Source organism: Bombus huntii, chromosome 14 (assembly GCF_024542735.1).
Source record: "Bombus huntii isolate Logan2020A chromosome 14, iyBomHunt1.1, whole genome shotgun sequence".
In the NCBI taxonomy this organism is placed as follows: Eukaryota; Metazoa; Arthropoda; class Insecta; order Hymenoptera; family Apidae; genus Bombus; species Bombus huntii.
In genome coordinates, this window is record NC_066251.1 from 6,913,867 (window position 1) to 7,788,456 (window position 874,590).

The 874,590-nt window shown below is 33.9% G+C and overlaps 74 protein-coding genes, 15 long non-coding RNA genes, 2 other non-coding genes and 2 pseudogenes across 233 annotated transcripts; 44 read left to right on the forward strand and 49 right to left on the reverse strand.

Annotated features, from left to right (window-relative positions):
* The first annotated feature begins 2,717 nt into the window (after positions 1-2,717).
* Positions 2,718-20,471, forward strand: LOC126873127 (sodium-dependent nutrient amino acid transporter 1-like). Of its 2 annotated transcripts, XM_050633688.1 has the most exons (11): positions 2,718-2,902; positions 11,489-11,572; positions 11,899-11,985; positions 12,993-13,242; positions 14,198-14,435; positions 14,782-15,156; positions 16,124-16,313; positions 17,383-17,559; positions 17,651-17,927; positions 18,438-18,532; positions 18,860-20,471. In XM_050633688.1, exons 1-11 carry the CDS (start codon positions 2,894-2,896, stop codon positions 19,031-19,033), a joined length of 1,956 nt encoding a protein of 651 aa, XP_050489645.1. In that variant the 5' UTR covers positions 2,718-2,893; the 3' UTR covers positions 19,034-20,471. The 2 variants fall into 2 exon arrangements, with proteins under 2 accessions (XP_050489645.1, XP_050489646.1); XM_050633689.1 differs by lacking the exon at positions 11,899-11,985.
* A 4,020-nt stretch (positions 20,472-24,491) lies between these two features.
* Positions 24,492-30,182, forward strand: LOC126873130 (endoplasmic reticulum mannosyl-oligosaccharide 1,2-alpha-mannosidase). The gene is made up of 12 exons (XM_050633691.1): positions 24,492-24,817; positions 24,905-25,090; positions 25,198-25,365; positions 25,441-25,597; positions 25,669-25,854; positions 25,934-26,082; positions 26,169-26,357; positions 26,438-26,625; positions 26,728-26,854; positions 26,927-27,091; positions 27,152-27,301; positions 27,380-30,182. Exons 2-12 carry the CDS (start codon positions 24,992-24,994, stop codon positions 27,596-27,598), a joined length of 1,797 nt encoding a protein of 598 aa, XP_050489648.1. The 5' UTR covers positions 24,492-24,817; positions 24,905-24,991; the 3' UTR covers positions 27,599-30,182.
* A 10,404-nt stretch (positions 30,183-40,586) lies between these two features.
* Positions 40,587-47,485, forward strand: LOC126873132 (probable ATP-dependent RNA helicase DDX17). 4 transcript variants are annotated; one of them, XM_050633698.1, is made up of 8 exons: positions 40,588-40,786; positions 41,262-41,612; positions 42,013-42,666; positions 42,744-42,916; positions 42,990-43,049; positions 46,054-46,296; positions 46,500-46,674; positions 46,775-47,485. In XM_050633698.1, exons 1-7 carry the CDS (start codon positions 40,770-40,772, stop codon positions 46,670-46,672), a joined length of 1,671 nt encoding a protein of 556 aa, XP_050489655.1. In that variant the 5' UTR covers positions 40,588-40,769; the 3' UTR covers positions 46,673-46,674; positions 46,775-47,485. The 4 variants fall into 4 exon arrangements, 3 of the variants coding, with proteins under 3 accessions (XP_050489656.1, XP_050489655.1, XP_050489654.1); XM_050633697.1 differs by having other exon boundaries at positions 40,589-40,786; positions 46,500-46,664; XR_007692313.1 differs by lacking the exons at positions 46,500-46,674; positions 46,775-47,485 and adding an exon at positions 44,124-44,525 and having other exon boundaries at positions 40,587-40,786; positions 46,054-46,202.
* LOC126873147 (uncharacterized) lies at positions 47,274-52,727 on the reverse strand. The gene is made up of 5 exons (XR_007692317.1): positions 50,430-52,727; positions 50,040-50,350; positions 49,011-49,070; positions 48,724-48,943; positions 47,274-48,627 (listed from the first exon to the last, which is right to left on the reverse strand). It is a non-coding gene; the product is annotated as an uncharacterized LOC126873147 (long non-coding RNA).
* On the forward strand, positions 49,938-57,736 carry LOC126873143 (uncharacterized). Of its 2 annotated transcripts, XM_050633719.1 has the most exons (6): positions 50,068-50,083; positions 50,327-50,382; positions 52,734-53,037; positions 54,240-54,526; positions 54,911-55,105; positions 55,639-57,736. In XM_050633719.1, exons 2-6 carry the CDS (start codon positions 50,374-50,376, stop codon positions 55,675-55,677), a joined length of 834 nt encoding a protein of 277 aa, XP_050489676.1. In that variant the 5' UTR covers positions 50,068-50,083; positions 50,327-50,373; the 3' UTR covers positions 55,678-57,736. The 2 variants fall into 2 exon arrangements, with proteins under 2 accessions (XP_050489677.1, XP_050489676.1); XM_050633720.1 differs by lacking the exon at positions 50,327-50,382 and having other exon boundaries at positions 49,938-50,083.
* Positions 57,737-58,921: 1,185 nt separating this feature from the next.
* LOC126873140 (rRNA methyltransferase 3, mitochondrial) lies at positions 58,922-60,843 on the forward strand. The gene is made up of 4 exons (XM_050633712.1): positions 58,922-59,502; positions 59,644-59,882; positions 59,974-60,129; positions 60,224-60,843. The coding sequence occupies exons 1-4, from the start codon at positions 59,195-59,197 to the stop codon at positions 60,775-60,777; spliced, it is 1,257 nt and encodes a 418-aa protein (XP_050489669.1). The 5' UTR covers positions 58,922-59,194; the 3' UTR covers positions 60,778-60,843.
* Positions 60,838-64,353, reverse strand: LOC126873124 (MAM and LDL-receptor class A domain-containing protein 1-like). Its single transcript, XM_050633683.1, has 10 exons — positions 63,935-64,353; positions 63,664-63,861; positions 63,241-63,598; positions 62,954-63,130; positions 62,471-62,897; positions 62,025-62,369; positions 61,737-61,958; positions 61,279-61,667; positions 61,049-61,214; positions 60,838-60,980 (listed from the first exon to the last, which is right to left on the reverse strand). Exons 1-10 carry the CDS (start codon positions 64,336-64,338, stop codon positions 60,940-60,942), a joined length of 2,727 nt encoding a protein of 908 aa, XP_050489640.1. The 5' UTR covers positions 64,339-64,353; the 3' UTR covers positions 60,838-60,939.
* On the forward strand, positions 61,140-61,784 carry LOC126873148 (uncharacterized). Its single transcript, XR_007692318.1, has 3 exons — positions 61,140-61,280; positions 61,359-61,570; positions 61,650-61,784. It is a non-coding gene; the product is annotated as an uncharacterized LOC126873148 (long non-coding RNA).
* A 310-nt stretch (positions 64,354-64,663) lies between the features above and the next one.
* On the reverse strand, positions 64,664-66,668 carry LOC126873144 (serine/threonine-protein kinase nekl-2-like). 2 transcript variants are annotated; one of them, XM_050633722.1, is made up of 5 exons: positions 65,858-66,668; positions 65,590-65,750; positions 65,337-65,493; positions 64,981-65,243; positions 64,664-64,811 (listed from the first exon to the last, which is right to left on the reverse strand). In XM_050633722.1, the coding sequence occupies exons 1-5, from the start codon at positions 65,924-65,926 to the stop codon at positions 64,808-64,810; spliced, it is 654 nt and encodes a 217-aa protein (XP_050489679.1). In that variant the 5' UTR covers positions 65,927-66,668; the 3' UTR covers positions 64,664-64,807. The 2 variants fall into 2 exon arrangements, with proteins under 2 accessions (XP_050489679.1, XP_050489678.1); XM_050633721.1 differs by having other exon boundaries at positions 65,578-65,750.
* A 333-nt stretch (positions 66,669-67,001) lies between these two features.
* Positions 67,002-72,162, reverse strand: LOC126873131 (OTU domain-containing protein 5-B). Of its 4 annotated transcripts, XM_050633694.1 has the most exons (13): positions 72,020-72,162; positions 71,596-71,938; positions 71,396-71,488; positions 70,536-70,627; positions 70,260-70,393; positions 69,926-70,074; positions 69,688-69,843; positions 69,454-69,610; positions 69,168-69,379; positions 68,954-69,094; positions 68,726-68,881; positions 68,446-68,632; positions 67,002-68,107 (listed from the first exon to the last, which is right to left on the reverse strand). In XM_050633694.1, the coding sequence occupies exons 2-13, from the start codon at positions 71,731-71,733 to the stop codon at positions 67,962-67,964; spliced, it is 1,761 nt and encodes a 586-aa protein (XP_050489651.1). In that variant the 5' UTR covers positions 71,734-71,938; positions 72,020-72,162; the 3' UTR covers positions 67,002-67,961. The 4 variants fall into 4 exon arrangements, with proteins under 4 accessions (XP_050489651.1, XP_050489652.1, XP_050489649.1 ...); XM_050633695.1 differs by having other exon boundaries at positions 69,926-70,068; positions 71,596-72,103; XM_050633692.1 differs by having other exon boundaries at positions 71,596-72,103.
* Positions 72,163-72,200: 38 nt separating this feature from the next.
* On the forward strand, positions 72,201-76,762 carry LOC126873123 (uncharacterized). 4 transcript variants are annotated; one of them, XM_050633682.1, is made up of 6 exons: positions 72,201-72,310; positions 72,414-72,483; positions 72,787-73,080; positions 73,273-75,932; positions 76,015-76,088; positions 76,254-76,762. In XM_050633682.1, the coding sequence occupies exons 3-6, from the start codon at positions 72,996-72,998 to the stop codon at positions 76,369-76,371; spliced, it is 2,937 nt and encodes a 978-aa protein (XP_050489639.1). In that variant the 5' UTR covers positions 72,201-72,310; positions 72,414-72,483; positions 72,787-72,995; the 3' UTR covers positions 76,372-76,762. The 4 variants fall into 4 exon arrangements, with proteins under 4 accessions (XP_050489639.1, XP_050489634.1, XP_050489636.1 ...); XM_050633677.1 differs by lacking the exon at positions 72,201-72,310 and having other exon boundaries at positions 72,473-72,601; XM_050633679.1 differs by lacking the exons at positions 72,201-72,310; positions 72,414-72,483 and adding an exon at positions 72,494-72,605.
* Positions 76,763-76,781: 19 nt separating this feature from the next.
* Positions 76,782-78,839, reverse strand: LOC126873138 (uncharacterized). Of its 2 annotated transcripts, none has more exons than XM_050633708.1 (4): positions 78,454-78,839; positions 77,826-78,300; positions 77,085-77,757; positions 76,782-76,993 (listed from the first exon to the last, which is right to left on the reverse strand). In XM_050633708.1, the coding sequence occupies exons 1-4, from the start codon at positions 78,493-78,495 to the stop codon at positions 76,789-76,791; spliced, it is 1,395 nt and encodes a 464-aa protein (XP_050489665.1). In that variant the 5' UTR covers positions 78,496-78,839; the 3' UTR covers positions 76,782-76,788. The 2 variants fall into 2 exon arrangements, with proteins under 2 accessions (XP_050489665.1, XP_050489666.1); XM_050633709.1 differs by having other exon boundaries at positions 77,826-78,305.
* Positions 78,840-78,980: 141 nt separating this feature from the next.
* On the reverse strand, positions 78,981-82,841 carry LOC126873133 (glutamate receptor ionotropic, delta-2). The gene is made up of 10 exons (XM_050633700.1): positions 82,721-82,841; positions 81,617-81,987; positions 81,252-81,316; positions 80,997-81,173; positions 80,693-80,919; positions 80,499-80,608; positions 80,236-80,429; positions 80,017-80,122; positions 79,766-79,955; positions 78,981-79,611 (listed from the first exon to the last, which is right to left on the reverse strand). Exons 2-10 carry the CDS (start codon positions 81,690-81,692, stop codon positions 79,119-79,121), a joined length of 1,638 nt encoding a protein of 545 aa, XP_050489657.1. The 5' UTR covers positions 81,693-81,987; positions 82,721-82,841; the 3' UTR covers positions 78,981-79,118.
* A 131-nt stretch (positions 82,842-82,972) lies between these two features.
* LOC126873136 (zinc finger protein GLI4-like) lies at positions 82,973-86,878 on the forward strand. Of its 2 annotated transcripts, none has more exons than XM_050633704.1 (6): positions 82,973-83,135; positions 83,200-83,401; positions 83,954-84,054; positions 84,135-85,115; positions 85,347-85,475; positions 85,608-86,878. In XM_050633704.1, exons 2-6 carry the CDS (start codon positions 83,300-83,302, stop codon positions 85,894-85,896), a joined length of 1,602 nt encoding a protein of 533 aa, XP_050489661.1. In that variant the 5' UTR covers positions 82,973-83,135; positions 83,200-83,299; the 3' UTR covers positions 85,897-86,878. The 2 variants fall into 2 exon arrangements, with proteins under 2 accessions (XP_050489661.1, XP_050489662.1); XM_050633705.1 differs by having other exon boundaries at positions 82,991-83,135; positions 83,243-83,401.
* Positions 86,879-87,199: 321 nt separating this feature from the next.
* LOC126873134 (iduronate 2-sulfatase) lies at positions 87,200-90,509 on the forward strand. Of its 3 annotated transcripts, XM_050633703.1 has the most exons (9): positions 87,200-87,864; positions 87,954-88,131; positions 88,209-88,348; positions 88,443-88,614; positions 88,699-88,848; positions 88,931-89,068; positions 89,159-89,466; positions 89,590-89,699; positions 89,792-90,509. In XM_050633703.1, exons 1-9 carry the CDS (start codon positions 87,679-87,681, stop codon positions 89,802-89,804), a joined length of 1,395 nt encoding a protein of 464 aa, XP_050489660.1. In that variant the 5' UTR covers positions 87,200-87,678; the 3' UTR covers positions 89,805-90,509. The 3 variants fall into 3 exon arrangements, with proteins under 3 accessions (XP_050489660.1, XP_050489658.1, XP_050489659.1); XM_050633701.1 differs by having other exon boundaries at positions 87,201-87,864; positions 89,590-90,509; XM_050633702.1 differs by having other exon boundaries at positions 87,207-87,864; positions 88,209-88,339; positions 89,590-90,509.
* Positions 90,327-99,794, reverse strand: LOC126873121 (transcriptional regulator ATRX homolog). The gene is made up of 20 exons (XM_050633673.1): positions 99,653-99,794; positions 98,379-99,084; positions 98,065-98,207; positions 95,943-97,956; positions 95,555-95,862; positions 95,332-95,450; positions 95,121-95,266; positions 94,829-95,044; positions 93,857-94,076; positions 93,366-93,775; positions 92,981-93,279; positions 92,601-92,895; positions 92,262-92,542; positions 92,039-92,192; positions 91,614-91,961; positions 91,238-91,535; positions 90,965-91,162; positions 90,769-90,885; positions 90,535-90,675; positions 90,327-90,460 (listed from the first exon to the last, which is right to left on the reverse strand). The coding sequence occupies exons 2-20, from the start codon at positions 98,393-98,395 to the stop codon at positions 90,413-90,415; spliced, it is 5,772 nt and encodes a 1,923-aa protein (XP_050489630.1). The 5' UTR covers positions 98,396-99,084; positions 99,653-99,794; the 3' UTR covers positions 90,327-90,412.
* A 199-nt stretch (positions 99,795-99,993) lies between these two features.
* Positions 99,994-103,605, reverse strand: LOC126873126 (uncharacterized). 3 transcript variants are annotated; one of them, XM_050633686.1, is made up of 5 exons: positions 102,956-103,154; positions 102,762-102,774; positions 102,486-102,656; positions 101,490-102,411; positions 99,994-101,414 (listed from the first exon to the last, which is right to left on the reverse strand). In XM_050633686.1, the coding sequence occupies exons 3-5, from the start codon at positions 102,603-102,605 to the stop codon at positions 100,342-100,344; spliced, it is 2,115 nt and encodes a 704-aa protein (XP_050489643.1). In that variant the 5' UTR covers positions 102,606-102,656; positions 102,762-102,774; positions 102,956-103,154; the 3' UTR covers positions 99,994-100,341. The 3 variants fall into 3 exon arrangements, with proteins under 3 accessions (XP_050489643.1, XP_050489642.1, XP_050489644.1); XM_050633685.1 differs by lacking the exon at positions 102,956-103,154 and adding an exon at positions 103,194-103,605 and having other exon boundaries at positions 102,486-102,774; XM_050633687.1 differs by lacking the exon at positions 102,762-102,774.
* On the forward strand, positions 103,020-108,684 carry LOC126873145 (uncharacterized). 2 transcript variants are annotated; one of them, XR_007692314.1, is made up of 5 exons: positions 103,020-103,160; positions 106,693-106,905; positions 106,976-107,092; positions 107,160-107,273; positions 107,453-108,684. It is a non-coding gene; the product is annotated as an uncharacterized LOC126873145 (long non-coding RNA). The 2 variants fall into 2 exon arrangements; XR_007692315.1 differs by lacking the exon at positions 103,020-103,160 and adding an exon at positions 106,475-106,615.
* Positions 104,366-105,933, reverse strand: LOC126873146 (uncharacterized). The gene is made up of 4 exons (XR_007692316.1): positions 105,828-105,933; positions 105,547-105,718; positions 105,290-105,413; positions 104,366-105,019 (listed from the first exon to the last, which is right to left on the reverse strand). It is a non-coding gene; the product is annotated as an uncharacterized LOC126873146 (long non-coding RNA).
* LOC126873122 (protein O-mannosyl-transferase Tmtc3-like) lies at positions 108,573-114,022 on the reverse strand. 3 transcript variants are annotated; one of them, XM_050633676.1, is made up of 13 exons: positions 113,981-114,022; positions 112,670-112,806; positions 112,376-112,457; positions 112,057-112,156; positions 111,836-111,951; positions 111,589-111,761; positions 111,231-111,486; positions 110,993-111,141; positions 110,594-110,906; positions 110,225-110,515; positions 109,956-110,138; positions 109,584-109,868; positions 108,573-109,496 (listed from the first exon to the last, which is right to left on the reverse strand). In XM_050633676.1, the coding sequence occupies exons 2-13, from the start codon at positions 112,726-112,728 to the stop codon at positions 108,750-108,752; spliced, it is 2,754 nt and encodes a 917-aa protein (XP_050489633.1). In that variant the 5' UTR covers positions 112,729-112,806; positions 113,981-114,022; the 3' UTR covers positions 108,573-108,749. The 3 variants fall into 3 exon arrangements, with proteins under 3 accessions (XP_050489633.1, XP_050489631.1, XP_050489632.1); XM_050633674.1 differs by having other exon boundaries at positions 113,284-114,019; XM_050633675.1 differs by lacking the exon at positions 113,981-114,022 and having other exon boundaries at positions 112,057-112,285; positions 112,670-112,734.
* Positions 114,023-114,706: 684 nt separating this feature from the next.
* LOC126873125 (uncharacterized) lies at positions 114,707-127,854 on the forward strand. 2 transcript variants are annotated; one of them, XM_050633684.1, is made up of 9 exons: positions 120,758-123,504; positions 124,057-124,374; positions 124,444-124,647; positions 124,724-125,278; positions 125,366-125,541; positions 125,633-125,711; positions 125,786-126,612; positions 126,688-126,908; positions 126,990-127,854. In XM_050633684.1, the coding sequence occupies exons 2-9, from the start codon at positions 124,168-124,170 to the stop codon at positions 127,259-127,261; spliced, it is 2,541 nt and encodes an 846-aa protein (XP_050489641.1). In that variant the 5' UTR covers positions 120,758-123,504; positions 124,057-124,167; the 3' UTR covers positions 127,262-127,854. The 2 variants fall into 2 exon arrangements, 1 of the variants encoding a protein (XP_050489641.1); XR_007692312.1 differs by lacking the exons at positions 124,057-124,374; positions 124,444-124,647; positions 124,724-125,278; ... (3 more) ...; positions 126,688-126,908; positions 126,990-127,854 and adding exons at positions 114,707-114,964; positions 116,998-117,219; positions 118,198-118,392; ... (2 more) ...; positions 119,613-120,281; positions 123,584-123,955 and having other exon boundaries at positions 120,371-123,504.
* Positions 127,855-127,988: 134 nt separating this feature from the next.
* On the reverse strand, positions 127,989-130,105 carry LOC126873139 (mannose-1-phosphate guanyltransferase alpha-A). Of its 2 annotated transcripts, none has more exons than XM_050633710.1 (5): positions 129,920-130,105; positions 129,180-129,756; positions 128,829-129,105; positions 128,479-128,743; positions 127,989-128,406 (listed from the first exon to the last, which is right to left on the reverse strand). In XM_050633710.1, exons 1-5 carry the CDS (start codon positions 129,960-129,962, stop codon positions 128,306-128,308), a joined length of 1,263 nt encoding a protein of 420 aa, XP_050489667.1. In that variant the 5' UTR covers positions 129,963-130,105; the 3' UTR covers positions 127,989-128,305. The 2 variants fall into 2 exon arrangements, with proteins under 2 accessions (XP_050489667.1, XP_050489668.1); XM_050633711.1 differs by having other exon boundaries at positions 129,180-129,826; positions 129,920-130,067.
* Positions 130,106-130,363: 258 nt separating this feature from the next.
* Positions 130,364-135,854, reverse strand: LOC126873141 (congested-like trachea protein). 3 transcript variants are annotated; one of them, XM_050633716.1, is made up of 6 exons: positions 135,557-135,854; positions 135,097-135,185; positions 134,525-134,686; positions 134,102-134,416; positions 130,998-131,171; positions 130,364-130,884 (listed from the first exon to the last, which is right to left on the reverse strand). In XM_050633716.1, exons 3-6 carry the CDS (start codon positions 134,622-134,624, stop codon positions 130,697-130,699), a joined length of 777 nt encoding a protein of 258 aa, XP_050489673.1. In that variant the 5' UTR covers positions 134,625-134,686; positions 135,097-135,185; positions 135,557-135,854; the 3' UTR covers positions 130,364-130,696. The 3 variants fall into 3 exon arrangements, with proteins under 3 accessions (XP_050489673.1, XP_050489671.1, XP_050489670.1); XM_050633714.1 differs by having other exon boundaries at positions 134,525-134,639; positions 135,557-135,853; XM_050633713.1 differs by lacking the exon at positions 135,097-135,185 and having other exon boundaries at positions 134,525-134,639; positions 135,557-135,853.
* LOC126873129 (insulin-like growth factor-binding protein complex acid labile subunit) lies at positions 131,178-134,096 on the forward strand. Its single transcript, XM_050633690.1, has 6 exons — positions 131,178-131,583; positions 131,754-131,885; positions 131,941-132,078; positions 132,144-132,967; positions 133,038-133,587; positions 133,660-134,096. The coding sequence occupies exons 1-6, from the start codon at positions 131,548-131,550 to the stop codon at positions 133,831-133,833; spliced, it is 1,854 nt and encodes a 617-aa protein (XP_050489647.1). The 5' UTR covers positions 131,178-131,547; the 3' UTR covers positions 133,834-134,096.
* Positions 135,855-136,170: 316 nt separating the features above from the next.
* LOC126873137 (5'-AMP-activated protein kinase catalytic subunit alpha-2) lies at positions 136,171-139,248 on the forward strand. Its single transcript, XM_050633707.1, has 10 exons — positions 136,171-136,386; positions 136,780-136,893; positions 137,004-137,145; positions 137,217-137,455; positions 137,543-137,749; positions 137,819-137,924; positions 138,030-138,364; positions 138,472-138,635; positions 138,709-138,868; positions 138,950-139,248. Exons 2-10 carry the CDS (start codon positions 136,791-136,793, stop codon positions 139,039-139,041), a joined length of 1,548 nt encoding a protein of 515 aa, XP_050489664.1. The 5' UTR covers positions 136,171-136,386; positions 136,780-136,790; the 3' UTR covers positions 139,042-139,248.
* Positions 139,249-139,430: 182 nt separating this feature from the next.
* Positions 139,431-142,610, forward strand: LOC126873142 (adapter molecule Crk). Of its 2 annotated transcripts, none has more exons than XM_050633717.1 (4): positions 139,431-139,732; positions 140,004-140,184; positions 140,566-140,921; positions 141,099-142,610. In XM_050633717.1, exons 2-4 carry the CDS (start codon positions 140,150-140,152, stop codon positions 141,563-141,565), a joined length of 858 nt encoding a protein of 285 aa, XP_050489674.1. In that variant the 5' UTR covers positions 139,431-139,732; positions 140,004-140,149; the 3' UTR covers positions 141,566-142,610. The 2 variants fall into 2 exon arrangements, with proteins under 2 accessions (XP_050489674.1, XP_050489675.1); XM_050633718.1 differs by lacking the exon at positions 139,431-139,732 and adding an exon at positions 139,739-139,887.
* Positions 142,611-143,700: 1,090 nt separating this feature from the next.
* LOC126873534 (E3 ubiquitin-protein ligase UHRF1-like) lies at positions 143,701-147,584 on the forward strand. Of its 2 annotated transcripts, XM_050634505.1 has the most exons (9): positions 143,701-144,009; positions 144,348-144,617; positions 144,723-144,949; positions 145,027-145,381; positions 145,451-145,630; positions 145,709-145,865; positions 145,927-146,125; positions 146,199-146,627; positions 146,700-147,584. In XM_050634505.1, the coding sequence occupies exons 1-9, from the start codon at positions 143,926-143,928 to the stop codon at positions 146,917-146,919; spliced, it is 2,121 nt and encodes a 706-aa protein (XP_050490462.1). In that variant the 5' UTR covers positions 143,701-143,925; the 3' UTR covers positions 146,920-147,584. The 2 variants fall into 2 exon arrangements, with proteins under 2 accessions (XP_050490462.1, XP_050490461.1); XM_050634504.1 differs by having other exon boundaries at positions 144,348-144,949.
* LOC126873537 (protein CutA homolog) lies at positions 147,545-148,532 on the reverse strand. Its single transcript, XM_050634508.1, has 6 exons — positions 148,299-148,532; positions 148,156-148,215; positions 148,026-148,071; positions 147,908-147,957; positions 147,790-147,832; positions 147,545-147,706 (listed from the first exon to the last, which is right to left on the reverse strand). The coding sequence occupies exons 1-6, from the start codon at positions 148,460-148,462 to the stop codon at positions 147,632-147,634; spliced, it is 438 nt and encodes a 145-aa protein (XP_050490465.1). The 5' UTR covers positions 148,463-148,532; the 3' UTR covers positions 147,545-147,631.
* A 143-nt stretch (positions 148,533-148,675) lies between these two features.
* Positions 148,676-151,931, reverse strand: LOC126873536 (protein Fer3-like). Of its 2 annotated transcripts, XM_050634506.1 has the most exons (5): positions 151,662-151,931; positions 151,143-151,297; positions 150,808-150,967; positions 150,291-150,454; positions 148,676-150,208 (listed from the first exon to the last, which is right to left on the reverse strand). In XM_050634506.1, exons 1-4 carry the CDS (start codon positions 151,707-151,709, stop codon positions 150,302-150,304), a joined length of 516 nt encoding a protein of 171 aa, XP_050490463.1. In that variant the 5' UTR covers positions 151,710-151,931; the 3' UTR covers positions 148,676-150,208; positions 150,291-150,301. The 2 variants fall into 2 exon arrangements, with proteins under 2 accessions (XP_050490463.1, XP_050490464.1); XM_050634507.1 differs by having other exon boundaries at positions 148,676-150,454; positions 151,143-151,287; positions 151,662-151,930.
* Positions 151,932-155,970: 4,039 nt separating this feature from the next.
* Positions 155,971-173,968, reverse strand: LOC126873176 (inositol hexakisphosphate and diphosphoinositol-pentakisphosphate kinase 2). 5 transcript variants are annotated; one of them, XM_050633781.1, is made up of 30 exons: positions 173,789-173,968; positions 173,335-173,433; positions 172,928-173,035; positions 170,372-170,572; positions 170,170-170,310; positions 170,000-170,090; positions 169,775-169,929; positions 169,411-169,703; positions 169,134-169,328; positions 168,958-169,044; positions 168,707-168,895; positions 168,539-168,624; positions 168,344-168,466; positions 167,556-167,585; positions 166,589-166,823; positions 166,311-166,519; positions 166,026-166,252; positions 165,829-165,965; positions 164,578-164,692; positions 164,276-164,515; positions 164,069-164,185; positions 163,845-164,002; positions 163,609-163,757; positions 163,251-163,298; positions 159,764-161,278; positions 159,346-159,619; positions 159,095-159,186; positions 158,915-159,026; positions 158,481-158,846; positions 155,971-158,406 (listed from the first exon to the last, which is right to left on the reverse strand). In XM_050633781.1, the coding sequence occupies exons 2-30, from the start codon at positions 173,365-173,367 to the stop codon at positions 157,950-157,952; spliced, it is 6,183 nt and encodes a 2,060-aa protein (XP_050489738.1). In that variant the 5' UTR covers positions 173,368-173,433; positions 173,789-173,968; the 3' UTR covers positions 155,971-157,949. The 5 variants fall into 5 exon arrangements, with proteins under 5 accessions (XP_050489738.1, XP_050489736.1, XP_050489741.1 ...); XM_050633779.1 differs by having other exon boundaries at positions 168,329-168,466; positions 173,789-173,967; XM_050633784.1 differs by lacking the exon at positions 167,556-167,585 and having other exon boundaries at positions 159,764-159,985; positions 160,925-161,278; positions 168,329-168,466; positions 173,789-173,965.
* Positions 173,969-174,149: 181 nt separating this feature from the next.
* LOC126873188 (dolichyldiphosphatase 1-like) lies at positions 174,150-176,588 on the reverse strand. The gene is made up of 5 exons (XM_050633812.1): positions 176,448-176,588; positions 175,978-176,078; positions 175,729-175,907; positions 175,423-175,650; positions 174,150-175,355 (listed from the first exon to the last, which is right to left on the reverse strand). The coding sequence occupies exons 1-5, from the start codon at positions 176,557-176,559 to the stop codon at positions 175,226-175,228; spliced, it is 750 nt and encodes a 249-aa protein (XP_050489769.1). The 5' UTR covers positions 176,560-176,588; the 3' UTR covers positions 174,150-175,225.
* Positions 176,566-189,009, forward strand: LOC126873178 (meiosis regulator and mRNA stability factor 1). Of its 10 annotated transcripts, none has more exons than XM_050633790.1 (26): positions 176,588-176,698; positions 177,296-177,406; positions 177,689-178,012; positions 178,114-178,257; positions 178,358-178,639; positions 178,946-179,112; positions 179,865-179,959; positions 180,031-180,226; positions 180,494-180,665; positions 180,742-180,946; positions 181,018-181,097; positions 181,191-181,313; positions 181,397-181,549; positions 181,623-182,021; positions 182,265-182,440; positions 182,528-182,700; positions 182,777-182,988; positions 183,058-183,208; positions 183,280-183,455; positions 183,531-183,914; positions 183,981-184,184; positions 185,196-185,466; positions 185,547-185,917; positions 186,008-186,100; positions 186,179-186,551; positions 186,639-189,009. In XM_050633790.1, exons 3-26 carry the CDS (start codon positions 177,728-177,730, stop codon positions 186,692-186,694), a joined length of 4,941 nt encoding a protein of 1,646 aa, XP_050489747.1. In that variant the 5' UTR covers positions 176,588-176,698; positions 177,296-177,406; positions 177,689-177,727; the 3' UTR covers positions 186,695-189,009. The 10 variants fall into 10 exon arrangements, with proteins under 10 accessions (XP_050489750.1, XP_050489747.1, XP_050489746.1 ...); XM_050633789.1 differs by having other exon boundaries at positions 176,591-176,720; XM_050633788.1 differs by lacking the exon at positions 176,588-176,698 and adding an exon at positions 176,742-177,223.
* A 3-nt stretch (positions 189,010-189,012) lies between these two features.
* On the reverse strand, positions 189,013-190,113 carry LOC126873191 (NADH dehydrogenase [ubiquinone] 1 beta subcomplex subunit 10). Its single transcript, XM_050633814.1, has 4 exons — positions 189,906-190,113; positions 189,606-189,741; positions 189,378-189,517; positions 189,013-189,298 (listed from the first exon to the last, which is right to left on the reverse strand). Exons 1-4 carry the CDS (start codon positions 189,985-189,987, stop codon positions 189,174-189,176), a joined length of 483 nt encoding a protein of 160 aa, XP_050489771.1. The 5' UTR covers positions 189,988-190,113; the 3' UTR covers positions 189,013-189,173.
* A 379-nt stretch (positions 190,114-190,492) lies between these two features.
* On the forward strand, positions 190,493-194,485 carry LOC126873186 (60S ribosomal protein L3). 3 transcript variants are annotated; one of them, XR_007692325.1, is made up of 8 exons: positions 190,493-190,579; positions 190,939-191,131; positions 191,988-192,156; positions 192,417-192,552; positions 192,642-192,828; positions 193,455-193,657; positions 193,722-193,803; positions 193,890-194,044. XR_007692325.1 is itself a non-coding variant. In XM_050633806.1 (8 exons), exons 1-8 carry the CDS (start codon positions 190,577-190,579, stop codon positions 194,423-194,425), a joined length of 1,245 nt encoding a protein of 414 aa, XP_050489763.1. In that variant the 5' UTR covers positions 190,494-190,576; the 3' UTR covers positions 194,426-194,485. The 3 variants fall into 3 exon arrangements, 2 of the variants coding, with proteins under 2 accessions (XP_050489763.1, XP_050489764.1); XM_050633806.1 differs by lacking the exon at positions 193,722-193,803 and adding an exon at positions 194,228-194,485 and having other exon boundaries at positions 190,494-190,579; positions 193,890-194,045; XM_050633807.1 differs by lacking the exons at positions 190,493-190,579; positions 190,939-191,131; positions 193,722-193,803 and adding exons at positions 191,684-191,903; positions 194,228-194,485 and having other exon boundaries at positions 193,890-194,045.
* On the forward strand, positions 190,791-190,869 carry LOC126873594 (small nucleolar RNA U43). The gene has a single exon (XR_007692466.1). It is a non-coding gene; the product is annotated as a small nucleolar RNA U43 (small nucleolar RNA).
* Positions 194,342-195,329, reverse strand: LOC126873197 (uncharacterized). Its single transcript, XR_007692329.1, has 2 exons — positions 194,929-195,329; positions 194,342-194,851 (listed from the first exon to the last, which is right to left on the reverse strand). It is a non-coding gene; the product is annotated as an uncharacterized LOC126873197 (long non-coding RNA).
* Positions 195,330-195,698: 369 nt separating this feature from the next.
* Positions 195,699-197,386, reverse strand: LOC126873194 (60S ribosomal protein L23). Its single transcript, XM_050633817.1, has 4 exons — positions 197,223-197,386; positions 196,904-196,987; positions 196,261-196,389; positions 195,699-195,951 (listed from the first exon to the last, which is right to left on the reverse strand). The coding sequence occupies exons 1-4, from the start codon at positions 197,233-197,235 to the stop codon at positions 195,755-195,757; spliced, it is 423 nt and encodes a 140-aa protein (XP_050489774.1). The 5' UTR covers positions 197,236-197,386; the 3' UTR covers positions 195,699-195,754.
* Positions 197,387-197,703: 317 nt separating this feature from the next.
* On the forward strand, positions 197,704-206,803 carry LOC126873187 (metaxin-2-like). 3 transcript variants are annotated; one of them, XM_050633810.1, is made up of 4 exons: positions 197,704-198,099; positions 202,753-203,332; positions 203,878-204,015; positions 206,730-206,803. In XM_050633810.1, exons 1-4 carry the CDS (start codon positions 198,054-198,056, stop codon positions 206,773-206,775), a joined length of 810 nt encoding a protein of 269 aa, XP_050489767.1. In that variant the 5' UTR covers positions 197,704-198,053; the 3' UTR covers positions 206,776-206,803. The 3 variants fall into 3 exon arrangements, with proteins under 3 accessions (XP_050489767.1, XP_050489766.1, XP_050489768.1); XM_050633809.1 differs by lacking the exon at positions 197,704-198,099 and adding an exon at positions 202,105-202,482; XM_050633811.1 differs by lacking the exon at positions 197,704-198,099 and adding an exon at positions 202,108-202,482 and having other exon boundaries at positions 204,516-206,803.
* LOC126873192 (meiosis regulator and mRNA stability factor 1-like) lies at positions 198,602-200,143 on the forward strand. The gene is made up of 5 exons (XM_050633815.1): positions 198,602-198,750; positions 199,027-199,350; positions 199,452-199,599; positions 199,724-199,883; positions 199,955-200,143. Exons 2-4 carry the CDS (start codon positions 199,066-199,068, stop codon positions 199,738-199,740), a joined length of 450 nt encoding a protein of 149 aa, XP_050489772.1. The 5' UTR covers positions 198,602-198,750; positions 199,027-199,065; the 3' UTR covers positions 199,741-199,883; positions 199,955-200,143.
* LOC126873193 (60S ribosomal protein L23) lies at positions 200,083-201,762 on the reverse strand. The gene is made up of 4 exons (XM_050633816.1): positions 201,606-201,762; positions 201,287-201,370; positions 200,645-200,773; positions 200,083-200,335 (listed from the first exon to the last, which is right to left on the reverse strand). Exons 1-4 carry the CDS (start codon positions 201,616-201,618, stop codon positions 200,139-200,141), a joined length of 423 nt encoding a protein of 140 aa, XP_050489773.1. The 5' UTR covers positions 201,619-201,762; the 3' UTR covers positions 200,083-200,138.
* Positions 206,804-207,617: 814 nt separating the features above from the next.
* LOC126873182 (CTD small phosphatase-like protein 2) lies at positions 207,618-210,339 on the reverse strand. Of its 2 annotated transcripts, none has more exons than XM_050633800.1 (7): positions 210,136-210,339; positions 209,663-209,803; positions 209,354-209,600; positions 208,712-209,268; positions 208,221-208,577; positions 208,038-208,133; positions 207,618-207,959 (listed from the first exon to the last, which is right to left on the reverse strand). In XM_050633800.1, the coding sequence occupies exons 1-7, from the start codon at positions 210,337-210,339 to the stop codon at positions 207,894-207,896; spliced, it is 1,668 nt and encodes a 555-aa protein (XP_050489757.1). In that variant the 3' UTR covers positions 207,618-207,893. The 2 variants fall into 2 exon arrangements, with proteins under 2 accessions (XP_050489757.1, XP_050489758.1); XM_050633801.1 differs by having other exon boundaries at positions 209,663-209,991; positions 210,136-210,275.
* Positions 210,340-210,452: 113 nt separating this feature from the next.
* On the forward strand, positions 210,453-211,693 carry LOC126873412 (uncharacterized). The gene is made up of 2 exons (XM_050634253.1): positions 210,453-210,486; positions 210,999-211,693. The coding sequence occupies exons 1-2, from the start codon at positions 210,453-210,455 to the stop codon at positions 211,691-211,693; spliced, it is 729 nt and encodes a 242-aa protein (XP_050490210.1).
* A 1,289-nt stretch (positions 211,694-212,982) lies between these two features.
* LOC126873177 (protein MON2 homolog) lies at positions 212,983-222,245 on the reverse strand. Of its 2 annotated transcripts, none has more exons than XM_050633786.1 (25): positions 221,613-222,245; positions 221,316-221,447; positions 221,031-221,213; positions 220,685-220,921; positions 220,492-220,617; positions 220,229-220,426; positions 219,904-220,156; positions 219,682-219,835; positions 219,358-219,600; positions 218,978-219,264; positions 218,528-218,898; positions 218,203-218,415; positions 217,954-218,129; positions 217,708-217,870; positions 216,783-216,930; positions 216,451-216,704; positions 216,230-216,364; positions 215,910-216,160; positions 215,662-215,824; positions 215,447-215,590; positions 215,055-215,368; positions 214,781-214,965; positions 214,451-214,694; positions 214,214-214,290; positions 212,983-214,091 (listed from the first exon to the last, which is right to left on the reverse strand). In XM_050633786.1, exons 1-25 carry the CDS (start codon positions 221,730-221,732, stop codon positions 213,922-213,924), a joined length of 4,941 nt encoding a protein of 1,646 aa, XP_050489743.1. In that variant the 5' UTR covers positions 221,733-222,245; the 3' UTR covers positions 212,983-213,921. The 2 variants fall into 2 exon arrangements, with proteins under 2 accessions (XP_050489743.1, XP_050489742.1); XM_050633785.1 differs by having other exon boundaries at positions 214,214-214,296.
* A 199-nt stretch (positions 222,246-222,444) lies between these two features.
* On the forward strand, positions 222,445-225,377 carry LOC126873184 (T-complex protein 1 subunit delta). The gene is made up of 9 exons (XM_050633803.1): positions 222,445-222,779; positions 223,108-223,160; positions 223,241-223,330; positions 223,413-223,664; positions 223,751-223,846; positions 223,927-224,088; positions 224,174-224,518; positions 224,600-224,851; positions 224,946-225,377. Exons 1-9 carry the CDS (start codon positions 222,671-222,673, stop codon positions 225,189-225,191), a joined length of 1,605 nt encoding a protein of 534 aa, XP_050489760.1. The 5' UTR covers positions 222,445-222,670; the 3' UTR covers positions 225,192-225,377.
* Positions 225,378-225,509: 132 nt separating this feature from the next.
* Positions 225,510-231,530, reverse strand: LOC126873180 (folliculin-interacting protein 1). The gene is made up of 12 exons (XM_050633798.1): positions 231,176-231,530; positions 230,003-230,174; positions 229,802-229,891; positions 229,636-229,718; positions 229,469-229,539; positions 229,244-229,363; positions 228,910-229,141; positions 228,496-228,825; positions 228,350-228,434; positions 226,981-228,281; positions 226,446-226,902; positions 225,510-226,327 (listed from the first exon to the last, which is right to left on the reverse strand). The coding sequence occupies exons 1-12, from the start codon at positions 231,274-231,276 to the stop codon at positions 226,115-226,117; spliced, it is 3,255 nt and encodes a 1,084-aa protein (XP_050489755.1). The 5' UTR covers positions 231,277-231,530; the 3' UTR covers positions 225,510-226,114.
* Positions 231,531-231,733: 203 nt separating this feature from the next.
* On the forward strand, positions 231,734-233,658 carry LOC126873196 (uncharacterized). Its single transcript, XR_007692327.1, has 3 exons — positions 231,734-231,969; positions 232,073-232,845; positions 233,092-233,658. It is a non-coding gene; the product is annotated as an uncharacterized LOC126873196 (long non-coding RNA).
* On the reverse strand, positions 232,429-235,434 carry LOC126873195 (dnaJ homolog subfamily B member 13-like). Its single transcript, XM_050633818.1, has 6 exons — positions 235,291-235,434; positions 234,839-235,060; positions 234,135-234,279; positions 233,680-233,857; positions 233,190-233,361; positions 232,429-232,868 (listed from the first exon to the last, which is right to left on the reverse strand). Exons 1-6 carry the CDS (start codon positions 235,389-235,391, stop codon positions 232,598-232,600), a joined length of 1,089 nt encoding a protein of 362 aa, XP_050489775.1. The 5' UTR covers positions 235,392-235,434; the 3' UTR covers positions 232,429-232,597.
* A 192-nt stretch (positions 235,435-235,626) lies between these two features.
* Positions 235,627-240,120, forward strand: LOC126873190 (uncharacterized). Its single transcript, XM_050633813.1, has 2 exons — positions 235,627-235,763; positions 236,025-240,120. Exons 1-2 carry the CDS (start codon positions 235,724-235,726, stop codon positions 236,615-236,617), a joined length of 633 nt encoding a protein of 210 aa, XP_050489770.1. The 5' UTR covers positions 235,627-235,723; the 3' UTR covers positions 236,618-240,120.
* On the forward strand, positions 239,706-250,028 carry LOC126873183 (uncharacterized). The gene is made up of 7 exons (XM_050633802.1): positions 239,706-239,864; positions 239,947-242,243; positions 243,090-243,637; positions 243,975-244,110; positions 244,187-244,365; positions 244,618-244,761; positions 244,979-250,028. Exons 2-7 carry the CDS (start codon positions 242,063-242,065, stop codon positions 245,441-245,443), a joined length of 1,653 nt encoding a protein of 550 aa, XP_050489759.1. The 5' UTR covers positions 239,706-239,864; positions 239,947-242,062; the 3' UTR covers positions 245,444-250,028.
* Positions 248,922-251,695, forward strand: LOC126873413 (uncharacterized; annotated as a pseudogene).
* A 157-nt stretch (positions 251,696-251,852) lies between these two features.
* LOC126873181 (T-box transcription factor T) lies at positions 251,853-259,832 on the forward strand. The gene is made up of 6 exons (XM_050633799.1): positions 251,853-255,464; positions 257,283-257,378; positions 257,621-257,864; positions 257,997-258,150; positions 258,269-258,466; positions 258,561-259,832. The coding sequence occupies exons 1-6, from the start codon at positions 255,157-255,159 to the stop codon at positions 259,382-259,384; spliced, it is 1,824 nt and encodes a 607-aa protein (XP_050489756.1). The 5' UTR covers positions 251,853-255,156; the 3' UTR covers positions 259,385-259,832.
* A 148-nt stretch (positions 259,833-259,980) lies between these two features.
* Positions 259,981-262,702, reverse strand: LOC126873185 (E3 ubiquitin-protein ligase parkin). Its single transcript, XM_050633805.1, has 8 exons — positions 262,173-262,702; positions 261,862-262,063; positions 261,367-261,727; positions 261,094-261,295; positions 260,870-261,025; positions 260,664-260,786; positions 260,506-260,590; positions 259,981-260,429 (listed from the first exon to the last, which is right to left on the reverse strand). Exons 1-8 carry the CDS (start codon positions 262,428-262,430, stop codon positions 260,320-260,322), a joined length of 1,497 nt encoding a protein of 498 aa, XP_050489762.1. The 5' UTR covers positions 262,431-262,702; the 3' UTR covers positions 259,981-260,319.
* Positions 262,703-262,886: 184 nt separating this feature from the next.
* LOC126872777 (uncharacterized) lies at positions 262,887-267,279 on the reverse strand. Of its 3 annotated transcripts, XM_050632939.1 has the most exons (7): positions 267,152-267,279; positions 266,501-267,080; positions 266,265-266,369; positions 265,983-266,162; positions 264,797-265,898; positions 264,123-264,371; positions 262,887-264,052 (listed from the first exon to the last, which is right to left on the reverse strand). In XM_050632939.1, the coding sequence occupies exons 5-7, from the start codon at positions 265,449-265,451 to the stop codon at positions 263,325-263,327; spliced, it is 1,632 nt and encodes a 543-aa protein (XP_050488896.1). In that variant the 5' UTR covers positions 265,452-265,898; positions 265,983-266,162; positions 266,265-266,369; positions 266,501-267,080; positions 267,152-267,279; the 3' UTR covers positions 262,887-263,324. The 3 variants fall into 3 exon arrangements, with proteins under 3 accessions (XP_050488896.1, XP_050488895.1, XP_050488897.1); XM_050632938.1 differs by having other exon boundaries at positions 266,501-267,164; XM_050632940.1 differs by lacking the exons at positions 266,501-267,080; positions 267,152-267,279 and having other exon boundaries at positions 266,265-266,494.
* A 55-nt stretch (positions 267,280-267,334) lies between these two features.
* LOC126872793 (EF-hand domain-containing protein D2 homolog) lies at positions 267,335-290,749 on the forward strand. Its single transcript, XM_050632977.1, has 4 exons — positions 267,335-267,774; positions 284,787-284,934; positions 288,374-288,508; positions 288,972-290,749. The coding sequence occupies exons 1-4, from the start codon at positions 267,605-267,607 to the stop codon at positions 289,104-289,106; spliced, it is 588 nt and encodes a 195-aa protein (XP_050488934.1). The 5' UTR covers positions 267,335-267,604; the 3' UTR covers positions 289,107-290,749.
* On the forward strand, positions 272,438-284,774 carry LOC126872806 (uncharacterized). Its single transcript, XR_007692206.1, has 3 exons — positions 272,438-272,579; positions 274,572-280,769; positions 284,487-284,774. It is a non-coding gene; the product is annotated as an uncharacterized LOC126872806 (long non-coding RNA).
* A 137-nt stretch (positions 290,750-290,886) lies between the features above and the next one.
* On the forward strand, positions 290,887-294,860 carry LOC126872771 (acylamino-acid-releasing enzyme-like). Of its 2 annotated transcripts, XM_050632925.1 has the most exons (14): positions 290,887-291,483; positions 291,573-291,790; positions 291,874-292,037; positions 292,135-292,274; positions 292,347-292,611; positions 292,695-292,843; positions 292,916-293,084; positions 293,165-293,419; positions 293,484-293,621; positions 293,717-293,937; positions 294,011-294,090; positions 294,166-294,198; positions 294,319-294,540; positions 294,610-294,860. In XM_050632925.1, the coding sequence occupies exons 1-14, from the start codon at positions 291,349-291,351 to the stop codon at positions 294,710-294,712; spliced, it is 2,292 nt and encodes a 763-aa protein (XP_050488882.1). In that variant the 5' UTR covers positions 290,887-291,348; the 3' UTR covers positions 294,713-294,860. The 2 variants fall into 2 exon arrangements, with proteins under 2 accessions (XP_050488882.1, XP_050488883.1); XM_050632926.1 differs by lacking the exon at positions 294,166-294,198.
* LOC126872784 (uncharacterized) lies at positions 294,797-296,533 on the reverse strand. The gene is made up of 4 exons (XM_050632965.1): positions 296,384-296,533; positions 296,066-296,295; positions 295,758-296,004; positions 294,797-295,688 (listed from the first exon to the last, which is right to left on the reverse strand). The coding sequence occupies exons 1-4, from the start codon at positions 296,484-296,486 to the stop codon at positions 295,240-295,242; spliced, it is 1,029 nt and encodes a 342-aa protein (XP_050488922.1). The 5' UTR covers positions 296,487-296,533; the 3' UTR covers positions 294,797-295,239.
* A 26-nt stretch (positions 296,534-296,559) lies between these two features.
* On the forward strand, positions 296,560-303,636 carry LOC126872766 (cilia- and flagella-associated protein 65-like). Of its 10 annotated transcripts, none has more exons than XM_050632903.1 (19): positions 296,560-296,968; positions 298,239-298,458; positions 298,585-298,850; positions 298,957-299,236; positions 299,296-299,484; positions 299,597-299,801; positions 299,883-300,128; positions 300,196-300,427; positions 300,505-300,861; positions 300,937-301,025; positions 301,095-301,368; positions 301,462-301,677; positions 301,771-301,959; positions 302,013-302,266; positions 302,336-302,588; positions 302,649-302,872; positions 302,963-303,128; positions 303,202-303,343; positions 303,434-303,636. In XM_050632903.1, the coding sequence occupies exons 1-19, from the start codon at positions 296,885-296,887 to the stop codon at positions 303,514-303,516; spliced, it is 3,969 nt and encodes a 1,322-aa protein (XP_050488860.1). In that variant the 5' UTR covers positions 296,560-296,884; the 3' UTR covers positions 303,517-303,636. The 10 variants fall into 10 exon arrangements, 9 of the variants coding, with proteins under 9 accessions (XP_050488860.1, XP_050488859.1, XP_050488861.1 ...); XM_050632900.1 differs by lacking the exon at positions 296,560-296,968 and adding an exon at positions 297,895-298,142; XM_050632902.1 differs by having other exon boundaries at positions 296,560-297,442; positions 301,095-301,677.
* Positions 303,356-305,353, reverse strand: LOC126872789 (tRNA (guanine-N(7)-)-methyltransferase). 3 transcript variants are annotated; one of them, XM_050632973.1, is made up of 7 exons: positions 304,920-305,353; positions 304,630-304,761; positions 304,393-304,535; positions 304,140-304,324; positions 303,952-304,065; positions 303,770-303,871; positions 303,356-303,701 (listed from the first exon to the last, which is right to left on the reverse strand). In XM_050632973.1, the coding sequence occupies exons 2-7, from the start codon at positions 304,713-304,715 to the stop codon at positions 303,570-303,572; spliced, it is 762 nt and encodes a 253-aa protein (XP_050488930.1). In that variant the 5' UTR covers positions 304,716-304,761; positions 304,920-305,353; the 3' UTR covers positions 303,356-303,569. The 3 variants fall into 3 exon arrangements, with proteins under 3 accessions (XP_050488930.1, XP_050488929.1, XP_050488928.1); XM_050632972.1 differs by having other exon boundaries at positions 304,630-304,766; XM_050632971.1 differs by having other exon boundaries at positions 304,630-305,352.
* A 1,440-nt stretch (positions 305,354-306,793) lies between these two features.
* On the forward strand, positions 306,794-351,122 carry LOC126872764 (kinase D-interacting substrate of 220 kDa). 9 transcript variants are annotated; one of them, XM_050632897.1, is made up of 22 exons: positions 306,794-307,018; positions 307,597-307,664; positions 341,282-341,413; positions 342,014-342,112; positions 342,196-342,294; positions 342,979-343,176; positions 343,303-343,401; positions 343,589-343,885; positions 344,064-344,439; positions 344,561-344,725; positions 344,809-345,016; positions 345,091-345,513; positions 345,594-345,816; positions 345,907-346,086; positions 346,173-346,632; positions 346,713-346,878; positions 346,956-347,430; positions 347,514-347,687; positions 347,755-347,908; positions 347,999-348,117; positions 348,348-348,462; positions 349,829-351,122. In XM_050632897.1, the coding sequence occupies exons 3-22, from the start codon at positions 341,303-341,305 to the stop codon at positions 350,590-350,592; spliced, it is 4,905 nt and encodes a 1,634-aa protein (XP_050488854.1). In that variant the 5' UTR covers positions 306,794-307,018; positions 307,597-307,664; positions 341,282-341,302; the 3' UTR covers positions 350,593-351,122. The 9 variants fall into 9 exon arrangements, 8 of the variants coding, with proteins under 8 accessions (XP_050488854.1, XP_050488851.1, XP_050488852.1 ...); XM_050632894.1 differs by lacking the exons at positions 306,794-307,018; positions 307,597-307,664 and adding exons at positions 314,998-316,791; positions 320,428-320,771; XR_007692178.1 differs by lacking the exons at positions 306,794-307,018; positions 307,597-307,664 and adding exons at positions 334,068-337,061; positions 348,194-348,232 and having other exon boundaries at positions 349,829-349,846.
* On the reverse strand, positions 323,574-349,833 carry LOC126872799 (uncharacterized). Of its 6 annotated transcripts, none has more exons than XR_007692193.1 (5): positions 349,769-349,833; positions 333,269-333,420; positions 330,975-331,145; positions 324,747-328,921; positions 323,574-324,680 (listed from the first exon to the last, which is right to left on the reverse strand). It is a non-coding gene; the product is annotated as an uncharacterized LOC126872799 (long non-coding RNA). The 6 variants fall into 6 exon arrangements; XR_007692189.1 differs by lacking the exon at positions 349,769-349,833 and adding an exon at positions 333,511-333,657; XR_007692191.1 differs by lacking the exon at positions 349,769-349,833 and having other exon boundaries at positions 324,747-328,260; positions 328,776-328,921; positions 333,269-333,417.
* Positions 351,123-353,128: 2,006 nt separating the features above from the next.
* Positions 353,129-357,333, reverse strand: LOC126872772 (band 4.1-like protein 5). Of its 3 annotated transcripts, none has more exons than XM_050632927.1 (7): positions 356,865-357,330; positions 356,314-356,461; positions 356,009-356,185; positions 355,221-355,925; positions 354,694-355,127; positions 353,864-354,286; positions 353,129-353,637 (listed from the first exon to the last, which is right to left on the reverse strand). In XM_050632927.1, the coding sequence occupies exons 1-7, from the start codon at positions 357,027-357,029 to the stop codon at positions 353,506-353,508; spliced, it is 2,184 nt and encodes a 727-aa protein (XP_050488884.1). In that variant the 5' UTR covers positions 357,030-357,330; the 3' UTR covers positions 353,129-353,505. The 3 variants fall into 3 exon arrangements, with proteins under 3 accessions (XP_050488884.1, XP_050488885.1, XP_050488886.1); XM_050632928.1 differs by having other exon boundaries at positions 356,835-357,007; XM_050632929.1 differs by lacking the exon at positions 353,864-354,286 and having other exon boundaries at positions 356,865-357,333.
* Positions 357,334-357,705: 372 nt separating this feature from the next.
* LOC126873596 (5S ribosomal RNA) lies at positions 357,706-357,819 on the forward strand (annotated as a pseudogene).
* A 2,059-nt stretch (positions 357,820-359,878) lies between these two features.
* Positions 359,879-362,048, reverse strand: LOC126872787 (40S ribosomal protein SA). The gene is made up of 6 exons (XM_050632968.1): positions 361,993-362,048; positions 361,381-361,542; positions 361,101-361,306; positions 360,574-360,861; positions 360,123-360,347; positions 359,879-360,035 (listed from the first exon to the last, which is right to left on the reverse strand). Exons 2-6 carry the CDS (start codon positions 361,511-361,513, stop codon positions 359,958-359,960), a joined length of 930 nt encoding a protein of 309 aa, XP_050488925.1. The 5' UTR covers positions 361,514-361,542; positions 361,993-362,048; the 3' UTR covers positions 359,879-359,957.
* Positions 362,049-362,585: 537 nt separating this feature from the next.
* Positions 362,586-365,504, forward strand: LOC126872773 (integrator complex subunit 13). Its single transcript, XM_050632930.1, has 9 exons — positions 362,586-362,911; positions 362,980-363,054; positions 363,128-363,414; positions 363,493-363,583; positions 363,664-363,871; positions 363,949-364,328; positions 364,418-364,579; positions 364,657-364,988; positions 365,073-365,504. Exons 1-9 carry the CDS (start codon positions 362,696-362,698, stop codon positions 365,356-365,358), a joined length of 2,037 nt encoding a protein of 678 aa, XP_050488887.1. The 5' UTR covers positions 362,586-362,695; the 3' UTR covers positions 365,359-365,504.
* Positions 365,505-377,814: 12,310 nt separating this feature from the next.
* Positions 377,815-406,809, reverse strand: LOC126872785 (uncharacterized). Of its 2 annotated transcripts, XM_050632967.1 has the most exons (5): positions 404,695-406,809; positions 389,459-389,555; positions 387,508-387,823; positions 385,484-385,675; positions 377,815-385,381 (listed from the first exon to the last, which is right to left on the reverse strand). In XM_050632967.1, exons 1-5 carry the CDS (start codon positions 404,841-404,843, stop codon positions 385,236-385,238), a joined length of 900 nt encoding a protein of 299 aa, XP_050488924.1. In that variant the 5' UTR covers positions 404,844-406,809; the 3' UTR covers positions 377,815-385,235. The 2 variants fall into 2 exon arrangements, with proteins under 2 accessions (XP_050488924.1, XP_050488923.1); XM_050632966.1 differs by having other exon boundaries at positions 377,815-385,675; positions 404,695-406,805.
* LOC126872805 (uncharacterized) lies at positions 397,332-398,324 on the reverse strand. Of its 2 annotated transcripts, XR_007692205.1 has the most exons (3): positions 398,146-398,324; positions 397,899-398,070; positions 397,332-397,829 (listed from the first exon to the last, which is right to left on the reverse strand). It is a non-coding gene; the product is annotated as an uncharacterized LOC126872805 (long non-coding RNA). The 2 variants fall into 2 exon arrangements; XR_007692204.1 differs by having other exon boundaries at positions 397,332-398,070.
* A 2,014-nt stretch (positions 406,810-408,823) lies between the features above and the next one.
* Positions 408,824-428,230, reverse strand: LOC126872800 (uncharacterized). The gene is made up of 16 exons (XR_007692194.1): positions 428,195-428,230; positions 428,050-428,124; positions 426,328-427,951; positions 425,952-426,102; positions 423,887-425,017; positions 423,600-423,789; positions 422,225-423,477; positions 421,528-421,747; positions 420,729-421,087; positions 420,016-420,221; positions 418,692-418,890; positions 415,363-418,508; positions 415,211-415,286; positions 412,305-412,651; positions 411,509-411,879; positions 408,824-411,393 (listed from the first exon to the last, which is right to left on the reverse strand). It is a non-coding gene; the product is annotated as an uncharacterized LOC126872800 (long non-coding RNA).
* Positions 428,231-428,381: 151 nt separating this feature from the next.
* On the forward strand, positions 428,382-432,633 carry LOC126872790 (growth factor receptor-bound protein 2). The gene is made up of 6 exons (XM_050632974.1): positions 428,382-429,108; positions 430,088-430,185; positions 430,276-430,395; positions 430,478-430,643; positions 430,727-430,900; positions 430,981-432,633. Exons 1-5 carry the CDS (start codon positions 429,031-429,033, stop codon positions 430,898-430,900), a joined length of 636 nt encoding a protein of 211 aa, XP_050488931.1. The 5' UTR covers positions 428,382-429,030; the 3' UTR covers positions 430,981-432,633.
* Positions 432,634-433,555: 922 nt separating this feature from the next.
* Positions 433,556-440,006, reverse strand: LOC126872792 (DNA-directed RNA polymerases I, II, and III subunit RPABC1). Of its 2 annotated transcripts, XM_050632976.1 has the most exons (3): positions 435,671-440,006; positions 434,342-434,667; positions 433,556-434,266 (listed from the first exon to the last, which is right to left on the reverse strand). In XM_050632976.1, exons 2-3 carry the CDS (start codon positions 434,641-434,643, stop codon positions 433,936-433,938), a joined length of 633 nt encoding a protein of 210 aa, XP_050488933.1. In that variant the 5' UTR covers positions 434,644-434,667; positions 435,671-440,006; the 3' UTR covers positions 433,556-433,935. The 2 variants fall into 2 exon arrangements, with proteins under 2 accessions (XP_050488933.1, XP_050488932.1); XM_050632975.1 differs by lacking the exon at positions 435,671-440,006 and having other exon boundaries at positions 434,342-435,656.
* Positions 440,007-440,040: 34 nt separating this feature from the next.
* On the reverse strand, positions 440,041-442,135 carry LOC126873414 (G-box-binding factor-like; the record flags this gene model as incomplete). The annotated part of the gene is made up of 1 exon (XM_050634254.1): positions 440,041-442,135. A coding segment is annotated over one exon (807 nt), but the record flags the coding sequence as incomplete, so codon positions are not given.
* Positions 440,041-478,643, reverse strand: LOC126872779 (glutamate-gated chloride channel). Of its 15 annotated transcripts, none has more exons than XM_050632947.1 (13): positions 476,138-476,283; positions 475,332-475,381; positions 475,192-475,259; positions 473,942-474,063; positions 467,936-468,003; positions 447,211-447,280; positions 446,977-447,130; positions 446,815-446,897; positions 446,114-446,248; positions 445,851-446,003; positions 444,796-445,076; positions 443,837-443,872; positions 440,041-442,371 (listed from the first exon to the last, which is right to left on the reverse strand). In XM_050632947.1, the coding sequence occupies exons 3-13, from the start codon at positions 475,248-475,250 to the stop codon at positions 442,138-442,140; spliced, it is 1,395 nt and encodes a 464-aa protein (XP_050488904.1). In that variant the 5' UTR covers positions 475,251-475,259; positions 475,332-475,381; positions 476,138-476,283; the 3' UTR covers positions 440,041-442,137. The 15 variants fall into 15 exon arrangements, with proteins under 15 accessions (XP_050488904.1, XP_050488901.1, XP_050488902.1 ...); XM_050632944.1 differs by lacking the exon at positions 476,138-476,283 and adding an exon at positions 475,691-475,852 and having other exon boundaries at positions 475,332-475,601; XM_050632945.1 differs by lacking the exon at positions 476,138-476,283 and adding an exon at positions 475,691-475,839.
* LOC126872804 (uncharacterized) lies at positions 468,089-471,774 on the reverse strand. 3 transcript variants are annotated; one of them, XR_007692202.1, is made up of 3 exons: positions 471,756-471,774; positions 470,729-471,678; positions 468,089-470,495 (listed from the first exon to the last, which is right to left on the reverse strand). It is a non-coding gene; the product is annotated as an uncharacterized LOC126872804 (long non-coding RNA). The 3 variants fall into 3 exon arrangements; XR_007692203.1 differs by having other exon boundaries at positions 468,089-469,342; positions 470,394-471,678; XR_007692201.1 differs by having other exon boundaries at positions 468,089-471,678.
* Positions 476,419-479,631, forward strand: LOC126872807 (uncharacterized). Its single transcript, XR_007692207.1, has 2 exons — positions 476,419-476,559; positions 478,385-479,631. It is a non-coding gene; the product is annotated as an uncharacterized LOC126872807 (long non-coding RNA).
* LOC126872783 (pentatricopeptide repeat-containing protein 2, mitochondrial-like) lies at positions 479,421-481,428 on the reverse strand. The gene is made up of 5 exons (XM_050632964.1): positions 481,210-481,428; positions 480,503-481,026; positions 480,131-480,427; positions 479,855-479,959; positions 479,421-479,782 (listed from the first exon to the last, which is right to left on the reverse strand). The coding sequence occupies exons 1-5, from the start codon at positions 481,289-481,291 to the stop codon at positions 479,636-479,638; spliced, it is 1,155 nt and encodes a 384-aa protein (XP_050488921.1). The 5' UTR covers positions 481,292-481,428; the 3' UTR covers positions 479,421-479,635.
* A 597-nt stretch (positions 481,429-482,025) lies between these two features.
* LOC126872795 (protein POLR1D-like) lies at positions 482,026-483,215 on the reverse strand. 2 transcript variants are annotated; one of them, XM_050632981.1, is made up of 3 exons: positions 483,117-483,215; positions 482,874-482,990; positions 482,026-482,631 (listed from the first exon to the last, which is right to left on the reverse strand). In XM_050632981.1, exons 2-3 carry the CDS (start codon positions 482,894-482,896, stop codon positions 482,424-482,426), a joined length of 231 nt encoding a protein of 76 aa, XP_050488938.1. In that variant the 5' UTR covers positions 482,897-482,990; positions 483,117-483,215; the 3' UTR covers positions 482,026-482,423. The 2 variants fall into 2 exon arrangements, with proteins under 2 accessions (XP_050488938.1, XP_050488939.1); XM_050632982.1 differs by having other exon boundaries at positions 482,874-483,061; positions 483,117-483,195.
* LOC126872788 (uncharacterized) lies at positions 483,177-484,792 on the forward strand. Of its 2 annotated transcripts, none has more exons than XM_050632969.1 (5): positions 483,177-483,325; positions 483,573-483,695; positions 483,781-483,991; positions 484,068-484,197; positions 484,273-484,792. In XM_050632969.1, exons 2-5 carry the CDS (start codon positions 483,574-483,576, stop codon positions 484,692-484,694), a joined length of 885 nt encoding a protein of 294 aa, XP_050488926.1. In that variant the 5' UTR covers positions 483,177-483,325; position 483,573; the 3' UTR covers positions 484,695-484,792. The 2 variants fall into 2 exon arrangements, with proteins under 2 accessions (XP_050488926.1, XP_050488927.1); XM_050632970.1 differs by having other exon boundaries at positions 483,185-483,331.
* Positions 484,793-484,996: 204 nt separating this feature from the next.
* On the forward strand, positions 484,997-485,090 carry Trnai-uau (transfer RNA isoleucine (anticodon UAU)). Its single transcript has 2 exons — positions 484,997-485,034; positions 485,055-485,090. It is a non-coding gene; the product is annotated as a tRNA-Ile (tRNA).
* A 123-nt stretch (positions 485,091-485,213) lies between these two features.
* On the reverse strand, positions 485,214-486,597 carry LOC126872794 (probable 28S ribosomal protein S16, mitochondrial). 2 transcript variants are annotated; one of them, XM_050632980.1, is made up of 3 exons: positions 486,370-486,597; positions 486,062-486,301; positions 485,214-485,688 (listed from the first exon to the last, which is right to left on the reverse strand). In XM_050632980.1, exons 2-3 carry the CDS (start codon positions 486,185-486,187, stop codon positions 485,392-485,394), a joined length of 423 nt encoding a protein of 140 aa, XP_050488937.1. In that variant the 5' UTR covers positions 486,188-486,301; positions 486,370-486,597; the 3' UTR covers positions 485,214-485,391. The 2 variants fall into 2 exon arrangements, with proteins under 2 accessions (XP_050488937.1, XP_050488936.1); XM_050632979.1 differs by having other exon boundaries at positions 486,360-486,597.
* Positions 486,598-486,940: 343 nt separating this feature from the next.
* On the forward strand, positions 486,941-521,289 carry LOC126872776 (uncharacterized). The gene is made up of 5 exons (XM_050632937.1): positions 486,941-487,873; positions 488,227-488,274; positions 518,438-518,572; positions 519,207-519,652; positions 519,793-521,289. The coding sequence occupies exons 1-5, from the start codon at positions 487,598-487,600 to the stop codon at positions 520,568-520,570; spliced, it is 1,683 nt and encodes a 560-aa protein (XP_050488894.1). The 5' UTR covers positions 486,941-487,597; the 3' UTR covers positions 520,571-521,289.
* LOC126872801 (uncharacterized) lies at positions 517,866-519,379 on the reverse strand. Its single transcript, XR_007692195.1, has 4 exons — positions 519,231-519,379; positions 518,611-518,728; positions 518,401-518,530; positions 517,866-518,309 (listed from the first exon to the last, which is right to left on the reverse strand). It is a non-coding gene; the product is annotated as an uncharacterized LOC126872801 (long non-coding RNA).
* A 3,186-nt stretch (positions 521,290-524,475) lies between the features above and the next one.
* LOC126872802 (uncharacterized) lies at positions 524,476-529,360 on the forward strand. Of its 5 annotated transcripts, none has more exons than XR_007692198.1 (4): positions 524,652-524,791; positions 524,879-525,018; positions 525,234-526,556; positions 526,718-529,360. It is a non-coding gene; the product is annotated as an uncharacterized LOC126872802 (long non-coding RNA). The 5 variants fall into 5 exon arrangements; XR_007692200.1 differs by having other exon boundaries at positions 525,234-525,889; positions 526,138-529,360; XR_007692199.1 differs by having other exon boundaries at positions 525,234-525,629; positions 525,793-529,360.
* Positions 529,361-536,537: 7,177 nt separating this feature from the next.
* Positions 536,538-541,112, reverse strand: LOC126872796 (uncharacterized; the record flags this gene model as incomplete). Its single annotated transcript, XM_050632983.1, has 3 exons — positions 536,538-538,565; positions 539,811-540,255; positions 540,844-541,112. Coding segments are annotated over 2 exons (639 nt in total), but the record flags the coding sequence as incomplete, so codon positions are not given.
* Positions 541,113-554,890: 13,778 nt separating this feature from the next.
* On the forward strand, positions 554,891-652,706 carry LOC126872781 (thyrotroph embryonic factor). 8 transcript variants are annotated; one of them, XM_050632957.1, is made up of 8 exons: positions 554,891-555,888; positions 556,638-557,347; positions 569,358-569,387; positions 648,318-648,451; positions 649,404-649,641; positions 650,876-651,024; positions 651,634-651,771; positions 652,448-652,706. In XM_050632957.1, the coding sequence occupies exons 2-8, from the start codon at positions 556,969-556,971 to the stop codon at positions 652,532-652,534; spliced, it is 1,155 nt and encodes a 384-aa protein (XP_050488914.1). In that variant the 5' UTR covers positions 554,891-555,888; positions 556,638-556,968; the 3' UTR covers positions 652,535-652,706. The 8 variants fall into 8 exon arrangements, with proteins under 8 accessions (XP_050488914.1, XP_050488913.1, XP_050488915.1 ...); XM_050632956.1 differs by having other exon boundaries at positions 554,902-555,888; positions 648,318-648,463; XM_050632960.1 differs by having other exon boundaries at positions 554,924-555,888; positions 650,921-651,024.
* Positions 652,707-654,920: 2,214 nt separating this feature from the next.
* LOC126872798 (uncharacterized) lies at positions 654,921-658,364 on the reverse strand. 2 transcript variants are annotated; one of them, XR_007692187.1, is made up of 2 exons: positions 658,164-658,364; positions 654,921-656,853 (listed from the first exon to the last, which is right to left on the reverse strand). It is a non-coding gene; the product is annotated as an uncharacterized LOC126872798 (long non-coding RNA). The 2 variants fall into 2 exon arrangements; XR_007692186.1 differs by lacking the exon at positions 658,164-658,364 and adding an exon at positions 657,039-658,157.
* Positions 658,365-658,910: 546 nt separating this feature from the next.
* Positions 658,911-662,248, forward strand: LOC126872775 (uncharacterized). 6 transcript variants are annotated; one of them, XM_050632933.1, is made up of 4 exons: positions 658,937-659,069; positions 659,708-659,897; positions 659,970-660,720; positions 660,790-662,248. In XM_050632933.1, exons 2-4 carry the CDS (start codon positions 659,874-659,876, stop codon positions 661,992-661,994), a joined length of 1,980 nt encoding a protein of 659 aa, XP_050488890.1. In that variant the 5' UTR covers positions 658,937-659,069; positions 659,708-659,873; the 3' UTR covers positions 661,995-662,248. The 6 variants fall into 6 exon arrangements, with proteins under 6 accessions (XP_050488893.1, XP_050488890.1, XP_050488891.1 ...); XM_050632934.1 differs by lacking the exon at positions 658,937-659,069 and adding an exon at positions 659,104-659,256; XM_050632932.1 differs by lacking the exon at positions 658,937-659,069 and adding an exon at positions 659,265-659,602.
* Positions 662,249-664,342: 2,094 nt separating this feature from the next.
* Positions 664,343-803,792, reverse strand: LOC126872768 (kazrin). Of its 19 annotated transcripts, XM_050632920.1 has the most exons (20): positions 803,409-803,792; positions 796,885-797,026; positions 753,925-754,013; positions 718,834-718,946; positions 697,068-697,488; positions 695,224-695,592; positions 693,988-694,376; positions 687,725-687,931; positions 685,702-686,062; positions 682,374-682,463; positions 680,439-680,655; positions 679,508-679,775; positions 678,497-678,844; positions 677,905-678,028; positions 677,544-677,688; positions 673,776-673,965; positions 671,409-671,435; positions 669,153-669,173; positions 666,672-666,887; positions 664,343-666,572 (listed from the first exon to the last, which is right to left on the reverse strand). In XM_050632920.1, exons 4-20 carry the CDS (start codon positions 718,858-718,860, stop codon positions 666,345-666,347), a joined length of 3,648 nt encoding a protein of 1,215 aa, XP_050488877.1. In that variant the 5' UTR covers positions 718,861-718,946; positions 753,925-754,013; positions 796,885-797,026; positions 803,409-803,792; the 3' UTR covers positions 664,343-666,344. The 19 variants fall into 19 exon arrangements, 17 of the variants coding, with proteins under 17 accessions (XP_050488877.1, XP_050488878.1, XP_050488875.1 ...); XM_050632921.1 differs by lacking the exon at positions 753,925-754,013 and having other exon boundaries at positions 803,457-803,792; XM_050632918.1 differs by lacking the exon at positions 753,925-754,013.
* Positions 803,793-805,928: 2,136 nt separating this feature from the next.
* LOC126873460 (glutamyl-tRNA(Gln) amidotransferase subunit A, mitochondrial) lies at positions 805,929-808,728 on the reverse strand. 3 transcript variants are annotated; one of them, XM_050634310.1, is made up of 3 exons: positions 808,601-808,728; positions 807,028-807,562; positions 805,929-806,975 (listed from the first exon to the last, which is right to left on the reverse strand). In XM_050634310.1, the coding sequence occupies exons 2-3, from the start codon at positions 807,554-807,556 to the stop codon at positions 805,945-805,947; spliced, it is 1,560 nt and encodes a 519-aa protein (XP_050490267.1). In that variant the 5' UTR covers positions 807,557-807,562; positions 808,601-808,728; the 3' UTR covers positions 805,929-805,944. The 3 variants fall into 3 exon arrangements, with proteins under 3 accessions (XP_050490267.1, XP_050490266.1, XP_050490265.1); XM_050634309.1 differs by lacking the exon at positions 808,601-808,728 and adding an exon at positions 807,937-808,066; XM_050634308.1 differs by lacking the exon at positions 808,601-808,728 and adding an exon at positions 807,635-807,924.
* On the forward strand, positions 808,513-812,962 carry LOC126873459 (eukaryotic translation initiation factor 3 subunit B). The gene is made up of 11 exons (XM_050634307.1): positions 808,513-808,804; positions 809,014-809,209; positions 809,289-809,601; positions 809,671-810,027; positions 810,110-810,252; positions 810,333-810,468; positions 810,541-810,736; positions 810,815-810,995; positions 812,047-812,287; positions 812,359-812,467; positions 812,542-812,962. Exons 1-11 carry the CDS (start codon positions 808,669-808,671, stop codon positions 812,640-812,642), a joined length of 2,109 nt encoding a protein of 702 aa, XP_050490264.1. The 5' UTR covers positions 808,513-808,668; the 3' UTR covers positions 812,643-812,962.
* LOC126873461 (CDP-diacylglycerol--glycerol-3-phosphate 3-phosphatidyltransferase, mitochondrial) lies at positions 812,961-815,765 on the reverse strand. The gene is made up of 8 exons (XM_050634311.1): positions 815,613-815,765; positions 814,998-815,193; positions 814,807-814,929; positions 814,461-814,738; positions 814,118-814,389; positions 813,784-814,020; positions 813,501-813,710; positions 812,961-813,440 (listed from the first exon to the last, which is right to left on the reverse strand). The coding sequence occupies exons 1-8, from the start codon at positions 815,642-815,644 to the stop codon at positions 813,238-813,240; spliced, it is 1,551 nt and encodes a 516-aa protein (XP_050490268.1). The 5' UTR covers positions 815,645-815,765; the 3' UTR covers positions 812,961-813,237.
* A 631-nt stretch (positions 815,766-816,396) lies between these two features.
* LOC126873462 (endophilin-B1) lies at positions 816,397-821,658 on the forward strand. Of its 7 annotated transcripts, none has more exons than XM_050634312.1 (9): positions 816,397-816,564; positions 817,203-817,344; positions 817,420-817,548; positions 817,619-817,781; positions 817,849-817,912; positions 818,000-818,035; positions 818,388-818,578; positions 819,995-820,130; positions 821,151-821,658. In XM_050634312.1, exons 1-9 carry the CDS (start codon positions 816,502-816,504, stop codon positions 821,277-821,279), a joined length of 1,053 nt encoding a protein of 350 aa, XP_050490269.1. In that variant the 5' UTR covers positions 816,397-816,501; the 3' UTR covers positions 821,280-821,658. The 7 variants fall into 7 exon arrangements, with proteins under 7 accessions (XP_050490269.1, XP_050490273.1, XP_050490274.1 ...); XM_050634316.1 differs by lacking the exon at positions 821,151-821,658 and adding an exon at positions 818,653-818,676 and having other exon boundaries at positions 819,995-820,228; XM_050634317.1 differs by lacking the exons at positions 819,995-820,130; positions 821,151-821,658 and adding exons at positions 818,653-818,676; positions 819,000-819,165.
* A 35-nt stretch (positions 821,659-821,693) lies between these two features.
* On the reverse strand, positions 821,694-823,033 carry LOC126873463 (40S ribosomal protein S18). Of its 2 annotated transcripts, XM_050634320.1 has the most exons (4): positions 822,952-823,033; positions 822,361-822,546; positions 822,177-822,278; positions 821,694-821,902 (listed from the first exon to the last, which is right to left on the reverse strand). In XM_050634320.1, exons 1-4 carry the CDS (start codon positions 822,952-822,954, stop codon positions 821,735-821,737), a joined length of 459 nt encoding a protein of 152 aa, XP_050490277.1. In that variant the 5' UTR covers positions 822,955-823,033; the 3' UTR covers positions 821,694-821,734. The 2 variants fall into 2 exon arrangements, with proteins under 2 accessions (XP_050490277.1, XP_050490276.1); XM_050634319.1 differs by lacking the exon at positions 822,952-823,033 and having other exon boundaries at positions 822,361-822,555.
* Positions 823,034-849,770: 26,737 nt separating this feature from the next.
* Positions 849,771-853,531, reverse strand: LOC126873415 (segmentation protein even-skipped). The gene is made up of 3 exons (XM_050634255.1): positions 853,348-853,531; positions 851,853-852,037; positions 849,771-850,427 (listed from the first exon to the last, which is right to left on the reverse strand). Exons 1-3 carry the CDS (start codon positions 853,505-853,507, stop codon positions 849,771-849,773), a joined length of 1,002 nt encoding a protein of 333 aa, XP_050490212.1. The 5' UTR covers positions 853,508-853,531.
* Positions 853,532-874,590: the final 21,059 nt, after the last annotated feature.

An 874,590-nucleotide genomic window follows, 5' to 3' on the forward strand; every position in this document is an offset into this window, starting at 1 on the left:
AGGTTTCTAGGTGTCTAGAACCAATTGTCGATCGCTTAAAGTATTTTTAAAGAGTCGATGGATTTATGGTCGTATTATTGTACTGAAATATACAGCCTGTTTCGTAACGTTCGTAACGCGCTTGAGAGATCAACAGAAGGCGCAAAATTAATGAGAGAAGTTCATACGAACGCGTGTTCTATTTGATCTTATTTCAAAGCTATAGTCACTTTTGTGTTTCAATAATCCGCAACTGCTTACCATCATAGAAGGTGCTCAAAATGGCTAGCTTAAAAAATGATTCGAAGAAAATTCCATCATCACACAAGCTGGTCTAATCAGTATAACTTTGTTGATCTATAGATCTTTGCACGTTCCGATTTAAATGCTTCACCCTGTGTAACAAAGAAGTAGGGAGCCCGTCTTTGATGACTTTCGTCTGGATATTGATTGTGAGTAACGTTAATGGAAATTGACGATGGTCGAAAATAACCAAAAAGGAATACTCTCATCGATAACCGAAATGAATTTCTCTCATCTATAATAGTTATAAACAAGCACAAAGAAATTCTCTCGTCTATAATGGTTATTGATAAGCAAAACAAAAGTTACATAATCGATAATGGTAATGGTATCGACGATGAAAAAAAAATTCTCCCATCGACAATGGTTACCAAACAATTTAAATCATTTACAGTGGTCATTAGCAACCAGAACCAGTTAAACTAATCTACTAATTCTTATAACACACGTTCGTATTAGATGGTATCCCACTGAGGGTAGCCATCCACATGTTATATTATTATACCACTAAGTTATAATATTTTACCAAATGTCCTACTGGACAAGTTGTAAAATGTAAATAAATAAATAAAAAAAAAACAATGTTCGTATGAACGTTTTTCATTGTTTTTGCGTCTTCTGTCCACTCCTGAATTGGATTTCACATGTTATGATTACTTAAATTACGTTTAATCGTCTTCCAATCACCGTTCGATTACCGGCCTTCCTTTCCTCGTTTACGCAATCGTATGAAACTTACGAATTAAAAATCTGGTACACATATAAACGGTGCAAAAGAATTTTTTTAGTAGGCAATTACAATCGGAGTTAACCAGTTTCCGGCAGATATAACTGGTTCGCCGTTCACTTTCACCTGCATAGATCTTCTTATCCCTTAACTACCTGTGAAGGACGTTTAACATGCGAATTTCTGCATATTGCAACGAATCGCAAGATATTCGTGGGCAATCCTGAAATGTCATATTATAACATTGTATCCTTTTAATTCGTCGTATTCTAAAACTACTCAACTACTGAGAAAGGATTCGAAAATTTCAGTTTTAGAGGAACAAAGCCTCCATGTAGGAAAACATTGTATTCTGTAGCTTCCATTTATTTCTTTAATCGCCTTCTATCGAACGGAGTTGCTTTTTATATCCGTCGATTCTTGCACTTGATATCGTTTATAATAAATTTCCAAGAAATATTCGAAAGGAGAAAGTGCAAGATCTTTAAGACGTTGTGACAATTAAGCCACGAAAAAAGTAGAGAAACCTTAGCCTTCGTTACGAGATTCTTTCATTTCGGCTTCCTCTTCCAGTATTCTTTCGTGTCCAACTATGGCAACCAATGTGATTTACGTTCATCCTTGATGCAAGAAAGTATATAACGAAACAAGGTTCGTTATAAACCTTCCTTGGTCCGTGGACTTCACTCCTCTGTTCCTCTGTTCCATTGACCCTCGCATCTCAGGAGATTTGGGAATCTTACAAAGACATGGACACTGGAAAACTGTCAATAAACGTAGTATAAAATGGATAATATTGTATTCATTTATATCAATCTGGTGATCTACAAATTGGTTTTACATAGTTTATAAACATGAAATAAAACTAAAACTAAACTTACCAATAACTACTATAAAGTGGCATCACAGAAATATACCAGTTCTTTGTTTATCCCTCCTCTTTATCCACTACATGCTTTCTCTTTATGCAAACATTCTCTCCATTTAAAGTTCATTCATCCATTCATGCATTCCTTCATTCATTCCAAATGTGTAGTATATGAAGGAATATAACATAGCATATATAACACACACAGGAGTATAACATAAGAAGAAATACTCATACTTTTCTTCATATCATCCGGATAAAATTTATATCTATTGTTAAATATTACAAGTGTTCTACTTTAGACATTTTATACATTTTTACATGTTACGTACATTCGGTAAATTCTTGAAACCTTGAGGTAGCATTCTTGTGTAACAACAACAAAAGCAGCTGATTTCCCTGAATTTTGTTTCAGACCAACTACAGGGCTAGATCTAAAAAAAATTCATAGAGATCACTTGCTTTTATCGTTGTCACGTAGGAATCACCCTTTTAAAATACGCCAAAATATTAAAAATGCATCAATATCTCCGATCTAACACATATCGCCTTTGCCTGTTTCCTTGCAAACTCTCCGAGCTCGATATGCATTATAATATATCGATAACACTGATATATTAATATATGAATTTAACGACCGTCAATCATTTCATCAAGATCGATCAAGGTCAGGATACTCCTGATGACAAAATTTTACACAAAGGAGAGCAGAAAGAGGAGGGATAGAGAGGAGTAGGGGCCGGGATTCCCCCATTCCGATCGAGTTTAGGTTTGCGATCCCTACCTCGCTTATTTTTCTGTCAGCGTGCCGCCGCAAATCACGGGTCAGTAGAAGTTCGATGCTCGTGAAGGTGGTGTATATACCTGGTGTGATCGTTGCTATAGATGTCACAATGTTATAAACTCGAGATCCTTCGCGCGTTTCAGTTCGACGAGAATCATTGTCAACCTCCTCGTTGGATATTCGGCGTTTTTCTCGGCTGTCGTCTCGCAATTTGCCCGCTGAATCGATCAACATGAGTAAGGTATCGTATTTCTTTTTTTTTTTTTTTAGTAAAATAGCTTAGAAACTTTCGTCTCTCGCGAGGGAGTCTAGTAACTATTCTATTTCTTACGCTTCTTTTGCAGTTTTTGACAATATTAGATGAATAGAGTTTTGAGTTTACGAATAAATTGATTCAAAAATTGTGTGGTTCTAAAGTTTGGTACTCTTGACTTACTGTGCGTCTTACTTTAACGTGACAAATTTAGAAGGCAGATTTTATTATTGATTTAAACACGTACCGTGCTTACAATATCGTTTTATTACTGATATATGAATAGATTTGTCAAGCAACATTTCTAAGCAAGCGTTAATGCCGGAAAAACGTACAGAGCGGTCCGTAACTGATGGTACAATCGGGTACAGAGTGATTCTTGAAAGTGGAAAAATAAGTGGAAATTGTGGAGTAAAGTCTGTTCGTACGATGTTTTCTGAGAAAATCGCGTTCGAAAATTGATCAACTATACTTAAACTTGGCTAAGTGCAGACTAGCTGTACATATGAAATACATACGTATGAAAACAAGTGAAAATTGTGAAATAAAATTTTTTCTTTCGAGCTGTTATTCTCAAGAAAATAAAGTTTGAACATTTTCATAAAAATAAAGTTAATTAGGATCGCAAATTTCTATACGTTGATGGGAAATTCGGAAAAGGTGAAGATAGGCAGAATATATATTTGAATGTAATTTGCAATGAATGTAAGGAATATCTTCGTTGTCCAATATTTAATAGACAAAGAAGATTTAAATCTTTGTTTGAATCCCATTTGTGTAGATTTGTTATTGTTTGTTTTTTTTTTTTTGTTTAGTAAAATAGGGAAAATGTCCATCTCTAATCATTTTTGGACACAATAGCAAACGTTTGCCAGACACTAACGTGATATATTTTCAAGTTTATTTCCCTCGAAAAAATCTTATGACAAAATTTTATCCTGCAGTTTTCACTTACTTTCGCGTGTAGTTTGATCTTCTGTCGATTATTTACTCTTGTCCGATCCGTGATTAGCCAAGTTCAAGTATAATTGTTATATTTACAAAATCGATCATTTTTCAAAAACGAAAAACCTTTAGTCTATATTTTTCCTTATTTTTTCTTGTACGATCATTCTGTATCCTATCGTACCAACAGTTACGGACCACGCAGTATAGTGTAACCAATAATAATACTATTTGTATTATTTTTTCTATTTCCGCGAGACAGTATCCAATTATGCTCATAGTGTCAACAAAGACGAAAGATTTAGTACGCATACGAGGAGGAAAGGTATACGGAATTTTGCAATCTTTCTCGCGTAATAACTCTTGAATGAGAAGATTCCTAAGCTTAAAATTAGTATCGTTGAACTCTATTCGATATGTAATATCGGTAAACGTAGGTTTTCGAGCCAAAAAATTGAGCAGGTAAAAATAGAGGTAAAGTTCATACTTTGGAGATTTTACGATGTGTAGATTTTGTTTGTATTTGTGCAGTATTTGCAATATTTGTTGCACTGGGAAATTCGAAAATAGAAAGATAGCGGGAATGTAAGGAATATAATATCAGCGGTGTTCAATATTTAATGGACGATAGGAAGACGATTCAAAGCTCTGTTTAGGTCTCATTCTATTAGTTCTGTTCGTCGTATGAAGATTTCTGGAAAATTAGAGAAAATGATAATATTTCAAGTAGCAAACTTTTATGCGTTTGTGGGGAAATAAAGGATGAAAACATATCTGCGGAGATATATAAAATAGCCAAAGTAAAATATCCATTAATTACCATTTCGATTCCATTTCTTCAATTTTATTTCTATGAATTTTTTTAGATGAATTTGTATCAATTTTTTCGGGCAAAATGAAAGAAAATGTCTAAGAATATTTGTTACTTTTATAATAAAGTGAAAGTTTTCTTACAATGCAATATTTGCAACTATTACCTCGTGTCACTATAGTTTCAAATATTATATCAACATGATATTTAGTATATCAATTTAATACATCAATGACTCGTGGATCATAATTCCATTCAGTTTAACATTTCCAACATTTACGACTGGTCCGTAAAGGGTTGACATTTCCTCAATCTAATTGATTGTACTACAACATATCAATACCATTACTTATGTTCATGTGCAACCCATTCTCTGGCACGATCCATGCGAATGTTTCTGCAATTCCTAGTTTGAAGGTGAACAAGTAGCAGTCGATGACGTAGTCATTTAACGGTCATACTGATTAATAAGACTAATAACCAAGGTGAAATTCAATTATCTTTCTTTTCCTTCAAATCAACAGCAAGATCTCGTTACTTAAGAAATATACGTGGTTATTCATTTTATTTTAAATAATCCCATTTTGTGGCGAGTCCGCTTACTTTCTCATCGACTACAGGGCAAAAGAACTGAGCTTAGACCAAGTCTCTACCGGAACAGGTAGCAAAATCCAGGCTGCTCCAAACGCACTGTCCTTTCTCTTTTTCATAATTTTGGAAAATCACATCATAATTTAAATTTGAACAATTTTTAGTTCCATATCGGTATTCCTGAGACGAAACAATCACATCAAAATCACCTTTCTTTTTCTATGGAAAAAAAGTCAACGCAGTACGTGGCAGATCCTGCAAAGACGAAACTAGGGGCAAAGCTTTCCTTCCTGGATGCATCCCAGACATTCGAGTTGAATTTTGCATTCCTCCCAACAAATCTCGCCGTCTTTCTCTATTCGTGCACACTCATACACACACACACACACACACACACATACCTATTGTTTGATACACATATTAGTTCGAATTGTCGTTATTCATTAATTTCATAGAATATTTATGATTTTTCATATGGTATTTTATGTTTTAATCTAAACGATACGTCGCTAAATCTAATGTTACCTGTGCTTTCAAGCAACTCATCTTGATTCTTTAATTTTTTGGTGTAAAATAATCATGCAGATTGTAAACGGCGGATTGCGAATGTAAAATGCAGATTATTCTGTGTAATGTATAATTAGCGTTGTGTTGGCTTCTTCATCGAGATTTTCTATCTTTTCATACCTCTTTACTCTTTATCACTTGTCATAGGCACTTATTTTGAAGTACATATTTGAAGTAGTTTAATACCGACGATGTAATTATTATTGGCATACAGTGTAGCATCTGGTACGATCATCAGAATCTAAAAATGAAAAAAGTCTCTTATAATTAGTTACACGGAAGTTTGTGGTGAGAAAATAGATCAAAGTTTGTAAAGAATTAGACAAGTTGTACAGTTTCAAACGAACATGAACCTCTCTAAGTAGTAGACAAATTGAATCTATTAGAAGACTAGAAGAATATTAAAAATGAGAAATGAAATAAAGATGAAAGATAATCCCTAGAAAAATGTATAAGGAATAAGATAAGCCTCGTTTGAAGCTGATTAGTCAATTAGTCATTGAGTTAGTAAAACAACCACTAGATACATAAATGAAGCTTATATTGATTAAAAGAATATTATAAATAAAAAATGAAATAAATGTGAAAGATATAATAAAAGATAAAAGTAGATTAGTTGATTAATTATCCAGCTACTAATAACAGCAATTTCAGAAACATGTTTTCGTTGAAAAATGCGTTTTAATGAAGTTTTAAGGGGCTATTCTGGTTTAGAAATTTGAAAAAATCGAAAATTTGTTTTCATGTTTCCAAAGTTCAGACATTCAAGAATATACCCTTAGAAGGATTTTTCAAAATTTCAATTATTTTATGAGTTACAGCCATTTTTGTGACACAGCATCCGATCGGAACAAACGAACAGCGTTCAAACGCGTTCTTCTCGAAACTACTTTTTTCGAGTTGGCGTGCACGATATCTCAAGTTCTAATGAACCGATTTATTTTAAATTTGGTCTGAATATTCCTTATATACTCCTCTATCGTCCGGACCACGCTCAGCTCAAAATCTTTAATATTACTATTTTTTTAAACGTTCGAAATTGTCGAGAAAACGTGCGAAATAAGAAATTTTTTTTCAAACGGCCGTCATTTTGTGAAAAAATGTTGTATTGACTTTTCCAAGATTCAGACGATAGCGGCATCCATACTAATTAAGAATCTGTCCGCTTTTTTTGTTTCAAATGACCAGAAGGGTTGGTATCATGCACGCCACGACACCCCATTTTTTTGCCAGCACCCACTTTGCCAGCTCGTAACTTTTTAAATATTGAGATTTTTTTTTCAGTGAATTTTTTACGTAATCTCGAAATATCAATAAACAAATGCTAAACAGAAGGATAGGAAAAATATCTTCTGTTTCGCTTGTACAGAGCTTCAAAAATCGGCCGAAATTCATGCCTCTAGACCAGAATACCCCCTTAAGGCGTATCTACGGCTTAAGGTTTTAAATTCGCTAACTAAACCACTTTGTGAAGACTATCGTACTGTCTTTTAAGTCAAATAACGCTCCCATACGTATAGTCTGTGCAGATTATCTATCCATCTCGATATTGCATTTCGCGCGCATATTACACACACTACAGGACGTATCATAACATGTGGGACCCATTTCATGAATGAACAGGGGACACAAAAACAGTGAAGAAATTTCATATGAATGATTCTATTTGACCTTGTTTCGAAGCTACAACCATTTTTGTGTTCCAATTTTCAATAGTCTTCAACTATAATACTTAGCTTCGCCATTTCCTCAAGAGATCGGGCAGGACCTGTTGCCTGGCTTGCTCGTTCCCCAAATTTAAATCTACTTGAAAATAATATTGCCAGTATTGAAGTATCAAGTTGTCCCAAAAGTTTCTTTCATTTCATAAAGAAACAACAGATGTGCAACATATTTTGTTACTGAATTATGTATGATCCATTTTCTTCGATTACTACAAAATGTTGTGCATCTACTTTCTATTTCCTTATAAAACGAAAGACACTTTTGAGTCAACCAAATTCAACGAATGACTGGAATTTTTGAAAGATCGCTAAATTCTTTGATACGACGACTGCAAACTTGCATGTAGACCGAGGGTGGCTGTATCGAGCATCTTATACGAAGGTAATCAGTTGCGCATCGTTGGAACGCTAAAATGACTATGACTTTGAAAGAAGGTCAGGCGGAACATATTTTCGTTTGAACTTTTTTTCACTGCTTCTGTACTCTCCTGTCCGCTTCTGAAGTGGATCCCACATATTATGATACAGCCTGTACAACCACCTATCGCCGGCATCTTGCCAAACGAGCTCTAATTTTGTTATTTTCTCGAATTCACCTTTCAAATTTTAGGAGCGTGTCTTTGAAATGTGTCTTCTAATTTATGTAAACCACAGAAGATCGACTTTTTGCAGCAGTTGCTCGAGAATGCCTGCTTAAAAGTTTTAGGGCACCTTTCACTTTCAATCAAGGTATCCGATATGATTTATCTATTTTCCAGTGAAATTTTTAACACAATAACTACTTTCTTCGTTACATAAAATAACAAGTTCACCGATAATCTGTCGTATCTTTTAACGATTACTGAAATTTTTCCAGGTTTGAAATAAGTATGTATCGCGAGTTTACATACAGAGTATAATGAAACGAACGATTCAATGATCTTTGAGAATCAAGGTAGAGTAATTATCTTCTAAATCGTTCGTTCCAAATTCCTCGTCATTTTATCACATTATTCTACCAAATGTCCAAATTGGACAAATTGTGAATGTGAAATTTTAAATTAAAAAAAAAAAAAATTTATCACACTGCCGAAGGTTTAAAAAGAGAACGATAAAAATGTCTCGTCAATCTCGTCTCATCGATGTATAAAAATATTTGCCATTATGTATGCGCTTACGAGATTGAGAATAAATAGTCGCTATCAATTTCTACGCGAAACATTACTAGAACTACGAGTAAATACGAAAGCAAAGGCGCAATCACTTTCATGATGTCATAACACGTTAGCCAGAGAAAAATGTCTTAAATATGTAGATCGTGAAAGTTTCTTTGTTACTTTCGTAACGAAATTTCTTTTCTCTTCCATTATTTCAAGATATACGTAATCATTTGATCGATGTGTAAAAAGTCTGCGATTCTTACTCTATATGAAGTTTTAAATATGATGTGTTAAAAGCATGAATGAAAGTATGCCAATGACAATAACGCGACATCCGGAAGTTGTAATTATTCAGAAGGTCCAATAATACGTACTATTAGCTTTGACATTATGCTACGACTGTAAAAAGTTGTTTGACCAGTTATTTTCGTAATGAGCTGCATTAAAATGATACTATACTAATAATGCTATAAAATAAGAACACAAAAAAGTGGAACCTGGCTAAGAACGAATTTTCCTCTTGAAAGCAACGATTTCACGGCTTGCTATAGCGAAGCAGGAAAATAGTAAAATAATATCTGATAAATTACATTTTTAATCTCTATGAGATTTTGTGGATAAAAAAAATGTATGTATGTTAGAATTGTGTTCGAGGAACGTGTTTTTGACGTTTTAAATTTCGTTGATTTCCATCAGGATGTTTAATTAATTATATTAAATATCATTACAGCTAAAGAATTCTACCAAATGTCCAAATTGGACAAATTGTGAATGTGAAATATTAAATAAAAAAAAGTATATTAAATATCATTATATCGGTAGATTATTGTCGGACTGCGAATATCTATGCAAATTTGTATTTTTATGAAAATGATGAAAAAGGTGGGACTTTAGATGGCAGAGTATTTTTGCATTTTCAAATTTCCCATAAGTGCATAATATATAAATAAATAGCTTTTGGACTTGTTCTATCTATCTCATTTTGTTCAATGAAAAATCCGTGGAATTAATATAATTATTATAATTATATAATTAATATGGTTAATATGGTTTACACTTGCTTTTAAAACTACTCGTTCCAGTTGATAAACATTATTAGAAATTGCTACTTGCAATTTACGGCAATCTCTCTCACTGAACAATTATATTCGTGTAAAAACAAATTTGTTCAATCGATCGATAAATGACGGATGAAAAATAAGATTGTATTTATAAACAACAATTAATTTCATCATTTTAAATAACGTATTCAGGCTTGTTCAAATACTACATAATTTACTTCTCTTTTCTGTCACGAGTTTTAAATAACAAATTACTCTCTACTTAAATAATTATTTAAATGAAAATCATGAAAATCAAAATCATTTTAAATAACGTATTTAGGCTTGTTCAAATACTAAATAATTTACATCTCTTTTCTGTCACGAGTTCTAAATAACTAATTCCTCTCTACTTAAATAATTATTTAAATGAAAATTTAGCCAATAAAGCCAAACGTTGTTAAATAGAGTAATAGAATTTTTCAATAATTAATTATTATTCATAATTCTCTCAGCACATATTTCTTTGATAGACAAGCGTGTGGCAACACCCCGTTAGAAATCAGTTCGTCATATTATATCGCGATATTTTTTTTTAACTTTATTAAATAGATCACAACGCGTGATACACTTTATATGCAATATATGATCGTAACTGCACCGTTTGATCGCATACGTTGTCTCCTTCGAAGGATGATTTCTATTCTATAGTTTCGCAGCTGGGTAATGTTTCAAAATACTGTTGGATGATTTCCGAAGTGCATAAAACGTATAGAACGTGGCGTATTACACGTTGATCGAGCGTTGTAGAGGTATGCAGTTCCGACCACAATTATGTTTATCGGTATGATGTCGTGGTATTGCGTGCGCACAATGCCGAGTGGCAATTATGGGAGTAATTGTACGATGTTATGCGTCGCATTCAAAGCTTTTCACTTTCGACGATTCTCTTTGTAGTGGACGACCTGAAGCGGCAAACGATCTAATTTAAAGTTGACACTTACGCTTTTAATTTTATCTTTCGATAATAAAAGCTAAAAGAAGCCCTTCTTTTATCATTGGCCTTGTGTCTATTCGGCATAAAATGTATCGCTAATAGAACTGTTTTTTAAATTCTTTTTTTAAATTGATGTTCGTTTCAAATATAAATGTATTATTATTATTAATATATGAATATCACTTATACTCGGCTTTGTCGACGTGTTTTACAATATCTCATTACAATTTTTTACGTTCTCCTATTTGTTAACAAAAATGCGAAACAAACAAGAAGCTAACTATGTTATTTAGCTAAAACTATGTCTTAAAAATATTCACAGCATATAATAATGCTGAACAAATTGTTTCATTGAAGAGACGACAATTTTTTCTATATTATACTATAAATATTATATTATACTATTATTATATTTATTATCTTTATTCTTGTAAAATAACAATTTACTTCGCTCTATACAAGTTGAAAGATATTTAAATTGCAACTTGCGTCGCGTGTAGTATTTCAGATTGTGGAAAGTGTCCTTGCGAGGTAGATGGAAATGTCTATACAGGGATATTACATAGTTCTTTTGTGTCATGGTTCTCTCAAGTTACTTTTAACTCTATCGTATGCAGTTCGTTTAAAAAATAATCAATCAAATGCTTTGCGAGTATTTTTTGGGATTGTGAATCTTGGAAATATTTTTCGACCGATACTAGAGATTTAAGTGAACCTTTCAAAGAGTAAGTGTAATCATTTAATAATGTTTTCGTACCAGGGACGACAGAATGTTGCTTTCATTGGAGATGATGGACACACAACTACCAATTTTCAGCGTGCCACGACAGGTGGCAATGGAAAGGTAAATTAATAATTTTAATATTTCTAATAATTATACTCTTACTAAATCACAACTTAATTATTACACAATATGAAAATAAGAAAGTTATTAAGCATTGATAATAATTTTCCAATAGCCCAGTCTTAGATAGTCTTTCTGAAACTGTACAAAGTTCTAGATAATCACAGAATAACAATTGCATAATTCTGATTTTAGTTTCCAACTTTAACTTGATATTTCTGTAGTAGACATAGAAAAAATTGAAATACCAAGGATGACGATCTACAAAGACGAAGGAGAGAAAAATAAAGAGTATCAAAATGCATAGAATCTCATTCTGATTTCAGTTTCAAGATAACAGTTCCTACAGCTTCGCCTATGAATTACAGGAAGATCGTAAATTGCCACTCTCTTTGATGCTTTCTGATGAAACAGTACGTTGATTAAAGCCTTTAGAAATTTAGCCTAGTAAATTAAAAATACTAATTTTTCTAACATTAATATTAACACTATATTCCTTTACTGTATAGAGGCTTATACCTGTTACAATGTCTCTGTACATGTGCACACTTGACACATTTTTTCTCTCTTTTAGTTTATTCTTTGAAGCTAAATCTTAATTCATTACTTGTTTAACTATATCTCTATCTTATTTACTATGCAGATTACTATATGTACATCTTCTGTGTCAGTCTTTGCTATTACTCTATTAGTTCATGCAGAAAGCACTAAACTTCATGCTTCCTTTTATGAAGTTTGCCAGTTCTCAGATTTGTTTTTCTGTTATTATTGTTACTATTTCTGTCCATTTCTTATTTCCTAGTATGACTGATCTGATTTATATATATTGTGCAGTCACTTGGTATGTGTTTTCTATTTTTTATTCCTTTGGTGTTGTATAGTTAACATATAATACAGTGATATATTTAAATACAGAGAGTTTATTGCTTCCATTGCTGCTACATATCCTTAATTCTTTTATGTCTCACTGCATATGGAGATTGTTGCTCTGTTTTTGTCACTTTTCCATAGCTTTTGTATATATTTTCTACTATGATTTGTTATGTCTTCTATGTCTTACAATCCTTATTATCATAATTTAATGTAATAATAATATACATAATATATACAGACATACATATATATATACATTTTCTAAAATCCTTGAGTATAGTCTTCAGATATGGCGTTTGTAAGCTCTGTGCTGGATACAGCTGAGCAGAAAATCTTCCCCAATTTCCAACTCCAGATCATTGCAAATCAAACATTGGTTTCGTTGATCCTAAAGAATAATTTAATAAAATTGTAATATATAACATGATTAATCTAATATTATTATCGTGATTTGATACTTAATATAAACATTAATCAGAATGTTTTACAAATACCGAGTCTCTTTTCTTCTATTTTTTTTAAATCCCCTTTTTTCAAATTTTCATAGATTACGACGGAAAACGAAATGAAGAGAGATACCTGGGGCAATGGATTAGAATTTCTAATGTCCTGCATCGCCATGTCCATAGGTCTGGGCAACGTTTGGCGATTTCCATTCACAGCTTACGAGAATGGCGGTGGGGTATTTCTAATACCTTACATCATCGTCTTGTTCCTCGTTGGGAAACCGTTTTACTATTTGGAGATGATCATGGGACAATTCAGCAGTAGGTCTTCGGTGAAAATGTGGTCAGCAGGTGTGATATGAAACCAATATTTTCTAAATATTTCATCTATTATTATTATTATTTGATACATTCATTCAAATTAATATTCAATTTATTCTTTGATAAATAATATTAAAAGTATAGTTATACGTATAAAAAGAAGCTATTCTTTTATAATACTTGTGGAAACAACTATTCAAAGTGTTTCAGATTACTCATAATTTAACGCTTTCACACCCTTTGTATTTTAACAGACTATTTACCAACTAAATGGTACATGTGCTTTTATCAAACTGGTGTTCAATTTTGATACATTATACCTTCTTTACAAAATCAGCAGAAGAATTCGTGTTTCGGTTGTTAATAACTTATACGTAAAACGAGAGTTTCCCGCGCAATATTAACAAAATTCTGAAAGATTTAATTAAATCTTGCAAACTCTCGATCCCATTTCACGACGGGAATTGATACATGATGAACGAAGAATGTAAAAATTTTAGCAGGAAGTGCAACATTGAGGACCGGTTTCGCAAGTTAAAGTCGTTTGTTATATGGATCGTATACCGGTGTATGCTTCGTGTAACAGGTTTAAATTATGGGTTAAATTACGCCCCATAAGTCATTATTGTTTCCACTCGAGTATACTGATCCAGAATTCTCGCATTCTTACCACACGTCAATTGTTATCGAAAGATAAAGAAATCAGTCCTTATTTGAAATATAGATAAACTTTGGAATATGGGTCACTTTAAGAATTTAAATAGCAGAATTCGTATAATTTCAAAAGAAAGGACGTTCATTAATTTTAATATTTTTACTTGAAATTAGTCTTTTTCGATATTGGGTCTAATTAGAGATCGACTCTGAAATTCGATAGTTATTTCCAAAGAATTGAATTCTTGGAATCTAAACTTGGTTACAATGATAGCAATTAATTTTGAAACATTGCCCACTTTAATTTTATAATTTCGACATTTAATTGCAGTGCCTGGATTTCGAGGTGTTGGCTGGGCGCAAATGTTCTCGATGCTCGCTGTAGGAACATACTATTGTTTTCTGATGTCGATAACCCTTTTTTACCTCATTGCAAGCTTCCAGTCCTCACTGCCTTGGTCCACGTGTTTGGAAGAATGGGGAAATTCTTGCGCCGATTCGGGAAGCTCCTATAACGTCACCAAACGAAACAGTACAAATATGACCAGTTCCGCTGAATTTTTCTTCAGGTAAAACCTTTTTAATCCCAACAACTCGAAAGCAATTATATTTATCGAATATTTGGAATACTTAGAGTTTGATATATTTGGAAATTGCGATGTTTCGAAATTGGAATATTCTAATATCGCAAATAGAACTTGTTTGAACTTGAAATTTTGAATATATCAAGCACTTGGAATATTTGGAACAAGTATATGGAACGTTTAAAATTCGTAAACAAACATAATTCCATTAAACGAACAATCTGCTGCTCCATAAAATTATAAAATAACATTAAAAGATAATAATTCCATTAAGATGACATCACTTCGTATTATAATAACAAATCATTCTTTCTTTCTCTCTTACGATCAGAAAAACTGTACTGAAAGAAAAACATACTATTCAGGATGGCATCGGATTGCCAGATTGGAGTCTGACGATTTGCTTGTTTATTGCGTGGGGCTGCATATTTGCTGTCTTGGCACGTGGCGTGAAGAGCTCAGGGAAAGCGGCCTATTTCCTCGCGATCTTTCCTTACATCATCATGATAAGCTTGCTGGTCAGAGCGGTTACCTTAGACGGTGCTGTGAACGGGATCATTTTCTTTATAAAACCGAACTGGGAGAAGCTGTTCGATGCACACGTCTGGTACGCGGCTGTTACACAGTGTTTCTTTTCACTGTCGGTCTGCTTCGGCGGTGTCGTCATGTACTCGTCGTACAATGACTTCAGGCATAACATATACAGGTTACTTATTACTTTTATTTTTTTCAATTATTTCACTCTTTTCTAGAAAATTCAGGTGTTTAGCGAAACAGGTAATTCAACAGAATAACTAACAATTCATGCATTGATTGCTTCAGATATGTAGTACAGGTTTTATTTATTGGATAATTCATTGGAACAACTAAAATCTTTTCTATTTTATTCGTATTTTATTATTCTTTCAATTAATGGTCTGCAATTTTGATCTGCTTTTAGTTCCTTTCATTATTTTTATTTTTATCGTCCTTTGTTAAATCGAATGGAAGGAAATTACAGATTACACGTGTCTTAGAAAATATCGACAAGTTCTTAGAATAATTGATATTGATATTATAGTATTTTCTTAATGAACAATTCTAATTTAATGGAAACTTTTGTTCGATGAAATTAAGGAGATAATACTCGTCCAGCTCTAAGATATCGTTCTACTTAAAGGATAACAGCTTACAAATCCGTATTTCATCTGTAAAAATTTTCTTAATAAATACTTTTTAAAAACAATGTGTCGTAAATAACCATTTGTTTTAATATTAAATATTATAACGAATATTTTACTTTTAGATATATCATATCCTGTGCACTTTTGCTCGTTCAAATTTCTTAAACATGCATCTATTATTCTAAAAAGATAAAAAAACAGCAGTAAAATAGCGTGTACATATATGTAAACCAATTTGAAAAAAGTAGTCTTGAATCAAGATTTGCTTTTCAATTACAGTGATATTTTTAAAGTTCTTCCATTGAAACTATGAACTTTAGTAATTTCATTGAAAAAGGACATCATCGCGTAGATTTCTTTTCAAATCATTATCTTTCAAAATCAACGATTCTTTCTTATGAACGCTACTACATCTTTTATCAGAGTAACTCGATCTAACTCTCACGTTTGAGGTTCATCGTAGAAACTCAGAGTGAATGACATTTTTTTCTTTTCCTCTTTTTGCTCCAGAGATGTCTTAGTTGTAACGACGTTGGATACGTTCACAAGTTTAATAGCTGGCTTCACCATTTTTGGTATCCTTGGAAATTTAGCTCACGAACTAGGTACCGAAGACATCAGCAACGTTGTTCGTGGTGGAACCGGTCTTGCTTTCGTCTCTTATCCAGATGCCATTGCAAAGTTTAATGTTCTACCGCAAGTAAGGAATCTAGTACACGTTTAGTTGCTATATAACCACTATTTTTCCCTTTGCGCGATAAACGTGATTTCAAGTAAAGAGATAAAAGGATGTGCTCAAACGTAAAAGAGTTCTCCTATTTCATTATCTCTGTTTCCTCTGTAGATGGTTGATATTCCTTTTTTATTTCTGTTAAGTTGTGACTCACTGAAAAAAGTGAAATATTTCATTATTACTTAGCTATTACCTGTTATGTGTATTTTATTATATTTACGATAACAATAACTTATTTGTACTTTTGTTCTATAGACTATTACAATAGAAAGTTGCTGAGTTCTTATTCTTTGTTTCTTACACTATATTATATCCCTGCATTGGGTTCTTAGTTGCTATATTGTACAACTGTTTTGTTCTATTATATTACATTACTCTTAACTCTTAATTCTTTCTTAATAATTACCATGTCGTTATATGCATTATATTAGGCTAATATGGTATATCAACATAGTTTAATGTAGCATATATATATATAGATATACAGGGTGGTTGGTACAAGCGGAAAGAATAAACATTTTTTTTTTTTTAATTTTCTTAAAAATTTACAGTGAGATCCGTTATAACGAGACGTGATAAAGTGCACGCGTACGGAGCGAAAATTCAAAGTCGATTTTCTCGAAAACAAAGCCTCGAACGAAAAATTCTTATTCTATATTTTCGACTTCTTTTTTCGCGTAGAATCACCCCCTTTCCGCTTGTACCACCAGTTACCAACCACCCTGTATATACACACATATCTCTATAATCCGCTTACAATGATATACAATGATGAGATCAATGATGAGGGTGAATTTGAAGACAGAGTGTTTATTTATATATTTCTATGTTGATATATATATATCAAATAAGCCTCTTATAGTATATTGGATTGTATTATTATTAACTTGCTGTTATTATTGTTATGTTGAAATCTTATTATTTACTTCTCTGTCAGCAAATGAAATTACATAGAAATTAAATTAGATTAAAAGAAAAACGAAACAAAATTTTAAACCAAGTTTTACACATAACTTTTACTTTTCACAATTTTCAGCTCTTCTCGGTACTCTTTTTCTTGATGCTGTACGTCCTCGGGATCGGAAGTGCCATCGCATTGGCCGGTGCTCTTATCACAATTATCAGCGATCAATTTCCAAATTGGAGGTACATATACATAGTGACCGGTACATGCATCATTGGATTTTGCGCTGGAATCATTTATTGCACGCCTGTAAGCAATACGTCAATGATCATTTACATTATCGTCAAAATGAACATAATGAATGTGCATAGTTTTTTTTTTTTTTTTTTAATACGTACAGGGTGGCCAGTTTATACTGGAATTGGTCGATTACTATGCTGGATCCTTTATCGTGTTTATTTTGGCTACTCTTGAGATAACTGGAATTTTCTGGGTATATGGCTTGGAGAATTTTTTGGACGACGTGGAGTACATGTTAAAAAGAAGGCCATCGGTTTACTGGAGACTTTGCTGGACTCTTGTTGTTCCAATATTACTGGCTGTGATCCTAGTGTATACCATAATCAATCTGAAACCTTTGACTTATAGTGGTATCTCTTATCCTGACAGTGCTCATGGTTTGTATTTGCTTTATTATTATTATTAGTTATTATTAACATTTAATTTTAATTAGTACATGGTCAATAACGTGGTTAACAAACCATTTAAAAAGCTGTTTTAAATTGAAACGTGTCTTTATATTGTCTAATATGACTAATGTTATCTGCATAATACAAAATATATTTTATGAACTAAGTTACAGGAATAAATTAATTCAATTAATTCAATGATCTCTATTATTAATCGTTGAGGCCCAGTTTTCCTGCAGAGGATTAATACGAGTTTGTTATCATTACCTTTTTGCCATTATTATCACTGATGAAACCTTACAATGTTCTGCGAACAAACATAACTCATAATTTTCTATTACATTGCAATTTTTTTTTATTATTATTTTTATTTTTATTATTATTATTATTATTTTTATATTATTATATTAATATTATATATTTTTATATTATTATATTAATATTATATTTATTATTATTATTATTTTTTAACTGTTATATTTACAATTCTAATTACAGCAGCAGGCTGGACAATTTGCACGTTTGGTATTCTGCAAGTTCCTTTCTGGATGATTTACGCTATAATCTCGAAAAGAAATTTATCTCCACTCGAGGTTTGTATGAAAAGAAGATGATTACGTTTAAGTAGAAACTCAAATCCCATAGAAAATTATTTCTATCAGAATTCCATAGAAGATTGTTATATTTGAATCAAAATTTTATAACATAGAAAGTTATCATATTTATATTTCAATTAAAATTACACAACAGGAGATTATAATATTTCAATTAACAACTTTATAATATAGAAAATTATTATATTTAAATTTAAATTTCATCGGAACGCGCCAGGAAATTATTTGGTTTAATTTGAAGTTTCATAAGAAAGCCATTTAAATGACAGTTTCATTAAATAATTACCAAATTTCTAAATCTCACAGATGATCAAGTCGGCGTTTAAACCTTCGTCAGATTGGGGACCGAAGGATTCCAAAGAACTGGATTCTTGGATCGAATTTAAGGAGACCAAAAGGAAAATTCGAGAGAAACGTGAATGTTCCAGAATTAAACAGTTCGTTTATGTAATACTCTGCTGGGAGGATAAGCTCGTGTAAAGATGAAGGAAAACCTTTCACGATAATTAACAATCTTCCTTCCGTCGACTGTTAAAACATTTGTCACGAAAGAGCAACTTCGAAAATGAAATTGTCTGACATAAACTTGGCACACGATAGATTTTGTTGAGAAACGAAGAAGATAATATACAATTACAAAAGTCATACACATCTATATTATATAAATCGATCTCGAGAAACCGTTTAATACAAAAAACATAACGAAATCACTAAGACACAATTGATACGTTCATTTTCGGAGAATTTCTTTCCATTCAACCTTGCCGTCTTAGAAATAATTCGTATCTGCGTATTTTTTCACTGTAATTAGGTTGTAGACTTGTAGAACAAAACACGATTGAGTTCTTTCTTTTTGTAAAGTAACGACACTCTTTGTTAGTAAGAAAGCTTATTTTTATCACAGATGAACGAGAATTGACGAATATTTAACACTTTCACTGCTGCCAAAGCGACAAATATTATTTCATAGTATTTCCTTGAATCTGTTAATATGTGTTGTAAATTTTGTTAAAGAAATACGTATGTATTACATTAGACTTCTTCTTTTTTTTTTTTAACACGGTTTGCTTTAACAATTGACACGATTAACAGTGGACCTGAAACTGAAGAAAAACTGAATCTTTCTCGTAGAAAGTATTTGCGGGTGAAAGGGTTAAAACAACGGTCAAGTAAACATAGAATTATAAAATGACAATTTAATAAATTAAATATACACCTACAAATAATTTGAATAATAAAACGTTCGTCGTTCTCGAGCGAAACATAGTTCCCTTCTGGTGTCATATACATAAATACAGTATTAATTATTATACAAGAGATATAGGACTCGTGCTATAAACTGCATTTAGGAAATATTTAAGCGAACGTAGTTTTATTTATTAACATTCGAATAGGTTTTAATCACAATGTATTTTAAAAATAAATAGAGATTAGCAACAATAAAATCTGTAATTAATAAAATACCATGGCTCTCCTAGGTGTGCATTTAGATGTTTCGTAAAAATACTTATTAATTTAAAACAAATTACTGGTGAAAATTATTACTAGTAAAAGCTGTTTGTGATATAACTTGAGGTGTAGGTCGTGATAGTGATAGAAAGAAACACTCGAGTGTATATTTTTTTTTTATATTTATTAAAATTTACAATCAATTCTCGCATTGAGAATTTTCAGTAATTTTTCAGTAATTAATAAGTTAATACTTATTATAGATAAGTATTATAATTTGTAAGTAAGTATTATAAATAAGTAAATATTACTTAATTTAAACAACTAATTGAATCTAGCGTTTAGGTCCAGCGGGTAGTGTCTCTTCAGCCTGCGGATCTGGTCCGACGTATCAAGTAGTCCAGTGATTAGGGGGTTCCGGTGTTCGTTGACTCCTCTGCTATATCTGTCGCTATATTTTGCTATTTCTGTTGAGGTTATTCGATGTGTAAACAAAGAAAACACGTGGATAAATTGTAAGGCAGAAAATATATTTAAATAGAAGTGTAATAAGTAAGAATACAATTTAAGCTGGTCCAGATCCGCACGCTAGTTGTGTTACCCAATAACTGAAAAACCCCGAAGCCAACGTCGCCTGTCTACTGTTTATGGCCTGACTTCGTCGCAGTCTTTTGTCTACGCATTGTTGATGGCCTCAGTGCTTGAGAAAACTAAAAAAACCAGATGTAGAGTTTTCTTAGAAGTGGTAACCACTTCAACAATTTCCTCTTTGACTGTGGGTATCTTGAGGTCGCGATGTATTGTTTCGTTGGTAACATACCAAGGTGCATCAATTAAGGATCTTAGAGTTTTCGATTGGAAGCGTTGAAGTATTTCGATGTTGGAGTTACTTGCTGTTCCCCATAGTTGGATTCCGTAGGTCCAGACAGGTTTTATTACGGTCTTGTAAAGCGTAATTTTGCTCTGCGTGCTTAAGTTGGAACGTCGGCCAATGAGCCAGTAGAATTTTTTAAGTTTAGCCTTCAGTTGCTTCGATTTGTCTGTGACGTGTTGTTTCCATGTCATTCTCCTGTCCAGAGTCATTTCCAGATATCTGACTAAATCCTTGTTAAGAATTGTAATATTGTTAATGGTGACCTGAGGGCAGGTTTGTTTTCGCAGCGTGAAGGTTACATGTGTGGATTTATTTTCCACTTTTCCATAGAGTCGAGACCTCGCTGGAGAGTGGAGGATACAATTATCGGGTCTGCGTGGGATGCTAATAGCGCTGTGTCATCAGCAAATGTCGCTGTGGTTATCTCTGTTAAAGTTGGTAAATCGGCAGTGTAGATGGAGAACAGCAGGGGTCCGAGGACACTGCCTTGAGGTATGCCAGCTTCTATTGGATATGTGGTTGTGGCGTCTAAGTATTTAACCATGAATTGTCTATTGGTTAGGTAAGGTTTTAGGATGGAGAGTAGGTGTGTGGTAGGGTTTTCTTTAGTTTGAACAAAAGTCCTTCACGCCAAACTTTGTCGAATGCCTGTTGAATGTCTAGGAATACCGCAGAGCAATATTTCTTTTCTATAACCGTTTATTTTCAGGTAATTTTTGTCGGTGAAGTGAGTTTCAGATATGAGTATTACGTCGATTTGCTGTTGTTTTAAGGAGAATTCTAGTTCGTATTTATGTTGAGCTAAACCGTTGGCATTCCAAAGAGCTATGCGTATTGGTTTTATTTTGCGTCGGAGCGTATTAATTTATCCATGATGAGTGTTAATAATGATAGTAAGTTACTAATTTGTTCTGATTGTTTCTCGATTAATTTTTCGAGTCTAGAGAAGTTATCCGTGTTTTGTGAACTGAGAACATTATTTTGAGAATAATCCTTATTAAAGGAAAGGAATACAAAAAAAGAAGTAAAATATTCTATATCATATTTTTCTTTTTCTTTCTATTGAGCATTTGTTTGGAGAATAGTGCTATTTTAAAACTACAGCTTTTTTCTTTTTCGTGGAGGAAACCTTCATAGGCGCCCCGCGCCCTCCGGGGAGAGGGTGCCGGGTAGTGCCGGATTCGTACCGGCTAAAACCTCCACGGTGATCGTCCTGACGATTGGTGACGAGGGCCCCGTCTTTTCGTATTACTGCTGGGGCACTCCTTCGTCTTCTCCCTGATGGTGTAATCGAGAGTCACCCTTGGTTGATTGGGCCGTTAGGAGGGATCACTCCTAACACCAAGCTGCCTGGGCCGTCGTGCAAGTCCGAAGGGGAGACCAGACCCTCTCAGACTCCAAGGTTCGGTAGGGCCGCTCTAACAGCCGCTCTGAGGCCGCACCGTATCCTCGGCGGCGAGCTGAATGCGCCACCGTTCCCAAGTCTCGAGCCTTGCCTCCCCCGGACGTCGCGGACCGACGTGCCGGCAGAGGGCGTATTCCCGACCGAGCACAGGCTCTGCAGTTGATGGTACACCCGTCGGAGCGCTAGGGCTTGGAGCTCGAACGGAGGAGACACCGCCATGACAGTCGCCGACGCATACGATATCGTCCGGTATCCCCTTACGATCCTGATGGCGGTCGTCCTATGTAGCCTCCTCAGCAAGAGTAGACTGCGTCGACTTTTCATCAAATCCTCTGCCCACACCGGAGCCCCGTACACGACCCGAGAACGGATGACTCCCTCATACAGTCGGCGCACTCCGACTTCTGCCCCATCGATATTCTGCAGCAGTCCACATAGAGCGTTGGCTGTCGTCGTCACTTTGGGAACCAGGAGCTTGAAGTGTGGTCCGGAAGTCCATTGACTGTCGATGGTGAGGCCCAAGTATTTCATCTGAGTTCCTACCTCAATCTCCTCTCCGCTTATGTCCAAACACAGGTCGGGCGGAGGAGTCCCCCTACGTCGATAGTCATAAAACCATATGGCATGCGACTTGTTCAAAACTACAACTAACAATTATTTACTTGTCACAGGTAAAAAATATGGCATTAATAATAATGAAATATGAAAATATTTATGAATATTTTGTAATAAAACTAATTTCTAAAATTGATATTTTGGATGCCCGTCATTACAATTTCAAGTATATTTTCGTGTTAATACGACATGGCTATTTTTGTCAGTTAAACAAGGCTACATAATGTTTTAATAATGCGATGCGCAGAACTATCCAAACAAGTCTCTAATTGCGACGTTTATTAGAAAAAGATAAACGATATTATCTTAAGGGCTTCAATATTTAAAAAAAATACATTTTATTTTGCGACTATAACGAATACCTCGAAAACTAAGGCCAGCTAACGGTTACATGTATAGGGAAAAATAGTTCGAAATGTTAGGCTTTACGATATATTGCAAAATCATCGAAATCGAAGAAGACGGAACAATTCTACAAGTTCTTCCAAACTTGTTTCCTATTCGACTTTATTCAACTGTTACACAGAGAATCACACAAAGTGAAGGAAAAAAGTCAAGGGGAGCAAAAGAAGCAAAAAAGAAAAGAATTTCATTCTAATAATATGTGATTTGTACTTCTCGATGTAGATAACTTTCATTGAAAACTAGTAATCGCGTCTATTCATATTGAAAAACGACAAATTGCTACTAAATTGTATTAGATTATGAATATAAAATAAACCGAATTGAGATGTTTACTATTTCGAAGCAATAACTCTGTATTGTATGTAAAATTTTTCACATTTATGACGGGTTCTCTGCAGTTCCTGTCAACTTTCAATTGACACCACGTGAAATGGTCTAATTTCAAATTTGAATTCCTATTTCCGCCACCAGGGCGCAGATGGCTCAGCTACGTATCATCAAAGCACTAAACTACTGAATATAGATAGAATATATATCAGTACATCAGAGACGAATAGACGAATATTTCTCAGAAAAAAGTAATTAGTAATTAACGAATATTCAATAAATTAGATGGAAAAGTATGTCTATCCTTGCCGCACACTATTACTCTCCTTATCTAACACCGTCTGAGATATCTTCTTGCTCATTCTATATTCTTGTTAACATTTCTCGATTTTTAGCCAAAGAACACTATATATCAAATAGGAACACTTATTCTGATAATGATTGATAACAAATAAAATACTTACCTTGAATTAAATCTGCGATTGCACTATAAAGGAATGCTCGGGTACCAATGTAATATTAACTGTTATCAATAAGTTATTCCTTACTTTATTAATGATTTATTAGAATCTATCGTTTTAGAGAATCTCAGAAGTTTAGGTAAAAAAAGCACAATTTGCAATCAGTTTTATTAAAATCTTTTATTCAACTTTTTAAATCCAAATACAAATTCATATTTAAATCAGAAACTAAATTCTACACTAAAAATTAAAATCAAGTGGGGATATCAATCTGGCAAGGACATTAACAATGATTAATCAATATTAAGTATAGACTTTCTTTTACTTTATTTTGTATCATTTACAATATACACTCCTTTATCTTAAAAAAATAGAACACTGTTTACAAACATATAGCTATAATTACTTAATATTAAACATTCGTAAATTCTTATTAAGCTATAAATCATTCATAAATCATTAATATTTAATATTATTTAATATTACAATGTAATGTCAATCATTCATTACTCGTATAACTAAGTATCACATTAGTAATTTATTAAATCTACTGATTAGATTATAATGCAATAAAATTTGATTAAACCAACGTACACGCATAAAATACGATAATGTGTATATAATACTCTTTGCTAAAATTATAGCTTACAGTTATCAATATTTGTAATCGTAATCGTAATATAACAGAGTTTGACATCACGGCATCAATGATTCGCGGTATTCGCACGGTGAGTTTATCTTGCTACGGTTTACCGGAAGAATAATTACCAACTATGTTTAACACGAACAATATAAATGAAGACCTTTATAATTAGTGAACAGTCGTGGGATCATTATTTTTTAAAGTGTTCTGGCTCTTATTATCATTGCGTTCGCCAGAACAACATAACCTCTAACAAAATATGTTTCCGTCGAAGGATCTAGGAAAATCGGATTATATCAGTTTAAATATCCAGGATAGTGCAACATTCTCGCGAGGATCATCACGTAGTCTCTGGAGGGTAAGTCATTAAAGTATTCGTTACCTATACAAATACTATAGATTTCTTTAAAATTTTTATTAAAAAATTGCTCTCAGTGTAAAATTAAAAATCTTTTGTTTTTTCAGCAATGGAATCAATTGTCAAGGTTTCAGAGAAATATTCTTTACTTTATAGTCATTACGATCATATTAGTTATATTTTATCTGTTACCTGGCGATAACAAAAATGGAGTTTTAGATGAAAGTGATTACAATAACATAGAGGTAGTGCAAGATACTCCTAAATATGAAAAGGTATGTTTATTTCAATAAACACTATTGTTGTTTAAAAGAATGTCTTTTTATATTCTCAAAAAATATAATTTCTAGCCAGTAGAAGATATTATAGTAGATAATGTAAATCAGGAACATAAGGGAGGTGGAGAGGTCATTGAGGAACCTGAATTCCAACCAGAAATAAATCAGGTGGATGATGATCAAATTGGAGAACCACCTCAACCTAAGCCGAACACACTCAAATTTAATGGTAACTTTATATCTTTATAACATAATTGTTAAGCTGATTTTGTTAATAACATTATATTTATTTATTTTTAGGGCCACAAAATAATAGACAAAAAGCTGTAGTTGCAGCATTTAAACATTCATGGAATGGATATAAAGAATATGCTTGGGGATATGATAATGTGAAACCAATATCAAGAAAGTACTATGAATGGTTTGGCTTAGGGCTTACTATAGTTGATTCTCTTGATACTATGTACATAATGGGCTTAAATAATGGTAATATTCATGTTCTATATATTCTATATAAAATTGAGAAACATCCATAAAGTTAATAATACTTACCTTTTATCTACAGAATTTTTAGAAGCCAAACTATGGGTTGAGAAAAATTTAGTGTTTACTTCAAACAGAGATGTTAATTTATTTGAAGTTACGATTAGAGTATTAGGAGGTCTATTATCCGCATATCATCTTTCAGGTGACAAGATTTTCTTAAGTAAGGCTGTAAGTTGTCTGTGATTTTTTAAAGTTAAAATGATATATTACTGAAAGAAATTTGGCTATAAAAATTTACGTACTATAAATCGTAGACAGCGTTAGGAGAACGTATGATGCCAGCGTTTTCTACTTCATCTGGTGTTCCTTATTCCGACGTAAATCTTGGTACTAAAACTGCACATGGTCCTAAATGGGGTCCTGATAGTAGTACAAGTGAAGTTACTTCCATTCAATTGGAATTTCGTGATTTAAGTCGTAGTACAGGAGACCCTAAATTCGAGGTAATTACGGATAAATATTAGCTTTGAATGCGTTATTATTTGCATTATACGTAAGAAAGTATGCGATTGTTATCCTTCAGGAAGCAGTAGCAAAAGTTTCGGAACATGTACACCAGTTAGAAAAATACGATGGTTTAGTACCCATTTTCATTAACGCTAATACTGGACAATTTAGAGATCATGCAACAATTACGCTTGGCGCTCGTGGTGATAGTTATTACGAGTATTTATTGAAACAGTGGCTTCAAACTGGGAAGACTATTAATTAGTTAGTATTTCATCATCATTATTCATTGGGAATTTGTTTTTCTTGTTCTTGAACTTGTCTCATGAATTTATGATAATCATTTAAATTTGTAAATGCTTTTAGCCTACGAGATGATTATCTGTTAGGTATTGCTGGAACTCAAAAACACTTAGTAAAACGTACAGCAATTAATAAGTATCTTTTCATAGCAGAACTAGTTGGAGCACACAAAGAAATAACACCAAAAATGGTAAAATTTTAAATAATAGCATTTTTAACAGTTTAATATATCATATGTTATTGATAATGGCTGTATTTATAGGATCACCTTACATGTTACTTGGGAGGTACATTAGCTTTAGGAGTACATCATGGTTTATCGTCTGATCATATGGATTTAGCTAATGAAATTGTAAAAACTTGTTATCAAACGTACGCGATTCAACCCACGTTTCTTGCTCCAGAAATCACATACTTCAATACTGAGGTAATTATAATAGTTGTCTACTTGGATAAAGGTTATCATAAAAGGATATTATAATTTTAGAACTCAAATGAAGAAAAATCAATGGATATGTATGTGAAGATGAATGATGCACATAATTTACTCAGACCAGAGTTTATTGAAAGTCTTTTCTACATGTGGTATTTTACTGGTAATAAAACATTTCAAGACTGGGGGTGGCAAATATTCCAAGTAAGTAATTATGTAAAAACTGAAATGTGAAACTTTTATTGTGCTCTCAGTCATACATATATATGTATAATTTAATAGGCTTTTGAAAATTATACGAAAGTGGAAAAGGGGTACACCAGCATTGGTAATGTAAGGATCGTTTATAATACACCACAAAAAGATATGACAGAAAGTTTTTGGTTTGCTGAAACTTTGAAATACTTATACTTGTTGTTCGATGATACAAGGCAATTAATAGATTTGGATAGATGGGTATTCAATTCTGAAGGACATCCATTACCCATATACGAATCATAATCAAGTTTGGTCACAAAATTTCATGTATAAATTTGCACCATTAGAGAAATCTTAAATACCTTTTGAGGCCAGTGAATAGATATCCTGATGTCATACACAGATAAGAAATTAGTCGAATTAATGTACTTTAAAATACGAAATAGATTTTCACTTTAGGCTACAGAATCTTCTAGGAATAGTTCTTAAACATTACATTTTCATAAAAGCATTTTTTGTCCGTTAGTCACAGAACTTATGCATCTGCTAGTGATTAACTGTTTCTACTCAATTTTTTACTGATTTCCCAATTCAAAGGTGTATTTTCGAATTGATCGTTATAATCTATTTCATGACAAGTAACTTAATAAAAACAATACAGAACATATTCCAGATCACACTTTTGATAGTGTATAAGAATTGTTGAGTACAATATTTAAAAAAAAAAGTTGAAAATAATTGTTCTCTTACCTAGCCTGATATACCAAATCCTTCTCTTTTTAAGACAAATAGAATTACTTCATATATTTACAGAATCATTTAACTACAACATAATAATACAAATCATCTACATTATTTAGTTAAAAAAAAGACAGAAAACTCTGTAATTGAACTCTCTAATTGAACACAAATTTTTAAAGTGATACAACCTTCACATAAGAAAAGTTACTTATACTTTACTCTTAAAAATCCTAGTCAAATTTTTTCTTTCTCCTTCCCTTTTTTTCTTCTTTTTTCTTGTTAACAAATGTGCAATATTCTATTTTTTGCATAATCTAATATTTAGTTCTTCTAGTTAAAGTAATTCATTCATAAATATGTATGATACTTGAAAACAAAGATTAATTTATTACTAAGTGATATAAATTGATGATTAGGGCGTTCTATTACTTTTTAGAATTTATTATAGAAATATCTTTATAATAAAATATTCTATACGACATACATGTATATTGTGTACTGAGCAATTTGAATTGTAACTAAAGATTTATAGTAATCTCAACTCATTATTTTTCATCATAATTTAAGTCTTATTTATTGCACATTTTTTGTATAAAATATTAACAAAAAATTTTACATCACTATTACAGATATTATTGAAATAAACAAGAGCAATCAATAAATTAAGATACTAAGAGATATATCATGAAAATATATCACAAAAATATATAGCTGCTTCATTTATAAAAAAGTTATTGAGATAGTACTGAACTATCAACATTTAGTGAAGATATTAATGTAGATTTAATTGCATATTATCAGAATAATTATTTTACATTAAAGAGATGAAACTTTCAATTCTGCTTCTAAATTACAAAAAATTACAAAACATTATGGGATAAAAATTTAAACTATTCACATGTATACATCTCACATGATCTTTGAATTTATGTAAATTATGTAAACTAAACTGGATTTGTTAATGATTCATTTTTACTTGTATATAGAATGTTATACAAAATGTGGTATCCTCAAGAAGAAATCTTTTTAAGAAAAATAAAGTTTTCAATTTTTCCATTTAAAAACTTGATTCAATTTTCAGAACCAAGTTAAAATATTATTTTTAGACATGCATACTTGTCCATGCGGTATAAAAATTTAGGTAACTTCAATGTTACTAAGCATTTGATAAAATTATCAAAAAATAGTAATGAACATAAATTTTATCCTTCTAATACATATATATATATATATATTTGTTTGACGGTCTCATTCTTCAAGTGTACATACTTTCGATTATGCTGTACAATTCAATGTTTGTTCCACTTTACAACAAGCATAATTCATTTCACAGAGAAAATATAAATAGTAGTAACAGTAGTAGTAGTAGTGGTAGTAGTAGTAGTAGTAGTAGTAGTAATAGTAATAAAACTAATTAAGTCAGCTACATATGTTACACTATTGTGGATTATTAAATTGCACTTTGTGTTACTTTTTATTATTTAAATATGTTCTACTTGCAAGACAATCGACGATATGTATTCATATTTTTAGTAATGTTTAAAAAATTTTAATGCCATTGAGAAGTAAACTGTATGAATATACATTTCTTATTTAAAATACAATTATATATAATTTGTTAAATAATTTTACGATTGCGCTATAATCTTTACAATGAAATAATTTCATTATATCTATGTATCTTAATGTTATATATTAATGAAATATAATTTGTTATTATAAAAAGTAGAATTTGGAAATTGTATAATAGTTAAATTTCTTACATTTACTTTTTGTCAATTACTTATACAAATAGCAAGTTTGTATAAATGTGAGTTTTGTAAAGCCTTTTGAACTGATATTAATTGTGAGGCCACAGCAGTGCTTTTCATCTATACAATATCATTTTGGAATATATTTACAAGATATATTATTTTTATTACTTTTTGTTCAAAATAGTTTGATCATATTGTTTTGGTTTATACGATTATTTTCAAAGTATAACAGGTGTTATTATAAGAATGTATCAAATTTGTTCATACTCTCTCTTATTTGTATAAATTGCAACTTTTATGTACAATTTTCTCCTTATGTGATACCTTAAGACTTTATACTATTTATAAATGTAGAATATTATTTTGTAGAATATTGACTTTATTCAAGTAAATTTGTGCTTTTAATCAAATCTCCTACACAATGAAGTTTTAATATTTAAATAAGTTTACGGCACTTAAGCAGTCTTTAAGGATAATTAGCATTATGTCTCTTCATTCTCTTTAATTTTATAATGGAACAATATGTATGGGTAACGAACTTGTACATATTCCAATATTATTTATATATACATATGTATATATATATATAAAAAATTAGTGGCATTGCATGATTTTTAAGAGGAAAATACTATAAGTTAATAATCTATTTTTGATACAAACTATTATCTTTTAATGCTTTGTTTGGAATAATGTATGAAGCACTTAAAGACTAATATGATATCACTATGTAAAAATAGGAATGCATGGATAACTATCATGCAGAATTTTTCTATAAGATTAAATTCATTACTTTCAGTTAAGACTTACAGCCAAATAATTTTTCTTTAACATTTACATGACTACATTTAATTAAAAATATAAATTTTATAAATTGGAATGAAATTTAACAGTCTATGAAATATCAGTGATTAAATTCTTATAATTATAAGATACTTGATCAATTTGTTATATTAAAAATGATGCACATACTTTCTAGATATAATATATACCTTAACTATAAGATTCCAACTTTTTCCGTTTCATGTACTTCATAAATTTTACAGAATAAATAATTATTTTATAAAAATATTGGATTCTTCAAGTATCATATCAAAATTTTATCATTCCCAAAATATGTTCCTAACATATATTTCAGATCTTTCTCTTTTTTTAGTAATATGTAGAAAATTCGAGATGAGCATACATTTCTTAAATGCAATATAGACATTTAATAATATTTAGGAATTAATCATTCGATTAACAGCCTGAATTATTGGAATTCTATCAAAGCTCAATAATTCGATGGGAAAAGAATTCCATATAATTGACATTCTTTTCGTAACCATGTTAAATCGTGAAATGAATATAAAATGTTTGCTCAACGCGAGAAGAATTCTGGCTGTTAAAGTATTACACACTCGCAACACTGCTGCGTGAAATATATACAATCTACAACGCAGGAGTCGTTTTCGGGTTGAGTGACTGGTTTTGTCGCCTCCGAGTCCATTCCATTCCTCTCAATTTTCGGCTGTGGCTCGGGAACGGGCAATACGGTCTGCGTGATCGGTACTGCATTCTCAATCATCTCCGTATCGATGCCGGCATTCGATAATTTACTCGTTACCGGAGTAGTAGGTGTGGTCGGTGTGATCTTACCAGGACGCGCTTCATCTGGTACATCGTAATCTACCAAAGGTATAGAAGTCTGCAGAGGTGGGGGTGAATCATTGGACATGATGACACTGAAACAAAACTTTCTTTAGATATTTTTTTTCAATCTCTACTTTAACCTAAATGTTTCATTTTAACTCAGGAATGACACTGATTTTACGTCTACAACAGATATATTTTGGTCATTTAGAGGTGTACATTTAAAATATGTAAACAATTTTGCAAAGATCATAAAAGACCTCAGTGTGCCATTCCAGGGTTAATTCTACTTAAAATCAAACATTTTTCGATGTAGAAAAAATGTTTCAAATGGAAAAGTATAAAATTATTTTGCTTGTATCTTCATTTTAATAAAATGATTACGATGTAAGAGAATATGGTATAAATTTTAATTTTGATCAAGCTCGTTTTAGTTTGAGAAACGACGCTTCCTTAACGTATGAGGCATGAAGACCTAGGACTGATACTCGTGAAAAGTTCTATAGGAAAACTTAAAAGGTGTATACATTAAAGATTTCTGTAAATTAAATTCAAGTTATACATCGCCCCATTGATGTGGTCAACTGGTGCTCTGTTATTCAGTCTCGTCACGCAGTTGACCCTGGTCTCTTTACTATTCAACTCAAGTTAGTCTTACTCGTGCTTATCGCAATGCACCTAAAAAATCATTATTTAATTCGAAGTACACTGAATACTTGTTTTCTTGAATGAATTGCATCACGATTACTACGTATCTTGCGATTTATTGCGTGACAATAGAATTACTACTACATAGATCTTTACGTATTACTACTATACAATCAGCAATTATACAATCAATAGAGAGAAACTTTAGTTTGGGAAATAACCAAAATAAATAATTAAATATTCGGTACAAAAGTATGTAATAATGATGATAATATGGACGAATACACTAAAGGCGTTCTTTCATTTACGTTACAAAGGGTTTCTGTCTTTTTCTCTCCCCCTCTCTTCTCTTTAAGTACTTCATAGAAAGTGTAAAGAAGAGGACACATACCACCTAGCTTTCAAACACGGTTGCATTCTATTCTTTTCTTCAGACGTCAGAGTGGAATAAAAAGATATTTGCTTGGCCATTTTGTGGATATCTCAGATTTCAACTGATTAGAATCATGCCATCTCACGTAAAAATTTGCTGCCTCGAGATTTGTCTTTCGAATCGTTTATCCTTTTCCATCAACGCTGCGAATAGAGCGTCACACCTCTCCTCCTGTTTTATTCCAAGTTCACACATCACTGATCACAGTTTGCGTTATCGATTTTTCGTATATATCAATCGAGCAAAACGACGAAATTTAAATTTTCCTCCTTTTGGCGTTTAAACATGCAGTATTACGGTGGAGAAAACAAATTAGTATGAAAACATATTAAATTTATTGTCCTATATCGAAAATATTTATGAGATTTTGGATTTAACCTCAAAATAGTATCATTGGATTATAGTTGACCATAGCAATTTATAATAGATTACAAAAATTAAATAATCCAACCCTAAATTGTTATAGTCCTCAATGGTCCAACGACAATAGTTAAGAAATATTAATAAATTATATCTTACTTTTATTATTACTATAAATTAAAAAATAGAAGAAAATTATTGTTAGGAGAATAAAAGCCGCGTAATTGTTACTTCGAGAACGAAAAAATGGAGATACTGCTGCAAATAAATTCCTGCAGCTAATCAAGACTAATTATATGACAGTAGCTTTTATTGATTAACTACATGCATTGTCCATTGAAATATATTTGCTTAAAATAAAACGGCTGAGCTCCGGTTTATGCATTCACGTTTATGTGAAACACGGTGGCTTTCACATGCAAAGTATGAAATTGAAAATTTTATAATCGAAATTGTTGAACTATTCGACAATAAATTTTCATTTACTATTAAAATTTCATTGAACAAAAAAATAAAAAATCACGTCCATATACGATAACATTACATACCTGATTTGCAAAATATAACATTTATTCGCGTTTGAAGGTTTACAAGAACAAAGTTCAAAGTTACAAAGAACATTTTCACAAGAAAAAAGCAAGCATAAAAAGACGTTACATCACGAAAAAAACTGATTGTAATGAATAAATAACAGAAATAGCATGTTTTATTAGCATGTTCAAGACAGACAATCTTACTTCACTTTATAAATTATGTATGTATATATTACTTTTTGAGTCATATAGAAATAATCGATAAAAAGATCGACAGAAAATCGCCGTATCATTTTAATTCTACTTACGATAATTCGATAACATCGATAGTTATCTCGATATTCGAATCACTATTGTTCGTTAAACGGAAAGAGAGTTCATTATAAATATAATTTCTGTATTACTGTATAAATTAATTAATCATTTTAATACATTATTTCATCAAACTCTAACAATAAAGCTGAAGAGTAAGGAATAAGGAAAAGGCAAAATTTAATTAAAACCATTTCATTTATGTAAGTGACAAAAATAACTAGGGAAAACAACTATTTTTCAATCCTACACAATTGAATTGTTAGAATATTTAAAAGAACACCAAATAATGTACATAGCAAACTGTGAACCTTTTTCCTCTTTCTCCTTATGTCATTAATAGCCTGTGCAATGGTGATGTAACCATAACAATCAAAGAAGAAATCTATCTTATCTTTATAAAAAATCCAGCATCACAAAAACCACAAAACTTCACATTTATGTCAAAATTCGTCTATACATCCACCAGTCACTAGCGCAAACACTGTTTAATAATTGCATTTACTATTTGCATTAGTACAGTTACTAAAATTTCATTAATATATATTTAGAAAATTATTTGTTGCAAATAAGAAAAAATTTTTTTATAGAAATATCCTGTATGCCGCGTAATACGAAGAGCTCCTGCTACGATCGAGAATCCACGTTGAACTATTTGATCTTACTTCTAATGCTCTCCCATCCCGCGTGTATAACAGTAGTGTCTCGTTAAGTGGATAGAATTTTGCTTCGTTAGGTGGCCATTTCTATTCCTACCACTTCTTGAGATATCTGGTGTTACGTCTGTCATATGTGAGTACAATAAACAAATGTGTCAGGTGTCGGTATGTCAGTGTCATTCACTGAAGAAGAGAGATACTCGATATTTGCTAGAAACATACATCCCTCGATAACTAGCTAGTTAGCTTTAGCGAAACACTATTGTGTATATACAGTCAGGTATAAAAGTCTACATTCCATTTTGTATATGTATCCCATTTATTAAAAGAAATTAAAAACGTACCTTTTTTACAGAGTTTACATCTACATATGATACAAAATGACATAGAATTTATTCGATATTATAATTTTCGTTAATTTGTAAATAAAACTCAATTAATCCAAAGAATTGCTGAAGGTGAAATCTATGTTATAATATTCAAAATTTAAGGAATGTAAGAGGACTTTCGTGACTGACTGTACTTTTCACGTGGGCCACAGGGACGTATCCTCCAACGAAAACCACCCCTACTTTTTAATCTAAGATCGGAAGAATGGTTCAGGTATAAAAACTCGAGAGGAACTTTCAGAACATCGTCGCAGAATATATGACTACTCTCTGATAATAAATTACTATAAAATATACGAATTATTGAAAACAAATGCAATTGTAAGAAATTTGGTTACGATAATATTGGTTTGCGATATAAGAAATGTAATGATAAATACTTTATGGATATATTATGTTTGACGAAGTATTTCAAATGAAATCTTCTGATATGCGATACGACATAACAATATCTGTAAAGTAAAAGGATCTTATTGGGGACAACTTAAAAAGAATATTCATCGAATGAAAGTTTCATAAAACCGCAGGCGGGATTAGTATCACTTTTCAGAAATTACATAAGCGAAAAATCTATTATTAGAATTACGAATATAAGGAATAAACAAGTCTTACGAAATTATTCATATACAGGTTTCATCGCATAGTCACATTGAAACTAGTTATCTTTGTAATATATGTTTACATACAAAATTACCGTAGTACTCCATCAATAAAAAAGAATTATTTAAATCAAATTAAGTCGATTTATATTTAGTATTATTATTATGCTCAAATATTCTCTGGTAGATTAAATACTTGTTATAATCCCTCAAATTTTCGTAATTGCAATTGGAAGTCACTTATCTCATTGCTAACATGAAGGGCAATTCACTTACTGGATTAGTTTTCTCTACAGTTAGCTACAAACGGATGCTAAAATCTCTAATTTTCAATTGAAATTATCTCAGAAACTATAGAATAAAACTAATCAAAATTATCAGTCTTAAAAGAATAAAATTTTTCGAGATGAATAGTATTATGTTCTTAAATTTTGCAAAAGAAAACATATAAGATAACGAGATATAAATATTCTGTACAAATGTTTTTAATAAAATGGGACAATGTAAAGATATTACATATAAATATTCTGTATGAATTATTCTAATAAGTGAGAAAATATAAAAATACATGTAAATGTTCTGTACGCATTTTTCTAACTAAATATAGGGAAGTTTCAAGTAAAATCAATCGAACGGCGAACAAAGAAAGAAACGAGAACTAGAGAATCGAAATTGACCGGGAGAACGAGGGTGAGAAAAGAATGCTTAACCTCGAAATCTGGGAAATCGGCTTTTGCTGAACTTACTCGTAGGAGCCACGCTGTGGCAAAGGATTCTTAAAACGCATAACTTCGTGATCAGTAAGATAATTATTGAAACAAACTGGCTCGATTACGCCTGTTTACGTTCACAAATGACCGTACACGGAACCGAAATTATATATCATCTCGATTTCAACGAGCGGCGAGCACGCAGACACACGAAAGACTGGCAAGAGACAAGCGAAGTATACACTAAAGGGGGAGCAGGTGAGGTAGAGACGAAGCTTGCCGGGTGAACGGCGCACAGTGGGGTATATATTTTGTAAAATCACGTTTAATTTAAATAAATTATTATTTTGATATAAAATAATTATAGAGGGCTAGTTTTTAATAAGAAATATAGTTTAACAATCGACCTTGCTAATTTTTGTTAGAAAACTATTTTTGCAGTTCTCCAAAGCTAACATTTCCATTTTCTTTTATTCTGGAAATCATACAGGCGTCATATAGTTTAAATTGTGACTTTACATAAAATATTTTATAGCTAAACGCTTAACAAAATGATTTTAAGATTCTGCAACTCTTTTTTTACTGATATTTCACTCTACAATTCCTGTATCAATTTAATTTCAGATGACGCTAGTGGTAAACGAAAAAAAGACGCAAGCAGTTATGGTAAAAAATAGCTGATACAAAAGTAAAAAGCTCGAATAAATATGACACAAACGTACTTCTCAAGATTCCATAATCAAAACTTGGCAGTATCATCTAAAAGTTCTCGAGAGTCATTTCAAACTTATGTCATTTCGTAGAAACTGTTGACTTCAAAGTATTGCATTACTTCAAAAAGCCGTTAATTTGTGATTTTGCAAAAAATGTCAATGAAGCAGAATTAGAAAAGTCGATCGCTAACAAGTCACGCAATAATAGCAAACGCGCGGTTAGCAAAACTTTTAATTCTCTCGAACTTTCTTCTCGAACGTGACATAGATCTTTTATAATTTGTCCATAATTGCTAAAAAAATTATCTGGTTTTATTTTCATTTATCTATTCCATTAATATACAACTAAGAAAGATTTATTAGTGACGTTAATCTATTATGATCGAAGCACTAGAGACGAGTATCGTCTAATTATTATGTAATAGGAACATAATAGTTTTATTAAACAAGGTTGTTTACAACGCGGTATACTACTAATGAGATGCGCGCGCAGTAGACTTTTGAATCTATCACTTATCTATCATCTATCTATCACAATATACATAATTTCTTTGTTTTTTTGTTTTTTTAATAAATATACATTTTTCATTTCTCTTTACACATTACACGACAGTATAGATTTTCTTTTAGATAATATACTAGTATAATTTAATGATTGAAGATATTTGATTTATGTAGATACAATTTAAAATACAAACGATTGGATACATATTGGTCGAGACCAATGCACCCTTCTTCTTGTTACTATATCCCATTGCTTAATATATTCAAAGGACCGGATGTATTTTTACCATGGCCAACCTTTTCTCTCAGTGTGTGGTTATGAAGTTCCTTTTAACGGTCTATGAAACTTATTAAACAAATATTAAAAGTACTGGAGATAATTATTTAATAAACACAGTAAAAAATAACCTAATCATTTTCTTTTTTTCTTTCTACAACGCATTAATTGTACATAAATTTAAAGTATTTAACGTGTGAATAGTATTTGTGGATTTTTATAAAAGTCAATTTCATCACACTTGTTTGCAAATGTATTGTTCTGCATAAAATATCATTAACCTTTTTAAATCGGTACACATTGAGATTTCGCCGAAGCATATTCTCTTCAGTTTGATTATTCCATCTTTTAATGTACATATAAGCAAGGCAACATAAAACCGGTTTTAAAGCAAGATGGGCACAGAAGAAAAAATGAAACCTTTTGTGTCAATAGCTTTCGAAAAAATTTACTAGACATATTATTAGATAAAACTTAGATAAAATTTCGATTTTGTACAACATGAGTACATAGGAATAAATGGTATAATTATTAAATATATCATATGATTAAGAAATTTTCAATCAATTTTTTCTGAAAGTACACTTTTTTAATATACATTGCAAGATGAACATAAAATGTTTATGATTAAATATATTAGTTTTAATCTTTTTTTTCTTTATTAAGTTTGCACTTCTATTAGTAGATTATTCTGCAGTGTTCAGTCTATACATATATCTATATATGCACAAAATCTAGTTTTTCTTTGTTTTCATAAAAGATAGAAATTATAGAGACGAAAACGAATGTTTATTTTTGAAAGTAGTTTTAACACGTATTACTGGTGCACAAATTGCTCTACATGCTTATTCCGCTTACCTTCAAAGATAACAGATTAAATTACTCCTTTACCTTCGTGGAAGTTACTGGACACCACAAAGAGTCTGACACGAAAAATTAAGATTTGATGAAATGGACAGAAGGTCAAACACAAACATTCCATACAAACATTTTCATAGTTATTATCCATATTAATTACTACAACTATATGACATTAATAAATTATGATTACACTAAAGCAGATATGCAAATCATTCTAAATATACACATGAACATTAAAACTCCTCATTTTCCTATGTTGCTCGATTCGTAACACTCGCACGACCGCCGATCAATCGAATTTGATTAAAAATTCACTAGACACTGAATGTTTATGCAAATTCTCTAAAATATTATACAGGTGCCATGCTTTGAATAATTTAAATTTGGAACATTATACTGGACATTGAACATTAATATTGAACATTATATTGAACATCTTTTTATTTCATATGCATTCTGTGCATTTTGCAAGTTTAAATTTTCCCTAGGCCCAAGCACATCCGCAGTCTATTGATCATATCCCATTAATATTTTCAAAATACGTTAGTCATACGTTAATATCTAATATAGATTAATATGTACAATTACATATTTATATATTAGCTTTGATCTTAGTTTTATATACAAGTGCCAGAAAGAATTCTTAGATTTATTTCTTATAACTAATCAATTAGAATCCAAAAATTATTCCAAGAATTAATCCAAAAACTAAGAAATATCTGTCAGACATATCTCTGAATCCAACAGTAGTATGAACAATAAAAAGTTATAAATAAGTATTTATAAACAGTATCTTTTGATAAAAATTCAAAATATTTAAAATTATTTAAAATATTCAAAATTATTGTATAAGATAATTACGTAAATATTCTAATATACAACGTGTGGGTATACAGAGACAGCAGTAACATGAACGGCTGTCCACGTTACTATTTCAACGAAGGTGATACGAATGTTAATGACATGATAAAGTTATAATACCACAAGGCAAAATCAAAAACTGACATACTATTCCCTTAATCACTTTTTTGTAACAATAAAATGTTTACCTGTCAGATGTGCAAGGAATTTCTTCCGCGTAAACATCAGCACGCGTGGTTATCGTCCCGTTTCTCATCGTACTCTAGTTGTCGCATGACAGAAAAAGGAAGTCGATGTTGATCTTGCAAGTCAGTTGTCGTTGACGCCTCAATGATTCCTCATTGCATTCGTTTCATGAAATCATCTCTTTGCTTTGGCTTATTGGATCATGCATAGATATTCGGTTCTGATTACGTGTTCGATATTCAAGGCTCTCGCATGCATTCATTATCACTTTCCCGTCTTACAATTTTTCAATTGTCACAACATTTTCATATATTTCTTTTTTCACTTCAGTTATGTTTCATCGTAATGTATTTTGCTTTAAACATCAAGTCACGTACAAAGATGCTAATTTATAAATTGTACTTAATTATTGTTATTACATTTAATTATATAACATAGATCGTTCTAAAAATCTGGAAGATATATTTTAAAATTAAAAAAAAAAAGATAAAAGAATCTTATCGTTATGAAAGCTATAATTCAAAGTTATTTCACTGTTGTATTCTAAAATATTAATGCACAATGACAATGCACGAAGCGAACCCAACCCCACCTATCACTTCGATGGCTCGAAACCGACTAATGCCCAATGGCAAGTGTTCTATCCTGTAGTCTTATAGAAGGACCACCATAATCAGTTTAAGAGAGTAGAAACTTGATAGGTTATTTTGTATCATGCAAGAAATAATTCAGACATTAACCAATAATATTCGCTTTTACCTTGCGAAACAAAACTTTGAAAGAAAAGCTAAATAATAATATAAAAGAGGAGAATGAAATCTTGTAAAGTGAAAATAGAAATCCAAATATAGAAAATATACTGAATAAAAATGAGGATCCTTTCGCTAATAACAATTTTTTATGCATAGATATTTTTTAATTCTAAAAGTAGTGATTTTACTACACAATTTTCAACGATAAATTTAAGAATGATAATATTTATGTTTTTGCGACAATATTAGTAAATTAGTGGAGTCTTTTTAGTATTCAAATTTTACCCTTTAAAGGGTAAAAGTAAAAATACTAGAATCATTAAAATGAAGATTTTATCGATTGCTGCGCATGCGTAAGAAGCATTACAGTATCGTTACTTCTTGTGATTACGTTGTTTGTGGCTAAAGAACCGCTTTCATTTACTTTACGTCTTTTGATTAGAGTCAAATTTTACAACTTGCTGACATCTTGTGTTTTTTGTATTTAGACAATTATTATTGTTAGTAGAGCTTCGTAGTAAAAAAGAAGAAGGAAACTAAGAAAAAGTTAATCATGGGCCGCTATAGGAGGTAAAGTATACACGCATGTAGATATGTGGAAATATATGTTATCAATATGCTCAATGTTCAGCATTAATAATCGCATATTCGAAATGAATGCACTTGAACTGTAACTGTTTATGCATTAAAGTAGAATAGAATTACATTCAAAATAAGAAGTAGGAAGCAAAAAATAACTATTAAAAAATCCTATGACATTTATGATATTTTTGCGACAATTATAACCTTCTACGTACTTTCAGGGTATGCTTGGAAGAAATTTGAATTTCTAAGATGCATCGTAAAATTAAGATTTTCTGTCCTGGATTTTATATATTTCAAAAGCAGTATATAGCTTACAAGATAATTAAAAATAATACAAATATTTTTATTTTTATTTTTATAAATCGAAATAAGTTTTTTGCTTGAAAAATGAATTTTATAACATAGAAATAGTAAGATTTATACTTGAGCATTAATAATACTTGTGTATTTCATTTTTTAGTCGTAGTCGTGACAGAGATAGGAGACGTAGATCTCGCAGCAGATCTCGTAGCAGATCACCAAGAGATAGAAGAAATTGGGGCAGTAGTGGAGGTAGAGATCGGGGTGGTGGCAGAAACAGCCGTGGTCAACCTGGAGCAAATTTAAGAAAACCTAGATGGGATTTAAGTCGATTGGAACCTTTCAAAAAAGATTTTTATGTACCACATGAGGCAGTTCAAAATCGTGATTTACGTATAGTTGAACAGTACAGAAGCGAAAAAGAAATCACTCTAAAGGGGAAAAATATACCTAATCCTGTATTCACATTTGAAGAAACAGGTTTTCCAGACTATGTTCTAAAGGAGATAAAGTAAGCATTTTTTTCAGGTAATAATTTTGTTCAAGACAAAAATGCTCCAAATGTATTAGTAGCTATGAAGTGCAAATATTTTACAATGGTGATATTAGAATTTGTTTCTTAAGTTTAGAACAAGTATCCAGTATGTGATGATATGTTGTACATTGTCAAGAATACTATCAGAACTTAAAACTTGCTTATTCTGGAAACTTTACTTTCATCAAATCAAGTAAGAATGGAGCTGAAATTGTTAGGACCTTAAGATAATAAGAAAAAAATACTAAAGAACTAAAATTAGTTAAAACGATTAAAATAGCTACTGAAAATTTTGAATTAAAATATCACGTGTTACAGAATGTGAGCCATTGATATAACAGATTATAACAGAGATGTTGTTATTTATAATTTTCAGGCGACAAGGTTTTACTGAACCCACATCAATACAAGCACAGGGATGGCCAATTGCTTTAAGTGGAAGAGACATGGTAGGAATTGCATCAACAGGTTCTGGGAAAACATTATCTTATATACTCCCTGCAATTGTTCACATTAATAGTCAACCTAAGTTAGGACGAAAGGATGGACCTATTGCTTTAGTGCTAGCTCCAACGCGAGAACTTGCACAACAAATTCAGCAAGTTGCTGATGATTTTGGTCATTCCTCTGGTATTAGAAACACTTGTCTATATGGTGGAGCACCGAAAGGTGCACAGGCCAGAGATTTAGATGGTGGGGTAGAGATTGTCATAGCTACACCTGGTAGATTATTAGACTTTCTTGAATCAGGGCGTACAAATTTAAAAAGGTGTACCTATTTAGTATTAGATGAAGCAGATAGAATGTTAGATATGGGATTTGAACCTCAAATTAGAAAGATCATAGAACAAATTAGGCCAGATAGACAGACATTAATGTGGTCAGCTACATGGCCCAAGGAAGTAAAAAATTTAGCTGAAGATTTTTTAAAAGATTATGCTCAAATTAATGTTGGATCCCTACAGTTAGCTGCAAATCATAATATATTACAAATTATTGATGTATGTCAAGACTACGAAAAAGAAAATAAGTAAGAAATTAAACATATCTATAAAGCTGTTGGAAAGCTCAATGAGATTTTACTATTAATTTTATTTTCAATTATAGATTAAGCACACTTTTAAAAGAAATAATGGCAGAAAGTGAAAACAAAACTATAGTATTTATTGAGACAAAACGCAGAGTGGATGAAATAACGAGAAAAATGAAGAGAGATGGGTGGCCAGCTGTTTGTATACATGGTGACAAGACACAGCAAGAAAGGGATTGGGTTTTACAAGGTGAACATTGTTAATTGGATACTTACAATGTTTTGAAGTATAGTTGAAACTAAATTTTATGTTTAATTTTTAGATTTTAGATCAGGGAAAGCGCCAATTCTTGTCGCAACAGATGTTGCTGCTCGTGGTCTTGGTAAGTAAACAATTGTTATTATAATATAATAAAATATCAAGTGTCATTGATCATTTTCCTTTGACACGGAGAATGAATTGCTCTAAATCACATTTCTACCAGTGAGCTTAATAATTACTGCAGTATATGAGATATCTTGTTCTGACGTGATATTAAAAATATAATTACTGAACGGAGAATATGATAAACTTGTTAACTGGAATTAAGAAAATTATCCTAAATAAAATGAGGATGTACTTTTTATCATTTTTCATTTTTTTGATATTAATACAGATAACTTTTTATATAATCAGAACAAGGTTTCATTGATCTTTTGAACCACTTTATGACTGAAAAGAAAATAATTATAAATTTTTTCATTAAAGTATTGATAAGTAAAAGTTAATGAAAATTGTAGGAATTTTTCAAAATTTTAGATATTAAAAAATTTTATTCTTTGAAAATAAATTAAAATTATAGATAATAGATAAGTAGTGTTTTAAATGCATAACGTGGTTCATTCAGCATTTCTAATATTTGTGTTTATTTTGCTTCCTCACTTTTTGCTAAAGGTAATAATTTTTAAATAATACATGAGAGAAAGGTAGTAAAAACAAGTTGTAATTGATTTATAAAGGCAAGCTCTTGATTTATAAAGGTACAGAAGCAATTGATCTAGTTAAAGAGAAAGCAAATGAATTCTAAAATCAGAAACAAGTACTTGTACAGTTCATAGTGGAGATGTAAGGCGTTACTTTCTTAAAGAATTGAATAACTTCATAAAGTGCTGATGCACCATTTTATATTACTATATTTGTAACGTAATTATAACTTGAACTTAAGGTCAATCTAATAAAAATGTTCTATGCTTGCCGTAAGTCACAGATGATCAAATAGAAGTTTAGAGATATTTTTTCCCATAAAATCGCCTTCATTGAGATTATCAGAATTCTGTTAATAATAGTTGATAAAAAGAGATAAGACAAAAAATTCAAAAATAAAATGAAATACTGTAATACAAAATTCATATTGAACACAGGAAGATAATAAGATAAACATGTACCTAACGCGGTTGGATCTTTGTTTGTATTGCAGAGGCACATTGCGCGCAGACCTACGCCGGGTAATGCAAAGCAAATTGGGGGTGCCCGCCGCCTGTTTGTTCGGTGGTGCACTAGTTTGCATTGTCTGCGCTGGCTGCGACGCGTGCCTCTATACGTCAATTCCGTGAAAGGCCAGTCCGGGCCAAATCGGGGTCTACTTTACCTCCTACATACTGGATATCAGTTCTACGCTACGCTGTACGCCATCTGGGCTGGCCAAGTCGTTGTTGCCAGAATAGAATCCCCTGCGCTGGCCGCTCAAGCTAATCAGACCCAACAACGGTCCAATGAGGCGGTGGCATGGTAGCTGATGCCAGAGCCTCTAAGTGTGCCCTGTAGCAACAGAATGGCGGAGGCTGTAGCTGGAGCGAGCGCAAACAGCCAGGCCCTGCCCGTACGTTGCTAGCGACACTCACCCATTGCCTAATTTTAGTATAACAGTAATCTTAAATTAATTGCTATATATATATAGCTGTATAAGCCACCCAGAAAAAAGGTAATTTGACTGTATTAACATTCCCATTCAATGAAATCTCAGATAATTTTTTATTAAAGAGAAACTTCGCTCGATATCTAAATGTTGTGTGATTGTTTATTTGGAAGATATAATTGCCTAATTGTGTAGCTCAATTAAAAATTGTAATTGTATTTGAATTATGTGTATATCTGAAAATTTATCAAAAAAATTCCATTAAGTGTCTTCTAAATTAAGAATTGCCCAACATTTCATTTAATCAAAAATATCTTAGATTTCCTCAAAAAGATGTAGTACAGTTCAAATGCATTTATCTGGGGGTCTCAATATGTACACTTTTTGCATATACATATGTAACAAAATGTTTTGTAAAATCTGACATACTGAAATGTATGAGAAGTTCTTGAATAAAAAACAAGATAATTCTTGATATCTTCTTGTGATCATCATTTACCAACTTTATATAATACAATAAAATTCTCAAAGATTATTTTATACATAAAATTATCTCCTATATATACATTATGTGAGAATTCAAAAAGTTGTTGATTAATGGTCACACAATACTGCCAAGAACTACCTTGTTCTTTTTCAGTTCAAGAATTTTGAATATTTTATAAAACATTCTATATGTGTATGTATATATATTTATGTATATTTCTATATACATACACACATGTATCACTTTTATATCCATTTGAATTTACATTTCCTTTATCTTCCTGAATCCTTCATGATAACTATATCATTACATATTCACATTATACTAACTATCATATCAAATAAGGTTCTATGTATATCAATTCTGGTTTCTTTTTATTTAAATATTCATATTGTTTTTCAATTATGTATACAAATTAAGAATATTTGTATGTATTTCAAATTAAATATATCTTTATGAAATTGAAATATTACTTTTTTAATAGAAATGTATATTAAAATAAATATTATTTTTGTTAGAGAAGGGAACCAGAATTGTTTTCGCGCGGAAATTTATTTCAGCACTTTATACTTTAGTTAAAACGCTCTCTAAAGACATAGTATTCTTTTTTGTTCCTTTGATCTTTATTTCATTTTATTATTTGAACGAAGTTAAGAACAAAAGCAAATATTTGTTCTTAAGAAATCTTTAAATGATACGTTTTACAAGATTTTTTATATGCGTGTGTTTCCTTTTCTTTATATATGTACATATTAAAACTTGCTTACAATACATATAGTCAGATAAATTTATAAGACACTCTTAGTTGAGGTGACATAGGAGAATGACTGTAGTACTACCTTTTGGAGAGCGTATTTTAATCTAAATATTACTTTAAAATAAGTGATTGAGATATTTAATACGATATTTTATATACGTCTTGCCATACTACTATCTTAACTGACGTCTGTCTGGGAGGCGGATGCTTTTGGTGATTAACAGCTAATACATAATGCTTTATTTCAGACGTTGAAGACGTCAAGTTTGTCATCAATTTTGACTATCCCTCCTGTTCGGAAGATTACGTTCATCGAATCGGTCGAACAGGTCGTCGACAGAAAACTGGTACAGCATATACCTTTTTTACACCTAATAATTCGAATAAGGCTAACGACCTAATCCAGGTATTAAAAGAAGCGAACCAAGTTATCAATCCAAAATTACTTGAACTTGCCGATAGTAAGAGTGGTGGATATGGCAGGCATAGAGGTACTCTTATATATCTTTTACCTATTAAAATAATCTCTTCTAACTATCATTTACACTAACTTTTTGTACTTCAAAAATCTCCTATTACCTTGAATATGATGAAATACTTAATTTTTTTCACTTAATATTTCCAATTTCTTAGTATATTTGTAGTAGTTTCTACGTATTCAGAAAATATTAATTAATTGAGTGGATATTTTTAGGCGGAAGAAATAGATGGCGGTCTCGAGGTGGCCGAAACGGAAAAGATCGTAGTTATTCAAGAAGTAGAAGTCGAAGTCACAGTAGGGAACACAACGGTCGTGGTAATCGTCGTAGTTACAGTCGGAGTTATTCTCGAAGTCGTAGCCCTGTTAGCAATCGTACAGGTAAGTAACGGTATGTTCACACCATGCTAAAGCATTTAATTATACTTCAGTGATATCTGTGAAACATTTTCTCCATTTTATATTGTGTAAAATGACTTGTACGTTTACAGAAGTTATTGGTAAGAGCTACTGGAGTAGCGAGAGATGATCTTCCACGGGCAGTTAAAGACAAAATCAATTGCGTATAATTAATGTTTTTTTACGTCTCTTTTGAAGTACACACTTGATACATGTCATATAAACCGTAATATTGGTGTTCCACTAACGTAAACATCTAACTTTTTACGGATAATGCTTGTGCATTACAATAGATTATTTTAGAAATATAAGATAAGTGTTTTCAACGAACGAAATAATAAAATAATAAAATGATGCGATTAATTGAACACATTATAAAATATGTTGATTTTAAAAAGCTTCGTGATAAACCATCCAATCTATTGAAGTCAAAAGAACTCTCGAGTAAGGTTATCGTTTCAAAATGCAAATATCGATGTCGATCTTTGTTTATGTTCTAAATTTCAACTGTAATAAATAAACATAGACTAAGAATGTGAAGTTATTATATCCACATACGTATTGTATTACGTACATATTTTATAATGATCGTTGCAATATTCGACAACATTAGTTAAATTAAGTAAGCGACAATGTGAGTTTAGCTAAATGAAAGATTCTATAAAACTAATAGCTGGATGATTAATTGTAGATGCATCTAATGTTTATCATCAATTAATTTGTAACCCGTACTCGTGCATTTAAAACTTATGAAATAATGTACAGTATTTAATAAAAATGTAATAAACACATTTTATTAACTATTTGAAAATTTATTCGTTAACTTTCTCTCATTCTTCCCTACTCTTCAAAAGGAAAGATATAAAAATGAACAAAATATTGTATTAGATTAGTTCTTTGAATATTACAAATTCCTGTCTAAAAGGAAATCCTAAATATTTCATTTCAATCATCGCCAAACAAATGTCTATTGAAGGATCTCTTCATCATTCCGACTGTGAACTGATTGGATCCTATATGGGTGAAGCTTATCTATAACACCATTATATTGGCTAGCACCCCACATTTCTTATATCATCAAACAGAAAGTCAGAAAAAGTTGCCTTCGCCAAGCAATCTTCATTCAAATATTGACATAAAACCGCACGATATTAAAACAGAAGTCATTTATCAATTTATTACCACGGAAAGAATATACACGGTATTCTGATATTCCTCGTAACTCAAGCACACGTGTCTTTTTTTCGTTACAGATTTTAATGTTTATAAATCCTACGATAAACAACAACTAGATGTAGAAATATGAAAATATATGCAATAATATACTTTAGACGACCAATAGAGAAAGAAACAAGCTGCAATCCCGAGTGAAAAGCAGCAAAGATTTATGAATGAACTGTAATACAGGTGGATGGGTCGATAGAGCGGCCCCCCGCAAGATCGCACGGCAAGGGCGTAGTAATCGATAGAGTGAGGGTGAAAAGGGATAGAAGCCGGTTCGAAGCAGACGAAGAGCAGCGGAGGCCGTGGAGGGCAGAGTCCATTCAGTAGAAGCAGCAAGGCTGCTATTGATTGCGTGGGTAGTTAGAGGAGAGATGAGTTACCCCCACTTTCGGTCATTCAGCAGCCGCACTGCTGTGACACGGGGTTAGCAGAGGGGAAGGGCCTTGAAAGATCGAGGGGAAAGGTAGAGTGAAGAAGAGGGAACGGTAGCCCGATTACTGGAATGCCGTGGGTGGCTAACAAGAGAGGGGGTTTCACCCCTGTGTTCGATTATACGCACGAATGTAGGCACAACCACTTTGCCCTAAAATTGACATTTACCCCTGTGCTTTTCCAAAAATTCATGCTTTACACGTTTTACGTAAGCTCGTGTCTTTCTGCCACCGCCTTCTCGTAATCGTTATTTCGAAAGATTGATGAATCACGCCAACAACATAAGTACCTACAAAGTTTGAAATTTACTGCTCTGAAAGAAATTGCGGAAATTTCGAAGTTTAATTGTGCCAGCCAAGAAGCCAGTTAATTTGACGTTCGATACCTGTATCAGAGAGTACTGTTGACGTCGTTAGAAGACTAAAAAGGCATTGTTTTGCGTTGATTATTCCACCCCGATAAGACTAGCTCTTCTGGGACAATAATGGTTCTTCATCGAGATATGAAGAAATGAGCGGTGTCGGTGGAGAAATATCGTTAAGTTTCTTTGTCTTCTAGCTTCATTCAATTCTAGATCTTGTTATGTCGTGTAATGAAAAATATATCTATGTGAAAGATAGCGAGGTGTTCATTTCAGTGGAATAGGTATGCATGTTATATGTATACGCATACCTAGTACTGAAGCATTAAGGAGTTTTATCGTACACTAGTCAGCCACGAAGGTCTCCAAGCCTAAAATCATTTTAATTAGTTTCACAAATCTTATAAATAACATTTTTGATCTTAATTAAAATATCTCTGTTTTACATAAATTTAGATATATTTATGAATTTATTGATAAAATCAGAATTTCAAAAGTGAAAAAATTATAAATGAAAGAAATAGAAAAATGAGATATTGATATTTCATTTAGTTTATCCGAAAGAACATTGGAAAGAGTTCAATGTTAATTTTTTTGTAAATCCGATAGTTCAGTGACGCAACTACTTCTCATTTAGATTGAGGGTACGGGCTACAACGATTTTAAGTCCCAGGGAGAAACTTGTTGCGCAGGCGGACCGGAACTTAGCGTAAGCTTATTCGTGATCTGCCACCCTAGCCGTACGACATCATAACCCTCAGGTCTGGAAGACTTACTGGCTCTAACAGAAACATAAGAAATTCAAAGACAATATATATAATGTACCGAAATTAATTTTACCTAGTTGTGATATTGAACAATATAATATTGATGGTATTCAATGAATCATGGAGTGAAAGAAAAAAGAATGAAGTCAAGAAGATACTATACAAAAGTAATCTCCAAAAAACAAAAAAATGGTATAGCTCTTCTATAACCATTAGCATAAATACAGTTCATTTTATATTATTAATTTTATTATGTTCAACAAATATAACGTCAAAAGATTAACTTCAAGAAATTGTAGTCTATAGGAAGGAGGATAAAATTATGCATATCTAAAATAGAGAAATATAGGAGATACTAAGGGAATTCTTAGAAAGGAACTTTTAGAAACAGCCAAACGTCCTGACGAAAAGCTCCTTTTGGAGTATGAAGAAGAGAATAGAGAGAAGAAGGAAGAGAGAAAAGAGAGAGGGGGCTCGACAGAGCCCGCGTAGAGGGGTTTGAAACGAACGAAGGGGTGTGCTGTGGAAGAGGGGGCAGCAAAGGAAGGCGAATAGTTGCCTCGATGATACCACCTCTCTCAGTTGTTCCTCGGTTTCCGGACTGCGTGGACTAGCAGGTTAGTGAATCCGACTCTCGTTCATTCACCAGTTTCTCTTCGTTCCACTCTTGACCTCCTTCCTTCCTTGGCACTCTCTCTCTCTCTTTCTCTCTCTCTCTCTTCCTCTCCCTCCCTCACCCTCGTTTTCCACCCCGTGTGTCCGCTGGTTCCATTCATGCGACTCGTTCTTTGCTCGCTCTCTCGTTCGCTGCTCTCCTTGATTTATCGAAGTTGCCAGTGAAAAACGTTCTTCCTTCGTAGCTCAGCTACTCGACCACCGATATCCTGTCAACGTGTATTAACGATCAATGTTACAGGTATATTTTCACAGTCTTCTTTCTTCATTTTTCACTTGATTTTTTACTGAGAACAAATTATATTTTAAGGGATGAAAAAACAGCTTCTATCGAATTTTCAATAAGCAGTAGCTGAAACTTATTACTTTATACGTATTTTCCTCTTTAATTAGGCACTGGTTTATTTTAAGTTTCTCTGAAGCAAAGAGTTTTTGCCAGAGTGGAATTAGATTTTTCAGACTTTCCATGTTAATTGCAGAATGAGATGGAGGAGGTAATTTTTCATATTTTGCTCAGCCACGTTTGAAATATAATTTGTCATGGGAGAAACGATGAGCAGGGAGGATATATTCGAGAAACAGCTGTTAGAGTTGGTAACGAAAAGCAGCTACGCGATCAGTAATTCTTTTCCTGAGAAAAGAAAAAAATATGTACATAATATGCTAATAGTTTCAATGAAAATATATTTTTTGTTACGTACGTACTTTTTAAAATTTGAGAGAAAAATATAGCCACGAAATATGTAAGAGGTAATCAGTTTCTATTTGTTTAAGTTAGTTCCTTTTTTAGTTTACTTTTCTTCCAGCTTTTTACCGTGTAGTTATTAATGTTTCACTTGAATGATTCAATTGTCATATCCTTTAGTTTGAGTTTTTCATAGCATTTATGATGTGTATACCGAAAATGTAAGAAAGAAAGAGCTGAGTGTGTGAAAAATGATCGAAACTGGTTAAAAATAGTTCAAATTCTTCTTTTCCTCATATTAAGAATGGGTATTAAATCTAAATATTCTGTTGAATTTCTTCATCTAATCGAAGAGTCATTGTTCTAGATAGCAATTAATTTCATATATTTTTATATTTTATACAAATTATATCTTTATATATATTTTGTACCTCACAACCGAAACCGAGAAACAGAATGCGAGAAGAAACAGCTATTCTGAATTATAGAATAATGTCGTTCAGATTGTTGCCACGATACATTAAATTGTACAACTGATTAAAGACACAGAGGTAAGATTTATGTTAAAGAAAGAGGGAGCAGCCATAATAATCAGATGACGTAAAGTACCCAATTCCATCAAGAAACAGTCACTGGCTTCATTAAGTAATGATTAATAATAGTAATAATAATAATAATAATAACAGCAATGTAAAGAACGAAATAAATTGACAATATATAATAAAAATAATAGCACAGAATACCAGTGTATAACGAGTTATCCACTTCATAAAGAATTATAGAAAACCCCACGTAAATATAATAAAAAAAGATATACATATAGGTACATATATTTAATCTTTTGACTAATATTAATCTTGCATCTATGTATATTAAAATTAAATTTTACGGTTCTCAATAAATGTTTTAGTATTCATTGTGACTTTTTCCGAGGATTATCTTTTGAAGTCGAAATTGTTAGTTTTTAAAAGAAATCCTAGAATATTGTTTCAATAGTCAAGCGAGATTAAATTCGGAGAAATAAAGACTGATCCGAGCAGTTGATCTCTCTCCAGTATTCAATTAACTAGTTAAAGCAAGAATACACCATTCTTCATAGAAATTCCATAGCACGAGTGTTGGGAATGATTAAATTTTATGTAGCGCCATACATAAAAAGGAACTCGTAATTGGATAACTATTATCCATTAATCCGAGAAAGTTTAGTAATTCAGTTACTAATGGAAATTAAATTAATTTCGGGAATCCAATACATTCTGGTTGGATGCTATTTCAACATCAATATTAAAATAAATCAATTTCCGCTCATGATTAAATAATATATCAAAAATTACTTTAAACAAATCTATTGCAAAATTTCTTCACTTCACTTCAAGAAATTTCTTCAATTTCTTTAAATCTATTACAAAGTTTGTTCACAAATATACATATTTAATACAGGACTTATTCTTTTTAAAGAAAAGGGATTTGTTTAATACTATATTATATAATTTTTCTGTTTCCATTAATTTTTAAATTTTCCTTTTGCATCATAAATAAATCTTAATCGCTATCGCGCTAATTATCTAATTCAACTAAATTAATTTGTTTCCATCTAAAATTTGATAATCTGTTCAATCAGTTGGAATACTTGATAATAAAAAGAATAGAAAGATAATAAAAAGAAATATTGTTTAAAATGAGCATCTTAATGTTTTTCAAACACCTCATATGAAAAAGAAACCAGAAGATTATATTCTTCTCATATACTAATTTACAATTTACTCGTAATCCTGATAAGAATTATAATCTTTCTCGATACCAATAAGAAGTTTTTTTTGTATAGATAATAGTACATAAAAAGAAATCACCTTTTCTGTTATTTTGAATTGAATTTTGGATCTTAATTTGGACATTTTATTCCCTAGAAAATGCGTACTGTGGCTGTATGGACCGCTTTTGTATTAGCGTTCTCAAGCAGCCCGTTCGTGGCCGGTATACGATACATCGATCCGATCTCGCCGCAATCAGGGAACACCGGCGACATCGCCGAGAAGCGCGTTGACCTGACTGAGCCAACATGCGAGGAATTGAGGGCAATGTGGAGGTACACCAAGCGACAAAGCAGGGCTGCTAAAACCACTACCGGATACTCTCTTTATCCTGATCCATTTTCGTACAACGTCTGGAAGTCTTATCCTGAACGCCCCAAGTCCCTTCACACCCACCGTGGTAAGACGATCTTACAGGAGTTGCGTATAGCATTATGTCCACTCATTCTACTGTTTACATTATCTAAAAAAAGGTATAACGAAATTTTGTTAATAAGAGAATTACAGAAAAACGATTATAAACAAAAAAGAATGCAAAATATTTACTACAGAAAATTTTATATACAAATATCTTTAAATAAACGTATTGTAAAGGTAAGCATAAAATGAGATAGATTGAATAGGGTATACTTAAACTTTAAAAAGAGAGGTATTTTGGGTTTTTATTTTAATTAAGACAGTTTGCAGTGGATGAATGGAATTTGATATATTTGCTTAGCTTTTTCTATGCGGAACAGGGTTGTAAAAAAGTTAATTTTATTGTAAACCGAATGAGAAAATTTAAATTGACAAATACTTGCTTTTTATTTTTTTCTTGTTTTCATTAAACTATTGTAATATTATGTTTTATTTTATTTGCTGTTATATTCATTCTAAGACGGGGAAATTAAATGATTTTGAAGTTACATGTTAATTTGTTACCGTATGGTTTGTTCGCTTAATTAAGGCCTAGCTCTGTGCAGTTCACAATAGAGGCTAAACATAAGCAAAGAAGTAAAATAATCGAATTATTGATGCCTGCCTATACATTACCTTGAGTGCTCTTTGACTTAAACTTGCTGCAGAAAATTCATAATAAAATACGAAGACCTAACTTTATAAAGAACTAAAATAAGTGATACCACTTATTATACAAGAAATATTCGAACGATTTAAAATTAGACTATTCAGAAAGGTAATAGAGTTATTTCCTCCTAATACTTATAACATTTACAAAAATTATTTTCAAATGTTTGTTTACAATTTAAATAATTCGATAGATAAATAAAATCAGTTTTATGTTATAATACCAAGTAATACAGAATAATGTCTGACTTGTCCTCTACTGAGACTACTACAATTCAAAGTGATCAAAGGGGCGCCTATGTTGAAGCAACAATTACAAAGAAAGCGTACAATATATGAAAATAAATTAATAAGGAAGTATACAATATTTAGAACTTCTAATCCCATTACAGAGGTTTAGTTTTAATAAAGGTACTTTGAATTTATGAAACATTTTTCTCATTTTGGTAAAGTTATATCTAGAACGAAATTCTTTTATTACTGAATATTATAATCTTTTATTAAATATTGTTCATTCTACCTGGCAATAATGTGCAGGAAGGTATACGGGAAGAGCACGTAACCGTGCAGGAAGTAGTGCTCCAATTTATGGGAGGATGGTACATAAAGCACCAGCAAGCAGCAGATTAAGAAATGGAATGCGACCTCCGGCACGGCCTTTCGACAAACTCCCGCGACTTTTCGGAACAATCAATTCGTATCCGTCGAATCGACATCCAAACATGAAATACCGTACGATTGTTGGTTCCCCTCAGGTCCCTCAGGCGGGCAGTTTTCGGCATTTGAAGGAATTACTCCGCGCTGAACGAGCTCGTGAACTACAGGTTAATAACCAAGTTGAGTCAAATATACTTAAATGTTTGCTAATCGAGAGAATTGCAAAATTAACGAATTCCATTTTAGAAAAATTAATAACATGAAATTGGGAAATAAAATTTGTTGTATCTTTCTAACAATTTTCTAGGAAAAGATTTCTTAAAAATAATATAATATTATCAAACGATTGGCAATATACTAATTATTCATAACATATTGTTTAAACTGATACTTCAAACTTAGTGACAATGAAAATATCTCATAAATTAGCCAAGTTTCTTACTCGTCTCCAGATAATTTCAAACATTAAAGTAGTACAAATTATTATTTTTTTAAATAAGGAATATTTTTCTATGATTTTTCTTTTTCTTTGACTAAATTAAACATTTTAGGAACAACATAAAGCTGAACAACTCGCAGAGAAGACATTTACCTTCAAGGATACCGTTGACAACGAGCACCCTTTTCATATGCAATCTCGGAAGCAATTTCCGAAGCCGACACTACGAATGCCGACGAAAATTAATTATGAATTCGGTCAAGGTCGACATACATCGAACGTGCCAAATATTGGTCAGGCTTGGACGGTGAGTAACAAATGGCAATGGAATCATTCCATTCATTAAAATTAATAGAGAAACGGAAAAAATAATGTTTCTCTAATATTCATAATTAATAATGTGTTAATGAACATACTTAGTTCATATTTTTCCTTTTCCTCCGTTAATTTTATGTCTCCTCCTTAATTGTATGCATAGTACACTCTAAACGCTTTAAATTACTAAACGCTCTAATAGCTTCGTTTCAAACCTATAACAACTCAATGAAATTCCGGCTTCAAATAAATGAAATCTCGCTCCACATTTTTATATCGATAATGATGTCCTTATACTGCGGATCTTTATGTAGTTTCATATTTTTATGAATATAAATAAAAAAATAGAGCTTAAATGAGGATTTATTTCAAATATTAGAACGAATACTTAAGATATTTTCTATGATTTTGTATATTATATGAATTCTGTACATTTTTGCATCTCTTAATTTTTTAATAGTATAAATATCCTCAGTCTAGCTATCATATTGTATGTAAATGGATTATAACAACTACCTTTTGCAGAGGAGCGGTCCTCAGTCTCGTGAATACTTGTTGCGTTAGTATCTCGACGGACTGCCGACATCTCCAATACGAAGAAGCTATCCTAATGATCAACGTATGAATTCCTTGAATACGTTCGCACGCGACAAGATGGAAAAGATTCGCATTTGCTTTCTTGGCAATCTCCGATACCCCGAAATTTTCGTAAGCCAAATCCTTGCGTTGATAGCAGTGAGTATCGTCCCACGAAAGGGCTTTTCATTTTCGTTCTTCTTCCTCCGTCGTTATCGAAAATTGTTCTTAAGGATTTCATTGTCCTTCATTGAAATCTCGGACCTCGATCTCTGCGTTATCTCGATTCAATCAACGTGTGTTACCTATGCCCGAATAAATGTAAGTCAATAAATGGAACGAATCGATAGAAAGTCGTAACCGGAAGGAAAGAAGTTTCGATATGTGGCAACGCTACAAAATGTATATTTTCTTAATTCGTTTAAACTCGCACAGATTTAATTACGCGGCCGTACCCGCTGCCTGTGTAGAATTTTCCAGATATATAAATTTAATACTATTTCTGAAAATATGGCTGAGGCGGCAACGTAATCATACCTTTGTGCCGCTGAGCGGAGAAAACACGAGCAAAATGTTGCATTTTCCTTTTTTTTCAATTATACTAATATTAGTTATTAGTATTTTTAATTATGCTAGTATCAGTGATGTCATAATATATAAATACTATACTAATATTATTTCTCCCAAATTGATTGAAGATTTCAAACGAGAAAGAATAATGTTATAGCTTATTTAGTAATTATTGTTTTATCTGGCTATATGATTTTATGACAATACTCTTATTGGCAGCCTCCTGGTTCCTATGGTAGACTCTATTCTTAACGTGGTTAGTCTAAAAAATATTTAGACACTTTTAGATAAGAAAATTCTCTTTTATTTTATTTACAGACATCAATATAGTATCGTTTACAATTATTTGAGCAAATATTGGAGATAAGTCGAAGTTGAGGATTATTCGAATTATAAACGATACTTTATGTCTATTACAATTTTATTTATTAACTATATTATTAATTTAAATTTCAATAGAATTAAATAATGATGGTAGTCGTACCTATTCGATGGTTATCTATTATGATATCTATTTCTTCTGTCAGGATCTTGGTTTATGTTCTTCGAATGTGAAACCGTTTAATAATGGCTGCAACGGTAATCGATATAATACTATAATCGATATTCCAATCCAAGATAGAAATTAAACTATTATGCTCTGGTTTTCTCCGCCTTATTTGAACTTGACAATAAAATAGAAAGACTAATATTTTGAAAATTTTGACAATATATATATATATGTATAAATATATATATATATATATACATACTTAAGATAAGAGATAAATAAAGCATAATCAACGGAACTATACCGAAGACAATAATTACTGTTAAGAGATATTCTTGTAATCTGTACGTGCAATCGACATGGATGCGATTTCAATTTTGCGATATATGAGATGTAAAGTGTTATAGTGTATTAAAAATTATAATAATTAAATACTTACATATGAAAATGAAATTTTTGAAAAAACAAAAGGAATGAAAACGCATCAGTGGACATCTTGTTCAACATACCTATTTAAACTATATGTGTATCGATTACACGTACAATCAATTTGACTTTCGACCCTTAAGCGCTCGGCCGATTGCCCGCAAAATTTGAAAGTTTGACTATAACTCACGATTGAAATATTTTGATTACTTTTTCAACATAAAGGTTTTTGTTAGACAAACATATCAAGAACAACAATAATTATGTGAATAGAAAGAAATTTCTTGTTCATGCGAACCAAGAAGACAAAATATTTCAAAAATTAGTTGTTTTTATCGCGTTAATTTATTAGGAATTATGAGACAATAAGTAATAAGGGCTTAAGGGTTCTAATTATATAAAGACAATAAATATAAACGTTTCTTGTAATCGTATAACAGAAAAATAATGAAGTAGGTTAAAGATATTTACGTGGCTTAATCCATATCTCATGCTGAGATTTTAATGACTTTCAGCTCCTATGACAGCGTACAAAAACCAAAAAAAAAAAAAAGAAAAGAACTTCTGAATAATTATATGGAACGGTTTGATACCAATCGCGGTTCTAATATTTGACTATAAATACTTTATACTTATATACATCTCTTTGAATACGACATGTGCGTACACTGCATATAATAACACAACAGAAAAATAACACATACACAAATATTACATCTATGGACACACATAAAACTACGCGTACATTACATGCATATCAGAGTACACAAATATATAATAATATATATTTGTTATGCTACTATGACTATTACTATGTTGACTGTATTGATTAAGTTTTAAAGAATGGATCTTTCTGGCCAAGATTCTTCAATAGTGGAATCAGTGCCTGATATCCAAAACTAGAGACTGGTTGAAATCTCTTTGGATACAGATTATGAGCTATATATATTATATATTTTTACCTTATTTTAAACTATTTTAATGTAAGAGATTCTGTTCTTCAAGTGTGTACAGCGACATATAAACATGTATACATGTGAAATTACTAAAAAGAAGAACTATATCTTGGATGATGTTAGAAATAGTATATTTATGTAAACTGAAACGAAATTAATTTAAGATAAAGACATTATTTGGGTCAGAGTATCAAATCTTTTCTAACGTAAATTAATAGGGATCATGTACTATAATAATTTATTTTGTTTACTCTGAATTTTAATGCATGTATTTTGAATTAACATTTGATACTTAGACCCTAAAATTGTCTTTGGCAATTCCAATTAATAAATTAGAGAAAATATGCTTCGAATTTCCTGCCCTATAATTGTTTAATTTGCTCTATATTTTTTCTTATGTTTGAAATATAACTATGATAATATTAGCTATAGCAAATTGAATCCGTGACTTTTTACATTAAATATGTTATCCCAATCATCATACTTATCCTATTCAATTATTTAATCATCATAGAAATAAATGTTAGTAAAAAATTTACGAACAAAAATTGATATTTTTTGGCGGGAATATTTCACTTAAATATTTTATATGATTTGAATCAATTAGCGGATAAATAGAGGACAATTCTTAAAACATTTAGAAATAACTTTTATAATTTCATTGCAGTGTTAATAATTTCATCAATTGTGAATGACACAAATTAATAATTATTCGGTGACCATAACATTTATAAGTTCCAAAGCACAGAACAATGTTTCATTGACACGTGTCGACATCTAGTAGTTTAAATGTTTATAGCAGGAGTTTAACGAGTCTCGTAAGGCCCCGAACTTTCTAACTCACGTTATTGCTGTTTTTAAACTCTGAATAAAACACGCGTGTACATTTTTTTAAAGTTAATTATTAAGTTAATTTGTGTGAATAGTATAATATTTTAGAGAAATGTTTTCATCAAAATATACGTGTTCGGTGCTCTGCACAATTAATAAAGAACTATGCGATGTTTAGAACAAAGGTTATAAGTAATAAAAATAAATATTTTGTATTAAAACGTGGGCAACGATGGTATTTCTAAATATTGCACGTAATACTATTCAACCAATTCGATATGCTAAACAATTAAAGACAGTTAATTTGTGTATAATACGGACGTATGCAAGGTGGGTTAGTCGAAGACCGATTGCAATTGTTAACGAAGATGAACTTTTCGAAAGTGAAGATACTACTCAGCCGCAGATTCGCCGAGAAAGGATTTCTGCGAGAAAATCGAGTAAAAAGAAACCCACCCAAGAAAAGAAAAGTGAAAAAACTGAAAACGCTGCGAAAAAGAATTTATTTACAAAACTTAAAGAAAATGAAAAAATTGTATCGTAAGTTGCTTATTTTTGATCTTATTATAATCTTGAATAGAAAGTTATATGTATAAAATATTGAATCTTGAATAGAAAGTTATATGTCAAAGTTATATGTATAAAATAAAAAGAATTATTTGGGAATTTTTATGCTTATAGATCCTTGATGAGTAATTTAAAGTCACGAAAGAGGAGGGAAAAAAATGATGAGATAGTTTTGGAAGGAAAAAGACTAATCATAGATGCTATAAAATCTGGTGCAATACCGCATTCAATAATTTTCAATGATTCATCTGACATAGCTGCATTAAAACTTCCCAATGAAGTTAAATTATACAAAGTTCCATATACTACAATACAGTTGTGGTCTGCTTTAACCACTTCTCCTGGTTTGTTAGGTAATAATATTGTATATTTTAAACATGCAGCTTTTGTATTAACAAGTTTAATACTTTGATGGTTTTGTCTATATTTCTTTTTGTAATGTAGGAATTTTTAAAACTCCAAATGTACATAAGAATGAACCAGCTGATAATGCATTACCACTTACTATTGTTTGCGATAATATAAGAGAACCAGGGAATTTAGGATCTATTATGAGGGCTGCTGCAGCAGTAGGTTGTGAAAAATTAATCCTAATGAAAGGTATTAGACCATGAATTTATGACATATATATAAATGACATTAGTAATTTTTTAAATAAAGGAATAATCATTAAATTAAGATTCAATATCTTCAGGATGTGTAGATTTGTGGGATCCAAAAGTTCTCAGAAGTGCAGCTGGTACACATTTCCAACTACCTATTCATGCATTTCCAACATGGGATGAGATCCCATTGCTAATTAGTGAAGACAGTAACATTTTTGTAGCAGATAGCACTTTTGGTGATGAGTTTTTGCACAATTATTCAACTGAAATACTTCAAACAAGTTTGCAAATATTTGATATTGATCCAGAAGATTTGAAGTCAAAACTTATAGTGGATACTAATAAGCATTCAAAAGAAGATATGGTACCAAAAAATAAACACCTGATGAGAGATTTCATGTTAAAACTACCTATTCTTCCATACTATTCTGTAGATTATACAAAAAAAGAATCTGTAATTGTTGTAAGTGGAGAAACTGAAGGTTTGAATTTTAATTCCTATAAATTCTTGAAAGAAAAGAACGGTATTCGTATCAATATACCTTTAGTAAAAGGAGTGGATAGTTTGAATGCGGCTGTAGCACTTGGTGTTGTTATCTTTGAAATTAGGAGACAATTTTTCAAGAAAAAGAGCCTCCTTTGATACAGATTTTTTGATAGATGTTACACAATTGTATAAATAAATCCTTGGCTTTTATTTCTGAATGAATTGTGCATTTATTATTTACAGAAGCTTACTTCATATAAGTTTTGTAAGAGATGACATAAAAACAATGTAATATAGATCATAATGAGTTCTAATAGTTTAATTTCCATTATTAACGGGTTGAGCAGCAGCTGGTCGAACTACAAAATTAGAATATCAAAGTATGGTATGTCTCTTTATTTTATTCATTTGATAAAAAGAATCTTACTTGTACAACTTTGAGGTTGAAACTTTATGTCGTCGATCGCAAAACCTCCATTACTAGCACTTCCTCTTAAGATGAGACGATAAGATGCACGTGCATCTATTGTTACCTGTGCTGCAGTCCATACAGGTCTAGGATTGTTAAATCCTTTTGCTGTTAATGACCATAACTAAAACAAATAAAATATTGATCTTTTAGGATATCCTAGATCTCAAAGAATTATAAATACCTACAGGTTGTTGTTTTCCATCATTCTCTTCATTGTTGCCTACTTCTTCGTCGATATTCATTTTAATAACTTGCAACGTTGTAGATTCTTCAACACCAAAGGCAGCGAACCAAAAAGTGAAACAAACCGATTCTTCGTCGGGTGATGTTTGAATTATGGGAGATCGTAAACGTACATCTGTGGATTGTTTATTTATAGTAAAAATATCAAAGAAAACAAAGTCTCCGGTTGCCCCAAAAGTTTTATCCAATAGCTGAGCTGGACGATGAGCAAGAAACGCACGCTGCCAAGTGACTGTACGCTCGTTCTCAGAAGAAGTAATATTTTCCCAACCACATAACCCTTTCTCAAAGCTACAATCTTCTGGTCTCACAGATGCACCAGGTGGTTTCACTACAAACCAGTAATAACATAATTAGTTTGAGGTAGAATTAGAAAAAACAGGATTTATTGAAAGCTTACCAGAACAATTTCCAGTATAGAAAGCAATATCGTCAATGCCAATGCTGCCACTAGCACGATTGGGACCCCAAGTACCCTCGAAAACTACGTTGAAGTTCTTCCTTTCGTTTATATTGATTTGTGCATACCTCCATGTGGGTCCTTGGTTACTATACAGTTGCCAGATTGATCTTGATTCAGTTGATGATTCTTCTGTTGTTTGTATAAATACACGGAGTACACCTTTGAATTTGCATCATTATTATAGGCACATTAGAATAATTAAAGAAAAAAATATAAAATATCTACCTAAGCTTGGTCCGATAGAATCAATGAAAGACTCAAACATAAAGTACCAGAAGGTAACACATAATGGCTCATCACTGCCTTTCATTTCCCGACTAACGAGTTGCGCTGTTCCACCTCCGGATGATCGAGGTCCTCCTCTTGGACGTCCCAGATTAAGGAAATACTCATTTCTTCGATTAACTGTATATCCATTGCTGTACGATTTTCGTTGGTTCCTGGGATTCAGCACTTGTATAGATACTCTTTCCCACTCCACTCGATCAGGATCTCGAGAATTGATCCAGTCACATTCGTCGACTTCGAAGGTGCAGTCTCGTGGTGTAGGTACGGCAACTTGAGGTAAAGCTGAAAGTGTACATGAATGAATATTCGAAAATCAACAGTGATCTCTATTTCGTTTTCAATCAGATCTCTGTATGTATTAACTATTTTTTATAAATCTTTACCTGGACAAGCACCTTGTGTAAAAGAGATGTCGTCAATGGCAATATCTCCCATCTCAGTGTTACCTACAGATGCTTCGAAAAGGAGTTGAAAATCATCCAGAGAGCTAATTGTAATTTGAGCAACGAACCACGTATTTCCAGCGTTTCCGTTCAGACTCCAAATTTCTCGGAGAGCTGCATCCAAATTACGAAAATGACGAATGAACAGTTTTAAAGAACCGATGCCAGAGCCAAACATGTGGAACCAAAAGTGCATACACATAGGTGTATCGGCACTTGATGCGGGAAAGCTGGTGCTAACGAGCCTGGCTCTGTCTCCTGGTCGACGAGGAAAAGAAGAATCTATATACGCATATCCTCCAGCTGTTGATTGGTCTATCGAACTATCCATTGCGGGTCCAGTTGTGGGATTCCCACTTCCACGACTCTATACACGTATTTATATATATTATAGCGTAATAGTGAAATTGATGATAAACTTACAATTGTCCAATCGAAATCATCCTCTGCGTCATTAGCCCAATCACAAAATCCACCAGCAAAATTGCAGAAACCGATACATGAAGTACCTGGCTGTAAATCTATGTCATCTATGGCTATGTAGCCCCTATATAGACGGGCTGGATCGGTAGAATCCACAGGAATTCCTTCGATGATCAACTAAAAATAAATACCATGTTTCTATATGATAATCATAATGTTCTGAATATGAAAACCATGATGCTTTTCTCAAGGAAAATATTAATTCGGGAAGAAAGTTATCCAATTACCGAATGTAACTCAGGATACGTGTATAGCATTTGAGTTTGCTGCCAAACACCCAGGGTATAATACTGAGCATTCCAAATGACACGTTCGTCAAAAATTTCCAGTGGCTTGCAAGACGGTATAGTCGCATTTTCTGGAGTGATTTCTTCAGTTTGTTCTTTCTTAATAGAATATTCATCTACACCTACATGAAGTAGAACTCTCAGACCAGCGACACTGAGGCCATCCATGCTATACTTAAACATAATACAAGTTCCAACAACTCCTGTACTTCCTAGTTGAGCACTATGCAGCAGTCCTCCTGGAGTTTTTGTTTTACCATCCTTTTGTGGCAGTTGTGATGTTTCAAGGAAGGCATATCTAATTCAAACTTGAGTTACTATACAGACATAGAATTGGAAATAAATATGTATATTGAAGCATACCCTCCTTCCATAGTACCAGTGGTATAATCACTTGGGGGACCACCCATCCAATTGGTACCCATACCAGTTCCAGCTACCCAGTTTATTACACTATCACCATTTTGCCACTCACAAAGTGTCTGTGCTGGAAATGTTCCAAAGTCACAAAAAACTTCATCTATTGATGCTGTAGATAGTGGTGGTGTGATTGGTGGGTACCTTAAAATGAAAGATACATTTTAAAGTGATTGAACTTTAACAGGTCAATTTTTTATATCTATAAATTTCTTACCTCTGCGTTGATGAATTTCTTTGGGCAAGAGTAGGCGGATTAAGTGGCTTTCGTGGCAACGGCATCTCTGTGGTTGGAGGAATAATTGTCCGAGTATATACAATATCTGGTCTAACTGGCCAATGCCTGGGTTCGATATGTTCTACCTCGTCCATAAGATCATGATCTCGATCAATGGAATTGAATGGAAACTGCGTCGAGTTGAAAGCATCGTTGGTGACAAAAGTATCAAAGACGTCCTTCGTCTCGTCATTTTCCATACTTTTGGTCCAATTGGGAATGAAACTTTCGTTTTCGCCGCCGACGAGATCTATTTGTTCTCCAAGCATCGGATTTAAAGGAATCCATGAAGAAGCACATGTTAGCCAGTAAAGGCAATTACATACTAATAAAATCAACCACATTTTCTTAATATTTTAGACAATTTTTATTTCATGAAAAAAATAAGATCTTAATATTGAGGTATTATATAAAGAATGTTAAGCAGATACACAATCACATGTTTCATCATGGAAACAACTGAGGATCTTTTTCTACCTTATGTATTTTATTATAAATTTTTCTGGAATTTAAAGTATTTCAAATACGAAAATAGGAAATTTTACACTTTAAATTACATAGCAAGAAGCTAACACTTAACTTCCAACACGGTTTCCTGATAAACAGAAGTTAGAAGTTATTGCAACGTTTATACACGCAGAAGAATGATAACTAAACTAAATACGAACTGAACGGTTTTCAAAAGGTATGCACGTGATGAAATAAAACGAACATTCCGCAGTTCCGGTCTTCGCTTCCTGTCGTTACGCTTTTGATCCTAGTACAGAGAGTCCGAGTTCGATAACCGTTCCCTGTACAATTTCATTAAACTGACTACCTGCAATAATTATCAGTAATTATTATAAAGTACATTATACTATAATACTTATTATGTACAGAACTATATAATAATTATATGAATATAAATATAAAAAGTGACTACTCTATGAAGAAAATCTATATTTAAATATATAACTTTTAGTGTCTAATTTTTAAACGTTACTTACGATTTTAAAAATTTCAGAAATATTTCCGGATTAAAATTTCCATTATTCTTGTTAGTAATACTCATAACTCGTCCTAAATTTAAATATATCCGAATAATGAAAGATACAAGGTAAGGGCAGAGGATCAATTGATCTATTTTCGGCCGACAAAATGGATCTTTTCTCAACATTTTTGATATCAAGCTAACAACAGACGTTGATGTCCCTCGGGGAAGAGGCCGTGGTTTTTCTTCGCAAATCATTTTTATGATTTCTGTTAGACTCTGAAAATTGGGATACATACCATACGTATAAAAAATAGAATAAAGTCAAAAATTACATTGATTAAAATCCGGATTAAATTAATCTAATTTTACCATAGCGGGAAAAGGATGTCTTTTTGAAACCATTTCATAGAGAATGACGCCCATGCTCCATATATCGCATTTGAAATCATAAGATTGGTCTGTTAGCATTTCTGGAGCCATGTAACAAAATGATCCAGCGCGACATATAATTGATGGTTTCGTTAATCTGTACAATAATGATAATACTCCATAAAATTATATAAAAATATTGAACATAAACTATTAATATTTCATAAAGTAACTTTTTCACAATGAATAATACTCTTTAAAATTTTTCGAGACGCCGAAATCTCCGATCTTTACGATGTCACCGCGGCTTCCGGTTAGCATGATGTTTTCCGGTTTCAAATCACGGTGAAGAATCTTTTTGAAATGGATGTGGTGAACTCCAAGAACGACTTGGGAGAATAAATACAGCGCATCCTAAATTAACATATGTATTCATTAGTATTAACATATTAATATTATATCAAATGTTTAAAATATCGTAGACGAAAAATAATGAGATGTAATGTTTCCCAAGTTCTTACTTCTTCTTTAAGTGGTGTCTCATTGTTTTCTAACAAATCTTTCAAAGTGCCTCGCGTTGCATATTCCATAAGAATGTAACTGTGATTGTCTTCTATCCAAGCTCCATAGTAAGCAACTATATTAGTATGTCTCAAAGTGTGCAAACATTTCACTTCTTCTGATATGTTCTGAGCACATTAAATATACATGCAATTAGTTATAGTATATAAAATTAAGCATAGAGACAATCTTTTATGTACAAAAAAAGTTAATTAATAGGTACATCTCCTTGATATGGTGACACAACAATTAATTTGGCCTATTTCAATTAAGAAATTTCCTCACCTTAAAAGGTAGTGCGTTTACATTATCGAGAATTTGTTCCTTAACTACGAATGGTTTAGAGTCTTTCTTTCGTCGTACTAAGTAAACTGATCTAGAAACAATAGACGATGAGGAAAAATAGGAAAATTTAATTTAGCACGAATACATACCCGAAAGACCCCTGTCCTAACAATGTTTCGAATATATAATCATTTATATGCATGGACATTTTTGACAAAAATGATAAAAAACGCGAATAAAATCGAATTATTAATTCACAAAATTAATTTAGCTAAGAGTACTAAACATCAATCGATTTGTTATGGTAGATCAATATAAACAGTTAGTCCAATAAAGTTTGAATTTTTTTCTGGTATGTCAGAAATGTCTATTTCCAATCAGATATTTGAAATTGAATAATATAATTAAATATAATAATTAATTAAATACATTTACTTTTTAAGAAGAGCTATTTTTTTACAAAAAAAAAATACAATGATTTTTGATTCGATTAGTTTCGTATTTAATGGCGTACTGTTACAAATTAACAAATAAGATCATATGAAAATCATAAGGAATTCGTTGTTTCTTCATTTATGCTTATAACTTGGAATGCACAAATGAAATCTAATTATATTTCGAGAATATGCATATGACGTGCATAGATTGTGGATTTATTATTATTCATAAAAAGTGTTTACAAAAACGCATTCTTGTTTGCTCACAATTTATAAAGTATTGTTTTAATACTATTTAAAGTCTCTAAGATTCGTTAGCAAACATTCTCTATACATATGTATTAACGAAAGCACATATGCAAAGGTAGGGAAAATTCGGGCATTAAATTACATGTAGTAGTTTTATTCTTCTTTTTTTACAAATAACGCAATAAAGATTTTTTTCCTAAAGCGTTTAGATGTATTATATCATACCACAAAAAAGGATGTAGTGACGCAGTTGACCTGATTGAATTGCATAATTCACAATAGTAAATGCTGCATTCAAGAACATGCAGACAATTTAATATAGATGAACAACGACAAAAATGGGTTATTTTTTAAGACTTGATTGTAAAAAAGTTCCTGTCCATAAGGTGAAACACTGCTGGCAAAACAATATGGCTACTCTAGTTTTTCAAAAAGTGTGCACGTTAACGCGATGTATGTACTCTTCTAGAGTACTCGTGCACACATCAACAATTCTTGAATTGAACGATGCTCACCAAACATTTATTTCCAATGAAAAAAGCAAACCACCTTATACCCTAGTGCAATGCAGAATTAGATGATACTGCAGTATGTACAGAGTATCCCATAAGATGCATTATCAAACTCATACATCAAACCAAAGAAACTGAAGAAAACAATTCTTGATGCTTTTACGTGATCATTTCTTTGTTGATTAAATTTCTTGTTATTAATAGAGAAAAGCAGATGCATCCTTAATAAACTTAAACACTTAAACACTTGTGCTAATATTTGGTAAAGTTATAATCCAACCACTTCTTTGGAAACTCGCTATATGCTTCAATTCATATCTGATTTAAAGTACACAATAACTTCAGCAGAAATTAATGCGATACGATTTGCAGCCGGCAATTAAGTTTATTAGGCATGCATTCAACATAACTGTCGATGACTCTTAGTGACTAATGACCATGTGATAACACTAAGAATTGCTTTTTGATTTAGAACTATCTTATTTTTCGGATATATCACATCCTATGAAAAACGCTGCATACAAATGCATATACTTTTGCTTCAGTATTCTTTTGAACTTTATCAATAACGATTTTAAAAATTAACTATTACTAGAATCTAGTATATTGTTAGTATCATTTCCAGAAGAGGCAGAACTCCGTGATTGTTTCAAGCTGTCTAAATATTCCTGCTGTGATGTAGCCAAAACTTGCGAGAGTATGTCACTGTCTTCCCAATCAGTCAAACCTAGTAAATTACGAACATATTTTTGCATAGCAAGAATTATTCTTCTTGATCAAAATATTTAAAATTAATTATATAGTGTTTCATTTAACTGAAAACAGTAGAATATCTCATGAGAGATTAACGTAACCTAAAAAGTTTGAATAGAAGTTGTTTGGTAAGAGGTATGATGTGATATCCTCCTTCAAATCAAACAACTTTTGTTAAAATATAGCTTTAATCCCTCGTGAAATATCCTACTGTTTTCAGTTAAACGGAACATCCTGTACCTATATTATAATTATATATCATAAGGTAACTTAGTTACTGACATTTAATTTAACTGCTAATACTTGACTTACCAAATACTTCGGGAGGAAGACGATTGAATAACGAGATATCCGGTGAAGCATGAGCCTCTTTACTACTACCTGGTACAGGTTCCTGCGAGATTTTAGATTCAAAATCTGAGGCAAGGTGAGACATGGTAGATCCTTGTGTTGACTGGTGTTGCGGAGACCTTTTATTGTATCTTACCGAATCATTTACCTGAAATTATAAATTAAAACATACAAAACATAATATACAACATAATATATATAGGCTACACTGTCTTAGTAACATTAATAACTAGAAACGGACTTTTGGAGAATTACGCAAATTATCTTGGCTAGTTTGAGTCGTGGTTGGAGAAGAAGTGTGGCTTCGTTGTTGACCACGACCTCCATGAGGGTGAAAATGTGCGTGACTGTGTTGCGCACTTGTTACTGTACTTGTACTGCTGCTGCTCGCTGATCTCTTTATTAAATCACGAGACAATGTTTTACTTTACTCGTCTAAAATAATAGACAAAAATTGCATGGAACTTACAGCTTTTCGCATTTCATTATCCCTTAACCATTGCAAATAACTTTCCCTAGCAACTTGTTCTTCTATGGCTTCGTTTGTTGCTTCCCAGTCAGTTGCTTTTATTTTATCTTCTAGCATCGTCTGTGCACAAAAATAATTGTTCTTTTCATTTATTGTAGAAGTTTAAAGTTTAAAACGATATTAAATAGAACAACTAACTATAGTAATTCTTCACCTGCTCAATGTGTAATTCTTCGCTTTGACGAACTGCATCTGATATAAGTTGTCGATCCGCAGCACCAGGATTGTATGAAGGTAAGCCAAGACCAACACCAATTGTAGCTTTATATGGGTCTACTATGCTATTATAATGGCTACCACGTTGATAAGACAATCGTATTGGTTCATTATCACTTTCGACCATTGTATGGAAAATATTAATTGGTTCTGTGTAAAATTACAAAAGCTAATATTAAAAGTACAAAAAGATTAACTTTACCAAAGCGCATATTGACACGGACCAGTACTGTAGCAATATAATTGAATGCTACGATTATACATTTCAGACATAGCTTGCATCTCTATATGATTTCCATGTACATATTCTTGTCGTTTTCTATCTACATATGTGCTAAAATCTTCCGCTACAAAGTGAGAAAAAAATTCTTGATTGGAAGCCTAGAAAATCACACCATATAATTAATAAATTTATTTTTAAATAATGGATTTCTATCAGTTTTGTGTTCAATACTTACAATATAATCCATGCAATGCTTCCGAACTACACCATGCATTTCTTGATCACCATAAACTTGATCTGCAACAGCTCTAAATAGACATGCTCCATCCTCACCCATCTTTTTGACGATAAATCCCATTTTGCGCATTCGTTTCTCAAACCATCTATCTCGCTGTAAAAAAAAAAAATATAATCAAAAAATTTGACAATAAAAATTATCCATTGTCATAACTATCTATCATTTCATAACTAACCTCTTGCCATTCAGCCAGTGTAAGATTATTTCCAGTTCTGCCAGTATATTCATCACCACTATTATATCCATTAGCTAATTCATGTTCTATATTTGCAGCAGCCCCGACAATAGCCATTCGATTATTGGCTATGACACTACCATCTGTAGCTAAGTAAAGTGTATTATTTATTATTTATTTTACTAAGAAATGTTTTCTTATTTTATATAAAAAAATTTTAATATCACAGAAAAATGTCTTTTTCCAATATAATTTAAGTTGATCTATGCTTGTTTTAATATTAAGTGATAAATTTAATATATGTATGCATAGAAGAAGCATTACAAATATGAACCTTGTAAGCCACTGCTAGATGCAGTGGGAGGTGTAGCTTGTCTTTCACGTTCTCTTTCTCTCTCCCTGTCTCTTTCTCGGCCCCTATCTCTTTCTCTATCACGTTTTGAACGTGAATTTCTTCCAATACAACCACTGTAAAATAAACACTCGATATAAAATACAAAACAAAACATAAAATTCTGAATACAATATACTAGACTGAATATATCTAAAATGATAGATAATACAATGATATAAAACAAATTTAGGAATTCTTTGGTCTTTCATACACTACCTATGTGGACTTGCTCGTTGTCTGTGGCGTTTACCATGACTGGGACCACTTCCTTCTTCAAAATGTTTATCTTCTCGACGATCTACACTTGACTTTAATAGAAGAACACATATAAGTGTTGAATACATTATAATATATTTTTATTAACTATAGAGAGTTATTATATACATAGCAAATGACAAATGATATTCCATAAAAAAAGGATAATTTGAAATTAAGAGTATTTATATAAAAATTTAATAATAAAAAAGGAAAGAAAAATACCTAATGTAATGTTAATTCCTTAATTCCCGTAGGCACCTATAAATATTACTTTCTTATTTGTTCTATAACATAAGCAAATCAATAGTTTATAGGTTCTAATGCATTCCAGTAAATCTAGTAAGGCTAGTAGTCAGTTTAGTATCTATTCCAATATATTAATTCATAATATTGTTGACAGAATTTTGGTTTCATTCATTTTTAACAGTATCTTGAAAAAAAGTATGTTTTGTGTTATTTGGTTTGTTTGCTATCATTTGAGATTTTATGTGCATCTGAAATATATGAATATATTCCATACTAATATAATACTCATGTCCAAATTATAACACATTTTTTTTTGTGTAGTAAAATAATGAAATGTATACACCAACAAAAGATGTGTAATTTATAATAAAAATAAAAAAGTAAAGTAAAATATATTTTACATGTATCTCAGAGTAAACTCATAAAACATGTTTTATATCAATAGAGATAGAAATGAGAACTGATGACAATGAAATGACAATGAGCAACTGATGAAATATTTCCAATATTTTCTCATAATGTGACCTATGGGAATTGGGGGTTAAAAAAAAATTAGTTTTTATGTTTCCTACCTCGTACGAGCTCCCTGTAAGAACGATAGAACCAGATCCGTGATCAGTTTGAACCCCGTGTAGATCGACCGCGAAACCGTTCGCTGCACGTACCTGTCACGGTTCGCAAAAGGTTGTTCTAAGGTTCGCTCTTGCAACTATTTACAACTAGAAGTATTTGTGCGAGTAGTATAGTTGCAATAAAGGGATTATTCATTTACCTGATATGGGCTATTAGGTAGTGTGATGGATCCGGAGGTATGCTCGTTTTGCACTCCGTGAACATCGACTTCGGAAGTGCTGCCTCCTTCTCGTCTATCTTTCGAGGCGTTCGTCTTCTTCTTCGACAGAATGGTCATCTTGCGTAATCGATCGTCGGTGGTCGTTCAGACGCGACGCTCGTTTTAACAAGATTTCAAAAGAGAATCTCGCAGGCTTACGCTCACCGCGCCTTCAACCTCGTAACTTCCTTCCTGATCCACAATTGCTCTATCCACTTATTTATTATTATTCTCAATGATGATCTACCAAGTACACCTCGACGTACGTGGATGCGAATCGATCCTTTAGTAATATGTCACTAATTAACTCTTCGGAATTTAAATCAGGACAATATAGCGCTTTGTAAGAAATACAGCATGATACCTTTGATAACCAACTACTACATTAATTCGTGTTATTTCGAATGTTTTGTCAGACAGCCATGACTACACTTGCACACACTACGAGGCTACCTATTGCCAATCTGTCGCGTGGTATTTCCCCTATACCCTACCGTAAAAGTCCCTACGCTAGATATTTATCAGTTGTTTTAAAGAATATGAACTCTATATTGCCTAGGTATATTCGAGGTTTTTTTTCGAATTTTTAATATTAATGAATAAATGTTACATACTTCGATCAGTCAAGTAGAAATTGATAGGGTTAATTTTTCAGGTAAAAGTTTGAAGCGACATTCTCGATAGATTTCTATTATATACAATAGGCAGAATGGAAAACACTGACAAAATTTAACAAATTTCCTTTGCTACACTTTTAGGGAAATAATAATAAAGTTGATTGAATATTTTTACTACAAAGCACACCTGTTGTTACTAAGCTAACTTTACGTATGTATACATATAATACAATACTAATAACATACTTCACATGTGTTGTCACGCTTTCTTGAAAATTTCTACGGTATCATGAGATAACATATGGACAATATAGAAACTGAACTATGATGTATGTATGTGTATATATATATATATATATATATATATCTGTCACTATGATATCAGATTTGTAATAATGTATGTAAGATAATTGTTGTAAAATGTGCGATAAATTTTCTGTTGTCGATATAATCAGCATCATTGACTGAAATAAAATATTTCGTGGAAAATATAACCTCCATCGTTTGTTTATAGAAAGTTGCATCAACACTTCGAATTTCAACCCTCTGTTCAAAGGGTGGTTTAAAAGAAGTACAAAGCACATGGTCGTCATTTAAATTACAAGTACTATAAGAAGAAACTGATATTAACGATAAAACAGTTTTTTTATTACATATAAAATACAAAAAGTAGGTTTTAAATATTTTACCACTTAATTATACGTTCGAAAACAACTATGGTAAATGAGTGCCTTAAAAGATCAAGATCCCGATTACGGGCCATCCGATGCAAGTGATGAAAAACATCAACGAATTTACGAAGAAAATGGTATATATGAAATTTTTTATCAAATTTACGCGATGTTTCTATTGTATCTAACCTGTTTATACTCCATTTATTTTAATATTAAGAACTATCTTTTTGTAACAACATCACTAAAAATTGAATGTGTACAATGAATAAAATATACAGAATTAATTGTATTTATTTGCATTCGCTTTTATTGTTATTTCATTTTAGCACGAAGCAGTACAGCAAGAAAAATAACTGCTATTATTGAAAGGGAATTTTCCCAGGAAATTAATACAAAAGAGAAAGAAGTTTTAGAGTTACAAGAAAGATTGCATAGAGCATCAAAAATCCTTCATCTTTTGCGTTATGTTATTGTTGCTGACTTTTATAATCGCAAACAGTGTCAAAATTCACAAAATGGAGAAGCAAAACAAACTCAAATTCATCCTGCAATAAAACAGCTAATTGGTAAATCACCAAAGTTATCCGACAGTTCCATTATTTCTACGTCAACAACATCTAACAAAGACAGTTATTTTACCACATCAGAATCAATTTCGATATACTCATCAAGTACCACTGGTGATGCTGCAGTAAAAATAGAAGAAGCTTCTGAACATTATCGATTAGAGAAAAGAAGGAATGAAACGGACGAAGATCCACGGCCAAAGAAAATTCCACGATATATTCCTCCAAAAAGTGGAGTCCCAGAGTCTCAATGTCCATCGAGAGGTATTAGGCACAAAGTGAGGAAACGTATAATTATTGGAAACATTTCAAAATGGATTCCTCCAGAATGGAGAGAAGATGCAGCTAGTCACAAGTGGACAATGTATGTTAGAGGAAATAAAGAAAATCCTGATATTAATGATTTTGTTAGCAAAGTTCGATTCTTTTTACATCCTAGTTATAGACCTAATGATGTTGTTGAAGTTACATCAGCACCATTTTGTCTTTCAAGACGCGGTTGGGGTGAATTCCCGCTAAGAGTACAATTGCATTTTAAAAGTGCTCTCAATAAGCCAATGGACGTAATTCATTATTTGAAATTAGACCGTACTTATACTGGTCTACAAACTTTAGGATCCGAGACACTTGTCGATATATGGATCTATGCAGACTCCCGAAATTCTAAACGAAATACAGGTAAAGTAATTGACGAAGATTTTAATGAGAACGAGCATAATTACGATGTGAAGCTAGAAAATGATAAAGATTCTAATCTCATGTCTGATTTTATAAGTAACAACATAAATAAAACATTAGAATTAGCAGATAAGAGCAGTGAAGTGGTAGTTAAGAAAGAATCCTCAGAAAATATAGAAATTAATGAAGATTTAATAAATGTGAAAAAACTGTTATATTATGTAGAACTTGATCATGATTATTGTGGTTCCAAGTATTTAAACAATTCTGAAAGAAATTTAACTATTGATCATTCATCAACAACATTAACTAATTCATTTTTACATAAGATTGTCACGGTAGATAATCAGCAGAAAGAAGATAGAGAAGAGGACACTGAAACTAATAACACAATAACAAGTGAACTTTTAATAAATGGATATTTAACAGATTTAAAGGTACAAGAGGAATTAACAAGCACAAGCATACCTTTGTTAGATGAAGTTAATCGGAAAGTACTTCCTCTAAGTTGCTCCAGAGTTCACTCGAACCTTCGTCCTTTGAAAATTTCTATTCCTCCATTGTTTGAACCATCTGGAAATAGACATGTCTTAGTTCTTCAGAACAATAAAACGATTCCTGTAGATATTGCAGGTATGAATTATGCCCGTAATAATGATTCAACAAAATCGAAGATAAATTTAACTACTTCTCGTGGTATTAGTTTGTTGAAGAAACCTTTAGGTACAGAAACTAAAATCCAAGAACAAGATCCTAATAGAACAAAGGTACAACAAGGATTAAAGCTTCAAGTTTCTAAAAGTATTCTCTTAAATGTAAATTCCAATATACCAGTACTAAAGATAGCTGAGAGAAGAAATTCACCAAATGATCTTTCTTTTAATTTTGAAAAAGAATCAGCTACTGAACAGATGTTAAAAGTGAACAATCAAGAATCGAAGGAATTCAAGTTATCACGCCAGAAAATCACTTTAGGCAAGGATAAGTACAAGCTCCAAAGTAAAAAGGAGTTTTATGACGAAATCATCCGAACAATTGAGGTAGCAAATATTCTGAATGTTCAAGGCCTATTGCGATTCATTGTTAGAAGAATGCCCTTGATAACTCAAAATGCTTCCGACTCCGATTACAGACGACTCCATCCTTATGCCTGCACGAGCGAAGAAGAATTTTTTAGCTATAGTATAGCGAAGCGAAATGCCTGTGAATGGAATCGAGCAAGGATGATACGATATTTTATGAAGAAAAAGCCATTCACGGAGGAAGAATTATGGACCATTAAGGAAATAATGATTTGGGCGAGATTGCACGGTTATACGCCTCTTTGTCCGAATTTGACTATTCGGTCAATAAAACAGCAGAAGAGTTTACCTGTTTCCACAATCGCCAAAAGCATTTCTACATGTACACAGCCTGATACTTTCTGCAAGTGGCTTCAAATTTATCCAGATCAATCGAATGATAATTTGCTTAACTCTAATTTACATCAATCCAACGAATTGGACATTGAGGTTGATGTTGTAAATACTGATGTTGCACTAGAAAGCAAAAAGGGACTAAAAGAAACAAAAGAGCATAAGGAATTTGTAAACACGAAAATTACAGTATTGGAACTTGAAAAGAAATTAGTGCCGTTTTATAATTTTATTTGTGAAACTGCCAGAGAAATTGGTATTAAGCTAATTTCTGAAGAAATTGTACCTACTGTCGTACATGGCGCAGCTGGTCGAATGATAATGCGGGTATGTTTTACATATATATATTTTTACATAATTTAAAAATCAATGAAAAATTAAATTTCCTACATATTTTATATTTTACTAGGCTGTTGAATGCCTTGCAGAGGATTTAGTCAGAATGTCTTTGGCAAAAGCTTGGGAAAGATGCAGTGATAATGGGTAAATATACTTTTTCAATCAGGCTACTTGTATATATATACATATATTTCGTATAAAATTCACAACTTTTTATGATGCAGATGTCAAATATACCTATTACATACATATATGTATGTATATTATTATCGCGGAATTGTGACAGACTTTTTTTTATTTTATTTGTAGATATCCGAAGGTGATCGTTTTGGACGATGTACGTGGAGCCCTTCTAAGTCGTGAAGAATTTGATATTTTTACAAATCACGGATTAGGCTCAAAATATCGGTTAACGGCTACAGATTAGCTTAGAAAAATATAAAATCTAGAGAATTTAATGACTGAAGGAATATTTAATATTAAGGAAATTTAAAAAATTCTGCCGTATTTAACACTTAAATAACATAGGTCTGCTGCAACAACGCGCTCCAATACAGTTCCGATAACGGAAGCCTCGCACATGTACAAATTTATAATTTTGAATAAAGTATATGAAATTTTGTACGAATCAGTAGGTTCAATAAAATTTAAACTAGTTCCTGACCTCTTCTCTGTTATATCTACGTATAATTGAATTAACTTCAATCATGCCTCATCTTTTATATTTTCTTCCGAACATGTATATATGTATTTAAAAAAAATTTAAAAACGAAATCAAATATTAGGTAGCAAATATTAACAGATTTCTCATGAGAATTTGTTTACTGCACAATTGATGTCCTGTCTATCGCATAATAACGTAATCATTTTCTTGTAGAGCTGCTTGCATTTCTACTAACGTGATATCTTTTAATCGAGGTGACATGGGAACGTAATTAGACTCATCTGTTATTCTTTGGAATCCTAAATTATTTTTCTCGATCAGTACAGAGTTTTTATGAGATGTTAAAGGCAAACTACTAGGTCCAGACGCCCGAATATCTTGCAACCTTAAAAAGACATATATATGTATATAATAAAAATAAATGTAATATTAAACAAGCATAATATTGAATGAAGAAAAACTAAATGAATACAAACCTGCTTCCTTTCATGGACTCTGAAGCGCACCTCTGACGTGGAGGCAAAGGTGGTGGCTCTTCCGACAGTCGATTACAAAAGAGATTCTCCATATAAAAATTTGAGGCAGCCACTGCACTCATGTCGGATTCATCTGGAATTTCTTCATAAATCCCAGAAGTTGCCGAAATATCAGAGTATCTTCTAACATGATAATGGTCATATGGTTCTGGTTGATAAACATCCTCATTTATTTTACCAGACATTCTATAGCTTATTTCTTCATATCTTTCATTAGATTCTCTTCTCTTAGATAATATTTTTAACTCCATTCTTCCAGTTGTTACTGAATAACTTCGCAAACGTTCATCATGGGATATTGCTCTAATATCACCTTCACTTAAGCTTAAAGGTCGTCCATTAGTTTGCTTGTGTCTTGGACCACGGCCCTGAGTTACCAAATCTTGCAACAATTTACCAGCTTCTAAACAAAACAAATGTAGTTCACCAATTCCAGCACGGAATTTTTTTGATGTATGAATCACACAAATACATTTAACGTCATCTGGTCGTCCTGCCGTGATCAAGTGAAACTGATTTAGTTCATCCCACTCAAAATTCTCTAATGTTTCACCAGAATGAATATCCTTTATTATTACTCCTAATGTGCTTGTTATCAAATCACCATACAGCCCTGAAAGAAGTTCTGGTAATTAAACTTCAAAAAGCACAGATTCTTTCTATGAATAATGACTTAAATACCTGTCAATCCTGATGCTTTGGAATGTGGATTGTCAACCATAGATATTTTATAAGATCCTGGTGCAAATTTAAGCTTTCTAGGTCTTAATAGCTGTCTAATATTTGCCATCCACCGCTGTGACTCTGTCTCTGAATTACCAGCTAAATAGAGCAATGGTTTTCTATCTTTGATAGGAAATATACCAAAAGCAAATTGCTTAGATCTAGATTGGGTACGGCAAATAATGGCATCCAATGGTATTACTATGAAATTCTCTTTGTCATTTGATGATGAACTATTATCGTTGCCAATACAATAATCAAGATTTACTCTGACTCCTAATTCAGAATCTAACTTTTGAAAGGAACACCAATGCCTTTTCCAAACTTTCCAAGGGCCCAATGTTCTCTTTTTTACCTTATGAACTTTGGACTTGTTACCACAAAACTTGACATCTAGAAATCCACAGATTTCTTCCTCAGCCATTTCTCTCTCCTTTTCTAGAAGATATTTCATTGTTAATATTTAAAAAACAATGATCATTTTTATTTTGCATGAAAGGAAAATATTTATATAATTTGGAAACTACCTAGTACAAGAATAAGTGATAGAAGATATGGTTAACATATTATTTTGTGAATTAATTACCTTAAGCTTATTATCAGATGCAAAAGAGAAATACTTTTTCATAAAACAAAATATAATACAATAAGAAATGTCTTTAATTTTCCACAGAAGAGCCAAATCAAGTAATTGGCTACTTTTGATTTCCAATACTAACTATAAAATTTTATAAATACAGAAGAACATAGATATTTACAAAAACGCCCGGGCAATTCAATCAGCAGTATTATTTGTATTGTTTACTAACTTGCTCACTCCCCAATCTTAAACTCAGTACTGCCAACAATGTGAGAAATTGATCAGTCAGTTGTTACGAAAATCAGAATTCCCTAAATAAAATTTCTGCTATAATATGTTCAAATATAAATATTATTAAGCTGTTAATAGTGTAATTTAATATAATTTAATAAAAGTTTCCATCAGAAAAAACAGATCGCGAAAGCTTTGTTTAGAAATACAAAACATCATAAAGATTACATTTTTCTTTTTTTGCTATATTCCACAAGGTTCATATAAAAAGGTTCAGTATAAAAAAATTTTGATCTATGTAATCTCACATAAAAAAATTTACATCCAACGTATATTTTATTAATTTTATAAAATTACAATTTTTAAATAATTTTAGCATTTCAATATGTAATGCTACATACAAAAAATATTTTTGTATTTCTTACATATTTTTAATGTGATCAGGCTGCATATTGAAATAAAAAAGCAGAAGGAGTTCTAATAGGAATTAATTTTCGATCACCGTATGGATTAGTAACCACATAATAACTTCTTCCATTAATAAATTGTTGTTTTCTTTTTATCAAAACATTGCCAGGATATTGATAAATCGCTGGAGGACTTCTTTTTAACATCATCATATAATTTTGTGCTGGAAGATTGCTATTTAAAGGATTTTGTGGTTTTTCGTTTGGACCACAACAAGGCAGATAGCAGCATACTTTTCTTTTACCATTTTGTACTCGGTACGATATAAACGCGTAAATAAATTCAAATAAAAAGATAATTGCAGCAATTGTATATCCACCCACGACAACTTTGTATGTTAAAAGAAGATCAGTATTTCGCAATTGTCTCTCGCTTGAACGAAGATCAACTGGACAGATTTCAGCTAATGGCAGATCTTCTTTCTTCGTACGATGTATGATACCAGTCTCTATTAATCTTAACAGCCTGTAATTTAAAACAATAAAACCTATATTCAAAAAGTTTCTATTAAGAACTCATTTCTATTACAATATTCCATTAAAAAAAGATGGGAATATAAATAACCATCTTTACTTTTAGTAAAACTTAAGTTAGTAGATTGAATCCAATTAAAACTTACAATCTATTGATACGTTTTTCAAAGGTTGAACCATGGGGAAAACCAAAGGCACGGCTGGTTATTAAAATGCTACCAGGCATTATAACATACGTACAACGCGAGTTATGTTGTAAATGATGACGCGTTTTATTCATATAGTCTTTGAATATTAAAGTTTGCAAGTAATGTGCCTCTGCTAGGAAAAGTCTTTCTAAAAGGAGAAAGTATTACGATCATTTCTTTCTATGTATATTAGGATATTTAATACATACTGGTAGTAACTGATTCTAAAATAGCTCTTGAATGCTCATAGTACTTAAAAACGCCTTTTCCTTGCAATTTGCTTACGTTCAATAAACTCAAATCGTTCTCCTGATTCTGAAAACGTAACAAGATTTAATGTATTATTTTTATACGTTAAAATGTTTAATATTATCAAAAAATAATTCAGTTTAGCATTAAAATGTTAGGAAGATCGCTTTACATCGTACTTGAGAAAGAAGAAAATCAATCGTTCGTCCCTTATAGGTGATCCAACTGTATCCCTTGTGAACAATATCTTGTAGAGAACTAATAGAGAGCGTAAATTGAGGCTTTGTAAGAAACGCTGTGAGATTTGCCGTGTAAAAGGATGTCAAAATCAATATAAAAATCCACCATGTAGCGAAAAGCATTCGTGTTGAATCTGCAACTCCAATTACAATTTTTAGAAATTGTAATAACAATGTATTTAAAATTAATCAATACATTTTACCTGTTGTGGCAACAATATTCGTTCCTTGTTTCAACAGAGAACTATAAACGAACCAGAAGCAAGAGGACAAACTGAAGTTTTCAGAACTTGGATCGTGCCATAATTTTGCTCTATATATCAAAAGATTAAATTAAAATTTATATTAATTACTGATTATATTAGTTATAATAATTATTAAAAAGTTTTTCAGAAACCTCATACTAGCGAAAAAATAAATAATTGGCCCCACAAAAATTAATGACATTAATACTAATAGCCAGACAGTTCTTTCGAATGGTGCCAGAAGACCGGAACCTGTAGCTGATTCCTGAGGTCTCTTCATCACAGCAGTTAATTTCGTTTCATCTAGTGGAGCGCTGAACGTACAATATTGTCCGATTTCCGGTAATACGGGAAGGAACGCAACAGCTACGTCTACTTTCTATAAAATGAAATAGATTTCTTTAACAATTAAATCATTGTATTACAATTAAATGAATTATAAAATCTAAATAATACCTTCTCGTAAAGTAAACCAAGAATACCGCTACTTTTATCACCCAAAATATGTTCTTTTGGTGGAATAATGGTATAGGTGAAATTTAATTTTGTACTGAGTAAATCAAAAATGTAAAATGCATATCCTTTACCAACCCACTTTCCATTTTCTTTTACAATTCCTGAGAAAGGCATGTCCTACAAAATAATAAACATGTTGTGCATCTTTATAATTAAAAAAGGTAAAAAATACGCTGAATTTTGGACCTAACTTACATTCCAAGATGTTACTGTTAGTTGCGACGGCATTTCTTCATTATTTTTATTATTTGCCACATTATCTATTAATAGAAAATAATGTAAAGAATAATTAGAAATATTTTAAAACATTTTTATTTTATGAAGATAATGACGACTAACATATTAATCGATTCATTTACGTTTCTAACTCAAACATAGAGAATAATTAAATCAATATGCTTTTTGAATTAGTATACTTCATCAATAACATTTAAAAAATAACGTATAAGCTATTTGATTAAAAGATAAAGAAAAAATTCTGAAAAAGATGAGAATATAATTTAAAAATTAACATAATTTATTGTATTATTATTAAAAAAGAGTTGGACATATTTACGCACCTTCACCATGAACATACCGAGTATATTCTTGAATGAAAAAAGATGCTATAAGAAGTAACAAATAAACAGTGTGCATCCTTTAATCTAAACTGGAATTACATTGATCTTAATCGATTCTAATTTAATGATCATATATTATGTTACAGACAATTATCGCTTCCACAATAAAACTAACACCTGTGTAAATCGATACCGACGTGCAGGTCACATCCTAGCTAATAGTGACCCGACCAACGTTTACGTAGTGACTGGTATACGCATTAACGCCTTCGAGTAGTATAAACATGAAAATCGACCCGCTTCTAATAACCTTGCAATCTGCTCATAGTAATCAGTCATTCTTCTGATAAGTTCAATTGTTTCGTACTTTCCTAAAAAGTAATAATGAATTATAAATTATATGTCATATTTTAAAATGAATAGAAAGAAAGAAATATCTATGATCGATAGCGGCATAATTATTTGGAATTGATAACATAAATTATTTTTGTCTTCAAGTCTTTCAAGTCCAAAAAAATTAATTCTAGAGTCGAACTCAGCAAAATATTTTATTGAAATAAATAAATAGTAATTTAATTTATCCAGTCATATCTACTCTCCAAAAAAATTGTTCGCGTTGAATACATGGTATATACGAAAACATATATGTACATTTGCTCTATATTTTATTTGAATGTTTTACATAATTTAGATTTTTACAATGGGCGAGTAATTACAAGGCAATTTTTAAAATGATTAGCCATGGTTCTCATAACTTCAAAAATGATCAATTGACTATTCTGTACAACTCTTTGAAGTTCAATGAAAATTACCATGGATGCAGATTTTTAATATTCAAGAATTTGAAAAATTACATGCAGCTAAATTACAAAAAAGAAACAAATGCGTACTTTGCTCGTGTATTAGAGATGAAAAAACATACTATTGTATAGAATGCAGTAAATCTATTTGTGAAAATTTTCGGAGCTATATTATTAAAGATTGCCGCCACATATAAGAATTCATCTAAACCACATAGATATTTGAAAGGATATATGTACAATATAGAGTGAAAGTACAGTGGAAGTATGTATTTCAATAGATTCTTTTACGTGATTTACGTACATAAGTTACGAAACAGTGCAGCATTTGAAAATCCACAGTAAGATTAAAAAGAATATGTATACGTTTCAAGGATGAATTCAAATAAACCATTGTTTCCTATCAATAACGTTCTATTTATAATTTCACAATCAAAAACTTGCAAGTATCTACTAAAAATCATATTTAAAAAATCGACAAATGTTTACATCGAGTGTAGTCATTATCGATGTGATTATCGATATGTTAATCTTAAACCTATATGAAGGTAGGCGCAATAAAAGTCGAAAGGTGGGCAGAAAGACTATGGTGAATACGTATTCGCGATAGTAGCTTGAGTATATTGAAATGACAACAAATGATTGATATTATTGGGAATGGTATAATATGAGGTGAAAAAGGGAATATATTCCGGCGCGAACGGGAGCGCACTTTGTTGGTAAGTAGCCCGACAAAGCGTCCCGTTCGTGGAAATGATTGTGTATTTGGGACTTTCATTCAAGGTGCTAGAAAAATTCCCTTCTGAATTCCTGTTGGTGAATGCAGGTTATGTGAGCATCGAAACGCGTCGTTATTCACCGTTTTTATTGCATATTGGCCAGGATGGGCCAGGGTACGGATACATGCACAGATAGGCCTGCTGAAGTTAGCGTCATCAGATTCGTATCTAGGAATCGTACTATCGAGGAAATAGCCCCCAAAAAGGTAAAATCACCGGAGGCATTTAATGGGTTCAATGACCCCTAACTCAAAACAAGTCACTCACCATTTACCTTTATTTGTTAACTTACTACTTTATATAGTTAAAGGAATCTTTTTTATTGATGAGATGTAATAATTAGACTGTGGATTTTATGAAAACTAATATTTTTGAGAATATAATTTAAAAAATAGGACTTCTGTGGAACCTCTTTTTCATACTTAAGCATTATAGAAAGAATTATACATTGGATATTTTCTATATTTTCTCATGTTAGGTGCATTTTGTGCAATTTCACATTTCCAAATTTCCCACAAATACATAAAAATCTGCAGTCTAGTTATAATTTAAATGAATGAGATTAGTAAAACAATTTGATTTTGTATTATAATTTGGATATGAAATGTTTGATGATTACGGTTGAGCTATTATCATCAATATTTTAGGAAGTTTTTGCAAAAATTATTATCTTTTTGTTTATTATATAAATGAAATGAAAAGATTATGTATATTCTTAAGTTATTTGTAATAGATACTTAATCAAATTATGTTTTTAGGAAGTATACACTTGTAAACAACGGGGCTGTGGCAAGACATTTACCAATCAAGATGAATACAAAACACATGAAGCTCTCGAGGCTTTAAAAATTAGGTTTATGTAAGCTGGCTTCATTTGTTATAAAAATTGATTATGAAATATTAGGTAATAGTATAGTATATTAATAATTATATTTATAGCTGTCGAGAACCAGGATGTGGAGAAGAACTGTCTGATCCTGGAAGCATGTGGCGCCATTATCAAGAATGGCATAATAATGAAACAAATGTATTTATATGTCCATACACAAATTGTGGATCTTTACATACAACCAGTATCAATCTAGAAGAACATATCGAAAACTGCCATAGACAACCATCAACGTTGCCCACTGAACCAGAAGTAATATGTTTTGAAGATCCTGAAAATGCAATGGATGAGGAAATTGTACAAAGCACAGAGGAATGTTATGAGAAGAGAACAAATGAATCTTTTGGGATAAAAGTATGTCAGTATGATGATAATAATGAGCAAAATCTTCTCAGAAGTGATACTGCACAGCAACAAAAAAATGAGGTTTCTCATGATCAAAATACTGCAAATGATAGTTCAAAAGAAGATTATTCTTCCATTAGTGAATCTTTAAATGAAGCAGGCACATTTTCTATGAATGAAAATTTAATTCTAAATGCAGAGAATTTTCTATCTAAATACGAGAATAACACAAACAAATGTCTAGAACTGCAAAGTGAACATTCCCAAGAAAAAATAAATGTAGTTTATGTAAATGGTGATATTACCATTACGAAAAATACGAAAAATGAAATGTGCAGTATAAATTCTAGAAATCAAGACCATAGAATTGAACTAGATAATCTAGAAAAGATTTTCAGAAATGAACTTGATCGTGATATTTCAAAATCCGAGGAGAATACTATGGAAACAAACAGTAATTGTTCGGATGATGAAGAATACACTCCAAAGAAGCAACGTATGTCTAGGTACAAGCAAGAAATTTATAAATGTGCGGTTAATGGCTGTGGGAGAAAATACAAATACATATCCCATTATCGTCATCACCAAGATAGTCATAAATTAGCTGCCAATACAATTAGTTCAAATTCTAGCAAATCAATACTGAAATTAAAACAAGGGAAAGCCTCAACGGTCAGTTTTTTCTTGTAAGTTTGAAGCTATTAACATCTACAAGTAAAAGCAGTATCTTTTTTAATTCTTTATATGTAAAGACAGATACGTGTTATTCATAATTTTAAATGCTTTGTCAAATTTATCACATGTGATTTTAAATTCTAGTTTTTATATTGTATCTTTTGCATCTCAGGTAATTACTATTAGTATAAATGTTATCAAAAAATTAATTTCTCCATTTAATTTTATTTTATATTAATTAGATGCAAGATCCCTGGCTGTGGAGCTCAGGTGAGCAATGTAACTGGTTTATGGAAACATTACCAGGACAATCATGCTAATTCAAAACTGCCAATAGTACAAGAAACTGCTAAAAGCAATGAAGTATTTCGGTAAGTTATATTGTCACTTGTTTATGCTTCACATATTATAGAACTGTACTTATTTACATTTTTGATTGAGTATTCTTGAATTTACTGCTAGAAATCTGTTTTGATAGATTATTAAAAGAAAACATGTTTCAGTTGTAAAATACCTGGATGTGAATCAGAGTTTAGTACAACACTAATGCTGTACAAACACTTCACTGAAGTGCATTCAAATGGCATTGGCAATAATGCTAGCACAAATACAAAGACTGGGAATGGGAGTAGTTTTCATTATACTGAAATATTTAAAGATGATACTACTAACCCACAAACAAATTTTAAGACTGACTTTAAAGCAAAGAATAATATTAATGTAAATGACTGTACGATAAGTACTAATGATCAAAGATCATCATCAGTTGTTAAGAAGGAAACACGGGATTGACTTCAGATAAGTTGGTATTACACGTAAACGTGAAGATAAATAATTGTAGCGGTGAATTAGAGTACTTTACCGGGGCCGCAAACATTCGAATTATAAAGTAAATTATTTTTCCTCCTTCTTTACAAACAGAGATGCGTTTGTCCTTTATTATCCATCTGTTTAACTAGTCACTTTTTATTACGCTTTTATTACTGATTTTATGGGGGACGGCCCTCGTTAACTACTCAAATCTTCGTAATTATAACTTTGAATTATAGGAATGCTAAATAGAGAGATAACTCTAGGGTTATCAGAGTTGTTTTTCTATGAATTTTAATTATTTCAGTGAAGATATTATATGATAACAATTTCATAGCTTTCGATGTTGAATTAAATTTCCAGATTTGCTTTTATGTAAATATCTAAAAATTACTAAGAACTTTGTAATACCTAAAATTTACTTCTTGTTTACGAAACGGCATTATATTACAAATTTACAATGAAAAAAATTGAAAAGAAGTACATTTTCAATGTTTTCAAATATATTTTACTGTTATTATTGTAATGAAAAACAACATTACAGCTATTATATACAAAGTAAATATTAAATCAACTCATTTGTAATCTCTACATTTTAAAAAAAGATATGAAAAACAACTCGAACAAATTTAAAAAGTTAAAACTTAATATTCAATCAATACAACAGTAAATGCAAAGTAAAGATACAATTCCGTAGATTGATAAGCCTAGTGTGGCAAATTTAAAAATAAAATTCTTGAAACAAAAGACCGTTTATTGCAGTAATTTGTGCGCGTGTTAATATAAAACTCTTGACTTTCCATACTAATTTTTACTATTTTATATTATTGTATCATTTTAATGTAATTTATGTTAGGTCATGTCGTAGTTATTGTAGTAGATATTGTAGGTAAATAAGCATTACGTAGCATTTTCATTTATATGTCTGTACATTGAAAAATAAAGTGCAATAGTAAGTTAAAAAGGAGGTTCCATTAACTATAAAATACTTTATTATTTCGTTAATTGAAATATTTTATTTCTTACACACAAAAGACTGTATATGATATATACATGTCGGAGAAGGAAAGACAGCGGGATTTCCCGTCCGGAATGTTGGGACAAACCCCAATACACTAGTCCAGACTTTTACTATAGCCGCCCTTAAGTAATAAAAATAAGAAATAGTCTTAATGTTCCAATCTGACTTTATGACGATGGGTTTGGGCTCGAAGTGACATGGCAGGTTACCGGACGTAGCCACGGTCACGGGAGGGACATGTACCTGACAGAGGTATGAAATGATTATAGGGCTCTCCTTAAAACAAAGATTAACCCGAGAAGCAGGGACAGGAGTATATAAGGGCAGCCTTTTTTGGATTGACAGAGTTAGAGAGAGAGTTAGAGTTAGTTAGTTTGTTAGTGAGTCGTTGGACGAATTGCCGATTGAGTTATCGGGAAGTTACCCGAATCGAGTAGCACGTTGGTACATGTCCCTCCCGTGACCGTGGCTACGTCCGGTGACCTGCCATGTCACTTCGAGCCCAAACCCATCGTCATAAAGTCAGATTGGAACATTAAGACTATTTCTTATTTTTATTACTTAAGGGCAGCTATAGTAAAAGTCTGGACTAGTGTATTGGGGTTTGTCCCAACATTCCGGACGGGAAATCCCGCTGTCTTTCCTTCTCCGACATACATATATTGTATATATATAATCTAATCTCAATTTGAACAAAATTACTCTCCATACTGCTATCATTGTATCTTTTAGTGTGATTTATTATGCTTTTTACGTTATGGTTTATAAATTTAATCGTTTGGTGTACAGCTCAGAAACAAAATTTTCTTTTAATAATCGTCGATGATTTAAGAACTGCTTTAGGATGTTATGGTGACGCTAAAGCGTATACGCCAAATATAGATCGCTTAGCGACAGGAGCTGCCATTTTTTCTCAAGCATTTGCTCAGGTTAGTATTAAGCTAATAGTAAAAAATTAATACCGAAGCTTATACATTAATTAAAAAATGTATATATAGATATAGTAACGTCTTTTTAGCAAGCATTGTGTGCACCAAGTAGGAATTCATTTTTAACAAGCCGAAGACCAGATACACTTCATCTTTATGATTTCTATAGCTACTGGCGAAAAGATATTGGCAACTTTACAACATTGCCCCAACACCTAAAAAATAATGGTTATATTACTAAATCAGTGGGAAAAGTTTTTCATCCAGGTTTTTACTTTTTAAGATGCGATATGTGGATATAAATTGTTTTACATCATTTGATATGATTATGATATGTTTCACAGGAATTAGTTCAAATAATTCTGATGATAGCCCTTATTCATGGTCAGAAACTCCCTTTCATCCATTTACAGAAAGATATAAAGATGCTCCAATGTGTCAAACGAATATGCAGATGTTGCCTGCACAAAATCTTGTAATATTTGTAATATAATGAGCTATTACTTAAAGAGTATTGAGAAGATTGAAAGAGATGATGATATCTAATAACATTATAAATTTTATTTTTCATATTTTAGTTATGTCCAGTTAAAGTTTCATCAATGCCAAATAAAACATTACCAGATATAGAAATATTGAGGGAAGCTAAAACTTTTCTATCTAATCAAGCAGGAAATAGTAGTCCTTTTTTTTTAGCAGTTGGATTTCAGAAACCACACATACCATTTAAATATCCAAAAAAATATTTAAGTATATTTAATTATTATTATTAATTATTATAATCATAAAGATTTCTAATTAAAGAAGTCTTTTTTATAAAAAAATATTTTGCAGAAAACCACCCCTTGCACAAATTTGAAGTACCTAAACCTTACAAATGGTCAAATAATGTTAGTAGTATTGCTTATAATCCTTGGAATGATTTAAGAAAAAGGGAAGATGTTGCTGCTTTGAATCTTAAATTTCCATGGGAAAAAATACCAAGTATAGTTAACGTGATATGTGAAAATTTATTTTCTTGTGTGTAATGCACAAGGATATATGTTTATTTCTTTTTAATTTTTAGAAAGTTTTGCTCGGTTAATTATTCAATCATATTATGCATCTGTAACATATATTGATGATTTAATTGGTACATTAATAAATCATTTGGAAAGGTTGTCAATTCGAGGAGATACTACTATTATATTAATGTCTGACCATGGTGAGTTGAAAAATCTTCCAATTAACTATTATCTAAATTTTTCTATCTTTTAAATTATTATTCAATTTTTTACAATTAATATTTATGTAGGCTGGTCACTAGGAGAGCATGCGGTATGGGCAAAATATAGCAACTATGATGTTGCTTTAAAAGTACCATTGATAGTATCAATACCTGGGCTTACATATGAAAAACTAAAAGAAAATACGAACGTAAATAATTCGTCAAAAGGGAATCAGATATTTATAGATTCAATAGTAGAATTAGTTGATATTTTTCCAACAATTGCAGATTTAGCAAATATCTCAATACCTATTTGTTCAAATGAAAGTATGCAAATTACCTGCAGCGAAGGAATTACTTTTATACCACTTATAAGAGCTGCTTTAAAAGACAAGGTATTATTAATTTACAAATTTAAGTTTTATAGCTTTAATAATATATAATTGTTGAAACTGTTTATCTTAGACATTTGTAATAATTTATAGTATATAATATTTATAATATAGTATAATTTATAGGTAATATTATGGAAAAAGGCGGCATTTGCACAATATCCAAGACCAAGCATTGAACCTTCGATACATCCAAATAGTGATGAACCACGTTTAAAAGAGATTAAAGCAATGGGGTATACTCTAAGGACAAATACATATCGTTATATAGCATGGTTATCATTTAATCCTGAAACTATGTCACCAAATTGGAACAATATCATTGCAGAGGAATTGTATGATTATAGTTATGACAAGGGTGAAAACCAAAATGTAGCATTTCTTGAAGAATATGCCAAATTAAAGGAAAAATTAAAAATTTTATTGCAACATGGTTGGAGAAATATTTTATCAGCTAAATCTAATTTTTAAATTATAATTATACTTGTTTAATTAATTTATTATCACTTTACATACATTTGCAACTTTAAATCAAATAAACTTCGTATTTTTATACATAATTGCAAGCAATATGAAATTTACTTATTTGTTTAATATAAATTTATCATTAAATTAATGTTAAATAAATTATATAATTCATTAATACTCTATTTAAGTAATCTAAGTCAGTATAAAAGTTTTATGGTTAGTATAAATATACAGTTTATAAACACATATTTGTCTGTATATATATAGTGAAAAGTTTATCAAATAAAAAATGCCAATGTTCAAGTAATAATTTTATGCTAATTACTTATAGCAACAATATTATTCACTTTCATCAATACTGATACTACCATAATACAAGTATAACATACTAAAAATGTAGATGAAAGTATAAGCGCTTAATATATTGAAGCATTTTTACATTATATAAAACAATATAAAACTTTACATTGTATAATTTTATTCATTCCTCTTGATTTTTATTTTTGTTATTTACTGTGGTTGATATTACCTGAAATTGTATCAAGTAAATTTTACATTTAATAAATATTTAACTTTAATTTCTTGTTAATGTATCCACGTTACCTCTATAACATCATCATCAACATCTCCAGATCTAATATCAGTAATCCTATAATCTTTCTGTTGATTGGTCAAATTTTTAATTCTATTCGGTACTGAATAAGATGTTTGAGCCATATTGGGTACTGAAGTTAAGTTTGGATTCTAGTATTCATAAATCCTCAGTTAAATTTTATACAAAAAACATGTTTTATATTCGAACGTTATCAATGGAAAAATTGTAAGTTATTGAAATACCTGATCGATTATTGAATTTGCGGTATTGTAGAAAGAATGTTGTTCCATGTAATTGTACATATTTGTTAATACATTAGCAGTCATCATTTGTTGGGTTTGTGGTGTTGCATTAGGATACTATAAAATGTAAATTATTATAAGCTAATAAATATGAGCAAACTATTTGAGTTATTGACGAAAAACATCATATTCTTACATCCTTTTGAAGAAGTATTCGAAGTTTTTCATAATCCGTACCAATACTCAATGGTGGCGGTATCTTATATTGATTTAACATCATATTATTTGGGAACGCCATTGAATATGATGGCATTATTGGCGGTTTTCCTTTCTTTTCCTCTTCATATTCTAACCAAGCTTGCTTCCTTTCTTCTTCATTCAGTTCTTCCTCTGCCTATTATTAAACAAGATTATTAAGAATATTTATTTTGAGACAAGCAGATTACTGTATTATGTAGCTACAAGTTACTTTATTTTCCAAAAGAGAATCATGTTCATGATAGTTCTCCACAAAATTTTTATATTTTAAAAATATTTCTGCTAATAATCTATCTTTAGGCAAATTCAGAGTCGGTTTCTCTCCGTTGTTTCGTTCAAATGTGTACAATTCATTTAAATTTTGATTGCTATAATGACGTTCTATTTGTTGCTCATCGACGACTCTACAAGAAAGTGATAGTTTCGTCACTTGTCGATTGTAGATCTTTTCTTCCATCGTTCCAGCTGCTAGAAATCGATAAACGTAACATGGTTTCTTTTGACCAAATCTGTAAATTATATATATTTCAGTAATTATGAAATCTTATTATTATTGATCACGATGACTTAGAATCACAGGCACGAACCTGTATACACGAAATATACTTTGGACATCATGAGAAGGATTCCAACTTGCGTCAAAAATAATAACACGATTGGCAGCGGTTAAATTAATTCCCAGTCCACCTGCTCTGGTTGAGATTAGGAACAATCTTGCTCTTGTATTTGATGGTTCATTAAATATTCTGCACCATGCGTTTCTATTTTCAGCGGATGTTTGACCATCCATCCGAAAGTAGTCCAACCCCAATGACCAACTTCCAGTATGTCCATCTATATATTCCAAATTTTCACCGTTTTGTGTTGTATTATCGATTTTTTCAAGAAACTGCTCGATTAGAGATAATGAATACAACGATTGTGAAAATACCAAGCTAAAATAATTAAGCAATTTTTAAAGATAGTATGTAAATTATTGTAGACTTTTCTAAAAGTAATATAAAAAGCATACACTTTGTCTCCGATTTGTTCACATTCCTTCAGGATTCCAAAAAGAAGTATCAATTTGGAAGAAACTCTCATATCTTCAAAGTGTTCAAGTTTAACAAACTGTAACCACCATTCCTCTTCTTTCTTTTCAGATTCTTCAGGAATTATTTCAGCTTCTACATATAAAATAAGAACAATATATATATATTTTATAACATATTAGTTTAACGTAAATATAATCTTACCTGGTCTATTATTTTTTGAATTAGTTCTTATATTTTTTGTAACATTTGTATCAATGGTTACAATATCATCATCTTCTTCAGTACTCATACTGGTCGTAGTCTCTATTTCGGCATCGTCAATAAAGTCTTTTAAAGAACCCTCCGAATCACTGATTTCGAATTTTTTTTCATTTATCTTTTCTATCTTTTCTGCATTCATTCGCAAAACCAAAGGATGTGTCCATATTCTTTGTAATGATTGAAAATCTGCGAAAAGAGATCCATTGGCATTGCGTATTCGCCTGAAATAGAAAATACATATTAAATTTTGAAATTTCATTAAAAAGTCATTTCACATACCTTGCAAAATTATCCAAATAATATTGATACATATTAATTTGCATTTCAGTTAGACTGACAAAAATTACATATTCCTGTTTCGGTGGTAAAAATGGTGTTAGTACAGAATAATCAAATCTTTGTACACAACCCTTTAACATCTTATGTAAAACGTATGCTCGTTTTTTCATTAATGTAACATCATATTCGGTAGAATCATCAAATTGACCATTAGTTATTGGATTCCCAAATCTGTTTGAAAATTCTTTCTTCGTTCCTAAAAGATTTGGCTTTACAAACTGTACCATACAGTGATCTGTAATATATCAGTTATAAATGTTTAATCAAACGAATACTGAATTATTTATATATATACTTATTTAATATTGTTCAAGTTTTACATTCTATTAAATTATTTTGGAGTGGTGTTCCTGTAAGTACAATTCTCCGTAATGTTTTAATCTGTTTCATTGATTTACTGAGAGCAGTATCCTCATTTTTTAGTAAATGTCCTTCATCGCAAACTACGACATCTGGACCAGGATTTATTAAGTACTGTAAAACTGCTTCTTTGATATTTTTTCTCATTTTATTATTTGTGCCACTTAGATTCCTAAACATTTCATAACCAATAATGAGTACACCACCAGTTCTTTGCCAGCTTTCCAATTGAAACTTTCGTTCTATATTTTTCCTTAATCTTTAACAAATTTATCAACAATTATTATATGACCATTTGTTCATCATTATCTTAAATGTATTTGTAAATATATTTATGGAACTTACTTAGTCATTTCGTAAATCTCAATGTCATGTTCTATATCCTTTAACCAATTCGTAAATTCATTTACCCAATTAAGTACCGTGCTCAAGGGACAAACGATCATAATTGTTTTAACACCAGTTTTTTCATGTGTTAAAAGTGTATGACCCAAGGCAATTACTTGAAGAGTTTTACCTAGACCCATACAATGTGCAATTATACATCCAGACCCGCTAGAAGAATTTACTCTTTCCAATGATTCAAAGCATGCGTCCCACATGAATTTTATTCCTTCAGCTTGATGGGGTTTTAAACGCTTTACTAAATTTTCATGGACAGTCACCAATTCCTCTTTTGTTTCAGGATCAAAATCCAATACCAACTTATCTACTTTTTCTTCGCCAGCCAATCTTGCTTCATACATCTCATTGTACTATAATACAAAATAAAGAAATGCTTTTTCTTCGTTCTTATGGAACAGAAAATTAGTTAAGAATTAATTAAAAATATGTACCAATTTTTGTCTCTCAGCAATACGTTTAAGTCTTTCTTCCTCTTCTTTGGCAGCTTGCTTAGTATCACTTGTAACTTGCTTATCTTTCATTACTTTTCGGATATTTTTACGACCTTTTTTTCCAGGTGTTCCTTGAGAATTCGTAATATCAAGGTCCTTATCGCTATTTTCATCACTATTACTGGACATATTTTTAATGCGTCTTCTCTTTGGTTTGGTTCTAGGAATTTATAAGGAATATATATGTATAGGAATGTAAAAACCAACATAGAAAATTACTATAAATTTTTTTATACGATTTTTTATAGAAATTGATAGCTTCATATAAAAGGAAAGCATTAAAATAAATTATAGAAAAATATACAATAACTTGCGAAAATTTTAAACCACTTATCAGACGAAAATGTTATTTGTTTAAATGTTATTTTATAAATGAATGTAAGAATATATTAAGAATATTATTTTATCTTTGTTGTTATTTCTAAGAAAATATGTAATTGTAGAATTGGCAATTAGTTTAAAAAATATATAAAAATAGTCTTAAATAATTAATATTTGCTCAGCATAATCTTTTGCTCAGTAGCAGTAGTTCTTTTGGATTAATTAATAAAATAAAAAATAATTTTTTAATACATTCAGCACTATAATACTTTAGTAGAATAGTACCTCAAAAATTTTTCTTTTTGAATGTTCTTTTTCTCCTTGGGCTGTTCTACATAATCTCATATACATTGTAAAAAATATCTAGACTAGAACATTGAACAATTTTCAAACATTTCTAAATCATGTAAAACTATAAGTGAATAACACAATGAAAGAAATGTTTAAAAATTAATTTTCATATAGTAATCTGTGAGCAACCTCTACACATATGTATTTAATTGCTGTTACGAAATCAGTAACACTGATGGTATAAAGCTTTGTATAGTATTGTATATATATATATATAAAAGTAGCTATTATAAAAAATACCTTTTCTCTATAATCGAAGAGTCAGAATCAGATGATTTATGTGTCTTACGTTTACGCATCTTTTTTGGTTTTCCTACTGAAGAATCACTATCTTCTGACATGGCAGATTTATTTGATTTTGTATCAGAATTTATCACCTGCAGATCTGAATCAGAATCTATAATCTGTCTACGATTTCTTCTTTCGCGTTTTGCAACTTTGATAGCTGAATGTTTGCTATTTCAAAAAATACCATGATTTATTTAATATATTACATAGTTTATTTATTAATTAACCATGTTAAATAACTCACATATGACTTTCTCCTGCCTTTTCTGTCCCTTTTTGTTTCTTATTCCATTTTTCTCTTGCAACATCAGAATCTGAGTCAGAGGAGAACTTCATTGTTAATAGTTTATTTCGCCTCCATTTATTTTTCTTCCATTTGTCATCATTTTCCTAAGTATAATTGAATTGATCAATATCTTAATCTAAAACAAATTAATTGTCATCTTAATTGTTACCTTATCACTACTCTTTTTTTCAACTTTTTGAGTTGATCGTTTTGAAAGATCCTTTGATTTAGTTTTACTTTTGTCCTCCTCACTGTTACTGTTTTCAGAGGTAGATTCTTTTCGTTCACCTAAAATAAGATATATAAAATTTAATTTTATAAATAAATTTAATATGTAATGCTAATAAATAAGAAATGACATTAAATTTAGAAGAAGCTAGTCTAATATTTACCAATATCTGAATCGGAAGAATATAAAAGAGCTTTCTTAGTAACTGCATCTGCTTCCAACATTAATTCTCTATTAGTTTGGAAATTAGCTTGTATTTTTGCGATTGAAATATCATTGTTTATATCAGAATCTTCCCCTATATTTTCAATTATATCAGAATTTTCCTCTGCATTTTCGTTTTTCAAATGATTCAATAGGGGATCTTCAATTTCCTTTACTTTAGTCTTTTTTGCTTTTCTAGATAAAGAACTTCGTGTCGAGCCAAAAGTATTTTTACGATTGTTTTGTAACCTATCCAAATCAATTAGACTGCAAAAATAAGTATATATATAAGTAAATATATAAAAATTTTATCCCAAGTAATGAAAAATAATTTTTTTGTTTTGTACCTTCTAAGCTCTTTATTCTCTAAATATTGTCGAGATTTTTCTAACGCATTCTTATACTTTTTAAGAGCATTTTCTGATAATTTTTCAACAACAACTTTACAAAACATTTTTAATTTTTTATCTGACCCAGTATAACTTATTTTAGGTAAACGTGCTGGTTCTCTAGAATCCAATGCTTTTTTGTTTTTTGTAAGATTTTTATCTTCATCTTTATTTTTCTTTGAAGAAGTATTTATTATTAGTGGTTTCAATGTAATCATTTTATCATTATCAGAACTTGAATTTTCACTACTGTCACTGGAATAATGTTTCTTACTTAAACTTTCTTTTTTATCACAAGGACTGATAGAATCATCTGAATTTGACTCAAGAAGTGCACGTTTAGCACAAACTTCTTCATTAATGAGTTCATCAGGTTTGTCTAATAAATTATTTTCATGAATAGAATTACTTTGTGTCTTATCTTTTTCTTCTTTTTTATCACATTTTATCTTTTTCGATTGCGATACGTCTTTCTCTTCGAAACTATCATTTGTGCTGAAACTTTCAATAAATTTTTCATTCAGTGATTCATCATTTGTGGGTGTTTCTGAGTCCGATTCTAACATTGCCCTCTTAGCTTGTTCTTCGGCATCAGTATCATTTAAAACGTCATTTTTCTTTTCTTCAGTTGATTCTACAATTTCATCAGAAAAAACTGATTTAGATTTTGCATTTTCAATTTTCGTAGGGCACGAGTTTTTATCTGTAAGTTTTGTATCTAATTTTTCATTTGTGAAAGAGTTTTTATCTTTATTATCATTATTTTTTTCAAGTTCTTTTAATTGTAAACCATTTTCATTCCTACATTCATCTGTGACTTCTATCAAATCATTAATGTCTATATCTTCAGGTGTATCTTCAAATATATCATCTATGGATTCGTTCATAGCATGTTCATTTGTAGATGTCTGATATTCTTCAGATGCCTTCTCATTTGCATCAATTACTTTCAAATCATCTCTTGTATAAGTTTTATCTTCCTTTTTGTTGTCTAAGATGGAAGAGATAATTTGATCACTCTTTTCATTGTCATCTATTAATTTTTCTGAAACTTTAGTTAATGTATTGTTTGTTTTGTTTTTATCAACGTTTATTTTCGTATTACTTGTTCCTTCATCAGAAAATATTTCTTCATTATCACATTCAGAAACTGCGCTTGCTGCATTCGAGCTGTTCTCGGATTTATTGGATTCTTCTGTATCCTCTCTCTCTTTTGCTATTTCGTTATCGCTTAAAGAACGAGCTATGTTTTGTACTTTATGACTTTTACTCCATTTTTCATAAAAATTTGTTAATTCTTCTTTTTGTGCATTAAGTTCCATTTTAAGATTGTTGATCACATTTTTTGATTTTTCTATAACATTAAATGCTGATTCTTGATATGTTAATTCTTTCTTAAAATATTTCCATTTTACATGTTCCATCTGTATTTCATATTCTGAACAAATTACCTTAAATTGATTAAAAATTTTCACAACATGAGACTTGAACTGTAAGCTTTGTTCTTTACTAATTCTAGTCTTTTTTATTAACTGTGATGTGGATCCTTGATTTGACTCAGTGGATATTACTCGATCCTTCCCAGTTTTTTTCATGACACTCAAACCACTAAGAGAAATTTTTGATTTTTGGAATTCTTTGTCAGAACTAGAGTCTGTTTCTTTTTGTTTTGACTTTAATGATGAATGTCTTTTTGTCTTCTTTTCAGCAGATTTCTCATAAATTGCATCATCTGAATCACTAGAAACTGAATTTCTGGTTTTATTCTTTTCTTTTCTTATATTATTAGAATCAACTTTCTTATTTCTCATAATCTTTTTGTGCCCATCATTTTTTAAATGTTCCTTGCCTTTCTTTTGTTTATGATGAGCAGTTTCACTCTCCTCCTCAGAGGATTCTCTTCTAGACCTTCTTGTTTGTTTTGGTCTGTTAATGCCATCTTCATCAGATGACCTTTCAATTGAATTATCACCTAGGAAATAATTAAAGATAATTTTTCTGAATCAGAATTACAATTTTAACTTATTGTAATAAACATTTCTAATTTCCTTCTACAATAGACTTCTTCTATTCATCTTACGTGAATTTCCAAATTTATAAAAGAAAGGTCGTACATCTTCAGGAGTACTGGAATCATTGTCACATAATGACTGTATTGATTTTTTCATTTCTTCCACTCTTGCAAGCCGTTCTTTCATATATACTCTGTTTTTAGTGTCTCTTCTGAAATCAAATATGTGCTTTTAAATTATTATATTATTATTACATTCTGAATATGTTACACAAAAACAGAAATTATATTAATTATACTACATAATTAATTTCACATAATTTCCCACTAAAACTATGCAGAATTAACATATAAGAATTTATTTTTTCTTTGTATATACTTACTTGAACAAAGAAGACATAGTGATTGACAAAATAGTTTTCTATTTCCAAAAGGTCCTTGAATTAAGTATAAAACATTTTTATTTTCCAATTTCAGAACCCAAAATGTCAGATTAAACTTGTTATATATGTTTCTGGAAACATAAATTTCTATTTTAACACTTGTGAATTAAAAGAATTTTTATTAATGTCATATCACCTACACTATTATGTCATATTATCTTATCTATTCTGGTTTTATTAACCATTCAGATTACTTTAACAAATTCACAATCTCCTGCCCATGTATGGGTCATTGTATTTTCCACTCACAAGTCCGTTGACCCATCCATGGGTTAGGAATGTTTAACATTAGAAGTCATATAACTCTTGATAGAGGAATACCTTGTGTTTGATTTTATGTGTAGATAATTAAATTGTAAATGTTTTACATGCAAGGAATAATTCAAATGAATATTCTAACAAAAATTATTGGGGAAACAAAAATTATTATAACTAATTAATTGTTTTGAAGCAGTTAGTGCAAAATGCATGCATATCGCTTTCTTAGATATATGGAAAGGAAGTATATCTTTTAGCATGAGCTGTGAATGTGTTAATCTTTAAACATTCAGAGACATTATCTAATTGCATATTATAGCAATAACAAACAAAGAAGATAAAGTACTTATAACATGTACTTTTTATTTGGTCCTTCTCAGAATTGTATCTGTAAAAAATAGTCATAGAATTAAAATAATAGAAAAATATTAAAAATGCACATTACAAGATCTTTTATTTTATTAATTCATGTATTTTCTCTCTATGTATTCTACTTCTATTCTAAATTCTAACCAATATTACTCTTTAATTAAATATTCAATAATTTTAAAATCAATTAAAGTCCTCATACAAATGTTTAGCATATTATCTATAACAAAAATATCGAGCAATCACTTATAAATAAAAGTTGATGTAATTTGCAAGTCTGTTTTTCCACTATGCATATATTAGGTATGTAAAATTGTTTTAATCTCAAAAACGAAAAATTGTTACTGTTTTATTTTTATAACATCGAAAGTAATTACATTTACGACAATATGACTTTTTTGCTCTGCAAATGAGTGCATAATCGCTATTGTCATTTTTACACGTTGATTCTTTAAGATTAAAATAAAGTTAAAAATTTGTATATATTAACTATTTATTATTATTTACTTATTAACTATTTCACAGGTTCATATTTACATATGTATAAATTTAAATCATAACAAACTGGTTAAACAACATGGAGAGACCTTTTTCACCTGACATTCTTTTATAAATCATCTCAAACTTTCACATATTATTATATTTAAATTAATAAAAAGTACAATATTTAAATGAAAAAATACACGTAGGAATGTAACAACTCTGACTGAATAAACTCTGACTGAATGGTCTTACTGAATAAACTGCCCTCTGGCAGTAGGACATCAAACTATATTTAAGTATGTCAAATATAAATTAGTTAATTGTTAATTTTTATACATATGTTTTTTATAACAAATATGAAAATACTATTCCTTACATATTACAAATAAATAGGATATGAACATATAAGCATGTGGAAAATGGGTTGGAGAATTTCACAACAAAATTCTTTAAAATATCACTTTTATTTACTCATTATTGAAAACATATTATTTAACAATAAATAAATACATAGAATTATATATTTATCTATATATACATATATACACTTTTATATATATATATATATATATATATATATATATATATATATATATATATATATATATATATATATATATATACATGCAGATAATTTATAATTTAAGTAATTTATTACAGAATAAATCACCTAAGAAGTTAATATTTTTCCTGATGGAGGCCTAATAAATTTTCTGTTGATCCAGGAAATATTATTTTAAATCTTGAACGACCTATATTATTTATTACTAGATATATTTTTATATTTACATGCTTAAGATTCATCAGCAACTGTATCCATTTCTCGATCTTCTGACATCTGTAGAGTATGACTTTGTAAACTGGACAAACTTTTTTCTTTCGGAATATAACATTTTGTATTCAGCACTCGGTTTTCTTCAAGTGCAGGAACATCACAAAAAAGACATCTTGTTTCTTCAAACTCTTTTTCCAAGCATGGATGAAAAATTAAACTGCATATTGGACATGTTCGGTACTGCATGGTAGTTATTTGCAAGAGGGTAATAGGACACCTAGGTAATATATGGCCTTTTGAGCATTTGGTAACTTTCCAAGGAAGTTCATTTATAATTTCACCACACAGATTGCAAGTCTCAATATTACTTAAATTGAGTTTGCATGTTTCTTTTAAAACGTCTTTAATATGTTTGTAAAATGGTGTTACTTTTTTATTTTCTTCTCCAGTCAAATATGCTTCTAAATGCATCTTTAATAAACATATGGAAAGCTTTTGCTGTTCTGACAAAGAAGATCTGCTTTCAAGACGCATAAGATAATTGCATGCAGAGTGAACAAAAATTAAGGGTTGTGCTTCTGATATTTCTCCAGCAATACTACCTATTCCCTGAATGACCTTTTTCTTTTCACAAACTTGTATCATCACAGATGTCCACATTACTACTCGTAATTCATGCAAAGATAAAGATTCTAAATTGGATGGTACTTTTGATAAAAGAATCGTCGGATTTAATGCTCTTGTTGCTTTCATCCTAATCGCTTCTAAACAATCCCATAATTGCTCTAATCTCTCATGTTTGTTCTCATTTAAAACAGTTAATGGGTCCCAGTTTTTATGTTTTAAGCAGAACATATGTATTTTGGTCGGTTCCTTCATTACTAAATGGTCGTATATAGTGTTCGGACTAGTTACGTTTATAAAAATTACAACGCTTGGAGAATGTGCGCAACCTAAATATCGAACATGACTTTGCGATAATTTATTGTTTACCTTCTTTTTTAAAAATTGATTTCTTTCCGTATTAACTGAAAACATTAAGCCATTTTCTGTAGTGACTAATGCATAATTTGTGCTTATACAAGTCATTCCTAAAAATTATTAATTTACTTATATTAATATTGTACGTTTTCCTGTAAATTGTATAGTAACACAATTTTATTTACCCGAGATCGTGAAGCCTTCTAATTGCAAATGTTCCATAGTTTTTAGTGTACCATTTTTCTCAATGCAGAATAAAAACAAAAAGGGACCTTTTGCAACCAAGATTTTTATGTTCAAGTCATTTTGAGGAAATATTCTTATAGCGCTAATAGAAATACGATCTTTATAATCGTAATATTTCTCAATAAATTTTAGCTCCATATTCTGATCATGATCTTCAATATTAAGACCATGAATACGTCCATCAATATATCCAACAATAATTAAATGCTTTTTTATGTCAATTGTAACCCAATTTAAAGCACTTATTTTTATATATTCATTTAATCTTATTGTTCCTATAATCTCAGGATTTGATATTTCATTATAGTCGGATATTTTTGGAATTTTATAGATAATTATATCTCCATTGAAATATGCAACAACAAAATATGCAAAATTTACAAAAAGCTTGCTCCAAGTAAAACAAGAAGCTTGTAATGCTTTTAAACAATTTTTAAATGTTTCAAATAAAGTTGAATTATTTTTAGATTCTTTCAGTTTTGTATTAATTTCTTGCTCTATAAAATTATAGCGTATAGAAGATAAATCATATGCAGGATACCAGTCTTTAGAAATTTTATATGCTATTGTAACAGCACCTGCTGAAGTTAAAATTGCAATAAGACACTTGCTGGGATGTATTAAGTTCTGTGGTGACCAAGTTAAGTCAATTATTTTTGGTACCATTTCTTTTAAATTAGATAATTTTGGAGTTAAACTCTCCTCCATTATAAATGAATAAACTGCTTCACGTTGCATGCCCCAAATTTTAGATTCTATTTTGTTAGATATATTCTCTGTTGGAAGTGTTGAAGGTGCATAAATGAAAGATCTAATAAATTTTATAGTTGAACAAGGAGACATTGGAGAAGGTATGAATTCCTGCAAAAGATAACGTCATTAGGTATATTATATTAATTCCACATATAATATTGATACTATTAGATTAAACTTACGAATATGTGAATTCCTCTTTCAGTAAGAATTGATATATGATTATCTGTAGACCATTGAACTGAAAATTTGGACGTAACTAATGGAAAAATAGTGAGATTATAAATTTCTTCCATCTCCATTGTTTGCTAAATATTTATTCACATAATATGAAGGTTCCGAAAATCTTTCGCCTGAAGAAGTTTCATATTTGATATGAAGAATCTTTTTTAACATTTATACAATTATACGCATACATTTCGTTTCTTTATTTTTTAAATTATTTTGTATGTACTTACATGCATATGTAACCTAAATACAAGGATATATATAAAGTGAATACATAAATTATTATAATTCAATTTACAATTTAAAACAATATATTAAAATTTATAAATATGTATTCATATATTTTATAAATAATTTGTACGTATATATATATGTATATATATATACATATATCTTTTAAAAAATTAAATCTATAAAAACTAACCTATTGATTGTTATTATCGTTTTTCTTAATGATTGTGTATTTTTAAATAACGACACATTGGTACATGAAAACATATTTAATAATTAACATTGAATTTAGTCTTACACAATATATGGTTAAGTACAAATGAGATCAGATCTTTCAGTAAATTTTTAAACATTTGAGTCAGTTGAGTCAACGCGATTAAAGCTGACAACAACTCTTAGTAAGTTTTCATCACATATATATAAGTACTTACTAGCTCTTAATTTTTAAAAATGATCATACAACAATTACAATCTCTTATACAATTGATTACAAGCATGTATTATATATCACATATATACTATTCGTTATCACGAATAAGATATTCACTTTGTTTAAAGCAACATCGTTCGATATTAAAGTCTTTGTATATTTCATATAGTACAATAAGGAATGAATAAGAATTAAGAATAATTGTATAAATTATATTATCACATAAAATTGAGATGAGTAGATCATTTCTGAATAAACTGTTTGAGCTAACAGTTTTAAATAGATCTAAGATTATACAGAATATCATGTTGCTTTTGCTGAATTATTACATTGATTGAAACATAAAAAATGGCTATCGAAAATATGGTATGTTAGTAAATAGGGAAAACATTACATTTAAGCATTTCCTCAATCTTTTGCTTATGTTTTAAAAAATGATTCTCTCATCAACGAGCACCGCAATAGGAGCGCAGCTCTTCGGTCGTACAAGATTTTAAACAACATTCCTCGTGAATTCCCCGTCCATTTCTTCGAAATCTAATCATTTTTTTCGCATTCTTGATAGACTTATAAGGATGCAGATCGTAACTATAGGCCATATAATCATCCATCTCCATTTCTAAAAGAAAAAGAAAGAATATATAATATTTAAATGAAAATATTGAAATTCCTATAATTTTCCTCCATTTGATATCGGTCAGTAGTAGCAACGTTTTTAACTATATTTACATACTTCCCTTTCCTATCTTTTTCTTGCAACAAATGATTTAGGAGCAATATGCTTTTTGCAATGTATGATCTACTTACCTTGATTGCTTTTTTTAAATCGGCTATTGTAAACACTACCGCATATTATCTGTAAAGTACTTGACAAAATTCGGCCACAATATTGGTGCATTTCTGTCATAGATTGATCTCGAGATTGATCTCGAGATTGATCCCTAGATTGTCCCTTTTGACCATACTGAAATACATCCGATCCATGTATGTTCCGCTGCTTGTATGTATCCGATGCATGTTCCGCTACCGGTATTAGGATCACTATCACGAGTATTAAACTCATGAGCGCGTATAATCGATTTGCGTACATCTAGAAGCAAAGAAATATTTTTGCAAATTTTTACATTTAGTAAGATTCTGTAATAATAATAATACTATAGTAGCTTACTCTCATTGAAGAAAATCATTAATCATATTCTATTATTACAATACAGATATTTATGCAAATTTATATTTTCATGAATGCAATTAATGAAATAGCACCTAATATGTTTGTTTTACTTTATATATTTTTGTATATTCAAGTTCTCTATAAATTCATAAACATCTGCAGCTTATACATTATAACAGTATTAGTATCATATAGTACGATACTATTAATATAATATACAGTACTATATAATATAATTAGTATGATATTCAACTACTGATAAATTAGAGGTGTCAAAGAACTGTAACATCTATTCGTAATAGAAAGAATGTCGATTGAATTTTTGTAAATCCAAATGAGCTAAACTTAAAAGCGAACACTTGTACTGGGTGAACTCGAAATTCAAGTATCATAAGTGGATCCTCTCAAGTATGTCTATTTAAATCGCTTTTATTAACTTTTATCAGGACTTATCAATAATGAAGCCCCATGCTGTTGCTGTCGCGTACCAGTCGTCGAGTAACGACCTATTTTTAGATATCATTCGTGCAAATGTGAATCTTGTACTGTAAATGTTTCCGTGTTAAAATCCTGGATCGAATGCTTTTCAAATATCTCAAGAATTCTCCTTATTCATCCACGCGCGAATATTTGAAAAAGATTATCAGGAAGGAAACCTGTGTAAAAGATCGAGCAACATTATATCATCAAAGAATTATTCCTTCACCTTTTCCGTATTATCTACTTTAAAAATTTATTTCAATAAATACACAAAAAAGTTGAAATAATAGCAGTAACATTTTTTTAAGATAAACAATACTAATGGTATTTTATAAAAAGTTGATAAATAATTAAATTTAGATAGAAATAATGGTCATAGGAAATACTGACGATTGTTTTTAAGATATTAATTATCATACTGGAGAATGATTCACGATTCAACGTACCGTGCTGATATAACTTCCTTCAGCAACATAGATATTATTTAACTATTATTTCCCACAGTGTAACATTCTATTCACTCTCACAAATTGTTGCGGTTTTTCTTCTTTTTAATTGGTTAAGAATGAACTATATAACAAAATCGTTTTTAAACCTCCAATCGATGTAAGATAATAATTTGTACATTATCGAAAAATAAATAATGAAAAGATCAAGCTCTATAATAAAAGGGAATATATTTTATTGTAATAGAGTTACTTACTCATACATCGACAAGATAGAGATCAATAAAGTATGTATATATACATATATGTATACATGTATAGGAATATTATATGTGTATATCACGATGTATCACAGGTTGGTAGATTTCTTTTTCTTCACAATCAATTACATTAGTCGAAGGATAGCATTTTGAATAGTCTAAATATATTCTTCGCGGTTGAATTGTGCAGGTTGATAAAGAGCATGAAACATAAATAAAAATTCAATAAGCAGGAATGTATTTTTCTTTGCACGTAATCATACAAGCAAAATACATACATTTCGAGAAGCAACGCGAAATAAAAAATAATACGCGTGATAATTATTGAATGCAAAAATATTCGTTATTGTAAGAGTTCACTTTTTTTCTATTTCGATAAAATTTTAAGTTGTATGTACGTAATGAAAACAAATGTAGATAATATTGTCGCTGAACACACTGATAAGAAATAAACTTAAGGCTTCAATTTAAAAATATCTGTTTCTCCTGCATATTTTTAAATTGCAATATTCTAAATCTAAACTATATATTATAGATTACCGTTTCGTATAAATTATATTCATTACTAATAGGTATAAATAGATTATATCAATTCATATAGATTTTATTGATTGTCTTGCTAATTGACCAATTATTTAGATAATCTGGTCAGTTAATAAGAGAAGATCTATGGCATTAATTCTGTCTCGATGTGAAGTGAATAGAGAAATAGAATAAGACAGTGATATCCGATACTTAACCCAAGTAATACTGAAATTACTCTGAGATACTGAAATTCGAAAATTGATAGTTTATAGTTTATATTACATCGTCAAATCGCTATATAGAAGAGTTACACAATTAAAAAATAAACAGTAAATTTAAAAAATTATTTGAATAGGATTTAAGCCTTCATCGTCACATCACATTTCGTATATGATATCATATATTATATATGTTGCATTATTGTGTTATTAAAATATTGATGTAACAGAAAACTACAAAATATTGTCTTAACAATAATAACTGACGAAATCAGCGTGAATCGATTGCAACGAAAGTTTGAAAATACCATAGACTGTAAAAGGTTAATACTAGAATTAATATTAGAGCTAGAAAATTAGTGATTATTCAACTATTTAACAACGAAGGTATTTTTTATAGTGATCGTCAGTTTGCAAGGCAATACTATGTATCGAATATATCGAATCGATTGATATCAAATATCTCAAGCATGAATCGATAATTTCAATTTTATTTTGCATGCCGTTATATATATGAATGAAAGGAATTAGTTTATATAATTTTGGACAGTTACCTTTCGATTAACTCTAAGGATAAAAAATTTCTTCACAATCTTGAACATTGACATATACAGTAAGTATTTTATTCATATTCTCCTTCCCTTTTCTTAATTGTCTTTTTCTGTAATATCGTAAATTTTCAGAGCGTAGAAATGGAACTGTCTTAATGGTTCTGACAATTGCTTATTGATCTATTGAATTATGTAATCGGTAAGAGATAATCGATTATATTAATTTATCGACATCTTCCAACCACTCTGGTAAGATCGAATTTTCAGCAACGATTTCAAATTAAATTAAAACAAATATTGTAATCGCTTCGTTTAGGTACTTCTCTCATGAAAATGTTCATACTTCCATAATCCGTAACCAAAGATGACACAAATATCCTTTGACCAGATGTCGACGCTTAAAACGAACAGAAATGATCGACGCAAAAGGGTAATTCGTAATAATGCATTGTTCTTTTTTTCCGTTTATTTGTCTTCATTTCATTCGGTTCATCGAAACAATTAAACACCACCGTTTCCGTTCAACAATACCCTTCCATCTTTAAAATTTAAATACACGTTTAAATACTGAACAATTACTATGTACACCTGACGCGTCTACTTTTTCAGAGAACATCTTTAATACACTGAAGATTTTCCAGATCCACTTGAACACCTTATTTTTCTCTTTGATTTTCTTTAAGCAAGAGTAAGGAAAAAAGGTCTATAGATGGAAGAAGAGAAAAAAGAAAAATATAACATTGAGGATAGAAAGAAGTGAAAGAAGAAGAGGAAAGAGAGGAGGTCGTATTCGATTCTTGATCCACCGATTACTAGTTATTTTACTCTGTTTAAAATCGGCAATCCCAGCAATATGCATATAAGCTCAGTTCCTACTAACACAAGTTGGTGATAGAGATGGTAAACGCGCGAGCAGCCACATATTTCTACTTTGTTCTTGTTTCTTTTTTCATTTTTTAGCCAAGCGTTGTAGTTGTATTCCTGACTGATTATCGCATTACTTTATTATCTATCACTACTACTTATTACTACTATCGTTATCCACGTTATTGACAAGAAATCCACTTACAGTGATAGGGACCTAAGTTTAGTTTTAAATCTTGAGAAGAGGTGAACATGAAACTCACTGATCTCAAATTATCTTCTTCTTTGGTTTCTTTTTAAAATTTACCTTTGAAATTAACCTTCTTACTTTTTTAGCGCTAAATATATATTCCGTGTATTATATTTATTTCTCATTTAAATGTAAGTTAATAAAAATACAATATACATATGAAAATGCAAAGTATACGTTAAGGGATGCACTTACCGGCTCGTGAAGAAGCTCGTGATTCACTAAGGAAAAGCAGAAAAAATATGTTAGCAAAAAAGGTTGCTGAGTTCTTTATAAAATTGTAGAAACATCTCTAGTAATATTGAACACATTATCTTTTGTTACATTAAATGAGATAATATGGTATTTCGCTGCATATCAATTTCTCATTTCTCTTTCGAGCACAATCAAACAAAATTTATAAAATGATCTTTAAAAAGAAGATATTGGTATCAAAATATATTTTACAGGAATAAAAAAGATGATATTCAAATACTTCTTTAATTGAAGTTGATAAAAAAAAATAATGTATATAATAAAAAATATATGAATGTTTAAAATATAGAATGAGGAATCATAATTTATGAGCAGAGGTAAAAGCTCTATTCGTATTCGATTATAAAGACAAAACCAAAGGAATGCACATTTTTTAATATATTTTACAAAACGTTCTATTCGTACAGCATATAAAACAATACTCTGTATTTATTTTATATTCACACATTAGCTCTATACGACTGTACCACCATATTCTTTCGTTATATGTAGAATATAACTTTATACAATATTCGGCGCGATTTTCAAATGTCAGTACTATGAAAGTGCGGTATCTTTTTGTCGCGTGGTTCCAGCATGCTTTTCGCCAGTTGAAAATGCCGGTGTAGCGCTATCAAACTTCTCCGAATTACTCATTTTAGTCGTACGTTCCCGATCGATTGTCAATTCCGTTGCATCTGAGCTCACGCTTTTACCAAAAACCTTTCCAGGCGAAAATTCTTGCTGCTCGTTCGAACTTGCACTCGTTTTCAACGATCTGTCGTGATTGATGTGCGTATCTTTCACTTCCTGCTTCACTTCGTTCAATGGAACTCTTGCAGGTTTCGATGAACTCTTCAGATGCACAATATGATTATTCATTGAGTCCGTGCTGCTCTTTTTATGGCCTATATGATTATGGTGATTCGAGAATACAGAATCCGTTTTGCCTAGAAATTGGCTACCGCTATTTTCCATATTGCCGAGACCATTTGCACCACTAGTACTTCCAACACTACTGCTGCTGGAAATATCTCCCATGTTGAAATTTCTTTCCTTGGGACCAGTTTGCCAAAAGGAATCGTCGAACACCTCTGTGTCGTGCTGCTCTGGAGGTAGTCTGCTGATACGAGCCTTGACAATAGCCAGGTGTCTATGCACGTAATCCTGATGAGGTGCCAGGGCTGCAGCTCTTTCCAAACATTGAGCAGCCAAGCCTAACTTACCACGCTCAACCATTACGACACATAAATTGTGAAGGCCTTGAATATTTGTTGGGTCCAGTTGCAGTATTCTACGGTAACACTGTAACAATTAAAAAATCCCCATTAGTGTTTCTATGGTGCATAAAATATTTGAAAGAATTTTATGACTTCTATCTCTCTAACTTACATTTTCAGCAGCATCCAAATCCTTTATATTATTTATATAAATATCACCTAGAAGAATTAATCCTTTAACATGGTCCGGATGAAATCTAACTAGTTGGTTTAAAAATGGAGCAGCTTCAAGGGGGCGTTGTTCATCTGCTAGCAAAAGAGCCAAATTGAATAATGCTGAACGGAAATCCTCTTTAAGAGCAACAGCATTACGAAACCATCGTTCTGCGCTTCCGCTATCATGGTCATCCATAGCCAGCATTCCAAGATTAAAATGAACTCGTTCATTGTTAGAATCCTGAAAGTATCAATACATTTATGATGTGAAGAACTATTTTGAAATATTATCTTTACATTGTGTATGAATAAATGTAGAGCAAAATACTTTTCGTAAAAGTTTCAGAAGTCTTTCTCTAGCTACTTTTCGTAATTCAGCACGTCCTAGCTCTTGGAGTAAAATAGCTGAATTGAGTAACGCTTGTTCGTGTTCTGGATCAAATTCGAGAGCCTTATCAAGATATGCTAGAGCTTGAGATGCTTTCCCTTGTTCAAGAAATACGACCCCAAGCTTTAAAAATTAAAGCATTATCATATTAATAGTTTATTTTTTTAATAAACATTGGTAACATTAATGATTTCATTCTTGATATTTACGTTGTAATAAATGTCTGGATTGTTACTATCGTAAAAAAGGGCCCGTTCATAAACTTCTTGGGCTTCTTTGGTACGATTAAGTTTAATTAAAATATCGCCTCGATTAATATACGCTTGCGTGTAATCGGCGCGCATACTAATGGCTTGTCTATAAAGCAGATCGGCTTCCTCTAACCTAGTTGCATTCTTCGCTATTAGGTTTGCTAAATTTACGAAAACGTTCAAATGATTCGGAGCTATTCGCGCTTGGTACGACTCTCCGGGTTTTGGTTTTGGTAGTAAAGATTTTGCCTGAAAGAAAGTTATCAGATAAACTTAATACTTTATCATTACATTCTAATAAATACATCACTTTAACTATGCATTTACCTTCAGATATGCATCTTCAGCTTCCTTAAACATTTTCAGGTGATTATAGGTTCTACCCACGTTAATGTGTGCACCAATGTCATCGCCTTGAACTTGCACAGCCATATTAAAAAAATTTAATGCTTCCTTGAATCTTCCTTGACTTTCCAAAGCATGCCCCACATTATTGAACAATTTAGCATTGCGAACATTCACTTTTAATCCCGACATGAATATAGAATATTCGTCCAACCAATCGTAATTCCTGATAAAAGTCTTCGTTGTGTGCGCAGCCAAAAGAGTTATTAATAAAAATAGTGTTACTTTCTTAAATCTGCAAATATAAGAAATGAAAATTAGAAATATGTTTTTGAGAAAATTTTGAATACTCAATGATATTTTCTTTTTAGCGAAATTTACTTTTTATCGGATAAAATGCTCCATCCATATCCAATGAGCATACAAAATCCCATAGACGGAGCATACAATACTCTTTCCGCAATAACGAATCCAACTGGGAAGAAGAGATTTGAGGCAGGTAAAAATGGGAGTATCATCATAGCCAAGCTCTATACAAAACATTCGGTTCATATTACTTCTTGGAAATAATACATTTACTTTAAGCGAAAAATGCAGTTAGTCTACATTTGATACTAACCATTATGAGAATAATGGAAGTTTGTCTATTAGGTGTTAAAATTGCTGTTACCAACAATCCTAATATGGTCGTATGAGTTGCTATAGTGGCCAGATTACGAGGATCTGTAAAATTTTCTATTAACGGTATCGTTCCCATAGTCCAATCACAGCATAAATCGCTTGGAAGAAATAGCAGTCTTAGATTAACTGCTGCGAGGTAATTATAGGTAAGCTGCCTTATTGGCGTTGGGGCCACAGATGCGGGATTGTCAAATCTAAAGTGTCATTAAAGAATTATTTTTCTTTGTTTTACTATTAGAACTATTATTTGCAAGAATAAAATTCTTTGATATCTTTTAATTATTATTTATAGATACCTGGTAAATACAGGTAACTTTGAGCCCATTACATGTAGCCGAAGGATAAGTAAACTAAACGTGACAAGCGTAAGGACTGTCAATCGTTTTGTACCTTCACTGGACCAAGCAAGTGATATTTTCTTCCCACCAAAAGCTGCCTTTAACGTTAGGAAAATATCCATTGCTCTTACCTAAGCAGGTAATTAAATATACAAGTTGAAATAAATATTTAATATTAATAAATATGGTTTACATATAAATTTACCTTTTGCACAACAAAAATTTCATAGAATACACAAACTGCAGTGGCTGTTATTCCTTGTTCTTTGCACAACATGGCAGTGAAAACAAAAGACATAGATAATATCAAAGATTTCCATCCTAAGAAAAATATAAAAACATTAATATCTACTTGAATGAATAGTAAGTTGTAGTAGTAAATCTATTAGGAAATAAGGATAAAAAGAAACTTTTAAACATTTTTACCTGTAGATCTTCTACTTCTACAGCATTTAGTGTACATGATTAGAGCCGCTAAATAAAATAAAGAGGACAATGTTTCTGCTCTTCCGACCACTCCTGTAACCTTAATACACGATTATCCACTGACAATGCATCTAAACACGAACTAGGAACTACGACGCGATCGATCGCTCGACGTCGACCCTTTGAATCTGGACACATGATAGATTGTCGCCGAAGGGAAGAACAAGGACTAGAAATAATTATCAAATAATATTCTCATATAATTTCAAGGTAACGTCGATCGATTCGATCGATATGGAAAGCAGTCTAAACAACTTACTGCCTCTGTATGTATAGGATGAACCGCAAACAGAAGAGAAGATACAAAAGTTGCAGAATCAGATAGAAACATCAAGCATGTCCTGCAATGGTGATTAAGACACACTTTATACTGATTTGTAACTACTTTATAAAATGAATGAAAACAATTTCAATGATATATAAATAAGTTATTAATGTTGTGTTACATTCCTTCAGTATCTAATTTTTAATTTGCCTACTATTTGTGGGACTAAATCAATTGATTATATAGCAAAGTTAAAAAGGAGAAGTCTTAGTTTAAAAAAACACACACCTGAAATATAATAAGCATACTCCAACATGTAGGATAACATTAAGCAAGTGATATCCCATAGGATCCAACTGGTGAATCAAGTAATTCCATCGGAATGTGAGAACGCACAAAGGTCTATATGATTTGTGCGACTGCTCCTATTTGCAAGAACAGAATTCTTTCAATATTTTGTACATAAGATAATCTTATACAACTACATAAACAATAAAATATTTTAATTATACATTTCATAGGATCATACATAGTGGAACATAGCAAAATAAACAGAAAGTTACTCTAACGTTTTGCGTTTATTATACAATTTTATTTAAGAGCAAAATAAACGAAAAACATTATCTTCGTTGAAACGATCGGCAAGCAACAAAAAAAGCAAACTTCTCTGACCAGAAATAAAGTCGACTGAAAAAAAATATTGATTCTATCCATGTAAGAAACTTAAATAATTCGAAATGAAACTAAAAAATTGACTTGGATAAAACTGATTCGAATCGAACCAAATCGAAAGGGAAGGGAAAGGAGGAGAAGAGTTGAACGGATCAATACACAAGAAGGTAAAGACAAGAGTAAAAGGGGGAAGGGGGAATCAAAACCACCTCTCTATCGTATTCACCCACCTTATGCATCGGAGTACCCCAGAAATCATTGTAAAAAACGTTTTTTAGAGGTGTATGAGGCCTTAAGTCGCGATTATCTTTTATCGCAGAAATGTCATCGAAAACGAAGCCGCAATTAAGGCTATTTAGATAGACAGCGAACGCGCTTATGGCGACAATCGCCGCGAGTGCTCCCCGCGCAGGCACTCCCATCACAAATAAGACATTGATCGGCCGTATTTTTCTCACGATTTTCGACTTAGAAACCCTAATCGGGAACCTCTTTCGATTTCGCTACCGACGTTATCTTTTGTTCGTTATATTTTTCCCCGTTTTCTTTGCTAACTATTTATGTTATCTATCTAACTAGCTATCCTGTCTGTCGAGCCGAGAGTTTAACCCCGCGATGTCCAGAAGAGACGCAGGAATCTTATCTCTAGGCACGTAGACGTTGGTACGTTCCTCTTCGAACACATTATGGACGCTTATGTATCCAGTACTGTGGAATACAAGCGGGTTTCCTCACAGGCCGATCTCCGGAATTCGATGAAAGACATGTCAATGGCAAGCAGGTTCAAACGTTCCTTAAAGGAAAAATTTTCAACACCGAATAGACAAACCGGCGAACCGGAATCGTAGATTACTGTGTGCGCGCGTTAAAATCGAACTGTCAAACAGTAGACGTGTATACGGCTGTACAGCAGTGCACGCTACGTACCGTGAAACGAGTACAACGCAAGTACGATATTACGACGGCGACGACGCGAATTTACTTCAGAAAGAACGCGCATGCGTGTTGCTCGACTAAGCGCGAACTACCACCTTACACATCTTCACTGACATATAATTCAAAATATCCTTATTCTTGAAATATTTTTTCTTTAGGGATATGTATATGATATTTATTATCTTTGCTTGTAGCAAGTGATTGATCCAATAAGTTCAGACATTATGTGATAACATTAGATTAGGTCTTGTAGTAGAAAATTTTATGTTTGGTTAACCTAACATATATATCGGTTATTTAGATTACTGTGCTATAATTGTTAAACTTGTTTAAACATCTATGGAAAATCTGGAAGATATGGAATCTTTTTTCGCAATCCCAACATGGATTCACTAGAATTCGATAATGTGAATTGATTATAAAGAAATCACAAGTGTAATGTTATGTTATTGCACCGTTGGTTCTTAATGGGTTAGTTCTATTCATATGTGTTATATAGCTAATAAATACATCGAATAAAATATTTTTATTTCTATCTTTATTTGTTTTATAAAAATAAGCAAAGTTTCAGTTGTATAACAGTGTTTAATAACAGGTACAAATAAAGAAAAGAGCATATGATATGAAGCATTTAAAACAAAGCGACCGCGCATAGTTAAAATCGACCAATAGGAGCGTCACATCGTATAAAAATCGTGGTGGGGGAAAAGCATCGTAGACGTCTCGTAGGGCGACAGTCGAGGTAGGCATGCCCTAAGTTTCGTTTGTGGTGATATTTGCGCTGTTTGAAATAGTTTTCTCGTAAGGTGCCGAATCAAATTTAAATATCTTCTCACGATCGATGAAGTGATCATTATCGGCAGCATCAACACGATCATCTCGAGATTGCCTGGCAATCCGACAGCTTCTCGACACAGAAAAGAAGCAATCTTTCTGCAAAATTCAGTAGCGTCCTTTCCGAATCTGCCGAAAAGAGTGAGTATTTACAACTTTGTTTCTCTGTTACCTGCGATATCGAAAATGCCATTCACACGATTCGTACAATGAAAGATACGTTGAACTGAATCGTGGATAAAATCAAGTAAATTTGATTAATAAAAGGGAAAACGCGAAGTAAGAATAAACATTGATCGAATTGTTTTTAAATAATAATTCCGAATTATAAATGGCTACTTAATGTGTATAATATAGTAAATAAAGGAGAAAGATAATTGCTTATCTTTAGGAAAAGATAATTGATAAGAAGGAGAAGATAATTGCAGCAGAAACAGTCTTTATGGATATTTTAAATACATTTTATACGAATAATTTATTAAGTTTAAACGAAGGAACGGATAATATTATTGGGGAAAGAAGGTAATTGTATGAATCGTATCCACGAAAGAGAAAGTTCAACGTATTTGTTTCGGAACTGCGCGACAGTGGCGATGCGTGAAACATAATATAAAGGGGCTGCAAGCTAGGGGAGAAGTACAAAGAAAAAAAATCACTTTACTTTTCGACCGGTATTTGTTGGATCAAATTTGTCTGTACACTGACTACCTCCATGTCTTCGTATTTGTAATGTTAAAACTATATTATTGCGTTCATATTTGTAACCTTTCTCGGAATAAAATTAATCATATACGTTTTTGGAGTAAGATTAATCGTTTTTAAACATATATATACGATATATTTGTCATTATTATTTTAACTAACAATGTATAAATTGCAATTTGAAGAAAGAGTGAATAGTGGAAATTCATTAGAAAATATGTCCATATTAAATAATTATTATATAGTACGAAATAAACGTTTTTCTAGTCTTTAATTAAATTCAATATTATTTCTTATTTTACGTTACTTCTTTATATTCTATATATTCTATATATACTTGTATATAAAGTATTTGTCACTTAAGAAAGAGAGTATAGATAAAAAGTGTATAATTCTATGACAGTCCATAACATAACAATCCATGCTACTGAATTAGAATCTTTTAATTTCAGTTCGATGTTTTAAATTTGAAAATTTGAGTTATTAAGATATATTAACATATGATAGAATATTTGCGAATTTTAATCTAATTTAAATTCTAAGTTACCAAAATTATTATTTGTTTCATTTTTATTCTACCAAAAATTAAGTACTTTATTTTCAAATATTTGTAACTCAAATGTTCATGTATTTATATGTATACATTATATTGGTCTATGATGTTTCTATATTGATAATGTAAAATAATTAAAAAATTAATACAATTTGATAGAAGGGTAAAAGCTTCTGTAAAGCTACCGGAAGTTATCGAAAAAATAGAAGTGAAGTAACTATGTATTGCTAGACTCCTCGGGGCAATAGGCTCAGAGAGCAATGCCATCCGATCGATCGGTTTACGTCTGGGCGTCCCGACGCCAGCTGCAATGCTTAATACGTATACAGGGTGTTCACTCCAACGCGACGCACAATTCTTCAACCATTTGCAAACATGTAACATAAAACTATTATTAATCAAAATCTATCTATATTGATGAGATATCTGTTAATTGATGGTACAACTAGAAAAAGATTGATTCTTTATCAGAAAACAAGTTCAAACATAAACTAAATTTGTTTATTACATATTATATTTCTGAAAAAATTATCTTTAAATATTTTCATGGTATCTGTCAGATTATTGCTCCTTCTTATATTTGTGTATTGAATTTGAATTGAATTGGAGTAAACACTTTGTATATGGAGTGATACAAATTGTGACGTCCCCACGCGTTTTTCCTTTGATTGCATAGGCTTAAATTTTTCATTATGATATTTCTCCTTCCAATTAAAATTTATATTCTTTCAAATTCATTAAAAAAGGATCCTCTTTTACTTAATAACTAAACATTACTATCAAAAGAATAATTAAATAATTAATAAATTATGTCTGTGGATATGATTTATGTCTATTAAAAAACGTTGCAACGTATTTATATATTAAAAACACCGATCTGTTAATATTTAATTGGTGTTGGATTTAATCCGATTTTTAGGAGTAAAGCATGAGTCAAGAGGATCAGGAGAAAAGCATGGATAAGAAAGAAATTGCAGAGGAAGAGAGAGAGAAAATGTTGAACGCCGAGAACACGAAACATACGGTGGCATCGACCGCTCCAGACGCGGAATCCGAAGACCAGAAACCTAAGAAGAAAATTCCAATTGGCGGTATTAAGATGCCCGGCTTCTGTCGTACAAAGAGCAAGGAGTTGTGTAAAGTAATAGCAAAGGAATTTTCTCTTTAATTCTCTTTAAACTGTCTTTCCTTTTTGTTTCAATAATAGTATATTATCAGGACTGTCTTTTTAAGTGGCCTTATCTCTCTGACAAGATATCTAGGACCTTAAGAGTTTCAGCTTGCTTTAAACCTTACTCCAGAATGCTTTGCAACATGCTTCCTCAAGAAATCCAAGTCTGATAGCTAAATTACAGATGTTTATGTAAATTCGAATTTTTATGGATAAAAGATAAATGGAAATTTGTTTCATCCTCTAAATATTACGTATTTATATATTTAAATTTCCTATATATACATACACATTCTCAGTCTACTAATAGCATCCTGCATTTTTTCCTCCCTATAGAAGATGTAATGCATAGGGAAAGCGAATGTTACTTGCATCCGCAATATTTCATTCATTCTTCAAAATTATGTGAAAATCATTGTAATCGTGTAATCGTTTTGTATGGTGTACGACTGTCGTTGAGATTCATTTATTCTATTTTAAATAGCTCGCTGCACGCGCTGGTAGTCACGCAAACATTGCCGTGGGCGTTTAAATAAATCTCTATAGAACCCGTGTATAATATGATTATACCAATTGCATCGAAACCTTAATTTAAACGGATATAAACATAGATGACACCATGAATATAAATCTTTCTTTGCTCGATTGTCTGTTTACAAAGAAACGATGTCATTCGAAAGAGCACAAGTTCCTGGAGCACCATGGCGTGTTCATGAGGGGTGTTCATAGCCCCGTAATGATTTTTTTTCCAACATTAAACCAATGGATGACGTCAGACGAACAGCACACCTGGCATTATTGATTATGTACCTTTTAAATAATAAATATCGGTACAAAATGATGATGATAATGATGATGATGATTTTTTAATTAAATATTGATGTTATGCAAGAAACATATATCGTATAGAGAACATACACCAAATGCATATATAATTTCTATTGTTAGGAGGATGATTGTAAGCCTACTGAAGTTGGAGAAGGCGATTCAACGGAAAAAACTGTTAAAGAAAGTGATCAAAATGTATCATCAGAGAAAACAAGCACACCGAATAAAGACGCAAAGGAAAAGGAAAGCCGCAAGAGAATTCTCGACACCATAAAGTTACCCTTAGTCTCTGTTTTTCCTAGAAAAAAAAATAAGGTAGTTAATAGTTAATATTTTTTTTATATTAATTTTTCTTTAAATTATTTTTTTTAATAAGATTCTTAAACAAAGTGCGAATTAATAAGAGCGAAACCCTATACAGTCTTGAAACATAATTTACCACACTCAAGCACGTACTGCCTTTTACCAAGGTGTATGCTTCGCCGTTAATAGCTGCTTTATTCGTTTTAATCAGTAATATTTCAACATACGAAAATGCAAATATTGTCTTATAAATTTCAATACAAACAAAAATTAATTGTACATTATTTTGTAATGTATTATAAATTATTTTAGGAAGGTGAAGTGGAATTGGGAATTACCGGAGCTGCTGGATTGGCGAGTGTTGAAACTCTTGACGATGTTGTGACGGAGAAAAATCCTATCAGTAACGAAGATGGTATGGAAACTGTTCGACTCGATGGTGATGCTCCAGACGGAATTGAATCTCCTAAACAGCATTTTCTTGTAGCTTGTATATCCGCTGCAAGGAGAAATTTATTTGCGCTAGGTACGAAATTACGACTTGGATTTGAATCTTTTTATTTTAAATTTAAAATGTTGAACAATTTCAATTATGTAAATTTAAATAATGTAGGTAATTAATTTTTTGTGTAATGTATGTGTTAATAATAGTGACAACATTGTGTATCCTGGTATCAGTCGTGATTATCGTCTGTATCGCTTGCATCGGTCCGAGAAAGAATGTTTCACAGTTGATAAAGGATGGGAGCTTTGTCAAAGCAGTAACTTCTTGCGGACCTGTGCAAGGTGTGTCAGAAGATGGTGCATTCGCATTTCGTGGGATCCCATATGCAATCCCACCATTAGAAAATCGTCGTTGGCAACCTGCGGAACCCCTAAGAAAAATTGAATACTGCTGGACGAATACGTATCAAGCACACAATTCCTCGAAAGTTTGTTGGCAACGAGAGGCTTCAGGAAGGATTGTCGGAAGCGAAGATTGCTTATATTTAGATGTTTTCACGCCTGAAGTCAGATATGATTCGCCTTTATCAGTGGTCGTTATGATTGGTGCTGAAACCCTCAGTGGTGGTTCTCCAGGTGTAATGCAGCCTTCTGCAAAACTTGCTCGTGTCCGTGATATGGTGTTTGTTAGACCTAACTTCCGGTTAGTCTTAACTCCTTAACTTGATTTTGGTAACATTGTATAATTTATATAAATATTTTAAGCGTTAAGTTTTATTATATTTCAGGTTAGGAATCTTCGGCTTTTTAGCTGCAGATCAACTTTCAAGAACATCGCATCCTCTCACATCCGGAAATTACGGGTTGTCGGATATCATAGCAGCGCTTCAGTGGGTTCATCTTAACATTGAACATTTCGGAGGAAATAAATCGGCCGTAACTTTATGGGGTCATCGGGCAGGAGGAACGCTTGTCACAACTTTAGTTGGCATTCGGCGAACAAGGGATCTTTTCCAGCGAGTGTGGATTTCCAGCGGTAGTGCGATATTTCCCGGAAGAGAACTAGAAGTTTCCGAAACACTTAATGAACTATTTTTAAATTCTACAAGATGTAATGACGCCGCTTGTTTGCGAAGCAAAAGTGCCGAGGAGATAATGGATTCAGTTCCTGAAACATGGCATTTAGGAAACGTTGGTCTGCCTGAAACCAGAGAAGCGACAACAAGAGATAGGAGACATGAATGGTTGGTGCTCGATCGTGCCATTCTTCAGGAACCCGTAGGTCAAATTTGGGCAAGGGATGAATTTTCGGTGAAAATTGTAATGGGCACTACTGCACATGCTGGAGTCCCTCTTAAGTATCTCACTTCCAACGCTACTCTCAATTCCACACAAGTAGAGAAAATTGTAAAGGAGTCCTTATTAGGAACATCTGGTTTAGCGGACGAAGCTCTCAGGTTAGAATCTTTTATTTATTATATATTTCATTATTAATCAAAGCTAGAGGTTGGAGATCGAGAAATATAAGAAATTGAAATTTCTTTAGACGTTATAACGCAACGTTGAAAGGTTTACTAAGCATGATCTCGGACGTTCGTGTGGTATGTCCATTGCTGACAGTTGCCAGAATGAAGACCAATATTCCATTCTACGTAGCGACGCAGCCACGGGGTCATATTGCAGATCCTGATTGTGATGCTGCAGCGATACTCGGATCATATGCTGCTCGTACTCCTGCTGAAAAAAGACACGTATCTGCTATGCAGCAGCTTTTCAATCACTATGTTTGGCACGGCGAGGTAGCTCAGGCAGATGCTAATGGTATAAAACGAGTCTTAATTGTTGGACAAGATACGCTTCCTGATCGTGACTATCCTAATTGCGACTTCTGGATAGCAAAAGACATAGTTCCATCTTATGGTCGAGTCGATTGAATTCTTTTTTCTCCTTTTTTTTCTTTTGGAATTATATGTTTGATGGTCATTCCAAGATTTCGACTATACTTGAGATGTGCTGTACTCGAATGATCTTGCTTTACGAGCTTTTTAGAAAGACATATCTCTTCTTGATTTTGAAAAGTGAAAAAATAAAATTTTAAATTGCTATTTTTATTTATCTCTTTTTTATAATAATTTTTATATAATAAGAAGCGTTATTATGTTTTACGAAAAATTGAACGAAAATCGTTAAGATATTTTATTACAATTTATTGATATAATGATTGAAATACTCAATCATATCATAATAATTTTATAAGATAATAATAGAAGCGTGAAAATAATGCACGTTACTTATTTTTCTTATTAAATTGTAAATGCAAAATAACTGATAGTAATTCAGAGGTCTAGATTCACATCAAAAAAGTATAAAGAAAATTATTCTTTTAGTTCCTTTTTGTTCTTTTTCTTTTTCTTCTTTTTTTTTAAGAATAGCTATTTTTGCGATCAAAACAGCATATTCTGTTTTCCAATTCTATGATTTACATTATCTTTAAAGAAACTAGTATTAGTTATTGTATAAACCAGATGAGTACAGCGTGACATTTTAATTCTGAAATCATAAACCTGTATTTAACCTCATATGTGAGATTTGAGAGTAAAAGATAATTATTTATTACTTTTTTGCCTTTTTTGAGAATATTTTTTTCATAAAGTGCGAACTTTATGAAACCATGGGTTGTCCAAGCATTTTTAGGTATTAAGAAGCACTTCGCATTAATTTACCTGAATGTATTGTTTTTTTAGCACATTCGAGAGAATATGTACTGTCATTTTTTAATAAGCTGCCAGATATTTATACGTATAAAAATTCAAGCATTTCCACGGAGGATACTCGATATTTTCTTCTTTGTACATATATTACTGTTGCTGTTTTCTCTTTTTGTTTCAGTATGCTTAAAGTATTCCTATCTCCGTATGAGTATAGAGAGATATATACATGTATATATATCTTCAATCTGATTTTTGAACTGTAAGACTGATTTTACAAATCGGCATTTCATTTCCGTATGAATGTCTTTTTATGTTAGTTTTAACTGTGAAAATAATTTTATAATGTAAAAGATCTGTTTCTCTAAGCAAAGTTTTTATCATATTGCAAATGAATGAGATGTGCAAGAGATTTTCTTTAAATACGTCGGCATTAATGTATATGTACTTATAGAGTTCATGTTTTTTATAATATTAAATTGCACCGTGGCACATACTTATTCCTTTAACTTGGAAACTTGTATAGATTTAGGAATATTATGTACATCCTGATAACACTACCAATTAAAATATTGTATTCATTTTGTACTAATTTAGAAAAAAGAGCGGTTATAAAAATGTATGGTAAAAATATAAAAATTTTGGATATTCCTAAATCTATTATAACTTTAATGTTTGATATGATTTTTGGATTGTTGTGCGTCCGAATGTTTGTGTGATATTTTGAGAAAAATAAAATGTAATTCGTTTTTCAACCTTTATAGTTAAAAATGGATCATTTATTACGATGGAATATACGTAATAAGCATTATTTATTAATATAATTATTATAACAAAATAACTTTCTATAATTTAATCGTCATCTTTCACTTATTAATTGTAAATTTAATTCAATGAGAAAATAAGAAGTGCGATTTTAAATACAATTATTAATTTACGTAATAGTGAATATTTGACCAAACTAAAAACTTAATGACCTTAGAAAAAGTGGCCTTTTTTAGGGAGGACAATTTTATAAAATTTGATAGTGTATATGTAAAAAAATATGAAATGTAATGGAAGGAAAATTCAATTTCTGGACATTTTTGTATTAGCAATTTTTAATCAATCTCCAAATCATTGGAATCCAATTTACGAGAAAGATCTATTTATATAAAGATCTACAATGACTTAAATAAATAATTATCAATTTCGAAGTTATATAGATAGTTTTTCATTGTATAAAGACACTAGGAGAAATTATTTATACGATTATAGTCACATTCTTCGAAAAATACTAAAAGAAGTCATGGAAATAAATGCGTGTTAACATCAATGTCCATATTTTCCAATATTTTTAAATTTTTAAATATGTACACATAATACTGCCTTAATAGCGGTCTATTTTATACGAAAATAGTTATAAAATCTAGATTATCAGAATTATAAATACATTGTTTATATACATTTTATTTATAATATTATTTTCGTTATATTAACAATATAGTTGCAGAAATGAAATGAAATAATAAAAATATGAGAACCACTGACGAAGAATGTGAGAGATTGATTAATCATTTTACGCAAAGTTGTCGATGAGAACCACTGCTTGGAATTCCTGACTACTTGGTCGACAATCTTGCGTTTTAGAGTTAGTGGAGCAACGATAAGTGCAATGTTACTTTATTACATTGTTATATAGTAATCTATATATAGTTGTCTCTTGAATCAACAGGTAAATTGAACTAAAGTTTGTTTGAAATAAAATAAGCGGCCTTCTTAAATGTGAATCGCCGGAAAATGTACCAACACAATCAAAAAGCAACGCAGATCGTGGATAGTCGGTGAGGAAAAGTTTTATTTTTGAAAGCGTCCGCGAAGTATACAGATAAATTCCTCGCATTCCAACGCTGGTCCAAGCTCTTGCGAGCCCAGCATCTAGATGAGAATGTTACTTTTGTGATTACTCATTCGGTGACATCTGAGGAATGTGGTAAGGCAATTTGCTTCCTCCTACGCTTCACAATATTTTTTAATTTTATATTTTCATTATATTAATATTTTTATTCCAGACTATCGAGATTTCTATTTTCTTTCTTCCTATTAAACAACTGACACATTTTAATCAAACATACCAGTTTGTAAAAAATTGATTTTTCATTTTCCAACTTTTTGAATATTATTGTCAGTTTCTTATTACAATATTTTATTGTCTACTCCAGTTTTTATTTTAAATTTATACTTGTAGTTTTCCGACGTTGTCACATGTGAATAGTTAAAAATGTGATTTGTAATATTATCAATTAGTGATAGACATACAAATTTATTTATTTGAATTCATATGTATCAATTACAGAGCAATATGCTATAAAAATTATTTTTATAGTAAAAATATGTATATAAAGCAATTTTTTAATTTTTAAATAAAATCTTTTTAAATTATATTTGGTATTCTATTAGTTTAAGATTTTTGTGTAATATTCATATATCATATTATATTGAATATTAAAATAAATAGGTAATTTATTAACAATTTGTATTTCAGTTAGCTTTCTTCATCCACTGTATGAGACAATTGTTATATTGTGGAATGTGTGGCATAGGTTGACAAGAAGAAAAGGTGCTGGATAATCCAAATGGATAACAAAAGCCCATTATGGCCCAGCATCTGCAGACACAGCATCAACACGAATTTTTACCATTGTGTGATGTATTATTCAACATAATCTCCCTTGCATCATATTTTTGTGACGTTGTTTTTGACTTTGCAATGGTATATGCTCTTGCCCAACATTCTGTAGCTCCTCCAATTCTCTTTCCCTTAAGTATTGTTCTTATAGCAACTTCATTAATTATTTCTCAGGTCAGTATCCATATAAAGCAATGAAAAATTTCTATTTGTCATAACTAATATATTCTTTATTAATTTCAGATTATTAGTGTAAGATGGTATTTGTGGGGAGCCAGAGGCAAACTAACTGGTAACAATATAGCAGATTGCAATATCAATGGAAAGAAAGAAAATGGGAATTGGACAATATGGTGTGTTTTATTGCTTCATTCAACTCAAGTTGGAGTATTATGGAGATACTTCAAATTATTTATTCCAGTTAATTTAACTTATGTTAAACATGAGGTGAGATGCAAGAAAAAAATAGCTTGTGTATATATTTAAAATAATTTATCTGAAATTAATGATTTTACATCATTAGGTTAGAGAACTTTGTGTATTACGCCTTATTCATGCCTTCTGTGAAGCTGCACCAATGTTACTTCTGCAGTTATATCTCTTGTCTATTGGAGTCAATAATGATTCAAATACAGATGTTGGAAAAACAAAGGAAACTGACAGAGACAGTGATAAGTTAGCAAAATTAACTGCAGTATCTGCTGGTCTATCTTTGTGGAGTGTATGTTGGGCAGTTGCTAGTTTTAGCAAAGGTGCAGCACGTCTTCGTAATTTAGAACGTTTGGTATTGACATGGCTAGGTGTGCTGGCACAACTAGCTTGGCGTTTAGGAACTGTAAGCGCTAGAGTAGGAGTATTGGTAGCTTATGCTTCACTTTATGGTGGACAGTGGTTGCTAATTGTCATGGCTCTCCACTGGCTATCAATGTTGATGTGGTTGCTACTCACGCCAGATGGTCTTTTTCACGGTGGTGAACATTTGCCTATTTTAAGAAAAACGTCTTTAGCCTCACTCCTTGCATTTGTTTATATATTTGCGTATGTAAATTTACACGAAACAAATCATCGTCAAAAAATGGTGAGTTGTTAATGTATGTTGCTTCCTTAATACTAACATTTAAAGTTAATTAAATCAAGTGTATTCAATTCATTTATATTCTTTTAGGTAATTTTTTACACAGTAATGTTTTTGGAGAATAGTTTACTCATTGGTGTATGGATAGTTGGTGTTAATAGAACAGATCTTCTTCCACACCAACATCATCCAAACCCTGTAACTTTAGTACTTACACTATTAGCCTTATTTTTTGGTGGTATGTTTTTCATGGGGCTCTATTATAGGTAGGTATAAGTTCAATTTTATCAATTCATTTTGCGAAGATAGATATTATTTAATGTTAGTAATTGTTAATGACTTTACATGGAACTATAGATTTTTTCATGTACGAAGATTAAGGTATGAAGCAGGTGGTAGAATGACAGCTTCGAATCTCACAGCTTTGTCAAACCAGGTATTACAAATTAAAACCAAATTTTTAAGGGCAATATAGTAAATATATCTCTAACAAAGGAATTGTGTATGTAGGATAATCTGGAAGAAAAACAAATAGAATATACAGAAGATAAAAAATTAAATATGAATGTAGGAGTAAGGAAAGTTAAGTTGAGTAATGGTGGAATACCAGGAGTATTTAATTGTCGTTTTACAAATCCAGCTGCAGTAAATCCAAATCGAAAAAAGAAAAAACCAACAACATTCGTACCTCCTCCACCACCACAGTCTGAAACTGGAACTGTCACAACTTCCATGAACACAGTGACTGAATCGAAACAATGGCTTGGCGTGAATAATAATTCACGTCAATTAATACCGTTTTGGAAGAAATCTGTGAATTCCGGCATGATACAGAATGATCATTCAAATGAACAAAAAATTGGAATGGATGCTGCAACTGCTGGCTCTCTAAGTGTAAATTTAATAAGAGAGAAACTTCAAGAGAAGAAGCAGCAGCAGTTGCGAGAATTAAGAGCAATTCAAGAAGAAATAAAAGAAGGAAAGTTATTTCCTCCGCCATCAGCTTCAGCATCATCATTTTCGTCATCGCCTGCATCAAATCAGCAACCACCTCCTAATACAAAATTACATACTTCCCCCAGTTCTCCTTTATTCACATCTGAGCCATCAGTAGGTGATCAAAATGGAGGACTAGCCTTATCTTCGTGGCCACCAGTGAAAATGCACTGTCTTTTACCTCCACCACCATCATCTTCCTATTACCCAAACATTCATCCTTCGAATTCATGGAGAACAACGCAAAGAGAAAGAGCGGACACTCCAGAAATTTTACTCGCACCGCGCTGTCTTCCTCATCATTATTCCCATTGGACACCGTCTACTCATGTTAATCATCGGTAATTAAAGATTAAAATATTATTAAATAGTATATATTAGTTATAACATATATTATAATATATTCTACGTTTCAGTCAAAATGGTGGAGAGGAAAGTTCTAAAGGCGAGGGAGAGGTAGAAGGAGATCTTAGCGATATGGAAGGTAGTCAAGTATCATTGCCCCGAAGCTATACTCTACCACGCGAATTTAAGTATCATCACCCAAACAATACTGCCAGAGAACGAGAACGACGTGTAGGAAATAACAAAGTTCCAGCCTCACGTTTTTACTTACCTTCTACTAATAGTTCCGATGGTGCGTTCTGCTTAAATTTGTTTGAATTCAGTTTTATGAAATGCATTTACTCTTATGTGTATTTATCTAATATCTTTCCAGGAGATGTAGATAGTGCGGATAATGAAGAAGAGACGGATTCTGAAGTACACTATCGCATGAAAAATAATCATGAGTCTAACAATCATAATGAAACGCAACAGCAGCAACAGCAACGATTTGCGTTTGAGGATAATAATAAAAATGAATTTTTAAATCCAGATTCTTCAGCAACCGTTATCATGTCTGGAAATTCTTATTTAAATAATTCTCAAGGACTACTTCGACCAAGTCAATTGTTCAGAAACAGGGTTAAACATGAAACGAAGCTTTGAAGCTTCTGTTTTTATTCATAGTATTTTAGGAATTGTATAATAGCTAATTGAAGGTTTGAAACAAGAAGACTGTACATGATCTATTTTTATAAAATTATTAATTTCTTATGCGCGTATTTTTTAACATTCTTATGATGTTCAGATTAACATTTCTAAGGGTTAGATGCTAACCATAAGAATTGTACATAAAAGAGGAGTGAATATAGACTTCATAGACTTTTATATACTCTATAAACTTCATAGGCTAATGATGTTACATTTGTTCCTTGTAAATGATGATACAACTATGTACAAAAAAGCATGTCAAACAACCGAGTATGTGTTTATTTTTACGATCTAAGTAAATACATACGATCTGAAAAGTTTTGATATTTTTTACATAACATACAATTTCTTTTTCAATAAATTATTAATTCTCTTGTATTCTGGAAGAAAATATATAGTTTAAACTCTTCATAATGTTAATTACTTTATAAATATGGTACTTTTTGATACAATGGATTATATAAACAGATAAGATATTTGAACTCATTATATTTATTTTATATTAAAAAATAGATAGATATGTATTTAAATTATACAATTATCGTAAACTATTGTTTAAATTATTTCAGCCTTTTTCTTGGTAAAGAACGAATTAACAAAAAATATTCTTCACTAATTATTAACTTATTAGTGATTAAGGTGTTGAGTTTACAAATATAAGTCAGAAATACAAATGGAAAAATGGATATACAAGTGTCGAAAATGTCTATTTTCTTCATATTGTACATGGTATATCGTTATATATATTAATATATAAACTAACAATTGTGTGTAACAAAATCATTAGAAAATATTTATATCCATATAAATACCTTATATAAATCTGTATATTGTGCATCAGTATCAGTTTCTTAGAAAACTGATTTTATATTAAAGTCACTATTTTATAAATTGGCAATTTCAAACATACAATAGAAGTTAACGAAATATTGCACATATAAATTAGTTAACAGAGATATATTTTCTTAAATATTGTGATTTGCATTGTATGCATATACCTTATAGAATAATTTCATTTTTAAAGTTCCTAGTCAGTTCTTTGTGCGGTAAGACAATCGAATTTAACACTATTTTCTCTGCTGCCAAACGTACGCTCGTGCCTAAAATATAAATAGTAAAAATATATACATACTCATCTTCTTGTGTAAATAATCAATGAATAGACTATTTACCGAGGATTGTTATAGAAGGATTCAATTTTCCATTAGTGTTAAACAAGGGCAAGTTTTCCATTTTCGCAAATGGTTTGTCAGGATTAGGATCACATGGTGTTCCTTCTATCCTTGCCCACTCTCCCACATAGCTGCTTTTCCCAACGATACTGTGCAATACAATAGAATGTGCCTGAATATGAGCATTGGCTAATATAATTGACTCCCTTATTCTAACACCACGGGCAATGACAGCATTTGGGCCTATGCTTACATTTGGACCTAACTACAAATCAAATATTTCATGAAATTTATATTTAATTAATATTTCATGATTTTATAAGAACCAAATATCTATAAGAGCTTTTTACCACTGCTGTTTCGTGAACAGTAGCAGAAGGATGAATATAGATATCACCAATAATCTGAAAAGTTCCATTAACTGTAGAAGCAAGACGGTCTGGATGTTTTGCTTTATACAAAGCTAAATAGTGACGATTGGCATATATAGCAGAACCTGCAGTCTTAACTTGTGACCACCATTTTAGAACAGGTAAAGCAAATAAACGACCAGTTCCAGCTAAACGCATTAATATGTCTTGTTCTAGTGATATATGAGCTGGATCTTTACCATTACCATTGAATTGCCTATAAAGTAGCAGTATTTAGTCAAAATTCTTAAATACAAAAAACTTTCCAAAAAATCTTCTGAGGTGTCTTACGTAAAACTTTCCTGATTTTGTCTTGCATAAAAGACATCAGCCATGGTTTGAAAGATATCTAAGGAAGCAAGATAGATTCCACAATTGATTAAAGTGGAAACAAATGTCGATGGCTTCTCTACATAATGAGCAACCTTTCCTTCTTTGTCAAGAACCATACATCCAAAATTCAATGATTGCTGTCTAGTTGCTTCAGTGGCCATGATAGTAAGCAATGCTTGTTTCTCTTTATGATAATCTACTATTTCTTGCAAAGAAAAGTCAGCACATACATCACCATTCATTACAAAAAAATATGTAGGTCCACCAGAACGTATTTGATCACGAAAGTGATATAAGCCACCAGCTGTTCCTAATGGAATGAATTCTTGAAGATACCTAATGCTTATTTTATATATGCTTATCATTTCCTGAATAAATTGAGACAGATCACTTGCAAGGTATGATCCAATTATTAATATTTCACTAAGATTGTCCACTTTAGAACATGCTTCTATATGGTGCTGTATTACTGGTAATCCAGCAACAGGAAATAATGGTTTTGGTATATCTAATGAAAGAGGCCTAAATCTAGTACCTAAAAAATATATTTTTGAATTTAAAATATCCTGTGGATTACTCTCTTTTACTTATTATTTAATTCAATGCTGTAAAAAATGAGTAAAATCATATTTGAGGTTATATTTTTATACTGCTTATAACAACTATGTTAGAAATATTCATTTATGCGAAACACAGACCTTTTGACGGGCCTCCAATTAATATAACAGATTTTAATATCATCTTTATAAACAATATGAAGCTTTATTACAACTTAAAACAATTCTCTTGCTATAGTGATAAAAAGTTAATGTACTGATAGGTTTAGGAACCCTTCAAAATTTCCAGTTTGTAAATTCCAATTCAATGAGCAGGATAAGATAAGAATTACAATTTTCTGACAAATAATACGGTAGTAAACTTAACTTAAGCAAACATCAAACAGAATTTGTATGATCATTAAATAAACATAAACAATCATTTCTTACTTTATTTAAAGGTGAGAAATTTAAAATCTTACTCAGTAATAGAAAAAATGGTTTACTTCTGCGGATTTTTTAAATTCTTATGAAACGAAACTATTATTTGTAAATTTGTATCTTTAAAATGTAAATAGATTGAAAAGAAGATGATCAAAATTAAAATTGATTCTTCAAGTCCGTTGTTTATTTGCCCTTATAAAAAGATATATTAAACATTACAAAATAGAAATTCAACAATATAAAAAGATGATAAAGATTATTACATTGTGTATAAGCTATATTTAAAAAATAACTTATATAATAGCATTAATGACTAAGATAAAATAGATTAACAGTTCATTGCAAATTCATCATGAAATCATTAAGTGAATGCTATTATAAAAAAATATATTATTGTATCTTTCATTAAAGATAGAATACTTTACGAATATATTATCAATTCAACATATAACAGTGGTAGGAATACTATCTGCAGATATTTTATACAATTTTAAATTATGCATTAGGTAGTAGCCAATTCAAGAACTTTATAGCAACTTCAAACCCAAGGAAACATGCTGCATTTGCCGGAAATGCACGAAGCATCACTGGTACACATCCTTTATACAATGCTTTTGGTCCCTCTTCTTTCATTAAAACTACGAACACGTCCCGAATTCCGTTTTTGTAAGTACCATCTGGGGCTAAATAAGATATGTAAAACTTCAATTAATATCTTCCATAATTTGTTGTTAGTCAGATTTGTGAACATTACTTAGAATTTAATAATAAATTGTAATAAATTTATAATAAATACCACTTTGTAAACGACTTTTTAATACATCAGGTGGCATTCCAACAATCCAATTTGCTATACCAGCAAAACCACCAGCAACAATTGTTTGTAATATTCCTGTTTTGCCGTCTTCAGAGGACATCCACTTTTTGAGACACTCATATGTCATAAAGTACATTCCACTAGCAGGAACATCTAAATGTTAAATTTAAAAAATGATTAAGAAGATATATAAATTACCTGTATGGAAGACTTTATAAGATAAAAGCTTACAGATTCAGACAATTTTACATGTAAACAAGTAATAAATATATTATAAAAGATATTTATGAGATTGAAGGAAGATCAAGTTTCACCTGAATGTATATAATTAAAGCATTATGTGGAAACGTTATTTATAATTATAAGGCAAGAATAGTGTGTGTAGGTTGCTAGATAGGAAACATCCTGTTTGATAGGGCTCATCAAGGCAGATAGATAACAATTAACAAAATTCAGTTTCCTTCAAACCAGCGTACCATCATTGGTTTTAAGATCTGCTTTTCTTCAACACTCAAATTTTATTCTAATTATGATGGTTATTCTAATACTTGTCCTCACTTTGCTGGTATATAACTCTTTTCTTTATTTAATATGAAGAAGTGTAAGAGAAAAAGATTATTTTTCTCATAATATTTTTAAATTTAGTAATTTCTCATTGTAACATAGAGATTCTTAAGAGTGACTTTGCATGTATATTTAGCTGAATGATAAATTAATAAATAAATGTATGTTTAGAATGAGTGCTTTGGACAAATAATCGATATTGGCGATGTTTGGGAGGTAAAATGTCCACCAGGCTGTTCATGTGAGGTACAGAAATTTATTGATTTACCTTTGCATCGATGGATCAAAACGAGTCAAGATCAGGTATGAAAACTAGCTAACTTTCTTTTTGACATTTAATAATCTTTTTTCTCAACAGAACTTGACTAACGAATGCAATTTCGAATTTGGATTGAACATGGACCACTCTATGATACCCGAATTTTTAAATGTTGCAATTTGCGCTGTTGCCGAAGATTATGAAGAACTATTGGATAAACTCCCATCAGACATTCAGGTTGGTGTTACAGAATTGAACAGCGTAATTTTTTGCTATTCGAAAATAACGTATCTTTGTCTTAGGTGTTTACAATTCTTGAATCTGGTATGGGAAACTTCGAGATTCTTCTACAGTCTACAACATTTCAACGTTTTACAGATTTAATATCTTTAGACATTCAAGGAATAGATTATGAATCTGTAAAAAAAAGCTCGAATGTTAAACAAGGAAAACAAGGAGGAATCATTTTATCAGTTGATTCATTGTATCCATTAGGATTAAATCTTCTTTACCTAAATTTAGAACGAGTCAGATTGACAAGCCTGAGTCCAATGAAAAAAAATAAAGCTAATCTTGTGGTTAAACCAATGAATACAGTTACCAATGATGAAAATAATAACAAACAATTACTAAATAACATCAGCCAAAGTACAGGGCACAGATTGATATTTTTAAGTCAACAAAATAGTGGAGAAAGCGATGACAAGGAAATACTTCCTTATGATGTGTACAAACAAGAAATGGAAGGTTATCAAGAAACTGTTGGACTTTTTACTGGTTTAGGAGCTTTAACTCACTTAAGAGTTTATGATTGTGATTTAAAAGATATAACATGGCATATGTTTGATGGTTTGAATAATCTTGTTCATCTCTCACTAGAAAAAAATAGTTTGAAGTTCATTCCAGAATTTTGTTTTTATGGCACCCCAAATTTAAAAGTATTGTCACTTGCAAGTAATCAGTTGTTAACACTTAAGAGTGTAGATTTAGCTGGCTTATTGATGCTAGAAGATCTTGATTTAAGAGGGAATAATCTAACTTTTTTATCAGAACTATCTTTTCCCCCTTTCCCAATGTTGAAGATTGCAGATTTTCGGAAGAATCCTTTGGATTCTATATTCCCAAGGTATTTTAATTACATACATATTTTTATGATAATAAGATGTGAAATTAACATAAATATCTTCTGATTTCAGTACTTTTGAAATCATGAATACAACATTAGAACTTTATTTGGGAGGTGAAGATTCAAAATTATATCTACAAAAAAATTCTTTCTTAGGATTATGTCGGCTTCAAGCCTTATATCTGTATAATTTAGAAATACCAATGTTGGAACGTTTTGTATTTCAAGGAATGCCAGAGCTGTTAAAATTAAGAGCTCGTGGAAATATTTCAAGTATCGATCTTGATGCTTTTGTGGATTTAATCAAATTAGTAGATCTTGATTTAAGTTCTTGTCATATTCGTAAAATATCTATGGATGCATTTTATGGTTTGCAAAATGTTAAACGTATAGATCTATCAAATAATGAATTAGAATATATTCCACCTGGTTTATTTGGAGTACAACAACAGAAGCAACTTAAAGAAATTATCCTTTCAAAGAATAAGCTGACATCACTACCTATAGACTTTTTCAAAATGCTTCGGATTCCAAATAAACCACCACAATTTTCAATTGTAAGATTAGATAGCAATCCATGGGATTGTACTTGTTCGATGATTACATGGAATCCTTACTTGGTAAGTATAAAGAAGCTATTGTTTAAAGCTATTTTTTACCACACAATAATTATAATTTGATTGAAAAAAAAGGTAAACAGGTTACGAGAAATAGCACCAAGATGCTCAACTCCCAAGAAGCTGAAAAATTGGGGAGTTTTTCATGCATTACGCAAAGGTGGTTTGCAATGTAGAACCTTGAGGAGAAGGTATTTAAAGAAGTCTACATTGGGAAGAAATAATTATGAAGATAATATCATCAGTTAGCTAATATATGTTTTTAATTTACAATTAATATATGTGTATAAAAAACAAGGAACAAAATTAGACAGTTCAATTTTTCGTCTTTATAAGATAATTCTGCTTTCTAAATTTATCATAGTTGTATAATAACACTGTGTATAGATATAAGCTAGATATATAAGACTTAAGGAAATTCACAATAAAAAAGAGTAGCAATTGACAATTTCATAGTCTCTATATTTAAATTATTATAAAAATAAAATAAAAAAAGAACATTTTTGATATTACATACCTCTCAAAAGAGTAGCACAGGTACCTTTAAAAATATTCGGAATTCCTCCGTTCTTATAAAGTTGCTTTGTACAATCAATAGGGCCATTATATCTGGGTTTTGCATCACCCTGTTGTATTTGTAAAAGACATTTTATTCTTTCACCAGGAGCCATTATAACAGTTGTAAAGATGCCACTAAAAGCACCAGCATAGAATAGTTGCAAAGGAGACAGTTCAACATTGTCAGATCTCTTTATCAATTGCTTGCCAAGTCCAAATCCATAAAAACTTATGGCAAATATTGGAGCTACACCACATAAAGGTGCACCCATACCTAAAAGAAAAATATTGTAGATAATCTAATGAGCGAATATTTTTTAATAAGAAGAAAGAATTAATAGGATATATTTATACATGTTTAAGGTACAAACTATCTACCAACCCTTATATAGTCCACGTATTCCTTCTCTCGTGATTGTTTTCTTAGCACAATCAATTGTTCCATTATACAATACTGCTTCATTTGGACCTGGTAGGGGCATAGTTTGAAGGCGGACCTATTAACAATAATGTCCCTTCCAAACACTTATTTTGGTATAGAATATTATTAACAATAATTGAAAGGAAAACAAAAAAATGTCAGTACAAGCAATTTTGATAAATAAAAAGAATGTATGGAAAACATTAATTTCATTAATTATTTATTTTTGGTATAATATAATTGAACCATATACCTTCTCTTTTAATTTAATTATTTTTCATCACAATAAAAAAATTACAATAATTCCCATGGATCCTAATTTTTTTATTATATATGAAAATATTTTATGTCTTTATCAAAATATAAAATATTTAAAATAATGAACCACAATGATAATCATAGATAATTGATTAACATAAAAATTTAAAAGAATAGAAGGACAAAAAATAAAAAAAAGAAGACAATAAAAAAGTAGATTCTTAAATAAAAAGTTATATACAAAATCTAATCAGCACATATTGTGTTTCTTTTACCTAACATATCGAGCCAGTCCTCTTCAGAGAAAAACAGTTTATTCCTAAGTAGGATTTAATAATCCTACTTATAATTAGACTAGGTACAGCTGAAAAATTGGGGGATTATCTTTTACATTTAATTTTATAGAATAACTATTCTACCCCAAATTTCTATTTATACTTTATTATATACAAAAATTTTTAAAATGCATTTTAATTCAATTTTTTAATATTATAAAAAATATTAGCAGGTTAAAAATGATTTAAGAAATTATACTTTCTACTTGAATGTTTTATATATCAAATTCTGTTACACTTCAACAATGAAAACAAATGTTTGTTTTATTTGTACAAATTATAAAATTTATACTGCTTTGTTTATATACATATTTATTGCTATAATTTGTTATTGTTTATAAACATTGTTGTTGTTATATAAATAATTCATTATTTTTTATATTAATTAATGTAACCTTACTTTTATCGTGTCTAGGGGATGACCCACCACGATGGTGCATATTCCGCCGAATCCTCCACTTAGAAAATATTTAAGAAGGCTTATCTCATTTTCTGACATTTTAATGATAACGTGATTGGTAAATTTTACTTCGAAATAAAATAAAGAGTACAAAGATCAATATTATCTCTTAGGCGGTTCTAAAATCCAACCTCGAGTCTTATTAAAAAGAGAAACATGATGTTCGAATAAAGTAACAGCATTAATTAATATATTAATTCCTAAAATTGACAACTATAATTGCATAAACAATAATTATTCACAATAATGACTATCTCTATTAAAGTAAATATTAACTTTTATTTTCGATAAATTAATTATAAAATAAAAAAAGAAATATAAAATTAAAGTTTAAAAATAAATGAAATTGAAATGATCTTTTGGTATAATTAAAAAATTAAGAAATATATTTGAAAAATTGTATAATGTTATTCATATGCATATTTAAAAATGAATCAAATTAAAATATCTTTTATGTGGTTAAACAATTGGGTAATAAATTTAAAAAATTATATATATACTCTATATATTTCGTATAACAGATTTGAAAAGAAATTTTATATATGCCGCCAGATTAATTCGTGATAGCGCTATATACGTATACTTACTGAACATAAGATATTTTAGCATTATGAAGGCTCAATTTTCCTATGAATCAAAAATATCAATATAAAATTTATCACTAGCTTTCTAATCTTTGAATTTTGTGATAAATGATTTAACATATCCTGTTAAATGTCTGTGTAGTGGTATCTTCGAAATAATGTGTCAGAACATGTAAATAATATCAGGTGATTAAAGTTAATCATCTAGTTTATAATATTTATGACAGAGTTTATTTTATTATTTTACGTATTTTTATCTTCATATTTCTCAATGTAGCTATTTTATTCCTATCACATCTTAATGCTGGTAATTTAGCATTCTATTTGACCTTGCATTAAATGTTAAACAATTTCTTGGATTTGTGTAATGTAAATAAGCAATTGTAATAAAGTACCAGTAATTATCGACATTTTAACTTCATTGTTTCTACATAAATTTATATATTTTTGAGCTGCAACTTATGATTGTATTTTGCTTAAAGTTATTGTCATTGTAAGAATTCACATTTAGTCTAACTAATCTAATTTTATTAACATTATATTTTGTATTTGACTGGTGATGTTTGTTACATATTATAGAACTAACAACAATGTCTGAGAAAATTCCATCTAATCAACCACAGCCAATTGTTAAGATTGGCCATTATACACTTGGTCAAACATTAGGTGTTGGGACATTTGGTAAAGTAAAAAGTACGTAAATCTTCTATAAATAAACCTTTATTACTTTTATTGCTTTTATTACTTTTTATATTAAGTAATACCACAGCATACAAAATGCTTATAATTTATGTTTTTCATAGTTGGAGAACATGTCTTAACAAAACATAAAGTTGCTGTGAAAATTTTGAATCGTCAGAAAATTAAAAGTTTAGATGTGGTTGGAAAGATTAGAAGAGAGATACAAAATCTGAAACTTTTCAGACATCCTCACATTATTAAATTGTAAGTAATAGTAGCATGCTCTATAAAATATCAATTAATATAGAATATATCAATTTTTTGTTACAATTTAGATATCAAGTTATAAGCTCACCCACCGATATATTTATGATAATGGAATATGTATCAGGTGGAGAGTTGTTTGACTATATTGTAAAACATGGCAAACTAAAGGAATATGAGGCACGAAGATTCTTCCAACAGATTATTTCTGGTGTTGATTATTGTCATAGGCATATGATAGTTCATCGTGACTTAAAGCCAGAGAATCTATTGTTAGATCACAATCTACATGTAAAAATAGCAGATTTCGGTATTTGGATATAGTCAAGATCTTACTAACAAAGTTTATTGATTGAATGATATTATTCAAATAATCTAATAATTTATCAAATTATAGGTTTGTCAAACATGATGATGGATGGAGAATTTTTACGTACTTCTTGTGGCTCCCCTAATTATGCAGCGCCAGAAGTAATTTCTGGTAAATTATATGCTGGTCCTGAAGTCGATATATGGTCTTGTGGAATAATACTTTATGCTTTACTTTGTGGCACTTTACCATTTGATGATGAACATGTACCAACACTTTTCCGTAAAATTAAATGTAAGTAATAACAATCTGTATAACCTTTGATTTTAATGATTCATATAAAATTTCAAATATTTGTTTCAGCTGGAGTTTTTCCCATCCCAGAGTACCTGAATAAAAGTGTTGTAAGTCTTTTATGTCACATGTTACAAGTGGATCCTATGAAAAGAGCAACCATTGAAGATATCAAGTATATTCAATTTTTATTATATGTATTATGCATTACTTATAAATTTAAAAATTTTAAACATTTCTTTGATACAGTTTGAAATAATTACAAATATTTTTAATTTAGGAAACACGAATGGTTCCAGAAGGATTTACCTTCATATTTATTCCCGTCGCCTGTTGAACAAGACGCTTCTGTAATTGATATAGACGCAGTAAACGAAGTTTGTGAAAAATTCAATGTGAAAGAAGCAGAAGTCCATTCTGCATTATTAGGTGGAGACCCTCACGATCAACTGGCAATTGCCTATCACTTAATAATAGATAATAAAAGAATTGCAGACGAGGCTGCTAAAGCTGAATTAAAAGATTTCTATGTAGCTTCTAGTCCACCCCCTGTTGCTTTTAGCCCCAATGATACCAGTAGCAGTCCTTTGAGACCACATCCAGAGAGAATAGCACGTAAGAAGATAAACTAATGCTGTATCTTTAGAATTTAAAAAATTTGTTATTGTTTTCATCATAGAGTTTATGAAAACGATATTTGATATACTTTTTGTACATGTCAGCGTTTCGAGAAAGACAAAGTTCTCAAGGAAGTACATCGTCCTCGATACAAGGCGCTCGTGGTACGCCAGTAAAACGGGCTAAATGGCATTTAGGAATCCGTTCACAGTCTAAACCAAACGACATTATGAATGAAGTCTATCGAGCTATGAAAGCTCTCAATTTCGTAAGACTTTTCTTATAAACTAATCTATAAAGTAACAAATTTAATATATATAATAATACATATATATTTTTAGGAATGGAAAATCATAAATGCTTACAGCGTTAGAGTACGCCAAAAGAGTGAATTAACAGATAGATATAGTAAGATGTCGTTACAACTTTATCAAGTTGATTACAAAAGTTATTTATTGGATTTTAAATCTTTATCAAATGAAGAAGAAGATATTGGACGAGGTGAAGAATTTGAGTCAACGCTAATGATTTTTAATTGATAATTTATCTCAATATATTTTATTGTAAATATAACTGTTTTAGATCCTACACTTCCACCACCTCAAGCGACAGGTCATCATACAATGGAATTCTTCGAAATGTGCGCAGCATTAATCACGCAGTTAGCTCGATAAATTTGCTGTACAATATGAGTCATCATTTTTCAGAATTATGTTAATAATGCGTTTTACTTCTCGTTGTACTTTACACAACGTGTATCAGTGCAGTTCATAGGATAAAGGGAACATTTAGGAAGGAATATTTTAGGAAAATAATATCAGTTTCATAAAAAAAATTGAATGCGAGGAGGGGAAGAGTGTAATAAATCTGTAGAAAATCAAGTAATATTTCTTTAAACCTAACCATTTTAATATTCTGTAAAAAAAATCAAAGAGAAAGCGGTATTTTTATTTTTAAAAATATATCGATATCTTTGTACATACTATTGGTAAATTGGAAGAAACAAAATACATATATATTTTTTTTAAACGGAAGATTTTAGTTCCTCCATTGAGACGACAGAAAGCGCTAGGGACGAGTTTCTCAAGATTCTCGGAAGTTTCCACTCTACTCGCCACATACTCACAATCCAAGAAACTTCGGCCTGATCATTATTATTTCTGTTTTTATGTCACAGATTTAAGTGGAATATGCTGTTTGTAGCGTTAACGAAGGTGCAAATTCGAAATATTATTCGTCTGCTATTGGTTCGCGCATGAAAGGAAGTTGCACTTTTGCGCAATCTCAGTAGACAAATTGGGCAAAAAGAGTACCACTGACGATATTCGACGTGAGGTGAAGCCTAAGAACACGAAATTAGAAGAAGTAAGGGTTTTACTTCAAACATGTTTGCAATTGTTGAAACAGATACACAACTTCACACGAGACCCATTGACAAGTGATTCTATTACTCGAGTTCATCGGCGAGGTCGAGAACGAAAGTTTTTCAAATATATTATAATATATCATATATGTTATATGTACGGACGAACTTAAAGGATGTTCTTTTGATTTAGAAACATGGCTTTTTAAATACGCTGCATTGAAAGAGCCTAATGTTTGAAAACACTCTAAGAACAATGTTTTTATATTGCAGGATTTACAGAGAAAGAGAGAGGGAGGACTTGGGGACCTGTATTCAGGGGACTTGAACCCGGGCCTCCTCCGACTCGGACAGGGGCGCTCTTCGTTGCGCCATCAAGGCCCTGTTGCTGGAATTAATACCGATTACTTGCTAAAACAATGGCTGCTGCTTTCAATCAATATGACAAGTACAGGTAAATAAAGAAATGATTTTGGTCTTGCTGTTATGCGTCATGAAATCAATTGACGTCGTCTAATAAAGTAATAAATATGATGTTGCATCAACGATTAACCTTTAAAGTTTTATTTAACTGATGTTGAACAAATTTGTAATAACCTCTTATGAAAATTATATTATAAATAATTTGATGTATTTAAGATAAGCGAATGTTATTTAAAGTAATATTTGTATTTTTTAATATTTTGGTTGTTGATATGTATATTGTATTGTATTCTTATTTACTAATATGTATATGTATGCTTGTTTTTATAAATTTATGATACTTGATGTGCAGAACCTTAAATTTGAATCTTTTGTGGGATTAATTATCTTTTTATTGTGGTGTCTTTTTTAGTTGGTATTTTGGTGCAATGTCACGACAAGATGCCTCGGATTTACTCATGGGTGAAAAAGTAGGCGGCGTATTCTTAGTTCGTGACAGCACATCGATACATGGAGATTTTGTTCTATGTGTACGAGAAGACAACAAGGTTAGCCATTATATTATAAATAAAATTCAGCAGGGTGATCAAATACGTTATCGGATCGGAGATCAAACGTTTCCTGATATTCCCAACCTTTTGGCTTTTTACAAATTACATTATTTGGATACAACACCACTGATCAGGCCTGCATCTAAAAAGACACAGAGGGTAATAGCAAAATATGATTTTGAAGGCAATGATCCTGATGATTTACCGTTTAGGAAAGGTTCGTAGGTTTTAATTTTTATTTTAAATATTTTAAGTATTACTTTGAAAGTGACTGGTTAACATATAATGTCTCTTATATTTTTAGTTGATTGCAATTAATAATTTGATTAAGCAATGCAATTTTTAAAATTGTAAGTTTTTATATTTTGTATAAATTCAATAATGTTATTTTTAGGAGAAATTCTTACAATTATATCAAAAGATGAAGAACAATGGTGGACTGCTAGAAATAGCCTTGGTCAAACTGGTTCAGTTCCAGTACCATATGTTCAGAAGTATGAAGAAGACAATCACTCTGTGATTGAGAATAATTCATGCCCAGAAAGTGGCGGAAGTTCAACTACAAATTCTAATTCGGTTTCTGCTTGTCAAATGTCTTATCCAGAAAGTGGACAAGGGACCACCCGCAGATCAAATATTCAAAGAACATTGCCTGCTTTTGCAAAAGTGAAACAAGCAAGGGTACCAAACGCATATGATAAAACTGCTTTAAAATTAGAAGTTGGAGATGTGATAAAAGTAACAAAGACTAATATAAATGGTCAGTGGGAAGGTGAATTGCATGGCAAGGTTGGCCATTTTCCATTCACACATGTTGAGTTTGTAGATAATGAGACTGGAGAAGACAATCAGGAAATTTAATGGAAGTCTTCCAGGTGTGATGAATAAAAGAAATTGACTTGGAAAGTTCTACATTGGCAGTTTAAGTTTACATTAGCAGCTATTCTGTGTACTGGTACATGAAATCAGTCTATTTTAAAATTCTGTATACAATTTGTAACTTCAAACATAACGTCAATTTTGTGACGTTTTTATTAATTATATAATACTTTAAATATACAAAATTTATGTGAATATTTTTACAACTCGTTTAACTTTTCTAGTCATAAAGTAATAAATAATCATGTACGATTACTGATTAATATCGATTCAAAAGTTATAAAAACATTCTTTTCATTTAAGTTTCGTACCGGTACATACATATTGTGCTGCTTAGCCATAGGTTGTGCCACAGATGGAGCAACATTTTCTACTAGAATATTCTATTTAATGATGGAGCTGTTAACCATATTACAATTGTAATTATATATAAATTACGCTAATTATATATTACTATGTAATTATATAAGTTCTAATTGATTAGTAACTCTTTTAAGAGAGCAGAATCTGTGAATTTACGTTTATACATGAATGGTATTATATTGTCATGATTGTAAGTTATGCAAATTACTTGTTAATATGTAATTATACAAATTGCAAGAACATTTAGTTTTGTAAAAATAGTAGCAACTTTAAAGTTCCGCTTTACGCTATATATACATATACATATTAGTTTTATCGTAACAACAGTCATATATGAGTTATTGTAAATTATATATTAGTATATATAAGTGAAATATGTCCTGAATTTTTGTAAGACTAATAATTTCCTGAATTTATTCGAAAAACTTTTGTTCAATTTTAGAAATTAGTATAGAAATATAGTTATGTATGTATAAATACATTTTAATATATATTTACATATTATATTATATTTGTAAAAATTGTAATTTTATCGTAAACTTCAATCGTTTTCCGATATTTTTATATGAGAAAAAACTGGAAACTTTAGAGTTCTGCTCACAATGATGCGTATTAATCGTGTAATTAATAAATTAATTAAATAAATATAATTAATTAAATATAATTATGTGTAAGTTGTATGTACGTTAAGTATAGCTGTGTGAGAACAGGATTGCAATTTTTTGTATTTTCAGAGGTACAATTTACGATTGGAATTGTTTCTTTTTTATGAATCCGAAAAGGTACTTTCATTTTAAATCTTTACTAATGAAGATTTAGTAATTAAGATAGTACAAAAATTGTATAATTTGTATACAATCCTCAGTGTTTATAATTATATCGTATTTTCTAAAAAATCTAATTTGGATTAGAGATTTTATTTACACATAGAAAGCTTGATATTAATATGTAGTTATATATATTTCTTTATGTATAAAAATTTCTTATCAAATTGATCACCATTGTATATGAATTGTACAAGGAACTGTCTAGGTATACATTTGAAAAGTTAGTTTCAGAATTAGGACTGTGGCTAATTTACCAGTTCCTAAATAATTACAAGCTATTAATTTTCAATTTAACCCTTTTTTTGGTTTTTCGGTTTTTTATAAGATGTACAATTTATTAAATTTCACATAAATAGTACAATTTTAAATTGTTAACAACCAACTGCACGGAAAGAGTATATATTTCAATTAGCTTCGTCAATAGATATGAATAACGGAGGAATTAAAATATACTTATTCATATAATTGCATGCATATTGATAAAGTAAGCATTAAGACCGTGCAAATTTTTATACTCATATTTGTAACACTTTTATATGATATATATTTTAATTTTTAAAATATGTAGAAACTAAGAGTACAATAAATAAAAAATTAAAAAATAAATGTTTGTATAGATTTATTATGTTAAATATATATTGGACAATTTAATTAATATTTTTACATATTTCTATCATAGATATTCAACAGTATTCATTTTAAACCTATTTATTACTATCTTAATATGGTACACAATATTATTTAAGATTTAGAATTCACAAAATAAAATATAAACAAATATAATAAAATTTTTTACTACTGGACGATAAATTTTATAAAAGCAAGTTGTCTGATTGGCTCATTTTTTTGTTTTAATGGAAATGACCAATGACAACGACGTATATACCTGAATGTGACTGCTTTCTTGTTCTATCTCTTTTTCCGCCATATATACCCACGGTCTGTTCCCGCCAAATTTCTCAGTAGTAAATGCCAACAAGTGTTGAAGTTACTCACGACTGATGACAGTCACTGTTGGTTTATTTGCACTTCTATGAATGTTAATGAAGTGAATTACATTTTTTGGTTTTGCACACGTTGATCGTTGTGTTAAAGAACTAGGCACAAGATAACGCATTTTTTGAAAATTTTTGACTGAATAAACATATTAAAATGTACGTTAAAGTGAGAACAATGGATGGTAAACAGGAGGCAATATTAACCATCTCCAAATTGACGGAAGTGGAAGAGTTTAAGGTAAAATAAATGTAGTATAGGAAGTACTAATTTCAGATAAAAAATACAATTTTTTATCTTTCGTGAAAGTTGTGATTTTATCTCTGATATTTACGTTTAATGCTGACATTCTTGAAGTAAAAAAATCTGACTTTATTAAATATTCCATTATTTTATTAAAAACATTTATTTAATGTTAGTTACAATTATTTAATAATAATAATGTGTGAATAAAAAGAAATTATCTATTTGGAATATAGTATTTCTATATTTATATAATTCTATCTATTTGAAGTATTCGTATACTTATTTAATAACATTTTGTAAAATCTTTCATTTATAAAAATATTATTTTGCAGCGTGAGATTGAAAAGGAATTGAATATAAAAGTGGATTTACAACGGTTATTCTTCCGTGGGAAACAATTAGAAAATGGTTATAAGCTATATGATTATAATGTTAATTTGAATGATGTAATTCAATTAATGGTTAAAATACAAATCAGTGAAGTAGAAAGCCAAGCTACTTCGAGTACTAAAGTTACTTCTAGTTCTATTATTAAAGAAGAAATTGTAGATAATTCTAGCAAAGAAGAAAAGTTGTCTGAAGCAGAAAGTTTATATTATAAGGTTGGAGATGCGGTAGATTGTCTTGATCAAACTTATGGAGCTTGGTTTGAGGCAATAATATTAAAAATCTTTAAAAGAGATGATAATATTATTTATAATATGCAGTGGGAATTTGATGATAAAGCTCCAGCTTTCAATGTACCTGAGTCATCAGTAAGACCACGTGCAAGGCGTTTATTAAAATTTGATAGCTTAAAAATAGGTCAAAAAGTGATGATCAATCACAATGTTGATGATCCCAAAGTAACAGGATTATGGTATGATTTTACAATATTGAAAATAGATAAAAAGAAGAAGGTACAAGAACTTATTGGGATATTGCATATTGGAAAGTAAGTATTGTATAATTCAAATATTCAGTTTAAGTTGGTATAATGTATGATTAAAATATGTGTATCTATTTAAATAGGGACCAACCACTTGAGAATCGGAAAGTAAATCCTAAAGGAGAGATTTTTGCCATAGAAGAACCAAAATTTCTTACAGATAGAAGTCCTGAAGATGAACAACATATGGTCAGTAGTGGTAAACGAAGACGTGTACAAGCTTATTGTGATGCATGTTTGGACAATCCTAATAAGGAATGCAGAGAATGTGGTTGTAGAGTCTGTGCTGGGAAAGAAGATGAACACAATCTTCTCTTATGCGATGAGTGTAATTCCGCATATCATTTAAGTTGTTTGAATCCTCCATTAACATCTATACCTGAAGAAGATTACTGGTATTGCCCAGAATGTAAAAATGATGAAAATGAAATTGTGAAGGTTAATTACCACTTAATAATATTTTATTTTGTAATATTTATAAAATTTATAAATCATTATTTTTTAAAGGCAGGTGATAAACTTAAACAAACGAAAAAAAAAACGAATGAAAACAATAGTAGTAAGAGAGATTGGGGTAAAGGAATGGCATGTGTAGGAAGGACAAAAGAGTGCAGTATAGTTCCACCTAATCATCGTGGACCTATTCCAGGAGTAGAAGTTGGAATGTGTTGGATGTACAGAGTACAGGTAATTGAAATTTTTAAATAATCTTTAATTTTAATAACTTTTGTGTATATAAATAAATCAAGGATATGTAAATGATAGGTGTCTGAAGTTGGAGTGCATAGACCACATATAGCTGGAATTCATGGGAGAGAAACAGATTGTGCGTATTCTATTGTATTATCTGGAGGTTACGAGGATGATATTGATAACGGTGATGAGTTTATTTATACTGGCTCTGGAGGCAGGGACCTATCAGGTAGAATATTTAATTATAAATAAATTTGTTATGACTCAATTAATTTGTTATATTTATAAAGGAAATAAAAGAACAGCTGAACAAAGTTGCGATCAGATGTTGACTCGAATGAATAAAGCATTGGCTCTAAATTGCAATGCAAAGCTCAATGCGACAACCGGCGCTACAGCTGAAGATTGGAGAGGTGGTATACCTGTAAGAGTTGTCAGAAATTTCAAACTCGCTAAACATAGCAAATATGCACCAGAAGAGGGCAACAGGTATAATAATAATCATTATTGTTATTTTTATATGTTCTAATATTTAGTTTTTGCAAAAATATTTTTATTTTAGATATGATGGCATATATAAGGTAGTAAAGTATTATCCAGATACAGGCAAAAGCGGATTTCGCGTATGGAGATATTTATTAAGGAGAGATGATCCAGCAGCTGCACCATGGACCGAAGAGGGTAAAGCACGTATAGAGGCTCTTGGTTTAAAACCAATGTATCCAGATGGATACTTGGAAGCAATGGCAAAAAATAAAATAAATAAAACTAATAAGACAAATAAAAAGCGAAATATACTAATGGAAGAAGAAAATTCTACCTCTTCGAAAAAAGAACCACCAAAGAAGAAAAAGAAACTTGAGAGTTATGAATTAGAAAGTGAAGTAATGAAACATATTGAAGAAGATCAAGCAAATATAAAATTATGGGATGAATGTCGTAAGGCTTTACCAGATGGAAAAACTGCATTTTTACAACAAGTTTCAGAAAGGTATGTTACTCATCAAGTTTTTAGTAAATATATTTGTTATATTTTCAAATTTTTATAATTTTTAAATTGCAGATTCACATGTCCCTGTTGCTTGGAACTTGTTTATAATCCTGTCACGATTCCGTGCACACATAATATTTGTCTTAATTGTTTAAAACGTTCTTTTTCGTCGGGTGTCCAATATTGCCCGTCATGTCGTTATTTATTAGACAAAAATTATAAAATGGAAGTTAATCAATGTTTATCATCTGCTCTGTTATCGCTTTATCCAGGATATGAGGGTGGCAGATAACATTAATTTTTAGTAAAATAATACTTATATTTCAAATACGAATTTACACACACACCTAGACTCCATTAAATAATATTTTAGATACAATTTATGGTTCACGAATAAAATGTATTAGTGATTTTCTTATAATACATACTTATAGGGTGGACAACATATTCTGATAGTATAAAAAATTTTTGTTAGTATACAAAATTTATTGCCATGATTCACTACAATAACAATTAATTTTATTATTACAACATTTACATTAATAAATATAACAATTTTATTATTATATTTGCATTAATAAATTGACTGACAATACTAATAAGATAAAAAAAAGAACGAATTTTCTTTCAGAAAGAGAGAAACGTTCAAGAAATGAAAATATACATAGTTATTGTAGTACTTATTTTTATATTGATTTTTGATTTATACAGTTTCGAGTTTTATATTTGTATGTAGTATAAGATTTATACAATTGACTATACACTATAAATGTTTGATCATTTATTTGTACATCCATGTGTCCAAATTTAAATCAACTGTAATGGATCTAGTTTGCATTTTTGTTAATTGTATTGTTTTTTCTAATTAGCATAACATAACTTTTCATGGTAGTGAAAAATTCATAAAACAATTCATGTTATTTTATAACAAAGTAAATAAATGTTTTTATTATAATATATGACATTAGAATCCTTTTAAATATGGATATAGAAGAAAAGTTATTTTATTGCTCTCTTTGATTGATAGGTGGAACTATCTCGCTTATCCATTGGAGATATTTGTGACTTCCATTTTGAATCTATAATAAAACATTGTTCAACTTTCATCTGCATTATATTAGAGTACATATCCTATGTTAAAATATAATTAAACAATACTTACAGGTAATGAGATTACTTCACAAACTTCATATGGATGGTTCTCCCTGTTCAAAGCCAGTTCAAAATTAATTTTAATCGTATGTATATAATAATTCAAAAATATCAAAATATGTACTTACATTACATATTTTGTTAGGGCATTTACAGTATCAGTCCTAGTTTTTATCATCTAAAATAAAGTATATAAAGTGTGTATCAATAACTTTAACCTACTAACATTACTTTTTTGCTTCTTACCAGTAGAAGTTCATTATCTTCATTAATTTCATTTTTCCATTCATATCTATAATATATAAATAATATTTCTAAATGAAATTAAAATATTTTAGTCTGCATGCACAATGAACAGTACATACATTATACTTACACCGATGTAAGCCCTGGTATAATATTAACGCAAGCGGCTAATTTATTCTTCACCAAGCCACTATAAATTAAGTATAGATTAATTAAAGTAATAATTTTTATTTTTTAGAGAATTAATTTTCAATAGGTTATATCGATCCTTACTGAGACAATTTTTTAGCGACTTCTTGTGTTGGAACTGTTACGTATGCAACAGAATGAACTCCAGCGAGATCGCTCATGTTTCTATAAGTAGTAGCAGGAACACCTCTAGCGAAACAAAAGAGCGTAATTATTCCAAAAATCGGTTTGCACAATACAAGTGACATTTGTATCCAATTTTTGTGGAACCGGTACTTTTTTCACTAACTTGAAGATTGCTTCAGAAGTACCAACTTAGGGTACATTCTCGAATCGCTGTTTGAGATCGATTAATCAGTTTTCAGAAATAAATTATTTAAAGAACTAAGGAAATGACGGTTTTTTACCGAAAACATTTATTATTAAAAGGAATCAATTTTTAAATAATCAGGCTTACAAAGATTTAACAAATTAAAATATCATAAAAATCATATGCTACTTTGTAAGTAACTTTATAAGAAATAATGTGTAAAAATTTGAAATTTATCTAATGATTATTCTCGAACATTACTGAGTATCAGATTAAAAAGTATAGTTTCGAAAAAACCGCATTTAACCCTGCTGCGATCCTTTGATTCTTTATATTCTTTCAATTGTGTTTTCGTTTTAATCGAATAGAGGGCTTATAACGTTTTAAGAAATTTTTAGTATGTTGTTACTATTACGTTATTATGTCATTGTTATCATTATTATTATCATGGCATTATGTTATTATTATCATTATTATATCAGTAATGATTCTTTCTTATTTTTCTCAAACTTAAGAAATTTTCTAATAAGAGAGGAATACAATTCAGTAAAAAATAATTCAAAGAATGCAATCAAGTTAAAATTTTATACAAAGAAATTTCTTCAATCTTTTAAAACAGACAAAATGGTGTATTAACGAAAGATACATACTGTGATAGTATTTGTACATCTTATATTTAAATATAATGATAATATGTAATAAGCAGATTTACATAAATTATGGAAGACACGGATTTTTATCTTATTTCGTAAAATCACATAAACATTAAGTGTTAGTTAATGTTTTTTCGAGTGGGTTCTTAACTACGCTTACTGTAATTTACTTAATACTCGAATTGTAACACTTATACGTATATGTGGATACATTAATCTTACTTAATTTCAAACATATAGGACATTACGTTCTTAGATGTATTTTGCACTCGATAGTTTTGTTCATATGAATGATTATATTATTTCGACGATTTACTTATCAATAAACTTAAAATATTTGTTGACAATTTTTAGAAGTATTCGAGTATGTGTAAGTTACTTCAATTTATGTAATTATTTTATTAAATATCCTTACAAAATCAAATTTGCGATATGTTTAATTAAAAAATCTTCTTTATGATTTTTCGAAAATAAAGAAATTAGATGATAATCTATAGACTGCGAATATTTATGTAAATTCATATTTTTGTAGAGATAATTAAAAAAATGTAACCTAAGTAGAAGATTATTTTATATACTAAATATTATAACGAATACTATACTGTGGATATTTTATATACATATCTTCGCGTATTATATGCATTTTGTGCACTTCGGCGCAAATTTTCCATAAATGCATAAAAAATCTGTCATCTAATAATGTACTTTGATTTCTGTATGTATTTTGAAACATGTACCGTGAGTTTGAAAAATCGAGTATCTATTAAAATATTAAAGAGAGGATTCGAATGAGTGGAGGTCAATGCCAGATTTGTTAAGGTTGTCATCATATTGTTTTCTTACCAGTAACCAAAGTTATCATTCAACCGCATGTACATACATATGCAATTTTGTTAACTCAATATTTTCCAGGAAATATATCCATTTGAAATAGACCAAATTGAACTTTTTAATATGTAACCAACCGTTTACCATGTTTTCTTACGCATATCACAAGTTATGGTAATTTTATTTCTAAAAATACCAGACTGCTGAAATTGTAAAACGATTTACGTATAAAAAATTGATTTTTGATCAAATTCTTCTGTTTTAGGTTTTCATATGAGTGTTTACGTCTTATAGGTTTAATTTGGCAAGTAGTATTCCCTCGGGATGTATTCTGGTTTTGGGCTACTCGGTTCAATTCCAAGCAGCTCTCCCATAAATGCAATGTAAGTGATGGCCAAGCGCAAAGTCTCGATCCTCGAGAGTCGTTTTTCGTAAGCAAAAGTTGGCACCTGAGGAATAAAGGTCGTAAAATAATTTTAAGCAACATTGGTATATCAATAGAATGCAGATATCTATGGATTTATGAGAAATGTAAAATTGCACAAAATGCACATAATACGCAAAAGTATACAAAATGTTCAAAGTGAAATATTTATTATAATATTCCCTGAATTCCTTCAGTTGTGCTCATTAAAGTATATACTTGGATAAACATTCGCTAATAACTAATATAAAAATTAATTGTACAAAATTATACAAACGCATAATACAATAGTAGCAAAAGATAATCATTCTTATAGAAGTTAGCAATATTGTTATGAGATTCAAGAATAGAACAAAAATCTATGCATATACAACTCACTTTTCTGCGTAACTTGTCGAAAGCTTCGTTTAAATTGAACATTCTGCGCCTCTCACGGATGTTTGCTGCTCTTCTTTGCGAAACAGTCGCCACGCGACGCCTTGGTTTCTTTGTGGTGGACGATGGGAGATTCGGAGATCTACCATTAGGCGTGTAACGACTGAAATTATTTTATTCATTGACAATTAATTAATAAAACGTCGTTGTAAATAATTCTCATTTCTTTCAAGATTTGAAATCTTCAAAGTTCAGAATTATTTCTTCGATTTATCGCTGCGTAAACTAGAATTGTGACAAGAAATTTAGCTATTGCTATAGCACACAGGGATAATTACCTTTGATGTAATAATGCACAGGGTTGTCTATATAATCCGTGTTCGTTCACATGAGAGTGCGAAGGAGGCGGTGCTTGGTATAAGACAGAACTGTCCCACATCGGGTAGCTTCCGAGTTCGCCGCTGACGTACTGCGACATATCCGCTGTAATCACCTATTTCATTTACTTGCATTTACTTTTATATGCACGCTATTTCTTATTAATGCAAAAGAAATATCATCATTCGTGCTAATTATTATCTCTCATTATTATACAAACACAAATGAAAAATTAAATATTAATATTATATATTATTGTATTAAATGTCGAAAGAAATATTAGAAAATTGTTAATCAAACTTCTCATTCGTGTTCTATGGATTATCACAATGTAATAATTTTATTTAATCAGTAAATAAGTAGCATTCTGAACAATATTGTAGTAAAAGATGTGTTACAATAATACTAATTTATTGATCTTATTTCTATACTATATACCTTTGTAATTAAGGGATTCACTTTTAATTATTTATACTCACTGGTGCTTGATTTCCATTGATCTCCCACAACGGTTCGGTGTAGCTCATATCCCGGGTTCTATCCAGGAGCAAATGAGTTCAGGAAGTACCACCCTCGTATTTCAATTAAAAAAAAAAATAATGAAAAAGAATGTCGATACACGAGTCAAATAAAACGTTTGTTGCGGTCTGAGTGTCACCTTCAATCTGAGGATTCCACTGATACCCTCATCCAGGGAATCGAACTCCTGGAGCTTGGTACATCTCGAGCCCGCCCCTTTTTCAAAGCAACCCTCTGGAACCACTGTTATTCACTATTCTCGGACGCTTGCGTCGTCATCCCTGTTCCAATTGGAGAATCTCACCCTTAACCAACTTGTGTGAAACACGATCGTTGGACAGGTGGTTGTGAAGGGTGGAGCTTACGGACAATCCTCATGGTTTGCCTTGTTTCGTAGGAGTTGAGGGTTGAACAGTATCGGAATTATCGACCCTGGTATGTTAAAGATGGACAAACTATTTGTTGGAAGCTTTTTTTAGATGTCTACATTTCTTTCGTTTCTTTTAATTTACTTCTTCTCTTTGTAATTGCAAAAGTTTTGTCTACATTCAACACTTCATGAAATAGATATTGATAAGAAATGATGAAATGAAGGGAAAATTATTTAACAATTTATTATTGTTCGAATATTTTTGAATTCAAAACCGATATTTCTTGAACGAACTTATCATTTTATTGATTTTCACAATGAACTTCTTGATATTGTCTGTCACTTTTTATTATGACATGCAAACTTACGTATTAATTTTGAAAAAGCGAATAGCATTGTATATTTTAAAGAACGATTAACAAATTTTCTTTTATCTCCCTTCAGGAATCATAGCATTGCACGTGTGCTAAATGGAGTGTAATCATCTGGTAGAGTTCTTCTGTCAACGTATTAAGCACAATCAAAGTATGAAAATTGATGCTAAAATATTATGTACTACCAAATATTATACTATTGTGATGTTTTTCTTTAGAAGTAGTATGAAAATCCTTTATTTTTCATCTGGACAAGTAAGATTACTTTATTATATATGTAACAAAATTTAAATTAAAATACAATTCATCCACTGATGATTAATGATTAGATTTGTTTTAAAATCACGAAAGACACAATTTTCTGCAAGTTAGGATATTACGATTTCTTTACGATCATTTCGAGACAAATTGCTCCACATATTGAGGTCGTAACAGGATCACTCAAAAGACCATGACAAAGTCTCCTCAGAAGGGTAACATATTGTTAAACCGAGGGTGTGTTCCCCCAAATTAATTAAATAGATATTAGCCGATTCACTTGACACTAAGTTCTCCCTTTGGACGCATATAAACATCCAGTGTGCTATCTGCGTGTCAAATCGCATTGTGTTTGCTTTAAGAGTTCGAGGGTGCATAAAGTTATTAATATTAAGCTACGAGCAAGCAGTCTTATTAAGATCATTCTCTCTTCTTTTTATTCTCTTACTGTCACTTTGTTATTGTTTGCATTTAAAAAAAATAATTTAGTCGCGTTCTTTACTTTTTTTTTTTTGACAATTTGAGAATTATTATCAAGCATATTTATTCATCTTCTAACACCCTTTTCTATATTTTAAAAATTTTTCCAGAATAATAAAAAAATAATAAGATAAGAAAAACACTTCTTAGAACTTGAACGATGAAAAATATAAAAGAAATTATTTCATAGTACGCTAAAAAGGAAAGGAATTTTATAAAAATTATATCAACTAAACACGATATGAAATATGCATTTTTAAATTTTATTTTGTATTTGTACATGCAGTAAGTATGCTACTTAAGAATGTCTTATAATAAATGCGATAAAATGCGAGAACGAGAAACGTATTAATTTATCTAACATATGATATATATCTTATAGGTTTGTATCCATTAACTGTGTCGGTGGATCTTTAATTCGAGTCTGGTAATATGCACTATATCCATAACTGCAAGCTGACGCTTTGGATCGATGCTCTGAGCGTCGGCGCTGAAATGCTTCATAACTGAATTTCGAAGCTTTTCTAGAATGAAGGATATTCGATATAATGTAAAATGAAAGGCAATTTACCCACCGTAAACACGTATTGGGATAAAATCAGTTAATTCAACAGAAACCATTAAAACAGATTAGTCAGTTACGTATTCTAAAAGTTTTTATTTTTTTATATTTTCATTTTTGATGAGTTCTAGTAAGTATGCAGCAGTTAAATGCTATAAATGATTATTTCTCATATTGAAAATATTAATTTTCTATTTAATCTAATTTAATTTAGACAAGTGTAATATTATTTTTCGAATACACTTAAATAACTCAAATAATCCAGTAATAATTGCATTATTACAAGAATTCTAATAAATTGACGTTTTCCTTTGTTTTTCAACAATTTGTAATGTTTTTAGATTATAACTTATAATATAATTTATAATATAAGACAGTAAATCATCCTAACTTTTCGTATGTTCTGATTTTATAAAAAATAACTGACAAATATGTGGGATGACGTAAAGGGTGTCAAAAATCAGATTTGGGTTCATCCCCTCGTGGTGCACGTGTTCGTTTGTGATCTAATTCTGATGCGATTCGAACAATGGATGCGCCTTCCGCAACAGGGTCACGCCATTGACAGCAATTACGTGATTTCGTTACAGAGATTTCCATCTTCTTGAATAACACGTCGCCATATACCTAATACGGATTTATCACAGGGTTTCACTAAAATAGGGAAAAATTCGAACAAAATCTGTTTCTTTGTGATATGATAAGACTTAGATTTTCAATGGACATGTAGTTACGAAATAAAAATAACAATATATAGATATGAATTTTCATTAAAATACTGCAGCATTCTATGCTGTATTACGCTTTATTTAGGTATATATAAAATTATAAACAAATGCAAACAATTAATTTCAAGAAATATTAAGATAAATATATGACTAATTTAATATAGAAAGCTATTAATTTGCAGCAAAATACTGCAATATGTAGTGTTACAACATTACGCAGGCATTATATCATATTGCATTTTATTTAGATATATATAAATTATAAATAAATTCGATGATTGACTTCGAGAAATAATAAGATAAATAAACGAATAGTTTAATATCATATTTATAGAAATCTTGGAAAAATTCTTAAAAGATTTTTAGAGAAATGTCGAGAAGATGTACACAATATAAAAAGTTAAAATAAAGAGATAAACTAATTTTATTATAAGAATATATAATTTTTTATACATAAAACGTTACATTAAATTATAATATCAAGTTATATAGTTAAAGTAAAAGGCGCCTTTTTTTGAATTCTTAAAAATATTTTTATGTCACGTGATCTCTTCTTTGATCAATCATAATCCTTGAGTAACTCCACGTACAATCATCTTTGAATTTTTTTTAAATTAATGTTCCAGTCGTGGTTAAATCACATCATTGTTATCATAATCGAAAATAAATTTGTTCGTACAATCTTTCTTGTATATCGTGCAATATAAAAAGGTACATGTTTAAAAAGGTAATAAATCTATTTTTCACGTTATCCAATTAGAATTTGTCACTTTCTCGGGAAAAGATGTACATAAGTTGAAAGTATCTCTGCTATTTCGCGAGAAATATAGTATAGATTTCTCACATTGAAGTGTATTTTTCTTTTATATATACATTTGCAAAAATTGGAACATAAATACATTTTATAACTTTATTAATTTATTTATTAATAATGCGAAACAAATCACGATCGCCAAACTTTGTTTAGTCAATCATATTTGATCTTTTACTTTTTAATTTCAAATTTCTTTTAGTTAAAAGCGTCTTGTTCGATAAAAAGAAAAGTTGAGATAAATCTATGTTTCGCATTATTTGTTTAAACAAATTAGTAACAGTTATATGGATAGCAAAAAATTGTTAAACTATATTTACCATTCATTCATTTACAGAGATAATCACCGATTTAAATAACAACGCATTCTTCTTATCTATATGGAATTTGGAAAATATATATTTCTATTCAACATTTAATACATTTTTTGCTGAATAAGAAAGTAAGAAAACACGTTAAATTGTAATAAAAATTTGCTAACGTATTTAGTTTTTGATATTTATATCACAAAATTGAATACATACACACATAAGTAAAAATTTTCAATCAATTAAATGATTAAATTTTAATTAAACATTTTATCGCTGTAAATAATGATAAATCATTATCACGAATAATATTATGTCTATTAACATTTACTGATAAGGAGACAAAATCTGATAACATTCTTAATAAAATTAGATAAATTCCATTTTTAACTTTTTTTATTGTAATCTGTCATTTCTTACATATACATTTATGTTTTACATTTCCTTCTTTACAACTATGATGGTGTCAATGAATATGTCATTAATAATTGTATCATTGCACTGGTACTGGTGATAGAGATCACAGGATAAAATATTTAACATTAACTTTTATTTCTTGTATAATAATGAATGCTTTACTTTAGAACATAATTTTTTATATATCGAAAGAAAATTATATATGTTAAGCAAAAGGTACAAATATCCTACCACAACTATTTCTTTACAACATCTTGCAAATTCTCTACAAATTAGTGAATGCTTAATTCTGTAACTGTATCTATCTACTAAAACATATTTATATATATAGAAACGTTTCTTCACTAAAGTACATTTTGCACAATATGGTTTCTAAAATGTCATAAAATGAATCACATCTACAAAAATCAGCTAATTTATATTTGCAAGAATCACAAAGTATAAGCCTTTTAACTTTATCACTATAAATAATATTGTTACAAGAATATTAAACATGATTTCATATATTCTTCCTAAAAGATTTTGAATTTAATTCACTTATTGGTAAATTAGAAATATTATCTACTGCAAAGACAGAAAAAATTGAAAAAAGAAATAAAGAATAAATTCCTATTCTTTCCAGGATGAAATAAATAGTTTATGTGATAAACTAGTACATCCTCTATAGCCATATGTGTGATGGTTTTATTCCTAATGTTAGAACTATAAAATCAGTTAGGAACATAATAAGATTGATTGAAAATAGCACCTTGCATATTTGGAATTGATATAAAACCACATTTATATTTATATAACTTTAGCTTGTATAGCTTTTTAATAAGAAACATTCTAAAACCACTTATAAGAAAGGTAGCATATATCCTCTATCAGATTAATCTGTAAGGCATTTACATCAATTCTTGAAATGAGCATATTTTGTTATAGAGCAATTATTGTTTAATTATTGTAATTTGAGTTAATGTTTGATAATTCATAGCATTTGTATATTCATAGAAATTTTCTGATAATAATTTTATATTATATCCCCGTAAAATAAAAGAAAATTAATATTAAAGTCTAATAGTGGTACTTTTGAATAAATATATAAGGTACTTGTTCTTGAGTCTAAAGAAACAATTTCATGAGAAGTACATGTCATGTGTTATTTGTATTAGTAATACTATGTTTATAAGATCAAAGAAGAATAATACCATTTAATATGAAAGGAAATTTTAAACCTTTTTCCTCTCATGTATTTAGTTTAGCAAATGAGGTATATTTTGAACTTGTTGAGTCATAGGAGATCTACATATGTTTCATATTCGATTATTAAAAATCTCGTAATTTGTATATGCCAAATATTTTCTTGAGGCAAATTTCTAATGCTTTTCTCTTTTTGACTCAAATTCATTTTGCCTTATATTCTAATACATTATTAACATTGGACATATATTATCTACAAAAATACTATTATACCATTACATACAAGCGTCAATTCAAAAATAATTTAATATAGATACAATCTGGTAAGTACATTATTAACATAGAGAAATGCTATTAACGTTGCTTTAACTTTAATAATATTTCCTCTTAATAAGCAATTCTTAACTCGTCTTTTTAAAATAATGCTCCGGTATGTTCACATATTGGAAAAATTTCTTAATGTTTGCACCTTTATCATGTTATGCACGCCTTAAGTATTCCTAACAATCTTAACGAATGTAAAAAAAAAAAATACCAAAAAATGTATACAATTTTGTGCCAGAAAACAAAATGCAAAAAATTTTCTCTTCATAAAATTTTATCAACATAACCAGTATTTAACTCATGCAATACCAATTTTGATTTGCTCATAACAATAAACGTTTCAACAATTTCATATGCAGTATCTTATTCGTTATATTAAGGAAATGGACTTAATAAATAAAATAACTCTGGTAATCTTTGAAAAAGTAATACTCTTAAAGGTCAGGTTCTTCTTTTTTTTCACCTTGAACATTAAAACCTATTGTCACGCTAGAGTTACCTGTCATGCTACTTGCTACAGTCAGAATTGGCTCCTCTGCCTTCATTTCTATGGAGCAAGGATCTTTTGATTCCATCATGCTCTGCTTCCAATTCTCCAAATCTTTATCTGACATATTTGAAAGAGAGCTTATCTTTGAAGTACATTTGTAGCTGTAATTTGATTCTTGCTTCTGTGTAGGAGTTTTTGGCATAGAAACACTCTGAGATCGAGAAAAATTCTTCTTCTTCTGTTGCTCTTGCATAACATCAGTACCATCTTTACTTTTTTGTATTTTTTCTATATTAAAAGATTCAGTTTTCATAGAAGCAGGTGATTTTGTCTTGTCTATATTATCTGCTTCTTTAATCCTGACGTCTTCATCTGATATTTCCATGCTTTCAACAAGGAATCTATTGTAGAAGAGATAGTAAAGTAGAATAATCAACTTCATTCATTTTTTTTTAATTTTAAAACAAAAACTTACCTTCCAATTTTCTTATAGCCACTACTAGATTTTGTGCTTGGATATTCTTTCTGTTCAAATATTTGTTTCACATCTTGCTTTTTTTGCTCTTCAGTTTGTTTTAAAGTTATGGTATGGTCCTCATCATCATCCATATTGTCAACCGGAAGATCATCAGTACGCATGATCTTTTGTAAATTAGAATTGAAGCCTGCTCCAAAACTACAGTTTCGTATTTGACCATCTTCATTGCTATAATAATCTGTATATGATACACTACCACGAGCCTCTCTGTGCTCTTGATCAATATTTATACAAAATTCGTTAAAATCCACATCCAAGCAGGGAGTTGTAGAAAATTTAGGACCCACATTAAACGATTGAGCTCTATAAAAAAACAAAAGAATATAATTCTTAAATATAATACAATCTTTTTAATATTAAATATTAATTACCCGTCATTGCTGATTAAGCTTATAGACATACTGCATTCTCCTGTTGAAGTCGGTGCAGGAGATGAGGGTTCAGAAGAGAGAAATGATTGTGGTTCACTGCTCCATCCAGTACCTAAATTACACGTTAATTCATTATTAAAGAACAAAATTAAAATAATAATATGAATAAGCGACACTCACTATTAGGGCTGGTTGGCGACAATTGATTTCTTATGTCACAAGATTCTCCATCGTTCGAAGGTTTATACTGTATGGGTGTTGGCGTGATGTACCTAAGAAGAGAATCAATGTCTGCATCTCTAACGAAAAGTATGCAATCGTCGTAATTAGAAAGAACGAGAAACAAGGTACCAGAGAAGTCAGTGCAACTCTCCTTAATAAAAACACTTTGATATATATGAGAAAAAAAAAGAAAAGAACTCAATACTCACAAGGATGGTTTACTTAATTTCTTACGGTACCTGACAGCTTCCAGGTCGGAAGAGTGGTACTCGCGACTGACTCCTCCAATATTGATATTTTGGTTAACCGATTCGTGTGTTGATCCACCAGGTGAAGGATACTTTGGAGGCGAAGAAGCGGGTGTTCGAAACAGAGGTGCACTGGTCATCATTTCCAAAAAGGAATCCAATTGACGTAACGACAATGCATTGTGAAGAGTTTCCAAAGGTCTTATTGGCGGTACACCACCAAAACCTTCTATTGCTAATAAGCACAAAATTGAATTAGTTCCACGAATAAAAATACTGTTATATATGCTAACGATAAATGCCAAAAGAAGTAAAAACCTAAGACATATTTTATGGCAAAAGGCAATAATGAAGAAGAAGAAAAGAAATTGAGGCTCACCAGCAACAGCAGAGGCATGAGGTGGTACCATATCCTTGAGATTTGGCGCACTGGAGGATCCACTGATAACAGCTGTGCTGAACAAACTGTTTGCTGATCCAGTCAACTTCTTGTTGACGTTGTAGCCCAACAGCTTGAAATAACTCATCTGTCCGGAGATACTGTGACGGTGGCGCCTTGCTGTGCAGGTAGGGTCAGGTTGAATGATCGAAGGTCGTGTGTCTGGAGATGAGAAGGATCGTTGAGGCTGGAGTCGGGAGAACGGTTCACGTGGACTCTTGGAGCGATAGTAATACTTGCGAGGAATCTCGTGATCGTCGTGAACATCATTACCGTGCGCAGGGGACATATGATAAAGCATACTACTATGATTTGGTATATGTACCAGGCTATCGTGCCACTGGAAATTCACATTGGGACAAGACCAGCATCTGCACATTTTTGAACAATCGGTAACTTCACCATTTTCGTCTGAACAAACGGAATCAACACAAGAAAAGTCACCAGGTCTCACATTGGGACAGGATAACTTCCTGAATGGTACACGTGTATTCCCAATTACACTATCACTATTCAATTTTCGTCTCATTATATTCTTATCAAACCTCCACTTTTCTTTTTCCTTAAACAGCATCCATTCACTGCGATCGTGACCCCTTGACTGATGTTTGTATATGACACAATGATCGACCTTTGACTCTAAACAAGGAGCAGCACTCTGTCTCTCAGGAAACACAAGAAGCCTATTCTTTAGATATACAAAGGGTAAATCAGGATGATCTAGTCCGGTGATTCCTCTGTGACACCCATAGCTATCATTGAAAGAAACACTACGAGGAAAACGACTGGGTACATCCTGGAGGCTCGAATAACAAGAACAATTGAAAAACTTATGTGAGAGCGAGCGTGCAAAGTAGATATCAAAGTTGAAACGCTCGACAGGCGGTAGATCTCTGCTTCTCAAAATCAGCTCCGAGACATTACAATTATAACAAAGACATTTAGGTACGTAAGGTGACAATGAACGAGAACGTTTGTCTAGTTTGATCCGTCCCGCGGATGTCACTGTCTTTGGGGTTCTTTCGTGCAAGGATAACGAAAAAAGGGATCGCTTTAACCACGGATAGCTTAGTGGCGGTTTCGAGGAATCGATCAACTCACCGCTACGCTCAATCCCAGGAAGAATCGTCTCTGAATTAGAACGTCCGTATTTCTTACTCTGAGTAGGTGGATCGAAATCGTAAGACTGTTCGAGATCGATATTGAAAAACGAAGAACGAATCGTAGGGATTGGTAACACTATATCCGTCACATCACAGCTCCGGCTGTTCGGTGAGATTAGAGGAGATGTGTGCAAAGTCACCAAGGGTGTCGATCTCAAAGTGGAGGTTTTTATCGAAGGAACTGGAAACTCCGGTGAACTAAAGGAGTGTGGCAGGCTGAATTTTTCCGTTGGCACGTTCAACAAAACCTGGCCAGATCTCTCTAAGTAGCGTTGCTCTGTTACATGCTTCTCTGTGTAGGGTGTTGCATGCGTAATTTCGTGAATGATTCAAAAGAGAGAATGGTGCAGTTAAAATGAACGTATGATAACGATGTAATAGTGGGATCAGGGTACAAAGGAGGGAAAGAAAAGAAAAGAAATAGACGATTAAATAAACCCATCACCGAAAAAATCAAAGTAACATTGGTAAGAACCTTTGGTCACGTCGTCGATGCTTGAAATTAAAACATGTCGAAGTCGTTTTATCGTCACTGTATAATAAAAGAATTGATACTTGGGATTTGCAAAAATTGTATATTCAAACAACAATTTTTAAATGAGTACTTTAAAGATAATAGTGAAATATGAGAAACTTTTAAATAGTTCACATTGTAATAGCCTATGGACTTAGAATCAGAGATGCTAATGCAATTGGATTTCGTTGAAGACGACGTTACCAATGAAGGAATAAAATAACTGAAATACACAGGAAAAAGACGACATATACTTCAATTTACTTGTGTTTAGAAGGCGCGAATTTGGTTAATGTTACACACCCATGGCACACGATAGCCATGCAACCAGTAAGCCAACCAAACAACAATTTAAGTTTATGAACATTTTATTGATAGTTAGTTAATATGATTATGGTTTTATGCAATAACAACGATCAAAGATTGTAAAAAATTTAGTAGTAGTTGTTGTATTTCATACATAAAACTGGTATTCAAACATGCAATTGATAATTATAAAATTTTTAATTTCTATTAGAAATTGATTTGTTTAAATAGAAATATGAAAATTAAATTTTATTTGCTTGTATGTGCTTAGAATTTCTAACATCAATGGGTCGGTAAAGTAACATTTTAATGGTGACAAAAAAAAGAAAAAAAATAATAAAAATCATCCTACTAAGAAATACAAATATTTAATTATCTTTGTAAAACAGAAACTAATACCAAATCAAAAACCTCTCTTTTTTTAATTTGTATGTTGGTATGAAAGTATTACATACATGTGATCCATATTCATTCATATAAAAATTATATTTCTAAAAATGCAATATGAATAGTAAATAAAGCATAAAAGTGAATGATAAAGAACAAAAATGTAATGTAATCACATATTAATGGATATGAATGAAACGGCTGCAGTATGATTTTAGAAAATAACTAAGCACTAGTAAATTGTGAATCTTAATGGAACAATGACTTAGGAATGAAGGAATTAGGATAACGACTGAATAAGTTACACCATTTGTTAATATGTAACCCAAGCAGTCGTCCATAAAAATTAGTTGGCTTCCACGCGCACAACTATCGCAGAGCAAAGAGTTATTTCAACTGAATTTTCCTATTTCCATCTAACATCGTGTCCGTTTGTTAAATTCCATTAGCTAAGCTCTCATTTGTACAATGTGGTTTTAATTGGATATTTATCCAACATCTATTTATCCATTGAGGTATCAAAATTTAATCTTTGGTAAGAATTTTACAGTGTTACAATACTTACAACAAAAAGTAAACTTCGCTTGTAGGCTCTATTGCACACAAAACTGAATATAATACAAAAGAAGATGGTACATGTAGTATAATGCAACATTAAGGATTAGACATGATACTGAAGACTATTCTACGGAAAATTATGCGTGTTTACTATTGATAGTAACTATAAGATAATGCTTTCTATAGAAGTATTGCAATACCAAGAAATATAAAGAATGCTTTATATTTTATGAAAGAATTAAAAGATGCAAATCACAGTGATCAGCAGCTACAAAAATTACTATCTCAAAAGCGAAGAATAATTTGAACAGTCAACTAAATAGTTAACATTTCTATGAAGATAACTAAATAAAAAAAGAAAAGAAAAAATTGTAAATCCTGATTGTATCAGGGTAATACAATATATTGAAAGTTTAGATGCTATGGAAAACCTGTAATGATCACCTATGATAAGACAATGCATTATAACCTGCTGACGTTATTATAGGAACTAACATACCTTCTTTGTTGACAGCGTCCAAGCTCTGATACTGCAGCTTGTCCGCAGCTATAAAAAAAGACACGAAAAACACCAGCCTTTCTGATAAAATCTGACTGTTAATATTAACCATATGTACCCAAGAAGAAAGATGTTATTAATGAAATTAAGTGTTTACAATGTTCTTACAATACATTACTGTATTTTTAACAACATATTGTCAAGCTATCGTAACGTTTTACGACATTAATATTTACAAATGTCCTGTGTAACCTTTTTGTTAGAATTCACTTCCATGCATAATCAGAGAATATTACTATGGGCCTGTTATTATATATCAAACATGTACTATAATATTAAAGACCTAGACGTTACTTACCTTTCTCGGGCTTGTCCTGTCTTTGGTGATCATAACTGCGAGCACGTGGTTCAACAATTGTGCCTCTTTCTGCATCACGTCGCTGACGTTGACTTGCAGCTAACTGACTACCAAGTCTCGCTGCTTCATGACCGGCTACGGTTCTAGCACTAAATGTTGTACAATATTTTATAAAAGATCATCGATAGTTAGTTAATTTATAAAAAAAGATTCATTGAAAGTTTCATACTACATACCTTATTGGAATGGGCGCAGAACTCTGCAAAAAGCCACTATCAAATGGTTCATCCATCATGTTAGGATGTAAGTCCATCATATCAACTCCTCTACTGGTTGTTGGACTATCCATCATTGCATCTACAGTATCTGTTTCCATTGTTCGTGGAGGTGTTTCCTAAGTATTAAATAAAAAATGCTAATTTATTTATACTCTCTTTTGATTAAAAACATTTATACATACAGATTGCAATGGTGGATTCATAAAATCGTCTTCCAAAATTCCCAACTCTACATCTTCTTCCTCTATTCGAGTGCTACATTGTGAAATGGTATCTTGAGCAGAACCACCACTTTCACCCTGAAAATATAAAGTATGTATAGCTTTGTATTTCAAAATATTTCTTTGATCATGGGTAAAATAGAAGTATTAGCTATAAGATTTACTTACTACATTATGGCTACTCTCATTGCGTGAATGGGGTCTAAAACCTGGTCCTGGTGGTAAATTCTTTTGCACACAACAATTTACACCAGGACTGAAATGCAATTCAACGTGAAAACGTTCTTCGCTGCTAGGATCTTTAGTTGGATCTTCGTACAACATAACTACAATTTGAGACATGTAATTTAATTCCGAAACCATACTAACGTACTCCATAGCTCGACGCCATTGTTCATCTTTCATTACCTGTGTAATTAAAACATTAAAATGTGTTATACATTGCATAAAATAAATATGTAGATACATACATCAAGTAAACCACCATAACGTAAAACAGTCAACAAAGAATGTACGTGGCTTTCACTTGTAAAGTAAAGTCTTGTGCGTACATGCCGACCGGGACTAGAAACTCCATGGGAGTATCTAAAATTATAACAATTATCCATTACATTTTACCTTACATATATATATGTCGGAGATGAAAGGACATCGGAACCTTCCCTTTGGAATTTTGGGAAAATCCCTTAACACTTTAATCTAGATTCTACCATAGCCGTAATTAAGCAATTGTCGTCATTCAATCCGATTGTATTTGTTCGAGACTTGTGATAATGAGCTTGGGCTCGAGGCGACAACCAGTCGCCAAGCGTAGCCGCGGTCAAGGGATGAACGTTTTGTCTAACAAAGGTATGGAGTAATAGTATAGCTCTCCTTAAAAAGAAATAGTTGTAGCGGCACTCGACAGTAAACATTCCAACGGTTTCTGTCCCGTGGCTCGCCACACGCAAACCCTATTCTTAGGGTAAGATGATTACCAGATGTCGACGCATCTCCACAGTACATGTTCAGTTAGCCTGAGGACCCGTTACAAATCTTAAGATTTAGTTAACTAAAGTCCTTCAAACAGACAAACAGTCTTTGTCTCAACTACGGGAAGATAGGGGAAATCTATTTTTCTCACGAGCGACGCTTCCCGCTAGCAACTTTCCCTCAAGGGCGGCTAGCATCCTTCTCTAACCACCAACATGGAAATTGACCAATTAACAGTAACGTCAACTTCCCTCACTTTCCGAACGAAGGCATCTCTCCACGAATCCGATAATCTCGTGTCCCTAGACACACCCCATCATAGTTTTCCTCTGCAGCATCATCGTGACGGAAAGTCATTCTCTCGTGAGGTCGCATTAGCGAGTTACATAGCGTCTTTGCGCTCGGTGGATATTCTATGTTTTAACAAAGAGTTAGTTCAGTAATACTTGTACCGTAGACAAGAAAATTGGGTACAACTTGGACTTTGGAAGAAAGTGCATTTTGTTATCCCGTTGACCGCGGATTCGTTATTGAACCTAGGATCATTGTCATTAGGCATCTCGAGTATCTAATTATCAATATCTTCTCAATATCGTCAATATCTTCTCTATTGCATAACAACAATGTCTAATCCAAACGAAGATTCGTTTCACGTCCCTAACCCTAATCATAATGTGAACCCGACATATATATATCATATATTGCACACATTATACCTCATATATGACACACACAAATGTTTAATTTACCTCGGATTGAGTCTATTAACTGTTTCTTCTCCAGTTTCTTCGATATTTCTCTGCAAATCTGCTCTTATCTTTTTTAAAAGAGGAGTGCAAATACCTTGGCCTATGGTGAGCTTCTCTTGCACTGTTAATCCATATTCCTATAAAAATTTTTAATTAAAGTACTTTTTTAAAGAGATAAAATTTATTGAAATTCTCACCTGTGGTATCACTATATCTGCCAGATACTTAGAATAAATGTACAATTCCTCCGCGTGTTCGAATTGCAACGTATGGTTGTTATGTTGTAAATCATACTTTATACAATCATAAATATCCGGGATTTTCGATATGTCGAACCTCTTATTTTTGGTACAGAAATCCTTCTCAATCTTTCCCCATCGACGACCCATTAATTCCCACGTTTCACCATGATAAAGAATTGCATCTAAATATATTAGATAGATAAATATAATTTCACAATAAGATTATATATCACATCATACCTTTGGTTTTAGGATCATCTTTCTTAATACGAACAATGTCCATTAATTTTTGAATCAAAGTATGAACATGCTGGCAGCAACGAACAGGATTTTTAACAAAATCCATGGCTGCGTTAATGCTCAGTGCGTTACCAGGATTTATCTGTTCCCTGTCTTCACACGTAAATTCTCGATCTTGTTGTAATAATTCATGAAGTCGTGTTTTTACCCTATAAAAATATATCGTTAGAATTTACTCAAAATTCTACAACAATTCTTTTGTAAATTGCCTTACATACATATTTTGGTATTTACTGCTATCGCAATCATTGTCCAATAGACCATTAGTATTAGCACTCTTCACCATCTGCACTAATATTGGCGTTAATTCACCCTCTAATGCGAGTAAACCTTTTGCAAAGGCTGCTGCTGTCATTTGAACTCTTCCTTCATCACTTGCATAGATCTTTAAGTCATGTCGAAATGTTGAATGAAGTCTAAGTAACCCTAAACCTTGTGCACCAGCATAGTCACCTATATATGTATAAAAATACTTCAGAAGAACAAAATGTAATAAATACAAAATATATCTTTCATTTTCAATAAACATAAAGTACATATGAGATTTCATTGAATGATCTATGTTCTGGTAAAAGGATCATGAAAGATTGGTACAAAAATCGCTGATCGTACATCAATGTACTTACATCTAGAAAAGTCTAATTAAATGTATATACATGATTTTTTTGAGATGTTACATATTATTCATGTTACTGTTCTTTTAAATAATGCCATCAAAATTATTCTATATTAATATTTATCTTTGATTTTCTTAAAGTGAAAATGTAGTTAAAACTACAATAGAAAATGAAGCAATATATATAAATTTGCAACATATATGTATGTGTGCATAAGTGTATGTATATGTCTTTTAGGCATTACTGCATGGATGACAAGATGTATGAAACCTATTGAAAAAAAAAGATAGAACATATAAACATTTAAGGCCACAAACTAAATAAAAGCAACTATCCTTAAACTGTCAAGTGTTTCATTGCAATAAAGTGGAACACACTGAATTAGCATAGAAACAGCATTTTCTTTTACGTTTAACAATTTTTGTACGATCTTCGCACAAAAATCTGCAAAATAGCAAGAATTTTCTAACAAGAACATATTGATAGAATTTCTAAATTACTATTTCTATGCATCTATAACACTACACATAGAACTACAAAAAAGCATTGATTCAGAATAAAAAGTTACCGTGATTTGGTAACATCTCTGAGTCTTCCTCTGAAATAATATTTGGAATTATCCATGAATCAAAGATTTTCGTAAAGGTATAAGATATTTGCTATCCTTTAACCAAAACGAAATCATCGATAGTTTAATTAAAAGCTTGAAATTTAACATTTGCTTTTACGCTCTTATTTTTAAATAAAAAACAAGTTACATGTTAACATATCCAACTGCCTAATGCATACATACGAGTTTTATTTCGGTTAAATTGTCTGAAGTGCGTATATATATATACATATACAGGGTCATTGGTAACTGGTGGTACAAGCGGAAAGGGGGTGATTCTACGCGAAAAAAGAAGTCGAAAATATAGAATAAAAATTTTTTTTTTTAATTTTTCCATCGAGATAACGATCTACAGTGAGATCCGTTATAACGAGACGTGATAAAGTGCACGCGTACCGGGCGAAAATTCAAAGTCGATTTTCTCGAAAACAAAGCCTCAAACGAAAAATTTTTATTCTATATTTTCAACTTCTTTTTTCGCGTAGAATCACCCCCTTTCCGCTTGTACCACCAGTTACCAATGACCCTGTATACATACATATGTATATGTACTGTGCAAGATAAATAGCAATATATGTATTATGCATACGCTCAATTGAGCAGTCCAGATAAATGATAGGTCCAGCCGGAGTTCAGCCAACATAAGAGACTTATTAAATAAAAAATCTTATTATAAAGTATAAATTAACTCAAGAGTGAGCATGATAAGCGTATGAACATAAGATACGAACCACTAAGGTGTCTACCTTGACCACCAGGATACATGCAGCGAAATATTCTTCCTAACTCCTCTGCCTGAATACGGCCGGCTGGTGTTAGTTCTCCACCCCATTTTAATATCAATACAAGGGAAGGTTCTCCAAGTCGATCTAATAAAAATATGTGATTTACAAATAATAGACATCTATATTACATGGATATAATATTCTATGCTTTGATACCATCATCTGATGAACTTCCTCTTGGTCGGCCTCTTGGTTGATATTTCATTTGTACCTTGCGATTTATCCCTGAGAAATGACCGTACCTGAAAAATATGTTACATATAGTCAAAGTTAATATTCGTAATTAAATAAAAGATTATATATAAAAAAACATTGTTTACACACATTTCTAAGACGCTTTTCAATTGTTCTAATTTTCCTTGTTTTTCTTCCAATTCAGGTCCAGCAGCACGATGTTGTATTTCAGCTAATAAACTACGTGCGGTATCCAATATTTCTTGCAATTGCTTAGGCCTCTTTAATTTAATATGACCATGCTTGTAGCCGTCGTATTTTGCGAATATCTCGAAAAATCTGTATGGAATAGAATATGTGAGATATTGTTCTTCATATATACCTTCAAGAAATACACTTACTTCGGGTGACGAACTTCTACTTTCATTTTCTGTTTTGGCGTTCGATCTCCATGCCTTATAACAGCAACTACACATCGTAATTCCATCCTAAAGTAAATATAGAAGCATTGATATAATTATGATATTTAAAAATAATCTGAATATATTAGCATAATAAGAAAGTAAAATTTATTTACATTTTCCCAAATGTAGTAGGCACAATAGGCGGATCGTCCAATTGAAAAGGTACGCTCCATGGTATATGTAAAGTGGGTGCCAATTCTCTTAAAATCATATTTCCCAAAATCTTTGCGCAGTCATCATAATATTTGTTAGAATTCTTTACAAAACTAAACCCATTTACGTCACACACAAATGACTGCCCGTTTGCTCTAAAATATTACACATGATTAGTATAATAAAGAATGGATTATTACTTCTTTTAATCTCACTATATTTAAAATTTCAATATACCTAAGTAAATCAAAACCACAAACTGTTTGTTTAAAAGCTAAGCACACTTTTCTACTAATTAGCTTTTCAGCATTACTTAGTATAACCGGATAGCGAATTTCTTTCCCTTCTGAATCTCTTTCGACTTTACCATCCAATGCAGGGCTTTTTCTTGCCTCTGCGTGAGCATAATCTGGACCCACGGTATAAACCTTAACGTCTGTACCGTCGGTTGGCATAAAATCTTCGTATATGTAAGAACCTGTTTTACGAACTCGAGATTCTGGTGAATATACACTACTACGACTTCCAATCTGTAATATTATGAATTGAAATTTAACTATGCCAAGTAAAAAAAATTATTTTTGTTGAATTTACTATATACCTTCCTAAATAATCTTTGACTGCCTCCACCTGCAGATGTAGGATAATAAATGTAAATATTATGATCCTCTGCAGACACTGGTTTTTCCACAAACGGTTTGTTGAATGTAACACCATTAACTTCGACATGATCTTCTGATTCTACTAGTTCATGATCTGAAATGGATTTTCTGTCATAAATCTCCAATATAAAATTGGATCAATATAAATGATAAGCATCACATACGTTTTGGATCAGACGAGTCTCTATCCAGGACAGCATATCTCGGGATTTCAATACCTTCACTCTCTAAGATAGCATAGACTCTCCTACGATCCTATTAAATTGGTGTCATATAAAAAATAATATGTTTCATCACTCAGAATATTTGACAATATTTATCACGAATTACATACCTGAATATCATATTGCATGGGTAAATTATTGATGATAAACGGATTTCTAAGATTAGCATAATTTATAGCTTTATCAAGGGGAAAGCCTTTACTATGGAAGCTTATTAAACAATCAACAATTGGCCAATCTTCTACAGACTCCTGTAAATACATATTTTCATACATTATAATTGAAACATTAAATATTTTCTACTGCCATTACCTTCAAAATAACTTCTTCAGGAAATACTACTATTTTAATGTACTCAAATTCTTCCAATCTTGTTAAAATTTCCTTCATTGGTTTACTTTGTGATTTTTTTGCCATCGCACAGATTCCAACCAAAACTTGCTTCCCTTCTCCTTCCAAATCGCTTCCACCCATGCATCCATCATCATTGCTGCACCCGTCCGACAGTTCGGCCTAAGTGAAAGTTTATATTAATTGAAATTTGTTTTCTGACTTGATTATTATTCTTTTTGAATTGTTTTTGCTTTAATCTTACTATCTTTGTACTCACCTAATATCACATGAATTTAAAAGGAACTAATAATAATATACAAAATAAAACTAAAAAATGTATTAAATTTTTACTTATATGCAAAAATTTATAAAATGTTTATTAATAATTGTGTTAAATATTGCTCATCCAGTACATCTTTAAGCAGGATAAAAATCCAGTTTTGTCAGGAGTTTGTTTAGAATAGTTTTCAAACAATCTCGATTTATTATTCATTTCTAGATGATTACAATAAAATATAAAAAAGACACATGCATTACTTGCCTACATAAAAAAGGAAATATAAATTGAATACTAAATATAGTACTTTTACAAATGTATTGTATGTCTGGGTGATAAAAAAGTAGTAAAAGTTATTAGAATATCAAATGATTTGTCATTCTACATTTTTCAATAAGTTCAACTATCAATGACTGAAAATTATATAAACTTAATTATTACAATGATACATTTCTAAAACTGTCTAACAAAATTGTATTATTAATAAAGAGACTCAGCAAATTTTAATCATGTGTTAATAATTACATACAAAACAATCATCACAGTAGCACTCCATATCCAGATGTATATCTTCCATCTTAAAGGTAGATATAGAATTGATTTTTATCATTACGATAATACCATTTTTCAAGAAGCCACTAGTCTTTTAATTATATGCACTTCATACAATAGTAATTTTTTTCTTACATCACATTTTACAGATCAACACTCATTATAATATTATTTTTTACAGATAAATACAAATTGTATTCCCTATAATTTAATTTTTTGATATATTTTAAATTAAATGTTAGATTTATATTGCATCTTATCTTTTAAAATTGTGATAAGGAAGAAATTAACTTAAAATACTTTAACAATTAAGTATAAAATATTTTATCAGACCACTTATTAAGAGTTGATTAGAACATAATGAAAAGAAGCGTCTACTAGCTTGGAACTAGTTTGCAATTTGTTTAATGTTAACATTACTGAGCAATTGTGTGCTGAACTGAAAATAAATGGAAGCAAACTAATAAAGTACTCTTTGTTTAAAGATAAGAAAGAACTATATCTCTGGAAGAGATATATTTCATAAATCTATCTTGAAACAAGAAAATTTTTTCTGCATAAAGAGTAAGTGCTACAATGATCATATATAGACTTCAGCAAATAAAAACAATATGAAGACAATTTTTTATTCTGTTACATTAAATATTATGAATCTACTAACAGATAATAACTAAGAAATTAATTAGAAGAAACTCTACCATTATTTGCCAATATGGTTCTGCTTCATTATCACAATCGAAGATGTAAACATCAGGAATCGTGGTAGATGACAAAGGATTTGCATTTTCCATTACAAATTTAATTTCGAAGTACCATAAGCTAATAGCATAATTATATATAATGATAGCCTTAAAAAATTTGCACTAATATTAACATTAACATTAAATACTGAATCTTAGTTCAATAATTGAATATTTCACTATATAATATGTTTAATTCAGTTAATAATGATTAAACACTAAATACACTAAACAATATTAAATCAGATATTCCTCTTTAGACCATTATATTGTAGAACATCAATTGTTTAAATTAATTTACTAATTATAACAAACATACAGCTTATGCATTGTATATGCAACTATACAGCCAAGTACTAAGTCTTCTACCAATTTATTTTTAGACTATTAGAGTACCAAAGACTTTGTGAGTCATCAAGTTATTTAAAAGTAATTGAAACACTAATAAGTAATTAATGAATTCATTAATTTACACTTAGTGAAATATGTTTGTATGTACTGTTGAAAATAAACAAAATTATTAAAAATTCTAATTTCATATAAAATATGTCTTCCAAAAATATATATATATATATGATACATGCAGGTGCTGTATAGTATTGTATAAAACAATACTTTTTTTTAAACAAAACAGTTTTCTAACCTTTCTCACATATTGTTTACTAATTTAAAGTAAAATAGAGTTGGTATGCAAACATACAATATAGTTCTTAATTCACAATATCTGTTTCTGCTTGTCTCTACATCTTATTCTTTTATTGTCAAGTTAAATTAAATGAAATAAATAAATTCTAAAAAATCTTAGTACATAATCAATCTTATGCGAATTATGATGTAGATCAAAATCAAAATGTAAATTTATATTTTATATTACTGATAAAACTTATAATCTACTTAGGATTATCATTTTGATATTTTTTTGTTCTTTATATATGATATATTGCACATGGAAAAAGTATAACTTACTCTTTTTGATGAACGATATATAGAAGAAGCTACAGGACCCACAAGGGTTGGTTGTACAGTATTTAAATCCCCTACATAGAAAATTGGTCGGCTGGCACTCCGTAGACCCTATTGATTAATTATTATCCATCAAAAATTTATATTTCTGATATTTGATTACATAAAGAATTTATGATATACTATAAAACTTTAACAGTATATTTATTGTTTTAGATTAGTTTATAAGATTATGTGATCATTATTTTCCTAAAGCAAAATAAATTTAAAATTAAATAAAACAAATTTCACGTTAAATTTCTTCTAAAAGAATCTAGTTTATAATTGTTTCTTCTATTTTAGTAAAATATTAAAAGTTATAAAATTGTTAAAAATAATATCACAGAAATAAAAACTATTTCTCTGTTTACCTGATAACCATGTTCCAATTCAGTGTAAGACATGACAGAACAGGTTTCATTGAGGAAAATGAAACGGTTTCAGCTTGGACTTAGAGAATTCGCTGTGCCCTAAAAGGATTGTTATTAAACATAAACCAAAGATTCAAACGAATGTCATTATTCAAAAACTTGAACAATTATTTTCATATAATAATTAAAAAACAACGTAACAAACTATTATAATTATTGTAATTAATATTTTGTGTATGCATAATTGTCACACTAAGAAAAAGTAACCTTGACGATCAAATATTTCTATATTTTTTACAATAATTCAAATTTAATCAATTTACAATAAAATTAAACCAATACAATCATGACTTAAAATAAATAAAGCTAAGTATGATTTAATTCTAGACAATGTTGCGACTTATTTTGTTTCCTTCTTTTTCAATGTAACATCGATGATTTCAATTAAACTCACTAATATTAATTTCGAATGGATCTAAAAATTCGACGATAAAGACAACAATGCAGATTTAATAAACAATATTGGATCTCTAGGTAATTAAAAATTTCCACTTTAATATCCTTCAATTTTCGGACATCTTGTCAAACTTAAATCTCGATCTCTCGTATCGTTCAGAAATCGCTCATCCGATTAACTATACGTATGTATAAATCGATCGATATTACCAGATATTACGTCTCGTTGCATGTAAACATGTAAACAAAATATTTTTAAAAACAAGGTATTGAGTAAAACCACAAATTGAGTTATTAGAACAGAAAAATCTTTTGCAAACACATATTTATAAAGTTTAAGATATATATAACAATAATACTAATAGTAATAATAATTTTATTTCTTCTTTCATACTTTATAATACAAATTTTTGACTTTTTAACGGCCATTTGTATACTATTTCATTTAGTTTATCACTTTAAGAGATATATAAAACGCAGATATTTTTTGCACTGTGCATCACTTTTATTTAAATTTTAGTTATAAAATGTTATTGCGTATTTACATCATAATAATTTCGAATTGCAGGAATTGCAATTTTTGCTTATTTCTCGGTACCAAATTTTGTATTTGTTACAATGTAATCGTTATAACGATATTTAGTTGAGCAACATAATGAAGATATAATTCTAACATTTTGTTTTTTTTCGTATATTCAATATAAAACAAAATTAATATACATTGTGTACAAGCATAAATAAACAATTTATCATTCTTCTAGAAACTATCTCACTTAGAAATCAACAGCTAAAATAATCACTGACTAATTTTTGTTTTTGATTTCGCGCATTTAATTGAAATACTAACTTCTCAATTCAACTGCTCACTAATTCTTATCTTATATCTTTTCACTTGCAACTGTTTTAATATCGAGATAAATATGCAGACTCTAATATTATTTACTTAAATATACTGCATTAAAAAATCTTTTACCCCTCCATCTTTTTTTTAGAAATAAAATATAGACGTACTATGACATGATTAGAAAATGTATAAATTCCCATCCTAGATTTATCTTTCGTTTAAATTAAAAATTGATCAACTTTCAAAGCTAGAGAGAACATTTTGTCTTTATGAAATAGAATGAAATATAAAAATTAACAAAGGGCAATGACGTTTATCAAATACGCGTTATAAATAATTTATGCGAAGTTATAAAAACTTAATTGAAAAAACGTACATGACCTAAAGCTATTAACATGAAAATTCATATGCAAAATTTGTACTAATATCTTATGTATTTAAATATTATCAGTGGCAAAGTTCAGTGCCATTGAATCTTAATTTAAATGAATCTTTAATTTTTGTATTTCATCTGACTGAATTTATCCACTTGATGTTAGAATGATTTTTTATATCCTATTTGTTGTCAGCCCATTGGCCAGACATTAGGCGTCATTGCGATTTCATTGATACTAGTTTTCTTGAACGTGCTCGCGCCTCTGTACGAATATTTGTATATTCAAACCAAAGAATATTAGGAATTAATGTTGTATCGCGTAATAACAAATATTCTGATATCCGCCTGAAAATGATATCACATGTAATACTATTTTTCATGAGATTAGGAAGCTTTTTTAACAATAACTTACCATGATACAATTACAGGAAAAATTGGTGTAAGGACTACATATGTGATTGTAAACCATACTGTCCCTAATATGATACCTATGAATGTACCCCACAGAACCTGAGATTTGCTGTGGTATAATAAATAAACTCTACTGTATGTGACTAAAATAGCAACAATTATACAAGCAGCTATTATAGTGATCCTCCAGAACTTTTCTGAGATGCTGCTGTTATTATTGTGATGTAACCTACAAATATATACATATATTTATAAATATAGATAAAAGATATAATATAATTACCTTTGGAAAATAGAAGTAAATTACCTGATACATATAAAAAGTATGGTATATGTAGCAAAAAACCACATGAACTGTGCATGCATCGATGGCATACCATATTCAACATAAACAGCATCACGTCTCATTGGCCTTGCTTCACAAATTGTGTGTTTTAAAATAAAATTTATCCATTCATTAAATATAACACCGCTAAAAAAGGTAATCTGAAAAAAGAATCAATCTTAGATATTAAAACCATAAGCATATTGAATTACCTATAAAAGTTGTACTTACTGTGTGTAAATCTCTTCTAAAGAGAATCAATGTTATAAAACCAATTATAATAACAAATGGTACTAAACTTATCAGAGCTAAAAACTTTCCAAATAAATCACCTGCAAATTAAAGAAAATTTAAATAAATATATCTTTAATAATCTAGATAAACTAAATTTAGGTATGAGTACATAATATTCCTAAACATCAAGTCTCATATTTTTTAATGAAATGTATTGTTGAAATACATGTTCTTGTTAAACATATGCAAAAAGTTGAAGTAAACAAAAATTATTCGGCACATGGGAAAACACGCTAACTAAAAATTCTGACTGAAAAATATATACAAAATTGGATTGAAAATATTTAATTTAAAGATACAACATTTTTCAAAAAAACACCAAGCATATTTATGAGACAAGAAATTTTTACATAATCACACAATGAAAAAAACAATTAAATTATACTGAAAAATTTTGAGATACTCGCCTTGTGGATATTCAACTAAGGTAAGGGACAAAGGGACCCATTCTGATTTTTGGACAGTATCGACGAAACGCGATTTAATTTCATAAAACGAGTCGTCGTCTGACGATGCCATGTTATCGAAATGTTTGAAGTGACCATAACTCGGACAACTCACCGCGCAGCAACGATCATGGAATTCGAAGGATAGTGGGAGAAACCTGACAGAATAATTTCAATGTGCATATAATTTAACAGAGATCCGGCAAGAAAAAGTAATTTTCGTTATTTCTTCTAGTATGTACTTATTTGTTCAATCATATTCTATATTATTTATACTCATTACAAATTTGATCAATTATGCGATTCCATTTAACATTATAGGAAACATGTTAAAAAGAATTGAAATCACGCACAATTAAGAATTCGTGAAAATAAGAATAATTAAGAAGTACATTTTCTACTCCAAAAATATTGTGTTACATTCATCTTGAACGTATTAGTAATACATATTTTTAAATTGTATGAATAGTAGAAATATAGAATACGTATAATGAATAACGTATAATATAACATTTTTAACAATTTCATATTATTTAATTATTTAATAATGTTTCTTAATGTATAGAAAATAAATATATAGAATGCGAAATTGAATTATGCAAATTCAACTAGTGTCTTAAAAACGTAAAGTTACTATCTGAGCTTGCAAGATGCATTGTGCAATGCGTAAGAAGCGGGAGAGGTAGTGAATTGGATAGTTGCATGTTACTTTGATCGATGTTTGCTTCATGTTTGTGGTACTAATTTTATTCAAGAGTCGATACGATGTATGTGTTGTTTGTGATTTTAATTTGCCGATTGTTTTGTAGTTTTTCTAGAACTTTTTAAGAAATTTCGTTTATCTTACGTTTGGCCACGTCCTGTATGCCCGTACAAGCCGACAACAATTTTTTAAACTATGTGATGGATTAATGTTTTAGGTAACGTTCGATTTTTTGTATATTATATCATATATTGAATATTATCTGTGCAATTTTTTTAATATTATTTGATGATGTTCATAATAATAATACTAATACATTATTAACAACACAAAATATAGTAGTGATATTTATCAATTTTGTTAATATTCATTTTCTCTTCATTCTCTTGTCATTATTAGGCTTTATTTCCCTATTGCACGTAATTATATATTAATAAAATATTGCTCCTATTTATTCCCATTGAATATATATTTATTATACGCATTATTTTGATCGTAGATTTTGTATTGGAATGTTACATGACATTCTTTGAACCACATGGCAGACCAAGATAATGCAGATTACTATGCACTTTGTACAAATGACCAAAATAAGACAGAAGGTCTAAATGAAAGGCTAATAGAAACGAGCATATCTCAATCATTATGTGACCTAAATAGTAGGAATAATAGCGTTACAGTTGAAAATGCAGCATCTGTTTCTCCATTACTAAGTCACTATAAATATCATCGTTTCTCGCATCATGATAGTCCAGTTAATTTTTCATCTCTACCAACGTATCTTCCACCCATTGGTGTATTTTGGGATATAGAAAATTGCCATGTTAGTATTAAATCTTATAATTTTATATTACTGAAATGTATTACATAATACTATAGTTAAATATATTTGAAGATATAAAATATTTCTTATGATTATTACAGGTACCAAAAGGAAGGTCTGCCATGGCTGCAACCCAAGTAATTAGAGAAAAATTTTTTGGTGGTTATAGGGAAGCAGAATTTATTGTAGTTTGTGATGTATTAAGAGAAAATAATCGGGTTATGAAAGAATTGAATAATGCTCAGGTAAGTTAATCTGTGTATCTTTTAAAATTATAAATTATTTAATAGCAGTATTATTTTTTTTATACTATAATGTTGCATTTATAAATCTTGTGTTTCTCAGGTTAATTTAATACACGTTGCTAGAGAGTGTAAAAATGCTGCTGATGAAAAACTCAAACAATCTATTAGAAGATTTGCTGATATTCATGGAAGTCCAGCAGCTGTGATTTTAATATCTGGTGATATTAATTTTGCTCCTGATCTCAGTGATTTGCGTTATAGGAAGAAAATTCATGTGATACTTTTACACATGAAAAATACATCTGAAGCATTGATACTGTGTGCTAATGAGCACTATGATTTTTCAGAACTTATGGAATCACTGCCATCTACAACAATACAGGTAAATATTAATTAATTTTTAATTTCATATGACATTTTTCTAATTTTTTCTTAATAAAAAATGAAACACAACTAGTATTTGTAATTGAAGCTTTGTACAATAAGTTATTTCATTATAATAGCTTTTTTATTCTATATAAATATGTATATTAATTTGTCTGTTAATATTAAAATATTTTTGAGTTTGTAGTATGTAAATTAGGTTAAAATATGTACTATCTTTATAAATGTAAAATATGAAAATGTTAATTATCTCCATATATGTGTGTATGTTTTGTAGTATTTTGTTAAGTTATATACCTTCCAGGTTACTGCATATTGCGATCTCCTAGTTAATAACCTTCCCGAAGATCAGGATATTATGTCTATTAAATGTTATCTTAAACAAATGTTCGAAAGCTGTGGTGGTCAAGTGATGGAAATTCAGTCAAATACTGCAATTGTACGCTTTACTTCAAAACCTTCTGCAGACAGGTATTATATATATGTATATTTGTTGTCTTCTTACTATTTCGTAAATTTTGTTTAATTGTATACAAAATAATAATTGTATGTCTCAAAATGTAGTATAGTGTGTATTCATAATTTAATTATACTATAAGTAATATATGATATCAGATGTAGCTTTATGTTTGAATAACCCGCCTATTAAGTGACCAATGATTTACTCCTGTGTACAAACATTCTATTGGTCTGTTTAGCATTAACAAAAAAGAGCTGTATTTAAAGTATGTAGTAGGGATAGATACATAAATAAGGTAGAGTTCAAATAGTGTACAACAATGTAACGAACCTAATGGCACTGTAAGAAGATTATAATTTTGATTTGTATAACATACCTAGTTCATATATGTGTATAGTAGTAATTAAGTGTTGAAAAATTGTTATTTTCTGATATATTGTTATTATTTATCGTTTTATTTATCCATATTACAATGTTGACACAAACTGATAATTTTATTTATATATAAGGTAAGATAAATAATATAGCTGCTAGTAAAAAATTATTACTGTGAAAAATACAAGCATTTAGGGAATTATATATACTAATTAAAATGCATCGAATTTCTCTGAGAAATAAATGGACATTATAATTTGTATTATACATGTGTTTATTAAAATCTTCAAGGTCATTTATAGACAGAATTGATTATCTTGTGTACTGGCCCTTTGTAATCACAGTTAACCGACTTTGCTTAATAACAATGTGACTTTTTTTTTTATAGGGCTCAGAAGCGTATGGATGGAAAGATTATTCTTGGTTCGAAAATTTCCGTAAAATTTCAAAAAGAGAAAACAAGTAACTTTCAGCAAATTCGAGGTAATGTTGTTATTTATATAACGTAATATGTATGTATGTATTATTTTTTAACAATATTCTTACATTTTTAGCAAATTCTATAAATAGAAACGGTACTGTAAGTGAATCAGAAATTGTTACCAGTTCTCCAAGGCAAATGTACAGTGCAAGTGCTTCGTTAACGGGTGGAAGAGCCCTTCAGATTCCACATTATCAGCCATCGTCGCCGGTTATTGGAACATATTCTGGATGGAATGCTCATTGTGCTTCTGCTTCAGCACCAGTAGGGTAATTGTAAATTACATTTAGTGTCCTTTATCCATATGTATCAATAATCGTAAGAATGATGAACATCCGAGAAAGAGTCTTCGAGTCGCAAGGAGACATTGCCTTTGCTTGATTCGGATTTTGGAGTCGCGAATAGACATTGTTCTTGCTTGATTCAGGCAATGAAATTAGAAAAACTTTGATCTTATCTGATAGAATATGGAACAAAGTAATGACAATTGCTATAAATATTTCAAACATTAAGATCGTTATATTTATTTTTTACAGGATGGTTCAACCATCATCCGTTTTTGTTGGCAGATCATATCCAAATAATAGTAATAATAATAATGTAACTTTTAATAGAACTTATAACGAACTTGCAAGGGCCCAATCTCCATTGTTTTGGCAAGTTTCTGGTCCCCAACAATTTGGTCATGTATGGGAAGAACAATATAAGGTATGTAATTTCATTGAAAGTTCGTTTGTGAACTATGTTGTGTATAATTTTGATTTATTATTTATAATAATTTAAGGTGGAAAAAACGAAAGTACTTAGTAGAAGAATTCATATTCCGCAGGCTCGGGAAAATGGAGTTGTAAATAATAATACTTCTCGAAATTCTGAGGGTTTAAGACGTATTAGAGGTACGCAAACTTCGTTTGTTCAACCTCCAGAATGGACTGGTCCAAGGCAACAATATCCTCCATTGAATGTTCCTGCGAGTTTGAATGGAACTGGTATGTAGATCATTTCCTCTTTTTTTCTAAAAAATCTTAAATTGTAATTAATAAATTTTTAATGCGTGTAGCTCAATCAAATTTTAAACGCCGAAGTCCATCTCCTATGTATGACTTGCAATCACGAGAGAGAAATCAGTGGAATGGACAGGTATAAATTAATTTAAAATGTAAATTAACAAAATTGAAATGGATTTACTTCTTTCTTACTTCTTTAATACTTCTTTCCTTTAAAAATTAACAGAATGCGTCTGTACGTAGTACTAGGACACCGTCGCCTTACGAAAATACAGTACAAACGGTAAGCCAACAAAGTAATCATACCTCACCTTATCATCCAAGTGATACGGAAAACGAAGAAGTTGAGGTACTTTTATCTTTTTCTACTCTCTATGTGTTCGCGCTTCTTTATTCTTTTCTATATTGATAATTTGTTTTTCAATACATTAGAATTTTTTCAATCCAATAAATAATCATAATGGAATATCAACGAATAATGAAACGTGCACGCCAATTGAACTGCAAGTAACTAATTTAGACCAAAGTATTAATCCAAAAAAAATGAGACATATGCTTGTCTCTATTTTTATGGAACATGTGATGGTAAATATTTAATATTACAATTGCATTATTTTAATTTTAAGTAACTTTCGCTCATTTTTAATTAACATTTTAGGTGTTAAATGTTTCTATTTTTACACAGTCTGATGGTAACTTTGCGGCAAGTGTCAAAGTACCTTCTTTATCAGACGCACAATACGCGATTTCTCAGTTACATCGTCGTAAAGTAGGGTATAAACGTATTTTAATATCGTACGCCCATAGTGGTAGAGCAAGTCCTCAGGTTGTACGAGCGCAAATTGTGATGCTACTGCAAGAAGTACCTGGTCATAAACTCCCTCTTTTTAAGTTTCGAGAAATGTACGAGAGTCGTTTCATGATTTCCATCAGCGTTTCCGAGTTGTACAAAATGAAAGATGTTTGTATTATTACGGAAGATCCTGGTGGTAGAATGGTTTCTCTTAATCCAGATCATAGAAATACTCCATCGCCATGTTTTAATAATACAAATCAGGTACCTTAGATCTTATATATCGTATACTATTATAAGTAAATTCTAGGTTCACGATGATGTATATCAAGCCGAGTTTAAGCTTTTCCGATAAGAGTAGAGTTATATTAATTCCTCTTATCGTTGAGGAGCGATGACGATTATCTAAAAGCGATTAAAGATTATTCTGAAATAATGTAAAAAATATTTAATACGTAAATATGTAAATTACATATGAAATATAAACGAGTAAGTGTAATGTTTTAGGAGGAACAAGTAGAGTTACCATATTGTACTATTCATACGTTAAAACCATGGTCTGATAAAGGATGGGCTGAACAAAAAGTAGCATCACTCCCTAATGTAAAAATTTCTTTAAAGGTTCTCGATCCACGTATACACCAATTACTAACGACGCATAACGGAAGTTTACCATTGCCCAGGTATATTGCTATATCGTAATTTTCAAATAAAACTTAATTTTGTTTCTTTTTTGTTTAATAATTTTCTTCGTGAAAAATTAATTTTAGTTTGCCAAATTGTTATGAAGCTGAATTTAAAGAAAAATTACAAGTAGTTGAAAATGGAGTACCCTTAGAACATCTGGTATCTTGCTTATCCTGTGTCGAATTGAAACAGGGTATTGGTAGTGTAAAGTATCTTATATGGACAGGAAATAAAATTCATGAAAATAATCAGGAAGGTAAGGTTCTTTAATAGTGATTGTTAAATTAATCAATGATTGATCAACATTAATATAATTTTCTTTTTCTTCTTAGAGAATAAATGTGTGACTTCTCCACTTGCAAATCAATTAGCACTTTTCAGTCGTGAATTAGTTGATCTTCTGAAAACTGCTCCACACTGCCAGTTACCATTTAACCGCTTTATACCCGCATATCACCATCATTTTGGAAGACAATGTAGGGTCGCCGATTACGGATTCACCAAACTAATTGATTTGTTAGAAGCACTTACTCATACCGTACAAGTACGTAGGAAAATTCAATTAATTTAAGATAAATTATTTCATTAATGAAATATTAATTATGCAATTTAGGTAATGGGTGAAGGAAACAATCGTGTGGTCACATTATCTCATCGTGCACAAGTACGTCGTTTCACGTCTGATCTTTTAAGAGTCTTAAAGTCAAAAGCCAGTAAACAAGTAGCACTTTCAGAATTTCCAAGTGTTTATGCTAGAGTAATAGGTAAGGATCTTTTATGATATTAAATAATTGAAAAATACAATGCATATATAAGAGAAAAACATTTTTTCTAGCTAAACCATGGGATATTGTGGATTATGGAGTATGTGAAATCGAAGACATTCTCAGTGAAGTATCAGAAAATACTGTGGTTGTCACTGTGATTAATGGAGGAGATAAGATGATAGCTATTCCCAAACGAGAACAAACTGCAGAAGAGATAGAACGAACAAAACAATTTGCTGTTGAAGTATGATATAAACAAAATCAAAAATGTAAGAAGCTAATTATGTATTTATGTATAAATATATTTATACCCTTTTAGGTTGTCGAGTTGTTACGACACGCGCCTCAGTGCAGAATGCAATTTAATAAGTTTGTGCCATCGTATCATCATCACTTTGGTCATCAGTGTCGAGTATCAGATTACGGCTTTACGAAATTAATTGAATTATTTGAAGCTATACCGGAGATAGTTAAAATAGAAGACGATAATTCCGGAGAAAGACAAATTTCTTTAACAGAAAAGGAAGGTCTTCTTGTACTTTCTGAGCAAATATCCAAATTAATTACTCGGTCAAAAGGTTGTCTTAGTGTTTCTAACATTGCACAAAACTTTCTACGTCAATTTGGCTATGCGTTAAAACCAGAATTATTCGGTTGCATCTCTGTGTTGCAACTTATGCAGAAACTTGGGGACACTGTGAAGGTATTAAAAAAGAACATTGAAATTATTTTCATATATATTCAATATTTTAATTTATTAATTTTTCAGATTGTATATTTGCCAAGTAGACCTGTAGTTATGATGGTAGATAAGTCTCACGTGCAGCAATTGATCTTACAATGCCGTCGATTACTCATGGATAAACCACAACATAGAATGTCACTTCAAGAGTTCCAACACTTATACGCTCAATATTATTTAAAATCGTGTAACATAGACGAACTAAAGCAAAATTTATCCAATGTAGTTCGAGTAAGTTTTAATTCTATTAAATGAACATATCTTTATAGAAAACTTGTAAAGCTATATATATATGTCGGAGATGAAAGAACACCGGAGTCTGTAATTGAACAATTGTAGTTATTCAATCCGATTGTAATTGTTCGAGAGTTGTGATAATGAGCTTGGGCTCGAGGCGACAGTCAGTCGCCGAACGTAGCCGCGGTCACGGGATGAACGCTTTGTCTAACAAAGGTATGGAGTAATTCTATAGCTCTCCTTAAAAGAAATATTCGTGGCGACACGCGACAGTAAACATTCCAACGGTTTCTGTCCCGTGACTCGCCACACGCAGACCCTATTCTTCGAGTAAGATGATTGCCAGATGTCGATGCGTCTCCGCAGTACATGTTCGGCTAGCTCGAGGGCCCGTTATAAATCTTAAGATTTAGTCAACTAAAGTCCTTCAAACAGACAAACAGTCTTTGTCCCAACTACGGGAAAATAGGGGAGACTTATTTTTCAACGAGCGGCGTCTCCCACTAGCAACTTTCCCTCGAGGGCGGCTAGCATCTTTTTCTAACCACCGATATGGAGATTGACCAATTAGCAGCAACGCCAATTTCCCTTACTTTCTGAATGAAGGCTTTTCTCGACGAATCCGATGATCTCGTGTCCTTAGACACACCCCATTATAGTTTTCCTCCGTGGCATCATCGGGACGGGAAAGACATTCTTTCTCGCGATCTCATTGATGAAAGGAGTAACTCTTTACGACCAGTGAATATTACGCGTCCGACTTAGATTTTGTGAGTACGTTCATCTATCATCCCGTCGACCGCGGATTCGTTATTGAACCTAGGATCATTGTCATTAGTTTCTCGAGCACCTAACTACCGCGGTTGCTTGTCCGGTTCTATAATAATCGTATTTGCACTAGTCAATGTCTTCTCTATTGCATAACGACAACGTGTAACCCAAACGAAGATTCATTTCACGCCCCTAACCCTAATTCTAATGTAAACCCGACATATATAATTTCAGTTTACAACACTAAAGGATGAACAGTTCATAGAACTTACTCCATTACATTGTTTTGCTTGTAATGTATATCGTGTAATGATGAATTATGGTGGAGCACTAAAACTTTCGCAGTTCGAGGCGGCATATTTATCTACTATAGGTTCCGTTTGTAACCCTGTAGACTATGGATTTCCAACACTTTTTGCACTTTTGCAAGCATTACCTTGTACTGTAACAATAAAATTATCACGGCGCAAGAAAAACATCATATATTTAAATAAAAAGATTACTGGTAGGTAGAAGTAGTTATTCACAACTGTTTAGGAATATCTATTATAAAAATCGTATAATTCAATTTACTTCTATAAATAGCTGTAGGTATAGCATTACCGCCAACATATGCATCAGGATCATCGTATTGTGATACAGATTCCAGTAATGAGTCGTTTGAAAGCGATTCATCCTCTCGTGTCAATGTTTCAAATAATTCAACTATACCAGAGCAAACAAAGTGGGTAGAGCAAGTTTCTGAAAATCAGGATTCCTGGAAACAAACAGATACAGACAATCTGTGGTTAAAAGACTCTAACAAATCTTGGATGACTTCAAATTCGGAAGATAGATTGGTTAATTGGTCGTTACAAGAAAATGGAAGCGAAAGCTTTCTCAAAAACCTAATACAAACACCAATTATGCTACATGGTTTTCCACCTGCACCTCCAAAACCAGATTCTCCACCTGAGGTACTTTCTTTATAAACTCTATTATGTGTTTTTTATTTAATAATATAATATAATATAGCATAATGGTAAATTTTATCTTTTAAATTACAGGAAGATCTAGATAAGGATCAATGGGAATCATCAGTTTGGACGACACCAACGAAATTTGCATATCTACGGGACGAACATACTACTAATGTACATGTAAGTATTACCTGCATATGAGTACATTTAATTATTTTTGTAGTACAACTTATTAGTATACTTTCTTTATATTAATAGGTTCCTCCATTTACTTTACCTCTTTCTTGGAATCACATCACATCCTGCGATAGTAACTTACTATCACCAACAAAGAATTTATTAACTGCTGCAGCCAATCCTTTAAATCCACGTACTTCACCTTTCTTCTCTTCTAAACGTAATTTGGTTGTTGCCCCTCATCCTTCTGAATTACCGCTTCCATCGTTATCATTAACTCCCAAAAAGAACGTGTCTTCGGAAAATATTATAATTGCTGAGAGTTTTACAAATAAGCAAGAAAAAATTGTTAATAGTTCTCTGGAAGACATAAATCTTAAAAATAATGAAAATGATAGCAGTAACATGGAAGGCAATGGTACTAAAGAGAAACACAGTACTCCTACACAACAATGTAAATAATGTACTTCTCTTAATAATTAATTATTATTTCATTTAAATTGTAGCATATCATATATTGAATAATATGTTTTTTTTACAGTATTTACAAGCAAACGTCGTTTAGCTGCTCAATTCAATCGACCTATTGAGTCATGAATTCAGTGTGAGGACTAAGAACGTATTTACATACACTGCAGAAGCAAAGAAGCTGATATCTGAACACATTTTGTACCCATATGATGTGTTAATGATGTTAATAAGGAAAGGAACTGTATTAGCATGTCGGTAGGCTGTCACACAGTGGGTTCAAATACCTATATGCCATTTTCTAAATGATGGTAGGTACCCTCCCCTCATTTATATAAGAATTAATTATGGTAACAATATATCAATTTGATACATACGGAATAAAAAACAGAATTTATTTTCAAAAGGTATGAAAATATACACGTACATAAATATCTATATACTAAGTACCTATAATTTTTGGTTTAAAAATTATGAATAAGTGTGCGGCGTTTATACCGAGTGATCTGTACTGATTGTATTGCGTGTCAAATTCATGTAGCATTTTTCATACTGTGATATAGAATAGAAAAAGAGGAAAATGAATGCAAATGATAGTGCATAAGGATGAATAAAAAGTGGGCAATAATTGTACAAATCGTATAGGATTGGGCCAAGATCCTATATTGAAAGCTACTATTTGTTATAATAAAATTATACCTTAGTAAAATTTTATGTAAAGCGAAAATTAAAATCGAATTTTTTGTTCATTAATAATGTAATTGCTAAGCATTCTTTTTTTAGCTTTATTAAATGAACTGTTTTCTATGATGGAGATTTTATTGGCTCAACCCTATCAATTATTGTAAATTATTCTCATAAAAAATGAATTGTACTAGAAAGATCAACATATAAACCGTTAAATTATTGTTGCTCAACAATAATCTTATTCTCAATTATGAAATCCAATACAATTCATTTTTATAATTTAACGTTAACTTTATCTTCCATTCGTACAATTACTTTTCTCATTCGTGTCAGAGAATTCCTTTTATTAATATCTGTTCATTTTTTATTGCGTATACGATAATACTTTGTAATTCTATTACGAATGAATGCGTTTTGAGAATTCTAATGGTAATTGAAGTGCAATGTATGGTATTTGGAGCTGTCATATTACTTTTTTGTATAAATGAAATGTTTTTAATTAAGGAATTATTAAGTTTAATGTTAGTAGTCAATATTGAGTAACTCAAACTTGCAAGAATGGATGAAACAAACATGATATACGAAATGAAATTTTACGAATTCCATTTAAATTCATTAAAGGGATTGTTGAATAGTGATAGGCAATAAATATTTTATCGAAAATGAGACAAATAAGAAGTACACCTTTGTATCGATCAGGTTTCAAACTTTAATGTTACTTTTAGTAATGACAATATTATTCTACGAGATTTTGTTTTCAGCGTCAAATGAGAACAAAGAGAGAAAAAAAGATATTGATCATTATCTACAAAAAATATGATTAATACATTTAATATGTGATATGAATGAATGGTAAGAAATTGCTCTCTTTGAATTATATGTGAATGATCTTGTTGATCTCATATTTTATTTTATTATTAAGAAGTATTTTATATTAAAAATAAAATATGTATACAATTTCGCGAACAGAGGGGAGCCTGGATCAAAAACATTATTATGAATTGTTAAATGAGTTGCCACTGAAAAGATTCTACTGCAGGTTCGCTACATTGCTTGAGGTATTATTAAAAAATGAAAGAATCATGAATCGACTTAATCGTACTAAAATTTATGATTTGTTATACAACAGTCATATGTATTAATATTTTTACCATGTTTTCTAAATCTAATTTGTATTAATTTATTCAGATCAAATGAGATAGCTTTGTTACATGTTGTATATTTATTATGTAGGCATGTGGGTTCTATCGTATTTTATATCTATGTGAAAAGAGTGATAATTTTTACTTTATTTTTTAAATTGTACGAATTCGTCATTTTTGATTTTCTATTAGTCATTACAAGATTTCTTTTTATATTTTAAGAAACTTTTATTATTTGTGAATCTAAAATATTTAACATTATGCACTTATATTTTTCGTAAATATTGATTGTTTAAAACATTATTTATAGTAAATTTTATTTAGAATGGTTCTTAGTAACGTTCTGACTAATAGAGAATTAAATTGGTCTTTATGCAAAAAAATGTCAAAACGTGTGAAATACTGTAATAATTGCATAAGAAAGTTTTATTGTAATAACAAATACAAAGAAAATTATCAAGTATAAATAATCAATGGAATCTTCTAAACAAGTATTGAATAAGATAATTTGTTATACAATAGATTACAAATTTTCATAAATACTGTTGTTATAAGCGATAAAAATGAATCAGTGTATGAAATTTGAAAATTAAATTTGTGAGGTACAAATTTTAAGTATTAGTTGTGCAATCATTTATATTTTTATTCATTGTACAATAGTTCATAATATAATACATTAATTTATTTTATCATCTTTTATAGAGTATGTATTCATGTAATGATACAAACTCAGCTATAATTTCAAACTGAGATGTGTAGTATGAACGTGAATTAATATTTTATATCGTGTATTTTTTATTAGTCATGCCACTACCGACTGGACCATGACGCCGTTCCCAAACCATGCGATGTTTTTGTTTCATGAGTGCCTCAACTACAAATTGCTGTCCACCTAGGTCTCCATCTGTATTTCATTGATACATTAGAATTAAAAATAAAACTTAGAATAAAGTAAGAATGATAATTTAAAAAATGTTATATACATTTTGTAAACCAAGCACCAGATGCATCTATATAAGCATTATAGTAGTCAGTACAAAATTTATCTTTGTCTTCCCCATAGTACCACCCACAATCTTCGTATCGTTGTCTTAGTATACTAAGAATTTCATCATCAACCATCCTAATTTTGATCAAATATTCAAGTATTAGTGCATTTAGTCGATAATGTAAAAACATATAACATTATATTAGCATTTAACGAGATGTACTTATCACGATCAAATTGATATTGCGCTTCTGTAATACAAACAATGTCATGTTGGTAACATTCATCGATTGTTGGAACTCGGCGAAATTTTTGATGATACCATGGATATTTCTTCTGATTTGGTACAACGATTTTTTCTGTTAAAACAAATCATGTATATATATATGATTTGATATATGATATGATATATGATATATATATATATATATATGATTTGTTTTAATGTTAATATATAAAAATATACACATACACCGTCGTTGATTTCTATAATGACATAACCAAATAACTGATTAGATAATACCTCGGAAATATTCGACCGGTGCGTCCCATAAATAAAATATTTTGTTCATTATTCGATAGAAGGTGTTTTGTTCCGGATCCATTTTTTTTATATTAACACAATATATACAAACTAAAAATTATTTAATTTGTTGAAAACCTGTACATACGAAATTGCAAGATCAACTCATACAAGGATCATACAAAGAACTACACACTGGCAACGAGAGAAAATAAACTATATAGCTATATATGTATTATCTAGTGATCATTAATTACATATAGTACCTTCTAATAATTTTATATTTTTAAACAATATGCAATATTAATCTTGCCTATTTCCTCCAATCAATTGTTATATTATCATATTTTTTAAATAAAACGTATTACAAATAAACCCTAAATTTAACCGTGTAATAACATCATACTTGAGTGTTTCTTTTTTTTTGTATAAAAAATCTTACTATATACATAAAGAAATTTGATAAAAAAATATCACAAAACATCATAAAAAGAATACTTCAAATCTGCTAGTATAATACAGGTAAATAAATTATTTGATATTCCTAGTTTTTAAACACTTCCACATCTAGTTACCTTTTTATTGAAAATGTTGGTACAACTTATTTGTCCTAGAAGTATAAAACTAAAATTTTAGGAAGTGGCTCTTCCATTTTCATCGTTGCAGTCAAGATGGTAAGTTTGTACGTTTATTATCCTTCGTAAAAGATAAGCAGATTTGTGCATTATGTTTTACATTAATGTGAGAAACAATTATTTTATCATAAAATATCTTAACAATGGCATTGTTACATTTTTCGCAATAAAAGTTAGTTAAAATGTTTTATAAAATAATCAGAGTAAGTTTCTCATACACCGGCCACGTGTTTCACTTTAATTACATTTCATGATGATCACATTTTTTAAATGTTTATGGTTATTAAACTGAAAAATTTTGAGGATAAACTCTAGGGCGGTCTGATATATAAATTAATTGTATTTTTTTTTTACTTATATGTATCGTTCAATTAACATGAAAAATATGCCTTTTATAGTCGCACAGAAAATTCAGCGCACCCCGCCATGGATCTATGGGATTCTATCCCAAAAAAAGATCTCAACGGCATCGTGGTAAAGTTAAGGCTTTCCCCAAAGATGATCCGAGCAAACCTGTACATTTAACGGCTTTTGTTGGTTACAAAGCTGGTATGACTCACGTAGTCAGGGAAGCTGATCGTCCTGGATCAAGTAAGTAATATTTTCTACTATAATTTATTTGTTTCTTTAAATACAATAGATTAAAACTATACATAATATCTATTACCCCTGTTAATTGGTTGGGAATTTGCTATACTAAGAAGCGATCACGATTTCCACCATTTTGTTGCTCAGTAGAGACAAAATTTTGTCGCGTATTTCAATAGTCTATAGGATTACGTAAAAAAATACAAACAAACTTATTCATAGAAATATTACATGTACTTTGTATATGTTGTACATATTTATATAAATATGTACATGATTATTGCATATATAGCCATAAACCATAAAAAAGGGTGTAGCAGCATGCGAGAAGAGATCGCTTGTCTTTATGAAATCTTAATAATGCCTTTGTGCAATGGAAATCTGGCTTTATGTATATTTCTTTCAATATTCATGCCTCAGATATCCAATTTTAATTAGTTTTCTGTTTTTTTTTTCGACTGTTAATGCTAGTTTCTTCAATTAAATATTTGGTTTTTCTTGCTCTGTGTCCAATCAAATCTAATTTTGCTCTGCAGTCAGCTAGCAAAGCAGTACTGCATGTCCGACACTATGGCCTTAGTTTGATAAATGCAGAAATGTGTTGGTCAACTTTGGTTGCGGTAAAAGAGCTGCTTGATATTGTGCAGTATGGTCTGGACCGCAGTGTCGAAAAACAACTCTATGCCCTGCGAATGCAGAGAGCAGGGAGGCACGGCATATTCCATAACCTCTTTGGAACCCATTGGGTGATGATCATTGAGACAAACCATGCCTGGCACAGTTCTATTATATTACTATAACTTTTTATGGTACCTGTATGAATACACATCTAATTTTATATTTTGCTTTCTTTATTTAGAGGTAAATAAGAAAGAAATTGTGGAAGCAGTTACCATTTTAGAAGCACCACCTATGATTGTAGTTGGTGTAGTTGGGTATATTGAAACTCCACATGGATTACGTGCCCTGACTACAGTATGGGCGGAACATTTGTCGGAAGATTGTCGTAGAAGATTTTATAAAAACTGGTAATGCTTTTATGTTAACATATATTAAACATCTGTTACATAGTGTTATGGAGCATATTAAAATCAATCTGAAATCAGCTCTCCGCTCATTTTGATGAGAGTATTTATTTGGATTTAACCTCGAAATGAAAAAATCTTTTGGTAAGGTTGATCCAAAGTGTGTGCAGTCTCCGCTCATTATGATGAGGCTGGCACGTTACAGATGCGGTTACTTGTAACTTGTTAGCAAAAATACAGCCATTATAGTTATTTTTGTGTAGGTATAAGAGCAAAAAGAAGGCATTTACAAAGGCTTCCAAGAAATGGCAAGATGATCTTGGCCGTAAATCTATTGAAAGTGACTTTGCAAAGATTATTAAGTACTGCAAAGTTGTGCGAATTATTGCTCACACACAGGTAATTCTATTATATAAAATGTATTGTTTATTTATAATATATTATAAAATATTCATTTAGATATTATTTATTGAAATTGTTAATTATAGATGAAATTGTTGAGGCAACGTCAAAAGAAAGCTCATATAATGGAAATTCAGCTAAATGGTGGAACTATTGTAGACAAAGTTCAATGGGCTCGTGAACATTTGGAAAAACCAGTCCCTGTCAATAACGTCTTTGCTCCAGACGAAATGATAGATGTAATTGGCGTCACTAAAGGAAAAGGATACAAAGGTATGTCTAATATAGATCATTTCTCTATATGATTTTTAACCCTTTGTGGACGGGACGGTTCGAAGTCAACCGTACCCGTGAAGACCGAGCTGCTGCCGCGATAGTCATTTAAAATTGCCAGTGCACCTTTCTGCTTAGACGTGCTTTTCGTTCATAAATGTCAAATTCTACACATGTACATGCACAGATTCTCCACAGGATAAATAAACTGACATATTTATGAGTCTTTTGCATATACGCATACATGAGATATCAGTTTTTCGACCATAGCGACAAGTTTAAGTGGGACACATATGAATCTTTCGGCTCTATCAATTGTCTTTGCCAAACGCATATATGAGTTCCTCGGCCAGATTGGTGGTTTACGCAGAACGCATATATGCGGCGGTAGTCCGCAAAGGGTTAAAAATTATGTACGTAGTTTAAAGAACATGGACTAAATGATGACAAAACATGATAAGATTTATCTGATTGTTTTGAAGATATTTCATGCTGCCTTCCTACTGAAGTCCTTACTAATATTAAAAGTTATCCTTCTAATACTAAAAGTTACGCTTCTATTCTTTTGAAGCTTGTTCTTAATGAACATAGCATGTAATATACGTATGTATGTACAATCTTTACAGGTGTTACATCGCGTTGGCATACGAAAAAGTTGCCACGTAAGACTCACAAAGGTCTAAGAAAAGTTGCTTGTATTGGAGCATGGCATCCAAGCCGTGTCTCTTTCACTGTTGCCCGTGCTGGTCAAAAGGGTTACCATCATCGTACAGAAATGAACAAAAAAATCTACAGAATTGGGCAAGGAATTCACACTAAGGATGGCAAGGTACGTGTCTACTTTTTATAATGAATAGTGCCTCTTCCCTATGTTATTTTCTTTTTCTACGAAGGTAACTTTATGAGAGGCGTACATGAATAACTTGTAGTCATAGTATCTAAAAGCCGTCGATCATGATACTTTAGATCTCCAAAGCAAGTAACATGTATTATATATTAATTTATTATAAATTTCTATTGTTTGTCATGGAAAACTTTAATAAATTTTCAATATTTTTCAGATCGTGAAGAACAACGCATCTACAGAATACGATCTTACTGAAAAAACTATCACTCCTATGGGAGGTTTCCCTCACTATGGTGAAGTGAATAATGACTTCATTATGATCAAAGGTTGTTGTATGGGACCAAAAAAGCGTGTAATAACATTGCGCAAGGTAATACGCTATGACCGGCTTTTTTTATTAATTTTACTAGTATTTTCGTGATGAAATTCATAGAGCCGTTACTGTTATGAAATTAAAGTGATATTTAATGATAGGACTGATATGTAATCAGAATTATAATTATCTTATATCAAATTGATGTAATTATAATACAAACATGTATTTCTTTATAGTCTTTACTGGTACACACCAAACGTTCAGCGTTGGAAAAGATCAATCTTAAATTCATCGATACCAGCTCCAAATTTGGACATGGTCGTTTCCAGACCGCTGCTGATAAGGCTTCGTTTATGGGTCAACTTAAAAAAGACCGCATTCGCGAGGAACAGGCACAAGCTACTACCTCGGCACCATCAGCTACAAGTGCTTAATGGAGCACGTTGCATACTCAAATCTGTACGCAGTGGGAAAATAAAAAATTGTATGAGAAACTTCACCGACTTTTAATTTTGTTGTAATTGAAAAATCATATTTTCTTATCATATTCCTTTTAGAATTTTTGAAGTGTTATAACCAAATGTACAAAATATTTTTTATACATATGTGTTATGTATTGTTTAATTCTATTGTATTAAATTGCATATAATTGTATTTGTATATAGGGTTATGAAATTGTGGTACATTTCTAAAAAGCTAACTTTGATGCAAGACAATACAAATACAATTCATTCTATTATAAAAATTTTGATATATGCGGTATTAAATTATTTACCTGAGTGGAGATTTAAATCATTTACTTAATATAAATTATCGAAGACGGATCAGTTCCACCGTTACCAGATCGTGAGAATTTTAACCTTTTGCAGACGGAGAAGTTCAAAGTCAACCATGAACGTGAGGCCAAGCTACTACCACGATAATCACTTAAAATTACCTACACACATTCCTGCGTAGATGCGCTTTTCGATCATAGATGTGAAATTCTAGACACGTACATGCACAGATCCTCTACAGGATAAATAAAATGACACATGTCTCTTGGTAGTATTAGTTGGTTTCGCCCAAAACATATATGAGTTTCTCAGCCAAATTGATGGCTTACGCAGAACGTATATATGTATGGTAGTCCGCAAAGTTTCACTCTGCAGCGATGAAAGTGAATCTGATGGAATCAAACACAATCAATTGGAACTAATCGCAAATTGAATAATGCTCAGATAAGTTAATCTGTGTATCTTTTAAAATTATAAATTATTTAATAGTAGCATTATTTCTTTAAATACTATAATGTTGCATTTATAAATCTTGTGTTTCCCGCGTTAATTTATTACATGTTGCTAGAAAGTGCAAAATTGCTCCTAATGAAAAACTCAAACAATCTATTAGAAGATTTGCTGATATACATAGAAGCCCAGCAGCTATGATTTTAATACCTTTCTTTCTTGGTTCGAAAATTTCCGTAAAATTTCAAAAAGAGAAAACAAGTAACTTTCAGCAAATTCGAGGTAATGATGTTATTTATATAACGTAATATATGTGTATGTATTATATATTAACAATATTCTTACATTTTTAGCAAATTCTATAAATAGTAATAGTTCTGTAATTGAATCAGAAATTGTTACCAGTTCTACCAAGGCAAATGTACAGTGCGAGCGCTTCGTTAACGGGGTATAACACGGTTGTATACAGTACAACACAATATGACAAGAAAATACTCAAATTTATTTTATTAAAGGGCAATAATTTCTACAGAATGTTTACGCGATACTGCTGGCGTTGGATGCTATTCTCGGCCACAAATCTGCACATTCTTTTGCAACGGGTCCTGTAATAGCTGACCCTTTCATTTCTCCCTTATTATTGACAATGACTCCTGCATTGTCTTCAAAATATATAAAAACACCGTCTTTCCTTCTAAACGGTTTTCGTTGCCGTATTATGACTGCAGGCATAACTACAAAAAAGCAGTTTAAAAACGTTATCAATATTGTTACTTGTCTCTATTTAATCATACAAATTATATACTTTCTCTTGATCATCGCAAAAGCAGTATAGAATGACCATGTTTGTATCTCTTGATAATTGTATAAATTAATTAATAATTAAATAATAAAAAACAAGAATTCTATATAATTAATTTTGAGAAGTTCTTTCTATAGAAAAGAGTTACTACTTTAACATTAAATGAATAATAAAAATAATAGAGATACTAGTGTATACATGCTTTGAGATGAATACTGAATTACAAAATGGTTTCAATTACCCTTTTTCCTAAGTTCAGGTTTTCCCTTTTTGACAGTAGCAACTATCATATCGCCTGATCCTGCAGCTGGCAAACGATTTAGCCTGCCTTTAATACCTTGAACTGCGATGACATACAAATTTTTGGCACCTATAAAAAAAACGTTTATATTACAAATTCAATCTAATAAAATTCAGAAGCTTTTATGGAAAAACTTGAATTTAATCAAATAGCAAGGGTGAACGATATATTGGTTGAAATTGCATAAATGGATAATTCATATTTCATAGATTCGTTGGCCTTCTCCATTTATGATCATTTCAGTTTAACACATTTCTGTTAATGGTATTAAATAATAACTACATAGTTTTAATAACACTTTTTTGCTTGAATAAGCAATTTAGTTACTAATATTTATTCATATAATGATATGTGATAATGTTCATTTTAAGTAAAATTTCAGAAATTTATTTACGAAACTATTATACTAAAGAGCTTTAGTACTACTAAATTAACTGTTTATCATATTCAAGGTAAAATTAAATCTATGAGAAATAATCAAGAAATGTCAGTAACAACCGTCAGCCACGTGTTATTTTTGTTCATAAAATAGCCAGTTTTTTTAGGTTAAGCTTTATTGTTATAACATTTTCTAAATACTTACCAGTATTATCGGCGCAATTTATGACTGCCCCAACTGGTAAGCCCAGTGATATCCTAAATTTTGCTCCGGCAGAACCACCACGTCCTTGAAAAATAATAATTCTACATTAGTCCTTCCTATTAATGTGCATGTCTAACGGGGTATTTTTCTCCAATGCAATCATCGATTTATCCAGGTTCTGTTGCTATTAGTGAAAAATTATTTTTCCAACTGTATATTACAAGCATTCGTTTGACATTTGTCCATTTCTTTTTGAATTGATGGCTAACACTTTAATGGATTTCGTTGCATTTTCGTAGGATTTGGAAAAATAACTTACCTCTCTTCGACATCTTGCTGTGTTTAAAAGGGAAAGAAACTGCTGTTTATCGCGCATTTACTTTCGCGCAATCACGAATCGCTTCCGACGCGGGGTATTTGCAGTGTTCAAATTTCAAATCAATTCTTTGTCAAGAAATTATGGTAATTAATTTGACACAGCTAAAAAAGTACAATTCTAGTATTCTCCTTCCATCGTGTTATTAATGAATTTTTTATAATATATTTAATTTACTATATATACTTGTATAAAATTATCTCTACTATAAATTGTTTAGTTCTCATTTAAGAAAATGAGGAATATTTTATTTTAAATATATGTATACATTTTCATCCAAGTAGTAGTAGTATTTCAATTAATTAAGTATCATTAATCTATATATATTTAATACTATATACATTTTTGTTTTGAACTATGTTACAAATTAGTCAATCTTATTTGTATATATGTAATTACAATTATTATTATAGATTTACAATTACTTGTTTTTGCCGTTATATAAGAATGTTAATAAACATATAATGTATAACAATTAATTAAATATTTAATATCTCAAATTAAAAATTAATAAGCATTAAAGTAAACATATAATGTAATTACATAAATATTTAATACATATACTTTATTTAATGGCTATTTAATTATAATGTAATTGCTTTAAGAAGAATACAATATTATATTATAACAATTTCACTGCATTAATTTTTATTATAAAAAAGAATCGATATTCCCTTATAACCGATTTTCCTTGTTCTGTCATTTGATGTAGCTCAGAGTAGAGCAAAGTAATTAAATTCCACGTTGTTATTAGTATTACACTTACCAAATAAGATGCCTTGTCCCCTGTTAGCAGATTCTATCACTCTAGAATTGGAAGGTAACCATTAAAACTTTATTTCAATACATACTTTGTGTTTAAGTTCTGACTGCCATGAAACTTAACCTTATCTCTCAAATTTACGTTATTTATTCACTTTTTTTTATGCCTCCTTAAATAATGGCTAAAATTTCACATAAAAGATACTATATTTCTTTTGTAAAGCTTTTTTTAGTTTCACCATTTTTCTTTTATCTCATGTTTTTCTCCTAATTATGCAGAACCTTATTATTATTGTTTAGAAACCCTAATTAATACTCTTTTCTTTAGCACAAGAGCCATGGCCACAGCCAATTACTTTGTATCAACCATATGTTATATCGGACAAATTCAATTAATGACTTAGAAACATAAAGCTATTATCTGAGCTTGCAAAATGCATTGTGCATTGCTTAAGATGCGGAACAGTTAGCGAATTGGATAGTTGCATGTTACTTTGATCTATGTTTGCTTCCTGTTTGTGGTACTAATTTTATGGAGGGGTCGATACAATGTATGTGTCGTTTGTGATTTTAATTTATCGATTGTTTTGTAGTTTTTCTGGTACTTTTTAAGAAATTTCGTTTATCTTACGTTTGGTCACGTCCTGTATGCCCGTACAAGCCGACAACAATTTTTTAAACTATGTGATGTATTAATGTTTTATATAACGTACGATTTTTTGTATATTATATCATGTATTGAATATTATCTGTGCAATTTTTTAATATTATTTGATGATGTTCATAATAATAATACTAATACATTATTAACAACACAAAATATAGTAGTGATATTTATAAATTTTGTTAATATTCATTTTTTCTTCATTCTCTTGTCATTACTAGGCTTTATTTCCCTATCGCACGTAATTGTATATTAATAAAATATTGCTTCTATTTATTCCCATTGAATATATATTTATTATACGCATTATTTTGATCGTAGATTTTGTATTGGAATGTTACATGACATTCTTTGAACCACATGGCAGACCAAGATAATGCAGATTACTATGCACTTTGTACAAATGACCAAAATAAGACAGAAAGTCTAAATGAAAGGCTAATAGAAAGGAGCATATCTCAATCATTATGTGACCTAAATAGTAGGAATAATAGTGTTGCAGTTGAAAATGCAGCATCTGTTTCCCTATTATTAAGTCACTATAAATATCATCGTTCCTCACATCATGATAGTCCAGTTAATTTTTCATCTCTACCAACGTATCTTCCACCCATTGGTGTATTTTGGGATATAGAAAATTGCCATGTAAGTATTAAATCTTATAATTTTATATTACTGAAATGTATTACACAATACTATAGTTAAATATATTTGAAAATATAAAATATTTCTTATGATTATTACAGGTAGCAAAAGGAGGATTTGCCATGGCTGCAACCCATGTAATTAGAGAAAAATTTTTTGGTGGTTGTAGGGAAGCAGAATTTATTGTAGTTTGTGATGTCTTAAGAGAAAATAATCGGGTTATAAAAGAATTGAATAATGCTCAGATAAGTTAATCTGTGTATCTTTTAAAATTATAAATTATTTAATAGTAGCATTATTTCTTTAAATACTATAATGTTGCATTTATAAATCTTGTGTTTCTCACGTTAATTTAATACATGTTGCTAGAAAGTGCAAAATTGCTCCTAATGAAAAATTCAAACAATCTATTAGAAGATTTGCTGATATACATAGAAGCCCAGCAGCTATGATTTTAATACCTTTCTTTCTTGGTTCGAAAATTTCCGTAAAATTTCAAAAAGAGAAAACGAGTAACTTTTTGCAAATTCGAGGTAATGATGTTATTTATATAACTTAATATATATGCATGTATTATTTATTAACAATATTCTTACATTTTTAGCAAATTCTATAAATAGAAATGGTTCTGTAATTGAATCAGAAATTGTTACCAGTTCTACCAAGGCAAATGTACATTGCGAGCGCTTCGTTAACGGGGTATAACACGGTTGTATACAGTACAACACAATATGACAAGAAAATACTCAAATTTATTTTATTAAAGGGCAATAGTTTCTACAGAATGTTTACGCGATACTGCTGGCGTTGGATGCTATTCTCGGCCACAAATCTGCACATTCTTTTGCAACGGGTCCTGTAATAGCTGACCCTTTCATTTCTCCCTTATTATTGACAATGACTCCTGCATTGTCTTCAAAATATATAAAAACACCGTCCTTCCTTCTAAACGGTTTTCGTTGCCGTATTATGACTGCAGGCATAACTACAAAAAAGCAGTTTAAAAACGTTATCAATATTGTTACTTGTCTCTATTTAATCATACAAATTATATACTTTCTCTTGATCATCGCAAAAGAAGTATAGAATGACCATGTTTGTATCTCTTGATAATTGTATAAATTAATTAATAATTAAATAATAAAAAACAAGAATTCTATATAATTAATTTTGAGAAGTTCTTTCTATAGAAAAGAGTTACTACTTTAACATTAAATGAATAATAAAAATAATAGAGATACTAGTGTATACATGCTTTGAGATGAATACTGAATTACAAAATGGTTTCAATTACCCTTTTTCCTAAGTTCAGGTTTTCCCTTTTTGACAGTAGCAACTATCATATCGCCTGATCCTGCAGCTGGCAAACGATTTAGCCTGCCTTTAATACCTTGAACTGCGATGACATACAAATTTTTGGCACCTATAAAAAAAACGTTTATATTACAAATTCAATCTAATAAAATTCAGAAGCTTTTATGGAAAAACTTGAATTTAATCAAATAGCAAGGGTGAACGATATATTGGTTGAAATTGCATAAATGGATAATTCATATTTCATAGATTCGTTGGCCTTTTCCATTTATGATCATTTCAGTTTAACACATTTCTGTTAATGGTATTAAATAATAACTACATAGTTTTAATAACACTTTTTTGCTTGAATAAGCAATTTAGTTACTAATATTTATTCATATAATGATATGTGATAATGTTCATTTTAAGTAAAATTTCAGAAATTTATTTACGAAACTATTATACTAAAGAGCTTTAGTACTACTAAATAACTGTTTATCATATTCGAGGTAAAATTAAATCTATGAGAAATAATCAAGAAATGTCAGTAACAACCGTCAACCACGTGTTGTTTTTGTTCATAAAATAGCCAGTTTTTTTAGGTTAAGCTTTATTGTTATAACATTTTCTAAATACTTACCAGTATTATCGGCGCAATTTATGACTGCCCCAACTGGTAAGCCCAGTGATATTCTAAATTTTGCTCCGGCAGAACCACCACGTCCTTGAAAAATAATAATTCCACATTAGTCCTTCCTATTAATGTGCATGTCTAACGGGGTATTTTTCTCCAATGCAATCATCGATTTATCCAGGTTCTGTTGCTATTAGTGAAAAATTATTTTTCCAACTGTATATTACAAGCATTCGTTTGACATTTGTCCATTTCTTTTTGAATTGATGGTTAACACTTTAATGGATTTCGTTGCATTTTCGTTGGATTTGGAGAAACAACTTACCTCTCTTCGACATCTTGGTGTGTTTAAAAGGAAAAGAAACTGCTGTTTATCGCGCATTAACTTTCGCGCAATCACGAATCGCTTCCGACGCGGGGTATTTGCAGTGTTCAAATTTCAAATCAATTCTTTGTCAAGAAATTATGGTAATTAATTTGACACAGCTGAAAAAGTACAATTCTAGTATTCTCCTTCCATCGTGTTATTAATGAATTTTTTATAATATATTTAATTTACTATATATACTTGTATAAAATTATCTCTACTATAAATTGTTTAGTTCTCATTTAAGAAAATGAGGAATATTTTATTTTAAATATATGTATACATTTTCATCCAAGTAGTAGTAGTATTTCAATTAATTAAGTATCATTAATCTATATATATTTAATACTATATACATTTTTGTTTTGAACTATGTTACAAATTAGTCAATCTTATTTGTATATATGTAATTACAATTATTATTATAGATTTACAATTACTTGTTTTTGCCGTTATATAAGAATGTTAATAAACATATAATGTATAACAATTAATTAAATATTTAATATCTCAAATTAAAAATTAATAAGCATTAAAGTAAACATATAATGTAATTACATAAATATTTAATACATATACTTTATTTAATGGCTATTTAATTATAATGTAATTGCTTTAAGAAGAATACAATATTATATTATAACAATTTCACTGCATTAATTTTTATTATAAAAAAGAATCGATATTCCCTTATAACCGATTTTCCTTGTTCTGTCATTTGATGTAGCTCAGAGTAGAGCAAAGTAATTAAATTCCACGTTGTTATTAGTATTACACTTACCAAATAAGATGCCTTGTCCCCTGTTAGCAGATTCTATCACTCTAGAATTGGAAGGTAACCATTAAAACTTTATTTCAATACATACTTTGTGTTTAAGTTCTGACTGCCATGAAACTTAACCTTATCTCTCAAATTTACGTTATTTATTCACTTTTTTTTATGCCTCCTTAAATAATGGCTAAAATTTCACATAAAAGATACTATATTTCTTTTGTAAAGCTTTTTTTAGTTTCACCATTTTTCTTTTATCTCATGTTTTTCTCCTAATTATGCAGAACCTTATTATTATTGTTTAGAAACCCTAATTAATACTCTTTTCTTTAGCACAAGAGCCATGGCCACAGCCAATTACTTTGTATCAACCATATGAAGTTGAACAAATATTATTACCTGACAATGCAAATTGTTTAGCTGTACAAGCTTTCCTTAAAATGTGTGGCCTTGATTTTCAAATAGAACCAAGAAGCAATGCAGAATATATGTCCCCATCTGGCCGCGTACCATTTATTAAATGTGGGGCATTTTTAATATCTGAATTTGACAATATCGTATCATTCATAGGGAATAAAGGCAGAAGTTTGTCAGACCATTTATCTGCAACTTGCAAAGCAGACATGAGGGCTTATATGTCATTAGTGAATAATGTTTTTGTAAATGCTGAGCTATATATCTGTTGGGTTGATGAACCAACTTTGAATGAAGTAACTAAAGTAAGGCATGGTAGTGTATATCCATGGCCATTAAATCACTTTTTAAATTGGCAAAAAAGAAAGGAAGTGATAAAGAAACTCAATGTACTTGGCTGGTATAGTAAAACTATAGAAGAAGTATGTAAGGAGGTTCAAAATTGCTGTACAGCATTGTCTGAAAGATTGGAGGGTAGTGATTATTTTTCTGGAGAGAAGTAAGTATAAGTTATTAATTTACATTGCTATAAATGCTTTATTTCTTTTTGTTAATTAAAATTAAACATAACAAATATCTTATATCCATTTGAAATTTTTTCATTGACAAAAGTGTACTGTGTTTTTTGTTTAATATCACTGATGTTTTGATTTTTGAAAAGACCTACTGAAGTAGATGCTCTTGTATGTGGTCACATATATTCCTTGTCTTCAATCACTCCTTCTCTCCCACCTACTGTTCGAGAGATTGCTGCAGCTATACAAGATTTTCCTAAACTTCTTGAACATGCATCAAGAATTGGACGAAATTACCTGAATAACTGTTTGCTTGAACCTCCTGTTTATGATTTTGAAATCTGTGCATCTTCTTCCAAAGAAACTCTATGGAATTATTCTGAATCAATTGAAGCGTTACCACCACTTTCAGAAGATTCTTTCGAAATTCTCCTTTTAAATCCCTGAATCCTTGTAACAGTGCATTTGTTGCCATAGTTTAAATACATGAAATTTATATTTGACAATATTTTTATTTAATTATATTTAGGACACCTAATGAATTGGATGCCCTAGTTTTTGGACATATTTTTACGATAGTCACAACACCGCTACCTGGTAACAAACTAGCAAATATTGTCCAGAGCTATCCACTGCTAGTGCATCTCTGCAAACGCATTGAAACTAGGTATTTCCAGCGTTCAGAAGATTAGGAGGAATTTCCCTCGGGCTCTAGATACGTCGAAATTATGTACTCTGATAGTACTGATATGAAGTTTCTGTGCTATGCACGCACTCTTGATAAAGATCAAAGTAAAAAAGTAAAGCCAAAATTATGTAGTATCTTATAAACAACTGTCTAAAGAAAGATAAATTCCTTACACTATTCAAAATGATATACAAACTGTGGTTTTAAATAATTTTATTAAGGTATTATGTTATGTAACGCATGAGGCACATATATTGTATATCATAAATATGATACAAGTTACAGTAAATAAACAAACGTTCAATGTATCTGAAGCCCGAGTCCGAGAACTAGTAAGAAATAGTAAACTTTATAGAAAATAAAGAAAAGTATTGATAGTTGTTGTAGCTATTAAATATGAAAATTATATTAGCGTTGAACATGAAGTATCGTTGAATGTATTATTCTAAATATATAATATTACACGTGACATTTTTCAGCATTTTTTCTCCTCAAGAGATACGGGTGAAATAAAGTAACAAAATGTTGGAGGCGAGAATTAAGTAATACGACTTTGGAGATTTCTAAATATATGTTCTTGGAAAACGACAGGAATGCATAACCGATAAAAGGTATCTGTAAATTAGGCGTTTTACAAAAATATTTGTCAGATATTGTTAGAAACGATAATGTTAAATCATTGTTTATTTCTCCAATGACAATTGTTTTCAATGTATTTTTGTCAGCATTTATTTTTAACTTAAATAATTGAAGAGAATTATGTACAATAACAACCATTCTGATATTAAGTATAACTATATATGTGTTAATTGACAATAAGTATCTTTTTATCATAAAAATTGCATATATTTAACTAATAATATTTGTTATTTTGTGTGCATTTTAAATAACTTATTCACATTTTGTTTTAATTTTATTTTAATTGAAAGTTTATATTAGCTACATGAACTAATTTATACTTATGTGTAAAAAGTATTTATGTCATTACTAATGTGCATTGTTTTCAATGTACATCTGTATTACATAGATATCTTTTACACGTTATAATAAAACTCTACTTGTCTAGTCAGTTCATTATAGCATACTTTTCTGTGTGAAATTGTAAAACATTCTTAGATATCATATGTAAAATAATATAATTATGTATAATAAGAGCTAAATTAAATCTAAGTTATTGGAATAATGTTCGAATTATTTTTTTTTTCATATTCTTAATTGAATTGGAAGATGAATATTTAATACTAATTACGCAATTATGAGTTATCTCGTATAAATATTAAAATATGTCTGTTACATATTTCTTGTCTCCAGCGTTTAGTTACAGTAAATACTAATTATATTCACCTTCAAATTTTTTATTAAAATTTGTATACTTAATAGAGAGAATGTAAATTTTTTGATTTCTTTCAAAATATTGTTTACAGTTCAATGCTTTCACATATAGGAATATCGTTAAATAAACACTGTTTATCTCCTTATTGCAACAATTTATATCTGAATATATTCATTTTTTAGTGATAAATAAAAGAATAAATAATATAAAGACTTTCTTCATACATAACAAGCATGTATTTTCCTCCCTACTGTTATTATTTTTATTTCTTAATAGTATCTTTCAATAACAAATACTATGTAAGAGCTACTATTATAATATGCATGAGAATACAATTTGATTATTCTAAAGAAAACATAAGCAGTTTGCAATTTGTTATTCATTGAAATTATAAAAAGATATGTAGAAAAAGAAAAATACATACAGCGATTTACAATGATAAAATTAAATTAGTGAAGTCATTTCCAATATTGCACGATGTGATTCGTAGAAAATTATAATGATTATCTTGATTGAGGCTTGTTAGATAATGATCTAATCATTATCTTATACTTCAAAGGAACTCAAAAAATTAATAGAAGAAGCAAAAAAATTTATCCAATACAGGACAATTGAAGTTTTACATCTTTTATAATAAAGATTGATATTACACATCTGTAAATTCGTGATGTGAAGTGTGCATACAATCTTGAAGTATAGTAAACACTACAAGATGTAACAAGTTTACAGTTTTACTAAATTGTGGCGTTTTGATATAAATTTCTGGCTATGAATTACACGCAATTCTTTAATTCTATTAGACATAGCAGGATATAGCGATATAATTGTCTCACGCACGTTTATACAGATACATACACATCACATGTACTCGTAATTAAAAAATTATGAATATATGTATATATGTATGCACTTAAAGAACTTGTAATCTACACTGATTTATACTTGCAGTGCTCAACTGAAAAGTTTAAACATTCATACTTTCAATATATTGATTAAAAATAATCAGATTGAGATCATATTTATTTATAACTAAACTTAAATATAGAAGACATTACATCTTTCCAGAAGACTAATTGTATATATATATAGCTATATAGCAAAAAATATTATAAATTTAACAATAATTATTTGCAAAATGACAACTATAGACAATAATAATCATTTGTCGTATGTTTAAAATTTATAGAATATCATTTTATGTAACTAAAAACAGAATTACTTGTGCGAAAATATTTAATCAAACACAATAAGTCTGAAGTTGTTAATTATAATTTTGATTAATGCAAAAAGTAGTTTTATTCTGAAAGTATAAGTTTAATATTCCTATTTTCTTTCTTTTTCTTTTTTACTTTGTTAATAGGTACGACTTCTGCTATGTGTGGACTATGCTCAGAAATAAAAACTAGCGATAACGGAAGTTATTCGAAAATGGAAGTTTGTATTTTATTCATTTATGTTTATCCTATCAGTATATTTTGTTTCTATTCAATGAACTTACTATCTCTTGGAACAAATAATTGAATTAACTATTGCAATAATTTCATCTCATAGATGATATTAGATTTTTACTTAACTTACTTTATAATTGGATAAATATATTGAATGCTTTGCATATTTTTGCATACAATGAATAATATGATTAACTTCATGAAGTAAATAGTATCACTTCCAAAAAAGAAGAAAAAGAAAACTCGAATGCGATCGATCTTAATTTCTTAAATAAAATTTTAATATCTAGTATTTGATTATTTTGACATCTCTCAATTTAACATTATGCATATTTTATATATATTTTGTTTAATTACATTTTATTCATTTTCTCTACAACTAAGAATATGAAGAATATTTAAATTGAGAGATATCTATAATTTGCTATAATGTATCTACTAGAGCAATTTAATAACAAGTGTATAACCTCATTTTTTAATAATTTAGATTAGAATATTATTTATGAAATTTTCTCACAATAACACATAAGCCCTGGCAGTCACTGGTATCAAATCTTGATTTGTCTTTATGTGATTCGTAAAGAGAGAGTTTCATTATTTATTTATTGATTGGTACCTGCCCAAATATTTGATAAATATAGATTCTAGTAACTACTATGTTGTGATATTTCTTAACAATATTATGTTAAGATGTTAATTTTTCAAATGTATTTTTTACACTAATCTTTTTAACAAGATTGATTTAAGTTCCTTACAAATAAGTACAAAATTTATTATATTTAAATAATAAATTACCTTTTTTTTGAAATTTTATAAAAATCATAGCGCAAGAATTATCTCAACTTTTATCGATATAACTATATTTTGGTTTTTAATAATTTCAACGATGCCGTATCGAATATTATTAACAAAACATTATTGTAAATTATAGAATTTTCTTTTGGCGTGTGTTATTGCACGCTTTGTATGATATCTTACATTTATCTGCTGAATATATCCGTAAGATATACTATACATGTACGTACTTATATAGGCTAACAGCTTTTGAAATGTTAATCTTGTGTTTATGAAATGAATTAATCTGGTGGTAAAAAACTGAAGAGTCGAAATTGTTCTCTAATACGTGGTCTAACATCTCCACCCTAAAATGTTAATTAACGTTTATTTTATTATCAATGTTTGTTGCAAATCACCTAACATAAACTTTATTAAATACTTACCCAATTTACTAAATTTTCTAAGAAAGGTAACAATTTCATTAATTCATTATCTGAGCGATCGGCAAACCAACTTTCTATAGGAATACCATTTTCTAACTGTAAAAGAAATATTTTATTAAAATCAGAAAATATATAACTGTTCTTTTTTTCAATATTTTAAATATGACAAAGCCATATTCTTACTTGGTATCCAAATGCTTGTGGACTATTATCGATAATAACAGTTTTAGATAAATCTCTACCGAGTATAGATAGATCCTTAATATAATTTCCATTTACGCAAACACAGTGTTCTCTGAACAGACGATACTTAATCAATTTTCGTGTTGGATCTAATAGATTCATTAATTTGTTTGCATAAACTCGTTTACTTGCAGTAAAAAGGATCACTTCATACAATGACGAGACATGTTCTAAAAATTCGCGAAAATAGGGTCTTGTTCTGACGAACACCGTGTATGTTACATCTTGAAAGACGACTGGAAAGCGGAATGCTGCATCCGAAAGTTCTTGCAAGCTACAGTGAACTAATGTTTCATCCTGTATAAAAAAAAAATCTTTTTATATCCCTTCGTTCATTTTCTGTAATATTTTTAGATTTTATTAAAGAATTATTTTGTTACTGTATTAATTTTTATTATGCATTTTTTTATGATAATTCAAAATATTCGTACCAAATCTAATACGAGACTAAATTCTGGACTACTGCGTGTTTTAAGAGGAAGAGCAGGACACCTGGCTCTCATCGCTGGAGTCAAAGGTGGTAAGTGTTTAATGAAGACATAAGGATCAAATGGTTCCCAATCTTCTTGAACATGAGTAACCATATTTTCCATATCACAACTTTCTACTATTTCCTCACTTCCAACTTCCATATATTCAACGTCATGGTAATCGTTCTCAATATCATCGGAATCATATTTTTCAGTAACATTCCCGTTTGTATCTGGCGAATGATGATGGCTTAGACTATACATGGTTGTAGTACCATACTTTGTAGTAGTAAAATTTGATTCATATTTTGACAAATGGGTGTCAACAGAACATTGAGTTTTTGACGAATTACTATTGTTCGCATTATTATTGCTAAATGTGTACTTTCCATTTGGAAAATACTTTTCTGATGAATAAGAACGAGTTCCATACATGGATGTAGAATGCATTAATCTATAGCATTCTTCAGATGCTTCTGTTTGTGTGCAATGTGCGGAATAATACAGCGAACTAGTATCTGTAACAAAAGGAATGTATTAGTTGCATATGCGTTACACAAAGCCAAATAAATTATTATAAGCTATATTTGTAAATATGCATACCAATACTTTTGCTTTCTTCATCATCCAATACATATGAAAGGTTTGAATTTGAACCTATAGATGCAGGAGGCATTAGATTTGATAGTGGTGATACACTCGGAACTGAAGATTTGATGTCATTTACACTGGTTATGGAAGAACAACATGAGTCTGTGTTTAATATAGATGAGTACAAAGATAAACTAGTTGTATTCCAGTTTTCCTTAGATTCTTCAGAAACTTTTGATACTGTTGCACATTTTTCTGGCTAAAAAATTTATATTTTTTACTATTAGTTATTCAAAAACAGACTAGTTCAAAATAACTTACAATAACTGCATCTTTTGTAGAAGATCGGTGTAAAGGAGTTGAAGTAACCATTGATCGTTTTATGCATTTTCTTCTACGAGGCCCTCTCTCTCGTCTATTAGGTGTAGATTTTACGAAACGTAAAACATTTTCTTTACAAGCCTACGAAGATAATAATCTTTTTAACAAAACTGAAGTGAAGTCTTTACATTAACCAAATGACTTCGATTGTAGTTCTAAGAAATCTAAGTGTATAACATCCTTGAGAGTTAGTCAGTCACTCATTAACCGCTGATTAGTTAGAAAGTATTTCTTTTTAAGGAATAGTGAAGTTTGTTTTAATAAATGACCTGCAAAGATCATTTACATAAGCTAATAATAATAATGTAGTTTGAAATATCATAATTGAATATCAATGTTTTAGATAGCAACACAAAAAGATACAACAGATGTGAGAAGTTAGGGTCAAAGGAAAAATAGATACTAATGCATACCTCTTTTAAGAAATGAGTACATCTATGTTTCCATCGTGTCAGTCTACCACATTTGTTTGGTGTATTATTATTATTATTTACAGATGGAAGTTTTCGTAAGCTGCTAACTTGTACCCGATGGTGAGATGTTTTAATTCTGGATACACAACTTACGTTTAAACGACCACGTAGTCTTCTACTAACATGCTCACTTCGTAACCACATTTCAGAGAAGTATCTAAATGGCCTAAAACAACATGTAACCATAGAATATTATTGTACTATTTAAAAATATTAAAATTATACAACTGTTATATTAATCAAAATCAATAAGTAGCATGAATCAATTTCTTGTTAATCAACAGAAGGAAGGTAAATAAATATATACGCATAATATAATGTATACTTATAGAAATTATTAGAGATTTATTTATTAATATTATTATATCTATATATATATATATATATCCATTTCTTTTGTAGGTACATTTTTTTATAAAGAATGATCTAATAATACCCTATTGTAACAAATAAATTTAAATATAAAACAAAATTTATTTTTATATATTTTAATTATATTTAATTTTTCTTTTTTGTTTTCAAGCAATTAATCAAAATACATTTTCTTAACAACTATTTTAAATACAAGTTTCATTGTAACAACTGACATAAAAAATTCTATTTAAATTCAATGGGTATTTTCAACAAAATTATACATTTACAACATCCGAGATACATATTTCTTAACTTTTTACATAAATAATTTATCTCTCCTAGATTAGACTGAGGTATATGAAAAACAGTGGTTTGAACTAAACATAAAATTTCATGAAGGACAAAATTTTTCTAAAGAAATAATAAAATCTAAATCGTAATCTAAAAAGAAAAATCAATTCATACATCAAACAAAGAGAGATCAGAAGATCAGAAGATCAGAAGATCAGAAGATCAGAAGATCAGAAGATCAGAAGATCAGAAGATCAGAAGATCAGAAGATCAGAAGATCAGAAGATCAGAAGATCAGAAGATCAGAAGATCAGAAGATCAGAAGATCAGAAGATCAGAAGATCAGAAGATCAGAAGATCAGAAGATCAGAAGATCAGAAGATCAGAAGATCAGAAGATCAGAAGATCAGAAGATCAGAAGATCAGAAGATCAGAAGATCAGAATATCAGAATATCAGAATATCAGAATATCAGAATATCAGAATATCAGAATATCAGAATATCAGAATATCAGAATATCAGAATATCAGAATATCAGAATATCAGAATATCAGAATATCAGAATATCAGAATATCAGAATATCAGAATATCAGAATATCAGAATATCAGAATATCAGAATATCAGAATATCAGAATATCAGAATATCAGAATATCAGAAGATCAGAAGATCAAAAGATCAAAAGATCAAAAGATCAAAAGATCAAAAGATCAAAAGATCAAAAGATCAAAAGATCAAAAGATCAAAAGAAAGATCAAAAGATCAAAAGATCAAAAGATCAAAAAGCTATCAATTATTAATGTTTGATCGTGTCTTAGAAATTGCGCGGGAAAGAAATTCGATCATATCGTAAAAAAGGGGCGTTCCTGATCCACGGTTTCTTGTAGTGGTTCTATATACGTATACATATACTCGTATAAGCGTCACACTACGCACGCACGCACACAAACACGCGCATACAAATACACATAGATGCACACTTAGAAGTATATATCGATTTATATGCAGTGTGATACTTGGTTACATTTTCTAGTATCTTCACAGAAATAGTGTAGATTTGTGTGCACAACCGAATAATCGGCGAGATGTGAAATGAAATTTATATTACATGATAAACCGTGCACGATGCTCATCTTACTCGATGGTACTGTATATCGGACATAAATCGATCGAAAGTTTGAAAGTGCAATGTTGTGCCGCGGAAGCGGCGGCACCCAACAATTGTAACGCCTGAAAATTCCCGCGAAAACTATCCCGCGTGAATAAATGCTTAACTCATGTTTCAACTTATGATACCGCTTACCATATCTCTTAATTAACAGACACACTTATTAAATACAGAAATAAGTCGGTATGTGTTGTGGTCACACGCGTTTCATTCAAATCGGTAGCTCGCATTCACTTTTCATCCCCCGAAACTAAACAATCATGGCTGCGGCGTCACTCGAAAATACATCATGAATCAAATTCAACACTACTTCGTTAACACATATCGTTTCTCACAAATATGAATCAAATTTTTCAATTCATTTTTTAAATCAAAGTCATGTGAAAAATAATATAGTAAAAATATATCCTACAACTATATTTTTTATTGAAATTTGATTAATTCTACAAGTTTTCCGGTTACAAATGCGACATCTATGTTTTAAAGACACTTCTTTTTAAGGCGCTTGTTCATTAAGAGAAATCGAACCAAGTACTTACTGTTTAGCCAAAATTAATTAATTGTCCAAATATTTATAATTTATACGTAGATAAAATTCATATCAAACCTTAGTATGTGCTATAAAACAAATTTAGAACGTCAAGATGTTGTTATATGTAGATAATCCTTTCCTATATACTGTTCTATATACATACACCATGAATATACATTTGTATTACACAAAATTAAATGTTTTGGATAAAATGAAATAATATGACGAATAATTATATAAAGAATAGAAATAATTTATGTATATGTTAATTAAATAATAAAAAAATATATTTTCAAAGATAGACTTTACTGGTTTTGATTCTATTAAAAAATGTTTTCAAGAACTTAATATAAAAAACTGTTGTGCTATATTACAAAAAATATTAAAAAGTACAAAGCCTAAAAATATATGAAGGCACAATTTCTATACAAAAATAGCAATAAATATTTCAGACTTTTATTGAATTTTTGTATGGCTATTTACATCATTATATCATAGTTTATCAATATTGTATCATTGTAAGAATAGCGAATAGTAATTTTATATTATTTATAAAATCGTACTATATGCTCTAATCGCAGTTAATTCAATATTTACATTATGTATTAGAAAAGCCAAGTCGTACATAAACTATGTACAGCAGCATGGCATATGTGTATAATTTGTAGTCAACCAATTTGCGCTTAAACAAATACATATTTAACATAACTTTTGTATACTTGCTTCGACTTCCTAAGTCTACATGTTTTTATGCGTTATTTCACTCAAATATAAGACACCATGTTATATTACTTTTGTTTTTGCTCATTATAGACAATATTACTAACTAAACCAAAAATTATATGCAGCCATTTATAAATATTACGCTATATATAGCAGTTCTCTGTTACTTTAAAATCTTACGATAATAAACTGTATAAAAAAGAAAAAATTTTATAATCATATTTGTAGAAATCAAAATATTTGAAAGAATGGAAGTTCTTAAATTGTCAAATAAATATTTAAGTGATTATTGCTAACACTTCAAGTGTTAACATGCTAATTGAATACATTATTCTATAAAAACCTATTGCAATTTACACAATTAAAATATTTATATCATAAAGATAAAGATGATAGATAAAGATAAACATGAATGTTTTTTACCTTTGTTATATGGTAATGAAGAACTTCTAAGATTTGTATGGTAAACTTTTCGGCAGATACATAAATTAAAGATTTTCAAAGATACTTCACCTTAGATTCTTTACCTTGTAACGTGTACGCGGAAGTAAAAATTTTATGACAAAATTTATTGCACACGTAACCAGTTATAGAAAGTTTACTACTTGGTTGCGTAGCAAACATTATTATCTTGAGTTAAGAGCAAAGAATGCAATGGTCAAACACCATTAGATGTTGTGGAACTATGAAGCGGTGGTCTCAATAGATCATGATATTGTAGTAAAGCTTCCCGTAAAGATCTTGATACTTGACCTGACGCTGTAGCTATTGTACATTCTACTAGACAAGGATATAGTCCAATCAGTTGTTCCCAAACTGATCTTTCAACTAAAAATAAAATTTGTATTCCATTGTCTTTCTTTGCATAACGTTGTTTATAAATAAAAGATAGGAAGTTATGTATGTTGTTATAAAAATTAAAATCAAATATATCAATTAATAAAGATTACCTTTGTTAGGTGGTGCTTTTTTCAGAGAAACCACAAGTGTTGCAACAGCTTTCAAAACAAAAGAAATTTCTGATAATCTGTACCTAGAAAAGGTTTATATAATAAGTACTTAAAAATTAATATATGTATATATTACATTTATCTCCAATGGGATTGTACAATGTATTTTACTAATATAATAAAATGAAATCAAGTGAAAGAAGAGCTAAAAAAATTTTGTTTGAACAAAACCATTACCTAGGTAGCGGACATTTTCCACTTCGCCTTTCATTTTCAATATATCGTCGTAAAACTTCTTGAAACCTATGAAGGAGCGCAGTGACTGCTAACCGTCCAGCAACACCTCCTTCATCGTTTTCAGGACTTTTGGTTGTGTCATGATCTGATTCATTATTTAGTCCATCCAATAGAGAAAACTGAAGTAATGTTTCAAAACACGTTTTTGCGAATTCCTCTCTTAACTTAGTTTCGCCGCTATTTTCTACAATAATAAAAGGTAATTTTACAGCAATGAAAAATAATTTTATATTTAAAATTTTTCCTTCAATGAACATAAAAGAGATTTACCAATATTTGTTGTAGTCGCTGAGTGTATGGAGCCTTTGTTTAATAACATAACTACTCGCAAAATAAACTGATGAGGTATGTATTGAGAATGTGGTAAAACCTCATCTCGTAAAAGTTCCATAACTTGACAATCTACAGCTTCATCCGCTTGAATTTCTTCGACACCTCGTTCTATATTTAATATACTGTAGTAGAACACCAAAATGTTAATTTTAACAATCAATGGTTACAAAACAACAAAATACAAGTTTATTGCTATGCTATATCGAACTACCTTTTCGGAAATAGGAAATCATCTAATGTATTCGCTAGTTCCGGCCACATATTTTGAAATTGTTCTGGATATTTCCTGGCTAAAGGTAAGCCAGTATGTAAAACGGCAAGCAAACTAGTAACAGCCAATTTCCAAGTTGTTGGTGACGGGCAAGCATACTTCATTGACAAAGGTACATGCAACGCTTCTATAATATGCTTTAAAACTTGTCCATCTATAACTGCCATTTCAGGTGCTGTCTTTTGATATAATGTTACAACCATTGATAAAGCTTTCTCTCCAAAAGGAACATAATTCATAGTCACCCAATCAGCCTAAATAAATAAAAGAGCTAAATAATATTTCATTAAAAATAATGTCATGGTTAAATACAAAAACTAAAAAATACGCACAGATACGCCTCTAATTTGAGAGATGTGTTTTGTTGGGATTTTACCATAGGTGGGAGCTTCACAAGCTAGCTTTGAAAAACTCAAAAGCTGAAGAAATATTAAAACAATCATTGTTCGCAAATTATCGGGTCCATTTAATGCTTCCTATTAAAAGAAAAATTAAATTAATGTTGAATAGAGAAAGAATGATTTTAATAATGAAATAAATTACATACTTTTTGTAAAAGCTCCATTGAATGAAGTACACCATCTTGTAAATGAGTGAGAACTACATCTGGCATTGTAGGCAAAATATATGGCGTTGATTCACCATGTACTGGAACTGCAACTGCATTTTTTAACACAATGCAAAGTTTTTGCAAATCTGGGCCAGTGAATCTGAGAAATAAAAAAAAAGGATATACACTTTCTTTTTTAAAATAAAAATTTAATTACATGAAAAAATTATTAAGTATAAATATACTTGTTTCTGATGTGTTGGAAAACAGCTGGAAATATATGAACCAATGCTGTTAAAAATGCTTGTGATGGTACATAAGGTTCCGTTTCCCCTTCTTGAGGGGGTGTTGTACTTTCCATTCCAATATTCAACCACACACGCCATGCAACGATCCATAATGCTTCGGAATCATTTGACTGAATCACTTCGTTATTGTCACTTCCTTTTTGGAGATATAAAATCTCTTGAAATGATTTTAAAGCTGCCAATGATACCTAACAATTATAAATACAAAATTTAAAAAAGTAATTTTTTATAATTACACATATTGTATACATACACACCTCGTTATTTTTACTAAGTGCAGAATTTTCTATAAATTCTAATAAAAGAGACCAAGCTCTAGGAAAATCGCCCAACATTTGCAACAACTGCCGCTTGGTATTAAATACTCTGCCAACACCACTCAAAGTCAATACCTATAGAATAATAATTAAACAGATTAATTTTATTAATACATATATTAGTAATATATTAATGTAAGTATTAAATAAATATATATTACCTGCGTTTCCGCCCACTGTTTCTGTGCTGTATTTCTGCTGTGATGAATAAGTATGTTTCCACTAGTATCTACCTTCTCACTACTGGCGGAGTTAGATAAACTTCTTACTTTATCTAGCAATGGAAAAAGAACCTGCCAAAGTACAGCTTGCCATGTCGGCTGATGTAATAAACTACCATGTGCAGATATTGTAGAAAACAGAGTTTGACTAGCTGATTTGCGCACGGCGGGCCGAGGATCCACACATAAGTCACCTTACAAATATAAATGCAATAGTAATATTTCAGAAATGTTCTATCTCCTATATAAAGTTTTATAATAAAATATATTACCTAATCTTGCATATAAACACATCCAAAGTTTGTCAAAAGGTGGCATATTTGTTGTACCAGGAAAGTCTGGAAACACCGACGATGAATCTCCTTTCAGAGATACACAAAGCTTCTCTTGGTTTTGATAAAAATAATCGCTTATATTCCACTGGAAAAACAATATATAAATATAAATACATTAAACTGACTATATTTTATAAGACCTATAAAATCTACTGAATTGACCTATCAATCTACTTTTTATGTGATATAAAAAAGTATTGTAATAATACATCTAAAATAAACTTGATTTGCCTGATTGTCTTGATTTTAATTTTTTTCATTCAAGACATTTGCACTTCAATTTTAACAATTTTAAATGCTCCTAATTCCTTCTACAACTTAATGTATGTTCATCTTTTAATTATGAGTTCCTGCTCTGATGTACTTGTAAGGAATTCCATAATCTGCAATCGAAAGTTTCAACCAAAAGTTCCGAATTCGCGTAACATGTTAGGTACCAGGTCCTTCTCAAATTAACACCTTGCCATACTTTTATGAGTCTGAGTTATGCTGAGAATTTTGAGCCAAACCTGAATACCACGAGTCAGGCCCGTGGTCTAATTTCATGTCAAACGTGAATATCACGAGTCTCACTCGTAGCTTAATCTCAGGCCAAGTATGAATGTATCGAAAGGTGTCTTTTTTCTAAACACGGGCGCGGCTATCTACGTACTCAGTCGCACGATCTCATGTTTCAAGTTCCGACACTCTGTCTTCGTCGCTTCGGCTCTTTTCCTGAGCATTCGGGCGCAACGTTTGGGCCCGGATTCTTCCGAGTTAAATGGTATGGCAAGGGGTTAAGAAAAGAAAAGAAAAACATATAACAATACTAAGATTAAGAATAAAACGAACGTATAAAACATTTTTGGTCGTTCATTCTTACCATTAATCCGACAGCAGTTAATGAAATATTTAATTCTTGCGTCTGAGAACCGAATTTTGCGGCTGTGTCAACACAAAGTGGAAGACATCGCCAAGGCATTACTGGTAGGAAATCAGTTACTACCAATTGTAAACATTGAAATGCTATACGAACTAAAGCTTCTCTGTAAAATACATTAATATACAATTAAAATAAATGATACTTTTTTATTAGATTGGGCTTTTATTACTATATAAGGATATTTACCCATGATGATCAGATACTGCTCCAATAATACCAAGTACCAAAGGCCAGCCATGATATAGTGTTTCTCCTGCTCCATGTAACACTTGTAAAACGCACTCTAGCTGTCGTTGTCTTACATCTCCATGGCGAACTGATGATAATTCTGATAATGGTCCTAAAAGTAAAGTCTGCAATTTCTGTAATGAAAAAAAAATAAATTACATTTTCCATATTCAATTTATTTTCTTTTAATCAAAAAGTTTAACATACTTGATTATCGCGCAAAGGTTGTGGATATTTGTGCTGAAGTGCCATTTTTACAAGATATGTAATAGCTTCGACCCCCCATTCTCGCATACGAATATGCGGATGTTGACAAACTTCCAGCAAGTGATTTGTTAATGGTCTCCATAAAACTTCTACCCGTGGTAAGTTTACCAAACCAGTTTCTAAAAGTTTAGCCACAGCAAACAGAGAGGGTTCCTAACAGAGACGTTGCAATGTGACTGCACTTTATATTTAAGACTTAAATGTTAAAGCTTTAAATGTTAAAGTAAATCTGACGCTTTCAATTGAAAATCAAATTCACACTCACTCTATTAGAGTAAGCTAATTCCATAGCTTCGTGGCTCAACTTGCAAAGTGCGTCTATCAAGTGATGTAAAGCTACATCATCAAGATGTTGACTACTTTCGAATAGCCTGCTAAGCATGGCGCTAAGTACAGGCAAATCTGCCATAACTGCGTTTGTAAGTACTGCATTTGGATCGGCAGCGGTTCTTCCTGCTTTTAAGGATCCTCCAGTAGAAGGCTTCAAACCAAGTATCCAGACAAGATGTTGTAGTGTTGTAAGTACCAAATGCCATGCACCACCAAGTATGCTTCCATGGCAATGTGCAAGTGATAATAATGCACGCATACATTGTAAATTTTTTGCCGTTAACATAACTGGACCTTGATGTGCACCTACATTGGCGCAAATAGTTTTTCATTTTATTCAGCTATAAGCAGTTTCATTCAGCAATTTCAAATCATTGTTACACACCAACTGGTAGAGACGCAGTGGGTAGAGGAGTACCAACAGCTACAACCTGTTGTCTATAATCTGGTTCACCAATAGTCACATTGTACTGAGTGGATTCTTGTTGTCTTGCACTCGGTATACCTTGAGGAGCATTGTATAACACAGTCAATGCGTAATGAGGAGGCAATGATGCTTTACATATTGCAGTAATGAAAGCGTCACGCGGAGCCTGCAACTCTAATTGTCCACACAGCGATGCAAAAGTTTGAATAGCTTTTAACACATTTTCTGTTGCAGATTCATCGGTGCTAGGAATTCCAGAGAAAAAAAAGATTTTTATACACAAAAAATAAATTTTAATACTATATGGGTAAAATAATCAATAGCTTAATCTTTCTTACCTTGCATCTATAAGAGGACTTAATGCTGCTAGCAGGCCACACCAACTAGAATTAATGAGCTGAGTATGAAGTTTCCGTTCAAATTCATTAGGTTTGTACAATTGATTTCCAGTTACAACTTCATTAGTACCATTGATTGCGAGAGCTATGGATCGTATAATATCTAATAAGCATGCATATGCTACACTTATTCCATAACCGATAGGAATCTGTGGCGGTTCGACCTTATCAAGCATGTCCAGACTAAAAGTTAATTAAATCACTTGTATTAATTTTTTACAAAAGAATTATGCTATAAACAACAAAAAAGGTTCTAGTATTTACTAGGTTGATTTAGCTTGACCACTTGTAAATGTCGCAACTACCGGCAACCAAATGCCGCGTGAATAAAAACCAGGTTGAGGTGAAACACCAGGACCTATAGGCATTCCCGTAAATAACGGAGAAGCCGTACTTTGTGGAATCGTTGTACTTGTCGCTAATATTAAAAAGATATTGATATTATTAATATTTTATTGCTATTATAGTAAATTTTTTAAAACTTACTTATATTGGTTTGGTTCATCATTTGGGGATTAACAAAAAGACTATGTACATAGGCACCTAAACTATTGACAATATCTTGAAAAATGTTGGTTGCATGAGGTTTTAAGTCATAACATTCACAGAAATTTGTAAGAAGATCAGATTGTACTGTCATTTTATGTAAAACTTCTAAAGCTAAGGCTCTTTGCCATGTTGGTTTATCAGGATCCAAAAATTTAACAATTAGGGACAAAAATATCTCACATTCTGTCACCTGAAAAATTCAAGGCTGTATTATAATATTTTTATTAAGTTTAAAAGTTTTTGAAGTTTATAGAATATATACCAAAAGAGAATGATATTTTTGTATCAAAATAGAAACAACTCGAAGGAGCCGCATGCTAATAGGAAAATAAGGTTTATCTAAAGGTGTAGCTTGTTGTAGTGATGCTGGTACCGAATTGCGATATTTGATATTAGGGGAAAATAATTTAATTACAAGGGCACACACTCTCTCCTTCAGTAGAAAGCTAAATTCTGGATGCTGAAAAAAACGAAAAATTAAATAATTATAATTTATATGTGAACTCATCACTTATGATTAAATACCTTGAAAAATACTGATGAAAAATTTGTTAGAACAGATTCTAGCAATTCTAGTCCAAAGGTACGTGTCATTTCTGTAATCCCAATTAACCAGTAAGGTTGATCTGCATTTACTAATTGTACTAAGTCCTAAAAAAATTTTATTCAGTAATTAAATTTTATTAAACAATGTAATAACTAATATAAATAAACTTACTTGAAACATTAAATATGCATCAGCAGCACATGGTCCTAAACTTTTAGGTGCCTGATTAGTAGGAATTTTTAATTCCTCCAAATTTATTTCATCTGAATCTTCCTGATCAGGACTTTGTTCATCTTCTGCAACTACACGCTCAAATACTAATGACACTAACTGTCTTACTGTGGCTCCTGCTGTGTTAATTGTTGTAGAATCTTTCGTAAAATGTAAGCGAAAACACAGAACTAAATTCTGAAAATAACATTATTTTTTTCAAATTACTCAAGATGTTAATGACATAAATTTTTTATTCTATAAGATTACTTATTTTTTTACTAATTTATATTATATAAATTATTACTCTTGCAAGTGTTTCTCCATGAACCACAGTGTTGCTAGTTAGTAAAAGAGTTACAGTTTGTAAAACTTTAACTTCTTCCGTTCCAGATTCCATTAACATCCATAACGTATCTGTGATATAACGGGCACCTTTTTGATCAATAGCTTGTTGTGTAATTAATTTTTGCATCATAGTTAAACAAAACTAAAATAAGTAATATGACAGAAAATTATTATATTGTTTAAATATAAAATATTATATATTTAAAAAATAAAATACTAAAGAATATATCTGTTTCTTACATACCTTTATAATTTTTACATCTTTACTCTCACAACCTTGAACCAAAGGATATAAGATTTGATTAACGATATAATAAATTGGAGCACCTGAAGTATTCGAAGCTGTCCTTATTTTTGCAATTCCTTCTTCGCACGACTGTAATAAAATGCACTATTCAAACATTGTTTCCAATAATTTTGTACTAATCTTCATGGGAAAAAATAAAGCACTTTAAATTAAAAAACTAACCTAACTCTATTTAATATTACATAATAACGTGTAATATATTACTAAATATTAAAGTCAATAATAATAACATACTTCCTTGATTTGTGGATATTTCTTCTTCGTCTCAGAGGCGAGAACTTTCAAGTCAGTTTGTAACGATTCCAAAAATTTTGAAGTATTTTCCGAATTAGTTCCGATAGCTGAACTCGCCATCGCGTATCAAATTCTCTTTTTTATAACGTTATCATAAAAATCTATATCATCGTAAGTTATAAACAGTTTCTCGAGGCATGCATATTGCCATATGAATATTCGTATCTATCTAACAGTAGGTGAGTTGGCACATCCCATACCGATTATCAGAAATGACAACGGGCAGGTGACAATTTAGTGGGTTTGTCTTCACGCATTTTTAACCTTACGTCATTTCAACGACTCTATCAATCACTTAGAGCTTTTAGCAGAATTTCGATTAAACTTCCTTAAAAACCGTGTATTTTTACGATTATTAACTATTCGCATCTTAATCGTAACACGTTCATGTAAATAATAAACTGTAGCTTGCAATGGCGACAATAACTCGTATGTATATGTATTGCAATTTACCATCGACCTCGAATCAATTTATAAACTAGGGTGGAAGCTCGTACTATAATCAAACGATATACCATTTGAGATTACGCTTATACATTTTTATAAATTTTAGGTTATGTTATATACTTTAATTAGCCATACATCGTTATAACTTAAATTAAAATAAAATGACTTTATCTATATTAGTTTCTAGAATATTGTATAAGATCTTAAAATAAGAACTTGTAAAAGTTTTTTCGATGAGCCACTACGTGGTGCTGAACAACGTTTTTGACATGTCTTTGCCATTATAGATCCATGGTTCTTGTTACCAATGAATAGTGTTACCCGGCACCCATTCTTACGAATTTATAATCTAAGGTTTCCAGTCGTTTCTTGAGCGTAGCGTGTTTTAACTCATTGAGAGAATTAACTATTTCCTATAAGAGTTTAAAATATTGTAAAGAAAAGTGTCGCGAGAAATCATCTCCAATACTCAGAGGAACGAAGTTCCTTACAAACTCGCGTACAAACTTCGTAATCAACCCGACCTAAAAAACGTGACCAACTTATCGAGAATGACGGCAATAACGGCAAGCGGCGATGGACGAAGCGCCCATGGACAGGCCTATAAAGATAAAAGTAAACCAACAGATATTCGTAGCAGCAATATCAATGCTGCGAAAGGTGAATAAATAATGCTACTGATATATTTTTGAAGTATTTCAATTCTTACTAATTATTTCTTAGGCCAACAAAAATCTTACCTTATATAGTCATGTTCAATACACCGTAACCGAATTATTTTGTCATCGTTAATCTGAAGAAAAAGTTAAAATTTATCACTATATAGCTTACAGAGTGCAGTTTTAATTATTTAAAAACACTTTAAATATATCTAAGTAAAATTGTAGGCTATGGATGTAGGTCCAATTTTACATTTTATTAACATAAAATATCCTTTGTTTCGCCCATTTTTGTGAATGGGAGTTTCATATTAATATCAATATTTCAGCTGTCAGTGATGCAATTCGTACCAGTCTTGGTCCTAGAGGAATGGATAAAATGGTAAAATTCATACATTAGAATTAAGTTTATTGACTTAATTTGTTTATACATAATTGAAATATTTCATTTTATATGTTAAGATTCAAGCTGGGAACGGAGAAGTTACAATTACAAATGATGGTGCAACAATCTTAAAAGAAATGAATGTTGTACATCCTGCAGCAAAAATGGTAATCTTTTTATTAATATCGGAAGCATTAAGAATTTTCTAAATAATTTTTATGCGTTTTTCATTTGTTTTGATGTTTTCAGTTAGTTGAATTATCAAAGGCACAAGATATTGAAGCTGGAGATGGTACTACAAGTGTTGTTGTTATGGCTGGTTCTCTTCTAGAAGCTGCAGAGCGTTTGTTGCAAAAGGGAATACATCCTACTTTAATCAGCGATGCTTTCCAAAAAGCTGCAGTTAAAGCTGTAGAAATATTGACAAATATGTCTATTCCTGTTGATTTAAAAGACAAACAATCACTGATTAGAGCTGCAGCAACCTCTTTAAACTCAAAGGTATATCTTAAGATGTATATATTAATTATAATCTGTAATTCAAATACTATTATGAAATTGAAATTATGCAATTCTTTTCTTTTAAGGTTGTCTTTCAACAATCAAGCCTTTTAGCACCACTTGCTGTAGATGCAGTATTAAAAGTTACCGAAGAAGGGAAAGAAATTGCTGTAGATCTTAATGTAAGAAAATCAGTATACAAGTTAAATTACTACAGTAAATGTATTAAGTTTATATCTTAATAACACTATTACATTTATAGAACATAAAAGTAATCAAGAAGTTAGGAGGTACAGTTGAAGACACCGAACTTGTAGAAGGATTAATATTTACACAAAAATCTTGTAATGTTAATGGACCGAAACGCATTGAAAAAGCAAAAATAGGTTTAATTCAATTCTGCATTTCTCCACCTAAAACGGACGTAAGTAATTTGAAATAAAGAAATATGTACATGAATTTAAGAAGCTTTATACATAAGTATAAGTAAAATTCTTTTATTGCTTCAGATGGATCATAATGTAATCGTATCCGATTACGCTGCAATGGATCGTGTTTTGAAGGAAGAAAGAACTTACATATTAAATATCGTGAAGCAAATTAAAAAAGCTGGTTGCAATGTACTCTTAGTACAGAAATCCATTCTTCGTGACGCTGTCAGTGATTTAGCTATACACTTTTTAGATAAAATCAAAGTTATGGTGATTAAAGACATTGAACGTGAGGATATTTCATTCGTATGTAAAACGTTAGGTTGTAGACCAATCGCGTCATTAGATCATTTTGTCGCTGATAATCTTGTTAATGCAGAATTATGTGAAGAAGTACAGACTGGAAGCTCTAAGTTTGTTAAGGTTAATGGATTAAAACATGACTATTTTTAAAAATACTAATGTATTCTTTTATAAATATTTATTTATTTCTTTTTGTTACAGATCACTAAAATACAAAATCCTGGACCAACAGTGACAGTTCTTGTACGAGGTAGTAATAAATTGGTCTTAGAAGAAGCGGAACGTTCATTGCACGACGCATTATGTGTAGTACGCTGTTTAGTGAAACAAAAAGCTCTAATTGCTGGAGGAGGAGCACCTGAGATAGAGCTTGCACTAAAATTAGGAGCATATGCACAAACTTTATCGGGCGTTGATGCTTATTGTATTAAAGCTTTTGCAAATGCATTCGAGGTGAGTTATATCATTTTTATAATTTGTATTTGCTACTAAATATACGTGCAAACTTTTAACATATTTTTCAAATATATGTTTGTGAATATTATAGACAATTCCGTCGACCCTAGCGGAAAATGCCGGATTGAATCCTATTGCAACTGTAACGGAACTTCGAAACCGACACGCTAAGGGTGAACATACTACTGGTATTAATGTGCGAAAAGGTTCAATTACTAATATCTTGGAAGAAAATGTGATTCAACCACTTTTAGTTTCTATAAGCGCCATTACACTAGCTTCGGAAACTGTCCGCAGCATATTAAAGATTGATGATATCGTGAATACAAACCAGTAATTTATAGAGAATATAAATTTTACATCTAAATTGCACTGCAAATATTTTCTCCATTAAGAAATGCTGCTGAAACTATGTTGACTTTATAATCTACAATTTGTTAAATTAATGAAATCAAATTGCTTATTAACGTTCTCAATTTCTTTTATTTCTTTCAAAATAAAGTCAATCTGCTTCTAAAAAAAACTGTCCTATATTGCTCTCCTTAATATAGTGCTTACTAGAAAATATATGAAATTATGACGACTAGAAATAATTTCTTTGAAGATCTGAAAATCAATGATGAAAAAAAGATTACAATGTTTTGAACAGGACATATGGAAGTATAAAAATTAAGTTTTATTATCCATTCTTACAGGGTGTATAAATCAAAATTCTTTTATATGGTGTAAAAAAACAAGTATAGTTCCCATATATATAGCTATTTTACAATAATATTAAACATATAATTCCGCAATTATTCTAAAAAAAGACTATATTTTGCTTTTTTTGTACATTAAATATCATGTTACTTCTTTATTAATGAACCGTGTGTTATCCGTCCTTCGAATATTAATATATTGATAATTTAAATAATTTTTAAACATTCTCTAAAATCTTTTTATTATAAAATATATATTCAAATATTAACATTTAAATGCAAAAATTAGATGATTTTACATATTGCACAATAAATTAAAACATTTTAAAACATATACAAACATTTGATCTTAATGTAGTTAAAAAAGTTGTTTGAACATTCATATATCTTTTTCACCTAGAGAACGGACCATGGTTTATTGGGATATATTACCCAATACAACAATAACAATCTACAACCATATTTTATAAAGAAATAGTGAAATACTTTACAGCTTTTGCTATATTGGACAGAAAAGGATTTTATACCCTAAAGTAAAAATCATGATAAAAATAAGATACAGTCAAGTAAGTGTAAGACCAAACCTCTGGCCTATCTCAGGAGAGTGGGAAGTTGCAACTGCGAGCAAAAGTGGTATATCTGCTGCATCGAGATCGAGAGCGTGTGTCAAACTTGCAACATTGGCATCGCATACTTCTGTTGCTAATAACATCTCAGCCAATGTTTCACTTTTTAGCCACATTTCTCTTAGTTTTGCTTCCAATATGCCTATACACTATAATTTAAAGAAAAATAGTAAAAGATGAATAGAGTACACATCGTGTTACAGCATCATCTTTATGAGTAAAGCATTTTTTATATAAACTAATAATCGAAGTCAAACAATTTCTTACTTGTGAAGCTGAATGATATTTCCGCCATAAATAAGCAAAGCCTTCCAGCATATTGGCAACGAGCCTTGACATCCCAACTGGTAACGGTGCAGTATGTGAAGGCATATTATTGGATATGATTCCAACATGCCAAGTATCTAAATCCGCTAAAATACAAAGTGATTCGGCAATTGGTTGATCAATAGTCGGAAAACGTACACTGGCAAGACATTCTTCACGTATGCAGTACCACAATTCTTTATCTATTTCATAGTCATTCCTATTTGCTTCTTGTTGGACAACTTTCTTTCTTCTCCTCTTTTTCTTCTTTGGCAAACCTTGTAGAACTAAACCCCATGTATAGGATGGTTCAGAATTATTTAATCCCTGTGACTCTGTGGGTTTTATTGTGTTTTGTAAGAGTGTCTTTGTAAAGCCTGTGTCCTGGTGTGAACCAGTCTTCTTCATTTTTTTTGTCCTGTAATTACAAATTTTTGATCTTCAGTTAATCTCATTTACTGCTATGTAAATGCTTATTGTAGTCCATGACACAAACCGCGGCATTGGCAATTCGACGACACTGTTAGCTTCCATCAAAGCTTCTAGACTGTTTGATCTAGATAATCCAACACTTCCATCACCCACGGTACTACCGCAAGTACGTAACACTTCTGTTGCGTTAGTAGGGGTTTCTAGAACTTGTTTGCAACTATCATAATTTTGTGGAGGTACGTAACCTTGCCCATTACACCTTTGACAAAATCCCAGAGATCTTGATACTGCTCCTGGTGGATGAATACTCTTGGATGATTCAGGGAAGTTCCTTTGAATAATTTTTCTCAATACATCTTCCGGCAACTGTGCAGACGTGCTCGGTACTCGTGTGAACATATATGAACACTGACAATTGTATCCAAGTCGCGGTCGTGATAATGTTTTCACAGATTTTTCTTCATCACCTAGAGTGAAGAAAACATGGGAATTTTTCATCTCGTTATCTGTACTTTGACCAGTTTCAAATTCTGGTCTGCTAGAGTATAATTTCAATGTATCAACACATGTATCGTCAAAATCTTGAAAAACATCTATCTTAGAATTCGTATATGCTTCATCCAAGTCGTTATCTTCCACCTTCTTTTCAAAATTACGTAGCGAAAATTCAGGACACTGTTGCATACCAGTCTTGCTCAAGTCGACATCTTGTGGTGCAATTTCGCTCACTACTATTTTAACTTTGCTTGATGTACAAGTTCTTTCGTTGACGGTGCTCTTTTCATAGCCGTCATCATCGCGAGGAAGTTTCTTCGAAATGAATTTCGTGTCTGTTTCAGGTTCAAATGTTTTCAGCATAAATGAATCAAGATTTGATTCCATCGTGATGCTACGTTTAAGAGAGCTAATAGATCCTTCTACTCTTAATCTTCCCTCATTGTATTCAGGATATGAGCGTTGCATAATAGCGTTATCATCTTCTGCATCATACGAAAGCTCTTGTACGGCAATTTTTTTTCGAGCAGATGTGCATAACACACGTCGGGAAATCATAGACTCTCGATCGTTAGTTGTTGCTTTCGTAGTGAATAAATGTGGGCGTTTTATTCTCGCTTGTTCTAAAAGACTTGCAGCTTCTTGAATGTCTTCTTCAGTAACGTTACAATATTCTTGTCGTTTCTGTACTACTCCACTACGGATGAAGTACGACAAGAAGGATAAAACAGAATTAATCAAATCGACCTTTTGAGGATCGCCTGCAACGACTGTATGCGCTACCCTGATGGGATTACTTAGCGCACCATATAAATCACCTAATTGAACCCATAGTGGATTACAAGGATACCAGGTGCCTAATTTTTCCATCTAAAAATAAATATGTAATTGATGTATTTTATATAATTCAATTTAAAAAAAAGGCCCAAATTGCTTACCAATTGTCGATCATGGATTGGCAGTGTAGTATATATCCAACCAAGATGATATGTTAGAACAGCAGTGACGACAGTACTTAAAAAACTAAAATATATAAATGTTAATTTAGATTCGAAAGTGTGATATCTTTCCTTGAAATACTTACAAGTTACTCGATTTTGTATCGATATTATCCAACAATTGACACATTTGTTCTAAACTACGATGCAGCGCACTTATCTTATGCTCTACTTTCACTGAATTAAGTAGCACATCATGCCATAGCAAGGGTGTGCGAGAGTTTAAATCCGCATCAATATTTGTAAGTAAACGCAATAACGAAACAATGAATTGCGAAGATCTATAAAGCCGTTCAGGAAGCTGCATTCCTTTATTTTGAGCACTGATACTAGCCGATTCAATACAGAAATATCGTAAACGATCCAGCATTCCTTCCAATAGAGCCATGTGCTCTAACAGACAGGTCTCTATTCTTCTGTAATGCAAACCAGAAAAATCCAAGATGAATGAAATTAATAATTAAAACATTCATTATAATAATCTCTAACTAAATTTCAACCTCTCATGGCCTTCGGCTAGTTGGACCAACATCGTTAATCCGAGTCTGGTTTTATGACGTTTAGTATGAATCTCTTTATTATCATTTCCATTCTCGGTCCAGTACTGCATTCCAAATGTATCATCAGAATCTAATCGGGTTAAAGAAGTGGAAGCAGCTCTTAACCACCTTCGACGTAAACTCGAAAGGCTACCGATACCAGAGGATCCATTGCTCTCCAACGACTGTGAACCTGAATTAATATCGTATTACATTCCGAACAATAAACACCTTTCGATGATGGATCGCTTCTACTTCGGCTCAAATCGATATATTTGGCTTGAATTGAACTTACTCCCTGTCGGTGGTGGTATGTCTATATTCCACCCACTACCGGTGCTAGAGCAAGTAGAATTTTTTCTGACACCAGTGTTTAATTCGGATCCTGATAGATTTCCAGAACTTGGTCGGGATACTGGAAAATGAAGTTTTTACATATGTACATCAAATCCTAGTTTCAATTGGATCGAATTTAATCCACAGTGATATTAATTCTCAGTGATATTAGCTTGCTACCTACAAAGTGTTCGCATACTGGGGTTAGAATCCAAGTTCACGGAACGACCCAATCCTTCGTCCGAGACTTTCTCGCTGAAACACGATTGAGTAATAAATCAAATATTCGTATCAATATATCAATCGTAACATGAAATCGATAACTGTCTTATTACGAACGCATATGCTTACGTCTGCTGTTTGCATATGTTGTGTTCTGTAGCAGGGAAGACTTTTGTGCACATGATGCAAGATGATGAATTCATTGAATGGATCTTAAAGATAAACATAAAAATTAAAGTACTTAAAATGTTGATGGCACACATTTTATATTTTTAATATTAATATATTATTTTACCTTAAATGATGATCCTCTGTACGTCATCGCCACAGTACCGAATACCATTTCGCTCAATAAGCTTACGTCGTCTTCGGCCATTCTTTCTTGCTAGAAATTTACAACTATGCATATTAAGCGTATAATACATCATATATTTAATTATAAAGTATTTAAAACCTGACTAAAAATTGTTTCTCTTTTTCAATTATTATTTGTTACCTCGAACATTGAATTGCCGGTGTTCTTTTTAAGATTAATCGTGGCTGTTTTATTTTTACACCATCTTTTCTCCAAGGAAAGAGAATCAAAAAGGAGTTTTCTCCCGCGCCATTCACACTCTCGGAATAGTAAGATCCGAACTTGACCTGCCCCAATGTATAACGCGGAGTTTCTGCAAATATTCAAAATCACACGATAATGTGTATTTGACACAATAATGTAAATAAGTAGAGAATTAGTTTATAATTCATAAAAGAGATATGGTAACAAACAGTACAAAAATAATATATTTTTATATCGAATTATAAGTATAGTTAAACAATATTATTGCTTCATATATGACTATACATTTAAGAAATTGGAGAATGACTTAACAAACAATATCTTAATCTTAACTTGTGATCTTCTAATATTATACTGAAATAATATAGTTAGTTTTTCTTACATAACTTTTTAATCTATAGCAGGTGTTAATTTTAAATGTTATAACAATCTCATGATTGTTTGCCAAAAACAATTTTCTTATTGTACATACAAGATCCAAATAATATTTAATACATAATCTATTTTTGTTATATTTTTGTTTAATATCCATCATAAACCATACATATACATATGTAGTAGGATACATCTCAACAAAGATATAATTTCTGTTTTATTACAACATAATATAAAAAAATAATTCAAATGCGTGTGTAAATGTTTAAGTAAATGAAGGATGTTCACAAGAAATATTCGTAAAGATATATATAATACAGAGGTCAATTTCATGGTTCGATATATAAGCCAAGTCACGAGTATGTCAGCGACAAGATTATGTCTCCCGCCAACGGTCAAATAGAAATGGACCTAACGGAAAATAGGTTAAGTTAGATTAGAAACATAATCCTTACAAAATTTTGCGACCAAAATATTTCTTGTTTCTCTTTTCAATAAAAATCAATCATGATTCGTGACAAAAGTCGCAAGAAATGACTGTAAGGACAATACAGAAGGCAACCAAGAGATAGATGATCGATATACGCTATGTCACTAATAGATATCGATGCAGTGAATAAGATCGATAAATATAGAGAAATGACGATGTACAGAGGCCCAAACGAGCAAAATGAATGAAGACAAATAACGACGTATACCTGAAAATGAAAAAGAAAGAAAATGGGCTGTTCTTACCTATCATTTTCTTCTGTTTCGACGTTCGATGCTACGATGGTTTGTACTTTATTCCTGAAATTCTTCCTCGAAGGAAACAGCTTATCAAACAAAGGCATCATAAACCAACGACCGTTTATAGCTACCGCATTGCTCGTTAACTTTGTTTCGTTTTCGGTCTATCATGTCACAGGGAACTGCACCATACATGTTCGCGAGTATCAGTCAACTGTAAATAAAGTCACGTGCGGAGGAGTCATATGATTGCTCGAGATTATCGTGTATCGTTTGGTCGACATCCGAATGGAATGTTTTCCCGGCTGTTCCCGTCCTCCGCTAACACAATTCATTGGACGAATTGCGGCTCATGAAACCGGTTTGTTGGAATGTCGACAAAAATACCGATAAAGTGATAAGCATGGGAGAAAAAGCGAATTTGTGAAATAGGGACCCGATTACTGACTGCGCACGATATACTTTACTATGATAGAAGTTATATATTGCACCGCGAGAGCGCAGTACTAAGGCAATTAACAAAGTTCTGTTGCGGCTACGTTTGAGGATAAGGATTGCAATGATACGTAATTTTTTTCTTTTTGGACTATCAAATGATATTTTTAGGTCCTTTAAGTACAGTGTGAATATCGCGAAGTTAAATCATGTAAAAGATTTGGGAAAAGTTTATTGAAAAGTTCCAGATAGCTGATTTAAAATAATTAGCTATTCAAAAAAGGAGTTAAAAATGTTTAATATTTACAATTATTATTGCGAGATATAGTAACAAAAGTTGGTATTTTGTACCATCGTAAGTACAAGTAAGTTTGTTGTAATCTATATAAAACTATAACGGCTTTTTATTTTCTTTATGTGAACCAAATTCGCATGTTTTTTTAAATTCAATTATATGTTACTTTTCAGATTCTAAGACTCTTTAATTGATCTTTGAAGAGATGTGAAAGGTAATTAATAATTCGTTTCCAGAATTGAAATTTAAAATAAAATTACTAAGCTTATACGTATATTTTTCAAGTCAAAATTTATTTATTTATTTATATGTACAGAGAATTTTATTGAAATCAAAAAACCCTGATATGCCATTGTATAATGGATTAAATATTTGAAGCAAGTTTACAAGAAAAATTATATAAAGAAATTTCGATAAAAGAGTAAAAAGATGTTGGAAAACTAATTTTGTAAACAAAAACAAAGACTTTAAAGTTACACAAAGTTTTGCATAATTATTGCGTAGATATCTATTCATAATAGGAAACGCATTCAAATGATATAGTAAATTTATTTCTAATAATGTAAATTGCATATACATCCAAAATCAAATTGCATTTGAGATTTCAATATTCCTAAAAAAATTAATACTTCAAATCGACGAGTTAAATTATTTGAATGAAAAGAATAGAGAAATTAAGTATTGTATATAACGTCTAATTATTTTGCCTCGTAATCGTCGGTATATCGACGTATAGGAACATCAAAATCTACGTTTCTACGCATTTTATTGGCCAATATAAGACGGTGAACGTATTCCGTATCTTTGATATCTGCGGACGTATCAAACGCTCGTTTAATGTAATTTTTATTTGATACCGGCAAATATACCGGATATTCAATATTAAACGATATGATTAGACTTCCTCTTTTCTTCGGACTTTCCGGCAGCGGCAATCCTTGGCCAGGTACGTGTTTCTTGTAATCTGGTCTAATAAGAAAAAAGAAATGTTATGTATTATTTTTATAACCCGCATCAAAATATTTATAAAACATGAAGCAATTAAAAAATAAAAAATGTGGAATAACGAATGATTAATCCTTGAATTTTAATTGTTTTCCAATTTCTATACAGTAATTGACGAATATTACTTGTAATTATTTTCATGATTTTTCTTTTCAAAATGAGTTTTAACAATTACATTTATTTGTAGGATCGATTCTGTGAAACGTAAAATAATTATTCAGTGAATGAAACAAAGAGGAGAAGTAGAGAAAGACTGGATCAGGGGAGGAGACGGTAGACACGTACGTGATGACAGACGTTAGTGGTATTCGAAGGGTTCTGTCGTCGAGCGTGTTGACGGTGACCACTGTTCCGGTCAGTGCCTCTCGCAGAAAGATATCGACCGTCATGTGCAAGTCAGAGCCCTCTCTTCGGAAGGTCTCGTGAGGCCGGTCCTCCGTGATGAAGATTACATCCGCTACGCTGACGTGCTTTGGACTGAGTAAAGATATTATGCGAGCTACTACGATTAACCCATTTCTGTCCGATATGAAATGTACGATGCATTTTAAATGTATCCTTTGCGATATCCGAATCGACATAAGCTAAAAGGTTATAACGAACTTTCGTGAAGAAAGAAGAAATTAGCGATAATTCCATACAATTCGATTCTACCTCTGAGTATATTTCGAAAGGAAATGAAAATCTTCATTTAACCAGACAGAAATGTTCGAATTATATCTTGTTTATGAAATAAAAACAAAGTTATTTTTTCTTTTAATTATTATAAATTTACCAGGAATTTTTGTGGGTCCTTGATCACCTTCCTCTGGGAACACTATCCTCGTTCCCGTCGGAATGCCTGGTTTAATGGGTATCGTTAAAATTTTTTCCTTCGTCACTGTCTTAGTCTTATCGTCCTCTACCAATACTAATCTTTGTATCTTCATTTTCTTTATCCCTCCAAGAAAGACCTATTTATATAAATCAATGAATTTATAGATCTTTCAGAACTAAAGTGGCGGATCATTTAGTTTGATGAGTGTATTTGGCCAAATATATGTGTAAGCAAGAAAATTAATAAGAAAAGTGTTTAGCATAATAATGAATAGTAAACTATTAATGATGGATACAATGGATTTATGAAAATATGTAAGTAAAATAGAATACTGCGACGAGTCGCACGTTGTCTACTCGGCGATAAACATTGAGAGAAGAAAATTATAAATAAATAGAACGTCGATATGATACCTCCAGTAGGGTTAGGTACAAGGTTTTTATCAGAGGTTCTTCCTTGCGCTTTATACCCCGCCCCTCGGGAAATTCGAGCAGAGACGAAGACTGCGTTAGTACGTAGAGTAGATCAGCATAAGGACTTTCGGTACCGAAGAACTCCCTGCAGAGATACTCACGATGAGAAAGATGTGGATAGATTGGATCGTAAATATTCAAAGTTTTCAAGTGCTTGTTAAGTTTAACTGTACACAATTTTAAGTCGTTGGATAAAGTAAAGGATTATCATAATTGATAGCAACATTAAGTATAAGAAAATAGGGGAAACGTAGAGTACATGCAAGCAATATACAAAAAAGCATATGTCTTTGTTGTAATACTTACATTAATTCAATATAATATTTATGTAATGCAATTTTGATGCGTTATCACTAGAAATACCAACAGTTAAGACGAAGTTATTTTTTAGGTATTAAAAAATACCTAATAATAGAATATTTTTATATTTATTCATTCATTACTTTATTACAAAAGGAATTCCATGTTATGTAGTACATTTTTGGTATTATTAATCCATCTGGGACCATGGTCCCTAAATGAGGATTGGCACATTTATAAAATCGTAGAAACAGTCATTTTGACTGTTATGATAGTTCTAGTGTTATTTGTTATATATAGTGTATATAGTGTTATAATAAAAAGTAATTATTTGATTAATGTACCTATACGTTCTCATCGGTTCTCCGTGATAAGTATACGGTTGAATAAATCCTTCGGCTCCAGGCACGCCATTTTTAAGACCTTCCTCGCCGAATTGATCGTATATGGTTCTTTTAAGGGGATCTGAAAGCACATCGTATGCTTCGGCTACTAAGGCGAAAATAGTACATAAACATTCATCTTTCGCTCTTTTAGCGTTATATCGTAGCGCTAAGCGTCGAAATCTGAAAATAATAGTAAGATATTTACATTAGCCAATTACAAAATTAATTATGCATGTATTGAAATACAATTTTTACTTTCATACTAAAAAAATAATTACGGAATAATTTAATTGATTAATATTTTTCAGCCAAAAGTCTGTTAATATTTTACAACACGGAAATATCAATGGATTAATTGATGAAGAAGACGGGGAAAAATATACATCATAAAGTAATAAGCTCTTACTCACGCAGCTTTGATCTCCAAATCGTCGCAGTCTTTTTTCAACGATAGTACGCCATAGTAATCTATACCGCGTTTATTACACGAACAAGCTTCATCGCATGACATGATATTCCTTATTTTTTATTTCTATCAATACTTTCAAAATTATCCCATTTAAAATTAAAACAAACACTTACACGACTATCTTCTGTTATGAATTCATGGCTGATGTCATGTAAGAAGGCCGAAAAAATAGAAGGGAGAAAAACGTATCGTTTCGCAACGATTTTTCAAGTGTTTTCAACAACCAACGCGCCCCTCTCGACAACGGAGTACAATCTGCACTCGTGTGTTAGCTTTTGTAATTATTAAACGTCTCACGACCGACATTTATTGTTGAACACAGAACCATTATTTAATAGCTATTCATTGGTACTCCATATGAAAGGAAAGGCACCATGGATGCTTCTGAATTGATTTTGAACCTCGTGCAGAAAGGTGAGATTCAAAATAAGGATTTCTTTTACAAATTTGATTCTCGTCATTGTTGCCACAATTTTTATTAACGTATAAAAATACAATTAGACATAATACTTATGTAATTTACTTTCAAATAGCCGCCATTACAACTTTTCACAATTTCTTTTTCTGTTTAATTCAACTTGATAAATGATTTCTAATTTTATAAATAAAAATTGTGCGAAAAATATCGATTTTATTAACAAATATCGAAATATTAACAAAACGAAATATTTCTAGCTGCGATTAAAACGGCAGTTAAGGAAAAGAATTTAAGCGACTGCGAACTTTTTTCCAATCGTGAGGATAGTTCATCTTCCGGTCAACATGTAATGAAGAAAAATTCCTTTTCCGGTGGTGTATCCGAAAAATCGTGCGGGGATTGTAAAAAGGAAAAACCTGACGAAGGGATGTTCAAGGTTTCCTTGACGACGAACGATGAAGATTTGGAGAACGATAAGGAGAACGTGTCAAGGAAGAAGATACGCGTGGAGGCGAGGCAGATTTGCAGCAATCGCGAAAATAGCAACGAGGAGAAAATCTTCGTGCTGCAGCAACTCGGTCGATCGCAGATACGTCCAGAAGGATTCCCGGCATTTCTATGCATCGACGGGAGGATTGCCAGTTCAAATGGAGTTAAACGAAAAATCCCACGACCAGCTAACGCTTTTATGCTGTTCGCCAACGAATGGCGTAAAAAGCTCGCTGCGGAGAATCCTCGGGAGTCTAATAAGGACATTAGCGTTAGGCTAGTTTCCCTACATCCAGTTTTACATTTGCATCTAGTAATGGAACAAGTTCTTTTGTATGAAACATTTTTTCTTCTTCATTAATACACTTGCTTATTTAAACATTTTAACATTTTTAATAATTTAAAAACACAAAGTATACTGTAAATTAGAACATTTTATATCGTGCAGATTAGGCATCCTTTGGAAGAACATGGCGAAAGACGTGAAGGAAAAATACTTTGCCCTGGCCCGGGAAGTGGACGCGGAGCATAAGAGGAAGTATCCCGGTACGCTTTATACCTATAGTCTCTTTTCAAACCAATATGACCTCGTTTTCGCGTTTGTAGCGGCTCGTCGAAGTTTATCGATACGACTGAATGTTCGTGCCCCGCGTTCGGTAGGTACATGATAGTTCCTTGTATCCTTACAAGCACGAAAAGAAAGGGTAACATCAAGGGTAAACTTATCTATGAAATGAGGTAGATGCATGCGCCATACAAAATCAGGTCTGATGATAAACTTGCTAAATATTTCTAAATCCTACAAAAGAAAAAAAGAAAAAACTAAATCTGTCCTAAATTTTCCAATCAATTTTTGACGTTCCACTTTTCTTAAAAGCTTCCTTTTTGCCATAAACCTTCAATTTATTTTTATTTTCAGCATCAACCGAGTTCCATATTTTTCCAAGCTTTCCTGGTAATTTTGGCTCGTCCAATATTTTCCGCGAAAAAAGATCGCGCTGGGTTTGTAAAGAGAGAAAATACGAAGCTGCGAATGTGTTAATGATCGACGTTAAGTATTTAAGGAGTTGGCACTGATTTTGCAGTGGGGGACCGCGTGCAGCTAGGCCGCGGAGGACATTTAGTCGCGTGAATGCTCAGTAACGCGAGATATGTGAGGAATAATCGCGCTTGTCGGTGGGTGTAGGTAGTAGGTAGGTAGGTAGAGCGCGGTCGTGTATCGGGCAGGTTCCTAGAGTCGCGTCGCAATCAATACCTCCGGTCTCTACTGTTCCCTCCCGCCCGTTCCCCGTCACTCACCCGAGAATATTTCTCCGCCTGCCACCCTGTGCCCTGTACCTCGACCCGCAAAACTCGTATCGCTCTGCTATCCCACCCACAAATCGACGAGCTATAATCGCATTTTAGCTCCCCCGCGATCGTTCGCTCTCCTCTCTGCTGGCTAATCACAGTATTCAGGACGAAAAAGTGCAAGAGCGCATATACGTTCGTTCATCATGAGGACGATAACTTGTAGGAAGAATAAAAATCGGACGAATTATTGCCTATGGCTTAAATATTTTGACAGAAACAGAATTTTGAAATATTCAGAGACAACTCATTTTCTTTTATCTATTTACATTAAAAACGTAGCTTTTTAAAATAGCAAAAGTTGCGCTTTTTTAAAGATATATCGTTTCTTATAATTGTTTAGATTATGGATGATTTATATTGATATTCCCATACTTTGTAAAGTCCAAATTTGTACCCATTTATTTTAATTTTGGTAACATGGTATCGAAATCAATTGATTCAGTCTAACTATTGATCATTGATTATGCTGTTTCTACGATTCAGTGCATTGGTATCAGTTTAGTTGCACGAATTGAGTGACATTAGATCGGCTTCGTAGGTACCACAGGATACGAGAGCGTGCATATTCAACTATTGTAACTGTTTTAATTAATAATCCATAAATGCTGTAGATGAACCAATACACTGGGCGCAAATAGTAATTGCATATTAGACAGATCGATCGTTTGAACCGATACCCGTTTTACTCCTAACATAATCGCATTCTCTTTCCCATTGTCGTAAATCCACCGCAGAAATTAAAATTCAACGATTGAATGAGAACTCTTCTTGTGAATAAATGCAAGTTCCAATAGCGTTATATATATATAAAAAAAAAAATTAAAGTTTAAGCCTCTCCATAGCATGTGAGAAGAAATGCCTCAACACGTGAAGTGTAACGACTATACGTACAATTGAACAATTGAAAAATAAAATTTACAAACCACAAGAAAACGATCAAAGAAGAGTTTTAAATTATTCAATTGCATATTAAGGTATGAAAAATGTCTATCTTCAAACAAAAAATTTAATATGTATACATAATATTTTCTATTCTATCTATATTATCTTCCGTTTAATACTCCAATTCTATCTAAAAAATATTTCACAAACAAAGTTTTTATACTATAAAAATTGTAAAAGATCTCGATATTAAAAATTTCTACTCTTTTCAGAATCGAAATTTAACGTGGAAATCCCAGGCATCAGGACTGGTGATCAAATCAAAGAGAAAAGAGGATCAGGCGTTCTCAGTAAAGGTTCTGCTAACGATAGCCAGCTGCAGCTTGAAAACGCCGAAGGGGTGCAAAGAAGGCTAAATTCACCGCTAAACGGTAGTCGCGCAATCGACGGCGGGCCAACGCGTAGCGAACAAGCCGAGTGGTCAATTAAGATCACCGGAAAGTGTCGATATGTTCTGCGCGAGCGTCCGAGGACGCGGGCAAGCGGACTAGCGTGCATCTGCGCGACTGCATCGTACGCGTGACAAGGAAAAAGAGGGGTGACGCACGGTCGCTCCAAGGGAAGCCGTCAAAATGTCGAGGCTTGTGCATCCAGCGGGCATATCGAGCCAAAGACACGCGGGGGAGGAGTGTCCCCCCTCTCTCTCTTTCTCTCTTCTCTCTGTGTGTAGTGTGTAACGATCGTCGGTCATCGATCCGCCATAGCATCGACGCGATGCTCGGTTGCTCGAGAAAACGAGAGCCTCCCGTCGTTGTGAACGTCACGCGAATTTTCCTTGAAAAGTACGCTTAGGATCGATCAAATGGTGTCTGTCTTATGTTTGATTATGGCTGGAATTTTACAATTAATGACTAGACAGCAGTCAACGATGAAAGTAGACTGAATTAAAATTTATGCTTTTAACAGATTAACTCCATCGAGTCTAATCATTATTTTTTAAATCGTATATTCTAATACTAAAATTGGAAATTTTAGAAAGCGAAATTGATCAGTTTAGTTTTTCAGCGGTTAATATAAAATAAGTTAGGATAGTTATGATCTAAGAGGAGGATAGGACGTGAATAAGAATTCTGAGATTTAGGAAGAGATTATTGCGGCAGAATTTGTAGGGTGACTTCGTAAAGCTTCTCCCAAAACTGTTTGGTATATAACTCCCAAAGAGTACAATAAGTGCTCGTATAGCGCGATAAAAAAATTACCGCAGACCCCGTATAACAAGGAGGAAGAATTGCTGCAGTTCTCGTAACGGGGTAGATAAATTTCAAAATGCAGCAAAATGCAGGGATCTCCACTTGTGCACGAATTCTCCGGTGGTTAAGTATTTTATAATAAAAAATTCCACACTCCATAAAAAGGTACTCTATTTTCCATTTCTAATAACTTTTTAAATTCCAGCTTATGAATTGTAAATATGTCGTCAGTATTTTTCGAACGAAGAAAGAAGAACCAAACAAAATCTGCATTTTAAAGATACCATATCCATTTGACAAATAGTGCATCCGTGGAATTACGTTTCAATCTAAAAAAAAAAAAAAAAAAAAAAAAAAAAAGAAGAAGAGAAAGGAAAAAGAGGCGATATGGACCAGCATACAGCAGCCGGAGCAAACGATCCATTTAAAAGGCGAGTTCAAACTCTGGGTAATCGATGATAGTCGCCGAGTGGAGGGATGGTAGCAAGAATAACACGACACCTCGATCAACTGTTCTTTCCTGAACAAAAACACGTTCAATTTCAAGTGAGACGGATCCTCTGACGAACGATTAACGAGAGGAAGCTTGTGCGAATCGATAGGCGGCGAAAAGGGGGTTTCTTGGGATATTTTGCGCACACCGCAGAGACGTTGGAGGCCGGAACTCTTTTCGTTCACCTCGTGGTTCGAACGCTCCTCGCCTCTCCGGGGTAGGGAAAAAGCCACCCTCTTGTTAGACCGAGCCCTCCCCTCTATCCCTCTGGAGCTCCGTCGGATTCGTCGATGACGAAACGCACACGTAAATTCGTGGACGTGCACGGTGCTGCCGCTCGCAAAATCAGTGCGACCCAAGTGCACCGCGAGGCAGGAACGCGGGTCTCCCGTGCGCGGCCTGTCGTTCCCGCTTGCGGCACGCGCGCCTCTTCCACAGGAGCATCAGTCAGATAGCGAGAGACACTCGCGTAAATAGGTCGTTGGATACCGCCGTTGATTCGACAGTAAATAGCCAAGCGAAATTAACGGATAGTGGTCGACGTCTCGAGAGAAGTGACAATGGAAAACGTCAATCGAAAATAAAAGAAGCATATAGTCGATACGAACGTGTAATAGATGCTGACAACTGACTAGAGTGACTAACGTTTAGATTTAGTCGAGGTGACTAAACAAACGTCGTGAAAGAGGAAATGATTGGAATGGAAAAACGATCAGTGCGTTAAACATCGCAGTTTTGCATTGGAGATTAGATGTACGTTGTTGTTTTCTCTTTTTCTGGTGAATCAATCAGTGATGTTGAGTAAATAAAATGTGGATGGATGGAAGAGACTGATTTGTTTAAATGGAAATGAATCTTACATACGACTGTCATCAGGATTGATTAAACGAAGAAAAAATAAATAAATAAATAAAAATTATGAAAAACAGAAGGAGAAGCTGAAACATAGTATGATGGAAGAAATAAAATTGCAGAATATAGATACAGACTTTCCCGTTCAACAGAACTAACTTGATTTCGAAAATAACTTTGGATTGAATTGTCTACGATAAGCACGGAAATAAACCACTGATATCGATTGTCGACAGAGAAACGTGAATTGGAGATGCGTGGCGGTCGAACGAACTAGAAGAGAAAAACGGGCGTGCGGGAGGTGTTGAAAGAAGAGAAAAAGCTTTGAGCATCGATCTTGCGGCTGATGCAGCTACTATGACGCGGGTTGTCCGATACATTCAACTGTATCCAGTGTGGAATCGACGGGTCGCGTGGCCCACGAGACGGGATCTACGGGGCTATAGTTAGTAAGCTAGGCCAGTCTTCGCGAATTGGATCAGTGGCTACGGTCGGTGTAAACGATGACGGCGAGGAGGACGAGGACAACGTCGGCGGGTACGACAATGACGCCACGCGCGACGAGACTAAAAACGCTGGGTCTTCCCGACGGAATGCAGGAGGCCGATCGAACGCCTCCCGATGTACCCTCTTTTTACGTGGTCTTCCCACGTAAACTCTATTCGGTGACGTGTATCATGAAAGAATAAAATTCAAGAAAGATCCAACGAAATTACAAGAAAGGGGAAAAAAGAAGAAAAAAAGGGGCCAATTTTCCGATTCTTCCAAATAATAAAGAAAAAGGAAACAAACAAAAGAAAATAGAAAAGAGACTAAATTCGAAACTCGGTTCGAAGCTTCCGTGGAAAATGTAAATTCGCCTCTGGTTATGTGTTCAAGGCTTACTTGGTAGGATTTAATGTGCAATCGTGGCTGATAAGCTTCGGGAAGTAAAGTCGTTCTTTGCGGCGCGATAAGGACCACATTGGTCGCAAAGATGGACTGCTGCAACTACGTCGAGGCTTACGCGGCAGGGAGCCACTTTTATCAACAACAACATTACTTTTGCTATGATAACGCGAACACCGATTACGGTGGCTATGAACCGCCGCCGATTTCCAGCGCGATCGAAACTACTGCGCGATACAACGGGACTGTACCGCCTGCGTATCCGACAGGTAGATGTTTTAGAAATTTTCAACAAGCACGGCCAATTTTATTCTTCGTTTAAAACATTCGTTATATCTCTTTAGACTTGACAATTGTTTTAACACTTATCATATTTCTTTAGAGCTGTGGATTATTTCAAGTGGCTCTTGTATGTATAGATTGTCTTTTGGAGAAGAATTATGTCAGTATGAATGCGTCATTAAAATTGTAATAGTACTGATAGAAATTGATAAGATTAAATTCAATTTAGGTGTATCGTGTTTTAAATTTGAAGTTGAGAATGTTAGAAAATACAGTAATAATAAGATCTAGCGCGCCTGCGTGGAAACTACGACAATAAGTATTATGGAAACATTGCTTTATATGCTACTGTCTTCAAATATCTTATATTTCTACATAGTTAAAAGTATTTTATATTCTTTTATAGCAAAGTAACTGAAAATATGATGGTATCAATGTCAAAGGAGTAGTATTTTTATAACACAAAGTTCTATAGTAGTGAATTATTGAAAATTCCAACAGTAGTTCTTTAAATAAAAATGAAGAACCTGCATTTATTCAGGGAGAGGCTAAATCTTGTATGATTTGCATTTCTTATCTAGTTCTTCGGGTGGCAATGATATACAGAGTGACTCAAAAGTATTCATTCATTATCATCACTATTTCATCATTTCACATGGGATATTGTATATATCTATACTCGATACTTTTCATATAATTTCATATTTATACTTACAAAAAATAACTGTCAATGTGAATTAAAATTTATATATAATAAAATTTATTTATGTGAAATAAAATAAAATTATAATTTCTGTAATAAATAAAATTGAATACATTCACCTGTTTGACAGATTACGTGTATAATCCGAAGGAGGCGAGGCTGCGGAAGGCGATGCGCGAACAGAGTCGCGAGCTATCCAGGCGATCGATCTTGCAGAGCGCGATCGCTCGAGCGGGCGTGATCGCTGGTCCAGTCACATCCGGCGGTTTCCTAGATCATCAGCATCGTTTTGGTTGCGTGTCCACAGTCAACTTGCCTATGAATTCATCCGTGGAATCGGATCGAGCCACGGAACCGTGGTTCCAGTCGACGTCTCGTCCAAAGCCGATCCATTCGCCCCGAATGACCGATTGGTACGGCAACGTGACTGATCCTATCGAAAGACTGCAAGTAATGGGTGCGATGCATCAGCGTGGCCTCGATAAATGCAAAGACGTGATGAGGAATCAGGCTGCGGCCAGCGTAACCAATACCGTGGCCGCTGAATGCGGTGCTACATTTTCAAATAACGGATATCCGGTTGATTTCACCGATGTTAGTCGGGAAAGGGACTTACGCCGCCAAGAGAATATGGAGTACAGCGAATTTCCTGATAGTCAAAAGTGGCATCCTTATCAGGTGAGGATTGTTTCCGGAATCATCTGGAAAGAAAGTTATGTAATTTTAAAGTTTGTCAGGAGTTAGGAGTTTTTAATATTTGGTAGCTTCGCAGAATTTTAATTGATAAAATACATTAATGTTATTTGTCTTCTCGCAGAAATCTGTGAAGTATAAAATGATTTTAGAATTCTTCTACCTCTTAAAAGCTATTTTTTATATCTAAAATCAAAATATATTGATATACTTCTTTTGTTTCTTCTCTCGTAGAAATCTAGAAAAAATCTTCTACATAGATTTCTCAATCCTTCTTTTTAAATGATATATTTTCTTCAAGAGTTTCTACAAATCGTTGCAGAATGGCGAAGGTGCTCATCAACATCCCAGAACTTCTCATCCTTCTCAGATGAGCAACATTCTTCACCCAAACATTCAGAGTCCAGGTTCACACGGACACGAACCATGGGGTCAATTTTGTCATGGCGTGCTGCCACGTAAGTAAAGATAAAATCCAATAGAACGTTTAGAAAACTGCCGGAGAATGTATTATTTTCTAACGTAATTTTATAGACACTCCGCCTATGCCTCGAAACGTTGGAGTCCGTGGGCCGCGACACACTCTGCTGTTACAGGATCGTATGCCCCCTAGACACTGTGAGTTTTCCGAGGAAGCACCGCGAATGATGTATCATCCAACTAAGCTCGATATCGAGAACGTACGAGCATCGTACACGCCCTCTGAGCACCAGGTTTCTCCTTTTTCTAATTTATATGTAAAATATAATATGAGCCGCTCGGAAAACAAACTTTAACTAGAGACCAAAGCTAAAAATTTTACATTATACTACTGTAAATTAAAGAACGTAAAGAAATTTGTTTTGTCTCATTGTCACACAGAAATGCAGTAATTTCTAGATTTTTACAGAGGACTGTTTCATTCTGTTATACACAGGAATTTTCATCTAAACCTAATACGTAATAACAATAGAAATATTTTCTAGATGCCGAGATTACTTGAAACCTCAGTAAATTCTATCGTGGATTCTGCGTCCACAATAAGGATTCGTCGTGAGGATGATGGCCCCAGGTGGGAGCCAAGCACTATGAATAACAGAATGTCTATGGATAATCTAGTTCCAACAACGGTATAACATTCATTCCGCTAAATTAATATTAACCCCTCAGTCTTTATAAGTGAGCCTCTCAAAAGTCAAACTGATTAATTCTATTGTCTGTCAATATTTTAACTTTATTAAGTCGATATTCAAGAAACAAATTACTACTCACTTCCACGAGCGAGAGACCATTGAGAGGCTCAAATACTATATAATTCAATAATTACTAAATATTTTGAACCATCAGGAATCTAGTATATCACGCGATAAAGAACACGAATCTCGTCGATCAGCTGAAAGATTCGAGCCAAAGAAGAAGAGCGTCAGTAAGCAACCGTTGCCTGGTTTTCACCAAGCATTCGGTTCGACGGAGATTGGCAGGTTCTCCAGATCGGAGTTTTTCGTGAACATGGTGGGCGAGAGCGGCGGAAACATGGAAGTCGCCGACACGGAAAGTATTACCGTAAGTACGGATCGTATGTCAGAGGTAAACGGATCGACAGTGACCACTGCGACACACGGTACGTCGGTAATTACTACGACCGCGACGACGACCGTTAGGTCTTTCGACGGCGACGAAAGCGAGGAGGCGAGTTTCGACGAGTCGAACAACGACCTCGTCGCTCCGACGTCGATGGGTATGTATTGCAGCCAACCAAGTATTCCTCGTTGGCATAGACCTCACATAGGCGCTATAGGTAGCGAAATTTAAAGCAAATCATCAATTCTTTCGCGGGCTAACGTGTTTCCCAATTGAAAGTCTGATGGAAGGGAACTATGTAATTCTAATCATTTTCAAAAGTGCGAGTATGCCACTGGAGCATTTTCTCTCGCAATTTTCTTTCTGGATACAGTGGTTTATGAAAGAATTTTGAACTGTTGCGTCCAAAAGAACGAAGGAAGAGCGACTGAACAAATCTCTACATTATGTGATGTATACGTAGATATTTGCAAAACTTGATCAAACGTATTTTCAACCTTGTGTGTATGATTCAATTATGAATGGAGTTGCTCTTTGCCATGGAATTTTTTTACGAGTCTACGAATGCTGCGTTTATTTATAGATTCTAATTAGCCCCCGAAAGGAATTAGCAATTCATCAAGGACGCGAATTGCGTCCAGTTGTCTGTAGGATTAAATTATTCCCTCCGATGTTCAAGTTACCCGATAATATTCTGTACGTGGAGAGAGAATCGTCTGTTATTCGTAATTGATAACTCTCAGCTAACTTGTTCGAATCGATTTCGCGAGTAAGACAAATTTCTCCAATTTGTACAAACATTACGCGTTAGACTTTGACTCGCCGGGGAATATAAATGGCGTACGAAACATCCCGGCAAACTGCACACACGTTTGTCGAGATTGTGCCTTTAAGAGATCTGTGGAGCTATTAAAGGTCTTCAAAATTTTTGATCGAATCAAAAATATAAAATCAAAAGCAGCACGATATTCGCGGGTCTCGTACGTCAACTATATTAAGTTGAGCAACTTACATCGATGTATTATATTGAAAGGCTAGAAATTTTGGCGAAAGAGATATCTCATATCATCTTTAAAAACAAACGACCTTTTTCTTCGACGCGAAAAGTATTTCAAAAATACTAAATATTGTTTAAAGTATTTTTTTTAATAGCAAATTTATTCTGATAACACAAAGACGTTGTAAAATATAAAGAATTTTGTGGGTTGCTCAAACTTGGTAAAGAAATATAATCAAAATGTGTCGATGGAAGTATTTAATCGGCACCTTCCATCAAGTTGTTAGATATCGCCGATGATACACTGAGATTAGTGTACCGACGATGAATTATATGATTATATTAAATATATATTTAAAAAAGTAAATATATATATATATATATACATGTATATATATATATATATATATATATATATATATATATATATATATATATATATATATATATATATATATTGTACTTATATGTATAATGGAGGAACGAAAACGCGCGACGAAAAGGTATTTAAGTTATTTAGTAGAATATTTAGACGACACGTATTGCTGCGCGGAGAAACGTATGAATAAAAGTGAACATTAATATCGCGAACGTAGGAAGTCGAGAAACCGACGAAATACACACCGTTCCGCTCCTGAAAAATATGTTTTTCCTGAGGGGGATGCACGGTATTTTTGCATTTGGAACTCCTTTTATTTCTTCACTGCAAAATAATATGAAATATTTCCAAAATACAAGAAGACAAATATCGCAACTTCAGTATGTTAATGCATTAAAAGATAAGGAAAAAGGTTGGATTGTATAAGAGAAGTTTGTAAGTTAAGACTGTAGACAGTAAGACTGTAGTTATAATGTAAACTCAAAAATATGGCATGTAATTTATTGAAACTTTTTTATATATCCATTTTAACGTACGTTTAATATTCGATTTATTATAGTAACTTTGGGACCTTTGGAAAATATACCTAGAAAGAAAAAATGTTTTTAGAATCTGCGCATTAACGTTCTGACAAGTGCGATATTGTATGGAAAAATGCAAAGTTCACCTTATTAATTATGTTCTTCTTATATGTGACATTCATATTTTTGCTATTCAATTTCTATTTCATTAGAACTTATGTTTCATTAAATTTAAAAATTGTTCTCATGTAAGAAACGATCTTCGATATTGTCTTGAGTGAGAATGAAATATTTTTTATTATTTCTATTTTTCTTTTCTTTTTGATCGAGTTCTGAGTCCCGTGCAGGCACCTATGACTCGTGTTGATTGATCTATCGGTACATCGACTTAACATAATTCGTGCCAGCTACCCTGTACCTATAATGGGACCAAATTAAAAGAGAAGCTTTTATTTCGCGTTCACCGTCGCGCTTACGTCCCGCGTATTTTATCGTGTATGAAAACCTTCCCCCGTTCCGTTCGATCGATTGCCTCGAACAAGAGGCAAAAATTTGTATTGAAACGTGAAATGTTCTTTAACACGTTCGATGTTATTTCAAGCAAATGGTTATTAACGATCTACTTAAAAATTGCACTGAATTGCGTTCAATTATATTTCAGTCTTTTATCTTCAATTGTACCGAAATCAATGATAGAAATTAGAATTTTTAATGTAATGAAGATAACTTTAAATGTAGAAATGTTTAATTTTTTCTTTGCCTCGAATTCTCTAAATTCTTTTCTAATGCTATTTTAAATTGATTTGCGTACTAAGATGATTCATTTACCATGACATGGAGCGTGTTAATTGAAAATTCACGTGAAAGTAAACGAATTCACGAGGAACGTGTTGTGCTGTTTAGCAAGATGAATTAGTGTTCCATCGATCAAATACATTGTTTAAATATCGTGTGATCATCGTTTATAATGAATATCGTTCGAGCGTAATAGAAATACTTAACGATGGTAATTCAACATTCGACTTTTTTGTTCTTGGACGTATAGGAACGTTCAAGAAGCATGGAATGATGTAAATGCTGTGATTTGTTTTAAAATTAAACGAGCGTAGTTTATAGTGGTACACAGTGGGGGAACGCTGAATATCGTCGCGACGTGAGGAAAGGCGAGTTGTGATAAAAAGAGAAAAAAATTCTGTAAGAAATTTTGACGATACACGTAATTGTCTGTCTAGTACGATCGATCATCGGGGCCCTCTTGCACAATGAAACTAATGTTATTAGCGGAATTTTACAAGTTATCGGTGTGGATAAATTCTTTAACACAGTAGCAACAAGATTTGTGTTAAAACGAGTAAAGTGTCAATTTTGCAAATTGTAAGCCAATCAATTGCCCTACTTGACGTAATGCTACAAAAGTATGCAACAAAAGTTTTTAATCTTTACAACTTATCACTTGTAAGTTCGCTAATGTTATTAATTAGATTATCGTGCATGAGAGCTCAGTTGTTTTAACTTTTGGATTATTAGTAAGAGCACAAACCACTCCAACGAGGTCCAATCTTTCGAAACGTTTCGTCATTAAAGAAATTTAGGGATAGTCGAAGAAAAATCCTTTCGCTGTGCGGTGTATACTTCCATAATTTATTTCACATTTTAACTCTTCAAATTTTATTAACATAAGATATTTATATTTATTAGTATAAATATGACTACGAAGAAATGCAGCGATAGTAGGGGGAGAGGAGGAGGAAATCTTTCACTATATTATTATACGTCTGTATAATGAACTTCAAGTTCGAACAGCGATAAAAGATGGACCTAATACAGCAGGAAATTGCCAGCATCTCGTGGATGGAACAAAAGTTAAGACAACCGAGGAAGTTTCTTGGATTCTATCACGCCAACCTCGTCGTCTCCAAAACGTGAATCCTATGACGAAATTTTAGCGATGCGTTAATTACTTGGAAATTTTAATAATTTTGTTACTTTATTGACTTGTCTTGTTGGCGATGCAGACTGTAACATAGAATTATGACTTACACGTCTTACGATTAAGGACGAATAAACCATAATCCACGTTTCATTATTGGCAACGATATTAAACGTAGAGGTAGAACTGGTAAAAAAGAAGGAGAGGAAGAGGAAAAAAAAAAGTTCAGTCAGTGATAGAAGAACAAAAAGAAAGGAAAGAACAACGTGAAAATGATTGCGACTAACAGGAAAACGTAACCCGTATTATAACTCGTAAACGACTTTCTGTCTAATTATTAGCTAATTATTATCATTCTAACCGGTAGGAAACCGTACTAAGGGATTGAAATGTACAGAAAAACGATTATGAACCACCGTACATCTCTTAAATCCTACAAGTGCCAAGTTGGTGAGAAAAGTCCTTACAAAGGCTCGTGTTATTAAGTATCAAATTCGAACGCAAAAAGGAAAGAAGTATATTTCGCGAACATTTAACTCTATCAGTTTTCATGTAATTAGATTAGAGTTCAATTCAGGTTCTTGTATTATCAGATTGATGAACGTCGGTGGCTCGTTGGTATTCACGATGTGAGATATAAAATTCGAGATACGTTTCATTTAACATTGATTCGAAATGAAATTTATTAAAGAATAGAACTGATAGAGTTAACGCAGACAGAATGGAACTTAATGATGACGAACATGCTTTTATTCGCGTACAATTATGTACATGGAACTATAACAATACCGGTATTATTGAGCTTAAATTCACTTTTAATTCGAACACGTTACCAGCTTAAGGAACGAAGTTCTTTAATGAGATTCAACGGAAAAATAATGAAAATGTTTAAATGAAGATCGAGCGTAAGCAGTGTAACGAAAATAAATGGACGTCTATACGACAGTATAGAAGTAAAAAAAAGGCAAAAAAAGAAAATTATGAAATTATGAAGTCTGTTTTATTTTCCTCAGTTACTCCCGAAGACTTACCTCTCCACTCCTGTTGCCTTTCCTTTTTCATCGAGATCCTGTGGGATCCTGGGTACTTCGGCTGCTATTCATAGAATCACAGAAAGCAGAGAAATTTTGTCACGAATCATGCAGGAGGAATGCTGCTGGTTCGCCACTCAATCCAGATGTTCCAGGATTTCGGATGACGTCGTGGTAAGTATGATTCGATGAACTGAAACTTGAATCGACAAAATAAAATAAGTCAGATTTGCGAAATAAAAGTTCTCTTTAATGCGAAAAATATTTTGCAGACAAATGAGACACGTAGAAGATAAATTGGTCAACTTTATTCAAAGTAATCGTTCAATCTTTGCATAATTAAACTAATCACATACATACACTCTGGAACTAATACAGAGAATCTTTTGAGATGTAATAGTTGATCATTGGCTTCTTAGTGACTCAAATATCAGATATATATAGTATTTATACAAAATGAAATTAATAGACAAATATCAAACATCTATATAAAATGTTAATTTAGTGGACTCATTAATTTTGTCACGCACTTTGGTCTTATTTTTACCTATAAAACTTGCTAACAAGATGCTTATAAAGAGAAACCTAAGTCTTCCTAATTTAGTATAATCAGTACAATTTTAGTACAAATTAAAAATGTTACTACAAAAAAATCAATTCACCTAAAACCATAGAATTGCACGGCTTTTCTGGATTGCTCTCATCACGCAAGAAATAAAGAGTGGTACTGTCAAAACAAAACGATGACCCATCCGTCGGAAGTGCTACGTCAACGAGAGAATTACGACTCTTTTGTCAACGAAAGAGGTGATGGAGGCTACGTAATAATCGGCACATCTACCGATGGAAATCGAAACAACAGCAGTAGTACGGAGGACGATGAATATGCTAACGAAACTCGTAAGCAAATGACTTTGAAGCTGGAGAACACTGGTACTCCGAAACGTTCGAGCTTTACTTCCGAGAAGGACGATGGAAACGTTTGACAAGATTACTTCAGAGGTCATAACGTTTTATAAAGAAATATCAATCTTTATTGGTAAGAGTGACATTTCTCGAAAAATATAGAATTTTTGGAAAATACAGGAAGACAGTGAACAAGTGGTTAGAAGGATACTGTTTAGTTCCTGGCTATTAAGGAATTATAAAATCGTTTCTTTTAATACGTTCTACTCTTAAATAACTTTCAGTATATTAATAATTTGGAAATATTAAAAACAATACGTGTACCATGTTCTCTTGTACATTCGTCTTAAGTTGACAAAAATATATTGTTCGTAAATTGAAAGAGCGTCATAGAGTATCATTCTTCGATTGTACTATGGAAGCGTAATTAATTAATCTTTGCAGGAAATATAATATGAAGTTTTCGCAAACAAATCCAGTCAGCTCCACATTTTGTCAATTCTCTAATTTCATTAAGTACATAAGTACAGCATTAATGTTCAATTCTGAAGAAAAAAATGTCAAAATAAACTTAAGAAATAGTTTTCGCAACATTGTCACCTTTTCTAGGCTTCAATTTATGAAGTTGATCAATGTGGCTTCTGAACAGCTCGTATAATGAATTACTATACCGTTGTGAATAAATTCTTTTACAAATAGTTAATTTAATACTCGACAATCGTACGTGTGCATATTACTTATCTTAAAATAAAAAAATAATTACTTTTCCCTTAGATATCTTCGTCCCTTGACTAAAACTAGCGAGATGGTTTAAACGTGTAAGTTGTTTGATAAGAAACGAGTGGATGAATTTGTAATAGTCGGTGTATTAAAATTCGTATAAGTAGAAGAGATAGTGTGCGTCAGTTGTAATCGTCGCTCGCTCAATACTCTTATGCCGATCGCAGAAAGGATAACAATTCGCCTGTCCCAGGGAGCACGTTCATACATTTATATCGATGGACGTTACCACAAAAAATTAAAAGTTACAGTTCCTATGACTAGACTTTGTAAAACAATCGTTAGGATTCAAAGGCACTGTAATATGGATCTCTCCCAGATTCGAATTTACCGTTGACTTTTTCTACGCTCATGTGCCGCTACACTAGGATTAAGATTAATTCCACTATGTATTTTAGAATGAATTCATCCTCGAATTTCATTCGTCAAACGAAAGAAAAGGAAAAGCGTTGTTTGAAGCTGTCGGTGGCCGGTAAAAGGAATTGATCGCTTCCGTTTGCGTGTAAGGATTCGGTAGAATGCAATTTGTAAATAAAGGAACAAAGACCCATCCGTGGATGGTTTATCACGGTGATCGTAATCGTGGATGTTTGTTGTAGATGAGCCAGGAGAAGGCGGCATTCTTCAAAAGCGATGGACGAACATCGTGGACCTCCCAATCCGTCAGGTGAGCTACCTAACCGGCAGGTAGTGACGGACAGGATATCCATATCGTAAACGAGTCGTACAGACGTTGAACATCTTGTAAAATTTTCGAGATAAAGCGTCTCTTTTTTTTTTATTGCCACCATTGATGCATCTGAAACCCGGAATTGCAACTGTGAGATGTAGTATCGGTAACTTTTCTGTTGTTTAATTAGACATAAGGCGTAATAAAGCTATAAAACGATTATAAATAGGAATTAGTAACGCAGAAATGCGTCATACTGGACGTTTTAGCAAATACTTAATTATTTACAAATTTTTTAGTCTTTCCAGATATTACGTTTGAAAATAATTCTTGGGATCCTGGACTGAAAATGGAAGATTTCTTCTCTAATTTTTGGTATGATTATTTTACCCATAGTAATTGGTCTTGTGCGTTCTAATTTTAAGGAATATCGAAATTATTCGCCGCTTCTTTAGCGCGTGTAAATATCAATTTTACAAACCGAAGAAAGATTTCTTCTTTAATTTTTGGTATAAGAATCATCTTCATTTCTGACCAAGGATCCACTGGAATTATTCATAAATTTTCTTATTTATGCACTCAAATTGTTCAATTATTATTCAAGTTTCTCAGTAGTTGAAATAATTTATCATTCTAGGTAGGAAAATGGAATATTTCTTTGAACTTTGGTACAGAAATCATCTATCTTACGTGTTCCAATAATCCAAAGATCTTCGATAATTTTAGAAATATTAAAAATGTTCAAAATGGCAAAACTGCAAATGGAATATCCGTTCCTCGCCTCTGTTTGAAAGTCGGCGTCACATGGCATCGATTTTGCTAATAACCGAAGTGCACAGGCAACCGTTGAACAAATTAAGGATCGACGATGGCTAGATGGTGTTCGTTTAACAGAGATAACTTCTCCGTTACGTATTTGGTGGCTTCGCTGCGCCGATATCGCGACTTTTCCCTCCACAAAATTACTAGGACAAATATCAGTCAGGGCTGAATGGTTACTTTACCAGCCAAAACCGCGCACGATAGCAAACAAGAAACGGTCCTGCTCAAATATCTACTCGCGATACATAGGCCAGTCGGACGTAACTTGCTGTTGATTTTTGTCATTTGACTCGAAATGGTCAGTCAGACTGTCTGTCCGTCGAAATGGTTAACTGTTTCGCCTTGCAGCTACGTTCCTCTGACATTTTCCAGAAACGAATAATTCTCAACAAAAACAGCTGCGCTTATTAGTAGATAAGCCCCATTTAAAAAGACAAGAAAATATTTAAAACTAATATTTCTTTTGTAAAATGGAAATGAACAAGCTGACATGTACTACACTGATGATTCAACGAATGGTAACTACATTTTGTTTAACAACCTTCCAATTATTCTAAAACATAATTACCATTATGTAGCTTATCTTATTTCTTCTTTTCTTCAAACAAATTGTCGATGATGTTGTTCAGATAAGTGTCGCCGAACGTCACAATCTCGAGTAACACATTGATATTGTAACACGTTGGAAACCCGGTAGACAAATACCACGATGTTCTTCAAATCCGATTATCATCTTCGGACTCCTGGTCGATGATTTTTGATTGATCTATTTAATCGGCGCTTATTTTTCCGGCTGCACTTGGATCATAGAATTTCAAGAAAATATCGGCAGACACCTCGTGAAACCCGTGAACCATCGCACGATGAACGAGCAAACAAATCTTACGATGAAGAAAGAGAGACCGATGCGTGGATCGCAAGCTCCAGGTGATCGGAACGCGCGTACCAGCGAAGACGACTGTCGACGACTGTCGCGTGGGCGGACTGGCAAGCCTCGTGCTTTCGAGAGGATCGACCAACCGTTGTGGAATCGTAAAATGGTCCCGTGCATGGATTGGCTGAGGAAACGTAGGAAAGGCGGCAACCAATGTCCTCTATCTTCGAAAAGAATCTAACCGCCAGTGAAATCGCTCTGACGAAGCATGGATCCTGGTGGCCAATCGACGATTTCGCCTTGGAGGTATCGAGGGTCCGCCATGCTGCCCCGGAGCTTTCCTAATTTAGAGTTTAATTAGCACCCAAGGAACAGGAGAACCGTGCACAGGCATCGATTGGACGGTTACCATCGTGGCAACAGAGAGGAAAAAGACGTGGAACAGAGACGATGATATGTCAGCAGTCAGTGTTCGGCTCGTCTTCGCCGACTAGTGTGAAATATCGCGCCCAAGTGTTACGAGCACGGCCACGCGGCCGCGGGACCGAATAGTCTCGTCGAGAAATAGATTTTCCATCCTTGTTCACAACCTTCTTTCGACGCTTTGTCTCTTCTTCCGCCCTCGACTTCTATTCTTCTTCTTCTTTCATCCTTGACGATCGTTAATTCGGAAAATCGAACTGGATTATATAGTTTCAAGGAAAGAACAGTTTCGCTTGTATTCTATTACCACTAATCTTCCGTTTTCGTCTTTCATCTTGTGTCTTCGTCAAATCTGGCAATAGTGACTTGATTGATTTAGAAAGTAGTGCTTGATAATAATAAACGTTTAAGCATATATACATACATACATATATATATATATGTATCGGATCGAAGAATAACTGACATTGTACGTTTTGTCTTTTGAAAACTGAATTGTGAAGTAAAAAAGGAAAAAGCTCGAGAGAAGTGTTTTTGGTGAACCTCTCCCGAGTCGCAGCTCGGGTCACAGAGGTCGAGGAACGAGCTCTGGGCGTCAAAGAAACGGGAAGATGCAGCCAGCACCGGCTACACCTGGTTCTCCAACACGGTCATCCTGTTGTGAACGAGATCGCGAGAGGGAAGTGCACGAAGATCGTGGAAGGGAACGGAACAGCGCTGGAAGACAAAGTCGGACGACCGCCGAGGAGGACCACGAAGAGAGAAGCAACGAGAGGACGGTGATTTCGGGACAGAACCTTGGTACCATGACTGTCAGCGGAAATCAGGGATTGCCTCTTTCTTTGTCTCTCGAGGACAGAGATTTGTGGACCAAGTTCCAGTGTTTGACCAATGAAATGATTGTTACGAAAAATGGAAGGTGAGTGGATGGTCTGTGAAACTTCTAGGAATCCTATTAAGATATTCATGTATAAAATTAGTAGAAGTAAACTTAGTAAACTTAGCGAAGGAAGTAGTGATTTCACTGCGAACGTTTCTCTTCTCTTGCAACGGAGATTATTGTTTGATGCCGTGGTTTTTTCAAATTCTGTTTTGTAATGAAATTATGGCAACTGTCAACTGGAAAAAAACATTGATGCATTAAGTATAAACGATTTGCTGATGAGTCACTTGCACGTTTAAAATAGCATATCATAGGTTTCGCATTTGAGGAGCTCGAAGGATCCGCTGGCTGAAAGATCCGAAGCAAAGATGGCTCTCCGTCGTGCGTAAAAATGTATTAATTAGAGTGTCGGTGCGAACAAGCTGGAAGGTAAAAATAATAGTTCATATACACCGGGGTAAAAGGAGAGAAAAAAAAATGCCGCTTGTGGAATGGAAAAAAGGATCATTGCAAGATGCTACGAAGATGTAGATGATTCACGCGAATGAATATTCTATGTTTGCTTCGAGAACAGGATAACAGTCTTCCCTTTCAATTCAACAAACTGCTCTTAGTCTCTTTCGCGAATGCAAATTGATAAGGAAAACTTGATCGATAACAAATATTTTTTCCCGATTCTTTACACATCTTCGTTTTTTTCTTTTTCGTCGATTCTAAGATTCGATTAAGATCAATTGGAAGACTGAGAGTCATAATGGTGTAAATCAGTTCATTATCATTTTTTACGAAATAATATCCCGCGTTGGTTGTTGTAAAAAGTTAGTTAGATCTTTTCAAGTCATGAAAACGTATCGCGACTGAGAATAAAGCGAAGTAGAACTTGATCGATTCTGAAACTGGACTTTGAAGAGTTGAAATACGTGACTAGATCGAAATTCTTAAAATGTTGATCTCGATTTGATTTTCACCTTTGCCACCAATTCTAAGAATTAATAAATCTGGATAACTAGAATATTTAGTTTTCTGAGACGCCGTAAAATCGAAGTTAGAACTAGGAGATTATACAAATATTATCGATAATCAAATATATGTGTCATATAATTAAACCGCAAAATATTATGCAAATTCATATCTTTACGAACAAATTAAAAAAAAAAACAATACCTAAATAGAAATTTATTTCATCTTGGAAGCGTTATAACGAGTAATTTACTATGAATACCTTGTAGATTTTTACATATTATATCCATTTGGTATTTAAACTTTAAACACTTTTGCATTTAAATATTTCCCATAAATGCATAAGAATCCACGGTTTAATCACGATATGCAACATTTTTCCTACCAAAAAAGAAGAAAAAAATATTCGAATCGCACAAGTGAAAAATGAGGTGAGCACAAATTTGAGTAGAGGAAGTAGCTTCGATGCTTTTTCGGTCGGTAGATCAAAAGATATTCGCCACGACGTGTCCTGGCCGGCTACTTTTATGATTCGTATATTATTAAAAACGATTACAGTTTGTCGACCGCGTTTTTCGTGCGCGGGCATCAGTGTTCCCAGGTACACCAGCAGAAATGGGAGAATGTTTTACGTAGGATTGTGGCCATCGTAAAATTTTATTGCCGGCGGCTCGATTCTTCTGCTGTCCGCCGCCTTCAGTGTTACTTTCATTAGTGTTTATAAAATTCCTGCTTTTCTTTTAGATGTCTTCTTCCGTTATCGCTTTACAAAACGTCTTATGGTAGCTAGTACCATTAAGAATTAAATTTAGTTAAAGATAAAGGGAACACGCAGCTAATAAAAATCCTTCATGGAACTATGATCTTTATCTGCGTCTTCGATTTTACTTTCAGACGCATGTTTCCTGTAGTCAAAGTGGTTGCAAGGGGGTTGGAACCGAAAGCTATGTACACTCTTCTTCTCGAATTCGTTCAAGTGGATCCACACAGGTAACAAAGTGCAGAATCGAACTCTGTTGTGTCCTTTTCCTTTGGATCATTTTAGACTCAATCATGCTTTTGTGTCGTTAATAAATTTCTCAAGTTTGAGGAAAGAATCGTTGTTAATATGCATAATTTCTAGTTTCAAGCGTACGCTGAAATATTTCTTAAAATATTAAAAATCTTATTACTTGTTTCTCGCCTCTTGAATTGCCTGTATTGTTTAAAAATGTTCAAAATTCTATTGATAGATGGAAATACGTTAACGGAGAATGGGTCCCAGGCGGAAAAGCGGAAGTCGCCCCACCAAATCCGATTTACATCCATCCTGAGAGTCCAAATTTTGGATCTCATTGGATGAAAGAAGCGGTATCGTTCGCTAAAGTGAAGCTGACAAACAAATCCAATGGAAACGGTCAAATTATGCTAAACTCCCTACACAAATATGAACCTCGAGTTCATCTAGTTCGTGTAGACGCGGTGGAGGAAAGAACGGTACTAATATTCCATACATTTCTTCAGTTTGTAATATATTATAATACTAATTATAAAAATGATATGTAAAGAAAATTTGGAATTATGATGGACTGTCATTTGGAGATATTTTAATATGGAAATGATATTTAGGTGTTGACTTACCGTTATCCTGAGACGCAATTCATAGCGGTGACAGCTTACCAGAACGAAGAAGTCACAAATTTGAAAATTAAATACAATCCTTTCGCGAAAGCGTTCCTCGATGCTAAAGAAAGACCTGCCGATCCGCAAACCTATCCGCAATGTAAGTTAGTTGATTATGAATTATTAATATTATCTAAAATTTTAATTAAATACATGATAATTGATAAAGTATTATAATTGATGAAATATTTAAGAGAGTATCGAATTATGAATTACAGACACCGGCGCTTGGTTTTTGCCACAACCTACTATGGGATACGAATATAACACAGCCACGGCCATTGCGGCCGCACAAAATCAAGCGTCAGTGACGGTCAATAACCATCTCCCTAATTCTTGTACCGTTTCTACAGCTGCCCATAGGAATACCTGCAGATCGGCGCCTTACGCTCTTAGACATAAATACATTCAAGATGGTGAGTTCTTAACTCAGTTATTAATTTTATATTTTTTTTATTTTTAGAAGAAGTATGTAATACTCATATTATTGGAAATTAATAATCATTACAGAACAACGCACAGATCCATACGGCTCAGTACAACTGTTGCATTCCACAGCGTATGTAGCAGCACCAGGTTGGTCACCACGCAGTCCAGAATCCCTGCAGAACCTAAATCCAGCTTGCCTACCGCCCACGCAGGAATGGCCCACGTCTCCTTCACCGTCACCAACCTCATCCTCTCACGCGGTATTCAGTAGAGGCGTTGTTGGAACTGCGTCTCCAACCACCGCTACAGGATGTACTCTATATGTACCATCAAACTTATCTTCTGTCCCTCAAGAGCATAGTCATTGCACCGATACTTCAGCTTGGATTCATCCTACAACTTTGTCAGAGCAACAACAGCAGCAACAACAATCTTACTTGAACTTAAACTTACATTTACATCACCAGATGTCATCTTATACATCAGTTCCTCACACAGGGTTACATCATTCTCTACACCCAAATGGAACAGATGCTGTTCCTTCTGTCGACGAGTATGTTCACGAATATCATGCCTCTCCAGTTCAATCTACAACGCCTGATCGTCACTCACAGCATCACCATTCTCAAATGTTACACATGCAACCAATTCAACAAACTGGAACAGTATCACCTGTTAGTGTCGAATATGATACTCCTTCTAAGGAACATCATATATCTGTTAGTTATTCTGAACAAAACACGGATACGTTGAATGATGTACAGGCAGATGAAAACAGGAGATATTTGACAACGGTGATCGATAGACATCACCGGCAAGATTCGGATATTGCGAATAACGAACATCAAGCTGCAGCGTGGACTCCACTGACACCACCGCCTGCACCACAAACTACAGCAATTTGATTTCTGTATGTGATACAAATAATTTTATTTAAGATATGGAGTTGCTACTTGATAATTTCTATACTTGTTTTAATAGTTAGGTGACTAAGTATGAACAAGTCGTATTAAATTACAGTATCCTGTTGTATGCAATACGAATGAGATATATATGATTGAAATTATTAATAGGTATATAGAAATTAGATACAAAGAGAAACATCGAAATAAATATTGCGAACACACAAATAAAAATATCGGAATAACGAGACTAATTAATCTGATAGATTGTTAAATTAGTTACTTACTTACATACTTTGTAATTATCTAATCAAATTTAATGTCAATTTCTGAAAAATGAATCCGTCCTAAAATCGTGTCTTGATGTTTTTAGATAATATGTATTAAAGATAACATAATCGTTATAATAAAATACAGTAAACGTATATATACCATTTTACATACCTTCCTCGGTATTAAAAAGAGTATTCTGAAGTTGTGAGATGATTTGTTCATGTTGTGATATATGATAATCTATTCATAAACAAATGCTCATGTATATACATTTCTTAAATAGAATGAAGAGAAGGCACTTTTACATTTTGTTCGTAACAACTCGCTAAAATTTATATACAAATTTATAATTGTTATATATACATACAATGATTAATTAGACTCATACACAGCGAAGTTTTTACAGAGCAAACAAGATTTTAATAAATTCATAATTTATATAATTACAAAATAGTACAATGATAAAAGGACCAAAATGTTATTTCTCACTTCAAAAGATACCAATAATCCTATAAAATTTGTTTCCACATACTACCTTGAATTGACTAGTATAATTGACTAGTATAATTCACGATAGTAATAATGATTGTATTTCTAATTCTTCTACTTTATTTATATTTATACGAAATAATATTCTATATCTTTATGATATAAATAATTATAAATTATCCAAACCAATGATTGCCCATGCAATCTCTTGTCCATTCTGTTTGACATACCCAGCACCAATGGTAATTACATCCAGCTCTAGTACAAACCATGTGCATGCATCCTCCTAGAAAATAATATGTGAGTATTAAATAGAAAATTTATTAAACATCTTAATTTCTTTTTTCAACATTTTAAGGTACCATCTCTTTCAGTTGGTGTTCTACACTTTGGACAAGGTTTTGTTAAAATTCTAATAGTTTTATTGCTGGCTTCATCCCATTTTGCCTAAACGAAAAATCATAAATATGACATTTTTGATTAACGAATAAATATAATATAAGAAGAATATTTTGCATACATCGTTAGCTCTCCGTGGATCAACTGAATACCCAGATCTATGTATTGTATTCAAAGACTCAGATGGTTGTAATTCACATTCTCCTAAATGGTAGCCTTGTAAACATCGTCTACAAAAAACGTACTAAACATAAAAGTATATTATTAATATTTTGATTTATTTAAAATTTTGGTACTTTATAAAATATTTTATCTATACATAATTACCCCACAACCACCAATACATTGAATCTTTCTACATTCTTCACTATTATCATCTGGTGATTCTGGTATAATGCCCATGCCACAATCTGGTCTTGGACATAAAACTCCACCAGCACGTAAAACATATTCTTCTGTACTAAATCTCTGATACTGTTCGTACTATATCATATATAAATAATTAATATTTAAAGACTTTTTGAAACTTGTATATTTATTATATAAGGTACCTGCTCAGAGGTAAGAAGATGAAAATGATGTACTTCTGGAATGAAAGAATTTTGACATCCTGTTGGGCATGGAAGCGTATAGTATCCTTTAATGTCATCAAATTGAAATTGACGTTCTCTTAGACGAATTGAACAATAGTCTTTGAAACAATCAAGGCAAGTTACATGGCCAGCTTCACATGGGAAGACCAAGACCATATCCCTATAAATAACCTATGTTTGAAAATGTTATTAATTATTTTTTGCTGATATCAAGGTCAACAAATTATTCACCTAACATCTGTACAGGCAAGGCAAGGTATTCTTCTTAAATTTGGTTTTATAAGATACAGAGGAACAGCCTCGTCTCCTTCTCCTAAACTAGCATGTTTCCCACATTTGAAATAAAAACGTGCATATAAAACTTGGGATTCAGTGTCACTGGATACAAATGTGGGTGCTGGACAAAAATCATTTTCACAATGAACTGTTATTCTTTTTGATTGTAATACATCTGGCCAACACTGAGGATCTCTATCTACCGTAACTGCTCCGCTATTACAGGTTGCACATCTGACTCTTAATTTACCAACTGTGACAGCTTTGCATGGTGTTGAACAATATACAAAAAAATGTGCTGGATTTTCATGTTTCTCTATAAAAATATATAAAAATAAATAATATATTATTTATATAAAATCATAATTACTCATCTTATGCTAGTCATATTTATTTAGTATTTGCTTTAACCACTTGTGTTTACCCTTTAAAAGACTACGATTATTCTACCTTCCATGGTTAAATTTTCTTGTGGATCTGACTCATCTAATGGTAAATCGGTAAGAGTTTCATTCATTGGCTTTCCTCCGCTATCATTTAATTCAGATATTTCTAAAGACTCATCAATGGTGTTAGTACCTTTATTTTTATTTAACCTCTGTGATGAAGTTCGAATTGCATGTAATATACTTTGTTGACCCAAATCGCATTCCTATGACAAAAGCTTTGATTAAGGGGTGAGGTTATCATACTTGTAACTGCACTGTACTTTAAAAATACGTATTGGGAATATGTTATCTTTGAAAATATATGAGGCTTACTTCTATTATCGTTGAATTATGCAGCTCTTTCCCTGCAAATATTATTTTTATGTCCTCAGGTGATATTCCCATTTGAAATGCCACTACCTCTTTTACGTTCTTTATATCCCATTTTGGGTCCAAATCAACGGGGAATGTATTTCCAGTATTGGTTTTCACGTATATACTCAATGAATTTGTTAATTTTCGTTTACTAAACCAAATTAGTTGCAACATCTTAAGAAACACACTCCGTATGAAGCCAAAGAAGAAACTCATACCGTCAATGCGAACTTCTTTTATTTTGATGTTCTTTAAAGAAGAAAAAGGATGGAGTGCGTCAGCGAAAACATACTATGAAATCTAAATCAAGTATTTTCACGAGATGATCAAAATGTTGTAATTTATAGCATAATTTAGACGTGGACCGAAATGAAATGACAATAAAATGAATCCTGCGACATCTTCAACGATATGGATAACTAAGAAATTCTATGAAATTCAATCGTCAAGATTTATAAGAAATTTTCAAGTGCGTCATACATATGTTTGTGATTTAACCTCTTTCGCAGCATCTATTATCTGCTACTACCTTATGCATTTGTATGTATATATATATATATATGTATTTTATAACCAATTTAATACAATTTTAAAGAATATATTTCTCTCATTGTAAAAAATAGAAAAATCGAATTAGTTTACAATTACTTCTGAGTGAATAATACAATTTACTTGATTATGCAAATAACTGTAAGAAAATTTTCAAAATAATAGCTAATAATAGAAAATAACAGATAAATAATTCTAAAATAAATTTGGGAAATCATTAAAATAGGAATTAGGATAGGAATCATTAAAAATCATTTTTCTGTATACGAGAATGAATACTATATTTTCTTTGAATCGAACGCGTAGATACTTATTATACATACGTACATATAATTTACACAACACAAATTCGATATCAAAAAGATAGTTCATAATTTACAAAAAAGATCGAGCAAAAGTTTCACAATTTTCGCAATTTTCATAACATTGACAAAATATCACAAATTATGAATTATTCAATATTCTATAATATTGAATCTTCTTCAAGTATAAATATATAATTGTATAAATAAATAAATTTATAGTTTGCACGTAGTATTTAAATACAAATTATGAGATTCACTACTTTCGTTCGGCCAGTTTATATTTTTTTACACCGTTTAATATTTCTATCGATTTAATCGTAGGTTTATCTTTCATTTTGATCAGCCTTAGTCTTTTTTTATCTTTTTCTCTGTCATCCAATTCATTTTTACTCACTCTTTTCAGTGAACGTATTCTACAATCAGAATTAGTATCTTTTGAAGATGAAGGCATTTCGTTGTCAACCATCATTCTCTTTTTCTTTAATCGTAATGCGAATCGACGTATTTGATTTATCCTTTGCAGTTCCAAGTTTGATACATTCGCCATTGTTGTTCTGGATCTCTTCGATTCGAAATCATCAAGAAAACTTTTTGTTCTTTTTCTCTTGTTATTCGAATTACTTTTTAAATCTTTGACATTTTTTTTAGTATTCTGCAAATATATTAAAGGAGAACCAGGATAGGAACTAAAAGGCGATCTAGAATGAGAACTAGGAGGAGAACTAGAAAAAGATTCTGATTCATCTACTTGTTCTTTTTGATCCCTGCACTTTTGAAGAAATTGATTTAGAGTCATCCCTCCAAAATTATCTTCTTTATTATTAAGAAAATTGTACACGTCGGGTCTATAGCGAACTCGAACCCATTTTTGCGAAGATTTATCCCAATATCCACGCACAATATCCATATCTTCAGGCAACTCTGATTTAACCTCTTTAAAAATAGATCTTTCTTCATGATCATTTTGGATTATAGAATATTCATCTGGTTTTATTAATTTATGTGGGCATTAATATTTAGGCAGAATAGAATTTAGAGGTTAATATTTTAATACCTTTTTCATTCCTGTTGCTCGTTTGCCTATATTTCTTTATTCGTGATTTTTGTGTGTTACTAGTTGGTACAAGATACCTGCTGATATCTTTACAATTATTTTTAACAAATTCATTCCAGAGAATATCACTTGATGTTGTTGGAGCTGATACATTGATCAACCACTGCTTGCATTTTTCAATTCTTATATCATTTTTGTTCTTTGCTCTGTTTCCGAGACCTAGATACGTATTAACTATATTTTCTTTTCCTAAAAAACGTTATAATATACCATTAATACACATATCTTAGGAGAAACAGTTGTTTTCTTAAATAATTGGGGAGCTTTTAAGTTTAATCAAGTGCAGGTCTTTTATTAAATAGTTGAATTGTTACTTATCAATTTTTCTTTAATTTATAAACATTAAAGGAATGAAGTTCTTTAAATTATAAGTATCAATTTATACATATGAAACTTCTAGTGCAATTTACTCAATTTACTATTTGTTTTTATTAACTCTTTTCCTAGAAAGTTTCCCAACTTTAATATTACTAGACTCTGGTATTATCAAATGAAACATATCAATAGTTGATAAAAGATTCTTATGGACCCTTTTTCCAAAAAGCTTCCCAATTTTTACATTAGTAAATTCTAATATTAAATAAAAGATATCAATATTAATATAAAATAATTACTTAGACATAATGCATCCTCCTCGTCATCAGAATCATCGAATAGACGAGAAAAAGGTAAATCTTTCACAGGAAGTTTACCTTCATTCTCTTTAAAATCAAGTCTTTCTGGACTTTCCCATGCACGCGGTAGCAAAATCGGCGACTGTAAACGATCTTCGACAAAACAAGGAGCTTCCCGAATCCTTTCTGGCGATCTTAAGTCTTTAAACAAGACACTACTGTCAGATTCAGAAGTAGCTTTTTGGGAAAATTTCTCTGTTGATTTGTTAATTGGAGGTAGACGGGAATCTTCGTTACACGTTTCCCAATCTGTATTAGGATTTACCTTTACAATCGATTTCTTTGTTTTGCATTTCTTTTTTCTTGTTTCTTTCTTCTTTTCTTTCCCACGATTACCTCTCACAGTTCCTTTTAATTTCGATGTCTTTTGCTGTAATTTCCTTTGTTTCCTCTTTTGCTTGCCATCGGAAATTCTAACTAAAATTTGGTTTTTACTTTGTTCTTTTGCCGAGGAAGGATTGGAATCAACTCCAGATATGCTTATGCTACTTGGCCGCTTAGGTTTCTCTTTTAATGGTGTACTACAAAAATTCCAACTTCTTTTGCAGGTACTTACAGTGTGTCTTCTATGTGGCTTCTCAGACGAAGAAGACATTTTATTTCTTTTATGTTTATGATGATATATCGTTTGATATGTTGAATATTTGATTCATGAGTATATCACTTATTTCGTTTGAACAGAGCTCATTGATAGCTTCCGATATCATCCGGAAGTGTTGCTATAGCTTTGAAGAGAGGGTTGTATATGAGATACCTGTGTGATTCACCTTCGAAGGGGTTCTCTGATATCGTGTTTCTTCTTCCGTTTTATTTGCACGGGAATAAAGGATTCTTGTTGTCGTGCTTTTAAAGAGGCGAGAAAACAATTAGATATTTGAATATCTCAATTAGTTAATTTTTAGGCTTTCTTGAAAATTTTAATGGAGTATTTAAGGTACTTTGAATCTTGTTTAAATTTTGTGATTTCATTGAAAGTTTGATAATTCAGTGATTTCTAATTATGTGATTTGACACAAAACAAAATTTGTTAATATGGTGAGTTCTGTAATCAAAGATCACTGTATTCTGTGATTTCCCAAAAATTAAAGATTTCCGAATTTGATGATTCTCTACAAACGAAACTTACCAAACTTACAGACTGTCACAACTCAAAATTGTCGTATTTTATAATTCTTCACTGCACAAAATTAATATTATATTCAGTGGTTGTTCGGAGTTCATGATTTTTAAATTTGATTTCTTCGCTATCCAAAATTTCAAAATTTCGCAATTTTCACAATTCAATATTTCCGTGTTTATTAATCTCCTGCAAATGAAGATTTGTATATTCGTTAAACTTTTTCAAGTATGATACTTTACCAAATTTCAAAAACTAAAATTTTACTATCTAACAGTAAAAAACACAAACGTTACAAAATTTGCGCTTTTAGAGTCGTGAATGCTAATTGTTTCCGGCCTTAATGTCTGCAAACGACTGGGGACTATTACCAGTGTAAAGTCTTTCAAATTTGACCTGTAAATATGTATTAGATATAAGAAACGTATAGGAAACTGTTTCTGTATTTAAGTATGACAGAGTGAAATGATTATGTTTGAAATAGAACACTTATTTTTATGACTGTGAATAACGTATTTACTTTTTACCTGGGAAATGCTAAGAGACAATGTTTATGTATAAATTACTAAAGAAGAGCGATAATTAAAATATTCGCGTGGATATGTGACAATTTTCGCGATTTTCAGAATGATTCATCGCGGATAAACTGTTCGCAAGATTATTGCAGAAATTCTTCGGAGGTTAATCTATCGATGCATCGAATTGATATGGTCCAACTTCCGTGGAAGGAAAATTCGCAATACGTGAAAGTAATATGAATGAAATCTGGGGAAAAAATTAAATTAGAAAATTTTTTAGATGAAACTATTATAAGTTCATTATTGATTTCATCTTTGAAATTTAAGCTCATATAAAAAATAAGTCTTCTAACTTCAGTGACATGATTTGTAGCAAATGTTTTGATTATTGAGAACAAAATTTAATAATATTGCCCTGTAAAATTCAAACTTTAAGTAAACAATCTTCATATCGTATACAAGAATAATATGTATTATTAACAATAAAATTGTAGAAGCGTTGAATCCTGCAAAGTTGTGATACATAGTGTTATTAATTTGTCAGTATAAGTCACGGCTTGTAAAAAAGTACTTGTTAAGTCGCTGAATCCTAAAAAGTTGATAAATATTATGTTATTAATTTGCCAATATAAGTCATTGATTTGTACAGTATAACATAACCTTATTTAATTGTTCTTAAGCATTTTTAATTTAAATAATATCCTCCAAAATGGAACTGGCGAAGGATAATTCCCCAGAGCACCCCGCGTGACACTATTTCGCTATATCCTACATACGTCCCTGGTCTCTGAAGGTACCTATACTAGCCGAGCTACCCAGCACACCGTCAGTGCACGCTGGCTCACCGCGCCAGTAGGACTACTCTATTCTTTTCCTTAAGCTCCAATCTGACAGCTATAAAACCTCTCCTCTAATATTCGTCACCATTTTGCTCCACACTAATCGTCCTTCTCTACAAAACATTCTCTTATAATACAATCTCATCCATATACATCTTCAAATCGACAGTCACATAAGATCGATAGTCGCGCGTATCGTGAACTCGAACTTGAAATCGAAATCGATATCGTATAGGTTAACAGTAGTAGATCGAAGGGTTTTCACACGATCAGGATGCCGGCAGACGCTGAGCTCAGTAATCTGCTTAGCAGGAGGCAAAGGATCAACGAGGAGCTGGAGGAAGGAAAAGAAGTGAAAAAGCAATACAAATTCGTGAACGTTTACACGGAGTTCCACGAGCTGTCCCGTCGCGAGATCAAGCAGTATGAGCAGACCTTCAACAGGTGAGGACCTTCCCCATTTCTTTCTTCTCCTTTACCGCTTATGATTTTTACTGGGAATTCGTGAATAGAAAACGCCGGAAAAATTTTGTCGTACATTGTTAGTTTGAATGGAGGTTCTTGGAATGAACGCGTGGACTTAAATATTTCCCTTAGTAAAGGTCCTATTTCCATGGTATTTCTTTGTCCGTAGAAAAGTTTGAATAGCATTGTTCGATCTGTCGGTTAGCAATGTAAAGCCTGCTGCTATAGCTATTCATCTATATTAGGCATATTTTATTTTATAATTTAATATGTAATTATAATATATAATATAAAATTAAATATATAATTCTATCAGGAGTTTTATCGTGAAGTTATCGTACCATATAACTCATTTTATTTTATTATTAGGAAATGATACTCATTTTATCAATTTAAAATTAAATCAATATTCAGTACGAAGAAGAAGAATTTTGTAAAAAGTTTTAAAAACGTTCGTAATAATTTTCTTATTAAATTTTGTTAATTTACCAACTGAAAAACGAATTATTACATCGAATACAATACAGCTAATAAGAATGAAGAAATTGGTATAAAGAATTTCAAATTAATAGTATTCTCGTAAAGACCGGTGTAAAGATATATCGATTAGTGCATGTAAGAACATCGATTAAAGTTATTAGAATTGACAATTACGATAAATAGTTTATTTTCTTCCGCCATATTTGATTTCCTATTGTTTGAATCTTTTGAATCAATAATCGATACCTTTAATCGAATAGATTAGTATCGAAATAAAGCTTTATTATCAAGTGAACAATTTGTCAGACGTATTTGTTCTTTACCAAAAATTCTTTCGTTGTTTTTCGCTGCGAACAAGGAATCGCGAGATAAAACGCAAGGAAATCGAGAGTGAATCGCGGCTCCTGTCGCGTTCGCTGCGGTTTTCCTACTTGTTTACGTTTACTTGCTCGAGTTTACGTTTCTCCCCACGAACAGATCATGTTCCACTGGTCAGATACTTTTTATACGTGTGAGAATACACGAAATAACACTGGGGATTGGTTGAAATGTAATACCTCTTATTTTATTACTTGTGCTGTTCCGGTCTTAGGTGTAACTAATTGTTAAAGTGCTATCCTATTTATTAAATCCAACATATGATTTATGTTTAGCCTATTCTACAATATGCCTATTTGTTTAAATTTTGAAGAAAATTTTTAAGTGAGTTAGATATTTTACTTCGACGAATACTTAAGTCTTGTAAGTAGAATTTTTGTATGTTTATAAAAGAGCAAGATTCTAGTAGACCACGGTTTATTAGTCTAACCTAAAATTTAGGAATTTAGTTGGTACCCGTATATCAGTATACTGGGAAGCAAGTGGAATAAAATTTAAGAAGCACAGATATATATAACTGTGAAATTACATAGTGTTGTAAATGAATCAAGAGTCTAGTAAGATTGAAGATTTTGAATATTTTGGATATTCTGATCGACTTGAAATATTTGAATTTTTTTGAAAATGGAGTAAGATCTAACGTAGGATAACGTTCACAAAATACAGATGTTCATGATTTTCACGACACGTGACACTATAAAAATTTTATGATTAAAAACTCAAAAAATCAATAATCACATATCTTATGAACATTGAAGTCTACGAAGTCGACACAAAGTGCAACGTGCTATTAAAAACACGATCGAAAGTCGAAAAAGCCATAAATATGTGACCTAATAATCATCATAGAAGTTTTGAAATCTAACGCTATTAGTGATTTCGAGAAATATCCCAAGATGACTGGAACATCCCCGGACGATTGCTTATCCAGAAATAAACTGGAACCTACGCGCAAGCGTGTCCAGAAAGTTTCTACGGTCACCTTGCCAGATTCTCGCAAACGTGGAAAGAGGAAGAAAATGGAAAAGTCACGCGAGCATCGTTACGAAACCGCAGATGGTAGAATTGATGACGTAGTTATTTTGTAGCATGCCAGAGGAAAGAGTGTTCACTGTGAACGCGTGTATAGCCCGTGTTGGAGGCCAGGACAGACGACCTCGAGGTCTGTCCTCCATCTCTCTTGTTCTTCTTGTAGGTATTTCGGAGTCAACCGGACAGCAGGTTTGACAAGGCAGAAGCAGGGTGGACGGCCGGCCACTTGTGCTGCATCTTCCAAACCTGTGTGAACGCTTATTTCGTTATCTAACTATACGGCAAATATATATAGAAATTTTAGCTGTATCTGCAATTCGATTAGTATTCCTGGTATTTCTTCGCGATCATTTGCATTAAATCAAGCAAGAACGAATTTCTTCTTATTTTTGTTATAAGAATGAACGTTAATACCATTAAACTGTTAATTGAAAGTATGAGATAATTTGGCAGTAGAATTATATTATATCTTAAAGAAGGTTTGGATTATGTTTGTGCATGTGGAACTTAGTTCCATTCTCTTCCGAGAAAGAATTTTAATAGATAGGCGTGTATTTCTAACACTCATTAATTGCCATCACTTTTCAGTGCATAAATTATTTGAAACGAAACTGTGAGTGAAAAAATTGTACAAGTTCCATTTCAAGAATTTTTGAATTCTATTATAGAACTGATCATTTTCTGAATTAATTAATCTTTGAGATATCCTTTAGTTCAACTAGACAATTTTTCAATGCATAAATTGTTCTAAAAAAAATACCGTAACATGTAACTGTTACTGTAGAATGTTCTTTCAAAACATGTTTCTTGGACCGTAGAACCGATAATTCTCCTAGATCTAAACAACCAAATTAATTAAATCAATACGAAAGTGCACTAAATCATCCAATAACGACCAGAAAGATCAAGGCACATTTTTCTTAAGAAAACCACGGATAAATTATTTATACGAGTGAACGAAAGGAGGTAGCTTGATAAATCTGGGAAAGTTTCACCGCAAAACCAAGCACGTGGATAAAGTACATATCGTGCACGATGGATGATACCTTAGCTGGAAAGACACTTGGTACACTGTCCAACGAGTTCTTCTTGTTAGAGAAATCAGTTATCCACTTTTCTGTGGATAGTCATTCAGTGTCTCATTACAGTTCTAATGAAATTTCAAAATATTTTATATTGCACGTACAATATGTAGGCAAAAGTTTTTAATGGTAAGTGTTCAAACGTTTTTGTGAGCCAGTGCATTTGCTAAATGAATTGTGCAACAGATCTCCATGTTTAATTAACATGTATTATTACTTATTTTTCAATAATAGATGCTGACTTCCATCTATATATACGTACAGTATATGATTACGTTGTTTCTCTTGTGATAATTTTGAAAGATGTTCATGATTTTATAAAGGAAAAATAATTGGTGCGACTACGTGTCTCTCTTTCTCTTGATGGTATATGCGACACTCAACGTGTTAAAGTCACTTTATGATCATAATGTCACAGGTCGTTCAACTCCTTTTGATATTGCGTTGGATAATTTCATTATTTGTTGTTTAGTTACTCTTATATATATATGTATTACTTATTGCTTAATTATAAAAAACTGATACGTCAATGTAAAAAAGTCATGTTGTAGCGATCTTTAATATAACTTTGAAGTAATTGATTTTTGAAACAATATGAAAATTACTGTTACTTTTAATTAAGAATCAAAATTGGTATCGATATTCGTTATAGATATTATTTCAAATATTTCATTGATCAAAAATTGCAAACATAAACGTTCGAATACTTTCTGGCTCATTGTCTATGTTACACGTGTAGTAAACAAGGTATTACGTATCTGTTATACATTATACAGAAACTTTAATAGCCGCTCCTATTGTGTTTCGATTATCTTAGACATAAAATATTTGGACAGATAGTAAATATTTCAATATTTTTCCAGAAATAAGCGTGATGAGTAATGTTCCAAAAGAAAGCCAATCCAAACCGAAAATTTGCTAAAGATAATTCATTTACGGAAAAAGGGCATCGTCTACAGGGAAAGAGATACGTTTATCGCAAACTAATCTGGAATTTTTGGTATCGTTAAAATTTCAACGTTTCCCTCGATAACATTCGTTGATAAAAAAGCTTCAGTGTACCGAAAAAAAGGGAAGAAATTTATCACAACACGTTTGTGAAAAGAAATCGATAAGAAATTTATTAATCGAGTCGAGGAAGTATTCAACAAAATGTGAAAGGAAACTCGACGAAATGAGAAAAATATCAGAATATGTAAAAACATAATTAAAAATTCTTAATGTTTTATAGAATTAATTTAAGAAACTAAGATAAGTATCGTCTAATATTTTTAATCTACGACATGCCTTAAATTTCATAAATAAATATTAGAAATCTTTCAGAACTTTAAATTACATTTTTATACATATATTTTTAGAAACAATAAAATATTAATCCATTTTTGGAATAATGCAGACTGGAATTAGACTGCGGCTATTTATTAAAAGTCATATTTCTATGAATATAATCAAAAAAACTGGAATTCTGGTAAAAAGTTACCATATTAGATATTATAACGACTGCTATATTTCGGATATTTTATATACTTCTCCATATTATGTGTATTATTTAAATATTCAGATATTCAAATATTCCATGAGTGCATAAAAATCTTTAATCCAATATTAAACTGATTATCATGCGTTTCTTTGAAAATGTTGTTCTAATCCTATGTATTTTATGTTTGGAAGAATTCGAGTCGTCAAGGCGATGTAAGCACTGCTCACCTTACCATCCCACACATGGATGCAATTTAATCTCATAACCGTAAATATTCTTAAAAGAAGTAGCAATCGTAAACTGCTTAATAGCCACTCCAACTACTTAAGAAGGTAATATTATGGCAACTTTTTGTCTTAAAATTAGTTAGGTGATGACGTCAAATACGTGTATTAAAAGCATTGAAGAATGTTTTTCTTCTCCTTTTTTTTCTCTCAGTTTTAAATAGCGTTAGATCGTCAAAAGTAATTAAAAAATCACGTATACAAGTAAGTTTATGACTCATTAAAGTGTCAGTGGTAAACAGTGATAGTTATACATATAGACATTTGTTGGGTCTGATTCATTAAGAGAATGCAGATGATAATTTTATCTTACAGTTAAATTGTCAACGAAGAGTAGCTGTTATATGATACGGTAAATCTGCGTATGTTCATTATGCAGATATAAATGTGTATCATATACACTGATTCATAAAAGTATTTACGTAGTACATACCTCAGAGAAATTGTGGATATAGTAAACAATGGTTATAAAAAATATTGGCACGAACCTTTGTTGTCTAATCAAGCGTTTCTTTTATTAGGTTTTATACATGTATGTATTTCATTTTCATAATGTCAAATTTTTATAGTCATATTAGTATATATATTTTTATAGTCATATTAGAGAGTATTACTAAGTGATCAAAAATTCAATATATGTACTTAAATCAATTAGCTTAATTGGCTTAATTAATTAGCATGTAAATGCTATAATTAGGCTGTGAATTTGTACGTAAATTTATATTTTTCTAAACGCAAATAAGAAATGAAACCCAAGCAGAGATCTCGTTTATCCCAAAAATGTAACAACAAGTACCTTACTTTAGATATTTCATATGTTTTTGCGTATTATGTACATTTTGTACATTTTTGCACTTTTAAATCTCCCATGAATGCATAATCCGCAGTCTAACTATGATAAATATAACAGTGTGTTAACACTTTTTGTAGCCACTGTATGCATTATACAAAAGCTTTTTAAACTTCATTAGTACTAAAGTGGAAAACGAATATTACAATTATGTCGGTAAAATTTTATCTACATTAGAAAATTGTTTAGTGAATGTTCCAAGTATTTTACGTGTATCAAGGGAGGACCGATTTTTAGTTTAGTTTATTTAATCATTTTGTTTATAATATTACAGCTGTCGTATTACGTGGAACGAACGACTTTGTTTTAGAGCTGACCGCAGGGTAAAGGGTTAGAAAAGAAACTTTTACGCGTAGAAAACCGAAAAAATCTGTTCAAACCGCAATCGAGCTGGATAAGAGGCAGCACCGCGGTTTCTTTGTCGCGTAAAAGTAAAAGGTCAGTCGGTATCGGCGAATTTCACAACGCGATTTCTAGCTGTTTTAGATAGCGTTACACAAAACCATTCTATCCACTTGGGTATAATTTTACATCTGTCAGTCTAACTATTTCTAACGACGAAAATTTCACAAAAAGGTATCTTTTCCGAGATACGTATCGTCATAAATTTTAACGAGTCTGCTGGGCTAATCGTGTCTTCCAAGTAAGATCTGAGCGATTTTAAATGTACGTTAATGTGAATGAAAATTAGAGAGTTCGTAAATAAATATTAATAGCTAATAATAGTCATTAATAGTTGAAAGACTCTAGGACATCTTTTTGTTTCCCATTTTTATTGCTCCGATACTACGAGCATTCGTTCTTAGTTGCAATATTACATATAAGCGGAAAATGATTAAAAAATATGAATTTAGCGATGATTAAATAAAGTTATGAATTTTACTATGAATGGTGATTAAAAATAGCATAGTAAATTCCATAATTCAGTGAAGCACTCGTTGACAATAAGCAGCATTCGCTCTTGATTACAATATCGTAGATGGAAAATGATTGAAAAAGATTAACTTAATGGCGAATAATTGCATTGAACGTAGAGTAAATTCCATTTAGTGAATTTACAATTATACACTTTAATGAATTTTAATCATTTTAATTACTGAAGAACTAATCTTCTGGTCGTGAATATTTATAATATTGTGAAAGTTACCTTTCTAACCCAGAAAATGTATTATTTTTTATTTTATTTCAAGGCTCGTACTAATTTGAAAGTAGAGTGGGGTGAGACGACTATAGAAACCGGAAGTGGTGTGTAGATAAAAGCAACCTACATTGCTGCATCCAACAGCAAATGACAAACTTCTACATTTACTATCAAATGTCAGCGAACCTGTATATCAAAGCACGGTACAAAAGAGAGATATATATTTATAAAGTTAGTCAACCGTATTAAGTACATATTTAGTCGGTTATCGGTACATTGGTTTTTCCAACACTCTGTCGTTGTCTTCTTATTATTTCCTGCTTGATACCTGGGAAAAAATTTCTTTCACCATGTTGCTACATCCTATTTTCTCTGGCTAGTGGATTCATTTTCATAATAGGTACGTATAGAGACTCACGAAGATATCCGAACACTTTCATATACCTTTTATGAATATATTATATTAGTATTCGAATAGGTTTAGAAATTCTATAAATAGATCTACAAAGATTTTGTAACATATATTATACAATACTGTTATAATTGTTATGTACATTAGCTTATAGAAATTCTATAATAGATTGTTCAGGTATGTAACATTTTGAAATTTAATTAACACTGTTATGAGACTGTACTGTTAGGATGATACTGATAATGATTGGAGGAAATCTAGAAATATATGAAAGTATATAATAAATGAAAAAATATCTAGTACAAGTACCTATACGCGTATTTCACAGAGATCAAAAAGTTATTTAAGCAGTCAGCCATTTGTATCACTTACTATATGCTTCATACAACTACTCTCCAATGCTATTAATTCCTTCTTGTAATGCTATCTTTTTTCCCCTTCGCGATCGTTCCAAGGGAAGTCCTAATGTATTCAGGCGTAAGATCGATATAGCAATTGCTACGTAATCAATCATTCCCACGTAGAAAATATAAATTATAGCAGCGTCCACTGGTCACACATTGCTCATGATATTATTGTATATTAGCGTCATGAAACAATGATACAACATATCAGAATAAATTATACTTCCGCCTTTAGATTATGATCATCGTGACTGGTTGTGTGGTTGTATGGCAGCTGATTAATGTCGTGTCTCTAATACATCAGTATTTATCATTTATAATATTTGGTTTGGTCTATTTTATAGCGGCTCGTTTCTGTCGAATCAACGTCCTTTCGTCTTAAGAAAATCATTAGCTGACAAATTAAAGAAATTTGTTAACGATAGAAAAAGGGAGATTCGGTTGAAAGCGGCTCAAAGGATGCAGATGGATTAAAATATCGCGTCCTCTAGCCAAAGAAAAGCCCCTATAATAATTTCGCATGCAGAAAGGCTAATAAATCGATGATCTAACGAGTGAGTGGCGTGCTAAAGTAGTTGAAACTGTACGTAATAAATTACAGATTGCCAAGCAAACACTCGGGAGCCGTGCAAGAGACGCTGAAGGTCTATTGGATGTTCGTTGCCACTAAATTACACGCGTCCGAGGTAGAAATTCTGGCTGCGTACGATATGACGATCGTGTGTACAGCTGTACTCGTGAACATCGGTATAAAACATGATATAACGTATTCGTTACATTGTCACAACCTGTGCGTACATACGGTACACGTGGGAATTATTTTTCATGGGGGACACGTTCGAATGTCTGGCCTTTTCCAAATTTCATATGCGACAGAGGGTTCGGCCGCGCGGTACCGGAAGTCATCAGACTGCGCGCTCGATGAATTCGTTCCCGTGACTAACCGTAGGTACACGTAACGCTTTGATTCACACGCGTCTATATACATAGACTATCTAATGTAAATATAAAACTTACAACGAGTGTAGTGATTCACTCGTCACGTTGCAAACGCTCGTTGTTAATTCCACCGATAAATTTCCAAATGAAACGTGTGATTGAATTGAACACGGTGTAACATTACACCGGCACAATTGAATAGCCGCTCTCGATTCTGAAACGCGAATGAAAGTTATCAACGAGACCTGATTTCTTTCTCTGCGTATGCAGAGGAATCTTGAGAAATTGTTTGTTTTGTTTCCAGGATGTATCAATAGGATTAGTAATTTATTGGTATTTCCATTTTGAAGCTTTAATGGTACAATTGATTAGCAATTGGCAGAACTCTAGCATTCGCTTTTACAATATTCTCTTATGAAACGTGGAGCTTTCTGAGAAAAGAGAAGAATCGTGTTTGTAAATTTTGTTTATGCGATAGTCTCTTTCCAAATCGATGAATCAGTGTTTCTTGTTAAAAAAGTAAAGTTAAGTAAAGTTAAGTAAAAGTAAAGTTAACAAATTAAAGAACATTCACAATGTTGAAAGAATTTATAGATTAGTTTTAACTCTTTAGGGACTGAATCTTTTTACTCTATGAGAAAAATTGTATTTTCATTAATCATTAATAGTAGTATATCAAAAAAAGAATATTTATATATATATATTATTTCAAACAATTTTTGTATTATCTACATATTTTCAGTGACACTAAAAGGTATATTTTGAAGATATAGACACATGATCATACTACTTTCAAGTTATATAATGACTTTATAAATGATTAAAACTAAATGCATGTTGAGTCTGCTGATATGTGAGTGTCTCAAAAGCCAAACTCAACAAAGGCTTAGTCAACTGCAGATCCTTTCCTCGACTTCTTTACCCCCATGATTGACGTTCAACTTTCCCCTAAAAACAAATTCTCGAGTTTATTTATTGTAAGAAACCGACAACAATCTTGAAAATTCAAAAACTAAATTCAAAAAAATAATTCTTACAAAATCACCAATTTTTGCCTACTTTTCAATTTACATCTTTACACGAAGCCAATCGCCATAACTTCTGAAACATAAACAACAATTGTAAGTTGAAAAAATAATCCTCACAAAATCATCGGTATTCTCCACTCTTGACTCCTATCAGAGGGACGAAGAATCCCAGGAACATGAGTCACACGAGTCCAATCAGTATGGTTTTTGAGCTTCTCACGTTACGATATTTGGCAACGAGAAAACTACTACTACTTTCGTACGTACGTACAGCACGTGAAGTATATTACGAAAGAAGTGATCGCAAAGGAAAACGATAGAACTTTCCATGGGGCCTGATACATTGTTCGTTATGGATGAAATAAATGAAAGCTTAATTATACCGCGTATCCGCTTCACTTTCTCGCAGAATGCATAATCGATCGGTGGTTTTCAAGCCGCGGAAAAGTGGGATTCGGTGTTATCAGAAGAAATAGGTTCGCTCGGAATGCGGCTCCAAGTTTGGCGGACTTGTACAACGACGACGGGCAAACCGTTATTTCAAAACCATTCGCGAGAATCACGCGTTCTGAATACGTAAACGGTGTTAGAATTTATTCGACTGGTAGAACAGTGTCGTGACGATATTTCATATCGATCAGGTTCGATGCTTTTATGGATGGAACAATATATAATGTAGGGTATTCCAGTCGAAGATGGAATTGTTCTTCAACCTAATTCTTTTAACTTCGCTGTGTGCTACATGTTAGCTCGCTGAGAAATCTGTATTCAGCTTGCATTCAAATTTGCAATCTTTAAGAGATTCTCCTGTGTCAATAATTAAAGCAAGCGATTTATATGAATTTTTTCGTAGACTGGCTACTAGTTAGACGGGACTAGATCTTTCTGGGATGTAAATATAGCCTTCAAGTACAAATGCAATCTTTTTTATTTGAATTCTTCTTATCGTTTGGTAACTTTTGAAACTGACCTGCGCAATAACTGGATAAACCGATTAATTAATCAATTTCGGACAAAGCTCGTTCACTTTGTTATAAATTTTATCAAGCATTGAACCATACATCTTTATCCGATTATTTATTATCCTCAATTTATTAAACTCAATTTATCTAGCGAGAAAAGTAAATGTTCCTTCTAAACGCTAGAACCTTCCAATTACTCATGTTTTCCTCTGAAGAATAGGTCCGATCACAGCGTAAAGGATCTAACTTTAAGAAAATCTTTAGACTTTTCTGATGATCGTGACAGATGCTATATTGCATGCCAACAATGGTTACATTGCCAAATTTAATTAACCATAAGACTTGTATGATATACGATAAACAGTAAGAAGAACTGAAATAAAAATATTACTTTTGTACTTCAATACTATCTATCTATATTCTGAAAATGTCCAGTCCCATGTAACCAGTGGTTAGTCTAAAAAAAATTCACAAAAATCACTTTCTTCCAATGTTGTTACACGAGAATCTTTCTTTAATTCGCTCCTGATTCGAATGAAAGAAAATTTATTCCATTTCCTTTTTTTAAAAACTTATTGCTAAAATAATTTGACCTATTTCTGACAAAATCGTTATGCCTTTGGATTAACAGATGTCTTAAAACTTCAATTGTCAGGATGTTTTGTAGTATGTTTTCCTTCAAGTTTCAAGATGTAACGGTACGAAGCATGATTTTGGCTTTCTTATATTGAAAAAGGAATTGTGGTAATTTAGAGATTTTGGAGTAGAGTATCCACATAGAGATTTTTACATTATTACATCCTTCAATACAGATTTACAAACACTACTTATTAGCGATTTATTCGATAACATATTTCATAAAGTAAATGATAAGGATTGACTAAGCTTGAGATAACATTCCTCCTTTTTCTTTCTGCTAGTAATTTTACATTCAAACTTAGACATTTTTCATTATTTACCATTATCTTTCGAATATTTTAATCTTTATTTCCCTATATTACATTCTGATATCTCAAGTTTATAAACAAACATCTATCAGTGGAACAAACGCTAAACAAACGTAACGTTTCCAAATTGTATAATTGTCAAGGTTCACACAGGCAATTTATTTATCTATTCTATAATGGTTGGAGGATTGAATTACAAGGAAAATTGGCGATGCACCATGCCTCTCTAGTCTTGTTTCGTATTATCTTCACGTGGCTTCGAAGCCTGCACCGAGTCCATTGAATAGTACTCATTATCGTACACTGTTCAGCCGGGTTTAAAGGTGTCCCGCGACTCAGCGGAAATCAAGTGCATCTGCAACACACGAGCGTGTACCCATCGTATTAAGGATCGTGCACAATAAAACCGTTTCGTCGACTTTTTTCATTCCTATTCAACAGTCACGCTCGATTGCACTTTTCTTTGTATCGTTCCTCTTTTGTTGCACTCCTGGCTGAATCATTTTCCTCGTGTTCCACGTTGACGCATGTTTTACATGCTTAACACCTTGTTTAACTAAATCTTTGTTGGCTAAGCCTGAACTGTTCGAGTCGTGAAATCATTGCAACGAAATGCAAATAAATAATACAAATAAGTGGATAGAATCTTTCATGTTGCTCCTTTCGACGTTTTAATTGCCTCTTTGAATGTTTTGATCGACGTGATCACGTTCTCCAGGATATAAATTCTTACGACGTTGTTAGTATTCGCTGAATGATGCCAGAGATTAAAAGTAATGGCACCATGAATGAAAATTGACCCCAGGGAAATTTAATTTTCAATGTTCAATTTCACTCGTTAAATTCTCCCGTATTCGACGTTTTTCTGTCGGTAAACGCACGTTTCGAAGGAAATCGTATAGTTATTGCTTTGTTACGTCCAATTATAAAAGCAATTATTCAATCTTTAATATCACAATTTCTAGTTTAAAACATAAAATCTTCTTTTATATAAAATATAATTAGCTGCACAAAAATATAAAATATCCCCTGTAAACAAAGAAGAAAGTAAATTACAAACAATTCTAAAATTTAGATTTTAGACGTAATTTTGAAACTTTTAAATCTAATTGACAACTATCGCAAGTAAAGTATAACTTTGGTACGATACTTGGTAGGAACAGTGGGAATCAAACAGCTGGAAAAGAACGTTGTAACCTTAGCGCCACAGAACGGCGATGACGTCCTTCCGAATACAAAAGAAAGATCTACGCTGCATCGATCTTGGAAAGAATGGTAGTAGAAGGGTGAGAGGAATATATCAGGCGAAGTACCAGCAGTCACCTTGACCCAGTTCCCTCTGGATAGTCTTGGGAAACGACGAGGAACGAATCAAGCGCGACCAATAATACAAGAATTGATTTTGCGATAACAATACCCGGTTGCCCTGTATAGTCGTGTAATAGCTTAGATGGCCTGGTTTTAAACGATCCCGTTACAGTAATTTTCATCAATTTTTTCGTTTAAAATCATCTTTTGTAACCCTTTTGTAATATGCAGTAGAAAGTATTAAAATGTGAGTAATATAAAAATTGAAATTTTCTCGACATTTTTCTATCTTTCTTCTTTTCTTTTTCTTTCGTGGAGAAATGTGATGAAATTGAAATAAATGTCGTGTCAATGAAAGAGAGATAGAGAGAGAGAGAGAGAGAGAGAGATAAAATGGATCGAAAGGTCAAATGTGGAGTAAAAGTCAGAAGTTGGAGATTGTTTCATCTGAATTGTGGAATCCAGATTCTGAATTTAGTTGTTGGTTCGATATTTTGATTAATGTGGATCTTTTTGAACTATACATTATTTTATATTCATTTATAGTTTATAATTTATTTATGATTGTATATTATATCGGTGATTACTCGAAAATCGTTCCTTAGGAAAAACTGTGTTAAGGTAATAAGATCTCACAGAGTTTGATAGAAGACTTAGAAGGAAATTATATTATAATGGATCTTGATATTGTAGTTACATAATAGTTCTTAAGAACTGGTGTCAATAAGAATTGTTACAGAAAAATCTTTTATCTATATAGTTAACAAATAATTATTTATTTTGCACGGATTATCATTTAAGGAATATTAAAGTAGGGAATGAGAATAACTCCAAAAGTATCATTCGCTTTATTAAATATATCTGATTTGCTAAAAATGTTACTTCTCGAAATCGGAAATAGGTATCATTAAGAATAGAATTTACACATAACAATGATCGACCTTAGCGTTTATTATTGTTCAAGTAATTATGGATAATTCCGTAGACTATATCGCGAGCCAAATATCAAATGATTGAAAGGAAACATTTGTACCATAACGAATCTGAGACAATATACCAACACATAAATTAAACAAGCTTATCAATTGAATATTCAAATTGGCTGTGAAACCGCGAATGAATCACGCATACGGGGAGAGATAGCCGGAGTCCAGCAGATATACCATCTACGGTTCTCTCTCACTCATATTGATCAGAGCTGTTTGGCCGTGCTCATAAACGTGTAACCTCGACCTTCGAACGATTCTTGCTCTCCACTTCGACCAAAAGGAGCTTCTTCAACTTTATGCGATTCGATTACTGGTTTATGGATACAGGGTGTTCAACAAAGATTGTGCCAAATTCAAAGATAATACTTCTTAAAGTAAATACAACGGAACAAAGTGAAAATATACAAGGATAAATAAAAAATGGAATTAAAGATAGAAAATTCGAATTTTTCGATTACGAAAGAATTTATGATAGATATATACTTCTTAAAATGAATGGAAATATATAAAAATAAGATAAACACAAGAGCAAAAAGATATTACAGATAAAAATAATTAAGTACAAAGGAAGAAAGTATATAAAAATAAAATGGGAATGGAATTACAATAGATAAAAAGAAAACTCAAATTTTCAACTAATAGAGATACATTGTCCGACAGAGGGAATACAAAAAGAAGAAATGAGGAAGACAGAAAACTTAAAATTCAGAGCAATCTTGTCTACATTACTCTCAATAACGAACTGTAGGTTATCGTTCAAGCAAGTGGAAATTGTTTTTCCTACATATCATCCGGACTGGAAATTAAATGTTAATCACACGCAATTACCAACCGTGTCTATTATCAAGTAAAGTGATTCGAGAAATACAAGAAAAATTTGAAGAGGAATAGGAAGCCGTGAATCATCGGGCGTGCGTATAACAGTGATTACGCAATATAATTCACGTTACACGTGACTATTGCATATTTTCTTTTTTTTTTCTTTTTTAAGAGCAGAGCAGTTGATCACGATAATTAGAGCTGGTTGAACCACATTTTCAGTTGTTTTTATCTCGCTGAGACTTTATACATCGCTCGGTCCAATTACTCTGGCGCGTTGATTAAATAAAAAAAAAAAAAAGAAAAAGACGCGAGATTATTTAATCGCGTATCGTTATCTGATAAAACCGTTATCACGGCTAGTTGTAAACTAGAGAAGCACATATCCCGCTCGAGTAGGCCCGATTTTATGGCTGAAAGTTTAGAGCATAGGGAATTTAAAATATGGAGAAACTTTGTGTTTTATGCAAATTATATACTAGCTGAAAGGAAGTGGATATCGCAAAAAATTTGGTATAATATGTAAAAAGTTGTATGAAAAATTGGGCAGAATTAAAATCGTAGTATTTAATTTATAATAATAATATATATTTATAATATATAATTATTGTAGTATTTATAATTGTAGATGGATAGAATATGAGAGGTGAAAAGTTGCATGAAAAATTTGCAGGGTTATAAAATATTTTAGTATAAAGTATAGGAAGCTGTACGAAAAATTGTGGAAAACTGTAAAGAATATTATGATAAATGGATATGATATATGGAGAATATGATATGTACCTAGGTTAATGGAAAATACTTCACTTTTTAGAAGATCTATGAGAAATTTTAAATCATCCCCTATGAAGAGTAAATATTTGGCTGTTCTCGGGCTATCAATATGTATTGTCAATGCAGTATTGTCGATATTTATTGATAAATTGAATTTTCGTTTAGAGTTTCGTTGAGAATTGTTGAAATATAGACCGTTCGATTGCCGATTTATTTCAATTCTAACAAAACTCGTTGATAGAAAGGAAATTCAATGCTAATCATAAAAATTAAATCTTGAGAACATTAGAAGAATACCTGAATAAAAAATATGGAAATCTCTATGACCGAAAAATTAAGAAAAGGAATTGTATTTCTAGATAACAATAGACGTCGAAGACCGATTCATAAAAATTTCGATTTAGATATCCATTACGAACGGAACATCCAATTTATATTTCTTTACGTTCATCGAATTTCTTTAAACATTTCGTCATATTTAAATGAAATATTTCTTCTCGGAACATTTTTTCTACCTGAACTACAATTCTCACGTGAAAGAACGTGTTCTAAAAAGAGAACAACCATGAAACGCATTTCTAGTCGGTGGAGGTTTTCAGAGTCGGATCAGATCCGATCTTATCGACCGATGTGCTTGGTTGAATCGACAGGCAACAACAGCGTGGTGTACACGCGTGGTAACTCCCTTGGAAAGCTATTTACGAGTAGCTATCGGAATCGTTTACACGGAAAGTCGATTTCACGAGCTTCCGGCTCGTGGACAACCCGTAACGAACGCCTCAACCCGTTGACATTCTCTTGTTCTGCCGCTTTCGAAATCGGTACACACCACCGATTGTCGATCGTTCTCACGTCCTGCCTTCTTCGATATAATTGCGTTACAACGTTAATTAAAGTAACGAGTTACGAGATTCGAGTCAGGCAAACGCTTTCGTTTGCATTCATTCAACTCGAGATACTTGGGAAAAATGCGGTCAGACATTCGTTTGGGAAGCTTCACCGTAAAACCAACTTGCTAATAGGATGTTTTATAGAATTCTTTAATTCGAATGTTTTTTTACCAGCAATGTGTATGGAGTGTAACTAGTAGTAGGTAAAATAAATTGAAAATATAGAATACAATTTTTGTTGACCTTCGAAATAATTGATCTTAAATAGGTGTACATTTAAACATGTCTTGATTTGAGAGTAGAACTAGAACCGATGGAAATAAGTAGATATGTGTAATCATAATTCTCTCATAATCCAAGTCAACGTTAATCGCGACAAAAGTATTTTTCCATATATTTGATAACTTTTTGGTTAAAATGTTTAAAATCTATCGTTTCAATGATAGTTAAATATGTTACTCCCTCTAGTTATGTTTGCATTTAATGCACCAGATATCAACGGATGAATCAGAACATTGATTCAATGAAACAGATTTCATTCAGGAAGAAGGTCATAGGAAAAGAGATAAAGCGACGTATATCTAATTTTGAAAATAATTTCGAAACGGAATAAATAGAAGAAATTGAGAAACCTAAATAACTAGAAATTAGGAATTGAATTTAAAAATTGTTTTTCCATAAAAGATGGAGAATAGAAAGTAATATGTTTTCTGCAATGTTTGTACTAGTAAATCACGTATTAAATTATATACGTATATTAATTTATAACTAACATATTTTATTTACTTTCAGGTTCGACGCGGGTCACGATGGATTCTTGGATTTATCCGAGTTGAAACGCATGATGGAGGTTTTAGGAGCGCCGCAGACCCACCTGGGTTTGAAGGCAATGATACAGGAAGTGGACGAGGATGGCGATGGACGGATTTCCTTCCGCGAGGTTCGCCATTTCACCCGTTGATTGCCGTTCATTTTCGAAAATTTCGCTGCACACGCTCCTTCCTCTATAATAAAATATGTAACGCAGCAAATAAAAAGGCGGAAGTAACTCTATTTACGTAACAGGTTCATTTTACAAGGGAATCAGTGCATTCGCGAATACTTTCAAACGAATTATCTTCCTAAGTTTAGATTTCGCTATTGTTATTACAGACTACGGACTTTTATGTATTTATAGGAAATTGAAATGTGCAAAAATGTAGAGAATGCAGGCGACACGCGAAATTATTCGAAGTAAATAACTTCATAAAATATTTAGAGGTAAAACAAATTTTTATGTATATATGTTTTCTTATGTTTTATCTTGATATGCAGAGGAAAATTTTAATTTAGATTTTGAGATTCTGTTTATAAAAATATAGATTTGCACAGACATTCACAATTTAGTTATTATCTTTAATAACTATATCTTTAATAATATGAAATTCTTTGATCCGAATTTCACTTTGTAACGTTGAAATCGTTTTATTTCTTGGTGATGAAGATTGCGTTTAATGCGTGGCCGCACGTGTCATATACACTTCATAAAAATAGTCCCGCCCCATGGGGTGTTGGACGCGTTGCTCTTTCACCGTGGCCACAGTGTTTGTTCTCCATGTGTGGCCCTGGCACATTTGTGGGGCTCAAGCTGTTCTATTTCAGTGAAGTACACTGGTTTTAGACGGTTGTTTGAAGTACATACATGTTGTGATAAAACATTATGATAAAATTGTTAGTTTATTGTAGAACTCAAGCTCAACTCCAATCTTCTGTTGCTTGGTCTATGTTCTCTAACCAACTATGTGTTATTACTGTATTTTAGGATTTTGAACTAGAATTGTTAAAGTAAGACGATTTTTGCAAATTGATCTTTGTATAGGAAACACTTCTATGAATGTTTATTTATTCAAAATAGCATGAAGCATATTATAAAGATTCTGATAAACCAATCTTTCTATAATAAAGACTTTTATGAATTTTTATTCATTCAAAGAGCTATGAGTCATATCAGAGAGGTTCTTCTAAATCGATCTTCTGATATACAACATTTATGAATTTCTATGCGTTCATAAGACTATGAGTCACGCAAAAAAAATTCTTCTGAATCCATCCTCTAATATTGTGTGGAAACTCTTTTACGAAACTTTCTAAATTGCTGAATACATGAGGAATATTTTATATTACAATATCAACGTTATTTTCTAACAGAAAATACTTTTTATCAATTTTTCGTAGTTTTTAAATGCATCATTTTAATATTTCAGACTATGATATTACACGAGACATTCTATCTACCTATTTCACTTTTTTGATTTCACAACGGTCGTTGAAAAAAAAATATCGAAATGCGCGGAGAAGTATGATACATGTGAAAGATGTACAAAAATGTTAGGAATAAACGTTAGGACCATCTGGCACTCAAACTAGCGAAAAGTCTTAATAAACATAGAAGCATGGGTTCAAAAACTATATTAGTATGGAAGTAGTATGGAAGTTGGGAGATTCAGTTTATAAAAATATAGTGTATATCCAGAAATCCGTTGTGGAAAAAAAGCTTCTCGAAAATGGGGAGAGGTTTTTAGTGGGTATGGCGCAACCCATCTTGCCGATTCCCACATAACCCAGTGGCACGGGCCATTGGGTATGCGTAATGCATTTTCCCCTCCTCGAGCAAAAAAGAAAAATGATACCTGCACTGTGCAGCGGTCAATTAATTAACAAAAAGTCCTTTAAGGGCATGGATCTTGGTTATAGCGGAGACATAAGACGGTGGTCAGTTAACAAGGCAAGAAGTAGCTCTCTGCTGCATCGCTTTGTACTTTTTGAATTTCGCTCCTCCCTTTTCTTCCTTGTAGATTACACAGATAAGAAGTTACGCATTTTGAATAGCATATGACTTTAGCTAGTGTAATTGGTAGACTGAAAAAACGGCAGGGAAATAACTGAAGTAAAATAATTGGAAATTAAAAAATTTTACATCAGCCGTTTAAAAAAAATGTTGAGATGTCCGGCGAAGTGTTATGGATATAGAGAATGCACAAAAATGTTAGGGATGAACGTTAGAACCATCTGGCACTCAAACATACGTAAAGTGTTAATGAACATAGAAACATGGGTTCAAAAGAATGCTTTCAAAATGGTTTCACTAGACTTTGGAGATCTAATCGAAACCTAAATTATCTACGCGTGTTGTAAAAAACTATTAGTTAAGGTGTTTTTGTCATTAAGACAACATATGTTTTTACAACATATGTTCAAGATAATATAAGAATTTATATAAAGTTAGATGGCCAAAAGAAATAACAACGTACTATTTTAATTAAATTTTCCAACCAGTCGTTTGACTCGCAACTCTGAAACTATTACGTTTTGAAGCCATGTTTATTAAGACTTTATTTAGTTTTTATAAATCCCACATACTGCCAAAGTTTGTCTCCAGCTTTTTTTTTTCTTTTTATACATTTGCATTACGTTATAAGAAATTTCTCAAGGAAAGTAATGGTTTGGCGTTGGTATTGCGCTAGGAAGGATAAATCGTGAATGCTAAGCCATGCGTACACGTCGAAGGAAAGTTCTCCTGACCGGTGCTAATGCATACCTGGACGTTTCTACGTGACGTTTCGCAGTCCTCGAACAAAGCGTTCGATCTGCATACACGCGATCGGTTGTCGGATTCATAGATTACCGTGAATCACGCGCGTCACCGACGTCATTGAACTCGGACACATTGACCAATCTTCCACCTTCCTCTTTTACTCATCGCTTCCTCGATGTAGATCGCGAAACGATATACCGTGGCTGCCAAATGATAATACCTTCCGGCGTATAAATGATAATACATATGTATTGTTTAAATTTAAAAAATACATTAAATTTCTCTCATGCTTTAGAAATAATACTCTGATTAAGATAATTACAGAATCATCTTCCATATCGCTTTCATTGATTCTACGATGCTTTGCTATCTAGAAATAATACACTGATCAAGATAATTAAAGGACCATCTTTTGTATAATCGAATGAAAGAAATTCTGAAAGTTATATACATCGTTTTTCATCCAATTTTTGGTAATTTGGACATTTGGTATTAACAATAGAATTACCTAGGAGATATTTAAAATCCATGAAAATAAATAAATTGGTATAGGAACAGTGAGAGTAACTTTGAATACATGAAAAATCTATAAAAATATATAGATTGGTATAAAAACACTATTCAGTTCAGTAAGAGTTCAATTGAATGCTGCCGCAAAGTATCAAGTGCCTGAGCTACAGTTTGTCACGTTCTATCAAATTCCGTTGAAAATAAGAAAATGATCGGCGATCGTGATAAAATAGTCCCGTGATGCTCGGCAATTTGATTTTATCTGTAAACACATATGGCTTATAACTTGTTACAGTTTCTACTAATCTACCGCAAAGCACGTGCCGGTGAATTAGAACAGGACTCTGGGTTGGGCCAGCTTGCACGTCTTACAGAGGTCGACGTGGATGAAGTAGGAGTAACAGGGGCTAAACACTTCTTCGAGGCCAAGGTATAAATACTTTTTTTAATCATATACAGAGACTTACAAAAGTTCTCCAATACTTATAGACGATACAATGAAGACAATATTATTCTCTTTATTCTCCATGAAATTTAATCAGCGGTAGTTAACGAAATTAATTAACTCTCTTCATGTGATATCAATAATCCTTATTTTATCTTTCACAAAAATTTTCATTAATAAAAGTTGAGATAATAATACAGTAATAAAGTATCTGCCTCTCCATCATTTTTATTTAAATAGAATTTAATTAAGAAGAGTTAATGAAATATCTTACTCCCCGTAAAATCTTATAGTTCTCAATAAACTTAATGATCTTAATTCCTCTGCATACCTCGTTAATGGAAGGAGAACAATGATAGACGAATCACAGTGATGACAAATTCAGAATTCAGGAAAGTGTGTCCGTGTTAATTAACGTTACCCGGTGTATGAATTACCATGTTCCCAGATCGAGCAGTTACGGAAGGCGAGCAAATTCGAGGATGAGATCCGCATGGAGCAAGAGGAACGAAAGCGGGAAGAGGAGGAAAAAGCGGTGAGACGAGCGCAATTCAGGCAGAAGGCGGCTCTGTTTGGCAATTGAAAGGGAAATTCGTGAATCGAAAGTGTGCTCCTTCTGTACCTTAGCGGAATTACAAACGATTACTTCAATTCGATTCACTCTAGTTTCGTATAGAAATTCGCCGACCGATATAATTGCGTATATCGACTATGGTTTTGTAATTGTGTGGTGTTGAAATCGGCGAAAAAGTTTTTTACTCTTATTTCAAGACTCTGAATAAAAAAATATGATAAGTCGTATTATATGATTTTTACACGGAAGCCATTTTAAAACTTGTTATATCGACAGTTAATACTTTTTCATTTTATTTTGAGATTAAGTGTGTATTTTTGACATCCTCTTGAGTATTTAAGAAATATTAAAAACATTAATCATGCAGACTAGTAATAATGAAAGCTAGTTAAATTAACATTATTTCTTTCTTACAGAATATTGTCGATTAATCACTTATTTTCAAAAGACTTGTAACTATTAAGTTATTCTTCTTCTCTCAACTGTCTAATGTTAAAATACCTCGTTTTAGTTATCGAGTGGTATAAAAGTCAGAAAATGAATAAAAATAGACTTATCATATTTTTGTAGTCTCTGTCTGTTTTAAGTTTGCGGAGGATTTTTAATCAACTGATATAGCGACGCTATTTTTAAGACAATTTTAACGTTTGCACATCGCCAATACCAATAATCACACTTATATTTCACTAAAAAAAATTTCGAAACAATCTTTATAAGAGTCAGTATCGTAGAGATTAATATGAAATTTGGAAATGAAATTCATTTAGCGATGTTGTAGCATCAAATTTTAGAAAATGAAATATTAAATGTGAATCGTCCTCGAATGGTTTGGCACTGTGTTAAAGCTTCGAATTCTGGAGATGACCTTTTTAATTATTTTACTATATACGAGAAGTATTAGCTGTAAAAATTAAAAGCACTTGTTATAGGTATGATTTACATTTTATACTCAAAATACCACGCACTTGAAATCGTTAAATAAATTAGGAAAATCAAAGGAAATGCTTTTATTGGAAAGTTTGTTAGGTTTGATCAGTTTAGACTATTCTCGATAAAGCGGGCTATAAATAATTTTTAACGAATGCACGACTGATATTGGTATAAGTATAACGAAATATTATATGTATATGTATGTACATTAATTTATATGATAACCTGATCTTATGTGAAGTTGAGACACTCTTCGAGAAAGAAACATTTCGCAACATGCGTTTGATCGAGAAATCTCTTTTGATTCTTTCGAAATCTACGAAATCTAATTTTATGGAAAATTTTATGAAATATATTTTATGAATTAATTAATTAATTTTATGAATTTTGGTCGTGAGATGTCAAACTATCCATATATTTCTACGAATATTTAGCTTAGTCGAAATATCAAAGAGAGGACATTTTTTATCGATCTAAGTGGTCTTAATAATTATGCAATAGTATATACTTTTATAATATTTTGTTTCAAATTGATCAAAAATATAAGGCGATTCCAAATTATTTTTATACGATTTTTATAAATGTGTTTCAGAAACAAATTATTGAGATCATGTATAATTGTTGCGAATTGTACATACGAAGTATATAGTTTAAATAAGTTTGTAAAATTATAAATTGTAAATAAACTTTTTGTTCTAATAAACTTTTTTTATATACTTTGATTAATCGCTACGCAATAATAATTGTTATAGTGTTTTATCGATATTGTGATTTGTGCAAATTGCATTAATCTTGCGGTATGTTAGCATATTGCAAATTGATGTAAAATAAAAATACTAATTTACAGGAAATCGATATTAAAAATTTTTATTGCAATAACACGAATTTCTCTTTGTCGTTTAAATATTAATTATTCTTTTGATTCAGATAATTTTAAAACTGGCGCCATTGCTACCCATATTTTCTTTTTCTAGTGCTACCAACTTCAGAATCAAACCTATTATTTGTGTACAAAAGTAATAAACATTGCTGAATAAAAAGCACGTAGTAAATTTCATTTTTGAAAATTAATTACAAATGTATATTTTAATATATTAAAACAAAATATATATTACATCGTCTATCACATTGAAATAACATTAATATCTTCTATATTCAATATTTAATATTCAATAATTACTAATATTCTTTATATACATTATAATATGATAAATTTAAAACATTAAAAGACTAATAAAATAATCTTACTCTAATTTTAACACAGTTACATTGTTTATTTCTTAGTAGTAATTATCTTACAACATTAACTTGCTAATGTTTTATGTACATAATTAATTGTTTATACATGTTATCTATGTCTGATATCTTATCAACGTTTGGCTGTCTTTATATAACATATGATAATAGATTTAAAACAGAATTTGTGGATAAGTTTGTAATAATGGCAACAAGTCAGGTATGTTACAGTTCAAAATTAAAAATATTAAATCAATGTTTGCAAAAAAATTTCCTTGGAAAATTAATAAAATATTTAATATTTTGTAGGCCAAAAAAATTGTCAATTTGTACAAAACATTAGTACGAAATCCTTCTTTAACTGATGCAAAGATTTTTGAGCTAAGTGAAAATGAAATATCGATTTTAAGCTCATGGTCCCAAAGAAATTTAGAGAGAAAGACAAATCAAAAATTTGGCCAAACTCACATTTTAAATTCAAAGTTACAAATACAATCTCAAAGCTTCCCCTTTGATACTACAACAGAGTATGATACATATTTGTTATAAAAATATAGTTAGTTATATCTTTAAGATATACATCTAAAAGAAAGCTTTCTTTTCATTGTAGACTTCTATCTGATTTCACTGAGGATAAACAATATAAAGCGATATTAAGGCAGGCTACAATTGAGAATACTACAAAACAGTTTATTGAAATCTGGGATAAACAGAGGCTTGTGAAAAATTATGATTTAACTGCTTTGGATGTGCATGGAGATGTATACACAGATTGTAGTTATTAATCAAAAATTATATACATTCACTACACAATATGTATGTAATATAACATCTAACAAGAATTAAAAGTTTTTGTTCTTCCTGTTTCTAGCTGAATTTTCTTCTTTTCAATGGTCTCCAGACAAAAAGAAAGTATTATATATTGCTGAAAAAAAGCAACCAGAATCTGAACCCTTTTATAAGCAGAAACGTATGGATAAAAATAAAAAAGATGAGCATGAAGTAACAGTGGTAAATTGCTTCATTTTTTAATTATACATATAAAGTAAAAGTAAACTTTGATTAATAAAACATTTGATATAGGGTAATGAATATATTTACAAGCCTCATTGGGGAGAACAATTGGTAGGTAAACACCATCCAGTTGTTGCTGTCCTTGATACGACAACAGACACAATTTCAGCTCTCTCAGGTATACCAAATGATCTCTCACCTGCTCAAGTACTATGGACTGCAGATAGTCAAGGTGTTGTTGGTGTAGCATGGAAACATGAGCCAAGACATTTAGGTCTTATTGCTTGTACTAATAGACTCTCTTGGATATTTTTATTAAAAGATGGAGAGTACAGTAAGAAATATCCCATGTCACTCCATTGGCTTATAAATTAAGGTCATATAACTATGTATATACATTGTATATATATTTTTTAGAAAAGCTCTCAAGCGATGGATGTGCTGTCCATAGCCCAAGATTTAGTCCTGATAAAAAATATCTTATCTGGTTAGAAAGAGAAGCAGGTGGTCCACATCATAATGCTCACAGACTTATGCATCTTGAATTTGCTTCTGAAAATTCAAAGGTATTTGTATATTGGAATATGCTTAGTTTACTGTTCATTTTATTTAAATTTATATCAATGTATTTTCTTTAGGCTGATATACTTGTAGACATTGTAAATTCGAGCATACCTATTCAAAATGCTGAAAAGTTTTATGGCTTGTATGGTCGTTTACCACGCCAATGCTGGAGCACTGATTCACAGTATATATTCTTGAGTACAGCACAACAGAATAATACACGTTCTTACATCATTAATAGAAGTAAAAATTCAAACTATGTCTCACGTTTTACTAATTCTTTCCTTTGTTTAAATCATTAATAACAAAAATATTATTTACAGAAACAAAAGCTATAACTGAGATCCAAAATGATAAAAGCAGCCTTGCTATTTTGGACGTAAAAGATGATATTATTGCATTTTCGGAAACATCTCTTTTAGAGCCATCTATGCTTACGGTAGGAAGATTTGACTCAAAAACAATTAGTAATGGTCGCATTAAAAGAAATAAAATTTCTATTCCCGACAAAATTCCTGGCACTGAAAATTTAATGTATGAGCCTTCTGAATATGATTACAATAACGATGAAGAAATAAGTAAGTAATTTGTCATTTCAAGGATTGAAAGATATAGACTAAATGTTTTTTAACGATTTTACAGAACACTTCAACTTCATTTATTTTGGACCAAAAAGAGGAAATGACAAATCTGTACCTTTAATAATCATACCACATGGTGGACCTCATTCTAACTATGCAAATTCGTTTATACTTGATTATTTCTTGCTTGTTTTATCAGGTAAACTTTTGGTTTGCAGTAATTTATATTCAACAATCTGTCTTAATTATTCATAAAGATTTTAAACTTTCCCTAAAAAATTATTTTTATTTAAGGTTTCGCCGTGGTACAAGTTAACTATCGTGGTTCTACCGGAATGGGATCAAAGAATGTTGAATATCTTCAAGGAAAAGTTGGAGATGTCGATGTAAAGGACTGTGTGACTGCTACAGAAGAAGCTTTACGAAAATACTCATGGTTAAATCCAAACAAATTAGGAATTATTGGTGGTTCACATGGAGGATTTTTAGTTACTCATTTAAGTGGTCAATATCCAGTAAGTTCATAAACTATTCATAAACTTAAAAAAATTATAAAATTCAGTAATATGCAACAATTTATTCTTGTAGGACTTATATAAAGCTGTTGTTGCAAGAAATCCTGTAATCGACATTGCTGCTATGTTCACTATATCAGATATTCCAGACTGGTAAAATATTAATGTATTATTGAAGATTTTTCGTAGGTTCATAGTCATTTTTCATGAATTACAATTATATTGCAGTCGCAATGCGCTGAGTAAAGAAGAAAGAATTATGTAAGATCAGTTGTAGAATAATGTACAATGAAAATAACAAAATAACATAATAATACAAAGATTAGATATGATATAGAATTCTTATTTCAATTATTGTTTTCATGATACATCTAATTTTAGGTGTACTGCCGAAATCAATTATGCCTTTGATGAAAGTGCACCAATGTCGGAATCGGATCGAATTGAGATGTTTGTGAAGATGTTTAAGTGTTCCCCGATTATTCACGTTAATAATGTGAAAGCTCCAACCTTGTTATGTATAGGTTCGAGCGATTTACGAGTACCCCCGTCTCAAGGAAAACTGTGGTTTCAACGTCTTAAAGCGAATGATGTTAGAACAAAGTAAGAGTTTTATAAGTACAAATTAAAAATTATGGTCACCATAAAATCTTTATTAAATTTTTATTACAGGATGCTAGTTTATAACGATAATCATCCTTTAGCATCAGGAGCTGCAGAAATTGATAACGCTATCAACGCTTGTTTATGGTTACAGGAATATGTTGGGGTATAAATGGAAATAACATAATGAATAATTTTGTAACTGAATACGTGTTAATTAACCAATGAACACTTTAATAATAATTGAAAGACAATCTTGTATAAATATTATATTTATTAAATACTGTATTTTTCCAACATTAAAAGCGACTTATAAACTATGAACAGGTTTTTGTTCTAAAATAGTACTTTTCGTTGCTGAATAATTGACCATACATAGTGGCTATTTATATTTTATACATTACGGATCTTGTACTTATATCTCAATATAGTTTTGTAGAACAAGTTATATAAAATACAAAAATATTCAGTATTATAAATGCTAGTGTATACAACATTGACAAAATAGTTGGTATAAAATACTAAAAAGAAATTCGGTATTCTTATCGATCACTTGTATGTGATTATATCTGTTTCATTCAAAAAGGCACTCATTCATACCATATATCTGAAGACTGCATTGTGTACAATAATATCTAATTAAAACATTAGATAACAAGTCAGTACAAATTAATTACATATAATAACTTGCATTTACAATTATGATCTAGCAGGATTACTTTGTTCTGGAAACAGGGAATCGTAACTAGGTGGTAAATCTTTATCAGCAACCGATGAAGGAACTGCGACTTCTAACATCGGTGCTGAGGGAACTGATGGATTTACAGATCCCTCTGTATCACGTGATAATGGTTCTGGTCTCGAACACACGTTTGAATCAGCGCAATCAATAGACCAACATAATTTTTGTGACCTTTTACATATCCATAAACACACAATGAATATGATAAAGCATAAAATCAGGGAACTCACTGCACCTATTGTTACATTTGTACCAGTACCAGAGCTAGTAATTTCATTATTACAATTATCCTCATCAGAACAAATACCTGGTATACAATTGTAAACGCCATCGCAAAAGTATTCATTTAGCAGACAGGTATCATGACCAATTAGTTTGTATCTCTTGTAGCCCACATTACTGCAATCTATGATATTAAATGTTACATGAAAAGTATAATTTATAATTATAAAATTTTAAAATCAACCTAACTTACTTCCGAATGTTGTATAAGCAATGCGAATAGCAAGAAACTCTCCTTCTTCTAACTTCTCTTTTGATATAAATATTTCAGTTTCTAATTCTGCATTAGATTTATGATTGCTTGGATCATATTCAGCATAAATCTCTGATAATGATTGTGATTCAGTACGATCTTCTGACTCATGAATTGCATACTTCATATTACTGCGATCAACTAAACCACAAAACTTCTCGGTCTTATGAAAATCTTTTCTTTTAAACTAAAACAGATTAAAAAATTATTTATGATTTTATCTAAAGCAATAACAAATTATTACTTACTTGTACATAATCCAGACACTGTGTTCCGTTTTTTCTGAAAGACATTTTTTGAATGACTCCAAATAATCCATAACCTTTGGCCGTAATAAATTTAAATTTGCAATGAACATTAGCACGAACATTCCATCGGTCCAGCATGTACTTCGGCCGTACAATCGCCGCACCGACTTTAATGTCTATAGTTGACACTTTACCAAGTATATGACACAACTTCTCCGACTCCAATCCATCTAGAAGAAGAAATCACACGTTAAATATCCTTACCAATAATATCAAAAAGTTAAAAAAGGATGATATTATTGTTTCAAAAAGACTTACATTCTTCATAATAATTATTATAAAACGTACACAAACTATAATCCATACAATTGTTTGCGAAATATAATAAGCATAGAAAACTTAAGACACTCCGACGAGCCATTTTTTACAGGTACTGTCAAAAAGCCATAAAGAATATGGGTAACGTCACTATTACCAGTCGGTGATGTGTATATCTAAATCCTTAAAGGAATATCTATATGAAATAAGGAATTCCAAGAATTATCGTTAAATGTTTTCCACAAAATCGTTTGGATTTACTGTCCTCACGGATACGTCATTCCCATATCAAAACAAAACGAATGTGTTCCTGTGCATTCGAGAGAAATCATGAGATCCGAGTTCGAGATCGCGATCGAGATTGACAATCTCGATCTGATACATTTCAAATGAAAATATATGCATCGTTGGGCAAATATCATTTTTGTGTTTGCAACTGAGAGGAATAAATTTTTGAGGATTCTTCACGGTAGATAACGATTATTGTAAAATAAGAATAAAATGAAAATAATTAAACTTGATTATGGAGACGTGGAAATTGGTAAAACGGCAATAAAGACGATAGAGATATGGAATGAATCTTACGTAAGTATGTTTGGTATCTAATTATTAAGCAGACTTTTAGGCAATTATGTGAAATTTGAAGCTGCATAAATGCACAGAATACGTTTAGTATGCAAAAATATGTAAAGTATTCAAAGTAAAATACCTGTTATAATATTTAATAAATAAAACATCCTTACTTTTATTCCATTTTTTTAGTTTATAAAATAATGAATAAAATAAAAATTTGAATTTGCATAAATATTTGTAGTTTAATAATTAATAGACTGCGAATTTTCATACATGTATGCGAAATTTAAAGTTGCATAAATGCACAAAATACATTTAATGTGCAAAAAATGTATAAAATATTCAAAGTTATAGTTAGTGTTGTTATTATAGTGTTATAGTTATTATAATCTGTGATAATACTATAATCTGTAATTATAAATGATAATTATAAGGTAGTCTATCTATCTCTTATAAATTTCGATGATCTTTGGATGGCTTGTCAAGGTCAATATCTCAAATAACTTTATCTATGCATATGTATAACTGTCGTTTGACTGTATTTTCTGACTTATGCAGACGAAAATGTTTCTAATATTATACATAATATTTTTAAGGTTTAGAATAAATTTGAGATCTATAATTTAATCCAAACTTAACCTATACTTATATGTACATATATTATGTTATTCGAAAAATTCGTAACAAAAGTTAAGATTTAATTAAAATTACTTACTACTATACTAATACTTATGATTTTACGAGACTTTTCTTAATTTTTTCGTCTTTGTCGGACAATTCCTTCAAATAATCTCTACAAGCATTTAAAGTATTTAATTTCGTGCCTGAACTTTCCGAATAAGTTTTGTAAAGATCCAAATAAATAATAACGAAACACGAATATTCGATGCGTGGGATAAATACAAGTGAATACAACTAAAATTTAAAACTTCTTGGATATATGAGGTTCAACATTATCTCACTGAAAAAAGAAACCTGTTTTATTAACGAATTTAAATGTTTCTCCTTAGTCCTCTTTAGTATCCAATTAAGAATCATATTTGCTCCAACATTTCATTATTTTATAGAAATTTATAATAAAAATGCAAGACATTTTTTGAACAACCCAATAATAAAAATTATTCAATACATTCACCTTGACAGCATATATTTCAAGGTCATTGAAATCGATGAAGTGGATTGCTTTGTAAATAATTATTATAAGTTATTCATTTTATTCTTCTTTATATCTTTATGAAATTTTCTACATACTGACTATTTTTACTTAATTTATTCATTACAGAAGGAACAAGTATATCAAGTCCAAAGAGATCCGATTACGAATCCTTTAGATCATGTATTTCATTTACGTTCTTATACTTGGACTCTAGCCTCCGATGAAAAATATATATGCGAGATACGTTATCAGCCACTTGTTGCATTTTCTAAAAATGTTGATTATTTCGTAATTATAGATACTAGTATGGAATGTACGAAAATTATTACTTATGGATGTAGTATCGGTATTTACCTTAAAATATGCATTTTGTAATGTATTATGAAATTTTATCTTATCTTACGGTTCTTTGTCTGTTTTTATATACATATTTCATTTCTATATTATAACTTCCGTTTATATATTTGAGCAGGCCCTGAAGTAACTTGTTCAACAACGAAGATCTTTATGAATTGCACAATACAGAAACCAGAAGTTAAAAGGCGAATTAGATTAACAAATAATTCTAAAGTTGCTGCGACCTTTATGTTCAATATAGATGAAAAATGTAAGCCTTTCCAGATAGACGCAAAATACGGCATTATTAATCCTTGTTCTCGTAAATATATTACAATTACGTTTACATCGACAAGGGAGGGAAGATACACTTATTACTTGGTTGCTCTAATTTTATATCAAGTAAATTTAAATGAAACCATTGATAATATGTAATTTTTATGAAGAATTATTTTTTAGAATTATTTCTGAGAATTACTTTTTATTGAAAAATTTATTTAAAATATAGGAACCAATTATTATAGAATTATATGGCTCGTGTAGTGCATTATCTTTTAAGACATATTCTGATGCTATTACCTATCCTTTGAAAAGTAAAGGTGGTTTCAAGGGATATATGAGAGATGGTACTGATACATTAGGAGATATTCCTCCAATATCTTTATCAAAGCATTATTTCAATCTTGGACAAACTGATGTGGATGTAGAAAATCTTATTCAGACAATACCTCATTCAATATGTCTCACAAATCATAATCATTCCAATTTATTAATTACCTGGGAGAAAGGTAATTTATATATAGTTCATTGTGTTAAATATCTTTTTAATTCATTTGTTGTATTGTAGATACAGATGAAATTTTTAATATAACACCTTCTGAGATGTTAGTTTGTGCACATCAGTCTGCTTTATTTGAACTTACATTTAATCCTAATACAAAAAGTAATCTTTATGGAAGAAAGATCATTTGTTCTGTTCTTTTGGAACATAAAAAGCACTCTACTTTCCCATTTGTTACATCTGTGACAGTGATAGGTATAATACTATGTTGTGCAAAAGTTATGATAGAGCCAGTCATGATAAATATTTTGGATGAATTTACATGAAGATGGACAATGAAATATTTAAAAATTAAAATATATCTTAGGTCACTCCTTTCCTGTCATATCGAATGGATGGATTCCACAGTATGAAATACCTCAAACTGTAATAATGCCACCATGTATGCCATCATATCCAGTTTATACCACTTTCCTGATTAAAAGATTTGGACATTTACCTCTCATGTTTCAATTTGTTTCACCATCAGCAAGTCATTTTCTTGTAAAACCAATGCTTGGTGTAATTTATCAGTATGATATACAATCTGTAAATCCATTTGTAAATTCAACTTTGCTGATAACTTTGCTAATAGCTGAATTATTTAATTGCAGGGATTATGAAATAATTGTAGTTGAAATGACACCTAAACCCCAAGATGAACAGATTTATATAGAAAGATGGACAGTATACTTTAATGGGAATATGAAAAATGAATATTACATAGATTTTAAAGGATATGCAGAGAATGCAAATGTTGTTTTTGACAATAATAATGTTTTAAGTTTTCCACCAGTTATGCTAGGTTGTCAACAGTTTCTACAACTTGCAATGCGAAATGTAACGCGTCATACAATAAAGTAAGCTAATTTCTCTCCTAAACAAAATCTATGAAATATACTTTAACATTTAGTTATTTATCTATAGGTATCAATTTTACCAGTTGCCACCTGAACTTAATATACAGTACATAAGCGGAGAAATCGATGCAAATGATACTTTATATCAAGAATGTTCCTTTTCTCCAGATGAACCAAATATAGACTATGATTTTGAGGTACAATGTATTTTAAATATTGTAAAAAAGGGAGTACCTATTGGGTCAAAATATAGTGTAATTCTATGTGTTCGTGGAAGTAGCAAAATTGGGTCATTAAAGGTAAAATTTATGCAACATGACTTTATTACTTAATATGAAGTAAAAATTAAAGATTTCTCTTTTATTCATTTCTTTAGGCAACTCCGAACGAATTATATTTCAAAGAATTAGAATATAACAATACCAAGACATTACATTTTGATCTTATTAATTCTAGTTTAGTAGATATTTATTATAAATTAATTTGTACACATCGTAATTGGCCACTTGGAAATATTGAGGAAGATGTTAAATTACATCCAGCATCAGAAACGATTTTCTCAGGATCACATAAAAGGATTACAGTTTCTATCACTCCACATACAGCAGTATATTATGAATTTGCAATTCGATATTTGATAAGAGTTAATTTTCGATCAGATGCATTAATAGCTAGACAAAAACCAGTGTGGATTTGCAATGTATACTGCATGTGTATTTTGCCTACGTTAAAAGTAAAATTATAATTCATTTGACCATTAGAATTCGGATTTATAAAATAATGTTTATATATGCAATATCTGCATTAGGTGCAGAATATATGCGCTTTTGGATATAATCAGCATTGTACAATTCATATAAGCAAACAATTTTTATGGAAGAGACTGCATGTAAATAGGTATATTTCTTTTCTATTTGTGTTATATAATCGATATTATGTATTACATGATTATTAGTTCTTTTTTAGATTAAACAAAATCTTGGAAAACATATTACCAAAAGAAAGAAAATCCATAAATATTGATCTTTTTCCAATGTTCCAATGCAATAAAGGAGTAATATTGATAGAATGGATTATGATAAATCCTTCATCATTTCCTATTACACTGGCTTTAAAAAGAATCAAAAACTGTTCTTGTAAACCTGTTATAAAGACATTTGGTTATTTGCTTCAGCATACGGAAACTGACTGTATACATACAAATCTCTGTACAGTAAACATGAGATCTAAAACACTACGTGTACGACTTTTTTTATGTCAACTAGCTATTTATACAAGGTGCATTACTAAATTGAATGTATATAAAAGAGTAATATTAATTGATATTTTACAGCCAAAAGAAGAAACTGTGATTGGTATGAAGATACATTATACGTTAATCGGGAAAACGGCAATATGTTGGGAATTAGATATTGGACATGATCGTTATGTTATGTTAAACGTAGTCATTAATTGTTTAGCCGAGTCTCAGTCACAAGATAATTTCTTAAGCACTGCATCCGTAAATTTCGGACGAACTTATTTTGGAAACAAAGGGATAATGTATAGGGTATAATGTCATTTATAATATATATTACAATAGTGTTCATAAGATATAGTACTTTGTATCAACATAAAAATCATTAGTATAATGAAATTCTAGGTAAATTGGATATACAATATTACAAATAATGATTTACCGTATTCGATAGATATTAATAACATCTGCAAAGTGAATAAAGATTATCATTATGAAGTATTTTCATGTTTAACACAATGTGGTGTTATAAAGACTGGAACAGCTATACCTCTTCTTTTGAAGTTCCAACCAAGAATGTTTGGTAGATATAAGGTATTATAAATTTAATAATTAGAAAATTAAGAAATTAATATTATACCTTTTAGGTAATAGTTCCAATAACTATGGGTGATAAAACAGAAGAATTGACAATGGAAGGAGAGTCAACTTTTGATTTTAGATTAGCCAGTTATGCGAGAACTATACCATCTTATTGTGCTTGTAAAACTTCACTATTTCCTGCATATTTCAGTATTGACTGCATCGATGTGTGGTTTCTACCTATGCATAATGTTATTGTCAGAATGCTTTTAGTTTATAACAATTTAGATTTCGATGCACTCGCTTACGAGTGGATATGGTACTCTTAAAAAATTTTAATGTTTTAAAATCTTCTATCATATTCCTTTAAAATGTTAAATGTCTCTAGTCAAGACATACCAGAGATACTGTACATCGACATATTTCCTCGGAAGGGTATACTGCATCCAAAGGCAGTGCAGAGTTTTAGAATAAAAATCTACACTAAAGGATATCCTTGTCGAATCGATGTTCATATACCTTGTATATTTTTTAACGCTAGTAAAAGGCGAATATATCAAAGAAGCATTATCAAACATGCTATTCTAAGTCAAGAATTAGCAGGACAATTTACCATTACAGAAAAAGGCACTTATGTCCCAGTAAGTAAATAAGTAATATTTTGCAATAAACCAATTATGTTATAAGTTGATTTTACATAGAAACCGTGGATAAAAATACTCAATAAACCTGATGTATACTACAAAACATTGAGTTTACGTTGTAGTGTATGTACTGTAGAAGATGAATCTACAAAAGTCAGTTTATTAAACGAATTAAAAGCTTCTCCAGCAAATGTAATTTATTTTGATGATAGTAAAAAATGCAATGTTATAGACGAGAAAGAGCTTTGTATAGTGAAATTTATTTTAGAAGGCTTACTATGGTAAATGTTGCTTTTCTGCATTTCATTTTTATAAATAATTAATAATGTAATTATTATCGAAATTGGTAAACTATTAGAGTTAATTTTTAGGGATATTGTCAATAGTAAAAGATTTAAAAAAACAGTTGACAGTCTAATTCCTAACAGAAATTTGTATTATACCCAATTTATGATGGATATTTCGGAGCGAAAGAGATTAATACGGAGGTCATATATATCACCGCCATTAACGTTTATTGATTCATTACTAGAGCAAGTAAAAAGAAATAATTTTTATGTATCATGTTAATTTTCTATCGAAAAATAACTTAGTTTCTTTTTTTTATTAGATGTTATTTTCTATAATACACGATGAATTTTCCTTGAAAACTACGCATTTGATTCCCAATGAAGATATACGGCATCGTAACTATCTTAAAATGTTACCCAAACAAAAAAGAACTGATTTGGAAAATGAGTTAGAAGAAGATAGTAATCTATCAATTTCGATTTTTAAAGATAAATTTTTTATTAATCTTTTTTAGAACTAAAGTAACATTTATTTAAATAACCCTTTTTTAGGACATGATGAATCTAATGATGAAGATAATAACGATGTGGATTACCAATATTTGAGGACTGGATTTAGGGTATCTTTTGTATAATGATTACAAAAAAAATATCTCCATTTATATACAAGTACATAAAGTATTTGGCATCAACTAATTTTGTTCTCAAATGGATCTGGAATGCGTTTAAATACAGCCAAAAATTTATCTCCTTTATTTCTTGTTACCTTTTGACCTTCTTCTGTGCTTTCATATAATTTTTCAACAATAGGATCTTTATCCTTTATAAAAAAAATTTGTAAGATAATGGCTGACTTAATCTTTTAAGAAATAAGTAGCAAAAACTTACCAATTCTTCTTTAGAAACATCGTCAAACAATGGATGTTCATGGAAATGTTTCACTATCCATTCATGTAAGTCTTTAACATCCGTCACTGTATATACAATGGCCTTTAAATGATATTCATAGTTACTTATTTATGTAAAAAGAATATAGAAACATTTAAGTAATATTTTAGAAAATACATTACTCCTTCAGTTAACACATAAGCATATTCTGCCAAAAGTGTCTTATTTATAATCCTCCATTTATGCTTGGACTTTTTAAAATGTGGATCTGGATATAAGAAAAACATCTTCTTCAACTACAAAAATAAAAATTAATATTTATAAAAGTACAGAATTATAAGTTTAAATATATGACTATACCTTATTATACCTGGCCTTTGTGAAAGTAATTTGGTAGATACTTCATTGCATTAGTCCTCAGACATGCAATGTTTTGGTATTGTCCTGGATTTTGTGATCTTAATGCAGCTATACGATCCATAACATAGTCAGACACTTTTACTCTAATCTCCATTCCAAGAATTAAATTTTCAGGAAACATTAATGACAATGTAACTATTGCAGAAAATATTCTGTTAATACGTTAAGAAACAATGTAATATAAAATTAAAATAATTTTATACCTAATAGTCCTCCATAGCCACAACCAATATCTACAAACTCAACACATTTCTGTGAAAGATTCTGTTCTTTGGACTCTCCTTCATTAGTTACAAAATAAAACGGATATAATGAACCCCAATTCATTAAATCCGGTTTGATAGGACTGAAATTGTATTCAAGAAAAGAATGAAAAATGTTTATAAATAGACCAATCTTTTTAAGTAATTTTATATTTTTTATGGAAAATAATTACATACTATTCTAAGCAGTGATCCGCTATGGGATTGGAGTGTGCACGTTGTCTGTAATATTTTTTTTGTGGCAATGGTAGTAGTTCTGACATGTTAATTGTCAAGAAGCAGTCCACGTGGATAATACAATAACTTAACCTAATCTGACAAAAATCTAACCTAATATGAACCGTAAAAAGATATATCTACGAAATTTCAAATTGCATTTGTCAAGATGTTATCTATAAATCTTGCAAAATACAATATACATATATAAAGATGAAATAATTATAAAAAAAATATATATATGTATATACAGAGTGGTTGGTAACTGGTGGTACAAGCGGAAAGGGGATGATTCTACGCGAAAAAAGAAGTCGAAAATATAGAATAAAAATTTTTCGTTTGAGGCTTTGTTTTCGAGAAAATCGACTTTGAATTTTCGCTCGGTACACGTGCGGTACGTTATAACGGATCTCACTATAGATCGTTGTTTCGATGGAAAAATTTAAAAAAGAAAAAAAAAATTAAAAAGAAAGTTTTTATTCTATATTTCCGACTTATGTTTTCGCGTAAAATCACTCCCTTTCCGCTTGTACCACCAGTTACCAACCACCCTGTATATTATATGTACATACATCAAATTAATATCGAAACTGAAATTAAATTGATAATATAAAATATAAAATTTCTACTTATTAATTGTTACTTAATCATCAGAGAGGAATTTCTTTCTTTGCTATCATTAAAACTAATAAATAACTAAAATGTATATACATTGCCATAGTATTTTAATAAATTAATTTATATATAATACTTCAAGATAAAATAGGCGCTTAGAGGAAAAATAATAGATATTTATTATATCCTTTATTCATAAATTTTGAATTTTATATTGAAGATATGTAAATACGATATATTGATTCTGACTGCGAATCGGATCAAAACCTGACCTAAAATACAATAGATCATTTACTTTTAGATATCGTTTCTTGAATATAAAGTGAGAAATCCATCTGGCGAGAAATTTTTGCACATCATCAAATCATTGTATATCATTGAAATTTCGCTTCACGAAAGGGTTTCAAAAAATGGTAGGAATAGTACCGGTCATGATACAAGACAGAATTCTCGGTCACAAGTGGCAACAAAACTTACAAGACAAGTCATAATGCATATTTACATATGTATTATTAATTCTCTAATTCCGTCAATCTTTCCGTATATTTTTGGTCAAGACCATCCTCTTCTAACAGGATCACAGAATAAGTATAGAGTTTTCTGTATATGAAAGAATATTATAAGTTACTAACTTCATTTTATAATTGGATTTGTTTCTAATCCTTTTATTTAGTACAATTTTAACAAGAACATAAAATGATAGTGGAAGTCATTGACAAGGAGCTAGGATTATAGAATAAGGACAAAAATGGTACTGCTATCTTTGTGTCTATTTTATATTTCAATTTGCTTTTAGTATGTTTGTTCTAATGACAACAGGAGCATAGAACTATAGTAGAGGTATTGGACGAGGAGTGGTGATTAGGGAAGAAAGACAGAACATATGAGTTATTATGAAACACTTTAATTTCCTTGAACTTCATAAACTTGTAGGATCTGAATAGGAAAAAGATAGTAACGAAAAAAATATTGGAGAAATTCTTCCAGATTTTCATTTCTTTTTTTCTTTCGAATTTTTTCATTTTCATAATAGCAATGTACATTTGATGGAATTCATTAATGTAAATCTAAAAAGAAATTACAAATGAAATGCTGCGTTAACGCAACTACGGTTTCGTAATAAGTTGTTAAATGAAATTACTTTGAGCAGTGGATTCGTATTCTTTATATATATCAAAAGAATTAATTATGTATTCTTACTGAAATTTGAAGATGTAAAGATATACAGAATTCACATGAAATGCAAAAATATATGAAACTTCCAAACTACAGTACGCGTTATAATATTCAATAAGTGAAATAAATCTTTGCTTAGATTAGGTTACTTCTAGACCACTTTTTAATTTATGTTTATAAAAATATGAATTTGCTTAAAAATCCGCAGTCTACTTATGAGAATATACATTTTAATTTTCAGATGTTTCGTTTGCGAGAACGATACTATAATATAACTATAGCCTTAACATGGCCATGGCGCACGTGCATGAGAAATCAGCTGTTCGACATTCGGAGCGCCGCCTGGTGGATGACGCTACGTACATCGAATGAAAGACAGCGGAGTAACATTTTCCAGTTCATGATTTTACCGTGTGATTGAACGATTTCCTAGAGTCGTTTAATAGACGCAATGTGAACAACAATTTGATATATAACGTCGTTTGTAATTGACGACGGTGCGGTCCACGTTGTCCAGTAGTAGGATTCGGCTACCTTGGAAGTTATCGTACTCTCTCAGGTGAGGTTAGAATCCTCTCGATAAAAATGCTTTTCATTACTCTCGTACAGTTCGAGATCGCTTCGAAGAAATCGAAACGTGTTAGAAAGCTACAAAAAACAAATCATTCTATCTTTTCTATTTGATGTGCGTTTACAACAACATGTATTTTGTATATATTCTTGGAATTTAAGTGTACTTCGTCTTTTGGATCGTTCTCGACTTAATCGCCAATTTTCCTCACATTAAAACATTTCAAAAGTTGTAGCTCAATTTATTTTCTAAAACTAACTAAAATTTCATTAATACGTATAATTTGTCTTCAAGCTTTATGCAAAAGTTATTTTTAAAAGTCATTTAACTAAGAATGTTTTTCTTTGTTAAAACGAGAGTAAGATTGGAATATAAAGATTCGAAGACAGGATTATCTCTTTCTTTTTTTATATTACTGTTTTGGATGCATGTGCAGCAATTCTTACGTTTATGTATTGGTACTTAGAACGAATATGAATCTTTTTTGTGGAATTAATTCTTTGATTTCAAATTCAATTTTTATCGATATGTTTAAAATGATCGATCTTTTATACGATTGCTCCTAGGTTGAGCAACTGCGATTTTATCATACATGACAACGGATATCCGGGAGAATCAATCTTTTGTTTAATTGGTGAGTCTGATCAATAAACTAAGATCATTGTCTGATTGTTGATACCATTAGTACTAATAAGCGTAGCGTAATTACTATAGTAGCATACCTAGCGTAGCGTTTCATGTTATTATTATAGTCTTAATTCAATGATTCATGTTATTATACTCTGTTGTATAGTCTTCTATGTACAATTGCTTTACTACGCGAAATTATTAATGATTACAGATATTTATGCAGTTTCATATTTTATAAGAATAACAAAATTAAATTTAATATTCTATTTTGCATATTATATACATTAAATTTCTCATAAATGCTCATAGTTATGATGCTGTATAGTACGATCGGTGTACGATGATTTCAAGTTGTTTTTATTTGCATTTTTATTAGCGATGTGCAGTTCTTTAGGAACGCTAAATTTTCCGAAAAGGAATTAATTAAATAAAATGTTGTTTAGTCTCGGAACGAAAATTTTTTTAATTGAAGATAAATTCCAAGCGTTTGGATGAACGTTACAGAAGTCGTAATAACATGAAAAAGGTTACTGATAGCTAATCATTTAAGCTAGTAGACAGAGATTTGATAAGGTTGTAATTCCTTGGCAGTTTTATTTCTTAAACAATATTAACAATGTATAGGAACTTAAACTCACTTATACATATTATATTTCAACATTCCTTGTATAATCTTTAAAAATGTACGGTGATCGATATTCACACGGAACAAAAATATCATATCATTCACACTTAATCCATATAGATCAATTGTATCCGTATCATTATATGGGATCATTGTTTCATACGTTCTTAGTTGGTCTATTTAGTTTCGTTATGGAAGACTATCAGATTCCATCGATTTTTATTGCATTACTGTACTATGAATCATGTATTTACACTAACACGTATAAACCGTGCATTAATATTTATTAATTAACCCTGCTGTTCTCGTTTTTTCTTCGCGTTTGTATCTTTTCAGGTATTTTCCCCGTGTAATAGAAATTTGAAATTTTATTTACGAAACGCAAGAAATACACAGAAGCTAGTAAAATTATATTGTATACTAAAATCAAATATTCAAAAATTATCTATATTTTAATAATATAATAGATTATAAATTAATAATATAAATTGGAATAGAAAATAAAAGAATATAAATTAATAATAATAATAATAATAATAATAGAAACCGCAGGATTAAATCATATATAGGGTATCCCAGAGTTCAACAACCAAACTTCATCAATATATATATTCTATGGCTGTAATAAAACAAAAAATATTATATAAATATGGGCTTTTTAAAGCTTTATTAACAGGAGAAGAAGTACGATCTTATTTCCTTTATCTTTTACGCGAAAGCAATTTTAAAATTTAAATTTTAATTTAAGTTTTAGAAATATTGTTCAATATAATATTAAAATATTGCTCGTTTTAATAATTATATCTTTGGTTTTCATAAAAGTTTGCCAACTTATGAACTATGTATTTTCAAGAAGTATACATTTTTAGACCTAACAGGTTCCTATATTTCATTATGTTATATTAAAATATATATTATTCTTTAATCATAAAATTAAGAATCAAAAGATCGTGTTCTTCTCCTGTAGCTTTCATATACATATATATTTATAAAATCAAATATGCACTTCAAATTCCATTTGAAAAACACGAACCCCACGGGTTAATCATCGGAAACATAGTGAAGAGGGAGTACAATGGGCATTGTGTTGTATATTCACGGAAGAACAAAATCGTTGTCGCGAAATCGAAGTCTTATTACAAACGTCTATTTATTTTCCAATAGGAAGATTAGGTTTCCTCTTGGCAGTTGTGGATCGAATTAGCTCGCTTCCTCATGTAAACATAACTGAATGTAATCCTTCTGTGTCGGAAACGACACTTTCATTACGCGAAAGAGTGTGGCGTCGTCGTGAACATTATCTGGTGTCAACAAGTCTGTCGTTGGTGTTAAATGTTTTTTAATTTAAACTTAACGCGTCATTCAACAATATGAACGCGTGGCTGCCAGATCCACGAATGTGGTTGACATTCGAGTCGGATTCAAGTTGGGTAAATAATAATTTTCGTAGCTAGTTTTAAACACGTGAAGTAATATTATGCGCATGCGCAGTCGACATCATTGCGCGACAATGTAACCGAAATAACTAATTTTTCATTAGCATTATATTATTATATATTAGTTAGAAATTTTTAAACACTTGTAAAATACGACGTACATATTGTTTGGAGCAAAATTTTACAACATTTTAGTAATGGCATAATAGGATACGATAGTATACTATCTCAACAAAATGTGTTTATGCGTAAAATGATGACGGAAGTCGTTTAATTGGAGGGAGACGTATCTAGGTTAGTTTGTATACATAATTTATATTTTTTTAATCAACTTAATGCGTTGAATTTTCAGTGAAATATTAAACGGTGCATAATAAATGAATTTAATTTTATTTCTACAATTACACACCATAAACCGATAAGTACACAACCATAAACCATTTTCGACACTGATATTGGTTAATCAGTAACCAACAAATATTCTGACCGTCGATAATGATTATTTGTAACCAAAAACACTTTCAGGTCTTCTATAATGATTGTTTCTGAACCATTTAAACTAATTGTAAGATACTTATAATTCCGATACTATCACTCTTTTAATTTAGATTATAACTGTTGTTATCTCTGAATCAAATATATTTTAGTGAACTATTGGACTTAATTGAATAATTACTGTATATTGTCTGAGATGTAGTGGCTCACGAAGATATTATACACTTGAATATATTATATGCAATATATGAAATTTCTCAAAACTTCATTAACACCATAGTGAGACACGAATATCGTGACCATAATAATGTCTGAAACCAATCGGAAAATATATATGGCAGTTACAAAACACTTAGATACACTTAGTGAAAAATTAGTATGAATATTAATCTTAAACAGACAGTTAGTGTTATAGACTCGCAGTAAATATTGTGGCTTATTACTATAATGAATATGTAATTGACCGCTCAAATGTTTTGGTGATCTTTGCGAAATACGCTTTCATTGAATATTTTGCAATTTATATATGTGTTTTCAGACTCGTTTCCAATTTTACCAATTTAATGACGATAGTCGTATCTCGTTACAATGTTAATGAGATTTCAAATTGATTTGTATAATGTATACATAAAAAGATTCTAAGTTTGTCGAATACTTTCGTAAGTCATTGTAAATCATGTTACTGGACAATTTATACGAATATTGTCGTAGTTGTGTTTCATTGACGCAAATTAATGTCTCGACGTTTCGTAGGGAAATAATTCGGGATGCATATATCATGGGACGATCTTCAGAATTTTGTGTACTCAGTCGATTCACAGAACCGTGAAAAATGCAAGAGTATAGCGAAGACTTGGCACGAATTTGCCACGGAACGCCGTAGTATGCGCGACGTACAGTCTTGTTTCATCTGCTGTTATCTGAAAATCCTCTCTGTCCTACTTATTTATATTTATGCATTTGAAACGGCGATCAGGCGAAAGATACGAAGTATCGCTAACGTGACCGAGTTTCGCCTCGAATTTTCAGAGATTCATTGTGATCTTGTTACGTTCTTTCCGTCTCGCCGTTAATTTCCTTTACCTCCCTGAAAAGTCGCTGAGAGATCCTATATTCGATAAACAACCAACGAGGAAAAAGTTTATCAATAATAGGTAATTCTTAAAGAGGATGATGTAGGATTTTTTAGGGATTCTTTAGGGAGGAAATGATAGATGCAATCTTTTAAACCAGGGGTTTTTAGATACAAATTCTGATATTTTCTTACTTAGAATGTTCTGGATAGTCGTATAAGTAGAAGAAAAATGCGTTTCTACTTAAAAGGATTGCATCTACATTTTTTGAGTGCATCATAATATGATTTGAATTTATGAAAACACAGATTTTTCTAATTCGTTCGACTTCCTCTATCTTTAACTAGAAGAGAGATATACTTTGTTGTTGTTATACGAACCACTGTGTATAATAATTGCTGGAATTAGAGCCAGTCGACACATATTTTACTTATTTTAGCGAACACTATATGCTGATACATTTAAAGCTAATCTATAATAGTTTGTAAATGGATATGAATCTCTTATAATCCATTAATGAAATCCAGAGTACATAGTGTAGAATGACGAATGCGAAAAACGTGAAGTATTGAATATACAGAATATTGAAAAGAGAAATTCTGAGGATATTAAATATTTTTTCGCCATGTCTCTTTGTTGAAAATATTAAATATTTTTTTCATGGATTGATGATAGGGGATGAAACAAAGTAAGAAAGTTATAATTATATCTTGGTAAATGAATAATTTATAAATATGTTTGCATTGAAAAGAAAATGTTTGTTTAGATCTACGATACTGATTTACCGTTCGAATGGTTATAGACACTGATTTATGAAAACGTGTCAGTGACGTAGCGTATTACGAACAAAGAAGACTCGCGAGAATGACTCGTTGAAGTTGAAACCCATTGTTAATGGGACAGGAAATTCTGGAAGCATTTTTTGGGTCGATCAAGTAAATATGTAAAAGCTTGCAGATAGTTCTTCGATAAGATGAAACTTTGGTCTCAAGTGTGTATCTGTCCATATATTTTTCTTCCTCTTTATTGATGAAGCACGAACTTGAGAAGAATGTAGCAGCCTACAATTTCGAGAAGTTTCCTCACTAGTCATTTTCCATAATACATAATACGTTCATGCTATGAATGAAAAATTAAACATTATCCGGGTTTGTATTCTGAGAATCTCTGAAAAATTTAAAATTATCGGAACGCACTAAGAAAATATGTCTATTTATTTATACAAGTTTCTAAGCATTTTCCTTTTTTAACATCAATATTTTACAATTTAAATTTGATTAGATCCAAAGTCCAGAATTAAAATTAATTAATTCTGTTACAGAGGTCCCTAATTAACATCGAAAACGTTGGTCGTTGTTAGGACATGGCGACGAAGATAATTTAATATTGTCTGCTCTCTGTTCTAGGAAGCTAATGCCGCTTTATTCTATGTATTTCTCTTTTTCCGTTACTCTTCTCACTTTCCATTAGTGTTGAGGAGTAAATAGGGCGAGTCTATTGAGTCGCCCACTCTTATTGGATCGTCCTATCAAATCTTCCTTGAACAATTGCTTTCGTATCACCAACAACGCCTATAGATCTGTCCTTGCAGAAGACAAGTGACGGTACAATAGGAAACAGAAAAATCTAATACATACTTCATGGTATATGAACACCAGAAGAGCACATTAAACAGTATATTAGAATAGGATAAGGTCGGTTTATTTAGGTCAAGACACTTGAGTCAATTTGAGTCAAGCTAAGTATTGTAATTCGACAAATTTGGTTATGAATAGACTTTGAAGCGATCTACATTTGAAAACAGATTACATATTTAACTCGTTATTAGCGGTGTGATAAATAGCGAAATATATTGTATACATTAATAGCTCTATGACCATAACTTTCTATGAGAATATAACTTGTACGTAACAAAGGGGAAATTTAATTAACGTTAATATTCGCTGTTACATAATGATTATCATAATTGTGTAGCATGTGTACATAACTATATTTCTGCAAGTAACTTTATCGTTCATTTTACTAGTTTTTACATAATACTTCCTTGTTGATGGAAATAAGATAAATTCAAGATTTAATTTGAAGATGTTGGAGCTTAAGTGATTTAAATAACTCTACCTCATTATGTTATTGAATGTCTCGAAAATCTACTTCATCGGCACCTGCACAGTATATTCAAAGCCACGAAATCTTGGAATTTTCTTTGGAGAGCATCCAGCTTGAAATGACATTGACTTCTACACCATACGCTGCGCAAAATCTGTTATATAATCATAAATAAATGAAGAGATGATTTCACATAGGGATATGCATCATAAATGCGAAGTAAATTTTTGTACAAAGGTCAAGGTTGAAATTACATTGTAATTTAGTCAATCATTTCAGAAACTCAAGAATTGTGGGATAAAAAAACTTTTCAGATGAAAAAAACATTCTATAACGTCTGATAATTATCGAAAACAGTTATAAGGTTATTTTATTTAATTTTCTTGTTATATATATTACCTTTTGACAACTTGTACAGATTATTTTCTGTGTTATATTAACATAAATGGAAGATTTAAAACTGGAATAGTTTATGAAGTAATTAGCACATCCACCCATTAAAAAGTTTCTAGAAGTTTATACAGATCACAGAAGATTAAAATATTTTCACTGAAAAAAATATGGTTATAGACTTCTTTGGACGTGCTCAGGCATTCTATAGTAATGGAATTTTCGCTGTGAGTGTTCCTAGGCCAAGAGAAAGGATTTTTCCTATAGCCCATTACATAACAAGCAGTGAAATAATGTTTAAAGTTACGTAAACGTACCATTATTGAAAAATGCAGATAACGTACTTATGTGCTGCTTTGTCAAAGTACAAAGCTTACGAAGTTCATAAAAGATATATATATATATATCAATTAAACTTTACAAAATATCAGAATCTAGCTGAAAGAAGAAATGAGCTTTTCAGAAGCCAAGCTTCTGTCGATTCTAGGTTTTGTTAATTGCTCAATTTCACGATTAACCTTCAATTTTTAAAAGAACAAATGATTTATTCCCGTAAGATTGTTTATCGCAAAAGACGGTATAAACTACAGCAAATTTCAGAGAAAATTAAAAAGAATGTTACTCGTAATATTATCAGTTTCCTTTATTTTCATTTTTGGAGTTAACGTGGCTTCTGAGAGACTCAAATAGCGATGAATTCCCTATCGTATCCATAATATTAAGAAACAGAATCTAACAGCCTATATTAATTAAACAGAACTGTAGGTGAGATGTTATGTTAATACAAGTTTGGCCCTTAATGGATCACTGCAATAATCCAGAAGAAAAATGGGGAGGGGGTATAAATAAACTTTTACGTAGTTTTCTTATTTACGATATTCTAATTAAACCATTTTCCAGAAATAGGCAAGTATCTACATTGGATTGTTATTGCGTCTCTGGCCGGTAGAGAACTTAAGAATCTATTAAAGAGCAGACAACGATGACATTAGCCGCAGTTGAGTTAGCTGATTCAACAAAGTTACCGTTAACAACTGTGGTCAAACGCAGGGACGAGGACTCTTCCAATTTTAGACGAGCGTATAAATTGCGATATCCATCCCGTCGTCCCACTCTTTGTGTTTCCTCGAGCAGAGCTGGCGCACGATAGTAAGAGGATGATCCATCCACGTGGATCGCCCACATGAGTCAGGTATCGTGGCCCGTGGTTAATTGTTCCCGCGTCTCAGTACGCGAAGGATGTTAGCACGATCGAGTTCTGCGTTAGCACTGTCTCCTCTCTGCCCCTCGCAACCTACTTTTTCTACAGTTTCTCTATCATTACGTTTCCTTGTGGACTTCTTTCGCTCCAGTTCGATATTTCCAAAAGTGAACAAGTTGTCGTGAAACTTTTATTATTTAGTCGGTTGTAAAGGAATCGGAGGTGTTATTGTAAAGTGGAGGTCATTTAATTTATTGTGAAAGTAGCTTAAATAATATTTTCTTCGCTTTGATGCGGGTATTTTAAACGTGCTTGACATTTTCGAAAGTAAATGAGCGTGTAATTTGGTCATTTAGTTGACTGTAAAGTGGGATCATTTAGATTATCGTACAAGAAATTTGAATTATCTATTCTTCATTTTAATATGCTCGTTTTAACCACGTTGGCTAGTTCTAAAAGTGAACGAGCTTTTTGCGTAACTTCGTTTAATTGCATTTCTTTTAATAGTGATTTAAATCACGTGTTCCTCGTTTGAAGGTGTTTGATATTTCCAAAAGTGAATGAGCTGATCATAAAAGTGGTTTCGTGTGTTTCGATTTTGATTGTCGTTTATATACGTGACAGTGGTGCTTTTGCGTAATTCCTTATCACATGGATCTAGTTTTATTGTATATTATCGATCTATCTATCGAATTTTCCTGTGATTACATAAAAGTGCTTTTATTTCTTGCGTCATAAGTTTGGATTTATGCATCATTTTAGCAAAGTTGTTTGATAAGTATGTTACACTTGTTATCGAGGCATAGTAAAAGCGCGTGTTTCAGTGATTATTCGCTAATCGGGAAAGATTAGTCGGTTGTTCGAGCTGTTGATAGCTTCGACGTAATCATTTATTTATCTGGAGATCCTCTGCTTTTTCGCCGACTCCTTTCATTTGTATTGCTTCGTCATTGTATTAGAGTAAATTAGTTCCGTATTACCACTGCTACTTTTTTATTTAACTTAGGCGTTAAACACGTGCCCTTGTTATCTTTATTTCGTATCTCTATTTTTGGATATCTTAAAAATATTCACTTGTCATAAATAGACCGCTGATATTTATGCAAATTCATATCTTTATGAACATGCTCGAAAAGATAGGTACTATATATAAAATTGTGTTACCTATTAAATATTAGATAAAACACTATACTCTGTATATTTCATATATTTTTTCATTTCATGCGCGTTCTGTGTTCTTTTGCACCTTTACATTTCCCACAAATGTCCAAAAATCCCCACTTTTCACTTCTATGTTTTTCCCATATATTTACCTAATTAGTATAATAGATTTTGATCATGTTCCTACTATTTCCAAGCAACTTTCAAGTAAGCAGTGCTCGATGGCCGATCGCTTGGTTCACTATGACGACTTTTCGCCTTGTGGATGCTAATAAATCGCGATCCAACGACGAATAATTCAGTGTGCGTTCGACTGTCGTCACAGTTCACTTGAAGCGAAGGTGCTCCGAAGGTTTTTGAAAATCGGCCGTGTAAAATCTTTTATCGATCGTCTCTCATCACGGAGTGAAATATTTCGCTGAACGGAATATCGCTCGTTACGGAACCTTTGAACGATCGTGGACTACGTTTTTGAAGAATTTGAAAAATCGAGCTAAACATCGCACGAAAGTTATTGAAGAACGTTGAACAATAGTTGTATCATGGATGGTGCGGTCACTGGAAAATCAATCGGTGGAAAATTATCATTGAAAAGAGAAAACGTTTTTAAGACTCTTTTAAACGTTTCGAGTTTTGGCATTAAGGTGACGAAAATGCTACGCGCGTTTATTTATAGCGAACATCGATTCATCGTTTGTGGTGTTTGAGTTTGCAAGTGGATAGACGTTGCATTGGTGGAAAATGAATGATCCATTGATATTCGCATTCGGATCAAAAACGATCGATCGAAATACACGCGTGTTCGCGTTCTATGTACATACGTTTTGAAAGCTTCGATAATCGTCGTATTCATAGCGAAGCTCTTTTATCTGCGAAGATTGTCAGAGCGTTCGAGGGAATTTTTATTCTATAATTCACGAGAGAAATTAATTTAACAAACGGTGCGGAAGAAACGCGTATTTTAATTCGATCGGCTTTGATGCGGGAAATAATTTTGTAAAGTATTTTATTTTCCTCTGTTCGTTATTTATTCGCTCGCAAGCAAAATTTGTATTACATTATTTAAAAAAAGATTGATAACACAAGTGAGAGTTTTCGAGTTCTTGGATATAATACTGCTTTGAAACTCAATAAAGCAAAATTGATTTAAAAATTTTCGAACTGGCGAGTTCAAGTATATTCAAGTAAAGGATTAACCAGATAAAGGAACATCTTCCTCTGAAAGCAAAATTTTTCTCAGAGGTTTCGCGAGCCTCTGTATATAGTGGCTAGAAAATATTTGCACACACCCTTATTTTCCAATGAAATTCTATACATTTAATTTTCACTATTGAGTTTTAGTACTAAGTTTTTGTAATTGTATGAAAGTATACTCTTAAACTATTAATTTATTGATTAATAATTAATTAGTATCCAAACGCTATAATATATATAATGTTGAGCAAATACTTTTTGTAGCCATTGTATAAATATTGAAGCGTAATCGACAATTCTTATCACGGCGAGATATAATAAATCCAAGAATGTCTCAATACATCATTCATTTTTCAACCACCGAGTAAACCTCGATTGCTTATTTGGGAAGGAAGTTTTACAGCACCCCTGGCCAATATTGTCGAGCCTAATTATTCAAAATGGAAGAATACTAAGTACAGATAATTGTCCTTGAGACTCGCTATATAGCGAAGATTATAAAAGTTGCTATTAACATGTTTTCGAAGAGCGTAGAGCGTTTGTTACCTTGACTCGAATCGTAATTCAGTGCTCGAAACGACCGATGATTCAGAGATACAGTTAATAGGAAACGATAGCGAACATGTTTTTCCATAGTGGTTTTTAAACCGTGCAGTTAACGAAGATAATCGACACTTTTGCATTTACAGAAATAGAGAACACACGATGAAGTACGATCGATAGACAAAGATAAAGTTTCTGTCTATTATGTTTAATATTTTATTGGGGAACATTTAAATTATTTTCTTCTGGAAAAATATCTATCAATTTTACGTTGTTAATACGAGTGTACAAGTTACTCTTTTCTGTACGTAGTTCATTTTTGTTTAGCATTATTTTAAATGCAACTGAAAGGTATTTATTAAGGTTAAAGAGGATAATTATTTTTCAGTTTTATTTGGCTGAGATATGTTCGTAATGATTAAATGAAACAAATAACGTAAGAAATTATTACTATGAAAGAATATTATGAAATATTTGAGGCAAGCACTATGTACGTAACTGTGCTATCTTTATACCTTTTGAAATTATATTTGTATTAAATAGGAAGTAAATATATGCACATACCTACTTACCTATACATACGTACGTGCTAGTATCTCTTAAACGATAAATATAGAAAAAATTATCGAGGAAGATATAGCCATGTAAACAAGTAAATGAAAATCATAAAAAGTCAATAAAGAAATAAGTTCGCTTCGTTCAGGGGAAAATTAATTTTACAATTATGGAGGAAAGTCGCGTAGCCATCTAGAAAAGTATAAATCATAAAAAAGTAAGGATTAATGAAAGGACCAATCTATCGTAATTTTGCAAGTGTACGCAAAGTAATTTTCCTTCGTAAAACGTAAATGAAATAAGTCGAAACAGATTGCAAGAATAGGCTTCACGTTGAGCCAATAGTGTTACGTTCCCTTATATCTTTATTTATATTTCTGTTTTATCAAACACTCGAAAGAAGAGTATGATCGCGAGATAATTGGAAAATTATCCGATAACGGTAGATTATATTATCGATGAAATCGAGGCTCGCGTATCGTTTGCACTCTCTTTTCTCTCTGTAAGAAGATATTTCAGTGAAAGTGCAGGACTTGGTCGCGTACCCGATCAGCTGACCCATTGATTTCCTCTAGAGCGTTCCACGGTTTATTATTACGCTATTCGGTATCGCAATCTCCTCTTTTGATAAGTGCGCGTGGTAAAAGATGTAAAAGATAGAAGTGACTTTCTAAATCCTGCTGTTAATTCGAATATGTATTACCGAGATAAAAACAAAAATACCTGAAATTATTTGGGATGATCTGATGATCAACGACAATTTTATTTGATGTTCTATTCTTAGAAGTCTTTTATTGACAATTTTTATAGGGCGAGAACAAAATTTTGCAAATATAGTCGTGCGAAATCGAAGTTAAATTAACTCCATTGAGGATAGCTGATTGGTTTCTGAGAAATTAATTAAAGATAGAAGAAAAGCTGTGCATCTTTCCTGTTATTTGTAAATTTGATTTACCGACCAAGGGGTAATTAAATGTTCGACGAGGTATTGAAGATAAAGCAAAATGATGTTTGGTAACTTTGTAGCGTTTATGGACAGAAATTTGTATCTTTATGATTACACTCGGCAGAGAAATTCCTTAGAGATATTCTTAAATGTGGAACACGTTTCTTGACTTGAATTACGAATTCGTGTTAATAACTTAATTGGACAAATTTGTATATATAATCACGTTAAAACTATAATAAACTAGTTCTAGCAAATGTAAGTACGATATAACGATGCATCGAAGGGTAAGAAATCTGTGAAAAGATGAATTATTACGTCGAAAACATCAGCAATTCCTTGATTAATAAATTGAAAAAGTACTTTGGATACGAATTTCTCATCCAAATGTTGGTTCGACGTTTCGCATATATTCGTCAAAGTACCCATTGCATGTGAAATTATTACGTAACAAACAGGAAAGAGAAAGAAAGCTAGTCATTCTATTTAATAAAACTGCTTGTCCGTGAAGCGTGTTATCCAACAACGAAACACTTCTCCCGTTCTTAGTTCATTAACTGGATCGTTTCTCAAGCAGAAACTCTCTTCCTTCAAAGAGTTAGACAATTTAAACATGATTGCCTATATTTGTGATATCGACTTAATTGTAAAAATTAAAAACGATAAATTTTATGCGAAGTTTAAGAAAAGGACAATTTTTATAACAATTTATATGGAAAATCGCACGCTCTAGAAATAGTTTCGCTCTAATAATTTCTATTGCAGTAGAACCTCGTTTATTGGAACGAAATTTTAATTACTATCCGATTAAATAAATTACAGCTAATTGATTCCATTTAATTTCACCTTGAATTTCTGTTACACGAACGAAAAATCATAGATAGCGAGGAAGATCACTGAATTTCTGTTGTATGAACTCTCTTTGTTCCTCGATAGATTCAAATAAACTGAGTTCTGCTGTATAATAATCTCTAGTATGGTAACGATAATTTTCTATAAAAATGATGGATTAGCACGTAACAATATCTTTCCCAATTAACAGGTTAAATAAAAGTTATGCGAAGCTATTGACAGTAACAATGTCTCTTTTATCGTCTCGAATATAAGCTTTGAACAGTTATTTGTTAGCACGCGAAGCTTCTGTGATTAAAAATTCGCGAGTGATACCAAGGAATCTATTCAATGAACGATCAGTTAACAACAAGGACTCGTATCGATAAGTTCGGGTAAAGGAAAGTGAAAATGTCACACCTTCGATTGAAAAGTCGGAAAAGTTCGAATGAATCACCGCCGAATAAGAGCTCGAAGCTGGTGTCGTCCCATGGAGAGTATCGAAGGCTTCAGTTCACTTTACTGAAGGGTCATTTGGAACATCGTTTCCACGAGGTAATGAAACTCCAGAGAAAGGGACTTCAAAGATATTTATGAGATACGTTAGAATAAATTATTGACTGCGGAGTGTCTTCAGTAATTTACAGGAAGAGATATATTATTTACTTTATACAATCGAAGTGATAAAGAAGACTCGATGGATTTTTTTGTTCCTCCGATTTTCTCCGAGATTTTGAACAGAAAAATTTACGAGAAAAATTTGTTACAACTATTACGGATTTTCTATGAAACGCTGGTGATACTGTAATTTGAATTCATTTAAGGTAGAATCGTTTATAGAGAGAAAAATTCCTCGTTTTGTAATTTTCAAAGAAATTCGAAAAATATCTATAGAAAATAATATATAGAATGATATATTTAGGAATTAGTGAAATAGAAGTCTGCAAAGAATTTTGATCCAAGAATTAATTTAAAGATGTTTCAATATCTGTATGCAGTCATTCTTCTTTTTCTGAGAAACTTCTATTTGTTCGGGAAGTCGAATAATTAAGATCAATTCGAGGCATTATTGCTCTATATAGTTTGATAATGGGGAGTTTGATGCCTCTTGAAATAGCCACTTCATTATAAAGCGAGCCACCCTGAGACGCTGAGATTTTTTGAGCGCGGGCGACATGGCCAGAAATACATTTGGCCGCTTTGCCTCCTTTCTTGCTGTCCTCTTCGTGGCTTACGTTGTCTAATTAAGCTCCTGAATTCGCGAGAACCTTCTGTTCGATTTTGCAATTCCATCGAAAATCATCTTCATTCACGATCCCGAATCTTTCTAAGAAATTCAATTGAGAGATACAGTCGCTACAAAAGTGTCGGTATATCCTTTATTTCCCAATGAAACATTTTTTTGTCACATTCTATATTTTGTTTCTGTAATATCAAATTTTTATAGTCATAGAAAGATACTTGAAAATTTAATATACCTAATTAATTGATCCTCATTAATTAATGTGTAGATGTTATGCTACGACCTTATAGCGTGCAAATACTTTTTGTAGCCACTATATATCCATAAATCTGTTTTTATCATTCAAATCTTACAAATTTATTGCTATACTAATATTACAATAAATACGGCTTTAATCTATCGTTCTATTTCTTAATAGAGGTATTGTGATTATAATATGGAGACAGCGGCCGTATTTCACTCTGTTACAACTATATAAATATTTAAATGTTACCTGACAATCAGTCATTCTGAGATATTCAATTCCGAGATCGATACATTTTCGTTTAAATTTCCCAAATCTTATATATGAATGTCCAATGATATAAACAGGATACGTCAAACGTATACGCAAATAATAATCAAGAGCGTACGACTAAGCATGGATTTTCACAGCATATGACACGCTTGTGTCATACGTTTGACAAGTGGACTAGAATTCGATCAATACCACCCGATGCTGTGGATATTCCGTGACTTAGAACAGTGGTTTTTAGAATAGATCGTCATGCATCAGTCTACGTTCCAAGGAATTCTTGGAACTCATGATTGGAAAATATTTATAGTTTTCTTGTTCTTATTTAATTTATCTTAGATCCATGTTAAAAAAGTTCTACGTGATTATAGTCTCAAGTCAGATAGTTTTCAATGAACAAGTGTAGACTATGAAAATAACAAAGATCTGTCAGAAAGATATTAGTTTAAGTTTTTTTTATAGTCTTTGTGTGTGTGTGTGTATGTGTGTGGTTACAATCTAATCTAAGTGTCCCAGCCATCCACATAGATGAAAAAGGAACACCACATATAGCAACACTAACCCACACCGCATAAATCCAACAGCTTATTTTACACCAATCAAATTTCCCCACGTGGTCTTTGTTCTACGTTATACGTAATCCTGACGAATCCAAATAACCATTCAGAAATAGCTTAAATATAGAGCAGATTTAATCATATGCCACTTCCTGTGTCTTACTAATTTACCCTGCTATTTGTCTATCTCAATTACTCAATCCTGTCCAATTCTAACCGTGGGCCAATGTTCTAACGTTTCAATCAAATCTAAGTCAATTTACAAGAATTTATAAATGTGTAGCATTTATAGTGGCTCATGCGATTACTTGAATACTTATTATAGGAAATTTATATATATGTGTACAGTGTTGCGAATAATTATATACTCAAACACTGAATTATTTCTTCAGTATCTCTAAGAAATCGCTGATCATGCCTGGATATATTAAGTGAAATTATTTTTGTAAAGGATAAATTGAACGCCGTAGGATACCAGGAAATGTTACATGGTGAATTATTGCCTTTTATAACTGAAATCTTTCAACGAGACAACGTTGTTGTTCATACAGCCACCACTAGAAAAAAGTGCTTTTAAGATTATAGGATTGTTAGCATGGCCAGCGTTGAGTCCTGATCCGAATCCGATCGAGAAGCTATGGGGAATTTTAAGAAGAAAAATTTGCGATCAGGAGAAGCCTTCTATAGAAAATATCATTGGACTTAAAAAAAGAATAAAATTCGTGTGGGCGGATACTCAAAGCGAAACTTTAAATAAGTTAATAGATATTGCATCTAACAGAATAATAGAAGTAATTAAAAATAAAGACCAACCTACTTAGTATTGAACAAAAACGTAACTAAATTAACATTGAATTTATATTTTTTCGCAGCCGAAAACACAATTTTAAGAGAAAATCTCATTTTTCCAGACTGCGAGAGAAGGAAATATTTACTTGTTGTATCTTGAGTTTTGTTTTATTTTATAATATCGAATTATATAAACGATTCATTGTTGTTCAAACGAGTTAATTGTTGTTTTAATATCATGAAAAATGTATAAATAGAGTTAAGTGTTTATTATTATTCATGGCACTGTACATCGTATGTGTTATATAAAACATTTTTGAAATTCCATCAGCATTGTAATGAGACTGTCACGATTGATGTATTGATATTGATTGATGTGAATGGTATTTACTGTAAACATATATTTAGTAAAAAATTAATATACAGTAGAAGAAGCCACCTTGAGCATAATAATAACTTGATAGTAAATTAAATATCATTTTATTGAAATTTACTGATATAATACATAACTTATTCTTTAAATTCTGATGCTTGTTTACGCCTTTTCTAGTCTGTACGAAATATATAATCAAACATCTTGTATTTTCTACGTATATTTTCAAACAGGTTCCAAACATTACCAATATAATCATGATAGTCGAGTCTCATTACAGTGTTAGTGAAATTTCAAAATATTCCAAATAACACATCTAATACATTCGTCATAATATATTCGTATTAATAATAAGGTGTCTACAAATATTCGAATACTTTCACCTTCGAATTTTCTTTCTTGATCAATCATCATCATTTCATTCTTCAATATCGTCTACAGGCGATCAAATACTTTCATCATCTTGTATATAGCTTCGAATCTTCCTTCGAGATCAATCATCATCATTCCTTTCTTCGACAACGATTCAATATCGTCTACAGACGGTCAAATACTTTCATGATCTTGTATACAGCTATCTTCTCGATCCAACCATCATCATTGCTTTCTTGAACAACAATTCGATATCGTCGAACATCTTCCTATGTGCTAGAATTTTACACGTTAGAGGGGCACGACTATTTTCGTTTACCTTCGACAGTGTGCCAATACACGAAGAACACTGGGTGCGACAGTGATTTACCGTCTCGATTCCCTCGAAGATTGAATCGTGTGCCAGAAGAGTCGAACTTTAACTTCCTCTTTGTAGCACAAAGGGGGTGTGAAGTCGCTGCCAGAGGGAAGATTCACGGTCGACGTGTTCGTTGATTATCGTAGGATTAATCTCAACGCAGAATGCCGTCTGTCATTCACGTGTCAAAGCTCCAAGGATTCCCTCGAGTAATTTTTTTCACGATCAATTTAACGCTTTCGTGGATAACTCGAAATTCTAGGAAGAATTAAAAATTACGTTCGTAATTATGTTGCCACTATGATACTATAGTTGATATTCTACCTTGTAGATGTTTATACTAGTAAACAATCTTGTTGATATTTATAGATATAATCGTGTGTGTTTTTAATAAATAGCAAGCTCTTCTTATTGCTCCAGTGGATGTCAAAGAAAATGATGGACATCGGTCATCATTTATATGTCAGTGTTTAGTTGGTTTTGCTCGTAACCGAATTGGTCTTTTCATTTTTAGTGTTGCAAAATGGTCTATTGTATAAATAGTGTATGGTGAATCATTAACGATAATCGTTTAACGATTAGCGAACGATAATAAACGAGTGGTCATAGCATAGCAATATGATGCCAAAAATGCTTTTACGAGATACCTATCGGTTGTGAATGTCATTGGGTGCCAGGACGAATTATTTTACCCAACCTGATCTCAAGCAGCTGTCTTTATAGCTATTATGAAATGTACAATCTTTCTCCAAAGTCTAATTTTGATTAAATGCCTCTGTAGGACGATGAATCTCATTTATCAAGTTTGTAGTTTAGGATCAGATGATATCAGGACACCATAATATTATTGAAGATATGTAACACATTAAAAACATTTACATAAATCCTATACATCAGAGAAATATTTAGAATTTAATGCTGGAAATTGTAATACGAAATGCATGATCAAATCATGGATATGTAACATTCATATTCATAGACAGAAGTTTTTAAAATTTAATACTGAAAACTGTAACACAACATTTATGATCAATCACAAACATGAGACATTCATATTCACGGATAGAATTATATCACTGTCGCGCTTACTCTTTCATTCGATATTCCACGAATCAATTTCCTTTGGATATCCGTTATTTTTTATTCGATATCATATCTATTACGAACGACCACATTTTTATCGCGGAATTATCAGTAACAGCTGCCACAAGGTAGCGATAATTGACCATTTATTTGATTCACTTCGGTTTTTAAAATTATTTTTCAGTAAGCGATAAGATGCGATGCTCTTGCATTGTGCCAAGTAAAATTTCTATTTACTGTAATTCGCCTGCGGGTTTTTATGTGTTCACGCGGATTTTAAACAACGTAAATCTGTACATAATCTGCAGGAATACATAAAATATCCAGAAATTAGAACCCGTTATAATATTTATGTTTGTCGATGTTATATTATATGTGATATATGTTATATTATATTTGGATGAAACAATTTTTTATATAGGTCTTATAGCTTTAATTATATTTGTAGAAATATCAGTTTGCATAAACATCCGCATGTTTCGCTCTATGAATATAAATTTCCTAAAATACTTAGCTCTTTAAATATAAATTAAATTAATTGACGGCGTCGAGTCGTTGTTATTGTTATCATATCCAATCGTTATTTACTCAATCTTACAACGAAAGATTGCACGAAAAGAATCTTTTTCTTTTTCTGTCGAAGAATTGTGACAAAATAAGAAACAGAAAAATATTTTCCCTTAGGATGAATTTGAAAATATGATATCGACGAGTGGAAGATTTTTTAATTGAGAAAAAAATACCAATAGCATGATTTGTTTCATATTACGAAATACTGGTACAACACGTTGTCGATAAGATAAGATCAATAATTGTCTCTGTTTATACGTATAGAACAGTATGATAAGTGTCGTGCAGAGTGTACAAGGTATGAAATATTGTTGTACCTCGTGAAAACAATATTAAATGGTCAGTTCGATCGGTGATTAATCGCGATCAATCGAGCTAACTCGTAGCTCCAGTTTGAGCGATTAAAGATTCTTTTAAGTGCTCGAAAAACGAATGACGATCGGTGAAAACTAGTGAATTACGCGTCGAAGAAATAAACCACATGTTAGCTTCAATTTTCTGCTGGAAAACACCGGTAACTCCATTAAGTTTGTGTAACGAGTAACAGAGGCAACGATCCAACAACTCGTGTACAGCGATCGGTCAAACAAAATCTAAGTTGAATGTAATGGGAGCAGAACATGGATATGAGAACACATCAACGATATAATGAGAAAAATATCACGCTGTAGTTCACTGATTCGTATTAAATTTAGAATTATAATGTTTTTCACCAGAGAAGTCAGTGTCGATTAATTAAAATAGAAGAATATTAAAATTTAGAAGGAAAGAGAATCATTACGTTCCTTTATAACAAGAACAATTTTTATATTAAATCTTTTATAAGAAGAAAAAAGAAATTTTTTATCAAAACCAAAGTCAAATGCTTTCTACCAAAATTCCATAAAATAAAATTGATTTCTGTGGATAACAGAGATCATAAAACCAGCAAATAGCATAAAACAAGAATTTTCCATAAGAAGGAGAAAATTTAAACGAATCGTAAGTGAAACAAGAAATTTTATATCAATTTCAAATTCTAATATCTCTCAACCAAATGTTCGATAGCCAATTTCTACAAAATAATAACAATTTCTCTAGATAGTACAGAAAGCAAAATTACCAAATAGGAAAAAGAATCCTCACATCAAGGAATCAAAGATCTTTGAAAAAAGCTTATATAAGAAGATAAGTGAATCTTACCTCAACATTCTATGTCCAATTTTCACTAAAATAATACAGAATTTTTACAGAAAATACAGAAGACAATTTTCTCGAACAACTATACACATTTTAAAACGCAGCTAAGGATCAACATACTTTCTCGAAGATTTAATTTCTTACAGAATTCTTACAGAAAATATAGGGAGCTATTATCTCGAACAATTAAACACACTTTTAAAACGCAATTGAAGATCAACATTTCCCCTCGAAGATTCGATTCGCTGTGTATCTCCGGCGTTATTTGTTCTATTTGCTTCTCGAATACTTTTCATAGATACGAAGAACGAAATGATGAGGGGCAATGAACGTCTACTCGAGCAGAGCTTTCGTTTGGTATCGTTGCTTCCAGATACATTCCTTAGGAGCTGTCTCGATAAGATCATCTGAAAATTGGCTGAAATTAGACTGTTCAGATAAAACGAAGATTATGGTATAAATATTGGCACTTATCGCTGCAAGTTAACTGGCTGACTCTTAATTAACCAACATACTTTGGATCAATTCGTGTTGATTTGTGCACCAGCTTGGCCTATATAAGAATATCGTGGAATAAACTGTGAATTCTTGTAAAAACTTTTATTAAAACACGAAGTTTTTCCAACAGTGGCAACTTGAAATTGAAACTTTGACTTTTTGATTTTTATTTGGAATCTCCCAAAAATTCCCTCTAGAAATAAACTTCATTTTCTGTTTTGCTTTTTATCGGTGATTGATTGCAATAAAATAGAGTGAATTTGTTGCGTAAAAGTATTTTTACCATTGACGTAAGTACGTTTAGCTTTTTGCTGCTCCGTTGGAAGACGTGATAAATTGTGCTAACGAGAAATAAATCACTGGAATTGTGTAATTCGCGACACGTGCGAAACATTCCGTAAACGTAAACGTCGGATTCGTGACTAATTTTCTTGTTTGTGAAAGAATGCACGTGATCCGAGTGTCACGCGAAAGGTATTATTGGTTTTTCGTTGGTTCTAAAGGAGGACTTGAAAAAGACAAATTTTTATAGGAACCTTCGGCAGTGAAAATGCCAGAAGAAATTGTTTTTTAACGAATCATACAGGAAGACTTAAAAGAGAATATTTTTTATAAAATTCTTCTATGACAGAAGTATCTGAATAAAACCGGACTTTTGTTAAGTGTAGAGGAAAACTTTGAGAGGAGAATATTTCTAATGGAAAGTTTTGGTGGTATCAGAATAAAGTTGGTTTTTTTAAATGGAAAACTTTGATGATATCAGAATTAGGTCAATGGAGAACCAGAACAGAATGACAAAATACAGAAACACTTAAAAATTATCAAATTATCTATAATTAAAATTAAAGGAGAAGAAGCAGAATTTGGAGAAAATGGAAATAAATTTTGCAGAGTGGATCGAGCTACAAAATTAAAAGCGTACAATAGCACGAAACGACGAGTGCATCAGTGTTTCAATAATGACTTCATCAACCTAGTATTGATTATTATTGTTAGAATATGAGAGTATTTCTCGATATTGACCTGGTTTCGATGGAATACGTAAATGAGAGGAGTAACTTATTGGGTTCTAATCGAGAAAATGTATCATCCTTTCCATCTCTGGTGCCACAGGGATTGGCTCACAGTTACGGATCTCTTTCATCTTGCCAACAAGTGATACATTCGATCTGGAACAGAAGCAAACAGGTACAGACAGAACTCGGATAAAATGCAATTTAATTAACAAATAAATAGCGTTAATTGTTTCGTTAACTTTATCGATCTTTCAAAGAAAAGACTGTTCTTTCTATATTATAATACATGTACTACATCAATAACGCAACTATAATAAAAATTTCTAGTTGCAAGATGTGTTCTTGGAAAAATATTAACAAACGCAGAATATTTATATTGAAATTTCTCGTTAAAAAAATTATTATTTTATTACAAGACATTAATGACCTTTTTGTCAAATAATTTAATTTACATTTTGAGAACTAAATATTTTGAAAAATGTATATTTCCAAGATCGAGTATTTTAGGAAATTTATATTTAAGGAGGAAACAATGCGGTCGTTTATACAAATTCACATTTTTGCAGCAGGGACAAGAAAATTTTGTAAAGATGAAATAAAAAATGATCGAATTGTGTTTTATATTTAATGAAATATAAAATACTAGAGATTGGCTGGCAGTTGCATTAATAATTTATCAATCAGAAATTGAGGTCTAAAATTCAGTTTTGGCTAACTTTTACTGATATTTAACAGGCAAATTTCAATCGATTCTAACCAAGAAGATTTCGAAGATTGTCTGCGATCTCTGCCAAAATTTTAAGAGATAAATATCGTATTTTATGTCCTTTATTTATATCCACTTTATAGGTTGAATATTATGCTTGCTTCATAACTGTGAGAAACCCACAGGTGGGTTAGATTGAATTAAATGAAAGTATTTTGTCGGTTTGTTCGTTTGCCTGGTTATCGTGCCAACATTTTTCAACGTGACTCGAGAGATAAATGATACATGCAACAGAGTCTTTAAAGATATGTTTTCCTTACACTTTGGAGCGCATTTGGTCACTTCAATGAACATGATATATTCGTCGATGAATTTAGAACGATTAATTGCAGGATATAATACCTATCGAAGTTGTATTAAATTGCAGCTATACAAATTTTCACGAACTGCTGGTAGTTTGTAAAGTAAACTAAAATAACTGATTACATAATGAATAGATAAACGAATAATGAGGATTAAAGTAGTTTGAGGATTACGTATGCTCTCGTATCTAAATGTTTGCAGCTGTATGTTCTATTATTCCGATAAACGCTACCAAGTATTTATCCTCATGGCTCACCAGTCGATGACGTTCGAATATTTTAGTTCTTCGTAACTTCTAGAGTTCTTCTGGTCGATTCACAATCGATTAGAGGAAACGGGAATAAATAATTTATCTATGGCATCTGCTACTAGACATGTATACGTCAAATCGATCGTATATTTGTTAAAATAGATGGCAATAGCCACTTTTTTCTTTAACTAAATTACTTTAACTTAGTGTGGATTATCTGAAAGTTATATAAATCAAAGAATTTAATAGATATAGTAGTATATTTAGTAATATATAATTTCAGTGTACTTATAGACATTCTTTTATCTTAATTAAAACTCCAGTTATCATTAAGTATTACGTAATTGCGTGCAAGTTTTAATATAAGTAATTAGTGGTATTAAGTAGAACGTAGACCGGCACTGTCTGACTAACTACTGTCTGACACTACTTCTCACTCTGCTATCCATTATACTATAATTTGTATTTCAATCGTATTATTATCCATCGTCGGTTTTCATATTTTTCTTCTTTTTCTCTTAAAAGAGGTTAGTTAAAATTTGTACAGTATACTCGAACCTTTCATAGCAATCAATTCATTTATAATTGTATTCTTCAAAAGAATATGGAACACAAGACATATCATGTACGAGATCTAAACAGTAAAATCCGACCAATCAAACTTTAATGACTGTAACATTTATATACTCTTAAGCTCTTCATAGCAAGGATTTACATATTTATAATTTTATTTATCAAAAGAATAAACAAAAAACAAAACGTATGGAAGACCTGAATACTAGAAATCGATCATCTAATCATCTAGTCGAATGTAGCGATTTAAAAATATTTTTCAAAATTCTTCCATATATTAAGAATGAAATAATAAAATGTCTCTGTTGTCATACCATGTTCAAGGAAGAAGATCGTCGACGAAACGATCGTAGCTCGTTTTCTCCGCTTCTTTTTATAAGCCCTTGCAAACAACTTGTCGGTACACAATTGATTAGTCTCTTGAATGCTTTAATTGGCCCAAGTGCCGCGAGTAGCGCAAGGACGCGCGGTCTTCTCGCCTAGCTCTATCGAGTAAAAATAATTTTCTAGTTAGAAGTCTGCGAAAGTATAATTATTAGCGATCTAAAAATTAACCGATTTTAATTTCTAATCATCTTTTTTTTCGCAGCTTACATCGTCGGCATACATTAAAGAAAAAAGGCAGTGTGTAATAGTTGCTGCACCTATCGCGAAATACAAACGAATAAAAGATTGTTTGTCGAATTTATGCATTGTTAACAGTGCATCGTCATTATTTAAGCGCGTAAGGCTATACCTTATCGCGAAGTAATAAATTGCACACGGAGATCCATATTGTTTAATTTGTTGCATTGATCCACCTTTTAATTCTTTTATGTATTTTATGCGTATTTTATTTCTGATTCGTTCTTCCATCTAAAGGCATTCGTGTATTAATAAAATATAAAGCAATTAATTTTTTTCTTTACAATATAAATTCTTTGAAGATTTACATTATTATAATTGCGTTATAATTTACATTATTATAATAATATTATAGTGCTATTATTATAATGGTACTAAGAATTTGAGAAGAAGTTGTCTCCTAATTACTTATTGTGTAACATGTTTAATCTGCTTTTTAAATTTTTATTATCTATTATAAAATCTATTTGAAAATTTTATTTCAATGTTTATCATTAAATCCGGTTTCACAATTCTTAATGCGTTAACGTATAATTCCATAATTTCTCCAAATACAGTAAACAATTTTGAAGTTTTCGATTCACATGGCGCAAAATTATAGAAAAGTAGCTCAAAAATCTACCTGATGATTTTCTGTGTATCTTTTTATTTGAGAAGAGATTGTAACATACGAAAAACGTATAAACAGGTCTCAGACTAATTTATCGCGAAAGTACAATAAACAGCTTAGCTTGCTGATCGTTTAGTACCATTTTTAAAACACTATAAAGCGATAACATATTCTAAATATAAAAGAAGACACGGCAATAAGACATTCCGGAAGATAATAAAATAAGAAAATAATTTATTTGTGACGCATCATTTACTCATTTATACCGATACTCAATATGTACCTTGATAGTATAACTACATTTGAACAAACCGTACAACACGTGTCCTATACAAATACAAACACCATGCTATTAAATGACGACATTATGCGTTGAAGAATTAAAAAATTCTCTTATGACGAATTATCTAGCAATTGCCAACTTATTCTTTTTCTCGCAAAAATACGATAATTTCTATAATTATATAGCTTTTATATACACAATAATTGATTTTATATATATATATATATATATACAGAGTCCGATCGAATCACATGTAAAAGCGGACACGACGTGACTCATTGCGGATGAATAAGAAAAAAATATAGAATAAAATCTTTTTATTCTCGACTTAGTTATCGAGAAAGTGGAGTTTGAAAATTTTTTCAAGTGTACTTAATCATCACTGATTCTGGACTGGGCAGAACTAAATAATCGGCAGGAGATTATTCTACATGCAAAAAAAAGGTCGAAAATGTAGAATAAAATCTTTCCGTCTAAGGACTTTATTTCCAAGAAAATAGAGTTAAAACATGTTTAGTTAAGAATCGGCCTAATACGCGCGTATGATAAATTTCCAAATTTAATTTTCTCTGAAACAAAGCGACTTGTGAAAAAATTTGATTCTACATTTTCAACTTTCTTTTACAGATCTTTTACAGGTTATTCGATCAGTTCCTGTATATTTCTAACGTATTGAAAGTCGATTAAAAATTTATAGGGTCAGACAAAACATCTATCGGAAGTCTATCGGATCTTTTGAAGATCATAATCTATAAAATTTAGCTAGCTATGAAATTTACAGACAATATTCTTTCTATGATATCTAAATAGGATTAATCTCGATGCCCGTGAACATACACAACTCTTCAGTCGTTAACAACTCTAACCAATATCAACCAATATGTAAATATTAACTCGGAGAAGCTAATTTACAATTAATATTACCCTAGATTGCACCAAATATTAATCAGAAAGTGCCAAACACAAAATCTCCTCATCAGGAATCAAGACCTTCGTTATCAGTTTAAACATCAACCTTCCGTTTATCGTAACATAATCAATTGAAATTTACGACGGCCAGTCGTAAGTCGTAAGCCACTAAATCAACTTACCAGTTACGTCATAGTGATGTCTTGTGTCCTCAACCCAACGATCATGCGTCATAGTACTCTTCCAACAGACTTGGCGATCGTTCCTCCTGGATGTTCTTCTCCAATTACGAGTTCCTCCTTGCTTCGTTTCGCGATAATATCTAATAAACGAGCTATTCACAGGTCGAAATGGATTATCTTTACATTTCGAAAATTTTAGTACCAAAGCACTCGATTGATATAATTTTATCAATTTCCTTTACTTTTTGTTCCACGGTGTCAATTTGGCTCAAATAAACGGCTCAAATATTTGCGAGCTCGTGACGCACGAACCATAGAAATTCGTGAGATCCCTTGGGAACATAAAAATCGGCAAAAGTCGGTTTTGCTTCAAATGGCACGGATTTTATTCATGCTTTTTCGAGAGCAAATAGCAAGAATAACGATTTCAATGAAACACAACTGTGGAGAGAGCACACAGTGTTACACACGATCTCGCACGACTGTGTACCCGACTTTAAAGATCCCACGTCGGATATATAAATGTCGCACGATTTGCCAGACGATGGTCTTAAACGATCTGCTGGCGTCGCAGATCGCACGCGTTCCGCTAGATCTGGCTAGATCCGCGTGCATTAGATATACTTATACATAAAGAGAGAGATAAACGCGTTTGTCATTGGTTCCGAGAGCCCTTGGTGCTGGACGAGGTGAAGAAAAGGAAGAGGCAGGAAGAAAGGGATGACTACGAAAAATTTGGAAAGGATGCTCAGGCTCGCTAACTTGTCGCGGGTCGGTTTTTTACGGTATTGAATGTGGTTTTAAGTGGATCGAGTGGAGAATAGTTGTCGAATTCTAACTATTCTGAGAATAGTTTATGAATTCTTCCTTCTCCATTTTATTTAGAATTATATAGAATTTAAGTTGCAGTTGATGAAATGGAAGATAATTCGTCCTATTTTTGTTCTAATCTAGTCTATTTTGAATTTTCTAGAATCTGAATTGTAGTTGGTGAAATGCAAGATATGTAATTCCTTTTATTTTGGATACTGTAGAGTTTTACCAAAGTTAATGAGATTGGGTATATTTTATTGCATCGTGAATTCTGTAGGGTTTTATTTTCATTCGTTGATGTCGATGAGATAGAGCATATTTTATTGTATTTTTGTGATGTTATAAAATGTGTCCTTTATGATTTAACGTGGATGAAACGGAAGCTACTTTATTCTGCTTTGGATTCTACAGAATCTAACTTTCATAATTTAAAATTGAGGATATTTCATCGTATATTGAATTCTGCAGGGTTCGTCTTTTATAATATATGGTAGATTATAAATTTTGATAGAATTGTAGAGATTGATAAAATGTAGAGTACTTGATCGTATTAAACTTTCCTTCATTGTCCTTGAAACAGCGACTCATTTTACGACCTTATTTCTCGGCCGATTTTATGATACTTCGTCATTTCAACAAAATAGTTTCATAAAGTAGGATCTTATAAAAATTTACGACTCATCTCGATAATATAAATCGTTAGAATTCTTATTCCCAGAATGCATATCTCTAATAACTGTCTTGCAGCGACATCAGCAACGTCATACGAAGCAAAAGTTCTTAGAACGTAGGACATCAATTATTTAGTATTTTTCAAAATCAAAATCTCCCAACGACTTTCCGTCCGAACTGTTTGTTTCTATTGTTCTCTTATTTTTATTTTTACTTCGTATCTTTATTATCGAGCGCGCTGCAATCGTAATTTCTATCCACACGACACTCCAATATTTTTAAAAATATTCACGCTTTCTCTTATCAACGCGATTCGATAAAAGAAGAATTATAGGTCAAAGACATCATACCAATATTTGAACAAATGGCCAAATGTTTAAAAATATCAATATCTCAAACAGCCACAGTGTTTGTTTTCGAAAAGAAAGAAAGGAATCTCGTAAATTTTCCACGTATTTATCCATAGTAAGCTTTATCTTGGAGTATCGTCGAAGCACGTTGAGGAAAGAATGCAATGCGGAAGGCCAAAGACGATCGTGTCAAGATCGCGACACATCATTTTCGAATCAGCATCGAGGAAGAAGGGGACGAAGAGAACAAAGAAGCGGAAGATGCAGCTAGAGAAACCGATAGAAGATTCTCCATTACGATTGAAGCGGATTCTGGTATAGTAGTTGCGTCGCAAGAATCACAAGCGCAAGATCTTGCAATCAACAGAGAAGAACGTTCGTTTGCAAACGACCAAACAGCCAATGAAATTTTATCAGAAGAATTTGTAGAAAGAACTTGGAACGAGCAGGAAAAGAAAGCACAAAGCTTCGAATCTAAGTCGTCAAAAAATTCTGGTGACTCAAAGGGACGATCTTCAAAAGGATCAGTCGGCCAACAACAAATTTTGTTAGAGAAATTTGTCGATAGAACTTTGAACGAACAGGGAAGAGAGGTACGAGGCTTCGAGTTCAAAACTTCTTCCGATGGATCAGATAGTGGACCTTCCCAAGAAATTGATTCGAGAGAATCAATTAGCCAGAAGAAGAGGATCGATAAATTCGCAAACGGTGAAAATTTGTCGGGTGATTCGCAAAATTGCGGGAAGATTGAAAAGACGCAAAGCGATAATTGGGAAAGTGAAACACGATTTTCGGTTGCTTCCAGCGAAATTCCTAACGAAAATTATGAAATCTCCGCTTCCGGAAGCTCGCCACGATCGATCAGTGCGGACCAAAACTTCGGCGTTCTCTGCTCGAAGTTTAAGTATATCATCAACGAAAGTTCCTACGAGAATGTAGATTTGACAAAGAAATTGGAGCGCGACTCGACCTCGAGTTTTCTTCCTTTCGAAACATCGAATCCTTCAGAACTTAAACGCCATAGATCTCTTTCTTCGTACGAAACCTATAAATCTTCCAATTTAAATACTTCCATGCAACGCAAGAGAAGTCTTCAAGATCCTACAGGCGTAACATTACAAAATTTACGATTACTCGATCAACCAAGAGAAAAAGCACAATCGGTGACAGCTGCAGAAATTCAGGAGACTTCGCAGATTCTTACTCATCCAAATATCGAATCCATTAAAGCAGTTCCTCCGTCGGCAGTCTCTGTCTCTCCTCTTCTAATCAGACGTTATTACAAAGTCATGTCCGCGTTTTCCAATAATTCCTGCAGTCTGGAAAACACCTATCCATCCAAAATGTTAGAAGATCCTCTTCAAACTCGACAAGACTCCATCAAGACTCCGAAAAATGATGTAAATTGTACAAATTCGGAAGAAGGAGGCAATCAGAGGAGTACGCAAAGAAGATTGACATTGCCTGCTATAAACATAGATCTAGATTCGGGAGAAAAATCAGGAACTGCCAACTATCAAAATGTTTTATCAGGAACCAGCGTTAATCCTATTAGAAGGTCCAGCATAGCAAATGCTGCGATTTGTTCGAGTTTAGCTCCCAGCTTGGCCAGCGCTTATCCAGGTGTTCCAAACTGTTTATTGCCCACGTCGAATGGAAACGAACTGTCGAACATTTCGTCTATCAGCGAGCAGATACCAGAAAGAAGCGGAGTAACCGGGTTGAAGATGAAGTTACCATTCCTTCGACTTCATATACCTGGGTCGCAACCAATTTCAGGCGAGGAAGAAGGCGAAGAGGAGGATCCGAACCATCATTCGCATCATCATCATCATCACCATCATCATCACCACGTGTTCCCGTATTTTCATGTACCCACATTCACGTTCACCGCGCCAGCCACCGATGGTGAACCTGGCCGGAAGTTCAACTTTGGAATTCGCAGACACTCGCAAACGGTTAGTCGCTGTCCTAGATCGCCGTTTTACTCTGGTTTTCTTTTCGAGTGTTTTTACTAGGAAAGAAGAACCGCTTCCATTAATAAGAAGCTGTGTGATCGTAGACTTTTTCAAGATTAGATCAGCTGGTTTTACTTTTTGAATGTTTTTATCAAGCAAGAGGAACCGCTTTCATTAATAAGAAGCTGTTTCAGCACTTTCTTGACGTTTTAACATTTACGCTTACTACTGTGTATGACATTAATCCACCTTATTTGAAAATCTAGTTTGTTTAGAAGGAGGAAAGGTTTTTAACGATTTTAAATCAATGCCACAAATGGAAATACGACACGAACGTTTGAAAAGAAGATGCCAGGATGGATTCGTCGTTAAGTAATGTTTGAAAGAAGGATTACAATAGTCACAAGCTTTCTCAGGATCGTCTTATTGTTTTAACATTTACACTTATTACTATGCGTGAGTTTAATCTAATTTTGGCGTCTAATTTTATTTTGAGAAAGTTTTTTAATAATTTTAAAGTAATGATGGGAATAGAAATGTGACACGAATGCTTTAAGAGCAGATACTAAGATGAATAATTCGTTGTTGAACAATGTCTGAAAGAGGGTTTACAGTGTTTGTTGTGTCTCTGTTATCTGTGTATATCCTTATAGAATTATATGTTCTACGTCTTTTACGGTGAATGAAGATATCAAGGACAGATACTTGGATATTTTTTTATAAATATTTAATGTAAAAGATTTAACGGAATATCGTGCTTGATCGAGTCAATCGTTTTTTGGATTTAGATGTTTCTTATATTTCTTTTTTTGCCAATTATTTTGTTTTTCTTTTTTGACACTTCTTTTTAATTAAATTCAGACGAAATATTTAATCGTTGGCTACAGATTATCTGAAGCATTCGTTGAAATAAAATAATTGAACAGGAATAAAATATTCCAGTGGCACTGATGCTCATGTTAGATCGTGAAATTTCAAGGAAGGATACTTTAACAATGTCACGGTCAATGGTCATTAATCATCGTTCCTGGTAGTAGTTTTGGTATCTTTGAATGGCTTGTAATCTGGTTAATTCTATTACTCGTCGCTGTATCGCTCATTTCAAACTTTTGGCACAGTAATGAACATAAATTTCTTGTAACGTCTTTGATGAAGTGATAAGTAATGACTATCGCATGATTCCAGTTTGTGTTCTATTTTATCGAAACTTTTCAAACGTTCTCGTTACGTTTAACCAGTTCAACAACATTTATTTGAAAATTTTGCGATTTATGCTTGCCACAAGCTTCACTATGTATGTCATAGTAATTAAGAATTTAAAGAAAGATTACAATTTTGAAATCTTCGCATCTACTTAAGAAATTCTTTGGTTAAAAATTTCATCGAAGTAAAGAACACTACTATTCATATTTGTAGGATTAATTTTAGATTAATTATAAAATTAATAGGTGATTCAATATAAGCACAAGTGGAGAAGTAATTCCACGCTTTTGTACTGTATATATTTACAAGATTTCGTTGAATGTATTATCCTTGCTCGTTTAATTTATTATAGCCAATTCAGATAAAACGCAAGGTCTGAATTACTATAAAGATTTAGGTAGCAACTACGATAGAACTTCATTTATTGCAGTGAAATTTTAGTTAGTACTCGATTAACTGAATTTCTGCTAGTTAAATTTATTTATCCGAACGTACTCCTATTATGTGAACGAAAAATAATATTTGTCCTCCGAAAAATTCACATAAATGGAATTCTACTGTATTGTAGAACTAATATATTAACCAAGATCTCAAACTTCTCAAGTTTTTGGACAGTAAAAGAGTAAATATTTCGGAGGTAACGTTTCTTTATTTTTAATTTTTTTTGTTTTTTAATGATGCGAATAGATATTTGATTGAATAGCACGCAAGTTATAAAACGTAAGTTGTATAATAGGATTTCGTTGAACTCGGTTAAAATTGATCTCGCCGGTACTTATTCATAACGATATCGCATTCGTCCGTGAGTAAACGGAATTAACATTGAGAACATGATGTAAAACACGAGTCACGGTGTTTTATCAGGGTAGATGGATCCAATACTGGTCTACGTTCCAACGATTAAGGTGATTCGCATGGATTGATCAAACTTATGTGTGAATGGAAATGTATATGTACGTATCTTACCAAAGCCGCATTAACAGCTTATTATTTTTACTATCTTAAAAAAGTTAAACAATTAAGGTCCCGGCTTTTAAGGTATTGTTATATAAATTTTCTTTTTACCACCATTTCACGACTATTAACATTCGACTGTTGCGAAATAATAATTACTTCGAATCTATTTTCGATCAGAAAGCAAATCATCGTTGATAATATTATTAATCGTATCAAGGCTTGAAGTGTTAATTTCATGGCGTATTAATAGCGCAATTAACAGCCTTGCAAACAAGCTCCAGGTTTGATGTATGTATCTACTATGTTTTTCGCACGCAGAAGATGCTAATTTTCTGCAAAAATACAATTTGTGCGCTTCGAGTTTTGAAAATGTTATTGCTAGATAAATATTTAACATAAAATATATAAATAAACCTAAATGAATAGGTATATGTATCAGGATATTTTTAGGATATTTTTGTTGAAATTTTATTTCTATCCCGGAGCAAAGATTTGAGATTTTACATGATTGTCGTCTAATATTAGGTTGTCCGAAAAGTTTCTTTCGTTTATAAGATGATAATAAATGAACAGCAATTTCTGTTTTATATTATTTTATTGAATTAGGTATGATCCATTTCGTTATATTTCTATTATTATATTCGCGCATAATTCAATAAACTAATATGATACAAAAATCATTGTGCGTCTATTATTTCCTTATAAAACGAAAGAAACTTTTCGGACAACCTAATACTATTGTGCAACGACGTTCGTGGTTCCATTTGTATCTTATCCTTTCTACTTGCGTTTCAATTTCTACCGGTTCTGATTCATTCGTTATCGCTGACCTATATTCTATTGTGCTCCTCTGAAATATGTACAAGCTCTACGTATACCTGCCGCGCCCATGCATCGTGAAAATTATTTACAACCGCATGTTTTCTCCAGTCGGATAACGGAAACATTTTCCACGATTCCTGCTCTAAATAAAAGTAGCCCTAATTGGCCTAAAAACTTCTCAATTTGTGTGATTTTCTTTCTTGGCATAGAAAGACCGAAAAATTAGGAAGTTTGAATATACATGTTATATAATTTACTATACAAATATACTAAAGCTATTTATATTAAAAATACTAAATTATAATATCTAAAATACTAAATTGTATTATTTCTACTTGGGGCTTCAAAGAGATGTTCCCGATAAATCTTTACTCTGGTAATTGATTTGGTCGAACCATTACTTCTATTTACTTCTTAAAAAACCACGTTAACTGTGTCGTGTAAACTATTATGTATTTAGCATTTGATCTCGTGTCAAGTGTTAATTGTTCCGTGTATTGCGCAATTTAAGGCAAATTACTACAATTACGAAATTCGCAAGACACGGTATATTTTTGTGACAACAGTTTGGGTCAGAATATTTAACATTGATTTATTGAAAATTAATTTAAATATTTTAAACTTGAGATTTTTATGAGCATCTATAAATCAGCATTATTGATTGAGGATTAATATTAAATTTAAGGAATAGAGTAGGAATAACATTTAAATATCAAGTATTTAATTTTCTATATTTTTAGAAGAAGTAGAAAGGCAGTAAATATATTATACTGGGTTGTTGGTAACTGGTGGTACAAGCGGAAAGGGGGGAAAAAATTTTTTTTTTAATTTTTGTTTTTTTTTTTTTAATTTTTCCATCGAGACAACGATCTACAGTGAGATCCGTTATAACGAGACGTGATAAAGTGCACGCGTACCGAGCGAAAATTCAAAGTCGATTTTCACGAAAACAAAGGCTCGAACGAAAAATTTTTATTCTATATTTTCGACTTCTTTTATCGCGTAGAATCACCCCCTTTCCGCTTGTACCACCAGTTACCAACCACCCTGTATATTAAATTTAAATATCACACGCAAGTTATCCAAGTATCGATTTCTGCCGACTGTTTCCTCATTTACTACTTATGCAGCAATTAATTCGCTATGCTCTGAGGCTTTCTATTGTCGAATAAAAACGTGACAGTTCAGTCTCAAATAATCGTTTGCTCATTTTTAACGAGTTGATATTTTTTTCACAGACCTTGCATCGGACTGACTCGATGGTATCACTCTGCTACCGATCTCTCGCCAGCTATATCACAGACGATAATCTCGCTGGTCTTCAAAGCTTCCTCGAAAACAAACGAGTACTGATCGATGACCGAGACGAGGTAACATTAAAATAACCACTTCCATTTGGATTAAGATATTTTTTAATTCCATCAGCTTTTATTTCATGGAGAAATGTACCCCCCCCCCCTCTGTCGGAAATATTATATTTAAAATGTTTATAAATTAAAGATATTTCCTTTGAAATTGTCATTCTTTATAAATATACAATTCCATTTTAAAAAATGATTTAAATTTGAAGGAAAAATCGTCGGGAGGAAAATTTGTTGTACTTTATTTTATCCATGTGTCTAGACAGTTTAACTCTGTCTTGAATTATTTTTCCACGAATTTATGAGAATCGAAGAAAACACAAATGATCTTGAAACCTCAAGGAAAATTCCTTTTGTGTTGTTTTATGCGCGTGTTCGTATAGTTCGACTCTGTTCTGAATTTGTTTTTCCGTATTTCTGTGAAGATTAAGATCTCGTTAAAAGTAATCTTGGTCGAAACTTTCTTAATACCATGCTTTTCATCCCTTTGAATGATTTAACTCTTCCTTTAATTATGCTAATTTTGAAAGATTTTTAATAATTTTTTAATAGATTTGGCTTTGTCTATAATCAGATACTAAATAGTTGATTTCGTTGTTCTTACAATAGAATGGTAGTACAGCCCTCATCCTTGCAGCAACTAAGGGAAAGATACACTTTGTACGAGAGCTTATCAATCATGGAGCAGATGTTAATGCAGAGGACGCAGTTAGTATTATGTGTTATATGATCTGTTGAATTTTATATATGTCTTTTTCCTGCCTATTGTATAAACAATTTAATTTTTTCAGGATAATTGGACGGCGTTATTGTGTGCGGCCAAGGAAGGGCACACAGATGTGTGCCTTGAATTACTCGAACATGGCGCTGATTTGGAACACAGAGACATGGTAAGGTCTCTAATTCTTTAATATATTTTTATTAGTTATAAAGTGAGAGCAATTTCTCAATATCTAGCGAGTTAAAGATAGCGAACAAAGCTTATTTAAAATTTTTAGAAATTAAAATATTTATTTTACATTTTTAGAAACTAAACGTTTCTTTTAGATCTTTGAAAGATAAAAGAGATTTATTCTAAACGAGTCGTTTAATGTAAAAGTGGTGTAAGTCAATCCTTTGTCTATTTGGTTGAATAGCATATCTCGAAAGCAAAACCTCTATTCTGTTTTGTGCAGAAGTTGTATAAATCTTCATCAGTTTCTCGGTGAATAGCAGAATAAGTGAATTTTTTTGTCCTTATCAACTTTTTGGCTTACACCACTTTAGCTTTAGCACAAACTTTTGTAAATTGAAAAATTTTTTTCTTTTTAAGATTTTCCCTTTGAAGATATTCCTTTCTAAGTACTTTAAGTACACGGATCCCTTTCTTATTCATCTATTAATTTCCTATTAATTTTCCTACTTCGCTATTTTATTTTCACACTTTACGATATTTTTCTGTCATTAATTATATCTATATATTCTAATTTCATGTTTTAAAGTTTCTCTAAAGTTTCATTTCGTTACGAATGAAATATTTAATAATCATAAAGAAATCGGACAAATAGTAATAAGAGGGAATAATCTATTTTTAGGGAGGGTGGACTGCACTTATGTGGGCGACGTATAAAGGTAGGTCGCCGACGGTGATGATGCTACTAGGACGAGAAGCTGACGTCAATGCACATGGAAATTTTCACATATCTTCGTTGTTATGGGCCGCAGGCAGGGGTTACCCCGATATTGTTAAGGATCTTATTGCTCATGGTGCTAAAGTCAATGTCGGTGACAAGGTAATCTATATTTACCATCTTTTAAGTTCACGTGCGATGTATTAACTAGAGACAGAAAAATCCATACTGCGACTTACCATACATTGTCGGAGAAGTCTGTGTTAATGCATTTTTTTCAATTTTTAGTATGGTACTACAGCGTTGGTGTGGGCGTCGCGTAAAGGCCACGTAGAAATTGTAGATACTCTTCTAAAAGCTGGTGCTAATGTCGATACTGCTGGCATGGTAAGACTTTAGTTTTATATAAATGATAATTAGACTACAGATTTTTATGCACTTGCAAAGAAAAGATGACAGATCAGTTATATGAACTTGTGGTTGTTTCACATCTCTAAAGTAATCTCTCCGTGTCTTTCTCTCTCTCCCTCTCTCAATGAAATCTTCAGATAATTAATAAAACTTTGTACTGCAGTACTCGTGGACAGCTCTTCTAGTGGCCACTCTTGGGAATCACTTGGAGGTGGTACTACTTCTTTTAGAACATAAACCAAACGTGAACGCGTTAGATAAAGATGGATGCACAGCTCTGGCAATAGCTTGCCGAGAGGGGCATCACGAAATAGCAAATGCTCTTTTGAATGCTGGTGCTTATGTGAACATTCAAGATAGGGCTGGTGATACAAATTTAATTCATGCTGTGAAAGGCGGTCATAGAGGAGTGGTTGAATCTCTTTTAAAAAAGTATGCTGATGTCGACATTGCCGGCAAGGTACAAATATCAATCATATATTACTGTATGTATTTCATTTTTACACAAATAAAATTACTTACCTTTAAGTGTAAAATACTTTTCGTTTATCTTTGTGTCCAAAATGACTCCATTATTTTTGGCGATGTATTTTAATCAGTATCTCAGGACAACCATTCAAATTTTATAAATATTTTAGGATAAGAAAACTGCAACCTACATAGCAGTCGAAAAAGGCAATATTTCAATATTGAAACTGTTATTAAATGCAAACCCAGATTTAGAGATTGCGACAAAAGATGGTGATACTCCATTATTACGGGCAGTTCGATCGCGAAACGCTGAAATCGTGCAGATATTGCTAGACAAAAAAGCTAAAGTATCAGCCACCGATAAAAAAGGTGATACTGTGCTACATATAGCTATGCGAGCTAGATCGAAAGCCATCGTTGAGATACTATTGAGAAATCCAAAAAATAGTCAACTACTGTACCGTCCAAATAGACAAGGAGAGACTCCTTATAATATCGACATCAATCATCCAAAGACCATTCTTGGACAAATATTTGGTGCACGTAAGTCATTAATTAATAAGATTAAATAAAGCCAATAGTACATAATATAGTTCCTCTTTTCTTTCTTTCTTCCTTTTTGTTTTTTTTCTATCAACTGAATATAACTGAATGTTCATTTTAGGGCGTCTTAATACCAATGAAGATAATGAAAATATGCTTGGTTACGACTTGTACAGTAGTGCGTTAGCGGATATCCTCAGTGAACCATCTCTTTCAACGCCTATAACTGTTGGCCTTTACGCGAAGTGGGGTTCAGGAAAATCATTTTTGTTAAATAAATTAAGAGGTAATATTTGCAATGGTTTACAAATGCAACAACTAAATTAAAAATTGCATAAAATACTCATATACTGGTAATAATTTTTTCAGAGGAAATGAAAAATTTTGCTCGCCAATGGATGGACCCAGTATTCCAATTTTCTGTCTTATTATTCGTAGTAGTAACTCATGTATCTTTGTTAGTGGGTATCACAATAGGTCTTGCCCTCCAATCATGGATTGTTGGGCTTGCGTGTGGTATAAGTCTTATTTTTTTTACGTACACTTTTTTGATACTTGTCTGGTATGCTAACAAAAGGTAAGATTGCAAGATTGAAAGTATATACTTTATGTATTTTCATAGTATTTAATTATGAAATATTTAAATCGTAGATATGATTGGTATTGGCCATACAATTTCACGGTAGCTCTGACTACAAAATTAAATTCATTGAAACTGCTTTTACAAGTAATTTTTTGTCACCCTCCTGGTGGTCGAGTTCACGATGATATCACTGTTCAACCCATAAAGTTCTATTTTACTGACCAAACCCGAGTCGGCACAACTGCTGCCGGAGAGAACGCAGTAGTACAAATGGTAGGATCGCTTTATGATTCCATTGAGAATGAGTTTGGTTCCTTATCCACGCGACTCTACAGAGCATTCAGACCAAAACCAGATAAATCAACGACAACATGGAAATGGAGACATCTTTGTTGTTTACCATATATAGTTATATTTGAATTCTGCTTTTGCAGTTTACTCGTTGGTATTTCCGTACTTACGGTCTATCTCATCGATATTTCTAGCAGCGAGTTAGTATACAATTTCTCAGAAAAACTATAAAATCAAAATTGTTATAATTAATTATTTCTTTCGATTTTTAATATCACAGGCCAACAATAGAAAGAGTTACATCACACATTATTATGATAACCGTTGCCTTAATACTAGCTGTTAGCGTAATAGCAAACTTATATACATGGAGTCGAACGTTGCAAGCACTTGTTTTCTCTCAAAGACGGCACCTACAGCGCAGCATTTCTAAGTTAGAGACTTTAAAAAGCGAAGGTTTTATACAGACGCTAAGAAGCGAAGTCAGTTTAATGACCGAGATGGTATATTACATATTAATTGAATAATTGAATAATGTATTTTCATTAAACTGTTCTTTATACTTAACAAAATTTTTGTAAAAAATAAAACAGGTTAAATGCCTAGATAGTTTTATGGCACAACAAAGCAGATTAGTAATAATTGTGGATGGTCTGGATAGTTGTGAACAAGATAAAGTGTTGTTAGTTTTAGATGCTATACAAGCATTATTCAGTGATAACGGTTATCCATTTGTTGTTATATTAGCGATCGATCCACATATTATTGCCAAGGTATCTCAAAATGTTTCATTATCTTTTCATGAAACGTGATATGTGTAGTTTTTTACATGATATAAAATTTTGTTTCTTACATTCAGGCAGTGGAAGTCAATAGTAGAAGATTATTCACAGAGTCTAATATCGGAGGACACGATTACTTACGTAATATGGTGCATCTTCCATTTTATTTACAAAACAGTGGTTTGCGAAAGGTAAAAGTAGCTCAACAAACTGCCCAACATAGTAGAAAAACTACGTGGACCGAAGCCGAGGAAAGTGTAAATTACACCGCGACTAGTACAATGCATCACTCTGTTTCTAACAGAAGACTTAGCACGGAGTCTGCTATAATGAACAGCAATGAAAAGTTGAAACCGCAAAGCAGAAAAGGCAGTAGAAAATTACGATTAAGCGAGTCAATCGCAAGTAGCATCGGTAGCAATTTAAATCGATTGGGCGGTGCACAAGATCTCAATAAAATGCTTCTCACTGACGATTACTTTAGTGATGTGAATCCTCGTAGTATGAGAAGATTAATGAATGTTGTTTATGTCACTGGTAATAAAAACAACTAATCTCTGAGGGACTCATTTCTATGTGTCCTGCTTGTTTCTAATATATTATATGCCTCTTTTTAGGAAGATTATTAAAAGCATTCCAAATTGATTTCAACTGGTATCATTTAGCTAGTTGGATCAATATTACTGAACAATGGCCATTTAGGACGTCTTGGTTGATTCTTCATTACGATATGTATGAAGATAGTTTAGATGATTCCATGTCGTTGAAAAGTCTTTATGATAAGTATGTCTTTTCCGAATAAATGCTTCGTAACATTTTAATAGCCGGTTTGTATTTAATGCTTCTTTTCAAATCATTAGGATACGACCCCAAATCCCAGTACTTAAAGAAGTTCAACCTCTGTTAGAAATGGATAGAGATGAACGGAAACTAGATATTTTCCTGACGTTTCATCGTTCGAGTTTACTTGTTAGCGATATGAAAATATTCTTACCATTCACAATAAATCTCGATCCTTATATTAAGAAAAAAATAAAAGAGGAGCAACAGAGTATGGAAGAAGAATCAGGACTACTTGGTCCATATAAACAGTATAGTCCTTGGACTTTACCTAGTAATACACATGAATCATGGAGTGTAAATAAAAATGGTTTATCAAATCGAACAATGAAACTTGTTAAAACACCAAGTCTACAAGGACATGTACCGGTACCATCAACATCATGGGTACAACCGTGTATGCAGCCAACATTCGATTGGCAGACTACTCCATCGTGGCAAGTACTTCCCATGGAACCAGCGGTTAAACCACTCTCTGCAACTACAACATTACCGGTATATATACATATAACATGATATTATAATGATACTATGACTATTATTATTACAATATTGTTATATAATTTTCTTTTTCTTAGTCCGAGATTTTGGAGATAAGACTATCATCTTTAACAGTAAATGGAATTTGCGACCTTATTGATAGGATCGACAGTATAAGTCCTAATCAAGCACCACAGTACAAACAAGTTATTAAAGAGAATAACATTAATGGTAGAGTTTTATTGCATTGTGATTTACAGGAGTTGAAAAAGGTAAGCTTTACTTCCATGATTTTAACTGACAGGTATTATGCAGTCAATAATAATTCTTTATTTGTAGGTTCTTAAAATGGCTTTTGGAGATTGGGAATTGTTTCGTATGGTGATTGTGTCGCTTAGAGAATTGGAAGTTTCATCATTTAGCACACAAGAAGAAGGTTCACGAAGTGTTCGATTCACCGTAGGATCGGAACAAATTCAACGAAAAGGAGGAGGTACGTATACCGATTATTTATATAAATAGTAATATATTATAAAAGTATAAAATATCAAATGTATATAAAAATTGTCTCTTATTATTTAAGATCATGCTTTACAAAATACTTCGATACGTGTGCCAACACATGTAGATAAAGACAAGGGAACATCAAGAACCGATGGTCCTAGACGAGATCAAACTAAACAATCTATTATGGAAAAACAAGTAAGCTTCTTTACTCTATATGAATAAAATCATAGAAGTATGTTTATTCTAACAATTAATTAATAAATTAATTAAGTATTGTTCTCATTACAATCGTGCTCGGTTTTAGTTCCAGGTGAGCAAAATCGTATTTAACATTTCATATTAATTCCTTTATAAAACACATGAATAACTATTATAAGTTTAATACTAAAACATCAAATAGGGAAACAAGTAATTAAATTTTTCAGGTAACTTTAGAAGAACAGATGATATGTGGTGCATTACAAACTTTAAATGAAGAAGCGTGTGAAGATGTATTAGATGTACCATCTTCTGCAGTGGTACCATCAGACTCACTTGCAGGTGAGCCCTCTCCCCTACCACTTTCACTGCCTCTGGTTATAGTTCAAGAACCACCACAACCAGACCAAAAGTGTGACACCGTACTAGAATATAGTACAAATTTTTAATGAATTTAAATCAGATATAGCTGTGTAACTCGATCATGTATCATGTGTGTACAGCATCAATATGACCTCACTGCATTCGAAGATGGTTATACAAAACTTATCATCCACAATGTTTCAGTTCCGCCGGAAAATTTGGTCAATATAACTGTTGTTTAAATGTTTCTTACCACCCATATTCATGCGTAGATGAAATCGTAGCAGTATTATGAACAGATAGGTGTACCTACATACAACGGACAGTCAATAAAAATCTAATTTATTTATATACATATATATTTTAAGTATAATATATATGATAGAAATTAAAAGAATTATTATCACCTTCATCCTACTATTGACTCTACATGTGTCAAATTTTTGAAAATGTGCCAACGCGTTACGAGAGACTGGGTTACTATAATTAAATGATATAAACGAATGTCTGTGTTAAAAAAAGAAAAATGTCATTCATTGTAATATATTATTATTATTATTATTATTATTACGGTAGTGATTTGGATGTATGTGTTATCATAGATATAGTAAAAATATCATTTTCGTATAATAGTTTAAGTACATTAATGGTATAGCTTGCGAAAAAGAAAACTGTGTCATTTTGTATTCCTAAAATTCTGGAAAATACTCTAGGTATTCCTGTCGCAAATAATATAATGCTAATGCTTAATAGTCATACATTCAGAAATACTGTATTTTTCCATAATGAACACATTTGTGAAACAGGCTGTGATAATTAGTTGTTACTGTCATTGAATGTTATACAAATATACTTCTTTTTGGGATGTTTATGCTGATAGATCTTGTATATTTAGAAAGATAAGCTTCTATAAGAAAACATTTTATATACCAAAGTAAAGACTATCATTATATTTTCTTCTTTATTCGTGTGTTCTTTGGTACTGTATGTACAATTATCCTAACTGAATTGTTGGATAATTATATTATAAATGCGAATGGCAATAAAACTCTGTTGGAAACTTGAAGTGATATTATCTTTCTTAGACTAGATCTATAAGCTTATCGAGTGCTTTAATTTTATATCGTTATTCAAAATCACAACAATATTACAAACAATTAAATCATCTCATCAAAAAAAAAAAAAAAAATTAATTTAATAACTAATCGTGTTTCATTTAGGAATCCTCTTCTATAATGCTTAATGTTTTATCATTCACCGCTTAACGGATGAGCTTTCAACTTACATTTAATGCATCTCGTGCGACCAAAAAGGAAAAACTGGATAATATGAAGATTTGTTTTAGGATCCATTTCGATGGCCCCTCAAGATACAGATTACGTGATTCTTCAATCTAATCCACTTCTACACTGGGTACCAGTCAACGATGAACCAGAGACGTCAGACGACAGCTCGTTCGAGTCGACAGTACATCTTCAACGTACGAACTCTCAACGTAGTATTACATCTCAACTTAGCACCAGATCGGCTTGTTCGTTCGGACGTAAAGAGCTAAGAAAGAGTGGAGGCAATTCTATCAGTAGTAGACCAGCGTCGCTTTTTGTGTCTCCTCCGCCTTCTCCCAGACCCGCCTTCAGATCCAAATCAACAGATGAATACTATGTAGCTAATAATATACCCATGAAATCGGCTATCTCTACACCTATGAAGAAACGATGTTCGACTTCGACCTTAAATGATGAGTTAATTTTATCGGTCCCTGTTCCAAACTCCAGCTTGGAAAAGTTAAGCAAACTGAAAGACCGTCTTATGGGGACGTTACCTGTCTCGCCTGCTCCAGGAGAGAGCGAGGATGAGTCCACGCCGTTAGTTTCCGAATTATCTACTCCAACTCACTCGCAATCTGATAGCGTGTTTAAACACGACTGCAGCGAGGAGAACAGTAGCTCGATTTCCTCGAATAAAAGTTTACCACGTGATGGAGAACGATCCATCGATGTTGTTGATTATTCCGACACTGTTAGTTTAATGGTACGAGAAGCTTCGCAAGTGCGGTTCTTATCGCGTCAAGACGCCGAGGAATGGGACAATCCCGAAACACCTGTTTGATGTCATCTGCTACACAGTTGTTAGCCAGTTTCCTTAATATGCAATAACGCATGACAAAAAAACTTTAAATGAAATGGTACTTAAATCGGGGCTTGTGATATATATTTTCAAAGAGAAAGATAGTCAGAACAGCAAATTGAAAATTCACACATTTGTACATAGTAAATAGAAGATATCGAACTTTTTAGATAAAGCGTTCGAAGCTGTTCATGCATCAGAGCGATAATATTAGACAAAGAGAGAATGCCTTTTATGCAATATATGTACAGTATGTTTGAGTTCATTGTTGCAGAAGATACATCTGATAATCGCACTCTAACATTCCTTGATACTAATTTTAATGCATTTAACGAGACGCCAGCGTATCAACTGTTTCTTTTCAAAGAAGTGAAACAGAAAACATTTCTTTTATCATATTGTAAACATATGCTGAATGATTAATTCAAGTCAATTCATGAAAGCAGTAATGAAACTCGACAAATTATATGTACAAAAAAATAAATTATATTTAATAAATCCTAATTCTCATACCGGATGGTATTGATTTTAAATATTAGTATTAAATATCAAATATATTATAACAAATAAATAAATGTTACTAATTTATACGACAATGGATGTCATAAAATTAACAAGATATTTCATGATAGCAAATATCTGTGTTTTCACATTGCTTTCATTATCGCGCATTTAAACATAAAATTATAGAGTAGATCTTTGAAACTAGGTAACAAAAAATTGATGATTATCATTCTCTAATTTCTAAAAGACTATTGGTACTGTATCATATGTATATGTATATGTATATCGGGGACAATATTTAACACCGTAAGTTTTATTATTTCAGTACTTAAATTTTTACTGAAAATATTTTTGTGAAGTTCTACTAGACGTTACGTAGGTTGTCACAATCTTAATGAATTTTTATTGTAAACTTCATCTTGCAAAGTTACGAAGAGGGTACTATTATTTTAACATTCTGTTTAATAATGTTTCAATGCCTAATTTATAAAATACATAGAAAATGAATAAATACATCTTTAAGGAATTTACAACACAACTTTTTAATAATACTTTTTATTACAAAGCAAAAAATTATACATATGTATATAACAGTGTATGTATATGTATATATATATAATACTTTAGGACGGAATACATTAGGGTTATTTGTTAATAATAGCATTGTAAACACAAGTAATATATATATTAGATTTTCAAATAATAGTATTATATGTACTTTGCTTATTACTATTAAATATAGTATATTTAAATACATAGAACATCGAACAGCGCCTTATTCTACTTTCATAAATGCTCATATATGGAATATAATAAGTACTTTAACAGCCTTTTGCGTAATTCAAAACGTGTCCTATTTTTCATAACTTATGTTCTGATAAACATAATATTTCATAGCTGCCTTTTAAATGCATTATGCATAACAACTTTCGTAATACAATAAACTATCAGATCTCAATGTATGAAATAATATTTACCATTAATCTAGTCATAGATTGTTCTTTTCACTCTAGAAAAATTTGTACGCTACTTGCTCTTTCAAAAATCATAAATTTGTTTAGTTTATTGCATTACATATTTAAAAGAAGCAATTTTTTATAAAATACTGATATGTTAGTTACAAATATTACAATTACAAAAACAATAAAAACTATGAGAGGAAGAGAAAACATTTTGGCGGTACAACATAATATGGTAAAAAGTAAGGTATCGTAGATATCGATACATAGATATAAATTATAAATCTTTTCTATGAAAAATGAACTGTATTATCGTTTTCTCGTAATTTTTTGTAAAAGTAAATCGATAAAAAAAGATCACCTCTTATGAAATAATTATATCTATAACAATGTACATATGTTCGTGAATAAAGGTATTTTCAACAATAAAACGTTTTATAGTAAATAAAAAATAAATTGATAGGAATGAGCATAAATTTTAATAAAGATATCTTCCTTTATTATTGTTATCAAAGGCACTATGGCAAATGGAAAATATCTAACCAGTATTGAAATACTTCTAGTAGACTATCACCTGGGCACTCAGATTTCATTTATAAATTCTAAGTAATAAAATATTTTCAATTATATATAAATATACAATTAGACGAGAAATAAGTCAATTCAATAAATTTAATTTTTAGTAGGAGCTCCATATATTACCTCTTTTTAATGTACGTGTGTGTTCTTATTGTATAATAAGATATAAGGACACTTAACTCTTTGTAAAAATTGACTATGTTATACAACAATAAATATAGAACACACATAAATAATTTGCATGACAGAACTGAATTGATAATGTATTAAAGTAAAACAATTATTGATAAAAAGCAGATATAAAAATATGGAAAAAATATTAACTTTTTTATGACATAGGTACTGTACTTAAATCTGTACTGTAAATCTGATTTCTATGCATGATTTCTCTTGCATTAAAGAGTACTAATGCAGTTATCAAATGGTATATTACTCGAAGCACAAACTTAAAACATCAATCTCGTATAAAAAATACGTCAAGTAAAAAAAAATTTTTAATTAGGAATTATATTTATACAATTCATATTTCTTGAAATTGTAAAAATTAATACAATTTTTCAAATTAAGTGCTTATATGAATTAAAATTATATAAAATTAAATACTTACATAAATGCAAATTATTCGTAATTTGCAAAAAATATAAATGCTGACTGGTCCCACTGATATAATATGTCAAATTATTCTTTCATTTTATTGTATTACTTCTTTTCCTACTTAGGCAACATTGTACTCCTATAGGCACTTTAAGCAAGTCAGTACATATTATAAGGAAGACCAAATTTGATAAATAGTTTTCTTTTTGTTTTTAGAATTGTAATCTGTTTTTATATATTTCGTTGATTACTTAATACTTCAAAGTTGCGTTGTGATTACAGTCTTCCTCGTAATTACTGTATGTTTAATTGGAGTTTGATCTGCCGTCGTTGTTTGTGATGGATCGGCTACTAGCCAAGGACTGATATCGGAAACAGCCGAATTATCATCCTAGAACAGAAGAAAAATATGCAGAATATTAAATATTCAGATGCATTGTAATTTCGATATAAAATTTTTACGATTTATTGATATTTTACAGATGTTTAAAAAAAGGTAAAAAAAAACAAGCACATATTTGCATACAATTTGCACAAGCTAAAGCATTTTTAGACGAATACAAGGACTACGTGTGTTACAATAGTTAACTGACAAACATTTAAAAAATGAGCCACACCTTGTGAGTAAGAGTCGTAGTAGTTGTTTGTATTTCTTCAGTTTTCACGACTCTCGCTCCGTTTTTCTCTGTTTCCACTTCAGTTTTCTTTTCAACCGTGGGCTGTATTTCTTTAAAAGGATTAAGCAAACCCAAAAACGGATTCGAATCTATAAACGGGTTTGTATTCGCTTTCTTTTCCTCTTCCGTTTTTGTATCGTCCTCTGTATTTTCAGAGACAGTAGTAACTTCGTTGTTATTATCGCTAGTGAAGGGATTGAACGGATTTTGAGATTGATTTGAAACTTTAGGATTCAATTGTGTTGTTTTTTGTTCAATTTGTCCCCAACTGTCTAGAGAAAAATGCGTTACTGTAACGTTGTCATCCGCTGATGGATTTGTCATCATAGCACCACTTACTGACAGTGTCAATTTATCTCCACCCTAAATAAGAGGTAACGCAAAAAAGCAAACGAATCACATCTAAAGCTTAGAAGCACAAAACGATAAAACAAATATTGGAAAAAGATGAAACAAGATATAAAAAAGAGAAATTCAAGACATGTTTGAGTCCATAAAATGAAAGAATATTCGCGTATATACAAATTTTTCAAGTCTATTATAAACTTTTGTTTGTAATGTCTGCGTTTAATTGCTACAATTGTACTAATTCAAATACCAAATACTATTTTTCTGAATGCATTTATTTAAAAAATGTAAGGTAATTCAATTAATCAATAGCATTCTAAAAAAAACAGAACAACTTTCTACTGTATAAATTACCCGTATTTATGTCAATATGTTGCATAATGAATAATATCAACAATATTAAAGAATTTTAGTTTTCTTACCACCGATACAATTGTTGCTGCATCAGAATGCTGATTGTTCTTAGTAATAACTGGAGATGCATCCATAGACGTGATGGAAACCAAATTTGAATTTTTTCCTTGCTCTAGAGACTTTGCTTTCAGTATATTGCACTTTAATGATTCTGGCGGAATAGGCGTACGCGGGGGCAGTGAAGAGGTACCACCAACTTGATTATTTGGCACTAACGATGTTTGATTAGTCATATTTTCGATGATTAAACTCGTTTTCACAGGCTCTGTTTCTTTTTCAGTGTTAGCAACTGCTGTTTGATTTCTAGGCTCTAAAGGCTGCTGATCCTTGGCCAGTGATTTCAGTAAAGAATCTACCAAAGGTGAAGACGTAGCATGTACGCTGGAGTCTGACGATTTTGTACTACATTGACTCGGCTGACGTTGCAAAGACTCTTCTTCGTCTATAAAGAAAAATACTTATCAAGATTAGAAAACTCATTATACAGCAACTTTATATCTTTTCTGGCAAAAAGAAGATACTTTTTTATACTTACTGTTAACTACTGGAGCTGGTGGTTGCGGTTGTTCCACTTGCTGACGTTGACGTTCCCTTAAAACATGGCTTTGACGACGCGCGTATCTTTGACTTGGTCGTCTTTCAAATTGTACTGTTCTGCGTGCTCTATTCAGCTGAGTGGTTTGAAATTCGGTTTTACCGCTGTAACGAAAACGTGAACCCATACGAAAGAAATTTTGGCGTCCACTAGCACCTTTAACGGGTGCACGTAATCGAAAGAAAGCATGATGCTCTACAGCACACTTCCATAAATGTTTGCAAGCCTTTTCATTGACAAGTCTGAACACAAACGTATGTTCTTGTTCTCCTCTCCCTTCATCATCCTCTTCCACCACAACTAATGTTAGTTTCTTCTTTTTAAAGTCTAGCCGACCAATCTTGGGCCAAAAGAACAAGCCTATTTTTTGTGTGCCTTCGAAGACCAAGATTCCCGTTGGCGTTAATCCCAAAGAGTATTCACATGCATCTTTACCGAGAACGGTATGCATATCTACACCATACATATCTAACCATTTAGCTTTACTGAGATAAGCTGATTCAGCTTGTGCTGGACTAAGACCAGAACACTTGGCGTATTCTTCAAGTATTTCAAGCTCCATTTGCTCTGTTTGGCCTGGTACAAATCTAAATTCTGATACTGTTGCTGCACTATGTATGGCAGGATCGTAATCACCAAGTTCAGCTAAAAGTACAAATAAATTTATATCAAATATAATTACAATTCACATTATTTCTTAACTTATTCATTCTTTTTTAGATACTTACATTGAAGAGATAAAGCAGCCAATTGCACAGCAACTTGGTGAGGACAATGAAGTTTTCCTTCCAAAACATCTTGCTTTAATTGCAAGAAAAACTGGTATCTTGTTAATTCTTCGCGCAATGTATTAGGTTCTGATGAATAAAACTTTACCTTGAGCCGTAAAGTATATGGTGGTCCAACTACATAAAATATCATTTGTTAATAATAAAACAACGAATAATTAATTTTGGAAACAGAAGGAAAAGTGATGCATTAATTTCAATGAACAAAAGGAAATTTGTTTAATGCATAGAAAAAACAAACATACTTTTTACTTGTTTCTTTATTGGCTTAGTGGGATCGAGCCAATGCTGAACATTATTGCTATCGGTATATTGCAATCCAAAATAATCTTTCTCTATTAAATCTAAACTATAAAACACTTGTTCATATAAGTCGCTAGCTAATGCTTTTTTCTGTAACATAAAAATAATTCACAAAAATATAAAAATCTGTGTACCAAGAATATAAAAGAGGATAATAATATGTAGGACAGACATGGGTGGTATTTATAGAAAGAAACAATTTAATTTGATAGAATCAAGGAAAATATTAAGTGCATCACAGATATATAAAAATTAAGGAGATAGAAAATAGAACTAAAAAATATAAATGAAGATTATAGGAGAAGAACATAATCAGTCAAATTTCTTACAAAGAAACAGGTTTAATATTCAGTATGTTATCAATCAATTCCATCGCTCCTTCCTATTTACATTAACCAAACATTGGCATAAAAATTGAATAGCAAGTATTATTTATTAGATAAGAAATATTTTCAATAATTACCATTGATTTTTAATAGATTATTCTACTCACTGACAATTCTATTGGTAGATCCGTGCCATCAAGCAAAACGACCCTACATTGAACAACATTCTTATTGCTGAGCAATCGTTGATTTTTTATTTGGGACGACGTAGTCTGTCCGCTGACACTACGAGCCCTACGTCGTGACAAAAATCTTAACATTTTATTTGACATACGTCGAAGCAAATTTGCTGTCGTTCAACAAACGATATATTGACCCAAAACGCTACATTCCTTCTTCTACGCGGATATTATACTTTTCCGCGATACGTCGCGTCGGTTAATACGCCCACTTGTACACGTAAAACACGCGTAATCACGTCGAAGCTACGAGGAAAAGAATAATTATTAAACGTACATGTTAGAAATCGGATTAGAAAAGAGATTTTATGTTACTTTTGTTTGTTAACTAGACATAATAAATCTCGAAATCCAAACCTATCCGGAGAAGATACACATCTCTTGGTACTGGTCCCACTGATACTGAACGCTACGAATATTTTTTATGTTGATAAGCAGATGGCGCTAGTATCAGCGAACATTTAGTTTTAGTTAGAATTGTTTAACGTTGTTTAAGGTGTCATTTAAACTGTAGATTTTGTTTTTGTCAAAAGTACATTACTCCTAATCTCAGTTAAACGTTCTTTTAAATGAAATTCATAAAATAATATACGTTATTTGTTTTTAAAGATGTTTGTATGGCAAAGAATTTGGTCGGTGTCTAATTAAATATTGAAGAAGATTAAAGAAGATTAGAGGAAAGAAATTAACTATCATCTTAATAATGAGCAACAACTTTTCATCCAAGGCAAAGAACAAAGTAAAAGAGTCTACATCCTCTACTGTATGTGTCAACACCCAAACCGCGTTGAAATCACTCGTTCTCGTCCGAGCACGAAAGCAGCGTTGGACACGGATAGTACTTAGATGGTTGACCGCTTGGGAACTCCGTGTGGTGTTGGCACTTCTGTAATTTTCTTTTTCACATAATTTAATTTCTATTTCGCACAAATAGCTAGAAAGAAAGAAAGAGCTAGAAAGAAAGCTAGAAAGAAAAGCCTTTTAATTACAAAGGTTTCTTCTACGTAATCTATAATATATCTCTCTCTCTCTCTCTCTCTCTCTCTCTCTCTCTCTCTCTCTCTCTCTCTCTCTCTCTCTCTCTCTCTCTCTCTCTCTCTCTCTCTCTCTCTCTCTCTCTCTCTCTCTCTCTATATATATATATATATATATATATATATATATATATATATATATATATATATATATATATATATATATATATATATATATATATATATATATATATATGTCGGGTTAACATTAGAATTTAAGGCGCGTAACGATTCTTCGTTTGAATTAGCCATCGTTTTACAAAACAGAATTATATTTACGCGTATATACAAGATTTTACAAAATATTATGAATATTGAGTTTAATGAATAGTAAGATTAACAAACAATAAGTTTAACTAATGATCAGATTAACGAATAATAAGTTTAACGAATAATACGATTAACGAATAATATGTTTTACGAATAATAAGTTTAACGAATAATGAGTTTAATAAACGCTATTAACAATGTTCTTGGGTTCAAACGAATCCACGGTCAACGGGATAACTTTTTACTATGCGTAGAATAATTTTAGACACAAAATACGATTGCTGAGACGCTCGGTAAACTGCTCAATGTATCACTTTCCAAGGCGATCACACGAATGATGATCTGATGAAAATCTTTCTTGCTGTACGACTGCATTTGTTTGTTATATGCTCGCTGGAAGTATCGAGAAGGTTCCAATCGCCGTTGCTAGGCAGTTTCTGTCTGGAGTTTGATTCTTAATACAATGTGTGTCCCATTATATCGACATCCCCAAAGTACAATTCTATGTGGCCAAGCCCGTTCTTGAAGCCGTATACCTCCACAACCACATTTCTAGGGAGAACTATACAACCGATTCACATCTTCGTCATACAAAACGTTTATCCCGTGACTGTGGCTACGTTCGGCGACCAGTTGTCACCTCGAACCCAATTTCGCTATCACAAATCTCGAACAATTACAATCAGATCGAATGATAACAATTGCTTAATTACAGCTATGATAAAATCTAAGCTAAAGCATTAGAGGACTTTTCTCAAAATTGCAAAGGGAAGGCTCCGGTTTTCCCTTCATCTCCGACATATATATATATATATATATATATCCATAATATACACCATCCACATTGTAATTTAGAATGAAGATAAAATTTAAAGTTTACATACGAATTAAATAGAGTTTATAAGAATATTACAAGACCTGCATTATTAATTCTATAAGTAAATTACAAAATGAAACATATAAACCAAATTATAAGGATACCATATCATAGTCGATTGTACGGTTCTTATTCCACGTTATCTCTGTCCTTATCTTACAGTAAATATACTATCCTCGTCACACAATATAGTCATCTTCTTCTAACACAAGATATATATTTATCTTTGTTACACTGTAATGTTCTCCTTTTCTATGAACAACCCACATACTGCCAAAGAGAGGAACAGAAATTTGGACTGTTCATGAATAGATGGCAGAACATGGTTTGTCCGACAGGCCTTTCAGGACAAGAAGCTTAATTTTTGTCTTCCGACAAGTCCCACGCGGCCATCTATCCATAAATGGTCAAAGTTTCAGTTCCTCTCCTTTCTAATAGATGGCAGCACACGGTTTGGCTGACAGACCCTTCAAAACATGAAACTTAATTCCTGTCTTCGGACACGTCTTATGCTGCCATCTATCCATAAATGGATTAAGTTTCAGTTCCTTTCCTATATAATAGATGGCAGCAAATGGCTTGTTTGTAGACTGGAAAAGCACTAATGTACAATAAAATTATATTCATTGGTATAAGGTAATGTTTCGTAATAAATTCATTAAATATGTGATTGGAAAGATTAATTTATGTACCTTTATTATTGGATCATTTTAATTAAATCCCTATTTTTGTCGGTCTATGATGTAAATAATAAAAATATGTTGAAATTTTTATATATTTATTTTTCTTCATACACTGTACGAAGTTTGTCAGTGTAAAAAATTATCAAAGAGAATGATATTACCACTTCTCTGTTGTGGCACCTCCCCAACTTTGTCCTGCGGCAGATGGTGTTGTAGTGGACCATTCGTCCGAAGTCTGCTTAGCAGGAAATAATAAATAACAATGTTTTGCTTTATTTCTAATATCGTTATTTTACAAAAAATAAGAAAATTTCATTATTACCTGAGCAGCCCAGTCTCCACTAGCTGGGAATGCTTGTGCAGCTCCTGCAGTCGGAATTGCTGCTGCGGTTGGAGTTGCTACATCGTCTGCCCAATTTTCAGGAGCTACTGTACCAGTGTCAACTTCATTGACCCACCCAGGTTCAGCAGCAGTTGTAACTTCAACCGTTCCTGCAAACTCTTTAGCAGGTGCAATTTCCTTGGCAGCTTGTTCTTCCTTCTCAGCCTGTAGAAACATTATTTCGACAATTTATTTACTAGTCATTTACATTAAAATACGTATAAGCTCCAGAAATATATTCAGCAAAGATTAAGCCATATTCTATAAGGTCAACAACTGTATTTCTGAATATTATTTTTTCATCATTTAGCAAGTATAAGTATAGATAGAAACTATATACAAGTATTAAACAAAACGAAGTAAATGTTATTAGAATCATACAAATATTAACCTCCTCTGGATCTCTGTAAAAGAACAAATCGACGACAACATCCCACTTGGTTTCACGAGCAATAGAGCCTCTTAATCTCAGTACTTCTCTTGCCAACAACCACCACATAAGACCGACACAATGGAGACTCTTTGTATTACAGGGAATTGCAATATCAACGAAACGAAGAGGTGAGTCGGTGTTACAGAAAGCAATTACTGGGATATTCACGTAACTGGCCTCGGTAATCGGCTGATGATCGGTAGATGGATCAGTAACGATCAACAGACGTGGTTCACGGAAGGCAGACTGAAAATAATTGATATCATTATTATGTCGTAATTTGATAATACCACAATATTCATACTTTAAATAAAATCAGAAAAGATTAAGCCAAATTAAACCAACAGAGACAAATTATGGAAAATGAATGTTCATCATTTAAAATAATATAATAAATATAAAATAAATAATATATACAATTTTAAATTAAATTTTGAAACCGGTCATTTGACCAGACAGGGTAAGGTTAGCATTAAGTAACTAACTTGAATTTGATTAGTGAAAGCACCAGGAGTAAAACGTCCAGCAATAGGAGTAGCTCCAGTATGCTGCGCAAATTTCAGAACAGCTCTTTGCCCGGTTTGGCGGCAACTGATGACAAACACTTCACTAGGATGTTCAATAGCAACAATGGCACGTGCTGCTAATAGCAATTTCTCCCAAGTGTGACGTAGATTAATAATGCTAATACCTATATTTTAAAATAATATATTGACCATTTTAATTAACAATCAGAGTATTGTATTGCATATGAAACAAACATACCATCGCTCTTCTTCTTGTACACATATTGCTCCATTTGGAAGTTCACATTTTCAGCACCTAGGTGCGTATATGCAGCTAACATTTTAGTAACATCATCCTCTTTAAGAGACAATACGTCTAAACCTCCTGACATCTTAACGTTGTGGTTGAATTACGAGTAACCTAAACATATACATTGTTAACCTAATTTAATATACACCATTATTGAATTGATCTAAACAAATAATTATTAATGACGTTCTTCATTTATTTTCCTACTATCTATTTATACACAACCTTATTTCATAATGTGAAATAAATTATTTGTGTAATATATTAAATTAATATATTAATATATTAAATTAATGTACTATTTGAATATAGAAATTTTAACAAAAAACGAAAATTTATAACACCAGAAAATGTAAATATTATTAAAAATTTATTTGAATGATACTCCACGTGTATCAGCCCACAAGGTTATAATATAAATTTATTGTAACCACTTGTTATTAATATAAATTTTTATATGAAATTTAATCCCTATACAATTTTTATTATTTAACTAACAATTTTTTATACTTCACATAAAATAAACGCTATAAATAAAGAAAAAGATTTCAATATACTCACGTTATCAATGCCACTAGGAGACTTCCAGTTGGAAAGGAAGTTGTATGTTTTAATTCCTGTTAAGAGAAAAGAAGGGGAGAAAAGATTTACTTTTTCTCATATAGTATTCCATATTATTATAAAAATTATAAGATAATTTTACATTCTAAGTCAACTGTCTGAAAAAAGTAGCATTTGAATTTTTCATAAATATATGGAATTGTAATTGAAGAGAGAATAAAACGGAAATGCATTGAGCTTCACCGGGAAATTTTAAATGTTAATACATTACAAGACGAATTTTACAAATAAAATTTGTTATAATACTACAGCAATTTACCAAAGCTATTCATTTAACCCATCAACTGTATAATATTTTATTTTCTAAATAGTGTACACGATTAATTTGTATTCTGCGAAAACAATTATGTTGTATTTGTATTTATAAAACAATGTCTTTTTAAATAAAATAAATAAAAATAATTATAGTGTTGCAATATGATTATAAAGTTTTTTAGATATATATATATATATATTATGTAATTACTCTATTATGTTCTTATGATAATAAAAACATGTAATTTTAACATCTTTAGAATATTTTGTACTCTAACCTATAATATGGTATATTCTCGAGGCATTATCCCCTTTCTATAAATGTGTATCTAACGAACTGTCACGCGTTGTATGTGAAAAAAGCAGTTTATTAAAATGTTGTAGAAGAATGTATCCGGCAAATCATAAAACTATTTTTGTTTTGGATCACACGCCATATTTTGGTATATCTACTGAAGCTCCAATAGAATTTGATTTTCTGAAGAGTCGCGGTCAAAACTTAATTCCTTTGGCACCTGTTTGTAAATCTCTATGGACCAGCAGTGTAGAAGCTTCACTTGAATATTGTAGAATAGTGTGGGATCTCTTCCCAACTGGAAAATTGGTATATTATTTTATTTAATTATTATTGTCAAGTAAAATCTGTATATTTTGATTTTTTATCCTTTACAGATAAGATTTGTTGTAACCGATCGTGCAGCATATGTATTGAACTCATGGAGTCCATCGCAACAAAATTTAAATCATGTAAGTAATATTGAATGTGTAATGTATTTGTATTTAAAAGTAATATGTCTAATTATGATCGTTATGATTACAGATAATGAATGGTACAGCCATTCTAGGAATACCAACGAAGATGCCAAAACCTGGAGAAGATTATTCAGTTATACATGGTTTGAGAGTAGCGATTGAAACGCTTAACGAATGCTCAGAAATTCAACATGACAAGAGAACATCATTAAATGAGAATACTAGTACGCTTGTTAATAGAGGAAGAGTGATATGTATTACTAGTGCACGAGATAATAGCAACATGAAAAACTTGGAAAATATATTTTTGAATGAGTTAACGCAAGAAAATAAATCTGCTTTAGCTTCAGATCAGTTAGTATCTAAATCAATAATACATAGCATTGTGTATATGTATAATTTTATAACATGATTGCTGTGTTTGTATTTCAGTTTAATACCAGTAGATTATTGCCATTTAGTTATACTGAACATCTTCCCTAATAATATTGAGTCACAAGTTACTAGTCAGGGACCAAGAGAGGTATTTTATTTATTTCACCATTCATATGTAAATTTTCAATTGTATATGAATAGAATTATTCAAAAAAAATTTTGTTTTAGGTTTCGCCTATGTTAACAGTAGAAGTACATTCTATCAAGGCACCCGCATTACATTCAAAATTGTCTCACTTAATTTTATCTCACTATGATTTAGCTAGTACAACAGTAACCGGTATACCAATGAAAGAAGAACAGAATGCTAGTTCTTCTGCAAATTATGACGTCGAGATATTTCATTCTTCAGCTGCCCATTCAGCAATTTTAAAAGGTTGTAACTATTAACTGTAAAATATAAATTATTCAATATGATATATGCATGAAAACATTACACGAATATCTTTATAGGAAATCCACAAGATTCTGCTTTAATTAAAACATTTAGAAGATTCGAAGAAGGATCAGAATATGAAACAGTAACTTTGAAGTGGTGCACACCACGAGGGTGCAGTGCAGCAGAAATGCAAAACTGCACAGCCATGCATAGAATCACACCTGTAGATGTAAATAGTAGACCTTCCTCTTGTTTGATCAACTTTTTGCTGAATGGTAGATCAGTAATGTTGGAAATGGCCAGGAAGAGTGGTGGAAAAACTATTTCTCATTTACTCGCTGCACATGGTGGAGAAATTTTTATACATACATTATCAACTGCTAGAAGCGTATTAGAAGATCCACCTTCTATTAGCGAAGGCTGTGGTGGCCGTGTCACTGATTACAGAATAACTGTAAATATATACATTCTAAACATTTCCTTTGAAAAAAATCTTCATTTCTCCAGGATATCTTTCTATAAATGATATATTATTTGTGATAGGATTTTGGAAGATTGATGCGGAATAATGTATTGGTGCCTTTAAAAAGAAGTACAAACTGTAATACCGAAGGTCCAGCAGAAAAGATGAGATCTAGATTAGAACGACATACGAAATATTGGCCAATTACTATTTCTAGTACACTTATGTTCAATCTGAAACAGGTACATATTTCAAATAAAATTTAGTTGATAAATCCTAGTGCAACTTCAGTATGTAATAGTATTCATGTGAATTGTAGTTAATAGATCCATTGCCAGATTTAATGGTAAAGGAAGAACTTACTGCAGAGGAGGTTGTACAGTGCAAACAGGTGATCTTCAGTTTATTGCAATTAGAAGCAAAACACGAAACCTTACCACTACCAAGTATAGGAGGTGGCCGTGGTGGGAAAGGTGGTGTACGCAGGGAAGAACACTACAGGCTGCTGTGGGGAGAATTAGAAACATTCTTAAAGCACCACTCGAATAATTCTGCTGCGCATTCTGAAGTTCTAACTTGTCTCCTCGAAGTGCGAAGCAAAGACGACAAAGATAAAGTCGAATTGGATCAGGCGTTGCGCGAATTAGATGGGTAGGAATAATTTCTTGCAACATTTCTTTTGTTTTTCATTCAAAAAATATTCTAAGACAATTAACCTTTTACATTATTTCTTAGATTTGGCAAAGAAGATGTAACTGCTCGAGCTAGCGTAATAAGAGCAACAACCGATTCACCGATGTCGCCACCGGCAAGTACATCAATGTCACTCGGGAAACAACTCCACAAGGGTAGTCTCCATGCGCCTAAAAGTTTGTTAGACATTTGGTTGCAAAGAAGTGGACCTAAGGAGAAGAAACCTGACTTCCATGGAAGAGTGAATAGTGATGGTCCCAAGGCAAAACTATATCCCAACTTAAAAGAGACTGGGCGAGAGCCACGCGAGCCTATCTTGGAAGGCTAACGATTTGATTCGAGAAATTTTAATGAACCATACGCGTATAAAATATTAGTTACAATAATTATTATTTGTTACCTACCATTGATCGTAATGGATAATGCGTTACAATACTTTTGACCAGAAACAAATAACAATTTCTTAAGCTATAACTGGTCTACTAGTTTCCTTATACCTAGAACATCAACTATCCTGCATCATCATGTTCCAGAGTGCTACTCATCCCACATACTGATTCGCCAATAGATATAAGTGTACCTAGAAGGAACGTTTAGTGCGCTTCAAGGAGTGGAGCAAATTCGACGAGATTCTCGGTACAGGAGCACAAAGACACAGTTGCAAGGGTTGCAACGTGACCGATGCTATCCAACGGAAAGAGATACGCGAGGCGATGCACCTGCGCCCGAAGATATGTGCGAGTAACAGCGCGAAAGTGTATCAGTGGTACAACGAAAGCGATCCACTCCGACTCTCATCCCCGCGTCCTTCGTCCCTCGGCGTTTTACAGCGGCAGACACGTCTGCCGGGTGTCTGAGCCACTGCGATACGTTGACCTCCATCGAAACTATAGCTCTCTATCGTCTCTCCCTCCCCGGCTGGAATTCCGCCGCTAATCGATGGAAGGAAGGAGGAAGGTATGCTTGCTGCTGCACATAATATAATGCGAGCACGAGAGGACGGGGGAAAAGAGAGACGGAGACAGAATCGACGGATGAGGAGAAGCACACAGAGGGAAAGAGAGGCGGAAGGGGATCGGAGAGTACAAGTGCGTGACGTAATGGTTCATTCATCCCGAGACAGACGATATCCCGGTCAATGGTGTACATATATACATATACATATACATATATATATGTATATATATACTTGTGTATACACATATACGCATCTCTATGTATGATTCGTTTCGATACATACGTGCATGTGTATATGTGTGCTACACCTACGTACCTAGGAATCTGCGTGTGTATGTGTCACGTGAAATGCACACGTGCACGTGCTGTTCTGCTCGTTCGTCTCGCTTTGATTTGCTCGTTCCTCGCTTCGGCCAGTTACAGCCGTATCCCCGGCTTTCCTTTCCTCCGTCGTGTTTCGGATAAATCAGTCGCGGGGACGTCATCTGCGTGAACTGACCTTGGCACGTCGGTCCGCCCGTGGATATGGATTTTTCTTATCGACGCTGCTTGTTACGACTCATCTTACGCAATTATTATGGTACCTATTGTGAGAAGTTGAATAATCGAGACACGATACGTAAAACAATTAAAACGCTACCCTCGTGTTTAATGCGACAACGGTACAAGTGTTAGGATTGAAAGAATAGATTGCATAATGCGATACCAATTGTCATTGTGATTGATAATATCGGGCTTATTGAAAGGAGATTGTTCCTTTATCCTTCTTTAATAAAATGTCTTTCTATGAAGGATTTGTTGGTCAAATAATTGATTAAGAATTTATTAATTACTTAATTTTGTAAATAATGAATGATATTAAAACTAGTTGATAGTCGATTAATTACTTGTTACTAAGAAGAAAGAAAGGACGGAAGTAACTTGCATCCTAAATTTCTATTTTATTCGAGAATTGGATATTTTATTAGCGATTAGAGAATGATTCGGTTAGTTGAAATTATCTATCGCGATGCGTTTGATATTCTCGCCGGGAAATTCGCGCCGCGACGCAGCCGGAAAAATAAATTAGATAGAATTATTGATCCAGAGCTTACACACAGCTGTGTGCAGGTGGTAGCGTGAAGAAGAGTCCGCCGTTTATAATTTACCTCGCCTATCTACCCCAAATATCGATCCTGACAAAGGGTCACTGAACGAACAACGGTGAAAAGAGAAACATGCCGCGTAGTCTGGCTAATAATCATCAATGTCACTCGCTAATTACCGATGCTAACATCGTAAAACATCAAAGAAAAAGTTTCGCTAGAAATTCGGTAAAAAATGATCCAAACGCCGGTTCGATGACCGCTTAACTTCAGCTTTTAATAAATAGAATAAGCGTCCCTTAGTCAACGTAATTAAAAAATATCACATATTTTTCGAAGATTATTGCGTTGCTACTACTAGGCCATTCCGTAAGTAATGTAATTTAACATTTTATTTTGATGTACTGTAAATCATGATTAAACGAGATCGTAATTTGAAATATAGAGTGGAGACGTAGGCTGACGTCTTAAGGCTGTAGGTACAGTTACGATCTTGCTATGTATAATTATATATAATAATAATTATACATTGTGTGTCTCATTTCATGAGAGAGAGAAAATGTAATATAAATATACACCGTTTTTTTTAATATTCTCCGGAAACATAAATGATATGCATTGATATACATTTCTTCGCATGACCTTCGTTTGCGATCCTTACGTGTCCATGATTACTTTGTCTTAATCAAAGGACGCATAGTTGTAAATTTATAATGAGAGGTTTTGCCTTATCCACCACCTCTCATTTTTTTATCACTTAAGAAAATGATATTTAGGGTACCTACTGCAGGAAACCTTGAATGACAGACCATACAAAATTACTAACCAACTACTTTACGAACAAAATAACTAATGTCGCTATGTGAAGATAACTTACAGTGATATAATGATATATTTTCCTTAACTGTTACTGATTGTAAGTATTCTATTTCCCTCCCACGAAATTCCCGCTCTGCCAGTTTGCCGTGTTTCTTTTTTTGAAACTACTGGATCCACACAGCACGTCTGCACGATAGAGTGTGGAAAACGGCTTATCTGTTTCTACCTTTTGGCAAATAGGATACGAGCTTCGGGGCACGTCGGACGTCCTACCGGAAGACCCATCGATAATGCATGGCGTTATCGATTCTTGGTATACATTGGCAAGTTCGTGGAGTGGATATCGATCTGTGCCAGAGAAGCGACGTGCTCCGTTTGCTGGGCCTCTATAATTCATCGTCGCTTCGCTTCCTAGTCTTTGTGCCTTCCGGACGGGGTCGAAGCTTTCTCGAGTATTGGAGTTGAGCGTCTTTGGAACGTCACCGTGTCCGAATGAAATGCTCGTCTCGAAATGCATCAGTCATTGTCACAGTCCAGTCCAGTGAATGAATCAGCGAAATAAACCTTAACGCAATATTAACGAGCTTTGCCCGAAAAAGAACCTCTGTTTGTAGAATACGACGATTAATCGTTAGACGTCGAGGAAGAGTATACGTGGTTCTGTTTATAGCGAAGTTGGCTAGTACACGGCTACTGCAACTGTCAGTGGAAGCCAGCTGATCGATTTCGAAGGAAACACTACAGTTTGGCCAGACTTGAACTAGTTTCCTGAGCTGGTCCTATCAACGTGCATTAGATTGCTGCATACGGATCCCTCCAGTATCCGAAGTTAATGAGATTTTGATGGGATGTCGATTGTTATTGATTACGTTAAAGAAGAAGAAATTTTATTTACAATGTATATGTTTATCGAATGGTAATGAGATCGATAATACAAGTATTAGGAAGTTATTATCGTTGTGAATGACCAGAATTATTCCTGAGATTTTCTAACGTGAATTTGGAGAAGATTGTATTAGGATACTTTGATCACGATTGATGGAATTTGAAGTTGATTGGATTGTGGACTATGCGCTTGTGGAAAATTTATAGATGTGGAGATACATGGAACGTAATCAAAATATACATGTAATATATCCAAAGTAAAATACTCGTTGCAATATTCAATAAATCAAATTCCTAAAATCCATTTCCTTGCCACAGCCACAGGAATTCGCAAATCAAAATTTATAGCGACAATTATCGATCACCGAAACCTCCAATCTTATCGCAATACCAACAACGACGCCAAATTCAAAACCCGCTTATCATAATCCCAAGAAACCGAACTCGATCATACATATCAAGGACAGAGGTAAAGATCGTCGAAGAAGGACGAAATCGTTGGGATAAAGTCGACTAGGGGTTAGGGTAGAAGTTTCTACGCGTCTAGGAAACGTATTCCAGGCTCGCAATATTCCTTCGAGTTCTCGTTGGCGGAAATGCCAGGTCGGAAAGAAAGAACGAGAGAGAAGAGTGAGAGAAGGTAGGAGGGTGACGAGGGAAAAATAATCTCCCAGCGGGATTTTCGACCCTCGTCGCGTGTTCGTATCGGGGATAGGAAGAGACCCGGTGATCGTTAGCACGGAAGGGGACTTTGAAAAACGTCTCTTCGTGAGAGAGGCAGCTGCTGCTACTGAGCTGGAGCCAGGCAAGCAGGCAGCATTGAAAAGGGGGCGACAAAGGGACGCACTGACCCTCGGGGAGTGTAGCGGGAAAACGAGTCCTGCACGCTTTCGTCTGCCTCAATGGAATACGTTACGATATAGCTTGAAAAATTCAGAGAGCCGAATCTCTTCGTACCGGAAGGAAAGGTTTCTCTTTTTATCTGTTTCGCGCTTTTAAAGAATTCAGACTACTGTTTCGTATCATTTTGTCGGATGATCTCCGACTGTTCTTTCTTGTGGGTTGGAAACTAATTTGTGTTGTCATCTATGCTCCATGTACATATACTAGGTGTCTTTTAATTCGGGTAAAGATTGTAACATTTGTTGGACAAATATGTCTGTGGATGTGAAGAAGCTAACGATGATACATAAAACCTGAATAACTTCGATATCTTAAAACAAAGGAAAATGAACTTGCACCCTCAAAATGAACGATCCACGAAAAAAAACAGATATTTCTTAAATCATGAGTTTATTTTTTCACCCTCTTAGCAAAATTATGTTTCTCACGCGTTATAGCCCCTGATATGAGACACCAGGGCGTGATTTTACACAAGGGGATCAAACGTTTCAATAAGTCCCTAATGAATTCCTAATGTTCAGATTTAGCTCCTTTACTCGCGAATCTTTACGAACGGAGGTGTATATCCCGGAAGGACAGCTGCTCGGGGTCAAAAGCCTCGAGCGTGTCGTGTTTCCCTAGGACGTACAGGCACAAGTAACAAACAGAATGCTGAAGTGTAATTGCGTTTATAAAGCGTGTCATGATATCGTCGGCACTTTGCTACTGGACTCGTATTGTATTATTCAAAGGGTTATTACGTCGGACTCTAAGAGTTGCTTCCACCGTCCGCCAAGCGAAGGATCTTCGATCCGAGTTGAACGTACAGAACTCCACGACTTTCATCGAACAACGCGTCTGTGGATTAACGTTGCCTAATGATAGGACGTGACAAAATCGGCAGGCGGAAGGCGGACCATTAACGATAAGATCAAATCATTTCAGATATTTTGTGCTGTATACCTTATATTTGGTATATATAAACGAATTATAGAAAATTTCGTTTCTTTCTAATATACTTCCCGAACTACCCGTCATTTGACAAAATTTTCTAAAATCCACCACTTTGATGTACTTCTTATTGTTCCACAGAAAGTTTCTTCTATATTAGTCGTTCAACCTTGAGCTTCGATTCCTCGAGCTGCAGCCTTAGTTGAAACTCAACATTTTGAGTTACATAACGGAGTAAGCGTCTTAAGACAGCCCTTGAATCATCTTACGCTAAAGCTAACACACCTTAGTAAATCGGATTAATGAACTCTATTCGAGTTCCCTCATTTTTGCGACACTTTTTTGACAGAGAAGACACACTTTCTCCAATCGGTACTTTCATCGTATCGGTCAAAACCATCCATAACGAACTACGAAGAGGCTGACGGAACTGAGTCGCGGCTGATACGTAAAGTTCGAAGATCTCTGCTCTCTAGAGAGTCGAAGTTAGAACGAAAGAGGATCCAGCCGATAGATCTTGCACGAGGGAAAGAGAAACAATGCGTGGCAGGAGAAAGGAGAAGAAAAGTCCTGATGCGATGGTAGGAGGAGTCGAAAGTAGAAGGAAGAGAGTATGAAGAGAGAGCGGTTACGAAGAGCGGTCGTGAAGAGAGGGTGGCGGAGAGGGTGTCCCTCAAATCGCCCCCGCCATGGTAACGTCGTCGTAGCACGTGCTTGCTACGTCACCGGCCGTGTTTACAGAGAGATACCTATAGCCGTACTCGTGACCTTGTGTTTTGTATATATCATCCTCCCTCCTGACGGCCGCGGGATTCCCCTCGCGGTCCCGCGGACCTGGGAATACCCCCATCCGGTATCGTCTCTCCTCTCCTCTCCCTTTCGACCTTCCGCCGCGTGGCTTTGGTACACGAGAGAGCTCCTCAAACTCCCCATGAGGCAACCAGTTGTTCCGTCTGTGACGTAACGGGGTATCACACGACCTGTCGGTGCTTTGTTGCATCCTATCCTGCTCCACCCTTCGCGGCAGCCACCTCTTTCGCTCGCAGCCGACCTACCACCAGACACGCTCTTTCTTTCTCCTTCTGTCTTCTCTCTTTTCACGTTCACACGTACTTCGTCCACCCAATGGTATATATGTATACGGTTCGTCTTTTGCCCTTTCCCTCGTCTCCTTCGTCGCGATGCCCTCCATACCGCGGTTAATTCTCTGTGCTCTCTCTCTTTCTCTTTCTCCTTCTCTCTCTCTCTCTCTCTCTCACCGTCCATATGTATGCCGGTTCTGTGTATATTTGGCCATGTGCATCTGTACGAAGAGAGGCGATGCGGGTTTATGTGTACAAGCTTGCGATCCGAGAGAGTGAAAGTGAGAGAGAATATCGGGAGAGAGGACGGGAGAGGATGCTTTAAATGGGTGAACACATCGCCTCGAAGGTCGTGCCAGACCTTACTGGGTCACTGGAACGATGGTGATGACCCCGCGCTCCTTTTCCTCCGGCTTCCTTCTAGTTCGACGGATCGAGCATCAAAGCGTCGTTTTATCGGAGGAATGTGAATGGCGTTGACAGTGCATGTATGTTGTGTTTCTGGTATGGTTAGGCTTCTGCAATTTTTATGAGACGGTGTAGAATTGACTGTGGTGGTTTACGTGTTTTATGGAGTTTGAATGGGTGATACGATAAAAATTGGAGGAAAGGTGAAGATTGGTGGAGGCATTGTTCGAAGATATGGACGTGGACTGCAGACGATAACCCGTGGTTTAAGTATTTTGTATTTGTTACTTCTTCTGAAGCCTTTGAAAACTTGGGTACTGATACAGAAAATTGATTGATCTTAAAATAAAGTTATCCTTTCTATGCTGTTTCATTTTATGAAAATAACAAAGTAATTGAAATAATTTGTTATTTCAAAGAAAATTTGATCAAGTTTGCTATAATACAATGATACGTTCTAGTGTGAGTACCAAGCGTCATAAATTCTGTTCCAATTTTTTTGGGGGGGGACACGAACGTGACCTGAGTGAGACGCATCAGCCTGTGACTCGTGAGCTGGTCACGTAAGAGATTAAATAAATCGTAAAATCGACCAGACGTTACAGTTTATATGGTGAATGTCCGTGGATGAAAGAATTGACAGAAGTTTCAGGAGATAAGAGCTAGAAACCTCAATCAGGATCGTAAAAATAAATAGCTATATCCTGTTGCTAGCTCTGATTCGAACCTTATTGACAAAACTGGAATGTTACAATGCGTGTGTATTGTCAAGTAAAATGTATATCACATAGCATCAATTGGTGCCATTACTTGATGCTTTAATTTAAGACCCCAATGACTTCACGTCATGGAAGTTCCTCTGTAATCTGGGAGAAGTCTTTGTGCATTGCACTTGGAGCATAATCTCTTTGATGATTTTCAATAGAGTTGCCATTCTATTCAACGGGGTGATCTTTTACAAATCTGTTATATCATCAAAATTACTAGAGCCACGTCATTTTGCACGATTCAAGTAATATTATTAGCGAAATTATACAAATCAGATGATCGTCCTATCCGATCCGAATTGTAAAATTTTAAAAAACACAAGTCTTTCGCAGAAAACGAATCGTCCATTTGATAGAAAATTGTAGTGTAAAAAGACTAACAATATCATTCGTAGTATGGGCGATTTTTCCTTTTCTCGTATTCGTTTGACTTCCCATCAGGATTCGGAGGAAATTTAGGTTGGTAGCTACAAGCAGACGTTCCTGGCAACGAACCACGCCGCAAGGTTGCTTCTGTCCTTAATTTTAGAAGCGCCGGAAAGGAACGCTTGGAGATGGTCGTCGCGACGAAAATAATAACGCATACCAGGCGAAAATAAAAACTTCCTTACCACGCACTTGGATTTTATTTCAGTTCCATCCTTCGAATTCTCGTTTGAATTAATCGGGACGATTCGTTAAACTAAGCGAGGATATCTATGTTTTGCTCTAAAAATTCTATTACGAATCATTTTATGCATCTGGAGATACACTCTTATACTTTTCGAAGGTAACAAAAAGCAAATAAAAAGAAAGAAAAGAAAAGAAATGCAGAGATTTATGGCGACTGCTGGTCGAGTTTCATCGTGGAATCATGGAACGAGCACTGGGAGAAAGTTGTGTAGAGATTGGAGAGCGTTTCACTTTCACTTTGTCCGACCCGTGACCAACATGGATTCAGGCTCCTCCAGACTTGTAAAACAAGTGTTTCTTTCTCTGATCGATTTATACTCTGCGTATAAACGATAGTTATTACGGCCATCCCCAGAAATTATGTTTAAAATTCAAAGAAACTTCGGTATCGATATAATATGATAAGGATTTAAAATAAAGATCATTTATTGAGTTGATTTACGTCTTATTATTCCTTTTGTTCATGCTAACGCAATTTTTATTGCGATAATGAGACACGGATAAAGAAAAAAATTGCTGCTTTTATTAAATGGTACTGCATTCTCATAATGTATAATTTGATAGAAAGGGACATGATTAATTGCGATGTCATCACATTCAGTTTTATTTAATCATTTAGCTTTTATTATGAAATTCGTTTATTTAATCTATTCATTCGTTAGGTCTAATTATTTGGTCTGTGTAATTAAATTATATTATTGATTGTTATAATTCAATTAATCTATCATTTAGTAATATCATTTGCTTATTTATTTTACCGATAGCCATATTCATGTTATCATGTTGTAGGTATTATAATAGGTGATATTATATTCAAACACGTTTATTGTTCCTAACAGAAACAGATACATTGCATTGATAACTCGATATACCAATTCTATAACTATGTCTAATGAGAATTTTCAACAGGCAGATTGTTCAAGAAATAATAATTGTCAACTGTTCAACGCATAATCATCAGCGACTAGAGACAGTATTTTGACTTAAAATGCAATTATTATTTTAAAATTGTATCTCTTACATAATAATTTTCAAAATTCCTCTATTTCGACGTTCTATTTTATCCTCTAACGATTCAGCTATCCGAATTAACAATCACCGTAATGAATTTTCAAGCCAGAATCAACGATTATTTAGTGCGTCTCGTCTATGTCAATGCTCGAGAAGCCAAGTATCATCGTCGTCGTCATCGCGATCATTATCACCCTCGTCGGATAACGATCGTCATCGACATCGGGAATATCGTCATGGGGATCGGTTAACGATCCCCATATACGTATCAACGGACGAAGTAATGGCTGTGTTTCTTTTCTAATCAGCGACAGCACAATTATCTCGTAAATTCGGCTTGTCCCAATTGAACCATTGGCTTCCAATCTCCCTCGTGATCATCGGCGGTTCTCACCGAGGCAAGAAACTTAATTGCTCCTTTTAGGTACGATTAATTTCGAATCAATTACCCGTTTGTTTGCGCACCATTCGCTACAGCGTACGGTTAATGGACGTGTAATTACAACCGGTGTATCGTGTATTACGTTGCCATTAACCCTACATCTACGAATGCCATCAAATTCCTTCTTTCTTCTTCAAGATTATCTGGTTCATTTGCTTTATGTGAAACATTGTTTCTTCTCTTTAGATTAATTTAAAAAGCGATTCTATCGCGAGTAGTCTCTTTCAGATATTGTATATAATATTAGTTGATTAAAAGTTGTCCAGAAGGCTGGACCATTGTTGTTACGAGCGTGCGATGTTTTATTTTATTTTATAATGATAAAACGAACATTCGATTACGTAGGGGGTTTTTTTTTCATGACAACTCTATGCGATAGAAAAATCCACATAGAAAATAAAATTGTCCATATAGTTCGATAAAATAATATTACGTGATTCTATTTTCGAAAGAAATGCCCATAACGTACCTGCGTGAGTCAGAATTGACCCAGCCCTCACCATCCGAATTATTCTAACAATTCGTTATTTTAGGTTCTTAATTCTTTCCTATATAATTCTATCGTTTTCTGTAGTTAGTCTGTAAGAAGTAATTTTTTTTACAGTTACTGTGGCTATTCTTCAGAGAGGTCAGTATAAAATTAATAACCTTGTTTGGAAAGTGAACCGTGGGGAAAAAAGGGAACGAAAAGAATCAGCCACGCCTACTCTGTGTTTATGCACATTATACTGATGGTAATATAAAAAAAAGCACAAAATGTTGGTATTTTTTATTTTTTATCTCATGTTCACCTTTATAGCGACATAAACATAGTAACGGGAGAAAACGTGGACGATGGAGTTTTTTTTTTTATAGAAAGAGGAAAAGGGGAAAAGTCGATGTTTTTTTCCTTGTTCGTAATCGAACCGGAAAATGGAAGTGATCGATCCCCCTTTTGCGTCGAGAGCTTTTGCTCGTTTTCGCGTGCATGAAAGTTTACCGAGTTAATTAGTCGCTTCTTCGCGATAAATTTTACGCGAAGTTGCCGGAATAGACTTCTGTACAAGTTTACAGACGCTGTTTTATAATTTCAAACATTTGACTTCATTCTTTGTTTTTAATAGGAAATTAAATGCCCTATGCTCGAAAATTCCTTTGGAACCCTTATTTGTTTTTATTAGCGTCGAGGAAAATTTTATTCGAATAAAGGATAACGAATAAAAATAAAAAAACAAATATTATTCGACACTGATGAATAAATATCCAACGGACTGAGTATTTATTTGGATAAGAATTTATTCGAATAAGAAGTTATTGCGTGTACATCCTTTTGAAATTTTAACCAAAGCGTTATTTTATTGGGATGACATGCATAGTATGTCACATGGTTATTCGATATCAAAATTATTACAGATGACTGATGACATACCGTGTATATCATGACGTATTTTTAAATAAAAATTGTCTGAAACGTGTTTTTTTTTTTATTCCCTATATTGATTAGTTCCACTTATTTTTTTATTACAAATGTAAAGGAGTTTTTGGTCATTCGGAGGAGTTTTGTTCAAAGTGACCTTCCTTGAATTGTGATAATCCGCGACTATTTCTTTCATTATCACGTTTCCATAAAAAATAGGTACATTTTTAATAAAAAAGTCACAAAAACTTATTAAAATTCGCCATAAAAAATTTGTTGGCAAGGATTTTGAAAATTATTTTCAAGAATCATTCACACTAGACTATAGATGTTTATTAAAGACTTCAAGATTTTTAAGTAAAACCTAAGTAAACATCCGTATCATTCGTTAAATTTGAATACCATAACCAGCAATTTACTTTGGCAATTTCGTATATTTTTGCATATTATTTCTGATTATTACCAAAATAACTTATTATTTGCGAAGACGAGTCGTTTTAATTCACAGATCAATTCCTCTAGCGTTGACTAGGTGCCTCGAGAGACGAGTTCATTGCTTCGTGCATATTAACGAACGTTGCAACGTGTCTTTTTGCGTAATGGGACCTGTATGACTCTTGTGAATCTATTGATGCATCAGACAGCCCAGTACGTCGTTTCAGTTGACTGACAAATTTCTCAATTACGTTGTTTGACGTTGGAAGTAATGCGAAATACGGTTCAACGATTTCAAGAACAAATTAATAATCACTTCGTTAAATAAATGTACCAATATTTGTAGCACTTGATTCATAAATATATTAAAAATATATTGGGTCGTTTCGTAAATAATGTGGTTTTTCTAAGAGTTAAGTTCGAAACAACGGGAGTTGTTACTATCAGAGTTCTAAAACATTGAAATAGAAAACTTCATAGAAGAAGACAGTGAACTATAAAATATACGAGAAAATGAATCACTGATCAATTACCACAAGGTAATTGTTTATTTTGATCTAGTAATACGAAAGCCAAAATATTACTTATGGGATGGGCCAATATTTATCGAGGTACACTCGATTAAGTAATTTTAAAATGATTTTTAATTTTATCTTCGTAAAAAGATATGTATTAAAGAAATGATGGATATCTTGGAAAATTCGGAAAAAAGAAGAGATAATAACTGTCCTGTAATAATCTTAATCCTTTCAATGGCATAATTTTACTATTTCTCTACTAAATATCCAGAATTAAAGCTTCACACTATGTTACCATTATAAGTACATAGTTGCCGTCTTTTGTCTTTGTTTCATTTCTTGAAATTCTCAAAAGTCTTGACAAATTTTCCATCAACTTTATACGACGATACTTTAAAACGTCTGAGAAAAACTGTACGATGTTTTCACTCACACAGTGTGTCCAGTTTCTGGTTAAGCAGAAACACCAACAAGAAACGTTTTCAAATAATTTATTTAACCTCGTACTTCGTAATGACATCACGTTACTTTACAATTAATCCAAGAATTACACGTTACTCTAACTTTAAAAGGAAACAAAAATCGTGATCGGTCGCAGAAGCGCACTATACAAATGTAGTCGAAACTCATCGGGCACCGGGGTTTGGAGCGATGGTAGTGAAGGGGTTGAAATTCGAAAAGTGTCGCGCGGCCTTCGTTTTTTCTTTTTTTTTTTTTCATTTCTTGTTCTCTCAAAAGAGACGCGAGAAAAATTGGTAAATGGACATCACGAACGATCGCTAAAGATCGACTGGTGCTTGTCGAAGGCAAGGCAAAATGTGATTTTCTTCTTTTTTTTTTTTCTTATTTTTCTCCTTTTTCGTCTGTTGGCGATTTGTTGACTCGCGAAAAAGAATGTTATGGCGTTTATAGAGTTACAGACATTGTCTGCAGACGTGTGTCCGCATACAAATTTCTATAAAATATATAGAACTTCTAATAATGTGTAATAAATACAGGACGTTTTGTATAGAACGACCCAAAAGAGTAACTGATGTCGTGACAATGGATGAATATTCCAAAAGGATGATGAAAATTCCTATTCAATTTTGAAAGCGAAATAAAAAAACAGTTTCGGGATTGGCGTGTATTGAATGTTACCCTCTCGAGGAATGCTGGTACATATGTGTACGTTTAGTTTCTCTTTAATTCAAGTATGATTGCAAAAGATACAAAGATACAATCGTCACATATGTATACATTATTTTTCTCGTTTGAGATGTTCGTAAATATATATTTTAAATAAATAATCTAGCCTGAAAAGACGCAAGATAAAGCAAGTGAAAATTGCTCCTTTGCAAAGAAAAGGAGAAAAAAAAAGATAGAAACATGACTTATCATAATTTTCCCCTGTGATCTTCCTATAGAAGTCAATATGTGTACACTTCTCGCGATTTGTTATATCGTGTGTCGTATATTACAATACTTTGCGTGTCCACGTCTTTTATCCAGAACTGCGAAAAATGTGTGAGATCCAGAGACATCCAGAAATCTTGTGGGAAGACACACATCTACAGACAACGTCTGCGAGTCTGAATATACGCGATTTTAGACACGATACAGAGAATAATAGCACATGGTGTGTCCGTTGATTCATTACGATCGCTTAATTAGTAACGTTAAATGGCAGTTTGTTAAGGTGATCGAACTGATCACCGGATCTTGAACCTCTTGTGAAACCTGAGATACGCGAACGTCGACATCGATCGATCAGCAAAGATCGTGGTTCGTTTTCGCCGCCGCTAGCTTTGTTCTCGTCAAAAGATGTTAACCGATTTGCGAAAAGTCGCGTTTAAGTTATTGAAAACAGTACAACGCGTCGCTGTATCGATTTCTTTTTCATTGCTCGAGGTGCACTGGCAGGGAAGGTCTTCTTTAAATTCCCTGGATGATCTTGCTTAACGATCAAACGTTGATTTATACATCTGTTGAGCTTGAAAGGATCACGTTGTCGAAGCTTGAGACGAGTGTTTCGTTGCATCAGTCATTTACGGCGAAAATCCTGAGTGTGCGAGTGTCGATATAATCCTCTATATCTTTGGTTAAAAATTTAGGTGCAGTGGCAATTGCATTATAGAAATGTAATAAGAAAAAAGAAGACTCTCTTCTTTGAAAACAATCGTTAAAAATCACAATGCAAAATTTTCCAAATGCCTCGAGCTGACAAGATATCCACTTGATATCTTATTAAATAAATCTGAGCCAGTGGTAAAAATAAGTATCGATATTTCGCTCGCCAGACAAACAGAACCAAAGATACAGTTCAGTAATAATAAAGTAGAAATAGAGTAGATTAGATTAAGTACATGAGCGATTAGTTAACTAAAGAGAGATATTAGGGCAAATACGACAAACATTGAAGGACAAATGAGAGGAATTGTAAGCCAAATCTGTTTTTAAACTAACGAGCCCGAAAATATAGAAATAAAAAATACTTTGCTCGTCTTAAATAGTAAGAACCCTTGAACGAAGACGGAATTAGTTGAAAGGCAGTTTATCGTAAAAAAGATACATAAATTTTAAAAATTAAGAAAATCATTTTTATTTAAAAATGTACTAAAAAAGGAGGTAATTTTCTGAACCATGTACCGTTAAGTAATTGAATGTAATAATACTATACAGGGAAACCTGTATATATTATCTGTATCGCTCAATTGTTGAACTGATATTACTAAAACTCATATTACTAGAAACTTGGTAGGATCATATTAATTCAGTTTCAAAGTTTTCACAATTTTAACACTTTCAAAGACTCTGTGATTGATGAGATAAATCTTGGATTCATGATTTGAGTCAAATGTTCTTTCACTTTTAACTTGTAATCGGTAGAGAATTTCCTTCCTTGTCTTCGTTAGGAATTTCTGTATCGAAAAAATTCATTCAAGAGAACAAAAGAGATGTTAGCCAAATGGAGGATGTATCGTAAATGCATAATGAGTCCGCCAGGTACTTATTTTTAGTAATATGAGTTCAACAATTGAGTAATATCCTATCATATGATTACCACGTGTGCTCGACATATACAGATTTCCCTGTATACTATTATTACATTCAATTACTTAACGGTACATGGTTCAGAAAATTACCTCCTTTTTTTAGTACATTTTTAAATAAAAATGATTTTCTTAATTTTTAAAATTTATATATATCCTTTTTTATTTTTCTTTAAAAATGTGCAAGTGGATGAAATGTTGCTTTCAAAATTCCACCAAGACAGACAAATAGACACAAAAGCAAGCTAAATAAAAGCCATTAAGAATTGTAAACGAATGTTTAGCAAGCATTTGCTGAACCATCGATGACAATCATTTAAGTACGATAGTATCTCAAGTAGTATAGTAATCGTTCCAAGCTCAGCTCTTCTGTATAAACGAATCTTAATTTGCGGAGACCGAAGAATCGTTGAATCGTTATAATATTCCAAAGTCAATATTATCAATACAAACACGATAACACATGACAAATATGATTCGAGTTGCCATTGACTACCAAATTCGATTTAACTCCATCCAACAATCACAAAGCATAAAAATCGATCGGATTACTCCAAGTCATGAATCTTGGACTCGTGGAAACGATCCTACAAATCTTCAATCCTTACTGTCCCTTTTCAGCCCCTCGAGAAATGAACGATAAATTTCAGCGAATATCTTCTTTGTTTCACTCGTGAATAATTTTTCTCGTGGCTCCAGGAAGATCCAAGAGGAAAGCGACACAAGAGGACGATGTACTTAATTCCCTCTTGGAAGGATCTGACCCTTCTCGGCGAGTCCCCTCATCGATCACGCGACTTATCCCTGGGTCAGGCCAGCTTCCATCGTTCATTCGTCTATCGAAATTCGCGGTACCGCACGCAATCGTGAAGAAATCGGTCTTCTTTAAAAAGATTTACGCTCTGTTAAGGATTAAGGCAGAGACAAAGATAAGATATCGTGGGTCTTTCTAGATTCGAGTCTATAAAATCGATAAATCGGGAGGAAAGTAAGAGAGAGAGAGAGAGAGAGAGAGAGAGAGAGAGAGAGAGAGAGAGAGAGAGAGAGAGAGAGAGAGAGAGAGAGAGAGAGAAAGAAAGAGAGAGAGAAAGTTTTTATAGCACGCGTGGTACACGTGGGAAGCAGAAATAGTGCTTTGACGGAATGACGTTGTCGTTGGTTGTGTTGCGTGGGACGTGGAACTTCGTCGCGAGATCATCGTTTCTTCACAGTGTATCGGTTCATAAGTGCTTTTACTTCCGCGATTCTCTCTCGGTTATTCCGTGTTCTTTCGTTCCCGACGTAAAAGAGAACAAACGAGAGGAGAGAAGAAGAAAGAATGAGAGAAATAGAAAAAATAGCGATGATAAAAAGAGAGAAACAACACAGAACAAGAAGAAATCAGTGTGGAATGTCTCGTATAATTACGTGCGAGAATAATAATTTATCAGGCGTTTAGAAAAAAAAAAGAAAGAAAAAAAAAGCAAACAACTCCGCTACATTAATCCGTTTACGTTTATAAGACAATAAAAACTGTGCTTGCAGTCATTCGTAATAGCAGTAATAGCAGCAATAATATAATAATGATCGTAATTATAATCATAACCATAACTGTCTTCTTCATCGTCATCATCATCACCATCATCATTATCATCATCATCGTCGTCGGCATCATCATTATCATCATCCTCATCCTCATCATCATCATCATCATCATCATCATCATCATCATCATCATCATCATCATCATAGTATTATAATCAATCGCCATTTCGTACTTCACAAATATGTATATTATAGCAATCTTAAAGTCATCACCGTCAATTTAATCACTACTTAAGAGTTACTTTCTAATTATCGCAAGAGAAAAAAAGGACAAAAAAATATACGTTCATACATATTTTCTGTATTCCCCCAGCTTTTCCTTTTCTTTTAATTCCGAAATACTTAGGAGGGGGTGGGGGGGGGGGGGGGGACTTCTCACGCATACGTGTCTATGTATTCATATATATATATATATATAAATATATCATCATATTATTTTTATATATCTTCTTTCCTTGCCAACGAAACGATCGATACGGAATAAATTAGGCGCTAAATAAATAGAACGGATCACTACGGTTTTTCTCTCTTCGTTAAAGTAGATTCATACTTGCTGCATTCTTCCTTTCTTTTCTTCCTATTCATCCACGTCCCTCTTTGTTTCTCATTTACCGTCGCGTTCATTCGCAGAAGTTCACTTACGTGTTAGCCGGCGAATTAGTTCGTAAGATCGCTTCACGATGTAAAAATCGTTCCCGTTGTCACTACTAACGATGCTGACACGTCGAGAGTGACATTGTTTACTCCGCGCCGCATCAAGCCGGATTTGTCGCAACGATTTGTCACACCGATTTGCTTCGTATGAAACACCCGTCTTAACGCGTTCCGTACTAAGGTAAAAATTCACCAGGAATAATAATAATAATAATCATCATCGACAATACAGCAGAAATTCGAACTGTTCGCGCGAAGGGGTGGATTTCTCACTGTCGGTGTGTCCCTTGCGTCAGTTGCTTCACTTCCTCCATTTCTCCTTCTTCTTTTTTTCTTTATTCTAGTGCAGCCAAACAAGTGCATAGCTGCCACAATGGCGTGTGTATCGTTTAATAATAGGGTCAGTATCTAAAGTAGCCTGACCACGCTGTTCTAAATTACAAATATATATTATATAATATATATACAATATATATATATATATATATTATACAATATATGCATATTATATATATATATAAAATTTGAATGAACGTTCTTGATCAAGCTATAGTGGTTTACTTTATTCTTCTGTTCCTCTCTCGCTCTCTTTCTCTCGCTATCACTCTCGCAATCTTGCACTCGTTCTTTAAACACTTTCACTCTCTCCTCAGTTCCTCCAAAGTTCGTCATTATACTTCTATTATCTTGCCTAATCGTTTCTCTTTCCTGTCTTAGGTTTGTTACTGATATATATTGTTCGTTTGTCAACCGTCCAATAACCGTCATCGTCGTCATTCACCCCTTCTTCCTCGGTTCGCATTCGTCGTCGCGGCTCCGTCTTCCCTCGGACAATTAATAATCCTTAATAATGCAAAAATACTAGTTAAATCCCTGTACATGAAAACCTTGATGTGGTATACGTGTGGTGTCTTTGTTCCTTCATTCTATTAGTCTTCAAACTTGCTATCATGGCCGCATTCTATACAGGTATTCGTGTACGGTTTTGCGCGCGCGAATCAGTGTGTGGTTATGTGTATGTGTGTGCAGGTCCGACCGCCCACTCGTTCTCGTATTTCTTTTTCTTGGTGGACTCAAAAAAGCGTTACTTTTATTTGTTTCTAAAGTATCTTTTTACTTACAAGGTATTTGGTTTGCTCCATGCATCACTCTGACATGCAGTTTTTTTTCTTGTTTAGATATATAAATTATGGTAATGATTCGGTATTATAATTATAATAATAATTATTATTAATAGTAATATTATCATTGTGATCGGTGTGTGTAGTACCGCCGTTTTTCTCATTTATCATTATTATTATTATTATTTTGTTTCTTTTTTGCTGGTCACGGAATCAGTTACTCGATATCTCTCTCACACCCGGTTTTATACGTTCTCGCTCATCCTTTCTCTCCCACTCTCTCTTTCCCTTCGCTTTTCCCATTCGCTATGCACACCTCATTCACGGTATTTTTTCGATTTTTCCCTTTTTTTTTACATTTTCTCATTTTTTTTGACAAAAAGAACAAAGGAGAAGATAAAAACATGCGTCAACGCCGTTTCGTATCGCCCTTTGTAATTCGGTGGCCTTCAAAAACGCCGGTACAAATCATGGTAAAAAGGAATGATGTCTTGGCTCTTGAATTAAACGCTACGTCGTTTTGCTATCGCGCAACAAGCGGAATCGGGGGGAGGGGGAGCGTGTGTTTGTTCAAAAGGCAGTAACCGCGTGGAATTACTTCGTTTCGATCTCCATGAAAAAAAGAAAGAAAAAAGAGAAATATTCAGAGTCCCTAAAAACTACGACGCGCAGCAGAAGAAGGAAGAAAGCTCTGTCATCTCGAGGTTTCCTTCGCGTAGAGTCGAAAGAAAGTAGCTATCACTATTATCACATGGTATAAAAGTTACGTGAAATGTCGCGAATAACGCTAATCGTACGATCATCCCAAAGAACCTGTTCAGAATCGGTCGATATGATAAAACGGACGCGAAGAAGAACAGAGAGGAAGTCACTAAAATATAAAGAAAAACGATGAGAATGAAGAAGGAAATCTTCGAAATATCGAGCTTTTTACCTCTTCTTTCTGCCTCCGATCTAGCGCGATGGATATCTAAAGACCAGCAAGATGCTTATACACAACTTCCACTTTCATCATATATGCAGTAACACTATTTTACAACGAGGTCTCGTGATATATTTCTACAAACAATAGCAAAAAGAAGGCGAAACAAGACCAAAGATACTGGATGTAGTGAAGAGAAGGAACGAGGAGATAAAAAGGGGAACCTTACGAATTTAATGAATCTAGGATAAATAATTCACGGCGAGGAGAAAGGAACGGAAGAAAGAAGGCAAAGAAAAATAAAAAAAGAAATGGGCAAGGTACATAGTTGGAGAGTTAAAGAGGAAGAGAGGAATGAGAGAGAGAGAGAGAGAGAGAGAGAGAGAGAGAGCAGGAGCGAAGGAGAATCATCAAAACGATCGTGATGGTGCGATGGTAGGCTACAGGTCTACTATCCGCGACCCTGATCGGTGACCCTGACGGTTTTTAGAAGCGCCTCGCTGCGATCAGCGTTAGATTAGCGGCCGACACGAGGGTGCTGACGTTGTTGCTCGTATTCGTGGCTCCCTGGCTGGCGGTGGGTCACTTCTTACTCTTCTTGGTGGGCGGCTCCTGTACGTCCTGCGAGTCTTCGGTGTCCTCGCTGTCTGTCGGTCGAGGCGTGTTGTTGCTGTCGTCGTTGTCGTTTGTGGCGAGTGAATCGTTCGTGTCTTCGCTGGCAACGGCCGCTGTAATCGGCGTAGCGGGTTTATCCATCGAGTCTTCGGTGAAGGACGTGGTCATGCTGTTCTCGTCGATGGCCGCCGGATCAATACTGCCTAGTTCCTTACCGTTCACTGCCACTTCCTGATTGCTGTCGTCCGATGGTTCTGTCGCCTCGCCGTTGCTGGGCGGATGAGAGTTCCCGTTCTCTGTGGAGCCTGGAATGCCGTCCAGCAGCTCTGGCTTCAACTCGGACGCCACGTAGTGGGTCCACAGGGCGAGTTCCACCCTGTGGGGACTCCAGGTTTTGCCGTTCGACGCTGCAATGAAAAAAAAAGAACCAAACGTCTGTTAAATATTTAATCGTTAGGCGATAAGGATCGTCGAGACTGCGGACCTTTATGCATTTATGGGAATTTTCAATGAAGAAACGTACATGCAGTGACTAGGAAAAGTACTGGCGCATGATCATATTTTCCAATGAAGTATTTCTTTTTATCAAATTCTGCATTCCATTTTCCTAGGATCGAATCTCTGTAGTTGTATGAAGGTAATAATGCTTAATAATAAGTTATATTATAGGATATATTATTGAAAGTATTATTAAATAAAATTTAGTATGTTTAAGCCTAATTAAGTAGTCTACAAACACTATTAAAGATAAATTACTATACTAATACTTTTTGTAGCCATGATAATATACGAAAACATACAAAATATCCAAAATAAGGTACAATAGAAATCCGTTTATACAAACTTGTTGGAAGACAGATAGTTTATGTAATTAGTATCTATTTATTTTCTTCACCGCCTATGATTTTTCGTTCATATACTAAGAGTTGACATTCAGATAAACGGATTGAATAGACAGGAGTTTATTTAATCGGATATTAACGAAAGTTTCGTTCAAACAAACGAGATACTGCTGTACTTGTTATAATATACAAAAGGTGAAATCAATATCGATTTGGGTTCTGTCTCTTAGATTCTGTTTATAAAAATATAAATTTTCATAAATATCCGCAGTCTGATCGTCGAAATACTATCTTAATGTTTCGTTTCGAGTTATATATTTAATCGATACAGTGATATACAATTTGATTTAATTGGGAAACAAGAGTGATAGTGAGATCTTGATATAATAGTGATAGGGGATCAAGTAAATTCAGATTAATCGAATTATGCGAATTCAAGTAGTTTCGAGTGGAGAAGTATATCTATCTGAATCCATTGGGGGTCAAACAATTCGTATAATACTTCATCGATTCCTCGTTGCTTGTGCTTTATTGTCTAAATAATAGGAATTCGTGTTAAGATAAGTGGACTTAATCGGTTCAATAAGGAGTTCAGATAAACGAAGTTCCATGTGATTAGTACAAGTTTCTGTTCATACAAAATAAATTATTCATTTTTGTTCGTACAAATCATAGATAAAGTAGCTTCGAATTATCTATTTCAGATTAAAGCAACTGCCAGTCGACGTGATAACGAACAGAAAATTAGAAACTCTAAAGAGTATTTTTAATCCGCAACAGGATCCTGTTGCTAATCATCTCGATTTAATTGAAATCAAATAACTTAACTAATCTCAATTACACACATAAACCAATATATACATTTTAATAGTAGAAGGGCTGAATAAAAAATTGCTTATTTTTCTTCCAATATAGTAATTTCATCATGACAAACAGGAAGTTCTTAGAAGAAAAGGAAATGTGTTTAGAAATGAATAATCAATATGTACATATAGGTACATACTGAAGTGATAAAATAGTTTTACAAATATTTGTGAAACTTGTTTCCAAATTGTCCTGACGCTAGAACTATCGACGACCAAGATATAAAGCTTCTTTCAAAAAAATCAAAATGAGGGATACATGAAAAAATAAGCCTTTATCAAAAATCATTTAAATCTCGAGATATTGTGAATGCATAAAGTTCGTGTGAAGAATTATGAATTGAACGTTTCGATTACACTGATATTTCTGTTAATTCCGATACGAAAGATCGCGAGAAAACTTGTTGAACGATTCGATATTTGCTCCATGTATCGCTCTTCTCTTTTTCCCTTTTTTAAATTTAACTAAGGACACTGCGTTCGATAATTAATCGACGATAAATGAGTTAAACGTATATTAACAGAGACACTTACTTTGTTTGTTCAGCCTCTCGACGGTATTTTGAATGTGCTGAACAAAGTTGAGGTACTCCTTAGTAGTATAATCGATGCCCTCGATTTCCGGTATTGCCATCAGACATTCGTCCGCCATAAAGGGTGCATTCTCCGGTGATGCTGCTGCCAATAGGGCTGACGCCATCGTGGTGCCTACTCCTTTCAAATTCGAGAGGGCAGTAATCGCCTGTTCAAGGTTTGGAAGCTTTTTGAACGCCTTCTTCGTTTCAGCCATCACAGCACGAGGTGTGTTCACTTTTACTAAATAGGACAATTGAGGATAGAACTTCCCACGCTGCAAATAATAAAAAAAAAAGATCCAACGTTTAAAGGAAACATCACGATTTGCTAGACTATTGACTCGAAAGCCACGTGAACGTTACTTCTCGTATTCGTTTCCTGTTTCGTCGACTCTTTCAGCGCGTATGAAATAAATTATGACGTATACTACTATCGCACATGGTGATGATACACGAGTTTTAGAAATACTTTTTCAAGATAGTAGGTACCACCATATGTCGAAATTTCCAAGTTGTGTTCGATAAATTATAGAATTAGTTCTTGAATTTTAATTAACAGTTTTTAACTTGCTAATTACAGGAAATGTCTTAAGTCGAATTGTTAATCTTTTGCGCGTGATAGTGTCGACATTTGAAAATCTTCTACTGTTCTACATATCGCTTCGTTTCTATTAAAGATAGATTACATTCGTAGGTACATTTACAGGGACTAAGATCGATCTAACGAAGGTTTATTTGTCTTTATTCATTTTTAATTCCACGGCTGTAGAAGTTTCCGATTAAAAATTTGTTGATTAAGAATTAACAAGTTGATATGTACGTATGAAAAATATATTTCCTGAAAGAAAGTTAAAATGACAGTATTGAAGTACAAGTTGAATCTTGTTATCGGAATTCAGCTGTTCACAGTTGGATTAAATTTCGAAGAGACATCGAAAGAACAAGTTTAATCCTTCGTATATATGTTTTTGTATTAGCAATCTGCTTTTCTTCTTTGTATCTTCAGTAAATTATTTTCGTCGGGATACTAAAATTTATAATCAAAGTGAAACGTGTGCCGCGATTAAAACCCGTTTGGAATCTTCGTGCCGTGCGCGACATATATACTGTTCAAATGAACTTTGAAACTTGTAAAACTTCGATTGAGTCTACAAGCTACCCACGAGTCTAATTCGCATTTTAGCGAAGAATCATGAACTTGGTGTATACCGCTATCTTTAAGTTGCGTAATCGAACAACTTATTTACAGTTGGAAAAGCATATTTACATTGAGGTTTGACTATTTCAGAGTGTCAATTTTAATTTAATCATTTGGAAGAGCTAATTCCTCTTCTTGTAATTACATTCAACCCTGTATAACTCCACGTGACCTGAATGATGAATCTTTTAGTCCATTGTCAGACAGAATCAATTACATTCAAATCTAATCCGTTTTATCGCAGATTGAATATCTCGTAACATTAAATATTTCATCGCGAGCAATTAACTTTAGGCTTGCTTAGACTGTTAGAGCTGTAATTAAACAAAATTTCAAATCTTAAATTCTATACATTTTTTAAAGCTATATACCCGCTGGTATAACAAGAGGGTTAACACCCAATGTTAAACTACTGTAAAGCAGTAGAAAGTTCTTGAATAATTCGACTGTTTAATGCTTTATACAGTGTGTTTCAAGGCAATGATTCTCTAAGAGCGGATAAGTTGAAAAAACAAAGAATACAAATTTTCCTGAATATTACGAATTTTTCTCTATAGCACCACACTACCGCTTCTTTCCTCAAAGAAATCGAACTAAGCGATTAACGAAAGACTGAGATCTGCTATTAACTTTGAACAAAAGAATTGAGTTATAGAGAGTTAGAAAACGAAAATATAACAGAGAATAATATCGAACAAAAATATCGACTCACTATTTGTTTCCATTTCATCGTTTGTACGAGCTCTTCGTGATTGAGATGCGCGTCCTTACCGCGTGACTTGATCTTCTTTGGAAGCTCATTCTGATACCTGCGAACAGAAAACGTCACCGAATGGTCAGTAAGCGAAGACAGTCGTGAATGGAACGTCAGAGTATGCAAGATCACGGTTACAGGGGAACGATTACGTAACCAGCAGTATCATGGAACATAGAAATCGTGGAATACTGATTAAAAATGCAGCCGCAAGAAGCGGTTTTCCACCTACTGACGCTCACGTGGTCTGGCAGACATCGGCGATGGAATACGAGCCAAATCGAGGACACGTTCTCCACGTCGGATTTTCCGATATTCCATCAAACATCTTTCTACTTTATTTCTATATTTTCCCTATTCTCTAAAACCTTCCAATTTTATTTCAACCTATCATTCTCTTTTAATCCATTTAATCCCTCTTTAATTCAACTGATAATTTTTGTTTCCTTTTTTTTTTTCAGGATCACTATAGAATTTTACAGACTTTAATAATTTTGATTTCCATTTCTTAATGATGTCCTTTAGCGAACTTTATATATTTTTGAAATACTAAATAAATCATTTTTTAATTTGAGGAGAAAGATTCCTCACTATGAAAGTTAGGTGATTCTTTTTACGAGTCTCGAGTACAGATCATAGAAGTTTTGACTCATTTGTTTTACAAATTATCGAGGCATCATTATATTATTCAAAACTTTTTTCTCCCTTTCTATATTCGTACTGCTAACTTATATTAGTGACTGTATCAGCGTACGTGTAAAATAAATATATTATTCAATGTTCAGGCAGAAAATTCGAATTAGAATTTAAGCACTTCTACACTTCAAACGTTTCGAATCCAAATGTTTACAACTGATCACATCCACCTTCGACCTCCATCTTCACTCTTTGCGTTTCTTAATTTAATACTTACGTAATTTTCGCTGACCACACAGACAAACACATGTTAGTTTAATTACATAAATTTGAATGCATTTAAATACCAACATCGTAACAAGAAATCGCTTTTAAGTTGAACGATTTCCACTAGAAAACGTGTGCTCCTCCGATTCAACGCGTATACAATGCAAGAAAATTTAGGGAAAAATTAATCCCTAATTTCCTCTACGCCTATTTCTGTCATCTATATATTTTCTTACATTCTCAATTTCGATAAAAGCGAAATTACAAAATTTTTATTTCGAGTAACGGTTACGAACTAAATTAAATTAAATTTAATTTAATATAAGGAATTTTCCCATTTAAACGCTACCCACTATATTCCATGCATATTTCATAATAAATTATAAATCCGACAGATACCGTAACAAACATTTGAAAACCAATTACGTTCATTCCGGCTATCCTCATTATACATACAGAGTAATCCAAATGTTCAATGCTAAAGTCTCAGTATTTGACTCAGCCATTGCCTATCACCATTCGTATTCTAATATACCGAGCAGTACTTTTTCTCTTCATATTATTTTATGCCGTTTTCTGAAGAATCTGGTTTCATTTAGCGGCGAACGTCCCGGTTCAGGTAACGTTTCCTCTTTTTCCCAGCGAACTCTTTCTTCGTCCCCATTATTCGGGTCATCGACACCGAGAGACAAGTTCTCTGTTCTTCGGAGGCTGCATCCGTGAACACGGCCGTGCAACGGGAGAGACAGAGACAGATACGGAGAGCACTCTCTCGCGTGGTTTTATTGTAGGTACTTTCGGAGGTCGGCTGAGATCAGCTGTTTGGCTGAACGGCTAAACTTAGTTACGGATAGTTTGTATTTCATTCATATAATGTGACACTTGGACGCGTGTTTCCTTGAATTACGGCTGCTAGGCGGTTCACTGTCTGAAAGAGAGCACGTGAAGCACCGTGGAGGTGGTAATTAACGTATTACGTTGATTGCAGTGGCCGATAGTAGAACGGATACGTTCGATTGATTCCCAATCACGTTCGATGTACTTAGCTCGATTTTCTCATTTGTTTACTCGCACGTGGTTGTTTACTTATTCGCGAGTATAAATTTGCGATATGTAAATCACAGTATGTGATTCATAGTACGTAACCGTATAGTTGTGCACGAGTAGTATTCTTGATAATTAGCTTATTTGCGCTGCTGAGGTTGCTTTCCAGTGACTAATAAGAATATAGGGAATTCGAGTTATTATCGTCGAATTAAAATTTTTAATAATTCAGGGTCGAAGGTAAAGTTTTTATTTCGGAAGTCTGGTAGATTCATTGCTCGAATCCTTTTTTTAAACTCTGTTTTTATCGATCGATAAGAGAAACGCATCTCTTCTCAAGTTTTTAATAACACAACTTTAATTTCTTTTCCCCCCTGTCAGCTAGAATCCTGAATGAAAAGAAAGAAAACTAATAATTCTCCATCGAGGTAACATTCTTGCTTTTTTTTTCGAAAGTAAAATTTAAAAGACCGCTGTTATTTTCATAGAACGTTGCAGAAAGGATACCAGAATGTTTCCAATTACGCGCCGTATAAGAGCGATGGAACGGTTTGAAGATTAGGATTTTTGGTTTGCGGTGAAACTTGGACGATAATGAACAGTATTATCGTGGAAGAAGGGGAAAGACCACCGAGGAAACCGTAGAGCGGTTAGTTTGTCTCGCAGCCAAAAGTAATTTCTCAAACGAGAGTTCAACTGTCGTTGCTCTACGGCTCTTTTTTCTTTTTCTTCCCTCTTTTTTTTTTTTTTGGTATTTTTGTTGCCTTCTTTTCGCAATAAAGCGGAGATAAGAATACAATGAGTTCTTTTGCGGGTAAAATAAACCTTGCACGATATCCTGACGATAATTCACCGAAACCCACGGCGACCAGAACTTGTAAAAAGCAGATGAATTTTAATTTTTATTGAAATAAATGTGGAAAATCATACGAATAAAAAAGAAAGAATAAACTGAAATCTGTTGAGAATTGGATAAACCTTAATGCATACGTAATTAAATGTGTAATTATGTAATATGATTTATTATTAACGTTGGTTAGTATTTTCTAGGTCGCTTTAAATTAAATTTACAAATAACAAGCATTTGAGTGATATTAAAGACTGTGAAAGGAATAACAGAAATCTGTTAAGAATTGGATAAACCTTGATATGTATATATGATTATGCCATATTATTTATTCTTATTGTTGGTTGGTATTTATTAAATCTTTTAAATTAAATTTATTTTATCCGCTTCCTTTTTTCCTGCATCGAATTTCCTATTATTTTTATTATATTATGCATTGGGTTGCTTCTCTTGAATAAATAAATATTTATTATCGACTAGTTGATAAAGATAGAAAGTTTCTATGATTTTCTTAGAAAAAAGTAACGAGATATTGGATTGGTTCTTTTCCACTGGCTTCGACAGCGGAAGAGTATAAGAAAAAAGAAGCCTCAAAAATGAGTTCCATTCGCTTGATTCTCGTCGATCGTTGAATTAATACCAAACGTGGGCGTTCCTCCGCGAGATTTCAAAGTGAAATTTCACATGTCTTTACGTGGATGAAAATACTTCGTTAAAAGGAACGCACGCCGAGTATTCGTTTAATTGTTAATTGGCTTCATCCAATTTGCTGATAAACCAAGTACATTCCAAAATCTTACAAACTCGTAACGTATATGAGTTACCACGAACTATTACTGTATATTACACGGGTTCCTATAGATACAGTCTAATTTTCTTAAACATATTCATACAGCATATACTTTCGATTATAATATTTCGGTTATTTCCATAAAAAATCATAGATATCATGTATTTATATTATACGTTTCGCAATATTATTTATTAGACGTCGAAAAACTTGGATCTGTTTCTACAGTGAAACTGGTAAACACGTAGTACCCTTATGAGCGTAATTAAAAAGTAGGATCAAAGTAAGGCAAAGATTTGTCTCACAAAGCAAGAGTTATGACGAGAACTCTACCTTACTTTATTAAAATATTCTATTCAGAGTTTATTCATTTTTCAAGATGTATTAAAATGCTTGAAGTTCCGCGAGTTTTTTACCTTTGCAGTAAAATTCCATCGTAAAAATTGTTACGAAATAATGATTAAATAATTTTTAATAAAATAGAGAAGACCACGGACAAACAGCAGGAAGAAAATGGCAAAACTTCAGTTTCAAAATGGTAAGTATAATTAATACCATATCTGTTTCTTTTTTGGAAAATTGAATCAAACCCGGTATTGAGTTCCCAAACAATTATATACACAGACAATTTCAAATTCTATCTAGAAATAGCTAGTTATATTTGTACACGTCAATGCCAATAAACTTTCTGCAAAAGGTTCGAAGTCGACATAAAAAACACAAATAGTATAAGCTTGGACTCTGCTTTTTTCTACCAGAAAAAAAACTTGAAACAGCAGAAACTACCGTGTGACAAACTATTTGAACACGAATTTTTTAAGGTACCTTTAAGCGCTAATATCTCAACGTATAAATACTGACATTGCCACTGCTTGCACCAAGTTACAGATATGTACTCTGCACATACGTGAATCTTTAAATTTCCCATAAGTGCACGGAAAAATCTTCGATCTATCAATGAGAAACCATAAACAAAAAAAAAAAAAAAAAAAATACCAATAAACAAGATCAAACGATCTAAATATCAAAGTAGCAAGAAATTGCAATTACCATGCATGTGATTGCGATTATTCGCATGGTTATTCATTGTCGATCGTCCAGGTCTAGAAAGTCGAAGAAAGAAAACAATCGAGTAAAGTGTCGTAACGGAGCATTTCTTTGGTGTAGACGGTTCTTTTGAGACATAGCTGGAAACCTTTTCAGGACGTCGGCCGCGCAACCATTTTGAGAGGCTCTCGCGCGCCACGCCACAGAACGCCACGCAACGCTAAAACAACCTTGACACAATCGCCGTGCTTTAAAACGCCGAGGAGGAGGATTGTGCCTCGCGAGAACTCTACAAGCCTTATTTTTCCAGCTCGCTTTTACGACGATCCTTCGCCTCTTTTATTTCCGCCCCCCCCCTCGCGCGCGCACCTACCCATAATCCGCGGGAATATTTCGCGAATTCCAAGGTGGAACAAGCCTGGAAAGCACGCGCATCCACGGGACTGTTCCTCTTTCACGGCGGGCCATTTTCACCGCGTTTTGAAACACCACGTTGCCCAATAGTCGCGGCACCAATCGTTTTCACGACCGTTTCTCATCGCTATAAACGTGTCCATTAATATATTATTAGCGCCAAATCGTTCCCAATACAATTTTACGTAAAATTACGATGCTATATTACCTATATTACTTTTAGAACTGCGGAGATTTTCGTTGCCTCTCATTTATGCGGATGGCTCAAGCGCAAAGTATCTGTTACTGGATCAAGTGAATTTTTAAATAGCTACTTTAGATGGTCTTTCGTGTTCCTGATATTGTAATTTGTAAATGAGAATTGCAAAGAGTCAGTTGATACATTTTTTGAATGACAACTTTCAAAGATGAAGGTTTATATAAATTTGCAAAGTTTCAAGAGGTTCAAGTATTTATGATACTTCTAAAATCGTGGCCGTTCCTTGTGCTCCGGATGTTTGTTTTGATTGCTCAAGGTGTTTGTGCAAAGTATCTAGTAGTGGAAGAAGTGAATTCTAAATATCTTTGATACTTCGCATTTTGGAATCCACTGGACTTTTGTAACTGAGTATTTTTGGCAAATTGAATTTCTCAAAGACTCTAGTAACTGTACGGCTGAAGAGGTAAGACATTTAAGATGCGAAGATATCTTAGTCATTCGCTAGATATTCCAACCAATATCCGTGCAAAGAAACCTATGAATCGGACAGGAGACTCATGAATCACAACGAGATCTTAAAAAGCAACTTTAACGCGATCAGATGTATCCTTTTTGCTCCTTCTTCGGAATTCTTCTATCATTAGCCCATTAAGCACCGAACTCAAATGCAACGTTACCAAAAATCACCTAACTTCTTTTGTATATCCTTGTATTACCGTTTATTATTCGCTTATTATCCCAACTATCGCTAGAAGAGTAACGCGAAACCTTCAGCGGTGCTGTAGAAAGTCACCAAATAGGAAGAAAAATGATCCTTCCAAGTAGATACACGGATACAATTGACTCAATTAAAAATATTCGCAATTAGAATTATATCATAAACGTACATTTTAATCTGCCAACTAAGAGTTCAATAAAATAATATTTCCAAAAACCACGATAAAACGAGAAATGTCACGAGAACCGATCTGAGCACCTGCAGCATCTTAATTTTACAAAGATTATCCTGCGATAGTCTTCTTCTTCCGAATGAATAACAGACACGCCTATCATTGTCAAAGTTTTATATATAAATTTTCTGCCAGCTAAAATTCCAACAAGATTAAAATTATTTCCGTAAACACGATGAAATAAAAACCACGATAAAGGAGTCTTACGAGAAAACAAGGTTGAGAACCACTGTAACCGTAACTTCAGAACAAAAATCGGCGACCAAACTGTCGAAACTCGCCCATTCCCATAGTTCACGATTGACGAAATCGACGGAACCGTAGAAACTCCGTGAAGACGACGAAACAGATATTTATTAGAATTACAAGCACAAAAGGAATCGAGCAGCGATGACCACATCGACTACAGCTCGACGTTCGATCGCTAACCGTTTGACCCCAATGTTTTCATCGCTTTGACGAACGAGTGAATCAGCGAAAATATTTCTACGAAGCGAACTTGTGTATCACCTAACGGAAAACCCGATGATACAGGAAAATGTAGGCGAATAGATCGCGATGATCATTCTGCGCGTGTTTCCCTCGCCACGTCGTGAAAGGTTCTCCCTGCTTCTTCACCTGAGTATCCTGTTGCCCTCGGGTTTCTTCAAACTGCAAACCGGAAAAGCGTAATTTGACCGTAGCAAAAAGTTGCGGTCTCTCAACCTCGCGAACGTTGCTTTTCACCTGTCCCTTCTTCAAGAAAGAATTCTAATTACCAGAGGTGCAAGAGTCGATATACTTATGGTGATTATTTTACCTGCTTTTCTAACTACAATGCGTAATTTAATCTCCGTGAATAGAATTTTTTCTATCCCGATTAGCGAGATATTTCCCTGAGACTCTTCCTTTAGTAACTTCGACACTGGATCAGTTAAGTAAAAAACTAAAGGTTACTTTTCTTCTAAATTGCCATAGGTTTTTAAGGTAAATTAATTGTTCGATAAATTTATTTTTTATGAAATAACACAGCAAGTTGGTAAGTTGGTTAACGTTTTAAATTGACTGAACTGCTTTTAAAATTAACTTCTTATTCTGTGACTTATTCTTTAAATTAAACGGGACAAAAGAATTAATCATTTGACATAAAACAATTTTTCCCAGGACCACCGAAGAGACAAAGAGGCTTGTTATTTTTATTCTACAAAACTCACTCCAAAGATTCTTTCTTCCATTGCATATCCAGTGCAAGACATATATTGTACACAGTCGTATATCGATAATAATCATCTGTTCGCAATGGATTATCTAATTAAATACATAAGCATAAGTGGAACAACTACGTCCATAAAATTTTATAGGTATATAGCAGTAAACACTGTAAGTGCCAGAGTAAGTTGTTTTAGCTTTCAGAACAATTTCAAAATAGAGCTAACCGGAGTGCCAAAATGTACAAGCACATGGCATTTGTTTACACATAAGATCTTCGTTTTGGCACTCACATCATTTGTCAGTGATCCTATGGGATTCAAAGCTATAGTATCTCCCTTTAACTCTTTGATTTATAGATGACTATCGCAGTTCGATTTAGATTTTACTTTACCCTGTATTCTTTATTTTACACAACTAAGGTCATTAATAATTTTTACCACGTAAAATATATCGTACAAAAATACTGAAATACTTTATTGACATGAAACACTTTAATCCTTTCGCTACATTCACGAGACAACTGAGTCATGAGACTATATTTTATGTTGGTGTAAACATATTGCGTAAGAATGCAAATTGAGCAAAAGAAAGCAAATGAGAAAATAGCATACTATGCTGTGTTCAACCAGAGTTGTTAACTTATCTTTCAAGATGTCGTATAAGTGTCTTCGTTCATAATCATCCTGTTATATTTTACTATGGAAAGAGTTCAACTTCGTGTAACTATATTCATACGTGGTTATAACGAGCGTTCAATGTTAGTCGATTATAGTCATCTTTAACATATAGTGAACACTCGTTGAATAGTTGTAGTTATCTTTAGTTTACCACGAGCTCGCTATTCTCTAACTATACGTAGTCACCTTTAATAGCAAGTAGAAAGGATTAAATATAACATAACCTTATTCAAAGTGTAATAGTCACTTACGAAGCAACGATGCTATCTGTAAATGAAAAAGATATATAGTTACATTTAATGTACGACGAGACTCACGTTTCATGACAATAGTCACCTTTAGTGCCGAAAGGGTTAAACCTAATTAGGTTAGGATCCAATTCAATAATAACTCAATTCGAACAGTTGCAATCACCTATGACTCAACGATAGTAGGTATAAATTAGAACGATACATGCAGTTATCTTTTTTAGTATAGGATAATTTTGGCGTTTAACGAGAATAGTCACCTGTAATAGCGAAAGACATTGACTAACGTAAATCAGATTATTATTATAGTAATACTCGTAATATCGTCGTATTACCTAAAAATAATCTAAACCGAACTATTACTGTCGTAACACTTGTATTACTGTCGTACAGCTCAAGGAAAACGTATTTCCCTAAACTTTCACTTCATCCACCTGATCATCCAGCGGCGCATAGAATAACTTTAAAAACTGTTCCCGGTAATCTTTAACCGAATGTAAAAGAGCTAGGAAAATTCAAGCACCTCGAGTTGGTATTCAGTTGGCGAGTGACACTGGCGAGCCGTGTCCGCAATCCTTGTAAGTTTATCTTCTTAAGAAGCTACTTGGCGGTGTACTTCTATGCGACTCTCGGCTGATACAAAAGGAAAGAGTATCAATGAAGAGAAAGCCGACTTTGAAAATACAACCGTCTGTGACCTGCATCGTTGGGGCTCTTTGCCATGAAGCACACGTGGTGTTACGCAACTGTTCCTTACAGCGTTAGAAAAACAAACGATGAAAAGAGAAATAATCGCTAGGACACATAGGAGGGAACGTTTGAAAAACTTGTGGACCCGGTGTTAGGTTTACATGCGGCATTATTGAGTCTAAAAGTATAATAAACAATATGAAGCGAGTTTGAATAAAGATGAAGCAATTTGATACAAATAGTACTGAACATTGCATACTGAAAATATGTATTTGATTATTAAGGCTCTAATTTCGGGTACACTAAGCGTATTGTAGGATATTTACAACAGTGAGATATTTAAAGAAAGTTAGAACTTAGGAGTATTCGATTATTAACGACGATCTACATTTTAAATATATCAAGTAATTTAGAATAATGAAATACTAAATTGAAACTATGACTTCACATTGACTAGGACTTTAATATATTAGACTAGTTAGAGCTATTGAATGAGTAAAAGTGCTCCAAATTTTGGCCATGTGTCTACAAATATGTAGAGTAATACAATAAAGAAGAAGTATTTAAGAAACTTGAAAATTCGGTCGCTAGATATACAGCAAGTTTTAGATATAATATATCAACTATGTAATAATAACTCCAAATTCTTCCAAATTTAGTATTTCAAGAATGTCAAACGAGTCTCTATGTTAAGTATTCAAGTTCACTATGGTGAATGTGCACATACTTTCGTGAACCACTATAAGTAACCCTGAAGTAAGCCAATTAATAAGCCAATTAACGAGCCACCATAAGTTGCACTTCTTCCAAAATATCTCATCTCCCAGAGCAATTCCCACTGACGCACAATTCGTTTACCATGCTTCGCTCACTGAACATGATTCGAGGAAGTCAGATACATCGCGTAACGATGACAAGGCATCGGTGGACGCCGTAGAAAAGTAGCCTTGACATAAACAAGCTTTGCCAGCAATGAAAACAACGGTACCATTCCCCTCCGCCTTTCAGCTAGAAGAGGACTGCAAGCAAAGCCTCTTCACTTCCACATCGATCGCGAAGTTGCAAATTTCCAGTTAACTATCAATAAGAAAAACCACATAGAAAATTATTCTCTTACATGTATTAAATAATAGTAACAATAAATGGTTCAGTAAATTCGTCTACCGCTGTATCCATCCAATGACTTCCGTTGGGATATGTATGCTCAATGGATTCCTTGTTTTAGCTCTTCTAGATACGATCAGATGTATTTCTCTGAAGTCAACAATTAAATTTATCGTAATCATTCGTTTCCTTAGCGTGAAGTTAAGTAAAGGCACAGAACTCGACTTGTAAATTTAAGAATCGCAATCCCCAAGTGGGACGTTTCTTCTAGATGAAATTATTTTTATAGGAAATTTTGTCACGAGAAATTCTCAACGCTTATTAATTATACGGTGGTTGTTTTGAAAGATTTCTATAGGTTTTTGCTAAATAAAAAGAAGTGGCTAAAATCTATAACATGTTTAGAGATACTGAAGACCACTTTGTTCATATATACTCTTCGCAGACAAACATAATTTTCCATACTTCATAGGCAAACTGCGTGCAAACCTAATTTTCTTATTACTCCAGACTCTCCAGAAGTCTGATAAAATTCTGGGATGCTTATAAATGTCTGTGCTACAGTAAATAAATGTGAAAACCCGGAACAAAAGATCCAAGGATAAAATTTCTTGGATGATCAACGATCCTATTTGTTTATAGAGTGTTAACGTCCCCTTAAGTTTCTTTCGCCCTATTAAAAATATTTCTTTATGAAAACATTATAAAGAGAAAATCACAGATTTATTTAGCTATGATAAATAGCGAAGTACCGAGAAATACCGTTCTTGGACTTTTCATCCCCTTTCAGGCACAAAGAAGACCCGTTTTCCCAAAGCCAACAATTCAATTTCTCGTAATCGCTCGTTTAACTGGCACGGATAAGTTTTCCAAGGTGTGTATAGATTGTTAAAAAAAAGGAAGAAAAAATGAAGAGGAAAAAGAGCGAACGATTGGTCAAAGGGGATGTGCAGAGAAACGAAGAAAGATTGACGCTAGCTTGATCTATGCGGAATTAACAAAAACAAAGGGAAATTGGTGGGGAAGGGTGGAAAGAGAGGGCACTATCGAACAGAGAATGAATAATTAAACGGCGGAACGCGGGACGATCGTGGATGGTAAAGATTCCATTATTATTGCCCGATTCCCGGTCGTCGTAGGAAAGACTAAAAAGTCGTAACGTGGAATTTAACGAGTCTCGAACCTGCCTTTAATTAATTAAGCCAGACGTGACGCCAGTGGAATTGAAGCACGCGCCGTGGAAACCTCGTTGTCGCTCGCGGACGCCTCGTCAACGGCAACTGTCCCGGTTCCGAGCATTTCGCTCCGAATTTCAGTCGAGTTTACATCGAGCTGCGTTCTATAATTTCGCAGTAGAACCAGACAAATCGGATTCCCCTTGATAAATCCTCGTTTTTATCGTCTCCACGCTCCAAATTCCGCGCGTCGGTCTTGATAAACGAGCTTTATCCAACGCCTTGTCTTTGGTAATTTGTGTAACGAGAGAGGATTGATTCTTAAGGGGCTGCTGCTGACGCTTTGTAAGCCGAGTCGGTAATTTTCTTCGGAGGTAAAATATTCGGTATACGAACGAAGCTCTTGAATGAAAAATGATACAATTTTTAATTTTATGAAAATCATTCAACTTTGATATATGTACACGTTGAATGCTACGTGAAGTTTGTGTGTCCTCAATAGCGACGTAGTGATATCATTTTTCAGCACGATACGTAATTGGTATTTAATTAGTAGAAATATTAGTACTTAATAATAAGGTTCACAATTTTCAAGCAATTAATCTTCGTTATAATAATTATAAGTTATATCGTGTACCATATATGACAAATGTTTCTGAGTTAAATGTTGAATAACCCATACTAAACGTTAATTGAGATATTCAAACTAAATAAACAGTTACGTTCGTAAAATTGTCAATAATTTGAATACTAACAATGTGAAATACTAAATAAGTCAAAAAGCATTCGAACAATTTTAACTTTTTAATAACTGTTTATTTAATGCAAATGTTTCGACCAATTTCAAAAATCATTCTCTAATAATAGTTACGAATGACCACCATTAACCAGCAATGTGTTAATAGAGAAATATATATGTGTGTATTATCTCATTAAGAGCAAACATTGTGTTAACGTTTCATTTGCTACTTTTTCTGGTCTATTCCCATTATTAAATTTTGCTTGCCAACAATGTGATTATAAAACGAATTCCAAGGATTTGCTCTTTCCATTCAGATCCCAGAATTTTACGGAATATGAAGAAATTGAAGTAGTTATGAAGCATTACGATAAACCTCTTTCTTCAATTTTAGAAATATTTATTACATATCCTATCTTTTGACAATTAACTATTTACATTTGTAACTTGACAAAATATTACATGTTGCATTATTTATGTCCTTCGATAACGTGTTTTTCTGCATCATATCACGTGACCATAAATTACTGCTCTTGTTAACCTTAAACACAATGTTCATCGAAATTCTTTTCAATATAGTAAAAGTTAATAGACGTTAACTTTACTATTTACTTGGTAATTACAGAACTTACATATTTCCATACGCGATAAGTAATATATCAATTTGTAGACGAATAAATTCGTATCCAAATTCTCGACAAATATAAATTTCCTATATCATGCAGTATTTCTGAAAAAAGAAAAATAGTCTTGCATTGATTTTCTATGGAATCCCGCAACTCTAACCTAGAAATATTTTATCAAATTACACGAGTTTCGTTGAACGTAATAACGAATTAAAGTACGTTTGTCACGTGTAACAAACCTTTAGATCTCCGTGCGTGAAATTAAACCGTGAATGAATAAAATAAAACAAAGTTGGACAATAATGACATAACCTTACTTCACAATTTACAGAGCTCTGTTATATTTGATACTGGAGGACTATTCTTTCATTTAAAATTTACACTTTATCCAGCAAGCATATCTAATGATAAGAATCTACACTAATAAACAATTGCCAATTAATTATTATCAAAAATATTATCGACACTGTTTAACATAAAAAGAACATTACGACATAAAACCAATTGACGGCTGTCAACAATGGACACTGTTTAGTTTTTAATTACGGACCTAAAAATACACACATATATTTTAACCTCAAATAGCTGTGTTGATTCATGGAAAACTATGATAATTTATGTTACATTACTAAAATTTCGGGTATTTTATCTTATTTTGTACTTCACATTCTCCATGATGAAGATCGGTATAATAGAATTAAATTAAGTTAAAAAGTCAAAAAATTAAGTATTCTAACCTTAAATTGTTATAGTCTCGAATGACTCAATGATACCAGTTTACGAGTTAACCTAGTTGAATTCGCAATCATGATCACGCAATGGCACATATTAAAATTTTCTATGTAAATACATAAATAAATAGTGATTCCTTTTATAAGCTTTTGTAAAATTGCCTTTATGCGAAAAATATTACACTAACCTATATAACTTACGAAAGCATGATAAGAAAATATAAGTTGAATTTTAAACAGAAAGAAGTATAGGTCAGAGCAGGATACACAAAAGACTTCAGTTTGTGGAACAAAAAGCTTATTTGACATGACAAAAGATGTGAGAAAACGATTTCCGCAGGGAGAATATACATTGGTTTCGGATTTAGCAATGTCATTTGATTCGAATATTATATATAATTTAAAATTTGGCAAAGGATGAATAAATAGAAGAAAATTCTGAAAATGTTTAGTGATAGCGCTTCTAGTTTCAAAAAAGGGTAATCAATTGTCATGTACAACTTTTGGAATATCAATAGATATTATACAATAGATTTTAAATATTCACGAATCTGAAAGGCAACAAATTATTGATAAAGAACATACGAATTCTATTCACGTAGAAAAAATAAACGTACGCATTTTATACATAGCAGTAAGTCAATTTATGAATATTATCGAAAATACATTTGTAAAGAATGCCACCACCTAAAATTTGCTAAAAAACCTGGCTGATTAAATACAATTTTGCGAAACAGTTGCAAGTATAGAATTTCTGAAATTTTTTGTTTGAATGTCTAATATTATGATCCTGAATTAGATATTTGAAAATATTTAAATGAACATCTTAGGATATTTCACATAGTGTAAACATGCGAAAATCGTACTGAATATAAAAGATGCAAGAGTGTATCATTGGTGCTAAAGAAAACAGTCTATAGGGTTAACTGCAAAGTTGCGTATCGTAATATTTCAAAGAGTTAATCATTTGATTTGGAAAAGAAATGAGGATATAGGCTAGATGAACCAACCATTGAAAAAAAGAATTGCGAAAACAAGAGTGGAGAAAGGTTCGTTAATCGTGTCCGAACGAGTCAAGGTAGTTGTGTGACGCCGTGAAAGCGACGCCGGCGAGTCGCCTCTTTCACTGGCATCGTTGCCAGCGCGACGCTTGCTCGAAAATCCATTTAACATTCATGGAAATACAGAAAAATATTTAGAAAAAATTGTATCGTATTTTTTCGTGCATCGTAACATTCTTTCTAAAATTTTTAAACACGCTGTCACACGAAACAACACCAAATACAATAGCAGAGCATGAGATCGTAATGGCAACGTCGAAACTTCCTCGATGAGGTGGCACAAAATTCCCACGAAAATTCCTAGGTCAATATTATCGTGGCGAAAATCCATATTAAATATCCAATTACTACTATTAAAACTAACCAAAATATCATACTGTATTATTGTCAAAGAAAAAGGAAGTAAAGAGGAAAAAAGTGAGTTAATAGAATCACCACGTGACAACACGAGTATGTATCCTTTCTACGACTAGTTAAAAGGCGATCTAGCGGCCACCGTGTTTCGAAGCCGCCGCTCCGGCGATCGTCGTCGATCATGGGAATAGGAGAGAGTAAATATACTATCTGAAATTGCAGCTAGGTCCGACGAGGGGGCCATACGGGTAACACACACAACATGCGGTATGTGGTGGCAACTGGCGCGCCACGGGTTCATTGTCCCGTGTGTGCCCGTGGTGGAAGCCCCTCGTTGAAAAGGAGGGCCCGTGTGTATCGGGCGTAATATGTCGACGAAATATCAGACGTTATATCGAACTTACCAGTTGTCCAACTTGATCAGCTCCTCGGGCTTTTTCGTCTTCCGATCGGCCTTGAGTCTGAGGGCCTGCGGATAAAGCTTCAAGACGTGTTCGAACTGACTCGCTGTGCCCTCCGCGAAGAAAGTTGCTGTGTCTTTCACGGAAGCCATTGTGATAACTGAGTTTCGACGAACGGCCGTTGGGGCGCAGCACCGACGCCTCTGTGCACTATACACGTCTTCGTCGCTCCCCTCAACACTCTCTGTCCCTCCTTCTCCCTCTTCTTCCTTTTCTATCCTCGTCGAGCGATATCTCGCTTTCTTTCCTTCTCCCTCTCTCACTTCTTCGTGCACCCCTCTCCGCGCGTGCCACGGGAGAGGACCGACCACGCGAGAAATCCTATTTTACCCTCTGACTCGTTCGAATTCTCTTGGTTTCACCGGCGGCGGTGATACGCGACACACGCGTGGGACGCGTTCACGATCGGCGCACACACAGAGTTGATCGCGTTCCGAGAGAGAGAATTATCGACGATAGCACGCGTGTAAAGCGGACTTCACTACCAGTGTCTCTCTCTCTCTCTCCGTCTGTCTCTTTCTCCTTCTAGCTGTTTTTCGATTTCCTCCGAAAGATATTTCTTCACTGTATTTCCCAGGATTGACGTTTCTAGTTTAATACTAGACCACCGATATATATCGTTAAGTCGAGAGATGTTTACGCGGAACGCGTGATGTGCTCCAGAGCTACGAGGTCTCGTGCGTACACTCTCGTAAGGGAAAATCACCGTAGTTACACGCCGAGAACTCGCCTTCGGACCTCGTTCGACTGTCCCGGGTGGGGAGCGCGACTCGACGTCGCCAATAGAGAGCAGCACTGCTCGGCGTGTTTCTCACTTCTCTCTTTCCCCCTTGATCCCTCACTCTACCTCTCTCTCTCTCGCCGTCACGTCCTTCCACCTCTTTTCCACCACCCTTATTATTTGTACCGAAAATTTCAACCGTTGCGTGCGGGCACGCACACACGAGGATCAACGATACGAGGATTACGATAAATAACAGAATTCTCTAATATTCTATACCACGTCTATGAAAAGCAATGATATATATCTGGCTCGGTCTAAGCTGGACAAAAAGGAGAACGTGTAAGATATCGGAACGCAAAGAACCTCCTTTCTCCTCTCTGAAATCTCTTCGTCGAGCACTCGAAAGAGCACCCGTGTCTTTCCCTCGGCGCCAGCAGATCCTTCCTCTTTTTTTCCCTCGCTCTCTCAGAGAGCTTCGTACGAATACATGCGGTTTCCCCGCCGGATGTCCGCGAAGTATAGAGTCTATCTGCCCCCACCTCTCTCAGTAGTCCTCGTACACGCACGTATGCACCGATATACGGAGGAACTCTCGGAATACACACGACGGTTCTCCCGTACTTCAATCGTCCGTCGCGCGGATGATACTATACACGCGCGTTCCGCAAGGGTACGTGCCACCCCCTTCTTTCTCGCTCTATTTACTCACGATCGTCTTTGATCCTCCCGTTTGTCAGAACTGGTTGTTGTACGGACTGTTCCCATGTAACTGTTCGTGTATCTTCGTATCGAGCAGAAAAAGTTTACGCTGAAGCGTTGATGACGAAAACCCGTTGACGATCTCATCGACGGCAACGGTGTGACGTTGATGACCAGAAGATAAGAAGGACAACGCCGTGTCTTTTTCCCTCGCAAGAAACGGCCTCGGTTTTTAGCTCTATCGCACGTCCGCCTCCGTACGAATCACCACGTTCGATGGCTGTGTACGCGCGCCTGTCTCTGCACGACTCCTCAACACTCTGTATCTGTCTTTCTCTCTCTATCCTCTCTGTCTGTCTCTATTTGGATGAGCGCGTGTGAGTACGCGCGCGCACACACACTCACAATCACACCGACCAACCGACCGACCGACCGACCGAGCGAAAGAGCGGGCAGAACGAAGCTCGAAGCCTTCACTCGAAAAACGGGAACACACAGAGTGTAGTGCGCGCTTAGGCAAAGACTACATATAGTCAATCGCTTGCTCTACTCTGTGTATGCTGACTGTAGTGAAGCGGCCGACCGACTGAGGGCAGCGCCTTCGCTACCTTCTGCCTGTCCCCTTTTCCTCTTGCCTCTCGGGACTCTACACTACTACTAAATCGCCCGACCCTATCTCCCCTCTACGTAGATCCGCTCCCACTCGCTCTGCCCCTCTCTCTTTCCTATCCTTCCTAATACGTAAAGCAAAGGAATAGAAGCGATGGATTGCGTTTTATCATATATAATGCTTTACGCAGAAATTCGTCGGTCGCTTCGACGATAAACTGTATTATTTCTCTTGCGACCCCTCTTCGCGGACTCCCACGAGCGGCGGACGCGCTCGATATGTACCTCCTCGTGAAGGCGCGTACCGTTCGCTCGATCGCGCTGGGTCGTCCGACTGGAAATCGATGCTAAAGCCGGGGTAGAGGCGCGCCAGTGGTGCCGTAGCACGGCTGGCACACACCGTGTGCTCCAACACAACGCTCGATAACGTTGTGTGTGTCCCTTTACGTGCGTACACACCGTCACGTTCTATACCAAGCGAGATTAAATCGTGTAGGTAGACGGGGTCTCGCATACACAGGACGGTGCTTGTGTGCAACGCGTCACGGTCTACGGATATACGTGTACGCCAGAAGTGGCTCGACACGCACAAAAGGGCATATGCAGGAAAGGAGACTCTTGCAACCCTTGTGGGATACGAACATTTTCAAAAAGTCTCCGTGTGCTTTGAACAGTCCCAAATGCTCGACGATTGGTCGCTTGCAAAACGTAGAGGGGGTAAACGTGTTTTTTTTATGCTTGCGGAGGAAGATCACGAGACGGATGCCGCAGCCGTTGGGAAACGAGCGATTTCACAATTTTGTAAACGCGACGACACGCGCGCTGTACTTCCGTGCTTACGAGCTTAATGACGTTCGTTCTGCGAATCGACGAGTTGAAACTCAATTAAGAGAACGTGCTATAAAATTGCAGCTTCTTTTTTGTAAGTTTCATTCTAAAATATTTTCTAGCATTTCTTGTATTTTGCTTCGCCTGTAAAATTCGTCAAATATTTTAGTAATTAAAATAATTTAAAAAATCGGGTTTGTCCAATTTTAGTTACTCTCTCCTTTGTTCTCGCAATCCGTTAATTTTGCATTCCACTAATTCTTTGTTGCTAGTGTCCGTGACCGTCGTGCAAAATTGCAAGCAACAGAGAAACTTATGGCCGTTTCTTCAAAACTTTTCCTATATATGTGTATTTCGCGTAAGGGTTTGTCCCTGCTATGTTGAATATACGTATATACGTAAGTGAACGAACGTTCATTGTATCTAGCATATCCCTTATACCGTCATATACCACATGCTACGCCGTGCGATAGTGTGCTGCCGTATAATCATTCGGCAAGCTGGTGTTGGTCGACGATACCGATGTGTTCGTTGTGAGATCTCGCTTCACCGCCAGCCCATGCCCATGAGTACCATAGCAAACGGCTCACTACCAATGTCAGCAGCACTACCACCAATGCATTGTATGGCTGCTACGGTCGGTTGAGTGTACTGGTGGAAAGTGCCGAGCGAGCGCTTGCGCTTCGGTAACTTTCCATTGTCGGTGCTTCTGCACAGCAAGAACGAAGAAACTTACCGAGAATCTTTCGAAACTTTACAATCACAAATTGCTATCCTAAACTCAAAGCATTTAAAAATTATAAAATTTGAACAATTAAATTTTGTTCGGTCATATTCTTCTCATTTTGAAGTTTTAAGAAACGGTATTAGCAAGGGTATAATACTTAAAATTATATAGGTCCGTTTTCTGTAAACTAAGTTTCAGACAGTACCGTACACATAATTCTTTTGTTTCGTATAATACATTGGAAATTTTAATGGAAATAGGTCCTCGAATTTTCTGAGTTGCTTTGTACTATTTTCGGGATACATCATAAAAACGACAAGGTCAGCACTTTTAAAACCTGCAAGGCTTACGGCAGGTAAAGATTTTAAAGTTTAGGTATGCGCGCATGAACAATAGTACGGATACTCGGTATTTACTGTCGGGGGTTGTACGAAAGATTAACCCGTCTTCAATAGTAGGTAACTCATTTTCGCAGATTACTGAACTCTCAGCTTACCAAGTATATATTTAGAAAAATGTTTGCCATAAATTATCCAACAGTAAGAATTAAAAGCTAAAAACTAATATTTCATACAAAAAGATCGAACTGAAAATATTAAGACACTCATTCCTTTATGCTTTCACTACTCAAAAGGTATTTAAAATTTAAAAACCGGAAAATGTCTCCCTAAATTAAAACTCTATCGTTTAGCGATTTCAATCTTTGCTCGCATGTGCGCGAATTTGCCGTTTACGTATTTTAAATGGCCATGGGGAAAACGGAATCTGGTAATTAATACGCGGGGGAATATTCGGGTGGTGAGAAACGAGCGATTATTGGGACTCAACCCCGTAGGCCTAGAGCGAGTTGTATGTAATTTTTCGGGGAAAGAGGGGGCGGGCCGAGGAGGAAGCCGAAGAGAAAGGTTGGTTTTCTTTTGAAGCACGTTTTAACAGACAACAGAACCAGGCAGCCGGCCATAAGCCCCGCATCATGGCCGTCGACTCACCGTTATGTGCCGAGCATCGGTGAAGCCCTCGTGCCCCCTATACAAAAGAGAGAGACCCGACCCCCTCTGTCCCTCGGGCGCTTGAAATTCAACCCCGGCACTGCTGGCCGCTCCAGGGTTGCCAGATCGTGTTGCTACAGCCGCGAGGTTGCAGCGCGCCGTTATCGTCGTTATCGATGCTTACCGCACACCCGGACAATCACCTAACCTCAAATTCAGCTATAGAATGAGTGTAGCTTGGTTCTGTTATCAGCACCGTCGAACCTCGGAACATCCCTGTCCAAATCGAATGGATAGTTTTTGAAAGCATTACGAATTGTCTATCTCACGATACGTTTTCTCTTTGTGTTTTCATACTCGAGTATTTGTCATTTGTGTCATTGAAATCTTTTTGTATTATTTGTTAACTTGTTACGTTTTTTAAATCTTTACGTAGCAATTTCGTTATCGTTTAAATGAATGAAAAAATATTTGATGTTTTAAGAAAAACTGTAATATAACGTTAAAATAAAAAATCACGGATATTAATCAATGATTTTTTTATAAAACTTAAAGAACGTAGCAGGATTAATAGAAATCTCGCAAACGAATGATGTTAATAGAATGTAAATAATTTTATAATGGACTTAAGCTGCATTGAAGCCTACGCCATTGTTTGTAAGATCCTACATTGCGTATACATTATTACGGAACATACGCCCCATAGATTCTACGCCTTTCTGTTGGTGTTTCTAAAGAGCGACCTGTAACTCGCCAATTATTTGTCGTCAGCAACAGGTCACACTCTCTTTCCGTGTCTATGGTTTACCCGGAAGTCAGTATACGTGCTTCATAGAATAATAATAACATCACGTATGCAATATATCGTATATTCCCTGAACGGGCTAAAATGATACTACCTCCGAAATATCTTTCTTTTTATTACACAGATTATTTTTACTGTAATTTATATTTCTCAGAAATACCTAATTATAATGTGTAACTTAAAGAAAATAGGCAACTTTATTCATAAAAAGAATCAACTTCCATAAAATACTCTACTTTAAAACCAAAATGCAAAAGTAGCAAAGATTTAAAAAATCGATGATTGAAAGGGATCGAAAGTGTTCCGTGAGATTTAAAGAGAAAAACGTTCCAAGAAACGACAGAGCGTGAGTGAAACGAGAACACAGAATTTTGATCGCGATTAATGCGAAATTGCGATTGTGACTAATGAAACAGAACAATGGGGAAAAAGATCGAAAGGTGTAGACGTGACTATATAGGAACGTATCGCGGCTGAAAATACGACTCGCATGCGGAGTGACTATTGCTGCGTTCGATCGAACACGTGTACCCGATGCGGCTGGTATACGACATTGTCGCGAAGTGACATGTGGGCCACGGCACGGCAGAATGTGTGCGAACGAAGCATAAGGCCGGGCAGCCGAGGGACGGGTACGGAGCTGCGCTTTATCGTGGGCCAATCCAAGCGCTGTGACCTTGAGTAACTCTAGAGAGAGAGATATATTTAGCTGTGAGCGGTTCGAGCTGCTGGTACTGCTGCTCTCTCTACCTATAGCTCTGCCTTGCACTCTAAAGTCTCTCTTTAGTTAGAGTAGAGGCTCGCAGCGGCGGATAATAACGAGGGAGTCTCGTCAAGGGAAACTCTTGGACACAAAGTTGTCCCTTCGTTGAAATCTTGCAGTCAGATTAGAGTCCAGGATTGTCGTAGCCATGGTTCAACTAGAGGGATATTTTAATCTTGGAATTATCCGACTTTGAATTATTTTTCTTTTTTCTTCAAGTACTGGAGTCACTTTTTCTTCAACTTCTGATGCCACGAAGCATTTTGATTTTCAAGAAATATTTAACTTCTCATGTAGTCGTTTGGAATATCGTAAGTGGATAAACGTTCGCAAACGTTTGCCATATTTTTATACCACCGTTGGACGTTGCTGCAATTTCTTTCGCAAGAAGAATTTGAAGTGTCTTGAAGTTTCCGTAGGCTGCATTTATTATAGGATTATCTACTAACAAGAATGTTTCGCGTGAGTAACTTCAAGAAGGGTGATGAAAGTAGGTCTCTGTAACAATATTCATCGTTTTTAAATATTATTTTAAGACACCATTCATTTCTTAGCTAATATAATGGTTCGCGTGACGATATTTATAATATTTAAAACGTTTTCTTTCTCTTACTTTATATGTACGAGTCAATATAACTCTCCTCGCGGTCAATTCTTCACTGAAGAATTTTCGAAATACCTCTAGGCTTTGAAACAGCTTCAAGCAATATTATTGAATTCGGCAGTGTTTTGCTGTTTTCAGGGACATTTGATTATTCTGTTTTTTATTTTGGAATGCCGTATCGTGAACAGCTAGGTGACTATGATGAGTTGAAACCAGTTCTCCTTGGGTGCTTCGAGCCGAGAACTTCACGAGATATTCAGGGTTACTCGCCCCTATTTCCGTGAACCTTCAGAGCGTTACGGGACAATTGTGCATTCCCAAATTATAGCTGGTATTTCCGGTTGCTATCTTCGTTGTTCATCTGCATAAAACGAACCCTTCTGTAATTCGGAAATCATTCTATGTGAAAAAGAACCTCGTAAAATAAATGGTCTGTGGCAGACCATTCGTTACAATGAAACTATGAAACATTATTATTATTACAATATACGTACATATGTTTTAAAATGTAATTTGTATTAGAGGGAAAATAGGGAGAAAAAGATTATCATAGTACAATAGATTAATCAGTTGAATGAGATGTTCCAGAGCCAGAAACGTCTGGCGCGAAATTTAAAATTACTAAGGACGAATTAATCTTAGTAAATGTGAATATAACTAAATGAGTATATGTGTCAAATCAGTCCAAGACGAAATTAAAAAGCTACCATTGTGACTTATCATGGACCAGTCTGGCAATAAGAAAGAACCTTTTAATAAATAAGTTATTAAGTTGAAAATGTTACAAAGTTGCATGATGAATTACCTCGTTTTCTTGACTTAATACATTAAGAATCCTGTAATTATATGGATAATAAATTGCATGGGATCCTGTTATATGCCTTCATCGCTATACCTTAATTATACATGTACTTTAAAACGAACACGCACATCGCCTGAAACTGTCATAACGCAGTACCAACGATATCTTGTTGAATCTACACTTGTTTTCCTCGCAGAATTCGTTTATCAGCCAGCGATACGATCTTGCTTTAGATAGCTCGCTTCGTTATCGTATCAGTCTTGCGGACTCTACTAACAATTTTTCATCCTCTGCAATATCAAACTTCTCATTTATCCTCGAAAGAAGCAGCCACCGCTTCGCCCGAACACCTACGAGCAGAGAAACGTTTCAGTAACTATTCTCCAACTGCTTCCTATTCCTCGACTTACTCGATCATCATCGGATAGTATAAACAAACGATAACGTTTATTCAAACGGACGTACATACTCTCTGATGCCAATTCAAACACCGGACCGTGACATTTGTAAAATCTGGCACGATGTGCAACAAGTTCTCCGGTGCGAGATCGATCCCTCCGATCGATCAGGCCGGCGCAACGCGGCAATGCTACTTCGAATTTCCACGGGATCTATTTACACGGAACCAACCAATAGTTCGATGCAACAGGCGAACCGAGATTTCACTCTCTTACAAGAGAGTACGACACATATACATACAGAGGCAGGCATATATATACATACATAGACACAGAGAGAAAGAGAGAGAGAGAGAGAGAGAGAGAGAGAGAGAGAGAGAGTGTGAAGGGAGAAAGGGGGGTGGGCGCCAGGGAACGAGAGAACAGGTTGGAAAAAGAAGCGAGACAGGAGAGGCGAGAGTGATAGGAGCGAAAAGAGAGCGAGAGGGAGTGCTTCGGGAATGGTAGAACGAGACAGGACATATACAACAGAAAGACGGAGGGAGAGGGAAAATCGCAAGAGCAGGAGATCGACAAGAGAGACAAAGAAGACATGGGACGGTTAGAGGGAGTGAGATAGGGGGGAAAGAGAGTGAGAAAGGCTACAAGTCTGTGCGGTATTCCTTTCAGTGTGATTGTCATTCATGCATTGTGAATCAGGGACTTTATTTTTAGAAGCGACTGAATGAAAGTGGAGTACCCCGTAGTAGTAGTATAATGTCAGTGGTAGGAGGAAGAGGTGGTGAAGGAGGAGAAGGCGGAGGAGGAGGAAGAGGTGGAGGAGGAGGAACGACGAAGAGGAGGAGAATGAGGAAGAGAAGTACGCGATAGGGGGAAGGGGTGGAAGAGAAAGAAAGACAGCTCATCGACGAGAAAGAGGGCGAGGGAGGGAACGAGGAAGACGTTCCACCGATCTGCGAGTAAATCGTACTACGTCCTCACACGTGCTTGCTCTCCCTCCTCCGTCACCCTTTTCCCCCTTTTCGCCACTACCATCACACGACCACCACCACCCTCAGTCAACGACACAAACTACGGGACACGCGAACGCAGAGGCACACGCACGTGCCCACTCGGACGCGGATGTCGTTTACCTATACCCCTATGAATCGTGACGGAGAATCGGTCGAGATGGAGACGTGGAGAGTAGTCACAGGGAACGAAACTCGTACAGTCGCTGCATGGAATCTAACGGCAGTTGCAAAGTCACCAGAGGCTGTTCGCGCAATTTATATCATGGTCATCGAGACTTTCAGTGTCAGAGAAGATATCTGGAGGATTCACGAGGAGAAGAGATGACTTTGTTCACGTTTCATTGTTCCTAAGTGTTCTTCGAGTTTTTGAAAGATAGAGGCTGAAGAGATTTGAGAAACGTATACTTCATGGTATTCCATTGAAGGAGAAGAGAAGAGTATTTAAGTGTGAAAACACTTGAGTACACGTACATTCCAAAACCAATCTGTTTGAATCTGTACCAACCTGTAATAACGATACGATATAACAACCATACATCATAATCCACAGACAGCTGGTACAAATTTTCAGGCTCCTATCATACATAAGTATCATATCAATCGAGAATCAAAGCCAAATTCCTGTTCATGCCGTGTCATTCACCGCACAACATCTGAATGAAAGATTTCGAAAATCGGGTCTCGCAAGGAGATTCAGAAGATAAAGAGGTAGACAGACGAAATAACCTTCGAGGTCACGACTGACAAAAGCGAGACGAGGAAGGAGAGATGCCCGCACACGTACAGCCGGACGTGTACACGTACATATCCACAGACATGTGACGCCGTGCGTAAGCAACGATCCAATAAATAGTAGGATCATTGACACTGTCCGCGTGGCTGGTCTTCAACCGTCGGTTGTACTACGATGTTTACAGTTTAATTCGAGATACTCGAAATGTCACGTGCGCACGTTAGGCGTACTATTCACGATAAACGTGAGTCTTTCCGTTTGAAGGAGAGGGAACGAGGGCGGGTCTCTCGGGGGAGAGAAGGGGCAGATGATTTGACAAATTGCTCGCGAAATGAGTCATCGAGACTCGCCTTGCCTTGCGCTGCCTCGTGTGTATTCTCTTCGGACGTTTCTCTTTCTCGCGTAGACCGTCGTTATATGTATATATATATGTATGTATGTACTCAAGGTCCAGCAAACTCTATGCACGTTCCCGTTATCTGAATTGGATTATCAAACTGCGTGCAGCCTTGACCCAGGACAAACTCTTATCTCGTACGTAAACAGAACCGCGTGCATTCGATTTGCGTCATATATCCTGCACTGTGACTCGAAGCTCGCTTGTATTCCAGTGCACGTGAGTCGATTCGACGATGCTCCTGCTTAGTTTCTTTCGATGACCGTTTCTTCCATGAGATTTGTGGATGAAAGAAATGTTTGTGGATTAACTGGTGAAATGAATTCGAATGGATTTGTTATGATGTTGAAGAAATGACGATGTTATACCTTCTGTTTGGTTTTTATGGTTTCCTTACTGCCGTCATTTTTTAGTCAATTAAAGGTGTTGTAACATGGTAGTTTTCTATGGAGGAAGTCTGGATTAGAGGACTGATTATAGATCAACAGGAATTTGTTAAAAAATGAATATGTTGTTATACCTTCAGTTCAGTTCCTATGGTTTTCTTCTTGTTATTTTAGAGAGATTGAAGCGAATGCGTTGATTTTTGTTAATTCACAGCAATTCGTGGTAATAAAATTGGAGTCCTTGGTATCTTGGACAAAAATTGGAAGAAGATGAAATATAAAATAGTGGGGTTTGTAAAATTGATATGGTCCTTTTTTCAACGGAAAGATGTCAGCGATAAATTCAACCTGTTCCGCGAACGTGTGAATGAAACGGGGTTGGTAATCTATGGCTATGTATACGCAGATAAGAGTTTTCATGAATGAACGCTTATTTTTTTCCTTTCCGTAATGCCACCGAGCTTACGTGAATGGATGCGATGTTAATTGTCGGACTCCATGCATTTTCACGAGATGAAACTCCGGGAATCCCTTCATGAATAGGCAAGAATTCAATAGCGCGCTAAAAAAGCAAAGAAAAAGATAAAACAACTTAAAAGTACTCGTAACATTTTTTAAAAATAGCAAAAAATGACATTCTCTCTCTAAATCCCAGGAATTAAAAATTAAATACCTTTTAGTTGTTAATAGAAATAATTTAACAAGTAGAATTTGAATTAAAAAATTATACGAAGAAAGAAAATAATACAAGGAATAAAACAGCGTTTAAAGTATAGTACAGCACTGTAATCATGACTGTTTAAACCGCAACTATTACTATTATTATCTAATCGTGAGATTTATCCTTCGCTTGAATGTCCACGTAATCGTTACTTAATTCTGTTAAACATTTTTCGAACGTAGAACATCGATTATTAACTCTCGCCTGCGATATCATCGTCGTCATCGTTCCAAGAAAATTCTTCGCAGTAAAGGTCAGAAGCACTTATGAAATCTCAGCATAATTCATGGCAAACAGTGTGCCACGATAGCGGCATCGAGACCTCGGTATGTATTTTCTTTCTTCAAAAATTTGATTTCATCGCGATAGTTTTGAACGAAGAGAAATTTTTGAACGAAGTTCAATATTTGCAAAGATTTTTTAAAATCTTTAAAGCAAGCTATCGCTTCTTCTTCATTTACATAGTTACGATGTGAGATTTTACAAATCTTCTGTAATGCAGCGATGAATACAAACACTTTCCTTCGTTTCATTTGTTCGTCATTTCAAATCGAAAGCATAAATTCTCTATACTTTAATTTTTGTTCGCTTGTGAGAACAAAAGTTGCGATTGACTACAATATTTTCTATTAATTCTACTACTCATAAATATGCAAAATAAAAGTTACGCATACATAATATCACAAAGAGTACGATTTCCATAGTTTAATCTACTTGAAAATGTTTTTATAATCCAAAACAGTGATAATAGTAAATACCAACGTTCTTAAATTCAAATACGTATTGCGAACGTAATGCGATTTATAGATGAACGTAACGTGATACCAAGTCTCAAGAGAGTCTTAACTAGAATTACAAGTTATCGATTAATAATTAATCATACGTAATGTAAAAATATAGAGCCAAACGCGGCGTATACGATGTCTAGATCAACGAGTCTAGAGGACTTGTTCGGCGAGATTACAAGATTGCTAAGAAGCGGTGTTTGATCGGAAGGGAGACTGAAATCGAGATGAGCGCAAGATCGAGTTGCATGTCTCGTATTCCGGATTCTGATTTCTCCACACCGAGCGAGCAGGATCTCAAATAGAATCTCATTGGCCACGAGGCGAAATGTTATCTCTTGTATACTAGAGCACGCATTTGGATGGAGAAGTTGGGCTGTTGGCTGATGATAAGATAACGCGTTCTCGATTGGCCAGTTACTATTCCGCAGCGTATATTCCAAAAATCTTTAATAATATCCGTTTTAGCCACAGAAATAATTTACCGCTACTAGTGGATGACTTTAACCAATTTTAGCGATAATTAATATTCGTGAGTACGTATATTTTTGAGTTCTTTCAAGAAAAATAATTGTCTTATCGACAAGTTCGCTATCATTGCAGACTATTTTTAATAGTCCATAATTTAAGCTTTGTATTTTAAATTATTATATCTCCCGGTATTTAGATTGTCACTTCAAAAGTAAACTATTTTTTTGTGCGTGAATATTGTATACGGTATTAATTTAACTCTTCAGAGGACCTCAACTTTGAGGTGTATTGTTTAAATGTTAGTTTGTTATTATTAAACTATTAAATTTTTAAGCAATCACTACGCTCGTTTCTCCACAATCAAACAAAATTTTGGTCATTAAACATTGCTTAATGGCCAAAAAATGCACATTCCAAGGACTACTTTAATATTCACTAACTTTCTACTTATTTCAAGCAACACGCCATTAATTATTAAGGAGGATTCAAATAATTAGCGCAAAGAACTACTAAACATTCTATGTATAGATTTTTCTCGATACTTTTCTAGTTTGTCGGCGTTCAAAACGCGACAGTTCAATTGCAATCCGAGCACTCAATCTTAACGACGTATTAAAAGCTGGACATCGACCGTTACCCGCAGGCGCGTGGAGATGAATTGATTTTTAAAATCGGCTCGCTCGGCATTACGATGGCTCGTCCGTGAAGATATTGCGTACACGCTGATCACGAGTCGCCAATAACATTCGTCAGCGATAAATCGTTGTTGTGCAACCATAGCGTTCGTGCATCATGAAAACAAATCGCTGACGTTTGACACTGAACTCTTTCGACGTTGACGACGACAATACATGCTGGTGCAGTGGCAGGTTCTTTCGTGATGCACACCTTCGGCTCGTATGTTGCCCAGACAGTCGAAATGAAATTAACCCCTTGAGGGATGCGGTGTTCGGTGAGGCCACTGAAAGAGTTCACCGTGAAAAGGGGGTTGAGCAAACAGAGTTAAGCGCAACAAAGGAAACGCACACGGAGATTCACGGACATGAAGGTTCTATTAAAATCTTAATTGCATAACAGTGGCGCACTTTCTTTCGAGGCCGAAAATTGTACTGCTTGCCACAGCTTATAGAATACTTTTTCGTGGTAATTTCTATTCAGTTGAGATTGGAAATTGAGACTTGATGTTCAAGACTTTTTTAGAAGTTAATTTGGCTTAATTCTTGTAGTACAATATAGAAGTATTTAAGATCTTTTAAACTCGTATTTTCTTTACCAGAAATATAATTGCAGGCAGAAGCAGTACCTAAAAAGTGAACGTGATAAATTTTATAAAAGTATTTAAGCTTTATATTAATTATCATATTCATAAAGTAAATGTAAAATATTCTATAGTAAATGAGGTCTCCAAGAAATATAACAAAGTTAGAATAAAATCGATTCATTAAATTGTTTGATAAAAGAACTTTCCTTTCATCAACACACATACCTCATTCTTTGCAAATTGCAACATGCACAAGGCAAGATGTATATAATTGCTGAATTTTGTGTTTATACTGCACACACTACGCTTATTTCATTCATTTGCCATTTGATCCTCTAATAAGAAAGGAAATTGGTAAAGTACGATTTAAGTGACTGGTGCTCCGTTAAGCAGTTCTCCACTAATTGGATTTTCGAGATGACTTCTGAAAGTAGCATGTTATTTTCTGATCCAATATAGTATCTCACTAAGAAATAACGGAAAGTCTGAATGACGTTATCGTCCGAAACAGTTACGATATTGACCTGTTAACTGGGTCACTTCTTAGTTAGAAACACCTTTAGCCACCGAATTAAAAATTAAATACTATAAATCAATTTTATTCCTCGTAGAAAATAAATAGATACAACATAATGTATTTGAATTAGAAATATAATAATTTTAAATAAACGCGTTAAATAGTAAAATATGCAAATTTTATGTTTTTTAGAATTACAACTTTTTGGATTAAAATTCAAATGGATAAAAAGGGAAGAAAACTCTTAAGATAAAAATTCCATAGTTTACCAATAAGGAAGGCAGTCTCAAGTTATCAATGATTAAATAACCTGCTTTCGAAAGAAAGCCTTAATTGTATGCGTTTTAAGTAGTCAATAACGATTACGGTCAGTTTTTTCACATAATCCTTACACGCCAATTGACGTCATTTTACGCAACGCTGGATGCGAAACACTATCGATTCATATACAAGATACACACATGCTGTGTGTCATACCAAATTGTACTTTGTTCACAAATTCCTTGATATAGATGTTTTTCTAATTTCTGGAAAGTATTCAACTATATTGCCTAAAGTAATTGAAAGTTTACCGTAAAAACAATATATACAATACACATAATTGATATATAGAACCTTTCTTGTAAGGTGGTTTCTTTCTGATACTTGATACAATTTTAAGAAACTGAATTCAATTTGCAAAGAGCTATGAAGAGGAAAATAAGTAGGAAATCATAAAGAATATCTCTGTATCGTGCCATAACGCAATTCATAAAATAATGTTAGCATTACCAAAATTGAAAGAAGATGAACTGCAGTATTAACATATCGATCGACGTATTTTAAAATAGAAGAGGTCATGCACAAGATGTAAAAATAAGGTGTTATGTAGCAATAACTGCGATGCAGATTAAATGAAGTTTCAAAGAGAAGATCGACACGGTAATTGGCGAATGGCCGAATGAATAAGCCTAAGTCATTTCTCTTTTGCGTACAAATTGCAAACTTTATCATATGCGAATGATCTACGGCTGTAGATCGGCCGAATACTACCTTGGATACTGGCGCATTCTCGGTCGGTAATTACGAAAGTCAATTTCGCAGGTTCACTCTTCTCTTATCTACCCGACCTCTTCGAGTGGAAGTCAAGTATGTATATTATCTCTCCTTATTGCTGCGTTTCGCTGCAGCACTGAACAACCGGAGGACTACATGTCGATAATTCAAAAACCAAACGCTTTTCGAAAAGTAATTTACTCCTGTAACAATTACAGTAGCATGTATTAAATATTTAAAAATAGGAGAAAATATAGGAACGTCAACGACGCATATTAATATATTCTACTGATGGTATAAATTAATACATAGTGATTATTAATTGAAACATTTACTGTGAAATATTCAATAATAATAATAAATATATTTAATTCCGATAATCAACCGAATCTTTGTACCGTGTAATAATAACAGTGACTCTGCATTACTGCGCATGCGTAACACAATGCAACGAACAATTTTTGAAATGAATTCTACTTGTATTAACCTATATAAAACATTGTATCTAATCTTTTTTCACTCTCGTGTTCTTTTGTCTCTCTGTAATTAATGTAAAATTATGCTTAAAATACATAAAAGTATTAGATGAAATAGATCTGAAAACTTTCCGTGATCGTAAATGTTTTATCGTTTTACTATCCTTTAGTCAGTAAGTCTAGTGGAATGTCGGAATTCTGTGCCAACGCAGCGCACGTTTTAAAGGTACGTACTGTGGATACACCGAGATCAGACTATGGATTATAACCTCGCTCTCTCTACAAGGATGCCATGCTCCGCGGTTTGCGCTAATGAACCAGCAAGCCTTTATGGTGGTTTTATTCTCTTACGTCACCAAATTCATCGGCACGGCCTCGGTTCGCACGTAACGCCGGACCTCTGGCGGTTTGTTCTGGAAGCAGGCCAGCTAGGCCGCGCCAAGCTAACGAGTTTTTTTCCGGCGATAAAGGCTGACGCAAAAGTTACCCGGGAAACGGCAGGAAAATCGCCGCGCTCTATACCAGAAGGCTCGCTTTAAACATTTAAACCTCCGCGCTTTGAGCCATACCGCTTTCTTTTTTTAATGCTTTTCCTAGAAATATAATACCTACTTATAAAGTATACTTATAAAATATAACATCTACTTATAAAGTATACCAATCAACTATCACAGAAAGAAAATTATTCATGTTTTATTACTAAATTCTTAAAACTAAAACATATATGAATGTGCCATGAAAGTCAAATATTTCAAAAAGTATAGTAAAAAGTTAATATTGGTTATTTGACATATTCTAAATTAACTCGAAAGATTAATAAAGTATATCATCCAACTATCATAAACAGAAAATTGTTCTTTTTTATTAACAAGTATAGATATTTGAGAAGGTATAGTAAAAGAATAATAATGATTATTTACAAAATTAAGTTGAAAGAATAATAAATTATCAGATTCCAAATATTCCACTTTTATCAAAATTTTGTTAAATTCTAATTCAATTTTATAGCAAAAGGGACAATCTACGGACTTACCCGTTCAACGAGGATTGCATAAAGTTCTTCGGGGTTTCCCGTATCCTTTTTGCACCTGCCGGATCTGTTCTGGCTCCGCAGGTGCTTAGGAAAGTACAGGACGTGATCACTCACACTCTTACGCTCGCGGCTCCTTCTCTATGCTTGAATATTATCTTCTTATTATGTATGTACTTGTACGTCTGCAGGAAGCACACCTGCCTACTTTACCTCGATATTTCTGAAAACCAGTAATTTTACACCCTTTCTAAATTTTTGTCTCTTCAGAGATTCTATATCAACATATTTTTACACAATGATCATCCTAATGCAAATTATCAGATCAACAAAAATTTCGAGCCTTAGTTTCGTTTGGTTCTAAAAGATAATCTATTCATAAGAACGAAGTGGAAGTTGTGGTTTAGCTGATTTTCCTCAAAACTTCAAATCAACGATCAGTTTGAAGCATTTTCTACTCTCTAATACAAGTCTCAATGCTACGAGAACTGAATCAAAGAATAATTTTATTTAGATTTGATTATATTCTTATAGATTAAATATATTAAAACATATTTTAATCATAATTTCTTTACACCTGTTTCTAAGTTATGTGATAATCTTTGTTGTGACCCAATGTTTCTTTATTTTCTACTATAATTGTATTGAAAAAACGTGTTTATTTCTTGATAAAAGTAGTAACAACTAAGTAGAAATTTACCAGTTTCCTGGGTACAATTTTGGCAACGAAAAGACAATGTCTGGTGTCGAAGATAGAAATCACTGATGTGCAACCAGCAGTCTGAACTCCCCTCCAGAAATAAGAACACCTGTTACAGAGTCCGCAAACACGAGATGTTCTATTCATTCTCATGTAGAATCTAAGTTATTGCTCACTATGACGTACAGTTCTCTGCCTTACCAGAAGCATCAACCAATTGCGAAGATGGCAGCACGTATCGAAACTACCATTTTCCTGTAACATCTATTACATGATTGATAATCAAATTCCTATACACTCTTATTCAGTTTAATTGGATTTTATTATCTTTTAGCACTAATTAATATATGGTTGCAATTTTAATTATAGTTAATAATTATTAAATAAATTAATTTCTTTGGACGTCAAACATAATTTAAATACAATAATTTATAATCACCTTTCACCTTTCCTATATATTTTATGAATCATAATTTGATATTTTGATAATTTGAAATTTTATATTACCGAAATTAATTTTATATTAAAGAAAGTCACTGCGAAAGTTACTGCCATATTGAACTTCTTTTTTTTAAATTATATCAATTTTTTTTATATACATTTTTTTTATATGTCAAGTATTTCATAACGTTAGAATTACACGTAATTAAAAAATGTGAAGAAATTGAGAAATTGTAAAACAAATGTTTCATCTGACTTTAGATTTTTCGTTGACCTTTAACATTTCCTTTGACTCGATAATCGATTTTTTTATTTGTAGGTTGTAAACTGAATAATTGGTGATGTGATAATTAGAATCTGACGAATATTGACGTTTGAAAAACGATAACAGTATTGGCAATAGAAAATATACATTTTCGAACGTTCGCTGAACAATGCAGAGTATGTCAGATGATGGTGCGTCAGAGAATGACGTCAGCTCTGATCTTGACGCAGATTTACAGTAACATTTCCATCGACTGGATTTGTATCTCTCTGTCTCTCTTTTTCTTTCTTTTTCCATCTCTTTCTACTGCCGTGACGTATACGTAGTACACTGTATACTGTACACGTGCTTTCATCGTATTTCTAGAGAGAATTGATGGATTCATTTAAGCGCATGCATTTTCAAAAAAAGGACTACATTTCTCTCTACCTTTTTAATCTGTTAACGTACTCTGTTATCGACTGTTTTCTGTTTCATTTTTAATTGAATTACGATGTCTCGCTGATTCGAGCGTAATGTTTTTACGTTGCTCGTTTAAAGCTTCCTTCTAAAAAAAAAAAAAAAAAAAAAAAATAAAAATTAACTTGTTGCAACATACTTTCAATAAATATAAATAATAAAATATATTAAATATTCTTGAAAAAGTAAAACTTCACACTTGTTAACGACCTTCTTGCTATTCTCGATCCTTGATTTAAAAGCATGGCTAAAAAGACGGGACCTCGAATATCAAAATCACGATGAACATACAAATGCCTTATTATGTCTGGTTCGCGCCTACAGCTACGCTATCGAGTATGTGACTGGGTTCCATAAACTTCTTCCTAATCCTTTACTTTATTTTTAAGAATATTACCAACTGGAATTAATAAGATATCATATAATCATTTATATCTAATAGCATTAAATAGATGAAATGAGTTTGTTATTTAAGGAGACCTCAAAGTGCTCACTACCTAATCTTACTGATTTCCAAGAAGGCAGTATGAAACTTTGAATGTTCTCCATCAAGATATGCAACAATGTAAAATGAGGCACGTGCATTATCGATACTCTTCCTCTCACTCTCGTGGCAATCGGTCAGAAACGCTGAATCATTGGCAGTGCTCTCAAACATCTCGTAGAAAATTCATCGTACACCTTGTTCCAGTTCTCTCGTCGCCGAAGATGGCTCTCTGGCGAGATGTCGCTGGTCGAAGAGCGCGTTCACCTCGTCGACGAGGATGCAAAATGAACCAATGTAAATTTAGAACCGCCTTCTTTCTTCGTTTCGTAATCGGTTAAAAGAGGAAACGCTTCTCTCTGTGAGTAATACGCTGACGTTTTTCCTCCATTTCCTAGACACATAGAAAATTCCCCGTGGAATCTGCTAGACTCTAAACGATTAGCTTTATAATATGCGGAAACTTGAATTTTCTGGTATTTTCAAATTTGTTTGAGAAAATTCTAGATGATTGGAAAATCGAAACAATCGTGATATTTATCCAAATCGGATGAAATGGGAATAAGTTGACAGGCCGGTTGAAATCACACGACTGGTCCTCCGAGGCCTGGACGTCGAGCTTGAAAACCTTGGAGCTCAGGGCCATTGTCGGGTGGGGCCTTTACCTCTCTTCCCTTTCCCTTTGATAGCCACGGGAGCCTTTCATCTCCTGGAACATGCCAGAGAGAAGAACTTCTGTGTGCACGAGAGGCTGTGCCTTCAACAATGTTGAAGGAGGTACGGACGCCAGGAAGATGAGCCATGGTAGCTACGTCGTCTCCAGACAAGAACCGAAATTGCATTTTCACCGAGGGTCGCCCTCAGACACGAGCAGAGCCCTCTTCTTACTCCTCATTTTTTTCACTTATTTTTCATCTCTTCTTACGTTTCTTCTTTCATTCCATTTCTCTATCCCCCTTTTTTACCGTGCTTGTCTTTAACCTTGTTTTCGAACACTCCTTTTCTTCTCCTAATACCTTTCGTTCTCTTGTTTGCGGCTTGTATTCTTCGAGGATCAGCCGGGATATTGCGGACGATTTTGGGTTCAAGGTTAATCCGGTAATTTTAAGAACCACTGCTCTTGGTGAAATATTGAACAGTATGACTGAAATAAAATTTCCAAATGGAATCAAAAATTTGTTTGCCGATCTTCCAAAGCCCTATATTTACTTAGTTAGTTAATAGTCAATTTTACAAGGCTTTTCCTGTATGTATTGAGATCATAACAGCCAATAACAGATAATGAGATCATTAAAATTCAATGACAACATTTTGCACACAGTTAACTTAATTGCTCCCTGTTAATGACTGTCTCACCTGTGTAACAGTGTCGGTCTTGGTAAAATTGCAATAACGTAACGCTTATGATAATGAAAACGGCAGTGTTAAAGGTATGTGCGAAGTCACGGGAAACCTTAATAAAGGCTGAATATCATTTAAATTCGATTAACTGGATTTTAACGCGTGTGCAGTTTATATTTCCCGCAATCGAAACCTTTCCTGTGCGGGATTTTAATTCGACGTGACATTTTATATCACAAAAATCGCTACTTTAAATTCAAATAATTACTATGCCGGTAATATAACGCAATTAACTACGTTATGTTTCTTACTTTGAATTTACATAAATTCTCTTTAATACGCCGTTCGACATTTGATCTTTTGAACTTTCCTACTTTACTTTGCAGGAGAGCGCATTATCAAAGAAACGAGCAACACGGAATCACGTTTGTTATTGGAAATGAAGGCTAGAGTTAGAGCTTCATTAAATGGCGTGCGAATGTCTTGGAAACTTTCATTGAATGTGGGCGGAAGCGTGCATTTGTGATGCCCGTAAATCTTGAACAGGAAGCGAACGCGCGCGTATTCATGAATTCGGCACTGCCTTTCCATAAAAATTCTGATCACGGTCCTACAACCCGTTTCGTCCAAGATTCGACTGAACAAATATAATTTTATGCCAGCCGTCTTTTCATCCCCTGGCCACAAAGTTTTTCTTTCCACCCACGATTCTTTCCTCCGACCAAACGCTGACTTACTTTAAATTGCAAACAAGTTTTCAGAGAACATCCTAATGGGACTCTTAAACTCCCATCATCTCGTCGCTCCGTTAGTTAACGAACTAATCCCTCCAAATTAATCTCGATCAACGTATTTGTGATTGAAAGCGAATATCCTTTCTTTACTGTACTAAAATGAAGAAAAAAGGAAGAAATAAAGATTAACCCCTTCAGTACATGTGTTACATCGTGCTTCTCAATTACTTCTTAAATTATTAATATCTCATTGATAATATGTATCAGCCGTTAATCCTTGATTAATTACTGACAATCATCAGATGCTTCCAATTTTTTAAACGAGCAATATATGATCAATGAAGCATCCCATTTGGAACAAAACCAATGGGAACGTTACCATCGAGATCCTTTGACGTGTAAATTGTACTTCGTAGCTACGTTTAATTGGAAGACCGTTTGCAAGATGGTACAATCCGGCCTCGCTTTCATCGCTGCAGTCGCACAAAGGTAATTCAATTTCCGCGCTAACGCGCACAATCGTGTGTATCGTTGCGCATGGATCTCGTGTTGCTTTCCTAAAAACATCGGCCCCTACAAACAACTAAGCAATAACCCAAATAAACAAATGTATTCGCATGACGAGCCTTACATAAGAGTTTGGTATACAGTGGCGAGCCGACATCGTTCGCGTGACGAGCCGCTCTCAAACACGATGACAAGAACTCACAGGAATTTTTAACCCGGTTACACTGACCAGCTTCATTTCGACAATAAAAGCTTTATTACTTGCTTACCTTTTATTTACAAATGTCGTCCAAAGATTTTATAAACCGTTGTGAAATTTTTCTGATGATTTCATAATTTGAAATGTTCATAATCTTTGACATGATTTATTATTCTTTTTTAAATAATTTCTTTTGTGGTCTTGCTAAAAAAGAAACCAAGGCAACGAGAACGCTTTGCGATAGAGACCTTCATAACACTTCTTTTATAACGTTAATAACGTACGCTTTATTAAACCACTTAATAACATCTATATATAGTAAGAAATTATTGATCAATATAGTTAATTTAAACAAATTGTTCCTCGCATTAATCACTTCTACTCTAATAAGCAATCGAACTGATCGAATAGTCTTGGAGAATATGGTGTTTACATACTTTCAAAACGAACGCGCAGTCTGCGAAGCTAACAATAGTTGGATGCATTGATCCGTTGCTTGAAACGATTGATTGTAGATAAAGTGAAAATGTAGCTAGAGGTACATATATGCTCTATAAGCCAAATGCTAACTTTCGGTGTGTTGATTCTCTGTCAAAAATACCAAATTACTTCCCGTACAACGTAATCCGATCACTGGGTTATCATTTTTCTACCAGTACGTTTCATCTATAACAGTAAAGAAATTTTTAACATTGGCCAAACTGATCTAGCCTGCTTTCACTGTACGATTGTTTATAATTCACGTGATCATTCGACAATAACGATCACGCCGCGAAATGTTTATTCATTGCACGACCGATGCTCTGTTTCTAACAAATATCAGTTTGTATGCAAACGTTTGAACTATGTTAACAAAAGCATTACAATTACGACATTTTTTACTCCTTTTCTTTTTTTATTAATATGTATATATATATATATATCATATTTATATATTATGAACATTTAATCTATTGTGAACTTCACTTTGGCGATACGAATAAATCCTTATTAAGAGAATTTTACTGCATGTTTTTAGTATTCGATTACTGATAGTCATTTGAATAGTAGAATCGATTTTTACTTTTCTTTTCTACCTCTGAAACTGCATACGTGATACGAGCACGGTATAATAGGTACAGTAATTGTGCGAAAAATACAGGTTTTATTCAGCAATTATTAGATGCTCGATGTCCATTATTCAATCGCAATTTGCTGTATAGAGCAGGAAATGACGGAAAATGGAAAATGCGCAATACCTCAATACTCGTCATCCTCTCTGTTCCTATGATAATATCCGTGAAAAGTCATATTGTTCCTGAAAAATCTCCAACAATATTAAGAACGGAAATTATTTTCAAACGTACACATATATCATTATTTAAAAACATTTCATGTTGATATATCGCATATTACCCTTTTTCAGATTGTAACTATTCATTCGTATTCCTATCGTGGGACAAAGTTATACGAACAACATCTAACCTAGTTCTAATTGAAAAATGAAAGGATAAAAATATATTGGTAAAAAGACGAAAATGGTACGTAAAATGTAAAACACCTTTGCAAAGTCATAACATGGGTATGTATTCTGACGATCTCATAAAGTATAAAATGGTGGTGGAGCAGTCGACGCAGCATTATGGAAGCGCGCATGCGCGCGCCTGCGCCACAGAAAAGTAGTACGCTAGGCTTTTCGTTTCGAAGAATCGTACACGTCTTTCTATGGCATACAAAATCTCGCGACGATCGTGGACGGGTCGTTTAACTCGAATCTCCGACTCGTAATTATTCGATCGGTATCCGGATAGATTGACCTGACATTTGTATATTTGGACGAGAGAATTCAGACGTCAGGGTGCGCAGTGGTCAGTGCGCATTGTTGAACCGAAACACAGTGAGCGGATCAGTGGGAGAGTCGAGTGTAATGTCTGATAAGACGAGCGATGGACAGCCGTGAGAGTGGATGATCGTATTTTAAGTTTTGACAGTTCAACGTACAAGTGACTGAAAATAAACCGGTATACATGAAAACCATCGTAATCCTTTGTAATATGTATGGTTCAACGTGGCATTAATCGGGGTGGTCTAACGAAGGACTAATTCAAAAAATCGCACGGACAGAAAAAAAGCACAAGTGGTCGGTGTGTGTGCGCGTTGTATCGTGGGCATTACGTGTCTTTCGACGGATAGACACCCAACCATAACGAACGAGTTTGTCTTTCATTGAAAAGAAAAGAATAAAATTCATACAAAACGCTAAACATCTATCTTCAGTTCCTTTTTCCCCATTAACAGACAAAGGCTGATTTTGGTATTGCCTTTGAGGACTAGATATAGCACTGCCTCTCTTTTTCCCTCTCTTTCAATCTTATTCTCGAGGGACGAGGAAGAAGAATGGAGGCGATAGCAAAGCACGATTTCACGGCGACGGCTGAGGATGAGCTTAGTTTTCGCAGAAGCCAAATTCTAAAGGTTCGTATCCGTTAATCAGATTATCTAACAATTACATATATGGAAACGATGAAAATGCTGGGAGATAACTTTGTATTGCTGGTTTTTATTAGAGAGAGCTTACCGATCCCGAACTTTCCGAACTGCTTTCGTTCCGATTGGATATAGTGCGCCGCTTAAGGATATTTACGATAATTCATGCATTTTATATATTAATAACTGCTATTGCCTTACTTTCTCTTTTTATTGGTTCTAAAAAGGAACCTGTTTATATTTTATCTTGATTATAGGATGCTTTATCTCCATAAGGATATTTACGATAATGCATGTATTTTATATGCTAATACTAGGATTACCGACGATTAAAATATAAAAGCTTGTATCAAAGAAATTAAAATGAAAATATAATATAAAGAAAAAAAAGAAACTTTGCCCATGTATTCAACCTTTTATAAAAAATGGACTGTTTTAAAACTACTTTGATAGTCTAGTGTCTCGCTTTCTTTTATTATTAGTTTTAAAAAAACCGTTTTATCTTTGTTATTAACTACTTAGCATATTTGATGAGATATTTAATATAAAGTCTTCTTTTGTATGCTTATTTCAAAATGTGTGACAGACAATTTACAAGTTTATATTCCTCTGATAATAAATTCTTTCTTCTTATTTATCTGATGATTCACACCAAAAGCTGTCATTTGAACATTACATGTATAAATTACTTTTTCATGTTATCTACAATTTCTAGAATATATTTGTTGTATAGATAGAATGATTTTCAGATTATTAAGTATTCATTAATTTATGTCCAAGATTTCATGAAATTAATTGTAATAATTTTGGTTCTTATACTTTTTATTGAAACTAAAGATTATAATTGAAGTAAAAAAATAAATGTATGTCATAATTAGATCTTTTAATATTTTCTGCATGTGGAAATATTTTATTAAGAAATGGTATTTGTAACAAATCGGGCATACCTATAATGATCTTTTTACAGATCTTAAATATGGAGGATGACATGAATTGGTACAGAGCTGAATTAGACTCCAGAGAAGGACTCATTCCAAGTAATTACATAGAGATGAAAAATCATGAGTGAGTGTCCTTATAAATTTCTTTTATTAGATATTAATGCATTCTTTGGAGAAATCTAACTGTATCTTATATCTTATTTGCTTTATTCAGCTGGTACTATGGAAGGATAACCAGAGCAGATGCAGAAAGATTACTAATGAACAAACATGAAGGCGCCTTTCTTATTAGAATCAGTGAAAGTTCTCCTGGTGATTTCTCCTTGTCTGTAAAGTTAGTAAAATGTTCTTAAGAAAAATGTTGATATGGTGATATAAAGTAATTACTTGAATAACTACTTAATAATTTTTTGTAGATGTTCAGATGGTGTTCAACATTTCAAAGTATTAAGAGATGCTCAAGGTAAATTCTTCCTCTGGGTGGTCAAGTTTAACAGTCTTAATGAATTAGTGGAATATCATCGTACAGCATCTGTATCTCGTTCACAAGATGTTAAATTAAGGGATATGGTGCCAGAAGAAGTAATTATCTCTTATATAACAATTAAACTATTAAGTAACATAGAGATATTGATTTTGCAATATAAGAATGCACATTGTTTCAGTGTTTAGTCCAAGCATTATATGACTTTCAACCTCAAGAACCTGGTGAACTTGAATTCAAACGAGGTGATGTAATAACTGTTACTGATCGTACAGACCAACACTGGTGGCATGGAGAAATTGGTAACAGACGAGGCCTGTTTCCTTCTACATATGTTACTCCGTATCACTCCTAGGTAAATATCATTTGGATTTCTGATTAGTTATTTTTATTGTTCTTTTGTAAATTTTGTTAAAAGGGAATAATTTATTCTAGGCCTCATGTTGTGCACACAGAGGCCAAAGGCATCGGCCGCATTATCCCACCACTATCACGTACAGGATCAGACTTACTGCAGAACTAATCAACAACATTTTGCAAACTCCGCCTATCGAATGGGCTACCAGGATGTATTGGTGGTCTAGACGTAGAGTTGTTTAAATGGACTCGATATTATTGCTAATACTTTTTATTGGTCTCACTGAAAAACATTCTCAGTGTCTAGTAATTTATATAAACAAATGTAGAGTTCCAGATATAGCATATAACAGGGTAGCATGTCTTTTTTTGTTATTGGGTCTATAAAGAAAATTTTTCACTGGGACTGATACTACTAGCCAACGTTTCCGATAGACAATTGTGTTATACAATAGGCACCTGGTTTGGTTACCTTAAATTTCATTTTTGTGAATACTCTAGTAGAAAATAGATGTGGAAGTAAATTTACAGTATTTATATATGACAAATGAAATTTTAAATGGTGTTTCGTATATCTTGGTAGTCCATTGATGGAGTATGTGTATGAAAATATATAACATTAACTATATACATCAGTGATGACAAATATCGGTCATATTAAAGAGGAAAATGCCTATTGTTTCGAAAAACAGGTTTATAAGCGGGCTGGTATAAACATTGTATTTTTTAATACGAATTTGTTGTTCGAGAAATGGGGACCTTGGTGATAAAGAGCCTAAGTAAGCTATCCATATACGAGATACGAGAACTTTATATAGATATAGCATTAAAACGCGTCGCCATTTGGCATAAAATGCACACCATTTTGCCTCTATGTTGTGAATATTTTTACAAATGTTTGGGGAAGAGAGTATTCTTCCAGCGGTTAAGATACATCTGATATCATGACATCAGATATACTTGCTGTGTATCATATATAGACTTGTATTATTCAGACTGTATGTGAAATAATCATTCTTGCATCTTTCGAAGTAAATTTTCTGAAGTATTAGCAAAAGAATAGTAGCAGCCAAAGTTAGCTGTTTTGCCTTTTAATTTTTTCCAATCGAATGCAAATGATTGGGAAATTTGATTTTTACCATTGTCAACTATGCTATGAAACATAGTTTCTTGGGATATTGTGTTTTCTCTTTTGGAGATTTTATGATGAAGAAAAGGGAACGAGAACACAAGTTTTTTTACACAAACGTCGTACATACGTATTCATATTGAGACTCAAACACAACGACTGATTTATCCTTTGTAATTTAAGAAATATTAATAATGGAAAGAACGTAGAGAATTAGAATAAATGTATAAATTTTTGCATGAGAAATTCATTTGATTCCGCATTATTTACTGTCTTCGCAACGAAAATTTATGTTCCGTAATGCATTTCACTAACATGCCAAAAAGCGATATACGTATATACGATTAATATAAAATCGGCCGTGCGAGATAGACTTGACTTTTGAGCGAATGGTATGTATAACGTTTTTGTTTCAAAATCTATTAATTTTAAAAGAGTGAAAGTTCGTGTATATTTTTTAAATACTTCTTTTTATCTAATTATTTCGACAATGTTGCTTTCTTATTTCCGTGTAAACAATAAAGATCTGTAGTCTTATTGTGTAATTATTATTATTCGTTATGTTTACATTTTATTGATAACAATATATTATATTAATTACTCTTGCATGCATTATTTACTTATGCCCATCTACCATAATTATTTTTTAAAATTACAACTTTATATGACTAAAGTGATATTTTAGCTCATCTAACTGCTTTGCAAAATATCATATAAATAAGTAATCTTATATGCTTATGCATGCACTATATTCAAAATAAGTGAAAAAAGAAAGCAAATACTAAAAGGAATAAATTTTCTTATTATGAAAAATGAAAAGAAAAAACATGTTTGTTGTTAAATTGTGTTCCACTAATATATCGAAACATTTTTTTATTATTAATAGTTTTTTAAATTAGTTACTATATTTTATATAGTTCCTGGAGAAAAGTGACTCTTACATTAATGAAATTGAAAATTTGTAACAGGATACAAATAATATACTAATGTTCACTTTTTATAAAGTTTAAATTTGAAGAAACATAGCGATTAATTATATTATTTAAGTTTGAAATGTTTAAAACGCAAATTTATGTACTTTATTCTAACTTTATGGTTAATGTTACTGAGAGTATAAATATAGTATAGTTGAATCTTGTCAAGGGCTTCTTAAAGTGAGTAGCTTAGATTATAAGCATATAACATTAGATTCACTTGCCTTCTGTACTTAAAAGGAATTTATTGTTACAAATATTCGTTGTGCACAATTTATTATCCTTACTGTTTCAGTTTTTTATTGCAATTACTTTATTGACATGTGTGATCTATATTTGTTCTTTTAATTACCATATATTAAATGTTAAAACAAAGTCTTTAAGACAGCAACAAATAAAGCAATATACGAATATAGTTGTTATAAATATTGCTTTGAAACTATATGTGTACAATTGCTTAAATGAATTTGGAATTGAGTTGTCTTATGACAACGGTATACCATGACACATTTGGACCAAGAAATGTATAATAATGAAATGTAATAAAAAATATGTTTGAACAAAGTTTATTTTGTTGAATTTTATTTTATTCGTTACTGTTAAAGATGTATAAAATTACACTGCTTATACCTTTTTTTTACGACTAATAAGCCAATTAAGATAAATTTACAATATGAAGAAAATGTATTGTTGCAAAATTAATGCCAAGCATTATTAACTGCCTGATGTATAGTTAATAGATAACCACCAATTATGTAATTATGAAATGCAACTAAAGTATAATAAAGTATCATGTGACAGATATGGACTTTTATCTTCTTTTAAAATTTAATGAAGTATATTTTAACAAGATCTTATTTTTTCTTTATCTTACATAATAATTATAAAAATTACATAGTCTAGTTTACTCTTAAAATAATGCACAATATATCAACATACAAGTCTGTAAGAAATATATCTGCCAGCAGTTTCCGAAGGCCTAATAATTTTTACAACTTGACCACGTTTTAAACCAAAGTAACGTGCCACTGGATCACCAACTTGTATACGCATTAATTGATTTTCCTTTAGTTTGTACCTGGTAAGTAATTCTTCTTTTTCGTCTGGTGTAAGTACAATATGTTCAGGTACCAGTTCATGTTCTGTGATATTAATAAGCAATTCAGATTCTAAAAATTGTTCTAATATATATTTTGGTGCCATGTCCACCAACGATTGTTTTGCCGATGGTGTCATTCCTTGTTGCACAACAATAATAGCCCTGTGGAAAAGCAAGACAGAAACTCAAAATTATTACGTCCCAATTCTATAAATTATTACACAATTATCAAGTTACCTGTGAATTTTCTCTTCCTGCATACGTTGACAGTAGGTTTTAATAGTTTTGATACCAATTTTTGGTTCATCTGGGAAAAATACAAAAAGTTGATCTGTCGGATCATCATTATGAGCAACCAAAACTATAAGATCGCTGCGTGCTGGTCTTTTTTCACTTGGTTTGTCTCCGAATTGTTCTTTAAATTGTTCCAAAGTTTGATCCAATTCATCTTGTGTGACTAGATAACCTCGATCGTGACACAATTGCATTACCGTTTTTCTTATACGCCATAATTTGTATGTTTCAGCTTCGTCATCCATTTTTCGAAAAAATTAGAACTAACTCTAAGCAAAAATTACTTAAATACTCCAAACTTTTCTTTCGTTCGTTGCTATTTAACAAACAAAAAACTTTGCAAACGATTGTATTTCTCTTGATACAAATAACCTCACTTATTTATACCGCGTGAACAACGTACGCATGCGTATTAAGAAAATGCAAGCTTTACATTTCAAAACGCAGTTTATGTAAGTACATATTATTTTATATTTTCTTTATATGCCGATATTTACATATAATACAATTTACATATATCTATTATACTCTTTCTAGAAAACACATAGGAAAAGGTACCTATGGAAAGGTTTAAAAGAAACATTTAGATTTATGATAGATAGGATTATAAGATTCCGAACAATAAACTTCTGGTAGTTGGGCCCAATGAAAATGTTTTTAATCTCGTATGAATTAATTTAAATTTAAGTTTGTTTCAGATATCTCAACAGTATTGATGAAAAGGGATATACCAAGTATTTCAAGATGCGTAAGTATATAGAAGATATTCAAGGTTTTGAAAAAATCATTGCAGATATTTGTATATAGATAGGGCTCATGAGAACCTTCAGAGTTTTACAAAATAGGTTAAATTATAAATTCCGAATTAGGTAGATCTTCTCTAAAAATTAATAAGTGTCTTTAACATATGTAGGAGTACTTAATAGGAGAACATTGGTTAATACTGCTAAAACATATATATGTGTAATGTATAAAATATATAGGAGTGTTAATCTGTGCTTTAGTATCTAAATATGAGTAGTAGTAATTAAGTGCATGCATAATTATGGATGATGTTTAGTAGATAGTAGCATAATGTGGATAAATAATATAATCCTTAATGAAACGCGTTTCACATTTTTAGATATGTTCTTTATATATCCTTTAACTATTAATTATTCTACTTTTTCGTACTAATGATAGCGTAAAATATTGATGTAAGTACGAAATATCGTTTCATATAGAGCTATGATATAGTTTTGCATATAATGTAGGATTTAATCTAACTTTTACCTTTATACTTAGTTTCTCACGTCGGTTTTCCTAAAATCTACTTTTGTTGCTTGTTTTACGAAAAGACCGGAGGGTTTTGTAAACTTATATCAAAAGCAGAATTTGTTCAGTCTTTTAAGTATAAAATCAGTATATTATTGCGTAAACGAAGGATGTGGATAGGAACGCGGATCATGCGCACTTTCATGTGGTAAGACCTGACATTGTATTTTTCGATATATAATTATTAATTATATCATTCATCAGAGCTATCATTAGAGTCACGTATGCGTGACATAGTTATTAATTATATAACGAATAATATGAGCTAATTGGCTGCGATCGCCAACACGTTTTTATATAGTAATTGAAAGATTAAATTGAACGTAAGAATAAGTTACTAAAATTTTATTTAGAGTAGTTTGGAACGCAATAGATAAACTAGGACGTAATGGCACATCTGCACAATAATTGACTAATTAATAATATTTCTAAATTGACTATTTACGGACTATAAATTATAAATTTCTCTTTTACAATTTTATAATTTTGCATCGAGTAGGATGACTTGCAATTTTGTAAAGTGTGGTTACAAAACTTGGTTTGATTTATTACCAATCTTGATATTGTTGACTTTATAAATTATAATACGTGTATAATTTCATGCACAGTAATAATTCAACCGTGCAAGAATATGAAGACGACAGTTATGTCTGCGTAAAGTCAAATTTGTAGTTAATTAACTTACTGAAGGGACGATGTATTTTGATAAACAACTGGGCCACAACATATATACAGGGGATGATATAGAAAACTTGGAAAAATTATCATTTTCTTTTTTGATTCAAGAATCTCTTATTCATCAAATATACATCAAATGGTGCATTATGCATTAGGGAGTCGCTGAGTAATAACATAAATCAACTATTCATTCGATTTCACTTTATACTGCACTTGTTCTTTTTTTTCTTTTTTTGTTTTTAAAATAATCAACACTCGTGATTCTCTGATAGATATATTCCTTTCTTGTTTCAACTTATTACATATCTTAAACTACATAGAGAAACGTTTTTTTGTACTTATAATAATATTACATAGTAAACGCACTAAAACAATAAAAATTAGATCCTTAGGTGTGTACTTTGAAATTTAAAATAGGTACCTTATCTTTTTCTCCCGACAATGTTGCGATTTTGAAGTTACAGGGCAGACTTTTCTTATCTATATTATTCTCATATATACGTATACATATTTTATTTTATTCCTCAAATAAAATCGTTTCGAGTTTAATTTAATTTACCTTATCAAAATTCCCCCATAGTGTTCGCATACGTAGTTTGTACGATTCGCTATATACGATTTTTCTATAGATAAGTATAGTGAAACACACGGAATAAACAGAAGGTTGATGAGACTCGCTTGTAAATATAAAACGGTATTTATCATTAACGACTTGGAATTCTGGAAGAGATAAAACTTAACAATCCCATTTACATTTTAAGACATTTTCACTTAACGTTAGATACTTATTAAAGACTCCTACGATACTTGTACGATAAATCTGCGGTTTAAGAGTAGAAAAAACAAATCGATAAAATAGAGATTCTCTTTCGATCGTGTCATAACAAATCAAAGTTTCTCGATTAAGATTATAATTAGGACAAACTTAATCGAATCTGTATTAGAGTAACAGGAATTATAGATGTAGATTTTGTTAGCTCGATTAATTACCCTGATGAAATTTGATGTATATGGGGGCGAGTTACGCTGTGTAAAATTACAGCCAATAGCTGTTGGGCAAATTTGATTATTCATATCGAAGTATTTATACTCTTTAAATTATCCTCTTATGATCTCGTATCAACTAAATCTAAATTATCCTCATTTTCATTGTACTTTTTCTCCTGCCTTCAACTATTGGCCACTGGCAAAGAACACAGAAACTTAAAGTCTAGCTGAAGAACGAAACATTCCCCTCTGCCCATTCATTTGTTATATCTTACACTTCAAAATCGCCGCTCGATTTGTTCTTCTCTTTTTTTTCTCGATAATATCGTGAAAAATAAATACGTCGCGTTCCGCAAGATGATCGCTCGCTTTTCTTTCTTCTTCGTCTTTCTTTTTTCTTCTTCACTTTTCCAAACAAAATCCCGAATCGAAATGAAAAAACCTCATCTTCGATTTATCGATTTCTCTCGTATATTTTCTTCTTTCTATCTTTTTCTTTTTTCTCGTTTGGCTACTAATTTTGAAAGGTGACAACGATAAGATCAACACCGTACCAGCCGTTTCTCAGCGTGTGACTCTTCTCTCTTTTTTTTTTCTTTTTTTTTATCTATTTGTTTCTTTATTTTTTACGAAAAAAACGAACGAGAAACGCGGACTCGACGCGACGTCACGAAGAAAAGAAAGATCGTATCCTATCGTTTCTTTCGCTCTTCTTCGCAATCTCGCATGGCTGTCGCTTTCTCGATCGTTCCCACGAGTTGTCTCCTTTTTTTTTTTCTTTTTTTACGTTTTTCTCTTGTTCCTTTATGATTTTGAAACACGCCTGGAACGATGCAGTCTGACAAAATGGTGTACTCGTATCGTACCGATAATATAAAACATGAACGTGATTGCCGGGTTTTGAATTACGAAGAATGAAACGTGATACGCGTTAGTCGCGCAATTACGATTTACCATATTTATTTTGTGACCAGTCCGGCGATTCGTTCACCCATCCACCGTAATCATGCAGAATGTAGACAGTGACCAACGATGATTTCGGAGTCAGTTTCTCTACGCTTGTCATTTCTTCTTTCCGCTTTTCTCTTTATTCCTTTTCTTCTTCTTAACGTCTTCCTTCTTCTTTTTTCTCTCTTTTTAATAATTATAATACTGTTCGGAGAGAACTCTCGACGATTAAACAATTTACCATACGTTGTTCTTATTTTTGTTCTTCTCAGTTTCGTTCTCTCGCCATCTCTCGCTCAATTATTCGTTAATTTGCGGCCACGAGTCGCACGGCGCGTTCGATAAAATCGAAATTTCAGTTTAAAATTCGGGAATTCATTCATTCGCGTTACACCTCGTTAGTCACGATAAGAATACGTATATACAATTAATCATCATAATTGGTTTTTATGTCAGTCGTTATTGAGCAGGACGTTATACTGATCCGACATTGTGCTATGATAAACGGACAAATCAAGGAGAATGAGCAAAACGGAAGGACAGCGTGAAACGACGATAAAATCAGCACAACGCTCTTTTCCCATTCTTTTTACTTTCTCTTCCCTTTCTCATCATCTTCTTCTTCTTCTTCTTCTTCTTCTTCTTCCTCGCTTGCGCACCATATCATACTCATCCTCTCAGTCGTTTCTTTCGCTCTCTTCTTTCCTCTGTTTATTCTGTTCTTCCTTAAGCTTTCTTACTTTTCATCATTTTTTTGTTTCTTTTCCTTTTAAATATCGGTGTTATTTACCTTCCTCTGATCTAAAAGCTTCCCTTTACGATCGAAGCATCCAACTATTTCAACGACGAATCGATATGGCGACGGTCAGACAAACGAACAACGATAGGGAAAACTGAGACGCCAAAGGATTCGTTCGAAAAACTTTCCTCTATGAGCCTGCTGTCGAAAGGAAATCTAATGTGCCTTAGAGATTAGTTGGCGAGAAACGAATTTTCGTCGCATGCAATGAACGAAAGGAATACGAACGGACAGAACGCTTGTTAGATCTACTATAAAATATACGCGTATATTACTATAGAGACCCGCTTCGATGCAGGAAATTTGTTCGACGTGTCTCGAAACGGCGGTCCATTCGAGTCGACAATTAAAACGAAGCACGCGCACAGTAAATTAAAATCGCTTTAATCTCATCCCCGCTTCTTTCCACCCCTTCGTATTCTCCTTTCCTTCCGTATTACTTCGCAACACAATCTTATCTAGATCTTTTTTCGTCTTTTTTTTGCTTGGTTTTTTCTCATTTTTTTTTTTTTTTTTTTTTTTTTTAATTCTTTCCCCCTTACGGATAATCGACAAACGTTCTTTGCGGTACGTTTGCCGGGAAATAAAGTTTTCTACGCTCCTTATCCGACGATGAACCGTGTCTCGCTCGATTCATTCGATTTCAGTCCGTTTTTTCATATATGTATATATATATATTTATATATACCTTTTTTTCGATTTTTTTTTCAATTTTTTTTCTTTTTACGGTTTTTTCTTTCCACCTATATATTTTTCACATTGAACAATATCCTCAGTCTCGACTGGTCAATGAGCAATACTTTAGAGATCCCGAGATCTCGAAAAAGTTCAACGGAGAGCAACGTTTTATTTCGTGTGTGTGTGTGTGTGTGTGTGTGTGTGTGTGTGTGTGTGTGTGTGTGTGTGTGTGTGTGTGTGTCTGTGTGCGTGACGTGTATGCGTGTGTGCGTGTGAAAAAGAGAGAGAAGAAGAAGAGAGGAAGGGAGAGAGAGAGAGAGAGAGAGAGAGAGAAAGAGAAAGAGAGAGTCGTCTGTCGCGTGTCCGTGTGTAATACTACCGCCTCGATCGATAATTAATATCTAAATGGTATAATCCTTCGTGATAATGCGATATTTTTCTCGTAATATCAGCTAATTGTCCTCTCGAGAACGTTACTTTTCTCTTTTACTCTTTTTTTTTCGCTTTTTTTTTTCTTCTATCTTTTTAATCGTTTTCTCTTTCACGTCTTTGTCTTCTCTTTTGGTTCGCATTCGAATCAATGTTAATCATCGGGTTATTTAAATAATATGCTTAACATTGACTCGTTAATTCCGTTTAGACTGAGGATTTTCTTTTTATACACAGGAATCATTGTTGCATTTAACGACTTTTTTTCTTTTTTACTTGTCAATTATAATTACGTTATATTATTTATAAATTTATTCGCAAGTAGTTCGTTAACAGGCCGTGGCTATACAGGGCCCACTACGTTGATTAATCATCCTGTGGCACGCGGTCTTCCGAATATGTTACAGAGGAGTGTTTATATGTGTATAATTAATATGTATACGGTCTCATAAGAGCTTATAATTCTTACACCACGTTCGTTTCCCGTTTTCGCGTCTCGTTATGTAATATATACATATATAATACACATACATATTACATATTATATAACATATAATATATATAATTATATATGTATATATTATCATTTATATATAATATAATATCTCGTCGACTACTCCCTACCGTACCAAACGTTGCGTATTTCGTTGCGCTTACCTTGGTCTTTAAAATATGGTCATCGAACTTCAGGCACGGATTATTAAAAAGTCTTCTGTCGGAATACGCTCTGCCTCCCGATATTTTCGCTCTCTCTCTCTACGGTTATCCTTTTCTCGTCGAAACGAGCATCGAGCGAATCTTTGTCCCCTGCATCGTCTTTTAGTGTATCGAAGATGATATTACTAGAACGTCTGATGTAACGTTACACGCTCTTTCACACCCTCTCGCTCTCGATAAGAACATTGACACATTGGATGACGCATATCGTAGGAAAATTCGTCGCGATACAGGGAACAGGATTCTTGGAGGCAGCAGTTACAGACAGACTTTGAAGCACGGCATACGACGTGGTCTTGACGTCGCTCGCACATTCACCTTTTCCTCTCGTTCGTCCGATCCGTTGATGACAGGCGTGAAACAGATGTCAGAATTCGAATTTACTTATGCATGTAATCGCCTTCGTCACCTTGGAACAGATAGGTGGACCAGTAGCCCAGATTAAACAGGATGAACATGAGAGGGAAAGCGATACGCGAGACAAAGTCAATCCCTGCAGTACCTTTCGCTCGACAGGTGAACCAACGTCGCGGTAGAAGACCCCAACAGCACCGCTCGGTACGGGGAAGCGGATGTCGTTGGAAACGGCGGATATCTTGGGGCGGGATTGTTCGAACAGTCGCCGCGGGCGGTGACGGTGTCACTCTGCGAGACGTAGTGGGCGACGGGGAGGGTGTGGGCGAGGGCGAGGGCGAGGGCGAGGGCGAAGGCGAGGATCTCGCAGGGCTTTTCAACGAATACCGCGAACCCCTCGGTAACGACGAACATCTACTGCTACCTTCGACCACGTTGTGTAACGACGAGAACGACGCGGATCTCGGCTGATGCGGTTGATAAAGATAATAACGTGGATGGTGTTTGTGTCTATGGTTCGAGGGTAACGTTTGATATTGTGTCGGTGGAGCCGGAGGTGGTGGCGGCGGCTGCTGCTGTTGCTGCTGATGATGATGATGATGATGCTGCTGCTGCAGATGTTGTTGCGGCTGTTGTTGCTGGATGTTACTGCGTTGGGGATAATGCCGATGCAGGCGACAGTCATGGGGCGGTTGACGAGGTTGCTGATGGTCTGGATGTAGTCGACGAGAACGCGAACGATGATAAGGTTTACCGGTGGTGGTAGTTGTGGTGTAAGTATACTGGGAATGGCCGCGAGCCACGTCCCTTGATCCGAGCGCTTCCTCGTCGACATTTACTCGTCTTGCTCTTCCTTCCGAAACAGGTACGCGGACCAGTACGCGAGATTGAAGAAAGCGAATACGATGGGGAAGAAGATCCGTGAGATGACGTCGATGCGCTTGGACCTCGTCGGGAACTTGGACAGCCACGACCTGCAGCAGTTTTTTTTTCGTGGTTGCATATGTAATTCGCAGTGCTCCATCCTATCCATCGACATAGTGTCCTCCGGTTGTCGAACCAGAGGTTTCTGGAAAAATTACCACCACGTCCAGGCATTAGTCGCGCGTTACTTCTTTCATATCTAATTTCGTTTCTTTTCTTTTTCTATCTTGCTTACGGTAGGCGATAATTTTCAGTGTATGTAATATGTACTGTAAATAGACAGAGACGATCTACTAGTTGTTTTACAGCGATTCGTTGATACATTAAGTGGTCAATTCTTAACGTACGAGGCATCCAATTTTCTTCCATCTATTTTAAAAATCTTTCATTCTCCGGAGAATCTTTTATGTTTGTAGATGTATCGTTATATCTGAGAATTCGATTTCTCCTTTTTAAGATTTACATATGTGAATGTTCTTCTTCTACACGGATAGTATCTATATATGCGAGACGACTGTTTATTATATAATATTTTATATTATATAATAAAATATATTAATTAGAATTATTTGTTATATCTATTATGATATATTAATATCGTATTAATATCGTATCTATATATGCGAGACGACTGTTTATTATATAATATTTTATATTATATAATAAAATATATTAATTAGAATTATTTGTTATATCTATTATGATATATTAATATCGTATTAATATCGTATCTATATATGCGAGACGACTGTTTATTATATAATATTTTATATTATATAATAAAATATATTAATTAGAATTATTTGTTATATCTGTTATGATATATTAATATCGTATGATATTTTCCATCGCGCTAACGAGCCGCTGTATTTGTGTAAGAATAGTGGAAAAATCGTATTCGATTATCGAGGAGATTGGTTCGCAAACACGATAATGGATGGAACATTTAACACGAAAAGCTAACTGCGATGCGAGTTTTTGTAAAAGTGTTGGTGATTTTCTTCTGTACTTTCCTCTCAACTTACACGTACATGCACTTGAACTGTTCGATCTTCATGGAATATCTCGCGATGAAACGTCGGTAAAAGAGATCAGGAGAACGACGTAACTTAACGAGCAGAAAATATTTCCTTTATGGATTCGTTTTCTCATCGAACGATCTAAGATTGTATAAGTATCATGCAGTATGGTAATTCTGGTGGTGCCAAAAATGGTCTACACACACATCCAGCTTTGATCAACGATAATTGAAAAAGTTCGTTTGTATGGAAATGTTGGATACGTGTAAAATCGTAATAAGTTTATGCATATTCATTCTCGTTTGTTAAATAAACTACCAGGTTTACATCCTCTTTTATTTTTACGAGTGTAGAAAAGTATCTGTCTCTTGTAGAATGGATAAGAAATTTACTACGAAATGTAGGATATTTTCTTCTATCTATAATAGCAGGCATTTGTTATAAAAATATAACGTTCATTACCAGTAAACTATAGCACATTGTCATTATCTCTAGAATGATCAATTATTTAGCAAAATGTCGAAAGTCATATTGCTGAATGTAAAAGTCAAGTTATAATATAAAGTACTAGACTTTAAAGGGATTATTTACCTGTAGAGAATGTTGAAGTGGTCCATCATATCCGGTCTAGCAGTTTATAATAATAAAAGTAAAATAATAGAATGAATGTACGTTATGATAGCTAGATTCAGAATTTTTTTTTTCAATGTTATACGCTTCAGGCAACTATATTGTTAAGAAGAAAAAAAGAAAAGACAAAAAAAAAAAAGAAAGATATCGATATCTTACGATTAACGCTCTATGCTTTATAAAATATCTTGCGAATAGCTAATAAAGTCTAGAATAATTACTAAAGGAACGAAAAGAAGCTTGAAACTGAAGAGTTTCTCGGTTTTTCTAACGTTTCCCGATGATTTTCATATCATCGAAATAACCGAAAACTCAGTTTTTTTTTTTTTTTTTATCACTGACCAAAGATGAATGTTGCCAGGAGATCTTTTTTTTTCTCTTATTTTACGATTGCGCTATGCTATAGAAAATCATAATTAGGGTTAGAGGTGGTGTTACAGCGAACTGGACGGAAATAAGAGAGAATAAAAAATAAAGGAGACCCAACGAAATTCCAATCCACAACAGCACGTACAATTATATAAAGACAGAGGTCGAAAGAAAATATTAAATTTAAAATATACTCTAGTCGAGAAGCTCGTCTTTAAACGATAAAAAAAGCTATGGCAAAGGCAATGACACAATGTAGGACTCAATTATAAATTACCAATTATTTTCATCTGGTTTAAAATCAAAATTACAATTATATTATATACGAACGAATCAAGGTGTGTCGGTAATATAGGATTCTACATATCAGACATTTACATATCATAAAGAAGGAAAAAGGAAGACACAGAACACTGAAGATACGATAAACAGCATAATGCCTCGATTGAATAAACGAGAAAGGAAAAGGAAGGTAAAGAAAGATGTGGCATAGAGAAGCGCTTAAGATTTAATTGAACATTAAACAGCTTTTAATATCGTTGTATACTGACCATAGCGAAATTTGACGAATTATCTGGTTCGACTTGATCAGAGGGTAAATCCATCGACGTGGATTGTTCGGTTTCAGACGGTGGATACTTTTTCTCTATGTTATCGCTGTGCATATCGCTCCGCGACGCGTAATTTACTAGGGCAAATTCGAGGAGAGCGCCGAATACGAAAGTCAAGCATACGCCTGTCCAAATATCGATAGCCTTTGTATAAGAGACCGGTGGCAGTGAGGCATTTATTCCTGACGTCTGCGTAGCCATCGTCAACAAGGTAGTAACACCTGGTTTTAACGATAATTCACGAAAGTTTATTTATGATAAAGCGAGTTGATATTAAATCAACGACTCTAATTTAAACCATTAAGGGCCAACATCGTGTCAACGCAACGAAATTGTAACATTATGACAAATCATTGGTTGGTCCTTAATGAATTAATTAATGACTCTGTATAGTTACGAGTTATAAACAAGGAATATTTTCACCGCTGAATGGAATTAATTGCACCTTGGAAAGTTTCATTTTTACCTTTTTCCTATAATATAGGATCTAAAGATACACTTCTTTTACTCTGATGCCATTTATACTATGAATATCGGATGGTTTTCATATTTTTATTGCAAGTGAAGTACAGCGGATACAAAAAGTATTGGTACGCCGTTGTATTTATTATAACACTTACATGGTAATTAATCAGGTCCAAGTGTATCAAGTTTATCATCGATACTATGGAAATAAAGTATAGAAGTTGATGAAGAAACGATTCATTGATGAAATAAGGATATTGCCAATACCTTTTGCTAAGTACTAGTCACTATACTTCACCGTACAAGAACTACTTTTATTTATGAGTTCGTCACTATACAGAGCATCATAAAAGAAAAGTGTAAAAGTTTGTGAGCTTATAGCATTCACTAGGAGGAATAAAATATGAAAGAATAGTAGAATGAAAGAAAATGCAAGGATATCTTAAAATCTGTTAGTATGGCACAAATAAAGTAGTTGAATGTAGTGGTGGATGGATAAAATGAATTGCTGATTTCAATTGAAACGTTACCAAGTGAAACTCGAGCTGGTACAGCACTTTGATCGAGCCAGAACGATACCCAGGATACAATTACAAGCATACAGCAGGGGATGTAGATTTGAATAAGATAGTAACTGAATTCTCTCTTGAACAGCAAGTCAACTTTCAGGCAGCTGTATTCTCCTGCAAGTAGACCGAATATTTAATTAGACTTTATACGTATATTTTAGCAACCCATTTCTTGAATAACGGAGACGAAATAAGAAAGGAAAGAAGGAAGGTAATTTACTGACCAGTATTCGTCTTGCTATTACAATAATCGGTATAAAATTTCTCCAACGTGAACCGAGGCAGGTGTAGGTTTTTAACAACTTGGACAGGATCTCCTTCTTTCCACAGGAAAACCAAATCATCGGTTGTCCAACCATCTGGAAAACGAATATCGATTAGTCAACTTTTAATGAAATTGATATTATTATATTATTATATATTATTATATTATTATATTATTGATACTATAAATTAAAACTTGTAAAAGGGAAGAAAGAGAAATTCAGTGATTTACAGTGGCATGTAAACGTTTCTGGGCAGGAAGATTTTTCACTTTAAGTTTCAAAATTTTATGGAATATTGTCTATAATAGTATTATAAATTGATACTTATAAAATGTTATTATTTTTGTATTTTATAGAATTTGAAGTAATATATATGTATATATTACTCAACCATATAGCAGTGTTTGTGTATATTGTACTATCTTCTTTTACTTATACGCTTATATTCAATATTGAAGTGACTGCATAGTGTTAGATATTTTGAAGCTGCGTTTTTTAGCAAAGCAGATATCAAAGCAAAGTTTAGCTTTTTTTAGCAAAGAATAGCAAAGTAGATATCTGATGGTGTAGTGCTAGTAAAGTTTCATTCTGGCTGGAAATTTTTACACGCCACTGTAACTGGTAATATTAATTTTAATTGCTCAAAGTCTGGTACTCACAACTTGCCATACGCAACGAGCAAACTTGTCGATCCAAGGGGTATAATTTTAAATTCATCGGGCATGATAATGTTAGGGATATTCTGAAACATAAGAATATTTTCAGACTATAGGAAACAGCAAATAGAAATTCATTCTTTAAATATATTAATTCTAATTTACCGTATACTGTATAGAACGAAACCATTGGGAAAAATACGAATGTACACATTCGGCATAATAATGTTGTGAAAATGTCCTTCTTTCTCGTTCGAAAAGAACAGATCTGGCATCCAAACGCGACTTGCATCCGTCAATGTCAAATATTTTAGACGACCTGCAATTTTATGACGAAACACATATGATGAGGTTCAACTGTAAAATATGCCGGACAATAAAGTCAATGATTCTTCATACCTTTAAAATCACTAAATCTTAATCGTTCATCCAGCCATTGTTCCCGGAATGTTAACTGTACAGAGTACTCCTGCAGAGGAAAGAAACGGGAATGATTTAATCGAGCGAACTCTTGCTCGCACCAAACTCAATAGCAAATATGTAATTTATGCTCGAAATGATCGTTTGGAATTTCTATAATGACGAAACGGACATATGGAAAGTTCGTTTTTAAATCGAAGTGACAAACGGAACAGCTACAGAAATTTCAAAGCAGTCGTCAGAAGGAAGATACTTTGTATGTTAAAAGTTGATTGAAAATGTTGGACTAATATTGCGAATTAATTTTATTCGATCAGTACTTGGTTATACAGGGTGGTTGGTAACTGGCGGTACAAGCGGAAAGGGGGTGATTCTACTTGAAAAAAGAAGTCGAAAATATAGAATAAAAATTTTTTTTTAATTTTTGTTTTCTTTTTTTAATTTTTCCATCGAGACAACGATCTACAGTGAGATCCGTTATAACGAGACGCGATAAAGTGCACGCGTACCGAGCGAAAATTCAAAGTCGATTTTCACGAAAACAAAGCCTCAAATGAAAAATGTTTATTCTATATTTTCGGCTTCTTTTTTCGCGTAGAATCGCCCCCTTTCCGCTTGTACCACCAGTTACCAACCACCCTGTATATTTCGAATTATTCCTTGGGACGTCAGCTTCGAAACTTCTGCGCTCCTCCCTAATCGTGAAATCAATCTACGGAAAACAAACAGGGTGAAATCAATGGAATCGATACAGCGATAAAAAACAAATTTTTATACACAATTAATTAATTGGAAGAACAAACACATATGTAACGCAGAATTGTCATAATTCGACAGGAAAATAATTGTTATCCTTTCGTCGTGCAATATCACCGAGTCTATGAGCAATTGCTTCGAGTGCTTGACGATTGTTTTACTGACCTGGTTGACGTTATGAAAAAAAGTAAGCGAAATACTATGGTAATAGAGTGGCGAGCCAAACTGAGATACTTTCCATTTTGAATTCCACAATTATCGTATCACATCTATTCGAAGTCGCCTTCCATCCGTTTTTAAACAAAGTACTTGTAACTGGTGGATAATGTCTAATTTTTTTTTTGAGCAGATCATTTAAGAGAAAAGAAATAAGCTAAATCTTTCTAAATATGGAATTTGTCTGACGCGTGAGTAATGTTCGCACATCTGGCATTGTTACGTTGAAGACGAATAGAAACGGTCTGAGACTTCAAAGAAGAAACGAGAGGACAGTGGGCTGCATCAATAAACGTGAACGAGGTCAGTAATTGCGTAACATCAGCACCTTAAAGTCACCGAAAGATCTTCTAAAAATGACATTTTCAAAGTAGCCATCGTTGAAACTTAACGAAACCCGTACAAATGATACTAATAATCCGCTGGATACTAAAAGGTTCAAATATCCTTGCAGACTCGATCAGCGGCAAGTCCGATCGACTGCGACAACGAATAAATATACAAATTACAAACTCATAAGGGAGAAAGGAACAAGATACGAAAAAAATGGAGATAAAATGTCACTATATATATATATATAGAACAAAGGAACTAGAGACACCCTTGTATCTCGAATAATTTCATCAACGATGTTTCGAACATCCTGCCTACTTTATATCTCGTATATCAGCCCAATCGAACGAAAGTATCGTGTTCTAAAATATTTCGTTCGACTCTCGTAACGCTCCGTGAAAAAGAAGAACAAAACAGTGAATTGGAAATTCGATTTTTCGTTACCACTGTGTCGCTATGTCTCCTCGCGTGTCTTTTCAACGACACGTCCAATTTGAAAACTGTTCGTCTTTTCTTTCCAGGCCGGAAGCGTAAGGGCCCGCGAAAGGCGTTCTCTCGCGGGGAAAGAACAGGACGAAGAAGAAGAGGAAGCGAAAAAAGAGGCGGAACAAGAAAAAAGATTAACCCTGTACGGTTTTAGAGGTCGTTTCAACGGCAGAGAGCACTTCTGCTCCGACGACGAAAGGTCGTGGTAAATTTTCCTCTTTCTCCGCCCTCTCCTTCCTCTCTGCTACACTTCTTCTTCTTTTTTTGGCCACGGAGCGTTAAAGAATCAAGGCTGCGTGGATATCTTGCTGGAATGAAAAATCTCGTCGCCGAGAAAAATGGGGTAAAGAGGGGGTCGGGCCAAAGGCGGTGGTGGACGAACAAACAATGATGTTCAAGTATAGTTGTATACATCGCGTTGAAGCAAATGTAAGAGGCATGCAACGAAGCAACATCGAAACTAACTACCTAACTACCAGTGGGACCAGCTAGAAACAGAGAGTAACTACATATGCTATGTAATACATATACGTATATATATATATATATGTCTCTGTCTCGAAATTATTGATAGAATAGAGGAATATATATGTATGTATATATATATAGACGTATATGTACGTGTTTGTATTATATGTACATTGCAAGTGAACAACGCATGCATCTTGGCTCACAGTTTAACTTTTTCCCGGCTGGACCTGTCCACGTCGACGGCGTCCTGTCTTTCTTTTTTATTTTTTTTTTTTTTTAGTTTTGACTTTTTTTTTGTTTGCAAAGGGAGTTACAGAAGACTTCCAAAATATTCTGTATGGTTATTTTGGTCATTCTTCTTTTCTTTGGTTTATACTTTGTTTCCCTCGATCGTTGGCAAGTTGAATACAAATTAAAACCTAGACGTGATCCTTTCTCCTTTACGATCCTGTTTCGTTCGATCTTTCTCCTCCTTCCCTTCTATCTCTTTTCATTTGTTTCTTTTTCTCTGTTTCTTTGTTTTCGTGTTGGTTTCGCTTGCTCGTTTCGCTCGTTCGTTTAATATCAGGCAATTTCTTTTACCTTTCTCGCTGGTTAATTCCTGGTTGCGAACACTTACCATTATTCCGCTAGTTTCTGAAAATTGAGCAACATGTCGCAAAGGAGGATCTACACAGCCTCCCGACGTTTGTATTTTCGCCTCGTATTTCTCTCTTATTTGATCGCTCGTGGCGCGTTTGCTCGAACCTCGGTATAGGGAGTCGCATGGTTTCTCTTATTTATTTTTTCTTTTTTTTATATACGTGTCGGTGAGTTGGGAAAAACCGTTGAAAATCGAGCGTAGAACACGCGCGAGCTCGCTGAAACTCCGCGACAAAAAGTATTGAGCGCTGTGCGCGGTTGAAAAATAATCTCCTTTGTAAATTACTTTTAAAGATAGTTTAGAATCGTTTTATTTCGGTGGAAAATCCGTTTACACAGAGCGCTGCGTAAGGAAGTAATCGTCGAAAAATGAAAAAAAAAACGACGATTTTACTTATGGAACTCCTGTTTAAATATTCATAGTATATCGTATACGCTGTTAAAATAACCCATCCGAACTTGCCCACAAAAATCAAATTTCCTTAGCTCATTGAATAGACGAGGATTAAAAAGAACATTGATAACCAATAGTCAAGCGAAGAATTTGTGTATTTAACAAAATTTTAATTCAGATATGGACTGTTATTTTTTTTTTCTTTTTTATCGTTTGCTTATATTTATCTCTTCGTCATTTAAAACACGTAAGTCGTAATCGCTCTTTACAATGATTATCGTTGTAGCATGTATTCGCGCGAAAGGTAAACGATACAATTCCTCATTCACAGGCGATATTTAATTATTCAACATACTTTCGATCGATCTGACGTTGCAAAAGTGATACATCTCGACGGTTCATTCAGCCCATTCACTTTCACTTTCATGAATATATTACACGCAAGTAGTACGAGTCAGCTAATAGTTGGACTCTGTCGTACGGATAGCAAATTTCAGCGTGTCAAAAGTAACGCTTTCGTCGGCATTTTATTATCCTCGCATCTTCTTACCTTTCGGTATCAAAGTCTGAGAACAGCTCGTTCTTTCCGAACCGATTAAAAATTATATAAAATTCAATTATCAGCCAATAATTTCTTATTCTTCTAAAGATTCCTAATTCCTCTAAAGACGCGCTGCTTCTCAATTTCTTTTTGATATTAGACCATGATTTTAACCATAACTAATCGTTACTTTATAGCAAATTATATTCACTTTAATAAAGACGAATATTTGACGCTGCGAAACTGCCATTCACTCGATATCGATCTCTTAACGTAACCGCATTTCAGAAGCTTTTCTATCGCATCACCGTCGTAACGATGTATCGGACGCAAAATTTTGCGACATTATGTGAGCCCTATACTCGTTAATCCTCAGTTCGAAAGACTGATATCGATGTCGGAGTTGAAATGAAACTTTTATTGCGAACGAACCGTATCTTTGAATCGAAATTAAAGTTCGTTCGACAAGCGTATTGTACGACAACAGACGCGAGCAATTAATATTTGTTAACAAATATCAGCGAAATACAAAAGAAGAAAGATCGTCGTTCGCAGGTAGAAAATCGCATTTTTCAATGCCCGCTTCGAGCAAGTGGCGAATGCAACTCGCAAACGCCAATTTAGCCCAATACACAACGTGCTATCTTCGAACCCAATACCTTTCTATATCGTGATTTCGCTATCATAGGCTGGAAGATGTTTTTCGTAGCTGAATTAAATGATCGTATGCGTGACAGAGAAAATATTGAACTCAGAGAAAGAGCGAAGAAAGAGAAAGGAAAGAACGAATGAAAGAAGAAAAAAAAATAATACGAAAAAAAGTAGATGAAACGAAGATGAGAGAATAAAAGGGAGAAGATCGTTCCATTGAAACGAACGGTACATACCATGTCGTCCTTTTAAACGTTTCCCTTTAAGGAAAACCATAGGAGATGTTGCTGCATGGAAAAAGTGATTTTTTTTTCTATACATAATCGCAGTCAAGCCTTCTAGAGCGACGAGCTAAAAGCATATTTGCACGATTTTCCTTCGAATGCCCTTTCTATCCCTTCTTTCTTTAAGAGAAACAACGATATAACTCGCTGGAGAAAATTCGCTTAAGCGCGTTGATTAAAAAGATTTTATTATCGTAAGCTTCATCGCGTTCCTTGATTCGAGATAGGAATTTAATGTAGATTGAATATCTTCTAGTTCCAGTTTTTTCTTTATAGAAAATGGTCCCGATGAACGATATCAATTATTGTCGACGATCGATTCTTGTTTTTACCGATTGTGTTTTCGGATAAGTGCGAAGTCAGTGAAATTATATTCGCAGCTTCTATTACTATACCGTTGACGATATTGCGGGATATACGTGCGAAGAATATTTCTCGAGGATTATCGACATCGCGCCAAACTAGTCTTGAGAATATTATTATTCCCCAGGAAACGTATTTCGCAGATTATTCTCTGGACGATGTTAATTCTCCTTCGGGAGCCCTTCACGGGACGTAACAGCTGCGCGGAAAATCTTTGAAATACATGTTTCACATAACGATAGAACGTAACAAATGCATCAAAGTGTATTAGAAAAGGAGAATATTCTGCAAAATGGGTGTAACTGAATTTCAAAACATCGATTCTTTAACATTCTGACATTCGCCGTGTACTTGTCCGAGCGAACATTTTCAGAAAATGGGAAAACAAGAATAGACTTTCCACTTTCAACATTATTCCTTATCGATCGAATGATCCAAATTATGTTCCTCGGATGTTGTACAAGATGTATCGTGCCATAAAATGTGTTACGATGTCTGATAAGAATGACTCGTTGAAGCATAGTACATGTCATAAGCGACAGAAGATTGATCAGCAGTGAACGTGTTAATCTTCTTCACGATGGCCTTTGCATCGAGTCTTTCCTTTGTTCGACGTTATCTTTCCTCGAGATCCCACAATATTTCGCGTCGATTATCGCGCAGATGCGCCACTTCGACGATTCTCAAGCGACAAGCTCGTGATTTTCGAACGGATATGAAGGTTGACCTATGCATGGCTGTTGGACTGATCGATGGGTCGATGAAGTTCGACTCGGCCGGGGTTTTTCCAGCGACGTTTTTCGCGAAATATCTTACGATCCGGTGATGAATGGACGACAACGATACAGACAGACAGAGAAAAAAAGATAGCTAGGAAAAGATAGATGAGTCGGACGTGAAGAGACACGAATGGACTAGGACGAGGATGGGCTAGACTCCTGGAGTACGCAACCCTGTTCATTAATATTAGGACACTCGTGGAAAATAGGGCATAAATTTATAAAATTATCAGGGACTCGTGAAAACTTGCGTTATAAATAATTAATACAGTCACAGTTATCAGAAAATTACGCGTCGACATACGTGTACTATGACGTCTTCGAAATCATAGCGCAATAAGTCGAGTGATGATTCTACATGGAAAATGTAGAATCTTCGTTTTCGAGAAAAATGAGTTTGACGATTCGTCGGGTAGGCGTGCTTTAATTGTAAGTTTCGAGGTATTCGGCGTTTTTTTTTTTTGCTCGTGTACTGTTTGTACTATGATTTCGGAGATACTTCGTATAAATAATGCAATATATGTACAATATCGTATTGTAATAAAAATTCCTGTTGATTCTGAATTTAAGAAATCTTCTTTTAATGCCTATTTTGGCTGGTAGATTGACCGCCCCTTTAAAAACTAGTTAATAACGTGTGGAATAAAAATATTGAAGTAGTACACCCTATATCTAATTTGGATTCCAAAAATAAAGATAGGGCGATATTATTGAAATTTTCAAGAAGTAGGTTAGACTATCTAGGTCAATGTTCGAGACTAGAGAAGTACATACGTGAATCTTTATTTTGGAAGGCAAATTTCCGAGGCTAGGTAATTTAAATATTCAAAAATTCTTAACCTATTCGTGGTCAGTACCTAGAAGAGCAAATTTGTTCAAACATTCAACGATAATTTCGAAGAAGTTACCGCATATACTTGTGCTTCAGTCTGACTGCATAATAATCGTCGTGCTAATCTGAATGGATCATGAGGTTTGGAACGAGACCAGCAGGTGTTCTAATATTTATGAGCTGGGATGTACATATACATACATCACCGACAAAAAGTTTGGAAGCAGAGAATCGTTCTGAAAGCTGTACAAATTCCTTGAATTCAGTTCAATTTCAAATAAAATGTCAGATTTATTCGCACGACAATGACTTACTTTCAGAAGCAAAGAACAGTTATGGAATCATGTACGAATTACTTCGAACTCGTCGTCATTCGATTATTTAGAAAACCACGTGGAAGGAATGTCGATGGTTTCTAACATCTATAGAAAACGTTATTTGTCTTAAGCAAAAAAAAAAAAAAAAAAACACGTTATATTTAAAAAATCTCTTACGACGATACTTCCAAACTTTGTGTCGACAGTGTACAATAGAACATGCAATCTTAGAATTAAAAAAAGAGGGTGAAAAAAAAGAAACGATAGAGACAAGTATGCACGGTTCGTGACGTAATCAATCACAATAACTTGTTCCCATTTCAATAAATATGTACCGACAATGAGGGCCGTGGCCGCTGAAATATCACCGTTCTATCATGCTCAGCGACGATTAGAGAAGCTGGAGGCCGGAAGATTGAATCAGCTTTTGAAAAAAAAAAAAAAAAAAGAAAAAAAGGAAAAAAGACCACTCTAGAACTTGCATGATGAAGTCGATTTTTATCGTTTCGTTTCATCGTCACCTTTAGACTCAACCGCGCGTGTTTGCGATGTTTGAGGAGCAGTTTGCAGGCTGACAGATGTTATCGAAAGCTTCCTCTTCGGAGTCGAAAGTCATTAAATCTTTTTGCACGCCCGGCCCTACGTACGAAACAGTCGTGTAGGAGTTTAGTTCGCGTTTCGTTTTTACAAGGCATTAAAGCGGATTAAATAACGCGACTGTGTTATTTGTCTGCGATCGACGCCGGAGCAGAATGGAAGAACGCGACGTTGTACAAGTCTGAGGAACGTAGATGGTATGAATATCGACGATGGAATATGCGCAGGACATTCTTACGGACTGATTTTGCGAATGATCGTCGAGCGAATGGGTGGAATAAAAATTGCGAGAAGAATATCGGCGAGGTAAACGAAATTTGCGTGCAACCAATTCGTGGAACGGATAACATTTGCATATGTCCTTGAGAAGTGTTGGCGAAGCGAATCTGCAAGCGTTCGTGAGAATAATATTCGCGAAGAGTATTTACGAGAATAATATGTATAATATTCGCGAGTTTAATATTCGTGAACGATATTCGTGAGAATAATATTGGCGAACAAGCGGCTCGTGATGAAATATGCAAATTTCGTTCGAAAGAGATACTTACAAAATACGAGCGTAAGTAAAACTCCCAAATATTTGTAAAGCGCGGTATGTTGAAAATCAAAAGTCATCTCTCTGTGCATCGTTCAATTTCAACTCCCAATATGCTTTTATATATTTTCTTCTAGCAACGATGCAAGTATAGAGATGAGATAATAGTTAGAGACATAGTAACGAATATGCTAACGGTAGACAATGTTATCGCGTGACCATTGGTTATCAATTTAAGTTTTCTTAATTTTTCTTTCTTTCCCTCTTAACCGTGCTGCTTTCTTCGGATCATTTTGCACCCGATCGTGTTCTTTATTCTTAATAAATTGTTGCTGTTGTAATCCGTTGTAGAGTTTCTCTTGGGACACGACGAATCTGTTTTCGCTTGTTCAAATAAGAACTAGAATGAAATAAAAATAGAATAAAAACAAGAATCCAAGGATTGCAGCAAGGTTAAACTATCTCTTAAAATCCCTTAAAATCTCTTACGTTGCTTATCTCAATTTCGTCGGCCGTAAAACGTCGATGTAACCCGCAAATGCAGAAGCAACACACGGCAGAACAGTGTACAATACGTATATGTTACCGTAAAAGTCGGAATACGGGAAGATATTAGGATTTACCCGGACATTTTTACGGTAACACGTACATCGCGAACATCACTAGAGCTGGAGTAAAGACGATCGTTCGAAACCATCGCCACTGTCGTCTTCGTCGTCTGATCGAGCGCGATAGCCAAATGCAAATACGCTTGTCGATATTTCGAACTTGTTAGCGACGAGATACAAGATCGACGCTAGGTTTGAGAAATCGGATGGGCAAAATGACAGGTGCAGATCATGACGATTCCAAGTGTTCCGCGACGATTGCTCTGTCCAGGCTCTAGTAATCGCGCAGCAAAAGGAGAAATTAAGACTGAGAAGAGAAAAAGAAAAAGAAGAGAATATGGCGCGTAAAAGAGGAGTGATTAAAGGAGCTTCGACTTTTGACTTTCGACTTCGACTGCCTGCGTACGAAGGATCGTATTTTTCTTTTCTTCTTTTCTCGGTGACAAGTGGACCAACCATTTTCGTAAACGTAACTTTCCAGATTTCGTAGAGTCGATGTTTTTAGAGATGAAGGATGAAAAGAATAGAATGAAGGGTTTAGGAAGATGGAACTTTGACCGATGGAATTCGTCTTTAAGATAATACAGCCCATTGAACAATATGTAGCTTCGAGTGTAAGTCGATTTTTCCAACTTTTCACGTATTGTGATAAAAGTGTCTTTTGCGTGATATATATCTATAGTAACATTTCGAAAGAAAACGTGGTTCTCCACGTAATCGATAAAGGTGTGTTTTACGTGAAAGAGGCTGGGTTGACGCAATGCTGGTGAACCTTGAAACGAAACTCCGCATACGCACGCTTAACTTGCATATTAGCCGAGCCGAATGATAACACTCCTGTTACTGAAACAAATTCACTCAGCACACGTTTAGCAAGGGGACTCACGGCAATCACCGATTCGAAGACACCAGACAATCCTCAACAGACATTCATCTGCAAGACCAAATATATCGTCCTTTCTGGGCCAATATTATCTCGACCGAATTGCATTTTGGATAGGAAAATTTAATTGACCAACTTATATCGAGAATAAAAATAAAATTCTCACGGAAAGAGGGAGTTAAGCGAAAAGAAAAAAGAGAGAAAGAGAGAGAGAGAGAGAGAAGAAAGAGTGAACTCATATAGAAAAATATGATAGGAGAATGGGGGATGGGTCAGGATCGACACGATCGCTCGCACGCATGATCGAAAGGAATAATAAAGAAAAAACGTGGAACAAGAAAGCAATCCACGGGTCGAGTCTATATGTTTTATGCATCGTCTCATATTTATATATTTCTCATTATCCGTCGCGCCTCTTTTTTCTTGAGTTCTCTAGCAAAAAGATTCCAACAAGGCACAGACTTGGTTGCAACGACCAGCACAATCAAAAAATCGAACGTTCCGACAATCAAATATATATGTATATATACACGTATATATATATATGAATGTACGTATATATCGTGTAGATAACTGAACCATATAACGTTCGTTATACGGATATACACGTATATTCATACATGTATACATATGTATGAAATAGTAAATATATATATATATTCATATATATATATATATATATATATATATATATATATATATATATATATATATATGTAAATCAACATGACAGTCAACGACATCGAGAAAAATCAACGAGGTGCGACTGATAGCACACATCCAACTGTTAGCGCGGCTTATCCACCATGTATATATTTATATATGTATGTATCCTCGTTTGCGAAGCTGCCCCTCACATACGTATAAATATATACACATCACATGTAATACAAATACAAGTACAGACAAGTGCAAGTCTTACGGCATCATATACACGTGACGTTTAAATATTAATAGATATACACAATGTGTGGATATACAGATTGGTATATATAGGCCTTTTGTTTGAGATGATTGACTTAGATTGCACTCACCATGTTATAATCATCTATTTTGCTGATAGAGCGGAGAAAGATGTTGACGTTCACATTTGTCGGCCCATCTAACACGTCGACCGGAACAGAACAAAACAAATCGATTAATTAAAAAATCAGTTACCGTGGCACCGAGATTTACATGGATTTTTTATTTATTTATCTATTTCTTATTCTTTTCTTTAATTCTTTGGCTTTAGCTCTTTCCGCTCGTTACTCGGCCGCTTCCTTCCGGCATAATTTTCCTTCCTTTTTGTTTCACTTTCGAAACAGCTGTACATATGAATGAAGAAGGAAATGGTTGTCTTTTGGATCATGACTAGGAGGAACTTTTCGTTTCGCGTCGTTTTCTTTCGTTTTCAAAGGAAATTCTGAAATGGTTCGCGGTTCTCGGAATTTTGTTCGATCTCGCTAAAAAAAAAAAAAAAAAAGATAGAGCATTTCTTTCTGTCTTTTTTTGTTTTTCTTAGCTACTTTTCTACGTGATACTTGCTTGCCTGTAAATCGTCGTTCCTCCGGTAATATAGGACAGGCGGATGACTATGAGATGTCATGGAGGTATGATCTGTACGCATGAGAACATCCAAGCTAGCTAATGTTCCACGATGAAATGTTTCACGATGCGAGCCTCGGCAATTGAATTGCAAAGTAAACGAGCGGTCGGATTAGTTTATGCGACGATTCGGCGCCGTTTCGCGCCGATTGCTACGAATTATGGTGGCTTCCGTGTGTTCGATCCTCGAGATATCACAGCTCGACGAATGTTGCGAATTTTTAACATCTTCCCAAGCTTCGCCTTTCATTTTCCCCTTTTTTCTTTCAGCAATTTTTCTATTTGCTCCATGTAATAGTCGTTCGAATCTGAAGAAACTTATTAATAGATAAAGAGAGGCTGAAGAGTTTGGAAAAATGATAAAAAATTCGCAAGTCACTAGTGTCCATTCTATATGAATGCTAATGGTTTCAATGGAATGATCGAGTGCACTTTGTTTTAGTTCGATCCCTCTTTTTAAATCGTTCACGCTTCTGTGCGAAAGAACGTTGACTCGTTTAACGTAGTCGCGTCAACGATGTGGATCCTTCTTGAAAAGGTGGTCCCACTTTAGACTACAATATGTGAATTGGTCGAGTTAGTATATCGTTTAAATCTTTCGAACATATTTCTTTCTCCTGCAATAGAAATAGCAACAATTAAAATGACGATTTCTTTTTCTTTTTTACAGCTATCGAGTCTTACGCTACGAGTTAGGACGGTTTTCTTTTCGACGATATTTAATTAGATCAAGTGTTGTACAATTTATTTTTACCATTTACGTAGCGATTGAAAGGAGCACTTTGAACGTTTCGTAAAAAGCGTGTTCAGTTTAAAGCTGAATCACGACGAAGGATGAAAACGTACGATTACAGTCACATATTTCAAGACGAGGAGATGCCTGATTAGATGCAACGATAATCGAATAGGTAGCGAGCGAGGCATCCCAAAATTTGACAGCACAACCTCTGTAAAAATAATATCGTTGAAGCTACACTATTTTCTATGACAGCGAAGAAACAAAAATTACGTTGGAGCTTGTAAGCGTCGTAACTTCTCTCAGCGACGATACGCAACTTGTTCGAAAGAGGATTAAACGAGAGTCGAAGTCGAAACAAAAGGGGGAAAAGATCTCTTGACAATGGATGATGGACTGAACGTCTCGTGAAGGTATTCGAACGTGTAACTCGTGAGGAATGAGATGAACGATGATATCGTTTCGTTTTTTAAGCAGCTTCCAGACGATGATAGCGAACGATTCTTGCCTCGTTTCTGTTTGCATGTTACACAGAGAAACGAAGGAGAACTATTGGAATCGTCGGAGATACCGCGTTTCTCGAAACCTGTTATTCCTTTTTTCCTTCGAGAAATCTCGATCGAATGCATCCTTTGAGGAAAAGGATCTACGAAGAAGGATAAATAGAAAAGCTCGCATACATGTGTATATATACATAGAATGTTTGTTAAGCGTCGTACAAATTGAAAAACAAAGGAAACACGAAAAACATAGAGAAAAAGAGATTGGAAAATATAATAAGACAAAGTATCTTGAAAAATATTCGAAAATTATTCGATAGGCTAACGTTGAAGTTTCATCGAACTTCCAAAGATCTGCTTGTTCACGATGATGAACTGGTTATTGACAAAACCAGATCTCCGTTACGATTTCGTTTTATTAACTACAATTTCACGTAATTTTCCGTAGTCGTGGTCGTTTTTGCATCGAACAACTTCGAAACTTTATAGACGCCATCACGCAGAAATCGATAGTTTTAATTAGAATCGTACCGAACGAACCGCTGATTTTCGACGATTTGTCGTTTCTCAAATGATTGAAAATTGCACACATCTGTACAACATGCTGTGCATGCCCCGCCATCGTTTAATCCCTTACTGCACTCTACTTTCTTCTTCTCTTTTATCTTTCTTTATTCTTTTCGTATTTTCTTTTTTTTTTTTTGCAAAATATTTTAAATATTTTCGTTAAACTCTAATTTACATTGAAGGACAGATCGACCGACGAACATACGCGTTCCTTGCTGCTACGTCGCTACTACTTCGAACGAGGAAATCGAATATGTCTCGAGTGAACCGAGGTTTAATAATTATTACCTTCTATCTCTGTAATATTAAACAAAAGTGGAATTACGAGAAAATTGCGTTGAAAGTTGATGAGAAATACGCGAAGCCACGGAATATGAAACGTTTGATAATTACGACTTCGACATTAAACATATTTACAGTATCGATTGGCGATTAAATAATTTCTTCTACGTCGACTGAATTAATCGACTGAAAATAATAAACGAAGCTTCGTAAATGCTACAAAATTCGTAAGATGGATGGAAAAATTGTTTACCTGTGCTATTTTACGGATAAGAAAAAAAGGACAAAGAGTTACTGCGTTCGTTAAATAGGTAGAATAAAATACGAAAGAAAGAGAATAAATAAAAGGAGCTAGTCTTTCTACGCAGACAAATCGAGAGAAAGAACACATGCGAGAAATAAAAAAAGGGAATAACTCACCAGTTGAACGGATCTCGCAGTTTGAAGGAAAAGTATTCAGCTCTACTGCTATAGCACGTAGAAGACGAAATTCAGAGCAAAAACTACAAAATATCTGTCGAAACAATTACGATTATTTTAAAGAAAGTAAAATGTAGCTAAAAATTGTCCGATCTAATCGTGATAGCTGTAATTGTGGAAATTAAAAAAGCGGCGAAAGCCAGCTGAAAAGTATGTCGTTTAACATTCGAGAAACACCTGGCGAGGAGCGAAATGTCTTACAAAATTCTACGGAAATTCCTCAAAATCCCATTCTGTGCACGCTAGTTTCGCCAGTTTATCGATTAACACCTTTAAGGGCTGATTTTTTCAAGGAATCCTAAAGATACGACAATTTTGTTTTTGCCCCTAAAAGAGTTAACGAATCACCAAACGGAAGCGAAACGTTTAAAAAATATCTAAATATTGGGAATATTCTTTGAACTTTCTCTTAAGACAGATCTAAGACAGAAGAGATAGAAACGATATTAAAGGATATTTTTTGGAAATAGCGTGGCGTTAATGTGAACGCCACAGTTAACGTTTTCGTTGAAAGAAAATATCCCATATTATAGATAGCACCCACTTTCTTCTCTTTTTTTTTTATTTTTGCAATTTGCAGCAAATACAAAGCCGCGTTAGTGTGCGGGAAAACGAAGTATTCTTTTTAGCGGAACTCTGAATAAAAAAAAAAAACTATAGCAGCACGAAACACACCGAGTCTAGTTGACATTATGCAATAAGGGATTAAATAGAAAAATCGTTAGCGGATGTTACTTGAAATATAATCGTATGTGCGATATAAAACAACAAAGGGGGATAATAATATAATAAAACGAGTAAGGAAACGAACAAGAAATTCGAACAGGGTGTATATATTCTTGATACTGCGTGTATATCGCGCCATTAGGCGAACGGCAATTTTGTCAGCATCTCAACGATTCACACGTGATACAATACTTGATAGGAAGAACAAAAAAAAAAAAAAAAAAAAGAAAGAATAGAAAAACCAAAACAGAGAATGCGTATGTTAAAAAAACAACAAACTCCATTAAATCATCTACGACACAATAGCGTGTGAGCGACAGTATATATGGTGTATTCTTTTTTTTTTTTTTTTTTTTAATTACGCGCAGCACGACGCTATTTTAACGAATTATCTGGAATGAGATTCTGATACTTCGCCGAACATTTTTAATATCTCTAATATTTTTGATCGTTATCTAAAAATATTAAAAATATCAAAAATACGAGAGATACCGTATTTTTAGAATTCGTACTTTTCCCTCGCGAGCGGAGAAAAATTTCTGGTCGTGCTATTCGTAACAGTTCGAGTTTCTCTTATGCATACAAAACATATGCTTGCTTAATATAACATACGAGATAATATAATAGTGGAATTAAAAAAGTTTATGATAGTGGGCCTTAAATACGCACGAGAGAGCCTGGTATAAAAGGGAGAGACAACACAAAGAGGTAAAGAGGAAACGTGTAACGTGTACGTGTGTTTCTTCTTCTCCGTTTTTCTTTCTCTTTCTAAATTTGTATATATATATATATTGCGAGACAAAGAGCAGCTTTATATATTATAAGAATACTACGTAGAGAATTAGCAGTGAAATACGTGTGCATATGTATAATACGTTGATTAATATGTATGTATTATCATACAAACACATAGTAAATGATATTCATTGCACGTCTAGCTACTATTCTTTGGCCAACTATAATCGAAATCTTCTCGTCTTCTAGACGTTCTAAACGTTCAAATGTCACATTCCTCGAGAGAACGACTTTCAAGGGGTTTTCAACTATAAGACTGCGGAAACATCAGTGCCAGACCGTGCTATGGTATACTAGAAGGATCGAAAAATTTTGTCTATCGTAAGTTACGCTTCGATCGTAGAAAGAACTTTTTTTTTTGTTATGGTCGATCGACTAAGTATACTAGGAATCTCGTAGATTTGCCATCGATTTTGTTAAACACGCGGGACACGAGACAAAGTTTTCTCTGTTCATATTTTTCGTACGAGTGCTTCTTCGGAGAAAGGAACCGATATACGTCAAGTTCGTTCTTACAATTGGAAGAAAAGTGAGTCTACTAATCGGAAATCGTGCGAATATTTGGAAAAAAACGACGAACAATTATATAACAATTCCATAGTTGCTGGGATAATCTAGCTAATCGGAGAACGACTTCTATGTGTATAATAGCATAATATATATATATCGATCTCTGTATTTATAATACATACAGATTGTACAGTCAACATTTAGTAGTACAACACTTAGTAGTATGTATATATAATATAATAGAGGTACGTGTAGGCGTGTGTTTGTGATTTTTTAGGGCATTTGATATTTTTTTTTTTTTTTATTTAACTTACCATCGTAACGTCATCTATTTTTGAGATACTTCGAACAAATATGTTGACGCGGACAACCGCGGGCCCATCTAACATAGCAAACAGAATAAATAAAATTAATCAATCGTTGAGTAATATCAGTCGCATCGAAGGGATGTAATGAGAAAAGAAAGAAACGCTTCTCGAGCTTTCTACGCTTTCTGCGCTTCCTGCAATCAAACGGGCAAACTTTTGGAAGTTATATATTCTTCTCGTCGTTAATTTATTATTAGTATTTCTCTGTACTTTATTCAATATTATTACGAATATTTCTTTTTCTTCGCTTTAAGAGATTAGATGTCTTCGAAAAAGTAGTGGTGAATCGTTGATTCGAGTGATTCGTATTATTCGATTTTTAAAAATCATCGAACTATCTTTAAGTTTCGTATGGCTGGTTATACATATACATATCGTAGTAAAAAATGAACGATAACTTTGGTGGGGAGAAACAGATCGAACTAATCAATCGTAAAGCAAACTAGTGGAAATACAGATTATTAACGAAAAGCATCAAAGAGAAGAAAAGAAGATAGATACTAAAAAAAAAAAAGAAGAAGTGGAAAGAATGAGTTAAGGAACCATTTACTTGACGAATATAACATATAAGTATATCGAGAGTCTAAGAATTTTACAAGCGTTTATAAGAACTTTTCATTCGTGTATACACAGTGTTCAAGTTATTAGCTCCGAGCGTTATTTTTTTTTTTTTTTTGTGAGAAAAATAAAAGAAGACGATCATTGACTTATAAATAAATAAAAGGAGACTTGTCATTGTATGTGTTTCTCACAAAGAAATGCTGACAATTAATAACGTGAACATCTTGTATATTATTTACGGATCCTTAAGAACATGGTTTTACCATTTAAAAAAACGAAGCAGTGGCAGAATTGCCGTACTTAATTTTCAAGTTCAGTGGATCGAGAATAGCTGCAGGAAATTATAGTTTTCTCCTGGTTTGGATCTTCGTATATATTGAACAAGCATACGTGTAATACTGCCGTCTTCCTTATTAATTTCGTGTACATAATTCTTGGTAACAAGATAAAGTAACTTTTCGCGCGTACAAGCGTTAAACGAAGAAGAGACCGATTAGTTTTTCGCTTCTATTCGCAAATATTCTTGACAGATATTTGAACGACTTGTAAATGAAATCTGAATTCACAGAAAATCTCAATCATTTCGCGTAATTGATGAGCATTCTCAATAAATATCTAGGAAATATTACGACTTTTGAAATATTCAAGCGAGTATAGACACAAGTAAAAATCGAATCGTCTTGTGCGGGTAATTCATAGAAATTTCCATAAATTCGTATTTGTATTGTTTCGTGTAATACGCGGATATCTTTGTGAGACAATTTGAAAAACTGAATTACGTTAGATGCTTCTGATATAACTGAGTGCGATTGTTATATCGTGGGCAATCTCAACAAGTTGTTTAAGAGTTAATTTGTTGGTTGGACGAGCCAGGCGTATCGTCCTGAGCCATACAGAGTGTTTGCGTAACATTCCGCCCTACATGAACCAGGACAAGACGTCGGACACGTTGTTCCTGTAGTCAGTGTCGAGCATTCACTAATCCTTAATTTACATAATTTGCGTCAATGCTACTATTCTCAGATTAAGAAAGCATTAAGAAAAAAAAAAAAGGATGAAACAAATAAATGCATCTTACTCGATGTTGCATTTTAAAGCGAAACGCAGAGCTACTGAAATGATTCTTCAAATCTTCGAATGTCTCTTTCGAGTTTTGAAAATCATTCTATAGCGCGCGTGTAAGAAGCGGCTTAGCCTTGTATTTAGCAATATGGAAATTCGACAGGAGGTTTACGTGAGCATAAAAGACTCTCGTGTTCCGGTATCGAAAATTTGAAACAAACTCTGTGCATTACTTCTGGATAGCTTTCTCTTCTGAATCGTTGTCTCTATCGAATGCATTTTGTAAAACAAAGATCGTCGACACAGTGAATCAAAAACATTCTCGTTGCTCGACGCTCTTCGAATAAATCTTTTTGACTCACTTTCCACGTACTGTTAGTTTCATTAAATTTCAGTACTTCGGTTGGACGCGTTATAATCCTGTGTCTTTACACGTGTACATTCTATTAATTCATTTTTCTATCGTTGAGTCTCGATCATAGTCCAGACAGACTATGATAAATTTCAAATTCTTCGATTTCTCAATATCCTGACGCAGGTTGCAACTGGCGCGAAATGCATGCAGAAAATTCGCAGAACGTCGCAACCTCGTCTCAAGTATATTCGTCACGAAGCTACGTGAAACGTGTGATTTCGCCTATCGTAGAACCACTTGTCAGGACCGCCTCTGATCGGAAAATAATTCACGAATCACGCATAATTGTATCGATCCTCTGTGTGTACTCACATCGTGTGACGCGTTGAAAAGGTAGAACAAGTAAAACCGGACGTATCTGATTGTTCGTGAACGCAATTAAACGTAGCAAAACGTAATTACTAAGTCATCAAGCACTATGAGGAACTACGAAAAACGGGGATGAAAAAGTTGGAGGGAACCTATGAGACCAAACACTCTGCCAATATAATCCTTTTCCATTTCTTTTCTCTTATCTTTCCCTCTCTCTCTCTCTCTCTCTTTCTCTCTCTCTCTCTCCTCCCGTTTCTTTTTTCTCGCTTTCCTATCCCTCTCCTCCTTTATCTTTCCGTTTCGTCTCTTTTTCTCCCTTCACCTTTCATTTTTCTCTCTTCGTCTCTCCCACTGCAACAACGTCTGTGCTCCTATGTATAGCGTATAAACTGTGTATGTACATACGTGAACATCGAAGCTAGAATGCCACATGCCTGTATCTATGCTAGAGATGCTAATTGGTTTTGTGTGTGATCAGTCATTCTAAATTAAAGGGGAGAATCAATATTGTACACAGATGGAAAATAAAGGCAACAGATATTGATTAATATGTATATCTGGCTGTGTGAGAGAACGGGTGTGAGGGGGAGGCGGCAGGTGATAATCAACAAAGTGATAGACGAGATCGATGGGAGCAGACAAGACTTTTTAATCAGAATCTACGAAGAGGTCTATGGCGAGCGTCGCGCGACAGTGCTCCCAGATCGAAGAATTTATTTCGGGAAGGACACCCTCCGTGCCTAGAATCGTATATTTGTATGATTGATAATCGTGAAAATTCCTTCGTGGCCATTTGCCGAATACTTCTGAAGAACTATTTTTGAATAGAATTATTCGATCGAAAATGAAATACCGTTGATCGAGATAATGTCTTGTACCGTCAGGCTGGTACTGGCAAGAAATATTTTATTGGTTTTGGCTTCGCTCCTGGTCGCCAACGATTATCAACATTTACGTACGGCGATACAAGACGTAAGCTCGGCCAACAACGTTTCGTTAAAGATCGAGTAATTCTGTGGCAGAAATGTCTATTCGTGTACACACGGTAAGGTAAATTACATCAAGACTAGGCGATTCTTCACATACATGAAATGACTGAATTTCCGGACAATGTTCGTACGTATGACTGTAACCACAGAGCATCAGGAAAGATCGCTGTCCCAATTATTACAGAAAGAGAAAGAAAGATCTTTCCTAATGTTCCGATTAATGCAAACTTCCTTTTGCGATCGGTTAGACGTAATGCGATTCTAGCAGGAGGGTAAACCCGACAGAGGTCTCGTGCGAATTTCTAACGACTGTTCCTACGTACCATTAGCAATTCGTATATCGTACTGGAATCTTATTCAGTGGCGTATATAAATGGAAGATTTCCACACGACTGTAGAATTCGATTCCAATCGAAATTTCATCGAGCGAATTTACCATTTCAATTCGAATAGGTCGTACGATAGAATTTTCACATCGTTCTCTATGAAATTAAAAAGATTTCCTCTATTCGAATTGTAATCAGTTGCATGAAAAACTTATCGGATGATGATTCATTTGTTTCAATCGAGACAAATTTTCGCATAATTCTCTGTCGAATTAAAAGATTCTGTTTGAATGAAAAAAAGACCTATTCGAATTATGATATTGTATTGGAGTCGTAAGAAATCGCACGCAAGATCAACAATTAGGATTCCTTATCGGATTTTCTCTGTCGAATTAACACGCAATTCCCAGAAAAATTCTTATAAAATCTGGCATCACTGGCAAGAAACGGATAGTGTAGACATAATAATGAATGGTAACGGAGAAGGGACAAGATGCTGGCCTGCTGCCATTGTTATGGTCGCCGTTCGCGTAAATGCTGAGGCCTTGTTCAACAATCTTTTCTTCTTTTCTTTTGTACGTTCTTTACTTTTTTCTTTTCTTTTCTTTTCTTCTTTTTTTTTTTTTTTTTTTGGGTTCTCGTTTTGCTTCTGAAATTGATTATCGAGACTCTAAGACCTACATTGCGCCTACTTTTAATCATTGCAAGCAACAGAAAAATAAGGAAACAGTACCCGCCAAGAGAGAAATGGCATTGCACCGCGTTGTAAAGAGTTTTGGATTGGTTTAATGTATACTTACCATCTTGATGTCACTAATTGTCGCAATGCTTCGCACAAACAGGTTTACCCGGACAATGGCCGGCCCATCTAAGGGCAAAAACAATAGAGCCCCCTTTTAGTCAGTCAATTTTTTTTTTCGTGTCTTACAATACTCTACTGGAATAGTTTTGTCTTTTTATTTGTTTCGTTTTTTTTTTTTTGTGATTTACTTTCGTTTACCAAAAATTTGTTCGTTTCCTTGAGTGTTCTTTTCGTTTCTCTTTTTTTTCCAAATTTCCTACGAGTGGCCGTGTTACTTTCTTTCGTAAGGGTTGTCGAGGTAAAGGGGACAGAGTAGGGGGAAAATTAGACGAAAATCCTCAATCGTTTTTTCGAACCATCTCCTCGTGTAGACTTCTTGTAAGTTGTCCTAATCGCTGGGATTGTAGTCATTTCGTATGTGCCATACATTGTGGCTAGATACACACATATACGGGAACGTTGTACCAAAGTAGGCTTGTTTCATTTTTATCGAGAATTCGGATGTGCTCGTGTAACAAGTAGAAAAAGTACACGGTGTGTAGGTCTCTACTACGGATTAGGGGATTAAATGTCTAGAACGTTCGGAAGCTACGGGCAAAGTGCTGTGACACAGATACCGAAACAGATTGGTAATCGGACTCTCACATTAAGAATAGATCTTCATGTATACAGGCTGTTTCATGAGATTTCCAAAGAACTTTCAATGGTATTTACTTAGAGAAATATTATCAAAGTTCTTGCAATATCAGCGGCAATATCGTAAAACTATTATATTATTAAGATAACGAAGGCTGATTGTCAAAATAAAAGTCCATCGCTCTTACATTGGGTGTAGTAAAAGTACGCTTGTTCACTGTGCATTCTCGATGATTTATAATCGAAAGAAATTATGAATTTTCCTTAAAAATTCCATACGTTTGAAGGTATTTTATTATATATTGTTTCGCAATGGTAAACATTTATTAGAATTATCGAAATTTTATTCACGCTGCATGAAACACCCTGCCAGTACATGTAACTACGATAAATTATAAACGTGTAATTATCTGTCCCAATTTACTTGGAACCTTTTATTTATTTAGACGCATTAACTGTTTTATCTATCCCTCGTGTTTAATTATACAACCGTATCAGCATATATACGGAACGAACTCCGCTGTTAAAACATTTCGGTTATTCTTCTGGATTAATTGTTTCATCGTAAGTTACTCGATCCATCGTAAGAATATAGATAGAATTGCTATCTTACCTTCGCTTGCCATTTGAGTAAACCCGATAAACTGTTCCCATTTCGTTCTGTTTTCCTTTGCTCGAGTACGGTACAAGAAGCAATCATGTAACAATGATTAACAAGCAGACGGTTGTGTTTCTCAGTCATAGCTACCAGCTGCAACGAAATCTTTCCCTGTTTCTAATTAGAAACTCGTCTGTGGCTGTAAATTGGTGTGGCCGCAAAAAGAAAAAAAAAAAAAAAAAAAGAAAAGAGAAAAAAGAAAGAGAAACAGGAAAAAAGGGAAAACCGCTGCTCTTTAAATATGCTGTCTGATGGTAAAGAGAAAAGAAAGGGCAACGAGTAGTACATCTGGAAATGGTAGAGAAAGAAGAAAAAAAAAAGAAACCCTCGTGACACAACATGAACCTCGAGGCGGTACGAAGTCGACTGTAATTATCGACGATATACTATACTTTCTCTGACCTATCGAACAATAGGAATTCGCGGTCCAATTTTCCGAGGCGTTCAATGCCATTGTCTGAAATTCTACACGGTGTTTTGTACAGAGCAGACAGTTACGCGAGATGGAATATGTTCCGGGCGCATAATTAGGACTAATCGAACTTAGCTCGCAACGTGATTCGCTGGTAGGAATTTAGAACGTTGGAAATTCCAGCGAGGAAGAAAATTGCGGCTAATAGAGAGACTGTGAAGAGTAATCGAAAAATTTCCCACAACCTGGATACCGATACCTGTTAACCCTATTACGTCAATTTTTGTCCAATTGTAGTTTTCTATCGTCGAACGACTATTTCATTTCGAGGAAAATATGAAAGAATCGTCGTTGTGCTTCTCGTTTCGGTTTCGAAGCGTTTAAAATTTCTATTCTTTTATTTTGCTGAGACGAGAGATAAAAATTCGTATATCATAGTAGGATCGTAATTTCATTCTCACAAAGTAATCGTATGAAATAGAGTGTTATTCTCGTCAGACTGTAATGATAGAATTCCAAATAAACTTTATGCCAAATATTTGTGCAAATCGCTTGTTTCTCTGGATAGAAATATTGCAGAGATACGTTCTTAGGCTGTTACGTAATTTGGAGATGAAAGGGTTGACAAGTATCTGCTTCAATTAAATTAAATAAATCCGTAAAGATTTGCTACGAATGAAACAAAAGAATCACGCAGAGTGCTATTCAATAAACGTAGATTTTAACCAATCAGTCAAAATTTCAACTAACCTTAGAAAAAAAGTTATGTTCAAGGAGAGTAGGACAACTTTCATTAGTTTGACGTAGTCAACGTTTGTACCAGTATTAAAATGGTTAAAAGCTTCACTGCAACTGAGAGGGCAAATTTCTTTAGCAGGAAAGTCATAGTAGAATTTGTAGAAGTATTAAAAAGATAAAAAGGAAACTAAAATGGAAACTAATGATAAAGACACAACAAGCGACTCTTTTTCATGTATGCATGTCGTGTATACATATGAATAGAGGTATCTTGTCTACATTTCCATCCACTTCATTCGCATAAGAAAGACAAAACATAAACAGAAAAAAATATGTAAATAATAAACCTTCGCTTGCTCAAGTGTCATCATCCCTTTTTTCCTAGCAAGGCAGCATCATCCCCCTGTCCATCTCTCCTCTCCTCCTTCATTCCATCATTATCTCCATTTTTAATATCTTCACGATATGGAAATTTGGCAGATTACCACCGTACACTACTTTGCATTCAAATTTCTTTGGAAAAAAAAATAAATGAATATATAAACATATTGATCTCCTGTCTTGTTCTGTCAGATAAGCGAAAGGCTACGTGAAATACGTCATGCTGCGACTGCCATCTCACACAGAAGCAAAATTGATCCCTGTGTTCTCCTCACGTTGTTTCCTTAACGTGACTTGTACATTTTCGATAAATCCTGGTGCAACACGATAGATATTTTATTTATCGTTATCAAAAGTTTCACCATTTTAAATTACCGCTTTTGAAATATTGTGTTGAAATTTTGACGAGTTGCAAGTATTCTTATTTTCCAGAAATATACTGAGACAATGTCAGCGCTATAGACATAGCGTTTTAATATTACTAGTTAGGAAAGTATACATTTTAGTCTAATAAACGTATCGTCGGTTCTCTTTTACTTTTAAGGAACAAAGCCTGAGTCCTTCGGTTTTAGATTTCAGGAATTTTCAAGTAAGAAATTGTAACAAATATTTAATAATAATTATTAAACGTTGTTACATAAAAAGTGAAACAGAAACGAATGTAAATCGATTAGACCAAAAATGTATCTTCTATTCTTCTGCACTTTCCTAATCTGTGATTTTCAAACACTCTGTATTGAGAATACGAGTATCAGTGTCTGAAAATATACTCTTCATGAAATTACTTACAACGATTATCAAAACGATCTTCCAAAGGGATAAAGTTACATGAAAGTATCTCGAATGTTACCAATAGAAATCTAAATTTTCGTTCTTATTTTCTGACAGACGTGGGTGTCCTACCAGCTACGTTTACCTAAAACATTTTCCTTATTTCAAATAATACATGAACATATTACTTGTGAGAGTTACAAGATTGAAGAAGAAACATACTGACGGCAATCGTTTCTTTACAGATGACGTAAAGCGGATCCGGAGAAAAATCTTGATTTTTTAAATGCAACAGTAACAGTATCACATGTGTGTGTTCCCATAGAAAATGTGACAGATTTTAAAAAGCAAACTCTCAAAAGAAGATTGCTAACAACTCCAGTATCTTCGTTCGTCTCATTATTTGAAAATTCTGAAAGCATTCATCCTACGCTACATTCGTCCCAGAATTCATATAAAATTTATTTTAAGAAAGAAAATTGACCTTCGGATTTATAAAAAAGGAAAAGCCAATTGCCACTGGTATCATGTATTTTGTTCGACCATATAACTTTGAAACATGGCATGTTCCCCTATTATTTGAAGCAATGTAGATATTAAATTAACGAGGTTGTTAGCTCATCAAGAATAAAATAGGTCACTTATGCCAATTATTCGAGAAATTTCATTGCTCTATTACAAGAAGATGTTCCTAGAAGCTTGATAGTATTTCCACATGTGCATTCTCTACTACATAGAAGCCAGCGTCCGTATGTGTATGAACACGATTCGTTTACGTGATCTGGTACTCGCTGTCACGGAATGACAGCGGATCGTGTGCCAGTTCGTCGTTGACCATTGCTACCGGTATCGATTCCAACAAAAGTCGTGTTCGTGGACGCATTTTGTTTCCCCGATCCGCTGCAAAACTCGTCACGCCTGCAATTTGTCGGCACACTGCCAACGGGGATGTTACCTCGAATACAGTAGCTTGTTCCTCTTTGACACGTTTACTTCTTAAAACGTTTTACGTGCTTCGCCGGGTGTAAAGCCTATAACGACCCCCATGAATACGTGTCCTCGGCTGCGAATGCGTTTTCATTCGATCTTTCATTCGATCTTTCCCTCTTTTTCATATCGTTGTATGTATATATATATATATATATATATATATATATATATATATATATATATATATATATATATATATTATCAATTTTTTTCTTTGAGTAGTGACAACTATGCCTGTTAGTAAGAATTGTGCAAATCAACGGCAGGTTATAGTTAAACACGAAATTTTGCGGAATCGAGCTCTGTCCGTGGCATATCGTTGGTTTGCTAGACGAGTGACACAGCTAATTGGGAGAAAAATAAATTTTGGAACGGTTGAGATAAAAAGTTTCAAGTAGAAAATGATTAATTTACGAGAAAAGCCAATTACTTTGCAATGAAAACATTTATCAGCCTCCAGTAAAGTATTATTTATCTATATCGCTCGCTGAAGAAAGGATTAAAAGCTTATTTTATGAAATATGATAAATATGATATCCTTGTTAAATGGTATATTGATCGGATAATTGTGGCACTTCCAGTTTAGTAAATAGTTCAATTTTACAATTAATTCTCACGGATAGGAATCTCAAATGCGTCGCTCTACTGGCAAACCGACAACATCGCTTTAGATTATTCAGAATCGCTAACAAGTGCCTCACAGTGAAGCTCGAGTATTGATTAGTTTGAAAAATTCTCTCTCTCTATATATATGTGTGTGTGTGTATATATATATATATATACATAGGAATATATATATACGTAGGAAACGAGAATTAAATGAAACTTTAGTTTGAGGAAAGAAATTAACATTGAGATTGCACAAATTTAGAATATGCAGAATTTTGAAGGCGTCTCGATAAAAAAAATGTTTCACAAAAATAATAAGATTCATATACATTATAATTCGAAACTCTCTGTTCGCTAGTCCTATTAAAGTAACAGAGTATCTATTAAAGTAATATACGCGTTGGAATATACGTAAGAATGTTTCAAACACTTGTTCTAACTTTTCAAATCATTTGCAAGTTGCTCTACAAAAACGTGGACTATTTAATGACGACTAGAATAGCGCATTAATTAATCCGTGATTTCGTTGACAAAATATCAGCTAGATAACCAGTTGCAGGGCTCTTGATCAGATTACAGTATCATAGAATTTCATTTAGAACTGTTGTAAGCGGTACAGCTGACAAAACGAATTACCCTTTTATCCGAGGCTTATTCAAGCTAAACTTTTAGGCTTCATTGTCTTCTTAATCGTATCCGACTTCTTTATGACAATGTTGGTATAATTGGTCGATTTTTCTCTTTTTTTCTTTTGGTAAGGAAGACTGGAAGGAATAATGGACGTAAAAAAAGAACATTCATATATTCACCTGTTCCATTTTCTCCACTGGGCCGGATACGCGCGTCGTACCGTCCTGGTCCTAGAATGTCGTCTAACACTTCCTTCTCCTTTTCCCGGAAATTCACCACCTTTTTCTGCATCTGCGCACATCTGCAATCATAACAAGAAATATATAAATAACATCTTTTTTACACTCTATCGTCTTGCTGCTTGTTTTTAATTCCTTTGTTCTTCTAGACATCAAATTAATCTATAACTTATACGTAGAATGCCCATTTTGATGCGTCTTTTATACTTTTATGAACATAATGAAAGAAGCGGAATGTAAACAGAAATTTTCTTCGTGTATTAAATACTATAATAAATACACTACTTCGATTATCTTGTATATTTTATATGATATATCTGAGGTGGATTAAACGTGTATGTGTATTTAATAATGCAACGAGTGGATGAAATCGTAATAGTTGGTTACATTAAAATCAGTGTGAACACAAGTACAGAGTACAAGTACAAGTAGAGATCGCAGAAAGGATAACAATTCAACTATGTTCTAGGGAATACGTTCATATATATGTATTGACGGACTTATTACAAGAAGTTCAAAGTTATATTTGTTATGTAACTCCAGTTGAAGATTACCAGTAATCTTAGTAACAATCTGTCCGGAGCTCGTTTGCCTTTAGACCTTGGTACAACTTGGTACAATAATATGAGTCTCTCTAAATTCGAATTTTCTGTTGGCTCATGTGCCAATCTATCTTATATATTTTTGCATATTATATGCATTGTGTGCATTCTTATACCTTCAAATTTCCCACAAGTGCTTAAAACTCTACAATCTATTTATATATGAAAACTTGAAATTTATAATTATAGATTATAGTGTTGATTGATCTATTCAGAATTTTCTTCATTTCTCTAGACATCAAATTGATGCAAAATTTATATTTCAACCCTTGGAAGTAACAGATTTAATTGATTGCATAATCTTATCTTCGTTCAGACTTCTGTTGTTTTTCTGGACCTCGAATTGATAATAAATTTTAAATTTGAGCAGCTGGAATTTGTCATTAAAAGTTGAAAATTTGATTCTGATCGCGAATAGCTTAAACGTTGCTCGCTGGAACTTCCTGCACAATAATTTATTAACCAATAACATTATTAAATTAACGGATTACAGTTATTTTTCCAAAGTATTTAGTTTGTTTATTAAATGCAAGATATCGATTCCTGCAATTAGAAGCTTGAATGACAAAGAATGGATGAGAAACGTACCTTGATAGATGTAGCAAGAATGTTAGTAACACCAATAACTTCAATACTCCAGGCCACATTGCGGCAGCCTGTAATGCAGAAATAAATCATTGTTTAATGCTACAAGAGAATTTAATTCGTTAATGAAAATTGACGTTTACGTTTTCATTCGTGATTGAAGTATGGTCTAGTAGGTTAAATAGCAATAATTCTGACAAAAGAAATATTTGAATCGATAAAATAATTCCTATGCATGTTTTCTACTTTTGGATCCCCTTAGAAAAGACTTATTAAAACGAAGAAAAAGTTTTATATTATCTTCAATTCGATCGGAAAATATAAATATTTCGATTTCTAACTTTTATTAGGAATTTATACGAGCCACGTAAAAGTCAAATTGGCTGACTCTATCAAAGTTAATCATTTAGTTTCTGAAAAATTAAACATACGTATGTCTATTCTAATGCCGGAATTGGGAAATTTTCTGTAAATGCGACTGTCTAGTTTGGCTTCTAATTACCTCGTATAAACTTAATCGGGAATGTTTTGAGCTCGGTTTTAACGAGAATTTTAAATTAAATTCGTCTTAAAATATTCAACAAAATTTAATATATGCATCGGTTCGAACACGGTTCACGAGCAATAAAAGTATACATCAACGGGTTATCAGCTGTATGCCACAAATACGCAGAGTCATGAATATATTATTATATTTATAAATATCCGTAATTTAGTTCTATGAGCACGCTAAAATTTATTATATCCCGGTGGAGCAAGTAAAAATCAAATAATTTCCAGAAGATAGACGCGATGAAATTTGCCTATTTAAAGCGAAGCCAAGTTATACAGACATATGTACGTGTAGCTGTAAACATGATAAACGACCGTCGGACAGGAATTACGATACTATGTTGGAAGCTTTTAACAGAGATTGGATCAGAAAATCTCAGAAAATGTGTATTGCAACCGATTAACTATCCAACGTCTGACTGTTGCTCGACGCTTGAGAATCAATTTTTATTTCCCGAAATTATCACACTATTGGAGTTTCAATGTTCAATTAATCAGGACTTTGAATATTTTTTTAAAACACCATAAAACGATTGACCGAACAAATCAGGCATTGTCTTGGAATCAAACGATACACATAAGACGCTCTAACTTTGTTTAAACACTTAAAAATCCTGCGACTGTATTTCACAGCAATTTAATAGGATTAGCAATTTATAAGGATGTTTTCTCCAAGAAGAGTGGAGATTATTTGAAAATCAGGGAAGAGTACAGAAACTCGTATATTTTTGAAGAACTGAACATTGCCTGATTTTGCGCGGACCGATTCTACTGGGCGAGCGTCTGACCGAACACTGACTTACTACACTGCCAGACACCGTAAGTGACCATACAGTTAAGGCAGCTTTGTTTTTCAAACGTGCCACCCCGCCTGTGTATACGTTGTTTTCCTTGATCGATGTTTTCCTCGCCGCTCAAACACGCATAAAATCGCAACGGCGTTGATCACCGTCGAATGTAAACGGCTCGATAACTCGAGGAGAAAACAACGACGAACTTTCGAAAACAGGCACGTATCGTTAATCAGTAAACAGCCTCCAAAAAAAAAAAAAAAAAAAAAAAAAACGAACATGCCTATAGATTTCTCATGAAATGAAGAACCTCCTTCTCGATCATCGAATCCGCTTTGAAACTGCATTCCATGAAAATCGCTTAATTAATAATTAGCTTCGGCGATAAATAAGGTGAGAGGGAAAGCAGGTGATTTTATTAACTGAAAATCGGTTAATTAGTAATTAGTCTTTGCAGTAAACGTCGGATGAGAGAAAGTGACAAAGGTGGGTTTGACCGAGCACGAAAAATGGATTTTCATTAAGAGAATCGACGAAACTATGAATTATCCGGCTTGTAATTAACGTTATCTTGGAAATTGGACGAATTCGTGAATTCCATGTAATTTATTATATATCGTCGAGCTCTCTTGTTCTTGGAAAAAGAGTAAATGGAACGGGTCGATTGAATAATGCGATGCATCGCGCGTTCCATTTAATTACGCAAATCGCGCGAGAAGCTGAAAGTTGAAAGCGACAACAGGATACACGAAAGGCAAATGATTGCTGCGAACGGTACTCCATACGAATTAGGTCAGCATCGGATGTGTATATAGTATACGTGAGTTGTGTATATATACATATACATATACGTAAGCGTTTGTATATATATATATATATATATATATGTACGTGTGTGTATGTGTGTACACGTATGCGCGGAACGTGTTTGTATTGCTGCTTCTCGAGAGCGCTTAAGCAAGAGTGTGAATAAATTTCTTTATCAAACAAATCCTGGATACATGGACGTGTTTTTAAGTAATTGCTTTCCCTCCGTTGCTAAACACCTCCATCTGGCGTTAATTTTAATCAAGTAAAATACACTCGACTTGTTCCGCTCGACACATTTCATCTCACTTTACGAGCTTTACAAAACCGTCGTGTAAAAGAGTGGTGAAAAAAATGTTGTGCCATTTCATACGGGAAATATCTCATATAGAAAGTAGTTGATCTCCTATTCCTTCTTTTTCTTGTTTCTCGGTTACGCGTCTTTTCAAGTTGCACGTAATAGCCAGGGATGAAACGTGTAACGAGGCATCCCCAGTGACGCCACCGAGAGAGGGTGTACGGTAACGAGTTAGTCATTAGTTCGCGATAACAAAGCAAGCCTATGTTTTTCCTAGCGACTAGACAACCAACATTCATACAGAAGTCGAGGGATCCATATCTGTGTTACGCACAATCCCCACCACGAGCTCCATCTCGTTTCGCTATTCTATCTAAGTCTGTCTATATTCCCCTGTCTTCCTTGTCAATCTTTCTATTGACCTATACTACGACCTCGATTGACCACCAGACCAGATTGAACTCTGCTCGCCGATTTTTCTATCAATTTCGTTTGTTCTGGCTTCGACTCGTTCCCTTTCACGAAAAAGGTTGATCAAGCAGAAATTTCAACGTTCACACTGGTCCAGCCACAGCCAATCGTAAAATAAATTAATACGGTAGTACATGGTGATTAACGAGGATAATCGGTTGAAATGCATTTGAGGGAGACGTTTGGAATGTTTGGCCGTGGGTGGTGGCCCCGAATCGTTGCTGCACACAACACTCTGGATGCGTTTGCAAATTGTCATTACCCGGTATTAATTTAGGGTCTAAACGAAGCGATACGATATGAGAAAAGAGAAAAGTCGTAGTTACCTGGAGAAGCTGATAATCCTAGGCAATGAGGGCTCCGTGATGCAGTGATACTGGCATGGCGCTTTCTGGTACGACACTGGAACTGTACTCGACTCGTGAAATGTCCTACCTCGAAAGGTTCGTCTCCTGGACTGCCACCGTTCAGAAACCTACATACACTCACACCTACTACCTGGTTGCTGGCACGCTATTGATCCTGGCCCAGACACCCGTCGACCCACGCAGACGCTTAGCGTTGCCGCGTCGCTTTAGCAACATGACGTCATTCGACTCCCCAAACCCCGTATCGCAACGGAGCTAGTATGATGCATCGTCCTTTTCTTCCTTCGTTTCGTACGGTTACCATCACGAGCGCTACTAATTCTCGCCTAACATGTCCCACCTACCGTTCGTCTGACACTCGTACCTCTTCTACCTCCAAATATCATGATTTTCAACATGACCGCATCAATTGACATGTTCACACGTACCGATAGAATCATATATATTACCGTAAACAAAGGTTTCCATATTCTTTTCCCGAATGTTTCCTGATCATTTCCAAAGTGCACGTTATCGACGATCAGACCTATTCGGCAGAATTTCATGAAAAGAATACTTTCGTTCGATTAATATCGGAACGATATCGAAATTTCCGAAAGCTAAATCAAATTCGATCGTTTATATCGATTGATCGCACCGATGTATCTTATATAGAACGCTTTAATTATCGATTATTCTAATGATTTTTCGAGAGAAATGCACCTTGAATCATTAAAAATAATTTTTCGATTATCGCAGATTCTAGTAAGACAAATAGAATAGTAGATCATGGAAACTACGTATATGTCTATAAATTCATCTTATGTAAACGTATTATCACGTAGAACATCAGCATCATAAACATCATAAAATGCAATTTTAAGAGCAAGATATACTTTATTGTGACCTACAAAAAAATTTGCTAGCAATTTCATAAACACATGCATAAGAAAGAAACAACACGTATTTCAGTCTTTTACATTTTTCTGAATTTATTTTATTTACTTCATAGAATTACATTCTATACAGTAACTACACCTACAAAATACGGATAAAACATATTACTTATCGATCAAGGATACAATTTGACTGCGGAATCCATTGATAGAAAAGATTCTTCATCAACTAAGTTGATAAAATCATACGTAATTAATTGTTGATGAAGAAATTAAGAAAATGCATTAGAAATAATTTTTTAATTCAGTTTTCTCTTGTGATTGGTATTGCTGACGATTTCTAAACCTCTTTTTGTCATCCATATTTTCTGAGGCTCCTCTGTTTCGGCTTGTCAAAATCATTGGCTTTAGTATAAATTCTTCCAAAGTATACTTAAAAAAATAAAAATTATACATTAATTACAAAGTATAATTATAAATTTCTACAAAATTGCTGTAACTTACATTGGTTTGAATAAAATCTTGCTTTCTTGCTTGTTCTATTAAATTAAGTAGTTGTTTGCTTTCTTCTACATTTTCTGCCTTCAATTTTTCTTCTAGTTCATACATCTGTAAAGCGAATATAAAGCAATATAAGGAAGAATGTAGAGAAACCCATACTATAATTATTACGTAAGGCCTGATTTAATCAAAACTAATAATTAACAGGACAAATTAAACAATGCACATAAATACCGATATTGAATTAACTTTACAGCAATAAACTTTAATTTTACATACCACATCAGCAAAAAAATAGTAAGATTTAACACGAACATTATCTTCTTCTAATCCACGTTTCAAGATAGGAATTATTTGTATATATCGTCCCAAATGCACATATGCCAACATTTTAAGACCTCTAACACTCATAATTTTATCTAGTGGTATTGTACTTAATATGTCCAGAGCTATTTCAGGTCTATTATTTTTAATCGCTAAACACGATAACAATGAACAACTTCTTATAGAAGGCTTCATTTTATCATACTGCTGTTTCCAATGACCTAATGCGTATTCTAGTGCCTCTGGAGTATTCTAAATAAAAAATGTGATTAATTAAAAACCTAAAATATTAATTAATATAATATAGAATTACTAATTAAAAAGTACCTCCTTCAGACATCCTGCATACATTAAGACGTTACAGCTCCTAATGTAATCCATACCATTCTTATCCAAAACTTTCTGGTATACCTCTCTCATTTCTTTGTACATATCATTTTTATATAACAAACACATTAAAATACGGAAAGATGTGCGGTAATCAAAGCTTTCTTTCAATGCATTATTATCAAATGCTTCTAAGGCATATTTTGGTTGATTCAAATGATAATACATTCTCATTACAACTGGTCCAAATATGTATTTACCAAACTTCTTTTCTTCTTGTTTCTGAATATACTTCTCTAACATATTATTTAACAGTTGCATATCACTTTCATTAGCTTGTGCCAAATGTATCATTGCTTTTAAATCTTCTGTATATACCACTCCATTCTGATCCTCACATATTTCCTGCATTTTTTCACGAAATGTATTTTCTATCGTCATAAACTGATTACGAAATACGTATCTCGTATTCTCATACGATGATACGCCTAAGTCTCGTTCCGTATACATACACCGAACCCCAACTACAAACAAAAAAAAGTACTATTAAAAATCAACCGGAAATCTTTTATTTATTTTAGAATCAATATTAATATTAATATTTGAAACCATTCTTCTCTCATATTATTTGCGTTATGGTCATTTTTGAACTCGTTATTCTAATTTAAGTCCATGTAGTACAGGTTTAGGTTAAGAATATAACGTACCATTTATAAAATTATACTTGAAAAATGCATTATTTGCCAGAGAAATATTTAATCTACAAAGTCCTCGAAGATTGGTCGCCATGGTTTAACGAACAAATAATATTTTATATTTAATATCAGTTATATCAGTATAGTAACAAGACTGGACGAACAAACTTTCGACTACTCCTCACGCTTCAAACACGTAAAAGACCCATGTTCTCTACTAGAACGGAAATGATAGTAGAGAAAATCACGTAGTTTCCGATTTTATGGACAACTATGATCAATAGTACAATTGAGGTATAATTGATGCTCTGTTATCACAATTATATCACTTTTTAATGTAATAAAACGATTATTTTATCTGTTTTAAGCAGTTTCTGAAAAGTAAAATCAAATTCATAAATAAATAAAATATTTTTACCGGATGAACTTATATCTTGCTTGGACTATAATTTGTTTTAAAATATGTTATATTTTTGTAAAATATAAAATAATTCTCTATTTCTAAAATAAATTGGTCCTAATTAGTCGATCATTTACTTCATGTTGCATTCAATTAGAATCAATACTTTTTATGCAATACGATACATATAACACGTGAAAATTAAGATAATTTTCATAAAAATAACTTTTGCCCACTAACTTAGCATTTCTAAACATTTTTAAACGAGACAGCTAAATTGATTAATTAATCAGTAGTTAAAACTTTATAGTTTTCTGAAATAAGTAATTACATTTTCTAGCATTGTTTTTTATTTCATTCTTCTTTCTTAACATTTATTCTATCTTATTAATCTATGCTGTATATTTTTATAAAGTTAATGCAAGGAATATATTGTAATTTATTTATTCAGTCCTTATTGCTACTTTACATTGTACATTACATTACATCACATTTTGCTATATTATGTAATACTTTCATGCTTAAAATTCTCTTTCGATTACTTGTATTTATCAAATTTTGTATTAGTTACAATTTTCAGCATCTTTAAATCTGTATCAATTTATTCCATCACTTTAACTATCGTTGGTGACTAATTTTTTTTCATTATATTTAAGTGAATGCCTTTTATATTACACTTATTCAGCTTAAAATGAAACTTACAATTACTTAATAGGTACTAAATGACATAGATTTTCATGATACTGAATGATTTAATCCTAAATTAATAGGACAGTAAAGAATGTTGCAAAGAACTAATACTTATACTAAGAGCAAAAAATAAAAATTACTTTAATGTACTGTCAGATATATGCAATTTTTTCTCACTTCTTCTTTTTAATTGATATTTGTTTGAAAGAACAACATTACGTAATGTTGAATGAAGAAATCTTTTATTAATAGATTCCTTTGGTTTTATCCATCCACTGGGTCCCATTATTTCTGCTCTTTTTGCCCCAATCTTAGCTTCTTCTAATAATGCCTCAACTGCGAGTCTAAAAATCAAAATAAAAAATTCTATATTATATCCTAAATTAGTTCAACAAACAGACTATAGCAAGTATTCTGAAATATAATAATTTTATTAATTCTCAACAAACCGATTATGTCAGGTTTTACATTATTGTCATTATTTTATGATCTTGAAAGCGTCTTATTATCTCTGATGAAATACATATGCAAATAATACAAGTTAACCTTTGTATTGAAGCATGAACAAAGTGAAGCCTAAACTCACCTGTTTAATGTTTCATCATCCATTTTCTCAATATTTTATAATTTTCTCAACCCTTGCACGCAAAACATGAGAACTTTCTCGTTAATTTATATCTTTCACAGACGAACGAAATTGTTCCTTAACAAACAATGAATTTTATTGTTCGTTACAGACAGTAGAAAGATTTTTAATATTCTTCTTGTTACATACTAAATAAACAAATAGTTATCACGTAAATTTATAATAAGAATAAAATTATACTACCTTTATGTACATTATTCCCGTGTTGACATAAAAAACAGATGTTCGTATAAATTAAGGTTAAGTTTATGTCACAAATTAAGTTATGTGCGCTTACGAATACCTCCTATATTTATATATTTTCATTCGTGATATTTAATTTATAATATTTTAATAACTTGAATACAAAAATATTAGAGTGATACTATTTACAATCTGCAAGATATCATTTGGTAATGGTAAATTATATTCTAGCATACTTTTAATGCATTTCTTAAATTTTACATCTAAGTAATTTTAATAGTTGAAAATAAAGTACATGAATTTGATAAATTATAAGTATGTAATTGTATTAGAGAATATTGCATGTAATTGTTTTAAATGCACATCATTTTAAAAATATATCAAATAAAATTATCTATTTATTATACAAATTCAAATATTCAGTTAATTAATAATTTAAATCTAATTCTATTTTAGGATGATGGAAGATCCTGAATTGATTGAGTTAAATAAATTAAAAAATGAACTTGTTGCAAAAGCAAATAACTTAGTTGAAAAATTAAAAGAACAGGAAAATCAGCAAGAAGTTGTTATGTTAAAGTTGTATTATATTTATCCTTAAATTTATCCTTCTATATCAAATCTATTATATCCTTGATATTAATTTTTATTATTTCTAAATCAGTTTGCCAAGAACTGCAGAATCTGGTAATAACACAAAAGAAAAATTACAAGGACAATATACACATATACTATGTAATGTTTCTTGCGGAGTCTCTGGTATAACATTTAAAGATACAGATAAGAAATGGTTGCATGATAATGTCTATAAATATACAACTTGTTTAAAAACGAAAGCTTTAAATTTATATGTAGAGTTAACAGTACAATTGGAGGTATATAACACAAAATAACACTACCTCTATAATAAAATACATTGTTTTGATGTATTATTTTTTCGCTATATTTTAGGATGAAAAAGAATTTGAAATTTGTGATATAACATGTCATTTTATAAATATTGATAAATGTTATATGTTGGAGATTGAATCTTGGGTACAAAATATGACTAGAATGAAAAATTTTTCACTTCTTACATCTGGTAATTTACAAGTTATATAATTTTATGTGTAACACGAGAAAGTAGTACTTAAACATTAAAGATTTGTTCTTCTAGCAATTTCACAATACAGTGAGGAAAACATGGTAAGAAAAAGGATACTTGCTAAGTTGAATGATGGGAAGTATGTAAGTTGTAAACAGTGTAAAGAAGAAAATGGTGGATTTTTAGTATATATACATTCAACTGAAAACGTAAAGCATGTGTATTTAATACTTCAATGGTCAGTATTGTTTTCGGAGCGGTATTGGAAAATGGAGCATCATTTTGTCATAAATCCTGAAAAAACTGATAATATATGTAATCAGCATTTTCCTCTTACTGCAAAGTTTGCACAAGAAAATCAATCTTTGCTGCAAAATTTTTGCAAACCAAACCTTACAAAAGAAAATGTCATTGACTTATGGGATGATCTATGTTCTGTTATTGACATGTATGAAGATACTAATCAGTCGGAAATTAATGATGATATGGAGTAATATTTTTTTAAACTTAAACTATTATAAACGTTACTGAATAAACTATCGTCGGATAATGTATGATAATAAAGAATCAATAAATATTTATTTCAAATATATTTGGTGCATTATAATTTTAACATTTTCATATTTTCATATACAGGTTATGTTAAGAAGTATGGAATTAGTGAAATTGTTCTTTTTTGTGACATAACATCTTTTTAATACTCGTATTAAGATGTATTTAACAATTATTGTCTATTTTGATCAATATTTTTGATTAATGTCTTTATATACGTAAATAAGAAATTGCAAAGTACAACTCCCCAGTGGCGCAATCGGTTAGCGCACGGTACTTATATGACAGTAAATTTGTGAGCAATGCCGGGGTTGTGAGTTCGAGCCTCACCTGGGGAAATTTTTTTTTATGTTTAAGTTCATAATATTTGAATTTAAAACATGTAAAACATATCTTACATCTTCTATGTTTGATTATTACATACAACTAATTATCGTATTAAACATGTTTTAAGACAGAAATCTAATAAGTATATTTATTTGTACTGTTCATACATTATTGGATACTTTATCCTTTATTAAGCTCTTATAAATGTATTATTAAACCAATTTAACATTTTATTTTTAGTAACAATTTTATTCAAATGCATACATTGTTTACATACTAAATATATAATATAAATAAAATAACTAAAATATGTTAGCCCGTAGCCACTGTTTCTGTTCGCGATTCTGATTCTCCACTTTTATTTCTTTCAATTTCTTCTGCAGCTTTTCTTCGATTTCTCCATGCTCTCATATATGTTTTTGGATGTATTGGAAAGAAACCACAAAGTCCTAACAATATTGCTACTGGTTTTGATACTGTTACATTTTGTCCCAACCAATATTGTATCCGTTCAAAATTTAAAGCAATTAATTTTTCATTGTATTTGTTTGGCATAGGGTCATAGGTACCTAGTTGTTCTATCGGGGGTTTATGTTGTCCACTTTTAGTCTGAAATGAAATTAGTTCACACCGTACTTATAGATTTATATTAGTGAGTTTATCAAGAAGTTTCATTGTAAGAATTTTATTTATAGAAATGTAAACAACCAAGTCTGTGTAATTTATTGTATTAGAAACAACGTTATATACAATGTAAATAACTATGTTATTTACTTGGTAACTTATATGTATTAAAAAAGAAATCATAATAAAATTCAATTATAGCAAAAAAATGCGACTGACAAATAGAAAAATTAAAATTAAATATCGAAAAGTTATATGTTTATATAGATGAATAAACGGACATAAAATAATGTTTTTTTTTTTTATTAAAAAGTAGTATGGTTGTAGTTTTAATTAAAAATCATTTGTGAACACTTACAGGCATAACAACAATGTGATAAAAAGGTCTGTTAGCACATCCATAACGAACAAATCGTATCGATCTAGGATAGAAAGCATTCACAACACCAATCCCCGATGAGGGATGCAATGGTAAACGTGGCATTTCGTTAAATATTTATCAGTTCAAGTTATATTACAACACAAAATTACAACTCTGTCACGTAAAAGACTTCAGCTCATCATTGGAGGTTATGTTAGGTGCGATTAGTTGGACAACCTATTAAGATATGAATTTGGCATCAACAATTTGGAATCTATGTATAGTAGAATATTACCTGATATTACATTTAATTAATCATTACGATAGTCAATATTACTTCAAGTAAAAGAAATTAATATTCAAAACGAGAGTTATTTAAGTTAATTTTAATAAATATTCATCTATTTACAAAAGTATTTAATGGAAATTAATAAATAAGTACAGTATATATATTTTAAATACAATATTTTAATTATTAGTATCCCTATACAGAAATAAAAAAATATTAATATTTTTTTATAATTAAATTAATTAATAACCATAAAAAATATTTAATGTAGAGAGGGGAGTCTTAATGAAGATTAGTGTCTTAGCGCTACCTGGCGCTAAGATATTTGTATTAACTAAAACAATTGATATAATAAATATTATAACAAAGATCAGTCTTAGTGCTACCTGGCGCTAACGTATTTGTATTAACTGAAACAATTGATATAATAAATATTATATTATATTTCATATTTCAAAAAATTTGCATGAATTTCTAGCTATTCATAAAATAATTCAAAAGAGATTTCAACATATTTCATAAATAGAATTTACTATAAACGAATTTACGAATGAATCTTAATCATTATAAAAATCATAATAATGCTGTTATTCATATTTACAACTTGTATTTAATTATATCGAAGAGATTTTGTTTATAAAATTTCCGTATAAAATTTAGGTAGAAGGATAATTTATACGATGAATCGAATGGTGTACAGTTTTTGGGTCAGCGCATGTGCAACACGTGAATCCCTACAGATGCTTCCAATGTTTGGAATAGAGGGGTGAGGTTAGGACTTGAATCCGTTCAACCGAATGGTTTCGTTGTCAGTTTGACATGCACAGGCGTTCTGTGTGCATCGGTAGTGTGAGGTGTTACAAGTTTCTCTATAATCATATATCCTTCCTTGCATACAATAATCTTGAATTAATCAATGAATTCACATTTAGTATTCCTGTCAATATAATTTTCAATTTTCGCGTAACAAAGTAACAAATTATTGATGTTTATATATAAAACGACGTGGCCGCGGAAAACAAGTGAAAACCGGCAAGATAATTAGGAGTCTAGAATTATTAATTATAATCAACGGTTAACGGTGGTGTTCGTCGATATTCGCGGGATGCGCTACGAGACCGTCTTTTCTTGTAGTCATTTTGCATCCAGGTTATATCTCGAAAGGGAATAACCTCGATTTCAGGGAGAGCAGGTTGATTTTTTTTTATTGTTAACGATCGCGAGATTTGTTGAAATCCGGAATCATGGATTCCAATACACCGAAAGTGAGATTCGCACTTGGAAGTGAAGTGTCGTCGAACCACTTCAAAAGTAACTTTGCGCGTTCTTTTGTGACCAATTGTCGTGAATCTAAATCGCTGGATTACGAGCTCCTTAACAACACGACTAATGAAGATGATACACAGACCAATGGCAACAACAATAATTTCACCTCCCTCCTCAATTTCGGAAGTGACATAACGACCGTCGTGGATAATAACGCCTTTAAGGACTCTCCAAACCATTGGAAAACGAATGAGGTAAATATTCTCTTTCTTTTTTTAATTTTTATTAAACCTCTCATTAACCAAGTTGTTTATGTCATGTATTTTCGTCATAAGTAGATATATTTTCTTGAACGGAAATGGAGTATGGATTGCGTTAAATATAGATTACTTGTTATGTACAATAAGGCGTTATGTGAAGCATCGAGTTCTAGTATAGAGATATTGTTTTTTATTAGTTACATAAATCTTCCCTTGTATCGATTGTTAGAAGCCCGTCGTGCATATTACACCAGAGATAAATTCATTAAAATTACTTATGAATTAATTTAGTAATTGTTTTTTTTTATCTATGTTTGTGTTTTAACGTTATGTTTCCTGTTTTATAGCCTGTTCAATCCTCGGCGGATATCAGCGAACTGAAGACACTGAAAGCTGTAAGTTTATTTCATTACATCTATTCTTATAGCATAATTTTATGCGTTGTGTTATAAAAAGGTGTTTTACAGAGAAAAAGTTTCGATGCTACTGTATTTCTTCTAAAGTTATGGTTTTCACTTTATCGCATCTTATTTAAAAAATAATACTCTTCATAGATTGTGACTACCAATAATATCAATACTTTACGAAAGTCACTTAGTAATAAAGATTGTTTCGCGCGTCGGTTCTCTATCTTCTACTAAATACATATACTTTACCATGACGATAATAAGCAGATTATAGTAATTGGTGTTTTACGATTATCTCTATACAAATTTATACGCCAATAAGTACATATTAGGCCTGAAACATCTATTCAATTGTAATATATTTGCATAAAAATTGCATAGGAATATTTAAGAAATAGAGAGTCTCACATTGCGCATGCGCATCAAATTACTTTGGTATTAGCTTTGCAATTTGGCAGCACTGTGACCGGGTTTTTCTAACCTGAAAGAGCAACTTTTTGCCCGGTTCGACCGATGTCGTTCCGTTTCGATTGTTTCTGCGAAACAATTCGAAAAGCGTGAATCGTTTTGCCGGCTCGAAAATAGAGGGTTGCCCAACTGGAAACGATACCGCGGCAATACTGAAAATAAACCGGCTCGCCGCCTGAATGTTTCGCGACCAACCGGTAGTCAGGTCAGTTCAGTTATTTTGACATTTCTGTTTTGTACCGTTGTCCGCATCTTCCGAGAATTGTCGCTTTCGCGTTCCCGGTTATTATCGTCTTTTGAGCTTATATAAGAGCTTATAATATTTTAGATTTTGCCCTAACAACCATCGACTGTTCGAAGTCAATTCGGAAATAGGTATAGTGACTCGCGAAAAGATGCGAGCAGTTATAGAAAATTATTGTTAGAAGATTAAAGACCGACATTTAGATTTATAGTACATTTATAGGAGAGTATACTGTATCTTTTATATTTTTATCCAGTTAATCGAAATATGTATAATACATATCATCCATTCTTGTTCTCGCGTCTTTTCACCGTTCTAATTTGTTTATGTTTCATTTCGTGTTTATTTTTCGATTGGAAAGTATTCGTAGATCTAGTGACTCACGAAAGTATTTGAACATTGATAGACATTTTTGGTGAATATATATTATATGCGTAATAGGAAAGATTTTTGAATCTCATTAGCACTGTATTGGGATACGATTGTCATGATTATATTGGCAAAAGTTGAAATCAATCTGAAAATCTAGCAATTACAAGATATTCATCGTATAGACTTCGCAAAAATCATGAAAATATTCCACCAGTTAGTTATCCGTTACATTAGTAAGCCAGCATTGGCTTATTAAATAACCCATTGAATTTTTAAATTGTTTTTGCGTTTTTCACCCGATAATCTTCATTTTTTCCAGTGAAATTTTTGCCATTTTCAGTCTAACGCTACAGTTTCAAATTCTTAATCCACTTGCAAATTGTTTATAGGAAGTGATTAAAACCTAAGACTATAGAAATTGGCTAGGAATTATGAAAAAAGAAACAGTAAGAATATTTATTATATTTTTATAATATCCTCGTAGCGCTGCCCCTTCGATCGGAATTTTGCCAACGATTACAATATTTGGTCTCGTTGCAAGATTTAATTAAACGCTTGAATAATGCAAGTAGCAAACCTAGTTAGACCAGTTTGATCGATGAAAATGGCTTGAGCTAGTTTCACACGGTCAATGTCGCGCAGAATGTAAAACTTCCGGTACAATTCAATTATAGGGAAAGAACGATCGGATTAATTATTCCATTTTGCCTGCGCTTTAAGTATAAAATCGCGATGCATGCTTTCCCGGTTAATGAAAGTTCTATTACTGTTAAATATCATGGACTTCCGGTGATTCATGCGCCATTCATGTTCATCGTAACGCGGCTCGTCGATTCCGTGTTCCAATCATTTTGTACTATATCTAATGTAATTAACAACATTTCTAACGTAATTAAAAAAGTAGATTTATTATCGGAAAAAGTAAGGAATCCTGGCTTTTTTCTAGTGCAAGTTTCATCTTCGAAGATATAACTTTCAGTATCGGCGCAACGCATTATGCTATTATTATTTATTGCTCGAATTTTAATTGTAATAATTTTATTTCGCGTCTTCCACTTTCCTACGGAATTCTACTTGTCGCGGGCATGCGGATTTTTAGCCAATGTTTGTTGGGTTTAGTCTGAAAAAGTAGGCTATCGTTCCGGAGAACGTAACTTACCAATATACATACAGCGAAGGTGCAGGAGATTTCAAGGTCATGCTCGTTCTTTCAGAACGACACGCCGTACTTTTTCATCTTCTCTGGGGTATTAACTATACAGGTGGATTTAATTAGTCGCAGCGAGTCATCTCTCATAAGATGGAAAATTGCTCGAATAGTAATTTCTATTGTCGTAAGAAACGTTTTCAAGTAACGACTGGTTGTACTGTTCATTGATGGTATACGAATGTTTTTATTAGAGATATGGTTATCAGATTTACTAGAAAGCTGTCCCAGTCGTGTACGGTTTATAGTTGCAGAATCGTCGGATAATCGTCGAGTACGATTGTCACAAGAACCTAAGAGGTCTTACCTGTCCTAGTAGGATTGCTTAGAAATATGGTTGTTATATTGTTATACACAGGTTGTTATATTCTCAAGGATATGCACAGGTTTAGGAAATTATACCTGTTGCAGTCGTAAAAACCTGCCAACATTTGCAGGGTCGTAATAGTAAATTTCTCGTTTCTCGTATATTGCCGCTGTAATATTAAAAGTTATGTTCATTGCAGATATAAAAAAGAAAGTATCAGCAATAAACAGCTGTAGTTACAATAGCAACCTGTAGAAGTACCACCGTAATATATTTTGGATGTACAACTTGACAGTTTTCGTTGCATAGTTACCTGGATGATCGATGATTTTAACGCTCGGTACATAGTAATCCGTACCGGTTTCGAGGAAAGCTTTATGCTTTCGTTCAGGTAGAAGCTTTTATACGCAAGTACATCGGTCGAGGCGTTTGCGTTGTCGAGATCGGGTAGCTTTTATTGAGCGGAAGTTCGCTCGAGCCCCTTCCGTAATTATCAGTCGAGATATACACCACTCGTTGGTAGCTTTGTACGTTTGTCCACAAGTGTACGCCCGTGAAATCGTGGTTTTCGTTGCACGTGTATATACGTATTCAGACAACGATGACCCGTACACGCGTTGCTTCCTTTTCTGTGACGTCACCATCCTGCTCTTTTTCGATGCCGTGACCACCAGGATGTAGGTGCACGCACGTACACACGTCTACCAAAATTACCCGTTCATTTCCTTTCCCGTGAAATCCTCTTTTTTAACAGCTGTACAAAGCCGGTTCGTTTGTTTCTTTTTCCTTTCTCTCTCTCTCTCTCTCTCTCTCTCTATATATATATATATATCTTTTTAAAAACGTAAACGTATCCTTGCTACCAGAAGGAACAACCTCGTGAATTGTTCTATCGCGTTCTACATCTGATTAAGTAATATGCAAATGACAGAGGAAATTTTGCAGAAAACGGTACCGAGATATTTGCCTAATATGGAGCATGAGTCATACAAGATGTAACGTCGAATGTGACTAGGATTGCTAAGGGTAGGATATTAAGATTTCAGGAGTAATGAAATCTTTGACGATGTAAATCGGTAACGTTCGTGGCAAGAAGCTGGCGGAAATGTTCGACGATTTTCTAGTGGGAACTTTAAGCACAAAGATCTGAACTGTGAAAGTTCCAAGGATCTCGTTATTCGATGTCAGAGCACTCGTAGAAAGTTCACATTTCCCAAGCGATATTCCCGACGGTTCAAAGTGCAACGCGCGTAATTTTTCTTTCCGGTACAGATATCTCCTTGACGTGTGTTCTTCTCGTTTGTCATTTTGCATTCGTCACTGTCAAAGAGCTTGAATAAATGTCCAAAAAATCGGTGTGATTTTGCACGTCACGATATAACACCGAGAAACGTTCTATTTTATCGGAAGATGAGCCAAACATTTGATTCAACGACCCTATCGTACAACTATCTATCTCTGTTGTATGATCTATCAGAGACTAAAAGCCCAGGACTGCAGAAGGATTAATTTCGTGCATAAGCGATCCAACTTGCTAAAAGCGGAGAAATACGCTTGGAAAATATCTGGTAACATCTAAAAAAATGTCCACTTCGTTTTGCACCCTATGCTATTAAGAAGATCCGTATAAATACGTAATAGTTTGCTTCAACAAATCTGTCGTATAATTTACCCATCCGGGGCTAAAAAAGTCTAGGACTGTAAAAAGGGAGTTAGTTCTGCGCATAAACAGCTGAACTTACGGAATATAAAATGATATGTTTGCCTCGAAAGCACCGAACGATACTTCAAAAACTTGGATTTCATTGCGCATCCAACGGTGTCGTATATTAAAAAATCCGTATGAATACGGTATGCTGCTAGGTATAATGATATAACAGGGAACGAAAATTCCCAAGATTACACGCAGCTGGCAAACTGGACCTTTGGAAAAACAAGATTTCTTGCGTATCAGCTTAATATTGGAGCACTGGTACGTAACGCAAGATAGGAAGGCAGAGCTGGAGCCAAGCGGATTACGGGAATTTTCTCAGCAGGAACACTGTGGATTGTAGACGAAGCGAAAGCGTGGCTCTGTTGGTTGGCTGATAGAGTTGGTCGACGAGAAAGGAACGGGGAGTAGTATCGTTCTATAATGGATAGTCCGTATGCACGCATTTTCTAATGAAGTAGCCGTGCACAGGGCACGAGTTAGGTATCGTTGTCGCGTACACGATAATTTGTCCCGACTCGCCGTCCTTCCAGGATGATCATTATTCCAGAGCCGTGGACAACTAGGTAGCCTTTCCCGCTACCTCTTCTATCTGCGCCGCTCGTTAATGAACAAACCATTAATCAAACTCTTCCGGTCGTTGCCGGCTGATGATTCCAAGCGACATCTATTTGCCACTGATTTTTCTCTCATTTTGCCTACAATTTACAATCTTTGCCGTTCGTTCTCTGTTGCATTGCATTTTGTTACGCTTCTAGGCAGAGAAGCTTGGATTTATTGCTTAGTGATTGGAGATTCGGGTACTATGGATGCACTGGAAGCTCAAGAAAGTGGAAGTTTGTGGATCGGAGAACGCACGGTTTCACGAAGTTTGTTTCGGTTTGAGCAGACGGTAGTAGAGATATTTCGATTGCTATATATTCGTCGAGCGAGTGGCTTTAGAGTATCGTGGATGATCGGAAGGACGTGGTTTGTCACAGTTTGTTTTGGTTCTAGTAGAAGGTAGTAGAGAGATAACGTTTCAGCTTCCTAGATTTGACGTTCGAATGGAATTAAAACAATTAAGTTGATTATGTAAATTTAATTGCAATTGAATCCATTAGAACGATTTCTTAGTATATTTATTGTTAGCATCAGAAGTTATTAGGAATTTTGTTATTCAGCTATCAGGCACACCGATGAGTAGTATATTTCGTCCAAATTGAAAAATCCATTCAATTTCATCTCGTTGGCTGAGAGTTGGTTATCCACTACCTCAGTTTCGATAATCCTCAGCTTGTCTTTACTGCAATACTCGAAACGTTTGAATATTCCAACCATGTTATACCTGTGCACACTTATTGCCCTGTCACTGTCACGTTGGGATAGCTGCACCCGAATGAAACTGGTCTGAGATAACGTAAAGCCTCGTTCACAAACCATTTGTACGAGTCGATGAATTGCAGAGGCTTCGACCGTTGTTCTTTGATCCTTTCTATGGATCTGGTGGGGATTAGGTCGTGTCCAAGCGTTTGCCAATAGACGGTTCTTCGTTCAAACGGTACAGCTTTGTGCAAAAGTTTAAGGACAGTGTTCGGTTAATTGCCCCTTCCAGGATTGACTGGCAATTTCAAAGGAAATTACTGGAGAGTCACCGTCATTAAGTACAAGTTACCGATGGTCCGGAAATTTCGGAAATAGCTTTAGAGGGTTTAGGCTATTTCGTTTATTACTTAGGTATTACTTAGGTTTACTTAGGTATTTATGCTTGAACGTGACGGTTACCAGGTGTTCCAGGTACTGCGATTGGTCATGGAAATGTCGTCGTAAATATGTCGTTTTTTATGTTAGAACCGTGTTAAACCTTGTTGAAACATTAAGTTTCGTATTTCGTTGTTTTTGCGACCGGCTAAAAATGTGCAGGAATTTTTGTTAAAAATGTACCTGTTTTCATGTATATGTTTAGGTACACACATTGGAGGAGTCTGATAGTCTTAACGTTAGTTTCCTCGGGCCTGTTAATTAGCTGTTTCGTATTTTTATTTCTTATTTCTCATTTTTATTTCATCTTTACAAATGTGTACGGTTCTCTGAGGATGCGAAGGAAGCGATTAGAATTCCTAACAGGAGGTGCTTCTAATCTATGATCGATCTCTTTAGCGCAGATTTAATTACTATGCTCCAGTAATTAGAATTTACTTCCGAGCATGCCGCCTCGTACGCCTGGTATTCGGCATATTTCTTAGAAGATAACACGTATATTCTACCTGCTAACAGAGTAACCAAAGTGAAAGGGATATGATGAAAGTTTAGAACAGCCAATATCGTAGGGTAATGGAAACAGTATCAAAATTAGCAAAACTGTCTTTGAGATAATTGGCCAACATCTTGTTTCTCTTTCGGTCTATCGTTTATTTGCTTGGCGTAGGATAAGCCAAGTGAAAAAAGGCTTTTATGTTTTATGTATAATTCTATATAATCTTCTCGATCCAGTTACGATCTTGTTGCTCGTATTTTACTCGAAACGATTATTAGACATCGTATTATTATACGTAGATCGGGCAACTTCCTCCATTTGAAAACGGAGTGAAGCTTTTAAAAAAAGAGCACTACGCTTCTAATCAGTTTACAATGTTGGAATATGAAATTACGGTAATGTCTTGAGATTAGAATAACGTCGTGCAATAATGTCTTCAAGTTACATTAACTGCTCTATTTAAACATCTTCTACTTTTAACCTGTTGCCTTTCATTGCTATTAAAAATATATTATATTTACATTTGCATGGATTCAGATCAATCGAACCGATGTTGATGTTTAATTAACTGCTTCTGTGATTACAGAAATTCCTATTAAGAGATCTGGTTATCAAATTAGCTTCTTGCCTTCCATTTTTCAAATCTTTCACACTTATAAATCGTTACTAAAGGACGATGTATTTTACCAAATAATTTAACGCAAGTACAGACTTTGATTTGTTCGATTCGCTGAGAGACGAAGTTGTTCTCCCAGTACGAGCACTCGAGTTCAAGCTCCTGAAACCGCCTCTGCGTTCTCGATGGATCGCGCTGAATAGAATTGTTCGGCTGACAATTGTAGTCAGCAAATTGTTCTCTAATCACTCAGCCTGCAATGCTGTGGCGGGCAAGGAGAATCGTATCATACAGAGAAGCTTGAAACGCGATCGCTTCACAACGCGGAAATCATCTTTTAGAATAGCACTTTCGGAATTTCGAAACACCCTCCAAACAAGCTCGTCCATTTTCCATTTTCCTGTATTTCAGGAAGCTGAAGGGGCATTAATATTCGCGGAGAAGTAAGAAAAGCCAGAGACGAGCATTAGGAACGATGAATTATCGGCGAACACTGAACGGTTGGGTGGCCGTGTTCCGCAATTAAAACGAAAACGTAAAACTCCTAACTATCATTTCAAAAACGAAGAAAATTGAAGTCTTATCATCTGTGCCATCTTTGTTTTTCTTCACTCAATTTAAAACATTGTTTCGCAACAGTCATTATTTCGTAACGGCTTGTATAATATAACATTACTTAAAATGTGAAACGCGCGGAGCACTTCGAACGTTTCAACATAGGATACGTATCTCGAAAAATGAAAAAAAAAAATGTCAAACGTGCTACTTTAATTAAGGAGAGCGGTGATAACCGCCTCTCGGCACGGCGAAGGGTTAGACCGTGTTCAAACTGGCTGGTGTTCTCGATAGAAGCGTCCTTATCATTTCGTAATTCTAGTTTCGCAGGTGTTTCGCTTATTATCATTTTCATTGTTCGAATCGCGAATTATCTTCCTCGTTTCTAATGATTCCTCGATTTTATCCTACTGGAATAAAGCTTATGGTAGAATGATAACCGGCAAATTATCGCTCAGAAATGCGCTGTGCGCTTTAAAGTGCAGGTTTCCCAAACAAACCTGCAATTTCTTTCGTAAGATTTTATTTCCAATTTCGTATGGCTCGAAGCTGGCTAAAAATAATATGAAAAAGCGGAGCGTCGTTAAAAATGATAAAAAAAAAGTGCGCGCATTTGTAGAGATATTTGTAGAAATATGAGTTTAACGTTGCTGCTGAGTATATTCAACCGTGTTAACGAAAGGGTTGAACGAAGTTGTTGAGCTTGGCTGGCTTTTTCAGACTACTTATGCGGCTGTGGAGCGAGGTGAACTCGCGGAGGTCGTTTTCTCACGCTCTTCGTCGAAGCTTGGCTGCCGATCTGCTTAGCTTCTGTCCCTCTTGCTCCCGCAATTTCTCTCTCTCTCTTTCTCTCTCCATTTCCATCTGTCGGCTGTAAAAAGGTGACTGGAATTTCGCGCCGCCCGTGATTCTAATTCTTCGCCCGTCTATATACCTTTCGCCATCGTGCCATTATGATACCCCGGCTTCCAACACGGCCCACGCGTACTCCTTTCACGTTCTTTATACACGGTGGCTCTTTCTGTCATATTATGTTGGGAAAATTTGCAGCCAGATTTTTCAAATTTAACGCTGCAACCTATATTCAACGTTCTATCGTTATTCGCTTCATAGTCGTCAGTAGATTACATTCAAAGACTGTTCATGATCATAGTTGAATAACAACTACAAAGTAGTTGTTATTATTGTTGTTGTTGTTACTAATATTATTATTTTTATCGTTGTTGTAGTTCATAAAGCTGGGCTTTCGGCCTAGTTGTTATTGTTGTTGTTGTTGTTACTAATATTATTATTTTTATTGTTGTTATAGTTCATAAAGCTTGGCTTTCGGCTTAGTTGTTATTATTGTTGTTGTTGTTACTAATATTATTATTTTTATTGTTGTTGTAGTTCATAAAGCTTGGCTTTCGGCCTAGTTGTTATTATTGTTGTTGTTATTACTAATATTATTATTTTTATTGTTGTTGTAGTTCATAAAGCTTGGCTTTCGGCTTAGTTGTTATTGTTGTCGTTGTTATTACTAATATTATTATTTTTATTGTTGTTATAGTTCATAAAGCTTGGCTTTCGGCTTAGTTGTTATTATTGTTGTTGTTGTTACTAATATTATTATTTTTATTGTTGTTGTAGTTCATAAAGCTTGGCTTTCGGCTTAGTTGTTATTGTTGTTGTTACTAATACTATTATTTTTATTGTTGTTATAGTTCATAAAGCTTGGCTTTCGGCTTAGTTGTTATTGTTGTCGTTGTTATTACTAATATTATTATTTTTATTGTTGTTATAGTTCATAAAGCTTGGCTTTCGGCTTAGTTGTTATTGTTGTTGTTGTTGTTACTAATATTATTATTTTTATTGTTGGTATAGTTCATAAAGCTTGGCTTTCGGCTTAGTTGTTATTGTTGTTGTTACTAATACTATTATTTTTATTGTTGTTATAGTTCATAAAGCTTGGCTTTCGGCTTAGTTGTTATTATTGTTGTTGTTGTTACTAATATTATTATTTTTATTGTTGTTGTAGTTCATAAAGCTTGGCTTTCGGCTTAGTTATTATTGTTGTTACTAATACTATTATTTTTATTGTTGTTGTAGTTCATAAAGCTTGGCTGTCGGCTTAGTTGTTATTGTTGTTGTTACTAATACTATTATTTTTATTGTTGTTATAGTTCATAAAGCTTGGCTTTTGGCTTAGTTGTTATTATTGTCGTTGTTATTACTAATATTATTATTTTTATTGTTGTTGTAGTTCATAAAGCTTGGCTTTCGGCCTAGTTGTTATTATTGTTGTTGTTATTACTAATATTATTATTTTTATTGTTGTTGTAGTTCATAAAGCTTGGCTTTCGGCTTAGTTGTTATTGTTGTCGTTGTTATTACTAATATTATTATTTTTATTGTTGGTATAGTTCATAAAGCTTGGCTTTCGGCTTAGTTGTTATTGTTATTGTTGTTGTTGGTATTACTAATATTATTATTTTTATTGTTGTTGTAGTTCAGAAAGCTTGGCTTTCGGCTTAGAATAGCCCACAGTTCCTCGTATTTTCGTATTTCTTAAAGTTGTATCGTAAATCAATCTCTTAGCAGGGATTCTTGTGTAATATAGCAATAAAAGTAGGTAATGTCTATGAATATTTTATAGACTAAACATTGGTTATATGGAACTAGACACGTTTGTTAATCAATTAATTAATTAAATTAAATAATTAAAGTAATTTTGTTTATTTTAGTTCTTCTTATTGTTCGTCGTATATTATACGAATGTCCTGATTAAATTTGGCAATGTAACCATTGTTGACACTCGCGGTAATAGTATTTGTCACGGTCGTCAGAATGTGAAAGTTAAGGAATTTTCTCAAAGTTGGAAGTTTCTTATCTTTGAAAGAAAAACATGAAAATTTGGAGAGCTGTAGCGTTTAGAAGAAAAAAATGTACTTCCTTCGCCGGATACATTGAGTTTGTATAGTTTCAAAAGATATTATAAAGGAACAATGGAATGAAAATTTCAGGTCCATTCCCTGGAGAAATTTGTAAAAGTGAGTAAACCTTGTTCGAAATTGATGAACCAACTAGTTTCTCGTGCGCCATAGTTCGAAAAGTATTGAAAGTGGCAGTTTAAAAAGCTAATAAACAACAATGAGAATTGAAGTAAAAAAATTACATTTGCACTTCAAGGCTACATTTACATCCCAAAAAGATTTAGATACAATGTAATTAGTATCTGGTGTAAAAAAATTTATAAAAATCACTTGCTTTTATCGTTTTTACACGAAAATCCTTCTGTACTAGAAAATTCTCTCCTTTTGTATTAGAAAAAAATTTCCAAACAGCAGAATCTTCTGTATCAGAGATTATTTGAACGTGAATTCTTTAACGTATCCTTAAGTCCTAACATCTCAACTTTATAAATGCTGACATTGGTACTTCTTGCATAAAGCCGCAGATACATTTTACGCAGATACACATATTTAAGTGTATATCATATTCAGTCTCTTTAAATTCCAAGCAGAGTATTGTCCAACAAAATTTTCATTGTTACATATGTACGCAATTTAAATACACTATTCTCTGTTTTCTTTCGAACTACTTAGTTTTTCGGCTATCGAGCACACCAGTTTAAAAAGTTACTAAACGTGGTAGTTCGAAGAGTTAATAAACGATAAGTGGTTATTGAAGTAAGAAAAATTACGTTTGCACTTCAAAACCAACGCAAATCTTTCGTATAGATATTTCTATCGAATTAAATTTTCAATTGCGTTAGAAATAAAAGAAATGCAGGGAGGACACGTTAGCAAATAATAAGCATACAATAAATTTAACAACTGCTTTATAGCAGTACTAGCTTTTATTTTTATTTTTTCTCGCTTTGTGGTTTCGAAAAAGGTTCTAATTACAGAGAAAGAGTGCAAGTAAACGTTATAATCGACCCGAGGAAGCGCGATAAAAGAGACAACAAGGAGCGTTCGACGTTTTCTATAAAAATAAAAAATGCCGGCAGAGAAATTCAAGGATGAATTCTCGTTCAGTCGGATCATCGATGACCCAGTTTGCTTGCTGAGGGTAAATCCAAGTGTCTGGACTATCGATCCGGTCGTTCCTCTATTCTTCGACACAACAGCTGTCGTTTCCCGATCCCTGGCGACCCAAAATTAATCTAAAAATTACGCAAGCTGTTTAGAAGAGACGGAAGAAGAATCTGTTGGAAGCGTGTTGCGTTCTAATCTTCTTCTGAACGGTTTAACGCGCGTGGGTCATCGCGAGGCGACCCACGTGCTGCGAGCGGAATGCCATGCGAAATCAGCGTGACACCAAATTGCCTGTTAAATCGCGAAGGAACAAGAGGCAGAGAGAGAGAGAGAGAGAGAGAGAGAGAGAGAGAGAGAGAACGCGAACGAGCAAAGGAAAACAAGAAAAGAGATAAAAGAGAAAAAACGTTGTTGCACTTGAGTCGATAGAAAAGTTGTTGCACTGGCGGAATTTTGTTCGGCGGGATATTCGTCGAAATGGAAAGAAACTGGTTAATCGGGCTGTGCAGAATGACGGAATGAAATTGAAGGACAGAAAATAGCGATTCTAGCTCTGGGTGAAGGAAGTATAAAAGTGGAGAGGAGTAGTGGCGCGTTTAAGGCTTTCGAAGCAAAGGAACGTGGAATGTTAGGGATGGAGAGGAAGATGCTCAAGGCCGAGCAGCTAGGGACAGAATTAGATTCCACAGCCGTGTTTCTCTCTATCTTCTTTGTCAGTTTGTTGATTCGTCCGTGGCCAAACCTATCAATCGAAGTCGGCCAATAAGATGATCCATTCGGTGTTTGAAAGATTTCTGAAAAAAGGTCTTCTTTGATGTCGAAACACTTCGAGTGCGGCTTAGATTCGTCGTCGACCATTCTAATTCGAACTTCGTGAAGTCGTTGATGTCTAAGTTTAGACGGTACATCACCGAGTTTAGAAGGAATCTAACGTCATTTCTGGAGCAATTGAAAAGAGTACACGGGGAATGGCGTGATTTCCATGTTATTTGTTCTTTGAAGGGAATTTTACGTAAAAACACATCGGGCTTGGGAATGAATATCGACAGCAATTCTCTCAGATTATAATTGACGATTGTACGTAAACGTTCGAACGTTGGCCTGAATTTTCTTTGTAGGATATTGATCCTCTGAAAACAGGTACGATCGATCTCATAGATGATAATGTCTCGAATATGTTCGACATGGGACGTGAAAAATGATTTAATTTATTTCTTCTTTTCGAATTCAAAAACGAAAGACGTACATACGAATATACCAAATGCTCGTACTCGATTGTCGAGCTGACAAATTTCTACACGAAAATCGGTTCCAGTCTGCTTCCATTTCTAAAATTTATGTTCCATAGTTTTCCCGAATTCTCGTAATCGACGGCCAGGGTGTCGACAAATTGGTACACTAACAACAACAACAACAACAACATAATCGCGTTTGCAAAAACAGATATTAATTTAGTTTCGACTGTAACGTTGTAGGAATTCTACGGATGTGATTCTCAGGCACATTGTTCTGCAAGTCGCTGTATTATCGAATTGTCAACGAAAATTAGCAGAAAAACTTGGATCCGGAATAAGGAGCCTGGCTCGGGCACTTTTTCCCCGACGCGGAATAGTTAATGGCCCGTGATAACAGGAAGCGTTGCACGAGGGCATAAACGGAATCGGTAAAGTCATCGAGGAAATTGTAGAACGTGCGAACGGGTGTTGAATGATACGGCATAACTGTAAAGTTCGAAGTCGTTCGATGTTTTCCGATCTCACGAGGATGAGATCGCTTAGCAGTTAGCACATAGTCCAAGTCACGCAGATATACGAGCACAACTGTATGTAATATCACACTGCGAGAACCTCCACGGTCCAATGATATTAATATTAAATATCAGATCATAAAGTACGTGTTCGACTGGCAATAATATCGCGTGGAATCGGGCACAAGGCAGACCCTCGCTGTCAACAGACACAGAGAGAACGTTCGATAGTCAACCGAACGCTTGAGAATCTCGAGTAAATTACGCAAATGAGTACACCAGCGTGGAAAACTTTGGTGCTGTGGTATAGTTTTAATGATTTGCCCTTTTCAAAAATCCTATTCAGACAAGTTTTTCGAGGAGAAACAGCTTGAAAAGTTCAGTGTAGAAGTAAGAGTTTGCAACTGTTTGTATTATAAAATCATGAAATTAGTATAATAAATCGGTGATTTAGGTACTGCATCGATATTGTCCATCTTTTGGCGTTTTTCACGAAAAACAGCTTCAAGAGTTTTTAATGTTGTAGAAGCAAGAGTTTGCAACTGTTTGTAGTATGAAATCATGAAATTAGTATAATAAATCGGTGATTTAGGTACTGCATCGATATTGTCCATCTTTTGGCGTTTTTCACGAAAAACAGCTTCAAGAGTTTTTAATGTTGTAGAAGCAAGAGTTTGCAACTGTTTGTAGTATAAAATCATGAAATTAGTATAATAAATCGGTGATTTAGGTACTGCATCGATATTGCCCATCTTTTGGCGTTTTTCAAGAAAAACAGCTTCAAGAGTTTTTAATGTTGTAGAAGCAAGAGTTTGCAACTGTTTGTAGTATAAAATCATGAAATTAGTATAATAAATCGGTGATTTAGGTACTGCATCGATATTGCCCATCTTTTGGCGTTTTTCACGAAAAACAGCTTCAAGAGTTTTTAATGTTGTAGAAGCAAGAGTTTGCAACTGTTTGTAGTATAAAATCATGAAATTAGTATAATAAATCGGTGATTTAGGTACTGCATCGATATTGTCCATCTTTTGGCGTTTTTCACGAAAAACAGCTTCAAGAGTTTTCAGTGTTGTTTGTTCTAATTTTTCAGTGTTCTATTTGGAATTGAATTCCACACATTGCTTCCGTTCTGCTTGATTCTAATTAATCGGTGACTTAGGTACTGCATCGATATTGTCCATTTTTTAGCGTTTCCGAGAAAAACAGCTTGAAAAATTCGGTGGTGAAAAGGTAAACGTTTGGAGCTATTTATAGTTTCAACGATCTAATCTTTTCAATCGAATTTAGAACTGGATTTGACATTTCGTTTGTTTGGATTCTTTTTAGTTTTAATAAATCAATGGCTTACTGTTCTAATATTGTACGTTCGCTTTTAGCGTTTTTGAGAAAAAAAAAAGGAAAAAAGAGCAGCTTTATTAACACGATGGTGAAAAAGTAAAAGTTCTCATAGTTTTTAGTATTTATAGTTTCAGCGATTTAATCTTTTCAATCCGATGCAGAACCGGATTTGACATTTTGTTTCTTTCGATTCTGTTTGGTTTTGATAAATCAATGGCTTACTGTTCTAACATCGTACGTTCATTCTTAGCGTTTTTGAGAGAAGCAGCATTAAAAATTCGACGATGAAAAAGCAAAAGTTTGGAACTATTTATAGTTTCAACGATTAACCCTTCTCAATCCTCTTTAGAATTGGATTTACTATATAAGTAGCATATTTATTATTTATAACAAAAAAAAAAAAAAACAAACAGCAACCAAAGCTCGATTAATTAAGCACAACATGTAGAATACCAAAGTGAACGAGTAACATAATCTATAATCGTTTACGAGACGATTCATCAGGATATTCAAAATATTATTTCATACTAGGTACACTATACTACACGCTGTTTGGCTACTTTTCTCTATAAATTTTGTTCAATTTTTCGCTTCCAACGAATCGCTAACTCATGGAGGTTCGACAACTTGCAACCATTCGAGCCATTCGAATGTTTCTTTTCGAGGATTCATGGATCATGTTCGAAAGGACGTTTTCACTGCCATGGAAAAGACAAAACTGATACGATCGTTGGGGATTTTATCGCGAAGAGCCCGTCCATGGAAATCGTACATAGTACGCGTAAGACTCAGCTGAAAGAAGGTTTTCTTTTTTTTACGTTAGAAGCGGTGGTCGATGCATGGAGGAAAGTTCGCCGACTGCAATTTCCTTGGCAGACGAACGTATTTTCCGCACCACTGAATTCCCTCGTTCTCTCGTTCCGCGGCCAATTCCACGTTTCACGATCCTTCCGTTCGCGATAGAAGAAAACGTTTGGTAGCCTGTAAAGCCGCGTTTTCAGCGTCCGCCAGGAAAAAAGGGGTATCCGTATCGAATTTCTATGGAGCGAAAAGTGCGAGACGGCAGAGTCGAGTCGTCTGATCGCGTTCCAAAGACGGAACGCGCCATTCAAGGGAACAGGTTCATTCAAAGTCACCGGAGATCCTCTGCTATTCGTCTTTAATCTACTCGGTTTCAGAATTAAACTTTCAACAAGTTTTAACAGAGTGCGGATATTTTGTGGTCGAATTAAGGAAAGTCTCGTCTCTTTTCGTTAGCCAAATTTCAAATCTACGCAGCTTCGAATTTGCTCGAATTTCTTTCTCGAATCGAAGGATTTTTGGGATATTTGGAATTTTCAAATATTCAAACGTTCGTAAATCGAAACTCTCACAATTTTTAATATCGAAGCTTTCGAATTTTCAACATTTTCAACTTTCAAATCTGCTAACATCGATAGGTTGGAATATCGAAATATTCGAATCTTCAAATATGCAACTTTTCGGCTCTTCAAGTTTTCAATTTTTTAAATCCTTGCATATGCCCAGTAAATAGATCGCGTTGCTACACTCCGCTGAACTCGCCTGAAATTTTTAATCTAATCAATTTTGATTGCATAAAACTCATGCCTGAGGCAACTTGTTAATTAATCGAATACTTTTCACCTGTGTATGCCTCCAATTCACCTGAAATTATTGCTAAAAAATTGTGTACATTTGTTGCGAATATATTCATCCATGCTTTATTCACTTTTTCGAAACAGTTCCTATCCGCTTTCTTTTAACGATTCAGAAGCTGTTCCGATCGATTTCTTCACCGCTAATTAACTAATCAGCGAGTAACGAATAAATTGCACCTTAATTAGCCGCAGGTGACGGGATTCTATTTACGCGCCAGCCAGATAAGATACGACAGTGTCACTGAAAATCATTCTCACGGTTTACATTCCGCGATCTTCTTAGCCCAGTATACTTTTAATAATTCTCTGTTGCTCGATTTTCGCACTATTACTTCCGTCCATTTTTTTTCTCTCGTCTTCGCGGTTTTATCTTCCCATTTGATATACATTTTTACGCTCTTATCATATTTCTACGATAGCTTTCACCTGGCAGTGGAATTTCTGATAGTGGTACTCCTCACATTGAATGTTTTAATCTTAGAAATTGTGAAACATGTTAATCTTAGATCTTAGATCTTCGAGATATTCGAATTCGCAAACTTGCATATTCCTACATTTTCAAACATTTAAACTGCCAAATTTTAAAGCTTTCGAATTTGTGAATTTTCACGTCTCGAAGAGCCCTGGAATTTCTAAGTCTTCAAATCTGGGATCTTCCAGATTTGTAAATCTTTCAGTCATTTAACCGATCTCAGTGATTTAACTGATTTAACAAATCTCAAGGTCTCGTAATTTCTAAATTCCCAAATTTCAAAGCCGCAAAATTTGCAAATATTTTAGAACAATTTAGAATACAAATTCTAGAGCTCGCAAGTTTGTAAAGTTTTGCAACTATTAAACGATTAAGCGATTTCAAAAATGTTTCGATCATTAAATTTCCCGACCGTTCGGATCTTCAAAATTCAAGTCCTTCGAAACGTCAAACATCCAAGTTTTCAAATTTCCAAAATTCTATATTTCCAATTTCGCAAATTTTCCAATTTTCCAATTTCCGATCTTCCAAGCCCATAACGAATACACTGAGACACGACTATTTTCGTCTTGTTTCACTCTCGTTTCGCTCTTTAAAGAAAAGAAAAAGGAAAGAGAGGGAAAAGAAAATTTCAATGGGAAGTGTAGAATTCATCGATCGTGGCCAGAGGAAAGCAGCGATTTTCTGATTCATCGTCCTCTTTATTTGTATTCAACGTCCGCGTTGTCGCTACATCTTATTGTCCGCGGAAATTACATTTTACGCGAGTATCATACCGATGTGCAAATTCGACGATTTGATGCTCGATGAATACGAGCTCGTTCCGTATGCAAAACCCGTAATTACACGCTTTAATTCGAACATCGTACTTTGTTCCTTCATCGGAAATCCAAGAATTATTCCAACAGGATATCCAAGATAAAATACTTCTAACTTATTACGTTATATATTATACGAAACTACTCGTTACCATATAATTATAGATATGCGTTAAAAACAGGACGAACTTACTTTATGATCTTCTTACGATTTGATTTACAATTTACGTGTAGAACTCGACGTTTCAATTCCAACATCGTACTTTGTTCTTCCATAGGAAATCCAAAGATTATTCTAAGGGGATAATCTAAGATAAAATACATGTAATTCATTATATAACAGAAAGCTATTTGTTACGATATACCAATGGATACATAAAAAGACAAGACGAATTTACATTACAATTTTGCTGCATTTTCATGTACAACTTTGTTACAATTTTACTTGCGTACGATTTTAGTTACAACTAATGTTACAATTACACTTGTAGCTTGCTCCTTCGTCGAAAATCCAGGGTTCGTTCCAACAGGCAAATATCCAAGGCAAAATATTTGTAATTTATTACATCATACGTTACATAAAACTATTTATTACGATATAGCTGTAGTATAGCTGTATGTACGAAGACTGTACGAATTTATGTTACAACCTTCCGTAAGAAATTGTTCTTTTTCCTTTTCATTCCTGTTGTGAGTACGGTGTCGTAAACGTAAAGATTTTAATCTCCTCGTACAGAGTTTGTACAAATTTCTCAGAAATCTCATCAAATGAACGATCATAGAATCTGAAATGTCCTCTAAAATTACAAAATCACCGAGACATTGATATAACGCTGCCGAACCCTTCGATTTACCAAGAAGCCGATGTTAACAACCCCGTGAAGACTCTCCAACTTCCTACAAACACGCTAACACATATCCACGACGTGAGGTTGCCAGCTAATTAACCGTCGTTCTCATTGAAATACAAATTTTTCCTCGTAACGGTAAAATTAATCGTCGTACCTGTTGTTTCCATCGGTGGTTGCGTCGTTTTATCGTGAAAAATCTGCGCGTCGGAAGGAACGAACGTTACCAGCCGGTGTTATTTGTTTTAATAATTAAGCGACGATAAAAGGCGAGAAAACGGACACATGGCTGGCCGTCGTTCCGTTGCAGCCACGTCGACGGAAAAAAGGAACGTTCGAGCGATGGATTCGCGGCGTTGGAGTATGCAGCGGTAACCGCTGCAGCGGAAATGGAAAGAGAGCATGGCGAGGGACGAGAAAAAGAGAGAGGAGAAAAAAATAATTCGAGTATTCCAACAAGAGGAACAGAGCGGATCTTCCTAGCGAAACATCGTCTGCGTGTTGGCGCGGGGTACTCGTTCCCTCTCTCTTTCTCTTTCTCTGTTTCTCTCTCGGTTCGTTTGACTGGAATGCACCAAAAATAAATTCAGCCGACGGAGACCACCGCCATTTTCGAGATCACACCCCTTAATGCATTTGTCTTTCCCCCTTTTCGCTCTTTTCTTATTCTCGCATCTCCGGACTCGTTCTGTCACATATTTTCTAGATCGTATCGCGTTTCTGATTCCCCTAATCGCGCGTTTGTGCCTGTTGCATCGAGTTTGATTCTTAGTTACAGTCTCTTGGCCAGCGTGAACTTTACTGTGGCGAGCTTTGAGAAACATCGAATATTTCGGCCTTTCGATAGATTTCGACGGGAAAGTTTGATTTTTGGTTAAATTCGACAAATAAGCAGGGGTATACAGAGTGTTTCATTTTGTTTGATTCTTAGTTACAATCTCTTGGCCAGCGTGAACTTTACTGTGGCGAGCTTCGAGAAACATCGAATATTTCGGCCTTTCGATAGATTTCGACAGGAAAGTTTGATTTCTGGTTAAATTCGAGAAATAAGCAGGGGTATACAGAGTGTTTCATTTTCTTTGATTCTTAGTTACAGTCTCTTGGCCAGCGTGAACTTTACTGTGGCGAGCTTTGAGAAACATCGAATATTTCGGCCTTTCGATAGATTTCGACAGGAAAGTTTGATTTCTGGTTAAATTCGAGAAATAAGCAGGGGTATACAGAGTGTTTCATTTTCTTTGATTCTTAGTTACAGTCTCTTGGCCAGCGTGAACTTTACTGTGGCGAGCTTCGAGAAACATCGAATATTTCGGCCTTTCGATAGATTTCGACGGGAAAGTTTGATTTTTGGTTAAATTCGACAAATAAGCAGGGGTATACAGAGTGTTTCATTTTGTTTGATTCTTAGTTACAATCTCTTGGCCAGCGTGAACTTTACTGTGGCGAGCTTCGAGAAACATCGAATATTTCGGCCTTTCGATAGATTTCGACAGGAAAGTTTGATTTCTGGTTAAATTCGAGAAATAAGCAGGGGTATACAGAGTGTTTCATTTTGTTTGATTCTTAGTTACAGTCTCTTGGCCAGCGTGAACTTTACTGTGGCGAGCTTCGAGAAACATCGAATATTTCGGTCTTTCGATAGATTTCGACAGGAAAGTTTGATTTCTGGTTAAATTCGAGAAATAATCAGGGGTATACAGAGTGTTTCATTTTCATTCCACCAAAGGAGAGAGATGTGCGAACATAGGACATAGGCGTTTTTTTTTTTTTAATTTCCGAGCGTTTGAATTATTGTTTTTGTAATATTTCTTTCTTATTTTCAATCACAGAATATACTCACACCGTTTGACAGGATAAGAATAAAACAGCCTATATACTATTAAACGATACTTAATTAGATATCTATTTAGATTAAGGATTTCTACGCGGAATCACATTTTCGAGAATGTAATTAAAAATGTAGAACCTCGGTAGAATACTGTTTTGCCCGCTAAGTACAATAAGAAAGCACGACATATACATACTTTGGATGTCTTATATATATTTTCGCATGATACACATTTTGTGCAATGTTGCACTTTCAAAGTTCCTGTAAATGAATAGAAATCCGCAGTATACTTTTACTATATTAATTTTTATTATATATACTATATATAATTATTATATTAATTTGCGTATAACGCGGTGATTCGATAAAGAGAATTAATCGTGCGACGTTAAAGATTGTACGTTTATGATAATGGCAGAAACATGGACATATGTATAGTTAAAAATTCCTATAATTATAACCAATCGTTAAAATTATTATAGTTAAAAATTATCACATTTCTTCATCGCGTATTTCATCCTTTTATAATTTATTCTTATCATTATCTCTTCTAATTTGTAATTAATATTCATCGATGTTTGACTCGTAAATGAAATACCGTTAGTTAGTTAGTTAGTTGTAAATGAACATGTAGCATTCTTTATTTGACGTATTTTATTGTCAGCAATCCTCGAATAGGATCATACGTGTAACCCTAAGCGAGAATAATTCAGTCCTCGTTAAATGCTCTTCGTCCAATTTATTACCTGGCTATATTTTGATCGCTACTGTAATGCACAGGAATACAATCTTTAAAAGTAGTCTTCCGATCGTAAACTTTTCTTGTTAAAACTCGCCACAGGCTCTCGATCAGTTTCAAATGAGGACACAATGCTGGCCATGCTAATGATTTTATTCCGAAATCTTGGAACCACGTTTCTGTAGTGGCAACTGTACAAAGAGGAGCGTCGTCTCGTTGAAAAATCGTCTTTCTGTCTTTTAGTTCAGTTTTTAATTCACCATGCAAAATCTCCTGATACTCTATCGTACAATTTATCCTTTAGAAACACAACTTCGCTTAACATATCCAGGCACGGTCGATGGTTTCTTAGAAATTTTTTTTTTTTTATTATTTATTAAAATTACAATCAATTCTCGCGTTGAGAATTTTCAGTAATTGTTTCTTAGAAATGTTGAAGAAATAATGCAGAAAATGCGTTTGACTCTACGATTATTCGCAGCACTGTACCTGATATTTAACAGGAAGGGAAATTTGGAAATTTCGACTAATATAAGCGTAGGTATAGTCTTCTTGCAGAAGAACAAACGTTTCTTTTCTGTGTTTCGTTTCACGATGCTTCTTATTTCATGGATGGTGGATCATAAAAGGAATTATCGCGTAAAAGGAGTTGTACGATCGAAGACAAAAAATATCACTGAATATTCTTTCATGCAACAGCAAGGGAAGAGTTTGCTGTAACGTTCCTTTTCTTTCATATTAATTCCAATACGTAAATATTTATGTTTGTTTCGTAATCCTAATCGCGTTAAATATCGTCCAATCGTGGCTCACGTGATTCCGAGCAATAGATATTTTTCCGCTGGTAAATCGTTATATCGTTATGTTATTGTATATTGTTAACCGTTTGAGGCCCAAACAGCGCGATCGCACTGTGTCCTTATCCTTATCTTATCCTGTATCCTTATAATTTTGTAGAATCTTCAAGCTGAAAATGTCGCTTGAAAATAGGAAACGAAGAGCAATTGGAAAACACTACCACGCTATGAGTGTGAAAATTGTGACGTGGGTCTATGTGTCGTACCGTGCTTTAAAATATATCACACTCAATTGTGTTATCAGTTATTAAAGTAATATTATATTTATAATTACTTATATATTATATTTATAATTACTTATATAATTAACTTATTTAATATTGCATCATATCTTTAAGGAAAATTATAATTTAATTATCAAAAACTTCATTGCAATGTGCTTGCCTAGAGAACATCGTTATCCGTCACAACAGTATCTAAGAGATTAAATACACAGTAAAGCCATGATCATTGGCAAGGTTAATGGTAAACGACAGGCGTGAGAATAGCCTGAAAAGTCCTTTGTTATCAACGCGGCTAATGTATTACTTACTTCGTATCTGGTGATCGCAGAAGGACAAATTCTTAACACTAAACCTACCAGCAGCGGTCAAATTGACCGCTCTCGAACTTCTACACAAAGTTAACTATACGTAAACTTTATCATATCGCTCCATAATTTCTGACTTTTCCCAAAACATACATACAATATATTTTTCGGTATTTACTTTTAGTTTGCTCTTTTATTTTCTGAGAAAGATTTGTACTCTGCCTTGCGTACCGTGACGGGTCACTTTGACCGTCCGATACGTACAATAAAATAAATACAATCAGTACAAAGAAAAGGCTATCTCATGGTCAAATGACAAACAAAATGAGTAATAACAAGTAATAACAGCTGTTACACCCGTAATCTTGTCATAAAACATAATCCATCCCTCGATCAGGATGGCCACCAGCTATCAAGACGTATCAACTCAGACCCATAATAATCCTAAGGAACTGCCATAAAGTTTAGCATTTTTTACAGCCCATTGTTATAAACATTTTAAAAGTCGAGAAGTTTCTTAAGGTTATTGCTCATTGCGATAAAACACGGGAAAAGCTTTCACAACTCCACCCTCGAGTAACCGTTGGTGGAGAAAACAGCCAATACTCATCAATATTTTTGTATAAATATCGCCGTCACAGGCCATATTCTTATTTACTATTGTCCTTTCGACTAGAATATCTCTTAGTTTGTTAGTCAATTAGTCGACATCTAAACTTGTTATCTCTAAAACTCAGACAGAAAGCATCGCAGAGCCTTTTCCGTAAAGCATATCAAATTTGACAATAATTTTGTACTCCGTACGTGGTATTATTCTGTGATAAATATTTACTCTAGAAATGTCAAGACTATAAAAAAAAATAAAAAAAAAAATTTACGGACATAGAAAAAGACTGTTCAGTGTGCGACGAACAAGAAACTTCAGCAACTGAAAACGGCATGGAAACACATGGAAAGCTATTTACAACCGAATCAGAGTTGAATATTATAAATAAGTCCAGGGCAAAAAGGAAAGAAATTATCGTTGACAGCAAAGGGTGAGACTGATGTAGAGAACCAACGTATCGAAACTGGACCCGATGGGACAGTTTGGAGAGAAATAGATGCAAATCCTAAACCTGGCAGGACATCAGTCCATAATATTTTTAGGGATATGCTAAAGGACAAGTAAAGACGGCATTTTATCATTGATCACCGTATAAGGGATCATGTAATAAAATGTACGGAGGAAGAAGAATTTAGAGTATTGGGGACTAAGAGGGAGCTAGATGCAACAAAACTAGGTGCATTTATTGCTCTGCTATATGCTATATAAAAAATTTACATGTCTCATATTTGTGGAATAAAATTTGGAGACCTGCATTATTTTCAAAAACAATGAGCGGAAATGACTTTGCTGAAATTATGAGGTTTATACGATTTGGTAAGAAGATAAATAAATAATTGCAATAAATTTGCAATGGTATCTACATGATATATGGGTCCAATTTACAGAGAATTCACAAAATTGTTATAAACCTGGTGCATACATTGCTTTTATATAAAGAATCACGGGGAAAAAACCATGCAATAAAACTATCGACAAGTTCAGATTCGAAATTATACTTATCTATAATAAGTATTAACTTATTATAAATAATCAGCCATGTCACTGCGCCACGCCAGAAAAATTACTGAAAATTCTCAACGCGAGAATTGATAGTAATTTTAATAAATAAATAAAAAAAGTTCAGATTCGTCACTACAAAAAACTTGTCAAGTAAAAAGTTGTAGAGGTTACAAAATTACGAAAATTTGTTTAAGACGCGGAAAATATTTATGCGGCAAATGTGCACTTGATAATAAGATAATTTGTAAAAAATGCAGCAAATTTGAATGAGATATATCTATATATATAAAGATAATAAGATATATCTCCATAAATAAAAGTGTAATTCTATTCAAGCCTATAATTGAAATTAAAGAAAAGTAAACTTGGACGAAATTTTATGGAACTTCGTCATTTTATATACATTTAGTAAATGTAAACTAAATTAACCATTATCTAAGTTAAATCATAAAAATTGTTATTTCTTTAATCACCGGTCATTTTGACCGCACATAGTAAGAGTAAGTATACACGAACTGTCGGCAGGTTTAGTGTTAAACGTGAAATCGAGCGGACGCATTCAAGGCTGATTAGAAGGATGATAGTTTCGACTAAGGCGATGCTCAATAGTCTGTAAAGCCAGATTTTGCAATTACTCGAAGGACAGGGATTCCTTTGTCCCGATGTATGTACAGTTAGTCAGTTTGTTTCGGAGTTATCAGCTGCTTCAAAGGATAACACGCTGACTCGCGAAAGTATTGGGGATATTTATGCAAATATATAGTTTTGTAAAAGGACGAAATCTAAAAAAAAAAAAAAAAAATTTGTTTCAGCTATTCTGGATATTTTAAGTGTCTTCGCGTGTTATGTGCATTCTATGCATCTTGAGATATTTTTGCAAATAAAAAGAAAGTACTTATACTAAATAGCTTGCAATTTCTATATACATTTTCATATCTGTTTCAAATTTTACCGATGTAGTAATCATGATAATCGAGTCTCGCAATGCTATTGAAATTTCAAAATGTTTCATACTACGCAGATAATATATGTTCATAGAAGACGTCTACTTTCGCACGCCTGTGTACGTTTCCTTTGACGCGTTCATAAGTCGTATCGAATAAAAGTTTACCCAGATACGCTCGATGCGTGCTGATTTTTGTTATTATGAATTTTGAATGAACGACTCCTTAGAAAGTATAATTAGCTTTTTCTTTTCCTAGCGTTCCGTATATTTTAATATCACAGCTATTTCCTCTGGACACGAAGAAGTTCGAAATTCTTTTCAAATGGTTAAAGCGCTTCTTTCGTCATTTTTTATTTAAATCGTTTCTTTAAATATCCGACGAATACACGCGTTTCTGCTTCAGAGTGTAAAGTAGGCTATCGCATAAAAATCTTACGGCATTAAATGTAAGATATTCAGGCTTGATTCGCGTCCTAGAATTTTATTTTATATTATATTTCCGTGTTTTATTATGTTGATCGTTTCTGTGCTGTGTCATGCACGTTCGAATGGTACCCGTACTCTCTGCAGAAATCCATTAGTCACACTAATACTGGTTCGAAACGAAAAACTTGTATGATTTATACTGTAAGAAATATTCTTCAAATAACGCCAGTCTTTCGGTAATTACTCGCTGTTCAACTGAATTAGGTCGCAAAAAGTTGATTCTCCCATTCGAAGAAATTATCGTCACCGTGTTATGTCTTCTAACGATCGTACGAATTTTCTACGCAATATTTTCGCTTGTTGCTTCAAGTAATGGATATATTTAGGATGGACAGTCTCGGCCGAGACAACTCTGTTATTTCGAATGATTTTTTCATAATCTTGTATATTCGAATATGCGGACAACCTATATACGATAATGATAAAATTGAAGGAAGTTTACATAGAATTGTTCAGCGCTATCTTTTTAATTTCTTCAAGTTTTTTCTACGGATAGATTGAATCTTAATTAGAATTTTGAGAAATCATACCCTTTGCTGTTTGCATTGTCGATTACGTGACACCTTGTATATAATACTATTAATAAGATCGACAATTCTATTGAGCGAAGCGAACGTAGAATTTTTTAAATAACAACGTGACTTGGTAAAAATTTCTTTCTACCCTGATAGATCCTTTATATCTGTCCCCTTGCTAATAAGATCAATTTTATCGAGGAAAATGAACATGGAATTCTTGAAATGACAACATGATTTGGTAAAACTTTCCTATGATTCTTCCTACTTTGATAAATTCATCTTTAGATCTGTCAGAATGTAAAAGAACCATCTCCCTTGCTCATCAAGAAAGATAAACGTAGAATTTTTGAAATAACAACGTGACTTGGTAAAAATGTCCTGTGGTTGTTTCTACCTTGATAGATCCATCTTTATATTTGCCAAAATTAAAAAAAGAAATCAGCTGATTGCGCTCGTTCAGTTTGAGGTGTGCCCTTAAAAAATGAACTGGAATGTCGAGGAAACGTGGAAACAAAGTGCAACTATTAATTGCTATCAGAGACGGTATCGGAGGCGAGATATACCAATATGAGTATGAATATATCGTGGAATCATCGAATAAACATCGTAAAAGTTTAAAATATAGAATTTGCATTATCAGTTACGTGGCACTATGTACGTTATCTTGTTTGAGCCGCGACGACTATTAGATACAAAGAGGTATAGTCAGTGTGTACAAGTAGAAACGAAGAAATACTGAATAATTCAGGCAGTGACCGTAGCGAGTGACGTCATGATAGTATTCCACCGGTGGACGGTTCAAGCTGAGCGACCATGCGGAACCCCATCCGCTTAGGTCCCCGCTGAAAAATTTCAGCTTTCCGTACAAATTCCCTTATGTGAACGGGACACTGAAAGAAACCCTTGCCGGCTCATCGTGAAAGAAACCATAGGCAAAACACGTCGTCTTATCCTTCCATCATAGTGCCGTTTTACGCGCGTAAAAGCGATACCGACTTTTCTTCGCGCTCCTTGTGATACGGTGAAACCATCGGTGAAACCAACCTGGGACTTTGTATTCTTTCACCGTGTGTTACGAACTTTTTAATAATTTATGATATGTAACATACATGTAATTTATGATACATTTGTTCCACATTTATTGGTGATGAGAGATGGATGTTTTATTAGAGAAATAAAGAACATCATCGGAGTTCGTGGCTGTGAAAGCGAGTGTCAAGAATTCGTAATTGCTAATTCTTCATTTATTCCAGTGCAATTAATTATCCCAGATGCAGTTTCCTCTGGTTTTCTAATATTCTACGACGTTTTCAGCCGCTTCGTGTGATAACACGTCTCGTTTTCTGTTGGCTAAACTTCATATTTAAATATGATAAATAAAATGTATATTACATAAGACATATATTAAATAAACCTTCTTAATTGGTTTTAAGATCGTCCAGAGAGAATTCACATTTTACTGAAGTAAATGGTTTTCCACTTTAAATCCGAACAGATATAACACTTAAATACATGAAAAGGATACTCTCAAAGAAAGATCAGCAGGAAGAGGAAGAGGTAGAGGTAGTAGCGATTCCTGTCCGGGACCCTTGTTGTATTCTTCAATGATTTCTTAATCGATAATACGCGCAGCAGAAGATGAAAACACTTTAGACAGAAGAGGAACGACTTTTGTTGTCATCTTCTCATTTCTCTTTCTATCCATCCTTGGTGGACCTACAGCTTTATATGGTTTCCACCGTAATAACCAGAGAGCGCGGTGAAATAAACACACGCAACTACGAATAAATCCGAGTTTCGGAGGTGCTGGCTGGAAATTCGACTATTAGGATGTAGGAAATATTGAGTTTCGATAATCAAGGGTCGAAGCGCCAGCCGACCGAGCCAACGCGGTTCTTTCTTAGTCAATAATATAATAATCGATAATTACCAAGTTTACGTTTAAATAATACAAGTTACAGTTTGAAAACATTCCTCAAAAAATTGTCTTTCCATCCTTTCGAACGAACGAAGAAGAATACAGACTTCTATCGTACAAACAGTTCTTACAATTTGACTTTGCACAGAACGATTTATTAATTTAATTATTAAGTATCTATTATACAGGGTGGTTGGTAACTGGCGGTACGAGCGGAAAGGGGGTGATTCTACGCGAAAAAAGAAGTCGAAAATATAGAATACAAATTTTTCGTTCGAGGCTTTGTTTTCGAGAAAATCGACATTGAATTTTCGCTCGGTACGAGTGCACTTTTAGATAGATCGTTGGTAGATCGTTGTCTCGATGGAAAAATTAAAAAAAAAAAAAAAAAAACAAAAAATTAAAGAAAAAAATTTTTACCAACCACCCTGTATAAAATATTACTTAATATTATTATAGAAACGTGTTACTATTATAGCAGAGGATCTACGTAAGAGGATTGTCATAAAGAAATTGGCCAATAGTATCATTTGAATTGCATGAGGCGGCCCAAGAGAGTCGGAGCGTTGAAAAGAGCAAAGATTCAAGGTTTTCGAAATATCGTGTATTTTTCTGCCACTGGCTGAGAGCAAATCTCCGCTGATGATTCTAATAACAGTGATAGTTGAACGCGTGGCGACCGAACGATGAACGCATGATTCTTTCAACATCTCGCGCGTCCTGGCTTCGTTATCAGGCATGGCCCATCGCCGGATATCTCGCAACTCGTACCGTATTTTTCCCGCCATTGTATGGAAATGTCAGAAACCTCGTGTTTCTTCGAACTTCTTTTATTCCCGGTGTCCGCGACTCGGCCACCGAAAAGAAAGAAATATGCAAATGTTAAAGGGCCTATCCGTTCGAATGGCGGTGCATCATCGATGCTCGAACCTTTTCAAGTTGTCCGAAGTAACTGTTCGCCGATGTCTAATTGTTTGCTCAATGACGACTTCGTGACTGGACTCGCGGAAAACTCCAGTCCTCTTTGTGCGTTTTCTATTCGACTTCTATTAGAATTCTGTTGGGGTGTATTAGATGGCGTTTTAAAAGACTTCCGAGGATGTTAGTCGAATAGGATCATTAATGTTGGGTCGTTTAATTATTTTCAGTGTGGTAAAGATTTCTATTCTTGGGCGAAAATTTGTTATCGATCCGTTATTGGATGTTTCTTGACGATACGAGTTCAGCCGGAGATTTTTGAAATATTTATCACGGATATGTTAAATATTTGTTGATATTGGCTATAATTCTAGCGAAAATCCTAAAATGTTGTTTCAGGATGTGAATAAGTTCTTTAGGATAATAGTCAGAAATCTAGCAGATATTTTAGAAGGTTGATTAGGTCTAAAGGAAATTTTGGAATATCGTGATGATGAATTTGCTGGAAATTCTGTAGAATATTATTTTATAAAATAATAGCTCTAGAATATCAATTAGAAACCTGGTAGTAATATTAATAAGCATATAATACATTTAATACAAATCCCGGAATATCTCTTCATTAATTTATTTATCTTTTATTATTTATTATACGGTTGTATACATTTGTATTTCATAGACTTATGCAATATTATACCTGGAATATTATTTTATAAAATGAAGGCGCTAGATTATTAATTGGAAAATCGACATAAAGTTTAAGGTAATTAATGATACAAATATTTAACGTTTCCTTTATGTTTAACGATGATTAGAGCAATGTATTATTTTAAATAAAATATACCGCTATTGATAAAGCAATGTCTGTACAATAAACAGGCGTACGCTCTGCTAACGTCGAATCGTGTTCACTCCACCGTGTGAAAATCTCCTACGCAAGGTGAAACCTTGTATTAACGCGTGTATATACGTCGTACCACGTCGCTTTTTTCTTCTTTTGAAACGATTATTACGTTCAGGAAAGTCGTTCGAGAGCTGGACACTTTCCTCGTTAAACTTAAAGTGCGACAAAAGTAAGAAATTGAATTTAAAAAGAAAACACAAATAATTATTACCGATAATTATTGGTGTGATAATTATTACTGACCGTTAACTGATTTCGTCATTTTTGTTTTTTGTTTCAGCAATACCGATCGTTGATAGAAGAGAACCGAAGACTTCAGGAAGTTTTAGCGAGCACTCAAATACCTCACGTACGAGTAGTCGACAATGTTTTCCTGCAAACACAAGTTGAAACATTGCAATGGCAACTGAAACAGGTCTCTATTTAACCATAAACCACGATCGTTTAACATACCTGATTTACAAGAGGAAATTGTTGATGTCCTCGACCAGATTACCTTATCCCCATTCCTTGAATACTTCACCGTCTGTCCCCGAATAATATTCCACTGCCATTTTTAACGCTTTAGTACCTGTACAAATATTAAGAATTAAAAGTATGCAAAGAAGTGAAACACTTTGGCAATTTTAAAACAGTACAGCTTCAACTTTAGACAGAGGCAACTATTTCTACATCTCTTTTGACAAAGTTTTTTATAGTTTAATAAAAATACCACAAAATCGCTTTGAATCCCAATTCCTTAAATATTAAAGTTTCAAATTTATTGTACTTGTGCACTTATTGAATAACCACAGCATTATTGTTGCCCACACAATAGTTACATACGATGTTATATATAAATAACTATTCTGTATGCAACAAAAATGCTGTGGTCATCCAGTAAATGTGTGTGTACGTTTGAAGCTTTTAATACTCCAAACCTGTGCACAAATCTTTATATGAAACTATAATATGTTAATAATACAATATGATTGAAACGTAATATAAATCTATTATAGAAACAAAACAGTGTAAATTGCATGAATATTTATTTATAAAAAATTTTACAGATGGAAGCAAATAGACAGATGTACCGTGCCCTGATGGAGCAGGTGCTGCGCTTCCTGGACCGTGCCCGCAAAAGCTTGGATATTCTTCACGAGAAGAATAATCCTAAGGATAAGAAGTCAACGGGACGGTTTCCACGTAGCTATAGCGTTCACACTGTGCATGCAGATTCCCCGTCGAATCATGTTTCCTTAGCACCATCGTCTTCAACTTCCTCTCGTTTCATGAAGTCGAAATCGGTCACACAGATCTCACCGTGCACTACCAACTACCGCGAATTCACTTGGTCGATGCTTCGTAGAAACGATCCAGCGCATTGTACTTCTCCACTTAATAAATCTCAGGGTCTCAATAAAACTCATGACGGTGTTGTTTATAAAAGCCCTACGCAACCCAAGCTGGACCCGAATGATATACCGCCCCAGAAACTATCCCAAGAAGCATTTAGGTACGTACCTAGATACCTAAGTGATTAAAATAATTGTTTTGTAGTGTTTAGTTACTAATAAGTAACTTTAAATATCTCTTTATTTAAAATATTTGAAGATAGTAAACTATTTTTAACTAATTGTAAATTAATTGTTTCAGATTAATGAGAACAGTTCAGTCGTTGCTCTTAATGAGAGAACCGGATCTGACCAGAATCTCGTCGACAGAAAATAACGGATCCTCCCCATCGCCCATAGAGGATCATCGTTACAATAATCATCACAACGAGGTATCAGTGACCTTGCAGGATGGTAGTTACGTAAATCCAACGTGCTTGCAGGGAGCTATCGGGTATTCCAGTTATGACCATGGGATCGAATCAAGTAGCACCGATAACGACAGTAGGAGTTTCGTAAAAACATCGTCAAACATTGTTGAGGTCAGTCAAAGTTTGCATGATCTTCTCCCTGGTATAAGAAGATCTCTTGACACCACCTCACTCAACTCAGGAAGCAGCAAAACTACTGAAGAAGAGGATCTACTTCCAAATAATAACTGTTTAAACGTATCCATATCGAATCACAAACATATTTACGTATGTACGCCGACATCTACGCCAAATAGGCGTGTTAGAAAAGTAGAGAAAAAGGAAAAATCTTCGAAATCAAAGCCAACTGACAGTGTGAGTAGCGTCGAGGATGAGAGTGGATTTTCTTCTATGAGTTCTTTTCAAGAAATTGGTTTACCTAACATTCTGCCAATTTCTCCTATAAGAGGTTGTCATCAAGAGGTGGGTTTACCGGTAGTACCATTGGAAAAAGCTAGACGTCGTAGATGGTCTTCCACTCCTGCTGAAATTCGAGCTTTCTTTAATAAACATCGTAGTAGCTTCACCGCCTCTCAAACTACCACTGAATCTTTAAGTGTCTGGGTTTGAATGATTTTACTAGCAATATACATAAACTACTTTCTAAACGAAATGACTCTGATGAATGCACTTGATATATTCAAGCGTAAACAAATGACCGAACATAGAAGGCACAGTCGATTATTGATACAGTAATTTCTATTATAAATACTCCTGTCTGAATATTTCTAGATCAGTTTTACATTTTATGTGTTCTTGTTCGGGAAAGTTTTATTCTTTAAGAAACGTTTAAGACAGTTTAGGGACAAACGTAATGCTAATAATTGATACGTTAATTTAAAATTTCTTTTTGTTTCTCACTTATTTGACTTTAGTTTTATGAATGACTTGATGCATTACTACAGAATATAAACTTGTTCAGAGTTTGATTAGAAGGTTAATATGTATACAAGTGTAGTTAGTACTTTTATATGTATTAGGAAAACATAATTCTTAATAGTTGTATGCAAAAGATTTGGTAAAAGTTGTCTCCAGCATTTGTATTGACAAAAGTAATCGACAATCATATACATCTCTTAGATGTATACCAATATTGTAATTGAGCATTTTGCCTTTTTACTGATATTTTAAAATATTTTAAACAATTTCAACTTCCATTTTGAAACAGTGTTCAATTTGTACTTACAAGTATTACTATACAACACAAGTCATTAAAGCTGTACTCTGCTTTATCTTTCCTGAATTTGTACATAAATAATGATATATAAAGTATTTGAATATTCAATATAGTAGAAGTTTTTTCACTTAAAATATAATTACTTCTAATAATATAATTAATTATAAGATTTCCTATATACTAATATCTAGAATACTTTGATAACATTTGTTTACATTATAACATTTTATCCTTTTTAGACTTAAACAAATATATGCATCTTAATTTATTTTTATACCTGTAATCACATGATTACCATGGAATCACATGAATACACCAATGATTGATTATGTGATATACGATACTTTTATTAGTCTAATAACTTTACATTTTTTATACAGCTTTTACATACTTTTTTTCATCGATTCACTGTTTTAGATTGTACGGTTGTAAGTAGACTGAACATGTTTATGCAAATCTGTATTTTTATGAAATACAGTTAACAAAATAGGATCTCTTAAATATTAGAAATATAGATATTTTGTACATTTTTGTACACTTGAATTTACATAATAAGCATCTGAAATCTAGTTATAAGCTATTGAAAATTAACATTATAACACCCATTATAAATAACTATAGCATATAGGAAGTAACAAAAATATTATACATAACATTAAAAATAACAAAAATGTCTATACATTTGTAGAAAGGAGCGAACGTCAGCGCTTTCAACTTCGAAACGCACACAAAGCACTGAACTTATCGAACGCAAGCTAGAAATTTAAAAAGATTTGAGCGAGGAAAACACTTGATCATTAAATGGGGAAAAATAACGTGAAATAAAGAAAAAGGAAAGAGATATCGTGAGTGAAGATTTAACGAAACGAAAACTGCTGATCATGGCTGAGAAACGTTCGTGGATGGGCGGTGTGGGAGGTCGGGGGACGGATGCGCGCGCATCGCGATAAGGCAAAAGTAGAGACACTGTTCGTTATCATTACGGCAGGCGTCGTTCACTTGTTCGCGAGTCGGTCCAGAGGTTAGCCAGGAGATTGCGCCACCAGCCGATCCACTTTTAGATTGATTTTCAAGAGCACCGTGCACTGGGTATAGCGCTCCGCGTTTATTTTAACGTGGCCAGAGTGTTCGAACGGGCCGCGACCGTCTCGGGTGATAGTAGAAACATCGTGACGAGGTGAGAGGTTCGGGTGCGGGCGCCTTTTCTCTCTGCCGGTCTGGAAGAACGTCGTTTAATCGTGTCCCACGGGAGGCACATTCGTTTCTCGTTGGCCTGCGTGCTCGTTGTTATTACTACACACCGTTACGTTCGTGTGTCTGTGTGTGCTGTTTCTCCTACGCGTACACACTTGCAGTTTGTATAGTCCCGTGTGTACACACATAGAAAGTCTATCTATATCTGCCGTTCGTTCTTTCGTGCGGTGTTCCGTGTACTGAACGGATTGTGGTGTGCGTGTGTAACCCTCAGAACGTGCGGCTTCGTGGCGCAGTGCGTGAAATGAGTGACAAGGATCGTTCCTCTCCCACTCTTGTTGAAAACAGTCTTAAGTCGCTGCTCGATCAACCTAGTATTTTTCCATTGATTGGTAAGTATCCGCTGTAATACTATTTAATTTCAGATAAATATAACGATATATCTTTTTAGCGTATCTTTTCTGTACGAGCTCGATAATCTCCCCTCCTATCCGTAGCTTGTTCTCTGCCTTGTTAGAACGCGCATTTTTCCTTTTCTTCGAAATTCGCGCACAATACTACTTCAGCGCTGACTGGCGGCGATTCGACGAATGCCAAACACGTTTTTCTCTCGTGTTTTCATTGACGAATCGCTGTGTCGCGTCGTCGATATTTTTCTTTGAACATGGAGGGGTTCTATGACGTTTAAATTTTTATGCTAATCATTTACTTTTCTTCCTCTCGTTCATTGGTATCGAGCAGCAACGTATAAAGGAAATGAAAAAAAGACAAGGTTATTTGAGGGATTTCGTTGAAGTAAGATAGGAAAAAAGGAATAGGGAATAGTAAGCACGCATTTTATGTTCATTGGTTGCGCCGGCGCTCGCTTCTTGGTCTCTCGATTAACCTCGTTTGGACCCCGTGGTGCACCACGTGATGTTACCAACCTAACCTCACTTTCACTTGCTCAACCTATATGTTCGGTTCTGTTCGGCTCAATACGACTATTTTACTAAGCGATTTTAACTAACCTTCCCGATTTGATCATAGGAGGAATGCTTTTAATGCCATGTGATAAATTTCAATACAAAGTGACAATTTCGTGGTAAAACTATCGACTTATATTTATTGAATGTCAATTGTCTATAGAATTATATTCTTTTCTGCATCACTATTTACAACAATGCCTTATTATTCTTTGGTATTCTATTTTCGATTGCTTTGAATTTAAAAAATGCGTGTTCTTTCAAGTTTATTGACACATTCCGTACTAGACATACAAAATCATGAAATAGTTTCTGAACACTAGAGTATATCAATATTTTATAAATTAGGTCATTTTCAGTAATAATTGTGTAATTATGAAATATAATTTATTTAACAAGTATAATGAACACACGTGGGCACATGGATCATCGATGTTCCACGCGGTTTGTACAAATCGTATAAAGTTGGTGTACATGGAATGTGTTAAAAGAAACAGAGTGGGGGAGTAATAAAGAAGGGAGAATGAAATAAAATGTTGGTTGCGTATGTGTTTACTTAGCTTGCTATTCGACCATATCTATCTTAACTGACGTTCATGGTTCTACATCAGCTTCACAAATGGAATTACATTTGTATGGAGTTTAGAAATTATTTAGCTTTTATATACTGCGCCCTTTAACACGTTTGTTCCAATATTATTAGCAAAATTGTATAAGTTAGAAATTAGAAGTTACCAGTATCTCTTCTTATGCGAATTTTATAAATTACAAGGACTGTCCTGTTCGATATAAGACTGCAAGATTATAAGAATCATTTATACAATACAAATCTACATGTATGATTTATGATTTGTCACTTGTTAATGTACACTAACAGCAGTTAATAAATTATTGTGTAAAAGACTTCTGGCGTAATAATCGACTGAGGCTCCATTTCAAACCTGTCATTGTTTCTTCTCTGAAGACACGCTTTTTCGCTAGGTTAATTTACATAGCACTTTACATGGTGCGACGCGTAAAATGTAAGTAACGATCCAAAGTGCGTCTCTCAAGCTATATATGTATATCGAGAGGCAATAATCCGACTTTCATGAGAGCTGCATTATCTATGGAACAAGGTTCGAGTCCACCTCAGGTAATTGTGTTTTGCGCAATCGCGGCATTCGTTCAACTTTTGTCTATCGGTAACGACAAAACAGAAATAAAGAAAGTGAAGCAAAAAGTAAAATGCGTTGTACACTACGTAGAGAAAAAAAAGAGTGAAACCGTGGTAATCCAGTGGAAGTTAATTATCTTAACGGCGTTGTACCAATAATTCGAAACATAGAGCCAGTAAATTAAGGACAGTTCCCTGATTCAACGTAATGGCTTACTTCCCATTCGGCTTTGCAACCAGTTTCATATGCTATTTGCGATGAAATTGGTTTCATTGTAAGGTGACATGAGGCGATTAGAGTGAGTAATCATAAAAATCATTAGAAATATTTGAAAATCATTATGTTGTTGCTATTTAGTAATTTAGCCGATCTGTATTTGTTTTAGGTTCTAGCTATTTGTTTCAGGTTTTAAGTAGTTATAATGTGGATAAAAGTTCGCTGGTTAGATTGGTATTTGACGAGTAAGGTTTTCAACCAAAGAAGGTTCACAAGTTCTTCTGAAAAATTTTTATTTACTTTTAAGAGGTTAGTTTGCCCTGAGCACGTGGGAGTCATGGGTAACTTGAACAGTCTTTAAAGGGAAAATTATGAAGTAAATCGAAAATCTGTTTGGCATAAGCGTAAATTTTTTTAATGAAAAAAAATGCTTATCATTTTTACAAAAATCAATATTTTACATATGTACATATATACATACCTTTCTGCGCATTTAAGACGATTAATCTGCATTTATTTTTTAGTGGTATTTTGGTTGTCGATATTGCGCCGTGTGAGTCAGACAGATTTTTAAGTTAACCATACAGAAAATCAACACCTACTATCGTTATCTATATTTTCACACTTGAGTTTTTACGCTACAGACGTTTAATTTTTAAATCGATTTTGATTAAATATCATTAGACTATTGTCCCGACGATCTTGGTATAGTTATCGTGTCTAACTTATCTTTGATCCACGGTTTATAACTTTGATAAGATGGCATTCTTTATTCAATTACGTTTCATTATATGTATATATTTATATCATTAGTTTCCTAAAAAAAGTAACAGTAATAAGAAAAGTAAATTTTTCAGGAAACACTAAGTTCACTACTATTTCGCAACGAAAGTATTTTTTTCTTTACTACTAAAAAAGGCGTAAGTTAAATTACTAATAAAAAGAAAGGTAATATTGTCGTTATTACTGCTATTATTTCTGTAACATAATTTTATGGCTAATTATGAGGTAATTATTTCCCATCCTAGCAGATGATGATTACTTCTTTACTTAAATTCTTGCTTATTTTTGCAAATATCTCAGAAATGAGGATTCAGCAAAACCAACGGTATTTCCACAAATTAAGAGACGACAGGGATAACAGTCGTTTTATCGAATATTAAAATAACACGTGGACTTGGTAAGAGAATTTATATTTAAAAGCGATTACTTAGTGTTAGATGTGTAAGCGAGGCAGATTTATGATGGCGATTAAGTAGCACAAAAGAGACATTTTTTGGTGCATATTCAATGACCAGGCAGTTTACTGTTCGTAATTATCGTGTACGACACTTTCACGCGATGTAGTTGGACATTAATTTCAAGATTGACACTGAGATAACACGTTACGTCATGACTTCGCTCAAGGACCGACGTTTGTCATTGCAGAAATAGAAGTAAATTGCGAATTTACGGGTATCTGAAAAAAGTAGCCGTGGGTGGAAACGAACACACCACGTGTTTTGCTCTAACAATCCATCCCACTCGTTTCAGCAACTAATTGGCAATGTATTTAAAATAGCCAGATTTTAATATTTTGATGTCTGTAAATATTAAATAATGGAACTTCATTAATCGCGATACAGTTCGATATTCTAATTTTTATTTCAAGTGTTTACGATAAGTTTTCGATATTTGCCTAGATTATCCGTTACGCCGATTAATCAGTACTTATTATAATTATCTGTTAGATGCGCGATCTTTGCATGTAGAATATTAAATACTTCAACAGTTGATGGCATCGTCGAGGATAAATCTTGAAGTACTCCTCGATGTACTCCTTCTTGTATGTGTTCCATATATTTTAAGTAAGTTAATCTTTCAAGCGAAATTTGTCTTTCGAATCGGTAGTTTTATCCAACAAGTTTTAAAAAGCTCGACTTAACGATAGATCTTATAACGCATTGTAAAAACATCGGTAAGTGTCCCAGAATCTTTTAAAAAAAGTTTATGAAGTTTTTTTCTATAGGAAAAGAGACTCTCACGTCATAACAGGCACGTTTCTGTCCTAAAAACGTTCATGTTATGAAGACATCGATGGAATACTAACGCTGGACATTATTAAACGATTCCTCTACAATGACAAACAAATTTCCAGGACGTTCTTATTTTTCCCGTCTTCTGTGAAACAAATAAAAATCCACGAGGAGAACGCTGCATAACGTTGGTATAATATAGAAGTGTCTCCGGATACAAAGTTATCAGGACGACGAAGAAGAAAACGAGTTAACTGGTGTTAGTCGGTTGAAAGGTCAACGGATGATTAAAATTCCCGAAGGGTAATTCGGTGATAATCTTGAGAGACTGATATCATCCAGTGGCGGTTCGATTTCTTCCTCGAGCAACGTCACTCCTACGTTCTTATTATTTTATTTATTTAAACTCATATTCACCTCTGGGCGACTGTTATAATATACAGATATATTACATAGACTTGTACAATACTATATTAGACCAGTCTGTTATTAAGTAATTACCGACATTGCATGTTATAACAAATGTTATGTCCATTATACAATATTTACATTGTATGATGGGCATATTATGTATAACAGATGTCAATTACGGTGTATGCTGTTGTTGCCTCACTGCAGCCACGTTAGTTGGACAAGGATTACGTCGCTTAGGAATTTCTAGAGATGTTTCACCACTCCCATCTTGTCATGCTGCTGCTTTTTCGGGAGACAACCGTGTGATGAGCTGCACTTTTGCGTCAACGTCCGATGAACATTGCAGTTTACTTCTCGACGACAGACCTGAATGTTTGGGGAACGTTGGCGTGAAAGTGCAGCCTACCACACGGTTGTCTCCTGAAAATTCAAAATCCGTGACAAAACGAAAGTAGCGAATCGCCAATCATCGTCAAAGTTTAAAGTTAATCGAAATCTAAAATTCACTTCCTTCTAATTTACGCTCGATTTAACCAGTTACCTGTTTCTGACGAATATACTCGTCAGGAAGAAACGACAGTAATTTGCGTTATCACGAGCCTTGTCAGTAACAAAATTAAAAAATAAAACAATCATTTCGTTACAACTTAATTCTCCATTATGACAGCCACCCATACTCTGTGTTTGACGAGTATACTCGTCATCGTTTACCTTTTGCCACGCATTTCAGGTGCACACTTTGCAAAGAGATCGCAACAGCTAACTGGTTAAAAGACGTTTGGAACGCTATATCCTCTATATTCGTTTCGATACTTTTGCAAATCGATAATTACGTGCTTCACAGTCTTCTTGCACGTTATAGACGGACATGGTCTATGGTCTTCTGGCTGGTTTCTTTTTACTCGTCTGTTTTTTTTCTTTTTTTTTTCGTGAGGCCTAACGGACGTTGGGATCGACGAGGCCGCTCGCCTCTGGCCTGGCGTGGCCTCCAACCGAGTACCGCTCTTTTGGCAACCGGCCAGAGCTTATGCCAGGTTTCAACATACCGGTCGACATGGATATTTTCGGGTTTGCGGTGAAACGACAAGCTCTGCCTTCTCTTTCTTTGCTTCGATGACCTCGTCGCGTCGTGAAACACCATCCCTGATGTCTCGTCCCCATCCCGATCTTCTGATTGACTCCAGCCCCTGCACCCTTTTCGCCAGATATCAACGTCGAACCGTCCCATGAACGATGCCTGCTTCCGTTTTATCGATCAGAGCGTGCCAGCCGAACGCCAAGGTCTGCCCCCTTGTGCGTTGAATCACGTGCAACTTTTCTGATCCATTAACGCGTTAATTGCTGCACCAAATTTTATATATTTTCCCTATGGACCGCAATCAGCCGATTTTTTAATATGCTTCAAGTTAGAATGTTTTTCGGGACTGGTTTGGTCATGTGATGATGGTTAGAGTATGAGATCATTGTCGTTGTATAGGAGGAGGAGGCTCCAAAGTAAAATATATTGGTAATTTATTGGCAAGTTTATTGGATTATCTTTGGTGAGGGGAATTGGTTGGTTCTTAGCGGCTGTACTGCGGATATTTCTGTATTTATGGGGAATTTTATGACACGATAGGCTAGACATCGTCATTTCGGTTTGGGAAAGAACATATTAAGAACACATTTGAGGAGACAGTGTTTGGCCAGATATACAGAAACGAAATTCAGCCGCTAACTGTTTCTTTAAAAGTTCGAGAAATTGTTTGTAAAATACACACGATATACGTACAAGAGTGAAATTCAGACATTATTTCACGCGAAGTGAAAAAGAAAGACAATAGAGAATAGTGTATTTAAATTGCGTACATATGTAACAATGAAAATTTTGTTGGACAGTAATCTGCTTGGAATTTAAAGAAACTGAATATGATATACACTTAAATATGTGTATCTGCGTAAAATGTATCTGCGGCTTGATGCAAGAAGTACCAATGTCAGCATTTATAAAGTTGAGATGTTAGGACTTAAGGATACGTTAAAGAATTCACGTTCAAATAATCTCTGATACAGAAGTTTCTGCTGTTTGGAAATTTTTTTCTAATACAAAAGGAGAGAATTTTCTAGTACAGAAGGATTTTCGTGTAAAAACGATAAAAGCAAGTGATTATTATAAATTTTTTTACACCAGATACTAATTACACTGTATCTAAATCTTTTTAGGATGTAAATGTAGCCTTGAAGTGCAAATGTAATTTTTTTACTTCAATCCTCATTGTTGTTTATTAGCTTTTTAAACTGCCACTTTCAATACTTTTCGAACTGTGGCGCACGAGAAACTAGTTGATTCATCAATTTCGAACAAGGTTTACTCACTTTTTACAAATTTCTCTGGGAAATGGACCTGAAATTTGTATTCCATTGTTTCTTTATAATATCTTTTGAAACGATACAAACTCAATTTATCCGGCGAAGGAAGTACATTTTTCTTCTAAATTTTCACGTTTTTCTTTCAAGCATAGATTCAATTTCAGTGCAAAGTATCCAACTTTAAGAAAATTCCTTAACTTTCGCATTGTGACGACCGTGACAAATACTATTACCTATTGTAAACAATGATTACATTGCCAAATTTAATCACGAGACTCGTATAATAAGAAGAATTGAAATAAACAAAATTATATGTACTTCAAGATTATCCACTTACGTCCCAAAAAGTTCTAGTATCACAATATAACTGATCTAAAAATGAATCCTTAAAAATGACCTGCTTTTTTCGTTGTCATTACAAGAAATCCTCCACTTTAAAGTTTACGTTGTTCGTGTATTTCACGTTCACTTTGGTATATTTTGCAAAAAGTTTATATTATCAAAAATTTCGACATTGCCATATATAAATGCCATTTATAATCGTTTCCAGATAAAATTTGAAATTGCCTTTTTTCGTATTGAACATATGGTTGTTTACTTAAACTTAAAGTACCAGGTTTAATCCTTTCTTGCAAACATACGACGTTTCACGTATCTCGAACCATTTTGCAGATATAAAAATGAAATTCAATCGTTGTTGCAGCGCAGTTTTAAAAGAGAAAATCCAGTCACGGTGTTCGAATGTAAAATACGTACAAATAAAATTTAGACACCTGGAACCAAGGGAATTAGAGTATGGTAGGTGTAAAATAGCGGTGTTGCGGAAGAAGGAAAGAAATGATGTTAGTCGAAGGAAGGTTTTCTTGCTACTTGTTAACATCCTCGAGCTATGGTAATAAGTTGCAAGACGAAGCTTATCTGCTTCCAACTTGCTTACTCATTATTGTGTTGGTTTTGAGTAATTTACAGCGACGACGCGGCCAGGCACGTGGCCGTTTCTCCCGAGCTCTGTACAACTCTCGTATTTATGATCCTGCAAAAGAGACTGCACGATAAGATAGTGGTGATGGTAATTTAGAGTCGTTCGGATGATCGCAAGTAAAAGCGAGGCCATCGGAAGATCTATAGGTCGAACGATCTCTCTCTCTCTCTCTTTTTCAAACACGTTACTTTAGCGAGATTTTGGCTTTAAAACATTCTGCGACAATTTTTAGAAAAATCAGGAATTTTAAATAGGAAAATTTTAGATGGATCTTCAGGAAGCTAAGAATAGTATAGCGAAGACCAGGAAACTATAGATTCGAACGCTACGAAATAAATCTTATTGAATATCCTGCTTCCATTGAATTTGATAGATCTTTGTTTTTCACATTTTTCTCTCTCACACGAGTCACCTTTCAGCGATATTTTGATTCTAGAAGAAGATAATAGGTTTTCGATAGGTCCTTCTCTTATTCTTAGAAAACTAATAATAGCAATACAGTGAGAAGGAAAAAGTGGTTGAGCAACCGTCTCTATTCATAGAAAATTTTCCATTCGATCACTTTCCCCCTGTTTCCCAGCCTCAATCTCTCATTTTCGTGTCCTCTCCCTTTTCTGTGTCACGGTTTAAACACAGGGAGTTAATATAATTGAACGAATCGTACAAGTGTACGGTGACACGAAGCCTTTATGTTATGTGTCTCGATGTAAAATACGGCTTCCGCGACAAGGTTGTCGCGAATGCGGCACAAAGTCGTGCAGAATTTTTTGAACCTGCGATCCTGTTTCTCTGCTTGTTACTTGCATCCTCGAGCTCATCGATTTGTCAGCCGCAAGATGGATTGAGATTGCACCAAGTTCAAGGAGCGTACGTAGCCGTACTAATTCAAGTTGTTATCGATTTGTTCCGATTAAGCCTTTTTCTCAGCCGACTCAGCGTCTCGCTCTTATTGTAAACAGCGATAGACCAGTGGCTCGTGATATTTTCTATATACACGTTCGCAACTGCTGCTACAATTGGGTACAGGCTGATTCTACGTGAAAAAATGCGTCGAAAATATTGAAGAAAGTTTGTTCGTTGGACGACTTGTTTCTGAGAAAATGGAGTTTGAAAATTTTAGATATCAAGTATACTTAAACCTGATATTTAAAATTAGGAGGTTGTTATACAGGCGAAAATAAGTGAAAAATGTAAAATAACATTGTTCCGTTTAAGGTCCGATTTCGAAGCAAATAAATAATACGTTTGTATAGGTTTAGTCAAGAACTGCTTTGATACGCGCGATACATTTTCAAATTTATTGTTCTGGAAAACAAAGCATCTTGTGAAAAAGTGTCATTCTACGTTTTTGGCTTATTTTCTCACGTAGTTTAACTTCATTTGATTATTTACTTTTGCCCAGTTCGGTTTAAGTATATTCGTCAAAGTTTTAAGCTGGATTTTCTCAGGAACTATCTTATACAATAATCTATTAATTCAGAATGTTATTTTTTCTTTTTCTTTAGCAAATTGTTCTTCTTTATACCTACGTTTTCAACGCAATCGTCTCTTTCTACCGTTAGATTTTGCTAAAATTGCTTCAAGTCGATATTCACCTGATGTTAGCCAACTTATATCGCTATTGCTGTATTTTAATCTTTAATTTTTCATTGAATTTTCATATACTCTTGTTACACGTATACGTATGTATTGCAATTTGCTATTATTTCGTTCGTTCTACTAGCGCGACGTAAAGCTTGCTTGCTCTTCGATGAAGCAAGGAAACACGAGGGAAAAATTTGTGGTTTGCAATAAAAATAATAAAAAATAATATTTCACCTGTACTCCAAGGCAAACTATATCAACAGTGAAATAGATTCGCGAAATTCTTCATATTTCGTGGCAATATGAGCTACGGGAATGAGAAGATCAAAGCTGCTTGACGAAGTTGCTATCCGAACTATTTCGAAGGACCTCGTGCTTACAAAGTTGCATCACGCGACAGAATACGTTCGAAACTATAGATAGACAAACGAGGATTCGCGGATGTATGTATTCGCCGATTCCTCTGCGCCTTAAGATAACGTGCGAAATAGAAATGTGCGTTGAGCTACGCATAGACACGTGACAGGCAAACAGAAGCACACCACGTGCCTCCTCTCTCGCGTATTTCGTATGGTAAGGCGAATATGCAGGTGAAATAGTAGGTGCCGATGCACATACCAGAAATCTGCATTTTGACGTTGGCCAGCCTCCAAATAGAATATTATTCCCGCCAAGTTGCACACAACCGACGACCAAAAGCTGCGACTCGGTTTGTTTTCTATTCGAAGTCATCGTACTCCGCATTTTTCGCGGGAACAATCGCGAATAAACCATCGGTTTTTCAACATTTTTCTATATTTTTTTTTTTTTTCATTTTTTTTCCATCCAAGCAAACCCAGCTCCCCTCTTTTCTTACATTTTTTTTTAGTTCACATTTTTTGTAGATCTGGCTGTCTCCGTATATAATCGAGGTAATATTATTAGTGAAATTGAAGAAATCGGTATTAATAGCTTCTTGCTCGAACGTTTCGACGATTCTCCATCGGTTTTAGATTAAATAAATCGCGTCTATTTCCGTTTAGCTGGTGAATTTCTCTTTTGATTTTGTACTTCTTTGGAAGTCTATTTTTCTTCTTGTAATCTGATAACAAGATTTCGGGTGAAAATAAACCAATGTGCCGGGTCTGTACTTAGTCAATCGCAGCAGTTATTATGTCAGTAATCACTTGAGAGGTGTGAAAGGTTACAGGCGGTTCTTGAATGAGAAGGTATAGCGGCTTCTATGTAGAGAGATCGTAAAATCGGTCAAGCATAAAAGTTAACGTGTTGGAGGAATTGATAGGAAGCTGAAGAGATAAGGATCTGAAGTTTCAATGCAGGCTATATATCTCGGCTGCAATTTTTTAACTGCCGTTCTCATTGCTGATATTTATTTTCTTGTTCTCATACTGCATGCATTATACGTATGTTACTTTGATTACGTTCTTACGATTTTTCTGGCATCCTCGATTGAATCGTTACAATCATTTTAACACTATCAACCGATACATAGGATCTTGTCGTAAAGGAGACATTCCATTTTAGAAATTGTAACTTCTTCGAACTTGAGTGTATCGTAATTTACACTATTTCATGTAATTACTAATTTAGAAAAATCTGTACTAATTTAGCAATAAACATGACCATCGTCATTGTCGCGTGATGTATGATATACATAGTATATATTATCATCATCACACGAGAATAATCATGTTTATCGTTAAAAGAAAATTTCTTCTATTCTAACACAGAAATTATTTCATCTGCGATATTTATAATTATTGTTTACTTAATTTCATCAATCATTATTTACTTATAATTATTCAAACACCAGTAGTCTGCAGACTATTTCTTGAATAATTTAAATTTAACACACCTGGAATTTCTACCCTTACAACTTCTATATATAACAATGTTTCACTGAAAAATCTCACACGTTAACATTGCCAATGTAACCTTCTCACTTATCTTTTATAACAGAAGCGAAGAGCAGTAGTGTTGAGGTTGACTGATGAATTTTTAATAGAAAAATATATTGAAACAAATATAGGTATCGGTACAAGTACAGGTATAGTATATGCTGATCCAGATCCTCGCTCTTACAGTGTTACAATACAATAGAAGAAAGGCTATGATAGGTAGCACGTTCATATATTTATAGCAAAGAGCATTACCAAAAAGTTAACCTTGGTGTGTAGCTCTAACTGAAGGCTACAAGAAACAGCAGTAGAAATCTACTTATAGCTCTTTTGTTTCTAGACTTTGTGATCCAAAACAAAATTTATATTGAAGTGCACAATAATATGGACCTCCCCTTATTTTGAATCTTTTTGTGTCACTAAATTCTATTCTCTTCGTAACAGCGGTCTGCGGGTCACGGATATACAAAAGAAAAAGTGTAGAGCTTTTCTTGAAGTAATTACTTCAACAAGTGGAAAACCATTTACCTAAACTCTGTTTATTAGAACGAAATATCGTCCGGTGTCTACTAAATGAACCGCTGTCCATTCACTCTATCTCAATGCGAACACCTATTATATGGATGAAAATCTTTACCTGTTACCTATTCACACCGGTTATCTCAATGTGAACGCCTATTATACGGATGAAAATCGTTACCTGCCCATTCACTCTGTTTACCTCAACGTGAACGCCTATTATATGAATGAAAAACTGCAGGTAATGAGGGAAATCAATGGATTCCTATTACTATACGAACTCTATGTATAATAGTTGCATGATCTATTTTTCTCTCTTACTTATCTGTTACTGTAAAAACGAAGCGCGATAGAGCACCATTTACTTGAACTCTGTTTATTTAGGAATTAGAAACGAAATTTTGTTTAGCGTCCATTAAATGAACCGTTGCCCATTCATTCTACTTGTCTCGATATGAATGAAATTGATATACCTGTTATATGAATGAAAACCATAAGTAATGGTGAAACTCGATGAATTCTTATTGCTATACGAGCTTGTTATAATCACGTAAACTGTTTACGCTCCGATTGAGTTCAGATACATTGCCGGCCATAAATAGATACTAATTGTATTAGAGACACCTGACGATTATTAGACTATGGATTCTTACGCAATTTCATATTTTTATGACGAGAGCTGAAGCAACGATACGTACGTAGTAATTCATGTCGTCTATTAAAAATTACGACGTGTACTGGACATACTGGATATTTTCTATATTTCCGTATGTTGTACGCATTTTATGGATTGCAGTGTTTTTAAATTTCTCATAAATACGTAAACACTCGCTGGCTACCGATGGTTTAGCGAAGCTCGATTGCTTCTCGCTGCTTTCATTCCCCAATTATTTTCTCGTAAAGTTTTTATTTCACTTGTATCGCGTTGCCTTGCAATGTAAAATACTCAGCAAAGATGATTTTAATAGACTTCTCTAGTAAACGTGACGAACGCCTAATTTTTACGGCGCGCAGTATAAATCCAGTTCTACCGTGAAAATAACATAGAACCTGTATCGTTTGAATAATTATCCGCAGTGCATATGAAGTACATATGAAGATATTTAGAATTGAAGGGATTAAATAAAATACCGATCCACGTACGGAAGCATTCTGTATATCGTTGCATATCGTTGTATATCGAAACAAAGGGATCGACTACGAAGGAGATAGCATCGTGTTTCCCTGCGAGTTATCCAAATGCTCTAACACGATCGTAAATCACGGTTCGTCTCACAATAGCGTGTGCTGGTCTAGCGTTACCTGCTCGTTACGTTTCTTAACAAGCTGCCTTATCTCGGCTGCCTTCTCGAGTAATTATGCGACTGACGATTTCATTCGAGATATTGTTATCGGCGTATGTATGATTATTCGTTTTTTGTTGCTCGCGACAGACCTCTATAGCAGATAGTAAAATTTATGTTCATCCGTCGTTCGATCACTTGGCAAAAAATGCAAGTAAATCTATCTCTCCCTGCTTCTTTTTTTCATTCTCACGGTTACTTGAAAGTTGCTCGAAGCGGTCACATAAAAATCCGCGGAATATTCTCGTTCGTTTGAGATAATAAATATTTCGCAATCTGTAAGTATAACATAATTGGAATTTTATGAAGACTGAAGTGACTTTTTCATTTGGCAGAGTGGTATAGCCAGTTTCGGATAATTAAGAGATAGTTGGAGGAAGATTAGGAAATAATAAGCCGTCTAAATATCTCGCAAGACTCTGGTAACTCTGTAAGTGACCTTACGTCGAACGAAAGATGCCCTATTTCTTGGCGTTTTTTTTTTTATGTACGTGGAGAAATCTTCATGGACACTCCGCTGTTCTAATAATCGCGTACTCCACGATGACCATCCTACGCGTTTGACAGGAGTGCTCCAGGAACCTCTTATGAATTAACTTCTGTTGCACCCCCTTCCCGCGTCCTCTTGTTCGAGTCCTAATAATTCCTGAGTTAGGGGGGGGGGGGCATTGTCCCTAGCGCTATCACTTCCTTCTAGTCGTGAGTCCGTTGGGACGACGATGAATTTTCTTTTTTTTTTTTTTTACGTGGAGGAAATCTTCATAGACACCTTACCACCCTTGTGCAGGTAGGCAAGGGGGTAGTGCCGGATTCTTACCGGCTAAAACCTCCACCCACGGACGGAACGGTAGACTAGTGCGAGTTGATTGTCAGGCCCCTGTGTGCTTAACACCAAGCACCTTTAAACGAGCACACTCCCAGAAAGTACACCCACAACACACGCAAGGAAGGGGCTGGCCGCTTGCCTGTAGTATATTACTTTTAAGAGAAATTTTGATTTTTCCGTCCTCTTTTCGAAATACTCCATGCCGAGGATTCGAACTCGCGACGCGTCGTCTTCGGTTCTGGGCCTTAACGAGCGTAGCTGGCTGTCCCGCCTGCCCTATTTCTTGGCTGTAGAAATTAATTAAGGCTTAATTGGCCTTCCTTGTTTATCAGTTCGATCAGTTTCAGAAGAATTTTTTATGATCTTTGCAAGTTACTCAGTGCAATAGCATGCTCCAAATAGTTTCTAAATAAACAAAGGAGTTAAAGAACACCGTCGTTCGTTTCGAACCAGACAGATACACTTGCTCGTGGGTATAACGTAACCGAAAGTTTAAAACTGTTACTCGGTAGAAATGACTATCGACTGGTTCGTGATTTACTGGCAATTAAATTTCATACCGTGAACGCTTCACGAGATCCTGCATCGAACAAAAGGTACTTAACTTCTTGGCCAGCGGATCCACGCGCTCGATTTAATTTCCCAACGAATGAATGAGCAACACGTTTCTCGTGTTCGTTCCGTTCGAACGTAGGAAATTCGCGTGTTATAGAACACTGCAATTTTCACTTTCCACCTTTAACTGTTCGTACAGGATACAAGGATCTGCAATTCAAATAACTTTTCGCTGTTGATACCATTAGCATAAAACATCGTAATAAATATAATGTTAAATAGCGAAAAACGTTTAACGTTGAAGCAAACGACTCGCGCGTTTAAACTCTCTCCAACGTAAATAAGGTTGCGCCTGATGTTTGCAGTTTGGCCGGCATTATTTAATCGTCACACAGGATATTGTGTATAGATTTATTGTCAAAGTGTTTCTGGGCTGAACGGTGCCTAGCCATAGAGCTGCTGGGTGAAATAGTCACGCGTCACGACTACACGTGTGCGTGTGCGTGTGCGAACGCATCATTAGCAAGACTATCATTAGCCAACAAGGCCGTGGACAGGGCCGTCATTGCTGAGAAACGGCCACTGCTTTTAACGCAGCACGTTTTTCCGGCATTTTCAATACTAAAATTCATACATTTCAATAACGAGAACTTATGAAGAAAAGAATGAAATTATTACCTGGACCCTGTTGTACGATTGAATTGACAATATTAGGGAAATTAGAGTCACAAATAATTAGTATAAATAAATGATTAGTATCTTGCGTTACTTTGTTGAGAGGAAGTTTTGGAAGTAAATTCTAAGGATGACAATTTATTTACGTAATTGTTCTATTTGACGTAGAAATCGACGCAAAAAATTGTCCATTCATTAAGATTAATAACGATGTTACTGGTTTGAAAATTATTGTGCGAGAAGGCCCTGATAATGTTTTATTCTTTCCAATGACGTCCTTATGACGTTCTTCTCGTGTGAGTATTTCGTACATTTATTTTTAGCCGGCATATCGTGTATTTAGGTGACATAACGTGATTTTTGGAAATTGAAGATTCGCCTGTGATTCGGTATTTCCGGAACAGTGCACGATTTTTCAAATATTTTCAATGTATTGTGATCTCTAAGGTGTTCGGAATGTGTTACATGTTACTCGCGGCAGAGATAGATTTTTAGAAAAAGAATTATTCCAAAACAGTAAAAGCACAGGTACAAATACAACAGATTAGAAAAGAGGAAAGGTAGAATAACGATAAAATAAAACATTTATCAAAACGTATGTATATCCATGACTGGCGGTCGGTCTTCTTAGAATTTCTTTCAATCTCGTCCTCTTTGTTTTTCCTTAATATGTAAATTTCGAGTGCCTCGAGGAAACTGCAAAAGAAAATCTGACGTTAGCAAAGGTTACATTCAAAGGTTACATTATGAGCATTATGGAAATTTTCAAAGAGAATTATAAACGTGATTACAATGATGATAAACCAGATTCGTACAAAATGCTGTACCAGACTGTAAAACACGCGATTCTTTGTAAACCGTTGTTTTCAAATGTCAAATTTAAACATACCATCATTTATTGCCATTAAGCAGATGTATAATAAAAGATAGATAATAAAAGATATATATGGGACTGTCTGTAGTAAAATATAAGATTTCTATTATTGTAAAATCGATCACTGGTGGAATCGTTTTGGAATAGATACGGCAAGATATTTCGATTTCTAATAAGAAGATAACTTATTACTTACAAGAGATTTTTCGCTAAGTACCAATTCAGAGAAAGCTTTTATTAAATCTGGGTACTTAAATAGAATATTACTTCTATATATCTTGTTTAAATTAAATTCGGTTCGTTGATTTTATGATATTCGTCGGATTCAATCACTCCGACTGGCATAAATCGTTTGCTGAGAACTAAAATCGGTGTCTCATATTTGAAGAGTGCTTGTAGAAAACACTGTAAGTGTCAAGAAAAGAAAGAAAGAAAAACGAAACAAGTTTTTCAAGAGGGAAGGAAGCATTACGCAAATCTAGTTCAAATTCACAAAGAAGAAAATTGTATCTGTAGGAAAGCCTGTATGTGCCAGATGCTAGTCATAAAGAAAATTCAATGTTCCATCTACTTAGATAGATGGCATAGACAAAAGCCAAGAGACAACTAACTAATGTTTATTCGCACCTATATTTTTCTCTGTAGAAGCGACGTTGTGACATCATTTTCTAGCGTTATTAATAACTATTTAGAGAGGGAAATCACACTGCAACTCTACTATTATGGCACTCTTATTGCTACGTAGAAGATTTTCCAATAAAAAAAAAAAAATTTTTTTCAACTTTGACATTTACAGCGTCATCTATAAGCAAATTCTGTTCGATTATTTCCGATCCTTGCAACTTACAATCTACGAAACAGGCCAGGCGAAAAATCGTGCTCTTTACAAATTTACACAAGATTTTCCAAGAAAGGCTGATCTGTGTCGATGCTTTTGCTCATCGCGGCATATCCTACGTATGTATCTATCTATCCATAAAGCAAGAAAAATACTCGAATAAAAAAGTGTTTAAAAGGGGAAATGCATTCGAATGGATTCAGGCAAATAGCGTGTGCATTTCACTTGCATCTGTATTCTTGTTCTTGAGTCAATCTTTGCTTCTCGAGTCGATCGTAAAAGCGAAGGATATCCGTTTGGATGGTTACTCTTGCTTCTCTTCGGAGTTTCCAGAGATGGTAGAATGATTGCTTCGTGGACCATCCTTCGGTAAGAGGTTGCTGCTTTTCGACGATTGTTTGGTCACGGTGGTCATCTTTAGCGCGTCGATTTCCTTTGGAAATTCTTCCCTCCGCCTTCGTCTCCTCGACGATTTTCTTCGTCTTCCTCGCGATCTCCTTCTACGGGATCTACGTCGAGATCCACGACTCTTGTACCTCCTTCTACCGTGTCTCCTCGAGCTTCTTCTCCGGCTAGATCGTCTTTTTCGTCTGCAACGAATGTCGACAGCAGTGGCGTCGCCGCTGTTCATGCATTGATTGTACATGTAGTCGTGATTGTACGTGTAGCATCCGCTGAAAACAAGGAGACTGTTGTAATGTATTTAGACACACGTAGCATCTGATCTGTCACATAAGAAATTTATTTCTAACGGGGTACGTTACTCTGGAAGTTTCAGGAAATAGAATTTTCCATTTCTAATTTGTAACATTTTCAAGGTTTCAAGTTTTAGAATATTTTGTTCGTGTGGTTTATTGAGCCGAAGCTCGAGCAGATTTTATCTCAAAACTTTGATACGTACGTTTTCTGACCTGGTTCTTTGCAATTCGATTTCCTTCATACTTTGAAGTAATATTCTATAGTAATTCATAATAATATTAATATGATGTAGCCTTGAGTTTTTTTTTAATTTTGTAACGCTAATTGAATTCTTTTCTTTTTTCTTTGTTATATTATATAGTTACATCCGGGCTGCTTTTAGAACTGATCTTTTTGGCAAAATGATTGCGTTCCTTTTCAAATTACTATCATTTGCTACAATTCAATTTTTTGTAAAATTCTAGATTAAGATAATAGATTGTAGTTTGTGAATCGTTTAAAAAATGCAGCTATTGATGTAGGAAGGCTGCTTGTGGAAATTAATCCTATTTTCTTGCATTTACCCCTTCAAACGCTGAAGAATACCATAAGTCACGCCACGCCTGAGGGCAAGTTGAACGTGACGCCTAATCTCAGAGCCAGGAATATTATATTCTTGAGCAATGTAATTACTGATTTCCTGTGGAGTTGATCCTTGAATGGCCTGCAGCCTACGAATTGCTTCTACGACCTGGGCCTCGATTTTTGGAGATTTTTGCGCTGCCATTGTAGCATTTGCTGCTATGGATCGCCGAAGACGATTTAATCTACACAAAATACTTTGACATTCAATTTAGATATTCACACAAAATAAAAGCTACTTTTGTATTAATATTTACTAAAAAATGTCCTGTAACTAATACCTATAATTATTTCCCTTGACTATTAATAATCGATAGATTATAACTAATAATTTCTCACTGAATGTTTTTTTCTCTTCGACATTGGACGAGAATGGTTCTGATCAGGCTACCAAGCAATATTTACGATACTTTCGAAAAAACATAATTTACCATAAAAGATACGATTGTACATAATTTTTCAGCGCTGACATTTTGTTTGACAATCCATTGATCACAAATTTCACTCGGTTGAATATTAAACAACCGCGTTTCCAAGAGACAATCGCGCCTTCTCCATATTTTCCACTCGATATCCAACGAGTCGAACATGCGTATACGCGTGCTTTTATAATTGGCGGCGATCCAGCGAGAAAAATGAAGCGATTTCGATCTATTTCTTTTCGATGTTTGCGTATCTGCCGGTTCTCCTCTCGGACCGGTGGTCCTCCGTCTCTTTTTCTTTCTTTCTCTCCTGATCTACCTAAGCAGAAATAAAACAGTACCGAATAGCGCCAGAAGAGTACGATAGACCTTTAAACAGTGACGTCATCGAAGCTGTTTTCTCATGCCTTCGTAAATATAGTACTCTTCCGGCTGTTTGACTTGCAAATTGAGAGTACAATTAGAGGAGTGCTTAAAAAATTGCCGTTCGAATTATCGCCGAGACGTGGCGAAGAACCGAACGAAATAGTATCTAGTAGTATCCACGTGAAATTCCATTTCTAAGATGGCGACTTTACTAAAAAAGTAAAAAGGCAAAAAAGTCCCATTTGTGAACGCTACCCGTTGCGTTGAATAAATAAAACTCGCCTGTAATAGGAAATTGCAATTTTCCCTTCTGCTAAAATTGTTTAATTATTTTGTTAGTAGATTCGGGATTTTGTGTATTTATGCGGAACTGGAATGATACTTTTACTAAAGAATGACAGAAGTCCCATCTTTCGACGCTACCCGTCGCGTTAAATAAATAGAATTCGTCTGTAATAAGAAATTGCAATTTTACTAGAATTGTTTAATTATTTTGTTAGTTGATCCGTAGTAGAACTTGAATGGCAGCTTTGTTAGAAAATGACAGAAATTTCGATTTCAGAGGAACAAGGCCTTTATAGATGTGCAAACTGGTTTGATTTTCATAGATCACTGTGGTTGATATATATGTAATTGGAAATTCATAGTTACGCCATCCTCTGCGGTATACACACCTGTTGTATCCTATGAAACGTGTGCAATCGTCTGGAATTTGATTAAATGATTTTTATCCGAATCCTGAAAGTAGAATTTAAATTAACTTTATCTTTATTCAACACTTCTTAGTAATGTATAGTTTCGCTACGTTTTTTTCTAATAATACAGTGTTTAGATAAATAATTCAATATCTATTCGCTATTAAATCATTGGTAATAGATAGATGTACGTGTATTTTAAGTTGTAAAGACCTTTGGTGTGTTTTGTCTTCTCGACTGCGATATGTCGGTTGACATTAGAATTATCTGTTAAATCTAATACGCAACATTTAAAAAGAAGTGTCGTGTATGAAATGTAATAAATAGTGATAAGAAGAATCTTCTTACAACGTTGGTCGGATCTCCTGTAGAGAGCAGCACGCACAGAGTTAGACTCTACTGGCATCTGGCTCGGGTTTATGGAATTTCGTGGCGCCATCCGGAACCTGCCATGCATCGGTACACACGGCAATCAAGAAAAAAAATCAAGACTTACTTTATTAGTAAATTATTCTGTAATTCGCTCTCTGTTCAAAGGACAGACGTGTATAAATATTTATTGACTTCCATCAACCTTTAGAACGACGTTCATAGGTAATTAGAAAGGAAATCTTATATTTTTTTATTCTTCGGTATTTTTCTGTTTTCCTCTAAACCTTTCCTCGACTAGAAATTGCAGATTTCTATATAAATCTCACTTTGTTTGTTTATATATATAATTGGTAACGAAATGAGATTTGGAGAGAGTTTTGTTTCGTCCGATATGCAATTTCAAGATTACGTCACAAATTGATGAAATTTTAAGAAGCAAATCTGTTAAACGACGCCATTATAGTAAATATATATTATATATACACCAATGAAATCAATATACTTATGCATAGTTCAGTATTGTCTGGTAGTCTATATTTGCATATGTTACATATGTTTATACATATAATATTTTTAAAGTTTACACATCTTGTTTTCATATTTTAAACGTACGAACATTTGCAGTCTATTTCTATTCGTATCTCGAAAACTGAATTATCGATACGAATCATATCTATCGATCATACGTAGCGCGCTCTATATATATATACTAAAAAGTCGAACAATCGAGCAGCCATGTTGGACTGGAATTTTCAAATTGGTCAGTGACCGCGTTACAGTTGCGTAATTTTATAATGTAATATGTGGTTATTATTATGAAAAGTGAGTTTAGAAGCTGAATATGAAGCCGAGATGACATCAGGGATGACGGGGACGCGAAACTTTCTCCGGAAACATCTTCTGTAAGTGAAATCTTCAAATTTTATCTTCTTTACTTTACATTTTAATGGCGTCTACTAAAATAGTCATTTAAAGCGAATTTGCGATATCATAAATAGTAGTCGAGCGTATATGCCACAAAATACGAAGTCGATTGACAAACGAACGATTTCTCTCTCGTATATGGACATTTTCGTGAAATATCGCGAAACGAAGAGCTTCGTGAATGTACAAGGACATACACCGGACACGATGCATTCATCCGTGCGAGATCCGCATACGAGTTGTTTATTGTTAGCTGGCTAACGCGAGTTCCTGCATAAACTGATTGTCCAAATGATTCTAAATTGTCCAGGCTTGATTACAGGAATTGCTGCATTAGCTTTAATGAATATTATATATATTTAAGATATCTCCAGTACTGGGACCAATTCGTAGGATTTTCGTAATATGGCTGCCATATTGAATGACGTCACGAAACAACCAATAATAAAATATCTAATAGCAAATACTTAGAATATATTTCCTCAAATCGTTTATGGAATTTTTTGAGGTTAGATTTCAGACATTAGAAACAAACAGGTAAAGCGAGTAAAATCCAATACGATGATACTTCACAAAGTAGTATAACGAGTGTAATCTTCTTTCAATCAATTCTCCATTCTTTTTTCTTTCCATTTCCTATTCCCTCTTTCTAATAAAATACGATAAAAATGAAGAAATTATTACATAAAGATGAACGTTTCTTCGAACGAAGCTGAAGTAATTGATATGTGACCTTCTTTCGTTCTAGAATCATATAATCTTTTTACGAGTTACGGGATCAGGAGTAAAAGGAATATGTAGAGTACGGTTGTTATTAATCGTAGAGATGAATTCGAAACGGTGCAACACGGCGGCGCGTAGCGAGTTGAAACACACACCGGACCGAGCGAAAGTGGTCACATAAATGTCGAGAACAGAGAACGCGGCCTAACGAATGTGGAGAGATCGGTGAACCGGAAGCGAAAGGCGCGCAGCTTCACGATTCGTTTGGTTGGAGGTATACGCGTAAGATCGTCCGCCTGCTGGCCTTTAAGCATCACGAAACGAGAAATCTCTTTAATACTCTGTCTCTCTTTCTTTGTTTTGCACGACTTTACTTTCCTTTGGTTAAACAGTTTGAAATTGTTAAAACATAAAGTAGCTTAAAAGTATTAGACTAGGAATATCAATTATCATTTTAAAAGGTGATTGATGCGGAAGTTTCATGTTCGTGTGGCAGCAAAAGTATGTATTATATTAGGGATATTAGCTATCGTCTTTCAATAGAAAAACACGTCTGGTCTGGATGTTTCTACTTATTTCTTAAGAAGTTTTATCTTGTATTCAATTATCTAACAGAGTCTGTTCCAATCCCAGATGGGACTAATTCATCGATTGTACTCGTTGATTGTTTCTTAAAATTATTTCTTCGTATTGTTACATCAATATCATTGATTACAGTTCTTTTCGAATATGAATCCTTCCAAATCTATTTAATATTTCTTCATCTCTTCGTTTTCATCTTCGTATATCTGAATCAAAGTTCCAGATAAATATTAGCTTTTATAGTATAGTACAATATCTAATTCTACAATGAGTTCAAGAATCTGTATTGAAAGAAACATGTTCCAAGAGTTGTTCGCTCGTTAGTTCTTATGGAGTACCTGAAGTAATGTAGGAACTTTTCTAAAGATACTGAACTGCAAATTTACCAATTGCTGCTATGTTTGAAGAAGATAGCTGGATAGAGAAAAATAGATTTCAAGTCGTGTTTTATTATACGTCATAAGAACAAGCTGATAAGTCGGGTATTCTGTGATATTTGCAAAAGCTTGTCGACAGTAAATCACCGCGAAAGGCTGACTCAGATGTAACACTTAGAAAACTCGATTGAATGAGATGCCTAACGTTTACGCAATATTAACGGCGTCGCCATAACGCGTTGCAGCGGCCACGTTTGCGATACGCAAGGCCGTGGTCTCCAGAATTTTTCGTTACGGTATTAACTCCTTGATAAAAGGTACTCTAAACACGTTGAATCATCCACTGTCAGATATATACAACAGATAAACAGCGAAACGTTTCTGCGCTAATATGTTTCTCAGGTGTTAACGATACTAAATGAGTTTTTCGGCATATTGGACTCGTTTTCTAATCTTTGATTCGCATCCTAACTTTCAACGTTCAGAAATCTGTACTTTATATTTTAATTGACTGAATCAACGCGTCTGAATCAAAGATAAATATAATCAAGGATAAAATTCATAGATCGAATCATCAGAGATTTTTTTTATTTTAAGGGAAATTCGCCTTTGTTTGTTAATGTTGCAATTTTTGTTGTACATTTCAATCCTTACGATGGAAACTATGAATATAAAATTGCATCATAGATCGAAGCTTTTTCTAGAACGTGGAACTTTTTAAAGGACTTTTATCTTTGTCAAGTTTTGTAACGATTCCATAGAGGTTGTGCAGTTCCGTGTTTATGAAGTAGAATTGAATGGAATACACACAGATTGCGTAAGAGTTGTGGCATCTTCACGGTCTTATCAAATGTTATATCACCGACAATATCACTGAACATAGTGGTTACTGAAAAGGGAAGCAGGAAATTGTCGATGTACCTGTTTTCCACTTCGCTTGATCCTTTATTTCGTTTCATTTTTCAGTTCTTTCTTCAGGCTTGAGTTTCAAAATTCCTATGTAGTGTTGTTAACTTTGAAGGTTTCCACGTTAGGTCTGAATATTCAAGGGACTCTAAGAAGCCTGAAGTTTCTTTATCGCTAATTGCAAGATGAACTTGTAAACTTCAAACAAGCTTGCAAGAGTTTGTGACATATTCACACATAGATACCACCACCATGTGGCTTTTAGCTTAGCTACCGAGCTTCCTGAATTCAAATTACAATATACTAATGATTAGTATCTTACATATCTAATCTGTATATCTAATATTTTGAAGATATTTTCTTTCTAATATCCAACATTTATATAGGCAACATTCGATATATATATATACTGTTTTATAAGAAACGCGTCACAATCATCTTAATCATGTCACAATATTTATTATAAGAAATTTCGGTCGCCCTTACCGATAAAAAATGACAGAAATTGTACGTTAGCGAAAAGTCATTCCTCGAAGCAAATCACGTGGTATCCATCACCCTGAACTTCAACGTTGCCCTAAAGTTCGTAGTGACAAAGATTTCGCAAAATTTCGCAACATATTTTTACCTTATCCTGTCGTTTTTTCTTTTTTTTTGTTCACGGTAGGACCGTGACTAATCACGTGGGAAAGTATCACGTGCATTAGGTAGCATTGTAACACGCATCCGACGTCCTTGCGGCATTCACAAGGCATTTTTCCATTCCTGTTAAATACCATGGTGCACGGGATGAACGCGCAGCATTTATAGAATCTATGCCAGTTAATGAAACGAGCGAACTAAGCCAGAGAAGTCAATTATAAATGTAAGAACGAGAAGAAGAAGAAGAAGCATGAATCTTGTCGTTTGGCGACGAAAATGTGTAAGGGATTGGATGGTAATATTTTCTCTAATATAGAGCGTTGTGTGCGGTATCAGAGTAATCGCGAGTCTGGCACGCACGAAGAAGCTCAATTAAATTGATCTCGGTAGTGTACCATTTTATTACGGCATTGTAAGGAACAATTGTTTTCTCACGTGTCTGAAAAACTGATTGCCAGTGATGTCACGTCCGGAGACCGACCTTCGTTGCCGGCACGTCCGGCACACCGAGTCTTTCTACGTAGATTCAGAAAAATGAGAAAATTACGAGGCAACCGGGTGCCCAGTGAACTTTTAGTACGTTCTTTGGCTTTTGATCTTTGGTGCCGTTTTATCGACGTGTAGGTAACGTGGGAATATGGTGCAACGTATTCACCAAATAGAATAGAACGTAGAATATTCGCGAAAAGAAGAATGCGCATAAAATTCGTAGTTTCCGCATTCTAAATTTCCTCGCTTGATAAAATACAACGCGATTAAATTTTCCCTAAATTGGCTATTAATCCTTTCGCTGTAGATTAAAACGATAGTATGCTACGATAACTACGTTGGAAAATTTCAAAAAAATAGAACTTCTTGTTTCATCTTGCTATATAATGCTTTTTTTATTATTTTAATCTGCGTATGTGCGATCTACATGCGATACACGTATACATAGGACGATGATCAGCACAGAGTATGATGATTTAAATTGACACGAATGTGAGTACGTGCAATAGTGTATCGCTGTGACATTACTTAACTTATGTCGCTAAATCTGTATGGTACAATACGATTATTTACCAGGTTAATACGTACTCCCCTCGTGGTAAACTTAAAAATAGAAGATACATAATGATTCACGTATCGTCGTAACGATTATGAATCTCAACGGTTGAGGTACGCTTCGCTCCACAATGAAAGGGTTACGATATAACTGAAACGAAAAAAAAAAAAACCTTAATTCAAAAACATACGCACAATCGCTAGTTTTAATAAAATTACGTAGGTTTGTGAATGCTCGTCAATGAAAAAGGCGGACGAGAAATAAAATACAATAGAAATAAATAAGATAAACAGAAATAGATAAAGCCGAAGAAGAATGGATGGTGTCCATTAATCTCCATGGATGGTCTCCATTAATCGGCTGAAAATATGAAAGATGTAGTAATTACGCGTGTAAAATAAAGCTGGCCCTTTGTACTCCAGCTACTCGGAAATATCTCGAGTAGCGGATGGTTCGATATCGTTGACTGGGGACTCCCACGTGTCGGACTCACGTGTCTCGCCACGTGAACGGCTTCGCTCGATGGAAATCGTGTCGAAGGGTGGTGGCTTCACGGGGTGGAGGAAGTATTAAATGCAAAGCGTGTACAAACGGAGCCTACCTTGCTTATTAGTCGACTTCGAAGTGAGTGCTGTGTTACGTAACCAGCGCCAGGGTGGCGAATAAGGTCGAGACTCTATGCTGAGTTACCGTGTCTTTCACCGGTGAGAAAAAGAACCGTTCCTATTAAATACAAAACGATGTACATAGGCTAGTTGTCCGGTTAAATTCACAAGAATATCGTATCTTCACAATATTCTCCGCTATGTATTTTATTTATTTATCGTTACGTCCCGTTCGTCCCTTTGGACGAGCTTTCGGTTTTACGATATATTACCGGCTATAGCTACTCGAGATTTAAAATTTACGTTTTCCTTCAAAAACGTCCAAGATACATGAAACATCAAAATTTAGCGACCGTGTACATCTACATCTTACATTTTAATTCCACTGGAAGCTTGAAACATGATGCTTCTGTATAAAGCAGTTGTGATTCATTGGACGAATAGGATTGTTCGCTATTCGATAGAAGGTACAATAAGAACGAAGCTGATACAGTGATTGGGCAAAATGATAGAAACATATGTTGTATGTGATGTTTCTGAGAAAATAATAAATACAATTCTTCTAATTATTAGTAATTCTAAAGCAATTCTTTGCAACACCTCTAAAGCAGAATATAAATAAAAGAAATATGCGCATAGAGTCGAGAGTTCGCTATAAAAATCTGTGTCCTTTACCAAATATTTGTAGACGAGAAAAAATGTTAGATTCGCGCTGTCCCTTCGGGACTGCAGGATCATCGTATTCCTTAACAAAACCGCGCCACAAAACAACGTATTTAAACAAGAGTGCAACATACGCGATAAAAATGGCAAAACATATAAATCGCCACGATCCAGTCCACGTCTGCCCACACTCAATACCGACTGACTCTCCTATTTCGCATTGTGCAGAAAATGAAAGGGCGTCTGGCTAATTAATCGGCCCTCTCCTCTTAAATCACACCGGTCATGGACGTAATTGTTCCGACAAGGCGGAGAAAGGTTGTCGAAGTTGATCATCGTCCCGTGCATAAACTGCGTAGCACGATCAGCCGAAGGATTATTATCGTTGAACATCCTCGTACGATTTGGCCAGTCAATCGCAGGCAAGTCAGAGACACTGATGAACGTCCCGTGCATCCCCCGTGTATTTTCCGCTCGACCAGCCACCATATTTAAACCGAAAGCAATGTCTAGCCCGGTTCAGTGAGATCGTTTCTCTGTGGGCCACGTTCATCCACGTACGAAGAGAGCTGGCTTTCGTTTTGTTTCTTTCTTTCTCTATATTTCTTTTTTGTTCCGACCCTTGTTTGTTTGTCTCTCTCTTTCTGTCTCTCTTTCGATCTCCGTCTCTGTCTGTCGTTTCCTTTCCAAGTCGAGATGCGAATAGATGGGGTAGATGGGTGAAACGTATTCCTAGTCTGGCGTTCGACAGATAAAAGCTTCTCTATAGGTCGATTGAAATATAAATTGCGTTAGCTGCCGCAACCTTTCACCGATGGACCGCCACTTTCGCCTAAATCGGCCGCAAGAATTCCTTTTTTTAAGGAAATACCCCGTTTATCGAGATTCGCGGATTTTCTTTTCTTCTCTTCCTCGTATTTTATTAGGACTGTTAAGATCTGTTTGGATGAAGCGACATTTATACCGATCAGTAATCAGACGTACGACTGATGAAGCTTTATTGGAATATTTGTTGAACCTCCAATGGAGAAATACACATCTGTGACTTGGTGCAAGAAGTAATTTCTGTTACAGAAATGTCTGTCGTTTCGAATTTCTTTTCTGATATAAAGAGGCAGAGTCGAAGCTTATGCTATTTGTGTCTTTCACGTTGACTTTGGTATTTCGTGCGGAAAGTTTATTTATTTATTTGTTTTATATAACAATAAAATGCCATTACAGTCGTTTCTATACAGAACTTGAGACAGTCGTTTTTTAAATAAAGAATATACAGTTGTTTACGAAGTCAATACCGTGCTTAACTTATCTTCGCAAGAATATGAAATCGGCACTTGTTGCACCAAGCCACACAGATACGATTCAGTTTCCAACTGAAATTAATTTCTCTCAGACAAGAAGCATAAAAGTATATACTTTAAATCATATTTTCTAAACTCCCTTTATTTTGAAAACATTACAAGAATATCTATAACAAATTTATATTTGCACAATATTTCCCAAGTTTCGTATTAACGATATACTCTGAAAAGCGAAGAAGCTCAAGTAGAATTTTATAGGAAATTAGAAGATCGAGGAATAATTCATTGTTCGCTAGAAAAGATAGACAATGTTGTTGCACAATGACAGGTTGCTGAAACGTTTCTTTCTTCACCTGCTTACGTGATTTACGGCCCAAGTAAACAAATATTGATAACCTTTATTTACGTAACGTTTCATTCAAATGCCGCGGCATCTTAAACACAATTTGTCCCAAAAGTCGGCAAATATATCAAAACATAATAAGAAGAAGATAACTCGAAGAAGCATCTGTAGCGCATAGTGCAATGATTTATGGCGAAATAACTGTGCTGCGAGGCAACGATGTTTTATTAATGCTCCATGTAAGATTAATAAGGGCAAACGAGGTGGTACATTAAGTGTGGGCATTAGTGTAGAAAAAGGCAGCGATCGCCTCGTAACGTGTCCCGTCAGAGTGTTCTTTTGTGGCCGCATACATACACATCGGGGACCGAGTCTCTCCTCAATGATCCGCGCATGAGATTACTTTGATATACGACAGTTTAGCCGTCGAACACGTTGGGTTGTCGCAGGTCAGGTCAATTCAGGTCAACGTACTCCTTATCCTGTCTGCGTACGTCCTCACTTCCCGTCTTCGAAACTTTCCTCTTCCCACTTTTCTCCTCATTTTTCTTGCCTCTCTCTACTGTTTTTGTTTCTCAAGTTCCCTTGATTTTTTTCTTTCTTTCATCGTACGTACTATACTTTGTCACTTGTAGATCTCCACCTTTTGAGATAGGCAATTTATAAAGTTTCTAAGTTTATGGTATATATTTTTTTCGATGGTTAGAATCGATTATACCTTTCGATTTATTGTAAATGAATAGTATACCTTGTATTAATCAATGTAATCGACTTTGATAGATTTGACACAAGTGCCGGAGGTTTTGCTGCGAACTGGGCTCTGTGCTGGGAAATTAGGAACATTTGCTGATTTGTAAATTGAGGAATTTAGACTTGTTCTTGTCTCGGGACACTGCGAAAATTCTTAGTTACAGATTTGTAGAGTAATTACAGGAAGAAGAACGATAAAGAACAACGAAATTTTTGTATCGTTCTGGTATCAGAATCTTATAGGAAATGTAGAAGTTGAACAAAATTCATCCTTCGTTTTATTTCATCCTATACCATTTAAATCATACTACAGTCACGTTTGTATAGGAAATTTGGAAATTGAAAAGATTCAGTTCTCATTTTTTATCATTTCGTATCGCATTTAATCACAATGTTACAGGTAATGTAAAAGTCGAAAAAATTCGTTCTATATCATTTTATATCACCACTAACCACAATTTTGTAGGAAATGTAAAAGTTGCAGAAATTCATTCTTTTTTTAGAAAAGATAGACAACGTTGTTTACGTAATGGTAGGTTGCTGAAACATTTTTTTTTCACATATGTATGTGATTTATGGTTTTACAAAAAGAGAAAGGAGATGGACGGTGGATGCACGCCTTGGTATGCCGTTTCCATGTAAGCGACTGGAAAGTAAATAACAAAACGCCGCTCGTTTCAGTGATATTTACGAAGAATAAACAATCCGGCATACGTACAATGTATAGCGAAAAGAGATTACGATCAGCACCACTGACTTGCGACCTACGCGTAATTGCCGCTATGACGCACTAAATTGATACGTGGCACAATAATTTGCATCAGCCGTGCGAAGCTGCGTGAGAAACCTTCGGACGAGTCTCGTTTCGACTGTTTTAGAAATTTTCTAGACTCCAATAAACATAAAACATTTCAACGTTTTATATTAATTGGCCCGGCATGATCGAGCTAGATTTAGAAAGCAGACTGACACGTTTGCTAATTTATTTGTTAATATTGAAATATATAAAATTTCGAATCATTACGAAGCGTCGTTTCCTTTCTACAAAATTATAACTATCGATTGTTTTAAAAAGAGACAACTCGAGGGGTAAGAAATTAAAGTAATTATAATCTGACACTACGAATCTTTGATTTATATTCGGAGTTACAGCGCAGATTGTTTTACACTGCCTTTGCTAATTATTGATAACTCTCCGTTTGCATTGACGTGGACAGACGTGACATTCGGAAGACAACATGCCATCACACGTAACGTAATTAACATTCCCAGTGCTGAACCTCACTTGACCCAATCCTATCCCAAATCTACGATCCTCCTCGATCTCTTTAAACACCACTCTCCATCAACCCCTCGGACAACCAATCGTCTATTTTCTTTCGTCTTCTTCCATTTTCTCGCAAATTGGGTTTGATCGTGTAAGTCACCAGTATCCGCCATCTGCTCTACAACAATCGGATCGAACCCCATTACGATCGTATCGTCGTTACCTCCTCCACCTGTAGTATCAATTAGTCGATGATTACTATCCCGAATCGCATTATTCATCCGCCGAGAGTTCTCCGCGTGACCCGCTAATTAAATCCCCAGAAACCTGAATCAACTCATGTATCGTTAACAAGCAACCAAAACTATTGACTTCCAAATTTCCTTTTCCCCTCGTTGATACAGCCACCGTAATAGAAAACGAGCTTTTCATCTGATCTCTTCCGTTTAATCGCTCTACAGTTTCGCGTTTGTCTCCGCGAGGAATAGTCGAATAACGCGGTGATTCGACACGTTGATCAACCAAACTGTGCGGTTTGTTTCCTCGAAATTCCTACGTGTTCTCCATTCTATAGAAATTCTATTTCGTTCGTTACGTAACCTTTCGGAAGCTAAACCGTTCGACTTGCCTTTTGAAAAACAATGTTTGTGACGCGATCGCCTTTCCTGTGCTTTCCCATGTATGTGTTTTTGTCGCAGTTGATCGATATGACTTTTGCATGGCTCGTGTGTCGTTATTGCGTCTTTGTATGGAAATAGAATAGAGGGAAGAAGCTGAGGAAATTCGTTTCGTACGTGTGTTTGTTTGAGAATGCGAATCCGATTTTTAGTGTCGCAACTACGACATGAGTTTGCGTACGAAACGATAGTTGCGGACATGTTAACACTGTGGTGAACGGTGACGCTAGCTTAACGCCACGTAAGTGTTAATTATTAGCGCACAATCTACAGTATTTCTTTGTACACAAAAAGAGAACGTCACTGTGACGAGTAAAAATATCCGCGAAATAATCTCAAGAATTTCAAGAATTCGTTTAATATTTTTTTGGTCGCCGTTTCTTGCCAGATTCTCTGATTTGTGTTTTAATTTAGTGTACATTCCAATTTTGTAACGTAAAGCGATCGCTTCCAACGTATAAATTACTTTTCCCAGAGAAACGATTCGAATTTACTATGGAAAACCTTGAAAAAGCTATTGTTATTTATTGCAACTGAAATTGCGATAACTAAATGTAGGTAGGTGGAAACGTGATTCATATTTCGCAAACATAAATATAATTGTGTATTTTATATCTTACGTTAGTTTCATATTTATATTTATACATATACATCATATTTATATCGCATACTTTATATTTTACATTGTCTGCCACATAAATCTTACGTAATATGACGTGTTCCCTACGTAGAACTTGAATATTCCAATACGATCTAGCCACAGTTGAAAAATCCGCAGTCTAATTATCGCACACTATCATCTGGTCTTACGTTAACAAACTCGTTGCCCGTTTAATCTTCGAGTATCATCGTTCCGTACGTTCGAATTTCATACGGTGGCAGAAATAATAAATAAGTGGAACACAGAGACACTGGTAACTCCGGCTAGGAGGGACGAAGTGGGGTGGTGCGTAAAGCATACACGTGACCGTGGAACGTGCCTCCTGGTGCACGTGGACCGGAGCACATCCCCCTGGCGTCGAGCTCCGCTCACTCGCCGTGCCTCGTGCTTTCAACCCTCTTTTGCTCGAGGCGGAGGAGAGGAACCTGTTCCTCTCAGTCATCCTCGAGCCTCTTCGGGCTCTACGCGCGCGTCCATCCTTCCTCGTCGATTATTATTCGCGTCAATTTTTGGTGAAACTTCTATCGACACGAAAGCTAGTCCTACATTGCCGTTCTTTCTTTTAGTTCTTTCTTCTCGTTTTCGTTTTCGTACGTTCGTTGCTATAAGGAACGTAAGAAAGGGGACGTTGAATATAAAAAAAATATATATATATATACATATATATATATATATACGTATATATACGTGAATGTATACATATATATATACATATATATATATACACACATACACTATTGTCCGTGTGTATTATATGATTATATATACGTTACATTCGAGTGTATTACTGTTGGTTATAATTATTCGAACTACGCTATATAACTTTTATGCTATTTTTAATTCGTTTCTGCTATAAGAGTATAGTAAGCGATTAATAACGCCGTTATTACTGTAATATTTGTCATTGTACAGTTGTAATAATCGTAATTATACGATTCTTTATTCTTTATTCTCTGCGTTTAACACTACAATTTGATATTGAATATAAATTTTAGTTTCGATTGTATTGACCGTACTTCGAGTCTCGAATCGTTCAAGAAATAGTTCTATCGATGTTTGAATAATTATGAGCGGTGTACGCATACGTATACTTACAGCCATGTAAATCTACGTTATATACTCGATACGTTCGTATATTATACGCATATGTGTACCTCGCAGATATATGTGCGGACGCGTGGTGTGAGACAAGAGCCAATTTGGTTTCTTAAATCGAGCTGGTTTCGTTGTTACCTTGGACTTGCGCGATTCCTCGTGCGACTATCTTGCTTTAGACGTTTTCACGAGATACTGTGATTCGACATCGGTGTTCGAGGTCCGTTTCTTTTTCCCCAAAAATTTAACGAGATAATCGTCGTTCTGGATCGTGAATTTTAATCATGAAATTTATGCGGGCAAAGAATGGAATTTCTTAAATAGAAAAATGTGTCGACTTCGGACAATCGTTCCTTCTTCAGTGACATTTAGTTTGTCGTTGAATAAATAGAGTAATTCCAGTTTAATTCGAGATTAATTTCCTTTTTTTTTTGTTTCGTTCGATCGTGGAAGGTTTAACGAGCTTTGCGTTGAATTTTGATGAGATCAGGACGCCCGATCGGCATGAAAAATTTATAGTCTGGTGAAACTGGCGTGGGCAGGGGATATCACGATGTATTAACATTGGCTAGAGGTATTGTTTCTCGATCCTTTGCCGAAGGTTTATGTGCGGGTCCTTGGCGACTCGCATGCCGTGCTCGTTTCTCGACATTGCGTCTCGTGCGTCGTTCCTTCGATTAAAATCAACGTAATATCCTGCGGCCGAGCTGTGTAATTTTCGTCAAAATTCGTCGTTAGATTCGGCGTCTCCTTCGCGGATTTAACAAACATTTCTAGTAGGGAAAATAGAGGGACCGCTCCAACAATAAGTTTATTTTATTTTATTAATTGAATTTTAAACCAAATTTGAATAAATTCAAATGAACGGGAAGAGATTTACAATGTAAATGGAATAAATGCAACGATGATGAATGAATAGGGAAGTCTTTTCTATAGTAGTATAGTAGTTTTATAACACTGGTTGATAATTCGCAAGAATAAAAATATCGTGGTTCGTAGCGCAACGAATATCGTTGCCCGATACATTAGTAAGAAGAGATAGTATATTATTTGAATTAGAGAAACTGAGAAACAGCAAGTCAGCTCTGAAAAATAACTGTCTGCGCACTGAACGTCGACGAGCATTAATGTCTCGGAACGTCGGCGAAAATTAAGCAAACAACATGCTTTCAAAATACGTTACGCAGAACCGTATTATTCGTTCGTATTAATCACTCGCGTACTGGTAGGAACGAGAACTAGCTTTTGGTACTGTGCACCTTTCCCCATACATTGAACCCTTGTGTTCCGTTACACGGTTAATAATTCTCCCATAAAACACAGGAATACCATCGCCTCGGTGTCCTCAATAAAATTCAGTGTCCTCCTCAAGCTACAAATACCGAACGCATAAAAATTTCATAGTGTATCCGCAAGTGTGAACATAAACCAGAGAAGACGATCTCCTCGAGGACGAACCGTCTACGAACTATCGATAGACAGTTCTGAAGAATCGAACGAGGAATTGAGAGTTTGTCGAAACGCGTGAACAAAACAGCAACAGAGAAAAGGGAGAACGCGTGTATTTAGTGAAAAATCGTGCGAGTGGAAAGAGAGATAGATGATCGGAGTGTTTTAAACTGGCATCGAGGAGAGATCGTTGGCCGTGGTCCGAATGGGAAGCGAAGAAGGCGATGGGATGGCGAGCGTGGATGCCGCCGCTTCCTGGCAGCAATATTACACCTGGTGTGGCCCGTACTCTCACCCGCATTCCCATTCACACCCTCACAGTCCAGCTACGGGTCAGCCACACACGCATTCCCATCCTCACTATCATCATCCGAATCATCTTAATCAGTATCAGACGCCAGGCCAGTATCAGCAACAATCGTTGGCGGCATCCACGGCGAACGCATCCGCCCATTATTCCACTTCTCAGCAGTATCATATGCAGTTACAACCCGCCCAGACGCCACCCTTACACCAACAGCACCAGTTCCACCCTGTTAAGGGACAAATCGCGCCGAGGAGAGCCGCTCCTTACGACCGAACAGGTATCCAATACTAATTTCTTTATGGCTTCTCGTTACGGACCGTGCATTGTTAGGTATTTGCGTAGTTACTTGGGTATGACAAGGGATATTTATAGAGGTACAGGTACTCACGAAAGTATTTCAACACCTGTTACGTCGCGTGAAGTATTTTCGTGAGCCGGTGCGTACAGGTATGAGTGTGAAGGTGTGGGTTGCTGGAAAGAAGACTGGCGTGTTATTACGCGTAGTTTCAGCGTACAGCCAATTTACACGGACTAATCGTCCCACGTGGACTCGTTTTGAATGAAAATTTCAATGAAAATCGCGAAGATAAAGGCTGTCAGTAGGAAAGAGGAAAATATGTACACATACGATGACTGCCGCAACGTAATGTGCTCTTATCTTTATCTCATATAGCAGCGATGCGTTTTAACATCGTCGAATAAGCTATTGTGTGCGCTTGTTACTTTGAAAACTTCTAGCAAAATGTATCTTCTGGCCGCGTGAACTAAAAACCGCGCGTAAAGGCCACCGTGTAAGTTGTGTCGTAATTTAGCACGTAAACGAGAGACTCGCGTAAAAATATAATAATAATCGCATAAATATAAATTTATAAATATAAATATATTTTAAAAAATATAAAATAAAATTTGAGGGACTAATGTATATTTTATCTGATTGGTTATTTCGTATAGACTCGACACAGTCGTAAACGTAAGGAGGCGTATTGGTCGAACGAAACGCGCAAAGAAACCGAAAGAAAATCTGCTTTCCAGCAACGCACGGTGGCTAGATTTGAGTAATTTTCGGATAATTGTTTCAACGAAGGTAATAGACGTGTGTATTTGGAAATAAGGGCGTGTACGAACAGGCGATTCTCAATGCACGGTCGTAAGGTTGTACGCGGAGTAGCGGACATACGACGTGGTCCGTGAAATGGCTGCGTAATGCGCTGATTTTTACCCGGGAAGCATTTGATTATTTAAATAGAGGTGCATACGTGCAAATAATTTTCATAACGTTATTTTTCCACAAAGATTCTATTTTTCGCAAAAATTTCACGTCGTTGATTTGCCAAGCGTGTGATTGTTTTAAATAATAATGGGAAGCCAGGAATAAGTATGTGAGAAATATACGGTGTATCGATGTAAACCATACGCTTGCAGAAACTTGTATGTAGAATTGTTTTTTGTGTAACTTATTATCTTAAAGCTAATACCTTTTCAGCTTCTTATATTAATTTACATTTTTATTTCTAACCAGATGATTTGAACATCGAAATCTCTTAATCGCGTGGTTTTATCGCAAATTTTCTTTACGTTTCCCGATCGATATCCCTGATTCAAACAGTAAACGAGCCTCTGCAACTGATATTTTCCATGAAAATTTACCGATTGTTAAGAATTATTATCGAAAGATTTATTTTATCCTGAAAATTATCAAGAAATATTCGAAAGAAAAATTCGGTGAATTTTTTTCGCGATTCTTCGGATTCTACCGAATCTCGTCCTTGGCTTCCGTATAGTTATTATCCTGTTCGCAACCCTGGAGGATTCGCCGCGAAATTACATAAGCGACGGCGTGGTCGAACGTCACGCGACGTCAATCACCAAATGGCTCGATCTTTCTCAAGGAATTAATAACGTCGGGCAGTTTACCTTCTCTTTCATGTATATCGTCCTGATTAAAATCCCATTCTCTGTTCCTGTACATTTTGGCCTGGTTATACCCCGGAGGATCGCGTTTCTTACAGGCTAAATCTCTTGGTAGCGTCGAATGAATGCGGACGAAAAACCGAACAGATCCATCGATTACAATAATTGATATCTAATATGTTACTCTATCTAATATGATATCTAATCGTCTTGTTATACAGATTAAATCGAATTTTCTTTCCTTTTTTTATTTTCATTCTTCCAAAGGACGAAACGTTATTGCCACATCAAATTTAAACGTTATATCTACATTGCTAAATTTATAACGAAATGTCTTTTTGAGTTCTCACAATTGAACTCTTCTTTGCTCATAATAAATTTAGCTACTTTTAACGACGGATATTTCAGGATAAAATGTACAAATAAAGAATAATTTCATTAAATACTAACGCCAATTATTCTTTCGTGTAATAAATATTATATTTTGTCTATTGGTATATTAAAAGTAATTTTTCGAGTTCCCCAAAATCCCCCAAGAAGCTCTCGACAAAGTTTCCCTTTAAAAAATTCCAATCGTTTATCAAATTTTATTATTTATCATTTACTTGTAATATCAATAGGTCGAAGCTCAAAGTTCGCGCCAAAGAAATTCTCAACAGAATATTTTCCTAAAAGCTGCTGATCAAAATATACTATTATTTATTTTTAACAACAACGATAGTCCCTCGAGTTGTACAAAGTTCAAAGTCTACTGCACGAATCTCTCAGAATTTTCCCCTAATAAATCCAGTGAAACTTATCAAATTTTCCAGCCGACTCTGCATAATAGTGTCTACGTATGTGTAATAAAATTCCATCGCCAACCCTCTAATCAACGTTACACGCACGATTTTCATCGAAGCAAACCGTTTCTATCGGTTTTCCCTAAATAAATTCAAAGTACAAACGACAACGCAGGGGTGTCGAATAAAAGCAACAGATTCCCCATGAATAATTCAGCGTTCGTTTTCAGCGACGGTTGCGTCGAAACTTCTTCTTCTTCTTCTTCTTCTTCGTTCCTCGTGTTCATCCCTTCGTGACAGTCTACCAGACAGGGTGGATTTACTCGAGTCGATCGAGTCGTTTTCGTCGACATTTTTGTTTCTCGGCCCGTTGGATACGTAAGAGCCTGTAACCTCCATAGATTATGTGTATGTGCGTCGGTGGCTCTCGGTTACGCAAACGTTCCTCTCAGAAAACTCGCGTCTTTCGTGTCGCATCTCCGTCATGCTGACGCCTCCAAGTGTCTAGCTCTGTCAAAATTGTTCCTTCGCTTCCTTTTCTTTCTTTCGTTTCTTTTCTCTCCTCCCTTCTTTTCTTGGTTTTGAATATCGGTGTTCTTATTGTTATTTAGAGTCGCATCAACTGCAAGATTATTAGCGACTACTTTATTGGGTGCTGTTCTAAGGGTGTCCATAGATTATCGATATATGTATATCGTCAATGTTTCAAGCTTATTAACTAAAAGGATCGATGTATATTATAGATACAATACAATCTGTTATAAATATTTATTGCAAATACTTGTTGACGATATTGACAAAATTTGGTATGAATATTTATTATAAGTATTTATTGACAATATTGTATTGATAATACACATTGATCCTTCTAGTTTAGAATTTTGAAACGTCGACAATATACGATATATCGATAATTTGAGGATATTCTAAGAAGTGTAGGAAATACAAAGATCGAAGAAATCACGCTTATCGCTCTAAATCGCATTTATTCTGTTAATAAGTACATATACACAGTTAGCGCTTTTCAAAGCAGAATGACTTCTTTAATATTGGACCAATCAATTTGAATTCTTCCGACAAGTTAGAAGAATTAGTTTACCAGATGATGTGTAAAATAATGTTGGAAAAATTGCAGTTGATCGTAATCGCCAAGTAATCGTCGTTAAACGTCACAAAACATACTCTTTAACCCTTCGGTCGCGTTGGACAAAAGGTGAGAAAAGACTTCTCGATATGCATGATTTCGTATCTTAATCCTTTAAAATTAAACATCTTTCTAAAATGTTCGAAATCTTTCCTATCTGCTAAAATAAGAAGAATAAAAATTCGAGGATCGTGGTAGGGTTAAGCTGTGTAACCCGCTTGCTTAACTTGGCTACTGTGACCGAAGGAAGTGGCTCATTACAGGTTACGATGGTCATTTTCTGCAAGATTGCCTTCGATCATAATGATTATCGCGTGGCCGCCGGTGGGCTCGATTCTTTGATCTTATATCGATTTAATGCAATAGAGCTGCTAATTCGTTATCGATTCTTTGCTAGATTTTATTGCTTCCATTGGAGATTGCATATATCAAAGGTGATTTATTTACCATTATTTACTATAATACTGTTGAATTTTTCGCTTAAGTTTGTTTAATAAATTTATTTAACCCTCGTGCGTCAAATCGAAGCCACGATAAAACATCAATGAAATGTGAAGATAAACAATTAATTTTCCTCTTTGTCGTTCCTCTGCATTCACGTTAATTCTTCTTCAGAAATATCGAATCTGCTCGGTACGTCAAACTCGACAAGTTGCAGAGAAATTGTTCTACAAAAGGCCGATTAATATAATCTTTCACCGAAAAATAGTGTGAAATTGAAACACAAAGAGAAGGTTCGGATGTTGGTGTAATAATAAATGAAGACATTGAGAACGTCGTATGGCGATGCTTTCGTTTCGCGAGACACCAAGGATGAAATTAAACGAACAACTACTAACTACTTTTTAATGTTTTTAATTAATAATTCCAGCAACCTGCCAACCTCCAAGCTTTACCTTTTGCTCGTTCTTCCACTTTCATCGTACGAACTTTTTTACATTTAAATGAACAACCATATGCGTAATGAGCATTACGAGACACGATTGTCACGGTTATATTGGTAAAATTCGAAACCAATTAAAAAGTGCATATGGAAGTTACAGGACGCTTAAACTTTAGGTGCTTTATAAAATATTAGTATAAAAATACGAATACTCATTGTAAACATATTTATGCTGAAGATGGTCCAACTAAGTATCAAGATAATTAATATGCAAAAATTTCATTGGTCAAAGCATGAATCTTGAAGAGAAATGAAACTTGGAAAAAAAAGAAATGTACATACAAAATTATATAACGCAGAGAGAGGGAGAGAGAGAGAGAGAGAGAGAGAGAGAGAGAGACGAGATCCTGCCTTCATATGTAGTTTATAAAAAGTTAATCAAGTTTCCAAGAAATGGGTCGTTGTAAAGCCAAATAGATTCGTCTGCCAGTCCACATATAAAGCTATCGTTATTTTCCTGCATCTTCTCGTTCTACATTCTGGAATTATTCAGATCCGTGTACATTTTTCGACAGCGTCGTCGAAATAAACCGAAAGAACGAGTGTTTTCATAGCAGGAGACCGTTACGAATAACGTGGCAATGCATGCACGCGGTTATTTTTCTCCCATGGAAATTCACGATAATCCCGTCGGTGAAATAAACAGCAACGTCCATCATCCGGAGTGGCGGTACATGAAAACCGTATCTAATCGTTCGCCATTTCCATCAGCTGTACTGTCTTCTACTGGCCTGTCCTGTACTTTTATGCTATTCTTTTATTCAAATCGTGTGGCCAGTATTCGCTAAGTGTACGCGAAAGTCCATCGATCTTTTTCTTTTACCTCTTTCCACGATCCAGAAATTTTTCTTGGACTTTTCTCGTTTCTTAATTATATAACAGCATCTTGGATCTGATATCTATCTTATTGTGTTCGATGATAAACACGGTAGAATCTCGATCATTCGACCGTAATGTGGACACGAACCAAGGAATAATACGAAAGGGTGCAAGATTGTTACTAAATCGTGCAATAAAGTTATAAAAAAAATATTAAAAATATTATTATTCATATTATATATATTACTCATTGGTCGAATTGATTACATTTAATTGATTGGAAATTTGATCAAGTGCTTTAAGGCTACATTGACTGTTTATATAGTCGTATTCTTTTATCGTATTCGTTTTAAACTTGCGAAGGAAGTGAAATGTATTATGGTAAAGTTCAAAGTGTTTCGAATAATACGGAATTTTGGTTAAACCGGACTCGAATAACCAAATACTTCACTGTATATCCTTTTTTAATATTCATGATGATATATATTACATTTCTTATATAATATAATAGAAAATGCAAAATAAGTAGTAAACGAAAACAATTTGTTTCGCTAAATATCAGAAATATAACTCTCAATTAGTATAGAATAATTAATATGATACATAATTAAAAAGTTATAATGAAAATATGAAATCTGAAAGATGTGATAATGATAATAATAATTGCAGTGATTATAATAAGCAACAGTAATAATAACAGTAATCAACAGTAATTAATCTCCTGTGGGTTCGGGGGTGGAATAGGTCCAACGTAATTGCGTGTCGTAAAATTACCATTTACTTAATCGTTATTTAATTATTCACTTTGCACTGGAATAAATATCAATATAAATCTCATAACATTGAAGAATTGACGAGTTACAAATTGTAGGTTGCTATTCACTTGATCGTTAATTTATTCATTTTGTACTGCGATAAATATCAGCAGAGCTCTGTTGCACAATAATTCATCAACTAATGATATTAAAGAATTAACGAGTTACAGATTGTTGCTTACAGAATACATTGTAATAATTGTCGAAGTCTGCGTCGAATAGAATAATAAGACAATTCGTAATTTGTATTATTCGATGCCTTGGAACAACATTTATTATCACTGTTAGTTTGGCTTCGTGACTCGTAAAAATGTTACTAACAACATCAGTTCAATTGCGCAAGAGTGTCTAAATATCCTAACATTTATGACCGATATATACGTATATATCAATACGTACATACCGATATATGGTTATTATCACTAAAACCAGCAATGACTAAAGCATAATACTCGAAGGAGAATAAAATAGTGAAAGGATCAAAATGAAAGAAAATTACAAAAATCAAAGAGAAAAGCAAGACTCTACTCTTATTGTATTACGTTGTCCCAAAAGTTTCTGTCACTTCATAAGGAAACAATAGATGCACAATATTTTGTGTTTTATATTATTTATATTATTGTAATATAATTACACATTATTATGTTATTAATATTATTCGTTCCAATAGAACAGAATGGACCATACATAATTCAATAAAATAATATAAAACAAACAATATCGTGCATCTATTATTTCCTTATAAAACTTTGAACTTTATAAAACTTTGAAAAGAACTTTGGGACAACCTAATACTTGACAGAAGAATTAATCAAGTTTCCAATTTGCGATATACGTGCACAAAACTATCTCTGACTGGAAGGGTTGGACAGGGCTAAGATCAATCAAGATATCCGAGTGTAAATATCAAAATGGATACCGTCCCTGCTTGCAACCGTTCGAAAGTGAATACGAAGCTCGCTTTCCAGCGAATCCTTGATCGCCAAGTAGGCGTTACACGAGGGAAAAAAATCGCGTCGTAGCTTAGAAAAGAGGTGGAAACGAATCGCGGAACGAATGGAATCGAGACAGAAAGAGACTCACTCGGTTTACCTCGTGCTAATCCGGCGGCGGGAGAGATTCACGATTGACAAAGTGGGAGAAACAGGAGGTGGAAATCGATTATTCGCGTATCCTGCGATTCCCCGCTTAGAAATCAACATCATCGAGACCGCGGAGTTATCCTGGAACGTTGCATTATCCTCGGCAACGAGACGGAACGCGCGCGTCCTTGAGATACGTTGCGAACACAGACCAGGATCCATTCGATTACACACGATGCACACCGAAGTAAAAGATCTGCAAAGGATCTACGAAAGATCTACGAAAGATTGTTCGCTGGATCTTCTTGTCCATTGAATAACCAAGGTGGAACTAATTGTCGCGACGTTCTCTGTAATCGTGTTGACATTCGGTAATTTCTACGTACCTACACGTGCGGATTTGTCCTGTTGCTTGCGAAGTCCCCGAGGAGCAAATGACTTCCGCTGTTCATGGGGATTTTCCATGTTTTTTCCCTTCCTCCGGGTTGTTCAAGGCTTCGATACTATGCGACGCACGGCTCTTCTGTCTTCCTCTTTGGCTTTCAGACTTTCGTCTCTTTGCATCGAACACGATTGAACGTTAATCGCGCTTATGTAACAGGTACATTAATTGTACAGTAGAACTCCGTTTATGCGAACTTGTTGGGGGATAAGTTGATTCATGTAAGTAAGCAGGTCGTTCATATAATAGAAGTCCATCTGTGATTCTTGGTTCAATTAATAGAAGTTCGTGTTCAAATGAGAGGATTCCACGAAACATTTGCTATTAAATTATATATATATAATGTGTCACACAACGTCTACAGTGTACATTGTTAGATGTTCATATATGAATGGATCGACGCTCGGTGATAGTTGAGATAATAGGAGCTCAGCTAAAGTTCAGTTAATTAGCCACTGCTAAAATTTCGTTCATATAAACCAAGTTCCACTGTACTTGTGTAGTGAAATTGAGAAATTGAGAAGTCGACAAAAGTTGATCAGTTTGGTTTCGTAGAACCTCACAGGGTGGCGGATATTTTATAGCAAACATTTCTTACTATACTGGCAACAGTCGTTTATTCTGTGGTACATATTATGTTCATTCGTTGCTCCTATTAAATACAAATATACTCTTTGAAATTATGCTGCCTTCTTCGACCTCTTATTTTACAAACTTCCTCCTGTTCCAGTTGTTCACCGTGTGTCATGATCAGTCGGGATCTTTCTATGTAGGTAATTTCTTGAAGTATTATCAGTAACAAATATAAAAAGTAAAATAATGTGAATAATATTAATACAAACTTGGATATAATGGAACTGACTTAGGAACATCTTCAAATTGTTAGCCACACTAGAAGTTGTAGTTAACAAGTATTTCGTCGGTTTCTAGAAAAATATATGTTCTGGAGGAATGATCGCAACTAGGGAAGATAGATTTTTAGGACAGTAGATTCGAATCATGGGTCGTCGTTCGTGGAAAATCGCGGCTGTGATCCCCTGACCAGGCTGTGGCCCATGAAGCTGCATCAGTGCGTGCATCTCTTGCACATGCGAGCCATGAGCAGCGCGTGTGGGCCGATCTGATCTTCCGGTGGATTTCGCGCGATGACTCAGCCCGGGACTCGTTCCTTGAATCGTGCGACACTCTACGAAATATCGAGACAGTCAAAGGGAACCTTCGATCGATTACAATCGTAAATCACAAATTATGTCATATCGTAGGGATGTTGGGTCGAATCCAGATTTTCGCATATTAGTAATATATTTAACAACAAGATAGAAATAAAAGAATTTTGAACTTGAGCGTAAAGTGAATTTGATTGAATACGAGCTGATTTTCTGCACTGAACTGTGATCCTTTCTCGTATCCTCGTGGAATCAGGAATCTCAATCACATTGTAGCAACAATTCAATTGATTTCAGGTTCTCACTCATTAATATAAAATACTAATTATTTCCAAAAGGATAATAATTTAATTTTGAAGCGAGTCTTATTGGATAGGATTTTATTCTCCGAACTTTGATCCTTTCTCGAATCTTCAAGGATTCGCTCAGGAATTTCAGTCATATTGTAGGAACGTTCGGTTGAGTTCAGGTTTTCACTCATTAATATAAAGCGTTAATTATCCACAAATGTATAATAATTGAACTTAATAAACTGGATTTCATCGGATACGATCCCATTCTTCAAACTGTGACTCTTTCTCGATTCTTCGCCCTGGAATCTCTTGTTTATTTATGTTTTGTGCTTCGTTACGTTGAGAGCGATATATTTGCTGATCGTACGGAGTAAATTTAGTTGGTCAGATAATTCACTCAATTATATCACATTCTCAAAGATCTGATGCCCGTAGCACACGCATTTCCACGTGCAGCCAAGCTCGCACGTGGCACCGTGCATCCTGAAATGTGTTTCATTTACCAAAGTACAACGGCGAGTAGACATCGCGGAAGATTTTATTTCACAATTCGCTATTTTATTTCCAATGGAAACGCGCCGATTATTCTCGAAAACGAAGGAACAAGAAATAGATAATTGTTAAGGTAATTGTGAAATCTCGTGCGTTGACTACATTTACCGTATCTTTCTCGCGTATCCAAGCATTGAAAGGAACAAGCACGGTCGTTTATTGGAACCTGGGTTCCAAGGGGGAAAACATACGATAACTCATATTCGCGATTAAAGCGAAACCTCGGCTAGTTAGCGTTGCTAGGCACCGGTGTAATTGCATCCTGACAGTGAATAGATTTACACTTCTACTCGCGGCTTCTAGCTTCTGCCAATATCATTCTCTCTAATCAAGCGTTTGCATACGTTATTCATTCATGGTGGCTGATGTCTGCTCACCGGTAGCTGTTTTCTTCTCGTTTATTATTCTTATTGTGGCTAATACGCCGACTTTCCCGATAAATAATAATTTTCGTAGTTGGAAGATGAGAGGTTTTTAACGCGCTGAATATTTAACATTATTTTCAGGCAAATTGAGGCTTTCGGTTGGAACGAGAGGAAGGTATAATTTGCACCTGGTAATGATCGGTTGGCGAGAGTGATGACAAGCGCACGTTTTTGGAGGTTTATTTAACTCGGTTTGTAACAGGCGTCAGGATCGCTGCAGATTATTTTCCATTATGAATCATTACTTACGGACGGTGCGAGCTCTTATTCACAGAGCGAATTGTATTTTTAATTTGCGAATCTTTTAAACTTTTCGATTTCTCCAAACGTTTGAATCTTCGAGTCCAAACGCTCCCCCTAGCAATTTACTTTACCAATACCGTTGTCGCAATCCTGATCGATCTCATCTAGCCTTCCATACACTGCGTTATCCTCGAACTTGCAAATTACCAAAATTCCCTCCTCTCCGAAATTTCCCCTAACTTTGGCCAGCTTTCTCTTAACCTTGGGAATTGCAAAACTAAGCCAAAAGAAATCTGCGTGCAACTGCTACGATACTCCGAATGAAAAAACCATCAACCGCAGCAGCGAAAGGGACACATCGTCATTTCCTTCTCGTGTCACGATACGTCGCAACGAATGGCGATATTTTTTTCCGGCGAAAGGGGACGAGATGAGACAAAGACTAATAAAGGGAATGAGGACGTACGTAGAGAGTGAAACGCGAAGAATGAGGCTGAACAAAGAGAGAGAAGAAGAAGAGGGGTCTGCTTTGCGAAGGTTGCCGTCGCGAAGACAGTTTGCTAAGCGCGTCCGTATACGAATACTCCCACTTGCGTATTATGCGAGAACAGAGATAGGGTATCTCTCGCGAGAGGAACATTTTCCCGTTCTTTTCTGCGGCGAACGCTGATCTCTGACCCCGAGTCCTCCGACATCTCGGCCCAGAGACCCTCCCTGCTTCGCTGTGCTGGGCCCACGCTTCTCACGACACGATCCTGTGCGACTACTCTCGCTCTCTTTCATCTTTTCGCCAGCTGAAATGATATTCCGTCACGAACGATGGACGTAAGTGCAAGATACGGAGATGTCCAACAGATACGGAAAGATCATCTCCGTTGCTTCTTTAGTTTCAGGTATATACAGGCGAGACATTTCATTTAGCGCGTGTACAGTGCTGCTACTAGAGAGTATTTGCACGCAACCGTATTCTCCAACGAAGCTTTTGGTCCAAGCGTTGCACACATTTCACCCTTAGAGTATCAGATTTTTCTGGTCGTATGAAGATCGAATAATAATGAAAGACTATTACTGTGTATATATATATATTACTATGTTACCAATATGTTATGACATATTATTATATTACTATATATTGAATGCTATTGAACGATACGAAATTTAACATACTTTGGTTCTACATGGCCAAGTATTGTATGTAAATAAATACAATATCTAAATACAATAGTGTGCATATACTATTTTGTAGTCTCTATACGATATAAGTGTTTGTTCGTGGTTTTTATATTCTATATATGTGGCACCGATCGTTAGATACATTCGTACAAGGTGCGACACGTGTATTTTGCAAAATTATCTTTTTCAGCAAACCATAATAAAAACACGGATCTCGTGGCAATCGCGATCACCGTAGAAGCGAGAAATTTCAACGATTACATGTATATAGTAAGCTAAACAAGAAACAGATTAGCCAAAAAACACGTCTTCATCTTCTCTATTTCTTTGATCTTTCATTGTCTTTGTTCTCGATATAACTCGTATCGAGATTTATATCAAAGATCTCTTTTCTCCTCTTTTTTTCATCCTGTCGCTCTTTTTATAATCTGTCTATTTATCTTTCTCATTATCATACATTGACGTTCACGCAAATACTGTACTTGTATCATTTTCAGGTGACCCCATGATAACATCCTCTCTGAAGGGTAAGTGACAAACGACAGCTCATACATTTCTTCTTTTTTTTTTCTCTCTTTCTTTCTTTCTTTTCTTTATATTCTTTTTATTTTCTTACGCGTTTTTGCATCCACAACCCCGGACGAACGATCCACGCAATGATCGTCGTTTACCACCATAAATCTTCTATCCTAACTTTTCTGGAACGAGGACAATAGTGGGACGTGTTCTCTCATTTGCATGAGTTTTCTTTCTTTCCTCAGTTTTCCATTCACGCTTTTACTCTCTTTCACACACGTAGGCATTAGAAACGTGCATCGAAGGGTATCGAGAACTTGACGCGACGTTCGTAAGGACGCGCAATGATCCGCGTGCAGATTTTTTTCGCGTGACGCAATAATGAGATGTCCAGGATCTTTCGTTCCTTGGACGTTGTTTCGAAATTCTGATATTTGAAAATTTCCAAGTTTGAAAATCTGCAACCTCGAAATTTTTCATATTTAATCTGATGCTAGAAGAATTTAAAAGTTTGGAAATTCGGAGCTTTGGAACATTGGATATTCGAAAACGTGGAGCGTTAAAAGTTTCTAAGTGAAAACATTTGGAACATTGGAAAACGTGTAATTCGAGACAAAACATTCGAGACATGGAATGTTTGAGAATTTCTAATTGGAAGATTCGCCGCATCGAAAAATCTCTGATTTAAATATTCGAAACATTTTGAGTTTTAATAAAAATTTGGAGCTCTGAATATCACAAAATTTGAAAGTTTTCAATTGTAATGATAGTTGTCCTCCGAGTCCAAACTTTTAATTTCTGAAATACGGTTCTCAGAACGATATCGATGCACTTGCAAGCGATTAGGAAGCGTAGGTAGAAGCAGCTTAAGCATCCGTTTATATTACGATAGTGAACCGATTAGGTGTAGAAGAGTCAAACGTAGTATAGTGAACACGACGAGTAGTTTCTCTAAACACGAAACAGGGAACATTCTACTCTACTACAAATTCAGAAAATGACAAAACAATTAAACGAGATTGACAAGAGCAGATGAGAAATCATTTCATTTTACTTAACACCTTTTTACTAAAAATCTTTTGCTATAAGGATTTCTCCAATCAAAAATTGAAAAAATGATCTCTTGACGATTAATTCATAGAAATACTATAATTATAAAAAGTAACAGCTGTTTGAACGAATTAACCTGCGTATCGTAAGAGATTTGTGACAAATCACGAAAAAAGCTAGAACTCAAGAAACGATACAGCCATGAACTAAAAAACGAAATAAATAAATAAGGAAAAAGCAAGAGGAAAATCAGTAAGAAAATATAGTAACTAAATTAGTAAGAAAATAATTTTCAGTTTGAATAAGACTAGAGTTTCAAGTTGTACAGTCGGATATAAATGGGATTGGCTCGTGGACAAAAGCTGTTTAACATGTACATTAATTCAACGTGTTTCATCGTCAATAATTTATAAGTCGCGAAGCTATTAATTACGCATCTCAAACGTACGTACAAGTATGCGGAGAAGCCGTGGCGATTGGTTACGTGCCATTATAGCAACAGGGATCTGCATGGGCCTCTTTTCTCTTTTCTTCATACGTATTAGCTATCGGCGATTTTCAATTATTTTCATTATGTAAATCGCGATAACTATACTTGTCGTTGTTTACCTTATTAACGCATTATTAATACATTGATCGCCGCGGTGGTCGTCAGTGACCCACATTCACCCCATTTTTCAGAACGATTAAGACGATGTTAAATCGACGGACTGAAAGATTTTCGACGATACGAATGGCTTGGATAAAAATTGGTTAAGAGCGGGCCAATATAATATTTTCCAAGAATATCACGTTGCAGTGTGTTCGAATCTATCGCGGGGAAAATTTACAAAATTTACGTGGCAGTCGACGTGTTGATTTTTAAATCCTGCAATGCCTGACTATCTATTCAGGAACATTGAGTCTTTGTCTCTAGTTTTAGTTCGTCAAATGAAAATAATATTAGCCATCCACCTGTAAATGTCCTGTCGTTTAATAATTTCGTATAATTTTCAATTTTAATTTTAGTAACTAGCTTACGCGTGCCTTAAAACGAAAAAGATCAAGTGAAAATCGCCGTGTTAATCAACCGAAAAGCAAATCCGATATATCGTACGTAGCGAAGGATTTGAAGAGCATCCGAAAATTATATCCTGAATTTAAGTAGCATAAACATATTATGAGAAGGAGGCAACTAATGCTCGTCGGAGTTAGCTCGGCTCGAATAGCGTGGATTACGCGTTAAAAATGTCCTCGCAGGTCGTCACGTGGAACGATCGTTTTACGTGTTTCTCGGCTGTCGATCTATGCAGCATGTCTGTCGACATTCGACGAACAGATATTCTTGTTTCACCGACAGCACAACATCGCCGTGCTCTTACATTTTATCTCGCAAGATGTGGCAATGCCGTGTTATGGCCTAGCCACGGCTGACGTTATGGAAGGATAATCCCATGCGGTCGACGCTTGGGTCTCAGATTTCGCGCTGAGACCATAATCTGGTGTGCAGGGGAAACGAGAGGAAACCTGGACGCCAACCGGCTCACCCCGTGTAAACTCGGCTGCTTCCACAAAAAATTCGTATAACACGTCAGAAATTAAGCCGACCCCGCGTTAACGTATCTTATTATAGCGGGAGATGTTCTTCGTTTTGCTTTGGCTTAGTCGTGGATTAGGTTTAACGCGGTTAATAGGTTGGTCATTGTTACTGTATCGAGTAAAATACGGCGCGCAAAATAATCCGCCGTGTTCTCGTAAGATTTGCCCTTCGATCTACCTACGATGATGAAATCGCGGCCAGCGAGAACCTACGTATTTTGCTAGGCAGATCTCGCTATAAAAGGGTTCGAAGAGGGAATTGTAGCGCGAAGTGAGACACAGAATCAATCTTTCGAAGGAGATTTATTATGGCGATAGTGCGGAGATAGTGCAAGAAGAGTAACACCGAGAGTTCTAATAATAAAGGGGAGCGAGCAAAGGAAAAGAAAACGAATCGCAGCAATAAATCAGAGAACTTACGGCATATATACTTGCACGTTATCGTATTTATTATGGCATTTGTACTAATTAATTGGATACGGAATCCGGCCGAATAGGACGCGTAAAAGCGAGCACGACTAGATTTCTTCTAGTAAAATATGAAAATATAATACCACTTTCGTCGTTCTCAGCTTAGTCTTCGAGAATTATCGAGTTTGAAAATTTATCAAGTGCGCTTGAACATGGATAATTCCGGACTAGATAGGACTGAATAACAAACAGAAGGTTATCCCGCGTGTAAAAACAAAACGAGAGTGTAGAATCAAATTTTTCCGTCTAGGGCTTCATTTTCACGCGTGTGGTAAATTTTCAAATTTATTTCCCTCGGAAGCAAAGCGTCTTGCGAAGAAATTTTATTCCGCCACTTTGACTTATTTTCACGCGTAAACTTACTGTCGATTATCTAGTTCTACCCAGTCTCCAAGCCGCGAATGAAAACGTGTTATTCCATATTTGTTTTCTTACTTTTCCACAAGGAATCACACCGCGACCGCTCTTACACGTTTTATTCGGCCGGGCACTGTATGGAACTTCGTAGGCTCGTTTAATTTTAGTGATTTAGTAATCACGTTTCACGTGACTACAAAAATTTAATGACGTGCGAGTGAAACGCAGAAGCTGATAAAAACGGCAGATGCTTTTTTCGTAGCCATTGGACATAATTTTCACTTTGGAAGAACAGCAGCTTTTAAACGAAGACGCATACGTATTCTACATATGTATGTAAGAAATAGACGATACGATGCGTTTATTGGAATTTAACGAGCAGTTTAGTCGCTGAAAACACGTCTCTTCACGCTGACATCGCTTTATTCATCTTGCTTCACCCTGTTATTCAAATAGTTTTCCATCATTACCATAGGGCGGCTCGTTATGGACATGTATAATTACACTTGGTAATAATAACAGCGTATTGATACGTCGTGCGTATTCTCGTTTCGTATTGCGCCTGATCGTTTCATCAATCCTGTTTATCGTTACGTTAATACGCTCCCAAGGATACAAACGTGTCAAGCTGGTTGGTTTTTCCTATTATTTATTATACTGTTAAATCTTCTTTTTCTGCGTGATCGACGCATTGACTTCTAGACATTTCGATGGAAAATCTTTGATAATAGTCGAGGGAAGTTTCCATTAAAAATTTGTCTTTCTTCGATCTTCCATCGCGTTCGTGTTTTTTAAACGTAGACAATCCAACTTCGTTAGGTTCCATGCGGTTAGGTTAAAATTGGAATGGAAAATTAGGACTAAGCTCGATATCGTCGAGGTAGAATTATGATTGACATTAAAAGAGAGTCAGAAAGTCTGTGGTAAAATATTAGGTCATCCTGTGAGTGACGCAGTCATTAATTTTCATATACTTTCATATACAGATGGAAATAAAAAGTTACCCGTTGACAATCGATTTTTAGAATTCATTACTTTTCCTATTAAGTTTTGGAAGTTTCTCCAATTTTCCGTTACTCCGATAGTAACAACTCTTGTTGTTTTAAATTGGTCCTTTAAAAAAAGCACATTGTGGGATGACTCGATGCATGCGATCACAGAAAGATAACGAGAAAATGGCAACTTTGATTTATTTTCATCTCGGTTCGCTGAAAGAAAATTTTCCTTCTCATCCGTATCGTGACTTATCAGAGTTTCGCAAGATATAAAACGGTTTAAGAATTTTCCAATTTCGAGAAAAATTATTTCCATCGTATCGCTTAGAGATTTTGGAATATTCGTTAACGTTCATAGAAAATTTTCCAATTTTCCTCTCCTATTATTTTCGATAAGAGTTTGTTTCGTAAGAGTAATTTTCGTATTTAATAAGAGTCTAATAAACGAGAACTAGAAGAATTTCTCGAGAGTAAAGACGTGGCGTATCGATGTTGGAAATATGATTTCGAAGATAGAGGAATCAGACGAAAAAGGAAAAGCAGAATGCTTCGGAAAGCGAGAGGCACGAGGACTGACAGAATCCTCCGTACACCTATATACACGAGTTTAAATCTCCTTTGTCAGCCAGAAGTCAAAGGTTGATCTCCGGAGAAATTCAAGGAAGAGCTGACTTCGAATTTACACCGCCCCTCGGTATTCCAAGATAATAGAAATTTATCGACGTACAGAATATATAGGAAAAAGTTCAGCAACATAGTCTTTCATAGTTCTTCAGCTTTTGTATCGTACGACATCTACGAGCTTGAAACTGTTTCACGTACCAGAAATACGATTATTCGGCTTAAGGATACGACAAACGTATTGTGCATAGTTTACGAAAAACTAAACTGTGAGGATGATTAAAATTAACATTAATTAGTTTGACTTGTGGGTACATCAGATAAAAATAACGAATCGAATTTTATGGCAAATTTGTTCAATTTTCTATATTAATATCCTTCTATTTTAAATTAAGATTTATGGTCGTGTTGACTATTAATGTCATGGATGACTTGGCACAATTATATTCATCTTCGTTATAGTACATGCAGAAATTGGAAAATTTGTTTACCTGTCTGATTTTGCGTGGTACATATAATGAAATTACACATGATAAATGCGTATAATATAATACATACATATATACAGTGACACGCTGAAAGTCATAAGTTTCAAAAAAGTTATTCCCTTTTGAAGATCGTTCGAACACTTTTCTTCCATCTCGTTTCTGTAGTTGAGCATAAATTTTGATTTTTCTGAAGGATGCAATTACATTGCGACGTTAATATTTCCACGTGAGTTCGTGATTTCTTTTATATCGCCACGTTAATGTTCGATTTAGTGCAAAGTTCTTATTGGAAAGCTCGTCGTATAAATCTTACAACGTAGCTAAAACGTCATACTTTTGTAGGAGGTGCGAATGTGAATAGAATAGTAGGATTAACGAAACATTTGGTTTGGCTTTAATTCAAACTGGACGACTGGTACTATCTTAATTTCATTCATTAAACGAAAGACGTCACATCGGTTGCCAAGTGTTCGTCCCTGAGAAATGAATTTATTTCTCTTTCTAACAGCCAATTCGGATAATGTGATTTACTCTTGGCAGAGTTTGGAGAAGATATCGAAATTAATCTTGATCTTGAATCGTTTGGTAAAGCGAAGAAGCATGTTAAGGACAAAATTTCCTTCCGACTATTGAAGATCCTTTCATGAACTGTATTAGATTTGGAGTAAGTTTAAGGTTTGTACAAACTACGAACAGCTACTACGAACCTTGATGATCAATTCTTAGGTCAATTCTCAAGCATTCGTTTTATAATAACAATTTTTCCATTTTTATCATCAATTTTTCTACGCTTTCGATCTTCTGTGATTCAGGATCCGCGACTTTTGAAAATCATAGATAAACGCATAGATATCGCCACGTTATAAAATTCGAAGAGTTGGATTTTCAAATTATCTCACAAGCGCCCTAATTTTTACTCTTGACTTTCCCCAACTTTCAGCTTACAACATTCGAAGCATCTAAATTTCTTAGCACGACAAACCGTGGAATTTCAAAGATTTCTCGGCAAACTTCATCGAAGCGATCACCGAAAAACAACGCCAATTATCGAAATCCAAGTTTTCCAAGCTTTTCGCTCCCAATATGTATGCATTCCAATTAAAAAAAAAAAAAAAAAAAAAAAAAAAATGAAAAAAACAAGCGAAACGATCAGAAAGGGTTTGAACGCACAACTTTACGTAACATGGGAGATTACGACGCGTCACAATGGACACGACCGACTTTCGATAATTGATCCCCTCGATCCATCTGAATAATCACGATCGTACAAAGGAAAACCGCGTTATCATCTGCTCGAATCGCGTTCCCTTCTAACAAATCCCTCCCCCACTTTTCTCGATATCTCTAGCAATTACCATTTCTCGCTACTCTAACCGATTACACAATCGATCGAGGAGAACAAAACTATTTTCGCGACAACCGGGGTTGAAACGCTTATATAATAAAATTACTATTCATCTTTGTCGTTCACACGATTTTTCCATTCTTTGCATTTGTTTCTCCTTTTCTTTTTTTCCCCCATTCGTTGAACGGTGATTGATTATAATTATAAGCCTCTGTCTATGTACATGAACGAGCTAACGAGCTTACCTCGGGAGTGCATAACGAGCCAGTCCCATCGCCATTATCGCGATTTACTCGGAAAAATTCATCGATTGTCCCGTACGCGTGTGTTTCGTCTAACGAACCGTTCTCGTTTTCTCGACCTTTGACCAGAACAGAAAATCACGTTTCTCGCCTTCAACGGCCCTCCTTCTTCTTCGTCCTTCCGTTCGTTAGCTCTGATTAGGTTAAATATATAGGACGATAAGTATGCCAATTATACCGCTAATGGACGATTCTTCCTTGTGGCTCTTCGTTATGCAGATGAATCGGAGAGAATTCGATGGACGGGTGGAAATTTTAAGAATGGATAAGGGTCGAGGGATGCTGGACGACGAAGATCTGATCGAGGATTGACAAGAAGATGGGATTAATCGCGTCCTGGTGTGTGACATAGTTTCGATTTTTCAAATTGACGGCTTGGAAGATTCAAGGCAGGCGAAGTATTTCTAACTATAATTTATTTTCATAGAAATAGATTTTTAATCGCGGTATAGTTGAGATTTTCCGTAGTTGTAGAATCTATATGGGATAATAGCATAGAAGAAAGCTCATGGAGATTATTAACGCGCTGTACGAGGATCTTTTTTCGCTAATTACTCGCACGAGCCTCGTCAATTTGATGTAACACCTGAGGGTGTTCACGCTATTACTTATTATTATAGCGTTCTTCCAGTAAACGATAATTGTGAGGAGAAAATTAAAGAGGAGAAAGACGAATGGTTCAGAGTGATTTTTTTTTATGGAAACCTTCCTTTCCTTTTTGCATACATCGAATTTTCTCGTTGTTTTCAAATACCAAATATCAAATTTTCAAATATCAGAAGTATTAGGATAACAGGGTCGAAAACTGATTGCTAGTTTCAAAGATATTGTAACTTGAATTTTGCAAAATAATAAATTAATGTTAAACTAATCACTTTTCGACCGTGTTACTTTAATAATCTGGTATCCTGTTTCGTAGAATGACGAGAGGATTCGATGCATGGGAAGGAAAAGGAAGGTTTCCATTAAAAAAAAAAAAAGTGTAACTGCAAGAGATGATGTCATTCTGTCATTTGTAGAAAGATCGATCCGGAACTTTGTGACTCTTATCTTTTCTGATATGGAACATATACATTTAGTATAGTTTAATGGCAAGACATGCGACAGAAAGGTGTGACAATGTTTGTTACATAAAGGGCCCTGTTTATCAATTTAACATTATTCTTATCGAGTCTATCGATAGCTAGTATATCGCTTTGTAATTACGCCTGCACGATAATTATACATTCATTGTACAACTTCTTGAGAATGCAGCTAGACGTGTATTGCTTCGAGTATCAACATTTGGTGTGAATATGAAGAAGGGAGGAAGAGACGTTTGTGCCTTCTCTTCGTGCTTCTTCTCGCTGCGAGACAAAGCTGAGATCATCAAGATGGAAGCAATGCGAGGTCGAAAACGTGTGAATGAAATCCGTGAAGGAGAACTAACGCAAATGCGTGTGAACGACGAAGAGGAAAATGAATTATTTATCTCTTCATTTGTTCATATCGATCTTCTCATTGTGTCAATTCGATGCGCGAGAGACACAGTTGCGAAAATGAGCGACTGAGAATTAAAATACCTACACACGCGAACCAAATAAACATTCTGCGTTGTCATCCAATTTCGACTCACAACTGCCTTCCTTGTCAGTTCGCTTCTCTTGCCAATATTCGTAAGCTGCCTCTGTCTTTGATCAAGTATCGTTGAATTGATCGAAGTTGAATTAATCGAAGAACAATTTATAGATGATGATCGAATTAGTCGATAATGCTAAGACTCCAAACTAATAAAGAAACTGACCGAATAATTTACTTTTAATGTCACGCAAACCTTCTTCGTAAATGAATATAAAAAGTGACGGCGAGAAAAGAACACGCTTAACGGCACGTTACTAAAACGATCATATTCACGCAAATGATAATTGCTCGCGGACGACGTTGTAATTAGTAGTTTTAAACTTCATCGCAGCATTACGGCACTTCTTTGCAAACATACGATCACGTTCCATACTAAGCACATGTTTCATATACTACCTTCATTCCTCCATCTCAAATGCAAAATATTAAACTATGTTATCCGCATAGTGTTCGAGAGAAAAATGGTCGAGACAACGTATGGTCCCATTTATTATATGCCATTCAAAGTGGTTTCCCTATAAAGACAGTGTATTTTCGAAATCTTTTTTCTACCTGTAGCACATTTTTTGTAAACTCCACACGATTAAAATACGCTTATTCGAAACGTTCTTTGTCACATTTGGCCGCAAACGGCAGAGAACTAGCGAGTCGCGTTACGTGGGACACCCTGTATACGCGATATGACCTTATTTTCGAGTTATAGCTTATTTTGTGTTGCAGCAATCTTTTGTGTAGATAAGACCAAGAATTGGAATGTTGGTGTATACTGCTTTTGCTGCGTGGTTTGAGTGTCGTGCAAGCGCCGCGTTATGAATGGAGCAGTCAGTGTAAGGCTGCGTGCACACAGGCGGCCGTCTTTCTTTCTTCCTTTTCCTATCAAGAAGAAACAAAAACAGACATACAGATCACGGCGATATCGCACGGTAAAACGTCGCCCGTCGAGTTCCCGCGTAAAAGCCTCGCACGTCCGGTGCAGCAAGATTATTCCGAATTTATGGTAGTGGCGTCGTGAAAATGAGTTATTCACAGAAATTGCGAAACGTCTGACACGCGTCTTACGTATGGATTGCCGTAAGAACTAGGTATCTGTATAATATACGGTGAACGGTTTCTGAAATGCCATTTGCCCGAGAGGGAAATGTTTCGAAGAAACAACGCGAAAGAAGCTGCAACTCGAAAACCAAGTCGTATCTGCTGTACGTTTATGCAAGTTTTTCTTCTTCGTTTACCCCGTACCTTCGATTCGCATAGTCTGAAACAGCCTGTATAATTTATATCAGAAATTCTATAGATTTCAACAAAACTCGGGAGCGAATGGAAAAAGCTTGCTCTGGCTGGTCATTTAAATGGAAGAAAAATTCATTTGAAAGATCGTGCGTACAAGTAGATGATTCGTTTTCAAGGATACAAAGCAATTCCGAAGCTCCGCGATTTCTACCGCTTTTTACATCAGAAACGTGTGTAATTATCAGAGACGAGGAAAGAGTAATTACGCTCAACGTTCGCATTTAATTGGTTGACTTTGCGTTGGCGAAATAAGAGGCACGAACTTTGCCAACAAAAAGAAAAACGTGTCACTTTTAGAAACTAATTGGACCGAGGAAAGAAGTTTGCTGCTTTCTGAGAAAACGTGCGATATCCTTCAATATTAACTTGTAATTATCGCCGAGCTTCTGACTCGTAAGAGGCTAAACAAGGGAAGATCATCTGTTCTTCTTCCATGTTATATTTATAACAGTAGCATAATTTATGTCTTTAGCGACCGTTTTTAAGGCTAGATTTAAATAGAGCATTCTTAATAGAGATAATAAAGAAAAGGAACTCTGGTATTTCTAATGTTACGTAATTAATTAACGTAGATAATTAATATATAAAGCAGTGACGCAAATTGAAATCATTTCAAGTTTCTCGCCTTCAGATGTACATAATACTATTGAAATTTCGTAATTATCTTCGAATTTTGTTTTCTCAATCCTCGAAGATCGAGGCTTCACGCACAGTGAAACACATTTTCATCCTGGTTCGATCCTTGGACGCGATCTCAGCTCGTTGTCTCGTTAACGTGCATTCCGTGATCACAACATATGCTCTGTACACGTCGTTTCTTTAATTGTCAGGTGTCGGTAAAACATACAGGCTCCTCCGCGCAATTTATAACATAAACGCTTTATGACGGTAGCAACATCTGCTCGTCAGCTGTGAAGTTATCAATTCTCGAGTCTCTATGGTGAAGAAAAGTCGTAACCCCTTTGTCCATAGGATATAACGACTATAAGGAAAGAACACGATAAGTCACATTTGCTGTCTTTTTTTCGCAGAAACACCTTTGACATTCAGTTTGCTGTCAGTCGGTAATAAAAATGTTACCAAAATTGTTCTTTCATTTTAGACATAAATATGTATGTATTTTTTCAACTTTCAGTGTGTTCAAAATTTTGCTGTTTAGTTTTCACGTTGCTTGCCTTATATTATACATTTGGCTTTTACAGAAGTATACGTATTTTTACACTGTATGTATTTTGCCATTCCATTCGAATTGTTTTATTTCATTTGAATTTGAATTTAATATTGATAATTATGTAAAATACCGTGCGTTTTTCATTTCCTTTAAAATTGTCACCGTATTGCTCTATATTAATAACTATACACATGACTTCCGCAAAACTGATAATATTTTTTCATTGCTTTAAAATATTGCTTAATAATTACATCTTTGGTTCCTATAAAACTTGTTCAATTTATCAGTATCACCTGTTCTTAGAAAATCTCCGAACCCAACAGCTCGTTTTCATTTTCAGTTATTTCTATTCGATCACAGAGTGGTATTAGAGTAAAAAAATCGATAAGAACGTGCTCGTCATGTTCTTATCATGCGATCTTCATATACGAAGCGCCGTTCTTAATAGATTTCGTTGATCAGCAGGTTTGGACAAGGTCAGTAAAGTGGCGTTAATGTATTTTAGAAGAAAAATAGAAACAAACAAGGGGAAATATCGTTGGACGTTACGAATATCGTTTGGTTACGGGCATTGTGATACTATTTTTAAGCGCATATCGAATGTTCCACTTTCGGACGAGCACATAATAAATTGCTTTCTCTTTTGTCCGCCACGATATTTTTGGATCTTGTCAATGCAATCGTGGGTTTTGCCGATTAAATAAGTCGCGAAACGTCACTTTTCAAAACTAAATATAATTGCTCGATTCTATTCTTCGTTTTTTCCCTTACTTCCTGTGTGTGGCTCGATTATAAAAATTATTTATGTTCGTATAATTATTATTATATTCGTGTAAAAATTATTATTGTTCGTATAAAAATTGCAGACGATGAGGATTTTACGAGTTGATAATTTCTCTTCTTATTAAGTCATTAGCGTTTGGATTTTATATTTCTACGTTATCAGGACTTTACTATTTATCATTCTTACGTTAATATAATTATTGTAATAGCAATTTTCCGTATCTAAGACACGAATATTTAACGTTCTTCTTTCTACATGACTCGTATTATAATTCTCTGTTTCTAACGTACAATTTCGAGTATTTTAATTCTCTATACGCAGTGCCATATTTGTAAGCTACCAAAGTTTCCACTTTTAATTCTTAAATCCCTGGTATATAACAAATGAACAAAAGAAACGTTCGTATCTTTGAAATATTAGTTAGATCAACTTTCATTATATAAATTATTTTTAATATTAATAGCAACAAATATTATTCAATATAAATAGCAACGTTAGATCCATAATCAATCCAAGTGTTACAAACGAATTAAACTTTGAAAAATTAGTTGAATTAACTTCAGTTATATGAATCGTTTTTTAACATCAATAGTAATAAACATTATTTAATAACACATTTAATAAACACCAAAATTAAATCCATAGACTGTTACAAACGAATAGAGAATGCATGGACAACTTTCAAAAAAAATTATATAGATCAATTTCAGCCATATGAATCATTTTTTACTATTGACAGCAATAAACGGATTCGTATGAAACCTAAAGCTATTCAGTTATTTTTACCATTGATTCGATTATATTCAACATATCTCACTGAAGCAAAACAAAAAAAAAAAGAAAAAGAAACAAAAAAGGAATCAGAATCAAAGATATTACCATAATTGTCGGTATTACCATGATTTCACGGGAGTAGAATTTCACATTTGTCAGAGTAGAGTTAGCCTTGGAAGATCCAGGGGCCAGACATGTGAAAACGAGAACTTTCGGCAATGGACTTTCTCCTCCTAGTGAAATGTGCCTTGGCCGTTTCTCCTACCGCGGCTCCGGAATCGGTTCGCCACTCCATTCGCCCTCTTTCTTGTTTTTCTCACTTGGGAAGGGCCGTTCCCAAAATTTTGTCAGTAACTCGGCCACGAAAAGCAGCACGCTTGGCCGAAATGGGACCGCTTTCTTCCGGACACCCGTTAGACGAGTTCCACATTCTTATTTTTTTTTTTTTCTTTCGCGCTCACGTTAGCCACTCCCGGTGATCAAACCTCGATTGAATAAATCTGCTCGCATACTTTCTTCCCTATTATTTTAATCCTCTTTTTCGGATTCTTTCTCCTCTCTGATTTCTGTAAGAAAATTTTAAGGTGGTGCTTGTTTGAAAAACACGTGTCGATCAGATTTCGAATCTTGGAAATGTAGAGGATTGGATGAGACGTTGGGAGCTTTTAATTAATAAAGTATTTTTTGTAGGATGTAGTAACGTAGTTTTGAAAAATTTTCTTTTAGAATTTTTTTTAGAAATTTATCGATAATCAAGGTGACTAGTTTTTAGAAATCGATTGTAAAATATTTACCCTGATTACTCTGATTTTTATGCAGCTTATTATATCAATTTCGACACTTTGCTGGAAAAAGATTTTCCGAAATTACATAATCTACAAATTAAATATATCTAATACACACTAACGTAAAACATCTTCATTTGCTTTAAATCTACTTTGAATTCTCCAACAAAGATCAAGGAAAGTGTTTAATACGTAGTTTCAAAGAACTATAGTAAGTAAAGATCATAACAACGAAATTCCATCGGAAACCGAGAAATATCTCTAAAATCACGAAGCGTAACCAGAAATTCTAACAACACGATTTCTCTATCCATGATTTACAATCACAACAAGTGTTTTATCCATCGGTATAAATCGTTCTATTATCGTGGAATTGAAAAAAAGCTGGCCTAATTCACGAAGCATCCCTGATTCCCGGGTTGCTTACGAAATATGAAGAACGTGTTGCGGTAAATCAGTCGGAACGTCTCACCTCTTTTCTCTTTCGCTCGTGATACACCAGGAGTGAAAGGAAGCGGCAGGATCAACAGGTTGTCTCGATTCCCATTTCGTGTAGCATCGTTAGACCGTAGCAACAGTTTAACCTTTAGCCGGGAAACGAAAGCGTCTTTGCCCGCATCGAGATCTCCGGCCTCGTTCGAAAAAACCAGACATCTTGTTATACTAGTTTTCATCGTTTCTGACGTCGTAGTATTGGCACAAAGTAGAGTACGAATTGATACAATAATACTTCAAAGATTCATGTAGGTACGTTTATATATTTCTTTTGGTAAGAACAGAATCATAGTTGAGTTTATGATTGACGGAAGAAATATAGAGAGGATTTTTTGAGTAAACTGTTGTGAGTCAATATAACTTGATACAGATTTAACATAGTAATAGCAAAAATGTATTAAGAGTCAATATATTTGATATAAATTCAATATATTATACTTGCTTCAGATAGATAGAGATAGAAACCATAGTTGATTTTTATAATTAATAGAAAAAATGTAGGGAGATTTCTGGCTAAAGTGTTAAGATTCAATGTGCTTGATATAAATTTGATATAGTAATAGTGAAGTATTGAGATTCAATATATGTACTTTGATAGGGATACAATTTTAAAATAAAGTATGGCAGCGATATTAATTTATGCATTGCAATTTTATAATTTCATATTCTTTAATATAGTCTAAACAAAATATCAAAACTGTGGTATATATTTCCTCGATCCTAAATTAATGATTAGACTGCGGATTCTTATGCAAATTTATATTTTTATAAATATGATCAACATACTGGAATCTAAGTAGAAAATTGTTTTACCTACTAAATATTATAGAAAATACTATGCTATCGGTATTTTATATATTTTTGCACGTTACCTGCATCTTGCGCATTTTTGCGACTTCAAATTTCTCATGAATGCACAAAAATCTGCACTCTACACAAATAATACTTAGACTTGACCTACGCTACATTTTTATTTTTCTCTCTTTTGAAGCTCTTCGCTATCAATTCAGTATTGAGAATTCTAAGTAGGCTTGTTAACGTTAATTAGCGGCGCAAAGGCAACTTAGATGCTTATTAGACTAGATTATTATCATAGTGTATAGCTATTGCAGTATACATGCACACACATGTACATATAATGTATGTAAATAATAGGCAAAATATAAGTAGTTAGATCTGGTAAACAGATTTCGGTAATTCGACTAGGATAGGCCTGAGTCTAGTACTTTAAACTCGATAAGATTTCCAATAAAAATTTGCACAAACAATATTGAAAAAAATTTGCGAATATCCTCGCAAATTTCCCTACTTATGTTCGACCTCGACGAGTGAACAAGGAAAGAAGACTAATATTTTCGGGATCCATTCATTGTGAAACACGTTACCTCACCTCGACACTCGCTCGTTCTCCCATTATCGTAATCCAATTAGGTCGATGACACAGCAGAAGTCGATTCATCGTGGCAAAACAAGCATTCCAACTAAAAAAGGTATATCATCTGTTGGCTGACAAAAGGGAGGATGTACAAAGAACAGGGAGGAGGATATACTTTTGTTGGTCGGAGAACACGAAGGCGACGGCGATGAAAATAAAAAAAGGGGGAAGGAGAAGGATGAGTAGAAAGGATGAAAGAAGGAAGAATGGACGAATGTAAGGAGGAAGAGACGACAACGAAACGGAGGAGGAGAAAGGAATCCTTCCGTGACCCGCACGAGGACTGCTGGCTCCTCGTGGTTTCCGCGTTCGCACAACAGGCATCGCGTTTTACGGGTACGGGACCGGTTCACCGGTGATTCAGAGCTTTATGCCGGTTCCAGCAGAATTAACGTCGGCATCTTCCCTCCACCGTTGCTTTTTTTCCCTTTCTCCAGCGAGGGAGCGACGAAGAGAAAGGTCGTCGATGCGAACGAAAACGAAATGGGAACTCTTCCAAGTTGTCCGGTGAAGTAAGAGCCATCGTTTTCTTCCAGCCGTATTCGACAACACCAAGATGTTGCTCATTTTCTTTGATTTTCTCGTTTTTCTGTCACGATGATGAAGCGTTTAATGGAGAGTAGACGTTGTAACAGCTTGCTTTAGGAATATGACAATATGATATATGCTTTAGGATTTGGTCGGTATCTACGTTCTTTTTTTCAAACTTGGATATTTAGGGTTATTTAGGAAGGTAAAATATCGTTTTAAAGAGTATTGAAGTATTTTTAATATCTACGGTAAAACTAAACACGAGGCTGATCCACAGCTAACGAAGCGACAGAAAGTAAATGGTAAACAGTTGAAAAAGAAGTTTAATTCGATGTCTATTAATAAGATATTCTAATAAAAGAAAAGGTTATGAAACTAGTAACGTTAAAAAAGTTCGACTTGTGGTTTGGCTTTGGGTTACATTAAACTGTAATAGACGAATCACGAAATAAAAGTGACGAAATTTAATACGGTTTATGCCATATTTTCTAAATTGAAATAAAAGTATTTATCATTGTTTGAAAAACGTCGAAGATACCGACTAAATTGTAAAGTATTGCAGGTGTTGAATAATTGAAAGATCTGTTAGTCATTCATGCTCTATATTTGTTTTAAATACTTGCAGATTTCTCATACAAGGTATGTGTCATATATGCATAAATATCTTTTAAAATCAGCGTGGCATAGATACTTCGAGAACACCCGCTGTTTCGTTGGTTTTCTTTGATTTTTCCTCTTGAGATGGTAAATAGTGTATTCATTAGGAATGACAAAACACAGTAGTAACACGTGTGTTGCGCATAAACATTTTGTATAATCAGTGTAACATAATTGCACGTATAAAAGGTAAGAAGGGGTAGTAATACTTAGTAATATTAAAACACTGAGCACCATCAGCATTCGAGGATTTTTAAATATACCTGATTCGTGATTCTAATTCGTGATTCTGATTCGTGATCGTATCACTTGGACAGAAGCGATATTTTAAAGAATTCTCACATGTTCGTGGAAGATTCATTTGTAGATACGTGTAAATTCTTCCAATCAATGTGAGGGAATTCTACATTACGAGGATGAATGAAAAGATGCGATTTGCTAAGATAAGGGGAAATTCCCAAGTGACGTGATAAATTACAGAATTAGCTCCACATTAAATGCGTTAATTGCATTGAATTATAATACATATGAATTATTATAATGTTCAGTTTGAAAATTCATAGACAGGGAAACGCAATTTTGAAAGTTTCCGAATCGGCCGTAAATCTTTTTTATCGGTCATAAATTAACAATTGAAATTAGAAATCGAAATTAGGGATTGGAACTAAATATCGGAATTAGAAATTGAGACTAGAAATTGAAATTAAAAATTGAAATTAGAAATCGAAAATAGTCGCCGGTACTCGAGACGATCTAAGGAACACGCGAATAGAAGGAGGCGACAGTGTGGTGCGTGGCCGTTAGAATCTTTCTTCGGCGAGGAAACTCTCTCTGTTCCCCACCTTGGAACCACCATGAAACAGGCCTGTCCCCTCTCGAACGCCACGGCGTCGCGGTATTTCGCCACTTTCGATTTTACACGGCGAGTACGGCCGCTCCGTTACTGTTAATTTCATGGATCGGTCACGATCGAAACCACGCACCAGGAAGTGGGTCGGGCCCGACATAGAAAACGGGGACAGCATCAACTGTCCTCTTCGTCCGAAGCGTCGTTTGTTCTAGTTTTCCCTTTTTTCTAATTCGTCACGCCATCGAAACGGAAAGTCGTCTGTGGTAGCCTTCCGATAATTCTATGAGACACGAATCTGGAAAAAAGTATTTACAATAGTTGAAGAAAGTATTTGAACGTTTATCAAAAAACTCTTCGATGTATATATCGTGTATGTATTATATTAAAAATATTTTGAAATTTCATTAGCGCCGTGTCATGATCATATTGGTGAAATTTGAAAGCGTCTTAAAAATGTAAAAAAATGTATACACAAAAGTGTATTTGGTAAAGAATTAAGAATTATTAAACATATAATCAGCGCTAAATAAGATATTTAGCCTGAATATCGAGGCTTATTAATTGCAACTTCTATGTACATTTTTAGATTTGTTTCAGACTTCATCAATGTAACGATGGCAAATGAATTTCAAAATCTGGAGGTATAACACGCGTATAATGTGTTCATGAAAGGTTTGTACAGGTGCTCGAATACTTTCGCGACTTATTACGTGTTGTAATCCTGATTTTCGAGCACGGATCTTGTTTGATCCTACCGCCGCCAGTTCTTACCAGTAGAAAGTTCCGAACTGTGGTCAGACACCTTCGGTAAGAAGCTAGAGGAATCGATCTGCCATTTTTTCTTCGATTGTAATGGTTTTTGCGTTAGAATTAGCAGAACGAGGAGTCTGAGATCTCTCGTTGTTGCTATTTCTGTTTCATAAATTTAACTTTATCCACTTTTACAATTATTTATATACTGTGATTTTAACGTTGAAGATTTCTAGGTTTAGTAATATCCGCAACTACCCAGCGACATTGCTTGGTAATATAACGAAATGTACATGGTTTAATCGAATAATTTTCGCGAGGAAATATCCGAAAATAATTGGACCCCGAAAAATAAACAAATCCATCTTTAACCTACCATTCTCGCAACGTCAGAAACAGAAAAATAGGAAACACAAAAGACTTCATCAACGTCATAACGGAACTCTGCTGGAAGACTTAGAAACTCCGAACCAACTCAACGTCGCTGTGCTTGCCATTCTAAAACACCCAGAGAGACGACCGCGGCCCGGGGTTTCGCCTCGGAATACGGAAGCCCCGTTTGCTTGGAAGCCCATTGGCTGTCGTTATTCTGCGAGGAAAATCGAGAAAACCACTGGCGGAGAACGCGCAAAGAAACAACCAGTCGTAGAACCTCCCTCGAAAGACCGCGACCTAACCTACACCGTGCGAGAAACTACCCTTACAGGCTTTCATATTCGCTTCACAAAACAATTCTCCTATAACCTAGCAAACTCTGCGCGTATAAGAAAGAACAAGGACGAAGAGGGACAAAGATGGATAGAGTAGGAAGTGGCAGAATCTTGCGCGTAACACTCGAGTAGGGGGAGAGAGAGAGAGAGAGAGAGAGAGAAAGAGAGATAGCGTGGAGAGCGTGTGTGGTGGGAGGTGAGGGCGGGTAAAAGCGGATGTTTGGTGAACGCGAAGAAGACGACGGGTACGAACGGGTTGTGGAGGAGGGTACGGACGTACGCGCGTGTGTGCTCGCGAGAGAGAAACGTCGCGTGGTCTCTTGGTAGGGAAGCTTGGATGTATCGAGAGAGGGAGTGACACGGAGAGAAGGGAGAGAGAGAGAGAGAGAAAGAGAGAGATAGAGAGAGAAAGGAATACAGATAGCGCGGAACGTAGGAACGTTGGCGAGTGGCAGTGTCTTTCCGGACGCCGCAGCTTCGAGTCACGCACGCACGGTTTCTCCCTCTCTCTCTCCCTCTCTTTTTCTCTTTCTCTCTCTCTCTCTCTCTCTTTTTTTATTCGTTCCTGTCTACCTGTCCGTCTATCTATCCACCTATCTGTCCCTCCCTGCCCCGTTCAACATTTTACCCCCTCTCCATCATCTTTTGTATACATACATGCGCGTATGCTCTTTCTCCCTCTTGGTTAACGTTACCCTCTCCCTTCCTCCTGAGAAACTCTGTCCATCCCTCTTCACGGTCTCAGCGAGTCTGTCTTGCTCTCTCTGATTTCCCTTGGCGGCTCCACTCTGCCCTTCCTCGTGCTGTCTCTCCCGGTCGGAACTTCGCTTCTCAGGACGACGTCGAGGCGCGTGATCGTCTCTCCCCCACCGTTAGGAACGCGGCCAGCGAGCCAATCGGAGCTACGCTTCCGGCTACGGTGACGGCCCAATGGGCGAACACCGGCCACGGATAGACGCTGACGATCGCTGATTTTGACAGTCGACACACGACGACGATAGTAGTACACCGTGCCCGTGGCTGGCCGCTGCCTTCTCTCCTTCCCGGCCGAGAACCGAATCTGCTCTTCCTCCGGGAGGTCCTTCCGCGGCCCAACGGATCAGCGGTACGTTTCAGTTCTCCGACGAGGTTCAGTGTGTTCGAGGCGCGTACCTCGGGACTCGCGCGCTCTGCGTCTCGAATACCGGTTCATCGGCGAGCGACAGAAATCCTGCCATCGGTGTGTTGATTTTGAACCAACGAACTGTTGATGTTGATTTTGGACGATGATCTTCCGCACATGAATTCGGTGAACGGTCGAGGACACCGTTGCAAGAGGGGAGAGATAGGAAGAAGGAAAAGTGTGGTCGAATAGAGATCACGTGGCCGAAGTTGAGATCCAAAGATCCCTGGGAAGTTGCAAGATTTTTCATAGCGAAAGACCGTTGTGGCCCTTCGACATCATCGGAGTTGCGATTTTCCTGGTAGTTCTCTTCGGTTCGTCCTCTCTCCGATTCTCTCCCTCTCTTGTCGACGATTCTCGGCCTGGTGACAAGTGTCCGTCCAGTGGCAGCGCAAAAAGACTGCGCGGATGACAGCGAGCGGATAAAATTACGCGCAGATGCTGAGACAAACAGAGACAGTGGCGACCGCGAAGCCTCGGTAGTGTGTCCCTAAGACGATCCTCGTCAGATCTGATAAGTGTTCTCTGCTTATTTTAAACGACTATCACTCTAAATCGAATCGAGCTAGTCGATAGAGGCGAGAAAATCAAATTGTCAAACTTTCTGCTTCGATCGTCAGATCGACCGAGGGAATCGAACTCCGTGAGTGAATTCGGTCGTCGTATAGTAAGAGGAAAAGACTAACTGAGTGACAAGGGAGACAAAGTAAGGGGTGATTTAAATGCTCGCGTGAAAGCAACCGAATGAGCTGCGTTATGGAGTACCAGCAATTGCCGCCACCGCCGGTACCAGGCGTGCTGCACCAAGCGCATCATCAGCAGCATCAGCAACAACCGGTGCAACCGCCCCATCCTCACATCGTGGTCGCGCCTGCGCACCAACAGCAACCCCAACAACCACCACCGCCACCGTTACCGCCCACCTCGCACGGCCATCAGGTGCACGCGCCACTTCCGCCCATCCACGAGGACAGCACCAGCTCGCGTTGGAGCCAGTACCAGCATTTATGGAGGCAGCATCATGTATACGTAAATGGTACGAGGATTCTGTGTTTCGAGGGAGTTGAACAGGTTTTGTCAAGTTTCAGGTTTGGTAGGAGGACGTTTGCTACGATTGTTAGGATTACGAGGTTTCCAGTTTCAGCATTTGAATGAACGACGCTTTTATGTTTACATGACGCGAATTTCTTGATTTATGGGCTTTCCGGATTTGTAAATTTTGATTTCCAGGATTGTAAAATCTTAGGATACAGGTTTCTAGATTACACGATGTTAGTATCGTTAGCTTTCAGATTAGATATCCTCGAAAGTTGATCTTTAAGATCGTTGAGTCTTACGGGGAGACAACGAGAACTGCGTAATGTCGAAAGAGTCGGCCGTTTCGATGCTTTATATGGAAGTTGGTAGAACAACCTGAAATGAATTCGAGCGCGTGACTTTTGTTCTCCAGAAATTAATCGACGAATTGTGTCTTTGGTACGGCAATTTCGTACGTTTTAAATGTTCTTATTGCGATTGCCAGGCACAACATTGAAAAATATGCGGGAGCACTGTAATAAATAAAAATAATCGAGAATTTTTCAAAATAAATTACAAAAATTTCAAAGAATATATAGTAAGAAGATAACAAAGCGTATAACAAGATACGAAAAAATTTTATTAGTTTCTCAAAGTCATGCGCTTAAATCATTTTAGGGCTGTTTTGCCATTAATCTAAACCATCGAATGCACCTGCAGCGAACACATTCGAGAGTAGTTTCTGCTAACTCCTTCTGGTTAGCTTTTCTTACTATATCAGAATTAGAAGATTGTTGACAGGGTGATACAATTTCGAAATCTGCGTGTTTAAGCTTTCAAATTGTAAATATCTTTAGCGTTCGATTTTTAATATCGTGCAATCTTGGTTTGTTAGTTGTTGGAATTGCAAAACCATCGATTTTTTAAATGTTTTTAGTATTCCAGAATCATAAATTTTGACTTATAGGGTTGTAGGTCTTTCGATTCTCGGTATTTTAGTAATCTTGGTTAATTAATCTTAGCGGAATCATAGATTCGCGATCTTTTCATTTATAGAATCGCCAGTGTAGCGGTTCTTAGAGTCGCAAAATCTCAATTTTCCACCTCGTGCATGTATCTATCTTCCCGCGCAGTAGTTCTTAGTTAAAATCCCGTTAAGCAGTATATAAGATCAAGAATCTTCATAAATCTCTCTATAAACTCCTGTAACAAGTCGTAAATCCATATCTTAAAAAATACTCCGCTGCAATTCTACTGCTTTCCAACCAGTCGTATTTTTCAATCGTTAAGAGCATCATACCATCGATATATCGAATCAGTCTGATTTCCAATTCAGAAGAAACTTCGAAGTACGAAATTATCCGGCAACGAGAACAATCTTTCTATTCTTGCATTTTAACTGATAGTTTTTGGATCCTCTCGTAAAATATCGTTCATACGTTTAATATCAAAAACAGGGCTGAAATAATCCTTCTTAAACCGTGAAATTATTCCACGAAATGATAGGATGATTTTAGGCAATTTCCGTGATGCATCACATTTTTAACAAACCCACGATATCAATTCTTATTCTCGATTAAAGGCACATTCCTTTGCTTTTCGTTCTGCTGCACGTTTACGATGGAAATAACTTTATTTATATCGATAATAGCTAGTTGATTAGATGTAGACTGTCTGGCACTGACATGTGCGGCTGCAGATCGTATTGTCGCTGTACGTGTGCGCTGAAAATGGCGATGCTCTGAACACCAGTCTAAAGAAAAGCAATAAAAAAGAAAAGGAAAAAAAAGACAGACGCAAAGATGTAGAGATAGAGAGAGTCACGTAGGTTTCGACACGTGACAAACGTGGAACAGGTTTTCGTCGTTTTTCTCGGCCAACTCTGTTGCAGGAAGAGTCGAGCATCGCCTGTCGAATTACCTTTTGTAGCAAAAATTACTGCATCGTGTGTCTGTATTCGCGTTATCTCGCCATTAAACATGTAACTTAATAAGGTATGAATATTAAAAAGCCACGGTCGCCTTGTTCACGTACAGCAGTTGACAACTTGTCTAAAAAAAAAAAAAAAAGAAGAAAAAAGAAAAACTGGTATAAATCACAGACAAGGATTGACGACGTTTTATAAAAAAAAGGGGGAAAAATGGGAAGGTTTTTTGAAACTAGAAAGAACTTGATTTCTCAACCTTTTATTCACATCACAGTTTCTTCCTGCTTTTTTTTTTAGAATCTTTCTGTGACAGAAAAAGCCGCGTTAAATTAGAACGTGAAAGATCACAGAGTATTTTCAGAGTATCTTCAATTCACAAGCCATTGATCATTTAATATAATCAAGGATATAATGGTGAATCCAAAATGAAGTTTAATTTTGTTAATATCCCTAAAACATTATCATTAGAAGACTTCCTCTTCTTTTTTTAGTAGACAAAACAAATCTATACTCAACCTCCATTTGTTGATTCACCAGGAATACGCGTAACGTAAACGTATAATCGATTCGTACACGTGTTAAAATTGTTCAGCTTGTTTTACAACTGGTTTCGATATCGTAATAAAAGTTGGAAGGAAAGATCGATACACAACGATAGATTCGCCTAGAGGAGGCAGAGTGGGCCATTTGGTTAATTCGAGAACATGAAGTTGATTAGAAAGTCGGAGAAGGATAACGCGAGTCCGCGATAAAAGGAGAGAGTAATCGCGGTATAGAAACGCCCACCTGTTGCTTACACCAGGTTGCCTACATTTTATCCACAATTATCACGACGTGATCTATCAGCTTATTTAGCTTAGATCATTCCTGTAGAAACTTTCTCCTTTACTCTTTTTCCTCAACTTCTTCATATCGCGAATCACGATCTCGCAATATAAATAATTCCAATGTTTTCTCCTCGGCTGATATTTTTATCGACTTATTGTCCGAAAAACCGCGTTTGATTGAAAAACCGCGAGATTGACAGCGTGATATGCGATGTTTAAAATCTTGGAATTTATTTCATTTTGAGTTTCGAAATTCGGTTGAGTTATATCGGCGCTTGGCATTGATAGCGGCGCAACTCGTAAAACTTCAAATTTGCTTTTATCGAATAGAGGCTCTTACATTATGTTTCTATATTTATCATGTGAAACGGTATAATCATAATTCCATCAGTTTTGCGTCAGAGGGCAAAATTATTACTTGTGCCGCAATCAACCTGGCCTTAGCTTTGCAACAACACTGGCTCGTTTTCAGTTGTTTTGTGACGCTGCAAGTGGCGTATCTCGTGTCAACTCAACCTTATTATGTCGTTCAAATGACTCACGAAGATTTCTTCGTACATTTTAAAAAGCCTCTCCTATAAAACGAACGTTTTTTTTAAATTGTGTCACGAACGTTTTTTTAGCGTTGAAAGGCTGGAAGGAAACGCGATCACAAGGCTATCTAATCCTCATTTTCATAATTCCACAAAAAATTGAGAAAATCAGAAGATTCTTTATTTTATCGCACAGATATTTATAAAATTATATCAAAGTGTATTTCCGGGTCGAGAGCTATTTCTGTATTCGAGATTAAAAACACAAAGTCGAGTCACGTACGTAAAAAAGCACGAGAAGGCGATAAGGAGCGTAATTTCGGACAACTTGTTGAATCTAGAATTGAAGAATCTAGAAATATAGAAGAAGAATACATATTTATTTCTACAAATGATTAAAAGAACAATCTCGATATTGGCTATTGGAATTTTAATTGCTTGCTGTGTGTTTGTCCGTGATCTTCATACGTAATATTGCACAGATGAATCCTTGTTGGATTCATTTTAAAAAGAGAAGATGCACTTGTAGCATTCTTTTTCAAAACTTTTTGCTTCATGAAATTCTCACGACAATAATAATGATTTGTCATGTTGCAGGTAGGAGTTTGATCTCAGCCTTTTATTTTCTTTTTCATACATGGTATTCTTGTATTTGTAGTTTGTACTTTGAGTTTCCGATGAATCTATTAGTACTGCGAAAGTTAGTTATTAACCAAGCGGAGGTCCGAGTTAACGGGTTCGAAGATGGAGCGTGAATGAATCATACGTGTCCACATGCGAACGTGTGAATTCACCTATGCACCTATCCTACTTGCGACGGAATCGACTCAAGGCTATTAACATTTGCATCCTCCCACGTTTCCCACTTGAGCCTCTCTGTTTTCTGCGCTCGTCTGTTTCCTCTTGGCGTTCGCTTGCTCGTACAAGCATGTAGAAACACGCTGGGAATTAAAGATCCTTTCATGTACCTTGGAAACTTAAAAGCTTCTGAAGCTTGCTTTTAAAAGCGGCAAAAATATCGAATATATCGGAATATTGAAAACTGTAGAAATTAGAGAATTATTCTTAAAGACGAAACTGTTCGCTAAAAAGGATTCATTTAAATTTACGTTTTAAATATCAGATAAGTTTTATGAATAATTTTATAAACAATCTTATATCCATATTGGATTATTCGCGAAGATTTGTAGATTATAGGACATAGAAAAATCTGGAGGAATTAGCATTTCGTTGAACGACGTGTGTTTCTTTTCACAATTTTTTCCTATTTCCCGAATACCATCGTGACAACTTTGAAATTTTATTCAACCGTCTATTAAAGAAATTGCAATTATGACGAGCAACTAACTGTTTTTCTTGGATTCGAAGTAGATTCAGCGACTAAGGTTGGAAGCTTCACGAGAATCCGGGAAATGAGTCGGAAAATCCAACCGCGTGAAAGGCGATGGACGCTGTGAAATGGCAATCGTGCAATTGGCAGCAACAGGCTGGAAGAACTTTTAGACCTCTGTTATTTTTAACACGTTAACTGCTTCAAGAAGCTAACGTGCGCATCTCGCTTGGCCGCGTTTAATAGGCCTCGAAATATGTCGTATTATCGCATGCTGGCAAGTTCAATACGATCTTCCTTTTGCTATTTTCCTCTATCGAAAAATATTACGCAAATGATCACAGTTTTTCTTTTTGCTCTTAATAAGTTATTATTACGATGTTTATATTCTTCGTTTAATAATCAACGTAAGAACAGAACGATTTTACCTTACAACGTGATACATCTTTTCGAACTTTGTATTACAATTTTCAAAATACATTGAAATGTTCTAATCATATTATTATGACTTAGTAAAACATTGTAATTTATATGAAACAGTTTCTCGTAGATCGAAAATTCCGAATCATCGAATACAAAGTCATAAAGAAACTATTTGCTGACATTATAAGTAAAATGTACAATAAAATATATGGGTGTTACATGGAAATCATATGTAGTGTTGTAAATGGTAGTAATTTTAATATCTTTTATCAAACATACCTTATCCATAGGGAATCGTTTGACTAGCAAAATATTTATGCTTCCATCTAAAAACAGGCAGAAATTATAATTATAATTGCAATCCTCTTCGCAAGTACCTCCAAAATAACATCAAATCGCTTTATTAGCTTCATTGGCTTAAAATTCTAAAACTTTCGGGGAGAATTAACGGCACAATCCATAATTAATAACCTGTTAATTCACCAATCTCGATAATTTCTAAATTAATATATTTCCCACTGATTTCCCCAATTAATATTAATCTCCATCGTTGGAATGGTAAATATCCTTATCTCCATCTAAAAGCAGATAAAGATTACAAACTGCAATTCTTTTCACCTCTGCTTCTTAAAGATCACAAATCATTGCATTATCTTATCCGATTAAAAATGTTGAAACTCTCACGATGAAAATCAAACGATCTCTACCCAATAACTCGTTGATTCAATACTTTTAATAATCTATAAATTAACATCCAGAAGCAGCAATAGGTAACAATCGTAACCGCGATGCTCTTGGCAAATAAAAAGTCACAAATTCCTTGTTAAAGATTACAAATCACCGCGTTACCCTGTTAAACTTCAAATTCCAAAACTCTCAAAGGCATGATCAAAAACACGACCTGTGGCTTTTCACTTCATCGATCTTAATAATCTTCGATCTTGATCCATCGTCCGAGATACAGTACATGTTCGTATCTGCGTCTAAAAACAAAGAAAGATTACAATTAGACCTGCGATCCTCTTAAAAATCACAAATCACCCTGTTACCCTGTCTGACTTGGAATTTTAAAACTCCGAGACAGAATCAATCTAGACATGATCTGTATCTAATAACTTGTTCGTAAATCGATCGAAAGTGGAGGAGAGAAAAAGGAAAGCAATCTGGATTTGAATGTGAAGCGACAGAAAAAGGAAACTTTGGTAGACGAACGCGTTGATCGATCGTCATTCGACGTCGTTTAACCGCTCGTTTAGACAGTACATAGTTGCGTCCATGGCGTGTGTGCAACACGCTCTTCTAAACACTAAACGACCTCGTGAGCTCATTGCAACGGCAGTGTGCCGGCGTTGTTGTCGGGTGTGTGCGCATCGAATTGTCGCCGGACACAATGGATCCCGAATGGGACTGCTTTCAGGGGCACAATGCCTAGGGATGGGCGGACCAGCCCGTCCTGCACTTTGACGTTCGTTCCAACATGACAATGACGAATCCGGGGATCGTGTCATTCCTCGAAATACGCACTTTTTAATCTATTACAACATTAAACTGTCCTTACGTAATGCTTGTTCTACGTTACGTTTAATTAGAAATGATTTTGTGGTCTAACGTCCAATAGATGAGGAACATGCGTAAGAGAAAGTAAGGCAATATAATGGTTTATGTGAAAATTTGCAAGTTAGCAGCGAGTTATCGTTGTGTATCGTTTTTGTATATTTCGTGTCTTTGGATTTCTTATGTTTTCAGCTTCCACAATTTATTTTGAATGATACTTTTTGGGCAGACTAACGAGGAATTTAGATGAACTCCATAGCGTGAACTAGGGTTTCTAAATACGAATTTCTGTTCGTCTTTTTCCTTGTGTTTATAATCCATTGAAAAACTGATTAAAAGCGATCCGAAAGCATAGATTTAAACTGATGCTAAAAATTAATCGAAGTAACTGTCAAACCGCCGATTTTTACGTATTTGTGAAAAATTTGAAGATGCGGAAATGCATAGAATGCAGTTAATTATACAACAATATATAGAATATGCAAACTACAGTACCTGCTACAATGTATAGTAGGTAAAATAATTTTTTCCCAGTCTTTCTAATTATATTCGCAAAAATACAAATTCGTCTAAATATCCGCTGTTTGACTATCATCAACGTGCGAGAACTTCATCAACATCAAAATCTATAGAATTACTTATACAAACATTTTCCAGGCTGAGGGGCAATTTAAGAAAAAGGAGATTTCATTTCTGAGAAATATGTTCCCTTTTCTTTTTTAACACTAGCACTATCTCTACGAAGAACCAATTGATATTAAATAGAGAGACTTGGTATTCCAGTCTGGTGTGACTATTACAAATTCGATTGCATCATATTGCAAGTAAAGTAACGCTCAAGAAGCATAGCATACTAACAATAAGTCTCGCAGCGATGAGTTTTTAAGGAAACGTTCGCTCTGGCTTCTTTACTGATGGAATAGTATAGCGGTCTCACTTGTTTGCTTAGATTTCCTTGTCTGCTCATATGCTGGCATTGAACCATCTTTTCTTTCCGTAGTAAAGTGGAATTCTGTACTGCGTTTCAATTTTTTTTCTAACACGTTTTTTGAAATTCAAGATCACGAACTCTATTTTATTTATAATAAATTAGAATTTCATATTTCTCTTCAGTTTTTGCTGTGATCATCGTAGAATTCAGAATAACAAAACTTCGCTTCGTCTACGATATTATCGGCTTGCTTGGTAAAAAACGATCTAAGTGTAAGAGTTATAACGTAATATAAGTGTCTCCGCGTCATAATCCTTGACTAATTAAAACGACTATAAAATTCTGCCGGCAAATGAAACGGTCAGTAAACACACGAGACAAGGCTCTAATATAATCGATAGTGCAAGTCGATAGAAATTAATATCGGGAACGTAGGCAGTTTCTCTGACGCAAAGTGTAGGCCGACCTGCGACCTCGATTTATGTAGCCGTTTACGTCGCTGATTTGACGACGAGTTTTCCTAAAATCGTGTCTTAAATTAAAGCCCCGTTGACGAGTCTTTGCGAGACGAAAATTATGCTTTGCATACGTTCTAAAGTTCAATTCTGTTCTCGTATGATTGATACGATTCCTAAGAAACCACGTAAAAGGTATATAATGTATATGAAAAATATTGGTGATTGGTCTTAAATATGAAAACTCGATACAAGTCGTATTAAAGTATTTAATTAAATCTCCATTTGATTTTTCGTATTATTCGTTCGAACATATTTCATGTTCTGTAAACTTAAAAACAAAAATAATCGTATATTTATTTATAAAATGAATTATCCTTTGTGAAGAAAATAAATAATACGTCACTGATTGAAGAATACGAAGAAAAAAACAGATACGTGTGCTTATTAATTAGGTTTTATTCCTTGCTACTTTCTGACAGTAGATTCGGTCGTTCGCACCAGACACTAGAACTACACTGTGACTCGAAGCATAAAATAGAAATGCCAAAAGAAGCTTCTGAATGTGATAGAGTATATTCCATACATTCCAAAAAAAAAAAAAAAAAAAACATAAAATCGTTCAAATGTCAAAAATGCTTCCATAGGAAAAATTATTCAAATATCAAAAGCGTGTTTGTGAGAAATGACGAAATGCTGATTTTGACTATTATCGTAGGTGTGTAGCATTAAACGAGCGCGATCGATCGGCGAAGGGCCTGCTTTTCTAGAGCAAGTGTGTCCCGCAACGAGTATGTCACAACGAGTTAGCTTTTTCCTGAAGACCGTGGCACATTGGCCGTCACCTGACCTTCCCGAAGGCCGCGCTTTAATCCTCGGCCTAAACGAAGCCGTAAGAAATCGCTTCGTATCTCTCTCGACCACGTCCACTCGCGTTACGTGCGTTCGTTTTCATGCACGTGTTACTCGTGTGCACGCGTTGCTTTAAACTTTACACACTGCGTGTCTCGAATTCACGTTTTAGGATCTTCACAATTTTTAACTAAAATTAGCATATTTTATGCAATTTTTATTCTTCGTGTATGAACTTTTGACTATAGTTTATTAATTTGACGTGGAAAGAAGGGAGGGTTTGAAAATGCTATTTCTTGATAAATTGATATAGTTTTGGTAATTGTTGAATTGGTAAAATTTGTTATTTGGCGATTTATGTATTGATAAATTTTGATGTTTAATAATTGATTGTACTTGATATTGCTTTCGGTATTTGATAATTGGCTAGAAAATATTGTTTGGCAAATTGGTATAATTTTGATAATTGTTAAATTAATAAGTGTTGGTATTTGATAATTTGCTAATATAATATTCAAGAAGCCGTCCTCCAGGATAACGATCGATACAAAATATTGAATTTGAGATTATTAAATTCCTTCTTTTCGATAAAACTGGCTCTGAAATATCTAGTTACTTCAGAAAAATGCAGCGTTTAAAGAGACACCCGAGAAGTGCGATTAGAATTTACATCGTCGCGCTGACTCTGCTGTTTACTGAAGAGTCTATTAAATTTCTGAAGCCAGCAAACATTTTCAAAAGCTGTTTTCCGCTTAATACCAATGAATGTTCTTCGAGACAAATTTGGAGATTGTGAGAACATATTGATAATAATAATCAAGCAAAGATCTTAATTGAGTCTGATAGTACTATAATGCTACATATATATTACTTCAAAGTTTACGAAAGATAACAGAAGCTATGACGACTAGAGATTTGGACGCGTCTTGTGATATGGACTCAAGATCCATTTTATGCATAGCATGCAACTCGTGATGATAAGAGTAGGAGATTATGACGCTAGCATATGTTTGGAAAAGTTTATAAATCGAAATAGCAAAAATTGCTTTGAAAAAGCTTTCTCGTACGTAACTTCGCACAGTGTCTTTTTCTTCTAAATAAAAGTGTAGATAATTTTGTTTCATAGTCAGAGTGTATGGAATTTTACTTCAATCAACGATGAAATTTAATTCAAGTCCATTGTCTAATAAATCATTTAATTAAAATTATTATAGAGACATTTCGATACAAAATAAGAGTATTATATTGAAAGAAAAAAAAATGTATATATATATATATTTATAAATTGCATTTTCTAATGAAATGTTCTTTACAATGATTTTCCTTTATAATAATTTCTAGTATCTGTATATAATATATGTAAATATATATTATTGTATATATATGTAAAAATATATTATATACATATAGATACTGAAAAATTCTTATAAAAGGAAATCATTATAAAGAATGGCATTCCTTTAAAATGCAATTGAAATTCCCATACGTCTTAATAAATATTAATTTTCATGAAATCATTATCGTTGAAATCTCTCGTTAAGCACGAATTACCGAGTATTAAGTACGAATCGTTTGATCTACGATTAACAATGCTACATACATATTAACACGATTAGATCCATAAAAGGTAGTGGAACGAGAACTGTTCGCAGTCCGTGCATTTCGATTATTATCTGTGTTTCCTCTTACGTTCATTACGTCGGATTATCGAGTTTTGCTGCATAACAAAGTCATGAACGTACGAGTAGAGCCAATGACAATCATATAGCTGTGCGTATGTGTCTGGACACGTGTAGCATAAACCAACAGTTATTGTAGAAAGGCAGAGGAAGGAGAGAGGATCAGGAAACAAACACACAGCAATTTATTCTCCTAGTTTCATATAAACATCTGTACGCGGCCTTTTAGAAACTCGGATCCGATGAACTTCATTAACAACCTGTTATTTCCAGTCTAATATATTCCTTACTTTAAAATATATATATATATAGATTCAACATCGCATCAACTGCAAGGTTATTAGTAAACGAGAGGGATTTCATGTAGTTTCCTCTTCTATGTTGCAATATTTTAAGATCTTATGCAAGTTGATTATTCTCGTTTAGTTTAGCTGATTGGTACGGGAATTGTTAAAATTGCTATGGTTCTTCTTTCTTATATGCATTTGAGTAGGAGAAACGGAATTTTTATGGAGACTACAAAAGGAAACAGAATTGTTGGATGTAATTAGAAATTTGTCTCCTTTCAGTGCAATTTTTAATTTTTCCAAAGCTCGAACGGTTCTAGGAGAAAATACAAAACATTGGTCTTTCCGTGTTTTGAAACGCTATTGCCTTTAACGTCTCCAAACGAGGAAAAGCGAACGATTTTGCACTGCTACGTTTACAAAATTAAAAACTCTCCGAAAGAACGTACTGATTCAAAAATTAAGACCAGGAGAGATCCTTAAACATCTCCATGAACGTTTGCACTTCTATTGCATCTACTAAATTTCTAAACGTATAAACGGCAAAACTTCTCAAACCAATCGCGCTCTTAATTTATAAAAAAAAAAAATAAGAGCAGGAAGAAAAGAATGTATAACTAGAAACTGAGAAAATTTCTGAGATCCTCTGAAACGTTCAGATTTTCTCAAGTAAAGAAGGAATTACAGGATTACTTGCAAAACTCAGAAATGGCTTATGGCTAAGATTTACGAAGAATCACGAATCTTCCTTTCATATCTATTCATAGAAAAGTCGTTAGGCACGGTATTAGCGGAACTTTTGATTAACAATGTGTTATTCCTCGAGTTGACGTTCGAAGAGAGAGAGAGAGAGAGAGAGAGATAAAGAGAGGCAAGGAGAGAAAGAGGAGAGAACTCTATATATACACATAAACAACGTGCAGCACGCGTGCATCCACGTGCTCGCCCGTCCACGGAATCTGATCCGCGAAATTGGATTTTGCTTGAGAGCATCGATCGCTAGAAAACGATTACTCAGGAGATTTTGCGCTTTTTTTTCGCGCTTCTCGCTTCTTTCATGGACGCTGTCCTAACGCTTCGCGCACGGATCCCGCCATCCGATCGTTTTCAAACTAGTGGATAATTACATTCTATCGAAATTAAAACGGAATTTAGCGTTATACGAATAGAACGGTGTTAAACGATTTAACGTTAGATCTTATTTTTAGGAAATTCTCGATATTATCTTCTTAAAATTATTATGCTTTTCGATACGGAAATTTATTCGTCGGAATATTTCGATTTACTTAGGAATTAATGAAATGATTTTCCTTTCGAGATTTTATCTCTCTGGACGTTATATCTCTTTTCTTTTCCATGGATATTTTTCTGCTGCTTAATATCGTTTGTTGTATTTTGATTTGCTTAACAGCGATTTTGTTAAATTTATATTTTCCCTGAGATATATTTTTACTTGGTAGATTTTTCTAATAGTCAGAGCATAGTTCGTGCTCTCAAGACATCACGATACGGGCGCGATATCAGTTTTTACAATAATACTTCATAATGTTTACACAGCAATGAACTTTATGTACATAAAGTTCTACAACGTACGGATAGATCCTGCGGTAATACGTACAGTAGAAATTCGGTCAGCAGTGGACGTGTTAATAATCTCGTATAGCTTGTTTAAATATCTGCAATATACAATAGATAGATGAATATGAATGATCAAAGGGTACAAGAAATATCAAATGGCAGAGGTATTTAGGTCAAAATTTTATCAATCATCTGCGTGGTATTGTAATTAACAAATCTTCCACGTAAAAGTGATTCTAATCTCAAACCGTAATTATCATTGTCCACTTTTGTCTTACAACCAGTCGGCTTTCTGCGATATTAATGAAACAACGTACGATTTTTAATTCGATAAGGTACCTTAGAAAGAATAAAATAAACTGTACACGAGCACGATCGACGTAGAAGAAAAGCTTCTGTCGGTTAACATCGTACGATGGAATTATTGTTAACAAGCTGTTATTAACTGCTTGAGCAGAAGGAAAATAAGAAAAAAGAGAATGCGTATTGATCGAATGCAAAAACAACGGAAAATAACGTTTCGCGAAGATAGACGGATAAATAAAAGTTAAAGGATCGTTCCGATGCATACACAGGATGAGCCGATAGGCGGTACTATTTAAAATAACTAGCTACATATTGGTTTTATCGAAAAACGTCTTAAATGATTTATGTTGCATTCCAAGGCACTCAACGACTGGGTGCAACTTTATTTTCTGATATTTCATATTTTCCGATATATCGAGGTGATCTTGGATTTCTTAAATGGCGTCGTATATTTATTATAACATTAGTCGATCCAGTTGGACATTCTCTACAAGAAATTATTATCTTATTTATACCGAAGAATCATTCGTCTGGCGGATATGTTAACTTATATTTGTTAAATTTAACGTACAAAAGATAAAGACAACGTAATCATAAGAACACCGCCTGGCGTCTTTCCTTGACAAAAATAATGTTAAAATATCTACCAAACTATTGGTTTCTCGATACAAATAGAATATTCAGAATATTCAGTTAGATCGATTAATGTTATAAAAAATATACGCTGCCACTTAAAAATCTCAGGGTTACCTTGATATCTCAGAAAAAGCAAGATATTAGGAAATAAAATTGCGCTTGACGAGTGGCTTGAAGTGCAATTTAATTCATTCTATGGCGTATTTTAGATAGTACTTCTTATTGACTCACACTGTGTCGCATATGTTAATTAATCGGTACAAAAAAATTCATTTCATTTGTGAATTCTCAGCTAAGCATTTTCAATAACGTCATTATAGGAACGTATTTCTTCCACTAATAAATCTTTTCCTTTTTTGTACACCTTTCCTCTCCATGAATTATTCACGTGCTATTTTTTTGATCTGTTTCTTTTTCAGGTAAGCTGCACACATAATGAAATAACCCCAGTCTTACTTACATGTAGAATCCTTCTGGTGTGCGTATGTAAGTAGATCTTTGCATTCTTTTCGGCCGTGGATTTTCCAACATTCTAGTCTCTTCCATATCTTATTCTCTATTTCGCGTTGAATTTTTATCCAGACTTTCTTCGAATTTACCTTTTTTATTCGCTTCGATATTTGTTGTTGTCCTATGACGTTTATAATTCTTCCTTAAGAGTGCCGAAGATGGTTGTGCAAATTTTAGAGTCTAAGAGTGGTGAAACTTCATTTTAAATCTTACTCGGTGTTTTTTAATTAATGCGTTTCCTATGAGAAGTCTGTAACGTTTGTTAATTGATATTTTACTCTTGTGGAAATTTGGGTCCATTGTCTCTCCACATCGCCAATATTCGTTTCTTAAGATTAATTATTTTATTTATTTTAGAAGAACTATGGGTAGATAGATAGATCCACGTAATCTAGATGTGAAACAGTAATCGAATCTCACTTTAATCTTCGAACATTCTTAATCATGTTATTCATATAAAAGTCAAGGAATTTCTAGTAATAGCCTTTGCGTAATTGTTCGATTCAACTTGACGCGAGACACCTTCAATGCTAATAATTTGATCATCAACATTAATGAAATGTGTAACAATGAAAGATATGATCGCTACATCCTCAAATAAAAGAGCTAGAGGGAGAGTATACTTTAGCGATTCGAGCGATATAAAGTCTATTAAAAACTCGTAAAAGTATTGCGAATTATCACCTGTAGAATTTAACGTGTCAACTATCTCGTACAATATAAAACAAATATCCTCCCGATATCGTAAACCTAAGCAAACTTTCCAAATTTTCTAAAGCAAACTTAGTAAAGCAACTAACTTATTAAACTTACTTACTAAAATAATGTTACTTAAGTAGACTTAGTAAACTAACTAACTTACCAAACTTACTTACTAAAGTGAAGTTACTTAGGCAGACTTACTGAAGTAACTAATCTACTAAGCTGACTTACTAAAATAAAGTTACTTAAGTTGGTTTAGTAAAGTAACTAACTTATTAAACTTACTTACTAGAATAAAGTTACTTAAGTAGACTTAGTAAAGTAACTAATTTACTAAAATGACTTACTAGAATAAAGTTACTTAAGTAGACTTAGTAAAGTAACTTACTTACTAAAATAAAGTTACTTAAGTTGGCTTAATAAAGTAACTAACTTACCAAACTTACTTACTAAAATAAAGTTACTTAAGTTGGCTTAATAAAGTAACTAACTTACCAAACTTACTTACTAAAGTGAAGTTACTTAGGCAGACTTACTAAAGTAACTAATTTACTAAACTGACTTACTAGAATAAAGTTACTTAAGTAGACTTAGTAAAGTAACTAATTTACTAAACTTACTTACTAGAATAAAGTTACTTAAGTAGACTTATTAAAGTAACTAACTTACTAAACTTACTTATTAAAATAAAGTTACTTAAGTTGGCTTAATAAAGTAACTAACTTACCAAACTTACTTACTAAAGTGAAGTTACTTAGGCAGACTTATTAAAGTAACTAATTTACTAAACTGACTTACTAGAATAAAGTTACTTAAGTAGACTTATTAAAGTAACTAACTTACTAAACTTACTTACTAAAGCGAAGTTACTTAGGCAAACTTAGTAAAGTAACTAATTAAATTAACTTACTGAGGCAAAGTTACTTAAGTAAACCAAAAATTTCGTTTCTTTTGTATTCGCAACCTACGATACTTAAAGTTGTTTGACACACACACACATACATATATTTGGCATTGCAAAGAAAATGGGCGACGATGCACGTGGAATTGAACGTGTAGAGGGTTAGTGTTGATAGACATACCGCGACTATATAAATAGGCAGTCAGTGTTATCGAACGAGACCTGGCTTGCACGATAACGTCGGCCTTCTCGTGAACCTCGACGATAAACTTTTCATTCGTTCACCAGTGGTGGATGTGATCACTTTTACCGAAGCTAATTAAAATTACACGTTGGAAGCAAACGGTTTCATGGTCGTGTCCAACTTTCTTTATTCCTACGTCCCTCGTTCGTTCTTTCAATGAAATGCGATGAACGAAAACGTACATCACTATCATCAAATCAGAAAAGATTTTCGTGTCGAGGATTCGTGTTGAGGATCGTGTCCAGGTAAATTTTCCGATCCGAGAAACCATCTCGTTTCGTTTCATTGACTTATCGATCGTCGAACGAGATTATGGCTTTGATTATTGAGGATGGTTTCCGCGTTCTTTGTTATTTTTCTTCTGGAAGGGATATCAAGGAAAAGACCCTCTTAAATATCTTTGGCTTTTATCTATTGTTCATGATAAAATTCATCTGATAGAGGTTAATTATCTACCAATCTGTTAAATTTTGTTTGAGTTAAATCGGTATTAAGAAGGAGCCCGTTAATTAATATTAATTTGTTATGTCTTCCTTTGACAGATTATATTTAATGGAGAAATTTTGCAAAAAATATTTATCCGAAGAATTTCAAAAATTTTATCAATAGAGATTTCAATGAAAATTTATTATAATATAATTTCTTTATAATTATGTATTTATATGTATGTTTAATCTACTATATATTTCTCGTGATGGGAAAATTCCTTGGATTATTCAAAAATTTTCCCTATTTATTAATAAAATTGGAAATAATTATTTCTTTGAGGTTGGTCCAACGGTGATTACTCTATGTCGTGACCTTGTCACGAAAGTTTAGATTAAATTAATGTCAAGGTCCCGCCTATTACATAATCGTGTGACCCCTTGAACGCCGTAACGTCGATGATAAGGGCGTTCTTTTTCCGGGATTATCTTTAATAACTTCTAATCTCATATTTCTTCAAATGATTAAGTCGATCATTAAAGCTAATATATAAACATTTCCATTTTTTATATCTATTAGAATTGGAAACAAAACTCGTCAGTTGGTCGAACGTTTGGACAAATTCGAGGAAAGAAGTAGCGTAGCGCAAGCGTTTTTGCAACGTTTAAGCTTATCAAACCAAAAAGGAAGGTTTATCGAAGACAATTGGCTGATTTCAACAACGAACCCATTTCAATAACGTTATTAAAAAAATAGCGTGACTGACCATGAACGAAAAACATCATATACGTCACGAAAATATTTCAACATTTACTGAGAAAACTTTTTACAAATATATTACGTGTATTACACAGAATATTTTAAATTATAGAGTTTCACTAACACTGCAGTGACTTGTAAGAAATGTGACACCAGTGCAAGTCGTGTAAAAACTAGTAGATTGATGCTAGATTAAACTTCGATAGTTAGATAGTTTAAAATAAATTGGATTACGAGATAAATAATTTAGAAGAATTATCGACAGAAACTCTATCGATCGAACATCTTCTAAGTTGTCTTGTCTTTGTTTTGTGACAATTTATTCGTTTGAAAAATAGTTGTGCTCGATCTTAGTGATTGCTATTTACTTATTTTATTGTCTCAAATTCGTGAAAATCATGGACCTTAGAATTAGAGAATTTATACGAACAATATTTTTATAGTTCTTCTATTTCCCAATAGATGATCTTAACGATTATTATTTACTTATTTCATTGTCTCAAATTTATGAAAATCATGGATCTTAGAATTAGAGAATTTCTTCGAACGATATTTGTATAGTTTTCCTATTTCTCGGTACTCGTTATTCTCCATGTTCGTTAAGAGGATTGTATAAATCGTTTAACACACGCGGAACTCATTTGCCCATTTTCTTTACTTTTCCTGTTAGCAGATGGAATACTTTACTTTCATTCGAAACGCTGTTTCTCCAGCTGTTTGTCATGGATTGGGTTCAGCAATATTTCTTAAAACATTATTATCGATGGCATTTCCAGGTCTTTCTTTTGATTTCTTTTCTAATGTAAAATTACCAGAACCGACCAATGTATTTCACAAACCGATAATACACGTTTACGTAAGCTGCTTCACGGCGCTAAATTGCAATTTTCAGCAACTTTTTGTCACACTTTTCCCGAGTTTACATTTACGTAAGAGATTGAAATATTTTATATTTTGAAAAGCTTGTTACGTATATGTATGTTACACGAAATTTTGTTTCTTCTACAATATGACGAATAGAACGAAGGTCAAATGCCCTGGAATTATCATAAAAAATATCGAAACGCCAAATGTCAAAATGTTCATCCGACAAATTCCCATATTACGCATATAATATCATCTTTATAAGAATAATTAGACTGCAGATGTTTATACACATGTGAATTTTAAACATGAAAAAATGCACACAACGCATGTAATAGCGAAAACATATAAAATCCCGAAACATACATGTTATAAATTAAGAAAAACATACTCGTGACGTTTTGTTTGTTCGCTAAACGTAATTTTCATACGTTTCTATGCAACCAAATATACTCACATACACTCGTATGTGATCAAACAAACCTTCATCGAGGTTTTAAAAATTCTTCAAAAGCAATAAATAAAAGAACATGAGATTTTCGAAGTATAACGCTATAATATACTTATCCCTTATTCTTTGCAATTGTTTCTTAAAAACGTTCTAAAAATATCTCTTCGGTGATCGTTATTAGATATTATTGCAAATGTTAATATTTGCGTAAGTTGCTATTTTTACGAACACGTGTAAAGAAATTAAAACCAATATGATATTCATTTAATTATTTCATTAATAAATATGACACTTATTTCAATTTCTTTAGCAGAGTTCATAAAAATAGAAATTTGCAAAAATACAAACATCCGCGATAATATCTAATAGTAATGATTATAAAAAAATTGTTAGGACATTTTTTTTGAGAAATAATTTACAAAGAATGGGCAAATGAATGAATGGCAGAAATGTTCGCGAACGAGGCTAGCTTTCGATAGCGGTTTTCCCGGGGATACCGTAACGCGAGTTACGTGTAAAAGTAAATTCCGAGTGCAATGTCCTCGGACAATTTCACTTTCCACGGGACGAAAGGAAAGAAACTGTACTTCTCATGCGCTCTCTCGCACGAACCGCAGTCCCAGTTGGCTGATCGTAAAAAACCTGAGCGCAACTAATGCGTGCGCCGTTCTGCATTCGCAATAGACGCTATTATTTTGCATTTTTAACGTTGCACCGTGATTTACATACGTTACTCGACGATATTTCATCGGCATTACGACCAACCACGTACGTGTAAGGAAATTTTTATCCACTGGAAGAAAGTTCGATCTTATCTTCTTCTCGCTGAAGAATGATTCTCAATTTTTTCACAATTTATTTGCCTCTTTCCTGTTTCTTATTCGAGATATTTTACGAAGCGATTATGGGAAGTTTGTGTGAGGTTGGCTGCCGATTTTCTGAATTTTGCATTTTTTTCTGTTATTAAAATCGATCATTTAAAAATCATTTTGGATTGTTTCAACTATCGTAAACATTGTTCGAAAATATTGCTTCATATTTAGTTCAGGAAACTGTTCTTCTTTTGGAGCAATGTAGAACAAACGTAGAACAACGATATAAAATTCGAGATTTAAAAAATGAGGGCTCACCTCATACAGATTTATAGGAAGCAAGGACCAAGTCAAGTGTGAATTAGATTCTGTCTAATTAATAATAATATTTGATAAAGTGGAAGCTCGATCGTATCTTTTCTTGTTGGAAAGAATGATCCTCAATATTTTTCATAATTTCTGCTTCCTTTCTTTCTTCGTTGCTAGTAATATTCCTACGGAGAGATCACAGTAAACAAAGCATAAATTAGGTTTAGGTCAGGTTCTTCTTTAATTAATAATATTTTACAGCAAGATCATAGCGAATATGGTTATCACGATTTGTATATTTTTTGTCACTTTTTATCTGCCCTCGTTTACTTTAATCAGTTTACTTTGCGGAAAATTTCTTCATGTAGGAAAATTCCCCTATTGGTCAATTTCCTTGGCATACCTTCAGAAACTTTCTCTCGACAATTACTCATCTCTGGCAACGTAATTTCCAGAGCTGTCCATTAACGTTTCCTTATCTTTGTTATTATACAATAATTGAGGCTTGATTCACTTATCGATTCCCTTACGTTTAACCGCTCGTATACACCTACAACTATCTTTTATCTATAATATAAGCAAATTGATCGCTTATAAGTGTTAATGCACTCAGACGACAAGTTAAGTGGCCGTTTTAATATATATAAATTTCTCATCTATCAATGCAGAAACTCGGCTTCTGTTCACTTTTAATTATTTTCAACTACTTCTTTTTTTTTGGGAGGGGGCGGAAGTGATCTCGTTTTTGCTTGTTCAGATTTATCGTTATAATGCCGTGAAAGACGTGAATATAAATCATGTCCTGAACTTATAATGTTATATAATTTCTAACATATTCGCGCGACATTCCATGATATTTTCCTCGTATTTCAATGTTCTATGAAAACTGGAAATTAGCGAAATACCTCAGATCGTATCGTAATATGAGTAGTTCATGAGCTAACTTCGGTTCACTTCAATTGAATCTACAATCGTAACGTTCGATTACCATAGGTACGCGAAAGAGATCGGGAAATCGTTTCATGATTCATCGGTGTAAAAGCTACGCGCTACGTGATTTTCATATAAAACCACACGCGTCTCTCGATGGCGTTTCGATACGCAGGAGGATATTACGAACGTTGTTATTAAGGAACAAAGATACCTCATTAACGTGGCATCGACGTAAGGAAAAATACGATCGTTTTCGAGGAATATCTAATTACGGTTCGACCGCGACATTACGTGACGTTTCCATCCTTTTTGTATACGTATACAGGGCGTTACATACACTGCGTTTTTAAGAGCGTTGAAAAATGCCAAACGTTTCTCGATTAATAATTATCAAAGACCCTGAAATCAAATATTTGACGAAAGCAGTCAGACGTCTGTCTTTTCTTTTAGAAATACGTTAAACGTTCCAGCGTTCGTTAAGAAGAGCAAAGAATATCTTGTTTCTGCCAAGTTGCTAAAAATTCAATGAAAAATAACGGATAAGAAATTTTTGTCCATCGTGAACCTAAAGTAAGATTGCGTGCCACGTTAGCTTGTGTTTTCCTCGAGCTTTGTAAACGTGCGACCGTTTATGAGAACGTTAGTGTAATATCTTGGAATTTTTCTTGTATCGGATTCTTTTTCTTCTAACACCCTGTATAAAGAATTCACGTTGCCGATCGCGACAATAAGTAGAAGTTCTCTCATCGCAATGCCACGCATTCACGTCTCATGGTCTAAATCCTAGCGTTATTATGATTGTTAACAGCAGATTGTTCGATAATTAAAGATTCCTTTTGCGATAATTGCGTGTATCCGTCGCGTGCATTTTTACTTCTGCACAATTAGCCTACATCGGCTGCTTTTGTTTTATCTCACGGTGACTATCGAAATTTCGCGTTTATATTTTTCGACGAATACATATTTTTCACCGCGAATAGAATTTCACTACCAGATGACGGTCAGAAGAATAATGAAATTTCTTCCTTCATACACATTTTTCTATCTCTATGTTTTGGACTAAGATGACAAGATCTTCTTCAATCTGAATTAATTTTCTCCAACACGGACTATTAATCGGAATGAATAATCTACAAGTGAGAAAAATGTCTTTTTGTTAGGTTTCTGAATGTAAAGTTCCTTTTGTTAAGACGCGGATTTTTGAAGAGTAATTCTAAACTTATGTTTGAATGAATGTGGCGATTAATAATGATGTTAATCGTAGTATTAATATTAACCATGGCTATTAATAATAAATATACTTGGTCTGTTGAAATCTAATGAAAGGATTAAGACGCGTATTAGAGTGATAATAAGTACACAAACTGCGTTGTCAATATTAATGTCGTATTTGGATTAAAATATGGATAGAACGTAATTAACGTAAATAACGGTAATTATTGCTGTATCAAGGTTGCATATCGCACGCTAGTTGGGTCAACAAGGCCGTCATATGGAAGACCGTCCTCCACTGACCCAATTTATATTTATTTTAAACGTTAGAACAACTGGTTCAAACTTGGAGTCAATCGATTTCAAATTCCAAACTAAAGTCATAAATTTTAGACTTAGAATCAAACTCGTTCACACCATTCAGAACTATAGTACATTTTGAATTCAGAATCAATCGTTTCCAAACTCAAAATCGCTAATCTCAGCCTTACAATCAAACACAAACACACACGTTCAAACTTAATAGATCTCAGGTTCAGATGTATAATAATTAATTAAAAAATGCAAACTAATGAAATCCCAAGCTTCAAATCGAACAATATCAAACTGAGAAGCAATCGATGCTTTCTGAGTTTCCTCTCGATTGCAACGTGTACCAGTTCGATCGCGATCTCCGATTCCAGGAGGCCTCAGCTTCTGTACAATCTTTTTTCTCCTCTTCGTCGTCGTTATAATCACTTACGTATACACACACGCCTCAACGTGTCTGCCACGGTAAAACCGGTTACTGTTTCTTACGTTACAGGAAGTTTTGCCTGGCGCAATTTTTCCGATGCCCTGTTTCTTCTCCTTTTTTTTCTCCCTCTCTCGCTGCCTCCCTCCACTCCCTCCTTCATTCTTTCTTTTTTGTCCGATTTCTTTTCTGCCCGATCTATTTCGCCCCGCGCTTTGTCGTTATTCGTTCCGCCAGGATCTGCGTCGTTTTCTGGAAAGCGAAGCGCACGATCGTGCGGCAAAAATGCCCGCCGATCGGAACTTTCTCGCGACACTATCTTACATAAGCGACGCACAAGCCATCGAACATCAGAATTTGTAACGTTACACGGTTCGTACGGCGATAAAAAAGTAGTTCTCCCGATAGAGATTATTTATTGGATAATTTAATGTTGCATGGGAAATATCTGACCAGTTGTCCGGATTATATATTTTATTATTATGTGCTTGAAATGTTTAGAAATATTCATTTATGATGGCCAATCGTTTTATTCAGAATTATTCGTCGAATAATCTCGTGGCAAATGTAAAGCGAAGAATCTTACGAATTGTTCAGATTCCAGATTTCACGATTACATGTTTTAGATGTTTAGAAATATTCATTTTATGATGGTCGATCGTTTTAATAGAAATTATTTATTGAATTATTCATATTTAAATGTAAAGTGAAGCAGCTTATGAATTTTCCAGATTCGAGACTTTACGATCATATATTTTAAATGTTTAAAAACATTTATTTATGATGGTCGATCGATTTGATAGAAATTATTTATTGAATTATTCATATTTAAATGTAAAGCGAACTATCTTATGATATGTCTACATTCGAGATTTCATAATTATACGTATGTACCTACGTATTAAACGCTTGGAAATATTCACGCGAAGAAAGAAATGACGAAATCTGTTTTAGAAAATTGTAGAAATTACGCTATATTTTCTCGCGATATGTACGATAATTCTTAGTCCTGTATTCTATAAATGTTTATAAGCTTGTTATTCTAAAAATCGTTTAAAAGTAACGCTTTCATATTACGTATTCCTTTAACTATGCTTTTATTATACTCTAACAAAAAATTTGTTATTATTTTAGACAATGCACCGAGCTCGTTATTTTTCTCTTCAAAAGTTAAGAAGAAAACTTGCGAGTAATTATACTTCCTAGAGGGAATAATAACTTTGTTAATTTGTGGATTAAAATATTAATTTCGTGACTGGAAGAAAGATTCATCCAGATTATTACGAGATTTTTTGTCAGGAAAACTCGTTAGTTATTAAAGCAATAACGTTACTTTTAATGACAATGACGAACCTGTATCATGACATTTAATCATGCAAGAGCCGTGTCTCATCTCGATCGGTATCGCTATCGTAAATAAAAATCCAGGTATTCGAGTCGCCTAATCAGAAACTAGTTTCCACGAGTCGGGCCATAAATCAACGATACATATTCTCGACGCGGCTAGTAATATTCGCACGCCAGGTTTAATGAGACGCACATACGTCGTTCATCATCGAAACCAACAATTTTCATTGTCATTGTCGTCGAAAACTGCCATCTTGTGCATTTACATTCGAAACTTAATATTTTATCCGTCACATGGGAAACAAAAAAATTTTCTGGAACAATAAGAGAATGAAAATTATTCGGTGTTATTCGTGTTGATTCTTATTGCAAATCATTAGTCCTCCACCGACCATATGGTTTTATAACGTGGTCAGCGGTACGAGTATTTCAGTCCTTGACCTGATTTTGTTATTGTTTTAGGCTTAAAAAAAGACTAAAAAATTCCGAGCTATTTATTACAGTCCCTAATTTATTACACAAGCGATACTTTAGCCGAATGTTTAAACCTCTTTGCAATAAAAATAAAAATCTGACGGAAAGTTACGAAAAGATTTGTTTGAAGGTGCACACTTTTGTATAAAACAAATATTCAAAAGAATTATTATGGGGTTTCACCCATAAGACTATGATTTTCCGAAAAAATACAAGGTGGAGCGATAATCGTAGTACTATGGGACAGGGAATGATCCTATGTGACAAAATAAGAGAAAATTGTAATAGGACATTTTTTTCATCGTTTTCGAGAAAATCGACTTTGAAGATTTGACAAGTACAGTTAAATTTGGCGAATCCCTGTCTGAACAAACGGAATTAATCAACAGACATATAAACTACATTTGAAAACAAGTCGAAAATGTAGAATAAATTTTTTCCTAAGATACTTCATTTCCAAGAAAAATAAATTTGAAAATGTATCATGCGCACATCCGTAGGCAACCCGTTTTTAATTAAACACACTGAAGCGTTACTTGTCTGAAAATGCGATCTCACGCGGAAAGATTTTATTTTACATTTTTTATTTATTTTTTTTGAAATGAAAATAATTATGCATGTAACATAAATATAATTATGTGGAAAAACTCACTTACTTAGCAAAAGACTAACGTAGACGGCAATATGAGTCGTTGAAAGCACAGTGCTCGTTTCACCCTCGTGGTATTCAGAACTTAATTCAACGAAGTAAACAGTGTTTGGACAGTCAAAGTTTCGTAGGTTTCTAAGATTTCTAAGTTCTTTTAGAAATGTTAGTTAGTTAGTTCTGAACGACTCATATCGTCTGTGAAGTGTCAAGATCGTTTTTATCGACTCCTTGAGTTTTTTACTTTCTACATCAGGTTGATTTACTTTTCGAAAATTTAACGTGATTGTACTATATTCATACGTTAGATATCTTTTTTGCGATTGTATTATCTCGTTGTACTATATTGTACTACTTCATTCGCGGTAGATATTGTGTATGCTTTAAATTACATTTTTATTACGAAGGATACGATGCTGATAATAATCATCGTAATAAATAATAATAATCTGCTGTGGTCTCGGAGGTAGAATAAGCTCAACGTAATCCCCGCGTGTCGTAAAAAACGATTAAGAAGGAAAACTCATGGAAATGGTGAAAAATGTCTAATGATTGTCATGACGCTGAAAAAATTCATATACATGTATTTATATATTATATGTGTATAATATATAAATATATAAGTATAATAATATGTATATATTATATGTACGTACACGTATTTGTTTAATATTCATGAAATACGAGCGCGACAGACTCTCCCTTATCCCAACAAATAGAGAAGGTACAGTTCGGATAGTGAAATTTTCAGATAATAGAGCTATCACTTTTCTCATATGAAATTTCATTTGTTCAAATACAGATTAAGATTAATAGTTTCCTCAAATATTTATGGGCGCCATACATTTCTGGCTGGCAAGTCACAGAATTTTTTCGACGTAATTAACCGCATAGAGTTGCATTCTTTTCGTGCTTCGAGCCATCGAAGCCCTTTTTCGACATGAAGAAGCCACCTCATCACCACTTCCTTTTGTTGTTTCCATTTGCACAAAATCGTCACTTGTACTTGTACTATCGTCATCATCGCAATGAAACATTATCGCACTTCTATCAGTATATTTAAGGTTGCCAGCATCCTGGCAATCTACGTGCTTTAGATTATCTAAATTTATTGAAAATTATTCCGATATCATGTTTCTATCTTCTAATGTCTGCAGTTCCCGGTTTTCCCAACACTTATTTTTGCTAATTCTGTTGCACGTACGTCATTTCCGAATTTTTTCAACATATCATATTTTCTCTCGACAGTTGGTTTCATACTAAATTCCTATAATCGAACGAAATAAAGAATATCATATAAAAGCATAAAAAATTATATTATACAAAATTAGAAATATTATACAATTATGCAAAGATTTCAAAACAAGCATAAACTCCGTTATTTTTCCATTATATCGGCTGTCGTATATTTTACTGTATATTATATGCTATTTTGTATTAACATTCTGCAAAAGTCACGGACAAATTTTAGAGAGCGTAGCGCTGTAAATCCGGCCAATTTTCAAACCTTGTATTTTGTCCGCGTACACATAAGGAATTTATTAATGAACGAATATCACGCCATTCTTATGTACATCCAGAGTGTTTTAAGGTTTCGTGAGCGGCTCGAATAATTCGGGTCGCAGACGAATTTCTCTCGCCGAAAAAAAGTAAGAAAAAAGAAAACGAAGAATGGTGAGAGGAGAAGAAAGAAAAAGGGCCCCGAAAAAAGAAAGGGGGTCCAAGGGAAACGTGTTCGCGCACACCGACGAACATATACAAGCTTGGGAAGGATCATTTTTATATTTATCCCCGTGTAAAGGCGTATAAACGAACACGTACCTAAAGAATCGTCGTATGTGCGTCCTCGTTATTTCGGTGAAAGTGAAAGTTGCGTGGCGTGCAACTTCCCAGTATGATCGTGTATCTTTGTCGAAAGGGAAACGTACACATGTATAAATAAAGTCCACGAATAATTCCGTTAAAAGCTTCTTCGAAATTATTTTCCGGTCCTCCAGATGAATTCACAATTTTTTCAATTTTATTATTTTTATTGTTATAAATATGATAACACACGGTAATAATTACGATCGAATTACGAGCCTCGCAATTAACGTAGGTGAAAATGGTTCGTTCGGACATTGTTTATATTGCAAATGTTACGAACAAAGTGATATGCAGCGATTCCATTGCAATGTCACGTTCTTCCTATTATCCCGATACGATAATAAATACGAAGAAAGTTTCGTAATATTTAAAATAATATTTGAAATAATAAAAAATAACGCGAACAAGTCGACGATGAGCTTAAAAGTCTATTTCGGAAATGACCCTTTGATTTCGTTCGTCAAAAAATTAAAAAAAAAACAGTATTTTATGTAGTCTACTGTCCAAGTAGATAGACAACGAATCAAATATTTCATAACGTTTAATAAAGTAGATAATTAAAGCGTTTGCTGATACAGTGGTCATCGGTGACTCACGTAATCTTCTTGGAACGATTAGAATGAAGTAAAAAGCTTCGTAAATACGATATAATATTTTGCAAAAATTAAATATTCTAATTATATTCTAATATTCTAATTAAATATTCTAATATTCTATTCTAGTGTATTTTAATTTATTTCGCTATTCGCGGCGAAATACAGAAAATTCGTGTGGCAGTGTGTGTGTTAAAAATAAAAAGGAGTCGTTTCAGGAAAAGTGCTTCGAAACTGTTTTATCCAAGTATTTAGAAAGAACAAAATTCTTAAAGGAAACAATAGAAATGTTTATCGAAGCTTAAAAATTTGTTTGTCTAAAAATTAGCCAAGGTTTTATCTAGTCTGCGGATAGAAGAACGCTCGTCTTGCGTAGCTTAATTCTACGTTTCGACCAGAAAACGATTCATTGTAGCTATTTGTCGAGCGCTATATTTAACGAGGATTTAACGCTCGTGCTATCTCGATTAAATGCACTCAATCACCGGACATGATAGCTCGTAAAAAGTCGATCAACAGAGCACAGGAAAGCAGAGTCCTCGAATAAAGGCGACGAAAAGAGAAGAAACGAAAACCCGGTCTCGCGTTCCGCGAAACAAAACCAGGTTTGATTTATTACCTGGCAGTGGCGGAATAAAACGAACACCGACTTCCTCAACGCAATTGGACTTCCTGCATAATATCAAGATCGAGTTTCTATTTTTTTATTACGATTCTTTTTCATTTCTTTTTCTTTTTCTCTTGGTTTTCGTACACTTGCTGTCTCTCGATACTTTCTTGACATCGATTTATATACATATGTAGCTATAAACAGTTTTCGAGGTATTTAATCCTGTTTTATTTCATTTCTGGTTATATCGTTTCGAGTTTCGAGTGTGAATTGCTTCAGATGCCGACAGAATTTTTCTTACGATGTTTAATTATAAAATATAAAATATGCTATTTTTCTCTATGAAAGAGTATACCCGATTATTTTTGGAACAGTCGGTTTTTAAACTTTCGTTCTCCATTTCTATTTGTAAAATCTTCTTAATTCTATAAAAATAAATCTCGAGAAAGAGTGTTTAACACTTATAGCTTTTGTAAACTATGAATTATTCAACAGACGAGTATTATTTTTCCAGGATAAATTTATAGAGCTACGAATTCATCAAGAGCTAGAAAATTGCTCTCTTTGTTTCAGAATGCTCTTCTACTCTCGTTATTTTTAATTAATTTTCAAATATTCTATTTACAATATTTCTTTCTCAGTTTTTATTTATAAAACCTTCTTAACCTGACGTAAAGAGATTTTTCCTGAAAAGATTCTCTTTTTCCTCTTAAAGTTTAGCGTAAATTTTCGCCCTCTTTTCTCTTAAATAATCGATAAAATATGCAGAATGTAAACGTTGCTGAACGATATCGATGGAACGAAGTATTTTCGTGAATGGCCGACAGCGTATCGTGCGAGAAGCAGCTACCGATAATTATCTTTCAGCGACGATTCGACTCTTATCTGGCCTCGAGTTCAATCGGGTATATAATTTACTTGGACGATAATTGACAATTACCGACGCTTCCTTTCTACGTTCGCCGGACCAGCTTCCGAACAGCAGGCGATTTTAATTGATACGCTTCACTCTTCACGGGACACTTTTAATTGGACACGTCTTAGAGACGATAACGAAGATATGCCTATTATTTCTCGGTGTAGTCACGTCATTCGACTTGCCTCTCTTTTCTTTTCCTTCGACAATATTTTTCTTCAGCTCCATGTTTTTCCAATTTTTTTTTTTTTTTTTTTTTAGATCAAATTACAAGCGCAATAATTTCTTTTATTCGCTTGACCGTGCTTCGATTGTTTACACTTTCTAGTTGTCAAAACGTGCGAATGTTTATCACGGATATTAATCATTTTTTCGTGAAGATTCTGAATAAAAAATTAAACAGGTGAATTTATAAGTTGGAATTAGAACGCTCTTATTAATGAAAAATTACCGTCATTGATACTTACTCTGTTGGTCGAAAATTAGGAATTCGATATGCGTCTTCTGGGAGCCAGAAATGGAAAATAAATAAACTTAAAAATCTGCGATATCAGCAAGTCCTCCGGCAATCTTAAATTTATAGCGATCCGAAATTTTCGAGAACTACTAAGAGAATTCATCACCGGGGAAATTACAGAACCGTAAATAACTACTAAAGAACTCTAGTAACTCTAAAAATTGGCTGCAAAATTTGCTTTCTACCGTCTTACATAAACTATACAGAAACTGGGCAGATTCTTGTGATTGTTGACGTTCATTATCCTAACTTATTACTTTGACTCATATTACTCCGATACCTGTTTTTCAAGTCCATAAAATAACAAGCTTATCGTGGCTATTAATCGTTTTAATATCCTCGAAACTGCCTGGTATTTAATGTATCGATAAACAGCGAATTCTGCGCATTATACAGTACGGTCTCTGTTTACGTATATCAATTCCACTTATTTTGACAACATTGTAATTAGTGGTGAATTAAATGAACTTTGAATCTACACGTGTATCTGAACGCGAAGATTTATTAGACATGATCGAAGGCTCTTATTATATGAATTTTAATTATACAAATGATTTGTCCTCTTACAAGTTCATATAAATAGAGTTCTACTCCTGTAGCTGGAGCGTACATGTGGTTAGGCGAGATGTGTCAGAACATCGCCATGCAGAACTGACATTTGGATGGCCTCCTTTCTCCGCGTGGCACGTGGGCACAGACTTTTCGGCGTGCAACGAGAAAGTTGTTAGATATACAGGGTGATCCTGAAGCAGCGAAACCGCCTGCACCATTTAAGCGCTGACCAGACTTTATTTACAAGTGAAACGGGTTTCTCCCACTCAAGCGTCGTCGTCGTCTTGCTTTAAAATTTGTTTTGAAATCGAGATAAAAAGGAAAAGCGGGAAGCGATGTTAGATCTGTCGTAGACCTCCTTCTGAGCTCTGCTTTTCCTTTTTAATACCGGTGCCTTGGGTTACGACGTTTCGCAATTTCATATCTTTATAGAGAAATAGAATTTTCATGTGAATGTTAAAAAGCTGAAATTGAGAAAATCCTTTGTATAATTATTATAATATAGAATAAAATGAGAGACACAACGAACAGAGGTTTTCTTCTTCTGAAGCGCGAAGAAGTTAAATTTTATCTTAAAATTGCGTTTTTGGCTGGGAAAAAATATAAACTCAATGTTAATTGTTATCTTTCCATTCAATATTTAGTAGATTTTTATTTATTTTTTATTACTTCTGTTAATCCGTTAGCTACACTATCCACTAATTTATTTAAAGTTTCGTTTTGAATATTCGCCATATCAGATCTTGTTGCTTTTTTCTTTTTTTTTTTTTTTTGTAATTTAATGATATTTTCCTCCGATTTCTCCTTTTTTTGCTACAATTCCCCATAGATTCTCGATCAGGTTCAGATCAGTACTCAATGCTGGTAATGGTAATACATGGTAGCGCAATAATCCATGGCAATAATTCTATTCCGAAATCTTGAAACCTTTGTAATGTCGGCTGCATGAATAGGAGCATTGTCTTGTTGAAAAATTGTTTTCTTGTCTCCTCTTTCAGTTGTGAAAGGCAATAATTTGCCATGTAACATCTTCTGATATCCTGTAGCGTTCGATTTAATCTTTACGAAAACAATTTCACCTAATGTTCCATGATCTCCAGACATGACCAATGATTTCATGGAAATATTCAGGAAATAATGCAAAAAATGTGCTTGGGTCTGTAATTATTTACACTACTGTAATATAGTTTCACTCATTTTTTCACAAATTTATAATATTTATATTATTAATATTTATACAAATCCGTATCTTCTTGTAAATAATTAAAAGGAGTAAAATCTCGGTAAAGATCTGTTTCAGTTGTTAAATATTACAACAAATACTATGTATAGTATCTACTTTTGATGTTTTATATATTTTCGCCTATTACGATGCGTTTAATTAATTTTTTTATATTTCAATTTTTCATAAACAACCCCAGCCTAATTATCACGAATACCATACTTTGAAACGCAGTCTAACTATATATAATGAATACTATACTTTGAACCGCGATCTAACTACATATAGTGAATATTATACTTTGAACCGTATTCTAATTATAATGTATAATATTATATACATTATCTATTCATTTATAATGTATATAATGTATAATTTAGCATATTATTTGCATTATGCGCGCTTCTATATATTCCACTTTCCTACGAGTGCATAAACATTATTCAACAAATTACACGTATAAACTTCTCCTAATTTACACGATTGCTAAAAAAATTTCAAGGACCTTTGGTAATTGACAAGAGAAGTAGAATTTAAAAAGAATCCGAAACAAATGAAATTTAATCTACAAGTTTATCTGTTAGACCAGCATTACGGATCGCTGAAATTTAAAATTTTCCAACTTTTTGTCCAATTACATGGTCAAAGGGTAGTTCCAGTGGAAAAATTTAATTCTATACTTGCGATTTATTTTCACGCGTAGAACAATCCTCGATCGATTATTAGTCCAGTCCGGAATTAGCCACGTTCAAGTATACTTGATAAATTTTCAAACTCGATTTTCTCGAAAACTCAGCCGAAAACGAAACAATTTCTTCGTATACCTTTTTCTTATTTTTAAGCAATCAATCACGTCCCGCTTTTACATGTCTTACTAGGTCGGACCCTGTATATTGCCTGAGATAAGATCAGTGGCGAAAATTAGATTCAAGAACTTTGTTTCAAGAATATTTGCCATAATTTGCAAGTATCCAAAGATTTATAAACGCCAGTGTACGTCTAAGATGGATGAAAGGACGAGGAGAAAAACGAACCGGTCCCTAATCGTCGGAACTGGCAGAAAATGACGGCGGCCATCGCGGCGCTCATTGACTCGAATGAAGTTGACCTAGTGAGGCACCCACTGGTTGTTTAATCTAAAATTAATTCCTAACAGCTGCAGCCCGTTAGGCGACACGCTCGCCGCCGCTTCGTCCACACGCTTCTTCTTCTCCCTGTCTTTTATTATTCTTATGTCGTGTCAAGGCCGCATTCCAGTTTCATTTGAACTTTCAGAGGAATCGTATTGTCGTGATGAGGCTTGTGGGAGAGACGATGTGTCTCGAAAGGATCGCGAAAGTAAGCGAAAGGAGGAAGCCAGTCTTGGTCCAGGTGTTAATCGATGCTATCGACGCCGTGATTATGTTAGTTATCGACGATAGCGTGGTAGTCTTTTTTACATAGATTTTCTTTTTATATTTTGCCGGAGAGTTCTTAGATCGATCGCAAATGTTTCTTCTCCGAAGGATTTCGAAATGTAGTGTAGGAAGTTTTTGGATTTATGTGCTACGTGGAAACTTTGAGATAGCAATACGTACATGGAAATTTACGTACTTACACTTACATTAAGTACTTACATACTTACACTAAATTTACACTTACGAAATTGTAAAAGCTTCGTTCTATCGTACGTGGCTGAAACACTTGGGTAAATGGAGATAGAACGTGGAAAATTTACACCACAGCGACGTTGAGAACGTATCTCGTTTCTGAGACCTGGGGATGGTCTCCAAGTGTTTTGAAAGATCGGTGAAATTATACAGTGGTTCGCAATAATTTGTACAATTAGAGAAATATTTAATGAATATATTATGTGTGTTGTACAAAACATTTTGAAATTTTATCGACAGTTTAACGAGACACGACTATCGTGATTTTACATTAAGGTTTACGATGTGTACGATTTCGCTTATTCGATCATTGTTTCGATAATTATCTTCCTTCAGTTTGTTTTATGAATTTATTATACAACCTGGATATTATTTTTAGACAATGTTAAGCGATATTTATTAACAAATGATATTGATAAAATTGTTATAAAGGCCTCTTTTTTTTTTAACTGTGCAATCTATTTTAATAATTTATTTCTTGTAAAGTTTAGGCACCAACCATTTCAGATTGACGAACACGAGAGAAGAGCAATGATGATGTTTAGATCATTTTTGATGATTTTCTGTCTACGCACGTTTTCACTTACCTATCTTTATGTAATCTATTTATATAACTTTAACAACATTATTTGTTAATAAATATTGGTAATTAATATCGAATTATTTATGTATGTATTATAGCATTGTATTATAAATAATAATTAATGATGTTATTGTTAATTGGTATTGTTCAAAAATAACATCAAGATCGGAGAGAACATAATAAATCACTAAATGAAACTGAAGTGAGGTAATTATGCGAAATTCGCAAATATGTAAGTTTATACTAAAGTTACACTTGTAAACTGGGGTGTAGGCGTGGAAAAATTTAAGTCTATATTCTTTTTATTGTCGGAACACATTGAAGATTTTTTCAGCTCGAAGAGAACTTAAAGAGTTGTGTAGACAATTTTTTTGATTTAAGCACAATTGAAGATTTGCGATACGTGTACATAGAAATTTAGAGATTAAAATATGAAATGTCTTTGGATACACTGACGCCATAAGATATTTACACACCATTGTATTTATTGTAACGTTTTACATATTAATTAAATAACTTCAAGTATATTAAGTAAGATATAGTAGTACTTTCATATAACTATAAAAATTTGATACAATGAAAATGGAACGTAGAAGCTGATAAACAGAAGCTTTATTAAAAAATAACGGTACTTTTTCTAGTCACACTATGAAAATTTTGGAATATGAAAGTATTATACTTCTATTGTATCGCCTTCACAGCGTGTCCAACAATGAACTACTCGTTCTACTTAACGCTGTTCCTCGATATATCCGTACGTTCCAACGAATTAATATAATTCCAAACAATTATTTAGTTTTCTGATAAAAGCAATTTATGTGCAGTATCTTCTTTAATGTTGACGTTATTGTTGTTATTACTTATCGGTTACGCTCTTAATGATGTAACAGCTCGATGACGCGTTCAGTTTTCCCGGGAGCAGATTAGTGTACCATTCAACGTTAACATAATGTAATACTCTGCTACCAATACCACGCCTCTTTACGGCACTCTACCGAATTACACAACAAACAAGACAATGAATAACTTGTTGATTGCAAAGTTGCAAGCAACGTTACAGAAATACCAAATCTTTTTCTAAGACAATTGGACATGAAATAAAGTTCGATTAAGTATTCGCTAAGAATGCTAGTATAATATTTTTTTACAATAAACTGTCAATTAGCAATCAGAATTATTTTAGAAATTGGTCATTCTTAAAAAAATACTAAAATAAGAAGCTCAGTTCCACCGTCATGTTAATAATAACGACAGAACAGAAGGCATAGAGAGTACATCTTGCATCCACGTTACCCAATAGAAACATACGAAAATGTTAAAAATAGGACAAAAATATTTCACGAATATTTCCTGCAGAACAAACCAATGTTTTCGCTGTATTTTACACGACGATTAAAATGTAAAGAAGTACCAATGATAAAAGAAAAATATATACGGGTATCTCCTATAGAACGATGCAAATAATTTCACTATCCTAGAACACGAAGAAATGTTTGCAAATATTCCTCAAATATTTTCTATACAATAACTCAAAAATTGTATGTACGTACTATATTTTTACTAGGATTTCATGTATACTTTATCCAATAAAAACGCCCAGAAATATCAAGTATAAGGCAAACATATTTCGCGAATATTTCTCAGAAAACTGTCAAAGAGGCAGTCAGTATATTTTTAAAAGATAATTAAGATTCGAAGGAATGTCAAAGATATTTCTCAGATATTTCCTACTAAATAATCCAAAAGTATTTTACTGCATTTTTACACGGACTTCGCGTGCAGGTTACCGAATAGGAACTAGCAGTAAAGAAGCCACAGGTTGTCGCTGCCACGATAACGGTGACGATTGTACATAGTGAAAAGAGGGAGAGAGAAGAGTATAGGAAGACGATAAAAAGCATGAGAGAGATAGAGAGAAAGGCGAGGAGAAAAGGCCCGGGGAAAAGGCTTGGAATCGTCGTCGACACTTCCGCGATCTATGGTGATCTTAGGCGTTTCCCATTCGCGTGACCGATCTTTTCCACTCGTGTGGCCAACCAACTCGTTCTTCCCGTATCGCGTCTTACGTCATTGGTTCACTTTTGCGTCGCCGTCGATCGGTTTCGCCGAGAAAGTTCCCCGACTGCTTTCGCATCGTTTCCTTTGACATCGCCGCCATCCCGATTTCGTTTTCAAATTGCAAGCGGCTTTTCCGCAAACTTTACCTTCGTCTCGCATTTCTTCTCCTTTCTCTCTTCTCTTTTCATTTCTTTCTCTTTGTTTTCGAAAAGTATTAACCAAAGAGCACTGGTAGAAAACACTGTAAGTGCGAAAATTGAAAAATTTTGACTTTCTATTGGAAAATATTCTACGTACCAATGAGAATACCATAGCACAGAATTCAAGTAGGATTTCTCTTTCTAAACAGTTATGAATAATGCTAGAAGATGACGTCACAGCGTCGCCTCTATAGAGAAAAATGTAAGCACGAATAAACAATAGTTAATTGTTTCTTGGCTTTTGTCTGTGCCATATATCTAAATGAATAGAACGTTGAGTTTTATCTACAAGCAAGAGCTGCCACACGCACAGTTTCCTACAGATACATTTCTCTTTTTTATGAATTTGGACTACATCAATGCACGAAGTTTCCTTTCCTGCTGAAAACCTTGCCTCTTGGCACTTACAGTGTTTTCCATAGACATCCTTCGGTTGTAATAGAAAGCGGTTTATACGAAACATGTGATCATTGGTTCAGTTACTTAGGCACGCTGTAAACATCGCATTCCACTGGAAACAACAAAAGCACGGATAGAGTTTGCTATAACATCGCGATTGGTCGGTAGTAACAGGTTTCGAAAGGCACGTGTGTCCTTCGATATTCCCGTCTCGTCCTTGGCAATGGAACGTAGACGAGCTACGTCGGATCCACGTAATCACGGCAGTCCTTTTAGTTTTAAATCCTTAATCGTTACATTCTACGCGACTTCGATCATTCGCGCAATTATTTCCCGACATTCAGCCCTTTACGTAACAACACCGTGCAACATTTGCATGGTAACCCATCCTCTTCGTTGCTCCGTCTTCGTCCTTGAAATCCTAGATCCAATGGCATACCGATCAAATTGGCCAAATTGCTCACGAACTAGACGCTTCCTTGTTGCAAAACGGAGTGTTTATTGCGGTTAGAACAGGCTTTTCTTGAGTCTCAGTCAACTTTTGCCTGATCGCAGGATTTTGATCTCGGTTGCGAAATTTCTTCGCGTATACAGTTTGCTGGATGATGATGTAACGTTCCTAACTTTTTTTTTTAATTGTCAATTCATCGTAGGAGAAGATTTCTTTAAACTTGGCAAGATTCCGAAACAGTTATTAAAATTTCTTTAGTGTGCGATTGTTCGTTAAATCGAAGTTTGAATTGGAAACTTCTTTCCGATAAAAAGAAGAATTCCGTTTGAAGAGATTCGTGGATGAAATGTTGTTTGCAGATGCTTTGTGAGATATTCAGAGTGGTACGAAAGATTAAGAAATTGCAGAATTGATATAAAAATACCAGAATCTCGATGAATACTTCATTGAAACTATCGAATTTAAGGAAAATTCCAAATAAAATTACGTCAAAGGTCGTTGTGAAATATGATAAAAACTTGTGGCCAGTAGCATATGTGAAAACAGCGGGGCCACTTTAAATTCTATTTTAACGTACACTATTTTTAACTTGTATGTTTAGTATGAAAGTGTTCGTACATCGACCGCACAGCAAGTTAAGGTAATAGCAATTTCCTTTCTGTTTCAGGTAAGTGACCATGAACAACAGCAGAAGCTACACCTGTACTTGTATAACTTCTTATGGGTAACATTTACGAATTAATCTTTAACTCTCGAAGTTGTACTATTTTCGATAAATATTAATAATCCGGCGAATGCTATTTATAACTATTCTTGCTATTGCTTTAGCAACTGGATATTATTGACTTCTTAAATTTTTCTGTTATTATTTTACCTCGCGGGCTATTCTATCGCGAATTTTTAGCCATTCGAGCTATTATTGGCATTTCTTCTTTATTTATTAAAATTAGCTTTTGAAAAACGTACCATCTAGGAACAATTTTACAATTTTTCTGAAAACAAACATAATTCGTGAATTTCAGTAGTACAACAATCAAACGTTCTTTTGTGTTCTTTTGTATATCTCGAAAATTGAAACAGGAAGAAATGTTTCGCCTAGAACAACACGAAATTTTTAAAAATTTTAAAGTATAACAAAGTGAAGCGAAGGTATTTCATAAATATTTCACGTAAAACAGTCCAACAATTTTTATCACATATTTGCGAAGGTTAGTAGAGTGTAGAAAAATATGAAAATTAGTATGAGAATATTTTAAAAGTATTTCCTGCTAAAATAATTCGTCTACGAGCTTCGTAATAACACGCTAGCAACAACGGAAGTTACCCACGGAACAGTTGTTCCGCCAACGATAATTCGCAGTTTATCGTGTTTGTCGAAGCAATTACGCAAATCGATACGCGAAAGAGAAAGTGCACAGGGAGTCGCGTAAGTCAATCAAAAAGGAATCTAATCGCGACCACCACACGTGGCTCGGTTAACTCTTTCGTACCTAGAATATTGTTATAAGATTATTAATCTCAGAAAAAGATTGCGATCAATTACTATTTGCCATTCTAAATTCTAAAGTTTGAAAAATATAAGAGCAAATTACAAATGGTGTTTAGGTGTGTGAAGAGTTGAAAGGGTAAATAATCTTTCGTAAATAATTATTTGTATTATACTAGACGTAGAATACATGACTTTATAATCAGTGCGAAATATATCGGAAAGAAGTCATTTCTACACCTAATATATGCAAATAAGATGGAATATATGTATTGTTATATTTGATATATGAATAATATAAAGGACACGAATGCATAATTAATTGTGTTATACGTCTAGAAGAAAATTAAAAAGATACTTGCATAGTTATAGTGAATAAATAATATGTGAGAGTGCAACAGTGTTGATTCTAATGAATAAGTAGTATACGCACAAAGACACACAGAGTGTTGGTTGCATTAGATAAATAATATTCAATCTACACACACATATTGTTATCTGCGATATATATGCACAATATGTATACATAATATACATTATACAATAATACAAAAGTGTGCACCACGTGAGTTACATTAAATAAGTAATAGAAGAAAGTACACCAAATCAGTTACATTAAATAAATAATATAAAAGAATATACCATATAAATTACATTGGATAAACCATACGAAAGAGTGCAGTACGTCAGTTACATTAAATAAATCACACAAAAGGCTATACCACATCAGTTACACTAAATAACTAATACAAAAAGGTATATCACTTCAGATATATTAAATAAATAGTATAAAAGCGCGTGATGTTGGTTACATTAGAAATATGCACGATATAAGATGCATTAGAATACATCATTAATTTTTAATAAGTTAGAAGGGTGACCCATGGAAAGAGCAACAATGTGCACGATTTACATAGGTCGTTTCATATACGCACGCGCAATTTCCCTGATGATTACAAAGTCTTGGTCGCGTCGAACTTTTCCGGTGGCGCATCGCGTGTACAGACGTTGAAATCCCTTCCGGTTCAGCGGGCCTCCTCTAAGATCACGCTCGAATTCCTCGTCAGAGATTTCTAGTTTTGATTTCCGTGTGCAAATTTCGCGAATGCACATCGTAATTACGAACTGTACATTCGGTCAGACTTAATTCGATTCCTTGCTAATTCATAGCTATGATAATTACTCGTAGTTTTAGCAATTAAGTTCTACTTTCCAGGAAGTATTATACTATCGAGTCCCCGGGTGTCTGAGATCACTTATGTTTCCGAGATCATTGTTTTTCTTATTTTTCATGAAAGTTTGCTGCGAGGTTACAAACTTGTCAATTTTACTTTATAATCTGGTAGTAATTAGATTAGCGATAGTAAAGTAATTTGATCCATAATCTAATACAATGCTAACAATTCCACTGTCTTTTAATTAAGTTTCATTACTCCGTAATTTAATAATTTACTTACCAGACAGACTTTACTTATCTAGAACTTCATAAATTGTACCATTCATAATTTAATTTCATCATATAAAATTAAAAGAACCTCCTAATTAAAAATACGTAGCTGCCTACCTACAGTAAAATCTGGAATTTCCTGTGTCCGGTCGATAATGAAAAGAGTTGGTAGGAAATAAGTATTCAATAATTTTCGAAAGTGAAAGATCCGCTAGCCCGAAAATTTCTAAACATTTTTTCCATTAAAAAGGAATTTGGAAGAGGAAGAAGAAAATATACGTATATTGGGACACGCGATATATGTGTAATGGCTCGAGAAAGTGCGATCTGTCGAGCGAACATGCACGTAGAATTTATTGGTACGGGGGCAAGGTTTCGCGGAACGAAGATTTTTCGAGTAGATCGATTGATTCGGGGCGGTGGATCTCTGGCATTTGTGGCTGGATCGGAGCCCGGAAGTCGGCGAAGCGTTCGCTCGTTCGCCCGAGGGGAAAGTGGTTTGAGCAACTTTCACTTGCTGCCAGGCCAAGCCACGTCCTCTTCTCCTCGAGTCCTACTCGAGACCTCGACAGTGTATTGTGCCTTGTTTCTTCGAGGAAACACCGTTATCGTCATTATATCCTCTTAATTTCTTATTTGACACGTGAACAATCTTAGAAGAAAGGATTGTTCTTTTTCGCACATGATCTTCGCAATTTTACCATGGTCTGGTAATCGTTACTTCTTTGTTTATCAAGAAAAACGTATTATCTTGTATCTTAAAAATATATTATTTTACATCTTGAAAGTTATAAGAAGGGAATTGCTCGAAGTTGTGCTCTCGCGATTTACAAATTTCTTCCTTTACTTTTCTCGAAGAAAATGTATTATTTTTAGGAATGTTCTAGGAGGTTAAGGAAGTTCTGGATTTTACGATGGTTTATTAATTTTCGATCTTCTTCGAAGAAGAAGAAATTATTTTAACAACATTAGTATTGGAATAGCGTAAAAGAAACTCGACATCTTTGCTTTTACGTGGAAATTGATAGCTGCACATTAATTTATTGTGTTAGTATCACTTTCTTCGCGTTTTGCAATAAGTATTATAAGAAAGGAGTTATTCATTATTTGTACTTTTCGTACGTGAGATTGCAAATGTTACATTGAGTTGGACAGGCAATTCGAATAATAATTGACCTCAGGAGTAATTAGATTGATTCGTTAATCATTCTGTGTATTAATCAGTCGCTTTCTAATCGCTGTTGGTAATCACGTATTTTAAACGACTATTTTATGACTTTCTAGCTTTACTATATTTATTTAATAGTCATCCTTCTGATTTAATACTCAGTGTCGTTAAACATTATGCTATCATTGCCATCAATCTACAGTTAAAAGATAAAATTAACTTAAAAAATCGATAAACTATTCGGATTATCTGGAGATTCAACGTAAATCCTCTGTATTGCTTAATCCGCGTCGATCTCTGCTTAATTTATTCGTCTAGAAGTATCTGGATAATATATTAATATTAATTATAATTATTATCCATTTCTTTCTTTCATCCTCTATGAAGTTGTCTTCGAAAATTAGATATAATACCTGATTTATAGCAGAGAGAATTTATATTATCATATTTATAGGAACTTTTAGATGTTCAAACGATTAAATCATATTTTATGGTGAAAAAATAATTCTACAATGGTAGAAACAGATTAAGTACCTACATGAGTTATTTCACCTGCTACGCGCGTTTTATGTATTTTTACAGCTTTAAATATCCTACAAGAAACTTAACGTTAGCAATTGTATTCGATAAATAATCGATTTTATAGTTATTAAACAATGCCTATAATAAGTTATTAAACAAATAGATTGAGGATTCTTATACATTTACGGAAAATTTAAACACGCAGAGACACACAGAATTAGTATGGGAGTCAAAGAAAATGCGAAAACAAGGAAGTATTACGCTATATTTCCTTGTCCTTTGCACGATAAATTTTACAATATCAAATTTTATAAATTATATAATAAAATAAATTTCGTAAATATCTTTCAAACGAATCGCTCTTCGATCCAAATACCTTAGTACCTTGAAAAAGAAACGAATCGAATGGTGCACAAAAAAATGCACCGTTCCATTTGAAAAGTAGCAGTGGCCTTGACTTTTCATCAAGATAAAATCTTTTCTCAAGTTCTTAATATTTATCGCAATTTGTAGGCGATTAGAAGTCTAGTTATCTCATTAAGGCCCCGTTAACTCATTAAGCAACAACGTTGCGCTAACGTAATACTCCATTTGCATGTTTCGATTAATTCACATTATCGAATTCTGTTATTTAACATCGTGGGAGGGAATTCCAAGAATTCGCTTAATACTACGAAATTTAAAGAAACTATCATTATTTATAATATTATGACGAATCATTGTTCTTCAATGGGTTAAAACTGATTGAAACATTCTATTGTCCGACTACCGGACGTGCCTGAAAAATCATTAGGACTGATCTTTAAACCATCCTGTATATGACATAAATTATAATATGCAAGTATATAAAATATGCAAAGTTTTGCACCTACTCTGATATTTATCAGGTTGCATAAATACCCGCAATCTAATCGATTAATCAAATCATCCCTTAATCAGTGTACGTGTTCCAACTCAGTCCGTCCAAATCAAATCTAAATTCTATTTACACCAAACATCGCTACAAAAATCTTTCAACGTAATCCAACATTCTCATCATCGTCGTCATCGTGTGGAAGTAACAAACGAGTGCAATTCAAATACAGGAAGAACCGCGACTCGGTCGATCAACCGAGAGTGCAAATTAACTCGACGCAGTTCGCCAAGAAATCAGATTGCGAATGAAAGAGAAATCCGTGTCTGGAAGGTGGTGGGGACTCGTGCACATGCTCCGTTATAATCGAAACAGGGGGTAAAGGCGGGGGGAGGGGGAGAAAAAGAAAGAAAGAAGGAAGCGGAGGTCCGTGGCAGGAAGAGAAGAAACGCGGCGGCGACCTTTCTTCTTTCCTCTTTTTCCACTTTCCTCCGCCTTCGTTTCTTCCATCCCCACTCCGTGCAACCCCTTTCCCTCCTTCCTCTTCTCACGGAAATGACTTCGTTATTGCGTGCCTGGAACCTATGCGCGTAACGCGTAAAATGCTTGTTCCAGCTTATCAGGAAGCGTGGAAAGCGACCGCCGACCAGTCGACACCCAATAAAAAGCCCAAAAGAATGAAATTTCTCTGCCGGTATATGCGTATACAGGGTGTGCTACAAATTCCATTTTGTTAATGCCAGCAGTTTTGTCGGCAGTTTAATTCCATTTAAATTCCAATATTTGAAGTAATTTCGTTGATTCAATTTTGATAAGTACTTACATTATTTCCATTTCGTTAATATCACCAATTTAATTTCATTAAAATTTCGGAACATGGAATCCATTTGTTAATTTCATGTCGTTAATGTTACCAATTTAATTCCATTTAAATTTCGAAATTTGAAATACCTTTGGTAATTTCATTTTGTCAATACCACCATGGAGTTTTGTCTCCAATTTATTTCCATAGAAGTTGTTGTAAGGGTTGAAATGTGATCAAGGGTTTGCGTACGAGGGATTAAAAAAAAGACGCGATTTATCGTTCTACAATGTCTGGACTTTAGAATGGTGAATACTAAATTCTGATTGTAAAAGTACTATGATATATTTGCAACAGATTTACTTCATACTTATTCGAAGAGGAAAGTAAAAATTGATTAATCTCTTCTACGCGTATCTCGACTTGTGAAGAAATGTCGGCACTTTATTATGTATTTTTTTCAACTCTACACCATTCCATACTAACTTTTACTACTTATCTTACTTGCTGTATTTTTAGAAGAATTTCTGTGAAACAGTAAGACAAAAGTGAAACGTAATTTTTCGTCGAACCATAGCCACAGAAAATATTGTACTGTACTACTAAATATACTTCCCATTCCATCCTGTTCTAAATTATTTTATTTTGTCTATTCTGCTTTCTATTTTAAAAGAATCTGAAGTTAGAACAAAATGAAGAAACCAATCTAATTTACTAAAACCTAGTGTAACTTACACATAGCATCTGTGAAATGAGAGCAAAGAAAATGAAGAGAGATTGGAAGGTAGTAAACAGTATAACTAATAGTGTTGTTTCAGAAAGCAACGATCTGGTATTTATCGTAGAAACAAATATAAAAGTATCTCCTGAACCGTTTCTTAAAACTCGCTGTGTGTCCAAGGAGAAACGTATCTTGTTTCTTTCGATTATCTTTATCAAAGAGAAATTGTTATCGATAAGGGAGCAGACGGGGAAAGCGAATATATTGCAGACTAATTATCGAGGAAATTAATCGTGTTTTTATTTCGAGAAAGTCGATTTTTCATCGGCGTTAGAAATTCTGGAAATATCGTTTCGTTCTCGCTTTCGTTATCCCAACTTTTGGCTTGCCGGCAATCGAGTTTTATCGCTTTCTATTTAAATATTCAGCGAAACACGCTTTCTTCTCCTCCTGTCGTTTCAAAATTTATTGAGGAAATTTTGTTTCGTACAGTGGTTAAGAAGCTTCGTGCAAAAATAAAAAATCTTGCCTTCGTATGCCTTGGTCGCTCCCTACGCTAAATTAACTCCATGTTAACGTCCATTACTCGCTTTTATCTGTTAAATGTTTATACTGTCGCCTGGTATTTTGACGTAAATCGAAAAGAAAAAAATGTCTCTAATATGGAATTAAATTAAAATGTAAATAAATATATAGTGAAAAGATATGTATCTTCTACGCAGATCTAGTAAAAAATAGATATCTTTATTAAACTATTAAGTTAGCATTAGTAATAGATTACATCTAAATTACATTTGAATATTCAAAATACCGCGCACATTGTAGATTTAAATGAAGAAGGAATGAAAAAAGATGAAAATGAACGCTATATGAAAAGGTATGTAATACGGGATAAACATGCCTTTATCAATATACTTCACAAACAATTACACAATAAAGTATACACCGCAGTAAAAACATCTTTCTAAATTAAAATTCTGTGAAAAATAAAATGTTAGCAGTTCTGATTACACCAATAATAAAATATCAATAATGTGATGTTAATATCATTTACAATTTGTAGTTTCCTAGTACTGATACCAGTAATAAGCAATCGATCGATTATGAGAAAGTCGCGAACATTTTGCTCGTTCTCAGTCACGAATAATACACGTATTCTCAATCGTACTTGAACAACTCGGTTCTATTTCATTCGTACCGCTATTTGTTCTCGTTTCCGCGTGGATCGTGAACGTGTACTCTTTCGGTGTATCAGGAAATGCGTGTCCCCTTCTCCGTGCTCGCAAGGGAAAGTTTTCGTTCTTACCAAATTCTTTCTCCTCCTCTGTCCTGTTCCCCTTCTTGTTTTTATCCCTTCCCGTATTCGAGACACTGAGAGAAACTCGAATCGCCCGGTTTTATAGCGCGTTTATTATTTCTGTCTAACCGGGTGGTTTTCGAAAAGAAACGAAAATTAAAATTCCAAAGAACCGGAGACGGTAATTCAGCGAATCGAGTATGATCATTCCATGGAAGATTGAAAAGATTTTAGGGAGAGAGTTATTTTGATCCGAGATATTGAAAGCTCAAACTGACCTATTCCACTTTTTAAAGAATTCGCAATTTTAGTACTGCGATGGACGATTAATGTTGAGTTTGTGTCAAAAGTCGAGTTGATCAGTTTCGCATGTGTGTAGCTCACGTATTGTACATCCAGTTGCATACTTGCTAGATAGACGATTTTTCAGATAAATTTTGATCTTTAGGTCCTTGGAACTTTGAGTCTGAATTTTGTAATCTCGCTGTCTTTACATTTTTAGATCTTCGAGTCTTTGGATCTTTCAGTCTTTGAATGTTTTGCTCTTAGAACTTTCCGATTTTTGAATCTCTGAATACTTAAATATTTAATTATGAGATACGTAATACTATAGAAAATGAATGTTTTATATATTTGAATAAATAACCACCATAAATAACCAAATCGTTCTATGAACATTATCACTTGTCACACGAGTATTCTTCGAAGTATCACTAATGCAACGTGACGAGACGCCATCGAAAGAATTACAAAACCACGATGAAAATCCTATCTAATTAACAATTTCGAATCTTATTTCTTTTTTATCATCTTCTATGAAATGTCGAGTATACGATGTGTATACTATGTGTATACTATATGAGAGTGCATTGGCTGCGGTCGTTTCTTCGCGAATAATTTCTAGTCGACCGCGAGCGAGCGCTGTACAAGATAACGAAAGGGAAAGATAACCGTGGACAGGCGCGACCAGGCGTGAATTATTTCACGTAGACAGGTTTACGGTGCGAGAGACTCAGCTAAAAAAAAACCATCCTCGAGGAACAGGCCGCTTCTCCTTGACAGTCTCCTTCCGCAAGTGATTGACGAGCTACCGAGTCACTTTTCTGCATTCAACCTGTTAGTACCTTTGACGATCTTGAACCGATTTTATCTGTGGTTTAGAAAGCACTCGTGTTCCACTAATCACGAATTATTTAGTATTTATCAGTAATTCCAAATACTTTCTACGTTTCCTTCTAATCAAGTAAGATGTTAAAGGGAAAAGACGACGGCGTTTCTTGCTGTGTTCAAAACTGGTAATCTTGTTTGAACTTTTAATGGTTTCCGTATGAAGAATATTCGTTTCTTCTGACGCATTTCCTAGCGAACGACTTGTAGTAAATTTTGCATGGGATTAATTTCTAAAAAGCATGGAAGCATTTCTTCTGGCATTTTTCATTTGTAAAGATCACCATTTCATATTGACACCTTTCTGGTGGTCGGTTTTTTTTTTTAAAAGTATCCATTTCCTTTGGTATATAACGTCTATATGTACTTACCGTACTTCTTGTTATATTTTTTGATAGCGTTTGCAATTACGTTTGTATGAGAAAGATCGTAAAAATGATACAAAGTGGCACTGCTACCAGTGATGGTATTTCTAAATACTGATTATTTATTCTTACAGGTGGTATCAAAGTACAGAAGTAATGAAATAAAACTACGTTTGAAATTCTAACATTACATTTATCTTAACCCGAGCCAACCAAAATTTCGACATCAAGCAATCAACATTTATCAACAATCATTCTAGCTTTCAAATTGCACTAATAGGCACTTCAATCAATCATAATGTTAAACGAAACTGCAATTGTTGAACACTGAAAAGGAAACGGTCGTAGTTAGGCCTTTCAATTCGTGATTTTCCAAAGTAACTCTATGCTTCCATCGAATAGAGTCCCAGGATTCTTCATCTTATTCATCGAATATAGTCCAATCTATAGCATTTATCAATTCTTAGTTCCCAAATTATATTAAAAGAAGCTACGATCAATCATGGTCTTCGAAAAAATTCCGACTATAGAACTTTAAAGAAGAAAAAAATGCTGTTTTTTACTTCCTACCCCTAAATTCTCGAAGTAACTATAGTTCCTGCGCAGTAGGATTCTGATATCAATCAATCTATAACAGTTGTCAGTTTCTAGCTTTCGAATTGCATTAGAGGAAACGACAATTAATCACAGTCTTGAACAAAATTCCAATTATAAGATGTTAAAAAGAGAAACCGATGCTCTTCACTTTCTATCCCAGAAGTTTCAAAGTGACTCTATGGTTCCCGCGGGATAGGGTCTCGGAAACGTTTCTATGTGGTTCGCTGCATAGTCGTGTGCATCGAGGCGATAGGAAACGATTCCCAGGAGGTCTGGAGGCTATCAGAGGAGCGGCCAAGGACGTCTTCGTGGCTCGTTGCGTTTCAACCCGTTATGCACGAGCTCGTAACTTACAATCGCTGTATTCCAGACAAGGCAGACACGGATTTCCCTATGTTTATTGTTCTCGCTTTACCCTATTTCTTTTAATGTCGACCCTCGCAGTTTCGCTTGCTAACATTAGTTTATCGTAAAATCAACGATTGTCGTTCATTAGCGTAGAAAGTAAAGGAAAAATTATTATTAGAAGGTTTATAAGAAAGTAATGCCATAGTTTTGTAACGTGAAGTATTTATTTATTTTCGTTGTAAATAGGGAGTAGATTTCGCTGAGCAGTTTTCATTGGAAGACAAAAAAGGTAGCGATTCTTCTAAACCGGAAACATTGATTGATCAAGAAAAATAGCGTTTCGCGAGGTTTCACCATGGATAGATGCATATCAAAGGATTGTACGGTTTGTATAATAAAGCATTTGTGGTCCCGTTGTTAAACGCTATCTTATTCCCGATTATTAATTATGTTCTGTTTTATATTATTCGTTATTACTTGTCTAAGAATATTCTGCTTTTTAATGCTCCCTTCTATCAAAAGTAAATTACATGCTAGTTACATTTAGTGTAATTAAAATAAATCCAAGGAAAGTCGACTTGTCTTTTTCTTCTATTATTTTTAAATTATAAATTATAGTGTATATTCCAATTAAAATTAATGGTTAAATAGGACATAAAATCTAGTATTTCATTTTCCATTTCTATTTGTTTGCTGTTATAGATCGTAGATTTGGAGATGCTTTAAATCTAAATAGAAATCCATAAAAATGGTAGCAATAAGCAGAAATTAGGGAAGAAAGAAGTTTTTATCTTTTCTAGTCACCAAACATTATTGTATTAACTAACACACGTTCGCGATATACCTAAACTAAACTGAACTCAAACCTAGCCTAATCTAAACGATATTAGCAATAAGGTCACTAAAAAGCAGAGATAGCATTCGCGTCGAAAACTCGTTGAAATATATAACATGCTAGAATTGTTTCTTGCTTCACTTGCTTCTTGACATAGTTTCACGATAAATATGTACGTGTATCTTGCTGAAAATATGCGAGGCGACATTATTACTAATAAAACTTTGACTAATTCTTCTTGTACAATTTTTTAATATAGCACAAGAAATATTTGTGAACAATCTTCCACATTTCAGTTATTCAAATATTGATTAAGTCGAAGCTTATCAGATTCTGCGTTATTGAGGGACATTCTAATTTAACTTCCAGTAATACAAGAAAAATGAAGAAATAGAAAATTCTATGATCCGGTAATATCTCAAATATCCATTTAAATCGCCAAACTGGGCCAACGATAATACGATAGATTGATAACTATTATTCTCGATAAAATAATTTCATCATTTATTTTCGAAAGTTCTTATTTTATGTCTTCGTTAAATTTTTCATGGAATTTTCACTTAATAAATCATTTCCTCTTAATAGATATTATTTTCGATAAAATCTTGAACGTCGAAAATCTCGTTAATAATTCGATAATTTCACGTGCAACCGTGTTTCAATATTAATTTAACATTTATTATTTCGAAAGTTCTCATTCATTTCTATATACAATTCTACTTTTCGTTTCTTGTAGCTTTCATCGAATTTCCACGTGGTTTCCTCTTAACACACGTAACATCGACGCGTAAATATAACTCCAAACAGACGGTCTCGACTTGGTAATCGGTTTCCTCTTTCCCGTGTGCAATCACTTCGAGCAGTAAGCAGTGTCAGTAATTAGAGAAGACTGTACTAATTAGAGCGTACTCGAAAAGAGAAAGCATTTTAAGGAACACACACGCAGTCGTGCGCCTACTTCCGGCACTTCGAGGATCATGAAAGATCCTTATTTTTCCCTCCTCGTCATCGCGAGCTTTTTCATCGATATTACGTGTCATTGTCGTATACTATATCTCGCGAATTTTCGAACAGTAAAATTTCTTTACGACGATTTTTCTATTTTCCGACCGTTAAGCGCACAACCAACGAAAGCTTTTTTCATTATCATCTTTTCCTATTTTCTTTTCCTGATTATAACTGTAGTTTTTCTGTTTGACTTACTTTCCTAGTTTCCACAAGTTTGTGTTTAGTAACGTATGCTAATCTTAAATCCTTTTAATTAAGTTTAAATTAAACTCTTAATTAAGAGCGTAAGTAATAAAGTTAGCGTGAAATACCGCGCTGCGTTTTAGTGAGTTGTTGAAGGTTTGGAGCAGAATTTAAGTGCTAGCGGAATATGAACATTTTTCTGACTTTTCCGAATTTTCTGAATTTCAAATATCTGAATTTTTAAATCTTCGAAGCTTTGAAGAACTGAATCTTTGAAGCGCAGAATCTTTAAAGCTCTGAGATTTTGAACCATTGATTTGAGGCACTGAATCTGTGAAGCTTTGAATCCTTGAAGCACTGAATCTGTGAAGCATTAAGTCCTTGAAGCACTGAATCTGTGAAGCACTGAATCCTTGAAGCACTGAATCTGTGAAGCATTGAATCCTTGAAGCACTGAATCTGTGAAGCATTAAGTCCTTGAAGCATCAAATCTTTGAAACATTGAATCGTTGAAGCACTGAATTTTTGAAGCACCAAATCTCCAGTATTAAATCTTTGAAGCGTTGAAACTTTGAAGCATTGAATCTTTGTAGCGTTGAATCTTTGAAGCATCGAATCTTTAAACCTTTGAATCTCTGATTCTTCGAGTCTCCGCACCTTTGAACCTTTGAATTTCCGAAGTTTGAATCTGTCATGTTTTTGAATCCTTGAATTTTGAGGTTTAGAAGTCACACTTTAAATAAAGAAAAAATTTAAATAAGGAAATTTCAGAGATGAGCAACGATAAGAGATACAACAAAACGTTGTAGAAAATAAATTTATCCCACAAATGTTTAAATTGAATGGAAGTCCCGTATTTATGGTAATGTATTACGTAAACGCTGAACGGTTGACCGCAAGTGTCTAATATATTTAATGGAAATAGGTGTTTGTAGAATTTCGATTGTAAAACTGTATCCACTCGCCGGGCAGTCAGTGCAAATGCAATTATCGAGCGGCGAGGTTAATAGATTTTTAAGATAACGTGGTTTGCAGATAGTTTGTCAAGGAGGAAGACAGCGGCTTACCGCAAACATAAATTATCGGCACACGGACAACTGCGCGAGATTTACAGATCATAAGTCAGAGATTCTTTCTTCGCTCAAATTCAGTCGATTTTCTTCTTGGTCTTCAATTTTACATACAGTCAAACAAAAAAGGTAGTAGTCATCTGAGTGTAGATTTTCTATTGACATTAGCACCTGAGAATATTTCCATTATCAACAACATACGATAACATTTTGGAAAAACCATAAATTCATCTCGGGATGATCTAGAAAAAATAATTGTATGAAAATTCTGGTCTGTGAGGATTAGAAACGTTCTTATAGTGGAAAATTTGCACAGAATGTTACTGCAAAAATTAATACTTTACAATTTGGTCAGTATTTCCAGACTTTTTCAAAGTTCAATATGAAAAGGGCTATTTAAATAAGTAAGATATCATCAAAGAAGGTATCACAAATAATTATATTTAATAATTCTACTTTAAAACTATCTAAACCTAACTTCAATTTGGCGCAAAGCGCATTTAAATACTTGCAATTCGTCCATTAAAACTAAATTTAACTTTAAACCAAACCACATGTTGAATCTTTTTATTGTTATTTGTTATACGTTTTTTATTTTTCTATGCTATCTCACCATTTTATTAATGAATATTTATATAGTTAGCTTTACGTTAGGTTTAGCTTTAGTTTTGATATAAAATTAAAAGTGCTTTGAATTTTTTGTGACACTTTTTAGAATGATATGTTACTTTTTTAAAAAACCCTTTTCGATATATTGAGATTAACAAAAAATGGGAGATACCGATCGAGTTATTATCCTATAAAATGTATAGAATGTTGCTATAAATTTAGTCTGTGAATATTCTTTATATAGAAGTTATTCTACATTATTATACATACATTCAACAATCATATTTGTTTCTTCGAACCATCGATTTTACATCGTTTAGGTCTAGTATAGCTTAGATCTTCTAAGCCGATATAAAATCAATTATTTCTGTTGCTCTACTTGCTTTAGATCTTCTACGAAGTTGATAGAATTTAATATACATAGCATATCATAACCATCTAGAATCGAACTAGGATTCAGTTGTTCTACAAGCGGCTCGGGGTTGAATTTATAAACTTGATCACGAGCTAGGCCTTGATCACGGATTTTAGTTTCACTTCGTATTCGATCTATCGTCCGAAATAGCCGAGTATCGGTGTACCAAGGCCACAGGAAATCATTTCCAAACAAATACCGTTGTTTATTCACTTGCCAACAGTGGCACGCCATCATTGTTGTCAATTATATTCCTATTCCATATTTTCTTCAACATATTTACATAAAAAGTAATATTACGATTAGATTAGCAGAAATACGATTACTGTTATTATATGCATACATATTTGAATAATTTTACGATGTTAATGGATATACAAATTAAATTACTTTTACCAGAAAAATTCCTTAAACGACCCGAACAAGGGAACAAAGGTAATAGGATTATGTTAGAATACTTCAGAATATGTCTGACAACATACTGTCCGTTTTCCCTTATCCTCTCCATTCTCGTTCTCTATTATATGCACGTCATACGTGTATAATACGTGTATAGACAACAAGTTGCAATTATTTTGTACGCTATAAAGATATAAAAACTATAATAAAATACTGTAAATTGTAATTATTATCATTCTATTTATTCTATAATTTCTAGTATCTTAATTTACATTTTATGTAAAATGTAAGATCTTAACTATATGTACGTAAATTATGTTCTATGGTCTCGTGGCTGAAAAGTGCAATTTTCATTGAAACACGCGAGTGACACGGCAAATTGAATCAAAGTATCAAGATTATGAAAGTGTAACGTTGTTGGGCCGTCTATGCCGTGAATGCAATTAAGTTATAACAAGAAACCGTGGCGGTTAATTGATATGTAACAAAGATAAGCCGCTAAAAGAGCGGAAATCATCGTTGTTCGTTAATAAAAGTGTTTTCAATTCCCTTTCACCGGCGTTTATCTGGAATCTCGCTGGATTTTCCATGGACGGACAATGGTTGGCTATAGGCGAACGCAACTGCGTGAGACTTAATGGATATTTTATTCGGTTTCGCGAGTTATTGCCTATCAAGTTAATTTCACCGCCTGCTACCGCGTTCAATTAGAAACGGTGCTCGCGATTTCACGCAAATTTCTGTAGATTGTTATTGCGAAAATAGAAAGAAATGACGCGAGTTGTTTTTGCAGTTTCAAGATTAAAATGACACTGATTAATGCAGAGGGGAAATTTTTAGAATTTTCGGTTACAAGATTAATTTTTCTTTTTTTTTTTTTGGTGCGCGAGAAGGAATCATTAATCTTGGTGCACAACCCGTTGAGTATTTGCGTTTCGAAATTTGACGTTTGTATCGTATTTTTATTAAGCAAGATTAAATGTCGCGAAATTTTGAAAAAGAATTTTCATAATAATTCACGTAAATTTCACATCGATGTAACGGTAGGTTTTATATACAAAAATTAATATGCATACAAAAATTCTTCTACGCTTAACACATTCAGTTTTCTTGTATGTTCTGTCTTCTGTATTAATATTCCATTAATAATCTTTGTTTTATAAAAAGTAGATAAAAAGGACGAAATTAAATATCCTAAAATAAAGTAACCAACCTCTAAACCCACTAATAAATTTTCGATCGTTTATTATTACTATTAATCGATTAATTCATAAAGAAATCTTTCTGTCAACGTGGTCAGACTTCATTCTACGTGTCACGACGTTTCTACCGATCTTTATCATCTCAAAGACAACGAAGAATCGTTTCAATCTCTTCTTCTTCTTTTTTTTCTTATTTTTTACCGCCTTCCAAGACCTTTAAATCCAATAACAAAATTGTCAGTCATTTATTATTACCACTAACCAACGAATTAATAAAGAAAGCATTCTTGTTTTTTAACATGGCCTGACTTCATTCTACGCGTCACCACGTTTCTACCGATCTTTATTACCTCAAAGACAACGAAGAATCGTTTCAATCTCCTCTCCTTTTTTTTTTTTCTTATTCTTCATTTTTTTACCGCCTCCTGGGGCGTATACACATGACTCATTCCGTACTTGAGTCAGGTAAAACGCTCGCGTGTTGTCGATTACGTAAAGGAGTATCTTGCAGGGGAATCGGGATGACGGAGAACCGTGGAGGAGAGGAGACGAGAGGAGAGAAGACCAGGGAACATAGTAATTAGAGGCACGCTCTCGGTATAACGAAGGAGTAGAGCAGAGAACTGGTTCTACCGTTAACAGAAATCGTTTCTGGTCAGATTCAGAGCCAGCTTCTTTCTCTGTCTCCGCGACAATTGGCCTTTACGGTATTTCCGCTTTTGTTACGTAGCCGCTCCGAACAGGAACTCGGTCAACTCGATTCGACAAACGCGTTCATTTTACATTCCCGTTCGCGAATTCCCTTTCAGGATCAGCGTAAACGTCCCCAGTTTCTACATCAATGTTTAGTTCATTCTAAATCTGGATTCAGCTCTGACTGATCAAGCTCTAACGCTTTATCGTTAATTAATCGTTGAATATTTTGCTATCTGTTTATTGATCTTTGAGCTGCCTTCGGAAAGGGTTTTCTGATATCTCGGACTTTTCTACAATCTGTGAATTTGAAACTCGAAATTTCTAATTTTCGGCTCGAGATTCGAAGACCGTTGGAACTTATTTCTTATAGATTTATACGAATTATGGTACTTTGTTGTTGAAGAATATATATAGCTATAATCGATTATTGATTTTTAAATCATCTTCGAAAAAGGATCTCGATACCTTGTACTTTTTCAAAACTAAACATTTTAATTCTAAATTTCTTATTTTTAATTCTAAATTCGAAAACTTTCATGTGTCGTAGGTCAGTAGGAATTGTTCTGTGGTATTTTATCGTCGAAAGATTTCTAGCAATATTCATTTTATTAATTTACTACTTCATTTATTTCGAATCATATCCATCTCCTAGGATTATTGGCGACTACAGTTGTATACGATTATGATATCTCATTAGCTTATACAATATTAGGCTATCAGGCCATCGTTTGGTCATATGTATGCACGATATTTACATCCGCATTAGTGGGAATATTATAGTAATATTTAATTACTGTTTCTGTCTGAAGCATTCGATATTCCATGCAAAATTTCTTTTTTCGTGGTTCCTAAATGAATAATTAATAGCCAAGTCAAATACAACTTGTTCTCCTATCTTTTTTAGATGCTTTTAACCTCGTTTTCATCAGGACGATTAGATTCTCCTGGATCTCTCAGCTTTCCTCGTAGCCATCGCTCTCTGCCATTCTTCCATTTGGTTTCTTCTCGTGTTTCGCCGTCTCGTTGCTCTTCTTCACCTTCGTTCGTCACGATTCTCCCTCTCTTCTTCCCGTTTAGCCGGCTGTTGCTCGTGTTCTAGCCGCCACGCAACGCGAGATTAGTTCCGCAGAACTGGCGACGACCGACAGCCTTGAACCAAATTGCGAGCTGTCGTTGTTTAGTTGTTTAGCTCGCGTGCACGGAGAAACTCGGTGCACTTCGTACAGTTATTAGGCGTTTAACGCTGGAGCATTAGAATCATCGAAATGACCAGCTGATCGTTTTTCATAGTAACTTTACAGATGTGTAATGCTACAAATTTTGAAAATTTAGTGAACTTTTGGTAAACTATAGCGTCACATTATAGTTCACTATCGCTATAATCCACTGACTATAGCGACAGTGCAAAGAATATCGTAAAATGGAAAATATAAAGTAGATTTTAAAGAAAACATAAGCATAGGCTTAATTTAAATAAAGATATTTGGTATTTTTATATTAAATATTGAAAATAACTATGATCAAAGTTACCGATGCAAATTTTTATTACAAGTAGCAATAATCTTCTGTCGTTTGTACATATGCTCTTATGCTCATGCATCGTCTGGTATAAGTTGAGTTTAAAGTGGTAGGAGATCGTCAATGCAAAAAAGAATTGGGAAAAACGAGGCATTATATAAGGTTGCTAATCTGTCTCTATTCTAAGCTTCCTTAGGGATATACAATGATTCTACACTTGTAACCTTAATCTATCTTACGCAAATGATAAACAATATAGAAGTTCGAATTTCCTCCTGACAATTGATCCACTAGAAACTTTAACCAACTTTGACTTAAACTTAGAAAACTTTGATCGACTCTATCTTTTACAATTTTCCAAATTTCTATAACCAGATCATAGTATCAGTGCATGGCATCTCATTCGAATATTATTGCGTCTAAAAGGATCATTTTAAATCTTAAAAATCTTAAAGCAACACTGACGAAGCAATCTTTCTGTGTTTTCAAAAATCCTTCGATATTTTTCCACTTCGCGAATTCGTTGGAACGCTGCGATTATACTTTACAGATAATCGCCGGGTAATTCACAGTCATTGGAATTACAATCTGCGACAATCACGGACATAATTCAAAGATCGTTGATACTGGCGGGAGGGAACGACAGCTGAATATGAATATTAAAATCTTCGTTCGTTGAAATCTATCAGACTGTGGTGGCGGCACGACCTCGTCGACAGTCGGTGTACCATGATAATAATCATTGAATGCGGTTTTGTCGCGTTTGAACCGCACGCTCAGCCATTGGAAAAAAGAGAAGAAAAATAGAAAAACCGTTCTGTTCGTTGGTTTCGCCTGCATGGGGCCTCTAACCATGTCGATACAAATATCAACGATCTACGACGAATCTGGCGTTCATTTTTATCGTTACCGCGCATATTTCGCCTTTGGAAAAAGATATGAAAATTGTTTCTACTAGAAAAATTAAGAATTTGATTATTTTATATCTTTTATGTGTTTTCATATTTGGAATATCGAAGGGGAAGAACCGCAGTATTTGATCTACAAATATAGATCAGAAATGTAGAATCGAAATAAAATTCTTTCTCTTCTGAAAGAAACGTTGACTTCTTGTGGAATTTCTGGCATGCCACTGATCGACCATTGTTACTCCAACCTCGCCGATCCAAGGCTACATTCACAATTGCGTAAAAATAATCTTTTAACCCTTTATAAAGCCGTGGAATTTGGAAATCTCCTCTTAAACTTTAATTCACTTGTTTAAATGTATTTCATCGACACATTTACACATGGAACTCGCGTATTTCGATTTATTTTGTAGAAGCTTCTGCGAAACTAATATCATATAAATTAAATTCCTTAGAAATCAATTTTAAGTTTAATTTGCATCGTGGATAATTTCAAATTAATCTGAAAACCAAACTCGGCGAATAATTGGAAAACAACTGGAGATTCAAATTTTCGAATTCGACGATTTACGTCTTTGATAAAAGATATAAAAATATGACAAAGACGAAAAAAAAAAAACGTGAAGAACGTGGCATATGAGAAACAATTAACACAGTCTTCGAAGGGGATAAGAAGAAACGCGGAAGGAACGTGGCGAACCGAGAAGAAGAAACAGACGAGAGAAGCTGTTAGGCCGGCTCACTATTTTTGGAGGAGCATCTCCAAGGCCGCCGACTGATTCGCATGCTCCTCTTTTTCTTTTCTTCCACGAAATAATTTCTGATGGCCGCGGCTTCCGACACCGTGCTGTTGCCGGGAAAAAAAGGTGCAAAGAGGACCGGTGGAACGGGGAGGATGTATGCCATCGCTTATTCTAAAAGGCCTAGCTTCTCTATCATACTCGAAAAAACGAAGGTGAAAGAGCTACCTGAATGGACGGAAACGAGAATTCTTTTTTAAGAAATATCAACTGAATAATGGAACTTCTTAATAGCTTGAGAGTTGGACACTTTGCGGATGTCGTGTTTGATAGAGGAATAGAATGATCTATCTTTATCCGATCATTGAGGAAATCCTTTGTCATAAATTCTTCCTTTCTTCACGTGGACTTTTATTCCATCGTCGTTTTTATCCATTCTACGATGTAGTCTGAGCTATAACATTCACATCTTAGATGTCATCGTACATAATACAATTATTAATGCCTATTTCTTACGAAAAGTTGAATGTATGTATCTTTTTGAATGTATTTATGTATCTGCCGCTAGTAATGCAAGAAATTTTATTAAATGCTAATTATTTCCTAAATCATTCAAAACCTGTCCTTTCCATAGCACCTCTCCTCTGTATGATAATTCAGGAGTTCTTGTAAAAAAAAAACACTATTAAGTGTCAAGATTAAAAAATATTTATTTCTTTATTGGAAAATATTTCATATATCAATAAGAATAGATAGAATTTCGGTGTAATTTCTCTTTCTAAATAGTTATCAATAATGCCAGAATCTGGTGTCGTAACGTTGCCTTTATAGAGAAAAAAATAACCGCGAATAAACATTAGTTAATTGTTTCTTGGTTTCTGTCTATGCCATCTGTCTGAACGAATGGAAAAGAACGGAAGAGAAGCTTATTTCTTACTTTTCAATCTTTTATTGGAGAAAGCGAAAGAAACAAAGTTCAGACGACACAAGATACGAGATATTATGGAAATTACGTATAAGTAAAATTTAATTGTCTTTGATGGAGTGACAGACAGTTTGTAGTGAATAACGAAATGAAATTGGTGTCCTGTAGGAAAACAAGGCAAAGATGGACCGGAAGAGAAGAAGGACGCCGATGGAGAACTATGGGGCAACGTGGAAGCGCAGGCCGCCTTCCTCGGCCCAAACCTCTGGGACAAAACTCTGCCCTATGATGCCGACCTGAAGGTATTGAACCATGTATGTACAAAAACGCGATACGGTAAGCTCACAACTCGGCTGAATACGGATCCTCAATGCCTGGATCTGGAATTATTTTAAACAATCTGGATTTTTGCATTTCTTCTTTTTCCTTTTTTCTTACATCTTCCTTCTTCGTACTAATTGTGAATGGCAATTAATTGGACCTCATTCTTTCCCAGCAGTAGGAAAAATTATCCTTTGTAGTATCGTTTTGTGAAGTTTTACACAAGTGTTGCAAATATATGTAGCATTACAATAGCGATAGATTAGTGGTAGGAGTTTGGATGAAATTCCATAATGCATGGTTCCTTAAAAAACGTGTACGACTTAATCCCTATTTCCTCCTACTGATAGTTAAGAACATTATAAATTCGCCACGTGTTTTATGGGCTACCATTTTTGATAAGAAATAACACATCGATATAGAGGCACACCACGATACAAAATCAATCTTGTCTTATTCTTTCTTTAACAGAAAACCCGATTAACTAAAGATATCTTAATTAACCCATTAAGGATTATTGTTCGGTTAAACATGTTCATATTCTAACGACAATTTAACAGATCCCAGTAATATGAATTAATCGAAGAACAAGAAATGCAACGTTGGTCCTTAATGGATTAATTTTATTCCACGTAATAATCGACGTGTTAACCAACGATCTTCCAAAGAATGTAAGGCGAAAGTCAGGAAATCCACCGAGTTAAAGAACTGTTCACTAAAATCTTGCTTCTTAACAATTCAACAAAAAATGCTTGCAATAGCTCGTTTATTTGTTTTTTTTTTTCTTTCTTTCTTTTTCGCGGTTCATCTTGATACCCATGGAATGCTCGTATTAAGTAAGAACGATTGCTCGTCTCGGCAACCGATGTACGGGCACTATTTTTGTAACCGAAACGAAACCAAAAAGATGATGGTCTTTACTTCGTGTTACAGTACGTCGATCTTGACGAGTTTCTCTCCGAGAACGGCATTCCTGTGGACGGCGTGGCCGGCGGCGGACAGGGCACGATGCAGAGCGGGCAACTGCACAAGATCAACAACACCGAAACGCCAGGACACCAAGGACCGGCCGGTCTTCACTTAGAACCGGTGACCAAACGCGAGAGATCACCCTCGCCGAGCGAGTGTTGCTCCCCTGACACTATGAACCCACCCTCACCCGCGGACTCCAGTGAGTGAATTTCATCCCCTAATTCCTATCTTTTGCGACACACTTCACACGTCGATCTCGGTGTCGATCCTGAGCAATATTAGGGTTTTATAGATTTTATGCGACTTGACTTTCTTCCGTCGAGGGAGAGCTGTCGTTTGGTAGAAGCGGATGAAGTATAACGATCTATTATTTTAGTTTCTGATTTCATCATTTTTAGAAATTTCTTACTTTTTTGTAGAAAGCATTAATATAGAGAATTTTGTCAACGTAGAATGTCAGGAACTTGGTGCTTAACATTTAAGTTTCAGTTTTTTTGGCTTCGTTATTTCTAGAAATGTCTTTTATGGTATAGAATTGTATTCTCAATTATATTTTTTTAACATAGAATTATTTGTATCTGCCTTTTGTATAGAATGTTGGAAACTTAATTTAGTTGGTGAGTTTCAATATCTGTTGGAATTTTATACCTTTCAATACAGAAAACTAGTGACTTTTGGGGGGGGGGGGGGGGGAATATGCATTGTAGGCCACTGTAACGTGATTTTTAACACAATGTTATATCAGGTCACTTGTTACTCGTCCTAAAATTTCTATATTCCTTTCCCAGAATTAATTGTTCGATGCTTTAAATTATTAATAGCATACAACATAGCGTTTACTATATATAATATTGTCCGTCTCTTTTTATTCGAGTGCTGCTTTTACAAAATCTGATCCTTTCAAACGTCTTATAAGATACTCTCATGTCTTTGATAATACTGTACAATTGTTCGAACCGTATAGATACTTGCAGAATTGGAAATCAATGAAATCACAAGATGGAATGAAACATGTTCGTGAGTAATAAAACTCTCTGTCCTGTCCCTAATATTCTGTCGAATTAAGTTAGAATATTAAGGCGCATTTCTATTTTTCGTTTGAATCAAATCTTTGCTGTCGGGTGGCACCTTAAGTTCTAAAAGTGATTTTTCTCAGAACCACATTTTGACCAGATACGCCTATTTGAATTAATACAGCAATATCCAGGATCAGTAGAATTTGAGGATTCAGGGAAGTTTGTAAAAGCTGGCACGTAATTGTTCTTGTACGATTTATGGAAAGTAAGGCAACGATAAAATTACTACAGGATAATATATTTTGACGAAGTCTCAGGATCGACTCTTGCAACAGCGACGATATATCCGAGTTTCCGGACAGCGTATGAAACTAGACTAACGTCGACATTGTCGATTATTCCTTCTCCGCGCGACAGATTCCGAGGACTCATCACGAATACAATATGGCTTGTCTCTTGTAGCGCTCTCGATGGCCTCATCGGGGCGAGACTTCGATCCACGTACCCGGGCCTTCTCCGACGAGGAGCTCAAACCGCAGCCGATGATCAAGAAATCACGGAAGCAGGTCAGTTGATTGTCATATTCGAATTGAATATTTTTCATTCATCATTCGATAAATCTCCTTGTTCGAAGCATTGAATCAATAGGGAGAGCGATCCTTTATAACATTCTTTGTTTTATTTTTATCACCACTACTCTTTGCTTTTTCATTATATTTTCTATCTCGTTTTCTATCCTTTTATTATTATTTTTTTTTCTTTTCTATCAAATATGACCTTATTCGATGCTGAACTTCTCATATTTAATTGAATTATTATTTGGGACACATAATTATTATTTGAAATATTTCTTACTTTAAAGTCAAAGTAATGGAACTTAGAGCACAGAAAAAGAAAGTATTTGATTAAGTATGATTATTATAATATTCCTAAAATATAAAATAAACAGAGGTTCTACTGTACAACTAATTCTTTTATTTTTATCTCTTAGAACCATATAAATAGTTTATTGAAATTCAATTTGTAAGATTTAACAGTCACTCTATGATCTTTAATAAGATTTTCAATATCCTTTTGGTTTTCCTTTACAATTTCTCATTATAGTTTTAAAATACATCAATTTCTACGTTCGTTCTAATTTCCTGCTCTTTTCCATGCCCCGCTATCGGCTACAGTTCGTTCCGGATGACCTGAAGGATGACAAATACTGGGCGCGTCGTAGGAAGAATAATATGGCAGCGAAACGATCGCGAGATGCACGTCGCATGAAGGAGAACCAGATCGCTCTCAGGGCCGGCTTCCTCGAGAAAGAAGTAAATCTTCCCACGCCTCTAAAATTAAAGAATATACATTTAAACCAGGCTCTAAGTCTTTGCGTCGTATTGATGGAATTACGCCAATGTAGTGGAAATCATGTCCTATGTAAAACAGAATCGTTTTTGTTATGGGACACATATGGGAACAGCATCATTCCTTTTCAAACATGCAGAAATATGTATCATAGAATGAAAGTCACTTAATTGTTTTACAAATTTATCTTTGTTCCTGTAAAAGAGAGCCCTTTGCTTTGCTGTACAAATACATGTTTTAGGTCAAACAAAATCTTTCCTAATATCAAGCATGGAACAGTATGATTCTATCTCAACGAGAAGGAATATGTACAATGCGCAGTCACTTACATGTTCTACAGATTTTTCTTTGCTTCTATAAAAAATCCCTTCATCTTGAAGTACAAGTACATTTTCCAGTGATAAACATAGATTAACATTCGCTTATCTTAAAAACCAAGATGAATTTTTCTGTACAAATAAAACTTCTACTATAACTGTATCAGTCTCCAATGGAAGAATCATCCTGTTCTGAGTTAAAACATCATTTACATGAAATGTTTTGTCCCTTGGGATAATATTTGTATTATCACAGTCGATAACTTACGCTCTATTTTTAATTGAAAGAATAATTCCATGAAACAAAAATGCAAAATTTCAGAACATGGGCCTGCGGCAGGAACTGGACCGGTTAAAGAATGAGAACATGCTGCTGCGTGACAAGCTGAGCAAATACACGGACGTCTAACAGTACGCCGGGCAAGCAACAGCTCGTCGTGGTATTAAAAAAGATACAGACACGAGCGTTTGTTGTGCCAGCTCCTCCCACACACTATAGTCGCAGCACTTAGGTTTTTCGCCAGTTCGGATGAAAGAAGAATAATAGAAAAAAAGAAAAAAAAAACGAAAAAAAAGAAGAAGATGAAGAAGGAAAAGGAAGAAGCGCGCCGAATCGCAAGACCATCTTCGATAAATTCGAACCAGCCCACCCTTAATCCCTAGAGGATCCCGAAGATATCCTTCGATGAGAATTTCTGCTAATTCATCTTTCTTCTCCTCTTTCCTTCGCTCTTCACATGCTCATATACATACACAAAATGTGTACACATACACACATACACATGTAATTTCTTTTAACCCATTCCCCTTTGGTCCTTCCTGAACTCCTTTCTCCCTTACCCAGCCCCTGAAAGCCACCCTCTCAAAAAAAAGTGTACATAGTTATATGTATAGTTAGATTATATATGTATACATGCATACATACACGGCCGTGTGTATGTTTGTCTGTAAGCGTGACTCTGTGCGCGCGTGTACACGCGCAACCGCATGCACACGTGTATGTATTTATACGCGTACATGTATATACCATGCAGGTGTATTAACCAGTCGGGTATATCAATTCGCTGCAACGCATTATCGAGCATTATATGTATACACATATATACAAGAAACGCGTACGTATATATCTATATACATAAAGAGACATAAGCATACACGTATACACGCGGAACCGCAGACCGTGGAATCGTTAGTGTGCGTGCCAGATGCGAATGATGTATAAACGACAGGACACTTTGAAACTTTTCCTTTTACGTCGGGCACGTTGATCAATCAATTAAACGCTTTCTATTGACTGTGTTGTAGGAAGATTCAATAGAATTTAATCTCAATTAATTCGTTAAGTAGAAGGCCGTAGTATTTTTTGAAGAATCCTTAATTTTTTAAACGTAATAATTTGTATACTTGGATATCTCTTCCATTTCAATGCACAGTAATATTTTAATGTTAATCAAAATGATTTTACAATTGTTTTTAAATAAGATTTACGTTTGTAAAGACTAAAGAAACTAATCCATCTGAAATTAATTCTGATCTAAGATACTTTTTCATTAATTGCTTGATTAGAAAGTTCCTATTAATGATATAGTTGGAAGATTTGAATTTACTGGAGTAAAATTAAAGGAAAAGCGATCTATTGGAAGAATTATCTTAACTGTATTTACTAAACATCTGACACGCACACGGTAATCGCCACATAAACAGGGCTGGAGCTGATTAGAGTAATAAGTGAAAGATGTACGAATGTGTTAAACACAGATAGGCGCGCGTAGAAATGATCGATAGTTGGAAAATACGGCCGCAAGCGGTCCTTAAGCGTCTATTTAATCACACGCTGACTCTCGAGCTTCTGTTTGGTTCTTATACAATGCAGCCCCCAAATCTGATTATTGCGGATACATTCTTGATCTAACGTTTTTCTCGGTAGTCTAACTTCAAACGAGCCATGAAGCAGCGATTTTAAGGTTCTTGAATGACGTCTAAATTGACCAAATACAATAACTAACATTATTGTATTTCGACGTGGTTTTGTAACCTATCTGCATTATATTTTAAAAGAGTATCCAGTGAATTTTATATTGGTTGTAACATTTTCTAATGGAACTTTTAATATTAGAGAAGAACGAGAAGCGAAAGAATATCCGTAATTGGTGATTTGTTAAGAAAAAGGAAAAAATGAGAAACAAAGAAAGGAAAAAGAGTTAATTACGAACGAAGGATACTTGGGAGAACGACGCTTTTCTGCGCACGGACTAGGTCCTAGTTCTCTAAGAAACGTTAATTACTGTAGCGTATCCCACAAGTGGTGATGGTACACACACAAGTGATTCTAGTTGTTTTTATCGTAAGATAGAGATCAAGTGCTTCTTTTTTTCATACATAACGTTTTAATCTCTCTCCTCTCTGTAGCGTTTCGTTTTTTCGGCGCTCGGTTGTATGCCAGTTGGATGAGTCGCTCGAAGAGCAACATACACTCTCTCGAGTGCGGGGAAAGCGTCGCGACGCATCTTTTATTATCATTTTATCATGCTTCGACGTAGTCGATGGCTGTCCGACAATGGATTCTCATTAGATGTTGTCTATGGTGCTCCTCCCTTTTATCTCTTGCTTTTCTACTTCATCCTTCAATTTTATCAATATTCAGTATATATTTTATATACATTTTAGTATATACATTCAGTATATATTTTATATACAGTTTAGGGAAGCAGTGGTCCAGTAATTTGGAACTCCTTCCATCTTTCCTTTCTTATGCAATGGATATATTATTGGCAAATAATTTCTTCTTTCTAGTCTTTTTTTTATCAAATTCTGCTACTCTTTTATTCGTTTGACCTGTTCTGTTATTTCTTCTATTAAATCTAGCTCTTCATTTCTTCATTCCTATTTCTTTTCCTTTCAGTTTCCCAATGACATCGCATTATTTTATTGTTATTCTCCTCTTTCTATACTTATCTGTCTGTTGCTAATAATATATTTCTGTTATCTATCTATTTATCTCTTGATATCTATCTTCTTTATATTTCATTTGCCCATTGTTTCAATATGTTCCCACACAAGCACCATACAACTTGGATCTTTTTTAAATGTTTATTGTTATCTGTAAATATTTTTTACTAAGTACCACCGTACTATTAGTTCTTTTTTATGGCAAGATATAATTGCATAAATCAAAATTCTAGAGAATCGTATAATGATCATTCTTAAAAAGGAGATGAAGAGTACTTTTTTATTGAAAGAAAAAGCAATTGCATGTTCCATTGTTAATGACGCCACGGCGAGAGTTATACACATGATCATAGGAATAAATCGTGTATTAAAAGGGCTACCCTTCGGACAAGAATAAATAACATATATCTCTGTTCGTAGTTGCTTCCTCTTGTCTGACAAAGAAAAGCAAAGAAATTCAAATGCGAAAAAGAAGAGTAATCATGAGCTAAGCCCACTCATGCGCCTTTCACGAATAATACACATGCGACTAATATTTTATGTACTGTTGATGCGCTAAATGATAAGGGATTCTGCTCGTTGCAACGCTCAGTGACAATAATCGAGTATAATTATTATATACACATGTTTTTTAGCACCTTCTGCGACGTGAAATCGGCATTAAGAGCATGTTCCCGGTGGAACTTTTTTTATATTGCGCCTGTTATTCATTTGTTACATTATTAATTTGTTATTTTATCATTTTTTATCTGTTCCTTTTGACCCTACACTACACGAATTCTCAAAGAGCTTATAACGTATAATGATATATATATATGATACATCATAGATACTATCATATATACGTGTATATTTGTAGACATATACAAGATGAATTAATTTTATAGAAGGCTTTGCCAATGACAGATTCGCTTCGAAACCGCCAGTTTTTTATACGGCAATTACATTTTCTAGTTAATTAAAGTATACGTACTCTGTACATTTGTTTCTTTATTTTTTGCGATCACGCGTTAAAACTTCATAGAATCGACTCTATTTTATAATTGTAAATTTTAGTTAGAACAGAGTCCATGTATAATTAATCATGTCGACGATATGGAAAATTGTTTTACGTCTTGTTATCATATATATATATATATATATTTTCTTTTTTTCGCCGAGATTTTATGCACGTTGTATAATATGAAATTTTTGTGTAGTTTATAGTATATACGCGGGTGAATCTCGTAACTGCAAAAACGAAATTACACGCGAATTGCTTTTTCAGTTTAGACTCGTGATTCAGCTCCTAGTAAAATACGATTGAAGAAATTCGTTTAGACGTATCCCTTTACTTGATTGCGAAGAAGAAATGAAAGGCAAAAGTTAGACAACAAAAAAGCGATTTACGAATGTGACATTTAACATTTCTAAATGTATTGCTAACTCCATGCGTGAGGAACGTGATAGAATGAGGTAACACAGATACAGATTAGATTAAGAACATACAATGCAAGGAACATCTCCGCACTCATTGTTCAATCAGATCACACATAAAACACGTCGCTTTTTTGGCATGCAGCCTGATTACCTGAAAGATAAACAGAACTCATTAGATTGTAACATCCGATGCATCGAAAGCTATTTAAATATGAATAATGGAGAAAAATTGTCACACAATGCCTAACAAAACGTACTTTTTGTATCTTGTAACTGCGATTAGTAGCGTCTAGCGACAAATTACAACAAAGCCAGGCATTTTTTGTTTCTTTTCCGATTGTTATAAATAGACTGTGGACTCTGTAAATTATATTCATAAAAATATGAATTTCCATGTATATCCGCGGTCTAATTATAAATAATCCCTGCGTCGACAGTCGCCCTGAAGATGTAAAAAAAAGGAAAAAAAAAGAAAGCAAAGAAAGTCGAGAATGAAAAAGAGACGCTCGTTCACGTTTCTCGAAGATCGATATTTGTATAAGTACCTTCTAGTACAAGTTGCTAATTAATTAAACTACTTCGTAGCTTTCTAAGTGACCGGTCTTGGATCTCGGCACAGTTTTCAAACAATGACAAAACGATGAAGCGCAATAGTGTTTGTTGGTTATGTAAAATGAAAACAAAGGAAATAGAAAAGGTAAACAATGTGACCACGTGCGTGCGCACGTGGCGTATGCGCGCGCGCTGAATACTGCAGTCTGAGGATAGCGAAGCAAAAAGAAAAAAAATCTATAAAGAGAAAAAATGTCGTAAAGGAGAAATCGTAGAAAAAAGATAATTAGAGAAAAACACGGTAGATGCAACTGACAGCTTTGCTCCAATTAGAATTTAACGACGATGACAGAACGGAAGAAAAAGTAAAAAAGCAAAAAAAAAGCAGAAAAGAAAAGAGCAGAAATAAATGCAACATAATGGGAAGAGTTTTAGATGACGTCGCCGCGTCCATTTAAATGACACGCCATCCGATCCATTTGAAACGAAAAAAGATGAGAAAACAGTACACGCGAGAATTAAAATACGACCACCAACGTCAAAGTGTATCACATTTCGAGAAATATATGTATTTGTTATTGTTTTCATTGAATTATATTGTTATACCTAATCCCGCATCCATTTGTTCGTTTAAACTTATTACTACGCTGGTAATATACGCTGAAATGCTTTAAATAGTCTGGAATATTTAATAATTCTGTCACTATTGATATGATCAGATTGTACATAACGTTAATCAGTTGCAGAAAGTAGTAAGAATAATCCGTGGTTATTTAAAGGGCATTAGCATATTATTTCATGTGTGTTGTATCTATATTTAATTGAAAGAATATATAGGGATCTTAATTTTAAAATAGCTGACAAAAGAAACGAGCAATGATTCATTACTTGCTTGCGAAACTATAGTGGCCTCGATATAGTACAAATATAAAGTCTGTTTCATGGTGGGTTTCTGAAAATTAGTCACGCTGATATAATGGATTTCATAACCACGAGGTGGACTGGCTAGTACCAGTCGTACGATGGTTCTTGAATGAAAACGGTACGAATGTTTCTTTACATCTAAAATAATGTTTGAGTGTACAAAATAATTGTAAGGAGAGTGCGCACAAACGCACCGAAAGAATGTTAATTTGTTTCTCTTGCGATTCTTTGGACAACATCAGTTCAGCGTAAGGAACAGTTCACTGACAAATGTGCACAGTTTTGTATGTGTATCTTTGTCTCTGTCTCTGTTGAATACCGTGAATTCACCATCGAATCGTCTGTCCATAGAATCGTGTGTCGCACAACATCGCTCTCTCCTACTGGCATTCGTACACTCTGTCCTTGTCACACACTATCGCTCTCTCTTTCCACTGGCATTCGTATACTCTATCCTTATCGCACAATGTCGCCAGTATGTGACTTATCTGCAGACGGAAATTTTATTACTCGTATATAAGTCATGTCCTGCCATCTGTCAAACATGGAAGCAACAACAGATTAGGACACTTAAGGACAGATGACAGTACATGGCACATCCATAGAGTAGAATCGCAATATTGTGCGACAAGGACAGACAATCATGCGGCGATAGAAAGAGACGGCGATAGTGTGCGACAAAGATAGACGATACGAGAATAGTAGAAAGAGATGGCGTTCCTATGTGACGAGGACGAACGACACGGACGTTGTTAAACAAAGAAAGTGATACAATCGTGATAAGGACAGATATATATATTTTGTAAATATAGTAACGATGTTACTATAAAGTAAACGATGTTAGGGGGTAAGCGTCAGTGTGCGAATCGGCTAGTTTTCAATGTATATTTTCAAGTTAGTTTTTTTATTTACTTCACAAGAAGAATAACGTAAAATATTGATATTGTTAAGTGGAAAAAAATAATTAAAATTATTACTAAGGCGCCACAATTATTTATTATACATATACGTAATATAGGCGTAATATATCTAATGTCCATTAGTTAAAGGAATAAATTACAAAAGGTGACAAAACAGTTCGAGAAAATTGGTAAATATTGGTAAGTATTTAAAAAATCGCCGTGGATACGCATGTTCCTTCTGCTAATTACTTTAGAGGAAGAAACGTGCGTATAGTTCTGCCGTTGGCCGTTAGAAGCCCTTGTTCTTATCGCGCATCATTTTGCTGACTTTGTTAATATTGCATCGATGATCTCCCTATTCACCCTGATATACTTACATACATATGTATGTTGGTCATCTGGTTTCAACTATTTCTCTGGTTATATTCTAGTGACAAAATAATGAAAACGGCACTATTATTCATCTTTAATAATTACATTCTATTTTCAATGCAAAAAGAATATTTGTAACATTTTTCTATATAACGAAATAATCGTAAAATGTAGTGTTATATAGGGAGGTGAAACATATGTTACTAGAAAGGGGATTCCTCGTTGTACACAAAATTTCTGTTCTCTTTCATCTATCCTTAATGTATCCATGGTTTCAATAACAAATTTATTCGTCTTTTGAGAATATCCTGTTTGAATACTAACGTTTATACGAATAGAAATTTGCATACACGCTTAAGGTCTATTATGTTATATATTGTGTTATACTTCTACAATAAACTGTTTCAAAGTGATATTTAACCATCGCTTATATGAGCAATAACTAAAATTAGATTTATTTGCAGTTAAACACAATTACGATTGTTAGGTAATTGTGGGAAATCATATGTGTTAATCATATTATCTTATATTCAGTTATAAATACCCGTTTTGCTGTAATTATTCGAACTGGTGTATTTTAAGGAAGCTCAAAAATTACTTTAAACATTCTTATTATATTTAAAAACCGATATGGCTTGTTTGAACGACGAAAAAGTAAATTTATATATCTTTACTTATATACTTATTATATACTATTACTTATACTTATAATTTGATGTATTTTAGACAGAAGCAATAAAACTTGCCAAAGAATATCAGCAACATTATTATGAACTGCTTCCTGATTGGTTTTTATATGATTCTGAAAATTATGAACTTATAAGACATAAGATCGGATATGCCTTGTTTGGTCTTCCTAAAGTTGATAAAGACATAGAAATATCAACCACCTGTAAAAGTAAAACACCGGGCAATAACCAGGAGAATGATATATTTAGTAAAATAGTGTACGATAAGAGGATGTGTGAAGCTATAGATACAATATATCGACAGATAATGAAGTTTGGAAGAGATAAAGTGGATAGTACTATTTATATTGGAATTATATTTAATGTAATACTTTTACATGCGGATATAAACAAATCCAAGAAAAAAAATGATAAATCAAACAAAGAATCTAATAACATAAGTAGCGTACCAATATTTAAGCTAAAAACAAAAACATATGGTATATCTTATATTGACAATGAAGGTAGAATGTATAAAACTTGGAATGATTATGTAACAAATAATACATTGCCTCAGTGTACTATGATTTTACCAAAAAATGGTTTGTATCAGTATGATCCAAATTATAAAGTTACAGAATATATTTCAACTGCATGGGTTCAGATATTAGACTCACCCGCTTGTGCTGTTAAAACTAAAGTTCTTAAAGGTATTGATATAACTGCAAACACATTGTCTGTAGCTACTACTATAGGATTTGGAGCTGTTAGCTTGTTAACACCTATTGCACCAGCTATTCTTGCTGCAGGTATGCGAAAGTAATTCAATTTTCATTTCCCTTTCGTCTCAATTAATTGAGCAAAATTATTATCATTAGGTCTTCTTCAGAGTGGCATCTGTGGAACATGGATTATTGCGAGAAATTCTCATAAATTAGTAGATTTTGCCAAGCACAAACAATCCATTACTCCTACAAATAAGAAAGCATTTTCTGCCTGGCTTGGAATAGGCAGTACAGCCTTATCGTTAGGAGCAAATGGAGGAACTATGCTCCTCTCTAAAGCTTTTGAAAAAAGCAGCACCGTAGGTGTTGCAGCTAAAGCAGCTTACAATTCTCTGATATTAAGTAATTTATCAATGAATGGCGTTGGTATAGTTTATCAAGGATATTGTTTAATTGACAAATACAAAACAGAAAGAGATGTTGATTTTTTGGATATAGTTATATTCACTTCGCATGTTCTGTTCTTTAGTAATGCCCTATTAAACACTAGACTGGCCGGTGAACTCATAGAGTCATCTAAAGGTACCATCTTTGAAAAATTTAAGGCTTCTTTGAGAATCAGTCGACTAAAGGAAGAGTTTGATAAAATGAATGCATACACTGATAAAGGTACACAAAGTAGATCTGAAGGCATTGTGTACAAAATAAAGCAATTTACCAACAAAGAAGATTTCTTATATGGTTTGAATAAATTAAGCTGGCGAGAGAAATTTCCAATAAAATATCAAAATAATAACATTGTGATAAATAATAGAATATTCATAGATCCTGTTCAGTTCACAGGACATTTACTGACAATTGGCACAGTCGCATTTAATTTAATAAATTCGGATTCGTCAATAGCGTCCAAAGAAAGAAACGATGTGATGATTAAGCTAAAACTTTTACTTAGACAATTATTAAAAGATTTTTACGTAGAATCGAACGATGAACAGATGCCTGATATTAATTATTTTAATGATATTTTGCAAGAAATGAAATACTTGGATAACGCGATGGATATACTGACTAAGTGTTTTAAAATTACTACTGTTATATTAGAACATTGCAATGATCCCAAACAGTTCTTATGCGAAGCTATTTATTTCTCCTGGACGTATTGCAAAGCAAATTTAAAAGAATATGTTATAAATCTTAGCTCCGCTCCGAGAAATAGGATATTCCATGCATTAGCGAAGATTGTTACATTTTTATACGAATGCATCGAGGCAATAGGGAATGAATTATTCTCAGCTTTTTACGCATACATGATGAATACAAAACTAGCTATTGATAATCAGTATTGCTCATCGCTGTAGCGCTGCCTTTAGTAAAATATCTTTTTCCTGTATTTAAAATAACGGAATATTCAATTATTACTTTATATTGCTTTATTGATGATATTATTTTAAGCTGGAGGGAAGAATCTGATTGATAGAGTTTAGTTGTTATTTATTGTGAAGAAATTTAAGTGTTATTATATTTTTAATATTTGTACATTTATAAGAACTCGGCGTAACAATTTGAAAATAAACGAGAAGGACAAGAAGGAAATCTTACTTCTTGCACAGAAGTGAAGGCATTCGTTTATTTCGTTTCTCCCAAATATTTAGATACAACTCACACAAATATATACAGACGATACTGAGCACATTTACAATTGTTTCATCTGATCATTGGTCGCGTTATCGTTTAAGAGACATTTATAAAGCAAATGTTACAATTGTCGTCGATCTCGATCGATCGTGATTATCGTATGGGTGCGCGCATAATAAATTAAAAACCTAAGCTATAATTTATTCGAATAAATTACTTAGGTATACGACAGACGAGTGAATTGATCACTCTTGGATTAGTATTGACCCATCGTTTATCGATCACTAAACGATGTTAATACTCGTCCACGTATTAAACGAATTTACGGATATAAAATTTTCCAATTTAATCGTATAACTTAACACCGAGCATAAATACAATGAGAAATGCTACGAATAAATATTAATTATTGAAATTTCTTTATCTACAAAATATATCGTCTTGTTACGCAAGCGTAATTAAGAATAATGGATTTTAACGTGCGATTCGATTCGATTCTGGCGGTTCTTTGGAACATGATCCAGAATATCCGACGTTTTCTTCTTTAATATTAATTATTATAAAGCGTGTTATAATAATTAATATCGTATACAGACGACTGTATAAATACATCGTGGACTATATTCGGTACATGCACGCGTTTTCATTTTTTTTTGTTTTTGTTTAACAGTTATACAATTAATTACATCATAACACGTACTTTTTAAACGATGACCACCATTCGAACTCTGGTGTTTTAAACGTTTCCGTAAATGATATTATTTAATTCGCTTATTTAATCATTTGCAAACATCGTTTCCCTTATGTGCGTTGGAAGAAACAAAAAAAGGAAAAAGGATATTTTATTTCTCACATATCTGCACCGCTTTTCGACTTCGTATCGTTTTATGTATGTATTTATATACAATTATCACGTAGAAAACGATAACGAATGTGCAGAAAAAATAGGTTTCCTGGATATCGAGCAAGATTACGCACGATATGCAAAAATGCAGAATATATAATATCGTTCTGTCCATTTCCATCTTTCTCTTTATCTTTCTCCCTTTCTCTTTTCTTTAATTTTAGAACTGACTGTAGTTTGGTCGTCGATTTCTTCTTCTTCAGCTAACTATTCTACATCCGTTCTTCGATAAATAAAATAGGTTTTTACCTATCCTGTTTTGTGATTTTTCTTGAGAAACAGCCACTGGAATGTGTATATGTGTGTATAGTTTTACTGAACGTTTATTGAATGTGTTCGAACAGTTATGTAGAATTCGATGGAAGCCCCTGTACGCTTCTGCTTCTGCTTCTTCGATTCGGTATCTTTAAGTAGATACAGGCAGAAGATAATACATTCTGCTTGCAATTATTCTCAAATTATTATTATCAATATTATCAATATTAAATAATATCAATATAAATATTTTATGTTAATTTTATATTAATGTAAATATAATCTATAATTATTTATATCAGTAATATTAATAACATTGATAATATCGATAATCAAATTATTAACTACGATACACTTAGTATCCATTACTTAAAGAACTCTTCGTAATATTCTCTTCTCTCCACGCAAGTGTGAAGGATAAGATTCCTTCCTTTTTTCTCAGAAGATCTTGAGCTTCCAAATTCGAACAGTCTTATAATTAATTCCAGATTTAAACGTCGGCTAAGTAAATTCTTAAAATTACGTGAGACGATGACCGATATTGTGTGCATGAACGCGGCTGCTGATTATACGTACAAATGAAAATTTCGGGCAACGATGAACAACTCGGACTCGAAAAATCGCACGATCGATGTCCAAAATACGTATTCCTTTTCCTAATTGGTCGTATTCTTTCGTTGCGATTCCTGGATATGATAGAGCGAAGATGAGTCGTTTCGAAACCTCGCGTTTGGCAGCGTACTGCGGCTAATTATTGCTAGACCGCTGATATTTATGCATTTATGGGATATTTAAATGTGTAAAATATATGTTATATGTTAAGATAGACAAATATCAAATCAAACAAATATCAATATCAAAAACAAAGTAGTCGTTTTAATGCGTAGAATGTGAAACAAGTTTAGTTGTTAAAAAAAAAAAATATTAATTTGCATAAACATTCGCAGTCTAATTATGACGATTTCTAGTCTGTACATTCGAACGATTAATTATCCACTGCACGGATAATCGCTACAAGTTTCCATCTAGGTAACTTTAAACGCCCATATTTAAATACTGTTCGTCGTTTTCTTTCGTTAACTTGGAACGATTTGCTTCGGTTCAGTAGTATGCTCAGCAAATTTAATTCAATCGCGTTAGTATTAGTCGTGGTTTAATTTACGGATAATACAATTTAACACATCCCATGCCCACGCATAATTACACGGTTGATGAAAATAAAATATGGTATTCAAAATTAACGTACCAAGTATCTTGGAGCAAGTACCATTTTCTTTTTTATTAAAATATCTACAAGTATGCCCAGGCTCGATCTGTAAAAAATTAAAATTGCACAGTGATTCGTAAATTATTTTCATAAATTTTATTATCATTTCCTTCTGCTGCTCATACTACTGATGCAAATTGCACCGATGACTTATTATTATTATATCCATAATGTCCATTAACCTGTTAACTGGGTAGTTCCTTAACCAGAAGCTTTTTTTGGCACAGAATTAAAAAAAGAAGAAGGATTCGTATTAATTTTAATTATGATATAAAAATGCAACGTTAGATTAGAAATAGAAATCTTAGAAATAGAATAGAAATCTTCGAATAAATAAATTGCTAAATTCATGGCAAATTGAAAATGAAATAGAAGGACGAGTTAACTCGTCTTTCCCGGTTAACAGGTTACGCGCTATAAAACTGGTCCTGGATGTATCCGACTGCTGCATTGTTGCACTTCGGAGATGCATTCGATTACTGTACAGAATGGCTCGTCTTCGTGGGATTAAAACTGATCAATCGTTGTGGTAATCTTTCAAATCCCTCGAGGGTTTTAATACTAATACGACCAGACTAAGTTCAGGACTTGTTGTTAGAGTCTCTTTCGTACGATAGATCAAGCTTCTTTCCGATTATATCACACTTGCGAACGCTGAAATAGGTGCTTTTCATTCTTATGTCCCCATATAGGCACATCAGGTTCTCTCATCCAAGTTTGTCGATCGCTATAGTATTATTTCGACCATATAATCTTCGATACCACTGAAATTCTTTAACCCTTTCACTCTTGTTTTTGTTAATTTTGATTATACTAACTGGTTATAACAGCTGCATGCCATTTCATAAGTACTGCCCAATTATAGAAAGAAGTATAAAAACAAGCTTCTTCGTATCTTCCTATTTTCATATCTTTCAATAATAGTGATCATTTTATATCTTCATTTAGTGGAAGATCGTACTAAAGTGTAATAGCGTACTAGAAAGATGAATAATAAATTTAATGTCTTTAGACAAAATGTAATAAACGTAGCGAGCTTTAAAAGTTTATGTCAGTTTGCTATAAACTGGCTATTCAACAGATATTATCTTCTTACATAGTTGTGCAGTATAGCTGAGTATAGATGACCCGGATAAATATTTTAGATAAACGGAATGCTTGATAAGGTTTTAATATGTTATTAAGTTACGTGCAGTAACAGTAATTAAATGGTAGAGGGAATTTACGGACAATAATATATATCATATACCCATGAAATAGTTCATAAGGTAAATAAATTAATTAAATAAATTACCCTACCAATATCAAATTCCATAAATAAACAATTCTGTAACTTCACAACAATTCCGCGTTCCAAAAAACTCTCCGAGATACATCATTTCAAGCATTCCTCCCAGAGGATACTTCAAATCCGACCCAAACCATAATTACTTATCTCTACTGCAAAGCGCCAATTCACCAGTGAAAGGGTTAATAATTATTAATCGAACTCCGGCAAGCCCAGCTCTTCCACGTTAAATCACAGCTCTGTCCCCTTTGGCGACACTTTGGTTAACAAGCCTAATTAAAATAGCCATAACCAAACGAGGTGATTCGATTCGTCACGAATCGTCACCGTGATATCACCGTGGATATTTTCGAGACCAGCTAAGCTAGGTAAGTCCTGGGGTTCGTTTTGGGATTGCCAGAGTCGTCTTTCGTGGTGCACGACCAGGCCTCCTCCGCTAAGCTTCCGTATCTCTGAACCCCTGGAAATGGCGGCCCGGTGCTCTGTGGTGAGTAATAACCGCCCTTCAGTTGATAATAATTACTAGTCTGTTGGTACTGGTACTGATCGCCGTGCAGAACGTTGCTGTAGCCGGAATACGAGCCATACTGCGAAGAAGAGTACGATGAAGAGTATCCTCGCTCGCTCAAGCTTCGATAAGGCCCCGGATGTTGGGGCCTACCCTCCTGTCAAACGGGCGTGCTTACTGCTGCGCTTGTTATATAGTCGATGTCACCTATACTCTTCACTCGGCGATGTCTTTTGTTGCCTGTGATTGGTCTAGGTGGCAGTTGCGGGGGTGGAGGAGAATTGCTGCGAGCGCTGCTCATATACTGACTAGCCAGGCTTCCGGTATCCGACGAAGAAGATGGAGAGGCCTTCTCGCTTCTGGGTCGAAATCCAAAGGCTCTGCTTAACGATCCCTGTTGAAAAAGGTGTAATATTGAATTAATTGGAAATTTCGTTGAGATAGTTTTGAGACCCATTTGTAATATGAGAAATACGGTAGGTCTCGTTTTTAACGTTTCGCGTGGGGCAAATATCGAAATATTTTCCATGGTGTAACATTGCGGAGAAAATATTCGTTTCTCTCGATATTACGGAAAAAATATTGGAATACCTTTTCTAGCGCAATATTGCAGGGATATTGGAATATTTTCCTTTGAAATATCGTGAAATTGACTGCAGCTATGGTGTACCGGTGGTAACAAATATTTTAAAGAGAAGGGAGGTTCCATTTGCGCGCAAATTTCTCTACGGTTGGCACTGTATAAACGAATCCTGTATGCTTATTCATTTACTATTTTTTAATTTCGTTTGAGAAATACGAGGTTTTAATTGCTGTAAATAAAAAAATTTATTTTTTATTATTACTATACTATTATTAATATAACACTACAATGATCCCAGAGCTGAAAAAGTAGCAATTTTCAATCTGAGTGAAAAGTTAAACTAGAGTATTTAATTAAAACATAGAAAATGTAGCAAAAAGTATTTCTGTTTCGCAATTACAATGCACAACCAATGATTCACACAATATAGAACGTATACCAACCGCAAAAAAATTCGTTTCCGTTTACTTGTATTAAAAGATATATCTACCCTATCGTTCTAATAATTAGATATTAATCAAATTTGTCCAACACGTCAATACGGAGACCTACAATATTTCGAAGGATCTGTGGATCTCGACTTTCTCGAGGGGACGATGCTACGAGCAAACGAGCTATCGGGGTGTCTAAGATGACGGGTCTTGTGAAATTGCGTTTCAAAATGTTCGAAGAGAAATGGTTCTCTGTGGCTGAATTGGTTGAGTCTGCAGTATCGAAATGTTTCGAAACCGAGACTTCTTTGATAACGTTTCTCTTCCTTTCAGAAGGCATTCGAATACTTGTTAAACGAATTTCGAAACAGTTTCGTTGAAAGAACATAAAAGGGAGAAGGCGAGGGATAATTGGATATTACAAGCTGGGGATGCACGTGCAGCGACATAAGGGAAAAAAGATTTCTACGATCTAGATTTCACGAAATTACCCAAGTCGTTTCTGAATAATATGAGATACGATCTTGCAGGATTGGAAGACTAATAATTCATCGCACTAAAGATTCACCTCGACGATTGGTTAGTCATTGGCACAGTCAAGGGAACCGAAGAAATGGTTTATCTTCTAAGAAACAGGGGGAAAAGAAAAGAAGAGAATGTTTGAAGCTATAAAAATTAAAATGTTTTACGGTCAAGTTGAGAATCAATCGAAGATTGGCTAATAAGGAAATGTGATTATTTGGAAATTTATATTTATAAACATTTATTAAATTTATTAAATAATATCTCCTAAGACATAAGTATCCTTTTATTTATTCATGCAAATAAAGCATTTTTCTTTGGTAAATAATCTATGATTTTTACACACATATATGCATACTGAAAGAAACTGAATGAAACGGGGATTTAACTTCTTTCGTTACAATTAAGTACACCTGATACTCGTTTTACACGGTACTTTCCTTTTAACGCGCTCTGGTTACAGTTAAGCGAATTTTTAATACGTAAATGTAAATGTACTGTAAATGATACCAATCTCGAAAGCTTCGCACGATTTAAAAGAGGGTTGAGATCTTGTATGGCTTGTTGCAAAGAATTGTTCGATGATTTTTTCACTGTAATAAGAAAATGTTTCGTTGTAATGTAACAAAGAATAACGATGAATAATATGTCAATTTTCGAAGGAAATATTATTTTGATTTTCGCTAACACAAGTTTTATACTTTGTTGCAGATCAATTATTTCACCACTTTTTTTAAAGGGTTTCTTTACATGGCAAAACTCATCCACCGTGTAAAAACAACTGTATGTAACTTACATTACAAAAATTTGCATTTGAAATATCATAGATTTGTTCGAATTGCTATATCCATAGTACACGGTAAAAACATTTAACATATATGATTACAGTTATCCATAATATGGAAAGGGTCAATAGGATTTTGATGACTTGTATCGTATTTGTTAAATCCTGATTAGCCAATTTCGACGTAACTACATTCTTCATCTAATCTATGAAAGGGGCCCAACATAAAATTAATAATGACGACTACGAGATAGTTCATAAAGTATTGTAAGAAAAATGAATATGAAAAGAAAAATGATTATCTATCATGATATACGCAAGTAAGTTATGGCCGCATACCTGTGAGCTCTTCCACGACAACTAGTAAAGGACGAAACAAGGCGGATTAAGAACCCACATTGTGAATTCCACATTGAAATCATCAGTTTATATTTACACAATGGCTCGTCATTGTTATAATCAGTGTTTTAGATAGCTAAAAATCGAACGTCCGCACTTTCTGCCTTTCGTATCCTGTTTTTGTATTCTTTTCTCTCTTTTTTATGCGATTATTCACTACAATTATCGTATTCTTAAAAACAGAACACTCTGGTTAACATACATGAAAAAGGAGAACGTGATAATCGATCGTTGCTTCTTTATGTACAGTGTTTACAGTGTGACGGCGATACAATCAGCCTTTTAAAGGAAATCTTCTAGTATTTGAGAATAATTAGGAATCACGATATTTTATATCGTAAGTCATCGAGCTCTTTATAAAAAAAAAAAAAAGAGGAACAAAAGTTATTACCTCGCAACGGAAAAAGAGATTGAAGATTAAAATTCAGAAAAACATTGTTTCAATTAACACTTTGATATTTTCAATACTTAGATTAGTAGAAATTGAAGATTTCTATGGGATATTTTCTAAAGTAAATTTTAGAATTTTAAATCATAACTGATATCGTTGGATCTTAAGTGATAAAAAATTTAGGTTTTTGAGTTAAATTACTTGCAATTACTCAAGTTACGTGTGATAAATCCCTTCGACGAAACATAGAATATAAAGTAGAATTCAATAACCATACAAGTAACCTACGGTCCAATAATACTAATCGAAACTTATGATAAATCGCTAAAATTGTACTACTAATTTCCTAAGAAATAAGTGATCTAACACAGAGAAACGAGAAGTCAAAGAGAATTGGAAAAAAGAAGGTTCCACTAATAAAACAGTAAAAACACGCAATATACTCACAGTTCGATGAATTACGATGGTAAAATATATTTGATCGGGCAATCGGCTAAATTTGATTATGTTAAGCTCGTCGTTTGCGAACGTCGCGAATTCTCACGATCCTTATGAAACGTGATAATAAGTAATTCGCTGCGATCATACGGAGAGAATCGTCAACGAGGGTTTACAAGTTTTACAAGTAAATAACTAAGTACAGGGAGAGGACTGTTTGCGTAATTCCTACAGTTACAGGCGATACGATTTGCGCTCGTACCCTGAATCTCAGTCTTTTTCTTTCTTTTTTCAGGTTTTGTTTTCCTAAGACAATGATAAATTCCAGGCGAATAATAATATCGTATCGAGTCGGAAAGAAGAAACGAATTTCTGTTTCTCGGGCTCGTCGGACCGACGACGAAAATTTTCCATGAATTTCATTTAAGATTAATTTAACGTATGAAAAAATTATTGTACCAATGATTCTCTGATTATCGTATCAATGATCTGTTCGTACTCATTTACCCGTATTTTCGAAGTCCGTGCGGTCGAGGTCGAGATCCATGAGAATCGTCTACATTTTAGCGTAGTGTTCGATAGTTGCTAGTGAAATAGATTCTCTAACTTGGCAAATTATAAAGACGTTTGTGAGGCACTTCGCTAAAATCTAGACATTTGAAATAAATAATTCACGAGGAGACATCCCGGGGAGAGTCTGAGTACCGCGAAGGATGCCTCGTCGTTCTGGAGGATCCTCTAAGATAATAATGAAATATCTACTACGTTTTCTAAAAAAATTTGGAACCGTGTAAGGTTGCGATTGATTGCGTTGGTTCGTTACCGTTTCCGTGACAAATCTCAGATGGAAATAGTTTCTAATTCTTATCACAGAAGGTCGTTCGATGTGTAAATGCAACGAGATATTAAAAACGAACGAACTATTCGGTTTTGTATGGAAAATTGGACTTGATCTTTTAGATTAAACTAACAGAGCAATCATCGTTTCCTTTACGCATTCCTTCATAGATCTATTCTTTCGAAGTTTCCTCGAGAATACTTTAGAGTCGCGAACTTGATATCTCCTTCAAAAAAAAAAAAAAAAAGGAGACGAAAAAAGTTAGAATTAGAATTAAAAAGGAATTTGTGCAGAGTTTTCTAGAATTCCTATCTTTCCAATTTATCATAACTCATAAGTGATCTATAGAGGAAACTTGGAAGGAGTTTATTCTGTAATAAACACAACCTCTCGATCAGATTTGAAAACTCATCATTGGGGATCCCTATGACGATAGATCGATGTACACAGACGTAGCGAAAGAAACGATGAATTAATACAGATCTAGATACATATACGTATATAATAAATATATACATATATACCGAACCTTTTTCAAGTAAAGAAGACTGCAGGTCTGCGACGATCCACAGGATGCAGGGAGAATGATTAACGTTAGGTTAAGCACATAGCTCACAGCTTTTAACCCTTATCGCGTGTAAAAGTTCAGTCACACTTGTAGCTATAGAATAGAAGTCTCTACTTTCTGCTTCCTTCATTTCGAAATTGTTAATCCTTGATTCACGTGGAAGAACGACTAGAAATTTAACATTATACAACGATGTTTCTTTTCCTCGAAATTTACTGATGTTACGAGTATCGTGATGTTGCGACAGTAGCCGATAAAATGACTAAAGCTTGATGTTTGCGTGATATTTAGCCGTTAACGATGATGTTCAAACGTTGTTGCGTAGCTTCTTTCATGTAACTAATTTAAGATATTTCTTTGTGCCTATATCTACAAAGTGTACACTACTTTCGATAAGGATTAAACTTATTAAAGAGGGTATATCAAGACTTAAGGTATAAGGGGCTTATTATCTGGTGGAAATACTGCGCGAGCGTCCTTACCTAAGCGATGCCATGCAATCGTGCCAATGAGAAATTAAATGAATAAAGAACTCGATATATATATATATGTATATACAAATGAAACGATGAGAAATTAACGTGATTTTAGAAATTTGAGTGAAAATTGTTAACCAGCAGTGGCTCGAATTATATTCGATAATAAATGAAGAGTAAACTTTTATTTTAAATGATAGATGTGGTTGATAAAGTTAATTCGAACAACCGCTGCAAATGATCATTAAATGCGTAATTATGTAACACGATGTTAGTCAGTGATGGCTTTCTATATATATACTGTTTTAAAATAATTTATTATTTAGGTATTGTAGTCTTGTTAATAGGATTGAATGTAGAGGAAAGTCATCCATGACTAATGATTGTAACTACGATATCTTTCAAAGCAGATCGCTGTTAATTAAATTTTGTCGTTAATCGCGGTTCTTTGAAGCTTTGAGATAAGGATTTTTGCAATTAGTAGCATCTATTATCTCCGTCAAATATTTATAACAGTTAACAACATCGTCAATAATAATATTACATTTATATATTAATATATTAAAATAATATTAATATAATAAATTATATTAATATAATAATTATATTATATAATATATTATATTAATATAATACATGTTATATTATATTAATATAATAAATATAATAATATAATAAAACATAACCAAAAACATTTAGTATTTATCTAAAAACATCTTTAAAAATATCAACGCGTATTGAAATTCCAAAGAATTTGGACGTTAAATACTAAAATTACTTTGCGCTTGTTAAATAAAATCAATAGAGTAAGCAACTAGAAATTTTCGCTTTTAAAATATGAGTACTTTTTGTTTCGTTCTGTTTAGGCTTTCTATTTCTGAGATAACGTTGTACGAAGAGAACTGCATTTTTGTTGGTTCGCTATCGCTATCTCAATCACGCAAACGGATTTCTCTCTTACATATGACATTGAATATCCCAAGTTTCAGTAGAACGTGATGGTCAGTGACAGACAACGCCGAGTCAGCGGTTTCTACTATTACTACTAGACGTAAGTATTTCTAGGAGAAAGTATAGGTCACTGTGCCATTCGTCAGTTTTTATGTTTTCAATTTGTCTTTTAAAATTATGTACCTTGAGAATATATTGAATTATTGACTGGAAACAATATTTGCTACAAAGAGTACATTTCTACCTGTGTTCTAAATGATTTAATAGTTTAGTAAGTATAAGAACTTATACTTAGTACCAATTACACTTTAAAAAGCTCCTCTTTATTTATAACATAATCTATCATGAAAATATATTTCTGAAAATACGAAAATCATAAATCATACCTGAAAATTATCTGAAATGTCGACTCTCTTCTAAGATTAGAAATTCTTTCAAAATACAAGTTCTATCTTCCGAATTTACTCTGAAGCTCTCCTATGATTATTTACGAAGAGTTAAAATTACGAAAGAGAAGAGTGAATTATCAATAATAATCAGAAGAGAAGTTACTTAATTGCATTAGTACGAACTATGAAACTGATAAGTGAAATGAATAAAATGAACTCTATCGTAGTTCCATATCGTATGAAGATCTATAAAATAACTTTTTTTGCCACAGTGCGTTAAATATTTCTCCTTTGCTCATCCAAAGACATAAACTCGAAGGAATTCAGTAACTCTCAATAGTCAGGAGTGATATGTAATAAAATATCGCGACAAGCGATCTGCGAAGAACGAATCGTGTTCTGCACCAGCTCGAGGAAGAATATAAGGGCAAAGAAATTAGAAATACCACCGAGTTCCCGGTGCAGTAGTGAATGGACCAGGTGTGTCTTTTTGAATCTATACGGTACGTTACCCTGAGGCTGGATCTGCGTCTATCGACCGTGCCCGAGTGATTGGTCGTCATGTGCAGGGCGGACAGGGAGCTCTGATGATGCTGAAGATGTAGCGCCCTGCTTCCACGACCGAGGCTACCGCCCGCGCTCACTGTGCTCATCGGACGACCCCCGCTGGTGCTGTTCCTCGGGACCACCTCCAGCTGACTTCTACACACACGCACACCACGCTACATGCACGCCTTTTTGCGTACACGCATCCTGACCGCTTATATGCACACACCTTTGGCGACACCGCGGACACACACACGTTCGGCACGTTTTGCAGCGAACCTCTCTCCTCATTTTTTAATTTCATCTTTACATCTGTATCTCTTTCTTATTCTTTTTCTCTTTTAGTTTGATCATGCGAGAAAAGGGTGTGAAGCAAATTTCAGGTTTTCTATGGGAACGGATGTGTTTATGTGGTGGTTTAACACGTTCCGCGACGTGGATTGTTTGTGATCTTTGATATTGTAGATGTAAAAAGATAGAGAGTTTTGTTAGTAAAGTTTAGTTAGAAATATTTTTTGATTAGGAAATCGTCTTTGTAGAATTTGATAATAGGAATCTATGATCATTTTAAACAATCTTATTTTATTTTTGTAGAATTTAATATTAGATACCTAGTAATGACGGATTGAGATACGATTATTCATTCAATTTCAAAGTTCTGTTTTGAGGTCATCTTCGAGATGTAAAACGCGTTGGTAGTGAAAAAGCATTATAATATTTCAAAAATAGGAACACTACGCTTTTGAAAAATTTGATAATAGAATTTGATTTATTTAAGAGATTCGGAAGCAATTTTTGCAATTCAAATCCTAAGTTTTTCGCCACGTGGAACGTGTTAATAGTGCTAATCTAGTTATAAAAGTATTACCATCATCTAAAATCTAACAGTAGATATTAATCAATGTGAGTATTTTAAACAACGTGGGGCATCGTTTCGAAGATTCGATGGAGGAAAAATAACAAGTTTTGATACGTGTGAAAAATTCGTAGAAAATGTTTACGTCTGTGAAAGTACGTCTGATTGTGAAAGGGGGAACTTGGTATTGAAGAAAGTTGCGATCGAGTTAAAGTTTACCAGGTCCAAGGTGGTTCCTTTCAAAGTGAGAATTTTACTGTGTGTGAACGGTGCGATGGAATACGAGAAAGGAGTTTTATTCAGGGTACAGATGAAGTTACTGAAAAACTGGTCTTGGCACACAAAATATATCGTGATCAACGTGGTAGATACTTGGCAATTGAACAGTGGCTCGCTGCAAGTGCTCGACAATAGAGAACGAGATATGTATCATAATGAATATCTAGTTACAACATAAATATACATACACAAGCATTTTGTGCACCATCGATATAGAAGAATGTATATATGTTTAAATGGACGCCAGAATACGCAGGGTCGTTCACGTGGGATCGACCGAGGCGCATCGAGCGTTGCTGGTCAGTCGATTGGATTAAACACCGAACAGTCAAAAATGTAAATATCAAAGTTGGCAAATTAGAAAAAGATGAAAGGAACCATAATGCATACTGATGTAATCCCTGACAATTTCAATCTTTTCGCTCTTTTAAGTCCCCTCCTAAAAAAGTTACAAACTGAATTGGTTCTTTCATGAAAATATATTTGTCGGATATACTTCAAGAATTTGTAAAATTAATATTCAATTAAATGTGACAATTAAATAGAGAAAATGTATATATTGATAGAAGATTAAAAAAAGCTCGAGGAAAACTCGATGCCTTTAGAAGGAGTTTTCTAATTTTGTGATAGAATCCTTTGGCCAGGGATTACACCAGAATTACTAATATTAACGTGTGCTGTACATAGCGCAGTGCAGTGCAGGCAGCAGCTGTGGGCTACGGCTCAGCTATGAGAGACATTACCGATGGATCCGCGATCGAGTGGACTGCAGACCCAGCGAATCGCTGCGGTGCCGAGTACAATGTTATATCAATAAGAAGAAATTCCATCGAGTATACTGCATATGTTTGTATATGTACATTATGTCGAGATTGTACTGTACTGTATATACGTGTGTGTATTCCCGATATATCCAAGTATGGCGTGTGTATTACGGATGAGTACTTACATACTAGGCACCAGTCGTAAGCGATCTCGACTCTGTCCATTTCAATGGGACCATTCTGCCGATGAGTCGAGATTGCCCAGACTAGCATGCACATTTACCTCTTTATATAGCTCTTTCTCTCTCTCTCTCTCTCTCTCTCCCTTTCTCTCTCTCTCTCTCTCTCTCTTTTATCTTATCGTGTGTTCTTAGCATCGTAATGTCAGTGCATCGTCTCCTATTTGAATTTCCTAAGGTATTTATGATATGTATGGCGTCCAAATATGTCAAGTCTGTCGGAATGAACAATTATCTTATTCTAGGTTGTACAGGGTGATTCTAAAAATTGGAACAAGCCGTGATTTATTTCTAAGAATATAAGATATAATGCTGAATTTTTAACTTCTTTTTAAATAGAAATAGTAATAATTATAATCATCATTGAGCTGTGAAAGCTATATAAGATTTCTAGCTTGACCTAATTTTTAGAATATCTCTGTATATTTTTTTTAAGAAATTGAATTTTGCTCTATAAATATTCCAAATTAATAAAGTCCAAATTAATAAAGTCTTATCTTAATCCTAATTTTCTTGTGCACACCGCTGCGTTACTACTACTGATTTGTAAATAATTCTTTGCTCAAACACTCGACTATTTACAATATCCCAATAATAGTATTCTGTTCTATTAAAAAATGCTTCGATGGAAGCGGAAACCTTGATACCGATTTTAATAATATCAATGCAAGTTACTCCATTAAGCTCGGCCATTATTATGTACAATCCTCGAGATCGGGAATATCGTATTGGCTAAACTACAATATCCGTCCGAACCTGATCAACGAATAGACTAAATTGGTAGAAACCCTGAAAAATGTGAGGCCTATCGAGTTCGACTTTCGTATATAATAACAACGTTTCTTTAAAGCTAACGTTACTTTGCAAAACACATATCTATCGCGCGAATTTCAATGATCAACGAACGTGTTCTCTCAACCATTGTAAAATCTGTCAAGACTAGAGAAATAACATACTCGCGTTTTGATCGTCTCTATGCATATAAACGTGTACGATTTCGTGTAGATAATTGACAATATTTCAGCGATAATTCCTAAAGTACGATATTTTTTTGTTCTTTTTCTTTTTTAACTAGATCAGGGTAGAAAACGATCCACAAAATTCTCTACTCTATCTTTTATTTTTACCACAAGCGAAATTTTGTTTAATTGATGCGTTGTAATTGATCGCTACGAAGCGACTTTTCTCCTAAAATATACCGACAAGCTGTGATATTAAATTGTCGAAGCTGTCTGCTCGAAACGTTAGCTCGATTCCGAAAGAGAGTATAAAAGAGCACCGCAGCAGCATCTCAAGAATTTCTAAAATCTTACATCTTATGTTTCTTGCTTTTTTGAAATTACTTGATTAATATTCATTCACTGGCAAAATCGTCAGATTATTTGAATGGTGTGGGTGACGACGTGGTTTTATTGTTAGCGTGATACTAATTCTAGAATACCCCCGTCGAGGAAAGAGTTAGTAAAAATGAAAGCTCGAAGAACGAGAATGAATCGTGTTAGCAACGTCGATCTCGTTTGTCGAACGAGGAACGACGTTTATGTCGATTAGTGAGCGTTGTCCAATGTGGCCTCTGGATGATAGTAGACTGAGTACCTTGCTGGAACGACGAGGGCTTCGAGCTCGGCGGTGAGGTGTCGTCTGATCATCTGTTTAGCTGGTGGTATACCCAAAGCTGTAGCCATGGTGTCGCCGGTGAAGGATGGTTCTAGCACGACCAGAGCGCCATGCACACCTGAATCTGCATTACAAATGATAACATGGTATCTCACTATCGTTTGAGATGAATGATTATTACAAGTACTTAAATTTACATCACAAATTGAAGATTACTGTGTTTTTAAGAAGAATTTTTTAGTTTTATAAATGAGAAGTTTGTATGGTTTGGAACAAAAATGCAAATTTGAGAAAAACATTCTTTTGAATGCTTGCTTAGGGAACTAAATTTTCCAGTTACCTTTTAAATTCTCAGCATATTCAGTCAGATCGATATTCCTCGCCCACCGAATGAACCTCTGGTTTGTCCAAACTAAAGGATCTGTGTCCATTTGTTCGCATTGATGTCTTCTAACTGCGAGTGCCTATTGTAAGAATACAATTAAGGGTACAGTGTCCTCCTTATAGTGTTTATTTAAGTGATGATGATGAACAATAACAAATTAATAATCCTAACTCAATGCTATTTGTAACTCAATTTTATTTCTAAAATTAATGCGATATTTTGCTGAGAATCACAATGGTTTAGACCAGCCTACTACTATTTTTCATAAGATTTTGCTTATTATTATAAATTACTACAGAAAATTGCATTCTATATATTTTTTAATGTCAAATTATAATATAATTAACTATGAAATTAAATAAATGATATTTCCAAAGGTTCAAATTTATTATTAAACTCCTAAGAACTTCTTGAATTCTTCAGATCTTAAGAATACACCAATTTTTCATAAAATTGAAAAAGGAAAAAGCGAGTTCCTGAAGTATTTTATAAAGTATACAATTTTTCATAAACCACCAATACATATATATTCTTTTTATGCCATTACCTGACGATCGTAGTTCAACATTCGGAGTAGATGAATTCCGTGCACGATGCTGGCCTGATGAAACTTCCTGGTCACTCCAAGCAGCTTCTCGAGTTCCTTTTTGCTCAGATGATCGAGCATCCGTGCGTCCACCATGTTAGTTGCGAAACTTTCAGAATACTGAGCGAGTCCAAGGTCAGGCAACCATTCTGAACTGACCCACGTGTGACCTAATTGAGCAATACACGGATATCGAACGAGACTCGGGTGTCGATGCTCTTCGATAGCTAAACGGAGCTTCTTTCTATGAAGAGGATGGGTCACTCCTAACCCTGCTTCCAATTCTGCGTCACTTAGTTCCAGTAAAACCTGGACAAGTATTACGATCAAATAAGATCTCATCGTTTGTTATAATTTGGAAGACGAATATAAACAATTAAAAGGCGGTCAACATACAATTAATTTCTAAGTGTCGTTATATTAATTTTCAGTTTCAACAAAGAATGTTTCATAGCTGGATTAAGTATCATTTTTAGTACCGAAGACAAAATACCATTAATATATTATTTTGCATATTTTTTACAGAAAGATTAAAAAGAAATTGTATGAACTATAGTCACTGATTTAGAAGATGAATGTTTCATAGCTGGATTAAGTATCATTTTTAGTACCGAAGACAAAATACCATTAATATATTATTTTGCATATTTTTTACAGAAAGATTAAAAAGAAATTGTATGAACTATAGTCACTGATTTAGAAGATGTACAATGATATCCAAGGATATAATCCAATGATTTAGAGTTAGTTCCTCCGTATTGGACGATTAATACAAAATTATGCAAAACAACTTTCTGAATTTTACAAAGTGCTGTATAATATCCTATTTCAGATGATTCAATAAAAATCTGTATGAAATTATATTACGATTTAATAACAACAAATATTAATATTTATAATATTACGATTTCATGGATTTTGATATAAATTATCAACTAATATACTATCATTAAGTAGCCTGAAATGATGTACCTTTCCCGATTTAACGTTTTCAGCGCATCGTGGACCATATTGTGGCATACCAAGAGCAACTTCCAACCACGCTAAAACTGTAGGTGCCCTCCATCTCTCCATAGGTACGGATGCGGCTTCTCTGAGTAAACGTAGCTTTTCAGCATAGCCTTCCTCCGTGAGAGGCGACCATGATCTATAAGGATCGAAACTGTCGGAACCCTCGTTACTTCCGCTTCCACCGCTCGAGTTGTTCGCTGCCTTTCGATGTCGTGTACGGGCAAACACTCTGAAAATCGAGACGAAGAAACTGTTTTTGAGCTAAGAAGATGCTATACACTTCTGTGGAGGTACTAAGGTTCCAAATTAACACTTTATCGTTCGTTTCTTGGCGAATCGAAAATGACACGCAATTAAAGAAAGGAAGAACATAAAGCAATGTAACATTAATTTATTTAACTATAAAAATTGTGTATTTGTAAATTATCGAAATAATTATTTTGTGTATTTTCAAATTATCACAACAATTATTCTGTGTACTTGTAAATTCGAGAATTACGGAAAATCTTCCTTTATCGTATAATGATTAAAAGCATAGACGATCTGGCACGCATATCTGCGAATGGTAAGCAATTTTTCCCTAACTGCATTGATTAGTAATATTTCTTTGCGGTCGTTATATCGTTATATGTGTCTTATTGTATCTTGTTATATCTTATTTTATAATAGGAATCTTTGTAATATTCGTTTGTTCTAACACACCTGATTGTATTATATTTGACAGAATAATTTCCATATTAAATATAATGGTAGCATTAATCAACAGAAATTGCCATCTCCTGCGAGTTATTATTATTTTATGGAAATGCAGGAGTGACCCAAATAAGGTCAACGTGGCCGTCGTAATGTTAATCCTGTCGAATGGATTACGTATAATAAATTCAGTTCTCACCTAGAAATAGAACCCCAAGTGCCCCCGCGAGTCGCAGAGGAGCGTGAATGCGCGGCAGGTGCCGCGACAGGTGTGCTTTGCTTGTTTCTTCTTGGTTCTGATTCTAACGGACTCGACAACTGTTCGACCGATCGCGATAACGAGGAATTGTCCATGGACCTAGAGAACGCGTTCAGAGGCGACAATGTCGGGCTGCAATCTTTCGGCGTGGTCGCTGCTGAAAAATATAATATCAATGAGAACATAAGACAAACTTAAAAGCTATGATTCATACAAACTTTTTATCCGTCAATTTTCCTTTCTCAAATTTTTCTGACATACTTAGATAAATATAGAATATATCGTATCTTCCGCTTTGATAAGCAAATTTATCGTTTCCCTTCGACAGATCTCTTTCGATAGACGCATGTGCTTCACAACAATCGATGCAACATAAAGAACACGCAGCTTACAATTTTCTGCACGTAAGCAGAGTCAAAGTTTCGTAGGCACTTGCTTGGTTTCGATTTATATCGTCGAGGTAGAGATGCAGAGTGTTTCAGAGCTTAGATATTCGTCGAAGCAGGACGAAGGTCTGACAAGATTACAACGAACTTCGTGTCACGAGAAGTTTATAGAACGAAGTTTATAGAACGAAGTTGAGAAATGAAACTAAACTATAATCGAATTAATGAAAAGTAATATTGTACATAAATAAAGAACACGTATACTGTTGATAGTATATTTGGTGATGTATTAATTAAAAATTCTTATTCGTGTACGTAGGGCATTCTAATCTGGATACTATGAAATAGATTCTGACTGCTCCAACATGTGCATGCGCATGCATCGGCCATACAACATACAATTAGCCGATTGTTAGGGCAAAACCACGACATAATGGACCTTTAATATTAATTACCGTTTGTGCTCGGATGAATGGATAAATAAACGAATAAACCGCGACAGAGATGCAATTTCTACGATCAATGACGACCGATTACTCTCAAAAGCAGCCACCTGAATAAGGGATTATGCACACAAATATACATACCACGTACTGCGAAATTATTATGAATAATTGGATAAAATAATATTGTTGTACATGGGGCTACTTTTGTGGAAGTTTGGTAGTACAAGGTCTATAAAAAGAAATTGAATAATTGCTTTTAATTATAAGCGATTTGATTCTGTAGTCTTTGTGAGTGAAATTGTATTGTAGAAATTATTCCATTCCGTCCGTTGATACGAAGTTTATTTATTGTCAGAACTTTTCAAAAGGGAAATTTTTTATTATGATATTACAAACTTTAAATTACGAATTAATTAGATTCTCGTGACGTCTTCATTTATCCTGTAAACAAATTAATTTTGTCCCTATTATCTATATTTAGAATCTTTTATATTACTAATATTAATAAAGAGATTAAACCATTTCCCTTAATAACAACACTCGTCGTTATATTATCTCATTCTATACCTCATCACAAGTTTTATTTACTTTAAATTTCCTTACTATGATATTACCAATTTTAGTAAACAAACTCACTAATTTCCATTTATTTCTATTTCCACCTAAATTACGTAGTACCATCCCCTAACACGAACTTCGCCTATCTCTCACACTCAAGAAAACTTCGCAAACGACAAGCAACGATCGATTTCGAAGGACCAACGAGAAGCAGGCATTCAATCGTAAAACAGAGCCGAATAAATAATCGAAAATAGAAAGAAACACAGTTGGCAGAGTAGTAATAGTAGAAATAGTAGACAGAGAAAGAGAGAAAGTCAAAGAAACACACAGAAGAAGAGAAGCACAGGAATCCTCCAGTCGAAAATAAAATAAATAAATAAAAAAAAAAAAAAAAAATGGAAGAAGAGAAGAAAAAAATAAAACGTAGGACGACGTTGAAGATACGGGAGACGACGATCAACGATTTATGTTTGGACACTTACACTGGTACATGTGGGATGGTGCAATGGAGGAAACCACGGAGATGCTGTCCATGTCGAGACCGCTTCCCTCGACCGTAATTGTCGGCGTGCCTGCGCGGAAATATATAAAGTAAAAAAAAATTCTTCGTTGCGTTTGATACACCGAGATCGACGTCACTTCTCCGTATGTATTTATTCTCCCGGAATAAAATCAACGAGAAAAATAGACAGGGACGTTGTACGATTGGATTTAGACTTTCAATTTATTTTCATAGTTTCCTTCGTTCTTCTCTCTTTTTTCTTTTTCTTTTTTTTTTTTTTTTTTTTTGGAGTCAGGATGGAGATCGAGTTGTCAACCGAAATTGAAATTCCTTCTATAATGAGTTTCGTTAAGGCTCATTGTGCTGACAGCGGGAGTCAGAATTTGTATGACTGGAAATAGTTGGGATAAACAGGGAAGTCTGCTCGTTATTGACACTGGTAAATTCGATTTACCAATTCTATGTTCAGTGTATTGGTTCGGGAAGCAGGTTACGAATATTCGTACACGTTTAGAGTTATGTAAGTTTACTATAGGATTTTGGGAATCATAACAGTCTCTTCGCTGCCTGTTTGTTCTTTATGTTGCACATGTCAACTGCATTTCATACTTACATTGGCCAGGGTGTTATTTTAGCAGACCTGAAGTTAAAGATTTTGGTAAACGTATTATATTACATGAAAATTGATTGTTCACCCTAGCACGTTCAATTCAATTCAATTTCATAAAAAGACCGAAGACATAATTAAACTAATCGACATTTTTTAAACGTTCAAGAAGATAATTTTACATGTTTAATTTCGAAATCATATAAAAGCACAATTTTAGTGATAGGAGATTGGTTGACGATATTTTATAGTACAAAATTGAAAATTAAAAATTCTTAGTCATCCTAAGTGGACTTTACATTGAAAATATGACACTTATCGTGTTTTCTCTTTTTATTCTTCGCATAATAGAATCATTCTATTCCGAAGAATTAAAAAATACTATTTCACTCTAATTTACCTATGAACAAAGATTTGCTAAGGATTGAACGCGCTTGGATATTTCGTGTAACGTTTAATTCAGAATTCGTGCACATGCATCGTGATCACAGCACGTACGTGGTGTTTGTCCTAAACCAAATCGATCAATCGGCTTTAATGCGCAGCCACGAGGATTGGCTGAATAATATACGAAGGAAATTCGCTCGATTAGCCTGCCACCTTCGATTAGCATTCGCAGTTGATGAAGCTTATCGTACGTTTATTCTTCCTTTCATTTTTCTTTATTTTCCTTTTCTTTTTTTTTTTTTTTTTCTCACCGACGACCCGACGGATGCACCGTAATGCACCTTAACTAGACGATTAATCTCGCCGCTCGTTGTACCTAAGCATAAGAATCATCGCGTTCCAACCACTCGACACTCTGATGAATAATAATGGCGATTGTATTATACGCGAGATAGCTTCGCGACTGGAAAGCTACTTCATTACCGGGGAGGTAGATCACAATGCAGAGAGTCTTCCACGATCGCAATGAATAATGCAGAAAGTACCAAAAGTTACTTTTGGTTCAAAAATGATATTTCTCGTATTGTCGAGTATGTTACATACCTATGATTTTAACGAAATATGTGAATTAAAAGACACAGATTTTGATGATTAATTTACGAGTATCTTTGTTTTAAGAAAAGGATTGTATTGTGGTTTTTCGATGTACTTGTTATACTTTGGAATTTAATGAACAAATTCCGCAAAATTTTGAGAAATATTTCCAAACTGAAACATATTTTTATACAAAGAGTGATTTTCTAAACTATCTTCTTCGTGTCTTGGTGCTAAATTACCATGAAACTTCAGATGATGTTCTCAAATGAATTTCTTAATCAAAGTTTAAATAGAAAGGAAATGCCGCATAATACTAAAATTATAACTTTCCAAAGCTATGTAGGATTTCTTGCATAATCATTTATCTCCTTCCTATATGTTGAAGTATAAAACTATGGTGAGGTTGACGTATAAAACTAGGAAATATTTCCACACCTATTCCTCACTCACAAGCTTTTAACAAGAACAAAACAAGAAGTAATAAATGAGAATGTTCCAAAGTTTTGAAGCTTCTTAATAAATTCACAAAGGATCTCTTTCCATGCCTCAACACAACTATAAAACCTCCAATTTCCTGAATTTCTACATCACAATTAAAATTCAATTCCGAACGAACCCACGCAATTTAAAAGATACTATAACTCTTCCAGTAACCTTCTTCTCTAACTTCCAAGAAAGCAATCATCTAAATATCGCTCATTTGCTGCAACAACAATATAACAAAAAAGTTTCTATGCTTTTGAGTTATTGGAGTAGGAAAAAATAGTTGTTTCTTGTACTTTCTACTGGTAGAGTCCTATAAGTGAATTTAAAAAATTCATCGCGTGGAAACAGTCGTGTCGCTACTGCATCATCATCAAACTATACAGAATATTCGAACTCATTTCCACTGGAATCGTGATTTTTGAGTTATGTCATGGATGCGGTAAACGAGCAGTATACGGTGTATCCAATTTTGATCTATAAATGCGAAATAGACTACCTGCTGTATAAAAAGATATGTTCATGTAGGAATTCAATGGTTTTAAGATTGACATAATATGGTACAATTAGTTTTCCAATGGACGGATAAATGTTATATGAAGGAAACGTACGTTTTTTCAAATGGGATCATATAATTTTTAATACAAAACCGATCAGTCTTGACATTCTCTATAAAAAATTATTAACCTATTCTCGTTGAAAAGTCATTGTTTTAGCAGATAAAAATATCTATTTAACTCTCATTTCGCATAATCTATCATATGAAACACACGGAAGACGCAAGTCACAACTTTTGTATACGTTTCTCTTGTCCTTTTATATGATAAGTTTTACAAAGTAAAAATTGAAATATCTACCAAAGTAATGGTCTTTCAACGTGAATAAGGATAATAATTTTTTATATAGAATGTCAAGACGTATTGACAATCGTCAATGCATTGAAACTTGTATGATTCTATTTAAGAAAACGTACGTTACCTCCATGTGACCTCTACGCGTCCATCTGTAGAAAATCTAATTACACCTAGTTATGTTCCCCTCGAAACCATTCAATTCCTAACTCAACATCTTTTTCGCACGACACATAGTTTATCAGGGACTCGTATTTATACATTAAAATCGGACAAAGTGCATACGTAAACAGGCAACAATAACAATAAAATGATGATAAAATAATAATAATAAAATAACACAAGAATAATAATAAGAGATCTAAAATACGCGTATCTCTTACCGTCTGTAGTAGAATCTGAAAGATTTCCGCCCACGCTGGTTGCGCCACCGCTTTCCCTGTCGCTAGATCCTCGAACACCGCTGTCCGCGCTGCAACTTCCGCGATCGCCCGCCTGTCCACCGGAAGAGCCAGCACCTGCCGCATTGCCGACGTTCCCAACGGTCACTCCTAGCTCTGTGCTGCCTAATGGCGGTTGAGAATTCATATGAGGGATGATACCACAACCACCGCCACCGCTGCTACTTCCGGCGCCCGGTGTCGCGGCTCCATTCACGCTGCCTCTCGGGAACGAGACCAAGGATTCCTGGTCGCTCAAGCAGATACCACCGCTGCCACCTCTTTCCGCCAATTGACGCTGTAGCTGTACATACCAACGTTTCTCATTGTATTCGAGGAATTTCAATTTGAAATGGGTTCTGCAAATATTATGGGTATACTGGGAATTTGCATGAAATCTATGGAAATTTTGGAAAATTTTGAGGAGATGGAAATTTTGAAGAATCTCGAGCAAATAGGAATTTCTGTGGAAACATTGTGTTACGTATGATACGAGATTTATTGATTTTTTTTTTTAGTGTGATTGTTAAACGGAATAAAGATAGAATCACTTTGTTATAGAAAATGGCAATTAAGGTACATAGAAGCCAAAGAAAATTATAAACTTTTAGAAACTCTACGTTTTAGTGTTGGGGTAGTACTTGATATTAGACTATTGGAAAATTTTTTATGTAAGGAAACTTCTAATTTCTTCTCTCAGTTTAAAGTGTCCAGTTATTATTTTGTAACAGCTCGTACTTTAATAAAACTTCATAAAATTTAATATTTAAAAGATAAAAACCTTGAGAAACTTCATATATAGTGCGACATATCTTGAGAAATGAGAAAGTGATAAATAAAGCATCTTACGAACGATTTATCTCGATAAAATCGATCGGTTTGGCTTCTGTGGAACACTGGTTGAATTTTCGGAGACCGTTAAACAGAGACTAGAAACGAAAATTTTGGGACGTGCGTGATTCTCGGCTGACATACGTATACCGAGGAAGCCCTCGAGCCATCAGTTTTAAACTCGTTAGCCGCCGGCCCGTTTATGCACAGCGTGGAGGACAATTTTAGGGCTCAAAGCGGAATCACCCTCCGCGTAATTGCATGTGCGCGCAAAGTGCCGCTTCTTACCTAACTGCTCGTAATAATATTACGTCGATCGATAGATCAATTTTTTGCGGAGCACAGAGCGGACCCTAAAAATCCGTGTTTCTCGCGCATATTCGGTAAAAGTAGAATCGTTAACTAGAATTTTAGACAAAGAAAATTCTAATTAGGAGCTTCATTAGCGAAAATTCTACAAGTAAGAAAGGATAAATTATTATAAACACTTATGTGTATAGTGAAATTGTCTTACAAGATACAATTATTAAAGTTATAAAATAAAATACACAATAGAAGAGACGAATATAAGAAAAATACCTTTGTCCGGAAAGAAGTCATCGTTGTTTGAATCTATGAAATGTAAAGATTCTGAGGAATTGAGAATTATTATCTAAAAAATATATCTTTTCTACACCACCGATATTTCATTACCTTTAAACGTCAACATTCCCATAATTAAGGAAACAAATATCGACTTCCAAAAAATCACACAGACACACCACAACATATTATTCTGAAAGCAGCCTAGAAATCAAACTTAAACGACTACAGAGAGTTCTCCCAAAAGCTGAGTCAACGTTCCCAGCAAATAATCCAGAAAGTTAAGCAACAGTCATAGCGTAAACAGGAGAAAAATGTTGCTGCTGACTCGAGAGAACCAGCATTTTTTCGGAGCGCACTCTCTTTGCAAAACACTTCAACCACAGCCTGGCAGAGAGATTAAATTCATCAAGCTGACTCCCCGTCGTGCGTAATAATGCACGCGTTGAGGACAACAGGTCAGAGAAAGAAAGAAAGAAAGAACGTGGAGAAAAAAGAAGAGAAAAGAGAAAAAAGAATGGAGAGACACGAGAGAGAAGAAAAAGGGGCTCACCTCTTTTATAGTCGCGTGTGCGTGCGAAAGGGCGGCTTCTTTGTCGGCCAAACTAGCCGCAAGGCTGAGACTTCGATCGGCCTCGTCCCTTGCAGCCCTTAGCAGGCTCCAACGTTCCCTTTCCCTTTCGCGTTCGCGTTCCTCCGAAGGCATACCGACTCCTTGCTGTTGAAGGCGTCCTAAAGTCGCTTCGTTCTCTCGCATCCGCTGTAATCAACGGTCAAAGAGACCCATATCCGGGCAGTAATTCCACCCGAGAACCACCACCGTTTAACAATGCATGCAGCACAAGCACAAAGTGTCAAAGAGCCCCTTTGAACACCCCGGCCATGAAACAACAGTGGGTACGCGATGTATGATTAAAAGTTGAGCCACCGACCGTAATTATACCGAGGCCTCCTACGATGAGGAGAATCGTTCTGCAATGCGTCTCAATTAATTGGCGAAATTTCGAGTGGAGCTTCCGATAGGAGTTCGATTATTTAATTTTGGAGTTTACCCTTTGTACAAAGTTGTTTGCATTGTTGTGATTGATTGGTCTTTTAGTTATTTAACGTCAAAATTAATCCTATGTATAACTCTAAAGTTGCTCGCGTTGCTGCGATTAATTGGAGAAAATTTGGTAGGGATTTTTGGAGCTGAAAAGTTTAGTTGGATTTTTGATTATTTAATCTCAAAACTCATACTTTGTAACTCTAATGTTACTTACGTTGGTTACCAGAACTGTATAATAGAAAATAATATAACTCTAAAGTTACAACGTTTCAAGTTGACAAAAATTTATAAAAGATATGTCACAGCCGTTTTTATCGATGGTCAAGTTTTATTAAAAAAGAATCTAATCGCGTTCACGAAGAAACCTGAGAAAAATTCGTTAAGGGGTTAATAAAGGATGTGGTGTAGGTTGCAACCAGAGATTTTTCCCAGGCGTTTCCATTAGCTCTTATTTTTTACTCTTCTGTTGAAGAACCCCGTGGTCATTCGATCGACAATGTCGTAACTCGATACAGGTGCAACTTATCGCTTATTTACAGGTGTCATGTACCTTCACCTATTAGCCGCTAGGATACCAGCTACGGAGAACTTAATCCACTTATCTCTCCCTCGGGCGTAAGGAACTTCAACGTACGTATAACAGGTGTTGCAGGCTGGTTTATCGGCTAAACTTTGGGACAACGCGATTACTGACACTCCAACGGGTCGGTCAGGTGTTGCCCGTTGGCAGGTCAACATTTTAAAGTTAAAAACTATCGTTATATCGCTGGCCATACGGCTTTGCCGGCCGTCACGCGGAAAATCGGACGCGTGCATGTGTAAAGATATGGAGCGTTTCATCGTGTTTCGTTTCTGTCCAAAATCTCGTATTTTGCAGCGTTATACCGACTATACGATAAACGGAATATCTGTTACTCTCGATAATTAATAATGTAAATATTTAATAAATATATTCTGTATTTCTCAAAAATAAAATAAAATTCCAAGGGGAAGTCTATATTTTAAATAAGAGAGATATAAATAGATTCGAATTCTTTCTTATGGCTACTTTTCGAAGTATTTCAATACATTTGAGAAAACATTATACTTTACTTTATCGATCTATAATTCGCAAAATTTCCAAAAAGAAATCATCAGTTTATATCAAAGCATTCTACATAAAGAGAATTTTCTAACTTCATTACATTTGAGAATTCACAAAGCAAAGAAAAATAATTCAGCCAACAATCACACTGAATCATGTGAGTATTATGTTCACTGAAGAAACCGAGAAGAATTCCTAATTAAATCAAACCATCATCCTACACCTAAAGAATTTCCTATTCTTATTACATTTGAATGTTCAAAGAACATTGAAGAACAAAGAGCAATCGTTCTGCTCACAGGCAATCGCACTGAATCATGGAAAAATTATTATCTCTGAAGAAACCAAGCGTAATTGAAAAAAGGTTTAACGTTTCAAACTTTTTATTTGGGAACGCGAGATTTCATCTAGCTTAATCGTATTTCCTCGCGATCGGGTTAAGTATCATCGACGAGAGCCGTAAGACGTTTCCCAATGTGTGTTCGTGCTCCTGCATAATGACAGATGAAAGAAAATGTTCGTTGCCCCGGGGTCTTAGGACAGATTCCCACCTTCGGGTTCTTCAATTTTCTCTTGTTTTACCCTCTTCCGTGTCTTGTCGCATCGCGCATAATCCACTTCATCAGCAACGAGTGTCGACGTAACACGGCTCTCCATGAGAAATCCTCGCGTCTCTCTGTTCTTTTATCCGGCAGTGATTTAACGTCCGCTTGTTCTCTCCCTTGTTTAACCAGAAAGGTGAAACACACAGATTGATATTGCGGGCTCGCAACGGTGATAAGTATCCAGGAATTTGCATAGTAAACAAGATACGTATTTTAAAGTGCTACGAGCTATGGTGATTAACGTCGAACCCTTGTACTTTCATATTAGAATATATTAGAATATATTTACGAGGCGTGAATTAATTTTTGGATGGAATATAAAATTCCGAACCTTAAAAAATTTTGTTTACTTTAATAATGAACGCGATAATATAATAGCATACGGTGTTTTAATACAGTCGAATTTCTAAAAAAAAAAAAAAAAAAAAAAATAGATTCGATTTCATTTTCAAAGTGAGATACGTAGTTTAATTTTGTCGTAAAAATATTGTTAGGAATGTTATGAGATAGCAAAATAAAAAAACTCAGCGCTATAATGAATGCAGCTAGGTGCATCCGCAACAAACAAATAATAATTAAAGAGCGTTAAAGAGTTGTTACGCCGAGCGACTCTCTACCTGGCCCAGGTCATACATCGCGGGCCAGACGGACACCAGATGTCCGCTCTTCCTTACGGCGTACCCTCAATAGCCTTAAGCACCCGTCATAAATCCCAGTAATTTGCTTGCTAAGGTCCTTCAAACCCAACAAATGTCTTTTTCTCAACCACTTCTAAAGACTATTGTCTACTACGGCTTGACACGGGAAAGTTAGTTTTCCTCACGTACGATGCTTCCCACTAGCAACTTCCTATCGAGGGCGGTTAAGACCCTTCCTAGTCCACCAATCTACGTTTATCCAATCAGAAACAACATATACTGCCCTCACTTTCCTGACCAAAAATGCCATGAACAAATCGGATGGTCCCGTGCGCTAGACACACCCATCACTAGCTTTCCTCCGACACAGCATCGTCACTCAACTTCACTTCGTTGGAAAAGTCAACCACTAAGTCTAACGCTAACGCCTATCGTGGCAGTCTAAGCATAACGCGAGAGTCGGTAAATATACTATAGTGTAAATATACTAAATATATTATAGTGCTACGTCCACTAATACACTAAATCCAATTATAAGAGCCCTGCTCTAGCGTACATATCTATCGTATCTTCGTGCGATAAGTTGTTACCTATTTATCTCTACCCAACAGTGTAATCTAAGTGTTAGAAATATATAACTTATAATTCTGTGAATCACAGTGTTATACAAACTTAATCACCCCTATTATCTCAACGGAAATCAGGGGATCGATCAATTCGTGGTGTCGATTGTTATAATCGTAACGGGAATTTACGACTCCCGTTGACGTCTCTCCTCGCGACTGCGTCTCCCCGCGATTGGTCGAATTTACAAGAGTGTTAGACCACAAGTCTACAAGACACCTCAGAAGAACGTGAAAGATCGAAGAAATATCATTTTCTGTAACTACCATTCAGATTTAGCGATACCAGCTATGTCACTGTGGTACGCCGTTGGGTGTAGGTATTCATATTCAGGTGAACCTAAACCGTCATAATTAGTATTTATTATCACTAAATGATAGATTATACATATGCAGATATTTAAAAGAAGAAGAAGAAATAACGTTATACTTTTATAATATAAGTACTCCGTCTTCTAATTTTCACAGAAATTTACTTTACATTTTATTTACCCCTTCATAGAAATATTGAAATATCTTTCTATAAGAAAATGATTCTTTTAAACGTTTCATAGTCTAGTATAATAATCGTCTACTGTAGCATTACGTGGAAGCTTACTTCAGAACTTCGATGCATTTTTCTCTAAACTGAACTCGCATAATACAAAAAATAAAGTTACGATTCAAGAAATTAATCATAGAGCTTCACACAAATAAGAAGATTAAGAGCTTTACACTGTGAAAAGTTCCGATCTTCGTAAGAAATTCCTGCGAGGAGATTTATCAAATTCACCGGTGTATCGTTGGCTTTCGCAGTTTGTTTCAGAAACGGCGCTGCTATGTTCTTTCAGCTTAAAGGATATTTACGATCGTTAATATAGAACGTGCTGTTACTGGATATTAAAGTTTGCCTTTCTCCTTGCAAAGGATCCTGCAATGATGCATCGTCATGTCCTTATGAAAATCCTTTTTCTCTCCATCTATCCAGGGCAGACGCGTCGTTTTTCGCTCGAGCGCATTGATACGCTTTCTGGAGCTTTTTCCGGGAAACATTAAAGGTCGACCTCGCGAAACGTGCCGTTATTAATCTTCTCTCTTCCTTTTTGTACATAAGAGCTTGTTCAGAAGAAAAAATGAAGAAGATGCAAGACCCGAGGCTTTCAATTTTCCTACCAAATACTTTAAGCGGTCTTTTGTAGCTTTTTTCATTTTTTTCTTTCGCTGCCTCATCGTTCATTCCCTAACTCAGGCACGTCGTATGATATAATATAGTATGAAAGTTAGGCAACTTCTTAAATTTCCGACTGTAGAATCTTGGCTTTAAAAACATCTGTGGAGTTAACGGCTGGTTTGAAATATGTATCCGTGCTTTTTGTGCTTCTGCCTTTAGGTAACAAATTTTCAACTAGAAGATTGCAACTATGTGTGCGCGTGAAATAATATGAAATTACAGAGATGGTCGTTGTAAAAACATTTTTCATTGAATGGCGTTGAATTTTTAGCGATCCCGAGATTTTATGAAACAGAGATATAGAAATATGTAATTCCGAACGTTACAAAAATTCCAAAAAACGTTGGCTATTTCTTTGTCAAAGGAGGATTGCAGAAGTATTCCACTTCAAAACATCACGAAAACAGTGACGTTATTTGCGAAGGAGATTATACATAGAAATGAAATATTCTATTTCAAATTTCATAAAATTTGTAAACGACCTCAAATCTTAAAAAAAAGGAAAGAACTATGAAAATATCTAAACTCGAATATTAATGAGTTTCATTGACACTAAATATTTTTTAGAGAATAGACATCGGCGCCAAATATTTTGTAAGAGGTTACAGAAATATTCCACTCTAAATCTCGCAAAACTCGCAATGGCCCTAAACTTTAATCGTGGCGATGATAACCTAGCACGTTCTTCAAATATTGATAAAAACATGAATACCGGAAACGATGGCTCCGTTCCAGGCGATCCGTGTTTATTTACAACGGGAAATCGAAGTGGGTTGTTCATTTGCCGGAATTGGAATGACCGATGTTGCGTTGGGTCGTCGCACCGTCGCCGTTGCAGCGATAACGGTGTCGGGGAAAATGAGAAATTCCAGCAAGTTTAATGAAAGTATTTAACAAGCAAAATTGCTGCCCCGCGTACATCGTGTTTCCGGCCTGCAAACCAGAACCGACGTGAGCCACGAGAAAATTGAAATGCGTTTTCTGCGGAGTATTCGTTAAATACATTTTTTACAGTCTTTACAGTTATATTTTTCCTTCTCCACTAATAACGTTACAGCTTGACGTTAGGGCATTTCGACAATTACTTCGACCGTTAAATATCTTATTAGTTACACATTTAATTATACTCTTTCGGCATAATTAAGGCACGGTGGCCGCTTGGTCCCGTTTTTAATTTGGAGAGACGCTATTTCATTCATAGAAAATACATATTTTGTTAGCTTGCGTGATTTATGAAACAGATATCTCTGATTCGATCGATTTTGTTGAACTATAAAACCGATATATGATATTGTCATTACAAACATTTTTAAAAGTATCCTGTTATTGATAGATACTTTAGATTACGTAAGTTTGGTATTGATATTTCAGTATGAATAAATATTTGCAAAATTATTCATAAATAAAATGTGAAATAATATGGCACGTAAATATCATTAAAAATCACTCACGTCACAAGAAGAAATAAGAAGAATTCTATCAAAGATAAAAGAAGGAAAAATTCTCTATTATCTCATTGAAATTCTCGATTATTTTTCTAAGCACGAGGGAACAAAGATTTCTATCATACGTGCGACAGCATTGGTATTTAATAAAGAAGAGTATTACCTGTTCGTAGTTCCTGATAAAGTCCCGTAATTCCCGTTCCTTGTCCTCGAGGGTGCCATAAAGTGCCTTCATTTGATTAAGAAGATCGAACTTTTCGGCCTTGAGCCTCTTGCGATCGGCTTTAAGTGCCTGGAGAGCTTCTTTGGCGTGTTGCAGTTCCATTTCAAGAGCAACAAATCGTGCTTCCTCCTCGAGTGCCGCATCCTCGGAGCCAACTTCGCCGCGTGCCGCTCCACTGAATAGCAATCTTCTCAATCTTGCTACCTCAGCCACCAGACGTTCATTCTCCAGTCGAAGTCGCCTCGTGCTGGCTAGTTCCACCGAACCGGTGCTACCACCACCGCCATGAATGTTTGATAACCTCGATGCTACCAATGGATCACCAATTCCTGCAGGAACATCAATATATATGTATAAACACACTTTCCTACTCGTGAAAAATCCGAATTTCCCTACTCGCGAACTTTTGAGATAGCTCTCTTGGGAATGGAAATTTAACGTGAATTCATGCGGCGAGTAATTGACTCAAAGGTGTGAAAACTAAATGGGAAGATAGAGCACAATAACAAATAATAAACATCCGCCATAAATCATTTTATAATTCAAACACTTCCTCCATTTCAAAACATAACTTCCAACCGGGGAGAAGTGTTTGCGAAGTGAGCGAGGACGAAAGCAAGCAAATTCTCAGAAAGCACGGAAGCTGTTTAACCGGCAAGAATGTTAAAACTCCCAAAAACTTCCAAGAAGAAGAATCTGCAACACACCCAAGATAAAGCCAACACATGCTTCCAATAAAAGAAGCAGAAGTCTATTTATCTTCAAAGAGAACCAGCCCTTTCCATTAAGAACACCTTATCACAATTATTTCAAACAGGTTAAAAATTCCAAACAAACTAAGAATTTTATCAAGCATCCTTGAACGTTCAAAGAGCTCCTCGATCAAGCTTCTCAATCAACCAACCACGGCGTATTATTGTCAACAATGCAGCAAGAATCCAACGACTGAAAAGCACCCTTTCTCTCTCTCTCTCTCTCTGTTCTCGGTCAGCCGTCACTCGTTTCCGCATTGAAGAAAACTCAGGGAAGAGCATTTATCTCAAGTTCAGCTCCGTTTAATTCCGGGGAATCGTCGGAAACGTAGCGCAGCCGTTGGTGGAACAATCACGAACAGTGAATGTACGGGACGAAGGCTGAAAGGGAAGGGCCTCCATAATTAAATGCTGGGTTACCCACCCAGGGAATTAGCTGGCGACGAGGGTCTGCTGCCTGGGGCTGGTCCAGGTGGTTCATTGTCCTCTTCGGCCCTCACATCACCGTCCACCAGATCCTTGTCTATATCTTTCTCCTGGTCGTTCATCTCCTTCGATGATCGCAAGGAGTCGCGGTTGCTAGCCGATATTCGAAGTCTCTCAGCGCTCGATCGATCACTAGCGCCACGATGGAAGAAAGTTCTGTTGCTGGATCCTCGGTCCGGACTGGCGCTTCCGGAACGAGAGTCCACGCTTCCGCCAGAACCACCAAGTCGCGTTTTCTCCAACGCTGGAGCGTACGGTCGACGTGCTTTTTCGCTTGGACTGCGACTTGGCGAGCCATTTCGTTTTTCTGGAAATTTGTGGTTGTGGTTTCGTTAGTGATTTGTGGCTTGGGATTGAGTGGTTTGGTCGAGCGTGGATTTTCCGGGCGATTGGTAGTGGTTTTATTGGAAATATTTGGTTTTTTTGGAATTGAGTGCTCGAAGCAACTGCATAAACGAGTATTTGGAATTCTTTTAAAGTGCTTAGAATTTTGAAGATATTTATTTGTTGTTGGAAGTAGATATTTTTTAGAAAACGTTTTGAACTTACTCAACTTATTTGGAACTGGACATTTCTGAGTTTTTAGAATTATTATTTGGATTTTCTAGTAACTGATATATGGAACGATTGATATTGTCATTTCGTGTCTTCAACCAGCTGTCTTATCAATTTATCAAAAAATGATATTCTCCAAAAGCTTATTGAAACATATTATTTAATTAAAAATACAAAATTCTGAACATTACTTTTTCTGATTATATTATAATGAAAGTTTCGATAGTATCTAAAATATACTTTTCATATGTCTTTTAAAATTTTACGTTCCATTACTGAAAAATGTGATATAACGAAAAGGTATTCAGATGCGATATCGAAATTCTTTTATAAATGTTGATAACGCAGGTAATTCTTCGTTGAAAGTTGGAACGTATAAAACAAAAGTAGTGCACATGCACAGTCCATAGTTAAAAACTTTATCTCGATTTCCGGAGCATGTTGTACTTTGTAGTATATCTTATAGTTACTTGATGTCACTTTTACGACTGTCCATGAGTCACCATTTTCCCTACAGCTTATAAAAGACTCGGAGAGCCTATCAGGACCACTAGTCATTTGTGACTAACGGAAGATCAAACTTTCTCAACACGCACATAATTGTCCTCTTAAACTTTCTACAGAACAAATTACATAGCGTATTTATCATTAGGTGAAGTCTACAAATTTTTTAGAGGCGACAAGACTCTGAAAACATTTACAATAAAATCAAGAATGTTGACACAACTCATGAAGAATTAATTTACTAACGGTTCCAAAATATTTATCGCTAAATATTCCAAAATCAATATCTAAAGAATCATAATGATTTCAAAATATTTATCACGAATTGTCCTAGATATTTACACTTCCAGGAAGGGAAAATAATTCCAAAATAATTCATAAATATTTCAAACAGCCATTTTCCCAGCCACCATAGATTAAAATTAAGTAATTTCAAAATATAATTCAATTTCCAATTATATAAATTGGTACGTTTACGATAACTAAAGAAATAGAACCCAGGTAGAAAATTACCTATGTAGTGGTAAATATTCTAACGAATACTACACTTAACTATACTTAACTATCACCTTATTAACGTTGTTCTTAATAAACTACAATATAAGTCACTCTATCAAACTCTTTCCAGAATGATTAAACAAACCACAATCGCGCAAACGCATTCCAAACCTCCAAAGCCTCAAACCAAAATCCATAGAAATCCATAGAAATTCCAAGACTCACCTATAGGACTGGTTCGTCGATCGATAGGACTGGTTCTCTCCTTCCTGTCTACAGGACTGGTTCTCTTATCGATAGGACTAGCTGACTTGTCGCTGGCGGAGCTCCTCTTCTCGACAGGGCTACTCGCGGCGCTGAGCCTTTTCCCGTCCTCTTGCGGCTGTTGCTGCGGCTCGCCGCCCTCTTGTCCAGGGCTACCGCCATTATTACCCGCGCTGGTTGTTCCGTTGTTGTTGCCGGTGTTCCCAGCCACCCCGTTGTTGTTCCCAGCGCCGTTGTTATTGTTCAACACCACCGGCAAAGCGCCACGAACGTCCCTCAGTTCTCCGCGAAGCGTGGCACACTCGCCCCTGGCTCGTTCCAGCTCCCCGTCAAGCCGGGCGCCAGTCGCTGCGTTCTCCTCCACCATCACGCGAAATTTTGCCTGCAAACCAGAGACAATGGATATATGGACGTTAGAGATTTCAAAAGAGAGAGAGAGAGAGAGAGAGAGAGAGAGAGAAAGATCAGGAGGAAGAGAGAGAGGGTGGAGGGGAAGGTGAATGGTTGCTGAAAAGGGAGAATGTTAATCCTGCGGTAATGAGCAACATGCGAGAGGATCTTGTTACCCCGCGAAAGATTATCCACATTCGTGAAATTTAGTTCTATTGTACGGACGAGTGGAAGAGTGTTGTGAATCCCGGCGAATCTGCTTAGCTTCCTTTCGAGTCTGGTGAATGAATTTTGTTTGCAATTAGCGTGATTGAGTGAAGGAAGTTATACCGTAGATAGTATATTGAATGTATCATCTATACTGTTATTACATGTGTTGCTTGCCTACGGTATTATTGCATGCTTGCCTATTTTAGTAAAAACAATTGGAACGTACATAGGATTTTCTGAATTAATTTTATCGTTTATCTATAGGTCGCTGGACACTTATCCAAATTAAGATATGGACAGTTTTATATTATGAAGTATTACAAAATATTGGATTATATTGCAAAATATTATATTACAAAATAAAGATAGTATTTACCGATTATACGTAACGTTAAAAATATACTGTTCAAATTAGAAATCGGTGACAAGGAGAGAACTCTTCACTCCTCGGAAACAAAGTCTCATCAGGTTCCGAGAGTATTCATCGATCGAGCCCTCGATAAGCGTCTTCCAGTCGAGCAGCGCGAAGAATCGGTTCGGAGACCGATCAGCGAAACTACCGCGTAAATTTCGCAGCGCTTCTAATCGAAAGTTCCCCGCGAATTTTTACCCCGACGAAATGATATAATGGACGCAATCTCTTATTTGTTTACCTACCCTTTTGTCGCGAGAAAGAGAAGGAGGAAACGGCGAAGACAGAAGAAGAAACGGAGAAGAAAGCGAGAGAATTCGAGAGAGGAGAAAGTATTGAAAGTTCCATGAAGTTGCAACGAGGTCTATAACGCGTCTTGATCCTCGGTAGGAACTACGTTATGCACCGACGTTTCGCCAAGTTACGAACGTTAATGCGGGTCCAAAGTAAAACGAACAAACACCGAGACCGGAGATAAAAGTTTGCTTCGGCGCGAGCCGTGCAATATTAATAAGCCTACCGCGGTGGCCGCGGAACACGAATCTCATTGTAAGCCCCCCCATTGTACCGGTCGTTCCAAAAGCTCTTTACGCTCGGTTATATTGACTATGGCTCGGCAGAAGTTCGTGCCTGGTTTCCCTCGACACGAGCGAGCAAGTCACGGAACAAAGGAACGCTCGGATATTTAACATGTGCTGTCTGTAAACCAAGGTTAATAGACACAGACAGAAGATGGAGGGGAAACAGGATGTTGAAACATCGGTTTTGTATTTTCTAAACTGTATCTTGTTATGTGAAGATTTTGTAGAGATTGCGGGGGAGTGTTAAACAACATTGTTATTAGCACATTGGTTACAGTTCGCAATACCGTTTTACCCGTCTGTAACACATTTGCGGAGCTTCCGATTTTCAGTCGCTGTATTACTGTATGCTAGCAAATAATTTTCATACAACCACTAAGTACCTGTCTCTATATCGTGAAATTTTGCGTACGTGTGTGACATGAATTATCATGAAATGCGTTTTCATAATTTCGAGATTTTTAGTTCACTTGATACACTCAAATCGATGCCATACATAATTTATAAGTATACGTTGACTCGAATGCGCGTTGCACGCAGCAAACGTATTGAATAAAACAAGGTCGATAAGTGTACATGGAAGATAGAGAAAAACAAAATGTCGAAATATTGATTTTGTATTTTCTATATCTTGTTTTGCGGAGATTATGGGAAAATGGCGACTAAAATTGTTGTTAAAATTAAAGTAGACTCGTGGTAGTTGCGAAGATTAATCCTTTACTAGAGGTAGTTTGCTACGCTATTTTAATGAAGCGAACGAGGAAGATTTATATACGTAGATAAGTAAATGTGTTTAATGATTTAGTGTGTGACAAATTGTCGATTTTAGTATGACAAATTTAAGAACTACAAATTTCTATTATATCTTAAGAGCGGCACTTATAATTATTCATTTGTTCTCGTACGTGATTGTCAATCGTTTACCTCGTATAGAATGATATACCGAGTCGATTTCGATTGGAGCAAAAATTCCAAGAAATATCAGTTGCTTTTCAAAACCATCCACGCTTTTTGAAATTCTAGGATTTTCGTAGATTTTCAATTAGCAAACATTTTACGTTTGTAATAAACTCAAAAATTGGCTCTGTTCCACTACTGTCTTCTACAATCTTCCATTTTCTGGATTTGCAAATCCAATTTTAGATTAACTGAAGATTTATTAATCAAATCAACGAAAGGGTGCGCGGTCGTTGATTACTATAATAATTGGTAAGAACGAAGATTCGATTATAATCAAGGATAGTAGAACGAAGATGGTGGCTTTCTCTAGATAAAGCCAATTCTCAGGAATGATCGTGGAAACCCTCGAATGGAATAATAGATAGGGTCTCTCTTGTTCTGGCTAACTCAGCAACCAGTCCATTGAGATAGGTCAATGACTACGGAATGTAGCTGTTGTGGTTAGATGGGAATATCGAAACGTCTGTAACAGGCCTGTCTAAAAGGCATGCTAACCGAGATCAATAGGCCTAGGTTACCGTTTGACCTTCGAATATCGATTATGTTCTTCTGTGCAACCATTTACATTCTTGTACCATTTTACCAAATATTTAACCTTGCTGATAAATCTAGAACTTCGAAACGCAGCCAATAAATTGGAAATATTAATCAGTAGATTGGAAAAGTGGAAAATTTTCAAGTTAAATTTTAATTACTAAAAGAATTACGAAACATCATTAGATGATTCGAAAAATCTATAGTTAAATTTAAAATATTGATACACACTTATTGTTATTTTTATAACAGATTCCATTTACATAAAAAAAAAACAAACAAAGAAATAAATTTTCGATATAAACAGGATCAGAATGAAAAAGATAATTAAAATTAATTACCATAATAGATGCAGTTGACATACTTATGAGTACTAAAGATATTAACTAACATCAAAAAACAAATAAGATTACGAGATGTAGGAAAATTCAGGAAAAAATCACATCAATCCTTGACGAGGAAATAATTAACCCCAAAGAGGGGAAGAAGTAACAGATCCAATCTCGTTACACGGTCAACAACGTTTGATCATAGTCATCGTAACAGGCTGATCAGTTAACGAGATGTTTGATTGCATTTTCAGTCAGATAAGAACCTGAAGGGAAGACAGGGAATAAAGAGAAGAGAAGAAGAGAGAAAGAGAAGGAGATATTTGATGGGCAGCGGTGAACCAGCACCGTTGGCCAAGTTCCAGGGACACAAAAGGATAGCCAGCGAGGATAAAGGCATCGCGAACTTGTTGCGTTCCCAGAGGCGCCTTCCGTTTTCCTTTCGTCGCACCAAAGTCACCCCGGCTACCGTATTCACGCCCTTTTCACACCCATGAATCGTAGGATCGCCGATAAATTTCTGTTCAATGGCCCTGGCCTTGTGGAGAAAACGTGTTGTGTATCTGCGACAGGTTCTCACCATTACTCTTTTTGTAATTTGGCAATTTAACATGTTTAAGACTTACGTATTACAGCAGAATCTCGATTACGCGAACATGGATTATTCCGATAAATATTGTGGATATGTATTCGTCTGTTCGACATTACAGTATATTGCCTGTATTATCAACATATTCATTTTACCACTTTCAGTTGATTTTTATGCTGTAGCATACTAATATGTCAAAATATAATCTTATCGTTTCATCAGTTCAGGCGAGACGTGAAATACTGGATCATATATATAAAAATAAGCAAATACTTGCAAGTGTTGAGTACAACTAAAAGCAAATACTAAATCTCTTGTGCATAATCTTCTACTACTAGGTGGTAAATAAGTGGTGGGAAATCTTAAGTCAACGAAATCTATTTCTAGTAAATACTTCAATTTGTATGCATATGGAACCGAGTATTTACTCGAAAAATCACTAGTAAAAGCTTTTACCTTTGTGAAAGCTTTTGCCTTTGTGCATACTGTCCACTGACTTGATTAGGCAGTGGTAAAATCATAATCGAAATCGCAGTATCTTGCGGGATTGGGGAATCAACGATTTGCGACATTAAACGACGCAAAAATGATATTTTGAAGAAGACGATATCTCCACTAATGATATTCCCACGCATTCTGAAGTATTCACAGAGATAGTCATCAGATGATACGAAACACAGCAAGAAAGTACTCGTAACGAATTACTAACTTTACAGAAAATATACAAGTTAGCAGTTCAGAAGGATTGGAAGAACAAAGATAATTATAACATATATATGTCGGGTTTGTCGGGTTGGCACTGGATCTTGGAGCGCGTTGTGTTTCTTCATTAGGACATGCCATTGTAGTTGTTCAAAGAGGTTTTTATTTACAGTGATATGTACAGGTGTTGTTTAAACAAGGTTTAACTGTATAACGTAAAAGTCACTCTTAAATAACAATGTTTCTCAGGTTTAACGAATCCACGGTCAACGGGATGACTTTTTGCACATTTGGATATAAGCTATACTTGAAATGACGTTTGCTATGACGTACGCTATCTTTTTGACTAACAGACTGACGTTGTGAATCAACTCTCCAAGGTGATCATACGAATAAAAGACTGACACGACCACACTTGTCAATTACATATTGATCAACAATATTCAACAAAAGTTATCAACAAAATTCCAGGCACCGTTACTAGGCTGACTCGCGTAGAGCCGTCGGGACTTGTTTGTTAATACAACGTGTGTCCCTCAACATTAGTACTGCTACGTTCATCCCGTGACTGTGGCTACGTTCGGTGACCAGTAGTGTCACCTTAACCTCAAGTCCACTGTTATAATACTATAATGATCGGCTTAAACAAACAATTTAACCCAAAGTATTGGGAATCTTCCCAAAATTCCAAAAGAAATACGAAAAGAAGTATAATTTTCCCCGTAGGATATAGTTAAATACGAGTCGTTCGATTATCCGAAAAATTCGAATATCCCATCATCCTGAACGCAATTAGTTCGAATAATCGAAGCTCTACTGTATTAGAATGTATCATTGCAGAGATTGATTATGTGCTTTTATAATTAGAATAAAAATGAAGGAAATTGATTCATTTCACGTTTAAATGAAGTACCCATTGTTTCCCACTTTGTTCTTGAAATCTCAAACATTCATCTAGATTATCTATTTTCCCTTTAACGTGGAGTACAATTTTTATGTAAAAATATGGAAGGTCCAATGCACCCTTAGGGTAATAATTATGATCGAAGGGTCTGAGTTACGTCTGGGACGACAACAGAGTTCAATCTGGCTTCTACGAGAGATTCTCATCTTGTGGTGCAACGCGGCATGAAATATGCATTACATCAGGGGCATCAGCGATTTTTCGCTCGTATTGAATTACGTTGGTGTTGACTTTGCTGCATATCCTTATCATGTATGCGAACACGTATTTATACGACGTACGTATCGAGCGTTCAAGTAACTTTTTATCAAACCTATTTATGAATTTTAATTCAATTTTCCTTCGACTAATTTTATTTTTAATATTGTTTACCGCACAATTGTTCATGCTATTCCTTTACAATATATGATTTGATAGTATCGTTATTAACTCAGTAGGAAAGCAGCACATAAGTATTTTATAACCCACTTCACTACTATATTCTAATTTTATCGCATCCCCGTGTATAGTCCTCCATTAGATTTTTTAGCGTTCCGGAATCCCTCTAGCGTAACCCATATCTTCTCTCCTTCTCCTTCTTCGTTTAATAATTTTTTAGTACCTAGTAAACTAGTTTTTAAGATACAATGAAAGCACGCGTTAACTATTAAGGGGTACCTTTACCCTAAAGAACCACAAAGTAGCAAAAGAAAAAAGAAATCGCTTGATACTTCTATCAAGGTTCCTAACAAGCTAACAAAGTTTAAAAACGATTGAAGTTTTCCAATTACCGAAGTTCCTTATACATCGATTTGACACTTTTCAATTCGCACTGTATAAGGAAAAGGAAACAAACGCGTCAAAAAGGTACACTGATTGGAAAACACTCTTGGCCGAGATCTCTGGCAGAGTTTACAAAGTTGACAAATTGCTAAAGTTTCTCACATACCAATTGAACAATTTGCAGCTCTACTCGTACGAAAAAAGAAGCGTCTGCGTAAAAAGAAGTCGACGACTCGAAGATCTGAAGATCCTAATACGTAAAAAGCGAATGAAGGAATCAAACATAAATTTTTAAAAATCTTACATCAATCTTCAAAACGAAAGGATGCGTCCTCTAAAAAAAAAAAAAAAAAAAAAAAAAGAATAAACCAACTAGAGAAGACGCTGAAGGAGCGTTTAATAAGTGAGACCACGCATTCACGAGAAAGTCGAAAGTGTAAAATTGCATAGAAAGCACATAATATGAAAAGATACATAAAATATTAAAAATATAGTGCCTTGCATCAGGTATAATACTTAGCAGATAAAACAATTTTCCACCAAGTCTGTACTTTTCCAATTATATTCTCAAAAATATGAATTTGCATAGAAATTCGCTGTCTACTAATAACACCAACTAAATAAGCCTTGGGTATCAAGCAATGTCGTATAGATACACGATGAAAACGGCAAGGTAAACGCGGCTATACCGCAGCTCCGTCACAATGCCTCAGGATAGTTTACGTGTTGAAAGAACTTGTGTATAGATTGTAGCATGCCGGAGTAAAGTGCAATGGAGTTGCCAGCTATATTATCAGTAGTCTGCTTCGATATATAGGTCAACGTTTCAGAGATTACATCTTTCATGGGGAATAAAACCTTGGTTGAACTGCTGCAAGGAAATCGATATGCGGTCGATGGTATCGACGTTATCGAGCCTAGCAGAGCCGAACCACGGATATTGTTCCGCTGTTCTTTCCTTCTGTTGATTATCGATAAACCATCCGCCAGATACGCGGACGTAATTATCGTTTCTGGTACGATTGTCGTTGTGACTCGAATGAAGCGAATCGTGAGATGAGTTGATTAATTCCGTTCGACTTTCCCAATTTTTATGTTCGCCATGTTACTCTTCTTCTAATCAACAAACAGAATTTTAACGTCCACAGAAAAATGTTGGTATTGTAAAAAGGTAGAATTGCCTGAGTCAACTAAGCTTCAAAGTCAACAGCTTCAAATTCGATCTTGAATTTTGCACGTAATAATCGAGCTTGTCGTATATGAGGATTAGAGATGGCGTTTAACAGTGGTTTGTCACGATGATCGCAGAATCACGATCACGGTCGTGATCTAACTTCATTCACGCCTGTAACCGTGACTTTTCTATGTTGAGCGAATTTGCTCACTATGATCGTAATTCCCGATCTTGACTGAATTACTTCTTATAGGATACTCCGATACAGCTTACATAAAAGTATCTGCATGCAATGTAAAATTAAAATTTAGGATATAAAATTTTCTTTGTATAAGGTAAATTTACTTCATTTGGTATTAAAGACAAAATAATTCAATTTTCTTTGCTTTCTGTTATATCGGTATTTTAAAGAACAAAATATTGATTCTTCCTTCCTATTTCAAAATCGTGATATCCATTTGATATCGTTAATAAGAACGCGAAGAACAGTTATGTTCTCCACTAATCAGAAACAATCACAAAATATCACAGATTACTGTGGAAAAGCGCGGGAGAAAGAGTTATGGAAAATTGTATAGTTTTATTTTCTTTCATGAATTATATAAAACATTTAAATGTATCCTTGTGTGTATTTTTTAGAAAGCCTTCAGCTTCTAGAACGTCGTAGTGGTAGTGTTTCCAAAAGTAATCTCAGTATTCTTAAAACATCCAGAGATTTTTCTTCTACATTAAGAAATACAGAAAAATGTTTGGTGTTGTTAAACGAAATATGACTGTAAAACAGGAACATCTAAAATTGATGAACTCCATTAATTCCTATTTCAAAGCTTTTTAAGAGGATCTCCCTTCGTAAATCAATTTTTGCATCGAGAAATTAGCTAACGCCAGCTGTTGGCAAGGGGAAAATTCATATTTAAAAAGCATTGTTATAACAACAGTATAATAATAATAATACATTGTAGTAAACGATGCAGTAATTATCATGTTTGTCATTGCGTACACCAGCCACGACGAAAATAAGGGCCGAACGAGCAAAAACGAAGAGGAACTAGAGGTTAACGAAGAAAGAGAAGGGAGAACGCAGAGAATGAACATTACTGGAGCCACTCGAATTTATGAAATTGCAATTTCAGCCACGGCTTTCATCGCACTCGGAGCAATTTATCTCGCTACCAGAGCAAGGAAACTACCTAATCCTTTTCCTTATTCCCTCGGATTTCCTTTCCACTGATAATCTTAAGGGTCCTCTACGAAATTTAATTAGTAAATGTATCTCAAAGAAAAAAAAAAGGGATGAAGGAGAAAGTACAGATGGATATATGTAAAAATTTTGATTTTTTTTATTTATTCATATATATATAATGTAAGATATATATTAAACAATCTGGACATCTATAAGAAGAAATTTAACGCTGGGGAAAGGGCGAAGATACGGAAATTTTATAATAATCTAGTATTTTTAAATTTTACTCTAATCTTGTTATTTTTAATTCATGAATTGAATCTTCCACGCGAAGAAATATATGAAATAAGAAAAGTTTTAATAATAATTTTCAGATGATTATTTAATAAATGTTACCATATTGAATTTAGAGTTTCTGCAAGAAATTACGAAATATAGGGATGAGATCGACCTAAATGCCATTTAGGAAATGGCTTCAGTTTCACTTACGGTTGTTCGCAATGGCCAAACCGACAGTGTTCCGCGCACCGGTTATGTAATAAGTATTCATTTCACCGGTCTGGGGGGGTTTGGGGCACATTTAATTCCGGAGCAGAATACACGAGGAACACTGTGTACGTATAAAGTACGGAAGAATTATGGCCATTCATAACCGCGAGAGCTTACAGAATTAACAGCAACGAGGCTGCGTGACACGAAACAACAGGAAACGTGGACCGCTATGCTATTTAAATCATACGTCCCTTGTCGAGCCTCTAATGTAGGTCAAACTCAAATTACTTACGACAAAGTATTCCGTGATATGTTTTCTACAAACATTACGCAGCATCTCGGTATACTGTCGGAAAATTTCATAATTTCCAAGAAAACCCGACGTCGTTGGTGAGAATTCTTCAGAGACACTGGCGAAGATTTTATAGAGGTGCTCAGTGAAAACGTAGTACGAGGGTATTCTTGCCAGAAATGACATGTGTATATATGGAAAACGATATCAAATCTGTTTAATCTAAATCAGGATAAATTAGTGAGATCCATATTTATTTAGGGCAGAAGTTTAAAATTTATTAAATTTTATTTTTATGGTAGATTAAAATTATATTATAATTTGAAAGATTTTTCTATTAAATTTTACTTGTTGCGTGGTCTTAGAGTTCTCCGGACGTTCACATTCTTTTGTTCCCAAATAATATTTCTAAACACATTTTTATAATGCTTCCTTACATTTTTTTTAAATTAATTTATGTCAATGCACTATACCACTCCATTTATTTGTCTAGATTTTTATGCTTGGCAGGGCACGAATAGCCTAAATACGTTTTATCGACCTTCATATAAAGAACTTCCACCGCACATTACTCCCCCAATTTCTCAACCTAATGCAACCTTTCGCAAAAAAGACCACATTGAAACCACAGAAGAGAAGCGAATAATTTAACACAGAGAAGGCAGAAGTAGGATGAAAGCAGCGGGAAAGAGGCACGCGTGAATAAGGGTTGAGAAGTAACCAAAGCTGAAGACAACCAAAGCAAAAGTACATTCTCGTTCATAAGTTATTAGAACTTTTAAGAATCATTATCTCATCTGAAGCGTTTGGTTATACACAATTCTGTGCAATATTATAATCTCATAATTTAATATTCAGGTTATCGTTGCATTTATTGGTATTTAGTTCCACACATGTCACGAACTATTTTAGATTTAGATTTTACGCAGACTTTTTGAAGTTTTTCAATCTGATTCACTGATTTTCCCAATAGGATTTATAGAGGCAAACATGTACTATAACTTACTATATTATTGCAACACTTGTAATTAGTTTCAACAAATTCTTGCTACACTAAATCGCAATATCCCACAAATACAAAATTCTGGTTGAACCATAGAGACGAACCAATCTGCCATAGACACTTTATTTTCTGGTTCTTGATATCTTTTCTCGTCGCATCTGAAATACACGAAATTTTCTCGTTCTTTCGTTAGTATATCAAAGACTAATAGTGTCTCGTAATATGTCTACGGAGTTTAATTATTCTGCGCAACGCTTGAGGCTGAATTCTAAGGTGTTGAATCTTAGCTAACCCAAATAACGAAACCTCACCCTACTTATGAACGAGAATGTACACAGAACGTCGTTTCGTAATGATTACGACGTTCCGGTAATAAATGCAGCAGAACCAAGCTTCCCTTAAAACTCCAATTAGCAGCAGCCAGTGATTTAATTGTTTTCGAGAAGCGTGAATGTCATCGTACTCTCGCCGTGTCGAGCTTTTCTCTCGATTCAACGTTAAACACGTTCAGCACTATTCGCACCAGTTATACACGTTAATTTGGCCACCGTCTTCTAATTGCACCGGTGGCGAATCGCGACGATGCTAGTCGGCCTACATGGAAAACGTAAATCCAACCTGGAGACCAAAGGAGAAGTAATTTCTAGAATTACAAGAAACGCTGAACGTCGAAAAAGCCTTTGACGAAGGTCTAAGCGAAGGATTGAGTCGGCACGAATTAATTGGATTGATCGCGACGGTTACTTTCCGTCTCTGTACTTCCGGTTCTTTGACTACCTTGAATTTTGTGTATTTTCGGGACTTTTTAAATCTCCTAGAGCTTTGTTTGAGAAAGAGTAAGTGAAAGAAGAAGATTGGTATATTTGCTGTTGGATACTCTGTTATAAGAATATTGAGCTTATAACACTAGACAATTTGAGAAAATTAAATCATTAGCGCGTTCACTGCAAATTTCGTGCATTTTTTCCTGGAAGCAATACGTTGAAATATAGTAAATCGTAATATTTCATTCTTCATAATATTTTCTAAATCATTTACATCGTTGAAAATGTTTTAGTCTATGAAATTTATCTTACTTCAATCATTCTGAGAAATATATTAACGTAGATGACCAGTTTAGAGTTGTTAACAATTTTTAGTCATTACTTCCTAACGATCTATGTAATGCAATTTTACTTAAAAGTTAAATAACACGCAACTTCATATATCTCAACACATCTTAAAAAATGAATAAATATTAGATGACACATTCCAACGAAGATGGACACTATATTGTAAATAAAACTCACACCCTTGCTGACCTCGTTCTCCGAACAATCCTCCACTTATCTGGCGACTGTACTAATTTGAAGGGCCCACAAGCGGTTCTTGGAAGTTGCGTAAATAGGGACGCGCTACTTTTAAAGGAATGCAACGGATCCGAAACGAAATGTTCGAAGGAGAAACGGACGGTCGTCGTTAGCCAGGAGTTAATTATAGACAGGAGCGCGTAATTTTGGCCGCGTTAAGTTTATATTCATCTGTCACGCTCTGAAAAGGTTCACTGCACCCGGTTACACCGCGGCACCGGCTGATACGACGCGCTTCGCGAATTCGAAATTAAATGTTTCACCCGTTGTAACCTCGCTCCCAGAGAATTATGCTACTACTACGCCTTTGCCCGGAAACCGGCACCCGTTCGCTTTGATCTCGTCTTCCTCGCTTAACCCTTTAGCCAGGCAAGTTATTGCGACAATAACGAGGATAGCTGAAATTTTCCCTATTATTTAATCGTGTACAAGATCAGGGAATGCATTTTACAAACGAAATTTAATAACGGATAATGCACGGATGATTTTATACTTTTAGATTTATATCTAATATTTCAGTAGTAGTGTTTCCAATTAGAATGTGGAATTTAATCGAATATGTACATGGTTCTTATTGGGAGATTGTAACAAGAATTTAAGAAATTTTATGGAAACTTTAAATTTGTCAATTTACGAACGCACTCCTTTCTTTAAATCTTCTTCAAATACTATAATTATAAAATATTAGATAGTTACTAATATAATTGCGCGAAAAATACTTGATTCAGTAGCAACAACAATAACTACACCTGATATGTAGTTACATCTGTAATAAGTAAAGCGACAATAATTGAAATACATACAACGATCATAACATACAAAAGTATATAAAACAGTATACAGTATAAAACAGTAAAGAAGTATACAGATCTATTTGTTATAAAATTTAATAGGTGAAACAAATTTCTTCAAATTTCGCGGTCCTGTTTACAACAGTATGAATTCACATAATCGTATAACCCGTTTACAGCATCAACATCAACAGAAATAACTGCCTAATCACGCAACTTTCTCCACTATACCATCAAGGATCACCAGGAAAAAAACACGGACAGATATCATGAAAACGTCGAGGAAAACGTTATCATTTAGTAAGACAATCGCCGCTCTAAACCTGGAGACAATGATTCCTCGTGTTCCCTCCACACTCTCACACAACGACCAACGATGCGAGTGCCCGGCGGCTTCACCGAGTGCACGCTGAGCGAGTTCCTCCTGCATTCGATTCTCCTTTCAATGAGGCATCAGTAATGCGGCAGCGTGAAAAGGAAAGAAAGAGAAAAAATTGTCGGGTTCGGTGAAAGATGCACGTACTAACATACATCTAGAACGATGTGTATATGGGCCATATGAAATGCATTATACCCGAACGATCGATTCCGTTGCATATTCAACGGAGCTCGAGAGGGAACAGGAGAAAGCTAAAGGCGCATTGTTAACGCGCGCACAAAGTGCCGTGCTCGGTAAACATATCGGGGAAAAGACTACTGGGTCACGATGTCTACTACCTTTTTAATCGGGCTGCAAGTATATTATTCCCATCGTAATTTCAGAGGGCGAAGCGAGTACGTTCTAATGTATTAGCAGCGACGATATTCTCGCCACCAGAAATCCTCCTGGGAAGTGGCCTCCTCGAATTCAAACGCGCGAAAGATGTAAGAAAGCATTTGGTAAGCCGGCAAATCGAGAAATTTTCTCCATTTCTACCTCGGTTTCTACGAGGCAAGATAAGATAAAAAGGAAATAGAGGATAAATTTTTAGCGGAGTGAAAAGTTGCGTTCGGAGAAGGAGATTTTTGGAGATTATTCTTGTCGTGGTTAGCCTTGATGTGGGAATATTTCGTTGGGAATAATTTTAAGAGCTTTGCAATTTGAAGGAATATTAAGCTTAGAAGATAAATGTTATGTATGTATATTAATTTTAATAGTACATTAGCAATTCTGTTATCACCATTGTATTGTCTATCTATACAGGCTCATGAAAACGTTCCAACACTTATCATAGAAAATTCTTATGTATATACATGTCGGGTTTACATTAGAATTAGAGTTAGGGGCGTGAAACGAATCTTCGTTCGGACTACACGATGTCGTTATGCAATAGAGAAGACATTGACTAGTGCAAATACGATTATTATAGAATTAGACAAGTAACCGTGGTAATTAGATACTCGAGAAACTAATGACAATGATCTTAGGTTCAATAACGAATCCGCCGTCAACGGGATGATAGGTGAACATGCTCACAATATCTAAGTCGAACTCTTTGTTAAAACGTGGAATATCCACCGAGCGTACAGACACAAAGTAACTCGCTAATACGACCTCACGAGAGAATGACTTTCCGTCGCGATGATGCTGCGGAGGAAAACTATGATGGGGTGTGTCTAAGGACACGAGATCATCGGATTCGTCGAGGATAGCCTTCGTTCAGAAGGCGAGGGAAATTGGCGTTGCTGCTAATTGGTCAATCTCCATATCGGTGGTTAGAAAAAGATGCTAGCCGCCCTCGAGGGAAAGTTGCTGGTGGGAGACGCCGTTCGTTGAAAAATAGGTCTCTCCTATCTTCCTGTAGTTGGGACAAAGACTGTTTGTCTGTTTGAAGGATTTTAGGTAACTAGATCTTAGTGTTTATAACGGCCCTCAGGCTAGCTGATCACGTACTGTGGAGACGCGTCGGCATCTGGTAACCATCATACCCGAAGAATAGGATCTGCGTGTGGCGAGCCACGGGACAGAAACCGTACTGTCGCGTGCCGCTACAAATATTTCTTTTAAGGAGATCTATAGAATTACTCCGTACCTTTGTTAGACAAAGCGTTCATCCCGTGACCGCGGCTACGTTCAGCGACTGGCTGTCGCCTCGAGCCCAAGCTCACTATCACAAATCTCGAACAAATACAATCGGATCGAAAGACGACAATTGTTTAATTACGCCTATGATAGAATATAGATTACGGTGTTAGGGGATTATCCCGAAGTTCCAAAGGGGAGGCTTCGGTGTCCTTTCATCTCCGACATACACATGTACGTTCTCATGTTAGTTTCCAACTTTTTCAACGGAATCATCATAGTTGAGTTCATCATCATCATGTCTACAAGTGCTCGAATGTAATGTATGCTCATCTGTGATACTTTAACGATCCCATTGAAACTGCCAAAAGAAAGATAAAGGAAATAAAGTAGAAACAAAAAATAAGGAAGGACAGAGAATTTTCATCAATGCAATTGCCCAAGGCAATTAGAAAATTCAGGCTTAACCGCATGACTCGAGGCTAATTCGAAGCTTACAAGTTCGACCGCAATTTCCCGCGAACTTGTAAAGTATGAAATTTGGTTTCACGTATAATTTGTAGCTTGTCTTTCGAGAATCAGGTCCGCATTATATTCCTTTCTGTTTGCGAAACGCCGTTGCGACTCGCCAAATTGCTTTTCCACTCTTTATCGAACGCGAAACTTCTCTCTGAACCTCTGAAAACTGCTCTCACGAGCAAGGCGTGTTTCTATTTGCATTTGAAACGTGGACCCTCTTTTCTGGGTTCCTCTCGTTCTTCGACCAGAGCGAACCAGAGAATTGCTCATTTAATGGTGTGCATGATCCGCGAGAAAATTGAAGTTTCCAACCTGTTCGTGCGGAACGTTGTTTACCGGCGATGTTTTTTCCTCGATTTCTTTTTCGTTCGCTCTCCTGAGATGATATCTCCGCTCATATTGCCCCTCCCGGCGATTCGTTTAATCGTGACTAGCTTCTGCTGTGCTGTTCGCAAGAATCGCAGTCGATGCAGTTGCAGTTTCTAACTATATTTTTGACATATTAATCCAAGTTTAACTATCGCAATTCTAGTATTTTTATGTGATCCTTATAATTTAATTCGTAGAGTGGTATTTTATAATTATTATTAGGTAATCTTCATTCTTAAATTGTCAATTCGTTAACAAGATCGTAATGGAATAGTAACATCGTGTTGTGTTAAAAGATTAGCTTTTAAAAGATACTTTTAATATTGAAATTCTATGATTGTTATGACATTTTTATAATTTAATTCATAGAGTAATTCCATAATTACTTGATAATCTTGATTCTTAAATTGCTAATTTATTAACACGATTGTTATGGAATGATGACATCTTCTTATGCTAAAGGATTCATTTTTAAAAGATATTTTTCATATTGAAATTTCATTATTTTTATGATTTCATGCACGAGGTAATTTTCTATCGTTAATATCGAATGATCCCAGCTCTATAAAATTGCAGATTTATTAGGAACGACTCGTAGCCGACAATCGAGATACAATTAGCGAGTTGGAGGATATACAGCGCAGGGCTGCTTCGCTTCAGATTCCCTGTAGCGATCCGCGTGAGTCACGGAGAAAGCCAGAGAGAGGAAGAAATATATATGAAGAGAGAAGAGTTTTGAGTGGTCTTTTTCCTCTGTGGCCTGATTCAGCTCGCTTCGCGGTGGTAAAAATAAAGGAATGCAAATTTAATTACCGGAGTACTCGGCACGTCGACGAACCGCGGGGAGCTACATACATTTCGCAAGTACAGACCCATGACATTTCGCAAAAATTTTAGTTCCAATTAATCTTGTCACCATATTTCCCCGCGTTCTCTCTCCTTCTGTAAAATATCTAACGGTTGGCCCGCGTGTAACGTTATTATATGCGATATTACGATCGAACAAAAATGACAATGTCATTCGCGTTAATTGACACGACAGATCCCTGCCATAAGTGGATAAATAATCTCCATTTAGTACGATGCAGTTCTTTTTTCCGTCCCTCTGAACAACGATTTAATTATTCATCCATTCAAAAGCTAATGGTAATATGTAATGCGTAATTGAATGAATTATGTCGTTGTTAAATAATGTAGCAAGAAATTGTGCGATAATGTTTGACTGATTTTTTACATTATTTAGCTATGTTTCGGTATTCATTAATGTATAAAATATTAGATAATGTTTTAATAATTCCTCTGTGCGATAAATTTTGTAGTACGGCATATAATGATTCATGGCATGTGCTGTCGATACGGTGTCCATCACTGCCACCATTAAACTGTCATTCTGAATCGCTCATTTTTCAAATGGAATTCGTTTTATTCAATTTTTCACATAAAATCCATTTTTTTTTTTCGAGTTAAATTGTAGTGAAAAGTATTTTTAAAGAATCTGTGATCTATACATATAGATAATATCTATGTATTCTTTATTTTATATACATATATATTTATAGTATATAATAATATAATATATGGAGAATATATATTTATTCTCTATGTCATATATCATAGAAAATATTTTTCATAAAGAGCAAACTAGAACCAAAGCTGTACTGACATCAAATGTACCATTTAATAGAACTAAGCACCGATTTTCATATCTTTGATACAGTATCATTCGAACGATATTACTAAGCCATATTTCGATGTATATCGACTGATTGAAGCACTGCACAATATAAAATAACAATATGTGATTAAGGTAAATCCTATCTTTTAGCGCCATAAATCGCTATTATTCACGTTCGAATAATCGCACGAATGGATGAAAAAGAAAAATCAGTCAAATGGGTTGCGAGCTTTCACGCGCGTGAACTCACGCATCACGCGAGCATTATGCGTGCCTTAACACCAACCGTAATGGATTAATCCCCTTTTTACTGTGCCTTCCATACAGAATCGTATTCCCAGCGCGATTCACTGTCACACCGAAGGAAATGTCATCCATCACTCGGGTTGTCTCGAAACTGTGTGCTCGAAAAAAGGCTTGACAGACGAACAGACGGATATGTGTTCAACATAAGCCGATTTGATAGGGAAAAGGTGAGTCTGTATCCGTTTTGAGGTATATATATACACCTATCTACAGTTGTAAGGAATAAAGGTGAGTTGCTATAGCGTAGAATTTACGCGTACTCCGTTCGAAGCTAGGGATAAGTAGTATTAGACAGTCACTGAACGGACAAGTCGATTCTACTGGGAATATGCACGAAACACGCTGCGCACGTCTGTTATACACGTGCAAATAGCTTCAGTAGCAGCTAATTTTAATAAAATATTTTATCGTATTAACGTTGGACGAAGAATCGTAGGTTTTAAAAATAAGATTTGAATTACGGTGAGTTATATGTCAGCTTATAATACTGATAAATCTTTTAGTATCTCGAAATTTTATTCCAAAGGGGTTTCTTTTGATATTGTGGGCATTTGAATTGAAGTCAAGCTGTTGAAAACCAATCAGTCTCTATTTTTTGTAAATCTTATACCGAAATAATGTTCAGCTTCCAGGAAATGGATAATTCGGATTAATTCGGTCTAATAACTCAAAGAATAAAATGTAAATGGTAAATGTAGTCCATTGCTAAAGATCTCTTCGTCCTTTGAAATTTTATTCCAAAGTTCTTGCTCATATTCTGGCCACAGCAATATTAATCGCGGCGGGTGAATAATGGTCGAAAAATTGAAATTCGAGTACAGAATTGGGGCCATTGTTAATTTCTTTGATCCTCTGAAATTTTATTCCACAATTTTTGCCAATATTACGGTAACAGGAATGTATTAATTACTGAGAGTGAATAATGGCGCAAAATATAAAATTTAAATAGCGGTCCATTGCCGAGTTCTTTCATTCTTTGAAACCTTATTCCAAAGCTTCTATTTATATTCATATTTCAAAATTATTTTCCCAATTACATCAGAGATCAAATCTTCCGTTTTCTGTAGATTTCTCCTTCCTCTTAAATTATTGATAATAAAATTCTCGCTGGTATGAACCGTAAAAGTCAATTCTCTGGATTTTCCAAGAACTTCCCGATGCGGAGGAGCAACCTTCATACCACGAACTTCATAAAAATCGAGAATATATGTGAACGAAAAAGGGGAAGCCGCGAGGAAAAGAAAGGAAAGAGACGATTCACCGGAAAGCATAGCAGGGTACTATTCAGTAGCTTGATAAACACACCGCACGGAGGAAGAGGCTGAAAAAGAGTGGAACAGGAGTGGAAAAAATGCGGAAGAGCGTCTCCTGATCTGCATTTTTCATTTAGTCCCTGTTCCCTTCGGATAAAATGCATTAACGAGTGCTCGCGTGAATCATACTGCACCCCATACGGACCACTGGTTACCATGGACGAGTAGCAATTCGGAATAACAGTGCAAACAGCATCGGTGCGGTTATTCGTTCGCGACATCATCGTATATTTAATTTTGTATACACCATTTGCATATCGAGCTCGCTTTGCATCTTGCTGAGACTTCAGAAACGCTGATTTTCAAATCAGCAAATTTTCAGATCAATCAATCACTTTCTTTGCTTTTTACAGGGTCTCTGAACATCGTAGTGCAAGTAGGAGAGTTTTAATTCGTTGCCCTCTTATTTTGCAATTTATATTCGAATTAATACTTATGTTAGAATAGGCTATGGAAATTGTGTTCGTTTATACGATGGAATATAAAATTCTTTTGGAATCTTCTTTAAGCGTATTATTGCTTGTAAAAAGTAGAATAAAACAAAGTATTCATTTGTGTTTAAATTCCCAAATGGACGAATGGAGCTGATGGTCGATTAACACTTTAACGAAAGAATATACCAATTATCGGTCTACTTAAAAATTTCATTAACCATGGCAGATAATTTTTAAACGTAAAATATAAATATTTGAAATAATACGTAACTCGAAAAACGTTGAAGAAATTATATAGGAATATTAATAGAAGCCTCTCTAATATAGATGTAAATGTTCATACTAATATCTCAAACCAAAATGCAACAATTTGAAGAAAAATTGATGAATTTTCTTTTATTTTCTGAACGTGTTCCGGAAGGATAAAAATAAAACTAAGTACGTCGACGTCGGTGAAGCGTTAACCTTCTAGATATCGCAGAAGTTGTACAGTTCTCTGAGGCGGGAATTACTTGAAACGGAGAGGAACCAATTTCTCTAGCTTCCTCGATACTTTCAGCGATAATTTCGTTAGAAATACGTCGAAGGAACGATCGAAATCTGAACATTACTGGCTTCACGCTCGATTTCAACTTCGAGATATGTCTCGTACAGAATTCTCTCGCGTGCACCCTCATCCCTTTTCTCCCCAGGTATTTTTCACCGGTGCTATTGATCATTCTCGTCGACAAGGTGTGAGATTGAAAACGTGTCTGTTCGTACCGGCGCGGCGCCGCGGACAATTTCCGCTGCGTCCTCGTTTTCGGCTGGAGGACCTCTTTCTGTTAATTTTAGAAAGGACTGTCGGTTCTGCTAGGAATCGTGACTAGAAAATGAGGAAAACCTTGGTGGCAAGATGCAGATAATTCATTTTGTTTACGCTCGTTGTGCTTATACAACTTTATTACATTATTTTACTGTTTGGTCTTCGTTGGATTAAAGCACGCGCATGGCTGGGCGTGTCTGACTAGTTACTGACTAATACTACTTCTCGCTTGTTATAATAGGAAATCAGACAATAAATCTTCGTTCCAGGAAAATTTCAACTAATATAAGAAATTATTTCTTGATTTCGCTGCTCTGCGTTTACGTAGAGTTTAATTTATCCCTTTGGGAAAACTCCGAAGTGTTTTATGGGCATAAAAGCTTCCTATAATAAATGTTCAAATATTCTCGCGAGCCAATGTATATTTTGATAATGTCTATTGAAAACATATAGCATCCATTTCGAGTTATACAGACCCGAGCGCAGCGGGATTAACGTTTCCTCGACTCAACAGGAATATTCAATGCCATTAACTCACTCGACGATCGAACGAAGAGGCGAAAGCCGATTCTCAAACAAAGAAGGCAACACAGTGGATTATCCTTCCCGATCTAGCAGCAACAGCCACTATCCACAATCGTCGTGCAATTAATTACGTGCTGGCCGTTTAATTACGTTAATTTCAGGAATACCGCAACGATCACCGGCATGAGACTCGTTCGGCAAACGTGTTTACGCGGCATGTGATTCCCTATGTTCGATAATTGCACGCCCCTGTTTCCTATATTTCCTTTAAATTTGATCATTTTTTCCCAGAGAGATAGCTGCAATTCCCGGTGAATGCCTATGAGTAGCGAGATACGCGAGGAGAAAAAACGAATGGAGAAAAGAGCGGAAAAAGAACAACAAAAGAAGATATGAAAAAAGAGAGAGAAGAGGTGAGAGAGAGAGAGAAAGAGGACCGGAGAGGGAGGAGGAGTAAAAAAAAGAAACAGTAAAATGAAAATTCACGAGGGTGTGCGTGAGACGTTGCTTCGTTTCATTTCCGTGGAAAATTTATTGGATATATCGACGGGTAGGGTGAGTGGTAGCGGCCGTTTAATTAAATCAATAATAAAGGGATAAATAAACTGCGCGATTCCGTATGGATGAGTTTTCATCCCGTGATTTTCGTTCGATGAAACTCGTTACACGAGTCGATGATATTTATACGGAAACGGCGTCGCAGTGAACCCGATATAAATTTTTGATGATATAACTTTCAGTCTCGGAATTGTTGATTCGATGATTGCCCGGATGTTTATTAAGAGCGTGGTAAAAATATCGACCATTTGCACGAGCCTCCGTACATTAATGTTTGTTAATCACAGTTCATACTCGAGGCTCGATTTATTAATATTTGTAATTTATTGGAGAATTGGAAAGATTTGAATTAATATGCACCGCTTAATTAGACGTAAAGGAGTGTTTGCTCCTCTGCCAGGCGGAAGGATGCTCGTGGATGTAATTATAAAAATTTTGCTATCGAGCAAGCCTCAGTCGCTGCGTGTAATTTTATGGAATACGAAATGTAATCGGCGGACTCACCTGTGCATCTGCGAGGATGCGCCGCATCAAAGCCAAGGTGGGGTGCGTTGTGAGGTCATCTTCGAGGGCAAGTGCTTCACCTTCTTTGTTTAAGCGGTTTAAGGTATTGAGGGCTGCAACACAATATAAATAACCTTGTAATATGAATCTTGTAACATCAACTAAACCAACGAAATAATAAGGAGATGGAAAAAATGAGAATAAAGTAGGAAGAAAAAGCAAGCAAGCCAAAGTTCGTCTGCAGATTATACCATTTTTAGTTTAATTAGTTGGGTTACCCAGAATTTTGTAAATCATGGATTCAATTAATTTTATCGTAATAATTACAATAATAAATAAAAACTGTGTCATTAAATCTTACGATGGTCGAACAGTAACTTCCATTCGAAATATTTTTTGGTAAAATATAAATCCCAAGATTAACTCTTTAAATCATTTTATCGTAAAAAAATTCCATAAATTCGAGGAAAATACGAAAAAATCTTTGTTAAAACACTTTGACGACTTGTGTCGCGTAGACGTGACTTCGTTCTGCCATCTGCTGTTGACTGCCGTCACGTTTACGTGACTTCAGCCTTTCTTTTAATTTAATCGCCACTTGAGCGTGAGACAAACGATTCCCGTGTTTGAAAGTGTTCTACTAAAGTAAAGCGATTTACGAATGCGCTGAAAAGACCGGCAATTTGTGAGTCTAATGATCCAGCAAAAGTGAACGGTCAGAAAATGATTATAATCCCAATTTCTGTAACTGTATGGGACAATCAAAAAATAAATAAACAAAATTCAAATAACGTTTATGCGTGTAGAAAATAAATGAAGATAATATGATAAAGATTTGATAATGATGATGGATTCGATACAATTTATTCAAAAGATGTATCATAATTATAACAACGGACAATATAAGGTGTACGCCGAAATTTGCGACCGACAAAACGTCAACGTAGAATTTTAATTCCTTCAAACAAACTTCTCTGACTCGAAAAAAAGGACCAAGATTATAACGTGAAAATTCCAAGGTAAAGTTAAATACAAAAGACCAGGAACCATGGGATTTGTGCTGACAAGATGGCCGTCGTATCCTGACTCGTTCATCTCGCATTACCTTCGCCGAAGTCGTTGCTACGACGGGATAATTGAATTCTCAGAGCTTGGTGCTCGTGGCGCGAAGGTGGAAAAGCCCGAGGGGTGCCAAACTGTTATCGACAAGCTCGTTTCGATCACAGGTCAGAGACGATGAGCCACGCCATCCCTATGTCTCGTCCTTTTCTTCCTCCTCCTGATACATCGCGTTCGACTTTTTCGAGTGCGCTTTGATGTACAACTCGCACGAGAAACTTTCGTTTGAATTGTTTCGACATCGATTCGCTGAATTCGAATCGATGTTCGATGGGTTACCGATCGACTGTTTTCTATCGATGCTTTCTGTCGATTCACAACACGTTCGTGGTCGAAAGTTTTGAAACGATCGATGTACGCAATGGTAAGCGAAATAAATTTGATTTTTTCTCGATTTAGATGATTTTAAGATCTTCAGAGTGTCGGGGTGTACAGTGCTTGGAATAATTATAGATTCAAACGCGGTTGCTGCATTATTTCTCCAATATTTCCAAGAAACCATTATTCGTGTCTGGGCGTGTCAAGTGAAATCGTTTTTATAAAGGGTAAGTTGAACGCTGTAGAATATCAGGAGCTGTTACATGACGAATTATTGCCTTTCATAACTGAAATAGGAGATCAAAAGACTATTTTTCACGAAGACAATGCTCCCATTCATACAGCCGCCATTATAGAAACGTGGTTTCAAGATTTCGGAATAGAATTTCGCCAGTCACGAAGAGGTTGAGAATTTAGAATTTTGGAAAATAGGGTAAGAAATTTGAAAAAATAGTCACGCTGAAATGAGTTGAAAAATTAGAATCTTCAAATTTTTTAAATGTATTTACGTAATCGAAACTTAGACACTGAGATAAGTTGAAGGTTGAGAATTTTGAAAGCTGAAATCGACCGAAAGTCCATAATTGAAACTGCAGTCAGTCATTGAACTTTGAAAATTGGGATCAAGTAAGAATTTACAGATTTGGAAATTCGTTTGAAAATTGGTTGATAGTGAAACTGGAACTGTGAATACTGACTGATCAAGTAGATCTGTCGAAATACGAGATTAATTGGAATTTAGAATTTTGGAAATTGGGAACAATAGTAGATTGGCAAAGTCGAAGAAGGTTAAAAATATCGTCCTTCAAAAATTGAACTAAATTCAAATTGTCGAACTTTGGAAACTTAAAAATTCCAATGATACCGAATAACATTCAAATTACTTTTTTTCTAAACTTTACATACACTTAACGTTTCTATCTTTGAGTTCTACTAACTTCATCGATTATATTTTTAAATTTAACAAGTGCTTTTAACTATTTTATATTAAAATGTTTCCTTTTAGTCGTAAAAGCCCATTAATATTATGTCACGTCTTTTTCTTGCGACTTTCAATTCTATTCACAGCCAATATAATATTACAAATATAATATTATTAAAATGAATAACACGAACAAACGTAATATCATTGATACGTGATAAGACATTTTCAGCAAATACTAATGAACATACCCAGAAGTTTCATAATAAAAAAGTTTCCTATCGATTACCTCGATATTACGAATATTTCTGAAAGTTTTATCTTCTAGAGAGGATTCCGAGTCGATGAACATTCTCGGTAATTTCATTTTATTCCTCATCCGGGCGATACAAATAATTCATGGGGTAATTGCGTTAAGTTTATTCTGCTCACACCTTCGACCAAGTGTTACATCCTTTCATCAAGAAGTTGTACGCAGCGAGTAATTAAGCGACGAGATAAGAAATCCGTTTCGTTGCGCCCCACGTAACGAACCTTTAAACATTCTCGCTTAATTAGTTTTCAAATTCGAGCAATTACACCATGGCCGAAAGCGAACACCGGCAATTACCCGACTAACGAAGTTACCAACAATCTTTGCCGTGTAAATAAGTTGCTCCGGCCAGTTAACAGATGAAAATCAACCGTTTATTAATTCATCGTGAATCTTTTATTTCAGTATTTAATCGTAATTTATTCGATCATTGACTTGATCACAAATGTTACGGTGGACTGAGCGTTGTAATACGATTTGTAGAGAATTTGTATCGAGAATTTCCCCGTATAGAGAACCGCAGAGAATTATTCTCTAATTCTAGGATTTGCAGAAAGATTTCTAGAAAATTTCATGTTGTAAATATTACTAATATTGTCGTCGCCTGAACGTGAACATATTAAGGGAAAAGCGTTAGGGATGAAAACCTCGCGTGAAAAATTCAGAATTTGCAGCAAGATGTTCGTAGAAAATTCTACATTTCAAACATTAATATTGTCGTCACGTCGTCCGGATTTAAGGATATACGGGAACAAATTTCGTACAGAGAATTCAAAATGTGCAATAAGTTGTGCATAAAATTTATTACGTTAGAAAATTTTAAGAATAAAATTTCTCATAGAAAATTGTTTAAAATCCAACGAAATTTTTTAGAGTTTGTGTTTTAAAAATATCATCATCCGATGGATCTGATATTGCGAAATAAAATGTCATATTGTATGAAATTTTCTTCACATTATTCAGCTATTATCAACAATGTTTATTGCGCGTTATACTACGTAATACAGTGGAAGATTATCAGGGACGATTGGGGTAATGTGTAATTGACGGAAAACATCGAAATTCGATGACATTTTCCACAATTCGGAGCACTGTACTGTTTTGGTGGATATCGATGCATTAGTACACCTATCGAACTCTCATAAACGTCAATGTAGCGAGCTCTCGAAACTCCTCTCTCTCTCTCTCTTTTCCAATCGCTCGTTCAATTCGATACTCGATTTATATCCCATCAAATTCTCATTTATTAGAAAGTATCGAGATAAAATTTGAAGTACGTAGACGGTTCGTTACGGACGTGAAGTTTTATAGATAAAGCTAACATATGATCGGCGTTATATTATTGAAAATAAAAAAGCGGTCAGTTCAAAAGTTCCAGTATTTTTAAGCATTGCTCTATCGAAGAAAAGTGAAGTCTCTGAGAATTGAGGTAAAAATGGCAGATAGAAAAATGTCTAAAATATCTTGAACGTTTGTTTGATTGGCCAGTTTAAATAAGATTCTAGTAGACTTTTTAATAAGTAAGAACTTTCATTGGGAGTGATCAAACAGATACATTGAACAATACTATGAAAACGAATATTATTGTTACGCCGGGCGACTCTCTGCCTGGCCCAGGTCACACACCGCGGGCCAGAAGGACACCAGATGTCCGCTCTTCCGTACGGCGTATCCTCAATAGCCTTAAGCACCCGTCATAAACCCGAGTCACTTGCCTGCTAAGGTCCTTCACACCCAACAAATGTCTTTTCTAAATCAGTTTCCAAAGACTATTGTTTACTACGGCTTGACACGGGAAAGTTAGTTTCTCACGTACGATGCTTCCTACTAGCAACTTTCTATCGAGGGCGGTAAGACCCTTCCTAGTCCACCAACCTTCGTTTGTCCAATCCGAGGCAATGTATACTGCCCTCACTTCCTGACCTAAAATGTCATGAACAAATCGGATGGTCCTGTGCGCTAGACACACCCATCACTAGCTTTCCTCCGACACAGCATCGTCACTCAACTTCAGTTCTTCTACATCGTTGGAAACGTCAACCACTAAGTCTAACGCTAACGCCTATCGGGGCAGTCTAAGCATAACGCGAGAGTCGGTCTCGGTATTGTCGAGCATACATTTCCTCTCCTAAATATCTTATAGTGCTACGTCCACTAATACATTAAATCCAATTATAAGAGCCCTGCTCTAACGTACATATCTATCTTATCTTCGTGCGATAAGTGATTATCTATCTATCTATGCTCATCAGTGTAATCTAAGTGTTGGAAATATATAATTTATAATTCTGTGAATCACAGTGTTATACAAACTCAATCACTCCTATTATCTCAACGGAAATCAGGGGATCGATCAAGTCGTGGTGTCGATCGTTATAATCGTAACGGGAATTTACGACTCCCTTTGACGTCTCTCCTAGCGACTACGTCTCCCCGCGATTGGTCGAACAAACAATTATCGTGATTAAAAATACTACATATAATCATAGAATAGTTAACACAGGATTCATCAACGATTATGATATAAAACCTGTACGAAAGAAAAATTGTAAATTTAAAAAATTTCTGGAAAAGTATCAATTAATCGTTCCGATTTGTTTTAGTAATATTTCCCTTCTATTCCGTCCGATATTCACATTAAATTCTGCGTTTTCGTTCGTTAGAGAGTGAAAGATGTTTAAAAATCGTGGTATCCGCTTGATTGTCCGCCTTAATATCTTTTCGTATTCCTTTGGAGGAGATGGTTTTACGTTTGCAGAGAGTTAAGACAGGCAAGTACACGCATCGGGTTACGGTCAGGTATGTGCATTAAGGCACATAAAGGGCTTACGTAGACGTAGGCGACCCTCCCAGCTGGTATATAGGTCTACGTGCAAACACGCAAGCACGTTAAGTGCGCTTCCAGCACGAGGTCGCTATGAGACCAGCAGGGAACCGCGAAGGGGTTAGCCTGATATATGGGATAGCTTGATATTATGCGCCTCCGCACAGACCGGAGGAATATTCTTTACGATCTTTCCTCGAAAATGAAACCTATTCGATACGTCGAGATATACTCGACAAAATAGCCAGCTTTTATTTAACTTCGCGTGCAGATTCGTACTATTTTTGCAGACAGGAGATTAACCCTTTTATTGCGATTAGGTTGTCCGGAAAGTGTCTATCTTTTACAGACACGTCTTTTACAACGACGCATCTTTATACAAACATGAAACCTAATCTGTCGAACGTTGTGATCTTTATTTTGATAGAACAAAATGGATCATACGTAATTCGATAAAATAATATAAAACGGAAAATGTTATGCATCCATTATTTCTCTATAAAACGAAAGAAATTTTTCGGAAGACCTAATGTAAATGGTATCATAAATATTATTGTAATTTCACTGAGAGTTTCACTAATCTTCAGTTAGTAATAATTGAGTAGCTTTTAATTAGTAATAATTTTATACTTCTACTTGTATAGAGATCAAGAATGTTTCGAAATATAAAATACCATAGTGCGTATTAAAAAAAAATAATAAAGTTAGTCTATTGTAATAAAAATAAACTTGTCTGAGCTAGTATAACGAAAATAAACTTCACTGAAAGAATATGATAAAAAGTTAAAGGTAATTTTATAAATAGCACTTTTATTGGCAATATATAATTACTATCGACTAGATCAGCGTTGTTACATCTCATCGAAAACTTTTTGCCAAGGTTTAAGGAATAAAAAGTGGCAATATCCGTAAAAAACATAAATAAAGAAAAGCACTAAATACAGATTACATGGAAACATCTATACAACTTTAATTTATTTTCAGAGTTCTAAGATCTCTGAAACTTCGCTGTAATACCTTCAATTACGATTTATAGCTGTGAAATCTACCATAAACCTTGCTGCAGTACTCAAATTTTTATGTCCGACTCACGCTCAACAAACAAGAACAAGCAACAGGAATTTTTGTTAAACATTTGAACAAAAATTAGTTAGTTTTAAACAAGGTTAAGGTTTAGTTTTAATACAAATTAAAAAGTGTTTCTCATTTTCTGCGACACTTCTCAAAATGATATTTTACCTCTTTAAGAAGCACTTTTCAATATATTGAAGTTTGAAAAAGATCGGAGATACCGATCAAGTTGTAAAGTGTTATCGTATATTAAAGCATCTTTCTATTAAAAATGCTATTTTCTACGATTTTTCTTAAACCTTTCACCCGCTCCAGCTACTCACTCCTTTTCTAAAAGCAATTTATTAGAAGATTAGAGACTTCTTTCAAAGTCAGTTTCAGCTGCATCCTCTACGATATTGTGCTTTATGAAATAGCAACGACCAATCACCAAGAAAGCCCCATGTGCACCATGGTAATCCATATACCACTTTTTTTTCCTGCAAGACTCACCTTCCTCGAAGGGCTGCGCCCGTTTAGCGAATGCCCTCGAGAAAACGCCGCGCGGTTTCGAGGTCTCCACGCCGTTTTCTACGGCTGCGCTCATTTTTCTGAGTGGTCCTTCACGGAGCTTGTGTTCCCAGGATGAATAAAGGGACCATCTGAAATTCACGTGACACTCAACATCTTTGTTTAAAGAATCCGCGGTCATGGCGCGAGAGCTTTGATACGAATCTCCGTTTGACGTTCCTGCAATCACTTTTCACCCCCTAATTAAACGATTGAAACGATTTTCTACCGTAAAATAATTCTCCCTTATTATTGGGTTTCAATTGTATAGACGATCTTCTTTTCTGTTATTAAAGTTGGATTTGAGGAAATAAAAGATACTTCACGAGCTTGGATTTTGAGATATTAGAAGTACTTCTTATGCTTAAAATTGAATTTGCTATACGTTTAATAATTAAAAATTTACTATACTATAATATTTGTTATATCAAATATTTCCTATATATTTCTTATCTTTATTTCATTTTATTTCTATTTTTATATATATATATATCATATATATTTTGCTATATAGTTGCTATAAATTTATACTTAATAAAATATGTATATATAAAAATAATAATAGATACGAATAAATCGTCGATTCAATCGGTACTGATGTGTCTAATGTTACGCTATTGAAATATTGTACCACAATGGTGAATAAAATTTAATGTATCTAGATACAGAAGCACGTAAAACCTGCAAGTCCCGTAACACGGTGTTACAGAAAATTAACGGAATTTATGTCACTGCTCATTATTACAAAAAAATATTACATCATGTACTCCATTTCACCATCTTGATTCGTTTCATAACGATGAGAATACAATGTTCCCTGCGATTTCACCATTTCCACTTATCACCAAGATTCCAACAGATAATAAAAAAGAAAACTCCGGACGATCTACATATCTGGTTTTCACACATTTTCTCCAACGTACACTATTATTTCCGCTGCAGTAATGTTTTGCAATTTTCCTATTGCCCCGGAATATATCACCTTGGCTACGTAACAATGCGTCATATTACATCACTATAGATATTCGCACAATGTCCCTAGTTAATTGCTGTTCTTCAATCAAGAGTTTCCCTTTAATTAAATGTAGATTATCTGATTACGGAGTAGAGATTACAACGAAGAACTGCCGGTGGTACGTCAAAGATTAAAAGCAACAAAGGGTGAAATCCCGTACAACATTGCATTCAAGGTTCTCTCTTTACGAGGCCTGGATAACATAGCATTAAGTCTACTCTGTTTAATTACTAAATCTTTATAATCTTCGCGAGCATTTTAATGCTGTGTCCAATGGAAGGCTGTTCTGGGAGATCTAACGATGACGTTAACGATTGTTTGAACATGATTAAATTGCGAGCACCGATTTTGGAAAGGAAAAAGGTAGAATGGTGCTAAAAAACTTGATACTAAATTCTTTTAACGATAAAAATATGAGTGGAGGTTGCAGAAAATGGCAGGCTGAAAATCGTAGTGATGTAGGTCAAGATTTTCAAGTTCTGGATTTATAATTACCCATTTTAATCTTCAAACGTATTATTCCTTTAGTTTCATAATTAATTAAGTTGTAATTTTGCTCTGCGTTTGACACGTTCGTGATTTGGAAAAATATGATATAGTAATAATAATATTTATCATAAGCTAGACTAAATGTCTATTGTACGTTTATGTTTAAACTTACAGATCTATGTCGGTAGTTATTTTCCTAAAACTTATTTTACACCTTCAATACTTTTTCCTTGGTTCTGCTCTAGTACTAAACCATATTATACTAGCAAATTTCCTTAGACATACATCAGTGTAACTTTAGCCTGTGTTCTTATTTACACTCTATTGAACTCTATCCCCTTCTTTGCTTCCTGGATAAATGATTTGGAAAAATATAATGGATTTTTTGTAACAATAAACACAGACTACTATTTCACGAGGAATAGGAATGAACTTACACCACTATGATTCTCACTCCTGTTATCGAGTACAGTTGATTTTCTCTTTCGAGGTGAATCTGATTCAAGAAAATGGAAGACGATTTATGGAGCGTGAATCTCTGTGATATAAAACATTTCTATGGGAAAATAAACAAGTGAAAGCTGTAGTTATATTTCTCGCGGAGAGAACAAAGATTTATAGAGTGTCTGCAAGTGGTATATTTTTGTGAAACGATCCTAGAAAGCAAAAACTCCTGCAATTATTTTCGCAAAGACTACACGAATTAAATTTTATATAGATTTCATTTAAAATACTTTATAAATTGTACACTCCCATTTGCAAATATTATATCGCTCTTTTGGTATTGCATTAATATTGTAATTGTTATTCTATTAATATGTAATTATTCATATAAACTTCTCTACTATTATATATTTTGAATCATGCAGAAACAATGTGAATTAATAACACGCAAGACTTATTAGTATTTAGAGTTACGTTGAAAGGTTGATAAACTCTTGCTTTAAGCTTCACAATTCTAGTTTATCGTCCAAACGTAACCCTTAGAGCGCGAGCTTTGACAACGGATATCTACAGCGATGGCAGGATAAACATCCCCTAAAAATTCGAGGCTTACGGTCCCTCGTATTATTAAGGGTACTGTGTATGTACATACACATCGTTCCCCCTCGATGGAACTCGATATTCGATCGTCATAATTTATCATTACACAGGGAAAAGGACACGTTCGATAAATCCTCGTTGCGTTCAACCAAGTTTGCTCGTTGATTTACGCGCCTTACTGTTAGTGACTTTAGTCATAAGGGAGACACGGCATCTATGGGTCTATGGTGGCTTCTTGCCAATACAAAGCACAATGGAAAATTAATAAATAGATAAATAAATGCTTTTGATCATAAGAAAGATTCGTAATATACAAAGGAGTATGGAAAATAACTAAATAATAAATAAACAAAATAAATGAAGTGGAAAATCGAGAAAGAAATCATGAGCCAATGGTCAAGTGTATTATTAAGATATCTATAATTTCATAACAATAGAAACAATAGATTGTCTTCGATTTTCTATTCGAAGAGAAATAAATTAATGATTTGATCGTTCAAAATATTGATAATCCAAGTGATACGAATATATTTTTGTACTCTTCGATATAATCTATTCCGTTCGATTTTATGTTTGGAAATAAACATATCAATAATTTAATCGCTTAAAATATTTATAATCCAGGTGACACAAGTTAATTTGGCTTTGCCAATTAATTCTTTAACTACGGTGGATTTGGTTGACACTATTACAATGCCAATAGAGCTGCGAATTTACATTTTGCTGCAAATAGAATATAAAAAAGGTGAGTACTAATTTTTAATTGAAATTATTTCAAATTTACACACAAGTTATAAAGTATCAAATTTGGAAAATAACTGTTTATTACTACGAACATAATAATTCCTTATTGTTAGATACACATTAAAACAATTGAATGAGATAATGGTACAGAAAGAAGTTCTCAAGTTAAGCTATATTCAACTAGAATCTTTAGTTACTACAAAAGTTTCATACTACGAAACTGCTGCAATCACATTGCGATTAAAAGAGAATAATTACACACACAGATTGGAAGATCGAAATGAATTAATTAAACAAATTAAAAGACGTAAACGAGAAGAGTTTAAGAACAATTCTGCGAAGCTAGAGATAAGCCAGAATTAGAATAAATTAAGGAACAAACATTAGATCAAACAGACTGGATGCAAAATGAGCGAGTAATTTCGTTTATTATAGAGAAACAGCTGGAGTTGTCACGTTTATTCCGAGCCGTGGCAATTTCTAATGCACGACCCCCTGGAGTTCAATTCCGAAATGGACATATACTGGTTTGCCGATCCCTTTTGTCAAACGGAGGGAGCGTTCGGCAGATGACAGTTTCATTTACAGGATCGCAGCTGAAGCCACGGCAAAACAGCGATTTTCTTTCCTTTCCAAATTGCATACAAACATTAAAATAAAATAAACATTTATTTTCGCCAATAAAAGAAAACAAGCAATTTCATTTTATGAAAGAGTAATTCTGTTTTAGTAAATACGTTCAAAAAATTTCATTGAAAAATCAGTGAAAATTTAAGAGACGCTAGTTTATATATCTCAAAAGCCGAAAACTTCCTAATTAAAATTGTCATTATTAAAATATATTTTAAAGATCCAAAATTCCTTAAACGAAACTACCTTAGTCTATAAATGTTATGAATTTGAAGTGCTACTGTATAGATTGGAAGTTTTCAAATTAAATTCTTTTTCTTTTAACTCTGTTTCCTTCTTTTTCCGTTTTTTTTTTTAATGTACACAAAGTTCTAAATAACGCAACTAATTTAATGTATATAAATTTCCGGAGTTCGTAAGTTTCCAATTAGATCCACAAAATGAAATCCGTTGAAATCGAATTAAAACCATCTTCACAAATTAATCATAGAATCACTCCGTTTTTCAAATCCGTAGAAGCTTCTCCTAATGATTCATTCCATATTTCACTGTGAAACTGGATTTTCCACGACTGTTTCGACTAATAGAAATTAACGGGCGAAATTTTCTGCACTTGTTTAATTCAAAGTTCGAGGTAAATGTAAATTCGATTCGCGAGGACGATATAAATGATGCTGAGAACTGGAGGAAGAAAAATCTCATTAGGAAATTCCATTTTTGCGCGAACAGCGGAAAGCTGACGCGTATATTCTGGCAAGCTTGTTCTTCCACCATTTCCTTTTTCACCGTTGGAATGCAAGTTGCTATGGTGGATCCTTCTTCTGTCAGAAGTTTCAGAATGGATGATAATTCTTGAAACAGAGGCGCGTCCTCGCGAAACGTAAATTTCGTGGTTTGGCTTCACCAGTTCGCCTGTACCTCGTTGCCAAGGGATTCCAAGTGTAAACTTGCTACACTGTCAATTTACAGGGATATTCGTGCGGAGAGTAGATTATCCAAAGAAAATTAACGAGGTTTCTGATCTCACATTTGGTTGCCAGTAAAGATGAAAAATCGACGATTAATAATTATTCTTTGTAAATTATAAATTAGTGTTGCTTAAGAAAGTAAGTTTCGAACGATCAATTGTAAATCAACGTTGAAGGAAAGAATTAAAAGAAATCAAGAAATTAAGTAAATAAAGTTAAATTAATATCTATGAAAACTTACGAATCGCGGACAAGTATCGAATTTTATTTCTCTTTCAGTATCTCTTCACTATCTATGATAAAATTGGCCAAGAAATGTTATCTCTCATATATTTTACATATACCTATACTTTACATATTGTATACATATTTGCATATTCTATATTTTTACATATTTTATGTACCCAATATTTTATACGCGTATCTTTTCTTACGAAAACATAGATAAAAAATATAGAATGAAATTTTTGGCCACATTCCTAATTTTCTCAGATAACATTCTACGCTCCGCAAACGACACTCCGAACTAACCAAATCCAGCTTTACATTCAAAATTCCTGCAAAACGTAGCTTCGCTATATTATCATTTCTGCATACGCAGATTTATCACTGTACTTAAGGGAACGCGAATATTTTCCCGAAGGTTCTGAAGTATTAGGATAAGGACAGATTGCAGATATTACTGGCACATTAATTCCGAAATCTATGCGGCAATATCTCAGTGCAGATTCCTGCTATCTTAGAATAGGGTGGATAATGCCGATGTAATTTGTATTTACGAGCCTCCGCAGAGCCATTGCACGGCATTGCTCAATGGAGCACACATCCTCTTAGAAAAGAAGCATCGATCGGCGAATAAAGCTAAAGGAAAGAGCGTTCCAGAATTTCTAGTGACACGAAAGATTTCTAGCTAGAAAAATATCTTCGCTAATCGAACCCATCGATACGTTCGGATTTTTTATTCGCGCGAATCTCATTAATGGAAATAGGTTCTTTTTTCTTAATAGAGATCGACTAGAGCATGATTTACACTAAGGTTTCGCGACGAAGGTGATATCTAGGTCGGTGAAACCTTGAGGAAAGTTAAATTAGAATTAATACGATCAAGGAGTTGTCAACATTTCTTTATACGCCATGTAAATTTTATTCTCTTCGAAAATAATTGCTCTACTTGAGAAAGTTAAATTGTAATTGATAGATATGATCTATCGTGTTTTTAATAGATACTACGCAAGCTTGTAGCAGATGGAAGCTAAAAATTATTATTCATGACGCCTTGGAAAAGTTGATGTTTTATGCGTACAGGAGTATCCAGATTTTCCAGCTTTCAAATTAGTTGTTTACAGCACTCGAGCAGAGTTGAATTAAAAATTGAAATTAATAGATACGATTCAAAACTTGTAGACTATCGTGTTTCTCTCGTGCATCGTGTAAATTTTCACGTGTTCTCGCTTCTATCAATTCGGATACTTCAGATAAGTTGTTCATCAGTATTAATACACGCAATTAAGGACTTGCAAACTATTTCATCGCGCAAATTTTCCTCTTCCTTTAAAAAAAACGGCACCATTCGTGGTATCTTCGCAGATAGAAATATCATTAATGAAGGATCATTGATTTAGAGGTCTGAGAATGAAATTGTTCAACTCTTTCGAACATCTAGGTTAATTATTTTCATGTTGTAGAATTGTTGTAGAATTGTAGAATGTTCCACAGAGAAGCTCAATGCAAAGAAATAAAACTCTTCGGAACTTAGGAAATGCCCCAATTCTCAAATTTAATCCTAGCACACCTTTAACAATTAATTAACGGCCTATATATTCTCTTCTAAGTTCTTGGAAATAGGTCGTGCTTCTACAAATAAAGCTCTCCGTACAATCTTTTTACTACGCTTTCCGGAGAAGCCCTTTCTATTATTCAACTTATTGCCGTCGCAACACATGGGTTTGAGTTTGGCCTGAATTACAAGTCCGCATACTCGAAAAGGGTTATTGAAAATTCAATTGCATCGACATTATATCAACTATCAAAGTAAATCCTTTAATTTAAAAGGCTTCCAATGTCAGACTTCGTAATAAATAACGATAAATCTACAGACGAACTAGTAATGAAATAAAAGTTTCTGTTAAATTTTCCAATTAAAAATAGTAAAGTTTAGAAAACTGTAGAAAAAAGATACTTCTAATTTAACTGAGAATTTTTTTTCCTACAAAAGTGATGGCACGTTTCACTATTTGTTTTGCAAATTTTATTCATTCGATTCAGTGACCCTCCTCCGATGCGGTACACAATTTTCATATCTCGTGTTTTAAAAAATGCGGTGAAATACAACATATACAATATGCAGGGATGCGTGATCGTTACTCTTGGAATATTTTCACAGTTAATTTATGCGAAGGAAAATACGAGTTTTACAGACAGCAGCAAGTTTGATAAGCAATAACTCGAGATAAAAGTTGGTTAATTGAAAACTTTGCTCCTTGTCTCTGTTCAATGAATATCGTTGCCTACTCCATACATAGTAAGTGCACATGCGTACGCTGTCTCTTTAATATTCATGAGATTCTGCTTAATTATCACAGCTGTAGACCGTTCGTGTAATCTCGCGGGCGTGAAGTTTCATTTAAATAAACAGAAAGAAGCTTCTTACTCCCGTAACGCATTTCTCGTTCTTCGCGGTTTCACGTGTAGTTGCTTACTTTAATAGTTAAACGCCATATTAAGAATCATGGTAATTTTATTAGGCATTTAAATATCGCAGGTCTTGCAGACAAAGAAATTGTATTCTGAAATTCCCTTATTATATAAAAAAGGAATTACATAAAAAAATGAAAATATGGTTTCGATAATACTTTTCGACGATTTGGCTATAAAAATGAAATATCTTTGACGAACAAAGCGAAACGAAGTAGCTATTTTAATTAAAAATCATGACAATGCGATACTTTCCTTCCGCAATAAATCGCAAAAGATTAATGAACTGTTAATAAAAATGGAAAATGAGGAATATTTTTTGAATTTATTGTATGATTACGTAAATCTAATAACAAATGGTAACGCGGAGTTTTTGAATCGTTCTTCATCATCGTTGCTAATACATTGTGAAATTTTAATAAATCCATGGAGATAAAATTAAATTTGTTCTCCATTTGAAGTTTGATAATCTTTCAATAATAAATCTTGATAAAAGATTCACCGTAAATCATTTTTTCCAGAGAACGTAATTATTATTTTAATACAACTATTATTCATTTTTATTGCAATTGCAATATTCCACCACTCTCCACCAATATTCCGCCAATATTTTTCTGTCTTTACCGATTATGTTAAATAAATCCTCAAATCGTTTTTAGCTAATAAATATTTTACTTCTTCAATTTTGTACTTCAAATTTATATTGTCTAACCCTTTATACCGACGATGTGTCGTAAAAAACAAGAACTACAGCGATCCTTTCAAAGGGTTTTCTTTGCGTTTTGAACAACTTTTCGTCTTTGTGCCTCCGCTTTTATTTCTGTCAAAGCGGAAGCACGATGAAAAAAAGAAGAAAATTTGGTAAAAAGAAAGAAAAGGAAGCAAAGAACGAATTTGGATGAAACGTGAAACGTGTAAGAGAGTCAGGTCGTGGATGCCGCCTAATGCAAACGTAACGTAATAATTAGCGGCTGGGTAGCTCGCTAATTAAGGAGAAAGCAGAAGAAATAAAAGAGCTTCTCGTTTTACCGGCGATGGTTAAAACGGCGCTTTCGTTCTCGCTTATTTTCTCAACTTTTCCTACGTTTGTCCCTTCCACGCCTATTCGGATGCATCCGACACCTGTTTCTTTGACAACTCGACGCTATTGAATCATCATAATTGGCATGCAAAAGAAAAAATGTTTGCTTCGAGAAATACCGAGGAAACGTTGTTAAGACGACAGTAGGAATACAGATTTTGTATTACAATGGAAGAATACTTATACAATTTTATTGATTATTTAGTTTATTCGCATATAGGAATAACCAGGAAGGACAATTTTAGATCTTCGACTTTAAATTTGTGATTTCTATTATAGATTTACAAATTTGCAAATATAAGAATATCAGATTTGTGGTTCTTTTATGTCGACATCTCTAAAACTAGGATGTTTAGATTTTCTGACCTTTCGGTTTGAGATTTTTCGGATTATGGTCGTTCAACGCAGAATACAAATAATTTTCTAACATCCTCTATAGCGAAAAATCAAACATCGGAAATGTTCAAACGTTTGTATAAATGATTTGTGAAAGATCAATCTCTTTAACCGCGCACGGAACAAACGTTTGATCGCGAATTCCTTTTGCGAGATTGAACGTATTGCTACTGCAACGAATGTCAATTTCCTACGGAATAATTTCATTTCACATTCTATTCGTCATTTGGTTGGCAGTTTGAACCAAAGGTGAATTAAAGCTTGATAAATTTTGCTCGATTTAACGTTTAATAATACCAATACAATGTAACTTTATCGAAGCGATGATATCTTTGGCTGAGAGGGAAGAAATAATTGGCGAGGAAATTAGGATTGGTATGAAACAGCAAGAGAAAAACAAAGACGTCTGTCCAAAGAAGCCAGTGCACTTAAGTTCGAAGAAGGAATTCACGATCAGAAGTAGTGTTCTCGATCAACCTGCTTGATTTATGTCGCACGAGAACAATAAGCGTTGGAACAATCTGTCTCGCTCGAAAGAGCATTCAGGATGAGCCTTAACGGTGAAAGCCGGACCGGAAGGATCGACGATCCGTGACCACCGACACGACAATGCAAACGGTATCTAAACCTTTTCCTTACAGAAAATTCACGACCATCTTCTCTCGATGTAACGCTATCATTCCTAAGAAGGAAGAACTGTCATTCTAATGTTACGACTAATAATAGTTGATATTAAAAAATTCCTGGAATTTCTGGGAATTCAAAGTTCGTAATTATTAGATTCGCAACTTTTGCGTTCCTCAATTTTTACTGCTACAACTAAGAAATTTTGAAAAGCATTGGTGGAAAAGATTGTGAATTAATAAAAATTGTTACCAGTTGACGCTAGAAAATTTCTGGTATTGTAGAAGAATTTTAAGGTCGAGGTCATTAAGTTTGGAATTCTCAGATCTACAATTTTTGCATTTCTGATTCTTTTATTTACGATTTTCCGATCTGCAATCCTCAAAACTCTCTTCGTTCCATTACATCGTTTCTCTGCTTGCAGTTATTAGCATTGCAAATTTGAAATGTACGAATTCCAAATATCCAGAAGCAAAGAACATTTGTTGCTTTCGAGCGAATTCCCCTTATCTAGTCCTACGGAGTTACCCCAAAAAGAAGAAGCTATTACAATATACAGCAAAGCCGAAATAAAATACACGAGTACGATGACTGATTCCGTGAGCCAATTACCACAAACCATTCCTCGGGGAAGCCTTGGCAGCTGTGTATAAAGGGTGCTGGTGTGACACGAGATGAGTAGAAAGACGGAAAAAAGGGGGAAAAAGAAAGAAATGGAAAGGCGGAGGGAAACGGGTTCGCGTTTAACGGGTGAGAGGAAAATGACATGGACGTGAAACAGAGATGACTGAGGGGGAGCAGAGCCACGAAATTCATGAATATTTATACCGTGGTTATATCGTAGAAGTAGCATGCGCTGAAAAAAGAGAAAAAGGGAGAACGCCGGCGCCGTGAACGAATTGAACGAAGCGCAAACGCAGAAACTACTACGTACCGCGAATGAAATAGAAGAAGACGTAACGCAATCGTGTACCATTTTGCTTATGAAGATGGAAAGAGGCAATATTGCAGTTGAATCGATATAACTTAATTTATTACCTGGATATATTACGCGAATCGTACGATCACCTCTCTCTGTAATTGTATCGATTATTATCTCTCGTTAACGTAGTGTGTTACTAACGATAGTTATTGGTACTTGTTATCGTTGCTTGTTAGTCCGTTGCTGCGATTGAATTAGTAGCTGATTACAATCACGCCATTAATAGGTCGTTGTCATGCTAACGACGGAAATTTTTTTTTTTAAGTGAATGATCAACCTGACGATGAAGTCTACGTATATACCTACAGATTATTTTTCGACCGTTTTACTCTAATGTAATACTATTTCACGTAGGATAATAGGAACTGATATAAAGGAAATATAAGTTTCTAGTTTAAGAGACTATGCCAGCTACTTTGTTATAATTATATTTATCGAAAATTCGAATTTTGTATATATAGACAGTAGACAATTCGATGGCAATATAATTTGTAGAGAATAACGATAAATCGCATCCTGGAAGTCAGAAAGTCATTAATACGCGATAATACGCAGCGGAAGTACGGCTCGTGGCTTCATTAATAAACATATGAGTCTAATTATACCGAACACAAATTAAACGACTGCAATCTATATAATCACGATAAGTTCACATATATAAGAAATCTAAAAATATACTAAAATGGCTTTGGTTGTTATTTCTACGTCATTTATTTAATACTATTCGAATCTCACGAGGTTACTCCAGTGCCATACGTATCCGTTGCAACGTAATTAACTCACACAAAACGCCCATTCGCGTGCTTCGAATACTGAAACGTCAATTAACATGTCACAGAATAAATAATATCAAACACTGTGAAAGCAAGATTGTTCCTGAAACCTGATTCTCAAACGATCAATCTCGGTATTAACTAAGCGAAATCTAGTCCATAGACCGGGTTTCTAGGATAACGCCAGTTTCATCAGGGAAATGAACAATATAATCAGAACAGCGTATCAGATTGGATCCAGCCCTGACGTCGTAATTGCTTTGTCTCCCACGCCTTTGAAGCGACCAATCACGATCACATAAGCACAATCAAACTTCGTATACGCCGATGCTCGCACGTTGTGCGCCAAAGGATGCAGCAGATTTGCATACGCGTTTCTTCTTTCTCTTTCTAACCTTCTATCCAGCCCTTGTCTCGGATTCTCCTTTTTTCTGCCTCTCATTTTTTCTTTTGTTTCTTTCTCGGTGTCCCTCTTGCTCGTTTATTCGCTTATGTAAGTATAGACGCGCACATACGTGGCTTATGCACATAGGATGAACAAACACGTGTATACACGTTAAAGCAAGTTCGTGGCGCGCAATTAAGAAGCAATTTAGTGCACCTCCTCGTGAACGAGCTTTCGTAACACATCGTGTACCACGATAAAGCCTCATCCGTGCACCCGGAAGCCCAACTATGTTGGTATTAAAACTATCCTTATAGGAGAGAGGATGATAATGTTTATGGCGCATCCGGTGCAAACACGTGTTTCATATCAAACATTTTTGAGAATCGATGGTTCCTGATCAGAGTAGAGCGATAGGGTAGAGACAATCGGAGCGATTTTCGATGTGAAAGTTTGACTCCGTAGGATTTAATTATCGCTGATAAAAGGTTGTCTTAATCGTTATATGTACGCAATATTATATACTTGAAATTATTTTTATAACAAAAATGATAATGTACCTATACTGTACTTTCATCTTAAAGATGAGCCGCGTACGTATAAAACATTTTAACCATTGTAGGATTTCAATATTATCTAACATAATGATATATAATATCATCATATATGATCATCAATCATATATAATAATTTAAAATTTCTACGTACATTTAAATTTAAACGACCATTCAATTCCTTCCATTTTAATAATCGATCGATTTCTATACCAGTGAAAGAAAAAAGGATCTCTATACGCCGATTAATCTTTCGGTCCATTTATAAAATCCCTAATTCCTATCCCAAAAGAACCATTTCCAAATTCCATAAAAATAGAGAAAAATGGTATGTGCGATATCCAGCCGACAAATCCTTCCTTTCATACCACAGAACTATCCCCTTCCAGTTTCACCCCAAATTACAATATTATATCGCGAAATATGATATCTATACACGACATTATATGTTGGTAGTAGTTCGGTGAATGTACAATGCGACACGAACGATTTCCGGTCCCCGTAAACCCAAAACGGAAGATTAGTGTCCATCTGGGGATGTTAAACAGCAGAAACGTGCGGTATGATTGCAGGAAGCAACGCACGTGACGCACTATGCGATATAGTTCACGTTGTACGCCGCTACCTTCGCTGAATGTGAATATTGTATGAATATGTTGTACGGAGTTCATAATTCTGTTATAACGTTCCGCGTTTCGATCTTTTTTCGCGACTCGATAGTGTCCTGTCCGCGTCAAAAAGAACTTCTTGACTCCCTCTTATAAAGTTCTTGATGTTTCAGATATACGACCTAATACTTTGTTCGTGAAGCTTCGACTTGTTCGCTAACTGTAGAACCTATGTTTCGTGTCTTTTATATAGAAATAAAGTTAGCGTTTGAGGTCAAGTGTTATTTTAAGTAATATTGTTATAAGCGTTTCTTGTAAGTATTCGCTAATACGGTATAGAAATGTTCTTTAAACAATTGAAATTAAATAGATTCGTATTTGACTCTCTGAAATTTAAATTACGTCGATGATGGTCACCAATTTTCCTAAGAGAAAATAAATTGTGAGCCTAACGATGGAGCCATAGAAAATGATCACTAGATTGTGGATATTTGTACAAATTCATAGTTTTATCGATATATACTAGTTAAAGAAAAAGAATCTAGTTAGACAATTATTATTTTACTGAAATTTTCTAACTTTAAGGTAACCTTTCCTTTCACTCCTTAGATGTTTCATATTTAATCCTACGTTGGTAACTATGTCGATATAATTAAGCAACTATCTGTTTCATCTTCTTGTTCCGTACATTTAAGTGGTAGCAGACAATTTCTGTCTTGTCTTCGTGGTCTCGCTTTTTCACGAAGAGAATGTGGAAGAAAAAAGAGAGAATCCGCATTTCGTCGAGTTCCCCGGGAGATCTTAAAATTTAACATGTTCAATCATGTCGCGTACGTTTGTTCACCTGAAGAACCTTCTAGCCGGAATGTTGCGAGAGGGCAACCTTTACGGTAAAACGGGAACGCAACGAGACAAGTACCTTAAATGGCCCGCGGTACTTTTGCTCGTTTTCAATGCCGCGACGAGAATGTGACGCAACCGGCCGTGTTATCCATTCCCCTGGCATCCTTCAATTTCCACGGAGCTTGTAACACCATGCGGCTTTTACACCGCTCTCACCAATATGCCTTACTTCTCTGCATTTGCATATTTTCCATCTAAAACACTCGATTTCCGTTAAACATTCGTGCAATTTTAAAAACGATGAAACAATGATTCACTTAGAAAACTGATGTGCGTAGATAATCGTTATTTCATTGATGGCTGAATTTAATAATATTAAGGAATCGAATTTTTAGAATTTACATTTCTTCCAAATTATAAAATAATTTTTAGATTATGAATTGTTATACATTTACTGTGAGCCTTATGTCCATGTTAGAACCGAGCAGTATTTTTTAAATTACAAGGTGAATAGAGAAATACACGTACAATATGAAAATCGGATAAAGAGAGAATTTTGATAACGTAGGATTAATTGGTATGGAATTTTAAAACCAATTGTCCTGTAAAAAATGGATAATACGACTTATCGTGTTCTTCGTATAAAATATAGTATTTCGAATCAACGACATATCAAAATTACGCTTTATCTATGCTGTCATATACAACCGTTACCTTAGCCGTATCATCCAAAGTTGCTGACTTCCTGGCAAGAGTCGTGGGGCGTCTCAGCTCTAATTTATACCGATGACAAAATTCAGACAGCTCTATTTCTCGAAAGATCGCGAGACACATCGTCGAATAAGTAATGGATGTAAATATACATTGGGAAATCCCTACGGGTAGCAACCGAATGTCCCGAGGGATCGATATGCAGATAGCCGATTCTCATAAATATTAATCAGTTACGATAGCTTCTGCAACAGCCGCGTGGCTTTGGTCATTTCTTTATTATTATTACCGTTATTGTTATAGTCCCTCTTCCAGTAATATCGAGATAGGAATAAATGGGACGAAAAGGGAGAGAAAAAAGAAGAAGAAAAATCGAGCAATGAGTGAATCTTACTGCGCAGGAAATGTCGACTGAGATTCCACTTTGGAACATATCGATTTTTCCGTGACACGTTCCAGGGAATACGTATTCCAGGCAGCGTAAATTCTAATAAATATTTATTGCCCCTGTAAAGCGACATGCAAATACGTGGACACGCGGTGGAATCTCGATTATCGAAATGCGTGTTAACTTCCGGTTATCTGAACATTCGACAACGTGTCTCGCTGGGCCTGCCAACGCTTTTCTCGTTTCGATTAGGTCGTGCTCCAGGAAGATGAAGTGTTGATTAAGGTATGTATTAAATGATAATTAATAAGTTAAATAAAGTTATTTGTTTGGAATAAATCGGATTGAAATCATAAATAACCAAAATGCAAATCTCTTTCAGGTAATACACAATTCATGCATACAAACAACAGAGAAGGTAAAAAGAAAAGATTGTGAACTGTAGTTTATGCTCTGATATATTTGAAATCAAGAAAAGATTATCTTGAAATGACGAGGATGTTGAGATTAACTTAATCAAAAACTACTGATATTAAATTTGAGCTTAATGTAACATCGGTAGTTTTCTTGATAAATGACAGAAATTTAAAATTTACTGATTTTATAAGAGGGTACTAAGCGTTATTCTAATATGATGTCATTACTCCATCATTCACTACTAGTAACATCGCTTTTAACATTGATTTAATGCAAAATTGACGTACCAGATTATCGATAAACGCTATTAACAGCCGTTATTTCATTAATACTGACGTATCCCACCACAAATCGACCAGAATGTTCAAAGCACTTAACCTCCGATCCCACAAAATCGCGAAAGAACCTGACCCAACACCGACGATATTTCGCTCTCCATTTTCTTATTAAAGTAACGAAATAATCCCAACTAAATCATCTAAACTAAAATAGAAGGAACATCGAGAAGATCGTAACCACAGATAAGAACGTACCTGGAAGATAACAAGTAAAAACTGACATGAAAATTGACGCAAAGTGTTGCGCTACAGAGCAAGAAAGATGTCAAGAGAACATTGAACGAGACAAACGCACGACAAGAGGACGTTTCGCGACGTTTATCAGTTGAAACTCGACGACGAGATAAAACCAGGAGGCCCATCGGTACGAAAGAAGGAGGAGCGAGAGAGAGAGGAAGAGAGGGTGGAGAAGGAAGAAGTTGCCGGTGAACATTCCACGGCTCCCGGAGTCAACGAAGGCTCGGCTCATCCAGAGCGGAATCGTTCCCACGCTGCGCGAATCCGCTTGAAACACACCGAGCTATCGCGCCGCTCCTCCAATCGCGTTTCCACTTCCGTTCATTCGTCCCTTAGTAATTATTCATTGAAACAGGACTGCCGATGCGGAAACACAATTTAAAAGCGCGACGCTTTCTTCCCTGGGATTCGGTACCAAGGAAGAATGGATTAGGTTGTAAATCGTTTAGTCGATGAATGGAGACACTGTGTCTGCTACGTGATTGCTGTTTATTAATTCACGTGTCACTATTTCGGTTAATGGTACTACGGGATTAGCCGTGATTGACGTATTCTTTCGTGGATTATTTTGTGAATCGTAATTGGCAGACGGCTGAGATTTCTATTGTAAATTATACATATATATGTGCAAATTCATATTTTCGACAGTATGATTGAAAAAAGTAATTGTTTTACCTGCCAAGCATTATAGAAAGCTTTATACTTTGGATGTTTTATGTATTTTAAAATATGTTTTCACATTGTGCGTATTCTGTGCAATTTTGCACCTCCCCTATAAATGCATACAAATCTGCAATCTATCGATCAGTAAAATGTTTATGCAATAGATGTTCATGCTTTGTATTATAGTTTCATAAGCACACATAGAGAACCTACGTATAGAAATTTGTTTTACGTATTAAATAGCATAATGTATATTGTGATTTGTGCTATATTTTATATATGTTTTTATTTCTATACATTCTATACATTTTTACAATTGCAAATTTTAATTATTGAGGATGATGGTGTAATTAACCAGGTGAATTAGGATGAAGAAGCGAGGATAAAACTTTAGTATGGGAGTTAATTTTGGAGGAAATAAGAATAGGAAGTACAGAATTTAAAAGTTAAGTAATATAAGCCAACTGTATACTATAAATGGAATAAATAAAATCTAGAAAATCTAGGTCGGAAATGTACAATAAAATGTCTTCGTGGCAGGTTACTTCCGGAGAATACAAGAATAGAAAATCATCTGTCATAACTGATCCCACATTTACAATTCAGTTTAATCAAATAATGAAAATCTGGCTAATGGCAACTAAGATTATCTCACAACTTAATAACATTTTCTAAAAAAAAAAAAAAAAAAGAAAAAAGAAGAAAAAATAAAAAATGTTTAGTCCATAAAAATGAACTGCAGTGAAGACGATCTCACAGAATCCCATGATAGAACTAAATCTTGTATCAACAAGTTCCATCGGTCTTAAGCTTTTACCATTATTCACGATCTTCATCGGAGAATGCGTCTTCTAGAAAACATCCTACAAATTACACTACTTTTTCTTCGGTGAAATGAACCAACACAGAATAAATTATAATTGTAAATGAAACAATCGGGGTATAAAGTTGTTCTGCCTGATATCTCAATTAGGCAAACACGAATCGCGTTTGTTTCGCGAATATGTGCTTGATATGGCCAGAGATCTGAATTACACGTTCCATATCGTAGATTCTCGTATGATGTAGCAAAAATTAATAATTCCTACGTGAAGCGACCTTTAATCTGAAAATCTATTAGATTTCACATTTTTAATTATCTTCGTATTTCCATTCCATTCCCATCCATTTCCATTTCCACAAATGGAATAGAATATTAGAGTATAATGAAATCAGAATATACTGTGTATACATCCCACTTTTAATCTTCCCACGCAATTATTTCCCAAAGTACCCATTGTTGTAAAGGATATTTTAAGTAAAATTTCTTCTGTTTCAGGGTGGGCGTCTTACGATGACTATCAAATTTGTCCAGGTGGAGGCGTCTTCGAGATCTCAAGATGACTTTTTTTTAGATAGAACTATACATTTTTTTATAGACCATTCGATAGAGTTTTTAATTCTCTACAAAAAAGTATCAAGGTATTTGTATCTGAAAATGCTTAGTTTCAGAGATATTTCAATGTTAATTTCATCAAACTGAGTGTATGAAAGACCAGGAAAACATGAACGTAGAAGCACGTTATCTTTTCTAGTCTTTCATACGCCAGGTTTTACAAGAAGGAAGTTAATATATTTTCTAAACTAGTTATTTTTCGACTCAATTGACTGTACACTCTTTTATAGATAATTGAAAAATGTATCTGATGGTGCATAAGAAACGTATAGTTCCATTTAAAAAACAATGGTCACCTTAATATTTCGAAGACACGTGCATCTAGATAAGGTCTGTGGCCATCACAAGACGTCTCCTTCGAAACAAAAGAAGTTTTATTCGAAACACTTTTTCGATTAATGTATAGTTCAGAAGTTATTTGCCGATTAAAATGAGACAACCTGTATAGTAGAATATTACAATACGTCGTTACTCCTCGAATAATTTTTATACAATTTTTATATTCAACACCATTATATTGCAATGGCAAAGAGTTGTCGATAATCCCATTGTTTTCGATTGCAGTTACGAGTTCCATCGAGGAGAATGCAATTTAAGGGCACACTTTCTCGTAATCCACGGACAAAGATGCACTATGCCGGACAAATAGAAAGTGGAAAAAGTAGGCGAACGAATCGTAATACATTTATCAGTCGAGTCGCATTTACGATGCCCAAGAGTCTGTGGCTGATACTCGATCGACGAGAAATAAAGCGCAGCCAATTCTTATATCTGCCCTTTTCTCTTTTCACACGTTTCGTTTCCCCTTACACGCGTTTTCTCCTGTCTTCGCCTTTTCCTTTTTATTGATCCTCTTGCAATTTCATTCCATTCCATTCTCAGCTCACTTTTTGCACATTTTTAACACTTTCTTTTATTCTTCACTTCTTCCTTCATATTCTTCCATTTTTAATTTTCTAGTTTTTTCTATATTCGACGTAATCTTTCTACAAACTTTGTATTTGTGTCGTTTTCCTTAAGCTTCTCCTCTACGAAAACGAGATCTCTCGTATCTTCGTCTGTTTCCTCTCACTGTCCCGTTTTGTAATTTCTTATGTCTGTATATTTCATAATTTCTTGCAATATCTCTTGAAGAGATTCGTCTCTCTTGTAATCTTGTTTCTTAGTCGGCTTTGTCTTTACTTTACATCTTTTCGCCACAAATAGATTTCTATCTTAATATTGTTATTTAATTTCTTCTCCCTTCTTGTTATTCTTTTCGTTCTCGATAATTGGTGTCTACAAATTTTCTTCACTATTGAATCAGCATATAATTTGCTTCCTTTGAACTTTCACTTTCTCCTTGTTTCTAATTCTTTTACACCGTCTACCATTCCCCTTTAATTTCATCTTATTCTTCCAATAGATTCTTTATCTATGATCATTTAGATCTTTCTTTGATCTGTAGGACTTCCCATTTCTTCACTTTCTCTCTTCGGGGTTTTTAAATACTTTCATCGCCCCGTTAATTTACTTTCGTTATTCACTTCCATTTCTATCCTTCTTCTATCTCATCTCTCCAATCAATTTCCTGTAATCAACTTCTAATATCATCTTCTTCCTTTACGAATTACATTCTTGGGCAATTCTACATTCACACGTTGTACAATGTCATAAATACCTTTCTCAGTTCTCTTTTCTTTTACATTAATTCTGCTTTTATCTTTGCGCAGAATATTCTGCGAACCCTTTTGCTTTAATTTCATTCTCTTTTATTCCTTGACTCCCTCAATTCGATTCGACGCTGTAATATTGTTTGTTCGCTTCCGTTCCCCGAACCCACTTGTAACCCATTGAAACAACCACGATACAACGCCGATAGAGCGTAGTAGCATACAGTGACACAAGTTAAACCGAATCTTTCCCTACGGATATGCCGCATAGATACGTACATGGTATCGATTGCGAGCAGAAAACGATAGCATCGAGACAAATAACACACAGGGAAATACGTGTATTAAAATTCTGTTCGCCTCGGATCGAACGTCGATATTGTTGGAGAGAGGTGTACAATCTGATAAAGGAAGCTGTAATATTATTAAGAGAATGAAGAGAGAAAAATTAAAACAGACGTAACATTTTTGAAATTCCAAATTTCTTTTTCACTTCCCCTTTGCCTTTCTGCTGCTATTACTGTTTTACCGCCTTTTTGGTTTTAGAATTATCTATATAAATTTTACTACTATTAAAACAGCAGAGTTAATGGGCGCAACATTGATAACGCATGACGTATGTATATACTTAATCCAGCGACGAACATTTCCCCTAAAACTCGCGCTAGAAGAAACATCGCTAATCCTCCGAGGATTATCTGACCTAACCTACAGTCACTGGTAATCCCACCTCCCTCTCAGGAAGTAAAAATACAGCTAAAATAAAACGAAGTTTACTTTGTCGCAGTCATACGAGGAATATAATCCAATAATCTCGCGGCGTGTAATTTTCAACTAGTTAAAAATTACGGAGAAGATCTGCATGGAAAATGAAGGGATTTCGCTACGGATATATCGTTGCGCACAGGGAATATTAAATGAAAAAAATGTCCCACTACCATTAACTCGCTTCCGTTTCGTGAGTCCACTTGTGTGTCCCTATTGGAGCGAACTACATATATCGCAGAAAGAGAGAGAGAGGATCGAGTAGGTTACGGTGTTGCAGCGAATTTCTCGTCAAACGAATCGAGGGAGACGCGAATCCTGTCACGAAGCGATAGCCGTAAACGACAACTAGACTGCGAATATTTATGCAGATTTATATTTTTACGACTATAATCTACAAAATGGAACATAACGAATAAAATTCTCTGATTATCACGCAAACAGAATTAACATAGTTGATCTTTCCATAAATATAGGGGGTACATGATAGGTCGGGTGATGATTCTACATGCAAAAATAAGTCAGAAAGGAGGAATGACATTTTTTCGTTTAAGGTTTCGTTTTTGAAAAAAAAAAATGAGTTTAGAAACTCATCAGGTACATGTGCATTAACTGGAAGTTTCGAATTACCAAACTTCTGTTTATATTCGCGTCTACTTCTTAATATTGCGCTACTGGAAGAAAACTAAACATTTACGAAAATATTTTTACCTAAATCGTGAAATAATTTCAAATTAGAATGACACTTCCATTACTCTTCCCTTTTTATGAAACAATTATTAAATTAATTAGAATATCTTAATATAAAAATTGTATATTGATGTATATCTAATATTCCAGATTAATTTCAATTTTGCCATATTCATATCTCTCATCCAGTACAATAAGAATATCTTCACTAGAAAAGATTTTTCAATATTGTGCAATATCTCAGAATAAATTTCTCTCTTTTATTATGTGGAATAATAAAAACATTTTAACCTAAAGACCCCTTTATATCATTTCAAACGATTCTGTCGTCTTAATGTCTCCATTATCCGCGATAATTGGAATATGCCGACTGAGAGTTTCCTTACTATTGCACAATACCGCCAGTTAACCTAAAAATTCCGGTATCTCTTCCTTTGTCATCGCAGGGACTCAGCTGTTCCGAAAAGAAGATTTCTAGGTTGAAGTGGACCGTAAATAATAACGTTTCACAAGCGAGCACGATTCATGTCATGGTGTTAAAACGTATCGGGGCGTAACCAAATCCTCGAGAGCCAGTTTCGACGAGATTGCAGTGGTACCGTTCGGTTTTCATTGATTAAAAAAAATCTCATTGTTAATCCTGGTAACAAGATTGAAATCGATCGAAATAAAGTAAACATTCGAGTAACTCTATCCCGTGCATCTGCTCGAAAAGAAGAAAATATCAATATGTATTTATCAATAAATAAATTCACTTATTAAGTAATTCCATAAATATTTATATATTTAAGTTTAGAAGGTAGAAAATTTTATTGATAAAATTATTATTATATTATATTATATTCATCGATGAATAGTTTATTATTTGAAGTTGTTTGGTTTCCCTCTTGAAAAATTAATAAAGTTATGGCGCAAAATATTTGGTTACTGCTTGGGAATTGTCTGTTTGTATCTCTTTTTATAGTATTTTAGCGTAACGATCGAAGTAAATGCAAATTTGTTCAAGTATTAATTTATTCTTTCATTCTAATTTAGCAATCTATTGATATCGATCATTTCTCTATCAATGCTATTCGTTATTTCTTTAAATCTGCTACCTGTGAGCCTCGTTATCATATGATTTTATCTCAGATATTCAAAATGCAATATAAGAGATGAAATTGTTTACGGAATGAGCTTACTATAGTTTCGAGATTCCGCAATTTCTACATCAATTTGTACTTGTTTCCGTGCAGTAAATTTCCTCAAACTAGCATCGGATGGAACGATCGCAAATATTCGAGCTGAGATTTGTTCCGACGTATCACGATAAATATTATGAAATTAAACAGGAATTACACGACATCTCGTAAAACGCGTCCAACTCTCAAACAAATCCGCCTGAGTTTGTCCCAATGCATGAGACTGCAAACATTCTCATATTCGACTAATATTTGCCCGGGGCAAATATAAAACTCAGCATTTCCGATACGTCTTCTGTGTAACCAGAGTGGATAAGCAAGGTTGTGTATTTGGTGCATCGATTTATCGTACAATGGCAAAACAATCGAAAAATGTATCTTTTGCTATAAACTCATAGTTAGCAAATTTGAATCGATAGTTAGAAATTTGATTTAAGAATTCAGAGAAAAAATTGTACGAGTACATTTTTTTTTCTAAAAACGATAGTATGTAACTGGGAACTTGTTAGATATTTTAAAACTTTTATGAATATTATTATTGAAAGAGTTAACTATAAGTAATTAAAATAAGTTTAATTTTATACAGAGATTTCTCGAATTAAACTCTTGAATAATACTGGAACGTTGTGTGTATATTTAAGTTTTGTTTAGTTGAAATATGATTCCAGATGATACAGAGATACCAATGATTACATATGTGCACACTATTGTCGCTAGATATTTCAAAATATTTATTAATATCTGTGTCGTTTAACAGACACAGTATGTGAATATTTAGGTTTCGTTTAATTCAAACATTGTTCCAAAAGATGCAATTCCCAATGCGTTGCAAAATATTTTTTGGTATTTTGTTCATAATTGTAAATTTTGTTCTGTCTTCCTTTTTTAAAAAATTCGTCCCTGGACAAGTTAAAGATTTCGTCACTTTTTCACCGAATCCATCAATTATTTATACTTCGAAACTTACGAAATTACTTCGCTTGCAACAAATTACTAATAAAAACATGCCATATTTTACAAACACAGAATGATTGCACATCATTATCTTTAAAGGCTTTCGATTAAGGTTATTCCAGAGGCTGACTTTAAAGAACCATTTCGCCGAAGATACTCGTTCACGATATACAATTCGAAACGAGTTTAAGACACACGAGTAGAACGCCTACGTTTGCACTTGGATTACACGTATACACAGAGAGGGGAAACTCAACGACACAGCTTATTCACGAAATTTTCACCTTCCTGAAATACCACTGTGCCATTTGTAAAAACAAAGATACGCAGAACATTTCTACGTCAAATATTTCACTTATACTTGAGAAGAGAAAAAAGACTTTTATCCTCGCAAATAGATTTACTTTTCTTGAAACATTCTTTAAGATAAATCCCTCTCACAAAAAATGATTCCAAAAATTCCTTCCACATGCAAACACTCGTCGCCACTTTCTATTAAATTTACTGATGACACGAATATTCCAATGAAATTAGCTTTAATTGCTACTGTTTGCTAATAGAAAACACATAAAAGCTTTCTGCAATATTGACTGAGGTCAATCAAGCATAAACCACGTTTATCAATATTGCCAATAATACATTTTGCACGTGAATAACGTTGAAAGTTCGGTTCTCAAAAATTGTGTAATTTCTACTACCATCTATTATTTACTTCTAATAAAAGACAGAAACATGATGACACTGCTCGTAATTCTAGTACGACAGCTTTTTGTATGAAGCTTCAAACAGGAAGAGATTACATCTTAGAAAGGAGTATCTGATGTTTATATGAAAATTCCTAGGACAAATCGAATACGATATCAACGAAACACCGTGTACAATAAATCTACTAAAATTAAACGCGTCACACAAATCTTACGCGCAATGTTATGATCACCTATAATCCAGTTCGATACCAGTTACCGATTAGCAGAGAGAGAAAGAGAGAGAGAGAGAGAGAGAGAGAACAAAAACAGAGGACACAAATCAAAACTCTATCAAAACTCTCACTGAGTCACTTCAATTCGAGCAATATTTTATTACACGCGGATACACTCAAAGTACGCGTGCTATGATCACCCATAATCCAATGACACCAGTTGAAGGTAGCCGAAAAAAAGAAGAAAAGAGCGAAGGAAGGAAATAAAATCAGAGAACGAAAATATAAACTCTCTGAAAACTCTCACGCGTCGTGAGAGATTCACTCGCTTCGGTTTGAGCAATATTTTATTATCCGGTAACGCGCGCAGCGTACGCGTAGGACGGTAATTTCAGGCGAAGAATTCGAGCAAACGAACCATGGAAAAATCCTGTCCCGGCAACGATACAACGCCGTTGCTCCGAGCCAAATTCCGTTAGGAAGATTAATTGGAATCCCCTCTATATGCCCCTCTCTTTCTCTCCGTTAAAATACGCGCTTTACATCACGCCACGGAGACCTTTTTCAAAGCTCTCGAACCTTCATCGCTTCCTATACGTATATGTTTTATTTCTATTTTCGCAGCGCGTACATACATACCTTTTTCATACGAAAAACGATCGAATCGGGAAAAGTAAATCGATTCCACTAGCAAACAGCGTGCAGACACACCAATAAATCGTCCAACTCACTGATAAAAGAAAAAAAAATCTTCGAGAAGATAACAAAATATATCGAAACAACAGATACACATTCGCACGCGTGTGAAACGTTTCGACGTGTGGAACACACGATAACGCGGTTCGAACACCGGTTCGTCGAGAACTGAGGATAGCGGAGGCGAGACTCGAACGGTGTCGGTCGACCTGGCTGGGCCCTGCGTCGGGCCTTCACGTGGTGGGGGGAAGTCCCCTCGTTTCACGAGCCCCCGAGCTACGGCTCGATCGTGCCGGGGTTACCACCGCCTGCTGTCAGATAGTAAGCAACGACTTCGCCGCACCGAGCTATTATTACAACCGTTATTATCGTTATTATTCGCCCCGGTTTTTATTCCAGTCGTGTACGAGAGAAGGGTATAGGGATTTCAACGAATGTATTTCGGTGAATGATACGAGCGCATATATTATCAGAGGATTACTATAGAGTAACTGCGACTAATATGCAACACTTGATTTTAAAAGCTTGTCAAATAGAGAAACAGCCTTCTTCTCCAGTGAAACTGACCTTAAAACACGACAAAAGTAATAGATATTTGTGCGTTAGTAGTTAGCTATACAGAAGGTTTAAATGTCTTAAAGTGGTGGTAAACAAATATAAAAAAGAATTAAATCAAGCGATGGACAGAAACACCTAGGAATATGTATATAGGAATATTTATTTAAATAAAAAAGACAGATAGGGAAATATCTTCCATTTTTCTAACTGATATTATATTATGTTAAGTTTCTGTCTTTCGCATGCTGAACGCACGAATGACGCACCTGACACACATTCTTCGTGATCCCAATGAAAACAGCAAATACATTGCACTCATTTCTCACAATTATTGTCTCTTTCGTAATTGCCGCCATAAAATAAGTGTAGTTCCGTATCATCAACATCAGTAACAGTATCACCGATATGTCCCATATTACGTACACTCAACATGTTACGTATTCGATACATAGGTATTTTGTCAGAAAAATAATGATTGTACTAAGAAGAAAATAAATGTAACGATAAATTTCTTTTGAATATTCAAACTCGAACATGTTTGATGATGAATCATATAAGAGTAATATTTTTGAACTTGTCCAGTGAAAATTTTTGTTATTTAACTCGGCTCTCAGAAATTTCTATATGCTTTCAAACACAATAATTGACATTTGACGACAGATTTCCAAGTGAAGCTAAAATGTGAATACGCTTGTCTTCTGCTTTTAATATAAAATATAAATATCTGCTTCAAATATAAAAAATGTTAGAACTAAGTATAATATGACAACAATACACATAAATAATCAGTGGATGAACGGGCTGTCAAAGGATTTTAGCGGCCTGACGGAGACATTGATGAATGCATTTGATTTTAGAAAGATTTCAATGAATATTTCTTGAGGGTAGCATTTATGGTAATTGGGGACTTATTAGGGAATTGAAGTTAGGATTTATGGTAATTGGGAATTATTGTTGCGGCAGAAATGAAAGCCTGGGGATGATGAGGTAATAGAAGTTGGGACTAATTGCATCGTGGGATTAGTGCTAGGGTGACAATAAAATATTGGGTATCATCATCAAAGTAAAAGTGAAAGGATGATACACAGATTACTTAATATGCAGGTTGAGAATGTGACTTCACTGCGACTGTCACTCATATGGTACTGCATTTTCATTTTCCACTAAGAAGTACGAACGAAAGACTTGATAAATACAGAAAACGTCTCTATTAACCCGCTATTTTCCCAAGAACGTACCAATTATCCAAAATCATCGCTCTACATATAATGACTCTGGGAAGCACGTATTTTCGCAGTTCCAAGTAACTTTTCTATCGTAACTAAAAAAAATACACAACAAGAAACTATTCATATAGAACACAGTAGCTGCCGCGTTAACGACCGTACCAGCGAGCACAGTATTTGATTAACGACGTTGGCGTGCAATTAGGGAAGCTAGAAAGTATCTTTAATATAAAAGCCACGATGAATACTCGCGGATTTTAATTAAACTGAGTCGCACTCGTTTCCCTCTTTGAGGCGCAGATGTTCCGGTTTTAAAAACCGACCGAAGGTAAATATCTCGTAACAAAACAGAAAAGTGGAGAAAAAGGAGAAGGGAAATGTAAAGTATGTGCGTATCTATGTGTGAGCGAAAGAGAAAGAAATTGATAGAAAAGAGAAGAGGAGCGGAATAACATTGCAGAACACCAAACACCTGAGCCGAGACCGGTTCACGATATCCACTACCTGACGCCAAACAATACATTATTGTGGGTGCACACCCGTGTCAGCTTGCATTCACGAATGTACATACGGAACATTTCATTCGCGCCTCTGGTATACATTTTTTTTTTCTCTCTCTCTAGTGTTAATGTAACGACGATACCGCGGATCGAATGGCGGCCATTGTTTCCCCTGATCATTCTCTTCATACGACATGCATTATGTTTCTACGCATTGCAACTTGCGTGTTATACCATCGCGAGAATTCACGTACAAGTATGTAGGTACATATGTATACATACGATTCTTTTATTTCATTTTCCTTTGCTTCCTTCAATCTGCTAACTGGGTCATTCCTTGGCCGAGAACACTTTTAAACATTGGAGTCATGAAAGATGTATTCAGATAAAAAATTTGTAAAAACGTATTCACTTCGCGTAGGTCAATTCTAATTTTAGCGAGCGTATAAGCTTAACATTTTATAAAAATGTATTCACTTCGGATATGCTGGTTTTAATTTTAATAAATGCGGGTATCATGTGGTGTGTTTTTAACGAAGGCGAACGATTTTGGAGAAAATAAATTATTTTATCGGAAATATAGATGTTACGTGTTTTTATGAGTTACCTTGTTTCTTTAATTACTAAATGGGTTAATCTGCTTAACTAGGCTATTTTTTCTTCTAAAAGAGAGTTTGCTGTGCTTTAGTGCAATTCGTTCTACGTGTATTATACTTTTGAATCTCGTATGTTGAAGGATGGGAGGAAAAACTTAATTTTTCTTTTTTTTTTTTTTTTTTCATTGAACTGAAACTTCGTGAATAGATCACACTCACCGTGTGCGTATTTAGAGCGTGCTGTCAGCTTCTTGGAACTTGAACTCTGTACATATAGCTTTCTTTAAAGAGATACTGCAAATACGTACCTGAAACAGAAAGAAAGAATGAAGTTAGCTTTGTGTTACTTTATTTTCAAACGTTTAGTAATTTGTTTATCCAAAATTGCTTGACACATACCATTTCAACGCGACACTTTTTTTTTATCAGAGAACAAATATTTTCATCGAAATAAGAGTCGGAACTCGGGAAAAACGCAAAATATGAGGCATGATAAGATGAATAAAAAATAGCATTCGCTCATGTTTCACCGTTATCAAAAATTGATGCTGTTGTTTCTCTGTGGCATACTTCCCTCCCAATTTGTCAATTTTTCCCATTAATCTCTGTTTTGAGAAGAGACTTTTTTTTGCAACGCTTGTGAAGAGAATTTCAAAGATTTGCTTACAGACTCGATAACTCGTATATGAGTTTCTCTGGAGCCAAACTTAATTTCATTATACAATTACATAATTAATCTTCTTCTTCTTTCTTGTTATTTATAGTCGCATCAACTACGAGGTTATTAGCGAGTACCACACAATTAACGTTCACCTCTCGAGACACAAATGAGTTACTTCCATAAATTCATTTATCTTAAGAGGATGACATAAATGATAGTAAATTTTGAAGTAAATTTAAAAAACGGCATTTCTAACATCATCACTTTCCTGTATCCTTTAATTTATAGAGTTGAGCTTAATTTATGGCTCCTAAAAATAATTCATTACTACTCGTAAATCCAATAATGTTAATATGATATTAATATAGGAATAAAAAAAGATCCTCTGATATTAATGTAAGGATAAAAAATATTTGAAAAAAAATGTAAGGTCACTTGAATATATAACAATTCGCAGCAAACAGATTGGTAGGCATCAAATGTTCCATGGTGCAACTAATTCCTTCGTCAATACGATTTGCGTTATCAGTACCGCAAGACCCTCCGCTAATTCTCAAGCTGCTCGAGCCCTCTCGACCTCCATGGCCTTCTCTCCAACCCTTATCTCGAGTGGAAAGTGGCAAGGAGGCGCGATGCCAGCTCGGAGCCAATGCTTTTCCAATAAGCTGCTGAAATTCTGTACGAAAGAGAGCTTCAAAAACGGAGAATTCGCCAGAAGAAGGATCGGACCAAGACTTTAGGGGGTGGTAGGAGAAAAAAAAATAGAAGAGAAAGAAAAGGGTGGCTCGGACTTGAATAATGCACTGCGCGTATATCCTTCGTCCGACTGTTCGTGTCTTTGGACTTTCGACAACAGCGGGAATCAGCTTTCGCGAATTTCTTATCCCCTTTGTGTCTGCTCTAACCCCCGTGGTTGTCGACTGCTGTCAGACGATCGATCCGCCATGGCCTTTAATGAAATTTCTTGCGTGTTGTACCTGCATTTCTTTTTATTATTTGCGTACATACTGTATAAATGTATTTCTACTTTTTGTTTAGCTTCGGTGTAACGCTATAAATGCGTTAGAATCAGACTGCGAATTTTTGTGCACAATGTAGTTTCATGAATATAAATATACAGTCAGCGTAAAAAATATTCGTATAGTAATTAATTTCAATTTTGTTAACGACATTTTAACAAATAAAAATGCATCGTATGCAAAAAAATGCAGAATAATTTTCATAAAAAAGAAAGATGAGCTACATGTATCCTTTGCGAAAGTATTAACAAATATTTAAAAAATGACAAACATATATGCGTAATACGTATTCGCACAATTACAATTTAATGAAGAAAGCTAATAAGACCTATCTAATATCTTATTTTAATTTTATTTTGATTTTATTATCGCTTGAAGCCGTCGTGGCATGGAATTTATCAACTTGATGAATATTCTACTTGCGATATTCGTCCATTCTTTTTAAAGAGCGCTCTTTAAATCATTGTTTGATGAAATATGGTGACTCCGTTTATTTTGTTTCGGATTGGTGCTCCCATATATTTTCAATAATGTTTATATCTGGAGACTGTGGAAGTGTTCTTAAGTGTTTCCGAACATTTTACAGGATCCACGCTCGCGTATTAATAGCATAATGCTTTCGATCGTTATCTTGCATCAGCATGAAATTGTCTTTCAAACCATTTTTTTCTGCTCTTTGATGCAGATTATTTTTTAAAATATCTATGTACATTTTATCCTATGAAGCGGTAGCTGTAGAATATATTTTATGCAATATATTATTACACCTATAATTTTACCACGTGCTAGATATTCATTAATATTTTCACAACAAAAACAGGTATCGCATAGATATCGCACTTTGCTTGAAAATTATTCTGGAGATTTGTTAGAATGTGTATATATCTTTCATCTGTTAAAACTTTGTTACTGAACGTTATTCCACAGTAATTTTGTTAAAGTACTGTACGCATATTTTTTATGCCAATTGTATAGCCGGACAAAAGACAATGTACAGTATAAGAAGTATAAAAATACACTATGATTTAAAAAATTGTCTTCATATTTAATAAAATTAATAAATAAACATGATACATGCCATATGTAGACTAGATGAATGCTACCAATATGGTAAAATATATCTGGTACAAAAGTTGCTAAAATTCATAGCGTGTCAATTTGAAACTTCATAACTTTAAGAACAATTTAACACTAAGTAGTCCTTCTGAATGTTTCATCTTGTGTTAATCGGAATAAATGATTGCGAAATGATAAACTTAACAGATTAAAAGGATAATAATATAGGAACGTCTGTCCTGACATTTATCGGGGAATTTTCACGCATCTTTAACCAGTAATAGCGGGCCGACACGAGACAAGAGGCAATAAAGTTTATGAGAAACATTTAGTGGGACAGTAAATATCGGCATAGGAGAAGAGAACACGATATCGATGGCTTTGTGAATTTAAGTGCTTTCGTATTTATGTACCTACAAATTATACAGAACACTGTGAAATGTTCGAAACCACCCATACATAAATCGATATGCTCGTTCTCCCGAGAGAAGCTGTAAATTCAAAATACATTATCGACTGATCTTACCACCAGAATCATAGTTAACCTATCTCATTATGCTAATAGAACATTAATTTCACTGAAATTCAGTTTTCCATGATATTCGGAGGATGTATATTGCTTAAGTAAAAAAAATTACTACTAAAGGTCTTTTCCTAACCATACCTAGTCATAAACCCTATTTTCCTAATCTTGCTCTCGTTTCAATAAACAAAAAAGACTTTGAATATTTTGAGGAAAATCTTTGGTATAAGATCAAAACGAATGCATTGATTATTTTCCGAAAAGAAAACTGGGAGGACAGACACGTATGCTTATGGATTATAAGTAGTTTAGAACGTGACATCCAGAGAAAAACTAAATTTGAAAAGTAAATCTAGGGCTGGAAAAACTAGCTTACCGAAACGGAAACAGGAGCTTCCAAGATTCTTTCCTCCAAAAATGAGAAATCAGGAACCGATATGAGACACCATAACGGTACTTCCGAATTTAGAAACTAAGTAATCCCAATCGAACACAGCGATGAATTTTCGTTTATCGACTGTAAAATAGAAGCTTCTAAGACCCTACTCCAAAAAGCAAAAAAAAAACAGGAATCGATAAACCGATATACCGTACATAGGAATATAAATCCTAAAAAGCCATCGATATCCTAAAATAATATTTCAAAATTTCAGAATTATATTATTAATTATAATTTATTGACACTAAAACAGAAGCTTCCAAGATCCTGGCATGCCTCTGTTTCTCCAAAATGAAGGAAACTAGGAATCGATGCGTATCCTTAAAGGCTATCAGTGCCGTGGAACGTGGCTTCCTCTCTCTCTCTCTGTTTCTCTTTAAACGAGGAGAAGACTACGATCTCCAGATGGGCTTGTTAAGCGTTGCCCACAGAAAACAAGCCCAGGACCCTTCGCCTCCCGTAGCAAATGGTACAAGGCTTCGAGGAGCAGCTGTCGTTTCACAGTAAAAACCGGGAGGCAGCCAAGACGAGAAAGTCCGTTTGCTCGCGAGCATCTGCATAGTCCCGAGATACAGCTTGTATCCGGAGGACGATATGCAAGCGTCGTATTGCCATGATGGTAGGTATGAAAGCAACTTTGCCACCTATGAATAACATCAAGGTGTACTACGAGGCCTGACACGTTTCACGCACTTGCGAACCACCCACGCTCGATTTCCTCGTCACCACCAGAGATAACAGTCTGCAGTCTGTATGCATGGAACGTCTTAGAAATACTGGTTGGTTGCTTGTGAATCGCGCCTAAGTACGAGGAAATGTATTATGGAGAGTTTCCGAATCGGTGCTACATGTACGTACAGTAAGATGGAATGAAATATGGGGACATTTTGCAGCATTACTCGTGAATCTTTGTTCTAACAGCGAACAAAAGTGATATTTTATATTGATGATATTTAAGCTGTTAAAATCAAAATTTGATCAATAAATTTGACGAGCTGCAGCAATTAATATTTGAATATACTATAACAAAAACCTATTAGTAATATTAAACACTACCGTTCAAATTTGCATTCAAACGTACAACAATTATATCTTATACTGTTCATTTTTTACTACAAACATAATGTACTGATAAAAGTCCGATGTAACAAATCTGAACAGCGATATACGTACACATTGTACTGATATCTGTTAGACCAACTGTCATGTCGTTGTACGTATACATTCGAGTTATTTCTTCGCGTAAATTTCTTTTGTCTTAGTATCAGTTTAGAAACACTCTGTATATTAAGTGGAAGTTAAATAAATGGTTTCTCCTCCACACGCGGTAATGTGCAATAATTCTAAATTGAAACCAAGCAACACATCAAACGGAAAAGAAATCCTCGTTGACGATCGAAAGAAAGTTTCGTGAAGAAAGTGCATACCTACGCATAATCTAAAAAGCAACATTTTCACCATGATTAAGACACTTTGGAAAGCGAAAGACAAGTAAACGAAAGTCTCCACGGATTCTACACGTAAATGGAAATCGTTAGAGAAGTAAAAAAAAAAAAGAAATTTCTCTTTCCCGGTAATTGGCTATTTGTCCAGAAGATTGTCCCATATTGCGAACAAAACACCAAGAAATAAGAAACGTTCGATTCCTATTTCGTTAAATCCTCCTAGAACGGATTAAACGAAGAACCATGAGATTCAATTTGAAACGAGGAAGAAAAAAGCGAGGCTGGTTTCCCGTGGGAAACAAACGGAAAAGTAACAATATCCTAGCGCAGTCGAAAGTAACTTCGCGTGTCGTTAATTCACATTGCGCTCATTTCGGGGATTAACTAGTTCGATAAATTCCAGGACGGAGGTATGGCAAATGGATTAATACCGATACGTTTCACATGGGGAATCTCGTGGAAATGGTTATTCGTATAGAAGTGAGCCATTGAGGGGGGAGGGAGGGAGAGATTGGTTATTTATGAACTCGGAAACGCCTAAAATCTGAAAGGTCCAGGTGAACCTACGAGGCACCACCTGCTGCCTTCAGGGCCACCATGAGCCCGATACGTAAGCCACGTGGGTCTCTCTTGTTCAAGATTCGTGAAAAACTGCCCTGAACCCTCGTTTCGGGCGTTGAACACCTGCACGTCGAAAATTACTTGGCAAATATCGCAACTGTCCTCGAAAGGGAACGTTTCGTTCCTTATGAGGGATACCTTCTGTAATTTTGCCTTTTATGAGGAAATATGCGATCAATCATTCTATGGTTCGGTACCTGAACGATTCTATCGTGGATCGTTGATTATATTGAATTAGTGGAAGTGTCAAGTTCTTCAGAAAGTTTTCAGGATTTTTGTCGTTGATTGTTATAACCTTTTAGTCGACTTCAGTGCTATATAGATTTTTATATATTTAAGGTGTAATATCAACCGATATATAAAATATATATCGTACGTTATATATCATATATGTATAAGAAATTGATACATGCGATTTCTCCTTTTTACGCCTAAGTGATATCTGAAACATTTTTCTTCTGGCTATCTCTATTTGAAATTTAAATTTTCTGCAAAATTAACGTGTTATAGCGAACATTATGGAAATTATTTTCAATTAAAACGTTCAACTTCGAAGAAGTTATAATACCGTTACCGATTCGGAATTTTTTCAATAAGGATTACAGTCTTTATAAGAGCATACTTTCTATAGAGAAGTATTTTATTTGCATTTTGTACTTTTCTCATATTCTGTGAAGATAATGCGTTCCGCAGGAAGAAGATGAGATAAAGGACATAAGGCAGAATCAAGTGGATCTGCGATTTTTCTCGATTTCTATAAGAATCGTAAATAATTACTCGAGAATAAAATAATAAAAAAAGAAAGATACGACAAAACGAAATAAAACTTTCTAATTGTGCAAAAGCTCAGATTGCCGAGACTGAACAGCTTCGAATGCTTCGACGGCTTAACGACAAATTTAATCGTTCGATAGTGAATTAATTTATCGCGAGACAGAAGCAAAATAAAGCCCTTGCAGCGAGCTAAGCTCGATCGTAATGAAGATATCGATCGTTCGGTGATAGTCTTTTCCCTTTTATCGTCAATTAGAATCCCTCCTCCGCTTTAATTGTCTATGCGCGATTTATTCCTGCAATTACGAGCTTCTGTTCCTGCGAAAATATCGATGCAGTAAACACCTTTCAGATGATATCCTCGATTTCCACTCTCAGAAGACTACTGTTCTACTGTGATTTAAGTTACTAGGATATTATAGAGATAACATTTTAGATATTGCATGATTCTAACGGTGTTATATCATACTACATCCTACACATTATTTTGTTCAATTTTTCTCAGTTCTAGCCTATAAACCGTATTTTAAGTTTTTAGAAACATAGCAACATACAGTGGTTATAAAAATTACTTTAGTTTTCTTTATTCAGGTTCTACATTTCGCTTGTATGGTATGAAATTTTTGTAGTCATACGAGATTTAATATATCTGAATAATTTCAATTAATTAGTACGTAAATGTTACGATAAATACTATAAAGCGGTGTACCAATAGCTTTTTGAAACCGCTGTAGATTAAGTTAACAATCAGCAAAATCTAAAAATTCGTCCAAATAATGTATTTTCGAATTTTGAAACGAGTTTATATCGAACATAAATCAATTACGTTAAAATGTCAAATGCTCCTCGAACTGTAAAGGTACAATAGTAACCGATTCATTTCCAAAGGAAGAAATTGCAAGCTCATTTGCAAAACCCTATCAATCGTGGAATAATTAAAACTACTCAACGGTCGATGCCAATTAGATCGTCCATCGATCACCGATTAATTCGAAGCGAAAGCAATAAACGTACGACATTTGTACAACAACGAAAGCATTTGAGTTCGTACGTTCGTCACGTTTATTACTTTTCTCGTCAGACGCAATATCCTCTGTTCTATCACTTTGCGTAACTCTAGCGAGACGCTGGCGAAAGCCTGACGTAACTCTTGAACGAAATGAAACGAAGGAAAAGCAGCCCCAGGAAGAAAGGAAAATGGAAGAGAAGGAGAGAAAACACCGGGGAATCCACCGGATATCGTATTTTCTCGCAATGCATTACACCAGACACCGACTCTCCTTTACTTTCTCTCCTTTCTCTCTGGTCCCTCTCTGTTTCACCAGGATAGCCGCCCTTTCGTTTGGTCCTATACCTTTGGAGTAGAAACGAGGTTAGGGGAGAATGACTAAGTGCGCCGAGGGTGGGTCATGCGAGGGATGAGATCAGTGCTTTCCTGAAATTTCCCTAAGACTCGTTTAACCTCCTTCTAAGGCGGTCTCCGAACGACGAGTTTTCTGAATAAAAAGAGGAAAGCCAGAAATTTGCCCCAGAAAGAAAGAGTGACGATTCTAGGGGTGTATCAGGTTTCTAGAATTTCTTTTGGGGGAAAAATAGAAACTTCGCTCGAGCATTCGGTGAAGAGGATTTTACGTCTTATTTTGGGAAACATGATATGCTAATTCTATAAAGACACCATATCCTGAAATCTTTCCTGAATTTCGATACGTTTCAAGCAACCCAACGGAGATATCAGCTTTTATCAAAACGATCGCCCTGGATTTATCGTGTGTTAAAAGAGCGTTGACGATTGATTTGTGAATTACGAGCAGGCAGAATCGTTTTTCGCGATTTTTTCGTCTCGTTTCCAATCGTGCTGCAATCACCATCGAATTTCCGGCGGAGCCAGTCTACTTTTCCGACTTGACGTTCGTTTCATTCGTGTTTTCGAGTCACCCTATATTCGATGGCGAGGGTGGTTGGAAAATCGAGGGTGGAACAGGGTGACTAACTGCACGAGCATGAGGAGGGTGGCTAAGAGTACTTGCTGCGAATACCAAGTATCTCTAATACAGGGTGTCCCCACGAAATATTTGCGGCATACAGCTCCGCTATTGGCCAAATCTTCCCCTTTTCGCTTATGTTTTTAATGGGTCTGTGTTTCGGCCTTTCTTACAACCTCGATGAAATGAACTGTCATATAAATTATACTTGATACAGTCAACATTTCTGGAAATTCGTCTTCAAATTTATAGAGCCTAATTTCAAGACATAACATTGCTTTATTGCAATGAGAGATAAACTGTGATCTCCTTTTTTTCATTTAGTCGAGCCTCTGTAATAGCAAATGACTTGATAATTACTGGGTAGTCTGTATTTTTCATGTTATTTTAACATTGCTTTCTCATCGAGCAACTCATTAATAATAGTCATTAGAATCTGTTTCTAATATCAGATTAATAAACTGTAATCAATCACAGTTTCCGATCTCATGAACAGAGAAAAAATCAGGTTATGGAAGATTAATATATATTAATTTTTTGTATTAGTTAATGTTATTCAACTTTCGAATACTTTCCAATTGTAAGAAAATTATCTTCTCACAAGGAAATAAAATTCGCTTATAAATAGTCAATCATAGAGACAGAAGTAACGTTGAAATGTTAAGAAGGCAACAATACATTTATTTCTTGTTTAAGAATCTAGATCCGACAATATGGTTGTCGGGCACGATCCGTCAGGGACGTATGTATCAGAGGCGTTGAATGGAGCCATGCAACACTCAACACGTGACGAACACACGACCCTTACACTACCATTCTTTCCCTCTGTCGATGATTCCCTACTCGTTCGTCCCTTTGCTTAGGAACTTATCAGTTTCCTCTCAAGTTCCGGGGATCTTTCTGTTATTCTATTAACGTTATAAAGCTATGTTTGCGTTAACATGGACGATACGATGCTTTAATAACGCTGATGAAAGTATGTGACACGTCATATGCTACGTGTCGAGACTATTTCTCAAAATTCTTTTTGTTAACATTTCGTTTTACGCAGCTAATGAAAAACAGTGAAACATAATATCTTCGTTCGAGCAACTGTTGCTTTATTGAAAGACCGATCGATTTTCAATCGGAAGACTTGAAGCCGAAGGTCGAATCGACAATAATATTCTTTGTCAAGTCGCAATCTATTTTTATTGAATCGAATAAATGCAATTTATGTCACGAGAATGGCATGATATTTAAATAAACGAAGGTTTGATAATCGGAACGTTAAGTATTATAATCTTTGTAATATTATGTTTTTCAATTTAGTAAAAGATTCGATAATTTTCAATTTTCAAGTAAATTTAATATCAACGAGAGGAAGAGAAATTACCAATCAACACAACGAATAATTCATAATTTCACATTGTGGAATATATTCGATTAACGTGTTAATGTGTTCCTCCCTCATTAAAAAGTAATAAAGGTATTTAGAGTTGTCGGCTATCAATTAATATCCAGGAAGATTCATCATCTGCCACGCGTCATTTGCATTCGTTCTTTGTGAATAAACGCGTAATATAAATGCGCGAAATTGATTTATTAGATAGAACTGATGAACAAAATTCATTCTCCGCATTACTTTGCAGAAACTAGTCCACGTGTCGTTAACAATGAGACGCGAGGGACAATTTCGTGACTCACCCTATCCTCCCCCGTTTTCCCATAGAAATGTGACTTTCGAAAACACTGACAGTTTCAAAGTTATTAGATGTACCAATATAAATGTATATACACGGTAACGAACTAAAGTTTGAATTCATACTCCAAATCATACTATAGGTATACCGAATATCTGGCTCATTTTATTATTAACCCTCTACATATATCATATGCATATATTATATATCGAAACTATTTCCAAAGATTCATTAATATCTTGCCTTACGATTTTCCTAACAAATAGGTGATAATTAATTATTAAGATATTGAAATTCTATATATAATTTGCATAAGTTGATTGTTTGATTTTTGATTAAATATTAATCATGCACTTTGACACCATATGCCGGCATTTGGCAGACAAGTTACATACTTTTAGGTTTATTTCCGTCTAATTTTATTTTATTTTCCTATCGTTTTATTATTTCATTTATCGTTTATAAACCATTTTTACGTTACGTAGCCCTTTATTTTTCGTATTACGATCATCCATAAAGAACTTTTTGTACAATAAATGAAAAAATAATACATCGATACGCTGAATATTTAATACATCTAGCCCTTTAATAATATTTCTTTCGATTTTTAGTTATGTACATATGTTTATGTTATTATAGCAAGTATTTTTGCTCTTCGATTTTCTGTTCGTAATAGAACGTTGTCAATTGTTGTTCGATACGTGACACATCGCTTGCTTTCGAAACACCCTATAGACCAAGCTACCCCACCGCCAGATATTGATTTAGTATTACGAGAGAGAGAAAGAGAGTCCTCCAGTGTACAACAGAGCCATTCTGTCGGTTCCGTTTCTCGCATTCAACCGTGCGCGTTCTCTGCTTTTTCGAAAACGAATTCGACAGAACGTGAACCGATCACAATGCCACGTGTTTGTAGGCTTACTTCCGGGTAACCACTTTCCTCTACTCTACCCCTTCTATCTCTTTCACCTTCTCTATCCACCGTGCATACGATTTGTCTGCGTTTACTTTGTCCCCGGTTTTCACTTTACCTCCATCTTCGCTTAATATTCCTCTAGAATCTCTAATGGCAACGTTTCGAACGATTTTTGTTTAGTCCCCCTAAAAAGTTTCAAACCCTTAGAAATATTACCACGTCATTGCATGCGCGAACAATTTTTAATGAAATATTTATTTTAACTCTCGATTGTTAAGGGAATGGATTTACTATTTTTTATCTTAGTGGAATTTTTACGAGAACTGTTACCGTATCGAAAAGTGGATATTTCAAATACCGAAATATTTTATAAATTATTAAATTAATTAATTAGTTATATAGTAATTAAGTAATTAGACTTTTATAAAATTTTTGTAAATAATTGTAAGCAATTTTTGTAAAATCTGTGATTGCCATCTCTTTGGCGGAAATTGAAATAAATTTTGTTTACAAAAGTCCTCGAATAAAATTGTGGCGTCTATAATGCTGGGCTATATCGTAAAAATTGAGCAATTTTATTACCAATTTATTAGTTTATTGTCCGCTGTATAAAAAATTTCATAGACAATATTTTGTTATTTATTTATCTAAAATTAAATTCTCTCTGTATTTCACACCCACACACACAACTGGAGACCTCCAATATACTGTAAATTTAATTCGATTCTAGTATAAAACCGTGAGCTTTGCCAAACGAATAAATTTTAGTGCAATCTAGCAGAATCACAATAAAGTTTCAATAAGCATATCCCTCGATTACTAGATAAATTGCAAAAAATTGACTGGCACCACATCCTCGTCTACCATACAACTACCATAACACTATAGTCTCTTGGAGGAAGAGATCCTCAATGCACCGTAAAATTTAATTCAATTTCTATTCGGCTACACAGCAGAATCAGGGTTATACGTGTAATCCAAAGGAAGAACGTGGCAATAACGATAAAAATAATCGACAATGTGCGGCCAACGCGAAGCTTGCTGGCAATGGTCACGTATCTGTTCGGTCACGAAAACGACAGCTCGCACCATATCGTGAACGGATTCCACCTTTTCGAAACGATGGACTTTTACCACGAAGCAACGAAAAGCAAATCAAGAAGAGAGTTCACGGCTGAAACCGCGAAAAAGATAACTTTCCCAATCATGCTGGAGATTCAATTTATCAAAGAACCACCGAGATCAATTTTTTTATTCAATTACGCTTAAGATTTTAATGACATTCTCTGTTCTTTATAATGTAACACATTTACAGACTTTCTCAAATATCTGCCATATTAACAGCTGGAAAGAAAAATCAGAAAGTGAAGAGACCTTTTAATTTCCTAATTAACCAAATGAAAGAGCTAATTACACTGCCATTAATTAGAGCCTCCAAAAAACAGCTGTTGCTTGCTCGAAGATTTTCCGCATTTTTTTATTTAACCTACGTTCTTTATAATTTACTCTTTGGCCCAAAAAACTGCTTCCCTGTTTTCATTGTTATTTTAACATTAATCTACTGCTAAAAACATACAATTTGTGCCAAAGCAACCAAAATGAGAATTATATGAGAATGTATGTAACACTAGAAGAGGAACAAACTTTTACAAAAAATCATTGAAATTCCTAAGAATTCACCCTTTTAAAGAAAAATTATAAATTAATTATTTCAACAATTCCGTTAATCTCCATTGTGAAGGTTAAGGAACAAAAGAAAACCGAATATTGGAAAAATAGTAGATATTTCAAAAAAAGAAAAGAATCGATTTTATTTTCTCGTCTGCATACCTCGGACTAAATGCAGGGATGTTTGTCGTGAAAGAACAACGTTTCGTCTTTTTCTGAATCGGCCGTGGAATATCAGGATAATCCACGTAGCAGAAAGGCATGCGAAATTGGAAAGATTCTCTCCGTTTTTTCTCGGTTACATTCCGTGTGTGCAGGACACGGAGAATTTGAGGATTTTCAATCCTCTTCGGGATGCACGGTTTCACCTGACGAAGCGGAACGATTACCCTTACTCCGGAGGAAATGTATGTCGAGCGAAAGGAGAGGATAGTCAAACTTATCCTTGTATCCGAATCAGTGGTAGAACAATTTTCTCTGCAACTAGCTTTCTTCTGACATTTTTAATTCCTTTTTTTTCTTTTTTTGGGATAAGTGTACCTAGTTAAAACATTGAATGAAAGAGTATTGTACGACAGTGCAACAATTCTAATATAATAATTTTCTTCCAACTGAATTTTTTCTTACTATTTTAAATAGAACAGATATTAAAATATTGTAAATCACGTATTTAAATATATTATGCCGTTGGCTTTTTCACAAGACTTCATGAATTTGTTATCTATAGTTGAAAGACTGTTTAAAATAATTATAATAATACATATATTATAATAGTTATATTAAACTAATATATTAAAAAAGATATAATAAAAATCCCTTCAGCCACTAAATTACATCAAAGTCAAAAAATCAACAAAATTGAGATAATATTTTCGATGGTCACATAGATAATTAATAATTGAATATTAAAAGTCCGGGATTATTCTTCTCCGTGAGTTTTCATTGATATCTTTAAAAAGGTGATCATTAGACGGTCATGCGATGTTACTTATTTTCGATCACGAAATCACTTAAAATTTTAATCGCGATATTGGACCAGGACACTGAAGTGGAACGTCGGAACGACGTTCTGTCACGGCGAGATGCTATTTCAGAAACCCAATTTGTATTCGAGGCCGTATTTTGCCGGTTTATCGCAAAAATATCTCGTTTTCTGTTTGGTTTTTCAACGCGGAGAGCTTTACGACATGGATTTCCGCGCACGGACGCATTTTCATTTCAGCTAGTAATAGTGTCCGCGAATTTCATCATACCACTGTTTACTCAACACTGTTATTTCCCTGGGCGATCTTTGCCTCGTATCCGATGATTCTCATCGACTAGAAAAAAAAAAAAAGTAGATCTATGACCTCGTAAATGTAGTTTTTCATTTTTATTTTCTATCAGGAAAAGCAATTAAATTGTTTTTAGATATATAGGTATATGTATAGTGTCTGACATTCGGCAAATCTGAATTTTTGAAATTTGAAATTCTCATGGCTACAAAGCGCATTGTTTCGAGGACAAGGAGATTTAAAATTTAGATGCGAAGCTGGTATGAAATTAATCGCAGGCGTTGTGTTTGGACCATTTAGAGCTGTTAATAATTTTAAGAGCTCGTACCAATTTAATTTTCGTTGCCATTAAAAGCTTTCCGTAGTTAATTTAGGAGATGAGTATGAAAAAAATCTGAATTTATATGTGTCTAAAAAGATATTAATATTTCATAGTATTGATACTAATATAGAAAATTTTGGGAACCTGACATTATAAATATTGAATAAAATCAAGTAAAATATGTATTTGTTTATGTGCACATTTTATCAGGGAAAGTAATTGGACTGTTTGTTCAACACGAAAGAAGAGTTATATTCGAAATATCTGATTTTCGCAGTACGAACTATTTCAAGAAAAGAGACATAAAAAATTGAAGTTTATATATTTAGAAGCTATTTTAAAATTAACATCAGCTACTGTTTTCGTCCAAAGCTAGTTAACAATTTTGAAAGCCCCTGCTAATTCAATTCCCATAGCTACCATATAATAATTTCAGCCAAATCCGAAAAAAACTAAATTTGTATCCAAAGGTTGTTAATATGTTAAACAAGTCACAGTAACAGGATTTAAAACGTCATTATACAATAAAATCCAGAAACAAGGTACAAACAAATATCCAGATTTATTTCTCCGCTTTTCTAGCGTATTTCCCGAAATACAGAAAGTACATTTTCACAGAAGCGTCATATGGAACTAATTTAGATGTAAAGGAAGAGATGGTGTTGCACAGGCAAGTCAATTTCCTTGCTGCAACCTCACGCAAAGAAGAATGAGGAAGAAAAGGAAAAGGACGAAGAAAATAGGAGAAAGAGGAGAAAATACGTAACGGATTCGCGTAAGGATGAAAATCCTCGTGAATTTACGAGCTCTGTGGAACAACGGAATTTACAGTCGTGAAGTGGAAGAAGACGAGACGATTCGAATAGCAATCGCGTTTATTCCTTGAGAAGAAAGAACAGGAACAGATGGGGAAAGGAAGGTAATCCTTGGATAATCCTAATCGACGGATTACCAGCTCCCCGGCGCGAATCCTTCATTCAACTTTCCATAACGTTTTAATGACAGTCTGCTTCGATCGTTTATGTTTCTTTAAATATTTTCCACAGTGCATTTAATTAATCGATTCTCCAGACGTTCAAAATTTTTATTCCCTTTCCTCTTTCCACAAATTTCAATCTTGCTATCTGAAGTTTAATTCTAATGTTTAAATGGTAATATTCTCTCGTGATTTGGTAATCGTAGGAAATTGAGAATTAAACTATCGATTCGGATGAAAGACGACGCGATTGGATTAAAATTCGAAGGAAAGCACTTCGTGCTTAGAATCCACATTGAACTCATTTATTCATAAATACATGGAATATATAGAATACGATTCTCAATAATGTAATATATATATTTTTATCGTATATATAATAAATGTATATAATAAAATTATGTACAGAGTACATATTCGTACTTTATGAGACTCTGAATATAGTTCTTAATTATTATTATAAGATTCTCTAATGTAAGATTACGAGGACCGGCTGATAAGTAATGCGCATATCTCGACAATGAGAAGAGTTAAACATTTCTGCGTGAGCAGTGGTTTTATAGCTACATCCCTCCTTTATAAACATACCAAGTTTTAATACATTTGCTTGACGCAGTCACGAACAGTGTCGTTTAAGGCGAGTTTGAATATGAATGCGACGTCAACGAGGTTCAAACAACAGTGATCGGGTTTTTAACCCTGGAAAACATTATGCCTATGGAAATTCATCGCCATTTACTGGTAATGTATGCCATGACATTAAGAAGCATTTGCGGAGACGTGAATGTCGGGTTTAGAATTCAACCGAGACGATAATGTTACAGCATGATAACACTCGGCCACGCACCGCATGCACGGCACATGATGTTGTTGCAAGTTTGAAATTTGAAATTGTTTCGAGACCGCCTTATAGTCCAGATCTGATTCCATCCTATTTCTTGCCAGAATTGAGGAGAAGATTCATTTCAAGTCAGACGATGAAGTGAAGACAACAATGAAATCCTCCATCGAAAGTAAGTCGGGAGAATTCTTCATTTGCGGAATGAAAAAACTCGCTACGCGTCGGCCAAACTGTATTTAACTTGATGTTAACGGCGATTATATTAAAAAATAAATACGATATTCTTCACCTAATGAATTACACTTTTATTTTCTTTACGTTTCATTTCGATAACTGTTCTCATTTTCAAAATACATGCCGGCAACTACTGTGCATATTTTATAAGACAAGAAAATCCAAAGAATTACGCTTTTATCTTCGTTCATTATCTTCGACTTCGCCTGTTTTATCTCTTCAGATTACTTGTCTCCCCAAATTATGCGATTCTACGTTTATCAGGTGCCCAATGTATTTTCAGTATCAGATTAGATACTCGTCAGGGCGCATTTAAAGAACCCTCTTTTAATCGCTCACGGTGAGAAAACAGGCGAGGCTTCAACCAAGTGGAAATCCAATAAGAGATCCTGCGACAGCAATAAATGCTAGCAATATAGTTCCTTGTTAAGATATGAACTCATCCAAAAAAATTATAGCAACCACCTAGAATATTCAATATTCTTTCTCATGATTAAAGTACTATAAAAATTTAAGGAATGAATATTCAGTAAGTCTGTACGTAATTATCGGATATTATTTAAAATTCCATTCATAGCGAACTAATATCGAATTACGAAGACTTAATAAGATATTATGTAAAACATGGATTTCTGTAACCATTCACGCACACTCCAATTCATACATAATCGTACCATAATATTTTAAAGAATACCGATACGATCAACAAATTTTGTATGGACAGTATTTGGACAGTTATTATAAACACTTATCGAGTACGAAATCCTGCTTGGGAAAAATCGATTCTGAAATCGCAAAAATCAACGAATCCCGCGAAGATAAAAATGGAATCCAATTTCCAATATTCGTTATCAATGGCCTCATATCGGTCTCTCCAATAAATACGCGTATAAACATGAAACTCATGATTCTCTACACACCTACGCTCATCGATATCTACAAGAAACTAATTCAGAAATACCAAAACTTCGAAAGCAGAAAAAATTCTTGAAAATAAGCAAGACATTCTGCTTCTTACGATTGACATCTATATCGTAAGAGAGACCATAGAGTCCACAATAAATATATACAGAGACACGAAGCTTCTAATACACCCATCAATCGATATACGAGCAAATACATCAATGCATCGCGTTATAGGTTAAGTCAGCGAGCTTTATTATTCGAAACTAATCGCGTACACGATTGCTCGTCACGAAGGTGATCGACGTCGCGTCGTCTGGTTGAACCAGTTCCGCCAGTATGTCGGTGGATCGAAGGAAAAGCTAAGTGTTCAGCCGGAGATAAAATGAATCCGCCGTGGTGATCGAACTGTAGTCCGGTTTCGATCGATAGCTTCTGAGAGTAAAATCGGAACGACGGATAACGGACGTTCGGCCTGATTTCACCGCAGACAGGGAATAACGGGTGTACTATCGCTAATAAATCGTTTTCTCGTCTTCGACGCTTCTCACGTTGCCAACTACCCCTCCATGTACATACGAGCCGTTTATTTGTCAAATCGATCGAGTCCACAAAGGAAAAAGGAGAGAACATCGCTGAAATTATTATACAATAAGCGTCAATCAAATAGCACTAAAATTTCAAAAAGTGTAGTTGACCACTTTGGTCTGTGAACGGCGCGTATAAAGGGCAATTCTCCAAGTTGGTTCCGCAACGTTTCAGCGAAAATGATGCGTCTCAATTTCATATATTTTACGCTCAGAGTATAGTGCATCGTAACATGGAATTTTTGCAAACTACAAGTGGCCAATATTTAGCTGACTGTATTTCAAAGTCCCCCCATTCTGGGACGATGCATCATCTTTTGTTCCGCTGCAGCAATTGTTTTATGAACACGTAACGAGGTAATCATGAAGCGTTATACAGTCCAGAAATAAATACGTTACGTTACCGATATCATCTGACCATCTAGATCGTTTGATTTATCTGTACCGAATCTTTTGTTATGGGGTTTTCGCAAAGGTAAAATGTATGTCAATAAATCAAAAACAATTGGACAGCTAAAAGTAGCAACAACGAATATACTTCTCGAAACGTGTGAAAATGTAATGAAAAATACAATCGAGGAGTCTAAAAACTGTGGTCTCTTATTTTGTTTAAAAGTTATTAACAATGGAGATCAATCAGTTATATTGTTTTTTTCCTGTATTATATCGTATTTACAAAATTCTTTCTAGCAGCGTTGTCTAAGTCATTCATATTGTTCAAAACTTTCTAGCGTTTTTCTTATCTTATTTTAATCATTCTAAAAGATTCAGCAACGTGCATCGCCGATGGTCACCTTGGTAATCTAGGTGTTAAACTAATATTACCTTGCCGTATTCTTTCGCTAAAAAATGCAAAAGGATCTCTTTCCTGTCGCGAGTATTTTCGCGTTCTAGTGTCACGCGCGACCTGGAAATATTTTCGTACACGTGCCGCAGCTAAGACTGTTAGAATAATTTAAAGAGTCTTGTATGCACATACAACAGATTAAAAATCACGATGGTGTAAATTCAAAATAATACGTGGTCATTGGTAATGAATATTAAAAGTTGGATATTTCTTTATACCGACCACGAAAAGGAAAAAAAAGTATCTCCACGTGCATATTTTCTGTTTTTCTACTTTTAGGTAAGATGTGAATTTTATTGAAATTATAGATGTGAATTGATGGAATTTTAGAATTGGCTTTTCATAATTCATTGGTTGGTAGCGAGTATCGAATATTGAACGGGATACGTAGATATGTATAACCGAGTGCTTGGAAATCTTTTATTTTTGGAATTCAAAATATTTGAGGGTTTTTAAAATATCATACACCAAGTCAAACGGAAGAACTCCAAGTAATTGTATAATATTAAACAATTATAAATGGTGAAAATATTAAAGGGGAATGTGTTGCTCAAATATTTTATTGTTAATGAGATCTGTTAACTGGTAATAAACAATAAGCGCAATTTTGCGTGACGTAATAAAGAAATGAAAAGGCAGTAATAAAGTAAAGGAGAAACGATAAAGAACAGATAAAGTGACAAAAAGTGGATAATAAAGAAAAAGCAATAAAATGAAGAAGAGTAAAAAGATAAAGAACAGAAAATGATAAAGAAGATAAAGAAGAAGAAGAAAGAGGTTGACAAGTTTTCAACTGTTCTTACGTACAAACTCTAGCCACCAGGACGTCTAGAAGCTCTAGCTGGTGCTTTCTAGGATGGCTAAACGGTTGCCCTTAGTGCCTGATAAAAATTACCACCTAAGCTGTCACGCGAAAGAAATAACCACGATACCTTGGGAACGAACAACGAACAACAAACGTGTTCCATTTCTCGAGACCACTTTTCAGTAAACCACGTCTCCAAGCTCTGTATCAGAACACCGAGAAGATAATTGGCTTCACAGCTACAGCAACGTGTTCGTTGCAACCTACTCACATAATTCCAACACGTAGGTAGCACACGTTGTCATTATCAGTTCAATGGCGGCTCCTAGGGTAAGGTAAGGTTATTTAAATCGGAAAACTATTTATTAGATATTCAAGTCAAGCTAAGCAATGATCCTCGCCAATTCGCCAAATTTGGTTACAGGCAATTTTTAAGCTATCTAAATTCGAAAACAGATTATTTAATTCGTTATTAGTCATGTGATAAACAGCGAAACATATCGTGTGCATTGGCAGCTCAATCGTTACGGTTCTCTACGAGAATATAATAAAAAACGAAAGTTCAAATATTGTTAATATTCTCAATAGCGTGTCATGATGTAAGCCTAATAGGTTATCTTCATTCTCGATTATGTACGTCATATCAAAATACTCGTGTTTGATCATAAAATGACATTAAGATCAAACAATCAACAAAAATATGTTTATCCTGTTGTTCCTCTACATATACGTAAAACGAGTTTGATTACTCGTTTTATTCGATACTGAAGCTTAGGCGACTCAAATAACCCTACGTTACTACGATGTATTGTACATGAGTACTATGTCACATCGTTGTTCATCGAGAAGAGCGAGAAAATGAGGGACGATGAGAAAAATCGAGAGGAAGAAAACGTTGGAAAAGAGGATGGAAAAGGCTCGAGTATCCTTTGGTATGCGTTTAACCTCCGAAAAAAAGGAAGAAATTCATCGTGAATCCACTTTTAGAGGAACACGCGGCACTCCGCTCGGGAAAAAGGGAGGAAAGGGACGTACAAAAGGCTCGAGTATTGTTTACTCTGACGTGGGGTGGTGCCGAAGAGAGGAACAGAGAAGGAGAGTCGCGGAGAATTCGACCGTACGATAAAGGGATGACAAGGAAGCCCTGCTCGAGTGCCACCGACTGACTTCTACCCCCATCTCGTTCCATTCCGCGAATGAAAGGCGTATAAACGAATGAAAATGAGAGAAGAAGTTGATAGAATCGGTATTGGACTGTTTCTCGCGTTTCTTAGCCGCTTCAGCCGTAGGCGACACGGACAGAATCTAGTGACGTTAAGCGAAAGATCGATTGCTATTCGATCTATCGATGCAGTATCCTCTTTCGCTCTTTGTAAATTGGTAACGTAAAAGTGTTAGATTCGAACAGTTCAATCTATTTTTTATGGTAACTTTGTTTCCTGAGCACGAAAAAATCTTCAATTCTCTTTCTTTGGATTCATATAATTACGCAAACTCAAATAAATGTCTCGGTAATTTTCCAAATTTAAGTTATTTAAGTTTCATGTTGACGATAAGTCATAAAAAAGAACAGAGATATTTTCCGAGATATCAGCGATATTTCAAAATATACTCCTAGCCACAACGAATAATAGAATACTATGAAAATAACATGAATGACAATATACATAAAATGTAAAAATTTCCAGTCCAAGAATTTTCCCCCTGGGAGACACAAATCGAAAATTACGCAGTCAGACAGCGCACCGAATCGAAAATGCCAATCCTACGTCACCTTATGTTACGAATTTGCAATCCATCGACGATCAGAAGCTACAGGTACAGCTACAAGCGACCAAGCCAAATGCTCGAGTTAAACAACCAAGCAAAGTTAAAAGCGGAGTCGAAGCAACCATAAGGACCCGTCTGGCAAACTATCGAAACCTCGCTAGTATTCCTGACCGAAAGAACCCAACATCCTAAACAACATCGTTTACTAACGAAATTTACAAACTAGTTTCGTGAAATACGTAATAGAGGCAAGCCTGACCCAAACCATAATAATCTGTGTAGTAAACTATCGACACACCTCTGCATCGTGTTTTATCAAATCTGCAAACTAGCTGCGTCAAATACGTAACACGTTAAACTACTAATCAAAGGCAGAGGTAAATTCAAAGCAACCATAAGCATCCAAGTGTACTTGGAAAACTATCAAAACTACTCTATTCAAAGGGACCAAGCATTCCAAACAATATCATACTATATCAAACTCGCGAATAGGCTTAGCTCGAGCACATGGTATATCAAATCACCACCCAAAATTATCAGAGCAACCATAAGTAGTTGAAAGTACCTGAAATATTATCAAAACCTTCCTAGATCACATGTTATATCAAATCATCAAATACATAATACGTTATGCCGCCAACCAAAGCTGGAAGGATTTAAATTCGAAGTGAGTAAGGGATCTATCCAAAAACCTATTAAAACCTCCCTGTCCTATCTAAAAGAACCAACCACCCGAAACAACGCCATACTTTATCAAACTCACAAACAATCCTCCTCAAACACGTACTGCGTATCAATTACCAAGCTCCTCGAAACATCCAATTCCCCGTTTATCATTCCAAACACAATTTCACCCTTCAACGAACTACATACAGTCGAAAGTTAGGGACAGTGTAGCAAAGAGGACTCTAATGCTTTCAGATAGCGCGTGGACACACGCAGAAAGCACATACAGAACTATTCACATGTACCCAGTGACCAGAACCACTACAGCCACGTACTACCTCGGCGTGCCTACTTCTGCATATTACATACAAGCAAACACAGAACGGCCACGCATCGTTCACATCGAGCAGAAACGCGTGTCCATAAAGCGGCTCCCACGTAAACGTTTTTCTACGTCTGTACGCGTGGGTGTGCACGGATGAACGGTGGAGGAGAACAGCGGCGGGAGGAATGAGGCGAAACGCTGGTGGTTGAATACAGAGACGAAGGGGGCTGGTAGGCCGGTTCACGAGAAACCTGGGTAGGGGTAGTTCGGTTTAGTTTGGGGAGGCTCTCTCCGCGTTTGGGTTCGAGTCCCTCCAGCTGCACCACCACCGTATCAACCGGCACACCACCGTTCCTACCATCGCCACAATCCTACTCCCGCAGGGGCGGAACTCGATAGACCTAAGGGGATGGGGGCTGCCTCCGCTCGTGGATCAATACCATGGCGGGTTGCAGGGCATACAGGGGGTTGCTACGTGGTGTGGCACGCGCATACGCTGCTATCCCCCCGGAGGAAGAAGGACACCGATCAACCCCGTTGCCACGTTCTATAGAAAGAGACGAGAAAATATGACTGAAGAGTAGAGAAGAGGATGGAAGATGCGAACCAGAGTGGAACTGTTGATTCGCGTTTGAAATACTGTTCGGTTTTAAAGCGATTTCGCTAGTTTATTAAGGATCGAACAAACCCACCGAGGGATGATATCCTCGCGTGTCGAAGCAACTTCGAAAATCGCCAGTGCCTGGCACTGCCATAATGCTATCGAGAGCAGATTAGAAGGGCTTTGCTCCGATCGTGCTGACGTATGCTCGTTTTCGTGACACTTTGTCTGTGCTGGATTTCTCCCGTTTTTTTAGAAGAAGGATCTTGGTTCTCGAATGCATTGTGTTCCTCGTTTGGAAATATATCTATCTTTATTTGTAGAAATCTGAGGCACGCTTTCACGACGCTTTGGCTATGGCGAGGAATTACTTTGATTTGCAAACGTGAAGAAGGACTGAGATACAGTGCAAGATTAAATCATTGAGCTAAGAAAATTAATTTAGTAGAACTTGTTTATTCAATAATATATACAGTTTAGAGATTATTTGCACACCATTGTATTTATTGTAGAATTTATATACAAATTAATTAGGTAAATATATTAAATTCTGTACCCTTTAGTAGCATTTTCCTATTACTACAAAAATTTGATATTACGAAAATAAAATATAGAATCTGATAGAAAAACGCTTCGTAGAGAACTAAGGATATGTGCAAATATTTCTATTAATCGCTATATGTATTATAAGCATTTATTTATGTATTTTTATCAATTAGTGAGAATAGAAAGAATACCAAAATCTGCTGGAGAATTATTAAAATTATTTTCGAACTTCCTATATGCAATTACTGTGAGGGAATTTCCTTAAGTCCATGGAAATTTCAGCCTGTTTCAGAATCAGAATCGATTTTGAGACTGAAGTGACTATTTCCAGAACGAACTGTAGTACAATTACGTATTACGTATTACGTACAATTACGAGTCGATAAGCATCAGGCGAATAGTTGTTATTACGATTTGTTTAATGTACTTCGGAGTTGAAATGAAGTTAAGCTAGACTATACACAGGTTTGTTATTACGTCTGCACCGCTATGCCTATTGTCCTCGGGACATTGTACTACGTAGAGTTGCACTTGTAACAAGTTCATTCACGCTAGATTTAAATCTAATAACGGGGAGATACTACGCTATATTCTATGTATATAATATGTTATTCCTTGCTAACCAACGAATTGCGTCTGCGAAATATTATTCCGAACTTTGTCTGGAGAGGCGATAATAAGAAAATAAAATTTGAAGTTTATAACCTTAACATTATTATACCATTCCTTATCAAGCAACGAATGTCGTGTAAGAGACTTCGTTATAAACTCTGTTTGAAGAATGGATAATAGGAAAATAGAATTTTTAAGTTTATGATCTTTCAAGTCTGTATAAAAATTCTATAAAGGGCAATATAGTGGGCAGAGGAAAACTGAGGTAAAAGGAGGAACACTGTGTCTCTGTTAAAGGGAAAACTTGTGTATTGATACTGACGGGGTGTGCTGCACTTCTATACGCTGCACGGCTAAAGGGCACATGTCTCATTACACACGAACGTTCTTTTGAATATGTAGCCTAACAAGGATACACCTCGCTGTTTTAGAAATCGATGTCGATAGAAATTGCTTACCAACTATCATGTATTATTATCATTAGAAGCAAACTAAGCATTATTGACTATGTAAGAGACCATCTTTTAACCAATCGATAATTCGATCACGAAAAAGCCGCCGTTAAACAAACGAAATAAGTGAGGGAAAAAATAGCGCGGAGACAAGATATAAATACATTTTTCAAAATCTTCGACCTTTCAAAATGAAGTAGAGTTCTTCCTAAACTTTCATTTTGTCCACATTCCCTAAAATTTTTACGCAAGACTTGAAATAACAGATCATCCCTCGACCAATCGACAATTCGTCGCCTAAAAGGCAAACAACGGTTGAACAAACGAGAAGCAGAGAAGACAATAGTACAAGGATAAAATATAAATACATTTTTAATAAATACTACACATCCTTAGAACCAAATACGAAGGCGGAGATATTAAAGCGGGCGTCCGGTCAGGCAGACCACGAGCACAATTCAGGTGACCATAAAATCGTAGCCATACGATTACGGCTGCAGCTTCTTTCTACCTCGTCGGCTGATCCACGGGGTATTAGCCCTAAGCCGCTTTACGGGCCGCACGGCGAAGAAAGAACAGGAATGGAAGGAGTCAGCGTGCGTGGAACGAGGAACGAGCACGTTTCGACACTAACGGCGGAAGCAAAAAAGGGAACACGACGAACAGAAGAGAACAGAAAGAAGCGGAGGGTGAGCTCTGAAACGACCTGTAGGGTGATGGCAGAATGGGGATCGCGCGGTCCTCGGATACCTGTGGCTCCACGCGACTATCGCAACGATGCCTTTTTTTCTTCTCTCCCCTTTGTCCGCCCTTTTTCCTTTCTCTCTCTTTTTTTTCTTTTTGCTTTCTCCTATTCCACCCTTTCTATCGCAGCATTCTTTTTACCTTTTTCACCGCGTCATACCAGTCAACGCGAGCATTATCGCGAATATCGACCACAGATTCGGCTACTGATAACAAGTTTTCGTCGGTGTACTACGCACACACGCGTCCAAATTCTTTTGTGACAGCTTTTTGGGGTCTTTTGACTGTGCGTGATTTCATTCATCTTCCTGGAGCAGATGGAGTGAGAAGTTTTTTTGACGAAGATACAGAGTATCTCGAAATATGAATATGACAAAAAGATGAATCAGTATGCAGAAATTTGCTTTTCTCTTACGAATTTCGACGCTGTCAAAAACATCTTGAATTAGCTGATAGAATGAACATTCTGCTGCATTTTTTACTCTCATTTTCTAAGACAATATAACAATACTTTTCCTGGCTTCTTTCTTGAATAAATTATTAAAGAGATTAGAAATTGTACAAATTGTGCAGGAAATTTTCTTACTTTTAAGTTCTGACTTAAATTTCAAAATATTTCATATAATAGGTATATTATATTTAAGATGACTGCAAGCGTTCAAGTACTTTTGTAACCCACTGTATATGAAATTAATATAAGATTTAAGTATCTAATAGGAAGTCATTACTTCCTTGTGAAGGGTCAACATAATAGACAGTGTACGCTATAGAATTTGTACAAAGCCCGCGTGATTCGTACATTCACCTACGAATAACGCAAAAATAGAGCTGCGTTCTCTTTTGTAATGGAACCTAATTTTTTTTCTTGGTATTGACCGTTTCAAAAGGAAGGCTTCTCAAAGCGTCGCTTGCAAAACACCGTTTTGTAACGCAATCAAAGGCTAGTAGTTGGTCAATCGCACTTAACGAGCGATAAAATGGACGGTGATCGAATTTCTGACGCGACCACGAAATTCCAGTCGCGTTTTGCAAATATGTACTTCAATTTCCATTAACAGATCGACTTCGATGTACCTAGTTTTTCGTGTTTGGAATGTTCAGAATTTTAATCAAAGAGGAAAAGAAGGTATTTCATCATTTTCTCTTAATCATCTCAATATTCTCTTCATTCTCCAAAATATGAATATTACGAATTTCCTGTGATTTTTTTATCTTTGAACCAGAGTTATATTGTACGAGCTGTTACAAAATGATGACTGGATACTTTAAATTGAATGAACGGAAACAAAGATAGCACGAAAAAACTGATAAAGCTTGATAAAACTGGTGGAATGGATGTTTTAATCAAGGACAGCTTTAATATGGACCAGGTATTGGAAACTTAAAATATTTCAAACAGAATTTTTACAAATTTCTGCCTTCTCTAGCGTATAATTTATTTTGTGAAATAGAAGAAGAGTAGATTTGATTAGTTTTAAAATAATGATACGGAAGGAAAGTATGAAAGACAAGTTTCGTACATAGAGAAGCAGTAGGAACGAAATCGAACTCAATATTTCAGAAGAACAAAAGCGTATCGAGTGCAACGACGACCCCGATATCGCCATAAATGGAGGCAGTTGCCAATCAGGTCGTCTTACGTCGAATGTCCAAGTTTTAATCAGGCTAGATTCAGTTTTTTCCAATCTGGCGATTCTTCATGAGGGAATCGTTACGAAAAGTTGTATAAAAATTTCATTACGATCGTGTTTCGTCGAGGAACGAAGCATTATAATTAACGATTGTTTTATCAAATATCCGTGGAGGTAAAAATTATTTAAGCTTCTACTACTCCACAACAAAATTGAAATTTTGTTGTTAAATGTACTGCTAGAAATATAATAAATAAATTAGATGTTATTACAATATTACAATCTCGTTCGTTAAATCAAATTAACCATTAACTGTATAATATAACTATACAAAAAGAAAAAATAAAATAAAATTAAAATTCATTTATTTTATTATTTTATTACATCTTAATTAATTTATTTTATTACCTTCGGTTTACAGAAAATAAAAATCTACGCTTTTTCAAAAGTAAGTTCATTATATAAATTATTATATTTATCTACCTTTTGTTTGTTTAAAAATACTCTGAAAGTAAACTTTGAAAACAAAATGACAATTTCATAAAATTTCTTTACACTTTGTACGTTTCAACGTCTCCATAGGAAACTTTTACGCGGAAAAACAACTACGATATACAACAAGATAGTCGAAGTTAGAAGATAGGGAAGCCAAGTGATTAATATGTTTTTTTATTAAGAATCTTAGAGCAACGGGGAAAACGAAAATTCCCAACATGGTTGAATTATTAATATTAATAAATTTCTGTAACAGGAACGAAAGAAGTTTTACCGCGTTATGTGTTCGTTATTCTTCCTCCTCGACTTATGAAGTTTTAACGATGTCATAGTTGCATTCTTCATGCAAATCCGACATCTCGCTATGGACAAGTTCGATCGAAGACTTAATATTAGACCGACAATAAGACGAAATATTTTACGACGTGGGAAGAAACACGTTGTATGTAGTTTGCAATATTGATAGCATGATTTTATTATATTATGAGAGATGAAAAATCAGATTATAGCAGGATATCAATTACTTCAACTTTCATGATAAGGAGCATGTTTTTTAATATCATTGGATTTCTATGCATTTGCACATTGCGTGAAAATTACGTAAGAATTTAACTGCTTATTTATAATTCATAGACATGTAAGAAATTTTCATCTTTTGTGACAGAGGATACATTTACCAATATTTCCAGCTTTTTTACGTGTTTTCATTTCACGATACGAAAACTAAATTTATCACCCCGAATTCTTCGACATACGTATAGTAAAAAATGATTGTATCAGTATTACTATTTTCTCTCTTCCGGAATTGAATTTCCCATCTCCGATTCTTTGACATTTACACGCAAAAATGTTGATCCTTTAGAATAAAAAATACCATTGACATTTCTCACGTTTTCTCGCTGCACACAAAAATTTGACTTCTCGTCTGTGATTTCTAGGCATTTAAACAAAAAAAAAAATTGTTGTTTCTCTGCAATAAAAAATTCACTTGTCAATATTACCACTGTTTCGCGTATATATACATCGCGACGCGAAAACTGAACTTGCCATTTCCAATTTTTGAATACAGACAACAGAGAGATAACAGTAAAAGTTTTCATTTGTTATTACAGAAAATATACACATCAGTATTGCTTCTTTTGTCACGTTTCAATCCACGAATTGTATTTTTCGTGCTCAATTTTCTACACGTAACAATCTTCGTTCTAGTTGCCTATCTGTATTTAAATGGAAGTACATGTGTATCCTTCTAAGAATTATTTTTCACATAAATTCCGTAATGACTGACGTCTATTAATTCAACTTGTGTCCCATAGAAATTCGAAGTTTTCTGATTACGATCATAAAATGAAATATCTGTATTCGATATCCTAGAACCAACAGGGTCAATTATCGTGCAATTTATAATATCCTTTAAGAGCCAGCATCAATGCATAGTACTGTGAGTCGAAGCTTATGCTTGCGGAAAGCCTTCGAATAACATCACGGATATGCATATGTGCATAGAGAAAGAGAGAGAGATCGCGAGTGAATGCGCTGTTGAGTACATCTTTCGGTTCCTCGCCCCGAATGAACCAACGCCCGCAGCTAGAGACACGTTTTCCCGATCAAGATTTCCGCAAGTTATCCACGGTCTTAAATATTTGCACACCTTCGAATATGAACGTTTCGAGAGCTCCTTTCGTTCCTCGGTCGCTCAAAAATATTCTTGTTCTTGTATCTATTTCGTTTGCTACGGCTTTTTTACGTTACGGAAAAGACTAGGTTCCTTTTATGTAGAACTGTAGGAACGTTGTTATTTTTATATATTTTTCAAAGATGTATCTTATCTTAAATTTTTAATCAATTCTTTAAAACCATTTTCTAGTCTATTTTTATGTGTCATTCTATGAGAAGAATTTTTCTATTTATTATTTAAATATTTCATTCCTAGATTTTTACAGAGATCATCTTCCCTACGTCTATTACGTACAGCCAATATCTTTCTCCTCAAAGAAGTCTATTGGTATAATCTCTAATAATCGAATATTAAAATCTATAAAGTGCACATATCAATTTCAAACTGTAAGAAAACATCTCGACACTAAGAGGTATAAATATCGAAGGAATTGGAGAAAGAACATAAATTTCAAAAAGAGCAGCTATTATAAAATTAGGTTAAGGAGCCATTACGACAAAGACAGAAACCTTCAATAAATTAATATCGAATAATTAGTTTGAAACTTGTAATTAATAACTTAAACCACGGCTGATCGGAACTGGGTCGCCTCGTTGATCCAATTACATTTAATTTCGTTACAACTTCACCGAAACATTAACGCTTCAGCAACTGTGCACTCGAGAGAGAGACAGAGATATAGAAAGAGAGGAAGAGAGAGAGAGAGAGCAACGAGCAGCATTCGTAATCGTTGTCGACTGAAAATAACTGGCAATCTTTGAGTATTTTCTGCGTAAAATCTTGCTCGTACTTAATCATTAATCGATGTTCTGATATGCCAAACCGTTTGTTGACAACTGTTTAATGAACTCTATATCGTTGTAGGTCACGAATGACCAAAGAAACTTTTAATAAGAAGAACAAATTAAAACATACTATTCATGCAAATTCATTATAAATATAAGTCTTACGTACCTTTGCCTGTATCGACCCAATTTTTGGAAGAAAGTACTTGTACTACTTTTCAATTATTTTCTTTCAGTTTTCAGATCATAAATCTTGGATTATAAACCTTTTCTCACCACGCAAAGGAAAATTAAAAAGTGAAACACATCTCTGTATGACCATTTGACCTCAACTATGTAATTATCATATGCGTTGATAATTATTCTAATTATTGGCTTCTACTTTTCAGGTCATAGACCTCTCCCTGCCATAACTAAACAACTCTAAACGTAATGTACACGCATAAAGAAAAATCAAAGTGTTAGACACACCATGATTATTTCACTGTAAGCATATATTTTTCATGCGTATATTTCAATACTACTTTTTAAATTTTTATTTTCAGAAAGATATTACCAAAATTCTCGTTCCTGCAGAAAATATTTCTCTCGGTTTCCCATTTTTTCGAATAATCAGAATTCCCTTTCGCCAGTTATTCGTGTACCAAATACCATGAATAAATAAAGCAAACGCTGAAATTTCGTTGCGTTTCGACGAGAAATTATCCATACGCAAATGCGCACCCACACATCTTGCATGCACCGTCCGAGAACGGATGAACGGGCAAGAAATTAATTACTTTTTGCCGGCGAGCATAGATCCGCTCGCGTGTCATTTTACAGTCGACGATCAAAAACCAGCGAAAGAAAACACGTATAACGTCCGTCTCTTTGGACGCTCGAAATTACACTGTACCATTCTATCCACGCACAAAAATTCAACGTATCTATCTTTTACCGTGATTAAGTCAGCCTCTAGGTTGATGTGTTTTGACGGTCGAACACACTGCCAATAAACTTTATCCCCTGTCAATACACTGCCCGTTTTACAGCCATTTTACGATTTTTCCCGGGACAATATTCCGAAACTTTTGCCAGGATTAATCAATACGGTCGATCCGTGTAATTTTCTAGAATCGATTTTGTGTCAACGTTTTACGTCAATTTTCTATTGGCTTTGTGTAAAACACTTTCTTCTTTTTTTGTACGTGGGTATTAGCGTCACGTCAGTTACATATAGAATATACAATCATGGATAAAAGGAAGTTTAAAATTATATTCGTGAGTACACACCAATATTATTAACTTCCGTAATAAAAATTTTTTACCGTGTTGGTAAAAAACGAACAATTATCTCTTTCGGTATATGTATTTTAGTTATTTATTGCTCTTGTCAATCGTAATTTCGTTTTGTAAAATTCCTTTCTGCGTCGCTGTAATTAAAGTTCCTTTAATTTGGAATTTAGAATGGCATTTATTTAGACGCGAAATACAAACCTACTCTGCGAACATTGCAATTAACTTAAAGTATGACGAAGGTGTAATATTAAATTCTTGGATTAAAATTTGTACAAAATTTACAATAGTAAAATCGTGATAGTCCAACCTCCATTAATGGACATATCCGATAGCGACTCGAATTCAAATAATTCTCCTAGTCTACTAATTACGTTTCCATTTCGTAACAAAAGAAAGCCGGAAAAGCAGTTTTTCATGAAGAAGCAATAATTGTTCGTTTCGTACAAAATTACCTCTGATTGGCGAAAGATTTACGTAAAAGTAAAACGTTTCTTATGTAAAAACAGCTGCCGTGATGCCTGGTAGTATCCTGCGAACCAATTTATCCAACTGTAAGGTCGGTGATCATCTTGGCTCGCGTGCATCACCGGTTCATGGTGCACATACACACAGGGAAAGCGAATAACGGAGCCAAGAGGGTGCAGGATGACTGCGTCCCGCACGGAACGTAAACGAAACTTAAATGAATACCTAAATTCCACCAGTCACGCGAACACTAAGCCGTTTGCTACTGAACATCGACTTTTACCTACGTTTCCCACCTTAGAAATAACTTAGCACTTCGTTAACGGCGATTTCGGTTAATTGCTAGAATGCGGGAGAATTTTGTAATTTAAATTTCGGTAATACCGTTCAAAATATTCTTGGAAATTTTGTAATTGAGAGATTTACGAAATGATTTTTAGATTGTTCAGTTCTTATCGATTACGGAAAATTTGCTCTGTTTTGGTCACTTCTGAGGAATTTTTGATAGAAATTTTATCTATGAGGCACATTGGAAATGTTTTTAATTTGTAATTGGATGATTTGTATTTTGGATTGTTGGTTTTCTGTCTATTAAAAAAAATTTTGTTATTTTTCAGGAGATTGTGGTAGAAATTTTATTCGTGGAATACATTAAAAGTATTTCTAAAAGATTGATAATTAAGGGGTTTCAGATCGTTGACCAGATCTGGGTCATTGAAAGAAATTTTAGACGAAGAAAATGGATCAAAGGCAGTACAAAAGATATGGCATGTACTAAACGTGATATATACAAATATAATTTGAAAAATTTTTAATTTACTTAATAAGAAGTATCCTTAAAACACGAAAACTGTTAAAAAATCTCCATACAAATCGAAATAAGGAAACGTCGAATATAAAAAGCTACCGATTTGAATATAGCTGTCATCAAGCAATGCCCTTTGATCGAAGGCTGTCATTTAGATATTAATTTATCAGCTGCATCGAGGCTAATTGTCGATTCACGCTACCGTATCTCATAATTTAGATACAAAATGCCATTGTCTCGTGTATGACGTAATCGTTATCTTTTAAGAACGGAAGGGTTAAGGGCGGTGATTACGCCTGGCAGGAACAACGCTGATAGATCGTATGTCCCAAGGGTGTAAAACACTCCCTTCTCAAGAGGAGTGCAAGTACCTTCAACGGGTGAACAAGCATGATGCTGCAGCAAGTCTAAAGCGCTATCTAGATTCACCATCCCTTTAATTACACCCTTCAGGAAAGCCGGTTCAAGGTAGCCTTTTTATTCTTCCTTCGAAAAAAAAGGGGAAATATTATAGCCTGAAGTCCTACATCATATTCACACGATTCTATAATTATTTTACGGTTTCGATAGTTGAATGTGTGAAATAAAGCGAAATTGAAAAATAGAACGAAGCGTCGAAGGAGCACATAGATCTTTTAACTTTTGTCCTTTTCTTCTGAATTAAACTTTGTACGAAATGTACTATGGTAGACAAATCAGAAAAAGCAGTTTGATAACTCTAATACTAATAAATTAGCAGAGTCTGGAGTATTTATTTTCCGGATTATTTAAATTCCACTGTATTTCAATACTTTTTTAAATCTTCATAAACGTGGTTTATTCATCATCTCAGTCAATTTACTTATCATAATATCCATCCTGAAGATGTTCCATGAAATATCGACAATATCTTGAAACGTTCTTCTACGAAGGAGTTTTTCGCCGTATTTATATCTCATTTCCCATTGTAAACCCCTATAATGGAGACGATGATATAATACAAGGATTAATATACAAATTGCAAAGCAGGCAGGAATGCTCCTGTCACCGACAGGACCAGAGTGGATGCAATTGAGAAAATTGCCGGGATATCGGTTTCACCCTCGCATCACCGGGGGGATGCTGGATACGAAATGCGGGGTTAACGTAGAGGAATCTTCCGGTCTAACGCTGGCTGACGCAGCTGCATGCCGCCAAAATAAATTTTCACGATATCTGCCAGACAGCGACGATATCGGAAATTTTAAAAGAAACACGTACTTTATTGAAATCGTGCTGTGCAACAATCCTTCTCTTTCCTACTTCTTTTATTTCTTCGCGGTCTTTAATCACTTTACAGTTTACTTTGGAATATTTTATTTGGAAGTACTTGTTCAGTTTTGAGGTACGTCGGTACATTTTAAATAAGAGTAAATTCATATTATACTTGTAACATGACGTTGGTAATCATGTAGAGTGGTAAAAAGATATTTAATCACCAAATGTGCCAGCCAATAAACAACGGATGTAAAAACGCTTGTAGACTTTCCAACGTTTCATAAAAACAGTAGAAGGATGTTTAATTACTATAGAATCTAAAATCAATAATTACTTAATAAAATTTAATTTAGTATATAAATAAAAAAAACTTTTGAAAATACTAAACGTAATTTTTCTGCAAATTAAGGCACGATATTCTTCAAATTTGATATTAAAATATTTCTTTGGATTTCCTTCATGAATTATGTTTTACGTAGATACCCAGTTCAGAACTATGTATCAGTGATGCAATATGTTAAAAGCAACCGAGCATCGTTCAGATTCCCTCGAAACTTTCTTCCACTCCGTTATCAGAGCAATTCTATCGGAAAACTTTAGCAATTCGCTGGATTTATCATCGAATCCCTGCTTAGTCTTACTCCGAGTGACTTTAAAATTTACTATTACGGCCGTTCGCCTTAAAATGGTCCGCCAAGCTGTTTCGTCTCGATTTCGTCTAAAGATCGATCTTTCTCTCGTCAGATTTATCAACCAACTAAAACTTGATAAAAAGATAATGCTTCTCCGTCACTGTCAATTGTTTTGTAAACTGTTAACTCCCTGACAACTCCTATCGATAATTCAAGCCTTGACACCGCCTTAACGAATCTTCTTAAACATCTGCAACTCCATATATCACAGTCACCCCATTTACCTTACCTTCTTCAAAGTATTTTCTAATTTTTCGATGCTTTATCTTAATAAAATACTTTATATATCGTTCGCCATTTCGCGAATAATTTCACAAATAAAAGATAACTAATACGTTCGTTCCAACGAACATCGTGTTCGAACTTGTTTATTGTGATTAAGAAAACACGCGTATTGTGTAAAGAAAAATTCATGAAACAAATAGGATATTCTATCCAAAAGAAATCCAAAATAATATTCCAGCACCGCTGATCTAAATTTATAAAATCACATCCATTGCAATTAATACTCAACATATTATACTTAGGAATACAGGAGTCATTCGATCGAACAATTTTAAACTTTCCCTTAAATTTTCTTCTCCTGCATACTCCAAACGATATCCAAATTTACAAAAAAATATTCGACATTGTAATTGATACAAAGTAAAAGAAGTTCAAGAAGAAAATCCAGAAACGACGAACACCGAGTTTAAGTTTGTAAAAATTCATCGCTTCAACTAACGCTTGACACACGTATCTTTCTTTTTCTTGTATAAGTTCAGTATCGCGACAGCTGCCCAAAGAAAAATTCACGAAGCAATGCCAATAATAAGACTATCGAACACACCATGTCCTAATTTGTAACAAATCACTCGACACCGTAATTACCCCACTCCCGAAACTCGGCATTACAAATGAGCAGGATATTCGAGGAACAAATGGGACCAGCACGGTCCGATGCGCTTCTGATTTACAGTGGCGCTTAACGCACGATTAGCGGCTAGCATGAAACACCGAGAGAATACTCGTTAACAATGATAGGAAAACAATTGGGTACAATTCGAAGACTACTCGAGCGGGTGGAATCGAGATCATTCGTCAATAGAAGCCGCGAAAATCCCTTAGTCAAGAGGATCGGGGGTTCAACAGCGTGTTGCCCGATCGACCGAGGTCACCGACAGCGTAGGGTGGTTATTTTGGACGCACAGTGGTGTAGGCTCGATTTCAGGGGTTCATTGGCGAAATGAACGCGATCCGTGTAAACGCGGCTTAAGGGGCGAGGAAACTGTTCAATCTGTCGGCAACCCTGTAATTATCGCAACGTCTAACCGTCTAAGGGTTCTCTCTGTTACATTTAAGGGTGAGATAGTATCGATATACTGCAATAGCAGGAGCAAAAAAGCTGATATTAAAGTCGAGGAGCAAATTTTTCTGTGAGTTTTAATCGATACGTATCATGGTTGAGAATATCGATGAAAGTTTAAAAGAAAAGAATTTGAAATATTTAGTCGTAGGAAGTTATTAAAATTAATTATAAATATCTTTCTTTATGCAGTACAAATTTGTTTCGTGGCATTATAAGACAGTGTTCTATTTTTGTAAGAAACTAATTAATTTTTGCTTGGTTGCGACTGTTGATGAAAAGATTCCTACTTTATGGAGAACGACGATTGCAAATATACTGGAAATATGATGTGTGCAAATTCTTTTCTTATACAGTGCACACGTCGAGACTGTGTAACAGACTTTATGTACATTTGATATAAAAGACTTTCTCCTCGTGACTTGAACTGATTGCGAATTTGCTTGCAATTGCATCGACTACGTTTGATTACTCTGCTCAATTTCTCTTCGACACACATTCGGCTTAGGTTCATAGCAGCCTATAGCTTTACTTTACTCTCACGTGTCACCAACCTTTATACCATTTTGCTCTCTATACTTTTTCCTTTCGTAGCGAAAATGTCACGACAATGTATAGTTCGTCGATAATTTGTTAACTTATCGTCTGAATTATCAATATATTAGAGTTGAAGATCTATATATTTTGCCATCCTACATTTTTCTTATTCATTACATTTTTATTAAAAGCACTTCGTTGTATTTCCATGTACAAAAATTACAGCAAACTAATTCTTTTTTATTCGTATTTTAATTCACAGCGTTTCGGATCGCGATGACTTTGGACTTTTACCGTGAACGAAAAATCTGGTAAATCACAAAGAGGATCTAAAATTAACGAAACAATAAAATCTAATGATAGAAACAACTAAAAATACCACTACAACTCTTCTGAAGATATACAATCACAAGAATTAAGTCAGATGCAGGAAACAAACTTAGAATTAGCTTTTGAATGCAAGCACGCTAATGAATCTCCCAATCGATGGCCAAGAAACCAGCTCACTTTTCCACGACATCGAACCAATTCAGTAACAATCTCGTAAATTCACCTCTGGCCAGGTTTAAAAGGGATTCTGCGCCACTGGCGCGACGCTCAATGAGAAAAGCTGCGTTTCCCGGAATGATCGGTCCGCGAATCGTTAATTGGATAGACCGGAATGGCTCGAGAGGACCCTCGATCCGACTTTCGAGAGGTCGTTCGACAGGAAAAAGCAGCCTGGTTTTACGATCCGATATCGAGCAAGGAACAAGGCCGAAGACTGTCCAAAGAACATTATCAAACATTTGTCTGCGATAAATATCTAACGCGATAAAATAGGATCGATCAATTCACTGTTTCTCTCAGAAAATATCTAAAGAATTGTAAAAAAAAAAAACTATAGATTTTTATTTGCAATTAGCAAAATCGATAAGAATAATAATCGAAATTATGGAAATTTTATACTGAAAGTCAAGATGGTAAGATTTTGAATCGGATATTAATTGAAAAATGATGAATAGATTTATAACAAGTGCCAGAAGCGAAGATTTTCAAATAGAAGAAAAAATTCATGTGTTTGTTAATTTTTATCCTTCGTCTGGTACGAGTTAGTTCTATTTTACAGTGTTCGTTAATATGTCCAACAGAGAATTTACATATCTTCCACTATATTACTTTAAGATACTATAATACAATACTAATTTCTTATCTTTTCTAATATTCACGTTGATTAAACTCTCCTTTCCCTAAACTAAAAAATTCCAACCCTTGTTATCGGCTTATTTTTCTACGATGCGAAACTAATTTCCCATCCTTTTTGACGTTCGCGTCATTAACCATTTGCATCCCCCTCTCCGCGAAACTAAAAAATTCCAGACCTCGTTATCATTTTATTTTTCTACGATGCAAAATTAATTTCCTATCTTTTTCAACGTTCGCGTCATTAACCATTTGCACCCCCCCCCTCTCCGCGAGACTAAAAAATTCCAGCCCTCGTTATCATTTTATTTTTCTACCTTCCTCCTCAATCTCTTATTACGCAATCCTGTTCCTCATTAAGGGGTTGAAGAAGGAAAAAAATTCCAACTTTCTGAACCCGTGAAACGGAGAGCACCCCCGAGCCTCCGACTGAAACCCCTGTGACGAGAAAATATTTTCTCTGGCCGGTCTGTAAACACGGCGCTTCGTGCCGACCAAGATTACACCCCTTTCTGGTTCGAGGGTAACTTTCGGAGGATTGTTGGCACGGTTGAGAGAGACTACGGGACGAAAGTGAATCAATGGAGGTTGATTGGCCTGGCCGGCCTTCGACGAGAGTTCGGGGGGTTGGTCGATTACATAGTCCATCGTATAACTACAAACCACAATGACACCCGTGATTTTCGACTTGAACGCGACGGGGTGCACGTGCGTGGGCATGTCCGTTGGTTTTCAAGGGCCGTGTACCTCTTTGTAGCTCGCGAATCTCTCCGTGTGTGACGGTATCGCGATAAAATCGCTCGACAACCCCTCGTTCAAGGGAATGCCTAATTCGTTTTGCAACAAGAATTCGGTTCAGGTGTACGAGCAGCTCATTCGATTACAGTTCGTTGCTATCATGGGATTTGTGGGGATTCAATCTTCGAGTCTTTGCGCCACGTACGGATTCCTGATTCACCTGTTTCCAACTCCGCTCTTTCCCTCCGTAGATTCGAAGTGTGATCATTTATTTTTACTGTAATTATCGAATTAGAATCATTACACCTTCATTATTATGGTTTTATCGTAGAATTGTTGTAGTATTAGTGGAGTTATTATAATCCGATTAATCTTCGAGCGACTCGTGTTAAATGAAGAATTCGTCGAAGTACGCTCTTCGACAAGTTGTCGTATGTAAAGTTTTCATGGCGAAACCTTATTGGAATATTCAGAGAATTTTACTAAAAATGTTATCTCTCTTATCGTATTAGACCAATGCCCTATTTTCTGATCTAGTTACACGAACATGCACGATGTTTTCGCTGAAACTACCTTAACGCTCGTTACCACATGCTTCGTGGTAATAGATGACCGCTCGTTTTGTGGTAACCCATTAAACTCTGCACGATAACGAAATCACTTACCAGCGCTTTGTATCGTAGCAAACGAAAGGACATGAATTTCGTATCTTAAACAGATAATCTATTCACAGAAATTCGAAACAAAATCTATTTATTATATATTCTTGAAAACCAATGTATTCCCTTCATATAAACACATATTGCAATATAATAATTCATGATAGCGATCTAATTTTGATACGATATATTGATTTTCGATATAGGTCCGCTCTTCGAGCTATAAGTAACTTTTGTAATTCAATAATGTTCTCGCTCGTAATACTTTATTAGAAATTTTATATTTGTCTCGAATTGACATCGTACGACTCGGCTTGGTTACGGGAGAATACTAATTAATATATTGCAGAACTCCATAGAAAAGAGACCACAGTTTACAATAGTGAATGATTTAATATTTTCATTGAAACATCGTAACAGAACATACTCGGAACAAACTACACGGATCTATAAAATTTTATAGCAGAAAATTTCACGTTTAGAATTACAGAATACTACCATTCTTGCCGGTGGAATTACGCGGAAGAGTGAAAGCGGTGTTAGATGGTAGATTTCAAGACGTGTAACGTAAAACCGTGAAAAATTCGTCTGAGTGGCCAGTGGCCAGCGCCGGAAACCTTTCATTGCTGACAATTCAGACAATTCGTCGCTGACAGGTCGGATTTGCAACGAGCGCCTGTAATTCCTGGTGTTAACGTATCTACACTTTGGTGACGTAATTGAATTTTCATATTATCATGCGTCACATAACGCTCGCCTTCCGATTTAGATGACCCAAAAATTTACGCTACGCGATCTCATGTACCGCTCTACAACGAAACTTTGCTATAACATACTGTAACCTACATTTTAAATAAATTACGCTGCAATGCAATTGCGTTGCAATTTCAAGAATCTTACAAGATTACTTCCAGAATATTTCAAATGCTTCAAATGAAGGGATGAAATCAAAAATATAAACCATGAATTTGAGTCACCGAGTCTTTCAAGAAATTTGTCCTGTCCCTCTAACACTTTTCTAAAATTAACAAAGTTACAACAAATACGATATACGTCTAAACACGTACTCAGCATCAAGATTCCTCTTATGTATGCAACAGGGCAGCTGCAATAAAGAGACTGTTCCACTTCTCAATCATTTGAGTCAAAGATTAAGCGACTCAAGATCAATCAGAATCAAATCACTTTCTCAAACGTGCTATGAATTCATAGTCACTAATATTCATAATAGTAAACCTTTCCGCTTTCGAATATACGAGCGTTATACCTTTCTTTCTCTTTGAATAAATATAATTTCAATATTACAACGATGTTAAATGTAATTGAAACGTCAAGCATTAAAGTTTTTCAATTACTAGCCGTCATTCGCCCTAACGATTTTCGATCTCCATTCTCCATCAAACAAAAACCTGAGTACACGCGGAAATAACCCATAAAGTGGCAAGTACCCGAGATGGTCGTAAAAGACGGAACAAACGAATGTTCACTCACCGAAGCCGAGCAGATTGTAGCAAAGGTAATACAATAGCCATCGACACCAGAGGAAAACCCTTGGCCGTGCGCGTTTCAACGCGACCAACATCGCCACCATTTCGCGCACGCGGAACTTTTGTATTCGACAACTCGGGCTTCACCTTAAAGAATCGACGTGTGATCCACGCATAGAGGAACCACGCACTGAAATGGCCCACATATTAAACAGCGGCATATCGGCCTGACCGCTGCATAATGTGAACCACTGGGAGAGAGCGGCAAAGAGAAAAAGAGGAAGAGTGTGTAATGATCGGAATGGAGGAACAGGGATGGAAGATCGAAAGAACGAGCCCGTATGATTCCCCTACTTGCGGACGAATGAATGACGCCATTCGTTAAATTGCGACCAAGATCCGGATGTGTCGAATCTCAAGTGTTTGTCGCGACTTAGGGAAATGCTGGAATGCTTCACGTCTTTCGGGTTATTCTTACGCGCAGGGAAGAAGAGGATGATATTTCGCGTAAAAGAGTGGGACAGTTTTTCATACTTGCAATAGGGAAAAACCATGATAAGTCGTATTTTTTGTCTTTTACGGGAAGGCGATGTCGAAATTTAAAATACAAACAAAATGAAGTTTAAAATAAGAGAAGGAAATGTTCGTTTTAATGATCTTATATTACAAGTGTATAAATAGATGTGTCCATTTAATACATTACCAAGCAATATATTTTGACTATTGTGATTATTATCATGCAAAATTGATTGTCTACTGTTGTTTTGGTCAATTACTGCTGATTACACCTATATTGTGATTAGTATATTTGAACTACTGTGTGAAGAGAATCGATCGACTCTATATTAAGTGATTCGATCATTTCAAATACACGAATTGTCTGTCTAACGGTTTCACATTTCCAGATAAATTCTTCTTCGCGCCTTGTTAATTAACATTATGTTACGTGTGAAACTAAACCAAACTGTAAATTAATTTACTAGATGGTCAATTAATTGTACAAGGGAACAATAACATTGTCATAGAGTGAAATTGTTACAAAGTGACAACCAGATTTGAAACGTTATTTAATCACAAAGAATAATAAATCTAACTCTAAATCGAAATCTGTAAAACGATTTCAATGGGAAAAGTACGTAAAGCGAATGAAAATGTTACGAGCAGACTCTACGAATTTTCTTTCGTCTCAAATTTTCCAAAAATTATAACGGGCAAGTTTTGACGTAAAACTAGTAGCGCAGGTAAAAAGTTCCACGCGGACAGGAAGTGGCATAAAAAACACGCGAATGAAAAAAAGAGGAGAACAGAGAGCAAACATCGCGTGTCTTGTCATTGTAAGTTCATGTCGCAGTTACCATTTCGCTCTAGATGCACGCACTTTATAGAGCGTACCTATTATCGTTTTAATACCCCCGCAGAGCTGTCTCGCAAAAAATGCTCATAGACTCATCGAGAATCCTCTGCACGTTCAGAAGAAACAGCAAAAATTCGTTCGAAGAAACAAAAAGCAACCCTATCCCGCTTACGATCGTTTTTATCTGCTCCAGATAGACAAAGATCCTCATGCTGTAGAAATATTCTCAGCTTTATAGGTCGCTCTCCTTATTTCCTTCGGGATTAACATTGTTCGAAGAAAAATGTTTATTATACAATAACAAGAATCGTCATTTTTATCTTCACGGTTGATGGTGCGCGTGTCTGTTTACGATAATTGAAAGTGCACCATTCGAACCGCAGGGGAAAAGTATAATAAGTTATTGTTGAAAAGGGGAACGTACCATAGGACGTCGTTCAAAAGGGGAATAACCTGTTAGGTTAAAAAAAAAAATTGCATATTAAATAGCGGATAAATTTCTAAAGCTTTCCAAAACTTTTCCGAAAGAGTTTCAAAATTTTCAAACTGTTATTGAGGATTTCTTGCAAAAATAAATTTTATGGCGTCTATAAAATTACAAATATCGTCTATAAAAATAGAAAAAGATTTCTTCCACAAATCATATTTGATACAATTTTATAATTAAAAGAAATTTAAATTGCCATTTAGTAAACTCTTAAGAGATTATCAATTATTATGTTTACCATGAGAGACAACCGCTATTTGAAAGGGATATTTGGTTGAAACGACGTCTAGTAAATTTCAATTGAACTTGCACGAGAAAATCAATACCGAGACTGTTTTTTAATGATAGATTCAATGTTATTGCGGATACTAACAGATTGTAACTAGATGGCAATGGGTGTTTGAAACGCGATATTACCGGAAGGAATTTTATGCCAGATCGACAGGTAACACTAGCCTTGTGGTCTCACCGCGAATCTTTGGAAAAATTCTAAGCCAAAGATTAATTAGTCCTTTGGTTTTCACCAATCTAGAGCCGCCTATCGTCAAGCGAAAAATTCAAACGGCTCCTTTGACGATCCTTTTCATTAAAACATATTTCCTCTTTTAATAAAAGCTTCCTATAATTAATCTCTCTTGTATAATTAAATTAATGTTATCAATGAAATGAGATATTTCCTACATCTAATTTTTATTCTATTTCTAAAAATTATCTCGCTCTATTTTTCTATAAAAAGGAATTTTCCGACAAATTAATATTAGTAAAATTTCCTTCTGATAAATTTGTTGTATACTGACAAAACGATACGTAAGTTATTATTTACACTTTCCAATAATAAGAGTTTAATTATAAAATTGATACTTTTGTGATTCTGATTTTCATAACAAACTTTTTGAAATTATTTGAAAATACCGGGCATTATTATGACATCTTTCCGGTTCCAGTTGCTATCATAATATCACAGTGAAATATCAAGATATTCGGACATCGTTAAAATGATGTCGGAGATATAGTATCGTTAAGGTGCTTACCTAGTTACGGTTTTGCAGAGTATAAAACGAGGTGATTACTTCGGATGATTTCTGCACGTTGCGATGAGTTCACGACCGCGAAACAAGACACTGCGATACACAACTACACGACCCATCGACTTCAGAAGTGGTTTCTTCCTTCCTGGAAACAGATGCATCGTTAGTGTAAAATATATCAGAATTCATCTTCAATAGTTATTCTACAGAGAAATGTTAGACCACCCAACTAATGGAAATGTTTTGCCTTTACGAATAAATATAACAATACGTAATAACAATCACTTCGCAATTTTTCCTTTTTCGTTCTATACAACTACTTGTCACAAGTTCCAGCGTATAGAAATAGTAGTTATTACCTGTAGCAAAAATAATAATGATTTGACATTGTCTGCGGTCTACTAATGACCACATAGTGATCATATTTAGAAAGAATCCATCATACAGTAAATCTACTAAAGAAACCGAAGAAACAGGAAGACCGTCGGAAAAACAATCGAGTGTGTTTTTCCAGGTAAAACGATTTTAGTCGCACACAATGCCGGTCAGACCGGGTAGGGTCGTTGCACTATTAACTCAGTACGTCTTAGTTTTGTCTAGATACTCGGCTCCTTGACCCTACTTTGCATCACGTGCCACGGCGTGTGGGATCAGGTACCATTTATCCACTCGAACCGGTTGGCGATGCTGTAATTCAAACCGCTTCGAGGGTTGCCATTGTTAACGAACAGAGATATCAGTGTTGGCCCCAACTTAATGTAAATAATAAGCGTTGCCGCGCTGCCAGAGAACTGGCAAAAATACCCTCGGGGTTGGGAACCTGACCGTTTGGTTTATTACTCGACCCTCTATGACCTATTCTCTATACGGATGCTTCCAAAGATTGAAAATTATCGTGCAACTTATACGCCTTGAGGTAATTATACAGTCATCTGTTTATGGTTTGTGGAAGAAATATGGCCAGGCCTTGGATTCAAATGTCAATTAGTAGCAATGATTGGTTTACCGATACCTACGTAGGGCTCGTATGAGATGGTTTAAGTATATTTCTTGTTAGCCATTGGAGTCTGATTCAGGTTTTGAATCTTCTGTAAATTGCTATACATTGCTTCATTCGTTAGTATATTCCTTTCTCCTTCTGAGAATAGTTTGTATTTTTGTATGTACGTTTTATTATTAGAACTCCTTTTCTGGTTCGCTTTCCTTATATTCTTCCCTATTAATGGAATTTTTTCTAGCTCAGTTTAGCCTTTTTTAGCTAGTCTCTGTATTGTTTCATTTTATTGCTAGAGCTAAAAAGCTTTTCTTCTATTGTAATGCAAAACTAAATCCGCGCATTCATCAATATATATTATTCTTACTTTCCTAAGTTTAATCGTTGTTTCCTCTTCCTTCCACGATCATTACACACAGCATCCACGGTATAGATTCCACTCGGCTCTCGGTTCATAGTTACCGAGTAACTTTCATCAATATTTTTTTCGCTTTAATGCTTCACGTACTCCACAGAATTTATCAGAAAATATGTTCCATCCAACACGCGATGATACACATATAACGGTCTAATGCACCTGAAGATGAGTATCACCTTACACATTTTCCCGCATTCGCGACCTTTTCCAACAAGGCACGCGAGAAAAGGGGGTCGAAAGATCGGGTGGCATTTATTCGGTCTATCCATTCGCAACATCGTAATTCAGGCTGCAGAGCGGAGGGTACCTATTGTCAGTGGAGAAAGATATCAGTGACAGTGAGTTTAGGTACTTAGTCGCGAGGTTGATATCAAAAGGGCGAAGCTATCCCGTGCCACAGCGATGCGTATTGTTCGTAAACGTGCCTTTTGTGTTCCAATTGAAGCACGAATGGATCATCTGCGTCACGGGAAAGGTACGACGCATTCCGGACCTTCCTTTTGTTTACGACGATAAGGACAAATAGGAAGAACCGAGGATACGCCAATGGAAGCAAATTCTCAACTTTTACGTTATGCCTTTGCCCCGTCCTCTTTCTATCCGCGTTGTAGACATACAAATAAAGAACAACGATGCTGGCCTTTGTCCTTAAATTTCTCTTTTCCTCTTTTTTCCACCTCCTTCGGTTAAATATGCAAACCTCCGTTTCGAATAGCGTGGAATGAATGCTACGCGCGCTACGGAAATTGTAGAAAAATTGAAAATATTCCGTTTGTTATGATTTTCTTCGCTTTAATATGCAACTTGAAAGCATGTTACTCTTATTTCTTTTATTTCAAAGATGAAACGAGTCAGTGATATTTTGCAAATTACTGGAAATATAAGAAATATTCTTCATAGCGAGCTGTTTTAACACGCTACATGATAGGACAATTTTTTCTGCTTCCTTTTTTCCAATAATGATGAATGCATAAATGATGCTATCGAAATTGCAACACGGTTGAAAATATTCTTTGTAGCAGATTAAATCTTGAAATTTGAGATTTCGAATCCAAATTTTTAGAATATTTGAATAACATTCTTCCTGATGCTCTCATATAAATAATATAGGACGAATGATTGACGTCTTTCAACTATTGAAAAATTAAAAACCTTTCTCATATCGATATAATATTGTGTGAAAAATATATTAGAGGAGAATTAAATGTTAATATTACTGACACATTTATTTCGATTTTATGCTCGACGCAACGAAAGCGTAAAGGAATTTCCTGGCCAAGTGGTTTGGAAAAAAATTGCTCTCAATTTCTGATTTCTCAAAAAGATGAGAGGATAGCTATATCGATGAAAGTTATAATCCTGAGTGGAACTTAATGCTCAGCCGTAGTAGACACGAGTCTACTCTGGTAGAACGTATAAAAATACACATGATACGAAATCGTGCGTTTTCAGGCCGCACGTTCTGACCTCTCTAAATATAATTCTCATCGATAAAACTGAATTTCAAGTCGGTCGAAATTAATCCCGACCAATAATACAATCCAACCGTATAAAGCTTGGAGTCGAATAAAATACAAAAGCACTTCGCGATTCTCAAGAGAATATCAAAAAATGCATGAATCTTTCAAAGTATCACGAACCAATCCAATCATAAGATATCAACCGAAAGTGTCGATGATATTTTCTCAAATAACAAATCGAAATGAAACAAGATGGAAAATAAACTGAAAAATCAGAAGAATTTTCGAAACAGCTTAATCAAAGAAGATACAAAATACGAATAAACTATCCTTTTTTTTATCTCGTTGAGTTTAGTTTTCAGTGAGTATTAAAACTATATATAGCCCTATAACTTTGTAACAAAAATGTAACTGTATAAGGGAAAATTAGACAGAGGATTGGGAAAATGGACAAAAAATTGAAAGCCTAGTCGTTGGAGGCTACAATGTTGCAGAAAATAAAAATCTATCGAACCCATCGGTCCGCGATAACGAAATTAGTCAATTACCAGCCGTTTGGAGGCCTGTTATCGTTAACTCTTTACCTTTATTTCTTCGCCGTGTGCAAGGGTATGGCTTAGACTCACGTAACGCGAGCTTTACAGTCGTAATGCATGTTTTTTGTCACGGCACATAGACGGAGATTAGATTTAGCCTCTGTCTTTGCTCGAAACAAGGTCCATGCATGAACAAAAGTCGTGGTCGGAGCATAATGACGGAATGATTTCATCAAATATTCTGCGTATTGGATGTTTCAGAATAAAATTTCAAGGATTCTACGTATTCTGTATTGTATATCTTTTTTCTATTTTCACTATTCTACATTCTATATTTTGTTTTCTACATTCTGTATTCTATGACGTATTTAGACCCCCTTACACAATAGTTTACTAGTTTACCTACGAATATTAAAAATTGAAAATTGATGAATATATCGATGACTTCAATTCTAACAGTTCTAATATATAATATTATAAAAATATTCTATTATATAACTTACAACTTGTGACCTACCGATTCATTGATATTGCAAACGTGCTCAAATGATAAAGACTTTGATCCTCTCCTTTTCTCTAATTAAACTATTTTTGTCTTAATTTATAATACAACATTTCCTGTTCCACAGAATAAAATATAAAATATAAGTAATATATAAAATATAAGTAAGATACGTAAAATATACGAAATATAGAATAATATTTCAAAGAATGGCCCAGAAAAGAAATTAATGGAAAATAGACTTAAATTTTTATGAAATATCAAGAGACCAACATCTCTGGAAAAGTAACACATGATTTTTCTCATACATCAAAGGAAACTTCTCAAACGGTCGGTATAGAACAGAGGACTATGATCGTAGACACGGCGATGCACGAGCAGACGAGATGAGGACGCAGATTCTTGGGAAAGTTTATAGTGATCATGGTTAAAGATATTAAGGTCGAGCGTAAGGCAACGATGTAACTTTCCCTCGAAACCTTATATTCTCATATGGCATGAAAGCCGATCAATATCCTCAAAATAGAACGAATGAGTACACGCTTCATGTCGCACAAACGGAAAGAGAGAGAGAGAGAAAAAGAGAGAATGAGAAAGGGAGTGGAAAAGCAAAATTTTCCGAACCTCTGTTCACCCTAATATTGACGGAGCCCCATTATGAACAGCGACAGTCACGAATATATGAATGGAAACAAGGGGCGCATGGGAAATTATCGACACATCACTCGAAGATATTTTAACTTACAGTGAAATGTGCCAGTCTTTTTCAGGAAGCAATGATACATCCTTTGATGATTCCATTTTATTCTATCTATTCTATCTATTACTTCCTTATAAAACGAAAGAAACCTTTCGGACAACTTAATACATTTAATTCATTTGTGAAAATAAATTTCATTTGTACCATTTTGTACTGTAACTGTCATATAAGCTCAAAAATTTCATATATTTAACCTTAGTGTATGAAAGATTCTTAAAATCGAAATTAGTTCAAGCAATTAATTTATACAGTGTATTCCAATACATTTTTCTTGAATGATAAATGCGATAAGACATTTCATGTACTACATATATGTATAATATAAGTATACTAATAACAAATATTAATAAAATTCGTATATATAGTTGTTATCAAAATGAATAGAAAAGGTATGATCTTAGTTAAGAAAGCAATACAGAAAAATTAAAAAACAAATAACTTTGATACGAAGCTTATCCGTGCCCACCTACGTAAATTGTATTTTAATTAATTTCGGTAAACATATCGTTTATACGGTCATTAATATCCCACATACTATTCATTTCGTTCATTAGCATTAACAACCTTATCTGCTTATCCTAATACTCGGCGCCTCTGTATCAGAAATATCGCAGTAAAACTAATTATTCCGTGGAATAAATTCGGAAAATTGTAACTTGTATTTCAGAATTATCCATTATTCATACATCACTCGGTACATTTGAATTAAATAAAGATAAAAGACAGAAACAAAATCGAAATGAAATTTATATAATGCTAGAATAAATCGTTGTTTATCAAAATCCCGATTATTCGATCGTTGTATTAAATTAATCAAATGAAATAATTATAGATTGTTCCATTTCACCATTGTTTGATGTTGCTTTTATGTATCAATTTCATTTTTCAGAACTAGATGAATTGATAATTAAATTGAATTTGTATCAAAGAAATTAAAATAACAACTACGTGAAAAGATATAGAATCGAATCTTTTTCGAGATATTCTACAAAAAATCATTTATATCTCCAAAAAGACGCATGTAAATCTATATACAACACATATTGTATAATGACTGATAAATAAGATTGATGTATAATTGATAAATGAATATACAAATTTATAATATATATAATTTATAATATATATATGAAAGAGTTTATTTCAAGCATTCTAGTATTTCTAATATTAATAAGTATTATAAATAAATTCAACGAAATATAAATATAGATAGTAATATAGATACAAATTTCCATATAAATATAAGGAAATAATTATTGAATATGAATGAACAATGTTATTTAGTTTGTCCACCATTAATCTTTGATACATTATATAAAAACCTTAATACCAGAAATTTATGGATTGAATTATCATAAAATTCAAAACTCTTGATTTTCCATACGTTATTTTATTAGCCATAACTTGTGAAAATTACTATATATGTAACATTCATCTGAGAATTACCACTTTTTTTACAAATTTGCAAATTACGTATTAAAATGGCTATTTTCAGTTTTTTCAGTTATCGTAATTCAAACTATTCAAAGCAACGCCATCCAACAATAGTTACATATATGTATATTAATCCATTAAGGACCTACGTTGCATCAACGTAACATTTCATTCATAATTTTTCTCAGATTTATAGCACTACAATGAATCGTTTTCTTTTTAAACCATGGAAATCTTTCTTAATAGGCTTCTATAAGATATGTGCTATTCTACTACGACTTTTGGAAATCTCAATCAAACGATATGTAAGTCACTTTATTTACTTACTTTCAATGATATTGCGTTAGAGCTTTTACGTATTATTTCATTATTCGGGCCGGATAAAAACAACTAAATTACTTTGTTTATTCACAAAATATCTACCTTTATGTTTTACACGTTTGATTCAAGTAGCCTTGCCCTGGCACACACCTGTTTAAATTCCCAATCGTCCGTGTTCTGCGTAACAGAAACGCGCCTACACTACTTCGCGAGAATCGCAATAATTTCGAGATCTCGATCTTCGACACTAACGACACAGCGATACCGCTTTTATCTTCAAACTACGACACTGCCGATCGCGGCGCGAATTCGACCGCGATTTAAATCGCGCCACTTCGACATCGTTCAACACCAGTCGAATAATCAGCTGAACGGGAACAAGAATAAAAGGGATAGTAGTAGTAGTAAACGAAAGAAAACGAAAATGAACGAGATGAACCGATTTCCCACGATAAACCACGACTCGCGACACTGTCGGTTCGAGGTCGTCACGACGACTGGCGGAATTGTCGACAGAGAGCGACACGACAGCCCTCGGCCGGGTCAACGCATGCGCCCTTTACACCCTGTGCCCAACCCTGTTTTTATAAAGACCACCCTTACGCTACGAATCTCCTTTCGAATACCTGCTTTCCTATTTTTTCATTCCTTTAATCCTTCCGCATTCAAGAATAAGATCTATATTAAACCTCATATAAAATATATTTCAATATAAAATGGAATATATATTCTATATTATATTCCAATGACAATCCTCATAATACGAATTTTCTTTCGAATACTCACCAGCCTATGTTTTCATTCCTTTAATCCTCCCGTGTACGCAACAGAAGTCTTTGTTAATTACATAAAATATATTTCAACATAAAATGAAATATGTACTCCATATACATGTATACATTGCAGTGACGACCCTTACTCTACGACTCTTCTTTCGAATAGCAGTCTTCTTTTTTTCTCACTGCCTTAGTCCTACCCTAAAGACTACAATTATTATAAAAATGCAAAATTTCGATACACATTATATTAAATAGGATGTATATTTGTTTTAGCAAAATGGACTTATTTGACATTTTAATTATATTTTACAACTATCCACATCGACCATAGCCATTCCCATCACCCATATTGGGCATATTTTATTAAATTAACATTAAATAATATTTAATCTTTTGTATCGTACTCACGTGTGTATGTATGTATACAGTAATATTGTCTGCGAATGAGAATATTTGCTTTCGTGTAATTGGTGATTTTAATTGGTGGAAAAAATAATTCCCATTGTTTGTTACAGTATCGTGGAACATTATGTAACAGAAAAATAATTTCTCTAATAGTTTTATTTCTAGTGACGTTGTTGCTTCACTCGATGACACATATCGTCCGTGGATAGCGTCACGATCGATTTAATTCGTGAGAAGCAATATCGAGTAATGAGAACTCAATTCTTTATTTCGAGATTCCGTAAACCTAATTAAATAATTTATGCGTTCAAATTATTTTATATGTCCCTGAAACGTTTTAAAATCTATCTAATTCTTGAAAACTATCGTGAAAGGAAATCATTTTACATTAACCATTAATAAAGTCAACCAAATGCAATTAAATATTTTATTGTTATAATGTTAAATGAAAAGTAGAGAAGTTACTATTTGTAATGATTATAAATAATGTTGCGATGGTATAAAATTTTCTTGATAACTTTTAGGAATGAAATATTCATAGGAAATATTGTTAAGTAATAATTTAAACCACATAACATAAGATTAAGAAATCGAATTAAATCATCTATATTTCTAAGCACTTTTAGAAATTAATTCTAATAAATAGATTGCGAATCTGCATGCAAATTCATATTTTTAGAAGTATAGATAAAAAATTTTAACAAATGAAAATTTTCTAATAGTAATACATATATATAAAATATATATATATATAAAGTAATACATATTCCTTATTTTTTATATTTTATATAATTTTGTATTTGTGAACGTTTCTGTATATTTTTGCATACTCACATTTGCCATAAATGCACAAATATCCGCAGTTTACTAATAAATCATTAATAAAGTAAAAAAAAAGGGAAAGAATTACTGTTATTCATAATATAACATATAATAAAATCACAAACAAGGATATACATAGTCAATGATAAAATTTAATTCATAATTCAGATACAGTTTGTATAAATATTTTTCCAACCGCCGCATATACCTATGTCGACACGATACTCTGCTGTACCGACGGTCGACCTTACCCGCTGTTTAACTTTAACGTATAACGCCTAGCATTCGTTTCTAAAGCACGGTACATTGCAATGCAATAACAAAAAGGTCCTCCAACGTAGGAATTTCAACGAAAGAATGAAATTTCAAATATGGTCAATACCTTTTAAGAGTATAATAAATTGTATCTTATGCCACAATAATTTTTCGAGAATATATTATATTTGTTTAAAAGACCGATCAACCATAATTAAAAATATTATATAAAATATAAATACCTTCATTTAGATATGTGCATTTTAAATTTTGATATTAATGCTTGATTTTAATGCTGTTAATAACTTAAAGTCAAGTAGATGTAGTAAGAAGGAGAAGAGATGTAGGAAATCAAACAAGATTTGTACAGAAATACTTTATTGTAATAGAGATAGATCCTTCAATTCAAGTTTAGGAAACTGCACTCTCTGTTCAATCCATTTTGCTACAGTAAGAAGTTCCTTCTCTTTCAAAGGAGGTCCCATAAGTTGTAAGGATAATGGTAAACCACTCTTAGATAGTTTAATTGGCACATTAAGTGCTGGTATACCTGCCATATTAGCAGGTTGAGTACAATAATCTTGAATCAAACACTGTGCCTGGTTATCCATTGAAATAAAATCATTATAGGTAGGAGCTCCTGTTAAAGTGGTAGGAGTGAGTAGGAGATCAATATTATTATTCCATACTGCATCAAAATCTTCTGAGATTAATCTTCTTATTTTCATTGCTTTTACGTAATATTCTTCGTAATTTTCATTTAATAAAAAATAATTCCCGACTAGAATACGTTCTTTAACTATTTTACCAAACCCTTCAGACCTCGTCTTCTTATACATATTATGCACCGAACTCCATTCATCTGATCTGTAACCATACTCCATGCCATCATAACAAGCAAGATTACTTGCAACATCACAACGATTTAAAATTGTGTAACACATTATAGAATAGTTAGTATGTGGCAATGATACTGTGGAAAGCGATGCTCCATCTTCACTTAAGTATTGAGAAATTTCATCCCAACATTCTTGTACCTCTGGGCTTAGGTTTTTCTCTTTATATTCCTTTGGTATTCCAATTTTAATATTATTAATATTTATTTTGTCTGGTATGTCAAATGGTACATATTCTTTTCGTAAACAAGTAGAATCAAACTCATCTGGACCAGCTATAGTATTTAAAACTAACACAGCATCATCAACATTTCTTGTAAGAATACCAGGTACATCCATTGAATTTACAAGAGGAATAAGTCCATAGCGCGATACCAAACCATAAGTAGGTTTTAATCCAATTAAACCACAGTAAGATGCTGGGTTTCGAGTTGAACCTCCAGTATCTGAACCAATTGCAGCATAACAACTTCCAGCTATAACAGCCACTGCAGAACCACCACTGCTACCACCTAAAATAAAATTCTTATAAAATATTTGATAAAAGACTTTAACCATATATACCTGCTATATGCCAGGAATCTGCATTTTTATTCTGTTCTGTATATTCTTTCATTTGATTATTGCAAGAATAAAATTTTGAAAGCAAATCTGAGTTCCATAAGTTTTTTGTTGGTCCATAATATGAGTCAATAGTTCCAGAACCCATAGCAAATTCATCGAGATTAGTTTTACCAATTAACACTGCTCCAGCATCTTTTAAACGTTGATACACAGTGGCATTGTAGGTGGGAATAAAATTTGACAGCATCTTTGATGCACAAGTTGTTAGATGACCTTTGGTACAATAATTATCTTTAATCGCAATGGGAATTCCATCGAGTTTTCCCAATAAGCTACAATCTTTTTGCCGTGAATCTGAGTTTTCAGCATGTTTCTTTGCTGTTTTATCGGTAATAGTAATATAAGCATTTAAAGGTTTAATAGCTGATGCAACTTTAATAGCTGCTTTTGTAACATCAGAAGGTCCCACATCACCAGCATTTATCTTTTGACTTACTTCTCTTATCGATGTAGTCAATAATTTATTCATATTTTCCTAATAATATAACCAAACAATAATATATATATACATATATATATACATATGACATAACCTCAATTCATTTGCCGGTAAGAAATAATTTTAAATAAATTACTATAGAAAAGATGATATTGATACTTAAGAAATTAGTTAAAATAGTATCAAATTTTGAACTACTTCAAAAATTCATCGGAATTAGACTAATAATGCAATAATATTAATTAAAAGTCACTTGGTAAACATATGAACTGTTTAGAATGTGTGTTACGTGACATGTATATATTATATTCAATACAATAAATAATTTATAACATAACTTTGAACTGAAATTTATTGTTATATATATTAATTGTTAGTAGTTTCTTTAACAGTTGCGCAATAATAATTACAATTTTCTTGCAATAATGAGAAAAAAAGTCAACAACTAAAACAAGATGGATATATTATTACACTATTTTCTCATTTGAAAATACTGCACATAATTTAAATATGTAAATCAAATTGTTAAATCAAGTGAAATAGATTCATTTATATTCTGGTATTATTTTATAAATTGTATTTACTACATTAGAAAATACAGAAATTATAGGACGTTTTTAAATATATTCAAAAAGTAAAAGAATATGACTTTTTTATTGATACATTCATTCATTGATTTGATATACTAAATCCCTTTATGTATATGAATATGGCTTATGAAGATAGTTATAATCATAATCATGTCAGAGTGGACAACATATAGCATCAAAACTTGTAGTTATGAAACCTTATAATATTCCTAACTTCCACTTTCAAAATATCTATACACGTATCTCTAAATATTTTATCTTTTAAATTAAATAAAAATATCTTATTTCCTTTTTATTATAAATTTTTTGCATTATTCAAAGATTTATCCAATTGTCTAATCAATATATTTCTGCTAATATGTATGTAGAGCAATTTGTGTAAATAAAATTAGTACTTCAAATAAATGCAACAGATATAAAAATAAAAAAAGATTGGTCAATTTTATCCACTAAGAAATGGGTGCACATGTTTGACCACTTCCACCTTTCAAAAGTTGCATTGAACTCGCTGCCATTTCCATTTGACTCTCTGTACGTTCAGAGGTTTCCAAGATGGCGAAGAAAACGTTAGCAGATAAAACACTTCAAAACGAAGATAATGTTAAAAATAATGATGATATATTTAACGACGATGAAGAGCCAAATTTCAGCGATCCTGAAGGATTTGTGGACGATATTACCGACGAAGGTAAACAAAACTTATCCTCAATGAATTTTCATCAATAGAAGCTATGCCAGGACGTCTGAAAGCATGGCTACGTATAATCGCAAATGTGGCATGCATGCCTAACCTAAAAAGCCACGAGTGTTTCATACTTTGTATTAAATATTACTTCGTAACTTATATTGAATATAATTTTGTTCAACTTCTTTCCAATTTAATATTCTTATTTGCAGAACTCCTTGGTGATATCTTGAAGCAAAAACCATCAGAGACAGATGGAGTGGAATCCGTAATCGTCGTTGATGGAGTTCCCCAGGTTGAACCAGAAAGATTGGAAAAACTTCAATCCGTCATTAGCAAAGTCTTAGGAAAATTTGGCACAATAGTGAATCAATATTATCCCAAAAATGAAAATGGATATACAAAAGGGTGTGTACTAATGACCTATATATTATCCTTAAGAAATTATTCAAATGTTATTGTATTAACTATATATTTTTCATTTCAGGTACATATTTCTAGAATATAATAATCCTCTTAATGCTTTAGCAGCTGCCCAATCTGTAAATAATTACAAAATTGACAAGCAACACACGTTCAAAGTAAATTTGTTTACCGATTTTAAGAAATTTGAAGAAATTGCAGATGAATGGGAACCTCCAAAACCACAAGAATTTAAAGCTGCAGCAGATTTACATTATTATCTTTTAGAACCAGATGCTTATGACCAATTTTGTGTACTTTGTGGTAATGGCCCTTCTGTTACTGTTCAAGTCTGGCAGAATTCTGCTCCTGAACCAACATTGCTTGAAGAACGTTCCGTAAGTTATTATATTTTATTCATTTTAATTGATCACTTATTGAGTACTAAATTTTTATATTTTCTGTAGCGATGGACTGAGACTTATGTTAAATGGTCTCCATTGGGGACATATTTAGCAACATTCCACAAATTGGGTGTTGCATTATGGGGTGGTCCTCAATTTTTACAACAAGCCAGATTCAGTCAGAAGGGTGTTGAATGTATTGACTTTTCTCCTTGCGAACGTTATTTAGTAACATACACTCCACGAACTGATCTTGGTTCAGATCAGAAACGACTAGTAATTTGGGACATTCTTACTGGACAAGAAAAACGTGCGTTTTTCGCAGATGGTTCTTCAGTATGGCCTATTTTCCGCTGGTCGCATGATGATAAATATCTTGCTCGTATGGGGGAAGATGTTTTGAGTGTATATGAAACACCAGTATGTTCCTTTCTTTAATGTTATAAATAGCATTATGTTTCAGCATGTTTGGGTTTTAGTAATCTTATTATAAATATTGCAGTCATTTGGATTATTAGATAAGAAGAGTATAAAAATTCCTGGTATCAGAGATTTTAGTTGGTCTCCAACAGATAACGTTCTTGCTTACTGGGTACCAGAAGACAAAGATGTTCCAGCTAGAGTCACTCTTCTCGAAATTCCAAAGTAATACATTTTTAGTATTTTTCACTATATTCCATATTTCATAAATTATTTAAATTATAAGTTGAAATACATATTTTTAGCCGAAATGAAATTCGTAACAAGAACTTGTTTAATGTAGCTGATTGTAAAATTTTTTGGCAAAAGTCAGGAGATTATCTCTGTGTGAAAGTCGACCGTTTTGCCAAACGCAAAGAAAAAACGGAACAGAAATATACGGTATTTGTTAAATTAGTTATTGAATCCATTAAAATGTATGTAGCATGCGCATAACTTTATGTTTATTAACAGGGTATGTCTTATAACTTTGAAATCTTTCATATGAGGGAAAAGCAAATTCCAGTCGATAGTGTAGAAATAAAAGAACCAATCCATGCATTTGCTTGGGAACCTGTTGGAAGCAAATTTGCTATTATTCACGGAGAGATTCCAAGCGTAAACGTTAGCTTTTATGAAGTACGATACGGTCATCAACCAGCCCTTCTTAGTAAGCTTGTAACAATTATCCCATAAATTTCAATATCACCATGGTATTATGTACATAAATATTCATTTTACTCAACAGAAAAATTAGAGAAGAAGGCTTGTAATCATCTATTTTGGTCGCCATCTGGACAATTTATTGTTCTTGCTGGATTGACAACCATGGCAGGGGCTTTGGAATTCATTGATACTAATGATTTTACTATCATGAACTCAACTGACCATTATCAAACTTCAGATGTCGAATGGGATCCTACTGGACGGTAAGAATTTATTCTCACATATTTGTCGGAGATGAAAGGACATCGGAGCCTTCTCTTGAAACTTCGGGAAAATCCCTTAACACCGTAATCTAGATTCTATCATAGCCGTAATTAAACAATTGTCGTCCTTCGATCCGATTGTATTTGTTCGAGATTTGTGATCACGGGATGAACGCTTTGTCTAACAAAGGTATGGAGCAATTCTATAGCTCTCCTTAAAAGAAATATTTCTGGCGGCACGCGACAGTAAACATTCCAACAGTTTCTGTCCCGTGGCTCGCCACACGCAGGCCCTATTCTTCGAGTAAGATGATTGCCAGATGTCGATGCGTCTCCGCAGTACATGTTCAGCTAGCCCGAGGGCCCGTTATAAATCTTAAGATTTAGCTAACTAGATTTAGCTAAAATCCTTCAAACAGACAAACAGTCTTTGTCCCAACTACGGGAAAATAGGGGAGACCTATTTTTCAACGAGCAGCGTCTCCCACTAGCAACTTTCCCTCGACGGCGGCTAGCATCTTTTTCTAACCACCGATATGGAGATTGACCAATTAGCAGCAACGCCAATTTCCTTTACTTTCTGAACGAAGGCTTTTCTCGACGAATCCGATGATCTCGTGTCCTTAGACACACCCCATTAATAGTTTTCCTCCGTGGCGTCATCGGGACGGGAAAGTCATCCTCTCTCGCGATCTCATCGACGAAAAGAGTAACCCCTTATGACTAGTGAATATTACGCGTCCGACTTAGATTTTGTGAGCACGTTCATCTATCATCCCGTCGACCGCGGATTTGTTATTGAACCTAGGATCATTGTCATTAGTTTCTCGAGTATCTAATTACCACGGTTACTTGTCCGGTTCTATGATAATCGTATTTGCACTAGTCAATGTCTTCTCTATTGCATAACGACAACATGTAATCCAAACGAAGATTCGTATCACGCCCCTAACCCTAATTCTAATGTAAACCCGACATATTTATATATAAAATATTTCATAAATATATATTTTTTAATATAACAATTATATAAATATATATTTCATTACAGGTATGTAGTAACAGCAGTTTCGAGTTGGAAAACTAGCGTAGATAATGGATACTGGATATGGACATTCCAAGGACGTATCTTAAAAAGAGTTAATCTTAATCAGTTCAATCAACTATTATGGAGACCGAGACCACCAACGTTATTAACACCAGAACAAATTAAAGAAATTAAGAAAAATTTAAAGAAATATTCTGCACAATTTGAAAGCAAAGATCGTATGCGACTGACGCGCGCCTCGAAGGTACTTATATCATACTGTATTGATATATATTTAATATGAATTATGCATTTACTAACAAAATTATTTTTTAGGAATTAATCGAAAAACGCTGCGCAGCGATGAAAGCATTTGAAGAATATCGTTCAAAACGTATACAAGAATGGAATAACCAGAAGAAAAGACGTTTAGAATTACGTAATGGTTTGTATTGTAATAAATTTCTTTTTTGGAATTTAAAAGTGAGGTATCTTATACAATGCTAAACTCTTTTTCAGCTATCGACACCGACGAATTAGATTCTGATTCAAAGAATGTAGAAGAAGAAGTAATAGAATTTTTCGTCAAAGAAGAAACATTCATCATCGACGAGAAATAAAACTGTGTGGAAGAAGTTTTCATCTCTGCCATTTTTGGAAATCTCTAGTGCAAAACCAATTCAGTCATTTGTGAAAAGTGTCATCGAAGTAATTATCTTCCAGAGCCACATAGATTGTGGCTCACAATAGTAGACTGAAATGACTATTTTAAGTGGTTATGAACAGTTTTTCTTATACTATTTCTGCACCTTAATTGGAATTTCTTCCACTTTCCCGACGTTGCGTATGAAACGTCGTAAACGTAGTACCATAAAGTTTTATCATGTTCCATACAGGATAGTATGTCATTCAACAAATAATTATTATCAATACAAACATATATGACGTACTTTTTTATTTATCAAACCCATATAGCTCGATTTATTTAGTTTCATATATTTATAAATAGAAAGAGATCTATTAATTTATATATTTCTCATAATTTAAACACGATGTAAATGATAAATGAAGAAAATTTTGTAAATTAATAACATAAATTATAATATTCTTTTTTATAGCTTTAATTCATATGATTATTTGTATTAGAAAACGATTGCCACCGGTCTACGAATTATGACTTAGATTATAAATGGTAAACATTAAACAGACATAATACTAAAAATAATATCGAAACAGAACAACGACAGCACATACCCAACTCGGAGGAATTCTATCCCGTTCAAAAAATGTTTTATTTGTTACACGTTTTGCGCATGAAAACAAACGTTCATGCTCTCTTTGTAATTCATTTTGTAAGTTTCTATTCTTGGTTATAATAGTAATTTGAGTTTCCAAGTCTTTGTTAACAGATCTGTAACCTAGGATTAATTTTTTTCTATTATTTTAAAATCAATTTCTTTTTAAATTTTAGATCTTACCAAAATTAGGGGATCCAATAAGCGTGAGACAAGGCTTTTCTTGCTCTGGTAAAGAATACCAAAGTCCTTTAGCATGATACGTCCATCCTGGCCTAATAAATTCCCACAAAATTACTCTATTTTGTTGTCCTAACTTGTTACAGTATTTAACAAATGCCTCCTCTATTTTTGTGTATGCTGCCGGAATGCAACCAGCAATGCCTTTTGCAGCTAAATATGACATGTGACATTAGTTTAAAAAGTAAATAATTTTCACTCAGTTGTGTTTACAACATAAACTTACTAAAGAAACCATTAGCAGTCGGATGTGCTGTCAACAAATGACATGTTCCTTGACAGTGTTTAAGCAATGCTTCACTGTACTCTGAAGTTAAGTTAAAGTAACCAGTTGCTAATTTGATTGTTGTACCTGGCGGAGCTGTCTGTAAAAGTTTCAATGTTATCTGGCTATCATGATAAATGTTTAATTGACCCATCTGTACCGAAGGAAAAATCCAAGTATCTACATCTAAATCTTTTGCTACAAAAACAACCGTACTTATGCTTCAATCTTGTTGAGTTATGTTTTTATAAATGATAAAGAGTGATAAAGAGTATGATAAAGAGTACATATGTACCTATTTTTTCAGGATCAGAATATTCTTCTAATTCTCTCTGGAACAAAGCTTTCACACTATGTGCAGCTTTTTCAATGAATGTAATAGGATCCTTAAGAGGATTGACTTTCAGAGCAGGATTTAATACTGTATTTCCATCAGGTTTAAGTACAAAACTAAATTCTCCCACTCTTTGGACTAGCTCATCATAAAAATCACAAAGTTCTTCACAATCTTCAATCACAAAATAACGATCTTGTCTATTTGTAAAATAGTCATTGCTAAGATTAGCACTAAAAAATATATTTAATTATAACTATTTGCTTAAATGACTTTACATAAAATTAGATATTTAAATATTTACCCACTAATTATTATGTCATTGTCTATCATGTACAATTTCATATGTTGTAATCCTATCAATTCATTGAAACGATCTGGTGTAATCATTTTCAAGAACCCACGAAGTTTTGGAGTATGATACAAAAAAATCTGACAACAATGACCATGTTTTCCATTAAGTAATGGTTCCAACATTTTACGAGAATTTAATTTACCTCTAGATCCCCTCATAAAATCTATCAAAATTTTAACTTCAACATTACCATTACTTGTAATTAAAGCTTCATTTACAGCATTTACCTAATAATAAAAATATTATTATTTATCATGTTAAAGCTTTAAATGCTTAGATCTTAGAATATGCTTACTAAATTAGATTCTAATTTTCCTGTGCCTAAATATAATGATGCAAATGTTATTCTCTTCTTTGCATTTTTACACTTTTGTACAAGAGTGGAATAAAATACACTTGGTTCATGAATTACTTTAATCTGAAAATACAAAACTATGGTTAAGTACATTCTGAATTCTTTCTGAAATAAACATTTTTTACATCTACCTTAGATCCATTTATGGCAAAGCAAGGAGCATTTTTATATAACCATGTTAATGTATAAAATTCAGATTGAATTGTTTCAAATTCTATATCTTTCTCTTCAGCAGTCATAGTAATTGATGTAATATCATTTACTACAGGTGAAGAAGAAAATTTTAATTCTGATTGACCAGAAATAAATAGTTTCCTTGTATGAAACCTGAAATTTTATTTTAAAAGATATCATGTATAAATACATGTTAATAATCATAAATGTAGAAATAAATATAACAATAAAATATTGGTAAGAAAATCATGAAAACTGCATTAGTTTCATTCATTAAAATTCAAGTCCAAAGTCAAATGACCCACATAATATTCTTTCATTATACGTATATATAACACGATTTACGTATCGAAAAATGAATATCATTAAATTAATTTCCAAATACAACTTTTATTTCGAATTTTTATTTTTTGTAAATATGTAAATATCAAATTCATCGTATGTCAAATTACATGTGGCGAATGTCCTTGTGTCAAATCAACAAACATAGGTTAATCTACCTTTATTTGCTTTGAAAAGAATGAAAATTGATAGGACATCCATATTGGTTGGATTTTTTATATGCTACTCACCGCTTTGCAGCTTTCAAAATTACGTTATGCATAGGTAAATTCTTAAATAACAAAGCATTAACAATAACAGACTTCAAATTATAAATAACTCTTCCCTCCAGGGTGCAAATTGCAGCGCACGCAATCTTTTGGCCCCTTTATACATTATATAAACATATTTACATATATATATACTTACATATATTTCTACGCTGTATTCAAATCAAACAATTTTAAGATAAATTAAAATAAAAATACTCAGTTTATCTTTTACTCCAGTTTTATTAATATATTAAATATTTATAAAAAGATGTCATCTCGTTTGGATTAATAAATTTTTAGAGAAATATACGAAAGATTTTAAAGCAATGTATTTGTAAAACTAAACTAACATTCTATTAAATAATATACATATGTACCATTTCTTTAGATAACTTGTGGCAATTTATTGGATTTATGATCATTTCCTCGAAAACATTGCTTTTCTTGCCAATGGATCTTTTATAGTTTTCCCAGACCTTTGAAATATTCGGTTTCTTATTACAAGAAACATTTTGTAATAATCAAAATAAATAATAATCGAAGAATAAGGGAAATTTTTTGTTAAAAGTGGTACTTTTTCTATTGATTAGTATTAAATTTTTCGCTTTAATTGGTGTATTTGATCTCCAACTGAAAACAACATTTATTTGAACAGTGTTTTGGAAAAGTTCATAATAATTTTGCTTAAATCTCGTAAAATGTAGAATATATGTACAGAGAATAAGCATAAAAATCTAATACTTATATAAATTACAAACGAAGCGCCTCTTCGCGGGGACACTTGGAATCAATGGTCGATGGAAAATACATGTAAAGAGTAGCAAAGGATTGATGTAGGTAGAGGATTCATATCAGAATAGGCGCAAAAATGGATTTAAACGTTAAGAAATTAGTGAAAGACGCTGGTGCTGCGCTTAGTAGAGTCGTACAGGTAAGAAGTGTTTAATATAATAATTCAACAAATTCATATTAATAAGAAAATGTACTAGTTAAGATACTTGTGGCTGAACGCTGTCATTTCTGACATTTTGTACCTTTTTCAGTGAAGAAACATTTCGATAAAATAATCATTACTTGGCAATTACTATTTCATTTAATCTTTATGATATTATATATTTTGTAATAATTTTTATATGTGATACGTTATGTGTATGTTTTTATTTGTAATTTTTTTTCTAGAAATTAAATTTAATTATTATTGAAATGTAAGGTTAGTAAATATATAGCACATTTGAATAATAGTTTCTATACTGTGCTATTTGTTAATTTTCTTGTTTGTAGCAGTATCATTCTAGAGTGATATTTACTTATCTTTATAAAATTCCTTAATGTGTAAGACTCCAGAATTGTTTAAGAGTTGTTGAAGAGTTTAAGTAATTAATCATTTGATGACTCAGAATATATCAAATAAATTGGGATGACTAACACTTGTCATTTTTAATATTTATGCTAATGTCATCAAAATTTAGTCAAAAGATATATTTTATTGTTAAGAAAAATAGAAAAAATGATAAAGAATTAAAAATTTAGTTGCCTTAATTTACTATAATGTTTAAAATTTGGCTGTAGTTGACAGAAGAAACATTGGGAACATCAGAGAAAACTGAATTAGATGCTCATTTAGAGCACCTTGCAGATAGAGCAAATGCAACTAAAACATGGACTGAAAAGATTCTTAGGAATATGGAGGCAGTACTTACTCCAAATCCAGGTATTATAAGAATATTATATGATACATTTAAATTATAAAGCTTTACACATATTTATGCAATGTATTTTTTTACAGGCAATAGAATTGAAGACTTTTTTTATGAGAAGATTGATAAAAAGAAACCTAACAGATTGAGCAATCTAGAATATGTAGGCATGGATATGATAGAGGCAGGAAATGATTTTGGTCCAGGAATTGCTTATGGTATACAAAATTAATTTATTAATTACCATTGCTCTGTAATTTTATATAAGTTCTAAAACTTCTGCTTTAGGCAGTGCATTAAACAAGGTTGGACAATGCCAGCAAAAGTTAGGACAAATTCAGAGAAATTTCATTAAAGATTCTGCTAATTGTTACATACAACCTTTAAGAAAATTTTTGGAAGGTGAAATGAAAACTGTTACCAAAGAAATGTCAATATTGGAAAATAAACGGTATGTATTTCATTTTTTTCTGTACATTTAAATGTATGTTGTTAATATTACTAATTTTTATTTTCAGATTGGACCTAGATTCGTGTAAAAACCGAGTAAGGAAAGCAAGAAGTATGCTGGGTCAGCAGAGTGTAAGTTTTACTATTTATCATTTTATTTAATTATATACACTATATATTTACTATGTGCCTTGTCCTATACACTGCTGCATCTCATAGGAGACTGGGGTATCACCTGAAGTATTACTTGATCAGGTATTAATGGAGTTGACACCTTCAATGATTCAAAATTTGAGACTATCCCTGTACTCTTTTAAATACACGTTTAATTTTTTTATAATTTTATATTTTTTATTTAAAGTTTTGTAAAAAATGGTAAAATTTGCAATTACAAATGGATAGATTTAAAAGTTTCATAAAAAAACATTTTATGAAACTATCATTTGTAATTGCAAATTTTACCATTTTTGTTATAATGATGTTATACATAACTTTCATTGTAAAGTTATGCTGTAAGTTATTTCCATTATCTGTCATTTTATGTTGCACAAACAATTTTTTATGCTAATCAGATGCAAGGAATAAAACTCTTTATTACTCTACTCAGGCAGAGAGGGAGTTGAGAATAGCGCAATCGGAGTTCGATCGTCAAGCAGAGATAGTGAAATTATTGCTGGAAGGTGTTCAAAGCTCTCAGGCTGGGCACTTACGTTGTTTGCATGAATTTGTCGAGGCACAAGCACGTTATTACGCTCAATGTCATGCAACAATGCAAGATCTGCAACGTGAACTTGCTGGGTAAGATGACAAACTTTTCTTTAAAAGTTTTTTCTTCAAACATTGTTTAATTATCCTGCACTGACCTTGTACAGCTATCCCACTCTTTGGTGATCCGAGTGAGTAATGTCTAATAATTATTGGATGCTGTGTCATATATGACACGTAAAAGTATTTAGGATAAGCTTATAGAATCATTACTCATTCGCAAAGATCATCATGTAGAATATTCTACTGCTTAAAATTCTGCTCATTTTTATAAACGCGATATATGTAATGTTTTTTTGTTTGTTCTAAGTAGTAATTGTAATCTATTTTATTTATGTTTCACAATAAAAATGGTATCTTTGTTTTTGCTCTAGTCCTATGCTTCTTATACTTATTCATTCCTCTGATGTATTCTTTCTATTCTTTATCTTTGCCTGCATGATTGGGATTGCAGGACGCGTCAGCCGAGTCCTTTGCTGCGAGTCAACAGCGAAGATGTGATCGAGCTAACACCCTCACCTTCACAATCCCAAAATTCCTCTATAAATCCACCCCTTTCTGATTCTACTTATGTTACTGCTACCTTTGAGACGAATACTTCGAATGTTTAGCTTTACAAATTTATAATCGCGTTTAAAAAAAGGGCAATAACTACTTCGTAATAATTGTGATCTAAAATAATAAACAGAAGCTTACTGCATTTTTTCTTTAATATATATGTAGGTATATACATACATGTTAACAAATACAATTTTAGAAGTATGTTAAATGATTGTTAGTCTATTATGCTGCTTTAAAACATGTAACTATCAGAAATGAGTGAATAAATTATCTCTATGAAATGTTTATTTACCGCTAATGAATTTTGTATAGTGAAATAATAGCAATTCAGCTATGAAAATAATGGAATTAGGAGAAGAATTTTATTATGTACATTTTTTTCTTTTTTTTAAATATTTTCATACTTGAGTCAATATCCAAATATGCACTGTACAGCTGATTAATGTTTGTTCCTAATGCATGTTGCTAAATTTTCTTTAGTACTAACAATGTATCTGTTAAAAGGTATTGGGATATTCTTTCTCAAAATTTCGTTATCTTTCGTTTACTATTATCTATGTTTTCCTATTTGTCAAACCGCTTATGCTTTCATATGTGTATCAATATAATTTATCAATAATTTTAATTATTTTTATTCATGTGTATGTAGCATGTAGATTATATAAAATCCTAATGGTAATCAAAATTCTTGCATATTTCTTACAAAATAAAGAAAATTTTAGTATTTGTAGTATTATCAAGTTTTTTATGTTGAATTATATAGTCTACAAATACAGTCCAAATTTTAAATGTTAAAAAAGAAAAGTTTCTCATGTTTGCACAAATAGCTGATTCACTTTAAAATGCATGTTCACCAAACTCAACCAAATTGTAATTTATCCTACCCAGCTTATCTGGGGGTCCTTATCATCCGACTACCCAATCAACATCCAATGTATCAGGAAATGACGATGAGCAACTAGCAAGGGTATTATGCGATTTTTCTGCGACAAATTCTGAAGAATTAAGCGTTGTGCAAAATGAGGTAACAAAATTTGTGATTTAATTAAGAAGCATGTTTGCAGCATAGCCGTACAAATGGCATGAAACGTTATTAAAAGTGAGTTGCATTTATTAGTTCAATTATATTTATAAAAATTTCGTGATATCGATTGGAAATATTTTATAATTTACTTACATTAATTGTATGAACTTTTTATTCCCTTAAACTCAAACGTATAATAAAAGTTAGCGCATTTCTTAGAAATATATTATATGTATATGAATACAGATAAAAAATTGTGCATTTTAAAATCGTCAAATTTAGTGCAATATAAATGCGTTTTTGGTTTTTTATATATATAATAGGAAAGATGTAGTAGATAACACATAATGTTACTTATATAAGAATTTTCCATGATATATTGTCATATAGTTTAAAATTATTTTATATGTAGTTTAGATCTTTTTGTTTCTATAATGTATAAAATAAAAGTAGAACGTTTGAAGTAGTGTAAATAAATTCTTATAGTTTTATGTATCATAAAAATGATGCAAGGTGTTACAAAATAAGAAGATATATACTTATATACATTGGGATTGCATATGATACTCAGTTATTTTGTCTCTCTGTTTAAAAATTAGTACTTTTGTATATCTGACATTAAATCTTTAAGAAAAATTATGCATGATATATATATCTATATTTTTTAGTTATAAGTTTCACAAATGTATAATTTTCTTACTTTTGTTAGATTTGTTTTTGGTGTTTAATATCTGTTTGTTCTGATTTCATTTGTATATTTGTTTACGTATAAAGTATTGTTACGTGTATGCATATAGTAAAGCACATATAAAAGAACACACATGTACATTTATTCAAATTTTGCATGTATAAAAAATAAATTGTCATTCATTCTGTTAAATGTATTTTATTTTTCATAACCTTAAACATGTCTCAGCAGATTTTGACCTCTCAAGTCTAGCTTTTTTGAAGTTTGGTAGATTACTTTAAACGAATTTATTAATATGTTATAAAATTTTATAAAATTCAATTATCTTGTAGGTAATTACGGTTATCGAGATACCCGGCAATGAGGAGTACGTAATTGGTATAAGTGGAATAAGACGAGGAAAAATACCCGCAGCATATCTAGAATTAATTGATGTTGGTCAACGAAAATTCAGTCAATAACTTTAATGCACATTCCTTGCATTTAAATGCTTCATTCTACTTTCAATTTTAACTGCATTTGCATTATGCACTATAAAATATTTCTTCCACTTCGTGCAATTAATGTAAAAAAAATTACCAAAATGTGATGAATTGAGAAACTACATTTCTCGGATTATATATTTCCTGCTCCTAAAATCTACATAAATAATGCATATCAAACGAGAGCAGTCAATTTTTAAAATACGAAAACACGATTATATAATACGATTAGTTAGAAAATGTTTCCATAATTGTAAATCAGTTGTTGTTCAAAGTGAAAACTGTATTCTATAAATATTAAAATCATGATATATACTAATACACGTTAATATTGTCTTTAATAAATATATTCTTCAAATTAGGTGTCACTTATTCTTAAAATGAAACCCTTAATATTGTTTTATTAATTTATTAATAATCAAGAAAATATAAAATTACTTCTTTTTTGATACACCTACTGTACGACCGCGACGACCCGTAGTCTTTGTGTGCTGACCACGTACACGCAAGCCCCAGTAATGACGTAAACCTCGGTGAGCACGAATTTTCTTCATTCGTTCCAAGTCCTCACGAAGTTTTGAATCCAGATATGAACTAGTAAGCTATAAAATATAATATAAAATAATTGCTATTTTGTAACTTCTTTAAAGATTGAAATGAAAAGAGCAATGTAAGAAATGTAACAGTACTGAACTTTATATGTTGCACGTTAATTATTTGACACACCATTTAACTTCAATGTTAAATAGCAACCTATCATGCAGTTTCTCTAGCACAAGCTACCATCTAATCCATACATAAAGTTCATATGGTTAGTCGTAAAATTGTGCATTACATAGTTAGGGATCTCTTATCTTTTTCTTTTGCTATACACACCTGTGAATATTTGCCATCAACAATATCTTTTTGTCTATTCAAGAACCAATCTGGGATTTTGTACTGTCTAGGATTAGCCATAATTGTTACAATTTTTTCAACCTGATAACAAAAAAATCAAATAAATATTATAAAAATATAATAAATCTTGTTTGTATGACATTATTGTTAAATTAATTCTTACTTCCTCCTCTGAGCATTCTCCAGCACGCTTATCTAGATCGATATCAGCTTTTTTTAAAACGATGTTGGCGTAACGACGACCAACACCTTTAATTGCTGTCATAGCAAACATAACTTTTCTATTACCATCAATGTTCGTGCCCATGACACGAAGAATGTGTTGGAACTTCTCTGGAATTACAAGCGACTGAAACATAAATTTGAATAGAATAAAATCATTTCATATGTAACTCGCACGCATTAAGATTACAACGCGAGATAACCTATAAACGTATACTATCATCAGTTAATTGTTCCGAAATTTATTTTTATATATGATAGGAAATAATATGAGAACATGAAAAATATAGTAAAAGAAAAACAATTAATTAAAGAATCTTATATTATATTATAATTCTTGGAAACAGAAGTTATAACCAAAACATTCAACAGATAACAGAATATTATTTAATTATCTTTGAAAGGTTAAAAAATATTTTCTTAACCAGTTACACGAATAATCGTTTTGTAATTTTTTCATTAAAAATTTGTGTATTTTGCATAGGATTCTCTCTACAATTAAAGATTTAAACTTCTCATACACGAAACTCACCATCTTGCTGCAATGCCTGTCACAGAAAGAACTAGAACCGGAAAACGCATGTCCGCAGGCAAATGCGCACACCGCATTCAAATTCTTCCTAAAGAGGGCATTGATAATCCATTATTAGCATTGAAAAATATAATTAAGATGAAAATATATTTTAAATTATTGTAAATTAATATACTTAGTATTTTAAATAATTAAATTAAATAAGAGCTTTTTATATAACGAGTATAGAATGTACTTTTATCAGAATGTTATTTTATAAAATTGACGGTTTTGCATTAATATTGTTGAAAATTTATAATTTTCAACATTTATAACTTTTTTTTTAAATACATAGTTATACATAATATTAACAAATTTTTTTAAATTAATTAATTAATTAGACTATACGTTGACATTATGTGGCAGCAGATGGCGCTCTTAGTACTATATCTATAAAGGATATATACATATAATATAAGATAGAGTCATTATTGCAAATAAGTGCATGTATTCTCCAATTTTATAACACTTTAGTTTCTGTTATACTAGATTATAAAACGTATTAATGAGAGGATAAATAATAAAATAGGGAGTAAAAGTTATACAAAACATTAGACTATGCAGTGAGTTTTTGAGTCACAAAAAATTATTAAAATCCACCAGAAATATAGTACATACTTAGAATACTATTCACATTGCGCCTGCGGGAACTTCCATTGGATTTAAATAAATATACTAAAAATGAATATTGTTAGGACAGCTTTCAAGCATAGTGCAATACAATCGACCTCGTGGGTATAATTTCGATAACTCAATAAGAAACGAAGGACTGAAAAGTAATCGTGTATGTAGGAGGATTGCCGTTTTCCATGGGATACGATTTCCTGCTTGGTTTTCCAACGTTTGCCTCCTTTCAACCCCGGATCCAGGAGGGTGGAACAAAAACGAGCGTCCAGAGGGTAATAGGGAGAAGAAATTCCGAGATATGATACTCCTCTGATTCGTTTTACGACGGTCGTTTCCTCGAATTAGAATGGAATAAGAAAGAATTCGTGAATCCGCTGATTTCGGCCAACCCCTCTTTTATCCTGTTCTCTCAGATATACACATACATCATATAAATATGCAAAAGTTCATGTATGTAAATGCACGACTATTTGCTGAAACGGAAGAGAGATTTTACAAGAGAAGTTGGTATACTGTTTGCTATCAAAATACCAATGCATGATACCAAATTAAATTAAGGTTATCTAATTTTTTATTTATAAGGTATATTTGCTCCCTAGTAGTTTATTCTTTCTTATTCTTTTATTTTCAGATTATGTAATAATTATAAACATCTATCTATAACTATCTATAACTATGAGATGATAAATACACGTAAGCCATTCATGTGAACAATTTAATAATTTGCAATTGTTGAAACAGAATTATTTATAATTTTATGATTAACTAGTGAGAACTTTTTTTTTATTTTTTTTTAATAATGTTTATTTAAACCAAGATACTCAGCGATATGACGTAACCATGCTGTATTATGTGTCGGCGCTTTACATTTTTCGTGTTTAATATAATTTTTGGATTTAAGCCGCTGGTGAGCGGAGCTTTTATATGAATTTTTTTTTTTTATTTTTTTCTGTCCTGAAAACTTGGTCGCAAAACAGGACGCTTCGGTAGTCTGCTTTTTGGGTGCTGTGTAACTTTTGGGAGTTTTGTGATGAGAGGGAGGGGGCGGGGGAGGGGGATGTCAAATAGATTTATTTACAAAATTTACAATATTTACAGTTTATACCTGTGTTATGCGGTGTCAGAATTCAGTTCTGTCCGTTTAATGGTTTTCTCTCTTATTTTATTATGGATAAGAAGACTAAAAAGGAAACACCCAACAAATCTCACAAAGGACATAACCTAACAAACACGATGATGATACCCTGCTGGGGGTAGCCACCCACATGTTATATTAGTATACCGCTATAATATTTTACCAAATATCCTACTGGACAAATTGTAAAATTTAAATAAATAAAAAAAAGAAAAAAAGAAAAAAAAGAAAAAAAAGAAAAAAAAGAAAAAAAAGAAAAAAAAGAAAAAAGAAAAAAAATCTTATTATGGATTCTGTATCCACCAATATTTTTTTGTGTTTTTTCTGTGTTTGCCTTTGGTATCTTTCCGGGGGAGGGCCATGAACTGGTGGCGAGAACAATTCATGTTAAATGATATGATTACTATATGAGTCAGAGCATAAGGTAGATTATGCTTTCTTTTACCAAAAAGAAATCAGTTCAGAGATATTCGAAAATATTACAGCCAATTGAGTGTTTAATATGAAATAAACTTTTCTAAAAAACATTTCTATACACACGTATACACATTCTGTACGTATGTACGTTAAACACTCAATTGGCTGTAATATTTTCGAATATCTCCGAACTGATTTCTTTTTGATCCAAAAAGCAATATAAGTTTAATCCCAGCAAGAGAATGAAAGTCAAGACTACAAAGGTCCGAAAGTGTTAAGCGTTAATTTTCCCGTGAAACGTGAGATCGTGATGTTTGTGACGAATAAAAGGGAAACTAACCGTTCACTATTCCAATAGCATGAACATTGAACGATACAGAGCAGCTATAGTTACCGGCACGTGCTGACATATGGGCTTTAGGGCTTTGTCGGTATCCAGTGGTCTCTTCGCGGGGGTGGTAAATGGTATGTCATCGTGTTAAATGGCCCTGATGCCCACGAATCCATTCAAGGGCGTATCTTTACCAAGATTCAAAACCAATTCTTGCGGCTAATTTCCACCGTTTATACGTTTAATTGCCTTTTCAAGCCACCTGGACTACTAGCGCTCCATGAACCGATCTCGTTCAATGGAGTTTCAAATTGTAACGTTTACAATTTCCTAGAATCTATTGATTTCTATTGTCACTCGAAAATACGATATTATATGCCACACTTTCGTCCCTATTGTATCTTCTCGACTAATCTATCCATTATTTTATTAATTTTATTATTTTATTAATTCATTATATTCATTAATATGTCCATTAATACTCCATCTGTCTTTTATCTTTAGACCAAAGTTAGAATTATAATTTTATTAGAAGAATAATAATTTAATATAATTATTAAAATTTAAGAAGTGAAATATCTAATATACTAAATTGCTATATTTTTACTTTATCTCATATCTAAGGGATGAAACATCTGGTATTCTAAATCGGTATAATTATTATCTTATTTCGTTACAATCCGAAGTAGCTACTTGATTAATATCTGAAAATGATTACTAGAGATTGGAGTTAACCATTATTATTTTATCAACACGGTTCGCAATTACGTAGAGTGAAACCGAAGTTATATTTTTATGGGCAAAGACCGAAAAAATGGAATTGCTTCCGTGGTAAGAAAAAGGGAAATCTGCGAAACTCTGTCAAATGCGTTGTAATGCGGTCTTATGACGGCGAATGGGATAAGTCGTTTCTCCTGATGAGCAAGACTTAGGTGTATATATCATCTTCAGTACTTGCATTCTGTAGTCAAGGTCACTTCCTTTTCCCAAAAATCCTCTTTCCGATCGACTACTGAACGCTTTTTTACCTAGCGTTATTCCTCTTTCAGGCAATAGTAAAATATAAATCATGCTCGTCTTATTCACGATTATTATTTATCATAGGAACATCTTCGTCTCTCTTTACTTTAAAATTTTACTATTTTTGTACATTCTAGTATCCTATTTATTTTCTATGCAAAAATAAATATAATTTGCAGTCATATTTTTTTATTTATTTGTTGAAATTACAATCAATTCTCGCGTTGAGAATTTTCAGTAATTTTTCTGGCGTGGCGCAGTGACATGGCTGTTTATTTACAATAAGTTAATACTTATTATAGATAGGTATAATTTATAAGTTGCAGTCATATGAAATAAGATTTTTAGAATTTCTTCATATTAATAATTATATAGAATTTTCGAAAATTTTGAATTTGAATGTATGAAATTTATGTTCTTCCGAATTTTCAAAAATTACTTTATTTCATGAAATGTTTTTTTTTTCTTTTGGTTCTTAGAAAATTATCTTCCTTAGACGAAGCGTCTTGTAATTAACATTCTTGATTTTATAATACTGTGAGTTGGTGTGACGTTAGCGAAAGACGTGGCTGATTGTTTATAAACGTTGTTAAGATATGTTAATGTTGTCAAGGAGTGTTGTGAGCGTTACCAAGGTTTGTTACAGTAATGATAATGCTGTTAGAGTTTAATTAATCGTGATCGAGAGAAGTTCATCGTGTTGCTGTGACGTAGAAATAGTGTTAAGCGAATTCGTGAAGTGCGATATTATATTCAATTTTGTGAGAGTGTTACAATATTGTTAATTTATAATAAACATTCCTACAATACCGATCCTTCCGTTTAAAAGTTAATTATACATCTTATCGACGTGTTTTCATAAAAGTACGTTTATTTTCTAGCCGCAATGATAAATTATCAAATAAATCGGTTGAGAGAAAGTAACTGCGAATTTACAATGCTCCGCACATTGAGCAACTTTCTACTCCTCATGGGGTATGATCGACAATAATGCACAGTAGATTATCGTGCCCAAATGGTGACTGTGACGAAAGCCAATTACCTAGGACGGTACCATTTCCAGCAGCCTTGTCGGTTTAGCACGAGCCACCCGCAATCTTTGTCGGCAAACAGGCACTCGTAAATAACGGTAGGAACGTCTCAATGTTAGCAGGACCCTCGCTTCCTACTGTCTACGAGGTACCGACGTGTTAGACACGCACCCTGAATTTCATTGTTTAAATAGCATTTTCACACTGTGAAAGAATAGGGCGACCAACATAAGAGCTACTTTCCCTTATCAAATCTTGATAAAAAATATTATGATCAAACAAATTTCAATTCAAGAATTAAAATCGATGTTTCGCTTATTTAACTGGAAATACTTTTACATTTCCGATAATTTCAATCTTCAAATTCTAAAACGCAGATGTTGTTTAATCTAAATCAAAGTATAAAATAAAGTTTTATATAGCAAATATTTTCGCTTTCTTTATTTAGTTTTTAAAGCGACTGTCTGAGAGAACCACGTCTATCTACACGTGATTTCATTCGGTTCCTTCATCCTTTCTTCTCGGATAGATACGTTTCCGCACACACAGTGATAACACTGATGCGTATACCCTGAACATAGAAGCACGTAAGGCTGTGGCATCGGGACGCAGGTGGCGGCGTTCAAAGCCAATTATGCGAACGCGCCCCGACGTCGGCGTCGTTCTCGCAAATCCCTATCCTCGCGTTTAAACCCGCGGGAGGAGAGCTCCAAAGCTGGGAGCGACAGGGAGAGTGGGAGAGAAGTTTAACTTGTCTACGCTATAACGGATTAACGGCCGCGATTTATTCGCAAGTAATTGCTTCCGCCCTTTAATTAACTCGCATTTATTTCACGTAATGGCGACCGCTTGCCAGCCGAACACGAACTTTTCAACGGAAGTGCTTCGTGAAAGAAGTCTACGTCCATGGAAACGCGTTTCGAGATTTTACATCTTTTACGGATCAGTCGATATCTGTAATATCTTATGTTTAAAATATTTTCAAAGAAACTTTGAAAAAAGTGAATCGAGTTTAATATAGAATAGGATTTTCTAGTAGATAAGATTGATTTCTTGTTTTGGTTTTTAAGAAGGAATTTTATTATAATTATCGTAGATGTAATTTTTGTGCCCAATAAAATATTCTTGATCCACTCGATTTCTTGTAGTTGAGGTATTTTTGAAGGAATTTGATTCAAGTTTTAGATTGATATGAGGTAAAATCTTCGAGAATATCTTCGTAACATTGTGATGATTTTGAATTTCATTGCAACAGACTGCACAGTTTAGAATAGAGATTTTTAAATTGTCCGTTTCCTTCTGATTGATTCTCAGTCTTTCGTTGTCCAGTGTCTCTTAAAACTAGAGCTACAGATATGCAAATGCTACAGATAATTTTGCAGTTATAGTAAAAAACATACAGGTACTTTTAGCAAGATTAACGTTGACTTTTCCATTATCAATATATTATGAGCATAATATACTACAGAGAGTAACACTGCAAAGTCGAAAAAAGGATCTCGTTGTAACCTGTCTTATAACTAACGTTCACTTTTCCATTATCAATATATTATGAGCATAATATACTACAGAGATACTACAGAGAGTAACACTGCAAAGTCGAAAAGAGGATCTCGTTGTAACCTGTCTTATAACTATAAGATTACGAACCATTTGTTCTCCCTATTCCAAACGAAATTTCTACCAATTCAGGAAACGTGTTTCATACATGATTCTATCAAACTGCTTGCATATCATGTTACAAAGATAAATTGCAGAAACGAAATTATCAATGAATGAGAAGTAGAATTCGATTGTGAATATGGTACCATTAGAATGCCAAAAAAAAGGAAAAAAAAATAAGAATGAGATGGAATCTTGAGCGAACTGGGGACGGTCAGAGACTCACGGTCGCCATTTCTAGAGCGATAAAATTTCCTGGGGGTTGACTCTTATCTTTCCTATTATCGATAGTTGGCGAAGGACCAATATGGCCACAACACGGTTGCCATGGTTACATCGGGTGTAGTTGCCTCAGAAACGGGGATCCCATCATCCGTGCCATTATCATGCTTTGCTATAAATAAGAACAAGCTACTCTTTCATCTCGCTACGAAGACTTCTCTTTCATCTCTAACCAGTTCCTGCGAAGAATTATGTTTCACCGTGATCACCAGAGAATGAATTACGTCCTCGATTCAAAACTCCAGTAAATTTGTATAAATTAAAGGAAAGTTATTATGCCTTTGATTCTGCAGAAAATGTCCTATATATGTATATGTCATAATTCCGAAATGATAGGAAGTAGACATAGGGAGAAATAGATAGGGAGTAACATTTCGTTAGATAAAATTGAAAGGATTTCTAAAATGTCGCGGTTAAAGTTACTTTGCAAAGTACTAGGAATTTTGCGATATTAGAATTTTAGTATTCAAAACTAATTTCTCTCAGCCATAAGGAAATTCTAATCCTTTTTGTACAGTATACGTCTTAATTAGCTTGTAAAATGATTAGTTGAAGATTATATATTTGTAAATATTACCTTTGAAGAATACTAACCTGTGAAGAAACAGGGATGACCATCGAACCTGTAAGGTATCCTCCGCCTTTCATCTTTTGTTCCCTATTTGTTCCTTAAAGTCTCGTCTATTTTACTGGTATCTCTGAAATTATCACTTGGATCAGTTATATAGGAAACTTTTACATATATTTTTCTTCCATCCAATTTTCCTCTCTTCCATTAAGCGTGTCGTATTTAAATAAACAGAACGATATATTCCCAAGATAGCACGCGTGTTAAACGAATACAGTTTCTTCATGGTCCCTATCTAAGATGGTCGGTGATTAGAAATTGTGACCAAATGCCTGATGAAACGAAGTAAATAAAGTTCGAGCGATGTTCACGCGCCTGGCAGACGATTCAGCCATCGCTGTAGTAGATCGATTGCGAGAATTTCTTCCGGGGGTGCTCTTTTAGAAAATGAAAAGGCCGAAGGGCGATGATATCGCTGACGAGAGCCGCCGTATTGGCTGCCACCCAATCCAATTGGGTTGGCATACTCCCTCTGAACGAGTGATAACAGTGCGTGCCGCCATGTTGGCTATTATGTGCCCACCAACATACGAACCTTCGTTTCACCCTCTACGAGGGGTTCACCAGATAGATAAGGAAGCTGCAGTGCCGTAATCGACTGCCTCTGTAGCCCAGACTTTCTTCTACGAAACGCTTCACACGTTCAAAATCTTCGTTCGGTTTAGTCAATTATTTCCTCTCTGATAGTTATTTTCAATGGAAATTCTTAGCTGCTGATATTTTCGTAAATCTCGTATACCTTGGAATTAAATCTGTCAATGAATGCTTGATTAATGAATTTATTTTTTATCTCTATAACAATTCGCTTCTACGTGTCTAAGAAACTGTAAAATTTGAATCGTCGAACCGATTCATCTCGTTAACGCATGAATTATCGAAGAAAGTTTCTTTGAATTTTGAAACACTTTAAAGGTTCGAGCAATTCTACGTCACGGTGAAATGTGGGAGGTCCAGATAAACGAAGACACATAGCAATTGCAGCTCGATAAAGCCGATCCTGGTGAAATCGTGAATCACGAGGAGCAGGGTGGACGGTAGACGGTAAATTTATCGTTTTCTACGTTTTCTTTTCTTCCCTGGACCGAACACTTGATATCTGGCAATTGCTCTGTCCTCTGTCGTTCCTTTTAACGCGAAAAATAATCCTGTCATTCAGTAGTTTGGACGACTACGATTAGGCACGATATTTTAAGACAAGTTCCTTTGGATCTTGCTCCTATTCAATTTGTGCTTCACTTTGTTTTTCTATTTCGTACGCGAAATATTTTTTACGTGTTGGTTTTCTGCAGAATTTGTTCAATTTAAGTTATTGTAGAACATCGTTTAGTAACAAAATTTTAACAAATAAAAAATATATATACATATTCTTACAAGTGTCCAGAATAATTTTCAACAAAAAAGAATTCAACAACAAAATACATTCCTGTTATGAAAATATTAATAAATATCTAACAAATGGTAGTAATATAAATATAAATAAATTCTTCATAGAAGATCGTCAGATAAGAATAATTCCAGCACTGTGAAAGCTTGTAATCGAAAGTCTTTGTCAGAGGATAACGTTCGTGCATAATGTATCCGATTTGAAACACAGTATAGAGCACAAAATGTTCAGTAGACAATGGTTCGCGTAACCTTGACACAATATTTTGACGTGTCGACCTTACAAGGATAACGAGTATCCTCGGCTCGAAGGTGGGTCCATAGATAATTTTCGAAAGGAGAAAATCTTGACTACCTGACGATCGGATCTGTGAAAACTCTCCTGAGAAGTCATCTTCGACTTCTTTCCGATGTTGCAGATTATTCCGCGTCTCCCGGGGAGGTGTTGTGACTCTTTGAGACACTGTTTTGTCAACGAATATCCACCCACATTTAAAATAATCTGTTGGAGAAACTTTTCACTAATTTCATAGAAATTATTCCCATTAAGCGAACCCTTTTACCTCGTCGATATTTGGAGTCGTTGGTGTTTAAAACTCGTATTGTTAACATTATTTCGTCCATTTATTGATCGCTGAGTGGGATTAACAAAATTATTAAATGAGCATTTTGATAGAATATTTATTTTCATCGCAACTATAATCATAATATACAATATAATATAATAATTTAACTATAATCATAATATACAATAATGAACGTACAAGGAGCTTTAAAAAAAAGGGATACAGCTGACAAAATTTCAAATGTTCGAGGAGCGTGGGTAATGTTATTCTGTTATAGTAAGTTGGTATTTAAACTCCGCTTGCATAGTAGCACTTCGATTTACTTTAGATTAAATCCTCCGAACTTGTTGACTTTCATCCTCTTCCTCATTTTCTACTTTCACGTTTATTTAGCGAATCTCTAGCGCTCTATTTTCGCTTCTTTAACGAAATCGCTTCCTCAAACAAAGCTGTGAAATAGAATAATCAACAAATTTTCGATCTCGATTGCACATCTCTTCTAAAATTCTCAGAGTCAACGAATTGAATTCAAAGCTAACTTTCGAACCGGGATAGTCGTTGCAAAAAGAGAAAGAGAGTTGGCTCACAGGGTTCGTCCTTGGAATGATCTAAGTTTTCTAACGCCGTGAAAGAAAAGTCAAATAGAGAAACTGGGTTGGTGTGTCAAGAGCATAAATCTTCTTTCCGATCTAGAAGACTCGGTCAGTATTTCCAAAATATTTAACAGCCTCCCTGTGGTGTTGGCACGCGCCACTTTTCGATTCAGCATGTACCCTTCTTTCTCTTTTCTCGTTTTCTGATGTCCCAGAGAACATTTTTTGACTTAAAAGGTTGCTTTTGCAACGGCAGCGAATACTGGTCCTTAACCTAAAAATGCGGAAGTCCTTGACGAAAGAAGAAAGTTTTATTAAGGTATAAATACGTCATTGACCAGTCCAAAAAACATTTATGACCCTTATGTCGTTCTTTTATCTTGCAATTGCCTCTTATTTAACGTGCTCCTGAATTTTTAATGGTCTTACAGCTACTGGTTTTTTTTAATTTATTGATATTTACAATCTTCAGTCATTTTTTCTGGCGTGGTGCAGTGACATGACTAAATATTTATAATAAGTTAATACTTATTATAGATAAGTATCATTTTTAAGTAAATGTTGTAAATAAGTAAATATTACTTAATCTAAATAACTAATTAAATCTAGTGTTTAGGTCTAGCAGGTAGTCTCTTCAGCCTGCGGATCTGGTCCGAGGTATCAAGTAGTCCAATAATTAGGGGCTTTCGATGTTTGTTGACTCTTTTGCTATATCTGTGGCTATATTTTGCTATTTCCTCTTTGCCTGTTGGTATCAGTTACTGGTTGTTAGTCATAATTTTTACGATTTTTCTTACTAATATTTAGATTCTATAGAATTTACAACATTTTTTTATAGTGATTGATAATCGTCAATTATAGCAACATTAGTTAATTAACTAACTAAAATTGCATTGATTCATGTCTTAAGAATTAAGAAGGTGAACCACCTTGAGGCGATTAAATGTAGGTAAAGTTTAGAATCTTTTCTCGTAAGTAATTACACGACGAATAGCTTAAATTTATTTGTATGTATTAAATTCCTCGCTGTCCAAAGATTTTTGCTATTCTAAGTTTTCAAAAAAAGTTCTGGAATACTTATCAAGGTCTCTACTATATCATAATCGTTCGTTAAATCGAATGTTAAAAATTTTCTTCAATATAGACATTTCTCTCAGACAGATTCAAATACGAAATTTATTAGGATATTTTTAGGATTCATTGTACAATTTCGTACTGTGAAGTTTTACTAAATCTGCATTTTTCTCACACATTGACATTTTATTTCAGTAAGAAAGTTTAATCAAACGAGAAAGAGGGATCGACTTAATTCTGGATAGAATTATCAATTCGAGCCTAACGAGAAAGGCAGCGAGTTTTACAAAATTGGAATTTCGGAGATTAATTCACAAAAGTAAGGGATAACTTTCACAGAACGGATGTCTATAAAGCATGCTCAGATTTCGGGAGTATCAATTTTAGCGCTGGTTCATTTACTTACTATCTCTACTACTTTCATTTCTCACCGTTGACCAGTGTCGATAAATTTTTGGAAATAAATAGCTGACGTTATAATACGAATTATATTATATGTTTCTTTTATGGAAGATTCATGAAATCTTTTCAATATAAAAAAGAAGTTTCTATGCTGATATTGAATTTTCGTTATTCGATTTTATTATTTATTTAATCTTAGTCCGTGCCTTTCGGCTTTGGACGACTTCCAGATTACATCTCTTATATTGCCTTTACTTATATCTAACGCTTATCCTTCTTTGGCTTTTGCTTCCTTGCTGTACTCCCTCCCTGTCGTTCCTCCCCCCTCTTCTGCTGCTCTTCTTTTCGCTATTATAGCTTTCAGTTCTGCCAGCCCTTCTCCAATCTCCTTCAGCACTTTCCCCTGTACTCCTTGCTACTCCTGTATTTAGGTATTTTGGTAGTCCTTCTGTTGCTATGTTTCTGTAGTATCTGTTGTACTTAGATTCCCTTATCCTTTTCTCCCTCTCCTCTGTTTCTCTTTTCCTTCTTTCTTCTATGATCTGGTCCGCTTTCATCTTTTCTTGTCTATTCCCCGCCTCTCCTTGAGTCCTTCCCCCTCTCGCCTCCTCTAACCTCATCTTTCTTTTTCTTGCTCTTTTCCCTTCTTGGCCCTTTCCCCAATTCCTTTCCCTCTCTTTATACATTCTTTCACTAATTCCTTCTTCGGTTTCAAGGCTGTCTCCTCACACCTTACTGCTCTTTTCAATGCCTTTTCTCTAATTTCCCCTATTTTGCACTCCTTTCTCAGGATGTAGCTTGGCATTGTTGTGCCTAAGCCTAGCAACCATCTCACGTCTCTCTTCTATGTTCCATCCTCACACCTCCGCTCCATACAGCGCTACATTCCCTACCAGTACTCCAAACATCCTCATTCTCCTTTTGTAGTCCCTTTTAAATATCCCTTCTCCTACGCTCCATGTCTTCTTCGTCGCAATTGCTGCCCTCCTTTTTCTGTCTTGAATATGCTTCTCGTCGCTCCCATCTTTTGCGATATATACCCTAAATACCTAATTTCATCCACTTCTTCTACTTCTTCTTCCCCCCATCTCCATTTCCTTTGCCTCCTCTTGTTCCTTCTCTTTTCAAACACTACTACTTTCGTTTTTTCGGTGCTCAGTTCCAGTTCCACTTCCTCTAGGAATGTCCTAAATCTCTTCATCATTTCCCTTAACTCCTCTTCTTTGTCCGCTATTAATACAATGTCATCCGCGTATGATAGTGACCATACCTTCCTGTCTCCTACCACTATGCTTGCCCTTTCCTCATTTCCTCTTCCAGCCCTGCCACATATAAAATTTTCGTTATTCTATTTTATTCTCTTTATTAATAAAAAATTACCGTTAGAAATTGTGTCGAGAAATAAAATTATATATTTTCATAATTCATAATAGTAATTGCTAATTGAGGGCAGCTCTTTTCTTGAGCTGTTCACTGAATTTTTTTTCAAAAACTGGTATATCTTTATTGAAAATGTTGGCAATAGGTCATTCGGATTTCAAATCATACAATTTTACCATATAGCTTGTAAAATGCCTTAAAATTGTCGACATATAAATACTTTCTTATATCGTTTCTGTTCTTACTAATCAGTTCGCCAAATTTGTTTTCTGTATTAATTACCCAAAAAATAAATTGTTCTTGATAGATAGCAATTATCTGCTGCGATCATTTAAACATTAACTGTTATGATAAAATAGAAATACGTTAACTTCTTGATGGTAGCCTAAGGTGTATGTTTAGTACCTCAATTTGAACTTATAGGTTCTAATTATAAGGTTGAATTTAATTAAAGATTAGTGAGACACAGCTCCTATGTTACTTGAGAGCAAAATAACGGCGACCACCATTCAAGACCACACAGTAGCAGTAGTGAAGGCTAAGGTTATTTTAAAATTTACAAATGGCAGCACATCTCAAATTAACTTTTTAAACTATCGGATTAACAAATTAATAGATATCAAATCGGGTTAGTTTTTTAAATCAATAAATATCATTGTGATAAACATCAACAATCCTCAAATATTTTTCACAAACCAAAAACTTTGAAAGATCTTGTCGGCGCTACAAAATTACATTGAAAATTTCTCGAAGATTTTTCCTAATTTTCCAAACAATAAACGTCATATTAACCTTTGGTCGTCTAAACTAGTGATCACAATACGAATACTAATAGGTACTATAACAAATTTTCCATCTCAGATATTTCTTACGAGCCAAAACCCTCAAAATTCTCGTTGCTGCCAAACTACACAGAATATTTTTTCAAAGTTCCTTCTGACTTTCAAATAAACGGATAGTGGAAGAGTCCACCTAAGCTGTAGCCTATCTTGTTACATAATATTGCACCTCCGATCGACTCCGAGTATCCGTATCGTTTCTTAAGCGTAACTTAACCGTAACTTTCAGCAAATTTTTTCAAGGTTAGCTCACCGAATACCGAAAGAATCGGACAAGGCGCAAGACAAAAATTAAAAGCTAAGGAAGGACAGTATCCCAAGAACTTGGTTAGCCTGGAGGCTACCGTGCGTTAAATTTTTCGATGATTTACGGAAGCTCCGACACAAAGTATAAAGTATCCTCATAAAATAATAAACCATCTATTAGGCCGGTTTGTCCCCGAAAGTACAATTGAAAACAATATACTCTTACGGTTATGTACATCGTATGATGAATGTACGTTTAAATTGAATAAGACTAATGTGACAGCTTCATGTTTTCTTTTTATTTATAACGGTTGGGACTAATTTCTTGAGAAGTCAAGGGCTTGGTAACAATTACCAAACCTTCTATTTTGTATAATATATAATATCTTGCATTCTATATTGACAAACCTTCTTTAATCCTAATTTAGTGTCTGAATTTGTTTTTACTTATGGTTATTAGCATTGCCACTAATAATGTTCAATTACGATCTTATTGTTTTCAAGTGTATTATGATCCATGAAATTTTTTTTTTTTTTTTTTTATTTATTTGTTGAAATTACAATCAATTCTCGCGTTGAGAATTTTCAGTAAATTCATTAAATTTAAATGAAATTCTATGTCCATCCACAATATACATGTACTAGGTTGGTGTACGTAAAATTTTGTTCTTACGAAATTTGAATTAAAGTATATATTAAATTGTATTTTATCTTTAATTATCAATGTTGTTGTTTTTATACTCAGAGGTAGGATCACAATAGTTATTGTTTTATTGAATGGATAATCACACCATTGTGAGCCAAAAAAACCTTTATTGCACGCGCTTACAAAAACTAGGGATAAAAACCAAAAAGTATCTTAAGCCTATCGATTAAATTTATCGATTGTAGGACTATCTTCTAGTTACTATTTCTTATAACTAACGCATCTGCATATGGATGGCGAGCACGAACTCACATTGTCATTTTCAACAATCAACTATATTATTTTTTCTGAACTCTTTAAAATATAGACGACAGATGAGCTATACGATGAATCACATTTGTTGTCTTTTACATAGAAGAGCGATTTGAAAATTTGATATATTGTTAGCTAATTCCACCTCTGAACTGTCTTCCCGTTTGATTTTTGGCATAAATATGTGTTTTTGTCACTTTAACACGTTGACTGCCACGACACCCGTATTCGGGTGTCAGTAAAGTTTCTGGTCAACCCACGTAATCCATATTCTGGTGTCGCTTATTTTACTACCTGCGAAGGATCGTCGTAAATATTTGAGAAGATATTCCATAATAATGAATTGTTAATTAACGGGGTATTCTGGTCTAGAAATTTGAAAAAATCGAAAATATTTTTTTCATATTTCCAAAGTTTAAACATTCAAGAATATGCCCTTAAAAGGATTTCTCAAAATTTCAATTATTTTCAGTTACAGCCATTTTTGTGACGCAGCATCTGCTTCGATCCGACTGGAACAAATTTTTTTTTTTATTTATTTATTTATTTACATTTTACAATTTGTCCAGTAGGACAATTGGTAAAATATTATAGCTTAGTAGTATAATAATATAACATGTGGATGGCTACCCCCAGTGAGATACCATCTTCGAATGACCGGAACAAATTTTTTTTTTTATTTATTTATTTAAATTTCACAATTTGTCCAGTAGGACATTTGGTAAAATATTATAGCGGTATACTAATATAACATGTGGATGGCTACCCTCAGCGGGGTACCATCATCGTGTTTGTTAGGTTATGTCCTTTGTCAGATCTGTTGGGTGTCACCGGAACAAATGAACAGTAGACGGTAGACGTTGTCTGAGTAAACTTGTTTCAAAACTTTAAACGCGTTTATCTCGAAACTACTTCTTTCGAGTTGGCGTGCACGATATCTCAAGTTCTAATGAACCGATTTATTTTAAATTTGGTCTGAATATTCTTTATATACTCCTCTATCGTCCGGACCACGCTCAGCTCAAAATCTTTAATATTACTATTTTTTAAACGTTCGGAATTGTCGAAAAAACGTGCGAAATAAGAAATTTTGTTTCAAACGGCCGTCATTTTGTGAAAAAATGTTGTATTGACTTTTCTAAGATTCAGACGATAGCGGCATCCATACTAATTAAGAATCTGTTCGCTATTTTGTTTCAAATGACCAGAAGGGTTGTTATCATGCACGCCACGACACCCCATTTTTTTGGCAGCACCCACTTTTCCAGCTCATAACTTTTTAAATATTGAGTTTTTTTCAGTGAATTTTTTACGTAATCTCGAAATATCAATAAACAAATGCTAAAAGGAAGGATAGCAAAAATATTTTTTGTTTCGTTTGTACAGAGCTTCAAAAATCGCCCGAAATTCATGCCTCTGGACCAGAACCCAGGACCCCCTTAAGACCTATTCGACAGTCGTTAAAGACCTCAACGAATTATCAGCGATGTAATTAACGAGTCAATAGCGATCCTATTATACACTGTTTTAGTGAATCGGTTAGTACGAGCGTCTTTGCGAGCATTATCTGTATACTAATTTATCATTTTAAATATATTCGACGGTTTCAACAGCGAGCAATTTCGTCCATTAAACCTCACCGACCAACCACCCTCTACACATAAACCTCTACAGTTGGTGAACAATTTCTCTTTTGTTAATCATGGAGATCCAACGGAGACAGGGCTTTGAAAGTATATCCACAGATGTCCATCGTGGAAATCTAGGAAAGTGAGGGAGGCGAGCACGACGGTTTCAGGGCGATAATTTATTTGGCCTAGCTAGGATTTACGAAGTCCGATATTGGATAATGAATCAGGTCTCCCTTGATGGAATTAACTCACCTATAGCCCTGGGTGTTGTTTTCTCTCTTCTAACCTTTATTAGTTACCACGAGATGAACGTGCGACAAGCCCTTCGCCTCGTTTTACGATCGACCTATGTATGTCCTGATGAGATCTGCGGCTTTATGTAACTTTACCTCTTTATACACCTCTGGAACGACGTACACATTCGTTCATAAAGTATTAAGACGCCTACCGGTCTTGTTTGTTACGTGATAATTGATATAGATTATCAATGATACGATTAATCGGTGAATACTTTCTATTTACGTCAAGTAACGACTGAAAATAGTTAGAAAATGTTTATAACTGTTACTTGTAGGGGTACAAGAAAATAATGAATTAACAGCTATATGGCGAGTGTAATATTGAAAATCACAGGGGTAGCTATGTATATGGCAAGATTTTGATCAATTATTATTCAATTCTTCAATTCTTCAATTCTTCAATTCTTCAATTCTTCAATTCTTCAATTCTTCAATTCTTCAATTCTTCAATTCTTCAATTCTTCAATTCTTCAATTCTTCAATTCTTCAATTCTTTCAATTCTTCAATCAATTATTTCAATTCTTACAAGTATCGTTGCTCCAATTTTATAGTGAAGTTATAATCTTATTCTCTGCTACGACGTGTTTTCATGACTTGGAAGATATGTGCGTACACATTAACGCCTGTAATACTTCAGCAGAAATTCTATTTTTCATCAATTTCTTGTGTCAATGAAGTTCTTCTTCGAAAAATTTAGAAATATTATTTTTGGATTTCTGTTACTTGAAAAAATATGAAGTGGACACATTGTGTGATAAAAATCGATACAAATGGGTGGGACAAAATTCGACGTCTGGTCTACCACACTGACCAGGATGGTAAACCCCTGTTTGACCGTGTGTTTCTGCGAATTCTGACCAAAAATTAAGAGAAAATGTTGCTCCTCTACGTGAGGTCGCAAAAGTTGTGGCCTAAAGGCACAATTGAAGTCGTAAATTTTTTGAAAAAATATTACCTGTATAAGGGGTTTACGCGTTTATGAATTTATCTTTGTTGCTGTACACAAACACAACTGTAATTAGTTCTCCTTAATCTTATACCTAATCGACTTTCATAAGCGTATTTACTTATATTGTCTTTCTTCGATTTTCCAAAATTTTCCAAGACTTTCAACTATTTTTGCTCTTTCATTTTTACTGCATTTTCAACGAAGTTTTTAGCTTTTTTAGATGTTGTAGAAGTTTTTAGATGAATTCTTATCTTTCATCGTCTTCGTTCTCAGTGCAAAATCAATCCGAAATCACTTTTAAATAAATCACAAATAAATATTTTCGTCGAAGAACTCGTAAATGTCACTGTGTACGACAATGCACTTCGGAGGAGTAGATTTTGGTAGAATTACTTTTGTAGTTGACTAAACATGAAAGATGTTGATGATAGTAGAGTCATGAAAAGTCCTTGCCGTAGTAAAGTTTTGGATAGTTTTATTTGGCTTATTATCTATCCGTACCTTTTCCGTTTCTCGTATTCTCTTCTTGTATTACAATATTCCTGGTTTTTCGAAAACAATAATGTCGTAATATTCCCAATACCTCGTAAGCAGTAACTGAAAATAAGAGGGGAGAAATCTCAGCTATACCTTTGACTCAATCCTTCTCCTTTATACATTTATGTCGGTACTCAATTTCTCCACATTCAACACATGTTTGGTACAATTTCTTTTATGATGTATTTCTCTTTCCTATAAATAATTCTTTTCCATAAATCTTCTTTATGTAGCAATAAATACTCAGAAATTTATTGTACAAATAAATTTATAAGAAGATTCAATTTATATTAAATATTATATATAAAATATATTTAATTAATAAAAAAAGAAGTTCAAATTTACTTAAAAGAGAAATAATCCTTGTGTAGAAATACCGATGATATTTATAAGAAATGCTTGGATCGTTTTTTCAGTGAATTCTCTAAATTATAATATTTGCCTGTCCTAACTTGGTTGAAAATTTGTATCAGAAAAATTTATTCGCAATCTAATATAATTTGAAAAGGAAATGAAAATATAAAAGATACTGTAAAAGGTACAGAACATAGAATATAGAGAAATGGAATATAAAGGATTAGGATTATTAATCTTATCTCATTCGAGGCATTAACTTCAGTTTCCCACAGTACACCAAGTGCACATGAATTAGTTTCTCGAATTAATTCCCACAGTCGTGGGTACCAGCGTCGATAATCGATCGACAAAAGTTGATCGAAAAGTCGTAACCGAATCGGCAGAGAGGAACTTGAAAAGATTGGTCACAGTTCGTATCAAAGATCAGCTCGAAACTAATATGGCGTTGTTATTTATTGGCACCCTCCACGCATTAGGATTCGATATGCTTGCCGTTTATGAGGGAAATATTATGCTACGAGATATCGAACTGCCGATTAGAATCGCAGATCTTCCCCGTGAAATTGATTGGAAGAATCGGGTCCTATCATTATTTGTCGCTTTCTACCAATTCGATACAGATTCCGTAATTTTCATAGCGATGGTACGATCGAGAACGCTTTGAATTTTGGAAACAGCCTGATCCATTTTCAGATATCGGAGAAACATGTGTTTTACATCATGCGCAATGTCTGATACAAAATATTTGAATTCTTCGTGAATTTTTCGCAGATTTCCTGCCAGTAAAATATACTAATTAAATGTTCAGTACTAATTATTTTACCTGCAATTCATCGATAATAAAATAATTGAAAGGTTTTCCCATTCGTTGTAGATTTTGTAAACGTAAAATCGAACAATAAGAATCGGCGAAACTTTCTACGAAATTAATTGGAAAAATTGCTAAAGTTCTTTTAATTGTCATTATTCATCAGTTTCTCCGAATTCGATTCTTATACGAATTATTCAGAATATTTGAACATACTAAAATGTTTTTTTTTTTATTTATTTATTTGAATTTTACAATTTGTCCAGTAGGACATTTGGTAAAATCTTATAGCTTAGTGGTATAATAATATAACATGGGCTACCCCCAGTGAGATACCATCTTCGAATTGATTTATTGATTGATTTATTTCTTTACTGAGGTGAGTGTATACTAAAATGTGTTCGATAAATGCAATCCTTTTCTCAGCATCGATTATATAGAAACGTTTCTAAAGAATCCTCCGTTTTTGTAAAATATTTCACATTTTTACGAATTTTTCCGCTAAAGCATAGTGACTATGTTTCTCCCTCTCTATAATTGTTTGTTACAATATTTACTCGAAACGACAGTCGCAAAAACTAGACCATTTTCACAAGAAGCGAATTTTTCGCAAGGAGAAAGTTTAACCCGAGCAAAACATACCGTAAAAACGAGCGAGTATTTTTCTAAGCTTGCGAAAACGGTGTGGACGGGTCAAATAAGTTGCTTTGTTCTTCAAAATTCTCGCGACCAGCAGCAGTGCTACCTATTTTTTCTAGGTCAAGATACTGTTAGGCAAAAAACGGTACAAAAACCAGGGCAAAAACTGAACCTTACAGAGTTGAAGCTTCCGTGACTGAGCTACGTGGAAAAAAATTCACGGCGGAAAGGGTTAACTTCTTCGAATGAACGCTAACTGGATACTTCATGGTCCTCGTAAAAGCGCCCTATTTTTTCTTCGTTCGTTGCAGAAAAAGCCGACGGTGCAGCTAAATCGTTCGGTTTGTACCATTTATGGCTATAACCAGCTATAAATGGATCCTGTTTCCTAACAGACTTCTATATGGGTATTAAATCTTCATCCAGACCACTCTGCCAATTTTTATGCTTTTTTTTTGGTACATAGCATGAATTTTATATTTTTATATATAGATTTTATTTTATAAAATTGAGAAAATGTTTACAGCAAAACATTCAAATTCGAACTTCTCAGAAGTTAAAGTGACAAGTGTCAATTTGTATTTATTTAGGTGGCAAAGTATTTCATAAATTTTGGCGCTAAATCTTACAAATAGATTTAGGAAAAGCTACGCCAGTAGTCATAGTTCGATCACAGTAGGTAACGTTCCCCTTTTTGTTCAAAACTCCACAGGACGTCCTGTAGGACGTTATGCTTCCACGCTTTCACGATTAACCGGGAACTTCTTCCAGGAGTTTTGACTTTTCAATTAGCCACAGGTTCGCCTTCACCCAAATATTGTGCCTAATGTCCCTTCGTCACGGCACCTCCCCGTAAATTTTTGAAAACTCTCCGCCCAAATCGAACGAGTTTCAACGTCTAGAATCCATGACGCTTGTTCGTAGCAGTGAAAGCGTAGGAGATGCTGCGAATTTCATGGAATCTACAAAAGAAAGAATGTCATGGATATTCAGCTGAAGGTTAGGTTAAGGTTAGGTTGCGGTTAGATTCATTCAGGTCAGTCATTGTTCGCTACGTATTATCTTATTCCATATTCGTTATTTCATCTTATATTTATAAACTTTTGTTAATCTTTAAATGAGCCCAGAAATAAAAATTTCAATAAAGCAATACTTAGTTTCCTTCGTGTGTTAACAAAAGCATCCCTGATCTTGTTCTCAGAAAAATTCGATTTCTCATGGACAGATTTTGCCAACACGCTCTGTTTGTTAAACAGATCCTAAGTACATTTCATCCAAATTTTTTTTTTTTTATTTGGTAGACTATTTACAATCAATTCTCGTTGAGAATTTTAAGTAACTTCATTTGGCGTGGTACAATAGCTTGGTTTATAATAATTTACATTATGTTGATACTAGTTGAATCTAATGCTTCAATTTAAAGGATGTTTTCTTTTTAGTCTGCGGATCTGGTCCGTCGTGTTAAGTAATTGGGTGATTAGTGGGTTGTGGTGGTTGTTGACTCTTGTGTTATATCTACTTCTGAACTTGTATATTTCTTCTTTGACTGTGGGTATCTTGAGGTCGCGGTGGATTGTTTCGTTGGTGACATACCAAGGAGCATCTATTAGGGGTCTTAGTGTTTTTGATTGAAATCGTTGAAGGATTTCTATGTTGGAGTTACTCGCTGGTCCCCATAGTTGAATCCCATAGGTCCAGACAGGTTTTAGTATGGCTTTATATAGCATTATTTTGCTCTGAGTGCTTTGCTGCCAATGAGCCAGTAAAATTTTTTAAGTTTAATCTTAAGTTGCTTCGTTTTATCTATGATGTGTTGTTTCCATGTCAATCTCCTGTCCAGAGTCATGCCCAGGTATCTGACTGAATCTTTGTTAGGAATTTGTATATTATTAATGGTCACCTGAGGGCAAGGTTGTTTTCGCAGCGTGAAGGTTACCTATGTGGATTTATTTTCGTTAATTTTGAAGCCCCATTTGTGGAACCACTTTTCCATAGAGTCAAAACCTCGCTGGAAAGCGTGGGATGCCATTATTGGATCTGAGTGGGATGCTAGTAGTGCTGTGTCGTCGGCAAATATCGCTGTTGTTATCTCTGCTAAGGTTGGTAAATCGGCAGTGTAAATGGAAAATAGTACATCATCCAAACTTTGTTCGATATCTTTTGGTATGTTCGACTGTGTCTAGGTCGTGTAAAATTCGAAATTCGATTTGCAAGGGATACGTTTAGGTGAGGGGCTCCCGTGTTTCCGCTATAGTTCGTGCGGACATGTAACTTCGTAGATCGGATCCACGGGTGGTCTATGGAGACGTGACCAGAAGCTGTCAACATTTCTTTACGCCGTCAAGACAAACTCGATCACGGTTTAAAATCGCTTCAGAAATCTGGCCTTTTTCTTTTCTTCCGACGGAACAGAAAAGATCTGGTCTGTGAAACCGTTTTCTGCGGTCGAAACAAGACGCATCCAACCCACTTACAAACCTGGATAAGAAAAAAATGTACAGTTTTTCTTCAACATTTACGTTGGATGATCTTTTAAATCTGTAGGAAACTATAATTTGGAAAAATTTATTCTCTGAAAGTATGACAGTTCTTTAATAAGATTTAAAAAATTGAAAAAATTGACAAGTTATAGGCTTGGAAAATGAGAAAAAAGATGAAAATAATTAGAAAATGGGAAAAAGTAGGAAAATTTGTAATTCATTTACTACCAATTAAATTGCAACGAGGTGTTACGATCAATGTTTTTAATATCCTTTATATATATATAAAAAATACTTTTGTATAAATTATATTAAATATCCAGAAGCTAAATAAACGTACATTCTCATAGATAACGTGTTATTATCGCTATCTGAAGCTCGGAGCAATCGTATGCTTATTATCTTGACGCAGGAAGACTATTCGCAATCTGCCCCTCCGACAATACCGCAAATAGATTGTTAAGAAACAGTCGTTTAAATGTCACCTAATGGTTCATCAGATAAGATAATACAATTTCGCCATTGACCGTGATTCCTTGAAGAGATGGCCACCATCTAAGTTAGGGAGTGACCTATTGAATCGAGGGTTCCCGACGTAATTTCGAAGGGATGAGCTTGTACATTGGGGGATGATCCTTGTATCGAAGGTATAAATTGGATATTAATATTTGATGAACTCTCTTTCCCTCCCTCTTCCTCGCTTGGATCCTGAGAGAGGAAGAAAATGATCGATCCTACGATAGGGGTTGATTTCTACTCACCAATCTTCCTTTTTTTTTTTAGATATCGTTTTCCTGAAAATTATGAGATTGAATGATATATAGACTGCGAATATTTATTTATACATTTATGGGGAATTTAAATTGAATTTTATTCGAACAAAATAATATTTGATATAAATTATTTGATTTTCGTTTTTATTCGACATTTTGCGTAATAAATGATGAATTGTAATTGATGTGATTGATGATACCGATGTAAGATATAGAATATGAATTAATATTAGGTGACATAAATCTATCTTTTTTTTGCATTGATACAGAACGTACATAGTGACACAAAAATCTATGAAATATTCAATGCGACGTACTTCTTATATTGTATTATTTTAATGAATTTGCCTCATATTATATGTATCGTATGATATCATAATTTATAAAATGATTCTCAGGCAAAAAACAAATCAAATATTTGGAAAGTAAAGAAATTATCGTTCTTGCGAAGTTAAGGAAAAAGGAGAAGTTAGATGAGAAAATTTAATGTGCTAATAGTTATATCTCTAATTACTTGATCGTTGAAAATGGTTAAACGCTTTAGGACCATAGGTATTTTGGAGCGGATAGATAATATAACGCTTAAATATTTTATATTTTTTGAACGAACCTTCATATTTCGGCTCGGCCGATGGCTTTTTTCTCGAATTTTTTCAATGATTTTTTTACGGGCTACCAACAAAACGGCTCGTTTTATATTTATGACGCTAGATCAATGTGGCGATTTTTTCTATCCTCCATCCTCCACGGTATATAGAATTTTATGATTTTACGAGTAGAGGTATCTCGTCTCCTCGTTGCAGCTGGCAATATAGTATTTGATCTTGCATCCCTGCAATCACTAACTCGGAACATTGCCTGTTAATAAGATTTTTAAAAGAATTTTTATTATACTTCCTACAAACATTCCCATAACCGTTCTAATCCTAATAAATTTCATAATTGCACAGTTAATTTAATTTAATCCACTGAGCTACAATACTAAACTGAGAAACATTTTTTTTATTACCATTGAATCGGACATTAATTAATTGGACATTTTTAAAATCGACAAAATTATAGTCTTTTGTAAGACACTTACTAATTATATATTTTTGAAAAGCAGTAAAAATACAGAACGAGGTTTACAGAGTAAGATATACGAAGCTGAAAAAATGTAGAGGAACGTCGCTAAAACATTATTTTTTAAAATGTACCTTCTAATCATTTATTTTTTTTTTAAATAAACTACTATAGGATTTATAAAATCTATATAGCATGTGTACATAATTAATGTAATTTTTGTATTATATCCGTTTTTTTTAAATAACAAAAGTAATAAGTTACGCCAACAATTCGTCCTTAAGGACACGATACCTTGGTTTAATTTGTAATATAGTTTATTTAAATTTATTTAGTAAGCATATTACTACATGATTTCATGTAAGCGATGATACAAGCAGGAAAGCAATGAAATGATCCTAAGGAGTGAAAAAGAAAAAGAGAATTTTCCATACGAATCTTTAATTTCAAAGGAATTAATCTTAAACACTTATCTTTGCGTTTATTTTATTAGACAATATATCATAGAATATGATAACCATGTACAAGAGCTTTCATTATTTCATAATGAAAAAACTTTAATTTTGCTGAAATTTGATAAAATCTAATTTGTTTAGTCATTAGATTCTGTTTCTTATGAATATTAACCATTACATTAAGGAACACCTAAGTAATTAATCTATAATACAATTCATTGATACAATATATAGGGTGGTTGGTAACCGGTGGTACAAGCGGAAAGGAGGTGATTCTACGCGAAAAAAGAAGTCGAAAATATAGAATATGTTGAGAATTGTGGATCTTTAAAGCCGAAATAATGTTATAGGAACACTAAATTTATACTGAGGATTAATATTAAAATAGTAATATATTCATTTCATGGACGATTTCTTATATATTTCTCGATATACATTTTGCACGCTTCCCAGCACTTTCGTTTATACCCGACTGTTAACCGACTGAACAGTTTACATTTCTTTGTTTTCGAGACGCTGCGCACACACATACTTCCACAGACTGATATTTACATACAAGTATCTCTACTATGCATTTAACCCAGTCCAGCACAGAAAATTATACATACAATTATACATCTCAACAGAATAACATTTTTCTTTTTTTTAATTTTTTTCTGAATTTAATTGGAAAATTTTACCACATCTCCCATACTCTCCAGACATTGCCCCATCTGATTACCACTTGTTCACAGCATTACAACACTTTTTAGTAGGTAAAAAATTTGAAAATATTGACATTCTCAAAAATAGCTTAGAAAATTATTTTAAAGAAAAACAAGAGAACTTTTATCGAGACGGAATGATGACCCTACCAGAAAAATGGGAAGAAGTTGTAGAACGAGAGGGGGATTACATTTTTTCATAAAACTGGAAGGTATATAAACAATCTTAACATATATAACCGCTCGAAAAACGACACGAACTTATAGGATGACCTATTCTATTATAGAATATGGTAATCATGTACAAGAGCTTTCATTGTAAAATAATGAAAGAAAGTTAAATGGAGTGATAGTATTGTTTATCCATAGATATTATCCATAGAACATTCTCAAATATAGAATTATGTAAAATAGGAGATTAGAATTAATATGTATAGAACAAAATTTTACAGAACAAAAATATAATGGAAGCTTTTCTTGGTCATAAAATTCTTTGGCACATAGAGATTGTAGTTGAACAAGTTGATAAGAAAATACAAATAAATAAATAAATAAATAAGTAGAATGACTACTTCGTCCAATTGTAATGTTATGTTATAGAAATTAATGCTATTATATAAATTTATCGATGTTCTATAGGTTATATTCTCAGATATTTTTCAGTTATCATTTAACCTATTATTACTTTATGTAAGTCAGTTTAGTAACAATTTTTGGGAACATACGAATTTGATATCATTAGAAATTAGAAATATACAGGGTACCGGCTTGCAGCGGAAACCGTCGACGCAGCAAACATAAAAAGAAAATTAAAAAGAAAACACCCAACAGATCTCACAAAGGACATAACCCAACAAACATTCACCACACTAAAGAAATAAATTAATCAAATTCGATGAATACCATGTGGGGGTAGCCATCCACATGTTACGTAGGGAAGTATTATAAATTAGCAGAAGAGACAGTATGATAAACACAATGTTGTAACACTCTCACAAAATTGAATATAATATGACAACATTAATATACCTTAACGACGTTTATAAACAATCAGCCACGTCTTTCGTTAACGTCACACCATCCCACATATTAATTATACACATAATTAATTACAAAACTACAACTTGTTAGTATACTAGACTCCTAAATGTAGTGGAATGCTGACTGCATAAATGCAATGTTTCTACTTACTTATTCCGCAACGTCCTTAAGGATATTTCTGTAGTAAAAATGGGCATGACCAAATCGAACGAATAGTTTAAATAATTTTTTAAATTAACTTTAATTCTAATAATCTGTGTAATAGTATATGCTATACTTCTAATCAACACTTATACACTTATCTACGTATGTACAAAGATTATTTTACAGACATTCACACGATGTACCGTGCTCACCAGGTACCATTTCGTCGTCAGTCGGTGTTTATATACATTGTGCCATCGTTAATCTCAGTCAATTAATTCCCTAAACGAAACATAATTTGTTTTATTGCTTCTATTGTTTTTGGCTCACATTGTATATGGTTGAAATAATGGTGGCTTGGGAGGTAACTGAATACTAGTAGATAAACCGATACCTGTGGGTAGTTTGATCTGCTGTTGGGTGCTATCGTTGGTATTGGGTGGCGAGCTTTTCTCGAGTATTTGTTGTTGGTTGTTGTTATGATGAGAATGGTGATGCTGAACCCCGACGCAGTCGCAGTCACTGGAGGCGTCCGAGTGAATTGGACTCAAGGACTCGGGTAACAACGTCGGCCTGTAAGTGGTCGACGCGCTAGTGGGTGGGTTGCTCATCTGAAAGGCGTTATTTCCCACTGTAGAAACGCCCAAGTTCGATAGATGCAGGGGTTGTAGAGAAGGATGAGGCTGCAGGAGATGCGGATACGCAGCCGCGTTGCGAGGATGTGGCCGATGAAGGGAGGATGCGCCCGTAGGTGCTGCAGTGTACGGCGTATATCTTGTGGCGTAATAAGCTGCCGCTGCTGGGTAGCTGTGGCCCAGATGAGTAGGTGGTAGACTCGGAGCTGCGTGGTACGGAGGTGGCAAACTTGCCGTTGCTGCCGCCAAGAGGGTTGCCGCTAACGTTGGATCCGTGTACATCGCGTACGGCCACGCCATGGCCATTCTTTGCCGCTTGTCCTTCATACGACGGTTTTGGAACCACACCTATTTTCACACCATTAGAAATCATCTGAACATTAGATGTATATGTGTCAATGACTATATATGATATGAGGCTAAAATTAGAATTATGAAATATAAATCGAATAATAAGATTAAAGTTAGACTTATGCATTGCAAGTTTTCAGAGGTTGGAAGGTAGAAGGGAAAACTTTAGGCGAGAAAGTTTTAGAATATTTTTTAGATATCTGCTGTATCAAATTTATTTCGATGCTTGATTTTACAAATTAGATAATTAAGATTAGAATTTGAATATTGAATTTTTACGGAGATGAAAGGTAGAAGGAGGATATATGTGATGTAAAGATGTTCGTGTTTGTGCGCAACGTTGTTTTATTATAATGTTTTCGAGATTTGGTAAAAATCGCATCCATTTCAATGTTATATCCTACGAATTGTAAAGCTTAAATTTAGATACTGAATGATTAAAGGGCGGAAAAGTAGAGGCGGAAGATGTTTCCTAGGTTTAATATATTGAAGATTTCAAAGTTAAGATGCAGGATCGGAGGTACACGAAGGCTGACCGGTGCCTAACGTTTCTACCATTTAACACCTCGATCATTTCCATCGGTACACGGTTTTATAGCTATTGTGCGGTCCAGGCAGCGCGAGATGAGAAATTAAGGGATCCATTAAAGTCAAAGGTAACACGAGAAAACCGCTAATTAAAGTGTTTAACACCTCGAACCGGATCGACCGGTCGTGGTCGAAAGAAATTAAGAAGTCACGGAAAAAGGATCAAGGGAGATTCAGAAGCAAACCAAAGACCAAGAAGCTTTTGTTTGCTCTCCGTGATTGACTGTTTGCTTGGCCGTCGGAGTGGAATAAAAAAAAAAAGAAGGAGGAGGAAAAAGAATCGGCAGCGGACTCTGGCGAGTCTCCCTCTCTTCTTTTCGAGCTATAATCGCCAATCAAACATGGCAGTCTATGTAAAAACGGTTCGACGTTCTTATTCATACTGTTCCAGTAAAAACTCTTAATTACTATTTAATGTACTTCTATATTTATGTAATTATTATTCAATTATTAGAAAATACTTTTCATTTTGGCCTCCGATTCATAAATAATATAATAATCTTTCCATCCGCTTTATTGATATTTTATTTAATAAGTAATAGAGGTTTTAACTCCTCGAAGGAAAAGGTTTGCTCGAAGAAACGAAACGAAACGATATTCAAGGTTTTTTCCTGAATATGTACTATCGTCACTGTCGATTACCGACATCAATTAAACACAGCGAGGTGTTAATAGAACGCTTTTCTACGCATAGATCGGAAGGTGAGCTCATTGTTTACTGAAATTTATTGCAATATGTTTGCTTATCTTCGATAAACATTCTGTCGTAATGGCATTTAGAGACGATGGTACGATTTGTATAATTGATCGTTTGATAATCACTGTTTTTACTACCTTGATTGTCGATTCCGGTAAATGTAATTCTGCCGCCAATTCGCATCTTCTAGGTCTGCTAACGTAATTCTCTCTGTGAAATTCTTTCTCTAGCCTTGATAGTTGTTCCCGAGTAAACGCTGTCCTATATCTTCTAATATTCGGGTCCATCGATGATAAAGGTTGCTGTTGAGATACCGTTGCATCTGAAGATCGATAATAAATTCGAAAACGTTTTAAACATTCTCGAATACTTGTCGATAGTTTCGCAAGATTGCGTCGCATTTAGAGAAGTACGGAAATTCGGAGAAAATCCGCAGCAGCGGATGATCGTTTTTAGAGACGTATAAAGAGGAATAGAATGAATGAGAGAAAGACAAAAACTATGTTGAACGATAGCTAAGACGGAAAGAAAACGATAACTAGCCTTCATTTGAACTGCTTCTTGATGCGATCCTCTCCGGAATGTTCCTTTTCTCTTTTTGTACTCTATTTTAGAGAAATTAATATGTAGTAATTGCTAGTATGTAGTAGCTCGTAATTATTGATACCGATCCGCCACAATGCTAATAATTGCTATAAGAATTTTTAATATACAACACTACATTCTAGTGTTTTCTTTTCTTTTGCGCAAGGCTGCTTTCAGCATCAAAATCTTTTTCACTTAACCTATTGCTGCTCTACAAATATTTAATGCGGTTTATTGTATTTTTATTATTATATATCATATGTATATACTATATATTTTACATATACATTATATATATTATATGTATTATCTGTATTTCTATAATAGGATTATCTTACAATTCGAAAATTCCTAGAATTAACGATTCAAAGAAACAAAGAAAAGATAAATATGTACATATTCCTGTATACATATATTCAGTAACAGTACTTGTAATTGTATAGGTAAATGAGATGATTAAGTAATTTGTACTTTTGAAGTACAAACAAGGGATAATGAGTACCATGATTTTCTTTAGAAAATCCGAAGTTCTTAACAATACATTAATCTTTTAGAATGATCTTTCCCTAAAAAATAACTGTAAACGAATTTCTATGATAAACCAGGAAATCGGTCATTTAGACCGCTTCTATATCATAGAATTTATATTTTCAAAACCGAACCACGCCAAATGGATATCCAACAATGATCGACTACATCAACTTTGCGCACAGTTAGTTCTCTAAACACAGGATTATCCGTTCATTATTACGTCCCGTCGGCGAATACCAACTTACGCATTTCCTAGCGATGTAAACATACAGTTTAATATTAATTATAATCTAACAATTTTAATAACGTTCAAATCTATTCCAAATAATCGACGAATAGCCTACAGACTAAGGACTGATACTCTTGTTAATCTTAAAACTGACAGCTGACATTTTTTAGTAAAACCAATGGAACGCTTAACAGCGAAACGCTGAACGGCGGAATTTTCAAAATTCAAATCGTTCACACAGACTATTTACTAAAAAATACCTGGCGGACATCTTATCTCATATTTACCTTTTTCAGAAGTCTTGGGTATATTCGGCGACGGGCTACGTGGAGGGCTTATCTGATACTGTGGAGGCACAAGATCCACCACAATAGTCTCATCCTCTCTTTGATCCCGTTCTTGATCTTCAAAGTTCCTTTGAAATCCTTGCATTTCGGTTTTATTCATAAAACGTTACATTCACTTATTCATTTTACACAACACACTGTTATATCTTAAAATTTATTTTGTTACAAACTTGATTCCCACTAACATTCATCGATGAAGATTCATTCCACGTTTCACACAAATAAGATTTCGCTGTTTACTACGGACTAAAACTAGTCCGCCCAACGGAACTCCAACGTGCGTTATAAGAGTTTGCCAGAGAGTACTGAACTAGCGGTTTATATGCTTTGCCTTACCCGGAGAAACCATAGTTCCTCTGCGTGGGCGATTGGTAGGTTCTCAGTGGCGTTCCATTGGCCAATGGTGCCGCTGGTCCTGCCCATTCTCTCCCGTTCAAACCTGCTTTTCTTCTCCCTCTCTTCTCGCTAAAAAAGGCATTTTTTTCCACCAGATGAGGCAACCCATTATCTTATGCATGCAAGCTTGTGGAAATTATCTCTCGTTATTTCCCTAAGCAAATTCGGTCGAATAGAACATTTGTGAATTTCCGCACGCTATTGTGTCTTAATTGACTACGAAATAATATACGGACTTATAGTAAATCAATTAAGTTTGAATGAAACAAAGAAGCTTCGATTGGTTGTAAAATTTTAATGAAAGTTTCATCATCACTGATCGTTGTTATTAGAAGGATAAATTCAACAACTTTGACTTTCCGTTGGAATTCGATTGATAATCGGAGCCGAAACTTTTGTCCATAGTTTTTTAACTTCAATCGTAACTTTTTAACTTCGATCTTAAAAGGTAATAAAGGGGTCATCGTATATATAAGCAGCAAGATAAGTCTATAAAAGAAAGTATATAAATATACATACTATTCTTTTCTGTGTAAATATACATAATATTCTTTTTGTTACAGAATTATTTTATTGTTTCATTATCATATTATATAGATCCATAATATGTACGAAATAAAAGATACATATCGTGTTAAGAATACTTTCAATAGACATGCTGTTGTATGAGTGGTATTTCATTTATTTCTTTTCCATAATGAATCATAATATTATATATATATATATATTATGATTCATAATCCTATATATACATATACGAATAAAATATTAATAAATTATAACAATGAATGGGAAATGTCTGTGATATTTCCAAGTATACATGTAACAAATGTGTCCATATCTGAAAATGAATCATTTTATGAGAGAGGAAATAGTGTTTTCTGTTTTTCTACTATTTTTTTATGTTACTGACACTCTTTGGTCGCGGTGCAATATTTTCTTTCGTGTTCTACATTATTTCTTACATTTATATTTTGATATATTGGCTACAGGTTTATCATATAAAATGAAATTTTGCTCTGAAATAGTTAATTTTCCATTCTATGGTAATTTAAAAATTATTATTTCACTTTTTCATTTTATTTCATTTACAGGAACTTTAGTAACATCCGGCAAAAATTTGACCAGTTTTGATGCACAGAAAACCGAAGCTGTTCGAAAAAACATCTAGCGACTATAACCATTGTAGTAGGAAACATGCCTGAAGACGGAAGATTTTTGTCAAAGAGACCCAGCGCGCAATAATGTCATAAAAAGCAAAGAACTCTGGCTTCCTACCACTATTACGGAGTTTTCTTCAAGCGCAACTGTCCTCGTAAAAACTTTGCTCTATTTTAAATGACCGGACAATTGTAAAAGTTGCATCGTCCTCTTCTTCTGTTGCCTTTCTCCCCTCCCTGCCAAGCATGTGCGAACAACATTTCGTGAAGCGTTTATTTTGTCCACCAAAACTTTTTCCTAGAAATATCAACAGCGTTAAATGAAATGAAATAAAAAAGCTGTTTCTTGTACTATATATAATAATTTCATAGTATAAATCACTATTTAAAGCTATCTTTCTTTTTGAAGAAAAATTGCTGTTTATTCAGTTGTTCGTAACTAAATGCCCTTTTTAGTAAGATCGTTATAATAATTAATAATTTTATTACGTAACGTATGAAGAGAAATTATTGTTTGTCTATTTGTAATTAGAATGAGGTTGATCGATAGAGACGCACAAATGAAATTAATCGTTCTAGTATATGAGTAAATATTAGGCAAAAAATGGAAAGTTATTCTTTGCAATAGTTACAAATAACATAAATGTCAACTTCGATAGCACTTGAAAGTTGAGAAACATAGTAGAAGGCAAGTGTAAATGTGTTATGAAACTATTATTTACTTGAAAGCAGAGTATATTCATAAAGATCGTTGTACGGGTGATCTGCTAATTATATTGGTATATATTAATTGGTAATTATATATATGGGTACAGATCCCATTCTTTTAAGTTCCATAAAACGAACCCTGCTGTATTTTTTATTATTAAGGAATGCTTTACAATATAAAAACAAAAAAAAAATATAATCCTGAAGGCAAATACTGTATTATACGTTAAAATTAACTATAAGATTGTATTAATGTACTTCTGTAATGTATTTCTTATACAGGTACATAGCCTATTATATAGTCCACATATGAATAGACGGATACATATATGTATACATAGGTATTTGCAACCACAGAGCAAATTAAATTCTACTAGCTATTTAATTATTTGTTCAATAATTTTGTTCACCTTCGGTCTCCGTAGACAATACTAATGTCATATTGTTCAAAATCCCATCGAGTTCACGTATAGAGAATGGCAATATCTAGGAAAACGAGCGCAATGTTGAAAATTGGATCAGAGATTGCTAATAATTCTTGCACGACCGGGGCCGTTCGACGTTTACGACGACACCGAAATCTCTAGTTCTTGTTAATCTTTAATCGGTCTCTCTCACCAACGAACAAACTCCGAAGCACGCTTTGATTCGGCTTTAATTTATCTGCAATAGCAAAAAAAAGCAAAATGATATATTATGACACATGGAAACAAATTGGATATTTCGTGAACTTACTTTTCGAAACCTTGGTGACGATTTACAGCCATTAAAAACCATAAAGCTTAATAACTATGTGCATTGATAGATCGAAGATATATTTTCCCAACAAAAAGTTATAGAGTATTTAAATTACAATGTATTTTGGCATTAGCACAAACTTATGTAATTTTACAAATTGCTTGATGATTTTCTTTATTAAATTACTTATGTTCTAAGACTTAACTTGTTTCGTGTAATGATAGGTGATATTTATCTGTTAAGATTATTTAAAGTTTATCAAGATATTTAGCTTAAAAGACAAATCACTTCAACAGACTAGGAGATGTGTTTCTTTAGACCACGTGTTTGCTTCTATGGCTTTCATGGTACCGTTCATCATCATAAGAATTCTATATTTAATAGTCGCCGTTGACTTATTCTTGATTCCAAGTTCTTTTCAGCTATTTCGCGATAGCCTCCATTCTCCATAATTTACTCATGTTCTCCTTCAAATATTGTAAAATAATTACCATCCACGTGTTATGTTTCTATCTTATTCTACGAAAAATTTGACACCTAAGAACATTCACTTATTGTCCATTCGTTATTCGAATTCATCTGTGTTTCATTCATGATCGGTTTCCATTTTTTAGCGGTCTGTACTTGCTTATCGTTTATCATTTATTCAAATTTTTTGAATTTTTTTACTTGAAGATATTTAGTCGTACGTGTTATGTCTACATCTGCATATCTACATTTCTATTCCATCTTAATACAAAGTTACGATTCAACATTAAGTATATTAGCGTATTTATTTTTAATTGTCCATAAAATTAAGAAATGTCGCAGATAAATACTAATTGAAAATTTGGATACCTGATGATACTTTACAGTACAGTAAGATGGTAGGTCTTAACCTAAATCAGTACTTAAACTTATCGGTTCTTATTAGGAACAATCGATAGAGAAAACGGCAAGTTTACTTTCTATTGAAAACAACCTTGTTTTAACGTGGGTAACTTACTGTCGGTACGGTAACTAGGCTTTGTCATTGAAATACGACTAGCAATTAAATCTGGAGCATCTTCTTGTTTGTTTTGTTTTGCTGGTTTGGGATCCTGCGAACATCCAAAAGAGACGAACTTAAAAAGGGCAGACACGTCGCTTGTTACAATATTACCGTAAAGCCCAATATAGGATGACTTTTCAAGAAATCACAAATTGCACATATTTTACCAAATTTTTACGTCATTTTTGCAGCGAACTATTGAACTATTAGGTCATTGTAAATGAAAGAGATGAGTACTTAAAATCTTCAACGTCTGTGACCTTATTAAAGATGTTCATATATAATATCAACAAAGTATTAAAATGGGCAATCACAGTTTTAATATACATAATTTGGCTATTATAAAATTCTTTTTTTTATTTACATAAAAAATCTTGTCAGGATCATAAAAAATGTGAATATCAATGTAATTAATGTATTTAATTTAATAAAGATTAATGTATTTAATCAATAGTCATTATTATAATTTGTGGTTTTATTTTATAATGTGTATTCGCATAAGCTCTCGCATAGCCTTCCAAATTAAACTTTGCATATTTATATTCAGTTAAATATTCATATTTATATTTTCATTCGTTTTTCTAAAAAAAATTTCAAAACATCCTTTCTGCGAGTCTAGAAATTAAAAACGAAATTAAATTAGGGTATTTATTAAAGAATAATGGTATGGCAACAATTTTTAGAACGTAATAATGCAATTAATCGCGATAATATCCTTGAGATGCAAAAAGTACAAGTCTAGATTCGCAGATAGTACTGAGGCAGATCGTTAATTAAAACATAGTATTTCTCAGTTCCTAAAAAAGCACTGAACTCCTTAATCTGGCAAATTGCTCACCTGCAGAACAAATTAGCTGTTTTTTTCTCAGCGAAAGGTGCTCAAGGGGTTAATTCGAAAACTTTAAAGCTAAACGCTAGCGGAAACCTATGCAAATAGATTTCCGACGATATAAAAATTGATTACACCGTAAAAACTCGATTCTTTCGCGGAAGCCCTTTTTGATTTTTTCCAACTCTTAATTCGCTTACCAGAGAACTTGTACAAATAGCTAGCTTGGAAAATTTCTTTATAGCTAGGAAGAAAACTGCTTAAACTTTCATCATCGTTGCAGGATTTGTTTTCGTCTTTCTTTGTAATTAAGATCGTTTTTGAAAAGAAGAAACCGTTGAGCTTAAAAATTTATTTTCCTTTCCACGTGGAAATACGATGCTACTTTTTTTAAAAATAACAACGCTGGAATAAAAAAACTAAAGATTGGAATAAAATTCTAAAATATTATTTAGAAGGAAAATTGACAGGAAGATTATGCCACAGTGATTGGTAAAGTAAACGATCGCACTGGAAGAGACACTAAAGGAAACAGGAGAGGGGCTAGCAGTGCTGAAAGAGATAATGGAGAAGAGAAGTGAATACAGCTAGAATCAAAGGCCAAAGAACGACAGGCAGAAGGGTTAGGGTAATATAACAAAGTGCAATGTAACATATATCGTATTACAAGGTAGCATAAGTGTACTGTAAGGTGACTTAAGTAGTAATGTAAGAAAGTATGTAAATCGAAAGTCGTCCAAAGCCGAAAGGCAGGGACTAAGTTTAATAAATAAATAATAAATAATAAATAAAGTAAACGATCGCAATGTAGACAATTTTTACAAAATACGATACTGATTTTGCTTGTTGTCTTTCTCCCAATTTTTTGGAAAACATTTAGTTCGCAACAGGTGAAAATGTGGAACGGTCGATTTGGGAAATTTGTGAAGCCAGTAGTACGGATTTCAGTACGTTTTATGTGATAGGCAATTCGTAAATGAAGCTCTTTTATAAATGTCACAGTCATCTGAAATCGATGATAAATCGTGCATTTTAGGGAGAAGATTAACAGAATGCAACGTGTGGAAAGTCAGAACTGTTTTCATGTTTTTATTAGAGATATCACCGAGTGTAAATTATTATCTCATTCGTCAAAAATTCAACTGGTATTTTTGATTTCCTAGTCAGAAAATCTGCTACGTAACCCTTTGCTGATTAATTTCTAATTAGATCTTAACACGTTAACTACTGCGCGGAACTCGTTGAAAATTTTCCTTCTCAAAATTCGCCAACCATTCAAATACCATTTGAAAATCACTTGCGCGTGGCGCCTACATAACCATCAGTGGTAAACTTGTTAAGTGAAATACACTTCTCCCTTCCTTTTCCGTCCTTAATTTCCTTATTTCTCTCCTTCAATTACACAATACCACAATGTTAAATAATATCTTGAGGAAAAAATAAACGCTCGTATCACGAAAAACTAAAATAGTATTCAGGCTTTCCTAATTAAAAAAGTTATTTCTCCGTAGAAAACGTTTCTCTTTCTAAATGCTACCCAGTCAAGAATGAAAACGTTTCACAGGATTTTTCGAGTCGAATCACGAGCATCGAGTCCTCCATTATCTAAAAGTTTCATTCTCGCAAATAATCCCATTTATACCAGTTTACGCTAGATACGCAAATTCAGAAAATCGACGCATAAAATGATACCGTGTACACGGAATATTTGTTTTTATGAGAAAATATAACGTCTTTTACCGACGCTATATAGAGAAGTTATAGAGAACGTATGGTGATAAGGATAGATCGTGGAACAAGGTAGATAACATTATTCGGTAGAACGTAAAACACGTGGAACGAGCTCATCACATCGGTCGATAGCCGTTGGTCTCTCTCTCGCGGACGTAATTTTCACGCACACGAGAGGGTGGACCGAGGCAGTTTATAGATTTCGCATAAACCAACGTTACACCGTACACGCAGGTAAATTAGGCGCTTAATCAAACCGTTTAATCAGCGGCATGATTGCGACCGCATCTGCACCGGCTGTTCGCGCCAATTATCTCCTCTCGATTCGCGAACCTACAGTCGCTTCCAAATTTCAAGGATTTCCATCGATTCGACACTTTCGACTATATGTTATGAGGTGTATATTGCACTTTTAGTTTTATATTTTGGTATGGTTTTATAGGTACTATAGGAACTAACAATTTTTAAGCCATATCATTTTAAGAAAGTATAAATTTTATCGATGACAATGGTTAATTTCTTATAATGTTATGTAACTTGAAAGCTATTAAATAAGTATAAAAAGTATATATAAGATACAAAATATTTAAAAAATTCTATACTCTCAGTTTTATGCTCTAGTATGGCGTAAATACTGCACTCCTTTCTTATTTGTTGTTAGGAGTAACGAGAGAATTTGGTCTGTCAAACTCTTTAGTTATAGACATCGTGCCATGTTGTCTGAAAATAATATTTTGTGGATAATATTATTTACTATTATATATAAATTATATAGGGTGGGTGGAGTAGCACATCCCAACCAAGCTGCGACAGCTCTTGTCGAGTAGATAAAGACACTGGAGGCCGAGCATTGCCCTGATGAAACACGATGTCCTTCCCATTTGTTAGTTCTGAATGGTTTTGTTCAATTGCTATCTTTAATCCATCTAATTGTGAGTAATACTTTTCGAATTTATTGTTTGGTTGTTTAGTAAAAGCTCATAATACAGAATTTCTTTCCAGCTTCACTAGACTCAGAGCATAATTTTGTTAGGATAAAGGTTGGCTTTTGAGGTGGCAAAATAATTCATCCCGCCTTCCCCAAGATCTTTTCCGCTCAACATTATAATAAATAATCTATCTTATAGAATACATCGGATTTGTTTCCTTTAAATCGTGGGGATTTAATCCATCAAAACGTTTTGTGTAACTAAGCTTCACAAAATGCTCGTGGAAAGTGGATTGTGATATGTACGTATAGCGTGGATTATACTCAATCAGTGTTTTGATCTGTTTTTTATCAGTGGCATAGGGTAATCTTCAAGGCTAGAATCACCAACTTTAAACCTAGCAAATCGCTTCCACACAGTTCTTTCAGCTATAGGGCCGTCATCATAAACAGCGCATATCTTGTTTCCTACTTATGTGGAATTTTGTCTTTTTGATAAAAGAAAAGCATCAAATCATACTTCACTTTTAAGAGCGTACAAAAATAATACTAACAAAAATTAATGTATCTTAACCAAACTCTTTTCTAAAGATGTCTGAAATATCACCTTTTACAGTATGTATACGTATCACTTCTTCTCAATCATTCTGATATATACAGATCCATATCTACTGAAAGTTGTCACGAATTATATATATGTCGGAGATGAAAGGAAAACCGGAGCCTTCCCTTTGCAATTTTGGGAAAGTCTTCTAATGCTTTAGCCTAGATTTTATCATAGCTGTAATTAAGCAATTGTTGTCATTTGTAATTGTTCGATATTTGTGATAGCGAAAGTGGGTTCGAGGTGACAACTGGTCGCCGAACGTAGCCACGGTCACGGGATAAACGTTTTGCCTGACGAAGGTGTGGATCGGTTGTATTGTTCTCTCTAGAAATCACATAGAATCGTACTTTGGAGATGTCGATATAATGGGACACACGTTGTATTAGGAATCAAACTCCAGACAGAAACTGCCTAGCAACGGCGCTTGGGTCTTTCTCGATGCTTCCAAAGAGTATACAACAAACTTTTGGCAGAAACTGCCTAGCAACGGCGATTGGAACCTTCTCGATGCCTTCAGCGAGCATATAACAAACAAATGCAGTCGTACAGCGAAAAAGATTTTCATCAGATATTCATTCGTGTGATCGCCTTGGAAAGTGATACATCGAGCAGTGTACCGAGTGTCTCAGCAATCGTATTTTTTTGTGTTTAAAATTATTCTACGCATGGTAAAGAGTTATCCCGTTGACTGTGGATTCGTTTGAACCTAGGAACATTGTTAATAGCGTTAATTAAATTCATTATTCGTAAAACCTATTAATCGTTAATCTCATTATTCGTTAAATTTATTATTCGTTACTCTTATTATTCGTTAAACTTATTATTCTTTGATCTAATCGTTAGTTAAACTTATCGTTTGTTAATCTTATTATTCATTAAACTCAATATTCATAATATTTTGTAAAATCTTGTATATCCGCGTAAATATAATCTCTGTCTCGTAAAACGATGGCTAACTCAAACGAAGAATCGTTACGCGCCTTAAATTCTAATGTTAACCCGACATATATTTATGTGGGATGGTGTGACGTTAGCGAAAGACGTGGCTGATTGTTTATAAACATTGTTAAGATATGTTAATGTTGTCAAGGAGTGTTGTGAGCGTTACCAAGGTTTGTTAAAGGAAAAGTGAGCGTGGTAATGCTGCCAGAGTTGAATTAATCATGATCGAGAGAAGTTCATCGTGTTGCTGTGACGTAGAAATAGTGTTAAGCGAATTCGTGAAGTGCGATATTATATTTGATTTTGCGAGAGTGTTACAATATTGTGTTTATCATACTGTCTTTTCTGTTAATTTATAATAAACATTCCTACATTTATATATATCCCGTAAACAAAGTTTACAGTCAGAAATATACTAATTATAATAGACCAATAGGTCCAATAAAATAGCTTCTAATTACCTTTGTCCCGCAATTAGAATCATCTAGTTTTCGATGTATAAACATTACATTGAAGTTGAGGTAGGTGAAAATTTTAAGTATACACTACTTTAAGAATTTTTTAGTGTTTAAGAAGATTAACTTGGCGATGATTATCGATCAAAATTATTCTTTTTCTTGGAGACATTCGGAGCTACATATGCATTATACTGTTACGTTTTGTTTGGCACGTTTTGGTTGTGTTGCCGTTAATTTTTGAATTCAGATTAAATTATAGTGTTGTCTGTTGTTTAATGCGATTGGCAATTAAACTCTACGTTTCGGCTAACCTGCTACGCGCAGGAGTACTGGCACGGGAGAGGATTAAATTATATTATAATTATATTATAATTAATTATATTATTAGACAAATATTCTTCACAAAAAAATGTTTATTCGTATTCTAATTGGATATTGACAGAATTGTCGTTGAAATTTCGAATACTCGAAGTTACAATCGTTCGCAATACGTTTTCACTCTTATTAATTACAAGATTTTAATTTGATAGATTTTCAATAATTTACAAATTGACAAGTACAAACACGTCGATTAACAAGACTAACAAGAACTGGGAACTAATGAAACAAAGAACTAAAAGCTAAAGAACTAAAGGACTAAAGAACTTAAAAACTGAGAGCGAAAAACTAAGAGCTAAACGAACTAAGAGCTGAAAAAAAACTAAGGAACTAAAGAATTAAAAGGCAAAGGAACTGAGAAATTAAGAGCTAAAGGAATTGAGAATTAATCGCTATGAACAAAGTAATTACTTGCCAAGAAATGGGGAACTGATCGCCAAGAACCAAGGAATTAATCACCATGAACTGAGGAACTAATCACACAAAACTGAAGAATTAACTACTCTGAACTAAGGAATTATTTCTCTTTTTTCTACGTCGCTACGCTTATTTATATTTAGGTCTACCGTGGAGGGGTCGTCATGTGACGGGTTATTCCGTGGGGCTTGTGAGGCTCGAATTTGGTTTCTATACAAATTGTTAAAATTTATTTAAATTTCAAATTGGAACGCTCACTCGCGCTATTGGTAGTTTTAGTCTACGCGCTGCGCACGCGCCGTGACAATACACATACATAAACAAATATTGTATATATGATATCAAAGGTTTGCCTGACTCAAACAACGCACGAAACAAATGAAATTTAAATAGAATGAAAGGCAATTAGAAATGTTTAAATCTTAGAATCGAATATCCTTTTAGATTCTAAGAAAAAATTCCTTCCTTTTTATCAATTACTAGTAACAGATACGTATCTTGTTATTCATGAGAAACAAATGAAGACTACAGAAAAACATAAATACGATAAATTGCACTGTCATATTTGAATACATGAAGATTTCTAGTAAGTTGTTTCTATTCTGCTCACAATTTTTTATCTTCTGAGACTTTAATGTATCTTGTTTAATGAATAAACTTAGTTGCACTGTTCTTTAATTCCAAGTCTAATAATACTTTTTCTAGTACTTCCAAGCGGAGGTATATTTATCATTCAGTTAATTAATGACTTATTAAAGGTGAATATTACTTATACACATTTATCGTAGAAGAGTTACGTAATCGCGTAAATACACAGATAAGCCATTAGATACGCGGAAAGAAATTTTTGGCCAAATGTGTGAAGCTTGTTAATTCGAGCGTTTACCATGGAAACAGCTGACCCGAATCCGATGTATTCCGCGTATTCGACAGTTACAAAGCTATTAGCACGCTCATAAAGCCGCATTTTGTTGGTCCAATAAACATTTCCCTGCTACGTGATACACTAATTTCTGGATATTCGCCGATAATTGGCTTAATTCAACTCTACACCGCGTACCCCGCCAATAATCTGGAACAACTGATGCACTGTGCAACGCTTCACTCGATATCTGTATATCAAGCGTCGTTCTCTGGCTAATTCGAAAACTGTTCCCTGTGAATGTTATCGGCCTTTTTTCATTCTGTTCAAATTGTTCCGTCCTTTTCCCAATGTCCGCGTATTTTTTCCCTTTTTTATTCGTTTCAAGAATAACGCACACAAGTTTTAATCAAACGTTGATTAAAACGTTTCACGTTTTAGTTGGGTACACGTTTGGGTTTACAAAATATTTCGTCTCACGAATTAAAAAGTGCATACTATCTTTTCTCGAGCCTCGTCTCCATTGAAGCAACAGCGATCAATCCTTTTTATCGCTATTTGATGTTTCTTGAAAAAGTCGCTGTATTCAGTATGAACAAAATGTTTCTATAGGTTGCTAATTGCATATTTTACAACATCCAGTTCCAAAGACACCAAACCTTAACCAATGTTGTGTTGTGCAGATAAATCCAAAATTGTGCAGTTGTAAACTGGCTAATTAGGTTATCATGGCGGTCCTAATGTCCCATAGAATCCTATAATATTTGTAACAAACATTATGAATTGTGTAATTTCAAAAATATTTCTTTGTCATTTCCAGTTGTAAATTCCTATTGTTGTTGTATTCGAAATTAGTTAAATATAATATCTTCATCATTCGTAAACGATAAAATTCTTCTTTTTCTTGAACGCAGAGTATCCAAATAAACTATCGTTTCTTCGATTCCCTCAATTGTTCTGTCTAGAGGTTTTCCCGTATTTATTGCTAGTTTGGATTATTCATATGGACATATTATGTACTTGGTCCTGATATCCATTCCTGCTTAAACTGCTCTAAATGCAAAGAGAAATCGAAATGTTAGAAATTTGACGCAAATGCTGCTGTTCTTTGATGAAATATTCTAATATAATTGTTTCTCACAGCACAAGAAGACACTTTACTGACTTTGGTTCGAGAATTTAAAAAAGGAAGGGGCCATTTTAACCTTTGGGTAGACACTTATCGGACTATCGTGTCGATAAAAGGAAAAAATCGAAGGAAATACTCGCATATGGATATACTTGAAAGGAGTCGTGGGTTCTTCGTATTCTCGTTTCATCTTTTGTGCCTGTCTCTCACGGTTCACGACTACTCGAAACTCTCGAGTCAATCGTTGAGAAAAAAGCTAGAAGAAAGGGTGAAATGAAACGAAAACTTCTGTTTTATATGTGGTACTGTAGAAAAACACCATGATATATCCAATTACGCGATTCTTTTCGAAATTACAAATTTGTTAACTTTATCAACTCTACACTGATACGCTATACCCTATACTGAGTACAAGCTGTATGCTGTACAATTTTCCACTGTAATTTATTTATTTATTTAGTCGGGAAATAAAATAAACTCTCTGGTATATAAGATAACAAGGTGAAGATCGCAAGTAACGTATATATATATATATATATATATTTATTTATATAAAATATATAAAAATATATCTATATATATCTTTTTTTATATCTATATCTTTAACATACAAAACTTTCAAAATATAGATATAAAAATTAATTAACGTATATGTTTCATATACGAGTGTTTTAAGGAGACTAAGATTTGCCCAAATAGATCTATTTTCGTATGAAAGGAGTTGATATGATTTAACACACGATTAAAATCATTAATAGTAATTGTGTGACATCTTGAAGAAACATTAAGAGAGAACTGCCGGATGATATTGCAACTGAGAATAATAGATTTGATTATTTTACTTAATAAGTATACCGCTTATTTTTACGCATGTATAAGAAATTCGAAAGCGCAAAATTTCACAAAAATATATGAAGAGATATACAAAATATGCAAAATATCATGCTTTCTATAATACCTTTATCTAGTTCAAGAAATTCTACTTTTTTATGTATATTTGGAAAGACGTTCAAATTCTCTAAAAAGCATGGTCTTTGCGATATATTCTGATAACTTGATTCTACAGAAATCATAAATCTTTGACTTCACTAATGCTTCTAGTATACAATTAACGATTACAACAACTTAATAATAACATTATTCACACTTTCATAATCTATTTTCATAATAATATACTTGACATTTCTCAATATCAAAAATCCTCCCATCAAAGATTCGTACCGTCATAAAGCAAAAGTGCATTGTAAAAGTTTTAAATTTAGTAAATCTGGAAGAAAAAGTTGTTAGAAAGGTACAAAAAAAGCGAGCAGCCTCTCACGAACGCAAGATATACTTATTCCTGAGGAAATATTGGGGAAGGTGGCAGAGAGTAAGCGGCAAGATGAAAGGAACCACTCGTTCTGCGTTTTTCAGCCGCACGCTTACGAGATCTCATCTGTGACGTATTCGTTTACTACCACATATTCATACATATACATATGTTACGTCCACGCGAAGGTTGAACGTATTTAGTGCATCGGCGCTAATTGGAAGACGCCACAAGAGCCTGAAATTGGAGAACACCCGGTAGCAAGTAGTAGACGTTCGAATCTCTCTTTACCGAAGTCGAGAATCCGGATGTCCGTTTTTCACTTCACGCTATACCTGAACCCCTTTTATACATTGATTTTTCTAGCAATCTTTTGGACCAACTAAATGAATTAATCTAATTGGAGAAAAAAAGGTAGCACATGTTTGTTATCATTAGATTTTCTTGATGTTAAGACTAATATCCTAAAACTTTAACGAATGATATTTTAAATAATACCTTGTAATGGTATGCTAATAATATATTGAATAATACATTATTTAATTGCAAAATTATCGAATAATTTTCTGAAAAATAATTAACAAGACTATTGAATTTTGCTTTTAAATTATACTTTTATTGGTAAAACATGCTAATAAGTAAATAACATAATATTTTACAAATTAAAACGTTTCTTTTACAACAAATCAAGAAAAAAGCTACACCACTTTGGTATAGTAAGTAATATAACTATACATCCCCTTTTTCTGCAAGCAACATGAGACATCTTCTTATCAAAGATTATCCAAACTGCAAATTTAAGTTCTATAATCATGGAATTACACTTGTATTTTTTATTATAATCAGAGATTTTTCAATAAACCGAATGAGAGCAATTTGGTGAGATGATACAGGAAGAGAGAAGAGACAAAATTAGAACAAAATTAGGCAAAGCACTTAAGCCACTTAATCAGAAAGCACTTCTAGATCAAGGTGTTCCTCTTCTTAAGGACCGAATATCCTGCTTCCCTACTTCCTGCTCTTCCCTTTTTTTTCTTCGAGTGTGTCAACTCGAAAAAAAATTTGTTCTCATCTAAGCCTTCGATGCGCTAGTCAAGTTGCTGTCGTGGTGTGAGCAATCTCTGTCTCGCTTATCGTGGCAGGCAGATGCATCAAAGTGCATCCGCGATGTCCATCATGAAGGAAACGATCTTCTAAAGCTTACACGAAATCTCGCTTTCGAGACACGAACTGCGTTTAATTTCTTCTTATGAGAAAAACATCTTCGTCTATTTTCTACATCATATAATTGTCAAGTCCACTAATTGCATTACACCAATGTCTTTCATTTGCTCTGTTAAATCTATCAACATTTTTTAACCTCGTTACCAGATAGCTTGTAAAGGTTTCTCTGGAATTTTTCCTGAAATACACTTTTGAAATGTTATTACACGTTTCTTCGATTCTGCGAAGTACCAACTTTTAGATGTAAATCCGTCTGTCGATATTCATAACACCATTCTCAAGTATGTCTGTAATTAATTTTCTTAACAATTTCCAGTATACACTCACAAACTTTTTATAAACATCTTAGGAGCTTTGAGACATAATTTATAGTCAACACAGTCCTCTCGAACCTTTAAGCGAAAAGTAACTCCGTGTGAATAGTAGCAGGTGTATTCTTACCTTAAGAGTGCTGAATAATGTGGCCTAGACTGAAAAGTCTGTTGATTGACTATTCAAAGCGCAAATCGTAATAAGTTATAGTAATTCTTTTGCACGAGATTAAATGATTCAAGAGCGTTATTTGTTAGTATTAATTATGAGGTATAAGTATTATCCGTGATAATTGCAGAGCTGCTACTGCTGGCTGTCGATGTCGTCGTTGCTGGGGTACTGCTGATTTTCTTCAGTTTTTGATGCGTAGAAGAAAAATCGGACTCGACGAGACTCGAACCCGGGCCTGAACGTTTGTAACCTAAGGCGCTAACCACTGCGCTAGAAGAAGAAGCTGCGGTAGAAGTTAGTATCGAGTAGTAGTGTTGTCGAGTACCGCCACAATTATTTATTATAAACATTGAAATTTACAATAAACTAGAATTTGGGTAATAAACTAGAAAATAATAAACTAGAAAACTAAATTTAGTAAATACAACACAAGTTAATAATTCAGTTGTGTGTGAAAAATTTCAAAACAATTATCGAAACATAATCCGACATCGCATTTTCTGCATTCGCATCGCATGTCGCTCCTTCTCTTATTTTTCACACAAACAACACATTTTCCTCTTGGTAATTGTGTTGTACCGGCACAATTAGGACATTTTGATGGAAAATGCCTATCAATTAAACGAAATGGTAAATCCTCAGACTTTCTCTTCTACGTTGCTTCTACGTTGGAAATATTTTCGTAAAATGTCTCTTATCAACACTAAATGAAATTCACTAAATTTTTGTTTCGAAGCAGTAGATTTTTGATATAAAATATGTGCATTATATATAAGGAATGCATTTATATTTATCTCACACAAACGTAATAGTATTACTTCTGCGTAGGTATTCGGAAAATTTTTTTTTTTTTATTTAATTTATTTATTTACATTTTACAATTTGTCCAGTAGGACATTTGGTAAAATATTATAGCTTAGTGTATATAACTAGTATATTATATAGTGTATATTATAGTATATTATAGTATAGTGTATATTATAGTATAGTGTATATTATAGTATAGTGTATATTATAGTATAGTGTATATTATAGTATAGTGTATATTATAGTATAGTGTATAAATAGTAATATAACATGTGGATGGCTACCCCCAGTGGGATACCATCTTCGAATATGATTAACTTATTTCTTTAATCATCTCAGATAATACATGTTTGTTAGGTTATGTCCTTTGTGAGATCTGTTGGGTGTTTCCTTTTTAACCTTCTTTTTATGCCTGATGTGTCGACCGTTTCCGCTGCTAGCCGGTTTGGGTGTGTTGCTATTCTTTCTCCGTGCCTTCTTGCACTTTTGTTAATCTCCTCCTCGATAGTTGGTATTCCCAGATCTTTCGGAATGTCCTCGTTCCTAACATACCATGGCGCGTTTACTATTGTTCTAAGTATTTTCGATTGCGTTGCCTCTATTTTGGTTATATGGCTCATCGCTATTGTTCCCCATAGTGCTATTTCGGAAAAATTGACAAACGAATATATGCATCCTTAGTCCATGCCGGACACTTACAGAAAACGCATATATGTGTCCTTAGTCCACACCGATATTTTTCGTCAGATGCATATATGCGTCCATAGCACTCTAAGGGTTAAGTAAGTCCTAATATCTTTTATGAGTAAATTTTATTCCCTATCTGTTTGCCCTCCAGATATATAGGAAAGCCATATCCCAACGTATTAACTCTCCACATTTTAGAATTATAGTTACTTATGCACAGTGTGGTCTACTAGAACCTTGGTAATTTCATTCACATATTTTTTGCCGTAAATTTTATATATCTAATTAAGGCTGTATCAGGCTAATTTGGCCTACTAGATTTTCTTTCCTCCAAATTTTTAATCGAAATCTACCGTAACTATATCAGCAACTGTAATTACTCAATTATACGTCAATTCAAAATACAAATACGTCATTTGCGGTTAACTTCCTAAACAATCTTCAAAATATAGCAAAATTAATAATTTAACAATATCCAAGGATTATATAAAAATTCACCCGACCTTTACTACAAAGATCACTCCATCCTAAAATTGTTAAAGTTTCAAATTTTTAAATTCTTCAATGCTGAATTTTCCAAATCTTGGCTAGAATTAAGCTTCAGATACCAGGGATTCCTTTCACAGAATTTCGGCAACTATAACCCCCTGGCTAACGGAATATCTCCTCATGGCAGCCATCATAACCAGCGCTATGGAGAGGCGCGATCGTGGGCGGAGGCACTGGAAAAGGGGGAATTTATTCTCGGGTATAATACCGAGTTTATAACCGAGTTAGCGAAATCGGTTTTGCGCCCCGCTTATTCCACAGCCAGAAATAACGACGGTACAAAGACCGTGGGTTGGGAAGGCAAGCGGTGAACGGTACCTTGATTAAATTAGGGGATGATCGCGCGAAATTAGAGACATTAAATTCTATACCGGCACGGTCGCGAACGAACACTTTGCTTCTGTAGACTTTCCCTGGATTTTCCACCAGTGTGAGGTGTACGTGTTGTCCGTGATAATTGGAGCTGCTGCTGGCTGTAGATGTCGCTGCTGGTGTAACTGCTGTGTATTTTCTTCTTATTTAGAATGTCGTGGAAGAAAAATCAGAGATACAGGCGCCGGGATTTGAACCCGGGTCCCGAACGTTCGTAACCTAAGACGCTAACCACTGCGCTGCCGTGTCCGGTGTTAGTGTCGAGTGGTGATATTTGTGCTGTCGAGTGCCGCCACAAGTGTATAACTGATATTCGACTCGCTGATAAAATCTTCGTTTCCAAAGGTGCTGGGTATGCGAATTTTAATTGAATTAGGTTCACGATTAGGTTGACGAAGACTGAATTAGGTTAACGATTTAGGATTAGATTGAATTAGGTTAACGATTCTTTTCTGTCTGTCTTGTTGGGTTTGACAGAATTAGTCGAAAGAAAATAAATGGAAACACAACTAAAAAAGAAATGTCTTTCGAATCTAAAGGGAGGCAAAGCAACGAGAGGTTTTACATAGCGCATACGACGGATATGTAAATAAATCCCACACTAAAAATCTCAACTAAAAGGCTCATGGTTTAAAGTAGATTTTGGAATCAATAGATACAGAATAGAATTACTTCAAAAGAAAATCGGTAGAAATATTATTAAAGAAGAGATGTCTTCCGAATTTTAAGAGAGGCTAAACGATGAGAGGTTTCACACAGTTCACGCGACGATTATGGAAATAAATCGTATCGAAGTAAAAAACTGGGAGCTGCATCTGGTCGAGTGGGATAATGCGAATCTCGAGGCTTGAGATACTCGTCAAATTGTCGACGTATAAAACGGGTGAAGAGGTTACGATTGGCTACTGAAATTGTGAAAGCTTTACGACCTACCAACAGGGAGATTGACAGACTGTTTACTGTCAGCCGGACCTATGACATCGCCATATAGGCTCGTTAATGGTACTTCGTCGCTTATTGCGCGTTTGCCTTTCCACTCGTATGCCTCGGCTCGCTGATAATGTTATCCGATCGCTCTGGGAACTATACTCCACCATGTGACCATTTTCCAATGGGAAATATTTACGTCTTCAGCTAAATTAATTTATATTCTATCGATAATATATCAATCAATAACGTATTAGTACACTAATAAGTTATTGTCTTGGATTAAGCAAAAAATGTGATAAAGTAAAATTGAAAATGGAGATAATAACAGTACTATACAAATTGCTATACAATTCAAACTTTGTATTTCTTTGTATTTCATGAAACTTTAGAAACTTTTGTGGCGCGAAGACTTCGATGTGGCGATGGATACTCGCGCTACGGTGGGCGTGTCGTCGTCGTTTTCGTGTTCGTCGTAGCGATAGAGGTCCAGTTTTCCACAGTCGTAGGTCGCGGCTTTGAAGTCTCGGTGGCGTCATCACGGTCGCACCTCTGTTTCGAAGTCCATCCGCATCACGTCGGGGTCACCAATTTGACGGATGAAAAGAGAGTTGTGCATTTCGTCGTGGGACTACCGGTGGACTCGTCAGTAAGGCTATGCCCGGTAGTCCCTGCCTTAGACGTAGAGGGAGTCTCTCGCTAGGTGCGGTATTTGTTTCGCGACACCCTATATTCGATCGCTAGCGAGACAGACAGACTCGTCGTCGTAGCCCTCTAGTGTTGGCGGTTGGTACCAGCGGATCGCCCGGGAGGTGTTGCGGCGCCATGATACCTCGACCTGTCGGCGTCCTGTTGATACCGATCCGCCACACTTTAAAAAGGAACCTATTAAATCTATTAAACCAAGATCGGTTAAAAAAATCTATAAAACTAAAAACATATTAGCCACAGATAAGATCGAAAACGATGAAGAATCTACAATTAGGCTAGTTCTGTTCGATCTTAAAGCTCTTTTGACTCTTACGAGTCTTAGAATATTTTTATACAATTGGAAAAGAGAAAGAAATGAAAAAAGAGATAAGAATGAACGAAGGGAAGGAAAGCTATAAAGATCGCGGGAATCCGCAGTAGAAAGTTGGGCTGTGGATTAAGTTACCCTCGCAGCTTTGGGAATATAGGTAACAGATCGTTAAAGCGAAAGATCGAGGAGGTCTGGCGGTGAAATTACATTTTTTAATTATGCCCGGAGCAAGTTCATAATTGGTGCTCACTACGCGGGGGATGAAACTTATTAGTCGGCAAGGCCTTACCATCCTAAGGGATGTAACACGACCCGGCTTGCGGAAGGATAACACCTTGCCACTTCCAGGGACGCATCAGGATACTCCAAGAACTAAAAATATGCACCAGGTTAATTAATTTCTTTCGCTCGTTCTTTACCTTCTTACTTTCCTCTTCTTGATAAAATTTCTAACATATGAAAATCTTTTCTACTATTTCTTCATAATATCAGTTAAGATAATATATCTATAATTTTATATTTTTATTTTTATAATTACATTTATTTATATAATTTCAAACTCATTTTATAATTCTATATGTACTATTCTACTGATAACAATTATTATCAATTATCATGTTTCAAATTAGAACAAGAGAATGTTACCAGGTAAAATCTTCTTTTCCTTCAATAAAAACAATTTTTATAGACTACAAGGTATCAAACACTCTAACTAATATCAATTAAAGTTATATGATAATAAATGCATGATTCTCTCAATAATGAATTAAAACATTCAGTAAATATGAAACATCACGAACTTCCTAAATTTCCAAGTCATCTTCCTGAAGCTAACAAAGATTTCCAGGATACTTTGAAAAATGATAACAGACAGATGGAAGGAGGGAAAGGGTAGCAGCCAGTCCTGACACTAATCTGGAGTTAGGTGGTAGCATTTGCTCGTAGACGAAGAATATACGGAGCTTGCATGTCTTCGTGTAGTATATCTACATACGCGCATGAATGCCTTTATATACATTTTTAAACATATACAAGTCATAAACACACGTTAGGTAAGACGTAAGATAAGCTTTCTGAAAACACGTTTCATTTCTACATTTTCGTTTTCACTCCTTTCCAAACAAAGCGAGCGAAATACCTATCTATACGAAGAATAGAATGGACGAGAAACGAAGATGAAATTCTCGAATCAGCGACAAAGTATCCGCAAGCGACACGTGTTTGTTCGGTGGAAGAAACTGGTTTTCAAATTAAATCGTTGCTTTCCATTTTAAATATTAAACGCAGCAAAGGTGTTAATTTCGCTCATTAACGCTAGCTGACTTATTGTTAGTAGCATAGAAAAGTTCTTTGTGCGCTTCGGGAAGTCACGAGGCTCGTGCAGACAATCATTCCTACGTTAATGCCGTAAAATATTTCGACGAAGTACGAGAATTTGTTATTAATTGAAAAATATTGGAAATAGAAGGTGGATCAAAAATTTGATCGTCC

Bases quoted from the DNA above. Each gene is read 5' to 3' on its own strand.
- LOC126872779 (XM_050632943.1), bottom strand. From the start codon at position 475,250: ATGTGGCCTGGAGTATTGAAGTTATTGGTGTTACTAACATTCTTGCTA. The intron at 474,064-475,191 runs GTACGTTTCTCA...TTATGATTGCAG, and splicing joins TTCTTGCTACATCTATCAAG to ATGTGCGCAGATGCAGAAAA. The intron at 458,022-473,941 runs GTGAATATATGA...TCGACGTGTTAG, and splicing joins CAGTGGAGAAAATGGAACAG to ATGGGCCGACAAATGTGAAC.
- LOC126873194 (XM_050633817.1), bottom strand. The intron at 196,390-196,903 runs GTAAGTATTTAG...TTTTTTTTATAG, and splicing joins AAATTGCGCCGATAATACTG to GTGCCAAAAATTTGTATGTC. The intron at 195,952-196,260 runs GTAATTGAAACC...GCTTTTTTGTAG, and splicing joins ACCTGAACTTAGGAAAAAGG to TTATGCCTGCAGTCATAATA.
- LOC126872768 (XM_050632908.1), bottom strand. From the start codon at position 794,116: ATGGTGGCGATGTTGGTCGCGTTGAAACGCGCACGGCCAAGGGTTTTC. The intron at 694,377-695,223 runs GTGGGTAACCCA...ATGTTCCTGCAG, and splicing joins GTCGCCAGCTAATTCCCTGG to GAATTGGTGATCCATTGGTA. The intron at 679,776-680,438 runs GTGAGAACTGAA...CTCGATTTTCAG, and splicing joins ACTTGGGGTTCTATTTCTAG to AGTGTTTGCCCGTACACGAC.
- LOC126873415 (XM_050634255.1), bottom strand. From the start codon at position 853,507: ATGAATAAAACCGAAATGCAAGGATTTCAAAGGAACTTTGAAGATCAA. The intron at 852,038-853,347 runs GTAAATATGAGA...ATCGATCTTCAG, and splicing joins ACCCAAGACTTCTGAAAAAG to ATGCAACGGTATCTCAACAG. The intron at 850,428-851,852 runs GTAGTAAAAACA...GTGTGAAAATAG, and splicing joins TACCGGAATCGACAATCAAG to GTGTGGTTCCAAAACCGTCG.
- LOC126872772 (XM_050632927.1), bottom strand. From the start codon at position 357,029: ATGTCAAATAAAATGTTAAGATTTTTGTCACGACGTAGGGCTCGTAGT. The intron at 356,462-356,864 runs GTGAGTAGAATA...TTTATGTTACAG, and splicing joins ATCTACCAATAGAATTGTCA to AAAAAAGCATTAGCTAGCGA. The intron at 353,638-353,863 runs GTGTGGCTCATT...CTTCTGTTCTAG, and splicing joins CTACGACTCTTACTCACAAG to GATGATAATTCGGCTGTTTC.
- LOC126873141 (XM_050633713.1), bottom strand. From the start codon at position 135,655: ATGTCAGAAAATGAGATAAGCCTTCTTAAATATTTTCTAAGTGGAGGA. The intron at 131,172-134,101 runs GTATGTAATATC...TTTAACATTTAG, and splicing joins CTGTGCTACTCTTTTGAGAG to ATGTTCCTGCTAGTGGAATG. The intron at 130,885-130,997 runs GTATTTATTATA...TATCTTATTTAG, and splicing joins AAAAAGTCGTTTACAAAGTG to CCCCAGATGGTACTTACAAA.
- LOC126873131 (XM_050633694.1), bottom strand. From the start codon at position 71,733: ATGACCATTCTGTCGAAGAAGAAGACGAACGCCTCGAAAGATAGACGA. The intron at 69,844-69,925 runs GTTAGTTATGAA...TTTTTTTTACAG, and splicing joins CACTGGCTGAATGGCAAGAG to CGAGATAGATGGTTTGAGAA. The intron at 69,380-69,453 runs GTCCGTGTCAAT...AATTTTACACAG, and splicing joins ATTATATTGCTACAGTACTG to AACCAATTAATATTTTCCAT.
- LOC126872766 (XM_050632899.1), top strand. From the start codon at position 297,897: ATGAGGTTCAACATTATCTCACTGAAAAAAGAAACCTGTTTTATTAAC. The intron at 299,485-299,596 runs GTATAATACTAT...AATATATCTTAG, and splicing joins TACATCTGTGACAGTGATAG to GTCACTCCTTTCCTGTCATA. The intron at 301,678-301,770 runs GTATAATGTCAT...ATGAAATTCTAG, and splicing joins ACAAAGGGATAATGTATAGG to GTAAATTGGATATACAATAT.
- LOC126872771 (XM_050632925.1), top strand. From the start codon at position 291,349: ATGTACATAATTAATTGTTTATACATGTTATCTATGTCTGATATCTTA. The intron at 294,091-294,165 runs GTAAAATATTAA...ATTATATTGCAG, and splicing joins ATATCAGATATTCCAGACTG to TCGCAATGCGCTGAGTAAAG. The intron at 294,541-294,609 runs GTAAGAGTTTTA...TTTTTATTACAG, and splicing joins GCGAATGATGTTAGAACAAA to GATGCTAGTTTATAACGATA.
- LOC126872795 (XM_050632981.1), bottom strand. From the start codon at position 482,896: ATGGATGATGAAACATTAAACAG. The intron at 482,632-482,873 runs GTGAGTTTAGGC...TTTGATTTTTAG, and splicing joins GATGATGAAACATTAAACAG to ACTCGCAGTTGAGGCATTAT.
- LOC126872773 (XM_050632930.1), top strand. From the start codon at position 362,696: ATGTATCCGGCAAATCATAAAACTATTTTTGTTTTGGATCACACGCCA. The intron at 363,055-363,127 runs GTAAGTAATATT...TTATGATTACAG, and splicing joins CGCAACAAAATTTAAATCAT to ATAATGAATGGTACAGCCAT. The intron at 364,989-365,072 runs GTAGGAATAATT...ATTATTTCTTAG, and splicing joins GCGTTGCGCGAATTAGATGG to ATTTGGCAAAGAAGATGTAA.
- LOC126873139 (XM_050633710.1), bottom strand. From the start codon at position 129,962: ATGATATTAAAATCTGTTATATTAATTGGAGGCCCGTCAAAAG. The intron at 129,106-129,179 runs GTAAGACACCTC...GCTACTTTATAG, and splicing joins CAAAATCAGGAAAGTTTTAC to GCAATTCAATGGTAATGGTA. The intron at 128,744-128,828 runs GTAAAAAGCTCT...TTTGATTTGTAG, and splicing joins CTGTTCACGAAACAGCAGTG to TTAGGTCCAAATGTAAGCAT.
- LOC126872792 (XM_050632976.1), bottom strand. From the start codon at position 434,643: ATGGATGACGAAGCTGAAACATACAAATTATGGCGTATAAGAAAAACG. The intron at 434,267-434,341 runs GTAACTTGATAA...GCTTTTCCACAG, and splicing joins CAGGAAGAGAAAATTCACAG to GGCTATTATTGTTGTGCAAC.
- LOC126873121 (XM_050633673.1), bottom strand. The intron at 97,957-98,064 runs GTAAGATGAATA...ATTATTTCCTAG, and splicing joins TTATAAATTTGGAAATTCAC to GTGATAATTCAATTGAAAGG. The intron at 90,886-90,964 runs GTAAGAATATGA...TACATTTTATAG, and splicing joins GAATACTTCTTCAAAAGGAT to TATCCTAATGCAACACCACA.
- LOC126872784 (XM_050632965.1), bottom strand. From the start codon at position 296,486: ATGGCTCGTCGGAGTGTCTTAAGTTTTCTATGCTTATTATATTTCGCA. The intron at 296,296-296,383 runs GTAAGTCTTTTT...TTCTTCTTCTAG, and splicing joins TAATAATTATTATGAAGAAT to ATGGATTGGAGTCGGAGAAG. The intron at 296,005-296,065 runs GTAAGTAATAAT...AATCTGTTTTAG, and splicing joins AGTGTCTGGATTATGTACAA to TTTAAAAGAAAAGATTTTCA.
- LOC126873130 (XM_050633691.1), top strand. From the start codon at position 24,992: ATGTTTCCGTCGAAGGATCTAGGAAAATCGGATTATATCAGTTTAAAT. The intron at 25,091-25,197 runs GTAAGTCATTAA...TTGTTTTTTCAG, and splicing joins CATCACGTAGTCTCTGGAGG to CAATGGAATCAATTGTCAAG. The intron at 25,366-25,440 runs GTATGTTTATTT...TATAATTTCTAG, and splicing joins ATACTCCTAAATATGAAAAG to CCAGTAGAAGATATTATAGT.
- LOC126872793 (XM_050632977.1), top strand. From the start codon at position 267,605: ATGCCGGCAGACGCTGAGCTCAGTAATCTGCTTAGCAGGAGGCAAAGG. The intron at 267,775-284,786 runs GTGAGGACCTTC...ATTTACTTTCAG, and splicing joins TATGAGCAGACCTTCAACAG to GTTCGACGCGGGTCACGATG. The intron at 288,509-288,971 runs GTATAAATACTT...CCATGTTCCCAG, and splicing joins AACACTTCTTCGAGGCCAAG to ATCGAGCAGTTACGGAAGGC.
- LOC126873186 (XM_050633806.1), top strand. The intron at 192,553-192,641 runs GTAATTCTATTA...TGTTAATTATAG, and splicing joins GAATTATTGCTCACACACAG to ATGAAATTGTTGAGGCAACG. The intron at 194,046-194,227 runs GTAATACGCTAT...ATTTCTTTATAG, and splicing joins GTGTAATAACATTGCGCAAG to TCTTTACTGGTACACACCAA.
- LOC126873183 (XM_050633802.1), top strand. From the start codon at position 242,063: ATGGACTGCTGCAACTACGTCGAGGCTTACGCGGCAGGGAGCCACTTT. The intron at 243,638-243,974 runs GTGAGGATTGTT...AAATCGTTGCAG, and splicing joins AAAAGTGGCATCCTTATCAG to AATGGCGAAGGTGCTCATCA. The intron at 244,762-244,978 runs GTATAACATTCA...TTGAACCATCAG, and splicing joins ATAATCTAGTTCCAACAACG to GAATCTAGTATATCACGCGA.
- LOC126873124 (XM_050633683.1), bottom strand. From the start codon at position 64,338: ATGTGGTTGATTTTATTAGTATGTAATTGCCTTTACTGGCTAACATGT. The intron at 63,862-63,934 runs GTAAGAAATTTA...TTTCATTTTAAG, and splicing joins AGAAATTCATCAACGCAGAG to GTACCCACCAATCACACCAC. The intron at 62,898-62,953 runs GTAAGTTTATCA...ATACGTGTATAG, and splicing joins ATGATTTCGATTGGACAATT to AGTCGTGGAAGTGGGAATCC.
- LOC126873412 (XM_050634253.1), top strand. From the start codon at position 210,453: ATGAATCAATTTCTTGTTAATCAACAGAAGGAAG. The intron at 210,487-210,998 runs GTAAATAAATAT...TAATCTAAAAAG, and splicing joins TGTTAATCAACAGAAGGAAG to AAAAATCAATTCATACATCA.
- LOC126873537 (XM_050634508.1), bottom strand. From the start codon at position 148,462: ATGTCACTTGTATTGTGCAAACCGATTTTTGGAATAATTACGCTCTTT. The intron at 148,216-148,298 runs GTAAGGATCGAT...CTTAATTTATAG, and splicing joins GTCGCTAAAAAATTGTCTCA to TGGCTTGGTGAAGAATAAAT. The intron at 148,072-148,155 runs GTAAGTATAATG...TATATATTATAG, and splicing joins ATACCAGGGCTTACATCGGT to ATATGAATGGAAAAATGAAA.
- LOC126873142 (XM_050633717.1), top strand. From the start codon at position 140,150: ATGGCTGCTGCTTTCAATCAATATGACAAGTACAG. The intron at 140,185-140,565 runs GTAAATAAAGAA...TGTCTTTTTTAG, and splicing joins AATCAATATGACAAGTACAG to TTGGTATTTTGGTGCAATGT. The intron at 140,922-141,098 runs GTTCGTAGGTTT...TGTTATTTTTAG, and splicing joins TGATTTACCGTTTAGGAAAG to GAGAAATTCTTACAATTATA.
- LOC126872777 (XM_050632939.1), bottom strand. From the start codon at position 265,451: ATGTCTTCTTCGTCTGAGAAGCCACATAGAAGACACACTGTAAGTACC. The intron at 264,372-264,796 runs GTAATTATTTTA...AACGTTTTTTAG, and splicing joins GGAGGATGCATTATGTCTAA to GAAAAGAAAATATAGTTAAT. The intron at 264,053-264,122 runs GTATTAAAATAT...TAATAAAACCAG, and splicing joins GAGCAACAGGAATGAAAAAG to ATGAATATTCTATAATCCAA.
- LOC126872781 (XM_050632956.1), top strand. From the start codon at position 556,969: ATGGGAAGCGAAGAAGGCGATGGGATGGCGAGCGTGGATGCCGCCGCT. The intron at 649,642-650,875 runs GTGAGTGAATTT...TCCGCGCGACAG, and splicing joins ACCCTCACCCGCGGACTCCA to ATTCCGAGGACTCATCACGA. The intron at 651,772-652,447 runs GTAAATCTTCCC...GCAAAATTTCAG, and splicing joins CCGGCTTCCTCGAGAAAGAA to AACATGGGCCTGCGGCAGGA.
- LOC126872794 (XM_050632980.1), bottom strand. From the start codon at position 486,187: ATGCCACGTTTACCATTGCATCCCTCATCGGGGATTGGTGTTGTGAAT. The intron at 485,689-486,061 runs GTAAGTGTTCAC...ATTTCATTTCAG, and splicing joins ATCACATTGTTGTTATGCCT to ACTAAAAGTGGACAACATAA.
- LOC126873459 (XM_050634307.1), top strand. From the start codon at position 808,669: ATGGCGAAGAAAACGTTAGCAGATAAAACACTTCAAAACGAAGATAAT. The intron at 810,028-810,109 runs GTATGTTCCTTT...TAAATATTGCAG, and splicing joins TGAGTGTATATGAAACACCA to TCATTTGGATTATTAGATAA. The intron at 812,468-812,541 runs GTTTGTATTGTA...ACTCTTTTTCAG, and splicing joins ACGTTTAGAATTACGTAATG to CTATCGACACCGACGAATTA.
- LOC126873192 (XM_050633815.1), top strand. From the start codon at position 199,066: ATGGCAGACCAAGATAATGCAGATTACTATGCACTTTGTACAAATGAC. The intron at 199,351-199,451 runs GTAAGTATTAAA...TGATTATTACAG, and splicing joins GGGATATAGAAAATTGCCAT to GTAGCAAAAGGAGGATTTGC.
- LOC126872785 (XM_050632966.1), bottom strand. From the start codon at position 404,843: ATGGCTTCCGTGAAAGACACAGCAACTTTCTTCGCGGAGGGCACAGCG. The intron at 387,824-389,458 runs GTGAGTCGATAT...TATTATTTGCAG, and splicing joins CGATGAAATGGAAACAAATA to CGTGGGAAGTTCTATCCTCA. The intron at 385,676-387,507 runs GTAAGTGTCTCT...TTTTCATTGCAG, and splicing joins CGAGAGGCTGAACAAACAAA to CGTCGAACGGCAAAACCTGG.
- LOC126873460 (XM_050634310.1), bottom strand. From the start codon at position 807,556: ATGAATAAATTATTGACTACATCGATAAGAGAAGTAAGTCAAAAGATA. The intron at 806,976-807,027 runs GTATATATGGTT...ATTTTATTTTAG, and splicing joins AGATTCCTGGCATATAGCAG to GTGGTAGCAGTGGTGGTTCT.
- LOC126873143 (XM_050633719.1), top strand. The intron at 54,527-54,910 runs GTTAATAACCAA...TAAACATTTTAG, and splicing joins AACGAGCTCGTGAACTACAG to GAACAACATAAAGCTGAACA. The intron at 55,106-55,638 runs GTGAGTAACAAA...TACCTTTTGCAG, and splicing joins ATATTGGTCAGGCTTGGACG to AGGAGCGGTCCTCAGTCTCG.
- LOC126872783 (XM_050632964.1), bottom strand. From the start codon at position 481,291: ATGGCGACCAATCTTCGAGGACTTTGTAGATTAAATATTTCTCTGGCA. The intron at 481,027-481,209 runs GTACGTTATATT...TTTTGTTTGTAG, and splicing joins CAAGTATAATTTTATAAATG to TTGGGGTTCGGTGTATGTAT. The intron at 479,783-479,854 runs GTAAGTTACAGC...TATTTTTTTAAG, and splicing joins AAGATTTTATTCAAACCAAT to TATACTTTGGAAGAATTTAT.
- LOC126872775 (XM_050632933.1), top strand. From the start codon at position 659,874: ATGGCTTGTTTGAACGACGAAAAA. The intron at 659,898-659,969 runs GTAAATTTATAT...GATGTATTTTAG, and splicing joins CTTGTTTGAACGACGAAAAA to ACAGAAGCAATAAAACTTGC. The intron at 660,721-660,789 runs GTATGCGAAAGT...TATTATCATTAG, and splicing joins ACCAGCTATTCTTGCTGCAG to GTCTTCTTCAGAGTGGCATC.
- LOC126873137 (XM_050633707.1), top strand. From the start codon at position 136,791: ATGTCTGAGAAAATTCCATCTAATCAACCACAGCCAATTGTTAAGATT. The intron at 137,146-137,216 runs GTAAGTAATAGT...GTTACAATTTAG, and splicing joins CATCCTCACATTATTAAATT to ATATCAAGTTATAAGCTCAC. The intron at 138,636-138,708 runs GTAAGACTTTTC...ATATATTTTTAG, and splicing joins CTATGAAAGCTCTCAATTTC to GAATGGAAAATCATAAATGC.
- LOC126873187 (XM_050633810.1), top strand. From the start codon at position 198,054: ATGCCTTGTCCCCTGTTAGCAGATTCTATCACTCTAGAATTGGAAG. The intron at 198,100-202,752 runs GTAACCATTAAA...TCTTTTCTTTAG, and splicing joins TATCACTCTAGAATTGGAAG to CACAAGAGCCATGGCCACAG. The intron at 203,333-203,877 runs GTAAGTATAAGT...AATTATATTTAG, and splicing joins GATTATTTTTCTGGAGAGAA to GACACCTAATGAATTGGATG.
- LOC126873122 (XM_050633674.1), bottom strand. From the start codon at position 113,475: ATGGGAGTGCCTGCGCGGGGAGCACTCGCGGCGATTGTCGCCATAAGC. The intron at 111,762-111,835 runs GTAAATTTATAT...TTACCTGCTTAG, and splicing joins AAATTTTTGTTGTGCAAAAG to GTAAGAGCAATGGATATTTT. The intron at 109,869-109,955 runs GTATTTTGCTCT...TGATACTTTCAG, and splicing joins TTCTGAAACTTTTACGAAAA to GATTCTAACAATGAACGAGT.
- LOC126873129 (XM_050633690.1), top strand. From the start codon at position 131,548: ATGATGGTTATTCTAATACTTGTCCTCACTTTGCTG. The intron at 131,886-131,940 runs GTATGAAAACTA...TTTTCTCAACAG, and splicing joins TCAAAACGAGTCAAGATCAG to AACTTGACTAACGAATGCAA. The intron at 132,079-132,143 runs GTTGGTGTTACA...TCTTTGTCTTAG, and splicing joins AACTCCCATCAGACATTCAG to GTGTTTACAATTCTTGAATC.
- LOC126873176 (XM_050633779.1), bottom strand. From the start codon at position 173,367: ATGTCTTACACTGAATTGGAACATGGTTATCAG. The intron at 169,930-169,999 runs GTATGTGATGCT...AATCCATTTCAG, and splicing joins AGACTCGTCTGATCCAAAAC to ATCATGAACTAGTAGAATCA. The intron at 166,520-166,588 runs GTATGTAAGGCA...ATATTTTTATAG, and splicing joins AGCAGTAAATACCAAAATAT to GGTAAAAACACGACTTCATG.
- LOC126872787 (XM_050632968.1), bottom strand. From the start codon at position 361,513: ATGTCAGGAGGTTTAGACGTATTGTCTCTTAAAGAGGATGATGTTACT. The intron at 361,307-361,380 runs GTATGTTTGTTT...TTTAAAATATAG, and splicing joins GTACAAGAAGAAGAGCGATG to GTATTAGCATTATTAATCTA. The intron at 360,036-360,122 runs GTAATAATGAAA...CCTGCTAAGCAG, and splicing joins GTGGAGACTGGGCTGCTCAG to ACTTCGGACGAATGGTCCAC.
- LOC126873123 (XM_050633682.1), top strand. From the start codon at position 72,996: ATGAGTGCCTTAAAAGATCAAGATCCCGATTACGGGCCATCCGATGCA. The intron at 73,081-73,272 runs GTATATATGAAA...ATTTCATTTTAG, and splicing joins ACGAATTTACGAAGAAAATG to CACGAAGCAGTACAGCAAGA. The intron at 75,933-76,014 runs GTATGTTTTACA...ATATTTTACTAG, and splicing joins CTGGTCGAATGATAATGCGG to GCTGTTGAATGCCTTGCAGA.
- LOC126873190 (XM_050633813.1), top strand. From the start codon at position 235,724: ATGGATGCTTCTGAATTGATTTTGAACCTCGTGCAGAAAG. The intron at 235,764-236,024 runs GTGAGATTCAAA...AAATATTTCTAG, and splicing joins TTTGAACCTCGTGCAGAAAG to CTGCGATTAAAACGGCAGTT.
- LOC126873180 (XM_050633798.1), bottom strand. From the start codon at position 231,276: ATGATGCCTTTGTTTGATAAGCTGTTTCCTTCGAGGAAGAATTTCAGG. The intron at 228,826-228,909 runs GTTGAAATTTAG...TTTGCATTACAG, and splicing joins CTAGCCGAAGGCCATGAGAG to AAGAATAGAGACCTGTCTGT. The intron at 228,435-228,495 runs GTAAGTATTTCA...TATATATTTTAG, and splicing joins GATACAAAATCGAGTAACTT to TTTTTTAAGTACTGTCGTCA.
- LOC126873534 (XM_050634504.1), top strand. From the start codon at position 143,926: ATGTACGTTAAAGTGAGAACAATGGATGGTAAACAGGAGGCAATATTA. The intron at 144,010-144,347 runs GTAAAATAAATG...ATTATTTTGCAG, and splicing joins CGGAAGTGGAAGAGTTTAAG to CGTGAGATTGAAAAGGAATT. The intron at 144,950-145,026 runs GTAAGTATTGTA...CTATTTAAATAG, and splicing joins GGGATATTGCATATTGGAAA to GGACCAACCACTTGAGAATC.
- LOC126873140 (XM_050633712.1), top strand. From the start codon at position 59,195: ATGGTATTTCTAAATATTGCACGTAATACTATTCAACCAATTCGATAT. The intron at 59,503-59,643 runs GTAAGTTGCTTA...TTATGCTTATAG, and splicing joins GAAAATGAAAAAATTGTATC to ATCCTTGATGAGTAATTTAA. The intron at 60,130-60,223 runs GTATTAGACCAT...CAATATCTTCAG, and splicing joins AAAATTAATCCTAATGAAAG to GATGTGTAGATTTGTGGGAT.
- LOC126873461 (XM_050634311.1), bottom strand. From the start codon at position 815,644: ATGCATAACGTAATTTTGAAAGCTGCAAAGCG. The intron at 814,021-814,117 runs GTACATATGTAC...TTGTTTTTGTAG, and splicing joins TTCTGATCCTGAAAAAATAG to CAAAAGATTTAGATGTAGAT. The intron at 813,711-813,783 runs GTAAGTTTATGT...TGTCATATTTAG, and splicing joins GACTGCTAATGGTTTCTTTA to CTGCAAAAGGCATTGCTGGT.
- LOC126873178 (XM_050633793.1), top strand. From the start codon at position 177,728: ATGGCAGACCAAGATAATGCAGATTACTATGCACTTTGTACAAATGAC. The intron at 180,947-181,017 runs GTATGTAGATCA...TAATGCGTGTAG, and splicing joins TGCGAGTTTGAATGGAACTG to CTCAATCAAATTTTAAACGC. The intron at 183,915-183,980 runs GTATTAAAAAAG...TTAATTTTTCAG, and splicing joins AACTTGGGGACACTGTGAAG to ATTGTATATTTGCCAAGTAG.
- LOC126872764 (XM_050632891.1), top strand. From the start codon at position 335,268: ATGCGGAAGGCCAAAGACGATCGTGTCAAGATCGCGACACATCATTTT. The intron at 343,177-343,302 runs GTAATCTATATT...TTCAATTTTTAG, and splicing joins AAGTCAATGTCGGTGACAAG to TATGGTACTACAGCGTTGGT. The intron at 346,633-346,712 runs GTAATAAAAACA...GCCTCTTTTTAG, and splicing joins GAATGTTGTTTATGTCACTG to GAAGATTATTAAAAGCATTC.
- LOC126873134 (XM_050633701.1), top strand. From the start codon at position 87,679: ATGCTTTTTACGTTATGGTTTATAAATTTAATCGTTTGGTGTACAGCT. The intron at 88,349-88,442 runs GTAATATAATGA...TTCATATTTTAG, and splicing joins CACAAAATCTTGTAATATTT to TTATGTCCAGTTAAAGTTTC. The intron at 88,615-88,698 runs GTATATTTAATT...AATATTTTGCAG, and splicing joins ATATCCAAAAAAATATTTAA to AAAACCACCCCTTGCACAAA.
- LOC126873177 (XM_050633785.1), bottom strand. From the start codon at position 221,732: ATGGCGAGTTCAGCTATCGGAACTAATTCGGAAAATACTTCAAAATTT. The intron at 219,836-219,903 runs GTAAGTTTTAAA...TTTTAATATTAG, and splicing joins GATGAACCAAACCAATATAA to CGACAAGTACAACGATTCCA. The intron at 218,416-218,527 runs GTGAGTGTGAAT...CGTCTCTGTTAG, and splicing joins AATTAGCTTACTCTAATAGA to GAACCCTCTCTGTTTGCTGT.
- LOC126873132 (XM_050633697.1), top strand. The intron at 43,050-46,053 runs GTAAGTAAACAA...GCTTTATTTCAG, and splicing joins TGTTGCTGCTCGTGGTCTTG to ACGTTGAAGACGTCAAGTTT. The intron at 46,665-46,774 runs GTAAGTAACGGT...GTACGTTTACAG, and splicing joins CCCTGTTAGCAATCGTACAG to AAGTTATTGGTAAGAGCTAC.
- LOC126873127 (XM_050633688.1), top strand. The intron at 11,986-12,992 runs GTACGTTGATTA...AAATTTTCATAG, and splicing joins TGATGCTTTCTGATGAAACA to ATTACGACGGAAAACGAAAT. The intron at 17,928-18,437 runs GTTTGTATTTGC...TTCTAATTACAG, and splicing joins TTATCCTGACAGTGCTCATG to CAGCAGGCTGGACAATTTGC.
- LOC126873463 (XM_050634319.1), bottom strand. From the start codon at position 822,555: ATGTTTCAGTCGCTTGTAATTCCAGAGAAGTTCCAACACATTCTTCGT. The intron at 822,279-822,360 runs GTAAGAATTAAT...TTTTGTTATCAG, and splicing joins GAGAATGCTCAGAGGAGGAA to GTTGAAAAAATTGTAACAAT. The intron at 821,903-822,176 runs GTGTGTATAGCA...TATATTTTATAG, and splicing joins TTGATGGCAAATATTCACAG to CTTACTAGTTCATATCTGGA.
- LOC126872790 (XM_050632974.1), top strand. From the start codon at position 429,031: ATGGAGGCGATAGCAAAGCACGATTTCACGGCGACGGCTGAGGATGAG. The intron at 429,109-430,087 runs GTTCGTATCCGT...ATCTTTTTACAG, and splicing joins GCAGAAGCCAAATTCTAAAG to ATCTTAAATATGGAGGATGA. The intron at 430,396-430,477 runs GTTAGTAAAATG...AATTTTTTGTAG, and splicing joins GATTTCTCCTTGTCTGTAAA to ATGTTCAGATGGTGTTCAAC.
- LOC126873136 (XM_050633704.1), top strand. From the start codon at position 83,300: ATGGGCCAGGGTACGGATACATGCACAGATAGGCCTGCTGAAGTTAGC. The intron at 83,402-83,953 runs GTAAAATCACCG...TTATGTTTTTAG, and splicing joins AGGAAATAGCCCCCAAAAAG to GAAGTATACACTTGTAAACA. The intron at 85,476-85,607 runs GTAAGTTATATT...AACATGTTTCAG, and splicing joins AAAAGCAATGAAGTATTTCG to TTGTAAAATACCTGGATGTG.
- LOC126873133 (XM_050633700.1), bottom strand. From the start codon at position 81,692: ATGCACACTGTTTATTTGTTACTTCTTATAGCATCTTTTTTCATTCAA. The intron at 80,430-80,498 runs GTAAAATGTATT...TTGGAGTTGCAG, and splicing joins GAATATTGTTGCCACAACAG to ATTCAACACGAATGCTTTTC. The intron at 79,956-80,016 runs GTATGTATTAAA...TTCTCCTTTTAG, and splicing joins TTTAGAATCAGTTACTACCA to AAAGACTTTTCCTAGCAGAG.
- LOC126873182 (XM_050633800.1), bottom strand. From the start codon at position 210,339: ATGTGGTTACGAAGTGAGCATGTTAGTAGAAGACTACGTGGTCGTTTA. The intron at 208,134-208,220 runs GTAAGAATATGG...TTTCTTTTACAG, and splicing joins CACAAGCATTTGGATACCAA to TTAGAAAATGGTATTCCTAT. The intron at 207,960-208,037 runs GTAAGTATTTAA...TTAACATTTTAG, and splicing joins TAGAAAATTTAGTAAATTGG to GGTGGAGATGTTAGACCACG.
- LOC126873193 (XM_050633816.1), bottom strand. The intron at 200,774-201,286 runs GTAAGTATTTAG...TTTTTTTTATAG, and splicing joins AAATTGCGCCGATAATACTG to GTGCCAAAAATTTGTATGTC. The intron at 200,336-200,644 runs GTAATTGAAACC...GCTTTTTTGTAG, and splicing joins ACCTGAACTTAGGAAAAAGG to TTATGCCTGCAGTCATAATA.
- LOC126872788 (XM_050632969.1), top strand. From the start codon at position 483,574: ATGATGGAAGATCCTGAATTGATTGAGTTAAATAAATTAAAAAATGAA. The intron at 483,696-483,780 runs GTTGTATTATAT...TTTCTAAATCAG, and splicing joins CAAGAAGTTGTTATGTTAAA to TTTGCCAAGAACTGCAGAAT. The intron at 483,992-484,067 runs GTATATAACACA...GCTATATTTTAG, and splicing joins AGTTAACAGTACAATTGGAG to GATGAAAAAGAATTTGAAAT.
- LOC126873462 (XM_050634312.1), top strand. From the start codon at position 816,502: ATGGATTTAAACGTTAAGAAATTAGTGAAAGACGCTGGTGCTGCGCTT. The intron at 817,345-817,419 runs GTATTATAAGAA...ATTTTTTTACAG, and splicing joins AGTACTTACTCCAAATCCAG to GCAATAGAATTGAAGACTTT. The intron at 817,782-817,848 runs GTATGTATTTCA...TTTTATTTTCAG, and splicing joins TCAATATTGGAAAATAAACG to ATTGGACCTAGATTCGTGTA.
- LOC126873191 (XM_050633814.1), bottom strand. From the start codon at position 189,987: ATGGATCCGGAACAAAACACCTTCTATCGAATAATGAACAAAATATTT. The intron at 189,742-189,905 runs GTATTATCTAAT...TTGTTTTAACAG, and splicing joins ACCGGTCGAATATTTCCGAG to AAAAAATCGTTGTACCAAAT. The intron at 189,299-189,377 runs GTATATAACATT...AATGAAATACAG, and splicing joins TGGTGCTTGGTTTACAAAAT to ATGGAGACCTAGGTGGACAG.
- LOC126873536 (XM_050634506.1), bottom strand. From the start codon at position 151,709: ATGAGCTACACCGAACCGTTGTGGGAGATCAATGGAAATCAAGCACCA. The intron at 151,298-151,661 runs GTGAGTATAAAT...TAAATGAAATAG, and splicing joins TCAATGGAAATCAAGCACCA to GTGATTACAGCGGATATGTC. The intron at 150,968-151,142 runs GTAATTATCCCT...AAATAATTTCAG, and splicing joins TGTGCATTATTACATCAAAG to TCGTTACACGCCTAATGGTA.
- LOC126873125 (XM_050633684.1), top strand. From the start codon at position 124,168: ATGGCCCAGCATCTGCAGACACAGCATCAACACGAATTTTTACCATTG. The intron at 124,375-124,443 runs GTCAGTATCCAT...TATTAATTTCAG, and splicing joins CTTCATTAATTATTTCTCAG to ATTATTAGTGTAAGATGGTA. The intron at 124,648-124,723 runs GTGAGATGCAAG...TTACATCATTAG, and splicing joins TAACTTATGTTAAACATGAG to GTTAGAGAACTTTGTGTATT.
- LOC126873188 (XM_050633812.1), bottom strand. From the start codon at position 176,559: ATGGCATCGTCAGACGACGACTCGTTTTATGAAATTAAATCGCGTTTC. The intron at 176,079-176,447 runs GCGAGTATCTCA...TTTAATTTGCAG, and splicing joins CTTAGTTGAATATCCACAAG to GTGATTTATTTGGAAAGTTT. The intron at 175,908-175,977 runs GTAAGTACAACT...TTCTTTTTTCAG, and splicing joins TTAGAAGAGATTTACACACA to ATTACCTTTTTTAGCGGTGT.
- LOC126872789 (XM_050632973.1), bottom strand. From the start codon at position 304,715: ATGTCAGAACTACTACCATTGCCACAAAAAAAATATTACAGACAACGT. The intron at 304,066-304,139 runs GTATAATAAGGT...TTATTTTTGTAG, and splicing joins ATTACTTTCACAAAGGCCAG to TTGAAGAAGATGTTTTTCTT. The intron at 303,702-303,769 runs GTAAGTTTTTGC...TTTTTTATAAAG, and splicing joins ATGTTTCTAAAGAAGAATTG to GATAAAGATCCTATTGTTGA.
- LOC126873185 (XM_050633805.1), bottom strand. From the start codon at position 262,430: ATGAGTTTCTTCTTTGGCTTCATACGGAGTGTGTTTCTTAAGATGTTG. The intron at 261,296-261,366 runs GTGAATAATTTG...GGTTATTTATAG, and splicing joins CTTGCCTGTACAGATGTTAG to GGATATGGTCTTGGTCTTCC. The intron at 261,026-261,093 runs GTACCTTATATA...TATATGATATAG, and splicing joins ATCTTCTTACCTCTGAGCAG to TACGAACAGTATCAGAGATT.
- LOC126873181 (XM_050633799.1), top strand. From the start codon at position 255,157: ATGCAGCCAGCACCGGCTACACCTGGTTCTCCAACACGGTCATCCTGT. The intron at 257,379-257,620 runs GTAACAAAGTGC...TTCTATTGATAG, and splicing joins GTTCAAGTGGATCCACACAG to ATGGAAATACGTTAACGGAG. The intron at 258,151-258,268 runs GTAAGTTAGTTG...TATGAATTACAG, and splicing joins TCCGCAAACCTATCCGCAAT to ACACCGGCGCTTGGTTTTTG.
- LOC126873184 (XM_050633803.1), top strand. From the start codon at position 222,671: ATGACGGCAATAACGGCAAGCGGCGATGGACGAAGCGCCCATGGACAG. The intron at 223,161-223,240 runs GTAAAATTCATA...TTATATGTTAAG, and splicing joins CTAGAGGAATGGATAAAATG to ATTCAAGCTGGGAACGGAGA. The intron at 223,331-223,412 runs GTAATCTTTTTA...TGATGTTTTCAG, and splicing joins TACATCCTGCAGCAAAAATG to TTAGTTGAATTATCAAAGGC.
- LOC126873144 (XM_050633721.1), bottom strand. From the start codon at position 65,926: ATGGAATATGCAACGCGAGGCACTTTGAAAGATTTGTTAGAAAACAAT. The intron at 65,751-65,857 runs GTAAGAACTTGG...ATGTTAATTTAG, and splicing joins AGACACCACTTAAAGAAGAA to GATGCGCTGTATTTATTCTC. The intron at 65,244-65,336 runs GTAAAATTAGAT...CCCAATTTTCAG, and splicing joins GACATCCTTTTCCCGCTATG to AGTCTAACAGAAATCATAAA.
- LOC126872776 (XM_050632937.1), top strand. From the start codon at position 487,598: ATGGATTCCAATACACCGAAAGTGAGATTCGCACTTGGAAGTGAAGTG. The intron at 488,275-518,437 runs GTAAGTTTATTT...TTTTTGTTTCAG, and splicing joins AACTGAAGACACTGAAAGCT to CAATACCGATCGTTGATAGA. The intron at 518,573-519,206 runs GTCTCTATTTAA...AAAATTTTACAG, and splicing joins TGCAATGGCAACTGAAACAG to ATGGAAGCAAATAGACAGAT.
- LOC126873138 (XM_050633708.1), bottom strand. From the start codon at position 78,495: ATGAAAAAGTATTTCTCTTTTGCATCTGATAATAAGCTTAAG. The intron at 78,301-78,453 runs GTAATTAATTCA...CTTCTAGAAAAG, and splicing joins CATCTGATAATAAGCTTAAG to GAGAGAGAAATGGCTGAGGA. The intron at 76,994-77,084 runs GTTTGTATTCAT...TGTCTTTTTAAG, and splicing joins GAGTCCATGAAAGGAAGCAG to GTTGCAAGATATTCGGGCGT.
- LOC126873195 (XM_050633818.1), bottom strand. From the start codon at position 235,391: ATGTCATGCGATGAAGCTTGTTCGTGTAATAAACGCGGTATAGATTAC. The intron at 233,858-234,134 runs GTATCATATCGA...TTATATAAATAG, and splicing joins TGTACCTAACCCTACTGGAG to GTCTTTCTTGGAGGGATAAA. The intron at 232,869-233,189 runs GTACGTGTCTAC...TTTTCTTATTAG, and splicing joins CCACTAACGTCTGTCATCAC to ACCAGATTACAAGAAACACG.
- LOC126873126 (XM_050633685.1), bottom strand. From the start codon at position 102,605: ATGGAGATGGAAGAAATTTATAATCTCACTATTTTTCCATTAGTTACG. The intron at 102,412-102,485 runs GTAAGTTTAATC...TATCTTTTGCAG, and splicing joins AAAGAGGAATTCACATATTC to GAATTCATACCTTCTCCAAT. The intron at 101,415-101,489 runs GTAAATAAAATT...AATAATTTTTAG, and splicing joins AGAAGGCTTCACGATCTCGG to GAATGACTTGTATAAGCACA.